General features: G+C 40.4%; 3 protein-coding genes across 12 annotated transcripts; all 3 read right to left on the bottom strand.

Annotated features, from left to right (window-relative positions):
* Positions 1-125,479: 125,479 nt before the first annotated feature.
* DMRT2 (doublesex and mab-3 related transcription factor 2) lies at positions 125,480-827,595 on the bottom strand. Of its 9 annotated transcripts, XM_057498608.1 has the most exons (7): positions 827,178-827,595; positions 825,810-826,378; positions 824,097-824,199; positions 815,622-815,696; positions 522,606-522,715; positions 298,100-298,218; positions 125,480-127,740 (listed from the first exon to the last, which is right to left on the bottom strand). In XM_057498608.1, the coding sequence occupies exons 2-7, from the start codon at positions 826,332-826,334 to the stop codon at positions 127,698-127,700; spliced, it is 975 nt and encodes a 324-aa protein (XP_057354591.1). In that variant the 5' UTR covers positions 826,335-826,378; positions 827,178-827,595; the 3' UTR covers positions 125,480-127,697. The 9 variants fall into 9 exon arrangements, with proteins under 9 accessions (XP_057354591.1, XP_057354592.1, XP_057354593.1 ...); XM_057498609.1 differs by lacking the exons at positions 125,480-127,740; positions 298,100-298,218; positions 522,606-522,715 and adding exons at positions 680,249-682,382; positions 817,138-817,228; XM_057498611.1 differs by lacking the exons at positions 125,480-127,740; positions 298,100-298,218; positions 522,606-522,715 and adding exons at positions 791,331-791,352; positions 817,138-817,228 and having other exon boundaries at positions 827,178-827,594.
* Positions 827,596-881,197: 53,602 nt separating this feature from the next.
* DMRT3 (doublesex and mab-3 related transcription factor 3) lies at positions 881,198-895,555 on the bottom strand. The gene is made up of 2 exons (XM_036928428.2): positions 894,662-895,555; positions 881,198-882,882 (listed from the first exon to the last, which is right to left on the bottom strand). The coding sequence occupies exons 1-2, from the start codon at positions 895,134-895,136 to the stop codon at positions 881,918-881,920; spliced, it is 1,440 nt and encodes a 479-aa protein (XP_036784323.2). The 5' UTR covers positions 895,137-895,555; the 3' UTR covers positions 881,198-881,917.
* Positions 895,556-902,797: 7,242 nt separating this feature from the next.
* Positions 902,798-995,776, bottom strand: DMRT1 (doublesex and mab-3 related transcription factor 1). Of its 2 annotated transcripts, XM_036928422.2 has the most exons (6): positions 995,429-995,776; positions 991,834-992,017; positions 964,440-964,447; positions 961,315-961,596; positions 938,416-938,560; positions 902,798-903,958 (listed from the first exon to the last, which is right to left on the bottom strand). In XM_036928422.2, exons 1-6 carry the CDS (start codon positions 995,774-995,776, stop codon positions 903,804-903,806), a joined length of 1,122 nt encoding a protein of 373 aa, XP_036784317.1. In that variant the 3' UTR covers positions 902,798-903,803. The 2 variants fall into 2 exon arrangements, with proteins under 2 accessions (XP_036784317.1, XP_036784316.1); XM_036928421.2 differs by lacking the exon at positions 964,440-964,447 and having other exon boundaries at positions 961,315-961,598.
* Between the last annotated feature and the right edge of the window lie 61,860 nt (positions 995,777-1,057,636).

Genomic DNA, 1,057,636 nt, shown 5'->3' with positions numbered 1-1,057,636 from the left:
CACACGTGCATGTGTGTGTGTTCAAGAACAAGGCCAATTCTGGAACAGTAAGTTTTGGTCCCTCCTTCAGTTTCTCCCACCCCCACCAGCAGCACGCTGCCTTCCCTTTCTCTTCATCCCTCCCTCTCAGTGCTCCAGATGCCATTTACCCATTGAAATCCACTCTCTACTCAGTTCTACCTGGCTCTGCACAGGGACGCTGACTTACAGGAACTTCACCAAAGGATTCCCTCACCCTCCAGCTCTGAGTTCTCTCCCTGGAGAGGAACTGAAGGGAGAGTTAAAAGTGAGATCTCAGTATTTAATCCCCTGATTTTCTCTCTGCAGAGTCACCTTGGGCCAGTTGTGTCCTTTGCCTAAGGGTCCAAGCTCCTCTCGTGACAGTCCTGTCTTCATTACTCTATTTTGGGTTCTGGTAACTGCTCCCTCCCCTCCCCTTGGGCCCAAGATGGCTAACAGCTGTGCTTTATTAGGTCAGGGTTCTGTACTAACACTGTGCCTTCCACACAACTCTGTAAATAGTCTCTGCACTAAATTCTGGAATGATCCTAATTGCAGCATGCCATCTATTTCCTGCTGGGAACCTGACAGATACACTGTGTTACACTATTGGTCATTTACATCTTAATATTAATTTAGTTCAAGGTTTTCCTCTCTCTTGGCTATATGTGATTTGAAGTCCAACCATGGAATTAAAAGAGCTTTGGTGGATAAACAATGGTGGAGTTTGCATGGGGTGGTGGGAGGGGGAACGATAAGAAAATTTAAATCCGCCCCACATGAATCAAACTCACTTATTCTAACATGAAGTTTATATAATATCCTGCCCTTTACTCCTTTAAAGCACTAGTTAAGCCAACTAATGGCTGGTTGAGGTGGAGAGCTGGTTCCATTCTTCCAGGTGACATGGGGGTGGCAGATGGATGCATGGAGAGGCAGGGGCTAGAGGACGGCTGGTGGTGGGGTGGGTGGGGTCGCACCAAGACACACCTCTTCTGTTCTGTGATTGTGCTAAGACTAACCATGACTACACAGATAGCTTCTTGAAGTGGAGCATAGAGCTTCTCAGTATAATTTCTGCCCTCTCTGTTGTGATTTTGTTCATTTTAAAACCACCATTTTTTTTCCTGTTGGATGGCGTTGGTGACACCATTAAAGTTCTCCTGAATAATTTGAGTTTTTAAACTGAAGACCTCCCCAGCAGTAAGTAGGAAAGAGAGCGATGTACTCGTATCAGTCAGTCTCCCTCCAAATTCTCTCCTGGCCCTCTGCTGCTCCAGAGGCAATATCCAGCGTAGTATTCACAATCGCATAATCTGTATAGCAAGGCTTCCCTTTCTGTCTCACTGCTGTTCCCAGCTCTTCTGCTGTCTCTGCTCCTGTTATTTTGCCATGCAGATTAATCTTCAGCCAAAGCAATCAACTTCTTCATTTTCAAGCATGCTCCACGTTCTCACCTTGTATGTGATCCCCCTCAGGGCCTAAAGCCAGCTGAAAGTCCCTTCCTTTCCACCTCCTGCCCTCCCACTGATATGAACTCTCAGAGGACACACGGTGCTTGCTTTCTTCATTCTGTGCCTCTCTTCTGTAGAGCACAGTACCTTGCATCTTCTAGGTATCCTCAAAAGAATTTGTGGAGTACATTAAAGTAGCTGATCCAAATGGCAACTGTTCAGGAACTGTTTCTAATTTTCTTTGTTTGAGAACAACAGGCAAAGTTAAGGCTCAGAACTGAGAGGTAGATGTGAAGGATTCTGTATTGTAGGACAATCCTTAACACTTCCTTTACAAAGCAACACCTATTTGTCTATCCATCGTTCCCTCAATCTATTAGACCATATTCATGCACAACTATAAAGACAGGGATTAGGTCTAGATTAAAAAGAAATCTTTAGTATTGCCATTGCCAGTGGTAAGTGCTCAATAAATGCAGACACCACTGAGGATTGATAATGTGTGGACATTTCAAGGTGCTATGGGGGAGGGGCCACTCTTTCATGGTTCCTCTCTGCTCATCTGGGTAAAGAAGTAAGACAATCAAGTCCAGAAGAAAGCCAGGAACTGGAGAAACAGAGCTGAAAGTTTAAATACTTTTTTTTTTTCCTGATTGGAAAAATGTACTATTCTGGTGTTTGGTATTCTAAAGAGATTCCTTCAGTAAGGAGTTAAGGTTGGATGTGGCCCAGCGCCTAGTGAAGTCCTGTGGGAGGCCAGAGGAAGGCAGTGGACGAAGCAGTGCAGAAAATGTTACTTCCAAATTTTAGTTATTCCCCAAAGAGGGGCCCCAGCTCTAATATTTACCCTGTACCTTATAATGCCATTTGGGGAATCATTAAAAGCTTTTGGTGTCACTATTTTCATTAAGAGTGAAAGTTCCACATGGGCCAGACATGCTGAGGCTCTTTCAGTAGTGGTCACTGGGGAGAAATGGAATGTCAAGTAAAGGCAGGCTCCTGGCTACTTCCACAGAGTCCTAGGAGCCCTTATGCAAGGCATCTTCCAGAAGAATATTTCATCTAGCAAGAAAAGAGGAAAGTGAAGTTCATACACTAAAATGGAGTATTACATGTTCTCTCTAAATTGATATGTTTGTCTATAACATTGATGCCCACTGAAATACTATAATACATAGTCAAATAATGAAAGAGTTTAAATTTTTTATAAAGGTTGCAAAAGTGTTGTGAAATTGGGTATGTGAAGAGCTAGACTTAAATCTTAAAAGATGACTTATGACAGCATGTACCACATTTGAAGCCTTACTTTTTAGGCTTCATCCTCAGAAACCTTGCTTATCTGTGAACTGATAATTAGTGACGTAATATATTGCATACATTATTATGTCCTTTTTTCAGGATTGCCCATCATATTTTAGTGACAAACAGTACTTAGAAAATATACTGTCTTCAGGTTACTCACCTCCCCCCACCTTTTATGATAAACAAAGAATCCTCCCATTGCTGTATGAGCAGATTCTGTAACTTAAGTATATTCTTTTGGCTTTGGAGGGGATCCAGGGATATTTACCTTAAGTACAGTGCAATCTTACTATAATAAAATACTGTATGTGAAACATTTCCCAATAACTGCTTACATTAGGATGTTATGTAGTTAGCCATTACTACTCTACCCAGGGTACACTATATCAGAGAAAACACTAAACTTTAACTATTTCCTCCTTTGGGAATCTGAGAGATCACTTTGCACAGATTAATGTGTTTTATCTTCTATGCTCTGTAAAAATGGCACTTGAATGCAGATTTTAGTATGCTTGCCCTTTGTAGATAGTGGTTGTGTCCATGAAGACAGGGATCCACAAACACAAACATGTGGTGATTCTACATGTATTTAGAGAACACTTCAGCATGCTAAAAAAAAAAGGTAATTTACATACGACTTCGCGTGGCCCAGCAGTACCATAACCAGGAAATACCTTCAGTGCTGCAGACACTAGTGCGTTAATGTCTTTGATTACTTTCATATGGTACACTTGGAATTGTTAAAACACAGCTGCCACACATCAGAAGGTACTAGAAACAATCTGTTGGACAATACAGCAAAATGGCAGTAAATGAATTTCATAAATACCCTATGCTAGTTACTAAGGATGATTTACATAAAAAAGGAAAAACAACAAGTATTTTAAAAGTGCCAAACACATCAGGAAATATTTCCAAAAGTTACAGCTCTTTTTTGGTCTTAAACAGCCTTTCACAATTAAATAGTCACTCTGCTATATTCCTAATGAAAAAAAAAAAAAAATATATATATATATAAAACCCCTAAATGTTGATTAATATAGTTTTTTCCTCCTCAAAGTAATTTCATTTGTTAAGAGCAACACTTGACAGTTTGGGAGGACTAATTATCATCCAAAGGTAGAAAAACCACCCTGCTGGAGAGATCTCAAGGGGTAGATTTGTTTCTATCTCTTGCTTCTAAGAGCTGCCACATCTAACATAGGCAGTCACCTAGTCTATTCTTAAAAACTTTCCAGTGAAGATGATTCAGCAGTGTGTCTTAGAAGCTCATTTGGTGTCAAACTAGCCACCTAAAAGGGAATGGAAAACATAATCCCAGTGGGTATGCAAAGTCACTAAAATACAAGAAAGAGACTTGAATCCCATCTCAAACAGAATCTTCAGTTACAGATATTTTTAAAGCAGGCACACTTTTGAGAATTGGAATTTCCATAAAGTACACAGGTGGCTGTAGTGTAGTTAATGGAGTGAAATGTTACCGTCTATATTGCTGAGAGGTCACAAATTCTCATTAGTAATGTGTTGTTGTAACAGCACTGGGTTAGAAGAGGCAAGTTCAGAATGCTGGAGACGTGTGATGTCCTAGCCAAATGAATGTGGAAGTACTGATATGTGCAAAGTGTTAGTGTACATAGATGTTAGAGACATGAATTTGAAAATGATCTGTCAACACATATAAACAAATCAAGATTTTATGCTAAGTCTGAGGCCAAAGTTTTCCTGGTTCTCATTTACCTGGAAAATGAATAGGATAAAGGGCCTAGAGACACTTTTTTTTTAATGTTGACCTGTAGTGAATATTTACCCCAATTGTGGAGAAGTTGGCAAGGAATGTTTACAAATAATTGACTCAACAAGTTCTTAAGGAGCACTTACTATGTGCCAGGCAGTAATTTGTTAAGGAATATAACTGGGAATAAGACAGACAAATGTCCTGGTTTTTTGGTACTTAAATTTTGTTGGAGATAGGTAACAGACAAGTAACTAAAAAAAAAAATCAAACAAGGTAGTTTCAGTTAATGATAAGTATCATTAAAAAAAAAACTACATAATGTGTAAGAGTGACTGTGGGTGGAGAGAGGGGCCAAAAATATTGTCCAGTCAGAGAAAGCCTCTCTGAAATCTGAATGACAAGAAGTAGCCACCTTTGCAAACCTTTGAGAGAGAATATTCCAGACAGAGGGCACAGCAAAGGCAAAGACCCTCAGAGAGAAGCAAGCTTGGCATGCTCAGGGGATGCACAGGCCGGCGAGGAGGGAGGCCTGAGCATCATGGGCCAGGGACCACGCACTTGTGTGTAAGCAGACTGCAGAGTTACATTGTAGAGTTTGAGCTCAGAAAGGTAAGCACTTTTAGCATACTGTAAACCATTTCTAGTTGGGGGTTATATGGGTATAACCTTAGAGCTGACCTGTTTCCCAGCTGTCAGAAGGCATGTGTCTCCTCAGAAGTAAGACTCTATAATCACTCTGGCTTTGCTGGCACTTGCCCTCTCTTGTGAAGGCCAGATTCCAGGTCTCTACAAAGTTCCTGCTTTTTCATCCAGTCATCTCTGGACGTCCCGAGGGGTAGGTCATACATGCTCACAAACAGGCCCAGCCCTTCCCAGTGGCTCTATGACCATCCTTCTCCCGCAGTTGTGGCTGCTTCCATGGGTGCTGCTCCATCTGCTGGCCCCACTGAGTCCCGGGCATGGGGCCACCCCCACCGGTATGACTCCTTGCACTGCCTCGGGACAGCACCAGCACCTTTGGAAGGCACCGAAGACCTACACCTCCACAAGCCCCCAGGGCACCCAGACTGTGAGAGTCTCCACAAAGTAGGGGAGAATGCCCCCTTTCGTGACACTGCCCTATTTAGGGGCTCAAAAGTGTGGCTACTTGTGACCACTGTCTTAAAGCTTAGTGACAGTCCTTGCAGGTCCTACTGACAGTGCCACCAACGCCTTCCCTCCACCGCCTGCCTTTGGACTCAAGCGCGAGCACATGGGGTTCTAGCCAGGAGACAAAATGTAATGGGGATCACCACTCTGCTCCTAGAATGATCCTACTCCTGTAGCACTAGGATGCTTGGAATCCAGCTCTCTGTTCCCCTAAATATGTCTCTGTCTTTGGAGTCATGCAAATACAAGTTTTGGTAAGCCCTTTCTTCCCAGTTTCTCCATATGCCCAGACACAGCTGATCCCCAGTAGTGGACCTAACTCCCTTTCAATTGCTACTCCTCATCTATCTATGTCATCTCTGTCAAAGCCTCCATCTCCTTCTGGGCTCACCTGTCAGGGCTACTGTTGCAGAGGAACCCAGCAATATCATGAGGCTGCCCCTTATTTAGGTCCTTGGAGCACCTATGGCAGCCAGGACGCCAGTGGATTTCTTGGCCTCTCCTGTGAGAAGATGACCTCTGTCAGCGCCAGGATCTCTTCTAGGCCTGCAATGACTTGTTTCAGGCAAGGATATAACACTTTCTGGTTCTAAAATGTTCTTTTCTGGGTTTTTTGTGTCCTTTACTTCTGGCAGCTGTTTGGGGCTGCAAAGCAATGCTATGCATATACTGTCTGGCCAGATGGAAATGCTAACTCCCCAGGCTATTGCTGTAGCTGCACATTCTTTATATTTCGGTTCAAACGAGGCCTCTGTCTCATACCCCCAAGAGCACATTCTTCCAGGTTTACTCTTGTTCTTAACATGGGGTGCATTCAGTGAACTCCCATTCTCAAAGCACATTACATCGGGTTGGCTGCCTCGTGGCATTGTGCATTTTGTGCAATGTACAAATACACCATGAGACTGGAGGCTTGCTTGCTGCTTGCTGAGCTATGTCCCAGCAAGGGGCCCGTCAACCTGAGAAAGGCGTGCTTCCTTGCCATTGGCCACCCAGAGAAGCTACATTTTTTGTAATTTGCAGACACTGCTTGTGCTGCCCGGACAGGTGTTGGGAGGAGTGGTTCATTTCTCCATCCTAATTACATCCTCTGGGAGTCAGCCTAGATTTTCCATTGTCTCTGTCCTCCTAGCAGGCTCACCAACTCACAGAGAGAAGACAGACCATCCCCACATCTTTTCCTAGAGCTTGCCATTCAAGGAGCCCTGATGGCTCTTGCTTCAAGCATCTAAGGTGTCCCCCAGATTCTTCAATGGAAGGCAACCTCATGTGGGTACCGCAACCCAGAGAGTGGACATTCCTGTAGCACCACAACTAGAATGGTGAATATTTTCACGTGTCTCCAGACTCCACTGAAGTTAGTCAAGTGGCTTTCCTCTTTCTTAGGGAAGTAACTTAGGGAAGTAAGCTGGGACAAGCCACGAGCTTCGGGGTGCACCTCCACGGCTTCCCCTGACTAGCAGCTTGGCAGCTGGGCTAAGAATGTGCTCCTGGCTTTGTGCTAGGAGTATCTACACCAGGAATCTCCCAGCAGGATAGGAAGACATAAAACTCTTTTTTGTAAGCTCTTGTCACCACCCAATAATGCAAACTCTGGGGCTCTGTAAGTTCTTCCCCTTCCTCCCACTTTCTTCTTAGGTAGTACATCAGATGAACTCAGAAATAAGTCGTTAGTTACCACATATCATCTTTGCTTTTGTTCTTCTGATATGACTTCCCGTGTCCTGTGCTTGGTATGTGGACCATGTCTACCTCTTCCATGAGGTGTTGATGTATCTGCCCATCCCAGTCGCCTTCCTGGGAGACTGAGGCATCGGGCAGGCCGGCTGCCGCCATGGCAGGCTACCGCCCCCGTGGCTGGGCCATCATCAGAGCCCAAGGACCCAGGACATGCCATAGCTGCTCAGAAGCCCAGTGCAGAACAGGGGGCAAGCTTTGCTTCTCTGTAGCCTTCTGTTATGCTAGATAACCTTTTGTTCTCCCAAAGCAACAGTGCATGTGCTCCAGTCTTAGAATGGATCTCCTGAGCAGCTCTATCATTTTTACTTATATGACCCCAGTTTGCCTCAGGACTCAGATGTAGGGTGGGGGACAAGGCCAGGAGCTAATCCAAGTGACAGATGCTCTGACATATTCATAATCACCTCTTCCTGGCTCTGTTCCTGACCAAGGTTGGGCCTGATTCTCTTCTCTGTTTGGATGAGATCTGCCTGGGGAGCTCCTTAGCTCATCATACAAATTGACTTATGGCAGGCCCACCCTGCCTGTTTGCCAGATTCACAAAACTCCCTCCTTCCGCAGTCCATACATATATTTTCCAAGTGTGATTAGGTCATATATATATTTATGACCAGTATATAATATAATATAATATAATATATAACATAACATAACATAACATAACATAATATATATACATATAGATTTTATATTTGGCATCACTCCGTCCAGTTGTTTTATAAAAGAATTTGAAACATTCAACCACTTCAGCAATTTCTTAAGTAACAAGATACATTATCAAGGGAGTCAATCAGTAATCCTCTTCCACATCCTATTAATGCAGTATGTTTCAAAAGGTTATAATTAGGATTAATTTGTTTGGCAGTTAATGAGGCCATCATGAGTCAAAAATGTAGAGTAAAAAGTTACTATCCTTCTTCATTTGTATTCAAGCGTATGTTTAATGGATGAGGCAGTAAGTAAAACATTTGAATTTAAATGTAAGTTGTAATTGTTTCAAGAAGCTTAAACTCTATCACCAGGTGATAGATACATTTGTACCACTATTCTCGGCTGGGCATTTTGTACAAGCGTGTGTGTATGGGCCTGTGTGTATAGGCTTTGCAGGCCTTTAACTAATCCGTCCAAGAACAATGCATTCTGAGACTTTCATTAGAGGACTGTTAAATAGAAGAGGTGATATGTAAGTGCTTCAAAACTTGTGTTATTGGTGAATAAGTTTAGTGAATTGATAGGAAACTCAGGGTTAGAGCAACAGTTCCCTTTTTTAAAGTATTTTTTATCTAACCTCAAAATTGTTGCAAATATGGGCAAATTTAAAGTTTTACTTTTAATTTGTAAAACAGACACCCAATGATGTAGGTAAATATTTCACAACTGGCTCTCCTGTAGGGGAGGGTTATAGTGGGGAAGGGCTGATTTGTACCACGTGTCTATTTCCATGGTGTAAATACTCCCATCATCTGGATTTCAAGATGCCAAAGTGATGTCACTGAACAAGGACTTGGGAAGAGATGCACAGGAGCACACCAATATACATGTGTACAAACCATACAAACATGAGAGACTTCGGTAACCCTGAAACAGAGGTAAGAGTACAATGTAGTAAACTAATAAGAAAGTAATGGGCTTTGACAATTTGAATTTAAACTAAAAACCTTTGTTTTTAATGTGAGTTATTTAATTATGAATTGATTTAATATAGCTTTAGTAACAGCTGTGTTTAATGAACCAAATTACCAAAATCCCTAAAAGCTTAACAATCGACTCTTGAATGCTGGCATAAGCTGATTCTAGTATACCAACATATATACCAGGTCACAGACGTAGGATCCCACTTGGGAAACCGGAAGGGCACAGACAATGTCTGGTGCAGACATCAACACGGACAAACACAGGCACTCCATCATTTGCAGTTAGGTTGGAGCGGACTTTTGTTATAACACAATCTCAATTAAAACCTAAAGTTATTTAGGTTTACATTTTTTAGAAAGAGAAACACACTGTAATTTTGATTTAGTTTTTGTTCAAAACAGTTTCTAAGTCAATATATTAATTCATTAAAAAATAATCTTTATCCTGAAAAAGGCTTAGAGATTGACATTATCAGCTTCCTGTGCACCATAAAAAGATAAGCAAACAAATGAAAGAGAAGTACAAAGACATGTGAAGGAGCAAACCTCAGGAAGGGAAGTTGCCTGGACAGCATACACTGCATCAGCAGCGCTGCCCTATCCTGATGGGATTGGGAATTTTCTATTTCCCGGTGGCCCAACTCCACTTTGCAGACATGATGGGTCTGGCATGAAGGCCTCTGCCTGGATGTGCAAGGGTTCAGATGAGGCCATCACATCCTTTGCCTTGGGAACTGGAGCTGCAGGAAGAGAAAGAATTTGCCCAGTTAGTGATGAGAGTTGAAGCTGAAACAAGGTCATGACGTAGCACCTGGGCAGGTAAGTTATAAGGAGAAATCATGAGCAAGCAGAAAACAAGAGTGATGTGCCAAGCAAAGAAGTAGACATTCTGTAAGAGGAGAAAATGAACAGCTCGTCCCCAGTTGACCTAGATCCTTGTCAGCTGGCCAGTTCCAGACCGTGTGCAATCCTTTCAGTGAACCAAGGTAATTAAGAAAGACTGAAGGAATGTGTTACATAGGGTTCACTGTATCACAGGTAGAATTGTAATTGTACATAAAGAGGCACTGAATTTTGTCCTGGCATTAAGTTTTTGCTGGTATTTGTCATGTAGATCTTTACAAATGCTGAACAGAAGAATGGACAAATGTTTTTGGTGGGAACATTATAAATGAGGCAGAACATGCTTCCCATGGTCATTTCTTAGACTGATCCTTAACTATAATAGCCTCATATTATTAGATTCAGAGAAGACATTGTACTGGGAGCTAAGCATTCATGGTTCCAGTGTGTAGATTTCAAGAATTTAACCTGAAATAAAAGTTAGAGGGGAATCTTTGCCTATCCTTCAAGTTGTCAAAGGCAGCTTTGATAACTAGTGACAAACGTGTTAAGTCAAATTTTCTAATTCTTACATCTTCGATGGATCCAGCTAGCATGCCATGAAATTATTGTTGGTTTTCTGAGATAATACCTAAGCAAGGTACTACCTTCAAAGAAAACTTCAAAGAAAGTAACATTTCCATATATTTCTGTAACAAGCAAGGTACTTCATTTATTGTCTCCCACTGGAGCCTATTAACTCTAGGAGATAGGCAGGCAATACAAGCTCCAGTTTTCGAATACGAACACCAAGGCTCAGATAGTAAGAGCCCTACCTGTCTGTACACAGCTAGAATGGGTGGGAGCTGGGCCTTCAACCTCAGGAATGATAAGAATGCTAGCTAAGATTTACTGAGCAGTAACCATTGGCTAGGTACTGTTATAAACATGTATTACCCCCATTTTATGAATGAGAAAATGGAGAACTCTCCTAACCTAATTACTACAGAAGAAGAGGTAAAGATTTAAATTGCTTGACTTTTAAATTTAAAGGCTTTTATGGGCGCTTTGAGTGAGGCAGTAGCCAAGAGTGGAGGCAGGGCTGGGGAGTAAAGAAAGCTGGTTGTATAGGGCCTGGGTGCAGAAGGCTGAGGTGAGTTAGTTCAAGCAGGGACAGGAAGTCCTAGAAGGAACATCGTCAACCAGAGGCAGTCCAGTTAGAGACAACATGAGAATGGGAAACTACCACTTCTCCAGACTAAGAAATAATTTGGAAATAGGAGACTTGCTAAAGAGGTACTGGGTGGACCCAGGGAAGAGAGAAATTTTGCTCTTGCTTGGCTCAGAAATGGAGAGGGTATACCCTGGTTTTCCAGGATGTATAGGTCCCCCCTAGGGCCATTGAGAAGACTGAAAGAACCAGATTTTTAGCCAAATAGAGGACAATGAGGAAGAGCTAATTACTGAATCAGACTGAGATATATTGGAGAGCAGCAAATACTTGTCTTTGCTAAAATTATTCATCTGTTCACTGATTGTAGCTTCAAGACTTGGTTATACTACAAGACTTTAGCCTCAGGCCCTAAATGACTATATGTTGCAGGATATTCCCTTGTATCATGGCAGCAGCAAATTCTGCTAGTCACTACCAGTGTCTTCTGTTTTGGGGTACCTGAACTGGCTTCATTATACCCTAAATAGAAAATACAACAATTAGATTACTTCCTAAAGTACTTGGGTCAACTGAACATTTATTGTAATTAAAGACATCCTGGGGTATCACAAATGGAGAGCTTGGAACCACCTTTATAACATCCAAAAAGCCACCCATAGCCTTTCTCCCCCACTGCTATGATTTTTTGGATTGCGAGACCAGCATCATGTTTTACCTGAATTACTACCATGGTCATTACACCTCTCTTCTCATTGTCTCTGGTGCATATGCCCCCGTCCCAGGGCTTCAGTTACATCAAGATGCCTATGTCCCCGTCTCTGGCCCAGATCCCTCACCAGATCTGATTTCCCATCCTCCACTGACCACACTCACTTGCATATCTCCTTGGCACTTCACACTCAGCGTGCCTAAAGCAGATCCATCATCATCTCACTCTCTCAGCCAAACTGATGGCTCAAATGTCTGCGATTTGTGCCACGCCCTTTTCAGCTGCATAAATCAGACGTCTTGGGTGCTAGCATCCATTCTTCCCTCTCTCACTGGTATAATAACTTGGTACAGCTGGGCTTTATTCCATGCCTGCCCTCTTCAGACTAATGTACTCTCTAAATGGCAATGAGTGAGCTTTCTAAAATGAAGGTCTGATCATGTCATTCCTCCAGTGTAAAAATCTCTTTATTGCTTCCTATGTTCTCAGGATAAAATGCCAAATCCTTTGGAGTGATTCAAGAGGGTCTTGCCCATTTAGCGCCCGCCACTCCTTCCCTCCCAGTCCAACTCCCCATCACCCCTCATGCCTCCAGTTCCTTCTGTGTTTGCTGCTCCTTTGTCTGAGCCTTTGCTCCTGATGTTCCCTTTGCCAACACCTCTCACCTCTCACCTCTCACCTTCGACTTCTTTAATTCATATTATTTTTCATATCCCAGTTAAGATGTTGCCTCATCCAGGAAGCTTTCCCTGATCTGATAGGCACAATTAGGCTTTCCTTCTGTGAGCATACACCAAGTTAGTAGTTATTACAGTCTGCTGAGATTGAAGCAGGTTCCTCCCTCACTGGGCTGTCAGCACCTTATTGGCAGGTAACCTATTTATTCCCAATTGCAAACCAGTGCTTTGTACAGTGTCTGACACAGGGTTGATATTCACTTTGTTTATACTGTGCACACTATATCCAAAACACCTACATATCGATTGAATAATAATGCCATCAATATAAATTCAATGAGTAAATGAAGCCTTATTTTAGGTGTCCCAAATGCATTATAATAATAGAAGGCAGTTGAGAATTGTTGCATATCTTCTTGTAATCCTTTGTCCCAGAGGCATTTTAATGGAAATTTGAGTCATTCTTTTCAAATTCACTTCCATTTACTTTACAAAATGACTTTAGCACCTGTCTCATTCTCTCTTTCCTTGCCATTTTTAGGGGCTTTCACATTTCTCTTAATAACTTCATTCCCACTCAGCCTCAACACCAGCTGGCCATGCCGGAGCCAACACAACCACACAAACCGGTTGCGAGTTTGAGATCTGAGACTCTCACTTCCTTGGAAACTCTGCTTCCTGTTCTTCCATTCTCTCACATCACAGTCAGCATGTCAAATACCTTCTGGCTCCTAGAAGCCTTCCAGTTTTGGGGATCCACACCACCTGGTGTGCCAGTTTGCCTCTCTGGCACAGACCTTGTGGCCAGTCATTTCAGAGATGTGTTTGCCATCATATCTCTTTACATTTAACCGTTCATAAGTGATGAATGACTTCCAAGACGGCTTTCCTTCTCACATTCTCAGGCTGTTGAAAGCTGCCGAAGAAAATACTGAAAATGTACTGATTAGGTCAACTGAGGTTTTGGGCAATCTCATCAGCTGAACCTTCGCAGAACCAAATACAATAAAAGCAGAATTTCTTTTATTCATCTTGTTGTTTATACCTTATCAAACCCTGCATAGTGGCTCCAAACCTTGTAGCTTCCTTAAGTCCCCAGCAGAGGACTTTTCTTAGTTGGTTAAAGAACTTGGTTGATTAAAATTATTAGGCTAGATTTTAACTGATCATCTTTTGTGTTCTAAAATCCTACTATTAGAAGAAGTAAAGTCCTTGTAGAGAGAGATTCCAGGCAACCAAAGCAATCTGAATCTGACATAGAGTAAGAATACTCATTTCCAGAAAATAAGGGAAAAGGGGATAAAGGAGGAAAACATGGAAAATGTTGGGAGAATATGAGGTAGAAAAAATTTGTGTTCAAAGAGTAGACTTACCCTCACTTTCTCCAAAGGGATTTACTTCATAGAAAGATCCATGGAGTGGGTGCTAGGAGACATGCCACTTCCTTTCTTTTTGCCTCAATTTCCTTTTCACCCAGTAGGAAGTCCATAGCCTCTAAGATGTCCTCTAGCACTAACATTTGAAGATTTAACAGACTTTCTGAGTATTACAAAGGTTTTCAGTAGTAGTGTGTTGGGGTGGGTGATACAAAAGAAATTGGGAACATGTAAAGGCATTTTGTGGTTAATACGGTGGCAAGGGAACCTCCTTGACATTGAGTGTATGGGAACTAACCATGTGCACTGACAAGAACTCATTGCCCCCGGTCCCCAGTGTGAATGGTACACCAAGTGCCACACCACTGCAACCACATCATAGGAGTCCCAAACACAGGGGTCATTTATTCCATTTTTTGAGATCCCTTAGAGGTGACTCTTCAGAACCATCTGAGTTTGTAAAAGGTGCTCAACAAATGCTTGTGAAAAAAATTCTATGCCCTTAGAAAGTTGTATGTAATATGAACTTTTGTAACTCCACCCATGATTTCCCATTGACATACATTTTAATTTCAGAGGCACTTTATCTTCACTTCTGATTGACTTTTAATTGGCGGTGACTCGTAACACTGAGAGCTCAGTTATTAAAATGGAACCCTGCAGGGAATCCATTTGTAAAGTGATAAATCCTTTTATAGTGTGAATAATCACCCATTAATTGATCTGGTTTGTAAATTTGAGTTTTCATATGCCGCGTTGTTTTTCCTTAAATATTGCACAACTATGATCTCCTCATTATAATCTTAGAGTTCAAGAGGGGTCTAACATGCATGGTAGTTTTCTATTTTACAAATTAGTCCTTTTTAGTAAATTTCAGAGTTTCCCTTCTATTAATTCCTTTCATAGGACATCTTGAACAATTCTATTTAAATAAGGATTTGTTGCTTGTGAAACTATTGGTCTGTTCACTTCTTTTTAAAATACAGTAGAGAAACTAGCAAAATAAACAGATGTGAGGATTCACTCCAAATCTCGGTGGGGGTCGGAGGGGGTGTCTCAGGGTAGCGTGCAGATTTTAAATTCTTATTTGCTCCTAGAGGGTTTCCTTGACTATAGATAGGCTCTAATCCAACGGTTACCATTTACGAATTTGAGTCACAGAATGGCCAGCAAAACATTACCATGTAAGTGTCTGTGGCTCGGATGAACAGATTCAGATTACCTCCCCTCTCATTAAAGAGCTGCCTCCTGACTAAGGAATTTTACCTTATGTTTGTAGACCTGTATTCAGGATGGCTTCCTGTGACTGACATGATGCTGTTCTGAGAAATGGTCACTTGAGTGAGTTGCCTGGAGTGTTACAGGTGTCTGTCTGTATGGCTGATTTTGACAACTGCCATCCTTAGCCTATTTGCTAGAAATGAACTCAGTTACATTCAGTTTTTCCTTCGGTAAATCCATGCTTGATAGTATTTGTCCTGCTGCTTTAAGGTGTTATAACAGCTCACGCAGAAAGCCCTGGGTTAGCCTCATCATAGATGATGATGGGGGATATAAATGTGCATGGAATATTGTTACCAATAATTATAGAGGGGACATATAGCCTGGTGCTCAATTCATGATGCCCACAGAGTAGGTTATAACAAAAGGAACCTCAAATGGTCTGAAGATACCTGCTTCTGAAGTAATAGGACCACAGGGGTCTTGGGTAACATTAATTAATATTTAGCATAACTGCAGGCGAGATTTTATTTAAGGTTGTTATGGTACACTTTTCTTCCCCCCGTTTCCAATTCAGCGTTTTTTTTCTGCCCCTTTCAGATTGACACAAGCATCACTCTCCATAATATATTTTCCTTCTATTATTCTGTCCTTGGACTTATTAATCCATCATTTTATTTGGCCCTGCTTTTCAAATGTTAGATATGAGCTGTGATATTTGTCTTGGCTAGCAAAATAAACGGATGTGAGGATTCACTCCGAATGCATCTTTCTTATGTTCTTTTATGTCTCCAAGAGAAACCCTGCAGATGGGCCTCCTTCTGACTTCATTCTCCTCTGACTCAGCCCCTCCCTGTAGGTAACACAGCACGATCCTCAAAGCTGGTTAATTATTTTCCCATTCAGATGGGTGGGAGAAGTGAGGAACGGAACATACAGGTTTATCAGAAAAACATAAATGATGCTGCATGAGTGCAGAAGCCTCTCCACCCAGACAGTGGGTTACAGGCTAGAAAGAGGCAATAACATTAAAAGCAGTATTTCTGTCACGAGGCCTTCTCGAGCTGTGAAACTAACCTGCTTGTATTTTTTTTTTTCTGCAGCCCATAAAAGGGCTCACAGTCAGAAAATACAAATCCCATAGGCTGCTATTATGCTGATGACAGTGAAGAAAGGGGGAAAATTGTTTCGTTGCCGAATTGCAGATATAATTATGACATTTTATATACTTTGAGGCCCCTACCAAAGAGTTGTATTAATATCTGCAATGCCCTAGAGTGGGAGAGAAGTTAGCACCTCAATGCAGGCCAGTCAGGCTCTGATACTGTTAAAATCAAATCCCCCTGGCCAATTCCTAATAAGAATTTTGCATTTAAAGGAAAATTCAGAAGCAGGTGATAATGGCTGCATCTTTTGCAGGGCCAGCTGATTCATACAAATCATTTGTACTGGCACAGAGAGTGAAGCTAATTGCTCTTGGACAATGTGTCTTTCACTGCCAAGATCGGCAGCCTAAGTCTAACTGCTTACTTCAGCCAAGGGTGGGTCCAAAGGGGTGCTGAGGAAAATGTAAATACATAGTCATAGTTCACAGGAGAAATGTTTGCAGGAGTCAGTTGTTGGCTTGCAAATCAAGGCAATTATGACAGAGAAACTGAAACTCCTGTAGAAAGGTCACCTGGCAGTCAAATATTTGTGTATTGTAAAAGGGCGTAAGAAGGATAAGGAAAGAAAACCGAAAACATCTATCATCACTTTTAAATGTAGCTCAGGTCATAAGGCTGGGAGTGGTGGCCAATCCATACCTTCCATTAAGAATTAAGTATTCCTGGTGAACAGTCAGCCAATAAATATACAAACAACATTTTTGGAGATGCAGAATAGACAGGGAAATAAAATGTATAGTAATGAAATATTCATAACCTTGCATTTTATGGACCTCAAACACTAGTTCCATGATTTACACTATTTCTGCATGTAGTAGTATGGGATCTGCTGAACAATAATAAAGATGGCATTAGAATGCTACTGCCTCAGTGTCATGGAGAAGGGAGGATTAATCAGTACTGCATGATAGCACATAAAAGCACATATAGGTAGTTGCTTCCCTGTATACTTTATACTTGGTCTATGGAAGTGGAGGAGATGAGAAAATACAGTAATTAAAAAAATGAAGAGTGTCACCAGCCAGCTTCATATACATAGCCACCTTGTTCGCTGAGCTTGTAGTTACTTAGGGACACTGCTTCAGACCAGCTGCTCCCAAGAAAATGTGTTTGTTATTATTTCACATCAAGAGTTACCTATCCAAAAAGTGTTGGTTCATCTCACCCCTAAGGTCAAAAGCTGTGCTGGCACTTGGTGGCCTCTCCACCTAGGAAGGAGCGGTGCAGAGCCAATCTGACCTTTGCCCTCACCCACTGTCATTCAGCTCTGCTCAGGAGGGACATGGAGTTGTGGATTCAAACCTGGGAGGAGTAGATCAACAGCCATACCATCTTGCTTCAGAGAATATCTCCAACATTCCTGCTACATATTGTCCCTCTGTTTGAGAGACAACCTCAAACTCTTGGGACTTACCTTGTCCCAGATTTCGGAGGCACAATTGGCCATCAGTATGTCAGAGCTTCTACTATGGAGTCCTCCTCAGCAGAGCCATCTCATTGCCACTTTTACCAAGGGATTAAATAACACCCTTGCTGGTTTCTGAGTGTGCCCTTTGCTGAGATGAAACTAGAGTAACATGGTGATGCTCCGTGAAAACCAGGAAGTTACTTTTGCACTTCTCCTTGTCTTATGGACTTTCAAGAACCCGATCTGTCAGTCACTGGGACCCTGTTCTCCACCCCTATTCCTTGTTGAAATGAATTCCCCAGTGTCACCAAAAGTGAAAACTGCAGTCATTCTCTTCCTTTCCAGAACAAGCACCCCTGCACCATCACATTGTCGTGGTCTCTTCAAAGGTCCTTCAAGAACACAGTCTGGTTGTATCATATCTTTACTATAGTTTGTGGTGGCAATTGCTTGTCCTTATGTTCCTGTCAAAGGCCATGCATGAATCTTATAAAACCTGTAATTAGGTGTAGTAAAAAATAATCTTGTTAGCTTACATTTTTCCCTGGTTGTACTGAAGGTAGTGTTTAGGGTGGGAAGGAAGGAATTAGAAAGCATGCTTCCTCTGGCATCCCTAGAGAGCGGGTAAGGAGGGAAAAACCAGGCAATTTCCTCAGGGTGCGCCCTGATGTGATCAGAAGCTGGGGACCATTTTCTCTTTCTTCATGTTGCACAGTGAAGATGCTGCAGCAGAACGCTGTGCCACTCCAGAGCAGAACTGGAGAGTGAAGTAGGATGATTGCTTTTTAATCTTCCAAGTCCATAGGAGCAACTTACTGCATTTTCTATCAGAATCAGTAAACATTTTAGGGACCCCCATATGTGTTGATATTGTCTATGGGAGAAACTAAGTTGGACCTTCCTTGAGGAGGTTCAAATCTGCTGAAGAGAGTCAATAAACCACAGACTATAACATGAAATTTATGTAAATTATGGTTTGAATAAGGATGGGAGCAAAGTGCTAGGATAGGTCATAGGGAGAAGAAATTTTCATGGAAAAATGGAAAATGTTTCATTGATGGGGAGTCCTCTCAGCATCCCATGATTGAAAAGAAGATGAGCTCAATGATCTCATTAATTCTCATAACTTCTTATCAAGTAGTTTAAAGCCTGGCAGAATCACACCACTTCACAGAGGGGTATGATATTGAAGGAAATAAAAATGCAGAAGGGAGGGACAGAGGGCATATGAATGATGTACAGCATTCGGTAAGTGCCCATGAAACATCAGAGGCTGTGCGTATTAAATTTAATCCATAGGAACCCTACAAGGCTGGTGTTATGACCCACTGTACAGTAGAGAAAACTAAGGTTCACCAGTGTTAAGTAACATGCCTAATTTCACAAAATTCCTAATTGCCAGAGCCAGGATTTGAAGTTAGGTCCAGCTTTTATAGCTTTGGATATTTTCTATTTCACGTGCTGCTTTAAAAAAAAAATTATATGAAAGGTGAACAAGTGATTGATGACATTCCTCCTCAAGGACATGAAAGGAATGTACAAACAGCACAGTCATTTTCTGCAGCAAAATCTTTTAATTATGACCCAAATCACAGCACTGCTGTGATAAGCTGATTGTGAGCTCACCTGAAGTCAAAGCACTTCACAGCAAGTTCAGTGGCAACAATTCAGCTCTTCTTCTATTAGCAAATACAGAACTGGGAGGTTTGAATGAGATAATATAAATATATGTTAGCACTTTGTGAAAGGTAACGGAATAGGGAAACATGCTGCATTAATTGATAAGTTCACTTTAAATCCTTGGGACAAGGAAGGTGTAAATGCAATTGAGCATCATGTCCATCCTACCAGCTCACCAACAGAGGCCTGCGTCCTCCAGAGAGCTAGTGGGGCCAAAGCTTAAAACTCTCCATCAAGAAAGGAAAGGGGGGCAGGACGGGGAAAAAGCTGAAGGATTATGAGACCTAATGGACTTGTCTTCCCGGGATCTGAGATTTTTTCTAATTTTGATTTCTTCAACTTAGTTTAGAGATGACACCTACCACGTAAGGTGCTATTACTAGGGCTGGAGATGATCTATGTACCAGGCAGTGCTGGACAGTGGTTAAGAGGGTAGCCTTCAGATTCAGATGCATAGTTTGATTCCTAGCTTATTTGTTGAATATCCTTGGGCAATTTACCTAATTCAAGTTTCACCTGGTTCATCTTAATAGAGAAAATACTAATACCACTTGCTTCACTGAATTGTCGCCAAGATTAAACATGATAGAATATAGTAAAAATGTATAATATATACATTTTAAATAATATATACAGAAATAGATAATATAGTAAAAATAAAGTGCTTAGCATAGTGCCTGGTTCATAATGAGTATTCAGTAAATGTGTCACCATATTTACAAATTAAAAAAAACTGAAATTCGAGTTGCTTTTTAATTATGCATCCCCAACTCCTAACTAGTAAAAAGCAGGCTTGTCTTTTAAACTTAAATATGTGCAGCTCCAAAGCTCCCATTTTTTCACCTATATCGTGCTGCCTCTCCTGATATGTCATAGATTCCAATACAAAAGTACAGCTCTGGTATAAAAATGAGGAATTGAAAGTGAGCAGAGATGGTATTTCTAGATTGTCTGTCAAGTTCAGCAAAAAGTGTTAAAGTAAACAAGCAGTACCAAGACCTGAAGGTGAGTTGCATGTTTAAGATTCTTCCTTTTTAATAATCTAAGCTGTTATTAGCAGTAGATAGGAAAACACTAATTAAAAAAAAACTGTATATGATTTTTTTTTTTACCCTGATGCATTTTTTACCTCTAATGCAATGTACATAGTATAAATAAGTAATGTAATCAAGTTTATCTTCAGAAGAAAAAGTTAATAATCTTACTGGAGAGTTGAAAATAAATGGTGCTCTTACTGCATTTATTACAAATCATACAAATCAAACTACCCCAACCTGAAACTGTGTTTCATCTGATTATTTTTAGTCCCTCTGTGACCCTTTTTACCCTCCCTGTTCTTTCTGGCCCCACAGACAGGTGCGTGATGCAGAGAAGCTGCGTGGGATGGGTTCAAGGGCAAGTAGGAGCTTCTGCATCTGTTTGTCACTTTCAAAGGCACCGAAAGCTGGGGACTTGCAGTGGGGGAGCCCGAGACCCCAGGTGGCTAGGCTCAGCCCAAGCAGATTGTCCCACTCAGGTCGGTGGTGACAGATGGTTGACAAACACTTGCACAACTAGATGATAAAAGGAAACCCATAGTGAGACTATAAGGCAAGTGAATTATGTGCAAGAGAGAGGAGAGGAGGCAGTCAGACACTGCGCAGAGAGTGGACAGAGAGACATTATAGGAAGGAGCAGAGAGGAAAAGGAGGCACTGTGGGGCCTCTGCTGGGAGGGTTTCTGCGGGTCCTGATCAGGCCCCTGAAATGTGGCACAGGGACTCCAATGATACATCCACAGTCTTTACTCCCTAGGCATCTTTTTTCTCTCCAGATTCTCTGCCTCTTTTTTCACGCTGGGAATTTAGACCGCTAAAACCCCAGAGGGGCCTCTGAGCCCTGTGCCCAAGTGCCTTGTCAACCTTCTCATTCTGACTGTGGGCTAAGTTCTTCCTATGAGCTCGGAATCCCTTCTCCTGCCTTCTCTTTAAAATGATTATCTACTCCCTCTCCAGGACTTTGAATATTTCTTTTTCTATTGACACTTTATTCCCAGCCTTTAAAAACATGCAAGTCTGTCCAAAAAATCAAAAATACCTTCCTTCAAGTCTACCCTGCCCATGCCCATGTGGCTGCCACCCTTCTTTGGGTAGTCTTCTGAGATGGCCATTCCGGGTCCTCTGGAAGCCTCCTTTCCCTTCTGCTCAGCTGAGAGTCCCTGCACAGCCACTCAGCACTCTGTGCATGCTTCTGCCACAGCTGGGTCCCATGTGTCACCATGAGCTCTCTTCTCTCCTCTGTCCCAGTAGCAGTCTGTAAGTTACTGCAGGAACAGGGATGTATCTTTCATCTCTGTATTCCCATGCCTGCCACTGTGCCTGGGGCTTTGAAGATGCTCAGTGGGCTAGGAGTTTTGTTGTATACTTGTTGTATTAGTTAGGATTCTGCTGAGAATACAATTATGGAGGCTGAGAAGTTCCAAGAATTACATCCAGCAACTTGCAGACTCAGGAGAGGAGAGCTGATGGTATAGTTCTAGTTCAGGTGCAGGGACACGAGAACCAGGAGAGCCAATGGTGTAAGTTCCAGTCCGTGTCTCAGTCAAAAGGCAGGAGAGGATCAATGTCCTAGCGTGAACACAGGCAGAGAGAGCATTCACTTGTACTCAGCAATTTTGCTCTGTTCAGTCTGCAAAGGATGAGGCCCACCACACTGGGGTGGGCAATCTGCTTTACTCACTCTACACTGCAAATGTTGAAGCAGTGAAAACGCTCTCATAGACATACCCAGAATAATGTTTTCCCAGATATCTGGGTACCAGTCAAGTTGACATAAAATTAACCATCACACATGTCCATCATAGTTCTCAATTTCCATTGTAGCTTCTGTCTTATTCAGAAAATCACTAACCTCACAGCTCTTAGATTCCCTCCCTTCCCCAGTGTCCTCCAGTGCTTATTATCTGCACTATATAAGACCTGATTATAGCTCTTGTCTATAGTTCTGTATGTCATAAGCAAGTAGAGTTCTTTAGTAAAATTGTAGGTTCCTTGAGAGTAATTAATTACTGTGTGACATATTTTTACCACACTCCTCATAGTTCTTGATTTGGAGCTGGAAGAGTAGAGACATTCTAGAAATATTTGTTCAATTGCATTAAATATATAATGAATGAATTATTAAACATTAATGATATTGTGTCATATTGCTAAATACCTATCCAAAATCCTTCTTCTCCTTTAGTGAGAAATAGAACTTCTACAATTTTGGGGTGTGGCAATGTGTTTTAACTCCTATCAGGGAACTGTAAAGAGTACAGCAAAAATGATGTGCTAATTGTTCCAAGGAACACACACTTCTAGTAAAGAACTCTGCTAGCTCTTGGAACCAGAATAGAAGAAAGCTATAGTTGGGTCTTGGATCATGTAGTGTAGACAATAAGCACTGGATGAAATTGGAGAAGGGAGGGACCACTGTATACTGTAGTGCTAATATTTTCTCAGCTTCCTTTGCAGCTAGAGGTGATCATGTGATGACATTTTAGCCATTGAGATAGAAGAAGACTGTTGTATGAAATTTCCAGGGACACCTGTTAAAGAGAGGTGACTTGGCTGGGTCTTCTCTTTTTATCTTCTGATTGCCAGGGTCCCAGACGAGACGCTGCAGCACCAGCAGTCAGCTTGATGATGGAATCTATATGCTAAGAATGGTAAAGCAGAAAGGTAGGAGATGTCCTGAGTCCTAGTGTCTTTGTAGTGCTGCCCTATAAGCCCTGGTCAGCTCATTTCAGGGTGTCTTTTACATGAAACAATAGAACTTGGTGGTTAGACCCCTCTTACTTTGGTTTTCTATTTTATGCAGAATACAATCCTAGCTGAAACAGACATAAATTAGCAGTTGCAAAAGAATGGAAAGGAAGTAACTGTCTGAAATAAAGGCAAATATTCTTTCAGTTTTTTCAAAAAGCATTTTTCTAATAGCAAAGGCACAAGTGAACTGTTACCATCAAATGTATTTGCCATTGCTAATATATAAAATATATTCTGTTTATTCATTTTTTTCCCCTCTCATCACGTTGAAACCCTCACTGATGTGGGGCTTTAGCTTGTCTCCCAAGAAAGGCCGATTTTCCTGTAAATTAGAGCAAAAGGAAAAAAGCCTTGTAAATCATCTCTTTCACTTAACTTGCCCATTGTCCTCTCTCTGCAGGAAACCTAGAGGTTGCAGAAGAAAATGGCTGGTGGAAATGCAGCAGGAAGAATAATGTGGCTTTGCATGAGGTGAGAATAAGTGAAATTAGTCTAACAGCAGACCTTACTTTTTTTTCCTCCCTTCTTCACAAACTTAGAATTGGGGAAATCATTGAGAGGAGTCTTTGTTTTAAGTGAGTGCGAGACAAGAATATATCTGTCTGAGGATCGCATTAAATGAAGTGGAAAGATAAGGGGGCTTGGATGATAAATAAAAACTTCCACTCCCTTTCTGTCTATCTCCCCCAATATGACACATCAGGCCAACAGAAGGGATCATTATCTAGTCCTAGGCTATAGCACTTTTAGAGGAAAGCCCAACTCTAAGTCTTTGATGATTTTAGAAAGTTCAGAAAGTGGGCATCAAAGCAATATCCTGTGTTTCTCATTTTTTGCCATCTTCCCATAGGAAGGGCCAGAATAAATTAACCAAATTGAATCTTTCATGATGAGACAAATTCTAAAGCATAAACCAGTAGTATTCAGAAGGCAAATAGTCCCATTTTAATAATAAAACAAACTGGGGCAGACCAAAGGTAGACCTTATGAGCAGCTGGGATAGAGGTACAACAGCATATTAGCAACGTGAAGAAATGATTGTAACAAAGTCTAGAGGCTCCACTTCCAGGATGCCTCACTCCCAGGGCTGGCTCATCAGAGCAGGCTGTTGTCGGAAGCTCACTGGGAAGCTGTGTGCTCTGGTTTCTCTCCACAGGCCGCCGGGCCTTCTCAGAGCACAGGGGCTGGGTCCTAGAAGCTGCTCTTCCATGAGAGCTGGGCAGACGTGTGGGGCATTTTGATGCCCACGACCTAGAAGTCACAGAGCTTCCCCTTCTCTGATGCTCTCTATGTTTAAGACAGTCACAGAGGTTCCCCCAGATGCAAGGGGAGGGGCCACAGACCCCACGAGTCCAGGGTAAGAATGTCAGAGTCATGCTGTAAGGAGAGCAGGTGGGATGGGAGACATTGTAGTTGCCATTTTAGGAAAATACAGACTAATACAGTAGGAAAAGCAAGTTCATGGTAGGATAAAGGGAAGTTTTTCAGTCACCTAGTTAGCCTGAAAATTAATTTACCATGTATCAGTTCCTACAACACCTAGGAAGGGCCCTTTTCCTTCCATACCACCCATTCACATCACGAGCTGTCCGGAGTCACTGGGTTCATGAAACTATGATTCAAATAGTCAAGTACTCACTTCCAGGCACCACCACTTTCAATAAACACCCCATGGTCATTTTGCTTTTACTAAGAATGAGGTGGTTTTTAAGAATGAGAAAAACCATGCTCTCCTGTACCCTGTCCACTGAGAGAAAGGGCAATCCCAAACCTAGGTTTCCATGGCAGCAGGCTTCCATCTCAGTGCCTTCCTGTCATGGTTATTTTGGGCTTGGAGAGGCAGGCGATGCATGCTTGGAGCTGGCCTTTGGACAGCCATCGTCTGTCCTACTACCAGGGAGACGTATGTTATTACTGTACTAAATAACAGTAACCCAGGTTTTCTATCCTGTGGGTACAAATGAGGCCACATTAACAGCAATAAATCACATCTCATTAGCTAATACTCTTTCCTGGTGTCAAATCTCAGTGAGTATTTCCAGAGTATATGGGGGTTATCTCACCTGTGTTTACCTGTCAGTTGACTTTTTACCTTCTGCTTCAGTCCTTTTTGGTTGATGTTTCCTGCCTGTGAAGCCTTTCAAAGGTGCACATCTCCTAACTGTCACTGCTGCCAGTGAGGGACCTGGCAACTGCACTAAGGGCCCGGCACACCTGGGGACTCAGCAGTCCTCAGAGAGCCAAGACTCCTCATCTGGGGCAGAGAAGAAGAGAGGGTTTCCTGGCCCCCCACTGCCCCAGATCGGGGCCTTACTGTGTTACCTGAGGCCCCTAGTAGTACTCCTTGAGCCCTGTGTCTCACAGGGCCCTTTGTGACAATAGTCTCCTCAACTTTTGCCAACAACCTTGCACAGATGGGAATCTAGGGAAACCAACTTTTTAAAAATAGATGCCAGGGGCAGGGCCAAGATGGCGGCATGAGTAGAGCAGCAGAAATCTCCTCCCAAAACCATAGATACTTTTGAAAATACAACAAAAACAACTATCCCTAAAAGAGAGACCAGAAGATACAGGACAACAACCAGGCTACATCTACACCTGCGAGAACCCAGCACCTCACGAAGGGGGTAAGATACAAGCCACGGCCCAGCGGGACCCAAGAGCGCTTCACCCCAGCTCTGGGCGGGAGGAGAGGAGTCGGAGTGGGAGGGGGAAGCAGCCCAGGACTGCTGAACACCCAGCCCCAGCCATCCACACCGGAGCACAGACACATAGTGTGTGGGGTGCTGGATACTAGGGAAACGGGACAGTAAGATCTGTGAGTGGGTCCCTGCAGCTGATGCCCCCGGGACAAAGAAAAGCGAGTGCTTTTTGAAAGACTTAAAGGGACAGGGACCCCACAGATGGATGGAAACGTCCCAGGACACTTAGCCCAGCAGCTTCCCAGGGAACTCTGGGCGCCCTAACCCCCCGGGTGGCAGCGCAGCTTAGAGGCCCTTCACAGTGATAAACAGCCTCCCACCCGTTTCCCCTCTGACACGGCTCCACAAGAGTGGAGCAGCAGCCTGAGGCTGGCCACGCCCACAGCAGCAGGACAGAGCTTCTTTCACAGTGGCTGGGCAAGAATTAGAAACCCTGTCTGCACGCAGCTGCCCAGCACAAGCCGCACAGGAGAGGAAGGCCACAAACCAGCAAGAAGGGACGTTCTCCCAGCTGACACACGTGTCAGCTCTGCACAACTACCTCTATTGCCATGAAAAGGCAGAAGAATTTGATACAGACCAGACTAACCCAGACATCCTCCCCTGAGAAGAAATCTGGGGAGATAGACCTAATCAATCTCCCTGAAAAAGAATTCAAAATAAAGGTCATAACCATGCTGATGGAGCTGCAGAGAAATATGCAAGAGCGAAGGGATGATGTCTGGAAGGAGATTACAGAAACGAAACAATCTCTGGAAGGATTTATAAGCAGAATGGATAAGATGCAAGAGACCATTGATGGAATAGAAACCAGAGAACAGGAATGCATAGAAGCTGACGCAGAGAGAGATAAAAGGATCTCCAGGAATCAAACAATATTAAGAGAACTGTGTGACCAATCCAAAAGGAACAATATCCTCATTATAGGGGTACCAGAAGAAGAAGAGAGAGAAAAAGGGATAGAAAGTGTATTTGAAGAAATAAATGCTGAAAACTTCCCCAAACTGGGGGAGGAAATAATCTTTCAGACCACAGAAGTACACAGAACTCCCAACAGAAGGGACCCAAGGAGGACAACACCAAGACACATAAAAATTAAAATGGCAAAGATCAAGGACAAGAACAGAGTATTAAAGGCAGCTGGAGAGAGGAAAAAGGTCACCTACAAAGGAAAACCCATCAGGCTATCATCAGACTTCTCAACAGAAACCTTACAGACCAGAAGAGAATGGCATGATATATTTAATGCAATGAAACAGAAGGGCCTTGAACCAAGGATACTGTATCCAGCACGATTATCATTTAAATACAAAGGAGGGATTAAACAATTTCTAGACAAGCAAAAATTGAGGGAATTTGCCTCCCACAAGCAAAACACTCCTACAGGGTGTTTTAGAGGGACTGCTCTAGATGGGAGCACTCCTAAGACTAAACAGAGGTCACCAGAGAAAATAAAATCACAGCAAAGAAAGCAGGCCAACCAAATACTAACTAAAGGCAAAAAATAAAATCAACTACCCACAAAAGCAGTTAAAGGAAACACAAAAGAACACAGAATAAAACACCCAACATATAAAGAATGGAGGAGGAGGAATAAGAAGGAATAGAAATAAAGAATCACCAGACAGTGTCTATAATAGCTCAATAAGTGAGTTAAATTAGACAGTAAGATACTAAAAAAGCTAACCTTGAACCTTTGGTAACCACAATCTAAAGCCTGCAATGGCAATAAGTACATATCGTTCAATAATCACCCTAAATGTAAATGGACTGAATGCACCAATCAAAAGACACAGAGTAATAGAATGGATAAAAAAGCAAGACCCATCTATATGCTGCTTACAAGAGACCCAACTCAAACCAAAAGATATGCACAGACTAAAAGTCAAGGGATGGAAAAAGATATTCCATGCAAACAACAGGGGAAAAAAAGCAGGTGTTGTAATACTAGTATCAGAGAAAATAGAGTTCAAAACAAAGAAAGTAACAAGAGATAAAGAAGGACATTACATAATGATAAAGGGCTCAGTCCAACAAGAGAATGTAACCATTGTAAATATATGTGCACCCAAGACAGGAGCACCAGCGTATGTGAAACAAATACTAACATAACTAAAGGGGGAAATAGAATGCAATGCATTCATTTTAGGAGACTTCAACACACCACTCACTCCAAAGGACAGATCCACCAGACAGAAAATAAGTAAGGACACAGAGGCACTGAACAACACACAAGAACAGATGGACCTAATAGACATCTATAGAACTCTACATCCAAAAGCAACAGGATACATAATCTTCTCAAGTGCACATGGAACATTCTCCAGAATAGACCACATACTAGGCCACAAAAAGAGCCTCAGTAAATTCAAAAAGATTGAAATTCTACCAACCAACTTTTCAGACTACAAAGGAATAAAACTGGAGCTAAATTGTACGAAGAAAGCAAAAAGGCCCACAAACACATGGAGGCTTAACAACATGCTCCTAAATAATCAATGGATCAATGACCAAATTAAAATAGAGATCAAACAATATATGGAAACAAATAACAACAACAACACAAAGCCCCAACTTCTGTGGGACACAGCAAAAGCAGTCTTAAGAGGAAAATAAATAGTAATCGAGGCATATTTAAAGAAGGAAGAACAATCCCAAATGAATAGTCTAATGTCACAATTATCGAAATTGGAAAAAGAAGAACAAATGAGGCCTAAAGTCAGCAGAAGGAGGGACATAATAAAAATCAGAGAAGAAACAAAATAAAATTCAGAAGAATAAAACAATAGGAAAAAATCAATGAAACCAAGAGCTGATTCTTTGAGAAAATAAGCAAAATAGATAAGCCTCTAGCCAGACTTACTAAGAGAAAAAGAGAATCAACACACATCAACAGAATCAGAAATGAGACAGGAAAAATCATGAGCACCCCCATAGAAATACGAAGAATTATTAGAGAATACTATGAAAACCTATATGATAATAAACAGGAAAACCTAGAAGAAATAGACAACTTCTTAGAAAAATACAACCTTCCATGACTGACCAAGGAAGAAACACAAAATCTAAACAAAACAAATTACCAGCAAAGAAATTGAAGCGGTAATAAAAAAACTACCCAGGAACAAAACCCCCGGGCCAGATGGATTTACCTCGGAATTTTATCAGACATTCAGAGAAGACATAATACCCATTTTCCTTAAAGTTTTCCAAAAAATAGAAGAGGAGGGAATACTCCCAAACTCATTCTATGAAGCTAACATCACCCTAATACCAAAACCAGGCAAAGACCCCACCAAAAAAGAAAACTACAGACCAATATCCCTGATGAACGTAGATGCAAAAATACTCAACAAAATATTAGCAAACCAAATTTCAAATATACATCAAAAGGATCATACACCATGACCAAGTGGGATTCATCCCAGGGATGCAAGGATGGTACAACATTCGAAAATCCATCAACATCATCCACCACATCAACAAAAAGAGGGACAAAAACCACATGATCATCTCCATAGATGCTGAAAAAGCATTCGACAAAATTCAATATCCATTCATGATAAAAACTCTCAGCAAAATGGGCATAGAGGGCAAGTACCTCAACATAATAAAGACCATATATGATAAACCCACAGCCAACATCATACTGAACAGTGAGAAGCTGAAAGCTTTTCCTCTGAGATTGGGAACAAGACAGGGATACCCACTCTTCTCACTGTTATTCAACATAGTACTGGAGGTCCTAGCCATGGCAATTAGGCAAAACAAAGAAATACAAGGAATCCAAATTGGTAAAGAAGAAGTTAAACTGTCACTATTTGCAGATGACATGATATTGTACATAAAAAACCCTAAAGACTCCACTCCAAAACTACTAGAACTGATATCGGAATACAGCAAAGTTGCAGGATACAAAATTAACACACAGAAATCTGTGGTTTTCCTATACACTAAAAATAAACTAATAGAAAGAGAAATCAGGAAGACAATTCCATTCACAATTGTATCAAAAAGAATAAAATACCTAGGAATAAACATAATCAAGGAAGTGAAAGACTTATACCCTGAAAACTATAAGACACTCTTAAGAGAAATTAAAGAGGACACTAACAAATAGAAACTCATCCCATGCTCTTGGCTAGGAAGAATTAATATCGTCAAAATGGCCATCCTAAAAGATGCTCCACATCTCTAATTATCAGAGAAATGCAAATTAAAACTACAATGAGGTATCACCTCACACCAGTAAGGATGGCTGCCATCCAAAAGACAAACAACAACAAATATTGGTGAGGCTGTGGAGAAAGGGGAACCCTCCTACACTGCTGGTGGAAATGTAAACTAGTTCAACCATTGTGGAAAGCAGTATGGAGGTTCATCAAAATGCTCAAAACAGACTTACCATTTGACCCAGAAATTCCACTCCTAGGAATTTACTCTAAGGACGCAGCAATCAAGTTTGAGAAAGACCAGTGCACCCCTATGTTTATCGCAGCACTATTTACAATAGCCAAGAATTGGAAACAACCTAAATGTCCATCAGTAGATGAATGGATAAAGAAGATGTGGTACATATACACATGGAATACTACTCAGCCATAAGAAGAGGGCAAATCCTACCATTTGCAGCAACATGGATAGAGCTGGAGGGTATTATGCTCAGTGAAATAAGCCAAGTGGAGAAAGAGAAATACCAAATGATTTCACTCATCTGTGGAGTATAAGAACAAAGAAAAACTGAAGGAACAAAACAGCAGCGGAATCACAGAACCCAAGAATGGACTAACAGGTACCAAAGGGAAAGGGACTGGGGAGGATGGGTGAGTAGGGAGGGATAAGGGCAGGGAGAAGTAGGGAGTATTAAGATTAGCATCCATAGGAGGGTGGGAGAAAGGGGAGGGCTGTACAACACAGAGAAGGCAAGTAGTGATTCTACAACATTTAGCTATGCTGATGGGCAGTGACTGTAAAGGGGTTTATAGTGGGGACCTGGTATAGGGGAGAGCCTAGTAAACATAATATTCTTCATGTAAGTGTAGATTAAAGATAACATAAAAAAAAAAGAAAGAAAAGAAAGAAAAGGGGGATTACTTCATGATAGGATAAAACTAACTGTAAATCAACGATTAATGCATGCTTTAAATATCCTTAAATTTGATCACTTAGTCGCTTAAAGGGTGTCAGATGATCGGCTATGGAGGTACACTTTTCTGATAATACTCTTTTCTCTTAAAAAAAAAAGCAGTTCCTGTGTGATGACCTCCAATGAGTTCTACACAATGGTATAAAGGGCAGATCAAAGTGTGGGCAAAGGGTCTGTTTGTATTTATACAGAGGATCAAAGCCTAATTGGGCTACCCAGAAAATGAACTAAGATACGATATGAAGAAGAACTTCCAACATCAGCACTCTACGGAAGAGTCATACCAGAAGATGATCATCAAAAAACCTCAACAAAGATCCAGGCAATGCTGCAGTTGTAGCTGCATTCATCCCACTGGTTCCTGGACTTGCCATTGGAATGAAGAAGGAGATATCTAAGCTGGCCTGTGCATACAGTAAAACAACAAATTTGACTGGATCTATACTGTCGGAACTCAACCAAGAATTAGGAGAAGTGCAAGTTGCAGCACTCCAAAATCTTGCGACTATAGACTATCTACTGTTAAAAGAACATATGGGATGTGAACAATTCCCAGGAATGGGCTGTTTTAATTTGTCTGATTTCTCTCAGACTGTTCAAGTACAGTTGGACAATATCCATCATATCATAGACAAATTTTCACAAATGCCTAAGGTGCCTAACTGGTTTTCTTGGCCTCACTGGAGATGGCTGGTAATTATAGATCTGCTTTGGTTATGTAACTGTATTCCTGTTTTGTTAATGTATGTGTGCAATTTAATTAGTAGTTTAAAACCTATACATGCTTAAATTATTCTACAAGAAGATATGTCAAAGAAATAATCAATCTCCCCATGTTTTCTTCTGTCTGCTACTTCTATAGCTTTTCTTCTTCCTTCCTAATTACAACCCTTAAATAGAATTTGTGCCTCATATCGAATTTACCGAGTATCATAATTCCTCCAAGTGCTAAAGATACCTCAAGACAAATAAATGCTGGGCATAGAAGCCACAGGGCATAAATCTGCATAGAAGTAAAAAGCTAAACTTTTCAAACAATATGGCTTCTCTCTCATTTACCAACTTTACATCTCCCTGTATGGCCCCGGAAGATGACTGGTTAGCCAGAGACGGGTAAGATTCCTCAAGGGAGGAACAACCTAAGACAGGCACAGTTGCAGGGGGTCCATCAGGTGAGAAATTGGGGATCAACAGAGGTGAGGCTTAAAACCTCTCCCCCCCTGTTTTGAGAGAAATCTTCTGCATCCGTGGATGTTTTGTTGCCCTTGTCTAGCTTGGATTAACACATAGTCTACAGGCACACACCTGATCATCTACATTTGCTCTCTTACAACACTAAACTAAGTTTTCTACCTTTATCTTACATCTACCTACCACTTCAGCATTTTATTAAAAATAGTAATAATAATAATAATAAAGGGAGAAATGTGGGATCCACATATAAATCAAGTATAAAAATCAAACAAATATTCATATTTGACCTGTTTGTTTATGGTTCATAATGCATGATCAAAACTGAAAGTTTCTGTGATGACTGCCCTTGCACTGTTCACCATGTAAGAACTTATTCACTATGTAAGAATTTGTTCACCATGTAAGAACTTGTTCATTATACTTTAGAAGATTGGAGACTGTTGAGAATTAGGCTTGGGGTTGATTAATCATTGTGTATTGAGTCCCCTATACAGAATTTTATTGTTGTTAACAACCATTTGATCAATAAATACAAGATATGCCCTCTCAAAAAAAAAAATCAAATGAGTATTCATATTTGAACTGACTGTTTATAGTTCATAATGCATGAGCAAAACCGAAAGTTTCTGTGATGACTGCCCTTGTACTGTTCACCATGTAACTTATTCACTATGTAAGAATTTGTTGTCCATGTAAGAACTTGTTTGTTATACTTCAGAAGATTGGAGACTGATGAAAATTAGGCTTGGGGTGGATTAATGATTGTGCATTGAGCATTGACTCCCCTATACAGAATTTTATTGTTAACAACCATTTGATCGATAAATATGAGAGATGCCCTCACACACACACAAAAAAAAGTACACACTTCCAATTGTAAAGTAAATAAGTAACTGGGATGTAATGTATAGCATAAGGAATATAGTCAAAATATTGTAACAACTTGGTATGGTGAGGTATGGTGATAACTGGTACCTAGAATTATCATGTATATAAATGTTGAATCACTGTGTTGTACACCTGAAACTAATGTAATACTGTGTGTCAACTACCCTTCAATAAAAAAAATAATTATCTACAAAAAAAAAATGGCCATCCTGCCCAAAGCAATATACAGATTTGTTGCAATCCCTATCAAATTACCAACAACATTCTTCAATGAACTGGAACAAATAGTTCAAAAATTCATATGGAAACACCGAAGACCCTGAATAGACAAAGCAATCCTGAGAAGGAAGAATAAAGTGGGGGGGGATCTCACTCCCCAACTTCAAGCTCTACTACAAAGCCATATTAATCAAGACAATTTGGTACTGGCACAAGAACAGACCCACAGACCAGTGGAACAGAATAGAGACTCCAGACATTAACCCAAACATATATGGTCAATTAATATATGCTAAAGGAGCCATGGACATACAATGGGGAAATGACAGTCTCTTCAACAGATGTTGCTGGCAAAACTGGACAGCTACATGTAAGTGAATGAAACTGGATCACTGTCTAACCCCATACACAAAAGTAAATTTGAAATGGATCAAAGACCTGAATTTAAGTCATGAAACCATAAAACTCCTAGAAAAAAACATAGGCAAAATTCTCCTGGACATAAACATAAGCGACTTCTTCATGAACATATCTCCCCGGGCAAGGGGAACAAAGGCAAATATGAACAAGAGGGACTATATCAAGCTGAAAAGCTTCTGTACAGCAAAGGACACCATCAATAGAACAAAAAGGTACCCTACAGTATGGGAGAATATATTCATAAACGACACGTCCGATGAAAGGTTGACATCCAAAATATGTAAAGAGCTCATACAGCTCAACAAACAAAAAGCAAATAATCCAATTAAAAAATGGACAGAGGAGCTGAACAGACAGTTCTCTGAAGAAGAAATTCAGATGGCCAACAGACACATGAAAAGATGCTCCACATCATCAGAGAAATGCAAATTAAATCCACAATGAGATATCACCTCACACCTGTAAGGATGGCTACCATCCAAAAGACAAACAACAGCGAATGTTGGCGAGGTTGCAGAGAAAGGGGAACCCTCCTACACTGCTGGTGGGAATGTAAATTAATTCAACCATTGTGGAAAGCAGTATGGAGGTTCCTCAAAAAGCTAAAAATAGAAATACCATTTGACCCAGGAATTCCACTCCTAGGAATTTACCCTAAGAATGCAGCAGCCCAGTTTCAAAAAGACAGATGCACCCCTATGTTTATCTCAGCACCATATACAATAGCCAAGAAATGGAAGCAACCTAAATGTCCATCAGTAGATGAATGGATAAAGAAGATGTGGTACATATACACGATGGAATATTATTCAGCCATAAGAAGAAAACAAATCCTACCATTTGCAACAACATGGATGGAGCTAGAGGTTATTATGCTCAGTGAAATAAGCCAGGCAGTGAAAGCCAAGTACCAAATGATCTCACTCATATGTGGAGTATAAGAACAAAGAAAAACTGAAGGAACAAAACAGCAGCAAAATCACAGAACCCAAGAATGGACTAACAGTTACCAAAGTGAAAGGGACTGGGGAGGATGGGTCAGAGGGGAGGGATAAGGGTGGGGAAAAAGAAAGGGGGCATTATGGTTAGCATGCATAATATGGCGGGGTACATGGGGAGGGCTGTACAACACAGAGAAGACAAGTAGTGATTCTACAGCATCTTACTATGCTGATGGACAGTGACTATAATGGGGTATGTGTGGGGGACTTGGTGAAGGGGGGAGCCTAGTAAACATAACGTTCTTCATGTAATTGTAGATTAATGATAACAACAACAACCAAAAAAAAATAGATGCCAATAGGCTGCCTTCTCCCCCAAGTCACTGGACATTTCCAGGCATGCCTGATTCCCAGCTGAGAACATAAATTAGGCTCTAACTCGAATTTCTGCTATACCACTCAAAGTGCATAGCACGCCACAGTGTTTTCTCCTAATGGACTCTGAGAGGCAGGTAGGGCAGATATTACTATGGTTTCACTTTTCATATGAAGAAATTATTTCTTAGTGGGAATAAGCAAGGAGCCTGAAGTGAAGTAACAGTTAAGATTCAGGTGGAGCCTGTGAATGGCGGTCTTTGAACAGCAAAGCTGGAGCTCTGCTTGGAGTCCCTTCCCAGCCACAGGTCACTAAGGTTGGCTTGGATGCTCTAGGTAGGCAGATGCATTTTGCTGTGTGTGCTCACAGCACACTGGCCTGTTGGTGCATGTGTCACATTTTATGGCAACACTTTAAATGTCATTCTTTCTGACTAAAGAATTCTTGTGCCAGCAGAGTAACCTGGCATGGAGAAGGCACACTTGATAAACATTTATTGGTAGATTGAATATGAATTGCTTAATGTTTCTCAAGTGGAGGTGGACCCTCCTACCCCAAAGAGTGTTTGGAAGTGTGGGAGCATTTTTGGTTGTCACAGTACTGAGTAGTGATGCTCCTAGCCTTTAGTGACCCGGGCCAGAAATAAGGAATGTCTTACAATCTGTCAGATACTCCTTCACAAGGACATGCTCTGGCTCAAATGCCAATCCCTCCTCCTTTGAGAATAACTGCAGGGAAGTCCAAATGCAGGCAAGTCCTGGGGCCTCTCAATGCTTTGGGCTCAGCCCAGAAACACCTCAGTTACCTATGACCTTGCTATTTGCGCTTTGGAGTTGAAATGGGGATTATACCATATACCCCTCTCATGTTATAATTTAACAAGATAACATATAAAGTGTCTACTAGAGTGCTGGGCTTGTAGCCGGCAGACAAGTGGTTTGAGCCTCTTTCCAGCTGCTTTGGGTAATAACACTTAACCTGTCAGCATATCAGCCTGGCCTATGGTCTGACTCAACAGAAAGAGATTTTGCAACCAGACCTTGCGTCCCAGAATCTGCCCTTGTGAAATATAAAAAGTACTAGAGTAGAACGTTTCTGAATTGTTATGAGGATTCAATGAAACACATATGTAAGGTTTCCAAAGTGCCTGGCACTTAGTGGTGTCTTAATGAACAGCTGACCTGATGAGTAGACAGCAGAGATCCAAGGAAAGCAGAGCTCTCGCTTAGTATTAAGGCAGCATCGATCAAATCATATTCGTGCTTGTTAGCAAAATTGAGTGAGATTCCTTTAGTAAGTTTCCCTTCATCCTCTATTTCCTGCAAATTAAATAGATTTCCTGCAGAGGATACACTTCTTGACTTCTCTTTCCATTCCCACCACGGCAGGGAAAGGGATGCTTGGGGCACAAACAGACATGGTTCACCTGCTTACTGGAGTCCCTTTGTACCTTTGCAATTCCCACTGGTGAGTGTATTTACTTTCCACCTGCTCCTAATTAGAGAAAATATGTCCTAGCAACATTTAAAAAATGTTGATAGAAACAGAAAAAGCATACTCCTACCCTATCACAACTCTTGTGAAAATTGCCTTCCAATACCTTTCTGTAAAAACGTTTTTATAGAGTTGCTGTCAGAATGCACACACTGTTTTGATTTCCACTATACCCAATTTGTATTATGTATTTTCCATGTTTATATGTTAAGGCTTCATAATTACAATGTTTGATGGCAGAAAAATTGCCCATTGCTTTAATATGCCATCCCACCTTGTTGTATACTGAGGTTGTTCCCAATTGGCAGTGCTGCCAGAAATGCTGTCTTACAAACAGGTTTTTAGCAGTGCTGAAATAGTTCATAGAATTAATTCCTAGTACTTTAGATATGGAGTTGAAACAGTGAGAACATTATGATTCTCTCTCTCTCTTTTTTTTTATGATTCTCTGTCTGTCTTTTCTTATTACTTTCCAAAAATGTGTGTACCAGTTTATAAGGCCTTTAGAAGTACCTAAGGATCTAATTTCACAGCAACCTTGGACTGGATCTTTTTAATTTAGCAGGTGTAAAATGATACAAGTGAATCGTTATTTGGATTTATTTGATTACTATCAAGTATGATCATTTTCCATGTGTTTTATTTTCTCTTTATATTTCCTTTTCTGTGAATATTCATATAAGCAGTCTTCCTCCCAAGCATAGTCAGATATAGTAGAATTAAAGGAACACTAGCTTAGTTGTGGCACTCCTAACTCCATGGACTAACTTAGCCTCTTTCTGTCCAACTCATCTCTTTGTCTGAAGGGGGTTATCTGATCTCTGATTCATTCTAGTACTAAAATTGAATGGCTCTTAAGTACTCTACATGAGACAGACCACACTCAACTATGTATAGTAAAGTATTATATTTGTAACTAACATAGGTAAGTATCTGGAATTGAACTCTGTGTAGTCTGGAAATCTCAATAGAGTCTGGGAATCCTGTGATTTCTTAGCAGCATGTGAAGGTAAATAAAGAAACTCTTCATTCATTCACTTATTCATTTATTCAGGAGATATTTAGAGAGGACCTAGAATATACTGGACTGTGTAACAGATGCTTGGCATGTAAAGATGAAGAAGATGTAGTCCTGGGGTATCTGGTCAGGTGGAGGAGATGGGTGAGCAGAGTACTTCTAATGGAGGGTGGCAAAGGCTGCAGTGGGCAGCCGGGGGAGCTCCCATTAGGGAAGGTTTCATGGAGAAGGAGTCATTTGAGCCAGGACTTGAAAAATGATCAGGCTTTTGCCAAAACAAGGATGGAGGAGACAAGGTGGCTAGGAAATTCTAGGTGTAGAACTGGCAAGTGACAGGCACACAAAACTTGGCAACAACTTCATAACACTGATAAGTGAAACTTCTGGAATCTATGGTGTGTTGGGCACAAATAGAGCTGGACAGATAAATTGGGATTAGATTTTATGTCAAGCCAAGAAGTCTGTTTTTTATCTTCTGGGAAGCTTGGATACAGAGGGAGCCAGGAAAGGTTTATATGCAAGGGAGTGACATTACCAGAATTGTTCAGTTTTTTTTCTTAAGATTGCTTCTAGAAAATTCCCAAGTAGCATTAGTGTTTACTTATCTCAAAGCTAGTACTAATTGTGTGAACTTGGGGATTCTGTGTTTTGAGGCCTTAATCACTTGCATTTAACACATTGTTGGGGCTCGCCTTCTATTTGTTTATATCTATCTGGCATCTGAAAATTTGGGAAACATAGATAAACTTATTTTTAAACAGCATATTAGTTCTATTTTTAAATAATATGCAAAATGTTTTTCTTCAAACTCCAGACATCTTTACAGGTGAGGCACATCTACTTTTAAAGCAATAGGGTTCAATTGTGAATTTGAAAAAGTTTAATAAATACAGTGTCCCAGCTTAGTTACTGAACTATATCGTCTTCCCTTCTCTAATCTGGGATATCAGGATCTTGTGGCAGGGGGAGAGAAAACATGGTGGAGCCATGGGATGGCTCTTACAGTTTCTGCTTAGACCCAGAACATATTACTTCCACTGTTATTTCATCACGACCTCCATGTAGATAGACTGTATCCTTATGCCATATATATACCAGTATCTACATCTAGATATATATCTGTTATTAAGATCTTAGTTTTTGAATGATGAAACCAGCACCATTTTCTATTTCCTCTTGGCTATGATGCCCCGATTTGCCAGCACTGCTCTGTATTTCAGAGTGTTGAATATGCTTGCAAAATATGTTTCTCAGGCTTCCTTGGTTTTGTTCAGGTTTGCTTAGTGTTAGGCTCTGGCAGGAGATTGGATGATATGAGGAGGGGAGAAGCCCTGCCCCTTTTTTCCTCTGCTTCTGGAAGCATCTCTGGGCATGGCTGTGTCCCCTCCACAGCTTCAGCAACCTCCGGCCCATCCTCTCGGTTGGACCTCGCTGCCTGTAAGCAGCTTCCACTATGGATTCAGCTCTTTGTCCACCCAGCCCCAGGGTGAGAGTGGCTTCTTATAGTTATTAATTTCCAGTTGCCTCACTGTTTGCTTCATTGGCTCTTTAAATGCCTTTGTAAACAGTTCTCCATATTAAATCCCCTTTATTGAATGACCTGGTGTGGGTTCTGTTTGCCTGATTGAACCATCTGTAATATGGATTCTGTTCTGTTCTAAAAACTACTTACCCTTTTTGTTCTGTTCTGAAAACTACTTATCCTTTTCAAACTTGCCTAGTGGCAAGAAGCTCAAGTAATCTTTACTCCAAAGGTAAATTTAACAGAGCTGGCTGTGAATACTTTAGAAAATGTGGTTAAGCGCCTTTAAACCTCATATTTCAAGACTAGGCCCTAAGTTTTGTTCTAGGGCCCAACAGACATAACAGTGTGGAACAAATGAATATTTTTTAATATTTAAAAAATAAATATTTAAGAATATTTACAAGTTCTTATCTTCTTGCAAAACACAGAGGAGCAGAACAAAGTGGGGGATTCATCTGAGGGCAAACAAGCAAGTGATTGGCCCAGGCTCTAGGCCTCAAAAAACAAGATAAACTTTCTGCTTGTGTGATTAAGTTAGACATCTACATATAGATGGCGTTTATTTTACCATGCAAGTGCATATACATGTATACATGTGGCACTTATAGATTCATATATATATATACACATACATGTACATACATACATACATACAGAAGATTTAGCCATTTTTAAAGGACTATAGTTATTAGTAGTCTTTAAAGAGTTTATTTAAAGACATTTAGAATATAATGATCAAAGGCAAGGGGCGATTCATTTAAAAGCTCCTATGCTTTATATCAAATGCCTATTGATGCCTTTGATATAATAAAGAAAGCAAATTTTAAATTTGCAAGGGAGTAGGTAAGATCCTGAAGAAAAAAGATTTGATGGCATCCAGACAGAAGAACAGTTTGCCAAAAAGTAAGTGAGTGAAGGGGCAAGTGACAGCCCTAGGGACAGTGGAGCGACATGATGCTTCTCCTGAATGAGGGAGCACATTTGGCTTTGAGGTTGGTGAGGGAGGGAGCAGAAAGCACTGGTTCCTAGGGAACATTCTGTCCTCCTGCCTCAGTCTGCTACTGGTCTAGATCACCAGCAGGCTCTGTGGACAGCAGCAGCAGCTGGAGCATTGCTGGGTGTCTCGTAATGGCCCTAAGGGGCCCCCGAGGAGCTCCTCTTGGGGACTGTCATCACTGGGCAGGCCAGGACTGCACATGGGAGTTGGGCAGTCTCTAGGGTTTTTTGGGTCAAAATGATGGCAGGTTCCTCTGAGGGACATTTGCTTAGGAGGAATGTAGTCACTGATGTGCCTTTGTGGGACTTCAGAGAGAGATGGACCTGAATTCAAATCCCAGCTCAGCTACTTAAATTAACTAGCTATGTGAGCTGGAGCATGTTATGCAATTTTTTTGAACCACAATCTCTGCCTTTATAATAATGGGCAGAAATAAATATATGAATATAATACTGATTCATAGAAAGCATTCAGTGATACATTATTTTAATTATAGATAATAATAGCAGTTACTCATATTATAATACTTGTGAAATGCTTATAACCACTTTGTAATACAATTCCATGCCCCTGATATTCTGCAGTGCTGCAGGGACCCTTTCATCCAGTTTTCTCACTATCTGGACTAAGAACCTGAAGCCTTAATAAGGTAATAACTTGCCCCAAACTAGACGCCCAGTGAGAAGCAAACACAATACTATAACCCAGTCTCTTGATTCCCATTCCACGGCCCTTTCTACTTACCCAGGAAGGTCAGCCGTCATTCCAACTGGGTGCACATACTTTCCCCACCCACCCACTTTCCCAACAGTGCTGGCAGAATGCATCAAGAAAGGGCCACATCAGTAATAAATTCTTCTCCTTTCCTTCATTTAAGTTGAGTATAACTCCAGGCCTCTTTCGATCTCTTGTTTCCAGACCAGAGGCTTAATTTCTTTTCTCCCCTGAATCTTATTCTCCACTCATCTTTCTTAAATGCGCTGACATTCTGGGCCTATCAGTCTATTTTTTAAATCACTTCACGAACATTTATTGAGCACTTCTGAGGCATCAGAAACTGGAGAACAAATGCTTAAGAAAACTCCAGGGGCTCACAACCTATGGAGGGAGTGAATCTACAAACAGCAATTGCAGTACCTGTGCTCGAGATGGGGACAGAAGGCTATGGGACCCCATGAACCTCCCACTGGCAGGAGGCAGTATAGCATGGTAGTTGACAGCATGGGCTCTGGAGCCATGATCAGGATATGAATCTCAGTTCCCTCCATGTGCACGTGCCCTTGGGGGAACTGTACAGACTCAAAGGAGGAATTGCATATTCCTCCTTTGCAAAGTAGGAATCATAACAGTGCCTGTCTCAGAGGGAGTGTGGGGCTTAACTGAGAAAAAAATTTTAAATTAAATATTTAAAAATATTTACACATTGTCATCTTCCTTTAAATACAGAGCTGATCCGAATAAGGGCAAGAATCCATCTGAGAGCACATGGTAAGCATTCAATCAAAGCGATTTCTTATTTCCTTAAGAGGGAAAGTAAATAGAGATTACTCATCATTGACTAGCTCGGGTTTAGATTATTTATGAAAAAGGATCAGGATCGCCCCTCTTTCTGCCACCAGAGCAAAAATTCCATAGTTCTGCTCCAAACCCAAATGACTATCAAGAGAGGCTGAAGAACTGGCCCTGAGGGTGGTTGATGATCGAGTCTATATGGAGAGAGGCCTTCCAGAGAGGATGGGTGAAGCCTGAGTAAATCCTGCACCTCACGACCGACCTGTGTGTGTGGCCCAGCTGTGGGCTGAACAAAGAGCGGCATATGTGGTGGGAGAGCTTTGAATGGAGCCCAGCATTGCATGCTTCTGTGTGCGGGGAAATGGTTTACTCAGTGAACACTCCATTTCTTTCTAGCACCCTGCCCTCTGATGGAGCAATGGGTGTGAAACCACAGAGATGTTTCCTGACCTTATTGGCTCTGTTTCCTGGGTGAGATGAGTTTATCATTTCCCATGCAGCTCCCAGCTAATAGAGAAATTCCCGAAGCAAAAGCAAAAACATGCCAACAAAAAAGTCATGATAGCTAGAACAAAACACAAATGTCCTCCTCCCTGCCCCAGTGTTTGGAAAAAATGAACTTTCTGGAAAAGGGACATTGGATTAATTCTTCAACAGGCTGGCACACTTGGGGGTTTCAGCTAAGGGGGTTCTGTAAACTATGTTAATCTGTGTGAATGTTAGGGTCCTTTGTGTGTGTATGTGTGTGTGTGTGTGTGTCGGTGGGGGCAGGGGACTGGTTTAAAGGAGACTGCAGCTCAAACAGGGTGGGAACTCATTTTCATTTGGAATCAAATGCATTCATAGCTGGATAAAATGAAAAACTTTATTCAGCATTTTGCGAAAGAAGCCACCCGAGGTCTCCTTCCTCAGCATCTAGAGTCACAGATGACACCAAAGTCACACGGGCTGTGGACATGCACACACATATGTAATTTTTAATATCTCCCACATGACCAGAATGGATTTGTCCCATTCAGTGGGAAGCCACAACATTTATTACATCTTTTTCTCAAATAAACCTCAAAGCAAGCATTTCATCTTTCCTCATGTAATCATCCTAAGGTAGAAAATGAAATTTTCCAAACCTAAAAGCATGTTGCTAAGAGCTCCAGGGCACTGCATGTCACTTCTTACTTTGATGTGTTCATGGAGGGGGGTGGGAGAATGACAAAAAAAAAAAAAAAGAAAAAGAGAGAGAAAGGAAAGAAAAGAGAAAGAAGGATGCACTGAATCCTCCTTGAGATTTTCAGAAAGCATTTTTTTTTTTTTAACTCTTTATGTAGTGACAAGATGGAGCTGCTTGAAAGAAGACAAGGAACGTCTCGGTGCCAGACCACTTCAGAAACGAAGCATTCCAGAAAGGCATGTAAGAACTCCTGTCAGAAACAGGAATGATTTCATGGCTCCACTTGCATATTAATGAACTACAAGTAACCTCAGTTTAGTGGTGCAGATGCAACATCTCAGGAGCTGTGCCAGAATTCAGGGATAAGTGCCAGCTCCAGGGGAAATACATTTCATGATGGAATTAGGAAATCAGCCATCTGAGACGTCCACAGAAATTGTCCCCCCCACCCTGCCACCTTTAAAATGCCAAGGGGTTTCTGGGGAGCAGGCACTGGTGGCATGGTGAGCCTGGGTGTACAGGGTTATTTATCTGAATCTGGTTCCTCTACCTTTGCTCTATATCCAAGTCTTCTGACACTACATATTTCCTCAAGCAACAAATCCACCTGCCTAAATAAAGGTCAAGCCCAGGTGAATTGATTAATTTTTGTGATTTTTCTGGTGCAATTTTTTAAAAAAGTGTTTAAACATACAATCCTCCTTGCTTTGGAAGCAAAACATGTCTTTATGCCTCTTCTCTTCCTCCCAGCAACTGCCTGTCGGTATTTCTCCCCCCAACTTCTTGCAGCCTGTGGCTGCAGTTTCAGACAGAAGACAAGCTCTCAGCAATTCATTTTTCTTCCAGTGCTCCTCCAGAATTTGCTTGATTCTCACCCGCTTGCTCACTCATTCCCCTTTGCCCCATACACACAGTACAACCGTCACTGTCGTCTGTGCTCACCATCTGTTTCTAAAATTCCTATGATACAGAAATCACATGACAGTCTGAGGTGCAGCCATTTCAATATTGTACGGTTTCGCTTGGCAGGGTTTGGAAGTGATGACTGTGTGGCTCTGCCTTCTGAAGCTGACCAGCTAACATGGTGTGGTCGTTAGCTAGTCCTCTAGAAGGACCTTCAAAAGCAGCTGCTGACTGTATCAGATGTTTTTGTGAGATTGAAAATGGAGAATAAAGCCACAGCCTTCATTTTCAGCTGAGACCCAGGCTAGATTGCAGCCAAGAAGAAGAGAAAACAGGGACAGAGCAGTGCTCTATGCTGTCATGGAAGAGAAGAGCCTACACCAGATTTGACTTAGTTGCTCTCTCGGCTAACTAGTGCCTCAACAATGCTGCATACTAAAGCACTCATATTCAGCAGTTTAACCCAACAATTACTCATTCTTGCTCACAGGCTCAGGTCAGCTGGGGATTGGCTGACCCAAGCTGGGCCTCCTTACTGGGCCTGCCTCCAAGCTATGGATTAGGTCCCCATTTGGACCAGTAGCCCGCCTGTGCATTTGTATTGTGATGGCAGACATGCAAGAGGATAGATACAACCATGCTTATTGATTCAACCATGTCCTATCTGCTAACATGCCATAGGCCAAAAAAGTCATGTGACCAAGTCCAAAATCAAGGATGGGGAAACATAAGCTACATGCTTAAGCTCAGATTCAGTGGAGATCAGCAACTATACTCCACCCATGGGGATAAGGAAAGGGTGAGAGTAATTCAATAACATAAAATCTACCCATATTTGCTATGGTGAACATATGGGTGCCCTCCCAAGTACCCATTCTTTCTTTTGGTAAGTACTTTGATTTTCATTCTGGTATCTAATTCCTTAGCAGTTATATCTTTGGGAGAAACTGATGCTCTCTACCAGGTTCTAGAGACTGGGTATGCGATCAGGCTTATTTTACCAGCACAATCTTAACTCTTGACTACAATGGTTGATTTAAGAATAAACACGTGCTCCAGTGTGGACCAATGAGAATGGAGGAGACATTTGCTAGGAACTCCTAGAAAATAAAGTTTCTTCTTACACTATAAGAAGGACTGGAAGATACGCGCTAAGGAATGCGGTGTACAGCTATGCCTTTTGCACCTGCTGAGGTGTGATGCTGAAGGTAGCACATGGAGGAGGACACATGTGAGAGAACTACAGGAAAATCCACCCATCTCCTGATCAGTCCTAACTTGAAGCTCACACTGTCTCAGAGCTTTTTAGTTGACAGCTAATAAATTACCTATTGCTTATTGGGTTTTCAAATTACTTGCAATTAACACTATTTTAGTGAGTTCACTCTTTGTGTGACTTCGGGATATTGGGGTATATGTGTGTGTGTGTGTGTGTGTGTGTGTGTGTGTGTGTCTGTACGTCTGTGTGCCTGCATCTGTGTGGTGTGAGATTTAGTCCCTTTGGGCCCCATATTCCTAATCCACAATAAGGGAATCATTGTTGCATTACAGTAGTGTGATAACTTATGTCAAGGTCCTAGCACAGAGCATGTAGAATCATTCTGAACTTTTCTGCAGGTTTTTCCCCAGATGAGGGAATGAGTGGGGAGTGAAGGTACAGTCAATTGACAAAGTCCTGTGCTGGCTGAATTGCCTTCAGCAAGAGAGGATGGCTTTTTCTAGTTTTCCCCAAACCCATGGGCTAGCAGAAGCTCTGACAGCAGACATTTAAACATCAGTTCCTCCTTTTTCCCTTCGATAGTCATTCCCTTTTTTGATAGTTAAATGATAATAATAATTTAATTTTCTATTGTTTGGCAATAGGACTCTTAAGGAATATTGCCAATTTGTATTCTTTCTTTCTTGAAAAGCAGTCAATTTCTCCCCTATTTTCTGGGAATTTCTTTGCCCTATCCCCTTTCCGAAGCTTATTTCCTTTCCCTCTCTGTTCTTTGTTTTCTGTCTTCTCAAGCTTTTCCTATAGCTCCTTCTGCCCCTCTGCTCTTTCTTCTCCTGAGCCTCTGCCCATTTCTGCCTCTCTCTCTCTCACTTAGGGAAGGACGTGTGAGGACTTGGCCTTTCCCACCACAGGGTCTCTTCCTGTAAGAGCTGATACTCATTCTCTAAGAGCAGTTTCTGGAATAAGGCTGGTCCTGGTTCTATGGCTTTGGACATGCTAAGCTCTCTGGGCCTCTTTTCCCTCTGCAGAACTGGTCTAACTGACTCAGGAATGCCAAGTGTCTGAGACTGCCAACTGACCAGTCAATACACTGTAGCTTCTTCTTCCTTCCAGCTTCATCAAATAAGGTCCTGGATGGAAAGCCCCACCATAGAGTATCCACCAAACATTTAGCAGACATCATTCATATCTGATTTAAATAGAACAGCTGCTCTCACCATCATTGTCCTGTCTTAGGCTTCTTCCCCAGAGACAAGTCTTTACCTAATCGTTTGAATAGCTGAAACATCTCTTGTCCAAACATGGACAGAGAAGACAGGGGTGCACTCTAATTTATGGCTACTGAGAGAATTCTGGGAACAGTTCCTGCATGCCCCTAGGCAGATGGTCGGCCACATATATTTCAACAACACAAATTAATGTAAAACATATTCATGTATGTATTAATTAATGCTAATGTATTCCCAAGAGATGTGGATAATGGGCAGTCCATTCTGACACCTCCTTACTAATTCATTCACCCTAAAGAGACTGAATTTGGCTTAATTTTAGGCTCAAACAAGTAGATCTATTGTGATTTGGGGGGCTCCTTTTCATCCACACTCCCTATGGCTCCCTGCTGGCTATCAAAGAATTCCTCTACCTGGTGAAAAAGCCTCCTCCGTACTGTAATTAGACAAGGGGAGAGGAGAAATGGTGTCTCTGTGAATAAAACTAACTGGTATATGAAAAGATGCTCAACATCACTAATCATCAGGAAAATGCAAATCAAAACCACAATGAGATATTACCTTACACCTATTAAGATGGATAGCATCAAAAAGTCAAGAGATAATAGGTGTGGGTAATGATGTGGACAAAAGAGAGGTCTATCATACTGTTGGTGGGAATGTAAATTGGCACAGCCATCATGGCAATCAGTATGAAGGCTCCTCAAAAAACTAAAATTAGAGCAACTGTATGATCCAGCAATCCCATTTCTGAGTACTTATCCAAAGGAAACAAAGTCACTACCTCAAAGAGATATCTGCACCTCCATGTTCACCGCAGCATTATTTACAGTAGCTGAGTTAAGGAAACAACCTAAGTGTCCATCAACAGATGAATGGATACATATGAAATGCACAAAATATGTAATAATATAAAAAGCATAAAAAATATTTAATACATATGTGTGTGTGTATTCAGTCTTAAAAAAGAAGAAAATCCTGCCATTTGCAATTACATGTCCTGTATGTTCTTGCCTCAGGGTTGTGTAACTACTGTTTCTTTGCTGAAATGCTTTTCTCCTAGAGTCTCACACCTGCTCCCTCAGTACATTCACTTCTCAAACGTGGCCTTCCTCGGGTCTCTGTTCAAATATTACTCCATAGAGATGCCTTCTCTGAATATCTCATCTCAAAGGGTCCCCTCCACCCACTCTCCTCATGCTTCATCCAGAACTGAGCCCACAGAAGCGGCCTCAATAACACACGTTACATTGTGTTTTCCCTTTTCCCTGTCTTACTATTTGCTCCTTCATTCCGGCCTCCTGGGATCACTTTCCAAATGAGCTATCAGCACGCAGGTCCTCAACAGCTTCTGCTTTCCCAAACTTAGACAGCCACTGATATTTTAGGATTTACCTATTACAACTCCAAGAATTGTCTTACAATATAGAGTAAGATCATTAAGTGGAATGCTGAGTTAATGATAACATTTAAAATATGATATAGTGGTCAGAGAGAGTTGGTAAGGAAACTGATATTGGACGCTGAAAAAAGAGACAAATTGTACATTGACAAAAACACAAAACACTTGGTATTTTGTGTGGCGACCTGGAAGACTGAATACACGTCACCGAGACTGTACCTTGAAGGGGAAGTGATTACAGGAATGAGAGTAATGGAGTATGTTAGTTTTTGTCTTATATTTTTAGCAAATTATTGCAAAACAGTGATAACCATGGATAAATGGATAAACAAAATGTGGCATACACATACACTGAAATATTATTCAGCCTTAAGAAAGAAGGTGATTCTGACACATGCTACACCATGGAAGACATTATGCTAAGTGAAATAAGTCAAATACAAAAGAAAAACTGCTGTCTGATTCCACACATATGTTGCCAAGGGCTGGGACGAGGAAGAGTTCCCACTGATGCTCCTGACTAATGGGTACAAAGTTCCAACTGGGGAAGCTGAGGAGAGTTCTGTGGATGGACAGTGATGATGGTTGCATGACAGTGCGAATGTGCTTAATGGCACTGAATGGTACATTTAAAAATGGGTAAGATAGTAAATTTTATGTTATAATTGTTTAATTTCAATAACAGAAAGGGAGATAACCTCAGGATGGAATCAACCAGTTTGCAAGGATAAAAGGGATTAGACAATCCAGAAATTTGAAGCACCAAAAGTTAGTAGAACTGTTTGCTTATAGGCCCCAAATAGTCAGAGATAAGCATGGCAAAGGATTTTGCAACAAAGTTCCAGTGGCACACATCAGTAGAGTGCATGGCCTTCCCACCCTGTCATAATTCTAGATAGCTTCAAGTAAGTTATCACTGAGAGATGAAGTGAAGAAATAAATTAGAATGTTTCAGAAAGAACTCTGGGTGTGGTTACCGGGACATGAAACTACTAAGTGAAAGCAAATATATCAGAAGCTGATGATGTCTTTTAGGGCATGGTGATTGCCAAGAAAACCACAAACCTGGACTGAAGGTCCCTCTAACTACTTGGGGCTTAAAACAGCTTTCAGGCCTCCAAAACTGAAGCAGGTTGAAGTGTGCTGTGAAAACTGTGTAGCCCCCAGGAAAGGTTTTCTCCTTAATAGTCACTCTGAAAAAGGACAATTAGAAATTTCTCAGAATGCAAAACCAGAGGTGAGGAATAATGCGTGAAGGAATTGCTCCCAAAGAGCAGCATCAGGGTCTAAGAACCAGCCCCCCTGCCAGGGCAACCTCAGAATGCCAGCCCAGCGGGATTACATTGCCAGACATCAGAGTCTGGTGTGGGTCCCCATGCCTCCACTGTCTGCATAGGAATATTTATTGCTATTATCGTCTCCCTGTCTCATCACTGAATTGATATTGGGATGAGATGTAGGGGAAGAGATTTGTCTTTTCAATTCAAAGGCTGCTGGACAACAAGGAACCATATCTGAACAGATGGCATGGGCTGTGCATATTCTGGAGATGTAGGGCTTTGAGATGGGTGCAGTGGTTGGATGGAACTTTTGAATTATCTCTCAAAGTTGTCTCTATAGAAGGACAAATGTGTTCTATGAATTGTCTAAGGTTTGTTCACTAGCACTTGTTTTCCTTCACACTGGACACACAATTAGACTATATTTCCCAGCTTCCCTTGCAACTAAGTATGGCCAAGTGACTAAGATCTGGTCAATGGGGATGTGGGAAAAAGAGATATATGTGACTTCCAGGCATGACCCATCGAATCACCCCAGGGGGATACCCTTTTGTCTTTCTGGAATGCAAGAATGGGCGCACCTCCCTGGAAAAACTTAAGAGTCACTTGTTGACAATGGGAGAGCCACAAAATCATACAGGAAGGAAATGTCCCCCATCAGGAGCTACCTCAGTGGAGTGTAATACAAGTGAAAAATAACTTCTGGTGTGACAAGCCACTGATTTTTTCTTTCCTGTACCAGGTGCTAGAGTTACCACTGATAGACCATTATAAAGGTAATATATGCTGATTATAGATCATTTGGTGAATTAAGAAAGTAAAAGGGAGAACAACAACCCTCTATTTTTTCACTCCCCAGAGTTAACCACTTTTAATATTTTAGGGTGTTTTCTCACTGCCATTTTTTCACTATGCATTTATTTTTGCATAAAAACTTCATAGGTCTTAGGCAGAAATATTATAAAGAGAGTTTTGGTGACAGAAACTATTTCCCAACTGAAATTTCTAATTGCTCAGGTCATTCAAACTCCATAGTTGATTAAGATTATTAGCAATAAAAATGAACTTTAAGATATTTTTCTTCTAGTCATATTCATAAATTTTATGAAGCAAGGAATTCTGTTATTCTCACCACTTCATCCTCAGTGTGTAACAGTGGCTGGCAAATAGAGGTACTTAATAACTATCTGTTGCATAAAGTGATACATGAATGAATGAATGTAATTCTATTTTAGTGTAACAGGAAAAGAGTGTTAATTACTCATTCTAGCAGTGTCTAAATTATGTAAATAGTTTAGCCATTTTGGAAGGGCTGCACCAGTTGTTTTAAGCATGTATCAAACATGCCAAGATGTGCCCTCTAAGGGTGGAAGGAAGAATATGGCTAATGAAAATATTTCTTCTTCTTGGGAAAAGAGCAGAAACAGCAAGAAAGAACAACTAAATACAGGGCCACACCCTTGCCCCAGGTTGTACTACCCACATGACAATAAATGAATATGACGCAAATGGATTTTTGAGTTTATAGGCTAAATATTCTTGAGTTTATAGGAAGGAATGACCTTCAAGCCTTTTTATAAGTTAAATTCTCCATTCTAAAATTATTAATATGACTTTATTTCTCCATTAAATAGAGAGCATATTCAAGTAAGTTTTTTTTTTTTTTTAAATAGGCCCTTGTAAATCTAAGGGCCTTTTCTCTTTAAAGACAGACACAATTTGGGAAAAAATTCTTAGGTCATAACCTTTTCAGGCTCCCACAAATTATTGCATATAATGTTTCAAGAAAATTTGAGGTCATTGGGATACCATTATCCTTTGATAATTCTTAGTTTACTTAAAGGGATTTTTAAATTTACTTACTAATTATTTTTAATTTACTTAAATTAATTTAATTTAATATACTTAAAGGGATTTTGACTTTTATATTTGTAATTCAAAATTTTGCCATAGTTTGTCTAAGTGTGGTTTTGCCAGTGCTCAGAAAATGTGACATGGTTAGCTCTTTCAGTTTGCATATTTGTCTTTTTCGATTCAGGTGGGTTTCTCCAGTCATCTTAACTGCAGTTTGTGTGTGGCTGCCTCACTCCAGTGACCTCTTAAAACCAGAGACCATGTTTTAGTGCTATTTATATCTTCAGCCCTTGGTACATAGCAGGCATGCAGAAATGGATTACTGAAGTAATGAAGATGAGAATTTTCTGGAAACATCTCTAGTCAAGGAAGTATCCATCCATTGATAGAATGATGTTTTACTGCATTTTGCTTCCATAAGATTACTTGGGTCTATGTGGACCATAATTGTGTGTATTTCTTTAACCAGTGAAACTTTGGTCAGGTGATTTGATTAGCTTTAGGTGGTGGGTCATTAGTAAGTGTGATGCTAGCAGACATATGAAGAGCACTTTCACATTGGGACTAGCTCTCTTTAGATGCCTTGGGAACCCTGAGACTACCATGTGAAGGAGGGAAACTAGCTTACTAGAAGATGTAATGCCATGTGAAGCAATGATGAGCTACTTCAGCTTGGATGCCACCCCTGTCTCTCCAGACCAGCTAGTCTACCAACTGAGTAAGACCATCTTCAAAACATCCAGGTTCCAATAAGCTCTACCAGGCCACAAGTGTTTCCCACCAACACACAAAACTGCAAGAGAGATCCAAATATTTGCTTCAAGTCACTGAGTTTTGGGGTGATCTCTTATGCAACAAAGGCTAAGTGATGCAGGAAGACACTGAATTGTTCTGATTAGAAGGATGGCATTAACTGACTTATAATTTTAAAAGATAACTCTGGCTGCTCTGTGGATAATACATTCTTGGGAGGTGGGACCAAGAGTGGAAATAGGAGGCTATTGCAATACTCCAGTTGAGAGATTTAGTGGGTCTCTTCCAGGATGATGGCATATCTCTCAAACGTGAGAGAACTGAATATATAGTTGAGGAAGAATCAGTTTTGAGGGATTGTTGTTTCAGAGAGAAAAACATTAAAAAACCCTGGAATGAGAAAGAGACTTGTAACAGACTTCTCAAGAGACATACAGGATTCTAGAAGAAAACACAGTAATGCCTTCCAATTTTAAGTGAAAACAATTTTGAACCTAGAATTCTGTCCTTAACCAAACTATTAGTTAAATGTGAGGACAAAGTACAAACAAACATTTCCCAACATGTAAAGACTCAGGTGTTTCCCTTTCAGCCATATTTTCTGAAGAATTAGTTGAGTAATTGAAAAATTTTAAACAACAACAAAAAAAAGTGGAAAACGTAAGCCATAAAAAATGGTGGAACTAATCCAAAAGTGTGTTCCAGATATTGTCAGTTGACACTCAACTCCACACTGATCTGTGCTCTTCTTTGTACTTCTGGCACTGGGAGCCTGAAAACTACCTTCTTGAGGCTCCATTGCTAGCTGGTTCTGGTTTGTTTCATCCAATGAAATTACACGGTAGGAAGGAAGAAGAACCTTCTAATTGTGGCAGTGGTTTCAATAGCTTTAACCCAACTGAGCCAGCCACATTGGTAGGACTTCCCACCATATCCATGGAGTATGTGTTCCTAGAGCATGAAGGGACTGGAGGTTTATGGACTTCTCCTTGGCAGTAGAGAGGAGTGTGGGATCAGGAGTTCTTGCAAGGGTAGTAGTGGTTTATTGCTGTTACTGTTCCTGAGCAACATCACCTTCTTTCTTTTGTTCCTCCAGTCCTTTCAACACTTTAGTGATGAATTACCTTTTGAGGTAATACATCCCTTCCTGCTTTAATTATCTAGAGTGGTTTCTGTTTTGGCCTGGGCACTGAAGGATACAGGGTCCAAAGAAATGAAATCATAGGGTGAAAGACATTTCAATAGGCCTTGAAAGCAATTGCTCTGTTTTATATGGGAAGGTAACAAGCTCTAAGAATATCTTCAAGGAGAGGAATGGAATGATTTCTAAGCACTAGAAAGAAATGTCTTTGGAATATAATAAAGAAAGTATGTATTTTCTCTCTGAAAAACAAAATATGATTACTAACTCCAGGAAAAACAAAAGTCTAATAGGAAAGTCATTGTCAAAATACAAAGAAAACTAAAATGTAACATGATTTTGAGATTCTGATGCAGTATAAGAGATTTCATTTGACCTAGATTCTAGTATCATCCTTCTTTGTGTGATACAGTGGTCATCTCCTTAGACTCGCATAGACAGGAAATATAATCCTAGAACATACTTGGCTCTATATGAGCAAACAATAAACAACATTGTTTGTTCAATTCAGCTCTAAAAATCAATGTATTAAAAATGTGAAAGACCTATATGTAACTATGGTTATAGACCATGATGCAAATGTAAAGAACCAAGGACAGGAATTGGGGTTTGAAGGACAGAGATTTGGGCAGGGACATCCTTATCTTCTATGTAGAGAATCAAGAAAAACTGTAGAACTTTGATGAAATAAGACATAAGTTATGGCTTAAGGTTCTAGTATATAATTTAATGTTACAAAGCACTACTGGAAGTAATAATAGTAAAAATGCTGTATAGTTTTGAAGTAGAGAAGGGGTAGTTGAAGTGAGCTAAATCTTTACCTTATTGAGAAGCCAATGCATACTTTCTAAAATCAAGGAATCAAATAATCCAGTTATTAGTATGTTATTTAGATTAAGTATTTAGAGAAGTGATCTGGTACCAGAATTGGGTTGGGTAGGGATAGAATGGTGTTTATTTTTATTAACAACCCTTTTATACTATTTTAATATTCAAGCATTACTTTAATAAAATAGTTTTCTTTTTAAAGAACATTACATCAGGGAAGGAGGGTATCTTGATAACATTCCTGTTTATGTATTTCATAACTGAGCTTCATCTTCATCTACAGAAGGAAGGAGTTGGATTAGATAATTTGCAGTGCCTCCGGCTGCAAAATACTGAATATCTTTGAAGACTGGAATGCACCTCTTCTAGATGGGACTTCAGAAAGTACCTTTACATTCCTATCTCTTTTTTCTTACCTGATGATCAACTTAGAGACAGCCATTCAAAATACTGAGTTCTAACCATGGGCAAGCAAGAACAGTAAAGTTAATGCAACAGTATTTGTGATAGACCTCTAAGAGTACTAGGTTCTAGACTTGTCACTTATCAAATTAGAAAAACATTTAAGTAAGCATCATACTGATTCATACCATGTAGAGCTAGGCAAAACTCAAGTATGTACTTTAAAAAGAGTAAATCTGTATACTGACATGGCCATTAAAACAAAGCAAGGTATCTTGAGTGGAATTTTGTTTCCTGAAGTTCAGGGTGACAGAAGGATCTCCCAAAAATGCCTGTATAGGAGGCACTGATAAAGTTTAATTGTGTATTTTGCTAAAAAGAGATGCATATATATGTGATGCTGATGTCCGCAACTCAATCATTTACCATTTTTTCGGGTCCATTAGACATCAAATTTTCCCCCAGAATGAAAATCTGCACTCTCTTCTTCTTTTCATGCCCTCTTAGAGATTATTCTAATAGAGGTCTGCCTACTTATCTGGAGTCATTCAGCTCATTAGTAAAGCAGCTTTGTCCATTCACTGAACCCTGCAGGTAGGGAACCTATTCCCTTTTCTTCCATCTGCCATATCCACTTTGAATCTGGTGGGTAGTAACCATCCCTTCCAAAATGAAAGCCACCCCCCTTCAATCTGTAGGTCATCATTATGCCCCATTCCATTATATTTGTTCTTGCCATCACAGGTCCTTAATAGATACAACATGGAACAGCAGCAAATTCTATAAAAGGACTTCTCATCAGCTTAGGTACAGTCAGCATGGGCCAGAGGCATCCACTGACCAGATGGCCCACTGAATGCTTATATGCATTACCCCAGAAAATTCCTAACTCCAATCATCTTAATCATTTTTTGACCTAAAATATGGTATGTGGTTGTACTTATTATCTGATCCTTACAAGAGAAAAGTATAACAGCTTTGTTACTTCAAGGGACTCTCACCATAGTGGTGTTTCCTTCCATGCTGAGAAATTATTTCTTTCCATGCTGGGAAAATTGCTTTTCCTTTAAGCATGTGTTTTCCTTTATATATATATATGCACATATGTTTGTGTACCTATACATGTGATGTTGTTCTACAAATTCAGGGCAACATTTATCTCAGTCAAGTTCTTTTTACCTCAGGGTTATGCATGTCTCATGCAAGGCCTCCCTTTCAATGTCTTCTTTTATTTTCTAAGTGCTGAGAAGCAAATGAATTCCTAATGCATGGCTCTGTTTAAAGATGAGCTGATTCCTGGACTTGGCTTAATTTTTCATTGCCTGTGTAGAGCAAGATACGTCAGTAAATGGTAGGTATTGCCCCACTGACAAAGCTTCCTAGATGTCATATCTGCTGTTTGGGGTTGGTATGTTTCTTGTAACAAGATCACTCCAGAAAATGTTGCTATTAACTTTGCAGGTGAACCCTGCAGGGGCAACTCAGGGAGTAGGTACTGAACTCCAAAGGTTCTGTCAGTGAGGCATCTCTGCTTGAAGATCCAGTCTTTTTGGTCCAACCCAACCTCCCGTGTTCAACATATGTCTCAGTTTTCTTTCCCTTTCCCATCATCTCTGCTGTTGCTTCAGGTCCTTACACAGCTGCCATCAGCATTAGTAGATGTGTGCTTAGTGATCATGTAGTCAGTGGACGTCACTGCATCCTCTGTGGTGACCAACATGAAGAGCAACATCTGAGTATGACAACCCGACAGACATCTTCAACTACAGGTGAGGCTCCCTCAGCTGAAGGCAAGTATGGGTGACAAGATTTGCAGTTTCCAAATGACACAAACTAGTCCTCATCTTCTCTACCCACAAACTTTGCAATGGAAGTGCAAAGCTTACTTTGGTCTGACGGAATGGCTGGGATGGTAAGTAGGGAGGCCTAATCCAGTCTGATGCTCAACTACCTCAGGACTCATGTGCAAGCCTCCTGGAAGGAGGTGGGTGAAGTTTGAGGGCCAAAGGGCCAAAGCCAAGGGCTCTCTCTAGGCAGAGTATCCCTCTCTTTTCTCCTGGCATCTTAGAATATTAGCTCTGAAAGGAACTGTAGGTCTAATAGGGTTTAGTGCTATGCTTTGACAAAGGAGGGGAGTAAGGTGAAAAGAGAGGATCGGAGTTATGCCCTTCTGGAGTCGCTGAGCCAAAACTCAAACTCAGATACTGTAATTCCTAGAGCACAATCTTATCTCTAGGCCACCTTGTCTCTTTCATTGTTCTTTCCTATCCCTCAGTGTGTGGAGCAATAAATGAGCTATTTTCAAATGTTCTCTGTTTTTGACAATCAGTGGTGGAGTAGGTGACTTCAGCAAAAGAATCTCAAGCTGCTGTTTTTTATATTATCACAGAATTTTTCTGATTTGGCCTATTCCAGTTGAAATGCAACAGTGGCATCTACTTTCAGAAGTCATTGACAGACATCCTTTTCTGTGGGTATTTGACAAAAACAAGAAGATTGTTTAACTGAAGACAAGAGGATAAAATAGATGTTCATTTAAGCTCTAGTCTAAACATAACATTTGCAAATATGGCATTCTGACATGAGAGCATGCCTGTAGTGAAGACAGGAATGTTAGCATCCTGCAAGACTTGAGCAGGAAATATTAAGAGCTCCAGGATCCATCTCTATGAACTTGGTTCACCCTATTCAGTATCTGTGGAAGATAGATGTAAAAGGCAGATGATAAGGGTTGGGAACAGCCATGTGAAGATGCCTTCCCTGGTGATGTGCTGAGTTTATGGTTCTTTAGTCTTACAGGTCTATAAAACTGGGTTTTCATCCACTGAAAGTGGGTGCATTTTGAAGGGCAGACTTGCCTTAACCAACCTAGCAGATACGTATATAGAAAATTAGAATCCTTATTTATTACCTTACATTTGGAAATATTCCTGTTATTGACTATAAAATTTATTTTAGCACATTTTCTCCCCATTTGAAGATCTTCATTGGCAGTCATATAATCAAGAAGTTCGCTGTTAAAATATGGTAACAATCAAAGTATCCATCAGTAGATGAATGGATAAAGATGATGTGGTACCTATATACAATGCAATATTAGCTATTAAAAGAAAGAAATCTTGCCATTTGCAACAACACAGATGGATCTAGAGGGTATTGTTCTAAGTGAAATAAGCCAGACAGAGGAAGACAAATACCACATGATTTCACTTATATGTGACTGGTGGTTACCATAGGGGAAGAACTGGGATGGGTGGGTGATACAGGTGAAGGAAATAAAGAGGCACAAAATCTCAATCATATAAAAATTAGTCATGGGGATCAAAGTATAGCCTAGAGAATATAGTCAATAACACTGTAACATCTTTCTGTGTTGACAGATAGTAAGTACACTAGTTGGAATGAGCATTTAATAATGTAGATAACTATCAAATCACTATGTTGTATACTTGAAACTAATATAATACTGTATATCAACTATACTTCAATTAAAAAAATAAGTAGGCTGTTGAGGATGAAATCAGAAAAAGAGAAGGTAGGTGATTTTAAAATGTATGGCATTGGGTAAATTAGCTTCAGGTCTTCTCAGTGCAGGAATGTGCCAGTGGGATCCTAATATTGGAGGCCCACTGGGTAAGACTCCTCTCCCCTGGTCAAATCTGGTTAGGCAATTCACACTTGTCCTTATTCCTTTTTTAGTCCATGCTTGCATTTCAGACCATCTCCAATCCCAATTGACATCATTTCTCAGGATTTGTTAATATCTTTATACCCCTCTTAGTTTAGTCTTGGAACCATTCCCTTTCTAAGGTGCTATTGCATCTATTAGCTCTAATCCATTAGTGTACTTTTTGGACTCTGTCTCTGACACAATGTCATGATTGAAAAATTTTTGAGGTATAGCTTATTTCCAACTCTAGTTGCAATGCCTAGGTACTGACAACAGTGTCCACACATAGAAATTTGTTTTCTGTGATATGGCTGCAGTTTAGCAAACCATTCTTTCATTAGTGACAATATGCCAAAGCAGTAATCCACACTTTAATGTTAGCATTATCAAAGCTATTTATGATTTCCATCACTTTTGCTGTGGCAATTTAGTAAAAAAATTCTTTCCAGCACTTTGGGTACTAAGTTAATAAACAATAGAATGAAGCTTTGTAGAGGCCACTCAATGGGAACTTAATTAGAAAAAAATGTATAGCTATGGTCTATGCAGATAGAGAGGCGTGATGCTTTTTTCTTCCTACTAACAAAGCCAAGAGCTCTAGATGTATTCTGTTAGTGATGAGATCATTTTTTTTTTTTTTTTACCAAGTACCATTTCTTGGTCATCTTTCTCAGCAGATTATTTTCCAAGAATATACTTCCTAGGTTAATGTGAATTTGCTTGTGGGGTGAAGGGCATTTGTAACAGAAGAAGAAAAAAAAGGGTAAAACAGGGAGTCACATCTCATACGTAGCATCTACCCATCACCAACAGTTAGTTTTCTTCAAATACCTGAGAAGCACTTAACTGAAACAGCTGTTTTCCAGGGTTCTTGTCCAGGAATGTTAGTACTGCTTCATGACAAGGAAAAGTAATGAAAGTGATATATAACTTGTGGTTGTGAGAGATGCTTTTGGCTAAGTGGGAGGCAAATAGAGATAAAACTAAATCCAGTGAATTGAAAACCAAGTTGGGAATAAGACAAAGTTATAGAGCTGGGAATTGGGAGAAGTCTGTATTTACCATTCTTAGCCTCAGTTTTGATCTAAAAGATGTACGCACATACTAGAGTCCTTTACCCACGGCTAGTCCCTGCCAGATACAGAACCACAAGCTCATCTCTTTCCTTCATTGAACCTCAGCTTACCCACCTCTAAATAGCTGAGATATTTGACTTTATATTTAGTGATGCAAATATTCATATTTTTTCTCCTCTGCAAGTTAGAGTTCCAAAATGCAGTTCTCAGATACTTTTATACCCGCTTCATCAGGAAATCCAGGCTATCTTATATTAATCAGTAATAATTTTGGCTGCAAGTAACAGAAACTCTAAGAGTGATTAAATATATAAATGTGTACTTTTTCTTGCATAATTTGAATTCTAGGGGTAGGCAGCTGTGGGCTTTAGTTCAGCAGCTCAGTTGTGTCAGGACTGCTGCCTCTGTAGTTTTCTTATCTTTTTGCCTTTGGTGATGAGTTGGCCACTACAGCAGGAAATCCTCTTTTAAGGCAGCAATAAAAGCAGGGGGATGGAGGAGGAGAGGGAGCTGGCGGCAGCTGCTGCGCATGCCCGGTTTTTAGAAGAACAAAGCTTTTGCTCAACCTCCTGTGCAGATTTATGCTTAGGTACTGATTGGTCAGAACTGTGTCACATGAGTAATCCTAGGCTCATGGGGTGCTGGGAAAGTGAGTGCAGTAAAACTCAGCCAAAATATGATTAGTGAGGTTCAAAATGTAATTGCATAAAATGAAGGATTGCATTCCTTTGAGGTTAACAAAAATAATAATTTTTAATCTATCTGTACTGTTGTGACAACAGTGAAATATTTACCATAATCACTGAAGTGAGAGAATCTAAGTCATTTCCTAGTAACTTCCTTACTTCTGAAGAAGAAACGGACTTTGGCCATGCAGAGCATGTCCCAAGTTGTGGATGTATTTTACTGTGGGGTTGTCATTGTACCATAGGATTTTACAGAGTTTAGCTTTACTGTAGAGGCAAATTAAGGGAGAAGGGAAGGGATCTCAGGTTGTCTTAATCATAGTATCTTCTATAGTTTCCTGCTAAGTTTCCATAAAGTAAATAAATAACATTAATAAAAAAGAAATACTACTACTAATAATCGTAATAAAGGAAGACAATGATACACTGTGATAAATGCAAAGTTCAGGACATGATGATTTAAAGGAAAGGCAGGAAAATGGAATGTGGAGCAGCATGTCAGTAAATACGTCATGGATTGTATGAGTGTGCTAGGGCTGCCTGAACATAGTGCCACAAACTAGGTGGTTTAAACAGCAGAAATTTATTGCCTCACATAGGAGGCCAGAAGTCCAAGATCAAGGTGTCAGCAAGTTGTTTCCCCTGAGGGCTGTGAGGAAGAATCTGTTCCAGCATCTACCCTCGGCTTATTGATGGCTATCTTCTTTCTGTCTCTTCACGTCATCTTCCCTCTATGTGTGTCTATCTTTGGGTCCAGATTTTCCCTTTTTTATAAGGACATCAGTCATGTTAGGTTAGAGTCCACCTTAATAACTCCATCTTCACTTAATTAATTATATCTGAATGGCCCTATCTATGAATAAGGTCATGTTCTGAGGTACTGGGGTGAGGACTGCAACATATAAATTATAGGAGGATAATATAACCCATAGTACTGACATTAGGTTATAATTCCTGTTTGAGGTGAAGGATTTTAAGTATTCATTGTATTGTTGAAATAATTCAAAGAGGATTATGCTTGGATTAACCATTGTCAAGAACCAAGGGTCATGATTAATTCCATTCTGTAGACCTGAGTTCCCTAAAGAAACACAAGAAAGCAAACCAACTCAAACAGGTTGGATTCTCATTCATGATAGGTCCTGGGCATCAGGCAGGACAGGATGCAGAGTCTTGGCTCCGTTGCAAGTTAGCCTCTTGCCATCTCTGATGTCCAGCTTCTGCCTCAATTCTTAGGCACCATGTGGTTTGCCCCCAGCAGTGGTTCTCCGCAGGAGGCACTCTTACTCCCCAGGGTTACACTCACTCAAAGGACTACTCAGAGTTCTCAACATCCTGCTGATTTTCTCTCACGCATTTTCCCAAAGTAAGAGCTTATCTGCTGGAGGGCAAAGGACAGGTGATGTTCAGCACTGCCAGCTCACAGGCACGGAGATTCAGTCCCCTCACCACTGCCCCCAACCTTGTATGAGTGCCCCCTCACAGTCACTGTCATTCTGGAACCTCATTGTCCTTTGTACTTTTGGGTCTTTTCAGAATTACTTGGTCTGCCTAGACGAAGTTTTCTCCACTTTTTGGGACAAGGGTTGTTTTAGTATCTTTTTCCCAGAGGATTCCCCCTGGAATTGCTAAGCAGATGGATATCATTCACCTTGAGCTCTGGACAGCAAGAGATATGGGGATAGGCAGTCTTTGCGGACACACACACACACACACACACACACGCAAAAGAGGTCCTATTTCACATTTTCTCCAGGCTTCTGGGCACCCATCTGCCTTACATTTATGAAATAAGGTGGGCCGCTCAGCAACCTTTTCCTGTAATAAAGTAAGTTTTTCTTAAGGTGATATAGTCTGTCTCTCACCCTATTTAGAGAATTGGTTGATATAATTTCATTTTTTAAAGCTTTGACCCATCGGGTACCCTGAAATATAAGTCAAATCAGAGGAATAGGAAAATAATCCCAAATAATCTTCTCTTCTTTGTAGATTATTATCTTTCATGAACTTATAGACAGTATACCTATTATATGATCCTCATAATTGCTACTAAAATGAAATACTCTTCTTAGCGTTCTGAGTTTTTAGGCTGCAGGGAATTTTTAAATCACTAATGCCTCTAAGCCATCCTCCAAGAAGGTCCCTAAAGATTCCTGCCTCCTAGTATTTACACCCTGTATTGTCCCCTACTGTACAGAATCAGAATACCCCTTCTGTACACACAGGTATGTGTGGCCAATAACATACAGCAGAGGTGATGGTAGTTCTAAGGCTGGATCATGAAAGATACTGTGGATTCCATGCTGTTCCCTCTTGGATCACCCACTCAGGGGGAAGCCAGCTGCTATGACAGGAGGGCACTCAAATGGCTGTGTGGAAAAGTCCACTTGGCAAGAAATGGAGATCTGCCAACAATCAGAAAGGAAACGGATTTCCTGCCAGTGGTCCTGAGGGTAAGCCCTCTTGGAGTGGGTTTGGTGGTCCCTGTCCACCCTTCAGGTGATGCAGCCCCAGCTGTAGAGACTCTGAGGCTTGAACCACCAACTAAGCTGTTCCTATGCACCTAACCCTTGGAAACTGTGAACTAATAAATGTTTAATGTTTTAAGATGTTTTAGGGTTAGTTTGTGACACAGCGGTGGATAAACAATACAAATCCTAGGACTTCAGTAAGATACATAGATTAGAGTTATATTCTGAGGCAGGAATTGGTAAAGTTAGCTGTTTTTGGTCTGGTTCAGCTGAATAATAATTATCTGACTTCAGGAAATGGCAGTCCTCTCTGATTATGGCACTCCCTAGGGAACTATTTGTGCCTTATTCACCTCTCTATTGCCTGACCTGAAAGAGGGGATTGATGAATTCTGGTTGAATGCCTACTGAAGAAACAAGGAATGCTTCTGCTTCCTCACTGAGAAAAGGGCGAGAGCTCCTTGCTGCTCCTATCCTTCTTCAATATTTGGTCAAATTAAGTTAGAGGATATAAGACAAGAGGGGTTACAGCATTGTGACCTAGCAGACAAGAATGCTCAGAGATACCATCTTCATGAAGATCTAGAGTGGTAGACTATCAGGATTGTTACTCTTTGAGAACAGGGCACTTGTTAAATGCACTTTGGTAGAATTACATAATGGAATATCATGCACTAGCATATCATGCAGTCATTTGAAACAGTGCTGCAAAACTGTACTTTGTAACTTAGAAGAGATATTTCTATTTTGATTAGGGCAAAGCCTAATGAAGCATGGTCTTAATATTTGTTGAATAAGTGGGTGAACAAAGATTCAGAAAAACATATTCTATTTTTAGTATAAAATATTAATATATCCAAATATGTAATGAGATGGAGGAAACCGTATTTGGTATAATATTTCTCATAAATACTCTGTTTTTGGAATCTGTTGGGATGATGGTGGCAGAGGAGCTGGAGCTGAGACCCCTAAATGCTATGCCTGAATAGAAATTTATGATCACTAAGTTAATATCTAAGAAACTTGGTAAACTGGATGGCTTTTTATTTAGCTGATCAATCAAACACTGGGGATATGCAAACTTTGAGACAGAGCTGAACTACTGCACAAAATAGAGCTGGCCTTATAAGAACAAGGGAGAAACAGGTAAAATATATTTAAGCTGTCTTTCATGTCCTCCCTGTGAGGAATTTCATGTAAGAAAAATCCCTGGACCAGGAGTTAAACCATTACCCATAGTCATTAACTAACAGAGTGTCTTTAGTTGGGAGTCATCTTTTCTCTGGGCCTCAGTTTCCCAATTTGTAGAGTGGGGGTATATAATTGTAAAGATCTTTGAATATATTGTTTGAAATGGAAATTGATTTTTTTGTGGAAAAGACTAAGGGAATTATTAATGAGCATAAAATATACTGGATATAATTTTTTAGGTTGGTATTATATTTCATTTCAAATTTTAGAATATTTGTGTGTGGGGGGAGTTTCATAATGGATTATCTCTGTTAAAATTTTTTTTGGCCAAGATAGTAAACTGTCATCTGGAATATCCAGTTCAAGCAATTCTCCATTTTAGGAAGAGACGATACAGTTGCTTATATACTTTCTGAGCAAGGAGAAGAAATTGCTTTTATTTCAATCATCGTTCTTAAGTGATAAAAATGTCAGCATTTTTAGGATTGTCATAGCTTCCTTATATGTCATAGGAGAAGAGGGAACATTATAAAGAAGCAGCTTAGTATGTCCCTTGCTGTCTCTCTCAAATGCTTCTCACAGTAGAAAGAGGGGAGTCTCAGAAAATATAAGTCAACTCTTTTTAAAATGCTTATACTCCATTTAATAACTTTTAAGCATTTTCTAGAAGAACCTATTCCCAGATACTACAAGGAACCTAGCCTCATGTTTTTAGTTGACATCTCTATTTTTAATAACAACTTTACTATCCAGGATGACGTCCCAGTACTTCTGGATCTAAATGTTTTTGCTCCTGGTAATTCCAAAAAGCTACATGGACCCATAAAAAGAAGGATTTCAGATGATCAAAGATATTAAAAGAATTCCATGCTGACCTTTAAGTCAATTTTAAAAGTGTCACAAATATTCTTTCCAAATGATACATCCTTAAACAGAGACTTTTCCTGTTTTGTTCACAGGTACACTGAGAACTCAACAAATGCTTATGAATGAATGAATGAATGTTTCAACCAACCAATGAATAGCAACTTTGATAAAGACAGCTGATTTATATTTAGAATGTAATATATATACATACTATTTAAAATAAATATATTATTTACACATTACATATGTCATGTTTGTATTAATTTTCACATATTATCTAATATACTGAGGTATATTATTTATATATATGTTGTATATATAATTTATATAAAGTGTATGGATATTTAATGAAGCTATCTTAGTATGTTTGTTAAAAATCACAGTTCCTTTCAGTGTGCCCTCATGTGCTACTATATAATATATCTTTTCAGCACTTCGTCAGGTACTCTCTTTTGGTTTCATCTGTTTGGGGTTCCAGGTGTGACTGAGGTGACAAGTACTTTGGGTTCCAACCACCTGCACACTTCCCTGCTCTACTCCCTGGTCCCTCACTCTAGCTTCCTGGGAGTGCACTGCCTAGTAAGTTCTCTGCACAAGCCTCTGCCTGAGGCTCTTTCTGGAAAACCCAGGCTGAGACAAACCCTCATGTTGGACTTAGGAGGCAGGTCCTGTAGCCAGTTCTTCTTTTCCATTCCCTTATGTTCACAACTTAACCACCCACTCTGTGCTTCCTTTAAAGGATCAAGTGCTCTAGAAGTAAAACAATAACCAATCTAAGGAAGGGCAATACCCTGAGATGCTGCTTTATCTTCCTCTTCTCCCACACCCAACCCAGACTTGCACATAGGACCTTCCACCAAACATAGAAGATACTTGGAGGACTTTTCCTTTCCTGTTACTTATTTTCAAAAGTGAAAATGGTTTGGAGAGGTGCTTAGCACTCTTAGGACAGCTAGAGGAAAGAGGCAGTCATGGAAGATAACTGGACAAAGACATGGCGAGCAGTGCTGAGGTACTAGAGTGAGGTCAGAGGTCACACTGAGTCACAAGCAACAGAGGATGAGTCAGGAGTCGGAAGGTGGGAAGAGCCCAGGACTCACGTGTTCTTTGTGGCCGACCTCAGAGTGGGCTAGAAGGTCTCTGAAGAGGTAGCCGTATGATGTACTTTGGAAGGCTGTCCCCAGGCACCGAAGTGCTAACTCTTGGCAGATGCTGAGACATCATGTATATGTGGCAGCTGAGACAAAAGGCTTCAAGGGAGTGCAGGCTGGGATAATGAGCATCTTGGCGGTACCTAGCATGGACCCATACCAGGAAGAGACTTGTCCTTATGTAAGACTTTAAAAGCTTAGCCCAATCTTGGAGTGAATTCCAATAATGAGTAGACTAAATTTCTTGCCACACTGTGTAGATTTTGAAAATAAAGAAATGAATATTCATAACACATCCTGATTCTGCAGACTGGAATTCATACCTTCAGCAAGCTTTTTTTTTTCTACAGGTGATCCCATGGACTAGCTCCCCCAAATCTATACAAAGTTCTTGGTAAAAATTGCCCTTCTAGCTTTACCCGAAAAGGTGGGGGTATTTTGGGAGGTGTTATCCAGCCCATCACCATGGCCCCAAATAAAGCTACCTGAGTTGTTGAATTGTTTGCATTCTGATTGCAAGAATTAAAGCTCAGCTTCAGAAAGTAAACGTATAAAAAGGATTAGCCAAAACTATTGGCAGGCTGGAGAGGCAATGAGCATTTTGCTACACCACCGACTGCTGCAGGCGAGTCTTCGGGGGCAAGCCCGTTGAAGGTCATCGCAGGCAGAAGCACCAGCATTTGGTTGATTTTGTTTGTAATGAATTATTTCTCAGAGAATGGCTTTATGCCACCCTTTGCTATTATTCTGATGAACAAAAGCCTGGGCTGATGAAGGGCAGTGTGTGTGGCATAGGGCGTGAACATGTGCACGCGTTCTGGCTCATCATAAACAAAAACCAGTTATTTCTCAAGGGACACAGGGTATCCTAAGTGCACCGCTGAAATAGGCTTATATTTCTAAAGATAGTGGGTCCCCTGAAGAAACAATGGAACTAGTTTTGCGGGCTTTTCTGGCTCTAGTTGTTTATCAGGGAACCTAAGAAATTACATTGCTGTAGCTTGTGTTAAAATTCTAAATGATGAATCCAATTGCCAGATCAGCTTGGGTGTCCACACCTTCTCTTTGGGAGGGGTGACCCTTTTCCTGACAAAAATCTTATTACTGTCAAAACCTATGCTAGTATGGAAAATCCTTGTTAACCATCAACTCTGGAGAGGAGGAATTTGAAGATATTGATGAACTTTTACCATGTATGCATCCATATTGTGTCAGGCACGATGTCAGGAGTTTTACAAATATTATTTTACTTAATCCTCAGTGTAACTCAGAGAGATGGGGCATATTCAATCCTCTTTGGGTACATGAAGAAACTATGGCTGCAAAGCTTACATGCTGATCTGTCAGTATTGCAGGGGCCGGCTATTTCTGCATAACCAGCAGGTACAAAATCACAGAGACACACAATAAGCCTTTCTCTTACTTGTCTGTGAGGGGCCTGGGGTGGCCTTAGTCCATGTGTCTCATTTTGAACCCCAAGCTGGATGTGAAGGCTATGTAAATATTTCTTCTCATGCTAATGGCCAAAGTATAAGCAAGCAAAGCCAGCCACACAAGTATATGTCAAGCCTCTGCTTCCATCTCAATCACTAAAACCCAGTGGAAAAAGCAAGCCACGTGGCCAAGTCCAAAGGAATAAAGAAGTACACACCTCTCATCATAAGGCCATGACCAAGGTATGGGATGTAACACGAATACAGGGAACTCAAGAATTGGAACTAACAATTTCCACAGTGAGTGTCAGAGACCACATTCCAACACAGTGTGTTTCATTCTCCAGTCCAACTCTTTGGGCCATGCTGTGAGCAGTGAAGGGTGCATTTCTGTCCACTGCGAGTTCTCATGGCACAGAATGAGAATGGTGTGGGAGGCTGTGTGGAGCACTGAGAGGTGGTATATGTAATGCCTCAGGGCTCAGTCTTCAAAACTGTCCTCTCCTCTCCTCCCTATACTTAGTCTTTTGGTGACTTCGTTCAGGGGCTTTAAATGTCATCTGTGTGCTGATGGCTCTCATCATTTTTATCTCTAGTCTGGGCTTCTCCCCTGCACTTCACACATACTCAACATTTCCACCTGGATTTCCAGTAGGCATCCCCTACTTAACATGGCCCAAACTGAACTCCTGACCATCTTCTCCAAAAGCTGCTCCCCTCTCTGAGATTCTTGTCTTCATCTCTCAGCAAACGGCAACCCTATCCTTCTTGTTGTTCACACTGAAATCCTGGACTCCTCTCTTCCTCCAGTGACCTGTATACCATTCACCAGCAAGTCTTGTCAGCGACTCCTAAAAAATATTTCTGGAATCTACCACATTGTACATCTCTATTCCTATTGTCTTGGCCCATGTACCCATCATTTGGTGCCTGGAATATACTAATAGTCTCTTAACTGGGCTTCCTGCATCTTCCCTTGCCCCACATGCTTATTTCCAACAGCAGTCAAAGTGATCCCTTAAAACCTAAGTCAGATCTTGTTGGTCTTCTCCTCGAATTTTCCATGGCTTCACTGAGAGTACAGGACAGAGTCATTCCAAGGGCCTGCCCCTCACTTCCTGTTTGTCTCTGCTTTCAGTTCCTCCTGGCTCTCCCTTTCCCCTTCCTTCCTAGGTATGTTGGCTTCTGGTTATTTTCTAACACCCAGGTTTGTCCCATCCCAGGGCCTTGGCACATGCTATTCTCTCTGCTGGAAAGCCCTGGCCTGAATATTTAAATGGCTTTGCTCAAATAGCCCATTTCTCATGAGGCCTGGCTGACGACTCTATTTACTATTACACCACCACCTACCCTCCCCCCAGTTCTGGCACTCACTATTTTTCATCTCTCCTTTACTATTTTCATGACCTTTATCATCTTCTGCTCCATTTTTTACTTCTCTGTTTCTTTTCTAGAATGAAAACTCAAAGAAGACAGGACCCTTTTGTCTGTTTTATGTACTACTGAATTCCCCATACTTAGCATAACACCCAGCACACAGTAGGTGCTCTACAAATACTCACTGAATGGATTAGTGAATAGGAGGGTGGCAGTTCCGGTGGAGTCAGCAGTAGAAGTTGTTATTAGATGGATTTCAAGGCACAGGAGCATTTTTAGAATTTAGTGAATTGAGACATGCATGCCTTGTGCTGTAGGCTAAAGGGAAATGTACTAGACAATTTAGTGCACTGTTCAAATTCCCTTTTGAGACCAAGGCATTCGTTCTTCAGCTGCTGGGAGATGAGATGCTGAGGACTCATAGCTGAGTCCTTTTCCAGGATTGCCTTGGTCCAAAGGGAGATGAATCACCGAAAGTGATACCTCCTCCTTGGAGGCAGCTAGCATTTGATAACTAGTCGATCTGGGGGTACAAAGACCTGGCCCTTTGCCTCTATAGGGGCAATTGAAGGGTTGTCTCAGCTTCAGCACTGCTTATGGGATCCACATTATAGTTGAGCTTCTCTCTCTACAAGATCCTACTTCAGTTTCTCCACAGTAAACCGGCATGAACATCTCCATCCCACCATTCAAGCAATTTTCATTAAATATTTCCTATTTGCTAGATACTGAGATGAGTTCTGAAGGATGCAAGGGTGAATTCGGTAGACCCAGCCCATGTCTGCATGGGGCTTATTGTCTGGGTGGTGAATGACTTGGGAAGAGGCAATGACAGGGCAATGTGATAAGGACTGCGTGGGGTAAGCTCAGGATGCCCATTACTGCAAATGGGTAAGTAGGATTGAAGCAGAGAATATGCAGGCACTGACGAGTGGTACGGTATGTGGCTAGAGAGTTAGGAGGCAGTCTACTCAAAAATGAACTTGTGAGTCATATTAAGGCATTAGGACATATCAGTGGACAAGGGGAATCTTGAAAGTGATGAGACATAATCAGATTGCTTTTTTATAAATTATCTTGGTGATAGTCACTGTAGACACTAGATCAGTGAGATCTACTAATAACAGAAAATTCTTAAGGTCTCTTGATTATTCTCACAAGGCTATCAGATTGTTCTTTCTTTTACTAATACTCTTACTTTTCTCTTTCAGTGTATTATTTTCCTTCACATCTGGGCTTATGTCCATTTTGATCTAATTTCATTTTCCTATAAGATGACATCACTGGAGAAACATGTTTGGAGCATATCAGTAGCAAAAGAATGAGAGGACTGTATCTGTGCTGTGAGATGGGAGTAGAAGTAAGTGGTGAGGTACACTGTGTGCCTTGTTATGGCTGATCCTTCAGAATATCTTGGCTCTTCACATCTTATGGACCAATGACTTAATACTTTATTTTGTTACAGTTATTTGGGCATGTGTCCTACCATCTCCATTTATGGGCTTGTGTCTTATATATTTCTCACTTCACTATGCACTGTGCAAAATCAAGATGTTTACCAGATGTTCAGTTGATAGAGTGGATAAGTGTATCTGTTTGGGGGCAATGAGGGAGACACTTTAAAAGCAGGATGGCATGGGGAGTAAAGCCAGGTGACAAACAAAAGCCAATAGTGTGCTACGATGGTTGGCTCTCTGCTCACAATTCACCTGGACAGTCTATGATGCAAAATATAAAATGGTGCACATTATTTGTAGCAGTTTTCCTCCTGCCTTCTGCCATGGATGGGGACTTTTTACATAGCTGGGGAGAGAGGGAGAAGGAATATTTGGGAGGGGTAAGTGGCAATGGTGATGACAGGGACGCTGGGCAGAAAAACAGGGAAGAGGACCAGCAGGAACTTTCTGTGTCGTAAAGCATAGTAAACTACTTTGGTGTCCCTGAGAGATTTCAGTACACATTCAAGTTACTTTTCAATGCTTAGTTGAGTGTCAGTTTTCATTTTCCATAGGATACTATGCTGAGATAGGGATTTGGAAGGCTCATTTTAAGTTATGTGTTATAGTGGGAAGCACGGGGTTGTGTGAGGCTCTTCAGAAAGGCCTCTTTAAAAAAAGAATGAGACACAGCCCTAATTTCTTGGGATTGCACAAACTTTCTGGGTCTTGTGAATAAAACTGATGACAGTGAATGGTACTAAAGCTTATGTCTCAAATCCTTTTAAAGACACATCTGGTCTGATTATCAAAACTTCCAATGAACCAGAACTGGATTCTTCTAGACCATTTCTCTCTTCCTACTAGGGGCCCCTTTACTTTAAACTTCTCTCATCCTTTTGTTGCTTGGGCTCCATGCTAGGTTCTAGGAGCTATCCTGTTAGAATATGAGGAGTTTCTGCCCAATATGTTGGAGCACTGAGTCATTCTGACCTCTTGGTTGCCTCAGACCTTCTAATTCTCACAATCAAGTTTCTGCCTTGTTCCTAGATTCTCCCTATGCTCTGTTTTGAATTTGGGTACTCTACCTTGCTCTTTGGGTCTGAGATCCCACCTTAGTAATCTATCAGCAGATCCTGCATGTTTTTGCCTGGCTCTCACCGAACTCTGGAGTTCTGTCTGGACCTAGATTAGCACCTTAATCATCTGAGATCAATGATCAGTATCCTTAATGCAAGTTTCTAGCTTTAAAGACTGCCTGGATTACGCATCACTACAGTGTAGCATACAAGGGCTTTGGAGAAAAGAAGTCTTACACTCAAGTCCAGGACCCATCATTCACTAGCTCTGTGATCTTGGACAAGATTCTTAACCTTTTATAGCAACAATGCCTTTTTCAGAAAATTAGTCTACCAATGCCATTTTAAAGAGCTGTGATGATAGAATGATGGCTGGCAAAGCCCTCGAGGACTTGATGACTACTGTTCTGCCGTCACTGCTCATCCTCTTGCACTGCCCTTGTGACCACAGCTGGACTTCCAGGATTACTGATAATCACCTGGACTATCTTTGCTAGGTCCTGGCCCTTTCCAGGCCCTCCTGTTCCATTGTGGGTCACCAGGTCATACAAAAATACATTGAAATATAACAGCCAGAAATCTAAGTTCACGGAAATCCTGAATATATGTCCTTAGGTACTGGGCATTGTGTCACAGAGAGGCAGAGGATAGACAACTCCATCATCACCTTATTTAACACATCTTAGTCCCTTTGGTCTGTATTTACATTATGTTCTTGCCAGACTGGTGCCCCCAATGCTACTTTTACAACCTGTCAAATGTCTACTGCACGTCAACCCAGTCAGGCACCACGGGGGTTACCAGAGTTGATAAGAAAAGAACTAAGATTTACTCAGCGCCTGCTGTGTTGCAGCCGTGGTCTCATTTACAGCCTTTACTTAGTTTGGTCCTCAGGAAACCCAGTGAGACAGGTATTCTCCCCATTTGATAGATGAGTAATCATGGGTTTGAAGAGAAACAGAACATGAGACTTCAGTACCTACACTTTGGCTGAGACATCTAACCTAAAAAGCGCAACGGTAACTAAGTTGTGCCCTGCTAATTATTTGGATCAGTTCTTATTTTGTCAACATATATTTGTAGAAGAAAATATCTGAGGATCAGTTCTTATTTTGTCAACATATATTTGTAGAAGAAAATATCTGAGTGAGATCTGAGACAGTGGTTTCTGATCTCATTGAGCTAAGGATGCAGATGCAGAAACCATACCCAGGAGGTTTCCATGACTAGCTCATTGATACAGCGATAAAGCGGGAAGATGGAAACCTAAGTCTCCAGGTTTTAAAAAAGAAGAGAAAAAACCCCTGTAGTTTTAAAACATGAAACTCAAGTAAAATCCTTTTCCAGCACATATTTATACTTCTCTAATTCCATTCCTGGATCTGCTTTTCTTAGCTTCTATTTTTATTTTTATTCATGATGAAGTGTTCTCATGCCTATTGTGTTATGAGACATGCTGGGCAGAAATCCACTTGGCCTGTTGGGAGTATAGGTTGCTACTCTTGACCCTTTGAAAACTGTCTTGGGAGGTTTGGGGCCTTCTTCATTGCTGCTTTCTTTTAAGTGCTGTGCTAGCAAGCGCCTCTCAGCCTGGACTTTCATTTTCAGATCTCACAGTTAGGATCACAGTTTGCCTCTGGGGAGGCCCAGGAGCCCCGGCAAAGCTCAGAGAGTACAGAAGGGAGCATACCTCTGTGTGCTTGCAGACTACGATCCTATCTGCCTGGCCTCGAGCTGGCCAGCTTAGATCAAGGACTGTGCTGCAAACTGCAAAGTTGCCCAGCTTCACCCCCAGCTACCCATCCAAACCTTATTAAAACAGGGAAGGACTTTGACAAGTTGCCAGGAAGCCTTTCCCACCCAGAGGGCTTGCTTTCCTAGATGTTTACATCTCTTAAGAACTTTTATTCTTGCTGTGAAAAGGGATATTTTGTTCATGGTGTATTAGGCTTCAGTCATTAGCTGAGGGCATGGCCTTTGTGATTGAAGAGTCTTGGAAAGAAAGTTCTGGAAATTGTTAGACCTGGAGGAAGGACTGCCTTCCTGGTTTTTGTACATTTGGAGAGTTACCTCTTCCTCACAGTTTCCCTTCTGTTATGGCTGAATTGTATTCCCCTTAATATTCATAAGCTGATATCCTAACTCAAACTACCTCCCAATGTAACAGTATTTAGAGATAATGTCTTCAAAGAGTTGATCAGAGTTAAAATGAGGTCTCTAAAAGAGGCCCTAATCAGTCCAACTGGTCTCCATGAGGAGAAGAAATTGGGACACAGAAAGAGAGAGACTTGCATGCGCAGAGGAGAGACCATGTGAGGGCCCGGAGAGAAAGCAGCCATATGCAAGCCAGGCAGAGAAGACACCAGGCCTGCTGACATCCTGACCTTGGAATTCCAGCCTCCAGGACTGTGAGGAAGTAAACTTCTGTTGTTTAAGAACTTATAGTCTGTGGTATTTTTTGTGGCAGCCCAAATAGTTTAATGAACATTCATTGTTTTTTGCTTCCAGAGTCTCAGAAGCCAGAGATACTGGGTCCTTCTTTGGTATTGTCTCCCCTGTTGGTTTTCCCATCCCTTCTAGAAAATTGCAGTGGACTAAACCTTTTGCAGTTTCTTCTGGTCCTTCTAATACCCATGACAGCAGACAAAGGAGCCCAGAGCAAGCATTACCTGAAAGGCCCCCCGTGGTGGTGGTGGGAGCGCAGCAACACAGCTCGCTCAGGATCGGTGTTACCTCAGGAGGTAATATGCTGGCATTCTATGATAGCGTGGTATTTTTAAGTGTCAGTGTCACTATGTGGATGTGTGAGAGAAAAGGATGGGCTTATTATTCCATGTTACATAGTCCAGAAGAACAGAGGACTCTGATGCTAATTCCAGAACTAAGTGAGAAGAGAAGAAAAGCAAAACCTTGGGTTCGCTGTGTATAAGAAATACTAATTACAGTCATTTATGTGAACTGCTTACCATTGATAGCTAATTATCATGCAGCACAATAACAATTATGTATATCATTAAATATGTATCAGATTAGTTTATTTGATTACAATAGTAAACTCCAGAAACACAGAATATCAAGCCTAGAAGGGGCCCTAGAGATCAATGTCAAGATCTACCCCCTCATTCCACAGATGAGGACACTGAATCTAGTCTGTGGCAGCTGTTTATGGCAACACTGGGACTGGAACATATGTCTGTGGCTTTCCAACTGTGCTCCCCAGAAGAGACCTGCCAGAGGTTAGAACCAGAAATCAGCAAAGACCACCTCCTCCCTGACTGCTGTGTTTAAGCAGTACGTGGCCCAGGCACCATCATGCCACCTGGATGCATTCCTTCCCAACACCCATCAGCAGTTGAACTCATCTTGTTTGTCTTGCTTTCAGTGCTGTGGTCCTAGTGCAGACCAGCCTCAACAAATATTTCCCAGACCGAATCAATGAATGAATGATTCATCAAGGGAAATGTTCCGGTTGAAGGATCACGTTGGAAACACGTGAGTTAGGACATGATCAGACCCAAGGGCCAGTGTTTAGGTTTCCTGAAACCAAGCTTTCTGTCTGTCTGCTGTCCGAGACTGATGAGAGCATCAGTGACACGTGTTAAATATGCAGATCCCCAGGCCCTTCCCCTGGAAATTTTGATTTAGTAGGTCTGGATAGAGTGCCAAAAACTCACTTTTTTTTTTTTTAACACGTACTCCAGTAGTTTGTTATACATTTAGAAAGCACTGGTTAATGTCTCATCTTGGGACCATCGCTATCAGCTCACAACCTCAAAGAAATGGGAGAAAATCTTAATCCTAAATCATTATATGAAGAACATGCCCTGTATAAAGACTACTGGGCTGTTTAAATAATCCATCAGTGGGGATATGACAGTTAGTGTCTGAGAAAAAAAGAACATAATTGCCTTTTTTCAGCAAATAAGCCATGTCACACCCAGTTCTAGGTGCCGGAGAGGCAACGGCATCTAATGGAGGGGCAGGTGAGAGACGAGGCAATACTTTCCAGTCTTTTCTAAGGTATAATTTACATAGAGTAAAATTTACCTCTTAAGTGTATAGTTATGGGATTTTTGAAAAACAGTTTCATTCTCCCTAAAAATTTCCTTTATGTTCCTTTATCAAGTTCCAGGGTGACCAGCTGTCCCAATTTGCCTGGGACTGAGAGGTTTCCAGGGATAGACACTTTCTGGGCTAATGTTGGGACAGTTTTGAGTAAATGGGGACTGTTGGTCAACCTTTTCAGTCAACTGCTCTTCAATCTAACTCCTGGAAACTTCTGATCTGGATTTGATCCCTCTAGTTTTACCTTTTCCAGAATGGAACCATACAACATGTATAGCCTTTTATGTCTGATTTCCCTCATGCAGAATAGTTATTTAGAGATTCACTCATAGTGTTGTGTATATTAGTAATCTGTCCCTTTTTATTGCTGAGTAGCATTCTACGGGAATGTGGATGGACCACAGATGTTTATCGACTCCCCAGGCCAATTTAAATTTATTGTGAAACTGTTATCCAGGGTTGAGTGACCCTGCCACAGGAATGTGCTGTCCCTGTTACCCTCCTCTGTCTTCTAAGACTACTCTGTCTGGTCCTGTGAGAAGAATGAGGTTTGTCCGTATGGAATTTCACTGCCATCTCTCAGTCTGGCATCTTAACATGCAAGGACAGGAGGAGGTGGGTTGAGTGGGGGAGAGTGGAGGTGACCCTGTTGTTGGCAGTGGTTTGCTCTCAGGGATCCCAAAGTGCAGGACTCATTTTAGCCTAGATGTATGGCTGCAAATAGTGCATGGATATCAGAAAGAGGAAGTCAGTTGGCATTTCAGGGGAGCACAGCACGGGAAAGAGAAGAAGAAGAGAATTTAGATCCAAGCATCAGAGAAATGTCTACTCTCATTAAAAAGTGCCTAGGTTAAGCAGATCAGATCTAGATTTTATGAAGCATCCAGGGAAGGCACCAGTCACCATCAACTCTATAAAACTAATTTCATCCCCTTGAGAAGGCAGGAGCCAGAGTCACTTGAAGTTAATGAAAAACTTAAGGTGGGCAAAGTAAAACGGTCTCACCTTGACTGAGGAAGGATATCTTTAAACAATGACAGCAAATCCAAACTCTTTCTCTCTTTCTTTGCCTTTTTCAAGAAAAGATTACAAAACCCAGTCATATTTCAAAAGAATATGCGTCCACAGCTCTCCCTGTGGTCTCTCAAGCTCCTGACATTTTCTCCAGGTCAGAGGCACTGCATGCAAATACCTGTCTATGTATTCATGTTCTGCCACTCAGGCAGTGAGGCAAAAAATCTGGACTCAATCCCTGCCGTCACATAATTGCTTAGCAAACAGGATGCACATAATCCATTTTCATTATTAATACTCCATTTAGGATCCAGGCTCTGTGTTTGGTTTCTCATAATGAGAGGTGCCTTACAAAGGAGGTGATGAAATCTGCCATTCAGCTCACAGCGTTGCGAGGAAGCAAAGAAACCCCTCCTGCAGCAGATTGAGATTCCAGACATTTCTGCTTCCCATAAAGCAGTGGGCTAGATGGGCCCTTTATTGAAGAGCAGGACGTGCTGATTTTCCTGCCTGGGTGATTTTGGAAAAATGTCTTGATTCTCATTTGCTTATTGTATATTCTGCATTCTTAATCTGGGTCCAATAGCTCCTTCCAAGGTGTCTGCCCCATGTGATTGTGCACCCAGGGAGCAGGACTGCTGGCACGAAGCAGAACAGAGTTTGAAAGCTATTGTCAAGCAGGGCTAATTCAGATGTAACCGGCACAACTCTCGTAGCTGGCTCAACCATGCAGCAGAAACCTGGTTAGTTTTTGAAGGTTATTTTTTTTTAAATTCTTGAACCAGAGGTGTTTCCTGAAGAGAGTTAAAGGACTTCTTGGTGAAATCTCTTCTCATTCTCCCACAGCTTTCATTCCATCTCCGTGGAAGGTGGTTTGCTATTTAAAAAAAAGATAATCCATTATTGCTGTGAGTCTTGAACTGCCAGGGGGAAGCCTGCAGCTGACTGGAAGGAAAGGCTGATAACTTGCATTCAAAGAAAAAAAAAAATCAATTGCCATGTAGTGTCATGCCCTCAGTCAGAAATACACCATAAATTTGTCCACGGGCAGAGGGACTGGGTCCCAGGGAGGATTTGCAGTGGGATTTGAAGGCTTCCTGTTTTCCTCTAGGTGATTAGTCTGGGCTCAGTTTGGATCTACAGTGACTGAGTTGGTTATTTTTGTCAACCTCTTTGGTGACAGGTGTCTGTGTTACAAGAAACAAATTGGCACTAATTGGGCACTCCTGTTGGCATCTTGGCAGGAGGGAGCAACAATGGCTTGATTTGGGAAACTGCATATTAGCAGGAAAAGGACACCTGTGCTGGACATACCCCATCTGTCTTGTTAATTGTTTTTTGTTTATTTCAGGAATTTGAGCCATGGCACTTTTGAGTGTGGTGATTTTCACCAGCATTCTCTCTCCCACTGACCCCTGACACACACACAATTATGAGAGAATTCTTCAAAGAATAGTAAGCTAATGACAGGCTTATCATTCTCTTTATCCAAGATCATCAATGAGAGATACTGCCCAGTAACACCACTATGACCAAGGCATATGTTGTCAGTGGGAGGGATCATTGTATTTTTTTGTTCACCTGTATAACTGGCATCTGGTCTGGCCCATAGTAGATTCTGAAAAATGTTTGTTAAATGAATACATATTTGTTGAACGAATGGATGAATGCTCTCTCTTGGAACTGTTAGTGCATGGCAATTCTTTCAAGGAGAATCCTAGACATTTAGAGTTGGTCAGGACCTTAGCAATCATCTCAAGAAACTAACATCATTTTTCAGATGAGAAATACTAGGGGCTTGGCAAGATGACTGAACTGAGAGCAGAATCTCCGTCTTCTGAGCCCTAGTGTGCTGCTATCTCAGTGCTCCTTCTGAGGAAGAGTGACTTCAGAACACAAAACATCGCTGCTAATGAACAGCACAACGGACCATGAATAGAGAAGCCTGATTTCTATATTGGGATTCTCTCCTGATTATGTGTCCTCAAGAAAATCACTTAGCACTATTGGGTTTCTGCTGTTTACAGTCTATTAGGAAGATAGACAAGTAACGGGGCAATTACAATAAAGAATGCCACATTTAAATAATAGGGGAACAACTTGGAATACATGGGCAAAGCAATAGCACCATTTGGGGATAAATTATTTTTCAGCTCTAAATAATCAGAACATTGAATTAGAAAATGCAAGGCTCATAAGAGGTGGACCTGGATTTAATGAGGTTTTTTTTTCCTTCCCACCCCACCCCCATTTAACGAGCCTTAAGGGCCCATGTGGTGATTTCAGAAGTGACTTGTCCAGCATACTGTAATGATCCACCAGGGGGTGGTAGAGGTCAAGTTGTTCTGTGCCAGAGGCCGTAGAATGATTTGTGCTTTGTAATTAAGAGGAGGAAGGATGGAGGATGCTAGACTTAGGTCAGTGCATATTTGAGGTGTCCTGTTCTTACTTGCAGCATCCACCCTGTTGGTGGCATATGCACAGAATGACCCAACCTTTGGTTCTCACTGGGAACCTGAAGCAATTTCTTGCAAATTATGCCTTTGCAATCATTTTCTAGAAATAAAAGTCTAGAGAGAAAGGAAGATGTAGGATGGCTTCTTGGCTGTAGATAAGTTCAATATTCAGTCATCTTAGGAAGAGATACAAAAACAGGTGATGCTTATCAGCCATTCAGAAACTTCCCTTGAGACTTTGGGGGCAGAAAGAAGCCAGACTGACAAAGTTGACTGTACTTCTTTTCTAATGTAGATGCACAGAAACTTCTATAAAACGGGCAGACTGAAAAAAGATGTGGTCTAAAAAGAAAAGTGTGTAATAATGATCTTATAGCAGTCTCTCAGAAATGCCAAGGAAAGGCTTTAGTTGGGCCACCTGGAGCCACAGAGGAGACAGACCTGTTCAAAGACAGAAACTGCCTGTGGTGAGTAACTACAGCCCTGGATTGGCAAGGATCCACTTTCCAATGTAAGGATGTTAGAAAAAGCTAGAAGAGATTCTGCTAGACTTGGCTAAATTCATCCTGTTACACAAGGAGATGGGATCCTAGTCACTCACTTCAGCCTTGGTACTGCTCTTGTCATTGGGAAGACCCTATATGATGTGCTGGTTCTCATGGCAGATTGTACCTACTGAGTAGTTGTGGCATTATAGAGAGACTCGCAAGTGGAAGATCCCTTCGTGATGGTATTAAGTTGAAAGGAGAGAATTCCCTGTGTATAAACCCTAGTAAAAAAATAACACCCACCGTTTATATAGTGCTTTTATGTGCCAGTCATTTTCTCTATATTAACTCATTACAACCTCACAATCCTATGGATCAGACTTTCTTATTATCTGTTTCACAAATGGAGAAACTGAGGCTCAAAGCAATCAAGCAACTTGCCTAAGGTCATACAAGATACCAAGAGCCAGGATTCAATCTGAGGGCATCGACCTCTGGAGGTGCTAATGACTACACTATTCCAAACCACTGCAGGAAAAGTTTGCAGAGAGTATTCTCAGACAAGAATACCAGCCAAGGAAGGAGGCTGCAACGGTCCTTTTGACTTTGACAGTAAAGGTGATGAGAGTCTGTAGACCATTCCTGTGTGTCAGGAGGAAGGATGTGTTCACCATGGGGACAGACACTGGCACTTAGAAACCATTTGGAAAGGCTCTGTAAAAACATGCCATCCTTGAAAACAATGTGCAGTTACTGGGGATCAGCAACCTGTATTTTGAGACCTGGTCTGGTATGTTTCTTTGTATTACCTGTTTTAATTTTTTTCTTGCTATATCTTAATCTTTGGAGGGATTAGGTTTTAAAAAAGGAACACTTTCACTTGGACTAATGGAAAGGAAGAAAAGCTCCCAGAATTTTATAGCAGACACCAGGATGCTCCATTTCTATCCACTAGACACACCCGGGTGCAGCTGCTACTGGAGCAGACAATGCCTGGCATGCTGATAGCTTACCGTCCCAGCTTCCTGCTTCTCCCTTCCTCTCTGCTGGGCCTCTCTCCGTCAAGGCAGCTTGCTCCGCCCAACTAGATGCAACCGGGATGGCCAGGGGATTTCATTCTTCCAGGGGTGGCCCTGGACCAATGGGGCAGGGGAGTCAGCGGGAGAACACCCTACTCTGACTCTGGTGGGTGGGCTCAGAGGTGTTGCTCACAGTTTTCTAGAGGGTGCACAGTAGGACTGAGCCCAAGGCTCCCTCAGCAGTAACTCACTCGTGAACACACCACTTCTTGGATTCTCTGGCTCCCATGTCTCACCTCCCAGTCCCTCACATATGCTCTCTGTGATCATCTCCCAAATGCATAAGCCACACCCAAGTCCTTTCCCCCAGCTTCTACTCTGGGGGAAGCCAAACTAGGAGGACTTAGAAAAGAAGGCACCTGTGGACTTGTGGACCTGTGGGGGTAGCAGGGAGGCTAAGGTGAAAGATTCCCCACAAGCAGGGAAATCAGATGCAAGTTCCCTCTGCACTTGAGGGCTCTCCATCCAGAGCTTGGGGGTTTTAGAAATCACCATTTTCCTTTGTCAAAGGGAGCCCTTCCTTTCTTTGGACCCCACACTTTCTTTTCTTTTGGTCTTATTAAAGGAATCCCTTGGAGATTGAGGGAGTCCCCAAGATGTATTTTAATCAAGTGAGTAACTGAAAAGACCAGCTTCCTGAGTACAGCTGGCTGCCCTTGGTGCAGTGAGCCCAGAAGACTGAATGGTAAGACTGATGACCCAGGGTAGGAGACATCCTCAAAGCTCCAATTCCCTGCACTTTGGAAACGAAATGAAACTCCTTCATCCAGCCATCTGGAATCAGAAAGAACACCAGGCCTAGCCTCTGAGAAATGGAGGTGGTAGCTGTCACGGGCTGCCCCTTCCTTTGCGGATGATCTCTACCATGGCTCTCCTGTGCCTTCTCCACAGTGGGGAGCCTAAAGCTTAGGTGCCCCCTCGCATTCATGGTTGAAAGGGCCTATTTGAAAATGAGGGTAGAGAGGAAGTTGGTGGTGACCCACTGGGTTCCCAGAGGAGCAGTTTCCCCGGTCGTCTGTGGGAGACTCTAGTCAAGTACAATGTGACGTCTGTTTAACACTGAGGCTCTGTAACTCAGGTGCTAATGCCTGGAACACAGAGAACTTTCTGTGTGGTCAGTCCATGAATGACTATTTTGTTCATTTCTGGGAATCACACTTTGATAGGATTTTGACAAACTGGGGAATGTTCAAAAGATTAGAAACCATGACATATGCCGCATATACCAATATGTTGGGGACTTTTCCTCTAGGTGACAACTGCATCCGTTTTGTGCTCAAGTTTGGAAGCAACTGAGAAATACAGAGGAGCACAACCATCATCTTTTCTTTTGGCAAAACTGCATTCATGGATATGATTTGGACCTGCACCACCTAGATGTTAGGAGCTAAGTTTGCAATGGTTGAACTAAGAGAACAGACTCTGATCCTGCCCATGTCAAGGAGCATCTGTGGACCACTTTGTACCTAGGGAACACAAAGAGCAAGGACAGAGATGGTGCTCCAGCCATGCCTTCTAGAAGACAGTATTGGGCTCTGACCCAGGTCTTCTTAACACATGGAAGCAGGAGGTGAACATACATCTCTTACAGGTTTGCAAAAAAGATGGCTGATCAGGGGCTCAGCCTCACATATTCAAGACTGGTATCAGTCTCTCCCATTTAGATCAGGTGCTCCCCAGAACTTGGGAAGAAGATGGAGGGGGCAGGGAAAAACTGTCACAGTCCTTTTCCCTACTTCTGGTGGGTGAAAATTCCTATCTTATGGGACAGAACAGAACCATGGCAAGGGAGAAAATGACTTTCCAAGGGAAAGAAAACAACTTTCCCCAGCGGAAGAGAAGACTTAGAAGAAGACATGATATTTATCATTAAGTAGCTGAAGGCCTGTCATGGAAAAGAGGGCAGAGCAGATCCAACTGCTAATATACAAAAGCAAACAAAAAAGGAAACATTTTGCTGGTTCTTATTATTAGAGTAATTCTGCCTTCCCTTGGAAAAGTTTACTTTAGTCACTGATAGTTTTCAAGGATTAGGGGCATTTGTGGAAGATATCTAAGTATTTATTTGGAATTTGGGAAAATTTTCTATGATCTCTCTAAAGTCTGAGATTCTTTGATTCTGTGAAGGGCAATGAATCTGTCTTTTGAATAGAATGGGTAAAGACTGTTCTAAGCACAGACAACCCTTGAACATATATATGATGGAAATGCAGAAAAAGAATAACAAGAGAATAGCTTAGATAATAGAAAATGGCTTCTTCTATCTTCCTCCAAAATCTTTATTTATATACATATGCTAGTCAGTGAAACAGTAAGAACTTCAAATATTCCAGCCATATTTTTCTTTTAGCACAAATGCTTTCAGGCAAGAAAAGGAGGACAGCTAAGAATCCTGGGTGAGTTACATTCTGGCAATCAACCCAAATGTAGGTATAAAATAAAAGTAAACAATTACACCATTCCTATTTCACTCATTTACTCTTCAGAAAAATACCCACATGGTTCACTATATTCTCTAACACCTCCACTTTCCTAGGACAAAAAGCCTTCAGGATACCTGGAGCACAAATAGGGAGACACTGCTTTCAAGAAGGAAAGGCCCCTCCTTGAAAGCAGTTTGTTTTTTCCATTGCCTACAAATTTTTTCATGAGAATTTATTCCTATCAAATTGAAAATTTCACAGGAAAGAAAAAAATCTTCAGGGAGCTCCCTGCAGGGCTGACTGTAAATGAATGACCTTTTGAAATGGAAGCTATATGGGAATCGGTGATACCTATATTATTATTTTGCTAAAATTAATCTCTAATAATGAAGTAATCCATAAGAGCTGAAGTCCAGAAGCATTGCCCAGGCACAAAATATGTTTTCCTCTTATTATTTATACTTACCTTCTTGTGCTATTGGGTTTCTTTATCTTCTAGCAGGTCTGAGCAATATCTGTCACTTATAAATGCCTTTCTTTTCTCCATTTTTTTCCATACTGTACACATTTTTGGCTATGAGCTCAATGAGGGAGGAACTAAGTCTATATCTCTATGCTTTTAAGAAACTGAGTAGCCAAGTGGAAAGACCATGAACTTTCAAGATGGGCTGAACTGGCTTTAAATCCCACTTACCCATTTAGAAGCTCAATTTCCTCCTCTGCAGGAGCTTTTGGCAAATTTTTTATCTAGGTTTCTGACCCAGTGCTTAGCACGGTGCCAGGAATCTACTAGGTTCTCCATAGGATTTTGCTGAATGAGTGTCAACTTACTTGATAGTGAACAGGATTGGTCCAAGGGGTTGGGAAAGGGACAAGGTGAAGTAAGCAAAAAGCAGTTGTGTGGTAAAAAGGACAAGGTGTCCCCTGAATTTGCCTGTTGGTGAACTTATTTAATGAAGCCTCATGTCCAGACTGAGATGGAAATTTTATTTATTTATTTCCTGCTCTGAGACATCCAGGTAAAACAACTACAATGTGCTTATAAACAGGAAGGAACTTTTCTTGCCTTTCTCCAACAAGCTTCTATTTTGTAGGGTTAATAGGTTCACATGTTTTTCCTGCCTTTACAATAAATGCTTGGCTGGAATCAGTACTAAAGTGAGGATTTACTCCAGAAAACATTTCTGTCCATACCTGGCTGAATTAAACTCTACACTTCTTGATGCCAGTCAACTTACTTTGTCCCATGTCTAGTTCAGTGTCTTTTATCTCAAGTAATAGAAAAAACAAGTCCCAGTGGCTTAAACAATGAGGGAAATTTATTGCCTCATCTAACCTGAGTCCTGTGAGTAAGGGCAGTGGGGATGTGGCAGAAGTAGTCTGCCCAGTGGGAAGGTTATTTTGTGATGGGCATCATTGAGAATTGTCAGTGCGTGGTGATAAGGAAAAGCACATTGCCTTTTAGTCAATGCTGTTTCTGTAAAATTCTCCAAAGACTCTGTACCCCTGTTTGCCTGCTCCTGGGGTGGGCGGCTCCCACACTGCCTCTCTTGGTACACTGCTGGCAGAGAGGTGTGTGTACCACCCTCCCTACTTACTCACCAGGGGAGTAGGTTACAGAGGAGGTGTGTGGGCACAGGAAAGGTCTTCTGTTTATCTGTGTGATTATGTATCTATTATTTTTATTCATTTCTTAATACTGTTTGAAACTGACTTGTCTCTGACACTTTGGCGGGCTCAAAGGACTTTGCTGTCAGTGGGGCCGTGCTCCTGCGGTTGACTGGATGGCTGCATCTCTTTTACAGATGGTCACTCATGAATCCTCTGTGAGCCCCCAGGAGACTAAGGTTCATGTCCAGGTTGTTGCTGTCAGGGTTCCCCTCTGCCTCTAAATATGGCCCTGTGAGTATGCAGTGATGATTCTCTCTGTATGGCCCATGGCTAGTATTTGGGAATTGTGCATCTTTCACCCTGACAAACTTGTGCAGGCCAGTCTCAGAGTGCCAGCTATCTCCTGACTGTTAGTTCTCCTCATTCCCTCAAGAAGCAGGAGGCAGACTTGACTCCATGGCTTCTCCCAAATACAAGGACTGCAGAGGAAGCTCAGCCTTCCTAGGCATGAGACGAAGCAGTTGATACCCCTCCCTGCTTCCTCTGGAAGCACAGCAACAACTCTGTCTAAAGAAATATTGCTTCTGAAATACCCCTTTTCCTTCACACTCTCACCCACAGAGTTGTAGAGCTGGTTTTCACAGGGTTCTTTGGAAATGTGGCTTGAGGTATCTTCAGGTCTCCTTCATGTGTATGTACTCTATTCTACTGGCATCCTAGTCCCAAAGGAGCAGGGCTAGTCTCATCTCACTAACCAGGTACATGACAACATCAGCAGAAGAACTAGAGATGCTCCTTCCATGCATCTGTGAACCAACCCCCTTTGCAGTTATTATGAGACTTCCTCTCACATCCTACTGCTTAGGATTGAGTCCCAGGTCCTCCCTCAAGCAATTCTTGCCCAAAATAATGGCAATAAGAAGAGTGGCTCAGACTACTCAACGTTTATTTTTGAGCCAGTGCTATGGTGACCTCCCAGAGTACAAGGTCATGGTGGACAAAGGTGACACATGACCAAATTGAGGGGACGTTCCGTCTGCTAATTGGATATGCAGTATCTGCCAAATGATAATGACTTCGGAAAGCTCAGAGTCAAGGATGTCTGCCAATAAATTCAATCTACCCTTAAAGTCATTAGGTTTTGGAGGTGAATGACAGGGATAGAGAGAATATGGATGGAGCTGCACAGATGGCTCCAATCAGAACAAGGACGGGCTGGTGATGAAAGCATCGTTGGGGCTGGTAGAACATTCTGATTCCTTGCCTGAGAAAAGACAGTGGAGAAAGGTCCATCTCTCCCTGGGCTTTCTTTTCCGCCTCGGGGATTCTCCCCCTGCTCGAGTCTGGTCAAGCTGTAAGACCTCACTGTGATCTGCTGGAGTGTACTTTTCCCTTCGTTCTCCATAGACAACCCCAGGCCTCTTGGACAGGCTTATTGGGCTCTTGCTCCATTTTGTGTGTGGGGAGAACTAAGTGGAGTGCAGGCCACTATCCTGAATGCTCTGGGGTCCATGTTCCAAGGTCCTTTCTGCCCTGACCTGTGAGATCCTGCAGTTTGCTTCTCATGGTCAGTCAGGCCAAATTGCATCCAATTATGCATGCAGTGCTACACTCTGCCACAGAGCTGGGTTGAGACCTACAAATTCATTTTCACAGGCAACGTAAGCCAACCTCTTTTTGTCAGGTCCATAGTGGTGTTGAAAACAAATGGGAGGCTGAGGCCCAAACATATGGAATAGGAATTAAAACTATGCCCTTTTCCTCAAACCCTGTAGTACTAGCTCACTGGGCTGTCCTGCTTAGCCCTGATTTCCTCTGCTCCTCCAGATAACAGTTCTAAAGGACCCTTCCCCGCCAATCTCAGAATTTGAAGAATAGAGTTTTATTGGTGAGTTTCTAGTTATTTGTTTTGTTTTAAACATGGCGTACATTATCTCAACATCTTCTTTACAGGGCTTGATTTAAGATCTAGGTTAGCAGTAATTCTAGACTATGTTAAGCTCTTTGCAGAGTTAGTTAAAGTTGTTGTTGTTTTTTTTTTAGGTACCTTTTGGGAGGGCAAGAGATGCAGTCTGGGCCAATAATGGAGGTGTTAAGAAACACAGCCAACACAATGTGTGCCAATACATTTCTATATGCATAAGCAGAATATACACAGATACACGAAAATGTCTTACCTCTATAATTCTGTGCTATTTCTAACTCAGGTTGAAGAGGCAATAAGAAGAAGGTAATTCCCAAGTGTTCAAAGTTCTTGAGCCTGTTAGCTATCTTCCTGGATGAATTAATTTTTTTTGGAAGAGGTCAGGGTAGGTTCAGAGGCAGAGAGAAGTAGAAAAGGAGACTTGATAACTGGAGCAACACACTGCTCACTGATTTACCCCAAGAACCTTAAAGTTCTTCAAGTTGGGGTCCTTATCTTGGGTGTTCCCCTTACCAATTCTAGGTTATGTTCTTTATTAGTGATCAGGGCAGATACCATTCCATTGTGGTGGCATCCATGAGTGGATTCCTCTGAGGAAATTAAAAGAGTAGCTGATTGTCATGTATTCTCAGTCCTTGTTTCCTGCATGTCTCAGATCAGGCTTTCCAGACTTGTCCTAAGTCATATGTAGCTTGCACATTCCTGCAACCAGCATTAGCGAGAGCTAATATTTACAATGTGCTTCAGAGGTGCTTCTACACCATTCTTAGGGATTTCCATCCACTAATTCACCAGGTAGATGCAATCATTATCTCCATTTTAAAGACATGGAAACAGAGACATAGAAGGTTAAGTAACTTACATTGGCAAGAAGTGGACCCGGAATCTGGCAGTCCGGTTTGGGATCAGAACCACTCTGCCATGTTGTTCTTGTTTTGCATTCAGAGTCAATAGGGGCAAGATGTCCCTACCGACTGACACCAGACACCTGTGTGAGTGAGAAGCCACGGCACTAGAGAAAAAGCAGCACACTCAGGGGCACAGCTCACTTGCATCCTACTCCTTTTCATTCTGGTCTTCCATTTGTGAAGGAGGTGAGGGAGTCTAATCTTGACACTGTGATACACAGACATTGCAATGCCTAACACAAGACCCAGAGGCTCTCTTCCTATGTTTCTGGAAGTCCCTTCCTGGTCACCCAGAGGCACATGACAGGTATTACCAGTCAGGCATAGAGTGATTATTCTCAAATGGCTTCACTCGGCTTAAGCCTCTGAGTCTTTAGTGATGGTTCTTGTTACTAAGGACCTGCTCATACGCTAAGTATGTCTCTATATAAGCCATCGTTGGGGTATAGGTGGGGAGCAGATAGAGAAGGGAGGATATCAAAAAAGAGTAAGACCAGATTTCACTCCTAGGATTCAGGCAGAGCCTCAAAACTTACCCCTTCCTTGGCTTCCAACGCCTTCCTGTCAATCAGCCAAACACACTTGCTCACGTTCACTGAATGCGTCCCATCATGCTTCTGAGCATTCACTGGCCCCTCAAACTCCTAGCCATCCTGTTACTGAGGAAATCTCAGGCATAGGGTGATTATTCTAAGTCTTTTGGACCTGCATAGAATTCTATCTCATCTGCACAGTGTTGCCTGAGCATTCCCATTGCTAAGACACACGTGGCTGGGACTTGGCAGAACAGGGTTGAGGTTCACATCTGGGGATGTGTGATTAGGCGTAAAGATTTATCTGTGGTCCAGGAGGCAGTGTCTGGGTCAGACTGGGGCCCAGTAACTGCAGACTGTAAGAAGGCTCTGGAAGGTATCCCAGAGCTCAGCCCAAGTTCTGGGGAAGCCAAGCCAAGCAATACTCACATTAGAGCCAAAGGATAAAGCAGCCAGGTGTGTCAGGAAGAGCAGGCATACACATTCTGCTCAAGTCTAGTGCAGGTGTGAGAGATCTCATTGGGGGCTTAGATACAGGATCTCTCTCTCTCCCAAAATTTCCCCAGCACACTTACTATATCATTCACATGGTATTTGATCATTTATGCCTTTGCAATACTAGTAAACGTTCTCTATGCATTGTCTCTCCAAGCTCCATGAGAACAAAAGATACACATAAAATCTGTAAGAAACTATACCTTCGCATCTCTTCAGTGCATCTAACAGCCATGCCAGAAATATCTGTTGCATGAATGAACCACAACAATCCTATCTGTTATGGGTTGAATATTGTCCCTTAATAAAAAGACATGTTGAGGTCCTGGCCCCTAGTACCTAAGAATGTGTGACCTTATATAGACTCTTTACAGAGGTAATCAAGTTACAGTGAAGTAATTAGGGTGGGCCCTAATCCAATATGACTGATGTCCTTATAAAAAGGGGAAATTTGGAAACAAAGATAGACACACCTAGAGGGAAGACAGTGTGAAGAGATACAGGGAGAAGACAGGAGTCTATAAGCCAAGGAGAGAGGCCTGGAAGAGATCTCTCCCTCACAGCGCTCAGAAGGAAGAAACCCTGCTGACACCTTGATCCTGGACTTCTAGCCTCCAGAGCTGTACAATGATATGCTTGTCTTGTTTGAGGGATCTAGTCTGTGGCACTTTGTTATGGCAGCCCTGCCAAACTTCTACACTAACTTCACAGAGGTAACCAAGTTACAAAGAGAGACAGAGCAATTATTCTATGAGTCTCTGTTCTAATTAGTTCATAATTATTAACTCTTTTAATCTAACAAAATCTCCATGAGATAGGTACAGTACTATTGTTATCCCAGAAGAAGAAACTAATACCCAAGGAAGTTACGCAAATTCCCCCAAGATGCCTCAGACGGTAAGTGGCAGGACTAGGATTTGGATCCAGGAAGACTGGCTCCAGAATACACACTCTTAATCATTATCTTACATTGCCCCAGAAAGTACCTTTTATCTGAAAGACTGCAAACTGATGGGCTTCAGCCCATATTCACCTCCCATGTGGTTGGTGTGACCTTGAGGCACACCAAAGATGCATCTCCTAACCACATCTCCTACTCCACAGGCTCTCGTGTGGTGTGACCTTGGCCCCGCCCCATCAAGAGATGGATGGAGTCCATGTCCCTGCCACCGCCTCCATGGGACTAGGTGGGCTGCTTTCACAAACAGAAAAGGATGAAAATGATGCTGTGAAGGTCCAAGCGTGGGTCTTAACTGGCCTGGAAGCTTCCATTTTCTGCCTGTTGGAAGCTGGTTTCCATATAAATGTACCATGTCTTGAGACCACCATGCTGTGAGAAGGCCGAGCACATGGAGAGGTGCTGGAGGATGAGACACTGTGCAAAGAGAGAGAAAGAACCAAGGAACATAGACGTAGAGGTGCCAAGATGTGGGGAAGCATCCATCATTCCGTAAGTGGATCCACCAGCCCCAGCTGCCGCAGCTGATGGCACAGGAATCAGAGATGAATTGCTCACAAAGCCCTTCTCAAATTCTAGAGCCACAAATCATGTGCACAATAAAATGGTTGTTGTAAGCCACTAGTTTGGGGGTTGTTTGTTACTCAGCATAGATGACCGATCCAGATCCAAACTGACACTGTATTAAAAATAATTGAAATTCATTACCAACAGTTATAAACTTAGACAGGTCACACACACACACACACACACACACACACACACACACACACACACACACACACACCTGCCTTTCCCCAAACAAGCATTTTCAACTTTTCTCAAAGAATTAGAGGAGTTCGTTCTTCCTGCTTAGCACCAATTGCTTGAGATGGAGTAGAGCCACCCTCTATGTGGGGCACATGTACTCTGAAGCTCGCAGGAGTCCCTGTCAGACCCACTTCCTCCTATATGCAACCTGCCTGTCCTAGCCAGGCCTTTGTAATTTGCAACATAGCTTTGGCTGTTTTATTAAAGCCTCCCACCCAGTTCCCAGCTAGTTAGCAACATTCCTTGGCTCTTCCAGGTATTCACACAGCTGCAGCAGACACCAGAGCTCCTAAGCCACTGGCCCTCTTCTGCCTTCCCCAGTCTCCTCCGTGTTCCATCTCCAAGCTCAGGAGGGTTGGGGCGTGCAGCCAGGCCATCCTGCCTTCTGAGGCTTTTCTTGTTTGCTTGTTCGCTACCGTGGGAGGGGTGCTTCTCCAAAATTGAAACTTCATACTGTGCCATTCCTTCATCTCATTTCCAGGCCCCCTGCTGTGTGACCGTGTGACACACAGTCATTCTGTGAGAATTGAGAAGGATATTGGCAGTTTGGGAGCTGTTGTTCCTGCTTATGTATGCAAAGAACATAATTGCTAAGTGCATCATCTGCTGTAATTTACACATGCACATATAGCACTGAGCCGGGCATTCTTTTCTTCCACGGGCACCCAGGGTTGAAGTCGCATACACACTCTAGCCTAGAGAGAAAAGCTGGCTGTTTTCCAAGGCCCAAGGCAGCCCAGTGGAAGGCTTGAACAGCGTGGTTTCTAAGTCCTCCAAAATGGAACTGGCAGAATTTCTTCTTCGGTTATTTAGAATTTCACAGAGAAGATGCAAGGGATAAATCTGCCGCATCTCACCTCTTTTGGCACTTCTTTCCAATGCCAGACCCCTCGTATGAGTGCGTTGTGATGATAGATCTAGGATTCGCGGCTCTATGCAAGCGCTGGTACTAAATAAGGGCTGATCCCTACCCTCAAGCCACGCAGCTTGGGGCAGAGAAGCTAGACATCTCTTGAGAAGATTTCAATGGGGTGAAAGCACGTCCTGGGGGCAGATTTGTTCAGATGTGTCGAGTCTGACTGCGTCTTAAAGGGGCACTGCTCTTTTTCGTGGTCCCGCACTTGCTTGTGTACTTATTTCTAAGGTGTTCAGGAGGTGCCCCTGGAGGACTGTGAGGGGGGAGGGGCCTTTGGCCAGGACACTCAGCTGAGGCCCCAGCATCCCGCTGAGTCCATTTCAACAGCACTGCTGAGACACCCCAGATTACAACCCAGAGCTGTTTCTTCCAAAAGCTGTGGATATGACCAGTCTGGCACCCAAAGCTGAGAAGGGTATGTATTTGTATAGGGCATCAGCTCTGTTTTCCACAAGGTTATAGTCAAGTTCCCTTTTCGAACAGGAGACAAAAATAATCCATCTGAAACAATTATTCTGGAGGGCTGGAACAGAGAATCCAGGCACCATGAAGGACAGCCAGACACTGGTATCAGGCTACCCGGGACTGAATCCTGACTCTGATACCCCAGCAATGTGACCTGGGGCAGTTAATAGAAGCACACTGCCTCAGTTTACTCATTTGTAGAATGGCTATGGAAGTGTCTCTGTCAGTGTCTCGGTGGAGGCTGAAGGGCTTAACACATGTGAAAGGCTGAGAACAGTGTCAGGGTCTTGGTAAGGACTCAAAGAATGCCAGCACTTCACATTTTGTCTGTACTTCTGTATCACATGAACGTTCCTTCTACTCCTTGTGATTTCCTTTTCATTAGATGTCGGAACAGCAGCCTAATAATGGGGCCCCCGGTGTCTGTTAGTGAAGTTCCTTTCCTTGCTGCAAAGGGCAGGGGAGCAGGGCTGGCTCTGGGATTTGATGGAGACATATCACCATCTGTCAGCGGGTTTGCCTTGGGCCACAGAGCTGACCTTCCCATACCTTGATTTTTTTCATCTGAAATGGAGACAAAAGTTCCTAGCCTCAAGGATTGTTATGAGCTGTGCTGAAGCCCTACCCCCAGTACCTGTGAATGTGGCCTTGTATGGAAATCGGGTCTCTGTACATGTAATCAAGTTAAGATAGTCATTGGGGTGGGCCTTAACCCAGTACCAGTGGTGCCCTTATGAAAAGAGGGACATGTGGACCCAGACGCACACACACACAGAGGACACCACACGAAGACAAAGACAGAAAGGGAAGCCAGCTGTGGGAAGACTGGGCAGAGGCCGGTGTCTCGCTGCCTCCAGCCAAGGAATACCTGGGGCCACCAGAAACTGGAAGGGGCAAGGAAGAATCCTTCCCTAGAGCTTTCAGAGAAAGCATGGCCCTGACAGCACCTTGATTTTGAATTTCTATCTTCCATAACTGTAAGAGGATACATTTCTGTTGTGTTTAAGCTACTCAGTTTGTGGTACCTAGTTACGTAACCCTTGGAAACAAATGCAGAGATTGTGTCTACAATGGACTCGTAATAGTGTGAGGCACAGGGTGGGTGCCCAAAACTAGTTATTCCTAAGGCTACAAACAGAGCAGTGAATACTGTGGCCTGCATTCACTGCTGAGGGGATGGCTCAGCTGGTCAAAAGGGTAAAAGAGAAGGCTGCTCTGCTTAGTATGCACAGGGGATCCTTAGAGGCAGTTTTCAAAGGATAGCTCTTTTATATATTCAGAGCCCTGGGCGTTTCTCATGTGGGAAAGTGGAGCCCATGTGAGCCTTCAACCACTAGAGGGCATGTGAAAGACATCAGATCAATAGGAATCGACCTCCTGTGGTCAACCAAAGGCCGCACATTCTGTATGACCCACTGTGAGAAAGTAGGAAAAAAATGATTTGAACAATGAATTTATTTATTGGTTTCTTTGGCCAGTAAGCTAGTCCAGTGGTTGAGTTAGAAATTCTGAGCAGGTAGAGTGTAAACATCCCAGCAAGTGTCCTATCTCACTTGGTCATGCAGCGAGTTCCCCATCTGTGTAGGAACAGGCAGGACAAAGAACTCCAGTAGCACAAAAATACTTTTAAAACAACCAAAGAGACAGTGACAGATTTAAGCCCAACTGTACACTCAGTGAATAAAAACATGTAAGGCTATTAAAACGGGAACCTACCTCTGTACTTTAGACAGGTTCAAAGTGGAGCCTTAGACTAGAATCCCACTTAAGGGAGATTTCAGTAATTCAAAACCTGGCAAGTAATGAGGGGCTGAGTGGGAAGGGCAAAGCCCAGAGAAGCGAGGCTGGGATCAGAGATTTCATTCTGTCTCTTCCTCAGTGATGGACATTCTGGCTGACCCTGGGCAATTCCCTCAACCTGTTTGGGTCATTGTTTCCCCATGTACAAAACAAGGATAATGCCAGTCATTCAGATCAATTTTCTAGAGCTCACCCAGGTCCTCTAATGAAAGGCATATTACAAACACAAATTGTAATTATACCTGAGAGTGCTTCTCTGCTGGGGGAACCAGAGGGCTTTTCTGTCTTTGAAACTTCAATTATGAGAGTTAGATTCTTAGGCATTTGTCAGTGGTGGATAAAAATGTATTCATAATATGAATCACATAAGATCAGGTTAATAATGCTCAGAATCTAAAAGCAGGGCATTAATGATGTGAACAAATTACCTGGAACTTGGAGACTTAGAGTCTAGTCTTCATTTTTTCACTAATTAACCCTGGGACCTTGGGCAAGTCATTTCACCTCCCTGCACCTTATCCATAAAATGATGTGGTGGGATTAGCAAAGTGTTTTCCAAACATCAATCATTCTCTTCATGACCTCTGCCTTATCTAAGAACCATCTGTATTATTATTAACTTATTAACATTTCTTTAATTTTTTAATTATTTCTTTAAATCCATTAAACTTTTAAACTTAAACTTGATTACATGTACAAGCTTCGACATAAACGATAATATTAATAACATTTCAGGCTTGGTGTGCTAGATATATAAGTATAGATATATAATATATTTTTATGTATTGTTCATTAAAGGTAAATATAATTATTTGAAAAACCATAAATTAGAAAACATTTGAAATACATATAAATTTTAGAAAATATAATTATTAGGAAAAATATTTTTTAGTTGTATACTACCTAAAAGTCATGTCACATACCATATTAGCATATGTACCAATTTGGAAAAAACAACTGGCCTAGATTACCATGAAGGATTCTTTGAAAACTATGAGTCTATGAAAGAAATTCAAGTATGTATAAAACAAATAGCAGAGCAGCTGAGGGTTCTGATAAAATTTGGATCTATGGCATAGCAGAGAAGCTATGCATTTTAGACTACCAGCGTTTTCTCTACCAAATAGATGTATTAATGCCTGACACTATTAAGGCAGAAAAAAATTAGTAAAAGCAGCATCAAATAGATATGGATGGGAGAACACTGGGAGAGAATGTCCGTTAAAAAGTATTAACTGAGAAGACAGATCCTCAAGGCAAGAGAGGAACTCAATTTACAAGCCAGGATTTGTGTTGACTGTTGCTCAGAATGTTTTAGAAAATAGGCGTAAATTTAGGAAGAAAGTATTTAGGTCAAAATATTTCATTACTTATGTTTTATTAGTAAGTGGGTAGGTACCAGCATTTCTTTGCTTTATTCGTTCATTCAACTAGTAATGTTGAGTGCTGACAATGTTTCAGGCCCTGTTCTAGGCACTAATGATACATCTGTGAGCAAAGCCTTTTTCTCAAAGAGCTTGACCTAGGCTGTGCTATCAAGCGCGACCTCAGGATGCCACCGTGCTGTAGCTCTAAGACCTCTGGACCTAGAGGTAAAGGATCTGTGTTCAAGAAACACCTCTGTGTATTCATAGCTGATCTACACCAAGTCCTTTTACTTCTCTGAGTCCTCACACCTCACGCTACCCTGCCCGCTCCCCTTACTAAGTGGGGCTAACAATTTTCCCAGAAAAGGCTAAAGTGACAGAAGATACTTGAAATGATCTGGCATGGCACAAATAGCGAGTACAAATTGAATGTTAGTTGAATCTGAATCTGAGAATCGTAGCATTAGAAAGGAATTTAGAGATAATCTAGCCTGTTCTTTCCCAGAAATAGTGCTGGAAACCGCAAGAAATTTAAGCTGAGGGACACACTATGGAGGCTTGGCATGTTGCCCTATGTTCTGATGCGAGATTTTTATTGTTTGTCCATGCGATGTAATTTTAAATAAGATGATTCTATACTCACACAAACTATAATCAAATGTAACAATATATAGTCATCTAAATACATTCCATACAAATCCATGATGGTTAAGTGATAATCACTCATGTTGGCTATTTAATCCTACCACTCCTTAGCTTTAGGGTGAAAATTCTACATTATCTGATATTAGGGTGTTTTAGATTATCAATGTTTGCCACCTTTGTTACATTGTTTAATGTAATTGTTTAATGACCAGGATAATGTCTGAACAGTTAAATTTCTGCTTTTGTATTATAAACAGGAGTCTAGCCAACTAAACCTATGACCTGGGCAAGAAGGGTCCCTGTCCTGGGTCCTGTGTTTTGGAAACCCCTTCTCCAGCCCTCCCTTAGCTGGACAGCTCACCCTGGGGCAAAGAGCCCAGGGCCTAAGAGGAAATGCCCACTGGAGCCCCAGCCTCTCCTTTTAGACCAGATTCCTGGTACCTGGGACCTCAGAGTTCCCTGCCCAGATGGTTCGAGCACCTGAAGGCCTCTTGCTAGGTCTTCTCCACCAGATCTCTCTTCCTTAGGGTAAACATTGCTACTGGCATGCACAAATCCAGGCATGAGGAGAGACCAAGGAGAGGGGTGGGCAGAGGGAGTGACAGGAGAAGAACTTGGAAGTGCAGTTCAGGATGTACACACACACACACACACACACACACACACACACACGATAGGCTGTTCACAGTGCTGGGCAGAACAAGGCAGGGGCAGTAGGAAGAAAAGTGGAATTGGGCTGTGGGGTTTTATTTCTCTTCTCTCTCCAGGCCCTGCAAATGTCATGGTTGAGCCTGAGTTCACTCTTGGTATATGTCTGGTTTATTTCTTCTTCCTTCCTCCTGACCCGCTAAGCTCTGGAATGTCTGTTGAGGGCTGATCAGGGCAGAGAGTAGAGGATAAACTCAGATCAGATCATTCTCCTAGCCGGTGAGTAACTAATGATCTTTATAACTTGGAAGCAGCCTGATGAAATGTTTCTTAGAATCACAACATCTTAAAATCTGAAGGGCCCTCAGGGAACATTTCTCAGGTCCATGAAGGCAAGAAAAATGAAAGCTGTAAGATACAAAGACGGATAGCTAAATAAACACATGATGAATCTAAAAATCTCACCTTCGCCTATTTTTACAGTCTCACTAGCTCTCAAGGTGTGTGATCACCAGCCAATGGTACTGAAACATGGTTTGTTATTAGACCCACAGTACCTGGAATATTATCTTTGGAGTTGTTCTGTGGTCACTACATAGCAAAGGAGCTTCATGACTATTTTGTACCATGGAGACCATTCTGATAGAGACATAATTTTGGGTCAATTTAATGTGACTCTAAAGTACTTCCTACACTCTATTTATTTTGTTGATTTAACTAGTATATTGTTAAGTGCTGAGAACTACCAGTGTCCTCCTAATCCAGTCCTTTGTCTTATTTCCCTGTTATTTGCCAAAGCTGTGTGGTATATGCATCTAGGATATAATGTCAATGGCCAACAAGAACTTAATGGCTCCTGTCTCAGGCAGTGTTATAAGATCTACCTTCCATATCTGAACTTGAAAAGTAGGCATTTTTGAATTTTCAGACCAAAAGGCACACCTGGAAAGGGAGATGATACTATAACTGTAAGCTTTTGGAATTGTTTTGGCCACAGAAGCATGTTTAAGGAAAATGTTTTGGATAGCAAATAAAATCAACCCTTCAACACCCAGTAAAAAACAAACAAAGTCAGAAAACAGAGACCCAACTGCACTGTGCTGGCTCAGTTAGCCATGAAAAGGTAGAGAGCACTGAGTGGAAGGTGACATCTGTGACATCCAGGAAATCAAAAAAATTGTGAAATCACAAAACAGAAAAGAACTTCTGCAAGAGAGATGGACAGCAACGCTACTGGCTAGTCGGGGTAGGTGCAGCACAGAAATTACAGTCAGCCACAAGGACAGTGTCCGGGGCACAGGCTGTCTGTGGGTGGGAAAGAAAAGAGCTGGTGTGGAAGAGAAGATAAAAATTGGGCGGCACAGAGGGAAGAATGGGGTATTTCCATCTCAGTGCCAGAGCCCTTTAATGCAAAGATCAGTTCTGTTCTGTATAGAAGGAAAGATATTTGCATCTCAGTATAGGGACCTGGAACATGAATCCTTAAACTCTTCTCTGTGTGACATACAGGATGGATGATGTTCCCAGGCAAGACCTGCTCCAATGGGCTTGTTAGAGATGAAGCAAGATCGCTGGGGCCCTGCCACTTCCTTCTCACCTTCTCAAAAACTATGTTAATGCAAGGAAGAGTAAGCTTCGTTTCCATGTGGCAGAAGGATCCCCTCCTGGGCGAGGGCACTCAGCATAGGGGGAGCAACAAAAGGCAGCATTTGGTAATGCACCTCCAGGCTAGGCAAGTCTCACTCTTTAAGCATAATCCAGAGGAGGCCCAGCTGGGGCATGTGAACTGTGTTGTACACAGAGCCAATTTGCCACCCACCCAGCCTCCATCACACACACACATGCACCCTGTGAATGAGAGCACAAGGATGTGACTGACGATCCATGCTGGTTAAAGGGACAGGGGAGGAATACAAAAGTCCGAGTAACTCATGGGGATTTGGCCAGACAAGAAGAGAGAGCTTTCTAAAGGTGTGAGCCTTTTCTACAGTGATCATCAGAGAGGCGGCCAAGTGGGAAAGCCCCAAATGGCCAGGGTGCAGAAGTGCCTTTTGAGTAGGTGACTGGGAGCAAATCCTGTTGCATTGTGGTATCTCCATAAATTAGAAGATATGACTCAAAGCTGAAGGCAAGAATTTTATAAAATTGCTTAGAATTATCAGGATGTACATGACTTGCCAATAGTAAGCCTGCTTACGAATACTTGCCTCCCCTCCACCGTGATGGGTGTAATACTGAAGTACAGAGGGAGGATCTTAAATCTATACTACTTTTTTACTTGAAAAGTTAATCATAACCATAAGCATTTTTTCATAATTACAACTGTGAAGACCCTTCTGTTTATCACGCCACTGCATTGAGCAGGATTAAGATAGAGTAATTTTCCCTGAATGGCAGTACAACTGAGGAAAGATAATGGCCAGAAGCTGCGTGTGTGTGTGTGTGTGTGTGTGTGTGTGTGTGTGTGTGTGTGTATTCTTTGTCATGGAAAACTGTGGGGCAGCAACTCTTAGTAATGAATTAGAACGTTCTCCATTACATGAGAGGTTCTCAGAGGAAAACAAAGGTATACAGACACTCCTTTCCAAAACCCAGAGCTTTTTTACAAAGATCAAGTATTCTTATCTGATTTTTAAAAGGTTGGTCCTGGCATTTCAAACTAAAGAAAGGTAGTAGAGAGCTAGATAGAATTTTAATCAACAGTTTGAAATGAATCTTGTTTGAGTGGAAATGAAGGTGTTGTGAAAGCAGAGTCACAAATAAAGAAGGATGTGGGGAGATATTTATGGGAAATAGGAATTTCATTTGACCTAAGTTTCTAATCACATCATTAATGTTGAGGACATTATAACTGGAAAAGAATAAAGTATGAGTCAAGAGTTCCAGGAACCTTGAGGCTGAGTGCATCTAAGTCATGGCATGCTGGGGGAAACATAAAGAAGAGGAGTGGAAATCAGCTGGTGACATGTGACCCCCAGGAGCCGCTAGCTGGAGTATGAGTGGTCAAATGACTGCAACTCTAGACAGCTTTGCCTGGGCAGTAGATGTCCTGCAAAATTACTTCATTTTTTAAAAAATTAAACAGTTTTAGAATAGTTCTAGACCTACAGAACTACTATGAAGATAGTCTGAAGAATTCCCATATAGCTCACATCTAGTCTCCTCCATTGTGAACATCTTACATTAGAAAGGTACATTCGTCATTGAGCCAATATTGATACATCATTGCTACCTAAAGTCTCTATTTTGCTCAGATTTTCTTAGTTTTTATGTGTGTTTTTCCTGTTTCAGAATGCCATCAGTGCTACCAGGTTATATGTGGTCATCATGCCTCCATAGTCTCCTCCTGGCTGTGCCCATTTCTCAGACTTTCCTTTCTTTTTTTGATGACCTTGACAGCTTGGAGTACTGGCTAGGTATTTTGCAGAATGTCCCTTAATTGGAATTTGTTTTTCTCAGGATTGGAATGGGGGAAAGGAGGAATGTTTTTTGGCAGGAAGACCACAGAGTCCAGTTTCATTTTACCATATCCACGGCACACACTATCATTATCACTTGTCACTGCTGATATTGACCTTGATCACCTGGTTGAGGTACTGTTTGTCCAGTTTCTCCACAGTGAAATTATTTTTTGATACTGTACTCTGGAGGGAAATCACTGTGCACAGGCCACCAGTCCTAAGGAGTAGGGAATTATGCTCTCTCTCCTCTAGAATGAACTACCTACATGATTTGTTTGGAATCCTTCTGTACAGGAAATTGTGTCTTCTCCCCTATTTATTTTTTCAATCATTTATTATATCAGTATGGACTCATGGATATTTATTTTATACTTTCGGTTATAATTTAATACTACTTTACTTTGCTGCTCAAATTACTCCAGCTCTGGCCATGGGGAGCTCTTGGACTGAGCTCCTGTGTTGCTTTGACATTCCCACCCATCATTCTATGGTTTGGCTTGGCTTGTTTGTTTTAGCATTTTCTTACACTTTCTTGCTCTACAAGATGCTTCATCCTGTATATTTACTGTTCCAGTCTTAGACTCAGTCATTTCCTCAAAGAATCCTGGTCCCTTTTATGAGACAATATTATTAGAAACCAAGATCTGAGTACTAGGCAATGTAACTTCCTTAAAGTTCTGGGCTGTTTCCTTTGCAGCACACCTATCAAGGTGACTCAACATATTAGGGATGCTGCAGTTATAGATAATGATTTGAACTGTTGAAGAATCCACATGAAAATTCAGACGGCAATGAAATCCCAGAGACTGTGAACCCCACTGTGGAGAGGGGTGCTCCAGCTTTTGAGTCGCTCATGTCTTTTGCAGAAAACCAACTCATCACACTGCCCAGAAGCGGCTGCACATGCATAAACCTTGTGTGGCATTTACTAAATGAACATTTAGTTAACTACCTGAACATTAGTTGACATCAAAGAATTTGTCAAGAAAGTAGACTCTAGGGCCATGGCTGGTGTTTGGCCTCTATTGGGTTTCACATCTCAGTCTTCAGTGCAGACAGGAAAACTAGTTAGAGTTAACATGGACCCTAGAGCAATCAGAGCCATATTTCAATGCCCAGCTTCTCCCCTCATTACTGCTAAGCACCTTTTGTGCTTCACTCTCTTTGCAGGCACAATGAGGACTATAACAACATCTACTTAAGACCTGTAGTTTTGAGGATTAAATGTGTTAGTATTATAAATGGATTAAAGCAGTCAGTGATATATAATAAGTGCTATGTAAGGGTTTATTAAAAATACTAAAATTCCAACATTTACCTCTGAATGTATCCATAGGTTCATTATCAGCACTTCACGAAAATGATCCTGAGTAAACAAGAGATGGGAATAAGTTCCATCTAATATTTAAGGTGACATGGATGTAGATAGCACATTGGAGAGATTTTAAAATTCAGAAATCCCTCAAAAGATGATAAGGAGTCAGTGTTTATAGGGCTAACAATGAATCTTGTGAAAAAATGTGTTGATTCAGAAAAGCTTTTTCCAGGGTTATAGATGACCATGTCCTGTTTGTACTCTAGGTTTAATAGGAAAACCTTACATATGGGATTGTTCAAGTTTACTGTGGCTGATGGTAAAATTGTAGCGTCACAGGGAGAGAGTCAAGGAGGCCGGGACAGGGCAACTAGTAGTGGCTGACTAGGAATGGGGGGGAGGGGAGAAGAAAGCCAGAATTTTTCCTCGCAGAAAATAAGGATTAGAGATTTTTGCATTTGTTGTATGGTAAATGAGTGTGAGTGTGAGTATTAGTCTACTAGGGCTGCCATAACAAAATTACACACACTGGGTGGTTTAAACTGCAGAAACTTATGCTCACAGTTTTGTAGTCTGGAAAGACCAAGATCAAGGTGCCATCAAGGTTGGATTTTGGTGAGGTCTCCCTTTCTGGTTTCTGGGTGCAATCTGTTCATGGTGTTCTCACATGGCCTTTTCTCTGTGTGGTTGAGAGAGATCCCTGAGGTCTGTTTCTCTTTCTATAAGGACACTAGTCCTCCAGAATCAGGGCCTCCCACCCTTAAGACCTCATTTAACATTAATCATTGCCTTAAAGGCCCCATCTCCAAATACTGTTCCAGTGGGAGGGTTAGGGATTAAACATAGACATTTGTGGGCTATGCAATTCAGCCTACAATAGTGTGTGAATGAGTTTAGGATAGATTATACTTGGAATTTGAGCAGAATTTTCCTGACAATTGTATAATGTTAATTTTCTTCAAATTTAAATTGATTCTGGATTAGCTTTCAGAATTAGCTCTTCTGATAGGGGTTAGAAGAAAATGGCCTAAGCAAAGAAGAGAAAATCCTAAGAGAATAGACTGGAAAAGAGAAATATCTTAAACTAGATGTCTATGACTTAAAAACCTTACAAAGTAAGAAGTTAGTGTGCTGATTTCTGGAGCGGCCAAAGTCAAACACTGAGTATTCTCTATGTAGTCCCAGATGACATATGTTTGCACAGAGAATGATCACAGATGCATCCAAACAAGAAATGTACCCCTTGCCACAGCCATCCTGGAAAAGGAGTAAGTAAATATCAGGATATTGGCCTCAAAAGAATTAATCTCACCTTCTGTTCCTGGTCCATTTTTGTCAGAATTCTATGAATGCCCATTTGTGGGAGAATGGACCATATACATTAAGAATCTCAGGAGAGTTAAGGGCTCTGAAAGAAAGACATTAGAACTATACCCAGTCAATTGTAAACACTTTTAAATGCTTCAAGGTGTTTCTAAAGCTATGTTATAAAAGGATAAGCTTTTAATCAGAATTTTAAGAAACAGTCCATCCACCACCAAAGGGCATTACAGCTAGGCCGGAGGTCATGGTCACTTAAATTACATTTGATATATCTATAATTATCATGTTATTTAGAATTATTTGTCAAGTTACTCATTAAATGAGCATGTTGAACACTTACTATGTTCAAGAAACAACAGCAGTTTCTGTGAGTATATGGGGCTTCAAAACTCAGTTTTTTCTCCAATGTCTAATAACCTATTTTTGGTGATAGCACATGTACACAATGATTATAATAATAATAATATATAACTAACATTTACTTAGCACTTCTCATGTGCAAGATATATTCCATATTTTATTTTACTTAACCTAATCCTCAGACAACTTGAAGACATGGTGCCCTCATTTAACAGATGCACAAACCAGACCGTCAGAGATTGCAGCGTCCTGCAGCAGGAAGCAGAGAAGCTAGGATTTGAACCTGTTTTGTCTATTGCAAAAGCCTGATCTTTTGGTGTGAGAGAGGATTAAAGATGGCAGCGTGAGAGGAGAGACAGAGGCTTCCTCCTAAAACTGGGTACAATTAGAAAGTATAGTTGGCGCAACTAATCCTGAGAGAGCAACAGGAAAGAGGATGGTGCCAGACTGCATACACCTGGAGAAAAGAGCAGACCTCAGCGAACGGGGTAATGTACCAGAGCTGTGGCTCTGCGGGACCCGAGCCCTTCCCCCACCCCAGCTCACTGGCAGGAGGAAGACAAACGGAGCAGGGAGAGAGTGGAAAGCTTGGGACTGCTGAATACCGAGCTCTGGAGATCTGCTCTGGGAGCACAAACCTACATTTCATGGTGCTTTCATGAGACTCGCATGACTACCGGGTTGGAAAGTTAATACAGGCAGAGTTCCTGGGGAGACTGGGATTCTGGCTGCTTGTGGAAAGCTGGGATCCATATCTGGCTGCTCTGGGACAAAAGCTTTTATCTGTGTGTTCGGCCCACTGGTTCAGGCAGTGGAGACAGGCACAGCAGCCGGGAGGCGGGGAACAGCTCTTTCCTCCCCCAGGCACCAGTACCGCTCCCCTACGACCCCCGACATTGCTTCAGGTACTGAGCAGCTCCAGAATAGGGCTTCTGGACACTAGAGGGCGCCATATACAAACATGAAATGCCAAAGGAACCGTGTCCAGAGTAAAATTGTTAATGCAACTCCCGAGAAAGATTTAAATGATATGGACCTAGTGACTCTTCCTGAAAGGGAGTTCAAAATAAAAGTCATCAACATGCTAATGGAGGTACAGAAAGACATCCAAGAACTCAGGAATGAATTCAGGTCAGAGATCCAATCATTGAAGAGCACGATGGAGGGTATTAAAAGCAGGTTGGATACGGTGGAGGAGATGATAAATGAAATAGAAACTAGAGAAGAGGAATACAAAAAAGCTGAGGCACAGAGAGAAAAAAGGATCTCTAAGAATGAAAGAATATTGAGAGAACTGTGTGACCAATTCAAACGGAACAATATTCGCATTATAGGGATACCAGAAGAAGAAGAGAGAGAGAAAGGGATAGAAAGTGTCTTTGAGGAGGTAGTTGCTGAAAACTTCCCCAAACTGGGGAAGGAGATAGTCTTTTAGGCCATGCTAATCTCAGGCCATCCACAGATCTCCCAACATGAGGGACCCAAGGAAGACAACACCAAGACACATAGTAATTAAAATGGGAAAGATCAAGGATAAGGACAGACTGTTAAAAGCAGCCAGAGGCAGAAATAAGATCACATACAAAGGAAAGCCCATCAGGCTAACATCAGACTTCTCAACAGAAATCTTACAGGCCAGAAGGGAGTGGCATGATGTATTTAATGCCATGAAGCAGAAGGGCCTGGAACCAAGATTACTTTACCTGGCAAGATTATCATTTAAATTTGAAGGAGGGATTAAACAATTTCCAGAGAAATTGTAAAAGCTGAGAGAATTTACCTCCCACAAACCATCTCTACAGTCTATTTTGGAGGGACTTCTATAGATGGAAATGTTCCTAAGGTTGAATAGCTGTCACCAGAGGTAATAAAACCACAGGAAAGAAAGCAGACCAACCAAATACTAACTAAAGGCAAAAAATAAAATCAACTACCTGCAAAAGCAGTTAAAGGAAACAAAAAAGAACACAGAATAAAACACCAACATATAAAGAATGGAGAAAGAGGAATAAGAAAGGAGAGAAATAAAGAATCACGAGACAATGTCTATAATGGCTCAATAAGCAAGTTAAGTTAGGCAGTAAGACACTAAAGAAGCTAACCTTGAACCTTTGGTAATCACAAACCTAAAGCCTGCAATGGCAATAAGTACATATCTTTCAATAATCACCCTAAATGTAAATGGACTGAATGCAATAATCAAAAGACACAAAGTAATAGAATGGATAAAAAAGCAAGACCCATCTATGTGCTGTTTACAAGAGACTCACCTCAAACCCAAAGACATGCACAGACTAAAAGTCCAGGGATGGAAAAAGATATTTCATGCAAACAACAGGGAGAAAAAGGTAGGTGTTGCAGTACTAGTATCAGACAAAATAGACTTCAAAACAAAGGAAGTAACAAGAGATAAAGGACATTACATAATGATAAAGGGGTCAGTCCAACAAGAGGATATAACCATTATAAATATATATGCCCCCAACACAGGAGCAACAGCATATGAGAAACAAATACTAACATAACTAAAGGAGGAAATAGAGTGCAATGCATTCATTTTAGGAGACTTCAACACACCACTCACTCCAAAGGACAGATCCACCAGACAGAAAATAAGTAAGGACACAGAGGCCCTGAACAACACACTAGAACAGATGGACCTAATAGACATCTACAGAACTCTACATCCAAAAGCAACAGGATACACATTCTTCTCAAGTGCACATGGAACATTCTCCAGAATAGACCACATACTAGCCCACAAAAAGAGCCTCAGTAAATTCAAAAAGATTGAAATTCTACCAACCAACTTTTCAGAGCACAAAGGTATAAAACTAGAACTAAATTATACAAAGAAAGCAAAAAGGCCCACAAACACATGGAGGCTTAACAACATGCTCCTAAATAATCAATGGATCAATGACCAAATTAAAATAGAGATCAATCAATATATGGAAACAAATGAAAACAACAACAACACAAAGCCCCAACTTCTATGGGATGCAGCAAAAGCGGTCTTAAGAGGAAAGTATATAGCAATCCAGGCATATTTAAGGAAGGAAGAACAAACCCAAATGAATAGTCTAACATCACAATTATCGAAATTGGAAAAAGAAGAACAAATGAGGCCTAAAGTCAGCAGAAGGAGGGACATAATAAAGATCAGAGAAGAAATAAATAAAATTGAGAATAAAACAATAGAAAAAATCAATGAAACCAAGAGCTGGTTCTTTGAGAAAATAAACAAAATAGATAAGCCTCTAGCCAGACTTATTAAGAGAAAAAGAGAATCAACACACATCAACAGAATCAGAAACGAGAAAGGAAACATCACAACAGACCCCACAGAAATACAAAGAATTATTAGAGACTACTATGAAAATCTATATGCTAACAAGCTGGAAAACCTAGAAGAAATGGACAACTTCCTAGAAAAATACAACCTTCCAAGACTGACCAAGGAAGAAACACAAAATCTAAACAAACCATTTACCAGCAAAGAAATTGAAGTGGTAATCAAAAAACTACCCAAGAACAAAACCCCTGGGCCAGATGGATTTACCTCAGAATTTTATCAAACATACAGAGAAGATATAATACCCATTCTCCTTGAAGTTTTCCAAAAAATAGAAGATGAGGGAATACTCCCAGACTCATTCTATGAAGCCAACATCACCCTAATACCAAAACTAGGCAAAGACCCCACCAAAAAAGAAAACTACAGACCAATATCCCTGATGAACGTAGACGCAAAAATACTCAAAAAAATATTAGCAAACCGAATTCAAAAATACATCAAAAGGATCGTACACCATGAACAAGTGGGATTCATCCCAGGGATGCAAGGATGGTACAACATTCAAAAGTCCATCAACATCATCCACCACATCAACAAAAAGAAGGACAAAAAACACATGATTAACTCCATAGATGCTGAAAAAGCATTCGACAAAATTCAACATCCATTCATGATAAAAACTCTCAACAGAATGCGTATGGAGGGCAAGTACCTCAACATAATAAAGGCCATATATGATAAACCCACAGCCAACATCATACTGAACAGCGAGAGGCTGAAAGCTTTTCCTCTGAGATCGGGAACAAGACAGTGATGCCCACTCTCCCCACTTTTATTCAACATAGTACTGGAGGTCCTAGCCATGGCAATCAGACAAAACAAAGAAATACAAGGAATCCAGATTGGTAAAGAAGAAGTAAACCTGTCACTATTTGCAGATGACATGATATTGTACATAAAAAACCCTAAAGACTCCACTCCAAAACTACTAGAACAGATATCGGAATACAGCAAAGTTGCAAGATACAAAATTAACACACAGAAATCTGTGGCTTTCTTACACACTAACAATGAACTAATAGAAAGAGAAATCAGGAAAACAATTCCATTCACAATTGCATCAAAAAGAATAAAATACTTAGAAATAAACCTAACCAAGGACGTGAAAGACCTATACCCTGAAAACTGTAAGACACTCTTAAGAGAAATTAAAGAGGTCACTAACAAATGGAAAATCATCCCATGCTCCTGGCTAGGAAGAATTAATATCATCAAAATGGCCATCCTGCCCAAAGCAATATACAGATTCGATGCAATCCCTATCAAATTACCAACAGCATTCTTCAATGAACTGAATCAAATAGTTCAAAAATTCATATGGAACCACCAAAGATCCCGAATAGCCAAAGCAATCCTGAGAAGGAAGAATAAGTTTGGGGGGATCTCGCTCCCCAACTTCAAGCTCTACTACAAAGCCACAGTAATCAAGATAGTTTGGTACTGGCACAAGAACAGAGCCACAGACCAGTGGAACAGAATAGAGACTCCAGACATTAAACATATATGGTCAATTAATATATGATAAAGGAGCCATGGACATACAATGGGAAAATGACAGGTCTCTTCAACAGATGGTGCTGGCAAAACTGGACAGCTACATGTAAGAGAATGAAACTGGATCAATGTCTAACCCCATACACAAAAGTAAATTCGAAATGGATCAAAGACCTGAATGTAAGTTATGAAACCATAAAATTCCTAGAAAAAAACATAGGCAAAAATCTCTTGGACATAAACATGAGCGACTTCTTCATGAACATATCTCCCTGGGCAAGGGAAATAGAAGCAAAAATGAACAAGTGAGACTATATCAAGCTAAAAATCTTCTGTGCAGCAAAGGACACCATCAATAGAACAAAAAGGTATCCTACAATATGGGAGAATATATTCATAAATGACAGATCCGATAAAGGATTGACATCCAAAATGTATAAAGAGCTCATGTACCTCAACAAACAAAAAGCAGATAATCTAATTAAAAAATGGGCAGAGGAGCTGAACAGACAGTTCTCCAGAGAAGAAATTCAGATGGCCAACAGATACGTGAGAAGATGCTCCACATCACTAATCATCAGAGAAATGCAAATTAAAACCACAATGAGATATCACCTCACACCAGTAAGGATCGCCACCATCCAAAAGACAAACAACAATAAATGTTGGCGAGGTGGCAGAGAAAGGGGAACCCTCCTACACTGCTGGTGGGAATGTAAATTAGTGCAACCATTGTGGAAAGCAGTATGGATGTCCCTCAAAATGCTCAAAATAGAAATACCATTTGACCCAGGAATTCCACTTCTAGGAATTTACCCTAAGAATGCAGCACTCCAGTTTGTAAAAGACAGATGCACCCCTTTGTTTATCATTGCACTATTTACAATAGCCAAGATATGGAAGCAATCTAAATGTCCATCAGTAGATGAATGGATAAAGAAGATGTGGTACATAGACACAATGGAATATTACTCAGCTATAAGAAAAAAACAGATCCTACCATTTGCAACAACATGGATGGAGCTAGAGGGTATTATGCTCAGTGAAATAAGCCAGGTGGAGAAAGACAAGTACCAAATGATTTCACTCATATGTGGAGTATAAGAACAAAAGAAAACTGAAGGAACAAAACAGCAGCAGAAGCACAGAACCCAAGAATGGACTAACAGTTACCAAAGGGAAAGGGATTGGGGAGGATGGGTGAGAAGGGCGGGATAAGGGTGGGGATAAAGAAAGGGAGCCTTACAATTAGCATGTATAATCTGGGGGGGCATAGGGAGGGCTGTGCAACACAGAGAAGACAAGTAGTGATTCTACAGCATCTTACTATGCTGATGGACAGTGACTGTAATGGGGTTTGTGGGGGGGACTTGGTGAAGGGGGTAGTCTAGTAAACATAATGTTCTTCATGTAATTGTAGATTAATGATAACAAAATGAATTTTTAAAAAAGCCTGATCTTTTGACTACTAGGCTAGAGGGAAAAGTGCCTGTGGTCTGGCATAAATTGGAAATGATTTGAATTCTAGGAAAGGATGTGATCAGGTGGCAAAAATAGAGAAAGGTTTTTGCACTGGAAATACAGAAATGCTGAACACATTCTCAGAAGGCAGAAATGGGTGCAGGGAAAGAGTATCAACAAAGCACAAAAACAGGAAATTTTAAGGTAGATTAAGTATTAGTGGATCATCGATTCATGCTAGTAGAGTGGATCGGAGTTAGATAACAGGGCAGTAGAAGTTAAGCTGATGAGTTTGAAAATTATCACATAGCTGTTAATGAACTGAAACTTTTGAGTTGGTATATATGAAGAAAGAGCCCTTTAGTATCATTATCTAATGTGAAATATGGATTAAAGATGGGGAGAAACTGAAGATTAGCTAGTGGATGTCAATCCTAGCTGCATATTAGAATCATTCCAGGAATTGTTTTTAAATGCCAATGTCAGGACTCACCCATGTCCAATTTAATCAGAATCTCTGAGGTTGGCACCAGCCATAAGAAATTTTTAAAAGATCCCCCAGGTGATTCTAATGTGCAACCAGGGTTGAGAATCACTGAGTTAGATTATTGCAATCATGCAGCATATAATAAGTTTTTGAGCTAGGATGATGGCAGGTGAAATGATCAAATAGAGCAGTCACTACAGAGGTAGAGGAGGAAGTAATAGCTATAATATTTTGGGGGAAATTATTATAGGTAGGGAGAAGGCAGGGGGAGACAAAAGATGTTAAATAAAGGGCTCTGATAAAATTGTAAGAGACTGAATTTAGGAAAACAAATCATCTAGGACTGGTGAAGTTGTCCATCTTAGGTATGTTAAGTTTCCATCAAGAACAGAAACGTTTCAGGGAGTCTGATGTTCAGGACCAGATCAGGGAGACATCACGAGAATGGACAAGATCTTGGAGAGGGATAGAATATAAAGGAAAGAGGGATGGACCTTGGGAGATGCTCACATGGAGGCACTACAGAGGGTGGAGGGAGACAAGAAAGAGAGAAATAAAATGCAGATTCCAAAAGGGAGAAGGTCAACTATACTCATGATGGAAATGAAGGAAATTGGAAAGGGGTGGCCAAGGGTGGAAAATGCCACAAAATGGGGGTGATACAACCCCCCATCCCTGTGCCCTCAACAGGCAAGAGCAATAACGTTGCTGCCACTGCTGCAGCTGTTTGCCTTCCTATCTGGGGCTCCTGAGCACACAATTGCACTCGCTGTGAATGCAATCTGGTCTCTGCTTGATGAGAAAAGCAAAGTACTTTAAGCATGTGTCTCCATGGAGGAGCTTATTAAATAGGCTGAAGGTTTCTGGGATAGGTTGGAAGAATAATACAGGAAGGAAGCCAAGAAAGGGAAGTTTTTTTTTAAGAGGCAGAAGGGAATTAGAATGGGTATCAACAAGTTGGCAAGTGAAAAACAGTAACACAGGAGAAATGGAAAGAAGTTCAGCATTTCCAGAGATAGACAATGGATTGGAATCTTGAACATTTTAAGCCTCCTGAAACAGTTATGCCTTGGTTCCATCAGACAATGATAAGAAAGATTCAGTTTTTGGCAGGTTTGAGGAATTCTGAAAAGAATATCATCCACATGCATAAAAAGTGCATTGCCGAATCTGTGGGTTAGTAAGGGGGTCATCAAGTTCTAATGACATCTGAGACTGGCTCTTTAGTCATTGTCATATTCTTCAAAAGAATCAACAAATAAAAGGAAAAGAAAAGCAGCTGTCACAAGGATGTAGCATGAGTTCCCTAGGGACATGTTGAAAAATTAAACTTTATTTCCTTCTCTGTTAAGTTACTTAGCCTGTTAATTAGGGTGGCGACACAGAGAAATGTGTATCTGACAATGTCTTTCAAGATGTTCTGATCAAAACACAGGAAAATGTTAGATGATAAGACATTAGGTGGAATCAGAACTGGTTAAATGATTAGAAGATCACTGGGTCAGGAATCAAACACCCAGCCTCTAGTTCCAACTCCATTGCTTAGTAACATTCACCCCAAGGGAGCTTTCATACGCTCTGAGCTTCAGATTCTTCATCTCTAAAATGGTTCTAATAACAGCTGCCTTTTATAGCACACAGGGCTGAGTGAGTTTCAGACAAGTCATTAGGAATGGGCTTTGGCATCTGAGTCTTTCAGGGGACTGTTATAATTGATGACCACGGTGAGTATCCCACTATCCAGTATCTTAATTTCAGATAGAATTAAGTTTGCTGATCTGATGACTTTCAAGGAGATTGTCGGGACTTACCTAGGATCTGATGTAATCACAAAATTCTCATATGCATAAGAAGGAGGCAAAAGAGTCAGAACCAGAGAAATGGCATTGTGACCTGACCAAACACTGCTGGCTTTGAAACAGAAAGCCAAGGAGTGCCAAGGCCACAAGCTAAGGAATGCAGTTGACCTCCAAAAGCTGAAAAAAGGCAAGAAAATGGGTTCTTTCCTAGATGCTATAGAAAAAAACTCAGCACTGCCAACACCTTGATTTTAGACTTAGTGTGACCCATTTTGGACTTCTGACCTCCAGAATTATAAGATAATAAATTTGCTTTGCATTAAGCTACTAACTTAGTGGTAATTTGTTACAGCAGCAATAAGAAACTAATACCATGCCTTTGTGTAAGCCTTTCTCTGATAAAGTTCCAGAATTCTATGCTTTTGGTGCTAACCTATACAAAGGTCCTATCAACAATTCATATGAAGTCTTAGAAAGCATGCTTCTATAATTTGCATGAAATAAAGAACTGGAGAGGATAGCATATATACTGCTTGAACTCCTGGTTGTTCTAAAAGATATTTGTGAATCAAATCAAGAAAAAATTTCAAAAGGAAATGTATAATTTCAATGCTGTGTAACATTCCTTTCAGGTTCAAAATATAAACTGCACAAGTACAAAATGAATAGACCAGAAGTTGTTCATGTAAATATAACATATGAATTTTAACTTATTACACAGTCATAATGATTACAAAGGCATCATGAATCAACAGAAGTGATAAAAAAGCTAATGCAATTCAAGGCTGCATTGATGGAATCTGTATGAAGAAATGATAAGCAATTTTGTTGAACTCCTGCAGGTGTGTCCATATATGCAGTGCAGTTTTCCTTTTGCAACATCACATAATTGACTAATTGCATATTTTCAAAGTAGAGAGCCAATAAGGTGAAACTGTCAATAGCAATGCTGGGACTTGACCAGTGACATAAGAATCATCTGTTTAAAAATAGAGATTTATGGTTTCTGTCCTAGACCTAAGTCAGAATCTCTGAAGATGGGACTAGGAATATGTATTTGTGATGTTAGCAGGAGGCCCAAGTGATTCTAATGTGCAGGATATGTCTGACGTATGGGACCTAGGTGAGATAAGGAAGTGGTGAAGTTACTGAGATAAAAGGTAGGTATGGATTATAGAATTTCAGATTTACGGAAGGCTTCACAGTTATCTGCAAATGTTTGAAGGGCTATCTGGAGTTATACAGAATAAACAAAAGAATATAAGTTAGAGGCCAGCAGGTACTACCCAGCAATTGAGCTTATGTAGGTACACCCCAAGTTACCCCAGGCTATTCCAGCCTGAAGGTTAAAAATGGGTCCAAGTAACTCTAACAAAATAGTATTTCCATGGATGCCTCCCAACCTGATGTAGGGACTCAAACCCTCCTTCCCTCAAATGTTTCTGGAAGTCTCCAGGGGGTATTGCATGTGTATTTGGGAACTAACTACTTTTCTCTAAGCTTGCACAACATTTTCTGTCTCTGGATGACTACTGATAATATCACCAAAGGTACGACTGTATGTAGTCTCATCAGCCAAAGCACAACCCGCTGAGAAGTCTCTCCCACAGACAGGTATATAAAGTTTTCTTCAGCTACTTCCTGGTTTCTGATGAGTATGATTTCTCTTACTGCTCAGACTGCTAGGTCCACTTAAGACTAAATGTGATTTGGCAATAACACCAATTACGGAAGGTTCATGGTTAATTTATGTCACTCTCTGTGACACTTGTCTATTTTATAGACATCCTTCCCTCCCTTCCTCTCTCCTTCAGCTTACAAGTCCTTCTCCCCAGGAATTAAGCAGATAACCAAAACAAAGTCCAGTGAGTTAAGGAGAAAAACTAGAAACTTGCTTTACAGACACAGGGTACTTTAAGAAGAGAGATAAGCCTTATAGGGATTACCACCAGGAATGGCAACAGTGTCAGGAGCCAGGGCAGAATCCCTCTGGAGCCACAGACCTTTCTTTTAGTTTGCTTAACGCATCTCTGAGACCAGCTTTCATTGCTTCTTTGTGTACAGGGTGGCGAAGGGCTGCCCCAGTTGACATTAACTTTCTGAGTATTGAACAAAGATTACCCAGAGTCCCTGGGTGCTGCTTAAAATTTCCCGGAAGAGATCATCCAATTAGCCTATTTGGGGTCAGGTGTTCAGCCCCGGGCCAATCAGTAGTGGCCATATATTATGTGGCACATGGCCTTATCAACACATATGGAAGTAGAATTTCTAAGAAGTAGCATGAGCAGTGCTTTCTAAGCAGACTATTTCAAGGAGAAGGGGACATGGGATGGGCAGGCAGCACAGGAGTGTTTACTTCACTAATCTTAGACCAAAGTTACTGCAATATGAGTCATAAGAAATACATACTAGTCATTCAGATGGCCAAAAACATACTTCTCAGGTACATTTGGTCTTCCTCCACAGTTCCTGAAAATGCCACAGAGCCTTAAAGGCAAAATGGGTGTCTTGTCATGACAATGAGAGACTTTTGGACCCACCCAACTTGCTCTGCCTCACAAGAACCCAGAGAAGCGCGTATCTGTTCTTGTATCCTGCACCTCTGTCAAAGAGAGCTTCCATGCTTGGGGAACCAGAACGCTTCCAAATGCCACCACGCCAGGCACCGAGCTCCAACGAGGATAGAAGCTCCTTTATTTGGGACCTTGCCCTGTGTATCTCTTCATCTGTCTGTTACTTGTATCCTTTATTATGCTGGTGACCGTAGTAGTGTTTTCCTGAGTTCTATGAGCTGCTCTGGTGAATTTGTCAAACCTAAGTGGGAGGTCATGGGGACCTCAATCTACAGCCAATTGGTCAGAAGCACAAGTAACATCCTGGGGCTTGCAATGGTCATCCGGAATCGTGGGTGGAGGGCAGTCCTCCTGTAGGACAGAGCCCTCAACCTGGGGAGTCTTAGGCTGTCTCTGGGCAGAGAGCATCAGAATTGAATTGAGTTCTCGGACACCCTGCTGGTGTGTGAGAATTGTTCAGTGTCGTGAATGGGAAGACACCCCGCCCATGCACTGACCACCCCCTGCTCGCCACACATGCATCGGAATCAGGTCTGGGAAACTGAAAGGAGTTGGTGTGCAACTCAATTATGTATCTCTATTTTCTTTACTTTAGATGAGTTTTTCCCACCAGATCCTCATGTGAGTAGATTTCTGTTCAGCTGTTCAATCAGGTCTGCAAGACATACTTAGCCATGCCTTCCCAGCATAAACATAGCCTTTATTCTCAATCTAAAATATGTTTTATAAGTAATGTTTTATAAGAAGAAGAGCTCCCCAAAGGCAAGAATCATCATCTATAATGAAATTGTAGAAAAGATGCATCACTGACATGATAGGCTAGACAGGAAAGTTTTTAAAGTCATCAGTACCCTAAGTTTACATGTCATGTAAATTGACATACTAGCCAATGGACAGTTGAATTTCCAAGTTCTCATCCAAATTGTCTAAAAGCTTGAGAACCTATGAATTAAAATTACACTCAGAAATTGATATATGTTTAAAAAAATTTCCAACTATGACTACAAATTTATTTACTTTGCCAAAATAAGGAGGAGCGCAGGGTTAATAGTTGTAAATTAGGAATTCATCAGCTGAAAGGGCTTTCTTGTACTCTTTGTACTAAATCTTGTGGGGATTTTAAGAGTGATTTTCCAGGTCATCAAACTAATTACTTTCAGTGTTTTCCAAACAACAGGAGTGGTAAGAAAAACTAGCTAAGATAGTGTAATTGAGGGACTAGCTACCTTGAATACAAAGCAGATGCCCAGCAATGTATTTGGGGCAGTTGATGCTGTGCTTGCTAAGTGGGCATCATTGTGATTTCCGACCATTTGGCACTCCATTTTAATTGTGTTTAATGATGTAGATAAAAGTCTTGAGTCTTGATGTTCTAGTTTTTTTAAATAAATGACATGTGTCTTCAATGTGTCAGTTTCTCCTTTCTTGTTTCTTTCTCTAGTTTTATAGAGGGTGAACATTTATGATATTATGCACAGAAAGCAAATGGTGCCTGGAGCTCATCAATTGTTGGGTTTGCAGGGCTCTGGGCTGCTTGTTCATGCCAGAGATTTCTGAGTTCTCACATCACTGAAGTTTAATCCCGTGGTGCAATGGGAACAGGATAAGAGTCACCTTTGTTGCTATGCAGATTGTTATAGCAAAACATAGAACTCACAAAGCTCACTCCTTTTTATCCTCCAGTGGAAAAAAATTATCTAAAAACCAAATGTACAGACAAGGAGGCATCATAATATACTAGAAGGAGCTTAGGTATTCCAAATAGACAGATGTAAGTGAATATTAACTTGATCCCTTGCTCCTTTGGCCTATCAAAATTGGGATAATAACATTGACCTGATGCAGGTGTTGGAAAATGAAATGATAAATGTGTAAGCATAATACATGCTCAACAAATATTTCTCTTCTTCCATTGCCTCAAAGGTTGATAAATGGGGACATGTATCAAGAGTCCTTGTTCATTTTCAAGTCAAGGAGTCCTTTGAGATTTTCATAAAATCTATGGACTTTTTCCTAGGGAAGGGGGGAATCCATGTAAATTTAAAAATTAATGAATTAATTAGAGTTCAATTTGAGGAAATTCCTGAACCTCCTGAGCATAACACTGGATTGGCAGAATAAGGTCTGTCACCAAAAAAGTGATCAGTAATGTTAATTGTCATTTGTCTGCCTGTTTTTCTATTCTGAACTAGATACCTAGTCAGAGCTGATCTTAACATACATTAATGTATTAGTCAGGGCTGACGAATGTGATGTTAAGAACTCCAGCAAAGAGAACTTGTTCCGCCCATAACTGATAATTTGAGTTGAAGGCTTAGATCACAGTTCAAAGACTAACGTTTTGGTGACTAAACTTTGAACCTTGCCTTGAGATCAGATTATAGATAGGGAAATCCAGGAAAGCTGAATGGAGAAAGAATGAAGGAAAACAAGTGATTGGGGTTCTGTTGGGTAAAGGTTTGGAAAATGGGGCTGGGGTTCAGAAATGTTTCTTCATCCACTTTACAATTTCAATCAAGTATTTGTCTTATAGACGCATAGTCTGCAATTCTCAAATATCTGTTATATTTTTAAAAATCAAAGTAAAACATATGCCTAATTTAAAAAAAAAAGAAATAACATAGATGGCTTATAACAGAAAACAGAACAGAAACAAAACCCAACTCACCCCTACCCTAAGTGTCTCTCCCAAGAGAAAACCTCACTGGTTTTAATTCTGGTTTTTTTTTCTACTTTAGACATTTTATAAATCTCCTTCTAATAGAAGTTAGGGTTTAAATTACCTATTTAGAGAGAAGGAGTAAGTGAAAGAGAGAGAGATAATTTATTTAGGGAGAGAAAACATTTCATATGGGAGACTTATATGTGTCTCTCTTTAGGTATGACAATTTTTATCTTACTATTTCTATGTATGTAATGTGCTCTCCTTCATTTTATTAGTGCTCATTTTTAGAAATTCTTTTAATCAGATTCCTCATCTCTTTAATTCTCTTTCTTTATAATATGCTCTGGGAGAATATCTTGTCTTTAACTTCCACTGTCTTCTTTGATTCTTTTGGTAATTATATATTTTTAATTTCAGAAAGCTATTTCTTGTTCTCTGATTGTTCCTTTTTCATACTTTCTGTTCTTGGTTTATGAATGTAATATTTTTTTCAAATTTTTCCTTGGAATACAGAGGTTTTTTCTGTTTTTTAAAAGTTCTTTTTGTTCCCTACATTATCTCTGTTTCCTTTCAGTTCATTTTTCTTTTTGTTTAATTTGGTCTTTTCATTCATGCTGAAAGTTTTGATGAAATATTTGGGAGTCTTTGGTTTTGAAGGAACACTGACCACAAGCTGTATGGATGTAGAAGTAGGGATTGTAGACTAATGACACTGCATTAATGTTAAGAACAAGGAGTCAGCCATTAATTTTGTCAGGGATGGGGAGGGTCCCAGAAGCCAAAAAGAAGCCTTTATTTGAAATTCCAGCAGCTATACTACCTTTCCTAATTTTTCACTGGGTGTTTTGCAGTCTGTTCAGTTTCTTCAGAGAGGAGACGTCTAGGGTTTTGCTGTTGTTGTGCCTGTTTAGGGCCAAATGCTTAGTCAGCTGCTGGCTCTCTCTCTGGGAAGGGCGAAGGCATGTTTTGTATTTAGACCCCTATACAGGCCCATCGTTTTCAACCCCTCTCCTACTTTCTCCAGCTCTGCCACATCTGCCACTCCCAGGTCTGCAGTCTCATGGAGATTCCCCTGAGAAGAGAAATTTCCTCTTATGTTGTCCCCCTTTTTAAGACTCTTAAGTAGAAGCTTTCTCTATTTCTTTTAGTTATGGTCATTTTTTTCCATTTGCTTTCCATATTTGAGAAATTTGTTAAAATATGTTGCCTGACAATGATCCCTTGTTCATTCTACTCTATGGGTTTATCTGAGGAGGAAATCCATCATTATAATTTGCAGGGGGTGCCAGGAGAGAGGGGAGCAGACGTGCCCACAGAGTAAGCAATCACGATATGGAAGGCACAGCAGTTCTTAGGAAGACCCCTGCCGTCTCCTATTATCCAGAACCCTGATATCTGGGAGGTACCCTTGAGCACCTAGCCCAAAAGCCCTCCTCCCTGCCCTACCGCACCGCCCCGGCTCAACGCCTGAGCCCCCCAGTTCCTCGCGTGTGTCACCACATGGCTCCTCTGGCAGGTCATGTCCCTCTACCCAGAGTGGCACACCACTTGGGGAGTAATGATCTTCATCTTAGTCTACATTTTTCTCAATAATATTTTTCTTCTGGACACAGGGGAAGGAAGAAGAATATAAGCATTTACAGCATTGTCCAAATTCTGTGTTCTGGGGGATGGGGAGTGGGTAAGGCTGTTAATCACTGCTTTTAATGGTTGTTAACCCATCAAAAATGAGAGAATGAATTTCCCTGGAGCATTAAAATAGTAAGATCATCTTTTTCTTTACAGAGAAATAAAGCCAGGTAGGTGGGCAATGGAAAACAAAGGAAGAAGACACAGCAACTGTTTGAGAAATTGTTTTTCATATAGGAATAGGTATTCTCTATATCCATAAAATTAAATAACAGATAAAATTTTTAATACAGATGATGGCTAAATAAAGCCTTTGTGTACATTTCTTGAATAGTCTGCATTCTGTTAACTCAAACTGCTGAAATGACTTTTGGATTTGACTCAAAGTCATGGAGGTATATTTTCACTTTTGTTGTCTGCCTCATCACAGTCATAAATACCAAGAGTGAAGGCCAGTAAACCTGCCATTTCATAGCAAAAACACCACCATGACAATTTAACTAATGATTCTCTCATACCACTTTTATTATACAAAGAAAGGCTTTCTCTTTTTGACAGAGAAAGACATCCTTCATGGATTCTTTTTCACAAGGGCAGAAATGTGTGTCCTGGTGATATGGAACATTAAAGTATAGAAATAAGGCAAAGAAATAAGACAGCTCTTTCTTCATGCTTTTTATGATTACTTTCTCTCTCCTACTCTTTTAACTTTTTCATATTCTTTCTAAATACAGTTAGTTTATAAGTGCCTGCACTATCACAAGAGTTGGGCTAAGTTGGTGCCAAACATTTGATGGCCCTCACAGGGTGGGTCTAATAAAAATCTCCTCTAACCTTCCCCCTTCTGTTCTACTCAAACTATTCCAGACACTGCCCCTTGAACATGCCCTCAGGCTTCCTGGTGTCATGCAACTGTGTACATTGTTTTCCTGAAAAGTTGTCCTCCCACTTATATGTCTAAAAGTACCCCCCTCCCCACCAAAGGTCTTACCCAGATCCTATTCCCTGTAAATCTGTGACTGACCTCCTCTTAAAGTATTCTCTCCCACCTCCAAATTTCTATCACTTGTATTGTCTATTTTGTCTTATGGCTCTTGTGTGGACGTTGTATCGCTAGTATCCCTCTGACTGCATCAAAATTACTCAAACTCTCAGCTTGCACAGCCCAATGCCCATTTTAGGGTGTTTCCATGACTGAAGTGAGCACCAGTTTTAGAAGAATTTTAAGAAATATTTATCATTATTGAACTCAAAAGCTTATTATTTTAAAAATAAAATAATTGTTATTTCATAACTGAAAAAAGGAAAATACTGTTGAAATATTTCATAAAAATATCTATAACTAGCTAACTACAAATGGCTCAATCCAGAGGTCAATTTTCCCATTCAGTCATCTTTTCTTCCTTATTCTCTATTACTGCTGAAGTTGAAAACTCTAGTTTATAAATTATGGTTTTCACACTTATCTATGAACATTAGACTGGAGCAGAGACCAGAAATCAGGGGCAGATTTATCATTAAAGACTAATTTACAGCATTCCTTTTTACTGTGACTTGATGAGCGGCACACCTACTATAAACCTAGAAAACTGAATGATTTGTATTGGTAGGGAGGAATGAAGGATTCCTAGTCCACAGTTTGGGTGCATTTAGCTCAACCAAGTATTTCTTCATATTCTATGGATGCTTGTGTATATGGGTTTGTGTGTGTGCATACATATATATATATATATGTATGCACACACACATATATATACACATATACATACATACATATATATATGGGAGTATATTCAGTAATAGATTATATATTTCTTTTATAGACCAGTAAAGGAAACCATTAAGTGTTGGGCAAGTGTCAAAATCGTGGTAACTGAGCTGTTTCCACAAGTATAACTTCCTCAGAAATGTTATAGGTTTATTGAAATTCATCTTGTCTCACCACTGAAATATGCACAGGATATAATAGTAATTGTTAAAATATCCAATATTTACTGCATGATAACGATATGCCAGGCAGCATAAACATTTTATATAGATTACCCCACGTAATCCTTAGGACAGTTCTTTGAGGTAGCTGCTGTTATAGACTTTATTTACTGGTAATGAACTTGAGTCATAGAGGGGATTAATAGACTTGTCCAATATCACATAGCTTGTGAGTCGTCCAGCTGGGTTCTGAACCCGGGAAATCTTACTCTTGAACCTGAAGTCTTAACCATCATGCTTTTCTTCTGGATTACATCATTTAAGAAAGCCATTTAAAAAAACAACTGCAGCCAGAAACACTAACTTCATCGAAATATTTTAGTGTCATTCATCATTTAATAAAAATTCACAGAAGCACCACTTCCCTGACCACAAGTGTTCTTGTGTATAGAAAAGCAGCATTTTATATGGTTACCATTTTCTTTGCTAAAAAAGCTAAAAGGACAATCAATAGCTGTAAGTTGGTTGTATTTAAAATGTCACTATTTCTCTCACAGAGCATATTATAAGTAATATGGTTTACCATCACCTGTATTCTGCAAATAAAACATTCTGTGATCAAGGCAACCTATTTCCTTTGTTTGATGATGTCCTTCCTTTCTAAGCACATAATTGGTATAACATTTAGTACATATTCCAGGACAATCTACATCACAGTATATAAAGTTGATCATTCATCAAACAATCAAGAATATTCTGTGACACAAATTTTCATTAAAGAACAAATGAGAAGTTATATAGCACTTATTTCTTATGTATGTATTGCTTGTATGCAAATAGAGTTTGGTCAAACGTCAAAGCAAAATGTCAGTGAACAAACGTCAAAGCAAAATGTCAGTGAACAGCCATACGATATTAATTGGTCTTTTGTATAGTATGATACTGAAATTCCAAAATGGTATAGATGGATTTTTCCAATAGCTTTCTTTGTGTCATGGTTTAAAACATGTCCACAGATTTTTTTGACACTCCTTCCTTCAAATGGTCAATGCTAATCCCCCTCCACTTGGGTGTAAAATGGATTTAGTAGCACTTCTAATAAATAAGAATGCAGCAGAAATAGTGTGAGGCTTCTTAGACTAGGTCATAAAAGGCACTGTGGCTTCCTCCTCACTCTCTCAGATCACTTGCTCTTAGGGAATCTAGCTGTCATTTTGTGAGAACACTCAAACAGCTCCGTGGAGAGGTCCACATATCAAGGAACAGTTCTTCCAACAAGCATAAAAGAAGTGAGGTTTCCTGCCAACAGTAGTGTGAACGAACCATCTTGGAAGCAGATCCTCCACTCCCCGTCAAGCCTTCTGATTACTACACCCCTAGACAACCTGATTATAACTTCTTTAGAGACCCTGAGCCAGTACCATCCAGATAAGCCCCTCCTACTCCTGACCCCTAGAAATTATAATGTTTTTGGCTTCCAAGTTTTATGTTAATTTATTACATTGAAATATTTAACTAATATACTTTGTTTCCCTTTGTAACACTATTTATTCATCATTAACTTCATGATTTATTCTATATTTTCTTTGCAACAACTTGAATTATACCTGTGTTTTACTTGGTGCAACTTTGTACACATTTAATTTAATCTCTTCTATTAGCAACAAAATTCATCACTTCTAACTGGAAAGGCATAAATTTTCATTTGCACCGGAAAAACTCAATTGGTTTATTAGCATGATCACTGTGCTCTGCTTAAATTCTTATGGTTCCATACCACTACTGGAAAAAAATTTAAAAGAGTGAATTAAAGGCTAGGAGAAAATTAATCTACAGTTCACTGAAAATCAATTTTCAGATAAAAATCATTATATATTTACTATTTGCACTTCATTTTTAGCTACTTTTTAAAATCATGATAATTATAGATTTACTTATAGCACATGCAAATTCATCCTCCATATTTGCACAGACTATTAACTACTTAACCTTTTACTTTTTTCCTCAGTAGGATTTACATTAAAATTTCCAACAATACTTTAAAGGCTGTATGAATAACTATTTAAGTCACTGGGCCATTTTGTGAAAAAAGTTGTAACATAATAGTAAAACAAATTTTCAATTTGATATATTAAAAAAGATATATTAAAATAGTACACATATGTCCACCAATGGTTGTTAAAAATATCAATAAGATGAAAAATGTGTAGTCACATTAAAAAAAAGAGATGCAAATTATTTATATCATCAATGAAAGAAGAGAAATCATTACAAAAACTATTTGATATAAAAGTTTGAAGAGTGAAAATTATGGACTTTAGCAGTAAGTTAAGACACATAAATGAATGAAAAAGTTCTTTGAAAGACTAAAACTATCAAAGTATACCTAAGAAGACAGATAACTTAAATAGTCCTGTATTCAGTAAAGAAATTGAATTTCTTTAAAAAGACAACATTGATGTCTGTCCAGAAAATTTGGGGAATTTTATAATAAAGTTACCAGAACTAATAACTAAATTTTGCAACAGATATATTTTACCCAGAATATAAGACCAATATAGAAAATCAATTGTATTTCTATATACTAAAAATGAATGATTGGAAATGGAAATTAACACATTTATAATAATATTAACAAGTACAATAGGAATCAATATAACAAAATCTATGCAATACCTGTACATTGAAAATTATAAAATATTGCTTAGAGAATTTAAAGGAGACCTAAATAGAGAGATATACTATGTTCATTAATTGAAAGACCAATATTATAAAGATTTTAATTCTCCCTAAAATGATCTATATATTCAATGAAATTCCAGTCAAAATCACAGTAGGGTTTTTTTAGTATTTGACAAGCTGATTCTAAAATTTAAAATATAAAGGATCTAGAATAGACAAAATAAATTAGAAAAAGAATCAGGTTGGAGGACTTACACTAGTTGATTATAAAACTTATACAGCCATAGTAATTAAGGCTTTGTGGTATTGGCACAAATATAGGCATTTGGAACAATGTAACAGAATAAAGAATCTGGAAATGGACTCACCATATAAGGTAAACTGCTTTCTTGACAAAGATGCCAAGAGAAAAGGCCAGTATTTTCAGCAAATCCACAAGAGTTGGACGCCCATATTTTTAAAAAGTTAGTCTCAAACCTTGTCTCACAACATATGCAAACATTAACTTCAAACAGATAATTGATCTATATATAACAGATAAAACCTTTGAGACATTAAGTTGAACAAAAATTTCTTAAGTGGGGTATAAAATTCACAAAAAAGTAAAAAATAAAAAAATTGGTAAGTTGGACTTCATAAAAAATGAAAACCTTTTATAATTTGAGAGATACTATTAAGAAAATTAAAAGGCAAGCCACAAACTGGGAGAAAAATACGTGCAAAACATATGTCTGATAAAAACTTGCATCCAAACTATATAAAGGACACTTACTACTCAAAAACAAGGGAAACAACCAATTAAAAAGTGAGCACTGTATTTGAATAGACACTTCAAATAAAGATATTTAAATGGCAAATAAGCACATGAAATGGTGTTGAACTTCATTAGTCCTTAGGGAAATACAAATAAAAACCATAATAAGAATGCTCTACACACCTGCTATTATGGCTAAAATTAAATGGACACACAATGATGTGTGTTAAGAATATGGAACAACTGGAATTTTCATTCCTGGTGGAAATGGAAAATAAAAAATCACTTTGGAAAACAGGTGGGCACTTTCTAATAAAGCATACACCCACATAGCTCAATAATAAAACACTTCCAGATATTTGCCAAAGAACATTAAAAATATGTGATCATACAAAGATGTGTACATAGTGTACATGGAAACCTTATTGAGGTGGTTTCACCTTAGTGGTTAAGAGCATGGACTTCAGAGCCAGGTTACTAGGAGCTCTATTAATAATACTCTCAGAATGAAGACAGTCTTACAATCCATAAACTGGTAAATAGAAGTACATCTATATAATGGAGTACTACCCAGCAAGCAAAGAGAACAAATAACTGATAAATGTGGCTATGGATGACTCACAAAATATTTATGCTATTAATTTATTATTATTACTAGTTGTTAATTAATTAAGGCCCAAAAGACTATATAACTCCATTTATATGAAGTTCTAGAAAAGATGAAGCCATAGTGATAGTCAATCAGTAGTTCTCAGAGCCTGGGAAGTAGGGAGTGAATTGATGGCAAAGGAGTACAATGGAACTATTAGGAGTGGTACAAATGTTTTATAACTTGGTAGTAGCAATGGTGTTATATGACTCCACATTTGTCAAAACTAATCTAACTGCATATTTAAAATTAGTGAATTTTATTTTATATAAATATTTTAATAAATCTCATTTAAGAAAGAAAATAATTGACAGGGAAAAATTACTCTAGCCAAGGTGAATACCACCTGTTAAGAAAGCAATGACATTTCAAAGCACAATAGGATGTTATGGAAAAATTATAATTGACTATTTCAAATTTGTGAAAAATTATGTGAATAAAATTGTTCTCTTGATTTATTTTTCTCTGAAATTTTTCAAATTGGTTGTAGACCACTTGATAGATGCCCAAATATTGTGACATAATAATCTAGAACATAGCTTTTGGTATGAATTTGCCCTGACTTATGCTAGTTAACTTTTAGTTTCCCTTACTGAATTGTCTTAGTCTACCCACTCCTTAAATACAGACATTCTTGATTCTGTCAATGGTCCTTCACCTTCCTTTTTACAGTTCTTCACTTCTCCCCATATCTTCATCTGGTATAATGGAACTTTGTAGAGACTCTCATTAGAGACAGACTATGCTTCTATACCCCTCAATTTTAAGCTTAGCCATGCTTTAGTCACTGTGATGATCAATGGATTTAACACAAACAGAAGTTTAAACGTGTTTGCCGAGTTAGGCTTGCCTGCTAATATTTAATTGCCTTGAGAACAGGTTTTCCTGGGTAGCTTCTGTTCCTTAGCCTGGGCCTCAGAACAGTCTGTATGTGTCAACCATCAGTCAACCTGAAGATCCATGACTATGAAAATAAATATTGTATACTACTGGGTTCGTGGATAATTTACTCTGCAGCATTATTTATGGTCCCTTCCTGTCCCTTACCATTCCTTCCTCTCTCTTTTCTAGGAACTTTTAGTGGAAGAGATCATCTACTCTCCTTGCTGTAACTGCCACCTGCAGGGAGAAGACCACTACGTTTGCCTCTCGCTGGTCTCTCTTCTGAGCTCCAGATTTACAAGATATTTAAGAAATAAGTACCCACTTGATATATGAGGGAAGAGAAAAATTAAGTCATGTCTAATAGACGCTTATTAGAAATGTATACACTTTTTACATGATTTGCAGTTAGTAAACATTGTAAATTAGTTAATAGAACTATTATTGATATAATCTTAATTGGAGAAATACTTATGATTACTTGCCCCTAGTGAGCTATAATCAGACATTTTCTCCTATTGAATTTCCTCACTTGAAAGGATTCATTATAGAAATAAAGAATATAGTGCTAAGATTCTAAGGTCAATTTAAAAATGGATTTAAAGTTATTTTTGGCTTAATTCTTAATAATTTTACAAAGAATATATGTATTTATATTGCTATAATATGGAGCTGATATCTAGAAAAAGTACTTAGCTTCTCCTTTCACTGTAGTATAGAGTTTTCATTTTTAATAGGAGGAAGCATAGCTGCACTGGGGTTGGTTTCCTGAGATAGCTTTGTTAAGTTTTCTGCTATTGACTTTGACAATGTAGTAAAGGTAATATATAATTACATTATAATCTGTCATTAAAAGAGTAAGGAAGGGGATGACTGCATTGTCAGGCAATTGAAAGTTAAAGTGTGTGAGCAAATTACTTTGGAGATACAGAAGACAAACTATTTTCTGAAATATTTAGAGGGGCGTGACTGAGATAAGATACTTTTTTCCATATTTACATTTAAGCCAAAGAGACTTTTTTTTAGACTGTTATGGATTTACAGAAAGTTTGGGAAGATAAACCAAGAGCTCCCATATGGAACTCTTCATGTGGTTTCCTCTATGATTACCACATTAGTAAGGTATATTTGTTATAATTAATGAACCAATACTGAAACGTTGTTAGCTAAAGTTCATAGTTTATCCAGATTGCCTTACTATTAAGCTGATGTTTTCTAGTCCAGAATCCCATCCAGTGCAACACATCACATTTAATTGTCATGTCACCTTAGGCTCCTTTTTGGTGTGACAGTTTCTCATAATTTCTTTATTTTGATGAACCTGACAGTTTTGATGAGTACTGCTCAAGTATTTTGTAGGATGCCCCTGTACTAGAATTTGTATGACATCTGTCTCCTGACTAGATTGAAGTTTTAGGTTTTTGGGAATATAACCAGAATTAAAATGACATTTTCACCACAACATAACAAGGATATATATAATCAACCTGATTTATCACTGTTGACATTGACCTTAATCACTTAGCTAAGATAGTGTATAACAGGTTTCTCTTCTGTAAAGTTATACTTTCTTCCCTCTTTCCATAGTGCACTCTTCAGAAGGAAATCATAATGTACCATCTATTCTTGAGGAGTGTGGAGTTACGGTTCCCCCTTTTTGAGGATGGAGTATCTATATAAATTACTTTGAAATTCTTCTGCATGGGAGAGTTATCTCTGCTGCCTCATTTATGTATTTATTCCAGAATTTATTTATATCTATTTGTACAAAGGGATAATTATTTTATACTTTGGATTATAGTCCAGTACTAATTTATTTATTTGTTGCTCAAATTATTCCAGTTTTGACTGCCCCAAACAATCTATGGATTCAGTGCAATTCCTATCAAAATACCATCCTAAAATTTGTATGGAACCACAAAAGACCCTGAATAGCTATATCAATCTTGAGAAAGAAGAACAAAACTGGGGGGTATCATGGCCCTGACTTCAAACTATACAAAAAAATGACAGTAATCAAAATGGTATGGTATTAGCACAAGAACAGATACATAGACCAATGGGACAGAATAAAGAATGCAGAAATAAACCCATGCCTATATGGTCAATTAATATATGACAAAGGAAGCAATAATATACAATGGGGGAAAGACAGATTATTTAATAAATGGTGCTGGGAAAACTGGGCAGGTAAAGGCAAAATAATTAAAATGGACCACTGTCTTACAACACCACACACAAAAATAAACTCAAAATTGATTAAAGAACTAAATATAAGACCTGAAACCATAAAACTTCTAGAAGAGATAGGCAATACACTCTTGAGCACTGGCATTAGTAATTTTTTTCTAGATGTTTCTTCCCATGTGAGAGAAACAAAGGCAAAAATAAACAAATGGAAATACATGAAACTAAAAGCTTCTTCACAACAAAGGAAACTACAACAAAATGAAAAGGCAATCTACTGTATGGGAGAATATATTTGCAAATCATATATCCAATAAGGGGCTGATATGCAAAATATATAAAGAATTCATACAACTCAACACCAAACAAATAATCCAATTAAAAAATGGGCAGAGGACCTGAATAGACATTTTTCCAAAAAAGACATACAGACGGCCAACAGACACATAAAAAGATGCTCAACACCATTAATCATCAGGGAAATGCAAATCAAAACCACAGTGAGATGTCACCTCACACCAGTCAGTATGGCCACTATCCAAAAGACAAGAATGAACAAGTGGAGAAAAGGGACCCCTCATACACTGCTGGTGAGATTGTCAATTGGTATAGCCACTGTGCAAAGAAGTATGGAGTTTTCTCAAAAAGCTAAAGACAGAATATGACCCAGCAATTCCATAGGAACCAAACTACCATATATGACCCATCAATTCTGCCACTGGGAATTTAACTCAAAGAAAACAAAATAACTAATTTGAAAAGATATGTTTATTGTATATACTAATATGTTTATTGCAGTATTATTTATAATACCCAAAATATGGAAACAACCTAAATGTCCACTGATAGATGAATGGATAAAAGCATAGTGGTACATATATATGGTGAAATATTACTCATCCATAAAAAATAATGAAATCTTGCCATTTGCAAAACATGAATTGACCTAGAGGTTATTGGTCTAAGTGAAATAAATCAGACAGAGAAAGAGAAATGCCAGGTCATTTCACTTGTATGTGGAATCTAAAAAACAAAACAAATGAACAAACAAACTAGAAATAGACTCATAGACACAGAGAACAGACTGTTGGTTGCCATAAGGATGGGGGATGGGGAGACAGGTGAAATAGGTGAAAGGGGGAAAATAGTGAGAATGTTTGATATCTTCATCTGGGTGATGGTCAAATGAGTATAAGGACATGTCAAAATGCATTGAGTTTTACACTGAGATTTGTGCATAAAAAATATAATTTTTCCATTTTGGCCAGTTGGACTGAGTTGTCTTATGTCCCTTTGGCAAAATATCATTTGTGTAGGTTTTTGGTTTTTATTTTATTTTTATTTTTTTAAGAACTTCCTCACTTTCTGTCACTATAAGGTTTTCAGTCTCATTCCCTGTTTCCTACTCTAGGCCTAGAATCAACCATTTCTCCAAAGAGCCTTAGTTCCTTTTATTGAAGGTATTAGACACCAAGATTTGGGTGCTAGATTTACTTGCTACTATTAGGGAATTTTTGCTTCTAGGGTCTCTCAACTCACAGATCAAGGACTATATGCATTTACTAACCTGTATGTACTCTTCTATAAATATTTTCATGTGTAACCATCTGTAACTATATTAAGCTAAACATTAGTGCACACCAGTGTCTCCACTTCTAACCCATTATAACATGGATCTAACCTCCTCACTTCCTTATTGTGGGCTACCACTCTAACAGGGAGAAACTTGACTCCCACCATCTGCCATACATTTACTAAATTTTCAATTTCAGTATACATGTATAGTGGTATCAGAATTATTAAGCCATATTCCCAAGGGAAAACCCAAAAGTTTTGGCAATTAAATTCCCATAAGCAATGTATGAAGGTTTGATTCCCCTCATCCTCAATAATACTTGTTTCATATAAAAATAGAAAACTGAATGAACATGTACATACAAGATGTCGAGATACCCAGCCATCTTCCTTTACCAGGAATTCTAGAATTCTTGCACCAGGACTTTTATCTTCCAGGCAGGATACTCAAAGTGTTCTCTCTGGAGGGTCTAAAAAGGATCCAAGAGAAATGATGTGACATTGATGATTCCTCAATACAGCAGCCTAGTTAGGTTACCTTTGGAACTCAGTCCACAAATTCACACTAAGTTTCTGCACAGTGAGTTTCCGTTTCTCACTATCATATAAGGAGACAATCAGAGACCACGAAAGTTCAGAGGAAAGCCTCTAACATAAGCCAACAAAACAAGTAGCAAAAGACAACATGGAATAAACAGACTCTGAAATGAGAAGAAACTTAGTAACCTTAAAAACCTCAGAAATAGAAAATATTACAACCACAAAAAGAGAACAGAATGCTATAAAAAATAAATGCTCAGAGAACAAACCTAGTTTCTAACAAGTAATACAAAATTATAGCAGAAATGAAAAACTCAGCTAAAAGCCTGAAAAGATGTTAGGATAAAAAATTAGTAGATAAAGTAATAAAAATATCAGAGGACCAGATTAGGAGGTCTAATAAATTACAGTTTCACAAGAGAATATAGAAAACACAGAGGAAAGGGTATCACTAAAGATACTATTTGAACAAAATTTCCAGGATTGGAACATGAGTTTTCAGATTTAAGTCTCTCAGCCTAGTGCAAACATGGCCAGGAAGCCACAGAAACCTGTCAATCTGAAGGGGCCACACGTGTCTGGTGTGCATGGCTCGAAACCATAAGCAGAGCAAATCAAGGACACAATAAACCAGGACATTCCACTTCTCTTCTGCAAGGCTTTGGCTCCCCATCTGGGCATGAGGCTAAAGTTTCTCACAGACCCAGCACATGAGAATGGAAATAGGTCAGTTAGTTCTTAAAATGTAAAGAATTGAGATAGTTGCCACATGCATGTGTTAGTTACTTGGGATTTATACTCTCTATATAGAGCAACCTCTGACAAATACAATGGCACAGGGCAGCTTCCAAAATACCTGAGATCCATTACAAATCCTGTCACACAGAACCTGTTCTAGTGAATGTTAGCTACCAGTGGACACCAGGCCATTCAAATCTTGAGAAACCCAAGTTTCTCTGCACCTCCTTACACACAGGGCTATTACTATCAAGCATCTCCAGGTCCTGTGCTCTGGAGAGGCTTCTGCTTGCTATTGCCAAGACTGTCCAGGAAGTAAGTCTCTTAGACAATAAAAAAGAAACATACACAGTCATTGCTACAGCCCCCAAGCTTTAAGTGCACCGAACTCACAATATTGTGGTGAAGCCTCTGTATCATGATTTCCTAGGAAATCAACTTATCCTAAATGTAAAATGTATAAAAATGTTAAGTCAGGGCCACATAATGGAATGACTACAGAATGCAGGCACATAAAGATGCTGAGGCCAGCAGGTCAGGACCTATGTTTCAGTTACTGCTACACTGATTCAGTCTTGAGAACATTCCCAGAACTAAAACCCATGAGGTTACAGTGCCTGTCGGGACCCTGCAGGCAGAAGGAAACTTCTGGATAATTTTTACCCCTAGCAATGGTGTAGGGGTCCTGGAAAAACACAGGCTTTGGTGGCAGTGAGGCTGTTTGAAATTCCAACCCTGTCACTTATTGAGATCATGGGTAAATTACTTAACCTCTTGGTTCTTAAAAAGAGCAGGTTGTTTTTAATCCACATCTTCCTCTTCAGCTTTATTTAGAACTTACATTTTTAGTCATGACTATACCCTGGCCAGAGAAAGCGTCTTTAGAGGAAATTTTCCAAAAACAACCCAGCTTTCCAGCCAATCAGCAATTGCTAAATGACCACTATTTAAACAGCAAATGGCTCTAGAAAGAACATTAATGAAGCAATTACTTAAATTGCTAATGAATGGTAAATAAGAGTGAGAAGGATATGGACAGATGAGAGAAAGCATGGGAGAAGGAGCACAAGGAAGCATTTCCTGGCTTTTCTCAAGTGAGGTTCTTAAATGCAGAAGTTTGATTGCCTGTGGCTTCTGAGGCCATAAATTGTGGTCATTTCTAATCTGAAACATTCTTGAAAGGCCATTGCAAATATGATTCTCTGCCACTGCAGTGGCTGGGGTTACCTGGGGAAATCATGCCTTTGTAGTTCATGTGAAAGAAACTAGGGACACTGATGAGGGACTAAGAATGGCAGCTTCTTAGCCCATCAGCCGAGCCTGTCGAAGTTCTGGCTTTTCAGAACAAGCCTCTCTGGCCTTGGCAGTTACTGCATAAGGCCACCCTCAGGTGGTGAAGCAGAGGTCCTGACTGCCTTGTGTTAGCAGAACCTTCTGACACTCACTCGTCATGACACTGAAGGGAGGGTCCCTACCATACCACTGATGTCTTCACTCTCCTCCAGGCACACGGAGGAGAGTTCACTTGCTCTCTGACTTAGGGAGTATCAGAGTCAGAAGTCACAGAGAGCAGCTGACCTGGCCTCTCCATGTTGTGGATGAGAACTGGAGGTTTGCACTGAGAAGGTGATTTTTCTGAAGGTGACTCAGAAGCCTTACTTCTACTTCCTCATTCTGTCACTGACAGGCTGCCCCCAGCTTTGATCTTGCCACTGCACATAATCCCCAGTGCTCAGATGGCCGTGGGGAGGCAACATCCTGGGTCATGGGGGTGTAAGTGTCTGAATTAGGTGGAGCCCAAGATGCCTCTTGGCTTACTTATTTATTGCTGTTCCTTGAAGGGAGGAAGTATATTGAGGTCCTTCAGCACCTTGTTTCTTATCCCCTAAACTCAGATTAAGAGGAAATAAAAAGACCTGGCAGTTTGACATTTACAAAGCATTTTCACATATATTGTGGGTTTGGATCTTCATAAAGACACTGTGTGGTAGGTAAGACAGAGTTTTTCCATTTTATAGACAGAGTTCTCAGGAGGCTACAGTCAGACGTAGCTTTTTCAATTCTAGATGAAACATCGGCTGGTATTCCTTGCTTTCTTATCTACCTGAGGAAGTCCACTGAGTCATCTAGAAACAATCTGAAGATCTTTGCTTTAATTTTCTTAAACTTGACTAGAGCTATCCATCCCATGCTGTCTTTCTGTTATCACAGGATGTACATATAACATCTCCCAAGTAAAAGGCACACCCCATGTTCATATTGCTTGTACGTCACACACACTTCTGACTGCCATTGATATCATAAATCCTTTCTTAGATAACATAGGCTTGACAAAAGTGAAAACAAATAGGTAACTTGAATATAAAAGCATTTGCCTTCTGTTTGTGTTCCTGTCACACTCACAACTATCTTTCATAGAGAAATATCTGTAATTCAGTGGTGCTGGCAAAGAAAAAGAAAAGCACTGGATTGCAATTTTCTACCACTATGCTACTTACTCATATAGCACTTCAAAAAAATGCTTCTTTTTTTTCTATTACTCCCATTTTATAGATGAGGACATTGAGCTTTAATGAGCTGAGGTGAAATGGATTACCTGTGTATCTCTACCAGCACTTCGCACAGGTGCTCCGTAAGTATTTGCTGAATGAAAGAGTATTTACTTCTACTTCTTTTTGCACTTAATATTCAAATCAATGGCAGAATTAGTTAATTTTTTTTTCTCAGAGAAGTGCACACCATGGAAAGGTGCCTCTGGGAATGCAAATAGCCTACTGGATATATTAGGCAACCATAAACAAATGGAGACTTGCACTGATGTAATTAAGAATAGAAAATACAAACCTATGTACAGAACCATGATTTACAGTCAAACTCACCTGCCTTGAAAGCTTGTATTAGATTGGTCCTCATTTGATTACTAAGCTGGTGTTTCAGTGCAAAGCATATGCTTGTGGGCCCCCAGGTTTGCTGGGCTTATGAATTAGCTAATAACTTTGAAACGAACCTTTTAAGGGAGGATTGGTTTATGCCTCAGCAATGCAAACATGTGCAAGTGAAAATATATGCATATCAACTGGTTATTTTTGCAGGGAAGACAAATGTGTAAAATATGTTTATCAGAAAAAAATTCTGGTTTTGACTGTTTGCCGAACGTTACACAAATAATTAGTGATATTGTTAAATGCTCAGTGGCTCTTCCAAGACTTCTTTTTTGGCATCAAATATGTTCGTTCTCCAGCGTATGGGCATATATGATAATTTAAAGTATTCATAGAACATAGCTGCTGGGTTGACTTATAAAATGGGCTGCTGTTGTTTTATCTCTCTCATTTATCCTTTTCAGATTCTCTCTCAGATCTGAGAACCTGAAATGAGATTTTTGTCAAAACTCTTAACTTAGCTTTTCCAAATTGTAAGTTAAATATCCTAAAGCACTTGTTCATTTTGTCCACGTGCTTCCCTCTACCATACCTCCTTTTCTTTCTAGTAAACTTAGAGAGTAATATTTTGAATACAAATTATTAGAAATAATGTAAGCAACATGTAAGTGCTAGAATATGAGAACTTAGTTTTCTCCCCTGCCCCAGCCCCACTATGCACAACTTCTTGAAAAGCTGAAGTCATCTAAAATAAAGTTTCTTCAGTTCCACTTCCCAGACTCAATGGATGTTAATATGAATAAACTGTTGTTTCCACAGTAAACCTTGGGTCTTATCACCCTGTGAAAAAAGAACATTTGTCAATACTCTTTGATGTCTTCCCTAAAATGCAGCAGCTTTGGGATATCAGTAAAGTAAAATCCCCCACCTCAGTGCAGACTCACTGGGGTCGGTGGGGTTCCCAGCACGGTGCATTCAATCTGTCGCCAAGTCAAGGTCTTTCCACTGAAGCGAAGCCTGGCCGAGAGAGGAGGCACCTGGAGGAGGTGTTGTTTTAGAGCCAAGTGGCAGAATTGTGTGGGATATCTCTTATATTTGGAGAGAAGAATTATATCTGGGGAGCAAGAACCCTGCTAGAGATAAAATGCCAACCTTGAGACATAATGGCATTTCAAAAATGGGCACAGTTGTGGTATAGTGATGGAGGTAAAAATCCAAGACAATGGGGAGACTGTGTTACAGGAGCAGGAGGCAAGACTAAGGAACCACCAAAAAGGAGGCCGCTTGGCTACCACCCAGAGCAGAGCAGCAGGGCAAAGCACAAAGCAGCAGAAGAGATCAAATGCATTTTGAAGAGTAGTGAGACCACCCCATTTTAGACCCAGAATCTGAGTTGGTGCATGGACATCAACTGCACTGCACAGAGTCCACCCACCTGGTGGAAGGGCCTACGGAGTATAATCGGTGACTCTGGAACAGCTTTCTATGTTGACAGACAGTAAGTGCACTAGATAGGGTGAGGATTCAATAATAAGGGTAATTCAATAATATGGGTAATAATATGTATGGACAGTTATCCATACAATATCAAATATTAGTTAATTTTTTTTTATCCATACCAATATCAAATACAGATATTGCTGTATATCTGAAACCAATATAAGATTGTATATCAGTGATACTTCAGTAAAAATCCAAAGAGTGAATCAGGCCTCACAGTCTCATTAGGCAGGTTCCAAAGTCATGATTCTAGCTGAACAGACATTTCATGGATCCTCCTCAACGCTGCCCACTTCTAAGAAGAGTGGGAAAAAAATAATGAGACCCAGCATCGCTCAGGGAAAGGGGGAAAGGAGGAAGGCAAGGGGGCTGGATGGCAGGCAACATGAGGCATTGGCCACTGGGAAATACATGTAGCGCTTATATTGACGGAAATCAGAAAACTTGGATGATCGAAGAAAAAACTCTTCACATCAGAATCTAAAAAAAAAAAGCCACACAAATAAAGGCCCTTTATTTCCCCCTCTGTATGCAATGACTTGCTTTGAGTTTTAACATGGGTGGAAAAGCCAGATGGCGGCAGACAGGCTTATTATAGAAAGTCCACTTGTTCTGAAGTTTTCTCAGCACTCTCCATCGTTGCTGAGTGAGGTTTTGTTTTATTTCCTTCTTAAGTGTAGGGCAGGCAAGTACCAAAATTTGTATAAATTCTGAAACCTTTTCATGAAAATTTCTATTCAATACCTCCAATACATGATATATGATGCCACCACAGGAAAACCAGTGTTGCTACAGACGTTAATCATAATTATGAAAATTTTTAATTTAAATGTAGGGCTGAACACACAAAATACAGTGCAAGGCCATCTGTTAGTTTTCCATCTGGGCTCATTTGCAAAATACATTCTGTTTCTTTCCCCCCTCCCCCCTCTATTTATAATCTTCCCTTGGAAAACAAATATGCCTAATCTGTGGCATGCCAGAGCTGAAGTTAGCTATTTACAAGTGGCTTTTAATAGACATGGCTATACAGTTGAAATCAGCAACAGAAACTTCTTCAAGTTTCTTTTTCTCTTGATGGGTGAGAAACCTCCTTAGACTTTTGTCAGTAGACTTCTCCTTTGAGCATGCTCATCCCCACATAAAGATGGTTTTAGAGCTTATCTGCAAAGAATACTGAAAGAGGGGATATTCCTCTATTTCTCTTGGTATGATATTAAGAATAATATCTAACACTTTAGAGCTGTCAAAGCAGCATTATTTATAATAGACACACAAATGTCTATCAATTGATGAATGGATAAACACAATGTGGTATATCCATAAGCAGGCTCTAATTCAGTCATAAAAATGAAGTATTGATACATGCTACCATGTGGCTAAACCTTGGGGCATTATGTTAAGTGAAAAGAGCCAGACAAAAAAGGCCACGTATTGTTTGACTTCATTTATGTGAAATCTATAGAGACAGAAAGTTGGATAAGTAGTTCCCTAGGGCTGGTAGGTGGGAATGGGGAAATGGAGAATGACCTCTAAAGAGATGATAAAAATATTGTAAAATTAGAAGATGATGGTAGCACAATTTTGTGAATATACTTAAAAGTATTGAATTTGCACACTTAAAGGCAGATAAACTTTCTGATGGGTGTAAATTATATTACAATAAAGGTATTTAAAAAACCTGTGGTGCTGGACAGAGATGTAGAAATCAGTCTATTTTTTACATTTTAAAGATGGAGCAGTGAGGTCCTGGGAGGTAAAATGATTATTACTCGGTTAGTGTTAAGGTTTCTAGGCCTCCATCAAGGGTTCCCCTGATACATAGTGCTGAATGGTGGTACTGACGAATTCAGTGAGTGGTACTGATAGAGTGGATTGAAGGACAGATTCAAGTGGGAGGACCAATCAGGAAGCTACTGCACTAGACCCAAATAACGGCAAGGAGGGCTTTTAAAGATGCTGGTGATAGTAAGAATACAGTTTGTGCACACAGTAGATCTTTTGGAGGTAAATTCTTTATGACTTTGGATCTGATTATGGAAGAAGTGGAGGGAAGGGCTATAGAAGAATAAGGTGTTTTGATCTAGAAACTTAGAGAAAATAGAAACTGGAAAAGAAAGAAGATGACTTTAATTCTTGAAATGAGTTTGAGTCATTCATAGAGCACAAAGTACAGACACAAAACAGGAAGCTTGCATGGCAGAACTCAAACTTTGTCAGAAAGCTCAGGGCCAGAGACAAAGAAGGGAATCATCTGGTGGACACGGGTAGTGGGTAGGGAAGGTGCTGAATGGGTGCAGCTGCTGTGGAGCCAGAACAGAACAGAGACTGGGTAGAATGCTGGGGCTCCTATCTACAAGGGCCGAGAGAACAAAGGGGACAGGCAGAGGAAAAGCAAAAGACAGATTCCAAAGTAAAGGCGCAAACCAGGACAGGTCAGCAAAGACAAGGGAGCAGATCTATGTGGATTCCTCTGAAAGTGCTGGGATGGATTTTGGAGCTATTGCTGGGGGCTTTGTTCTTTCATGGAGCTTTTAGTTGACTTAGGCAGTTAGTGGGAAATAAATTCAGTAACTTGTGACAAACAAAAGCTCTGACTCTGGAGATAGGAAAGATGAGAAAAAATCTGCAAGAATTAAACTTGATGAGAAGAGAAAAAAGTGAATAGCATTAAAATATGGACAAAAGCAGCTGGACACTTTGAAAAACAAGGCTATAATGACAAATTTTGTTGCAAAAAGGAAAATATAGTTCCCAGAAGATCTACTGCCACAATGAGAGGGAAAATGTGTTAGTAGGCTTTTTTTTTTGCATTTCTGCCCTAGTGGAGTGAGGGAACAAAGGTATGAAGCCCTTTTGTTTATTTCCCTTACGTTTAGGAAGTTAACCAAATTCTGTACTTCCCAATCCTGAGAAGTTTAGGTTGAGAATAAGGTCAGACAAAGGTCTCTGAAAATAAAGTTCAGATGCATAGTTTCCCACTAGGAAATCATATGGGGTGTTACTGCAGGACACTGTTATTTCCAAAAAATCATGTTTCTAGTATTTGCTTATTTACGAGACTCATGGTTTGATCCTAGGGATTCAAAGAATGTGCCCTTAAGGAGTTCATAGTTAAGTAATAGGCAAACAGGGAGACCACCTGTTTCCAAGTCATGAGATCAATGCCATGACAGAGGCATGCCCATCTCTGCAAAGGCCTGGCAAAGGGGTGCAGAGGAGGGTTTTCAGAGGAGGTCATGCCTGCACTGAATCTCAAGGGATGAATAGGACTTCTGCAGGCAGACTGGAGGTGGGCATAGGGGCCATTTCTCTCAGTGGACAGAGCAGGAGCAAAGGGCCTCTGATACGAAAGACTATGCACACTTAGGGAACTATAAGGAGTTGGTCATAGCCGAAGCGCTGCTGATAAGGAGCAACAGCAGAAGCTCCTCCCAGAGACAACTGCTGGGACCAGATCACCTGGCTTTATATCAATGCCCCAGAAGCAGACCCTCAGGCAAGGGCTGGGGTGCAGGTAGTCCATGAAGCACAGAGAACAGGGAGAGGAGGCCTAGAAGTCAAAGGCTGAGTCAGTGAGTGGGTTACAGCCATGGCACCTGGGGCTCAATCCCACTGCAATTTCCCAGGAAAGTGAGAGACTCCCACTTCAGAATCACCACAGGGGAGGATGGGGGTGAGATTTACTCTGGGGGTGGTAAGCCCCCACCCCACAGTTATATTTTTAGAGTGAACCTGCTGCCTGCTTGCCGCCTTCCCTTCTCACAGGCAGATACGCAGACAGAAAGGGAAGGTGCAGTGGGAAGCTGTGGGTAAGAAACCATCCCCCACACGTGTGGGGACAGGGCACCGAGGATATCAGGACAGAACATCACTGGTGTCTGCCAAGCAGCCAAAGCAGGCGACTTGTTTCCCCTTTTCCCCGTATCTAGCTCATACCCACCTCTGTGGCTTTGCCCAGGACATTCCCTCCCGCTCCACTCTGCACTGGTGCATCCTTCACCTGCTCACTCCCTCAGTGTTCACAGTGCACAGCCGGAGCACCTCCCTCTGCTGTGAACGCACAGGATGCATGCCCACTATCGTACATACAGAATACTGACCACACACTACCTTTGGTCTTTGTAGTCTCTGCACCTTCTGTCCCACTTAAATCGTTGGTTCCTCAAGGGCAAGGATTGCATCTTACTGTCTTTATATTACCCACGTGTCCAGAACATACTAGTATTGATTGATCTGTTCTGTGAACCTTTGGGAAACCAAGCTTTCCAGTAATTCAGTCAGTCCAGTGCCACTTCAAAATGCATGTTTATAATATGGAGACAATAAATGAAGCCACCTTTGAGGTGCAGAAATGTGGTGTATTACAATGCAAACCAAATTAGTCAAATACAGGGTTCTGACTTCTTGAAAGCCTTCTGTCAAAAATAAATGAACTGATAGATGTAGGAACATTGTTATATATTTGAAACCAAATCGAAGAATCAGAGCAGATGTAAGACATAAAAGAAAGACAACACACTGACTTTAAATGCATACAACATAAAACATTCATGTCTGCTTCCTAATATTCATTTAAAATTTCTGCCCTTTGCACCACCTTAATTTTGGATACCACCACTCCCTATTGGCATTGTGAAGACCGGTACATTTTCTAAAAATCTGTATTTATTTTGGTATGTATTTTCTGACATGTCAACTGGCATGGAAATCCTTGGCCTTGAGAGGTCTGAGTTGCATTTTTATATTTACCCAGTGAACGTGCTGTTTCTCACTAAAGTCAGTTGAACTAGATGGGCCAGTTTCTCTTGTCAGCTTCTTGTAAGCTTTGAACTGGGAAAAGAAATACACAGCAGGGTAATCTAACTCTTTGAAATTGGGACAACTAGGAAAGATGCACTGTGGTATTGATTTGTAATAGGCTTTGTTCAGACATCAGTCTATAATGTGGTAAGGTTTCTTCCTGGATTAAGATGTCCAGTGGTTGTAAATGAAAAGCTGTCCTCTTTTGGGGGGAAGGGTGCTGAGGTGATGTGAGTATATAATTTTCCATTATTTCCTGTGTGAGACTTTTGGCATTTGAGAAAAGGCATGTCCTTTCATTAGTGGCACAAAAGGCAGTGTACAAGGATGTGTCAATGTAGGAGTTAATACATCACACAGTTTTTCTTGTGTGGAGTTGAAGAAGCTGAAGGAGCCACTCTCTCTGGCTTTTTATACTGATACTGTTACTCAGAGCTCATAGTATGCTGGGCGAGGTCCCAGTGCTTTTACAGCTGTGCATTTGTCGTCCTGTTTTATCCTCATCAGGACTGTAGAAGCTGTGCATCCATCAGTATGTTTTAGAGATGTGCACACTGGGGCTCATAGAAGGGAGGGGACCTGGTCCCAGCTCCGAGCTCCTAGAGAGAGGGACTGAGAGCAGGGTTGAGATTCGTTTCTCTCCAAAGGCCAGAAACTGAACACAAGCCCACACTGCCTGCACCCTAAAAGCTTCACTGGTCAGACTAGGGGGTTAGCCTGCTGGGTATTTACGGACTTCCCTCCTTGCTGGTGTAAGGGAGGTGAGTCAGATGATTCCTTTCAGAAAGCATTATTTAAGCTATTTTAAATTTTAAACCAAACCTCTTTTCAAAGGGCTTAATTCTAAAAATTTACCTACTCTGGCTCCATGTAAGATGTCCCTGGAAATCATTGGGATGGGTTTTGTCTGGTTATTTTCAATCAGGCATGTAATCCCAATCAGGATTGCTTGAGTCACAGGGTTTTAGAATTCCAGGTGATTTTTAAGTATGGATAATTTTGTGAGTGTATTTGATTCTTTTCTACTGTAAAAACACTTAACTACGAACTATTTAAATCTTGATATCTGTCCATAGTGATATATGACATTAAAATTTTACAATAATGATAAATTATTCTTGTAAGCTTTGAACTGGGAAAAGAAATACACAGCAGGGTAATCTAACCCTTTGAAATTGGGACAACTAGGAAAGATGTATATCTTGCATAATGCTGTATAAAGCAGTGAGGCCATGGCCCTCTCCTATTTTTATTTCATTTCTTTCAGTGTATCTTACTGTTTAAATCCCCATCACTTAGGCTTCCCATGAGGTTGAGTACAGTATGTTCAGGAATAATATGCATTTTTTCCAGTGTCAGGACTTCAGTCTCATTGCAGAGCCCCATAACTGTACATATACCTGGACGAATGCCATAAAGGGGTGAAGGAAGAAGGAAACAGCATAAGGACATCTCTCATGTCTAATTTCCATGCCTTCCCATGGAGGTTGATGCCTTCCTTTGCACTACATTAAGTCACATCCCTCCAAAAGACGTGGAAGTCCTAACACCCAGTACTTATGAATGTGACCGCCTTTGGAAATAAGGTCCTCACAGATGGTCAAGCAAGATGATGTCATTAGGTTGGGTCAGAATTCAATACAATGGTTTCCTTATGAAAATGGGAATTTTGGACACATGAACAGTGACTCATGTGAAGATTAGGGTTTTGCTGCCACAAGCCAGTGAATGCCAACGATTTCCAGCAAACCACCAGAAGCTAGGAGGATTATAGGAAAGGTTCTCCCTTGCATCCTCAGGGGGAGCCCACCCTGCCAACACCTTGAGTTTAAGAATTTAGCCTGCATAACTGTAAGACAGTACATCTCTGTCGTTTAAGCCAGCCACATGTGGTCCTTTGTTACAGCAACCCTAGGAAATGAACGTGCATTTTATCCCAGGGCTGGACTGGCTCCTTGGTCCCCTCCTCTCTCCCTCACAAGACAGACCCACTGTCTTTGGGCCTCCTACACTTTCTCTTAACCAGGACCTTTACCACTTGAGTCTAGAGAGACTCAAGCTCGAAGCATAGAGGGATGTCAGACAGATACCGAGGGCTCTGTTCAGAGGGACCCCAAGTGCAGAGTGCCAGATATGGTCACCACCTCACCCTTTTAAACGAAATACTGGTATTGCAGTCGTATGATCCAAACACCGGAAGAATGGTGACATCATGCTTTTGCTCTGGTATTGCAATTTTCTTTATTATGCCATTTCTCCTTTAATTTCAGCATGTCATTGTAAGGAATTTAATATGAGGAAGAAAGGAGCTCATTTATAGGGGTCACTTATGTAGGAAAACACATTCAGTATTTCAGTGTAGAAAACAAATGAAAGCATAATGAAATGCCCCCCAAAGGCTACATAATGGCCTTCTTGCTGCATCAATTTGGATTTGGGTACAGAGATAAACATGTGGCTTGAGGTGTCTGAATTCCTGTGGGAGGGAACTCCCTGTTTTGTGGACATGTGCTCCCTGAATCCTCCCTTTGACTTTCAAAGATGCCTTACTAATGTCAGTTATTCAAGGCAAAAGTTTATTAGTTTGTTTTAGCATTATTTCAACTCCAAACTGCACTTTCTTAATGTTAAAAAAATATAATGTCACTGTCTCCGAGTAGCTTTTCTTTAATATCTGGAGCTATTGAAGGGGAATGATTCTGGGAAGAGTCTTAGCTGCTGGGAGTGGGAGAGAGTCTTTAGTTTATTGAGAACAACAGCTTCACTATTGTCTTATCTCAGTCTCTACCAACTGGCTTCAGAATCTTGGAGGTTTTAATCTGGGTACAAATGTCAGTCCTGGGAGTTCCTCATTCTTGGTGTCCAGGACACCTTGTCCATATGAGTTTTGATTGTCTTTTGTTTCATACTGTCACCAAAAGAACTGTGTGAATGGTAACATTGAAAGAGGCTTCTTCCCACCCCCACCCCCACAACAGCCAAGGGCCAAGGGGAAGTATTCACTGACCTGCAGGTCAGATACTTTGTGTGTCCCTTTAATGACTTAAGCGGAAAAAAGCTGTTCCTCACTATCTTCGGCAGAGGTCTTGATACAAGCAGGGCAGTTAAATCCTCCTTCCCAGCCTAAAGGAGAGGGCTCAGGTTTCCCAACAATCTTCCTGTGATGCTGCGCAATGCCTTCATTTTCCCTCATACGTTCAACAAATGTTTGAGGGTTTGCCATGTGCCAGGCATTGTGCTAGGCTCTGAGGTTTTATAGTGAATAAAACAGAACCCTGCCTGCAGTAGGGGATGCCCATGGGATCTCTATTCATATCAGGAGATGTTAATGGTCATAAGGAGAGCCAGAAGGGGAGACAGGGTGGCCAGGGGAGGCCTCTGTGATAGGGAATATTAGAGCAAAGACTGCCACGCAGTGAGGGAGCACCTTGGTGCTGTCTGGGTACAGACATCTCAAGGAGAACGGAGGTGGAAGGGGAAGTAGCTTGGCTTGCTTGAGGGGCAGCACGAAGACTGGCCTAAAGCAAATAACTGACAGGTGGGGCATAAGAAGTCCCAGCTTCCTTGCTTTGTAGGGGACAAACTCGGGTAAAACGAGTCCTCTACATGTCCTCTGAGGGATCAGGCTGCAGGTGTGACCCCGCCCGAAATCACACTCTTTGCTCAGCCTCCTCCACTCCCATGCCCTGCTCTTCCTGTCCCCTTGATGCTCTCTTCTCAGAACACTTCTTTAATGGGTCATTTGACCAAGAATCCTCATCTTGAGGTCTGCTGCTAAAATAGTAGCTATTGAAGAGTTCCATGCAAATGACTGCTGCGATCTAACTTAATATTTTTAAGGATCACACTGACTGTTGTGTGGAGAACCAGGGAGAGGAGAAATGGTGGGACAAGGGAGACCCACTGGAAAGCGTTTGCAGTAGTCCAGGAAATGATGGTGACTTGGATAAGGTCAGCAGTGGTGAGTAGGTGAGAAGTGATTGGACTCTGAAATATTCTGAAGGTACAATTAACAAGATTTGATGACGAAGTGGTGATGGGGGTGTGAGAGAAAGAAAGGAATCAAGGATGATTCCAAAGCTTCTGGCCATGAATTGGGAAGGACAGAGTTGTACATGTTGAGATGGAAGGGCAGCAGGGGGCCCAGGTTTCAGGACAGAAGTGGGGGAGTTCCATTTTGGACCTGTTGAGTTTGAAATATCAATGGGATATCCAAGTGGGGATGTGGATATACCAGTCTGGAGTTCTTAGGAGAAACCTCAGATAGAGTTTTTGGGAGTATTTAGCAATTATGACAATAAAATGTTACCAGCCAGAGGACAGAGTCTAGGTACAGAAGGAGCCTCAGAGGTGTGGCCAGTCAGACAAGAGAGCAACCAGTAAGAATGGTGCTTCGGCAGGCAACTAAAGACAGGGCCTCTTGTAGGAGGGAGTAACCGGCTGTGTAGATGAGGCCCAACAACTTCCCACTGGATTTCACAGCAAAAGGCCTTGGGTTGCTTTGATAAGAGTCCTTGTCTGGGATTGATGGAGATAAAGTCTTGGTGGGAGGGAGCTTAAGAGAAAATAGGACATGAGGAAGTAAAACAATGAGTTAAGTCAACTCTCCTGAGAAGTTTTGCATTAAAAGGAGGCAGAGAAATGGCAGAAGCTTGAGGGAAGAAGGGAGGCTTATTACAGAATATTTTATAGTCATGCAAGCGATCTCAATAGAGAGGGTGAAGTAAAGATGCCAGAGAGAAGGAGCAATTGCTGGAGCAATGTCCTTGAGTGAGAAGTGGGAGCCAGAGCTCCCAGTGGAGGGGCAGGTTTCAGGTAGGTTATGTGCACAATTCACCCTCGCTCACACGTGGCACGTAATACAGATGCAGACAGGGAGATGGTAAGGGAGATGGTTTGAGTATGTGCATGGTCTTTTCCGATTGCTTGTATTTTTTAGATAGCTAGGACTAATGGTCATGAGCTGTATTCGAGATACCTGCTCAGCTATTATATACGCATTTTCATGCTCTTCATGATTTAGGCATCGATTCCTCTAGCCATTTGAACGTATTTGATGTCTATGAAGAGCTAACTAGGTCTGCACGCAGGCTAATGCCCTTTCCCAAATATTCGAACCCCAGGTTAAAGTTTAGGCATAGGGGTTATTACTAAATCAAGGATCAAATTAATCAACTCATTGTACATGATTTTAAGAAACACTAAATTCATCTTGAAGGGCTGATAATTTTTATAGGCAACTTTTCACTAGCAAAATAATTTTTAGTATCCAATTTCCAGATCTTTGCCTACACAAATTAAGAATGGCACACCAACTTCCCTCTCAAGTCTCCTGTTTTTGCCACTCTGACCAACTCTTAGTATTATTTAAACATTTTTCTCTTTTAACTATAAAAATGTCAGCCTACAGATTAATGAAAAACTTGTCCTTTACCCTTTGAGGCTGAAGGAAAACCTTCAGGGGGAATATAAAAGCAATCAGGCATCCATTTAAAAAAAAAGCTGATTATTTTTTGTCTGTGGTTTTATATCATTTCACTTTTTCAATATGTCTATTTCACATAATTTATTACTTGACACTTTTTATTTTCAATCACTTTTGGTTGCTTATAAATAAACATGCATTAATGTCAAGTGAATTAGCATTCCAGTATAAACTTTATATAGGCTGAAAAACTGGCTTCAGTGAAGTTGTCTCCTTATTTGGGACATGCATGCACATTTGATGGTGCCTAGAGAATTAAACACTGGCACATTTTTTTATCTTTGCTAAATAGAAGCAGTTCTTAAATGGAGATAGTGATTTCCAGAGCAGTATTATGCAGGTGAGGATTATGCATTTTAATGTTGTTCTGTTTTGAAGATAATCTTAAGATAGTTTAAATAGTAGCTTAAAGGATGACTTTTTGCACCTCCCTAGAAAGAATCCTGGTCCATAGTATGACCACATGTGTTTATATACATTAAAATACGATTATATGATTTAGCATTTCTTAATATAGTAGTTAAGATATATTATTGGAATATTAAAAATAAAGTATTTCTTCACTAATAAAGCATATCAAGTTTGAGCTCCTCTTTGTAAATCTAGGAAAAGATCACATTTTTCTACTAGTTTTGAGATGAAGGCCATTGAGTCAGGGTCTGGACTGTCAGGGGGGTGGGAAAGAAGTTATTATAATATTTTTAGTTATTTCTCAGAAATATTATGTAACATTTACAAATTGTAGACATAATAGAAGGAAGCTACAAACAAAATAAATCTACAAGCAAAATTAATCTTCCTAAATAATTAGTAGAGTTTTCTCTTTGCTTTAGGTTATATACTTTTTAGATTATTAAAATGTTATAGAGAATACAATGACAGAAGTTAACAATGCCTAGTACTGAATGGATTTAGAGCATTTAAGTATTCAATTCTTTTTTCAAAGTGTATGCATTTTAGTCACAGCACAAGTGAACTCTGAATATCAGTTTGCAAACTGTCTGTCTGCAGCCACAAGATCAGTGCTGATTGCATGGACCTCCTCTCTGCCATGAAGGCATTTGGGATTGTTGGCCTCGCTACCCACTCGTCACTAAGAATGGTAGTCTTCCCTTACCCAAAGGCCTCTGAGGGACCTCACTGGAAACAGATGACTTTCAAGGTGTATATCAATTCTTCTTAAGACTTACCTCCATTACTATTTATTCTTTCTAGATTCATAATTGTAGACAAATCCCTACAGATTCCAGAAGATGGTTTTAAAGCCTGACACTGGAAGGGGTAGCTTATCCACTGAAAGATTTTTGCCTATTTATATTGGCAGAACCTGAAGAATTCATTGCAAAATAGATTTTAAGTATAAAACAAGGGAAGAAATTAAAACGTATCAGTATGGGTGCACTTAGTACAGATTTTACATTCAATGTGTTATCTCAATAGGCCAGTACTTAATAATTTACTTGGTTACTTAAATGACTTGCCTACATTCTGTGATGTTTGAATTGCTAGAACTTTCTTAGTAGAGAAAGGAATTCAAAGACTTGTGAGGATGAGAATGGTAAAGTTGATTTATCATATCAGTTCCTGCATACAGCCTCACTCCCACCATAGTCTCAGAGGACTAAGAGGGCACACTTTTCTCTAAAGTAGTAAGAAATGACTGGTAGCCCCAGCATCCTTGAAAGGATTTGTGATGGTTTTGCTCTGCAAGCCAGGAATGATGGTGACAGATGCAGCTATTAAAAAAGATTCCTTGATTTCATCAGAAAATGATAACATCCAGGAGTGGGAGATGACTAAGTGGCAGGGCATAAGTACCTATGATAAGACTGATGTTCTTATTGTAATCAGTATCAGGTCTGTAACTAAATTCTGAATGGCTTGATTTAGCTTGTAGAAATCTTTGGCAGAGGTTGTGATGTCCTTTGGACTGAAATAGATAACAGCCTTATAAAGAGGTACTTAATCCACATAAATGAGGGATAAACACCTTCTAGTCCTGGTGAATGGAGATCTGACTTCAGACACCAGAAGAGAAAGAAAGTCACAATTCTTCATTTGATTCCCAAACCATATAGACACAGAATTGTATGAATGTGAATAAAGGGTAAGCATGCACTACTTGAAGAAGGACCCTACAAGATAGCCACAAGCATAATCTGTGTATCTTCTTCAAACCATTTCCCCAAAGTGGTTATTTATCAGATTGATGGTGTATTGCATTAATAGAAATACCCAGAGTTTTTCAGAGACTACAGTATACCACTTAAAAACTAGTGCAAACACTAATCTTTGTGGACCTGATGTTCCAGTCAGAATAGGGGCTCAAGAAGTTCAGTTGATAAATGAAGTTTAAGCTTGAGTCCATTTGCAATAAAGCCAGTGGATCTACAATTCACTCTGTAGTTATTTCTCTAGCTCTTGGATGCACAGAAGGACAGATATACTTGGAAAATGGCACAGTACACACATTGCATACTCTGGTTACTCTTTCATCCATGCAGTGAGGACTAAGATAGTAGGAAGGGCCAACTGGACTCACCTGAAATACATTTTTAATCAAAATAGTAAATTAAAAATATTAAAGCTTTCATGGGGGAAATGCAGAGATTAGTTCCACCTTCAAAGATTTGAAGGATGCAAGGTTCTGATTTCTATTAATTCTCTTTGATCTCCTTATTTAATTTGTGCAGAATATAGACTGCTCTTGCAGAATGAAAGTGCATTATCACAAACTTAATCGGATGGTGACCTGAGCTGCTCTAACTGTTCCAGCTATGGTCTCTTTATTGGGGGCCCACCCAGCATAAATCTTGTGAACTGAAGTGCACATACTGATTTGACATCTTTCTTCTCTATACCCATGACAGGATCACCAGAAACAGTTTTCTCTCATTTGGAAGAGACAGCATGATACCATCACTGACTTTCCTCAGCTATACTCCATCTTTCTGGCTTTCCCACAGAATTTTGTTTCTTTTTACTCAAAGTGCTGCTACCATTTCCGAGGACATTGTTAGGAATGCAGAAATCCAGGTCCCACTTCAGACCTGCTGGGTCAAAATCTGCATTTAAACAAAATTTCCAGGTGATTTGGAGCACATTAAGAGTTTGGAAAAAAATGACCTCGTCTTAAGAGACTTTGATCATGTCACCATTTCATAGGGTATCATACTGGTTCACCATATTGATAACAAAGCTGATTGGACCTGGAAATAGAATATACTCAAGGTAAATTTGTGGAATATATACATGTTAAAGGGTGGTAAATAGCCCTATGGAAATTCAGGGACCTGTTGCCCCTGTGAGATGTCTAGAAGTCAATGACTTGGGAAATGCTGAGGCATCCGATTTAAAGAGGAAGAGTTGGTTTATCTTTTATCTACTTAGTGTCATATTTACTGGTGAAGATGTTTACATTGTGGAAGCCAGACAGACAACATGTGAATGTGTTATTCCACCCATTTACTGAGTATTTAGCTAGGTTAGCAGTGGGGCCAGTTGTGACTGCAGCTCAGAGCAAGATTTCTCATTTCAGCCATATGACTCACCTGCTACAACTGTGATCTAATCACCTGTAATTCACATGGTTTTGATATGGTACCTTAGGCAATCCTAATAAGAGAATAACTCTTCTATAACTCTAGAATTTGAATAGAAAGGCATGCCTCGTTTTTCAGAGAAAATTTCTCATTTTGAAAACACACTTACTGGGCCCTACTGGAAACTGGAGGACTGACCAGAGAACACCAGGTTGCCATGCCCATAAGTTCTATCTCACAAATGAGGTTGTGTGCTCCCCCAAGACATCAGTTGGGTCATCTGCAGCAGTGCTTCATCCCCAAGTAGAAGTGCTATGTATCAGAGTTGACTTTTGCAGGTTGTTAAAGACCAAGTAAATTCATGAGGGGCTGACTCTCACAGTAACCACTATTGACACAGAGCCACTCTTCCTCAATCCCATGGAGAAGTTCATGCCACCAATTATAAGAAAGAATGGATTTAGGCCGATTTTAAAGATGGTTCCACCTGGAATGTAGTCACAGCTCCAAACGGGACCACTGCAGCTTTGTGGGAATACTCTGAAATGACTTTGAAAGACAGGAAGGGAATACTCTCAGCACGACTTTTAGCAATGCATCTAGTTGTTACCTTTCCCTGAGTGGCTATGTATGCAGAGGTAAAATTTATTTCAATTTATGGGCAATAGCTAATGTCTTGGCCAGATGGTCAAAAGAAGTAGATCTAAGAAGCAAATGACAAGGAAGACTGAGGCAGAAGTACATGGCTGCAACTCCCTCGGAATGGGCACAGGGCATGAGGATATTTGCCCTTGTGAATGGTCATAAAAAGGTTTCTCTGTAATGGACTGTCTTCTTAACCATGTGAACAAGATGATCTGTTTGTTGGATCTCAGCTTTTCTTATGGGTTTCTGAACAAGTGGCCTTTGCAGATATGATGTGAGTTAAAAGTAGATATGGATTTAACAACATGAATAACAGTCATTGTTGAGTGCCCAGCATAACAACAGTAGAGAGAACACTGAATACTCAACACAGCCTCATTCCTTGGGAAGACTGACCAACCCCTTGGAAACCAATCAGGTTGGAACACTGTATCATAAAGTCAGAAATTTTTACTTACTAGAATTGGCATTTATTCTATATATTATTCACTTGCCCTCCCTACAATCTGCAATGATTCTACCCAGAAACACCATCTAGGTATTCACATCAAGCATCATACTCAATAGTGCTTGAGAGTGGCAAAGAATCTCACTTTACAACAAGAGAACAGATGCATAACCACACATTCACTGGTCTTATCTTAGAAGCTCAGAGTAATGGCCTGATAGACTAGTGGAACAGCCTAGGGAAGATGAAGTTATGGTGCTAGCAGTCACGGCTTGGGGAAAAAGCCATATGGCTCCATATATTTTCTGAGCCAGAAACCAATAATGGGGCTGTTTTTCCTAAAGCTAGCATATACAGTTTTGGGAATGAAGGGGTAAAGTTAGTTTCTTTCTCTATTATCCTTTAATAACCTACTCCCAAACTTTTTTTTGTTTCAACTTTGGAGTCTTTGGCTTAAAGATATTCACTTCTGTTGAGGGCAGGAGGCGTGCTTCTTCTGGAGGCACAATGATGACTGCAGTGAACGGAAGGTGAGGCTGTGACGCAGCACACAGGCCTCTTCTGCCATGAGCCATGATGCCTAATGCTTCAGGCAAAGAAACGTCATGGTGCAGGACGGAAAGATCAGTCTTGGCTCAATTGTCAAGGAGAAATGGGGGCAGTTTCATAATGTTATACAGTGGGGCATGAAGGAGAATGTCTGAAAGTAGGATATTTTCTTGTAAGATTCTTAGAACTTACATGTTAGACTAGAAGTTATTGGGAGGCTATGGCATTGGAATATTAGGAGGACTGCTAACATCTCTAGAAATGAAGATTTGGGTCAGAATAGTTGCAATACCATATACCATATTGAGAAGACTTTAAGAAACTAGAGAGATTTGAGATCCATTTAAGAGTCTCTTTTCTCATCAAACACACTTAAATTTGAGTAAGTGTACAATTTTTCTTATTTTGTCACTTTATTGTTGGTATTATCTAGTGTTCTGCCTGACCTCAGCTTAATTCCTGCTCAGTACTGTCCCAGTGTTTTCTCATCGATTATCTTGAATAGACATTTGATCTAAGCTAGCCAGATCTGTAAAAGTTCTCCCCTGGAATTAGGAAATGGGGCCCTGATTACTGTATAATGACTCACACAGTGCTTAATATGTACCAGGGACTGCTCTAAGTACTTTGCATATGTTGAACAAACTAATTTTCAGAACAAACCTGTGAGCCTCTGTATTTATATTTCTAAATATACTGATTTGTTTAGTTATATGTTTATATTTAATGGAATTATATTAAATAGTAATATTTAATATTATTATTATTTTTGTTTTACAAATGAGAGAACTGAGTCAAAATTACCTCCAGTTGTCAACCATCATATAAACTCAACTGTAGTCACAGGGGCCTTTCCCTCAGGTAGCTGCTATCTTATCCCTTTCACACTTGGATTCAGTGACTCTCACGTGTTGATGCCAATTCCTGGAGAAAGCTACCACTACACTATTGGGACATATTCTTTAGTATCACGCTGGGCCTCAGTTCTTGCTGATGTCTAAATTCTTGTCTCTTTGCCACTCTGTAGACACATTCGCCAGACGTCTCTGAGATCCTTTTGATGATGTCCTATCTATCGCTACACTTCCTGGCTGATTCCCCAACTCTCTGTGTAACCACCCAGATCCCTAACTCGTGATTTCTCTACTCTACCGGATTGATCTGTAAATCCCCGAATACCTGCAGAGTTTGGCACATATTCTGTTCTCTATACATGTCTGCTGAACAGTCTTGGAATCTGAGTCACAGTTATGTAGACTCCTAATTCTAATTTCTACTCACTGCTTCCCAGACCCCTGACATGTAGTACTGCATATTGCCAGCTGGAGCCACAAATTAAACACATAGGCAGTTCCCTTCATCAAGACTGAAGGACCAGAAGTACCAGACCTCGTGGAGGAATCCAGCCTGAAGGGAATATGGAAAAGGAAAGCAGGTGTTTTTTTGAGAGTCAAGTTAGTGATGAAGGAGCATAGAAAAGAGGAATAAATGATATAGTTAAGGAGCTAGAAGAAAGGGAACTAGACTTAAGGCGTAAATTGCAGAATCAAATTTGAATAGCCGAAGTTTGGCCTATTTGGATATTTCTAAAGCTGTAGTAGCCAGTCTTCAGGATGACCCCAGTGATCTTCTCCTCATGGTCCTACACGTTTTCACAGTCCACTTTCACATTACATGAGGGCTGGTCGGTTTGGCTGACAGGATTAGGCAGGGGTGATGACACTTGACATGTACTGGGTCATAAAAGACATTATGGCTTCCACCTTGCTCTCTGTCTTAGATCACTCACTCTGAGGAAGCCAGCTGCCATGGTGTGAGGATGCTCAGGTGCTCAATGAAGAAACCCATTTGGAGAGGAATAGAAGCCTTTCACCAAAAGCTAGGTGAGTCATCATGGCTCTGTTACCTTAGACTTGATCTATTCCATTCTCTTAAATACTAGCAGGCATTCAATTTTGCTACTCTTGTCCCAGGTTCTGATTTATCAGGAAATGATTCCATTTATCTTATAATGTCCTTGTTGTATCAGGAACTGTTTTTTAATATATTGAGTGGTTTTTGTTGTTGTTGTTGATTGCACTGGCTAAAAAGTTTTGCTGCTAAAGCAAAGCAAAACAATAAAACTCCCATAATTCCCAAATGTGTCTGGAAAACTCTAAAATGTAAAGACTTCTGGTCATTGGTTATTGCAAATACACTTATTTTATGATTATATACTTATATTTCAAAAGAGGGGTCAAATTCTCTGTCCTCCTTCTGGAGATGGTGCATGACTCTCTCGGAATCAGTGTGGAATGGGGGTTTAATCCAAGAAGCTGACCAGGTTGTACCTTCCCAAAAGGTGATTACAGATCTGAACCAGGTCCTTTGTTTGAGGGTAGGGAGTGCAGTAGAGCACAGAACTGGAAGACCAGATAAATGTCAAGTGAAGAGAAGCAGTGAAGGAATCAAGAATAAGAAACGGAGGCAAGAGAACAAAGGATGGAAAGCAGGCGGTCAGGCCAAAGCAGGAAGGGTCTAGGACGATTATGACAAAAAGCTTTGGTGTTTCTGAAGTTCTCATTTCTTAATCCATGGATACATGAGACATGATAATGATGTAGCACTGGATCTTTAGAAACTCTGCCAAATAAAGGACTGCTTTGAAAATTTATCATAAAGACTATCCCCATGACACGGCTGGTTGCTGGCAATCCAGCACTCCTGGGTACAGAAAATCCTATTGATTACTTCCAATTATTTTGTTCCCTCTTTTGAAACACACTGGTACATCAGTGCATTAGGGTGGTGGTAAGCAGGCTTATTTGGGAAAAAGGGAAAAATTTTTAGGCCAGATGATATGTATGATGGTTTCTTCTGACATCAACCTAATATATTTAAGTGAAAGATGATACTTAGACATTTGTGTGTAACTAGTTGAAAGGAATTATGTGCACATGAAGATCATATATTTAGCTCATATCACAAACACGTTTTATGTTATACATTTGAGAAGTGTGAAATCAAGTCAAGTTTTATATATCCCACATCATTTTATACATTTGGGAAGGTTAATAGCAAAGATTCTAGGCAACTGACTTAGGTGCTTTCTAAAATTTGGAGATTGTACAGCTGATTATAGATTTAAAGGAAGTCGGAAAGCCTCAACAAATTTCTTCCTTACTTTAGTTCCTAGAGAAGAGTGGAGAAAAGAATTGCTAAGCAGAAAAGAATGGTTTTGCTAGTTTCCACAAACCATTTCACCCCATTTTCCTTCAGGCAGAAGTTAGCCTGTATTTCTAAGTGTCTGGGTATAAACATGCCTGTATTAAAACATTCTCCTTGTTTATAATTTTATGATTTATCTATATATCTTTATTTTTGGCTACCATGGCTTTTTACAGCTTTCTAATTTATATAGCCATTTGTTTAGGCTGTCAAAACATTTTTAATTTTAATTACTGTGTATCATGCCTGAGGGTGTAAAACTGTCAGATAAATCTGAGACTCTGCATAAACATGTGGAGAACTGCATGTGTTATCACTCAACAATTGCTAGTGGGCAGTTAGCAAATGCCTTTCCGGGGGCTGGCTGGTTGGTTCTCTCCCTTCATGGAGGCACAGGATGATGTCGTCAGGTTGAGTGCTGGACACCTTGTTGCACACCACCTATTGGTGGCCTGGACACAAAAGGGACAAGAATGGGCAGCCTGCAGATGGCTTTTGGGAGTGCACTTACTGTTTAAGCTTGTCAGTTTGGGGAGCTAGATAATCAATCTGCACTTGTTTTTAAAAAGAGAAGTAATTCGGGAAGAGGAATCAGACTTCTTAAAAAGTAGGATAGTATTATTTGGTGAAATGTGATCCATGATCTGGCTCCTTTTTCTTTTTCATAAGATCACAATAGTACAGATGTATGTACATATGCATCTAAGTATGTGTCTGTCCATCCAACCATCTATCCACTGATGATAAATCTAAAAACCTTGCATTTGGGATCAGAAAACTTGAACTTGAACTTGAGACTTGGTATGTCCCAGTAGCTGTGGTAACCTTGGGCAAATTACTTAATTGCAGATTTACATTACAGTGAGCTGAAAGGGTATTAGAGGTAATCTAGCACTTTATCCAATACAACATCTAGATCTATGATGAGATGTGGATCTGAACTATGTCTGTATTTATCCTATATCAATGTACTGTAATTCAAGTTCAGTTGTGATTTTTAAAATGTCAACCTTAGGGGAGGCTCAGTGCCAAGGGAAAGTTGCTCCCACTTTGTGTCCGTTCTCCATGGTCCCAGCCCTTGTGTTTAAGAACCAGGCAGGGAATGAAGCAGGGAGAATGGTGATAGAGATTCCCTTCTGCAATTGGTTTTTGCTGGTCTTTTCTACCTTTTACCCTTGATATGCCCAAGGTACATTGATAAGATAGTATGCCTCAGAATGCATACCAACTAATGGAACTATTGCTATTTGTAGCATTGAGTTTTCCAAAGGATTTCTTATTTCTAGGCTATAATCTCAACCAGATAGAAACATTTCTAATACTGAAACATATGTAATAAATCGTTTATTAATGTAGAATCTTTCAGACAAGAAGCCACAGTAGAAAAATGAAGAAGTTTGTACTTTTAAATATTAAAACTTGGTAGCTTATAGAATATGTACTGGCTGTGTAAGTCATATGAACTCAAAAAATATCCTTAATGAACATTTAGCTCTCTGATGGAAAAGTGCTTAACTCAAGAAAGATTTTCAAAAACTATTTTATCATCTTTGATATAGGAAAGCATTGCTGAACTAGCCCTTCCAGACTCTAATCTTTTTGCTTGAAAAAGTAATTCTTTTCCCCTACTAATTTTCCATTATAAAACATTTCTCTTTTCCGCCCTGAGATTTAATAGTTTGCTACTGGAATGATTTGCTTCCTTATGAAAACTTCATTCACCCGGGGTTTATTAACAGTATTTGGTAAGTGCTTAATATGTGCTAGACACTGTGAAAAGGTTAGGAGTTTTAAGGGTGAGTAAAAACAGATAATAAACCAAAAGTCAGAGCTGGGCTGTGTGGTTAACAGTTATTCATCTCTGGTAACTACATAGAGTGGAGTGTAGATTGTATCTTCTTTAAAAAAAAAGTCTGATTTTTTTTTCTTCCCTTACTACCAAGTGCATAGTAGGAGCTGCAGGAGTGTGACCTTGAGTTGCTAAACATATAAATGCAAATGACTTTTTTTATTTTACCTTCTATTTTTTGATTCTGTTAATTTCACCTTTAAGTCTATATTAAATAAACTTAAGAAAAGACAAGAATGAAAAGAAAGTATTTGTGCCTATTATTTGATCATTTATATCAGGCACAGGAGATAAAAGGGAGGCAACTACACATGTACATTCACACAGTGCTGTACACAATAGCCAAGAGGGGGAGGCAACCTAAATCTCCACTGACGGACGAATAGATAAACAAACTGTGGTGTATGCACACAGTGGAATATTATTCAGCCTTAGAAGAGGAAGGCACTCCTGTCAGATGCTATAACAGGGATGAACCTTAGGAATTACACTAAGTGAAGTAAGCCAGTCACAGGAAGAAATAGTCTATGATTCTACTTATATGAGGCATCGATAACAGCTAGATTCATAGAGACAGAAAGTAGAATGGTGGTGGGCAGAGGCTTGGGGGATGGGAGAGAGGGGTGTTGTTTAATGGCACAGAGCTTCAGATAAACTAGATGAGAAAGATCACAACATTTTGTTTCACAGCAATGAGAACATACTTAATGTTATTGTACTGTACACTTGAAAATGGTTAAGATGGTAACTTTTATGTCATAGATTTTTTTACCACAGTTAAAAAAAAAAAAGTAAGATAACTAATATTGAATAAGTGCTATGTTTCAGGCCCTTCACATGGATTATGTCAGTTAATCTTCTATTCCACTGGGCAGATAAAGAAACACAGATAAGTTAGTTTTCTAGGCTGTAGGGTTCAGAAGCTGGGGACCTGGAAGATGAATGCAAATATTTGCCTATTTTCCTGCTAGTAATCTCTCCAACAAAACGTGGACAGAAATGCCATAGATACCAAGTGGAACCTAGTAATACTTAAAATAACAAGAAAATAATAATAATGCACAAACAATAATTGTGTGCCACTATGTTCCAAGTATTTTTTCTGATGGCTTTACACACAACCTAGTTAATCCTCAAGATTTATGAGTTAAATATTATTTACCCCATTTTACAGATGAGGAAAGTTGTGTTAAGTAACCTGCTCGAGGTCAAGCAGCCAGTAAGAGTCAGAGACTTGAATCCAGGTACTCTGACCTCATTGCCCATGCTTTTACATTACATGACTTAAGAACGATGGCTGTAGAGTATTTCTTACCATTTCAAGCCCTTTTTTCCACACATATTCCAGGTAAAATACATCAAGTTCAACTGTGAGGTTGGCAAACAGCCATGCAATCCCTATTTTATGGAAGATAATACAGGACATCTGTAGGGAAGTTAGGGATTTCATTCAGGGACACACGTTAAATGAATAACAAAAGGAAGATTCGAATGCAGGTCTCCTGACCTGTGGCCCCTGCCCACCCACCTATTCACCTACAGAGTAGGTGAGGTCTATTCCAGAAATTTCCTAGATCACCTTGGAGATGAAGGGATTTCAGTGTGTCGCAGACAATCCCTTACTTTTACACTCCTTCTCAGAGCTGTGTGTGATTGCTGGTGGCCATAGGTCGGGTGGGATTTGCAGATAAGGGTCTCTGCTGACTCAGCCTTGGGGGCAGGCCACAGGGGCAGCCTTGCCTGGGGGGCTCTCTGGGACTAGCAGGCAGGCTCGAGCAAGTCTGTGCCCTGCTCTTCCCTGACATGCCCTCAGGGAAAAGGATTTTTATTGGACACTTGATGACAGGTGCAGAATGTGAGCAAAATGGACCTCGGTTTAATATCTCATGAGATGGACAGCATGTATTATAGTTAGGAACTCACTACTGATTTACTGCCCTATAAGATGGGTGTTTTCTGAACGAGGGGGTGGAGGCAGAAGCAGAAACTATTTTTTTGTCCCAAGCCTTCTTTTACTGCAGATGTTTGCAGATGGCATTCTCTGCTTTTCTTACTCTGTGGGTGCATAAGAATAACCCACTTAATCATGTTTCTGTCTTAATTACCTTTCTATTACTTAATTAAAAGACCTGATGCTGATTCCAGTCAAAGCTGGCAGATCTGTTAAAATCTGAACAGAGGGAGATCTGGGCTGTACTCGATGCAGTCAAGGCCTCCCTACCCTTGAAGTCTCTTAAATGAATGAAGCCATAAATCTCAGGGAACTTATTTTCCCCTCTCTGCAATAATTTTAATATGTCAAAAAATACCTGGTCTGCAGTTGTAAAGTTACCTTTGGGTTCTCTCTGTATCACTTACTTATCACTGCATAACAAAACACCCCAATACTCAGTCCCTGAAAACAGCAGCTACCTCCTATTTTCCACAAATCTATGGATGGGGTGCATGATTCTGCAGATCTGGGCAGGGCTCGTTCATGCATCTTGTTGGATTGACCTGTTGGGTGGGCTGGGGCTTGCAGGTCGAGGACGCGCAGGGCTAGATGGGCTCTGCTCTGTCCCATATGGCCTCGTATCCTTGCACAGGCTGTCTAGGTTTATTCTCATAGTAGTTGCAGGGTTCTAAGAGAGGAAGCAAAAATGTGCTGCTGCTTTTTCAAGCTTCTGCTTATGTCAAGTCTGCAAACATCCCACTAGCAGAGGCAAATCACATGGTTGAGCCAAATGTCAGCCAAATGTGGCCTCTCTGACTCTGCAGAAATAACAGAGCCTAAAGGCAGGGATACAGGAAGGTCAATCTACCACATTCTCCAAAACACAATGATTCCCTGCAACTTAAGGGTGGCAGCCTTCTCCAAGAAACGGAAGCATTGTTTCTTTTTCTTCTGTCTTAGTGCTTGCTGAGGATGGTGCTTTTTTTTGGACACAGAAGATGCTAAACATGCTTGAAATGAATGGTTGGAGTGAGGGTGTCACAAGCAAGTGCCCTAGTCTCTTAATTACCTCTCTTTTGGTTGCAAGACACCAGTGTCTGCTCAAAGTGGCTTCAACAAAAGGGTAACTTACTTAGTTCGTCAAACTCAAGGGCAGGGAATACAAATGGGTTTCTTGAGGGACCAGGACCAGGAATGGGGAGTTATAAGGGGCTGAGTCCATGCTCTAGGTCAGAGGCCACCCTTACTGCAATAAACTGTGGGAGGGTGATGGCCCCAGCAACCCGTGGTATAACACTTCGCTGCCTGGGGAGTGGTGGGCGGAGCAGTGACTGTTACAGGGGCTACGGGTATGGCAGAGAGGTTTCCTGAAGAATTCAGAAAATTCTTCAGTGGCAGGGTGAGGTAGATGGCCCCAAGATTTCTGTCCCCTGCTCCATCAAACACTGGTCTAGATACTGTTGTGAAGGGATTTTGTGGATGGAATTCGAGCCCTAAATCAGTTACCTTATGATACGGAGATTATGGGGGTGGGCCTGACCTACACAGTGTTTTCTCTGGCTGAGAGTTGGAAACGAAAAAGTTTCAGAGGTTCAAAGCCTGAGATTCGACATGCTGTCCCTGGCTTGGAAGGTAGAGGGGGCCAGGTACTAAGGAATGCTTGTGGCCTCTAGGAGCTGACAACAGTCCCTGGGGACACCAGGAAGGAAGTGGAGACCTCAGTTTCACAGCTTCAAGGGCTGAATTCTCTCAACAGCTGGAATGATTTGGAGCATCTCCCTCCTCAGAGCCTCCAGCTGAGAGCCCAGCTGGCCAACACCTATGACACCCCCAGCAGAGAATCCACCTGAGCCATCCTGGACTATGACCTACAGAAACTGTGAGATAATAAACAGGTGTTATTGTAAGCTGCTAAATTTCTGAAAATTTGTTAAGAAGCAATAGAAAACTAATATACAGGTTGATCACCATTTCCATTGTATCTGTTTAAAAATACTAATATCCTTTGAAAAGTGGCATAAATGAAATTATCATTCATATTTTGGTGTAAATTTGATCTGAGTAAAGCCTGAAGGACTTTATGATTTGAGGGAGCAAAAATGTTCGAAGGGAAAAGTAACATTATACTTTATATATAAAACACCTTCCAAGGCTAAGATGTGAAAGAGAGAAAGGTTACATTTGGAAGTGGGGTAGGTAGGCAGTTTTGTAGTTTGCAGTCTTGCATATGCTACAAGTATGAAAGCACTGGGAATATGAGGGGCATGTGTGTGCACATGTGTGTGTGTGTGTTAGGGAGATAGATTACAGCAAGAGATAGCAAGACAGAGAGAGACAGACAGAAGAGAGAGAAAGAGACAGTGAGAGAAGGGATGAGTAAAAAATTACTGAAAATAAATTAAAAGCCTCAATTAACCTCTCCTTCTGCATATTCCATCTTCTTCTCAGTTACATTAGTATCCCCAGCACTCAAACTTGTCCTGGCAGATCTGATCTCTAACACGTCCTTTCTTTGAACTAGCCTGTCCCTCCAGCTGCTCTTCTCCCCCACTTGTCTCACGTGATATTCTCCAGTCCTCACCTCCCATTCATCCTTCAGCCCTTCTCTAGATGGTTTCTGACCCAATCATTCCGATGAACCTGTTCTTTGCCAGTCATCGAGGTCTTCCATTTTGCTATGTCCAGTGGATTCTGCTCTGACCTCCTCCCAAAGGATCTTCTATAATAATTAAACCCAGTTGACCACACTTCTTATTTTGTAATGCTCTCTTTTTTGGTTCCTATGACAACACTGTCTCCGGTTTTCCTCCTACTTTTCAGACCACTGTTTCTCAGCATCCATTGCAGGCTTCTCTTCTAAGAGCTGATTTCTAAATGCCAGCATTCCTCAGGGCTCCATTTTGGAGCCCCTCCTTTTTATTACACAGCTAAACTCTTCTCTTAGGTGATCTCATTTGCTCTAGTTACTATAAATATCCTGGCTTCATAGAGGAAATGACTTGAGAACTTGTTGAGGTAGAAAAAACACTGAGCTCAGACTAAGGAGACCAAGGTTCAAGTGTTGACTTCCTATGAGAATAAGAGAATTGACTTGGGATATCTTACAGCCTCTGTTTCCCCAACTGTAAAATGGGGACATCCCTCATACCTGCCTTCTTTGTCTTACAGGGCTGTTGTAGGAACAAAGGATGAATGTGGCAGGAGGAGGCCTGCTGCTGTTCTTATAGTTAGTACTCTAGTTACAGTCAGAACATTGAAATAAGAACTGTTTGAGATTATTACGGGTAAAGTTAGATGAGAAGACCAGTGCCAGAAAGATAGAGAGAGATAAAATATGAATGAAAATGAAAACCAGGGCATTGATAGAAGCTGTGGGGCTTGGGATTTTATGTCATTCCATAAATTTCTCAATTCTTCAGTAAAGTTACCAACTCAAGAAATCTTATGGGAAACAATGAAGGCATAAGAGCACTTTCACAGTCAGAATCAAGTTGTGATGCAGTGTACGAGGGGAACACCTTTCTAAAGGGCAGATGCAAGACAGCAAGGGGGATTTAACCTTTTTACCTCTCTGAACTTCCAGTGCATATTTGGACTTAGAAAACACTTGTATTCATTCAGTGAGCACTCCTGAAGATCTGCCACCCACAGGTGCTCAGACTGGTGTTATAGGAAACACAGAGGTGCACGATGGTGCTGGTGGTGGTCTCGGGTTCATAAGAGAACCACCTCTGTTCTCCAATGGTCCTCATGTCGGCCAGGAAAATAAACAGGGCAAGGGTATTTTGGCCCTTTTGACAAGAGTGAGCAGAGCTGTGGTGATCAGACTTAAAGGTGGTGGCAGAGCCAGCCCTTGACCCCAAGTCTAAATCTGTGTTTTTTTTGCTTTTTCCACTAACACGGTGTCTTCTGATTGTGGTGCTACTTGTTCTGATGGTGGGCCCTAAATTTTAGTGAGCATATAAGCAAACCTAGAAAAATAACAGGTATTTATTTTCACATGTGCCAGAAAAATAAAATCGGCATTGCAAAGACATGGCTTCAGTGATATCATTTCTTACGATGAGAACAAAGCCGGTAAAAATTAGACTAAATATTAAAATGGTGGCAGTACAGATAGGGAAGGCAAACAACATCATGCAATAATACATCCCACCATGCTGCAGATGCTTACAACCCAGAGCCAGGGTTAGGGGAAGCATGATCAGAATAAGGACACTTGACACACATTTTGAGAACATGTTGGAGGAGCAGCCAAGACTCCTGGTTTTATCTCCTCTTTTGCTTCTCACTGACAGTGTGATTTGGGGCAAATCCGAACCTGGTTCCCTTATCATGAAATGAGGGAACTGAAATTTCCTGTCCAGGGCAGATAGTTGGTATTTGAACATATCTGCCAAAAGAGAGGCTAGAAACTACAGCATAACGAATTCTAGGGGTGGAATTCTGGCTTTCTTTAATTATCAGCTGTGTAAATTGGACATCACTTCACCTCTCTGTTCTTTGGTTTGTTCATTCACAAAACGGAGACACTAACATGCTGTTCACAGAGCTGTTGTGAGGACTGAATGAGTGAGAGGAAGAGTGCCTAGCGTAATAAACACTGAGGACAAGTTTGCTATTATTATTACCTCGGGGCTTCAGAGGAGGAGTCTGTGACATTCATTAGAGAGCACTAGAAGGAACTTCATGGAAAAGTGGCATCCAAGATGGAACAAATATGTCATTCCTTAGCTTACCTGCATGAAGCTTCCCAACCATGTAAGAGAAGAAGAGAGAGATGTGGGACAAAGGTGCAGGTAGGCAGTCCAGGGGAGCAGAGAAAGACATCTCCACAAGGTGGGACGACCTAATTTCTTAGAGACGAAGCACAACTACTCCCGCACTGGGTGCCTCCGTCTTCTTTACTCTGGGTCCTGCTCACAGACTGGGGCATCTGTCATGTCTGAGGGCCAACAGGCCAGCTTAGCTGACTTGCTGGAGGGCCACACACACTGGGGTGCCACAATAAAACAGTGTCTAGCTACCTCTCTGGGCCTCCCCTGCAGCAAGAGCAGCAGATGTGGGAAAGGCCACAGCAGCACCCCCAGAAAGAACCTTCCAGTATAACTGAGCCCTGGCCTCCCATCTGGGGCTCTGTTCCCATGCTCTGAAGCCAGCCCACTCTTCTCTGTTTCATGATGGTGGCTGCTGAACAGATCATATGCTACTCTGTCAAAGACAACCAAACACAGCTACTTTTCCACGTGCTATTAAACACAGCTTCATTAAAATAGTGTGTAGGTTGATACAAACACATACTATCACAGAATAATTGGGAATCAAGTCCCTGTGACAAGCTGAATAACTAAATTAACCCTATTAAAACCTGTTTTCATGGGGTCAAAGGCTTTTTAGTGGAAGAAATCAGGTGTAAAAGAAAGCACTCATTTTTTGAACACCTTGCAACACTTGCTGAAAAATAAAGCAGTCACTTGAAGAAGCAAGCAAACAATTTGACTTAATTCAAGGAAAAGATGAAATGAGGTCATAGGCATTTTCTATCTGTGATTTAAATTCTGTTAGCTTATGAAAGACACCTATTTTATTTACCCTAGTAAAAGTACTTTATGATAAATATTTTAATATGCTGAATGTGGTTTGTTTTAATACTAATTACTAGAAATTAAAGAAATTCCAGTTAAAATAATAATGTGGTTTAATGGACAAACTATCAAATTTGGAAGATTTAACAAAATGATAAAAATGCAGTGCTTGTGAGGGTGTTAGGAAACAGAATCAAACACAGAAGATATATTTCTGGATGGCTAATTCATGGCCAAATAATGATCCAATAAGGTGCATTTGCCCTGTTTCAGGTATTTATTTCTAGGGAGGTAAAACGACCTACTTCCTAAGGCAATGAGATGACTATAAACTAAGCTACAGCATCATTTAGGAATTGTTTTAACCTCTTAACCTCTGTTACCCAGCACCTAGCACAATTACTAGCATAGAATAAACAGCCAATAGATATTCACACATATAAATAAATATAAATTGTGGTGTTTTTCTATCAGAAGACATCTAAGAATGGAGCAAATAAAATCTGGTCTAACAATACAAAAAAGATATGACTCAGCCATTAAAAATAATGTTGTAGAAGACTTTTATGACACAAAAACATGATTTTGATAACTTAGTTGAACATAGATGGTTTTAAGCAATATGCACACTATAATCTTAATTATTCTATAAATGGTGTGTATAAAAATACAAAAAATGGAAGACATGTACTAAAAATATTAACATACTATATCTGGTTGTAGTTTACCGATGATATTTTTCTCTTTATTTTCTAAAATAAGAACAAAAAAAACTCTTACAAAAGGAATAAGAGGTCAGGAATTGGGCTGAAATGATAAATAAGCTGTCTCTGAGTGAGAAGAAATAGAAAGTTTTCTGAGTGCTTCTAGAGAGAAGACTCAAGGCCAGTGGGAAAATTGTGCTCAGAAGTGGATTTTGATTTGACGCAAGCAATTAGAGCTCTTCAACAATACAGTGTGTCACAACTTGAATTGGTGGGTCCCTTGTGCTTATAAGCATTCAAGAAGAGGCTAAATGACCATCCAAGAAGGGTTCATATGTTAGAAAAAAATCTTGGACGATGATTCCTTAAGTTCTATAAACCAAAGCTCAAGATTCCATGAGCTGATTGGCACAGTCCTCAATAAGTTCTATTTGATATGACACAGAATTCTTTACTGATTAAGGATACATTCCTATTTATCCCTCTGTTTTCTGTGGGTCTTCCCCTTGTTGGTTTTTCTTCTGTTTGCAAGGTCTCTGTAAGCTGTCTCCCTCCAACTGTTATACCATCTCTGTGATCAGAGTTTCATTCTTTTCTCTCTTCATGGCTTCTGGGTCTTTGAGAAAACCCTAGAGGGTGTCAGATAACATTTATGGTTATCATGGATCTTCTTAAAATGAATTGGTTTTCAACCAATGGAGAGTCTTCCCTTTGTTAATTTCATAGGGTAGGTTCTAGAAAAGGGAGAGGCCAGGGGAGGGCAAAGAGCTGTGGAATAGAGAGGAGAGGGGGTTCTATATACCCACTTGGTGGTTTTGATAAGGGTTGTTCCTGGCCAATTAAAGTGCCTACGGAAAAGTCATTGGCTTCCTTGAACTACTGTACATTGGCTAATACTACTTACAGCTTCCAAATTGTGCTTGACAGAAAATTATAGAATAATTTTGAATCTGAGCTTGGAGCTAATTTTAAGTAGCTCATGGGAGCACTGATTAGATAAACAATATGAACAAATTGCACAAAACCAGTTATGTTGTGTTCCTGTTAGTGTGTACCAATCATGCCTTCTGACAATTGCTTTTATGAAAGCTTATTAGGTCAAATTTGTAGAGCAGTGAAAGTACTGAGAACACCTATTTATTTTGTGATAAGACTACAAAACTCAGTGAGACATACTCGTCCACTTTATGAAAAAACACTGAGTGCTAGCAGAGTGTCGGGTTCAACCTATCTATCATTCAGGGGTGAGATCGGCTTTCTTGGAACACTTGCAATGACCATGCAGGCTGCTGGCAAAGGGTGTCAAAGAGAATGATAGAGATTAGAAAACATCCCAAACTGTATTTGCCACGGTAACTGAAGCAACGTTTTCAGGGAAGACTGCTGAAACATCACACTTCTCCTATTGCCAAGAACTCCTGGAAAATCACGAGGTAAGCAGATTAGGGAAGAAGGCATTTGGGATGCTTCATCAAGTCTGCAGAAGCTCCTTTGAGCAAATAGCGCATTTCATTAGCTCTTCAATGGAATGGGAATAAGAGAATGGGGACACAATGCTGACCAATAAAACAGAAGGTCATTCAAAGAAGATTTCCTCTCCTGCTGCCCATTGCGATGTACCACTATTAGTCCATTTTCAGTTAGCAAAGGCCTATCAGCAACTCTCTAGGATAGGGGATTGGAATATACTCTTCCCCGTTACTCTCTAAAATGCAGGTTCTCAGAACAGTATGGCAGCTAATCATGGGACATGGCACACTGCTTGGAATCCTCCAAGCTTCTCTTAGACTCAACAAATCAATATGTGTGCTTCCTGCCATGCCTTGAGCCTCAGCTATTCTGAAGATGTAGACAATAAGGGACACAAAGGAGGGGGGAGTATGTGCAGAATACAGTTGGACGATGTGACCTGTGCTTTGTTAAGAAAGCAAGCAAGCTGTAGGCTTTTGAGAAGAAGCAAAGCTCAAAGAGGTGGTCGTACAGCACCATCTCCACAGGCACCCAGAGACGAGATGATGGAAACAGTAATGAGCGTGATAAAGACTGAAAAGCCACAGGGAGATTAGACTGATCTATTCCATGGCACAGATAACTATCTGAAGACTTTCAGCTAAGAATATTTTAATGACAAGTGCTTTTCATTACTTTGGCTGGAGCCCAGGAGTGGATGTTCACACGTATTTGCATGGAGGCCATCTCTGATGTACTAATTTCCTTTTGCTTAGTCATGTAGCCAGCAGCAGAGCTGATCTCAACTAAAGTGGCTGGTACTAATTGTTAGTTTCCAATTACTAGTTGTTCAAAGTTTATCATGTATTGTGACTTTAATTAGGGCCCTAAGATGTAAACTGCAGTGTCTTTAACAGACCCATTCCGATGGGGATAATTTGATGAGCTGGTTGCTGTCGTACAGTAATTGAGAACCAAAGAGAGATTCACATGTGAATAGTAAATTAAGATGTGCCGTAGTATCTGGGATTTATACCTGGGCCGTTAGAGGCCTTAATGACCCCATAAAAGGGAATAAGGTCATTTGTTATTTAAAGGATCATAAGATATTGCATTTCATAAGGATATTGAGCATGCACAAGGTTAAAGCGCTCATGGATGAGCCAGATTCTCCCTTTATTCCATTTATCAGCAGAACCAGAAGAGTTAGCACTTCTTTGTAATAAAGCCCTACATTCCAGAGTGACTTGCTTCTCTACCTCCCAAATCCCAAAGGGCAGCTGCTGCTGGGCTGGGCTTTGTAAAATGTTAGTTTCATCCTCAAACTCGGCGCAGGCACTGAATCCCCCATTTTAGAACCAATTAAAGTGAACGGTTTTCCAATTTTTTGGGACAGATCATCACAAGCAGCTGAATGGTGAGACCCTGAGGTCTGGAAAGGTGGCAGGGAAAAAGCCTAACTCTTGGTATTCTTTGGGTACAGCAGGTCCCATTTTTGGTGGAGTTAAAAATTAAAAGGGCTTAGCTATATATAGATGAGGGAGTTAATAGTGGAAATAGAAAACTCTCAATTACCCATAGAAACTAAAAGATAATGCACAATTGCAGATTACCCAACATAATGTGTGTTGGCATTTGAAATGTATATGCTTGCATCCTTAATTATGTTTCCTTAGGCTGCTATTCGAATTAGCCTGTGTTCCCCTTACACACAACCTAACAGCAGGAAAGGAAAGCTAGAAAATGTAATGCATTTGAAGATTCTACCCCAGGATTAAAATTTGGTTGTGAATAAAATCTTTCCATAGATAACGGAGAAGTGATGGCAGTAGCTTTCATATCTATTCCAGATTTTGTTTCATTCCCTTTGTAGCAACAGGCACATCTGCGGACATAGGCACAAATCTTCACAGAGAGCCGTGCAATCATTTCTGCTATCATTATCATGCACTCTACGGATGTTTCCTTAGCCAGGGTCTAACCAGGCGCTGCAGAGGCTTGTAGCATGATGAGGTAGGAAATGAGGAGACAGTTTCTCCAGGTAAGTAATTAGAACAACAGGAGCAAATCAGAAGGCTGAATGTTGCTATTTAAATGGAAATTCAGCCAGGTCCCCAACATGCTGGAAATTTTATCCATACCATGTTGAAGAACCCAGGTGATGAGAATCTTAAGTGTGTAACTAGGGGTTGCCGCCTTGATTTGAGAGTTCAGGAAATACTTCTGGTCTGGAAAGATGACCATATAATCGTGTTTAGAATGTTATTAAATGATCAATTACAAACTATTTCAAACATGCAGAAAAGCCCAGAAATAACAGGTGTCCATATATCCACCTCTTGGAATTTAAAAATGTTGACAATTTTTTTCATCTAACTAAAAAATAAACTATAGATGTGGCTGTTTTACAAAAAAACATAGGGATACAATTTTCTACTCCTCCTTGTAGGCATTTTCCCTCCAATGTGACTTTGCATTTCCTCTCATCAAGAGCAAAGTCTTTTTCTCTCTTCCTTGAACTGGGGCCAGCCTTGTGACTTGACTTAGCCAATAGAACATGACTTTGTGACTTGATTTGGTCAATGTGTACTAGTTCTGAGCCTAGTCTTAAGAGGAAACCTGTTAGCTACTATGGGAATTGAACTGGACTGCCCTGCTGGGTGATGAGAGACACGTGACCCAGTCATGCCCATCATTCTGGTGACAGCCAGTCCCCAGCTGACCTGCTAGCTGACAGCAAATGCATGAGAGAGCCCGGTTAAGACCAGGAGAAGTCCTAACCAGTTCCAGCCCAAACTGCTAATCCACATAATCATAAGCAATAATAAATGGTTGCTGTTTGCAAGCCACCAAGTTTTGAGGTGGTTTGTTAAACCAAGTAACTGATACAATGTTTAAAAAATTCCTTCAAATCCTACTGCCTCTCTACCCCTTCTCTCCCCCGAAGTTTCTAGTATTTTGAAATTTATCTCTACCCTTCTAATACATATAAATATACCCTTATTATATGTGTATAAAAGTCAACATTAAATATTGTTCACAAAATGTTCTATAAAGTACTGTATGAAGGAAACATAAATCAAATCATACTTTACATATCCTTTGCCCCTCACCTTTTGGACTCTACCTTGTTTTTATAAACATCTATGATGATACATGGAGAGATCATTCATTTTAGGTGCTGTATGTGTTTCAATGTATGATTATACCACCGTTTATCCATTCCCTTACTAACAGAGTAATAAGGAGCTGGTCTAAAATACCTTCCAGCTGTACGATGCTTGATTCAAAAATTGTGGAGAGGTAAAAACATCTTATAGAGTCAGTTAGGATTATAGAGTGATACACAGCTATAGGAATAAAGCTGTATGATGTTTGCTATATTATTCTCTATAACATATATGAATTCTTGGGCAGAATTTGCATTTTATAATACATTTTATAAAGTAAATAAGAAATAGAATAGAAAGAACATAAATAGATCCACTTATAGATGAACTCTTAATCAATTACATTAGTGGCAATTGAGACCAATGGGGAAAGAATGTCCCTTTGATAAATGGTGCTGGTACAGCTGGATATCCATGAGAAAAAAATTAAACTGTATCCCTCTTATACCATACACGAAAATAAATACCACCTGAATTAAAGTCCTGAGTATAAAAAGCAATGCTTTAAAATATTTGCAACATTCATTTTAGTAATGACCTATCTTCCTCTCAATTTTCATCAATTTGCATTGACACTAGGTAGTACAAACAGCTTTTGTCGCTTGGTCCAAAGTCCAACTGGGTCCCACATGTGATAGGGAGAAGACAAAGACCTTGGGCTGCTTTATGATGTGATGCTTTTCCTCCAACATCTGTCCACCTAAAGTTATCATCTAATTGTCCTGAGTCCTACAAAACCTAGATAATCAAAAGTAATAAATGCAGAGTCCAGTTGTATGTTGCAAATTAGCCTTACCTAGAAATTCCTTGATTCTGCATGAGTTTATCCTGTCTCTAGATTCCAGGTTCTTGCTAGCTCAGCAAACTCTCTACCCAGTTTCCTTAAGAATTCTGTTGACTTTCTCTTGTTCAGTTCTACTTCTCTCACCGTCACTACCAGGTACAGGGGTTCATGTCATCAAGCTCATTAGAACTCTCAGTTCTTTTGTCTTTTCATTCAGCACGTATTTATTGGGCACCCAATAAGTGCCAAGCACTCTGTTAGTGCTAAGATAAAGCAATGACAAAAATACTATGGTCCCTTCCCAGAATCTAGATGGCTTTATTGCTTTCCCCCTACAATTCTCATTTCAGGGCAAGATCAATTTCTAGCAGAAAATGTTTGTTTTAATACTTTGCTAATTGTGGGCCAACTCAGAGAGATTCACATAATATTCTTAAGCCTCAATATAGTCATTTTTCAAATGGTGATATTATTAATATCTATTCTCATCTATTTTAAGATCTTCTGTGATTATCAAATGAATTATGATTTGTGAATACCAAGGGCTACAGAAATGAAATCACTGTACTCTAATCCACAAGGACTGCATTCCTTACAACTTAGAGATGATTTCTTTGATGCTGCTCAAAAGGTGAAGAAAAATCCATAGTCAAGGCTACCATATTTGTTGTCTTAAACCTTCAGTTTGTCCTTCAAATCCAGTTCACCTGTTAATCATAGAAGCAGTAACTTTCTCCTGATACTTGACTTCTTAATTTTCTCTGATCTCTCTCCTCTAGTAGAAGAAAATCAACCAGAGCATCAGTAGTATAAGCCTGTGTTCTCAAATATTGGTTGGAAGAGGACCTTTTAATTTTGGGAAGTAGGGGGGAATCTTTTATAGAACTTTAGATTCCATTCAGGTAGTTCCCTGAGTAGTTGGTTGGGGATGGTTCTTGGAAGGAGGGCTTGTTCTTGTGGATTAGCACCAATTGTTTGGGCAATGTGGATTTTATTAAGCAGGGGTAGGAGGGGCCACGAATAATCAGGAGCCAAGCTCATGTGCTAGGAGAATGGGAAAGAAAGGAGATATGATGCCTCCTGTGGAGCACTCTCAATCCTTCAGTCTCTCTCACATTTCTCTTCTGAGCAAGATTCCTTTAGCCATCATGTACCAAATGCCTCTTAATGATTGATGGTATAAAGTGAAGGACATTCATTTTGAGGTACAAAAAATTCTTCATTGTTAGGTCAGGATTTAGAGAAATAAACTAGGAATTATTTGATTTAATGGCACTCACCTATCTTTAAGGGCTTTACACAAAAACATATAGTTTCTCCTTGAGAAAATTTTTACTGAAGTGTTTCTTACTGTTAGCAAATTCATGGGGCAGGCTTCATATTGCATCCTTGCTAATATCCTTCAAAGAACTGATCCCTTCCTATAGCTGATAAGTAAAAGTTTAAAATACTATGAAGAAATGAATAATTTTCCACACCAGGACTTGACTGTGTGCTGTGGTGATCTGTCAAGTGTCAGTTTGGAGATGTCACCATAGATTGTCATGCTATGAGTCACCACATATGCAGAATGCCTGGGATAGACAGTCCTGGTTTATGCCTGTCATTGCAGCATCATTATTAGTAGTGCTCCATTCATTCACAAAAAGGTCTTGATTTAGATGATAAATTATATGTTTACTGTGGCAGACACAGGGTGTACAGCCCAGATCTCTCTCATGAAGGACGTATTGCTGCTCATTGTGAGCAGATGGCCTTTGGCTGTCTGCCTTCAGGGGCCTCACTTAAAGATTGTGCTCCCCTCCAGGAGCAGCCCACGTCCAGTGACTTGCAGGGACTATGAAGGCCTGGCTATCTCAGTGCATCTGAAAGACTCCAGTTCTGGCTCTAGAATCTCCTGTGTGCTTCTGTGGGATCCTCCGAGAGCCTCTGGGGCCCCTCACCTTCTCCCTCATTCCATTCCTGATCCTCTTCCATTCCTTTCACAGATGTTGATCCCCACTGGACTCCTAAATAAACATTCCAAACTGCACTTTAGAATCTGCTTCGTAGGAAACCCAATCCACAACAGTTGGTCTGAGAAGACTGTTGGAGCTGGGCCAGTTTGTAGGTACAAAAAAATTATGGATGAGTGATCTAGAGGCTGAGATAAATTCCTCCAATCAAAAACCACTATCCACTGTCCAGTATTCAAACCCAAGTCAGCTTTCTTTCTGGGAACCCCCTGACTGAAGGGGACTGGCTCCCCTGGAGGAAGGATGCTTCCCTAACTGGCAACGATCCTCCCCAGTCCCCCCAGATGGCCATTCACTTAAATAACTGTGAACTAGGGAAAAGGGAATATATAAACTTCCCGAGGATGGTTGGACACAGAGTCCACACTGACAGTGATACCCAGAAATCCAAAGAATCATCGTAACACCCTGTTAGATTGGACGGCCAGGCAGATGAAAGCCTAATCAAGCTCCAGATCACAGTGGGTCCGTAAAGTCTATGAAACCACCCAGCAGCCATTTCTCTGGTCTGTGCTTGTATAACCTAAATACAGAGTAATGGCAGTTGGTACAAGCTTCTCACTGAGAAGCTGGACTGTGGAGTAAGAGCTATTACTTATAGGGACTAAGCAGGGGAACGCCGAGTGAAGGGGTCCAAAACAGCAGGCAACACAGAAGGGACTGGGTATTGATACCAATATTGCCAATACCCCAAATATAGCACAATATTGAAATAAGATGTCAAAATATTTTCTCCTCCATTCTGTCTTTAGCTACCAAGCAAAGCAAAATAGAATTAGAAGAAACATGGATGGGCTGAATGGGTCAACATGGCTAAGGAGATCTGCTTTTGGAAATGACTGATGTGCTCTTCCAGCCATTGACTTATTGCTTAGAAACAACAACTATTTACTTGAGCAGAGCTACCTTTTATTAGAGTAAAACATCCCTGTCAACTTATTGGCCTTTTTCTTTTAATAGCTGTTCTTGAGGTAATCAATGGCTTTTAACAGCCAAGCTCTGCTATCAATGTACAAGAGCAAGTTTATTGATTTGACAGATACTTTTCTTCACTGGGCACCAATTATTGCTTGAATTGTGCCACATTAGGCTAGAAACATCAGGTAATCTTGTTAGTTACTTAATGCATTCTAGTGATTGGCTTCCAGAAGGTTTATAATCAGACTGTTGATTTGTGAGTTAACAATACTTTAAATTCCACTGAAAGCTAAGAAGCAGAGTCTGCTTCTAAAAGGTTAATAGAATAAGATATCCAATCTAATTTTTGTGGTGATAAATGGAAATTGTGCAAGGATATAGTGTATTTCTAAAACAGAAAAGTCACCCAATTTTGATACCTGTAGCTCCATTTAAAATGCAGACTATTTGATTTCATAAACATTCCTAAAATTAGAAATCATTAAAACTATTAAAAAGACATGTCTCCACTTCTGATTAAAAATGGAACAAAATCAAGACTTGGAATGTCATTAATATTATTAACCCAGGAACTAACCTAGCTGTTTAATTAAAAAAACAACGTAAAAAAATGCAGTGAAGGCTCCAGCCAGCCAAGGCTTGGCATAGGTTATATGAGGTCTGTGTAAATGACATGCTATTATGTCCCAGAATTTAGCCCCTGGAGACATTTGACATTATCTTGTTCTGCTATGATACAATACAATATGATTGCTACCATTAAGACCCAAACTCCTTTCTAGTCTGTATATTTCTTTTTGCTCCATTCATTCTTTCTTTTCATCCCTTATTCAACAAATAATTACTGTGTTCACACGACGTGCCTCACTAGAAACTCATTTCTAGTGATACAATGATGAATAATATAATGATAGAAATGAATGTGTTTTCTCTTTATACCCAGTTCTATCATTCACAGCCTTTTTCAAATAAAAATAACTTGATTGCTGCTATAGGGAAATAATTATGAATTTTAAATGTACCTTGATTATCAATAGTAATGGGTATTTGGGGCCAAATTCTCAGTGTGGCTCACATTGAGTCTATTATTTTTTTAAATCTTATTTGTCCAAATTCAGAAATATTAAAATTTCACACCTGAATGAATAATTAAACAGCAAAAGATGCCCAGATAGAAATAGATTTAGTTAATATAACATTTAATTAGAAGAATATGCTTAGTTTTGGCCTCTTGGGGCACTAAGATCTTCACAACAATGGTCAAGAAATCTAGAAATCATAGGTAATAACACCTGGATGGTTTGATGAACTTGGGACTTTATGGAAATGACAGAAGTATTTATTGCAGGTAATTGGAACCAAACTATGGAATAAGGACTATATACATCTTTTACTATAATTAATTTAGGTATAAATCTATATAAACATCCTAAATATAAAGTGGGGTTCTGATTCAAGTTCCAGTTTCTTTTTATTCAGAAGGTGATGAAAGCAGATTTTCTGATGTGTTTTGTGGAATAATCTCTGCCTTGGTCCATTCTGTATTCTTCTTCCAGGTTCTACTGATGAAATGTAGCCTGTAGTTTATCACATAATCTCTCTCCCGGGATAGGTCATCTCTTTCTCTCAGAGCCCTTGTTTTATTGCAGAAAGTTGTTAGTCTTCACTTCTTCAAATGTCCAAATTACACCATGAATATCAATCATATCTTTGTACATGGATTTCTAAGGAGATGCGCAAAGGGCTAGCTGTCCACTCCACTTGCTAATCCTGGAAGGGTTCTGTGGATCTGTGGCCTCTGAAGCTGTTTCTCTACTCTGAACACTTAATTCTGAATCTATATACCTTGTTACAATCACCATCTGTGTGGTATGTCTCTGGGAGTATATCTGAAATTATTTTTCACAACATTTTCTTAGTAGATTTATGGAACATAGATGAATTACCAGGTTCCCCACTTTTTCTCCTGTATATACATCCCATAGAGGACAGAACTGGAACCATAGAGTAGTGTGAGAAAGATTGTATAGGTAAGGTAAACTACACGACTGTAACAACAACAAAACAAATTTAAGACTATCTGACAGTTCAAGCACAATAGAAATTTATAACTTCCCACATGAAGGTCCAAAGCAAGTATTCCTTGTTGGTGGCGACTTTCCTCCCGGGCTCAGAGGTTGTTCCACGTGGAACAACCTCTCCTGAGGGAGAAGCTGGCCACCACCCACAAACAGAACGCATAGGTTACAGACAAGGAACACGAGAAGCAGCTGCCACAGGACTAAGGACCTCCAGCTTGTCCTAATTACATGGACAGTATGGGCCTCAACACTCCAACGTAACCCTGGGGGTGTGGAGAAGCGCTCCTGGAAAGTGACTGATATTGAACATTTTACTGATAAGATGGATGAGAGTAAGAGCCTGATTTTGTTCGATTTATGAAAACAAAACTTTTTGAGTTTTGTGGAACAATGTCTGCTACATTTACTTAACTACGTTACATAAACTACAGTTTATGTAAACCATTATTATGTATGTTATATAAATTATTATTGCAATATGAAGCTACCAATTCAGATTTTCTAAGTTGCTGTCAGCTCCCTTTTGTCTCTAATGGCATGTTGGTTTCTCTGCAAGGATATTGGTGGCCTTGTAATATCTATGCACTGTTGGAGATACCCAGAGTGGTCCTCTCCATTTGCCCTCTCCATTCTCCAGGACAGCTGTGGTCACATCCCTCACATGGGCCACTTCTCTTTTGTCATCTTCTCCCGCCTACTCCCTGCTCTTTTCCTTGGTTCTGCCAAAGCTTCTTTCCCCCGTCTGAGGATATACAGTGCTTATCCTCTCCACCCGTATGGACCTTTCCAATCTCCTCTCAGGGTTTTACTATCCTTAGGCAAGCTACCCCTTGTCGAATGCTGTACTACCTCTTAGATCCACCAGCAAACCGGATTTTCCATTTATAGTTTATGAAGAGTTATAGTGTGATGTTCCACCCCTGGTAATGAGAAGAATCTTTTCCTGATTAGATCCTCAGTTGAGAAAGAATCCCCTTTGGACAGATACGTAAAAACTATGAAAAAATTACTTTCTATGTCTTTACACATCACCTTTTGTCTAGCAGTGGTGCTTTTACTTAATCATTCATGGGAAATAGTGTGCAGGTTTCCCTAAAATCACTAAGCACTAGGGACCTTCACAGTAAAGACTCATGGAGAAGAAAATTAGGACATAGAAACCAACAGCTCAGGATTTTGTTTCCTTCATGTATGGTATGCTTACAAGGCATATGTTGTGATAAATATTTTTGGTTTATCTTTTAACTTCGCAAGAATTTCTGTTTTTTGATTTTTTTTCTTACAGTGACTTAGTGTATCACAAAATAGTTGGACATACTTTGGCATGGGGGGCAAAGTTAATGCTCAGAAATCCACTAGAACTATTATATAGGAATATTCTTTCAAAATAATCACATCTCGTCTAAATGGTTGGTAGTAAAATCAAAGTAAGTATGATTTGATAACAACAACCACTATTAATTGAGCACTTATGTGTCAAGTCCTGCGGTCTGTATTTTATAGGCATTATTTTACTCAACTTTCAAAAAAATCCTGTATATATTAGACACATTCACAATGGGAAAATTGTGGTTCAGAGCAGTCAAATGATTTTCCATTGTCACATGCCTACAAAGACTACATATTGGGATTCAATTCAAGGTGTTTTGTTCCAAATACAAATACTTTAGTACTTACATGAACTTCATGCACTTCCCAGGGATATTCCATTCTTTCAGAGTTGCATTTTGGATACCCATTAATTAATTTTAAAATTTTCCTAATTGTCTGCCTATTACCCTCTCTCTTTCTACCTATTTTTTTCCAATTATTTTCCAACAGTGGATTGCTGGAAGATGTTAACATAAACTTTGCAATTAACTTTTTTTAGTTTAAGGAAATTAAAGTAATTTTGAAAATTTAGGGCATTTCATAAAACAACATAGGCCATATATTATATTGGATTTTCACTAAGAAATTTTCTTGTTGTGTATGAAGTTCTAGAAAGATGAAAGCAGTTCCTGGGAGAAGTTAATGGTAAGTGATTAACTACTTAGATATGCTCACTGAAACAAGTCAGGGTGGAGTTTAGTTGAATTTCTACTGGATTTGGGGTGGGCCTTCAGTAGGATGATGATGCGTTCTCATTTTCCCAGGATTAACCCAAATTGTGCCTGTTTTCCCTGCTTACATATTTACAGTGCCTCTTTATCTCACAAAAATATTTTGGTTTGAATGATAATCTTACTGCCATCCTTCCCATGAACAACCCTTCCCTAGATAAACAAAACTTATCATTCTTTGGAATATGACACGAAAATGTGGCTCATGAACTTTGCTTTTCATTGGGAATCAAAGTCTGGTGCAGACACCAGGCGGACTCTGCAGGGTTGTCAGCTGCTTGCATCTCTGGTTGAGTCTGGGAAAACAGATCAGTTCAAAATCACTAGCTTCCCAGTGAAAACTGCAGGATGATCAATTCCAAATACCACGTATCTCAGTGAACAGACGTTATCTACACATTTGTTTCTTCACATCCTGTTCTCCACATGTTCCCATCTCCTCACTCAAATAACTATTAACAATAACTCTAAGAAGCAGTGGGAACTAATGACAAGTCTCATCCCCTCAGTTTAATAATGCAGTCCTAATTCTCATGTATTCATTATCCCCCAGCACCAAACCATTTCCATTTGCACACCAAAGCAATCCTCCATATCTTTAGTGTTGATGTCAGCTTGATATGCACTTATCAACTTCATTAAGAATACACATTTACTTAGTAATGCTATCTCCAAAAACAGATGCTTTCCAAATAAAGCTCTCCTTGTATTGACAAAAAACACTGGCATGAAGGTCAAAAGCCCTTGAGTTTTTCCATCTACCAAAGGGAAAAAGTAGATAAAGAATGACTTGCTCATAAATTTTGTTATTCATTCAACACATCAGCTATGTTTTACCTACTGTAATCATTGACAGGACACAAAGATGAATAACAAAACATGGAACCAATTCAGATGGTGGAGTAGGAGGATCCTGAACTCACCTATTTCTATAAACATACCGAGGCTACAAATACATACAGGTAAACTCTCTGAGAACAACCTGAAGACTAGCAGACCAGCACTTCTACAACTAAAGAGATAAAAAAAGAAAATATACATCAAGAAGGGTAGGAGAGGCATAGACACAATCTGGTTGGAACCCACTCCCCTGGCAGAGTGACCCACAAGGAGGAGTTGATATAACAGGCATGGAGGTCCTCTCTGAGGAGCATCAGGTTCAAGCCTTGCATTGGGTACCTCCCACCTTGGGGACCTGCATGGGATAGATGAGATCTCATAACATCTGGCTTTGAAAACTAGAGGGCTTAACTCTGGAGATCCAGAAGGCTACAGGAAACCAACACTTTGCTCTTAAATGGCCTGTACACAAACTTGCTTGCTCTAAGATCCAGCACAGAGGCAGCAGTTGGAAAGTACCTGGGCCATTCATGAAGATTTGTTGGCTGATTTTAGGGCATGTGCTTGAGAGGCACGGATCTATAGGAACTCTTCCCATGAAAAAAAGTGCAGGTAGGCACCATTTTCCTCACTGTTCTTCTGCCTAGCTGGCCCAATGCTGAGATGCCAGTTTTGACACTCCCTGTCTACCTTGCTAGCACTACTGACTCCAATCCTGATATTCCTTTTCAAATATGTTCTGCCCAATACCATGCATCAGTAGGCACCACTTCAAAGCAGCTTCTACCCCTGGCAGGCAGTCTTACCCAGAACCAGAGCTCCTCCAATGCAGCACCTGCCTGGGCAGGGGGAACAATTTTGCCCACCAGTATGCCCATAGCAGATGCAGCTGTGCCTCTCAACTAGCTGGGCAGGGTCCAGCCCTGCCCACCAGTGTAGCCCAGTCACAACAGGAGGGTGCATGCAGCCCATATAGCTTATACCCATCAAGTGTCTCATTTTGGTGACCACGAGGATAACACTTCCAAACCCCACAGGACACCTACATAAGGCCACTCTTTCAAGACCGGGAAATATAGCTGATCAAACTAATACAGAAAAACACACAAACTCAGGAAAAATAAGGAGAAAGAGGAATCTATTCCAAATGAAAGAATAAGACAAAACCTTAGAAGAACTAAACAAAATGGAGATAATCTTCTTGATGAAGAGCTCAAAGTAATGGTCATAAAAATGCGCACTGAATTTGGCATAAGAATGGATGAATGCAGTGAGAACTTCAACACAGGCACAGAAAATATAAAAGAGAACAAATATGAGCTGAAGAATACAATAATTGAAATGTAAACTACACTAGATGTAATCAACAGCAGATTACAGGATGCAGAAGAACAGAACAGTGATCTGGAAGACAGGGTAGTGGACATCATCAAGCTGAACAGTAAAAAGGAAAAGAAAATTTAAGTTAGAATAGTTTAAGGGACATTTAGGACAACATCAAATAGACTGATACTTGTAGAGGTCTCAGAAGGAGAAGAGAGAGGCAGAAAATTTATTTGAAGTAATAATAGCTAAAATCTTCCCTAACCTGGGAAGGAAACATACATCAAGGTGTAGGAAACAAATAGAGTTCCAAACATGATGATCCCAAAAAGATCCACACAGAAACACATCACAATTTTAATGGCAAAAATCAAAGATAAAAAGAGAATCTTAAAAGCAACAAGATGCAATTAATTACATACAAAAGACCTGTAAGTCTATCAGCTGATTCTTCAGCAGAAACTTTGCAGGTTAGAAGGGAGTAGCATGAAACATTCAAACTGCTGAAAGGAAAAAAAAAAAAAAAAAAAAAAAAAAAACCTACAGCCAAGAATACTCTACCCAGCAAAGTTATCATTCAGAATTGAAGGAGAAATAAAGAGTTTCACAGTCAGACAAAATTTAAAGGAGTTTAATCACTACTAATAAGCCTTACAAGATATGTTAATGGGACTTCCTTAAGTAGAAAATAAAAGGCCATAACTAGAAGAAAATTATCAAAGAAAAAAATCTTGCTAGTAAAAGCAAGCAGTAAAGGTAGTGAATCAACCACTTACAAAGCTAGTATGAAGGTTAAAAGACAAAGGTAGTAAAATCAACTATATCTATAATAATTAGGTAAGTGGTACATAAAATAAAAGATGCAAGATACATCAAATACCTTAATCATGGAAGTAAATATTTAGTGCTTTTAGAATATGTTTAAATTTAAGCAACTATCAACCTAAAATTGACCATTATATACATAGGGTGTTACATATGAACTTCATGGTAACCACAAACCAAAAACCTGTAATAGATTGATAAAAAATAAAGAGAAATGAACCTAAGCATAATACTAAATAAAGTCATAAAATCATAAGGGAAGAGAAACAGAGAAAAATGAAGGAACAGAAAAGAACTACAAAAACACCCAAACAATTTTTTTAAATGGCAACAAGAACATACCTATCAAAAATTACTTTAAAATGTGAATGGGCTTAATGTCTCAATCAAAAGACATTTAGTGACTACCTACAAGAGACTCACTTCAGACCTACAGACACATACAGATTGAAAGTGTAGGGATAGAAAATGATAGTCGATGCAAATAAAAATTAAAAGAAAGCTGAGGTAGCAATACTTATAATCAGACAAAATTGACTTTCCACCAAAGACTGTAATGGGTGATGAAGAACGGCAGTACATAATGATAAAGGGATCAATCCAGCAAGAGGATATAACAATTGTAACTATCTATGCACCCCAGAGGGGAGCACCTAAATATATAAAGCAAATATTAACATACATAAATGAAGAAATTGACAGTTATAAAATAATAATAGGTGACTTTAACACCCCACTTATGTCAATGGATAGATCAGACAGAAAATTGATAATGACATAGTGGCCCCAAATGTCACATTAGATCAGATGGACTTTAAGAGACTTATACAGAATATTTAATCCCCAAATAGCAGAATACACATTCTTTTCAAGTGCACATGGAACATTTTCCATGATAGATCATGTTAGGCCACAAAATAAGTCTCAATAAATTTAAGAAGAATGAAATCATATTAAGCATCTTTTCTGGCCACAACAATATTAAGCTAGAAATCAATTACAAGAAACAAACTGAAAAAACACAAACATGTGGAAGCTAAACAACATGCCATTAAACAACTAATGTGTCAATGGAGACATTAAAGAGGAAATAAAAAAATACTTTGAGACTAATGAAAATGGAAACACATGCTCCAAAATCCATGAGCTGCAGCAAAAGCAGTTCTAAGAGGGAAGTTTATAGCAATATAGGTCTATCTCAAGAAACAAGGAAAATCTCAAATAAACAATCTAACTTTATACCCAGAGGAACTAGGAAAAGAACAAGCAAAGACCAAAGCAGGTAGAAGGAAAGAAATAAGAAAGATCAGAGCAGAAATAAATGAAATAGAAACTAAAAACAGTAGAAAAGATCAGTGAAACTAAGAGCTGGGTCTTTGAAAAGATTAACAAGATTAATAAACTTCCAGCTAGACTCATTAAGAAAAAAAGAGGACTCAAATAAAATCAGAAATGAATGAGATATTACAACTGACACCACAGAAATACAAAAAACTATAAGAGGCTACTATGAGCAATTATACACCAAACTGGATAACCTGGAAGAAATGAATAAATTCCAAGAAACATCCAATCTTTGAATCAGGACTGAATAAGGAAGAAATAGAAAATCTGAACAACCAATTACTAATAATGAAATTGATCAGAAATAAAAAAGAAACCACAACAAATAAAAGTCCAGTACAGGATGGCTTCACAGGTGAATCTGTCCAAACATTTAAAGAGTTAATACCTATCCTTCTGAAACTATTTCCAAAACTAAAAGAGGAAACTGCTTCCTACTTCATTCTATGAGGCCAAATTTACTATGATTTCAAAACCAGATGAAGACACTATAAAAACAAGAAAATTACAGACCAATATTCTTGATGAACATAGATGCTAGACTCCTAAAAATATTGGCAAATCAAAATAAAAAATACCTTACAAGGATCATCCATAATGACCAAATACAATGTATTCCAGGGATGCAAGAGTGGTTCAATACCTGAAAAATCAATGTAATACACCACATTAGCAAAAGGAAGAATTAAAAATAATGTGATCATCTTAATAAATGCAGCATACATTCATGATTAAAAACTCTCAACAAAGTGGATACAGAGGGAATATATCCCAACATAGTAAAGGCCATGTATGACAAACCCATAGCTGGCATCATATTTAATAGTGAAGAGCTGAAAGCTTTTCCTCTAAGATCAGAAACATGCATGGTTGCCCACTCTCACCATGTTTATTCAACATAGTACATGAAGTCCTAGTCACAGCAATATACCATGCTTATGGATTGGAAAAATAAATTACTATTGTTAAATAGTAATTACTATTGTTAAAATGTCCCATGGTACCCTAAGCAATTTAAGGTTCAAATCAATCCCAGAAAAATACCAATAACATTTTTCAGAGAACTAGAGCAAATAATCCTAAAATTTGTATGGAACCACAAAAACACCTTAGTTAACCAAAGCAATCTTGAGAAAAATAAAGCTGGGTTACTACACTCCCAGATTTTAAAATACGCTACAAAGCTCTAGTCACCAAAACAGTGTAGTACTGGCACAAAAACAGACACATAGATCAATGGAACAGAACAGAGAACCCAGAAGTAAACCCACATGTATATTAATCTACAATAAAGTAGGCAAGAATATACAAGGGGGAAGAGATAATCTCTGCAATAAATGATACTGGAAAAACCAGACAGCTACATGCAAAAGAATAAAACCGGACCACTTTCTTACACCATGTACAAAAATAAATTCAAAATGGATTAAAGACCTAAAATGTAAAACCTGAAACCAGAAAATTCCTAAAAGAAAACAGGCAGTAAACTCTTGGACATCAGCCTTAGCAACATATTTTTGTATCTCTCTGCTCCATGCATGGGCACAAAAGCAAAAACAATTGGAACCCCATCAAAGTAAAAAGGTTTTCACAGCAAAGGAAATTATTAAAAAAGGGCAACTTACTGAATGGAAGAACATATTTGCAAATATAATGTCCAATGAGGGGTAATACAGAAAATATACAAAGAACTCATACAACTCAACAACAGCAACAAAAATAAATTAAAACATAGGTAGAGGACCTGAATGCACATTTTTCCAAAGAAGACATACAGATGGCCCACAGACACATGAAAGGATGCTCAACATCACTAATCAGCAGGGAAATGAAAGTCAAAATCACAATGAGATATCACCTCAGACCTGACAAAATGTCTAGTATCAAAAAAATAAGAAATAACAAGTGTTGGTAAAGATGTGAAGAAAAGGGAGCTCTCATGAAATACTGATGGGAATATATAAATTGGTACAACCACTATGGAAAATGGTGAGATGATTCCTCAAAAAATTAAAAATAGAAATATCATATGGCCCACCAATTCCACTTCTGTGTATTTACACACAAAAAATGAAAACACTAATATGAAGATATATGCATCCCTATGTTCACTGTAGCATTTTTTATAGTAGCCAAGATATGAAAGCAACCTAAATATCCATAAATAGATAAGTGAGTAAAGAAGATGTAGTGTATATACACACACACAAACACATATATACCTATAAAGAAGATGTAATGTATACACACACACACATATAATACCCACAATGAAATAGTATTCAGCCGTAACAAAGAATGAAAAGTTGTCATCTGTGACAACATGGATGGACTGGAGGGTATTATGCATATGATATAACTTTAATGTGGAATCTAAAAGACAAAACAAATAAAAAAACAAAACAGAAACAGATTCATAACTACAGGCACAAATTTTTGGTTACCAAAGTGGATGGAGGTGGGTGAAAGGAGTGAAGGGGATTAAGAGGTCCAATAGGTTATGGGAATGTGAAGTACGTAGAGAATATAGTCAATAACACTGCAACAATTTTGCATGTTGACAGGCTTACTGTGGTGATCAGTTCCTAATGCATATAAATGTGAAACCACTATGTTTTATACCAGAAACCACCATAATATTTTACATCAATTATAGTTCAATAAAAAAATTTGGAACAAACTCTTTCAGAAGTGGCTGCCCAATGAGGGAGAGCATAAAAATCCTATATCCAGAAGGGAGTGGATCTAGGACACTGTGTCCTCACTGGGGTCACAGCAGGTCTGGTCTGCATTACAGAAGGGTCAGTGTTGGCCCACTGGCTACAGGACACACAAGAGAGACAGATCTGAGAGACAAAGGGTAAGTGGACAGTACCAATGATACAACATTGCAAGGGATTCCTATTTATTTGCTAGGGCCACCATAACAAAGTACCAAACATGGAGGCTGAAATCATGGTGCTGGCAGGGCCGGTGGCTTCTGAGGGCTGTGGGGGAGAATCTGCCCCAGGGCTCTCCCCTGGGGCTGGTCGTTAGCTGGCAATCTGTGTCACAGACAGCCATGCAACCCTTCACCTTTATGTGAAGTGCTCCCTGTGTGCATGTTTCTGTGTCTAAATTTCCCCTTTTCATAAAGGTAACAGTCATACTAAATTAGGGCCCACCCTAGTGATCTTGTCTTAATTTAACTAATTACATCTGCAATGACTGTATTTTCAAGTAAAGTCACATTTTGAGTTACAGCAGGAGGAAGGGCAGTTATGACTTTGATATATGAACATTTGAGTGATACAATTCAGCCCATAACAGAGCTAGGCAAAGAGGCAGAAATAGAGTAGCTAATAGGGCTGAAATTGGAGATTCCACGATGGGGGTGGAGACTGACAGAACCTAGGCAGAGTCCCCGAGGCACTGGGGAGGTAGAGCTTTGTTTGTTTGAAACTGGACTTCTGAAGCTCATGTATGATGAAAGAAGAGCTTATGCAAGAACTGAATCCCAGAAGGGATAAACACACATCTTAGGGGACAGAGCAGAAGAGCTAACCAGGGCGGGTAAGTGGCTGTTTTTTTCTGAGAACTCTGAAAGGCATTACATGAGGTCGCATATAAAGCCTGTTCACCCTGCTCCCTTTATTCACTTGATACTGCAAAGGTCTGACAATCAAAAAGCAGAGTTACCTTCTCTTAGGCAATCTTTACCATTCACAGGACCCAGAACTTTTTGGCACTGCTTTTGGTCATATAACACACAATTACTGCAAATTCTGGAAACTATTTGCTTTTACTTGTTAGTGTGGAGAGGGCTGGGTAATGATGCCTGCTGTGTGAAGGGTGTTCCTTTTGTTTGCTTTTCTTACAAATACCATTCAAGTTTCATATGATAAATATCCCTTTTCCTAGAATTTCCTACTGGTTTATCTCATTTAAGTTTCATAAGGATACTTCTTGTCCTGATCTTTTCTAGTATTGGTAAATTAGGGTGTCTTTTAAATCTTATCTTCAGACTATATTCCAAAACATTCCATTTTGTTTCAACTCCTTTACCACCTCTGCCACCATAACAGAGGTCAGTGGTTCTCAGAGTGTGTTACCAGATGGTAGTGAACTTGTTCGAAATGCAAATTCTCTACCCAATCTCCACCCCCAGCACCATCAGACCTATGAAATCAGAAACTCCAGGGATGGAGCCAGCAAATGTGTGATTTAACAGCCCTCCAGGTGATTCTGGTCACTAGGCCAGTGGCATTTCTGATGTCATCTGATGCACTGGCCTCCTAACTGGTATCCCCACTCACATGCTGCCAATTCTCCATAGAGGAGCCGGAGTTACTCCTCAAAACGCCAATTAAATTGTTTCCTTCCTCTGCTTTGCTTTAAAGCAAAGCCTTCCCATTGTACTTACAATAAAAGTGAAGTTCTCATCCTCACTTGCAAGGCCTTGGGCGATTTATACCCTGTCTGATATTCCACCTCTTACTGTGCCACGCTCCCCCTTGCCCACCCACTCCAGCAAAACTAGCATTTTAGTTGATGGACCATGCTATGTTATCCTTGTCTGGTCTTGTATTCTTAGCACATGGTACATAAGAGATATTTATTAATTATTTATTGCATAAATCATTTAATTGGGAAAAAATGTCCCTATCTGTCTTATCCACCTTGCTTATGATTTTATTGAATCCAACTTTGTCTCTTTGGTTTTTGTTGCTTATAAACTCTGTTCTTTTTTCTGCTATTTCCAGATGCCTCCATCCTTTGGATTATTTCAGTTATCCATTAGTAAACTCTACAGAATATTAATTAATGTAATAATTAATGAAGTACCTAGTAGTCCAATAAAACATGGGTTCATCTCCAGAAGTTCATATGCTAGCAGAAAAGCATACATGTAAACCCTTTATTTGAGAAAAACTTCATGGTACATGCCATAATACATGGTAATGAAGGTAATATTTGAGCTGGGTCCAAAAGGAAAAGAATTCTCCAAGTAGAGAATCATATAAGGATATTCCTAACAGAGAAACAGCATGTGCAAAGGCACTGAGGTATTAAGAAAACAAAGATGAATAAGTCCCGAGAGGTTTGTTCTTAGAGAAGAAAACCCCAATGCACATGAGTCTGAGGAGCTAGAGTAGACCCTATATATAGTGCAGTACCCTACAAGCAAGGGAGTTAAGATTTCACTCTGTAGAAAATGGGAAGCTCTGTATCACTTTCCATAGTGGCTACACCATTTTGTATATCTTCCAACAATGTATAAGGATTCCAATTTCTTCACATTCTTCTCAACATTTGCCACCTTTTTTTTTTGAAAATAATAGCGATCCTAACCGATGTGAGGTGATATCTCATTGTGATTTTGATTTATATTTCCTGGTGATTAGTGACATTAAGAATCTTCATGGAAGAAATCAGAGGTTTTTAATCTGGATGGGGAGGACCATATTTGAGTTTAGGATCCCTCTGGTGGTAATATGGATGATGGACTAGAAAGAAAGGAGACAAGAGTCATGAAGCTCATTCAGGAGGCTGTAATTTATGAACCTTCTCTTCATTTCTCCCTTTTTATGATTAAGATATCTGGGCCAGTCCTCCTCACTTTAGACAAAGTGATGGTCAACACTGTTTGTGTCCTTTGGTTGCTCTGGAAGTAGTTCTAAGTCTTGCCAGTTTTGGAACTCTGTGGGTGCTATGTGAAGCAACATCCCCTTGAGTCTGCTGTGTGCTGCTACCAATGGCTGTCCTTCGGAGTCCCTTTCCCTGGGCCGCGCTTAGGCTTCCGTGCTTCCAGTTGCCTCAGTGACAGCAGGATCACATACTCACTACTTCTGCTTTGTAAGACTAGCCAGCCCAGCTATCCATGCCTTATTCCTTATACTTGTAAAATCCTAACCTTTTATGCTTGGAGGGACATTAATGAGGATCAGATGTATTCTACAGATATGTAAACTAGTATTTAAGTGATTTGTCCAATGTTACACATCCAGTAATTGTCAAAGGTGAGATTGACTTTTACCACTGCAAATTATTTGTTCCCTAAATGGTATCCTTGTGATCCTTGTGATCACATGCAAGCATTGGGATAATAATAATAATAATAATAATAATAATAATAATAATAATAACCCTATAGAGGTATGCATGGTTATTTATCATTTACAAAGTGATTATTATATTCACTATGTTATTTATACTAAACTACATGAGGTAAGTATCCTAATCATTCCCATTTTATTGACAATTACACTGAATTTAGAAGGATCAAATGACTTGCTGAGATGCCCACAGGCTGTGCTAGCTGAGAGGACCCCCAAATCCAGGTACTGTGATTCCTAATCTTTACCTTTTCCATCACATTCTGTAGCTTTGAATGCATACTAGGCAATAAGTGAGCCCTCAGATCTCCCTGACATGACCTTTGGGTATCCTGGGTTTGTGTACCTTAATATCATTTATGGACAAGGATTTGAAACCATCCATTCACTGATTTACTCAGCACATTGAATTAGGTAGATAAGCAGCATATTGATTAAAATAATTTGAATTCAGAGGCTTTGAATAAAATTGTGATAAATTATAATGAACATATAAAATAAGCAGAAGGGAAATTAGAGGGGAATAAGAATGAGAAAAATACAATTAAGATGGAATTCCAAAGTACTAGGTAAGGGGAAGTTGGCAAATGTAGTACAAATTACAGGTAACATCTCCAGAGCTCCAGGGCATCCAGAAAACAGCCAACCAGAAAACCAAAGCATGATGGCTCTGCTGTTTAATTAGAACCAACACAGAGACATGCACATCATTACCACCTCCCAAACCTGGGCAAGGGAAAGTGACTCTCAGAATTTCAACCAACACTGCCTTATATTTGAAATTACCCCTCCACAAAGTTTGCTAACTCACTGCACAAAGGACTCTATTTTCTCTAATGACAAATTTATTAGTACTACCTGCTATTTAGTGAATGTTTACTATCAATGTGCAGGAACTACAGTATGTATTTTACATGTAGTATCTCACTTTACCCACAGTCATTATTAGTATTTCCACTGTTAGGTGAAGAAACAGGCTCAGAGAGGTTAAGTAACTTGCTTGAGGTCACACATAGCTAAGAGGTGATAAAGCCAGCATTTGAACCCTACTGTATGAATTCAAAGTCTAGGCTTTTAGCCACTAGTATTTGGTTGAGGGGAGCAGGTCTGCACAAAAACTGGCATGAATTTTACTTGTAAATCAACTCTTTTACACAATCATTCTCTCTGAAATGGCAGCAGCTAAAAGACAGAGGCTGGTTCCCTCTTGTATTCAACCAACAGATGTTGGTTGGAAAACTAGGGGCCAAATTCTTTAAAGATGCTATGTTCTAATGAATTTTTAAAATATTACTGCTTGCATTTCCCAACATTGAACTACTGACTGTATTTTTGCATGTATATTTTTGTATAGCAAAATTATCATCAAAGTAGTGTATTTATTGTACTAGCAACAATATATTAAAAATCTAAACATGATTTTTTTAAAGTATACAAGCAGATGTATTTGTTTTGTTTGACTGTCTCACAATAGCACCTCAATTTGTGGTGCATATTCAGGTTCACCTATGCACATGGTTTGGCATATATTTCATATTACCAGGAATTCTTATTTTGTGAAATGAATGAATGTCACAGGGATAAATGAGAATGATGATATGGGTTATTGATTCCCAGTAGTATCTGAGATGATTTGCCATAAATCATGAATTATATTTTATTCTTCCATTTTAATATTTTAATCATAACTCTCTAGTCCTAAGGTAGTGTATTTTGCCTAAGAATTCCATAACCTTAATTCATTCAAGTGTCCTTGAAGATAGCAGGCAGATAAAACAGTCATTCCCCTCTTAGGAACTGAACCAACTAAAGCACTTGTGAATCAGCTAAGGAAAGGCTTGAAGGTTTCAGAAAGCAGCTTCATCTCATTAGTGAACCCCACCACCAAAAATCTCAGTCATCCTGTATTGGTCATGGGGATGGAATACCACATAGATAATATTGTTAATGGTTCTGTAACACCTTTCTATGTTGACAGATAGTAGCTGAACCAGTTGGGGTGAGGGTTTAATAATGTGTGTAACTGTTGAACCACTGTGTTGTGTACTTGAAACCAATATAATATTGTATATCAACTATACTTCAATAAAAAAAAATAGTCCCACCACCAAAACTGGCACCAACAGCCCCATGATCTAGTTCAGGAGTCCAAAAAAAATGGCCTGCCTCTGACTTTGTATGCCCTGTGAGCCAAGGATAGTATTTATATTTTCAAATGGTTGAAAAAGTCAACAGAAAAAATATTGCTTGATATGTGAGTTACACAGAATTCAAATTTCGTGTCCATACTGAAGGTTTTCTTGGAATATAGCTACCCCCATTTATTTATGTATTGCTTGTGGCTGCTTTTGTGCTATAGCAGCAGTTTCCACAAAGACTACATGGTCGATCAACCCTAAAATAGTCACTATATGGTCCTTTACAGGAAAAATTTGCTGACTTCTGGTCAGTAACATGACTCTCACTTCTTCAAAATGGTGTTGGACATGGAAGTGTACACATGCCAAGACAATGCTCTCATTCTGAAACTGGAAAACCACAATTATTCAATCTCAAATGTTTACTGAGCATGTACTATGAGTCAGTCTCTGGGGAAGGCATGAGAGATGCAGACCTGAGTAAGATACAGTCCCTTGTCTTAAGGATTTTGCTGTCTAGATGGAAATAAAACACACACTGAAAACATAAGAGCTACAGCCAAGGACAAGCGGAGGTATCATGGAAGACTGGTGCTTCTGAAGGGAACTGGTTAAGAGTCTTAGTGATAAGTGTATGACAAACGATTCTTCAAAAGAAATAAACAATAGGAGTTAGGTTAATGATCACTTCTTTGTAGCCTGGGACTTATTTATTGATGAAGTAGCCATTTGAGTGTTCTTCATTCTTTGAATGACAAAGGTGGAGGTTCTTGAGACTTCTCACAGACAAATAAATAAAAAATGTTTCATTGCAAAGAAAAACAAATACTTGTGCCTAAAGGTGTAGATGTCTATCTCAAGTTGAGAGGTGAGGAGACTGGAGAAATGAGATCAGAAGGGCCAGTTTAACTCCATTTTTTGGAATCCTTTATAATGATCTCATCACCATAAATTCTGCTAGTAGCTTATTGTAATGACATAAATTTTGATGAACTCATCTCATATGAATATGACAGTCTTAAACTCTTTCTTTGTTGCTACCTTGCATTTTCAGTCATGGTCACCTCATTTCCAGAAGCAGCAAGGCAAAGGAAAGCTCTTCTGAAGGAAGGACCAGTAATGGCTGTTGAAGCCAGGCGGGTTGCCTTCTACATGCACATCTCATTAACCTGCCTCCTTTAAAAGTTTATCACTGGGTCTTTTGTTTCCTATTATTTTCAATTTCGATTTGCTCTATGGCCATTTGCCTAATGGCCCAGAGAGGTATTAGATTAATGCTGCTATCCCTTTTCTGCATATAACAAAAAGGAGGTAAAACAGGATCAGTAAACATGCCTATGTGTTACACAGAATCAGCCCTTAGAGAACCTAGAGTTCACTACAGTATTAGCTGAGATTCCAGCAAACACTGTTCCCTTCTCCACCATACCCTGAGCTCTCAGAGTTATGCCTGACATGTATTAGGTCCTCATAGGTATTTGGTGACTACATGGAATCATTGCTTACCCTTTTATCAGTAAAGTATTGGTCTTTCTCTTACTGTTTTTACACAAGTGCCTTTTTAAGACTCAGTATTACCATGCCCAGCAACAAATATTTATTAAGCAATGACTACATACCTTATACTATTAGATACTATGAAGGATCAAAGAGAAGTATCATGCTGCCCCATTCTTGTTGAATATGTGATAATTGCAGAAGTTAAAGAACCATTTAAGAAACCATTTGAAAAGATTATTAATGAACTAAATCAATCAGTTTTTAAATTCTGTCTAGGCATATCCTCTGATAAGTGTACAAAGGGTTGATTGTATTCTAAAGAGAGGGTCCTTCCATGTAACTATGGATTGTTCTCTAGAAACAATAAGTCTTCCTGTACTTCTTCAAAGAGCCTAAGAGACAACAGGAAATAAAGGAAAGAAGAAGGGGTGAGGAGACATGAGTTCTAGCTCTGCCTTTGCCACTGATTCATGCTGAACAAATCAGATCAGCTCACTGAGCCTCACTTTCCTCATTTGGAAAATGGAGGATGTAGCAGAGACAATGCTCTGGGTCCCTCCTGCACATATGCAGAAGACTACAGTCCCCCTGGCATCTAGAGGACACCATGTGACTGAGTTCTGGCTACACAACATGGGTCACTTCCAGCCCTGGCCGAAAAGTGCCCCACGTGTGATCCTGCACCTTCCCCAGAGGAGTCCAGAGGTCTCTGAGATGGTTCAGAGCCTCACACTGGGAGAAGCCCAAATACTTAAGTTCACTACATGAAGGAGATTTGCCAACCAGGAGCTTCCAGATCAGACTTTGTGCAAAATGAGAACAAATTCCTATTCTGTTAAGCCACTGAGAATTTGAAATTTCTACAGCAATTAGTCTGTCCTGTTGAAAACAGATATTTTGATCTAGAGTTATCTTTAAGGATCTTTCTAATACGAAAAAATATATTATTTTAAAACTCTCCTACATTCTTTTCTTTTGCAAAATATGAGTGGGTAATATTTTGACTATAGTTTCCATTGTTGTCTCTTAACTGAAATATGTGCAAAGCATTGATCTTCCTATAAGCTTTAAAAATCAATTATCCAAAATTGACGGATCAATTAATACGTCTTTTCCAAATCATTTGTTAAATTGTTCATTAACTACTGCAAAAGATCACACATTCACCAAAGATGGGGGCAGAATAATACTTCTCTTTGATCATAATGTCTGAAAGTGTAAAGCATGTGGCCATTGATTAATAACTATTTGTTGCTGGGCACGGTAAGACTGAGTCTTAAAAAGGCACTTACGTAAAAACAGTAAGTGAAAGACAGCGATGATGGGAGGCTCCACTGAGCTTCCTATGCATTTTAGCCATCAGGCTCACCTATTTTGTGGTACTGACCACAAATGTGTTTTGCATCTGTTGCGAACCACATGTCTGTATCCCCTCAAAACACTCTAACCTCCCATGTGATGGCATTTCGAGGGGGTGCTTTGGGGGGGTAATAAGGTTTAGACGAGGTCATGAGTCAGGAGGACAGAGCCACCATGATGGGATTACTGTCCTTATAAGAGGAGGGAGAGACACCAAAATTGCCTCTGTCACATGAGGACACAGTAAGAAGGTGGCCGTCTGCCAGCCAGGAAGAGAGACAGCAATAGACAGTGAATCTTCTAGGACCTTAATCCCAGAATTCCCAGCATCCAGATTGTGAGAAATAAATTTCTATTGCTTAAATACCCATCTATAGCATTTTGTTATAGCAGCCTGGGCTGACTGAGCCGGGATTTAACTCAAGGAGTGATTCTCTTTCAGTTGTAATCTTGTTACAAAACAACTGAAAAGAACTATCAGGTTATTTTGTTTCTTTTTCATTTCTGCAGGGAATTTTTAAAAAATACAAGGCTGAAAATTCTAGCAGGACTACAGAATTTGCATTAGTGCCAATCTCAAATACCAATCCTTTCCCCTAAATTCATTCTTTGTTCCTTTCATCAGAAAAATCCTGGATGGACTCTCAAGATGAGCATGGTGTGGGCTTATTTACAGGCTGAGAGAGCAGGAGGATGCTAAGAGCCAGAGAGGCTAGACATCCTGGCATAAATGCAGTGCAATTTTCTGGAGCTCCAAAGGAAAGGCCACATATTTGCAGTGCTTCTTTCCCTCTGTGACTCCCTTCCTCCTCCCTACCTCCCTTCATTTCTCCCCCTTCCTCCCTTTCTTTCAGGTCTTGATCCTCGGAGCCAATGCTTATTTATGTGATTGTTTTTATAAACCAAAAAAATGAAAAACATAATAACGGAAAAGGAAAAGTGAGACTAGATAAGATGCAGCAATTGTCGGCCTTTCTGACAGATTATGTTTGGAGTCCAGGATCATTAACTGTACATAGAAATAGCAGTGTTTTTCTAAACAAGTCATCCTCGATGTGTGAGTCTGTGGCTGTTTAATTTATCATGATTCGATATTGTGAGGCACACCTGTATGAGTACACACTTCGGGATATCGTTGTGCAGAAATACAGCTCACTGAAACGCAGTCTGTGTAGACCTGGCAGTAGTCCAAAAAGGAAATTTTCATTGATCTTCCAGTTTAATTATATCTGTGGCGATATCTACTACCTTGTGAATCATCATGTGGGCTCGTTAGGCACCTGTTCTCTCTCCACTTGCAAAGAAAATGTCTCAATTAGAATAAAAAAAAAATGATTAAAGATCTTTCCTCTTCATTTCTTGCCCTAGGTAACTGGGAGGAAATTGACATGAATATGCAGCTAGTCAGGCAGAGAGCAGGTCAAATCACAGACGGGAACTTATTAGCTCTGATCCATTTCCCCCAGTGCACTCCTGCCTTTCCAACCCACATACGTAAATCAAAGATTCATTATATGGGTGTCACATATATATTTTTTACTCAGATAAAGGCTCCAAGAAGCATCGTGAGTCAAGTTGTTGCATTATTTCTTTTGTCTTGAAAAGTCTGATGCAGGGATTTATGGTTGGCTGAAGATGCAACTGCTACTGATAAAATTTCTTGGGAAATAAAGAGGAAAGCCTATCAGTATTCTGTGTGCCAGGCTCTGTATTAGGTAGCTTTATGTAGTATATCCCAGTATATCTTCACACCAATGCTGCAGGATAGATGCCATCAGTTCCCTTTCTTTGATGAGAAAATTGAAGCCAACCAATGTTTATAGTTAGGTTGGTCTGGCTCCAATGTCTATCCCAGATACATAATCATAATGAGTGATGATTATTGTGAGCCTCTAAGACTTTGTGGTTATTTGTTATGCATCAGACCAATATAGGCAGTAGATAGGTACTATTAATCCCACTCTCATTTTGGTTTCTTAGACGGAGAAAATTGATGATAGGTAGGAAACAGACAGCAGATATCAGCACAGACAAAGAATCAGAATCTGTGATTCCCTAGTGATCACACATCAGGGCTAATCATTGCTTAGGAATGAGGCAGTGAGTACCCTTCCTGACTTCCCACCTCTATGGATGAAGGGTGTTTCTCTGACCTTGACTTTGGGGTCACCTGTATGTCTTGCTTTGGCCAATTGAATGTTGCAGGGTGGGATGTGACTGAAGGCTGGAAAAGTACTTGTACACGTGGATGTGCTCTCCAGTGCTCTCCAAATGCTACGAGAAGAACATGCGCAGCTGAGCCTTCTGGTCCTAGAGGAGGATATGCGAGGCAGAACCACTTAAGTTGAGCTGCCCCAGCTAGGCCCAGGCAGAATCAGCAACATTCACTGACCCCACATATAAGCTGAAGAAATGGTGGGTATTGTGTGCCTCTGAGGCTTCACAGTTGCCTACTATGTGGCAAATACAGGCAGGTAAATAGACGCCAGGAATGCCTACTGGTGGCTGACATGGAGAAAGCTGACAATAGCCTGGAAACAGACAGAAGGCATTGGCATGCTTCAGTGTCAGTGAGAAGCCTTTTCATTCCTTCTGGTTTAGTTAAGATCCCATCAATACCTGTAGTAAAAATCATAGCACTTTAGGTCTGGAAGAACAACTAATGATGATTACATTTTACAGATGAGAAATTGAAGGTATCATGGCTGGTCCAAGATCCCAGATGGTGGGTTTGTATTTCCATTTGTAGTTGCTGGATTTTCAGAGTCTGACCATCCTGAAGAGAACAAACAAGCCTGGCAGATGTTGGGAGTCTTGGATTAGAGATACCAGATGAAAAAAGAGGAAGATTAGCTCAGGCTGAACTCTTGGCAGAGTGAGGCCTATGTCTCTGCTTCCTAGGATAAACTCAGTGCCACTGTGGGTTTAGTGACCTACTGGGGTGAGGATTTGGTGGTGTAACATTTTAAATTCTGTGCTTTACTTGGAGCAGATCAGAGTGGCAGTTTTGCTTCTCGTAAGCTTCATGTCATGATTTTTCTCCTCCAGTGAGTTTCTCTTTATGCTTGTGGACTAGATGCCCTCTTCACCCCAGAAGTGATTTCTAGGCTACTTTCAGTAAGCAGCTATTTCTGTGGCATGGTCCCCTACACTGTCTTGTTATTGGCCTTCGACCATCTGTGAGATCCAGAAACTAAGCCACCCCTGTGTACTTTTGGAGTCTAAATATTCAGAAATGAGCTTGTTGAACATTCATTACTGGCATCTCCCATATGCCTTCACTAACTTCTAGAGCTAAGCTGTATGTGTGCTAACTAGGACAGGAATATAAGTCACAGGTAGCCTCCTTGATCTAAGGTGCCATCTATTCCTATTTTGTTGATCTTCCAGTGCCATCTATTGTAGGGTATACCATAATTTAATAAAAGATTTTCAGAGGTGGGAGGGAGCAACATTACAATATATGTATAATTGGTGTTAAGATATATACCTATTTCAGTGCTATTAAAATATAAGAAACAATGCAATTAAGAACTGAGAAAATATACATTCTTAATGGGCAGATACCTCACCCCTGGCATTTCCCCCTTTTTTGCATGGTAGTTTGATTCTTGGTCCATTATCTCAGCTCAGGTGCTATGACACTTTACCCAGGTCTTAACTGGGTCTTGTTTGTCCTTCCTTTTTCTGACACAAAAGCATTCTTTCCAAAGGAAGCTCTTTGTTCTTCCATTTTTATCTCAAGTCTGTGATTCTATCCACTAGTTCTTAGAAATGTGCATGCAATTCCATTTCTTCTAGGCATGGCAGCTGGCAGCATGGCATTGAAGCTAAAAATCTCTCATGCCACCTGGAGCAAGAAAGAGAGGTAAGGGAAGTAGGACAGAGGTTTCCTCTTAACTTCAGAGACCTCAGTTTCCTGAAGGCTAGGAAATCACTATGTGCATCAGGTAGAGTTCCTAGTGAATCACTCCTGGCTGACATAGTAATAAGAATTTAGTGAAAGGATTTCAGAGTGTTTAGGGAATTGCTAGGTAAACTGGAGAACCAAGTTCATAAAACACACAGGAAAAAAGGAGGCCAGGCAGTAGTCAGAACCAGAGCCAACATCACATCACAGAACCATGGGGTAAGACCATTACTGCTGAAGCTGACACAACACCCTGCAACGCACCTGTACTGCACCTGCACCACACCTGTACCACACTTGCACCACACATGTACCACATCTGTACCTACCTACACACCTGCACTGCACCTGTACCACACCTGCATGGCACCTGCACCACACCTGTACAACACCTGTATCACACCTGTGGCTTGCTGCCACTGGACAAGGACATGGCCAGAGGCACTAAAGCTGCAGGTATCCCTGGATGCTGCTGCTGTAACCACCACCTGACTCTTCCTCTGCTTGAAATGCCCTTTCTCCAGATAGCCACATGGCTTGTTACCTACCTCCCTTAGGTCTTTGTAAGTATCAACTTTTAGTGAGGACTTCAAAAATCATGTTATTTAAAACTGTACCTTTGCTTATTGCTATACCTTTGCTCCTCCAGCATATCTAACGATTTTTCTTGCTTTTATTATTTTTTTTCATATCTGTTGTCTGCATTGACATACCTCATTTACTTGTTCATTTTCTTCCTCCTATAGAGTGTAAGCTTTATAGGGGCAGGGCTTTTGGTCTGCCTTGTGTTCTGCTATATATCTAGTACCTTGAAAAGTACCTTGCATACAGTAAACATTCAAAATATACTTATTGAATTGAAGAACTGATTCACAATTGCTCTTACTTCTTTGGGTCAGTAGTTCTCAGTTCAGAGTCTACGGTGGGGCTAGTTGATGGGTTGAGTCCAGCTCACAAGCTAAGGCCCCAGTTACAAGGAAGATATTGTTTTCTATAATGATATTTGTTCTTGCTTCATGTCTTGCCTGAGGTAATGAGCAGAACTTCCTATCCATCCTGTCTGTCTCAATTCTTTATCCTCCTCATCTTTTATAATGTTTTCACAAAAATGTCTCTATCAATAATTCAACTGTGACAAAATTAACTGCATCATCTCCAGATTTAAACCTCTTATTTCTCTCTCCCCTCCTCACCTACAGAATAAAGACCAAAGTATTTTCCATGGCATAAAAGACCCTCCATGCTTGATCACTCCCCACCTCTGCTCCTGCTGTCTGGAATGCTCCCTCTCTCATGTCTGCTTAGTGAACACTTACACTGCCTTCAATACCCTACCCAAGTACTTCTTCTTACCCTAAGCCCTTGTCCACTGTGATTCACAACATCTCAGCACCAATTCCACCCTTCTGTAACCTCAGGGAACTCTCAGTGACTATTGGATCTCAATGTAGCTTTACACAACACTGAAACAGTCCTTGTTACCAGCTGTTTCTTTTTTCATTCATTTATTGGCAACATTAACCAAGGCCTTCTGTATGTGATATACTGAACCTTGTTCTGATGGTTCATTGATTGGTGGGGCAGACCTGGCCCCTGCTCTAGCAGAGCTTACATTAAGCAAACAATTATGTAAAAGATTCATTAATAAGTGTCCTGAATGCAAAATACAGAGTGCTTTGGTAGCATCTAACAGGGAATGAAAACCTAGCTGGATAACTTAAATTTCAGCTGAGATCTGAAAGGTCAGTTGAGGTAGAGGGTTGGAAAGGGGAAGGTGAACAGCAAGGATGAGAAAGTTTCAAGCAGGGCATATTCATGTCAGGTGTGAAGTCCCTGAGTTAGGAAGATGTTTATGTACTCAGGAAGCCAAAAAAATGCCAGAAGGGATGAAGTATGGTGGTGGACGGGGAGCCTGGTGGTACAGGATGCTACAGGGACAGAAAAGAGCTGGATTATCCTGGGCTTTCTAAACCATAGTGAGAATTCTGGATGTCATATTAAGAATAGCAGGAAGCCATCTAAGGGTTGTAAGCAAGAAAGGCCCAAGATCTCATTTGCATGTTAAATGTATTGCTCTGGTTACAGTGTTAAATACAGGTGAGGAGCAAGAGTGGCAAGGGGAAGTCATTGGGAGGTCACTACTGCAGTCTAGGGGACAAGTGATTGGATGGAGATGGGCCAGGCTTGTGGCAGTGACAGACGGTGAGTTTGGGAGGCATGTAGGGAGTGATCTCTCTGGTTAATGACTGGGTGTGGGGTGTGAAGCTGAGGGAAGTGCCCAGAAAGGACTCACAAACTTCTAACATAAAACTATGTCTAACTCCTGATTCTTTGCTACTTATAATGCAGCCCGTGGACTGGTGACATGAAAATGCAGACTACTGAATGAGAATCCGCATTTAGACAATCTCCTAAGGTGAGACATAAACACATCCAAGTTAGAAAAGCACTGTTCTAGTAGACTTTGCCCTTGTAATCTTAGCACAGTGCATGCACATAGAACATTGCTAACGGTTTGGCAAATGAATATATTTATTCATATATATGTATGTATGTGTGTGTATACACACACATTAAGTCCCATGCAAATAATATAGTCAATAGGCAAACATTCCTAAAGCCTGGAGCTTTGTAAATTGTCACAGAAGACAATTTACAAAATAGTAAATTTTCCTATTTTGAAAATATATAGTTCACAAGATGTACAGGGGGAGTATTGAATTTTCCAGACAGTGACAAGCAGAACAACAAAAATATTAAATAAGGTGGTTTAGTGGTTAGGAATGTTTATACGTGACAGCTGTGAGCCTGGCCCTGGACCTGTGGCCATGTGAACCTTTTGAGCTGACCAGTGTAGAAAGCTGGATTCAGTTTGCTTGTTCCCTTTGATTTTTTCCTGTCTTGCTCAGTGAAGGACTGTGTGGGAGAAACAAAGGCAAATACAGAGAGAGGGTGGCCACATGTAGTTTATTAATAGCAGCACAGTCTGCTGACTGGCCTTTCCTGACCTTAAGTTTTTTACTGGAAAATGAGTTAACTACTGAGTTAATTGAATTCTATCTGGTAATTGTGCACATGTCCACAAATGCATGTGTGTCTGCATGTGTGTGTGTGTGTGTGTGTGTGTGTATTTAAGCTGATCACACCTCACTTGTGCTTGTGTTCTTGGGGAAGCAGGGGGTGGGGCTAGGGGTGGCTGTTGAAAGCACCCTCCCACTGGTTTCTGGGGCCTCACCGGCCACCCTGGAACTCTGCCCATGCTAACTTGCAGAGATGTGTCTGTCATTTTTGACTGGGTGTGATTATATCAGCCCAGTGACTTGTCAGGTCCCAAAGAAATTAAAAAAGGAAAAGTCCAGATGGTGACATTTGTGGTGAAAAAGAAAAGTGTCTTTTTCAGTCAAGCTGCCTTCCAATTATTTAAATTTATACAGATTTTATTTATTTATTTGCCATTTTCTCCTCTAAAAGGAGAAAGTTCTAGGTCTGGAAGGGGGTTACCTCTTGCCTGTGGCATGATTTCCCTTCATCTGTTCATAGCTGGAACGACAGGTCTAACGTGGAGCAGGAGGGAGGTGAGGACATTAGCCAGGAAGCAGCCACCCAGTGCTGAGGAATCATTGTGCCTGTTTTTCTTTGATTTAGGAGCACTCCAAACCCTCCTCAAATGTTTTTTTTTTTTTAATGGAATTAAATTCAGTGCTATGACTGCTTTGAGAGTTTGAGGGGAAAATGTATACATCTTTGCTTCTTTTTTTTTAAATTTTATTTTGGTATCATTAATCTACAATTACATGAAGGACATTATGTTTATTAGGCTACATCTTTGCTTCTTTGTTGAGGTTCGTACCACATAAGGCCCCCATAAATGCTGTTGATTAATATCAAGTAACATTTAATGAAATCTTAAATGTTCTAAGTAGTGTTTTTAATGCTTTACATGCATTATTTCATTTAATCCTCGTATCAACCTGATGAGATATGTATGCATTATCATTCCCATTTTTTTCAGATAATAAAATGAGGAAATGAAGCTTTAGGAGGTTATGTAAGTAGCCCAGGGTTACATACTAGCAGGTGGCAGAATCAGGGAAGGAACCCAGCCTGTCTGATTCCACTGTAACCCCCAGACTTCCTGATAGAGCAAACTGTACAGCATAGCAAGTGGGACTGAGGGATTGAAGCCAGGTGCTCTGGGAGATAGAGGGTGGAGGTGGCCATGCAGAGGATATCAAGGGGGGTGAGCTTGAAGGGATGTCTAGGCATTAACCAGATATAGAAAGGATGTAAGGGCAGGAGGTACACATGAATAAAGACACGAGGCATGAATACGGCACACATTAGGAAGCACCTATGGTCAGAGCATAGGGTATGTGTGACACATGAGTTTAGAGAATCCAGAAGGCAATGCCACGTTGTCGAGGGTGTTTGTCTGCCAGACGACGGAGTTTCTTCTTTCATTAGAGTTGAGGACATTTCAACTAAGGAAGTTATGTGGTCAGCTGGCTGTACATTTTTTAAAAGTCACTTTGTAGTCAAGTAGAGGATAAAGATTTCTCTCCTCAATCCTCTGTCCCCCGCATCGCCCTGCCTATAGACCCTACATGGAAGTGGAAACCACAGAAAACTGTTAACACAGTTGTGAGCCTTATGTTAGGATTTTTCAGATTGCATGTTCTTCTTTCTTTAGTGATGATTATTTATCATTGAAATTTATGGAACATTCTTGCTGTAACATCTCCAGTAGTCTCCAAAATCATTGAATTACCAATCCTTGATATTCAAGGAAATAGCATTGGGCAGGAGAAATCCAGATTTTCTATACAGCAAAGAAAAAACCCCATTAACCTGAAAAAAATACTAGATTATTTGTCCTGAAACGAGTTACATTTCATCTTTGTGTATTTTCCTTAGTCTCATTCTCTGCAGGTCCTAATTCTTAAAATCCTTTAAATTCCTATCAAGAGTGGAGACCATTGATGAGACAGTCCTTAAAGAGGCTGGAACGGTGGAGATCATTACTTGAAGGAATTCGTTTTGGAAATAAGAGATTTTCCTTTGAGACTGGAGATAAATAGCTAAGGACAGATGAGCAAATAATGTAGTTAAGCACAGAATTTGGTTATAAAAATTGAGGGAGTCATATAGCCAAGACACAGTCTCATCTAGTTCTGTGGGAGAATCCTCCTGCCTGTAGTTAAGAATGGGTCTGGCACTGTAGTATCTAAGAATCCAAACAGTCAGCGGAGACATCCTGGCAGGTCTCTCTTTTTCAGCATGCCTGACTCATCTTTTTAGTGCCATATGTACCAGGCCCCCTGGTGGCATCTTTCTTCCCACCCCTCCTTTTATCATAGCTATGGGATAACGTGAATCAGGATTCAAGAAAGTTCACTAAACAGGCAGGGTCCAGAGAAACAGAGCAGAAAGACCAAGTTCTGTGGTAGCATGCTTATGTGTTGAGTGGCTTGAGGTCCATCTCATTTAAAAAGTGTCCTAAGGGACAGCCAAGATCACAAACCACAGAAAGAGTGGCTAAGCATGTATTAAGGTCAAGGAATTATCCAGAACTTGTTTGAGACAAATTAATGTTTGCCTTTTCTATGTAACACCAAGAGGTTGCCTATACAGACAGTGGCAGGAACAGGGAAAGTAGTTGTTTGAATCTACAAATCAACTACTCGCTTTGCTATCATGTACCCACAGTCATGGATATCAGGTCAGTTATTCTTGCTAAATAACATGGCTTCCCCATACAAAGTAACTTATGTACTTCAACTTTCTCCTTAATGTCAGAACACACTCATAGCTTAGAGCTTCCTCTATAAGATGGGCAAGATGGCAAAATACGTTGTTGAAATTAGACCAGTCATATTCAATATTTTATTAGTCCTTCTTTCTCTGTCCCTTGGCCCATATTTGGTGTCCAGTCTTTTGAGCTAATCAGAGGGCTACTCTGTAGTCAAATGAGTTTAAGTTGTAGCCTCTCCCTTTTCATGCTCATAAGGACAATTCATAAATAGCTAGACAGAACTTCACATTTTACCTATTAAACTAATTTAAAATAACCTAACATTTTTGGAACTCTTGCTGTGTGAAAAACTGTCCTGAGAGACAGAAGAATTTCAGCAGAAGAAATGCCCCCTCTCAGGATCTCACTGTATCTCCCTGGGAGGCCAGCCTAACTACCAGTCAACACAAGGTGGATCATAAGTGCTGTGTGAGAGCGGAGTCCCTCCTCACGGATTCAGGTCCATCTTTTTAATTCAGATTTGCTTTCCTAAAAGCAGGGTACATGTTCAACTATCTTAAAATTCCATTTTTACAGTAATAGACTTTAAAGGAGAATAATTCTTACAGTAATCTGACTCTTCCCATATTCTTTTCAAATGGAGGAGTCATACTCTTCATTACTTAAAAAGTGACGTCTAAGAAATAGAAATTTGAATAAAGCAGGGATTTACTAGAGGATCTTTTAGTAGATGAATGTGACCACTCAGTTGTTTTCTGGACAGTCAAGGGCCCCCAATCCCTATGATGTCTTCTATAATGTCTACCTTAAAATCTGGATTATGATCACCAAAGCACCCCTGCACAAGAGAAGTTGCTGATATGTAGGTCCCCCATCCAAATTGCTTTTTGTTGAGTTCCCAGAAAAATTCCCTTTAGGTTTTTTTGACTGTTGTCATGTTACATTTCAAGTTCAATGAGCTATGGCAAGCTGAGACATGTTTATTTAAATGGATTTTGTGGAAATGTAACATGAGCTTTCTAACACCTGTTTGCATTTCCACACAAACTAAATAGAAAGGAAGCTCTATCCTCCTGCTGAACATGCAGAATAGTATCTCAAATGTTCTGCTTCTGATCATGGTAGGAGAGGCAAGTTGTTTTTCTCTTCCTTGTCATTTATTCATTCAGTTAATCATTCATCCATCATGTATTGTCACTTGTGCTGTGCCGAGGCCCTGTGGCTGCTCACTGGTTATGCAAAGATGACTAGTTGTGCAGTGGGACACAAAAGCACATGTTAGTGAAAGGCTTTATTTCTTCCCAAACTACCAACCATCATGCCCATTTTAGGATTCCAGTTATTTTTTCCCAAGTGACTTCTTTTGTACTGGATATTTATTGAGTTGTTGTTGTATTCTTTTTATTAAGAGTATGGATTTTGGAGTTGAATATCTACAATCAAAGCAGAAGAATGTCAGTTATTTCTTGTACCACCTTGGTAAAGTGGCTAAGTTTTCTTATCTACAAACTGGGGACACTAATAATTACTCTGGCATCAGAGGATTTTCAAGAAGGAGGCAGATGGCAAAGCAATCAAGAGACACAAATTGGCTTTTATTTTTTTCTTGCAGAGCTGACATAAGCTTTTTGTGCATTTGATGTTTTTTGTGTATTCCATGGAGACGGTCAGCATGAGGCAGCTTATCCACCCTCCTTGCCACCCTGCTCCTCATTTTGAATGTCTCTAGACAGATTCCAGGAAGAATCTTGAATTGAAGAAAGAGAAAAGGAACCCAGCATAGTTGCAAGACGTTCTAGGCAGGTACAAGTAAGGCAGCCAGAGTCACAGTACATTAGGCATTAGAATTCAAAATATCTCTAAGATCATCTAGTATTAAACACTCCTTTTTCAGATGATGAAACATAATGGCAGAAGTTGAGCCTTACCCATGGTTCCCCAGATAATAAGTGATAGAGTTGGCACTCCTAACTCATGCCAGAACCTGAAGATTCAGAGTTGCCTAATGGTGTGCAGAGAGGTGGGACTACAGAAAAAAAGACTAAAAGCTGATCTCTGTCCCTTTTTTAGTGTTGGTCTCCTTGTCTCCTCTTTTTCTACACTCTCCTCTTCCTTCATATGTAGCTTATTTAGAACCTCTGAAAGCCCCCATCTGGGCTCAGATTTTGGTTTTAGTCAAGGTGAAGTTTCCAGTTAATATTACTCCTGGCCTACTTTCCTGAGTACCTGAGAAATCATGCTCAGGGCAGGCAAATCATTTTGGCTCAAACATAACAATAGACAGAAAAGAAAATGAACAGCCAGAAACATGAATTTTCATTTAATCCTTACAAGAACACTATGAAGTATGTGCTGTTACCACTATTGGCACACTGTTGGGAACCAAGGCATAAAGAAGTTATGACCTGTTCGATGTAGCATTGATCATTAAATTAGAACTAGAATTTAAAACTAGGTCTGACCCTGAGAAAATGTTCATGAGTTCTCAGGAAGTGAAAAAAAAATCAAAGTATCAAACAGAATAATCTCAACTTTATTTAAATGAACTATATTTTATGTAATAGGAAAAAACCTACCAAGTGTTTATCTGGAGGTGGAGGGAACACAAATGATTTTTATCTTTATCTTTTGCAAAGTTGTTTTCCAAATTGTCTAGAAGCGGAAACACTTGCTTTTATAATAAAATGACACAACAACTGTTATCATGAAAAAGAAATTAGATCTGTGAAAGTGGCATTGAACTCAGAGTTCAATGGCAGGAATATAGAGGTTAGCTAGTCTTAATTCTTATCGGGGTCAAAATGCCCTCATTTACAGATGGAGAATTTTAATTGAGTCTAAGAACTCTTCTATCTTTCACTTAGCTTCATGTATAAAAGATAAAAAGTTCTCATCTAAACTAATGCAATCTGTATGTCCTTAAATTTTACCCACCCCATATTTATAGTATATATGTTTCAATCTAAGTACAAACATTTAATGTCAGTACAAAGAAACTTGCTATCACTTTTATTTCCCCACCCCATCACTGGTGAATCTCCCTTGATTATAATGAAATATAATTTAACATAAAGGGAATCATTCAACAATAATTATATGCTTACTACATTAACAAAAATCATTTATATGAATTCTGTTTTCACTTCTTCCAGAAACCAGTCATGTGAGCTTAACATAGCAATACAAGCTTTCTGGGTCTCAATTAATGAATCTGTAAAAACCAGGAGGAGTATACTAGATTTGCACTATTCAAATCAACCATTGAAAAATTAATTAATTAAATCATATACGATTAGCCTCTTCAACAGCTGGTGTTGGCAAAACTGGACAGCTACATGTAAGAGAATGAAACTGGGTCATTGTCTAGCCCCACACATAAAGTAAACTCAAAATGGATCAAAGACCTGAATGTAAGCCATAAAACCATAACTCTTAGAAAAAAACATAGGCAAAAATCTCTTGGACATAAACATGAGCAATATCTCTCCCAGCAAGGGAAACAAAAGCAAAAATGAACAAGTGGGACTATATGAAACTAAAAAGCTTCTGTACAGCAAAGGATACCATCAGTAGAACAAAAAGACATCCTACAGTATGCGAGAATATATTCATAAATGACATATCTGATAAGGGATCGACATTCAAATTATATAAAGAGCTTGTACACCTCAACAAACAAAAGGCAAATAAGACAATTAAAAAATGGGCAGAGGAGCTGAACAGACACTTCTCCAAAGAAAAATTCAGATGGCCAACAGGCAGATGAAAAGATGCTCCACATCCCTAATTATCAGAGTAATGCAAATTAAAACCACAATGAGATATCACCTCACACCAGTTAGGATGGCCAACATCCAAAAGACAAACAACAACAAATGTTGGCGAGGATGTGGAAAACAGGAACCCTCCTACACTGCTGGTGGGAATGTAAAATAGTTCAGCCATTGTGGAAAGCAGTATGGAGGTTCCTCAAAAAACTCAAAATAGAAATACCATTTGACTCAGGAATTCCACTCCTAGGAATTTACCCTAAGAATGCAGCAGCCCAGTTTGAAAAAGACATATGCAGCCCTATGTTTAGCGCAGCACTATTTACAATAGCCAAGATATGGAAGCAACCTAAGTGTCCATCAGTAGATGAATGGACAAAGAAGATGTGGTACTTTATACACAATGGAATATTATTCAGCCATAAGAAGAAAACAAATCCTACCATTTGCAACAACATGGATGGATCTAGAGGGTATTATGCTCAGTGAAATAAGCCAGGCAGAGAAAGACAAGTATCAGATGATTTCACTCATACGTTGAGTATAATAACAAAGCAAAAACTGAAGGAACAAAACAGCAGCAGACTCACAGAACCCAAGAATGGACTAACAGTTACCAAAGGGAAAGGGACTGGGGAGGGTGAGTGGGAAGGGAGGGATAAGGGGAATAGGGGGCATCATGATTAGCACACATAATGTGGGGTGGGGCATAGGAAGGCAGTATAACACAGAGAAGACAAGTAGTGTCTCTATAGCTTCTTACTACGCTGATGGACAGTGACTGTAAAGGGGTATGTGGTGGGGACTTGATAATAGGGGGAGTCTAGTAACCATAATGTTGTTCATGTAGTTGTACATTAATGATAGTGAAATTTTTTAAAAAGGGAAAAAATCATATACAATTAAAGTTCCTCAGTTACACTAGCCATATTTCAAGTGCTCAATATCCACATGTAGCTAGTGGCTACCATATTGGGTGGCACAGACATATAACATTTCCATCATCACAGGACATATTTTGGAAAGTATAAGAATGGAAAATGCTTAATTTATGGAGCTTTTATGAGTGCATGTGTAAATCTTGTTTGATTCCCTTTACCATAGTCCTGTGAAGAGAAGCAAAGTTGATAACCTTGTTTACATATGGGAACAGAAGCCACAAGAGGCAGTAGCGACTTCCGAAGACCACAAGGACTCAAGCAAGCCAAGGTTTTCTTTCAATTCTAAATCTTTTTGCATTTTCCACTCCCATCATCTTGCCTTCTAAAACTAAATAGCCCCAGCTGCTTAGAGAGGACACGGATTCTGATAAACCCCAGGGAAGGTTGCCAAACAGGATTAAACAACAAATGATAGCTATCTTCTTTGTCCTGATGTGGCAGTATAGGCACCAGAGGAGAAAAGTCACTGCCTGAGATCCTTGTGCCCCAGGAGTTTGCAATCTGGTTGACAGCATAAGTTTTGTGAATAAACAAAATAGATAACCTAAACAGTTTCTAATCTAGATTTGAATATGATATGCTACTAAGTATCAGAAGAAACAGGAGAAATTAACAAAAGTGGATTCTTTTGGTGATCAGGTATCAAGATGTAGGGAGGTAAGGCAGAGAACTGCTGTTTTTCAATTATTATTACTTGCTTTTTTAAACCAAGTACACTTTGATAAAGAAAATGACTGGGGCTTTTATGACATTATATGTTAGTCTTCCCCTCTGTATAGCAAATAATTGCAACTCTAAAATGACTCCTTTTGAATGTCATTTTCCAATATTTACTATTTGATGTGATTGATTCTCCCTCATGTATTCTCTAAGGAAGACTTAGTATAAAATACTTTCCACCAGGACCCTCAAATATATATAATCTGATATATATATATATATATATATATATATATATATATATATACATATATATATATATATATGTGTGTGTGTGTGTGTGTGTTTTCTAATTTTTTAAATCTTTATCATATCTTTCTTGGTATTTACCAATAATGTCTAATTTAGATGCATAAAGTCAGGGACTATATACATAGAACAGAGTAGGCACTTGAACATTATTTGTTAATGCATATGTAAATATGTACTTAAATTAAAAATGCACCTAAGCAATGAGGAGGTATTTAGTGAATAAAGAAGAGAAATAATGAAACCCAGAAAAAAGAGTGGGGAAAAAGATTGATGAAACTAGATAGGAGAACTTGAGATCTTATTGACCAAATAAGTTTTGTAAATAAAAAATTGATAACCCAAAACAGATCATATAAATATAATATAATAGGAACCTGGATTTTTGGTCCTATTACATGCTTATTTCTTCTACCTGTATTTATTTCTTTAGTATAACCTTATGAATTACAAATGGTGAAGTAGCTTACTCCAGATCCCCTTTGCTTTAAGCCAAAGATTTTCTCGTTATATAAGGACATTTCACCCTAGAGTGAAAGACCATGTGTTCCTTTCACTGGGGGAAACACAGAAGCAAATGTCTGGTCCCTGATGTTAAGGGGCTCATAATCTTATTGGAGTGATAAGACATGAAAACACTAAACGACAGGACTCAATGTGCCAACCATGTAGAGTAGCCGTATCCTCCTCCAGTTCTCACAATCCTGTACTTGACCAAGATCTAAGCACTGTGTGTGTGTGTGTGTGTGTGTGTGTGTGTGTGTGTGTGTGTGTTGTGATTCTCCTGTCACATCATCAGCAAGACCGCCACCATCATTACTGCCTTCCCTTCACTGATGCATTCCCAAATTTCCACATTAAGTGCATAATCAATCAAATATCTTCTTTCCTCACCTAAGAGTAAAGAAAGTTGACATAGGGTCAGGGTGCCTTTTCCCACTAAGATAAAAAGTACAAGGGGCCCTAATTTTTGAATAAATACAATGATCCTGTTCAAAGCTGAATCTGACATGTCTTTTAAAAGATTTCAGATACTCCTTTTCTCCAAGAACCTCCATTACAAATTTCCCCCATCCTCTCACAGGGTTGGGTGAAACGTAAAAATACGTTGGTCAAAATGCTTCTTTCAAATAAAAAGGAAGAGACAGTTCAAAATATGGAAAGACAAGCACTGGGATAGCTACATTTTTAGAAGTTGCTTTGCCATGGTGATCATAAGAAAATAGTTTATCTTAATAACTGGCATTCTCAAATAACTTTGGTTCCAAATTATTGTTCAGTCTCTGAAACTCCATTTGCCTGATGTCAAGTATCTGTGATTTAAGCTTATAAACTCCCTGGAATCTAGAGCTAATGCTGTTGCCTTTCAATCCTTCTACCTGCCTATACATCCTGGCACATGTGTATTAGTAATAATAACCAACAGTGTTTCTGCACATCTCTGTAATCCTTCAGTGTAATGGGAAAACCATTCTGAGTTCTGTACTCTAAATCATCTTCTGAATATTAACATTTACTTGGTCAATCTTGTTTCTTCTATCTTTTCCTCATAGAGAAAAGTAAGCCACCCAACTCAATTATAAATCATTGCATTGTGTAAATACTTTGGCAGTGCCATAGACTAGCTAATATTGACTTGACCCACCAGAAGAGCAGTGAAGTTTTACAACAATAATAACAATACCAATAACAATAGAATCTATCAGAGATCTGTTTACAAATATTCTTCAAGACCAAACATTTTATAGGTTTTACTAAGTATGAAAACTTTCTTGATCTCATACCACTCCATCCCTCAAAAATTTTTTTGTCCTTTTTAGGGAGGGTGAGGCCTTTGCACGGGAGAACTTGGTAAAAGCTGATGAGTAAGATTCTTAGAGAATGTCTACATATTCTAATATCCGCAAACACAGCCAGCCCTTTTTAGAGCACCCATCATTCAATCAAGAATGATTTTGTTTTTGCTTTTTATAATTCTGAAACATGGGAGGACAACAAAAATCCAGTCTGGAGAAGCTCAAGGCACTGATCTGGGTGAAGGTAAATTTACTGACTTGTTGTGGGCTTAGGGATTTGCTCTAAAATATAAAACCTAACAACTAGTAGTGCTATGAAACCACAGAAATCATCAAATCTTACAGTTGGCAGGGCCATTGAGATATCATCAGGTTTATTCTCTTTTCAGGCAATGGAAATGGGTGCTTGTAATTTAAGATGATATTAAACTTAAAGGCACTCAATAAATGTTAGTTGACATTGCCAATAAAAGGGATTCTTTTATTATTCAGTAATACAGTTTATGTTAATTAGAAAATCTCTAAGAAATTATTTTATTCATTCATTCACTTAGGGAATATTTTAAAGGACCTACTATGTGTCTGGGAATGATACAAAGTATTTTTAAGAGAAGAAGAAAAGCCCGTCATTTTCTTTGAACAAGTTACTCAAACTTAAGTATATGTAAGTGCTTCACTAAGAAGTGCTTAAATTAATCATTATTAACTCTGTTTTTTTCATGTATGAAGATAGGAGTGCATATGCCATCTCACTGAACAAAGATATGAATCATCCTCAAACAAAAACTTATACAAAATATCTGAACAGAAAAATCAAGATAAATGAAGATACAAGAACAGACATTCAAGAACAGGAGGTGAAATGAGAACCCTATAATTTACAAATGTGTAGCTAAAGCTTAGATTTGATTTTGAGCTTCCTGGAAGCCTTGGTACAAACTAAGACATGGTGAGTTGTGCAGAAGACAGAAATGTATTTACTCTTTAAGAAAGCAAAGATTTTCTGGGAATTTGAAGGCAAAATAACTTATATAGAGGCTTATGGAGTGAGTGTTTTCCCATAGCAATGGAAGGAATAGGTTTCACAAGAATGAACTATTTCTTACAATGTACCTTCAGGTCCCATTCAGCTTTATAGAATGTCTGGTATGTAACAGGTGCTCAAAATATGAGAAGACCAATAAAGAGAAAACAAAAACACCACTCAGCAGAGACAATTCTATCCTTGAGCATGGGCCAAAATGAAGTGATGTAAGAATGAGATTCTTCAACTTAAGACAGATGACCACATGCTGTTAATTCTACCGTTTATTTAAATGCCCATTAAATATGTTGGAAATAGCAAGGAGAATGGGTTAAGAGGCATCAGCATAAAATTTGTGGAACCGAAAAAGCAGTTGGTTTTGAGTTCCTGAATTAGAAGACCAAAGATTGCTGGAGCTACATCTGCGGTCATGGAGAACCAGAAGCCAGCAAGTGCACTGCAGAATCCAGAAAGACTCAAGGACTGGAAACACCAGGGAGGTAAGAGGGTGGGGATGTGGGTGGCTTGAAAACAAGAGGGTTGAAATAAATAATGTAGCCTCTCTTCACCTTAGTTGCTTTTTCTATGAAATGAGAGGTTAATAGTATCTAACTTATATGCTCTGTTTGTGTTTTACTCAGCACAGTTGCAGGTTCAATGAGGGAGAAACTACTATATTCACTCTAGTTCTATATTTTATTAGCTGTATGGCATTGATCAAATTCCCTTTCTGTGGCCTTGTTGGTTTATACATACACTATGAATAAAATGCCTGTTTTAAAGAGTTAAAAAAATCTATATTAGAAACAGTTTTGTCCCAAGATCCTCTTCCTGAGCCCTCCATACAACCAGGGAACTGCCCCAACCCCAACACTGGAAGAAGACCCCAGGTTAAAGCTTTGGAGGGGCTGGAACCAGAGGGATTGTTAACTTGCTTACGACTGCATAGCAAAATTTATCAGTAAGCCAGAGGTCAAAAAAAGGAATATTAAACCTTTTTTACCTTCTAGACTCCCCATTACTTGGCTCCTGAGAGCTCTGGCAGTAGTGCTTTAAGACAGGAGAATGAAAATTACCTTTATAGAGAAATAGACTAAAGCAAGAGATTCTGAGGTGTTCGCCAAAGGGAAGAGCTAGGTTCCTGCTAGATGACCTCAAAGTTAAGTTCACTAATCTCTATGCCTATATATGGAGACATAGTTTTCAGTCCTGTAGTTAGTGAGTTAGTGCCTTAAATGTGAATAGCCAGACAAGGATTACTGGGTATTTGAGGACAGCATCTGACATAAAAGATGGAAAACAAAATCATACAAACATAACAGAAGGAACTTGAAGGAAACAGATAATATAAGTGACCAAAGAAAAGTACAAGAAGTATAATTATTACTCAGATTGTTGAAAGAAGAACATGAAGGTCCCAAAAGAGAAACAACACAAATCTGAAGAAGCAAATTTTGGAAGTTGGAATTAAAATGTGATAAAAGTTGGAATTAAAATTTCTGAGGAAATCTCTCAGAAACTAGAGAGAAAAAGTCAAAGAGATAGTGAATAAGAGAGAAAATATATAAGAAAACAAGAAGATTAGTGTAACATGTGAATGGTAAGATTTCCAGAAAGGGAAAATATGAGAAATTAAGAAATTTATTAAAGAGCAATTTAATACATTTTCCTAGAATTGAGGAACATGACATTCCAGAATCAAAGGGGGCCCACTGAATGAGCAGCATCATGGACACATACCAAGTAGATGACTGAAATTTCAATACTTGGAACTGGCATAACTAAGAACAAGGGAGAAATCTTCAAAGCTTTCAGATATATATATATATATACACACATTTTAATCCCAGAAGAGGAAAGAGGAATCAGAATGGCAGTGGACTTTTTAACCACCTCACTTAAAAAAGAAAAGAAAAAAGTAACATTTCCACAATTACAGTTTCCAACCAAGAATTCCATAATCAGCCAAATGATTGCTCAAGTATGAAGACTGAAAAAAGCCATTTTCAGATATATTAAGTCTCAAAAAAATTATGTCTCAACCACTTCTTCTTAGAAAGCTACTAAAGAAGGTGTTCTACCAAACAGTGCAGTGAACAAAAGAAAGAAAAGCATAGGCTCCACCAACGAGAGGATCTCACAAAAGACCCAAGTCAAAAGAATCCTAAGGATAATCATAAAAGGAGAGCTTGACAGTAGCTATAGAGCAAGTGTACAGAGAGACCAGTCTATACTGGAGCAGGAAGATGGTTGATTGTAGAAGGGAGATCTCAAAATCAAACAAATAAAATATGTCTGAATATGTTAACAGAACATATTCTATCTTTTTAAAAAATTACAGTAAAATATACACAGAATAAATTTACCATAACTATTTTTAAGTGTGTAGTCCAATATATTCCCATTGTTGTGCAGCCAAGCTCCAGAGAACTTTTATGTTGCAAAACTGTAACATCATGCATATTGAACAATTCCTCATTTGCCACCACACTCCCCAGACTCTGGAAACCACCAAGCTATTTTTTCTTCTATAAATTTGACTACTCTAGATACCTCATATAAGTGAAACAATATATAATTTGTCTTTTTTGTATTTGGCTTTTTCTCTTAGTGTAAGATCCTCAACTTCAATCATCTGTAGCATGTATCAGAATTTTCTTCCTCTTTAAGGCTGAATAATATTCCATTGTATATATATGCCACATTTTTTAAAACATTTATCAGTCGATAGACATTTGGTTGCTTCCAATTTTCTCTGTTTGGAATAATTCTGCTATAAATATGGGTGTACAAACATCTCTTCAGGATCTACAAACATTTGCTTTCAATTCCTTGGGATATATACTCAGAAGTATAATTAATGACTCATTGTAATTCTATTTTTAATTTTTCTGAGGAACCACCATACAGTTTTCCATAGTGGTGGTACTATTTTACATTCTTAATATGAATGCACATGAATTTCAGTTTCTCCACAGCCTTCCCAATACTTATTTTCTGGTTTTCTGACAGCCATTCTAATGAGTAGAAATGTGTCACTGTGGTTTTGGTTTACATTACCCCAGTGATTTGTGATGCTCCAGACTCTTTCATATGCTTGCGGTTATTTGTAGGTATCCTTTGGGGAAAAAAAGTCTATTCAAGCTATTTGCCCATTTAAAATCAGATTTTTGGTGGTTTTGCTATTGTTGAAGTTATTGAGTTGTGAAAGTCCTTTATATATTCTGGATGGTAACCAGATGTATTATTTACAAATATTTTCTCCTATTCCCTATTCCATGGATTGCCTTTTCTCTCTACTGATTGTGTTCTTTGTTGCACAAGTTTTCAGTTTTGATGTAGCCCAGTTTATCCATTTATTTTTTCATTTTCTTATCTTGCTTTTGGTATCATAGCCAAGAAATTGTTGCCAAGTCTCATGTTAATGGAGCTTTTACCCTACATTTTCTTCCAACTGTTTTATAGTTTTAATGCTTATGTTTAGCTCTTTGATCCATTTTGAGTTAATTTTTAATGTGCTGTAAAGTAAGGAACAAACTTTCTTCTTTTGCATGTGATATCCAGTTATTACTGTACCATTTATTGAAAAGACCATTCTTTCCCTTACTAAATGGTTTTGGCACCCTTGTCAAAATCATTTGCCCATATATAAAAGTTTGGGTGTTTTTTTCCCTGGGATTCTTATGCTAGTCCATTACTCTATATATCTGTATTTATGCAATACAGCAACACTGTTTTGTACTGCAAAACACTCATTCCTGTAACTTTGTAATAAGTTTAAAAATCTGGAAATGTGAGTCCGCCAAATTTGTTTTTCTTTTTTCAAGATTGTTTTGACTGAGGAGGATTAAAGATGGCAGCATGAGAGGTGAAACAAAGGCTTCCTCCTAAAACCACATATAATACAAAAATATAATTTATACAACTAATCCTGAAAGAGCACCAGGAAAGAGTGCTGCACCAAACTGCATACACCTGGAGAAAAGAATAAACCTCATGGAACAGGGTAATGTACCAAAGCCATGGCCCAGCTAGACCCCAGCACTTCCCCCACCCCAGCACACTGGTGGGAGGAAGACAAACAGAGCAGGAGGGAGTGGAGGCCTGGGACTGCTGAACAGCTAACTCCGGAGATCTGCTCTGGGAGCACAAACCTATATTTCATGGTGTTTTCATGGTACTCTAGTGATTAGGGGGTTGGAAAGCTAAGACAGGCAGAATATGTGGAGAGACTGAGATTTCAGCTGCTTGTGGAAAGCAGGGATCTATATCTGGATGCTCTGGGACAAAAAAAGGCAGACAATCTGAGAGACTTCCTAAGAGCGAGAGGGATGCTAAAGGGGCAAGGATTACACAGAGCTTACTGCTCAGAAGAAAGGACAGGTAGACAAAATTGTCTGGGTGCACTATGCCCAGCAGGTTGAGAACTTTCACAATCTTCAGGTGCTTCAGCTCCCTGGCTGGCCACACAGCTTGAAGGACCCTCTCCATGATACAAAGTCAACTGCACCTTTCTCCCAGCCAGTCCCACTGGCTCACAAACCAGCAAACCCTACCCTGGCATAGGACAGTCAGAGGGAAGCACTATCTACAGCAACTACACATGCAAAGCATAGAGGCTTATACCTATGTGCTCAGCCCACTGATTCTGGCAGTGAAGACAGACATAGAAGCCAGGAAACAGTTCTTTCTTCACGCCAGGCACCAATACTGCTCCCTTGTGACCCCTGACATTGCTTCCAGGGCTGAGCAGCTCCAGAGAGAAGAGATTCTGGGTACTAGAGGGTACTATATACAAATATGAAACACCAAAGAAACCTGGTTCAAAGTAAAATTATGAATACAACACCTGAAATGAAAGCAATTTCAAAATAAAAATCATTGACATGCTCATGAGGTGCAGAAACATATTCAAGAACTCAGGAATGAATTCTAGTCAGAGATTCAAGTGTTGAAGAGCACAATGGAGAGTATTTAAAGCAGATTAGATATGGTGGAGGAGACAATAAATGAAATAGAAACTAGAGAAGAGGAATACAAAGAAGCTGAGGTACATAGAGAAAAAAGAGTCTCTAAGAATGAAAGAATATTGAGAGAACTGTGTGACCAATCCAAATGGAACAATATTTGCATTATAGTGGTACCAGAAGAAGAAGAGAGAGAAAAGGAATAGAAAGTGTCATTAAGGAGGTAATTGTTGCAAACTTCCCCAGTTGGGGGTGGGAGGTAGTCTCTCAGGCCATGGATGGAGGTGCACAGATGTCCCAACACAAGGCACCCAAGAAAGACAACACCAAGATATATAGTAATTAAAATGGCAAAGGTCAAGGATAAGGACAGACTATTAAAACCAGCAAGAGAGAGAAATAAGATCACAAACAAAGGAAAACTTATCAGGCTATCATCAGACTTCTCAGCAGAAATCTTACAGGCCAGAAGGGAGTGGCATGATGTATTTAATGCAATGAAGCAGAAGGGCCATGAACCAAGAATACTTGATCTGGCAAGATTATCATTTAAATTTGAAGGAGGGATTAAACAATTCCCAGAAAAGAAAAGGCTGAGAGAATTTACTTCCCACAAACTGTCTCTACAGTGTATTTTGGAGGGACTTCTATAGATGGAAGTGTTCCTAAGGTTTAATAGCTGTCACCAGAGGTAATAAAACCACAGTAAAAAAAGTAGAACACTTAATTACTAAGCAAATGCACAATTAAATCAACTACCCCCAAAGTCAATCAAGGGATAGACAACGAGTGCAGAATATGATACCTAATATATAAAGAATGGAGGAGGAAGAAAAAGGAGCAGAAAAAAGAACCTTTAGATTGTGTTTGTAATAGCATACTAAGTGAGTTAAATCAGAATGTTAGATAATAAGGGAATTACCCTTGAACCTTTGGTAACCATGAATCTAAAGCCTGCAATGGCAATAAGTACATACCTATGGATAACCACCCTAAATGTAAATGATCTGAATGCACTGATCAAAAGACATAGAGTCACTGAATGGGTAAAAAACAAGACCCACCTATATGCTGCTTATAAGACTCACTTCAAACCCAAAAACATACAGAGACTAAAAGGGAAGGGAAGGAAAAAGATATTTCATGCAACTAATAGGGAGAAAAAAGCAGGAATTGCAGTACTTGTATCAGACAAAATAGACTTCAAAACAAAGAAAGTCACAAGAGACAAAGAAAGACATTACATAATGATAAAGGGGTCAATCCAACAAGAAGATATAACCATTATAAATAACTATGCACCCAACACAAGAGCACCTACATATGTGAAACAAATACAAACAGAATTAAAAGAGAAAATAGAATGCAATGCATTCATTCTGGGAGACTTCAACATGCCACTCAATCTGAAGGACAGATCAACCAGACAGAAAATAAGTAAGGACACAGAGGGACTGAACAACACATTAGAACAGATGGACCTAACAGACATCTACAGAACTCTACACCCAAAAGCAGCAGGTTACACATTCTTCTCAAGTGCACATGGAATATTTTCAAGAATAGATCACATAATAGGCCACAAAAAGAGCCTCACAAATTTCAAAAAGATTGAAGTTGTACCAACCAGCTTCTCAGACCACTAAGACATGAAACTAGAAATAAATTATGCAAAGAAAATGAAAAAATCCCACAAACACAAGGAGGCTTCACAACATGCTCCTAAGTAACCAATGGATCAATGACCAAATAAAAACAGAGATCAAGCAATTTATGGCAACAAATGACAACAATAATTCAGCACTGCAAACTCTGTGGGACACAGAGAAGGCCGAGCAAAGGGGAAATATATTGCAATACAGGCCTATCTCAGGAAAGAAGAACAATCCCATATGAGCAGTCTAAACTCACAATTAAGGAAACTAGGAAAAGAACAAATGAGGCCCAGAGTCAGTAGAAGGAGGAACATAATAAAGATTAGAGCATAAATAAATAAAATCGTGAAGAATAAAGCAATAGAAAGAATCAATGAAAGCAAGAGCTGGTTCTTCAAGAAAATGAACAAAATAGATAACCCCCAAGTCAGACTTATCAAGAAAAAAAGAGAGTCTACAAACATAAACAGAATCAGAAGTGAGAAAGGAAAAAGCACTATGGACACCACAGAAATATAAAGAGTTATTAGAGAATACTATGAAAAATTATATGGACAACCTAGAAGAGATGGACAACTTCCTAGAAAAATACAACCTTCCAAGGCTGACCCAGAAAGAAACAGAAAATCTGAACAGACCAATTACCAGCAATGAAACTGAATTGATAATCAAAAAACTACCTAAGAACAAAGGCGCTGGACCAGATGGTGTCACCGCTGAATTTTATCAGTCATTTAGTGAAGACCTGATACTCATTGTCCTTAAAGTTTTCCAAAAAGTAGAAGAGGGAATACTTCCAAACTCATTACATGAGGCCAGCATCACTCTAATACCAAAACCACATAAAGACACCACAAAAAAGAAAATTACAGACCAATATCACTAATGAACATAGATGCAAACATACTCAACAAAATATTTGCAAACTGAATTAAAAATATATGAAAAAGATCATGCAACATGATCAAGTGGGATTTATTCCAGGGATGCAAAGATGGTACAATATTAGAAAATCCATCAACATCATCCAACACATTAATAAAAAGATGGACAGAAATCAAATGATCATCTCCATAGATGCTGAAAAAGCATTCGACAAAATCCAACATGCATTCATGATAAAAACTGTCAAAAAAATGTGTATAAAAGGAAAGTATCTCAACACAATAAAGGCCATATTAAAAACCCACAGCCAACATCATACTTAACAGCAAGAAGCTGAAAGCTTTACCTTTAAGATCAGGATCAACACAAGGATGCCCACTCTCTCCACTTTTATACAACATAGTTCTGGAGCAATCAGACAACACAAAGAAATAAAAGGCATCCAGATTGGTAAAGAAAAGGTTAAACTGTCCCTGTTTGCAGATAACATGATACTGTACATAAAAAACCCTAAAGAATCCACTCCAAAACTACTAGATCTAATATCTGAATTCAGCAAAGTTGCAGGATATAAAATTAATACACAGAAATCTGTTGCATTCCTATACACTAACAATGAACTAGCAGAGAGAGAAATCAGGAAAACAATCCTATTCACAATTGCATCAAAAAGAATAAAATACCTAGGAATAAACCTAACCAAGGAAGTGAAAGACCTATACTCTGAAAAGTACAAGACACTCATGAGAGAAATTAAAGAAGATACCAATAAATGGAAATACATCCAGTGCTCATGGATAGGAATAATTAATATTGTTAAAATGTCCATCCTGCCTAAAACAATCTACAGATTCAATGCAATTCCTATCAAAATACCAAGAGCATTCTTCAATGAACTAGAGCAAATCATTCTAAAATTCATTTGTAACGACAAAAACCCAGAATAGCCAAAGCAATCTTGAGAAGGAAGAATAAAGCAGGGGGAATTATGCTCCCGAACTTCAAGCTCTGCTACAAAGCCACAGTAATCAAGGCAATTTGGTACTGGCATAAGAACAGAACAATAGACCGATAGAACAGTCTATGGAGCCTAGATATAAACCCAACAATATATGGTCAATTAATGTATAATAAAGGATCTATGGACATACAATGGGGAAATGACTGCCTCTTCAACAACTGGTGTTGGCAAAACTGGACAACTACATGCAAGAAAATGAAAATGGATTATTGTTTAACCCCATACACAAATGTAAACTCAAAATGGATCAAAGACCTGAATGTAAGTCATGAAGCCATAAAACTCTTAGAAGACAACATAGGCAAAAATCTCCTATATATAAACATGAGCAACTCCTTCCTGAATGCATCTCCTCAAGTAAGGGAAACAAAAGCAAAAATGAACATATGGGACTATACCAAACTAAAAAGTTTCTGTATGGCAAAGGACACCATTAACAGAACAAAAAGGCATCCTACAGTATGGGAGAATATATTTGTAAGTGACATATCCAACAAGGGGTTAACATCCAAAATATATAAAGAACTCACATGCCTCAACACCCAAAAAGCAAATAACCCAATTAAAAAATGGGTGGAGTATATAAACAGACAATTCTCCAGAGAAGAAATTCAGATGGCCATCAGGCACATGAAAAGATGCTCCACATCAGTAATTATCAGGGAAATGCAAATTAAAACTGCAACAAGATATCACCTCACACCAGTTAGGATGGCCAGAATCAAAAATACTAAGAACAACAAATGCTGGCGAGGATGCAGAGAAAGGGGAACCCTCCTACACTGCTGGTGGGAATGTAAGCTAGTTCAACCATTGTGGAAAGCAATATGGAGGTTCCTCAAAAAACTAAAAATAGAAATATCATTTGACCCAGGAATCCCACTCCTAGGAATTTACCCAAAGAATACAACTTGTCAGACTCAAAAAGACATATGCACCACTCTGTTTATTGCAGCACTATTTACAATAGCCAAGATATGGAAGCAACCTAAGTGTCCATCAGTAGATGAATGGGTAAAGAAGAAGTGGTACATATACACAATGGAATACTACTCAGTCATAAAAAAGAAACAAATCCTACCATTTGCAACAACATGGATGGACCTACAGGATATTATGCTCAGTGAAATAAGCCAGACAGAGAAAGACAAGTGCCAAATGATTTCCCTCATTTGTGGAGTATAATAACAAAGAAAAACTGAAGGAACAAAATAGCAGCAGATTCACAGACTCCAAGAAGGGACTAGTGGTTACCAAAGGGGATAGGTTTGGGATGGTGGGTGTGTAGGGAGGGAGAAGGGTATTGAGGGTTATTATGTTTAGTACACATGGTGTGGGGGATCACGGGGAAAACAGTGTAGTACAGAGAAGACAAAAAGTGAATCTGGCATCTTACTACCCTGATGGACAGTGACTGCAATAGGGTATTGGAGGGGGGAGGACTAGATGATATGGGTAAATGTAGTAACCATATTGTTTTTTCATGTGAAACCTTCATTAAAGTGTGTATCAATAGTACCTTAATAAAAAAACAGATGTTTATACCAGATGACATATATTTGAGGGTCCTGTTAGGAATTACTTTTTGAACTGAGACTTTCTTGGGGGAATAAACAGGGAGAATCATATCAAATAATATAAGTTTGACAACGACTTTTTTAAAAGTAGTCGTTTTAGAACTGGGACTGTCCAACCTATAGAAGGCAAAGCCAAAGCATAATGTCATAAAGTCATAAGTTCCAATAATTTTCTTCTCTTCTCTAATTTCTCTCCTAATCAAAGTAGTACACAAGCTCAATATTAAAATCAAATAGTAGTATAAGCATGTTATTTCTAACATGCTCATACTAGTAATTCATGGTTTTTCCTTTAAACCGTAGCAGAAGGAATCTCATAGTTTTGAGGGCTCCACATGTCACCAAGACACAAAGCAACGTATTATAAAGCACACAGGCACCTCAATCACTAAGGATGGGCAGCTCAGGACTTAAACAACACCAACCATTGTTCTAATCATTGGCACTTGTGACTCACACTCCTCAGGCTCTATGCAAACAATTCTCCCTCACATATCTTTCTCTATGTCCTAAAATTTAAAAGCCTGACTTTTGATGGATTGTAGCATTAATGATGCACAGACATCTCTTCATAGTGTAACATGATTTGAGTGGCAAAAGTGTGTAAGAAAAGGACAAATTAACTTGTCAAATCCTTCTCCTCAGATTCTTCAGTAAAGAAGATTCATTTCCCAGGAATTACTGATACCCATGTTCTAGTTTCCAATTCAGTTTCACAAATATTCACACATTAGCAATATCCGTAACAACTGTACTTGGCAACTGAGGAAGATTTTGCATTATTAAATAATCTATTGTACTCTTCATCAAACCTGGGAAACCGACTTTACTTTTTAGAACAGTTTTAGATTTACAGAAAAACTGAGCAGATAATACAGAATTTCATATAACCCTCTCTCCTTCACAGTTTCCCCTATTTTAATATCTTGCATTCATGTGACCCATTTATTTTGATTAACGAACCAATACTGAAATACCATTGTTAAGTTATGTTAAACATAATTATGTTAAGGTTCATTCTTTGTGCTATAAAGTTCTGTGAGTTTTGAAACGTGCAAAATATCATGTATAGACCATTACAGTATCAAACAAAATAGTTTCACTGCCCTAAATATCTTCCACTTTCCTCTCTCCATCTGCTCTTCTCTTACAACCCCTGATCTTATTCTCTCTATAGTTTTGTCTTTTCCAGAATGTCCTATAGTTGGAAACAATACGTATAGCCTTTCCAGACTGGCTTCTTTACTTAGAAAAGTGTATTTAAGGCTCCTCCACATCTTTTTTGTGGATTGTTAGTGCATTTTTTAAATTGCTGAATATTATTCCATTGTTTAGATGTAGTATAGTTTTTTATCCATTTGCCTGCTAAAGGATATCCTGGTTGCTGCCAGTTATTAGTGATTAGGAATAAAAAGCTATAAACATTTGTGTGCAGGCTTTGTATTTTCAGACATTGTTTCTTAAAATATTTTTCTGCCCTTTTCTTTCATACCATTCTACCTAGGATTTTAATTACATGCATGTTGGACAGCTTTTTACTTTCCCATGTGTCTCTAAAGCTTTGTTCATTTCTCTTCATTTTTCAAAAATCTTCTGTTCTTCATATTGAATAATTTTATTACTCTAACTTCAAAATCATTGATACTTTCTTTTCTATCACAAATCTGCTATTGAGATCATTGCACTCACCATAGTGATTTTTTTCATTACAGTTGTACTTTTCAGTTCTAAAATTTCTGCTTTGTTCTTTTTTATAGTTTCCACTTATCTCTTGAGATTTCCTATCTTTTCTTTCATTAATGCCATATTGTCTTCAAATCTGTTGAAAATACATTCCTTTTCTCCTTCGACTTATTCGTATCTGCTGACTGTAACTACTACTCAGCAGTCCTCTCTACTAAATACAGTGCCTGGGTCCCTTGATATCCTTTTAACTGATTACATTTCTCCCTGATATGGATCACTTATGTTTCTTTGCATTCCCAGTGATTTTTGTTTAAAAAGTGGACATTATGCTGTAGCAACTCTTTATTCTGTTATTGTTCTGATGAATATTATTGCTTTTTTTGTTATAACATACAGGTTACCTTGTCTGGACTTAAAACCTCAAAATATGACCTCAGGTTGTACCACGTTCATTTTCAGCTTCCAGTTGCTGCTTTTTAAACTTGACTTCCTGGTATCTCCCCTGTTCCTGCATATTTTAGGAGTCAGTCAAGAATTTGAGTAAATTTATACTAAGATTGTGGAGCTCATCCTCTCTGAGGCTTTTTTGCTCTGTTTTCCCGTAAATTTCCAGTTGCTCCTTCAACTGCAAGTTCCTCTCTCTAACATTTCAAAGCAGTAAGACTTCCACTTTTTGCCAATTGAACTGTATTTAGGTAGAGAATGCAATCAGTCTAAGACAGGAAATTACCACATCTTATCAGGAGTAGTAGTGTATTTCAAGTGTAGACCATTCTCTAGCTTCTGACTACTTTTATGTCAAGCTCCTTGGGATTTGCTGTGTGCATACTTAGTCTAGCAGTCACCCAGAGCCTGGGAGAGAGTTTATCCTCAGACTTTGGATATCAGCCTTTTCTGATCCTCCCTCACTCCAAAATTGCTTCCTTAAATTTCCAGCTTCTCTGATGATCTGAACTCTGTAATCTGCCGCCTTGAACCAACAAGACTGCAATTTTCTGTTTCCAGAATGAGGATGAGAGTTTAGGGAATCCTTTGGCCAGCAAAGCCACATAATCACAGTTCTCACCCAAAGATCTAGCCAGCTATGAAAATTATATTTTTCCCTAGTCTCTGCCTACCATTGGTCATTTCCCAGTGACTTCAAGTAATGACTTTATTTATAATGTTATCCAGTTTTAAAAATTGTCTGCTGGAGGTCACCTTCATATCAACATCACTGGAGAGCCTGGCCATCTTAATTAAACTTTATACTTTGATAGAATTTAAAAGACAAAGCACAAAAATTGTTAAATATATATTAATAGGCACATTACATATAAACATATTACATATATAAAAATATAATTTGTGATAAAAATAATATAAAGGTATAGGAAGTGGAAAGTAAAGGAGTAGAGTTTTATGAATAAACTTAACTACAGTGGTGAAATGCATGTACACTGAAAACTACAAAATATGCTGAAAACAAACTGAAGAAAACACAAATGGAAAGACATCTCATTTTCATAGATTGGAAGACTTAATATTGTTGAGATGCCAGTATTACCCAAAGTGGTCTACAGGTTTAAAGCAATCCTTGTCAAAATCCTAGTAGTTTTTTAGAAATAGAAAAATCCATCTTAAAATATGTGTGGAATTTCAAGGGGTTCTGAATAGCCAAAACAATTTTTTTTTTTTTTTTTTTTACTGATAGCTAAGAGAAAATCCTTTATTGAAATCACAGGACTCATCGAATTCATGATATGTACATAAGAACAGTCTCTAGGTTGTCCATCTGGAATTTTCCCTGACTGAATGCACTCCCTTAAATTCTTTAGACGAACTTTACTTCCTGTTGATTTTCAAACTGCAGGACTTCAGACGAGTCCTTGACATTTTTCCAAGCAAGTTAGGAGGCAGAAGTTGGCTATGAATTCAGTGAAACTTCTGTCAGCAAGCTTTCTCTGGTCCCATGTTAGTCAGCTGGTTTATACTACCTGAAACTCTTCTGCTGCTTGTTAATGAATACTTTCAGAATGAGCAGGATCCTAGGTGTTGCATCTGATTTGTTTATCCTTTTTTCTTCTTTTATTCATTTATTAATTTTTTATTAAGGTACTGTTGATATACACTCTTATGAAGGTTTCACATGAAAAAATAATGTGGTTACTATATTTACCAATATTATCAAGTACCCATCCATACCCCAGTGCAGTCACTGTCCATCAGTATAGTAAGATGCCACAGATTCACTGTTTGCTTCTCTGTGCTACACTGTTTTCCCCATGATGCCCCACACAATGTGTACTAAACATAATACCCCTGAATCCCCATCTCCCTCCTTCTGCATCCACCCTCCCACACCCCTCCCCTTTGGTAACCACTAGTCCCTTCTTGGAGTCTGTGAATCTGCTGCTATTTTGTTCCTTCAGTTTTCCTTCGTTATTATACTCCACAAATGAGGGAAATCATTTGGCACTTGTCTTTCTCCACCTGGCTTATTTCACTGAGCATAATACCCTCTAGCTCCATCCATGTTGTTGCAAATGGTAGGATTTGTTTCTTTTTCATGACTGAGTAGTATTCCATTGTGTATATGTACCACTTCTTCTTTACCCATTCATCTACTGATGGACACTTAGGTTGCTTCCATATCTTGGCTATTGTAAATACTGCTGCAATAAACAGAGTGGTGCATATGTCTTTTTAAATCTGACAAGTTGTATTCTTTGGGTAAATTCCCAGGAGTGGGATTCCTGGGTCAAATGGTATTTCTATTTTTAGTTTTTTGAGGAACCTCCATATTGCTTTCCACAATGGTTGAACTGGCTTACATTCCCACCAGCAGTGTAGGAGGGTTCCCCTTTCTCTGCATCCTTGCCAGCATTTGTTGTTCTTAGTATTTTTGATTCTGGCCATCCTAACTGGTGTGAGGTGATATCTTGTTGCAGTTTTAATTTGCATTTCCCTGATAATTACTGATGTGGAGCATCTTTTCATGTGCCTGATGGCCATCTGAATTTCTTCTCTGGAGAATTGTCTGTTTATATACTCCACCCATTTTTTAATTGGGTTATTTGCTTTTTGGGGGTTGAGGCATGTGAGTTCTTTATATATTTTGGATGTTAACCCCTTGTTGGATATGTCACTTACAAATATATTCTCCCATACTGTAGGATGCCTTTTTGTTCTGTTAATGGTGTTCTTTGCCATACAGAAACTTTTTAGTTTGGTATAGTCCCATATGTTCATTTTTGCTTTTGTTTCCCTTACTTGAGGAGATGCGTTCAGGAAGAAGTTGCTCATGCTTATATTCAGGAGATGTTTGCCTATGTAGTCTTCTAAGAGTTTTATGGTTTCATGACTTATATTCAGGTCTTTGATCCATTTTCAGTTTACTTCTGTGTATGGGGTTAAACAATAATCCATTTTCATTCTCTTCCATGTAGCTGTCCAGTTTTGCCAACACCAGCTGTTGAAGAGGCTGTCATTTCCCCAATGCATGTCCATGGCTCCTTTATCATATATTAATTGACCATATATATTTGGGATTATATCAGGCTCTCTAGTCTGTTCCATTGGTCTATGGTTCTGTTCATATTATCTTGATTACTGTGACTTTGGAGTAGAGCTTGAAGTTGGGTTGCATAATCCCCCCAATTTTATTCTTCCTTTTCACAATTGCTTTGGCTATTCAGGGTCTCTTCTGGTTCCATATGAATTTTAGAATGATTTTCTCTAATTCATTGAAGAGTGCTGTTGATATTTTGATAGGAATTGTGTTGAATCTGTAGATTGCTTTAGGCAGGATGGACATTTTGACAATGTTAATTCTTCCTATCCATGAGCACTGGATGTGTTTCCATTTATTGGTATCTTCTTTAATTTCTCTCATGAGTGTCTTGTAGTTTTCAGGGTATAGGTCTTTCACTTCCTTGGTTAGGCTTATTCCTAGGTATTTTATTCTTTTTGATGCAATTGTGAATGGGATTGTTTTCCTGATTTCTCTCTCTGCTAGTTCATTGTTAGTGTATAGGAATGCAACAGGCTTCTGTGTATTAATTTTGTATCCTGTAACTACTGAGTTCATATATTAGATCTAGTAGTTTTGAAGTGGATTCTTAAGGGTATTTTATGTACAATATCATGTCATCTGCAAACAGGGGCAGCTTAACTTCTTCCTTGCCAATCTGGATGCCTTTTATTTCTTTGTGTTGTCTGTTTGCCATGGCTAGGACCTCCAGTACTATGTTGAGTAGAAGTGGGGAGAGTGGCCATTCTTGTCTTGTTCCTGATCTTAAAGGAAAAGTTTTCAACTTCTCGCTGTTAAGTATAATGTTGGCTGTGGGTTTATCATATATGGGCCTATATTATGTTGAGGTACTTGCCCTCTATACCCATTTTGTTGAGGTTTTTATCATGAATGGATGTTGAATTTTGTCAAATGCTTTTTCAGTGTCTGTGGAGATGATCATGAGGTTTTGTTCTTTTTGTTGATGTGGTGGATGTGGTTGATGTATTTTTCAATGTTGTATGATCCTTGCATCCCTGGAATAAATCCTACCTGATCATGATGGATGATCTTTTTGATGTATTTTTTTATTCGGTTTGCTAATATTTTGTTGAGTAGTTTTGCATCTATGTTCTTCAGGGATATTGGTCTGTAATTTTCTTTTTTTGTGGTGTCTTTGCCTTCTTTTGGTATTAGAGTGATGTTGTCCTCATAGAATAAGTTTGGGAGTATTCCCTCCTCTTCTACTTTTTGGAAAACTTTAAGGACAATGGGTATCAGGTCTTCACTAAATGTTTGATAAATTTCAGCAGTGAAGCCATCTGGTCCAGAGGTTTTGTTCTTAGGTAGTTTTTTGATTACTAGTTCAATTTTTTGTTGGTATTTGGTCTGTTCAGATTTTCTGTTTCTTTCTGGGTCAGCCTTGGAAGGTTGTATTTTTCTAGAAAGTTTTCCTTTTCTTCTAGGTTATCCAAATTGTTGGCATATAATTTTTCACAGTATTCTCTAATAATTCTTTGTATTTCTATGGTGTCTGTAGTAATTTCTCCTTTCTCATTTCTGATTCTGTTTATGTGGGCAGACTGTCTTTTTTCCTGGATAAGTCTGTCTAGGGATTTATCTATTTTGTTCATTTTCTCAAAGAACCAGCTCTTGCTTTTATTGATTCTTTCCATTGTTTTATTCTTCTCGGTTTTATTTATTTCTGCTCTAATCTTTATTATGTCCCTCCTTCTACTGACTTTGGGCCTCTTTTGTTCTTTACCTAGTTTCATTAATTGTGAGTTTAGACTGCACGTATGGGATTGTTCTTCTTTCCTGAGGTAGGCCTGTTTTGCAATATACTTCCCCTTTGCATGGTCTTTGCTGTGTCCCACAGAGTTTGCAGTGCTGAATTATTGTTGTCATTTGTTGCCATAAATTGCTTGATCTCTGTTTTTATTTGGTCATTGATCCATTGGTTACTTAGGAGCATGTTGTGAAGCCTCCTTGTGTTTGTGGGATTTTTTCATTTTCTTTGCATAATTTATTTCTAGTTTCATGTCTTAGTGGTCTGAGAAGCTGGTTGGTAGAACTTCAATCTTTTTGAAATTTGTGAGGCTCTTTTTGTGGCCTATTATATGATCTATTCTTGAAAATGTTCCATGTGCACTTGAGAAGAATGTGTAACCTGCTGCTTTTGGGTGTAGAGTTCTGTAGATGTCTGTTAGGCTCATCTGTTCTAGTGTGTTGTTCAGTGCCTCTGTGTCCTTACTTACTTTCTGTCTGGTTGATCTGTCCTTCAGATTGAGTGGCGTGTTGAAGTCTCCTAGAATGAATGCATTGCATTCTATTTCCTCTTTTAATTCTGTTCATATTTGTTTCACATATGTAGGTGCTCTTGTGTTGGGTGCATAGATATTTATAATGGTTATATCTTCTTGTTGGATTGACCCCTTTATCATTATGTAATGTCTTTCTTTGTCTCTTGTGACTTTCTTTGTTTTGAAGTCTATTTTGTCTGATACAAGTACTGCAATTCCTGCTTTTTTCTCCCTATTAGTTGCATGAAATATCTTTTTCCATCCCTTCACTTTTAGTCTCTGTATGTCTGGGTTTGAAGTGAGTCTTATAAGCAGCATATAGGTGGGTCTTGTTTTTTACCCATTCAGTGACTCTATGTCTTTTGATCAGTGCATTCAGATCATTTACATTTATGGCGATTATTGATAGGTATGTACTTATTGCCATTGCAGGCTTTAGATTCATGGTTACCAAAGGTTCAAGGGTAATTCCCTTATTATCTAACAGTCTGATTTAACTCACTTAGTATGCTATTACAAACACAATCTAAAGGTTCTTTTTTCTGCTCCTTTTTCTCCCTCCTCTATTCTTTACATATTAGGCATCATATTCTGTACTCTTTGTCTATCCCTTGATTGACTTTGGGGGTAGTTGATTTAATTGTGCATTTGCTTAGTAATTAAGTGTTCTACTTTCTTTACTGTGGTTTTATTACCTCTGGTGACAGCTATTAAACCTTAGGAACACTTCCATCTATAGAAGTCCCTCCAAAATACACTGTAGAGACAGTTTGTGGGAAATAAATTCTCTCAACTTTTTCTTATCTGGGAATTGTTTAATCCCTCCTTCAAATTTAAATAATAGTCTTGCCAGATAAAGTATTCTTGGTTCTCAATATTCTTTCATTCTTAGAGATCTTTTGTTTCATTGCATTTAATATATCATGCCACTCTCTTCTGGTCTGTAAGGTTTCTGCTGAGAAGTCTGATGATAGCCTGATGGGTTTTCCATTGTATGTGATCTTATTTCTTTCTCTGGCTGCTTTTAATAGCCTGTCCTTATCCTTGATCTTTGCAATTTTAATTACTATATGTCTTGGTGTTGTCTTCCTTGGGTCCCTTGTGTTGGAAGATCTGTGCACCTCCATGGCCTGAGAGATTATCTCCTTCCCCAGACTGGGGAAGTTTGCAGCAATTATCTCCTCAAAGACACTTTCTATCCCTTTTTCTGTCTCCTCTTCTTCTGGTATCCCTATAATGTGAATATTGTTCCGCTTGGATTGGTCACACAGTTCTCTCTATATTCTTTCATTCTTAGAGATATATTTTTCTCTCTGTGCCTCTGCTTCTTTGTATTCCTCTTCTCTAGTTTCTATTCCATTTACCATCTCTTCCATCATATCTAATCTGCTTTTAAAACCTCCCATTGTGTTTTTTAATGATTGTATCTCCACCTGGAATTCGTTCCTGAGTTCTTGAATATTTTTCTGTACCTCCATGAGAATGTTTATGATTTTTATTTAGATATTTCTTTCAGGAAAATTGATGAGTTTGGTTTCATTTAACTCTTTTTCTGGCATGTGTAAGATGTTGCTTTGTACCAGGTTCCTTAATGTTTCATATTTGTATGTGTTGCCCTCTAGTGCCCAGAGGCTCTACTCTCTGGAGCTGCTCAGCCCCTGGAGCAATGTCGGGGGTCACAGAGGAGTGGTGTTGGTGCCTGGTGGGAGGAAAGAGCTGTTTCCTGCTTCCAGCTGCTATGCCTGTCTCTACTGCCAGAACCAGTGGCCAAGCACACAGATAAAAGCCTCTATGCTTTGCATTTGTAGTTGCTGTAGGCAGGGCTTCCCTCTGGCTGGCCTGATGCCAAGGCAGGGTTTGCTGGTTTGTAAGCCAGGTGCAGGCTAGTTGGAAGGTGCAGCAGGCTGCATATCACTGTGGGAGGTCTTGGAGCTGTGTAGCCAACTAGGTGGCTGGAGCTCCTGAAGATCCTGAAAGCTCCCAACTGGCTGGGCAGAGTGCACCCAGATAATTTTGTCTACCTGTCCTTTCTCCTGAGCAGTAAGCTCTGTGCAATCCTTGCCCCTTTAGCAGCCCTCTTGCTCTTAGGATGTCTCTCAGACTGCCCGCCTTTCTTTTGTCCCAGAGCAGCCAGTTATGGTTCAGTTGGAAGCTCAATCTCTCCAGGTATTCTTCCTGTCTTAGCTTTCCAACTCCCGTAATCAACAGAGCACCATACAATGTAGGTTTGTGCTCCCAGAGCAGATCTCCAGTGCTAGGTGTTCAGCAGTCCCAGGCCTCCACTCCCTCCCCACTCCATTTCTCTCCCTCCCACCAGTGAGCTGGGGTTGGGGAAGAGCTTGGGTTTTGCTGGATCATGGCTTTGGTACATTACCCTGTTCTATGAGTTCTGTTCTTTTCTCCAGGTGTATGCCATCTGGAGCATCCTTCTTTCCTGCTGTTCTTTCAGGATTAGATGTATTAATTATATTTTCATATTATATGTGATTTTAAGAGAAAGCATCTGTCCACCTCTCATGCTGCCATCTTTCTCCAAACATCTGTCTTCTTAACTTTTATCTTTATCGCATCTTCCCTGTTACTGACCACTAACGTCTAAGATTCATGAAGTCAGGGACCATACATAGGGAACAGTAGGCTCCTTGAACATTAATTGTTAAATGTATATGTAAATATATAATTAAACTAGCAATGTACCAAGCAGTGATGAGGCATTTTGGTAAATAAATAAAGCACAGAAAAATATAGGACCAAAAGATGATGGAGCTAGATAGAATTATATATTATTTTAAAAGATGGGGAGCAGAATGGAACCTGAAAATAAGAGGTACAGCACATTACCCCTGTGTTCCACCATACCTGTCCACACAGCCTTGGAGAATCCACATATAAGAGGATGTCAAAACTAAGAGGATCTAGAACCTAGGGCAGGGTTTCTCAACATTGGCACTACTGGCATTACAGAACAAATATTTCTTTGTTGGTGATGGGCTGTCCTGTGCCCTGTAGGATGCTTAGTGGAATCCCTGGCCTCTAGTCACTAGATGCCAGTAGCATCTTCCCTATAGTTTGACGACCAAAACGTGGTATTGCCAAATGTTCTCCTGGGATCAAAATCTCCCTTGGCTGAAAACTAAGTAAAATATGTCATATGTTACTTTCACTCTGCTGGCTTTAATGCAATATGTAAAGAATCATCAAAGGTAGCCTTTGTATATTACTTATATTTATTGTAGAATTGCTTAAAACAATGAAAATTTATTTTATAAATTCTCTGATTGATCTAAATAAACTACTTTCCTATTAATTGACCCCCCCATCCATTTTATTGGTGAGGGATAGAAGGCTACAGTACCTTAGGATCCATCTGTAAAGGTGTCTCTGATGGTCCACTAATCACTATGTGGCTATGGATACTCTTTCCCTTTCTCTGATAGATGTTAGGATGTGACTGTGGATTGAACGTGGCATGAGTGGTCTTGTCAGAGTGAAATGCAGAGCTCTGGCCAGAGATGTAACAGTGCAGCATTAGGATAGCAGACAATTTGCACCCCTGTAGCAAGAGCATGGGTCATACAGCTGTGCAAACTCAGGCTGCTTCAAATCATATATGATGATCCTACATATCATTAACACACTCACTAGCTCCATGACTTCTACTGATTTGGATGTAGGCTTCACATATATGCAAACCAGGATACGCTAACCTGTTGATACTAGTAAGACCTGGTATCTTTCACTGGGCAAAGGCAGGTCTTATAATAAGTTGCAATGGTGAGAATTTGGATTTAAAAATTATCATTAATCCAAACAAACATTCTACATGGAAAAACAAAATACACTGTCAAGGATTTCTAATCTTCTGCACTGGTAATTCCTTTACTTTTGGTGTGTTGGGGCAAAGTTGTGAAAGACAAGTTGGTAACTTCAAACTTTTAAAATTTATTGTGGTCTGTGTGCTGCTGAGAAATGCATAATTCGGGGATTTAACACCTGATTAGCTATTAAATGGCTGTCAGGAGAAAATTCTGCAGCAATCAGGTTAGCTTTTAGCCCCTAATTATCACTTCACAGTGGATTTGGGTAAGATAATTGAGAACTGCAACACTTAAAGGACTACAGTTGGGCATTTTTTAATACAATGAAGTGAATTATTTCTCTATGAGATTGCATTTAACAGATATTGGTAGCAAGGAAGGAAATATGATAGTCGATGGGATTTTGCGAAGTGATTTAAAGTAGTTGATTCATTCATTATGCAATTAAGTGGAGCTCAGCTATGTGTAGCTTATCTAGTGACTAGGTCAAAGAATGTCTTTCAAAACTTCCTAAAATTTGTTGGAAGGATTTCATTTTAATGGAGGGTTGGAGAGTTGGGGTTGCTGTCTGGACTATGAAATAGATTCTTAGATATCATGACCTTGAGCTGGCTCCTTTCTTAATTCTTGGCTCCCTTTTCTGTCCAGTGAAATACTTAAAATTCCATGCCCTAGTTGTATAAAAGCTCTTAGAAACCCAGTCCCAGAAGACAGTTCTTCATTTATTGCCAATGTGGACTTTGTATGAGAGCTGGGCTGTTGCATACTGTCCATCCCTCACACACCCTCCACTCATAACTGCTTAGTCCTACCATACATACACACATTCATGCTATTACTTTAACTGTTACATTCCTTTCTAGAGTGATGCGAATCCTCCCCAACCTTTAAAGTTTTCTTCAGATCAACAAATGGCAGCTGAATGCCTTCTGTATGACAACACATTAAGTACAAGATGATGGGACACAACCTCTGCTCTTACTGTATCATGTGGGGCCTAGGTAGACATGTAACTTTAGGGAGACAGAAGAACCAACTTCATATTTCTTTTGCTCTTTGCAAAAGTCCAGAATATCCAAAAAGTCCAAAATGAATATCTTGCCATCAATTCATTACTTATTCATTCAAGGAGCAGGGCATTGACTACCTACTATATTCCTTTGCCTATATTCCCATCTCTTTTATCCACAGTAAAATAGGAAGTAATTTTAATCCAAATGTTATTCCATACCACCTTTCTTCCCTGATAATAGAACATGATTTGGAATGGGGTGGTAAACTGCCCAATCCCAGAAAATAAACCTTAATTGGTGTAAACCTATAATGGCTATTTCATTTTCCTTTGCAAGATACTTTTTAGACTCCTTTATAACCAGAAGTGAATCTATGACCTAGTTTTGTATTTGAGATATACAGAAAAGCATGCTTAGGAGCTTCTGAATATGATATTTCTTAAAGTAAAAGGAGTCTTTTCTATCCATCTCATCCTTGCGTGCTAGGATACTAGTCTAAGTAGTATATCTGGCTGCAACCAGGAGACAGAAAGCACAAGGGTGGAAAGTCCTTCCCTAGACTAAAAGAGCAGAAGTATGTTAAGTGCCTGGAAGGGCTTCCACTTCGCATGGTTGGAAGAGCTGATTTCAGGCCAATATTCCTACTGACAACAGCTGAAAATGACAGAACAAATACACCAGCCATTTGACTGAAGGCACTGGTTGCTGCTGAGGCTGTGAGAAATGTATATGGGCTGAAACCCTGAGAGGGGAGGACCTCAGAGAGGTGAGCTGGATTCTACACCACTGACTCTGGCAGCATTTAGCGATTTGGGGCTAGGGCAAGAGATTTAGATTCTGGGATCTAAACCAACTGCTGTTAGTGAACAGAGAAACCAGAGTGCTTGCGGCTGAAGCTTGTGGAGAGGTACTTCAGTGTGCAGCTAGCTTTCCCTTAAGGACATTAGCTGAATTCTAGGGCTGCTGAAGAGGAAGTCAGGAAACCTAAGCAGAAACCAAATGGAAAGGTCTTAATGAACACACTGTGTTCTTAGTTGAAAAACTTAGAAGGCCAGGGGGAGCAAGAAATAAGCTAGACCTTTCTAGAGATATTTACCTTGATTCAGCCCTGTCCCTGATGAGATCAAGGCAGGTGATCAGTTTACCACTCTATTTGCCCAGCAGTGGGAGGAGTAAATCCCTTCCAGAGGATGATGAAATGGCCTGGAACTTATATATTTTGAATACACAGTATTTGACATTGAATCTGAGATTACCTGGCTTGACAAAAGACAGAACCACATGACTGAAAACTAGGAGGAAAACACACACACATGCATGCATACCCACACACTAAAAACAGAGTCACAGATAATTCAGACATTGTAGTTAGCTGAAAAGAGCTTTAATATAATTATGGCTGATACATTCCATATAAAAAGTGAAAAGATGCAAAGATAGATAAAAGTCTTGCAATTTCACCAGAGAATAGAGTCTATTAAAAAGGAAACAAATGGAAATCTCATAACTTAAGTATGCAAAATCTGAAATTAACAATTCGTTATATGGGCTAAACATCAGATGAGACATAGCAGAGTCTAGCAGGAGACCAGATTAGTGACCTGAAAGACAGGTCAACACCTGTATATACTTAAACCACACTTTAGGAACAAAGGAGAAAAATAAAGAGAAATGTCAGAAAAGCAGACAGGAAGCAAGATGCATTACCTTCGATCAAGTCCACAATAAAACTGAAAGATTAGGTCTCAACTGAAACGATGAAAGCCAGGAAATAGCGGGATGACGACGTTTTTAAAATGCTGAAAGTACTGACGACCTAGAATTCTATCCTTCACAACTCAGAGTGAAACAAGGACACTTTAAGACAAACATAAACTTCACCACCAGCAAATCTGTTCTGAAAACAGTAAAATGGGTTCTGTAGGGAGAAGGAAAAGGATCCCAAAAGGAAATAGGAATTATAGGAAGGAATAAAGAGCAACAGAAAAATGTGGGTGATTGTAAATAAACACTGTATAAAATAGAGTGATGTCTCATGGGGTTTAAAATACATGTAGAATTTAAATACATGACAATGATAACATAATAGGCAAAGGGGTAAATTGTAAATGTTAAATAATATAAAAGGCAGATAAGGCAATTACTGGTTAGAAACTATAATTGGCCAATGATCAATGTTGTAATCTCTAGTGTAACCACTAAAAGAACAGGAAAGAATGTATAACTAACCAGTTAGAAGGAGGGGGATTTAATATTAAAAATATGACTATTCTAAAATAAACCAAGAAAAGAGAGGAATAGGAACATAAAACAGATGGATCAAAAAATAAATAAAAGATGGTAGATAAAATTTTAAATATATCAGTCATTACATTACATTTAAATTAACTAAATGCTCATGTAAAAGATTAATGCTGCCACCTGGATGAAACAGTAAAACCCAGTTATGTGCTGCAAAACCCAGTTACGTGCCTTAAATATAAATACACAAAAAGATCCAAAATAAAAATATGTATCCCGCAAACTCTAGCCAAAAAAAAAAAGGCCATGTAGTATACTAATATCAGTACAATCATTCTCTAAGGCAAGACTAGGGGTAGAAGTAGATATAGACTTAAGGTGAAAATAAAGTAAGAGAAGGGCATTTCACAATAATACAGGGACCAATCCACCAGTGGATACTACCTGAACCAAGGGTACAAATATGAAGAAAGTGCTTTGATTCCTGATGAAAATGTTGATTCAGAAAACAAACTTTACATTCCCCAAAGCACCTCACTCCGTTTCATCACAATGTATTTCATCATGGCTTAAATCACTGTTAGTTGGTTTTTCATTACCTGCAGCTGAAAGTATTCCTACTGTTCACCTAGGCATCAGGCTAGAAATTAGGCATCATCATTATTTAAGCAAATGTTTGCAGGTGAACAAAAGATTTCTGCAAAGTGATGCTCCTCAGAATCTGCCGAGGCAGAAAGCCATCTTGCAGACCACCTGCAATCCGTTCATCTTGCAAATGAAGAAATGGGGGCTCAAAGGGGACCAATGACTTGGCTAACGCTGCACATTGGCATGGTTGTTGGATGAAGAGGTGCACCTCACGTCCCTGACTTCCAGTCCCGAATGCTACGTGCCATGCCAGGTGCTACTAATCCTCTCTCTGAGCTGCTTTAATATTATTACAGTATAACTCAGCTTTATTTTCCACAATGCCATTCATCCTTGCACCATGCCAAAATGCTTTACCATAGGAAGACTACAGTTTTACAGTTAAGTAAGAGAGAAATTAAATACTATAGGAGCAGACAGAAAAACATTAAACCAAACTCATTTTGGAAGGATGGTTTTAGACTCATTACCCACAGACACAATCAAACCCCAAAGCTCTCTGCACCATGCTACTTGCACTGTTTTCAGACAGAATCATTTAATCTCTATATTATGAAAGCCAGAATAGGGGAAAGAACACAGCAGTGGTTAAGTGACTTGTATGGGACAAAATTCCCTCCTTTACCATACACCCCGGGGCTCACTGAAATCACAATGGCAAAAACCTCACTTCCACCTGGGCCCTTCTTTTGATCACTGATTAGTTGTGTTGAAAATGAGTTTCTTTGCCCTCTGCTTCCTATACACACATGTGGGCAAGAGGAAATCAGGCCACAGCACATCAGAGTTCCCCAGGGACCCCACTGAGGACATATGGGTATCCAGATGCACTTTGTTTCAGGTTGTGGGATTGCAGGCAGCCAAATCCCCAGAAGAGGGGTTTTTAAACAAGTTGGTGATTTTCAGATGAAGGATACCAGCCACAGAAGTTTAAAGTGCTCCTGTGCAACTTGGGCTGCCAGTGAAATACCAATTTCTCCTTTTTTTAGAACAATTATTTCTTTTATTTTTCCCCAGACAAACCCTCAGACATTCTTCTCCTCCCTTCTGAGGCTTCTCTTTGAAAGAGCCAGTGCAGTAGATCATGCCAGGTTACTCCCTAGATAGGACTGCTGAACACAGGTGCATTCTGGGGCTTCAGTGTCTGGCTTAGTCTCTGATTAGTTGCAGGAAAAATACTTGCCGTAGTTTCCCAATTCCCAAATGTGGGTACTTTGAAGATGGATATGATGTATTAATTTTGTGTTTTTACAGATTTATGCTCTGCAGACGTAACTACATTTTTCCAAGAAATGAAGCAAGAACTGACTACAGAGCCTGTACGTCAGGGATGGTGTGACAGGATTTGTGCGTCTTCTTGTCTCTTAAAGGAGGCAGCAGGGATTTCTAAAATGAAAATAAAAGAGCCTGCTACTTGACCTGGAGTTCAGATGACCCTACTACCAAACTTCACGTGGTGGATGTGGAAAAGGCAGCATGAAAAGCACCTTACATAGCATTTGGCAAATAGAAACAACTTCGATCTGCATTTGCTCCTTCGTCTCCACCACCAAATATCAGATCTTTGTTACTGAGGGTTTGGCATCCATGGTAAAATATAAACGTGGTTTTCTGGTATTCACAATAGCTTTTAAAAGACCTGGTACCTTTGAGCAGCACAATATGAAAAGCATAATCAACAATGGTCCAAAAATTTTAGCTAACCATCTCAGAAACTAGGCAGTTTTGTAATAGAAGATTAACAGGAGACATAGAGACTGTTTTTGTTTGCTTTTACCAAACATTTCTTGAGGTTTAATAATCTTGAAAGTTGATAATAATAATAATAATTCCTAGCACTTGTAAAAGGGTTTAGAGTTTACATATAAGCCTTTTCATATCCATTTTCCCTTTTGAGCTCTTTATCAACTATGGGTAAAGGCAAGGGAGGGATTGTCACTCCCATTTAGTAGATGAGAAATCAAGGTAAAAAGCTTAAGGTGGCAGGGGGAACATGTTAGCAATGAGCCTAGTTTGATGAGGGCCAGTGGGGAAAGCCAGGGCAGTAATATTTTCTGTGGTGAAGGCTAGGGTGTGCCGCCCAGATCCCCTCTCACTAAAGGATTTGTTGCCCTAGCTTTGAAAAGAGGTGTCAACAGAAAGCTTCCAGCCATCAACCCCTTCAGGGATAGTTCCAGCGGCAGTTTCCTCACCCCAAATCATGCCCTTTGCTGGGGCAGCAACCCACGTCCAATAACTGTTTGCTGTGGCTATAACAGCCCAGCCTTTTCCATTAAATTCTATACAGCTCTAATAAAGCATTTCAGCTCCAGACTCCAGTGGCTTTGGACACACTGCAACTTGACTTGTCTGTCTACCTTATCATGTTAGTTCCCTTCCCCTCTCTTCCAGAGGTATGAGTCTAAGAGCAACTCTAATAAATACCTTGTGCATTAAACTTTGTCTCAGAGCTGCTTCCTGGAGAATCCACCTTCACCAGGACTAATTGGAGAAAGAGGCTGGCAAGATGGGGTTTTGGAGACAGATCATGTGCTCATTGCCTAGTTGTCACGAGCGTGCGTTAACTGTTACAGTATTGCTTTGGAAAACTATGGGGAGAAAGTAATTACAAAAATGCAAGAGTCTAATGATTAATGCTAAGCTTGAATGACACTTTAGAAAAAGATAATGAAAGAGCAATTAATAGACAATTAAAAGCCAAATATAGGAATGAGAGGGCTACCTTGGTGGCACATGAAGACATTCACATCTCCTGCAGTGGAAGCTTAAGCAGAGAAAGCTTAGGACCAGAGTCAGAGCTTCATTCTAAGACTAGCCAACTATCTGGGCAGCTTTAATAAAGTACCATGGACTGGGTGACTTACAAACAGCAATCATTTATTTCTCACATTCTGCAGCCTTGGGAAGTCCAAGACAAAGGCACTGGCAACGTCTATGTTTGGTGAAGTTCCCTTCCAGGTTCATACACAGCCATCTTCTTACTGTGTCCACACGTGGCAGAAGGGGAGCACATGAGCTCTCTGGGGCCTCCTTGAATAAGGGCACTAATCCCATTTATTAATCTCACAAGGGCTTCATCCTCATGACCTAGTCACTTCCCAAAGACGCCACCTCCAAATACCATCACATTGAGGATTAGGTTTCAATGTATGAATTTTGAGGTGACAAATATTCCATCTATACCATCAAAGAAGGTTAAATTCTTTCTGAGTCAAGGCCATTTTAAAACCCTGATATAGGAGATGGAAACATCTGATTGTTGCCCCTGACAATCTTGCATCCTTAGGCCTCCCTGAGCTCCCTGAATCTGCCAAAGTGGTCCACTACTCCCCAGTCATAGCCGCTAATACTGCATCCTCCTGAAGACCACAGGAGGCCTCTCTCCTGCAGGACAGCATGTCTCCCTCCCAGGATCTGCCTCCACCTTCTCTTTTGGACCATGGAGTTAAATCGTGGCAAAACCTAGCTAGGGATGTGTTAGGGCTGATAAGGGATATAGGGAACTATACCCCAAAGGAGCTGTAAAACCTAGCCACCAGGTAATGCATGAGCTAAAAGAGCTATTTGATCAAGAAAGCAAGAACATTACATTGGATAAGGAAGAGTTTGGCAACTTGAGAGTACTCCTCAGAATAAGGATTTAATACTCTGTCACAGACCCCAGGAAATGATGGGAATTGGCTATGAGAATGACGGCTAGAACCCTGGGAAGAGTGATGACCCATACCGAGTGAGACTCAAACATTAGAATGCTTGTAGCAGTTGATAAAGGAAAGGAATAAAAGGATTAGAGAAGTGGGTGTGCTAGAAGTGAATATACTATGTGAGGCCAGAAAACCCACCAGATGATAGTGCACCACAGGAAAGTCAGAAGGATAACCAATTGCCAAGGTCATAAGGTATGATCTTGTGAGAGAGCACCAGTAACAGGGTAATGTTCAGTGGTGCCCTTGTGTACAGATCAGAGCTGTTTGTAAGGATAGTCATTACAGAAGGAGGCTCCATGATAGCAAAGAGGATAAGACTCCAGAACAATGGACGCCAGGTGGCAGTGCTTACAGTTGGAACACGTGGTTGTGATTATTGTAACCAGCAACAAGGTCAGGATGGTAAATAAGGGTGCCTTAAAATTTGGGCCCTAGATGTGTGGTTCAAACCCTTCATTCCTCATTGAGAAGCTGCATGTTGAGGTTCCCTCCTGACTGTATGCCCTGTCCATTTCAATCAAATGAGTGTTTTCTCAGTTGCCTGATGTTTAGGAGTCACTCAGCTAGTTTCTGGATTTCTCTCAGAAAAAACTGTTCCAAGTGCAACTGTGCATTCGGTGTGTCCATGGAAGAAGGGAAATTCAGGAGCCTCCTATGATTCCATCTTGGTCTGGAGTCATCTGTCCAAACATTTCAGAACCATTTGATATACAGTCAGAGTAGCTGGAGCCCTGAAGTACCTACATGGTCCTCTAGAGGAGACAGTTAATAAATGAGTCCTGGCCCAGATGCAGCTCACAGTGGGTGCATCAGGTCCTCAAACTCACCATTTAAGTCTTGTCACCACTTTCCAAGTATGTAATTGGGATAGACACAGCTTATAGTCAGCACAACTCCTACAGTGGGTCCTTTGGCTAGTGGAACAAGGGCTAGCTTAGTGCAAAGGCCAAATAGCAATCTCTAAAATTGTGCCCTTCTCTCTCCTGGAGAAGATAAATTCTTTAAATTTGTGCAATCAGAGGATGGCAGAAATGTGATCTAAAGGATGCAACAATATTGATACCCATCGGGTCCTCATGATAATTGACATGTCTGGTCCCTGAAGAAACCAGATATGACCTAGAGGATGGCAGATGGCAGGTGACTTCTGCAAACACAAATAAATAGTATCTCCAATTGCAGCTGCTGATTCAGATGCACTAACTTTACTAGTGTAGATTAATATGGCCCCAGCACTCAGTACACAGTCATTGATTTCACACATGCATTCTTTTTTTTTCCTATTAGAGACCAGTTAACAGTTTGAATTCATTTGGAATAAACACCTACATGTATTTATAATTTTGTCTCAGGGTTATGTTAATTTAACTTTCCCAATCTTCTGTCGTAAGATAGTTTGAAAAGATCTTGATCATCTGGATATCCCACAGAATACTCCGTTAATCCACTATTTTGATAACATTCTATTTCTTGTTCTAGATGAACAAGAAGTAGCTAGCACCAAGGAAGCTTTGGTAAGACACCTTTACTTCGCCATTTAGATGTATCTTACAAAGATCAAGGGGCCTGACACATTTGTACAATTTTGAGAGGTCTGCTGGTTAGGGGCATGCTGGGACATCACATCCAAAGTAAAAGCCAAATTATTTCATCATTCTTCTCCCACCACAAAGAATGAAGCACAGTGCCTATTAGACCTCTTCATGTTTTGAAAGCAGAATATTCTACATAAATGTCACTTCAGCCCATATAAAGAAGGCTGCTGGCATTTAGAGAGCCCAGAGTAGAAAAGGGCCTTGCATGGTAGGTTCAGGATGTAGTGCAAATATCCTGAAAACTATTGTTATTAGAGATACCAGTTATGGGAAAAGGTATTGTATGATGGAACTTATGTCAAGCCCCAGTGGGAGAATAACAATACAGATGCCCAAGCTTCTGGAGTAGGGCCATGCCACTTGCCTTGAAGAATCATACACCTTCTGAAAACAAGGTTTGGCCTGCTATTAATCTCTGATAGATACAGAGCAATTTACCAGGGGACATCAAATGACCATGCATCTAGAATGACCTATCATGATCTGGGTTCTGTCAGATTCACCAAGTCAGGCAGGCCCAGCAACAGTACATTGTAGGATGGATGTGGTACATCTGGAATTAATTACAAGCAGGGCCAAAAGGGAGCAGCATGTCAGCTGTGTGGAACTCAACTGGCACTCCTCACTCAAGTCACACCCACAGTTTTGTGGGTAGGTATGAGAGGTTCCTTATGACCAACTGACCGAGGAGAAAAGGAGTTGTGCATACAGATGAATGGGTTGGTTCATTCTGTGTATCAGATTGAAAATGTATGAACATACTATATTCTCACTCCAGGCTGACCTTGAGAAACAGTTATGACAGAAAATACTCTTGATGGACAGAGTTTTTGGAAGTGTACCTGAGTGTGTACACTTCTCTGGCCTGAGTAGGGCTCCAGGACCAGATGTTCAGACCCCTTATGCTCAAGTGTCTGGGTCACCATACCATGTAAGCAACCAAGGCCAGCAGAGGACATGGGTGAGATAAAGCAAATATGAAATGCATAGTGAAAGAAGGAGAGGAAGAATGTGGAAAGATAAGTGTCTTGAGATAAGAATGGGTACAGATTGACAGACAGTGGTAAATAACTTGGGAGGCTCGTCATGGACTTGGAAGGAGAAAGATTATAAGATTGGGGACAAGATAGCTTGTGAGGGTGGTACTAGCATGCACATGTGCATGAGAGTAGAGCTAGTGTGTGAAAAATCTTTGTATTCCATGTTAATAGCAACCAGAGAGTTTCCGTGGAGTTGAGAGTAAACACCAATTAGACAAAATGACTGGGCCAGGGAATGTCAGCCAGCCTGTGTTATTAGCCACCTGGTTTTAGCATAACGGACAGTTGAACCAAGTGGCCTTCATCACAGAGATGGAGATTGTTTGTGTTCTAAAAGCATAGACTCCCACTTACTAAAGGTGACTTAGGAACTGTTGCCACTGAACATCCAATCTGCCATAAAGACAGACCAACACTAAGTCCTCAGTATGGTGCCACTCCTTGAGGAAACCAATTGGTCACTCAGGGGAAACCTGACTATACAACACCTCTTTGATCTAGAAAATGGCAGGTATTCATTCTGACAAAAATAGGTGCAGTTCTCAGGCATGAGTCTGCCTTTCTTGTCCATAGAAACTCAGGAAGAAGCACTATGCACGGGCTTATAGACTGTTTGATCTACCACCATGAAGTCCTACTTAGTTTAGAATCCTACTTAGAATCAGTCCATGGGATCCTATAAAGCAAAGGCAGTAAGAAAGTGTAGACCATATGATCCACTGATTATTCAACATACATAACTGCTGGTCTGAGAGTGTGTTGGGATGGCCTGCAGAAGGCATGACTGAACTACCAGCTCAGAATCAATCCTTTATCACAGTAATGGTGTACCACCCTCTAGGACACAGTAGAAACCTTGAATTAAAGATCTGTACATGGGGCTCTGTCTCTAATAGAACACATGGGCCTATAATCAAGGGGTGGAAGCAGGAGAATCCGGTTACCTTTGATCCTAATGACCCACTTAGGAAATTTATGTTTTCCATATCATTTGGTTCTGTGGGCTTAGTGATCCTGGTCACCCAAGGGAGGGGGATTTCAGCCAAGGACCATAGGCAGGGTACACTGAATTGTAAATACATTGAAAAGGCTGCTATCTGTTAATTCTCAGATTCTTGTGTCTAAGGACCCCGGGGAAAGAAGAGAAGATGCCATCTTGGATGAGGTAACCAACCTTCATCAGAAGGTGACTTTCACACAAAGGGGGCAGGCAAGACTATGGAGATTACTATTTGAGTGCCTCTTGGGTACTCCATCACCCAATGATGAATGTAAAATGACAAGTAAATAAAGCCTGGCCTCAGAAGGGCACTAGGACCAGGTGTTCAAATCCACCAAGCTTGAGAGTCAGTATCATCACCACACCAGAGCAGCGACCAAGACAAGCAGAGGTACTAGCAGAGTCGAAAGGAATCAGAAATGGGTCAGTAGAGGAGGCTGAGGGGAAGTGTCTATCATGGTCCTGATATTAGCTATTGCAGCAGATTTTGTCCCACTTTCCTCTCTATTTCAAATCTCCCTCAAGAAAAAAAATTGCTCACTGGAATCCTGGAAAAGCTGATCCCTGAACACACAGAAAGAAGTGAATCCAAGCAGCACAAGGGGTGGACAGTAGTAGACACTGTGTTGTGCCACCAAAGTTACCTCTTTAAGGAAAGAATTTTTACCTTAGCTACAAGGAAGGCTATCAGCAGACAACTTTCACCTGTCATACATCAGTTGCAAAGAGCTTAAGCTCAGACCCCTTCCTAAGGCAATTGACATCCAATGACAAACTGATGCCAGCTATAAAAGTCTGGCATTTCAGGACAAGATGAGACCATGCTGACAGACCATGTCAGTCCTGGGTCTTCGTGTGGGGGTTGATGAGCTAGTTATTGGGCCTGAAGAACTACTGCATTCCCCCAGCCCCCGCCGTCTAATGCTGCTTCCCTCTCCTCTCTTCCAGAGGTGTCATCTGAAGAGCAGTCCCCAATAAACACCCTGCATGCTAAAATGTGTCTCGAGCCTGCTTCCTGGAGAACCCAACCTGCTCTTCAAAATGCTTTCATATCCATTACTTTATTTGCTCTTCACAGTAAACCTGTGAGTTAGACAAGGAAGGCTTTATTTTATTGATAAAGAAAAGGCCCAGAGTGGTTAAATGGCTTTTCCAAAGTCTAACAGTTAGCTCATTAGTGAAAGATCCACCAGAGGCATCCTTTACAATCGCCTTTTCTCATGCCACCATATGCCTTTTCCCTGAGGAGGGAAGCTGGGCTGCGCTCCAATGTCATCTTTCTGCTGTGACAGTGACATGCTTGGATCTTAAGACTTATTCTGTTAAAGGTGCTCTGGGAGATGTAGTCACAACACCATCAATGCAATTTATAACTAGTAAAGAGGAATGTTTTAATGATGTTGTTATGATATATTGGCCCTGTAAAGGCTTATTAAAAAGTAGACTATGCTAATAAAATGCAATGGTTGTCACTTGCAATGAAACACCTGGTGATTTAGAAGTAGCACCCAACTTCTCAATCAGCTTTTAGACAACAAATAAATCAAAATAAGCAAGGTGTCATATGCTAGGAATTGCACTACTAACTCTGATCTCAGCACTGGATATAACCTGTCATTGGGGTTGATTGGCCTGTGAATATCTAGGATCCTTAAATGAACAACTTGATTTCTTGAAACACTGCAGTGTGTGGAATCATTCTTTCTCAGCATACCACTAGAGTCAATATTCAGACATCTCTGTGGCTCAGAGGTGGGAGATGATGGAGCTATGAGGGTGGAGAAACATTATGTGTGGTCACAGGGATTTGCTTTGATGGCTAGGCTTAAAAGACCTAGATTCTAAGCTGAGCTTAAGAAGTGAGCAGAAAGAAGTGAATCCAAGCAGCACAAGGGGTGGACAGAAGTAGACACTGTGTTGTGCCACCAAAGTTACCTCTTTAGGGAAAGAATTTTTACCTTAGCTACAAGGAAGGCTATCAGCAGACAACTTTCACCTGTCAGTTGCAAAGAGCTTAAGCTCAGACCCCTTCCTAAGGCAATTCCTTTGTGTGACCGTGTAAATATCAAAGTCTCTCTCTGGGCTTCAGGGTCCCTTATCCCAAAGTGGGAAGAGAACAAGATGACCATTAAGTCCAACCCATTACTGTGATTTTATGCTGATTTACAGCTTCTTCAGTGTTTCCTTCCAGCATCAGCTGCACTATAGCTTGAGGGCAGAATCAGCACTAGTTTCCAGAGTTAAAAGCAATACATCAGCCATCCAAGGTGACTTTGGTGGAACTTAAGAGCTTTCCAGTTCCCTAATGTTATGTAGATAACAAATAGAGTCTAGGAACTTGGACAGCAAGAGTCAGGGGGCAAAAGTGCGGGGAGATGATATAGTGGAGTGGCTCATGTCACTAGTCCTGTATAACTGTAGGACCTTGGGCAAGTTCAGTACAATCTATGCGTCTTAGTATACCTACCTGTAAAATGTCAAAAGATCTACATCAGAGTATTTTTATGGGAGATTTAGTACAATCAATTATATAAAAGGCCAAGTATATAATTAGTGCTCAATGGTATTACCTGTGTCCCTCTCCAGCTCTTCCTAAACTTTCAAAAGAGTGGTCTGAAACAAAATGAAAATCTTTATTTCTAAGTTCCTAAAGAAGAATAGAGCAAATAGGAACTTAAAGTTAGGCACATATCATTTCTGTAAAGATAACTGAAATAAGTGGGAGTGGTACCCCTGGGTTAAGAGAGAAATTATTATTTAAATCTAAGTAAGAATAGCTTCAAGGTAAAGGGAGTAGTTGACTTCTTGCTAGTGTGATTTAGGGCATGAGGAGATACCATAAGCTACCAACTTCTGTATTATACTCTATCAATTTCCTGAGGCCTAAACATCTGTCTTCTGTCTTCTTGTTTTTGCTAAAATCAGAGATGTCCAACACTATTTCAAGGGACACTATTCTATTTTATTTCCCTGAAATTATATGATTAGTTGGCAGTGGGTCATGTATAAGAAATGACCAGGTGTGACTTGATTAGGAAAGCCTAGCCTAATAATTGTTTCTCTCCTTCCTGCTGAGAATCTCAACAAACCATATACACAAATGTGACAATGGATTGGGATAGTGGTCTTATTTGGGTGGGCATGGAAGCACCTTTTTCCCATCATAAGCAGTACTTTTAGCCTTATGTTTAAGCCCAAAGACAGCATCAAAATGTAAAGATTCTGAATAATAAAATATTCTGATGAAGCAGAAACAAGGCTATGGATGCAACGGACTACAGCATCCTTCCCTAAAGAGGATCCTTAGCTAAGAGCCCATACTCCCACAGAAGCCACAAGTGGAGACATTGTGCCAATAGTGGGCTTCTTAAAGAAGGTGGGAGAAAAGATGGTGGCATGAGAAGTGAGGCAGAAACCTCCTCCCAAAACCACATATACCATGAAAATACAGCAAAGACAACTAATCCTGAAAGAACAACCAGAAAGAAGATGTAACAGATTACCTACATCTGGGGAAAAGAGAAGACCTCATGGAAAAGGGTAAAGTAGCAAAGCCACAATACGGGGGAACCCAAGACCTCCCTCCACCCTAGCTAACAGGCAGGAGGAAGAGAAATGGAGGGAGTAGAAGCCCAGGACTGCTGAACACCCACCCCTGGAGATCTACTCTAGGAGCACAAACCCACATTACATGGTACTTTGGAGATTAGTGAGGTTGGAAAGCAAAGACAGGTGGAATACTGGGAGAGACTGAGATTCAAGCCACTTGTGGAGAACAGGTACCCAGAACTGGCCATGCCAGGATAAAAGAAAGGTGCACACTTTGAAAGGCTTCCCAATAACGAGAGAGGTGCTAAAGGGGCAAGGATTACACAGAGCTTGCTGCTAAGGAGATAGAACAGGTAGACAAAATCGTCCCAGCACACTCATCCCAGCAGGTTGAGAGCTTCAGGCTATCCATCCCCCTGACTGGCTACACGCACCAAGGCCCCCCACTGTGATTCGCAGCCTGCTGCTCCTTCCTCCCTCCAGGCACTGGCTCACAAACTTGCTACCCCAGCTATCGCGCTAGGTCAGGCAGAGAAAGACAAGTACCAAATGATTTGACTCATTTGTGGAGTATAAAAATGAAGCAAAACTGAAGGGACAAAACAGCATCAGACTCACAGACTCCAAGAAGGGACTAGCAGTTACCAAAGGGAAGGCTTTGGGAAGGATGGTTGGGGAGGGAGAGAGAAGGGGATTAAAGGGCATTATGATTAGCACACATAATGTAGGTTGGCCACAGGAAAGGCATCATAGCACAAAGAAGACAAGTAGTGACTCTATAGCATCTTACTATGCTGATGGACAGTGACTGCAATGGGGTTTGAGGGGACTCGATAATATGAGTGAATATAATAACCACAATGTTGCTCATGAGAAACCTTCATAAGATTGTATATCAATGATACCTTAATAAAAAAAAAAAGAGAAATGTCTGGCAAGAGAACTCTCCCCAGTAAGATTCTAAGGTTTTCAGGCAGATGTGAATGATGTCTCAGGGATCTTAGTTCAATGCTTAGTTTCTCATTAAAATACAGATGTTCCGGAAAGAGTGGACACCAGAAAGGTTCTTGGGAATTTTATGCTCTGATGTGAAGGTGGGACATGAGAGCAGGTTTTTGAAAGGAGGGAGAAGAGAGTTTGAGAAGGCTCATGCCTTGAGGAGAAAACCTCTTAAGAGGGGGAAAAAGAGGTTGGAGCAAACCCTATCCATGTCTGCATTTTGCTTAAGTAAGCCAGCAAGGGATTTGGACTACTTGCTTCATTGTGCCCATGGGTGTTATTCATACTGCAATGGCTGCTGCCTGGCATCTGCATGGGATAAGAGGAAGAAAGGACTTCCAGGTCCAATGAGGTTGAGAAACTTTCAGAGGTAATACAGCTACATATTATGGTACCAGAGTTAAGACCCAGGTCTGCTCCCTGCTTCTTCATCTGTAAAAGTAATACTTCCTGCAATGAGCTTTCATAATAATTAAACAGTGTACATATACGAAATGGTGCCTGGGCTGAAACACTCCACTACTCTATGTGGAATACGATGGAAATGGAAATGTCAATTATTTGCCCCAAAGTCTTCTCTCCATTTTGGTACATAGTAGGTGATCAATAAATGTTAATTTTTCTTTCTTTTTAGGATGCATTTTGCTCTGTTGTGGTCAGAATTTGAAACAGCAACTTTATCTTCTAACCATGATAGAATTAAGATATGCTGGAACTTCTCTTTTCCTGAAGACATTTTTTGTGAATTCAATATGATCTCAACCTTTCTTTACTAGTTAAACCATTTTATTTCCTGCCATCTGCACTCTGACAACACATTTGACACTCTTTAATTAATTAGTTCCCTTCAGCTCTGACAAGATGGGACCTGCTGGCCAACCTTGGCATGTCTTCCAAGTTGGTGACCCTTGTCTGTTTTGTGACTGGTATAACCTGTCAGCACTTCCTTTTCAGGAACATTTTTTCCCACCTTTCGTGTCTGTTTTCTTCTTCCATGACAGGCAGAACTTCATTCTTTTGCAATGGGATTCCAAAAAGCATACTAACTATCCAATTGTTTTCTGATTATTACAAGAATAAAAGAGGTCTAACCCACACTGAAAGCCATGCCATATAATGACTGTTGACATTGGAACAGCAAACATTGGCAAAGCTATTAAGAGAAGAGAAGAGTATTTTATCTTTGCCTAAGGGTACCTCTAAAGGATATTAAGAAAGGATATATCTATGAGAATGTATCAAAGATAACAGACTTAAGAAAAAATGCAACTTATAGAAGCCATCCTGCTATGAATATGACAATAGTTACTGAATTCTTGTCACACCCGAGCTGACATTTTGGGGCAAAAAGAACATAGGGTAGATCAAGAAAGAAGAAAACCAGGAATTCTTTTACTCAGCTCCTGCTTCATGAACTCCTCATTTAAGACTAGCTCAAATTAACCTTCTCTGTGACATTTTACTCCTCAAAGGCAGTAAGTATTCTTTACAAACCCCACAGTTCTTTGTACATATCTCTGTTTTGCTTTTTTAAGTGTAAAATCCTTTTTAGTATTTGTTAACGTACCAGTGTCTCCCACTATACTGTGAATGCTCTGAACCATACATGTCTTATTGATACCTATCTTCCTAACTTTTAGCAGAGTCTTTGACACATGGCAATTATTTAACAAATGGGGAATGAATTAATGGATGAATGAATGGCTAACTGAATCCTGGATACATTTTGTCGCATTTGAGACATGCCATGGACTCAAAGGAAGTATCACATTCCAGTCAACAACTGCTAGAACCATTCTACTGAAGCTTAGCTGCTCTCTATAAGCCTGCAGGAGAAAACCTTCAGGGTTGTGATGTAGTAAATCTTCTGAGGCACGGTCATTGACATGGACCCTCAACCAAATTGAACTGGACCTTCCAGTAGGTGGCAAAATCATTTTATAGCTAGAAGAGGCTGTCAACCTTTACTTCTGACATTTCATTATATAGATGAGGAAACTGAGTCTCAGGAAAGTGAGAGTATGAAGTTTAATTTTATGTAGCTGTGTGGTAGAAGATCTTGGAACAGAACCCATGTATCCTGAACAGAACAGCGCTTCCCTTTTTTACTGCGATAAAATACACATAACATAAAATTTATCATTTTACCCATTTAAAGTGTATAGTTCAGTGACATTTTAAGTATGTTTACATCATTGTGCAACCATCACCATTCTTCATCTGCAAAACACTTTTATCAACCCAAACTGAAACTATATGTCCAAAATAATAACTTCCCACCCCTTTCCACTAAAACTCTGGTAACCACTATTCTACTTTCTGTCACTATGGATTTGACTCCTCTATGTACGTTATAGAAGTGAAATCCTACAATATTTGTCATTTTGTGTCTGATTTCTTTCACTTAGCACAATGTCTTCATTCATCTATGTTGCAGTACGTGTCCGAATTTCCTTCTTTTATAAGGCTGGATAATGTTTCATTATATATAAACACTGCATCTTTATTTTATCTATTCATCTGTCAATGGGCATTTGGGTTGTTTCTACCTTTTGGCTATTGTGAATGATGCTACTAAGAACACTGGTGCAATATATCTGTTCAAATCCCCAATTTAAAAATTTGGGGCATATATCTAGAAACAGTTTTGGGAGACCATGCTTTCCTGATTATACCACAATATCTCAAATCCTAGGTAGGCTGGAGCCCTTGCTGATATCAATATGAATATGTGATTTAGCCATCATTTTTCTTAAACATTTAGTGGAAAGACAACTGGATCTGGGAGTGGGTTCCACCTCAATTAAGTCTTTCCAGTGTATTTTGGGTTTATGCTGTGTGTCAGGCTCTGTGCTAGGTGCTTGGGGTTCAGATAGTCAGACAAAGTATCAGACAAGTGGGATAAGTACAGGGCAATTATAGAATACACTGAGCAGAAGAGAGGAGGAGTGATTGACTATATAGAGTTGTGGTAAGCTGGTCAGTAAAGTCTTCATAGTCAAAGAGATGACACCCTAATGATAAATAAGAATTCAACGGTAGAATTAAGATTTATAAACTGCATACTCAAAAATAAGTGTGGCATGTAGTTTAATATGACTGAAGTATAAAATATAAAAAAAATTAATCCAGCAGAATATGAATGTAGAGAGCTAGACAGAGGCCAAGTAATGAAAATCCTTGAACACCATGTTAAGGAACTGAAATATAACATTTTGCTCTTTAGGCAAGGGGAGCTACTGAAGGATTTTAAGAAAGAACATGGCGTCATGAGAATGGTACTGTCATACATGTGGGCTGACCTCCATGGAGTTTGATCTGAGGGTGGGAGGGGATCCAGTGGAGTAAGGACTGTTAATCTTTGTAATAATCTGAGCAACAGGGAAAGAAGGTCTAAGCAGAGATGATAGAAAACCTTGAGATCAAGGATATGGTGACTGATTAACTGATTATAGGGTTGCAGAGGGAAGTTGGGAGCAAAAGTAGATAAGGATGACTCCACGATTATTGATATGGTAACTGGGCTGTTGAGTAGAGCCATTCACTGGGGTAAGAGGTCAGGATGAAGAGTGGGCTCATGAATGAGGATATTCAGTTCTGGGCATGCTGGCTATGGAGTACTTCTCAAGATAGAGAAGATTAGTGAGAAGTTGGAAATTAAAGATATAAAAATTGAGCTCAAATTGGTCCATTTGTAATAAACTAATCATGGTCACTACTTTTTCAACAAATAATTAATACAGAAAATTAGGTGTTTATGAAGTCATTGGAAAGACTGGAGGAGCAGGCTCTAAATTGTACTTCCAGGAATAATGCTCAGAAAAGAGGCTGCAGAAATAACTGTGCTAGGAGGAAAGCTACAATCCCTACCACTATTAGCAAACTCACTGAGTAATCAGGCAGCCACTATAACTGCCTCCTGACATGTGGGAAGTCACTGACTGGACACTATACAACTACTGCAGAGAAACCCAGTGCTTCCACAGTGTGCTTGCCAGCAGTTACAATGAAAAGCAGCAAATAGATGGTTTAGGTCTCACATTTGCCTTTCAAAAAGTATACCTTTTCTTGATTGTGGTGATGGCTGCACAACTCTATGAATGTACTGAAAGCCATTGAATTTATATGCTTTAAATGAGTGAATTGTATGGTATGTGAACTCTCTTAATAAATACATTAAAATATCTTATGTATTTTTTAACTCTTAGAACTTATTCTGTAACCTGAAACCTAGCTGCAAAGGAGTCTGGAAAATGTAATTTTTAGCTTCCCATATTTGTTGTATAGGGAGATAAACTAGGAAGAGGTTGAAGTGAATGTTGAGCAAACCAATTTTTGCTTTCCTACCAATGGGGGTAGATGAGTTTTCCTTGTGATAGTTTATTGAAAAAGGGAGAGAAGGAAAAGGGAAAATGAAGATCTAGAATGCTAGTTCTTCAAGGAAGACAGAAAAAAATATCCAAAAAATGAAACTGAGAGAGAAAGATCAATATGGTAAATGAAGAACCAGAGATACACTGTCCTACAAGCCGAAAGTAGAGATTCAAGGAGGGAGATCAGAGAGGTAATGGATGCAGTATCTCCTTTAATGTAGATAAGCTGGGCAAGCCACAAAACCTTCCTGAATCTCAGTTTTTCCCTCTTCATGGTGGGGATGATAACAGTAACATTTGTCCCTCCCACTTAATTTTCCTGAAAGATCAGTTGGAACAATGCATGTAAAATTGAATTACAAACAATATATCATTCCATTAATGTTAGTTTTGACTATTTTAAAAAAGAGATTGTGAAGCCTCCACTGCTAATATGTCCCATAATATTGGGACATCTTACTGCAAAGATCTGAGAATTAATTTATAAATATAAACTAACCACTTCCCACAATAGTCCTCCAAGGTCATGGTTAGGTCCAAGTCAGGTTCCCAAAGCCAGCAGATTCCGGGGGATTGGCTCTCCCGTGCTCACCCCACCCTGGTCACCATCACACTTTTCCTGCCATGTCATTACCAACTCTCAAGCATCAACAGCCTGTGTGCTAAGGAGTGGGATTCTAATCATCCCACTTAAGGCACTCAGTTGCACTGGTAACACACCAGCTGTTTTGGAGAACATATTCTTAATATAGGAACAAGAAAATCTGCTGTAGTAATCCCAAGCCATGCTAGAGAGCTATCATGGCAGTAACATCTTATGGAGGAATGAAAACCAAAGCTGAATCTCTGGGAGACTTAGCCAGCATCACCTTCTGAATATCTTTTTGCCCTGGGTCACAGGATACAGGCCTCAGTACTCACTGGAGAAAAGGGTCAGATAAGGTGGGATCTGGCCATCGTAGACATGGCGCAGAAAAATCATATAAATCCCAAGCAATATGTCCATGGGAAGGAAAATCAACAGAGAGGATTCAGAAGTGATTTAGACAGCCTACTCGCCAGAAGTCCTGTGCGGACTGGCCTTCGTGCATCTGCCATTTCCAAGGCCTTTGTTACAGAAAGGAAATTAAAGTGGATTTTTTGGTCTAGCAATATGGATTAGGTTTTTTCACTATAGATGGTCAGAATGCACCATTCATCTTAAGGATGACTTGACATTTGTTGATCTTTCATTAGCAAAAGTATGGTATTTAAGAGCATGGACTTTGGAGTCAGCCTGTCCTGGATTATTGGTTTCCTGGATCTGCCACTTTCTAGCTATGTAAACTTAAGCAAATTACATGACCTCCCAAGTCTCAATTTCTTTACCTTTTAAGAAAATAATTCATGTAAAGTGCTTAGCACAATGACTGGCCCATATTAAGCCTACTATAAATGTAAGCTATTATTATTCCTACCTATAATTTTGCCTTAAGAACATTGTAATATCTCTCAAACCATTTTATTTATTTATAGCACATAAGAAAAGAGATGCTCTCCTCAAGATGATTAATGCTCTAAACAAGATTGAATGATGAATGAAAACAAAAAGTCTGTCTAATAGAATTTTACGTTCTTCTCTTGAACACTCTCTTTGTGTTAGTATTTGCAAACCGGGCATGTCCTTCGGGCAGTATTTATTTAAATTGGGGCTCTTGCCTATCTTTTTTGGCAAAGTGAACTTTCTCAACAGAAGTGAAGCATTAGTGATAGAAGAAGGAGCCCATTAGCAACAAAGCATGGGGGATGGAAGAAGGTACGGTGACATTTATCAAAAGAAGTTCCTGTATTTTAACCAAACAAAAGACTTCATCACATATAGCACATAAACCCCTAAATCTCAGTGGCTTGACACCATAAGAGTTTATTTCTTACCCATGTCAGAGTCTGACACAGGATGGAACGTGAGTATGTGCTGACAGTAGGGTGGGGGCGGAGGGCACAATGAGGTCTCTGCTCATGCTGCCGTTCAGGGACCTGGCTCCTTGTGCCGTGTGACTCCACATGCTTTAGGGCCTCATTCTCCTCTGTGCCCAACCAGAGGGAGATGAAAGAGAGTACGTACAAGATCAGATGGGATCAGACCTGGAAGTTGGTCAGAAGACAATGACATGGCTGTGCTTAACTCTAGGGAAGCTTGGGAATGTGTTTCTAGAAGGCAAAAGAAACAGGATTTGCTGAGCCCATTAGGGTGCAAGATGCTATCTGTTGTTCACATAGGCATTTAATTTTTGGCTTAAGATAAAATTTCCCTTTGAGATCCCAAGCTTTTGGTCAATCCTTCCAAATAGTTCCACATTTTAAAAATTGATGACCTTGACTAAAATGTTAAGACTTAAAGGAAACTTGATTTTTTTTCCCTTTAGTATCCCAGGTCATGTCTGCCTATAAATTAGAACCAAATTAAAAATTATGCACTAAAGTTATAACTGTAGGCATCCCTTAAACACTGGCATCAAGGGAGGGACAAGATGAACACTGATGTTAGAACATCATGTTCTCTCGGGTTTTGAGATTGCCACTGGGTTCTAAGGGACGCAGTCTCCCAACGGTACACAAATGTTTATTTTTAATGAGCCACATTTAACTATGTCGTCATAAGTGTGAATTTCTGTTTGGTAATTCAAGGACATATTTAGTCGAGTGATCCTCATACACAGGCTCCCAGGGAGAGTAAGGGCTCCTCCCACAACTAGACAGCAGAGCAGACTGAGAAGGGGGACGTGCAGAAGCAAACGAGCGCCTCAGTGTGACGTCCACGCTTAGGGAAGCAGGAGCCATGCAGACATGTCAGGAAGAGTGACCTGAACTCAGACGGGATCTTCAGGAACAAGGACAGGGCTTCAGGAAGAAGGGTGACGAAGCCCTTGGATCTTCACATTCCAGAGCCTGTGCTAGAGGCAAGCTGAAGAATAAACCTGGCTCAACCTTTCAGAAGCCCACCACCTCCTTCCACTTCAGAAAGTTATTTTGATGTGGTTTTGCACCCTAAGTGGGTACTGAGCTGAGGGGTGGCATCCAGAACCCTCAAGAGAGCTTCACTCCTACCTGAAGATGACCAGAGTCACACCCTGCAGGGCAGAGGCTCGTCACTCAACAGGAGAGACAAGCCTATAGGGAGCTTCTGTTTCTGATAATGTTGTGCAAAATGTTTTGCTAGTGGCAACCCTTCCCCTGATCCCAGCAAGACTGTCTTGTTTTCCTGCCCACCAAATTCAGTCTAGTTTCTGGGCCTCATATCTGAACTCTTTCTGTCCTGTCCACTGTCTGGGGAGTGGCTGACTGGACTTCTGCTACACAGAGTCTCTTGTAATGACACAGTGAAGTTACCAGCATGCCCTCCACCATCACTACCACCGCCACCAAGTCTCCAGGACCCTGAGTGTGTTGCGTGCTTATGTGCCAGCAGATAATGAGAGAGGCTAAGACTGGTCCAGCCCAGCCTGCATTTTTCAGTGCTGCAATGCAGAGACAGCAGCCTACAGTTATTGGGGTAGCCAGCCTCTGCAGCTCCTGACATTTTTTGCTCCTCTAGGAGACAGTAATACATTACAGGTGTTATAACTTTTCCTCGGAATCAGACTGCCTGGGGAACTGTAAATCTAAATCATGGCTGCCCTCAGGAAACCTGTGGGCCTGTAAACACAGTGAAATGAGTGAGACGAAAGCATCTGAGGGAGAAAATGAATTTCTGGCATCCCACTGAAGTCTATTTCATTTTTACAGTCTGGTCACCCCCCTGTGGCAGGGGCAGCACCTGGGAGGGACAGGCTGCCTTCTGACTGACAGCTGACAAGTGTGGCTCTACCTGGAAGCCTTGGATCCAGGGCCTCATCAAGAAACGAGAGCTGCAGCAGATTCTGAGTGTCCCCAGCACAGCTCAGAGAGCTGCCAAGAGGCCGCAAAGGCCGCGGCAGGCGTTCGTCTGGGAGGCTGGGCCTGCCTGAGCACGCATTTGTAATCAAGGCCATTCTTCAATCCAAAGGCAGAGCATAGCATTTGAGGTAGAATGTGTGAGAGGGAAGAGAGGGGATGAGAAAGGAGAAGTGACTCGCCAGAGAATTCACAGATGCGGCTTATTTCACGGTGCAGAGTCCCAGGCACTAGCAGAGGAATGGCCAGAAGATTGCTCAGAGGGCCTCCCCTGCTCCCTTGCACCTGGGTTTGAGCCAGCATGAAGTAGAACTAGGAAGTCATTTAAGAATTTTAATGTGGCAACTTGACTGTCAAAACTGCCAAATCAGATTCTTCAGCTATACGTGGAGAAGAGAGATTGAAAACGATCACCAAGAAGAATGGAGCATATTCCCTCCACACATTCTCATGTGGAAGGAAAACATTCAGACCCAACTTCCCTCTGACTTTTCATAATGTCAATTATTAACATAAATCCATCCACATTGCCTTTTGTGATGTGGACTATTGATTGACTGATTGATTAAATGGCGAACTGAGGTCAGTATGAGAGTTCAGTGACCTTCCCATTATGGGTGGGTGAGATGCCAAACATTTGTAAAATTGAACCAAAGTCACTTCTGCTACTCCTGTAGAATTCTAGGAATTCTAGGAATCCAAATGTGGTTTTTGAATTCTTAGCATATTCCCTGAACTCACATTTTACATGCTTTGGCAATGAATGAAAAACTATGAAAGCCCATTGTTAGAAAATCACCTAGACTAGTTTGTAATGTAAATAATATTTAAAGCACTGGAAATAACTTCATGATATTTCAGCCTACAGACTGTTGCTGTAGAGGCAGTAGAGTGCAGTGGATGCCATCCTAGAATCTGGACCTAGATTGTCCTGGATCAAATCCCCATTTTTCCACTTATTACATAGATGTGTCATCTTTGAAAAGTATCTTAACATTCCTGCACTTCCATTTTTTCAGTTATCAAATGGATATAATAACAGTAGTATCCTCAAGATTATATGAGGTTTAAGTGAGTTAAAAAATTGAAGTATATAGGACAGGGTCTCATATAGAGTAAGCAATTAATTTTATATTAAGTTAGTGTTGGAGTAAAGTTTCTAAACATTTTAACTTTGCTTCTGAATAGTACTAATATAATTATGATACATTTCATCTAAACAAATGTTTTTTGCCTAGAAATCCTGCTAGGAAAGAGGTACACGTGGGTCTCAGTTTCACATGACACCCATTATGCCTTTAGGCAGCAATGTCCCCTCCCTACAGACACATTCACTGCTGTGAAACATTTCACTCCATCTTTGTGGTCCAGCACAAGTAGAACCACTCCCCTGAAGACTTCCTGGACAGCTCCAAGCAGCTTCAGCGGCTCCTCCTTCATCCTCCACTTCTCTTTGTACACGCCCAAAAGAAAGCTCTTCTCATAAACCAGAATGTGGGCCAATTCCCCAGCACCCAGCAGGGCAGGAATCCCATCAGGTGCATTTACATTCTCACAGCCTTCCCCTCAAAAAGAAACAGAAGAGGAGGTGTGAAGGTAAGAAGCTTATCCCAAGGAAAGGACTGAAAGGACTTTAACCAGTGGATAAAAGGACTTAAAGATTTTAGAGAGAGCCAGGCCCCCTCAGTCAAAATCATGATAGCTACTTTCCTAGACAATTCAGTGATTTTTGTCTTATCCTTCAAAAGACAACATGCTTATGTTCTAACAGATTAAGATGAATACATTTAAAAACCACACCTCCTTCGCACATTTCTTTTCGTATTATCTTTCCTCCAGCAACAAGGGCGATGATTGCCATTACACCAATGTTCTTCTCAGGATCACACCTAAAGTACAGACCCCAATCACAAAGACCAGGGCAGAGTTCTAACAGGAGACTGACTCCAGATCCTGTATCCTTCACCCTCTGGCCATACCTCTGCATCAACTTTCAGTTCCTGCATATGGATTAGAAATGAGATTAGAGGACACACAAACTTCAGCTTCAAGTGTGAGGAAGACAAAAAATACGCCTTTTAAATTCAGCTTGCTTTTCTAGTTTCTTCTCATATCTATAAGCATGCAGTTTCTAAAGCCAAAGAGCATTTCTGACAAGAAGAGAAAACCTAGGTAATGATAATGATAGCTAATATTCTGGAATACTTACTAAGTGCCAGACTCTGTTCAAAGAGGTAGTTTCTCATGGATTAATCAGCTAGTTTCTCTCAGATGGGTGTATCAAACTTGTATCAAAATGATCATAATCGGTCTTTCCATGATCATATGGCATGTTACATACATATTTTCAAATGCTTCAGTATACCAGCCGAGAAACAGAAGTGTCCTTTAATTATCATCTCAAGGTTACTGGCTGACAAGAGTAGTATTTTGCCCAGAGAGGTTGGTAGAAAGTTCAGATTTACAGACATCACAAAATTGTCACCTCCAACACGTTGCTTGGTCTGAAAGTTATTTTCTATTTATTCTACAAGTCAAACAGTGGGGAAGGTGAAATAAATGCCTGAAACCATCCAGAGATCATTCCCTTTGTCTGCAGGAACTAATATTAATTCCAGGTACATGTTCAAATGAATGAGCAAATATGTCATTGGGACAGAGGCTGAGAACACACAGTGTCTGCACAATGTTTCTCTTTCTCGCCTTTTCTCTTGTTTGTTTCCTATCCACTCTGGCTTTCTCCCTTTCCCATACTAAGAATGGGAAACTTTAACTCTAAAACTGATAGCAGAGAGCTCTCTGAGAACCTTTTTTCTTTCCATTCTTCTCACAAGGAGAAAGAGATCGAGAGAGAGAGAAAAGAGAGAAGATGCTACATCATTTCAGGCAAACGGCTGCAACTTCAAATCACACCAGTTCCCACATTCAGCAAAAGTATCATTCCAGTAAGGGTGCTCTTCCTTCCAAACCCATTTTCCCATCCCCAGTTAGAATCAATTGCCATCAGATTGTAATTTCTCAGAGAGAGCATGCAAAGAGCCAAGATTGTAAAGCTGGTAAAAATGGTTCCCCATATGTCTTGATAGGGTGAGATGTTAGTCCAGAACCACCACTGACTTTCTCTGAAATACGGGGTAAGGAAAATACCTGGAGATGATGGGAATCTGGGAAAATTACTGGAAATACAATGCAAATGCAGTTAACATGATTGTCTTTCTCATTTTAAATCAGTCTTTTGTGAAAGAAGTTTGCTCTTAAAGACTGGCAGATTTTCATGATTTCCTTAAAAGCTTTGACACTGAACACTTAATATTTTTCCTTGTTTTAGGTCATTCACAGTGCTTTACAGGATACACTGTAATACACAGATGCTCGGTATATAGTTTGAGGATGGGTGGAAGTAAAAAAGAAGAAATGATTATTCTTTGCCTTGGATTCCAAGTATGACAAAGGGAACATTAAAGAAACATGCCAAAATCTGCAATAATCTCAAGTCAAACAATAACTGCTATGCAAGGCTTGACTTGCCCCCACATATAGAACCTATAGTACTCAAGTCAACACCACACATTCTTTCTTGAAATTTCTAATCAGAATAACTCTTAACAGCTGAATACCTCAAGATGCTGTGTTTGAGATCCTGATGAAAAGCATACAGGCAAATGTTATGGTTTGTCAGGTCAAAAGCAATATTTTTTGTTTCTTTCTTGTTGAAAAAAGGATCTGCCTTTAACATTATTAAAGTCTGATAGGAAAAGTATGTTTTTAAAATGCGTCTCTACCTTTAGAGAATTCCAGACACTAATGGCTTTAAAGTAATTCTTACACACTTTCCAATAAATGACATCCCTTAAAAAAAGTCTGATTTGGTATTTACACGAATTCACCCTCCACCAGCTTCTGTCTGGTTTGTCAATGATTGCACACATCCTCAAGAATGCTTTCAAGGGAGAAAAATCTGCTGGGAAATGGAAAAATGCCGGGAAGAAGCCCCTCTTTCGCTCTTACTTATGCACCCCTATCAAAGTTAATGGAATTTATCTTCATACCAGTTGCTTTTTCATTGCAAACTCCTTGAAATTTAAACCGAGACTAACTTCTAGTCTGTCAATTTCTATCTGGCTCATATATGGCAAGGGATGTCCTAATTAACCTCTGCAAAATCGGTGTGTGTATTGGAACTTTAAGGATGCAGATGTGCCCTCTGAGAGTCAGCGGCAGTTGCTGGGACCTGCAGGGGCTCTCTTACACGTACCCGGCAGCATGTCCAGTGTTTGGTATCACTTGCAGTGCTCTGCTCTGTCCATCTCAATCGGCAGAGTCAGAGGCCAGGCAGCTCTAACCTACACGCCGACGGCCCACAGCTGGAGAAGTAGGGAGTCAGGAATATAGAGCATGCCCCTCAGGGGCTTTAAATACACAGAGGCGAGAACAGTAAGATGCGGGCACTCTCTGCTCCTGCTCAGTCTGCAGTGGAAAAGCTTTCCTAGTTCTTCATCTAAAATAGGTTGTTCTTGGCCTGTCAGGAGTCCCAGAGCACCTGCTCTTCTATCCTATCACTCCTCACTGTTGTCTCTCTTTACTGTAATACTTGTTTCATTGTTCCTCGCCTCCACCCCCGCCCTTAGCTTGGTGAAGGCAAGGTACTATGTCCAAGTTACTGACTACTTAAATTACTTGTAGCTGCTCGATAGCCAGTTTTCTTGCTGTGTCCTCACACAATGGAAGGGGCAAGGGAGTGCTTTGGGGTTTCATTTATAAGAACACTAGTTCCATTCATGACATCCATACCCTCATGACCTACACATCTCCCAAAGGTCCCACCTTTTAATACTATCATCTTTGGTGGTTAGGATTTCAGCATAAGAATTTGGGAGGACACACATTCAGACCATAGCATTCCACTCCTCCCTCCTGATATTCATGTCCCTTTCACGTGATGAATGTATTCATTCCATCCCAATAGCCCTCAAAGTTGTAACATGCTCCAGCATAGGCTGGAAATCTAAGTCCAAAGTCTCATCTATAAATCATCTAAATGAGACATGGTGAGACTCACGGTACAATTCATCCAAGGCAAAGTTCTCTCCAGCTGTGAACCTGTGAAATCAAACAAATTGTGTGTTTGCTAAGTACCATGGTGGGACAGGCAGAGATAAATATGCCCATTCTAAAAGGGAGACATAGGAAAGAAGAAAGGATCTCCTGTAGGCACAGGTCTCTAGAAGTCCAAAACCTTAAGGCCCACTGGGGCACAGGTTTGCCTGCCATGGCTTTGGGAGGCTCACCCCAGGGCTTTGCAGGTGAAGCCCATCCTATACCTCTCATGGGTTTGAGTCCCCTCAGGGCCTGTGTCTCTCCTGGCCCAGGGTCCCTTGACAGCCTTGTCCCATGGCTCTACAAGGCACAGTCCCAGTAGGTGCTCCCTGCAGTAGCCCCGCCTCCACAGCTTTTGAACTCTGTGCCCTGCACAGAAGGCAGCATGCAGTTGCTGACAAGAGTTACCACCTGTGCCTTCCAGAAGGACAGCCACTGGGTCAGCACTGCTCTGCGCCCACAGGATTGGAACATGGGGTAGCCACCAAGTGTGTAATGCGAGGAGCCAGGCCAGCAATGTGAGGCAGCTTTGACATTGTTCTGCTCAGCAGGCCCTTGTACTATGGGCCTGTGGTGGGGAGAGTAACCCCAAGATCTCCCAAATGCTTTCTGAGGTGATTCTTCTATTGCCCAGGACAATAGGTTCTGGCTTCTATTCAGACAACTGACTAATCTGAAAAAGTCATTTGGCCACACCCTTATTTTTCCTTGAATACATTGTCTTATTTCTTTCAATGTCAACAGGCTCAGAATTTTCAAAATTTTCAACTTCCACTTCCTTTTTTATTAGGTTTCACCTTTAAATAATTTCTCTCCTCTTGTATTTTACTATAAACATTCGAGAGAAGCCAGAGCACTCCTTCAACATTTTCTTACAAGTTTTTTCAGTCACATACCGATCTCATTGCTCACAAGTTCTACCTTCCCCAAAACACCAGGACATGAACACAGCTCAGCCAAACTCTTGGCCACTCTATAACAAGGATGGCCTTTCCTCCACTTTCTAGAAACATGTTCTTCATTTCCGTCTGAGGCTTCATCATAATGACTTTTACCATCCTTATTTCTACCAACATTCTATTTAGGATTACTTAGATATTCCCCTCGAAGACTGAGGCTTTCTCTACAGCTCCCCTTTTCTTCTGTGCACTCGGGAGAATCACCTTGATGGTACATTCATTGCAATGTAGGTTTATTCTACATTACCTCCAAATTCATGCAGTCCCTGCCCATGCCCTAGTTTCAAAGCCACTTCCACACTTTTAGGTATTTCTTAGAGCAGTGCCCCACTCCTCATACCGACATTCTCTCTTAGTCCCAGGCATAAGAACATGGACATCTTCTTGGGGTGGGGACACCATTCCACTCACTACCCTGACCATTTCATATCCAGTGTCTTGCTTGGTGCCTGGGCTATTGTTAGTGATTCATAAACATTTGTTAAAAGAAAGAAAAAAATGCTTCTGGACCTCTTTCCAGAGCTTTCTTTCTATTTTGTTTCTATCTGAGGGCCTCACCACTGGCCTGACTCCACAGGGCTGAATCTGTTTCCACTACTAATTTCTGTACTTCACATCAGCAAAGCAGTCCATGTTAGGCGGTGATACTCTCCAGAATTCTGTATTTCACAAACAAGTGTACTTCAAATATATTTTTGAAAAGAAGGAATGTGGACACTTAAAGGGTTGTCAACATTGAATTTTGTGAAATATCAATTTTTAAAGTCTATTGTCTAGCATCATCAGTTCATGAAATAAATGAATTAACAATAAAAGGTTGGGAGGACTTAATCTCAGAGTAAAGATTAGCAGCTTTGAAGAGACAGCTCCAACATGACCCAGAGAAACCTTGGTTACCACCAACCATACATCTACTTGTCCGTGTTCAGGACTTACTAATTCAGTCCAACTCTTCCACCTTAGAGATGGAAAAAAACAAGGCTGAAAGTGGTGAAATGACTTCTAAGGTCACAGAAATGAATGGGGGATCCAAATACCACAACTAGTTAATGATAATTACAATCTAGTAACAATGATGTTGCTAATAATAACTGGGTAGTAGGCACCTGCTATGTGCTATTACTCATAGACAATGTTCTGTTTTTACTGCAGAGTCTTTATTCCATCAACTATACTAACAATCATAATGCAAGCTAATATTTATGGAGTTTTCAATTAGCCTTGGTGCTGAGAGCTTTACATACAATATTCCCTTTAATCTTCTCAACAGTCCAATGCAGTAGAAACACTTATTATACCCATTTATAGATAAATAAATAGCAGCTTAGAGACTGTAAATGTGACGACCCACTGTGAGTGGCAGAGCTGGAGAGAGAATCTAAGCCAGCCTGACTCTATTTTAACCATAATGCTCAATTTGTTCCTTCTTTCTGTGTCAAACAATCTTCTCTCCATGGGCTTTTTCCTCTTAGCATTGACATATATTGAAGCATGTTCTCTTGCCTACATTGCTAATGTAAAACTTTTTCTACTATAGAATCCTTCCTGCGGTGGCAATTTCATGTCCCAGAAGATATTTTTGCTGAATAGCTAGAATTTGGGCTTCCAGTTGCTGGAGCCCTAGCATGGAGTAGCAAGAGACATTCAACAGAAGTCTTCATGTGTCCTTCTCTGGAACCCACAGTGGCCCCATGTCCCCTACTGCCACCCTATGACACATCCTGGCCTCTTCTTTTCACCCAGGCTATCTCTTCTCTTTTACTCTGTGCTGAGAAAAATTGAATCCAAAAAATATTGTGCATATATTAAGAAACTGGTCTGTGCCATGTGATTTTATAGGCAAGTCTCATTTATCTTTACTAGAGTTCTTAATAATCACATTTTATAGACATTACCTATAATAAGAACACTGTTTCACTGTGCACCATTATAAGCTATAACTCGATCACAGATTTGTTTGAAAGGCAATACATCCCAGTGGACCAGTGGCTAAGGGTGTGAGCACCGCAACCAAACTGCCTGAGTTTGAATCTCACCTTTGGTACTAGCTCTGCAACTCTGAGCAAGTTATTCAGCCCACTTTGTGCCTTGGTCTCCTCATCTGTGACTTGGGGATAATGATAATAATCATAGCACCTACTGAAAGGCAATGTTGTGACAATCAAATAAAATATTTCATCTAAAGGACTTAGGGCAGCACAAGATCTAGTAGATTTTCAATGCACATGAGCTGGTATCATTATATGAATTATCCTATTTGATCTTACAACTCTATAACCATTATTAGCCATATTTTTCAGGTAGGAAATGGGTTCAGGGAGCCTGAGTGACTTACCCAAAAACCACACAATTAGCACAGGAATCCTTGTTATTCCCACTAAGTCATCTGCACTTTATTCCACTTCCTTTTTCCTTATGCCAGAGCTGCCCTAACAATTGACTGATTTCTCCCTTTGAATGGCAGGTAATATAAACACAGAGCTATGAGTATATTTATTATTATTATTATTGTTATCTCAAAATGGGAAGGTTCAGAGTATAAATGAATATGCTAACTAAATGCATTAACTGAAGTTAATAAAATCACATCATATCAAACTCTTTAAATGGGTTGCATGATTACAATTCTGCCCCAAAGTTGTTTTATTTTCTTAAAAGTTTGCTTGTTAATGACACATGACATTTTCTTTTCTTAAAGCAGTGCTAGTGTATTTTAAACATACAAGTAGATAACAATTATTGCACAATGTACAAAAACAGAACTTCATACTAACACCAATAAAATGGCATAGATATTAAAAATAGAAATCAAATAGAAATTAAAGCAATAACTAAATTCAATGGTTCTAATTCAAATTTCTAATATTGCCCTGCAGAGGTTTTTCAACTACCATTTCCTGACTCCTTATTACAGTCAAGGAACTGTGCCCTGAGGGCATGATTTCCATTTTTCCTGTGAGGATCGTTATTGCATTTTCATCTATGATGCTATAGTAACCTGTTGGGCACCATAGATCCTCCACTTCCATTATTGGTGCAAAGGAAGAGGTTTTAACTTTGCACAGTGTTCAAAACTGAGAGAAGTTCTTCAACTTAGAGAACCCAGTCACCCAAGATTCTGGCAAGATGTCAATGCAACTACTGAAATCACTATGTAAACAGCACACAGGCTTGGTCAAGGAGGGAGGCATAGGAACATCTTGGTGAGTATATTATGAAGAATGGTCTGTGCCAGACATCTGTTTACAAAACTACCTGTTAGGACAGAAGGGTACCTGCAGGTCTAAGATAAACTCCTTAAGGATAGAGCAATGTTTTGTGGAACCCTAAGCTCCCTGCACTCAGCAGAGTGTCAGAGCATGGAGTAGGTGCATACAGTGTGGGAAGCTGAAAAGACACCCAGTGCCTGCAGCCAATGGTGCAGGATTCTTGAATTCAGCTCTTCCATTTGTTAGTAATCATGTCCTTAGGAAATTATTTGATCTCTTCAGGTCTCAACTTCCTCATCTGTAAAATGGTTAATGATTGGTATACCCATTATACAAGGATTTTGATGCCTCAATGAACTGGTAATATAAAAACTGCTTTGTGCAGTGTAAACTGTATTATAAGAACTTTGAATTTTTTAATTATTAGTTCAGTAATAGGACTCCAAAGTGAAAATTAAATTAATTGCATAAAAATCTGTGGGTCAAGAGTGGAAATTTTTTAATGGCAGTATTCCTTGATACAAAGTAAATATTGGCATTACACATTTATTTTCATTTCAGTGACAAATGTATATTTGTAAATATTTAACAAAAACAGAAATCATTAAATAATTGGATAGTTATAGGAGGCTGTTTGGATTATATTTGTTTTATTCTACAAAAACATTCTCTTTTGTTTAAAATTATGGTAATAGATGTTTATTGTATTAGTCATTGTGCTACATTGTATTGAGCATTTAAGCAATAAAGATAAACAAGAAGATAATAAATGTCAACTGTAATTCCATTATCCAGAGATGACCTTGCTAGTATTAACTACAGCTTGCTAATTTTTTCTTGACATGTAGTTATATTTGAACATTATATGTAAGAGAAATGAATCATATAATATGCATTATTTTTCTTACTAACAATTTGTTCAGTATATCTTTGCATATTAACACATGCAGATTTGTAATATTATTTTTAGCAAAGGCATAGTTTTCTCTTATGAACATGTAGGGTAATTAATTTAACAATGACTCCTTTTAGATATTTATTTCTAATGGGTTTACCATAAAGATGAGCATATTTTACATAAATATTTTCATGCTTTTATAATTTTTCCTTAGGACAAGTCTCTCCTTTTAAAATTGTTGGGCAATGATTTTTAATTTAGATTTTATAGAGACATATTTAAGGATTTTTTAAAGTATATTGACATATTCCCAAATTAAACTACAAAGTAGATTTGTACTGGAATTGCACAAGGGTGCTAATTTCTATATAGTATTATCTATACTTGTTGATACTAAAAAGAACTTTGTCAGCTTGATAGGTAAAAACTGTTAACTAATTGCTGTTTTAAATAATATTCCTATAATTAGTAGAGCAATTATACAATTTTTATACATTTATCAGCCATATAAATTTATTCTTTGAAAAAAAATTCTGTTAATATGTTCTTAATCCTTTTTTCGACTTTTACTTTATTTTATTTTTTTAGTGTTTTACAGAAGTGAAGTGGGCAGCTTTTAAAATGGTACCAAATGACCATTGCTTCCTGGTATTTACATATTTGTGCAATCACTTTCGCTTTCAAAATGGGCTGGAGATAGTGATTTGCTTCTAACGAGCAGAAGATGACAAAAGTCATGGGATGACACTTTTAAGATGAGGTTACATAAAGACTCTAGCTTTCATATTGCTCACTTTCTTTTATTGTCCCTTATTTTCCCAATCTTTCCTCTTCAGAGCCCTCACTCTGGGGGAGGCAATTTGCTGTGTTGTGAGTAGTCCTGTGGAAAGACCCAAATGGCAAGGAACTAATGTCTCTAACCAATAGCTAGCAAGGATGTGACTGTTGCCAACAGCCATTTGAGTGAGCCAGGAGGTGAATATTTTGCAACCAACCAACAGTCAAAAGGGTGAGCTTAGTAGCTGATCCTTCCCCAGTCAAGCTTTGAAATGACTGAAACTCCAGCCAACATCTTGACTGCAGCCTTGTAAGAGAGAAGCTACATACAGATTAAGATCACTGACTCATAGGACCTATGAGATAAGAGGTGTTGCTTAAAGACATTAAGTCCTAGGATAATTTGTTACATGGAGATAGCTAACTAATTTGAGGAGTTTTACAGAAATATGGAATACCAGTTTTTTAGACCTCATACCTAAAGATACTGCCTGAAATATTGAGGACATATTTCTTAATGTATATATGAGCTATCAGATAAATAAAGGAAGCTTATAGGCTAGAAATGACAAGAAGTGAAAACCCAGTAACTGATAAGCATGTACTATAATCTGTTTGGCCCTGAAGGTATCTGCCAATCCCTGGTGACTTAAGTCTGGGTTTTAATGGACAGGACAGCAGCAAGCCCTGGGCCTGGGCAGTGTGGAAGGTCTGATTGGAATCCCCTCACATGTATGTTATTGAAAGTGTGACATGCTTAGTAGATGACCAAGAAAAAAAGCTACCACGTAGCAAGAGATAGTGGTTATGTGTCTCTGGCTGGACCTTGAATAAAGCAGAGGGTGGAGTTAAAAAGAAAAAATCTCTCACATTAAAATCCCTAACACAAACCTACAAAACACAGAGATTTAGGGCTTAAATTTGTACTGTATGACACAAAGCTAAAATTAATTCAAAGTCTTTCCAGGTTACTAATTCTCCAGGTTACTAAATCCTAGCAGGATGCAAGGCAAATTCTTTCTGGAAGAACATTCTATACACATACCTAAAAGAATACCCATAGATAAAAGATTCAGGGCACAGGGGCTCACAAACTCACTAAACACAGAAAAGAACAAAAACCATGAGCAAGTTAGGAGTAACAACAAAGCACTTTATTAGCTCTATATAAAGTCCAGATAATGGAATGTCCAAACACAGAATATAAAATCAGTATGTGTTATATGTTTACTGAAATAAATAAGCATGTTGAAAGTATGATGAAAAACTATGAGACTATTAAACTGACCATATGTATTTGAAAAGGACAAAATCAAAACTTTAGAAATGTGAAATACAGCAATTTCCATTAAAAAGTCAGGGAATAAGCAGAGGATTGGACACAGCTGAAGTGGAATATGGAAAATAGATGTGGGGAATTAAAGAGGATCTAGCATATGGAAATAAATAAATGAAATATGAAAAAGAAGTTAAGAGACATAGAAGATGGATTGAAAAGGATCTGCAAACATAAATGGAGTCCCAGGAGGAGAAAATGGAGGAGAGATGATTAAAGGAGCAATAAGTGAGAATTCCCAGAAATGACAAAAGACACCAGTTAGGAAATGCAAACAGTATAAATCAAAAGATATCCACAATTAAACAGCAAGATCAACTTGCAGAATACTAAAGAAGAAAACTTCAAGAAGTTGAACAGCCAGAGAGTAAGGACAAATTATCAGTGATAGAACCATAATTAGATGGGCAGCAGATTTCTCAAAAGCAACTGCTTTCATTTCTTATTGCTAGTATAACAAATCACCTCAAATTTGTTGGCTAAAAAATCCCACACCTTCATTTTCTTATAGTTCTGGAGGTCAGAATTCTAAAATGAGTAATATGGGGTTAAAATAAAGATGTCAGCAGAGTAGGTTCCCTCTAGAAACTCCAGGAGAGAATCTGTTCCTTGACCCTTTCTACCTTCTAGAGGCTGCCACCTTATGGATACATCAGCACAATCTCTCTTATTGCTCCATATCCTATTGACTTTGATCTTCCTGTCTGTCTCTCATGTTATTATACTGGGCTCATTATCCTCAACATAATTGAGGATAATGCTCCTATCTCAACATCCTTAATTTCATCACATTTGTAAACTACATTTACAATGAAAATACAATATACACAGGTTCCAGGGATTCGAATGTGGACATCTTTGGTACACCATTATTAAGTCTACCATAGCAACACTGGAAGAGAAAGACAGCTGCATAGCATCTTTAAAATGCTGTGCCCTGGACTTCTCCATCTGGTGAAACCATGTTTTTAGAAATGAGATGAAATAAATATATTTTCAGAGCAACTAAAATAATAGAGAGGGTTTGTTGTTACATTCACTAAAGAATTTGTAAAGCATGAACTTCAAGATAAGGAAAATGATCCCAGAAGAAATTCTAAGAATTGGAATCTGAAATCCAGAAGAATTGGAAGCAAAAATTACAGTAAGTATATGAGAGAATTTTTTAAAAGATTGGCTGAATAAAACAATAACAAACCACACAGATTCATAAAATATCCTTAGACAAGTGAAAATGAAGACACAACATTTGAAAATTTATATAATGCAGTGAAAACTAAACTAAAAGAGAAATTTATAGATGTGGATGTTTACATTAAAAGAAGAAAGATCTCACATCAATAATTCAACTTTACACCTTAAGGAATTAGAAAAAGAAGGAAAAATAAACTCTATAAGCTACCAGAAGGAAGAAAATAATAAAGAGTATAGCAACAAAAGAGAGATAAACAAAACAAATACAAAAATATTAGAGGAAATCAACAAAGCAAGAGTTGTTCATTAAAAAGATCAACAAAATTGACTTTAGCTAGATTGACTAAGAAAAAAAGAGAGAGGATTCAAATAACTCAGAAATGAAAGAGGAGAAATTACAACTGATTTTACAGACCTAAAAAATATTATAAAAGAATACTATGAACAACTGTATGCCAACAAATTAGATAGATAAGGTGGATATATTCCTAGAAGCACATAACCCAGCAACACTGAAATTATGAATAAATAGAAAATCCAAACAGATCTATAGGTAGTAAGGAGATTGAATCAGAAATAATAAACCTCCTAAAAAAGGAGCCACCAATACCAGGTGACTTCACTGGTAAATTCTACTAAACATTTAAAGAAGAATTAACCCAAGTACTTTCCAAACTCTTCCAAAAAACTGAAGAGGAGCAACACTTCCAAATTCATTCTACAAGGCCAGTATTACATGGACACCAAAGCCAATGAAGACATGCAAGAAAAGAAAACTACAGACCAATATGCCTGATGAATATTGATACAAATATCCTTAACAAAATATTAGCACTCAGAATTCAACAGTACATTGAAAGGATTGCACTCTGTGACCCAGTGGGATTTATGTTTGGAATGAATGAAAGGATAGTTCAACATATGAAAATCAGTCATGATTATTTTTCTGTTATTACATTAACAGAAAAATAAGGAACAGAACAAATGATCATCCCAACTGATGTAGAAAAAACATTTGACATGATCTTATACCCTTTCATGATAAAAATACTTAAACTAGAAATAGAAGGAAACAACCTCAATATAATAAAGGCCATATAAGAAAAACCCACAGCTAATGTACTCAATGATGAAAGATTGAAAGTTTTCCTCTAAGATCTGGAACAGGACAAGGATGCTGATTTTCATCCCTTCTATTCAATATAGTACCAGAAGTCTTAGCTCAAGCAATTACTTAATAAAAAGAAATAAAATACATCCAAATTGTAAAGACAAAAGGACAAGTATCTTTGTTCAAAGATGACATGGTCTTACATACAAAAATCCTAAAGATTCAACAAAAGAAAAAACTGTTAGAAATAATAAATGAATTCAACATTTTCAGGATACAAAATCAACACATAAAAGTTGGTTACATTTCTATACACTAGCAATGAATAATATTAAAAAGAAATTCAAAAATAACCATATTTATAACAAGGCCAAAAAAAGGAATAAACTTAACCTTTGAGGTGGGGAACTTGTACTCTGAAAACTACAAAACATTGTTGAAACAAATTAAGGAAGGTACAGATAAATGGAAATACATCATATGTATATGTATTGGATGATTCAGTATTGTTAAGATGTCAATACTACCAAAGTGATCTACAAATTCAATACAATTCCTTCCAAAATTCCAATGGTGTTTTTCAAAGATAGAAAAAAATACATCTTAAAATTCATATGAAATCTTAAAGGATCCTAAAGAGCCAAAATACTTTGAATAAGAACAAAATTAGAGGTCTCACATTTCCTGATTTAGAAGCCTATTACAAAGCTACAATAATCAAAACAGTGTGGCACTGGCATAATGACAGACATATAGACCAAAGTCTGTCACATAGAATAGACAGCCTAGGAAAAAACCCTTGCATATTTGGCCAAATGAATTTCAACAAGGGTGCCAAGACCATTCAATGGAAAAAGACAGTCTTTTCAACAAAGGATGCTGTGAAAACTGGATATCCATATGGGAAAGAATGAAGTTAGTGCCTTACCTTACACCACAGGCAAACAATAACTCAAAATGATTCAAAGACCTAAATATTAAGAGCTAAAATTACAAAACTCAGAATAAAACATAAGAGTAAAGTTTCAAAACATTGGATTGGGCAATGATTTCCTGTACATGACCTTAAAAGCACAAGGAACAAAAGAAAAATAAATGGGAATACATCAAAGTTTAAAAATTTTGTGCCTCAAAACAATCAACAGAATGAAAAGGCAGAATGGAAGAAAATATTTGTAAATCATACTTCTGATTAAAGAGTAATATCCAGAATAAAGAACTCAATGTCAGAAATACCCAAACCCAAAGAGCCTGATTAAAAAGTGGATGAAGAATATCAATAGATATTTTTATCAAAGAAGATAAGCAAATAGACAATAAGCACATGAAAAAAATGCTCAACAAAATCATTAATCACTAGGGAAATGCAAATCAAAACCACGATGTGGTATCTCGTTACACCCATTAGGATGGTCAGTATGTAAAAACCAAATTAAACAAGACAGAAATAACAGTTGTTGGTGAGGATATGAAGAAATTGAAACCCTTGTGCGCTATTGGTGGGAATGAAAAATGGTGCAGCCACTAAAAAAATTTGTATGGTTTCTCAAAAAGTTAAAAATAAAATTATCATATATTCCAGCAATCCCACTTCAGGGCATATATCCCAAAGGACTGAAAGCAGGCTCTTGAAGAGGTATCTTCACATGCATATTCATAACAGCTTTATTCACAATAGCCAAAAGTTGGAAGCAAAACTAATGTGTCCATCAGTAGATGAGAGGACAAACAAAACATGGTATAGACATACAAGAGAATATTGTTAAGTCTTAAAATTCTAACCAAATGAGGCAACAATAGTCAAATTCATGGGAACAGAAACTAGAATGCTGGTTGCCAGTGGCTGGGGGAGTGAAGAATGAGGAGTTGTTTAATGGGTATGGAGTTTAGTTTTAAGACAAAAATAATTCTGGAGATGATTGCACAACAATGTGAGTGTACTTAACACTACTGAAATGTACACTTAAAAATTCATTAAGAAGGGGATTCAAGATGATGGTGTGAGAGGTGAGATGGAGAATTCCTTCCAAAACCATAGATAGTATGAAAATGTAGTTAATTGACACAACTAACCCTAAAATAACAACCAGAAAGAAGGCTGAACCAGACTGTATGCAGACATCACGAACAGAGCAGACCTCATGAAACAGGGTAACATATGAAAGCCTTAATCAGGCGGGATCCAAGCCCTTCCCCCACCCAAGCTCACTGGCAGGAGGAAGAGAAATGGAGCAGGGGATGGGGTGGAAGCCTGGGACTGCTGAACCCCTAGCCCTGGTGGTCGGCTTCGGGAGCAGAAACCCACACTGTGTGGTGCTCTGGACGTTAGGGAACTCAGACAGGTGGAGTGCTTGAGAGACAGATTCTGGCCATTTATGGAGGAGGGGATCCACACCCGGCCACTTTGGGACAAGGGAAAGGCAGGCGGTCTGAGAAGCTTCCTAGCAGCAAGAGGGCTGATGAAGGAGCAGGGTTTGCACAGAGCTTGTGCAGGGGAGAGGAGAGCTGGACAACGTTGTCTGGGCATGCTCTGCCCAGCTTATTGGGAACTTTGAGGAGCTTCAGGCACCCCATCCCCCCAGCTGCCTACTCAGCTCTGAGGCCCCTCACTGTGATACACAACCTGCTGTGCATTCCTCCTAGCCTACCAACACTGGTTCACAAACCTGCAGTCACTGTGCTGGCATCAGGTCAACCAGAGGGAGGCCCTGCCTACAACAGCTTGAGACAAAAAATACAGAGGCTTACACCTGTGTGCTTGGCCCACTGGCTCTGACACTGGAGACAGGCACCGCAGATGGGAATCAGGAAACAGATCTTTCCTACAAACAGGCACCAGCTCCACTCCCCTATGACCCCCAACCTCACTCTAGGGGCTGAGCAGCTCCAGAGACTGGAGCTTCTGGACTCTAGTGGGAACCACACAGAAATATGAAATGTCAAAAGAACATGGTTCAGACCAAAATCTCAAAAACCCCAGAAAAAGTGTCAAATGAAACTGAACTCACTAATCTGCCTGAAAGAGAGTTCAAAATGAAAATCATAAACATGCTTATGGAGAAACAAAAACATATTCAAGAACTCAGGAATGAATTTAAGTCAGAGATTCAATCATGAAGAAATTCCACATCTGAAATGAAACATACAATGCAGGGATTTAAAAGCAGATTATATGTAGTAGAAGAGAAGGTAAATGGAATAAAAATTAGAGAAGAAGAAAACAAAGAAGCTGAGGCACAGAGAGAAAAAGAATCTCTAAAAATGAAAGAATATTGAGAGAACTGTGTGACGAATCCAAATGGAACAATATTCATGTTATAGGGGTACCAGAAGAAGAAGAGAGAGAAAAAGGGATAGAAAGTGTCATTGAGGAGGTAATTGCTGAAAACTGCCCCAGTCTGGGGAAGGAGATAGTCTTTCAGGTCATGGAGGTACACAGATCTCACAACACAAGGGACCCAAGGAAGATGACATCAAGACATATAATAATTTAAATGGCAAAGATCAAGGATAAAGACAGACTTTTAAAAGCAGCTAGACAGAGAAAAAAATCACATACAAAAGAAAACCCATCAGGCTATCATCGGACTTCTCAACAGAAACCTTACAGGCCAGAAGGGAGTGGCAAGATATATTTAATGCAATGAAGCAGAAGGGCCTTGAACCAAGAATACTATACCTAGCAAGGTTATCATTTAAATTTGAAGGAGGGATTAAACAATTTTCAGATAAGAAAAAGTTGAGAGAATTTACCTCCCACAAACCACCTCTACAGTGCATTTTGGAGGGACTGCTATAGATGGAAGTATTCCTAAGGCTAAATAGATGTCACCCAAGGGATAGACAAAGAATACAGAATATGATTCATAACATACAAAGAATGGAGGAGGAAGAAAAAGGAGGAAAAGTAAAAGAACCTTTAGGTCGTGTTTTTAGTAGCACACAAAGTGAGTTAAATTAGACTGTTAGATAGCAAGGGAATTACCCTTAAACCTTTGGTAACCATGAATCTAAAGCCTGCAATGGCAATATGTACATACCTATCAATAATCACCCTAAATGTAAATTGTCTGACTGCACCAATAAAAAAACATAGTCACTGAATGGATTAAAAAACAAGATCTCTCTATATGCTGCCTACAAGAGACTCCAAACCCAAAAACATACACAGACTGAAAGTAAAGGGGTGGAAAAACATATTTCATGCAACTAATAGGGAGAAAAAAGCAGGAGTTGCAATACTTGTATCAGAGAAAATAAACTTAAAAACAAAGAAAGTAACAAGAGATAAAGAAGGACATTATGTAATGATAAAGGATTATCCAACGATGATAAAGGATAAATATCCAACAAGAGGATATAACTGTTATAAATATCTATGCACCCAACACAGGCTCACCTACATACGTAAAACAAATACTAACAGAATTAAAGGGGGAAATAGAGTGCAATGCATTCATTTTAGGAGACTTCAACACACCACTCACTCCACAGGACAGATCAACCAGACAGAAAATAAGTAAAGAGACAGAGGCATTGAACAACATATTAGAACAGATTGACCTAACAGACATCTACAGAACACTCCATCCAAAAGCAACAGGATACACATTCCTCTCAAGTGCACATGGAACACTTTCAAGAATAGATCACATACTAGGCCAAAAAAAGAACCCCAGTAAATTCAAAAAGATTGAAATTGTACCAACCAGCTTCTCAGATCACAAAAGTATGAAACTAGAAATAAATTTCACAAAGAAAATGAAAAAGCCCAGAAATACATGGGGGCTTAATAACATGCTCCTAAATAATCAATGAATCAATGACCAAAAAAAAAAAACAAAAAACAGAGACCAAGCAATATATGGAGACAAATGACAACAATGATTCAACAACACAAAATCAGTGGGATGCAGCAAAGGCTGTTCTAAGAGGGAAATATATTGCAATACAGGCCTACCTCAGGAAAGAAGAACAATCCCAAATGAACAGTCTAAACTCACAATTAATGAAACTAGAAAAGAAAGAACAAATGAGGCCCAAAGTCAATACAAGCAGGGACATAATAAAGATTAAAGAAGAAATACATAAAATTGAGTAGAATAAAATAATAGAAAGAATCAATGAAAGCAGGAGCTGGTTCTTTGAGAAAATAAACAAAATAGATAAGCCCATAGCCACACTTGTCAAGAAAAAAAGAGAGCCTACAAACATAAACAGAATCAGAAATGAGAAAGGAAAAATCACTATGGACAACACATACATACAAAGAATTATGAGAGAATACTATGAAAAATTTTATGGTAACAAATTTGATAACCTAGAAGAAATGGACAACTTTCTAGAAAAATACAAACTTCCAAGGCTGACCCAGAAAATCTGAACAGACCAATTACCAGCAATGAAATTGAATTGGTAATCAAAAAACTACCTAAGAACAAAGTCCATGGACTGAATTTTATCAAACATTTAGTGAAGACCTAATATCCATCTTCTTAAAGTTTCCCAAAGAGTAGAAGAAGAGTGAATACTTCCAAACTCATTCTATGAAGCCAACATCACTCTAATACCAAACCAGGCAAAGACACCACAAAAAAAGAAAATTACAGACCAATATCCCTGATGAACATAGATGCAAAAATACTCAACAAAATATTAGCAAACTGAATTCAAAAATACATCAAAAAGATCATCCATCATGATCAAGTGGGATTCATTCCAGGAATGCAAGGATGGTACAACATACGAAAATCCATCAACATCATCCACAAAAAGAAGGACAAAAACCACAAGATCATCTCCATAGATACTGAAAAAGCATTTGACAAAATTCAACATCTATTCATGATAAAAACTCTCAACAAAATGGGTATAGAGGGCAAGAACCTCAACATAATAAAGGCCATATATGACAAACACACAGCCAACATCATACTTAACAGCGAGAGGCTGAAAGCTTTTTCTTTAAGATTGGGAACAAGAGAGGGTGGAGCCAAGATGGTGGCATGAGAAGAGCAGCAGAAATCTCCTCCCAAAACCACATATATCTATGAAAATATAACAAAGACAACTCTTCCTAGAATAGAGACCAGAGGACACAGGAAAACATCCAGACCACACCCACACCTGCAAGAACCCAGCGCCTCACGAAGGGGGTAAGATACAAGCCCCGGTCCCACGGGACCCAAGTGCCCCTCCCCCCAGAACCTGGTGGGAGGAGAGGAGTTGGAACGGGGAGGGAGAGGGAGCCCAGGACTGCTGAACATCCAGCCCCAGCCATCCGGACCAGAGCGCAGACACAGTGTATGCGTGGGGTAATGAATACTAGGGAAACAGGCCAGCAAGACAGGTGAGTGAGTGCCTGAGGCTGGTGATGGAGAACAAAGAAACGCGAGCAGCCATTTTTTTTTTTTTTTTTGGTGAGTGCTTTTTGGAAGTCTTAAAGGGACAGGGACCCCAATACTAGGGAAACAGGGCAGCAAGACTGGCGAGCAGGTGCCTGAGGCCGGCAACAGAGAACAAAGAAACGTGAGCGGCCATTTTTTTTTCTCCTTTTTTTTGGCGAGTGTATTTTGAAAGTCTTAAAGGGACAGGGACCCGAATACTAAGGAAAGAGGGCAGCAAGACCGGTGAGTGGGTCCCTGAGGCCGGCAGGGAGAACAAAGAAATGCGAGCGGTTTTTGTTGTTGTTCTTGTTTTGTTTTGTTTTGGCAAGTGTTTTTGGAAGTCTTAAAGGGACAGGGCGGGACACTTAGTCCAGAGGTAGGGAATCTGGGGATCTCTGGGCACTCTGACCCCCTGGGCAGCAGGGAGCACGGAGACCCCTTACAGAGATCAATAGCCTCCTGGCCGCTCCCCCTCCAACAGGGCTCCACCATTTTGGAGTAGCGGCCCGAGACAGGCCACGCCTACAGCAACAGCAGAGGTAAACTCCATAGCAGCCTGGCAGGAAGGAGAAGCTCTGTCTACAAGCAGCTGCCCAGCACAAGCCACTAGAGGTCGCTGTTCTCCCAGGAGAGGAAGGCCACAAAACAACAAGAAGGGAAGTTCTTCCAGCCGTCGCTCGTTCCAGCTCTGCAAACTATTTCTATTACCATGAAAAGGCAAAATTACAGGCAAACCAAGATCACAGAGGCAACACCAGAGAAGGAGACAGTCCTAACCAGTCTTTCTGAAGAATAATTCAAAATAAAAATCATAAACATGCTGATGGAGATGCAGAGAAAAATGCAAAAGCAATGGGATGAAGTCCGGAGGGAAATCACAGATGCCAGGAAGGAGATTACAGAAGTGAAACAAACTCTGGAAGGATTGGTAAGCAGAATGGATAAGATGCAAGAGGCCATTGATGGAATAGAAACCAGAGAACAGGAATGCATAGAAGCTGACATAGAGGGAGATAAAGGATCTCCAGGAATGAAACAATATTAAGAGAACTGTGTGACCAATCCAAAAGGAATAATATCCGTATTATAGGGGTACCAGAAGAAGAAGAAGAGAAAGGAAAAGGGATAGAAAGTGTCTTTGAAGAAATAATTGCTGAAAACTTCCCCAAACTGGGGGAGGAAATAATCGAACAGACCACGGAAATACACAGAACCCCCAACAGAAAGGATCCAAGGAGGACAACACCAAGACACATAATAATTAAAATGGCAAAGATCAAGGACAAGGAAAGAGTTTTAAAGGCAGCCAGAGAGAAAAAGGTCACCTATAAAGGAAAACCCATCAGGCTATCATCAGACTTCTCGACAGAAACCCTACAGGCCAGAAGAGAATGGCATGATATATTTAATACAATGAAACAGAAGGGCCTTGAACCAAGGATACTGTATCCAGCATGACTATCATTTAAATATGATGGCGGGATTAAACAATTCCCAGACAAGCAAAAGCTGAGGGAATTTGCTTCCCACAAACCACCTCTACAGGGCATCTTACAGGGACTGCGCTAGATGGGAGCACTCCTAAAAAGAGCACAGAACAAAACACCCAACATATGAAGAATGGAGGAGGAGAAATAAGAAGGGAGAGAAGAAAAGACTCTCCAGACAGTGTATATAACAGCTCAATAAGAGAGCTAAGTTAGGCAGTAAGATACTAAAGAGGCTAACCTTGAACCTTTGGTAACCACGAATTTAAAGCCTGCAATGGCAATAAGTACATCTCTCAATAGTCACCCTAAATGGAAATGGACTTAGTGCACCAATCAAAAGACACAGAGTAATAGAATGGATGAAAAAGCAAGACCCATCTATATGCTGCTTACAAGAAACTCACCTCAAACCCAAAGACATGCACAGACTAAAAGTCAAGGAATGGAAAAACATATTTCAGGCAAACAACAGAGAGAAGAAAGCAGGGGTTGCAGTACTAATATCAGACAAAATAGACTTCAAAACAAAGAATGTAACAAGAGATAAAGAAAGACACTACATAATGATAAAGGGCTCAGTCCAACAAGAGGATATAACCATTCTAAATATATATGCACCCAACACAGGAGCACCAGCATATGTGAAACAAATACTAACAGAACTAAAGGGGGAAACAGAATGCAATGCATTCATTTTAGGAGACTTCAACATGCCACTCACCACAAAGAATAGATCCACTGGGCAGAAAATAAGTAAGGACAAGGAGGCACTGAAACACACAGTAGAACAGATGGACCTAATAGACATCTATAGAACTCTACATCCAAAAGCAACAGGATATACATTCTTCGCAAGAGCACATGGAACACTCTCTAGAATAGACCACATAGTAGCCCACAAAAAGAGCCTCAGTAAATTCCAAAATATTGAAATCCTACCAACCAACTTTTCAGACCACAAAGGTAAAAAACTAGAAATAAATTCTACAAAGAAAACAAAAAGGCTCACAAACACATGGAGGCTTAACAACATGCTCCTAAATAATCAATGGATCAATGAACAAATTAAAATAGCGATCAAGGAATATATGGAAACAAATGACAACAACAACACAAAGCTCCAACTTCTGTGGGACACAGCAAAAGCAGTCTTAAGAGGAAAGTACATAATGATCCAGGCACACTTGAAGAAGGAAGAACAATCCCAAACGAATAGACTAACATCACAATTATCGAAACTGCAAAAAGAAGAACAAATGAGGCCTAAAGTCAGCAGAAGGAGGGACATAATAAACATCAGAGAAGAAATAAACAAAATTGAGAAGAATAAAACAATAGCAAAAATCAATGAAACCAAGACCTGGTTCTTTGAGAAAATAAACAAAATAGATAAGCCTCTAGCCAGACTTATTAAGAGAAAAAGAGAATCAACACAAATCAACAGAATCAGAAATGAGAACAGAAAAATCATGACAGACTCCACAGAAATACAAAGAATTAATAAAGTCTACTATGAAAACCTATATACCAACAAGCTGGAAAACCTAGAAGAAATGGACAACTTCCTAGAAAAATACAACCTTCCAAGACTGACCAAGGAAGAAACACAAAATCTAAACGAACCATTTACCAGCAGAGAAATTGAAGTGGTAATCAAAAAACTACCCAAGAACAAAACCCCTGGGCCAGATGGATTTACCTCAGAATTTTATCAAACATACAGAGAAGATATAATACCCATTCTCCTTGAAGTTTTCCAAAAAATAGAAGATGAGGGAATACTCCCAGACTCATTCTATGAAGCCAACATCACCCTAATACCAAAACTAGGCAAAGACCCCACCAAAAAAGAAAACTACAGACCAATATCCCTGATGAACGTAGACGCAAAAATACTCAAAAAAATATTAGCAAACCGAATTCAAAAATACATCAAAAGGATCGTACACCATGACCAAGTGGGATTCATCCCAGGGATGCAAGGATGGCACAACATTCGAAAGTCCATCAACATCATCCACCACATCAACAAAAACAAAGACAAAAACCAAATGATCATCTCCATAGATGCTGAAAAAGCATTTGACAAAGTTCAACATCCATTCATGACAAAAACTCTCAGCAAAATGGGAATAGAGGTCAAGTAACTCAACATAATAAAGGCCATCTATGAAAAACCCACAGCCAACATTATATTGAACAGTGAGAAGCTGAAAGCTTTTCCTCTGAGATCGGGAACTAGACAGGGATGCCCACTCTCTCCACTGTTATTTAACATAGTACTGGAGGTCCTAGCCAGAGCAATCAGACAAAACAAAGAAATACAAGGAATCCAGATTGGTAAAGAAGAAGTTAAACGTCACTATTTGCAGATGACATGATACTGTACATAAAAACCCTAAAGACTCCACCCCAAAACTACTAGAACTGATATCAGAATACAGTAAAGTTGCATGATACAAAATCAACACACAGAAATCTGTGGCTTTCCTATACACTAACAATGAACCAACAGAAAGAGAAATCAGGAAAACAACTCCATTCACAATTGCATCAAAAAAATAAAATACCTAGGAACAAACCTAGCCAAAGAAGTGAAAGACTTATACTCTGAAAACTATAAGTTACTCTTAAGAGAAATTAAAGGGGACACTAATAGATGGAAAGACATCCCATGCTCATGGCTAGGAAGAAATAATATCATCAAAATGGCCATCCTGCCCAAAGCAATATACAGATTTGATCAATCCCTATGAAACTACCAGCAACATTCTTCAATGAACTGGAACAAATAATTCAAAAATTCATATGGAAACACCAAAGACCCCGAATAGCCAAAGCAATCCTGAGAAAGAAGAATAAAGTAGGGAGGATCTCACTCCCCAACTTCAAGCTCTATTATAAAGCCATAGTAATCAAGACAATTTGGTACTGGCACAAGAGCAGAGCCACAGACCAATGGAACAGACTAGAGAATCCAGACATTAACCCAGACATATATGGTCAATTAATATTTGATAAAGGAGCCATGGACATACAATGGCGAAATGACAGTCTCTTCAACAGATGGTGCTGGCAAAACTAGACAGCTAAATGTAGGAGAATGAAACTGGACCATTGTCTAACCCCATATACAAAAGTAAGCTCAAAATGGATCAAAGACCTGAATGTAAGTCATGAAACCATTAAAATCTTGGGAAAAAACATAGGCAAAATCCTCTTAGACATAAACATGAGTGACCTCTTCTTGAACATATCTCCCCAGGCAAGGAAAACAACACCAAAAATGAATAAGTGGGACTATATTAAGCTGAAAAGCTTCCGCACAGCAAAAGACACCATCAATAGAACAAAAAGGAACCCTACAGTATGGGAGAATATATTTGAAAATGACACATCCGATAATGGCTTGATGTCCAGAATACATAAAGAGCTCACACGCCTCAACAAACAAAAAACAAATAACCCAATTAAAAAATGGGCAGAGGAACTGAACAGACAGTTCTCCAAAAAAGAAATACAGATGGCCAACAGACACATGAAAAGATGCTCCACATCGCTAATTATCAGAGAAATGCAAATTAAAACTACAATGAGGTATCACCTCACACCAGTAAGGATGGCTGCCATCCAAAAGACAAACAACAACAAATGTTGGCGAGGCTGTGGAGAAAGGGGATCCTCCTACACTGCTGGTGGGAATGTAAATTAGTTCAACCATTGTGGAAAGCAGTATGGAGGTACATCAAAATGCTCAAAACAGACTTACCATTTGACCCAGGAATTGCACTCCTAGGAATTTACCCTAAGAATGCAGCAATCAAGTATGAGAAAGACCAGTGCACCCCTATGTTTATCGCAGCACTATTTACAATAGCCAAGAATTGGAAGCAACCTAATGTCCATCGATAGATGAATGGATAAAGAAGATGTGGTACATATACACAATGGAATACTACTCAGCCATAAGAAAAGGGCAAATCCTACCATTTTTAGCAACATGGATGGAGCTGGAGGGTATTATGCTCAGTGAAACAAGCCAAGTGGAGAAAGAGAAATACCAAATGATTTCACTCATCTGTGGAGTATAAGAACAAAGGAAAAACTGAAGGAACAAAACAGCACCAGAATCACAGAACTCAAGAATGGACTAACAGGTACCAAAGGGAAAGGGACTGGGGAGGATGGGTGGGTAGGGAGGGATAAGGGGGGGAGAAAAAGGGGGGTATTAAGATTAGCATGCATGGGGCGTGGGAGAAAGGGGAGGGCTGTACAACACAGAGAAGACAAGTAGTGATTCTACAACATTTTGCTACGCTGATGGACAGTGACTGTAAAGTGGTATATAGGGGGGACCTGGTATAGGGTAGAGCCTAGTAAACATAATATTCATCATGTAAGTGTAGATTAGTGATTTAAAAAAAAAAAAGCAGTTCCTGTGTGGTGACCTCCAATGAGTTCTACACAATGGTATAAAGGGCATATAAAAGTGTAGGCAAAGGGTCTGTTTGTGTTTATACAGAGGATCAAAGCCTAATTTGGCTACCCGAAAATGAACTAAGATACGATATGAAAAAGAACTTCCAACATCAGCACTCTCTGGAAGACTCATACCAGAAGATGATCATCAAAAAACCCCAACAAAGATCCACGCACTGCTACAGGTGTAGATGCACTCATCCCACCAGCTCCTGGACTTGCCATGGGAATGAAGAAGGAGATATCTAAGCTGGCCTATGCATACAGTAAAACAACAAATTTGACTGGATCTATACTGTTGGAACTCAACCAAGAATTAGGAGAAGTGCAAATTGTAGCGCTCCAAAATCTTACAACTACAGACTATTTACTGTTAAAAGAACATAAGGGATGTGAACACTCCCCAGGAATGGGTTATTTTAATTTGTCTGATTTCTCTCAGATTGTTCATGTTCAGTTGGACAATATCCACCATATCATAGATAAGTTTTCACAAATGCCTAAGGTTTCTAAGTGGTTTTCTTGGTTTCACTGGAGATGGCTGGTAATTACAGGTATGCTTTGGTTATGTAACTGTACTCCTATTATGTTAATGTGTGTGCGCAATTTAATTAGTGGTTTAAAACCTATACATGCTGAAGTTACTCTACAAGAAGATATGTCAAAGAAATAATCGATCTTCCCAGGTTTTCTTCCATCTGTTACTTCTATAGCTTTTCTTCTTCCTTCCTAATTATAACCCTTAAATAGATTTCGTGCCTCATATCGAATTTACCGACTATCATAATTCTTCCAAGTGGTAAGGACACCTCAAGACAAATGCTGGGCATAGAAGCCACAGGGCATAAATATGCAGAGAAGTAAAAAGCTAACCATTTCAAACAATAAGGCTTCTCTCTCACTTACCAACTTTACATTTCCCTGTATGGCCCCGGAAGATGACTGGTTAGCCAGAGACGGGTAAGATTCCTCAAGGGAGGAACAACCTAAGACAGGCACAGTCGCAGGGGGGTCATCAGGTGAGAAATTGGGGATCAACAGAGGTGAGGCTTAGAACCTCCCCCCCCCCACCCGTTCTGAGAGAAATCTTCTGCATACGTGGATGTTTTATTGCCCTTGTCTAGCTTGGATTAACACATAGTCTACAGGCACACACCTGATCATCTACATTTGCTCTCTTACAACACTAAACTATGTTTTCTACCTTATCTTGTATCTACCTACCACTTCAGCATTTTATTAAAAATAATAATAATATAGAGAGAAATGTGGTATCCACATATAAATCAAGTATAAAAATCAAATGAGTATTCATATTTGAACTGACTGTTTATAGTTCATAATCCATGAGCAAAACCGAAGGTTTCTGTGATGACTGCCCTTGTACTGTTCACCATGTAACTTATTCACTATGTAAGAATTTGTTCTCCATGTAAGAACTTGTTCTTTACGCTTCAGAAGATTGGAGACTGACGAAAATTAGTCTTGGGGTGGATTAATGATTGTGCATTGAGCATTGACCCCCCCATACAGAATTTTATTGTTGTTAACAACCATTTGATCAATACATATGAGAGATGCCCTTACAAAAAAAAAAAAGAACATATGGGATGTGAACAGTTCCCAGGGATGTGTTGTTTTAAATTGTCTGATTTTTCTCAAACTATTCAAATTCAGTTAGACAACATCCATCATATCATAGATAAGTTTTTACAAATGTTAATGTTGGTGCACAATTTAATTAGTAGTTTCAAAACGTATACATGCATAAGTTACTCTACAAGAAGATATGTCAAAGAAATAACCAATCTTCCCATGTTTTCTTCCGTCTGCTCCTTCTATAGCTTTTCTTCTTCCTTCCTAATTACAACCCTTAAATAGAATTCGTGCCTCATATCAAGTTTACCAAGTATCATAATTCTTCCAAGTGGTAAAGATACCTCAAGACAAATGTTGGGCATAAAACCCACAGGGCATAAATCTGCAAAGAAGTAAAAAGCCAACCTTTTCAAACAATATTGCTTCTCTCTCACTTACCAACTTTACATTTCCCTGTATGGCCCTGGAAGATGACTGGTTAGCCAGAGACGGGTAAGATTCCTCAAGGGAGGAACAACCTAAGACAGGCACAGTCGCAGGGGAGTCATCAGGTGAGAAATTGGGGATTAACAGAGGTGAGGCTTAGAACCTCACCCCCCCTGTTTTGAGAGAAATCATCTGCATCTGTGGATGTTTTGTTGCCCTTGTCTAGCTTGGATTAATACTTAGCTTATAGGCGCACACCTTATCATCTACATTTGCTTTCTTACAGCACTAAACTATGTTTTCTACCTTTATCTTGCATCTACCTACCACTTCAGCATTTTATTAAAAAAAATAATTATAATAATAAGGGAGAAGTGTGGGATTCACATATAAATCAAGTATAAAAATCAAACAATTATTCATATTTGACCTGATTGTTTATAGTTCATAATGTGTGATCAAAACCGAAAGTTTCTGTGATGACTGCCCTTGAACTGTTCACCATGTAAGAACTTACTCACTATGTAAGAATTTGTTCACCATGTAAGAACTTGTTTGTTGTGCTTCAGAAGATTGGAGACTGATGAGAATTAAGCTTGGGGAGGATTACTGATTGTGCATCGAGTCCCCTGTACAGAATTTTATTGTTGTTAACTGTTAACAACCATTTGATCAATAAATATGAGAGATGCCCTCTCAAAAAAAAAAAAAGATTGGGAACAAGACAAGGATGCCCACTCTCCCCACAGTTATTCAACATAGCACTTGAGGTCCTATCCATGGCAATCAGACAACACAAAGAAATAAAAGGCATCCAGATTGGCAAGGAAGAAGTTAAACTATCCCTATTTGCAGATGCATGATATTGTACATAAAAAACCCTAAAGAATCCACTCCAAAAATACTAGATTTACTATCAGAATTCAGCGAAGTTGCAGGATACAAAATTAATACACAGAAATCTGTGGCATTCATATACACTAATAATGAACTAGCAGAGAAAGAAATTAGGAAAACAATTCCATTCACCATTGCATCAAATAGAATAAAATACCTAGGAATAAACCTAACCAAGGAAGTGAAAGACCTATACCCTGAAAACTACAAGACACTCTTAAGAGAAATTAAAGAGGTCACTAACAAATGGAAACTCATCCCATGCTCTTGTCTAGGAAGAATTAATATTGTGAAAATGGTCATCTAGCCTAAAGCAATCTACAGATTCAATGCAATCCCTATCAAAGTACCTACAGCATTCTTCAATGAACTACAGCAAATAGTTCTAAAATTCATATGGAATGACAAAAGATCCTGAATAGCCAAAGCAATCCTGAATAGGAAGAATAAAGCAGGGGGAATTATGCTCCCTGACTTCGAGCTCTACTACAAAGTCACAGTAATCAAGACAATTTGGTACTGGCACAAGAACAGACCCATAGATCAGTGGAACAGAATAGAGAGTCCAGATATAAACTCAAGCATATACAATCAGTTAATATATGATAAAGGAGCCATGGATATACAATGGGAAAATAACAACCTCTTCAACAGCTGGTGTTGACAAAACTGGACAGCTACATGTAAGAGAATGAAACTGGATTATTCTCTAACACTATACACAAAAGTAAACTCAAAATTGATCAAAGACCTGAATGTAAGTCATGAAACCATAAAACTCTTAGGAAAAACATAGGCAAAAATCTCATGGACATAAACATGAGCAACTTCTTCATGAACATATCTCCCCAGGCAAGGGAAACTAAAACAAAAATGAACAAGTGGGACAATATCAAACTAAAAAGCTTCTGTACAGCAAAGGATACCATCAGTAGAATAAAAAGACATCCTACAGTATGGGAGAATATATTCATAAATGACATATCTCATAAGGGGTTGACATCCAAGTTATATAAAGAGCTCATGCACCTCAACAAACAAAAAGCCAATAAGCCAATTAAAAAATGGGCAGAGTTGCTGAACAGACAATTCTCCAAAGAAGAAATTCAGATGGCCAATAGGCACATGAAAAGATGTTCCACATCGCTAATCATCAGAGAAATGCAAATTAAAACCACAATCAGATATCACTTCACACCAGTTAGGATAGCCAACATCCAAAAGACAAACAACAACAAATGTTGGTGAGGATGTGGAGAAAGGGGAACCCTCCTACAGTGCTGGTGGTAATGTAAGCTAGTTCAACCATTGTGGAAAGCATTATGGAGGTTCCTCTAAAAACTCAAAATAGAAATATCATTTGACCCAGGAATTCCACTCCAGGAATTTATCCTAAGAATGCAGCAGCCCAGTTTGAAAAAGACAGATGCACCCCTATGTTTATCACGGCACTATTTACAATACTAAGAAATGGAGGCAACCTAAGTGTCCATCAGTAGATGAATGGATAAAGAAGAGGTGGTACATAAACACAATGGAATATTACTCAGCAATAAGAAAACAAATTCTACCATTTGCAACAACCTGGATGGAGCTAGAGGGTATTATCCTCAGTGAAATAAGCCAGGCAGAGAAAGACAAGTACCAAATGATTTCACTCATCTGTGGAGTATAACAACAAAGCAAAAACTGAAGGAACAAAATAGCAGCAGACTCACATAACCCAAGAAGGACTATGTACTAACAGTTACCAAAGTGAAAGGGTCTGGGGAGGGTGCGTGGGTGGGAAGGGAGGGATAAGGGGGAAAATGGGGCATTACTATTAGCACACATAATGTGGGGGGGGCATGGGAAAGGCAGTATATACAGAGAAGACAGGTAGTGATTCTATAGCATCTTACTATGCTGAGGGACAGTGACCGTGATGGGGTGTGTGAGGGGGACTTGATAATGGGGGGAGTCTACTAACCATAATGTCGTTCAAGTAATTGTACATTAATGATATAAAAATATAAAAATAAAAAAATTCAGGGGGAGTCTACTAACCATAATGTCGTTCAAGTAATTGTACATTAATGATATAAAAATATAAAAATAAAAAAATTCATTAAGAAGGTGAAATTTGTTATGTGTATTCAACCACAAAAACTTAAAAATAAATAAATTTATGTACTTTGGCAATCAGAGTCAGTGTAAATGTATTTGCCTTAGCAGTTCAAAGACAAAGATAATTAGATAGATTGAAAAAAAAATGAAATGCCGTCAAAGCACAATGACACCAAGTTCGAAGCTCTTTAAAAAAGCCATAACTAAAACATGAAGACTCAGTAAGGCTGACTATAAAAGAATGGAGATGAGACACTGAATATATTTCAATGAAAGGAGAACAGGGCTAGCTAGTTTAACAATATATAATAGCCTTCAAGAAAAATAGTGTTATTAGAGTTATAGTTAACTGCATGGAGATAAACATATGAATTTTGTATGCATCTAATAAAGGTACCAACATAGTTTTTTATATATATGAACAAAAAGAGTTAAGATAAAAAACATACATTTGGAAATGGACAACCACACTAAATAATTATTGTAAACAATATAGGACCCTATCTTATATTCAAAATAAATGGAAGCTTAACAGGCACTACCAAAACAAACAAGCAAATATAAAGACCACACACAAAATAATCCAACGTTTAAAAAAGACAACAATAGAAAACAAAAATTATAATTGAAATTGTAATTTTTCAAAGCTTATGATCTGCAGCTAATGTCATTTAGAGGAAATTTTATAGTCTTAAGTGCTTACATTAAAAAGAAGAAAGTTTAAAGCAGGGATCATTAACTTGAAAAGTTAGGGGCGAAAAGCAAACCTAAAATAATCCAAATAATTTCTTTCTTCCAAAGAATAAAATAATAAATGTAAAAGAAAAAATGACAAAATGAAAAATAAAGATATAATAGTATTTAGAGAAAAAAAATCAGCAAAAGCCAAGAGTTGATTCTTGGAAAAGATTAATGATATAAGAAAACCCTTTTGGCAAAACTAATCAATACAAATAAAGAAAAGGTAAAAATAAACAAGATTAGGAATAATAAAGCCTTATAAACCTAATGTAGCCGTTGTTTAAGAATCTTTTATGAAAAATTTTATGACAATGAATTAGAAAACTTAGGTGAAATGTACAAACATTTTTAAAAATACAAATTGCCGAAACTGACAAGAACGAGAAAAACTGAATCATTCTATAAAGATTAAAGTAAGTGACTTAGTAGATAAAAAAATCCTTCCACAAAGTAGGAAGACTTGGGTGATTTTATACGCAAATTCCACCTGCATTCAAAGAGTAGATCGTTAAAATCTTAATCAAACTCTTACACAAAAAAGACAAATATAAATACTTTCCAATTCATTTAGGGCAGGTAATAAAAAATTCAGTACTCAAATTTGAGAAAACTAAAAAGAAGATAAGATGGCCAACTCCACTCACACACATATATGATAAAACACTAAATAAATATAAGAAAACTAGATTCCTAGATATAATACTCATTAAGATTTATTCCACAAAAGCAAGATTGGTGCAATTTTAGAAAATCTAATGGGGTAATTTGTCAAATTAACAGATTAAAGGGGAGAAACCACATGATTATCTCAAAAGATATAGAAGGAACATTGATAAAATTTCACCATCAGGAGAAGAAGCCAATATCCTTAGCCTAATAAGGCCTTAAGGATATCTATAAAGCCTGTATTAGACATCATATTCAATGGTGTTAAGTAATAAATGTTACATTTAAAACCAGGAACAAGATGAGAATTTTCACCATCAACATTTCTATTTAAAATTGTACTTAACATCCTAGCCTGATAAAGAAAGAGAAGTTATAAAGATTGAAAACAAACACAACTCTTAACTATTTATAGGTGACTTAGTTGTTTACATAGAAACATGAAAGTATCTACAAACATTTTTTTTAATTAATAAGGGAGCTTAAGAAGGTAATTAGATATTAAAAGACACCATCTGTGAAAAAAACAAGCCACACTGGTAGAAGATACTTGCAACACACTGACAAAGAACTTGTGTCAAAATATATGGAGAATGTCTACAAATGAATAAAAACTGGCCCTATAGAAAACTGGTAAGAGATATGAGCATAATACCTGAAAAGATGCTCAACTACATCAATATAAGGAAAATACAAATTAAAAACATAATAGGATGGCATTCCATATACAATAGATTAGTGAATATTTTGATCTTTAATGTATATTAACAAGTGTGATGAGGACTTTAGCAACAGAGCTTTCGTTCACTTTTAAGCTATAATTATGATCTAGCACAAGAACATTGGAAAACAACTTAGCATTATTTTATAAAGTTGAATGTATGCTTGCCAGATGACTCTGAAATTCTATTCCTAGGTATATACCTAAAAAATTTCTTGCACAACTGAACCAAGAGATGTACAAATGAATATTCACTGTACCATTATATGTATTTGCTAAAAAAAGTGGAAACAAAGTATATGGCTATTTACAAAAGCATAGAAAAATTAGTATATTAATACAATGGGATACTAAAAAAGATAAATGAATGCATTATAAAATTGTACTCACCAACATAGTAGAGTCTCTAAAGTATAATATTAACTGAGAAAAGCAAGGCACAAAAGAATACATAGAGTAATCCTAATTATATTACATTAAAAGATAGGAAAATGAAGCAATATATTACCTAGGGATATGTACAGAGTAGTGTTTTAAAAATCCATAAAGTACAGTGCTGAATAATGAACATCATAGCATCTGTTCTTGGCAGTTTTCTGACTTTTCTGTGTCCATTATCATGTAATGTTCTTGCTGTTATTTCAGATGTGTAATTTTATACAACACAGAAGTTTCCTGAAGCGTTGTTGTCATTGTTGATGTGTTTTGTTTTGTAGTTAAGAATGACTGTTACCTTTTTTCAAAATACTTTTCCACATCTATCAAGATGGTCATATTATTTCTCTCCTTTACCTTACTAATATAGTAGATTGTGTTGTTAGATTTCTTTATGTTAAACTGTTTTTATATTCTTCAATTGAGGCATCACATTGTCATATATTTATTCTTTTAATATACTGATGGGTTCTATTTGCTAGCATTTAATTTTGGAGTTTTGCACCTTTAAGTATAGGACAACAGGTACATTGTTTTTTTGTTGTTGCCATTTGTTTGGCTTTGGTTTGCAGGGTGTGTTGACATTGAAAAGTCATTTGAATAGTTTTCTCTTTTCCTGTATTAGGGAATAATCAATATAGAGAAATATTTATTTTTTGAAGGCTTGAAAACTCTCTATTGTAATACTACCTGGACTTGAAGCCCTTTTCAAGCAGTTTTCTAACTTTTAGTGTTTTTGTCATAGTAATAGTCTTTCTCTCTCTTTTTTTAACCACACTTGACATTTTTCTAATCCCAAAGGCTGGGAGTCAAGGAAAGAATGTGGCTTCTTTATCTTGTAAGCAGTGGAGAGTAGAAGCAGGCTCAGAGGCAGAGGCAAGACGATTCATAGAGGCAAAATATTCATGTTTGTGTGCTGTATGTGTGTGTGTGTGTGTGTGTGTGTGTGTGTGTGTGACGGGGAGGTTGGTATGGGAGAGGTTGGGGTTATGGCATGGTGCAGGTAGGTGTGGTATGGAGGGATGTGGGGAGGATGTGGCCCAAGAAGGAGTCTGTGTGGTGGGGTGTTGCATGTGTGTGGTATGATGGAAGAATTCTCTAACCTAAAGGCTTAGTGTTCTCTGCCTCCCTTGCAGTCCTCAGAGAATTCTGTCACTTAAACACTGGGAATAACCTCAGAAGGATCCAGTTTAGCCCCTGCAGATTGAAATCCCATGTAAGTATGTGTCTAGTTCCCCAAATACTAGGGTTGATATTGTGGAAACTGGAGCACTCATGTTGGAGTATGATTTTTGTGTCTTCTTAAACTAACAGCCAAGCGCCTTCATCTTACCAGAGGGAGACTAAATGCTTACTTTGTGCCATACACATGCAAATCACTTAATATAAGTTATCTCATTCAATTCCCACAAGATTTATAGAAATATCAAATAAACTACTGTTCAAATTCTGAAAGTGCATACAAATAAATTTAAAATCACACAAAGAATTATAAGTATATAAAATCTACTAAAAATCATTCAATGAGTAGGATGGACTGCAACGTTTTCTAAACAAAACCTTGAAGTATTAGTTTATAAGGTCCTGCATAACTTTATAAACTCATACTACAGAGGAAGAGCATAGCTGGATGTCACATGATAACTGAATAGATTTATTCATCATTCTGTGGGTGGTACCCCCTGAGGACCTGCAGAAATACTTGGGGTGGAATTTTCAGATGGACGAGGTCCTGCATTAACAAGTAGAAACAAAGTCCGGACTCAAACTTGCGTTGCACAGTTATAGACCAGTAGTTCTTAAACATTAGCATACATTTGAATCACCTGGAAAGTTGTTAAAACACAGGTAGCTGAGCCCCACTCCCAGAATTTTCACTTAGTAAGTTTGGGGTGGGACTTGAGAAGCTGCGTTTCTAGTAAGTTCCCAACAGTGCTGATGATGCTGGTTGTGGTTCTCTCTCTCTCTCTCTCTCTCTCTCTCTCTCTCTCACACACACACACACACACACACACACACACACACACTCATGAATATCTACACCTTGGGACCTGCAGGTTTTGATAGTTAGATTTTTCTCAGTACTATTGCATAAATATGGGATCTAGAGCCAGTGCTTGGCCCTGGTGGTGGCCATTAGCTTAGTAGCAACCTAAAGACTCTAGCTTCTCAGGAAATGAAAATCCTCAATCTCCAGTCACAGAATAATTTCAGGAGGGAACCAATATTGGGTCCATTTGTGCATTTTAAACTCTTTTTTACAACAACCTATAATAAGCAATAAAATCTACATTACCATGTAATTATATACACATCCATATCACTGAAATAAAATTTTCACAAAACAATACTTATCCTTTCTGCATATGAGGCACTCTGTGCTATTCTATTCAATTTTTTAAAATACTGTGAAAAACTCACTAAATTGTTTTCATGACTCACTAAAGGATTGAAACTGGCAGTTTGGAAAATACTGTATTAGGGGCTAGACGAAGAATGATCCATCCAGCTGGTGATGTATGAATGTTAGTACAGTGGAGGAAGGACTGAAAAGGATGGGACTAGTTAAGTCATCAACCAGACCAGGTCAAGGCAACGCAGCACATTAGTTGAACTTCTAGATGTTTGGGGTCATAGACCATCTTTTCCTAAATTTCCTAGTCTCACAGGCTAGTCTATATCCTAGTAAAGTTTTCCTGATTTTGTGAAATATAAAATATTACTTAAAAACCAAATTAATACTAATAAGAGTATATTTAAATTCAATTAAAAATTATATATTAAAAGAACTTGGCCAATTAAAAGCTATATTTTTGCATTTAGCACTTTCCAAATTTAGTAGCCTCTAAAATAAGTCCCTGCATGCATAAATAACAAGATACATGTCTCCCAATGTGAAATTATGGTAACTACACATCATCTGAGCACACCTTAGAAATGTTGACACCTTTTGCTGACTGTCTTGAAGGTACGTGGGTAGGTGAGAGCTGACACTAGCTTAATAAACCACAGGCATCTTGTAGTAAAGTGAAAATCAGAGGTGAAATTGCATTGTGAGGGAAATTTAATTATCAGATAAGTCAGTTTTACTCATGAAATGACTGGGATAACAAATACATAATTCAAGATGCCAAGCAATATGAACTAAAATAAACCAAAATGCCATATCCGTAGGAAAACATGTAAGGGCAGCTTGGTGGGTTGCCGTTAGCTGTTGCTGAGTGAGTGATCTATCGATTTACATGTCAGATGCAGCTTTTATTGAGTTTCATTCTCAACATAATTGTGGTTTGCAAAACAGAGAGTCTTTGGTTAACCAGTTTGGGTGAGATGAAAATATAGATGGGGAGAAAGGCCAGAACTTGCAGGCCACTCCAAATGGAAGCTTTTAAGGAGAAAATGGGGAGTGGTGTTAGCAGTGTTCTTCTTGCCAAGCTGGATGTAGTGTAATGGGTCACTGCCCCTCTCCCACTCCATACCTCTGCCAAGAAAAGTTGCTCCAGAGAGCCAGGCACCATTGAAGAGTCAAAATAAAAGCCTGATGGCTCTTGAAAAGGTCCAGGCAGTGTCAAAGACTCAGTGGAATCTGCCTCCTTGGTCTAGTTTCCTGTCACAGTGGTCAGTGTGGTTCCAGAAGCCCTCAACTCCTGGGCAACACTGGGTAGTGTTGTTTTCCAGAGTGAGAAGAGAAAGAAAACAAGAGAAGGGACAGAAAGGGGAAGCCAAGGATCAGAAATCAAAGAGCATCACCATTTGTCAGATCCTGGAGGGAAGTACAAGGATTCTTACAGGGCCTGAGGCAATGAGTCAGAAGACAAGGAGGCTGAGATCAGACTAAAAATGCAGGCAGGAGCAAAAGGTGGTGGAAATCAAGGCACATGAACATGAACTTGTGAATATGACAAGGGTTCTGGTGTTCACACTAATGGTGCTGGATGCATGGCCTGTGTTTAGAGCTGCTTTAGACTCAGAGCTGACCTGACAATGTTGCTGTGTGGTCCTGGTGACTAATTTGGCAGACTGGGCTGAAGACAGAGGCTTGGTAGTGAAGAAGTGATATCAGACCTACTGTATTCTAGTTTCATGGGTACTATTAACTGTCAGTCATCATTATATCACCTTACAAGAGTATGTCTTACATTTGAACCCATAAATGAATCACCTGGGCATCTTGTTAACATGCAGAATCTCTTTGGTAGGTCTGGGTTGGAGGCTGAGATTATGCTTTTCTAGCAAGGTCCCAGGAGGTATTGATGCTGCTGGGAGCAAAATTTTCACAAGGTCCCATGGAATTTTTTAATTCCTCTGAGCTGCATAGCTTTGCCAGATGCTTAAACCCCAAGATTACAGATTCTGCCCTTCAAGCCTTCTCTTCAGAAGTTAAAAGCAGAATCATTTTTAAACTATATCTTTAACTATATTCCTTATCACACAAGCACACACATCATGTGCTCTTTATTTCACCATAATTAAATAAGAGACGGAATTCAAAATTGCATTTAGAAGATGCAAAAAAGATGGTGGGATGAGAAGTGAGGCAGAAACCTACTCTCAAAACTACATATAACATGAAAATACAGCAAACCACATATAAAATGAAAATACAACTAACACTGAAAGAGTGACCCTAATACTACTGAACAGACTGCCTAGATCTGGGGGGAAAGATCAGATCTCACAGAAAAGGGTAAAAAAGCAAAGCCAAGATCCAGCAGGACCCAAGACCTCCCTGCACCCCAGCTCACAGGCAGAAAGAAAAGAAATGGAGTGGGACAAGAGTAGAAGCCCAGGACAGCTGAACACCCACCCCTGGAGATCTGCTCCAGGAGCACAAACCCACATTACATGGTACTTTGGAGATTAGTGGGGTTGGAAAGTAAAGACAGGTGGAATACTTGGAGAGATTGAGATTATAAATGCTTGTGGGGAACAGGTATGTAAACTGGCCCCCTGGGACAAAAGAAAGGTGGGCACTTTGAAAGACTTCCCAATAGTGAGAGAGGTGCTAAAGGGGCAAGAATTACACAGAGCTTGCTGCTAAGGAGAAAGGGAAAGTAGACAAAATCATCCCAGCACACTCAGCACAGCAGGTTGGGAACCCTCAGGAGCTTCAGATGCTCCATCGACCTGGCTAGCAATGCAGCCTACCACTCCTACCTCCCGGCAGGCACTGGTACCACTCACCTGCTGCCCCTGCCATCACACCAGCCCAGCCAGAGTGTAGTCCTGCCTATGGCAGCTACAGGGTAATAGCACAGTGGCTCCTCTCTTCATGCATGGCCCACTGGACCTAGCAGTGGAGGCAGGCACTAGAGCTGGGAACAAAAGAGCTCTTTCCTCCTGGAAGGCATTGGTTCCATTCACCTGCGACACCTGCCATTGCTGCAGGTGCTCATCAGCTCCAAAAAGTAGAGCTTCTGGGCACTAGAGGGTGCCACTTACACAAAGTAATGCCATAGGAATCACTAAAAAAATGAAATGGCAAAAAAATTTTGTACAAACAAAAATACAGGAGAAGATGACAGAAAGAAGGATAAGTGAAACTGAAATCACCAATCTTTTTGGTAAAGATTTCAAAATAAAAATCACAAACATGCTCATGGAGCTACAGAAAAATATTCAAGATCTCAGAGATCACTTCAAGGAAGAGATAGAAACTTTGAAAAATATAGTATCTGAAATGAAACATACAATAGTGGGATTTAAAAGCAGATTAGATAAAATAGAGGAGATAGTAAATGAAATAGAAATTAGAGAACAGGAATACAAAGAAGCAGAGGCACAGATAGAAAAAAGGATCTCTAGGAATTAAAGAATAATAAGAGAACTATGTGACCAATCCAAACAGAACAATATTCACATTATAGGGGTACCAGAAGAAGAAGAGAGAAAAAAAGGGAGAGAAAGTCTCTTTGAGGAAATAATTGCTGAAAACTTCCCCAGTCTGAGGAAGGAAATATTCCTTAGGTCATGGAAGTGCAGAGATCTCCCAACACAAGGAACCCTAGGAAGATAACACCAATACATGAAATAATTAAAATGGCAAAGATCAAGGACAAGGAGAAGTATTAAAAGCAGCCAGAGAGAAGAATGATCACATACAAAGGAAAATGCACCAGGCTATCAGCAGAATTCTCAGCAGAAAACTTACAGGCCAGAAGGGAGTGGCATGATACATTGAATGCAATGAAACAGATGGGCCTCAAACCAAGAATATTCTACCCAGCAAGATTATCATTTAAATTTGAAGGAGGGATTAAACAATTTCCAGATAAGCAAAAGTTGAGAGATTTTACCTCAAACAAACCTTCTCTACAGTGTATTTTAAAGGGACTGCTATAGATGGAAGTGCTCTGAAGTCCAAATAGCAGTCACCAGAGAAAATAAAACCACAGTAAAGGAAGTAGACCAATTGATAACTAAGCAAAGGCAAAATTAAACCAACTACCAACAAACTCAGTCAAGGGATACACAAAGAGTACAGAATATGACACCTAATATATAAAGACTGGAGGAAGAAGAAGAAGAAGAGGAAGGAAGAAAAAAAAGAACCTTTATATTGTGTTTGAAATAGCATAAGTGAGTTAAGTTAGACTGTTAGTAAGGAAGCTGCTCTTGAATCTTTGGTAACCATGAATCTGCCTGCAATGGCAATAAGTACATATCTAAATGTAAATGGACTGAATGCACAAATCAAAAGACACAGACTCACTGAACGGATAAAAAAAACAAGACCCATATATATACTGCCTACAAGAGACTCACTTCAAACCCAAAGACATACACAGACTGAAAGTGAAAGGATGGAAAAAGATATTTCCTGTAAATAATAGGGAGAAAAAAGCAGGAGTTTCAGTACTTGTATCATACAAAATAGACTTCAAAACAAAAAAGTAACAAGAGACAAAGAAGGATATTACATAATGATAAAGGGTCAGTCCAATAAGAGGATATAACCTTTACAAGTATCTATAGAGTCAACATAGAAGCACCTAAATATGTGAAACAAATATTAACAAAATTAAAGGGGGAAATAAAATGCAATGCATTCATTTTAGGAGACTTCAACACATCACTCACTCCAAAAGACAGATCAACCAGACAGAAAATAAATAAGAAGACAGAGGCACTGAACAACACATTAGAACAGATGGACCTAACAGACATCTACAGAACACTCCCTCCTAAAAGCAGCAAGGTAACATTTTTCTCAAGTGCTCATGGAACACTTTCTAGAATAGATCACATACTAGGCCACAGAAAGAGCCTCAGTAAATTCAGAAGGAATGAAATTGCACCAACCAGCTTCTCAGACCATAAAAGTATGAAACTAGAAATTAATTATGCAAAGAAAATGAAAAAGCCCAGAAACACGTGGGAGCTTAATAACATGCTCCTAAATCATCAATGGATCAATGACCAAAAAAAACCAGAGGTCAAGCAATGTAGGGAGACAAATGAAAATGACAATTCAACACCCTAAAAGCTGTGGGACACAGTGAAGGCCATGCTAAGAGGGAAGTATATTGCAATGCAGGCTTACATCAGGAAAAAAGAACAATTCCATATGGAGAGTCTAAACTCACAATTAACGAAACTAGAAAAAGAAGAACAAATGAAGCCCAAAGTCAGTAGAAGAAGGGATATAATAAAGATCAGAGGAGAAATAAATGAAATAAAGAATAAAACAATAGAAATAATCACTGAAATCAGGAGCTGGTTCTTTCAGAAAATAAACAAAATAGATAAACCCCTAGCCAGACTTATCAAGAAAAGAAGAGAGTCTGCACACATAAACAGAATCAGAAATGAGAAAGAAAAAGTCACTATGAACATCACAGAAATGCAAAGAATTACAAGAGAATACTATGAAAAATTACATATCAACCAATTGGATAACCTAGAAGAAATGGACAACTTTCTAGAAAAATACAACCTTCCAAGAATGACACAGGAAGAAATAGAAAATCTGAACAGACCAATTACCAGCAATGAAATCAAACTGGTAATCAAAAAGCTACACCCATCCTTCTTAAGTTTTCTGAAAAGTAGAAGAGGGAATACTTTCAAACTCATTTATGAGACCAGCATCACTCTAATATTGAAACCAGGTAGATGGCACAAAAAAAGAAAATTCCAGACCAATATTCCTCACAAACACTGATGCAAAAATCCTCAACAAAATATTAGCAATCCAAATTCAAATATACATAAAAAAAAGATCGTCCGTCATGATGAAGTGGGATTTATTCCAGGGATGCAAGGATGGTACAATATTCAAAAATCCATCAACATCATATGCCACATCAACAAAAAGATGGACAAAAATCAAATGATCACCTCAACAGAAGCTGAAAAAGCATTTGAAAAAACTCAACATTCATTCATGATAAAAACTCTCAACAAAGTGGATATATATTCCTAAGTGACATATCTGACAAGGGGTTAATATCCAAAATATATAAAGAACTCACATGCCTCAACACCCAAAAAGCAAATAACCCAATCAAAAAAAAAATGAAGGGAGGGTATAAACAGACACTTCTCCAAAGAAGAAATTCAGATGGCCAACAGGCATATGAGAAAAGATGCTCCACATTGCTAATTATCAGGGAAATGAAATTAAAACCACAATGAGATATCACCTCACACCAGTTAGGATGGCCAGCATCAAAAAGACAAGGAACAACAAATGCTGGCAAGGATGAGGAGAAAGGTGGGAATGTAAATTAGTTTAACCTTTGTGGAAAGCAATATAGAGGTTCCTCAAAAAACTAAAACTAGAAATACCATTTGACCTGGGAATTCCATTCCTAGGAATTTACCCAAAGAAAACATGATCCCTGATTCAAAAAGACACATGCACTCCTATGTTTATCACAGCACTATTTACAATAGTCAAGATATGGAAGTAACCTAAATGTCCATCAGTAGATGAATGGATAAAGATGTGGTACATATACACAATGGAATATTATTCAGCTATAAGAAGAAAACATGTCCTACCATTTGCAACATGGATGGAGCTAGAGGGTATTACGCTCAGTGTATGAAATAAGCCAGGTGGAGAAAGACTAGTACCAAATGATTTCACTCATTAGGGGAGTATAACAACAAGGTAAAACTGAAGGAACAAAACAGCAGCAGACTTACAGATTCCAAGAAGGGACTAGCAATTACCAAAGGGAAGGTATTGGGGAGAGTGAGTGGGGAGGGAGGGAGAAGGGTATTAAAGAGCACTGTAATTACCACTCACAATGTAGGTAGGTCACAGGGAAGGCAGTACAGCACGGAGAAGACAAGTAGTGACTCTATAGCATCTTACTATGCTGATGGACAGTGATTGCAATGGGGTGTGGGGGGGACTTGATAATATGGGTGTATGTTGAAACCACTATATTACTCTTGTGAAACCTTTATAAGATTGTATATCATTGATACCTTAATTTAAAACAATCTCATTTACTCATTAGGTCTCCCATAGGGGGATTTTTTTAATACCAAAGGCCTGTTTCATGACGGTAGGGGTCAGGATAGAGATGGCAAAAGATTGCCAGGAAAGACAGGAAAGGATTGACATCATTTAGTGTCTACTGTGGTCAGATTCTGTGATAGGCAGTGCACCAGGTGGCTGACATTTATTACATTCACATATTGCAAACACAAGACTGAGTATTTTTGCATACATTACCCCACTTAATCCTCACAACAAACATATGTGTTGAAACTTATTAAAGTCCCCATTTTACAAAAGAGAAATCTAAGTCTTACAGAGGTTAGGCAGTTGCCTAAGATGACAAGGGTTCAAAATGGTGAAGATGTGATTCCATCCAGGCAATGATAATCCAGGCAAGTATGAATTGTTAGGCCTGTTTTTGCAAAGATGTGGAAGTAATTTGTAGTTGATAAAATAGGCTTTCAAACCTGCCCTAACCAAGCAAGTGGTTTCAATCCTGGTGGCAATTAGGAAGTACCTGGGAACTTTAAAAATAATTATCTCTTTACCTGAGCTCTACCCTCAACCAATTAAGTCCCAATCCCTGGAGGTGGGGTCTAGGCACTGGTACTTCCTTAAATTTCTTCCCATGATCTCAATGAGCAGCCATGGTCAATAACTGCTACTCTGTCTATACGATATCCTATATGAGATCCTAGAGAATGCTAAATTTTATATATTTACAGACATACACCCATGTATATGTATTTAATTTTTCAATGTTAACATGAGCCCTCCATCAGAGCATATTACTGATGGGAAGATAAAACAGGAAAGCCCCCTTCATCATTAAGAAACTGAAGATCACGTACCTGTATAATGTAGTATTGCTGCACTTCACTGCCAGGGCTCGAGAAGACTGCTGTGTTTCTAAGTGGGCTGGTGATGATGGGGACAGATTCCTTACAGGAGATGGCTGTTGAGTTGAACTCTGAAAGAAAAAAAGAATGCAGCATGAAACAGATGGCAAGGCAGAGAGTCTGATGACCTCTGTTGATTTATCCCTTTGTGCTGCTGTCTCTATTGCAGAACACAGTTTTAAAAGTCAGCTCTTGTCAAGTTCAATGGTATACTGTTTCTCAGCACTTCTCTTTCTCCAGGAGTAAGTAGGCTTTGCTAATACCGAAATTGTTGGAAGAAAATTGTTTTCTTTTCCAGGGCTTTACTTAAGATGTTAGATAGGGTACTGCTTCAAGATTCAGGATTAGTTTTATTTGGACTCCCACCACAGTGTCACAGTGTGTCACAGGAAGACCACCACTTGTCTTAGTGCTGGAAATGAACAAGTGTAAGCAAGACGTGTCCAAGAAAATTGGTGCAAATGGAAATTAGCTGGAGTGAGTGAGTGTGTAGTGTGAAGGGTCTATATGTGTGTGTGTGAAGATGGGGAGGGGTGGATGTTAAAAAATAGCCCATTAGGCCAAAGAAGTCAATACATCCAAGTCAACAATCTTACTGAGGATTGACAGAGACAACAAGTTGACCTGTCAGTGGGCATTTCCACTACTTGCTTTATGGAAGAATAGCCATAGGAGGGGGGTATAGATTGGAAGAAAGAGTTTTAAAAAGTTAATTCAAGAAATTAGTACAGAAACCCTATGTGCTTTATAGAATAATTGTCCTACAAAGGAGAACAAAGTATCTATCTTATCTGTCAGTGTATATATGTATATATACATGTTTTTCATAAATTGCTTTATCATGAGGTTAAAGGAGCCATTGATATAATACTAGAGATAGAATGGGATATATATCACACATGTCTACTCTTTGTTCTGAACATCCAGCCCTCAGTCTTCTATTTCAACCCCAAAACAGTTCGGCTGGAGGCTCCTGTTTGGACATCCAAATCCTTTCCCCTCACAGGGAACAAATGGATGTGGCCGCTATCCTGCTCCCTGCCCAAGAAGGCTCCTCTCAGACCACTGCAGCTTAAAGTAAAGCCAAGTCTCTTTTGAACCAGGGACTGCTATTATTGATGTAGTGCTGCACAGATTCTGCCTCCATTTATATTCCTAGATTCCAAACTATTTTGCTTTGCATTGTTATCTCAACTGATCATTTTTCCTGTTAGTAGAGAACCAAGGAAAATAATCTCTATAAAGTTATGTACCTTTTTCCTCCAGAAACACTAGATTTCTCAAATAAACAGTCAAGAGAGGGAAATCCTGAATTTTTACTTGATTTATCTTAGCAATCTGTATTAAACCATAGTTTTCCATCTCTTAGTGCTTTAATCTTCTGGGCCTCAGTTTTCTTATCTGAAAAATGAGAGAGTTCTTATATTCAGCAACTATTTATTAAGCACTTATTATACACCAGGTGCTGTTTGGGGGAATAAGAGAAACTCCTTGACCTGTGGAGCTTGCATTGTAGTGTGTTAGACAGACTATAAAAAACAAGAACTTACAGAATATAATGTCTGATTGTGATAGTGTTAAGAATAAAATCATAGCAGTGGAAAGAAGACAGAGTGGTGGTGATGGGGTTCTTGGTTTAGATGGGGAATCAGGGATGGCCTTTCTGAGCTGGTGACACCAGAGCAGAGAGCTAAGGAAGTGAGGGAAAGGGGGCGTGGGTACCGGGGGGGAAGTGAGGTCCGGGTAGAAGGGGAGGCTGGTACAAAGACCTGAGGAGGAGCATGCTTGGTGTGAATGAGGACAGCAGGGAGGCCAGGGCAGCTGCAACAGTTGGCTACAAGAGGAGGAATCATGGGCAAAGGTCCAGGGCCACACTTTGTAGCCTTGTGGCCATGGTAAGTAAGGGCTTTGGTTTTTCTTCACTACGTGATGAAAAGTCACTCGAGGATTTTGTGCTAGGAAATGCTATGATCTGATTTCTATTCTAAAGTGATTTCTCTGGCAACTCTGAGGAGCCTATAGTCAGCAGTAGAAATAAAGAACATAGTTAGGATGCTATGGCAGGAAATCACAGAGACAAGGTTGCAGGCTGTGCAGGTGGTGAGAAATGCTGGAGTAAGTTTTGGAGAGACAGCAGGTTGAGGGCTTGCTGAGAGATGGAATGTGGGGTATGAGATGGGAAAAGTGAAGAATACGGGTTCTGGCAGTATGGCTGAAGCAAAAGGTCAGTACTGGGCACATTAGACTTGAGATGTCCAGTACATAGTCAAGTGGAAAAACTTCACAGGCTACTAGATAGAGAAGTTTGGGGTCCAGAGGCAGTTTCAGGGCTGGAGATATATGTTTGTGGGTAGTCAGCATATAGAAGGTGTTTAAAGTCAAGGAACTGAATGGGAAACAGTAACAGAGAGAGTAGGAGAAAAGAGGGCCTAGGACTTTAACTCCAGTGTTTGGAAATCTGGATTATGAGGGGTGTGGAGCAAAGAAAACTGAGATAGTGTAGTCATTAAACCAGGAAGGAAAGGAGAAAATCAGGAGTGTGGTAGAGCAGTTTTCAAGCTTTCTTTTTAGAGCAGTATAACTCTTTGAAAAACCATTTCTAAACCTAATCTTAGAAAGAAGCCAACAAAGAAAACTTTTAAACCCTGTTGTTCAAGAATGGAGGGTTGGGGTGCCGGACTTCTATCCACTAGTAGAGAATCTTTCCTGCACCCCAGGCTCTGTGAAGGTCAATTGTCCCATCCTGGGATAGTTTGGGGTTCCTAACTGAAGCTTCATGCTCATTTATTTCTCTCACACTCCCAGGACCCAGCTGAGAGCAGGGGGTTGAGGAATTACACTTTGTAAACTTACTTTGGGGTCAGAAGAGAGAAGGTGGGACTGGCAGGCTCTATGGACTGAACATTCAAATTTGTATGTTGAACCCTAATCCCCAGTGTGATGGTATCTGGAGATGACCCTTTGGGAGGTGATTCGGTCATGGGGTGGAGCCCTCGTGAGTGAGATGACTGCCTTTTTAGAAGGAGACACAGAGAGCTTGATTCCATTCTCTATATCTACTAAATGAGGACCTAACAAGAAGAGATCATTCACCATGGACCAAACCAGGGATCATTCAATCCCTGGATTTCCCAGCCTGCAGAACTGTGAGAAATAAATTTCTGTTGTTTAAACCACCCAGTCTGTGTCATCTATGATGGCAGCCCACGGTGACTGAGATAGCAGGGCCTGGAAGAGCCATCCCTACAAACCTAGGGACTGTCTGCAGCAGCACATACCACAGGATTGTGCAGAGAGAGGGGAGGGTGATCAGCGCCTGCCTGGTTCTTCTGAGCTTTGCTTCTGAACAGTTCTTCCAAGATGGCATCTGGCCAAAGTGCTGCTGTGGGGAGTGAACACATGTCATCAAAAAGTTGGGCATTTCTTTTCTTTCATGCTTCACCAAGCTTTCATAGATCCCAGGCACCAAACCTGGAGGAAAGGGGAAGCTATCTGCCCAACAGCAGGCAAATAATAGATGTAACAATGAACTAGAATGAAACACCCTGACACCCTGCACTAGAAATATACGCTTTGTAAATCTTCTTAACCTTAGACCTTCTTCTTGGGAGATCACACAGGGTCTCCTCTGCCCTGATGGTCCACTGACTTCACTCTCAGACACAGAGTCTGTGTCTCAGTCAGAGACCTGCAGTTACTTTCCAGACTCACATCCCCATATGTTCAGATAAACTAGGAAATTGATTTTGGTTCCCACTAACCAATTTCCTACCTTTAAAATTATTAGTTCTCACCGAAATTGCAATTTAAACAGTTGCTTTGTGAAGAGCCTAAGCTATAGTTCTTCCACCAATTTCCCCCTTATTTTAATGAGATTCTTCTTAGAGACATTCACACATTTTAAAGATCTCATTCACTCAGCAGATATTTACTAAGTACCTCCTAGGACTCAGGTACTGAGCTGGGCATTGGGGCACAGTAGTAAACAAGACACAAATGTCCTACACTCATGAAGTGTGCATGTTGCAGAAGAGGGTTCATAAAGGGATAAAGGGCAAATAAAGTTAGAGAGAGCTTCCAATTGTGACCAGCATAAATAAGGAACAAGGACATTGTAATAGAGAAGGCCTGGGCTGGTCCTTTTAAATACAATCATCTGGGACACACCCTCCAAAATAGTGACATGTGGACTGATGTTCAATGTCTGAGGCAGCCATGCAAGTGGAGAAGGATCTGGACAGAAGGAACCAGTGTAAAGGCTCAAAGAGGGAAACAGGAATAGAAAGGAAGCTATTGTGGTTGCCCCAATTCAAAGAGAGAGAGATACACTTAGAAAGCTGACAAAGGACAGATCTTACAAGACCATATACAATATAGAAAGAAGCTTTGCTTTTATTCTAAGGGGAATGAAAGTTGAATGCTTTTAAGCAGAATGGAGTCTTGATTAGTTTACATTTTTTAATTAAACTTTAAAAAAATGTTGAGATAATTATAGATTCCCAGGCAGTTTTAAGTAATAAACCAGACAAATCCCATGTGCCTTTTTTACCCAGTATAATATCATCACCAGGATATTGATATTGATACAATTCACTAGTCTTATTCATATTTTCCAAGTTGTATATGTATTTGTATGAGTGTATTTAGCTCTATACCATTTTTAATAGACTTTAATTTTTAGAACAGTTTTAGCTAAACAGAAACATTGAGCAGAAAGTATAGGAAGTTCTCATCTGGCTCCTGCCCCTACCCATGCACAGCCTCCTCCACTACGAACATCTTGCATATGAGTATATTTTGTTACAATCTATGAACCTTTGTGGACACATGATTACCATCTAAAGTCCATAAGGTATATTAGGGTTCATTCTTGCTGTTTTATATTCTAGAGGTCATAATATCTCCACCATTGCAATATCATATAGAATAGTTTCATTCTCCTAAAAATCCTTTGTGCCTTACCTATTCATCTCTCTACCCTCCCAACGTCAGGCAACTATTGATCTTTTTACTGTCCCTATAGTTCTGCCTTTTCCAATCATAACATTGGAGTCATATAGTATAGTCTGTAGCCTTTTTAGATTGGCTTCTTTCATTTAGTACTGTGCATTTAAGTTTCTTTTATGTCTTTTCATGGCTGGATAGCTAATTTCTTTTTAGCACTGAAAATATTCCATTGCCTAGGTATAACAGTTATTTTTTTCATTCTTCTACTAAAGGACATCTTGGTTGCTTCCAAGTTTTGACAATTGTAAGTAAAGCTGTTATAAAAATTTGTGTCCAGGTTTTTGAGTGGACATAGATTTCACCTCCTTTGGGTCAATATCAAGGAATGTGATTGCTGGATCATAAAAGTTTACTTTTGTAAGAACTTATCTTCCAAAGTGGCTATACCATGCTGCATTCTCACTAGCAATGAATTAGAGTTCCTGTTGTTCCACTAGCATTCTCACTAGCATAAGGTGTTGGTGTTTTGGATTTAAGCCGTTCTAATAGGTGTGTAATGACCTATTGTTGTGCAGGTCACAAAACAATGAGATAATTGTTTTAATTTGCTCATTGTTTTAATTTGCTTTTCCCTGATAACATATGATGCACAGCACCTTTTCATATGCTTCTTTGCCAGCTGTATATCTTCTTAGGAGGAGTCTATTAAGGTCTTTGCCCTCTTTTTTAATCAGGTTGTGTTTTCTTAATGTTGAGTTTCAAGAGGTCTTTGTACGTTTTGGGTAATAGCCCTTTATCAGATGTGTCTCCCAGTTGGTAGCCTGTCTTCTCATTTTCTTGATGTTGTCTTCTGCAAAACAGAACTTTAAAATTTCAATCAACTCCAGTTCATCAATTATCTATTTCATGGATTGTGCCTTTGGTATTGTATCTATAAAGGCATCATCATGCTAAGGTCATTTAGGATTTCTCCTATGTTATCTTCTAGTAGTTTTATGGTTTTGATTTTACCTTTAGGTCGGTGTTCCACTTTGAGTTAATTTTTATGAAGAGTGTAAGGTCTGTATCTAAAATCACTTTTTTGGCATGTGGATGTCCAGTTGTTCCAGCATGAATTGTTGAACGCTACCTTTGCTCTATTGCATTGGTTTGCTCTTTTGTTAAAGATCATTTGACTATATTTATGTATGTCCATAACTGGACCCTGTATTCTACTTCACTGGTATGTTTGTCTTTTTTTTTTAACCAGTACTACATTGCCTTGATTACTTTAGCTTTATAGTAAGTCTTAAAGTTGGGTATTGTCAGACCTCCAAATCTGTTCTTCTCCTTTAATACTGTGTTGGTTATTCTTGGTCTTTTCCTCTCCGTAGAAACTTTAAAATAGGTTTGCCAAAGTCCACAAAACAACTTCCTGGAATTTTGATTGGAATTGCATTGAACTTACAGATCAAGTTGGGAAGCAATGACATCTTGATAATATTTTGTCTTTGTATCCATGAACATGGGACATTTCTCCATTTATTTAGTTGATTTCTTTCATCTGAGTTCTGTAGTTTCCTTCATTTGAATCTTGGACATATTTTGTTGGGCTTATACCTAAGTGTTTCATTTTTCAGGTGCTATTACAAATAATATTATTTTTAATTTCAAGTTCTACTTGTTTTTTGCAGGTGTATAGGAAAGCAATTGACTATTGTATACTAATTAACCTTGTACCCTATATCCTTACTATATCACTTATTAGTTCCAGCAGATTTTGTTGATTTTTTCAGATTTTTTTTACAGACAATCGTGTCATCTGTGAACAAAGACAGTTTCTGTAACATTTTATTTCCTTTCTTGTTTTACTACAATTGCAAAGACTTCTAGTATGATGTTGAAAAGGAGTACTGAGAGGGGACATCTATCCCTCATTCCTGATTTTAGTGGGAAAGCTTTATGTGTCTCACCATGAAGTAAGACGTTAGCTGTAGGTTTTTTGTAAATATTCTTTATCAAGTTGAAAATACTGCTATTCCTAGTTTACTGCAAATTTTATCATGAATGGGTGTTTGATTTGTCAAATGCTTTTTCAGCATCTATAGATACAATTATATGATTTTTCTTTTTTAGCTTGTTGATGTGATATATCACATTGATTTTCAAATGATGAGGCAGCTTTGCATACCTGGGATAAATCCCACATGCTTGTGGTTTGTAATTCTTTTTATATTTTGTTGTTGGATTCAACTTGTGATTTTTTAAATCTACATTCCAAGAAATATTGCTCTATAGTTTTCTTGTAATGTCTTTGTCTCATTTTAATTATTAGGGTAATGATGCTTCATAGAATGAGTAAGAAATATCCCTTCTGCTCCTATCCTCTGAAATGCATTGTATAGATTGGTATCATTTCTTCCTTAAATGTTTGGTAGAATTGACTAGCAAACCCATCTGAGCTTGTGCTTTCTGTTTTGGAAGATTATTATTGTTTCAATTTCTTTAATAGATATAGGCCTATTTTTGTCCATTTTAAAATCAGATTATTCATTTTTCTTATTGTTGAATTTTAAGAATTTTGCAAATATTTTCTCCCAGTATGTGCCTTGAGTTCCATGCAGTTTTATCACATATGTAGGCTCATGTATCACCAACATTATCAAGATACAGGACCAATCACCGTAGGGTACTTTGTGGTTGCCCTTTCATAACCACACCCATCTTCCTCTTATTATCTTCCCCATTTCTCTCCCATGGCAATCATTAATGTTCTCTATTTCTATAATTCTGTAATTTAAATAGTTCTTTACAAGTGGAATAATAATGCATATAATCTTTGAGGAATGGCTTGTTTAACTCATTATCAATCTCTGTAAGTTCATTCGGGTTGTTTCATGCATAATAACTCAACCCTTTTTATTACTGAGTAGTATTACATAGTATGGATATACCATAGCTTGTTGAGCCATTTACCCATTGAAGGATATCTGAGTTGCTTTCAGTTTTTGGCTATTACAAATAAAGCTGCTACAAATATTCATGTGCAGGTTTTTGTGTAAATCTGAGTGTTCATTTTCTTGAGATAAATGCCCAAGACTGCAATTGCTGTGTTATGGAGTAATTACATTGTTAAGTTTAAAAGAAACTGGTAAACTCTTTGGTAGAGTGGTTGTACCATTCTACATTCCCACCAGCAACATATGAATGATATAGTTTCTCCAAATCCTTGCAGGAATTTGGTATTTTCACTATATTTTTTAGTTATTTTTATACACTGTAGTGATATCTCACTGTGGTTTTACTTCACATTTCCCTAACAGCTAATGTTGCTGAATATGTTGCTATGTGCTTGTTGGCCATTTGTACCCTTTTCTGTGAAATGTCTGTTCATGTGCTTTTGTCTATTTTCTAATTATATTGTTTTCATATTTTTAACTATTGAGTTTTGAAGATTTCTTTATATATCCTAGATACAAAATCTTTATGAGATATATGATTTTAAATATTTTTTCCCACTGTATATCTTGTCTTTTTACTTCCTTAAGTGGGTCTTCGGTAGAACAAAATTTTTTAATTTGATGAGTTTAAAAATACCTGTTTTGGTTTTTTTGCATGTTGTGCAATTGGTGTTAAATCTAAGAGTTTTAGTTTGCCAATCTCTGCCTTTTCATTAATGCATTTAGATCATTTACATTTAACATAATTATCCATGTTTTAGAACTTAATTCTACCATTTTGTAACATTTTGTTTGTTTACTCTGTTTCTTATTCCTATGTTTCTATTTTATTGTCTTCCTGTGGGTAACTTGAACAATTTTTAGAATTTGAAATTAATTTCTTAGTAGTATCTTTGAGTGTATCTCTCCGTATGGTTTTCTTCGCGGTCTTGTAGTTTACATTTTTTAAATGGTCACAAGCTGTTCTCTCTAGAATGGGTTTGAAGGTAGAAATATGATGAGAAACCAGCAGAAACTCTATTGAGGTCATTCTACCAGGTTGAGATGGTTACTTTACCTATCGCCATTGTTGCAAATATCCAGGGAAGCATGTGCTCTTTCCTCAGGGTGCAATATTATTTCTCACCCATTTCACCTGAACTTTTTCTCATATTTTGTCACTTTCATCCAGAAACCTAAGATTGGATTTCTGTATTGCTCCAATGTTTGCCCATACAACCCCTAACCCCACTCATTACAGAGCTAATAACATGCATTTGTAATTACTTATGTCCTGGTCTGTTCTTCCTATTACACTGTAAACTCCTTGAGAGCAGAATCTATATACTTTAGTCCTTTCTGGGTACCAACTCCTCATAGAGTGTCTGTGACTAAGTATGCTCTCAAAAATATCTATTGACTGAGTGAATACATGTTATGAGATATATTTGAGGTCTTTAAAGGAAAAACTGCCTTGCAGTTTATTTCCATGGATGTTACCAAAATATTTAACACAAGTATATGACAAGTTAAAATTTAAATACTAATTAAAATCACATTTTTATTTGTTTTTAGTAAATTCCACTGGAACTGGACTATAAACAATAAAAAATATTAATTATTATGCTTATTATACATAAGAGTGTTCTGTGTGTTAATGCAAAATATCTTTTAAAATGATGTTTCTGGTCACTTGTGGGTGGAAGAGAGACAGAATATTGCTGCATTAACTATTCCAGTGCCCAAGTCATTATTTCAGCTCAGAGGGCATTGTGGATTAATCACTTTGGCATCCAAAATGAGTTCTGGGTTTGCCTTCCCTGAGGTTGCAAAAGTAACAAACCAAACCCTCCTATTTTTATGTTCCAAGGAAATTAACTGAACCCACAACACTCACATAACACCAAAAAGTGGCCCAAAAAACAACTTCTGCTGAAACCTTTATGTGCAGACTGTAACCCAGAGGAAACATTTTCAGACAAGTGTGGATGGAGGCTTTCTGCACAGGATTCAATACTCAAAGTGCTGACACATAGGATGACAGTGTGGCATGGGACTCAGTATTCTAGGCTATGCTATTTTAAAGAGTTATGGGTGACTGCTTCCCAAGGAAAAGCAAACCACCATGGAGCCAGCCTGCCTGTACCTTTCTGTCCAATGCATAATTGTACTAAGATTCTTTAAAGACAGGGTAGTGGAATTTTTTTTTCATATAAAAAATGACCTGCTGCTTTGTCAATAACCTGGCTCCTATTTTTTTTGTTAGGTAAAGTTTTAGGAGATGGCAGCTTAATCTATAAAAATATGATGTGGAAGGCACACTAGTGGTGATTTGAAACAATGATCTTTCTTGAATTTTCCAAAGAATGATTTTCACAAGAACCACAAGATGGCATTGTCTACTATGGGACTGTGTTCTGACACACAGCAAGAAGTGACAGCAGAGAATGGAGACAGACTTGCTTCACATTCCTCATTTTATTTGGAAGGCTTTGTACTTCCCTTTCACATCAGCTTGATTCACTGAGAGTTGTGTGGTTGTGGTGCATGTTGGGTTTTAAAGGAAATGTTGGAAATGAGTCTTGGGCAGCCTCAAGAAGGGCACCAGTGGGCTATAATGAAATAAAGAGCAAAGGGAGTTTGGGTGAGAACACAGTTGCTCCCACCTGCCACAATTACATATTCAAAGACTCAGCTTGTGTTTATACATCAATACACAGGATATTTAGACCTGATCTAGTTATTGTTGTTCAAGCAATTCAGGTATTTCCTTGGATCAATCATAACCAAAAGCTTTTATTCATTCCCTTTGGTATACATTCATATCTACCTAGACTGGCAAGCCTATAGTTGAATTTCCACTGTAGTGTATATAGGATGGAATACAGTCTGTCATCTCTCATCTCTAGTCCCTGAGCATGACACCACAATGTAAAGCAAAGGGAACAAATTCATGGCAAGGGCCTGAACAGAAGTTTCTTGTACTGTCAAAAGTTTCTCAAGTTAAGCCCCACAACAACCCCAAATGTAAAGATTACATATAAGGGCTTTTAGGCTCAGGAAGGTTAAGAAATTAGTCCAAATTCATAAGCAGTGCCCAATAATTTAGTTTCAAATTAGTCCAGCCCTTATGCCCATGGTCTTTGCATCATCCCACACTGTCTTCCAACAGAAAGAGACATAGTAACTAAGCTAACTTGAAACAAATGTCAAAGCTGTCCCTTTAACCTCAGTGTACCTATCTGTATCAGCGGGTTGGTTTTAGGCTGTAAATGCTCATGTGTCAGACACAATGCCTGCCCCGCACTGCTCATCAGTGTTCTGGTTGAGATGTCTGGTTAATATGATAAGTAAAAAGCAATTGATAATTTTACTATTTCCCCTCAATGGACCAGAAATTCAGTTGTATCTGCCATGTCAATTTTATATCATGTGTTACAAACCACTGTTTTTCAGTTTTCTGTGTGTCATGTACACTCTCGGTGTCCTTCAAGAGAGAGTTTGCAATTTGAGGATTTAGAACTTGGTATGACATATGTTTTTGTGTAAAAATCCATAGGTCAAAGTGAGCAATCCTAGACGCCAGACCATGACAAGAGCTAAAGGTTCAAGAGGCAGTTCCTACTCTCAAGGATTTTAGAGTCTAGTGAGGGAGACAGACACATAAATAGATATTATTTCAGCATAATTTGGTAAGTGCTGTGAAAGAGGTAGGCATAGGAAGCTAAGTGAACATAAAGAAGGGCACTTGTTCAATTCTGAGGGCTCATGGAAGGTTTCCTGGAGGATATCATGCATGAGCTAGGTCTTGAAGGGTGATTTAGAGGCTAGCGTCAGAGTCAACTAAGTATTCATTGTGCCTCCTACCTGTCACTAGAGCCCACGTGGTAAGGAAACCTTCACAAAGACCCAGCTGAGTGTCAGATGATGATTTGGGGGTATATGTTGGTTATCCTTCCTTCTACTCCCCAAATGATTTGCCCCATTTTCCCTGAGAGACTACCGTCTAGAGACTGCATCAATTGGGCTTTCGTTGGGTTTGGCCAGTGTGGAAACACTAGCAGAAGATCGATCACATGGATGAAGATAAAGGCTAGGGTATTTACAACTCATACTCCTTCCAGATTTGTTGCACTTATGCCAGTCACGGCATCCCCCTCTGACTACAGCTTCTGTTAGAGACCCTCTTCTTTAACTGCAGCTCTCAAGTAGGTTCCAGGAACACTGTTTCCACCCTTGCCCTGTTGCGCCCTTCACCTCTCTAAAGCATTCTTTCATTAAAAATATCACTCCTGATTCCCTCCCAAAGATGTTTTCTGTGGGACCCTGACTGATAAAAGTGAGAGAAGAAGAAGAGCTTTAACTAATCCAAGCTTCGTCTTGGGTAGCCTCGCAAACCACAAGAGCTGAGCAGAAGCATATTTGACATCTTAAATTGGTTGAGCGAACTTAGGCAGCGTCACCTTACACTTCTGAATCCTTGTGAAAGATGGATATTATAATTGTTCCTCTGCCTATGATTAAGACAGATAAGATGAAATTCAATTCAGCAAGTATTTCTTGAGTTCCTAATATGGGCTAGCACTGTGTTAGAATGGAGGCCATAGAGATAAAAGGCAATTTCTTCCCTTAAAGAACTCATAAGCTGGAAGAGAAGATAGAGAAGTCAGCAATTCCAGCAGAAACATGCTGAGGAGCAAAAAATGAAGTGTCTTCCATTCAGTTTGGGTGGTAGTGGTACTAGTCAGGATATCTTGGCTTTGCTATGATAACAAATCAGCCCTGAAACCTACCTAAGGTGCTGAGCATAGTTTGTTTTCCTCTCATGTGAAGGCTGATTTGTGTTGGGCAGCCTTTTTGTAGCTATACCAGTAGTAACATGTCTGCAAGATTCTGTGGTAGAGAAAGAGAGGGACGGAGGTGGCACATGGCTGTAACAGGTTTGCCCCATAAATAACCAAGTCACTTCTGTTCATAGTCCATTAGTGGGAACTAACTTCTGACTAGTGAACACAAAGGTTTATGGGGAGATTTTTGGGATAGGTGATAGTTGAGCTGTATCTTAAAGAATATGAGTGGATTATAGATGATAAACAGATGTTATGATAAAGACAAGGGGAGGTATTGCAGACAAAGAGAAGGACATGTTTTAAGGTGACAAGGGAAAGTATGGAGTCTTCAGCAAAGTGCTTATCCATTGGCCAGAGTGTATCCTCAGGAGGCCATGAGAGAGTGATGAAAGGTGAGGCAGGAGAGGATGGTGGTGGTCAGGTGGTAAAGGGCTTTATTTGCCATGGTTAGGATTTGGGGGTTTATCCTAAAGTTTATGAGAAGACAGTATAGGATTTCAAAGATGGGGAAAGTAACATGAGAAACATCAAACTTTAAAACTATCATTCTCCCAGCATGAGGAGACCACATTATCAGCAGGGATATAAACAACTGGAAAAGGCTCAAGACTCTTGCTGGAGATGCAGAACTAGGAGGTGATGATATGGTCACTGAAGCCATGAAAGGAGGCAAGAGTGTCTAGGAACAATGGATAAGAAAGTTCAGGATGCACCTCTATGAGACATGACCAAGAGAGAACACAGCTAAATAATAAGCTGCAGAAGAGACTAGTATAAATAGTGATCCACCATCAAAAGCAATGCTCAGGAGAGACATGTGGGTCAGTACAAGGGAGAATGAGAGGGTGAAGGAAAAGGAAACATTATCAGTGAGTCTACAAGTGGAAAAGAGAGAGAAAAACAATGAACTACACACATTGCATAAGAGGGCATCCAAAGCCAGAAAGACACAGGTAAATAAGGAAGCAGACCTGAGAATTTATGAGTCAGCAAATTAGAGAAGGTCTGAGTGTGCGACTTTGCAACATCTTTGTTAATATGCCAAAAAAACAATCCGTTTGTCATTATTTTCTCTTCCCAATGCCTATCATGTGGATTGGTATTCAGACATTTTTCTAACCTATGGCACACCATATAGAGCAAATTTTGAGACTGCAAATTTGATCAGTTTGGGAATTGCTCAGACACCAAATCTAAAAATCTCTACATGATATTTTTTTAATTGAGGACTAAAGATATACCAGGCACAGCCCTAGTGCATTATGTTTGCTACCGTGTTATTTTTGTGAATAGGGTGTTCGTACTCCCAGTCACAGATATAAGAATAGAGGGCTCACAGAGATAATGTGGCACACCTAAAACTGAACAACTGGCAAAGGACGAAGTCAAAGTCCACAGCCAAGTCTTCATAATACCAAAGCACCAACTACCTGTTTTCTGTGACATCAAAAAAGAAAGAACCCTAGTTAATAGATCTCTTAAAATTGACAGGTGAGCAAATGTGAAATCACTGAGTCTCTAAACCTTAAAACTATTATCTATGATTTTTGCACCCTGTTCATTTGGCATTTCATGTTTGGTGGGTCCTCCTTCTATTATTAACTCTTTAAAACAACATTAAGATTAGTTTTTAAACAGCCCCTTGCTCTAACCACAGATCCCTGTTTGACTTACTCTAAGTTGCAAATGATATAGAAACCAGAAAGCCATGTACCAACCTAAATATTACCCAGAAATAACCTTCTGAGCCCTGCAAACTTTCCTTCCTCTCATTGGCCTTCCTGTTTATATATCTCCATGGTGACCGAGGAGGAATGTAGAAATTGTAGTTACAAGATTTAGAGTGTTCAGGAAAATCAAACAGAGTCAAGGGCCAATAAACTCTCTTTTAAAAGGAGACTAGTACTGTCTTAATATACTTAACATACAATATTATATAATTGATTATGTAATGTCATAATGACATAATAAAAGGTATCTTTGCCCTCTGATTAAACTGATAGATAGCTGAGGAACAGGAAGGGCAGGGGCCATTATGGCAACCTAAATTGCCCTTAGGGCATGGAAAGCCCAAATATTGTCTTTTCTCTGATAAAGAAAGCACATTTAATTACTTATTTTATAAATGTAAAGTCAATCGATAGTACATTGAGAATCAGACTATTTTGTATCCTGATCACCACTCTAAAAATTTACACTGAATACGGTAGAATGTAATCATATAGTAAGAGCAAAGCAAATCAACAAAAACACACAAAAAATAATGAGGACACCAAAATCAGAAAATGCAAAACAAGACAAGGTATGAAATAAATTAATCATCATTTGCTTAAATTTCCTTATTAAAAGACAAGATAGTAAATATGAAATGGTTATTTTTTAATCAGATGATCAATATTCCAAAACCAAAAATGTATCACATATGGGAGACAGATAATACAAAATGACACTAAAAAGTTATGAAAAGTAAAAAGAAAGAACAATGGGTATTATTAATTTTGTAAAAGGTAGAATTTGAAGGAAAAATATCACATGGCATAAATGAGGCCATTTTGAATTGTCAGAATATATAATGAAATTACAGTCAACATCAATATACAGTGTATAAAATCCTTTATGAAAAGCAAAAACTGAGCAAAATACAGGGAGAAATGAACTGAAACACAACTGTTTGGGAGATCAAACACAACCCCATTTATTTGTACAGTAGAGATCATCAGCATTCTTGAATGCTATCCCTTCTTGGTTAGACTGTTCTATCACCTCTTTCTGCTCTGTGCCTGCATATATGCTGTCTGTCAGATGACCCCATCAATCCTGTAGATAGGACCTAGCTCCCCCATATTCCTCTAGGTGAAGTATGACAAACTCAAAGATTTACAAGGCCCAAACAAATGCTATAAATGAGAGAGACTGGCCAACTAGAGAAACATGTCCCATCTAAGAGCATGGCCACTATCTGGCTCCAGCCAGTTTTCAGCAAAGAAAAGTACAGACTGTACTGCACTTCTTCAGTTTTTCAAGAGAAGCCAGAACCTCGTATTTATATGTGATTTTTCAAATTTTTAATGTTGGCTTAAATATAAACAAAATCAGACAGGTTTGTACATCTCCAGTCCAGTTCATTACTTCAGTTCTAGGTTCTCTCTCTTTATTTTGGAACTGTTCACATTTTTCTTCTCAAAATACATATAGAAAACTCCCTGGAATGTACCTGGTAATTTTATTTTTATTTTATTTTATTTTATATTTTATTTTATTTTATTTTATTATTTTATTTTTTGGTATCATTGATCTACAATTACATGAAGAACATTATGTTTCCTAGGCTCCCCCCTTCACCAAGTTCCCCCCACAAACCCCATTACAGTCACTGTCCATCAGTGTAGTAAGATGCTGTGAAATCACTACTTGTCTTCTCTGTGTTGCACAGCCCTCCCCGTGCCGCCCCCCACTATACATGCTGATCGTAAGGCCCCCTTTCTTTTTCCCTGCCCTTGTCCCTCCCTTCCCACCCATCCTCCCCAGTCCCTTTCCCTTTGGTAACTGTTAGTCCATTCTTGGGTTCTGTGATTCTGCTGCTGTTTTGTTCCTTCAATTTTCCTTTGTTCTTATACTCCACATATGAGTGAAACATTTGTGTACCTGGTAATTTTAAATGCTTGCTGAATGAATGGCTGCATGAATGAATTGAAACTGTATCTGCTTTCAAGTATCTTTAGTCTAATCAGAAAGAAATCAATGATGAAAAGACAGTATGACAAATACTACAAAAGGGCCATACTTAGGATATAATGGAAACACCTAGAAAGGACCCATAAATTAATCCTGGATTCTTCCTCCCAGAATATTTTTATAAAAATGTCCCTCAATAGGGGAGTGAATAATTAAAAGAGGAGGTTATTCATACAGCAGAATGCTATACCAAGTGATGTTGAATGAAATAGATTTACAAGTCAACACAGAAAAATATCAAAAAAAACTTTCAGCTGAAAAAAAATACGACAAATGAATTCAGAGAGAAAAGCATGAGTTGTAAAATTTTTAAGTGCATGAAATATATATATATAAATATACATATATACACACATATATACATATATATATACACACACACACATATATACATACATATATATATATATAAAGAATATGCACAGGTGTCAAAGAGTTAGAAAAATATGTACTGGACTGATATATGTCAACTTCAGGACAATGTTTACCCCTGGAAAGGGAGAGGATAGGGGGTTTCTGGCACTTTAATTACATTTGTGGTACTATATTTCTTAAGAAATAAGATTTGAAACAAATATACAGATATATGTTGATAATCATTAAACTTGATTGGTAGGTTCACTGGTGTCTGTATACTGTATATTGTCCTCTATACAGTATGTTTAAAATATTTCATAACTAAATCATTACTATGATGCCTAGTTGACATACTGGAAGAAGGAAGTTATGAGTTATTTCTGAAAACCTAGGAGTTATTCTTCCAGGGCTGGAGATGCTAAAAATGTGATGAAAGGCTAAGTTTTACTCTGTAGCTTTGATATGCTTGATGCTTCCTACTCCAATTACCACACTGACGTACAGCAGTCCTACGTTACCCAGCCCGTCTCTCTTTATCCTCAGCTTCCTCCAGTAAATGGAATTAGCTACTTGTCACACCCAAGCTCAGGAAAAAAGCCAGTTCCCAAGTCTAGACATGGCCACAGGACAAGACACAAGAAAAGAAAGGAAATTAAGGACATAGAGTTCACTCAAGGAAAGAAAGAAGATAACATAAAATGCTAGGTCCAAAAGAGCCTTAAAAGTTATTACGTACAGCTTGTAATTTTACAAGGGAGGAAATCCTCAGGGAAAAGAAAAGACTTTCCTCAGTCATGAAGGTTAATCAATAATGAGAGCTAGACACGGGAAAGGGCCCGGGCTCCCCCTCCAGGAAACTTCTCAATGCTGCACCCATGGCACCATCAGAATTTTGGAGCTAGAAAGGATCCTTAAGATCACGTGATCCACACCACTTCTACTAAGACGTCCAATAATCCACATCTCTCATACTAAGACTTCCAATAATTCTCTCATTGAAGAATTTAAGTTTCCAAGTCAAAATCACCCACTCTAATGAATTAGTTAATGATTCTGAATATCTAACTTTTGAATACAAAAATGGCCAAGTCATTTAATCTGAGGGTCAATGAGAGGAATGAATTCTGAGAACCAGTGAGTTATGTAATCGGAGACTCTGGAGTCATCTCCTTGTACATATTGTACACTCTGTTTGGCAGCTTTCTCCATCTTCTTGTGTACAGAAATACTGTTTATCCACTCAGCTGCTACTGTCTTTGAAGTCTTCCTGCCTTGCTGCTTTCGGTATGGTCTCTGCTCTGTATTCCCATATGACTTTTACAAGTTAACAAAAATAAAATATTATGTGGTAAGTAATATAATCCTATCCTTTCTCTCCCCCACATTGCAAGTTCTTAGGGAACTTGTACCATGTCTGATCAATCTCTAGAAAACAATGCATGAACAATGAGTATTTACTGAGTGAACTAAATGTGGTGGTGATTCATTCTCAATGATATATATGTTTCCCAGAAACCACTGGATTTACTTGGAATTGTTACTGACTCTAAAATTGTTAGAATTAACTTTGCCCTATGAAAAAGCTCTCCATAGAGTATACCATGAAATAGACTTTGAAAAGTTCTGGCAAACATCATTTATTCAATTATTACTTGATCAAAGACAGAATAGTCTACCTCTAAAAGCAGTAAGTTCCCTATTCATCGGAGATGTTTAAAGAAAGAGTGGACAAATAGCCTGGAAAGTGTGTCTTAGAGGAAATTCAAGCTCTGGATGAGAGGCTGGACTCATATCCTTCAATATTCCTAAGACATTTCCTGAGACTTAGATTGATGGCACAGGGACTAGTCCATCAGTGCACAAGTCATTGACTCATTAGCAGAAAAACTGGGGAAATGCCAGTGGGAGGCACATGATAGGAACTCAGCCTAACAGAGAAAACTACTCAATTCTTTGAATAGTTCAAAGGGAACTATTCAAAAAAGGGAGCCTATTTGTTCTGGGTTGCCCCAGAAGGAAGCAGGAAGTTGAGGGTATGTTATACAAATACCATGCCAACAGTAGAAAGAACATTCTAGTAACTACACTAATCTAACAGTGAAATAAGCTCTCCTGTATAAGAATGAATACCCTTTCTCTGGAGGAATTCCAGCAAAGAGGTCAGACGACCAATTGTTTGGGATGTGGCTGGGTGGATTTTTATCCTCATTAGGAGGTGGGGTTACATTTAGGATGCCCACACATTCTGGTTTCCCTAGGAGAATTCTAGTTTACATCTGTTGTTCTAGCATAATTGTTAGCTCTACCTCATTTCATTTTCAAAAATGTCACAGTTTAGAAGATAGATCATATGGTCACCCTAATTATATTAATAACTCTAAGATCCCTTTCAATTTTAACAATCTTGCCAATGTTTTGCCTAGGGGTAGGAACTTTATAAATAAAGAAGGGGCATCTTGGCTGGGTTAGAGAAGGAAATTTTAGACTGAAGGAGACACTCCCCAGATCTACTGGATTATCTGTTCCATCCCACAAGTCCAGCTATTACTATCTATGAAAAACTGTCAAGTCCATGTACATGGCTTGAATCTCCCTGCTAAGACATGAATTTTCACCAGCCTGTTGGAGAGCAGCACTTTGATGTCCTATAGGTAGGGACCTCCAACACAGTATAACTTGTATGGATGGAGGAAAAAATACCATAAGAGCTTGTTATGGAAGCATTTTCTGATAATACATATCTTTCATAACAAAATTTCATATGGATGTAGTAATAAAATTAAAAATTAAATACATGTATTAAGATTATGTATCAGCTTATATTTCTTGTGAAGCATCTTGATTTTATCACAGAACCTGAGGAGTTGTGTTAAGTGAGACTATTCTATGCTAAATCTCATGTGGTAAGGACTACAGTTCTTAGCCAGGGGCTATATACTCTTTGCCTTCTTAATAAATATTTAAATGATAATGGGTCTTCAAATGGGAAAGTGTGGTGTGTGGGTGTTTGAAATTTCTATTTCCCAGTAATATTTTTCAACATCAAAGCTGACAAAGGGTCACAGACTTATTTAATGCATATCCAAAGACTCATTAAGCCCTCTCCAGGGTGACCACAGGCAAATGTGAAAATGTCTACAGTAAAAATGAACACACTGAATGTGAGTGAAGCCCAACAGATTCTTTGGAGAAACCCAAGTGAACTATGAGGTAAAGGAGCCAGAAATTAGGCCAACTTGTCTCTGAGTGGATGCATTCAGCATCACTGGGTGCCTTCTGATGTAACTCACCTCTTGGCCCAGGGAGTTCAAATTTCAACAGAGGTCAGAGCTGTGAAGTCCCCTCACTGTTGAAATGCCAATGATGGGTAAGGCAGACCTGGGGGTATGTGTGAGGCTGCGGGTATGTGTGAGGAGCCAGGCCATCCAGCATTACCTGGGTGCTCACTTGAAATGAAGAATCTTGGACCCTGCCCTGTGCCTGCTGAGTCAGCACCCACGTTTTGGCAAGATGCTAGGTAAATTCATATGCCTTTGAAAACGTGGCACATTCAAAGCTCTCATCACAAGAGAAAAATGGTAACTATGTGAGGGAATGGATGTTATCCAAACTTATTGTGGTGATCATGTCAAAATACATGTTTAACAAATCATCACGTTACACACCTTAAACTTACACAATTTATATGTCAATTAGATCTCAGTAAAACTGGGTTTGAGGGGAGTGTGAGAAGCATTAGTCCAGGACAATTACTCATAGTCTACAGGCCTGGATTCAGGTCTAGCCTGTTCCAATCACCATAATACTTAGGTTGCTAGTTTGGATTAAACCTAAGATCACGACTGACACAGAGGAGGGGACCCCATATGTTCATTCCTTTGCTGACCCAGTGTAAAATCTGCCCCAGTCCTAGTCAGCCTCCAGGAATGGGCTCCTCTACACAACCCCTGTTACTTCTTTCAGCTAGAATGAGTGTCCGTCATTCTTAGAAAATATCTACAGACCTTGGCACAGAAAGACCCACTTGGTCCATGAACTGTGACCATCTTTCCACCCTCCACCTCCCTTCTGAAGATTTGGAAAGGGCTTTCTCCTCAGGGGGAAAAAAGTCAGAAAATCAGAACCTGGTTCTGTATTTTTCACACAGCCTGCTTGAGGTTTGTGAAGAGCACGAAATGCAATTAACACCAATATGAAATCGCAGTTGTTCATTATGAGGTTTTCAATGCTATTGTTACCCGACCTATACGCAGCTGTTGCCAACTAATGTAAATTGTCACTGGGATCTGGAATTATTATACATGAGTGAAATAAATCTGCCTTTTAGATTGGCATGGTACAGAATCCTTCCCTCCCCTGCTCTCAGTCCTCACCATAGTCTACTCATATATAGCTATGGTCACACATCTCACTTTTCTTTATACAATTTCTCTCTCTTTTTTTTTTTTTACTTTTTCCCTGAGGTTCTGCTCTATTAAACATTTTTATTCTTGCAACCCAGGATTTCTGGCCATTGAAGACATAGTACAGAGGTTAATCGGTGCTAAAATAGATCAGATCAGTTACACTCGTTCTGATTTATCTGACTCCTTTGCTGGTTCACCAGCTTGAAATCTTTGGCACTGGTTCAGGCCATGTCTCTGGTAGAGAGGGTTTTCTTGTTTTTTGTTTTTTTTTTTTTAAAGGTTACTCTGTTTTCATTATGGATGATATGGTTGAATCTCAAAGTGCCACAAAGTAAAATGCATACACTAAATTTGATAGATATATTTCCCACTGGGGCCATACAAATGCTTAAACAAAAGCAATTTAGGGAGCTTTTTTCCAACTTCTGCGACACACATTGGAAAGTATATTAGGCTGGTTGGACTTATTTCTGTTCTTGGGTGCTAGAGACCTGAAGGCAGCACTACTTTTTGCATATGCTGACATTATTCCTACCAGGATAAATGCAGAAGTGGTGCCTACCAGACAGAGAGATGTGCTGGTATCCTGCCTGGGTGCTCTGGCTCCTCAGCAGTGCAGAGATATTGGAGGTGGCTGGCAGACAAAGAGCTCAGTGACCAAAAATACCCAGAGATGGTAGAAATCCTGCCCTGAGGGCAAAGAAGGGAGAAGGCAAAGGGGACCCCAGCTGGGAAACCCCTTGCTTTTGGCAGGAGCATTTATCATGCTTCCCAGCTCCCCATGCTTCTCCAGTTTTTAGAGGTCATTTTGGATTGCTTGATTATCATAAGCAGTTTATTTGAAGGTGATTCAGACTGGCTCCTGGCAGGAATTAAGTATACAAGTGTACCGATATAATAGATAACAAGAGTTTTTCTGATAAGATGTTGCAATCTTTGCCACTAATGGGTTTAGCTTTGAATTTCAAGTAGGCATAATGCTCGATAATTTGGGATTTTAGCTGTATTGATTACACCATGACCGGCACCCTCTGTGGCACTCCGTGTAGCATCAGCCCCTGGGAGACAAGGCTTGAGGTACCTGACAGGAGCTCAGGGAAAGAACACTCTGCCCAGGACAATCTGAGGCAGGCCAGCGCTCTATTTTTGAGTCTCAGTCAGTCACACAGTCTTATCTCTGAAGAGTTTCTCTCCCAACCAGAGATAAACAACCCATCGTCTTTGTAGCCCTTTATTCTAAGGCCGAAAGAAGTGATATTTGGCAGGCAAAGGAGCACTGACTCTGGTGTTTCCTTCAAAATGTGGCGTCATTGGGGTAAAGGGTGCCTGCAATTCCTTTATCTTCTTGAATATTCATATTCCATAAAACAATGTCTCATCAGGCTGTGGGCTGGGGAAGCTGGATCTCAGGGATGAATACAGAGCAGAAGCTGGCTCTGTCTTTCCTCAAGAAGAAACCTTGAAACAGACAGGAGAAGCATCGGCATCTTAGTTTGACAAGTGGTTTTCCTTATTTCCCTGAAGGCCAGAGATCTAAGACTGCTGGTCACAAAGGTCCTACTAAATAAATGCTCCACATTTGTGGCTCTGTTGTATCAAAAGTCCTGGCTGTTTCCAGAAAAAGAGCATGCACAGTTTTACACTTACAACTGCTTTGAATCCACTTGTCTGCCTAACTTCAAAGAAAGCCTTTGTTTACAAATTAGTCCCCATTGTTTTTTCACTTGGCCTATAAAGTCACTCTGGTGGTGGGGACACTGGCAAAGGTGGAGTCAGGGGGTCATCCCTGCATCTTTCATCTCCGCGCAGAGCTGTCACTGGCGGGATGCTCACGCTCCTCCCGTTAGCGGCGGGGAGGCACACCTGCTAGGGGCCACGCTGGCTCCCAGGCGACTGTGCGTGCATCGTGTCTTATGAAGTGGGGGTTTTCTGTTTTTTGTTTTTTTTTTAAGATGAAATTAACTGGGAGGAAAATCTGATTGGTTGATTTTGTTTTCAAAATGCTCCTGAGGTAAAATGAAAAAGATAAGGTCTTTACGAATATCGCCGTGACTACTGTGAGGTTTATGGGGTAGCCCAGATTCACAACACATTTGCTTGTAACTAAAAATTTGCTTCTCTGCCACTTGTATTTTTATTATAAAGAGAACGAACTCTGTGATTTCTGTAGGTGCACAAAACCAAATTGTCAAAGGCTCGTATAAGCATTAGTTGGCCTGAAATTTATGTAAGTACTTTCCAAAGATCCACTTATAAACAGATGTTTTATGGAAGTCAGAACCTATTTCACAGGGAAATAAGATTAAAAACTATGCTTACGGCTTCTCAATATCTCTTAACCTATAATGTACTTATACTATTCTGTGTTTTAAACAAAATAAATGTAATAACAACAAAAATATAACTTTTTCTATTCTGAATATTTTTTTTGATGAAAGCACATTCTTTTTAAATTAGAGAAAGATGTGGAAACTTTAGTGGAGATATAAATAACTGGACACTTTCTAAGGCTTCAGAATATAGTGCAATTTAGCAAACTTCAAAACTTGTGTTATTTACTTAATCAGATGTGCTAACTAGTAATGTTTATCAGACCATGTTGTGTTACTCTTTTTTACTTTTTAAATCTAATTATAACTGAAAAAAGGAAATGTGAAGAAAAGAAAAGGAGAATAAGATTTTTTCTATGATTTTTAAGTGGAAGTTGAACAAGACATGTTATCAAAATGCAGTTACATAAGAAAGTGTTTGTTCATATGAAAAATAGAGTGACATGAAGTGTGAAATTAACTGATCATCAGTGAAACAGTTGAAAATCAGAGTTTAGTCTGTGTATATCCTCTTTAAAAGAAAGAACCTTATGGTAAAGCAGGGGTTCTCAAACTGAGGTTCTTAGACTGGCAGCTCTGCTTTCCTACACCATTGGGAGCTTGTTAGAAATGAACATTACTGGGCCCAACCCTAGACCTAGTGAGTGGGGTGCAGCAATCTGATCCTGCAAGCAGAAGTTTGAGAAACAATATGGTATTAAAAAAAAAAAAAATCTCCAGATTGGAGAGTTTCCTTGAATGGCCACTAAGTGGTTCTGTTGGTCAGGACAGACTGGGTAATCAGGGAATTTTGGAGGTCAGAGCACAGAATTAATGCTACTCTTAAGTAGCTATATGGAGAAGGATGATTTATCTGCCTCCTTAAAAAAATATTTTTTAAGTCATGAGGAGGAAACTATAAATAAATCCACTATCCTAACTGATTGACTAAAATTATGGGCCCTTTCTAAGTTTGGTTTTCATGTTCATGTCTAGGGTTTCTTTGCAAAAATGGAAATCTTTATCAATATGCTGAAAACGTAAAATACCTGTTTTCTGTACTGTAATGTCAAATACAGTTACTATTACCTAAAAGCTTTGTTTAATTTTCCCTTGGCTTAGGCACTTTAAGTCATATCAAAACCATACCGTGACACAGCCAGCAAATTAGCAATGAACCCCTAATGCCCTCTTGGCCTCTGCTGCATTTTTCAGCCGTCCTTGCTCTAGATGCACACTTGCCTCCTTGGGTCTACTTTTGGCGCTGCCTTTCTGTTCAATCCCCTCTAGCCTTTCTAGTTTTGATTCAGTCTTATAATCAATCTCTGGCATTTCTCGTTCCCTCCTCTTACAACAGCAACTCCACCTTCAGCCCCTGGGACCCTACTCAATGGTCAGGTACTCAAGATTTAGGATGGCCTTGGTCTATTCCACCAGTAGAAGTAGCAGAGATGGGAGGAAGCCAAGAGATGAGGCCCTTCACTGTAACAGCTTTTGGGCCAGGTGGATTTGTGCGTCTGTACTAAGGAAGTACTATTATAGTTCAAATATTTCTAATGAAATTCTGTAAACCTATCAAAAGGAAAACACTATCAAATTCAATATAAACATTTTGAGTCTCTTTTATGTTGTTGTTTGCATACTGTTCTTTATCAAAGAGGATTCTTCATCCATAGGGGTTCTTAACCTAAAGTCTTCTGACATCAAAGTCTATTTCAACATAATTGTTTTCCTTTGTAACTCAAGTGTATTTTATCTTATAAATTTAAAAATATTATTTGGAGACGTGTTCTTTGGTTTCATCAGACTGCCAAAGGAGTTCATGTACAATAAAGCTGAAGAAACTCCTGAGTATTACTGGGGAACTGCCTCTAACATTCCAGGAGGTAATGCTCATCTCTCTCTGAGCCTCATCAAGGGATAGACAAAGCCATCACCCAGGAACAGAAAGTAAACTAAGTCCCCAGCTAAGGTAACCACAGCTGGTCATTTTCCCAAATTCAGCACATGTCTTCAGACAGCAAGGCAAAAGTAGTGCTCCCTCTTTGTCAGGAACATACCTACAACAGACCATCCTAGTCTTCCCAGAATCTTCAAGAGTGTAAGGCTCATGGTAGGACTTCATGCAATAATACATACTGTCTCACTGAAGTAAACTTAACTATGAAAATGAAAACTGCATATCTGAGTAGGGGTCTAAGGCTTGAGTTCTTATTATGCTGTATAAGTTAACAAAATACCCTCCCAGTTTCATAAGGGCAAAGAAAGCACCTTAGTCTTATCACAATGCTTAGGGGTAATTGTGGCATCACCAAGGTACAAAATATATCTTGTAACAGGAAAAAGGCATTTCTCTTTCAGGAGATGTTTAGGACCTTGGTAGGTTTGATAGCTATAAAATAATCTTAAGCATCTGGCTACTAAGAAGTAAAGTCCATATCTTATTCCTGTCAAAACCAGGTCCTGACATTCCGCTAATCTTGGCTGAGAACAACTGGCTGAGAATTTCAGGGTAGGGTTAGTGGTTAAAAAAAATTAGATCTTCCATACCTTATAGAAAAGTAAGATTCTAAATCCTTGCAGGACCCTGGAAGAGCACCTTCACAAGTGTTGTATGGTGGAAATTAAGCATGATCTTAAAACCTTCTACCCTTCTTAAGAGTCAGTCACAATCATTCTGTGATAATAAAATAGCATTTTCCCCTATGTTGTATTTTTTTGTTCTCTCTAAACCCTTTTTTAAAAGAGTGGGGCAGAATTAGTTCCTACTTGGTGAGGAAACAAACAATTCCTGTGTCCATGTTTACATGACTAATTAGTCGTAGAACTAGAAAGAACCTCTGCCTACATAGTCCAGGGTCTTCTAATAAGAGCTAAGAACCTACAAGGGCATCTCAAACACTCCACTTAACCTTTCAGAACTCCCTTGTTTTTCTGATTCATTATTAGGAGCTCTCATGTCAGCCTTTACTGGGGATGGCTATGACAACAGGAAAAACAATCTCTCATTCCCAAAGAAATAGATCATTTTGTGTTTCCTGTTTTGTGTTTTGTTTGCTTGTTTAGGTGCCACTGATTCAGCTGCCAACCAACCAGCCGAAGGGGCTGGAGAAATTAATCAATTGTGAATCTGGGATTTAGCCTCTTATTGAAGTTGTCCAGTCCTTTTGCCATAGATTGAAAGGTGACTATAAAGTATTTACTATAGTGGAAGAAAAATCATAGGCTCTAAGTTTCACATCAATGGGGCATTTAGAGATATACAGCAGAATTTTATATTACCTTTGTCTGATTTAACAGATGAGGCAAAAATTAGCAGATACATTATTTCCCTGAGAAGGAAAGGCTGCTGCATTGCTTAGTACCTGAGGAAACAGAAACCTTCTCACCGGTACTGGACATACCATGTATATTTAATCTAAATCTGTATTCCAGCCAATGTTAAGGATGGAGGTGACAATGCTGGCCTAAAGTGGGACAGGGAGCACGGGTTGGGGGACGGAACTGGATACAAGTCAACCTTGGAGTCAAGGCAGAAGTGAATGCTTAGGACCAGACAAGCATGACTGATTGGACCTTATGAAGATTTAGAAGGCAGAACACTTGCTGCAGTTAAACAAATAAGAACCAGAAGTGACGAGCTAGAGTTGAAAGAAGATTGGACAACATGACAGTTGACTCGTCACCTTGGCTAAGGCAGATCACCTCTTGGAACCACATCAGCCTAATTCATGAAATGATGAGTTAGATCAGATTCCGTAAAATATGGGGAGACAAAGGGAGGCTGGAGCCACATGTTGCAGGCTGCATTTGAAAGTTAGAAAGTTAGGTGTTGAGAAATGACAGGAGCTATAGAAAAAAATATTGAGTACCTATTATAAGCACCGGATAGTGCTAGTCATTAAGGGATGGGAGAGAATAGGAAAGCAAGAGAAGGGAAACAATATCCACAAAAGAAAACACCTCTCATTGTCGGACCTTACAACTCAAGGCAACTCCTCATTCCCATTTCAACTTCCTTGTGCCAGTGCTAGATGCCGTGTATAGTTGGTATTCTTAGGGTTTAGATTTGGCCATTTGTCACTCGCCATGCCAGGACCTATGGGCAGCATCACATTGTGAGTACCTGTAGTTCTGCTTAAGAACCATGCAGGGTGGAGACAGGGCAGGCTGAAGTGCTGAGATTGAATGCCACTGGGTAACCATCCTGCCTTCTCTGCTCCTTTACTGAGTTCTACCCTGGCAATCCTGAGCTCCTGTCTCCTCAACTCTACACTACTCACTAATTCACTGTACCACTTCCTACCAGTGCTTCCTGGGCTCAGCAACTAAACAGAATATTTACCCCAAATATGTTACTAGGGTATGCTTCTGGGGAAACATAGAACTGTGTGTATGTGTGTGTGTGTCTGTGTGTGTGTGTGTGTATATACACACACATATTCAAATTAAAATAATTTATTAAGATTCAGTATTTATTGATCAAATTTGTCCTGATGTTCTGCAGTATTCCTAAGTTGCCAAGACATATGTTTTGGGAGGAGTGAGGTGGGTATGAGTGGCTGTCTTAGAACTGAGGCAGATGTGAAATTTCAGAGGGCTTTCATACACCAATTTCTGGCCTCAGACTCTGCCCTGGAAAGAAGCAGCAGATCCTTCTTCATCAATAGAGAAAACTGGATTTTTGCAGGGTTTTCTCACTAAGTGCTTCTAGATCATCAAATGAATCAAATATGAATATACACATTTTCTCTTATACACAGCATTTAATAAGCACAAGTAACAGGATGTTTTAAGTAAACCTACTAAAATTATAAAAATTCTGTGGTCATAAATAAAAATGAGCCAATAATTGGCATCTGAAGAGATTACAACACTGTTATTTATGTCAGAATATAACTAAACAGACATGCATTTAGCCTATTTTTAAATCATCTTTCTCTCTTCCCAGAAATTTGTAGGAGCAAGGAGGTGGGGGGAAGAGGAAAAAGAAAGCATAATTTTTACACTCACTTTCTATTTCAGTTTAAACATTTCTCCTGGAAAACATTTTGGCAAGCAATGTACATTTTCCAGCTGCCCTTGGGATAGGAAATTCCAATCTATTTTATATTATCCTTCTTTCAATTAAATATTTCCTTGGGAAACTGACTGGAAAGCTTGTAACAACTAAGGATAAAATAACTTCTTGGAGAAATAGCCATATCTATATGCAGAGGCAGGACATTGTGTAAGAACTGAAATAAAACTGCCAGGTGCAGAAATCTGTCAATGCATTGCTCAGCCCTTCACATTTGCCAGGTAAATAAATAATTTGTGGAATAGATTATCTCCTGCCAGAGAAGTATTTGTATGAATTTGAGAATAGAGTCTTCTTTTTCCCTTTCTTCTCCCCAGATGCCTGTGATTGTGTGGACGAGGTTGGATTATTTAAATGCCAGGTGGTGGTTGTGGCATCTTGGTGCTGTAAGCCCATTACTGAGCAAAGTATCGCCAAGCAGCCCAGAAGGTAATACAGTGTCACCCAGAAACTAAAGAACCGTGTGGCTGAGGCAACAAGGAGCATGGTGTTTGTCCACAATAAGAACTCCTTCAGAAAGCTTCCTGGAAGCAGAAGTCCAGGCAGTACTGGCTGCTGGACACAGAGAGTCCATCCAAAATGAGGAAAATAAACAAGAGGAGAAGAGGGCAGAAGATGCAATTCTCATTTAAATGCCTAACATATGCTGTAGCAACGAGGTCCCATATGAACTTCGGTGAGCTGCTAGTTTCTCCCCTGTACCTACCTTCTGGGAGTTATATGCTCTGAAGTGACCTGGCATTTCTAAATAACCCTGGGATATTTTTCATGCAAAGCACCATTCATTCAGTTGGCCTTTTTGAAGTGACCAACTTGAAATAACTACTAAAATCACAAGTGAGACTCCCTTGATTTACAAAACGCAGAATTGCCAGGGAAACTGAGGTCTGATTTCAGCCGTCTGCAAGCAAGGGAAAATGACCCAGTGGATGGGTCACCAGGGACGTGCAAGACAAAAGCTGCCCTTGAGATAGGAAATTCCAATCTATTTTATAGTATCCTTCTCTCAATTAAATATTTCCTTGGGAAACTGACTTTAATTTAGTCAATAGAAGTGCAGCATAGACCAGCAGCTACCATCCTTCCATCTGGAATCCCTACTGAGGGCCAGAAACAGCAAGAGAAGGAAGATAACCAACTAGTGTTTAATAAGCACCTATTATATGTCAGATGTTGTCCACAGTGCCAAATAGATATTTAATATATACTTAAACTTAATAAATACAAACATACACTGTGCTAAAAACATGATCTATTTCTTATATAATTTATAGCCACATAGAATGTTATTGGCAGAACTAAATCTCAATCTGTTTCTCTCTTCTACATTGAGAAATCTCCTGTTGTAGAGCAATTGCTAATCTTGTATTTTCCTTTCTCTCCCTTCTGTATCAAATGAAGAAATGGTGCAAATGTCAGTCACAAGAGTATGTGAGTATCACACAGAAGGCTTGTTTAAATGCCTGATGGGTTACTTAGACACCTAAAATGTTAACACTGGAAAGGATCTTAGAAACTATAGATTTCTATTATTCAAATGAGAAAATTGTTCATCAGAAAGGTTAAGCTATATGCCTGAGGCTACACAGCCTGTTAGAAAGTAGGAGCTAAAATCCAAGAGACTTCTTCAACAAACCAGGGTTCTTTGTACTATATGAGTCTTTCTATTAAATGCATCAGAAGTGTCCATTCAATATCAAACAATAAAACAACAAAAAGTCTCTTGTTTAAAAAACAGAGGGGGGATTAAAATGTAAAGAGAATCAGGTATTCCAGAAACTCCCCAGATCCTTATCGTTGGGTCATGAACTTTGTCTCAGTCTCAGATTCTGATGAGTTTGGACAAATTCCAGAGGACTCAGTACATATGTGTGAAATGCATATGTTCACGTTCTCTTGGTAATAACTCAGTTGAATGACTGTCAGCTACACAAAAAACCCACACATCGGCCCAGTCTGGCATACCCTCTGCAGCGATTTATGGGGCCATAGAGGGGAGGTGGTCTGGGGTGAGCTTGGCGCCTGGCAGGGGCTGCCTGGTGGTTCCAGGCAGCCCCTGCTATTGCCACAGCTGCCCAGCAGCAGCATCCTAGAGAAAATCTGCCCTGGGCAGGGTTAACATCTTGCATATTTGCCCAGAGAAAGAACAATTCTTTCTTACTCTCAATCATTGCAATAGGCTTCACAGAATTTTGCCTGGGAAGAAAAAAATGAGTCTCTGAATTTGTGAGCATGCAAGGCAGCATGTGAAGAGCAGAGAGTGTTTTTGGTGTCAAGAGCCTGGCCCCATCATCAGTTAGTTGTGAGTCCTCAGGCAAGGGCCCTACCTACGGGCTTCAGTGACCCCATATGTGGAATGAGAAAGTGAGAGGATGCTCTGGAAGGATCCTTCCAGGTCAATGGGTCAATCAGTGTTTACTGAGCATATAGCTGGGTGCTGTGTCCTAGGGATACAAAGACGAATTAGGCAAGTCCCTGTATCAGGGAGCCCCTGCCTCATGGGAGCTACGGCAATGAATATCAGTTAATCACAGCATCATTCTCATGGTCTCTAGCTACGCCATGTGTTTTAACCTGCTTAATCCTGGCAACCACACAAGGAAATAGGCAACATCATATTGTTATTTTTATTCCCCACTTTACAGAGAGGAAACTGGGATTCCTATAGAATAAGTAACTTGCCCAGGTCACATGTTTAACTGACTAGTACATGAAGTGCCTTAGGGACTTGAAGGAAGAGTCAGAGAAGACTAGAGAGGTGATATTCAAGTTCACCTGAACTGTGAACAGGAGTTTACCAGGTGAAGAAAGGGCAAGAACACTCCAAATAAAAGGAACAGCATATGCAAAGGTTCAGGGGCATTAAGTACATGAGCCATTTAGAAAAACCCAGCTAGTTTGCTGTGCCTAGAGTTGGGTTGTCTGAGAGGTCTGGTAGGAGGCTAGACAGATTGTGTCCTGGAAGCTTGCAGCTTATATGCTGGTATGGAATGAATGGTTGCAGCACCCCTAAATTCAAACTTTGAAACCTAACCCCTAGTATTGATGTTTTTGGAGATGGGGTCTCTAAGGAAGTAATTAAGCTTAAATGGATTGTAAGGAGGCAGAGGGTCCTCTTTATTGGATTTGTGTCCTTATAGGAGACACCAGAGAGTTTGCACTCACTCCCTGCCAAGTGCACACACTGGGGAAAGGCCAGATGAATACACAGTGAGAAGGGAGTTGTCTACAAGCCGGGAAGCTCGCTCTCACCAGAAACCGGCCATGCTGGCCCCTTGATCTCAGACTCCCAACCTCCAGAACTGCGAGAAAGCATGTGTCTGATGCTGAAGCCATCCAATCTATGGTATTGTGTTATGGCAACTGGAGCAGCCCTAGCAAAGGTCTTTTCCTTTGTCCTTTAGCCAGAAACAGTCCAGGGCTGCTTGTAAACCATGGGAAATAGCGTTTACTCCCCAGAAGTGATGTGGAGGGTTACTAGAAGAAAGAGACTATAGAGACAAGGACCTATTAGGAAGCCTTCCCAGTGGAACAGGGAAGGGCCTGACCTAGCACAGTCCACAAGACACAGCTTGACAGTCACCTCCTCCAGATTTGTGTCCAACTCTGTTCAGTTGCTCCAAGGTCCTTAGTGCCCATCCCTATTAGATAAGTGTGATCCTGGGCAAATTACATAACATTTCATCAACTATAGCTAGGAAAATGTCTCTCTGCACCTCCGCTCCAGGAGTATCAGCACACATCAACACTTAGCGTATTGCTTATCATTCAGCGATAGCCCATTAAAAATGTTCAGTGATGAGTGTGGGTAAAGCAAGCGGGGGTGCCGTGCTGTGTTCACAGCTGTGTGGCCCAAAGATGGCAAACCCAGGGCAGGGACAGACAGGAAGTGTTAGGCTCGTATTTTACTCAGTTCTCTCCTGTGTCATGATTTTCCTAGGCTTCCCCATGAAGAAAATCATAAACGGACGAAAACCTGACATTTGGGCAACATTACAGTTAATTTACTTTCCTGCATCTAAGGAAAATGAAATCCCTTTGGAAAGAAGTGGATTCATTGTGTGTATGTGTGAATATGTAAAAATATATATAATTCATATATTTATATCTATACTTTTATATATGATATTTATATATATATAAATTTATATATATATATAAATATAGATGTAAATATCTATTAACTATAGTTATTGAGATATAATTAACATAACATACATTTTTCAACTTTAATGTATACAATTCACTGGCTTTTAGTATGTTCATAAAGTTATATAACTATCACAGCAATGTAAATTTAAAGCACTTTCACAAACTGCCTCCCCCCAAAAAAGATACTGTAATCCATTAACAGATGCTCTTCCCCAGCCATTGGCAACCTATGCACATTTCATACAAATGGAATCATACAATATATGGTCTACTGTAACTGGCTTCTTTAGAGTAACTTTTTTTAATTGATAGAAAATTCACATAAATTTTATATAAATTAAAATTCACCATTTTAACCATTTTAAAGTATACAGTGCAGTACTTTTAGTTCATTCACAATGTTGTGCACCCATCACCACAATCTGATTATAAAACAACTTTCATCACCCCAAAAAAGATACCCCAACTCAATAATCAGTCACCCCCTCTCCTCTCCTATACCTACCCCCTGGCAACCACCAATCTTTCTGTCTATGGATTTGCCTATGCTGGGTATTTTATATAAATGGAATCATACAGTGTTTTTTTGTGACTGGCTTAGTTAGTATGTTTTCAAGGTTTATCTATGTGATGGCACATATCAGTACATTGTTCTTTTTATGGCTGAGTAATAGTCTATTACATAGGTATGCCACATTTTATTTCTGGATTCATCGGTTGATGGATATTTGATTTGTTCCCATTGTTTTGGCTGTTATGAGTAATACTGCTATGAACATTCAAATAAAAGCTTTTTATGAGCATATTATGTTCAGTTCTCTTAGGTATATAACTAGGAATAGAATTACTGGGTCATACCATAACTGTATGTTTACATTTATGAGGAACTGCCAAATTGTTTTCCTCATTAGCTGCACCATTGTATATTCTCAACAGCAATGTATGAGTTTCCAACTTGTTCACATTCTTTCTAATGCTTTTTAATACTTATCATTTTTATTATAGCCATCCTATTAAGTGTGAAGTGGTACTTCATAAAGCTATCGATTTTTGTTTACCTGATGGCCAGTGATGTTGAACATCTTTTTATGTGCTTGTTGGCCATTTGTATATCTTCTTTGGGAAAATGTCTACACAAATCCTTCATCTGTTTTTAAATGGGAATATTTGTCTTTTATTATTGAATTTTAAAAGTTATTTATATATTTTGGATCCTAGAGTCTTCTCTGATATATGATTTATGAATAATTTTTCCCATTCTGTAGGGTTTCTTTTAATTTTCTTGATAATGCCATTTTATGCACAAAAGATTTTAATTTTGATACAGTCCAATTTATCTATTTTTTCTTTTGTTGCTTATGCTTTTGGTGTCATCTGTAAGAAACCACTACCTGATCCAATTTCATGAAGATTTTACCACATGTTTCTTTCTAAGAGTTTTATAGTTTTAGTTTTTACATTTAGATTCTTAATCCACTTTGAGTTGATTTTTGAATATGATGTGAGGTAGGGATATAAGTTTACCTTTTTGCATGTGGATATCAAGTTGTTCCACAATCATTTTTTTAAAACTGCTCTTTTTCATTGCATAAGCTTGGCACCCATGTTCAAAGTCAATTTATTCTAGATGTATTGGTTTATTTCTGGATGTTCAATTTTATTCCATTGATCTAAAAATCTACTTTTATGCCAGTGCTACATTGTTTTGATTACAGTAGCTTTAGAGTAAGTTTTTAATCAGTAAATATGAGTTTTCCAACTTTATTCTTCTTTTTCTGCATTATTTTGACTGTTTGGGCCCCTTACAATTCTATTTGACTTTTAGAATTAGTCTTTCCATTTCTGCAAAAACAGCTGTTGAGATTTTGATAGGGATTGTATTGAATCTGTACATTGCTTTAGGGAGTACTGCCATCTCAAGAACATTGCTATTAATTATTGATTAATATTAAATCAATATTTGATAAGTAAATATTAATTAATAATAAATACTGATATTAATTGAATCCATAGCACAGATGTTTTTCCACTCATTTAGGTCTTCTTTTTATTTGTATTTTTCACTGTGTAAGTCTTGTATCTCCTTGGTTAAATCTTTTCCTAAGCATTTTATTCTTTTTGATGATATTATAAATTGATTTGCTTTCTTAATTTCATTTTGAATTGCTCATTGCTAGTGTATAGAAATACAAATGATTTTCTATATAACTCTTATATGTTGCAACTTTGCTTAACTTGTTTATTCTCTAATACTATTTTTGCATTTAAGGTTTTCAGTGTTTAAAATCATATCATCTGTGATTAGGGATAATTTTATTTCTTCCTTTCCAATCAGAGTACCTTTTATTTATTTTCCTTGTCTAACTGCCCTAGTGAGAATGTGCACTATCATGCTGAATAGAGGGATAAAAGTGGACATCCATATCTTATCCCTGATATTAGGAAGAAAACTTTCAATCTTTCACTATTAAGTATGATGCTAACTATGTGTTTTCATAGATATCCTTTTTCAGGCTGAGGAAGTTCCCTTCTTTTCCTAGTTTGTTGAGTATTTTTCTCATGAAAAGGTACTGGATTTTGGCAGATACCTTTTCTGCATTGATTGAAATAATTACAGGAGTTTTTTTCTTCATTCTGTTAATATGATGTATTACATTGATTTTCATATGTTAAACCATACTTAAAATCCTGACTAAATTCTATTGGGTCATGGTGTATAATCTTTTTAACATATGCTACTGGATTTCATTTGCTAGTGTTCTGTTGAGAATTTTTGCATCTATGTTCTTTATGGATACTGGTCTGTAGTTTTCTTATGACTATTTTTATGGCTTTGGTATCAGGTTAATGTTGGTTTGATCAAATGAGTCAGTAAGTGTTCCCTTCTCTTATATTTTGGAAAAGTTTTAGAAAGAAAGTTGTTAAGTTGTTAAAACATTTGGTAGAATTTACCAATGGAGTTAATTTAACCTGGCTTCTACTTTGTGGGAAATTTTTTTATTGTGAATTCAATCTTTTTACTCATTATATCCAGATTTTGTTTCTTCTTGAGTCAGTTTTGATTATTTGTATATCTAGGTTACCTAGATTTATTAGCATAATTTTGAATAGTATTTTCTTAAACTACTTTTTTATTTCTGAAATGATAGCAATGTCCCCATTTTCATTTATTATGATAATTCTATTTATCTCTAAGGATCTGTCGAAGATTTACAAACCAAAAATGTGTTAAATGTTGACCTTTATCTTAACCCATGTAGTTACCTTACTAATATTCTTATTTCTTTGTTTGAATTTGAGTTATTGACTACTGTCATTTTATAACAGCCTGAATTTCTCTCTTTAGTATTTCTTGAAGGAGAGGTCTGCTAGTGATGAACTCAGTTTTTGCTTAACTGGGAATGTTTTAATTTCTACTTCAATTTTAAATCATAATTTTGTCAGGTATCAAATTTTTGTTTGATAGGGACTTTCTTTTAGCATTTTCTGCATGTCTGCCTATTGTCACCCATGGGTTCTGATAAGAAATCGGCTGTTAATCTTCTTGAGGATCTCTCATATGTAAGTTATTTGTCTCTTGATCCTTTTAAGATATTCTGTCTTTGGATTTAGACTGTTTGATTACAACGTGGTTTGTCATGATTTCTTTGCATGAGAGTCTACCTGGAGTTTATTGAGCTTATTGTGTGTATAGATTTATGTTTTATCAAATTTGGGAAATTTTAAGCCATTATTTTGAAAATATGTTCTTTGACCTTTTCTCTCTTACTTCTCCTTCAGCGATTTCCTTTATGTATAGTTAGTATGGTTGTTGGTGTCCTACAGGTCTTTTAGGCATTGTTTGTTTTATTTCATTATTTTTTTCTTTCTGCTGCTCAGACTGTATAACTTTAATTTTAATTATCCTGTTTTCAAGTTCACTGATTCTTTCTTCTGTGTACTCTATCTGTTGCTGAATACATCTAATGAAATTTCTATTTCAGCTACTGTACTTCTCAACTCTGGGATTTGTTCAGTTCTTTTTCATAATTTCTATTTTTTTATTGATATTTTCTGTTTGGTGAGACATTGTTCTCATGGTTTCTTTTAGCTCCTTAAGCATATTTAAAATAGTCAATTGAAGGTCTTTGCTTAGTAAGTCAAATTTTGGGGCCTCCTCTGGGATAAAAGCATGCATGCATTGTGATTTTTTTGTTGAAAGTAGGAAAATTTGAATATTATAACATAGCAACTCTGGAAAGCAGATGCTCCTCTCTCCCTAGGGCTTATTGTTACTGCTTGGTGTAGCTGTTGTTAATTAGTTTAATGACCCTTTTGAAATAATGATGTAAAATTTGCATTCTTTGTTACATGTGGTCACTGAGGCCTCTGTTCCATTAACTTGCTTATCAGCTAATGATCCAACAGAGTTTTCTTCAAATGTAAGGAATGCACAGACATACATGTGCACACATATATGCACATGCAGATAATCATAGGTTTTGCAGATGGTCTGTGTATGTGCATTGGGACATACCTTCAGTACTCAGACAAGTAGTTTACAACTGTGCTTTAGCCTTAACACCCTGCTTGTACAGAGCCTAAAGTTTAGCCAGAGGTAAGAACTTAGAGCCTTCTCAAGTCTTTTCTGAACATATACCCTGACTTGGGCAGGTGTGTGGCCTTCTAGGTTTCCAGAAATTGGTGAGAACTTTTCAAAATTCTTATTCCCCAAAGCATTTTATTCCTCAGCCTTTCTTCCCAAGATTTTTGGTTACTCTTTTGTTTTCTCCAATTATTATTCTTTGCTTCAGGTGACAGTAACTAACACATTTGTCTTTAAATGTTTTTTTTTTCCCAAAGTCTCAGCCTCTTCTTTTAACCATTATTTTAGAGCAGATCTGCATGGACAAATTATTTTTGCTTTCTTTCATTTGAAAATGTCTTGATTTTCCTCTCATTCCTAAAGGATATTTTCACATTAGATTGTTCTGGGTTAACACTGCTTTCCTTCAAGCATCTGAAAAATATTGCTGCCACTCCATGGTATCTCATGAGAAAGCCATTGTTATATGCATGTTTTCTTCCTATGGATAAGGAGTTGTTTTTCTCTGGGTACTTTAAAATTATTTTTAATCTTTTGTTTTCAGAAGTTTAATTATAATGTGTCTTAGATTTCTCTGGATTCTGTTATATGTTCACTTCTTGAATCTATTGGTTTATGTGTCTTGCCAAATTTGGAAAATTTTCAGCCATTATTTCTTAAATTATTTTTCACTTTACCATCTTTCTCTTTTCTTTCCAAGACTGATAATATAGATCTTAGATCATTTGCTACAGTTGCACAGGTTCCTAAGGCTCTGTTCGTCTTTTCTCAGCTTTATTTCTCTCTGCTTTTCTTATTGCATAACTTCTATTGTCCTGTTTTTCAGGTCATTCTTTCTTCGATCCTTTCTAGTCTGCCACTGACCCTGTTTATTGATCTTTTTATTTCTATTACTATAATTTTCAGTTCTAAAATTTCCATGTCTTTCTCATTAGTATCTCCTATTTTTTTTGCCAGTACTTTCTATTTTTTCATTTCTTGAAAGCTTGTTTCTAACTGCTCATTGAAGCATTTTTAGCATGGCTGCTTTGATAAACGTCTTTCTCAAAGTTTCTGTCATCTTAGTAGTGACATGTACTGATTATCTTTTATCATTTAGGTTGGGAAAAGTTCAGGTTGAAATTAAAAGCATGGAAAAAGATATATCATGCAAATATTAATTAAAGGAAAGAGAAAGTCACTATATTAATATCAAAGAAAAGGAAATTACCAGAGACAAAAAATATTATATAAGGATAAAAGAGTTACTCTACCAAGAACACATAAAAATTCTAAATGTGTACCAAACAACATCACTGAAAAATATGTGAAGCAAAAGCTGATAGAATTTAAAGGAGAAATAAACAAATGTACAATTATTGTCAGAAGCATCAACACCTCTGACACTTAATTAAACAAGTGTCAATCCTCAAAATTCGAAGATTGAACAATAGACAGAATATCAGCAAAAATGTGGAACTCAACAACACCATTAACTAAAAATATCTAATTGACATTTAAAAAACACTCCACATAATAACCGCATAATACACCTTCTTTTCAAGTGCTCCCACATATTCCAAGACAGACCATATCCTGGGCTAAAACAAACCTTAACAAATTTAAAATAATTGAAGTCATACAAAAAAGTTTTCTGACTACAACGGAATCTACTTGAAATTAACAAGAGGTATCAGGAAAATCTCCAATCATTTAGAAATTATACACTTCTAAATAATCCACGAGTCACAAAAATTATACACTTCTAAATAATCCATGAGTCTCAAAAAAACATTAAAAACACATGTAACTGAATGAAAATAAAACTACAACATATTGAAATTTGGGGAACACAGCATAAGCAATGCTTAGAGGGAAATAAATTACACTATGCATTACAAACCAATAATCTAAGCTCTCACCTCGAGAACCTAGAAGAACAGCAAAATAAATCCAAAGGAAGCAAAAAGGACCAAATGGAAAGCTAAGAGCAGAAATCATGGGATTGGAAACAGAAAAATAAAGAAAATCAATGGGACAAAATTGGTTCTTTGAAAAAGCAAACGAAACTGGCATTCTACCAAGACTGACAATGAAAAAAGGATCTGACAAAAATTTTAATATCTGCAGTGAGGAAGAGGATATTACTACATACTCTGTAGACATCAAAAAGTAAGAGAATACTACGAATAAACCTACAACAGACACATACACATGCAACAACTCTCTAACTCTGCACACAAATTTGATAAACTGGACGACTTCCTGAAAAATCACAAACTACCACAACTTACCCAAAATAATGAGATATACAATTTTAATTGTCCTACAACTACTAAGGAATTTAAATTTGTAATTTAAAAACCCTTCTAGATACTGAGAATGACCCTTAGCTAACATTCAATAAGAAATTTTAAGGCAAATGAGTTAATTTTTTCAAGGAGAAAATATTTGAATCATGCACAACTCATAACCAACTAATGATTCTTCAATTGTTTTAGTTTCTTAGGGCTGTACTAACAAATCACCATAAACTTGAAGGCTTTAAGCAAGAGAAATTCATTCTTTCACAGTTCTGGAGGGAAGAAGCCCAAAAGCAAGATTTTGGCAGGTTTGGGTCTTTCTGGAGGATGTGAGGGAGAACCCTTCCATTCCTGTATGCTAGCTTCTGGTGACTGCCAGCATCCCTTTGCAATCATTAGTTTGTAGACTCATCACCCCAATCACTGTCTTCACATTTCCTTATCCTCTGTGTGTCTCTCCTCTTCTGTTTCTCTTAGGAGAAACTCTTCATATACTATAAAAAGTTCAAATCATTGTCCTTCTTCATATACCTGTTTCACCCATTTGCTTACTTGGGTGACTTAATTCTTTCTGAATGTGTCTAATTGTATCTTTAGCAACTGTTGAGATTTCAGCACTACTTTATTTCTAATAATGAACTTGGGCCTGCAGAAATGGTGATAAAACAGAGCACCTCCCCAAACAGTTCACTGATATCATAATTCCAGTATTGTCTTTCTGATATTATTCAATGACATTCTATTGTGACTCCCTTAATAATATAATAGGAATACTCAACATTTACATATGATTATCATTATAATGAATATATATTATGAATAACATGTATGATATAGATTACATGTATTTGTAGTAAATCAGTTTATATTATCATCACTCATTTTGCTTCTGACTGAAAACATTAAATAAACCCATCATTTTTTAAATTACTTTTGTTTCAGAGACTGTAAGCTCTGTGAGGGCAGAACTATGTCTATTTTATTCATTGCTTTATCTCCAAGGGCCTGATATGGTATTTGATACACATTGAAATCTTTTGACTGATCAAATAAATTCATCACTGTGGCTACCCTGTTTCAGTTTCCTAGAGCTCAAGAAGCACGATTCTTTTCCAGTAGGATAATAAGTAAAAATGCCTAGTGGTTATTTAAAGCTTACTGTGCACACAGAATTATGCTGAGGATTGGTATGCATTAGTTTCATGACACCCCTACTACTGAAGTACTCTTAATATTATTTTTTGATTGGTGAGGAAACTGAAGCTTGGAGCACTTTTGGGGGTTGCCCAAATTAACAGAGCTAGTAAATAATGGTACCAGGATTGAGCCAAGCCATCTGTCCTAGGCCCTTGACAATCTGCCTTCCTTCTTTCCCCAGGCCTGAGTTCAGTCAGGGCTTTCAGCCTCCAAAGTTCTCCCGGAAGTGGGGCTCAACATTTGGAACCACAACTCTGACTTCACGACTAGGATACTGACTTCGGCTTGGGTTCTGCTGTTAGCAGGTTTCTGACTCATTTTTCTTATCATTTTAGGACACTGAGCTCCATGCTGAATCTCCAAGAACTGAAAAAATATAATTCATCAACATTTCTGGTCCCTTGTATCTTCTTTTCTTTCTTTCTTTCTTTTCTCCTTTCCTTAAATGTAAGAGCTTTCAAATGAAATAGTGTATTATTTTTCTGTTGCTGCTTTACCAAATGATCACATGCTTTGTGACTTAAAACAACACAAGTTTATTAATCTTACAGTTTTGTAAGTTAGAAGTCCTACATGGACACAAGTAATTAGACTGAACATACCCAGATAATTTAAGATGACATAATTTTATCATACCTACACAATCCCTTTTGCCATTTAAAGTAACATTCACAGGTTCTGTGGTTCTGTGGATTAGGATGTAGACATCTTTGGGGGGCTATATATCTTGTCTCCTACAGATAGTTAACCTCATCTTCTGTAGTCCATAGAGGATTTTTTAATTGAAATTTCCTTTTAGTCACTATAAAACTATTCCACCAATTTGATTCAGTATATTTCTTTGTTGCATCAATCCTTCACTGTGTAGGGGTACAATACCAGATGCTGAATGAAAAGCCAAAGCATAAGCAGCATATATTATGGCTCAAAACTTCAAAATGTTTACAATGTTGTTGGACATACATGATACAGAAGAAATAGCTAGATCAAGAAGACTCTTGAGTTGTAACTAGAATCAAGTATGCAATGCAGAACTTTTATCCATTTGATACCATAGGGAGACATGATTTTAAAAGCATTCTGGTTTATGGAGTATAGCAAAATGCTAAGAAGGCAAATATTCAGTATTACCAATTTTTGCCATCTTCCTTGGCACGCGATGTGTTGGCAGATGAAGAAACCGAATCTCCAAAAGGAATAAAGAACTTACCCAAGTTAATACAGATAATAAATTGAATAGCCTGTATTTAAATCCAGTTCTGTCTGACTCCAAAGTAAATGTTCTTTCCACTTATGAATCTAGATATAACTAGTCCTCCCCAAAATGCATTATGATTCCTTACATTTCTAGTTGGACACCAAACCATTATTTATTAAAAAGCTCTACATACTGTGAGAAAGCAGTCTTATTTCTTTTGTTTCTATGTGAGGCAAGGCGAGGTGATGGGTTTTGAAAAACTGAGCTCTCATCTATTTGAAAGTGAGGCACTTTGTTTTATTTAGTGTGTGTTGAACAATAGCTCTCCAGACACAACTGACAAGTTTTGTTTCTGGTTATTCATTTGATACCTACCACTTTAAAACTGAAAAGTGATATGTTGACTTAAATTTGTTAACGGCATCTACAATAAATATATGGTATACCTGACAGATAGTCTTTTTCAGTAACTACTATAAAAACAAGCCTAATAGACTCAAAATTCCTACAGAAAAATTAATCATAGTGTATTAACAGGAAGCGTTTTATGATTTCCACAGACATTCTTTCCAAAGTACCTGGCCACAGTTTAGTTTTCTTAGTAATGTAAGGAAATATTAACTAAAACTCAACACAGGTAAGGCAAAACTTGAGAAGCAAGAGCACAGAAAAGGAGGAAAAGAAAGCCCAACCAAATCCCCACCCCCGCAAAGAAAGTGAGAGATGAAGTAGTGGTTGAGGAATTCCAGAGACTCAAGAAGTCCCACTTCTTTGAAATGATGTGGTAGAAAGCTGAGAACAGGTAATTATCCACCCAAGGGGGTAAGTATTCTCCAAAGGCCACACATGTAGAGATAGCAAAGCTTCTTCACAATGGAGAACATATTTGATAAAAATAGTATTAAGTTTGGGGAGAAAAAGGAAAGAGGATAGCTCAATTCTTTAACTCTCTCCCTCTTTTCTCCATCATTCTGTTCTCCCAAAAGAACGGCCATTTCGTTTCTTAGAGGACTTGAGGAACAATTTGTGTGCCTCTCCGAAGAGAGGAAAAGAGTCAGAAGTAGATTCAAAATTGGTTACTAACTCACCAATTGACTCTGGGTAAGTCATTTACATTTCTTGAGGTCACAGTTCCTATAGTTGTATATGAGAGGTTTGAACTAGATTAGTTGTCAGGTCCATTTCAATTGTACATATGTAAGTTTAGCGATTTTCTATAAATAATTATGGACAGGTCTAAAACCACTTCTCATGTTAAAGGTAAAAAGTGAAGCATTCATGCTTTTTATCATTCAGGTTCAAAATCAACTTCTTTAGTTGACTTGTAGAATGATACAACTTCTGTTATGATCAAGATTTCTGTGATCTAGCAAAGAATCCTAGCAGGTGGCACCTGTTATATTATTCCCTTTGCCCACTACAAATAGTCAGACTTGGAAAAGTAATCATAATTTTCAGGAACAATATCAGAATTAAGCACATCCAAATGATGATGCAGTGTCCTCGAGAAGATCCAGACAGAATAAGGGCAACAGAAAAACTTATCAAACTTGAATATGTAATTTAGTACACAGCTAATACCAGAGTCAATTTGTTGGTTTTGACAAATATCATAAAACATGTTAACATTAGAAGATGCCAGGAGAAGTGCATATGGAGCTTTCTGTACTACCTTGCAACCTTTTAGAAATTCTAAAATTGTTCAAAAAATTTAAAAATATATTTAGACAACTTAAACACATTGTTGGCAATTATTATTTTCCTTAGCTTGATCTACTTGATTGGCATTTATTTTAACAGATTTTTTTTTAAACTCCCTTATCTAGCATTTGATCATCTTTTATGTTCACTAGATTGTTTACTTGAATTCTCTTCCACCTTATTCTGTTAAGTTTCCGTGTCCCTCACAGCGTCTAGTTTCTAGCCTCTAGCACAGTGCCTTGCATAGAATAGTCAGTGCAATGATACTTCTTAAACAAGTGAAGAAGGGAAGAGCTGTATATCTCTCAACAATACACTGTAGTGATGCTCAATTCACATATGGCATTTGAGTGGATGAAGTTACCATTTATGACGGATGGTTGGCCAAATGACTTGATTTGCCTGGAGTTTTAGTATTGTGATAGTTCAATGGTCTGCTTTGTAATGAAGAATAATCACGGAACTTGACTGTAAGTAATGAGAAGGACAAAGTCTTAGAAACACTACTTGTATGTTATACTATTTTTCTTTTATACATGTTTTTTTTTCTATACATTTTTCCCTGAAGGCAAAATGTAACCCGATCTTGCTACAAATAATCTTGCAAATTATCTTCAAACATAAAAACTTCATGCAGCCTGTGAATAGGCAATTTTCCCTGAAGCAATTTTTAGGCTACTCACTTCCCTTTGCTTACTCTCTTTCCCTATTCTATGTGTCAGTAATGGTGAAAAATAACCGGAAATTAGCAGGCCCTCAATTTCATACAAATCTCAGGGAAAACACAAAAGGAAGTCACGAGTCTCCTTTATCTTACCATGCATATTTGATTTAACTAATTTCCTGGTTCCCTTGAGGTCTGTGTGATTGTTCAGATTAGCAGAAGTAACCATGCTTATTTTTATGGCCCAGTTTAGAGGCCCTTGGCTTATAGTTAGGAAAGGGGATGATGAAAAGGTAAATGGAATACAGCAGGGAACAGCAAAGAAAATTTGAACTCTTGCTTGTGTTCCTCAGTGAGTATATTCTTATGTATCATAGTACACAAACATTAATATTTCATGATAAAACACTCTGAACACATAGGGTACACCCTGATGTTTTCTGTTTTGCTCAGCTCTCCAGTTCACTAAGACAAAATGCTAGTTGTAATCAACTGATATGATTTGAAACTCAGTTTGTAAAATCGTGTGGAGTAGAAATAAGGTTCTAGAATTCCAGAAAGATTTTTTTCTATCTATTTCTGACAATTATTAAAACCTTGAGCTAGAAATTCTCTTAATCTTTCTGCTACTTGTCTTTCTCTCTCTTTTTTTTTTTTTAGATAATTATTTTTTATTGAAGGGTGGTTGACGCACAGTATTACATTACATTACTTTCAAGTGTACAACACAGTGATAAAACATTTATATACGTAATTCTAGGTTCCAGCTATCACCCTACAAAGCTGTTACAATATCTTGACTATATTCCTTATGCTATACATTACATCCCGGTTACTTATTTATTTTACCATTGGAAGTCTGTCCTTTTTTTTTTGTGAGGGCATCTCTCATATTTATTGATCAAATGGTTGTTAACGACAATAAAATTCTGTATAGGGGAGTCAATGCTCAATGCACAATCATTAATCCACCCCAAGCCTAATTTTCGTCAGTCTCCAATCTTCTGAGGCATAACAAACAAGTTCTTACATGGAGAACAAATTCTTACATAATGAATAAGTTACATAGTGAACAGTACAAGGGCAGTCATCACAGAAGCTTTCGGTTTTGCTCATGCATTATGAACTATAAACAGTCAGTTCAAATATAAATACTCATTTGGTTTTTATACTTGATTTATATGTGGATACCACATTTCTCTCTTTATTATTATTATTTTTAATAAAATGCTGAAGTGGTAGGTAGATACAAGATAAAGGTAGAAAACATAGTTTAGTGTTGTAAGAGAGCACATGTAGATGATCAGGTGTGTGCCTGTAGACTATGTGTTAATCCAAGCTAGACAAGGGCAATAAAACATCCACGTATGCAGAAGATTTCTCTCAGAACGGGCGGGTGAGGTTCTAAGCCTCACCTCTGTTGATCCCCAATTTCTCACCTGATGACCCCCCTGCGACTGTGCCTGTCTTAGGTTGTTCCTCCCTTGAGGAATCTTACCCATCTCTGGCTAACCAGTCATCTTCCGGGGCCATACAGGGAAATGTAAAGTTGGTAAGTGAGAGAGAAGCCTTATTGTTTGAAATGGTTAGCTTTTTACTTCTTTGCATATTTATGCCCTGTGGCTTCTATGCCCAGCATTTGTCTTGAGGTATCTTTACCACTTGGAAGAATTATGATACTCGGTAAATTTGATATGAGGCACGAATTGTATTTAAGGGTTGTAATTAGGAAGGAAGAAGAAAAGCTATAGAAGCAGCAGGCAGAAGAAAACATGGGAAGATTGATTATTTCTTTGACATATCTTCTTGTAGATTAACTTCAGCATGTATAGGTTTTAAGCTACTACTTAAATTGCGTACACACATTAACATAATAGGAGTGTAGTTACATAACTAAAGCATACCTGTAATTACCAGCCATCTCCAGTGAAACCAAGAAAACCAGTTAGGCACCTTAGGCATTTGTGAAAACTTATCTATGATATGGTGGATATTGTCCAACTGAACTTGAACAGTCTGAGAGAAATCAGACAAATTAAAACAACCCATTCCTGGGGAATGTTCACATCCCATATGTTCTTTTAACAGTAAATAGTCTATAGTTGTAAGATTTTGGAGCGCTACAATTTGCACTTCTCCTAATTCTTGGTTGAGTTCCAACAGTATAGATCCAGTCAAATTTGTTGTTTTACTGTATGCACAGGCCAGCTTAGATATCTCCTTCCTCATTCCCATGGTAAGTCCAGGAACTGGTGGGATGAGTGCATCTACAGCTGTAGCAGTGCGTGGATCATTGTTGGGGTTTTTTGATGATCATCTTCTGGCATGAGTCTTCCAGAGAGTGCTGATGTTGGAAGTTCTTTTTCATATTGTATCTTAGTTCATTTTTGGGGTAGCCCAATTAGGCTTTGATCCTCTGTATAAACACAAACAGACCCTTTGCATACACTTTTATATGCCCTTTATACCCTTGTGTAGAACTCATTGGAGGTCACCACACAGGAACTGCCTTTTTTTTTTTTTTTTGGTATCACTAATCTACACTTACATGACGAATATTATGTTTACTAGGCTCTCCCCTATACCAGGTCTCCCCTATAAACCCCTTTACAGTCACTATCCATCAGCATAGCAAAATGTTGTAGAATCACTACTTGCCTTCTCTGTGTTGTACAGCCCTCCCTTTTCTCCTACCCTCCGATGCATGTTAATCTTAATACCCCCCTACTTCTCCCCCCCTTATCCCTCCCTACCCACCCATCCTCCCCAGTCCCTTTCCCTTTGGTACCTGTTAGTCCATTCTTGAGTTCTGTGATTCTGTTGCTGTTTTGTTCCTTCAGCTTTTCCTTTGTTCTTATATTCCACAGATGAGTGAAATCATTTGGTATTTCTCTTTCTCCGCTTGGCTTGTTTCACTGAGCATAATACCCTCCAGCTCCATCCATGTTGCTGCAAATGGTTGGATTTGCCCTTTTCTTATGGCTGAGTAGTATTCTATTGTGTATATGTACCACATCTTCTTTATCCATTCATCTATCGATGGACATTTAGGTTGCTTCCAATTCTTGGCTATTGTAAATAGTGCTGCGATAAACATAAGGGTGCACTGATCTTTCTCATACTTGACTGCTGCATTCTTGGGGTAAATTCCTAGGAGAGCAATTCCTGGGTCAAATGGTAAGTCTGTTTTGAGCATTTTGATGTACCTCCATACTGCTTTCCACAATGGTTGAACTAACTTACATTCCCACCAGCAGTGTAGGAGGGTTCCCCTTTCTCCACAGCCTTGCCAACATTTGTTGTTGTTTGTCTTTTGGATGGCAGCCATCCTTACTGGTGTGAGGTGATACCTCATTGTAGTTTTAATTTGCATTTCTCTGATAATTAGCGATGTGGAGCATCTTTTCATGTGTCTGTTGGATATCTGTATTTCTTTTTTGGAGAACTGTCTGTTCAGTTCCTCTGCCCATTTTTAATTGGGTTATTTGTTTTTTGTTTCTTGAGGCGTGTGAGCTCTTTATATATTCTGGACATCAAGCCTTTATCGGATGTGTCATTTTCAAATATATTCTCCCATACTGTAGGGATCCTTCTTGTTCTATTGATGGTGTCTTTTGCTGTAAAGAAGCTTTTCAGCTTAATATAGTCCCACTTGTTCATTTTTGCTGTTGTTTTCCTTGCCCGGGGAGATATGTTCAAGAAGAGGTCACTCATGTTTATGTCTAAGAGGTTTTTGCCTATGTTTTCTTCCAAGAGTTTAATGGTTTCATGACTTACATTCAGGTCTTTGATTCATTTTGAGTTTACTTTTGTATATGGGGTTAGACAATGGTCCAGTTTCATTCTCCTACATGTAGCTGTCCAGTTTTGCCAGCACCACCTGTTGAAGAGACTGTCATTTCGCCATTGTATGTCCATGGCTCCTTTATCAAATATTAATTGACCATATATGTCTGGGTTAATGTCTGGATTCTCTAGTCTGTTCCATTGGTCTGTGGCTCTGCTCTTGTACCAGTACCAAATTGTCTTGATTACTATGGCTTTATAATAGAGCTTGAAGTTCGGGAATGAGATACCCCCTACTTTATTCTTCTTTCTCAGGATTGCTTTGGCTATTCGGGGTCTTTGGTGTTTCCATATGAATTTTTGAATTATTTGTTCCAGTTCATTGAAGAATGTTGCTGGTAGTTTCATAGGGATTGCATCAAATCTGTATATTGCTTTGGGCAGGATGGCCATTTTGACGATATTAATTCTTCCTAGCCATGAGCATGGGATGAGTTTCCATCTGTTAGTGTCCCCTTTAATTTCTCTTAAGAGTGACTTGTAGTTTTCAGAGTATAAGTCTTTCACTTCTTTGGTTAGGTTTATTCCTAGGTATTTTATTTTTTTTGATGCAATTGTGAATGGAGTTGTTTTCCTGATTTCTCTTTCTGTTGGTTCATTGTTAGTATATAGGAAAGCCACAGATTTCTGTGTGTTGATTTTGTATCCTGCAACTTTGCTGTATTCCAATATCAGTTCTAGTAGTTTTGGGGTGGAGTCTTTAGGGTTTTTTATGTACAGTATCATGTCATCTGCAAATAGTGACGTTTAACTTCTTCTTTACCAATCTGGATTCCTTGTATTTCTTTGTTTTGTCTGATTGCCGTGGCTAGGACCTCCAGGACTATGTTAAATAACAGTGGAGAGAGTGAGCATCCCTGCCCAGTTCCCGATCTCAGAGGAAATGCTTTCAGCTTCTCGCTTTTCAATATAATGTTGGCTGTGGGTTTATCATAGATGGCCTTTATTATGTTGAGGTACTTGCCCTCTATACCCATTTTGCTGAGAGTTTTTATCATGAATGGATGTTGATCTTTGTCAAATGCTTTTTCAGCATCTATGGAGATGATCATGTGGTTTTTGTCTTTCTTTTTGTTGATGTGGTGGATGATGTTGATGGACTTTCAAATGTTGTATCATCCTTGCATCCCTGGGATGAATCCCACTTGGTCATGGTGTATGATCCTTTTGATGTATTTTTAAATTCAGTTTGCTAATATTTTGTTGAGTATTTTTGCATCTACATTCATCAGGGATATTGGTCTGTAGTTTTCATTTTGGTGGGGTCTTTGCCTGGTTTTGGTATTAGGGTGATGTTAGCTTCATAGAATGAGTTTGGGAGTATCCCCTCCTCCTCTATTTTTTGAAAAACTTTAAGGAGAATGGGTATTATGTCTTCCCTGTATGTCTGATTAAATTCCGAGGTAAATCCATCTGGCCCGGGGGTTTTGTTCTTTGGTAGTTTTTTGATTACCGCTTCAATTTCGTTGCTGGTAATTGGTCTGTTTAGACTTTCTGTTTCTTTCTGGGTCAATCTTGGAAGGTTGTATTTTTCTAGGAAGTTGTCCATTTCTCCTAGGTTTCCCAGCTTGTTAGCATATAGGTTTTCATAGTATTCTCCAATAATTCTTTGCATTTCCGTGGGGTCCGTCCTGATTTTTCCTTTCTCACTTCTGATAATGTTGATTTGTGTTGACTCTCTTTTCTTCTTAATAAGTCTGGCTAGAGACTTATCTATTTTGTTTATTTTCTCGAAGAACCAGCTTTTGGTTTCATTGATTTTTGCTATTGTTTTATTCTTCTCAATTTTATTTATTTCTTCTCTGATCTTTATTATGTCCTTCCTTCTGCTGACCTTAGGCCTCATATGTTCTTCTTTTTCCAATTTCGATAATTGTGACATTAGACCATTCATTTGGGATTGCTCTTCCTTTTTTAAATATGCTTGGATTGCTATATACTTTCCTCTTAAGACTGCTTTTGCTGTGTCCCACAGAAGTTGGGGTTTAGTGTTGTTGTCATTTGTTTCCATATATTCCTGGATCTCCATTTTGATTTGGTCATTGATCCATTGATTATTTAGGAGCATGTTGTTAAGCCTCCATGTGTTTGTGAGCCTCTTTGCTTTCTTTGTACAGTTTATTTCTAGTTTTATGCCTTTGTGGTCTGAAAAGTTGGTTGGTAGGATTTCAGTCTTTTGGAATTTTCTGAGGCTCTTTTTGTGGCCTAGTATGTGGTCTATTCTGGAGAATGTTCCATGTGCACTTGAGAAGAATGTATATCCTGTTGCTTTTGGATGTAGAGTTCTATAGATGTCTATTAGGTCCATCTGCTCTACTGTGTTGTTCAGTGCTTCCGTGTCCTTACTTATTTTCTGCCCGGTGGATCTATCCTTTAGGGTGAGTGGTGTGTTGAAATCTCCTAGAATGAATGCATTGCAGTCTATTTCCCCCTTTAGTTCTGTTAGTATTTGTTTCACATATGCTGGTGCTCCTGTGTTGGGTGCATATATATTTAGAATGGTTATATCCTCTTGTTTGACTGAACCCTTTATCATTATGTAGTGTCCTTCTTTATCTCTTGTTACTTTCTTTGTTTTGAAGTCTATTTTGTCTGATATTAGTACTGCAACCCCTGCTTTCTTCTCACTGTTGTTTGCTTGAAATATGTTTTTCCATCCCTTGACTTTTAGTCTGTACATGTCTTTGGGTTTGAGGTGAGTTTCTTGTAAGCAGCATATAGATGGGTCTTGCTTTTTTATCCATTCTGTTACTCTGTGTCTTTTGATTGGTGCATTCAACCCATTAACATTTAGGGTGACTATTGAAAGATATGTACTTATTGTCATTGCAGGCTTTAAATTCGTGGTTACCAAAGGTTCAAGGTTAGCCTCTTTAGTATCTTACTGCCTAACTTAGCTCGCTTATTGAGCTGTTATATACACTGTCTGGAGATTCTTTTCTTCTCTCCCTTCTTGTTCCTCCTCCTCGATTCTTCATATGTTGGGTGTTTTGTGCTGTGCTGTTTCTAGGAGTGCTCCCATCTAGAGCAGTCCCTGTAAGATGTTCTGTAGAGGTGGTTTGTGGAAAGCAATTTCCCTCAGCTTTTGTTTGTCTGGGAATTGTTTAATCCCATCGTCATATTTGAATGATATTCGTGCTGGATACAGTATCCTTGGTTCAAGGCCCTTCTGTTTCATTGTATTAAATATATCATGCCATTCTCTTCTGGCCTGTAGGGTTTCTGTTGAGAAGTCTGATGTTAGCCTGATGGGTTTCCCTTTACAGGTGACCTTTTTCCCTCTAGCTGCCTTTAACACTCTTTCCTTGTCCTTAATCTTTGCCAATTTAATTATTATGTGTCTTGGTGTTGTCCTCCTTGGATCCTTTCTGTTGGGGGTTCTGTGTATTTCCGTGGTCTGTTCGATTATTTCCTCCCCCAGTTTGGGGAAGTTTTCAGCAATTATTTCTTCCAAGATACTTTCCATCCCTTTTCCTCTCTCTTCTTCTTCTGGGACCCCTATAATATGGATATTGTTCCTTTTGGATTGGTCACACAGTTCTCTTAATATTGTTTCATTCCTGTAGATACTTTTATCTCTCTCTCTGTCAGCTTCTATGCGTTCCTGTTCTCTGGTTTCAATTCCATCAATGGCCTCTTGCATCCTATCCATTCTGCTTATAAACCTTTCCAGAGTTTGTTTCATTTCTGTGATCTCCTTTCTGGCATCTGTGATCTCCCTCCGGACTTCATCCCATTTCTCTTGCGTATTTCTCTGCATCTCTGTCAGCATGTTTATGATTCTTATTTTGAATTCTTTTTCAAGAAGACTGGTTAGGTCTGTCTCCTTCTCTGGTGTTGTCTCTGTGATCTTTGTCGGCCTGTAGCTTTGCCTTTTCATGGTAATAGGAATAGTTTGCAGAGCTGGGACGAGTGACGGCTGGAAGGACTTCCTTTCTTGTTGGTTTGTGGCCCTCCTCTCCTGGGAGAACAGCGACCTCTAGTGGCTTGTGCTGTGCAGCTGCGCGCAGACAGGGTTTCTGCTTCCTGCCGGGCTGCTATGGAGTTAATCTCCGCTGTTGCTGTGGGCGTGGCCTGGCTCGGGCAGCTACTCCAAGATGGTGGAGTCGCGTTGGAGGGGGAGCGGCTGTGAGGCTCTTTATCTCCATAAGGGGCCTCCCTGCTCCCTGCAGCCCAGGGGTTAGGGTGCCCAGAGATCCCCGGATTCCCTACCTCTGGATTAAGTATCCCGCCCTGCCCCTTTAAGACTTCCAAAAAGCACCCGCCAAAACAAAACAATGACCACCAAAAAAAAAGAAAAAAATTTTTAAATTTAAAAAAAAAAAAATTTTTTTTAATTAAAAAAAAAAGGTGGTCGCTCATTTTTCTTTATTCTCCGGTGCCAGCCTCAGGCCTCTGCTCACCAGTCTTGCTGCCCTGTTTCCCTAGTGTTGGGGTCACTATCCCTTTAAGACTACCAAAAAGTGCTTGCCAAAAAAAAAAAAAAAAAAATGGGCGCTCGCTTTTCTGGGGTCCTCCTGCGCCCAGCCACCGGTGCCCGCTCACTGTTCTTGCTGCCCTGTTTCCCTAGTATTGGGGTCCCTATCCATTTAAGGCTTCCAAAAAGCGCTCACCAAAACAAAACAGCAAAAAAGCAAAAAAAAAATGGTCACGTGCTTTTCTTATGTCCTCCGGCACCCGGCCTCCAGTGCCCGCTCACTGTTCTTGCTGCCCTGTTTTCCTAGTATCGAGGGCCCTGCACTCTGGCCCGGATGGCTGGGGCTGGGTGTTCAGCAGTCCTGAGCTCCGTCTCCCTCCCGCTCTGCCTGCTCTTCTCCCGCCGGGAGCTGGGGGGAGGGGCGCTCGGCTCCCGCCGGCCGGGGCTTGTATCTTACCCCCTTCGCGAGGCGCTGGGTTCTCTCAGGTGTGGATGTGGTCTGGATATTGTCCTGTGTCCTCTGGTCCTTATTCTAGGAAGGGTTGTCTTTGTTATATTTTCATAGATATATGTTGTTTTGGGAGGAGATTTCCACTGCTCTACTCACGCCGCCATCTTCCGCCCCTCCTCTCTTTCTCTCTTATAAAACCAGAAAAATAAACTTCCTCTAGAGGGTGGCTTTGAGAATCTCAGCAATACTACATATTAAAGTACCAGGCACCTAACAAGACCTTAATAAATGTTTTCTCTCTCATCCCCCCACCTCCACTGCTATAGCATTTTATATTAGATGGGTTCCCCTTGAGATAAATAATCTCAAGGGCAGACTGAGCTCTCCTCAGCCCCATCTTTATAACTTGACTCAGACCCTAAAGAATGAGAAAGCAGTCTAATATTTTGCAGTCCCAAGAGACCAGAGGAAAGTGGCAGGAAGGCTTAAGTGCTAGATGCCAGGGACTGACTGGGAGAGTTTGTGGCTAACAGGGTGGGTAGAAACAGGTGGCAAATTTGGGGCATGAAGTCAAGCTCCATTTCTAAGCCTAGAGAGCAAGGAATGTAGAAATGGTTTTTCCCTGCCTTGCCTGACCTCTCTTTCTGCACAACCTCTCACTGCTTATCCACAGACATGCAGGACAACATGAAGAGGATCTGATAGAAGGTGTTAGCTGCACTCAGCCGCACCTGTGCAGAAGCATCAGTTAGTGTCTCGCTGAAGTGTCTCAAATGTTTCCTTGACCTCAAGCCAGTTTAGGGATCGCATTCTCACATGCTCTCTTAATCCTGGCCCCATAAATCCCTTGCAAATCCCTCCCTCCATTGTCCTTCCCATCCATCAAGAGCTCAGTGAAATCCTTTGGCATGCAGGAGACACTTTTTCCCTGAGCCCATTCACAAAGAAGCCCTGTCATTGCTGTTATGTTTGACCTCCATTCTATGCATATGCACCTTTGTTTGAATGGGTGTGTGTGCAGTGTGTATGGTAGGGTGGAGGGGTTTAATGAGAGGATAGGAGGAGTAGAGTATGTATGGTGAGGATTTGAGAATGGTGTGGGAAAACTTATGTAAAGGTAGGGATGGGTGGGAGAGCTTATTTAATGGGTCAAATGTAGGTCCTAAAAGCTTCTCTGCAGTCTTAATTGTGTCTATAGACATGAACTAAACTAAATTTAACAAGTAATAGTGAGTAGGGTCAGTCTCAGAATAATATTGTAGTACTGAAAACCTGCCCCTTTTGTAGAACAGCTGAAATAAGATAGTTGAATTGCTGTCTGAAGAGGTAATTAGTACTAAATTCTCCATCACCCCCTTGGAGGAGATTAAGCACTTCTCCTCTAATTCATCTATGCCAGTATTTTTCAATCTCTTTATCATTATTGCTCCCCTAAGGAGAAAAGAAGTTTTAATTTAAATTTTATTGCTGTAAATAATTGAATGTCATTAATTAAAATAATTTACATTTAAATAAATTTTTTTCCTAATGAGATAAATTACATACTGAGGAATCATATTTTGTTGGGTTGGGTTGAGCTTTGGAGGCCATAATCCACTGTAATATCTAAGAGTGTTTTTCACTCACCAAGTACCAATTTTTGCCCCCTTCAAGACAATATTGCTTCTGTTGGGAAAACAGGATCTGCTCTGTTATAGTGTATGTATTAACCTCTAAATTGAGATGCTTATTCTTTAGGCCTTTCCTTCTTTCCTGGAGAGAACTGTAGATAAATAAATGCACTGGATTGTTTGGAGTGTTTTAAATTTATATAAATGACCTCATATTCATTGGCTCATGTTCCAAAACATTTTTGCTCATTATTTGAGCTCCATCTTTATTGAGATGTAAAAATCAATTCAAGTACATATTAACTGTTGTCTAATATCATTCACTCAACATCTTATACTAAGTGGCCAATTGGTAGATGCTTAGATTCATTCCAACTATTGGCCGTTAGAAATAATGATCCTTCAGGTACATATCTCCTTGTGCAAGGGTTGCTTTATGGCAACCAATAAATACAATCTCTGAATTGTTAGAGAATGCATATTTTGACTGTTACTAGATTATTACCAATTCCTTTTCATCAGTGATTGTGACAGTTTTCACTCCAAACTCATAAGCAGATATGTTTTAGAATTCCTTTTTCTTTTTACTTTTTTTCAACCAACATTTGGTAATTTTAAGTATTTTTATTTGGGTAAAATGAAATCTTAATATAGTAATTTGAGTTTTCCTAAATACTGGTGACATTGAATATATTTTACATGTGCTTATGGGCCAAATTCATCTATGAATTTCCTGTGTATGTCTGTTTCCCCCTTTTTTCCCCTCCTGCATTGCTTTTAGTTTTCTAATCAATTATTGTACTTTATTTATAATCTGGATAATATAATGTTACCCATATTTGTATAGCTTTCTAGTATCTTCTTTCTGTAGGATATGATATATTAGGAGTTTTGTAATGGAAAACTTTCATGTTAATATAGCCATATACATTAAACTTTGATTTTGAATTTTGCTTTCACTATTTTAATTAAAAATCCTTGTCTGAAAATAAACAAAATAGATAAACCCCTAGCCAGACTTATTAAGAGAAAAAAAGAATCTATACACATCAACAGAATCAGAAATGAGAAAGGAAAATCATGACAGACCCCACAGAAATACAAAGAATTATTAGAGAATACTATGATAATCTATATGCTAACAAGATGGGAAACCTAGAAGAAATGGACACCTTTCTAGAAAAATACAACCTTCCAAGACTGACCAAGGAAGAAATAGAAAACCTAAACAGACCAATTACCAGCAACGAAATTGAATCAGTAATCAAAAAACTACCCAAGAAAAAAAACCCCAGGCTAGATGGATTCACCGCTAAATTTTATCAGACATATAGAGAAGACATAATACCCATTCTCCTTAAAGTTTTCCAAAAAATAGAAGAGGAGGGAATACTTCCAAACTCATTCTATGAAGCCAGCATCACTCTAATACCAAAACCAGGCAAAGACCCCACCAAAAAAGAAAATTACAGACCAATATCCCTGATGTACATAGATGCAAAAATACTCAACAAAATATTAGCAAACTGAATTCAAAACTACATCAAAAGGATCATACACCATGATCAAGTGGGATTCATCTCAGGAATGCAAGGATGGTACAACATACGAAAATCCATCAACATCATCCACCACATCAACAAAAAGAAGGGCAAAAACAACATGATCATCTCCATAGATGCTGAAAAAGCATTCGACAAAATTCAACATCTATTCATGATAAAAACTCTCAACAAAATGGGTATAGAGGGCAAGTACCTCAACATAATAAAGGCCATATATGACAAACCCACAGCCAACATCATACTTAACAGCAAGAAACTGAAAGCTTTTACTCAAAGATTGGGAACAAGACAGGGATGCTCACTCTCCCCACTTTTATGCAACATAGTACTGGAGGTCCTAGCTATGGCAATCAGACAAAACAAGAAATACAAGGCATCCAGATTGGTAAAGAAGAAGTCAAACTGTCCCTATTTGCAGATGACATGATATTGTACATAAAAAAATACAAAAGAATCCACTCAAAAACTACCAGAACAAATATCTGAATTCAGCAAAGCTGCAGGATACAAATTTAATACACAGAAATCTGTTGCTTTCCTATACACTAATGATGAACTAGCAGAAAGAGAAAATGGGAAAACAATTCCATTCACAATTGCATCAAAAAGAATAAAATACCTAGGAATAAACCTAACCAAGGAAGTGGAAGACCTATACCCTGAAAACTACAAGACGCTCTTAAGAGAAATTAAAGAGGACATTAACAAATGGAAACTCATCCCATACTCTTGGCTAGGAAGAATTAATATTGTCAAAATGGTCATCCTGCCTAAAGTAATCTACAGATTCAATGCAATCCCTATCAAAATATCAACAGCATTCTTCAAGGAACTGGAACAAATAGTTTTAAAATTCATATGGAAACACAAAAGACCTCGAATAGTCAAAGCAATCCTGAGAAGGAAGAGTAAAGCAGGGGGATCTCGCTTCCCAACTTCAAGCTCTACTACAAAGCCACAGTAATTAAGACAATTTGGTACTGGCACAAGAACAGAGCCACAGACCACTGGAACAGAATAGAGAGTCCAGATATTAACCCAAACATATATGGTTAATTAATATACAATAAAGGAGCCATGGACATACAATGGGGAAATGGCAGCCTCTTCAACAGCTGGTGTTGGCAAAACTGGACAGCTATATGTAAGAGAATGAAACTGGATGATTGTCTAACCCCATACACAAAAGTAAATTCAAAATGGATCAAAGACCTGAATGTAAGTCATGAAACCATAAAACTCTTAGGAAAAAACATAGGCAAAAATCTCATGGACATAAACATGAGTGACTTCTTCATGAACATATCTCCCCAGGGAAGGGAAACAAAAGCAAAAATGAACAAGTGGGACTATATCAAGCTGAAAAGCTTCTGTAAAGCAAAGGACACCATCAATAGAACAAAAAGGTACCCGACAGTATGGGAGAGTATATTTATAAATGACATATCTGATAAAGGGCTGACATCCAAAATATATAAAGAGCTCACTCACCTCAACAAAGAAAAAGCAAATAATCCAATTAAAGAATGGTCAGAGGAGCTGAACAGACAGTTCTCTAAAGAAGAAATTCAGATGGCCAACAGACACATGAAAAGATGCTCCACATCGCTAGTGATCAGAGAAATGCAAATTAAAACCACAATGAGATATCACCTCACACCAGTATGGATCGCCACCATCCAAAAGACAAACAACAACAAATGTTGGTGAGGTTATGGAGAAAGGGGAACCATCCTACACTGCTGGTGGGAATGTAAATTAGTTCAACCATGTGGAAAGCTGTATGGAGTTTCCTCAAAAAACTCAAAATAGAAATACCATTTGACCCAGGAATTCCACTCCTAGGAATTTACCCTAAGAATGCAGCAGCCCAGTTTGAAAAAGACATATGCACCTCTATGATTATCACAGCACTATTTATAATATCCAAGAAATGGAAGCAACCTAAGTGTCCATTAGTAGATGAATGGATAAAGAAGATGTGGTACATGAACACAATGGAATATTATTCAGCCATGAGAAGAAAACAAATCCTACCATTTGCAACAACATGGATGGAGCTAGAGGGTATTATGCTCAGTGAAATAAGCCAGGTAGAGAGAGACAAGTACCAAATGATTTCACTCATCTGTGGAGTATAAGAACAAAGAAAAAAACTGAAGGAACAAATCAGCAGCAGACTCACAGAACCCAAGAATGGACTAACAGTTACCAAAGGGAAGGGGACTGGGAAGGATGGTTTGGAAGGGAGGGATAATGGGGGGAAAAAAACAAAGGGGGTATTATGATTAGCATGCATAAGATGTGGGGGGCACAGGGAGGGCTGTACAACACAGAGAAGACAAGTAGTGATTCTACAGCATCTTGCTACACTGATGGACAGTGACTGTGGTGGGGTATGTCGGGGGAGCTTGGTGATGGGGGTGTCTAGTAAACATAATATTCCTCATGTAATTGTAGATTAATGATACCAAAATAAAATTTTAAAATCCTTCTCTGTTATTAAGCAACAAATACATTCTTCTGTATTTTCTCTTAAATGTTTGTACTGTTATGTTTTTCACCTTGAGAAATTAATTTTTTTGTTACGCTCAGGTAAGATTCACACATATTCATAGTTTTCATATTTTCCTAGTATCATGTATTGAATAGTCAACTCTTACTGGTTTATGTAACTTTTCATTATATTACTATAATAAATCAAATTACCTTATTTATGTGGCTCATTTCTTGGATTTTATCTGTTCAATTTGTCTATTTTTTCTGACACAATATCAATGCCACATCAATCTAATTACTACAGCTTTATAAATGCTCTTGATATCTTCTATTATGTGATCAAGTCCCACTTTGGTTATTCCTTATTGAAGTTGCCATGATTATTCTTGGAATTCTATTTTTTCATATCAATTCTTAAATTATTTTTTTAAATTCATGGAAAATTGTGTTAGATTTTGGAAATGCATAGATTAAAGAGGGAACCATTGATGTTTTATGATATGTCTCCTTTTCATATAGGAACATTTATTCAGTTCTTTCTCCACATTCTTTGGTAAATGTTTATAATTTTCTCAATAAGTAGATTAATCAATGCATGTAATAATATATTTGTAATATAGTATAATAGTAATAAAATTAATAATTATAATAATCAGTAACATATAATTAATAATGTATCTTAACAATGTATTACCTATATATAGTTTTCTTCAAAATATATGGCCAGTTTTCACCACTTGTAAATTAGTTTCCTAAGGCTACCATAACACAGCACCATAAACTGGGTGCCTTAAAACAAGAAACATGTGTTATCTCACAGTTCTCTAGGCTAGATGTTCAAAATAAAGGTGTCAGCAAAGCCATGCTCCCTCCAAAACTTGGAGAGGAATCCTTGTTTGCCACTTTCTTGCTTCTGGTGGGTGCCTGTAATCTTTGACATTCTTTAGCTCATAGAAGCAATGCTCCAATCTTTCCTCTTTACCTGGCTTTCTTCCTGTGTGCTTCTGTCTTCACACAGCTGTCTTCTTATAAGAATACCATTCATACTGAATTAGGAGCCCAGTCTTTTCCAGTATGATTTCCTCTTAATTATATCTGCAATGGCCCTATTTCCAAACAAAGCCATACTTTGTGGTTTAGGACCCTGACATATCTTTTTAGAGGAGACACAATTTAACCCATAATACCCCACTTCCAAGCTCTCAGTCTAAGCCACAGTTGTCTATCATTTGGAATACTGAAATGGTTTCCAAGTTGTTCTTCCTGCCACCATAGTGACCTCATACTTCACAGCACACCCAAACTCACCTGCCTACTCCCAAGTCTGTTTCCGCAGACCATGCCAGATCATTTTACAGCTTAACTTCAATTACATTTCTCCCCTATTTAAAATTGTCTAATGGCTTCCCATTGCCAATAGAATAAAACCCACACTTCTTTCAATGGCATATCAGCTCCTACAGGGTCTGGCCCTGCTCCCCAACCTCCTCTCATTCACTTCCCTGAAGGCCTTCTAGCCTTCCAACAGCTCTTAGGATCAAGAAGGGCTAACCTCAATTCAAATACTGAAGCTCAACTCTAACCTAAAGGCTTTGCCCATGCTATTCCTTCTCCTGGAATATTCTTCTTTCCTTTTATGACATCTTGTAATTTTCTTCTTTTTCTCTACCATATCCAATTTTCTCTACTGGATTATGCCCAAATACCTCACAAACATGCTTTAACATGCAAGATAATGTATTAAAAAGAAACAAACTGATGTCTTTCTGGATCCTGCAGTTCTCTCCAGATAGCTCTTATATTACCCTCTCCTTCACGGTAAGGCTCATTGAAGAGTTGTCTAGACTCAATACCTGCATTCCACTTTTCCTGCTTTTCTCTTTTTAACTTTTCATTTAGAGAAGTATAGAGAAGAGTATAAAAACACTCTTGTGCCCATCAACTTTAACAATTATCAACTGTGTCCAATACTGTTGTATGCTGAATTGTTTTGTGGCAAGTCCCCAGTACATACAATTTCATCTGTAAATATTTTAGTATGAAATTCTAGAGACAGGGACTTTATTTTAAAAATTCAACTACAGCATCTAAACAAAATTAGAGTCTTTCAACACAAATACTCTGTATCATTTCCCCAATAGAGTCAAAACAGAAGGGCATCAACTCTGTGCCCACTAATGGCTGGGGTTGGCACTATTGTAGGATCTTTTACTCCTGACCTTTATCCTAGGTCTACCATGGAATGATTTTTCTGTTTGTACTTATTTTTGAGGGACTTTACAAATATGATTAGATCCATTCCGTCTGATATGTTCAAAACAGTAAAAGTGCTAGAAGGTCTAAAAGGATGAAAAGGCATATGAAAGTAGAGATAATTAAAACAATGGAATGAGGTCATAAAACACATCATTTAGAGAGTGAAGAGGCAAGCCCCCAATTCAGGGACATATTTACTATATCTGTTATGAATACAATATTCATTCAGGGAAAAATAAGAAATGTTTACAAATGAGTAATAAAAATGTAGACAACACAATTTTTTAAAAAGGTGTGGGTAAAGTATTGAATAGGCTCTTACCAAGGAGGATACTCAAATGGCAATAAACATAGGAAAAAGTATTCATTGGAAAACTACAAATTAAATACACACATGAATGGTTAAAACTAAAAAGATTAACAAAACCGAATGTTAGCAAAGATGTTGAGAAACTATAACTCTCATAGACTATTCAAGGGGGTTAAATAAATTCTTTTGAAAATTAGTAGTATCTATGAAAGCTGAACATATGCATACTCTTTGACTTAGCCATGCCATTCCTATGTACATAGCCAATAGAAATATGCCTGCATGTGCATCAAAACCTGCCAAAATCTCCATTAGAGCATTACGCATAAGAGCAAAAAGACAGAAACAACTCCAATGTCGTTCAGCAGGATGTATTTTGATAAAATCATACACTGGGATACTATACAGTAATGAGAATAAATTTTCTACATTAAAAAAATGTGGATTAAACTCACAAATATAATATTGAGCAAAATAAACCAGACACAAAAGTCAGACTATATGATTCTGTTTATACAATATCTAAAAACAGGCAAAATCTATCAGTGGTGATAAATGCCAGGAGAATGGTTATCTTTGGTGAAGGATTTAATGACTAGGAGACGTACAAAGGCAGATGTTAGGGTGCAAATTATGTTTTACTTTTGCTAGTACTTAGATGATTGTACTCCTACTGTGACATTTGGGCTATACATTTGTTGTTTTACACTTTTCTGCCTTTATGTTACACTTGAATAAAAACCTTAAAAGAAAATGAAAGATAATCTTAGGCCTCTGTAGGTAAGCACAAAGAACAGTAGGGGAAAAGCACTAGTGGGTATCAGCACAATAAAGATGACCATTTGCTAATGGAGGAAATATTTTCTCTTTGGTGCAGGGGGAGGCTAACATCCATAAGGTTAAATGACTACCAAGGGCATGGCCTTCAGAAGCATGAGTGACAGGGTCAGACATTAGGCACTGAGATTCAGTGCATAGCACGGCTTCCAGACAAAGTGTAAAACCCAGTTACTCCACCTTTAAAGACACTCTTTGCACATAACTCCCAGACCAATGAGGATCCAGGTTAGGATTGCTGGCACTATTCTGTCTGCAAGGAAAAGCAAAGCCAAAAATATTTGTGCACGTAGCTTTTCTCTAAAAAGTCAACTAGTACAGGAAACAGTGGGCTTGCCTGTGGCACTTAACTGATGGGTACTGAAGAAGGAACTTGGGTTGGCGAAGCCACACTGAGTGCTGTCCATAGCACCAGTGCGCATTTCTCCTAAGAGCGACCATGAGGCTTGAGCCCACCTCATGTTGAAAACCAGGGAGCTCTCTGACATTCCAGCATTTGGAAGTGTCTGAGGGGTAGAAGCTCTCCTGGGGGAGCAAATACGTTTTCTCTTTGGAAGGCAAACTTGTCTCTTCTTTTCAGGCTTGGGGCTGTAGGGCATACAGTCTTGGAATGGTGAACCAGACCTTGGAGAAGCCAGAGGTCTTGGAACGATTAGTAGAAGATGCCTTGTTGTCTAGTGGGTACTTTCCATTTATTGTGGGATAAGGAGGTTTATGTTTTGTGTAGCTCTAATGTTTGCTGTATAGAAAAGAGCCATGGAACAGAATTACTGAGTTTAAGTCCTGGCTCATCTACCCACTAGCTGCTGTAAGACTTAGATCTAATTTACTAAACCTTTCTCCATCTGTGAAATGAGGGGAAAGGCAGGAATCTTAGTCTACAAACTTGAGCTTATAAAAAATAACACTTGCTCTCCTTATAATCACCTCAAGTCTTGGTGTCCCAGCTAAAACCAGATGGCTCACCATAAAGGATTTATCTGAAAGGGGTTTAATGAGAGAACTATTTAGAGAGTGTGAGCATTAAGGAAATGAACAAGAGAGCGCAAAGCAGGTTTTTTTTTTTTTCTTTGTAGATAATTATTTTTCTTTGAAGGGTAGTTGACACACAGTATTACATTACATTAGTTTCAGGTGTACAACACAGTGATTCAACATTTATATACATGATAATTCTAGCTACCAGCTATCACCATACCAAGTTGTTACAATATTTTGACTATATTCCTTATGCTATACATTACATCCCAGTTACTTATTTATTTTACCATTGGAACTGTGTACATTTTTTTTTTTTTTTGTGAGGGCATCTCTCATATTTATTGATCAAATGGTTGTTAACGACAATAAAATTCTGTATAGGGGAGTCAATGCTCAATGCACAATCATTAATCCACCCCAAGCCTAATTTTCGTCAGTCTCCAATCTTCTGAAGCATAATGAACAAGTTCTTACATGGAGAACAAATTCTTACATAGTGAATAAGTTACATGGTGAACAGTACAAGGGCAGTCATCACAGAAACTTTCGGTTTTGCTCATGCATTATGAACTATAAACAGTCAGTTCAAATATGAATACTCATTTGATTTTTATACTTGATTTATATGTGGATACCACATTTCTCTCTTTATTATTATTATTTTTAATAAAATGCTGAAGTGGTAGGTAGATACAAGATAAAGGTAGAAAACATAGTTTAGTGTTGTAAGAGAGCAGATGTAGATGATTAGGTGTGTGCCTGTAGACTATGTGTTAATCCAAGCTAGACAGGGCAATAAAACATCCACGTATGCAGAAGATTTCTCTCAGAACGGGCGGGTGAGGTTCTAAGCCTCACCTCTGTTGATCCCCAATTTCTCACCTGATGACCCCCCTGCGACTGTGCCTGTCTTAGGTTGTTCCTCCCTTGAGGAATCTTACCCATCTCTGGCTAACCAGTCATCTTCCGGGGCCATACAGGGAAATGTAAAGTTGGTAAGTGAGAGAGAAGCCTTATTGTTTGAAAAGGTTAGCTTTTTACTTCTTTGCATATTTATGCCCTGTGGCTTCTATGCCCAGCATTTGTCTTGAGGTATCTTTACCACTTGGAAGAATTATGATAGTCGGTAAATTTGATATGAGGCACGAATTCTATTTAAGGGTTGTAATTAGGAAGGAAGAAGAAAAGCTATAGAAGCAGCAGGCAGAAGAAAACATGGGAAGATTGATTATTTCTTTGACATATCTTCTTGTAGAGTAACTTCAGCATGTATAGGTTTTAAGCTACTACTTAAATTGTGCACACACATTAACATAATAGGAGTGTAGTTATATAACCAAAGCATACCTGTAATTACCAGCCATCTCCAGTGAAACCAAGAAAACCAGTTAGGCACCTTAGGCATTTGTGAAAACTTATCTATGATATGGTGGATATTGTCCAACTGAACTTGAACAGTCTGAGAGAAATCAGACAAATTAAAACAACCCATTCCTGGGGAATGTTCACATCCCATATGTTCTTTTAACAGTAAATAGTCTGTAGTTGTAAGACTTTGGAGCGCTACAATTTGCACTTCTCCAAATTCTTGGTTGAGTTCCAACAGTATAGATCCAGTCCAATTTTGTTGTTTTACTGTATGCACAGGCCAGCTTAGATATCTCCTTCCTCATTCCCATGGCAGGTCCAGGAACTGGTGGGATGAGTGCATCTACAGCTGTAGCAGTGCGTGGATCTTTGTTGGGGTTTTTTGATGATCATCTTCTGGCATGAGTCTTCCAGAGGGTGCAGATGTTGGAAGTTCTTTTTCATATCGTATCTTAGTTCATTTTCGGGGTAGCCCAATTAGGCTTTGATCCTCTGTATAAACACAAACAGACCCTTTGCCTACACTTTTATATGCCCTTTATACCCTTGTGTAGAACTCATTGGAGGTCACCACACAGGAACTGCCTTTTTTTTTTTTTGGTATCACTAATCTACACTTACATGATGAATATTATGTTTACTAGGCTCTCCCCTATACCAGGTCCCCCCTATAAACCCCTTTACAGTCACTGTCCATCAGCATATCAAAATGTTGTAGAATCACTACTTGCCTTCTCTGTGTTGTACAGCCCTCCCCTTTCTCCCACCCCCCCATGCATGCTAAACTTAATACCCCCCTACTTCTCCCCCCCTTATCCCTCCCTACCCACCCATCCTCCCCAGTCCCTTTCCCTTTGGTACCTGTTAGTCCATTCTTGAGTTCTGTGATTCTGTTGCTGTTTTGTTCCTTCAGCTTTTCCTTTGTTCTTATATTCCACAGATGAGTGAAATCATTTGGTATTTCTCTTTCTCTGCTTGGCTTGTTTCACTGAGCATAATACCCTTCAGCTCCATCCATGTTGCTGCAAATGGTTGGATTTGCCCTTTTCTTATGGCTGAGTAGTATTCCATTGTGTATATGAACCACATCTTCTTTGTCCATTCATCTATCGATGGACATTTAGGTTGCTTCCAATTCTTGGCTATTGTAAATAGTGCTTTGGGTTTGAGGTGAGTTTCTTGTAAGTAGCATATAGATGGGTCTTGCTTTTTTATCCATTCTATTACTCTATGTCTTTTGATTGGTGCATTCAGCCCATTAACATTTAGGGTGACTATTGAAAGGTATGTACTTATTGCCATTGCAGGCTTTAAATTCGTGGTTACCAAAGGTTCAAGGTTAGCCTCTTTAGTATCTTACTGCCTAACTTAGCTCACTTATTGAGCTGTTATATACACTGTCTGGAGATTCTTTTCTTCTCTCCCTTATTATTCCTCCTCCTCCACTCTTCATATGTTGGGTGTTTTGTGCTGTGCTCTTTCTAGGACTGCTCCCATCTAGGGAAGTCCCTGTAAGATGTTCTGTAGAGGTGGTTTGTGGGAAGCAATTTCCCTCAGCTTTTGTTTGTCTGGGAATTGTTTAATCCCATCGTCATATTTGAATGATAGTCGTGCTGGATACAGTATCCTTGGTTCAAGGCCCTTCTGTTCGTTGCATCAAATATATCATGCCATTCTCTTCTGGCTGTAGGGTTTCTGTCGAGAAGTCTGATGTTAGCCTGATGGGTTTTCCTTTATAGGTGACCTTTTTCTCTCTAGCTGCCTTTAAAACTCTTTCCTCGTCCTTGATCTTTGCCAATTTAATTATTATGTGTCTTGGTGTTGTCCTCCTTGGATCCTTTCTGTTGGGGGTTCTGTGTATTTCCGTGGTCTGTTCGATTATTTCCTCCCCCAGTTTGGGGAAGTTTTCAGCAATTATTTCTTCCAAGATACTTTCCATCCCTTTTCCTCTCTCTTCTTCTTCTGGGACCCCTATAATACGGATATTGTTCCTTTTGGATTGGTCACACAGTTCTCTTAATATTGTTTCATTTCTGTAGATACTTTTATCTCTCTCTCTGTCAGCTTCTATGCGTTCCTGTTCTCTGGTTTCAATTCCATCAATGGCCTCTTGCAACCTATCCATTCTGCTTATAAACCTTTCCAGAGTTTGTTTCATTTCTGTGATCTCCTTTCTGGCATCTGTGATCTCCCTCTGGACTTCATCCCATTTCTCTTGCGTATTTCTCTGCATCTCTGTCAGCATGTTTATGATCTTTATTTTGAATTCTTTGTCAGGAAGACTGGTTAGGTCTGTCTCCTTCTCTGGTGTCGTCTCTGTGATCTTTGTCTGCCTGTAGTTTTGCCTTTTCATGGTGATAGGAATAGTTTGCAGAGCTGGGACGAGTGATGGCTGGAAGAACTTCCCTTCTTGTTGGTTTGTGGCCCTCATCTCCTGGGAGAACAGCGACCTCTAGTGGCTTGTGCTGGGCAGCTAAGCGCAGACAGGGCTTCTGCTTCCTGCCCGGCTGCTATGGAGTTTATCCCCGCTGTTGCTTTGGGCGTGGCCTGGCTCAGGATGCTACTCCAAAGTGGTGGAGCAACAACAACAAAAAAAAATGGCCGCTGTCTTTTCTTATGTCCTCCGGCGCCAGGCCTCTGGTACCCGCTCACTGTTCTTGCTGCCCTGTTTCCCTAGTATCCAGGGCTCCCCGCGCACGCACTGTGTCTGCACTGCGGCCCAGATGGCTGGGGCTGGGTGTTCCGCAGTCCTGGGCTCCGTCTCCCTCCCGCTCTGCCTATTCTTCTCCGGCCAGGAGCTGGGGGGAGGGGTGCTCGGCTCCCACCGGGCCGGGGCTTGTATCTTACCCCCTTCGCGAGGCGCTGGGTTCTCTCAGGTGTGGATGTGGTCTGGTTATTGTCCTGTGTCCTCTGGTCTTTATTCTAGGAAGAGTTGTCTTTGTTATATTTTCATAGATATATGTGGTTTTGGGAGGAGATTTCCGCTGCTTTACTCATGCCACCATCTTGGCTCCCTCTGCAAAGCAGGTTTTAACAAGCTCAAGAAGCTACGACCTCTCCCAAGCCTACATGGACAGGGGCAGGAAAATACTACCAGGGTCAGTGAGCCCTGAAGGAGTGGCCCCAGGAGCACAGGCCTGCTAGCACAGTGGCTGAGAGGAAGGGGGCTGAGACAGTAACTATCTGAAGTCCATTCCCCCATACTCCTGTATCTGCAGGTATCTCCCATGGAAGGAATACAAGCAGCAGTCTGAGGACAAGAGGAAGTGGGTGGCAGAGACCATAGCAGGGGCCTCCCAGGGTACAGAGCAGGGAAGACAGGACAGACTGCCTCTCGGGGGGGCACATGTAGAGAAAAAACTAGCAAATCCCTTATTTCTGCCTCTATACCCTGTCCTGCCACAGTGGCAGTTTCAGTCATTATTTCACCCCTGCCCCTAAACAACCCTCTGGGGTGGGCCAAGCTCCTGGAGTCTCCCTCAGTGCCAGCAGGCCCAGTGTCAGTGGTTCATACTAGTACCTCCTGAGGGCCTGTTAGCTCAGCTCCAGGGGGGCCCCCAGGTCCAGGTGAGCTCTCCATGCCATCACCCAGAAGCTTGGAGGAAGCTGACTTCCTATGGCCTGCATTTGGCCTCCATATGGCACGTTATGATGATTTCCAGTGGGGGACAACCAAGGAAAGATGTGTTTCTTTCTCTGTCCCTCATCCATCCAGCCATCCAACCTTGTCAGCTCTATAGCAAGCTGCAACTTTCATTAAGACCAGAAAGCCTTCATTTTCCAGCATCTTTACAAGATTTCTGCAGGCAAGGAGGTACCAAGGACCTAGATGCTTGTTTGGAAACCTGGAGGGAAACTTTCCTGAAGTAATGGTCTAACCTCAGAGCCTCCCCTCCCTCTCACTTTTCTGAAGCCACAGCAGCACTGTCTGCTTCTGAGGCAGCTCCGGCTCCTTCCTGCCCCAGGGACTTTTCACTTGCTGGTCTCTTGTCTCAAACATCTCTTCGCTAGCTTAATGCACAGCCTGGCTCCTACTTACACTTTGGATCTCAGCAAAAATGTCTTTTCCTCAGAGAAGTCTTCTCAGGCAATCTTATTTTTAAGGCTTTCAAGCAACATTTTTTTTTTCCTGCCAGAATCCCAAACTATCTTGTGTATTTATTTACCAGTTTATCGTCTCCCTCAACTAGACTTCAATCCTGTTTATCTCATTATTACCCTTTATGCTAGCCCAAATTCCCAGCACATAGTAGGACTTAATGCATTTTCATTGGATAAATGAAGAAATGAGTGAATGGATCAATAAAGCCATTTGTTGAAATGAACACCCATAAATTATCTTGCCACACTGCCTACCTCAGAGGTTTATTTTAAGGACCAAGTGAGGTGAGTTACGTGAGAGGGCTCCAAGTGTCAGGCAAGTGTTAGTGCTGTTATTCTCCCTTAAGTTTGCTGACTTTACGTTTTGTGCTCATACTGTATTGCTAATAATACCAATTCACAGACATGCTACCCTGACTTCTCATTTTCTGAATATTTTGCTTACGGCTGCCACTGCAGGAAAGGATAGGAACTTGCCTTCTCCTCCTTTTTCTCCTCTTCCTTGTCCTCATGCCCCCTTTACCCCCACCCCAAGCAGTGGCACGTCCTTGGGAGAAAATGCCAAGGTGGTCGGGAAGTGTTTGATGGTTGTCAGACCGCTATGCTGACAATGTGCATTCGAGTACCAGACCCAGGAACATTGGCAGGACGCTGCTTTACCTGAGTCTGTGCTTGAGCAAGCCTTGGGCTCAGGACTGCTATCCTCAGGATGCCCATCTAGTGCCAGAAGCAGGGGAGGGGCAGGCAGCTGAGGCTGGGAAATAACAATGCCAGGGCTCATGCTTACGGAGTGCCTCCAGGGTCCCGAGTCTTGCAGTAAATCTATGCTTATGGCCTGTCTTAATAATTCTCTCAAAACTCTTTTGCAGTGATTATTATTCCTTCTCATTTCATAGATGAGGAAATGGAGGCTCAGAGAAGCGATATGACTTGCCCAGGCTCACACATATGGTAGTGGTTTTCCAAACTCACACATGTGGTAGTGGTGAACCTGGGACTTGAACTTATGGTCTAACCTCAGAGCCCAGGTTCTTCCCACCCAAGAGGAGAATAAATTTGCAGAGATGAAAACACTGAAATATGAAATACATAGAAAAACAAATACATATGAGAACTGATTTTGGAAGAAGAAAAGCACTGAGATGGAAAAGATGGCCTCACCATCCTTTTTTTTCTGTTTTCTAAGAGCACAGATCACATTATCTTTCCCAAATAGCATGTCTCTATTTTGTCTCCAGAAGGGTGGCACCCTATCGCTCAGGACCGGTGAGGGGTAGCAGGCGCAAGGCATTTTATGAAATATGTACTCTCCTTTGTTCCCTGCCTCTACCCACTACCCTAGCCAACCTTCATGTTGCATACAGCTCAGTTTAGTAGTGTTAGAGTTCTCCATATGAACTCTATGAAACATATGAAAAGGACAAAGATTTCACTGCCTCTCTTTCCTTTCTTACTTCAGTGAAGCCACAGCATTACCAGGTTGACTGAAGTAAAGAAAAAAAAACCCACAATTATTCCTGTCAGAATTTTGCTTCTCATGGCACTTAAGGAATTCGGATGGTACGGCAAGACAGACAGGCTTTTAAAATCCCTGTATTGTTGATACCCGCTTGGTGACGGAAACTGTCAGTGGTCCAGCTGCAAGCTGAGCCCGACAGATCTCTTCTGCACGTACGGCAGACGTCAGTGGGTAAGTTAGCTTACCTTTCCACTTAGCTCATGGATTTCTGTGTTATCACAGATTCATTTTCATGGCAAATTTAAGAGAAATTCTGAATAAAAGAAGAATATACAGAAAGATAGAGGAAGATGAATAGCAATTGTTCCAAAGACACGACGAAAAGTCACTAAATACACACAAACACTTGAGCTTGCTAGCTCAGTGTCTCTCTTGCTCACTCTCTGACCATCTGTCTCTGTCTCTCTGTCTCTGTCTCTCTCACACATACACACAGAGCCTTAAAGTCATATGCTTCTGTAAAATCACCTAAAACATGCTTTGCAAACACCATTTATCAAAATACCCTTAGTCCCAGCTTCAGTCATTTTTCTCCTTATTCTTTTTAAAATTGTCTTTACCCTAGATATTTCTTCACTATAGAATGTGAATTATTTGCTGTGAACAACTGCAGAGGAGAACTGAGTGTGTCTATAACCACAATCATAGCTATACTTTATTTTTATTAAAAAATTAAAAAGTGTGCAAACCTTCCTCACCATCTCACATCCCAATGCCAAATTCTGAACTTTGAAGTGTTTGTCCAACCTGCCCATGAAGGCGAAAGGCTGTTCTCTTGTTTTCACTCTGTGTATGAAACTTCTCTTGGTTCTTATATGTGATTTACAATCCATGTCTGTTTTGGTGGCATTTATGTCATATTTTCCCCATCGACCATATGCTTCTGGTGGACAGAATCCCACTGTACCACTCCTCACTCTTACATGGCTTCACAACCCAAAGCATCATTCCTAAATGTAAAGGCCTGGTGTAATACTGCCAGCCAGGAAGGATGCTCCCAGTATTTGCCTAATCTTGTACCACCAGCATTATTAAGGGATTTGGTCCAGTGAAAACATGCTATCAAGATTTCTCACACTGGCTTTATTCCAACCCAATATCTGCACTGAAAATAACAGTCCCCTAAAAAGTCCCCTGTTTCCGGCATTAGTCCCATAGTCTATACCTTGAAGTCACTCTCTGGGTGTTCCAAGTGCTATTCATGCGGAGTAGGTGACCCCTCCTTTGGGCATGGGTTGTGCTTAGGGTGGGCAGAGGTAGTCACAATGAGCTGGGCATCTCTCATGGTATTTTTCTGATTGTGTTTTGACATTTAACTTTATTTCTAGCATAGTTTTATGAAAAACAGCATTTATTTTTCAAAGTATTTTATTGCTCTCTTAATTTATAATTTATTGAGATATAATTTTGCACAAAATTCGCATTTACTAAAGTTGCATATAATAAACATGTAAAATAGACATTTTGGCTAGTTTCACGTATATGCCAATGAAACTACCACCAGAGTCAAGACACCAAAAAATTCTATGACTCCCAAAATTTCCTTGTGCACTTTTTCAATCCATCACTAACTTGGACCCCCATTCCTAGGCAATCATTGATCTGCATTCTGTCACTATAGATGAGTTTGCATTTTCTAGGATTTTATGTAAATGGAATTATACATGGTACCTTATTTTTAGTCTGACTTCTTCACTCAGCAAAATAATCTTGAGTTTTATCCATGTTGATGTATGTCTCTGTAGTCCATGCCTTTTATTTTTTAAAACATATTTTTAGTTGTAGTTGATATACAATATTATATTGGTTTCAAGTATGCAACACAGTGGTTCGACAGTTATCTGCATTATTAAGTGCTTAAACCAATAAGTATAGTTACTATCTGTCCACATAGAAAGATATTACAATATTATTGACTATATTCTCTATGTTGTAGTGCATTCCTTTTAAATGCTGAGTAGAATTCCACTGTGTGATGTACCCCATTCTGTTTATTCATTCAGCTGCTGATAGCCACTCAGATTATTTCTGGTTTAAAGCTACTGTTAACTTCTGTGTGCAAATCTTTGTGAGGACATAGGGTTTCATTTCTCTTGGGTAAATCCCTAAGACTGGAATTACTGGGTCGTAGCATAGGTGGATGGCACATTTAGCATTAGAACAAAAGAGTCAAACTGGCTTCAAAAGTAGCTATAACCTTTCACACTCCCACTAACCATGTTCTGACAGGTTGATCCACATTCTTACCAACATTTGGTACTGCCCATCTTTTCACTGAAGCCAATCTCAAAAACATGAAATGGTATCTCATTGGGGTTTGATTTGTATTTCTCTGATGATGAGTGAAATCAACCATCTTTTCATAATGTATTGGTCAGTTATAGATCTTTTGTGAAATGTCTGCTTAAATCTATGTCTATTTTTTCTTGGAATGTCATTCTACTTAATCTTGACTTGTAAGCGTCCTTCATATGTTCTAAATACAAGTCCTTAGTCTAAATTTATGTATTAGTCACTACAGCATTCAAAATCACTTTGTTTCAAACACAAACAAAAGTGTGTTTGACTACCGTTGCTTGATTAGACATCAGAAATCTTGATAAGGAAATGCTGGAGCTGGGATCACGCATTAAATATTTATTTAGTACCTTCTAAGTGCCAAAAACTCTGTAGGCCCTAGTAAAACAAACACCACTGATAAAATACTTGCCTTCAAGGAGCTCACTGTTAAAGAGGAAACCAAAACATTTTTTTTAAACCTACAATAGAATAATGATAATAATACTGGAGTGGAGAAGAGGGAGCAGTAAAACTATTCTGCCTAAATGTACAGATCAACAAAGACTTTGAGAGGAGATGACATTTGAGCTGAGCATTTAAGAATCAATAGAAGGATGCTATGTACAGAAACTATGTAAAAAAAGAGTATGATCCATTTGAAATACTGTATTATTTAAAGAAATGTATCATTCTTTTATTAGCACCTGAATATCTTAAATAAAAATTGGAACATATCACCATAGGACCACTGGATTATCTGGGAACAGCCCTATAGACATCAGTTACGATGAGGCTGAATTTCCCTAAATATGGGTACCTTTATAGGAAAGGTACATATTCCATGGTCCCAAGTTTATTACCTTGTGCCTAGTGGTATGCAGTAAATATACTAAGTAAATGCAATACTAACAAAGTAAATATTTAAATTAATGAACTAAATGAATGCTTTAGTGCATTTTGAGGGATTCAAAAATGAGAAAACACACTTTTTTAATGAACTAGTAAGGCAGAAAAGCCCTGTGCCCATGGGCATAATAGACATAAATGACAAACACAGGAAAAAAGGTACTTCATTTCTAAAGCTTTCCCATACCTTCCATTCAGGGAAAAAAGTTGTAGCCCCTGCTGTGCTACAATAGCATATTAGTCATATCCTTGTAACAGAACTTCTTTATACAGGACTGTTGGGTTACTAGACTGAGTTAATGCACATAGGGACCATATCTTATTTTTCTTTGCATTTCCAACATTTCTTGCAATAGCTCAGTTCCTTATATATATTAAGTATTCAACAAATACCTACTGTTTTGGAAGAAAATTGAAAATACTTAAATAGAATCCTATACCAATGTCATGTGAGATATATGTATAGTATCCTATGGAAGGTCAAAGGAAAAAGAGGTTAATCACATCAGGCTCAGATGTGGTGGCATTAGAGAGGGCCCTTAATGGCAGGGGAGGATTTGGGCAAGGTGTAAGATGGGGAAAGAGAACTTCAAGTAAAGGAAACAGTATGAGCGGAAGTGGATCACGACCAGGTTTCTAAGGGAAAAGAGCCCAGATTGATTTGGCCAGTCCTGAGGATTCATTTAATGGGGTCATTAAACAGGTATGTATTCCACACTAAAAGGAAGTACAGATTATGAAACACTTTGGCAAGGAAGAACCCCATCCCCACAGACTAAGCAATCAAGCAGGCCCATTTGCCAAAGCTCCATAGCTGCCAAACAGAGAGAAGACTCAATGAAACCGGGCAAGAGTTCGTAACTCACAGAACAGAGAACAGCAGGGCCATGGTGTGCTGGTTCCCCTTTCCCAAAGTCCTGTCCTAGAATACTCCATCCCAAAACAGTGACACAATGGCCACAGATGACACCTACACATGCATGGATTGTGGTGCCCCAAGGGCTCAAGGCTTGGCACCTTTTGAAGCAAGCAGTAAGCAAGCGAGTCCCTTCCCCCAGGGAGCAAGAAGTCTCAGGGCAGCCAGGCTCCAGTTGCCTCAAGCTACTCTGTCACCCGTGTGACTTGCTCCCTCTGGAGAGGAGACTCATGGGAAGCTGGGCTGGAACTGGGCTGTGATGGGTCACGGCTTAGCATAGGCCTGGGCAAGGAGGGAGGAGACGTTTCTTAGCAGTTCCAGGTTTTCTGCAGACATTTGTTTCCTAGAGGTGGTTAGTGCAAGAGAATTAAAGGTCATGGAATGAGGATGAACTGGGCAAACGGGAGCCACATGGAAATATGTCAAGACTGGAGGGGAGAAAGGAGATTGGAAGGTGAGGGGAAAATGTAACTAAGACTAAAACAACAGATTTCCCCAAATAAGCCACCTCATCCCCAGACAGTTCCAAGGCAGATGGGAGCATGACTCCGATACCATCCTGGGTGGCTAAACTGATAGCCCAAGAGATGCCAGCTTCTGCCCTACCCACACACCCATTGGTATGTAGCGTCTTCACTTCCACCACTTTTTCCACCCATCACGATCATCCTATCAAGAGATGGAGCAGCCAGAGCCCATGAGGGCCTGAAGCATCAGCTAGGCCGCCTTAGAGGCACGTCACCCACTTCTCCGTGGTAGATGTTTCTTTCTTGGCATTATAATGTTTTATTTTTCCACTCTTGGCACTGTCTGAACAAGAAAACAAATATTCCTGTTTGCCTTTTGTTTGGTTGGGTTTGTCATTCCCGCTGGTAAATCTGTCTTTTAACAGTTTCATTTGTGCTACCCTGAGCAGTGGATGTGGGGAACAGTTTCCCTATTCACATGGAAATTACAGGCCCCTCTTCTGTCTTTCTCCTTCAGTTAGGAGCTGACAGGTGGAGCCCAGAGCAGAGATTTGTTTAGAATTTTTCTGTGGACAATAAGGACTCTAAAGGGCCTTACCTCCTATTTTCATGTTGTCATCATTTTTTTCTTATTTTTTAACAAAAAGAAATCTGGCAATTGGAACTGAAGGTGGAAGATTAAACAGCATTTGTCAAAATAAACACAGATGGGGAGGACCTTTTCTACCCTTTACTTTGCCTGCAGGAACTTGCACAACTGCTATGCTTTTGTCTTTTCCTGCACAAGAGGGAACTAAAATCAGGGTATTTAATTTTGACCCTTAACTGTTTCAGGAACAGTGTCTTTCTTAAACAGTGTTTTAGCAGAACTCTAATTCTTAAGTAACTGTGCTGGTTTGATTTCTCTGAGATGGAGAAATGGTTTGTAAGGAATTCCTTCATGAAGAATGTACTGTAAGGCAATAAAATACATATCACCTCTTACCCATTCTGTGGTACAGTTTATTAAAATTACACCTATTGAGAAATGAACACAGATAGACCTGGGTGAGAACAAACTAGAAGATCTGGGTTTTAATTTGAGCAATACCACTGAGCAGCCTTTGGCAAGTTAATCTCTTTGATCTTTAGTTTTCCTGTATTTCTTTAAGTGGGAATTAAAACCACTTGCCCTGTCTGCTTCACAGGGATACTAAAAGTATCAGAAGAGAGAATGTGCTCTGAGTGAAGTGCTCTGAAGAATTGTGAAATGGTATAAAGCAGGAAACATCAGTAGCAGTCTTGAAAACGTCACCTCACCTAAAGTGACAAGGAATTTATATCGGAATGAGCTAAGTTTTTAAAGGTTTACCTGGGACCCAATTGCAAAACTTCATACCTTTATGTTGAAAAACTTACATTAAGATGCATAAAATTACTTAATGGTATTTCTAAAGACCTCAACCTTCATATAGGTCAAATATGAACCTTAAGAGATAATTATTCTTAATTTTTTCACTTTTTGAATCTCTGAGTTTCAGAAAGTCTAAAAAATGAAAGACACTGCCTATTTTATATATCTCATTGAAAAAAAAATTAAAGGTTTCTTTCATATTCCCGAAGTAAAACATGTCCTGCTAGTTCTGAAAACAAGTATTTCCTAAGTGAATGATCTAACAGATGTCCAAGAGAAAAAGAAGTCACTGTTGTCCTCCTCCATTACTAATTTTCTATGTGGTAGGTAGAGTCAGAAATGATCTGGACGTAAAACACAGAAAAGCTAACGGATGTGTATGAGTAAGGCTGGGGGTTAAAGTATGGATGGGTTAATTAGCCACTGGACTTGGAAAAAGGTAAAAAGAATACCTTGTTTTCTTTCCTAATACATTCTATAAGTTGTGTTACTTTCTGACTTATATCTGACTTGCTTCATCAACAATCATTTTTCTGAAAACTGGAGCATAAGAGTCTTTTTCTCCCCTTTCCTTTCCTTACCCTCCACTCCCCTAGTGGTTCCACACTGAGCCAGACGTGAGATTACCAATCTCTAAAGGAGACTGGTTTTAACATGTGTCCTGTGAGGAGAAAACTGTAAGAAAGAGCTGAAAATAATTTAATATTCATGATTTAAGTTGCCAGTTGGCCATGCGGTCCCCTATTGTGGAGAGCAGGATTACAAAGGGATCACAAAGGAGTCAGACCTAACTCTTGGAGTGATAGATACATTCACAATCTTATTGCCCTGATGATTTCAGATGCAAAGATAGGTCAAAGAATGTCAGACTATATACTCTAAACATGCTTAGTTTATTTTCTATCATTTGCATCTTAATAAAGCTATGAACAGTAATATAACAATTTTTAAATATAAAAAGATATATAATTATAATGAATTACTCTGCATGGAGGTCAGTGGGACTATTATTTTTTTACCCCATAAAAATCTAAGTTTTCTTTATCTTTTTACCAGTTTAAAGTCATTCATGATGACCTTCCATTTACTAAAACTCGTTCCTCCTATGTTTATATTGTTATCCTATCAGTTACTTTGCTCCCCATTTGAACAATTGATTATTCTATTATCTTATATTGCTACATAACAAATTACTACATGTTTAGTGGCTTAAAACAAAAGGCATTCATTATCTCATAGTTTGTGTATGTCAGAATCCCAGAATCCTAACTGGCTCTCTGCTCAGGATCATGCAAAGCCAAAATAAAGGGATTAGTGAGGGCCATAGTTTTTTCTGGAGTTGAGAGACCCTTTCCAAACTCATTCAAGTGTTGTAGAGTGTGAGAGGCTTACTCATTTTCTTTCTGGCTGTCAGCTGGAAACCACCATCAGCTCATAATCACCAGCCCCCTCCCTGGGCAGTTTACAGCATGACTTTTGCTTAACTTTAGGTCAGCAGAAGAATAGCAGTCATTCCTATCTCTTTTAAGGACTTACTTGATAATATCTGACTCATCCATGAAAATCTGTGTTTTGATTAACTGAAAATCAACTGATTATGAACCTTAATTACATCTACAAAAGCCTCTTATATCCAGTGTAATCATTTAAGTAGTATCCTATCATATTCACAATTCCTGCTCACACCCAAGGAGAAGGGATTGTACAGGGTGTGTACACCCAGGGGACAGGAATCTTGGAGTCCTTCTTAGAATTCTGTCTGCCACAATTCTCTGTAACTAAAACAATATTTTACACTTGTTAATACAAACTTTCCCTTTTTGTTTCTTGCCCAGTTTTCACATATCAAATATTCATTCTAACTTATTTTTTTCCTGTTTGGTAATGGCAGAACAGGAAGACCATTGAAAAGATCCAAGGAATGATGCTGAAGTGTGTTACTGGAAGTTGAGCCAAATCCATCAACACCCATGAAGTTTCTGAATTGCTACCATGGACATTCTGGGCATATGTAAAGTGGCTTTAACTGAGAAGAGAATCAGAAATCTATGACTATAAATAAGAGGCAGTGCCGGGGAACCTCAGAATGAGACCCTAGCCCTGACCCAGTAGGGGAGTGAAGGGCCAAGTGTAGGACCAAGGAAATACCACAATATCCAGAAACATTCCACAATGTAGCTTTCAGGAGACAAAGAAATTGGGAAAAAAGTACTTTATCTGGGTCCATCACAGTATCAGGTGGGTAATCTCAAGCAACATAGCCAGGCAGATATCTGATTGGCCAATGTACAGATAGGATAGGCATTCTGAGCCAAAACTTCAGCTTCTGGGAAAGTGCAGTGAGCAAGCACAAATCACTGTGTGAGCTACTAGGAATGGGCTGGGATATTAGGCACATTATGCCCCCAAAAAAACAAGGGGCATCCAGATGAATGGGCAGAGGCAAGGGCTAGGAAGGAAGAGTTAGCTCAGGAACTTGAGCCCGGTGCCCATATAATCAGCACCAGGGTCCAGGCCTGGACATGGGCAGCTGCATCTGGGAGGGCAGACTGGGTTGTATTACACTAACAATCCCCACATCTTCTACAGTAAAATTTAATTCTTTCTCTTACACTCTTGTGGACCTCCTCATCTTTCCAAGGCAACTGTCTTCTATACAGAAACCTAGCAGTTTAGGCTGACAGAGGCTTCACTGTTCTGTAGCTAAACTATCCTCCTTACAGCTGGGGGAGGACATGAAAGGCATGAAAGTAAAAGACATTATTTCTGATCATATTAGGTTGCCTGAAGTAAGTTACATGGCCATCCTTCTCCTTGTAAGACTGGAGATTTTGATGAGCAGCACTACTGTTGACCACAAAATCAATCTGGTCATGACTTAGAAGTGACTTGGCATAAGCACGAAGAGCAAGATTCTGGAGCCAAAAAGTCCGGCTTTGAACCTGACTCCTCTAGTCACTGCCCAGGGACCTTTGGTGAGTTAACTGACCCCTCTTTGCTTTACTTTCCTCATCTTAAAATGGGCCATAATAGTACTTATTTCAAGGGAGTGTTATAAGTATTAAACAGGTTAATGTATGGCATGCAGCATTCAGGGAGCACTATGTAAGTGACGACCGTTCTTATTAGGGAAATTGTACAGAGACCTGTACCTGTGGTTAGTTCAAAAGAAGCAGATTTCCAGTGGAGTTGGTGGGTGGCTGTGGCCAGTTTAGACGACCACCTCCCCATTCAGGCTAACGTTTCACCCCTTCTTGAATTGTCAGGCCATTCATGAAAGCCTTCCAAGCTATTTCCTCTCCCTAGAATGCCAGCTGGCCTTCCTCCCCCAGTTACTTTAGCGACTCGTTCAAGATGACAATTCTATAAGCATTCTCTAATTCCATGGACAGAATTACTACTCATCACCTCTGAGAGTGTAATTAATAACAGCTACTATTTATCGAATACCTATAGATACTTAGCACTTTACCTGGCTTTTTTTTTTTTCTTACAAATATATATTGTAAATATATATTGACCACTTATTATGGTTCTACTTGGTAGAGATACAGCAGTGAACAAAATTAAGAGCCAGGCGTCATGGAAGTTATGATACAGTGTAAACACCTTACATAATAGACATTATTAAGGAAAGTTTACTATTAAAGTCAGAGAAGTTAAGTAACCTGCCCAAAGTTTCACCACTAGAAAACATGAGATCAGTACTTGAACAAGGCCATCTAATCCCAAGACACCTACTGATAACTGATGGATAGTACTTTTTCTGGATTCACTAATAACTGATGGATAATGTTTTCCCTGGTTCTATCAAGCCCTTTGGAAGTAACTCTTTCATAGGACAAATTACATAGTTGCAGAATAATTATTCTGTTTTCTTAGTGTCTCTCCCAAGAAACTGTGAGCCCTTCAAAGGCAGGGACCATCTACAATGTTGAATTTTAACAAATGGATGGTGACTTGTTACAAAAGCCCTCAAAACAATTTAGGGTTTGGGATCTAGTCTCTATGTTAGCTTCAACCAAAATACAGGTGAGAGTAAGTTCGGGGCAGATTTGTAAGTGGGGAGGTGAGCTGCAAGGGGCCAGAAAAAAGGAAAATAGGGCTGCCATCTGGTAGGCTATCTTAGGCCAAACTGCATAGAAGGCAAGTTTATGTTTGCATTTTTGCTGATTTTTCATTTCTTTGCTTTGTTCCCCCTATCCTGTGGCCCTCTTTTCTCCCATTAGGCTGAACTCTTTAAAAGGAAAATATTATTCATGGGAACAAAATGGTCCCTAATGGTGGTGAAGAATATATAAAATGAAGAATTGCAGGTTTCCAGACGTCAAGGCTGGTAGGAAGGTTTTTTGGAAGGGAGGAGAGAGGAGGAAGGTTTCCTAGCACGCTGAAGTCACGGTGCATGGGGAACCTCTCCCCCTGGCTGTAGGCCTGCCCAGAGAACAAGCACAGGCCCCACCAAACCAGGTCAGCTGCCTGTGTGTGTTTGTGTGTGTGTGTGTGTGTGTGTGTGTGTGTGTGTGTGCCTGCTCTCTCTCCTACTGTTTGTTGTCACTGCAGAGTTCTACCCTCATGTGTGTGTGTGTGTGTGCCTGCTCTCTCTCCTGCTGTTTGTTGTCACTGCAGAGTTCTACCCTCAACAGCAGTGGTTCCCCTATAGGTGTTGGTGAGTCACCTACAAACTAGGTACTCTCCTGGACAATCTAGAATAACGGTACTTTGCCCAGCTAAATTCTTCCATGACTGATCTATACAAGACTCTCTATAAGGCTGCCTACAGAGGAAATTTAGTGAACAACCAAGAGGATGAAAATGCAGACTCCAGACAGGATGGGCCAAACACAATTCCTTCAGACTGTACCTAAAGAACTCTGTAATCCTTATCAAGGGGAAGCTGTTATTACTACCATAAACTATAATGTTTAATAGCAAACTCACTTTGTATGATTTATAGATTTCTATATGTATGTTGTGTACATACACCCAGTAGATAGACTGGGTGTCTATCCATCCAGTGGTGTGCTGAAGCCAGCCCCCATGGCTCTCATAAGTGACTGTTCACATCCCTTCCTAACTCCACATTCAGTGGTATCACTGTGGTAGCTTGAAATCAGCCACAGTAGGAGTATTTACATGATGGAAATTCCCAAACACTACAAATTGGGGCTTTTTTTTGGAGTGCTAATTATTAAACATTTACCAGCATACCATGATGTAAATATATCTGTGTCCATATGTGTACATATACATGTATATGTATATAATGTACAGGTACATATATGTGTATGTAGGTATACATATTAAGACATATATCTTCAGTTAATGGTCTTCCAACTTAATTTTATGATATAAGTTCATTTCGCAACCATTTTGTATTGCTATTGTAATGTTTTAACTTAAAACAACCTCCTTGAGTAATTTAAAAGATACATATATTCATTTTACAAATTTTTTCTATAATTACCATGTAGTGAACAAAAATCAACAATAGCTAGGAACATATGTGACCACTTCAAGGAAGGTCACATGCGCTGAGTGAGTGAGTAGACAATGTAAGAAAGACTATACCTCTGATAAAAGCAAACAATAAACCCATTAAAAAGCTCACATCACTAATGTTTCAACCTTCTTCACTTTTAAAAGCAGAGTTAATGTGTCTGGGGCTCCACCTCTGCCAGGCCAGTCTGTGCCCAGGGCAGGGAAGGACAGATATTCCCCCACATTGCACTGACCTGGTAGGCTCTGGAGCTGCCACTGGGCACCTAGACTTCAGAGCCAGGTGCTTATGACTTTCTCTAATGACTTGTCAACACAAGTAATTGGCCCAAGCTCCAGTGACTCTCAACAATGGAAGAAAACTCTTTGCAAATAGGGAGTGGGAGGGAAGAGCTTAAATCAAACTCGAAGCTTAGTACCTGCCAGATTTAATCCTTTCTCCTTCTCTCCTCTGACAGAGCTAATGAGTAGATTGCAAGATTTTACACCTCACCTCTGATGTTTTAAATACCTCAGATAATAATAGAAATACATTTATATAGTGCTTTATATGTGTTGGCTCATTTAATCCTCACATCAATGCGAGAGAGAGGTATTAGCCATGTTTTACAGCTGTGGAAACAGAAGCTTGTAGAGATCAAATGACCTCTCTAAAATCACACAGCTGGTAACTGAGGTCTTAAAACTCCGAGCTCAGTGCTCTTTCCTCCACACTTTCCCAATAGTTGGTGAGCTGAAATGCATTCCTGCCTTTTGGCAACAAGTGGAAGTTAGTCATCAATCCAGGTAAGCTGAGAAAAATTTAGGAGCAGTTGCTCTCAACTCAGGCCTCACTAGTCTGTGCCCCTGCCCATCTCTAATCTTCAGTGTTCCCTGAATCAGAACCAGAATGATTCAATTACCAAACGCCAGAACCCTGAAGTTCAAATGCTCATTCACAATAATGCATAAATTAGTTGTATAATATAAAGTGTTAGCTTGTCTATAATCTTCATTTAAGAGGTAACCAAAGTTCAAATGAGAAGACTAGCCTTTGGAAACGTGGTGGACATCAAGTGTGTGGCTTCAGAGCTAGAATCCCAACAGCCATCTAGCTCCATTTATATGACTGGCTAATGTTCTAACATAAAAACCTAGATGTGCTAAAAAGGAGACCTGTTCCAGTGACTTGTCCAGATCTACTCACACATGCGAAGCCTCTTCCAGCATTTTCACTTCAGCAAACAAATCAATGATCATAGTACTAACAGTGATGAATTAATATTTAGGCTCTTATTTTGTTCAACAGTGTCGTGAAAATCTTCTTAGAGTCAATGCTCAGATATTTGGGGTTTTTTTTTTCTGTCCTTGCCTTCTTCCCACCCACAATGATTCAAGAGATAAAAATTAGGAGTTGCATATGAGATGGTGATACTTGACTCCATTTTCTGCCCACCCTGTCCTTTTAAAATGGAACACAATTGCTCCATTTAGTGATACAGTGGATTGTGGTTGTCATGTAGATAAATGCAGTTTGGTTTCACACCTCATCCATTTTGAGTTACTAAGTAGGAACTCCCAAGAAGCCTACCCATTTAAGGAGAATGCAGGTGCTTTGATGTCATGCCAAGGGCTACATTTTTGAAAACTAGGGTTTTCATGGCAAATCCAGGAAGCAAAATCTCTTGCCGTCATCGAAAAATATCTACCATGTAGCATAACAAAAGCAATGCATGCCTGACATCAAATGGAGCCCCTTTTCTCCAGTGGCATCTTCAATCACAAACCTAATCAGGCATATAACCTATTCCAAAAGAATCTAAAGAGTTTGCTAACCATAGCTTGGTTATCTTTCCAATTCTTTTTTTTTTTTCTGCTAGAGCTGCATTTTTTGGAAGTTTCAAGAACAGAGCTACTTTACTAGTGTCTTCCCCTCTATACAAAACCTCCCTAAAATCCTTTTCAAACATATTGACTTATACTTAAATGAGATCTCCTTAAAGATAAGGTAAGAAGAATAATAGCCCTTTCAAGTACTTCATTCCCACTGAAAAGAAGGCAAAGAAGATATTTTCAAGCCATGGAGAGAATGTGTGAGAAAGTTGGTAGTAGGGAAGCAAAATGGGAAAACGTGATCGATATTGAGATTGATTAGGTCCAGGGAATCTAAAGTCATTTGAACTTGGCAATTGTAGACTTCTATAAAAAGTTTGTACCTGAATTTTGTTTGATGATATAATATTGACAGTAAATGAAGTGTTGCTATAGAGCAATCTAACTCTGAAAGAACTTCCATATTGAGGACATCCACTTCCACTAACAAGACTAATAACACTAATAAGTATATGTTTATTGTTGTTTGTCCAGAGTTGCACCACCCATTTCTACCCCCATATCTAATAAAAGTTTCTTCAGTCCATGTGGTTCTAGCAGAGGCTGGCTGTCACAGCATCCAGGCGTTACCTCACCTGTATCCCCACCATAATCTCAGTTATATGATTCAAAGTGAGCCAGTCTTGGGCATAGTTCAAGAACAGGTAAATGACTCAAGTATTGACAATCAGATGCCTTCTCCAAGATCTGTTAAACTCAAGATGGAAGAAGAGAACCCTGTTCTCTGTGGTTAGCAAGACATGGCCTGTGGTCTCCCTCATTACTCCCTACCTGCCACCAACACCTCTTGAGAGAATGAAGCAGAAGCTAGCATTCAGGGAAATGTAAAGCAAAGATGATGAGAGAGAGTCCTGGTTCTGTCTCTGATTCCACATAATATAAAGAACAATAGAGCCAAAGGAACTTTCTGAAGTAGTCTTATAGGTGCCCAGCCAAATTTCTCTCTTTTGCCAGACATTTTGACACTTGTGAAGGGCTTAACTCCTGTATACAGAGAGCTGATACTGTAGCTATTGCTTTTTCAACTGCAGAGAACACGGACCAGAGCCACCTCTTTGGTCTATCTACTCAGGCTTCAGATCCTAATCATTTAGGATTTGGGTGAAAGAGACAAAGAGACACCAGCTCCTCACATTTCTGATTATACTCCCCCAAACTGAGTTGATGTGGAGTCTCCTTGTAACGAGACTGCTAGATTGAAGATTTGAAATCTTCAGTGGAAAATCTCTGGAAAACTACCTTGGAATAAATTAGGAGCACACTCCCAGGCAAATCTATCCAGAACTTTCCCTGCTAGAAAAGCCATTATACCTTTCTACCTGCATAATCTGCAATGTTAATCACACAACTCCTTGAAAACAAATAACCTATCTTTTTTATTTATGACTGGTCTGCACAAGATGATTAACAAGTATTTGCCACAGGACAGTCCTTTGTTGTGGGGTGCTATATTACATGCATTTAAAGATAGAAATTAGGGTAAAATTGTTAGGAGGCAATACCCTGGAACTGAACTGACATGCATTGATCTTATGGGGAAAAGAAGAAAAGATGCCATCATATGTCACATCTCAAGTTTATCTGTTGCCTGTAGAGGGAAGGAATGAGTGTTTATTTGAAAAGACCATGGATTGGGCACTATGATAATTTCATATGCATGATTTTGTTTAATTAACCAACCAGCATGTGAGGAGTATACTGTTAGCTGCAGTATTACACACAAAGAAAATAAAACTAGAGAACAGAAGTAATTTACCCAGGATTACAGAAGAAGGATAGGATTCAGGCGCTGCTACATCTGCCATCATAATCATCTCTCCAATACAAATTCTTCCTGAGGTTTGATTTCAATATCTGTGTCATTCAGGATTTAACTAGCTCAAAGTTGGCAAATGGCACATAAATGCCACGGCTCAGCGGCATCCCTAGTGGTCATGGTTAAAACCCAGTACGTTCTTTTCTGCTGAGCCATGGCTCAGAATCCCTGTAAATAAGATGCTCCAGAAATAACTCTTAATGTCAATTGGAGGTAGAACATATTAAATGTTTGTTTCCACTCCTTGCTCTTAAAATGATGCTGAGCCCCTTCCCAGGCCACCTCTAGATCTAAGCTAAGAATTTCAGATAATAGCGAAGCAGATTTGGAGAGTTCACTATGCTTGATACCAAAATACAGACACCCTGACACTGGGAACTCTCCACAAGACAGTCTCTGGAGCCACTACTCCTCATGAAAGACCCCCGTAGCCTCAGAGAATCCAGAGACTGGCAGGCCTCACATCGGCACAAAGTAGATCCAGAAACTGAAATCCATAAGAAGCCAATGTTTGCTCCTCAGTGATTTCACACCTGAAAAGGTAAGCTCAAGTCTGATAGAGGAGAGAACAGGAGTTTGAGTGTTTGGCAATTTGGGTAGCTGGCAAATGTCAGCTCATGGGAGCTAGGGAGCAATCAGGGACCCAACATTTCTGCATGTTTAGGTCTCATTTTGTCATTCTGCACCCTTGGCCGAAAGAATATGCCGAGGTGATTTCAAAGAAAGCCTCAAATTCCAGTCTTGATGAAAGAGGCAATATTCATTTTGAATTATGTTTGTGAAAGGCTCAGGGTGGATTATAAGAAGGCAGGGAAGGCAAAGTGACATGGTGATGTCATCTGGAGTAGAAGTATTTTGCATAATAGAATTTTCTCTTTTGTAGGGCACAGTGGAGAGTGACATTTCAAAAGAGCACCACTGAAACAGAAGGCTATCAAATGAAGTGGAGTTATCAAACTTGAGAATGCTTTGGATAAAACCCAATAAATAATCCAAGTGCCAAGCTAGGTTAGCACATCTCTGCTACGTGCCCCTTTCTTTAGAATCCTACAAGTACAGAGTTGGAAGTCCATGGCTTTCAAAATTGTATTAGCAGTTAAATATTTGAGAACAAATGAACCATACATATAAATGTATATCCATCTGATGAAGTCTCCCTGATTTCTCATTCTGGGGCAGATGATGCACACCGTCCTTTAAAAGGATCTTTATTGATTCGTGTCATATTGACATAGATAAAATGTGTGCTGGCTCTGGCTCAAGACCCAGATCTAACATTAACTAGTGTGACACTGAAATTAATGCCCCTCTCTGAGCCTTGATATCCTCATTGTGAGAATTAGGATTTGGTGGGATGTGATAGTGGGAAGAGGAATGTGTAAGTATAATCTTTATTTCTGAGATCCTCCTTTTTAATTAAAGAAGAGGGAGAAGAAAATAAATTACAAGGTTTTTCAACTTTTGCTTTTTGGCTTCCCATTCCCTCCCTTAATTGTGATACTGTCTTTTTAATAACAGTTGACTCATGCTGGGTCTTACTTGTTATATTAGTTAACATAAGAAACACTGGCTGCTATAAGAAATGTCAAAATGTCAAAAGCTAAGCAGAATGTAAGTTTCTTTGTTAGTCAAGCAAAATGCAGTGTGCATGCACTTGGTCAGTGGGTCGCTCTCCATGTAGCCCCATCATCCACTAAAGCCTTAGAATCTTATGCAAGACCCTATGCACTCCACCAGCAGATAGCAGGAGACAGGACAAAGGATGACATGCGAGGTTTTCATGCACTAGGCCTGGAAGTGGCACACATGGATTCTGAGCATATTCCATTGTCCAAATTCAGTCACTTGGCCCTCTATTGGTGCAACAGTCACCAAGAAATACAGAACCTAGAGTAGTTGTATGATGGAGGGACAGACTGTGTGTCACCTGATGTGATTTTTCTCCATGTCAGCACTGTTAACAAGCAAACACACCTTCCTGAAGAGGAAGCAGTTGTTGTCCACACAACTATAGAGATAAGAAAAAAGAAATAAGAAGAACTCATTGCTTTCCCACTGACATAATTTTACACAATAAAAGTTCAGATCTTGTCCAAGGATAATGTAAAATGCACTTTTTTTTAAGCCCACAGAGTCACATGCATGAATCCTGTGGGGAAGTGGGGGAATGTTGCTGTAGAAAGACAAAAATAATTGTTTTCTTTTTCTGGTTTTAGTTTGACTTTAGTTTAATTCCACATAGATTTTCTCTATGACCTTTTGACCATTATTTATTCTTTCCAAATATTCCTTTTTTCTTTTCTTCCCTAGTGCTCTTGAATGGCATTTTAACTGCTTTATTTAGATGTTTATAAACTGTAATGTTTATGGACTCCAAGTTCCATGAGTGTAAAAGAGGCTGTTTATGGGAAAATATTACAAGCCTGTGTTGTTCCCCATCCATGAATTAATTCTCTACACATGATTTGTTTAAGTTAGTTAATCAGTAAGCACTGTGCAAACAGGTGTCATCCATGATTTTCAAAAGTGATGTAATATGTAAATGGTTCCAAGTACATGTTCCATTCATGGTGCTTATTGATAGAAATGTTTCTCTAAACTAATGTTAGCTTTGTTTATATGAAAAGACCAAAGTAACAGCTGGAACAGCTAGAGGCCAAGGCATCCGTTTGGCGTGGAGGTCTGCCCATGGGCCTGCACTCTCTTGCCATCTGCCTCTCGCAGGGCAGCGCAGTCCACTCTCTGCAGAATGGCCTCCAGCCTCGGCACCTACTTACTGAAAGCAGGACTCATCCCACAGCTCTGATTGCTGCAACGTACCCCAGTTCCTGTGCTGGGGACTCTTTACCTGAGCAAGTCATTTCTTCCCTGTAAGGGGCAGTGCCAATTTCTCAACAAACATTTTCCTGTTTCAAATTTTCTGAACCTCTAGGGACCTTTTTGTCAGTTCCAGGATCAGGCTTGATGGATAAAGCCAGTTCTCAGCACAGTAACACGGGGTGATTGGATTCCTCGCAGCTCACCACTGGGAGCGCTGTAGTCCAGCATTGTCCTGAGTACGTTCCAACACATTTTATATCCATAGTGGGTAATAGATGTCACCAACAAAGATACATGTGCGTGTGTGTGTGTGTGTGTGTGTGTGTGTGTGTGTGTGGTGGGGCAAGGGGAGGGGCTTTTCCATAATCAAAATGGTTCTAGAAACACTGAGAAAAACAATGTGCCTTTAATGCAGAACTTCTCAAAGCTTGAAATTTACCACTGTTAGTATGAATCTCCAAGACAGGGATGTAGCATATAATGCTTCCCAAACCAGTTTGACTTAAGCACCCTTTTCCCTAGAGTTTCTCATGGTACTAGAGTTGATGGGAAGGTACCTTGGAAGAAATGGTGGTCCACACTGTTCTGCCTCAAGCTGGCAATCCCACCCACAAAAAGAAGATTTTATTATGACTCACTCTGATATTACTCTGCTCACAAAGAAGTGGCCTTGCAAACATTTGCCTGATACTGTTTCCCAGAATGGCAACTCCTAAACAACAGTGCTGTGCTGGACATGGAGATGTGCTGCCTGGCTCCCCTTCAAGGACAGACTTGCTGCCCAGCTGCTGTGAGCAAATGGCCTCCAGCCACCAGCTTCTGCAGGGTTTGCCCCAGCTTCAGAGAGTCACCTCGCCCAAGGTTACACCCTTACAGAGGCAGCCCCTGCCAGGTGGCTGAGCAAGGCAGAGGAATAAAGACCCTGTCATTTCAGCCTAATGTGAGATACTCTGATGTATACTTCTCACCCCTCCTCGCCAGGCTGACTGAGGCTTTGTCAGGCCTGCGTTGCAACTCAGCTTGTTCTGTGCCCAATTCTGCTTCCCCACTCCTTTCCTGTCACAGACATAAATATCTTGTGTCTTAGTCTCCATCTTATCCAAAGAACCCACCATGGGAGAGCTGTAGCCAGGGATGGTGTGAGGCAGCAATGCTAAGGCAGGGTTTTGGACCCCATAATGCACCTCTCAGCTAGTGACTGAGGATACTGTCACCAGCAGTAGTTGGAGCACAGCAGCTCCCAAAACAAGCTGGCAGCCAACCACTAAACCTGACACTGGAGATGAAGTGGGGTGGTCTACCGGTGAAAGGGATGCATGAGAGGGTGCAACGATTAGGCACTTGAGACATGTGGAGGCAATAAGAGCTCCTGGGTTAATGTCACCCATAATTTTTGCAAAGAAAACAGAGAAAAAGTATGCCACAGAAAGATAATGAACATCTGAGGGTGAGTAACAAGAAATCAAAAACCCGGTATGAAAGACAGAGGGCCTCTGAATACAGAGGAATGGTAGAGGAAGCTGAGGACCAGGTCTGATCAGACAGACTGAACCTTTAATGCCTGACCAGTTCAGGCAAGTTAAAAAAAGCTCAGGGCCTTGTTTGGAAACACTAGAACCCTGACACATGAAACGGAACACATAAATTGGCAGAACATGCAGTACTGCGGATATCAGGTGTGGAGAAAGATGTCATGCAGAGCTTGCAACAAGCCCCAGTGAGAGGGAGTCACAGCAGAGGCACCTGGAGTCTGTAGCAAGCCTATGCCATCTGCGACAGAGGAACATACGCCTTCTGAACACAACCCGACATGCCCCTGGACCTTGGAAGAGACAGAATGCCTGAGCATGGGCTACCAAATGGCTGTGCATCCAGAACTACCCATTACGGGATGAATCCTGACAAACTCACCAAATTTTAAAGATGGGCAGACTCAGCAACAACTCGCTCATCATAACATGGAAGCAACATATTTGGGATTTAAATAAACATGGAGGTCGCTCAGGTCCCCACAGCGCCCACCGCTATTGCACCAGTATGCCTCGCTGAGCCTGCACCTGGCTGGTGTGAGATGCCCGTTAGGACCAGCTGGAGAAAGAGGAAGAAGCCTGAGTGTGGCTTACGGGTGAGCCGGCCCTGTATGTGGTGCAGCTGTACTACTTTCCAGGATAGCCTTACATAATGGTAGTGAGAGAAAGCCCGTCAGACGCCAAGGGCTCCGGGCCTTGTGCCTGATCACTTACATTCTCTGTTGGAAAGAAAGGACCCCAGTTGAGAATATATACGGACTCAGATATTGTTGAACAGTCTGAACTGCTGGTCAGGGACCTGGAGTTCAGAGACAAGGAGTTTGGGATCAGTCATGTGAGTGAACACATGGCAGTGGTCATGAAGTTAAAGATAATTTTGTGTTTTTGTTAACATCCATCAGACAAAATTATTTACCAGTTAACATCAGCCAATCTCTGTCATTGGCCACCACAGTGTTGGCACAATGGGACATAAACTAAGCAGCCAAAATGGCAGAGATGGAGGCTCTGCATGGACCCAGCAGCATGCACCCCACTTATCAAGGCTGACTTAGCTATCGCTGCAACTAAATAGCCAATGCGCCAGCAACAGAAGCCAACAATGAACTCCCAGTATGGCACCTTTCCTTTAGGACATCAACTAGCCACTTGGTGGCAAGTTGTATATATTGGGTCCTTTCAAACTAGAAAGGCCAAGCGTTCTTTCTCACTGGAATAGATACCTATTCCACATCTGGGTTTGCCTCTTCCGCCTTTAGGGCCTAAGTAAACACCATTATCCAAGTATGGCGTGCTTGATCCACCGGCATGGGATCCCACAAATACCATATCGGTCCAGTCACTTTACAGCAAAGGAGGAATAGGAGTGAGCCCTTGCCCATGGGGATGGGTTTGTATCACAAGCCCTATCATCCACCATAGAACCCCAAGCCTGAGAGGACATTGAAATGGCAGGCCAAAGAGCTAGCCACCCAGTCATCTGTGCTGATGGGGCGCTATCTTCCAGGGCGCAGCATAGGAATTGTATCAGTCCCAGTAGGAATAACCCATAAGTTTGGGACCAAGAGGTGGAGGCAGTAGTGACCCCACTTACCACCATTCTTTGTCACCCACAGGGGGACTTTGTACTTATCTCCACAATCCAGGGCTCTACATGCCTAGGATTCTGTCCCTAAGTAGGGTACACTTTCAGGGCCAGGAGACACAGAGAGAACCATTACATTACCAGCTACACTTGCCACCTAGATACTTTGAACTTGTGTACAGGGATTAGCAGGCAAGAAGAGGTGTCGCCATCCTGGCAGGAGAATGGGCCTTGACTACCAGGAGAAGACAGAGCTTTAACACATGGGGACAGAGAGGAATACAAGTGGACCTCGGGTAATCTATTTGGTACTCCTTTGCATAATTTGACTGTATATGGGCAAGTACAGCAGCCTTAGCTTGCGAAGGGCCTAATGAACAGGGGCGTAGGCCCCTTGTGCATGATGCTTCGGTCACACCAAGGGTTAAGCCATGAAGGCAGAGGTGAAAACTGAGGAAATGGCACCCAATACTGGCTAGTGTGGGGATGAGCACCAGGGTGGCTCGGAGGCCGTCTGCAGCAGCATGGACTGTAGCTCATCCCACTAACTTCCCTTTTCTGATCTCTTGAGGAAGGGAGGCCTGCTGGAATCCTAAGGAAATTGCTCATTAAACCTGTAAGAAGCGGGTCTAAATGTCACTGCGGTAATCATGGAGGGCCATGGCCCAGATTCTCCTTCAAGGATGGACTCCCTGCCTCCTTGTGGGGGATGTTAGCAGACAGGCTCCAGTCATTAGCTCCTTCAGGACCAGCTTGAGCTCCAGAGAGGTACCTACGGTCATGCCGTGGCATGAGACTGAGGGAGGCAGGGGATTAAGGTCAGGACATTTTGTCTCAATGCAAAGCACCTAGTGGGCAATATTCCTATCCAGTGCTTGCCACTGGCTGGACTGAAGCTTTATCAGCCTGCCTCAAAGGTCAGTTTCTTTCTCTGTATAGGCCTGATTTCTTCCCATTTCCTTTCCAGGTGTTGAGCCCTAATAAAATATCTTGTACCTGACACTCCATCTCAGTGTCTGCTTTCAGAAAATACAACCTGTGTCAGCATTCAAGCAGCAGGAATAGACAAATGCAGTACCAGTGACAGGTGACAGTTGCTGAGTATTTAATATGAACCAGGAATTTTACTGAGTCCTTTATATGTGTGTGTGTGTGTGTGTGCATGTGCATATTACACATCTCATTTTATCCTAAGGAAAATAATACACTGTAGGATCCATATTATTTATTATGTGTACTTTACAGATAAGGGTACTTAAGGCAGAGAGTCCATGCACCTTGCCCAAGATCACATTTGTAGGAACTCCAGAGCCCATGTACTTAATCACTACATACATTAAAAACTGAAATACCATGGGGTAGTAAGATCATCTTGAAGAGCTTTTGTAATCTGTGATACCTTATGTAAATAATAGTCAATCACTGTTTGTAAGCAACAGGGTCCCTGCAGGAAAGGGATGACACACTCCAATTGAGTAATCTAAGGACAGGTTAATCAAGTATTTCGAAGGGTGTGAGCCAGGTATACGGAATCCCCAAGAAATACTGCAGTGCCCCAGGGCAAGTCATACTGGGTGTTCTCCCATGGCTAGCTATGAAAGAAAGAGGAGGATATGGTCACAGGAATGCAGAGGCAGAAAGGGGCTCTGCAGAAAGGGCTACCTGACAGGGGCTGTGACCTTGATTGATGAGGAAGAGGAGGCGGCAGAGGAATACGTACACTAGCCCTCCCCCTCCCTCTCTCTGCTCTCCTACTACTGGCCGAGCTAACCAGATGGTAGTCTTCTGGCACAGACAGTCAAGGTGGATTCGAGATGCAAACAAAAACTATCTGAAATACACAGTGAGAGAGGTAGGTAGCAGGTGAAGAAACTAAGAATCAAAGCAGACCTCAACCAAGACCATTTGGTTCTAGTGACAGAATCAGACTTGAATGCTCAGAACCCATTTTCCAACACCATTGCTTCGTGTAATAATGGAAGGGCAATTTTCCTTCTCATATTGGTGCTTATTTAATTACAGAACCATCATATAAGCCTACACAGGCTCCCAATAACCTTAAGATCTCACTTGCTTATTTCATTTGCCTCAGTTAACAAATTATCCTTGTAGATTTCATCTGGTTTTCAATGGGTGATCGTCCATTTCTATGGTAGAAGGAGACTGAATGCACCTCAAAAAATACTGTCTTCGTTGTCTAGAAACTTTCAACACACAAAGAGGAAGTAAAGTAAACCCTGCTAAAATGTAAGACTTCCTTCCCTGAGAGGCCAAAGCAATATGTAGCAAAAAAGGAAAATCAGGAGCCTTGTGCTGAGAGATTGGAAAGGTCTGGTCTCTTATGAAACCAATGCAGTGATATTATAAATAAATAAAATAGAATTAGTCTTAATAGAAGGAAAAGCAAGAAGAAAAGGATGGGCCAGTGGATGTTTATTGAATAACTACCATAAGCCAGGCTTTGTTTTACATATATAGTTTTATTTAATCTTCCTTATGACACTATGTAGTAAGTATATATACAGGGCATCTGAATTTCACTACTCAGGATTCATTCCCCCTCCATCTGGAGATAGAAATTGAAATCTCCTTTTGGAAATAGCTCTTTCTTAATTTTCAACCATAAAGTTGAAAGAGACTGACTACACACACCCCCATTTCTAGGACTAGGCTCTGATTGGCTTGTACCAGTATACCTGTCTCTTTATATTAGTTCACTAGGGCTGCCATAACAAATTTCCACTGACTGAGTGACTTAAACAACAGAAATGTATTTCCTTGCAGCTCTAGAACCTAGAAGTCCAAGATCAAGATGTCAGCAAGTTTGGTTTCTTCCAAGGACTCTCCTCAGTTTACAGGTGGCCTTCTTGCTGTGTCCTCAGATGGCCTTTCTTCTATGGGCACTCACAAATCTGTCCTAATCCCCTCTTCTTATAAGGACAGCAGTCATATTGGAAGAAGGCTCACCCATATGACCTCATTTTACCTTAACTACCTGTTTAAAGGCCCTGTCTCCAAATACAGTCACATTCTGAGGTACTAGTGGTTAGGACTTCATGAATTTGAGCAGGTTCACAGTTCAGCACACAACATTCATGTCGGGCACTTCAAGGATGACAAAGTATTCCAGTCAGAGGCTGTAAGACTCAAGGAAATATATGTCTTGACTTCTGGAAAAGAGGAGTTTCTTTTCTTCCACGAGACTTGGTAGTATTAAGACAGTAAGCTTGGGATTCTTGCAGCCACTTCCACAGCATGAAGAAACCCAGCTCAAGAGGAAACATCATATGGAGGAAGGCAGAATGGACATTCAGGAAACTGCACCTGCATATATGATGTGCACATCTAGGCTACCCCTGGACTTATACTTGAGCCAATTAATTTCCTTTGGATTTAAGCCAATTTGAGTTGAAGTTGTTTTATGTGCAACATCAGAATTACTGATAAATTGTTATATTTGTTTTTCAGAGTCACACAGCTAAGTGTAGAATCTGTGTCCATCTATGATAGATGCTAATGTTCTAGCATTTTTCACTACACCAACTTCATTGTTACCTTTCTTTAGAGAGCCCCAAGGTTGCAAGCCAACTACAATTATGGCCTAAACTGCAGTGTGCTTCTAATATCGAATGTAGTAAGTTACCTATCCTTACAGATCCCACACATTTCCCACCACACCCACAAATCCAGTGTGTGAATAGGTTGTTTTAAGATGATAAACCAGCCAGTAACTCTGTGTTCCAAATTCCAGAGGAAATCCTGGGTTTCAGAAATATCACCATTTTGGATAGATCTCCTGAAGACATGAAGACTTCAATTTCCAGAGCCATCATTATTTTGAAAGGTCAATGACTCTGTTGTCCTTCTTCAATTCAGCTGAGTTCAGCTCAGGTTGACTGTGCCATGCTCTCTGCCATGTGCTATATCGGGGTTGTAAAGGTGGCTCTGACATGGCCCCTGCTCTGGGGACACTCACATTTATCACAGTAAGGGGAATCTGCAAAGACCTAACAAAATACAGACGGATATAACCCAAAACAGGACCTTCCATAGCTTTTAAATAGGTATCTTTGTTCAGAGAAGCTAAGAAGAGCACACTGCCTCAGACTTGTGGTTGCTTACATCTTTGGGTGGGGAAACTAGATCCTGAGATGCTAACTGACTTTAAAATGCTTTTACCACAATTTACAATGAAAAAGTTATAAGAAAACATGTGGGAATCTAACACCTCATCACACTCTATCCTCTTTACCAAAAGAGAAGAAGAAAGCTGTAACCATAACAACAATGCAATTCAACGAAAACAATACCAAAAATCATGAAACACGAGATATTTTAAGACCTTAATTTCCTCAATAATAACAGGGCTTTTTTTCTTGAGTTAATCTGATTATGTGGTTTATAAATTTACAACATTGTTTGGCTTTCCCACTTTGAGTTGTGAAATAATGGCTTTATTATATTAATTGAAAACTGAAGACTCATAGCCAAAAGAACATGCTTCTGAGGACCTTAGAGACAAAATATTTGGAACCTAGATACCTGAAAATTTTAGAATGGTGGTGTCCAAAGCATAATTTAGTTATTTCTCTCCCTTCTTGTTTTTATTATAATCATTAAATATTTAATTGAATAGTCTACTGGACAGATTATTAAGTGCAGTGAGAATTGTAAAAATGTACTTGGAATAGCCTCTCCTATTGTGAAGCTTACGGCTCAGTAAAAATCTTATGCACACTTAGTACTGACCTACCCAATCATTTCGGAAAAAATGTAGTTTTTCTGCTTCCTTTGAAATCAGTGTAACAAACAGTAAGCCCTGATAGAAATGAACATTAAAGCAGTATTCACCAAAGGGATGTCCCTTGCTTGGGTTAGCCCAAACCGAGCAGCTGCAGCTGGTCCACAACAGTCAGACCAGGGGTACCAGGTCTGTTCCTTTTCCATAGCAGTAGCTGGAGGGATGCTTTAATTGAGGAATTATACAACTTTCCATATCAAATGAGAATGATATACATTGACCTCAGCATGACTATGCCCCATGACCTACACTGCATAATGGAATTCTAATTGTGTATTTCCCATCCGTTGTCCCTATAACTCCAGCTAACTCTCTGAGGAGTGGAGTTCAGATCATGGCCTGCTCGACCTCTCTTAGATCCTGACTCTGTGTCTCCTTTTTTGTGTCATCCTGATGCTGCTCTGGTCCATGGCACTTTGGAAGATCATGGTCACTTACTCCTATCAAGGCCCCAGATTACTAATCTGCATTTTTGAAGCTCCAAATTCCCTTTAAATAGGAAGCTCTACCTGCGGTATTTAAAGGTGGTTGCTCTCCTCCAATGCTATCTTCTAAATGCCTGTGACAACTAGCTTTCATCCAGGAAATGGCTTCTCATCCCAATTACATGGCTTAAAACTTTCTGAGTACTTTTGGATTAGCAGCCTTTTAGTGGGTTTGTACAATGGTCATGGGGTATGGATTATAACCTACCTACTTTTGGTGAGATGAGTGACTTCCATTTTGGTATTTAGGCTGAACTTGGAACAGAAACTAATATTAACCCCAGCTACTGCAGCTCATTTTGGGGTTTAACCATTTATTTGTGTATGCTACACATACACCTGAAAATTTGGGATATAGAGGAATATATGTTTGGGAAAGGATCCATGCTAGGAGGTATGGAGAAATAAGATAGTCCCTGTCCTCTGGAGGTCACATCTCTCTGGGGAGCCAAGACAAGATGCAGAAGTATCACTTGGACAGAATAAAAGACTCCCCATAGTTCTAAGAATTATGTCCTAAGACATTCTTGCATTCCCAAATTCATATATCACATAATTTCCCTTTTAAAATAGGGTCAAAAATATTTAAGTGGCACCTTCAGACGTAAATGATTTTCCCTGCATGTCTAAAATCATATGTAATATAGCCTATTCCTGGCTAAGAATAATCACTTCCTTATAACTCTTCAGTTGCTTCTCAGTTCCATTTCTACCATCAATAACATGTTCTTTTTAATACAAAACTACCCTCAAAAGGAAATTTTAACAAGTTTACTAGAATTGTTTGTTCACAAAGAAGCACAAGGTATCAATAATGACTGATCAACTAGACTGTCACGAGCCACATTCTTCATGTAAGCCAGCCTTGCAGCTCTTAGAGTTTAAAACAAACATCTCAAAGTTTAAAACAAACGTCTCAAATTATGACCCATAATGCATCTCTAGAGTTGCACATGAATGGTGGAAACCATATGCTAAATCTGCGAACAACAAGTATCAACTATCTACATTTAACATCAATGGGTAAAATAGGTCAAGTGTTTGGAAGAAGTATTTAGGGAAATTTTTAGATGAGAGATGAAATTTGAGCTGAAATATAGGTAAAGTTAAGTAAGTAGAGAGGGTGAATGCTGGTGTGGTACTATGTAAACATGCCTCTCAGATCTGCCATTGGGGGTTGAGGGGATGTACTTAATCCATCTTTGTATTTGTGCCAAGACCATGCTTCCCATGAACAGTTCCCAGCCAGTGAGTGAGCTCATCAGGGAAAGTAAGGTAGGCCCGGTCTGGGGACATGTGGAACTCCTCTGACGGGCAGCTTTGACTTCTTGTTAACTCTCCCAGAACATTTATAGGAGTGCGCTATTGTCCAAGATTCTCTTTATTTCCTTCTTTCCATCTCTCCTTTTAGGGCTCAACCCTGCAATGAGGGTCTGATCACACTCCCAGTTCCTGCTGCTCCCTCCCAATTTGCCCTCACAACAAAGCTCTTACAGGTCTAATCCCATCATGGCATGTACTTTCTGAGCACTTAGACAAACACAACTTTATTCCAGGCTGTTTGGGAAATTTGGAAGGGGGCTTTTGGTTGTTACAATGATTGTGGGGTTGCAGAGTGAGGACCACTACTGGTATTATTGGATGGGATCAAAGATGCAAACTCCTATACAAAGTATGGAACAGTCCCTCCCAATGAAAGATTTTTTCACATCTATCACAATTTCCAAATATCTTGCAGGTATCCATAAAGATGAAACATCTGTTTGGAATTATCCAGTCCTAGATCCTGACTCCACTTTAAATATAGACAAAATGTGTTTTTGGCTTATTTTAATATACACTGAGTTTTCTAGGAATGCAGCAAAATGCTTGAAAGTCAAAGGAAGATCATCTTTATGTTGTTGAGTATTTGCCAAGAGGTGCTCATCATTTCAGAAAAGTCACATCACCAAAACAATACCACTGGGATACTTAAATTGTTAAAATAAGCACCAGTATCAACCTGCATTTGAAGCTTGGTGTTATATATACAGGTACAATCATGTCTGACACTTCACTTGATCCCAAATGTACATGCTCAAACACATGTTGTTTTATTAATTGCTTCTCTAATATTTTTCTTTTCATTTACATTTAGTTAGGGCATAGATTGGCTTTTATGAATATAGGTATGCTATTTAATATACTTCCAATTTGGGATACAATTGGGGTACCATAAATATCTGTTATAAAAAAAGAGAGAGGTGTTCAGTCTAATATGGTTTAGAAACTCTGACTCCAAGAAAGAGAAGAAAAAGGTGATTTTTTTGGAAGGAAGGTCATAAAGATAACTTGGCAGGGGTAGATCATTTTTTCCATGTCCATAGTTCTTAAAGTTTCCAACCACTCCCCTCTCACGGCCTGACCTTGATGAGTGTATCCTTTCCTGCAGGATCCCTGGTGTATTTCTCTGATTATTATTCCATTACAGAACTCAAGTCTTGAAAACCAACAGCAAATGGGCTGTGGTACACCTGGGATATGGGGTTAAGTACACTGTACTTTTGGCTAAATGGTCTAAAGCTGTCAAGCTTATTCCAAGACTCCATGCAGCTGTGTGCAAGCTCGCTGTGTGGAAGTTGCCGGAGGATTCCAATAGTTCAGAGATGCATGGTAAGAATGGAAGGTCTGGGACCAATCAACTTTCCAGAGCTCAATAACAGGTCTCACTTTCTTTGAACCATATGGCCACCATTCCCAGATGTTACCTTGGTCTCATTTACACCTAATCCTTTCAGCTGCCAGTTTCTGGAGTCCACACCATGCTAGCAAAGCTAAGTTATACCTAGATCAGAATAATTTCTTACAACATAAGCAGAATACTTCATGGGTAATTCAATCCCTCAGGTTCCAGTAAACATTTATAAAGTACCCAAAGGATCCTATACAGTTCTAGCACTTTATAATAAGGGAATAGAATGTTGGAAAAATTGTGGGCAGCTAAGTAAAGCCAAGCCAAATGAGTATCAAGAACAATAAACCTTTAACCAGAAAGGTCTTATGTCATTAGGAGAAAAATTATTGTCTTCTTGTCCTCCTGAGATTTTGTAATTGTGTTATTTCTTCATAGATATATCTTCCAGTGCAGACACTTCAAAATGCCATCCAGTGGAGCAAGCTCTCAACTTTTTGAAGAAGGCAACTGCTTCAGCCTCCAGTTCTATTCTGGGGATCCTTTATTGCTGTCCCAGAAGCTCACTTGTGTCTCTACTGCAACATTTTTCTACCAAGAAGTGGACTCCTGGATTTTGAGTCATCCCCCCATCAAAAAACTTTATAAATTAGTTAGTTATGCTTGTGTTGATCATCATTTTTATTAGGAATGCAATTTGAATTTTATGAAATGTATAGTACTTGGCTTTATATGTATTTGCATCAACATATCAATAGGCAAATATTATAATTGTTTAACTACTGTTTGCTTTGGAAAATAGTATGTCTTCTAACTGAATTTTTGCTGTTCCTTTTCCTAGAGTTAAAAAGTCATAGTATTTTTTATACTTTCTTTCCTGTGATTCAATGTAGAGGCTCTTTTGACATTTGATTAGATTTCATGGATCTTCTCTACAAAGTGTGTCTTCCTTCTTTTTCCCCTCTTATGTCTTGGCCATTATAGGTGTCTTCAAGTAGTTGGGAGTTTATGTGTCATTGTATCATTCCAAATGGGTTATCAAGTCTACAAAAAGGGACTATGTCTCTAATCTCTTGTTTATCCTTATTTTCTCCTGGTACCTTACAGTGTTCTATAAAGACAACAAAGCAGTGACAGACTTAAATTCTGGACCCAAAAGTAAAAAATACAGGGCTGCCTATGTTACCCTTAGTTAACTGCTCATCGATCCTTCCCCCATAGATTTCTTGCTATCAGGAACAAAGCAGAGATTTGGGTCTTTTATCCTCATGAAATACTTTTTCCTAACTAGAAGCCTTCACTAATATCCACTCTTTCTTCTAGAATATGGAAAAGAGGGTACCTTCCCAACCAGTCTTTGTGAATTGTCTGTCTTATCAGGTGCCTGAATCAAACAGGAGGAGAAAAGAGAAGTAATACTTATTGAAGACCTACTATGTGGCAAGTATTATGTGAACATCTTATGGAAAAGGAAACTGAATCGGTTGGTGGGAGTTAATTTAACCAAGGTCATGATCTACTGAGGGGTCAACCAGATCTCTGACTCATCACCCCCACTCCACTACTGCCTCAAAAAAAATGGGAAGGGAAACTCAAGTTTTGAAGACCATGGTTGTAGTAACAACTTCCATTCTGAGCATTTACCACGTGCCAGATATTAAGTGATTTCTTTACATAAATATTCAATTCTAATAACCACCTCCCTAATCTGTTTCTTTATTTCTAAGATGAAAATGGGGAAGATAATAGGCTGGACTTTACTGTACTATTTCTCCCTCCCCTTTTACAGGTAAAGGAACAGAGAGGTCAAGTGACCCATCTAGTTAGGGTCATATAGCTGATAAGCAGAGAAGTCAGAATTAGAATGCTGCTGGGCTGGTTCCAGGGCCCATGCTCTGCTTAATGTTCGGTAAAAGGAGGGAAGTGGTGAGTAATGGTGAATGCTCTGTTAAAAGGGGGTACCTCATAAGAGGCACACACAATGAGCTTTACCCTGTTGCATGTAAAATTCATTAATAATTGGTGTTGGTTGTGTGTAACAGATTAGAGCCTTATCATCTGGAGATGAGAAGTTGTCCCATATTATGGATTTATTTGCTCTAGGAAAATTACTTGCTCATTGGTATACATACAGGAGCATAATTTAACTACAAACATCACTAATCCTGTAGACTGCCCAGCCCCTTCACATGGGGACATGCTGTACTACTTACTCAAACACAGACAGTATCTTACATTTTCACTAAAAGGCTGTGCCCTGTGGTTGCAGGAATCAGGTGAAAGGATCATTGAACTTGGAGTAAACTTGAATTCTTATTCTGAACCACAAAGTGCTCCTTTTCAGAAAACACTGGTCTCCAATTCCTCTCTCATTCCTCTACTATTTTGTCCCTTATGTTCTTGTTACCTCCCATATGAGTCTGACTATAGTTAAGTAAACCAGGAAATCCATTCAAAGATACAGAAACAGGATGGAAATATGGCACAACTCTAATAAAATATTTTTAAACTACCTTAACCACTATTATTATTATTATTATTATTAACTGTAATGTTAAGATTATTCTTGTCTTAGCATAACACATTCTATGAGCCATTTTAGCCTTTATGGCTGAAATATAGTAGACCGATTATAAGCCACACATCCTGGAGTATACCTACGTGAACTCAATGTTCCTAAAGTCGGTTCAGAAATTGATGATCCTCAGTCATCACATTTAGTTCAAACACTAATCTGTATATTTTTCCTGAATGATCTCAACTAGGCCTATTGTTTCTCTATCATTTAGACCTTGCTGATCCCCAGATAGTTCTTTCAGACTCCTTGAATACATAGTCCCCAAGGTTAAATAACTTGTACATATTGCCTCCTCCAGAACCTGCAGCTTCATTAGCCTAATGATCCAACTTCATGACTGATCCAAGCTGGGACTTGAAATATTCCACCGAGTACTGAATCCTGATACAGATCAATGATTAAGCAGTTGTAGGATAAATCAAATGAATGATGTTTTCCTGTCTCCAAAATGTTCCACAAAGTGTTATGAGTGGCTGCTTGCTTCCAGGGACTTCCTGTAAAGGAAAACATGTTTTCCCTCTCAATTAATGAGGTGGTGTCTGTGACACAAGGGCATCCAAGAAAGATGGTGAGCTACACATTTTCAGAACTGGGTGATCTCAGAATGGGGAGTTATAGACACAGTGCTTCCCAGAAATACAAGTGCTTCATATTGCCCAGCCCTCAGGAAAATGTGCCTACACAAATATTCTCTGTCTACGTGGGTGTGAAGCTCCAAGTGTTTTCGTTGTTAGGTTGGTTTACACATAGGCCTCAGAGCCAACTGCCCATGACAGTGATATCAAGGCTCTGTGATGAGTGCCATGCTCAGAAACTTGCATTAAAGTGAGTCTTTCCATACGAATATGCCTGGGAAGAGTATACCTCAGCTACCCCTAAAGCAGTCTGTCTGTCCTGAGTGGCAGGTTTGAACAGAACAGAGATAGAGAATAGGCAGAGACATTTAGCACCTAACAGAAGGGAGGAGAGTGAAGTATTATAAAGAGGATGCAGGGCTTTGCTGAAACTGAAGACAACACTTCAAGAGCAGGTTCACCTGTGGAGTGGAATAACGGGACAGTGTAGGAATGGGATTCCTTGGACGCATGAACCAAGTTTCTCACTAAATAACTGTGATTCTGGGCACACTGCCTAATTTTTCTGGTCCTCAGTTTCCTCATCTGTTGAATAACTGGGTTGACAAGATGGCAACTTATGTCCGTTTTGTTCCACCATCCTTTGATCTGACTGCACAGTTTTGCCTTGAGTGGCCGTGTGCAACAATCTTAATGCCATTCAAGATCTTGGTTTCATCCTGGTTTCCTCGTCCTGGTGGGAGCTTGTCAGAACATGGGCTTGGGCACCACTCCTGGCATTGAACTGAATGATCCAAGAAGGGCCTAGGAGAGAAAAATTAGTCTCCAGCTCACAAGGAAGTAAGTTGGCATCCCTGTACTGAAAAGTGGGATAGGGAATCTGGGGTATAATTAGTGGCTTCATAATAGCCATAAAAGAAGCCCAGGAAATATTTGAATCATTGAGATGATGCAAACTTCAGCTGAATCACATTGTATTCCTAACTCAGTCTCTTACAGTGTTGCTAAATTACATAAAGAAAATACACAGTGTTGATGCTGTAAGACTGGGAATGTGGGAGTGGAGAAAAAGACAACAATGCCCCATTCCTCCCTATTTGTTGGGTTCCCCTTGCCCAAATTTGCTGGTGTCAGATGATACCATATACAGGAAACAGAGAGTGACTGTTGCACATTTGCAAGGAGTTTCACTAGCAAAGAAGGTGAATGCATGCTGCCGCTTGCTGACCACAGAGCACCCCTGGTGAGAACCCTTCCTGATGCAGGGGGTTTAAGTGATGAGCCTCTGTTATGGCTCCATGTCTGTTCACCTAACTAGCCCATGGCTCTGGCAAACAGTCCTGTGAAGAAGCTCCTCCAGATGTGTGAAATGTACCTCTGGCCACTTTTGGAGCAACCGCCAAACTGATGTCTGTTTGACACAAGAGCTTTATGGAAATACATGTACAATATTGCACGCTTACTTCCAGGATTTAACTTACTGCTGCTGAAATCTTAGCCCCAAATGCAATTTAAATGTTTCTGATGTCCAGATAAGAATTATGGAGCAGGGGGGATTGGACAACTACCACCAAGGCCTTTGGGTTATGGGCAAGCAGAGCCACGTCTGAATCCCCAGAACTGACTGGCTAAGCATTATGTTGCACTGTTTGAAAGCGTGGCATCAGTAGCTGGAGGGTCATAGCTCATGTGGATGTGGGCCCCTTCCTGCCGCATTGGGCCTCATGGCCTGACTTGTACTAAGCAGCACTTAATGTGTATACATTTACAGAAGCACCTGCAGAAGGCTGCTGTTTCCGCTAGACTGTGTCCGGTCTTTTCTGAATAGAGATGCACACTATGAATACTAGCTGGTCCAAACAGCTGCCTTCTTATTTTCTACCCACCTTCTAGTCTTCCTCTTTGGCCTCTTGGAAACTGCTTTCCATGATTTCAATTGTGCATCTGTATAACAGCTCAGTTTATGTTTTATTCTCACCCATTGCATTCTCTTTTTATCCAAATATGTAGATTTTTGCTTCCTTCTCTCTCCTCTGCCATGTTCTCTCTTCCTCAAAGTTACCTATACAGAATCTGCAAAAACTTCTGATTTTGTTGAGCATTTCTAGAACTGGGAGCATCTGTAAATCCATCTATAAAAGCCTTCTAGGACTCTTTCATCTCTCTCCCCCCATCCGGCACCACCCACATGATAAATATAAGATCTTCATCATGGCCTCCATGTAGGTCTCCATGACCTATGTGGTCCTTGACCACCTCCTCAGGTTCCTATTCAGTTATGCACTACTTACAACATGCCACTGCCTGCTCAGATGTAGCAAACTGCTGTCTGTCTTCAATCCCTTTTGTTTCATTCAGCCGTGCCTTCACACACACTGTTCTTGCTGCCTGGCTTGGCCCATCTGCCCATGTCCACCTAAGAAAATCCTCTTCATTCATTAAGATTCAGCTCAAGGTCTCCTCCTCTCTGAAGTTTTTACTAAACTCCCAAGAATGGGACATATCCAGCTGTTACAGACACAAAGGATAAATAATTACAGGAAGGGAGACTCTTTAAAAATAAAAGAATACAAAATAGACACTCACTAACTGCAAGTGAATAACCTTACTTGTGCAAACATTACAGAAACACAAAGACTAGGTGTCCCTCCAGAGCCTAGGAAGGGCTCTATGTGACTGAGAGACCCTGACTCTCAAGCACCATTAACTTTGCAGTCAGCCCACCCCTGATAGACTTGGCCATCTCCTCAGTCTGTCTGGTTTTCTTTGTACTTACTTCAGTTAAAGAATTTATCAAAGTAAGTAGTATGAACTAATTACTTTAAAAATATTCCAATACTAAAATGTGAGCAGTGACCATATATTGTCAATCTCCAGAAGCCCAAAACCCAACAAGTGGTTTTTAACTATTTTAACACCAAGGTTTATTAGTATAAAGCATTCAAATCCAGCCAATCTAGGTAAATTAAACTGCTGGGTTTTGTTGGGGAGGTACAGCCGTAAAGGATGCCAACATGAGGAAGGAGGCATTGCTCTAGTTATCAGGAAACGGACTGGGAGAAATGTTCCGAGTGGCCCTAGAAACCTGATTTTGGAGGCTGGCATTCTGCCATGAATCAGGCCAGTGGCCTCTCTGCATTTGCTTCTAGAATCCCTGCAACCCACCAGTGACTTTCCACAGTGTCTAAGTTCAAATCTCCAATGAGAGAATTTAATTTTGTCAAGCCAGCTAATCATCATCTTCCCCTCCCTCCCCCAACGTGGCTGTAATGGGGCATGTGCCAGCAGAAACCATTTTGGAAACATTTTCATCAGTATTTTTTAGATCTGAACACAGTCACAAACAAGGAGCCAGCCATTCTACCCCTAGCTATATACCCAACAGGAATGTGTACACCTAATCTCCAAAAGACTTAGACTAGAATGATCCTAGTGTTCCAGTGTCACTAACCCCAAAAGTAACCAAATACCCACCAAGAGTTGATAGACAAATTGTGACACAGTCATTCAATGGACTATTAAATGGTAAAAAGAACAAGTATTTTGCAAGAACAAATAACAGTATGGATGAATCTCACATATGTCACACTGAGGTAGGCAAGGCAGAAACATAAAAATGTAGTCTGTATGATTCTGTCTACACAGAGTCAAAAACAGCTAAACTGATCCATGCTGCTAAAAGTCATGCTAGTGGCTATAGCCTGCGGTTGTGACCACTAACTGCAGAGGAACCTGAGGGGAAGGAACTTTTGCTACTGGTAAATATTGTGTTTCTTGATGTAGTTGCTGTTTGCAAGGCTGTGTGTTCAGCTTATAAGAATCCATTGAACATTTGTATGTATATTATAATGGAAAATTCAATTTTTTTCACTTAAGCAACTGTTCATTTCTCTGCAAAGCAGAACTAAATAATGACAACTGGGCCCAATAGTCCAGAACTGGGGAGATTTTCATTCCCCCAAGGGTCACTAATCTGAAAAACAAAATCATGAGCCTCTTACATAGAGGGAAATTAATTTAGAATGTATTTGTCTATATTTTTAAAAAGAAACATCCATGTAATGGATAGAGCATTGCACTTACATTTACAAGATCTGGTTTGACTCCCAATTCCACCCATCACTAGCCATCTGACAATAGGCGAGTTAATTCTACTAGCTTCACAGATAAGAAGCCTTGGGTTTAGAGATTAGTGATGACCTCTCTTCTGCCTTAGAGAAATACTCTAAATATCACATCAGATCAAATAGGCCAGAACAAGCTGCTTGTAAACCACACAGTGCTGAGAACCTATAAAGTATCTGCCTTTAGAATTAATGAGAAACATTAAATAATACAATGGGGAAAAATAATTTTTAATGAGAAACAAAATAGGAGGACCAAACACCCAAGGACTGGTTTTAAGCCAACAAATCCTGATTCATTTCTAGAGTGCAGTTGTTTTTTTTAAACAGCTAATTATTTTCAAGAGATTCCTAATGGCAAGTGTTTAAAATGAAGTCAAATCTGATTAATCATGGACAAATGTAAACACCTAAAGTTTCTATTCCAGGAATTAATAAGCTAGACCAGGGCATTAACCCTAAATAAATTTTCTAGACAATTGAAACATTAGTGTTTGTTGGTGTGAAAACTTCAAAATTTAGTCAGTTTTTATAAAAATGCTTTTAAGGTAAATATTTTTTGAAAAAGATAACATAGAATTAGGAAAGTGGACACCACATTAACGTATATCTTGATGGATTATCATAAAGCAAACACTGGTATGACTAGGGTCAATAAAAAAACACTGTAAACATCCCAGAAAATCACTCCTGCTACCTTCTCAATCCCAAGCCCATTTCTCTCCCCTAAAAGGTAGTCACTAATAACACTAACAGAGTAATCACTTCTTCTGTTTTCTTCAAAGGTTCAAAATCTAAAGCACGCTTTTCCCATTTAATAAGTTGTGGACATTTTTCCATGCTAATAAATTCATCACTTCTTCTAATGAATATGTTTTTAAAAGAGAGGCATCTGAATATATGTTTTTAAAACTGCTCAGATTTTAAATGTCTATTTGTCATCCATATTAATGCAAATTATTTTACCATGCAATGTCTTGTGATGCTCCCAGGTGCCAGTCATTTAAATAAACATGGCCATTTGCCCCCAGTTAAGTGGCCTTAGACCTCTGAGTTACTCCTGATTTGTTCCTCCTTTTGTTTGTAGAAATCTGTCACCTAATGGTATTTTTGCAAACCACATCTCACTTTCAGCACCTCTCCTTACATCAAAATATGTCTACCTAGGGTTGATTTTCCTTAGTATCCTAGACAGGAAAAAAACAGACAACCACCAATTAGTCTTTCCAGACTGTAGAGAAGAATGCCCGAAGTTGCTTCGTAAGAATACAAATTCTTAAACCATGAAATATTGGATTCTGCGGGAATAAGATGAGGCCCCAGAATCCACAAATGCACCAGGTAATTCTGCTGTTGCTGGGCCCGCATACCAGTGTTTGGTAACCACGGCTCTATCTAGAGCTGACAGGCTTGGCTCCCAGACACAAATCTTCCTCTGCATTCCATACTATTCATATATGAAATGCATATATATACACCACACCCACCCAATGCTTGCACAAGCAGACACACACTCAAAAAAAGAGTTCTGCAGCAATCTAGGAATTAAGGGGTATCCTAGTTCCTGTTTTTATACACGCTGGAAATTACTTTGGGAGAAAAATAATGGGAAGGCTGGAGGATAGTATTTTCCTGAAACTGAATGGATGGCAGTAAAATTTACATGCTCTCATGAGCTCACTAATTTTTAAGTCCCTAAAGATATCCAAAGATTAGGAGGAATTTAAGAAAGAAGGAGGGAAGGAAGGGAGGAAGAGAGACAGGAAAAAAAAAAGAAGAAAGGAGACAATGCTGGAAATCTCAACAGGACCTGATCTTACAAAATTTGTTCTCAGTCCTTGTACATAGCTGAACAATGAAGGGAAAGTGACATTGGCAAGCTATCTAATTAGTGACTGAATGATCATGCACTGGAAATCTGTAATTCCAGGCACTGTACAAGGTGGTGAGGATGACAGGAACAAAACAGACATGGACCTTGCCTTCACGCAGCTTAAAATCTGATGGAGGTGAAAATGTGTAAGAGCTCAACTTCCAAACACAGGAAGCATATCCTTCTGTGCTTTGTTCTTATATGTTCTTTCAACTACAATGTTTGGTTCTAAATGCACCAAAAGTCAAAAGGGTAATAATAAAGGAGAGTGCCTTTAGAGGACTAAAAGGTGAGGAATTGCAGACCGTGTCCAAATGAGGAATGACTGAATGAAGTATAACAGTCAAGCCTGGAAAAGATGAGCCAGGAGAGGCTGGAGAAGGTCTTCAAATAGTTGATGCAAAAGCCTGTGGAAGCAGAATAGACTCGCTTCCACCCACCACAATGGCCGAAACCAAGATGGACAGGAGAAACAAACAAGGAAATGGAACACAGCTCAGCCCTCAGAAAAACACTTTCTAACAACCTGAGCAAACCAATAATAAAATAACTGCCTTTATATATTATAAAGTCCTAATTAATGATGTGTTAAATGAAGCTGGGGGCCCTCCATCAGAGGAAGATTCCTGCACTTAAGTGGAAAATGAAATTCAAAGTTTCCATCCATACCTAAGGTTCTAGGATTCCATAAAGTAAAGTGAACAAATGAATTAAACTATTTCCACTTATAAAAAATGTTTTATCTCTAATTATTTCGGACTTAACAAAGAACAATCTTCCTATTCTGTTTACTCCTCAGCAAACCTGTTTGAGTAAGGTCACTGAATATAAAGTTTTCTAGAACAAAGTGGATTACTTGCAGAAGTTGTAAACTCATGGACAATAGGCTGAATTCTGGCTTATAGAAATATTTTGTTTAGCTGATACAGTGTCTTAAAGCTCGAATTTGAATTTTCTGTAGGCAGAACTTCTCATTTTGCTACAAATCCCAATCTTCCTATTGTATTCCATTTGTCCTCTCTCTACATTTACTTTACCCTTCTCACCAGTGACAGCACGTGAGTTTGTACTCTTGATTTAGAATGTTTGGGAAAAGAAAAATAAAAAAATATGAGAGGGAACCATATACTAACTTGGATAAGAGAAGCTGTTGTCTCCTAGAAATTCCATTATGACAGTTGGCTTCTCAACCTTCAGATGTGACCTTGGGAAGTTCTGCTGTAGAAGGAAATTGCAGAAGTCCTAGCAAAGATCTGAGTGGAGTAGAGGCCATGAAGGAATGAATAGCACTGTAGCCCGGATGTAGGTTACAGTTAAGAGAGAGTAATGAGAAATTTACTTTAGAGTATATAGCTAGTACATCTTTTAACTTCATTTTAAAACCTCACTAGCCTTAAGCCCTAGCATGCAGAAGCTCGGGTTACCATCTATTTGCCTGGTTATGCCTATATTCCATGTGCCGTTTGGTTCAGCATTTATCCAGGATGCTTAATTTTTATTTTTCACGAGGTGAAGTTCACATAACATGAAAATAATCATTTTAAAGTACACACTTCAGCGGCATTCACTAGATTCATCATGTTGCATGACCATTACTTTCATTTAATTCTAAGACATTTTTATCACTCCAAAGGGAAATCCTATAGTCATTAAGTAGTTACTCCACCTTCCCCCTCCACGGGCCTTGGCCACCCCTATTCTGCTTTCCATCTCTAAGGATTTACATATTCTGGATATTTCATACAAATGGAATGACACATATTTGACCTTTTGTGCCTGGCTTATTCATTTAGCGCAATGTTTTGGATGTGCACCCATCTTGTAGCATGTATCACATTTTCATTCGTTATGGCTGATGAGATCTTCTTGCCTGAATATACCACATTTTGCTTATCTATTCTTCAGCTGAGGACCTTTTTGGTAGTGTCCATCTTTTGGCTACTGTGAATAGTGCTGGCGTAAGTATTTACATACAGACTTTTGTTTGAATACCTGTTTTGAATTTGGGGGATATATATCTAGGAGTGGAATTGGTAAGCCATGGGGTAATTTTATGTTTAACTTCTTAAGAAACTTTCTGAGGAACAGTTTTCCACAGCTTAACCATTCCACCTTACCACCAGCAATGCACACGGGTTGAAAACTTTTCCATATCCTCACCACTAGTTATTTTGTAGTTTGTTTGTTTTTAATTGTAGACATCCCAGTGAGTATGATACTGTATCTCATTGTGTTTTTCATTTGAATTTTTCTAATGATTAATGATGCTAAACATCTTTTCATATGCTTATTAGACATTTATTTGCATATCTTCTTTGGAGAAATGTGTATTTGGGTCTTTTGCCCATTGTTAAATTTGTTTTCCATTGTTGAGCTGTAAGATTTTACATTTTTTTGGACAGTAGTTCCTTATCAGACACATAATTTACAAGTATTTTCTCCTATTCTGTAATTCATGTCACTTTCTTGATGGTGTCCTTTGATGGACAAAAGTTCCTAATTTTAATGAAGTCCATAGCCTATCTTTTGCTGTTTTTGCTTTTGGTGTCATATCTAAAAATGTATTGCTAAATCCAAGGTCATGAAGATTTATTCCTATGCTTTTTTCTAAGAGTTTTATGATTATATTCCTTACATTTATTTTTTAAATCTAAGTTGATATTTGCATATGGTGTGAGGTAAGGACCTGACTTCTATTTTGAGTGTGTAGATATCCAGTTGCCCCAGCATCATTTGTTGAAAAGATTATCTTTTCTGCAAATGAATGATCTTGCTATCCTAGTAAAAATTAATTGGTCATAGTATACAGATTTATTTCTGAACTTCGAATTCTATTCCATTGATCTATATGCATATGTTTATGCTAGTATTGTTAGCTTGCAGTAAATTTTTAAATTGCCAAGTGTGAGAACAACTTTGTTCTTCATGACTTTGGATTAGGCAATAATTTCATAAATATGACACCAAAAGCAAAAACAACAAAACAATCAAAACTAGATACACTGGACATCAAAATTAAAACTTTTGTGCTTCAAAGGATACTATCAAGAAAGTGAAAAGACAGCACAGAATGGGAGAAAATTTTTGTAAATTATGTATCTGGTTCTTATATCTGGAATATATAAAGAAAGATTAAAACTCAAAAATAAAAAGACAGAATCTGATTTTAAAATTGGCAAAGAATCTAAATAGACATTTCTCCAAAAAGATACATAAATGGCTAATAATCACCAGAAAAAGATGCTCAACATTATTAACCATCAGGGAAATGCATATTGAAACCCACTAAGATTGCTTTAATAAAAATGAAAGATAATAACAAGTGTTACTAATGATGTGGAGAAATGGAATCATCATACGTTGCTGGTGGGCATGTGAAATAGTACAGCTGATGTGGGAAGTAGGCTGGCAGTTCCTCAAATGTTTAAACAATGAGTGACTATGATCTAGCAAATCCATTCCTAGGTATATACCCAAGAAAAAAATACATATATGACCACACAAGAACTTGTCATGAATGTTTGCAGCAGAATTACTCATAATAGTCAAAAGGTAGAGACAACCCAAATGTCCATCAACTGATGAATAGATAAATAAAAAGGTGGCATATGCATAAAATAAAATACTTGGCAATAAAAAAAAGGAAGCACTGATACATTCTATATGTATGAACCTTGCAAACATTTTGCTCAATGTGAAAGTCACCTAGAAAGATTCATATATTACATGATTTCCATTTATGTGAATTGTCCAGAGCAAACAAATCTATAGCAACAGCAGAAAGATTAGTGGTTGCCTAGGGCTGGGGAGTGGGGAGACTGAGGATTGATGGTTAATGGGAGCAGGGTTTCTTTATGGGTTGATAAAAAATGCTCTAAATATAATTGGGGCCAACTGTGAATATACTAAAAGCCATTAAACTGTATACTTTAAATGTGTCAATTGTACAGTATGTTCATTATACCTAAAGAAAGGATTTACATATATGGAGATAATTCTCAGAAGTTTTTTTGGTAAATATACAATAAACATTCTAGAATTTGTATGGAAAGGAAAAGGAGGTATAATAGCTTTTTGAAAATAGAAAAAGTTTGAAATGGTAGGAAACAATCTATTTGATATTAAGACTTAATTTATAGCTATAGTAATCAATACAGTAAGGTATTGCCAGAGTAACAGACATGAACATCAGTGGAATAAAATAGAGAACCCAGGAACAGACCAACACAAATACATCTAACTGATTTTTGACAAAGATGCAAAAATAATTCAATGGAGTAAAGCTAGCCTTTTCAACAAATGATGTTGGAACAATAGGATATACATAGGCAAAAAAAATTATCCTTCATACTATATCCAAAAATCAATTCAAAATAGTATGCAGAATTATAAAACTCCTGGAATACACAGGAGAACATACATGACCTAAGATTAGTTTAAGAGTTAAGAGCATGACACTGAAAAGACAATCCATGAAAGAAAAATATTAAAAATTGGATTTCACCAAAACTGAACACTTTTGCACAGTGAAAGACTATGTAAAGAGGTTCAAAATGTGAGCTACAAATGGGTGGAAAATATTTTCAAGTCACATACACAACAAAGGTCTCATACACCTGAATATATAAAGAACTGTCAAACTCAACAATAAAAAAATAGACAATTCAACTAATAAATGGTCAAGAGAATCCATTTTATGAACAGGTACTTTATGAACTTTTTTATGAACAGATAATACACCAAAGAAGAGATATGAGTGACAAATAACCATATGAAAAGATGTTTGATATCATTAGCTATTAAAGAAATGCTTATTAAAACCATAACTAACAATCAGTATATATCCATTAGAACAGCTACAAAGTTTTTTTAATTATATATAATAATAATAATACCAAATGTGAGAACTTGGAGAAAAAAATTCTTATACGCTACTAGTGGGAATCTAAAGTGGTACAGACACTCTCAAAAACAGTTTTTAGTTTCTCACAGAACTAAATATATACAAACATATGACCAAGCAATCATATACTTGAGCATTTATTTATCCCAGAGAAATAAAAACTTATGTCCACATGAAAACCTGTACACAAATACACAAATATTCTTGGCAGTTTCATTCATAACAGGAAAGTACTGGAAGCATTCTCAAAATGACAGAACCACAGAGATAAATATTAGATTAGTGGTTGCCAGGGGACAGGGACTATGGAGTGAGGAGAGGATGGGGGTGGTTCAGATATAAAGAGGAAACACAAGGTTTTTCTTTCATGGTGATGGAAGCATTTTGTATCTTAACTGTACTAGTGGTTGCAGGAATCTAGCCTTGGGATAAAATTGCATAGAACTAGCTATACACACACACACACACACACACACGTGAATGAAAGTTTAAAAATAGGGAAGACTGAAAGAGGACTGTAGTCTCCTTAACAATAATGTATCAATATCAATATCCTGGTTTTGGTATTGTACTACATCTTGACATTGGGGCAAGTTGAATGAAGGGCACACAGGACTCTACTATTTTTACAACTTCTGGTCAGTCTGTGATTATTTTTAAAGTAAAAAGTTAAAAAACAGAAGTTGTGATATCAAAATTTAGAAATATTTTACTTATGTGCAATTAAAGGGAATCCAAAAATTTTATAATGAACCTTATGTTGAATAAAATATTATAGCATGGAGGCATGTATTTTCTTTGCTACCTGTTTTTCATACCAACCAGCTATCTTATTAAATTTCTCTTTTCTCTCTAACAATAAAGAGATTTCAGAAATGTTTGACAATTAGGAAACCTACTGTATAAATCAACTGAAGTATCTTACAATTGCATTAAATTTTTTGTATGTGATTTGCCTGCATTTTGTTCAAAATCATTTGAAAAGCTTCAATGAAAGAATTTAATAAATGAAGCACAAAAACCCTTATTTTTGTTTTTATTAAATTGCTTCAAACTGGAAAATGTTGAAATATATCCCTATGTAATCTAGGAAGAAGCTGAACAAATTAAACAATGAGAATTTCAATGGGTACAAAATTTAATTTTGTAATTTTATAATTGTATTTTGTAATATTTTGACCTGTGGCAAATCTTTGATGGAGCTCCTATTTTAATTGCATAAGCTGTATTCAAAATCCAAATGAAATGAAATAGACAAAGCCTACATTTTGCAAACATCTAGTTTTGGCAAAATAATCAAAAGACTAATAAGTATAATTAAGTTGATTACATTTTAAATGAAATTATTTATTAAGTCAGATGCATAGAATGGATGCAAAAAGATAGTACTAGTAAAAATATTTGGCTTGAAACATTTCTACTTCAGCACCAAAATAATTACAATTGGGAATGTTTTATTTAGCAAAACTTTCTTGAACTTTCCTGTGAAGAAAATATTCTCTTCAATTAAAAATATTATGGTTTATAGAGTCGATGAAAATATCAAAAATTTTGAAGTTATTAATTATAAAATGCTACTCTGAAGAAGACTTTAAGCTATTTAAAAATAATAATATGATCATGTTAAGAGATACATTCTTCAGGGAAAATATTAGTGATAAGGTAACAGAAACATTTCAATAAGCATTGATTATGAAGTATATGAATAAATGCCAAGAATTATTTTGCATGTTATTTTTAGTAATGTATATAACCAATATACATTTTTTAAAATTTTGGTTCATAATAACTGATATATGTTACTTTTACTTTTTGGAGGAATTTTGTACTTAGAAACTGTTTTTAATAAAACTTTACATATCTAGTTAATTAAATATTTCAAAATCATATAATTCTTTATCATTTCTATTGATTATTTTAATTTCAGATGTATCCAAATGTGGACAATAAATTTTATGGTAACCCTCATGAAATTGTTCTTTTTGAGAGAAATTAAAAGCAGTCTATGAGCTTAGAGCTTTCATATACCAAATTTCATGCAAAATTTGCTGAGGCTTGGAGATAGAGCTAACCCTCTCTGATGGAAGCAAGGCAGGTCAGTTCTGTAAAAGAGAATGACATAGCTTTCCTTGGGAAGTGACTCTGAAAGTCAATTTTTGGCCATCAAAATACAACCAAAAACAAAATAATTAAAGAAAATAAAAGCCAAATATTTGGAGTTAAATGCTTTGGATTCTTACAATGATCTTTTAGCCCATATAAATCATTAAGTTTCTCAGACCTTCTGTTTCTTCATGTGTAAAATGGGGGGAGTAGTAATGGCTCCCATCTCAGGACTGCAAGTGTGGAAGTGCTTGGCGAGCAGAAGGGGCAGGCAACCGGTGACTCTTAGGACAATCAGGAGAAGCAACAGCAGACTTTCAAGAATCAAGTAAGAAGGTGCTTGTGGAATGCCTTTGGTTGCCCTGGGAGGACCAGAGAATAAATGGAGGGAGTGGGCAAGGTCCAGGATTCAGACCACCCTTCTAACTAGACCTTTGGCTTGGTGTCTAACCTTTATGGCAGTGTTAGTTCTTTCATGCTAGATCACAAGTTAGAAGATTCAGTTCTACCTCTCTACCCCACACAGCTCATCTGCCCCTTAGCCCTAGCCTCTGCACTACAGAACCCTGTGCCATTGGTATGTTACTAAAATGCATCTGTGACCCCTGTGTGACACCTCCCTGCTCCGTGACACCTGTCCATCCCAGGGTGACTGGTATATACAGAACCCAAGACAGCCCTGCCCCTGTGATGCAGGCCAGGGGCTGACTGGCTTGGCCACATGCTGGTGACAGATCCCTTCCACCTGGATGTCTTGTGGCCCTGGCTGTCATGGTCAGTTCTGTGAATCTGTAACACGAGCCATGTTCGTTCCCAGGACCACACTGCAGAGGCATGATGTTAAATCTCCACTCGTTAAACACAATCATGTTTCAGTATTGAATTCTTTTTGTTTCAAAGTCTTTGGATTTATTTATTTTTATTTTTATTGAGGTGTAGTTTATATACAATATTATATTGGCTTCAAGTGTACAACATAGTGATTCCACAGTTACATACATTTTTGGATCCTCACTGTAACTAGTGTAGTTATTATCTGTCAACATAACAGTTGTTAGAGAACTACTGTGTATATTCTCTATGCTGTACTTTCATCCCTGTGACTAATTTATATTATGATTGAGATTTTGTGCCTCTATGGATTTAAAGTTAGTTACGTTTTGCTGTGAGCCCTCTGCTCTCACTCTTCAACACCAGCTACCTCCTATCACTCCCTCCATCCCCAGCACCCCGATTCTCTATGGTCTCAGACCAGCAACCCTTCCCTGTGAAGTGCCAGTCTCTCATGATTCTCTTAGCAGATGGAGCAGTCTTGGCACTGGAATCCACCTTCACCCTTCTCCAAAAGCTCATTTTAGAAGCTCACGTCAATCAGAACAATCTGTTAAAGGCTCAGATCAGCCCAGGAGTTTTGACCTGCTCTGTTTCTGATAGGAACTGGTTCACCCCTCCTTAGGCAACCTGGTGGTCCCCCACTCCAGGAAGGTCACCATATTGATGCCAAACTTGGTGCAGACACCCAATTGGCAGAGTGCACTGCAGCCCAGAACTCCTGGGCTCACAAAATCCTCCTGCCTCAGCCTCCTGAGCAGCTGGGACAACGGGTGCATGCCACCACTCCCAGCTGAAGACTCATGACTATGAGCCTTACCTCAGCCTGGAGAGGGTCCACTTTCTCAACCATCACGGTAAACAAACATACAAACAAAATGTCACCACCTACACTGGCTTGAGCACTGCCTAAATCAGAAAGAAAAGGGTGGAGAGGGGACCTCATCAGAGTTACTTCTATTCCCGAATCCAAAGTTGAAACCAGTTCAGCAGGACATTTGAAAGCATAGGCCCTGGAGTCCAACAGACTCAGTTTGAATCTGTTCTAATCTCTACTCCTTTGTGTGACTTCATACAAGTCACTTTTCTTCCCTGAATCTCAATTTACTGTCAAATGAGAATGGTATCTACACCGACCTCATGAAGTTGATATAAGGATCAACTGAGATGCTGCATGTAAAGCACATAGCATAGAGCCTGTACAGAGTCAGTACTCAAAGTAAGTATTCAAGAATTATTAATATTACGAAGTATCTAGTCCACCCAAATGCAGTATTATAGGTTACATAATTTGCTGACACCCTGGAGAAGGGGAATGACTCACTTAAGACCTCAGTCACAATTCCAAGTGAATGGCAGAGCAAGGGCTTCCACCAGGCATTCATTTCAGTGAGCATTTATTGAGAGTCTGCTTTGTGCTGGCACCAAAGTAAATGCTAGGGATGCAAAGATGAATGAGACAAGGTCAGTAGTCTCAATGAGCTCAGCCATTATCACAGGGCAGGAACTGTGTATGCAAATAATTAAAATTTGGTAAAAGAAGTAAGGGACATTCATAAAAAGAGCAGAATTAGCTAGAGTAACTCTTTCTCAGATAAAAGGAGTCTTACAACAAAGTTAATAGGAATCGTAGTTTTGAAAAATGCCAAATAGGCAAAGTGCAGAAAATGGTATTCTAGGAAGAACTAAGAGCATGCAGTAAATATGCAAAACATGTGAAGGTCTGAAACTGCATGATCCATATGAGAAAGTTTCTTAAACTTAATTAATTAAATTTGCTGAAGCACAAAGTGCAAGGTAGCATTGGAGGCAACAACCTCCAATGAAAAGCAACCTGAATATCAATTCAGGGGTGTGAGTGAATTATACAATTTATAATACTGCATTTGGGTTGACTAGATACTTTGTAATATTAATAATTTTACTGAATGCTTACTTTGAGTACTGACTCTGTACAGGCTCTATGCTGTGTGCTTTCCATGCAGTATCTCAGTTGATCCTTACTTTAAAAGGTGAAGCACTCTCTGGCTCATCCTCCTCACCCTTGCATCACCATGGCAGACTCAAGGCGAACTGAAACCAAATCACAAGTTGTGGATAAGTTTGAGCATATAATAGTCTTGGTGATAGATCAGCTTGGGAAGGAGCAAGGATGGTTATCTAGAATCTCTCTACTTAACTAACAGTAAGTAAATTTATCCTTAAAATCAGCAACGGAGGCTACAAACAAACTCAGAGCAACACCGAGGATTCACTGGCAACAAATTGCTGAACCTTGGGACCTACTGGAGCTTTCGGTGCATGATCACCGGTGCGTGCCGCATGCACTAGGAGCGCAGTCAGATCTGTCCGGACCTTCAGTATCTTTCTCAGCCTCTCTCCAGTCCTGGCTCATACTTTTCTCTGTGCTTAGCCAACTAGTCTCATTGCAGTTCGTGGACAAACTGTCTCCTCCCCACTTGAGGGCATTTGCCCTTGCTGTCCCTTTGGTCTGGACAGCTCACAGCTCACTGCTTTGTATGGCTTCCTCCTTCCCATCCTTAAGTTCTCAAGTTTCAATGTCGCCAGCTCAGAGGACCCGTCTCTAACCAAAGTACAAGAAAGACTGCTTCCCTCCACATGTATTTTCTATTGTATCACCATGCATTTTTCCTCTCATAACTTATCGAATTCTGTAGTTATATTTTTATGTTTGCAGTTGTTTATTTTGATCCCCCCCCACACCTTCTGAGTTTTGTAAAAGCAGCCATCATATTAATCTCATTAACATTGTGTCCCCAACACCCGGCCCAGTGCCCAGTATATAGAGCATTCAGGATATATTTATTAAATGAAGAAAAGGTAGGAATTAAGGGTAGCTTTTTCTGGAAAGGATAGAGGTAGTTTGGGAGATTTGCATACATACAGCCTGGCACCAAAGGCAGCTCTGAGAGTCCTGCAAAACTGGGCTTGAACCCTACCTTTCCCATACAATACCTGTTCATCCTGGGACAAACCGCTTATTGTTTGGGTACCTACCTCAGATTCCACATTTCTAAATTAGGGGTAATAATACTTACAGAAGGTTAGATTGACAAATGACTATTTAAATCATAATAAATCATCTAAGTCAGGACTTGACCACTTTCCTTTTAACCCTGACCTTCCGAGAGCTCTAACTTAAATGTCAGGTTATGGCTTATAACAGGATTGACTCTAAGGATGAATGAGACAAGAGTCCCCAGAAGGACAATGGAAGCATGGGAGCATAACATAAGAAAGTAGTATCTTTTAGGGCCAGTCCTGTGAATAACTGCTTTATCAACTTATCTGGAACTATTAAGCAGATTGCTGAGGGAAAAGCTGATGCGTGAGGGAGGACACTTTCCATGGAATCACCTGTGACTCACGCCCTATTCAAACTGATCAAAGAAACCAAACAAATGACCCTCCAGCGTCCCTCTTGCAGCTCAGCTTCCTGCCTGTTAAACACCACCATTAGACCAGGACACTCACTCCAGGTCACCCCGACTTCATCTACGGATTGTAAGATAACACTCCTCGGTAACTGAGAGGGTGCTACTTATGCCAAGGAAGCATGGAAAGAAGCAGTGTTTATCTCTGCAGCAGGGTCCCCATTAATCATCTAGACAAGACACAGAAATAAGATGCATTCTTCCCTGTTAACAAGCAAAGACAAGGAGGTATATGGGGCTATCTGTAACCAGGACGAAGAGAATGAAGCTGTGGACAACTCATGGTGGGTCGTTTTACCTTTCATATGGTACACATGCACACACACACACACACACACACCCTTGCTGAAGAGTTTCCATTCACTTTTAACACTGTCCACACTGTTCCTGCTTGACTGAGTTTGACAGCTACCACCACTTCCTGAGAGACTTTCTTCTCCTCTAGAGCCTTCTGTGGTCACCTGTAATAGAGGATGACAAACAATCCTTCCTTCTTTTTCTGCCCTGACCCCAAGATCCACTGTCTCCACACAAAATAAATTGTTATCACCATGAGAAATTTTTTATTAAATGAACAAAAAATAAAACAGGACCAAAAAAAATCCCCAAAGAGCACCATGACCATAGAACTGTGACTAATATTGGAATTTAGCAAGAAGTCAGCTCTGGTTTCATGAAGCTACACTAAGACTTTGGGAACATTTTGCTACTAAACCTCATGATGAATGACTCTAGGAAGAAAGGGTTGCTATTTCTTATGCCCTCTTCTCCTTTGGTGTCAGTTTCCTGCCATTGGTAATGGGGAGTGACTTGTAGGCATGTAGCAAACTGTCTCCTTGACTGACAAAGATAAGCTACTATCCATCAGTCCTGACATCGGAGAGCTAAATTTTGATTAGCGGTTAAAATTTGATTCAGAAAGGGGGAGCTATCAGGATATAATTATAAATCATTCCACTTTCCCTATGTCTAGACTGAACCCATCAACTTTTCTAAGAGGCTAAGCAATGTACACTAGTAATAAAAAGAACTGATTCCTATGTATTTGAGTCAATTCACTTTTGGCACTTTTTTTTTCATATAATTTCAAGTTTTCAGAAAAGTCACAAGGATGATTCAAAGAATTTCTGTATACCCTTTTCCAAGATGCAACCATTATTTACATTTGTCCAATTTGCTTTATCACTGCTTGCTTGCGCTCTATATGTGTGCATGTGTGTGTGTGTGTGTATAATTTCTTAAAACATTTGAAAGTTTTATATATTATGCCCCCACCTCTAAATACTTTTCAGCATATTTTTCCTAAGAACAAGAATATTCACTACCCAACCACAGTACAATTATCAAATCATGTAATTTAATATTGTTATATTACTATTTAAGACACAGATCATACTCAAATTTTGTAACTGTTCTGATAATATGCTATAGATCATTTTCCCCTCCCATCTGGCATCATTCATTGCATTTAGTTGTTTTGTTTCTTTAGTTTCTTTTAATCTGAAAAGCTTCCTCGGTTTTTCTCTGTATTTCATGATGTTAGCATTTTTTAAAGTACAGAACAATTATTTAATAAATTGTCACTAAATTTGAGTTTGTCTGTTTTTTGTTCATGAACAAATTATGAAAATATACATATATATATAATATATATATATTTTTTGCCAGAGTACCACACAGAACTACCACAGGAAAAGAGGAGGCAGAAGGCTCTGGAGCCCACAGCAAACCAGCGAGCCAGCTCTGATTCCTACCTGAAAGGAAATACCTCCTAACAACAAACATAGACATGTTCCTTATCAGGGTATTCCTTTGGTGGCAAAACAAAAATTATCCAAAGTTAGAGACTTTCTGGACTTATCTTGATAAAGTTAAAAAGCATGTTTCAAGAGGATCAAAATGATTCTAAATAACTAATTCCTAAAAAAAAAAAAAAGCCCATATTTAAAAGAATACAAAAAACACAGAATCTAATGATGTAAAATTCAGAATTTTTTCAATGACCCACACTAGAAGAAAGAACAATAGAAATAGACCCGGAAATGACATAGATGATAGAAAATTGGCAGACTAAGGATATTAAAACAGAGAAATGAAAAATATTTTTAAAGCCCAAAACTAATTTTTATGCAAAAAAAAATACAATAAATGAGTAGAAAATATTAACATTAGATTAGACACTCTAGAAGAAAAGCTTGTAAACAAGAATACATAGCAATAAAACTTTGTACAATGAAAACAGAGATTAAATACACAATAATCCTATGGGACAATATCAGAATTCTAACATGGGTAAATGGAGCCTCTGAAGAAAGTTAGGGTGGGGAAGAAAAAAAACATTTGAAAAAATTGATGACATAAATTTTTCCAAGTTTGAAGAAAATCATAAACATGCAGATCTTAAATAGGTAACTAATCCCAAGAAGAAACAAAGACATTCTCAGCAAGGTATATCACAACCAAATTTTTAAAAACAAATGATAAAGGAAAATCTGTAATGCAGCTGGAGAAACAAACACAAGACTGAAGGGAGGCTTCATATTAGAGGCAATGAAAGTCAGAAGAAAATGCAATGACCTCTTTAAAAAATATCTGTCAACCAGGAATTCTATGCCCAGTGGAAAATATTTGAAAACCAAAGGGAATGTACTTTTTTTTTCTCACAGAAATTATGAGATGAATCACCATCAGAAGACCAGCACTATTAGACACACTAAAGGAAATCTTTGAAGCATAAGTAAATGATACCAAGTGAAAATTTGATTCTACACTCAAGAAAGAAATGTTCAGGAAAAAGTAAATAACAGGTGAATATAAAAGACACTTTTCTCATTTTTTTTGATTCTCTAAAAAGTTAAATTATTATTCAAAGCAATAATATCAACAATAATGAGATTAATAACATATATAGAAATACAATCGATGATAAAAATAGTATTTGTGATATTGCCAACAGGCAGTTGAGTAAAACTGTACTTCTATATGGTTCTTATACTGATTAGAAGTGATATAATATGTTAGGCATGAAATCAATATTATAAACTCTAGAGCAACTACTGAAAAATAATACCAAAACATATAGGTAATAAACATTAAAAGAGAAATGAAATTATAAACATATTGCTTATTCAAAAAAAAATCAAAAACCTACAAAAAAGAGATAATACAAATAGGAAACAATGGCAAGATGGTAGATTTAAACACAATCATATTGATAATGACTTTAAATTTGAGTGTTCTATTTCAACAAAAAATGCAGGCTACTGGGTTGATATAAAAAAGAAAGATCTAATTCTATGCTGTCTACAATAAACCCACTTTAATATAAATACAGACAAATGTTAAAAGTAAAAGAATGGATACCAAATGATTTCACTCATATGTGGAGTATAAGAACAAAAGAAAACTGAAGGAAAAAAACAGCAGCAGACTCACAGAACCCAAGAATGGACTAACAGTTACCAAAGGGAAAGAGACTGGGGAGGACGGGTGGGAAGGGAGGGATAAGGGCGGAAAGAAAAGAAAGGGAGCATTACGATTAGCATGTATAGTGTTGGGGGGGGCACGGGGAGGGCTGTGCAACACAGAAAAGACAAGTAGTGATTCTACAACATCTTACTATGTTGATGGACAGTGACTGTGAACTTGGTGACAAGTAGTGATTTTACAGCATCTTACTATTTTGATGGACAGTGACTGTGAACTGGGATGTGGGGGGGACTTGGTGAAGGGGGTAGCCTAGTAAACATAATGTCCTCCATGTAATTGTAGATTAATGATACCAAAATTAAAATTAAAATTAAAAAAAGTAAAAGAATGGAAAGAGATATACCATGTAACCACAAATCCAAGAAAAGAACCAGTGGCTATATTAAAAACAAATACACTGGATCAAATAATATTACCAGGGATAGAGAAGATAATTTCATAATAATAAAGATGCCACAGTTTATCAATAAAAATGATAGGTAATCTATATAACAATATTGTAACTTTGTATTATAATTTATAACACTAAAGAACAATCTTAAAATTATATGCACCTAATAACACAATTTTAAAATACAGTAAGCCAGTAACTAATACAACAGAAGAGATAAATCCAAAAGTTTATAGTTGGAGAAGTCAACACTTTGACCAACAATTGATAGAAAAGATAGACAGAAATTCAGTATGGATATAAACTTAAAAAACACAATAAATCAACTTGACATTTATTGAACATTCTATGTAATAGATATTATTTTGAAATGTGCACAGAGCATTTATCACAGTAGCCTTTATTCTGGGCCATAAAAAAAGCATCAGTAAATTTAAAAGGACTTAATACTACAAATAATCAAAATAGAATTAAATTACAAGTCAGTAATAGCAATGTACATGGAAAACCCTCTAATATTTGAAAAATGACATTCTAAATAACACATGGCTCACTGAAGAAACTAAAAGGAAATCCGAAAATATGTGAACTTAATGGAAAATGCATATAAAACCTATTAAAATTTATAGAATGTGGCTAAAGCAAGTGTTTATAAGACAGTTTATAGCATCAAATGCCTATATTAGAAAAGAAGAAATATTTTAAGTCAATTATATACACTTCCACATTAAGAAACCAGATAGAGAATGATAACACCAAGATGGTAAAATAGATCATTCCTGACTTTGTTCCCCTCACAAAAGTAACTAACAGCTTATTGAAGAACAAGACACTAGAACATGGGGTTGTGACAATAAATAGATTTATCAGGTTTAGAGCTGCCTCTCCTGCTGATTGTGGGAAGAGAATCTAATTCATAGCTTTGTTCACTGAATACAACCTGTAGCCTGTTCTATGAGGAAAACTAACAAGAGCACATAGGAAGCTGTGTAGCCCATTCAACCACTGTATGTACAGTGGCCCCTGAAGAGAGAGCACAGCCCATGGCTTACCCCATTTGCAGAGCCTGAGCAGAGAATCCAGACAACCGTGGAGCCCATTCTAGAGCCTTACTTAGGTAGGAAGAAAAGACAGCAGTTCTATACACCTGTTCTCAGCCAGTAACACAGCCCACATCCCCATCCTCAGAGTTTGAACAGTTGCCACAGCTAAAAATAGATCATAATAGCAAGTCCCACCTGCCCAAGAACATTACTAGCAGACACACCCAGAAACCTGATATAAGTTGACTGGTAAAGAAAGGTTTCTGCCAAAACAAACCTGTAAAGTCTGGAAGAAGAGCTTATTACTCAAACATGCAGATAGCAAAGTAAGGAACCAAGGAACACACACACACACACACACACACACACACACACACACACACACACACCATTTAATATGACATCACCAAAGGAAACTAATAAAGCTCCAATAACTGACTAAAGAAACTGAGATCAATGAACTGTCAGAGAATTTTAAATAATCCTCTAAAGGAAGTTTAGTGAGCACAAGAAAACATAGAGAACTAAATGAATTTAGGAAAACAATGCATGAACTAAATAAAAAGATGGACAAGAAATATAAACCATCAAAAAAATGGAAATCCTAGATTTGAAAAATACAATAACCAAACTGAATAATTTAAAAGAGAGTTTCAAAAGTAGACTTGACCATGCAGTAGAATGAATTGGCAACCTGCAGGATAGGACATTAGATATTATAGTCAGAGGGGCAAAAAGAAAAAGAACTAACGACAGTAAAGAACGTCTACAGGAATTATTGGTTAAAAGAATGAAAAGAAATAATGTTTGCACTATGGGAATTCAAGAAAGAGAAGAGAAAGGAACAGAATTATATTTAAAGCAATAATGGCTGCAAACTTCCCAAACTTGGAGAAAGAAATGGCTATCCACATCCATGAGGCCCATAGGACTGCAAACAGGTTGATCTCAAATAGGGCTACACTGAGACACATTATAATTGAAGTGTCAAAACTCAAAGACAAAAGCTGAATTTCACAAGCAGCAAGAAAAAAAGAGAGAAATTACATACAAGAGAGCCCCCATAAGATTATAGGCAGATTTCTCAGTAGAAACTTTTCAGGTCAGGAGAAATGGGAAAATGTATTCAAAATACTGAAAGAAAATAACTGTCATTCGACAATTCTATACCTAGGAAAGCTGTCTTTCAGAGTTGAATGAGGGATAAAGACTTTCCTAAACAAACAAAAAAGCTGAGTTCATTACCACCAGACCTGTCTTACAAGAAATGCTATACAGAGTTCTTTGAGTGGAAGTAAAATAATGCTAATTAACATCATAAAAACCTAAAAAGGGAGCATAAACTTTACTGGTAATGGTAAATATATACTTATGGTTAGATTCTGAAATATGGAAATAGTGGTACATAATACACTTACTAGTGAAAAAGCTTAAAAAACAGTAAAAATAACCATAACTATAGTAATCTGTTAATAGTTACACAAAATAAAAAACATAAATTGTAACAGCAAGAGCCTAAAATATGGGAAGGGGAGAAGTAAAAGTGTAAAGTTTACAAATTCTATTGAAGTTAAGTTGTTAGTTTAGAATAGGGTGTTATAAGTTTAAAATATTTTTATGTAAGCCTATGGTAACCACAAGGGAAAATCCCATAACAATCACACAAAAGAACATGAGAAAAAAAGGCAAAGCATACTAATACCCAAAGACATCAGAACACACATAAAGCAGGACAGCAGGGTAAGAAAGAAGAAACAGTGGAGCTATAAAACAACCAGAAAACAATTTTTAAAAGGCAAAAGCAAGTCATTACTATCAATAATTAATTCATATATGAGCAGATTAATTCTCCTTAAAAGATATAGAGTTGGTGAATAGATTACAAAAACATGATCTGACAATATTCTACAAGAAACTCACTTTAGCCTTAAAGAAACACAAAGAGTGAGAGTGAAAGTAAGGAAAAAGACATTTAAAATAAACAGTAACCAAAATAAAAAACAAACAGGGATAGCTATACTTATATCAGACAAAATAGACTTTAAAACTCAAAATCATATACAAGAGACAAAGAAGGTCATTATATAATGATGAAGTATACTTCCAAATACATCAAGAAGATATAACAATTGCAAGTATTTATGCACCCAACATAGGAGCAACTAAATATATAAACAGAACTGAAAGGAGAAATAAACAGTCATACAATAATAGTTGGGGATTTTAGTACCCTACTCTCAATGGATAGATCATCCAGACAATCAAGGAGGAAATAACATATTTAAAAAACACTATATATCAAATAGGCTGAAGAGACATGTACAGAACATTCTATCCAACAGCAGAGTACACATTCTTGTTAAGCACACATGGAACATTTTCTAAGTTAGACCATATGTCAGGCCACGAAACAAATCTTAACCAATTCAAGAAGTTTGAAATGACACCAAGTATCTTCTCTAATCACAATGGCATGTAATTAGAAATCAACAACAAAAGGAAAACTGGCAAATTCATGAGCCCATGAAAATTAAATAACACTCTCCTGAACAACCAGTGATTTAAAAAAGAAATTACTGGGGAAATAAAGAAGTTTCTTGAGACAAGTGAAAATGGAAATACACCATACCACAAGTTATAGATGCAGCAAAAGCAGTTCTAGGAGGAAAGTTTATAGCAATAAACACCTACATTAAGAAGCAAGAAATATCCCAAATAAATGACTTAACACTATACCCTAAGGAACTAGAAAAAGAATTGAGCCTAGAGTTAGCAAAAGAAAGGAAATAATTATTAGGACAGAAATAAATGAAAATAAGGACAGAAACAATAGAAAAGATTAGCCAAACTAAGATTTGTTTCTTTGAAAAGAAACAAAACTGACAAATGCTTAGTTAGGTTATCCAAGGAAAAAAAGTAAAGGACCCATATCAACAAAATTATAAATGAAAAAGAAGACATTGTAACTCATACAACAGAAATTCAAAGGCTCATAAGAAGCTACTATGAACAACTGCATACCAACACACTAGAAAACCTGGAAGAATTGTAAATATTTTTAGAAATACACAACTTACTATGACTGAATCAGAAAGAAATAGAAAAAATGAATAAACCAGTTAAAAGTAAAAAGATTGAATCAAAATATGCCCAAGGAAAATAATCCCAGGATGAGATGATTTCACTGGTGAATTGTACCAAATATTTAAAAAATTAACACCAGTCCTTGTCAAACACTTCCAAAAATTAAGAGGAAGGAACATTCCCAAACATATTTTATGAGGCCAGCATTATTCTAATGACAAAATCAGAAAAGGATGCTTTTAGAAAAATAAAGAACAATTACCCTAATGAATATGCATGCAAGAATCCTCAATAAAATACTAACAAGCCAAATTCAGTAACAAATTAAAAGGATGACTTACTATGTTCAAGCAGGATTTATCCCTGGGATACAAGAATGGTTCAACATATGCAAATCAATCAATGTGGTACATCCTTTTAACAGAATGAAAGAAAATAATCATATCATCTCAATAGGCATAGAAAAAGTCACAAAATTCAACATCCATTCACGATTAAAATTCTTAACAAATTAGGCATGCAAGCAACATATCTCAACATAATAAATGTCAATGACAAACCACAACTAACATCATACTTAGTGGTGAAAGGTTGAGAGCTTTTGTTCTAAGATCAGGAACAAGACAAGGATTCCCACTCTCACTATTACTATTCAACATAGTATAGGAAGTCCTAGCCAGAGAAATCAAGCAAGAAAAAGAAATAGAAGGTATCAGAATTGGAAAGCAAGTAGTAAAATTGTCTCTATTTGCAGATAACATAATTTTATATATAGAAAACCCTAAAGATACAATGAAAAACCTGTTAGATTTAATCAATGAATTCAGTAAAGTTGCAGAATACAAAATTCACATACAAAAATCAGTAGCATTTCTATACACTAACAACAAATTCTCTGAAAAAGAAATAAAGAAACCTATCCCATTTGCAATACCATCAAAAACAATAAGATACTTATAAATAAATTTAACCAAGAAGGTGAAAGATCTCTACTCTAAAAACTTTAAGATAGTGATGAAAAAAATCATAGAAGGCACAAATTACTGGAAAGGTATCCTGTGTTCCTGGATTAGAAGAATTAATATTGTTACCAAAAGCCATTTATAGATTCAGTTCAATCCCTATCAAGAAACCAATGACATTTTTTATAGAAGTAGAGAAAACACTCCCAAAATTTATATGGAACCACAGATGACTCCAAATAGCCAAAGAAATCCTGTGAAAAAGAACAAAGCAGGAAGCAAAGCATTTCCTAATTTCGAGCTATACTATAAATCTTTGATCATCAAAATAGTATGGTAATGGCATAAAAACAAAAAGAACAAAGGAACAGAAATGAAATCCAGAAATAAACCTAAGTATATATAACCCATATGTTCAACTAATATTTGACAAGACAGCCACAGATAGTCAATGTAGAGAACACAGTCCCTTCAATAAATAGTTGAAGTGAATAAGCTGAGAAAAGTGAATATTCACTGAAACTGGATACACATAATATACCACTCACAAAATTAAGTTGAAATGGATTAAAAACTTCAATATAAGACCTGAAACAATCAAACTCCTAGAAAAAACAAAGGAACAATGCTCCTTCACATAGGTGTTGGTAATGATTTTTTGGATATGATGCTTTTGGCAGAAGCAAGAAAATCAAATGTAAACAAGTAGGATTATATGACACTAAACAGCTTCTGCACAGCAAATTAAACCATCAACAAAGTGAAAAAAAAAACTAAGGAATGGGAAAATATATTTGCAAATCATATATTTGGTAAAGGGTTAATATCCAAAATATATTTTGATCCAAAATTATCCAAACTCATACAACTCACTAGCAAAAAATAAATAACCCAATTAAAAAAATGGACAAAGGACCTGAATAGAAATTTCTCCAAAGAACGTTTACAAAAGGCCAATGGGTGCATGAAAAGATATTCAATATCACTGGCCATTAGGGAAATGCAAATTAAATCACAAAGAGATATCACTTCAAGCTTGTTAGAATGGCCATTATCAAAAGATAGGAGACAATGAATATTGGTACAAATATGGAGAAAAGAGAACATTTGTACGCTGTTGGCAGGAATATAAATTACTATGGCCATTATCGGAAAAAGTATGGAGGATCCTTAAAAAAATTAGAAAGAACCACTATATGATCCAGCAATTCCATTCTGGGAATATATCCAAAGGGAACAAAAACACTAACTCAAAAAGATGTCTGCCTCCATTCCGCCACAACCACTATGTTGATAAGAGCATTATTTACAATAGTCAAGACATGGAAACTATCTAAGTGTCCATCAATGGATAAATGGAAAAAGATGGTCTGAGAGATATATATCCTGGTAGTCCTAAACAGTTTTCTTATGTATTATTATATCACTGTAGTACATATTACCATATATACATATATATGACTGTTAATCAGCCATAAAAAAGGAGGAAGCACTATCATTTGCAACAACATGGATGGACCCTGAATGCATTATGCTAAGTGAAATAAGTGAGACAGAGAATGACAAATGCTATATGATCTCACTTATACGTGGAATCTTAAAAAAACCTCACAGGAAAAGGAATCAGAGTAGTGGTTACAAGAGGCAGAGGATGGTGGGAGAGGAAAATTGGAAGAAGTTGGTCAAAAGGTACAAAATTCCAGTATAAGATAAATAAGAACTAGGGATGTAATGTACAACATGATGACTACAGCTAACACTCCTCTATGACATATAGGAAAGTTGTTAAGAGAGTAAACCCTAGCATTTTCATCACATGGAGAAACCTTTTTCTTCTTTCTTTTCTTCTTATTGTATCTGTATGAGAAGATGGATATTAACTGAACCTACTGTGGTAATCATTTCATAATAAATGTAAATCAAACCATTATGCCATATGCATTAAAATTTACACAGTGATGATTAAAGATGGTGGCGTGAGAGATGAGACAGAAACCTTCCCCCAAAACCACATATAATATGAAGATATAGCAAATACATCAAATCCTGAAAGAGCAACCGGAAAGAAGACTGCGGCAGACTGTCTACACTGGGGGAACCAGAAGATCTCAAGGAAAAGGGCACAATGCTGCTTGCCTGTGACCTCTACCACTGCTCCAAGGGCTGAGCAGCTCCAGAGAGTAGAGCTTCTGGGCACTAGAGGGCCCCACCTACAAATATGAAGCATCAAAGGAACCTGGTTCAAATCAAAATCCCACAAACACTAGAGGACCAAATGAAACTGAACTCATCAATCTTTCTGAAAGAGATTTCAAAATAAAAATCATAAACATGCTCATGGAGCTATAGAAAAACATTCAAGATCTCAGGGACTGCTTCAAGAAAGAGATAGAAACTTTGAAAAAAGTATAGTTTCTGAAATGAAACATACAATGGAGTGATTTAAAAGCAGATTAGATGAAATAGAGAAGACAGTAAATGAAATAGAAATTAGAGAACAGGAATACAAAGAAGCTGAGGCACAGAGAGAAAAAAGGATCTCTAGGAATGAAAGAATGTTTGGAGAACTGTGTGACCAATCTAAATGGAACAATATTCACATTATAGGGGTATTAGAAGAAGAAAAGATAGAAAAAGGGATAGAAAGTATCTTTGCAGAGGTAATTGCTGAAAACTTCCCCAATCTGTGGAAGAAAATAGTCTCTCAGGCCTTGGAGGTGCACAGCTCTCCCAACACAAGGGACCCAAGGAAGACAACACCAATGTATATAATAATTAAGATGGCAAAGATAAAAGATGGAGACAGAGTATTAAAAACAGCCAGAGAGAGAAAAAAGATCACATACAAAGGAAAACCCATGAGGCTATCATCAGACTTCTCAACAGAAACCTTACAGGCCAGGAGGGAGTGGCATGATATATTTAATGCAATGAAGCAGAAGGGCCTCGAACCAAGATTACTTTATCCAGAAAGATTATTATTTAAATTTGAAGGAAGGATTAAACAATTTCCAGATAAACAAAAGCTGACAGAATTTATCTCCCACAATTCACCTCTACAGTGTATTTTGGACAGACTTCTATACATGAAAGTGTTCTTAAAGCTAAATAGCTATCATGAGAGGATATAAGACAACAGTGAAAAAAAAGTAGACCAATTAATTACTAAGCAGATGCAAAATCAAGTCAAACACCCCCCAAGTCAGTCAAGGGATAGACAAAGAGCACAGAATATGATACCTAATATATAAAGAATGGAGGAGGAAAAAAAAAGAACCTTTAGATTGTGTTTATAATAGCATATTGAGTTAAATTAGACTTTTACATAGTTAGGAAGTTACCCTTGAATCTTTGGTAACCATGAATCAAAAACTGCAATTGCAGTAAGTACATACCTATCAATAATCACCCTAAATATAAATGGTCTGAATGTACCAATCAAAAGACACGGAGTAACTGAATGAATAAAAAAAAAAAGACCCATCTATATGCTGCCTACAACAAACTCACTTCAAACCCAAAGGCATAGAGTGACTAAAAGTGAAGGGATGGAAAAAAATATTTCATGCAACTAATAGGGAGAAAAAGCAGGAGTTGCAGTGCTTGTGTCAGACGAAATAGACTTCAAAACAAAGAAAGTCACAAGAGACAAAGAAGGACAATACATAATGATAAAGGAGTCAATCCAACAAGAGGATATAACTACTATAAATATCTGTACACCCAACATAGGAACACCTACAGATGTGAAACAAATACTAGCAGAATTAAAAGGGGAAATGGAAAACAATGCATTCATTTTAGGAGCCTTCAACACACCACTCACTCCAAAGGACAGATCAACCAGACAGAAAACAAGTAAGAACACAGAGGCACTGAACAACACATTAGAACATATGGACCTAAAAGATGTCTCAGAACACTCCACTCAAAAGCAGCAGGATATATATTCTTCGCAAGGGCACATGGAACATTTTCATGAATAAACCATATACTAGGCCACAAAAGAGCCTCAGTAAATTTAAAGTGACTGAAATTGTACCAACCAGCTTCTCAAACCACAAAGATATGAAAATAGAAATAAGTTACACAAAGAAAACAAAAAAGCTCAAAAAACATGGAGGTTTAAGATGCTCCTAAATAATGAATGGATCAATGACCAAATAAAAACAGATCAAGCAAAAGATGGAGATAAATGAAAACAATAATTCAACACCACAAAATCTGTGGGACTCAGAGAAGGCCTTGCTAAGAGGGATGTATATTTCAGTACAGGTTTACCTCAGGAAAAAAGAATAATCCCATATGAACAGTCTAAACTCACAATTAATGAAACTAGAAAAAGAAGAACAAATGAGGACCAAAGTCAGTAGAAGGAGGGACATAATAAAGATCATAGCAGTAATAAATAAAATTAAGAAGAATAATGCAATAGAAAGAATCAATGAAAGCAGGAGCTGGTTCTTCAAGAATATAAGCAAAATAGATAAACCCCTAGCCAGACTTATCAAGAAAAAAGAATGAGTCTACAAACATAAACAGAATCAGAAATGTAAAAGGAAAAATCATTACAGACACCACAGAAATACAAAGAATTATTAGAGAATACTATGAAAAATTATATTTTAACAAACTGGATAACCTAGAAGAAATGGACAACTTTCTAGAAAAATACAACCTTCCAAGGCTGACCCAGGAAGAAACAGAAAATCTGAGCAGACCAATTACCAGCAACAAAATTGAATTGATAATCAAAAAACTACGTAAGAACAAAACTCCTGGACCAGATGGCTTCACTGCTGAGTTTTATGAAACATTTAGTAATGACCTAATACCCATTCTCCTTAAAGTTTTCCAGAAAGTAGAAGAGAAGGGAATACTTCCAAACTCATTCAGTGAGACCAGTATCATTCCAATACCAAAACCAGGTAAAGATACCACAAAAAAATTACAGACCAATATCCATGATGAACATAGGTATAAAAATACTCGACAAAATATTAGCAAACCAAATTCAAAAAACATCAAAAAGATCATCCATCATGATCAAGTAGGATTTATTCCAGGGGTAAAGATAGTACAGTATTAGAAAATCCACCAATATCATACACCACATCAACAAAAAGAGGAACAAAAACCACATAATCATCTCCATACATGCTGAAAAAGCATTAGACAAATTCAACATCCATTCATTTTAAAAACTCTCAACAAAATGGGTATAGAGGGCAAGTACCTCAACATAATAAAGGCCATATATGACAAACTCACAGCCAACATTAAACTTAACAGTGAGAAGCTGAAAGCTTTTCCCCTAAGATTGGGAAGAAGACAAGAATGCCCACTCTCCCCGCTCTTATTCAACATAGTACTAGAGGACTTGCCATGGCAATCAAACAACACAAAGAAATAAAAGGCATCCATATTGGCAAGGAGAAGTCAAACTGTCACTGTTTGCAGGTGACATGATATTGTATATAACAAACCCTGAAGAATCCACTCCAAAACTACTAGAATAATTGAATTCAGCAAAGTTGCAGGATACAATATTAATACACAGATATCTGTTACATTCCTATATACTAATGAAGAACTAGCAGAAGGAGAAATCAAGAAAACAATTTCATTCACAATTGCATCAAAAAGAATAAAATACCTAGGAATAAATCTAACCAAGGAAGTGAAAGACCTATACTCTGAAAACTATGACACTTGTGAGAAAAATTAAAGAAGATACCAGTAAATGGAAACACATCTTGAGCTCATGGATAGGAAGAATTAATATTGTCAAAATGGCCATTCTGCCTAAAGCAATCTACAGATTCAATGCAATTACTATCAAAATACCAAGAGCATTCTTCAATGAACTAGAGAAAATCATTCTAAAATTCATATGGAACCACAAAAGACCCCGAATAGCCAAAGCAATCTTGAGAAGGAAGAGTAAAGGTGGGGGGATTACACTCCCCGACTTCAAGCTCTTCTAAAAGCCACAGTAAACAAGACAATTTGATACTGGCAAAAGAACAGACCCATAAACCAGTGGAACAAAATAGAGAGCGCAGATATAAATCTAAGCATATATGGTCAATTAATATAAGACAAATGAGCCATGGATATACAATGGGGAAACAGCCTCTTCAACAGCTGGTGTTGGTAAAACTGGACATCTACATATTAGAGAATGAACCTAGATTACTGTCTAACTCCACACACAAAAGTAAACTCAAAATTAATGAAAGAGTTAAATGTAAGTCATGAAACCATAAAACTCTTAGAAGAAAACATAGGCAAAAATCTCCTGAATATAAACATGAGCAACTTTTCCTGAACGAATCTCCTTGGGCAAGAGAAACAAAAGAAAAATGAATAAATGGGACAACATCATGCTAAAAAGCTTTTGTAACAGCAAATGACACCATCAGTAGAACAAAAAGGCATCCTACAGTATGGGAGAATATATTCATAAATGACGTATCTGACAAGGGGTTAACATCCAAAATATGTAAAGAACTCACTCACCTCAACACCCAAAAAGCAAATAACCCTATTAAAAAATGAGCAGAAGATATGAACAGACACTTCCTCAAAGAAGAAATTCACATGGCCAACATGCACATGAAAAGATGCTCCACATCACTAATTATCAGGGAAATGCAAATTAAAACCACAATGAGATATCACCTCACACCAGTTAGGATGGCCAACATTGAAAAGACTAGAAACAACAAATGTTGGCAAGGATGCAAAGAAAGGGGAACCCTCTGTCACTGCTGATAGAATGTAAATTAGGTCAACCGCTGTGGAAAGCAGTATGGAGGTTCTTCAAAAATCTAAAAATAGCAATACCATTTGATGTGGGAATTCTACTCCTAGGAATTTACCCAAAGAAAAGAACTCAGATTCAAATAGACATATGCACCCCTATGCTTATTGCAGCACTATTTACAATAGTCAAGATATGGAAGCAACCTAAGTGTCCATGAGCAGATGAATGGATAAAGAAGAGGTGGCACATGTACACAATGAAATACTGTTCAGTCTTAAGAAGAAAATAAATCCTACCATTTGCAACAACATGGATGGAGCTAGAGGGTATTGTGCTCAGTGAAATAAGCCAGGCGGAGAAAGACAAGTACCAAATGATTTCCCTCATTTGTGGAGTATAACTGCAAAGCAAAACTTTAGGAATAAAACAGGAGCAGACTCACAGAGTCCAAGAAGGGACTAGTAGTTACCAAAGGGGAGGGATTGGGAATGGTGGGTGGGGAGGGAGGGAGAAGGGGATTGAGGGGTATTATGATTAGTACACATGGTTTGCAGGGGGGGGTGTCACAGGTATGACAGTGTAGCACAGAGATGACAAGTAGTGACTCTGTGCCATCTTACTACACTGATGGCTAATGACTTCAATGGGTCATGGAGGGGGCTTGATAATGTGGGTGAATGTAGTAACTGCAATGTTTTTCATGTGAAACCTTCAAAAGTATATATATCAATGATACCTTAATAAAAAAATGTATACAATGGTATGTATCAATTATTTATCAATAAAACTGAATAAAAAGTTGAAATGGAAGCAGATAAAGTGAAACAAATTGAACGCAAAATAAACAGAAAGAAGGAAATTTTGAAAAGAGGTAAACAGAAATTGGTGAAACAAAACAGTTAACACAAATGAATCAAAGAGCTGGTTGTAAAGATCAACGCATTGGATAAACCTCTAGCAAGCTGATAAGAAAGAACAGAGAGAAGATTCAAAATACAAATATCAGGAATGAGTGAAAGAACATCACTACAGAACCTACATACATTAAAATTTTAAATAAGGAATACTATGAAGAATTTTATTTAAAGAAGTACAACAACTTGAAACTGACAAATTCCTTGAAAAATACCAGCTAACCAAAGTTCAACACAAAACATATAGGTAACCTGAAAAGGCTTTTATCTATTCAAGTAGTTGAATTCATAGTTTCTAAAGTTCCTGAAAGAAAACTCTGAGCACAGGTGGCTTCTTTCTAAAAACTCTTCAAAATACTTAAATACAAAATAGTGCTGATTCCTTTCAAAATCTCCTAGAAAATACAACGGGAGAGAACATTTCTCACCTCACTGATGAAACCAGCATTGTCTTGACACCAAAACCAGGGAAAGAAATTATAAGAAAACAACAGAACAATACTCTTCAGCAATATATATGCAAAAAAATTAATAGATATTTAGCAAATTGCACCTCTCAATTTAAGGTGGGCTTAACATTTGGAAATCAGCTAATGTAATTCCCCACATTAAGAGTTTTAAAAATAAAATATGCATAACAGTCCATTAGATTCATAAAATGGGGATTTGAAAAAATTTAACAGTTATTTGTGATAAAAAAATTTCCAGCAAATTAAGATAAAGAGGAACTTTATCAATCTGATGAAGGGTATCTACAAATAACCTGCAGTTAATATTATACATCATGCATAAAGACTGAACACACTCCCTCTTAGATAAGGAACAAGGCAAGCATGTCTGCTCTATTTCCAGTAAACATTTTCCTGTAAATAATGGCCAAATAAAGCAAGAAAATATATACATACACATATACACACAGATTGGAAAGGAGGAATTCAAACCACCTCTGTTCACAGAGGACACATTCATCTATACAAAAAATCCTAAGGAATTTTCAAAAGGCTTCGAGGAATAGTGAATTTAGTAAGAATATAGTATGCCAGGTCAGTATATAAAAATCCATTTCTATATATTAGCCATAAATTATCAGAATTTGAAATTTTAAAAATACCACTTACATTCGCATGAAACATAAAGTAAATAGGAATATATTTAACAAAATCTGTACAAGTGGCATTCACTGAAAACTGCAGAATATTGTTGAGACAAATTAAAGAAGACAAATGAAAAGCTATTTCATTCTCGTGATTAGAAGATTTTATGTTTTTAAAATTTACGTTTTCCCCAAATTGATCTATAGATTAAATGCATTTCAAACTAAATTCTGACTGACTTCTTTGTCAAATTTGGCAAACTCATGCTAAAATTCCTTTGGAAATCCAAGGGATCTAGAATGGAAAAACTAATTTTGAAAGTGGAGGACAAAGTTGAAAGACTGACACAATCTGATTTCAATACCTACTCTGAAGTTCAGTAAGTAGGCAACTCAATATTGACATAGTGGCATACAGATCAATGAAACAGGAATAAAGTACAGAAACAAATTTCTACAATTATTAACAATGGTTAACAAATGTGCCTAAAGAACTCAATTAGAAGGGGATTGTTTTTCAATAAATTGCATTGGAATGATTGTACCTCCATATTAAAAAAATAATAATATTGGCCTTTACCTCATAAAAGAACTCAAAATGGATCATAAATGAATGAAAGCTAAAACAGAAGAAGAAAAAACAAATAACTGAGACTTCGGGTTAGGCAAATATGCTTTAACAGGATACAAAAAGCGTGAAATATAAAAGAAAAGTTAGTGAATTTTATTAAAATTAAAAACTTTACTCTTCAATAGATACTATTAAGAAAATAAAATGGCAAACCAGAGAGACAGATTACTTGCAAACCACGTATCCTTTAGTAAAGTATTGTATTTCAAAATCTAGTAAAAATATCTTAAAAAGACCAACAACCCAATTTTAAAAATGGACAAAACATTTGGACAATCTACTGAAAAAGATATGTGGGTGTCAAATAAATCATGAAAATATGCTCATACTGTTAGTCATTAAGGAAATGCAAATAAAAACGACAATGTGATACCACACACATTTGTTAGAAATGACAAAAATTAAGTGACAATATCAACTGTTGTGAGGGAGGTAGAGCAACTGGAAGCATGCTGACAAGCATGTAGGAAAGCAGTTTGACAGTTTCTTATAAATTTAAGCATTCATTTATGGTAGGACACTGCAGTTTTATGTCTGGGAGTTTACTCAAGGTAAATGTGAATTGATGTTTGCACAACACTTGTATATGAATATGCACAGTAGTTTTATTCCCAATATCCAAAAACTGGAATAAGACCAAATGACCAACCAACTGCAAATGGATAAACAAATTGTGATGTGATATAAAATAGGATTAAATAATCATCAATAAAAAAGTACAAACTAGTGATGCTTTCAATATGTATGAGCCTCAAAAACATAATGCTAAGCTGAAAAAAAACTCAACACAAAAGACTACATATTAAATGATTCCATTAGTATAAAGCTTTAGAAAAGCAAAACTATACTGAAAGGAAAGGAAATATCACTGACTGCCAGAGTCCAGGAGTTGGTAGAAGGCCACTAACTGTAAAGGAGGTAAAAATATTCCTAACATCATAGAGGTTGTGGTTAAATGTTTTTTATTTTTCAAAACTCATTGAATTGCATACTTTAAATTGATTTATTTTATTATAGATAAATTATTCCTCAAGAAAGCCAACAAAAACAATTCTTTATCCATAAATCCCAGTATGTGTGTATTTGTGTATGTGTGTGTGTGTGTGTGTGTGTGTGTGTGTGTGTGTGTGTGTGTGTGTGTGTGTAAAATAGCCAAACTGAAACTCAGAGGCAAAAAGACAGAGGGTATTTGAAATCACATTGCCAGATGTCTAGGCCCTGTTACAAATTCAAACTATTTTTTGAAGTTGCTAATTAGAAATATGTGAGGTCGTTATGCAGTTTAAAAATGCAATTAGGAACTTCATCTTGCAAGAAACAGTTATTCTAACTTTTTCTTTGAATTGTACTGAATACTACAAAAATAAAGAGAGAAGGAGGAAGGAACTAAGATTCTGAGTGACAATCATGTGTCACATGTTTTCAATGTACTTATTATCTTGTTTAATCCTCACAAGAACTCAGAAAGTTAGACTGAAGTATCATTTCAGGGATATCAAGCAACTAAATATGTGGAAGTAACTCAAGTTCAAGTTTATAACTCCAAAACCTTACATGAGGTTTTATTTTCTATATCCAGAAAGGTACTTTTATTACAAGGTCATATAAGATCTGACAGACACATTTTTATTTAGAGAATTTCTGAATGCCCCAAGTAAAGACTAGGTGTTTCTATATTCCATTTGCTAAACATTGTGCAGGGTACTTTGTTATGCTTCACTGAAACCTTTTAAAAGTCCATTTTGCAGATGAATAAAGTGAGGTTCATAATAGTTTTTCTGACACCAAATTCCATGTTCTTCCCTACATCAATCACTGTTCACTCTCATAACTGAACTAGGATCTATAATGTTCCATTAAAACCATTAACCATTGGTTGCCGTGACTGCAAGTCAACTGCTTACAAATCATGTGCAGACCCATCACCATGCTTCCTTTGTATTGAGCCTATCTTTCTGGACTAGTTTACGGGACTTTCCCTGTTCCCAACTTCCCTGCATTTGTCATTGCTGTGTAATCTCTCTCCTTCACTCATTTCCTGCCATTAAAATTCTTTTTCCTATGTCCTAGTCTTTCCTTCATGTATAGAAAATCAAGATTCTGCAAGCATGCTTTTTTCCCATGTTTATTTTACAGCCAGCTCTACCTTCTTTTTGTCTCCAATGTTTTCCATTGACACCAATATTAGTTAATGGTACTATGCTGTGAATGTTATTTCCTATTCCTCTGAATTTCCTATGTCTTCACCTAGTTCCTGGGCTGCTTCACATGGATAACTGTGGAATTTCATTTTATGCAATGACTAAGTTCTAAAATCAGGGCATAAGAAAATAATTTGCATGATACCACATTTTCCTTTGGAAAATTCTTAGAATGGGGTCACACTGCAAGCAAATGTACAATTTTCTAGTGAACCCATAACAATTTTCTTTGGAAAATAAATCACCATTTCTTTGCTTGAGCTGTAGCTGTAGTAGTTGCTTGTGCTAAAGGACCATTTTATACAAAAACACAGGTCTATATATTTAATCGGCAGAATTATTTTCAGTGGACCAAGATGTTCTAAGAAGTTACGTTAGAATAGAGATCACCTGAGGCTGGAGGAATTCATGTCCCGTGTTGGGTAGAATAGTAACTAGAATCACCCACAATTATTGTTATTTTTTGTTCTCTGTCTCCCTCTGTTTTCATAAATTTTGGACAGCACTAATAGTTGAGTTTGCATACACTAAATGCATTTATAATGCAATGGCACTACACAGATATATAAACAGTATACTATATAATTCCTAGTTAGTGTGCAGCCCCAAATTTAGGTTTTATGGATAACAAGTGTGTTTCTCTTTCCCCTCACTGTAGAATAAAATATTGGAAAAGTTCACCATGATGCCACATTACTATGTCTAGGACTTTAAGGCAAACCATTATACCAGCTTCCACTTCCCACACTCTGAGACAAGAGTAAGTGGCATCTCATGGATAAATCCTTGATCTCTACATGGCATGATTTGGGGTCCCACTGTCCCAATTTGCTCATCCACAAAACAGAAGCAGTAGGAGATAAATCAGTGATTTTGGTTAGACAAAAGGACATCTATTTTAAGGGTATTTATAGATTTTTTTCATTTTCTTCCAAACTTTTGGGTCTTGGAAACATCATCAGGTTTTTCCAAGTCCTATTCCCTCCTAATTTTCAAAGCTTGCTTTCCTTTGAAGACAATTTAATCCATGTGTTTCGGATGGGTTTTTTCTTAAAACATCAGTGTATTTTTTCCTAAGAGGTGTATGGTATCCAAGAAGCCTGAAAAAACACTTCCACAGAAGGTTTCCTTTGTTTTGTTTTCCCTTTATGAAACCTGGAAATTATTCTCTGCCAAATGTAAATTAACTCAGACACTGAAAGATTTGAGTTCAGGTTGAAACTTCATATCCTTAAATGTTGAATAAGTTCTAAACTTGGCAAAATCTATTCTGTATTTGGTCCTTATAGTCCTATAGCCATTGGTTAAAGAAGATAGTTTCTTGATTAAATGAATTTTGAGATCTAAGTGAAATGAAAAAGTTGAACAAGTGCAGTGAATGCTAAAACACTAAATGTCTTCATGGGGCAAAGATATAAATCCTTTCTCAGAAAGTTTGTATCAGCCATGGGTGTTAAGAAGCTTACAGGCCACTGCTTTGTTCCCAGAAACCAAATACTAGAATTTCAGAGGATTCAGCTAAGCCCTTTATCAAATGTTCATAACTAAAAAATTTCAGAAAATGGGGCTGGGAGAAGTACAAGTTCTTTAGGTGCAGCCCCATGCTACTGTGTACTATCATGATTCTTACATCAATTCTCCCACCCTGCCTAGTTGCCTGGGAATTCAATGAACTCTACATTAGCTGTACAAAGGTGAACATTACTCTTTCAGAGTTTTTTTCCTGTAATCTCAAGCATAATATAGATTTTTATGTTTATGCCCAATAAAATGTTGGGTTGTGACCATCTTCACAATCCACTCTTCCCAACAAGTAAGACTTAGTGGTCCAATGCGGCATGGAGACTGAAAACGTCTAAGTCAAGCCACTCACTAGGGGTACTGGGTCAATTTCCCATTGTGTAATATTCCTGAATCCACTATTCCAGCATCTTCATAGCCCTTGATCACACCTGATAAGTGTGTGGGAGTCAAGCCAATAAGTGTAAAATAAAGTAGTACTTTCTACTTTAGACAGACTAGTGCTTTCATCTAAGAACCTGCCTATTCACTGCCTAGTGATAGAAAACCAGCATCTCTCCTCAAATACCAGTTCCTCTTACTTATTTCTGGTACATTCCTTATTTCTCCTTTTATGATTAAATCACATTTTGCTACTTGACATTTCTTCAAATGCACCTCGTGTTTTCACCATTCCACACGTTCTCCTGCTATCTCTATAGCTTGGGACATCTTTCTCTGACTCTCTGCCTATTTAATTCCTGCACATCCTTCAAAGACCTGCTTCTGTGTTGCACTCTCTGCTTCCCAGCCTCATGTAGCCCTCATCAAAATTCATTACTCTATACTCAAACACTATTGTACTTAATGCAATTATTAGTAATATTATTGTCTAATTAGTACTTCATCCAGGACTTCACAGCTCTACCTCCACCAACTACATTTTTTTGAATTATTGAATGTCTTATTAATCTAAAAATCTCCAATAATCAGCATTTAAATGGCTCTCAATAATATCTATTCAATTGAATCAATACTCAATAGGCATGAACCATGTACTTGATTCCATACAACAGCACTATGAATGATTCTTGATCAGAAGCAATTACATTCCACAGTATATCAATACATTATACACATATAGATGTGTAAGTGATTTATCATCTAAGACAAGGTTGACAACCATTTTGCTATAAAAAAATATTTTAGGCTTTATAGGTGGTTACATATGGTCTTAGTCAGTTATTCCTTTTTTCTTTCATAATCCTTTAAAAATATAAAAACCCTTCTTAGCTTACAGGTTGTACAAAAACAAGCCCAAACGCAGATTTATCCAAGAGCTATAGTTTGCCACCTCTGATCTAAGAGAGCACTATAGAAATTTCTGTGATGATGGAAATGTCTTCGTCTGTTCAATACGGTAGCCATTACCCATATGTGGCTATTAAGCATGTGAAATATGGCTAGTTTGATAGAGAAACTAAAATTTATATTTTATTTACTTAAAATTTTTTTATTTTAATAGTCATATGTGGGTATCAATTTGCCTACACAAATAGATTATTTAGAGACCCTTCAAACTACCAGCCCCCTGGAATTAATATGAGTAGGCTGTTTTGGACCTGGACAGTCAGCAATAAGACAATGTAACTGTGTTGATAGGTCTCTTTAACTGAATATGATCCAAGAAACCATAAAGTCCCCAAAGTTGCCTAAATGTTATGAATAAATATCTCCTTTTGTACACATTCAGATCAAGGGAAAGATTTGGTGTCTACATAAAATTGCTTTAGTTGGTAGGATTCAGAAAGTCAAGGTTAATCCTAACCATCTACAAGGATCCCCTAACCTGATAAATTTGAAAAAAATAAAAAAATAGATATCTGTTTCCAGTTCCCTCAAGGTTTTTAAATGCCCCTTCCATACCACCATTTTTCCCAAGAATGTACTGAGTTTAGCCCCTTAAGAATCCACAAGTTCAAGTGGCCAATGAGGTCCATGCATTTTGCCTCTGCCTAGTTGCAGGCATTTGCTATGGTGATAGCACAATGAGTACCCATGTGATGATAAGCTGAGCAAGGATGGGATCAGACATGACAGGAAGGTGTTGATGGAGGATGAGAAAGCAGTGGATCAAGGAATTTGTGGGTCTCCCTGGTCAAACAACTGTGGCAGAAGGATATTAGAGCAAGTAAGTTGGAAGTATAGGAAGTAGTGCATAAAATGAGTATTTCAAAACAGAGACTTTACAATTGGAGCAGTTGCTGGTGATGACAAGGTCTAAAATGAAACTTGGCTGCAGTTTGGTGGAAAATAATACGTTGTTGGAAATGAGGAAGTAAAGGAATGAGGCCAGGGTGTTAGTTGGGTCATCTGTTGTACATGCTGAAGTCATGAAAAATGATGATAGAATTAGGTCTAGGAGCCAAAATTTTCAGGGAACCAGGGTTGGGGATAGGGTGGCATGACCCAGTGGTTAATATATGACAGCTACAATAAGGGGTATGTAGGTGGTATAGCCAGATAGCATCACATTATATGTCCCCAATTCCATTTACATGCACCTCCTGGGCAAAAACTGGTGTCAGAACATAGATTCAGCTTGTGTTGAGACCTGTACCAATTAATAGTCCTACCTAACTTGGTTTATCCTGGATCAAGGCCACTTCCTGTTTTAGCCCTCAAATACATAAGGCCAATTAGACCTCCCAATTTTTGTGCAGCCCAACAAAGGCACACATTCTGAGAACCTCCGGAGTTGGAGTCCTTTATCCCTCTCTTTTTGAGAGAGACCCTAGTAAGGACTTATAGTAGTCAGAGCACCCCAGAAAAATTGGAAGCAGAAGTAATAGAGTGTGTGTGTATATGTGTATGTATGTCTTTGTATTTGTATCTGTGTGGCGAGTCCTCAAAATCTGTATGATAGGCTGGAAGGCTAAGACTCAGGGAAGAGTTGGCACAACAGTTTGAGTCTAAAGCTAGTCTGCTGACAGAATTTCCTCTTCCTCAGGGAAGGTCAGTTTTTTCCTTAAGGCCTTCAGCTGTTTGGATGAGGCCCACCCTTATTATACAGGGCAATCAGTTTACTCAATGTAAATCTGATTAGTAAAATAAATTAGATTAAATTCTAATCTCTTCTAAAAAATACCTTTACAGTAACATCGAAGACTTGAGATTAGAAATTGATGCAGGACCTCAATTAAAATATGTACTGCTTCCAACCAACTATGTTTGCTAACTCAAAATATATCATTTCTTGCCCCTAAGGCAAAGTTGGACAATCCCTTGCACAAGGATATGAAGGCACATCCAGGAATGCTAGCCAATCTCACCTTCTATAGATTCACTATTTCTTCTGCTTTCCCTTTCTTTTTCAAGATAGTTCTACTTTCTCATCACATGGCTTAATCTCTGTTTCTACTTCATGAAAAGTAAGTGCACATCTACCCTCACAGAATGTACTCTGCAATCAGGAGACACCAATCAGGTAATTTACACATCTCTAAAGAAGAGTCTAGTGAAGTACTCCTGAATTCAGGGTCTCCCACACCTGAGAGAGATCCTCTCAGGAGGTTTCTGTTGATCTCTTGATTGCAGAAAAGCCAGCTACTCCTAAACTTCAGAGCACTATTATATGTGTTATATCTATTGATTACATGTAATTGATTATTGCTTTCATAAAAGCCTATGACAATACATAGTGCCTGGTATCTAGTAGCATCTTTTATTCTTGTTGTTGGAGATGAATGCTTGAAAACAAGTTCTCAAACAATGATAATCTTTGTCTAAGAACTGTGTGGAAGCTGCTGCTTAAGTTGAAATGGATCAGTTTATTTAAAAATGTTAATTTATTATCTGACTCCTGAACTTACTAAAAAAAAAGCTTTCTATACCAGAAAACTTCCCATTAGTGTTCATCATATAATTTCACTATTTCCCATCTTCTATTACTACATAGAAACCTGGAGGCCAACTGACCACCCAAGGAGGCTGCCTTATTAGGAAACAGTCTACCTGTGATTGAAAGAGTAAGCCCAATGTGGAGTGTGAGAGTGAACAGCATATGCAGGCCATCTGGGAAAAAGGGAGAAAATGATGCCATTTGGACTCATTGGCTGATAATAATAGAAAGCTAGAATGGCTGTGGAAGTATGAGGACATAGTTAAGTTCAAATGAACTTCAAAATTGTGTGGCTGGAAAACAGGTTAGGTGCATTGGACAAACTCTTTATCCCAAATCCTGCAAAGTATCCTAGTTATAAAAGAATGTAAATTTCTACTATGATTCTTATCCTGGAAAGGAGTCATTTTGACAAAAATCCACCTTATTCCCCAAAACCTTGCCTTTTCTACTATTTATTTTTAAATTGCAACTTCAGTAAGACTAAGGCTTTAGTCAGACCTTGTGGGACTTCTCTACTTGACAAAGTTCCAAAAATTTAATTTAGGTAAATTATTCATTGATGCATTATTTTCAAATTCTGCTACGTTGAAATAGTTTAATGTCCCTAGGATTTATGGAGGCCTTAAGTGCAACTCTGGGAATTCGCCATTCAACCAACACAATGCTCCTAAGCACCAAGGAGCCAGGAAGAGTGCACTGCACTGAGGCAAAGCCACTTCTTGTATTTCCAATACTCACATGTATCTAAGGCAATTCGATCTGAAGACAGATTTCTCCTCTAGCCTTTTCTGTTTCTTTTCATAATCAAAATATGCCAGATAAGAACACTTAAAACCAGTATTGTTTTATACAAGTTGATCACTGGTAACTGAATGTGGCCCAGAAAAGTGATTCATTTTACCACCATTTAAGAGCGAGAAAAAAATAATTCTATCTATTCATTTGTTTAGGTCTTTTCTTCAATAATGGAAAAATTATGAGATTCTGAGTTGTATTAGCATTAGAGGAGGGTTTCTTAATATGGATGTCTAAGGATTCCAGGAAATCTATGGAGAGGAACAATTCAGGTGGCCTGTGGACTTAAATAAGAAAAAATTGAATCTTCATTTTTGCTAACCCTTAACTGAAATTTAGCCTTTCCTTCAGCTATGACAGTAGACCACAAACCATAGGAGTACTAACAATTTCTGTGACAGATATTTTCATATCATATTTGTTGTAAATACTTCAAAATATCATTAATACTTGTCACTACTTCAGAATTACATTAATTATTAAACTCATCATTAGATTTGTTTTTATAATGCTCTAATAAAGAAGCACATATACTTCTGTATCAAAATTCCTTTAATTTTACAGCTATGTTATATTGTAGTTTCCTTTATAATCATATATGTTTTAATCATTCAAAAGCATTACAAAGTGCCCCTCTATACTGTTCAAAGCTGAGACATAAGAGTATTTTGTAAAAACTCTGCTTCTTAATGGTTTTCACAATTTCTTTTTGTGCTTTAGGGAAATATCTTAGGAACTAAAATCTCTCCCACTACAACTAGATTAACATGTTTCTGAGTTCTTTCACCCTACTTTTTTCTCTCCATAGATAACACTTATTTCACCAGGGTTTAACTCTTTTTCATTCTGTTTTCCAACTATCTTTGCTCCAACTAATAAATCGTAGCTCTCTATTTAAATTGATATTAACTTTAGATTTAGATTTATCATTTATTTTCTGTTCTTAAGTTCTTTACTTTGGTTCATCTTTTTTTGGGCAAGAAGTCATTGCAAAGTTGATTTTCAGGAAGTGCTCATGAATATTATATTCCCTAATTTCATGATATTTTGAAATATCTACAATAAATGTAATTTGCTTGCACCTGTCCTCAGATTATGATTTTAGAGGGGTCTTGAATGGGGGAATGAGTATGCGTGTTGGCAGTAAGTTCCAGAAAGGTGGGCAGTGGAGAAGGAAGGAGGGAAGGCAGAGTGATTAAGGAAGACTTTCAAAATGGGCATTGAGCCAAGCCTTGAGAAAAGAGCAGGAAGATCATCAAAGAGAAGAGGGAAAGGACATCTTAGGCCAGGGAGAGGGTAGCAGCAAAGACCCAGAGGTAGGGGTGCTTTAGGCAGGTTGGAGGGACAAATAAGCAATCAGTGTATGTGGAATGTGTGTCCCAGGGGTGTGTTTGTGGGGGGGTCCTTTGTGTCAGAAGTGACATACATCATCTGACACAGTTTTGTATCATTTCTGGACACAAGAGGTAAATTGGCACTTGGTCTCCCAGGAGCTCCTGATGGATTTATCAGTCCAGTGGCTGCTACTTAAATTCCCTTGCCCCTTGATCTCTCTGAGCACTTTAACACCCCTAAGCTCCTTCTTTTTGAAATTCTGTCCTCTCTTGGTCTGTCGTTTGCCTCTTGGTCTCTGGCCTCTCTGTCCAGGTCTCCTTTGCATGGCCCACCTGCCCAAATATATTTTTTACCACCCCAATCCTTGCAAAGCCCCTCCCACATACAAGCAATTTTTCCTAAAATCAAACAAAACTTTGATAGACCCAAGAACACTCTGAACTCTGATCTCAGACTTTTCCCAAGACACACTCGCTCTATCTAAAGCTCTTACCTCCCTCTACCTGGCCATCATTCACTGGCACTGGAGGGCTGAGCTCAGATGCTCCTTTCCCTAGAAAGACTTCCCACCCTCCAACCAGCATAGGTTGTCCTCCTTTGTTTTTTTCAGAAATTGGGTGCATGCCATAATCTTGAGCGCACCAGACTCTTTTGTAATTCTTTGTCTCCAGGTCTGCCCCCACCTCTAGACTCTAAGTTCAGGAATGCCAGAAAAGCTGGTCTGTGACATTAGCCCTGGAAGTATATCTACTGAACAGGCAAGTACTCTGTCAAAATTATTTACTTCATGATTATCACCCACATCATGGCAATTCTGGAACAACCTTTGATAAAAAATAAAGGACAACAGGACAGAGACTTGCAATTAGGACTATTTCAGAAAATTCTTTTATATGGATTATTGTAACAGTGCCTCCTGGGTACCATGTGATTTATCTGGATTTCAAGACTCAAAGCTATGCTTCTTCTCAGAGAGCTACCGCCTTATCGAAGAGATTCTTAAAAATAATAGAGTGAGATGACCTGAGAGCCCTGAGTGCCTGTTGCCTACTCCTCCTGCACAGGTCAGCCCTGGTGGTTCATTCGGGAACTGCACCTTCCTCTCCCACAAGCACTAAGCCATGTGCTTCGGGGACTGAGTCCTAAATAAGGAGAAAGTAACAAGGCTCAGCCATGCAGACAAGGATAACACACTGAAGCCACTATCCAGGACCTGTCACACCTGACCAGGAGGCTCTATGTGACAGGACTCCATTCAATCCTGTCCTTTGGTGGTTTTCTAACAAGCCATTACTACCCCTGGCCGTCCTCGGTGTCCACTCCTTAATTTGCAAGGAGGTCCCCGTGCCCTCTTCAGCGCTTCCTTTACCAGTGTTGTCCCCATGCTCTGTATCCACACACGGATGGAAGCACAAAGCCCAGGCTCCTTCTGTCCTCTCTGAGTATGCCATCCAAGTACGTGTCCTGATAAGGAAAATATCCCGAAAACCTCTAGCCTTTTACCAGGTTTATTTATTTTTTTCTTCTCTCAACACTCAAGGAGCCCCCCAAATACACCTTGATCTCACCTTTTTCTGCCTTAAACCCTCATTTGTCAATTTCTACTGGCGTCTGAACATTTCCTCCACGTTTGCAGCTGGAACAAAGCATTCCGCAAGATGTAAAAGATGACCCCCTAGTGGATAAGAGGATCACAGCGGGTTTCATTCCTAATTCCCCTTCATCTCCCACCACACCTGGGATTCTCCAGGTCTGGGCCTCATTCTCTATACATGTAAATTGGAAATAACAATTCTCAGGCATCTGTGAGTCAAATGAGAAAGTGCAAAGTGCATTTGAAAATTGCAAATTTTAATTACATATAAGAGAATTTGTAGGCAAAACCCTGTTGGGAAGCAGGCGAGCTAGGAAACCGTCTTATTAGTATAAGAAACACTAAATCCATCACTGGCTAAATAATGCACTAGGTAGAAATATTTAGATTTATCAGAGCATCGCTTAGAAAAAATGCTCTATGTGCTTGGAGACTTTAATAAGCTGTTTGCCAGAGAGAAAGTAAGACCCTTCAAGGGACGTGCTGGAGTGACAGGATAGTCACTCTACTCCTTCTATGGCGAATGGGGCAGTTTTCCACAGAGCTGCTATTTTGCTGAGTGGGGTATGGAGACTGGCCCAGAGCTGACTGGCTCTGGAAGAATCAAGGAGCCACTGAATGCTGCTTAAGCAGTCCAAACCTCCTTCCCATACTTCCTTTGGACTATGCCGATTTTCTTTCTCAACACAGATTTAAAAATACAAAAGCTCAATGAACCTCCGAATAACCAGCCTGCCTAGACTGCCTCCAACTGAGCTCATGTCCATGTATACTTGTTTATGGAAAGGGAGGATTGTTTGTATGAAAACAGCAAATGCTAATAGCCCGTGGACTAATGACATGGGCAAAAACCTTGCAGGCTAGCCCATTAAATAGGCTTTTAACTCTATATTCAGGGACCAGAGTAAGACAAATATATATGTCTTCTGGGCTCTAGTGAGGTGCTATGGCATTGTACTTTGTCTATTGAATTTTTGAGCTTGTGTTGCTCTGTTTTAAAATGCCTGGATGGGACGGGTTTGGTTACCATATTATACACCCTCTGGAGGGGATCTTTAAGCACAGTGTCTTCAACAATGATAGTGAATACAATTTCCTTTTGTTGTGCTAATTTCAGGTCTACCAGAGGCTTGCTGTTTCCAATCCAGGCCCTCCAAAAGAGTTGTACAGGTGATGTGCTGGGGATAGAATGCATTCCTCCTCCTCATCACCCATGGCTTCAGCCTATTTCTTCTATAGCTCTTCACAATGCCTGTAAAAATGCCTTGGATAATTACTTGTTTGAATTCAATAAACTCTTCACACATGTTAATGGGATTTTTCCAGCCATCTGAGCCCCATTATGAAATTTGATTTCTTCTTTGCCCCATCTCCTGGTCCCATTGTAAGCAGACCATAAAATGCTTGCCACATCCTTATATTTGCATGGGCCTGCAATTATAGCTTAAGCAGGCTCATGCTCCGGGGCCCTCCAACAGGTGTATGGTTGTGTTGTGTAGTGCAATGTCATCCAAGGAATTTTCCAACACATTCATGCAACTCAGCCCCAGCTACTCTATATTTGGCAAAGTTTATGCCTAAAAATGATCCAAAGAATTATGTCTTCTCTAAAAGCAAAAATATTTAATATGTTGTGGCTGATATTTCCATTCTAAATTTCCGTATCAAATGCCCAGAACATATATATAATCATTCTCCCTTTCTATCCTCAAAACTAAGTAAAGTTCTATATAATTTTAAGGAAGAGTGGTGGTGGCAAGGGTCATTGGTTATGCTCTGTGTTATACCCACTAAATTCAATTACAGCAAGCCTGTTAAGTGTTCTTGTTTGCATTCTCTCGCATCTCTGGACACTGAATTTATGAATTGTGTGAGGTCTCACACATATCCTCTGCCTTAACTTGAAACTCCAGCCCAATTTATGACTCATCACCTCAAGTGAAAGGATGAATGATGACATCTGGTGCAACACTGAGTAATATTTCCTCATGACTCAGCCCCCACGTGTGTCTCTGGCATTAAATACCACTCAAATGTGGTTGCACTAAGATATCTGGTGTGAATACAATAAATATTTATTTGAAACTAGCAGAACTTATGAGATTTGGAGCATTTGAGAGATGGAACACTTTCCCATAACAACAAAAAGTAGACCTATAGTTGCCACCTAATTTCTATAACCAGGTTACACTGAGGACCACAATACTCTAAAATCAGTTGGTATTATCACATTAAATTGAATGCCCCAGCTCCTCAACAGGAAAATCCAACTCAGCTTAGTAAGAGTTAATCCTACTTAATGCTTTCACTATATATTTTGCAAGTATTTGTTGAGCTAATATAGCTTAGTGGGGGTGGGGGGCAGGGAGAATGTACACTGGGAGTTCTGAGTTCTGGTCCCAATCACCAGTTGAAAACTATGTGGGCTTATTAGTCAACAACTTAACTTCTCTGGATCCGTTTCATCATTGATAAAAGGACAGGTTGTAGCTCACAAGGTAACTGTGAATTCCAACTAAGACAATAGATTTGAAAATGCCACCACAGTAAATTATTAAGCAATTGTTATTTCTATTGTTATCATAACAGGATCAAGCCATTGGAGGCCATATAAAACGTGTCAGAAAATTAAGAGCTGTCAAATCAGAGTCCCTCTGGACAAACAGCTCTACAATTGCTGGCTGTGGAAACACAGGAAAAGCACTTAATCTTTTATCTGTGAAATGGGGCCGAGCAGTACCTAATTTAGAGGGTTATTATAAGGATTGAATGAGATAAAGCCTATAGAGCCCTAGACAATTCCTAGAACACTCTATTAATATTAGATTAATGATTCCACAGGATCATCTAAGCAGAGGCTCAAGAGGAATCTGTAAGAAAGACAGACTCATCCTATTCTTGTCATTTTCCATTAAGACTGACAACAAGACAAGTAAAATTTTAGGAAAATCTTCAAATCTCTCTTTTTTTTCCATTTTGGTTACCCAATGCTCTATCCCTGTTGTGTTCTCTAAAATTAAAAGAGAAGTGCATAAAACCTCTGCTCTTAATAGCTGTGATACTACAAGTACATATTATTTTGGGGTCTATATAAGGAAAAATAAACATTGGCATTAGAGAGCTCACGATTCAGTTTTCACAGGCAAAGTCAAACATTAGAATTAGCTAAGTGTCAGAATATCTAGAATGCTCAATATGATAAGTGTTAGAATAGTAAAGATACTAAGGTTTCAGAGGAGGGAGTAATCAGTCCAAACCTATTCCAAGCAGCTCATCTCCATCTCAGGACCTAAATTTAGAAGTGATCTAAGAACCAAGGATGTAGAAGTTCTGGATGAAAGGAGTCCATTAGTATACATCAATGAAGATTGTTCCCATTCACACTCAATCCCAGCTTTTCTCTTACTGATGTAAGTGTGGATTACAGTAGCTATTATTGCCCAAGTGAAATGTTGCCATACAGGGCTAAAATTGAGCACTATGACATCCAAAATCTGCAGATGAGTTGATTAAAGGAATCTTAAGGTCACAGAAAGTTTCTCGAGAAATGTTTGTGAGATCTCAATACACTTTCATTGTGAAATTTTTAACATAACATGAACCTTCGTTGTGTGATTTTAATACTTTGAACCTTAGCATTCTGAGGACCCACTATACTTACAAAATTCAGATATTGCTCCTTTGTAATGAAATGACTACCTCTAAAGGGGGATTTTTCTAAAGCCCATCCTTGTTAATTGAATTTTTACATGTCTTTGAGTCACTTTCAAGTTCAAACACTAATTCTGAATGTGTAAAAGTGAAGGGTATAATTTGGAATGAAGAAATGTTCTAGCCAGAGTTCAGGTACACTAAAAATGATCTCTGTTTCTAGGATGTTTTTCATCTAATATTAGAGAGAGGAAACATCTTAAGTTTGAGCATACAGGTCATTTGAGGACCCCCTTCAGAAGTATTATCAGCTTCTCAGATGCCTCTCCTCTCATTCCTCTCTGTCTTGTCAGCATTGCTTACCAGATATCATTGACACCGGAAGGGACCAGTAACTTCATGTATTTATGTGTAATCTCATTTTAGTAGCTTTGGTGAACAGGTTTATTTCTGCATGAGCGCCAGGGATATGTACATTAGGAAGACAGCATTTTTAAAAGGAATGTTTAAAATGTGATCTCACTCCATCTTCCTGATGAGCTGTTCCCTTCACTAACTTTACTTGTCAGCTGCACACTGAAAATGAAAACAAAAGACAGCCAATGGCTTAAATATGAAAAGTAAGCTAATCCCTACATATCATCCAATTACAATAAAATATTTTAAAACTGAAAGAGTCTGCAAAATCTTGGTTTCTCCTTATGGTACAGACCTCTAGCAATGCATCAAAAACCCTTTATTTTGTTTGAGCTCATAGCTACGCTTACACTTCCCAACATCTCTGTTAGGTATGGTCATGAGTGTAAGCTTTCTCTAAGAGAACGTGAGCAGAAATGACATCAGGCTTGACCCACAAAAACCTCTTCTGTTTGATCCCCTTCCCTTTCCAGGTAGAATGACCAACAACCCCAATTTTCCAGGATTTTATAGTTTTAGCACTGAAACATCAGGAAACCCTTCAGTCCCCACAGGCAAACTGAGGCAGTCGCTCTTCCTGCCTCAGGGGATCTTGGATGAGAGATGGGAAGACGGTAGAGCTGCCTCCAGTCTGGGCCCTCGGGTGACCACGTGGGGAGAGCCGCCCCAACAAAGTGCACAGCAAGACCACTACTTGAGCAAACGAGAAACAGACGTCCATGCAATTGTGCCATTCATTATGATGTTTTGATCTTTTAGTCTTACAGTGACTTGGCCTACTCTAATAAACTCTAAAATGAGAGAGCAGAGCTGTAACTATGTAAATCTATAAAAAATAAGCTGTGGGAACTACAGAACAATAGATAAAGACAAGTAATGGGAGAAAAGAAAAAAGAGAGAAATGGAAAGGAGGAGAGAGACAGAGGGGAGAAGAAAAGGAAGGAAGGAAGGAAACAAGGGAAGAAGAGAGGGAGAGAGGGGTGGAAGAAGGGATCAGTCAAGTCAGGGTAACTAAAAAAATCCTAACTGAGAGCTATTCAAATTATCCTCTTCATGAAAAAAAGCACGTAACAAGACCTGACATCAGACCACCGGTGCTGAGTAGTGGCCTGTTCCCGTAACTGTATTATTGTTCACACACATGCTTGAGAGAATGCCATGGTCCAAAGCAGAAAGCTGCATGTATTTTCATGAGGTCTTAATAACCATTGAAGTTTACTGAGAAAAGTACCATGTTTATGTGTCTTGGGGTCAAAACTTGTGAACTGATAGCTTGCAAGAATATGTCATTTACCTGCACAATGTTATTTAACTTTCCAACTTTGAAAACCTTTATTCTAGCAACTAAATTTAAGCCAGAGCCTACCCTTCTCTCTTTGTTTCTTTTCTCTCTCTCCCCCTTCCTCTCCCTCTCTGTCTGTCTCTCTCTCACACACACATACACACACACCCTATTACTATTACATTGTCTTTGGTCCAATATTATCTAACTTTTCTGAACATGTGTCTTAAAGCAAGAGTTTTCAAGTCTTTCATTTATCAATGAAGCCTTTTTTTCAATGAAATCTTGCTCACCGCATATGCCTGATATACAAGCAGAAGAAGGAATCACTACTATTTGAGGTGGGGAGGTGGGGGTTGCAAGTTCAGGAGTTCTCCTCCTCCTCTCAATCTCCCAGGTCTTTCTCCAGAATCCTCAGGCTGTTCAGAACAGTGTGAAAATCCTTTCCCTGGATCACATCATCCTTCATTCAAAGAAGTTCCATGACTTTCTGGTGCTGTGCCAAAGGTCCAAACAGCATATCTTAGTATTCTAAAAGCCTCCAAGATTTGGCCAAGTCACTTTAGCTTTATTAAATAATCAGCTCCTTAGCCAAATGAGATTATGTCTTTTTCTCTAAACATACCAAGTGTCATCCCCCCAACTTCATACATTTCTTCCTATGTTCTCTTTTATCCGCACACTCTTGCCTACTGATGTCCTAAAAGCTGAACTGCCCTCTCCTCCCAGATACCCTGCTCTCTCTACCACTGGGAATGTTCTTTGTTTCCCTTCTGTCTCTCCACAGCAGCTTTCATGGGACTTGCACAGTCTTGTGAGTACCATAGTTATTTGTAAAAGTCATACAAGACACAGAGCACTTTGGGGTACAGTGGCAGAGATGGCTCTCCTCTCATTCCTCTATCCAACAAAATCTGGTGTTCACTTCCCCTATAGCTGGATACCCAGAGAGGCTAGATTCCTAGCCTTCCTGGCAGCTGTACGAATCTATGTGACTGTTTTTGCCAATGGATAGTGAGTTCAGGTGACTGTGCAACTTCTAATTCTGATTAAAATGTGAGGTCTGTGCTATCCACTTTCTCTCCACATGAGCTGGATCCTGGACTTCATGGCAGCCAAGCTGTGGCCATGTGAATGATGCCAGTATTCTCAGTGATGGCAGAACAAAATGATGAAAAAGGCCTGGGTCCCTGAATGACTTTATGAGCACACTTTCCTTGCCAGCCTGGACCATTCATCTCAGAATTATTTGTGAGAAAGGAAAAAGCATCTGTTTTCTTTCTACCACAGTATTTGAGGGCTTCCCTGCGTGAGCTGCTTAGTCTTGCCAATAGCAGACAGATCATGGCTTATGTTTTTGTGAATTACCCCCACATCTACCATTATGGTCTATACAATAAAGATGCTCAAATGTGTCCTTTGAATTGAATTACTGCTCTAGCAATTTCATATTAAACCTAATGGAGTTAATACTAGTGTGTTATATGAAAGTGGTATTTCCAATCATTTTAATCGAAATTATTCATCAATAAAAATCTCGGGGGGGCGGAGCCAACATGGCGGCGTGAGTAGGACAGTGGGAATCTCCTCCCAAAAACATATATACTTTTGAAAATACAACAAACACAACTAGCCCTAAAAGAGAGACCAGAAGACGCAGGACAGTGGCCAGACTGCAGCTACACCAGCGAGAACCCAGCGACTGGTGAAAGGGGTAAGATACAAGCCCCGGCCCGGCGGGACCCGAGCGCCCCTCCCCCCAGCTCCCTGCGGGAGAACAATAGGCAGAGCGGGAGGGAGACGGAGCCCAGGACTGCCGAACACCCAGCCCCAGCCATCCGGGCCAGAGCGCAGACACAGTATATGCCCAGGGGGCCCTGGATACTGGGAGAACAGGGGGTAAGACTTCAGAGCGGGTGCTGAAGCTGATGCCCCTGTGACAAAGAAAAGCGGGGGCTTTTTGAAAGTCTTAAAGGGACAGGGACTTAACAGCTTGACGGAAACAACCCAGGTCACAGTACAGCAGCTGGAAATTACAGGGAAAACCGGGTGCACTAACCCCCTGGGCAACAGCTCTGAGACCCCTCACGGAGGCAAACAGTCAAGCAGCCCCCCCATCCATCACCCCACCGGGCGCTGCGAAAGCAGAGAAGCAGCCTGAGACAAATTCCGCCCACAGAAAGGGAAATTTCTCCCTCCCGGCCAGGCAAGACACAAAGAACCACTCTACACGCAATTACCCAACACAAGCCACTAGGGGTCGCAGTTGCCCCAGTAAAGAAAGGCCAGTAGTAAGTGAAAATTTTGGCCCTCCCAGCTGACAGTCAATAGCACCTGTCAACATGAAAAGGCAAAAAAATATGATTCAGACAAGACTAACCCAGACAGCTTCGGCATCTGCTACATCTTCCCCTGAGAAGGAATCTGGGGAGATAGATTTAGCCAGTCTACCTGAAAAAGAATTCAAAACAAAAGTCATAACCATGCTGATGGATTTGCAGAGAAATATGCAAGAACTAAGGAAGGAGAATTCAGAAATAAAACAAGCTCTGGAAGGACTTCAAAACAGAATGGACGAGATGCAAGAGACCATTAATGGACTAGAAAACAGAGAACAGGAACGCAGAGAAGCTGATGCAGAGAGAGATAAAAGGATCTCCAGGAATGAAAGAATTTTAAGAGAGCTGAGTGATCAATATAAAAGAAATAATATAAGAATCATAGGCATTCCAGAAGAAGTAGAGAGAGAAAAGGGGATAGAAAATGTCTTTGAAGAAATAATTGCTGAAAATTTCCCTAAACTAGGGGAAGAAATGGCCTCTCAGACCACAGAGGTACACAGAACTCCCATGACAAGGGATCCAAGGAGGGCAACACCAAGACACATAATAATTAAAATGGCAAAGATCAAAGACAAGGACAAAGTATTACAAGCAGCCAGAGAGAAAAAAAAGGTTACCTACAAAGGAAAACCCATCAGGCTATCATCAGACTTCTCAACAGAAACCCTACAGGGCAGAAGAGAATGGCATGATATACTTAATGCAATGAAACAGAAGGGCCTCGAACCAAGACTACTGTATCCAGCACGAATATCATTTAAATATGAAGGAGGGATTAAACAATTCCCAGACAAGCAAAAGTTGAGGGAATTTGCCTCCCACAAACCACCTCTACAGGGCATCCTACAGGGACTGCTCTAGATGGGAGCACTCCTAAAAAGAGCACACAACAAAACACCCAACATATGAAGAAGGGAGGAGGAGGAATAAGAAGGGAGAGAAATAAAGAATCATCAGATTGTGTTTATAATAGCTCAACAAGCGAGTTAAGTTAGACAGTAAGACAGTAAAGAAGCTAACCTTAAACCTTTGGTAACCACAAACTTAAAGCCTGCAATGGCAATAAATTCATACCTTTCAATAATCACCCTAAATGTAAATGGACTGAATGCACCAATCAAAAGACACAGAGTAATAGAATGGATAAAAAAGCAAGATCCATCCATATGCTGCTTACAAGAGACTCACCTCAAACCCAAAGACGCGCACAGACTTAAAGTCAGGGGATGGAAAAAGATATTTCAAGCAAACAACAGAGAGAAGAAAGCAGGTGTTGCAATTCTGGTATCAGACAAAACAGACTTCAAAATAAAGAAAGTAACAAAAGACAAAGAAGGACATTACATAATGATAAAGGGCTCAGTCCATCAAGAGGGTATAACCATTATAAATATATATGCACCCAATACAGGAGCACCAACATACCTGAAACAAATATTAACAGAACTAAAGGAGGAAATAGAATGCAATGCATTCATTCTAGGAGACTTCAACACACCACTCACTCCAAAGGACAGATCCACCAGACAGAAAATAAGTAAGGACACAGAGGCACTGAACAACACACTAGAACAGATGGACCTAATAGACATCTACAGAACTCTACATCCAAAAGCAACAGGATACACGTTCTTCTCAAGTGCACATGGAACATTCTCCAGAATAGACCACATACTAGAACACAAAAAGAGCCTCAGAAAATTCCAAAAGATTGAAATCCTACCAACCAACTTTTCAGACCACAAAGGCATTAAACTAGAAATAAACTGTTCAAAGAAAGCAAAAAGGCTCACAAACACATGGAGGCTAAACAACACGCTCCTAAATAATCAATGGATCAATGACAAAATCAAAATGGAGATCCAGCAATATATGGAAACAAATGACAACAACAACACTAAGCCCCAACTTCTGTGGGACGCAGCAAAAGCAGTCTTAAGAGGAAAGTATATAGCACTCCAAGCATATTTAAAAAAGGAAGAGCAATCCCAAATGAACAGTCTAAGGTCACAACTATCAAAATTGGAAAAAGAAGAACAAATGAGGCCTAAGGTCAGCAGAAGGAGGGACATAATAAAGATCAGAGAAGAAATAAATAAAATTGAGAAGAATAAAACAATAGCAAAAATCAATGAAACCAAGAGCTGGTTCTTCGAGAAAATAAACAAAATAGATAAGCCTCTAGCCAGACTTATTAAGAGGAAAAGAGAGTCAACACAAATCAACAGTATCAGAAATGAGAAAGGAAAAATCACAACAGATCCCACAGAAATACAAAGAATTATTAGAGACTACTATGAAAACCTATATGCTAACAAGCTGGGAAACCTAGGAGAAATGGACAACTTCCTAGAAAAATACAACCTTCCAAGACTGACCCAAAAAGAAACAGAAAATCTAAACAGACCAATTACCAGCAACGAAATTGAAGCGGTAATCAAAAAACTACCAAAGAACAAAACCCCCGGGCCAGATGGATTTACCTCGGAATTTTATCAGACATACAGGGAAGACATAATACCCATTCTCCTTAAAGTTTTCCAAGAAATAGAAGAGGAGGGGATACTCCCAAACTCATTCTATGAAGCTAACATCACCCTAATACCAAAACCAGGCAAAGACACCACCAAAAAAGAAAACTATAGACCAATATCCCTGATGAACGTAGACGCAAAAATACTCAACAAAATTTTAGCAAACCGAATTCAAAAATACATCAAAACCATCGTACACCATGACCAAGTGGGATTCATCCCAGGGATGCAAGGATGGCACAACATTCGAAAGTCCATCAATATCATCCACCACATCAACAAAAAGAAAGACAAAAACCACATGATCATCTCCATAGATGCTGAAAAAGCATTTGACAAAGTTCAACATCCATTCATGATAAAAACTCTCAGCAAAATGGGAATAGAGGGCAAGTACCTCAACATAATAAAGGCCATCTATGAAAAACCCACAGCCAACATTATATTGAATAGCGAGAAGCTGAAAGCATTTCCGCTGAGATCGGGAACTAGACAGGGATGCCCACTCTCCCCACTGTTATTTAACATTGTACTAGAGGTCCTAGCCACGGCAATCAGACAAAACAAAAAAATACAAGGAATCCAGATTGGCAAAGAAGAAGTCAAACTGTCACTATTTGCAGACGACATGATACTGTACATAAAAAACCCTAAAGACTCCACCCCAGAACTACTAGAACTGATATCGGAATACAGCAAAGTTGCAGGATACAAAATCAACACACAGAAATCTGTGGCTTTCCTATATACCAACAATGAACCAACAGAAAGAGAAATCAGGAAAACAACTCCATTCACAATTGCATCAAAAAAAATAAAATACCTAGGAATAAACCTAACCAAAGAAGTGAAAGACTTATATTCTGAAAACTACAAGTCACTCTTAAAAGAAATTAAAGGGGACACTAACAGATGGAAACGCATCCCATGCTCATGGCTAGGAAGAATTAATATCGTCAAAATGGCCATCCTGCCCAAAGCAATATACAGATTTGATGCAATCCCTATGAAACTACCAGCAACATTCTTCAATGAACTGGATCAAATAACTCAAAAATTCATATGGAACCACCAAAGACCCCGAATAGCCAAAGCAATCCTGAGAAAGAAGAATAAAGTAGGGGGGATCTCACTCCCCAACTTCAAGCTCTATTATAAAGCCATAGTAATCAAGACAATTTGGTACTGGCACAAGAACAGAGCCACAGACCAATGGAACAGACTAGAGAATCCAGACATTAACTCAGACATATATGGTCAATTAATATTTGATAAAGGAGCCATGGACATACAATGGCGAAATGACAGTCTCTTCAACAGATGGTGCTGGCAAAACTGGACAGCTACATGTAGGAGAATGAAACTGGACCATCGTCTAACCCCATATACAAAAGTAAACTCAAAATGGATCAAAGACCTGAATGTAAGTCATGAAACCATTAAACTCTTGGAAGAAAACATAGGCACAAACCTCTTAGACATAAACATGAGTGACCTCTTCTTGAACATATCTCCCCGGGCAAGGAAAACAACAGCAAAAATGAACAAGTGGGACTATATTAAGCTGAAAAGCTTCTGTACAGCAAAAGACACCATCAATAGAACAAAAAGGAACCCTACAGTATGGGAGAATATCTTTGAAAATGACACATCCGATAAAGGCTTGACGTCCAGAATATATAAAGAGCTCACACGCCTCAACAAACAAAAAACAAATAACCCAATTAAAAAATGGGCAAAGGAACTGAACAGACAGTTCTCCAAAAAAGAAATACAGATGGCCAACAGACACATGAAAAGATGCTCCACATCGCTAATTATCAGAGAAATGCAAATTAAAACTACAATGAGGTATCACCTCACACCAGTAAGGATGGCTGCCATCCAAAAGACAAACAACAACAAATGTTGGCGAGGCTGTGGAGAAAGGGGAACCCTCCTACACTGCTGGTGGGAATGTAAGTTAGTTCAACCATTGTGGAAAGCAGTATGGAGGTACATCAAAATGCTCAAAACAGACCTACCATTTGACCCAGGAATTGCACTCCTAGGAATTTACCCTAAGAATGCAGCAATCAAGTATGAGAAAGATCAGTGCACCCCTATGTTTATCGCAGCACTATTTACAATAGCCAAGAATTGGAAGCAACCTAAATGTCCATCGATAGATGAATGGATAAAGAAGCTGTGGTACATATACACAATGGAATACTACTCAGCCATAAGAAAAGGGCAAATCCAACCATTTGCAGCAACATGGATGGAGCTGGAGGGTATTTTGCTCAGTGAAACAAGCCAAGCAGAGAAAGAGAAATACCAAATGATTTCACTCATCTGTGGAATATAAGAACAAAGGAAAAACTGAAGGAACAAAACAGCAGCAGAATCACAGAACTCAAGAATGGACTAACAGGTACCAAAGGGAAAGGGACTGGGGAGGATGGGTGGGTAGGGAGGGATAAGGGGGGGAGAAGTAGGGGGTATTAAGATTAGCATCCATAGCGGGGTGGGAGAAAGGGGAGGGCTGTACAACACAGAGAAGACAAGTAGTGATTCTACAACAGGTTGCTACGCTGAGGGACAGTGACTGTAAAGGAGTATATAGGGGGGACCTGGTATAGGGGAGAGCCTAGTAAACAAAGTATTCGTAAGTATTCGTCATGTAAGTGTAGATTAATGATTAAAAAAAAAAAAATGCAGTTCCTATGTGGTGACCTCTAATGAGTTCTACACAATGATATAAAGGACATATAAAAGTGTAGGCAAAGGGTCTGTTTGTGTTTATACAGAGGATCAAAGCCTAATTTGGCTACCCCGAAAATGAACTAAGAAACGATATGAAAGAGAACTTCCAACATCAGTACTCTCGGGAAGACTCATGCCAGAAGATGATCCTCAAAAAACCCCAACAAAGATCCACGCACTGCTACAGCTGTAGATGCACTCATCCCACCAGCTCCTGGACTTGCCATGGGAATGAAGGAGATATCTAAGCTGGCCTGTGCATACAGTAAAACAACAAATTTGACTGGATCTATACTGTTGGAACTCAACCAAGAATTAGGAGAAGTGCAAATTGTAGCGCTCCAAAATCTTACAACTACAGACTATTTACTGTTAAAAGAACATATGGGATGTGAACAGTGCCCAGGAATGGGTTGTTTTAATTTGTCTGATTTTTCTCAAACTATTCAAATTCAGTTAGATAATAACCATCATATCATTGATAAGTTTTCACAAATGCCTAGGGTGCCTAACTGGTTTTCTTGGTTTCACTGGAGATGGCTGGTAATTACAGGTATGCTTTGGTTATGTAACTATACTCCTATTATGTTAATGTGTGTGCGCAATTTAAGTAGTAGCTTAAAATCTATACATGCTGAAGTTACTCTACAAGAAGATATGTCAAAGAAATAATCAATCTTCCCATGTTTTCTCCCGCCTGCTACTTCTATAGCTTTTCTTCTTCCTTCCTAATTACAACGAATTCTTAAATAGAATTCGTGCCTCATATCAAATTTACCGAGTATCATAACTCCTCCAAGTGGTAAAGATACCTCAAGACAAATGCTGGGCATAGAAGCCACAGGGCATAAATATGCAAAGAAATAAAAAGCTAACCATTTCAAACTTATTCTCTCTCACTTACCAACTTAACATTTCCCTGTATGGCCCCGGAAGATGACTGGTTAGCCAGAGACGGGTAAGATTCCTCAAGGGAGGAACAACCTAAGACAGGCACAGTTGCAGGGGGGTCATCAGGTGAGAAATTGGGGATCAACAGAGGTGAGGCTTAGAACCTCACCCCCCCTGTTCTGAGAGAAATCTTCTGCATATGTGGATGTTTTATTGCCCTTGTCTAGTTTGGATTAACACACAGTCTACAGGCACACACCTGATCATCTAAATTTGCTCTCTTACAACACTAAACTATGTTTTCTACCTTTATGTTGTATCTACCTACCACTTCAGCATCTTATTAAAAATAATAAAGAGAGAAATGTGGTATCCACATATAAATCAAGTATAAAAATCAAATGTGTATTCATATTTGAACTGACTGTTTATAGTTCATAATGCATGAGCAAAACCAAAAGTTTCTGTGATGACTGCCCTTGTACTGTTCACCATGTAACTTATTCACTATGTAAGAATTTGTTCTCCATGTAAGAACTTGTTCGTTATGCTTCAGAAGATTGGAGACTGACGAAAATTAGGCTTGGGGTGGATTAATGATTGTGCATTGAGCATTGACTCCCCTATACAGAATTTTATTGTTGTTAACAACCATTTGATCAATAAATATGAGAGATGCCCTAACAACAGCAACCAAGAAAAAGTACACACTTCCAATTGTAAAATAAATAAGCAACCGGGATGTAATGTATAGCATAAGGAATATAGTCAAAATATTGTAACAACTTGGTATGGTGATAGCTGGTACTTAGAATTATCATGTATATAAATGTTGAATCACTGTGTTGTACACCTGTAACTAATGTAATGTAATACTGTGTGTCAACTACCCTTCAATAAAAAATAATTATCTAAAAAAAAAATAAATAAATAAATAAAAATAAAAATCTCCTACGTTATCGGTTGATGGTTTTGTTCTCATGTACATTTCTTAATTCCTAAGAATGAACGACTGATCTGATAAATGAGTTCATATCACACAAGAAGACTTGGATAAAGATGATATCAGATATAATGCTTTCAGGTTTCTTTTAATATCCATAATTACCTCTAGGCTCTGTGTCCAGTGCCTCACTCAGGCTGGTTTTTATGCTCACCTTATTGTTTCGCCTCTCTGTGAACCAGAGAATGTTTGCACAAATGGAATATGCTCTAGGAGTTACTGGTCAGGCTAGTCAACTGCTGATGCAAATAATACCCTTCTTATACATGGTCCATGATGTTAACAAAGGATATAAGAAAGAAAAATAATCTGAAATAGAGGGACACTAAAACAATTATTAAAAACTAGCTGAAGTAAGAAAAATACTGTCCGCAGGAAAAGAAAAGGAATAAAAATAAATTAATCAAAAGGAAAGCACTATGCCTTCCTTTGGTCTTTTCTTCCCTGGTTCCCAAACACTACACTCTCCTGTTTTCCTTTAGACTCACTGGTCACTCCTCCCCAGTTTCTCGTGCTGGTAAAATCTCCTCCCCCAGGTTCCCTACCACTGGAGTGTACCAGGACCCCAACACTGCTCCCTCCACTCCTCTATGTATCCACAGTCGTTTGAAACCATGTCTCTCGGCCCTAAGCCACCTATCTACTGAAACCTCCTGAATATTTGGCTCAGTTCATTCTTCTAAACTCTGAGTTACATATCCAACTGTCCACTCAACCTGTCTACTTGCATGTTTAATAATCATCTCAAACTTCACATGTGCGTGTGATCTACCCCCCTACAGGCCTCCTCCGTGTGCACTATTCCCCATCTTAGTTGATGGCAACTGCATCCTTTGATAATCACTATTATGATTTCATTTTCTAATATTTTCCCTGTAACCACTGTGACAGGTGGATTGAACATGTTTGTTAAGTTTCTTTTAAAGAAAAGCAGGGAGATTTAAAACCCAGCACCAGCTACTTCTAAGGCCAGATGAAACAAGCCCAAGCAGTATGAAATCGCTTGCACCATCCTCACCCTACAACAAAGGGACCTGCCCACCCAGTGGATGATGTTTTGACGTCATCAGCCAAAAACACCCTCAGTGTACACACTAACACCCTCCTCCACCACGCAAAGGGACATGGTCCCATGTAGAAGCATGAATTACCCTCACACATGTGCAGAATAAATCTCAGCATCTTTCCTCCTTTGCCCAATCAGCAAGTGACACTTCCCCATCCCTCCCTTAAAGTCGGCTCTAGTCCTTGGATCATCCAGGAGGCAGATTTAAGCTTTGCCTCTTGGGTCCTTGCTGGTCCACCTGTCAATAAAGCTCCTTCCTTTGTGCAAAAGCCAGGTCCTCTGTTTGGCCTATGCTGCACATCCAACAGGAGACCCTTGTTTGGATATACCTTGTTATTCATGTCCATTGGTCTTCTTGCTGTTTCTTAAATTTGCCAACAAGTACCCACCTCCCCAGGGCCTATGACCTAGCTGTTCACTGCCAGTGATTACACCCCCAGTTACCACACAGCAAACCCCCATCTCCTTGCAGCCTTTGCTCAAATGTCACCTTTTCAAATGAGGTCTTATATAACCACCCTATTTATAATTGCAACTTACACCAGTTACCTTGCTATGATTTTTCAATGTCACTTACCATGTTCTAACAGACTAAATGATTCATTTATGTATTATAACCATGTTTATTGTCTGTCTTCCACAATGAGAATTTAAGATACATGAAGGCAAGGACTTTGTGTGTTTCATTGACTGGGATACCCAAGTCTCTAAAACACATGCTGGTGGGTAGGGTAGATACAAAGTGATGTTGTTAAACTAGTAAACAAATACCTACTGAACACCTGCTCTATGCCGGGCATTCTGCTAGACCTTTAGGATACAACCTGAACTGCAGGCATGGGCCTTGCTCTCCCAGAGCTAAAATCTGGTCTGGGCCACCAAAAGATGATTTCTAATGAACTCAGACTGCTACATGGCCCTAGAAAGGCAGGAAAATGTGCTCTTCCTTCTGCATTCCATATCTGCAGGAAAGGCATCACTGTGGCAAGAGGCACCCAGAGGCCTCTATGGGACTGCCTTCGTCATGTTCAGCACAGAAAGTGAGAAAGTGCAGACCTGGCACATGGCTTCTACTTGAGACAGGGGATATAATGCTATATGCCCAAGAGGAACAGAACTCTTCAGTCCCATTTTACTCCCATTGTTTCTGTCACAAAAATGCAATTTCAGACTGCAAAGAGTAATACTGACAATAAATTTTAAGTGAAAAAAAAATCACACTACAAAGATTTTATATTCCAAAAATTTTAAATATAAACATATGAACATGTATGTGTCTGTATGTGAATGTGCATGTATGTGTGCATGCACATATATATGTATATGGGGGCTGTGATCAAGGGAAGGCTGGAAAGACATATCCCAAGATGCTAACAGTAATTGTTATTAAGTATTGGGAATGTGAGTGATTTTTTTTCCTATTTTTATATATTTCACAATTTTCTACACCATGTATTACTTTTCTAATCAGAAAACCATATATAACATGAGATTAAAAGGAGAGAGTTGTTGCCAAAGGTAGATGAGAGGAGACAGAGGCAATGCTGCAATGAATGAGCTCAGGTTTCCTGCCCTGCACATTAGACCCCAGGGTATTAAAGGAACATGCCAATGTGGTCACAGAACCAGTGTCAGCAATCCTCAAAGAACTGTAGAAAGCAGGCATGGTTCCAGAAAACTACAAATTTACAAATGTTGTCCAGATTTTCAAAAGACAGGGACTGGTGAATTTTAGAGACTCTATCTCAAGGCCCATGACATCAACCCTTGCATAAATTCAAGAGTAGATGTATAAACAGGTGGCTTCTAAGCTCTTAGCAAAGGAAGTAGTGGGCTCCTTGGAAACACACCATGTCCAACTAACCTCATTTCTTTCTTTTGGTTGAACTGAGAGATCTGCAGGAGAGAGGGGCTGTTGTTTCAACATCTGTCATCTGCTAATGCCAGAGCTTTCTTCACTGGTGGGATCAAGCACACCAGGACAGAGAAGAGCGCTCACACCCTTCAAGACAGAAGAGACATTTGGGAAACTGACCTTGGCTATGACAGGAGGAAAAGGGAGAGGCGGGTCATGAGGCAGTTCCCTCAGCCTGAGAAGCTTACAAGCCTGGCTCCTCACCACTCTTCAGGGATGGCCCCCTGGCCATGCAGACTGATGTACCTCTCTCCTACCCTCACTCGTCACACATCAACTTACTCTTCCATCAGAACTTCCCCTCTCTGAAGTTACCTGTTGGTTTATTGTCTGTCTCTTGGCAGTAGAACATAAGACCAGAGTATTTCATTTAAAGCTGAATGCCCAAGGCCTGGCAAGTGGTACAAGACAACAAATACTTGGTCAATGAATGAAATCTTCTCCCTGCTACCTGGTCTCTGGTAATATCCACAAAACTGCCTTATTTTGGGAGGTGCTGTCTCCTTCCCCTCATCTGTGAGCACCAAGTCACTCCCTGACTTCAGTACCACTACACTTAATCCTCTCTCTATACCACCACACCTTTTGCTCTGATGAGAAAGAAAGATACTTAGCAAAATTCTCTAACACCTAGATCCTCCCACCAGCAACCACCACCACCAGGTCATGAGGTGGATAAGCCATGGAGACACTAACACATGGCGTGCTGATTATTATGAATGATGTCTTTGGCCTCAAATTGTATGGAACATCCCACCTTGGCCAACACAGTTTGTTACATGCGATTAGCATGGCCCAATGTAGGACAGGGCCACAGGTCACCAATTCAGCAGTCAAACACATCTCTCCTGTACGGAGAAGGACCCACTAGCAGGCTGCAGGAGAAGTGAAGCACCTTCCTGCACACTTTCCCCAGAAGGCATCAGTGGTTTCCTTTCCTCCAGCAAACACAAAATGAGGGAGAGGAGACAGGTAGCCCCTTAGAACTGTGCTATTTCCTGTTGAGTCAAATTCTCCAGGACAGAAGCTCAGACTTCATAACATGCCCATTACCTCAGTTTTGTGATTCTTGAGGCCAGAAAGGAAGCAACGTGACACCACAGTAAGAAGGCAGACTTGGAGCCAGACCACCAGGCTTCAGACACAGCTTTACTGCTCACCATCTATGTTACTTTGGGCATGATAGTTCAATCTGTCTGTACCTCAGTTTCCCCAACTATAAAATGGGATAGATTAGCATGTATGTCATAGGCTTTCTATGGATTACATGAGTTAGTAAATGTAAAGTATTCCGAACTATGACCACATATATTAGGTACTATATAAAATTTTCACCATTGTTACAAATCTGAAACACCTAGTATTTCAGTAAATCACCATAAAGGACCTTAACATGGATTAAGCCCCTGTACTTTTCTAAATCACTAATCTCACCATTAAATTCCAGCCGCACATCAGAAGAAGAACAAGGAAAGGACAGGCAGGTACCACAGCAAAGGGTCAGAACACGGGAAAGATGCGGACTCCAAGTCCACTTCCACCACACTCTGCCTGTGGACTTCGGCTGTGGCATTAAGGCTGCCCAACTTCCCACTTAATCATTTCTGAAATTTAAAAAATTGGGTAGTAATTGTTCAGATTTTTCTCATGGGATTATTATAGATCTAGTAGAACATGTATGATGGTACTTCATAAAGAAAAAATGTACTATATTATTAAGACATGAGATGTCCTTACTGCCACTGGAGCCTATAAAATAAACCAATCTCCAGCAAAGGGGAAACACAGGTAGTTAGCAGCACAGAAGCTGAGACTGGAGCAACTGCACCTGTTCTCAGGCTCAGCCACTGATTGGTTGTGGGATCTTGAGCAATCTCTTTGGACTTCAGTTTCCTCATCAGCAAAATAGAATGGAAACTTACTTATGTCCCTTCTGATTTTCCTCTCATGAGAGAATTGCAAAGCAGGAGCTTTTTGGATACAGGTTTTGAGTGTGGCAAAGTGTCATACAGAAAATACATTAATTTAGTTAATAATCAGCATATTCGTATATGATGACATGTCTCCACCAATGAGAATACCTGAAAAATGCCTCACCAAATCTATAGATATTGAGTTATTACAAAGCAGGAAGATTTTAATACAGAGTGTTCTCTTCTTCCAGGAAGGTAGTTTTTTTAAGATGTTACAGATGGGTTTCTCAAGTTCACTTATCAAACAAAATACTCAGGAATAGAATTTATATGATGAAAAACTACTGCTGATGTACAATTCATTCATTCCCCAAATATTTTCAAGTGCCTACAATTTTCTAGGTCCTTGGGAAAAACACTGAATAAGGAAAGGTCCTGGTCTCAGGGTACTTACATTCTAATAGAGATTGGCAGTATACTAGAATACAGACCAATAAATAAGATGATTATAAATAAGTATGAAGAATTTGATAAATGGAAAGGTGTGTTAACAGGTAATTTCCAGCAGTAAATGTACCATCTAAGAAAAGGTGGCCAGGGAAGATGTCCTTAAAAGGAGTGACATTAAATTAAAATCTAAAAGATGGTCTGCCTTGTACAGAGATAGGGATAAGTGTGTCAGGCAGAAAAAAAAAATAGCAAATGCTAAGCACCTAAGATAGGAAAGAGCTTGGAATATCTGAGCAACTAAAAGATGACTCAAGTGGCCATAGCAATATGAACCTAAAGGAAAGGAGTAAGAATTGAGTGAAGCTTGGATAGTGCAGAACTCTGTGGGTCATGGAACAAAATTTAGATGTTATTCAAAGAACAACAAAGAATTTAGGCTGCAAAGGGACATGCTATCAGTCAGCCTCTCAGGCTGAATTCCTGTGGACAATGACAATTCATCTAGTGTTCCTAGTAACTACCTCTGGGGCTCTTTTATGGTTCTACAATTTGCTAACAATTTCATTCCATTTTCTGGATAAACATGTGGTATCTTGGATGATTCCAAAATACACCACTTATCCAAGAAGTCAGGTCTAATTAGGGTGATGGCAGATGGACCTGAAAGACCTTCAACCCATCCATGGATGGTCTTATAACTAACTAATCCCAGAGGACTCGAATGTCTTCTACAAATGCTCAAGGGTAATCAGGAACAGACACAAGAGCAACAGATAAAAGTTGAATAAAGATAGATGGCACAATTTAAATAAGGAAGGGCTTTCTAAAAGTTAAGAGTTTTACCAGATCAGTGTAGACCGGGGTTGACATGCTTTTTTCATAAATGTCCAGATAGTACATGTTTTAGTCTTTGCAGGCCATACAATCTCTGTGGAAACTACTGACTTCCTACTGTAGCACAAAAGTAGCCATAGATAGGACATGAACAAATGAGTGTGGCTGTGTTCCAGTAAGCTTTTATTTACAAAAACAGGCTGCGGAGGGGGTGGAAGATGGCGGCGTGAGTAGAGCAGCGGAAATCTCCTCCCAAAACAACATATATCTATGAAAATATAACAAAGACAACCCTTCCTAGAATAAAGACCAGAGGACACAGGACAATATCCAGACCACATCCGCACCTGAGAGAACCCAGCGCCTCGCGAAGGGGGTAAGATACAAGCCCCGGCCCCGCGGGAGCCGAGCGCCCCTCCCCCCAGCTCCCGGCGGGAGAAGAGCAGACAGAGCGGGAGGGAGACGGAGCCCAGGGCTGCCGAACACCCAGCCCCAGCCATCCGGGCCAGAGTGCAGGGCGCTCGATACTAGGAAAACAGGGCAGCAAGAACAGTGAGCAGGCACTGGAGGCTGGGCGACAGAGGGCCTAAGAAAAGCGCGCGACCATTTTTTTTTTGCTTTTTTGCTGTTTTGTTTTGGCGAGCGCTTTTTGGAAGTCTTAAAGGGATAGGGACCCCAATACTAGGGAAACAGGGCAGAAAGACAGGTGAGCAGAGGCCTGAGGCTGGCACCGCAGAATAAAGAAAAACGAACGACCACCTTTTTTTTTTTTTTTTAATTAAAAATTTTTTTTTTTTTTTAATTAAAAAAATTTTTTTTTCTTTTTTTTTTGGTGGGCGTTGTTTTGTTTTGGCGGGTGCTTTTTGGAAGTCTTAAAGGGGCAGGGCGGGTCACTTAATCCAGAGGTAGGGAATCCGGGATCTCTGGGCACCCTAACCCCTGGGCTGCAGGGAGCAGGGAGGCCCCTTAGGGAGATAAATAGCCTCCCAGCAGCTCCTGCTCCAACGCGACTCCACCATTTTGGAGCAGCTGCCCGAGCCAGGCCACGCCCACAGCAACAGCGGAGATTAACTCCAGAGCAGCAGGGCAGGAAGCAGAAACCCTGTCTGCGCGCAGCTGCACAGCACAAGCCACTAGAGGTCGCTGTTCTCACAGGAGAGGAGGGCCACAAACCAACAAGAAAGGAAGTCCTTCCAGCCGTCACTCGTCCCAGTTCTGCAGACTATTCCTATCACCATGAAAAGGCAAAGCTACAGGCAGACAAAGATCACAGAGACAACACCAGAGAAGGAGACAGACCTAACCAGTCTCCCTGAAAAAGAATTCAAAATAAGAATCATAAACATGCTGACAGAGATGCAGAGAAATACGCAAGAGAAATGGGATGAAGTCCGGAAGGAGATCACAGATGCCAGAAAGGAGATCGCAGAAATGAAACAAACTCTGGAAGGGTTTATAAGCAGAATGGATAGAATGCAAGAGGCCATTGATGGAATTGAAATCAGAGAACAGGAACGCATAGAAGCTGACATAGAGAGAGACAAAAGGATCTCCAGGAATGAAACAATATTAAGAGAACTGTGTGACCAATCCAAAAGGAACAATATCCGTATTATAGGGGTCCCAGAAGAAGAAGAGAGAGGAAAAGAGATGGAAAGTATCTTAGAAGAAATAATTGCTGAAAACTTCCCCACACTGGGGGAGGAAGTAATCGAACAGACCACGGAAATACACAGAACCCCCAACAGAAAGGATCCAAGAAGGGCAACACCAAGACACATAATAATTAAAATGGCAAAGATCAAGGACAAGGAAAGAGTGTTAAAGGCAGCTAGAGAGAAAAAGGTCATCTATAAAGGGAAACCCATCAGGCTAACGTCAGATTTCTCAACAGAAACCCTACAGGCCAGAAGAGAATGGCATGATATATTTAATACAATGAAACAGAAGGGCCTTGAACCAAGGATACTGTATCCAGCACGACTATCATTCAAATATGACGGTGGGATTAAACAATTCCCAGACAAACAAAAGCTGAGGGAATTTGCTTTCCACAAACCACCTCTACAGAACATCTTACAGGGACTGCTCTAGATGGGAGCACTCCTAGAAAGAGCACAGCACAAAACACCCAACATATGAAGAATCGAGGAGGAGGAACAAGAAGGGAGAGAAGAAAAGAATCTCCAGACAGTGTATATAACAGCTCAATAAGTGAGCTAAGTTAGGCAGTAAGATACTAAAGAGGCTAACCTTGAACCTTTGGTAACCACGAATTTAAAGCCTGCAATGGCAATAAGTACATATCTTTCAATAGTCACCCTAAATGTTAATGGGTTGAATGCACCAATCAAAAGACACAGAGTAATAGAATGGATAAAAAAGCAAGACCCATCTATATGATGCTTACAAGAAACTCACCTCAAACCCAAAGACATGTACAGACTAAAAGTCAAGGGATGGAAAAACATATTTCAAGCAAACAACAGTGAGAAGAAAGCAGGGGTTGCAGTACTAATATCAGACAAAATAGACTTCAAAACAAAGAAAGTAACAAGAGATAAAGAAGGGCACTACATAATGATAAAGGGCTCAGTCAAACAAGAGGATATAACCATTCTAAATATATATGCACCCAACACAGGAGGACCAGCATATGTGAAACAAATACTAACAGAACTAAAGGAGGATATAGACTGCAATGCATTCATTCTAGGAGACTTCAACACACCACTCACCCCAAAGGATAGATCCACTGGGCAGAAAATAAGTAAGGACACGGAAGCACTGAACAACACAGTAGAGCAGATGGACCTAATAGACATCTATAGAACTGAACATCCAAAAGCAGCGGGATATACATTCTTCTCAAGTGCACATGGAACATTCTCCAGAATAGACCACATACTAGGACACAAAAAGAGCCTCAGAAAATTCCAAAAGATTGAAATCCTACCAACCAACTTTTCAGACCACAAAGGCATAAAACTAGAAATAAACTGTACAAAGAAAGCAAAGAGGCTCACAAACACATGGAGGCTTAACAACACGCTCCTAAATAACCAACGGATCAATGACCAAATCAAAATGGAGATCCAGCAATATATGGAAACAAATGACAACAACAACACTAAGCCCCAACTTCTGTGGGACGCAGCAAAAGCAGTCTTAAGAGGAAAGTATAAAGCAATCCAAGCATATTTAAAAAAGGAAGAGCAATCCCAAATGAATGGTCTAATGTCACAATTATCGAAATTGGAAAAAGAAGAACAGATGAGGCCTAAGGTCAGCAGAAGGAGGGACATAATAAAGATCAGAGAAGAAATAAATAAAATTGAGAAGAATAAAACAATAGCAAAAATCAATGAAACCAAGAGCTGGTTCTTCGAGAAAATAAACAACATAGATAAGCCTCTAGCCAGACTTATTAAGAAGAAAAGTGAGTCAACACAAATCAACAGTATCAGAAACGAGAAAGGAAAAATCACGACGGACCCCACGGAAATGTAAAGAATTATTGGAGAATACTATGAAAACCTATATGCTAACAAGCTGGGAAACCTAGGAGAAATGGACAACTTCCTAGAAAAATATAACCTTCCAAGATTGACCCAGGAAGAAACAGAAAATCTAAACAGACCAATTACCAGCAACGAAATTGAAGCGGTAAACCAAAAACTACCAAAGAACAAAACCCCCGGGACAGATGGATTTACCTCGGAATTTTATCAGACATACAGGGAAGACATAATACCCATTCTCCTTAAAGTTTTCCAAAAAATAGAGGAGGAGGGGATACTCCCAAACTCATTCTATGAAGCTAACATCACCCTAATACCAAAACCAGGCAAAGACCCCACCAAAAAAGAAAACTACAGACCAATATCCCTGATGAACGTAGATGCAAAAATACTCAACAAAATATTAGCAAACCGAATTCAAAAATACATCAAAAGGATCATACACCATGACCAAGTGGGATTCATCCCAGGGATGCAAGGATGGTACAACATTCGAAAGTCCATCAACATCATCCACCACATCAACAAAAAGAAAGACAAAAACCACATGATCATCTCCATAGATGCTGAAAAAGCATTTGACAAAGTTCAACATCCATTCATGTTAAAAACTCTCAGCAAAATGGGAATAGAGGGCAAGTACCTCAACATAATAAAGGCCATCTATGATAAACCCACAGCCAACATTATATTGAACAGCGAGAAGCTGAAAGCATTTCCGCTGAGATCGGGAACTAGACAGGGATGCCCACTCTCTCCCCTGTTATTTAACATAGTACTGGAGGTCCTAGCCACGGCAATCAGACAAAATAAAGAAATACAAGGAATCCAGATTGGTAAAGAAGAAGATAAACTGTCACTATTTGCAGATGACATGATACTGTACATAAAAAACCCTAAAGACTCCACCCCATAACTACTAGAACTGATATCGGAATACAGCAAAGTTGCAGGATACAAAATCAACACACAGAAATCTGTGGCTTTCCTATACACTAACAATGAACCAACAGAAAGAGAAATCAGGAAAACAACTCCATTCACAATTGCATCAAAAAAAAAAAAATACCTAGGAATAAACCTAACCAAAGAAGTGAAAGACTTATACTCTGAAAACTACAAGTCACTCTTAAGAGAAATTAAAGGGGACACTAACAGATGGAAACACATCCCATGCTCGTGGCTAGGAAGAATTAATATCGTTAAAATGGCCATCCTGCCCAAAGCAATATACAGATTTGATGCAATCCCTATGAAACTACCAGCAACATTCTTCAATGAACTGGAACAAATAATTCAAAAATTCATATGGAAACACCAAAGACCCCGAATAGCGAAAGCAATCCTCAGAAAGAAGAATAAAGTAGGGGGGATCTCACTCCCCAACTTCAAGCTCTACTATAAAGCCATAGTAATCAAGACAATTTGGTACTGGCACAAGAGCAGAGCCACAGACCAATGGAACAGACTAGAGAATCCAGACATTATCCCAGACATATATGGTCAATTAATATTTGATAAAGGAGCCATGGACATACAATGGCGAAATGACAGTCTCTTCAACAGGTGGTGCTGGCAAAACTGGACAGCTACATGTAGGAGAATGAAACTGGACCATTGTCTAACCCCATATACAAAAGTAAACTCAAAATTGATCAAAGACCTGAATGTAAGTCATGAAACCATTAAACTCTTGGAAGAAAACATAGGCGAAAACCTCTTAGACATAAACATGAGTGACCTCTTCTTGAACATATCTCCCCGGGCAAGGAAAACAACAGCAAAAATGAACAAGTGGGACTATATTAAGCTGAAAAGCTTCTGTACAGCAAAAGACACCATCAATAGAACAAGAAGGATCCCTACAGTATGGGAGAATATATTTGAAAATGACACATCCGATAAAGGCTTGACGTCCAGAATATATAAGGAGCTCTCACGCCTCAACAAACAAAAAACAAATAACCCAATTAAAAAATGGGCAGAGGAACTGAACAGACAGTTCTCCAAAAAAGAAATACAGATGGCCAACAGACACATGAAAAGATGCTCCACATCGCTAATTATCAGAGAAATGCAAATTAAAACTACAATGAGGTATCACCTCACACCAGTAAGGATGGCTGCCATCCAAAAGACAAACAACAACAAATGTTGGCGAGGCTGTGGAGAAAGGGGAACCCTCCTACACTGCTGGTGGGAATGTAAGTTAGTTCAACCATTGTGGAAAGCAGTATGGAGGTACATCAAAATGCTCAAAACAGACTTACCATTTGACCCAGGAATTGCACTCCTAGGAATTTACCCTAAGAATGCAGCAATCAAGTTTGAGAAAGACAGATGCACCCCTATGTTTATTGCAGCACTATTTACAATAGCCAAGAATTGGAAGCAACCAAAATGTCCATCAATAGATGAATGGATAAAGAAGATGTGGTACATATACACAATGGAATACTACTCAGCCATAAGAAAAGGGCAAATCCAACCATTTGCAGCAACATGGATGGAGCTGGAGGGTATTATGCTCAGTGAAACAAGCCAAGCGGAGAAAGAGAAATACCAAATGATTTCACTTATCTGTGGAATATAAGAACAAAGGAAAAACTGAAGGAACAAAACAGCAGCAGAATCACAGAACTCAAGAATGGACTAACAGGTACCAAAGGGAAAGGGACTGGGGAGGATGGGTGGGTAGGGAGGGATATGGGGGGGAGAAGTAGGGGGGTATTAAGATTAACATGCATGGGGGGGTAGGAGAAAAGGGAGGGCTGTACAACACAGAGAAGGCAAGTAGTGATTCTACAACATTTTGCTATGCTGATGGACAGTGACTGTAAAGGGGTTTATAGGGGGGACCTGGTATAGGGGAGAGCCTAGTAAACATAATATTCGTCATCTAAGTGTAGATTAGTGATACCAAAAACAAAGCAAAAAAAAAAAAAAGGGCAGTTCCTGTGTGGTAACCTCCAACGAGTTCTACACAAGGGTATAAAGGGCATATAAAAGTGTAGGCAAAGGGTCTGTTTGTGTTTATACAGAGGATCAAAGCCTAATTGGGCTACCCCGAAAATGAACTAAGATACGATATGAAAAAGAACTTCCAACATCTGCACTCTCGGGAAGACTCATGCCAGAAGATGATCATCAAAAAACCCCAACAAAGATCCACGCACTGCTACAGCTGTAGATGCACTCATCCAACCAGTTCCTGGACTTGCCATGGGAATGAGGAAGGAGATATCTAAGCTGGCCTGTGCATACAGTAAAACAACAAATTTGACTGTATCTATACTGTTGGAACTCAACCAAGAATTTGGAGAAGTGCAAATTGTAGCGCTCCAAACTCTTACAACTACAGACTATTTACTGTTAAAAGAACATATGGCATGTGAACAGTCCCCAGGAATGGGTTGTTTTAATTTGTCTGATTTCTCTCAGACTGTTCAAGTTCAGTTGGACAATATCCACCATACCATAGATAAGTTTTCACAAATGCCTAAGGTGCCTTAATGGTTTTCTTGGTTTCACTGGAGATGGCTGGTAATTACAGATATGCTTTGGTTATGTAACTATACTCCTATTATGTTAATGTGTGTGCGCAATTTAAGTAGTAGCTTAAAACCTATATATGCTGAAGTTACTCTACAAGAAGATTTGTCAAAGAAATAATCAATCTTCCCATGTTTTCTTCCGCCTGCTACTTCTATAGCTTTTCTTCTTCCTTCCTAATTACAACCTTTAAATAGAATTCGTGCCTCATATCAAATTTACCGAGTATCATAACTCCTCCAAGTGGTAAAGATACCTCAAGACAAATGCTGGGCATAGAAGCCACAGGGCATAAATATGCAAAGAAGTAAAAAGCTAACCTTTTCAAACAATAAGGCTTCCCTCTCACTTACCAACTTCACATTTCCCTGTATGGCCCCGGAAGATGACTGGTTAGCCAGAGATGGTAAGATTCCTCAAGGGAGGAACAACCTAAGACAGGCACAGTCGCAGGGGGGCCATCAGGTGAGAAATTGGGGATCAACAGAGGTGAGGCTTAGAACCTCACCCCCCCTGTTCTGAGAGAAATCTTCTGCATACGTGGATGTTTTATTGCCCTGGTCTAGCTTGGATTAACACATAGTCTACAGGCACACACCTGATCATCTACATTTGCTCTCTTACAACACTAAACTATGTTTTCTACCTTTATCTTGCATCTACCTACCACTTAAGCATTTTATTAAAAATAATAATAATAAAGAGAGAAATGTGGTATCCACATATAAATCAAGTATAAAAACCAAATGAGTATTCATATTTGAACTGTTTAGAGTTCATAATGCATGAGCAAAACCGAAAGTTTCTGTGATGACTGCCCTTGTACTGTTCACTATGTAACTTATTCATTATGTAAGAATTTGTTCTCCATGTAAGAACTTGTTTGTTATGCCTCAGAAGATTGGAGACTGACGAAAATTAGGCTTGGGGTGGATTAATGATTGTGCATTGAGCACTGACTCCCCTATACAGAATTTTATTGTCGTTAACAACCATTTGATCAATAAATATGAGAGATGCACTCGCAAAAAAAAAAAAAAAAAAAAGGACAGACTTCCAATGGTAAAATAAATTAGTAACCGGGATGTAATGTATAGCATAAGGAATATAGTCAAGATATTGTAACAGCTTGGTAGGGTGATAGCTGGAACCTAGAATTATGTATATAAATGTTCTACCACTGTGTTGTACACTTGAAACTAATGTAATGTAATACTGTGCGTCAACTACCCTTCAATAAAAAATAATTATTTTAAATAAATAAATAAATAAATAAATAAATAAATAAATAAATAAATAAATAAATAAATAAATAAATAAATAAAAACAGGCTGCGGCCAGGATTTGCCTGCAGGCCACAGTTTGTTGACCCCTGGAATAGGCCAGAGAAGGCAAAATGGCAGCTCATAAATGTCATCTAGCCCCCAGATATGTTTTATTTGGCCCAAACCGTGTTTTAAAATAGAAAACATTTAAAAGTTAGAGGATTTTGCTAAGAATCCAGATTCCTAGCTTTTCCTGAGAAAGATCAGTAACACAGGGCCCACATTCCTACGTGTCAACAAGTGTCAGCGATTGTCTGGAGTTGAGTGGTGGCTGCCTGCTTCGGAGGGAGCCCGAGCTCTCCAGATCACCGCAGACCCCACTACAGGCCTATCGCCTTCCTGACTTTGGGGTTTAATATCAGTTGCCACTTAGCATCATGATCACCCATTTTTTTTCTCTTATAGTAGAGAATTATTTCTCTGAACCTTCATCTATATCAAATGAAGGAGAATAAAAGACAGGCTGAAAAGGCCACATTTCCAGAAAAATGAGAGAAGGCATATGGGTTTAATATGCATACAAAGGATGCTGTGTTGAAAGCATCATTGTTTCAATTTTTTGATTTGTATTTTTTCAATTTTGAATTTAAAATATTTATGTATTTACATATTTATTTCATGTTCCATCCTTATGCCATAGGTCACAACAGTAAAAATAGTTTGAATCTATTTCTGCATTTGATTTTCTTATTCCAGGCCTGCTTTAATTCATCTGTTACCTGGCCAACTCTCACAGGTATTCGACATTCTACCCCTAGAACAGACCAACATATGGGTAGTGAGTGCCCCACCGTGGAAGACTGAAAGGTGGTGAATGACTCAACTGGAAATATTTCCACTGTGGACCTCACTGTGGGCTACAGGCTGTGTTTGATACTCTCTAATGCCTTCAATTCTGGAACCTTGGCAGACTCTGAAATACAGCCATGGTGCGGCAGCTCAAGTAGCAATGCAGTCATCCTCAGCATTTGAGCAAATAATTGATTGGCCTAACAGGAGTCCATTCATTTTATAAATACATACACAGAGCTCAGAGTGAAAGAGCTCTGGGTAATCTATTTAACCAGGGAAAAAAAACCCAAATGAACAATTTAGGCCTAGAGCAGATGATGGCTGCAGAGCAAGCTGAGAAAAGCCCTTGCGTCCACCTGCGGCAGGCCCTCTCCTTTTTTCCTGCTGTGAGAATGACCAGGTAGCATGCTTCCTGCCCTCACTGACTCTGGAGTGAGCTTGTATCCATTCATTTGCTTGGCTACAGTGTTACGCAGTTTTATTCTTTAGCTTTTCTTTTTATTTTGTGCTGAGTTAACCCCTTCTAAAATGAAAAATGAAAAGGAAGGAAAAAGCTGGGGCACGAACACAGACCTCTACAAACACTCCTCAGCTTAACGAACATCCAAGGGAGTGGAAACTTACTGACATTGACTAAAAAGATTTATACCCAAACAGAATGATTAAAACTGTGTGAAGACATATTTTTCAAGGAGACATGAATGGAAACAAATATGCAAAAAGGCAAATTGTTGGACACTAAAAAATTATGGGAGCTTGACACTGCTCTTAAATTCCCTGTAATTTTACATTATTTTTATAATAACAAGCAACTGAAAGCATAAGACATGACATAAAATATACCATGAAGAAAAATCATTGGTAAACAAGTAAGGAACAAAATCCATTGTAAATCTCAAATAACTGTGATGCCTTCTGATAATTTGAAAAAGACAAACTGAATAAGCCTTTCTTGTCAGTTAGAAATATGAAGACAGTAGATGAAACCGCTGAAGCAGTTAAGAACATCTGATAAGCTTTGGGCAAGGCCTGTCACACAGCTCGGCAAGGTTTTTTGTTCTAGTATATGCTGAAGGAATTTCAGTTCACCTTTTGCTTGTCTGAGGATGCCACTTAAAATAACTAAATTGCGTGTAATTAAAGCGAACATTCCCCAGATGACTTTTTTAGAACTAGAAAAATCTAATCCTTTGTCCTCTTGTGTCATGGCTTAAGTCTTAAGATTGCCTTCTTACCACTCAAACACATGGCTGTCCGGTTGGAAACAGCATCATCTACCTAGCACATTCTGCTTCAGATCAATGCTCACTATGTCTCTGTGACTTAGAATCACAGAATTTTTACAATTTCAATGGAAATAAAGATTATCAAGACCAACTTACTCATTTAGCAGATAAGATAGGCTAAGGGTCTTGTACAAGGTCGTACATGTATTAGTACCAAAGTCAGGAAGCTGGCCTGTATTTCTTTAGACAATTTCTGATGGAACTCAGATATATCATAACTGCTTTATAATGATGATGATAATCATAAGTCACAGCAACTAGAATGCAGTATATGTTTTTATGAAGCATGGAAGTATTTTGTTATTTTGTTTTCTAGCAACTCTTAGATAAAATAGGAATGCCTAGATTGACACTTCCAGTTCACAATTATTTTTCATGTAATACATTAACTCCACGGAGCGCTGTCAAATTCTTTGGAATTTCCAACTAGTTTAGATATCTCTTTCAATAGAGACAAAATCCTCAAAGAGGGCCAGAGGGCCTTTGCCTGCTGAGTATTTTACTCCACGCTCCACAGAATGCAGAGTCATGAGGGATACAAACGATACATTCATTACATTATAAAAATTGTGCTTGTGGCAACATTAACCAGGGGCAAAAAAATCTAAATTAAGTGGTCATGCACACCTGGAAATTAATTTCTCATGCATGGCGTTTCATTTGGAAATCCATCAGTCGGCAGTCCTCAGTGAATTTCTTGAGGTGCCTATGCCATGATTTCCCAGACAAACCACAGTATAGACCGCAGAAACCTCAATTTTTACACAACGAGCTTCTTCGGCCCTCTACTTCTCACCCCCACACCCTTCCTTGTTATTTACCGCATTTTACACGTGTATTTTATTTCATGCTTTTATTAAGCCAAGTCTTCCCTACCCCCATTTCAGCAGTAACAAAAGAAGCTGTATCAAATCAATGAGCTCAGAGCTGAGAAACAGGGGCCAGCCCTGCATAGCCTTTCGACCCACTGGGCATGCGGCTTGCTGTGTGTAACCTGAAGTCTTAAAACGTTTTCTAGACCAGCCTGAAAGTCGAAATGAGAACTGGTTTGTCTCCCAAGCCAATGCTTAAAATGAAGACGGGTGCTGTTTACATTGGGGAAGAAAGGGTAACAGACGGTAATCCCTGACTGAGGATTACTGGGAGGAAAAAAGCGGAGTAGAAATTCTGTTTTCACTTTGAAATTACAGAATTAAAACAGGGCTCGGAGGAAAGGGGGAGGGGGAGTGCTGGGTGTCTTGGAGGGAGCAGACGTGCATAGTTTCTCATGTTTGTCCTCTGGGCTCAGTTACACACACCTCACCATGGCTAAACTGAAAGGCCTGTGTTCAGCTGACAGACTGGCAGTTGCTTTTGTGTGGAACAGCAGCGACTCGGGAACCGTGAGGACCAGCCAGGCTCTGAAAGGTGGCCGTCAACATGGCCCATTAAACTTTTCTTCCAGCCACATCCTGAGAGTCTTGCAGGGCAGACCATGCCAGCCTGGGCCAGCAGGATGTCCCTGATGTCTCAGTGGATGGCAGGTAAAATATTAAATCAAGTAATCAAGAAGCAGGAAGGAAAAGAAGCCTCTGGGAGTCCTCAAGTCCATTTCAGAGCAGTAACTCAGATTTCCCTGATGGGACAGACATCTTGCTAGGCTTACGGCTTTCACACGCCAGATTTCTGTACCATGGAGATCACAACAGGCGACAGGCCAGGACCTTGAGACACAGATGCCTACCTCTTCTTCCCAGACCCAAACACTCCACTTCTGTAGAACAAGATTATTTTGGGTTCCCAGCCCTTACTGTTGGATGACACTGCTCAAAAGAAATTGAAAGAAACTGAGCTTGTGATGACATCTTCATCCCACACAGGATACAGAAATGGCAGAAACTAACCCAAACGACGCCCTGTGGGTGGCATGCTGGATATGTACCACCACAGGGACCTGTGGGAACGCACCAACATCAGGAGCCTCCCAGGTCAACAGCAAGATCCCCAGGCATCTTGACATAACTCAATGTGGGGAATATCCCAGACAGCAAGCAAAGTATCTCACAGCAGTAGTGAAGGGGCACAAAATAAAAATTGAGCTGGTTTCTAGAAAATACAGAGATGGAGTGTTGCTGTACCGAAGCTTTGGGCATTTGTGGACTGAGATTCATATTCTCTCTCTCTCACAGACACATGCACACAAATTAGTTTTTACCTATGTCATGCCTCATGTCTAGTATTATTCATTGATGACTGTATGGAAATATGAATCCTATAGTGACTTTTGGCTTTTCCCCACCTACAATCTCTGCAGATAATATAGGAACACTCTTACTTATTTCCTGTTTCTCCATGAGATAGGGGAACCCGTTTATGTGGGACACATAAAGCATATGAGAATAAATAATAAAACCCATCTATGACTGCAGCGAGGAGTGGAAGCTGGAACTCCCACCTCACAGATTTCAGGAGGTGCCTGCTGTTTGCACACATCCACCTGAAAGTCAAGACTCTTGATTGACTTGAAGCAGCAGCTCCTCTTTATGCAAGAACAGCCTAACACCTGTCTTCTTCAATCACGTGTAATTGTGTGTGGCTTTTTGAGATACTTATTGCTAGCCCAATCTACAAATAGTTTTTTTTCCCTACCCAATTTTAATCAATCTTCAAGCATTTACCAGTTTTGCAGTTGGCAATCAAAGAGCCCTCAGTTCAAATCCCAGCTATGTGCCATGCCATCATGAAGAAGATAATTTCTCTCCCTGAACATCCACTTTTTTTTTTACTGTAAAATGAAAATTGTAACACTTCTCTCATAGACACTTTTGTAAGGATTAGAAATAAATATCATAAGATACCCATCACAGTGCTCAACATATCAACGGGGATTATGTTAATAAGAATGCCAACTCACAACTCACAAAATCTGTGTAGCACAGAACATGGTTAAAATGAGATTGAGAGCAAATTTTGAACCCCAAGTCCTTCAAAGGCTTCAAGGCCAAGATAAAGTAGCACAGTGAAAAGAGGATAGACTGGGATCAGAATCTGCAGATCAGTGGGACAGAACTGCATTCGAGTCCCACTTGCCATTTATTGTACAATCTTGAGCAAGCCATTTAGCCTTCTTGAACCTCTGGTTCCTTATCTACAAATGACAGGTGTTATCTATATCCCAGAATTTTGGCTAAAATTAAATGAGATAATGCATGGAAAGTACAGTTGCTGATGACATCTAGGCACGGTAATTAGCAGCTACAAATAAAAGCTCCAAGATTTTGGAGTCCTACCAGGTCTCCAAATATACCAGAATATAGCAGTAACAAGGCAGAGACCCCATCCCAGCCCTTGGTCCATGACCTGGGCCAGAAGCCAACTCCAGCCTCATTCTCAGCTCTGCCAGGATGCCCAAAAAAGGTGTTGAATAAGTCTCAACAATAGGAGGAACTCGGGAATGACCCAGGAAAACACGATTAGCAGTGTAGTGCCTCTGAAGGACTATCAGGGTCTCAATTGGTTTGTTGATGCTGACAAGCTGTTGTAAATCTACTCATGCTTTTGAGTCCTATCTGGATCACATCTCCCCCACCTATAAAATGGGTGCAATGCTCACCCAGGAACTGCTGTGCAAGCAGATCGGACATGTTTTTGGAAGCTAAAATGCTAGAAAAACAGACAATGAGATATACTGTGTTGGGGGTAAGAGTGGATCTGGCTTTGCTGCTGTTGACCAGTGAAAGTCATGAAAAATCCCTCACAAAAGATTCTAGTAGTGCTGATGGGCTGGGAGGAGAAAAATGAACCAACAGTTAATAAATAGGTGACTACACCTAACTATGCATTTGTATTACTCTCAACAAGTTGAATGACTATATAAATCCAGTTACCTCACCTTGTGTTCCAGTCATCTAGGGCTGTGACAAGCAACCCTAAAACTTAGGGACTTCAAACAAGAACATTGTTTTGCCCTCAGATCTGTAATCTAGATGGGGCTCACTGAGGTTGGTTCATCTCTGATCCAAATGGGGTCAAGGTGGGCAACTTGAAATCCGGGTACTGGAATTATCTCCAGGCTCAGTCATTCACATGTCTGGGGACTGATGCTGGCTATCAGGTAAGAGTTTAGTTGGAACTTATCAGCTGGGATGCTTAAAAGTGGCCTTCCTGAAGGTCCATAGCTTCCTCTCAACATAGAGGCTGGATTTCTAGGGAAAAAACACTGATAAAGAGAGTCATACCTTGTTTGACTTAGTATCTGAAGATGTGCAATAGCACTTTTGCCATATTCTATCCACCAAGGCAGCCAGCCAGGTTAGCAAAATGTAAAAAGAGCAGAGGCAGGGCCAAGTTATTCTCACATAATCTAAAAACAGAAACTGAAACACAGCCAAGTCTTAAGTGAACTGGGGTATCTTCACTAACAAGTCACCTCCACCATACATGAGGAACCACATGCCCTCTCTCCTTTGTCTCTGTATAACTTCTACTACATTGTTTAGCTTCTGTCTGAACACCAGCTTTCTCTTCTTATTCATCAGCTTACACGTGGCCCAAAGCTTCACTTTCAGCCCCTCTGTATAATGAGTCATCTAATGACAGCAGATTGACTCAGTGATCAGACTAAGTGTCCTCCTTATGTCCCCTTAGCCATGAAGACTCCTGGACCCATTGGCCTGATACTCCGTGATGGCACCTGCAACTCTTCACCCCATTATTACTTCTGGGCCTGCTCCGTGACTTAGCACCTCCTGGGAGCAGCCCCTCACCGATAGACAAGGTCCGCTGATGGGTGACTGCCTGGGCTCCCTTGCCCCATAGGATGGGGTAACTCAGACACGTGCTCCATGCTCGATTCTCTAGTTAGACTAAGCTCTACTTCCCAAGTGGTCATTTGTTTGATGAGTTACCTTTTATTGGCATAGTCCCCGACCCTATCTTACTTTCCCACCCTCCTCCCCTACAGGTGTTCCCTGGGATCTCCTCTCAAATAGATTTCTGTACTCCAACAATTGCCTGGAGTTTGGGGAAAACCAAACAAAGACACTGCATCCCTCTCAGTGCCCTGATTTCAGAATCCTAGTAGAGCAGTACGATGCACCCAGCTTGGGTCATAAGACCATTTCTCATCTAATCTTCTGTAACTGGAGGAATGGGCTAGGAAATAACTTGGCTTCCCAGGCCTCTGATAGAAAGGTTATAGACAGGAGCAATTTCCAGAGAAAGGGTCTCTGGGCAGACAGGCCCTCTAAAATGGGGCCACCGAATTCATATGATACATTTCTAACTTATGCATTAGAGTTTCCTTTATACACAGACATTGTTATCCAAATCTTACAAAAGTAAGGTTCTAAATTAAAACAGAAAAACCACACCTGAAATCTGGACTTTATCAAAGCATTGAGCAAAGCCGTTTATAACTTAGAGAGGTAGTGTTCTACCAATTACTTAGAATCTATTATGTTATATACTTTACCTACAATCTCTCATTTTATCCTTGCAGCCACACATTTTGAGAAGTAAAAACAGCTCAGGAAAGTTCTTTAAATTGGTCAGTGTTTTAGTAGCCAACACATTTCAGCGTGGAACAATATTATTTTAGATCACTCACCAACTCATTACAGATTACTATAGAGGCTGACCATTATTAGAAAGGTCCTTTAAAAATAAAATTAAGCATATAAATAACATTATGTAGGAAGTTGTAAAAGTGGGGCTTCAACTACTTTGCTGTAATAACTTACTTATGAATGATGCAGTTAAGAAATTCCTTGTGGACTGCTAACTTGTAAACATACCTCAGAATCCTTTCCTATTTCTGTCTAAAAGAATACTGCAAAAGTGGTTACACCAATACATTTCCCCCACAAATAAATATATTTTATTACAAAAATTTAAATTACACTGAATTTAAATACCTAAATTACAATAATTCTAACAGCCCCTATTTACTACCAGTTAGGTCCACAAGGTAAGAACTGAGACTTCCATGAAGTTTCTCCCCATATTTTCTAGAAGCCCCAAAGTGAACCATTTTGTCAGCTACAGTCACCATTGGTCCCCCGTTTTTCCTCTCCTGTTCCCACTGAACCTACTCATGTTGAGTGAAACTCTGTGAAGGAACCCCCCCATATGATGTTAATTGTGCCATCATGACCAGTGGTGTTTGAAGCAGTCAAGGAGCTGCCAAGTTCCCACAAGTCGGGGTAGTGCTAGATTCCAAGCAGAGTCTGGCAGCCTGGCCTTTCTCACCTTGCCATGCTCCACTTCTGCGTGAAGCCAAAACAGCCCAACCAGGACCCAGAGTTTCCCTTGAATTCAGTCCATTCTGGTCCCTCATTCTCTAATAGAAGAGGCTGAAACCCACTCTGAGGGGTTGGATGGGTCACAGACACCATGGCACCATACAAGGCTCTTTAGCCAACATTTCTCCCTCATCTCCAAATAATATTCTTTCATATGTGTATGTACTGAGGCAAACAGTAAGGGTGAGTATGTGGGGGGGAGGTGATCATGATGTTTCCCCTTAGGTTAGTTCCTGACCCTGTTTTGCCAGGTGTGTCACATCAGAAGTATGAGGATATTAAATCTCATTTCTTGAATGATTTTATTATCGTGACCACCCAGCCAAATTAACTTTAACTGATGCAAACTGACCATCCCAATATGGTACCAGGATGCATCTAAACAATGTCCTCTACCCAAACTGGGCTGGATTCCTCAAGGCCATAGGAGACTATGAGACAGTCCAGAAGGGATTAAAGTGACGTAACTAGAAGCAAGAAAAGCTCAAGAAATGCTCCTTTACACACTAAAGCAAGGCTTGAAATAATAGGGCAAATCTGAAGGTGCTGAGATTGAAATTGCAGACCTCTGCCTGATATTTAAGAAATCAAATTGCCAGTGACACCAGGCTCTGCCTATAGTAACTGCTATTCCATATCAAATAATGATCTTTCCATGAACACACCTTGGAAAGCTCTCTTGCACCTTCCAAATGCACACATTCTTCACCTCCCCACACACAGCAACCCGCTAAGTATCACCCTGTAAAAAATACGAACACAAATATAAAGCAGCCTTCAGTTTTGTTAAAAACAAAACCTACTTTATATTTGTTGGACACTCAATAATTTCGTTGCTTTTCCACCCAAAGCCCTGCCAGCATGGTCAATGAAGTATCTGGGCTTAAGTATATGTGATCGGACTTAAGGTTTGCTCTTAGCCCGCTCTTTCAAAACCAATTGTTCAATTAGTATCAGTTGAGTATATTGTGTCAACACTGTGTTGAGTGTGCTGAATGTTTAACTGGACTATTGCACTTAATCCCTATCACAGCCATGTGAGACAGAGCCTTTTGCTATTAGAAATCTAGACTTAGAAAGGTTGAGTGATTTGCCTGTTGTCACAGATGTAGGCACAAGGCAGGCAGGATTCAAACCCCAGCAGTCAGTCTGATGGCAGAACTCATTCCTTAATGACCCCAGTGTCTGCCTACAGATGTTTGGTTCACTGACTCTGTTCTAGCCATTCTTCTGACTTGGGCAGTAAGGGTGTTAGGAGGTATCTCCTTATGAGGTCCATTCCCAGGAACTCAATAATCCATCCTTGTTGATGAGTAATTGTTCTTCCAGCATCTCCTTTTATGTAGTAGACTGTTGGCAGAGTTGGAAAGGGTGGTTGGTGTTATTTAGTTGTTCCAGTGGGTTTCAATGTGAGCAGAATAACATTTGCAGAAAGGTCTAGGGAAGGCACTTGCCCACTCTTCTGTGTAGTTACTCAGCCCAGGCAGTATAACTAACTCAGTCTGCCTGCCCTCATGACCTCATATCGTGGCAGAGTCTTTGACGAGGTGGATGGCATTTGCAGAATGTTCAGAAGCTGACCTCTTGCCACTGTGTTATGTGGCAAAGCCATGAAATGTGGGGCATGTCTACCACCTCTGTGGCCCAGCGTGCAAAGCGCCACCGTCAGTCTCCCACTACTCATTTCCTCCGCAGGCACCCAAGTAGACGGTATCATGCAAAGCAAGAAGGGAGGGAACCAGCATTCCTTATTGAGGTCTGTGCTAAGTACTCTATCTACATACCTTATTCATGCTTCACAAGAAGCCTTTGGTACTGGTATTACCCCTATTTTATAAATGGAAAAATAGAGAGTTCAGTAAGTTAAATATTGTGCCCAGTATTATACCAAGCAGGCATAAGAACTCAAGTCTAATGTCAAAGACCAAGTGTTCTTCCCTCTGACAAGGCAAGTTGCCATAGTTTCCTCATTTTGGTCTGAATGAAGCCAAGAGCATCTCTGGGTGCACCAGGGTATGTTATAAATATGACATATGCAAATAGGAGATCTGATTTAAGAAGCTCACTAAAAATGAGAGGGAGAGAGAACTGCACAGGTGGGAAAATTCACACTTCTGCCACCTCTCAATCTCAAAAAGGGCAGATTTATTCCTAGTACTTTATGGGATCTAAACACATTCAAACATAAATCATATGAGAAAAAAGCTCATCATTTTTGTAACCCAGGCATGTGTTGTCTTTGGAAATAGTACTTCCTCCTCTACACTCCTTCATCATCCCACTCCTGGTCCTCAAAGGAAGTTTACAAACCTCTTACAGGGGCATTGCAATTGCCTAGGAAATCTGGGAAAGAAAGAAAACAGTGGTTTCACATTGGTCTGAGTGTAAAATTTGAGTAAGATATTGTATTTTAAAAACTGCTTTTGTATACACTTTGGGCCAACTTCCTGGGATTAGACGTTTTTTTCACACTTCGTATTCTCCTCAGACTTCTCAGGTGTCAGTAAAAATAAAGAAAATGGAGATCACAGCAGAACAAAACCATAATTCACAATCTGGGTAATAGGTGAAAGATGCTAATCCTGGTCGAGAGGAGTTCATAAAAATGAATCTGGCCCCCCTTTGGGTAGCAGGAGTACTGCATCATGAATATTTATGGTGGAATATGGGAAGTGCTGGGATGCAGACCCAGCGGGGGACCAATCTACCAGAACAGCTGGGGATCGTTTGGGTGTTAAAACAAAGTTTTAAGGGACACCATTTAGATAAAATCATATTTGAAAAGAATTACGCCTGTGATCCAAATAACATCGAGTGTAGAGCAATTTTGAGTTTTATATGCTTTGCAAACATCTGTTTGCTTTTAAACTTCACTCATCTCATGCCATAAAGTTGGATTCAGTTTCAAAAATCTCCCATATTTCTAGGTTGGGGTGATCCAGTTAAAAGGGTTTATTAAAGTGTTTAAAGAAAAATATTGCATACACATATATGTATATGTCATGAACTGACTTTTCAGAAAGCATTAATTTTAGAGAGGTGATACAGATAGTGCTTAAGCACACAGACTCTGACACTAGAGTCCCTGAACCTAAATTCCAGCTCTACCACTCCTTACAGCTGTGTGGCCTCAAGCAAGCACTTAGCCTCTCTGTGCTTTAGTTTCTTGATCTGTAAAAATGCAGTCAGAATAGTGCCTTCTCCTGTGGCTCCTATGAAGATGAAACTAGTCCCTGTCTCAAAATAAATAGACTGTGTTGGTATTAACTTTCATCATTATTATTAAAATTATTCTCATTTAATTGGAATGCTCAGGTAAAGGGTATGAGAATTTTACCTCCTAAAAAGCTTTTGAAAGAATTAAAATAGATAATGAGCAGAGTACCTGGCTCAAACGATATGTACAAAGGTACTTAACAGAATTAGTGGAGGGGCAAAATCCAGCTTTGCTATCAGTTCTCACTGAGTGTTCCTGAAAGGAATTCGATCATCCTTCAACAAAAGGAAGGAGTTACCATCCACTAAATCAAAACAACCCCTTAATGGTTTAAGGCCTCAGTGTCATTACTCATTTATTTTTGTATTAAGACTCAACTTACTGTGTGTTTCCAAGGGGTTTATTCCTATGGTATACTGAGCGGAATCTCTGCTCACTCTTTTTCACTAGTAAATTTCACAGGAAACTTTCTTTTGGTCACAAATCCTGATTGTGTTCGTTTATTGTTTAAGGCACTACCCAAAACAAAAATAAGAAATAAAGCTCTCGAAGACTCTGTTTAACAGATTGCTTGTAGATTTATTATCGTTACTACAGTTTAATTGTTCATTTCAGCTCTAATAAATTTCCAAATGTGCTGTGAATGATTAATAATTCACATATCCCTGGTGAGCAAGTGCCTGAAAGAAGGTTCCCTGATGTTTGACATCCAGATTACTACATGAACGAAGAACTCTCCCCTGCCCAGAGAGAAAATAACTCACTCCCGAGAGTCCATTCGCTTTGCAGCAGCCAGAGTGAAAATGCAAATCGATCATGTCATGTCACTGCTTAGAACTCTAACAACCTTCCAAATTCCATTGAGATGAAGACTGAAATCCTCCCTATGGGCCTTGCTCCTGAACTCTCCCCTTTATCCTTCTCCATATCCCTCTGCAGTCCCTTCTGCCGGGTCCTTGAACCTGCCAACCTCGTTACTGGCCAGCACCAGCGAGAAAAATGTCCATGCCCCGGAAGACCAATAGTCTGGAGTCCCTTCAAACAGATAGTTGACATCTTTAAATATTTGTTCAGTCATGTCTAGTGAGTGTGGGGTGAACCCAGTTTTCTAGCAATTGTCCACAGAAAGAGATTTGATAAAAAGTTTACTTTGCCTGGGGGAAGCAAAATCGATAGTTTGAAATAATTAGATTATTTTCATTTGTTCTCTATTTTTTTTGTTTCTCTCCTTGGTTTTCTGTTGTCCATTATCAAACAAGACAAATTCCAAGGGGGTGGGATGATATGTTAAAAGAGTTTTACATTTAGATCATAAAGACTTGTTCTACACCTTGCAAGATGTGGTTTTGGAATGTCAGATAACAACAGCTGCCAGTATCAGATATAGCTGTGCCAAGAAAGATGTGTAAGTTCACATGAAGAGTACTCAAGACAAACAAACCAATGATGGTTTATTTTGGTTTATTTTGCACTCAGCAATCCCCTCCATATCAGTAAGGGTGGGACTTCCTTGCATGCCTTCAGGAAGCTAAGAAGCTGCATATAGAAACCTGAGAGCCACACGCCACTTTTAATTCTGATGGGGAAATGCTGCGGCACCCCTGCAGACTGGAAGCCTGGCGAGCTGTCCAGCTGGCTGGCCCTGTAGTCCGGCCCCACCTCTACTGGGATGACACTTTTTCACCTCAACTTCTGCATAACGTCTTAGTGTTCAGGTCTAAGACTAAATGTCACTTTCTTCAAGAGAATGTCACTGGCTGTGAAAATCAATTCAGATCATTGACAATATTTCATTGATTCTGCATTATTTTTACATTTTTGCATTTCTGAAATTAGATGTGACTTCCTAACAATGAGGTCCTCCAACCTCATCAGTCTGCCCAGGTGGATACCCTGACGTGGCTGTCATGCTGGCACATGTGTGTGAACATGGGCATTCACTTTGGCAGCATGATACACAACCAAAGCCCTTGCCTTTACTGTCAACAAACCATTTAAGGGTCATTTGAAGAAAGAATAGAGGTGCTAGTTGGGGTCTGGAAAGCTGCTGTTGACACCTTTTGGTAAGATCAAGAAAGCACTAGCACCTCAACTCTGAGATTAGTGTCAAATGCTGGGAAGAAAATTCCAGAAAATAGTGAAGCACTCTTTTTAAAAATGCTGTTCTCCCACTCTCTTGATGGTCAGAGAGTGACATAGTATAGAAAAATACGTACACTGATGTCTAAGTCCAAAAGCGATCCAAAAGAGTTCAACTCTCAATGTGAAAAAGTTTAGGACTACCTCATTTAATTTATATTTTCCTTTTTATGTTTGTACAAAAGGGATATATGATAAAAAAAAATCTATGTTGAAATAAGTCTATAATGAGCTTGTTCAATAAATATGAAACAAAATGTATCAAAAGCATAGGACTTTAATTCCTTATAAATAAGAAAGCACAGGGCTATAATTTAATTGGCAGGATTTTCTCTTTCTTAATAGAATATAAAATTGATGAGAACTTATAAACAAGCAAAACTTCATGAAACGACATGTTTTATGTAGTTCTTTTATTGCATTTATCACAACTATAATTCTATTTGGGCAATTATTTGTTTAATATCTATTTTCTCAACTTGTCTATCAATGTGGAGTGATGCCTAGAATAAAGCAAGCATTCAATAAACATTTTATGCTAAATAAGTGAATGAAGTATGCTTAGACTTTTGTCCCTGGGTGCATAAATGTCATCTGGGATTTTGTACATACACTCATTGACCTATGGGGCTAGATAGTTGCAGGCTGAATCTAACCTGCACCTATGTTACCTGATGGAGTAGAGTTCCAAAAACTTTTTAAAATAAAATTGAATGCCTCTAGATGGGTCATATGGTCTCCAATTCATTGTCCCTATCACTCATTTTCATTTACATCTATATTATCTACCTGCCTCTTGAAGGCCTTTGAGTTTAGGATTCCTGCTCTGTGCTTTATATTAACACTTGATACTCACTTCTTTCATATGGTCAGAAGGATAGTTATGCCTTTCTGCACAAAAGCCCCACCCCTGGCCACAAATGTACACGTGAAAACACCTGCTGTTGGGGAAATTTCAGACCATCAGAGTCAGCAGGTGGCCCCATGTTTACACTAATAATTCATCCCTGGTACTTCTGCACTCGGCCTGCAGCACGTTGGTGCTGATGCTTGCTGCTGTCCACAGGTGGCAGTGGTCCTTCATGATTGCAAAAACCCAAATGCCAACTCACCTCTAGGCCTGGGAATCATGGGCCCAGAGCGATGATATTTGTGCTCTGGGACAGTTTGTCTGACTTGATCACTCCACCTCTTGGCCATTGGTGCTATGTGCTGTATTGGCCCTCAGCCCCTAGCAGGTCCCTGCTGAAATGTAAAGGTCAGTCTACAGCTGAAAAGGTGTTTTTTCCCATGTGCTTTAAGCCAAGCACCTTTTCCAGTCTTTCCCTTGAAATAAGAGAAAGGAAGGAAGATGATTTTGCTGCTAATTTATTCTCTTACTAGTCTAATCTTTCTTTTAGTGTTACCCTCATGTATTAGGATATCTCCAACTTGAATTGTTAGTATAATGAAAAATTAAAAACTAAGACATTTTTAGAAAACAGGATATACTGTCTTATGTATTTTGCATGTTTCACACCATTCTGTGTATGTTGAGACACAGTAGAAAGCTCAGTTTTAAAGGGATTGAAACCAAGCAACACTTTGACTTTAGCCAATTTTTCCAGGTAACTTGGCATTTAATAGATATAAACTCTTAAAACAAGGCTTCTCTACTTTACGTTTCCTCTAACTCTTGGCTGAACATGTTCTATTTGTAACTTGGTTTCGAGAGTACTCTGGTTTTCTCAAGAACAGTCCCACAGATGTAAATATTCCTTAGTAACATAACATGTGACAAGGTTTTAAATGCTTTTCTGTTAGAGACCATGATATTACATTCGACCGGGAATAAGTCACAGCAGATAATTTTTGATAGACAAACTACCCCAGTGAAAAGCTATTCCCACTGCATATGCGACCATTAGCAATAGTATTTGTTGTTGGTGGTTTAAATACAGCATCTTTCTCACAGGGAATACATAATATGGTTATAAAGCAATACATCTGTGCCCAGGATCAGCAGCTCATTCCTTTTTATGGTATGACATTAAAAAATTCTCAAGAAAAGTATAGCATTTTAAATATATATATATTATTGAATAAATGGAACCTGCTTTAAACAGGCCACTTGAATTGAAAAATCTTTTGCAACATTGTGTTTGTACTTTTAGATCAGGAAGAGCATGTTAAAGACAAATAGCCCCATTTAGGCTTTAAAATAAAGAGAAAGAATAAATCGGTAATCAATAAACATTAACAGTTTAATTTTTTTCTACTGAGAGAGATTCATTTCAGCTTCCATCTCAGAATAAAACCAAACTGTGTGTGGCTTCTCTTGCTCTGGCGGGGCCAGCCTTCCTAGAGCAGCTGGGCACATGTGGTGCCCGAGTCCCCACTGAAGCACAGCACCGCAGCGTCATGACGTCAAGTTCTGTGCTCTGTGAAGATAAGTCCCTTTTCTTAATGTCCTCCCCGGAGTTGTTCCGTCATTTGAGTCCCACACCTAACTTAATCTTTGTCCAATGCCAGGAAAGTACCAGTTGTTGATCAAAAGTTAATCTCCAGCTGTTGCAAGAAGATGATACTGGACACAAGGAATAATACAATATCAGGCAGGTGTTAGAAATCATCGCGCTGGTGTTGGCATATTTGAGGACTGGAACCCGGGCAACACCCATGACTCTATACTTTATAGAGAGGCTGAAAAGGTGCTGATTCCTCAAGCTTCTAGGGGCTGGATCTCTGACTCAGCCCAATGTTACTCCCTTGGTGCCTCTAACTGAGCTGACAAAACCTAGTAAATCTAAAAGCCATGGGTAGGGCAAAACTAGCAAGTAATTCAAAAGGAATATCCAAGTTCCTAACAGGGATAGAAATTAGCATTCAGTTAGTTCCCATAGTGAGCCAGGCACTTTATATTCACTGATATATTATATCTCAGTGAATGCTTCAAACGATACTGTGATAGAATTATATTAATCCCAGTTCACAGATGAGACAGTTGAGATTCAGAGAGGTTAGCTAACTCATCTGTCAAGTCACCTAGCTTATTACCTACAGAATGTGAACCTCAGTCCATTTGCTTGCAAGGCCTATGGTCTCTTCACTAACCTATTTCCAATGTCCTCTTTTCTTGTTTTATTGTACCTACAATAATTTTTTTAATTACCTGCTTTGGAAAGGTCAATCCCAGTGCCTATGAAATTTATTCCCTCCATTCTTCTTTAAAGGGTCTTGGGAGTGGGGAAGGAACTCACTGTTAACTGTGGCTTTAGGCATAGAATTCACTTTTATAAATATTATTTTCCCTGAGTTCAATGATAGGCATCCTTGATTTCAATGGAAAAGAAGGTGCTTAATATAATGACTGATTTCAGCACCAGTAATACAAGTTACACAGATTCAGTTTCTGGATGTGTAGATAATCACAGATACTTAAGAGCAAGCCTACACTTGTCAACACAGTCCATGTGTTTCTGGGAACACTTTGTCTTGGCCAGTGTCTATAGCAAAGAAATAGGCAAGAGTATGATTTTTCCCCAGAGAATTCTCAGGATATACAGCACTGTAGTGTAGCATGAGATTTTCTCAGCTTCCATATTCCAGCTGATCCATGTAGAATTATAAAGAGATGTGAAGAAATGTAGAATTATAAGGAGCATAAGCTTTTCTGCTGAGGGCTCTGAGTGACTGAGTGTCCATAGTTTATGCCTGCTGAGTATAAAGTGACTCACCTGACTTCCAAAGAGCATTTCAGATTGATAGCTTTCAAGATGATTGGCATGTATGTCAGTCTCTTAGATACAGCAATTAAATCAGAAATCTTCAGATTTTTAGAACATTTTGTGTTGGGCAGGTAGTTAGATATCAAAGATGAAGTCTTGCTTATTCTGTCTAACAAGGATTCTGACTACTGAAGAGCTCCCAATCCAGATTCTGCCTTCCTCCCCTTACTTAAGAAAGATGGAAGTTTGGAGAATGCCCAAATATTAGTTGAACCACTCCTGTATAGCCCTGTGCAAAGTATAAAGAGAGTTAAGCCCAGTGATGTTTGTCTTCTGAGGCCTAGAGATTTCTACCCATTGGGAATTGGTTTTTCTGAATTAAAAAAAAAATAGATGAATTTGACAAACATTACAAAAAGGTTTCAGATTGATGACTGCATTTTTAGAACTTGGAACTCTATCAGAGAATAAGACAGCCTCGTTATTAGCCACAAAATCATGCCATAATCCTATATGGAATATTCACAAGCTTACAGTCATCTCATTTTTCCTTATTCCTGTGGGAGAGGAAAAAACAATTACTCCACTAGTAAGAGTCCCTAGCTATTTTACAGTGATATTTGTTTGTTGCAAAGACTGTCAATGGAAACTAAAAGGAAGTTACACTCTAGAACAAACACTCAGAACTTAGGTCCAGATTGATTTCCATTTGTGTATAGTGCAGACAAACTAATTTAATTAAGTATTTTTCAAGAGCTGTGCTTCACTGAGACTGTGACCTGAGACTTTCTATGACCCCAAACATGTCAAGTTTCCTGGTGCACTAGGAGGAGCCCTGGCGCCTGAGAAACATTTGTGCCTGACATTTAGAATGATACTGCTATGACATTCCAGAAGTTACACCACCTCTAATCCTCACTTTCTCTCTCAGTGAGGAAGGTGAATAACTCCATGATTTCTAGAGCCACTTCAAGCTTCAACCTATTTGTTCTAACATAATGCACACATTTTAAAAATGTGTACAACATAAATAGCAAATTTACAGTGATATTTTACAGCGATATTTGTTTAATAACTCAGAACTAATAGTCCTTGATACATATCATATCTAAATTATAAATAAAGCAAAATGAGGATGCAAATGAGACAAAATGAAGAAACAGTTATTTTCCGCATTCAGAGAGCACCTCTCAAAATCTCCAACAATTGTGGAAGGAAACCGACATTCCTTTGTTTCCTCCAGCAAATCTCACAGTGCACCACCGCAGGTTCGGCCACCTCAGCTCTCTCTCCTTAGCAGTGCCAAATTGACAGAGCATCTGTGCAGAGAGGCACTGGGAACCCAAGGGGATGGTCAGCACAGCTGGGCTTCCGGAGTCCCTTTCCAGAGCAGGCTGTGGGACATCCACCTGGCACCGCACCCAGCCAGCACATCCTGGCCCCCGTCATGAGGATTACTACAAAAATGGCCATTTGCAGCACAATCATTCCTCTTCCAAATTCAGAGTTTGGCTACCCATAATCCTCTTCTGACATAGACCCGTGGAAACTCATGTGCTAAGGGTACCCGCTTGTCGTGGCATTTTTAAATGTAACTCAACCAAGTTAACTGTCAACACTAGCAGGGGAAGGGAGGAGGGGAGCTGGAAATAGCTGGGGGAAGAGCTTTTTTTGCATCAAGGCTCCAACAACTTAGGAAAAAAGTTCTTTTGTTGATTATTAGTTGTTGCCTGCCCACAAACTTGAATGTTTCAGGATCTGGTAAGTATTTAAGACTCTTACTGACCTCACTGAGGCTATTTGACCAGATAAGGTGAACTGGCTCTTCCTTTCTGGAAAGTTAGAGTTCAGTGAAGTCAAACTCAGTTTCCACTGTTGTTCTACCAACAACCTGGTTCCATCTCTGCCTTGAGATCACTGAGCCATGCTACCTTAGGCCCCAATCCAGAGATCTTGGGATGCCTATGACCAAAGGTAAGTGGGAGCTAGGGGTTCCCTTCTTAATTCTTATCCCAAAGTTAGCCTGTGGCTCTGATATCAGCACATAAGATGCTTCTTCAGATGCCCTGGTTCACAGTTATTCATTCAACAAGCATTTTAGTGTCTGTTTATGTCCAGAAGTAAAGATGAGGGAACATAGTCCCTTCCCTGCTAAGGAGCCCAGACAGAAGCGACTGCAGTAACATGGTGCACACAAGGGGCAGAACCTCTACTGCCTGGTGAAATCAGGGAAAACTTCAAGGAGCAAGTCTCACATGAGGGCACACTAGGACAGGTAGGTGTGAGTTCGCCGTACTGGTTTGGGGATGCAGAGGGTGGCAGTTAAGTCCCGGGAAAGGGTATGAGCAAGAACACAGAGATACGAGGGACTTTAATTTGTGTTCTTAAAGCATGAAGTCCACAGAATGTGTGGCGGTTCATGATTACACACAGGTAGGCGGGAGCCCGATTATGCTCCAGAATTCAGACTTTGCCAATAGAGGCTCCACACGTCTCTAGCATTTGTTTTCAATAACCACTTATAAGTATATAGATTTGGCTTGTGGCCTTGTGACTCAGGAGTGTATACTGAGGGGAGAAAAGAGTGTCCCCTCACTAGGGATGGTGATGGGAAGCAGCCTGGAGGTTTCAACACTGAAGTTCACATGTCACAGTTTAATGCATCCTCCAAAGCCTCCCTGGTCCCCCTCAGAGTGAAGGACCTCACTCTCCCTCATACACATCATATATTTAATTTTAAGTCATTTCAGCCACTGAGCTGGATTGACAGTTATCTTGAAAGGTTTAAATGGCATGGAATCAATTTTTCTCACCTAATTCAAGGTTTGAAATGGAGTCAAGCTGCTACTGATGATTTGCCATAACAGACAAGGGAATATAAGCAGGGTGGTGACAGACGTGTAAGCAAGCACAGCACACATGGTGTTACACACCCATTTGGCCACACTCACTTAGCACACTATTGCTGTTATATACATCACTATGTAGTAGAAATTATAGGGAGAATCCTTGCAAACCCACAAAGGGGGAATCCAATCCAAGAAATAATCCAAGAACCAGCAGTGACTCATGTGAATACTTGTTACATGAAATGGAATTTATAATAACCCCCTGAAGGATTATTAATAACTATATGCAATATTCAAAGATGTTAGAAGATGATTCTCCTTTTTACATGAATTTGTCCTTAGTGCATTTTAGTTATTAAACAGCCAGTGAATATAACACATATACTGTGGGGTCTGGTGTTTTGAGGCTGCACGTAGACCTTACACAGCAAGATGAAGCAAAAGCCATGAAAGGGTGAGTGATGCTCATTTGGATGGATGGTTAGCATTGACAGATTCATCAGTGATGGAAGGGAATAGAAGGAAAAGAGAGTCCATACCGGGAATCATAGGAAGGCCCAAAGGGCTTGCCTTGATTTCAGACTAGATCCCAAGAGGGTGAATGTACCTCATCAGGGGACCAGAGAGGTGTGGGAGGATGGGCAGTAAATTCCAAAGCATTGTCAAGGTAGCCTAAGAACCTGGCATTTGAAGTTCCAAATTTACATATTTCTTTATTTTTTAACTCAGATTATGATACTGAGGTAAGATTTACTGAAGTCTTTTGAGAAATTTATCCTCTGCTGGTGTCATGTCAGTAAAGTATTAAAACATGGCACCACTCCTGAAAGCTGCAAAAATGGAACCTCCATGTAGCCCTGAAAAATAACCACAGGTGAAGGAAACCCTAGTGGTATTAACAACGCAAAACTTCCCCCAAATAGCATCACCAAAACCCTCCTCAACCTCTGCTTGCCCCCGCAAAACCATTAAGATGTTGAAAGACTGTAAATCATAACTGCTAATATTGTAACTAATTTGACTTCTTCAGTTTTTCACTTTTAATGTCATATTATCTACAGACTTTGTTGAGCCCACTAAGCAAGAATAATGACTCTAAGGTCACTTTGCCTAATTAGATAGTTGAACTCTCCTTACATTTTTTTTTCCTTTAAAGCACTGGTGACTTTCAAACTGGTACAATACCAAAAGCCAAACTGAACAGCATCAACCCCCTCATTGAGGGTTCTGGTCTTGAGGGTTCTGGTCCCTCAATGACTCTGAGAAAATAAAAATACCAGTGTTAGATTGTTACGGTGACAGCAATGTCTTGAATCCTGATTCTGAGTAGTAGCATCCATTCCCAATGAAGGGGATTTTTGTGCCTCCTCCCTGCACCGATACACGAAAGCTTGTCCAGAACAGAAATACTGCCCACATTCACCTGTAAGCTTATCACTGTGCAACCCTTCGAATGCCCAGCTGCCATAGGACCCAGTCTGGACACAAATTTTCATTCAAAGATCAGTCATCCAGAATCCAAAATTACTTGCAGGCAAGGTGGTACTTTAATGCATCAACTTGGGAAAATACGAAAGAAGGATCATACATTCAAAAGGTTTGACCAAATTCTTAAAATTCTCTTTGTATGCTTCTTCATTTCAATATTTCCCACCAGGAGACTCTCTCCTTCTTCCCTCTAAACCTCCCAAACTCTGGCCGCACTGATTTCAGCAGCACTTCTCTCTTTCCCTCTCTTAGAATTCTTCTCCCTTTAGTGCTAATGAAAATCAAATCAAGCCAGTCTTGATTCTCCTCAGTTCTTCCCTTCATCCATGACCCAGAATCTGTCCAACAGAGGCTGGGGAGATGCAGCAGGCAAGGACAAATTCTGAGGCATGTTGTCCAGGATTCAAACTGCGGTTAAATTCTTGGGCCCTGCGGCCAAATAATAAACCAGTGGTGTAAACTCCTGCCACAGGCCCTGGACTTGATTCCGCTGACCACTGAATGGCTTTGTCTCTTGCAGAACCTGCGTTTTGTTTTCCCCACACCATCAGGAAGAAACTGATACAACTTCTGCATTTGGAAATAGCACTGATGGGTTTATCAGACCTTCATAAGCTACATAACTTCTATTTCCTGTGTTCTACTCACCCTCTTGGTAAACTCTGTGACATGCATCCTTGGGACAGCATATATACTAGAAGCTCCCCTTTCATCTTAGATATGTGGTATGGCAGAGCCTTTCTTGAACTACTGAAAGTGCACCTGTCAAAGGTACAGGTGGGCATGGCCCAATTTAAGAAATCTCACAGAATTGCCACTTTGAGATAGATGGCAGGATTCTGGCTCAAAAAGAGCTCTAGTTTTTTTGAGCTTCTGCTTTGAAAGAGATCCTTTTATATCATATACTTGAGGTCTATAGACAGCTAGAAGCAGGTCATTGTTTTATTCAGGATTATCTTTTATTTGTCTCAATACACAGTGGAAGCCCCTCATTGTTACTCCAGGGAAGCTGACAGATAATCGGCTCCTTAGCATCTCACCAACAGCCAGCCATTTCAAGCACAGAGTCTATTTAATTCCAGGCTGGAATTATAGTCAGCTGCTCTTTACCAGTAATACCTAAAAGGAAAGTTGAACTGCCCATTCTTTTTGTGTGTGTTACAGAGTTGGGGGGAGAGGGCTTTTATTTTATTGCTTCTATAAAAGGGAAACTAATATTAGAACATACACTTCTAAGTTTATTTTATCATTGCTTTCTGTAATGAAAATTTGCATCAACCCACGCGGTGTTTTCTTACCTGGTCCCCCAAGCAACCTATTGTGTGAATTTATACTTCAACTGACAGGACTAAAAATAGAATATGGGAGCAGCTCGTAACTGCAGGGCAGAGAGCAGGCAACACACAGGCTCACAATGGGATCGGTCTGTGCATCCAGGAACACTGGGTCTCCTGAGCTGTCCTGTTTACTCATTCTTTCCACACGTATTTACTAAGTGTTAATTGCGTATCTGGTGCTACACCCAGGACTAGGGAGACAAAAGCAAATTATACAAACATGATCCCTGTTCTCCTGGTATATGTGTGGGCAGGAGGGCTGGGGTGGGGGGAGGTACAAACAAATGAGTGAAATAACTCTGAGTTGTAAGAAGTGTAATGAAGGAAACCAACCAAGGCCAGGTGTACAAGGGTGGCCTCTCAGAGGTGAAAGGGTCAGGAAGTGCCTTTCTGAGAGAGGGATTTCTCTTCTCTGTAATATTCCTTCAAAAATGTAAAAACAGCCAAGGCCTAAGAACAATCATTTTCTTTTCTGGGTGAAACACTCAGTTTCTCTGGCCAGTCCTCCTAAAAAATGGACAGAGAGGGAGCTTTCTCCAGTCTTCTTAGTCTCCTTGCACACGTGGGTCTGTCATGGTAAGAAAAAGATCCAAACTACTCTGCTTCAGAGACTTTCTTTTGGGGGAGTGGTTGGCAGCTTTGACACCCTATCATTTGCCATCATGAGGGTGAAAGCTGAACTCCCCAAATCTGATTCTCAAATCTCTGCTTGCTAGAAGTTCTGGGTCTCTAAAAAAGAAATCTCCAAAATAGTATACTCATGAAGCCAGCTGTTATCAACTACCACAGGGAAGCCAGACTAGGAAGATTTCTATATTTAAGAAGATCCTCAGTGAGATTCTGTTCTTAAAACAGCCATTTCTATCAACCTCTCTCCCCTGCTCTTGACTCCTGTCCAGTCCCCTTTCCACCTCCTCCTCTCCCGCACCGGGTCTCACCTGCAGGTGAACTACCCCGAGGGTCTATCCAGAAATAAAGTTAGGGAGATACATGGGGGAGCAAGTGCTTCTTCTGTTTATTCCAGACTCAGGAAGAAACTCATTCCCATCCCAAGATGGAAATAGGTGACATTTCAAGTGATCAAAACCAATATGGTCACAAATGATGGAAACATTTTCAGTACAACATGAAGATATGGATCATGCTATAAAAGAAGCATTAGTTCTATTTACTAAACACCTCCTCTTCTGGGTTGGGCTGCAACCAGTCAGAACTACAAAAAAATGTGAGTCTAACTGGTTTGTATACTGCTTTTTTATGATTATTATGGTTCCTCCAATCTTCCAGATCTGTAAATATTTACTCAATGTTTTACCTCACTTAAATTTAAGAATTCGGTTGTCTCTTTTAACTGGTCCATAAACACCAAACAGAAAAACCAGTTCTTAAGACGGAGGAGATAGCATCTGACTGACACATTGAGCATGGGTTATGGATTAAACAAGAAATGCCCTCCTTGAGCCAAGATAATTGTGAAGTGAAAAGCAAGTGACTTTCTCAGCTGATGATGCACCCATAAAAATGGTTGGAAAGCCGCCCTGTTTGCACATGGAATTAGAAAATAAAATGAAATAAAAAGAATCCAACCCATTCCTCTAATTTCATTGTCTTGCTGCAGCCCATTCTCCCTGGGGCTTTCTTCAAACCCAGTTGCCAAGGAGGCATGAGGGGTTATCCTCTCTGAAACACCATTAACGATTCTGTGGGCCCTCCTGGGGCTACTCTGAAAGAGCTCTGTAGGGAAACTGGCCGCTTCTCTGGACTCATCATATGGAAAGTATATTTCTCAACACAGCTGGCGAACAAATCTCTTTGAAGGAGATAGCCAAGGGGCCCAAGACTGGCCCTCGAATAATGAGTTCAGCATCTTTCACTCTCCCCAGTCTGTAATATTCTTCCTCCCTTGTAGTTATTTATTATTATTCAACATTTATGCAAGCTATAAATGTGCAGAGCACTGCACAATATCACAGAAAGGGCCAATGCAAAAACAGCACCTCCTCCCAAGACATAGAAAAGGACCCACAAGTCAAGCCCAATGGCAGAGCCGTCCAAGGAGAGAGGAAGGCAGGGAGGGGGATGGCCGGCTGACGTCACCCTGAGTCAGGGACCCATTGTGGGCACAGGCACATTCGGCTGCTGCGGAGCTCCTCTGCCCTGCTGTGTATCACAGAGGAAATGCCTTGACCTCTCCATGCCTTTGGCTATTTCCATACTTGTTTTCTAAATAGAGTTAGAAATAGTGATCCGGAATTAAGACATGTACCATAAACTACAACTACAACTCCTACTCCTAGGCTGCATCCAAGGTAGTGAAAACTATTGAAAGAGCAAGAATTTAGCAAGCAGTGCTTTCACTTGGGGTGCCTGTGAAACACCCACAGCAGTATGATTTGTGTCATATTGAGAAACGAACTGCCCTGGCAGTCTTCAGAATGAACTGAGTGTGGTTCCTGTTGACAGGGAATGAGTGCGGTGAAGCTCAGGCCGTGGAAGAGCCGTCCAAGGCTCTGTCACGAGAAAGTGACGGCTGCGGTCTGGACCCGGCTCCCTTGCTGCGGATGTGCCTCTGCCGCAGAACTGCTGCCTTGGCCTGCTTCTCCCTGCATCGCCCTGTGCCTTGAATCCCTGGCTCTCCTCCTTTCCCTGCCATCCTGTTTTCCACAAATGGTTAGTCAGCTGCCACCTTTGACTCGAGGCCTTCCCCAGAACCTTCGGTTTTTTATTTCTCTCCTTGGACCCTCTGTTTTTTTATTTTTATATTCTTCCTGGGAAATCACATTGTCTCTCAAGCTTGAACCATCAGCTATATGTGGTGGGCTCTCCATTTCCTCTCCAGCTCTATACTTCATACAGAGAAAAGCTCAGGAATCTTGGAGTCAGACAGGGTTGGGGTGAAATACCAGCACTCTTCGAACCACCTACGAGATCTCCTGAAGCTTCTAGCACCATCTCATCTTTAAAACAAGGAGAATAGTTACTTCAAAGCTGAGGTCAAGATGTCCAGCTGCTGTCTCATGACCATTCTTCCCTCTACCTCAGTAAAAGAGCCCAGATTTGTTTAGTTGCACACATCATGGCTAAGCTACAGCACCGTTTCTCAGCCTCCCTTTCAGCCTCATGTGGCCAGTGATTATGTTCCAGCCAATGAGACACAAGCTGAGGCTTAATCCTTTCCTGCATTTTTCTTGTTCCTATTGCCTAGAGCACAGATATGATAGCGATAGCTGAGCTTCACCAGCCGTTTTGGATGAGGAGGAGACCCTGAGAGTAGAAGCCGGGGGCCAGAGGTGGCCAAGCAGAGAGATACAGGACTAGCTCCCAAACGAGACTGCAGAGCCATCTTATCAACCCAGAACTGCCTGCATTTTAAATGAGTGAGGAAAGAAAAAAATCACTGCCAAGTTTTTTCTCTTACACACAAATGCCCGCAAATCTAGCATATTTACCATGTTTTACCCCCTTTTCTTTTTCTATCCAGTGGATGCTGCAGAAGAGTCAGCAGCTATTGATAATGGATGCTAGTGGAAGCAGAAAGGAAATATCTTTCTCCTGCCCTCCAATCTCCACCATGAATCCCACTGACCAAACCTAGCCAGAAGCCATTTTCAGAGAAGTCTTGTAAATGTCGTCATAGGCACAGCCTCCTTCAAAGCAGAACAGAACAAGAAAAGGTCAGGGACCTAAGAACAGACAAATGGCACTGCCCGCTCAGAGAATATTAACTAAATGATGATCCAGACGTAAAGCGCTCTGCATGGTACCTGCCACATAGGAGTGGTGGCTCGCACCCCCTTCACTTACTTCTCTTCTGAGTCACAGATGCACAAAGTCATTTTTCTCTACATATCTCTGTATAGATATTCCACCACCTCCACCCATTTTGTCAGACAGAACTCAGAACCTTCTGATTCTACAAAATGCCCTTACTCCTGTGTCCTAAACACAAGGGACATAATCATTACTGTTTTAATTATGGTCTTGAGATTTCAAGTCCTCTTAAACTCTTCTCTCTTCAGAATCTACCCTTCACTTCATCACTGAGTTACCAAAAACACAGACAACCTGCCTGCAGGGATTCCTCTCTCCTCTAACTCTCATGACCGTGAATCTAGACTGCTCTTGGTGTCACTGCACCTTCTCACACAGAGTACCCACCCCTCTCTGTTCACCCACATTACTTAACTCTCTCTTCCAGCTTCTCATCACCAGTTTCTCATGTTTTGGCTCACATGAGGCTTTGAATTTTAGCGGCACAGAGTTAAATTCTTGGCTTCCTGCCATCACCAATCACATGGCTGACTAGCAAAATCCTGTGTCTTATAGACAGATTTCACTAAAGCAAGTTTTTGACTAACCCCATTTCTATTTTCCTGCCATTTCTCTTTTCAACACCATTGAGTTGATTACCTATGGCTTCACCGCCTAAGAATGAGAAGTCTATGGTGGCCTGTCCATTGGAGGTGAGGATAGGCTGTAAATGGTATCTTTTAAAAAGTCCTATTGCCACAGATATTCTTTTCAAACTTGAATGTGATCACAGCATCCTCCTGATCAAAACTCTCCAAGTTTATATGACTGCACACAACAAGAGGGATAAAAAAATGCTTGCCTTATTAAATTTAACAGGAAATACTTCCATTATTAAGAGGCATTTGTCATTTTTGATTCATGATAAGTAAAATGTGCTCCCTGGAAATTTTTCACAACTTGGACACAATTTCCAATGACTCTTTCCATCCTCATCCTATGCTCTAATATCTTAGATTCAGAGTCTGGCGATTACTTTTCAATTCCTATTACACTCTCCAAAGAGTCTTCTCTGAACTTCTGTTCTCTGTGTTTGGAATGCTTTTCCCTTGATACTTCTATACAATGAGGCCCTACCCACCAATCCCAAGAAATTTTAACATGGCCTTTGCAAAGTTATCGTCCCTCATCATTCCAGCCAGAATTGGTCCCTTCTAGACACATATGCCTTCCCTACCACATAAGCTCCAAGAGAGCAGGGACAATATCTGCTTGGTGGGTCTCCATATTCCCAGTACTCGGGAGAGACTGTGCCTTAGCTTTTGTTCCGTATATATCCACCGAGTAACTGCACACCCCCGAGCACATCGTTTCTCCCCCACGTGTCTATATCCCTATATCAGGCAGCACTGATCACAGCCTATCTTAGATTCCATCTTTATCAGTCCTCTTGTCTCTATCCCCAGTACCTCATGAAAAAGACATGTTTTATACATAAATCTTGGCATTTCCCATGCATCTGGAAGCCTACTTGAAACACACTAGATTCATGACAAATGTTTGTGAAATTCAACAGTTGAATGTAGTTATTTCTTTTTGAGGTCAGAAGAAAGATTTGGATCCAGAAATATAAATTCTTTCTTCACAAAGGGAAAAACTAACATTTGGAGTCAGCTACACATACAAAACAGGAGCCTCTAAAAATCGTGGAATAAAATTTAGGTTTCTTACATTCCTTAATTACAACATTTTAAACCGAAATAACTATTTCTATAGTAAGCTATTCATGTTGTTCTCATATTGCTGGCTATTACTACCAATATAAGTTACTTTTGAACCTCCAATTGTAGAAATAATACATACTTTTTATTGCTGGAGAAATTATCTTATTTCCAACTTTAAGTCACCCTTGGGAAGGATTCTTTTCAAAATTTATTTGGAGTATTTTATTAAGATCAAGAAACAGAGGATGCTTGCAAAGGCAATTGTTGCTTTTAATAGGCATGTATGATAACAGAAACAAAGTGAATGTAAGAAAACATTTTTACTCTCACTGACTCTTTGGTTAAGGTAACAGTATGTGAAATTAAACTAAAATGCTGAGAAACTGAGGAGGTCATGATGAAAGTATTCATATGAATTTATTCAAGGTGAAGTTCTAAACACAAGGAAGTACAGGTCTCCACTCTTCCATCCATGCACTTAGTAAACAAAACTGTGTGAACTCTTCTGTCCTTTCTAAGCAGCTCTGGAACTTCTGCTCCACCCAATACCCAACTCCTTGTCACTCTGACTCGCCTTTGTGGGACTACAGTTCTCTCTGGGTGGGGTACCTGCATGGCTGCACTTCTCACCTTGCTCCTCGAACAGCAGCATTAAAGCTCAGGGGCACTGCCTTGGGCTTGCAGATTGCACGGGAAATGCAGGCCACGCAGGGCCTGTTTCTGGGGTGTGCAGCCAAGATCTGCTTGCTTATTCTGTTCCTTCTTGCCTCCTGAACAATTTAGGTGGAATGAGCCAGGCCAGCCATTCCATTTAGCCTGTCTTCAGTGCTGGAGGGGCTGAAGAGAGGCGTCACATCTATCTTCATTCCACCTTTGCTGTTACTAAAGCTTCCCCTTTGATATCCATCAGTGGCTCTCCATGGAGCTGTTAAAAGCATTTTTGGTGATCAGTCGTCATTGTGTGAAACTGTTCTGAACATCATAGGATGTCTCACTTCTCTGCTTCCCACCATTAAATTCCAGGAATTCCCCCAGACATTATGAGCACTGAAAGACACCCCCACACATTTCCAAACCCTCTAGAAGGATGGCATAGCTCCTTTTGGTCCAAAATCAGAACTGGGGATGGCCAAACCTTAATCTCCCACACAAGGAGTGAATCATATATGTAAGTTCTGATAGCATTCCGGCTGCTGTCAATACAACAGGGTCAGTCAAGAAAATGGATCAGTTTTACGACCTTGAGAAGTGGAAGGAAAAATCAAAAACTGTTCCTGACCCACAACATTTTAATGAAAATATTATCTCCACTTACGAGCAGATTTCCCACTTCATGAACTCAAGAAAAGGTAAGTGGAGTGTGTTTTTAAAGTTAAACTCTTCCAGACAAATGAAGGCAGGCAAATCCTAACCCACTTCACCTCCATATTCCCTGCCCCCCAAAAATACACATGCATCGAGAAGGGCTCCCACAACAGATAAGTTATTTGTATTCATATAGACAGTTTTGACAGCTGGCAGAAAGGAAGGGCTTATCTGAGGGGAAATATATACTGAAGATTGACTTTTTAGGCAAATGATTGTTAGTGTTACACTACTCCTTAAGGGACTGAGGGGTATATCCTGAGGTTTAAGATTTAATGAGGATTCTTGGAGAGCAGGCCAAACTGTGGCCAAAGAAAATACATTATAGGCAATTAGGTTTCTCCATCTGATCCATTTTCTAGCATGCTAAGCTTCACTCATAACCTGTCTTCAGATCCACATTTTTCTGTGGGCTAAACTTGCTTTGCTTTTGAGAACAAAGTTCATTGGAACTGAAATGTTTCTGGGTTAACATCCGAAAGTCCGGCCACAGATGAACCCAGATTGTATTTGCAGGCAGTAACATATTGGGTTACTGAGTCCTTCCGGAGCATATTCATTACAATCCCATGGAAAATTAGTTGGCTTTGCACAGAAGCTCTCATTTGCAAAGAAGAAAAGTGAGGATTGTTCCAGTGGACCGGGCTGGAGATCTAGCAGGTGTTTGCAGTGGTTACAAAGCACTGCCTCTAAGCCTGGCTATAGCAAAATTACTGCAAGACACGGGTGGAAATACAGCTTCCCTGGGTCCCGTTTGTTATAGGCTGAAGGGTGTTTCCTCCCAACTCCTATGTTGACATCCTATCCCCAGGTCCTCAGAATATGACTATATTTGGAGACTGGATCTTTAAAACAATAATTGAGGTTAAATTAGGTCAAGTGGGTCCTAATCCAATATGGTTGATGCCCTTCTAAGAGAGGAATTGGACACAGACTAGCCAGAGAGAAGATGATGATAGGATGCAAGGAGACAATGGCCATCTACGAGCCAAGGGTAGAGGCTTCAGAATAAACCAAGCCTGGTGACACCTTGATCTTGTTCTCCCAGCCTTCAGAGCTGTGAGATAATACATTTCTGTTGTGTAAGCAGCCCAGTCTGTCATACTCTCTTACAAAGCCCAACTGACTACACTCCACTAGAGAGAGTGGTGAGCATCTCTAAAGGCTTGAGGCAGGGGTCAATCTAACACACCAGAGCTTGAGAACCACCAGTGTGGACTTCTCCCCAAGAGGCTAAAAGGCTTCCCCAGATCACCCATCCCCTTGACCTGCTCTGACTGTGGCCAAGTGCTAGGCCCACTCTTGCCACAGAAATACTCTAAGGTATTGATGGTGGAGCCCTGGTTCTTCTTCCCCTTTAACTAACTTCTCATAAAATAATTGCCATTTTTTGGTTCAAGGAGTTTCAAAGGAACTTTTCTCCTCATAAACTGCTTCTGCCAAAGCTATTTGAGAGATAACTCTAGAAAGCCATTTTAAGATAACATGAAAATGTGTTTCTTAAAGAAGAATGTAAGGAGAGAAGAGGGTCACATCAAGCTGACCAAAATATTGGACAATCGCTAAGAAATAGACGGCTGAAACAGCACAGTGGTTCAAGGATTATATGTTTCAGTGTGGAATGTCATGACATACCAGCCCTGAGAGTCTCCTGCTTCTCCTGGGGTTGCAGAATCCGAGCATGCCAGCCTCCAGAGGGGCATCTGGGAAAGCCACGGTCATCCTTCAAGGGATTGTCATGGAAGAGCAAGCACTCTGCTCACTTCAATTCATAAACTCACAGGCAGTGGGGCTGGGAAGTTTGCAATAAATGGTCTAGCTTGAATATCTGCTTTTGGTCAATCAAAATTCAGTAGAAATTCCTCACATGCAGAGTTCCTGAGACTCTAGAATCTACCTCTGGACAAGAGGGACCCTTACATGTCATTCTGATTTAGCCATGGCCAAACACCCAAGCCTGAAAGGAAATTATGAAACCCCTCCCAGCCCCACCATTTAAATTGTCCAGTTGGTTCCCTAACATCATGTTTCAGAATTATTGTTCCCTGTCCCTAGATTTGCAACTTTGCATTCTATTTGCTTAGAAGCAAATTGGACCAGAAATACCTCCTATCTGGGCATAGGCACAAGTGTTTCTGTGGCCCAACCCTACCATCCAATAACCTCTCACCCTCTGAACTTTCTGAGCATGTATTCATTTATGAATTCAATAAACACTTATTGAATACCTATTATAAGTTACACATACTTTGAGCCCTAGGGATACAGTAGTGAGTGAAGCATACTAAACTTCTGCTTATTGAACTTAATTTTTCTTGTGCTGGAAACAGACAATGAACAAGTAAACACAAAGACAATTTCAGATAAATATGTTGTAAGCACAGCAGAGCAGTGATGAAACAGAGCAGTTGTTCTCAAAGTTTGGTCACTGAATCAGCAATATCAGCATTATCCGGGATCTCATTAGAAGATCAAACTAAACTCCCAGGCCTCACTCAAGACTCTTGAATCAGGCACTCTTGAGATAGGACCCAGCCATCTAATACACACTAAAGTTTGAGAACCACATTTGTACTAAAAAATGATGATGGGAGAGTCACTTTAGATTGGGTGGGCATAAAAAACTACTCTGAGACAGTGACATCTGAGATGAGGCCTGGATGCATCCTCATCTCAGTTCCCTGTAGTGGTCACTTAAAGTCCCCTACAGTCTGGTCTTTATGTCATGCTTGCCAAACACTCTCTGATTCAAACTTCCCTTTGGAGCTAATTTCTTGGATGTGTGACCTTTACCGTGATACAAGTCCCTGTGCATTGCAGGTCCCCACAGTTGGTTTAATGCTCTACTGTTAACATCTTTAAATTCTTAGTCATTTTTTCTCTGAAATGTGTTTTGCAAGTAAAGTTCCATGGGACAATGGAGCATGCACATGAGCAGAGGAGGTATGGGCAATAGTGTGCTGTCCCACTCACAACATTTGCACTGCCTGAGGAGTAAAGCCTTCTGGTGGACCTGAAAGTGATGGCATAGAGAGGAAAAGATAGAGCACCCACAGTTCCCTTTCCTTTTAGCTCTTCCTTCTCCAAAGGTGGGAAGGGTTGATTTAATGCAGGTGAAATAAAAGCAACTGAGTTAGTGTCATGTGGCAATTCCACTGTTCTAGTAAGAATAAAATGCATATATTCTCTGTATTTATGAGTCTCTTTCTGGGGGCTTTTTTGTGTATTTGCCTGTATGTTCATTCAATACATTAAAAAAAATAGTAATAATCAGGGGAGGGTGGTGGAGCAAGTGAAGTAGAGTTAGAACAAGGCAAACCACAAGAGGGTAGGTGTTCTAGTTGGCTGATGGGTACGTGGGGGATTGTCATACTTTCACTCTACTTTTGGATAAGTTTGAATGTTTCCATAATAAAGAAGTTAAACAATGGGAACATTTTTAAAAAAGAAGCACATATATACGCATAAGCTACCAAATTTGCATTGTGTGATTTCAAGGATTCTGCATGAACGAAGTGCTCTTAAATTTACATTTAACACTGACATTGCACAGTATAAATGGTGAAACTCATGCTAATAATTTAGATTTTTAATTTTTCATTACTTAAAATGACGTTAAAAAATGCAAATAAAAAAGAGCATTGTACGTCAAAAGACAGACCATGAAACAAAGACAGAAGCTTTATATTTTAGTTCTGCTAGTGACAACATTTTCCTGCCCTTTGAACAAGGGGCCCCACAAATGATGGAGCCAGAGATGCTTCCCATTAGCAGGTTGCCCACCGAGAGCAAGCATACTTTCCGTGTTGACATGAGTACTCCAAGACATGAGCAGCTCTGCTCCTTTTGTCACAAATGGATCAAGTGGAGCATCCATGTCCGGAGGGGTGCCAGATGGCCCTGTTACCAGGACAAGACTGCTTTGTTTGAATCAAGCAGAAAGATGAAAAGGAAACTTTCCCCTCCAGCTCATGCCCATTCCCTAAGATAGCAACAGCTTCTTCAGAAACAGACATGCGGTAGCTTCCAAGATCTAGTACAATGTTGAATCTTAAGAGAATTGGCCCATATTCTGTGAAACCACTGAGTCACTTCCCAATAAGCAAGGGACACAAAAAGAGCTAGCAATCGCACCTTCCCAGAAGAACACACTCAGCAGGAAAGCTCGTTGGTTGGTTAATGCTCACACAGTGTACACATGACCCAGTAGGGTTGGAAGAGGGATTCAAATTGTTGAAAATTATGAGGTTTTGACGGGCCTGTCTTATTTTACCTTTTACTACAAACTCAAGTTACCTTCACTTAATGGAAATAAGTTCCCCTTTCTCTCTAATCCACTCCCAACTTGCCTCACGTGGCTTGAACAACCATCTGATAGGGAAGAAACAAAAGGAGCTCCTTTGACCTCTCCTGCCCAAGTTCAATCCTGAAGGCTGAGGGACCTCCACTTACAGGCAGTTCCAAGGCCTGGTGTGTGTCACCTCGCACGACCGGACACATCACTCCAGCCACTTCAGTTCATGAGAAATCTGGGAGCTCTCATTGCACGTGGTGCCAGATGAGGCACAATGACTGCTTTCAGGAACTCAGGCAGGTTTACAAGGCTGAAAGTGCCAAGACTTCAGGGTGACAGCATTATCCCACTCATTTCTTATTAAGACACTCCTTCATCATTGGAAATTCCTTTTGGTCCCGAATGATTTCAGTCTTCTTGTTGAGCCATTAGTTAAAAGAAAAGGCTTAAAACCAAAATCCTCACTTCCCCATCAAAACCATTAGCTTTTGGAGATCAGTTTTTACAAGTTGCCTAAACCCCAGGGAATACAGTGTTCTATTAGGTGAAAACATGGGAAACAGATTTATTTTTCACCTTCAAAATAAAAAAAGAAATGCCTTTTATTGATAAGTAATGTATGAGAACTGTTCTGGAAGAATTCAGAGGTGGTCTTTCTTCCTTATTCTGCTACAAAATGAAGAGCTGCCTCTTGTACAAAACTTGTAAAGAAGGTGGAGGCCAGAGTAACGGGGTGGGGGGGAAGCTCTGTTACTCTCTGTGCTTGTCCACCTCCTGGCTTCAGCCGGCCCATCTGCTACTCAGTCTCTCCATCGTCAAGGGGTTGGACTAGATGAGAGGTTTTTACACTGTGCTTCCTGAAATTCTTTGGAAAGAGATTGCTGAACCTTAGTGAGTAATAAGAATCCCCTGGGGAGTATATTCACTATCCATATTCACTATCTTCCAGCTCTAAGACCGATTCAGTAGGTCAAGGAGGAAGGAGGACCCAGGAATCTAAATTACTAACAAGCTTTTCAGCTTATTCTGATGCAAAGACTGTGGAGGTGCCTCCAGAGTTTTGGGGTTACAGGGTGGATGTGAAAAGGGCCCCATCCTCTCCACCAACGCATGGAGGAAAGCAGCTCAGCCTTCCCCTGTTTAACAATTAAGTGCCCCATAAGGTCAAGCTTGATAAGGGACTCTGCTTTGAAAAGCTTAGGACTAGATGTTCTCTAATACATGTGCAGTGCCAATGTCCAAGATTCCAGAAAGCCCTTGGTGAGATGGACTTAACTTGAAGGAGGTACATGTAATACATTAATAACCTGACTCTTTCTATGGGAAACCTCCAAACTGGGCCAGAAAGACAATTCCTCACCTCCCCCAGATTCCAGGGCATTGAGAAGCTGGTTGGTAAAATTTCAATCCTTCTGAATTTACTGAGGCTCTTTTTGTGGCCTAGTATGTGATCTATTCTCAAAAAGTTCCATCTGTACTTGAGAAGAATGTTTATCCTGCTGCTTGTGGGTGGAGTGTTCTCAATTCCTCTCCCATAATAGATAAAACAGAGGCACCTCCCCTCTTTAAAAATACTATTTCAAATAATGAGTGTTGTTTGTTGAGTTGTACCCCTCCAGAAGAGGTGTAGGAGTCCTAAACCTCAGGACCTAACAATGTGATATTTTTTGGAAATAGAATCATTGCAGATGTAATTAATTAAGATGAAGTCCTTCTGGAGCAGGGTGGGCCCTTAATCTAATATGCATTGTGTCCTTTAAAGAAGACAACTATTGTGCCTCATTTCCTTGAGTCCCCCATGTGGAGCTGCAGTCACCAGGCTCAGTCGCGAGATGCAAGAGCAAAACAGGTCTTTATTGCTATAGCTCGAACTAGGGTCTCAGTGGCCTGTCAGAACACAGGACTCGGTCTGAGACCCTGAACAACGTTCCCTTTTTGCTTTTATACTTTTGGAACAATTAGGGGCTTTCCAAGGGGGGTAGTTTATTGTGACCTTAGCTGATTGGCTGAGGAGGGTCAGGGTCTTGTTGCACAGGTTGCTGGGCATGGTTTCCATGGGAATGGGCGTGGCTTGAGCGGGAAACTTCTTACTCAAGATGGAGGACACAGAACAAAATGGAGGCAGTCCGGTTGGCTAGGGGTCATGTAGGGGACATAGTTATTCAAGATGGAAGACACAAAATGGAGGCAGGGGATCATGTAGGGGTCACAGTTATTCAAGATGGAAGACACAAAATGGAGGCAGGGGGTCCCACAACAACCTGAAGACACAGAGAGAATGTCACATGATGCCAGAGATAGAGACTGGAATTCTACAGCTGCAGCCTAAGGAACACCAAGGATGGCTGACAACAGCCAGAAGCTAGGAAAGAGGCATGGAAAAAAATTCTCCTCAGCCCCCAGAAGGAACGAAAGGGGCCAACACCTGCTTTTAGACTTCTGGCCTCAGAACAGAGAGAGAATACATTTCTGTCATTTTAAGCCACCTTGTTTGTGACACTTTGTTTTGGTATCCTCAGGAAACTAATACAACTAAATTTACCAATGATAAAAAATGATCCCTGCAAAGATAGCTCTTTTATCTTAAGTTAGTTTTTAGTGCAGAAGTATGACATTTTTTTCCAACTGTGCCCGGGCATGAGTGAAGCTTCTGTGTACCATCCTTCAAAAGCTACAAGGCCCATCTCTAAACTGAGTCTTACTGTGTCATTAAAACAATCGCTAGGTCACAGCAGGCCATGTGGCCCCATCACTCAGAGGGGTGCATCCTTTCATGGAGAGAGGTCATTAATTGGTTTCAGGCATGAAGTTGAAAAGCTTTAAAGAAATGTTTAAAGGAGTGAATGATTTCCATGTAAAAGGATTCTTAAAGCTCTTGTTCCTACAGGGGGCAGGAAAACGTACATTCTGAAGTTTCTGTAGAAATCGGTGACATTTCTATTTCCCTGTAACTACCCATTTTTAATATCATTGGATATTTTGGTGATTAAAATGCCATCTCAAAATATCAACTCAATGATACTTGTGAGTCACTGAGTTCAATTAACCTTTTATTATTAAGAAGTCTACAATGACTTCAAGTTTGTTTTTTAAGTAAAATATATTTGAATAGTATCCTCATTTTTATGAGGGACTCAAAGAGGAATCCAGTTTTCACAATTAGTATATTCATATTTATTCTGAAATAAAATAAAATAAATAGCAACCTAATTTTAGTAAAACACATAGTCAAATCTAATCGATATAATTGTGGCAGATAGATCTTGTATGTCAAAAATTCCCATGATATAATGTTAAATTCTTGTCATTTTAAGATTTTAAAAATTTTGTTGTGAAATACGTCATGCACATCTACAAACACATAATACAAAAAATAAAAGGAACTCTGTAATGAATGGATAAAAAAAAACAAGACCCAATTATACACTGCCTATAAGAGACTCACTTCAAACCCAAAAGCACACACAGACTAAAAGTAAAGGGATGGAAAAAGATATTTCATGTCAATAATAGGGAGAAAAATCAGGAGTTACAGTACTGGTATCAGGCAAAATAGACTTCAAAACAAAGAAAGTAACAAGAGACAAAGAAGGACATTACAGAATAATAAGGGGGTCAGTCCAACAGGAGGATATAACCATTATAAATACCTATCCCTTAACATAGGAGGACCTGCATATGTGAAACAAATAACAAAATAATTAAAGAGGGAAATAGAATGCAATGCATTCATTTTAGGAGATGTCAACACACCATTCACATCAATAGAGAGATCAACTAGACAGAAAATAAGTAAGGAGACAGAGGCACTGAACAACACATTAGAACAGATGGACCTAACAGACATCTACGAACACTCCACCCAAAAGCAGCAGGATAAACATTCTTCTCAAGTGCACATGGGACATTTTTGAGAATAGATCACATACTAGGCCACAAAAAGAGCCTCAATAAATTCAGAAGGATTGAAATTTTACCAGCCAGCTTCTCAGACCACAAAGATATGAAACTAGAAATAAATTACCAAAGAGAACAAAAAAGCCCACAGACACATGAAGGCTTAAAAACTTGCTCCTAAACACTCAATGGATCAATGACCAAATAAAAACAGAGATCAAGCAATATATGGAGGCAAATGAAAACAATAACACCTCAAAATCTGCTGGACACAACGAAGGCCGCACTAAGAGGGAAGTATATTGCAATAAAGGCTTACCTCAAGAAAGAAGAACAATCCCAAATGAACAGTCTAAACTTACAATTAATGAAACTAGGTAAAGAAGAACAAATGAGGACCAAAGGTCAGTAGAAGAAGGGACATAATAAAGATCAGAGGAGAAATAATTAAAATCAATGAGACTAAAACAACAGAAAGAATCAATGAAAACAGGAGCTGGTTCTTTGAGAAAATAAACAAAATAGATAACCCCTAGCCACACTTACCAAGAAAAAAAGAGAGTTTACACACATAAACAGAATCAGAAATGAGAAAGGAAAAGTCACTACGGACAACACAGAAATATAAAGAATTATGAGAGAATACTATGAAAAATAATATGTTAATGAATTGGGTAACCTAGAAGAAATGGACAACTTCCTAGAAAAATACAACCTTCCAAGGCTTTCTTGTCCAGGAAGAGACAGAAAATCTGAACAGACCAATTACCAGCAATGAAATTGAATTGTTAATCAAAAAACCACCTAAGAACAAAATCCCTGAACCAGGTGGCTTCACCACTGAATTTTATTAAACATTTAGAGAAGACCTAATACCCATCCTCCTTAAAGTTTTCTGAAGAGTAAAAGAGAAGGGAATGCTTCCAAACTCATTCTATGAGTCCAGCATCACTCTAATACCAAAACCAGCCAAAAAAATACCACAAAAAAGAAAACTACAGACCAATATCCCTGATGAACATAGATGCAAAAATACTCAACAGAATATTAGCAAACCAAATTCAAAAATACATCAAAAAGGTCATCCATAATGATCAAGTAGGATTTATTCCAGGGATGCAGGGATAGTGCAATATTTGAAAACCAATCAATGACAAACACATCAAACAAAGGAAGTACAAAAATCAAATGATCATCTCAATAGATGCTAGAAAAACATTTGACAAAATTCAACATCCATTCATGATAAAACTCTCAACAAAATGGGCATACAGAGCAAGTACCTCAACATAATAAAGGCCATATATGATGAATCCACAGCGAACATCATACTTAAAAGTGAAAAGTTGAAAGTTTTTCCTCTAAGATCAGGAACAAGACAAGGATGCCCACTCTCCCCATTTTTATTCACCATATTACTGGAGGTCCTAACCAAAGCAATCAGACAACACAGAAATAAAAAGCATTCAGATTGGTAAGGAAGAAGTTGACATGATATTGTACATAAAATCCCTAAAGAATTCACCCCAAAACTACTAGAACTAACACTGAATTCAGCAAAGTTGAAGGATACAAAAGTAATACACAGTAATCTGTGGCATTCCTATTTACTAATTAGCAGAAAGAGAAATCAGGAAAACAATTCCATTTACAATTGCATCAAAAAGAATAAAATATCTAAGAATAAACCTAACCAAGGAGATGAAAGACCTGCACCCTGAAAACTACAGGACACTCATGACAGAAAGTAAAGAAGACACCAATAAATAAAAATACATCCTGTGCTCATGGATGGAAATAATTAATATTGTCAAAATGGCCATCCTGCCTGAAGCAATCTACAGATTCAGTGCAATCTCTATTAAAATACCAACACTATTCTTCAGTGAACTAGAATAAATAATTCTAAAATTCATATGGAATCACAAAAGACCCCAAATAGCCAAAGCAATCCTGAGAAGGAAGAATAAAGCTGGGGGATTATGCTCCCCACCTTCAAGCTCTACCACAAAGCTACAGTAATGAAGACAATTTGGTAATGGCACAAGAACAGACCCATAGGTCAATGGAATAGCATAGAGGGTCCAGAAATAAATCCACATACATATGGTCAATTTATATAAAATAAAGGAGCCATGGATATACAATGAGGAAATGACAGCCTCCTCAACAACTGGTGTTGGAAAAACTGGACAGCTACATGTAAGAGATGAAACTGGATTATTGTCTAACACCATACACAAAAGTAAACTCAAAATGGATCAAAAACCTGAATGTAAGTCATAAAACCATAAAACTATTAGATGAAAACACAGGCAAAAATCTCTTGCATATAAATATGAGCAAGTTTTCCTGAACACATCTCCTCGGGCAAGGGAAACAAAATAAAAAATGAACAAACAAGACTACATTATGCTAAAAAGGTTCTGTACAGCAAAGGACACCATCAGCAGAACAAAAAGATATCCTACAGTATGGGAGAATATATTTGTAAATGATATATCTAACAAGGGATTAACATCCAAAATATATAAAGAACTCACATGCCTCAACACCCAAAAAGCAAATAATCCTATTAAAAAATGGGTGGAGGATATGAACAGACACTTCTCCAAAGAAGAAATTCAGATGGCCAACAGGCACATGCAAAGATGCTTCACATTTGTAATCATCAGGGAAATGCAAATTAAAACCACAATGAGATATCACCTCACACCAGTTAGGATGGCCAACATCCAAAAGACAAGCAACAACAAATGCTGGTGAGGATGTGGAGAAAAGGGAACCCTCCTACACTGCTGGTGGGAATGTAAATTAGTTCAGCTATTGTGGAAAGCAATATGGGGGTTCCTCAAAAAACTAAAAATAGAAATACCATTTGACGCAAGAATTCCACTCCTAGGAATTTACCCAAAGAAAACAGAAACCCAGATTCAAAAAGACATCTGAACCCCTATGTTTATCACAGCACTATTTACAATAGCCAATATTTGGAAGCAACCTAAGTGTCCATCAATAGATGAATTTATAAAGAAGATGTGGTACATATATACAGTGGAATATTATTCACCCATTAGAAGAAAACAGATTTTACCATTTGCAACAACATGGATGGAGGTAGAGGTTATTATGCTCAGTGAAATAAGCCAGGCAGAGAAAGGGAAGTACGAAATGATTTCAGTCATTAGTGGAGTGTAACAACAAAACAATACTGAAGGAACAAAGCAGCAGCAGACTTACAGACTCTAAGAAGGGACTAGTGGTCACCAAAGGGAAAGGGGTTGGGGGGGGCATGGGGGATGGAGGGAGAAGAGGATTAAGGGCATTATGATTAGCACCCATAATGTAGGGGGGGTCATGGGGAAGACAGTATAGCACAAGAAGACAAATAGCGACTCTATATTATTTTACTATGCTGATGGACAGTGACTGCAATGGGGTGTTGGGAGGACTCAATAATATGGGTGAATGTAGTAACCACAATGTTGCTCATGTGAAACCTTCATAAAATTGTGTATCAATGATAATTTAATAAGAAGAAAAATAAGAAGAAAGATTATTGAGAAAATAAAGATTAAATAAATTATAATACATCTTATGTGCTGATATGGAAAGATATACTAGGGAGAAAATGTCCAAATTGTGTCAGCTTTAAAAAAAACAACAACAACTCTGATCTTACCATCTGACTTGTGATATGGATTGTTAATTGATCAATAAATCCCCTGTAAGGCCCTCCCCTGCTGGGTAGGTCTCTCCTCTACTTCCGCTAACCCCCATTATTCTGAATTTCCTGCTTTAATTTTTCATAAGTACAGACTTGAGGCCTAGGCATCTAGAATCACATTCAGATAAATTATGTTGCTTACAGTGAGAGGTATTTACCCCTGTTCCTTGATGTAAGCTGTGACATGACAATCTGAACTATTAGAAGTATAAATTGGAAGTGATTATTTCCATCACAAAAAGCATCAGAATGTAAGTCTTTGAAATAACACATGACATGAATATACTTAAAATCTGATTCAACTAGCAAGAATTCTGTTTTTCATAAAAATTTTAGGACCTCAAGTGATATACAAATTGAGGTAAGATGATTTTTCTTATAAGTATACTCATTTGTTCAACAAACACTCTTCATGTATACCCATTGTATACCAAGTATCATTTGGCACCAGGGACATGGTTGAATAACATACAGACCTTATCAAAAGAATATTCCACACAATCACATCTGATAAATAAGTGCAACAGAAGTGTACAAAATGAGTAACTGCTTGTGGAAAATAAACTCCTTGACAAAAAACACTGGGTGTCACAGATGGCTGCATGAGCTTTAGCCTAATTTCGGTCCTGCTGTCTCACTCCCCTGTTTTCTTATACAGAACGATTCTGAGCCCAGGTTCACCTCCCTACAGTACAGAGAGCCAACCCAATAGGAGGGCGGGGAATTATTGATTTGGAATGATCAAAGAATATAAAGAGCTACAAAGCTGAAGTCTAGTTTACATGAAAGTCATCATAAATCTCAGCGAATTATACCTTAAAAATATTTTGATGGGTAGACCTCTACAGCTGGACTAGCTCCAATTCCAGTAACATATGTTATACCTTTAGCCATACAGACACTTTCAATTCATCAATATTCACCCAAACAATTTGCCTTCACCCAAACACCCAAACTATCTTGCTTTCAAGCAACAGAAGTCAATTCTGATGAATTTGAGCAAAAGGACGGTACTGAAAGAATCTTTGAACAGCTAAGCCTTGAGAAACACAGACACAAGACATGCTGAGTGTCCATACTGCAAAGAAGTTCTCTCTACTGCCATGGCTCAATCTTCACTTGGCTCCAAGGAGTCATGGACTCCTGACCATTCCAGTCCACATCTCAGCTTTCCAGGAGCAAGAATATAGTTAGCTTAGTTTTGACCAAGTGCCTGACTCTAGACTAGTCAAGGGAAAGGCTCTGTGTACATAACGCCTAATTACAGAGAGGGGAGAATGGGTGTGAACAGTGACATTGTCTTTTGCATTAAAATAAGTTTTAAAATAGGTAGCTTCTTTAGGAAGTTAAGTTTCTTAGTTTTCCACATTGCTTCTTTTCTTACCCTGCCTATAGGACAAGAACTATGGGGCCTGTTGGAAGACAACTGGAAGTGAGGAAAGAATAAAAGAATAAGATGAGTATAACATACAACCTGACACTCTACATTCATCTCAACAGGGAAGTACTATTTTGTAATTTACTCTTCATCCTATGGACATGGAGTGTTCAGGAAAAATAAGAGTCACTTAGAGGCATAAACCAATCCTGGAGTCAGGGGGACAGAAGGAGGTTTACTCCAAAGCCCTAACTAGAGCATTCTATTCCATTAAGTGGCCAGGAGAGTGAGTGATTCCTGGGAATCAGTGTCTCATAGTATTTCCAATATTGTTCTGACAAGGAGACATTACCTTTCTTCATGATTGATGAAAAGCAAAAACAAAGAAACAAAAATCCTTACAAACAAAAAACAGGATGAGGAGGAAGCAAAGGTTCTGGGTTGACATACATATGAAGACTCTCTAAATATAGAAATATATGTCTTTAAGAATCGAATGCGTCTACTGTTTCTTTCTGTTGGAAAGGTTGTTTGATGAGCTTGGTTTTGAATTACATGAAAAGACTTATGCACCGTGAACACTTTGAGTCTAATGAGAAATGTCAAATGGAAAGTGTAACTAAAAGAGTCTTGTTCAAAAAGTCCCTTCTGATGAAACCTGAGATCAGTATTGATGAATTTGGCTTGCTCAATTTTTGCTTAGTGTAATGAACAGGGTTGCTAGAAGTTATTTTAGCTATATTTCGTCAGCATGCCAATAGAGTTTTTTCAGCATTCCTCTAGCCACACATGTGGCATACATTTGTTATTTACAATATATACACAGGAAATGCTTGATTGATGAGATAACCCCTTTTTCAGAAAGATCTTTTCCAAATGAGGTCTTATACTCTATGTGTTAAATGAAGTACCATAAAGTTACTGAAATATACTTTTTCACCCCTAGATTTTATTTCTGATAAAAGTATTACAAGGATGATATTTTTGTAGAAAATATGGGATATAAAATATGGTTACAGATAAATGTAGATTGTGTCTATATATTTTTCCCCTTATATGCCCTCTAAGCCTTTGTGTCTGGTATGATGCTTAAGTAAATATGAGAGGAGACAGAACAGGAGAAGGGGCAGAAATTGAGATTGGGATGGTTTCTGGATAAAATGCAATCATATTGGGTAGATCATTCTATTCCTGCAGATTTTAAGGTATACTCTTATATCCATATTGTATATTATGTTGTATAAGAACTATAAGTGTTCAAAGTAGCATCTATGGAGTTTTATAAATGATTTAAATTTAACTTTGAAACCTTAGTATTACTATAATACAAATGTTCCCATTTAATTTAAGAATGTAAATTTTGCTTTTAAAGGAGGGAACAGAATTTAGGACAATATCAAATTCCTATCATTTGGCATGGTATGAGTTATTGGTTTTCAGTCTGACCACATCCAAAGATAGCTCTGTGCAGCTTTAAGACTCTTCAGGAGTCTTATACAATTTATATGCACATAAAAGCTAAGATTACTTTTTAGAAAATAACTCTTTTCCTTCCCAAATCATCACCTTACAGGCTTCCTTTCAACAGTAGTATCCAAAAGTACACTTCGTGGACAATTATATTCACAAAAATAAAATACTAATATATATCATTTGTATGTATTAATATACATTTAATTATATATAAAATATTCATATATATTTGTACATAAATGTGTCTGGGATTGTATGATTTGACACAATTATTAACACTAACATATATTAGGCCCTATTCTAAATGATTTACAGATACTCACTTACTCTGCATAATAACTTTATAAGAGGCATAATTATTATTATTATTATTCTCATTTTACAGATGATGAAACAGAGGTGCAGGTAAGTTTTGTAAATTGCCTTACGTCTCACTCTAAAATGGCTGAGCCAGGATTGGTACCGAGCCGACTACAGGCAGAATCTGCATGCTTACTAGCCATACTATAGAGCAGAGGTCAGCTTATCTCACCCCTTTTTCAGTAAAGAGCCATATCATACATAGTTTAGGCTCCATGGGCCACATACAATTTCTGTTGCATATTCTTCTTTTTTTACCAGTTATTTTTAAATACTCTTCATGGACCATTACAAAAACAGACCATGCGCTGAATTTGTCCTGTAGGTCTAGCTGCCAACCCCAATGTATTGCCAAATTTTCTCAGGCAACAATTTTTTTTTAATGTGTATGTAAGAAATGTAGACAAAATGGCTTTACTTTCTGTGGAAAACTACTTTGTTGACTGCAGTTTCTTCCAAAGACCCTCAGTCAACCTTTCTAAGACCTGCCTTCTCCACCCTTTGACCACCCCTATGGTTGAGCAACTGGCAGTTCAGTTTTTATAATGTGAGCCCACCCACCAGTCTCAGTTGACTGGCCTGTGGTGATCATGTGACTTATCCGTGTCAGAGAATTGGGAATTCTTACCTTGAGTGATATTCTCCATCTATTCAGCCTGACGGTCTGTATCAGATGAAATGGGAGGCTCTTCAGTGGCATGGTTTCCACCACTTGAACTGGAGCAGGGAAAGCCAGCTCTGCAAAGGGAGAAAATGAAGTTGACACACGGAGAAGAGCAGAGATGACACATGGAAAAAGGATCTTGACAGTCGGTCCTTCCTTCAGCTTACTCCTAGGGCCCAGCTGCACTCTCATCCTTGGATTTCCTGAGAAAACTCAGATTTCCTTTTAATAAATCTCTCTTCTCTCCCAGTTATCTGGCATTGATTTCTGTTGCTTTCAACCAAAACTAATACTTTTTTACATATGCCACTTTTAATCAGCCACCATTTTTAGGCAGGGAAATTATTTTTAGGGAATTGGCTCAATAAGAGTTTAAGGAGATGCATTCATTCAAATTAGTCAAGCATGTCTTTAGTTCAGGGACCTCCATTTAAACATTTAAATACATCTCTAAAGTAAGATCCTAACTGAACACTTAGCAAAATGTGGTTGCTCAATGGCATTCATTTCCCCATCTCCACCAGCAGCAGCTCTAGTCACTCGAAGGTGAGAAGCTGATGTGTAGTCCAACAATCTTTCAACTTCCTACTGTGCTTCTGGCACTTGTCTCCCCTGAGGCTGTCACATGACCTGGAATGGTGTCTGGGCCAGAGTAGTCACCTCAATACAGGTCGAATTTTTAAAATCAGTAAATATATATTTTAATGATATTTAGATGTTTAAATTAAGTACTCAAAAGGCACCTCTTTATTTGAAAGAGATTTTGAGTTCAGATAACTAGTCATAAAAAATGATTTATGGAAGCCTGAAACTTCCCCAAAAGAAATAAATAAGAAAAAAGGGGGAAATCAGGCTGAGGGGAATCTTTTTTAAGATAGTCATATGAGAAAATGTGATGACTGTGACAACTGAAGGAAAGGACTTGTTCGGTTGTTAAGTTTTTAGTGCTTTTTAAATAAATTGGGTTGCAACAAAATGTATAGAATTGTTGAATCCTTTAGGAGCATCCAGTTGTAACTCACTTGTGGAATTAATAGGGGCTATGTCTCCACCATCTCTTCTCCTGGAAGCCACATATAACAGTCACACTTCCAGGGAAAATGGCAAAAATCCATTTCTCTTTTTTTTCTAAGTGTGTTTTGAAGAATGGCCAAGGAATCTGCCAACCCAGTGAGATCAGTCTCACCAGCTGCTTTCTCAAGTTGAATTCTACCAGCCAAGTGAATTGACTTACATAGATGGGATGCTGTATGGAAAAGTGGGTTTCTTTAAAAAATTCATAGATTCTTTTTAAGGGAACAATCACATGGACTTCTCAGCATCAGAAGATGGGCTGATATTTGTTGCCCTGTATCATCTTCCAAAGAGGCCAGCCTCATTATGAGTCCTATTGAGGCTTCTAGACTAAACCAATGACACTGACGATTATTTGCCACTAAACATTAGTTGGATACAGTGCATTTCCTATTGCACATTCTTGTATGTATACCTGAAGACTCTTTATTATAAATATAAAACACCAGAAGACATATTCTGCAGTTTCCACAGCTCTAGTCTCACTTCATTTCCCCCCACCACACAACTGCCTTCAATTGTTCTTAACTTTACCCCTTTAAGTCAGGAGGTCATTTGGAAACAGTCCCACTTGAAAAGCAAGAATCTATATTTGAAACATAGAAACCCACTTTTCAAAGTTTGAAGGTATTTTTATTCGAGCATTCAGTTGATAATGACTTGTCCGTCAGTTGCCAAACTACTTTCTCCCTTGAGATCCTTTTTGTTTCTTTGTTATTACACAAAATAATAGTTCTTTGGTACTCATTTCCTGAAGAAGATTACTTTTCAGCATCAGGCTTCACTAACAAGCCTTTTCCCAGCCACAGACTGCAAATCTACAATGTGACTAAGCAGGGTGACTTTCCAAGTAACAATGACTGTAGGATAAAATAGAAAAATAAGAGTAAGAGAGTTTTCTGAGCTTCTCCACTGAATTTTTATGGCTGCTTAGAAATGAGCACTTCACTGGTCTGTCCTCATACAAGGGAGAAAAGTTTAGCCAGAACAGGGATGCAACTCCCAAACCAGGACTTAAGGGCTTGCCAAAAAAGGAAACAATACTCATGACTTGGAGGGATCCATGTCAGAATAGGGATGTGGAGCGGTTCAAACACTCTCAGAAGATTCCACTTCGTTACAGATGATTATTTAATGTAGCGAGTCCCTTGGGCCTGGTCCAGGGACTAGATATAAGTCCATACATGCTGAATAGCTATTGTGTGAAGATGAGAAGAGAAAAGGGAATACTAGATTTGAAGTCAGAATCTGGACCATTAAAACCTGCTGGCTACTGTACTGAAAAGATATTCAAGCTCAGTGAGTTTCAATTTTCCTTATCTGTTAATTAGACATCATATCTAGTTCACAATCCTGTTTCAAGAGCTAAATGAAACAATCTGTGTGCAAATGTCGAGGCAGTACAATAGGCTTACAATAATGAATCCAATTTTTCTCTAATATCATCCAGAGGGCAATGACAATGTGAGCCAGCTCAAAGCAGCTGAAAATGACAGCTGGCGTGGCCACCAAAGACACCCATAGAAAAATGCAAATCCATATCAAGATGATGCCTCCCTTGATGGACACTCTTAATGCAGCTGGGAATTCAGAGAATTTTTGTATCTCTAATTAATGCAATAAGAGGACAGAGGACTTCAGGAATGCATGTAGGATTTCTTTAAAAGCCAACCATAATGCCAGGAAAGACCTCTCTATAAAACCTGAAGTTAACAAAATTCAATGCGCAATGACAAGGAACAGCAAACATCCCTTGGGTTTTATGGCTTAGAGATTGTGTACCTGTCATAGTTTGGGTTTCTCAGGAAACAGACTTTGGGGATGGAGATTTGCATGAAGGGATTTAATTGGGGAATAAGTTCTCTGAGAGAGCAGCAAGAGCAGGACTGAGCAAAGTGAGAAACTGAGCCACAGTGCTGGAACCACAGCCTCAGACAATTCTACAGGTGCCAAGGGGCTGGAACATCCCATCAAAGGTTTCCGAAATTGAGACAAAGGGAGCTCGACATTAATCCCCAGGTTTTGACCAGTCATTGAATACAGGCTATACCCAGAGAGAGGGTGTATGTAGACTTGGGTGAGACAGCTTTATTCAGCTAAGGGCATTTCCTCAAAAGGTACTCAGCTGCAAGTGGTCAGAAGTCACTACTCGTGGTAGCTGGAGAAATAAATGCCTCACCCTGCAGCAGGACTTGGGTACACTGCAGATCCACTAGCAACTGCTCCTTGCCACCCAACACCACTTGCTTCATATAGCAAGTCCATTCCATCTGGAAACAACTCCCGTGAGATTCTATCTAGTTTGTGCTTTTTCCTGGGGACATTTTCAAGAGGACAGTTATTGAGACAAATGAGAACTGCCTTTGCAGCTGGTCACAGGGACATACTTGGTACTCATGTCTACGTTATCCTCTTACCCTCTGCTAGCACCTCCGTAAGTCTTGGTGGTTTACCATGTGTGGACTCAGACCCTCATTCCTGAGGCACCTATGCCCCTGGTTCAAATGCCCCACTCAGGCTGTCACTGCAGTGCATGACCACTTACTATCAAAACTGTACAGGAGAGAACCAAGAAACATCCCCATTGGATCACCTGGGCACCAAAGGCACTCTTCCCCACCCAGTGTTACTTAAGAGCAGCCCTATCTTCTCCTAAATGATTAGGGTCTATTACTCCTGCTGGAATGATGAGTCATTTTCTTGTCTTATGATGTGCTGACAATCAGAGTCCAAACTAGCTAAGCTGCAATGACGCCTTAGAAAGTAATCGGATTCTTGCTGTGTCCCCTATGAATGTGTTCTGTTTCTGGGCACCTCTTGAACTAAAGAGCTTAAAGTTGCAGAAATACAAAGTACAAATGCCTCCAAGTAGGTCACTTGAAATGATAATAAGCTGGGTTACTTCCATGCCCATCCCTTGGTTCCTGGGTGCAAGTATGCCACCTATTAAGGATACAGCCTATGGAAGTGAATTTAGAGTGTATAGAGCACCTGTAGTGTAGTAGTCCATCCTCACAGGTTACCACCTCACAACTGGCACCCCAGCTACACCGTCAAAAAGCTGTCCCACTTCCCTTGTGAGCTGCTGGCTTCTGAGTAATACGGTATATAGTAGGACAGGTGGACCCTTAGTCATGTTCTCAGTGCCATCCTCATTTATGAGTCCCTTGTCTGAGGCAATACTTTGTGGTTTCCTGTTTCAGTGAATATAACCCTCTATACACTACTAAATAGTGGGGTGCCATGGCCCCCTCATCAGGAAAGGCAGACCCACATCTAGAACACACATCAATTCCAGTCAAGATGAATCATTGCCCCCATTTAGAGTGTAAGGGGGTACAGAGTGGCTGGTCGGTTTGCAAGGACAGCCCTGCATCAGGGGCTCAGATTGGACAGGTTGGGAAGTGGGACGTTAGCTCAGTCAGCTTTGGTGAGTGGGAGCCCATTCGCTGGGCTTCCCATCCCCGTCATCAAGGATACTCTGCTTATGTGCCTATTGTGCCCAAAGTGGGGCAGCCAGTTGCAGTCTGGCTGACCTCAACTGTTTAAGTCATCTTCTTTAGCGCCTCTTCCATGAAAGTGGTTTCTCAGTGGGAAACATCAAGTGATACAAAGACCTTCAAACTTCATGCCCACTCACACAGTTCATTTACATGCCTGTGACTTCCCAAACCTCTTTGCCTCTAATACCCTGGTCTTTCTGCTTCCAAGCTCTTGGCAAACTGCCAACCATCCACCACTGCCCATATCCATATGCAGTCTTTTATCCACATTTCTTTCCACACTATGTGGATGCCAGATCACCTGCCCAAGCTCTGACCATTGGGAGGAATTCCCCTACACTTTTCAGGGCCACTCATGAGTAGAGCTATAGTGCAGCAGGAAACCATTTTCAGTATACCCCCAACCCATGAATGAGTTCAGACTTGTCCCTCTCCTGTCAGTTGGATGTAGAGACCCTCCCCCTGCACGTACAAGCTGAAATAGAGTAACTGGGATAGTGGTAGATGATATGGTTGTCTAGGAGCATGTTTAAGCATTTATTTGCACTCTCTGACCGTGTTCTTGCTCAATCCTGGATGTACCAGCTCCATCTTAACAATGGATTTCTTCTGGCCTGCCTGGTAGTAGGACTTGATGGCGCAAATAGAACTGAGCTCATGATGGTCACTGGATGTTCCATGTTCAGGTAGGTGCTCAATCTCTACCAGGGCCCAGTAGTACACCAGGATACATTTTTAAAATGGTGTATAATATTCTGCTACAAATGGCATGGCCTTACTCCAATCCCTTGTGGCTTTCTCAGATCAGGAGACTGAGAGACTAGGTGATGCCAGGAACAAGATACAATATTTTGCCCCTTAGTGAAGTGAATGCCCTAGCATGCACCAGACCATGGGACCCCTAAAATTTCACTGATGTTTCAAGACCCTGAATTTTTGCTCCCACTCTCTGGATAGCATGTGTTGTATGAGGGCCTCCAGTGTATTCTCCACATTTTTTTCATCTGGTCCAAATAACAAATGTCATCGATACTGTGGACCAATGTAATGTTCCACAAAATTTCCAAATGGTCTAGTTCCCTTTGGACTATACTGTGAAAGAGTAAACTGGTAGACTGTATTGAAGGTGGGAGAGTAAACATAGCATTGCGGCAAGACCACGAATATATATGTTGACAATTCCATGCAAATGCAAACTGCATCTAGTCTTCCTTCTTTATGGGGATAGAAAAGGCACTATTTGCCAAATCAATGGACGCATACATGTACCTGAGGACATATTAATCAGTAAAGATTACCACATCTAAAACAGCAGTTGTAGTTGGGGACACTACTTGGTTGAATGTGTGGACGTCCACTACCATTTTCTAGGACCATTTGGTTTTTGTAAGTGCCAGTGTAATGAATTAACTGGAAATATAATGAACACTACCATCCCTGAATTGTTTAGGATTTTCATGGTGACACTAATCTCTGTAGTTCTAATGAACGTGCTATTATTTTTACTTACTATATTAAACACCAGGCATAAAGCAGATTTGGAGGCCTCCAATTGGTCTTCCTTGTTATGAAAATTCTTACTACATAGTCCAGAGAACTGATAGGGGTGGGTGTTTCCTCCAGTTACCAAAGATGTCCTTCCAGTTGTATAACTGGACCAAGAAAATAACCACTGGGTGGGCCCTAGACCCAGTGGACCCACTGTGAGCCAAACCTGGCCAGTACCTCATTTATAACCTGACTCCCATATGTCTCTACTTTAACAGGAGGGCAGTGATAATGTTTTGGGGCCTTAAAATTCAATATCAACTTGGACTATGTGTCCAAGAGTCCACAGAATATTTGATACATTCCCCAATGTATGGTTTCCCAAGTAGATGGCCATAGTTCCTTCTGGGGAATGACTTGGGGGTACAGTTAATGTATGGAGTTGTTATGGCATTAGAAGTTCATTCTTCCTGAATACTCAGCCTCTCCTTTACCAACTGGGTTTCCGTGAACACTGAAGATTGGCTCAGGTCCTGATGCAGGGTTAGGAATTGTGAATTGCTATTAAAGCAGCTTCTCTCAGACTCCTGATCTGAAATCCTTCATTCCTTTGGTTAAATAACACTCTCATTGGCTCCCTAATCCTTGCCCTTAAGAATATTATATTTTATTAACTATCTCCAAAGCTCTCTGTGGGTCAGGCTGCCAGGCTGCCATTCCAACCTTGCTGTGTATTACTGGAACATCTCCCGTCATGCTTCTGATGAGCAAGTACCCCCACCTGTCCTGTAATACAAAGCTCCACTCAGTCCCATTGCATCTAAGTCCAATTCTACCATAGTACCCTTCTATTGGCCCTGGCCCCAGAGGACAGCCAGCTACCAAGCCTCTCAGCAATGCCGTGGCCCCTCTTACCAGGGCATTCTTTATCACTGTGGTTAGTAGAGTGTCCTTTAAACCCTCACACAGAATATAGCTGGTTGATGGGGTTTGCAGATTTCCAGGCCCTCTTCTCGGAGGGTTTTGATTTATTTATCATCTTCCATGACAGCTCTAGCAATTCTCCACTCAGGGGGACCACCATTTTCTCCAAGCTTTCAGAGCAATTGCAGCAGCATGCCAGCATCACAGCCTGGGGTCCTTCCCAGGTGTTAAATCTTGTATTATAACAGAATGCTCCCACATCAACACGCTTGCCTGATCCAGCTGTATAGCTCCTGCCCCCCACTTGATTCAGGACTCATAGGATCCATATTTTCCCATCTCCTCCTCATATAAGGTGGGTAATTCTTGCAGCTTCTTGGGATATAGGTCCTTTCCTCCCTCAGCAAAAAAGCACTTCCCCTGCTAGGTTATACTGTAATCTGACCCTAATTGTTGGTCTACTGGCCAGGAAGGTGGTGATGGTAATCCTGAGGGGCTTCACATCATCCAACACAAATACTTCCTTATCTATTTCAAAGAGGGGTGTGTGCTAGACTGTAGAGGGAGGAGCAGACCCACTGCCAGCCCAGAGGGTTGAGGGAGAAAGAAAAATATTTTAAGGATACAGAATTTGCAAGTGTATTGTCACCATGCCAAATCACAGGATCTCAGTTCTTTCCAATCAGTGTCCTAGGCTCAGCAGGACAGACTTGCCAGAGTGGAGACTTCAGCCTCCTCCGAGTGCTCTGCCACCCTGACCACTGAGAGCTAAATTATGGCTCATCTGCTTTTGCTCTTCTCCAACTGCAGGAGATGAGAATCTTTTATATGCTGTCATGGGATTTCTGGCTTTCACATCTAGGATTAAACTTGTAATTAATCACCCTCAGCCTATCATTGTCTCTTTCCAGTTCCTCAAAGACCCTAGCAAGAGCTATCCAATTCCACAGCCCTTCTAACTACTACATGAACCTTTCGAAAGCCTGAAATATTGCACCCAGCAGTGCATTCCCTTCCACCTTTGTCTCATTCAAGTTCAACACCAGTGACCATTTTAACTATGGCTCTGTAACCACATGGCAGGAGTTATCAGCAGCCCCTCTGCCATCAGTGAATGGGGCTTCATTTCCAGCCAATTGACAGGTCACCCAGTTAAAAAATCCCATTCTGGAATCTGCTTCTTAAGTCAGTTCCTGGTACCTAGAGTCATAGGTCAGCTTCCCTGGATAGACTCTAACACAATAATTTACACAGAGGAAGTTTACTGGTGAGTTGTCTTGGGAACAGCCCCTGTGCAGGAGCAAGATCAATGGGTGTGGATGCAGGGAGAATTTGAACTGTATGATACATTTACAACTGCACCCTCAACCGACCTTATGTAAAGGTCAGGGGCTGAAATGGCTCTGCAGCAATGTCCCTAATTGAGGCATGGAGCCCAGGTCCTCCTACACCCATTTGGCCAGCCACTGGATACGGCCTTCCTTCAGGGAAGGCTGTAACCTTGAGTAAGACAGCTCACTTTGGCCAAGGGCAATTCCCAGACAGGAAGTCAGACATGAGTCCTCAGCAGCCACAAGTCCTGGCAAGTGAAAAAACAAGTGCCTCAGTTTTGATAAGAAATCAGTCTAAACATCATAGCATCCACTATGTTATCTAAGAAATAAAGAGTCTGGAATTTAAAATAAATTATTATCTGAAGAACTGTAATATGTCACTCAGGAAATAATGTATTTGGAGAAGTATTAGTGAACTGATAAATAACTACAAAGATAGAGGAAATATAAATTTTTCAATGTTCAAGCATTATAGCAGGAAATGGGTGCCTTGATCCACATAACAGTAAAAGCTAACTTTATTCAACAAGCACTAAGAGCTTAATAAATATTAACTTATTTAATCTACATATAACCATGTAAGTTATTTACTCTTGTCATTCCCATTTTCAGATGAGAAAACCAAGACCCAGAGAGGTTAAATTATCTGTTCAAATTACAATACCTAGTAAATGTCAGAGCTGGGATCTGAATCCTAGCAATCTATGCTCTCAGCCACTATGCTAACCTACTTCCCTTACATGTTAGATCTTGTTTTAAGTACTTTACAGTACAAGCCATTTAATGATTTTAACAGCCCTATTATGAGGTTGGTTCCATTATTAACCCTATTTAACAGGAGAGGAAATTAAGGGTAAACATTTATTTTGTTCAGTAAGATGCTTCCTGGTGTTCATTTAATTTATTAAATACTCATGTTTAGAACACAGAATCCTGACTCTATCACTTACTAGCCATGTGACTTTAGCCAAGTTACTTAACTTCTTCAGCCTATTTCCTCCTATGTAAAATAGGGAGCCACCCATTGGGTTGTTGATATATTCGGCTCTCCAACACCCACAGTAAGGACTCACTAACTGTAGACCAGCGTCAGCATCAACATCAGCAGCTTCATCATCATCACTATTAGGAGAACCATTCAAATGTCCAAATAAGCATTCCTGTTCATTTGGCAGTTATATATCTTAGTTAATAAATTAGAATGAGGGGGGAAGATCGGAAGATGGCAGTGTGAGTAGAGCAGCGGAAATCTCCTCCCAAAACCACATATATCTATGAAAATATAACAAAGACAACTCTTCCTAGAATAAAGACCAGAGGACACAGGACAATATCCAGACCACATCCGCACCTGAGAGAACCCAGCGCCTCGCGAAGGGGGTAAGATACAAGCCCCGGCCCCGCGGGAGCCGAGCGCCCCTCCCCCCAGCTCCCGGCAGGAGAAGAATAGGCAGAGTGGGAGGGAGACGGAGCCCAGGAATGCTGAAGACACAGCCCCAGCCATCCGGGCCAGAGTGCAGACACAGTTCGTGCGCAGGGGGCCCTGGATACTAGGGAAACAGGGCAGCAAGAACAGTGACCAGGCACCGGAGGCCTGGCGCCAGAGGACACCAGAAAAGCAAGTGACCTTTTTCTTTTTTTTTTTTTTTTTGTGATCGTTGTTTTGTTTTGGCGGGTGATTTTTGGAAGTCTTAAAGGGGCAGGGCAGGACACTTAATCCAGAGGTAGGGAATCCAGGGATCTCTGGGCACCCTAACCCCTGGGCTGCAGGGAGCTGGGAGGCCCCTTACAGAGATAAATAGCCTCCAGGCCGCTACCCCTCCAACGCGACTCCACCACTTTGGAGTAGCTGCCCGAACCAGGCCACGCCCACAGCAACAGCGGAGATTAACTCCATAGCAGCCGGGCAGGAAGCAGAAGCCCTGTCTGCGCGCAGCTGCGCAGCACAAGCCACTAGAGGTCGCTGTTCTCCCAGGAGAGGAGGGCCACAAACCAACAAGAAGGGAAGACCTTCCAGCCGTCACTCGTCCCAGCTCTGCAAACTATTCCTATCACCATGAAAAGGCAAAGCTACAGGCTGACAAAGATCACAGAGACAACACCAGAGAAGGAGACAGACCTAACCAGTCTCCCTGAAAAAGAATTCAAAATAAGAATCATAAACATGCTGACAGAGATGCAGAGAAATACGCAAGAGAAATGGGATGAAGTCTGGAGGGAGATCACAGACGCCAGAAAGGAGATCACAGAAATGAAACAAACTCTGGAAGGGTTTAGAAGCAAAATGGATAGGATGCAAGAGGCCATGGATGGAATTGAAACCAGAGAACAGGAACGCATAGAAGCTGACATAGAGAGAGACAAAAGGACCTCCAGGAATGAAACAATATTAAGAGAACTGTGTGACCAATCCAAAAGGAACAATATCCGTATTACAGGGGTTCCAGAAGAAGAAGAGAGAGGAAAAGAGATGGAAAGTATCTTAGAAGAAATAATTGCTCAAAACTTCCCCAAACTGGGGGAGGAAATAATCGAACAGACTACGGAAGTACACAGAACCCCCAACAGAAAGGATCCAAGGAGGACAACACCAAGACACATAATAATTAAAATGGCAAAGATCAAGGACAAGGAAAGAGTTTTAAAGGCAGCTAGAGAGAAAAAGGTCACCTATAAAGGAAAACCCATCAGGCTAACATCAGACTTCTCAACAGAAACCCTACAGGCCAGAAGAGAATGGCATGATATATTTAATACAATGAAACAGAAGGGCCTTGAACCAAGGATACTGTATCCAGCACGACTATCATTCAAATATGATGGTGGGATTAAACAATTCCCAGACAAACAAAAGCTGAGGGAATTTGCTTTCCACAAACCACCTCTACAGAACATCTTACAGGGACTGCTCTAGATGGGAGCACTCCTAGAAAGAGCACAGCACAAAACACCCAACATATGAAGAATCGAGGAGGAGGAACAAGAAGGGAGAGAAGAAAAGAATCTCCAGACAGTGTATATAACAGCTCAATAAGTGAGCTAAGTTAGGCAGTAAGATACTAAAGAGGCTAACCTTGAACCTTTGGTAACCACGAATTTAAAGCCTGCAATGGCAATAAGTACATATCTTTCAATAGTCACCCTAAACGTTAATGGGCAGAATGCACCAATCAAAAGACACAGAGTAATAGAATGGATAAAAAAGAAAGACCCATCTATATGCTGCTTACAAGAAACTCACGTCAAACCCAAAGACATGTACAGACTAAAAGTCAAGGGATGGAAAAACATATTTCAAGCAAACAACAGTGAGAAGGAAGCAGGGGTTGCAGTACTAATATCAGACAAAATAGACTTCAAAACAAAGAAAGTAACAAGAGATAAAGAAGGACACTACACAATGATAAAGGGCTCAGTCCAACAAGAGGATATAACCATTCTAAATATATATGCACCCAACACAGGAGCACCAGCATATGTGAAACAAATACTAACAGAACTAAAGGGGGAAACAGACTGCAATGCATTCATTCTAGGAGACTTCAACACACCACTCACACCAAAGGATAGATCCACTGGGCAGAAAATAAGTAAAGACACGGAAGCACTGAACAACACAGGAGAGCAGATGGACCTAATAGACATCTATAGAACTCTACATCCAAAAGCAACAGGATATACATTCCTCTCAAGTGCACATGGAACATTCTCCAGAATAGACCACATACTAGGCCACAAAAAGAGCCTCAGAAAATTCCAAAAGATTGAAATCCTACCAACCAACTTTTCAGACCACAAAGGCATAAAACTAGAAATAAACTGTACAAAGAAAGCAAAGAGGCTCACAAACACATGGAGGCTTAACAACACGCTCCTAAATAATCAATGGATCAATGACCAAATCAAAATGGAGATCCAGCAATATATGGAAACAAATGACAACAACAACACTAAGCCCCAACTTCTGTGGGACACAGCAAAAGCAGTCTTAAGAGGAAAGTATATAGCAATCCAAGCATATTTTAAAAAGGAAGAACAATCCCAAGTGAATGGTCTAATGTCACAATTATCAAAATTGGAAAAAGAAGAACAAATGAGGCCTAAGGTCAGCAGAAGGAGGGACATAATAAAGATCAGAGAAGAAATAAATAAAATTGAGAAGAATAAAACAATAGCAAAAATCAATGAAACCAAGAGCTGGTTCTTCGAGAAAATAAACAAAATAGATAAGCTTCTAGCCAGACTTATTAAGAAGAAAAGAGAGTCAACACAAATCAACAGTATCAGAAACGAGAAAGGAAAAATCACGACGGACCCCACAGAAATACAAAGAATTATTAGAGAATACTATGAAAACCTATATGCTAACAAGCTGGGAAACCTAGGAGAAATGGACAACTTCCTAGAAAAATGCAACCTTTCAAGACTGACCCAGAAAGAAACAGAAAATCTAAACAGACCAATTACCAGCAATGAAATTGAAGCGGTAATCAAAAAACTACCAAAGAACAAAACCCCCGGGCCAGATGGATTTACCTCGGAATTTTATCAGACATACAGGGAAGACATAATACCCATTCTCCTTAGAGTTTTCCAAAAAATAGAGGAGAAGGGGATACTCCCAAACTCATTCTATGAAGCTAACATCACCCTAATACCAAAACCAGGCAAAGACCCCACCAAAAAAGAAAACTACAGACCAATATCCCTGATGAACGTAGATGCAAAAATACTCAACAAAATATTAGCAAACCAAATACAAAAATACGTCAAAAGGATCATACACCATGAGCAAGTGGGATTCATCCCAGGGATGCAAGGATGGTACAACATTTGAAAATCCATCAACATCATCCACCACATCAACAAAAGGAAGGACAAAAACCACATGATCATCTCCATAGATGCAGAAAAAGCATTTGACAAAGTTCAACATCCATTCATGATAAAAACTCTCAGCAAAATGGGAAAAGAGGGCAAGTACCTCAACATAATAAAGGCCATCTATGATAAACCCACAGCTAACATTATATTGAACAGCGAGAAGCTGAAAGCATTTCCTCTTAGATCGGGAACTAGACATGGATGCCCACTCTCTCCACTGTTATTTAACATAGTACTGGAGGTCCTAGCCACGGCAATCAGACAAAACAAAAAAATACAAGGAATCCAGATTGGTAAAGAAGAAGTTAAACTGTCACTATTTGCAGATGACATGATACTGTACATAAAAATCCCTAAAGACTCCACCCCAAAACTACTAGAACTGATATCGGAATACAGCAAAGTTGCAGGATACAAAATCAACACACAGAAATCTGTGGCTTTCCTATACACTAACAATGAACCAACAGAAAGAGAAATCAGGAAAACAACTCCATTCACAATTGCATCAAAAAAAATAAAATACCTAGGAATAAACCTAACCAAAGAAGTGAAAGACTTATACTCTGAAAACTACAAGTCACTCTTAAGAGAAATTAAAGGGAACACTAACAGATGGAAACTCATCCCATGCTCGTGGCTAGGAAGAATTAATATCGTCAAAATGGTGATCCTGCCCAAAGGAATATACAGATTTGATGCAATCCCTATGAAACTACCAGCAACATTCTTCAATGAACTGGAACAAATAATTCAACAATTCATATGGAAACACCAAAGACCCCAAATAGCCAAAGCAATCCTGAGAAAGAAGAATAAAGTAGGGGGGATCTCACTCCCCAACTTCAAGCTCTACTATAAAGCCATAGTAATCAAGACAATTTGGTACTGGCACAAGAGCACAGCCACAGACCAATGGAACAGACTAGAGAATCCAGACATTAACCCAGACATATATGGTCAATTAATATTTGATAAAGGAGCCATGGACATACAATGGCGAAATGACAGTCTCTTCAACAGATGGTGCTGGCAAAACTGGACAGCTACATGTAGGAGAATGAAACTGGACCATTGTCTAACCCCATATACAAAAGTAAACTCAAAATGGATCAAAGACCTGAATGTAAGTCATGAAACCATTAAACTCTTGGAAGAAAACATAGGCAAAAACCTCTTAGACATAAACATGAGTGACCTCTTCTTGAACATATCTCCCCGGGCAAGAAAAACAACAGCAAAAATGAACAAGTGGGACTATATTAAGCTGAAAAGCTTCTGTACAGCAAAAGACACCATCAATAGAACAAAAAGGATCCCTACAGTATGGGAGAATATATTTGAAAATGACACATCCGATAAAGGCTTGACATCCAGAATATATAAAGAGCTCACATGCCTCAACAAACAAAAAACAAATAACCCAATTAAAAAATGGGCAGAGGAACTGAACAGACAGTTCTCCAAAACAGAAATACAGATGGCCAACAGACACATGAAAAGATGCTCCACATCGCTAATTATCAGAGAAATGCAAATTAAAACTACAATGAGGTATCACCTCACAACAGTAAGGATGGCTGCCATCCAAAAGACAAACAACAACAAATGTTGGCGAGGCTGTGGAGAAAGGGGAACCCTCCTACACTGCTGGTGGGAATGTAAGTTAGTTCAACCATTGTGGAAAGCAGTATGGAGGTACATCAAAATGCTCAAAACAGACACCATTTGACCCAGGAATTGCACTCCTAGGAATTTACCCTAAGAATGCAGCAATCAAGTATGAGAAAGATCAGTGCACCCCTATGTTTATCGCAGCACTATTTACAATAGCCAAGAATTGGAAGCAACCTAAATGTCTATCGATAGATGACTGGATAAAGAAGATGTGGTACATATACACAATGGAATACTACTCAGCCATAAGAAAAGGGCAAATCCTACCATTTGCAGCAACATGGATGGAGCTGGAGGGTATTATGCTCAGTGAAACAAGCCAAGCGGAGAAAGAGAAATACCAAATGATTTCACCCATCTGTGGAATATAAGAACAAAGGAAAAACTGAAGGAACAAAACAGCAGCAGAATCACAGAACTCAAGAATGGACTAACAGGTACCAAAGGGAAAGGAACTGGGGAGGATGGCTGGGTAGGGAGGGATAAGGGGGGGGAGAAGTAGGGGGGTATTAAGATTAGCATGCATGGGGGGGTGGGAGAAAAGGGAGGGCTGTACAACACAGAGAAGGCAAGTAGTAATTCTACATTTTGCTATGCTGATGGACAGTGACTGTAAAGGGGTTTATAGGGGGGACCTGGTATAGGGGAGAGCCTAGTAAACATAACATTCGTCATGTAAGTCTAGATTAGTTATTCCAAAAAAAAAAAAAAGGCAGTTCCTGTGTGGTAACCTCCAATGAGTTCCACACAATGGTATAAAGGGCATATAAAAGTGTAGGCAAAGGGTCTGTTTGTGTTTATACAGAGGATCAAAGCCTAATTGGGCTACCCCGAAAATGAACTAAGATACGATATGAAAAAGAACTTCCAACATCAGCACTCTCTGGAAGACTCATGCCAGAAGATGATCATCAAAAAACCCCAACAAAGATCCACGCACTGCTACAGGTGTAGATGCACTCTTCCCACCAGTTCCTGGACTTGCCATGGGAATGAGGAAGGAGATATCTAAGCTGGCCTGTGCATACAGTAAAACAACAAATTTGACTGGATCTATACTGTTGGAGCTCAATCAAGAATTAGGAGAAGTGCAAATTGTAGCGCTCCAAAATCTTACAACTACAGACTATTTACTGTTAAAAGAACATAAAGGATGTGAACATTCCCCAGGAATGGGTTGTTTTAATTTGTCTGATTTCTCTCAGACTGTTCAAGTTCAGTTGGACAATATCCACCATATCATAGATAAGTTTCCACAAATGCCTAAAGTGCCTAACTGGTTTTCTTGGTTTCACTGGAGATGGCTGGTAATTACAGGTATGCTTTGGTTACGTAACTATACTCCTATTATGTTAATGTGTGTGTGCAATTTAATTAGTGGTTTAAAACCTATACATGCTGAAGTTACTCTACAAGAAGATATGTCAAAGAAATAATCAATCTTCCCATGTTTTCTTCCGCCTGCTACTTCTATAGCTTTTCTTCTTCCTTCCTAATTACAACCCTTAAATAGAATTCGTGCCTCATATCAAATTTACCGAGTATCATAATTCTTCCAAGTGGTAAAGATACCTCAAGACAAATGCTGGGCATAGAAGCTACAGGGCATAAATATGCAAAGAAATAAAAAGCTAACCATTTCAAACAATAAGGCTTCTCTCTCACTTACCAACTTTACATTTCCCTGTATGGCCCTGGAAGATGACTGGTTAGCCAGAGATGGGTAAGATTCCTCAAGGGAGGAACAACCTAAGACAGGCACAGTCGCAGGGGGGTCATCAGGTGAGAAATTGGGGATCAACAGAGGTGAGGCTTAGAACCTCACCCCCCCTGTTCTGAGAGAAATCTTCTGCATATGTGGATGTTTTATTGCCCTTGTCTAGCTTGGGTTAACACATAGTCCACAGGCACACACCTGATCATCTACATTTGCTCTCTTACAACACTAAACTATGTTTTCTACCTCTATCTTGTATCTACCTACCACTTCAACATTTTATTAAAAATAATAATAATAAAGAGAGAAATGTGGTATTCACATATAAATCAAGTATAAAAATCAAATGAGTATTCATATTTGAACTGACTGTTTATAGTTCATAATGCATGAGCAAAACCAAAAGTTTCTGTGGTGACTGCCCTTGTACTGTTCACCATGTAACTTATTCACTATGTAAGAATTTGTTCTCCATGTAAGAACTTGTTTGATATGCCTCAGAAGATTGGAGACTGACGAAAATTAGGCTTGGGGTGGATTAATGATTGTGCATTGAGCATTGACTCCCCTATACAGAATTTTATTGTTGTTAACAACCATTTGATCAATAAATATGAGAGATGCCCTCACAAACAAAAAAAAAAGTACACACTTCCAAGTGTAAAATAAATAAGTAACTGGGATGTAATGTATAGCATAAGGAATATAGTCAAAATATTGTAACAACTTGGTATGGTGACAGCTGGTACCTAGAATTATCATGTATATAAATGTTGAATCACTATGTTGTACACCTGAAACTAATGTAATGTAATACTGTGTGTCAACTACCCTTCAATAAAAAATAATTATCTACAAAAAAAAAATTAGAATGAAAAGTAACTTATATACACTAACTTATTACAGCGGTCTTGTAATGTCAATTACCAATGAATAGGTCTACATACCCCAAAGTGAACTGATAAAATATACTGATGAACTCACAAACACTAAGGCAAGATGTAACCTCACATTCCAGAAGTTGGCTCTGTGAGCGCAAGCTCTCCAGCTTCCACTGAATTTGATGCACTTTCAAACTAAACAGTCTCATATTCCTTTATACCTGGAAAACACAGTGGTTATTGTGGGTCAGGACTAAAGGAAAGATGACTAAGTTCTCATGGCAGACTTTGCCATATGACCTACACATTTCATTTAACCAAGAGAGATGAATTTTTTAAAAGCACATAAGGTCAAATAGGTTCCAACAAGCCTGGGAAAGCAACTTTAGTATGTTAAATGAAAGGACAGTCCCACACAGTAGCAGGGATCATAAAAACACGCTAGGGAGCACTCTCAGAGTTAGTCTTTTGCTATTGTTTCCAAAACCTGGTAATGTTAGCATAAGCTTTTGTCTTGCGGGAAAAAAAAATGGTTTTTGAAAAAGGTCTATTTAGACAAAAAATCAATATGCAATTTGTGGAAAATGTGTCACAACCCCACAAGACCCCTGTCCTAGATATCTGCATTCACCCTTCAGATCCACTTTCTGCCTTCCTCTGCCCTGCTCTGTGTCCTGGAAGCTGACGCATACAGACTATCAATGAACTCCAATACCCTCCAGCTTCTTGCTGGGATGGTAAAAGGAGGTATCAGTAGGAGATAAGAGTGTGGGAGAAGAGTGAAGGTCTGTTTTCTTAGTCCTCTGCTTCCTTTCCTACCAGATCACATGATTTGACTACGTCCTTACACTTATGTCTCCTGCCAATAACCTTTTCCTAAAACTGTATCTTCCAGGTCCCATCCACTTGCCCCTTCTGGCCTAGGGTGGTGGGCTCCACTGCAGCCAGCTCCAAGAAGTGGCAATATCAGTGTTGCCTTCCCTGAATCTTGGCCTTCAAGATCTTCCTGAATCTTGGAAAGGCCTATACCTTTCCAAATAGTCCCTTTATTAAATTCTCAGTTACCCAACTTGAGTGTGCCACCTATTTCCTCCTGGGACTCTGACTTACACAACACACTAAAGAAACGCTAGCCCCTTTCACTCAAGGAGTACCTGTCCCTCTCCATATTTGGACCCTGTCACTGTACCTTAAGCCCTGTGCCTTCCCCCAATCCCTTCTCCATGCTGAGTTATTGGCTAGTCTCAACACTCCTGTCAATTCTTGAAAGCAGTTATCTATACAGCAATGTATTTCTGAGATCTAAAAAATGACCAGAAAAAAATGCAATTAACCCATTTTGCATCAATTTCTTGCTACTGATGTATTTAAAAAGAACTTCCTTTTATCTTCAACAATCTCTGAACTATTTAGTTTCCCAGCTGAGCTCTAATGAACAACAGGTCATTTCTGCTGGTATCAGTGCTTAACTTTTTCACCCATTTGCCACGTCAACACTGCCCACACTGTGGTCACAGGAAAGCGTGACCAGTCTGTGTCCTAAATTCCAGCATCATGATCTCTGAATCCTTTCACTATGTAACTACTCAAGCAACAGAATCAATTGCAAAACAAACTGGACCATGGATTAGACAAGTTGTGTCTAGATTTAACTCTGCTACTAACTATGTACCTAGAAAATGTCACTTCCTTCCTCCTGCACAGCCATTTCCTTGTTTATAGTGGAAGAAAGTTGAACAAAAACTCTTCCAGATCCACAAAAAGGCTTCACCTTTCACCTTTTAGTGTCGATCTTCCAACTTCTAATCTGCTTCCGCTGCTGCATTCCTAAAGCTCCTGCCCTTGGTTCACCTTAGCAATGTTATGCCCTTTTCTTTTTAACCATGACTTTATCCTTGCCATATGGTGTATCATTTACTCTGAACTTAAACGTATGTGTGTATGAATGTACATACACTTCTACTTACCCACATGGGGGATCACAACATCACTCCACTTACCATATCTTTGAAGTACAATTTTTGGTGGAATAGGAATCACCAGGCTACATGGCATACCTAAATAGACTCAACCACTGTCCTATCAATTACACACACTTTCCAAAAGCAACATGACACTTCAGTCTACAAACAGTATCAGCTTTTCACTCTTTTATCAGATATATACAAGGTGTCCAGAAATATAGTATGGGAACTTTTTGTAAGAGCTGAGTATACCACCTAGCAAAGAACAGACCTGTTACAAGAATCAAGTTTCTTCTCCTCAAATGGTATCACATGTAATAAAAAAAAAAGCATAAAATTGGGTACATCGATTTAAAAGGGACACAGTAAGATAAGAACGCTCATTCAGGTTATGAGCTTAATAGGGCTCTGGTTTCCATACCTATTCTGTCATAGCAGTTTTCCTCTCCCTCAGTTGCAGGGTGAATCACTACCCCAAAGAATCCAATCATCTGGCTACCTCGTGGGCCCATGGATATGGAGGCAAACGTTTTTTGTTTGCAGATGGTGAGAGTGTGCAGGGGATTGAGGCCCAAGGTCAGGTCAGAAAAGAGTGAAGGTTGTAAACAAATTACCTTTGACCTCCATACCAACAGTTCTGTTTTCCCTTTCAGATTTTAACCTTTGAAAATGCTAAGAGCATGTTTTCAGAGGGATTTTTGAATGTGTTACAATCCAGGCCAAATGTTAGAATTCAAAAGAATAAAAAAATCACATCTGCTTCCATGCAACTCATGTAAAAATATCCTGCAGACCTGTAAGGATGTATGGATGCACACTACTTCACAGAAATTGGGACACACCTCATAACTGGACCTAGAGGGGTCATGTGGCCCAATGAAGGACAGAGTGAACTCCTACAACCAGATGTGCTGACCCTGGTGACCTGAGCTGCGACCTCCTGAGAAGTGCCTTCTTTTTCTTTCTCCCCACTCACACATCACCAGACAGAAACCACAAACCCTCTGCTCTCCATCTCACCTCATTCGTTTTTAATTTTCCCAAAGTTGAAGCTTATTTATCATTGATAAGTATATAAAACTTTTAGAAACAATAATGCTCAAAGGTACATAACAAAGGACAGTCCCCTGACTCACCACTCCCTCCCTCACCACCATCCTCTTTCTCAGAAACAACCTCTTTCAACTCTTTAACCTGTCCTTCTGATATGAAACTATTAATAATATTGTGCTTATATTATTCTTTCCCTATCCCAATTTTAACCACAATATATTGATTCCTAACTATGGTAGAGAACACTTTAGCTCCTTTATACCACCATTCCCCACACCTCCACTAACATTTCCCACTGTCCAGATTTGCATAATTTCTTACACGTTATTGTTACTACTGATTATTGCTCACTGCTGTGACAAGTATTAAACTTGACTGCATTTCTTTTCCTATAGAACCTTTAGCTTTTCTTGGGATTTGCGTAGTGTTCTGGGTACCACGACTAGATCCTGACATTCTCTCAAAGCCTCTCAATGCCATTTTCTGTATTTCAAATACAGAAAGTAAATTCATTAATTACATTCATTTTCTTGCCCTCTTGCTGCCCCAGGCTGAACTGTCTCTCCCCAGTCCTCAGCAGAGGCAATCCTGGGGTTTTCCTTCTGTCATCCTGGAAATTGTCCTCACTCCTTTCCCATGTTGCATTTCTTATTTCCTGGATCTTACGTCTTCGTCTGTGAGCTTCTAAGAAACATAGGAAGAAGACTCTTTGAAAATCCGCATATCTGAGGATACCTGTCTTTATTTTACCCTCACACTTAATTGAGTCTCTCTAGTTGTATAATTCTATGTTGGAAGTCATTTTCTCTCCAAATTGTGAAGGCTTTCCTCTGTTATCTTCTGGATTGATTCCAATAGTGCTATTGAATGCCATTTCAGTTTCTCATCTTTTGTGAGTGAGTTGGGTTTTAGGGTTCCTCTTCATCTGTGTCACAAGAATGTGTCCTGGTAAGTGGACTTTTCCAATATGGAAATCCATGTTCTTTCCATGATGGAAAATTTTTCTGGTATCATTTCTTTGAAAATTTCCTTCCTTGAATTTTACTTTCTGGAAAACCTATTATTTTGAGTTATTCTGAAATTTCTGTACCAATTCCTTAGCTTGCTCAAATATTCTCTCATATGGGTATCTCTTCATCTTTTTCTCTACTTTCTGGGAGCAATCCTTGCCTTCCTCTTCTGTGCCTGTCCCTCTCTTCTATTAGATTTTAATATTGCCTTTCATGAATTTACTTTCCAAAATTTCATTCTTATGGCTCTTTTAAGAAGTACCAATTTTCTCATTTCATAGATTCACTGCCTTCCCTTCCCTCTTTGAATTCCACAATCATCTATTTCTCCCACATTCCTACTAGTCATATTTTTTACCATCTCAGCATTTAATGTTATCCACTGCTTTCTGACCATCTGTTCAAGTTGAAATGTGAAGAATAAAAGCTCTGTTTGCTGTAGCTAGGTGTGTAAGCCACAGACCTACCCTAGGAGGATGGGACTTTACTTGATCCGCCTCTCATGACAATGTCTGTGTAGCTTTTCTCCTACACTTGCTCCTCCAGAGAAAAATCCTCCAATTTTCTACCCAGGAGGGTGTAACCCTGGCTTCTAACACTCTAGAAGTCTTTCAGAACCCTTTGAGGAATGGCGAATTTCTTACAGAATTCCCTCTTCTGCACATATATATCTTCAGCTCCCTCTGCAGCACTCAGTCACCCATCCTCCATCTGCATGGACAGTGGGTCTCTTCCCTGCCTACTACTCAAGGACAGCACTCCCATGATTCTCCCCTTCAGCCATGTCACCTTTGCCCTCTTTAAGTGATCATTATCATCATCATCTTCAAATGTGCTCTAGTATCTCTCACCTTAAAAAGCAGTAACAAATAAAACCTCCCTTAGCTCCAAATCTCTCTCCAACTAGTGCCTAAATTTTCTCATCTCATTTTCAGCAAGACCCTTGAAAGAGTTGTCCATCAACAACATGGCTCTTTCCATTTTCTCTGAAACTTTCTCCAGTTGGGCTTTTGTACCAGAATTGCCACCAAGAACGTCCACCTTGATAAACACAAAGGTCAGTCTCCAAATCTCCATCCTACTTGATGGAGCAAGTTGAGACCCTTGGTCATAGCCCTTCACATGGCTTCAGAGAACACTTTCTCTTGTTTCTTCCTCTCCTTCACTGGCTACTGCCTCTCATCTCCCTTTGTTGCTTCCATACTCTAAATATTGGAGTATCCCAGGGCTCAGCCCTCAGACTTCTCTCCTCTCTCTGCACACACTTTCTAGGTATTTCAACCACTTTCATGGCTTTAAAATTATATCCTCAGCTTTGACAATTTCCGTGAACTCCATATTTTTATACCAGACCCCTACTCGGCATCTTGGATATCTCAGTGGCATCTCCAGCAACATGATCAAAGCCAATTGCTGATATGTCCCCCACGTTCTGAAACCTATTGTTTCTATGATGTCTTAGCAAAGGCAAGCTGATTGTTCTGGTTGCTCAGGTTAAAAACTTTGGCATCATCCTTGACAACTTTCTTCCTCACACCATATCCAACCCATCACCAAATACTACTGTCTCAACCTTCAAGGTATACCCAGAATCCAGTAATTTCTCCCTAACATCACCACTACCACTCTTGTCCAAGACACCATCAACTTGCTCCTCACAAGAGCCTCCAAATTCCTTTCTGTCTTGTACTCCTACCATTTATTCTGAATGCAAAGTAATACTCTAAAATTATAAATTATATCATTTCTCATCTCCAAATAAAACCCTCCAATACATCCCATGTTCCTCAAAGCAAAAACTAAAGTCCTTACAATTGCCCTCAGGTCTCCACAGCCTCCACCACCCACCTGACATCATCTCCAGCACTTCCCCTCCCTCTGCTTTTTGCCCTCCAGTAGCCACAGACCCACTTGCTGATCCTTAAACACTCCAGGTTAACTCTCTACTCAGGCACCTGGAACTTGCCATTCCTTCTGCCTAAACCATTCTTCTCCTATGTCTCCAAGTGTTAACTGCTCAAATGTTACCTCATCAGTAGGGACTTCTCTGACCACAGTATGCAGAACTGCAATATTTTCCCCTCCTGACACATCTTATCCCCTTATGCTTTCATTTTTCTCCTCCAAATGCACCACCATCTAACCCACTGTTCACATTGTTCTCTTGCTTACTGGGCTGTCATCTTACTTGCTTACCTGAGGGTGGACACTTGGTCTTTTTTTCCCTACCATATTCCCAGACACTAACACAATGCCTGAGACTACTGCAAAATCAGTTTGTTGAATAAATGGACAAAGTCACAGAATCAGATTTCAGGTGGCAGCAAAAAGACCTTATTTTGAGAAATGTGAGTTAAGCCAGGGTTCCTAGAATTGCTCCAATCAAAGACTGAGTTGCTTCTGGAGCCTAGGATAAAGCTGAGACTTCAGGTAGGGATCAAGTGGTTAGACAGGTAAAAGTGCAGTTTGAATGATCATCAAAGGAGGTCTCAGGCCACAGAGCCCAGAGAGAACGTGAGCTGCAGCTGAAGAGAGGCAACCAGCTTCGTAGAGCTCTAAGAAGAGGGGAGCGGGCTTGCACAAAATGGCGATAGCATTTCAATCACTCTTACACCTTCCAGAAAGGACTACAAAAACACATCTAAGAATATTGCCCCCATTGAAATATCATTAGGGTGGTTCACAGCCTGACTCCAAGTCCCCAAGAACAAAGAAATAAAAGGCAATAGATTCCAAAGAGAATGCACAAAGATGGCTCCCAGAGAGGGAGACAGAGCTAGAGATAGTGAGATATATATATCTAGAAAGAGAAAGAGAGATGTGATACACACATCACACACGCACACAGAGAGAGAGAAAGAGAATGCAAACCGTACACCTTGGCTGGCAAAGAAACCACGTGTCCTGAGACATCAGAGGGAACCTGAGCTCTGCCAGAGCCTCACCCTCCTCATCCTCCTTCTTGACCACTTTCTTCTTCAGATTCAATAAACCTTTTCATCTCTTTTCAAGCCATCTGGAGAAAGTCATAAAGTGGCAGGCCTGATAGATGCTCACATCAACTCAGCAATGCCAAAAGCACACCTCCGGACCTGCCACTCCTTGACATGTCACTTGAAGGTTTCACTTGGGTGTTCTTGCAGGCCAAGCAAAGTGGACCCTTCGAACACACTGGGGCCACATGAGGGAGGAGTGTCCCACTTAGAGAAGCGGTCCTGGGTCATCAAGTGTGCCAGATGCTCCAGCACATACAATGGAAGATTCAGGGTGAATAAAGTGAAGCAGAACATGGGAAAGCCTCAGAGACTGCAGGCTTTCAGGGGGAAAAATACCTACTTTCATATTTATGAAGCACTGGTTGCCTCTTTTCCTTTCTCTATGGAATTCTTAGAAATGTAGATGAGTTCAAAAATCAACTAGTTAATTTGTTCCTAGTTTCTGCTTTGCTGATATCTAATCAAAATGCCATAGATGGAGAAAAAGAAGAGGGAAGGGACATTTGAAGAATGATTCTCCTTTTAGTGAGTTAGGAGAAGTGCTGATGGGGACAACAGGGACCATGGCCCAGTCCTCTTCTCTGAGCCTCTGGCTTCTGGAGCTAGGCAGGGAGGCTCACACAGCCTTCTCCACTTAGATGCTTCTTCTCCATTCTCTGTACACCACATCCTACTCATCTTCCAATACTGACATCAAAAGCTTCAGCTGTAAAACCAAATTCCTCTCCTCTCTTTTGGCTAAGTACCTTAAATACTTTTTTTAAAAGTAGTGTTATACTTTCAACCATACTAACCAGTCTCTGTCTTAAGTTCAGGGTTTGTGTTCATTTCATGTCACCCCTACCACACCCATCATCATGGTCCTTTTGCCTAAAATAGGTCCTCAACAAAGCATTTGTTTATAAAACATACTTTGTAAAAGTAGAGACAAAGGCTTTCTGGAGGAAAACCAGCATATCGCATAATGCCAAATTACTGAAAATGCTTCCAGCACCTCCACAGCCATGGCATCACTTCACTTAAAAATAAGAAACATCATCCCAAATGTGAACTTCGACAAAGACCATGAACAAATGCAAGATGGGTGATCACTGGGGCAGGGCAGTAGCCCAAGAATCTGGGACCATAGCAGTCTTACACATTCACAGGGCTGCCTCTCCACAGAGCTGCATACCATAGGTTGAAGAGGAGCGTCCTGCATGGAAGATGGGGATATGGGTCTCTCCACTGCCTCTCACACAAGCTCTATAACCTCAGCAGGCTGATGACCCACTGGACACACAGGCCTTGCGGGACTCACCTGTCAGTGAAGAATTGTACTGGATGACTCTGAAGTCCCTTCCAGCTCTAGAGTTCAATGATTTTTCATCTGATTCACATGAGAAAAGCATTTTAGCTCTCTCCAAAATGTAGTCATCCTCAAAACCATTTTTCAAAGTCCAGACCTTCAAAATTCTATGGCCTCTCTGAAGAATTTAGCAGTGCCTAGTGACATATAACTGTTTCAGTGGCCCAACCTCAACTCTGGACGCCTCCTCCAAGATGGCCTAGCTTCATTCTCTTGGTCCCTAGCAGCTCCCTGCTGTCCCTCAGCATCACTGCCACTCCATGTCCCTCCCAGCGCTTCACTAACATGTGGTCTCCCTAACCCACAGGATTCTCTGCCCTACTTTCGGTAAAGCTACTAATAAAAAGTCCTAAAATAGAAACCAGATGCACACTTGCACCTCAGGATGTATGCATTATGCAGATGAAACTGCCACATCTCTTCCCGGCTGGTTCACCTCTCTTTCCCCATGTGGTCACATGGCATACACCTGTGATACATCCACACGGCTTTAGATTACAATGAAAATGGTTATATCAGGTTCCAGGAAGACCTTGAGTTTCAATCCCAGGTGAGCTGTGCCTGCATCAGGGCTTTTATTCCCACCTCATTTTTATGGTTCTTGTGGCTTCCTCATGCACACAAACTAGTATTTCATAAGGACAAACAAGCCCCTTATTCCCCTCCCAACTTCCAAACTGTTTTTTTTTTTTTTTTGGCAAATAGGTTTCCCTTCCTCTTAATTATGAGTATAAATACGTGACATGAAGTAAGCCTGTGCCGCTCTAAGAGTGCTCACCATTTTTAACAGATTGCCTCAGACTAGAAGAATGCCTTCAAGCCTATAGTCTAGAGGAAACCTCAGCCCTAGAGTCAATCTCTCTTGCCCCAAATGTCTAATCAGCAAAGCAAATTGGAAAAGAAAAGACAGGGCTCTAAATAATCCCACAAAGCCCAAATTCCAGAGAAATGGCCAAGTTAAGCCCACAAATGATCTAAGTACAGTGACCCAATTTTCTGAACCAAAACATAGGATTTGATTTTTCAAATGGTATAAGACTAGAAAAGAGCATTTGAAAGTATAAGCACTTTGGGGACTCTGCAAGGTAAGATTGCCTACACTAAATGTCATAGGCTGAAAAACTTGGCACAAAGTTTTAGGTCAACAAACAATTTTTCAGTACCTACTATGTGTCAGTCATTATCTCCCTGTCTGCTTATTTCTATTTTAATGTAATCCGGATGTCAAGGGACAACTCTATATGAAAACAAAACTTTTACCTCCTGTGGCCACAAATTCTTTACACTCATCGAGAAATGCGATGTTTCTCCTCCCCTTGAAACTAGGCTTGGTTGTGACTTGCTATGGTCCATTATATTTTCCCCTGACACTATACCACAGGTGTCTCTCTGAAAAGAAAACACGACAGAAATTTGTTTCCCCATTGCTATTAATTAGGTTACTACCACAAAAGGCAGAGATATCTAGGGTCAGTTAAAGTTTTAAGCAGAGTCAAATTTACCCAGAAGCTAATGAAGTGTCAGCTCACCTACACAGGCCCCATCCAAGGCCCTAGGAAAGGTCTTGCCTTGGTACTCCCATGTGATAAGACATGGTAAATTTGCAAAACACAGCATGTTAACCGTAATCTGTTAATGCTGCTACTTTTTTCCACTCTAGCTATTTCTCTGTTATACCCCTTCTTGAAAGGGTAGCTTCCTAGTGACCACAGACATTTTGGAGATCTGATGAAAAGGAAGTTGAGAAGGACAGAGTTGTTGTTTGGGTTCAGGCAGATACATTTATGTGGTTTACAGTCAATTCTGTATCTAGTAATTACTGCCCACCACGGTATAGCAGCAAATGGCAGGAATTCTCCCATGGCCCAAAATGCTAACTCACTCAACATCAGATTACAGAAGTGTAAGGGCAGAAGTCATGTCATAGTACAGATGTGCTCTATGGTGCCAGCAATGGATGAATTGTAGAGTGAAGGAGAGACACTGAAATGACCATCACCAGATGTTGGTTGTGGAGCATTCTGCCAGTCACCAAATGCATAAAACTGTAAACAGAGGATTAGGAGATAAGGTACTTACTGACACAGTCAAAACAGAAGTTCTCCTTTTTCAGGAACAAATTTCAAAATGCACTGATGCCATCATAAATACATCATGAAATTGTTTTGTTACTTTATTGATCATAATTATATGAAATTAAGTCCAAAGAATTCCTGGGTTTGACACATTCTCAATCAGTTCTACAAGGAAGGAGGAGGTCTCTGTATGAATTCATGGAAGTCTGGGTTTTTTGTTACTATTTACCAATAATAACAATCAAATTGTGCTCAACCATCCTATAGGTAATAGTGCAAGCTTTCTCTTCTCCCTATAGAAATATTACAAAACCCGGGAACAAGAAAGGGCAAACCAGCAGATGTGGCCAAATGATGTGGAGAAAAGCATCAGAGAGGTGCACCAGACAATAAATTAATAAAAATACTATGTCTGTAGCATGTATATGGTTCCAGACAGAAAGAGAGTGAATCTGTCCCCTTTTCAAAGCCTTTTCTAGATGCCTCATCCAACATTCTTCTGACTTCTCTTTGGTCAGAAGCAAGTCACATGGCCACCCTAAGGGCATGAAGTAGAAGTACAGTGTCTCTTTATTGAGATTTTGTTTCTTTTCTGGGCATTTTTCATTGCTATTCTCACTACCTAAAATCCCGACCTCATGGGAAAGAAGAATGGGAAAACAAGTGCCACATACATAACCAGCAGGATCTACCCCAGGCCACAGAGGTATTTCTGTTAATTAATTGCTAGTGACTTGAGAAAAACAGCACTTTGCTTCCGTTCACAGCCTCACCTGCCAATGATCAGAAGCAAATGTTTTGCTTCATGTTGGTTCACTACCTGGATCCACCATCTATTAACCTCATCGTGTATTGAAATACTCTGAGAAGGCAGCTTATAAGTTATAATGGGTTAAAAATAACTTTCAAAGAAAATCCAGCAATCGGGACTATTGTTCGGGTTGTCCCTCCTTCTCCCTCCCCAGTTACAGTTATCCATAGGAAGGTGCTTGGGACATTAGCAGAGACAGCCCTACTAATATACTAAACGTCTTTCCTGAGTATTTCCTTAGTTCCAATGGCCCAAGAATATTGCTTGGTGAGAGGCTTTTAAGTTTGCTTTCCATTAGGAAATAGTTGCTCCTTTACTCTGCATGAGAGCTTTAACTTGCCTACTAAATTGAGGGTTAAGTTGACGTCTGAATGCCACACCACAGGGCCCAATGGGAGGCCCAGGGTAGTACATCAACACACCTTGTATGGTCCACACTGTGCTTTAACTGAAGTAGTCAGCAACATCAAGCACCAGAACTAAGACTCAAATATCTTGGTTTCTGCTTTTTCTTGAATAATCATAAGGTACAGCAACCCTGACTTGCTTCTGTGCATGACAACTATCAGCTGTGTCTGAGAGTGGCTCACCCCTTGGGCAAACCTGCACTTTGCCTCTTCACACACCCCCAGCCTGACCCACCAGTTCACTTAGGATATCTGCCTGGCCTTGCCCAGGTGTATCTAAATTGATGATCCTCCACCTATTCCCTTATTTATAACTGTAGTAGAAAAATATTTTCAATTGTTATGATTATTTCAGGAATTTACATGAATTTATTAATCAGTGGCTTCTTCAGGAAATATGAAATGTAGTATAAGAAATCTTTCATGCCCTGAAAAGATCAGAAAATCTAGATGTATTAGAAACATAAAAACCTCAGAGAAGCAGTTATACTAAAGATAAAGATATATATATATTTAATGGGACAGATAGTAAGCGCTGTGTGATAACTCAATGGTAGCTAGAGATGAACACTTATTTCTTTTATAATAAGGATAAAAACAAAATAATATATGCCCAACAAGAGATATTTCTTCACACAACCTTACACAGCATCTGTCTTTAGTGTTAGCCCAATTCTGAAGCATTCATTTATTTTAGCAGACTAGACTCTTGTCCCCCTGCCAGCAGGGCAAATTTTCCAACACTAAAGCTAAAGGGGAAACCCTGAGCATATAGGGCCACAATGGAGGGCAGGGAGGGGGTCAAAAGAAAATCGTCCAATTCTACACTCAGAACTGTTCTAAGCCAACAGCTTACCTTCTGCCAAATGTTTCCCTTCTTAGAGAAATGTATGCAGGAGAGAAGTAATATGTTTCTCCGACTTTTTGTCATTATTTGTCAAACTGAGCAATGATTTATATATTTTTTTCAGTTTCATAATGGCATTAACATTGATTGAACACTTCCAGTGTTCTAGGTATTAGACTAAAAAAATACAGATGCTGCCTCCTTCCTGAAGACCCCATCACAGAAATGAGGAAAAAGACAAAACCAAGGCAAAGAAGGGGAAGTGACTTATCCCCATGGCTTTTGCCTCCTTCAGTAAGTACGACACCTGAGAAATGGTGGGGTCATACTGGACTTCAGTCTGTGTGGCAAGAGTAATTATGCTTTACCAGGGCATAATAATGACAGCAATAAACACTCCTTGAAAAATACCAGGCAGGTTTAAAAAAGCCTTATTGTGCATTAGTTCATTTGATGCAACCAATCCTGAATAAGGTATAACATATTAATAAATATGTGGGGGTTTTTCCCCTCTTTTTCATAGGTAAAATGACTAAGGAGCAATAGTTGTATGTGTACTATTTGAAAAGCACTATGACATAAAGGTAGACAACAAACAAGAATAAGACACAGTCCTGAACAGCCCTCATCAAAAAGACGAAAGAACAAATGCTGACGAGGACATGGTGAAAAGCAGACCCTCTACCCCAAGGGTGGGAATGTAAACTGGTGGGGCTGCTGTGGAAACCAGCACAGAGGCTCCTCAGAAAACTGAAAATAAAGTTATCATAGGATCCAGCAATTCCACTTTTAGGTATTTACCTGAAGAAAATGAAAACAGTGACTCTGAAGAATACCAGCACTGTCATGTTCACTGCGACATCATTCACAATGGCCAAGATGTGGCACGGCGTGTCTACCCACAGATTAACAGATGAAGAAAATGTGAGCTAGATATCTACGCACATACACAAAGATCTCACACAGTACATATTATGTATGTGGGGGTTTATGTATACATACATATTATATTATATATACAATATATGTATGTATATAATATGTAGACACACACACACACACACACACAGTGAGATACTATTAAGCCATAAAAAAAGGAAATCCTGCCAATTGCAACAACACAGACCTCTTTAGGACATTACATGTAATGAAATAAGTCAGATAAAGATAAATACTATATTATCATGTATATGTGGAATCTTAAAAAAAAAGTCATAGAAAAAGAGATCAGATTTGTGGTTACCAGAGACAAGGTTGGGGAGTGGGGGAATTGGACCAAGGTCAAAAGGTACAAACTTTCAATCTTAAGACAAATAAGTTTTAGGAATATAACATTCAATGTGGTGACTATGGTTACCACTGCTGTATGGTCTACGTGAAGGTTGGTAAGAGTAAATCCTAAAAGTTCTCATCATAAAGAAAAAAAAAACATCTTTTTTTCTGACTTTATGAGGCAATGGATGTTAACTAAACTTACTGTGGCCATCACTTCACAATATCTGTAATCAAGATATTGTGCTGTACATATACCTCAAAGTTATACCGTGCTGCATATCCATTCCAGTTCAGTAAAACTGAAAGAGAAAAACAAGAAGCCCCTCTAGTCATGATGCCCTTAGTTAAAGGAGCTCTTTTATTACATTAAACTCTAGCATTTCACCATGGGCTTTAAAAAAAAAAAAAGACAGCCCTGATCTGATCTGATACAGATCGCCACAGATGCAAGAATGAAGAGCTCCTTAGAGTTCCTGGGAGAATTAAACCAATGCTTTAACAAAAAATACAACAAAAATTGCAGTGGGAACATGGAGAACTCAGTGATCCTGTCTGGTTGGCATAATTAAAGGAAAACTTCATAGAAATGAAAGATAGGCTGTCCATATAGGCAGCGATGGGAGCGTGGCAAATTTCTAGACTTAGAGAACAATGGAAGTCAGCTATGACACATACATGTATGAAACATAAAGGGTGTGTTTGCAGGGTGGTTCAGTGTAGCCGGGGCAAGTGAGTAAAGGAACAAATTGGGAGAAAACTAGGAGAGTAGTGAAATGCTAGAGGCACTGAACAGAGCACTGAGGAATTTAGGAGCTCTGAATGGTTTTGTGGTGGCACAAACATGATCCCACTTGTATTTAAGGGTAATGCCCAAGTCAGGAGTGCAGAGGACTGACCAGATTAGCAGTGAGTAGCCTGGACCCTGGGGCCACACAGAGCCACCCTAGCGTGGCGATACAGTCTGTGATCTAATCAAGGATGAAAGCCAAGAAAGCCACTTTCACATTACTCTTCTCAAACATATCCAGTCATTAACTTGCCAGTGGCTAAACAAATATACAATAGCTTTCTCATTGACATTCTTCAACTATAAAAAGCAATGATTCTAATTCAGAAGAATCCATACATTTTCCCTTTAAACTTAGTAAATCTCTTTTTTCCTTTTTAAATAAAACTAGAACTTTTATCGGTAAAATTCTGTATTTAGGTTTCCCTTAACTAGTCTTCATGAGAGAAGTACACACACCACTGTCCTAGATCATCTTAAGGAAAGAGACAGAGAGGCCAGCAGGAAATAACTGCACTAGTTTTACTTAGAAAAGACTAGCATCTGAGCAGATAAAATGGTACCCAGCTTTTCTGTGCTATCCATGAGGCACTTGAAGTGTTACCCCACACAACCCGTGGAGTTCCATAAATATCTTGATTTTCCAAAGAGAACATAGACTCAGAGAGGTTCCAGAGCTTGCCCAAAGCCACAGAGTTAGTAAATACAGGAACCAGGACTTGACCCCCAGATCTTCCCATTTCGGAGCCCTTGTTCTTCCCCATGATTGGAGGGCATCAGCTCTCGAGGGTGATGGCAAACTGCGGTACTAGCTCGGCCTCGGGCTGACTTGGGTGTGGAGGTTGGAGGGGAGGTCACTCCGCTTGCCATGCTAAGGAACACAGTCTGCATGTTGTAAAGATCAGAAAGCCATTTGAGGATCTTAAGCAAAACTGTAAAGTGGTCTTATTAATAAAAATTGGTAATTATTGAAACAGTCTACTTATGAAATGATGCAGACCTGGTCGAAGACAGTGGTGATCTGGGACTTTCTTTTTTCTGAAACAAAAATTACTCAACAAATTGAGAATCTCTAAGTGAAGGTTTCCCAGCCTGGGCACAATATCTGGGGCCAAATAAGTCTTTGTGGTGGGAGGCTGCTCGGTGCATGGTAGTATCTGTAGCAGCAGCCCCGGCCTCTGCCCCTTAGGTATCTGTATCACCCTGCTTCCTGCAGTTGTGACAACCAGCAATATCTCCAAACAGTCACCAAAGGTTGAGAGGCACTGCCTGGGAAATGACCACAAAAATAATTGTAAAATGCTTGGTCAAAACTTAAACATAGAAATACTTATAAATGAAACATAGAGACAAATGACAGCAATACTGAAAATCAGGAACCCATTCCATGGACACTCTGCTGATGTGTGAAAAATGGAGCTTAACTGGGTCCTGAAAGCAGCACTTGAGGGTCAGAGTTCCAAAGGCTTCGCAGAGGAGCGACTTTGATACCCCACTTGATCTATGTTTGCGTGTGAGGCTGCATGAAGTTCTCACCTGCTTAGATCTGATTGGATGGCCCTTTGATTGCTCCATTCGTCTGTTCATTTAAAATCTATTTCATGCCAGGGTTTTCTGACTACAGTCATAATCCAGCCATCATCCCAGCTACATCAAGCAGGATAATGTGGCTTTGCTTCTCCCCAAAGCATAAGTGGGAGATTAAGATTCGCCAAGGTTTCTGAAAGTGAATGCAGCATGAGTTACCATTTAGGCAACACCACGATGTCCCAGTTTAGCTTTTTCTCCAGTTGCAAGCCCAGTACTTTCATGTTTCCTTAGATCCTTCTCATTAACATAGCCCTTGCCTGCCACGCTTCTCCTGGGCTCATGGCTGGCCTCTGTATGCGGTGGCATTTGATAGCTGACCAATGAAATACTGTCACACACCTCATCTGTGGCCACAGCACCTCCAGGAATGTGCCCATTAGCCCTCCCAGTTGCACTATTCCATGCACTGCTAGGAACCCACTTGTTTTCAGAAGGAAGGTGTATCCGCAGATCAAAAGCAATGGAGGAGCAATCATCACACTGCTAAGAGATTTCGCTGCTCCCAGACAAAAGCCACTCATGAGATGTGCCACTTAACCCATACCTGGTGAAGACTTGCAGCTGATCGTTTACTCCTATCAGAACCCTGGTCACTCTCACACCCTCACATACACGACACACCTCAGCTGGCTCCCACCCCCACCAGGCATGGAGTGATGGCAGAAGCATATGAGGAAGTCGGCTGACTTCTTGACCCTACCCAATCATTTGGTGGCTGTCACAGGGATACCAAATGTGAAGCAGAAGGCTGTCGGAGATGAGCTGGGCTCCAAGAGAAGTTCTGAGGGCAGCGGAGAGCCTAAAGAGCCTCTAGGGATCCATCCATCTTCCCGAGGCGCCGTGTGATCTGCGCTTTGGAATCAGGTGTGCCATCTTGAGAAACCATCCTACATTCCAAGTGAAATTAGTTTAATGTTCCCACATAAAAAGGTCCCGAGCCAGGTGAAGGATCATTATATGAGCACACACCGTGGAACTAAAAAGGTTTGCATGCTGCTGGAAGGGATTTATGGGGAAATTTATTACAGTTCCACTTCTTATGTAAATTGTGTCCCCATGTGATGAGCTCAGGGAGAGTCGTTAGGGCAGGAAAGGTTATTTGGGCCAAATATCATTAGGATTTTGCCTTTGAGAAATAAGATATTCTTCATCCAAGCAGTCTTATGAATCCCCAGAAAGGGAAGGAGGGCAAAAGAAAAAAAAAACAAATTCCAACCTTTTGCCTTTATGAGAAGTCCATGTATTTCTACATTCTTCTTGTAAACTAGGCTGAATGGAAGAACAGAAGGGATGGAGTGGGGCTGAGAAATGGCACAGGGTGGCACACACCACAGAGCTCAGGGGCAGGAGAGGGTGGCATTTCAGATTCTTTCTTTCTCTTCCATTGTAAACACTTGGAGATTGGGATCCCTTTATACTGCAAGAAGCCTCCGCCACAGACACGTGAGGTAACAGGGTAGGCAGCACAGGGGAATGCCAGAGCAGGGAGCTGGAAGCTAAACAGCTCCAGAGTCTAAATCTGGCCCTGTCAATTGCTAGCAGGTAATTTTAATAATAGAAAATGGAAAAGTAAAAAAAAGAAGAAAAAACAACCACCAGATTAGGTGACTCTTGTATTTCATTTCTCTACTGGTACTCATTTCACACAAGTAGAAGCCACTAGAGTCACCCCAAGTCCCTCCTCTCTGTCCAAACACATCAGTGCACTCACTACAACCACAATGGCCTCTGAGTTCCTGGCACTTGCAGAGCACACTCCTGCCTCAGGGCATTTGCACTAGCTGTCCCCCCTGGAATGCTCTTGACCAGATCCTCACACTTTCTTCTGATCTTTGCTTACACTGTCAGCGTATCAGCGAAGGCCTCCCTATTCAAAATGGCAAAGGCTCTCCACTCATCCCTCTACACCTGTGCCGAAATTTCCTACTCCCCTTGTCCTGCTTCATTTTTCTAACACTTATTACCAGCTAAAATAACAATGTAGTCATTTGTTATATATTATCTGCATGAATTAGTATAGCTGATTCATTCAGTATATACAAGAATGTATATACTCCATAAGGGCAGTTTTTATCTTCCATATTCACTGCCATTTTCCTAGAACCAAAGACAATGCCTGGCATAGGGCAGGTCCTATGTGGATGGATAGACACAACTGACAGCCTACTATGTGCCAGGCACTTTACATAGGTAAGTTTCACTAAGTCTTACTTACAAAAGCATATATAAACAATGGATCAATTACACCCAGGGTTGACTTAGGTCAATCCAACCTTTAATAAATGTATATTTCTTTAAACCCAGCTAATTATAATATTCTAATTATCCACAGTATTTAAATCAGATAACAGAAAATGAACTTCCAGCAACTGCTTATTTTTAGGAATTATTTTTCAGTTATCTATTCCTACATAAAAAATTTCAACAAAGTTTAGTGGCTTATAACAACAACCATTTCAGAGTATTTCTCACTTTCATGCATCAAGAATTCCAGCAGGTCTCTGCTGGGTGATTCTTCGGTTCCATGTGGCTTCAATGAAACCCTCAATCAGATGAGTTTGTCCGGAAGCCAGTTCTGCCTCAGTCACGTATCTAACACCCTGGTGAAGAGGGCTGGAAGGGACATCAACCAAAGGGTCTACAAAATTGCTGCTTGAAGGTTAGTAAATCAGACTGGAAAGCAACTCTCAAAAGGAATCCCAAAACATTTTGAGAAATGGTAGTATTCCTGAAAGGGCATTTGGCTTCCAAAAAATATAACACCTTCATGTGCGAGCTCAGTATGTCTCTTGAAAGAGTAATCTTATAATTTGATGTCACACTTCACATATTTATTATCAGTCTTCAAAAATAACTGACATAGAGAAGAAAAACAGTCTGTAGGCATAAATATGAGTACTTAATTTTCTGAACTTGGGGTCAAAGTCATCAAGAGGTACTTTTAAATTTAGCCACTGTTTAAGCCACTATTTTTCAAGAACCTGAAACAACAACATAATAAAAAATAAAAGGACTAAATAGTAATGGCCCATCTGGGCCATTCTGTACATTTTAAAGTTGGGTATACTTCATGTAATCTCAGGTTGAAGTGAAAAACATACAGGTTGGTTTCTTAAGATGACACAGAGGCCTATTTTCAAGGGCAGATCTACCACCACAACACTCATACCTTCCCTTGCAATGATGGGAGTTATGACTCAAGAAAAGGCAGAGAAGCGGAATGCCCTGCATCAGTTTTATTTAAAAAACAAAATCCTGGCCCACCTCTCCACTTAGAAGTATCCTCACAAAGGCCTATCAGAACCGTCATTCAGCAAAAAGACTACTGCCTTTCAAGGAGCACTAGACATGCTCTTTCATTTATTTGAACAAAATAAGGCAAGATAATGCTGCACATGACATGAAAGTAGATCAAATGAAACCACATGCATTTGATTATGGATTCTGTGTGTGGCAGGTTTGTAGGAGCCCTGGGGCTGGGCTGGGGGTTGAGGGGTGGAGATCACGAATGCAATCACAGGAGCCGTGCTCACTCAGGAAGGCTCGGGTCCTGCTGTCCCCCTGCCTGGCCTGCTCCCCTCTCCTCCATCCTCAGGAGCAGCACTTCTCAACTCTTCATTCCTTCTCCTGCTCCTCCTATAAGGACTGAGGGTGAAATCTGCATCCTTATTAGAAAGTTTAAGTAGTCTCCAAGTTAGAATAGGATTCCTTCTGTTTCCTCCATTTGATTTAAAGGTTTACATCATTTTGGATGTATCTCACCAGCAACATTTGTAATTATGAAAATCAAAGTTAACTGAGCAATTTCTATGTGTCACAATTCTTCTAAGTGCTTTTATATGTATGGTTGACTCTTGAACAATGTGGGAGTTAGTGGCATCAACCCCCTGCATAGTTTAAAAATCTGTGTACAACTTCTGACTTCCTCATAAACCTAACTACTAATAGCCTGTTCACCAGAAGCCTTACCAATAACATGAACAATCAACTAACACATATCTTGTATGTTATATGTATTATATGCTGTATTCTGACAATAAAGTAAGCTAGAGAAAGGAAAATGGTTTTCCAAATTTTCACAAATCTCCAAAATATTTTCCAATAAATGTATTGAAAAACTTCATGTGTAAGTTCAAACCTGCATTGTCCAAGGGTCAGCTGTACTCATTCATTTAATCCTTAAGTTCACTGTAAATAGAAGTCCCGTTATTACTTCCATTTTTTAATAAGAAAATAAGGGTTCAGAGAGCTGAGAAATCTACCTCAGGTCACTCAGCTGATAAGGGTGAGGTTGGTCTTTGAGTCCAGATAATCTGATGCAGAGCTGGCACTCCTGATGCTGTGCTAAACCATATCCGCAAGGACACCAGGCTTTCAAGAGTGAATTTGTTTTACTCTGAGGTGATGAATTATGAGTTTAGTAGTGAGCCTGCACACAGATGATGCCCTGTCATGGAATGCAAGACTCCATTATGACTGCCATTCCCGGGAGTGCAGCCCCAGTGCCTGAGAGGGGGCCGAGTCCGTCCGTCTGGGGACGACTCCATAATTCATATATCCAACTTGGATCACATCACACTCCTTTATCCGCCTGGAAACTCAATGTAGCTCAGGAATTCAAGGAACCTTGTCTTTTTTGTTCACTGATACATCTTAATCACCAAGAACTAACGGAACTTGGCACATGGTAGGCACTTAAGGGATATCTGCAGAATGAATGGATGGATGTGTAAAAGGCATCTTAAATATGACATGCACAAATTAAAGCTTTTCACCCCTTTCCAAGGAAAACTTGTTTGTCAACCATACTTGACCCATCTACCCAGCTATGAGGCCCAAACCGTCAAAACCATTCTTATTTTCTCCCAGTATCACCCCGACAGGCCATGCACCAAGCAGTGCTTTCTCCATTTCCAAAGGGTATCATCCATCTTCCCGCTTTTGTCCATCTTCCAAGTAAGCCCCCAATTCCCAGCCATGACCACTTCTCATCTCCTAAGGGATCCCCCTGCCTTCATTCCTCCCAGGCCTACTTCTAAAGTCAACTCTTTGCTCAGCACATTTCTTCTCGATGAAATAGTTGGTCATGACACCTTGAACCGAACCCCTATTCGTAGCTTGCCTTACAAAGGCCCTGTGACAGGCTCCTCCTACCTGCTCGCCTCCCCCCCCACAGGGCTCCCTGCACACCAGTGCACTCTCCTTCATTCTGCTGTGTGAGCGTGCAAGGCCATTCCTACTGCTGCACCGCATGGGGGGCAGTTTACTACAAAATGTGACATGATATGCATGTGTTTACACATGTGTATGAGAGAGAGAGAGACCGAGTGTGTACACAGGTTGATTCTAATTTATACCCTACAGGCAGTTAGCATTTAAAGGTCCTGTATCCACTCTCCATACACCAGTAGTGGTGAACTAGAATATGAGAGATTCTAATCAAGTATTAATACCTCAAGGGCTTGTTACTTAGCACTTATTTAATATATATTGTCATCCAAAAGTCAGTTAACTACCAAAAGAGATAATTTGATTATTACTGCTAAAATTAGAGAATTTCAATATAGGTGACTGGTTAGCAATATAGAAAAGGCTCCACAGGCCTCTTCGAAGTAGCTAAAGGGTAAAGATCGGGCCAGCACTGTCAGTCCAGCACCCAAGGTTCCAGCCAGGTTGCCCTGGATGCCTGCACTGCATGGATGCCCAGTAGCCTCACCAGCTGCAAGGCTACCTGGTCCGGCTGCCAAGGTATCTGCCACAGAAGTCAGTCCTCTATGCTGGGTGTTCGCCGGAGCACCAAGGGCAGAACTACAGGGCTGGGGTAAACTGGTCTTTTGCCTGCTCGTTAAATGTTTGGCCACTTGCTAGAATTTCAGTTTGCTTTTATTGTAACAGTCTTAGTTTGAGTTTGCCCAGAAGCAAACAGGGACACAGGGATTCAAATACAAGTAATTTATTTGGAGGGGTGTGTGTGCAGACATGGGTAGGAGTATGAGGTGCAGGGAAGGGAAGACAACTGATAAAGGGTACATTATCAAACCAGCTGGCACTGTGGGTTCCTGAAGCATGATCCCTCAGGGAAACTGAGAAATCATGCAAAATGAACACTGCACAGTTATCCCAGTGCAACTTGTAATGAGCAGGGTATGTATACACTGATTCCCAAGAGTCGTTGATTTAGAGCTGCTCCTGTGGCCTGACATGGGCATGGATGGATTAGCCTTGCTGTGCTCTGGGGAGAAACCCCCAGGCACAAAAATAAAGAGACTGAGGGAAGGAACTTGACAGAGCATACCGAAACATGCCTGAGGTCTGAGGGTTACAGAAAGGCACTGACCATGTCTGTGGTAACTCCCCACCTCCCTGAACAGTCACAGGTGAAGACCCACACATGCCAAATACATATCCTAGTTGTGTACATTTATCTCTGGTGACCAGTACATACCAAAAAGATCTGCTCGATGTTTCCCATTGGCTGGTATGGGGCATAGGCCAATTTAAACAGCCTCTTTCAGGTTTTTGCTTTTGTTGGAAAGTTTGCAGGCCATTCTCTAAGGAAATCTATCGTAAAATCCTGGTAAGAGAAAGTCCTAAGCAGCTTATTGCTCCCCTCCTTTCTTCCAAGGCCTCTCTCTGGCAAATTTAGGTTTCTGGAAGTTCCTCCAATGCAAAAGCGCACTGAAAGCAAGCCCCGTGCCTTCCCACCCACAGCATCTCTACAGAAGGAAGAGTTTTTGAAAGACTTTCTAAGGCAGGAAAAACTTTGCTGCTCCAGCCACAGCCACAGCTTCTAACATCAGTGGAGGAGGGGGCACAGGGCAGGTCATTCCCCCCTGCTGCTTGTCAGATGCCCATCCTGAGCACGGTGGAGTCACAAGGGAGGAATAGGTGTGTGCTCGCTGTCATACCAGAGTTGCTGCTATTAGGCACTGTATCAACACAGGGATTCAAAAAGAAATAATTCATTTGGGGTGGCAGTATGGGGAAATATAGTGTGTGTGTGTGTGTGTGTGTGTGCACGTTTATGTATATATGTGTGTATATACAGTGTGTGTGTATATATATAACACACATACGTTGGCGCTGTATTTGCTAACATCCTATTGGCCTAGAGCCGCAGTTTGCTGGAGTTAGCTGCTCCAGCGTGCAAGAGCCAATTGTTAAATATTCAAAAACATTGTGAGTCAGCTATTGTATCATTGATAGATTGAAATGAAAAAATCAGCAAACACTATAAATTAGGACATTTTTTCCCCCAGAAAGCTGGTCCACTACCTTCCCAAAGCAAGCCGCACAGCTGAGGGCAGCCACAGTGACCTACCAGACGGAAAGGACTCACTGAAGTTACACGACACAGGGAGTGGGGTTAGGAGAGGTGAAGAGCTGAGGCCCATTCTTTAAGTTTATCAGAGGTCCTCAACAATGCCAAAAGAACTGAGATCTCTTCCAGGCTCTGCTAAGTCAGGGACCAATCACATCACCTTATATTGTTACTTATTTTTACTTGTATATTAGTCAGGCCAGTTGCCGTCTTCACTTTGGCAGCCTTTACTCTTCTCATAAAGATTCATGTGGTCTTGGATGCTAAAGGAATGCTTTAAGTCTTTCCAAGGTCTCCAGCTAATAAAAAGCAGGACCTGTTTCTTAGTGCCTTGTGAGCTCCAAGAACTTGAGGGCTGGGATCTCAACCATTGAAGAGATGGAAAAATCTCTGGGAAAATTTAGAGGCAGAATCCATCCAAAACCAAGTAAGAGCTGGGAGGAGGTCTCACAAGTTCAAGCCCTTGGCCTCCTCCTTCATAAATCAGGCTTCTGAGCAGGGCCACGTGGACAACTTCAGAGAAAAATCAGGTGACTCTCCCCATCACTGTGCCTAAAGCCCGCCTCCCCTGTTGGTCAAGTAAAATTTACCTTGCCGGTTAAAGTATTAAATTGCTCCTCTAGCAATAGAACTTAGTCCATTACATATAGACCAGGAAATTGTTCTAGGACTAACTGGGTGAGGGAAAGCGGTGCTTACAGGCACGGGAAGTGTCATGGGCCGGGGGCCGTGGGGAACTGGGATGTGCCTCATTCTGCCAAAAGGGCTCTAAAGCAGGGCAGACATGTATTAGTCAGCTTGGGCTGCTATAACAAAAATATCACATCCTGGATGCTTACATAGCATTTCTTTCTTCCTCACAGTTTTGGAGCCTAGATGCCTGGGGTCACGGTGCCAGCACAGCTGAGTTCCAGTGAGACTCCTCTTCCTGGTTTACGGTGGCCTTTCCTGTGTCCTCACAAATGAGGGGGGTGGGGACAAAAGCAAGCTCCCTTGTGACTCCTCTTATAAGGACACTGATCCCATCATGAGAGCCCCACTCTCATTATCTAATTACTTCCCAAAGGCCTCACCTACTGATACCACACACTGGGGATTAGGGTTTCAACATGTGAATTTGGGGGGAACACACATATCCAGTCCACAGCAACGCATGCCCTCATCCTGTGCAAACACTGCACATTAGTACATGAAAGCTGCTGAGAAGTGTTGCAGTAAGAGAAACTGCTTCACCCTACGGAGCCCAGCATTTCTCCCCTTACTCGACCAGAAACCCTGGATATGCATCATTATCCCATGGGACACCAGCAGCCTAGAGGCCAGGGTTTGAGACTTTCCTGGCCTCCGTGGGATGCTGGAAAAGGGGCTCCAGAGATCCGGAGGACCACTGCAGAGCAAAGGGTACAGCAAAGCATGTTATCAGGAACGTTTCACAGCATCAACTAGACTCCTTGCCCCCAGACAGGATATGCTAGCAGAGCCAACCCCAGGTTGCAGGAGCTTTAAGCAACAAAGATTAAGTTTTTGATCATGTTCATGTCCTCAATGAGTCAACATGGAGGCTCTTTCCAACATGGCCACTCAGAGACCAAGGCTAACAATCTATCCACCACCTCCAACCTGCCCATCACCAAACAGAAAAGGCAGCATGGCAAAGCACACTGGCCCTTAAAGACACACATCACCTCCACTCACATGTGGTCGGCTGGAGCAGCCACATGGCAACATCTAACCTCAAGGGGTCAGGGGGCTGAAGGGCAATCCTACTGTATTTGCTTCAGAGGCTGCTGTAACAAATTACCACAAATTTGGTGGCTTAAAACAACAAAGGTTTATTCACTAGGTTCTGGAGGCCAGAAGTCTAAATCCATTATCACCAGGTTGAAATCAAGGCATCAGCAGGGACATGTTCCCTTTGGAGGCTACCAGCATTTCTTGGCTTGTGCCCACCTCACTCTAGTCTTGAAGGTACGCACCTCCAAATCTCTCTCTGCTCAGTCTTTACACAGCCTTCTCCTCTGTGTGTGCCAAAATCTCTCTCTACCCATCTCTTATAAGCATACAGATGATTGCATTTTAGGCCCACTGGATAATTCAAGATAATCTCCCCATCTCAAAATCCTTCATTTAATCACATCTGCAAAGACCCTTTTTCCAAATAAGGTAACATTTCTGAGTTCCAGGAATTAGGACCCAGCATTTTTGAAGGCCATTACTCAGCCTTAAGAAAGAGAACTGAATACTGTATTTATGAACAGCTCTACTGACTGTCATATTCTATTTCAGTCTCCCTTCCCACCAGACTTCACAAATCAGTATACAGGGTTCTGAGCACTTGGCTCATTTATAGCTAAGCATTCATTCTATTCCAGACAGAGCCAGAAATGTACATCCAGAGAGGTTCTCAAAGTAGGCTTGTGCAGCCCTCTCTTTACTTAATTTGTTAAATAAATTGTGCTTAAAAAACACCATGTACCCAGGGATGTACATTGAGTGTGAGATGAAAATAGAACAGAGGTCACCAGACTTGTGGTAGGTGCCAAACCTTACACCACACTCCATCAGCTGTCTGGTTAGCCATTTAGTGGGTGGTCTGGTTTATGCCTTCAGATAGGTACCTTCCATAGCAACATGCTCCTCAACCCACATCACTGTGGCCCAGCCATTTTCTTAGAAATCATCACTACCAGACATTTTACATATATTTATATTTACTGGTTTATCTATCGTCTATTTCTTTCCACTGGAATGTAAACTTCATGTGAGCAAAATCTTTGCTTTTTGTACATACCATGTCTCTATCCGTGCCTGGCACACTGCTGGCATTCAGTATTTGTTAAATGAATGAATAAGTGAGTCTGGGGAACTGACTTCCTGATAGTTTACATAATAATTCTGCTATCATGTTAATTTTGTGAATGGCTGATAATATCTTCTGGAGCATAACAACAAACTATGTGTTCAGCTTACTATGAATATGGTTGCAATTTTGTAAACTTCTTATATTCTGTGATATATTTTGTCTTATGTTTTTAAACAAATCGCCAACTTATAACAGTAAAATATATGTAAACTTAATTATCAATACATCTCATACAGCAAAAGTACCTGTGCTATAAGTAAACAAAAATCTAGAAAGACTATTTACATAAGTAGAATATTTTTTAATCAATTTAAGGGTGGGCATTTTCTTCAGCTCTTTCCTAACCACTGTTTTAGACATTTGCAATCAAGTAAAAACTATCCCTTTTAGCTTTCCTGCTTGATCTTAGAGTGAAGTAATAATCCTAACAAATAGGTTACTGTATAAACTGCTATGGCACCAAGCTCCGTCTTATGACTTGGGAGCACAATCAGGCAGAATACTCACTATGGTTTATGCAACTTTTGTTTATAAAACAAAGATCTCTGATAATTGGCAAAAAAAAAAATTATAATATATGAGAAGAGTGAGCACATTGGGTTTTTTTTGTTTGTTTGCTTTTTATTGAATGTAACTAATATAAAATATATTGATAAAGAAGATGCGGTACATATCTTCAATGGAATATTACTTAGCCATAAAAAAGATATCTTGCCATTTGTAACACCTTGGATGGACCTCGAGGGTGTTATGCTAAGTGAAATAAGCAGGCAGAGAAAGCCAAACACCACATGATTCCACCATATGTAGAATCTAAAACAAAAAGTAAATAAAAACAAATGCATACACTGTTTTAAATTTTTTAAAGCCTGCTCTCCCTTATTTTAGAGCTGCCCAGAAAAACACTACAACTATAGGTGAAGACAGCCTGAGAAACATCTCCTTAGGCGGAAGAATGAGTGATACATAGGAATGTCATGGGCTTCAGAATCTAAAGGCTGGCAATTTATTAGCCAAAGTATATGTGTAGAAATTCCTAAGCCAATAGACCTAAAGTATTTACAACTATACATCTTCCATCCTCAACCTGAGTTACTTTCACAGGCCCTCTCTGCTCCCACCATTCTGGGTAGCTCCTAATTCCTCCAGTACAATGCACCCTCCCTGCCCTCTAAACTTTCAAATATGCTGTTCCTTCTCTGGGACACTTTTTTTTTTCCAAACAAATCCCAGTCTGCCTGGGACTCCAACACTCCAACTCTTAGTCCCGCAGCAGTAACGTAGACATAGTAATAGTTGCTATTATGAAACTAACTAAAGCTGTTAGAAAAATGAAATGAGCTAATGCACACAAGTGTGTAGTTCAGTATTTGGCAAGTGAAAACTGAACAAACATTTGTCATTACTTTTACTACTGGCATTCTCAGCAAGATAGTTTCACCTGGATAAATATGCCAGATTAACTATTTGGGGCATTTGGCAGGCCAAGCGGGAAATGTTTGGGAGCATGTAGTTCATTTGGGGTATTGAAACACCTAGAATAAACATTTGTGTGAGATTGGTCCTGTACCTGAGCTTTATTTTAGTTGAGTTATTCCAAAATGGGGCATAACTTAGAACAGAGAGCATTTAACTGGGAGTGAAAAGCATTTAACTGAGTAATTCCAAGTCTACCATATGTCCAGGGCCTCCTCTTCCTTTCTCAGCAAGAAAATTCCTTTATTGAACAGAAATTTATTGAATACCTATCATGTGCCTAGACCCTTCTCTAGGGTCTAAACCTTGGGGAAACGACTGAACCAAACAGACAAGAATCCCTGCCCTCATGGAGCTTACATTTTAAAAGAGGTAGACCTGCAATAAAGAAAATGAATAAGTAAATATTTGTTTGTTAGATTTTGGTAAGGAAAATAAAGCAGGTTAATGGGATAATCAATGCCAGTGAGAAGGGTGGGTAGTAATTTTAAATACAGATGTCAGGGTAAACCTCGGCATAAAGGTGATATTTGAGCAAATACTTGAAGAAGGAAGATGCATGTGGGTATCTGGAGGAAGACGTCTCCAGGCAGAGGAAACAACCAGTGCAAGGACCCTGAGGTAACACTATGCCTGCGTTCAATGGACAGGAAGCCCAGGGGGGCTGCAGCACAGTGAAGCAGAGGAAGAGGTATAAGGGCAGATGAGGAAAGGCCTTGCAAACTATGTAAAACTGCTCGCTTTTACCATGAGAGATGGGAAATCAGTTTAGAGATGTGGGCAGAGGAGAGGCAAGATCTGAATTATGTTTCTAGAAGATCTAAACATGGTGTAGAAAAAGCCTAATGAAGTTCTGCTTTCCCAGAAACCCAGAAGTTTATGAATGGACAGCCAACCTGCTGCGGACTGAACTGTGTCCACAACATAACCACTTTGCACTTCAGGAGTTCAGCTGTTTTGCCTCAGAGATTCCACTGAGGTGCATGATCTACAGACCCTGAGAGGCTCAGGTAGGGGGATTCTCTGGAACATGGGGATTGTTGCAACAGCAGAGGCTCAGAAGGCAGCAAATGCTGGAGACAAGCAGAAGTAAAATCAGATGTAAGGTGTTATGATGGTTAATCTCATGTGTCAGCTTGACTGGTCATGGGGTGCCCAGAGGGTGCCTGTGAGGGTGTTTCCAAATGCAATTAGTATTTTAACTAGAGGACTCAGCAGACTGCTTTCCACAGCTTGGGTGGGCATCATCCAGTCCTCTGAGGGCCTCAATGGAACGAAAAGTGGTGGAGGGAAGAATTTGCATCATTTTTTCTGCCTCACTATTGAGCTGGGACATTTCATCTTCTTCTGCCTTCAGACTGAATTACACCCCTGGCTTTCCTGGGTCAGCAGCCTGCAGCTGGCAAATCACGGGACTTCTCAGCCTCCATAATCATACCAGCAAATTCCTTATAATAAAAATGTATATCTATTTAACATATATTAATTATATATTAACTTTTATGTATTATATATTGTTATATATAACATTTTATATATATGTATATGTGCACATGCCTGTTTAGAATTCCTATTGGCTCTGTTTCTCTGGAGAACAGATCCCACCCAGGGATCTATTTAATTGGCATGGGTACAGCCTGGGCTTTAACATTTTTCAAAGGACCCCAGGGGTACCCACAATTGAGAACCACTGACAAAGAAGGTTTGCTGTCTTAAAAGGAGAATAACTGACCCCTGCGTATTCAAGTCGTCAATCATAATCTGAAATCTTTATTCTTATCTGCCATGTTTAAAGACAAAATCCAGAAACCCGTAGATAGTAGTCATTGTTATTATTCAATAGAATGTAATAAAGTCATGGATAATTAATATAATTGAGAAAACCTTAAAAAAAACAGCACCACTTTGCTTTTACCATTGTTTTCTCAGTTGTCACCAATAACATTACCACTGCTAACTGGAGGTCTGCCCTAACCCTATCCACTGGAGCTATTTTACTGATCACTTGAAAGAAGGCAGAGATGGACCACTTACCTGAGCTTCCTTCACTGCTCTCTGACAGCTCAGGCTGATGGCTATGTTTACTGCAACAGTCTCTTCCCCATTGTACCAGCTGCCACACATCTGCCCACATAACACAGAGCTTTACAAAATGGTGGGGCTTTCACCTGCTTTCTTGGCTCTCATTTTACTGTTCCTTCATCTTCCATTGCAATCTCATTAAATGGCCCCCTTGAATATGAATGTATAGAAGTGGGATGCACTCAGGCCTCATATGTTTAAGCAAATTGATAACTTATTAGCTGTGTGACTTCAGGCAAGTTACTTAGCCTCTCTGAGCTCATTTTCCTCATGTGTAAAGTTGGACCAATAATACCTACAGTCCAGACATGCTGTAATAATAAAATGAAATCTCATAAGTAGAGCACTAGGGTGGGGCCTGGCACTGTGTAAGCACTACGTGTCAGCTGTGGTGGTTACTTCTGTCAATGCTGGTACAATTCTACACAGTACAAAAGGGAACACTGCCACTGAGAAATCTTGTCTGCCTGTTAAAGGAACAAAGTTGAGAATTGTTTGTCTCCTCCCTCTTACAAGTTTATCTGGAGAGAAAAGATTCAGGTCAGTGATCTGCCAGAGGGCTAAAAAATGCTGAAATAAGCAACTATCAATTTTGTCAACTTTGGACCATGTGCCATTTAATGCTTTTCCCATGTAGATTCTCAGAGCCAGAAAGCATCTTGGAGATCATGAAGCCCAATACATTTTCCTAATGAAGAAATGGAGTCCCAGAGTTTAAATGGTGCTTAGGGTATGTGGTACACTAACTAGTTACCAAGTCAGAATTAGTTCCCATGTCTGGAAGAAGGACTTTATATTTATACAGCTGAAAACCATTTAAAAGGACTTTAACATTTGTCCTCACCACAATCTCTAGAGCAGATCTTCTCTACCTTGGCACCCCTGGCATTTGGTACTGGTAAATCTTTGTTATGGTTATGAGGGCTGTCCTGTGCAATACAACATTAAGCAGCATCCCCGGCCTCTACCCACTAGACAAGGAAAATACCTCTAAACCTTGCCGAATGTCCCCTAGGCAACCACACTGAGCCCCAACTGAGAACCAGTGTAGAACTGAACTGTGCCAACTAAGTTCCGAGAGGATAAGCAACTCACCCGAGGACACATCAGCTAGTAACTGGCAGAGCCGGGCGGGGGTTGGCTGGGGGGGTTTAGGATGAAAGTAGGAGGGGAGAGATACAAACGAACAGGCACACAGAAAATTATTCATGGCCTATTAGCCTGGTGATTTTCCACAGTCCCCTCTGCTGAGTGAAGGTGGGTAGTGTTCTTTCATATGACCCTCTTAGAAGACAAAAATAAATACCAACAAGAACTGGAAAAGCCTGTCGAGGCCAACTGTTTCAAACATGCTGTGCATGAAATATCAATATTTGTCATCACAAGATACAGAAAGTGTGAGTTTACTGTAATTATTTTTAGATGAGACCATTTGAAGGTAAATAACCCCCAGGGTATTTTGTATACACACCTGAGTTATTCTGGCCTCTGCTATAAAATGAAGTCAAATTCTTCCAGGGCACAGTTGTCACCCTGGTCAATAAGAGGTGGTTCAGTTTTAGCATTGGAAATATACAAATTCTTTCTGATACAAAGGGCCTATAACATCCTTAAGAAGTGGTTACAAAAGTTTGGCTCAACCGTTCAAATTAAAGTAGTTAGAAATAACTTTAACCAAGAGCAGATTCAGGAACTAGTAATGATATAATGAGTGTGGATAAGAATGTGAAGGCTGAGAGAAAATGGAAATAAGAGATGTGACTTTGTCAAGGTGAATGATGTTATCTCCAGTGAAAAGCTAACACGGTCTGCCCACTGGAGGTGGAAAGGTATTGGGTTACTGGCGGAGTGGCTTTGGACATGACCCATAGGGCAAAGACGTTTTCCTCTGGGTTCCCTTCACAAGGAGGCATTTCCATATAGTCACAGCCTTAGGCTGGTGGGAAACCTTACTATCTTGCTTCTCTCATCCCTTGTCTGTGCTCTAATTTAACCATTTGGTTGGGGTGGGGAGCACAGAAGACAGCCAATAAGCAGGAAGTAAAACTCACAGACACCTGAGTGACCTTCTAGTTGGCAAAAGGCCAGAAATAAATTAAATTTTAAACAGAAGACAGTAAACAAACTTTGACAGAATCAGACCCAAAGCTTTGTGGGGAAATAAAGACCCATATTTATGTGAAGCCTGAGAAGACTGGAAATGATTTTATGATTCAACTGAACTGAAAAAGGCCTAAACCTTTGGCACAGCCCCAACAGAGATACTTAACATCCCTGTGTCCCTCTGCAGTGTACCACAGTTCTCTGAACCTCAGTTTCAGCACCTGTATGCTGGGGATAATATGACGAGTACAAGGATTAGATGAGGTCCTATATGTAAATTCCTTTGCACAATTTCTGCCTGGCACAGAGAAATCACTCTGTAATCCTCCTCTCCTTCCTTTTCCAAATCAATAATGGAATAAAGAAAACCAAGAGAGATGCGGTTTTTGCTTTTAGTCTAGACCATTTTCCTTTATTGTCTTTCAAGGACTCCATGAATTGACGCCCTGAAGTCAGACCCTGGGAAAGGTCTGTTCTCCCAGCAAGACCCCAGTTGCTGTCACACTGCTGTCTCAGTAAAGGGGGGAGTCAGTACACCACACAGCGACCACACTGGGCTCATCAACCTGGGAACAGGTGCAGCAAAGGCATCAGATGACACACTGGAATGCTCAAAGCCGAAGCAGAAACATGAGAAGATGAAATCAGGGGGAGATGGGGAAATGCATCGGGCAGCCTTCACCTGTCCCCAGGAGAGGAAGGGCAAGATCCTCAGCCAACTCTCAGTGTTCCAGGTAGTGGCCCCTTTGCCTGATATCTATCTTTTCAGAGCTAAAGGCAACCATAGACACCATAAAATCAGTGGCTTATAGTTTCCAATAAGAAAACTAAGATTAAGACATTTGTGATTTGCCCAGGGTCATGTGGTGAGAATTGTTGTCTAAATACAAAATTAAAAACTTGACCTCCAAAGCAGAGCTCTTTCCTAAGCTTTCTCCACTAAGCCTTGCTCTCCATCAGGCCCTGAGAAAGAATAATACCCTTTTTGAAGAGTAAAGAGACAGCCAAGTACTTGCAGATACTGTATTACCTTTTCAGATGTCATCTCTTTACTCAGTAGAATAAGGACTATGCTTGTAAAGGTGAGGATGATAAAAGACACCTCCCAGTGGCCCTTTGGTTCTGGCCAGACAAGTCTATAGAGTCCCCAAAGGGCACAGAAATCATCCCATGCCATTGACATGAAGAGACACTCGTGGAGGACTGCACTTAGAGGGGTGGGCAGGCTGGAGGGCACAAATAAAGGTGAGAAGACGCCCAGAGACAAGCAGGCAGCAGCCCTCAGGGGCCTGGAGGGGAGAGCGTCACGGCCCTGGGCAGCCACAGCTACCGCTCCCTCTCCATGCGCTGCTGGTGTCTGCCCTTGACTGAACCCATGTGGGAGCCAGAGGCACAAGATCACGGGCAAAGGTGGTGGTTGCTGATAGAAACTGACCAGGATGGGCCCTCTCCTCGACAGTGACAGAGACACCCTGGCTGTGGAATCTGGGGGGACCCTGCTCTATGGGACCCTTGAACACTGCCTGGACTGCTGGGGCATAACTAGAGCAGTGGCCGAATTAGGGCAGACCAGGTAGGACGTTAAAACAGGGGAGAAAGGGACACCAGGAAAAGGTCAGGAAAAGAACTGGCACTGAGAGAGAAAGTAGCGACACACCACACAAATACAGACACCCCTCTGAAGGAGCCTGCTCCCTGTGTGATGGAGAGAAGCATTACCCAGGAGATGAAGGTGCCTTACAGACATGCCAGGGGACGGCTGCCCAGAAATGACGTTGTGTACAACAAGTCCACACTCAGAAACGAACGGGTTATGGAGCAGTGCAGCAGTGAGGAAGGAGCGCTGAGGTCCCAAGTGTGAGACAAAAGGCACCAGGGAGCCTAGGGAAAGGTGAGCTGGATGTGTGCAAGGTAAGAGACTCCAGCTCTGTGCAGAAAAGGGAGTGGTCCTGCATATCCTGAAAAAGACGGGCATCGCCGCTGCTGGCCGTTGAGTACCTGCTGTGCCCCAGGCAAAGATGGGTGCTTCATCTGTTGGCATCTCATTTAATTTCATCTTCACCAGACTAAGGCAGCCATTTTTATCCTTGTTTCACAGATAAAGAGACAGAAGTGGGAGAGCTTAGTGGTTAAGGGCGTAGGTGTTGGTGGCACATTCCCTGGGTTCCAATCTTTGCTGTGTGACCTTGGAAAGTTACTTAACTTATCTGTACCTAAGTTTCCTCATCTGTAAAATGAAGATAATAACATCTACCTCATAATGTGCCTTTACATTTGTAAAAATAGTTGTAAGTTAATACTTACAAGATATCAATACCTGATCTACTATGTCTGGAACATAGTAGACGTTCAATAAGTGCTAGCTGTGGGGATTGTGTAATGCCTTCATGCATACTGCTAATGAAACAGAGGAGCTTGGGCTCGATTTGTCTGACTCCCACACTCACACATGTCATTCCCCTCTGCCATGCTGATGCCCCGTGCCAAGTAGCACAGATCTCACAAGAAACAGAGGCATCTGGGTACTACCGCCTCACAGAATCTCCTTCAGACCTTCCAACACACCCAGCCCCAATTCTGTATTCCCTGTGGAAGCTTGGGGTTCCTTATTCTGGTTCCTGGGATCCTCAGCTATGGGGAAGAGGAGGCTGAATGATCAGCATAAACCAAGGAAGCTCAAGGTCATAGAAGAAAGTGTGCCAAATGCAGTACCTGGCTTGGAGCTGGTGTCCCTCTGTTCTCTGCTGATTCTGAATACACTCCGGCTCTCTGCACACCACCGCCCACCATGAGACTCAGAGTCCCTACCCTCTACAGATCCGTCAAAGTGGGGCATTCCCTCCCACCCTCTTAGAGCCTACTGTACCCGGCTTCTCTGCCCAAGGGCACCTGTCACCCTCACACTGCCCTCTGTGGCCCCGAGAGGACCCGCATCCCCTGAACTGAGTGAATCCCCAGCTTCAGGAGTACCCTGCCCTTTCTCCCCAGTCCAGACCATGAGTCTCAAGTCTCCCTTTTTACCATAAACTAAACTGCAAGACTCAAAGTGCCCTGTTTTTGCAAGTTGTACAATGAGAATCTCTGATAAACTCTCACAGTTGCTACCACATGCGCTATGGACTGAATGTGTCTGCTCCAGATGGAAATGTGAAGCCTAAATCCCCATGGAGATGGTGTTGGGGGGGTGGCCTTTGGGAGATAATTAGGGCATAACATCTACCTCATAATCTGCCTTTACATATGTAAAAATAGTTGTAAGTTAATACTCATGAACAGGATTCATGCCCTTATGAAAAAAGACAGGAGAGAAATGACATCCTTTTCTCTCTGTCATGTGAGAATGCAATGAGAAAAGCCATGTGCAAACCAGCAAGGGTCCCCTTACTGAGCCCTGAATCCACTGGTGCCTGAATCTTGGACTTCCCAGCCTCCAGGACTATGGTAAATAAATTCCTGTTGTTTACGCCACCCAGTGTGTGCTATCTGGTATAGCAGCCCCAACTGACTAAGCTTGCAGAAAAGAAAGGAAGGAAGGAAGGAAGGGAGGAAGGGAAGCCATTAGCCCTAAGAGATGCATTACAAATGGTGACGGTTTGAAGACAATAGCAATTTTTCCTGGGTCACTTCATACTTCACCCCTTAAGTAGTTCCCTGGCATATAAGGCCACTGCTGAACTTGCAGTGGTTTCTCTGGAGAGGAATTACTAGCCACTAAAACTCTAGCCCTTCAGTATTAATAGTCTGGAGCACGGCTTGTCATGGCACCAAAAAGACCGGAATTTTAACCCAAGTCCGCTTTCTAATTGATGGCAACTTGGGCAAGCTACCAAACCTCTCTGCCTCATTCCTTTGCCTTCTAAGTGACAATGACAGCTCTTGCCAGGGCAAGATGCGGAAGGCAAAGCACCTGCACAGCGCTGACCTTCTTCCTCCCTTTTGAGACGCGACAGCCAACAAGAGCCAACTTCCTAGGCCTCCACCCTATAGAAAATTCACTCACAAACACTCTGACAACACCCCGTGCTATCCATGGTGGATCACCTGAGGTTAAGGGGAGTGGAGGGGAAGCAAAAAGTGGCCAAGAAACCACATCAGCCCTCAGGATCCTCCCCCTTCTCTGCATCCTCTGTGCTTCAGCACTTCCTCGCATCCCCAGCCAGCCTTACTGTAAAGCCGTTTCACCCGTGAGTCCTAGCTCCCCAATAGGGTGCACTCTCCCAGCAGGCAGGTTCTTCTGCACCTCCCTCCATGCCTGGCTGAGCGCCGTGGCCAGTAAAGGGAAATGCTGACTGCAGGAAGTCCCCACGAACCATGAGAGTTTCAAGTTTCCATCATACAGACAGTGTTACCTTAAAAAAAACAAATCATGTATTATGCTTCTTGTGCCTGAAAGATTTGGTTTTGTCTTAAAATGTCTTTTGGAAATGAGTCAAGTAAATGATGGCTCAAAAACCTTTCCAGACCTGGGAGTCAGTGATTCTCTGCCATTGATAGAGCCCCTAGAGACCAACCTATATAAAGTGGTGAAACAGCTAAGAAAACTGTTTGTGGAAAGGAGGGAGTATTTTGATATTTGATGGTGTTACCAGAAAATGTCACCCTATTTGCAATGCAGAATCCCTTTGCTGCTCAAATGGCTACAAGAAAGTGATTCATCCCACTAAATCTCAGAAAATGGGGATCTCATAATCATAGTAGAAAGGCTGTGGTCCACAGAAAAAGTTGAGCAGAGCAGAGAGAAGCAGCAGGCTAGGCAAGGAGAGTGACTGGCGAGACAGCTGCAGGGCCTTGTGCTCAAAGGCCACCAGGGTTAACAAGTAAGGAAAACTGACAGCATTTTGCAGGGTGCACTGCATAGCTTCAAAGCCCTCGTGGTAAATCATCCACTAAAGCCTCCCGTTAGAACTGGTTCAAAAACAGAAACTCAGGAGTAATGGCCTTAAAACCAATAAAAGAGGGCTCTATCCTTGCCTTTGAGGGAGAAGAACCAAACAGAGCACCCAAAACAGCACCAGCAGAATCTGGGACAAGAAAAATGCAGGCAGAGCTCAGGGAAGGAGCCCTTGCTTGAACTATCCACATAAAGAGGTGCTATAATTTAATACAGGCAACCTCAGAGAGAAGGCAGGGTCACTCCCAGACCACCACAATAAAACCAACATTGCAATAAAGTGAGTCAAAGGACTTCTTGGTTTCCCAATGCATATAAAAGTTATGTTTACATAGTACTGTAGCCTAATAGCATTATATCTAAAAATCAATGTACATATTTTAATTTCAAAATATTTCATTGTTAAAAAAACTCTACCCACCCTCTGAGCTTTCAGCTAGTCATAATCTTTTTGCTGGTGGAGGGTCTTGCCTCGATGTTGAGGCTGCTGACAGATCAGGGTGGTGGCTGCTGAAGGCTGGGGTGGCTGGGGCAGTTTCTTTAAATAAGACAACAGTGAAGTTTGCTATTGAAAGATCTTTCCTTTCACCAACAATTTCTCTGTAGCATCTGTGATTCTGTTTGATAGGATTTTGCCCACAAAACTTTTCTTGCCTGCCATTACTTTATCATCTAGTTTTATATAATGTCCTAAATCTTTTATTGTCATTTCAACAATTTGCACACATCTTCACCAGAAGTAGTTTCCATCTCAAGAAACCACTTTCTTTGCTCATCCATAAGAAGCAACTCCTCATCTATTCAAATTTTACCATGAGATGGCAGTAATTCAGCCACATCTTCAGGCTCCACTTCTAATTCTTGTTCTCTTGCTGTTTCCACCACATCTGCAGTTTCGTCCTCCACTGAAGGCTTGAACCCCTCAACCTCATCCATTAGGGTTGGAATAAACTTCTTCCAAACCGCTGTTAATGTTTATATTTTGACCTCTTCCTATGAATCATGAATGCTCTTATGGTATGGGAATCCTTTCCAGTAGGTTTCCAACTGACTTTGCCAGATCCATCAGAGGACTCACACTATCTATGCAGCTATAGCCTTACAAGATGTATTTCTTAAATAGTAAGACCCAAAAGTCAGAATGATTCCTTGATCCAATGGATGCTGGGTTAGCAGGTATGAAAACAACATTAATGTCAGTGTCCGTCTGCATCAGAGCTCTGGGTGCACTATGAGGATAATAGTTTGAAAGAAATGACTTTTTTTCTGAGTGCCACATCTCAACAGTGGGCTTAAAATATTCAGTAAACCATGTGGTAAACAGATGTGCTGTCATCCAGGCTTGGTGTTCCATGCATAGAGCATAATTCTTAAGGTCCCTAGGGTTTTTGGAATGGCCAGGGAGCACTGATTTCAACTTAAAGTCACCAGCTGCATTAGCCCCTAATAAGAGAGCCTGTCCCCTGAAGCTCTGAAGCCAGGCATTGACTTCTCCCCTCTAGCTATGCAAGTCCTAGATGGCATCTTCTTCCAGTATAAATCTATTTCATACACATTGAAAATCTGTTGAGTGTAGCCACCTTTATGAAGTATCTCAGCTCGATCTTCTGAGTAACTTGCTGAGGCTTTTACATCAGCACATGCTGCTTACCCTGTACTTTTAGGTTAAGGAGATGGCTTCTTTCCTTAAACCTCACAAATCAACCTCTGCTAGCTTCAAACTTTTCTTCTGCAGCTTCCTCACCTCTCTCAGCCTTCAAAGAATTGAACTGCATTAGGGCCTTGCTCTGGATTAGGTTTAGGCTGAAGGGAATACTGGGGCTGGTTTGATCTTCTTTCCAGACCACTGAAACTTTCTCCATCTCAGCAATAAGGCTATTCCCCTTCCTTACCATTCCTATTCACTGGAGTAGCACTTTTACTTTTCTTCAAAAACTTTCCCTTTGTATTCACAACTTGGCTAATTGTTCTGTGCATGAGATCTAGCTTTGGGCCTATCTCAGCTTTTGATGTGCCTTCCTCACTAAGCTTAATCATTTCCAGCTTTGATTTAAAGAGAGAGACATGCAACTCTGCCTGAACACCTAGTCTGTTGTAGGGGTATTAATCACCTCACTGCTGTTGCACCTTAGGGAATAGGGAGACTTAGAGAGAGGGTGAAAGATGGGGCAAAGGCCAGTCACATGGGGTAGTAAGAACACACACAACATCTATCAATTAAGTTTGCAGGCTTATACAGGACAGTTCATGGCACACCAAGGCAGTTATGATAGCAACCTCAAAGATCATGGATCACAGGTCACCATAACAAACATATTAATAGTAAGAAGGTATGAAATATTGTGAGAATTTACAGAGTGTGATGCTGAGACAAAATGAGCAAATTCTGTTGGAAAAAAATGGTGCTGATAGACTTGCTTGATGCAGGGTTGCCTCAATCCTTCAATTTGTAAAAATGCAGTATCCATGAAGCATAACAACATGAGGTGCGGCCGTATCTACTATATAGCTGATATTCATTCCTTTAAACATTCAATGTTGCTTTCAAATCAGAGTGAAAATCTGATCTCCATAAAACTTTTTATCGTAACAAAAAAGAAAACACTCAAATTTAAGAGTGCTTCCTCTGCGCCCGAGAGTGTGTGGTAAGGGCTTCGCAGCATCACCTCGCGTGATTCTCAGCACAGCCCTATGCTGCGGGTACCACCATTATCCCTATTCCATGGAGAAGGAAAGTGGGACTCAGAGAGAAAAGCTTTTCTAGGCCACACAAATAAAAGGAGGAGCACCAGGATTTGAACCCAGAGAATGTGAAACTACAAGAGCAGAGACTTCCAAAGTTCAGTGGGGGTCATCCAGGGATCTTGTTAGAGTGGCAGGCTCTCGGGCCACACCCCAGAGTTTCGGACTCAGCGGGGCAGTGGTGGAGGCCAGCATCTCCAGCCTCCCCCAGAGGATTCTGATGGGCCTGGTCTGGAAGGATACTTTGCTCAAAGCTTCACTATATCTCTTTTGCTAATGTTCAAAAAGCTCCATACTAAAGATACTATTTCGGGCGTCACGTGTGAATACCCGCACTGGGAGGACCGGGCTGTTACGGTCCAGTTCCAGGATCTCAGAACGGGCCAAAGCAGGTCTATGCCTTTGAGAATTTTCTCTCTTTGTGGCTTCTCTCTGCTTGGCCTGTTCCACACGAATGACAGCATGTTGCGTTTCACTTCAAAAGAGAAGGCAGCAGAATAGCATTAAGGAGGAGGTATCTACTCGAACCACAAGAAGGATCCAGAAAATGTATAGTCTTGTTCCAACTTCCTCTGTTCCTGTTCACTGAAACGAATCCAAGCAGTGAAAGTTTCAATTTGAAGACTTCAAAACCATCTTTGATTTTACATTTAGTAAGATTTTTTAGTTTAAAAGTCTAATAAATGGCAGGATGTAAGATCATTTTTAAATGTATGAGATTTAATTGATAGTTCAAGAAATAATTCACATGTCACCAGGGAGCTATTTTTTATTATTGGGAATAGGGTTTCCCAGTTTGCTTTGGCTGTGTTGCTTTGGCTTGGGACACTATCTAAAGATTACCTACTTTTTCCTAATAGAGTTGTATTTCTTAGTAGGTTTTTCATATCAGTGTTTAACACTGGTTTTGTATTTTTTTTAATGGATTTTATGTTTAATTCCATCTAGAATTTGAGGTTTTCCCACGAATACTTTTTATCAACTGCAATAGTTACGATTGATGAGACTCACATGATTTTCCTAAAATAATTTTTTCTAATTTCTCTTATAATAAATACAACTCTCTCTCAAATTGCTTATCTAAAATCTTCATGTTGCTAGCTTAATAGCTCCACTGATCATTACTCACATTCAGTCTTAAATAAGGTTACTAAATACTGTTGTTAGAGAGGTAATCGCACAAAAATTTATGTTTCTTCATGCACAATATGAAAGGCTGCAGAGTTATCAGCTTCTCTCTACAGACATCAACCAATCGGTGTGGCACAGTGCAGTTACTTCTGCATTTCTAGAATAATGTTTTTTAAAGTGTCTTGTATGCTACTCTTGAAAAAGTAACACCTTAGGACAGAAGATGGCATTAAAAAGCCGTTTTTCTCTATTCATTCTGTCACACTGGAGCCAGTATTTTTACCATCCCAGGCTACAATTCTCACTTTAGCCACTTTAATAAACTCTGTCATCTCTGTGAATTCAACATCATGCAATACAGAAGTCCATACATTATCACAGGATCTTTTTGCATGTAGAGAGCCTCCAAACTGTTGACTGTCCCTATGTGTCTGTGCACTCAGAATTTACAGCCTCCTCAGACTGAACTGGGACTGGAAGAGCAAGTTGGGAAGATCTGTTCAGACAGCATGAACTCATCTGGGTCTTCTGAAGACTGTCTCCTAACGCGTGTTTCTGTACAGCTGATATACTGCAGCCTAAGAGGAACAAACTATTGGTGTCCTTGGGGAAGGCCTTGTGGGACAGAAGCAACACGGCCCCAACTCCACAGGAGGACCCGCATTCCGCAACAGCCACTTCAGCAGCCCCAGGAGCTGGGGAGCCAGGCCAATGACCTGGCAGTGCTCACAAAAACCTGGAAGTGGGAGCACACCAGGAGGCAAGGAGACCCCCAGCAGCATCTGTGAAAGAGGCTTTGCAGCCCACACCTCACAGTCTCCAGGCACCAGAACTTACAAAGCAGTTAAGTTTGGCAAAGCAGAGAAAGTACACAGCTTTCTCTTCTATAGAGACTGGAAAGATCATTTTATACTTAAAAAAAAAAAAAGGCTTTCATGTTTTCAAATATGTTAAAAATCATATGGATTGGGGAAACTCCCCAACCTCTTTATGAAACAGCAGTATTTGTCACACACCAAGTTACAAAACTTTAATGGGCCAAGCAACAGGTGGAAAGGCTAGCAGTTCTGTGCATATATACAGATTACAGAGAAAGAAACCTGGAGCACTTTAAAGGCCAGTGATTGGGGCAAAAAAGATATCAGGAACTTACTCAAAATCTATCATCATCATGCTACTTAAAGTGACCCAGAATTTTAAAGCTAAACAGGGCTTTAAAAGGCTTAAAAGGGCTGAGTTTATGGCTAGTCCAAAGTCTTAACAGTTTCTTTCTCTGCTTTAACATAAAGCAAGATTTAAATCCAAGAAGAACAAAGACCCTGACAGAGATTTTCCTTTGGTAAGCTAGCACCTTGAAGTCAAGAGTGAGGAATCTGATTTCAACACAGCGCACACCTGAAGGCCAGCAGATTTTGAAAGGGAAACTACAATGCTGAAGTGCCTTCTTTGCACAGATGAAGAAACTGAGGGCCTGAGAGTGAAAGGCACTTACTCACCCACCTGCACACAGCTAGTTCCAAGCAGCCAATTCCGGCACCCACGTCTCCTAATGCCGGGCCCATGACCCTTCTGTCGAATCAAACTGCCCTGCAGAGGCCAGAGTAACTCTGATTCTAAGACCAGAGAAAAGACATTAGATTGTAAGGAGGTGAATAAAGCAAGAAGGAGAAGACATTTTTGGTTTTTATATACTTTCCAAATCTTTACATGTGTGGAAGCTGGGTGAGTGCTGGTTAGTAGTAGGAGTGACTTCTGTAGTCAGGAAGGTAACCAAGGCAGAACTGGGCAGAGAGAAAACTCAGCTTCCTACTATTCACTTGAGATGCTGACAAAGCTACAGATGGAGGCAGTGTATTTGGTATGAATTTGCAATAGCAAGGTTGCGAGGCAAGAAGTGTCTCATTCTATTAGAGTCAAAAATCAATCCAAATGCAAGGTCCCAGTTTCTACCATTACCAGGGCTCCTGCTCATGGCTGGGTAAAAGTGTCTAGAGGATGTTCTATATCGAAGCATTTTTAGAGATGTCCTACTGTCCATCTCTCCAAACCGGCTACCCTGAGATGCCCTCTGCCCCAACCCCCCGGATGCCCAGAAATCAAGGGACTCTGCAACATCAGCTCCCGTGGAGCCTGGGAATGACTGCTAGGATGCCCGGGTCAGCACCTGGGGTACATCACACACCGTCTACATCCTGCTTTTATTTAAAATGTTCATATTTTATTCACCATGGATTTGTTGGCATTGGTATTTATCTTTTAAAATATCACAACAAAATATTATTTATCTTGATGGCTGAGGGGATTTTTTTTTGAGTCCTCTCAAATTCTGTGCTCACTTACCTCCCCCTCATCTGACATATGAGAGAGTGGGTCACAGGTGGGCAAAGACGCCACATACCACAAGCCTCTGTTACCTCCCCAGGCTCAGGGAGGAATCTCTCTCCATCACCGCTTTCCATCCAGCCTCCTACTCCCTTTACCTCTCCAGCAGTCCAGTGGTTTCAGCTCTCTGAGAGCAGAAGCCAGGAACAGGAGGCAGGAGGGGAAGCCACTTCAGGCATTGCATCTTCAGGGTCATGCACAACCTTCCTCAAGGCAACAAAGTCAAAGTCAGGCATAGAGCAGATTTGGGGAAGAGGAGACTGGCAGCAAAGTGGTGAAAATTCACGAACACAGAACATCTTAGAATGGGCACCAAGAGTAGCAGCAAGGATTGGGGTTTACAAAAATGCATGTTTAAAAAAACGTTTTTACTAGAGAAAATCATCTTTGAGTCAATGATCTCTCCCCCTGCTGAGGGTAACATTTTTTGCTATAATGAAGGAAATGCAAGAATGGTAAGAAGTGAAGGGAGATGGTAAAAGAAACCCAGACTATGAAACACTTACCAGCACATTTCCAAGCTTTGAAGCCAAAACAAAAATAAAAATTACAGATTCTCTGTGAAGATTCAGGAAATGCAGTAAGAGGAGGTAAGATCCAGGAGGAAATTGATGTTGAGTGTGTAGCCCAAAAAGTAGGTGATTGGGTCAAAGGACACAGGAGGGGGAAGGTTGAGAAAATGTAAGATAAACGAAGTGAGACAAAAATCAAGTGAGAAAAATGTCTCAGGTATTCAAACTGAAGAGGCTTGGAGAGGAGAGGAGCTAACTCTGCCCCAAGAGGCATGGGACCACCATAAAGTTCAGAATCTGGCTGCTTTCTGTCAGGATAAAAGGACACAGGAGATGGTAGTTGAGTGGAAGCTGTGATGGGAAACCAAGGACAGGCACAGGTTGGCGCTGCATTCCAGGAGACACGGCAGGTGCGAGTCTCCCACTCAAGCTGTCTAAGGAGACATGCTGAAGAGGAGAAGGGCTGGAAAGATTGGTGGCTAAGTGATGATTCTCAAGGAGAGAAAAACGTAGACATGCTTGAATCTGGAGAGAAGTCCCAGGATGGCCCAGAGGAGGACTGGGAAAGAGAAAGGAACAGAGGGAAAATGAGAATGCAGAGAGAGAGAAGTTACATGAATGAAGAAATAATGTAAAAACTTAAAAAGATTTGCCACACCAAAAAAACCAAAAAGTTATAATTAAATTACTGCACATGCTATCCAAAAAGAAATAGAAAAAGCAGCTTGGTGGTTTTGACCAACATACCTGTGAAAACCTGTGAGAAGAGCAGACTCTACAGGCTGGGAACTTTTCTTGATGACCTTGCACCCAAATACTATCAGCTGGAGAGGGTAGAAGCCCACACGCTGAGCCCCTCTCTTCTCTTCCATTGGCCTGTGTAGCTCTCAGGGCAGTGAATGGAAAGGGAAACCATCCTCAGAAGCCCAAGCCTTGCTTGATGTCACCTGCTATCTTAGCAAAAGCAAGTTCCCACTTTGCTTTTGGAGTGGCATGTAGTATTCTTTGTCATATAGGCAGTTTGAAAAGCTCTGACAAGCAGGTATCCCTGTTTCTGTTAGGTATTTAATATAATCCTAAGCATGAAAATCTTGAGATAATTCAATAGTTCCTTTTTATTTAAATCAGAAATAGACATCTATAGTAACTCAGTAAAATACTAAAATAATTCCACATTATGCTTTCAGTTCTACTTCTGGTACAGATTTTTTTTAAAACCAGAACATGAAATCACAAGTTATAAATTGTTCTACACAATCTACATTTCCATCTCATCTAAGATCTGAGAGTAAAGAGGCAAAATTTTTTAGATGTTTCCAAAAATGCATCATATGCAACATCACTTTTGTAACATGTCACTAAGAAAGCATGACTTTACATGATTCTTAGTGGTTTTGTGGTTTGTTCTTTGAACTTTATTCCCATACACTACACAAAACTGCAGATGAAGTAGCAGAAATCAGATTACACTCCCATCTGTAATAAACAAGAAATAGACAAAATATATGAAACGATTTCAAGACACTGGACATCAGCGAGGATCGGTGACCTCTGAGAAATGCAAAATAAGGTGATCCCTGCAATTACCCCTGCTTAACAGAGTACCACAACAATTTAGTGCAATACTGTTGGTCCTTCTCCAACAGTGGTGCTGGTACAATGCAAGACTCATATTAAAAAAAAAACTGCCACATACACCTCAGAACATCTACAAAAAGCAACTTAAAAATGGATCCAGAGGATCACGGGAAGATGGTGGCACGAGTAGTTCAGTGGAAATCTCTTCCCAAAAACATATATATTTATGAAAATACAATAAATACAACTATTCCTAAAAGAGACACCAGTGGATACAGTACAACAGCCAGGATACATCCACATCTGTGAGAACTCAACATCACACAAAGGGGGTAAGATACAAGCCGCAGCCAGGCGGGACCCAAATGCTCCCCCACTCCAGAACCCGGCGGGAAGAAAGGAGTTGGAACAGGGAGGGAGTGAAAGCCCAGGACTGCTAAACAACCAGCTCTAGAAATCTGCACCCGGAGCACAGACACAGGCGCACGGGGTGCTGGATACTAGAGAAACAGAAAAGCAAAACCTACGGGCAGGTCCCTGCAACCGGCACCCCTGAGACAAAAGAAAAGCGAGTGCTTTTTGCAAGTCTTAAAGAGACAGGGACCCCACAGCTGGATGATGTCGTCCCGGCACACTTAGCCAGCAGCTGGGAATCCCTGGGAACTTTAGGCACCCTAAACCCCCGGGGCAGAAGCACAGCTCAGAGGCCCCTCATGGTGATAAACAGCCTCCTGCCTGGTTCCATTCCGACGTGGCTCCACCATCTTGGAGCAGAAAACTGAGGCCGGTCATGCCCACAGCAACTGAGGAGCTTAACTCCCCAGCAACCGCGGAGCTTAACTCCACAGCGGCAAGGCAAGAATCAGAGGCCCTGTCTGCGCACAGCTGCCCAGCAAAAGCCGCTAGAGGTCACTGTTCTCCCAGGAGAGGAAGGCCACAAACCAGCAAGAAGGGACGTTCTCCCAGCCGACACATGTGCCAGCCCCGCACAACTAACTCTGTCGCCATGAAAGGCAGAAGAATTTGATACAGACCAAAATCACAGAGTCAACCCTGAGAAGGAGATAGACCTAACCAGTCTTCCTGAAAAAGAAGTCAAAATAAAGGTCATAACCATGCTGATGGAGCTGCAGAGAAATATGCAACAGCTAAGGGATGACTTCCAGAGGGAGATTACAGAAATGAAACAATCTCTGGAAGGATTTATAAGCAGAATGAATAAGATGCAAGAGGCCATTGATAGAATAGAAACCAGAGAACAGGAACACAGAGAAGCTGATGCAGAGAGAGATAAAGGATCTCCAAGAATGAAACAATATTAAGAGAACTGTGTGACCAATCCAAAAGGAACAATATCTGCATTATAGGGGTACCAGAAGAAGAAGAGAGAGAAAAAGGGATAGAAAGTGTCTTTGAAGAAATAATTCTGAGAACTTCCCCAAACTGGGGGAGGAAATAGTTGCTCAGACTATGGAAGCACACAGAACTCCCAACAGAAGGGACCCAAAGAGGACAACACGGAGATACATAATAATTAAAATGACAAAGATCAAGGACAAGGACAGAGTATTAAAGGCAGCCAGAGAGAGAAAAAAGGTCACCTACAAGGGAAAACCCATCAGGCTATCATCAGACTTCTCAACAGAAACCTTACAGGCCAGAAGAGAATGGCATGATATATCTAATGCAATGAAACAGAAGGGCCTTGAACCAAGGATACTGTATCCTGCACGATTATCATTTAAATATGAAGGAGGGATTAAACAATTCCCAGACAAGCAAAAGTTGAGGGAATTTGCCTCCCACAAACTACCTCTACAGGGTATCTCAGAGGGACTGTTCTAGATGGGAGCACTCCTAAGACTAAACAGATGTTACCAGAGAAAATAAAATCACAGCAAAGAAAGCAGACCAACCAAATACTAACTAAAGGCAAAAAATAAAATCAACTACCCACAAAAAGCAGTTAAAGGAAACATGAAAGAGCACAAAATAAAACAACCATCATATAAAGAATGGAGGAGGAGGAATAAGAAGGGAGAGAAGAAAAGAATCTCCAGACAGTGTATATAACAGCTCAATAAGTGAGCTAAGTTAAGCAGTAAGATACTAAAGAAGCTAACCTTGAACCTTTGGTAACCACGAATCTAAAGCCTGCAATGGCAATAAGTACATATCTTTCAATAGTCACCCTAACTGTAAATGGACTGAATGCTGGGCTAGCAACAGCAACTCTCTCATGACTTTGGGCAGTGGGAGGCATAGCTCCTAGCCATCCACATGATCACAAGGGTCAACAACCAATATACTGACAATCATTCCATATCCATACAATCTTTGTTTTTCACTTTCAGTAGAATATTCAATAAATTACATGAGATTTTCAGTTTATTATAGAATTGGCTTCATGTTAGATGATTTAGGCTAATGTAAGTATTCTGAGCATGTTTAAGTTAGGCTAGGTTAAGCTATGGTGTTCAGTAGGTGTGGGTAAAATTGCAATATTTCCAGAATCTCTCACCTGGCCTTAGTGCATCTCCTTATCAATAGGTGTTTCCAAGGGATGGAGAGAATTAGTCAATCTCCATATCAATAGGTGATTACAAGGTGGGTGGGGAGCGAGCACACACTGAGATAGGAGAGGTGTGGTGGGGTCCTTTTGCAACCAGGTCATGAGAGATACAGGTGAGCAGAAGTATATAACTGTTTGTAAGCAATAAATGGGTTTCTCCCACTTTATTTCTCCCTTTGACTGATTTTGGTCTCATAGGTTATTTGCCCCAAGCAGGGAACATAATGTCCCCCCTGAGTTATACCTGGTTGTCATCAGGACCTCTGAACCACAAAATCTGTCTTCGTGGGTGCGATGCTTGGGTGGGCTTCCCCTAGAGATGATGGGGAGATATCCAAAAACCCTCTGGTGGATGGTGGGGAGGCCCCAGTGGCTGCTGCAGTTGGGGTGATGACTCAGCCTTCCCTCTGGCAGCAGTGGGTGGTGTGGCTTCACCCGGTAACCCCCCATCTGTGGGACTCCTCATGGAGAGCTCCTCAAGTGGAAAACTAGTCTATGATAAAACACCTCCTAGATGGGTGGGCCCTTTCCCAGAACTGAGGAATGGTGGAGACACTGGAAATGGTGGAATTAGCCCTCCGTGAGATAGAAGACTGCTAGAGGACCTGAATGGCCATGGAGTAGCTGGGATTGTGGGATGCTTGTTTCTCAAGATAGTGGAAAGGGTTATGGTGGAGAAAGACACACTTCAGCATAGCTTAGAGCTGCTGGGTGATGACCTATGGAATGCCCTTAAGAAAGAGAGACAGTTATTGAGAAGACAGATTGTGCTCCTGGGAGATACGTTAGCATGAGGGATGAGGCAGCAGGAGAATCTGTGTTGTAGGAGGCCGTGGGTGAGGGGGAGGAAAGAGCAGTGCCTTCAGCCCCAGAGATGGTAGAGGAGATGTCAGGGAGGATGGGGAAGTGGAGCCAAGGGCAGTACTGTTGCTGAGGCCACCACCCAAGGCACCAGCCCCTCCCATATTAAAGGCCTGCCCAATTGTAATTAACAAAGTAAAACACAACAACCACCTGGCTCCTCAGGGGGAGGAACTGCCTCCTCCCCAGGTAGTGGAGCACTCCATGTTCCGCCCCTATACCCAGGATGAGCTGGTGGACATGAGCATCCAGGTTTGGCAGAAGCCATGGGAATCTCTGCCTACATAGCTTTTGTGTCTCTGGGGTATGGGGTTGGAAAACATTGTTATGTTGGGTTCTGAAATGGGTAGACTGGCTTCCTCAATGACTCACCTTTCCCTCCAGCAGTGGTTACAAAGTGACCATCACACCTCAGGCAATCAGGTGCTTCTGGATTCAGGGCAGTTTGGCCTAATCAGGGTGATTTACCACACTTACCCACTAGCTGGAAAACATATGCAGAGCTCCAGCAGGTGTTACGGGAGTTGAGCATGAAAAATATCATCTATGATATGGACCCCCAGGACCCTGATGAGGAGTTGTTCACTGTAGGAATGAGAAATCTGGTCCTCCACACAGTTCCCCCATCTCCCTTTGGGTCCCTAGTGACTATTCTTGCCCCTCACATAGGGCAACCCATAAGTGAGGCTCCTTTTACATTAGCAGATCTGGGGAAGGTTGAAACAATAAGAGCATGGAAGGAAGTATAGGCTATGACTGAAAGGAGAGATACAAAGGGCCCCATGAAGGTCTCAAGGACCCAGATATGGGTTGATTTGATAAAGGTGGGGATAGTAAAAGAAAAGCTTGATGGACAGCCTGATAGATCTTGCTAGAACTGTGACACCAATTAAAGCCAGAGCAGCAGTTCCAGCCTTGGAAACATGGTGAGGATAAGTGAAGAAAGCCCAAATCCCATTGGGGAATAGGACGTTTACCCCCAAAATGCACACAGTATACTGTGTACATATCTCCCGTCCCAGAATATATTTTGCTGGTGGGAGGATATCCTGCAGGCCTGTGGTTATAGACCACTGCAGGTAAGTTCAGACTGTGGGTATGTGTGGTAAAGGCAATACTGAGGGGACATGTTAAGCACCTGTCCTTAGCTCTGCCTATACCTCGGCAGGTGACAAATACTAAACAATATAAATTGCCTGGGGAACACCAGGAAATTGAAGAAACTCTACAGGAGTTGGAGAAGGTGGGCATCATAAAGCCCACTCACAGTCCTTTTAATTCCCTGGTGTGACCAGTGAAAAGGCAGAAGGCTCCTAGCGTATGACCATGGATTACAGTGAATTAAATAAAGTCACTCCCCCTTTGCATGCTGCTATCCCCTCTATAGCAGCCCTTATGAACACTCTCAGTTATTAACTAGGGATGTATCATTATGTTGCAGACCTTGCTAATGCTTTCTTCTCTATTGACACAGCACAGGAAAGTCAGGAACAGTTTGCCTTCACACGGGAAGACCAGCAATGGACATTCACTGTCCTTCCACAGGGATATCTCCACAGTCCTACCATTTGTCATGGACTTGTAGCCCAACAGTTGGCCGCATGGAAGAAACCATAAATGGTGCTGCTGTATCACTACATTGATGATATCATGCTCATGCCTGGTTCTCCTGCAGATTTAGAAGGGGCAGTTCCTAGACTGTTACAACATCTTCAGGAGAAAGGATGGGCTGTGAACAGGTTCAGGGCCCTGTTTTGTTATTAAAGTTATTGGAGGTATTGTCTGGTCTGGTAAAACTAAAGTTATCCCAGAAGCAGTCACAAACAAGGTCCAGGCTTAGACACATAAGCACTGTTTTCAGAATGTCTTGGAAAATGCTTTCACTCCACATATACTTCTATCAGTACAGACGTGCACTTACACAAATGGTCACATTATAGCACATAAACAGATATATATAAAAACCTGTACATGCACATAACCATGATATATCTAATATCAGCATGAGTGCAGAGTAGGTATCATATGAAGAACATATATGTGCATATCTGTTTTTCTTATATAAACATATTCATGGATATATGGGTATATCATCACTCATAAACATGTTTCCAGATTTGACTAAAACTGTTTGAACGACTTACCAACAGAGGGGAATGGTTGTCTGGTAACCAAGTTGTCACTACCCTCCCCACCAGTATCAGTTTTCATTTGCCATCAGATAAGCCTAAAAGTGCTGGAGTTGATACAACCTAGTTCTACAGGTAAGAAGAGTACCAACTTATTTTGTGGCAGATTGTTTCATGCCAAGGGGCCTGAGGAATGTTGCTTGTTCTGCATCAATACAATTAAGGGATCTATTGCTGTTGGGTCTCCCCCATTTTGGTCAGCTTAATGCAGGCACAGCTCCATTAAAATGCCACCTGGAATGCCGTCCATTTGTGCAGAGAGGCACCATTTGCAAGCAGCTTGCTTTTTTCTTCTCAATTGCGGTTTAGAAAAAATGCTGTTGGCATTAAGAACACTCAGACACAGGACAGTTTTCATAGCTCAAATTGCAGGTTGAATAAATGTTATCTACCTTGTTCATGGAAGTCCAGACAAGTTCTTAACAGGAAAGGTAAATAATATTTTTTACAACTGTCCACAGTCTCCTCCCTCTGCTTCCATTGATTAATACTGATTAACAAATACTCTTTCTGTTTCTGAACAATTCATCTGGTATCTGACCATTGCAAAATTATAATCACCACTTCTAGAACAGGTAATTAGGGAAAAGGCCATTTTCTTTCTTAGGGCATATTGAAGAAAATTGGCCCCAAGGATATTAACACAGTTAAGGCAAGTTTGAAGATCTTTCTAATTGAGCATTCTGCTGCAAGTGCACTGTAGGGAGATGATCCTCTCACAGGTCTTACAGGGGAATATGCATTCTAAAAATACACATACAATTGAATATACACATTTGACTTCATGAAAAATAACCAAAACATTTACATGAAAACATAGCAGTAACTACCGATTATTAAATGTACATTGATAGATTAGTCCCAAAAAACCCTTAAAACAGAATTTCTCTTAAAAAATAAATTACACTTCATTAAACATTTCTGTTGCTAAGATGACAGCCTGAATTTAATGAATGATCTGATAAAGAAAATAACTCTTGCTTCCTGAAATAATGAAAACTTATACTGATGTTCCATTTATAATGTGCTAGTTGCCATCTAAACATTTTATATATATGAATTCATCCAGCTGTCAAAACACCACCAGGAGGTAAGCACTTTTATTAGCCCCATTTTAAGGATGAGAAATCTGAGGTAGGATACAGTTGAGAAACCCACCCATCATATAGCTAATAAGTGGCAGAGATAGGATTTGATTTGGCTAGTCTGGTTCCAAAATCAAATTCTTTAAGCACACACTATCTTGTCCTGTGAACGTACAGAGCTCTGCCTCATTCACTAAGACCACTGTCCCCTACTAACTGACCCCATATAAGTTTCATCTGTTTGCATGCAGCCAGTTAGTTCATTCTGGCTGGCTCTCTGCTCTGCTACAATGCTAAGAAATTCCACCATCCCAGCTCTGTCTATTTTGCTTCCTGCAAATAATCTTTAAAAAATAGAAACAGTTTGTTATTATTGCCCATTTACATTTACAAGGTGCACATTCTGATGAGAAGAGAATAGTTGAAAAAAAAAAAAAAAGAGGACTCCTGGGGATGAGAAGTGGTAGCTCCAGAGACAAGAGAAGAAAACTGGAAGGAGGAGGCAAAGGATATCATTTGGCCAGTCTAGCCTGATTTGGGATTTTCAGGGACTGACTCCCAGAGTTTTAGCACAACTTCAGTTACTGGCCTCCTGATGGCTGCTAAGTTCTGCTCAGAGGGAACATAAAACATCACACTGAAACCAAGAGATCAGGGGGGCAGAGCTAGGACACGGCACACCTCCACTCAGCTTAACACAGTGCCACGTCCTCCTCAAATCTTGAGAGAGAAAGAGAGATCTTTAAGAGGACAGCCTAAGAATTCCATAGCTGGGATCCTAGAAAAAGTAGAAGACTGCTTCTCAGGAAAGGTTTCATCTGGGAGGCAACATATTGAGGTTGTCTTCACGGGGTTTTGCTCCCCAATAGTGTCAGAGAGATAGACCTGCTTTCTGCAGAAGTCCAGAAAAGTTGGGTTAGCTTCTTTCTTTGTCTGATCTTTGTCCTGCTATTTCCCAGATGTGGAAGTCTGGGTCTGTGGCTGGAAAGACCCACAGAAATGGATACAGGCTTCATTTTCCCATCCCACCCTGACACCCATCACTGGTAAATGTTGTTCACAAAGGCTTGATATGTTTACAAAAGCATTTTAATGACCACATATATCACATTACACTATATGAAATAATGAGGGAACTTTTTGTAAACAAATATTTCAGAAGAATATGTGTAACCAGGCACTGCTTTTTTTTTTTCATTTAGAGCTATTGATGTCCACTCATGAAAAACTGGACAAACCAGTATATTCTTAACATAGAATGTGTGTGTTGTACTTAATTAAACGTCAGCCTCTCTTTCACTGATATACAAAGAATCAGTTATACAATAGCAAGTTAACTTTTAACATGTTTCATCATGATTTTGTGTTCATATAGTTTCACCATACATATTTTAGGGTGCTTATCTGGCTTTTATAACTATGTTAAGAAAGGTCATCACTGAATTTTGAAACAAAGCTGTTGAATTTTGTTCAAAGCTCTAGATCAGATTAATTGAAAAGAATCTTGAAATTGCAAAGTGAAGTGTTTAAAGCTTTAAAATTTGAAGCTACTTATATTTACAAATCATTATTTCCTCAATGATATGCAACCAAAATGCAAAAAGATATGGCTTAAAAATCTATTGCCCCGATTTCCAATTTTTGTCCTCCTAAAAATAGGTTTGTTGAAGTCACTAGATGACTCCCCAGTGAGAAAAAATTAAAATTTGATTTTACAAAATAAATGTGCACTAAACAAAAACTCTGAAAACTCTACTGTGGTATCTCATTTCTGGTTCTATCAGCTTTGGAGTTGATTGCCTTCTCCAGTTTCCCACTTCTCAGCCTTCTGCTGCTCTATTTCAAGTAATCTATCCTAAGACACTTGCAACCACCTCTCCTTCGTGCACCTTTCTCACCAGACTTTTGGGTTGGTTTGGGTTCTTTGGCGTCGTTCACACCTTTGTGTGATCCTTGAATCATGTCTTTCGTGTCTGGGTAGAAAAGTAGAGAATGGCAGGTTAAACCAGCCTCCACAGATAACAGAATCTAGACTGACTTTTATGACTCCTGGAGTGGAACAGGCTGATGGTACAACAAACACAGATATGAAATGCTAATTACATGACCAGTTGTTAGAGCATTTATTAGGACGATGCTGACTGACCCCAGATGCATTTGCCATCCCAGGTGGCAGCCAAAGGGCTTTCTGGAGAGAGGTTACCTCCTCTCCTTCCTCTAGCATCTGGACCATCATCTGTCTAAGTGGCCACGGAAGGGCCAGCGGTTCATGAAAGCAGTGGGAAGAAGCCAGGGTCGGATGAGGCCTCCAGCTTATATCACAAAGGGAGATAGAGGGGGTCAGCTGACCTTTTCCAAACCACAGAGTTCCTCCTCTCCACAATCTCCAGGGACAAGTCACAAAGGTTATTTTTGCATCATATAATATATATTAAGTCCTGCTCAGGTGGGCTATGGAACATATAATATGCATTTTCCAGAAGTATACATAGGAATGGAAAGGCCTGAAAAAGCCTCCAAAAGGGCTGTGTTTCTTTATAATCAGGCAACTGCTGATTAATTGCATAATATGCAGCTCTTAGTTGGTGCTGTCTTTCAAGACTTAGCCTGCCTGACCCAACAGCTGCTTAACTTGGCTCCAGGCATTTATGACTTTATTTTGAACAAATCTTGGACATTTTCATTTGACTTTTCCCAACTCAACTATGCAACTCAAAATTTGTTTTAAATTTTACGGTTCTTTTTTTTTCCCTCTTTCTTCTCTCTCCCTTTTTCTCCCTCCCCTGCTTCCAGCTGTAGCTTTGGAATCTGAGTTGGTTTTCTTTCCAGCAGCAGATTTTGTGATGCAAAAGAAAGGAAGTTTGCAGAAAGGGTAATGCCAGGGAGAAGGGGAAGGGTTTTGCTAACTCTGGATCCCTTCAGAACAAGCTAAAACCTAATACTATATAAATATTGAAGTGCACAGTAGAGTCAAAGTATTCAATACACATTTACTGTGAATGGAGGCATTAGGGAAGGCTTAGGCCCCGCCTGAATTCCCATGAAATTTGTAAATATTTCTTTCATTTGTTCTCCATTTACAATTAGTTGCGGTCAAGCTGATCAAAGCCAGAAGAGGCCGGTTGCATGTGAACCCGCATCCCTCACAATGACATCCACGAAGCAGAATGAAATATGGAATATCGGGTTTCCGCGGATGTATGAACTTGTAAAAAATCTGAAAGAATAGGAGGTTTTTCACACTGAGTAATGTGAAACATTTGGTGGGGATTGTAGACCTCTGCAGAGGGAAAGGGAGAGCCCAGATCCATCAGGCATAAAACAGCAGCAGGCCCAGCAGACACAGGGTCCTCCCCTGGCATCCAGGGACTTAGCTATCACAGGCTCTGCCCTGCAGAGGTCCTGGCAAAGAGGCCCCTTGGGCAAGGGAGGGAGGAAGCATCCAGAGCTCCCCCTGGGATATGGCTTTCCGGGGGTCCACACTCAGCTCCATGCACATCCCTCTCCCTCTGTGCTGCACTGTTGAATTACTGCTCCCCGACCACAGCCAAATACACACACCCCTTTTAATTGATGCTCTCATAATCCATTTCCAATCAGACAGGGGTTAAAGTACTTGGATAAGGATCTTCCCATTTTTATACACAGTCTAAGTACATAAATAACCCCCAGTGAACACAGAAGTGTACACTACCACGCAGTCTCAGACAGCCCCCAAAGGCACATATAACTGTTGTCCGGTTCATTTACACTCTCACATGCACTCTGCCCAGGAGCGGCCTTTCTCCTCCCACAAAGCCTGTATGACCGTTGGCTGGGGCTCTCCCTTTGTAACAACTCAGAGTGTCTTAGTTGCTTCCTACGTTTTTCCCAGCTGTCAGGCCATAATGGGAGTGTGAGGTGGGGACAGGGAGGAGCTGTAGCAGTTTACCTTCTTTCACCTCCAGAAATGTGTAAGGCTGGGCGGCAATGTCTCCTCCTTAATTAGAAAAATGAGCAGCCACTAGATAGCTTAAGGAAAGATCTCATGCTAATTCTCAAATATTCAATGAGCAAGGGTTATTGCTAAGGATTCCCAACCAGCAAATGCAGGCAATTAGAGCTTTTGATGTCCACTCATGTAATTGTGGACTTAATTCAACCTCTCACCCGTGGGAGCTGCAATTCCACATCCTCTTCTCCCTAGATTTTGGAGAGGGACATACATTGCTCAAGGTACATCCTAGCACCAACACACCAGGAAGCAGAGAAAGGTTGACTTCCACATATTTTACCAATTTGGGGACAGATCTGTAAGAATTAAAGATTGGGGTGTAGGCAGGGGTAAACAAATAAGCAGAACAGAGTCTTTTGCAAACTCAGCCTCGCCCACTGATTCACACACACACACACACCCTCTTACTCTCCACCTCAACTATTCAAAAACAGTTAGAAGATGACCCAGTAGCCTGTACAAACAATAGATTAAGGGGGTGGAGAGGAATAAAGGGGCACCTTTGAACTGAAAGCCACTGTATGACACCAAACTCTTCCTTCAGAGGGAATTTCCCACACCTCTGGGTTGGAGCTGACCTGGGCTCCCACAGCTGAAGAGAAAGCTCCTTCCCTGGACTCAGGAGAATTGATACACAACACACAGTGCAGGAGGGGGAACTTTAATATTCAAGGAACCAAAACAGAAGACCTTAACTTGACCTTGCATGGTGGCCTTCAGCTTGGAAAAACTGAATCATCCCCAACTCTGAAGAACTTGCTGGGCAGCCCAGAAAGAGAACAACTGTAAACAGTATCACAAATAGTCTCCAGAGACTCCCAGAGAGGATCTAATTTACAGCTAATTTTACAGGTAGTTAAGATCCAATCAGGACTGAGCTGACTGCGCGTCTTTAGTCCCATGAGGACTTCTCCAGTTCTGGTTCTCTCTCCTCCCGTGTGTACCCCTTTGGGGGTCCTAACTGGAAGCTTAGGGTGTTTATCAGGGCATCCTCTTCTTGATGGGCCTGAACTGTTTTAATCCCTCTGGCTCTGTGGGACTGTTGAAAGCTGTGGTCAGCTCTGGCTCTCTCAGCCATGGGCCTTGTCTTAAGAATCTATAGTGCCTCAAGGTGAGAAGCAACTGCTAAAAGCAAAGCTCCCTTCTCTGCGGCTTCTTATTCCAGATATTGGACCTGAAAGTTTGTTCTCTCTGCCTACATAGCTCTCTGTGCCTTCAAACACTTTTTTTTTTTTTTTGTCCAGCTTTCCTCTGAGGGTTGGTCTGAATATGCCAGCCATTACTGGAAGTGAAACTCTGGTAACTGAAGATTTTTGTGATCATATTGTAAATGCTAGTTTTTAAGAGTAATTTTCAATGGTAGTTGGTGTATGGAAACATGACTGGGTTGGCTAAATTGATTTTTATGTCCAGAAACATCACCAAATTCTCTAATTCCAATCATTTATTTATAGATTCATTCGGTTTTCCAACTAATCATATCATCTGTGAATTATAGCCTTGTTTTCTTCCATTCTAATGTTTATGTGTTTTATTTGTTCTTTTCTTACATGTTGGTTGAGAGTTCCAATATAATGTTGAATAGAAGTACTAATAGAGGCACCCTTGTCTTGTTTGCAGTCTTAAAGATAATGCTTACACGTTTTCCATCATGTCTGATGTTTGCTGAAGGTACTTTGCAGATGTACTCTATCAGGAAAAGTAAGTTTTCCTATACTCCTAGTTAACTGAGCTGCACTGGGTATGCAGAAATAAAAATTGGCTCAGGTGTTTAGCCAACTCAAGGTATGTCAACTTTGTCAATGGGTGACTATTTACAGAATTCCAGGACAATGTCTTGCTCCTATATGGAAAAAACAAGTTACGAGAGTCTCTTATTGACCCTTTGATGGGGCCCTCATGTTCTGGATGTGTTATGTATTATTAAGATGCATTTTGTCTCGTGGGCCCCAAAACAACATGAGCATTTATAGATGTCTTTTCCTCATACTCTTTTTACAGTCTTCTCACATTTTATGTCAGAAAGTTCTTTCTCAAGTATATTCTCTATTCTAACCTTCTTCTGTTAGAAGAGATCAGCCTTCTTTTCAACATACTGAATAAAATCAACCATTTTACTTCATGCCTGGTATCTTAGTCCTCTCTGAAAGTACCCAAACTTCCTCATAATTGCACTTCAGTCCCAGCATGCTAACTTGGACAATACTACAGAAAGTCCTAACCGTACCAAGCACCACGGGAAGGTTAGCTCATGATTTCTTGCTCCATATATTTCACTCTGCCTTTTTAATCATGCCACCCCCATTGTTTCATCATTGTTCTCTTGCAGTGCACTTTGACCTCTGGATGTTCTGCTGATGTGTTAGGGTGCTGGCACCGAGACCTAACAGGTCTTCTACACATGTCTGTACCTTCTTCCCTCTTGTCACAGTCACTCAACATTTCAGTTCCTAATGGGTTTCAGGATGCCAGCTAGCAATCCCCCATCAGTGGCAGATGGAATCAGTATGTCCTATACTCACTCTTCTAAATCACAAGTGAACATGTTATCTAGTACCATGTCAGGGGCCAACTCCTCCAGAACTCGTCAATAAAGCAAGATTCCCATGTTCATATCGCTCGCCCACCATCTAGCTACACATTTTGGAGAGTTATATATAATGCTAATACCTGGGCTCTACTCCAAAAGGATCTGATTTAATTGAGTGAGTCAGGGGGCTGCTAAAGTGATTCGAATGGGCAGCCAGGATTGATACCATGATCACTATCCTTGATACACTGTGCTATGATCTAGTATGTTTTAGTGCCATAGTTCTCAAACTTCACTGTGCACACAAACCACCTGCAGAGCTTTCTAAAATGCATACTGTGATTTAGCAGGTCTGGGATGAGACCTGAGATTCTGTACTTCCAACAAGCTCAGTGCAAATGCTGATTGCCACAGACCACATTCTGAATAGCAAGAGAGCCGAGACCCTTACTCAAACTGAGCACCTATTTCACTGTTAAACACCCTCTTATAAACTGTAAAACATGAACACGCTAGATAAAGTGTCTTTTAAGCCTAATTTTGACACCTTATTCAAAATACCTCGCCAAATACCTTCACCCTCTGCCCAGGTCTTGTGGTTATTTTACTCCTTGCTTCTGTGTTTTCTGATCCATATTACACATGATATAGTTTTCTGGGTTTATGACATGAGTGAGCATGTGAAACTGGGTTTCTTAACAAATATCTTGGCTCCATCTGCTAGTGGCTGCCCATGTCTCCCTTGCCTAGGAGGTAGATTTTGTCCAAGAAGTCTCCTTCTCTGTGCTTTGCTGGGTGTCCTAAAGGGAATAATATTCCCACCAGTATTAGTGATCTCATACAAATCAATTCAAACACACACCATACAAATATCTAAGCCTCAGCTTTTCATATACATTGTCAGGCCCCAGCCCTCTCTAGGACCTTGAAGTTTCAGGAAAATTAAGAGTAGCTACTCTCCTTTTCACAAAAAGTCTGGGACCATAGGTAGGAATGAACAGTCTGTAAGATGCCCTGCCCAAGCCCTGCCAGGTTCTGATTCTATCCTGAATTCTCCTTACATATAACCTTGTTTCCTCCACCCCAGTGTTGGAGCCATTCTACTCACCAATGCCAAGCATTACCTGGCTTCAGGGATGTGTAACTGGATGCTTGCAGCCAATATGCTCAAACGTATCTTGGTCTGTTTTTCAATAAGATTATGCCACCCTCACTGGGGGAATCCATCAGGCTTTAAGGAAGGCAGAAATCCCACCTCAGTCACTTACCAGTTGTATGATCTTAACAATATTTGATTGCTCAGAACTTCATTTTCTTCACTTGATTTTGCAAATAGTACCTACCCCATAGGGTTGTTGTAAAGATTATGTGAGATGCACACTAAGTACTCATATAGCATCTGGCACTTAACACTGGTCCAATCAAGGCTAGTAACCTTAAGTTACTAAGTCCAAGTGAGTCCTGTCTGGGATATTTCAAGCCCTATTTTGATGCCTCACACATTCTATTAGAAACCTGAGGGGAGGTATTCAAACTCTGTTTCCAAACTGTGAATCATATTTATTAAGCTCTGAACCACAATGTACACATTCCCACTGGATTTCCCTGCCCCATCCTACCACCCTCTCCCCACCCCAAAAAAGAAGAAAGAGAAATTTTCAACAGAAAATAAAATGCTATTACCTTTTGGTGCAACCCAGGTTGGGCATTAAATATGACCACAAACATTCCAACAGATGTCACTCTCCCTTACAGTCTCCTTTTTCTTTCTAAGTCTGAGGAGCTGGCTGTTGTGAGGACAGGAGGGGAGAATAAGAACTAGGCCTTCCCAAGGGGCAGAAAAAGGAAACGGGACTTGCCTTCTTTCACAGGGAGAATGATGAGAGAGGCCACGAAAAGGCAGACTGGAAACACAAAAGACAGCAATGCCCTGCTTCCAGTCAATGCAGGAAGCCTCTGTATGCGCGCACAGGACAGCGGAAGCCACAGCCAAGCACTGGCCTACTTTGGTTTGATGCTGCTGACTCCTTGTGCACACCAATTACCAGAAGAAAGACACCAACCCCTTCCATTCCAAATCCAAATGTACAAGACCTTTAAAAGATTTTAAAATAAAATCATGTTTAGTTACCTACTTAATGAACTGATCCTCTTCCCCCTAAATTACATGAAATTGTCACTGGGCCATCCTAGAAAATAGGTGACACCCTAAATACGCTGCATCAGGAAACTGGTTCTCCCATGTGGCTTCAGCTAGCACTTATTCTCCAAATAAATACACTGCTACACTTAGCGTGGACAAAGATCTCGAGTCTCTCTGGTCCCTCAAAATCACCATCAGGCTGAGCAAGTCTAGAGGAGATGGGAAGAAAGTCATATCTGTGTGAATCCAGCTGCCTATGGGGGGCAGTCTCTTCCCTCGGTTCTGCTTAGCTGATACATAAGACATATATGCCTGAAAAACAGTGACAAACAGGACAGATTCTATTTAGTCTGAACTGAGATTTCCAGCCCTGTACTCCCAAGGTTTATAGAATGTTCTTGAGCACATAGAAGGTACTTAATAATCTCCTAATTGCCAAATGAATGAAATGTTACTGATTCTTGACAAAAATTAGTATGCTTTCATTCCAAGCATGGTAACTCCCATTTTCATCCCACACTTAATTAAGAGAGATCTTCAGGATTCTGGGTCCAAAAAATAGACCCTAAATATTCACACCTAAAGCATAGGGAGGAATAGAGAAGAAACAGGGATTCCAAAGATAAGAACAGACCATCACATAGGAAGCCAAGGCAAACTGGAGACCTCACAGAAGAGAATTAAAGCTTGGTGAGCACCCACACCCAATGACGTAAGCCAGGGCACAAGATAGAACCATACGGTATCACACGGGCTCTTGTACAGAAGGCAGAACAGAACATATACTGTAAGCCAGTTGAGTCCATGAAGTAGCAGAAGGCCCAACCATGACTTCACCACATTGTTCTGAACCCTCTAGCCCTATTTAATTAAAGAAATAGCTTTTTCATTAAAGAAAAGCCTCTAACCCTACCTGTCCCCACCATGGGGACAGGAAGGCACCACAATCATCTCAAAAAACTCAGCTCATGCTTAATATCTTTTCTATTAAAAAGAGAGAGTACAAAAACTTCCCAATTTTTGAGTTTTCAGGTTACACAGATTTCAGATCAGTTGTGTCTACAATTTATATGCTGGGTTCATATTAATTTGTATCTTTGAGCATACATCATCTGTCAAGAGGGGGATAGTTAATGGCATCCCAGATAAGAAGAGGAAGGCGGCAGAGGTTTCAAAATCTGTTACTGAATTTGCCAAGGACAGCAAGTAATCTACAGCCAGATGGAAAAAATGCTGACAGGGGCTGAGGTGGGTGCTGGGACCATGAGTCCTGCCATCACCATGACTGTGCCTCCCTCCGCAGGCCACAGAAGCAGTGCTTCAATGGGAATATCCCTCTTAAGGGAAGGGGCAAGCCACAGGCTTTGCTTCAACTGGTCCAGAGAATTCTGCAGGAGCAGACTCGGCACTGAGTCAGGCCCACAACTGAGCTTCTGACGGAAGAGGAGATGGGGGTAGAGAATGAGGGAGGAGACTAGTTAAAATCTGTGTTTTAGACTAGCTCCTGGCTGATAAGAAGAAAAGTCAAGTCCCAAAATCCTAGAGCCAAAAGAAAAAAGAGCCATGTAAGGAGTCTCCAGCCTGAGCAACAGGGTAAGAAAACCAAGAATAGATGGGGACTTCAAAGGAAAATACATGCTATAGTTGTCAGGTATTTTGAAATATTCAGTTTTGAGTTTTGACATTTAAGAATTCATTTAGTTATATTGTCCTATTGTCTAGCCTTTTAGGCCCACTACAGTTTTAAGTAACATACATGTTATTAGTATAAATAAATAGAATTTCAGTAAATCACTCCTAAGAAAAAGTATGATCCATTGGTAGACAGGAGGATTTTAAATTTCTAGAGGGCAGAAACCTGAGCACCTTCTTTACCCTCAGCAGGTAATACAAGAATGGCTATGGGAGTTAAGTGGAGAAGAATTGCAATATCCATATAGGAATTGTAAAACATTCCCCAGAAAATTGCTGTTCCTGCCCCCCTTTTCCATAAGCATCAGACAATAATGGAAACATCTAATATCATATTAGTATATAACAACCCCCTCTTAAAAGTCTCCATTTCTGAGACTATGGAAAGAAATGGTCACCAAATGGAGCAGACATATGTGCCCAGCAGTGGCAGATTCCATAGAACCCCTAAGGAAAGCGCAATGTACTTGTACCTCCAAAGCTGATCCCACCTTTGGATCACCTCTCACCTACCCCTGAATTCTTCACATGAAAATACAAAGAGCTCTACAATCCATGCCTCAGGAGCCATACAGAATCAGGGACACTGACATGTTCATACTTCAGTGAGCCAGTCTGTGCTTCCCAAGAGAAAGTGGACTATGTGGCAGCTTTGCCATCAGGAAGGTAGGTGAACAGAACAGGGCCATGTGGGATCAAGACTCTGCCACCGCACAACTCCAGGGTACCATCTGCACTGGGGGGCGGCTACACAGACGACGGCGGGAATGGCGCCTCCTGGAGTTGTGCCACACAACTCTGCATGGAGTCCCAACCTGAGACTGGACCCACTGGACTGGTGCTGGGAGAGCCCAGGATGAAAATTTATACGGTTTTTGAGCCCCAAAATGTCAAATCATATTTTTTAAGTTGCAAAAAGAATAGTCTAGTACATGTCTTCCCAGCGGTCATCAAGGTTATTAAATAACTAAACCAAGGGAACCCTCATTATTTATCGAGGGCCACACAAAAGAGACGAGGAACAGATAAGAACACATTACTCTTTGGACATCTAACCAGTTAAATAGAGAATTTTTTTAAAACATAGGTTCTAATATTTTTTTTCCTGCAGACAAAAATGGTGGCTACTGAAATAAAAATCCTGGCACTATCACTTTTCTAGCTATATGACCTATTGATCCTCTGTTTTCTATCTGAAAAATGGGAATAAAAATAGTACAGACAATATAAACAAGATGTATACTTTGTCACAGGCATTTTCCTGGTATTCCCCCTTGACCTTTGCTGCTATTTTTTAGCTAATAGACTGCCCCTCATACCCAAACAGGACTGCTTTACTTCAAGGGGGCCTGCACCTCCTCAGTTTCCCTTTATTCTTGCTCCCTCATTCACTACCCCCATTCCCCTAGGTCTCCCCCATCATTTTATGTCCATCTACACTCCAGCTCCAGTTCTAACCTTCCCAGTCCCACAAGAATGATATTCAATCATGTATTCCTAGAAATTCTGTATGTAACCTGAGTATTAAATCTATGGGGCCATGAATGGTTTTTGCTAGTAGACAAACTAACTCAAGAAATAACATTTTAAGCAGCATAAAGCAAGCAAAGGACACATTCATTCTATTTGCTGTATCTCACAGTGATGCCCAATTAATACATTTAAAATTTCTCAGCACATAAAGAATAAATAATTGGTTACAGAATATTCAAAGAGATGTCCCACATGGTTTGGGATTTTCTCTTTTCCTGCAAATGGGGTCCCTTACTTTCATGACACTTCCTGCCAGCTAATAAGGTAAGGTTTTACAGTATGCCAACTGACCCATCAATCATGGAGCCTTGGATTGATTACAAAGGCTCTCCTAGGGAATGCATTTAATTGTAGAGGTGCCTACCAGTGCTTTGTTTTCATCTGTTAGGTCGTTGCGTGTTTCCTATCATAAGGTCTGAGACCAAAACAGACATGAGGGAGGAAGTAATTTAGTCTGTTTAAAGTCCACAAATCACTAAACTCTGATTCTGTAGAGATTCCTAGAACTACCTTAAATGTCACTGCTGATGCTAAGAGAAGTCAGTCCAGCTCTAGGGTCTGGTCCTTAGCATTTTGCATGCCACTGATGAGGAACGAGAACTACATCTCAGATTGTCCAGGTGATGTAATGTAAAACACAGCTGATCATGTGCAGGATGTGGAGACCAGTCAGCGTTTCAGCAGAGAACATCAACCCAATCTCCAGCATTACCATCAACACCAGAACCCAATCAGGGGAGGAAACTGAAAACTTTGAGTAAGCCTGGTCCAGAAAAGCCAAAGACAGGACAGAGTCAGGAAAGTAAATATCTATTTAGTAGCATAGGGTTTCATGCTTGTAAATTAGGCTGCCAAGTTAAGCTTTAATTAGAAGCAATAAAAGTTATACCACCACACACACATACACAACCCAAATAGAAGATATATTATCCCCAGACAGGTCTTATCACAAGATACCAATTATGTTTCTACCCTCAGGGCAATCTCTATGGAGAAGACCAAGAATGTGCCCTTGATGCCAGACTGCTAGGCCATTCTCAATGCCAGTAGGCTGAAACCTCCCGCTTCTCCTGACAGAGACAACTGTATTCCAAGGACACTAAAACATCAGACACTGAGTGGGAAAGATATTTTCTCTAAAACAAAACAGATGTACAACAAATATAGCCATGTTTAAAAATACTAGTAGTCATTCATTCAAAACCAAATTCTCTTTCTTAGTTCAGTCTTAAAACACCAAATCTGGAATATCCCAAAGGCCAGTGGGCAATGCCTCATTGCTCTTTCCGAGCATTCAATAGGGATGCAGTAAAATCAGGATGAAAAACATAAACCAACATAGAACATTCAATTTCACACCGATTTGAATACTGTTGTATTGTTGTCTACCTCAGTGTGTGTTACCCCTTTACACCAGCCTTTCCGTTTCTTTGTCCCACTGCTTTGTAGTCATCTGATTTGACGTCCCTCCTAAGGGTAAACTCGGTGTGCCCCAAACTGAACTCATCTTCCTAACCTCGCAATCTGCTGTTTCATCCATATTCTCGATTCAGTCAAAGGCCCAGCCCATCTCCCCAGTCCTCTGCCTCTATTTCCATATTGATGTTGACAGTATTCTTCTCCTCTCCTTTCCCACCCTCCCCTCAAGGTATTCCATGTCCCTGATGTGGATTATTTCAGAAGCCTCCTGAATTGCACCCCCACCCCACACCCAGTCTCAGCACATCCATCATAAGTACCATAATCTGGTTAATCTTTCTGTGGCACTGTTTTGTCACGTCATATTCCTACTCGAGAATTTTTTATGGCTTTCTATTCATCCCAGAGAATAAAGCCCACATGCCTTGGCTAGAATCAAGAGCCAACCGCAATGTTCTAACATGATCCAATATATCTTCTCAAATGTACTTTCTATTGCTCTCTTCATATACCCTATTTTCCAACAAAACAGCTTTTTCCTGTCTACTCCCCACTGTTAACACATACCTCTATTTGTGTGGTTTCTTCCTCCCAGAATTCCTTTCTGACCACAAATATACATATTCCAATTCCCCTTCAAAGATCAATCCAAAAGCCGCCTCTTTTGTAGGACTTTTCTACTGATCAAGTCTGGGCTCCCTCCTCTGTATCTCATAACACTTACACCTCCACACAGAACACTTGTCAGTTGCTTTCTTGAATTGTAATTGTGTTTAGAGACATGGCATATAAGCAATGTTCTACTAGACTTTAAAGTTGCTGTAGCAGAGGGAGAATGGGGGAGGGATGAAAATAGGTAAAGGGAAAAAAATTAGTGAGAAGATCTGGTGTCTTTCTTGATCAGGGTGATGGTAAGTGAGTGTACGCACATGTCAAAATTCAGGCTGTGCACTAAAAGTTTTGCATTTTAATTTAAAAAAAGATCTTATGGATAAAGAAGCACATTTAAGTGATCTTTTATCCTCCAAGTTCGATACATAATAATGCCTTTCATGTAATCCATACTCTGAATATTTTCAATGAGATTAAAGATATCATGTATTAGAATGTGCCCCAACAATTCTTAGAATGAATAAGGTTCAAGATGTCTTGTTATGATATAAGCAGCCACACAGCATTAAGGAAAAGGAGAGGCTGGAGCCATTAACAGGTATTAACTCACCAAATACAGTGACTTTGGGAAAACGATTTAACCTTGCTAACTCTTGGGGTTTTTTTTTTTAATCTGTACCACTTTACAGAGTTGTGCTAAGGGTTATAAGAAAAACACCTGGGCCAGGTTTTGATACTTGTATGTATTAGATACACGTTAGCTACTGTTGGTATTCGTGACTTAGTTTTTTACCTTTTCCTCTGCTCATCAAGTCAGCTCCAGTCTAGTCAATGCCAGTGTGGGTTTGAGTAGAACTGGCCAGTCTCATGCTTTCATGATGGGAAGATTTACCCCCATCCGAAGTGAGCCAGATAGTTTTCCATCTCTAGGAGACCTGGGCCAAATCTGTGCATTCACCTTAAACTAGACCAGTCCCAGCACAGAGTAAGTTATTCCATTTGCTATATTCATTTACTCAAGCCATCTCCTAATTGTAGAAAGATAATTCATTGAGGTTGTCCATTAAGCATTTTAGAATATGTAAAATAGTCCATAATATATTCTCCAAATATTTGGAACATATTTGTCACTAATAATATCACTCTCCACCTGTCATAAAGTGGACTGTTGGGTCTTTTTCATATCCTTTTGTAGTTTTGAAATTTTCCATGGAAAATACTTTTCTATGACTTCTTTTCCTATTGTTTTCAGATTTCAGCTGCTTCTTAATCACTGAAAAATGAACAGTCTCACTCGTGGATTGTCTAATAAAGTAGTTTTTCACAGATTTTTTTTTTCTTTTTGCAAAGGTAGTCTGAACACATGAAACAGACAGAAATGTAGGATTGCTCTTAGTGGGTCTGTGAATCGTGGTTGGAAGGGATGGGAACAGGAGGAATCCTTGTTCCCAGTCCATGGAGAAGCTGCCTGAGGGTCTGCAGGCACCCTTCAAGGACTCGTACCCGACATCACTGCAGTAGGACAAACATGAAAGCTGCTACAAGCCAGAGGGAAATGAAACTGCCTCTGCCTTTCACAAGAAGAGAGACAAAGTGCTAGATTGCTCAAACACTCACAGTATTTGAAACAAGGCAAAAGTACATGGGAATCCATGTATCTGAATGCCAGACCAATATTGCTTTCACTATTGCAAAGTACCACCCGGTGAAAATAAAATCTGCCTAGAAAAGAACTGTACTGGAGACATGAGCAACCACACATCACACCACTGGAAGCCCTCCCATGGTCTGAGCACCTGGCCCTGTACAAAAGCATATATATGTATGCAGATACGCACACTTTGGCCTCAGTGTCTGAGATAGAGCCTGAGTCGTTACATCTGTCTTTCAGATCTTACATTCTCCCATCCCTGTCACTTTCTCTTCTGTGACACTCACTGAGTACTCTTTGACATACCCATTGTGATACTCTTATGGCAACAGAGAAGAGAGATACATGAGTGACTGAGAGAAAACACATGGGGTCCCAAAGTCAGCCTCTTGGATGTCTCTAAGTCCCAGCTTACTAGAGGCACATTATCCTTCTGGAGTAAATTAAGTTGACCTCGACCCTTATCTCCTAGGAGCAGTAGGAAATCCAGCATTCCTCCCAGTCACCCTGGCTGACTCAGGTCCCCAGTTTCTGCCTCTGCTCAATACTTTTATTCTCTCCTGGGTTTTGAATACCTCCCTGATTTCTTTACACCATACCTTACCACTGGCTCCAGGTTGTATATCCGGAAGACTCTACTGCAGATTTCTAGCCAAGGAGGAGCTGGTCGGGGGAGCGGAGGTTACAGGGGGGTGGGTGTTAAAGACAAGGTGCCATGAAGAGCTGCACAGTCAGCAATTTAAATGTACGAACCAGCATTCCTGTTAGTGAAACTCCCTCGACGGTTTCTTCCTCCTGGGAAACTGCACTCATTCTTCCCCACTCAGGGGTCAGTCTGGCCATGCTGCTGGAAACTTCCCCCTTGAGCCTCCCTGGCTTGACCCCCACAAATACCCCCCAAACCCCTCTTCATTCCTTAGGCCAGGTAAGTTAGCTGTCTCTCAATCTTACTGCTTCCCCAACTGATCCATATACTAAGGCAATCGTTCTCAAATTTTCTGACTGAAATCCATAGTAAAGAATACACTGTGTATTTTGAGCACACATACACTCACATATATGATATATATACATATATATATATATAAATTAAATTACATGTGTGCACCAAAATTTTCATGAAGCAATAGTTATCCTTACTACTGTTTTCTACTCTATTCCCCTTTATTTCCTTTTTAAAAAAATACTGGTCACAATCCACTAATAATTGATTTCAGGACTTATTCAATAGTTAAAACCCACTGTCTTAGCTTGGGCTGCCATAACAAAATACCATAGATTGAGTGGCTTAAACAACTTATTTCTCACAGTTCTAAAAGCTGGGAAGTCCAAGATCAAGATGCCAAGCTGGTAGAGTCCCCCATGAGAGCTCTCTTCCTGGTTTGTGGATGCCTTCTTTCTATGCCCTCACATGGTAGAGAATGTGAGCAAGTTAGCTCAGGGCTCTTGTCCTCCTCCATAAGGACACTAACCCTATGATGGACTCTTACCCTCATAACCTCATCTAAACCTCCCACTTCCCAAGGGATCTACCTCCAAATACCTTCACACTGGAATCAGGGCTTCCGCATATGAATTTGGGGGAGATGCAAACATTCAGTCCATAACACCCACAGTGTGAAAAACATTCCCTTAAAGTTTTTCCTGCTAGGATCCAAATGATCCATCAAGGGGTTTTGTGGCAAAGTGTACTTTCCATCTCATGAAACATGAAAATAACATCAGAAAAACTTGACATATCCTCTCAAAGTAAGCAATAGAGTATAATAATAATAATAATGGATCGGCTGTGGAGTGAAAAATGGCTAGATTTAAATCTTTGCTTCAATCAGTTATCTTTCAAGTATACTAAGGCATTGATAGCTAAGTCACAGGAATATTGTAAGGCTTAAATTAAATAAAATAAGCATGTTATGTAAAATACATAGCATAATATTTCTCTACAAAGTCCTGAACAAATAGTGGCTATTATTATTATAATTATTATTATTATTCACAAATACAATTTATACTTGGAGTGTCTACTTATTGAAACCATCTATGCAATTGTTGCCTTGGTTAGCCTGTGCAATTGAAATTTGGCTCCTGCCTGTGGTCTGTCCCTCTCTGGCAAGATAATTCTACAGTGTATGTCACCAAGGGAGAATATAATAGGTAAAAGTGAGAAAGGATTCATCAGATTTCATATTTATTTCAAAAACTATCACAACACCTTACTGCTTAGTCAGAACCAGAATTTGGTATCTAGGCAAATTTGGAGCTGAGAACACAACCCATTGGAAAGTAAATAGAAATACTTTGAATAACCTCTTTTACTTGGTTTCCTTTGTCCCCTTTCACCTCCTGGAATCTTTGTAAAGATGGGATAAAAGCTACTTTCATAATTTCAACACTAAGTGATGTATTTATTGCTTAAAAAGGCCTTAGGTCAGCTATTTTGAAGGCAAGAACCGAAGGGCTCCCAAGCAGTCTCTGAGACCTTATAAAGTAGGGCAGGGACATGGGACAAGCCTCATGATGAACTTTTCCTGCCTATGATGAAAAATGCCAAAATATAAACAGTATAGTAAGAACATGAGCAACTCCATCTTAAGGCTAAGATTTCATTTTAAAAATGAGGGAGTTAGGAGGTAAGATTCTTAACATATTCTTTGGTAATCAGCCAATAGCAGACCCTATTTAGGGCAGGGCAAACAATCCTAAATGGTATGTTTCTACTGCTTGAGGGTAACTGCTATCTAGGAGAAGAATAAGATCAATAAATCCTTGTGTTAAGTTTATCTTACATTTATCTAGAGGACTGATTGTGAATGGTGACAAAATGTTTCTCACCCGAGAAAGACATCATGAGATGACACGTCGAGACTATACCCACCCACTCCCACCCTTTGCCCCATTCTTGAAAGCCTTAAAAGGCAGAATTATAAGCCCTCAAGTGTGCCTCCTCTCTCAGGTTGCCCACAATCCCCTTTCTTTGAGTGTGTACTTTTAAAATAAAACCTTCTCACTGCTCAATTTTTTGCATTTTGTCTCTGCACTCTTCCAGTGGTAAGTGTCCTTGTCACTTTGTCATTTCATTCTATTTTCTAGACATGAATACAAGTCTTCACTCTCTCTGTCCTGCTTCAGATAAGTAGAGAGAGGCTACTGAGATCTCTGATTTGGGCTTGCAAGTTCCCACTGTCTGGGTGACCCAGACGGGACTGTGGCTGTACAATCATGCTCCTTAGTAGCCTGCCTGAAAATCTCCTTTCTTTGTCTTTGAGAAGTTTATAGAATATAATCTCACTTCATCCAGTGCTCTGCAGCTCCCCCACATCCTGGGGTGGTAGGAACTTGGTTCCCACACTGTGAAGATCCAAGCAGACACTGGATGCCAGGTGACCCTGGCTTTAGGAGTTGGCAGAGGACCTGACCTATGCTAAGAAGGAATTCAATGAACTTCCCTTCCCTTCCTCTGCTCTTCCTTGCTCTCTGCTGCCTGCAAGGCAGCTGCCATTCCCTGCTACTCTAGCTTTAATGAATTCCTTTGTTACCTACACTCATCGACCTGCTCAAGAATCTTTCCCTTTCAGAGTCAAGAACCCTCCCAAGCCCAGGCTGAGGTTTCTCCTAGAGCCTCACTTAGTGCACAAAGAGAAACCTCCCTGGACACAGCTGCCCAGCAGCACTACATTGGGGTGATTGATATAGGGTGGGGCAGGATTGGACTAAGCAGACCCCAATTCCTAATATGCCATTCTGATCATTAGAGACTGTGGCATTCCCCATCATTGAACTAGGGACACAGCATTGGCAAGGTACCGAGAAGCTTAGAGGAGGATCTATCCAAAGGCTGACATTCAATATCCTCCTCCTCCTTAGCAGTACACTTGAGCACTCTCCTGTCAATTCTTTGGGGTTCATCATGTTTATCATTTCCTTTGGGAAGCTTCAAGGGAGCCTTTCCCCATGTCACATATTCATCAGAAATAAAAGTGGCTTGTTTTGTTTTCAGCTATAGAACCTATGATCTAATAGCCCTGTAAACAGGAACATCAATAAAATTTTTTCCCATTTTATTTCTCCTAATCATAAAACTCATTGACTATGCCCCTGTCACCATCCCTTTCCCCATAGAGAAGTGGTAACTCCTTCTCATTAGGTGAACCATCCACCTGAGCCTATTTAAGCCAAACTCTCCAGGCTAACCCAGCTGCTACCTGACACTTAGCCCAGGACAACACGAAAATGACTCCCTGGGGTTACTGACCTCCACAGACCCAGGCCAACCATGTATCCCTGTCCATTTGGAATCTGTGATTGTTTGTCTAAATTCAGAATAGTAACCACACTGAGTAAAGCCATGCTCTGGGGTCAGCCTGGAACTTCAGTTCTCTCACAGCAATCCACACAGCAGGGAGAGCTCTCCAAGACCACTACCTCTTGACTCTGTAGCCCTCACACTGATCAGTGTCTGACACACTGTACGCTGTTGATAAATATTGGTTGGATTGAACTGACTTGACTTGAGGAAGCCAATGTAAGGAAAACAGAGAAACTTGAGGCATTTCAATTCAGTGCCTTGACTTCCCATGCTGAATTTTTTAATTAAATTTTTAAATCTAAAGCAGGCATATACATCACCCTAAATTCTCTGATAACATGGTGTCCTCCAAACCACCTAGCTATCCTTGACTTTCATGAGCATAAACAGAACCTGAGGTATCTGAATGAGGTTTTTGAAGGGTCTAATTTTATCTCATGACTGTATTAAATCTGCATCTATTAAAAGTAAGTCACTTTACGGGACATCCCAGCCTCAGTCCCACTTGTAAGAGGATGTAAGAATGAGTTTATGGTTGAAACCCTTTTGGAAAACATGAACAAATGATAACCAGTTGTGATACTTTTGCACATTTTTACAATATTTAAAAATATGTTCAGATATCCAAAACCGATCCCACAATTTGATTTATTCACAAGTCCCCTAAAGTGCTTAATAAGTACAATATGGTACAATGAAAATCATGCTTATTACTACTATTGGGTTGGTAATTCTCCAAGATGAAATCATACTTTTCAGGTTATAAATATACATTTTATTGTTGATTTTATGCTGTATTTTGAAATACTGCTTCTCTGCTTTCATATTTTCAGGGCCTTACAAGGGCATCATAAATCAGCCCCAAACTGGAGGCATGCTAATTGATATCAGGTGATTCCAAAATGAAGGCTAGATTAAACTTGCTGTGTGTTTCATGAATTCCAATCTTGTGGAATTCTTTCAAAACCAAGACATGCAAGTACTTCATCTTCCAAGATTAATAAATGTAAGCACATTAGATATTTTAAAAATCCAAAAGGGGGCTTAGAGGAGGTGTATGTGCAGCACAGCTCCAAAGGCAAGATAGAAGATGGAAGGATGCACTCCAGGCATTGCCACAGGATCAAGTGCTGTCTTCGTAAAAGGAGGAAAGTTCTATAACCCACCCTTTGAATTGAGTGACTTTTCTAACCCTCCTTCTGTCCCTTTCTCTGCTTTTCTGATCTTAAATCTACATTACATCTGTGCTACACAGAATTCCAGGTGCAGATTAACAGGTGTTACTGGTGAGAGCAAGGTCACCATTTCTCAAGATTGTGAGAGCAAATATAATGATGTATTTCATTTTTTCTGGCTAACAGAAAATAGCCTATGAACCAGCATACATATTGGCACATCCATCTACGATCCCTACCAGATAAGCTATTCAAGATAGAAAAATTAAAACTTTTGGGTAGTTGTATATTAATCTCTTTCAAGAAAATACTATAGCATCATTGCCCATAATGTGTTATTATTACATGGAAGAACACAAAAAATATTCATCACTAGAGATTTTGCACATACCCATGTATGTATCATCAAGTCTGCAAATTCATGGATATTATTGCTGAGGAAGAGGAAAAGTTTAAAAAGTGAAACAAAAATATGTATTATATGACTCTCTAGTCCAAATAATGCATAGACAAAGGAAAAAATACAGAGTAACAAGAAAATTAGTGAATTTTGAGACACATGCATTAAAATGCTAGCTGAAAGTTACAAGCTGGTTAGCAGCAAAGCTGGGACAAGAAATGAGGTTTCCTGATCCTAGGCTAGTTCTCAGTCCATATGATGATAGTAAGGACAGAGCCGTCTGTAATCTCCCCTTTTCTAGAAAGTAACAAGGCCAAGAACTGACACAGGAAACTATTTCTCACCTTGGTCTGCTCACATGTCACTTGGGACACTTCTTCATCATACTAACAAAAGTTCTGCTGAAGGAGACAGTGGAGTTTTTGCTCTGTTTTGATCTTTTACAGGTTGCTGAGAGAAACGAGCATCCTACAAAGAGATTTTAAGCCACGGATTATAAAGACATTTCTTTATCATTTTTATTTGATGACTTCCTGGTGAATTTACTCTGATTCCATCAGAGTACTGTGCAGCAAATACAAGAACCCCATTCTCCTTCCCAGCTCTTATCTTGCCCTATAATACTATACCAGAGTGAGCAAGAGAATCAGAAAGGCACGTGTAATGGCTGACTCAGTCTTGTAGACACTGAGTTCAAATTGTGTCTATCCATACACATGCTTGCTTGTGCATAGAACTTGGTGCTCTCCTGGTATGGATGCTCACAGTGGGTGTGCTGAGTGGTAGGTAAGGTCTCCAATACATCCCTTTTCGAGGCTTATTTCTTTCGACCCCAAGAGAACAGGACACAAGACCAGTTTTGCTTCATAAAGGCTACAACAGCCTGACCTCCAACAAGAAAAGGAAGAGTGGATTTCCATATTTGCTGCTCCTTTGAGAAGAAAATGGTCAGCTCTCAAATATCCAGAGGATAGAGGATGGGAAGCAAATAATTAAATACCCTCTGTGAACCAGGAAGGTATGTTCACCTTGATGTTGAGAGGAAGAAGATGCCATTCCCTTGTTATGAATTACTGAACTGAGGATCTGAGAGGCTAAAGAAATTTCCCAAAGTCACCTAGGTCCATCTGACTTCAAAGTTTATTCTCTAACACTAATTTCATCTTATAGTTAAGAAAATTAAGATCCAAAGAAGTATGGTCATGTCTAAGATCACAGGCTAAGTAGTGGCAGAGATAAAACCAGAATCATTGCCTATGGTCCAGGGCTTTTCCTACAACTTTTAGAGAACTCTATAACTTGCAAACTCAGAACTAATGACAAAAAAAAAAAAAAAAAGTAGTACCAGACTGTTAGAAACTCCAAAGCAGCAAAATAAAACAAACCGTATACCATTAACAACAGGTGAGGCATGTTAGCATAGGAGTGGGTGTGTATGTATGTGTTGATATAATTGCATATATCATCTATGTTATATGTCTACATCAGCTATGTGTGTAGCAGGAGAAAAAAATCTAAACATTAATGAATTGTGCTTCTATTTACATTTCCATGACCAAAAGCTAACTGTTGAGCAGAGACAATGATTTATTTTTCCTTAAGAGAATTTCTCCTTGCAGTGCATTCAGAAATAAAAGGGTGCACTGTAGCAGCATTCTGGAATGAACTTAAGACGGATGAAATTCAAACATTCTTGAATTTCTGCAGTAAAAAAATAAATCACTAAATGAGTTATATGCCATCCCTGAAGATTAAATATCTAGGTACATTACTGGATAGTTCACTTTAAAAATAATGTCTTCAATGTCAAATTTATATATCCTCTTTGCAGTTATTTTTCACTCTATTATAACCTTATCATTCTATCTTATGGATTTATTAGTTTTAGATTAAAATATACCACTATCTCTGCCACATTAAATAAGAAGGCAGAAACTTCAGCAAAGAATCAACATTCACAATGTACTGGTAAGGATAAAACGAACAGCCATAACAATTAACATTAAAAATGTAATGGCATTACCCATTTGTCACACATTTGATAATCTCACATGAATCTATGAATGTCTCTGCTCCATGGAGTCCTTTAAGTATCTAGCATTTTTCCATCCCATAACTGAACCAACTTCTAGGGATTTGGAGTCCTCTACTGGATCCTCAGGATCAAAGTGGCAGACAAGGGAAGAGGAGACAGAGCATGGATTGGGTGTGAAATTTCCAGGGACCAGGGATGGAAGCATGCCCATGTATCACTGACCACAGCCTCCTTCCATGGACCCACCTACCTGTAGAGTAGGCTGGGAAAAGTGGCTTTTTTGTATGCTGTGAAAATTTTGAAGTGTGGAATTTAAAGTGTACATAGCAGTCTTAATAAGTAACTCTCAATTATGGAAGAATTATATGTAAAAATTTAGCCATAGTCTATTTGTAGAAAGTAGACAAAGCATAATGAACTAGCCTGAATTAGTTCTGAATTTTAATTTGAATTTTTTTCTGTAAGCTGTGTTATATCATTTGTGGAAGGAGATGGTGTATGTGTATGCATGTGCAAGCACATGAACATGTTACAAAAAATATCAGATAAAATACAAAGCTACATTTTCATGGCCACTGAACTTCCTCCTGCAATACCTAATCTCTTTCTTCTCCCCACTGGTTTTCTTTCCAGATCACATTTCATTCTCTTCTGTGAATCCTCCTATTACAAGCACATTCTGCTTGCAATCCCTTTTCTAAAGATGGTCTTGACTCTACTCTCACCTATGCCTCTTTGTTAGAGAAGTTACCCCACCAAAAGGGTACACCTCTGAATGAAGAGAATACTCCCTACACCAGCTACATTCGAACTGACGAAAGATGGATGCCTGACCCCCACTGGGCCAAGCAGAGTCATTACTAAAGGAATGTGTAGTTAAGATTAAAATCTGTAGTTACTGGCACAGATTTGGGCACAAAAAGTCAAGTTGTCTGCCTGCTGCCATGCCATCGTTAAGTCAACTGTAATCCAAAGTTAAGGGAGAGAGGACTAACTCAGATCCTTGCAGAGGAAGATGCTGCAGACAGCAGAATGGAGCAGACGTGTAGAAAGGTAGAGAAGCAGCATTCCAGAAACAAAGTAATGAAGACAGGAGTCCCTGGGACAATGAAGCCCTGCTGGACTTCCTGACATTGGGTTCCATGAGCACCTCCTACATCCTCCAAGCTATCCCTTTACTCGTTCTAATTCAAATGGGTTCATCTTTCTTGAAATTAAATGACTCCTGCCCGAGATATGTATTACCTGCATTCTGCCTAACCCCATTAACATAACTAAATCAAACTATTCCCAAAAGCATTTCCTGCTGGGTTCAGACTTAATAAATGCAATTCTCAGGGAATCAAGATTTAGAGACAAACTGAAAGATCTGTGAAAGAGAGATAGACAAGTAGGGTGAGGAATTGGTCCAAATAAATCATTCAAACAAAAGGGAAAAGGCAGAGAAATGGAGAAAGGGATATTCTCAAGAAAAATAGTAGTATTCCAGTTGCTTTTGTAATCTATCTGTATTATCTTCTGATTCTCTCAACATGCTAAATTCTTCCCCTCCTTGAGGCCTTTGTATTTCCTGTTTCTTGTGTGTGAAACACATTTCCTCCTCCCCATCAAAGCTCCTCTTCTCTCACTCTTCATCCACGCGTGTTTCCAAGCATTACCTCTCAAAGAGGACTTCTTTGTCAGCACCGTCCAATGTTCCCTGTCTACCCTTTTCATTCTCTAGTACAATGCCTTGGCACTTATCATCTGAACTTACTGGGTTCCTTTTATACTTATTTGTATATATTTCTTTTTTCATTGAAGTATAACTGACATACAACACTGTATTAGTTTCCCCTGTACTACACAGTGATCCAACATTTGTATACATTGTGAAACAATCACCATAATAAATCTAGTCACCACCTGTCACCATTCAAAGTCACAACTTTTTTCTTGTGATGAGAACTCTTAAGATATACTTAGCAACTTTCAAATTTGTAATCTATCATTGACTCAGCATGTTGTACATTACATCCCCATGACTTCTTTGTAACTAGAAATTTATACCCCTTGATCTATTGCTCATTTTTCCCATCCCACTCAAACCCCTTCCCTCTGGCAACCACCAATCTACTCTCTGTATGAGTTATTCTTTGTTGGTTAGTTTGTTTAGTTTTTTAGATTCCACATATAACTGAAATCACATGTTATTTGTCTTTCTCCTTCTGACTTATTCCTCTTAGCATAATACCCTCAAGGTTCATCTGTGCTATTGCAAATGGGAAGATTTCATTCATATGGCTGAGTAGTATTGTGGTGTGTGTGTGTGTATGAGACAGAGACAGAGACATCGTTTTTATCAGTTCATCCATCAATAGACACTTAAAGTTGTTTCCATATCTTGGCTCTTGCAAATAATGCCACAATAAACAGGGGGTGTGAATGTATCTTTTCAAGTTAGCATTTTCATTTTCTTTGGATAAATATCCACAAATGGAATAGATGGTATTCCATATGGTAGCTCGATTTTTATTTTTCTGAGGAACCTCCATACTCTTTTCCTTAGTGGCTGCACCAATTTACATTCCTACCAACAGTACAGGATGGTTCCGTTTTCTCCTCATCCTCACCAGCACTTGTTCTTTCTTGTATTTTGGATAGTGGCCATTCTGACTGGTGTGAGGTGATATTTCATTGTGGATTGTGGTTTTGATTTGTAAATCCCTGATGATTAGTGATATGGAGCATCTTTTCCCATGCCTGTTGGTTATCTGTATGTCTTCTTAGAAAAAACATCTATTTAGGTCCTCTGTCCATTTTTTTAATTGGACTGTTTGGTTTTGTTATTGACCTATGAGTTCTTTATCTATTTTGGATATTAACCCCTTATTAGATGTATGATTTGTGTATATCTTCTGCCATTCAGTAAATTGCCTGTTTATTTTATTGATGGTTTCCTTCACTATACATAAACTTTTTATTTGATATTTCCATTTGTTTATTTTTGCTTTTGTTGCCATTGCCTTTCAAGTCAGACCCAAAAATATTGTCAAAGACAATGTCAAGGAGCTTACTGCCTACATTTTCTTCTAGAGCTTTATGGTTTCTGATCTTACATTCGTATCTTTAATCCATTTTGAGTTAATTTTTGTGTATGATTTAGGTAGTGGTCAAGTTTCAATCTTTTGCGTTTGGCTATTCAGTTTTCCAAACACCATTTATTGAAGAGACTGTCCTTTCTCCATTGTATATTCTTGCCTCCTTTTTATAAATTAATTGATACTTGGTTTTAATTCTGCATTCTCTATTCCAATCCATGGATATATGTGCCTATTTTTATGCCAATTACATACTGTTTGATTTACTATAGTTTTGTAATAGTTTTAAATCAGGCAACATAATACCTCCTGCTTTGTTCTTCTTTTATCTTTGTTTCTTCATGCTTATTTACCAGCAGAATGGAACCTCCAACAGGGATAAGCTTCCTTGACTTGTCACTACCTTATTCCAAGCTACTCTCAAAGAACTAGGGATAGACACTCTAAAAAATACTTTTGTTTCATAAATAAGTGGAATACTTCAAGTCCAGTGTCTAGACTCAGAACAGTATCTAGATACTGTGATGTGGACACAGAGACAGACATGCAGTGAGGTATACCTAGATGATACAAGGGCAAACAGTTTTGTCTCTGAAGTAAATGGAATATTTATGATGAAAAATAAAACAAAAATGAAATGAAAACTAAAGAAGAGGTCATGATACAACTCACAATGCAAATACTAATTATCAGAAATAATTCAAGGAAACAATATGCTTTCCCCACACCTTAAACAGCTGCATGTTGTTAGTAAACCCAGAGGTACATCAACAAAAGGGAGCTAGGCTGAGCCGGACATTTGGGAAAATGAAATTTTAATAAAATGTCACTGCTGGCCTATGTAAGGGAATCCATAGCCAACCACTGCCTTAACTGTTGACAAAACAACACGGCTTTGGAAATAGACTCTTTCCAAAACCATCCATTCCTTATCCCATCTTCATGTTCCTCCAAACTTTTGTCCCTCTAAGAATGAGAAAAATATGTCATCACAGGGTGGAGATGGTCATTGTGTGATTTACTGAGGAGGAAAATTCTGGAGGAACAGAGCTTTTGGAAGATGTGGACTGAAGTTACTCACACTCACATCCCCTGTGCCTCATGCAGAGCCTGGCACAGAGCAGACTATTAATGTTTGTTGAATCAATAAATGACTAATAATAATATCATGTAATCCTAGAGCTTGAAAGCTGAAAGGGGCCTTAAAAATCATCTCAGTTTACAGAAGACAGGACTGAGAATCAAAGGAAATAAGGTCACCCTGCTCTGGATCAAGATTCAACAAATTCCCCTTCTTTGCGTCTCCTCTGTGCATTAGCATATGGCTTTCTAGATCACAGATCCTTTCTTACACTGTGTTCCCCACAGCCCCACTCTGAAGCAGTGTGATAGGATGGTTAATATCCTTATTTTTTACTATGAAGAAAGAGACCCAAAGAGGTTAAAACACTTGCCCTTGTTTGTACAATTCATTAATGATAGTTGCCAGGACTAGACTCAGGGTTTCTACCTCCTAGTCCAGGGCTCTTTGTAATCCATTGAAATTCATGGAAGAGGAAGGCTTTGACCTGAAAGTGGAGAATGGCTAGTATATTCATTTGGCTGCCATAACAAAGTCCCACTAACTGAGTGACCTTAACACAGAGAAGTATCATCTCACAGTTTTGGAGGCTAGAAGTATGAAATCAAGATGATAGCAGGGTTGGTTTTACTGAGGTCAGTGAGTGAAGGATCGGTTCTAGGCAGATGGTTCTCTTTCTCCTGTACATGGTTATCGTTTCCCTTGTGTCTCTTCACATTGTTATCTCTATACTGTCTGTCTCTGAATCCAAATGTCCCCTTCAAGGACACAATTCTTACCAGATTAGGACTCACCCTATTCCAGTATAAACTCATCTTTACTAAGCACATCTGCAATGATGCTGTTTACAAATAAGATCATATTCTGAGGTACTGGGGGTTAGGACTTCATCATATGAATTTGACATAAAGGGACACAATTTAACCCACAACTAGAAAGAGGATAGGCAGCGTTTCAGGTGAATTGACTGAGGAATAACTTGAATCAGTAAAGATACAGGCAGGCAAGAGATTGGTATTGCAGGGCCGATGCTCACTGTAGGAAGCACTGAGAGGGGTAGAGAAACAAGAGTGAGTGGACCCAGCTTGCTATGGAAAGACCCTCTAGGAATCCTACCCCGTGAAAGGTACAGCAGGTACCTAGGGATTATGGAAGCAGAACATGGTCTCAGGCTTTTAATATCTTAAGTTCCCCACTCTGTCATTCCAAATAGCAAAATTAATCACTTGGAATTAAAGAATGAATCTGTTTCTACTTAAAAGGTATCCCCCAAAATCCACAACCACTACTGGGGATAGATCAGAGGCCTAGGAGGGAAAGGGAAGTCATTATAGTAAGTGGAGAAAATGCCCTTGGTGTCCCACCTCATGCCCTCGGCCCACTTCTGAATCCAGCCCCCACGGTAATCAACTCAGGAGAAGTGTCCCATTTCAAGTGTATGTAGGTGGCTTTCTCTGCCTTTCTTCCTTGAAGCCCTCTGTCAATGGTGGGGACTTGAGACAGCAGATGAATGCCCCAGCCTCTGTCCTTAGGATGGAAAATTCTAGAAGGCATGTATACCCTTCAAAGGAATTCCAGAAAAACAACCCCCACCATTGCCTACAGCAGATAACTCTATCTATTAAGCCTGTAGCCTTGATGATTCTCCCTCGAGGTTTCTTCTCTTTCCTGCCTCACTGACACACCTCTTCCTCACTCCTGCTTCTTGGGATCACCTCCAAAATATACTACCTGCACCCATGTCCTTACCTCAGGCCCTGCTTTGGGGAAAGTCTCAACTAAAACTGTAAAGAATGAAACTGAGGTCAGCTATAGGGATCTCAACACTTCTATGTTACCTGCTGTGGAGTATGTGCCTGCTCCCAGGGGACTGAATTCAGCAGACGGTTTCAGTGTCTGCTGTATGTGAGGCACTTGCTAAGTGCTGAGAATACAAAGTGGAGAAAGACATGGCCTCTGCCCTCAGGAAGTTTAAAATCTGCTAGAAAGGATTTATGGTGTGGAATATTTTCTGACTCTTGCTGAAACACAAAGATTCACCTTCATTTGATATTTTTGATCCGTGAGACCCCCAATAATTGCCAAAAAAAAAATCCACTTCTCCTGCTTCAGAACATCCCATTCAGCTTACGACCCGGGTCCCATGGCTCCAATTTACATGTGATTCACATAACATCTGTTTAATTTTAAAGTTTATATGGCAGCTTTTCAAAATCCCAGGGATTTTTTCAACCTTTTCCCTCTTCCATCAAACACCAAGAGGATGGAGAAAATTAATTTCCTGTGTAAAAACGCGAGATGACAGTAGGTCCAAGGTTAAACCTATTTACAAAAGAAATCATTGCCAATGTTTAGAAAACCCTGTTTTTATTTGAAAAAAATTCAGTAATCTACCTGGTTTCTAGTGTCTCAGAGCATTTTATTAGGAAAGAGTTTCAACCTATAAACAGCAATATGGAGGAAAACAGTTCCTATTTGTTTTTCCCCAAAGGGCCATGAACGGTTGGCTGTTAGGCCAGTGACTTTGTTTCATTAAACCAGCCCCTCTGGGAAGTTCCCTTCTTTCCCCTCCTCTGGTGCTGTCTGAGGATACCACACCCAGAGCCTCGGGTTGGCCCCGGCCACCCCAGCCCTCTGGAGGTTCTGCCCTTTTAGAGCTGATGCCAGGACCAGTTCTGGGCTTCCCTTCCAGTCTGGCCTGGAGCAAGCTGAGCTCGGCTCACCCAAGTACACACTGGAGACACAGATCCTCTCATGGAGGAAGAGAGAAGGGTTGGGTCCTTGCCACAGTCAGGCAAAATCTGAGCTCACTTTCCTTCTCCAACATTTCCATGCAGATAGATAGCAGCTCCATTCTTTCCCATTCCTGCCCCGAAAGATGCTCTGAGTTTAGGGTGATCTTCTTGGTACATGAACACAGTTTGTGGCTCCAGCACCATCATGGGATTTTAGGAGACATGAGCCCTTGAAGGCCACGTCTCTTCCAGGCCCGCTCAGCCACCCAGGACCATTCTGCTGCTCTCACATGTATAAGCTGGGGCCTCTCCATGTGGACCAGTCACCTGGTCATTTCTACTTTGAGGTCTTGGTGTCTACTGGATAAATGAGACCCAGGTCTTCTCAGTTCTCAAATCCCCTGAACACATCATGATTATGCTATGGATTGAACTATGTCCCCAGAAAATTTATATGTTAAAATCTTAATCCCCAGTCCCTCAGATTTGACCTTACTTATATATAGAGGTGTTGCAGATGTAATGAAGATGAGGTTTTTCCAGGATATATTATATATATTACATTGAACCCTAGTCCAAAATGAAGGTATCCTCATAAGAAGGGGGAATTTGGACACAGAGACACAAACACAGGAAGAATGCCATGGGAAGATGTGTATCTACAAGCCAAGGGAGATCAAAGGATACCAGCTAATCACCAGAAGCTAGGCATAAGGAATAGGCAGCTTCTCTCTCACAGCCCTCAGAAGGGACCAATCCTGCCAACACTTTGATCTTGGACTTCCAGTCTCCAGAACTGTGAGACAATAAAGTTCTGTTATTTAAATGATTCAGTTTGGGGACTGTATTACAGCAGCCCTAGAAATCTAATATAGATTTTATTATTGCTACCATAATATTCCTTCCCTAAGGCAATCAATACTTCCAGTGCACTTAGCTGAATTGGAAAAGGGTCAAAGGGACAAAATGCATTGGGGAAAACAGAAAAAATATTACCCTATCATCTTATATAATATAATAAAGACCTATACAAAAAGGATTATTTTAGAATCCAGTTAGGCAAATGTTAACACTATAGGATGCTCCCAGCATTTTCCCAACTTGAGAAAGTGACTCCTGGGTTGTTTTAATGGCCACAATAATATTATTACTAAAGGTATTAGTTTGGGTTTTGCTTGGTAGAGGCAAAGGAAAAGATCATGGGCCTATGGGGGCCCAATGTTGGTTCCAGCATTTGCTAACTGGACAAGACTGTGGGCAACACAAAATCCTCTCAAAATGTCTTTTCATTTTTGAAAGGAGAATAATAAAAGCTCCTTGCAGGTTATTCAAGGAAGCTATAAAAAAATTTATATGAAGCACAATGCCTAGTACTTAAAAGTTTTTTCTCTTCCTTTTTCATACCCTTTACACTCGGTGTACAACCATTTGGAAATAAAGAAGGGAAAGAAAAGGTGGATAGCAGAATCAGGGAAACAGAAGGCTTTTCACTTCAGTGATTAACTATGTTTGTGCCCTGTCATCTGATAGCCTACATGCCATCAGTAAGAATAAGGATCTTCTCAAACCTCCTGCTTTCTTGAAACTAAACAAGTGATTCAAATGAATTATCATCATCATAAAGGTCCTTTTAATACTGACAAAATGTAAAACAAAGCTCTTTTAATAAAATACAGCCTATGAAATAAGATTCATAGGGTCAAAGTCATTTAAATTATTTCCATTAGGAGAACAAGATCTCCTCTTTGATTCTAAAAACATATTTCAGAATTTGATCCATCCATGAAAGAAAAGGGAAGAAATTGCCTGGAAGAAAATATACATAATACCTTTGAAACTACAGCAAGGGACCACCAGCATTCACGGCAATCCGCAGCCCAGTCTGGCTGCTGCTTTAGCATGACCGGGATGGTGGCTCACTCTTCAGTTCGCAATGGCCATTCACAGAATGTCTCCTGGGAGGCGCCAAGGATCACGGGCTTAGCCTAGGCATCCAGCTCGGGCAGCTCGATCATCAGGCCCCAACATGTCAGACCAGTACCAAGAGGCTTAGGAAACATGCTCAAAGCAAATATATTCAAGTTGTTAGCAATATATCCTTCCAGAAGCTAACTAAGTAGAGGTAGGGGTATGAGTATGGGCACATGTGTGTTTATGTGTCTGAATTTGTATGTGTTGTATGTAATATACAGAGGCAGATATACATAGACACCCACACATAGAATCAAAGTGATCGAATTATTCTGCAACTTACTTTTTGCCCTTGATGTACACACGTACATGCATATTTTTCCATATCAACACACATAGATTATCCCCACAAAATCCAACAGTGTTTTTAACAACTATTTGATGTTCTATCATGTAAATATATTTTCAGTTATTGAACCAACTCCATTTTAATAAATCTTTGGATTGCTTCTAGTGTTTTGCTATCACACAGTTGCATATATGTGTGATACTAGTGAAAATACATCTAAAATATGCAATACAATTGCTGGTTCAAAATTAAGTGTATTTTACATTTTGACATATAGAATCAAATTGCCCTTAAAACGAGTCTGCCAATTTACAATTCTGCCAGAAATATATGAGAAAACCAACTAGAAAGAACAGAGGTGATTTTTTAATGCAGATGCCCAGGCCCCATGCTCTCAGAAATTCTAATGTACTAGGTCTGAGGTAGGGCATAAAGTATCTGTATTTTTCTTAAGTGTCCAGGAAAACAAGAGTGGTCAACCAAGATTAAGGATGTTTGAGGTAAACCATCTACCCTCGCAGGAGGTACCCATTAGCTATGTATCAGTTTTTCATCTTACTGAGAATTACTCACACATGTGGCTCTGACCTGTGAAGGGAAAAGTAGCATATGAAAACCAGCTAGAATTAATGTCAGAGAGACAAGCCCTGTCTGCTGATCCTATTTCCTATATATAGTTGTAAAATTTCCCATTTTGTATTGCTGGGATCTGTTTTGAAACTAAAAAAGAATATGCTATTGTACTAATACTTTATTTAAGGATGGGTGAGGAGGTAATGTAACCTTCTGGCAACTCAGTGTATGGATTAAGGAATCTTTGGCACTTTGAAAAAGTTTCATGCACTTGGATGGCGTCTTTGGCCAGAGGATAGTGAATACCAAAGGCATTTGCTACTACATGATCCAGTTCCACTGCGGCAGGAGATTAAATGTTGGATGGGATGCCTGACATGATGGAGAAGAAATCTGGCCTCAGTCTTTGCAGCTAATCACTCTGGAAAGGAAGAGGAGTGTAGTGAGGAGTGTGGCCCCTCAGGACAATGAGTTGATGCACACAGATACTTACGATGCTCATTATCTAGGACACAACTCTCCTCTGCCTAGCAAAATAGTAAAGAGCATTCTTTAGTTCAGAGACCTGAAAGAGCCCCTGTAAACCTCCTCAAAAGCCTAACCCAGCAGCCCTGGATACACATCAGAATCATGAAGGGAGCTTTAAAAACTCCTGACATTCAGGTCCAACTCTCAAAGACTCTGATTCCATTGTCTGGGGTGGAGTCCAGCACGTGCATGCTCTACAGGTCCGTATAGAATTTAGTGCATGGTCAGCTTCAGGAACCACTGTCCTAACCTATCACTCATGGGACAAACTGGCATGCCTCCAATTCCTGTATGTGGGCACTCGGATCTGAATCAAGTTACTTATGGGAGTGGCAGAAGTTAAATGGAACCTCAAGAGATTTTCTGGGCAACCCTTCCTCTCCTTCTCCCCTCAGTCCCTCAGCTTCAAATTATGCCTCCCTGTTGCCCAATGCCAAGCTCACAGAGAAGAGTTTTGGGGCAGGGTGTCTTAGGTGGAGGGGTGGGAAACTTGCCCCTGGGGGCAAGCCGCACAGCTGAGGGAGGAGCCGTGCAGGCTCCCAGACCACTGGTTACTTCTGACCAAACACTGGCGTGTAATTATTCAACCCCAATGGCCCCAGACAAATTAATTTTCTAAACATGCCAAAAATAAAGCTTTACCTGAAATGTCCCAGTTTGTAAAGGTTGGGAACTAACTCCTCTCTCTCTTTATTCTTTCAACTATGAATGGGCTAAATAAAACCCATCTGTGGGTTAAATGAGGCCCAAAGCCCACCAGCCTGTGACCCAGGACTTCGGGGAACCATCCATTTTCGTTGGTTCAAATCTGGAAACATTGATCCAAAGAGTGAAAACAGTAAAATACAGCTGGAACTCAAACAGTGACAGGTTTGGTTAACTTATTAAAGGGCAGGCCTGAGTCTCTTAACCAGATGATGTTCACAAAACCACAGGCAGCGGGTGCAGGGCTTGCCTTTAAGAGTTAAACCCAGATGGACTGGGTGGAGCTGGTTAAAGATGTATCTTTTCTGGGAATCATTTCCCTTTCATTTCCTCCCCATAAAAGTCCAGGTGCACCTTCCACTTTGTTACATGTCAAAGAAGAGACTTTTCCCAAACGATCTTCATTCCTTTGGTCACCATCTGGTGCCCCCAAACTCTGCTTCCAGCAGGCATGCAGTTGTCAGCGCCATCAAGACAGAAGCATTGTCCATTATAAATGCAGAATATTCAGCAGAAGCCCCTTTCCTGAGCTTAGATTGATAGGATTTGCCCTCCAGAGAATACACAGTTCAGACAGACCTGTGCTGACAAGCCTCAAGGGACTAGGACAAACGGAGCAGGGCATCAATTCCACTAATCAAGAAAAAGTAAGCACTAGAAAAAATTAAGGGATTGGGAGAGATGTGGTCTGCAGAGGGTTTCAGAGACATTCTGTGGCCAGTGAAGGATGGGGGAAACCTTGTCTTTTTTCCTTCCCTATCTATGAAAGAGAGATTGCAGAGTTCTGTGCTGTTTTCAATGGTATTTGAGTATCAGATCATATCAACGTATGTGAAATTGAAATGAAACTGGGAATTCTACCCACGTGTAAGGGACCCCAAAGGTCTGGCCAGGTAATGGCATTGTGGGAGATGTGCTTAGAAGGTTCCTTTCCCCAGAAAAGCAACTATGTGTGCCCTAGTCACTTGGCCACAGAGGAGGGGCCCCAGGGCAAGGCAGCTGGGCCCACTTCCTACAGCACCACCCATCACTGGCTCACAGTGGGTGCCCGGCCGTGGTCAGATGTCAGGTTGAAAACACAGGGATGGTTGTGGAAGGAGGACTTGTTTCTTCTGTCTCTCCAGCCTCAGACAACACAGCCATTCACAGCCTTACGTTAGCTATCTTGAGACTCAAGACTGTGACACCATCAGAGTTTCTTTATCCCAATACCACATGGTTATTATGGGATGGATTCAATACTATTATTAAGAGAACATCTAGTACTGTTTGTGCTAGGCACTGTGAAGGATTCAACATTATTCCCTTCTCTCCAAAAGGTCAGAAAGTCCAACTTCATCTACATTACAAATGTCAGAGACCTACACACTGAGAAAAAACCACAGACTCAGAAGGGTGGAAGAAAAGGGCCCAGGAACTGGGCGCCAGCCTGTGGCACACACAGAGGTGTGACAGGGGAGCAGAATGGCTATGATGCTGCAATGAGGAGGCAACATTTCCGCTTGCTGTGTAATGCCATGCCTTTAGCATTTGTGGGAGAGTTATACTAAAGATCTAAAGGACACCTCATTTATTGTAGATGTTAAACCTACATATTTTCTCAATAGGACACTACTGAGACTGATCAGAAGTAGGATCAACAGTTACAAACAGTAAAGTTAAATCAAACACAGAGCTGTATTTATTTGTTAAAGTGACAAAATATACTCTTCTGACAATAAAGGCTATGGGTGATGTGAACAAGGCTATAGGTGAGAGACCAATGTGTTCAGAGCGCCAGGGAAAGGTTACAAATTAGGCAGAACCAAGGAAGGCCCTGATGGTGGGAAGGGCTTCAAAGGCAGAGAGGAAGGGGGTAGATTGCCTCGATGTGGAAAAAGAACCTAAGCAAGGAGTGTCTTTCCTTTAAACCCAACATGGCCATGAGAGCCTAAGACTTGCCCAAATGCAAAGTGCTTCTGTAGCCATTATTATTATTTTGACCTTCGCAAAACCATGTATCCATAGATTGCTACACCATTTTACAGGTTAGAAAAACTGAGTGTTAGTACCCCCATTTTACAGATTAGAAAACCAAGTTTTAGTTTCAAGGCTGGCTAAATGGCTAGAGCCAGTAAGTGGAAGAAGCAGGTCTCTGACTGATAGCCCCTGGGTCTTTCCAACACACTTGTCCCTAAAGAGGAGCTCAGACCGGTGCTCTGGCACTGATCTCTGTGACATCTAAAGCCTGTCCATGGGGAGGTGGGTCAGCAAGTGTTGCTAGACGGAAACACGATCTCTGGACATGAACAGGAGGTGTGGTAATAAGGAAGGGAGGCCAGTTGATGGAAGGCCTTGAGCAGAATGAAGAGATTGTGGCCTTTATCCTGAAAGAAATTAATTGGCTGAGCACTAACTATGTAGATATTCCCAAACACACTTAAACACATGTGGTCTGTGGTTTGTTGGGTCTTAAAGAATAGGTGCGCTCTCAGACAAGGGCCCTACCCTCACTCTCCTGTGAAAACTGATGAAGACATTAACCCAAAAGAACATCCACCTGCAGCAGCTAAAGACTTTTGGGAGAAAGCAATCCATCCATGCAGAAAGAAGCAGACAGATAGTTTTGCTGTTGCTGATGAGAGAGACATCGACCTGAGCTCAGCTCCAAACCAAGCTGAGAAACCGAAGGAAACGTGAGAAGCCTAATTGTGCATCACCTCAGAGTCCAAGGCCACAGAGACAACAGGAAGTGTTTGCATTCAGCACCCAAAATTAACTCTCTTTCTCCTCTTTCCACTCGAAGGCATCATCAGGTAGGGAAATCAGACACTGTGTCTCTGGTGTATTCTGAAAGGCATTTGTGTGTGTGTGTCATGATACACACAAACTGTACAGAATCATCCCACCGTGTGATGAAGAAAAAGGAAATGCCACTGCATGCACTGAAGGACTACTAGGTGTTTTTTTGACCACTGCCCCCCCCCCCCCCATTTTCTTTGAAAAATGTTAAATGGAAGTAGGGAAAGAAAGCTAGGCTTCAATCCTTGATAAAACAACCATGGCTTAGAACACAGGCAGGTGAAAAACAAAAAAAACATAGTGGAATGAAAATGCTGGATTCAGTATCTGCACAGGTCGTTGGATTTTAGGAAGAAGTCATGACAGTTATGAGCTAGCGCACAGGCTTCACCTTACCCACTTCTGCATCCTGCCAGTCTCTTCCTAAGGCATTCCTTTGGTGCCCTGTGTAATGATGAGCCCATTATTTTTTATATGTTAACTTTCCTAGCCAAGCACCACACAGCACTTTCCTGCTGATTACCAGCTGAATGATGGTCATGAAAACAATCCCCATATTTCTGTTGAGAAATTTGTACATTGTGGAGCCTCAATCAATATTCAGCATATGAATCTAGACAGCCCATTATCTTGCGCAAAAATGTACAACAGGATGGGATGGGGACTACTTATACGAAGGAAATATCCTTGAAGTATTCAGAAGATAACTGAATACTAAGAATACATTCATCTATAGACATCTGTTTGCCTCATTTTTAATGTTCTGAAGAATCAGGAATTCCCAAAATAAGATGCGAGTATCGAGCATAAAATTATCATCTAGAAGAGAAAAGAAAGGCAGCTGAGATGTATTTTGCAGCTCTGGGTACTCATTCATTCATTTGCTCATTGATCTACTGAACACTGACTCTTGTGACAGGCTCTGTATTAGGCACCATAGCTGTAAAGCTAAATAAAACAATCTCTCATTCATGAAAGCTTATCATTTGTCCAGTGTAATTTCAAAACCAGAGGAAAATCTCTTGGAATGGCATAACCTAACAAGTACCAGAGGATGCAGATGCAGCCTGTGACTGATGCTCTCTTTTCCCTCTCTTTTGCTTCTTTCCTTCCTTCCTTCCATTTCTTGCTTTTACAAGAGGGAAAGAAGTTACAACACTCAGCACATTTTATCCCACAGTGCAATGTATGATGATCCCTGGATCATAATGTCCCAAATCAGTGTTTCCCCAGACTATTCCAGGTAAGTCACTTTCAGGTATATCAGAAACCAAACGGGTCCTTGGTCAAGCAAGTTTGTAAAATTGGTTACATGGCACTTGCCTCCAGTGATGCACAACACACACACACATGCATTTTGAAGGCCCCTGGAAAAACTTACTTAGCACTGCTCAACACAGAACCCACAAGCACACACACTGCCAAACTTTTTCAAGCACTGGAATACCTAACTGGAACAATTTAACAGTTTTCTAAATATCAGCACTTGGAGGGAGACTTGCATGGGGGCATAGATGAATATTTTGACTGGGGAAAAAACATGAAGGCCTTTAATTCAAGGTACCACCACTATTTGAATTTGGGGCACAGAAATTGATATCAGAAAACCTTGGTTCAAGTCCATAATCTGCCACCTACTAGCTAAGTAAACTTGATCAAGTCACTTAACCTCTTTGAACTTTCACTTCCTTATATAGAGAATGAATTGGATAACACATACCTTGTACTTATTATTGTAAGAATAGAGATGAAAAATATTTTTAAAATGCCTAGCAAATAACTGCACAATAAATGATGCCCATTTTTAAATACAGAACAAAACAACTGACCCAAAATGAAAAAGATGCGCATTCTTATCTATTGTTCTATGATTTATTAATGTTTTTGAGCTGCCAGCCATCCATATTTTTACCAGATATCCATGGAGAAATGACATTTATTTGAAAATACAATTAACTAGAGTCATTCTTTTATAAAATACTTCTAGAATAAGAAAATTGGCTTTTACCATGGTCGGCATTGTGGTCTCATCAACTTGACTTGTGAGAGAGAGTGACAGGAAATTATACAAAAGAAAGAAGAAAACTTTGACTGGGAAATTATAATTTCATCATTTACTTTGTCTTTGTGATTTCCCTTTGTATTTGCTTCTTTGCTATTTCTTCTTTTCTGTTCACATTTTTGTGTCTTTACAAAATAAATTTTAAAAACTTTTTTTGATTGGAGATAGATTTATTTTTTATTTTTTTATTTTTTCCAATTATACATATATATATATATATGTATATACATCATTATACATATAATTAAATCCTTACCCCCAGTAGTACAGTTACTATCTGTCAACATAGAAAGATGTTACAGAACCATTGGCTATAGTCTCCATGCTGTGCTATCGCTGTGACCACCTTGTATTATGACTGAGAATGTCTGTGGCCCTTCATCCCCCTCACCCTCCCTCCCGTCCCTCCAATCCATCCCCCCAATGGTAATTACTAGTCACTTCTCAGTATCTGTGAGTCTACTGCTGTTTTGTTCCTTCTGTTTTGCTTAAAACAAAACATTTTTAAGCCACACTTTTCTAATTATGAAAATCTAGAATAAAGTGGAATATCTTGACATTCCATGATCTAAAACAAGAGATTGACAGGTTATACTCCACAGTCCTTTTCCCCTCCATTTCCTGTCTTTGTTTAATATAATTTGTTAGCTAAAAGCTAGGATATAGTTGTAAGGTAATTATTTTTAACTTGTGTATCTTTCCTTTCAATAATATTGTTAACATTTGTATTCAGCATTTTAAACACATTTACAAAATTGTTTAGATAATCTTTTTTACTTTTTTCAATTAAGAATGTTATGAAGAATTAAGTTTATATTTATTACCAGGCTATACTAATCTTGAATGAGGTTACCAAAAGTCTGCATACAATTACCCATTTCTTTACAAATGTATTCAATAAATTAAAATATATGTATCTTGAAAACTCTGTACCAAAGTGATATTAACATGGGTATGCCTAGAAAGTGAGAAAATGGGTCATTTTAAATATTCTGTGTACCTTGTGCTTTCTAAATTTTCTAAAATGAACACAGAAGTTTTATTTTTAATAAAGAAACACTGGGGTGCTAGATACAAAAAGCAGAGTGCTTACATTTGCAAACACTGCCCCCAACGTTTCCCACTAAAATGACAAAGAGATTTTTATAAAGATATAAACCCATTAGAATAAAGAGAACAGGAGAAAAGACAACAGCTACAAAATTTTGGAAGCTGTAAAGCAGATGGCACGTGGTAATTGACTTAGCAGACCCAAGGAAGCTAAATCCCAAGCTGACAGTGGGAAAACCCATGAAAAACCCAATTTACCCTGAAGAATACCCAAAAGACTCAGAAATTGGCAGCACCAGGTACCCCTTTAAGTGGGAGGTGAAGGTCAGACGAAAGAAGGATTTGTGCAAGTCCGTTTAAGAAGTAATGAGATCCCAATTTCCCTCCACTAGTTCATGCAGCCAGGCAATCCCCCATCCCTCCCCACAAGCTTCCCCCAACCCATACACAGCACTGGAAGTTTGATCTCTAGAGAAAGTATAGCAGAAAGTCCTGCACAAGGGGATGTCAGACGCAGTAAGGCTGAGGGTACTCAGCCAGGGTGAAAACAAAGCGATTAAGGACACATTCTGAATGCCTCCAGCCCATCTTCCTTGAGCAGTTCCCACACTGCAAACGACCAAGTCTTATATCCACTCCAAGCAGGAAATTAGAAGAACCTTATCTGGTGTGTCTGACCAGTCCAAAAAGAAAGACTTAAACTAATAATAGTGGTTCTGTGAAACAGCCCTGTCAGCTCAAAACACAGCAGCACCAGCAATCGCCAGCCCCTCCAAGAACTCCTCGACTGTGCTTTGAAGGACCCTGAGTATGTTTGTGCCTGTTTGTGTCTGGGAAAATCAGGATAAATCCCCATCCTCCATTGTGGGAAGCAGTGATATAAATATGTCAAGTGGAGACAGTGGGGTAAATACTTAAAGAATCTCTAGTAAGAGCTGGCAGCGGCGGGCTGCCTCTGGGAAGGTAGGGATGATTGGTGTGGGGGCCCAGAGAGTGACTGCTGCTCTTCATAATGAGCTCTGCAGAGCTATTTGATTCTCTCAACATTAGGTGAAAAATGAAATGAATAACTGAGGAAGTTATTTTGTTACATGATGAGGCACAATGGGAATCTCAATGAATTAAAAATATAGGTCACATTCTTTAAACATACTACAGTGAGGTTACATATTAATAAAGTAATGCTAAAAAATAAAATTAATCTTTCCCAATTCAAACTCCTAGCAAATGAGGTGGAGCAAGGAGGGAGGCATGAAAAATCCCATGTCGGGGTTAAAACAGAATCATCCCTTCTACATTAGCTCTGTAGAAAATAATTGAATAATAAAGGAGAACACTTCTGGGATCCCATCCTATGAGTCCTGGGCAAGCCTTCAGCTCCAGGGCTTGGTTCTCTGCCACTCAACTCAAATAAGTTTGAGTCTTGCCTTAATTCAAATGCCAAAACAACATTCATAAAAGTTGAAGAATCATATAATTTTTCAAAGGAAAACATAGGAAGCTGTTTAATTGATCTGAAGCTGAGGAAAGCCATTCAAAATATGAAACGAGTTGAATCACAAAGTAATATTGGCATGTTTGAATACAATTTTTCTTAAAATTCTGTATGCCTAAAAGAATCTAAATGTAAATAAATGTTATATGATTAGTTAGAAAAAATTCTTAGCTATAAATGTGATAAAGGATTAATGTCTATACTAAATAACAAAATTCTTACAAATCAAGAAAATCATTAATATGTCAATAGGAAAAAAAGGGGATATAACATGAACAGAAAATTCATAAGAAATAACAGTGTATACTAACCACATGAAAAATGGAACAAATTTTTTTAACGGCAAATTAAGATTCCTATCAGACGGAAATATATTTTTAAAGCAATATTTAATACTAGTAGAAGTGGGAAAAGTATTCTTATATATTGTTATTGGAAATTTAACTTGGAAAGCTATTTGGCAACATGTATTAAGAGCCACAAAAGACTCACACTGTTGAATCAATAATACCATTTCTAGAAATCTATCCTAAATAAATGAGAGATATAGTAAAAGATTTATATCCAAAAATATTTATCACTTAGTTATAATCCCACAATAGGGAAAAGATTCAAGTTATGGTATAGCTCTGTAACAGAATATTAGGTAGAAATTAAAAGCCATATTTTTGAAGAATATTTAACAGGTAAATATTTATGACAAATTATTGTTAAAAACATATGGTACATAGTGATTTTACAGCACCTTACTATGTTGATGGACAGTGACTGTGAATGGGGATGTGGGGAGGACATGGTGAAGGGGGGAGCCTAGTAAACATAATGTCCTTCATGTAATTGTAGATTAATATACCAAAATAAAATTTTTTAAAAAAACATGGTACAAATATTGATTCCAATTTTATAAAATAAACATATATCAAATTTTTATAATGCACATTACTTTATATGAGTATTTAACAATATTGGAAGGAATATATGAAAATTAATAATAGTTAACCTCAGGTAAAAAGTTCATGAGTGAATTCTACTTTTCTTTTGCTTTTCTAAACATTTTAATAGTGAGTGTAAATTACTTTCAAGTGACAAACATAACAGAAATAAAGTAGTGATTAACCTTATCATAGAAACTATAAACATTGACTATATATATAACCAAAATTCAGATTTTCATAATTCTAGACTGGTGAAAATTTGGACACAGGTTGAAATTTTGCTTTGCTTCATAAAACCTTCACAAAAGACAAAATGCATGAATATATACAACAAAAACAATAATAAAAGAAAATATAAAGGCAAACATTTGTCATTTATCATGTGACAAACACTGTAACAAAATTTTTACCATGTGTTCTCTCATCTGTGAGGTCCTCATTATAATTTCCCCATTTTAAGGACAAGGAAACTGAGAAATTAAAGGGTGAAGTGACTGTTAAAGGTCTCCCTGCTAGGAATTATGCTCGCCAGGCCTCACAGTGAAGTCTGACTCCAGCTGTGCAGCTTTGGACCTTCCTGCGGATCTCCATCCTGACCGCATAAGATAATCATCAGAGGAGCTTTTTTTAAAAAAAATGCCCAATACCCAGACTCTACCCCAGAGCAATTCAATCAGAATCTCTGAGAAAGAAGACAAGGCTTCTTAAAAGAACTCATCACAAATGTTTAAGGTACAAGCAGACTGAGCATTTGCCAGTCTAGCCAAAGGTTCACAACCTGTCGGAATGATTGCCAGGAGGGTCCACCCGATTCTGATGCAGCAAGCCTAGGGTGGGATCAGAGATCTGCATCGTCAGCACACACTTCCCGGTAGCTTAGCTCAGAAACAGAGGGCCCACAGCCTGCCAGTTGATTAAAGGTTAGTATGCTTTACTGGAAAAAAAAATGTGTGTGTGTGTGTGTACATGTTAGTGTATGTTTATGTGTGTGTGTGTGTGTGTGTGTATATTCCAATGTGAAAAAATGTCATGATTATTTATTTTTCTATACCTTTCTACATAAAATGTGACACATAAGCCAAAGCATTTGCATTACCTGGAGCTCGTTAAAGCTGCAGGATTTGGGGCCCCACCCAGACCCACTAAATCAGAACCTACATATTAATAAGATTACACGTAACATGCGCACACAGGAAAGTTGCAGAAGCACTACTCAAAGTCCAGTTGAAGCTCACTATGCTCATTCTTAGCAGAATGAGTGGAAAACCCTATTTTTTAAATCTGTTGTGGACTCTTCCATCTTTGGGATCCTGGCACAACCTCTAGTAAGGGAAATGTGGAGAAGGTCCTCTACTCTTGAACAAGCATCTTGGCGGCCACCCCGAAGTACCTTGTCTAAGCAAACACCATCCATTTGAAGGGGATAGCTGTTCTGCTTACAGTGTTGCCTCTCTCTGTATCCCCAGGTCCTCTTCCTGAGGACAAACATTAATTAGTGTTTAGGCCCCCTCAGTGGCCCTGCTGTTTCTGTGGCATGGTACAGGAGAGGGCCCAGGTCAGCTCAGAGAACTGGCCACACTTCTCATTCACCATGTCACAGGAAATTCCAGCCTCCTCCTTAGAAGTCCTCAGGCTTCTTGCTGGGGGCTCTCTCTAGCTGGCCACAGAAATCAAAAGAAGCTATTAATTCTCTGGAGACAGGGGAGGCCAGAAAACAAACATTGCCCCTGATTGCAAGAGAGTGGAATCATAGCTTTTTTACTCTCTTTCAGTCTGTTAATAAGAAAGAGAAAAGAATGTCATTTCAAGAAATCAACTTGCATTATATTCATATCCATTTTATATCTTCAGGGAGAAATTTTAAGCACCATTAGGGATTTCTGAGGTATCTACACATAGAACATCAATCAATATTGCCACTTACAAACTGTCTTACCATAAGCCTCCCAGATTGCTACTAATCAATATGGCTTGAATGAATGATGAACAAAGACACAAGTGAGTTAATGAATGATATTTTCAGCCACAGTTACATCATTTTTAATCAATATTTCATGTATTCATACTACCTTTCTCTCAAACAATAATATTGTACTATGGTCTTTTTTCTCACTTACATACAATATGACAATTGTTAATGTTAATGTCAGCAAAATTCAACCAAATAGAATGTGGGATCTGAGTGGCAGCAGTACAGGCCTTTCCAAACTTGGTCCATACCTGGCTCACCATAAAAAGAGAACTTGACAGGTTTATTACAGGCAAGTTAAAATGCCTGATGGTTTTGTGATTCAGATAAAAGTTGTACCTCTGAGACACTAGAATCCATCAACCATTGCTTCCATATGAAATACTACAGATAGAACCTAAAACCCAGTCTTCAGAAAGGCAAACTCTTTAGTTCAGTATATAACCATCTCAAGTAAATGTTTGTCTAATGACAATGTGGTGACTGCAATAGCCTGGGACTTCCATGGCTACCTGGCCATAGTAAGATCCAGAGTTCTTTGACCCTAACACCTGCCATAGAAAGAACAGATGACTCACAACTCAGAGGCCTTGTTTTCAACAGGATGCTTATGGCTCAAATTATTCATGGAGTGACTCTGTTCTGGTGATTAAAGCAGAGTGGTAATACTTTGCATGTGTCTGTGCTACAGGCATTTTTCATGGCATGACTGAAACTTTCTTATAGAAAGACTCAGACTAGGGTAAGTGAGAGAAACAAATCTGTCAACTCAGTAACAAAAGAGGACAAATTTGGAAGAATATCTTGTTGGTTACAAGCCAGAAGCTAAAAAAAGTGAACAGAGTCACAGCATAAAATGCCCTGCATGATGATACACAAATGACAGAAAATAAAGTACTTCAACTTTGTCTCTTAATTAAGTCCATGGTTTGTACATACTACATACATCTACATATCGTGCAGAACTTTCAGGGGTACCATGCTACACTCAAAATACATAGATTCTCCCCAGTGAAACAGAACTGAGAGCCCATAAATGAGCCCTCACATATATGGTCATTCATATTTGACAAAGCATCTAAGAACACTCATAGGGGGAAGGTAGTCTCTTCGATAAATGGTGCTGGGAAAACTGGATAACCACATGCAGAAGAATGAAATTCGACCCCTATCATACACAACTCACAATAATTATCTTGAAATGGATTAAAGACAAATGTAAGAATTGAAATTGTAAAACTTCCAGAAGAAAACCCAGGGGAAAAGCTCTTTGACATTGGTCTTGTCTTAGCAATGATTTTTCATTATTCATAATAACCAAGATACAGAAGCATTATTTATAATAACCAAGATACAGAAGCAACCTAAGTGTCCATCAACAGATGGATGGATAAAGATGTGAGATTTCTAAGTACACACACACATATGTGAGATATATATGCTTATATATCTCTCTCTCTCATATCATGTATCTAAATATATGATGGAATTTCATTCAGCAATGAGGAGGAATAAAATCCTATTTGCAACAACATGGATGAAATTTGAGGGCATATGCTAAGTCAAATAAGTCAGACAAAGACAAATATTAAATGATATCTCTTACATGTGGAATCCAAAAAAGCCAGACTCATAGAAACAGAGGAATATGTGGTGGTTGCAAAGGGCTGAGGGGTAGGAGAAATAGGGACCTGTTGATCAAAGGGTACAAACTTACAGTTATAAGATGAATAAGACTTAGAGATCTAATGTACAGCATGGTGATTATAGTTAATAATGCTATATTACATACTTGAAAATTGCCTAAAGAGTAGACATCAAGAATTCTCACCATAGAAAACAAGTGGCCATGATGTGACATGGTGAAAGTGCCAGCTAACCTGTGGTGGGATCATTTTGTGATCTACAAGTGTTCAGACCAACGCTTGGTGTGTCTCAAACTTACACAAGGTTATATATATCAGTAATAGCTCAATAAACCTAGAAATAAATAATGATAAAATATAAACAATGAGTAAACAGTTTGTGAGAAAGTTATCAAAATGAATTCAAAGGCATGGAGGAACATATATACATATTTTCTCCTAAAAAGCCAGAGCTTATTCAATTTTTTTCCTACTGTGAAATAATAGATTAAATATTTAAAAGGTAATCATTTCATAGAAATATTTACATAAATTAAATATGTAGTTTTAACTGGTATAGCTTAAATATTCTGAGGTTTAGCATTTCCTTAATAGAATGCCCATTTTAAAGAATATTGTGTAGAAAGTTCATTTCATATACTATAAATTTTCAGCATTTTGCACTGGAGTGTAACTTTCCACTTCTCTATTTGGGTGTCACAAACCATACAGAATATATCGAGGAATGTAGCTGGAAATTTCAAAGTTCTTGAGTTTTAAAGAGAAAAAAAATGTGTTTCATAGATCTCCAGCATTTTATTCTCAAAAGAGGCACAGCAACAATGGTTTTGTAAACATCAGTCAAAAAATTTCCTAAGAGTTCAAAAAGTTAAGGAATTTTGAAAGACCAGTAAAGATTCCACTGAACAAAAATCCTTAAAATACTACCCTTGCAAAGTAGTTTGTGCTTCTATTTTGTTTAAAGAAAATTGGAAACGACTTCCTGGCCAACTCACCCAAATTGCCATCATGTGTACCACTACAGGGATGTATCTCAAAAATGCAAAGGATTCATTATATGTGGCTGCTTAGTTGGTTTAAATTTCTATGGGTCCTTCTATCCACATAAACTCTCTTTTTCTTGTCTGTTTGCTACAAGTTGAATTTAGCCAGGCATCACAAAAATTCATGTTTATCATGAAGTTAGGAGAGAATGGCTGCATGTGCACAAATCCAAAACCAGGCCTGGGAATAAGACCTAAGAGCAGTCCTTCCATATGGTAGACCAGCAGTATGTCTACCAAGTACCAGAATACACAGTTGGTTTTTAAGCACCTAAAAGGTGAGGGTTCTACCTCACTCATCCCTGAACCCACAGCACCAAGCACAGGGCTTGGCATGGACATGATGCTCAATGAATGCTAAGCGGGAGATTCATTTTTAAACATTCATGTTGAAACATTACCAGAAAACACAAAATGTTACATAAAGCCAACTACAGAACTATTCCAGAATTTACACGTCATCTCTTCTGTACCCAACTGTATAATGAATAATGTGAAACTAAAAGAGAAATATTCAATGCAGTGTCTGCCCTTGAGAAGCAGGACTGACACAAGTGTTGAGAACATGAAGATAGAATCAGACAGTCCTGGGTGCCAAGACAGGCTTTGCCACATGGGTAAGTTATTAACTACTCTGAGCCTCTACCTTCTCACCTCTAAAATTGGGTAATAATATTCTTTGCAGAGTTATCATGAAACTTAGAGGTGATACCTATATTTAATATACTTAACACCTAGTGGTACTTAATACATTGTCACTGCTATTACTAGATACAATGGTTTGAAAAATTTAGATTAATATAAAATTGTTAGAGAACATACCATACCTAAACCATGTAGAACAACAAATCCAATGGAGTCCAGAGAGAATAAATGAGGTGGGCTAGAATGATCAGGTAAGTCTTCATGGTAAAGGCAAGGAAATGGGCTGACTCTCGAAGGGCAGGCAAGTTAGGCAGAGTGAATGACGGTGGAAGCCGAGGCCAGCATACCCGACCAAAGATGGTGGCTGTGAATAAGTACACCTGAGCAGAGCAGGGATGGGAAGGGAAAGCGGAGGAGAGGGCGGTACTGGCAGGTGAGATCACATCAGAAGCAGCTAATCTGGTTTCTGAATAATAGGTTAGAGGAAGGTTTTCTGTTTGATCTGTTTCTGAATATTGATTTTCCTAAATCCATCAAAATTACAAATGGAGTTTGAGAATTTCTCTAATAAAAGTTGTTATAATAAAGAAAAGTTATGGGGAATCAGGCAAAGAGATTCCATTGCCTATAATGCTTAAGCTCTAAAAGCTGCATTACTTTTAGGAACTTGATCTCTGAAGCAGGATGTTAACTATTATTGATAATTGTTTTATTGGTAAGTAGAACTTCCATACCTACTTATTTATACAACATCCCAATACACTAGTGTTTGATGGGAACTGGGGACACTTCAGATGATCAAGTACACCAAACATGTCCATCTTCTACCCAAAAACACCTAAGGGAAGTCTGTAGACATCTGCAGCATATATCCAGTCTGAAAGAAAAACCCTAGAATGAAGCCTCCCATGTCAGAATAACTGGGCCTAAAACATGAACAAAGGTTACAGAACCCCAGGTTATATTACACATAAAAACTCCCTCTAGGAAAACTGAGCAGGCCCGGAGAGTTTATACAATGAAAAGGTAGTTACTTAACTCAGTTAAGGAGACCCAGTTCCTGAAAGACTTTAATAGAGAAATGAGGGTCCCGCTGGCACCTGCAAAGGTGGATATTAATTGTTTAAAGTTTATGGTCCTGAGAGAAGTCTTGAATGAGAAGATATAATTGATCATTACAAGTAAAAAAATTATTCTGTCAAGAAAAAAAAAAAACAAAACTTAATTCTCCTAGTGCTTTGGGCTGACTAGGCATAGAATCACAAAGGCAGAATCTCCGACAAGCAGATCTCCAGAAGTTAGCCATTTTATTGCACATTTTCAGTGGGCCATCACTGTATATATATATATATATATATATATAAGAAAGTAGCATGTCCCTAGCCAGCAATGAGAACTGTGAAGTTTCAAAATACCGAACTCTGACCCAGACACCAGAATAAAGTCCTTTATTCTCTCAACAAATACGGTAGACTCTTAACTGAGAAGTGCAAGGCCAATTCTCACAAACAAGGAATGTTTCCACAGCATGCTCCCTCCCACCCTAGAGAAGCTGCTGAGATGCTCCCTCCCAGGTAAGGATGTGGCATCCTCCATTGTGCTATACTTTCTTAGTTCCCACCACCTGCCAGGCCGTTTATTTGCTAAATCTCTTATGCTGGAGATGTAGCAAAGCCATTAATTTTTTTTTCTTTCAAGATCAGAGACACATCTGCAGATGTAATTTTCAAATTACACATGCAATAACATAATCTGTCAATGTTACTATTTTTCTTATCACACACACACATGCTGGGAAGTGAACTTTGTAGGGATACTGGAAAACCCAAACAGGACCCAAAAGGATTTTATGAGAATAGAAACAAAGAGGAAGAGGGAACAGTATAAAGGACAGAGGGGAAAGAGGAGAATGAGAAAGAAACACAAAACCCGAGCAGGAAAAAAAAAGGTTTTATAAACCTTAACTGCCCTCATCAACCTTCATCTCTTGTCAAGAGTTCCTCACAAGTTCTTTTACCCAGGAAACTTAACTCCAGCCTGTTTAGTTAATTATGAAAAACCAACATGGAAACCATTATTTCAGCGTGTAAATTTATTCACCAGGTGTTGTCCACCCACTGCCCCCTGTTCTCAAGCTGACAAGGGTAGCCTGAGGCGCCCAAGGAGCAGGGAGTCCACAGGGAGCCGTCACATTATTCCAGAAGATGCCAGGTGGAGGAAGCAGGGATCCATTTCCCCACCCTACTGGGTTTGAATTTTAGAAAGATAACTACTTGGTGAGGCCAGGGCTATATCCCAGGGTCAGTGTTAAAAGAGAATCATCTGCCTTGAAGTCTATGTGTTTTAGGTATGTGCGTGCACATGTGCGAGCGCGCACACACACACACACACACACACATACACATGCCTCAGGGAGCCTGCACAGTATTGTCTGAGCTCACGGGGAAGGGCTGCCTGCCCCCCGAGAAATCTCTTCTATTGTCAACCTGTCTTAGGTTTGGAGTCCCTGAAAGCAGAAGGGAAAGGGGGATTCTTGTGGAGTCTCAGGAGAAATCTGTGAGGGAGTTGGGAGAGCGGGGTAGGACAGGAGAAGCAGCTAAGCAAAGATGTGCTTTCAGCTGTCAAATTTCAGCTTAATGCCAATGGCAGCCCTGGAGCAAGAAGTAACTCAGAACGAATCTGGGCCGGACACCAACAAGTGCTACCATATCGGGCAGTCTTTGGTTGTGGGCTTTCCCTTCCGGAGGGAGGAGATGCATCATCTCTCATCTCATGGGAAGTTTCTCTGGGTATGAATGATGTTGTGAGCCCTAAACAGCCAACACTTAAAGCATCTGGAGATAGGTTCCCTGGCTCCAGAAAGAGGATCTAGGCAGGGCGCCACCAGCAACTCATACAGCCTGCCGCTTGTATTGCTCAGGGCCTGTGTTTCTATATTATGTTCATCCTTCCTGACACAGCTTCTCCAGGAGTCTGGTTAGTCTGCATTTCTAGGGAAACTTCTAAGAGGAAGATGAGTTTGAGAAAGTACAGTCTCAGCTGCTCAGTTAGTCCTGAGCCAGAACTGATACTCATCAATTCATCACCTTCGTCTATTGCCATTATAGAGCTTTACACCTGCCACTAAACTTCTTCAGCTCTAGGTGATTTGACTGATGGATTGGTTAGACTGTCCCTGAAGAATCTGAGCCCCTTTATCATGTTTTTATCAGATCAGGGCTGCTATAATTACCTGTTTACAATTAGAATAGGAAATAGAAGGGATACCACAGCCATCATCTGAATAGAAAACATTTTCCTCCCTGCCACCAGGACTTAACAAGAGCCCATTTCCTCATGATCTCCAAGGTCAATTACTTCTAATTCCTGTTTTGTCTCTTCTTCTCCTGTCAGGAGGAATCCCAAGTGACCAGTCCCAGCTATGGCTTTAAGTTTGGTATGACTCCTACTATGACCTTTGTGGAAGTACTGCCCTCTGGGAATCAGAATCTATAGCTCAACAGAACATAAAACAGCAGAAACAGAAAGCATAAATTCCCAAGTGGATCTGTGGGAATGATGGGGATCAAGGCCATTCCTATTTACATCTCCAGGTTGGCAGACCCATGTATCCAACCCAATGGACACGAGTCAAAATGTAGATGGCAGCCTGAAGGATATCGCCCCTGCTCCACAGAATATCATTTCAGCTGCTGCCATTCCAGCTTGGGCCATCCAGAGGTCACTTCACCATTGTACCAGATCTGCGATTTCCGGAGAGTACAGCATAAGGTAGGACCAGTGGATCCCATGATCCAGTGCTATCATGGCTCCTTTACCACACAGTGGGTCCCTTGATTCAAGGTGATGTTTTTCAGGTTCACCCTGTCAGTTTTTCAGATATTCTGAGTCCTCAGATAGCCGTACAAATGCAGTCACTGTGCATAACAAAGGAAAACCCATACCTAAAACACATGTTAATTCTGTGAAAGTTGATTCTTCCAGGTGGAAAAGTTCCAATGTAATCTACTTGTCAGTGAGCTGGCCAAGGACAGAGCTGGCTGACATCCTGTGTACTTGGCTATTTAGTGACACTTCTGCAAGGGTATCTCTGGTGGCATCACTACGAGATACAAAGTTCTTCACGTTTTGTTCCTGCTCCCGCAGGCCCATCTACATGCTTCTTCCACACAGCACCTCATCCCCAGTCTTCCAGCCACGCTCTTCCTAGGCCCCTGACCACTCACTAAGCCATTCACCAATGTCCATAAGTGCGCTTATGTTTGCTTTGGATCTCTTCTCCCTCCACACAAAATGGATGACCAGATTCTCTGCCCAAATGAGGGGAATGGGGATTCTCCCTCAGCCCTGGCCTTCAGGTCTGCTCCTAGGTGGACTGGTCGTGAGCAGCTGTCTTTTTGGGGTTTGCACTGACATACTGCAACAACCCATCCATGAAGCTAGTTCAAGGGGTTTCCTCTTCTGTCGGTTGGTCATGAGGAAACCCCATGAAACTACAGGGATAAGCTGAGGACAGACATGGGTACAGCAGCAGAAGGTGACATGGGATCTGTGCGATAGGATATTGTAGGAGTCATTCCACCATTCCAACAACTGTGTCATTCTCTTCATTCGGCTACTTGTTCCCTCTGAACTTAGTCAAGCCAACCCTAGATAGAGCACTGCCTTCTTACTATGAGGCATTGTCTTAGCACGTCTAACATGCCAAGCTCTTAATGGACAGTTCTGACCATATGGTCACTTGATATCCCATATTTAGGCATTCAAGTCTCTTTTGAGGCTCCATAGCTTGCCAATACATGCTTCCTAAATAGTGACTAGTTCTCTGCTACAGATGATATGGCCTTGTCCAGTAACCCTAGGAATTTGTGCTGTGACTCTCCACCTGGGGCTGGCCAGAACTTGTACATGACTTCTCTACCTGCCTGCTACAGATTCCTCTAGTACCACGGGATCTGCTGGGGTATATGGCTTATACTGCAGCCTAAACCAAGGCAGAGCTCCTTACTGTGGCCCACCCCAGCCTAGCAGCCTTCTGTCACCCAGTACAATCCATGCAGCATTCCCAGTGCGGAATATGCCATCATTCCCTCCTGTGCACTCATTCTCCCATGCCCTTAAGGATATAAGATGAAGTTGGCTCTTAAAAGCATTCAGGGCTCAACCCATGAGCCTGTCCTGCCTCTTCTCATTGCCTTAATGCTCTGGTCTTACACTAATTTCTCAGAATAACCACAAACTCACAAACTTCCCTTTGAAGTTCTGCCTTGGGCTTCCATGACAGATGTAGTGCAGATGAAGGGGGAGTCACTCCAGGTCCAAAACAGAACCACACCTGCACAGACCCACCATAATCAACAACCAGAGATCACTAGAAAGTAATTCAGATCACATCCTCCCAGATTTCTTAGTTGCAATAATTTTATAACTCATCCCCAAACATTCACCCTTCTTTGCTCTAAAAGTGATGACTCTGGCTAAAGACTTCTGGGTTCTCCCTTTGTTCTGTTCCAAGTGGCAATGCTGCTGCCTCATTGGCTATGCCAGCCACTCTCTTCTCTAGTAACTCCCAGACACAGGCTGTATCTCGAAACATTCATGACAGTAGGGAAATAGCTACAGTCATTCTGCAGCCCTTCCAGAGGGAAGTGTCCCTGCTAAATCACTTGGGTCAGCTCCAGGGTTTTTCAGTTCTTTCAAGGAATGGCTCTCAAAAAACTTCTGTACCCCATAAAATCATATTCTTAGTCAATCACTGAGACACGGTGAAGGTCCTCTGCCTCTCCCCTGACTACAGGAGTGAGTTGGTTCTTAGGAAGGTTGTGAAGTGGAGCCCATTACAGCATCCTGGCATTGCCCAGATTAGCAGGCAACCACAATCCTCAAATCTTCTTGAGTCTTTTCATAGCAAGTAGATAGTGACATATACCAACTGGATCCCAGAAACAGCCTCAGGTTTCCCATAAGGTAGCTAGATACCTTAGATATTAGGTTGACCAAGTGTATTGTTGACCATAAACTTACATGTTTTAATATGGTAATAATCAGTCCTAACATTATCAACAAGGACTCATTCTGTCTCAATCCTGGCTTTGAGAAAGCCCAATATCTCTACTTCTTAGAATGCATATTTCAAATCAAAATATTCCTGATCAGAATAGATGCTATTAGTTTTTATTTTAAAAAGACCTTCACTATAGGTCACTTTTATAAGGCTGTATTCTACCTGAGAGCCAGCCTGTTGCCATCAGAGCCCTTAAACATTCACTCTCCTACACTCTGGTCAGACCACACTGGGGTCTGGTTCTAGTCTGGATCACTGCATGGAGGGACAGGGTGTACCTGATAAGTCCAGCTTCAGTCAACCAACATGGTGATGGTATTTGAACTAGGTCTTATGGGGAAGGGTTATATCATGAAATCAAACAACAATGTGAGTCATCCTGACAGACAGTCCATCACTAGTCTAAAGTTAGTTTCAGCCTCAGCTTTCTTTTTGAGCTCCAAGTTTGCTAAAGAAATTTGGGACTGTCAATAGGGAACAATATGACTGATGTATTTGTTTCTCAAAGGTTTCATGGACTTGCAAAAGAGATGTGATTTTAAGGTACAGCTTTAAAAAATGTCTGCTTGGGAGACGGCTTGAGATGGTGGCGTGAGTAGGGCAGCAGAAATCTCCTCCCAAAGCCATATATATTTTTTAAAATACAACAAATACAACTATTCCTAAAAGAGAGACCAGAAGATACAGTACAACAGCCAGGCTACATCTACATCTGCGAGAACTCAGGATCTCACGAAAAGGGTAAGATACAAAGCCGTGACCCGAGCACTACCCTGACCCCAGCTCACCGGTGGGAGGGAAAGAATCAGAGTGGGGAGGGAGTGGAAGCACAGGACTACTACATAAACAGCCCTAGTAATCTGCACTGGGAGCACATACACACATTGCATGGTGTACTGGATATTAGTAAACGGAAAAGTAAAATCCAAGATGGAGACTGCGGGTGGGTCCCCACAGCTGGCTCGCCTGGGACAAAAGAAAAGTGGGTGCTTTAAAAAAGTCTTAAAGGGACAAGGGTTTAACAGCTGCACAAAATCGTCCTGGCACCCTCAGCCCAGCAGGCTGGAAATCTAAGGAATTTCTGACACCCTAACCCCCTGGGTGGCAACACAGCTCTGAAGCCCCTCACAGTGATAAGCACCCTGCCATTCATTCCCCCACCCACGAGCACTGCAAGCAAGCTGGCTGACCCGCCACAGCTGTGGACCAGCCAGGGAAATGCCCGGCACATAGCAATCACACAGAGGCTTATCGCAGAGCGCAGCTAACCAGCACAAACCCAGAGGCTGCCACAAGTGCTCAGCTGCACAGAACAGACAGAGGAAGCAGGAGTAAGGTCCAGAAGGCATGAAGGGGCGTGGTTCTCACAGGAGAACACACCCGACATGTCTGTGAACCCCTGCAGTGCCCTAGCTATCCTGAGTGCCACCCTGCCCACAGCAACTCATGGAATTAACCAAGAGACTGCTCCCAGTGTGCAGGTAACCAGCAGAGGCAGCGGAGAAGGGTAAGGTGACCAGCAAGCAGGAAGCGACTATGTTCTCCCAGCTGACATACATGCCGCTGGCCAGCGATCACGTCTATCACCAATGAAAAGGCAGAAGAATCTGGACCAGTCAAAAATGACTCAGACAACCCCAGAGAGAGGGCCTGGTGAGATAGACATAACCAATCTTCCTGAAAAAGAATGCAAAATAAAGGTCATAACCATGCTGATGGACCTGCAGAGAAATATGCAAGAGCTAAGGGATGAAGTCCAGAGGCAGATAACAGAAATGAAACAATCAATAGAAGGACTTAAGAGCAGACTGGATGAGGTGCAAAGACTGTTAATATAGAATACAAATCAGAGAACAGGAATACAGAGAAGCTGAGGCAGAGAGAGATAAAAGGATCTACAGGAATGAAAGAATATTAAGAGAACTGTGTGACCAATCCAAATAGAACAATATCCACATTACAGGGGTACCAGAAGAAGAAGAGAGAGAAAAAGGGATAGAAAGTGTCTTTGAAGAAATAATTGCTAAAAACTTCCCCAAGCTGGGCAAGGAAATAGTCTCAGACCATGGAAGCCCACAGACCTCCCAACACAAGGAACCCAAGGAGAACAGCACCAAGACATATAATAATTAAAATGGTAAAGATCAAATACAAAGACAGGGTATTAAAGGCAGCCAGAGAGAGAAAAAAGATCACTTACAAAGGAAAACCTATCAGGCTATCATCAGACTTCTCAAAAGAAACCTTACAGGCCAGAAAAGAATGGCATGATATATTTAATGCAATGAAACAGAAGGGCCTTGAACCAAGAATACTGTATCCAGCACAATTATCACTTAAATTTGAAGGAGGGATTAAACAATTTCCAGATAAGCAAAAGTTGAGGGAATTTGCCTCCCACAAACCACCTCTACAGGGTATTTTAAAGGGACTGCTCTAGAGGGAAGTACTCCTAAGGAAAAATAGAGAAAATAAAATCACATCAAAGAAAGTAGATGATCCAAATACTAACTCAAGGCAAAAAATAAAATCAACTATCCACAAAAGCAGTCAAAGGAAACACAAAAGAGTAAAGAATAAAACACTTAACATATAAAGAATGGTGGGGGAAGAATAAGAAGGGAGGGAAATAAAGAATCACCAGACTGTGTTTATACAGCACAATAAAAGAGTTAAAGTTAGACGGTTAGATAGTAAAGAGGCTACCCTTGAACCTTTGGTAACCATGAATCTAAAGCCTGCAAAGGCAATAAGTATATATCTATCAATAATCCCCTAAATGTAAATGGACTGAATGCACCAATCAAAAGACTCCAAGCAAAAATAAATGGAAAAAAAGCAAGACCCATTTATGCTGCTTAAAAGAGACTCACCTCAAACCCAAAGACATACACAGAATAAAAGTCAAGGGATGGAAAAAGATATTTCATGCAGATAGTAGGGAGAAAAAAGCAGGTGTTGCAGTACTTCTATCAGACAAAATAGACTTCAAAACAAAGAAAGTCACAAGAGACAAAGAAGGACATTACATAATAATAAAGGGCTCAGTCCAATAAGAGGATATAACCATTATAAGTATATATGCACCCAATATAGAGGCACCTACATATGTGAAACATATACTAACACAAATAAAGGAGGAAATAGAATGCAGTGCACTCATTCTAGGAGACTTCAACACACCACTCCCTCCAAAGGACAGATCAACCAGACAAAGACACAGAGGCACTGAACAACACACTAGAACAGATGGAACTAACAGACATCTACAGAACTCTACGCCCAAAAGCAGCAGGATACACATTCTTCTCAAGTGCACATGGAACATTTTCCAGAATAGACCACATATTTAGGACACAAAAAGAGCCTCAGTAAATTCAAAAAGACTGAAATTCTACCAACAACTTCTCAGACCACAAAGATATAAAACTAAAAATAAATTGCACAAAGAAAACAAAAAGGCTCACAAACACATGGAGGCTTAACAACATGCTCCCAAATAATCAATGGATCAATGACCAAACTAAAAAAGCAATCAAGCAATATATGGAAACAAATAACAACAGCACAAAGCCCCAACTTCTGTGGGACACAGCAAAGGCAGTTCAAAGAGGAAAGTATATAGCAATCCAGGCCTATTTAAAGAAAGAAGAACAATCCCAAATGAATAGTCCAAATTCACAATTATTGAAACTGGAAAAAGAAGAACAAATGAGACCCAAAGTCAGTAGAAAGAGGGACATAATAAAGATCATAAAATAAATTAATAAAATTGAGAAGAATAAATCAATAGAAAAAAATCAATAAAACCAAGAGTTGGTTCTTTGAGAAAATAGACAAAATAGATGAACCCTTACCCAGACTTATTAAGAGAAAAAGAGAATCTACACACATAAACAGAATCAGAAATAAGAAAGGAAAAATAATGATGAACACCACAGAAATACAAAGAATTATTAGAGAATACTATGAAAATCTATATGCTAACAAGATGGATAACATAGAAGAAATTGACAACTTTCTAGAAAAATATAACCTTCCAAGACTGACCAAGGAGGAAACAGAAAATCTAAACAGACCAATACCAGCAATGAAATTGAAGCGGTAATCAAAAAACTATCCAAGAACAAAACCCCCGGGGCAAATGGATTCACCACTGAATTTTATCAGACATACAGAGAAGACGTAATAACCATTCTCCTTAAAGATTTCCAAAAAGTAGAAGAGGAGGGAATACTTCCAAACTCATTCTATTAAGCCAGCATCACTCTAATACCAAAACCAGGCAAAGACATCACAAAAAAATAAAATTACAGACCAATATCCCTAATGAACATAGACGCAAAAATACTCAACAAAATATAAGCAAATCAAACTAAAAAATACATCAAGAGGATCATACAACATGATCAAATGGGATTCATCTCAGGGATGCAAGGAAGGTACAACATTCGAAAATCCATCAACATCATCCACCACATCAACAAAAAGAGGGACAAAAACCACATGATCATCTCCATAGATGCTGAAAAAGCATTCGACAAAATTCAACATCCATTCATGATAAAAACTCTCAACAAAATGTGTATAGAGGGCAAGTAACTCAAGATAATGAAGGCCATCTATGACAAACCCACAGCCAACATCATACTTAACAGCAAGAATCTGAAAGCTTTTCACCTAAGATTGGGAACAAGACAGGGATGCCCACTCTCCCCACTGTTATTCAACATAGTACTGGAGGTCCTAGCCACGGCAATCAGACAACACAAAGAAATACAAGGAATCCAGATTGGTAAAGAAGAAGTCAAAAACTGTCACTATTTGCAGATGACATGATATTGTACATAAAAAAACCTAAAGACTCCACTCCAAAACTACTAGAATATCTGAATTCAGCAAAGCTGCAGGATACAAAATTAATACACAGAAATCTATGGCTTTCCTATATACTTATGATGAACTAACAGAAAGAGAAATCAGAAAACAATTTCATTCACAATTACATCAAAAAGAATAAAATACTGAGGAATAAACCTAACCAAGGAAATGAAAGACCTATACCCTGAAAACTACAAGACACTCTTAAGAGAAATTAAAGAGGACACTAACAATGGAAACTCATCCCATGCTCATGAATAGGAAGAATTAATATTGTCAAAATGGCCATCCTGCCTAAAGCAATCTACAGATTCAATGCAATCCCTATCAAAACACCAAAAGCATTCTTCAATGAACTGGAACAAATAATTCTAAAATTCATATGGAATCACAAAAGACCCCGAATAGCCAAAGCAATCCTGAGAAGGAAGAATAAAGCAGGGGGGTTCTCGCTTCCCAACTTCCAACTCTACTACAAAGCCACAGTAATCAAGACAATTTGATACTGGCACAAGAACAGACCAACAGACCAACATAACAGAATAGAAAGTTCAGATATTAACCGAAACATATATGGTCAATTAATATACAATAAAGGACCCATGGATATACAATGGGGAAATGACAGACTCTTCAACAACTGGTGTTGGCAAAATTGGACAACTACAGGTAAGAGAATGAAACTGGATCATTGTCTAACCCCATAAACAAAAGTAAACTCAAAATGGATCAAAGTCCTGAATGTAAGTCATGAAACCATAAAACTCTTAGAAAAAAACAAAGGCAAAAATCTCTTAGACATAAACATGAGCATCTTCTTCATGAACATATCTCCTCAGGCAAGGGAAACAAAAACAAAAATGAACAAGTGGGACTATAACAAGCTGAAAAGCTTCTGTATAGCAAAGGACATCATCAAAAGAACAAAAAGGTATCCTACAGTATGGGAGAATATATTCATAAATGACATATCCAATAAAGGGTTGACATCAAAATATATAAAGAGCTCATGCACCTCAACAAACAAAAAGCAAATAATCCAATTAAAAATGGGAAGAGGATCTGAACACTTCTACAAAGAAGAAATTCAGATGGCCAACAGGCACATGAATAGATGCTCCACATTGCTAATCATCAGAGAAATGCAAATTAAAACCACAATGAGATATCACCTCACATCAGTAAGGATGGCCACCATCCAAAAGACAAACAACAACAAATGTTGGCGAGGCTGTGGAGAAAGGGGAACCCTCCTACACTGCTGGTGGGAATGTAAATTAGTTCAACCATTGTGGAAAGCAGTATGAAGGTTCCTCTAAAAACTCAAAATAGAAATACCATTTGACCTAGGAATTCCACTCCTAGGAATTTACACTAAGAATGCAGGAGCCCAGTTTGAAAAAGACATATGCACCCCTATGTTTATCGCAGCACTATTTACAATAGCCAAGAAATGGAAACAACCTAAGTGTCCAACAGTAGATGAATGGATAAAGAAGATGTGGTACATATACATAATGGAATATTATTCAGCCATAAGAAGAAGACAAATCCTACCATTTGCAACAACATGGAAGGAGCTAGAAGGTATTATGCTCAGTGACATAAGCCAGGCAGAAAATAACAAGTATAAAATCAATTCACTCATGTATGGAGTATAAGAACAAAGGAAAAACTGAAGGAACAAAACAGCAGCAGAATCACAGAACCCAAAAATGTAGTAACAGTTACCAAAGGGAAAAGTACTGGGGAGGATGGGTGGGAAGGTAGGGATAAGGGGGTAAAAGGGGCATTATGATTAGCAGACATTATGTAGCGGTGGGGGAGGCCACATGGGAGGCTATACAACACAGAGAAGACAAGTAGTGATTCTATAGCATCTTACTATGCTGATGGACAGTGACTGTAATGAGGTATGTGGTGGGGACTTGATAATGGGGGGAGTCTAGTAACCATAATGTTGCTCATGTAATTGTAGATTAATGACCAAAATAAAAAAATAAAAAATAAAGAAAACTGCTTGAAATTGCACATTAAGGCTGCAGAGACATGTCAACATAGGTTCCTGAAAGGTTTAAAATATCAGTCTTTAAACTTTGTTGTTGTTGGTAGTTACTCACTTGGTTGGTTATACATTAGAAGTCAAATAACCAGTCTGACTACTTTCCCCCCACCCCACCCCCCCGACTGATTTGACAGGTGATCTGATGTTGTTTAAACAACCTGAGAGCTGCTTTGGTCCAGCTCCCCAAAAGTTAACCACTGAGGGCACAGCTCGTAATTCTATAAACCACCTTCAGGCTTACACCCTGAACTCATCATCAGGTTTTCACCCGCTTTCAAAGACAAGGTTAGTGGAGTAGAAGTAGGAGATAGCATGTCTATTCCTTAGTTGGCATTACTCATAGGTAAACTTATTCCTACTTATATGCTCCCTTACCTGTGAGGGGAACTCATGAGATGGGAAATGAAATGTGTAAACTAGGGTCAAACTTTAGCCAAGAGTCAAGATTTGTCTATTTGCAGTAGAACCTCTTGCAGATTTTAACCCTCAGGGTCTCTTCACACCCTAGGTCATCACCAACACAGTCTCTTGGAAGCTGCCAACTTGCTTTCTCCACCTCCCAGGTTCTGTTCTCTCCTAACCACATTAACTCTGAAATTGACAACGAAAATAAGAGCAAAAGAGAAAAGCAGTTCCAAGTCTGTCTTCTGTTGGCCTCATTCTTCATTGTTCTCTCTAAACACAATGGAAAGAAGTTCTTTCCATTAGCAGTTTTCACCAATTTCTTCTCATTCTGGACTCTTGCCTCACTGATATTGTTTTGTGCTTTCTAGTCCCAGGGGTTGCACATACAGAAAGTCATTTTCAACGTGGTCTCTCAAGGAGGATAGACTGCCTTGTGGGGGAGTAGGGCATCTACTATTGGAGGTGTTCAAACAGGTGTTGAATGCCACATATCTGGATATTATGGAGTAGGGGGTTGTATTACATGGATCTAAGATCCTTTGCAACTGCGAGAATCTATGCCCAATTTCCCCAGACCATGTCAGTCTATTGGGATATACTATGCTGCATTAACAGCAATGAACCATCTCCATCTACCAGTAGTACCACCAGCCACCCATCACTTCTAATTGGTGGTAGTGGTGTTTCATGTGTTCTTGCAAGTCCTGTAAGCCATGTAACACCTGGCCCTTTCCTTCTCTCCTGATCTCTCTTTACCAGTGCCTTCTACTGAATCTCTGCTACACTAAACTGTTTGTAGGCACTTGCCACAGTTTCCAGAACACACTGTCAAGTTGCTTTTACCAAGCACCATCAACCTAGCTGGTGACTGCCATAACCCCCACCAGGTGCTGCCTGTGATGCAGGGAATCCTTCAGTTGCCCAAGCAGGTCTGAATTCTCTGGACTTCTCAATGTGTAGAAGTTGTATTGTAGCCTGGGTCAGGGAGAGGAGATTGTCACTCTCTGCACTGGTGTAACACTGTGCTATGTGGGTAGTGTGGTGGACTGATTTATTGACCTCCCTTCTGCACTCCCCTGTGGTGGTAGCATATCTCCACATCCTTACCACAGCCTCCTGAAGGGCAGAGCATACTTCCCTTCCCTTTGACTCTTGCCTTGACCATGTTCAACTTGCTTTGGTCAATGAGATGCTAAGAGTAAGATGTGCACACATGCTGTAAACACGCTTGCATTTTAGGTCTGATCCTTGGGCTTCTGTTGTCTCCATGAAAACCTACTTTGGGTAGGCTGGTTGCCAGCATGAGAGACAGAGAGAAGAGCCATCCCAGATGACCTGCAGACCCACCAATCTGCATAACCAGGAGCATGAGAATCAATTATGATTGAATTAGCCACTGAGTTTTGGGGTGGTTAGTTATGCATCTTTATTGTGGCAATAAATAACTGATACAAATATTAAATTAATGCTCTTTATAAAACTGTAGTGTCACAAAACCTTTGATATCAAAATTATTCTTATTTTTTCTCTGCCTTTTGTCACTTCCATAAAACTCAGATACAAGTGTAGCTGAGATTGGATGGTTCACAACCTGCATGGTACACATGACACTAGATCTAGAGTTCTTTTTCTGCTTTGCAGGATAAGGCTTAATTATTGAGCACAGATTGTTAGCAGTGATTTCTAAACTGAGTTCCTTGGATCTCTAGAGATTCATGGGGTTCTTTACTCTTAAGTGCTAAAATTTCAGAAAAATGTATTGGTTACCAGTCTCTATCCTCCCAATACTCCAGAGAAGCCACAGAAGCCTAGACATAGGCCATATTTCTTCATTTTACTTATGAGGGCTAACCCCACCTACGTCCTCAACATAAAACTTCTTATACAGCTCACCAGTTTCTTCAGAGCATTCTTCACTCAAAGCCAGAAATACTTGAGCACCTACTACAAGCCAATGAATGAGCTGGGCACCAGGAATGCAGGAGTGGTAAAAACCTAACAGTCCCTGACCTCCCGCATTGGATCCCAGAGCCATGGCTGCTGGTGCCACAGACAAGGCTTTCCTTGATGGTGGAAAAATCTGTTTTATGCTTTCTTTAGTTTAGGGGGAGAGGTCATAGTCAACAACATTTTGAGACCTGCATTAATATGTAAGTAAGTCCTCACTCCATATCCTAACCTCATCCTCTTCAACCTGGACCCTCTCTCTGGATGCCCAGTTTCTCAGATGGCTAGAGACAGTGTCTGTTATTTTCAGTGTGTTCCTTCCAGTTATACCTATGACACTCGCAGCAGTACTCCAAATATGTGCAGCAAAGCTCTCTACCAAAGACCTTATCTAGATTTCCATGGAGTAAAGATATTCATTGGTCTATGTTAGCACACTCCTATCACTGAGAGCTTCCCTAGATTTTTTTTATTACTGCTCCTGCACTTACATATCTGAATTTCCTTTATCCAAATCTTTTCATTCAAGCGCATCTCCCAATCTAAGGCATACCAACTTCTGAATAACTAGAAGTGGCACCTCTTGAATTCTAGCCCACCAAGAAGTAGCCATTTCTAACAACCATAACAAAATTATTTCTGATTTCCAGAGTCTCAGAGCTTTGCCATAGAAGCATTCCTTTTTTAGTGTCCTCTAATTTGTAGCTCACAAGTCATTGCCCAGATGCTACTTTAAAGAGATGGATCCCAGCTCTACTCTGTTTCAACCCTAGGTCAGTTTCCAAGTCTCGCTCATTGTCAACTTGGTTTCCTGAGCACCAGAAAGTTGTTTCCTTGCCAAACACAGCTGACCTACTTTACCTACCCATCTTCCCCACACTAGGAGCATGGATGTGGGAACCATAAAGAAGTAGGCCTGTGCCAAGGACCTGAGTTTGGTGCTACCTAGACAATTCCCAGAAATGTATTCACATTGGAATGTCACACTATCACACTTTCACTGCCATCCACATATACTCAGCTTCCTAAGACAGCATCAGGGAACCATCCTAACACCCAATTTATTACTACTGGTGAGACCACATCCTCTGTCAGTGGAAAAGAATCCCCAATCAATTAGTTATGTCTGCTGTGGAACCAATATGGGTGGTGGTGTCATCCTGGTGTTGAACTTCAAACATAAAAGATTGGACTGGGACTTCAGTTGCTATTTCAGTGCTACAGTTTCTTAGGCAAGCCACAAATTTCATTAAAAGAGAAAATTCAGAGAACACTAACATCTCTCATGTAATATTATATATATAATTCTGGCAGGCCCAATAGCAGAGATATGGAGACATGTCTAAATCCTGGCAGTGGATTCTTTTGTTAGAAACTGTGTATCAACAAATTTGGAATCCCCAGAGGGGTCAGTGCCAAGATCTGTGCTTTGTTAAAACAGAGATTAAAGGGGAAGTAGGTCTAGCAAACCAGGAATGGTAAATTAGATTATCACCCAGCAAATAATGACTCCATCTCCCACCTCTATGGGCAGCTATTTCCCAGCCCTACTGATACTGGACTTGGTCTGTGATTTGCTTTGGGCGACAGAGTGTGGGTGGATGAGAGGTGTGCCCGGCCTATGCCTGGGCCCCAGCAGCCGCCGTGTGCTTCCGTGGCTCCCATTGGCTACTGCCCTTTCAGCCTGAGCCCCAGGAGGAACACATGGAGCACAGCACCCCCGACGATTCTCAGACCTGTACAGGGGAAGACAAAGGCATGCTGTTGCATGATGCTGCACTTTGGGGTGGTCTGTTGAGTAAGCAGCAAAAGCTAACTGACTAGCCAGGTCACAAGCCACACACAGATTGGGGGGCAGGTTCCCAGAGGATGAGTTGGTCCAGTCAAGGGTGGAGTTGCTGGCTTTAAAGAAAGATTCACAGACAGTAAGACAGGGTTGGGCTTGCTCAGCAGCCCAGGAAGAATCCTGACTGACAGGCAGGGGAGGAACATGGGCCTGCCTGTCCAGGGACACCCCTCCGCAGCAGTGTGCTGCCCTCACTGTTTAGGTGGGGCAGGACCTCTGCTTTCAGCATGACTCCTGCCCACCTGGTGTTGTGAGGTTCTTGCATGGCCAGGGCGCCGGCCGAATGCACCTAAAGCCCTCATCAATATGAGACTCATTCCTTCCCTACCCTCACCTGGAGGAACCACCGCTCCCACCAGTGCAGCAGTGAGGACTGGCATTTGTGCCACATGCACCATACCTGGGACTGCACATTCCTAACCAGGGAGGGGACACAAAGATGTTTTCTTCCAATTTACCAGAAAAACTGGAGGATCTAGAACATGGGGATTTCCGAAGTCTTCGGCTAGGCTGCATGGAGCCATATGCAGCTGAGCAGTATACAACTAAATAATCCTGGTGGCCCAATCTGCCACCACTGGTTCTGAATGTCTGCAAGAACCTCAGAGAAGGTCCTGCCTTTAGCAGACCACCCAAAGCCACACCATACCCAAACAACCACTAGAGGCCCAGTCTGAACAGCAGACCAGGGCTAGCCCGTAAAGAACAGAACGAGGGTGGCAAAGATGAGAATGGGGCCCTACTCAGCTTAGAAACTAGCACGGAGATCCACTGACCACCACACAAGGAGCAAAACACTGCTCCTCTAAAGATACGAGATTCTCTGCCGGCTTCTCATGTTCCTAAAGCCCAGAGCTGGTTTGGTTTGGTCCTATTTGCTGGGGTGGGGCTGGAGGTGTGAGGAAGACCTCTGGGGTTAGACAGCATTGCTCAGGTCACCTAGAAAGAAACTAAAGCAAACCCAATATACAGAATAAAGCCGTAAATTTTCACTGTAAAAACAATATTTAAGGATTTTAAATTCAAAAGAAGACCATGTAGAAGAATTCAACACAGCGGTTGCTATTTATTAATATTTACATTAGCCACCCCAGAATCATTACAGTAGGATATTTTCATAGGAATATATGAAGAACTGGTAAGACAGTCTTATTTGGATCCCCTATTCCCTTCAACTTCCTCAAAGCCAAAACCAACATATGATACAATAGGAGAAGATGTTTTGGGAAGAGATGGAGTGAAAAGTAAAAATCAGAGAAGTCATATAAGGCACGCCACTCTGGTTCATGCCCTTGAAGCCATCACAGGAGCCACTGGAGTCTATAGCCAAGCAATAGAAGCCTCCAGGTCAGAAGGACAGAGGTTCTCAACAGGCTCTCAGGAAGACTCATCTATCTCCGTCAAAGGAAAAGAATATTTGTCCCGCATGACAGAGGAAACTCTTTATGATGCAAGAGGGTGAATCCCATAGACGGCCCAGGTCAATGTGGGAAAGATAATGCTCTCAGCTGATAAATGAGGGCTTGGCAGCTAAGAATCCAGCTCCAGTCCGGCTGTGATAGGTGCAGGGATGAGCAGAAGGAGCTGTGGTTTAAATAAACTGCTGACTCCCCAAGATTTGGGGGCCCTTTTTATTATCCTATAACCTGTAATGAGCTCAAATGCCCAAATTACAAATAACATGATAGAGATTGCTGGAGCAAGGGGTCTCCAGCACCTCTGGTAAGAATCCTGGAGTTGGGGGGTGAATAGGACTGAAGCAGCCACATGTTCATAAGAATTACCTGGGGCCTTGTTACAATGCACATTTAGAGGCCCCTCTCTGATATATTCTAAAATGATAGGACTGGGACAAGTTCTCCTGGTGGCTATTTTCAATAAGCATCTGGAGGGATTTTGACCCAGGGGTGCCCTGCTCACACTTGGAAAGACAGTGATAATGGGCCAAAACAACTCAAAAGAGTAGAAATTCAGTCCTAGGCTTTTCACAAACTAGATGTAGTACCTCAAGTCCCTGATACCTTCTGGCCTCAGTTTCTCTTATCTATTAAGTGGGGTGGTTAGGCTAGTAGGAGACTTCCGTGAACACCCACACATCCATCCTACTGCAGACAGGGCATCTCTGCTCCATCAGTTTGAGTTTTTTTAAATTGTGTCTAAGATTCTGCATTCAAAAGAAGGGAGGCTGATCATAGGCAAAAGAAACCTGCAAACTACTGGATTCAGATAGATGGTCTTTCACAGCACAAACTATGTGGAATTCTGAGCAATTTGATACATCTGTTTCATTTTCCCAAGTCCCTGATTTGCCCAGGACTTTCCCAGTTTTAGCACTGAAAGGCCCAGGAAAACCCTCCTCCGGGGCCCAACAAGGTGGCCTAAATTAACACACTTCCAATGTGTACAGTCTTCTGAAGAAAAAGCATCAGGACTGTACACTCTTCTCGGCCTTCTTTTCCTGTCTTTGGTCACTGCCAAGTTCTACAAAATCTAGCAAGGCTGATTCTCCATTTTTGTGCATCCTGAAGGGAAAAATGAGGCTGCCAGACCTTAACCCTCAGTACCCCCAACCATACATTGCCAACTGTGTTATCCCCAAGACTGGTGTCTCTAGCACTGACTACTGGTAAGGAATGCAGGAGAGTAAGGCATGACTTCTCTCCTCTCTTCTCGGTGAAGTACCTCATGACTCTGTCTGATGTCATATTAGGAAGAAATGGAATCTTAGAATATGTGTGTCTAGCAACTGAGCTAGCTTCAAAGTCCCTCACACTCATCTCCTTAAAATGAATATGGATGTAGAAGCCCTCATTAGAGAAACCTTTATTGTCCTATGTACATGAGTTTAGAATCTTTCACTGTCTTGGCACTTTTCACCTTTCGAGCTACACCAAATGAGTCATGGAATCACTCAGTGGCTTTGCAAAATGTGATGAATCTCACTTGATCATCATTCATTACTCCTCAGCTAGCTATCATTATTAATGAAGGCTGTTGGCACTGACCCAAGAGGTGAAAATTAAACCCTTTAAAAGACCATCTGACTTAGATTGTAAAGGCTAAAAAAAAGGAAGAAAACAAAAAGCTTAGAGATCATAAAGGCTGCCTGAATTCAGCTCAACTTGATTGTAAACAAGAAAAGTACATACATCACTACAAAATTAAACTGTTCACCAAAGATACTACTAAAATGCCTTTTTAAAAGATTAATGCTCAAGTTGTAGTTCTTGTATCCAAAAACTGAAAGCAACTTATCAACAGTAGAATGTGTAAATAATGATATAGTCACACAGGGAAATTCCATACAGCAGTGAAAAAGAACAGACAACTGATACACACAAAAACACACGTGAATTTTAGATTGGACTGAATGAAAAAGCCAGACACAGAAGAGTATCTAGAGCATGATCCCATTTACATGAAGTTTAAGAAGAGGCAAAACAAATCTGTGGGGATAGAGGTGAGAGCACCCTTTCTGTATTCTCCTTTGGATGAAGAGATTTGAGGATGATGGCATCCCCCTTACCTGCAAGAGAAAAGTAGGATGGCTTTGCAGAGTCATAAGGAGTCCACTGCCCTGGAATATCACTGTGCCTCTTTGCTAATTTCTTACTCTGACAATAGTGGTCATGAAGGTAAATGTAGTTGGAATCTATTCTCTTCCCTGATAAAGGGTTGCCGTTTGCACACTTTATAGGAACCCAGCCTTGATCTCTGCCAGCCCAGAAAGTTCAATGAGGTCACAGCACTTTGTAATAGAAGTAAAGATAAGAGGAAAAAGGAATTCATGTTGCAAATCATAGGTTAGCAGTCAAAGGGTTCATGTAAGGTGTAAGCAAACACATAGCACTTAGGACATAGGAGCCCTATTCTAATTGTTCATTACTTCTCCTCAATAACCTGGGAGGTAGATACTATTATTATCCCCATTTTCCAGGTGAGGAAACTGACACTAGTAAGTAGCATAAATGGGGTTTGGAACAGGCAGTCTGACACCAGGGTCTATATCCTTAAGGAGTATGTATTATATTGTCTGTAACCTGCTGATATTTCATTACATTTTCTTGCCAACATACTACTGTATTTCCTGAAATTTAACAAGTCACATTAATTATTATGCTTATTAGAAAATTTTTATAGTTTTATTCTTAAAGGTATTAGAGTTATGACAGAGTTGGATTCCCGAATGTCTGTATCTCTTGTCATCCTTCCCACCCCTTTTTCCCTTTTGCTCTCAGCAGACAGAAATGGAAAATTGCAGCTTACTTTCCATCTTCCCATACAACTTCGACAAAGGCCAACCTTCCCACTCAGCCAAGGCCTGCATTTCCAGGAGTAATCCAATGTGCCATAAAATGTTTCAGAAAGGTATTCTTTTACTCCTTGGGGTGCTGATCAAATTCTCCAGAACAGAATCAGAGTGCATTTATACCAAACTGAGACCTAAGAAAGAAGTGGAGAGTCTGGTTCAACGTGGAGTTCCCTGAAGCCTTTTTGTCTCCCCCTCCACAGTGAGGGAAAGGGCGCTTTAAACCACAAACATCATTGTCAATGAGCACTAGAAACCTTAATGCACCAGAGGGCAGGAAGATCAAAGCTTAGCACCTGGAGAGCTCCACATGGTGTGGATTAATAAAACAATGCCCTCTATTACATAAATCCTGAGCAAGGCTGCTCATGGACACACCCCCCCAAAAAAAATTACTGTAGGGGTCAGATAACTGATATACAATACACGTAGTCTCCCTGTTGGGGAACACTCTCTCATTCTAGCTCAGTTGTTGACACAAAGCAGGGAGACTTTGTTTTAGGCTTCTTTTGTCTAAAATGGACATTACAGATTTTGGACCTGGACGCAGGACATCTGCAAGGCAGCGGAAATACCAAGATCCCGCATGCTCCTTTGATTGTTACATTTAAGATATCATGTGTGCTACCAGCTCAGCTGCTGCAAAGCATTAGAAGCCATTACTCTGGGCTTGTAAAGTACTTTGGAAATACTATAGACCAGGATTAGAGAAGATGAGTATTCCACATGGTTGCAGGAGGGATGACAACCAAGGGCAGTGCTGTATAGTTAAGTTGATCTATGATCAACATGTGGGGAGCGAGAGCTTAGAGAGCCTGCTGAAGGTGTGCATGTGAATGTGTGTGTTAGTGGTTTTGAAATGAATATGTCAGTCGAACTCTAGAGGAAGGAAAAAAAAGTGGAAAGGCGGGGGATGCATGTGTCCAGGCTTTTTGTAGTTTTTTTGTGTGTGTGTGACTGTCTGAATGCAAAACCAAACTGAATCCAAATATCCACTGCTGGATGTCACTCTGGAATTTGGCTGACAAGGCCTGTGGCTTTTTTATAAGTAAGAGGCAAATCATATGGAAGTTATGAGCCCCAGTGTAAAGTAGCCGAGGTTTCAGTATTACATTCTATGTAGGAAACTTTAGCATGTGTTGATAATGTCCTGGAAACTTTCCCAGTGATAAAAATAAGATAACTTTCATTTATGTAGGCCACTGAATACTGCTAGATCCCGAACAGTGCATAAAATCTAGGCAGGTATAGTTAAAAATTATAAATCATTGATACATTATGCTCATATGCATACAAGTTATATATAATACTCATCTAATGGTGATAAACAGATACTGGCTCAGAATAAACATACCATCTATGGAACCTAATAATGTCTCGCCATTGTTAGCATGGTTCACCAAATGCCTTTCTCACTGGAATCTTATAACCAGTCTGTGTGTTTGGGAAGAGAGCTATTCTTTATTAAATTCAATTTACAGATGAGAAAACTGCCCTAAGAAATTCAGTGATGTATGCAAGCTTCCATGATTATTAACTAACAACTTACTAGACCTCAAGTTGTCTTCCTACAAGTCCAGCATAAATTCCACAATATCACATTGAGGACACAAGAAATTGGTTTTATCTGCTCTGCCCGAAACCATTCTCAAAAAACTTTGGGACTTGCAGATACCATGAGAAATGGAAAGATTAAAAATTCTCCCAAGTCATTTTGCTATGATCACCTCTCTCAGAAATACATAATTTCCTGAAAAGAGTTTAGCCAGACTCGGGGGGCTGGTGCAGGTATTACATCTCAGAACCATCCTCTATCTATGCAGAGGATCTACATATCTATCTTTTTTTGATGAACTACACAAGTCCCTCAGCTTACCTATCACATTAATTTTGAGGTGTTTTGCGGGGAAGAAGCAGAGAATAAGGGAAGATCTGCTCTGAGTTTATACATTTTTTTACCATTTTCATTGTTTCTTATGTGTAATGAAGCAACACATGGTTACTCTGGGAAATATGGAATAGACAGAACATGTAATCATTCTGTATATAGTTTTCTATAGGTGTACATCAAAATTATAAAATATTACCTGGTCAAGTTAACTTCAAAACAGTCAATTCTATTATTGCATAGGAAATGAAACCAGAATGGCCTGGTGGGAAGGGGTTGGGCATTACGGAAAAAAGCACTGTGATCTTGCACCCCATTTCATAGTAGGCACTTACACTGTTTTCAAATGCTCACTAAACCAAGGGGCTACTCTAAAATGCATTTCGAATAGCCATTCTCTTTATCAGGACCAGAAGAGGGAATGCAATGAAAAAGAAAGAATTTTCAACTTCTAGAGGAAAGTTTGGGAACTGGTTCAGAAAAATAGCCAAGCAGACTAACAGAGAACTCAGGTCCAATTATATGACTTTTTTGAGAGCTTACTTTGTTCCAAAATCTGTATTAAATGCTTTGTTTTCCATTTTATTTATTTTGCTGTTTTTAGAAAACCTTGAAACATATTGCAGATGAGCCAAGTGGAGTCCAAGAGATCAAAGAGCTTTGATCACATCACACAGGTAAATGGTGGAACCAGAATGTGAGCCCAGTTTTGAAGCAATAGAAACTCAACTCTTAAGAAAAACTCGTGCATATTTATTTAATGATTACCAAGGTGTACTTGGTTGCTTTTCCCTCTCAAGTTCCCTTTTATCACTTAATCCCCACCCTAAATTCCTGATGTAGGTATTATTTACCCCATTTTAAGAGAGAAAATTGAGTCCCAAAGAGAGTAGGTGACTTGTCTAAAATCATCTTGCTGTAAACTGGCAAAGCTGGATTGGAACCCAGATCAGATCTGATGGGTCCCAAAGCTTATATTCCTTCCCAGCATCACACCCAATCTCTGGTTCACTTTGTAAGCATAGAGAGGCCAAGCCAAACCTTGTCCTAAGTAAGAAGTACCTTCTTTATTCTGCTCAGGCAAGAGACAGCCAATATTATATTGCTTTCCTCATTTCTATCAACCAAAAGTCCATTGTCACTACTCAACCCATTTAGAACACACTGCACCACAGTGTCAGTATGGAAGAAACCTAACAAAGTACTTTAAACCAAGGCTAGTCATTCAGCTTCTAGGGATTTCAACTGTCTAGCCACTGCCATTTCAGAAATAGCAGGCATGACTATAGAAAGCCATAGAACTTTCTCAACAGCTGGGCTATCAAAGGCAGATTGAGATGCTTTAAACTGATTGCTTTGATCCATATTTCTTCAACTCCAGGCCTCCCTCCTGTGAGTAGCTCTTCCACTGAAGTCTATGAGAGCCAGGAACCCCTGGGAAAATAGGTAATATATAATACAGCCCTTTGTTCTTTAGCTGGCCTGTCAAGATTCTTTAATTTAAAATAAATCCCTTTTCTCACTTGCATTCAATTATTCTTTTTTGGCTAAAATGTCTCCATAAGTGTGTGTTATTTCCTGCTTAGTTTTTTAAGGTTTTGTTTTTAAAAAAAAGTCTCTCTATCTTGAAGAATAAGTGTGTCTTGCACAGTTTGAAGCAGAAACCATACTGACAAAACCCTTTTTATTTTTTCAAATACATTAGCTGCAGTTATAACTTCAAACCCTGGTAGAGTTTCAATCACATTGGGATACATGCAATTTATGGCAAAATAAAATAATACCAGGTCATTTGGAATATAAGAATATTCCTAGTTTACCCCTTTTGCAATTCTGTAAAAATATACCTTTGTGCATAAGTGAGCATATCAGGTTTTAAAAGTTATTTTCTCTGCAATCATAATAAGGGTCCAGGAGTTACATCTCAAAATGGTTTTTCCATGAGTTTTCAGGAAACTTGGGTTTCTGTCCAACAGTTGGCTATAGAGAGGTTTTGCTGAATGTGCTATATTTTCATCTGCCTCCTGCCTCTAAATTCTGAAAGACACAAATTACTAACCATAAATCTGCCTTCTCTACTAAAACCAAATCCATTGAGTGAAGTCATATCGTTTTGGTGACTTTTTTTATTGTCATTGAGCATTCTGTAGGCATATCTTCTGCTCATCTACTTGAAAAAATATTTCCTATTTCTCCAGTGATTTAAATTATACATGCATTCTATGATGTCATCTAGTCTTTCCATCCTGACTTGACTTCAAGCTTCTTGTAAAGAATGTTGACAACTGTCCAAGTGAGTGTTTATTACACATTGGATATTTAACACTCAGTACTTTCAGATGGTTAAGCCAATTATTAGGCGAATTAATCAGGTATATCATCTTATTTGGTAGCTGCAGATTCAGAATTTAGCATTTACCAATAAATGCTACCAAATAATATTTTAATCTAAATTCAGCATTTTTCTTTTTTAACATGGCCAAAAACACAGAGTAAATATAAAAGTGAGTGAACGTGTCTGTATGTATGAGTGCATTCAGAGGATACATATAAACACACAAATACACACATATATATTATATATGACATATTAATACATACATGTATAATTACACATATACATACATATAAAAAGCTTATTTCAAATCCTCAGTCAAAACCGTTTGGCCACATTCCTTTACCATTTTTAGGGTAAGAACAAAGAGCTTTTCTCTTACCCACATAAGGGAAATCAAGATTATTTCTCAGTGTCCCACAATGGGACTGTGTCTCTCCTTCCTTTGTCAGCTGATGTCAGCCTCCATTGAATCTGTGGACCTAGCAAGGTGTCAAATCCACTGCCTTCTGAAGTTAGTGCAGCACATCAAGCCATGATCTTTAGTGCTTAAGAGAAATGTTGTGAAAAAGCAAATCTCTTGGCAGCCATTTAAAATATGTGTAAAAAGGCCCTAATAGAACCTCATTAGATATAAACTCTGGCATCTGGGGAGGTGTGGGGGGGCGCTTAAACCTGCCCAGCACCATAATTTATTTTGCCAGGAGATAAGATACTGACCAGGGTTCAGAATGTAATCCTTCTTCAAATATTATTTCTGGGAACATTTTTCTCACCAAGCATGACCCCAGAAATTGAATCTTGCTTTCCCATCCCAGGTCTACATTCCCTAAGTTCTATTCTAAAAGTAAAATGTTCATATAGGCAAGAAGAAAGTTGGTCTTACTATCCATCAGAGAATGATTTAGGATTTTCTAATAGTTTTTCACTCCTTTCCTTTTACCCGCCTCCAGATTATCAAAACAACTTCCTAACTCATGTTTTTGGTAGATCTCATGAAAAGCTGCCACCATACCAAATTCAGCACTCTTAATTAATTATGGATGAAGATAATCAGGAAAGCATGAAAATAGCAAACCTAGAATAATACAAAAGCCTCTCATAAATGTGTAATTTCATTTGTTCTCCTTTTATAAACTTCCTATCTATCTTTTGACCAGCAGAGCATCCGTTGAAAAGGAAATAGCACAAGTATTTCAGTCAAAAACAATAATTAGCATTAACATTTATGGTTTCCTATTTGTCAGAGATTGTGTGTTTTATCTACTGATTGTCAAGCCACACTATGAGAAAATCTATTACCCCATTTTACAAGTGAGGAAACTGAAACATAAAGATAGAATGAACTTGCTAAATCATATAGCTGTAAGCAGTATCTTATCCAGTAATCCCATTGCTGGGAAAAAAAAAACTTAAAAAGCTGTATATACAAATATGTTAATGGTTTTAAGATAATAAAGAACACACAATTAGTTACTGAAAGAACTGGGTTTTGAACCCAAGCAGTCTCCACAGCACCATACACTGAACTGTAGTACTATACCACCTGCTCCAAGATATAGGATTTATAAAGACTGGGCACTGTACCTTTAAGTGCTTGTGGGATAGCAGAAGGAATAATATCAACACCAAGAAGCAAATAGAAGACAGGTAAATGATAAAATGTGTGGCAGACACTGTAGTGTGGGCTGGAGTAGCCACAGAAGTATAGAGGAAGATGCTTGAGGCAGATGCTGAGAAAGGGGCTTTAGGAGACAGGAAGGCATGGCACTGATGAATAATAGTAACTAGCCTTTACTGGGAAGTTACTATGTGCCCAGCATGTTTTTAATTGCTTTCCAGTTTCCAGTTCACCCATGCAAGATTTAATCCTTCTGCTCACAGATGTACCACATTTGGGGTGTTAATGTCAACAGCTCAAAGAACCAGCTTTTAACTTGAAGATTAAATCATAGAAAAAGACCAAACTCATAACTATACTGTAGCTTACCAGTGAAAAAAAAATCTATTAATTACTCCCACTCATCAGATAGAATTTGAAGATTGCATGAGAAGGCTGAGGAGAAAAAGACAAAATGTGCTGCCATTTTTCAGATTCAACACAATCAGCCTTCCAAAAATACCAATCCACCATTTTCTTTTATCACAGGATACATACTCCAGGTTTGTCATTTTACAACCACATCCACTCATAACTTGAGCTTGTAACAGACTTTTCATATTATGAGTTTCATAATCAAGGGATATATAAATATTTTTGACATTAAGAAAGGTCCTCACTGGCCTGCTATGGTCTATAGACACTTAAAAAGTAAATGCATTTTCTCTTTGTAGAGTTTAATATTCAATATAGTCCTATTAATCATTTCGTTTTATTAAAATCTTCCCAAAATATGTTTGTTGCTGTTTTATCTGTCAGACAAAGCTGTGTTTAAGGCCCAACCGTGATCCTACCAGTTTCTCCCAGTTTCCAACTTTATTCTTCAACTAATTTTAGCCTCCATTATTCTAGAAAGATTCACAGTTGTCATATTTGCACCATGGATTACACATTTGTCAATTATATTTGTGGAAAAACACTCATTATCAGGTTTGAGCATTACTTTGATGTTCAGAATTTGCAACTGACAGCAAACCCAAGTCATACTGACTTGACCAATGAGCACTTATTGAGATAGCTTACTCACTTCAGTGGTGCAGAATGCACAGGACTGACATCAGCCATCACAATAGGAAATTTAAAGTCCATCACCCAGAAATAGTCCAGTTTACTGACTCAGAGCCTATTGATTGGGGGAAGAGCAGGTCCTCCTGAGATAGGATCTTTCAATGCAACTTCAAGTATAATAGTCAATGTTCCTATGATACTTCCCCCAAGGAATCTTCAGTTATTTTCCATGGTAACTGTGTACTGGGAAAGGGAATATTCAAACTTTTTGAAGACAAATAGATAGAGTCTGAGCTAACACTAGTAGCAGAAGACTCAAATGCCAAAGAGGTACTCTAGTTAGAGTAGGGGCTTTGGAGATCAGGTGTTAAGTAACTACACATCCTAATTTTATCTCCCACTTAGTATACTGGTTTATTTCCCCAAACCCTGAGTATATAACTGGAGTATAAATCATTAGCAGCTATCATAATATTCACATTTGTTTCCTTACATATGGAGTATGAGCCATCATGACAGAACTGGAAACACCTGAATCTACTGTCCCCAACCTGCTAATAAAATGAAGAATGGAGGGAGCAGAGAAAAAGATGACAGAGTAAGAAAGCAAGGCAGAAAACTCCTCTCAAAAACACATAAAATAAGAAAATACAGCAAATAAAACTAATCCTGAAAATGACCTGAAGACTGCAGAAGAGCACCTTGGGAAAAAAGAGAAGCCCACACAGAAAAGAGTAAAGTGGCAGAGCCAAGATTGAACGGGACCCAAGCCCTACCCCAAAACCAGCCCACAGGTGAGAGAAAGAGGAGCACAGGAGGGAGGGGATAGGAGCCCAGGAACGCTACACACCTGGCCCTGGAGATCTGCGCTGGGAGCACAAGTCCAGATTGCACTGGGTTCTGGTGACTAGCAGAGCTGGACACCAGGGACAGATGGAACATTCTGGGGGGCTGAGACTCCAGCCGCTTGTGGAGGACAAGCATGCTCTGCCAAACCTGTAACCCAAAGCAGAGGTGGCAGTTTGAAAGACTTGCCAGCAGTGCAAAGAATGCCAGAGGGGCGAGGGTTGGATGGAGCTCTCTCTTCAGGAGAAAGGGCAGGTGGGCCTTACCTCCCCAGCGCTCCCTTGGCCCAACATGTCAGGAACTCTCAGGAGCCCCAGATGCTCCATCCACCTCACTGGCAACTCAGCCCTGACACACATTCCTGCATGCATGTTGGTGAGCCAACCCACTCTGCTCAGCAGCAACATCAGACTTTGCTGCCTGGCAAGCAGAGGGAGACTCTCCCAGCTTCCTTGGATCCATTTCAGCCCAACCAAGGAGGTGTCTGCAGGAGTCAGCCCCATGAGCTCCTTCCTCCACACATGTGCCCAGGCCCAGTGCTGCACCTTGGGCCTGGGCAAAGCCACACATCAGCTCACCCATCCCACTAACCCTGCAGCCCTCTATTGCTGCAAGGCAAGCAGAGGGTGGTCCCACCCACAGTGATCCCAACAGAGACTTCTGCACTGAGCACAAAGGTGGCAGCTAAAGCAAACTGCTGGCACAGACTCAGACCACTACAGAAGACAGACAGAACGGTGGCCCCACTCACTGCATGGGGCACCTGCAAAGTAGAACCAGACACTAGAGAGTCAAGAGTCTGGAGCCTCTGGGCACCATAGGATGCCTCCTTCATAAAGCTATTACTCTAAAGGCCAGGAAGCATAGCAGAGCCATCTAATATAAAGGAGGAAACATAGAAACCCTGACAAAATGAGGAGATAAAATGACAAAATGTTCCAAAAAAAACTGTAAGACAAGATAGCAGAAAGAGGGCTAAATGAAATGGAGATCACCAATCTTCTTGATAAAGATTTCAAAGTAAAAGTCATAAACATGCTCAGTGATTTACAGAAAAATATTCAATATCTCAGGGAAGACTCCAACAAAGAGATAAAAGAGCTGAGAAAAAGCCATGCAGAACTGAAGAATACAATGACAGAAATGAAACATACAATGGAAGGATTAAAGAGTGGGTGTCTGCAAGTAGAGATAATGAGATGGAAATTAGAGAACAGGAACACAGTGAAGCTGAGGAACAAAGAAAAAAAAGGATCTCTAGAAATGAAAGAATGATAAGAGCTGTGTGACCAATCCAAATGAAACAATATTCGCATGACATGGGTACCAGAAGGAGAAGAGGGAGACAAAGAGCTAGAAAGTCTCTTTGAGGAAATAGTTGTTGAAAACTCCCCCATCTGGGGAAGGAAATAGACACTCAGGTCATGGAAGCACAGAGAGCCCCTAACAAAAGGAACCCCAGGAAGACAAAACCAAGACAAAATTAAAATGGCAAATATGAAGGATAAGGGGAGAGTGTTGAAAGCAGACAGAGAGAGAAAAATGATTAATGATAAAGGAAACCCCAACAAGGCTCTCAGTAGACTTCTCAGCAGAAACTTTACAGGCCAGAAGGGAGTGGCATGAAACATTTAATGGACTAAAACAGAAGGACCTTCATCCAAGAAATCTGTAACTGACAAGATTATTATTTAAATTTGAAGCAGGGGTTAAACAATTTCCAGATAAATAAAAGTTGAAGTAATTCACCAACATTAAGACAGCCTTACAAAATATGATAAAGATTCTGCTGTAAATGGAAATGTTCCTAAGGCTGAATAGCTTTCACCAGTGAAAATAAACCTACAGTAAAAGTAGCAGAACAATTAATTACCAAGCAAGTATGAAATTTAAACAAAGGAACAAAATCAACTATACAGAAAATCAGTCAAGGGATACACAAAAAATTCAGATTATGACATCTAATATATAAAGTGTAGAGGAGGAAGAAGGTAAAAATAAAGCACCTTTAGACTGTGTTTGAAATAGAGTAATCAGCAACTTAATACAGACTGTTGTACAGTAATGAAGCTATCATTGAGCCTCTGTTAACCACAAAACTAAAGCCTACAATAAACACACAAAAAATTAAAACAGAGAAATCTAATCACAACACTAAAGAAAAACATCAAATAACAAGAGTATGAGAGAGGAAGAAAGGAACAGAGAAACAATAAATTGGCAATAAGTACATATCAATAATAACTTTAAATAAAAATGGACTGATGTATCATCAAAAGACATAGAGTGGCAGAATGGATAAAGAAACAAGACCCAACTATATGCAGCCTACAAGAGACTCATTTCAGATCTAAAGACATGCACAGACTAAAAATAAAGGGATGGAAAAAGACAGTTGATGCAAATAATAGAGAGAAAAAAGCAAGAGTAGCAGTACTTATATCAGACAAAATAGATTTCAAAACAAAGAAAGTAACAAGAGACAAAGAAGAACATTACATAACGATAAAGGGATCAGTCCAACAAAAGGATATAACCATTATAAATACCTAAGCACCCAACATAGGAGCACCTAAATATGTAAGACAAGTACTAAAAGAATTAAAGGGGGAAATAGACTGCAACACATTCACTTTAGGAGACTTTAACACACCACTCACTCCAAAGGACAGATCAACAGGACAGAAAATAAGTAAGGAAACAGAGGCACTGAACAATACATTAGATCAAATGGACTTAACAGATATCTACAGAACAGTCCACCCAAGAGCAGCAGGATACACATTCCTCTAAAGTATACATGGACTGTTTTCCAGAATAGATTACATAATAGGCCACAAAAAAAGAGTCAATAAATTTTTAAAAATTGAAATTGTATCAAGCACCTTCTCAGTCCACAATAGTATTAAACTAGAAATACATTACACAAGAAAACAAAAAAGCCTACAAACACATGGAGGCTAAATAACAGGCTTCTAAATAATCAATGGATCAGTGAACAAATTAAAACAGAAATGAAGCAATACATGGAGGCAAATGAAGACAAGATTCAAAAGCCTAAAATCTGTGGGTCACTATGAAGGCAGTTCTAAGAAGGAAGTACAAAGCAATACAAGTTTACCTCAAGAAACAAGAACAATCCCAAATAAACAGTCTAAACTCACAATTAAAAAACTAGTAAAAGAAGACAAATGAATCTCAAACTTAGTAGAAGGAGGAACATAATAAAGATCAGAGCAGAAATAAATAAAATAAAATAGAGAAGAATAAAACAATAGGAAAAAAATCAGTGAAACCAGGAGGTGGTTCTTTGAGAAAATAAAGAAATTAGATAAACCCCTTCCAAGACTTATCAAGAAAAAAGAAATCACACACATAAACAAAATCAGAAACAAAGGAATAATCATAACAGATACCACAGAAATGCAAATAATTATTAGAAAATACTATGAAAAATTATATGCCAATAAATCAAACAACCTAGAAGAAATGGAAACGTCCTAGGAAAAAAAAAACATTCCATGACTAACCCAGGAAAAAAAAAGAAAATCTGAACAGACCAATTACTAGCAAGGAAATTGAATTGGTAATCAAAAACTTCTTAAAAACAAAAATCCAATCAGATGGTTTCACAGCTGAAGTCTACCAAACATTTAAAGAGCTAATACCCATCCCTCTTAAAGTATTCCAAAAAGTGGAATTGGAGGGAATACTTCCAAACTCATTCTATGAAGCCAGCATCATTCTAATACCAAAAACAAAGACACTGCAAAACAGAAAATTATAGACCTATATCCCTGATGAACATAAATGCAAAAATCCTCAACAAAATATTAGCAAACAGAACTCAAAAATACATCAAAAAGATCACACATCATGAACAAGTGGGATTTAATCCAGGGATGCCAGGATGGTACAATATCTGTAAATCAATCAATATCATACACAAAGTTAGTCACAGGGATGTAGTACAGCATGGAGAACAGTCAATGATTCTGTAACATATTTGTATGTTGATAGATAGTGACTGCACTAGAGAGGGTGAGGATTTAATAATATGAGTAACTGTTGAACCACTCTGTTGTACATTTAAAACCAATATAAGATTGCATATCAATAATATTTCAATAAAAAAAGAAAAACAATACCTCACCACCATAAAAACTTAAAGGATACAAGCATGATTAACTCCATCATATCACTGTTCAACTCAACTATCTGACACCTGAACAAGTAGATTAATTGCGGCAGATGATGGTGAATTACCGTGAACTTATGCACATGCTTGTCCCAGTCACAGCTGCTCTAGTAATATGTCCAATTTCCACTAGCAAGATCAACACAGCTTCTGGCACTTGGTATGCAGCTATCACAGTGGCCAATGTATTCTACTCAACTCACAATACTATGAAGAATCAAAGGCAGCATAGCTTCACGTGAGAAGACAACAGTACACATTGTCTTGCCCCAGGGCTATATTAACTCTCTTGTTCTCCAATGTTACACAGTCCGTAGGGACCCTGATGTTCTTGCCATTTCACCAAACTTTATGAGGGTCAACTAGATTAATGACATGTCATTACCAAGTGAGCAAAATGCCTAGTAATCTCCAAATGCCATATGCCAGAGGGTGGGAGTCTTGGAGACCAGCCACATCAGCAAAGTATTTTAGAGATACAATGTTCTGGGATATTGCAGGATGTCTCTTCCAAGGTTAAGAGCTAGTTGCCGTGGGCTAGTCATTATAGGTTGTTTATTATACCTGTAAGAAAGGAGCACAGGGTTTTTGGTCTCTAGATTCTGGGAGCAACATCTACTACACATGAGAAAACTGCTTTTATCCATTTATCAGATATCTTATGTCGAGGTCCCCAGTAGTCGACTCTGAGGTAGGGATGTGAGTACAAGTGGTTTATTTGAAGGGGGATCTTAAAGAAGAAGTGGGACAAGAAAGGGAAAGACATCATTAAAGGGTGTGTTATCAGGATTGCCATCATTGACACCAAGAGGGTCAAACCCACTTGGAAATTCTGGGAGACCATGTAGAACATAACTTGGAATTATCTAAAACAAACAGTAAACCCATCTGCCATTGCTTGAGGGCTGCTTCCAGGAGCATTCATTCTCTGGCACTTCTGGTTTTCCCTGTGCATAAGAGCTCCTAAGGAGCTAAAACACCTCATGCAGAGAGTCATGAGTATTCAGAGTAAACAACTTTTCATATAGAGAACTGACTATTAAGGCCATTCAAGGCAGGCACTCAAAGTGTTGGCTCTATCTGGTGATTCTAAAGATTCAAATGTGGCCAGAACCCTAAGAGATCAAGGCTGTGGTATAAGCTCCCCACACACAGTCTATGTGACCCAGTAGATGCAATGCTGATGAAGGTGTTTCTAGTGAATAAGAATACTCCATGGAATACCTGGCAAGCCTCAACAGGAAAATAGCAGGCTCTGCCACAGAGGTTCCAAAGTAAACCCTTTTTTAGCAGAACTACAGTCCATTTGAAAAAACAGTTACTGTGAAGGACATTAAATGAGTGTATTTGGAGCTACCCATCATGATCTGGGTATTGTCATAGCCCAGTCAGAAGAGCTGGTACCACACAAATTTATTGTATAATGGAAATTATGCATTCAGGATTGGGCTCAAGAACATCCACAATAAATTTCACAAACACAGGAGCCAGACTCTCGCGCCACTTACCCTCATCGCCCTGATCCATGTCCCTCAACTGCACTCCTCCTGGTCCCTGGGGCCTCGCTGGATGCTTTGAATCTTCTTATCCTAAGTATTGGTTCCCCTTCTTTGGGATTCAGTTTACCCAATAAAGCTTAGAATCTTCAACAGCTCTTAAATTTAGTGCAGATTTTCATTTTGAGTCGAGGGCTTCATTTGGAGGACATGTAGCAATTCACAGAGCAAGAGAAAAGCTTTGCTACTTCACATGCTCTTCCAGAAGCTAATCAGGGTTCAGGAAGCCATGAAGATAACAGATATATGTTTCAGATTCCTTTCTTCCATGAGAAAGCGTCTATGGGAAAAGCCGTAAGGAAATCCCATGCGCCACTTGTGGGAAATGGCATTAACGGAAATGAGAATGAGCTCAAAAGAATTAGATCGGAAAGGGTCTCTGAAAAGTTTCCAAATATCTCATTATTATCCTCTCTGAAAGCTGAGGGAATTTATACTTACAGAGAATGGCTCTACTTACATCCACCTATACTAGGCATTGTATGATGTGTTTTACATATTAAATCTTAATACCAATCCTACTATGTGGGTAATATTAGGCCTATTTTACAAAAGAGAAATGTCAAAATCAGAGAGAGAAAGCAATGAAGCCAGAATTCTAACTCTGAGCACAGAAGTCCATGCTTAATCACTATGAATGCCTAGTCAGATGGTCAAATTTCTGCCTACTTAAATTATCTCTTAGGTGACAGGCCTCAGGAAAATCCTCTGCCAAAATAGAGCCTGTACTCACTGGCACAAGCATGGAATTTTTTTTTTTCCTTCTCACAAAAGCAGGCTTTTGTGAACCAACAGGCTGTGATCATTATTCCTAACCTCCCATGTACTTCCAAGGCACTTCGTACATAAAAATTCCAGAGGCAGTCCCAAGATGCAAAGGACTTCCTTCTACTTTGTTGTTCTGCTATCCTCAATACATGACTTCCATCTCACAGTCCAAAATATAGGCTCTGAAATTGCTTTTTCACTTCCCAAAAGAAAGACTGAGTGAGGACAAGTCACTGGAGAAGGGAACATCTGTGAGCCATTAGCTGCCAACACTCCCAACAGCTGGGAGATGGGTGACCCAGCTCAGGAAAGGGGAGCGGAGCAGGGCTTCAGCAGCGTCCAGTCACTGAATACACACTCAGGACAGCCAAAAGGAGAAAAGGGCATCCTCACTCTCTTTAAGGGCATTTCCCAAAACGGGTGCATGCCCTTCTGCCTACAGTCCCTTTATTGGAAGATAGCTGCAAATGGCTGCAGGGGAAATTGCAGAATAAGGTCTTTATTACAGATGGCTGTATTCCAAGCCATAAATTGTTAAATTTTTAGATTTAAAATATGGGGAGACAATTAGCAGTCTGTAGTGCAAGTAGCCAATTTGATCCTCAATGCTCCTCCCCACTGGCAGGGGCATTTGCATATGCCTGTGGGCTTCTGGTTGTTCCACACATCCTCCCCACTGAGCTGGCACTGACCCTGGGAACCTTCATGTTGATCACAATTCAACTCCACCTAGTGGGGGCCTTTTCACACCCAGTTTACAGTCTTGACATCTTAGTGTCACCTGCTCTGTTTTCCAGTTAGAATCCCTTCTCTCAATTCTGAGTTCTGGGTCTCTAAGACATCCTCACACAAATGACATAAAAATATAGTGCCACTTTTGGGGAAAACAGCTCCCTGCTCCCACTTTAGTGTAGTTTTATCCTTATTTACTAACAGTTACCACAATTTAATAGAAATTGTAATTCCACACTCAGAATAAAAGGACACGTGCAAAGGGCAGCAATTGTAAGGTTGCTCTGTGCATGGGTAATACTGTTCTTCCCCCTTAATTATAAGGTTAAGAACAGATTTCAAGGCAGTATACCCTACAAACAAGGGAAGGGAGACTGGGCATTCTGTGTCAGATTTTTAAATTATAAAAGAAATTACACAGAGATATAAAACCTTAGTGAGAAATGGGCTAAGGATACAAGCAAAAGAAGAAATTAAAATGGACAATAACTCTATGAAGATATATCCAACTTCCTTAATCACCTAAGAAAACAAATTAATGAGACATCTTCACTTGTCTTCTACCTATCTGACTGATAAAGATTAAGGAGAACTGTATAGATACAGAAAATGATACCGTCAAACTTAACTAGCTGAAGTTGAAACTAGTACAACCTTTGGGATGCCAACTTGGGAAAACAAAAAATCCTTTTAAAAATGCCTTGCCCCAGTGAGTCTCCCCTGCTAGGATCTGGACAAGTATGAAGCATGTTTGTACAAGACTGTTCATCTCAGATTTGTTTATGATAGAAGAAAACCCAAATGTCCAGTGCTAAAGCAGTTAGATATGTAATGGAATGCTCTGTAGCCATGGGAAATCTAAGGAAGTCTGTAAGTCACTGATGAAGAAAGATAGGTTACATTTGAATTTAGAAAAAACATGTAGCTTACATAACAATATATACTCTGTATGCAATACTGTTTTTGTAAAATGTGTATAATTACATAGTTTTTATATTTACAGTATAAATAGTAGAGGATATATACCAAAAATGTTACCTATGATTTTCTCCAGGAAGCAGAATTTCTGATTTTATTCATTTTTTTCTTTTTGCATATTTGTATATTGTAAGATTTCCCCAAACATCACCCATTAATTGAGAAGCTGCTTTAAGTCATAAAAAATCTTAAAAAATACAGAATTGAACATTAACTATTTCCTCAGAATGGAAATAACTTTCTAAATGATAGAAATCACAAAGGAAAAGACTATTTACCAAAATTGACAGTTTTGGTGTGTCAAAAAAAAAAACGTAAGATGTCTCAAGAAAAATGATATTCATAGTAATACATCAAATTTCATATATAAAGGGCAAACAATCATCAGGAGCTGGAAAACTGGTTAGCCTTTGATCCAATAATGTCCTAGAGAAACAATCCAATTAAAGAAATGCTACAATCAGGAAGATGTTTATGACAGGATTTTTATAATTGAAAATTAGTGAAAATAGACTAAATGTCAACAACTGAAGAACACTTAAATATACTGTGGGTAAAATTACTAAATGGAATATAATGCAACCATTAAAATTATGAGTATGATTATTATGTAACAAAAGAGAAAAAATTCTTAGTTAAGTGCCAAGAGCAGGATACTGAACTGTATGATATTAAAAAAAGACTAAAGCAAAAAATGCACATATAGTAAGACAATAAATTTTTAATTTGTCATTGTTTTATTTAAAGAATATGTATTTTTAGTCATCTTTTAAGTGGTGGTTATGAAAGCTATACAACAACATTGAAAATTATAATACAATGTTATCTGAAAAATGTATATTCAGTTGTATGTACATTGGATAACAACATAATATTCTTTCATAAGAAAGCTGTTGTTGCTATGGTAATAAATTTATGGGAAATTTTTCTCCCATCTAATAATCAAAATTATATAATTATGTAAAAATAACTGATTCAGAAGTAAGAAGTAGATATGGTGCACATGATAGTATATCAACATACTTTGAGCCAAAAAAGATCTGTGATACTATAAGAATAAGGAGCTTAGATCCAGATTTACCATCTTCCTTTCTTTCCTTTTCGTGTTCAAAAACTACAAATCATTAATCAGCATTTAATTTTCTTAACAAATAGAAAATAGTTTAGCAATGATTTTGAGAAGATTATATGATAGACAGACAGACAGACATTTTGCAAACTTCTGAGTGGCATTAAATAGCCTGAATTTCTTTTCTGGGATGAGGAAATGAGAAGAGACACAGTGCCACTTCCTAGTTCCTAAGTATTTCATAATCAGTTTTCTATGACTCTCCCACAAGCCTGGCTTGGGTCCCAGAAAAGAAAATATGAACTTTCTATTTCTTCACTGGCCTATAATACAACTAATGAAAAAGAAAAGAATGCCCTGGATCTGTTCTCTTCCCTGAGCAAATATTTCCAATGTGCCAACTGTTCACACATGGCTTCTGAACTTTTCCCATCCATACACAGTGTCCGACAGGATGTGCAAACTACCAGTAATTCTCAGGATGTGGGACTCTCCCTGCCATCCTTCAAGGTGAGCATGGAAGCATTTGTCAGGACAGCCTTGCCTGCAGTCATCCAGCTGGTATCCATTCCTCCCATAAATCACAAAAGATGTGAAGGAAGGGAAGGACACAGAGACACTGGCTTCAAGCAAACATGTTGTACTATTCTCTGTTCAGTACCACAATTTTCAAGATGTATTTGAGAAAAATTGGAAAACAAGCAGCTAAGGAAAAGGCTGGCTGCCTGACAGTTTGGCCTGTGAATTAATAGCCATGACTTAACACAACTGAGCTGCACAATGGCCATAATCTTTTCCAGAGGGCCTTCAGCATGTTTTCAGCTGCTTAGAAAGATTTAGTTCCACTTGCTGACATCACCTCTTGGGGGTTATTTAAGTGCTCAGGTATTTTTCCAAGCAGCCTGGCTGGGTTTCTCTATAGCACACCCCAGCCCAGGGGTATACTATACTCAGCACCTTCTTAACAATGACATAGAAGACCAATGACATTTGGCCCATGGGCTAAGTCAGATCTGACAAACTCCATCCCCCACAAGAATATTGGGCAGAGAAGTCAAATATTAAACTAATTTCTAATCATAACTACTCACAGTACCTCTAAATGAAATGCTACCCTTCTCCCTCCCATTCAAGAAGGCATTCAATGTAATTTCTATCAAAATACCATATGATTTCAGCTATATGTGGAATCTAACAAACAAAACAATGAACAAACAACAAAAACAGATTCAGATACAGAGAACAATATGGTGGTTGCTGAGGGCAGGGGAAGTAGGCAAAATTGGGGAAGAGGATTAAAATATACAAACTTCCAGTTACAAAATAAGACATGGGAATGCAATGTACAGCATAGGGAATACAATTAATAATATTGTAACAGCTTTTTATGGTAACAGATGGTTACTAGATTTATCATGGTGATCACATCATGTGTATAAATGTTGAATCATTATGTTGTACACCTGAAGCTAATACAATATTGTATGTCAACGACACTGCAATAAAAAGAAGGCACATAATATCATTCCCTGCACCCCTCTTCCACCCTCATGCCTCATATCATAGGACATATCATGGGGAAAACTTTCAAGTCACTGAAATGTATTCAAAATTCAAATTATTAGCAAGCAGGCATTGTAGTTTTTAGTAATAAAAAAAGACTGATGATGCAATGTAGATCTATACATTAGGTGAGCCTTACTGCCTTAACTACTCAGCAGCTCAGCATACATTTGACTCCTTAAGATACCAGAGCATACACTAGCTCTATTCTTCCCATAAAAGCGAACATGGGTTTAGCTCTTGGTGGCTTCTATCATCAGTTCTTTACAAAGCCCATTTGGCTGTTTCTATTACTCCTTCCGTGGCTGACATTCCTGCAGTATCAAACCCATGTTTTCCCTCCTCTTGTCAAGAGCTACATCAAGGAAAAGAGCAAGATCCAGTAGAAAGAGTTCAGTGGCGACACTGAGCCAGGCTGCTGCCAGCTGTAGTTCAAGACCCAAGCAGCCAAAGCTACTGTTTACCTCCCCAAATGTCATCTGTCGCCAGTTGTTATTATTTTTCCGACACTGTTTCCAATCTTGCTAATTATCATCTGTGGTTACTTAGGCTTATTTTGAATATTATACATACAAAAGAATACGTAATAGTATATGTAGAGTTAGAAGAATAATTATAAAGTAACTACCCATGTACCCAATGCCTCACTTAAGAAATAGAACATAACCCATCCTTTGGAAGCTCCTTCCCAATAACATTCCCTGCACCCCTCTTCTACCCTCATGCCTCATAGAGGAAGCCACTACTCTAGTTTTATATAATTGTTCCTTTATTTTTAGACTTACTGATGATGTATACCTAAACAATATATTGCTTAGTTCTGCCTGATTTTGAACTTTATGTTAATGAATCATACTAAATATATTCTTCTGAGACTTCTGAAGAGGTAACAGTGGGTTTCTGAGATTCATCTATCTTGATAACTATAGCTTTAGTCCATTTCTTTTGACTGCTGTATAGTATTCTGTTATATGCATACGCTCGACTTTGTTAGTTCTATCGAAATGTTTCCAGTTCTTGTTTGCTCACTTGCTTTTTAGAAAATGGCTTCTGTGAACATTCTTGGCTATGTCTCTAAAGTGTACAAGGGCAAAGAGTTCTCTAAAGGTTTTCCTTAGGAGTGAAATTGCTGACTCAGGGGATCCACATGGTCAACTTTATTTAAAGCACATTTCTACATACTCTGACCTTGTTCCTGAGCTTCCTGTTCTGCTTAACTAGTCTTGACTCAATTCCTGCACCAATACCACACTGTTGAAATCACCACAATTCTATTAAAAGTCACTTATCCAAATAAAGTTTTGAGTCTGTTAACTAATTACACTTTTAAAAAGCCAGTTTGGTTGTTGATTATAATTACTATCCATCTATGAATAATTGAAGACGTTAACATATTTCTACCCAACTATTTGAAATCCCCTTTTAGTTAGAACTTTAATACCTTTTAATAGCATAATATTTTTTGATGAAAGTCTTACACTTAATTTTCATTGAGTCCCATACACCTTGTAATTCTATAGTTATTGTAAAATACAAAACTCTTTGAAATTACATTGTCTAACTGATTGTTGGTGGTGTGTGTAATTCAATCGACTTTGGTATATTGATTTAATATGCAGCAACCTTTCTAAGTGCACCTATTACTTCTAATAACTTATTCAAATACTCTTTTGCAATTATTCCATTTTGAATAATGACAGTTTTAATTCCTCCTTTCTAATCACTAATCCTTAATTTTTGTGTTTTTTTGCCTGCCTCACTACCCTGGCTAGAACATTAAATGTTGAGTAGAAGTGGTTATGGTAGACATCCCCGTCCTGCTCATCTCGGAGGGAACATTTTCAACATTTACCATTAACTATGACTTTTCATAGTTGCCCTTGATCAGGTTAAGAAAGTTCCCTCTACTAGTTTGCTAAAAGTTTTTATCATGAATGAGTCTGTTCATCAAATGGGGTTACTAATACTGAAACCTGAAATTAAAAAGACATAAATTTAGGCCTCCAGTCAAGGAAAAGCTGACCTGAGCAGCAGGTCCTTCCCACAAAGGAGGTCCCTTCACAGTATCTGGCATGGGGCAGAGATTTACGTCCTCTACAGAAAGCTGCATTCCTATAATAGAGGAAGGTAAAGCCAAGATAAGCATGACCCACTTTTCTTCCAAAAATTACTAATCAGAAGAGTCAGTTCACCACCCCTAGGGTAGAGCTAGGAAGAAGCTGATAGAATTTTCTATGCAAGGAATTAAATAAAGAGTGAGAGAAAAACGTTTTCCTTAAGTTCACCTATTTCAAAGATGAGGCACTTGCACATGCTGAAGGACCTGCTTTGTAGAACAGGATTGGCAGTGAGGAGAAATACATTGTGTCCTACTTAATTTCTCAACAACTATGCAAACAACAAAGAAATCAGTCATTCCTATTTCCAACCATCTGCTTCGAGGTTGGGAACAATCAGGATAGGTTCTCTCCTGACTAGAGTTTGAACCGCTCAGTCCATATACACTGTATACACAGCTAGAAGCAGACTCTCTCTAATCCGTCCTCCATGAAGGAGTTAACTTTCAGACTTTCTTGACCATAGTCCACAATAAGAGATAAATTTTACAAGATGGCTTCACATGTGCCACCCAAAAATATATATAAAACTGAGAAAGGCTTCACAATTCTTGCCCTCACTTCATGTAAAGCAGTGAAGTGTTTCAGAGCTTTACTTTGCTCATCTTGACCTGTCTGCAATATGTAAGTTAGGAAGGAAGCAATGCAGAAGCATGGAAGTGCAGTGTGTTGTTGTGGGCCCCCTGGCTGGTCCCTTCAGCAATCCTGCACATCCGTCCACCAGCACCTGTGGGTGGCGGCAGGTCCTTCTCTGGGTAACTGTCCTTGGCCAAGGGAAGCCATCTTGACAGGAAATGCCCGGGAGATTACTCCACTCCAGGCACAGGCACAGCCTATAGCCAATGACTGATGGATATGGGGTCAAAAATCCCAGACTCACTGCCTCAAGATGGGACAACTCTGTGGTGCAGTTCTCCCTCAGAGCCCCCTAGAAATCAGGCTGGAGGTAGATTTCAGCTGAAACCAGAGTGTACTTGGCTTCTCCCTGTCCTATACTGCTTCCCTCAGTGTGCCTACTGACCTCTCCTGACACCCCCAATTAATCACTTATACAAGACTTCCCCTCTCAGGTCCTTCCCCTTCCAGGGGGTCCGACCTAAGACAGAGAGCTAGAAGTCAGAAAGGGAAAAGAATTTTGTTTGAGATATTCCAATGCCTTGTAGCAGCTCTTTCTTACACTTCAGTCACCTTTTCTATAATAAACTCTCACCTTATTAAAAATACTTCACATATCTCCTGTAATCACAGTTGGAAGAAGTGATGATTCCAATGGATGTGCTGCTTTAGTCAATTAAATTTCTCCCTTGCTGATGAAGGATCCATTGTTCAATTATTCACACATTCTGTGATTTATAAAACAGTGTTTATCTGCTATCAGTAATTATACATCTGCTTTATCTTCATCATCACATTATGCTTTAACTTGATTAGCTGACCATTTAATTTCTCCCTTGTTAGTGGCCTCCCTGCCTTGTGTAGAAAAGACAGATGATCAAGAAAACCAGAACGCAGAAAAAGTCAAGAAGGTGGAAGGTATGTCCATATTTCACAGAACAATGTATGAATTACAATTCCAACACAATATCTCTGTGAGAAAGACTAGCAGCAGAAAGCATATTCTTTCACCTCCCAGTAACACCCAGTTCATTTACAGGCTAACCAAGTAGAAATTCCGAACATCCGACCAGACTTGACAACTGCTGCTCAGTCTTCCTTTTACAACTGAAATCCTGGGTCTCTTAAGGGAAAAAGTGCTAAAAGCTGTCACTGATCCAAATGTGTATTGTATCTTATATCTTAAAAATATTTTGTCACAAGGGATCATGACACCAATAAGCATAGAAAATGTGACTTTACTCTCTTAAAATTCATCAGAATCCATAAAGATGAAACTTATTTTCTCTTCCCTATAAAGTTAGTGCTTAAGAGTGTACACTTTGGAGAGAGAGAGTCTTGGGTTCAAATTCCAAGTTTGCCACTTACTGGTTGAGTAAATACAGGTAAATCATTTAACCTCACTGACCCTTGCTTTCCTCATCCACTAAAATGATGATAACAATTAGATCTAGTATTTTGATCTTGTGAATATTAATTGTCATACATATAAGCATTAGTATAATAGCTGACATACAGGTTATTCAATAAATAATACCTTTGGTTATAGTTACTTTCTAAGCATGCATTTACAGTTAAATTTAGTAATATATAAACCCATTTCATAGACTTCTTTTTTTAAGTTGAGCATCAGATAGGTCAATACAAGTTCCTAAAATGTACCCAACAGCAATATACTGCACACTCCAGAGCTCTCCATTCGTGTGGAACGCAGTGGCACACCACCATTGCCATTTCTGTTGCATTGTAACCCTCACTGGATTGGGAATGGGAAGCCTTGCCTCAGTCAGTCATGCTCACGACTTAGCCTACTAGGTGTCCTTCAAAGAGACCAATCACAGTCATCATGTCTGAACCTGCCTATCCTATGACAAAGGCTCCAGATGACTTGGGTAAAAAACAAAAGCAAAGTGGTTGACATGATAAACTAATTAAACCAAGGACTTGGTCAAAACTGGATATCTGAAGTCACTAGGTTTTCAGAATTACAGAATCTTCCTTATTCTTTTTGTGGGGGTGGGGGGAGTGAGAAAGGTTCTTTTGTTTTTACTTTTAACTCATTTCAAGCCAGCTACTCTTATTCTATGTTGTTTGCAGCAGAAGGGATTAAGAAAAAAAAAAAAAAAAACTGGGCTATAATCTAATCACCCAGCAATGAGTGCTGACTATCCAGAGCGTGACTGCGGTGGCGATTATCACTGCCGCTCTCCTACAGTTATTGTGTCCATTTCTCCTCTGCTTTGTGCCCCAGGAGGGTGATGGGCCAATATCAGACTGCATTGTTAGGCTCCCTGCCCTCTAGCTTCTGGTTGAGTTTGGCCAAAGAAAGGCACTAGCGGGAAATCAGAAAGGAAGGGGGAGAATGAGATTGAGGTGTGCAGTCAGTTCCCCTTCTCCCTCCCTGGCAATCACAGGAAGTCGACTACATCCCCCGCTGAAGGCCAGAGCTTCTGAAAAGTGGCCCTCCTCGCGGAGCACCCTCCCGCCCCTCCACCTCCCGCTGGCTCCCTGGCTCCTGTGGGTGCCAACAGCCAACAACTCTGCTTTCCCCTGTGGGTCTGGGGCGGGGAGGGACTGCTCATTCCCCTCAGGGCACTGCGATGCTTTCAGGCTTTCCTCCGTCTTGCCTGCCCTTTGCACTCGTCTCTCCTAGCGTTCTCTGGGTTGAGGGTTCCACCTGTTTCTTTCTGACACTCTGACTGAATGCATGGAGTGAAAGTCGCTAGAATAAGGTCTGAGGATCTAATGTAGAACATGGTAACTAAGTGGATAATACTGTATTGTAGAACTGAAATGTGCTAAGAGTAGAAAGAATTCTAATTCTAATTAAGTATTCTCACACATGCACGCATATGCACACATATGCACACACAAAGTATATTTATTTAAAAAAAGAAAGTCCATAAAGGGTGTAATTTAATTTTCATGAGGGGAATTAATTTTAACTATATTTCTAAAAGTTTCAGATCACCATTCTCTTCCAATGTATGTGAATGCTTTTCTCACTGTCACTTCTACCAGGTAACCTTGACTCAGGAACTGAATCATGTGGCAATCCAGTCTTTATTGTTTTCACTATGGTGATAACTAATCAGTTTAAACCACTGTAGTGGATATTAATCTCAGACCAAAAAAAATCACATCTGAAAGACATTTCTCTTCTGGAAGTCAGTTTTGAGGTGAGCCCTCATTAGGCTGGAGGCAACAACGGCAGCGGTGCTGTGGTGGCCCTTCCGCCCTGCGGCTGTATGTACATTCCTAGAGCAGAGATGGGGGCGAGCTTGTTGGTTATCAGTCATTTGTCTCCACGGTTTCCCAGAGATGGCCACTGTCTTGTCCCTATGACTCCCTGAGGCCCCATTTCTCTCTGTTGTTTCCATGGCCCAATAACATGAGTTTCTGTAAGAACGTCTCTGTTCTTGTCTACCTAGACATACTTCTGGGGTCTTGCTCCCTCGGCAGGATGCAGGCAGAATTCCTGGTCCTCTCTCCTTTCCTCCATCCAACCCTGGAGCATATACGTCTAGTCTGCAGTAAGCCAGGAACCCTGCCTTTGCCAGGTCACTCTGCTTCCTTCTGAGAACCACTCTCTCCTTTCCTGGTCCTTTTTGGATGCTTGAAGCCCTCCTCTGGTCTTGACCCTTGAAAACAAAAGCCCGGAAGAATTAACAATTTCCTTTTCTGCCGTCAACCATGCTGTTGACTTCACTGAGGAAATGAAATGACTTGATATTCACGGAGCAAAAGGAGAAACAAATGAACACAAATTAAAATCTAAAAATACATCTAATTCCACTGTTGAAATTGGTTTTGAAGAGTAATTAATTTGAAGAGTAAAAAGCCGTCATGCAGTCTGTGACTTAGCCCCGAGGACCTGCATTTCAGTTTGCTTGGGTAGCCTAGCTTTTACTCTGCCATCCTAGACCACCCCAGGTAGGCCGTGGTATCTCAGCCTTGCAACTGAAACATAAAAGCTTATCAAGAGATGCAGACACCTGGATTGAACCATAGTGTTCCAGTCAATTCCATTTTCTATTCTACTAATTAATTTAAAATAATTATTCTAACACTACTTTTTTTTTTTTACTTATCATTTAAGATTTTAAAAGGAGGAAATCAAGGTCACAATTCCAAAAGCCTGATCCACTTCTCCTTGATATCAAAACCCCTACAGCCCTTTGTCAACCAAAAGGAAGTTGCTTTCCCTTCACAGAAAAGCAGGTCTTCATTGTGAGTTGATAACTAGGATAATTAACTAATTATTGGATCATTATTCAGTGCTCTAGCAGATTCAAAACAAACTTTAAACTCTCAAGGGATTGTGTCCTTTTTCCAGATCAGATTGCCTCATTTTTTAAATAACAAAAATGGTTAATTACACAGATTTTCTCAAGCAGTATTACCACAAGATTTTTAACAGTTCAGCAATTATGCACCCAGTCCTTGTTAGCCAGCAAGAAATGTTTTGGAGCATTGTTTTGTAGCAATACTAAAGTCAGACCCAGCAGACTTTGAAGAGAGCATAAAAGGGCTGCATAAGAATTCTAATATTCCAGCCCAGCAGGAGAATGTTACAGCCCCTACAGAGTCCCCTCAAGATGTGACAGGATTCCTTGCATTTCCTGCTGTAAATGCAACCTCCTCCAACCTCAAATATCCTGTAATCCTTCAAGTATCAAGAAAGCTCCTACCTTGGCCTTTTAATATGTTTGACTTAACACACATCTGCTCACTTCACTGGAGGGCCTTCCAAACCCCATCACCCTACTCCATTTCTGACCAGAAAGAACAGAATCTGAGCTGCACTTTTGTTAGGCTCAGAGCAAAATTCATCAAGAACCAACTGAATATGAACAATCACAAGAGAGCCCCAGAGATCAAAACCCTTGAGAAATAGATAAAACCTTCAACTGTCTTACAGAAAAAGCACCCCTAAGTACCACCTTCTCCTGTGGGTCATCTCAGAGCGGGTCAAGCCATGTAACGGGATTGAGTTCAATCTGCTCACCTTTATTTGTACTCAAAACAGGCAAAGCAGATACTATTTAGCACAGCTAGATAGCCAATGACCAACCAAGGAATGGGGCTGCCTATGAATGGCCTTTAAGTTTACAAATAAAAATGAATACTTAAAAAAAATTTTTTTAATCCCAAGGAAAATCTGTCCAGCAGGATCCTGTCCTTATTCAGGACCTGTTTGTCTCTCTATGTATTGTATGGCCTGTGGAATTAGAGGCTACTATCCAATGATGCTTACAAACACCATGCATTTTTGTAGATTTCTATAAAACTGATGCCTCCTTTTTTTTAATTGTTAGCTTGCCTGGAAAGACAGGATATTTTGTAGTCTCTGAAGTCTTAGAAGCAGGTCAAATTTTTTCCACTTGTTTGAGCGTATTTACTGATTTTTTAAAAAGCCTTCTAAGTATAACATTCCACAAACCCCACCGACACTGTTCTCCAAAACACCTGGCTTGTTTGTGGAAAGGAAGAAAGGGGTTTGGGGGCAGGAAGACTGAACTGAGCAAGCCCTGGCCTGTTTTCATTTGCAGAACCTGCTCCACCAGTGAACCAATAGAGGCAAGGCTCCAGAGACTTCTTGGGGCCTCAGTCTGCTTGAATAGATGTGTACTACCCAGAATCTGAATATGGAGCTTAAGAAATTGCATTTGGGGAGAAAACACCATGTGTGTCTGGGTATGTGGTGTAGATTTGATGCCCGGGTTCTTGTTTGCGGAGCCGAAGAATGAGCTTCACAAACAGTCAAGGTAGGAGAGCAAGATACAGGCTTTTATTTACAGATAAAGTGAAAGGACAGAGCTCCCGGCTCACGCCAGGAGGAGACAAGAGAGTCCATAGTGGTGCGTTGTCTAGGGGGTTTTACAGGCAGTTGAGGATTTTTCGAGAACATGAAAAAATTTAGGGGTGGGGACTTGTTAAGTGGTCCCTGAATATTAAAAATTAACTTAACTGTAAGGAATTTCCTGCCTTGATTTCTCTCTGGGACACCGGGGCCTTGGTCTGGGAGCATATCAAAAGGCTGCCTGCCCAGCCCCCAAGGTGGGCCGAGGTATTGTCTACTTGCTAAAAAATCTTGCCTCTTGAACTTCCTGGGTGTTAAAATGCAATCTTATCTTCAAGATGGAATTCTTCCTGCCTTTAACCATGCTGTCTACAGCTGGGTCTGCATGCTAAGATAGTTGCTCAGTTTGCAAAATCACCTTGTCAGATCTGAAGGAGGAAAGACAGCACATAGGCCTGGGCCTTTTAGCATGCTAAAGTGAACCTTACACATGGTTACAAATGATTAGCATAATAAAACATGTGCGACTCTTCTTTATCTGGGGAACATTAACTGATCTCACTGAAGAATGATTCTAGAGCTCAATGTTTAACATAGAGTTTTAGCAGGGGGGTTTCCTTGCATGTAGTTACATTGCTCTGACTGCAAATATCTCACCCTGCCCCCTCCAGAGGCTCTCACCCTACTCTGACTGCATCTATGGTCCCTGTCTCAGATTGACAGAGAAACCAAGGCAGGCATGTGGCTGATTTTACAGAGCATATCTGGAGGCTATAAATCACTAGCTTTACATGCTACTTAGACTATCTGTACAGAGGGAATGCAAGCATCATTACAATATTAGAACCATCTCCCCTTGCAGGATATTTTTACACCTAGCTTATTGAATTAATTATATATAAATCATCTTTTATGTATTTTCTTTTAGTTGTTTGACTTACCATGTTCGCAAAATTCCTGTTATTTGTATATATTGAGGTACTTTTTGAAAGCACAACACAACTGAAATTTTCTTAGAATAAATTTTTAAATGTCTAACACAGAATACATATGCAAGACTTAATAGTTTTCCTGCCTCACAGGAAAAACAGAGGAAATTAAAGGAAAACTAGGTCTATTTATATTAACAATAATATTCCCTCCACAGTAACTTTAGTGAGAAATGTGAACACCCTTATGAAGAAAACTTACAAAACTTTATTAAGAAAAAATGTCAACTAGATTAAAATATATAGCATGTAACTGGATGGAAAGAATGACTATCCTAACAAGGTCAATTTTTGCCAAATTAATGTGAAGGTTTAATGCAATTCTAATCAAAATATCAATTTATTTTTTATAAACTGATAAAGAGATCTTAAAGTTCATCTCAGAAAAAAAGACAGTAGGTAAAAAGAACTAAGAGCTGAAAATAAAGGGTAATGTACACCAGTAGGAGTTAAAACAGAAAACAAAAAATAATTATGTCATTATCGTAACAATATAAAAAATAAGATAGAAGTGCATACATGCCAGACACTGATCTAACCAATTACACATTTTTTAATGCAAAGTTAATATATGATGAAGTGATGAAAGGCACTGGGACATCTGGTTTAGTCACTTGCCATCTGTCACTAGTGGTCACCCAGTCTTTTTCATGTTCTCCCTATATTTGATAATTTCTTAGGTCGTGAAGTCTGCTTCCCCAGTCAGACGCAGCCACCTCACACTTGCCCTCAAGAGTAAGTGAGGTAACCAGTTCTAAGTGTGGCCTGGCCTCAATTTTGTGGACCCAAGTGGCAGTAGAGGCAGCTGGCAGATTCCTCACCTGGCCAGTCCTGGGCCACAGCTCTGGGCATTACTGCTGGAAGTTACTCTGTGATCCATCGAAAACCCTCAGAATAATGTGTCTGCTTAAGCTAGCCAGAGTGGATTCTGTTTTTTACAGCTAAGGTACTGATAAAAATTGGTTATCAACTTTTAAAAAAAGCTATTTAAATCCTTGCCTCACACCACACACATTAAAGCAAATCTCACACAGGTCAAGGAATAAATTTGTTTTTTAAATGAGACCATTTTAAATATACAGAAAATAAACAGATCAACTTTGGATGGAAAAAGACTGTTCAAGGAAGGAAACTACAAAAGTAAACAAGGAAATGATAAATGTATTTTAACTTTTAAAATATTACATTTCTCTACTGCCAAGGATGGGGAGGAACAAAGGCTAATATATATGTGTTTGTTTGCTTATTAATGTATTTTTATAAAACTCACTGGTAATTTTTAAAATGTAGTAAAAATAAGAAATTTTTTCTTACCAAATTAGCAAAGATTTTATTAGTACTAATAATACTCAATTCCAATGAAAACTTACTCAATTGGTAAGAAGGTATATTGGTAAAAACTTTCTGGAACACAATTTCACAATACGTATAATTAGGGGTCTAAAATATTTATGCTGTGCATGAAGCTAGTACTTTTACTTCTAGTAATCCAAGGATATAAATTATTTACATTTCTGTATTAGTTGTATAAGCAGAAAAATAAAGGTATTTTGCAAAGGTATACTAAATAAAGTTTCAATGGCAAAAGAGGCTACAAGGAGATATCCCAGCAAGACTCTTTTAACATGATAATGCCCAACCCAGACATTTAGAATTAGATATATATGAGTGGAAGTAAAGAAGGCTATATTCAGTCTCCATGTCAGAAAGTTGTAATAAAAGCAAGGTAACTGTCCTTCAGGCATGTGAGGAGAAAAATCAGCAGAGGGAACCATATTCTCTCTGGGAAGCAGGAGAGAAGGCAGGCAGGGGACTCGCGTGATCCTGTAACCCAGCTACCCACAGGGAAGGTTTTAAGGTACTCTGAGGATTTCCTTCAGACTTGGGCTAAGAAGCGTACTTAACTCACACTGTCCTGAATACCACAGGTAAACAGAGAAGACAACATTAAGAAAAGGTTTTATCTTTCTTAGGAGAGCAGTTTTAATAACCCTAAAGTTATTATTTCCCAGCTAGAACCAAGACAACCCTTCCCTGGAAGCTCACAGCAGAGAAGAACAGGGAACAAACTGGAGCTTGAGGGTCAGAAAGACCACAGGTGTGTCCGTGTGAAGCCAGCAGCAGACCAGGCCGGGCAGGTCATGGGCATCCGGGACTCAAGAGCCAGCTCAGCCCAGTGGATCAGGAAGGTGAGAAAACCAGTGTGAACTCTTGTCCAAATTAAAACTGGGGACACATAATCCAGCAGCTCCCACTGTACTTACAGAGACTGCAAGACAGAACATTTAACACTGGAACTATTCCAGAAGGTCCAGTCATGTGGTCTTTGTGCAACTGATATCCTTTCCATGGTTACAAAATGGAGCCGTAATCAGGCCCATCCTTCTAGGGTGAATCCAGATATTTCATACCGCTCAGAAGCTGCTAGCATACAGCCTTTTCATTTCATTCAGCTATAACCAGCTAGAGAGTAAGATCCAAAAGTTAGTATAAACTAAACAAGTTATAGAAGCAAAAACAAGACATAACTCTGGATACAGTGAATCCAAAAACTAGGGTAAATATAGAATAATGGCCCTTTACCTGAGTTTTCATTAACAGTGCTGACACTGTTAATGTGAAACTTACTCATTTCAAGAACTGGATACATGAATTTTGGATAATTCTCTAGAGACATTTAGTGAATTATTATTTCCCATTTATAACTCTCTCCTCCTTTTAGCATCTCCTTATTTAAAAAATGACAGCCATCTGGGTCAACCATTTTCAAGATGCCACAAAATATCAGCAGAAGACAGATAACGCTAAGAGTACATGGTTGAAAGATGCAAATAACAGAGGTAGGATGAGGTGAGGCTGGAAGATGGGCCCACAGAGTAGCAGACCCTGCAGTTTGAAACTGCTCTGTGCAGAGAAGGGATGCGCAGAGTCCTTCTCTCCAACCACACCCATGTGAACGGGAATTGACATCAGTCACATCTCTAAGACCCTGTGAAGGCATACAGCACAGGTTCAGGGAAGCCTGTAGGGATTTTTTTTCCCCCCGGAAAGTCTGGGAGTTCTAAGTTTTCCAATTTTGAATCTATCTGAAACTAGAGACATAGTATACAACTACTAACTTTTAAAGGGAGTCACTATGCCTACAACGATGACAAATCACAGAGGCGACCTGAGAGCACGGTCTCGTCCAAGGACGGCAGCAGTGCACAGGGGACCCTCTCCTGACAAAACAGAGCAACTTGGGATTCTTTCAAGACAGACCCAACCATGATTCAAAAATGCCCGAATGTGGCCTATGGTTTATTTTAACTAGGAAACAATCAGCCATTATATTCTTTGTGACTGCCCAAGGAAAAGATTATAGGGTTTAATTGAAGGCATATCCTATACATCTTTAAAAACCCATTTTACTATTATATATGAACATATGAAACAGAAATCTATCCCATGTATACCTAATAGAATCAATTATTTCTTCAGTTAATGCAGAAATGGGCTCAGGTCAGGCCTTTCACCTAACAGGAAGGAGAAAAGTCCTTCCTTCAAGTGTAATCCTCATGCAAGGAGGATGTATTTAAGAGACAGACGTCTTTTGGGCAAGTGCAGGGCTGAACACCTGACCATCAAGATCTCTGTCCCTCCACACTAACACTTCCTCCTGACTCTGCCATACTCGTTCTCAGCAAGTTATTCCCATTCCTGCTCCCCTCCCCAGGACCAGGGCTGTAGATGTGGAGACTGGCCCTCAGCACAACCAAAACAAAACCAGAGCTCTGGTGTGAGGGAGACTCTTCTTGTTTGCAAGGCCCTTCTTGGTGTAGATGCCACCTAGGCCTGTGTTCTGCCCATGAGGCCCATTCATTCAGCTCCTGCAAACCAATTCTCTAGACTCTTTGTCACTCTCAGCCTTCCTCCAGGGCATCTGTGTTATGTGTGTGTTAACGAGTCCTCTAGCACTCTCGAGTCCACCCTTTCCTTCTACCCACACTCCCTGCAGCAACTCCAACAGCCCTGGAAGCTCCCAGACCAGCCACACCCCCGAGTCATCAGGACAGGGACAAGGACATCAGCCCCTCACCTCCACTTGCATCTGATGGAAGCCAGAATTAAGTTAGTTTTATGTGCCAATGTGCCCAGCAAGCTTCTGTGTGAACCATAACCTCCCCCACCTATCATCATGTGGAGCTCTCCAGAGAGCAGGGTTTGCGCCTCAGTTTCCCTGGTTAGCACTCCCGTTGCTCTTCAGTACTATAGCCAGTCCCGCCATCACCTGGGCCTGAGAGCCCATGTGGTTCTGAGTGGCCTTGTCCCTGTGGGATGAATCTGGCTGCCTCTAAGCAGAGATACAAGTAAGCGAATTGCATGTCACTGAATAACTGCCACCTGGCTGGGTTTGCATACATGCCCGTCAGTTTCTGTCTTGCCTCCAGCCTATCCACTCTCTGCCCTTCTATGCCTTGTTCTGTACCCTAGGAGGCCAACCTTACTGACTTCTTCCCTGTTGTTTACAGATTAGGTTTGACCAGTGGGAGGCATCAGGAGGAGATGGGAGAGAAGGACAAGTCAGAGTGTTTCTTCTCTATGCTCGCTGCCATGGTCTGAAAGCTTGTGCTCCCCCCAAATTCACATGTTGAAATCCTAATGGCCAATGTGATGGTGTTAGGAGGTGGGGCCTTTGGTCCTGAGAGTGCGGCCTCCATGAATGGGGTTGACGCTCCTGACCCTTGGAAGAGAGCTCTCCAGTCCTTCCACCATGTGAAGACACAAGTTTGCCACTCTGAAGAGAGCCCTCCCCGGACCACGCTGGCACCCTGATCTCTGACTTTCAGCCTCCATAACTATGAGAAATACATTTGTTGTTTATAAGCCCCTCCATCTGTGGTACTTTGTTACAGCAGCTTGAATAGACAGACACCCTCAATGGTCAGCGTCCTCTGTGATCACAGCCCTGGCCAGGCAGCCCCTCCCCGACAGCTTCCTGTCTCACTGGGCTGCTGCAACATCATCCCCCAGCCTTGCTTCCAGGTGTTTCTAGTCCCTGTCCCCACCAGTCTAGGTCTTCCTTTCATCATATTCCCTTGAACCATTTAAACTGGATTATGTTTTTTACAAAGTTCCCAACTCTTACCTACCACCATATCCTTCCTGTCACCCCACCACACCTGCCATATTCCCCACCTCCTACCCAAGTCAACTCTGACCCACAGACAGGGCACTCCCAGATGCTGTATCCCACCAGCATGCCAGCCATGCCCATACCCTGTGTGCTAGGCTCTGCTCTATCCAGGACACCATCCTGAGGGCTCTTCACACTCCAAATATACAAGCAAGATATCCATGACTTCACTCTCTACCTGGACCATTGCTGACCTGTAACTTTCTCAATGTACCATTCGTGCGCACCATAGTTCTGACCCACCTTGCGCTGTCCGTCAGTACAGTGGATATACCTCACTCTGGGCTCTTGCCCTTGTAGTGAAGCCCACCTCTACCCTGACTACCAGCTTCCAAGCACTACTCAGGGTCTGGACTACCCCCATATCTGCTCCTCCATCCTGTAACTCTGCTCCACCTAGCACCTCCTCCTTATAATCCACTGCAGTCCCAGCTCTGGCAGAGGGGAATAAGGAGGTGGAAGCCATAAGACTTGTCATTGATTAACTGTCCTTCCACTGAAGAACTGTCGAATTCTCACAATTTCCATACTCATAAAACCTAGCTATATTTGGGATCATATGTAGAAACATCATGGTCTTGGATGACTTAAATAGTCAATAATAGTTGCTCTTAGAATTCTATGCCCCTTTAGGCTTAAAAAATTCCTTTTCTTGCTACAGAGATCTTCATGACTAACTGCTAGATACCTCCCTCATCTAGGGTCTGACCTCAGTCTCTGGGAGGCCCACTGCCCTCTGGCAACATCTACCCTAGATGTGAGCAAACAGCTTCTCCCGAGAGCCTGCCTCTTTGCTCTCCGTAATACCTTGCCTTTTTTCCTGAGCCTCCCAGTCCTCCCTCTCCAAAACATCAGCTCTCCTGCTTAATAAGTAATTCTTACATCTTCTGCCAAGACTCTTCCTCTTTTTCCCTTGCTGTTTTCATTTACATACTGATGTCAGAAAGGTGAGGTGGGAGAAGGGCTATAGCCAGGAGAGAAGAAGATACATTACCTTCGTAGCATTTTACTAATAGGGTCTTTTTTTTCTCCTCTTTTCAAAATTTGAAGGGAGCTACACAAGCTGGAACAAATTTCTTTCAAGCCTGTTTAGCCTTTCTGGTGCTTTTCCCATTATCATTTTTATAGCAGAGATTTCAGTGAGGATTCACAGTGAGTCATTTTATGAGGCAGCTCCATCTGTACCATCTGCAGGCATGACTTTTCCATCATTGTAGACATTACGTATCTCCTTATGGCAGCCCGGGTAGGGGGTGGAGATTGCCAAGCCAGGTCACAAGCCAGGAGCCCATCACTCATTTGAAGGGGGTAGGCAGGGTCTGCTTGCAATTACCCTCAACCTCTAGTTCTGGATAATATGTCCCTCTTTCTTCGAATTCTTTCTTGCTGGCTCCCTGCTGGGCCCAGGAGGAGTTAGGGTCCTGCCTTCTCTGTTTCTTTCCTTCTTTTTCTCTGATCCCCATCTCTCCATCCCCCTTTCTCATTCGCCATTGTCCCCATCTGTCTGTTTCTTTCCACATCACTCCATGTCTATTTCTCATTCTAGATCTCTCTCCAACACTTTGTCTCTTCCCGCCTCTTCTCCACCTCTCTCTCACTTGGTCTCATTCTTCATCTTCCTACCCATATCTTCCCCTCTTTCCTGTCCTCACTATCTCCAGTCCTTTGCAAAGAAAATTTTCCTGTCATTCTAACAGGAAATATAGCTATTTCACACAATGTGACCAAAATACCAGGAGGCTGAACATGTCTTTTTAAGTCCATCTCCCCAGTTAGATAATCTCACATTTACAGTGTTTTCAAGACTCATCAGGGCTTAGATATAATGCTAAATGCTGGAGAAAATGTATCTAAGACTTTAGGGGTAGGAATAGGAAAGCCGCTGTAAAATGAGGACTGTGGGGAGCAGACACCACTGAATGAGGAAGTAGGACTCCTCAGAACAGTCATTTCAAAGTTATTAGGCACTAATGTAGCCCAAAATTTAATTTGGAATAAATTTCTGGAGCACCAGTCATCTCTCCCACATTCTGTTGCATTCATCATAAAACATCATAACCAAGAATCAAGGGCTTAAGCAACTACATCCTATAATTCACATTCATTTGCATATAATTTGCATCTTACTTGCAAAAGATACATATGCACATAAAGACTTCCAAATCTTTCACACTGTCAAGTCAGTTTATAGGATGTCTAATGTTGGCAAAAAGGTCTGTCTTTTAATAATAGTAGAACTATCACTCCACCTAACAGATAAATCTACTTAAAGACTTTTTGATACCCACCATGGTAAATCTTCTGAATTTCAAGGGGAATTCTCGTGGCTTTTTTTTTTTAAGTGTTGCAGAGATACTCATGCAAGATCCTCAGTTGTCATCAAATTCAAATCAATATCCATTGAAATCCCTGCTTTGCTAGCCTATATACACGGGGTAGTCAATTTACCTCTAAAAGTCTCAATTTCCTCACCTATCAAATGTGGACAATTGTACCTCCTCCTTTGGATCCTTAGGAAGAACTAATGCAGTAATCTTTCTCTACTCTAGTACAACTTACTAGATAATGCCTGACACCTTTTCCCTTTCTTAACAAGCTACTCTATTAGGTTCCATGGGTGAGGTCCCAAATTAACAAAATCACACAATGGTATAGATGGATAAATAATAGTGTTTAAAATTATTTGATAGCCTTTCATACAATTTATTTCACTGTCTCACCCTTAGAACTTCAACAACAGTAATAGCAAGAGCTGATATTTACTTAGCCAAGTGCTATGTGGGATGTGTCATAGGCATTATCTCATTTTGTCTCACACCAACATTTTAAAGCAGGTATTTTCCTCATTCTTAGCAAAACTGAGGCTCATAGTTGCCTAATGTCACTCAACTGGTAAGTAGCATGGCAGGGAATTTAAACCTTGCCCTGATCCCTATGCAATGGTGGAACAAGGAGATAAGTTGAGTTCAGCTAACAACTGGGGCCACCAGAAGAATCCTATTCCTCCTAATAACATGGTGACTACTGAACACTGTCATCACAGGTGATTTGGCTAATGGATAGATGCCTGAGGTGTTTTTTTTTTTTAATCTATGAACAACCTAGAAAGCTAACAGCAATGTCTGGTCTGAATTTTTTTTAAACAACAGCCTCAGCATTTCTCTGTCACAGGATCAAATATCAACTCTGACAAGGCAGGAAAACCATTTAAAATGAAGCCTCCTCCTGGATTTGAGTCTCTACTCTAACAGTGAGCTGTGAGCCTTTGGTAAAATCCTATCACTTCTCCAAACTTCAGTTTCCTCAGGTTTCAAGTATTAAAATATTAGATAAAAAGTTGAGGACTGAACTGAACAATATTTGTAAAAATACATTTTACATAAATGCAAAATACTTATATTTTTCAACACAGCTTATCCAAGTAATAAAGTATGAAAACACTGAGCTACCTTGAGGTAGGTATGTGCGGCTAAGAGATACTTGGTCTGCGGGCCACTTGGCCAAGGCAAGATTTAACATCATAACTGCCATTATTTACCACCAAAACTCCTCCAACAAGGTGAGGATGATGGAACTTTTGAGAGAGCCTACCAGTAAGAAATAAAACATATACATTCCTTCATGACAGAAAAGGAAGTACAATTCAGGGCAGAAAAAAAGTTTATACTTTTTTCTATACATTAACATGTTTTATACATTCTTTTCCATTCATTAACATCACACTGTCATTTATGGAATTTAACTTGCAATTTACTCCAAGGCCTAGAAAAAGAAATGGAATCAAAGACCCTTGTGGAGTTTGATTCTCTTTGTCCAAAAATGGCTCAAGTCCATCAACAAATTCTGGTGTCACTGATCACACAGTTTTGTTGATACACATGCTAATTCCTCAGGGGGTAAGTGAGTCTCTTTTCTGTAGCCCCCGTCCCTTCTCTCTTGGGAACTTCCAAAGGATTTGGGCTGCAACAAATGCTTTCCTGGGCCCTGTGTGCTGAATTTCCATTTGGGCACCACTCACTGAAGGTTCAACATGGACATGAACCTGATGTAAATCAACCTATAAACCGATGGTTGTAGAGACATCAGAAAACAGAAAGAACATGTCCTCGTGTCCTTTCTATTGGATCCTGGTGGGAAGATTTGTGCCTGAACTATTTGTCATCAGAAAGTAGCTGAACTAGCATGAGGATGAGGAAAGAGAGTGGACTGATAACAAACTGACTGGAGAACTGCTTTCCGATGGCATCGACCAGCAGAGGAGATCAACAGCTGGAACTCCACGACCTGATCTGAAGTTCTCTGTGTAACCTTGACAAGTCCCTTAATTCTTCTGATTTCACTGTTGTCATCTATAAAATCACAGGACTCAATGAAATGGTTTCTTTCTAAGCACAAGCCTCTATCCAATAATTTTCAGGGTTAACTGGATTGAGCAATGTTTAAATATTTTGATTTCTGATCATACCCATTTTATGACTTACTCCAAGAGAAAGAGTCATCCTTCTTAAAAAAAAGATTAAGAAAAATAAACTGTTAACTCTGAAGAGATAATACTGCTTTGCTTTTCATGATGTGTAGTCCATGGTGGATTTTAGGATCAGAATGCTGAGTGTAATGTTAACCTTGCAAAGAACATGGATTTGAAGTACCTAATACATGGTTAGCCCCAAGAGAATGTTGTTTCCCCTTACACAACTTTTCTCAGATCTTCAGTGTATTCCTGAAGCTAAAAAAAAATTAAACACTATCCAAATATTTGCCTCCAGAAATACAGCTCACCCATGCAATGCCAGCATTAACAAAAGAAAAGCAAACTATAATAATGCACATACTGTCCACACTCATTGCTTCTGTGCCCACCAGCACAGAAACTGAGACATTTGGGGCATCATTTTTCCTTTGCACAAGAGTAGCATTGGGTCCTTTGCTTAGAAAAAGTAAACTGATTTGTGTTCAGGATGGCACATATGATAAGGCAAACAATTTAAGTAAGAGGAATTTCTTTTTGTCTTAGGTGTAGTCAGGGTCTTGGGCATTTCTTTCTGCTCAAACTTCCTCTCCCTAGTGGTAGGGTAGTAGTGTGGAATGTGGAAAGACTATTCAAAGTTAGTGTCACTTTGGAGGACAAGTATATTTTAAAAAGCCCTTCCTGCTCCGCCTTATGACAGAAAAATATAGAGGGCAGAAATATATAGGGTCTTCTAAAGGCTACTGCACTGCAATAATGAGATAATACAGTATCTGGACCTTTATTCCAAAAATTTCAGCCCAGTCTATTGAGTGGATAACAAATGGCAAATGCCAGATTCAGACAGGTTTCTCATTCCCTGAATCAGATTCAGAGGCAAAGATGCTGAGAGAACCAATATCTAAACAATGGCCACTATCCAAAAGACAAGAAACAGCAAGTGTTGGTGAGGATGTGGAGAAATGGAAACCCTCCTACACTGTTGGTGGGAATATAAATTGGTACAGCCACTGTGGAAAGCAGTATGGAGGTTCCTCATAAAACTAAAAATAGAAATACCATATGACCCAGCAATTCTACTTCTGAGAATTTACCTGAAGAAAACAAAAATCACTGATTCAGAAAGATATATTTACCCCTATGTTCACTACAGCATTATTTACAATAGCCAAGATATGGAAGCAACCAAAGTGTCCATTCAATAGATGAATGGATAAAGATGTGGTTCATATACACAATGGAATATTAGTCAGCCATAAAGAATGAAATCTTGCCATTTGTGAACATGGATGGACCTACAGTGTATTATGCTCAGTGAAATAAGCCAGGAGAGAGACAAATACCATGATTTCACTTATTTGTGGTATCTAAAAACAAAACAAAATGAACAAAATAACAGTAGACTCATAGACACTGAGAAGTGACTGGTGGTTACCATGGGAGAGGGTTTAGAGTGGGTGGGTGGGTGGTTGGAAGGGGAATAGAGGGGCACAAAAATTCTCAAACATAATATAAGTTGGTCACAGGGATGGCAGTACAGCATGGAGAATATAGACAATGATGCCATAATATTTTCCTTTGTTGACATATAATAACTGCACTAGTGGGGGTGGGAGTTAATAGTATGGGTAACTGTTGAACCACTATATTATATACTTGAAACCAATAAAAGATTGTATATCAACTATACTTCAATAAAATATAAATATACAACAAGAGGCAGAATTATAGATGCAAGTCTATGCATGTTTCTAAAGTTACTGAGACATATCCCCAAACTGCCACGCATTTTTCCTCAAGGGGAGCCCCTATGCTCATGTGGGATGCCCAGGACTGGATATTAAGTGGCATGTAAATCCCAACTGCTAAGAAGCCAACAGGAAACAAATTGGAACACTTTCTAAAGCATTAAGGTGATTATCACTTAGTACCCAGAGATCTTTCAGCAATTTCAAATACAATATTCCTTCATGCCAGACCCATAATCACCTTTTCAAAAGTGTGCCGTGGAGAGTCACCGATGTGCATTTGTTGTGGGAGGCATAAATTTCTCAAATATGCACTGCAACCTGCAGAGCCTCCCCTCCCAGAGGCGGGGCGCTGCTCTAGAGCCAGCTAGGGCAGCTGAAAAGCGTAAGTGCTGGTACTCTGTCTCCTCCCCTACACCCTCCCACAGCTTCCTTCCACGTTTTGGGCTTGCACATTTCTCCTTGGTAAATGTTTTCAGAAATACATTTTACAAGATGCTTTCTTATACAAATCTCTCCTATACTGTTCCCACAATCAAACCTAAACACACAAAAGACTGCACTCACTGGGGGCCAAGCGAGAACATCAGGATGATTGAGGCAGTGGAGTTTTGGGAAGTGCCAACATAAAGCCCAGCACCTATCTGGTCTGTCATTGGTCCAGAGGAGCAGAATGCAGTTACTGTGCCCTTCAGTTGAAGAGCTGCACACACAAACAGGGACCAGGTCAGCAGGTGGATCAGACAGGGTCATTTCCCAAAAAGCTGGCATGTAAGTTGACATATGAGAAAAATCCTTTCAAACAGTCCTAGAGTGTACACCATCAGACTTGACACCTCTTAACTCACAAGGAAAAAAAATCCCTAAGTACAAACAGCTTCCCAAGCCCAGCACTAAGGAGTCAGGCTTCTCCAAAAGCTGCCAAGAGTCCCCATTCATGTTTCCCAAAGTTCTCTGCACTCAGACAGGCTTGGCTGCCTTCACTAACGTTAGCACACACGGCTCACCAACCCGGGCTTGTTTCCGTGAGCATTTGCTGACATTGCGGCACATGAAACAGCTGTGCTGTTATTTCCCTTGTGGTCTTGTAGCTGATGCCAAGGGAGCGAAAGGCCTCCTGAGACCTGGCACAGGAGGGCGATTTCCAGTCTATGTCTGTGTGGGACCCAGAGTGTTCGGGGAAGGTCCTAGGGCTTCGTGCTTCGGATGATGTGAACGGTCATTCTGCATTCGTGCAGTCTTTGGCTGTCAGAGCTCAGAGAAGGGAAAGGTGGAGGGGAAATCTGGCTATGACTTGGAAAGGACTGTAGCTGGGTTACAGCAGCTGTGCAAAGCTAGCCCTTTTGTAGCAGCCGGAGGTAGGCAGTGCTGGGGCTCTGGAGGCTGCTTAAGGAAAACACTCCACACACTTGGAGAGGGGACAGCCCTCCCCAACAAGCTCTCAGGAGGGAGAGAATACTTTTATCTCTGCTCAGCAGCTCCGGAGTGGCAAAAAGTTTATCAGCGAGATCCCCACACTCAGAAGAGTCTCAGTCTCTAAGCACCGCTGTCGGAAGGTGCCACATCCACGGATGGGCAGACAGCAGCCGCTGTGGTAAATGGAGGACGACGTCATCACCACCAGTCCTGCGACGTGTGCAGTACTACATAACACTGTGTGCTTCTTTGTGGATGAAACCGTACCGTTTTATTTAATCTTCCCAACACCCTTATGAAGCGAGGATTATTACTCCTTTTACAGTGACTATCCTGAGGCTTAGAGAGGTTACATTGATTGCCCAGGTCACACGGCTAGTAAGTGGCAGAGCAGGGTTTGAATCCAGATCTGCCTGACTCTGAACCCCCAGCTTTTAACTTCCGCAGCAGCCACACACCGGCCTGCTGCTCCTCTCTCTGTGCCTTTACTCACACCAGTCCCTCACCAGTGGGACCCTCTCACCAAGCTGTACCAGTCCAATCCAAGCCACTGTTCAAGCAGCAAGGTGTGTCCCATTTCGTCCAGGAAAGCTTCTTTTATTTTTCCTACACCATTGCCCCAGCTTTTCTCTGATTAGGATTCCTGGGCTACTCAGAACAATTTACCATTTGCATACCTCCTTATATTCCTCACTCACTGTTTTATACTTTATTGAAGTATCATTGATATACAATCTTATGTTGGTACAAATGTACAACACAGTGGTTCAACAGTTCCGTGTATTATTATATCCTCACCCCCTCTAGTGTGGTTACTATCTATCAAAGTAGAAGGATGTTACAGAATCATTGACTATATTCTCCATGCTGCACTAACATCCCCATGACCAACTTATATTGTGACTGGGAATTATTGTGCCCCTTTATTCCTCTCACCCTCCCCACTGACAACTACCTTAACCCCTCCCCTATGGTAACCACTAATCACCTCTCAGTGTCTATGAGTCTACTACTGTTTTGTTCATTCCATTTTGCTTTGTTTTTTATTCCACAAACAAGTGAAATCAAATGGTATTTGTCTTCTTCTGCCTGGCTTATTTCACTGAGCATAATAACCTGTAGATCCATCCATGTTGCTGCAAATAGCAGGATTTCTTTTCTTTTTATGGCTGAACAATATTCAACTGGGTATATGTACCACCTCTTCTTTATCCATTCATCTATTGATGGACACTTAGGTTGCTTGGCTATTGCAAATAGTACAGCAATAAACATACATATCTTTTCAAATCAAGGATTTTGTTTTCTTCAGATAAATTCCTAGAAGTGGAGTTGCTGGATTAAATGGTATTTCTATTTTTAGATTTTTGCTTCACTAACTGTTTTTTTCATCTCAGCCTTTCCTTCTACCTGGATAGCTCTTGAAAACCGGAACTATATCTTTTATTTCTCAAAAGATACTTGTTAGTGAAAATATCAATAACTTTGTTTTCTTCTGATTACACAAATTTCATACTATATACTTCACCAAGAACCTAGTGTATAAGGCTTAGTCAACATACACATTTCTAAATTAATTATGGTGAAGTCAAGTTGGTTTTCCTAAATCTGGAGGCTTGGCTTGGCTTTGGGTGACACAGACTGTGGCCTTTGGTTGACCATAAATTTAAAGTGAACCAGGTGAAGAACACAGCCACTGAAAAAGCCAATTCAAGGCAAGCTGGCCCTGTGTCTTGAGAAGCATGAGGCCCAGATCATCCCCAAACAGCCTGCACTGATCAGGGCACATCCCTAGAGATGCATGTACACTGAATCCTCTGTCTAACCTCTGTGTACCACATGGTGAAGCTACTAACCATCCATGGGGTTGGGATAAGATCAAGGAAGAGAAGTGGAAATGATTACAAGCGAAAAACCACTAAAGGAATCAGTATGTTCAGAGGACTGTCCAATAGAAGTGGCTTTCTAGCAAAGACAATGATTTGCTCTATGTTCCTCTACAGAGCAAAACCATTAGATGGACGTTTTAGGTGAGGGGTGAAAACGATTCCAGTTTTATATGTCTTAAGTGGACATATAAGTAGGTAACTCCCCTGTTAATGAAAGTATTGGAACAGACATTAAGTGCCTATATCTAGTATGCTTTTGAAAGGATTCCTGCATTAAGTAGAAGCTACAGTGAGATGGCCAGAGGCCCTACCATCTTCTTTGCTGCTTCATCTTCTGACACTGAGGAGGTCCTTAAGTACACGAGAGCCATTTATTTCCAACATTCAAAGGCCACACTCCCTTCTTTCTGAAACAGTGACAGTGAGTTATAACAAAAATAGAAAACTCAAATGCCTAGGGTCACCTGTAGGTGACTGTCTGCATCAGACAGAGAATGAAATAATAGAGAGCAGATCCCAGTGTAGAACTGGTAAGTCTATGCATTTCTCAAAGCTATCAAATTCTAGTTATTTTAAAATACTGTACCAGGTAAGATGGAATAACCAGTTTATAATCCCTGAAATGATCCTTGTACAGAATAAAGTGTTGAAGGATTTTTGCCTTGTTTTGTTCTATTTTGTTTTCGCCATGGCTACAGATCACAGTGATTAATAGATGGACTCCGATCAGAATGACTGGGTTCAAGTAACAGCTCTGTCATTTCTAAGCATTTCCTTCTCTAGACCTCAACTTCTTCATCTTTAAAATAGGATAAGGAGTATACTTACCAAATTGGGTTGTTTTGAGGAAAAATGAAATAATGTACATTATGTGCTTAGAGCAGAAATTAGCACTTAGTAAGTACTCAAAATGAAGCATAATTGAAGGATATTCTAAAAAGCATCCTTTAAGGAATCCACAAATGGTGTAGCTTACCTTAGAACATTTCCTAAAAGATTTGATGTGTTCTGCACAGCACTTGGGCTGCATGATTAAATAATTTTGAGAAATGATACACACTAAAGAAATATTCTTAGAAATATATAATGTACATTGCCCTACTAACATCACCAACAATTTATTAACTTCATTTAACCTGTTTGACCACAAAACCTCTTTTCTTTGAAACACAAATCTAAAAACCCAAAAATCCAGTCTTTTTATGAATACCATTTTGCAGTCTTTTTATGAATACATTTTAGAAATGCCTTCTTATGGAGTTTCCAGTTTTCTTTCTCACAATATTTACTTCATTTATACCCACTTCTACTTCCAAAACAAGTATTTGAAGCAAATGCTAATGGGTTCAAAGAAACTCATTCCTCCAGGCACTTTAATCCTTAATTTTCTCTCTTAGATACATTTCTTTCCTTCTCCAAACCTACTGCAAAACTTCAAAGCCAGTGTTGGTATCCATCTTTTTTCCAGCCTTATTGGGATATAATTTACATATAACATTATCATAAGTTTAAGATGTACAGTGTGTTGATTTTATACACTTCTATATTGCAAAATGACTACCACCATAGCACTAGCAAACACTTACATCATGTCACATCATTAGCATTTCTTTTTTGTGGTCGGCCGTTTGTAAGTCGTTTTCGGGTATCCATTTCTTGACCCTGGCTCAATGGTCTTGAAGTCTACATGTGCTCTGCCTATGGTCACCTCTTCTGCACCACTGAATATCTAAGGAAGAGTCCTCCCCCTTTCTGTGCCATTTTCATATCTCTCTGAGTCAAATTATTCCAACCTTTGGTTTACAATCTGTAAGAGACACAAAGTTAGTAGAAGACCTATGGTCCCGACCACCCAGAGCTTACTGCATAATGGAAGATCTAGATCTACACTCACGTAAGAGCCAGAGAGGTTCAGAATTAACGAACTCTAAGAGGTCTCCCTTCACCTTGAGACTGATTTTCTGCATTTCATTTTCAGTGGAAGGCTTAATATGTTCCCAGCCTCTGGGGTGAGTAATGGGCACGACCTACAAGCATCAATGATATGGTTGAACCTCTGCTGCTTGTGGCCTAACTAGAGAAATGCGGCAGGTTTGCATTCTTGAGGGTCTCTATAAACAAAGGCCTCCTCAAATTCACCTGAAACTTCCCGTGCTTCCAAACATCTCAGTGGAAAATAGTTTCATGACCTGGTCTAGAATTCAACTGTGGGCCAGTAACTGAATTTTTAGTCTGGGGCAGTTTTAATAGAGTTTGAGGCAACCCAGACTGATCTGGGGCAATCCCTATTTAGGTCAGCCTATGAGACTTCTACTGTCTACTGACTTTGGGGATTGGTAGGGTTTTATGAGGGTGAGGGAAAGTTCATTTAAGAGTTACAGAGCCAGCCTGACCCCTGAAACTGACCATGCTCAGCAAAAGCTGCCCTTTAGTGTATGAAGATGGTCCTGCAGTTCCCCATCACTGGGGAAAAGGGCAGAAGGAGGCCCCAAACAAGAATACTCAGGACTCAATCACTTCATTTTAAACAACTAACAAATGGACATCTGAAAAGGTGCTATAAAGTTTGTGTAACAGTAGTACATGAGCTATTTAATTCCCACAAGTTTCCTTTGAACTGGGAGTCCTATCTCCTTTTAACAGATAGCAACACCACAGCTCAAAGGCGGAGGTAAAATGGTTTTCCCGAGATCATAAGTGGCAGATTCCCCTGGATCCAAACTCCATGCTTGTTTATTTTTCCCACCACTCAGTATCTCTGCTCCCATAGGTGGCAGCAAGGAATTACAGTCAAATTAGAGGTGAAAAGACAGCAGAGGTTTTCCATGCCTGCTAAACCAGTCCAACACATCATGTTTCAGTGTCAACAAGCAGAAGAAAGCTCCTCCCTGCTCAGGGTCCATGCAGTCCCCCAGGTCTGCCCCACTATGTGTGATATCCTTGTCCCCAAGGAGTAAACCCACTGTCCCAAAATCATATGAGAGGATTGAAAGTATGTTTGAAAGAACTTAGGCATGTGCACCTACTTTTTAAAAGAAATAGGTTTTATTTCCTTAGCCATTCTAGATTCACAACAAAAGTAAATTCAGACAATGGAATATTATTCAGCACAAAAAATAAATGAGCTATGAAGCCATGAAAAGACATGAAGGAGTCTTACTATTACATGAAGGAATTCTATTACTAAGTGAAAGAAGCCAATCTGAAAAGACTACCTACTGTATGATTCCAACTACATGACATTCTGGAAAAGGCAAAACTATGAAGACAGCAAACAGATCAGTGGTTGCCAGAGGTTAGTAGGAGGGAAGGACAAATAAGCAGAGCCAGAGGATGTTTAGGGTAGAGAAACTCTTCTGTATGACACGATGAAGGGGGATACGTGTCACTACACATTTGTTAAAGCCTATAGAATGTGCACCGGCAACACTGAAGCCTAATGTAAACGCTGGACCCTGGGTGATAATGGTGTGTCAGTGCAGGCCTACCAGCTTCGACAAACATCACACTCTCATGGGAGCAGGGAGAGCGGGAGAGGTGGGGCGGGGGGGCGGTGAACAGGGAGCAAATGGGACATCTCTGTACCTTCCACTCACTTTTGTTGTGAATCTAGAATGGCTAAGGAAATAAAACCTATTTCTTTTAAAAAGTAGGTTCACATGCCTCAGTTCTTTCAAACATACTTAAAAATTCTCTAAAGACTGATTTGGTATCAGTTTTTAGTTAAAAATTTAGTTTAAAATGTTTAAAGTTGCTTAGTTAGAAACCTAGTTATAAACAAATAACATTTCAAATGAAAAACAAAAACCATATGAGAGTCACTACAGAACCTCATACTCATTTCTTTCTAATTAGAAACTTCGTACAGTTCAAGCCTCCCAGGGGCACCGGACCACTCGGAGAATCTGTTCCCTCGATTTGGAAAGACCTTCCCCAGCCAAGGGTAGTACGTGAACATCCTAGCAAAAGTGAGTCATTGCAGTTGGAACATTACCCATATATATGGAACCATTCAGAGGCCCATGCTCCCCTTCTCACCATCACCTCAAACCCCAAGATTAGCAGGACTGTCGGTGGAACGCTTGCAGAAGAAGTGGAAGCACACCGCCCGCTGTATGCGTCATCCCCGTCCAGCAGGCATCAGCTTCGCCCGCACCAATACGATTCTTCTTCCCCTCCCTCCCTGTCCACTCCTGGAAAACACCCCCTAATGGCTGTGCACGGAGCCCAGGAGAGGACGACGAGGAAAAGAGTGCCTTCCTAACCCAAAGAGCAATCTGTCCACACCTGGCAGCGTGAGACTTGATTATGCTCAAGTCGCATAACTACAGATGTCTCTAATTTTCACAAAGCAAAGGAACTCTTGTCTGGAATAAGTGAGATAGATAAATTAGAGGAGGAAGGGAAAGAGTCAAAGGTGTCCCCCCTCCAACTTTTCATCTGTGGCGATCTGGGTGCTCTAATCTATTGTACAAATGCCTGCACACCGCATGCCAACACTGGCTTGTAAACTTGCAGGAGAAATATCACCTGGAGACAATGAATAATGTCTGTTTCATGGCTTTCACCCCTAATATACTTTTTGTTTTGAAGGCATCATATGGATTAAGTTAGTAACACCCATCCTCATGTTTTCAAGCTGCTATCTCCCCCTAAATCATCTCTTTCTGGAACTTGACAGGTTATCACACCTTGACTCATTTCATGCTGCAGCTTCCTACCAGCAGATTAGTCTTGCTTCACAAATCACAGGCTCCTTTCCTGAGTGAAACACCTTCAAAATCACAGCAACTTTCCCCAACGGGTTCCAGAGTTCTTTTTTCCAAGGTCTGTGGTGTCCCATGCCGAGGGGCTTCATTGTTCTGCAGCACCACACCTTGAATTCTCTCCTTAGCTGAGGGTCTTATCATAAAACAGCCAGGAGAGAAGTCACCAAGCCCATGATAACTTCATCTATGTGTTTAACAGGGTCTTTTCTGGGCAGGGCTCCAGGTGGCCTCAGCCTTGTGAGCCTGTTGAGGGGCAGGCAATGCCTGGAGCTGCTCTCCCAGGCCTGACGTACAGAGAAATGGTAAACAGACCATAAGCATCATCCTAGTGGTTCTGTAGTTTATGAAGTTCCAGCACCACTTTTTGCAGCTTTCCAACTCATTCCAAACCATGGTTACACCAAACATGACCAGCTGTGGCAATTTCTGTAGGCACCACAGAAGAATCATAGAATTTAACTACTTCCCCCAAGTGCTCCAACGATATACTTTGTACCTGTCGTAGCCATCTGTTGCCTCTACCTACTCAATATCCATTCCTTTGTCTCATGCCTTTAGACCCTCAGTTTCTCCTGGGGATTATATCTTATTTGTTGATACAATTTGGGTGGACTCAGCCCACAGTCCTAGCACCCACAGTCAACATCTGACCAGACCTAGCCAATGAAAGAACTCCATCACACCAATCACAGTAACTGATTCAGGGAAAGACATGTGTCCATGTCTGAGAACTTCAGGAACCATTTGGAAAGAGAGGTACCTTTTAACAGGGGTTGCTAAGCTGGCAAAACTTATGTCTGGATCTGCTGGTAGACACCTTACCACCATGGGCTGGGGAGTGGGGAGAGCCTGTGTGAGAAGCATGTCCTTGAAAAATGCCATGCCTAAAATCAACGCCACATTTTAATAGTGAGAACCACATAAATTTTCCTTCTTGCTTAAGACAGTCATAGCTGAGTTTCTCTTTTGAAAACAAGAGTTGTGATAAGTACACTACCCCATAACTTGAAGGAAATAAAAGGTGTCCATTGTCCCAAATGAATCATGCACTGATTCGTTCTAAAAGCATAGACTGAACACCTAACCTATGCCAAGCTCTATGTTTGGTGTTAGGGACATAGACAAATAGGACACAACCCTTGCCTTAAAAGCTTTACAATCTACTATCAAATTTGGCAACCAAGCCAGAGTTTCAAGAGTTCAAGGGACAGTGGAAATTTCGTATATTTTTATTAAGAAATGAAACGAGATTAGCATAAGGTTCTAGCAACTTTATATAATCCTAATCAGTGTGCCTTAGTACATAATATGCAACTGACTTTATGACATGCTTCTGTGAAAAGAGGCAAATGAGTATCTGACAAAGTCTAGAAAGAAGAATATAGTGGCATGTATTTGTTTATGCCCACACAGGGTCCATTCCTTCTTCTGATAATGACTTTGAAGAAGCACCTCCACCATTGCTTGCGGCCTTGGTGAGACTACCAGCCTGGTAGGATGGCTCTAACTCCTAGACCAAGGCAGGACCATAAGGTACAAGTTGGTTCAATCAATTATATCACTCCTTCTCAGTCCCTTTCTCAAGTTCTCTCGTCCCCTCCCACCTCCCTGTCTTAGGCCCCTTGTCTTTTTCCATCTATACTTATTCCCAAGTTGATCTCAACCAACCTCATGGTTTCAAATATCAATTCATATACTGATATCTCCCAAATTAGTATCTCCAGCACTGACCTCACCACTGAATCACAGATGCTAATTTCCATGTCCAACTGCCTTCTCCTGACACTTCTACCTGGTCTCACCTTTAACATGCTCAAACCAAGCCCCAGGTCCCAGCAAAATTGTTTTCTCCTGCAGTTTTTTACACCATAAGAAGTACACAGGCAAAAAAAAAAAAAAACCCCAAGAGTCACTGTTGACATTCATCTATTTCACACTCCATGTCCTGACTACCATCAAATCAGGACAGCTCTTTCTTCAGGAGAGATCCAAACCCTGATCCCTTCTCATCATCAGCTCCACTGAGATCACTCTGGCCCAAGCTCAGATCATCTCCCACCCAGGGGACTGCAGAAGCTTTCTCATTGGTGACCTGATTCAGCTCTTGTTCCTCTTCAATATATTCTCAATAGAGCAACCAGCATGATATTTTTATTTATTTTTACTGGAATATAGTAGATATACAATATTGTATTGGTTGCAGATGTACAACATATCCCCTCTGCCAGGAAACTGAGTTTGGGCAAATACACCCTGGGCCTGGAAAAGAACTTCCATTTAGCACCTCCACCTAAGTCTTCTGAGCTGCCCTACCATCAGAGAAGCTCAGTACTGCTTTTCCTTCAGCTCTACGAGCAACTCCTATATAGCCAGTAAGTTTCCCATTTTATGTAAGCCAGGGTCAGTTTCTGCTGCTTGTAACTAAAGATTCCTGGTTAAGTGAATAACTAGGCTCTTACTATAACACCATTTATTGTCACATATGCACAGATGAGGTGCTCTTGTGCTTTGAGTGTCCTTCTATTCCATAAAAAGAGGTAAGGGTTTAACTGCCAATGACACAAAGAGGGTTGCTTATGACTTAAATTCACACTAAAATAATAATGATTTGAATTGTTCTTGAAATGAATGTTAGGTTGCTTGTTTTAAACCAACAACACCTTCTTCATTTATCAAATGTATCTTTTACTTATAAAACAAAATGTGTGTACAAATATTCTAGAGAGATTTTTTTAAGGTAATGATGAATGGCATATTCACGGAGAGATTGGAGTACCTTCACCTCCAGATTGGTAATCAAGATGCGAACATCAATAAATCTGAAGATAAAACATGAAGGACAGCAAAAACAGCATACACATCTCTTAGACTGTTTCCAATTTTTATGAAAGGAGAGAAAAAGAAAAGGAAATACACCAGAACATTAGCAATAGTTTTGTCTAGGTAGAGGAATGCTGATGATTTATATTTTCTTATTTATCTCTTCCTGAATTTTTATAAGTTTTGTGGTTAATAAAGAGAATTATTAATAGAGGAGTAAATAGTATTCCTTTGGAATTTGCAAAAACAAGCAATTTTAAGAGATGTAATAATCTGAAAAACCATGTGTCCTTTGCTGGAACTTCCCAGCTACAAACAAAATCACAGGAGTTTAAATGAGATCCTCACCTTGAGAAACTCCTTTCCTTTTAGAGAGCACCAGAACATTAGCACAGAGAAGAAGAAGAAATAAGGAAGGAGAACAGACTGTAGATCAGTATTTCTCAAATGACAACTCAGAAAACCACCTGCAACAGAATCACCAGAGGCACTTGTAAAAAATGAAGATTCCTGACTGCCATCCCAGACCTGTTATGCCAGAATCTCTGAGGGTCAGGCCCAGGAATCTGTGGTGAACAAACTCCCCCCAGTAAATTTGATTCCTACAAAGTCCAAGATCCACAGGAGAGATGGAGGGGGTACTTGAAGCTCCTTGAGTTCATCAATCAAGTCTCTGCTTGAATGATTTCAACTGAATAATACAGCTTAACTCAGAAGAGAAAAACTCAGAACCATCACCAGTTTCCACTTTGCTTTCTATTCCATACACACAATCTGTGTTGTATGCCAGTAACATGATGTCTGCTATCCCTACCCGACAAATTCATCTGCCAGTTGTTGGACAATACTGTGGAATCTTCATTATGCAATTATACTTGACAAGTTCTAATAACTGTAGTTAAATCATTTTCCCCATAATAAGATCATCATCACTGAAATTTGATCTAACCCAATTAACCCTAAACATATTTCTTAATCCTCTTCCTAATATTTTATAAGGATAGCACCTTACTATTTAAATTTTGATACCTGACTTGTCTTTCCCATCTTTTCACCAAACATTTTCCAGCCAAAACAAATGACTCACCAGACTGTTCTACCCTTGCTCCCCAGATATGCCACATACATTCCCATTTCTGTGCCTCAAATGAATGGCCCTCCTCTCTCTTCTCTGCTTTCTTGGATCCTTTCCTTCAAGGCCCTATCAATAATGATTTGGTCACCAAAAGCAGAAACCCAATGACAGTGGCTTAACCCAAAAAGTGTTGGCTTTTTTCGCCCAACAAGAAGTCCAAAGGTACACCTTCCAGGACTAGTATAGATGCTCAAGCATATCACTGAGGGTATGGCCCCCTTCCCTCCTCCTATTCCACTCTGTTTAGCATGTAGCTTTCATCTTCTTGGTTGTAAGATGGCTAATCCCACCTCTGAGCATCATATATGTATTCTAAACAAAAAAGATGGAAATGAAAAATAAAGGCAAAAGTCTCTCATGCTATCTAAGTCTAGTTATCTAAGACTTTCCTTAAAGAAAAAAGATACAATCCAGTTATTCCACTTCTAGGAATATATCCAAAGGAAACAAAATCATTGTCAAAGAGATATCTGCACTCCCTCCCCCATGTTCATTGGAGTATTATTTACAGTAGCCAAGACATGGAAACAACTTAAGTGGCCATTGACAAATCAATAAAGAAAATGTGGTATGTATACACAAAGGAATATTATTCAACCATAAAAAAAGAAATCCCGCCACTGCAGTAACATGGATGGGCCTTGAGGGCATTAGTCTAAGTGAAATAAGTCAGAGAAAAACAAATATTGTATGATTTCACCCATATGAGAAATCTAAAAAAAAAAAACAGAAAAAGATATCAGATCTGTGCTTATGAGGCAGAGGGTGGGTAGTGGGATAATTGGGTGAAGGTGGTCAAAAGTTACAAAATTCCAGTTATAAGATAAATAAGTCTTCAGGATGTAATGTACAACATGATGACTAGTTAACATGATGTACCAGACAATGAGAGTTAACAGTGCTGAACAGTATATCTGTTGGTAAGACAGGAGACCCTAAAAGTTTTTACAAGGAAGAAAAATTGTAACTCTATGAGGTAATGGATATTAACTAAACTTACTGTAGTAATCATTTCTCAACATATACATGTGTGAAGTATGTATGCTATACACCATAAACTTATATGTCCAGTGTTTATATCTCAGTAAAACTGGAAGGAAAAAAGGCTTCCTAGGAGCCCTCCCTAGTGCATCTTATTGGTCAAGAAGATGCCATATTGTCACCCGAGCTGCAAGACTATTTTTTCACTGGAGTTGACTAATTAAGACAACATAGGAGAAAGGATGTTGGATAAGCAACAAGTAATTTCTGCTATAAATATCATTCTCAAATCTGCAGGGGGGCCTTTTTGGATACTTCTATCTCATAAAGATCTCTCCCACTGGAAAAATCCTTCAGCATTTACTTTCCATTTCCCCATTCACAGCCCATCCAGGATCATGAATCTGATAATGAAATTTATCTACATACATATGTAGTAGGCATGAATTTCAACCTAGAATCTTGATGTGTAAAATCTTTTTCTGTTTTCTTTAACTCAAATTGAATCAGATTCTTGGCTTCATCCCATGGACATCAGTCATTATGTGAAATAAAGGACACTCCTAGGTCCCACCCAGCCTAAGCATAATAACAACCAATCACAGTTACCCCCAAAATCCTCATTGTCCAAGGTCAGTCCATTCCACTGGGATTGGGAGCTCTGTATGAAAGTTATATGTGAGCTATAGGAATTCTCATGGAGGTAAAAAGTTAGAGAGCCTAGAGTTAACCTTTTTAAGGCTGCTATATAGTTACATCCTCTGACATCTTGCACTGCCACACACCAGGAGAGAAGCCCCTCTCTTCTTTTCCCACCTCAGATTTTCAGGGGGGATAACACAGGTCTCACAGAAGTCCTTCTCTGTCCCTTACTGTTTCCTGCCTGAAGCATAAAATTCTTCCCCACGCACTCCACTCTCCAATGAGCCTAACCTTTGGGGGAAAAAAGGCAGCAATAGATATGTCTTGAAGTCAATCTCTGTCTTTAGACTTGTAGGGGGCCTAATGGTCTGTGCAGATCAGGTAAGGGAAGATAGGAGAGGGGGATGAAAATACAACTCTTAGTAACATTTCCTGCAATATGTCTATGACTCATGTCCACAATCCAAGGGGAAGCTCCCAACCCCCTTAGAAAGCACGTTGGTCTTTCACACTTAACCTGATGTCTTGAGCATAGTAACTGCTCAAGAAATGTTTTTCCTATAATATTGAACAAGTCACTCCAAACAAAGTTTTGCTCAGTCACATAAGTGAGAAATGAGGAGCACATATATAGTGTCTGAAGATGTATAGACAGCTGTGGACTTGATACAGCTGGGCCCTTGTAGCACATTTTCTCTGACTTAGATATAAGTATCAGGCAATGTCATAAATACAGGTTGGAAGTCTTACACCTAGTGAGCAGTTATTAAAAGGAAGCATGAATGGGGAGAAGACCATCAACACAAAGGAAATGGGAAAACAAATGCAGGCCAGGCCATTTTTGTATTACAGAGAAAATCATGGGTTCTCAGAAGTTAAAAAGACCTGGCTTTAAATCTCAGCCTGTGAATAAATTGCTGAATCTCTCTGATCTTGTTTTCTCACCAATGAAGTAGGGATAAAAACTTGAGTACTTCTAGCCAGCATATTTCCCAGCTCAAAGGTGAAGTGTCATGAAGGCTAAAATAAGAAAGCATGCCAAAACACATGGCCCCCTGCCCTAGAGTTGGTAGATTCTTCAGAAACTATTTGTTTCCCCTTCTGCTTTCTTCCTCCAGTGACTTACTCTGACCTAGGGTTCATAAGTAGTACACAACACTGTCACAATGACTGCCTTTCAATTCAACATCCTGTCTAATATTTTAAGCATCAGACTCAGCATTTATCGAGATGAACCCAAGAGTCATCAATGGTGTAATTCTCCTCTCTCTCTCTGCACTTGCCTTGAATGTTCCAGAACCTCCTTAAAGTTACTGTCTCTGAAGTTAAACATGGCATCCTAACAAAACCTTCTCCCCAGACTCCTCTACTTCTCTGGGTCCCTCCAGCTTGAGAAACAGTGTCATCTGGATTTTCTCCCCACCCAGGCCCTAGCCAGTTTTTTCCTTCCCAAAGCTGCTCCTGGTTTTCAGTTGTGTTCATTTTCTCCTGTCACCTCCCGAGTATCGGCTCCCATCACCTCGCAAACATAGGGGCAGCTTGCCAAAGCTCCCTAACTGCTTTATGATCATGCCAGATTCCTCAGCTACATTTTCACCATGTTCAAGTCTTTGAGCCTCACCAGAGGGAAGAAAAGTATTTTTTACATCTCATCTGCATCTAGTAATGCAGACACATATGGGGCCCTCAAGTAACCCCTCATCAGTTGGCATCATTGTTGAGTCAACATGAGGTCAGCCACGCATAGCAACTGGGAAGCTGTGCTTATGGGAAGCAGTGATTTCCATTTGCACCACATTTGTTCAGGAATTTTGTTCTTCTAGGCCACATCTGCACCTTCCTAAAATGTACTCCTTTAAAAATAGGTGTCCTTTTATTTAATGAACAATTCATATGAACTTTTTAAACATACCTCTGGGCATTTTCCTTGAAAAACATCTGATTTAAACTGGCACTGTCTCGTGTTACTCCTCTGAAAATGTAGTTTCAAATATATAATTCTCACAGCCCTATTATTTCTCTTTGTTGGCACCTTTTGTCAATCCTGTATATAAATGCCACTGAAGTCAATTTTTTTTTAATCAATCTAACAAGCCAACTCAACAGCCTTCATCTAAAATGCTGTGGCCTTTTTGATTTTTTTTAAATGTTCCTAATAGACTTTATTGAGGTTTCCTTTTTCCGTGATCTGAAATATAAAAACAGAGTGATAGTTGAAAAAGTTAGGTTCTCCAAAAAATATAGGAGAGCTTTGCTTGTTCATCTCCTTTTCCTTTTTGATGCTAAGTCTTAAAAACCTCATTATCTATGTTATATATTTCAGAGAAAAATCAGATACTTGGGAAAGTGTGCTCTGTCAATAGTACTGTGATGAACTTAAAGAAGAGCTTAATATGTCTGTCCATAAACACCTCCTCTGTGGTTGCAACATGGGTCACAGTTGTAAACAGGTTACAGTCAATTACTTGATCAACAGTCATTGAAATCAAAGATATTCTAGGTTCTTTTTGTGCTCCATTCACTCCTTCCTTCCCCAGCTGAAAAATGCCTCTTAAGCAACTGCAGAAGGACTTGTTCACAAATGTTTCTAATTCAGTTAAACATCTTGATAGGAAATATCATAAATTATATGTATAGGCCTGTCAGTACAATTTTCAACAGAAGTAACATGAGTTCAGTTTGAAATAAAATGAAAACTTCAGACCAGTTTTTGAACTTGCTGAGTTTTAATCCAAAGCCCATTTGTGTAGAAGAAGACAAAATTCTAGTCCTCTTGGGTAAAAATCTACCATTGAGAAAGATACTTCAGGTGCATTAAATCTATTTTTTATACTCTTCTGGGATCTGGAGGGAAAATATTCAAAAGCATAAAAATCCTGAGGTAGAAAACCAGATCTAGCAAGACCTTTGGTGCACTTAAATATCCATTGCATTACTTAAGTTCATGCCTGGCTTCCACTTAAGGGGGTCGTTTGGATTTTCTTCATCCTAGACAATTAGAAAAGGGTCACCAAAGGCAAATAGTGAGTGACCCTAGCAGACACTAAATATGGAAGAGGAAAGGAGAATCTAGATTAGGGGAGATGAATCTTGGATATTATTTTTTAAAGCTTATTTATACTTAGTAACACAGCATTGTAAGCATATAAGAATTTTATTGTGTGCTTGTCTACAAAGACAATGAGCTTATTAACAACTACTTCTAACGAGCAAACCCAACTTATGAGAAAATCAGTACAATATAGAAATGCAGGAAATGTGCACTTTCTTATTCTTCTCTTAGGGCAAGCATGCATGTTTACTGCTTCCTCTTGTTCATGCACATGCTTAACAAGACCCTCCAACTCTCCATTCCTCGAGAATCATCCTATATGCAATGAAATGATCTTTTGGTTTAGGATATAATATATAAGGTGAAGAGAAAGGTTTAGACTGACAGATTTTGACTATATAAACAAAGTTCCTTCTCCATTTTCACTCACAGAGAAACCTGTCTTTGAAATCATCTGGGGGCTATCAAAGTCTAAGACTATGCAACCATCCAGGGAGATTCAGTATAAGTGACAGCAAGATTTTCTTTCTTTCTTAGAACATCTTACATCTACTTAGGAATTCTAGTCCCACAAGTTTGATGTATCAGTATGGACAACAATACAACAAACTTTTAATTCCTCACCCATATAACCAAGAAAAATAGATTTAGTCTTAATTTGATGGGGTTTGTTTCACATATAGTAGAAGCCCATCAATTAAAAAGTCATTGGCATCTAAATTGCTGTTGGGGGAACTGAAATGTACTTTAAAATATCTGTTACATCCTACATGATTCTCTTTCTGTGACATTTTGGAAAAGGCAAAACTATAGCAACAGAAAGCATGTCAGTCATAGACTGGAGCCAGAGAAGAGAAAGGCAACTGACCACAGAGGGGCACAAGGAAACTTTGGGGGCTAAAGGGTCTGTATTTTGATGGTAGTAATGATTAGACAAATACACACTTTTGTCCAAACTCATGGAACTATAAACCTATATAATGTATGAAAATTATACCTCACTAAATTTGACCTTTAAAGATATCTATGGAGAAAACAATGTGTTGAACAGTCTTAGTATAAAAATAAGATGAGAAATTACCCAAATTGTTCAAGCATCTTAGGGACAGCATTTGCATGCAAACAGTGCAGATGACCAAAATGTCAGCTTAGGGAACAAATGTTAGGCTATTACTGAGATATGCTAAAGACAGTGCTTCCTTTAAGACAGATCTTTGTCATATGATTTCACTTTTACATGGAATCTGAAAAAGAAATAGCCTAAAAATATCAAGGACAAGTTGGTGGTTGCCACAGAGAAGGGGGTGGGGGTGGACAAAATAGGTGAAAGAAAGAAAGAGGGACAAACTTCCAATTACAAAATAAAACACAGGGATGCAAAGTACAGCATAGGGAATATAGTCAATAATATTGTACTGTCTTTGTGTAGTGACAGTTGGTAACTGTCACCCTCATGGTGAGCATTTATAAGCATATATGCCTGCTCCTTACTTACCACTTGCCACGGGTGACTATCCTACCCTTCTTGCACACGTCATTGGAAGGAAAGCAACTTCAGTTGAAAATATGCTGCTGTCAAGCCTAGATTTTCCTCACTTGTATGAGTTAGTTGTATTTTAATCTAGGCCAGAGATTAGCAACTTTTCCTGAAAAGGGCTAGATGGTAAAGCATGAAGCAGCCACAGAAAACAGCAAATGAGTGAGTGTGGCTATGTTCTAATAAGACTTTACTTATGGACATTGAAATTTGAATGTCACATAATTTTCATGTGCCACAGAACATTCTTCTTTTGAATCTTCACAAGCATTAAAAAATGTATAAACCATTCTTAGTCCCCAAGCTGTACAAACACAGGTGGCAGGCCATAGCTTATCAGCCCCTCTTCTAGGCAATGTGAACATCTTAAGGGCTTCTTCAGCAGGTGTGCCTGTCATATACAAATAGCTGCTTTCTGGTAAGCCTGTCCATCCCTAAAGCCACTGTTTTAAAGTCACAGAACTGTGCTTCCCATATACCACTACACAGACTGCCTTGGCTTAAAAATCAGAAAAGATAAAAGGTGAGGAACCTCTGCAAATATATGGGCCATGAAAAAGAAATCCTGCCTGCAGGAAAAGGAAGCATTAAAAAAAACAATGGATCTACACCCTCCAACTAAGAATTTTCAGGTTTCCAGACCACAAGTGCCTCAGGAAACCAGGTCTGAATACTTCGATTTGGCCCCCTGGGGTGTAAGAGTGAATGTCAACTGTTTGTGTAATGAATTGCTTGTAATAGTCTTTCAAACAGTTTTTAGAATGACCATAACTTATGAACACATATTTTTAGATATACAGGATTTTTTTTTTTTTTTGGTTTCTTAGGACAGGAATGAGGCACATTTATCTGAAACGAATTTGTGTGATGGAAACATTTCCAGCTGCACAAACGCTGTAACATTTACACCCAAATTAGCTCATGAGTCAACAGATCTCGTTTGGTTATTACATTTATTGCATCAATTATCTACAAATGAAATACAGCTGCGTTGTCAGCCGCCCCATGTTCAAGCATCTGCTTAACGAGCTTACAAGGTAGGAAAGATCGGGAGCACTTTCTGACAACAAATAAAGAAGAAATCCCATTCTCTGGCCCCGGACAGACATTGCCCAGCTGAAATTCCTTTCCTTTATGGGCAGCTGTAGTCATATTTTAAGAGACTCTAATCAGGTATTTATCCCAAACATGAGCAGCAGTACATTCGATTTATTTGCTAAATAGAAATTGGGTAAATCTGGCATCCAAATCAGTCACCACTTTGTCCATACAATCCAAGGTCACTTGAGTCGCCCTGAACAGGGTGGGGGAACAAGCAGGGGACAAAAGCCACTTTCTAACCACAAAATGCCCAGCCTGACATTTTAGCAGAGTCACTCTATAATCTTTTTCACATTTCTTTCTACAGAACAGGATGGTGGAACCATATGCTCACAGTTTCCCTGAAAAAGGTTGTTCAAATTTTTTTTTTTTTTTTTTTTTTTTTAAGGAAGATGGAGCTAGAGGCCCGAATCTAGGCAGAGTCAGGGTTGGGAATTGTCTCCATATTTCTACCAGTTGAAAGAATCTCCAAGGATCTCCCCCATTGCCAGTTTAAGTTTTATAGGCGTTGGGTACACACCTGTTTTCAATCGCACCTTCGGATCAGAGGAGCGCCCCAGGAGCAGGCTGCGAGCACAGGCCCAGCCCGGAGCAAAAGAGCAGTTGCCTGCCCAGGGCCGTCTTCTCAGTTTGCTTTGTAACTGATTTCTGAGCCCCGTGTGGGAGAAGGGGCCGCCCTGGCCCTCGCTTACATCACGCGTGTGGAGCTCAAGCCTCGCTGCAGGAATGCCACGCAGACGGACATTTGGCTAAGCCTCCGGTCAGCCGGGGGCCCTCCTCACTGCAAATAGATTTGGGCTCGTAAACTATGGGAGATTAGTCTGAAACCCTCACGGTAGACCCTGCTGAGCAGACTCCAGGTGACATGAAAGGCAGAGAAGGGGCAGTGGGCCTGGCCCCACACCCCCTTCCAGATGTCTGGACTCAGAGCCCAGAGTATGGAGATACATGTCCAGGACAGCTGGATCATGAAGACGTAGCCCGGGCAGTTTCCACCTAAAGGCAGCCACGTGTAACCCACACACAAAAATTCACTGGAAAACAAAAACCTTACATCTCTAGTTTAAATGGGATTGTCATTAATGGGCCAGGCCACTGCCTCAGGTGGGAGACCTCTGAAGAATGCATTGAGAATCTTCAGCCACCAAGTCCCTTAGGACCAGGAAATAGCCTTTAGGATAGCTGTTTCCAGGTTTAGAGAAACCTGGGTTCAAATCTCACTGTGGATAAAATGAGAGTTCCTGTGGCCAGGATTCTCACCTGGCTGTGTTGACTAGCTCATTGCACACCTGTGGGCAATACATGGCTCTTGACTATATATAAAGAGCTCCACCCAGTGCTCTGGGCTGGACACAGTGGCAGGGCTGCAAGGCTGCAGCAGAGCAGAGGCCCAGAGGCAGAGACCGGCTTGCTGCATGCAGACTCACTCTGAGTGAATGGGATTCTAGTGACTGAACTGCCACCTGGAAATAAAGTTGGGTATAACCCTTTCACCCCAAAGAGTGTTCTGTCAATTTTCTTTGGTCACATTGAATCCATAGCTAACTTGCCAGGGACTGAAACCCATTGGCAAGACACCCACCTAGGCCACTCTCCACATCTCTGAGCACAAGCCAGCATCATGATCTCTGAGTGGTGCACCAGTGTTCATCGCTTAGTGCCGATGTCCCATAGACCTGAAGTCTCAGGGTGTAATTGGAGCTATCCCTTATGCCAACCAGGTCACAGCAAAAATTGACCTTCTGTGTCCTCGTGTGACACAACCACTGTAGGGTCAGCCTCTCCTTTCCAGCTTCCATGATTTCCTGTTGCCAGACCCTGGACTTGCTCCCTAGAGCCAGGCTCTACTTCTCACTCTCAATTAGGTGCTCTGTTGGCAACAGTTAAAACAATTGTGCACCTGTCTGAGGAGAGCTTAGCAGGATGTTTGTAGTAGACCAAGGGAACACCTTAAACTCAAAAAATGAACACAATCATAGTTTCAGTCTTCAGTCTAAGGCAGAAAGGGGCAGTGAGTGGGGCACTAGGCCTTCCTGATACCTTTACAAAGGTCCTGCTTTTTTTTTTAGACAAGTCAAGCACAAAACATAACTGTGGACTAAATTTAAGAGTGGTCAAGGCAGGAAGCTTTTAATGCTAAAAACCCTGAGCCAAACCCTCTTCACCACACCCGGGCCTTCCTCTTATAATCCTTCCAGGGTCAAGAGGAGGGCTGCACAGTGGCAGTATCAGAAGAGGCAACAGCTGAGATGGCTACTACCCTGATGCCCCAAGTCCTGAAAGAAGTGTGGATAAAATGAGAGTTCCTGTGGGCAGGATTCTCACCTGGCCCTGGTTGGCTAGCTCACTACACAGGTGTGGGCAATACCTTGTTACTGACTATAAAAGAGCTCTGCCCAATGCTCTGGGTAACACGGTGGCACAGCTACAAGAGAGCAGAGGCTAGAGTGGGGGCAGTGCTGAGGACAGAGGCCCAGAGGACAGCTGTCCAGGAGGAGAGGCCCAGAGGCAGAGACCAGCTTGCTGCCTGCAGACTCACTCTGAGTGGATGGGATTTTAGTGATTGACCTACCACCGTGAAAATAAAGTTGGGCATAACGCTTTTAACCCAAGAACATTCTGTCATTTCTTTGATCACATTGAATCCATAGTGAACTTGCCCGGGACTGAAACCCATTGGCAAGACAGAAGCCATGACCGCTGCCGTCACCTGCTCTCTGCCCTACTCTTCATGGTGCTTCAGAATGCTTCAGCCTTCCCCATTTTCCTTCTCCGTCCCCCCTCCCCTTCCCTCATTTCTCTTCTCACCCACAACTGAGGAAGAGGCAGACCAGAGTTTGGGATGTGCCACAGACTGAATGTTTGTATCCTTCCCAGAACTCATTTAAACCTAGCCCCCAACATGATGGTATGTGGAGGTGGTGCCTCTGGGGAGTGATAAGGTGTTGAAGGTGGAGCCTCACGAATAGGATTAGTACCCTTATAAATGAAGCCCCCTAAGAGATCAGAGCAAAAACACAGCTGTCTATGAGCCAGAAAGTGTGGCCTCACCAACAATGAATCTGCCAGCAGCACCTAAACCTTGGACTTCCCCTCCAGAACTGTAAGGAATCAATTTCTGTTGTTTATAAGCCACCTAGACTGTGGCATTTCTGTTACAGCAGCCCCAACAGACAAACATAGAAGGCAAATGGTAAACCTGGTTACCAGGCCACTAGCCTTAGTACCTCCCCGCTCTGCCCAAGCTTTCCTGTATAGTTCTTGGCAAAATTTTTGTTTTTACAAAAGTAAGAAAAAGTTTCCTGCCAGGAGTCCCAGTCAACTTAAGGGCCATGGCTCAGAGTGAAGTATGTCATTTGATTTCCACTGACACCTCTGTTAAAGTGTTGGTTAATGAAAGCAAAACACCAGAATGGTGTACATTCCTGTTCACAGAGGGTTTCACACATGAGGCCCCCAGTGTTTTCCTTCCTATTATCATCATTTCATATCATGTAATCCCGCTCAATTTTGTAAAAAAAAAAAAGTTGTCTTGCCTTCATTTGATCTGTCACCATGGGGTTCTCATCTCTCCCACACCAAAGCTTCCTCCCTCCCCACCTCTCTCCCCCGCTCCCATCTCTCTCTCCCTCTCACATACACACACACACACACAAACACACACACACTTCAATGGGAGCCCAGCCTTGAAAAGCCAAAACAACAAGATCAAAAAGTCAAAAGTGCAGATGTCAAGTGGTCCCCCTGGACTCCTCCTTAACCCCTTCCAGGGGTCTGGCTGGACCCTGACAAGGAACTGATCTGGGGAGGAGAGCAGAAAGCTTGGTAACCATGGCCCACCTCTCCTTATAATATCTCCTAAAGGAAGAACAGTGCTGTGATTCTACACAATTGCCACCTGCTCCCAGGAAGTACACACAACTGCTTTTCAGAAGGGAACTGTGAACATGCTTTGCTGAGGATAGTTTATGATCCAATGTAATAAAATTTGGTTATTGCAAACCAGAAGCATTTTCCTTGTTTTGTTTCCTTAGATCATCCTCTCTTCTGTTACCTAAACCCAGGTGTGTGAAATGTCTGAGCAGAAGTTAAGTAATCACAGTCTTTTTTCTACCTGACAGAGATATAAGGGGAATTTTAAGACCTAATGATTACAAATGGACAGGAAATTAGCATGAAGGAACTTTTTCATATCTTACCTCTCAACACATTATGCATCACCAATTTATCACATTAGACTGGGTCCATATTGGGATAGCCTGCCACTCTTTATACAAAAAAAAATTGCAAACCATTTTGAAAGACCTCCAAGGCATCTTCTCAAGTTGCAGATATTTCCAAAACTGGAGGAATATTACCCAAGTTGTATATACACAATAAAATGAAAACATGGAAATTTTCTAAGGGTGCTTAGTTGGAACAGGCTTACAAAATATTGACAGTAACCAGAATGATCAAGTTATTTTCATTTAATCAGATAACTTTTGACTTCAGTTGAGTGGCCACTTGGTGAAGGAGCAACTATGTTTGCAGATCAAATATAGATTATGATGTAGCATTCACTGGACAAATTTTCTAACTCTCTGAACCAAAGTTCTATGGACATTAAATAGCCCTTAATGATGCAAGCAACATCCTTGCCTTAAAAAAAATACTAAAGTAAGTCACCTTCCGTGTGGCTTTAGAATCATGCTCTTTTTAATCAAAAGCACTTGATGGTCATTCATTACATATTTGTCAGAAACTCTAGGCTATTTCAAACATTGTTTTTTGAACTGGAGTATCACGTTCAAGGGCACTGCCAGTCGACAGTGGGTGTTACTGCACTTTTACTTCACCTTTTCCCCAGTGTGAGGAGATTCAGGTTGCATATGAGCTGACAAACATCAGCAATGGAGAGTCTATGGGGGATGACAGACAGTGGTCTTTGGAACTTGCAGAGATGTAGGTTGTATATTTCAGGGGGCAGGCCCCAGTGGCGGGTCTGCTTTCACTCACTCATGCATGAATGCTTTGGTCCCAGGGCTCAGTTACCGAGTTTGACATCTCCCAAGGTGCTCCAGAAAGCCATATCCAAGAAAAAAATGTGCCAAACGACAACTTAATCACAACCAGTAGACCCAGCATTTCGCAGCTGGGCACTGTGGGCCCACCACTCCTGAAATCCAGTCCACCGCCGCTATTATTTGCAAGAGGCAGACATCAAGCCCACAGGAGAGACTTAATGGGAAGGAGGCCACAAAGACCCAGGTTCCAAGTGCAACACATTAGGAGGACTGCAGGGGACCTCAAGGTCTAGGTTCTGTCCTAACCAATGCATTTCAAGTTCAGTCAGTCTCTGCTTTTCTGTGAGCCTGATCTGGGCATGGCATGGATGCTAACAGCTCCCTGCATCCTCCTTTCTCTGTACTTTTGCTTATGCTCATTCTTCCTCTTGGGATATCTCCCCCCTCTCTCCACAGCTTCCTACTGAAGTCCAACCCATATTTCAAGGCCCCAGCTCAAATCCTCTCTCTCATAATCACCTTCTTAGCATCACCCAGATGTCATCTGGGGTTTCTTTGTCCTCAGAGATGTAAACTTCACCCAGTTTCCAGTTCCAGTTCCTAAGCTGGCATTAAGTTCTCCAGATATCCAGGAAGCCCTGTCACATACATCCTCCCATTTCACTCTGCTGCCTGTGCTCTGCATCAAAATATTGCCATTCTGCCTCACTAGAGCCTGAACACACAATGCAGTCTAGGGAAATCAATTTAAGCATTTAATAATCTTTCTTGGCATTATTGAAGATTTAGCAGTTCTTAGGGAGAAATTACACTGAGAAGCACGCAAACGTGCATTGCTTCCTGGCTCCATGTCAAGCTCTCTCTCTTCTTCCTATCTTCTCCCTCCCTCCCTACCTATCCTAACCAACAAATGTCTAGTGTTGTCCTGAGTAAGGCAATTCATTCAGGACACTTGGGATCTCAGCTTCTACACACAATTATTTGTCAAGAAGTTTCTTTTGAAAAAGTAATAGCACTTACCCTGAACAAAATTCCTCCGAGAAGCATTTTTACCAGTTGTGTTGCCTTCAGAATTAATATGCCTTCCTTACAGATTAGCTCACATAACGTGGGGGGGGGGGGGACATGGGAAGGCAGTACAGCACAGAGAAGACAAGTAGGGACTCTACAACATCTTACTATGCTGATGGACAGTGACTGTAATGGGGTATGTGGTGCAGATTTGATAATGGAGGAATCTAGCAACCACAGTGTTGCTCATGTGATTTTATATTAATGATACCAAAATAAATTTTAAAATAAGAGTATGCCTTCCAAACTGCCATGTTGTATGCCATTGATTCTTATATAGCAACATAGTCTATTGTGTATCTGGGCTTTTTACATATGTGATTTTTCCATTATTTGAGGGTTCTGGAAAGCACAAACCATGCATATTCATTTTCTTATTTCCTTAAAGTACATAGTTTTATCTGTAAATGACTTTCAAAATTTCTGGAATGGTGTGATAAAATGTTTGAAATAATGTGCCATTTTTCCAAGTAACATCCAACTAGTAGAGTTTTCTTGAAGTGACATTCTAGAAAGAAAGTTCAAACACCACTACCACCATTCCCATGTAATTAGAATCCAAGTATATATAAGAGACACAGATATGCTTTGGAGAAACTGGTCAAATTTGCTACTTAACACATTAGCAGAGTTTTTTCAAATAATTCATCCTTCAGATTCAATCAAAATAAAATTAATTTTTTTATGGTTTAAGATTCCCTCCACAAGTTTCAAGTTTCATTTTTTATTTCTTTAAAAACGATAAACACTCTTATATTTTATGTCTAAAAATGCAAGAATCTGAAGTTTGTGGATCCATTTCTATTACATGTTGTTTCTGTTTGTTTTCACTTATGATGACTTTTTTTTTCTCTATGTTTAGTGAATCAAGACAGTAGGGTATTTACTTTCCTGAATGGAATTAAAGTGTTTTCCTCCAGAAGAGATTTACATTTGCATTTGCTTCTGTCAAGGGCCTGGTACCAATCTGATACTACTTTAAACTAAATTCTTTGTTTTATCAGACTGCACATTCTGTATACATTCAAGCTGCAAATACAATAGCAGAAAGGAGCCTACTGCAGTTACAACTTTTAGGGAACTGTTATTTTCCTTCCTCTGCTCAAGCAGTTGAACATTTTCCTTCCAGTCCTAACTGGAGGAATGGGAGTGGGTTGAGAGGTTTGCTTTTAGTTCATTCTTACACTGAAGGCCAACAAATCCCAAACAGGATACTTAAAATGAAAACGACACAGTTACTGCAAAACACCTAAGTCTAAAAAAGGGTCTTAGAGGAATCAGAAAGAAAAGACTAATTACATTCAAGGGGGTAGTTGTTAGACTGAAAACTACAAAGTAAGCCAGAAAAAAGTAACATGTGCTAGAAGAGAACAACTGCTAACCTCAAACTCCTGTATGTGGCAAAATATCCTTCAGGAATGAAGGTCAAATAAAGACATTTTCAGACAAACAAAAACTAAGAGTTTCCCACCAGTAAAGGAAATTCTGAAGGACATACTTCAGACAGAAAAAAGTGATTCCAGATAGCCAATTTAGAGATACAGGAAGAATGAAGAGCAAAGAATATGATAAATATATGGGTAAAATTAGAAAGATAAATACTACATCAAATAAGAAGGATAATGTCTGATAAAAATAAACATAATAGTACCTAATTTAAAAATAGGGTAAATGGTGTTAATGTTTTCTGAAGGCCTTCTCTTGTTTGAAAAGAAGATGATGATCAATTTTAGACTTTGATGAGATATGCATGTATAATTTTACAAGTTATCACTAGTAAGAATGGAAAGTCTAGAAAAAGAAGAAAAATGAAATGAATATATCAACTTGAAAAAAGTCAATGAAAGAAAATAAAAGATCAGACCAAGAGACCAAATAAGTCTACAAAATATAAATTCAAATGTATTAGTAATTCAAATAAATATAAATGGACTGTATGCTCCAATTAGAAGACAAAGATTTGCAGACATTTTACAGTAAAAGGAAACATAAAACAATTTTATTTCTTACCCACTATATTAGCAAAAGAATGACACACTAAAAGTCATCTATGATCACACTTTTTGGAGAAAACTATACATTTTATGTTTATCCTTTTGTTTTTTTTCATAAAGACAAACATTTTTATTAAAAAATTGTACTATATGTTTTGTAACTTTTTTCCAAAAACATCATGAATATATTTCCATATCAAAATATTCAAAGTTACTATAAACATTTAATGAAATAATATATGTAAATACAGGAAGTCTTTGCATTTATTATTATGCACATACTGTTTCATCACATAGTTATCATTTAATTAACAAGCCACCTATTGTTGGACATTTTGGTTGTTTCCAACATCTCACTAATATGTATCTGATACATATACATAGAAAATATATATATACACATATATATGTACATATAAAATATATATATATAACATACATGCATACACACACATATGTCCTCAAGGAACATTCCTAGAGCCTAATATTGGCATATATCCTTGATTATCTGCTTGAGCTATATCTCCCAGTGTATACCTCTGATACCTATTGCAAAACCACCCTCCAAAATATTTGTAAAACTTGACTCTTCCACAAGAAATGTGTTTACTTTCCTTTGTTCAAAGAGAAATATTATTTCCTTTGCAGCGTTCACTAATTAAAGAGGAAAATCCAGAGAATTTTCTAGGTCCCCAGATTTATTTAACCCTTCTGGTGTCTAAAAACTTTTAAGAGTCAAAAGCAATGAACACAATAAAAGCAACAAATAAAAGAATGGACAGGGAAGAGCAAAACCATTTTCTCCTTCAAGGAAAGTTTTCAAAGATGATCCCCAATTCTAATGCACTATTTCTTCATCCAACATCACCTCAAATTCTATTTATTTTGAATTTTAAAAATCAAGATAATTTTTTGAAACTTTATGTCTGTTGGAGTCCTGTTAAAACAAAGCCCAGAAGCCAAATCGCAAGACTGATAGATTGTGTCCCATAGTTTCATGGACAAAACTTCAACTAGCATAACCCTTTGTTCTGTATAACCTTTCCTTTCTGCCCATTCACCACCCCATCCTTGAAATTATCTGTCAACGGTAGTATTGTAAGTTAGAGGAAGGAATTACGTCCTTCTTCTACCATTTTCTAGTTGGGGAAAGCTTGAATAACTTAACCTCTTAATCGCAGTTTCTTCCATAGAACACATTGTTTACAAGTAGATTCTAGAACCACAGGTGTGGATTCATAGTGGTATTCGTCTTTCTCTGCTCTATCAAGGACATCAGTCTTGGCAATGATTTTTTGGATGACACCAAAAATAAAGGCAACAAAAGTAAAATTAAGCAAGTGGGACATCAAACTTAAAAACGTCTGCACAGAAAACCATCAACAAAATGAAAAGGCAACCTACTGAATGGGAGAAAATATTTGAAAATTATATATCTGATAAGAAGTTAATATCCAAAGTATACAAAGAATTCATGTAACTCAACATGCACACACAAAAAACAAATAATCCAAGTAAAAAACAGGCATTTTTCTGAAGAAGACATACAGATGGCCAACAGGTACACAAAAAGACACTCAACATCAATAATCATCAGGAAAATACAAATCAAAAGCACAATGAGATATACCTCATTCCTATCAAAATTGCCATTATCAAAAGGACAAGAAATAACAAATGTTGGTGAGGATATGGAGAAAAGGGAACCCTCTTGCTCTTTTGGTGGGAATGGTATAGTCACTATGGAAAACAGTATGGAGTTTCCTCAAAAAATTAAAAATAGAACTTTAGAGAACCCAGCAATTCCACCTTTGGGTATTTATCTGAAGAAAACAAAAACACTAACTCAAAAAGATATGTATGCCCCATGTTTATTGCAGATTTACAATAGCCAAAACATAGAAGCAACCAATCTGTCCATTGACAGATGAAAAGAAAATGTGGTGTACATATTTACACAATGGAATATTATTCAACCATGAAAATAATGAAATATTGCCACTTGCAACAATATGGACAGACCTTGAGGGCATTAGGCTTCATGAAATAAGTTAGAGAAAGACAAATACCAAATGATTTTACTTGCATGTGGAATCTAGAAAAAAAAATCTCATAGACACAGTAACAGATTGGTGGTTGCCAAAGGCAGAGGGTGGGGTGTAGATGAAATGGGGTGAAAGAGGTCAAAGTTATAAACTTCCATTTATAAGATAATAAACCATGGGTATGTAATGTGTAGCATGGTGACTGTAGTTAATAAACTATATTGCATATTTGAAATTTCACTGGCAGTCAACTGGAAGATAGGTGTACTATAACTACAACATTCAAAAAGAATCCACCCTTCATCTTGTGCTGAGACTTCTTCATGGAGCTTCAAGAAAGAACTTTTAAACCACTCCCAGAAAGAATAAGCATCAGAGGAAGAAAGGTAAGTTGGCTGTCCTCAAATACCATAGGGTGGTGAGAATGGCAAAATCAGTTGCCTTTATCAGAAGTGCCTTTCAGATGAAGGTGTGCTGGAGTTTTTATGGTTGGCCACTTTGATAGACATTATTGTGGCACATACTGTCTGACTTACTGCTTCAACAAACCAAACAACAATTGTATATGGGTTAGTAGAAGACATGAAAAAAGTCAATCTTCATATTTATTAACACTGTCCTCTACTATGGAATGATAAATGATAAAATGATAAAATCCAGACTTGATTGTTTAAGCTGACCACAATATGGCTCCATCCCACCTATCCTACTACTCCCTCAAAGAAATCCCCCAATAACCCCAGTAACCTCATCATTGGGCCCCAGGCACATGTTCTTCCTGCCTTCAGTTAGTGCTCACTTTCTTCCCATATGATATATAGTTCTTCATCCTCCCTAAATTCTTACCACCTATCAAAGTCAAGTTACAGTCCCATTTCCTGCATGAAACATTTCCCAATTACACCAATACACTTGTTGTCAGTAGTCAGACAGGGAAAGTCTAAGAGAAGATCTCTAGATCTATGAAAGAAGCAAGGCAGCACAAAAAGGAAGAAAATCTTCCCAATTTAAATTTTTCATTGAATCAATGTCTTGCTCCCCAACTTGGATGTTCATTTTTTTCTATCATTTTTCTCCATGGACTGTTTCCTACACTTTGTCTTGCAAATGCTTACTCTGGTTGTAAATATCCATATTTGCCTTCTCAGTACTCAACCTCTGTCTCCATTCTCTCAATCTCTGCCCTCCGGGCAATGCACTAAGCTAAAATCTGACTTTTTCAGTCCATTAACAGTTAACGTAGGACCAGAAATTTGGCCTACATGGTATCATTATATATTATAGAAAAGTCCACAAGCTTAAACCCTGTCTTACCCACTAGATTGCAAATTCTTTTAAGCTAACTTTTATGAACCCCACAACTTTTTGGATGGTATAATGATATTAATCATGACATTAGTGACAAAGTATAAAACATTTGAGTTCTTACTATGTCCCTGACACCACACCAAGAGTCTTATAAGCATGACCCATTTAATTCCTCCAGCAAACCTTTGCAGTATTATCTTTGTTTTCCAGATAAGAAAACTCAAGCCCAAGAAAAAACAATGGTAGTGAGGTGTTTAAATTTAGTTAGCTTAGATTTAGATGTATTTGCAATGAAATAAGAAAATATATATACCTATTTGTCTTTCAGGTTCTGAAAAACAATATAGGGAACCATGTCATTTTTTAGCTCCTTCTCAATAATTTTATAAAATTATCAGAGTGATAGAAGAAAGGTATTAATCTCAGAGAGAAATTTCAAATTTCCTGTAAATAAACTTTGCAAAAATGTCTTAAGCCCCAAAATACAAGAAAAATGTCTCTGGTCATATATATATATTACAGATTACATATTATATATAAAATTTTAATATATATTTTAATATATTAAGATTCCATGACTAAGTAAGATTCCATGCCACTGAAAATGAAGAAAGCCTATGCCACAGAGAAGTACAATGTTTAGCAGTAAGAATAATTATAAAGGTACATCCTCCACATTTCTCAATTAGTATTAAGAGGGTTGTTGTGGACTGAACTCAAAATTTGTATATTGAAGCCATCACCCCAAATGTAAACAAGGTCACACATATGGGTACCAACCTAACAGGACTGGGGTTTTCACAAGAAGAGGAAGAGACACCGGGAGTGCAGGCAAGCACAGAAAAAGGCCATGTGAGGACACAGCAAGAAGGCAACTGTGTGCAAGGCAGGAAGAGGAAACTCTCCAGAAACCAACCCTGCTGGCCCCTTGGCTTGCAAATTCCAGCCTCTAGAACCATGGAAAAATTAATTTATCTTGTGTAATTCAAAAAAAATAAAGAAAGCAAGTTTAAGAGAAAGTAGATTCTCTTTTTCTAGCTAATAAGTGTTGAGATTGTGGACCCAAAAAAGTTCATCTCTGGACCTGTATTTCACCTCACATAAATACTGCCCAAGCTAAAGTCATAGCACTATAGTGCCAGAGAGAAACAATGTGAAGTATTCAACACTTGACAGACTGAGTTTCTGACATTAAGAGCCAAAATATCTGTTTGACAAGAGAGCGATAGCCTTAAGCAAATGAAAGTGCCATCTGGTCTATAAAGCTACATAATTCCTTCCCTAGACAGAATTGGACTTTCTACCTACCTACAATATTCATATCTTTGGCAAATCATAGTCTTCTTATGTTTGAGAACTACCATTCCTTTTGATCCAGCATGAAGCTTAGGAAAATTGAGGCATATATGACATCTATAGCTAACTAATCCAGTGACATCAACAATAGTGATCATCACAGTCCCACAGTGACATGGAGCTGCACTTGCTGTTGATTACATATTGTTCATTTCTGCTGCCAGAGGAGCTATTGTTCCCATATGATTTCATGTAAGATGAACATTTCTTCCAGGTACTTCTAGAGATAATGCCAGTAAATCTTGGAACATATCATTATCAAGATATTATAACAAAATCAGAAAGATTCAGAATCAAAGTTGGATACCAGTTCCAGAGGACACATGGTCCTGGCCCAGCACACTGCCCCAGTGCATGCCCTTCCAGCATGCAAGATGCATGCTTAGCATTCAGATGACTGCTTGACACAATGATAATATTCAGAAGAATGAGCTCAGACCTGACATAGGATATAATCATAATTCTCTTCATACTGGGGGCAGGGTCAAACCTGAAGAAACTCATAGCGAGAAAAATTAAGCTAGATTTTGTCCTCTAAGTTCTCACTAAGTCAAAACTCACAAATCAATTTAATAGTAAGTAAATTCAAACTCCAGTTTTAGATACAGCATAAGCAAAGTATAGTAGACCAGTGAGCCCAGTACTTATAAGTAAGTATGCTGCATTCTGATTGCTCCTCCTCTGGATGAACCTGTATTCATATTAAGTGAACCAAATCTGCCCCAGCAAAGCAAATCAGTATTTCAATCAGCTTCCTAATGTGTGGAACCAGCAACACAGCCACCTAGTAGTCAATTAGATTTGGTCATCAGGTTACCCAAGGGGATCCAATGACTGTCACCATTTGCCTTTTGCTATAGCCTACATTTCCTCACAAAAATATAATTTCTACTTCTTCAGGGTGCCAATGAGCTAGTTAACAGCGAGGTATGTGACAAGCATTTCTAATCTGCAATATGAATATTTCACAGAAAAAGAAATTATGTAAATTGTAGGGTTGGCAGTAATGGATTAAATTCCTACCAGATCCAGAGAGACACTCTGGATACATGTTACTGCAAATTGAGATTTATTTATTACAAAGAATGTCCCCAGTTGGAATGCTGTGAATAAAGTGACTGGCTCTTTCCAGTTTTCCTAGGACTGCCTTGGTTATGGCACTCAAAGTTCCCCATGCAGGGCTTCCAGTTAAAGTTCTCAACTTGTCTGGTTTGTCTGATTGTACAACAATTTTAAAACTGAAAATACTACCCCCCAGAAACCCCGCCAGTCCTAGGAAAACCAGGATGGCTGGCTACTGTATTTGTGACACAAGAAAGAAAAATATGTTCTAGGCTTTCATTTATTTTGAAAATCTATACTTTCCTGGTGGACTTACATGTGTGTATAAATAGTAATGGTACTAGGCAAACATAGAACACACAGTAAACATGGTAATAATCATTTATTTGTGTAACCTCACAATAAGCTTGTCAAGAAGATGAATAATATGTTTTCCTCACTTTGCAGATGGGAAAACTGAGGGGCAGAGAAGTAACTTTCTCAAAGCCAATATATTAATGAGACAATAGACTAGACCAAATAATACTGACTCAAAGATAAGATAGTTCTATTTTCTGTCAGTTAACAGTACAGAGACAGGAAGGTGACTTAGGATAAGTGAACAGCTCTGCTCCACATGATCATTCAAGGGCCCAGGCTCCTCCCAGGTTGGCCTGCCATTCTCTACATTAGGGTCCTCACCCACCCAGTGGGAGTTGCCTCCTTCATGCCACATCACTGTTTCAACTAAGAATGAGTAGTATAGGTAAGTGGTAAAGGGATGGTCGATTCCTTTAGAGAGGTGATACTAATATTTTACATGTCACCTCCACTCACATTCCATTTGGGAAAAATTAGCCACTTGCCATAGCTAAATTCAAAGAATTTGGGGGGAAAAAGTCCCAACACAAAGAGCAATGTGTCCCATTCTTTTATTTTAAAAGAAGGGGAAATGTATAGCGAAGGACACCATCAGCAGAACAGCATCCTACAATATGGGAGAATATATTCATAAAAGATTTATCCAATAAGAGGTTAACATCCAAAATATATTAAAAACTCACACACCTCAACGCCCAAAACACAAATAACCTGATTAAAAAATGGGTGGAGGACCTGAACAGACAATTCTAAAAGAAATACAGATTTAACAGGCACATGAAAAGATGCACCACATTGCTAATCATAAGGGAAATGCAAATTAAAACCACAATGAGATATCACCTCACACCAGTTAGGATGATCAATATCCAAAAGACAACAATAAATGCTGGCAAGGATGCAGAGAAAGGGGAACCCTCCTACACTGTTAGTGGGAAGGTAAATTACTTCAAGCATTGCAGAAAGCAATATGGAGGTTCCTCAAAAACTTAAAAATAGAAATACCATTTGACCCAGTAATTCCACTCCTAGAAATTTACCTGAAGAAAACAAGATCCCTGATCTGAAAAGATATATGCACCCCTATGTTTACTGCTGCGCTATTTACAGTAGTCAAAATATGGAAGCAACCTAAGTGTCCATCAATAAATGAGTGGATAAAGAAGAGGTGGTACATATACACAATGGAATATTATTCAGCCATTAAAAAGGAACAAATCTTACCATTTCCAACAACATGGATGGATCTAGAGGGTATTACGTTCAGTGAAATAAGCCAGGCGGAGAAAGACAAAGACCAAATGATTTCACTCATTTGTGGAGTATAACAACAAAGCAAAACTGAAGGAATCAAATAACATTAGTCTCACAGACACCAAGAAGGGACTAGTGGTTACCAAAAGGGAGGGGTTGGGAAGGGTGAGTGGGGAGGGATAAGCGTAAGGGGGACTATAATTCACAATCACAACATAGATAGGTCACGGGGATGGTAGTACAGCACAGAGAAGACAATAATTGTGTAACATCTTTCTATGCTAATGAACAGTGACAATAGTAGAGGGGGTGAGAACATGATAATATGGAGAAATGTTGAAATCACTGTGTTGTTAATGTAAAACCATCATAAGATTGTATGTCAATGATACTTTAATTTAAAAAAAGATAAGAAGGGGAGATGAATACTTGGGGGCAATTAGTTGTTCCCCTGGGATTAAATAGCTGGTGTTTGGGATTGCAGGGATCAGAATGTGATTCTGTCTGATTTTAAAGACCATACTCCTTCCCCCATGCCTTTTTACCCCAGAACTATTTTTGTTGTTTTGCTAGGAATTATGTCAACCAATGAAAGTGCCTCTCAGAGCTTATCTTAAGGAAAACAAGCCATTCTAAGCACTCAGAGACTATCTTTCCTTCAAACTTATACTGAATATGGTTTAAACAAACTATATACCCTTTCACTTAAAACCTCACAGAGCTCTGCCTCTTGAGTGTGAAGTGAAACACAAGGCCTGTCAACTTTCAAGCATGATGTCTATACAGAGATGTGAGTAGCAGGGAGCACAGAGGGTTACTAGAGAAATAGCAAAATACTGTGGATAGTTTTTCTAGCCCAGTCACTCAGGAATGAGGAGGTGGGCATGCGATGAAATGAAGCCTACCAGTACCATCAAAAAGGGAACAGCTTAGGACTTAGCTCTCACTGGTAATGTTACCCAGAAAGAATATTCATGATTAGAAAGTGGCTTAGGTTACTTTTTAGCTTTTTCAATTGTTCTTGAAAGAAACATGAGCCTGAAGATGGAATTTCATTTTTAGTTTATCCTAGCTTCTGTTGCTCTAGACAAGCCTAATTTACACAGGACAAAGCTGTCTGCTGTCACTGTTAGCTATATCCCGTTTGTTTTTCTCATTATTCATAGCAGCTTCCAGCACCTTCCCCCCAGTTTGGGTTTGTTTCTGAGTCCCTTAGAACTCCAGCCTCTTTAACAGGAGCTTTGTAGCATGCTGTGAGGATAAGAGGACTCAGTAAGGTACGACCAAGAAAAGTTACACTCTTTAAAAAAGGACAATGTAAATCAGAGGTTCATTGCTGAAAAACATATCAGGAAATAATGTTATGGGCTGCACTTTTTTCTGTTTACAATTAACATAGCTTTATAGAATCCCATGGAAAAATGTATATTTTTATAAAGTTGTGTGCACATGCACACACAGCACACCCCAAGCAGATGAGTGTTATACTGTAGGGTGGTAAAGGTGGAGCAACAGCAGACTGGAAGCTGAGGTGGCCAAGCAGAGCAGAGGTGACCACCACCCTCACCCAAAGCCCGAAGGCCTACTTCAGAACAGCTGTGTGAGAGTGTGGGAAGGTCACCCCCTTCCCCTACTGTTCTATGAGGACAGCTGCCCACTGCTTCACCCCAGATATGTCTGGCCTTCAGAAACCTGTTGTACCCATGGGAAAGGAGCTAGATAAGGGCCTTGAAGGCCAGATGCCTGGCCATGAAAGCCACACGCATGTCCATCTTAAAACACTTATGTAACCATGAATTAGCAGTATAGCAGTGTAAGAAGTACAGCTGTGGGCAGAATACAGTGGCCTGTGTGAGCCCCCTCCATGACGACTCTCGCTGCCTTCTTTGCTCTTCACGCTGCCCCAAAACCTCAAAGGCAACCCCCAGTCCCCGACAGAGAGTTACTACTCGCGTTGGCTTGTTTTTGATAACAAGAGAAAATTAGAAGTCTCTGAACCATTTATTTATTATTGTTAATAGTAAAAAAACATTTCCAAGTGGCATAAGTCCAGTATAATAAAAAGGATTCCTTATTTTTGTCTGGCTATGTTTACATAATCTGCAGCCATCTCTCTCTTTCTCTCACACATACATACACACACACACAATCATTTCCTCACCATTCAAAAACATATTCAGATTTTTTTTCACACTCACTCCCAGAACTAATGAGATACATCTTTTGACTTTTTGAAGGCACAAAGAAAAATAAATGTTTTCACATCCCATAAACAAATCTCTAGGGACCCTGTGCCTATATTTTGGGGTTTGAGCAATTTCCTTTGCTCTAGTACAGGTATTTAAGAATATAAAAATGTTAGTCATGGCTGTTAGGAAAGACACCAGTTTTTAATCACTTAAATGCTAATAATATGCATATGTGAAACATGGAATCTAAGAGGCAGCTTTCTAATTTCTTCTTCTAAAATTAGGTCACTGGTTGTATATAAAAGCTGAGCAAGCTACTTGTGACCCTCTGGTCATGTACTATTATTTCCTACTTTGAAAGGAAAAGCTGATCAGCCATTTAAGTAAAGGAGATACCTGATTTAAATCAGACAAATCAACATGGGACCGGCCAATCGGTCAATACAAGTAGATGGTTCCCTTTCTGTGAGTAGGTCTCAGAGCAACAAGGGCCTCCTGGATTCGAGCCCAGGAGACAGCACAGCTGCTCACAGGCATCCACATGCACCCCACACACCTTGACTCACAGCACTATCACATGCCAAACTTCCCTTCCTAGAAATTCCTATCACTCCCAGGTCAAGCCTCCAAGAATGTTCTCCTCTCTGCCTTCCTGAGCAACTAACCATTAGCTAAGCCTTCTCCTTAAGAGCTACCAAAGGCCCCTGTGCACACTTTGAGTCAGAGTAACTGAAGGATTGTTTCTCAAGCCAAACAGCTTTGTGCAAAATCATCATTTATTCTAAAAGGAAATCTAGCAGAGTCCAGGTATATATGGTAAAAAAAAAAACTCTTCTTTTTCCCATGTGACAGTTCCCTCCATTCCTACTTCCCATGTACTCCTGGGGAAAATGTCTTGCCAATGGGTTTCAGACCCGAGCAAGTTCACCATGGATTCAGTGTGACCAAAGAAGTTACAGTAGAACATTCTTGGGGTGAAAGGGTTATACCCAACTTTATTTCCACGGTGGCAGGTCAATCACTAGAATCCCCCTCACTCAGAGTGAGTCTGCATGCAGCAAGCCTGTCTCTTCCTCTGGGCCTCTCTGTCTGCACAGCCGTACTCTAGGCCTCTGTCCTCAGTGCTGCCATCACTCCAGCCTCTGCTCTGCTCTCCTGCAGCCTTGCAGCCATGCCACCATGTCGCCCAGAGCACTAGGCAGGGCTCTTTATATAGAGTCAATAACGATGCATTGCCCACATGTATGTAGTGAGCTAGCCGACCAGGGCCAGATGAGAATCCTGGCCACAGGAACCTTCATTTTATCCACAAAAATCAATCTGAAAGTTTTCTATTCATTGACAGTTAACTCATGCAAGCAACTTTCCATTAGGACTACTGGATAGCCAGTAAAACCATATGAAGACTTTTACTTTCAACCAGAAAACTGGATTAACCTAAGCTACAGAAAGGCTGTTGAATCTCCCAAGGCATTTAAGCTCCAACTGAAAATCAACCCCTGCATATAACTACTTATACATCTGGTTTGTTTAAAAATAAAACTCATCTTTATATTCTAACCAGATTCTAACCCATTACCATAGTAAGGACTATTATCCACCTTCCCATTTTACACATGAGATACCCTAAGGCTTGAAAACATAAGTAGGCAAACTATGGTCCATGAGTCACAATCAGTCCCCTGTACCTGTTTTATAAAGTTCTAGTGGAACCAGCTGCATCCATTCATTTACATATTGTCTATGGCTGCTTTTGCTCTGATGCCAGAGTTGAATAATTGGGACAAGACCATATAGTCCACAAAGTCAAGAATATTATACAGTCCTTTACAGAAAAAGTTCTCCAGCTCCTGCTCAGAGATGTTATCTGGCTTTCACAAAGTCACACTTCATCAAGTTTCTGGAAGGCCCTGAGCCTGATGCATCCCCTCCTAGGGGAAGTCAAGTAACATCTCTAGCCCAACACACTTGACTCTTTCCACGCTGCCACACTGTCTCCTTGGGAGCTAGTCAGTCTCCAGGGATCCCTGGCTGGGCCAGTAGAACCACAAGTCAAGCCACCATTATAGAGCATCACACAGAGGAAGCACCTGGGGCTGTACAGGTAGAGTATACAACAAAGAGGAAGGGCCCCACCTGATCACAAAGTTTTTCCAAGTTGTAGCAAAGAAACACACATTCAAGACTCCTGATTCAACCCTGGAAGGAGAGACCTCTGCAGGTTGTCTCAGACAAGCTGTTACATACCATTCTTACAACTTGGAGTGTCTGGTCTTTGTTTTTACTGTTGCTCCTACTATTATAGTATGGTTTGGTTGAGGTTTGTGGACTTTCAGTCTATTTATTAAGTTGAGACTTCATTAAGTTGAGTCCTACCTTCATAGTAAGATTTGGCAGCCACTTATTTATTGTCTGGAAGATCTTGAAATGTGGAAAAAGCCCACTGGAATTGAAAACTACTTTTGTGAAGAGTCCTGAAATGCCTATAATGCATCTAGAAGTTCGAATTCAGAGAGAGTTTGTTTCTTTGCTTGGGGAGGAGTTGTTTTGTTTTTGCTTAAGGGGATGGAGGAAAGGAGGAAGTGTGGCTCAGAAGTACTAGACTCACCAGTTAGAATATCTCCATGTTCTTCTGACTAGCAAAACCCATCCACTTGACAAAGCCAGGTGTTTCCCTGTAACTTAAACACATACCCCTTGATGCAAACTGCATTGATGTAGAGCTTGGAAACATGATCAAAAAAACTATGTACTCAAGGATGTACCCTTCTTAGAAGATTTCTGCTGCAGATACAAGCGTATACTTATTCAGCTTATGATAAAAGAAATCTTGTGTTGTAACTGGTTTGGGAGATTCCAGGAATTTGTGTTGAATTTTTTGTTTGGTTTTGAAGATTTTGAGGGGTTTGGTGCCTGTTCCTCTCTTTGAAATTTAGATGTAGTTATTTGGTTTCTATTGATGTATTTTTGAAGGAATGTCCTTTGGTAAGTATGGTGGCTTGAGAGAGGGAAGAAAAATACAGCCTTTCCAGTCTCCCAAGGCTATGAATTACGTCCTAGGGTGGCTGCTTCCTAAGAATCTCTTTTCCCCCAATGGTCTAAAAGTGAAACACTGGTACAAGGTCTATCACCTGGGAGAGCACAGCCAAGACAGATGTCACGCAGTAGTTCTTCTGGGCTGGGTCTCAGTGCCCTGGTATTCATCCTCTTCTTTGGCCCTAACATTCCCAACACCCATTATCTGACATGATAGTAGACAGGGGATCCCTACAAGGAAACATGAACTCACAGGTACTTCTGCAGAACTAATTTGTAACATACTAATTATGCAATTCGTATGCCAGGAGACAGGAGGAAAGAATAAAGAGAGAGAAAATGGAAAAGAGCATTTTAACAATGTGGGAGAAGGAAAATGTGCTTATATTTTATCACTCTCTAAAAGAAAGACAAAATATTTTAAGAAATCATGGAGATAAATTTCCTAGAAATAAAGCTAGATAAAAGACCCGAATTTAAAAGGCCCATAGAATGCCAAACAGAAGATATAAGGAAAAGTATACCACTGTCTGAAAGTGAATTGTAATATTATCAAAAACAAAACAAAAATTCTAAAAGATGTTAGATGTGAGAAGATCACCTAGAAAGGAGCAAGAATCATATTCTAATTACATGAACCAACTCTAATACTAAGTACAAGAAATCAGTGGAACAGTATTTTTAAAGTATTGAAGAAGATATATTTAAAACCAGACTTTTCTCAGCAACCAAACTGTCATTAAAAATGTGAGGACTTAATATTCTTGGGCACTTAGGCCTCAAAAGGTCTGTCACGCAAAAACCCACATAATAATAATGAAACACACTTAGAAGTACAAAAAAATATAGGAAGTAATAGTGTATCAAATTTCTTGATAAGATAGATCATTGTCCAAAGAAAAGAGAAAGTATATCTATAATAAACTAGAAATAAAATTTTAGACAATATCAGTATGATGGAAATAATGGGGGAGACAAAAAAGTATAGGAGTGAATGTGAGTGCACTTTTCTTAAGGGTAATATATAAATATTAGTATGTTTAAGGAATTGATGGAGGTAAATAAACAGTCTTCTGTTAAAAGCAACTCCTAGAAGTACAAAAAATGGGATATATAACTCTTCAACAAAGACACAAAGAGAAATTCCATCTATCCAATGGAAAACAGTAAAGAGGGGGACAAAAGAGAGGATGGAGAACCTTAACCCATTATTCTTCTCACTTTACCTGTCAGGCAAGTTACATTATACTCCAAGGTTACGAACACATTCTCTTGATGTCAACTTCTAGTTGCTTTGCTCTCGGTGCCACCTTTGTTGTGAATCAAATGACCACTTCCTGGATGTGCTATTCTGTGCTCATTGTGTATTTCTATCCTGGCACCACTATCATACTGCCTTAATATTGTAGCTATACAATAAAACTTGATGTCCAGTAGAGTTAACCCACCTAACTCCATTCTTGAAGAGTATCTTGGTTATTCTCAGACCTTTGTGTTTCCATATATTTTTTAAACCAGTTCCTTGCCAGTTCCTGCACACACATAAAAACCTACCATACTGGGAAGGGTTGCATCTTTTCATTGTTAAGTCTTACAATTCAGGAAAATGCTATACCTTCCCGTTTATTTATATCTTCTTCAATTTCTCCTGTTCTTAGTTTTGTGAGAAGAAATCTCACAAATTTTTGTTAGATACATTTCCAGATAAAAAAGTTTTCAAAAGCATCAACTAACTAATTGTTGCTGATATATATAAAACATAATTGATATTTTATATTGAACTTGTATATGGCAAGCTTGGTAAATTCACTTATTCATCTAAATTTATATGGTATTTTGGATTTTCTATCAATAGTAAGAGCTTTATTCCTTTCATAGGCTTTTTCCTTTGCCTTATTGCACTGACTATTTAGGTGCTCCAATGCAAATGTTGAATACAAAATGGTAGTAGATACACTACTTGTGTTGTTTCTGATTTCAAAAAGGAGAAGGAGCTTTCAGCATTTCAACAATGAGGATGTTTGCTGAAGGTTATTTGTGGGTATTCCATCACAGATTAAGGAGGTTTCCATCTATTTCCAGTTAGCTGAAATACTATATAGATGGATGTTAATTTGTATTAAATGTATTTTCTCCATCTATAGAGATAATCTTCTACCTTCCTCCTTTGTCCTTTCATGCAAAGAGTTATTTTGTTTGGTTTTTTAATCAACCTGGATTTTCTGGCTTAAAAAAAAAGCATTTAGTCTTGATAAGTATCCTTTTAATGTATTGCTGAATTCAGTTTTGTAATACTTATTTTTGATTCTTTAATCTACATTCATGGGTGAGAATGACCTATGAATTTACTTTTCAGTAATGTCCATATAAGGCCATGTTATCAAGATTAAGCAGTCTTATAAAATGAGTCCAAGTGTTTTACAGGGAGAATACTTGATGCCCCATGAGGGAGCAAACAATCACCAAGCTTGGGCTGCCCGACAGCCATGCAGCAAACTGACTGACTGTTGAGCTAGCTGGTGGCAGTGAGCACCTGGCCAGACAGGTGCTGTGGGCTGGGGAGCTGGCTATGGCATGGACTGCTGAGCATGCACTGTGACATCTTCTCTCTCATCTATAAGAAAGTGCTTCACATCCTTTAGAATAACAGCTTTTACCTACATATTCCCAGGTTTCTTTTGTCATAGAAAACAGCAGAGTTAGCATTCATCATGTGCCAATCCTGAGCTGAACAAACTTCCAGCTGAGATAATACCAATTGACCGACTCCCAAACTTTCCAAGGTTATCTGCCAAATCGTCTCTGAATGTATCCACTGCAAAGCTCATTTAGCAAATCATACTCTATGAATATCCAAGTCCTTTCCTGTTAGCTAACATCAAGCCCACATCTAATTCTGGGTGAATGTGGGCCAAGCCTACTCTTTAATTCTAGGTGAATCTGGGCAGTGGCCCAGCAGACAGTCTCTCTCCCCAGTTAATATGCTATAGTGAATATCTATTGTGAAAACTATAAAATCACTCTTGGTTGGATATATGAACCTGCATTTGAGAGCAGTCAGCAATATAAGAAATGAAAATTTGATTTAACTAGCTCACATGTTCAAAGGACAATGGTTGGGAGTGAAAATTCCCCAGTCCATTTTGAATACCATTTTTGTGAAAGAGACTGTCAAAAAGATGGAAACCAAGGAGCATCCTGGTTGACAATATTTATTGAACTTTAACCTCACAAGCTAACAGCAAAGCTCATGGCACTCCTCATAGTTTCTCCAGGTATTCTTGGACAAAGTGTCCCCTTCTTTGTGTATACCCTCATTTATGATATTATTTCTGAAGTTCCTGTGACCTTATTTAACAGTAATGTTTTAGAAAAGGAATGAACCAACTGAGCTTCATCTCTCTAGTAATATCTCCTTTTTAACCCATTTTTTCATTGTAGAATTTGGTTATGCAACTTTCTACTTATATACATTTACTCATGTTCAGTACATAGCCAAAATGAGAATTTCTAAAGAATATAGGAACAGAGTCTCTTCTATATAAAAAATGTTTACCACCACCTTTTATTCAAGTGAAGGCAATGGAAGTTTATATTTCATATTATAAAAATGGAAAATATTATGAATTAAATATGCATCTGGCTAATAAATTGCTAACATTAATTTAAGTATCTTTCAGAAGCCATCACTAAATTTATACATCAAAGGTGTCTTTTAACTTTGCTCAAAAACAGAACTTCACAGTTTTATATAGGCAATTAATGGAGAACTGTGTATAATGTTATCTTGTCTAAACAATGAGGTATCTTACATAAAAAGCAAGTGAACTAACTACTTGTTATAAACAACTGCCTCCTAAAGGCAAAAAGATACATTCATTTAAAAAGAAACATTTGTGTCTTTGTTCAGTTGAGTTTGGAAATTGTACCTTTAATGGTAACAGTAACTTACACATCACTAAATTACTTTACGGCTGGTTCAATGTAGAGAAGTTCTTAACCCACTATGAATATACTTGAAGAGAAATCGTTATTTTTGCAAATTGAAGGAACTAAAACTAAAAGGAAAATAAATATTTTAAATATCCCAGACTTTATTAAATCCTCAGAAGATTAAAATTACAGGATAGGTTTTAAATTTAAGTGAATCAATGTTTCATATGCTGGATTTTTTAAAAACTGAGTTGGGAAGTGTTCCTCCTTTGTAATCACTAGAAGAGATCATGTAAAATTAGTATTGTTCCTTAAGCAACAGGTAAAACTCATCAGAGAAGCCATCTAGGCCTGGAATTTTCTTTGAATGAGGGTTTTTTAATTACTAATACTTTTTTGAAATCTTACAGAATTCTTCAGCTTTTCTCCTTGTTTTGGTAAGTTGCATTTTTCTAGTGGTTCTTCCATTTCATCTAAATTTGGTACTTCTGTATTTCTAGTAATTTGTCTCTTTCATCTAAACTTTCAAACATATTTCCATAAAGCTATTCATAACGTTATTTTTATAATGTTATTTAATATCTATAGGCTCTATAATGAAGTCTAATTTTTATCTCTCCCTTTTTGTACCTCAATTTTGTCAATGTGTTTATTTAGTACCAATTATTATTTTCAAGGAAACTGCTTTGCTTCAATAATGTTCTCTATTGTACAGTAGGAAATCTCTTCATTATTTTCTGCTTCAATCTTTACCATTTTTCCTTCTTTGAGTTTAGTTTGCTGTTCTTTTTTCCTAACTTCTGACATACATGTTTAGATCATTTAGTTTTACATTTTTCTTTAACAATATGTGCATTTAAGATTCTCAACTCCCCTTCATACATAACTTTAGCTGCATCCCATGTCATATTTTAATTTTTATCCAGCTGAAAGTATTTTCTAACTTACTGCAATTTCTTCTCTGACCATAGATTTTTAGAAGTGTAATTACTTAACTTTCATACATTTGTGTGTGGGTGCAGGGAGGGGGGATTGGATTCTACTTATTGTTTGCTTCTTGATTTCTTTCCACTGTATTAAACAACCCAGTTCATACAGTTTTAATTGTTGGACATTTGTTGAGAATATATTATGACATAGCATATGTTCAACACTGATAGATTTTTCATGTGAATTTAGAAAAAAATGTGGATTTTGCCATTGGTGGATATAATGTAGTATATTGTCTATTAGGTCAAGTTTTTTTATTGTGTTGCTCAAATCTTTTATATTTGCATTGAATTTTCTTTAAGTTCTATCAGTTACTTAGAAAGGTATTTTTAAAATCTCCCACTATACTGGTAGATTTGACTATTTCTCTTTTAATTCTGTCAATTTTTCCTCTCTATATTTTGAAGCTAATTTATCAGATACATATAAGTTTCGATTGTTGCATCTTCCAAGTGAATAAATCTTTTGTCATTATTAATATTCTTTATCTGCAGTAATGTTTTTGCTTTAAAATAAACTTTGTCTATTTGCATTTTATTATTTCCACTCTTCTGTGGTCTGGTTTCTACCCTTTCTTGCTTTCTTTTAGATTAAATAGTTTATATTATTCTCTTTTTCATCTTCACTATCTTGTTATACATTCTTTTGTTATTGTTTCAGTGACTTCCTTAGAAATTCCAATGCATCTTTGACTTCTTAAAATCCTTTACAAATACCCCAATGCAAGGACTTTAGAACACTTCAACTATATTTACTGCCTACTTGACATGTATTTTAATTGCACATATTATCTTTATTTGTCCTTCAATTTTAAGACATTTTTAATGAATATAAAACTCTAAATTGGCAACAGTTTTCTGTCAGCATTTTGAATGTATTATTCTATTCTCTGTTGAGAAATCAACTGTCAGCATCGTTACTGCTCCTTTCATAGTAATATTGCTTTTTCCTCTGCCTACCTCTCAGGTTTTTTCTTTGTCCTCAGTTTTCATCAGTTTTTCTCTAATGCACCAAAATGTGGTTTTCTTTTTATTTACCCTGCTTGCTGTTAATAGTATTTCTTGCATCTTTGACTTCATAGCTTTTATCAGATTTGGAGAGTTCACTGCCATTCGCTCTTCAAATATATATCTCCTATTGCATTTACTCTCTCTGCACCTTTGGAAAATCAATTTCAGGTATATTAACTCATTTCATAATAATCCATGTCATTCTTTTTTTTTTTTATTTAGGTATTATTGATATACACTCTTATGAAGGTTTCACATGAAAAAACAATGCGGTTACTACATTTGCCCATATTATCAAGTCCCCACCCATATCCCATTGCAGTCACTGTCCATCAGTGTAGTAAGATGCCACAGGTTCACTATTTGCCTTCTCTGCGCTACACCGTTCTCCCCATGATCCCCACACCATGTGTACTAAACATAATACCCCTCAATCCCCTTCTTCCTCCCTCCCCACACGCCCTCCCACACCCCTCCCCTTTGGTAACCACTAGTTCATTCTTGATGTCTCTGAGTCTGCTGCTATTTTGTTTCTTCAGTTTTGCTTCATTGTTATACTCCACAAATGAGGGAAATAATTTGGCATTTGTCTTTCTCCACCTGGCTTATTTCACTGAGCATAATGTCCTCCAGCTCCATCCATGTTGTTGCAAATGGTAGGATTTGTTTATTTCTTATGGCCGAATAGTATTCCATTGTGTATATGTACTACATCTTCTTTATGCATCCATCTACTGATGGACACTTAGGTTGCTTCCATATCTTGGCTATTGTAAAAACTGCTGCGATAAACATAGGGGTGCATATGGCTTTATGAATCTGAGAAATTGTATTCTTTGGGAAAATTCCAAGGAGTGGGATTCCTGGGTATTTCTATTTTTAGTTTTTTGAGGAACCTCCATATTGCTTTCCACTATGGTTGAACTAGCTTACATTCCCATCAGCATTATAGGAGGGTTCCCCTTTCTCCACATCCTTGCCAGCATTTCTTGTTCTTAGTCTTTTCAGTGCTGGCCATACTTAGAAGTGTGAGGTGATATCTCATTGTGGTTTTAATTTGCATTTCCCTGATGATTAGTGATGTAGAGCATCTTCTCATATGCCTGTTGGCCATCTGAATTTCTTCTTTGGAGAACTGTCTCTTCATATCCTCTGCCCATATGTTAATCGGGTTATTTGCTTTTTGGGTGTTGAGGCATGTGAGTTCTTTATATATTTTGGATGTTAACCCCTTGTCAGATATGTCATTTACAAATATATTCTCCCATACTATAGGATGCCTTTTTGTTCTGTTGATGTTGTCCTTTGCCATACAGAAACTTTTTAGTTTGTTGTAGTCCCAGAAGTTCATTTTTGCTTTTGTTTCCCTTGTTCGAGGAGATGCATTCAGGAAGAAGTTGCTCATGCTTATATTCAGGAGATGTTTGCCTATGTTGTCTTCTTAGATTTTATGGTTTCATGACTTACATTAAAGTCTTTAATCCATTTTGAGTTTACTTTTGTGTATGGGGTTAAACAATAATCCAGTTTCATTCTCTTGCATGTAGCTGTTCAGTTTTGCCAACACCAGCTGTTGAAGAGACTGTCCTTTCCCCACTGTATATCCATGGCTCCTTTATAGTATATTAATTGACCATATATGGTTGGGTTTATATCAGGGCTCTCTAGTCTCTTCCATTGGTCTTTGGGTCTGTTCTTGTGCCAGTACCAAATTGTCTTGATTACTGTGGCTTTGTAGTAGAGCTTGAAGTTGGGGAGTGTAATGCCCCCAGCTTTATTCTTCCTTCTCAGAATTACTTTGGCTATTCGAGGTCTTTTGTGGTTACATATGAATTTTAGAATGATTTTATCTAGTTCATTGAAGAATGCTGTTGGTATTTTGATAGGAATTGCATTGAATCTATAGATTGCTTTAGGCAGGATGGCCATTTTGACAATATTAATCCTTCCTAGGCAAGAGCATGGGATGAGTTTCCATTTATTGGTATCTTCTTTAATTTCTCTCATGAGTGTCTTGTAGTTTTCAGGGTATAGGTCTTTCACTTCTTTGGTTAGATTTATTCCTAGGTATTTAATTCTTTTTGATGCAACTGTGAATGGAATTGTTTTCCTGATTTCTTTCTCTGCTATTTCATTGTTAGTGTATAGGAATGCCACAGATTTCTTTGTATTAATTTTATATCCTGCAACTTTGCTGAATTCAGATATTAGATCTAGTAGTTTTGGAATGGATTCTTTAGGGTTTTTTATGTACAATATCATGCATCTGCAAACAGGGATAGTTTAACTTCTTCCTTGCCAATCTGGATGCCTTTTATTTCTTTGTGTTCTCTGATTATCATGGCTAGGACCTCCAGTATTATGTTGAACAGAAGTGAGGAAAGTGGGCATCCTTGTCTTGTTCCTGATCTTAAAGGAAAAGCTTTCAGCCTCTCACTGTTAAGTATGATGTTGGCTGTGGGTTTGTCATATATGGCCTTTACTATGTTGAGGTACTTGCCCTCTGTATCCATTTTGTTGAGAGTTTTTATCATGAATGGATGTTGAATTTCATCAAATGCTTTTTCAGCATCTATGGAGATGATCATGTGGTTTTTGTCCTCCTTTTTGTTGATGTGGTGGATGATGTTGATGGATTTTTACATGTTGTACCATCCTTGCATCCCTGGAATAAATCCTACCTGATCATGATGGATGATCTTTTTGATGTATTTTTTAATTCGGTTTGCTAATATTTTGTTGAGTATTTTTGCATCTATGTTCATCAGGGATATTGGTCTGTAATTTTCTTTTTTTGTGGTGTCTTTGATTGGTTTTGGTATTAGAGTGATGCTGGCCTCATAGAATGAGTTTGGAAGTATTCCCTCTTCTTCTACTCTTTGGAAAACTTTAAGGAGGATGGGTATGAGGTCTTCACTAAATGTTTGATAAAATTTAGTGGTGAAGTCATCTGGTCCAGGGATTTTGTTCTTAGGTAGTTTTTTTTATTACCAGTTCAATTTCATTGCTGGAAATTGGTCTGTTCAGATTTTCTGTTTCTTCCTTGGTCAGCCTTGGAAGGTTGTATTTTTCTAGAAAGTTGTCTATTTCTTCTTGGTTATCCAGTTTGTTAGCATATAATTTTTCATAGTATTCTCTCATAATTCTTTGTATTACTGTGGTGGCTGCAGTGATTTTTCCTTTCTCATTTCTGATTCTGTTTATGTGTGTAGACTCTCTTTTTTTCTTGATAAGTCTGGCTAGGGGTTTATCTATTCTGTTTATTTTCTTGAAGAACCAGCTCTTGCTTTCATTGATTCTTTCTATTGTTTTATTCTTCTTGATTTTATTTGTTTCTGCTCCAATCTTTATTATGTCCCTCCTTCTACTGACTTTGGACCTCATTTGTTCTTCTTTTTCTACGTTCATTAATTGTGAGTTTAGACTGCTTATATGGGATTGTTCTTCTTCCCTGAAGTAGGCCTGTTTTGCAATATACTTTCCTCCTAGCACAACCTTGGCTGCGTCCCACAGATTCTACGGTGTTGAATTATTGTTGTCATTTTATTGCTTGATCTCTGTTTTTATTTGGTCATTGATCCATTGGTTATTTAGGAGCATGTTGTGAAGCCTCCATGTGTTTGTGGGATTTTTCATTTTCTTTGTGTAATTTATTTATAGTTTCATACCTTTGTGGTCTGAGAAACTGGTTGGTACAATCTCAATCTTTTTGAATTACAGAGGCTCTTCTTGTGGCCTAGTATATGATCGATTCTTGAAAATCTTCCATGTGCACTTGAGAAGAATGTGCATTCTGCTGCTTTTGGGTGTAGAGTTCTGTAGATGTCTGTTAGGTCCATCTGTTCTAATGTGTTGTTCAGTGCCTCGGTGTCCTTACTTATTTCTGTCTGGTTGATCTGTCCTTTAGAGTGAGTGAAGTGTTGAAGTTTCCTAGAATGAATGCATTGCATTCTATTTCCCCTTTTAATACAGTTAGTAGTTGTTTCACATATGTAGATGCTTCTGTGTTGGGTGCATAGATATTTATAATGGTTATATCTTCTTGTTGGACTGACCCTTTTATCATTATTTAATGTCCTTCTTTGTCTCTTGTGACTTTCTATGTTTTGAAATCTATTTTGTCTGACACAGGTACTGCAACTCCTGCTTTTTTTTCTCTATTAGTTGCATGAGATATCTTTTTCCATCCCTTCACTTTTAGTCTGTGTATGTCTTTGAGTTTAAAGTGAGTCTCTTGTAGGCACATATAGAGGGGTCTTGTTTTTTTATCCACTCAGTGACTCTATGTCTTCTCATTGGTGCATTCTGTTCATTTACATTTAGGGTGATTATCAATAGGTATGTACTTATTGTCATTGCAGACTTTAGATTCGTGGTTACCAAAATTTCATGGTTAACTTCCTTACTATCTAAGAGTCTATCTTAACTCACTTTATATGCTATTAAAAACACAATCTAAGGGTTATTTTCTTTTTCTCCTCCTTTTTCTTCCTCCATTCTTTATGTATTAGTTATCATATTCTGTACTCTTTGTCTATCCCTTGCTTGACTTTGGGGATAGTTAATTTAATTTTGCATTTGCTTAGTAATTAGCTGTTCTACTTTCTTTACTGTGGTTTTATTACCTCTGGTGACAGCTATTCAGCCTTAGGAACACTTCCATCTATAGCAGTCCCTCCATAATAGACTGTAGAGATGGTTTGTGGGAGGTAAATTCTCTCAGCTTTTGTTTATCTGGAAATTGTTTAATCCCTCCTTCAAATTTAAATGATAACCTTGCTAGATAATGTAATCTTGGTTCCAGAACCTTCTGCTTCATTGTATTAAATACATCATGCCACTCCCTTCTGGCCTGTAAGGTTTCTGCTGAGAAGTCTGATGTTAGCCTGATGGGCTTTCCTTTGTATGTGATCTTATTTCTCTCCCTGGCTGCTTTTAAAAGTCTGTCCTTATCCTTGATCTTTGCCATTTTAATTACTATATGTCTTGGTGTTGTCTTCCTTGGCTCCCTTGTGTTGGGAGATCTGTGGATCACCATGGCCTGAGGGACTATCCTCTTCCCCAAATTGGTGAGGTTTTCAGCAATTACCTCCTCAAAGACACTTTCTATCCCTTTCTCTCTCTCGTCTTCTTCTGGTAACCCTATAATGCAAATATTGTTCCATTTGGATTGGTCACACAGTTCTCTCAATATTCTTTCATTCTTAGAGATCTTTTTTCTCTCTGTGCCTCAGCTTCTTTGTATTCCTCTTCTCTAGTTTCTATTTCATTTATCATCTCCTCCACCATATCCAATCTGCTTTTAATACCCTCCATCATGCTCTTCAACGATTGGATCTCTCATCGGAATTCATTCCTGAGTTCCTGAATATCTTTCTGTACCTCCATTAGCATATTAATGGTTTTTATTTTGAACTCCCTTTTAGGAAGAGTCATGAGGTCCATGTCATCTTTCTCAGGAGTTATATTAATTTTACTCTGGACCAGGTTCCTTTGGCATTTCATATTTGTGTATGGTGCCCTCTAGTGTCCAGAAGCTCTACTCTCTGGAGCTGCTCAGCCCCTGAAGCAATGTCAGAGATCACAGGGGAGTGGGATTGATGCCTGGGGGCGCTGCTATGCCTGTCTCCACTGCCTGAACCAGTGGGCCAAGCACACAGGTATAAGCTTTTGTCCCAGAGCAGCCACATATGGATCCCTGCTTTCCACAAGTGGCTGGAATCTCAATCTCTCCAGGAATTCTGCCTGTCTTAGCTTTCCAACCCCATAATCATGAGAATATCATGAAAGCACCATGAAATGTAGGTTTGTGCTCCCAGAGCAGATTTCTGGAGTTAGGTACTCAGCAGTCTCATTCCTCCACTCCCTCCCTGCTCTGTATCTCTTATTCCCACCTGTAAGCTGGGGTAGGGGAAGGCCTTAGGTCCTGCCAGGCCACAGTCTTGATATTTTACCCTGTTCTGTGAGATCTGTTCTGTTCTCCAGGTGTATGCAGTCTGGCACAGTCCTCTTTCCTGTTGCTCTCTCAGGATTACTTGTATTCATTATATTTTCATATTATATGTGGTTTTAGGAGGAAGCCTCTGACTCACCTCTCACACCGCCATCTTTTGCTACAATTTTCATTATGTTTCCCTTTCAGCCTTTTATACTCTCTCCGACCACAACTTTATGTTTTGGCCTTTTGCTATAAATGCTCTTTCTTCCCATCTTTGACTAGTTACTATTATTCATCCTTCAGCTCTCTATTCTACATTTTCCTGAGGGAAACCATCCATGATATCCCAAAGTCAAGGCATCCAAACAGGCACTCACAGTACTTAGTACCCCTGCTATGTAGAATTTGTCTGAGTTGCAATTTTACATTCATTGTTAATGATTTTGTAATTATTACCTTGAGTAGATAGTAAAGCCTATAAAGGCAAGAGACAGGTTTGTTTTACTTATTTTATCCTAACACAGCTCAGTGCCTGGCACATTTTGTAGAGCCTCAAAAATATTTAATGGGTGGATGGTGGATGAATGCATACAATGCAGGATGGGAGGAGAAAAATCTACTAAACAAAAATGCTTACATATGCATAAAATACCTCTGAAAACTTTAATAGGGAACAGTGGTTACACTTGTGAGGAGACTTAGGTAGCTGAGACAAAGAGGTGAGAAAGGCTTTTCATTGTCTACCTTTTTATACCTTTCAAATTTTGAATCAAAAGCCTGTACTTTCTAGTCAAAAAGAAAAAGACACTTTACAAGAAATAATCCAATTTCATGTTTAAAAGGGAATTCTTTGGGCTCAAGATTTTGAGCAGTATGAAATGCTAATACCCCTGAAAAGGTACAGCAGATATATGTGCATTCTTGCTTAATCTACTTCAACTTACTTGATAAAAAGAGAGAAAGAGAAACAATTTTTAAAGTTCAATTCTGTCTACAACGTCTTTCATTGAGATGTCCTAGAGCAAGAGCACAAGTATGAGATGTGTATTTGCTATTGCCTCATCTTACTTAACGTGTCTCACCTTGTATCAACAAATCACCCCAAGCGTAATCCTCATGTTTGAAAATACAGTATCTATGCCCTGCCTAAATATCCCTAAAATGTAAGCAAACTAATTGTTTATGTCCAAAGAACTGTTCTAACCCAGACTTAAAAAAAAAAACAATATCCATGCTGGAGTTTTTAAGAGACTGTATCTACTTCAATTCTTCATGGAACCAATAGTGATTTAAGGGATTTTAGCTCCCTTTAGGACCATTCCCCACAATATATAGTATAATAACACTGCAGTACTCAGTCATTATCAGTAATTTGTACATTAAAACCAACAAATACACACTGAATGCTTAGCATTTGTTAGAAACTCTTTTTGGTACTGGAGACCAAGGAAGCAGAGATTTAATATGAAGGTTGAGTATAAAATATAAATTATAAACGAGTGTGGTCAGTGCTCCAATGGAAATCTGTAGAAGGCTTTAGGAGGCAGGTACACCCCTCTGCTAACAGCTTTTTGTTTCCTATTACACCGAAGCAGCCCACTGCCTTCAAAGATCAATAAATCAATCACAGTTGCCTTCTAAATTTGAGGAAACCCAATTCTGCATTCCAACATATGTAAGACCCAGTGAAACAGGAGACTCAAAGAGTAGTACCTGGACTCTGGGGCTCTCAAACCACATGTCAGAGAGTTGCATTAAATAGTTTTCTTGAGCTCTCCTACCATGTGAATCTATGGTGACCAATTTCCTATTGGAACCTTCAATCAAGAGATAGGCCCAGCATGAAATCTGACCTATCATAGAAGTCTCATGAAACTACTATTTAGTGACCTCTTTCCCTATGTTTGGTAACCCCAAAATGACTATCATGAGGTTACTCTTTTACTGACCCTCTACCTATCTGCTATCAAAGAGGGGATACTGGATGTTCCTGGGGGCAGAGACACAAAGGCAGGTGCTTCCAAGGGCATTTCCTGCCCTCAAATCCTCAGTGAGCAGGTCCCTGACACTGTGCAGATTTAAACAGAGCCAAACCAACTGGCTAGATTCTTGGTGTCCATATACATCCTACCACTTGTGCCCAGCAAGGAAGTACAAGAAGAAAGAAGCAACTAAGTAACTAAGTCTCTGGGGGAGGACAGGACACCTGAGGCTGAGAGAAAGGAGCTTCTCCCAAGTGGATGTTAAGGATAAATAAGAGTTCACAAGGCAGACAGAAGCTGGGGAAAGAACATTCCAGGCAAAAGGGAGTCAATGACAAAGGCAATGGAAGAACGGTATTGGTGAGACAAACAGCAGATTTTTATTTTTTAGTTATAATTCACTCTTATTACTGTTATATATCATTTTGTTTTTGTCATGAGCTGAGACAGGGTAAAGCATGGGCAGATAAGTGAGTGTTTTAGAGAAAAAGATACTGGATGGGGTACCAGTGTTCCTTTCACCCACTTTTCCATTTTCCCAAGGGCCTGCCCATTCTCCACCCAGTAATTTCAGCAACATTTCCAATCTTCCCAGGACTGAGAGGTTTCCTGGGATGGAACTCAAAGGGTTAAAATTGGCACGTTCCTGGGAACTGGGACAGTTGGTCACCCAACCAACCAGCCAAAGCCTAAGTGGACATGAACTCCCAATTTTCTTAAAACCTCAGAAAAACAAAGGAGATAGTCGAACTTGTGCTAGCAACATGAGTGAATCTCCCCATCTGACCCCCATCAAATTTTTCAAGTACCTCAGTCATCTTTCTAGCAGCAGCTCTAAGAAAGAAGCAATCAACCAGGACAAAGATTCAGAGATAGCAGCATATCACCCAGAACACAGGTATAGGGAGGCATCAGGGATCTTGTCTGTTAAGTCTTCCTGCATTTGTTGTATTAACAGCTGGCCCCATCATTGACTTCAAACACTTCTGTGTTCCTCCTGATCCCCTCAAGGGATTGCAAATTATTTCATCTGCCTATTAAAAGACTGTCATGAATCAATAGATTAATAATGTACCATTCATGTTTTCCATGCACACACAATTTTTCATTTGATCTATCCATTCTAACACATAGCTCTGCATCTCATATTGACTGGGGTCTCCCCTCAGTCAAGTACCTTTCAAGGGGATAATGTACTAGTTTATTGCTTGCAATTCTCTACAAAACAAATTATATGATCCAGCTCCTACTCTCAAGTTTGTGGTCTTATTGGGAAGACATGATAAAAAGTCCTGCAAGGTTTGAATAAAACAAAGCAGTATAATCACAAACACATATTTTTCTTGCTTTGCTATTTAACAGTTAACTTCATGTACTCCTGTCCAAACTGGCTTGCATTGGGTCACAGATGACACTTGCAATAATTTTATTTTTTTAAATGTCACTAAGAGAAAATATAGTTTAGCATCCCGAGAATGAGGGACTTCAAGTTCTACTCTAGAACTCTATCATTTTACCCAGCTGGAAAAGGAGGGTGACTATTTCCTACAACCATGAACATGTGAAGGTGAATTTCAAATATATCAAGAAAATAAAAGAATCTCATCCGTCACTTCCTTTGACTTTACTGGACATGAAAAGTTAACTGTACAACTCAGCACAAAATTTAACCAGTAACCCAGAAAAAATATCTTATAGGAAAATATCTATGCCATGAGAACAGTCCAAGGTTCAAAAAGCTTAGCACGGTAAATGAAATATAGTAACTTCTGAATCTGATATGTGAGCAGAGGTTAATGTAGAAGAGGAACTGCTTACTGCCTCACTCTGCAAAGATCTAGGTAAGTGGGCAGGCAAGCAGGCAGACTCTGCAAGCAGATAAAGGACCCAGGCCCTGAAGTTTGGTGAAGTGACAAAACTCCAGGTTTTCAGTAGGGTGTGTTATAATCAGGTCCTAATACATTCATTCAAAAAACATTTATGGAGCCAAGTCTGTGCAGGACCATGTCCCAGGACCTGAAGTACTGCAGTGAACAAAACAAACACGATCCCTGTTTAGTATAAAAAAAATTTATACTAAGGTAAGGGGAACAAAAATAAAGAGACAAATAAAATTATTATTCATTTGTCTTTGTTGTTACAAAAAACAACAAATGAGGCGTTGAGGTAGATCATATAGTGGGAAAGAAACCTACTTTAGAAATGGTGGTCAGGTCATGTTCTCTGAGAGAGTGCCATTAAAGCCATAAGCAAAGGATGAGAAAGAACTAGCCATGTGAAAGGAACGACATCTCAATGAAAGAAGTTGTAGACAGAGGCATGGCATGTGCAAAGGCCAGGAAGCAAGCAGCTGGTATGTTTAAAGAGTTAAAATCAGTGTGCATGGAGCAGAGTGAAACTTGGAAGAGTGGCTTGCAGAGTTCAACAGGGACTCATAAGAGGTCATGTAGAACATGGAAAAGAGCTTGGATTTTACTCCAAATTCATTGAATGAATAGCCAGTGAAGAATTTTATGCAGGAGACACAGTCTAATCTACAACATGAGAATATCACTTTGGCTAAATCCATTAAGGTCTCAAAAAATTGGTCTCCAAAAAATGCAGTTGGAGAAATGGCTATTGAATTTTAAAATATGTGTACTATGGTAACTTTTAAAAGAATACTAGTCCTTGGGTTAGAGGATCTGGGGTGTTAGGTGGGTTAATGAGAGATCATCTTAATTAACATTCTTGGGCTACAAACTTGACATGGTGCCAAGACTTCTGTGTAGACCTTTCAGTTCCTTAAACACCTAAACCTGGATTCAGGATCTGGGGAGCAGCCTCAAATGTGAAAGAAGAAAGAATACAAGGACCAGAAACTATTCACAGTCTTACAGAAAAAGAATATGTATGCAAATTGGCATTAATGGCTGATTTTACACATGGATGGAATAGAGGCACAGAAAGAACAAAATTATTAAATCCAAAATGGGATTTATGGATTCATAATTCAACAAATATTTCAAGCTCTGAATAGGTGGTAGAATGGAAGAGTCTGGCTACCTGATATAGTTGATAAATATACAGTATGTCCACTTAAATTTGAATGTCAGATAAATAAGGAAGAACTTTTTAGCATTTGAAACATACACTAAAAAATTTTTCATTTATCTGACATTCAAATTTAGCTAGGCATCCTGTATATTATTGAACAATCTTAGACTACAGGGATGGAAAGACAGATATCCCACTTTCCTGTGGGCCTTAAAGTCACAATATCAGGTTCAGATGAATTTGAATCATTCCCGATGTCCATGGCATAAATGACTCTAACAGTAGAGACCCCAGTGAGTGGGTCCTGAGATACCTGTTAGCAGGAATGAGTCACCCAGCCAGTGAGAGACACTCACAACCAGCCTTGTCTCAGAGTTGTTTGGTCACTCCCTCTTTGTATTACCTATATATTCTTATTTTCTGTATTCTTGATGATCTGGCATCTAAGGCCTTGATGACTGAGAAGGAACAACCATTTCAGGGTTAGCTAATTCCCAGGCACAGCAAACACCACACCAGGGAACACACCTTTCATATGCAAACTAATCGATTGGAAGCCCAAACCCCAACCACCTCCCTTATGGAGCTCACACCCAACCCTCTATCCACCTGCCTTAATCACTCCAGGGCCAGATATCAGAACCAGGGACAGCCCAACTAGCCAATCCTAAGCCTCTTTACCCTGCCTTCCCTTTCCCATGGAAACCACAGCAAAAACCATTGCCCAAGGTTTCCCACTGCACCTGCCTCAAGCCAAACAGGGTGCTTCCCAATGTAGCCCTGCATGGAACGGTGTGCCCAACCCAGCCCCATTCCTCTTGGGGACCATAACTGTCTTTTCAATTGCCTCCTTATCTGTGAGCCTCACAATACCTAATAATAAAACCTACATTTTAAAACATTCTTCTTCTAGGGGTGTTCAGAAACCTCCCTACAGTGATTAAAAGCAAGAATAAAATGTTTTCATTCTTGTACAAAATGGCCAAAAAGTTAGAAAATTTTAAACTTCAGTTAACATTGAAAAACAGTTCCTTTGGTTCTGAGGAGATACACGTAATGTAAAGAATTCTCAACAGGAAGATGATGCAGAAAAACAGAGAACTTATACAAACCTCATCCCAAATGTGAATTTATGGTTTTGGAGAGGTATGCAGACATGGTCCCTCAAGAACATCAGTGGTCCTGTGGCTCCACAGCAATGTATATTAGGGGGGGAAGGGTTTTAAAAGAGTAAATTTCTCAATCATATTTAAATATATGGTCAGATCCCAGTCAATTTGAGAGAGTAACTAAAGCTTTGCATATACAAGTAAAAGCATTCAGCTAAAATTTAAGACATGAAGGCCTCTATATCACTACTGCACAGCAAAACCCAGCACCTGTGTGAGAACATCTAATATTAGATAAGCATTTATCATGCGAAAGGCTTCTTGCTAGGGGCTTTACATACATTAACTCATCAAAACCTCACAAGTACCTTTGACACAGGTACTATTGCAGGTCATATTTTACAAGGGGAGAAACTAGGACACAGAGGAGTCCAAGTTGCCTCCACAAGTCCACACAGTGAGACTCACACCCAAGATGCAACTCCAGGCTCTCTGCACCTGTATATTCAACCATGAACCTTCCTGCCTGTGTCTTTAGAAAGGAAGATACTGAGTTGACCACAGATGATCCTCACAGCACATAATTTAAAGCTGATTCTAATTAGCACCAGACTATCAGCTAGCTTTCTGAAAGATTGTTTCTAAAAATAATTTAGTCTTTCCTTTGAGACAGCTTGGCCTAAGGCTGTGGTTCTAGATTGTGGTCCCCAGACCAACTAGATGAGTATCCCTCAAGAACTTGTTAGAAATGCAAGTTCTCCACCCTACCCTAGACCTACTCAAACAGAACCTGTGAGAATGGGGCTCAGCAACCAGAAACAGTTCCCCAGGTGATTCTGATACATGTTGAGAATAGCTACCTTAAATGTGCTTACCTCATATGTTACAGATGTCTAGACTTGCACCTTTATCACACTGTTTCTGGAAGCCCTTTCTTTTTAAACTGACTCCTTGTATTCAGTTTAAGAGCTTTTCTAGGTAGACCCTAAGGATGGTGGTAGAGAGTTTCTATACTCTTCTCTAGAATGAAGTACTCAAAGACCTTGTGTGGTACCTTGAGTTCAAGTCAATAAAATCTCACAAGAAAAGAACACCAAAAAAAAAGGGACGATGTCATTCCAGCACTTTAATTGGAGAAATCCATGAAATATTCAAACTTTTACAATCAAATTATTGTATTCTGCATCAACTAGATTTCTCCTTTTAAGTCTATTCATTGCCCTCTTCTGACTTGACCCAAATAGGACTTAATTCTCTCCTGACTTTGAGTTCCTGAGGACAGCAACCATGACATGTTTTGCTATGAACTTTTGCACCAAAAAGTGCATTGCTAAGGTTGGTGTTCAGTGACTCTCAAATGTAATTGCACCCTCCAGGCACCAGTTCACACAGATGTTCCACAACCTGTTGTAAATCAAGCCATGAAATTAGCATTCTTTAAACCCACATTTACCTTTGGTTACTTTCTGTCCAGAGGGAAGAAGTTACTGTAAAATTCATAATATAACTTGAGGAGGAGACTATTTCTTCACAGGACACAAGCTAAGTTCTGGCCAAAGATCTTGATTTATTGGGCACTGGGAGAATCTGATCACTACATATTTATAGCAGTAGCTAAAGATAAGTACATTCAGGAAAGTGCTACTGAAATGTGTTTCCTTCATATCCTTGACAGCAAAAGGAAGCAATGAAGGCTTTAAATCATGGAAAATATTTAGAATATAAAAGACAAATGGAAGTCACATCTTCCTCAACCTGAAGAACAGCCAATATTTTACAAGGTTCACCAAGAGTTTGTGTGAAACTTTGATCCCTCTTCCCTCTGCTTCTAGAAGAATCCATGAAGCCCCAGTTTGTTTACCAGGCTCTGGCAAGAAGTTGTCACTAAAGAGACAAATTTTATATCAAATGGTCACAGGTTTATTCTTCATACCTCTCATGGCTCAAGGATAAAGGATACTTAAAAGAAACTAGCCCCCTGTTCATTCTATTTCCCTTAATTCTCCACTCCAGTCCTTGAAACTGTGAATGTGAAAATGAAACATGACTTCATTCTGAATTCCACTGTTTTTAATATTTTTGTGACAAAAAATTCTGACAATACAGAAGTGTGGAAGAAGAAAAACCTGGACCCCATAACTCTAGAACTTTCTCACTCTCCCAATCAGATCTCTTCTCAGCAGCAAGCACCTCATTGTTGCTTTTAATTTACATATTATCTGAGTTATTGGCATATGTTTCTTGTTGGTTTGTAAAGTGTTCAGTTTTGTTTTGTTTTTTTACCTATGTCATGATGTTCTAATTAGCTCATAGTGTTACACAAACCCTCTTGGGATATTTGTTAGGATTTTAAAGCTTACTTTGGACAAAATGAACATCTACATAGTATTCTTATGTGGAAATATATGTTCATTTTATTCAGGGCTTTTGTCCTAGAAAATTGTACATTTTCTTCATATAAGTCCTCAATTCTTTCTCCAGTTTATTCCAAGATATTTGAGGGCCTTTATTCTTCTCTTTTTTTTTTTTTTTTGCTGTTTTTAATGGGCTTTTTCATGCTCATTTTTCTAGTTGGTTATTGTTAAAATATAAGAACACTATCAGTTTGTACACATTAGTCATATCTGAACACCTTACTGAATCCTTTTTGTTAATTCTAATAACTTCCCATTGGTTGTCCAGGGTTTTGTTACTGTATAATTAGTTGATGTATAAAGGCAGTTTGATCTCTTCTTACTTCTTTCCTCATTCATTACATTGAACGGTACCTCCATAAAAATACTGAATCCTTGCCTTATTCGTAACTTTAATGGGAATGTTCTTAATATGTTATTATTAAGTAAGCTGTTGATTATAGGTTTCTTGTATGTTTTTTCCCCAGTTTGAAAAAACTTCCTTCTTGTCTTAGATTACTGAATGAGTGTTGAATTTTAACAATCTTGTCTACTGAGATGATCTTGTGGGGGAAATGGTGAATTCTACCAAGAATGCCTAGTGGTGAGACCTCCCTGTATTCCTGCGATATGTTTGCATTGGTTTCTGATTCTGAATAGCAAAGGTCATGGGCTGAGTTTACCATTAATTAGTGTTATTTTGGGAGACATAAGAGGGAAAAGTAAGCCCGTGGATAATTTACACCAACAGAAATCATATGCAGGGAAAGAAATCACCCAACTTAAAGCAATGCTTGCACAGCTGCCTCAGTACTGTGACCAGTACCTGTGAAATCCTGTCCCCACAAGCATTCTGTCCCATCCCACTCCCAGCCACATCTCTTCTCAGCACAAAGATCCCAATGCACTTAGACCAAATTCAAGAATTCAGAATGTAAACTAGTGGCAAAGGATGCTTTTAATTTCAAGAAATGATGGGATCAGAGAAATGGCAGCAAAAAAAAACCACCCTAGCACAGTTCTTTCCAAAGCCAAGGAGATAAAACAACCATGGGATAGAAAACCCTGGAATTGTTTGGGCTAAAGTTGCTGTATTTAGCAAATGAAAACACAGGATGTTCAGTTAAATTTGAACCATCCCATGTACTATTCGGGACATACTACTTGTACCAAAAAATTGTGAGTTGTTCATCTGAAATTCAAATTTAATTCAGTGTCCTATATACCCTAGATTATGCTCCAAATTAACTTGCCTGAATTATTATCCTGGTCCCACTGCTCGGTAGCCATGTGACCCTACCACGTTGTTAGGAACCACTTTATGCCCAGTTTTCTCGATGGTAAAATGAGTTACTCTGAGCATTAAATAACTTGAAGCGTGTAAAGTGCTCAGCACATCCCTCAGCTCATAGGAAACAATAAAGGGCAGACAAACCTTAGAGTTTAAGTAACACTAAGGAGTTCAGAGATGTAGAGGAAAGAGTACTGGCCTGAGAGTTAGTCAGGACTAAAACACAAGACTCCTATGTCTCAAACTAGCTGTGTGCCCTTAAGCAAGTCCTTTGGCTTTCCTGGGTCTCAGTTTTCTTATCTATAAAATAAGAAGGTTGAATTAAATGGTCTTTTCTCCACCCTTAAGGGTCTCTGATTCCTGGACCCCTACTGCATGGACTTTGGAGAAATACAGCAGTGTTGTCAATTTCCCTTAAATGAATTCTTCCCGTGGAGCAGTGTATGATTAACAGCTTTTGAATACTACTGAGAGTAAAAGTATGCTGAGTTGAGATTTTAGTAGCGTTTGCTTTAAGGAATACAGGTGCAATTGGTCATACTTATTCTCAGACAACAGTCCATGTGGTTTCATGGTTTCACCTCAAGTTATAAATCAATCCCTAGAACCTGAGCCCAATCCAACACTCTGAATGCAAGTTATAGTACCTTCAGCTTTAGCACAATGAGCAATCCAGTATCTTGGTTGTCACTGTACAGTGGTTTATGGCAGACAGAGGAGTAAGTTGTGGAGTTTCCAAATAAATAGACATAATGTACCTTTCAAACTAAATAATACCATCCTCAATTTCTATTTTAAGATTAATTTTTTGTTGGTTGTTTTCTCTGCCAGCCACTGAAAAACTCTGGATTTTTATGATGGCATTATTACTGTTGTTCAATAGGCCAAGAAGAAATGATTAGCCTATACGACTGAAGAGCCATTTAAAGCCCTGTGCTTCTGATTTCCAGAACTAAAAAAAATCACCTCCCCTAATATTATGTCGATAGAGCAAGCCAAACACCCACATATGCACGTACAATGTCTCACTCAAAATTCTTACTATTGAAAATTCTACGTTTTTGAATCATGTAATGTTAGCACATGAAGGAAATTTAATGATCCAGTCTCTTATTTTATAGATAAGGCTTCGGAAGAGCTAAGTGAATTCTCCAAGATCAAGAAGTATGAAAGCCATCTTTTCTCTAGTGTTCTCTTTACTCTGACACTTGCTGATCAATAGCATGTCCTCTGACTGACAGCATTTAACTAGTTACTTAGCATCAGAATAGATGAAAGTGTCTGCTAACACAGCCCAGAAATCCATGAACTTGAGTAGCTCCTTTACACTAGGCACTATGCTAGGCACTGGGACATTAATAACAAAACACCCAAGATCCTGTCCCTAAGAAGACATTTCTTCTTTCTGTTCACTGGAAAACCAATAAGCCAAGCCACCTAGCCATTTCACATCCACAGCAATCCCATGACATGCATACAAACAGTATTGTGGCAATTAGGTACCAGAGTCCATGGGAAATCACTGGAAATAGACTTCAAAAGTTTTATTTGATGTCCTATTGCTGAAAGCCAAGTTTACTATTTCAGGAATCTCTCCTGAAATGATTGTCATTTGTTACAGGCATGTGTCCAGGTAGCATGGCATAGTGGAAAGAAATATGGGTTCTATACCCACGTCCACCCACTAACAAAGTAGGTCACTTGGAATAAGTGGCTTAATTTCTAAATTTTGAAATTTACCTGGTTCCAGCACCCCTATCTATATAATGAGGAGCTTGATTACTGGGGCGCAAAGTCTCCTCCAAGTTTTAATACACTTAAGATTCTATGCAGGTTGTGATGCATACAGCTAGCACAAGGCATAAAAAGGAAGGGATCAGAGGAACACTGAGTGAGGCTCAGAATGCAACTAGCCAACCCCGAAACTCCACGTCAGGGCATGACATGTAATTCTTCCCACATCTCATCTGAGAAATGTCTCCAACAATGAGAGAACATTCTTAGGTCTAAGCATGTATGTACACCTCATTCAAGATCCCAGAAGCAGCTGGGGACTTATTAACTGGCAGAGTTGGCTGGGAGAAGACCAATCTTTGTGAAAAATAATCCACTTCACTTTATATCTCACTTTATCACCTATTCATGGGTGCTGAACTACCATATCATCCATCCACTCTCTTCAGTTGGGATTCTGTGGCTGTATAGTTCCAACTACATATTTTGGCCTAATAGAAAAAAACATTAGCCCTAGAAAGCAAGCAAAACTACCCCCAGGTTACATAAATATGTCAGATTGGGAGGGAATGATTTGCCAGACCATTTTTTCTTTGCACTACTATTCCAGGAAGGCATGCAATTTTCTCAACTCACCTCTGGCCCATGCCAGTGAATCCTTTGCATCCTATTTCAAGCCACCAGCCGAGTTCACTGCATCCATGTGCTGCTGCTTTTGCAAGAATCAGAAGGTCACACTTCAAGATGAACAGGCTGGTTTTCTTACTGCATGTGTTCCAATCCAGACTAGGAAACCCTGTTGATGGAAGCCAATTTTGTATGCTTCGTAATGTCACCCTCAAGAAACTGTTCTACATAGCTATTAGGCCATGGAAGTTTCTTGTGCAAAGGAAAAAAAAGATAAACCACCACTCTGAATTTACAAATGTGAAGTGCTGTACAAATGTCAAACTAATTCTTTGCCACATGTTTTATGGTCACTTTTATTAGTTATTGGATTCAGAGGGAAGAGACCTGGATGAATATTGGTCTTGAGGTCAGGGAACCTGAATCAAGTCCAGCTATGGAAGCAGTAGCTTTGTGACTTTGGATGAGTCATTTCACCTCTCAAGTCTCACTGTCTGTTAAAAGTTGGGCTATATAATCTCGGAAAGTCCCCACCACCACGGCTACCCCAGGGCTAACGTTTTACAATCCAATACTGTCTTCTCTCAAGCACTGGCCAGTAAATTACCTGCTTTGGAAGGTGTATTAACTCTCTTACGCCACTAGGGTGCGATTTACCACAGTCCCTATCAATAAATCAACAGTCCTTTCCGTGCGCTTCGCCTAGTGTTTTCCATTGCTCTGGCCCCAGAGGTTTACAAATGAGCAGGCGCCTCCAGGACTAACAGCAGGGTAAATCCTGGAGCTGGGGCCTCTGACATTGGCTCTCTTATCAGTTTTCCATGTGACCTAGAATCATTTTCTGATCCTTATTCACTTGTAAAGCAAGAACTGACGCAGGGTTCCTGTGAAGTAATGCTACTTAACACCCAAGTAGGGACCAGGAGAACGTCTATATGCAGAGCTGTTCCATCCCAGCCATCCATCCCTCCGGCCCCCATGCCCAGGGCAGGCTATGTAACTTTTAGAACCCAGTGCAAACTGAAAATGAAGGTCCCCTGCAAAAGCAGGAAGGGAAGATGTATTAAAAGTTCTGAAATAAAGGGCATTTTGTTTTCTATGCCGTGGTCTTTTTCTTGACCTGTCATGATTTTTATTTGCTGTTTAATGCCCTGCTCCCTCAGGAATGGGAATGCTTGCAGGGAGAGTTCCAGGCCCCACAAGTTCCAGGGTGACTTGGAGCACGCGCATCCCCTGGCTGCCAGTTTCCCCTTCTCCCACTGTGGGACTGAAGTGCTACACTGCAGGAAGGGTCTATAAAGTCCCGCTGGGTACTTCCCCTGCCCACAGGTGGCAGCCCAGGGTGGATGGGCAGCCCGGGACCAGGATGGGATAGGTATCTGGATCAGGTAAGGGCAAGAGGCTCTCCCATGCCAAGTAACCTGCAAAATGCAGTGTGGTGCTGCCTGACCAGGGCAGGGATGGCCACCACCACACCCAGCTCCCAAATGCAACTGGGCACATGTGCCACCTTGTGGACCCACATGCAGGCCCCCATTGGAGCAGAGGGCCGCAGTGGTCATTGGCTGAGGGGGAGGAAGGGGAGAAGGGGGCTGGTCGGGTGGATGCGGGGAGCCAAGAGGTAGAGAGCTGGTAGCCAAGAGCCCCTTCTAGGGAGGCAGGATGGCAGGCTGTGGGAAGCAAGAGCAAGGTGAGCCACCACGCTGAACCCCTAGCACACAGTGGAGTCCTCCACTTCACTTATAAAACATGACTTCAAAGAAAAGATGACTAGGAATATCAAAACAACAAGCGCAGACCATCAAATGCCAAGCACGTCTGTGTGGTGTTCAAGTCCAAGGAGTGGATCCTACTCAGGTCTGGATAGCTCAGAGCCCAGTTTCCCTCTCATCCCCAGGCCTGAGCATACATTGGGCCCTGTGCCTTCCATTCAGTCCCTTCCTACCTAGACAGCCTGGTCAACTTCCAACAGTCTTTCAGAACCTGAGGGCATCACCTCTTCTGTGCAGTCCTCCCTGACTGCTCTGCCCTGGGCAGATCACACTGTCCCCTGTGCCCCGCCTCATCCCAGACACACTTCTAATACCATGTTATCAAATTTCACTAGCACTTATTTATTCCAGTTTGTCTTTCCCATGAGCTAGGAAATCTGACGGCAATACCCACAGTTTATTCATCGTTATAACCCAAAGTATTGCAGGTCCTCAGCTCTGTCCCTTCAGAACTTGGCAGCAACGGGATCCTGTGTTGACTTGGTCACCATTCACCCTGCAGGCACCTACTCACAAATTTTGCAATGGCATCTCTCCATCTGGTTCCAGCAGGCCCAGCAGGCCCTCCCTCGCATCTCACTGACACAGTCCATCCCCCTGAGGTCTGCACATGACTCCCACTTGAGTTCTATTTCAGGGAGTTATGGTGCAGCCCCCCATTTCAGCTTCATAGGCTTGGAATACCCATTCTGAGAGTGCTGCCCACGAGGCACCCCACTCACCATTCACGTATCTCCACAAGGCGCAGGGGAGTTTCTGGGCATTTCTAGGCCACACACAGGAGCCAAAACAGACTCCAGAAAGCCAACTCAGACCAGGGCCACCTCAAAGCACAACTCAAGGTGACAAGAATTCCCATCAAAGTGTAAGTGGGTGGTGACCTGTGCAGTGAACAATTCAACAGTTGTGTTCGGTGACCCTGACTTGGGTCTCCTGCCAAACTCCACCACAGGGACAATTTTCTCTAATACCCTCTGTATTCTTCTTCTTTCCACTTTCCTTTCAAAGTATCTAGTATGTCCCTCCTTCAGGATTTTGGCCTTGATTGGCAATAGGGGAGGAAGTGCGGAGCCATCACCTACTTGACTAAATGCCTTTCTGCTTTTGCCTGCCTCTGTCTCCTTTCTCCTTCCCACAGACACCACGGAAAAAAAGACTTATTTCTTCCTATCTGACTGCACTCCCCCTACACTGCATCCTATACCTTCATGCATATGACATGCACTAAAGTGAAGGGTTAACCTCCTACATAACAAAGGAGATCTCTAGTCACCAAACTTAGATCTTAATATGTGAGCAACAATATTGGGGAATGCCTTCTTTGTACTTATTCAAGCATATTGTTTTGCTTTGAACTAATAAAATCTTACTCTGCATGTCAAATACTGACTATCAACAGTTACCCTAAAGCATAAGGGTAAGCAGGAGACCCTTTGGCCAGACTGCCTGGGTTCATAACATAATAGCACCTACATTTAGGGTGGTTATGAGGATTGAATTAATGTATGTAAAGCACAGAGAACAGTTCCTAGCAGCTAGTATACATTATGAAAGTGATGGCTGCTATTATTAACTCTGTATCTGATCTCTCGTGTAATTTCTCCATCCTCCCTCAGGCAAATGGATGCCTCTGAGAGAAGAGAGAGAGAAGTCATGCCCTAAAAGATGCAAAATAAAGTCAGATACCTATATTTCAAGTAACATTGTTCTGATACACACAGAACAGAAAGTTAAAAAGCTTTGGTGGAATAGCATAATGGAATGGCCAAGAAACATAAATATCTAATCCTGCACAATACAGCTATAACGAGAATTCAATGGGATTGTTTGTACAGTTGATCCTTATTTGTATATTCCATATTTGCAAATCTCCCTACTCACAAAAAAATGTAGCTGTAGCAACAAAGGTAATATGATACTTCAGCAGCCATTCATGGATCATGCGGAGGTGAGCTGTGCAAGTCACCCAAAACACATGCACCCAGTGGAGGTCAAACAAGACCATGCTCTGCCTTCTAGTTTCAGCTCTCATATTAAAAACAAGTATCTTTTCATGGTATATTTAGTGCCATGTTGTTCTCATCTGTGTAGGCAATGTGGCCATTTGCATGGCCCTCATGCCCGGTGTCTCGGAGCTGTCTAGTGGTCCCATGCCCAAGAAACAGGCGTTCCTCACAGAGAAAATACATGTGTCAGAAAAGCTTCATTCAGGTATGAGTTCAGTGTTAATGAATCAACAATACATATTTTAAAAGACATCTATAAACAAAGACAAATGAAATGAGGATATGTAATGATGGGTCAATGAAAGCATTGTAACCAGAGAGTCACAGAACCTAGCCCTTTATTTCCTCTAGTAACAAGTGTGTAGTACTTGCAAATTCAGGGTTAGCTGTAACTTTTTACCTACCCATGACCTAACTCACAAACAAGAAATCTACTGCATACCTGTGGATGGGTGTGTCATATAATGTATATCTAAGTACGTGTGTGTGTGTGTGTGTGCGTGTGTGTGTCAATGCCTGGCAAGTCAAAGACAGTCGACAGATGATCAATATTACTATCATTAGCCCCATGTAAACATGATGAAACTTAACTTTAATGTCAGAAAGCTCATGCAAGATCATCCGGGAACCAATCATAATAACACCCACTCTGGTTACCTGTTAACAAATCCCCCACACTTAGGGACATGAAATACCCACCATTTTATTATGCTCATGGATTCTGCAGGTCAGAATTCTAACAGGCACACACAGGATGACTCTGATGTCTTTTTATTTTTTTCCATTTCCTCCAAGAAACAAGGACCATTTCAAAGGAAAAATTATATTATTCTGGTAAGGGCCATTTTGCAAAGATTTCATCTATGCCCAGATCTCTCTCCATGTGATGGAGATCAAGTTGTGAAACATAATACAAAGGGAAGATTTCAAAGGCAGCGAAGTAAATGTAGTTCTGAATGAAAGTGCAGATACCTCTATAGAAATATGTTGCTGTTTCACTTCAAGCTTACCTGTTTTGATTACTCCTTACAAAAAGATGGTGGCAAGTTGGGACATTCATGCCCCTAGAGAAACCTCACTTTGAAACACAGATGCAAACGGAGTCTCTTTCCATAAAGTGCAAAATAAAATGTGTCCTACGCCAGGTGATGGATTAGAATTTTCCAGCGTGGGTTTATGTTGTCAGCCCATATCAATACAGCACCAATCAGAAGAGATTAGTCTGATATTATCAAGATTCTCGCCCAACAATTGTAGTTTAAAACTTAAAAGTGTGCTCTCACTCTATATCAACATCACTGAATGGTAACATTGAATAAATAGAAAATAAGCTGTATACAGAGAATAAATTTTTGACATACAACTTAAAACGTAACAAAGAAAGCCTTTTAAGATGTCACTGCATTCAGATAAGAAAACAAGTCTTTTCTCACTTTGACCATGTGTATATGGACATGTAAGTATTAAAACCGTCCCCACCACCACCCTTGGTAAAGTTTCTAATTTTTTAAAAGAAGACTTTATTAACTCATGAAAGAGAGAAATTTCATCTTTCACCAACTTAATCCACATGTGCTTTAAAATATTTGATACTTTTCATGTGCTTCATAGTCTTACCTTTACAGAGCCAGTAAAATATGTTTCTGTACCAACAGAAATTGGGTGTCTGGTTCTATGAAGTTGCTTAATTCCTTGGGGCTTCAGAAGTTGAACTCTGGCTTCTTGAAGAGGCAGATTTGGGTCATTTTACAAGCCTCTGTCCAGTCATAATCCCCAAAAGCATCTCCTTATTCTATAGGAGAGAAGGGACTCCCCTTGGCTGCCAGCATCTTGACCAAAAATCAGCCCTGGGGTTTTGATCTGACCAAGAAACATCTAGCATTAAAAATTTTTATGGCTCCCATTTGCCCATAGAATCAGATCTAACCTCCTTAACTTGTTGTAGAAGGCCCACTGTGATCCAACCGCTGCCTCACATCCCACTGCTTCCCATCCCGATCCTGTGAAGAATCTTGTACTCCAGCCATAGTGAATTGCTTATTCAAGGTTCTCCAAGTATCTCTATGGTCTCAGGGCTTTAATCACTCTTGTTCTCTCTGCCTGGAGTTCCCTTCATGTACTTCTCCAGCATAAAGTTTGCCTCCTCTGTGAGGACTTCCCATAACTTGCCCCTACCCCAGCATTTGTGGACTCACACAACACTGCACACACCTCTCCCAAGCAGTTCACTTAAGTGGCCCCCCACTTTCTGTTGCCAAAGCTCTTGCTCAAGCTTTATACATTTGTTTATCACACTGTGTTGCAATTATTTGTCTGTGCTTCTCTGGAATCATGGTTTATCTTTGACCCCTAGTGCCCAGGAGACTAGCACCAGCTTTTCATTCAACAACTTTTACTTAGCATCTGTAATATTCCCTGTTCAATTCCCTAGGGTCATGCTGAGGGTTGTGATGTCCAGAGTGGATCACATCGATCTCCTTACCCATGTTTGGAATGAGCATCTGCTTGAAATGAACAACAGGGTAATCTTGGAAAATTGCAGAACTGAAAGGAATACTAGGAATATTCATCTAGCTCTTATCTGTAAAGATGAGGAAACTGAGACCCAAAGAGGAAGCAACAATGCTGAATACCAACAGTGAAATCCTGCAGCCCTAGGGCTACACATGCTTCTCCTGACTCTTACTAGGTTCAGTGTTTCCCCCCCACCATCCCACCATGATGCCTCCTTCCAATTGGTTTGAGCCACTTCCGAAAATCAAATCTGCCTTTAAGGTGAAAATACCTCACAAGTTTTAAGAGATTGTGCTTTCAATTCTACAGTCATGCCAAAGAATAGTACGACTGTCAATTAAGACACACAACAGAAACTGACGCTGGATGATTTGAGCAGAGGAGGAATTGATTGAGAAGTTACAGCATAGCTCAGAGAACTCCTAGGAAGTTTGGAGAGTCAGGATCAGAAAATAGTCAGAAACAAGAAAGACTGGGAAGCCAGAGTAGAGCCAAAAAAATCACACTTCGGGAACTGTCACAGAAGAACGCTGCTGCCAGCAATAGCCAGCTAACACCTGCTGTTGCCACAGACACTGGATGCTCCTACAGCCACCACATCTTTCACAGTGAGCTCTCCACTGTCCTTCCATCTTGACATCATTTGTTCTAGATTTAAAGTCTGGGTGGAGTGCCCACATGGCCAAACCTGGGTGCATGGGTAAGTCATATTCCCAGGCCTTAAAGCCAGAAGAAGAGACATTTTTTATCAATTGCTGCCTACAAATGACAATCACCACCCCAGTTTAGTGGCTTAGGAAGTGTTTATTATCTCACATCCCTGGGGGCTGACTGGGCTCAGCAGGGCACTGCTCTCCTGGGACTGCTTGTACACAGCAGTACATGTCAGCTAGGGCTGAAGTCCCCTGAAGTGTGGGCTGAATGGACATCTAAGGTGGCTCACTCACATGGCTGGCAGCTGACCCTGGCTGTCAACCAAAACTACACATGACTTCTTCATGGAGCTAGAGCTTCTCACAACATGGTTCTTTGGTTCTCAGAGAAGCATCCCAAAAGCAAGCCTTCCAAGAGATGTAAGCATTCCCATGCTAGGAGGCATGATTTCTCATGGCCTCTTTTGAGAGGAGCTACCATAGAGAGAACAGCAGGGTCTAGTCCTTGCAGTTCTGGAGGTAGTCCAGGGGGCACGTAGGAAAGTTTAGTGCTGGGTAACCAAAAACAATGAGAAGTCATTTGATTATGTTAAGCACAGAATTTATCATGGGCATAAGGGTTCCATTACATTTGTTAAAAAATCAGCCACAGAAAGTCACAGCACTCTCATAGATAAGCATTTTAGGTCACTTGAACAGAAACTGGAATAGCCACCTGCAGCCCCCAACCCCTACTGCCTCCCTGAGGGTTGTCTATTCCCCAGTACCAAAGATTGAGGGAAAAAAACCAGGACTCTGAACAACTGTCCCAATTTTCTCCAAGTAAATCCAGCCCTCTCACAAGTCCTATTGCATTTTCATCTGTTTGTCTAGGGAGTTTGAAAGCATGATCAGAGACAACTGTGCTTTACATGAAAGGGAAAGAGAAATGAATCAACAAGGTAGAAAAAATAATCAAGAAAACATTTTTAAAAAGAGACAAAAGAAAAATTTCAAGGGCTTACCTTGGAAAGAAGGTGGGCCTAGAAAAATCTAATTCCCTTTCAATCTGTCCTAAGCAGTCTTTAATTTTCTTGAATTTTCACATTCAATTAGAATCTAAAAAACAGCCTCTTAATAAATAATGGAAATATTATGAATATTGCTTTGGAAAACCACTTGAGTATAACTTACATAAAAATCAGGGTAGTATTTAGAAGAAGCAATATGAATTTTTTAAAAAGTAGTACATGCCCATCACTCAGGCACTTTTTCTACTCTATTGCCCACTGTAATGGAATTTGCTAGCCACAGTGAAGCTACACCTCCACTTCTCAAGTAATATGTCTACAGTTGTTCAAAGAATATTTATTTGATGAGAGCATTCTGGTTCCCAGCACTGTCCTGGGTCCAGAAGCAAAGACTGCTGGGAAAAAAGAAAGCTGGGCAGTCTCAGAGACAGCCTAACAGCAAGAGGGCTGCTAAAAATGCAAAGAATGCACAGAGCTTGCTGCTCAGGAAAAAGGACAGGTGGACAAAATTGTCAGGGCACACTCTGCCCAGCAGGTTGGGCATTTTCAGAAGCTTCGGGTACTCCATCCCCCTGGCTGGCTATGCAGTTATGAGGTCCCCACTGCAATATGCAGGTGGCTGCACCTTCCTCCATACTGGCACCAGCTTGTAAACCAGATGCCCCTGCCATTGCACCAGGTCAGCTAGAGGGTGGACCCACCTACAGCAGGTACAAGTGCAAAGCATAGAGGCTTCTCCCTACATGCTCAGCCAACTGGCCCTAGCAGTGGAGGCAGGTGCTGCAGCCGGGAAGCAGGAAACAGCTCTCTCCTCCCGACAGGCACCAGCACCGCTCACCTGTGACCCTGCCATCACACTAGGGGCTGAGCAGCTCCATAGTGTAGATCTTCTGGGCACTAGAGGGCACACCTAAAAATATGAAACATCAAAGGAACCTGGTTCAAACCAAAATCCCACAAACACCAGAAAGAGGGCCAAGTGAATCTGAATTAATCAATCTTTCTGAAAGAGATTCCAAAATAAAAATCATAAACATGCTCACAGAGCTACGGAAAAATACTCAAGAACTCAGGGAGGAATTCAGGAATGAGACACAAATGTTGAAGAATTCAGTATCTGAAATGAAACATACAATGGAAGGATTTAAAAGCAAATTAGATGAAGTACAGGAGAAGGTAAATGAAATAGAAACTAGAGAACAGGAATACAAAGAAGCTGATGCACAGAGAGAAAAAAGGATCTCTAGGAATGAAAGAATATTGAGAGAACTGTGTGACAATTCAAATGGAACAATATTCACATTATACGGGTACCAGAAGAAGAAGAGAGAAAAAGGGATAGGAAGTGTCTTTGAGGAGGTAATTGCTGAAAACTTCACCAGTCTGGGGAAGGAGATAGTCTCTCAGGCCATGGAGGTGCACAGATCTCCCAACACAAGGGACCCACGGAAGACAACACTAAGACATATAATAATTAAAATGGCAAGGATCAAGGATAAGTACAGACTATTAAAAGCAGCCAGAGAGACAAAGAAGATCACATACAAAGGAAAGCCCATCAGGCTATCATCAGACTTCTCAGCAGAAACATTACAGGCCAGAAGGGAGTGGCATGGTATGTTTAATGCAATGAAGCAGAAGGGCCTCAAACCAAGAATACTCTATCCGGCCAGGTTATCATTTAAGTTTGAAGGAAGGATTAAACAATTTCCAGACAAGCAAAAGCTGAGAGAATTTACCTCCCACAAACCATCTCTATAGTGTATTTTGGAGGTCCTTCTATAGAGGGCAGTGTTCCTAAGACTAAATAGCTGTCACCAGAAGTAATAAAACCACAGTAAAGAAAGTAGAACAATTAATTACTAAGCAAATGAAAAATAAAATCAACTACCCCCAAAAGTCAGTCAAGGGATAGACAAAGAGTGCAGAATATGATACCTAACATACAAAGAATGGAGGAGGAAGAAAAAGGAGAGAAGAAAAAGAACCTTTAGATTGTGTTTGTAACAGCATACTAAGTAAGTTAAATTAGACTGTTAAATAGTAAGGAAGTTACCTTTGAACCTTTGGTAACCATAAATCTAAAGCCTGCAATGGCAATAAATACATACCTATTGATAATCACCCTAAATGTCAATGGTCTGAATGCACTAATCAAAAGACATAGAATCACTGAATGGATAAAAAAAACAAAACCCATCTAAACACTGCCTACAAAAGACTCACTTCAAACCCAAAGACATACACAGACTAAAAGTGAATTAATGGAAAAAGATATTTCATGCAACTAACAGGGAGAATAAAGCAGAATTTGCAGTATTTGTACCAGGCAAAATAGACTTCAAAACAAAAAAAGTAATAGGAGACAAGGACATTACATAATGATAAAGGGGGCAGTCCAACATGAGGATATAACCATTATAAATATCTATCCACCCAACACAGGAGCACCTGCACATGTGAAACACATACTAACAGAATTAAAGAGGGAAAAAGAATGCAATGCATTCATTTTAGGAGACTTCAACACACCATTCACTCTGAAGGACAGATCAACCAGACAGAAAATAAGCAAGGAGAAAGAAGCACTGAATAACACATTAGAATAGATGGACCTAACAGACATCTACAGAACACTCCATCCAAAGCAGCAGGATACACATTCTTCTCAAGTGTACATGGAACATTTTCAAGAATAGATCATATTCTAGGGCACAAAAAGAGCCTCAGTAAATTCAAAAAGATTGAAATTGTACCAATCTGATTCTCAGGCCACAAAAGGTATGAAACTAGAAATAAAATATGCAAAGAAAACAAAAAAGCCTACAAACACATGGAGGCTTAACAGCATGCTCCTAAATAATCAATGGATCAATGACCAAATAAAGAGATCAAGCAATATATGGAGACAAATGACAACAATAACTCAACACTGAAAAATCTGTGGGCCACAGTGAAGGCTGTGCTAAGAAGGAAGTATATTGCAATACAGGAGGTCTATCTCAGGAAAGAAGAACAATCCCAAATGAACAGTCTAAACTCACAATTAAAAATAGATTAAGAAGAACAAATGAGGCCCAAAGTCAGTAGAAGGAGGGATATATTAAAGATTAGAGCAGAAATAAATATAATCGAGAAGAATAAAACAATAGAAAGAATCAATGAAAGCAGAAGCTGATTCTTTGAGAAAATAAACAATAGATAAACCTATAGCCAGACTTATCAAGAAAAAAAGAGAGTCTACACACATGAACAGAATCAGAAATGAGAAAGGAAAAATCACGATGGACACCACAGAAATACAAAGAATTATGAGAGAATACTATGAAAAATTATATGCTAACAAACTAGATAACCTAGAAGAAATGGACTACTTTCTAGAAAAATAAAACCTTCCAAGGCTGACCCAGGAAGAAACAGAAAATCTGAATAGACCAATTTTCAGCAATGAAATTGAATTGGTATACAAAAAACTACGTAAGAACAAAACCACTATCCCAGATGGTTTCATTGCTGAATTTTATCAAACACTTAGTGAAGACCTAATACCCATCCTCTTAAAGTTTTCCAAAGAGTAGAAGAAGGAATACTCTCAAACTCATTCTAAGAGGCCAGCATCACCCTAATACCAAAACCAGGGAAAGATACCACAAAAAAAGAAAATTACAGACCAATATCCCTGATGAACAGTGATGCAAAAATACTCAACAAAATACCAGCAAATCAAATTCAAAAATACATCAAAAAGATACCTATCGATAATCACCCTAGAAGTAAATGGTCTGAATGCACTAATCAAAAGACATAATCATTGAATGGATAAAAAAGCCAGACCCATCTATATGCTGCCTACAAGGGACTCACTTCAAACCCAAAGACATACACAGACTAAAAGTGAAGGGATGGAAAAAGATATTGTATGCAACTAGCAGGGAGGAAAAAAGCAGAAGTTGCAGTATTTGTACCAGACAAAATAGACTTCAAAACAAAAAAAGTAACAGGAGACAAAGAAGGACATTACATAATGATAAAGGGGGCAGTCCAACAAAGGATATAACCATTATAAATATTTATGATCAAGTAGGATTTATTCCACGGATGCAAGGATGGTACAATATTTTAAAATCCATTAACATCATACATGACATCAACAAAAAGGACAAAAATCACATGAACATCTCCATAGATGCTGAAAATCATTTGACAAAATTCAACATACATTCATGATAAAAACTCTCAACAAAATGGATATAGAGGGCAAGTGCCTCAACATAATAAAGGCCAGATATGACAAACCCACAGCCAACAATATACTTAACAGTGAGAAGCTGAAAGCTTTTCCTTTAAGATCGGGAACAAGACAAGGATGCCCACTCTCTCCGCTTTTATTCAGCATAGTACTGAGGTCCTAGCCATGGCAATTAGACAAGACAAAGAAATACAAGGCATCCAGATTGGTAAGGAAGAAATTAAATTGTTACTGTTTGCAGAGGACATGATAGGGTACATAAAAAATCCTAAAGAATCCACCCGAAACTACTAGAACTAATAACTGAATTCAGCAAAGTTGCAGGATACAAAATCAATACAAAGAAATCTGTTGCATTCCTATATACTAATGATGAACTAGCAGAAAGAGAAATCAGGAGACAAATTCCATTCACAATTGTATCAAAAAGAATAAAATACCTAGGAATAAACCTAACCAAGGAAGTGAAAGACCTATACCCTGAAAACTACAAGAAACTCATGAAAGAAATGAAAGAAGATACCAATAAATGGAAATATACCCCATGCTCATGGATAGGAAAAATTAATATTGTCACAATGGCCATCTTGCCTAAAGCAATCTACAGATTCCATGCAATCCCTATCAAAATACCAATAATAGTATTCTTCAATGAACTAGAACAAATAGTTCTAAAATTCATAGGGAACCACAAAAGACTCTGAATAGCCAAAGTAATCCTGAGAATGAAGAATTAAGCTTGGGGTTTTATGCTCCCCACCTTCAAGCTCTCCTACAAAGTCACAGTAATCAAGACAATTTGGTACTGGCACAAGAACAGACCCATGTATCAGTGGAATAGAATAGAGAGCCCAGATATAAACCCACACATATGTGGTCAATTAACAGTAAAGAAGCCATGGATGTACAATGGGGAAATGATAGCCTCTTCAATAGTTGGTGTTGGTAAAACTGAACTGCTACTTGTAAGAAAATGAAACTGGATTATTGTCTAACTCCATACACAAAAGTAAATCCAAAATGGATCAAAGACCTAAATGTAAGTCATAAAGCTATTAAATTCTTAGAAGAAAACATAGGCAAAAATCTCTTGAATATAAACATGAGCAACTTTTTTCTGAACACATCTCCTCAGGCAAGGGAAACAAAAGCAAAAATGAACAAATGGAACTACATCAAACTGAAAAGCTTCTATACAGCAAAGGACACCATCAGTAGACAAAAAGACACCCTACAGAATGGGAGGATATATTTACAAATGACATATCTGACAAGGGATTAACATACAAAATATATAAAAATTCACATGCTTCAACACCCAAAAGCAAATAACCCGATTAAAAAATGGACAGAGGATATGAACAGACATTTCTCCAAAGAAGAAATACAGATACCAACAGGCATATGAAAAGATGCTCCACATCACTAGTCTTCAGGAAAATGAAAATTAAAACCACAATGAGATATCACCTCACACCAGTTAGGATGGCCAACATCCAAAAGACTAGGAACAACAAATGCTGGCAAGGATGCAGAGAAAGGGGAACCCTCCTACACTGCTGGTGGGAATGTAAATTTGTTCAGCCATTGTGGAAAGCAATATGGAGGTTCCTCAAAAAACTAAAAATACAAATACCATTTGACCTAGGAATTCCACTCCTAGGAATTTACCCAAAGGAAACAAGATCTCAGATTCAAAAAGACGTATGCACCTCTATATTTACTGCAGCACTATTTACAATAGCCAAGATACAGAAACAACCTAAATTTCCATCAGTAGATGAATGGATAAAGAAGAGGTGGTATATATACACAATGAAATACTATTCAGCCATGGGAAGAAAACAAATCCTACCATTTGCAACATCATGGATGGAGATAGAGGGTATTATACTCAGTGAAATAAGCCAGGTGGAGAAGACAAGTACCAAATGATTTCCCTCATTTGTGGAGCTTAACAATGAAGCAAAACTGAAGAAACAACATAGCAGCAGACTCACAGACTCCGAGAAGAAACTAGCAGTTACCAAAGGGGAGGGGCGGGGAGGTGGGGGGGTGGGAGAAGGGGACTGAAGGGTATTATTATTGGTATACATGGTGTGTGTAGGGAAGGTCATGGGGAAGACAGTGTAGCACAGAGAACACAAGTAGTGACTGTGGTATCTTACTACACTGATGGACCGTGAATTCAATGGGGTATGGGAGGGACTTGATAATATGGGTGAATGTAGTAACCACAATGTTTTTCATGTGAAAGCTTCATAGGAGGGTATATCAATGATACCTTAATAAAAAATAAAAGAAAAAGAAAACGAGAAGTAGATAAACATGAAATATATTTAGGAGCTTGAATTAATAAAATTCAGTGGCTGACAGATCATATGTGTGAGTGAGTGAGTGTCAAAAATGATATCCAAACTTTTGGCTTTGGGTAGCAAACCCGCTGTGTTCTATTAGTATTTCTGTATAACCAGTATGCTTTCTGGTTCAGTGAACATAATGGGATCATCTGTTGCCTGACTCTATGTATCACTCATACAATCAAGGTCCAAGTTTCCCTCTTTGGAACACACCACTGAACCTCATTTTTCACTGTCCCTAACAAAACCAGTGTCTGAGGGACAGTTACTTCTATTAACCCATCACTGCCTAGGGCACATTCAGCCAACCTGCTATAGCATATTCCAGAAGCTTAGAGTACAGATGCTGGAGCCAGAACTCTAAGGTTTGAATCCTGTAGGATTCAAACCTTGGTTGAGTTACCCAACCTCTTTGTGCCTCAGTTTTCTCCACTCTAAAATGATGATGATAATCATAGGCATCTCACACACGATGTTGGTAAATGAGTCCATTTAAAAAATACTTAGTACAATGCCTGACTCACACATAATATACATGAGATAAAATTAGTCCTTGTTGTTAATGATGATGAAGATAATGACATTATTGCTATTATTTATATAAACCCAGAGTTCCTAAATGCTGATCTGTGATGAAGTTTATCAGTCTGCTGGAAAATTGCTAGTTTAATATTTCTAGCTGTCTTCTCTTCAGGAAGGATTTTTTCTGTCTCTGGAATTATAGCCTTCCTATTTGGCCTGAAAAAGTGTGGTAGGTAAAACATCCTATCCTTTAAATAAAATGATGATAAAATATAGTTGGTTGGGTATTTTTTTGATGCCCTTACTTACAAAGTAAAAGTTGGCAGCCCTAGGTCAACCACCAAAATAAATTTGACATCTTATTCCATGAAATCCAGAAGTCTGGGAATCCCTGATGATGACAGTACCTTGAGGAAGTGAAAGTCACCAAAGCTGTACTGAAGCAAGGAAATAACACAATATAGCAACTCAAATTCAGAGAAAGATCAGAAATGGTGAAAAAGAAGAAGAAAAGTGTAACAAACTCAAATATATATTTGCTTTTTCTTCCTTTAGCATTTTTAGAAGACATGAGATTGTATACGATATTTTAATAGTGTATCATGAGATAATATATATAGACATAATAGGTATAACAACAGTAGTATAAAAAGGGGAGGAGAGAATGAAACTACATGGGAATAAATTTTCTATATTTTACTAGAATTATTATGAAGCAGATTTAGATAATTTAATATGTATAGGGTAAGCCACAAACTCAGAAATAGGAAAACAATGCAAAAAACTAATTTGTTATTGAAAATTATTGAATGAATTACACTAACACTAGAAAAAATCCACTTAATACAAAGAAAGGATGAACATAAGGAGAAAGGCATGAGACTTATAGGAAATGAAGGTAAAAACAGCAGGCATAAATCTAATCATATTATTGATGTTAAATGGAGTAGGATTAAACAATCTAAAGGCAGAGAATACCAGAGTGGTTTTAAAAAATAAAATCAAGATCCACTATACGTCTATAGGAGATAAACTTTTCTTTCAAATATACAAATAGGAGGCAAGTAAGAGGATTAGAGTAGATACTCTAATACCATACAAAGTAGACTTCAAAACAAAATTTTACTAGAGATAAAGATTATTTCATAAAGGTAAGAGTTAACCCATTAGAAAGATGTAACAATTATAGATATATGTGCACCTAACAACAGAGACACAAAAATACATGAAGCAGAAAAGACAGAAGTGGAGAAATAGACAACTAAACATTGAGAGTTGGAGATTTCAATACTCTGCTTCCAATAACAGATAGAACAAGTAATAACAAGGTCAATATGGAAATAGAACATTTAAAGTCATTATAAAGAGTATGGGCCAACAGACATCTAGAGACTTCTACAGCATTACACCCAACTGCAGAATACACATTGTCCTCAAGCTTCCCTGGAACATTTGCTAAGGATCCATGAAACAATCCTTAATAGGTTTTAAAGGATTAAAATCATACAAGGTATCTACTCTAACCACAATGGAATTAGAAATCGACAACAAATAGAAGTTTAAGAAATTCACAAATGTGGAAATTAATATACCACTACTTCAAAATAAGAAACCACAAGGGAAGTTAGAAAATATTTTGAGATGAATAAAAAAAATATGTACCATAATGTATTAGACACTAGTAAATCAGTGCTTAGAGGGAAATACATATTTGTAATAGACTATATTGAAAAAGAAAATGGCATCAATGTAATCTTCTACCTCAAGAAACTGAAAGTGGAGCAAACTAAACCCAAATCCAGCACAATCAATAAGAGATTAATATAGAAATGAATAAAAGAGAATTTTTTTAAATAGAGAAAAAATCAATGACACTAGAAGTTGGTTCTTTGAAAAGAACAGAATTTGCATATCTTTAACTAGACGAAGAAAAAAAGAATGGAGACTTAAATTACTAAAATTAAAAATGAAAGGGGCAAAATCATTACTAACAGAAAAAAAAAGGATATAAGGTAAAATAAATGGAAAGGAACATAAATGGAAAAACATGTTCATAGATCAGAAGGAATATAAGGGAAAATAAATGGAAAGGAACATAAATGGAAAAACATATTGTGTTCATAGATCAGAAGTTTTATTATTATTAAGATGGCAATACTCTCCAAATTGATGTACAGACGGCAGTCTCAAAATCCCACCTGACTTCTTTGCAGAAATTGACAACTAACTCTAAAATGAACTGTGTTAGAAAACTTAGGTAAAATGGACAAATTTCTACAAAGATAGCAAGTAATGCATAGTACGTAGAGAGTGAACTATTAATTTTAAGACAACCCACAAAGAAATGCCCAGGTGCAGATGGCTTCATTGACAAGTTGTATCAAATATTTAAAGAAGTATTTTATACCAATCCTTCACAAACTCTTTCAAAGAAATGAGAGGGAATATTTATCAAATAATTTAATGAAGCCCATATCACCCAGCTACCAAACCATTTCTAGACAAAGATATCATAAAAAAGAAAACTTCAGATCACTATTCCTTATGAATAGAGATGCAAAAATCTTCAACAAAATACTAGCAAATGAATCCAGCAACATATAAGAAGGATTATACACAATGATCAAATGGGATTTATTCCATGAATGCAAGGTTATTTAACATCCAAAAATCAATTAATGTATGTCATAATCAATAGAATAACAAAAACTGCATGATCATCTCAACAGATGCAGAGAAAACATTGACAAAATTATATATGCCTTCATGATAAAAAAAGAAAACCCAACAAATTAGGAATGTAAAACTTCCTCAATTTGATAAGAGGCATCTGTTTAAAACCTACATATAAACTTAACAGTGAAAGACTGAATGCTTTCCCCCTAAGATAAAAACAAGACAAAAGTGTCACACAACTTCCAACACTACTTGAGATTCTAACGAGGACAATTATGCAGTAATGTGAAATAGAAAGTATCCATAATGGAAAAGAAGAAATAAAACTATCTCTATTGACAAAGGACATGATCCTGTCTATAGAAAAATCCTATATAATCTGCTAAAAAGCTATTAAAACTAATGAATGAGCTCAGCAAGATTTCAGGATAAAGTATCAGCATGCAAAAATCAGTTTTATTTCTACACAGTACAATGAGAAACCTCAACATAAAATTAACGATTCCATTTATAATGTCAAGAATATAAAACTTAATTTCAAAATAATGCAAAACTTATATTGTGAAAATGTCAACATTGTTGAAGATTAAGAAGACCTACATAAATGGAAAAACATCATGTTTATAGATCAGAAGTTTTATTATTATTAAGATGGCAATACTCTCCAAATCGATGTACAGATGGCACAGTCTCAAAACCCCACCTGACTTCTTTGCAGAAATCGACAACTGACTCTAAATTTCACATGGAAATGCAAGGGACACAGAATAAGAGTGCAGAAATAAGTGCTCACATTTATGGTCCCCCGATCTTAGAAAAGGGTAGGAAGTCAATTCAATAAAGGATATCCTTCAAATAGTGCTGGGATAACATGGAAAAGAATTAAATTAGACCCTTACCTCACACCATACAAGTAAAACATATCCAATGAGAAAGTACTTTCATTAGTCAACTTGTTAGTCCTCAAGAGAAATGTACATCAAAACCATTTCACACCCATTAGGATGGCTAAAACTTAAAAAGACAGAACAATAGTATGTATTTGGCAAGGATGCTGAGAAATTGGAACTCTCATTCATTGTTGGTAAGAAAGTAATATGGTTAATTTTGAAAGACAGTCTAGCAGCCCTTCAAATGATTAAAGTTAGTTATTACATGACCCAGCAATTTCACTTCTAGGTATATCATAATCAATAGAACATCCAAGAAAAATGAAACCATATGTCCACACAAAAACATGTACACAAATATTTATGGCACTACTATTCAAAATAGCCAAAAGATAGAAACAACCCAAGTGCCCATTTCTTAATGAATGGATAAATAAAACATGGTATACCCACACAATGGATTAGTTGGCAATAAAAAGGAACAAAGTGCTAAGGCATGCTACAACTTGGAGGTACTTTAAAAACAGGCTTATTGAAAGAAGCCAGTCATAAAAGGCCATCTATGTTGTGTGATTCCATTTATATGAAATATCCAAAATAGGCCAACGTATAGAGGAATTGTGTATCAAGATACAGATACATTAGATACAACCTGCTGATGATAATGAGCACTGGGTTTCTTTTGGGAGTGATGAAAATGTTCTAGACTTAAATGGGGTAATGGTATGGTTACACTCTGCATATGCTAAAAAAAAAATTATATAAACTGGTGAATTGTATGCTTTGTGAGTGTTATGGACTAGATGTTGGTTGTAATTCTCGTAATTCTGATGCTGGAGCCCTAACTCCCAATGCAACGGTACTTGGAGGCAGAGCCTTTGGGAGGGAATTAGGCTTAGGTGAGGTCATGAGAGTGAAGCCTCCATGATAGACTAGTGTCCATCTAAGAAGGGATTCCAGAGCATGAGCACACTCTCTCTCTGCTTTGTGAAGACCCAGCTAAAAAGCTGCCCTTAGCCAGCCAGAAAGAGAGCTCTTGCCAGGAAAAGAATCTGCCAGCACCTTGAACTTGGACTTTCCAGTCTCCAGAACCTTGAGAAATTAATGTCTGTTGTTTGAGCCACCGAGTGTGTGATACTTTGTTATAGCAGCCTAAATTAAAACAGTTCCCTCAAGGAAGATTTTTTTTTTTAATGGACAAGCAGCACTTGGGCAGAGAGAAAGGAAAAGAATATACCATATGTAGAGAGTTTTCAAGCAAAGACCTAAGGACAGAAATACCCACAGGGCCCATGTGACTCTAGTTAGCAAAGGACACTAGTAGGAGGAAATGTTGAAAAGGTAAGTTAGTGTCAAACTTGGAGGCCCTCAAATAACAGGCAGAGATGTTTTCCTGTCAGTTTAGAGGGACACGTGGATGTTACGTTATCTGTACATTTCCTTCCCCAAATAAATATGAGCAGTATTCTTTTGAAGGCAAAAGACCAAGAGCTGTGACTAGGATAGAACTATTTCAGAAATAACAGGACTTGGTAAAACAATCTCCTTATTAACAAGTGCATCCCCGTGGTAGTTTCAGGTTTATTTTCCCCTTGCACAGCTGCCCACATTCTTCTAGCCCACACTTCACCCATAGGGATCAAGCTCCTAAACCCCTGGCTTTGTGCACCGAGGTACAATGAAAATGGCAGCAACAAAATATCTGGGTGAGAGAAAGAATTTTGCTATCTTTCCTTTTTTTACCTGCTCCCAGTACAAACCTCAACTCCATGGGCTTCACTTTCTTTTACCTCCCCTAAGAAATACCACCAGTCGTAAATATCGTAGCTGTTCCCTAGACTTTGGCTGACATTTCATGCAAAATTCATTTGAAAGAACATTCACCTTTCAGTGATTTATAACCAAAGTGTTAGGGATTTCAGAAAGCACAAGATTTGAAATACTACCAGACAAAGACCTCCCCTTGCCAGTCACCGTTGCTCTTTTTCCGGTGGGCGGTGGTGCGTTGGAAACTTATTGTTCTGAAATTAGAAACAGAACAGAACAAACTCTGTGTTCCTGTGGAAGGTATTTCATGGTCATTATAGGAGAGAGAGAGAGAGGAAAAGGCCTGCTTGCCTTGCTATCAGTCTGAGGGATGGATATTTCAGTCTGGGAGGGCAACATCAGATCTTCAGGGTACCCCAATAATAACTGGGCACCAGACAGCTACAGCAAACTTGGTGGAAATTCTCCCAAGAGTTGCTGTAATAGAGGAAGTCCAGGTGGAAAGGCAGGGGTGAAAAAATGGAGGTGGAGTGTGGAAACTAAAGCCTAGGGCTTCTTGTTTCCAGTTTGGATACTAAACCCAGTAACTTTCAGCTTATCATTTAACTGCCCTGGACCACAGTCCTCGCTTGTGGAATACAGATCATCAGACTAACCTCTTATGCTACATAGAACCATTAGCTTAGGGGAAAAAGGGGGTAGAAGGAGGGTCAAAAACAACCAGAAATCTCTAGAAAGAGGCTATATCACATGAGGACACTTTGAGCATCACTAAAACACACCTAAAGTGGTTTTGGGTATAATAGGAATAATTATCGTGCACACCTACACACCCTTTCTCACCCTTATGAAGAACCAAAGGAGTTTCAGCTGGGACTTTCAGCCACCACTGGCTGTGAATGTGCTCTCATATAACCTGTTTAACCTTGACTTGAATGTCACTTTAAATATTTAGCCATTTAAAAAAAAAACACTCGAACACCTGCGGTACAGAGAGAACATTTCATTTCCCTCCTAGAAAAACAATCAAGCAAATTTAAATAAATCACCTCAGTGTGTCTCCAGCAATGGCCCAGCTGCCTGGATATTTGTCCCTGACTTGCCATTAGAGTAACCAATCCCTGCCTGGTAAATTTATTTAATAACAGCACAATGTGCTGACATTCTTTGGAATAAGGAGACCATCTGAAAAGCTGTACAAGGTAAAAGGGCAGTGACTTCACTACAGCTAAGAGGGAATCTCTGTTCACACTGACTCATGGTTCACTCACCCCTTGCACCCCCCCCCCACAATGTCCCAGCTCCTGCCTCTAATGACGTCGGTCTCCCATCTTCTTTCCAGAACATTCACATATTATTAGGCTTACTGCCCAGGACCATTGGAAGTCACCTTAGTTTGAAAATTTTAGTTTGCATTTGCAAAGCAGTTATGAACCTACTCAGAAACTTAAAGCTTCTCGGGTTATGCAGGGTTTAATCTTCTTCCTGCTTTTATTATTAGACCATGATAGACACACACATCACATAAGCAGAAATCTCAGTATCCCAGTCAAGAGAGAGGGAACTGACAGGCCCTCAGTTGCCCCCTCGAGCCTTAGGCGCAGAATAATTTCTTAAGGTAAAGCATCTTCTGGGCAAGACGTGAGCCTGGGAAGGAAGAACAGAGGAAGCCTACACTCTGGAAAGCCTATTCCATTCACAGGCGTCACCTAGTGGGCATTGCTGAGAGGGAAGTGGCCTTGAAGGCACTCACCACATGGCTGATACCTGACATCTGGCCGCCCAGCTGCAAACAGTAAGACCTTTACCACAAAACACTCGTGGTAGGGAGGATAGGCCAGGCCGGCTACAAAATGGGGCAAGGGATTCTAATCAAATATTGCTAAGTTGCCCTGACATAAGCTGGGAAGATGAAAAAGTATTTTTAAAGAACACATTTAAAATACCATATTTTAAGCAAGATCTGAGAAGTTTATCACATCCCAACTTCTGGGCTTCAGAAGGAAAAACTATCAAAAAAAAAAAAAAAGATATATACTCTGTGGCACTAACCACATGTCACACCACTGATTTTCTATTTATGTTTGTCCTGTAAAAACTGACAGACTGGGCTGTCCACTTTGTTCTTAACTTTCTAGGATGTTGTGATCCCCCAGGGTACCCTGATGTGGGTATTGATCTCTGACCCCTAGGCCCCTGTGACCCCTAAACTGTGGTCTCCACCTCCTGCCTCTCTCTTTGGTTCTGTTACTAGCTGCAGCTGCCACCCAGACCTCTCCTTCCCCTGGACTCATCAGCACTATAAACTTAGTTTTACAGTACCACGCAGGCCCTACTAAAGTCATGTGAACGAGGGTGGAACAGTTTTGAATGATGTAGCACTGTTTTACAGGAAACTCTGGTGTGACTCTCCCTTACAGAGGTGAAGAGGGGACTCCTCCGTGGCCAGATGCATGCCTGATTCATCAGGAGGCTTTCTGCAGGCACTGCAGCTCATTTCCATCAGGCAGAGTCGTGGCAAATATCAGAATGACCTATCATACTACCAAATTTAATTTCCAGAGCTGCACAAATCAACTCTCCCTCCCCGACACAGCAGGTTAAGATGGACGTGAATTGATGTCTTTATAGTTTGAGAATTTTTTAATATTTAAAGGAAAACCAATTAAAAATAATCTTCCCTATAGAGGTGGCTAAATTTTAGCAAGCTCAAGTATTAAGAGTTTTTGAACCCATTATTGTGAGACAGGGTGACCCCCTGCATGGAAGGAGAACCCCAGAATGATCAGGAGGAAACCTAGGAAACAAATTGTGACCCAAATTGCCTCATACGTTAGTGAAAAGAGTGCAGGCCTGGACAGAGGGCACTGGGTCCACATTCCAGCTCTACCCTTACTTGGGTAAATGACCCTCTCTCTCTTGCTTCCATTTTCTTATTTCTAAAAGGGGGTGCAAATGACCTTCAGCATTACTGAGGAATAGTAGATGCTAATTAATGTATTCTTTGAGCTTTCTTTAATAGTTAGCTATTGAACATTGTAGAATATAAATCATTATATTATAAAATTATAATTAAAATATTGAAAATGTTTACATTTATAGATAAATATAAATATATTATAAAACAAATGTTGGTATTCATCGCCTGTGGAAAGGAAGACTACAGTTCTTTGAAATGCCCAGTGCGCCCTTTCCCCGCCTCCACCTAGAGGCTGTTAGCTGTTCTTCTGCCTTCAAGTCAGCCCCATCAGCCTGATTAACCAGTTTAACACGTTAAAAACTGGCACCTGTTTTATTCATTGGCCCAGCAGAAGTCTCTTGAGGCTTTAAAGAAGGCCTCACTCCACTTGTGAGCTCTCTCATTCCCAGCATTTTCCTAACCTTTAACCCAGTTTCCCCACCTTCTGCCTCGTTTTGAGCACCAGAGTCAATGTATTCCTTGGTTTCTAACCTATGGCCCCAGGCACTTTCTGATTCAACCCACACTGGGTTCCAGCCCCCAGCCTTTCATTCCAACCTTGCTTCAGTTTTTCCATGTTGAATCCAGTCAATACTTCTGTCCCTAGATCTCAATGTGACATACATCAGAGGTGGGTGAGCTGAATGGACAAGGGACAGGGTGGGAGGAAGGAACTTTGGAGGAAAGCTTATGAACCCAGGGACATGTGATAAATCTCTTCAGGGCCTCTTGGTGCAATGACAGTGAAAAGTAACCTGACTCCAGCACCAGTAAGATAGCATGTTTGGTCAGGCATCTACCATTTCAGACTAAAAGACCCATGTTTAAGAACTTGCAAAGCTATGCACAGGTGTGTTGAGTTTTGGGGACACTTAAGCACAAGAAAAATGGTAGTTCCTTTTTTTTCCACATTCAGTTACTCTGTCTCTCCCCACCCATTTCTCCATCAATCTTCCACAAGCAACTCCCTTATATATCCTTGGAGTCTATACATGGTGCCATGTCCACACAGCCATATGAAACCTTCTGGTCCACAGCAGTGAGAGGCCTGTTCTCAGCATCCTCAGACATGCCAAGGAAGGAGGAGACCTGGCCTGTGGCCAAGAGATGAATACAACATTCCAGAGATATGATAAGCCTAACTAAACATGAGTGAGGACACAGATTATGGAGCTAATACTTTATACAAAATCAATTATAGTTGTATATTTATTAAACCCTATGGCAATTGTTCTCCAAGCACAGCTCCCAGACCCATGTCATCACCTGAGAACTTGTTAGACATGCAAATTCGTAGCCTCCTTCCAGACCTACTAACTCAGAAATTTGGCGTGGGGCAATCTTTGGTTTATCAAGCCTTCCGGGTGATTCTGGTGACCAGTAAAATTTGGAACACACAGCTTTACAGCCAAAACTCTCAAACTTGGCCCTATTGACTTTTCATGCCAGGTGAGTATAGTGTGTGCTGCCCTGTGCACTGGACCATGTTTGGCAGCATCCCAGGCCAATCCCCACTACGTACCAGTAGCGATCATCTACCCCAAGTCCTGACCAGAAGCATCTCCAGACAGCGAGAGTTTCCCAGAAGGCAAAACTTCCCCATGTAAGTACTGTCACTATGGTAAAGTGCTACCCGGAGTGAGTGGAATGATTATACACAATAGAGTTATAAGGAATCAGTAACATTGCACCACATAAGAGCACACAATCATGCTTCTTATAATTAAAGGAGACAAAAGTCTGCAAAGATTCTCAAAAAACATCAGGTCAACCTAAGGTCCTGGAAAAGCTCCAGTTACTGGTTATCTCTGAATTACGAGGTTACAGGTGACTATTATCTTATACTGTAAGTTTTTGTTTTAAGTGTTCCTTTTTTCCACATGTATATTAAAATTATAGCAAAACAGAGGACTTAAAGTTTTTTAAATGACCAGGAGAGACCTGGAGATATTTTTTCATCCAAATATTTCTTCTTTTACTTCAGTTTAACAAGGAAAGTTATGAGTCCGGAAGGATACTTGTACTTTCTTGCCAAATCTGCTTTCATCTGACATCCGAAGCAATAACTAATATTTCTACGTAGTGCTTTATAAATTACCTAATGCTTTCTCATTTGTCATGCTGTTTATCACAACAACCCTTTAAAAGAGTTTGGAGCCCCAAGTTCTCTCTATGAATAAGTTTCAAATCTTTGAAGTCAAATCATCATTCCGATCATTTTCTGTGCTCAAAACCAGAACCATTTTCTTCATAACAACTAAAAAGCTTTGCCGTTCTCGACTGTCCAGCCTCCTGAACAGAGTTACAGCCTGGATCCTTAGTAAACAAAGTGTGGTGGCCAGACCAACGGCACAGGTATCACCTGGGAGGTGCTTAGCAATGTAGAATCTCAAAGTCAAATCAGACCCAGTCAGTCAGAATCTGCGTTTCCACAGGATCCCCCGAGGGTGTTTCTAAACACATCACAATCACTGACTTAGACTAATCATCTAAAGGCTAGCACCTATATTTATCTTTGTATTCCCCACTCCATAGCACCATGTGGTACATGCTCAACAATATCAGTTCCTTACTGCTACTGTAGCAAACTACCACAAGCTTATTGACTTTAAATATAAATAAATTAAATTTAAATTTTTGTCTTACAGTTTGGGAGGTCATCCAAAATGTGTTCCAGTGGGCTAATGTGAAGGGGTCCCCAGGGCTGCTTTGCTTCTAGAGACTGAAGAAGAGAATCAGTATCCTTTCCTTTCTGGTTTCCAGAAGCCACCTGTATTCCTCAGCTTGTGGCCCCTTTCTCCAATTTCAAAGCTAAGAGCATTCCAAGCCTCACCCTCCCTCCTTGCGTGCCCCGTCCTGCCCACAACTCGCAGACCCCACCCACCCACTCTTTCACTAATAAGGACCCTCCTGATTACATTGGGCACCTGGATAATCCAGAACACTTTCCTCATTTTGAGATCATTCATTTAACTTTATCAGCAAAGTATAAACTATTCACAGGTTCTAGGGATGAAGCAATGGAGAAAAAAATTGGGGGTTTGGGGCTAAGGATTATTCCACCAATGACACTCATTAAATGTTTTCTTAATTGGACTCAAATGGGGTTAAACTAGACAATGGGGGCAGTGGCTCCCTTCTCCCCAGAGCCCTAGTTTCTAGGGAACATCATATCCCTTCTAGGCGCTCTGTGCCTCCCACAAATCAGTCTCCCTGTCTCCTTTGCTACTTTCCTCCCTGGACCACAGCACCCAGAGCTGGCGCCTTTCTCATGGCTCCCATTCACCTGGTAAGACATCATTTCTTTCTCTACTTATTCCCCATTCAAGCTCACAAGAAAAAATGAAAAAGAGGAACCACATATGTATACTATTTCATGTCCACAAAGCATATTTCCAAGGAATTTCTCAAGAACGTATGAGCTGGACTTCATTAGTGTCTCTACTTCAGATGACTGGATTAGGAGACTAAGAAAATCATGAACTTCTGGTTGAGAGCACAGACTGAAAACTTTTCCATATAGTGACAGCCAACATTCACTTTCAGGTTTAACCTCTTAATGTGTTTTTTCCATGAATCAGTCCACCCGATTGGCTAGATCAGTTCCCAGGGGCAACGGAGCATAGAAAAGACTAGGATTTTGACTGGGAAATTTGGAAAGCATGCCATTTCCTGGGAGAAAGCAAAGAGTGGTGACAGCTACAGACACTTAGGGATAAAGTGGTAGGATGCAGAAGAGAGACAAGTGGAAAAGGTGCCGCTGTTCCCATTTGTACATAATAGGGCTGAAAAGACCTCCCAAGGAAACTCAGACAAACAACTGAGATAATATGAGTGAAACACTCTCAAGCTTCAATTCGCCATGTACATTAAAATATTGCCATCATTAAATGACAACTACAGAAAAAATTAAGTTATATAAAAAGGATAAGAGAACTCTAACAGCTTTGCTTGTGCTGGTCTGACCACCTTACTCTGAAATCACCAGGGGCAGAAAAAATTATGAAGCTGGGCAGACATATTGCACCTTATTAACAGAATCCTAACTTAGTTTGTGGTATTAATGTACCCAATTGAAGCACTTCTCAGCCACACTTGATGCTATAAATGGCCAAGGGACAGATCTGGACACTGAGGCATGAAGAGAAACCTGCTGAGAATTTCTGGAAAAATTCTGCTTTCTTGACATAGACATTGGCTTTTTTCCTTGTCTTTTGCCACTTACACCTGTGTGGAAAGCAAATGTAATGGCTGGACCTGCAGCAGCTACACTGCACACAACAGAACAAGAAAACTGCAGACATCAGTACTAAAATTCTGGAGCCACTGAATCAATACCAAAACTTTCTACCTCTATATTACTTGGTGCAAGAGGAAAAGATAAGCCCTTAATTGTTTCAGCAGGTATTTTGCCCATTCTTGAGTTTTCTCTTCCTTGGCAGCCAAACAGAATTCTTCACTGATACAAAAATCTCAAAGAGGAACTATAACTGGTCCTGGACATATACCTTAGGTAAAATGACTTTTTGATGATAGCTTCCCAGCTGCATTTCCAAAATCCTTCTACTTCTTCATGATATTCTCTCCTCATTGGCCCACTTCTTGGTCTACTCAAGTCCCAGAGATTTTAGTGCAGTCCTGAAAAGTACCACTCGATTAGATTCCACTGCTTATTTTAGGAGACCTTTCTATCCTCACATGATTAAAGTAATCTCCGGCACTTCACGGTGCTTAACGACGGTAGGAAATTGTTTTATCTACATTATATCACTCCTAAAACAAGTCCTTAGAGCAGTGACCTTCAAAGTGTAGTCCCTAGTCTATCAACAACAGCACACCTGAAGATTCGCAAGTTCTTGGGAAACACCTGAGGTCCACCAAATCAGAAACTTTGCAACAATCTGCACCCTCCACGTGATTCAAATGTGTACTGAAGTTTGAGAACTATTGCTATAAAGTATTATGTACATTTTTCAGATAAAGAAATTGAGGCTTTGGGGGATTACATTGACTTTTCAAAGGCCTTACAGTAGTGTTTTGGAGACAGGCCTTCTGGTTATAAGCGTAAGACTCTTTTTCCCACATATAAGTATGTTCTTTTCAGACATACCTGTCAACTGCCTCATTCCAGAGGGGGCTGTCATTTTGAGAAAAAAAGAAAATCTTACTAAGTAATTCACTATAGAGTATTGATATCTATTTCTGTTTTTCCTTCTCAAGGGAGTTCATGTTGAAAAGAAATAAAACTCATATCACAATGGAGATATCACCTGCCCCCACTACAATGACTGTGAGCAAAACAAAATAACAAATGTAACAAAGCACATGGAGAAATTTGGAGCCCTGTGTCCTACTAACGGGAATGTAAAGTGGGGCAGCTGCTATAGAATACAGGATGGCAGTTCCTCAAAATATTAAAAATGGATATTATGCATATAATCCAGCAATTCCATTTCTGGGTATATACCCAAAAGAATTACAGAGACTTGAATAGATATATATACGCCAATGTTCATACCAGTATTATTCACAATAGCCAAAAGGTGAGTGCAACTCAAATATCCACCAATAGATGAACAAAATGTAACATATACACACAGTAAAATATTGTTCAGCCTTGTAAAGGAAAGAAATTGTTATACATGTTACAGCATAGACGAACCTTGAGGACAGTTATGCTATGTGAAGCCAGTCACAAAAGGATAAATACAATATGATTCCACTTATATGCAGTGCCTAGGGTAGTCAAATTCATAGAGAGAAAATAGAATGGTGGCTGCCAGGGTCTGGAGGAAGAGGGAAGTGGGGAATTATTGTTTAATTGGTACAGAGTTTTCAGTGGTTCAAGATAAAAAGAGTTCTGTAGATGGACGGTGATGATTGCACAACAATGTGAATGTACTTAATGCCACTGGGCTGCACATTTGAAAATCCTTAAGGTGGTAAATTTTATGTTAGTTTATATTACCACATTTTGTAAAATTTATTTTAAGATGTAAAAGAGCAATTCAACTCAACTTGTAAAATTTCTGTTACTTCTGCTAGCAAAATATTAGAGATGAAACAATCAGGGTGAATTCCTTGGTACAATACAAACCATATCCGAAAATGATTCTGAACTCCCTATTGAATTTTGAAATCACAGTTGGAGATTAAATGAAAGGTCAAGTGTTTTTTAAGCCCCCTCAGGTACAGGGTGTCATTGAGGGGTGATTTCTTAAAAATTATTGTTATAAATATATCAAGGTGGGAAACAAAAATGTGAGAGTCTTGATAAGGCTGAAACTGTTTGGCTTGCTATATACCATTCTCAGTAGAGGAAAAAGATAAAACCCTCTGCTCACCAACAGCTGCCTCCTTTCCTAATATTAATGCCACTAAACTCACAAGCAAGAGAAAGCAGTTAACCAACAAGTAGGTGTCTGCTTCTGATGAGTCTATCTAAGGAAGAAATATGCCCGTCAGGAGCACTATTAACCCATTCTTGTGGGAAAACAGAGAGGGCATGGCTCAAAAGTTGACTGCCAGAATTCATCAGTATTTTTTGACAAAAGGCCATACTTACTAGAATTTTCCCCAATTTCTTCAATTCTGAAATAATTTCATACTGCCTGAAAAGATGTGAAAATTGTACAATTTCCATATTCCCTTTACTCAGGTTCACTAATTTTACCATATTGTAACATTCGCTGTCTCATTCTACCTGTATCCATTCTATTATTTATTGCTTTTCTGAACATCTGAGAGTGGCCCTCCCCTTAATACATTAGCATATATTTCTTAAGAACAAGGAAAGCACGTGCTACAATGGTACCCAATTCACTGAATTTAATAGAGATATAAGAGTATTATCTCCTCTACATTCCATAATCCATTTTTGTCAGTTGTACATGCGATCTATAACATTTCCTTCTTCAGTCCAGGGTACAGTCAGGATTTTATATTGAATTGTAATGTCATCTCCTTTCAGTCTCCTTAAATCTGCAACAGGTTCTCAGTCTTTCAGCAGAGGTCAGCTATTATATAGATTATGCCTCAGTCTGAGTTTGGCTGATGTTCCCTTGTGATTAGAGCTGGTTACATATACTCAGCTGAATACTAACATACTGTTGTATCTTCAAAGTATCATTTCTAGAGGAGCACAAGTCCATCATTGTTGATATTAACTTTTATTACTAGGTCAAAGTGTTGCCCAAGTTCTCCACTGTATATTCATTATATATTTACTTCCCTACTTTCTCCTAATAAATAATCTATATAGAGACATTTTGAGACCATGCAAATATTCTGCTCCACATCAAAATTTACATGCTAGACTTAGCGTCCATTGATGATTCAAGCCTAAACCAATCTTTCCTATGATGATTACAAAATACTGATTTTTTTCCAACTATACCTCTCCCTCCATGTTTATTAGTTGGCATTTTACCTTAACAAAGCATCCTCTTTTCTCTCCTATTTTGATGTTTCTATTAATTATCAGTATAGAATCATGGATCCTTATTTTATTAGATGGATTACAATTAATTACTCTTCTTATTTCTTTTGAAGCCCTCATTTTTCCAGATTTGGTCAGCAGGAGCCCTTCAAGCTGATTTCTTATCCTTTGACAGAATGGGGACTTTTTTACTTTCTGGCATCATAACATGTTCCAAGCTCATCTTGTACCTTCTCTGTTCCAGTCCTGGAATCACTTATTTCTCAAAGGAGCTCTACTTCATTTTCTTTTTTTCCCAAAATTATAACATATTGAGATGGAACTGTTTTGTTTCTGATGACTGGGTTTCATACTCAGATCTCTTTCATATTGTTATTACAAATCTTTTAAGGGATAAAATGCAGCATGTGGGAAAGACATGAGCTTTGGAAAGAAACCTGAGTTTGAACACTGGCTGCATCACTTGCTAGTTGTAGGAAATCAGGCAAGTTATTTAACCTTTTTAAGCCCTTATTTCTTCATCTCCAAAACAGGGGAAATGCTGTCTATCTCACAGGGTTATTATGAGGCTTAGAAATATAACAGTTTTAAAATCACCCAACTCAGAGCCTGACAGTAAATAATCAATCTAGGTTACTTTTTACTCTTTTAATCCCCTCATTATACAATTTTAACAGGACTTTTTCCCCTCTCACAATCCTTTTAGCTGCTTCCTATGAAGCTCTAGAGAACCAGATTACCTGGCCCTGGTATTGTTCATTGAAATCTGCTCATAATCCCTAATTTTCACTTTGCCCTATCAGGACTCCATGACCTACGGTGGACACTTAGGGATCCTACCTTCTCTTCCCTTCCTTTTGTTCCTTAGCATGAGAGGCAATGTGGTACAGAGGACAAAAATTCCTTGAGTATTTAAGAACATACAGACAAAGCATTTGATAAAGTTCAATCATCTCAGAGAATTATAAAACACCAAGGTAATTTCCTGGGCTTTAAATAGACTATATATCTCAAAACCTACATTAAACATCACATATGAGGAAGAAACATTTTACTTTTTTCCACTAATATTGAACACAAACCAAGAATGCCTGTTATCACTTTGTTTATTAAGAGGAACTGACTTGTTATGCTACATGGCAAGAAAAATACATAATAAGAGTAAAGATTAGATGAAGGTAAAATTTATTGTTTCCAGATAATAGTACTGTCCCCATAGAAAATTCAAGAGAATCAATAAACCATTGGAACTTATAAGAATTTAACAAGGTTGTTGTATTATAAGATAAATTTACTAAAAAAAAAACAATAATATTCCTATATGCTAGCAATGATGTACTAGAAAATAAGATGCCGTTTACAAGATGCCATTAACAAAAATGACAATGTATCTAGGAGTTAACAAAAATGCTTATAGCCTTTATAGAATAACCACTAAAAATATTCTGTTGAAGGATGTAAAGGAAAGTCTGAATAAATGGAAAACTAGGAATTGTTCTTATACAGCATAATGTCAGTGCTCCCCAAATAATTCTATCCATTCAAGATAATTTCATCAAATTTCCAAGAGGATTTTTTTTAAGAATCCCATAAATTCATTCTAAAATTCATATGAGAAAGTACAATTCTACAAATAGCTAAGGTCATTTTGAAATAGATAAGCAAGAAGGGGATACTCACCCCACCAGACAGTGACGCATATTACAAAGCCATAAAAACAACATAGTACTGAATCAGGAACAGGCAAACAGACTGCTGGAAGGGAAAGTTCTTAGAAGCAGTGCCACACATGTATGAGAACACCATCTAAGATAAAGTTGGCACCATAAAACAATGGGAAAAGAACAGATTGTTTATAAATTGTGATGAGAAAGTGGATCACTATGATGAGGCAAAAAATAAAGCTGGACCTTATCACTTCTGTGAAACTACAAAAAGGTGTACTTTAGATGGATTAAAGACATAAATCTGAGGGGTCAAATTTATAAGGAAAATATGGAAAAAATACAAAGAAAATTTCTAAGAAAACATACAACAGTATGGTTTTTACCTGGGGGTAATAGAAAGACCTCTAGAAAAAGACCTAAAAACACAAATGCTATGATTTTAAAAATCAAATTGGTGAATCTGATTCTATCAAATTAAAGAACACCATATACAAAATAACAACTAGATGAGAGTTTAGGGGGAAATATTTGTAACATACAAAACCAGCAAGAACTTAATGCCTATTGTATGCAAATGATTCCTGAAAATCAATGAAGGAAAAAGTGGGAAACCCAACTTTAAAAATTAGCTAAGTACTGCATTGACAATTCTCAAAAGGGAAGCCCTAGTAACTAATAAGAATATTAAGAAATGCTCAGACTCTTCAGTAAACAAAAAAAATTCAAATGAACATAAGATTATTAGGATAGAAACAATTAAAAGGTAGGCCATTCCAGGGATAGCAGAATGTAGCAACGTGGAAACTCTGGTATACTTTAGGGGAAATTATAGACTTGTACAGTCATTCTAGAAAACAACCCTCCACAACTCCAAAATCCTATTCTGGTTCTCTACAAGTCAGAGAAATTTCTTGCATAGCTTCACAGGGGATCCACACGAGGTTTGTGGTAACGATTACTTGAAGACAACCTAAGTGTACATCAGTAGGGGAATAATGAAACAATGTGGATGTAGTGGTGGTCACCAGAAGCTGAGGGGAAGGGGAAGTGGGAAACTGATGTTTAATAGTTGTAGAATTTTACTTTGGGAAGATGAGAAGGTTCCGGAGGGTAGTGGTGATGATCATAGCACAAGGTGAACGTGACTAATGCCAAAGAACTGTATACTTTAAAATGGCCAAAATGGTAAATTTTATGCTATGTGTATTTTATCACAATTTTTTAAATATTTTTAAAAATACAGTGGATGCATGCTACCTTGCAGGAGTTAAATATATTAAGGTATCTGTATTTATAGCCATACAATCTTAAAAACAGGATTTAAAAAGTTAAAAACACATACACATTCCAAGCATATTTACTAGGATGCATGCATCTTTAAAGATTCATTATGCACATATTAGTTTGGAAACTTCTCAGGGAGAGGGAACTAGAAACAGAGGTTGGGGATTAAAGGGAAAAAAATTTTTTTTAAATAAGAAGGGTATTATAAGGACCAATGATGAATGACAATAAGATATTAGGAACTTAGAAGTTTGTACCTTTGGTTAAAAAGAAATGACATCATCCATTCAAAAACTTCTTGAAAGGACATAAAGCTTTATAGCTTACAGTTTATTGTTTCCTTCATTTGAGAAGGAGTGAAATGAACCAAAATAGATTTAACTCCTAATTTTTTGGATCGTGAGTGAATTCTGAAAAATGGTGATTTACACATTGGCTAGGTATTGCACATTGGAAGTGCATCTGTTTTATGAGCTTTAAATATTTCCAGTGATCTCTCATTCCCACAAATTTCTCCCCTCCTCTTTTTTTATATTCTATTCCATGCTGAGCCAGATTAAGGGTTGGGTCACACAGGAGTTGCTGGAGTGCTCATATTTAAGAGGTGCTAAAAATATCACCAGAATTATAGCAAAGTGGAAAAAATTATTTTTCCTAGCACTGCTGTTAAAGAGAGTACTTTGCAAGGTTAGAAGGAATCCTGTTATAAATTGTGTGTGGCCCCTCTCTCAAGGAAATACACAGATGATAACAGGAGTTATTGAAACTCAGGGCCACAAGGCTATACTGTGAAGTTGTGCACAATGTCATTTATGTATGTCCTGCAAGACTATTGTTCCCTTGTTTTAACTGCCTCATTAGGAAGTTTAGTTAACCATTTAGTTGAACAAATACCCCACTCAGCCAGAATGCAAGGTTTCATACATTAGATAAGCATGTTTGGAGCTGGATTTAGGTTATTTGAGAAAAGAGAGGACAAACTAAGCTCTATGAAGGCACCAAGTTTTTAGACTGCCTAGGAGTTATCTGTTCCTGTCTGGCTCTGCATCTAGGATAGAATTACAGAAGTTCCTCCATTTAAAACTCTGGAACCCAGATGGCACTCCCATCACGTGCCAGGCCTTCAGGGTCCACCTGTGCCCTTCATCTGGCCATCCTTCCTGATGCGGCAGGAAGAGGTAGAAGCAGTGGAAGGCAGGTGGTCAAGGGTTCCTGTATGGATTCCATTTGCTAACGGAGCAAAGCTAGCACAGCTATGCATAAAACCAGGCCAAGAATCTTGAATATATTCAAAAATATATTTTTGAAAAGAGGTATAAGTGTCTTTATCTGACCCTAATTCTTAGGAAAGCTGGGTGGACCACTGCTAATTCCCAAAGGCATTTTGTGAATATTGAGAAAAGTGTGATTTCTCATTCGTATGTTTGTTTGAGTGTATCATCTGTGTGGGATGTTCAGAAACCATAATTCTTTAACCTCCATTCTCAACTTAATTTAATGCAACTTAATCCAAGGTGTGAAGTAGGCATCTAAAAAAAACCTATTTTCTGACTGCTGAACATTGACTTAGGGTTTGAAATCTGCTTTCTACATCAATTAGCAGTTTTCCTTTAAAATATATCAATTTTTTTTTCACATATTAAACTGATCAGTAACTTGTGCCATGCACTTAGCACGTCACACTGTTATGCTCATTGACTCTTCAGAAAGACCTAGAAGCTGAACACAGTGAAAAAATGATCTTTGCTGGTGACATGTCTAGCATGTTTCCTTTGCCAATTGAACAAATCTTCACTGAGTGCCAAGGCACCATGGCAGGTGCTGAATACACCTGGGGCCCTGCCCTAATCAGACTGCTTAGAGTTTGGTAGTAGTATGATGTAGCAGATGAAGCCCAAAGCTAGGACTGAAACATGTGCCTCTTCCAGTCTATTCTACCTATCAGCTCCTGCGAAAATTCACTGTCCATCTCAAAATGGGAACCTGGCTTAAAGGCCTTTTCCAGCTTTTGAATTTGAAATTTTGAATGAAACTTCAATATTTTTCTAACTTTCTTCTATGTAATGAGTTCTAACTTTTGTAAAAAGACACCTACATTGAAGCATGAGCTTAATACTCATACTCATTATTTTCTTGTTCATCCTCCCAACAGTCCTCTGAAATAAGCATGGATATGCCCAGTTTTCAGAGTAGAAAGCAAAGAACCTTCCCCACTGTCACGTAACTAGTAGGGTCCAGGTGCAACACAACCCATGCCTTCTGGGAACAGTAAGGGAGACCTTACACTGTGTGTGCCTTCTTTAACTGCCTCTGAGGTTTGTCCCTACTTATCAGCACTATCTTTTGCAGGCCCTGCCTGTGACCTAGCAGCTGTCAAACCCCGGTGTTTCAGTTTTGTGCAGTTCAACCTGATTCCCTTTCTGTGAAATCACCAGCCTCCTTAGGTGGATGTGTTTGCACCATGCTCCAGTCAACTGAGCCAGCCACCTGAGAGGAGCAGCTATTTCCCAGGATGGGCAGGATGCCTGGATGACAGGCAACCAAGCCCCACATGCTCCTCGAGCTTCTCCCACTGTGCGCTGAGAGGCGTTCTCATAATTTACGTGCCCCACTTGAAATATAGATGCTGAAGCACCAGAATTATACATCTGTTCCCTTGACTTTTTAACCAAAGAGTGCTAGTTTATTGCTGAGCTTAAGGATAAAAGAAGCAAGAAATGAAAGTTGGGTTGGTTTTTTTTAAGTTTCCTCCCCACTAAGTACAATCAGATGTTAGATTCACTGAGCCCAGTGCTGGGTGGACGTTCACTTCACTTTGCCTCTCAGTTTATCAGCTCGTTGTCTGAGGTAATGCTTTTCATCACAAAAGAAGACCGAAGGCCCTACAGAAATATTTTCAGTTAAATGCATCGAGCAGCCCCAGTGTTGTAGTGCCAGAAAAAGTAAAACAAACAGGAATGATGACGAAACTGAGTTATGAGGCTTTGCTGGGAAACAACTGTCTTTTCATCTCTGGATATACAGCTCATCTTTACCCTGGAGTACTGGCTGGAATTCCGGGCAAAGGGCACCTATTCAGAAATAATCTATCCAAGACTGAAGAGCTCCACCATGACCCTGAGATCAAATGCCCTTTATAGCCTTGCCAGTCCAGAATTAAAGCAGCAGACCTATTATACTGTAATGCACAGCTAAAGAATCAATCAGGGGAACCTGCTGCCTCAGCAAACACTTTCATCTAAAAGAACAAATTATTTGTGATATAAAACCCAATGAGTATCTCTATTAAGCATCTCAGATGAAGGGGTGGGGTGAGTCTTTTCAAAAGTGATAAGGTAAATGAATCAGTTGTAGTTTGACATGTATTTTCATGGGGAAAGGAAAATGTCTAAGTGCTCATGTTCATCCCTGGCTCTAAGAGATGTGCATTTCCTTAGGATGTATGGCACAAGAAATTCCCTTGCACCTTTCCCACACCTTCTCCTTTGGCCAAGAGAATCTTTTTCCCTATCCAGAGATTTGTGTGTGGTCTCCAGGTGTATCACCCAGAGTTCCTCCAGGTTTCTACACTTGGAGATCAGCACAGAAGGTACACAGAGTTTTTGCAGAAAATACAAGATGCCTGGGTACAAGCAGAGACCTAAGACCAGTGCCCTGTGATGGGCACCAAAAGAGGGTATACTTGACTCAAGAGTCTCTTTTCTGGTCTCCAGGAGCCTTGCCTATGCCTTGGGTCTCAATCTTCCTGGCCAAGGTTGGTTGATCCAGGATGGTACCTTAGCCAAGCCTGACCAATCAGTCTTTTCCAAGGAATTTTAACTGAGACAAGAGCAGGAATTCAGTATTCTCAGGGGTGAAAGCTATGAAATATGATGCCTGCAAGGGACTTACTCTGCAATGAGAGAGAATGATGCAGAAATGCATCAACAAGAGATGACAGATGACAGAGAGAGAATCCTGCACAGAAATAAAGGTCCTGGCTCCAGTTGGTCCAGGAGCTCAGATGTTTCCCTGCTTTTTCTGGGATTTTACTTATAAATCCTTCTTCAATTGTATGAAAAACACTTGTATTCCAAAACTTCTCCATTTATGTTTAAACTTAGTATTTAAGGGTTGGAGTTCTGTCACTTGCAACCCAAAGTATTCTAACATATTACCCAATACAGAAGCCAAAAGCAGGAATTGGTGCACAGATATTCCTCCAGGCTCATATCAGCTTATGGAGGTGCTAACCTGAACCTCTAATCTATACTATGGTAGAAAGTAATTTGTCCTAAATCTGCAGGATAATGCAGTCAAAATTATTCAAGATAGACTGAATTTTGAGAACAAGCATGAATGGATCATGAATATGCCTTCCTCATTACCCCTGCCCTTCGTTTCAGTGCAGTTTATTTTGTATTTGTAGTATCTGGGTCTTCCCATGAATGAAAGACCTAAATATTATACTAGAAGTCTGGATAAGGGATACATTTCCATCCTGTCCTGATTTGGCATCTAATATCTGGCATTCTCATTCTCAGTAGGCTTTACCTTGATTGTAGCCCATTTTAAATCACTAATTTATTAGCAGAAAGTTGGGTTCTGAAACAAATGGAGTTGTTCTGCTGCTCTTTAAGATCCAAGGTTTTCTATTGATGAATTATGGAAAAATTTCATCCTATATTTTCTCAGAAAGAATTCTGATTGTTTTAAAACAGTATTTTCCAAGACAACATGTCTTGTTTAAAAATCAGTAATATGTTTGGAAGTTAACTGGAAGCCTATTTATCTCCCTTGATCAAAAAGATGGGTTGCAAGCTGAAAGACTTGTCTACAAATAGAAAAGGCAGGTTAGAACACTGAATATAGCTACCAAGGAAATCCATTTTGGAAAAATTACAGACATAGAAAATAGTTACTATTCAAAGTTGACTTATATTTATTGAGTGCACACAATATAGGACCTAATTTAATCTCTGTGACATCTCTGTGGTGTAAATAAGTATTTTCACTTTACAGACAAGAACAAAAGAACACAGAATATGAGTACCTTGCACAAAATTATACAGAAATTGTGTGAATCCCAATGAGATGTTTATGAAAAATCAGTCCCCTTAGTTGAATGGAGAAGCATGCTAACCCATGTTCTCGGGGGCTCTCTGGCCCATGAGACCATAGCTGATCACTACCAGTAGGAGATGAACCAAAGGCAAACAGAGCTCTGAAGTTAAATTTTCAAACTCCAACGGAACAGTTTTCCAATGGTGGAGGAAGGCAGCAAAAGTTGTGAGTTATGAGGATCTCAATTTAAAGAGGAATTAGATGTCATAATTGAATTTTAAAATGGCTACTGTATTTGATTAGGAGGAACCACAGTAATAGGATTAGATGGCTAACTTTTGGAATATTGCTTAAAATTGCCTTTCTCTCTAAAGTCCAGTGACAGCTCTTTCACTAGAATAGAACTACCTCAGAGGCTGATTTCTCACTTTTGGGGAGTACAGGAAACAGTAATGACCTGTTACTCTGGAAAAATGTGTCTTTGCTTTGACCCAGTGGGAAGGTATGAAGCCTCCATTTTCCTAAAATCAGCTTTACTGAGGTATAATTTACAACAATAAAATTCACGAATTTTAAGTATACATTTAATGTATATAGTTTAATAACCATGATCACAATCATGATATACATTGTCCCATCACTCCCAAAATTTCCTTTGTTCCCTTTTGAAATCAATTAGCTCCCTCCACCCTGTCTCCTGGCAACCACAGATCTGTTTTCTGTCACTCTAGTTTTACCCATAGCTTGGGTAAACTTCAGTAGCATCTGATAAGCTGCCTTATTATTTCAGAAAGATTCATCATTTCTTCCCTTTAGCTAATCAAGAGCTCCTGTTGAACCTCCATCCACATCTTGAATCCTAAAATACGTGATGACCAAAAACTGGCCATACAGATTCCCAGTGTGGAACATGAGGACACCACCCATTAAGGATCAATCAAGTTAAAGAAGGTATTGATTATCCTGGAAAATAATGGCAATAGTCTGTATGTGCATCAATAGTGGACCATTTTTAAAAACTGGTACTTTCAAGTAAAAGAAAGAGAATACATGTTAGGTGCTGATATTCAATGTTCTCAAAGATATATTGTTAGGTGAAAAAAAAAAGATGAAGGAGAGAGAATCATCTGCTACAATTTGCGTTGCAGAGGAGGAAGAAGAATATCTACATGTATTTTCCGTGAGTACTTTTTAAATTCCTCTGGAAGAAATACACTAATTACACCTGCAGGAAGGAGCAGGTGGCCAAGTGGCATGAGTAGGAAGGCAAATTTTCATTGTATACATACACTTTTTTATGCTTTGGAGTTTGAACCAATGTATTACATATTCAAGATTTTAATTGAATAAGTAATGTATTGATATTGACTATCTACAGTGTACCAAGTCTTGTCCTAGAACTTGTTGGGATCAAGGATGGTCTCTTTGAATAATCTGTTATCTTATATCCATTCTCTCAGTTTCTGTAATCACTTTGTCTCTGCCATTTATTTGGATATAAATCAAAATTTTTGCCTTTTATCTTCTCTTTAATTGCCCAGAAGTGGCTAAGGACATTTAAGGTGTTTATTATTTAATATTTTAGATACGTTTACATTAGTTCATTGATTCATAGAAATAGGTATCATTTTACTATTTAAAATTTTGTCTTTCGATTTAGGTCAAAAATGCCATCTGTATTTTTTTTTAAAAAGTTCATTTTACTACTAAAACTAATAGAAATTTCACTACTAATACACTAATGCTTTCCCCTTGTAAAACAAAATGTTATAGTTAAGGTTAAATTTCCCTTATTGCTTCACTCAGCTTCTCCCTAACTGAGATGAGGTGACTTATCAGGTTAGTGTGTGTCCTTTTAGACCTATTTCTCTGCTCTTCTATCCACATGTTTCCTAGCAAATACATAGCATTCTGTGGTGTGGTTTTTTTTAACCTATATGTAATAATGTATGTCTTCTTGTACATTATTTTTTTACCCAGTGATATCTTTCCATGCTTGTACACATATGTCAAGCTCAATTTTTTAAAAGTCTGCACAGAATCCCATAATTTGAATGAGCTATATTTTTATCCATTTTTTATCTATATGCATGTGGATTTTTTTTCTCAGTTGTTTGCTTTTGTGAATGATGCTGCAGTAAATATTCTTATGCATGCCTCCTGGTATCCACGTGTATACTTCTCTCTACATTTCATAGTATCTAGTCTACTGCCATCTATAGAGTACTCAATATGTATGCATGGATTAGCTGACATTTCTGTGATATATTGATCTGAACTGTGATATAAAACAGGTAGCCAATAATTGTGTTCAATGATGATATATTTTCATTTCAGTATCATTCTATGTTTTATGAGGTATATATAAGTGTTCTGCATGGCCTCAGTTATATACTAGTATTTCTCCCAAGAAAAAAAATAAGAGTTTGGATACAGACAAGTTACATGTTGAATATTAGCCATAATATTACTAGTGGAACAGACCATGTTTTGTCCACATTATTCCTAATAAATGGTACCATTGCTTTGAAAAGTTCCTCATGGCTTTTCATCAGAACACACTCAACAGATTCAGAAATGTTCTCGTCACTCTCTCCCTAATTCCCTACCCTCCTATTTATTCATTTCAAAGGCTGGCCAACAAAGTATAGTCTTTTACAAATGTTAACTACTCCCAACAAATAATCATGTATTTGCAAAGAAGACCTTTTTACTCAGATCGGAGAAAAGAAACCTTGTTTCCTTCTATGAGAACAGAAAACACTGGAACACCGTGCACAGGCAGTTTGGGCATAGACTGTGGTCATGCAGGGGAGTGGTGAGAGAAGGGCTCGGGCAGGGGAGAGCTGTGCATGTGCAAGTGGAGCAGACTTATCTGGAACAGATCATTCTAACTGACCACCTAGTAGCTCGTTTCTCTATGGAATTTAACTGTGCCCATGGGTTTCTGATGCAAGAGAAGGGGCTGACACTCCAATAGAGAGGTTAGTAATAGGGAAGTCTCTGTATCATTTACCCTAATTGCTTGTTCTAAGAAGCTAAGCAGAGCAGGATCTGCTTTGATTAGCCTATGTTCATTTCTGTTTAAGATTGTGCAGGATAATTCTGCCATTGGAAACAGCAGCAATAGTGCATCACTGGGAAAGAAGGTGATATTCTTGCAGGCAATTCTTATTTCAAACCTGGTAGCTGCTCAGGAGCACAGGGTCTTATATACAAAACATAGGCTTCTTGGAAATAAGTCTCAAGAACTGGTGTTATGTATACCCAAAAGAAATGAAAGCATACGTTCACAAAAAAATAGTTTATGAATGTTCATAACATAATAGCCAAAAAGTGGAAATAGCCCAGATGTCTATCAACTGAGGAATAGGTAAACTAAATGCTGTATATTCATACAAAGGAATTTTACTAGTTCATGAAAAGGAATATATCATCCAATCCAGTGAGGGTATGAATAGAACAAAAGGTGGAGGAGAGAGAATTTTCCCCTTTTTACTGCCTACTAGTGAGCTGAGACATCCCGTCTTCACCTGCCCTCAGACTGAGATTTATACTATGAGCTCTCATGCCCTTCAGAGTCAGACTGAATCACACCACTGGCTTTCCTGGGTCTCCAGTTCACAGCCAGCAGATCATGTGATTTATCAGCATCTGTAATCACATTGATCAATTCTTCATAATAAATTTCTATATATATATATATATGTGTGTGTGTGTGTGTATAGGTTCTCTTACTGGTTCTGTTTCTCTCTGGAGAACTCTAATACAAGTAAGTAGATAAGATGTTAGGGCTTTAGTTTTTTTGATGAGGAACATGTCACCTAGAAAAGTATAGTGATTTGTCCATGGTTACAATGCTACCCAAAGGCAGAGCTCACTCATGCATCCTAGCAGTGTGCTGGGCACTATGGATACAGTGGTAGGCCAGCCTGCATATGGACCCTGCCCCATACAGTTGAGAGGATGTGACTAGGAATTTGGAATATATTTTTGTTAAACCCAAGAGTCTATGCCAGAATGTCCCCAAGTCCTTGGGCATTTGCATTCATTTGCAAATAAACTGGTTTACACTCCTAGACCTTATTCAGTATTTCCCTCAATTTCTCAGAGTATGGTCTGCATGTACCTATATTGGAATTATCAAAGGTACTTGTACAAATAAAGGTACTTGTAGGTTACTAGGCTGTGCCCCAGACCTGCTGAATCTGAATCTTGGGAGCAGCATCCTAGAAACTGCATTATGAACACAAACACTTATATACCTAAGTCTGAACACCTCTACTCTAAGGATTCCAGGAGGGTTTAAATGTGGGGTAAAGGGTTGTATTTTCTAACTCCACCTGCCTTGCCACCAATTTTTGGCCGTTAATCACTGTTCTTGACTCTTTAAGTCCATGTAACTGTAGGATGGAAAACTATCTTCTCTTTTTCATTCCAGCCCAAGCACTATTTGCAAAGGCTGCTGTGTATTTACTTCTTTTAAAGACCTGAGAATAATGAAGATGGAGTAGGGCAATTAAGCATGTTATATAGAACAAATAGGAACTTCACTCTCAACATTAAACATCTTATGTTGACTGGCTCTATCCACCAGCAGTAGAGCAGATCATTGTTTTACCAGATATTTACTTCCTCTCCCCACCCCCGACGGCCTTGCCCACCTCCGCTGGGGTGGCCAGGAAACAAAGGAAAACTTGAGGATGAGTTTGATTTTCTCAGTGCTCCCCAAATGCTACAGTCTTGTCAAGATATGCCCTAGGACAAATATTCCCCTTCTTGGGGGCCTGCCTCAGTTCTTCTCTGAATTCATTTCAAGAAATGAGAAGAAGCACTCAGGTGACTCAACAGAGGTTCTTCATTCTGCCTGCAGAACACCCAGAGGGTCATACATCTCTGTAATTCACAACTCATAAAATAAAGTGGCCTCCAAAGCATACCTGTCCCAGCCACAGCAGTACCTGATGGCCTAACAGCTTTGTGATTGTTCTCGTACACAAGCACCCTCCTGGAGAGAGGCCACCAATCACCATCTGGTTTGTAAAGGTGTTTGGCTGTGTTTTCCATCCAAGAGACAAGATATGAGTAACAGTAAATTAAGAACAACCAGCCTGACCCTGTAACACAGATAAGAAATGCAATGATGTTTTCCTCTGAGCAGGGCTGCCACAGAGAGAGGACAGCCCAAGTGACTCTGTCTTCCAAGTGCAGGGAAAGGAGCACCTTCCTGGGAAAACAGAGAAGGTTTTACAACAACAGATGAAACCGGGTGGCATGTTCTATGGTTTAAAAGGAGGAAGTGGGATGCCAGCCAGGTTGGACATGAGGTCAGTCAGCAGTGTCTCCCTGAGAACACCCACGTGACTGGGCCGCATCATGAAGCTGTACTGTTCTCACCATATCTGCAGGCAACTATGAACCTTATATTCTAATGACCAGTCTTCTCAGCCACACTCCCCTCTCCAATACAACATAATGTGCCTTTCCAGCAAGATTCGACAGTCATTTGTTTTATTGGAGGTACTCTATATTCAATCAAGATCTACTCACTTTACTCCACTTCCCATCCTTTGTCCCCACTTTCCCAATCACGTCCCTCCAAGAGGAAGACGCAGTGCATAAGGGCATGGATTTTAGAGTAGGAGAAAATCAGAAACCTTGGACAAGTTCTTTAATTACTCAAGCCTCACTCTCTTCACCTGTATCTGTAACTCTTATTAGGATTTTTAAATGAAACTTAGCACATCATAAGCAGTAAGTAAATATTAGCTAGCTCACTGCCAGTATGCCCACACATGTCTGTGCCCACACCTGCACTCATCACAGCTTGGAGACACAGAAAGCTCATGGAAATAAAAATCAAGGGATTTGTGACCTGAACAATTCACACCCTGTCCCTGTCTGTGTACCACAAGGGCCTCATCTGCACAGTGAGATGTTGTCCTGGGTCATCTCTAAGAACCTATCCAGGACATAGAGTCCAACTGTCTGAGTGCACATTCGGGCAGCTCTGTATGAACTGGCACAGAAAATGCTCCAAGACACGGCACTAAGTGAAAAGGGTAGGGTGCAGACCTGTGCCCACGGGACCTCCTCCCTGCATGTGTGCCCACAGCCTATCTCTGCAAAGATACATATGAGCTGGCAACAGCCGTTGGAGAGGGGGTTTGGAAGACAGGAAGAGGGAGACTCCCTTTTCCCTGTGTACCCTTTGTAGTCCTATACCATATGCATTCGTCTCTTATTTTAGTAATTTAAAATCTAGAAAACAGGTGTCTATATTATAAGAGGTTACAAAATGCCTACTTTTCATTTTAGTGTATTTTCACCTACACCTGGTTTGCTTTTGTAATAATTTTTTATTCATTATAATATTAAAAAATTAAATGGCACAGGCTGCAACTCTGTGGAATTGCAAGGCTAAATTTTTCCAGCATAATAATTAGTTATCAAAACCACTCAATTCTCCCTGTAGGCTGTTTGAAGTTAGAGGTTTTTGGTAAGAAGGAAATACCTTCTAGGAATCCCATAGATCAAAGATGAGGAGAGTGACTTAATTATATATCAAACACTTTACGTACATTTATCTCATTCAATCCTTCTAACAATTCTCCATGCTGTTAATTTCTCCATCACATGGAAGTAAAAAAAAGAAGTTCAGAGAGGTGGGATGACATGCCAGGGAAGAGCTGAGTTTTAAACCCAGGTCTAAGTTGACTCCAAGGCCATGTGCATTCCTGTCTACCATGCTGTCGCCTGGAAGTAATCTAAGGGAACAGGTTCATATTAAGAATATTGGTCATTTATGTGAGTGGTGAAAGGAGGGGAAATGCCATATAAAAGGTAAACTAGAGCTGGTTTAGTTGCTATGAGCCATGTCTGTTTCCTGTTGCAGGCTTTTCAGCATCAGGGTAAGCATCTTAAAAGACATCCTCTGATTCATGCCTCAGATGCCCCCCTAGACAATTTAGCTCTATTCTACATGAAGTAGATTTTTTAAAGAGTCTCTTTCTAAAGGATTAATGCTACAGATGGAGTCCTGCCATGTGACAAGCATGTGGCCAAGCCAGCATTTAAACTTAGGCCTTTCAACAGCCAAGTCTTTAAGGCCTATTTCATCTATTCCTCTTGTTTTATAGATGGAAATAAACCTGAGATACAGAGAAACAAAAGCACAGAGACAGGATGCATTGGGTCAGAACTCAGATCTCCCAGCCCTCAATCCCTTGTGCTGCCTCCTACACAAAGATGTTGCCATGAAAATGAGTCATTTTTCATTTGGGAGGTAGTGTTAAGACACTAAATAGGAGTACAAACACTGAAATTCCAATGAGATTCTTCTCTACTCAGTCACTTCCCAGATAGATGGCACTGTACGCTTTACTTCTCTAAGTTTGTGTCCTTATCTGTAAAGTGAGAATAACAATTATACCTACTCACAAGTTAAACTTTGTGTGGATTAATGAAATAATGCATGCAAAGTGTCAGACAAAAAACAAAGAACCCAATAAATGTTTCCTATTATTATTATTGTCTGGCATAGTATATAACAAAATATATTAAACATATGAATGCTTCTCCTGCAGTAGTCTTTGAGCTCTTCAAATGCAGGGACCATGTCCTATTCATCACTGAAATTAATTTGGGAGAGGGATTTATTCCATTCCAACAGCCCACTATAGCCAGGCATCCAATGAGATGTTCAGATGGGGGATTGCCATGGCTTATGCCACACAACTCCCCACAGAGACCAAGTGAAGGTACCTTACCTGTAATGCTCAGTCAAAGCAGACAGTAGGAATTAATTGAACTCATCAGAACCCATTCTTAAGTCTGAATGAAGGACGGGCAGTATTAGAGGACAATAGGTAATAGCAAAAGAAGCCAAAGATGCACATACAGGTAACAGTAAAGAACAGCCATGGTGGGAAGGAGAATAGAAAAAAATAGATGGTAACCAGAGGAAAAGCAGGCACAGACAGTAGACACTTCCTCAGAACAGAGAAGCCCTCTTTTATCAGGAGGAATTACATTCAGCTGTTTGTAACCAAGACCCAATGACAAGGGCTCATGCACACGAAGAACTATTACCGCCCACAGAACATGAACAAACAGAAAAGCAGTGCAAGGCTGGTACAGCCAATCCTCAATCAGAACAGGCATCCAATGTCCTTAGTTCTCTGCTCCACCCTCATGGCTGCCAACCTCAGGGTCATAAGATGCTGCTACTGGAGTTTCAGATTCCAGGAAGAAAGAAGGCAAAAGAGAGAAACTCCAAAGGTGATCCTCCCTGTTGTTTCAGTCCCCTTAGAAGAGGTTTCCTGAAGTCTCACCATGGCTGTCCACGTGCATCTTGATGGCCACACCTAGATGCAAACTAGACTGGGCAGTGCTGCCTTTTAGCTGGGCATGTCAGCTGTCCAAATAAAACCAGGGCCCTGTTATTAAGGAAGAGAAGAGTGCATACTGAAGAATCAACTAGCAGTTTCTGGTACTCTCCCTGGGTCACCCATCTAGCTGCCAAGGGAACAAGAAAGTAAGGCTGCTAGACATGGGCTGAGCCACCTTGTATTACCCAGACCATGTTCCACTCTTTGTGATACCTGCTAGGTAGCTAGCTTTCCATCTTCCTTATTACTTTATCGCTTCTTAAAATGGGCTCTTATTTTTAAAAAATAACTTCAGTATGCCTCTGGGATTGTTTTCTACCTTTAAAGAACCTAAATAACACCTTGATCTAATTACTGGCATATATGTGGCACACAGAAAGTTCTCAGTAAATGCTCATTAAACTGAACTGAATTTCATGAATAATCACACAATTACACAGTTCTATCACTTACCCAACTGCTCTCTGCCTGCCCTGAGTCTTCAGATGCTTTATCTCAGAAGACAGTGCTGGGGCTTTTGTGTTAGTTTTTCATTGGGATGTTGCTAGCATTTTGTGCAGTCATCTTTAATAGCAAGCATTTAGGTGCTTTCTGTCTTGTGGATCACATTGGGTCCCTCCCTACATTAGTGTGTCAGTTGAAGAATGATGGTCCTTTGTTGATTTCATGCCCACTATCACCAAGCTTGAGTTTCATAGCAAATTGGGGCAACTGAGGCTAAATCCACTACTTCCTTGCAGGGAACTCCTGTATCTCCAAGTTTCGTTCAAAAACCTCTGATTGCAATGAAAAATAGAGAGAGGGAGAATGAAAGTGAGCTGAGCCACACGTGCCTGAAATGACAGGAAATAAGTGTGGAATATCTCCAAGTAGCAGATAGGAATTGGAAAACAGGAGGGTGGCCCGCATTATACAAAGTGTAATGGAGAGAGAAGCAGGGAGTGTAATCCACATCCAGTTCCTAGATTATGAATATTTGAAAGCCATATCTTAGTTGTCTCCACCTCTCAGAGCTCAGTATTGCCTAGCCCACAGTAGGTGCTTAATAAATGTTTATCAAATTAAATGAAAACAATATTTAGGTCTAAAGAGCCAGGTTTATGGAATTTCCAAACAATAGCAAGTAGAACTAAAGTTCTATTTCATGATGCTTGAACAGACTCAGGCTTTACCTAAATCGGTAATCTCAAATCTATTTTTTTAATCATATTAAATATAATTTTTAATCAAAATTGACCACCAGCTAAAACAGAGGAGAGGCTATTTTTGGAATTCATTATTTATTATCTTATAGACAATATCCTAAACCTAATTAATCCCATGAACTCATATATATAATTAATTGTATTCAAAATTGAACCAACTGCTTATATATAATAGGACTTTACATGCTGCAAAACATCACAATGGAAAAAAATCAAAGTTAGGATATATGTCCAATCTAGACATTTTTGTGAATTTCATTACTCAAATTGGGATTATGCAGAATGAAGACATAATTCTGTTATTCACAGCAATGTCTGATTTAAGGTATTAAGCTGAGTTGTTTCCTTCTGCTATATTTTAAATTAAAAGAACAAATTGGTAGTATGATTTTCTAAAGAATTTGGTTGGGAGGGAAAAAATACTTCAATCCTTCACAGAAGTAACTTGCCATAAAACTAGGAATTACTGGAGTTGAAAAACATTCTCATTCAGCAAACTTTCTTGATGCAACTTGGTGCCAGGGCCTGGGATGCAAAGATAAATGAAGAATCTCAGCTTGCTAGTTCAAACCCATGTCCAATGCAAGGTTTCTTCCTATGCTCCACACAAAGGCCTCCGAGTGCATCTTTACAAGGCAGACCCATCCATTTTAGAGACAACCCAAACTGAAAGATGAACCCCTTTTACTGAGCTGTATCTCACTCCCTGTAACAACTTATTAGCTCTGATTATTTCGTATACAGACCCAAGGGACCTTAATTCCTCCTTCTAAATGGAATTACAAATCCTCTTCTCCAGATCATCCCCAGTGCCCTTAGCTGTCTGTAAGCATACAAGACTTGATGACCCTTCGCCATCCTCAGCCTTGGTTCCATTCCTCCTGTAGAACCAAATCCATCACCAACCCCATTAAAACTGCAATGCCCAGGACTGGACATAAATTCCCAGATGTGATCTGATGGCGGGGTCAGGGTGAGCACACGGTAGTTAGCATTCCCCTTGTACTGGAGAATTTCTTACAGCCATGACTCAATTGTGGTCCTTTTTGAGCTTTGTGATCCCTATGACTCCAAGATCATTTTCATCCCAACTAACATCAAGTCAAATCTCTCAACATATAGTTTCATAATTGGGTGGCAGCTGTTTTCAAAATTCAAATTTAAGATTTTCCCCTTGATATACAGTCACAGTATAAGCCTAATTCTGCCATCAATAAGAGTGGTCAGAACTCCCAACTTAATGTCATCCACAGATTGATAACACACTAGCCAGGATACAATTCAAAAGAAGAAGACCCATGAGCTATCAGACTAAAGACCTTCCTAGGAACTGTATGGATTTATTACTTGATACCTTTTGAAATCTGCAGCTCAAACAGCTACAAAATCACCTGACTTTACTGCTTTTCATCCAGAATTCCTTTTCATGAAAGACTCTGTAAATGCCTTGCTGAACTGAGACCTATCTTGCCTATGACATTTCCCCTGATACCTTTCTAGTAACCCTGTCAAAAGAAAAGACATGGTAATAGTTTGGTTTGACAGCTTCACAATATCTCAGGTACCTTCCTGTGATAATGTTGCATGACCATACCCTACTAAAACATTTTGGTTATGGCTAACAGAGGCAGAATTCCCATGGGCCATGCTACTCAATAATAGGAAATGATGTACTTATCAGTAAAATGCTAACCAGCTTACTACATTTAATGTCCTAGGTCCACCTCAGGTAAATGAGGTCATTTCTCCTGGTTGTCTTTTTGTTCTAAAAAAGTTGCACAGTCTTCGGTCTAATCAGTACATATGAAGCAATTGCTCCATTTCCCCATCCCTTAGCTTGATCTTCAACTTAAACTCTGATTGCAACATCAGATTCAAAGGTTTGTAGCTTTTGGTCTTAATTCAAAACAAAGAAAATAATAACAAGATATATGTTAAATCAGTTTGGAGACAGAGTAACTTACCTGACTGGCAAGGTTGGGATAGGGAATGGAGCCTGGGTGGCTGTCTGTTCCTTCCCCTTCCTTTCAGGAGCCAACCTGCATGCAGAGAATAGACACATAATCACTGTGCATGTAGGAAAGGTGTAGCGGGCTGGTGCTGACTGGTCTAAGAGGGTAAATCTGTTTAATTCTGGGGTTTAGTGTTAGAGATAATCCAAGAGTTCTCCTTGCTCCTGGATATGCCATTCTCCAATATAATCATAATCAATAATAAAGATAACAGGTATATTCTAACCTCCAAATGCCAACTCCTTTGTCTTATTTCTAGATTGAACTCCAGGAATGTAATGGACATATTAGTTTTTAGGTTTCTCAAACACCCACAACAAAATACTTTGATGGAGAGTTCCCCAGCCAAAGATGCCTGTTAGTGGGGTCCCATACTGGGGTAGAAAGGGTTCTGTTACAGCAACCCTGCTCTACTTTCATTTGCTGGAAGCAGTGCAGGGAAAGTGTGGCCATGGCCTGAACACGCCAGCAGATTCAAAGGTGTGACAGCTGGGGCTGTCAGTCAGTTATGCTTCCCCAGTAGGTTCTCTTTCTTGTTCTTTATCTCAACTGTTCTCACACCACCATGGGATTGTGTGTGTGTGTGTGTGTGTGTGTTACTTTATGAAGTTAGGACAGATATGCAAATGTTTGTACACTGAGATATCTATAGTCATGCAGCTAATACACATATATAATGTGTTACATATACTATATATAAGCCTTAGATACACTTAACATTTGCATAAAAAAATCTTAGAGATAGATTAGGCTGTATCAATTCATGTTACATATTGGGGAAAACATACCCAACTTTGCATACACAGAGATGGAGATGTAGAGTCAAATCTTGATATGACCACTTGCCAATTTTATATGTGATTTATATGAGGAACAAAAGAGCTAATAAATATGAATGTGCTCTGCAAATTAGCAGGTACTATATAGTACATGTTAATTATTATGACACATTTACTATCACACCAGATGCCAACCTATTTGCAGGTATCTCCATCCAGCATGCCCTAATGTATTTATGTAGCAAGTTAAAACCAAAATAACTAAGGGTGGTGGAATATGTTAAAGGCTTGGTCTAATCATTAAACTAAATATAAGCAGATGCCACACACCCAAGTTTCTATGTTGTGGAATCCAGCCATCTCAAGGACTATCAGCCCTACAAATTGGAACTAACAAGCAAATAAGCCTGAGCTAGACCTAGAATAGGAACAAAGAAAGTTAATCCAAAAATAAATAAAATTAGGTGGGCCAGTATGAACTCCTGTTTGAAGACCCAGCCTTGATTCTAAGTGATGTCTTTCTTATTCTACAGGGAATTATGGGCTCTCCTTTCTTCATCTTGACCTTTAGCCATTCCTTTGCTCCTTAGCACTGCTGAGGCTTTGCAGAAGAAATTCCAAGTTAATACAAGTCTTCCATTCCACAATTAGAATTAAGCTTTCAAATGAAGAAGATATAACACACTCACTTAAACTCACATTCAAAGGTGCACAACTTATACTGGAGCCTCTCTTGGCAGAGTGGTTTTGCCTTGGTGAGGAAAGGAGATGGTCCACATGCTGTGGGAGGAGGGGAGGCAGGTTAGGGTGCGGGGGACATATGCCTGAGAAAACGAAGCTCCTGAAGATGGGAAGAAGGTGAAATCAGGGAGTGAGAAGTGCTTGAAGAGATATTTGCACACCCATATTCACTGCAGCATTAATAACAATAGCCAAGAAGTGGAAACAACCCACATGTCCAGATGAATGGATAAACAACATGTGGTATATGTGTACAATGGAATATTATTCCACCTTAAAAAGGAAGGAAATTCTGACATATGCCACGACATAAATGAACCTTGAAGACATTATTCTAAGTGAAATAAGCCAGTCATAAAAAGACAAATAACAATGATTCCACTTATCTGAGGTGTTATTACCTGGAGTCGTCCAATTCATACAGACAGAAGGTAGATTGATGGCTACCAGGGGATGTGGGGAGAAGGGATATTGTTTAATGGGCATAGATTTTTAGTTAGGCAAGGTGAAAAGAGTCCTGGAGATGGATGGATGCTGCTAATAGTTACACAACAAGGTGAATGTACTTAATGCCACTGAACTGTACAGTTTAAAATGGTTATTATGGTAAATTTCATATTATATATATTTTGCCACAATTAAAAATATGTATTTTAACCAATTAAGGAACTTCTAAGTTTGGAGGAAAAAAAGAGAAGGGAAGCAATTAGTCCACTTTATGACGATGCCTGGGTCTTGTCCTACTTCTGCCACCAAAGGGTTAGAAAAAGGGGAATTTTTTTAATTGACTATTTCTGGCTTAGAACAGTTTTAGGTTCATGGCAAAATTGAGGGGTAGGTACCGAGATTTCCCATATTCCCCCAAGCCCAACACATGTGTAACCTCCCCATTACAAACATTCCCCACCAGAGTGATGCATTTGTTACAACTGATGAACCTTCACTGATACATCACCATCACCCAAAACCCACAGTTAACATTATGGTTCACTCTTGGTGTCGTACAGTCTATGACTTTGCTCCCATTCTGTGGGAAATGTTCTTAAATTATTCATGTATATTAAATTTTTCATAACTCCATTGCATTAGAATCTAAAATCCACAGAAGAGTGTATGAAATGTGCATTAAAATAACAGAACTGTTATAAACATTTGCTATTCAAAGTGTGGTCTGAAGACCAGCAGCATCAGCACCCCTGAGAGTTTGTTAGAAAAGCAGAATCTCAGGCCCATCCCAGGCCTATAGATTAGCATCTGCTTTTAACAGAATTCCCAGTCAATCTATTGTCCATTAATGTTTGAGAAGCACTATTGAAAATTATATAAAACTGCAAATGGAGCAAAAAGTAAGAATGCTTGGTTAGTTGAGATGGAAGAAAAATATGTCATTAAAGGTGCATTACTGTACTGCGAATTTAGGAAAAGGTCCATATTTTACTATCTTTTACATCCTTAAAAATGACTAAAGCCAAATCTATTGTCTTGAACATGAAATCACTATGTGATTAATATGTCAATGATAGTGTTCTTTGAAGACTCTACATAAACAAATAATAGCTTTTATGGAACTGAAATTATTAAAAGAAACAAAGAGCCAAGTACAAAGCTCTCATTGAATGGCTGGTGGAAGACTTGGTAGGTCTGAAATTCCAAGAGCTCATCATTACAGCAAAACGAATGCCTAGTATAATAACACAATTTCCAAGGAAAGTACTGACCCTTATAAATGTTCAAGAATCATAAAAAACTGGCTACTGGTAATGTGAGAAAAACTACTAATACCCACAACCAACCACCCGGATTCACTTAATAAGATTAAAATGATATAGAGGACAGAAAAGATGTTCCAAAATATTAACCACAAAAAGGAAAAAAGTGACAAACGTAAACATTCAAAATATTAGAGTAAGTAAGAGAGAAAATCATGTTTGGATTTAAGAAGGTCTTCTCCTTGGGATTTTTTGTGTGGGTTTATTCTAATATGTTTTTCCCATTAACTCTTGCAGCAGTTAGGGTCAATCCTATTTATTCTTAACACTTGAAACAAAAAAATTAATTCCTGATAGTAAGATATAAGAACTATATAAAGCAAAGATGATGGGGTGGAGGAATATGAGGAACAACTACAGTTAGATTTTGCCTCTGACACCAGGACATTCAGGGCTGGAAAACATTTTTATGATAATCTTCAACAGTTGGGATCTCTTCCCACTTTCATTTTCTAGTCCTCTGGCAGGCTTCTATTCGCTCTGGCTTTTATAATAGGAAAAGTAAGTAAATTTGACTCAACAAAACCAAGTATTATTTTACAAGTACAAACTGAAAATCAATCTAAGGTTTGGCTTGCTGCTTTTGAAACTGATACTAATTTTAAGCACAATTCAGAGAGCCCCTGGAGGTTTACAAGAGCTCATCAGTAGCTAACTCACTGTAAAATAATTTTTAAAGTTTTCCAGAGAAGAAAAACTCTTTTGCTGCCAAATTTCTTTCCACATTCCACATGCCCACCTAGTTCTTGTTACTCAAATGAGAGCAGAGTTGGAAGTAAAAACTTGCTCCATGGCAAAACTAAAGATGAAGTATTTGGCTCTTGATTTTCTGTGTTGAAACGTCTAACATCTTAGAACTTCATTTGGTGTCCACAGATGAGGTCTTCAGAGATAAATCGAATACTCTCATAAAAGTCTTATTCTCATTTTATCAACCATATAGAACAGTAGTTAACATTTTGTTGAGCAAAACAAGGTCATAATGAACTCAAAAACAGGGGGAAAGGTTTAAGACTCCAGAAGCCACCCTCATGCTGTGATAAACATCAGCAATTTCAGCAAGTGTCAGCTGAAGCACTCTGAATAGTAAATGTTTATCTCAGAAGAGAGCTACACGGAAAACCTTTGACACTGGTAAAAATGTGGGACGGTAAAGTTGATACCCAGGGACCAGCTGAGAGTTCTGACTCTGCTTTTTAAATGCCTGCTGTCACCAGGCCTTCAGAAACAGTGATGTAATACATGTGCTATCATCTTGAACTGACTGCACCTTACAAGCGAACTTGCTCTGTAGCTGCTAGCAACCTAACAATCATACAATGCTCCATCTAGAAAGGAAACTTGAGGCCCCACATACACATCCCCATCAGGGAAGGAAACTGGGATCCAGAGAGTTAAAAGAGATCAATTCCAAGAACCCATGTCCATCATATAAATGAGATGTTCAACTTGATTTCCCTTCAAATTAATTCAAAGTTGTCCAATCACATGAAATTAAACAGCAGATCTGCTCTATAATCTCCTTAAAGCTAGTTTTGCCTCAATCTAGAATAACTGAAGTTACTTGCCTTCCAAAATACAAAACCAAGGGTTTTCCTGTGACCTCTCGTGATCTTTAAGAGTGCTTGAAAACACCCAGAGTCATAGAAAAAATAAAGAACACACTTCATGAACACTAGCTTTTTCATCTAGACAGACACAGCTATTTACTTCAGCAAATACTAGGTCTTTTGGAAGACAGTGTCAGTTTTATTGCTTTTAGAAATACTGTGTAAAACATGGAACTTTACAATATGCACATAAGCAATTTCCATATTTAAGTTTAAATATATTTATGTGGCAAAAAAAAGTACATGCATATGAATATATATAATTTTTAAAATCATCATCATTTACATTAGAAATTTCTTTATACATCTTTCTTTTAAAAACAAAAAATTAGCAACAGGTAAGAACTCTCTGAGACTGAAGAAAATCCAGCTTTTCATTTAAGCAGTCTTTCACTGAGAGACGTGAGTGATGGCAGACGAAGGCCTCTTAAGAATAGACTCAACAGAAAATGACAGCGGTTCATTCACAGACAGTTTTGTTCCAACTTGTTTGGCTACAAAAAGGTCTTTTGCACATCTATCTATTGTAAATGTGTACTTCTGGTTCTCCTTGACTAAACAGTCTCTGTGTTTCTTAGGGGCCTCTTCAAAGGCATCTTTGACAAATGGCATTTTCAACTCAGGACCTGATTTGTCAAGAAGAGTTTGCTGGAATAATGAGTGGAATGGATTATGTTTAAGTGGCAGAGGGTGCCTGGTGCTTTCTTTGCTGATCTTGGTTAAGATGTGCCCTTGAGCTGCTGGAGAGTCCATGTCAACAACTGGAGAGAAATTCCCTTGGGGTGGGGAGAATGCGGACCTCTCTGGGATGGCCTGGTGACCCTGAAGGTCACTTCCCAAGGTCTGGACCTCATGACTGTGAGGCAGCACCAGACAGCCTTCCAATTTTGGTGGCACCATGTCATGTTCCATACCAAGTCCATCCTGAATTCGAACTCCCTTTGAGTCCCAGCTGGCCCCAGGTTTCAGAGCTTGAACTGAGGTGGCGGCATTTAGCAGGTATTGCTGGTAAAGAAGAGTGTCACTAATGGGGCCACACTTGGGCCAAACTAAAAATCTTGAGGATAAGGGATATTGTCTATAAGTCGCGGCCACACTGACATTGGAAGAGATTAGTTCCATATTCCCAGACCCTGAATACTGCATGGTTAGATCAAGGCACGTGGGCAAAAAGTTACAGAAGTCTTTATTGGGCGGTTCCACTGGGGTGGGACTGTAGGCATTTTTGTAGGAGCTGTACTCAGGTCCATGCACCATGCGGCTGGGCAGGAACAAGGCAGCAGCTTGGGAAGCTTCCAACATCTCCCTCTCTTTATATTCTCTCTCCAGCATAATGTTCTCCAATTCTTTATCAGCAAAGGCCCGCCTTTTCCTCATCCGGTCACTTACCGGGGGAGGTAGAGGTAAGCTCCCTCCCACATGAGTCTCTGCTGGAATGGGGCGGTAGCCTAAAATAAGCAAGCATTGCACATGAAAGAGATTAGCATCTAGGGAAGAAAAATCTAGAAATCCAGAAGGCATCAGAAACACTGCAAATTGGCAGAACAAGTATTTACAGTTCTATATCACTATATATTTTATATATAAAACAAAATTATAGGTTCCATTTAAAATAGTTCCCTTTGGGAGGAAGGATATTCATATTGTAACTTTTTGTGTGTTTTTTTTTTTGTCTTTATATGTTTGTTGGTTTACTTGTACAGCATCCTTTACTGGCTGAAATTTTAATATTCTTCTATACGGTAAGAGACAAATCTGCTCATCTTATATCAATCAATGCTTTATTACTATCCATGTCATCTTTTCCCATTATTCAAAAAATATCTATACCTAGAGCTGATGTCACTTTTATTTTCTAAAGATGGCTCATTATGTACACATTGTTACAGTTGTAGAATAATCCAAGGAGAACTAGGAAAAAAGAGAAAGTTAAAGTAGATTAGTGAAGAGAAAAAGAGAGAAGACTTAAGGAAACAGAGCAGCATAGAAAATTGAAAAGAGCTATTAACAGTCAAACAGACCCCACAGTGAACAATTTTTCACCAGACCCCTGTCCCTGTCTTCCAGTGCAAACCAACAAACAAAGGGCATGGGGGGAAGGTCCCCTGCTATAATGAAAACAACTGTTTTAAAACATTTTACCTAGTTCTAATTATGTTGGCCAGATACCAGAATAGTCAAACAAGCAGTCATTAGAATATAGATTAAGTCATCGCACATTTTATGAATAGGGACAAAGTCAAAAACAAAGATTACCATAATGTAAATAGAATTCCTGGCATCATAAGATACTTCGAGTATTTCATAATCCCCAAGTACTCAACACCATCAAATTTGTTTGAAGGATCCATTGTGTGATGTTTGTGTTTACATAGTGACAAGCCCATCATACTCATTTGCAAATAAAATAAAATTTGAAAATTAACGTTTCCATTTCTATGGTAAGTTTTTGCCAGGAAGTTATTTACTTAAATTTAGTATTCCATTTAGTCCTCCCACTTCTCAAGTTGCTTTGACACAATTTCAATTTATCAGTGTGGTCCCTATGGTTATAAATCTGTTTACCCAGTTTTTAACCAAATTCATTTTTGATGCATGAAACCATTCTAAGGTCAAAAGTACACAGCATACAGTAAGATACTAAAAAACTTAAAACCTGTCCAGAACCAACTCAATTCAGAAGCTACACACACAAAAAAAAAAAAAACCAGAATTCAAATATCCAAAAAAAAATCTGCTTTTCAACCTGAATCTTATGAAGCAGCAATGATTATAGCCCATAAACTTTCCTTTTTTATATATAATAAAAGATAGTTAACATATTATTTATCCAAGTCAATAAAGTTCATATCCAAACAGAGATGATGTGAAAAATCACTAAGAAAAATTAATGTATCACCAGGCTTTAAAGTGAAAACATGGAGAAACACTGTTTAAATTTAGTCTCCACTTCTTGTTCGATTCAAAACCTTTTCCAGAGTCTACACTCTCAACTGTCAAAGATGGTACAATTATATGAGAAAAAAACACAATTATGTAGATAATCCAGGGAGGAAAGTAGTAAAAGAAATAGGGTGGGCTTAGAGGTTGGATCGCCCAGACTAGAGGTTTTTATTGGTGTGAGTGGCTGCTAAACTCCTCACTTGACTTCCTTTGTTTAGCTCCAACTACAACTAAATAATTTTTTTTTCTATTAATTTCCTCCAGGACATCTGCTGGGAGATCGCTTAGCAGCATATCCCTGTACATCCATCACCCTAGGGCAAACTTCATTTAACCCATTAGCACTCCATGTTAATTAACTGTTGAGCAGACAATAAAATTATCAGTGACAAAAACCTCAGGAAGTATTCAAGACTAATAATATCCTACCTCCTGATTTTCTTCCTAGAGGAAAACTTTCTAATAAAAAGTACCTTACCCTCAGAATGCTCCTTCGCAGGTTAATAAAAATGCCATGTGCCTGCATGATGAGAATCACTCAAAACTTGGTTTAAAATACTAAAGGATAACTGGGTCTTCCTTTACCTTCTAAAATACTTTTGGCCAGCAGACTGGGTGTCCTGATTTGCCTCTGATACACGGCTTTGCGCTCGAAATTATTCTGTTTCCCAGAGAGCCCTTTCTTGTCCTATAAACAGAAGAAACATATAATCCATAATGCCTTGAAAGAAAAGGTGAGGGACAAGAAAGAAGGAAGGCGCATCAGCAACTTTACCCAGTCTAATGAAATTATTTTCCCAGCCCATGTGAAAATGATTCTAAACGAATTAATATCAGCACTCCCTAATTCCATGACAACGAGCTAGAAACTTTCTCCAAAGCTTGGGGCCGCTTTCCTTTGAGCCTCCCCATACTCGCCGGGCAGTCAGAATTAGGGCGACATCACCAAGGAGGGTGAGCTCCACTGTCGAGGATACAGTAGGAGATCGGCCCCTAAAGACAGCTGCTCAGAGTAGGGCTGAAGGTGCCTGCCTGCCTTTGAGCAGTGATGTGGGGCTGGTTTCTCCCTGCAGTAGGGCGGGTAGGGCCAGGTGCAGGGATTTGAGGGAGAGACTTGAGCGTGCTTCTCTCAAAAGCTCCTGGGCCTGGCCAAAAACTCCTGATTGTTCACTAGGAGAGTGGAGCGCATGAAGCCAAACAAAATCCTCGGAGGTCTCCGAGGATGCAAGACAAAGAGACACCCCACCCCATCCCTCCACCCCGCCTTCGCTCCCGGGTCACCACCTCACGTATTCGGTGGGATTCTGGGCCCTTCTATGCCAGCGTCCAGCCCCGCAAGCGGTGGAGAACGCAAGGAAACGCAGAACGCACGCTGAAACACGCCGGAAGCGGGAGGAAGCCGAGCTCATGGTCAGGCCCCCTCCTGAGTCCAGCACCTCTCTGGGGCCCTTGGGAGGCTTTCCATTAGGGTCACAGCCTTCGGTGTGTATAGTGATCCATTCCCTAGCCCGTCCTTGCCAGAAAGTAAAATCGAAAATCTTCGCACGACTCGAGTCTGGAAGCGAGCCCTGTGCAGCTTCCCTGGCTCTGAGCTCCCCAGGTGCAGGACTACTTGGAAACATTAAGTCCGAAGTTCAAGAAAAGTCTCTCCCGTAAAGAAAGCTTTGGCTTTCCTCACAGCTGGAGCTCCACGGTGGAAGGCGGCCGCCGGCCCTTTGGTAACGCTGGGGGCAGGGAAAGCGCAGAAGCTTCCGGTTGCAGGATTTTGGCTGCCGGGCACACAACTTCCCAGGCCACTTTTGGTCTCATCTGTAAAATGGGTAGCACAGCCTCCCTATCTTAAATGGCCTGTGAAAGCGGAAGCTCTGCGTGCACTACGTGCTGCGTGGGTCTTTTACCCAACCAGCACTAGTCCCGCAAGGAGCATCGCTGTGGCCGCAGTGCACAGCATCAACCGCTGTCTGTCCTCCTCCTCGCAAACTGGCAAAATAAAATTTTAAATATAAAACATAAAAATAAAATGCCTTTCCCATAACAGGCCTAACCAATTTCAAGGCCTCTCTGTCCACTTTTTCATGCACCCTTTCCTGCCAAGTTCTCCAGAAATGCCTATGGCTTCCTCACCACCCCCTGACCCTGCAGGCCCGCATAGAGAAGTGTCATCATCATCCTTACGACGAAGTGCTAGGTGACACGAGGCCCTGAGCGCAAATGTTTGGGGAGCAGCCACGACTCCGACTCCCGACCCGCAGGCAGCCCAGGACACCCCACCCCACCCCCAGCCCGGCGAGTACGCACCTCTGTGGCCTGCTGTCTCCGGAGCGCCACCTGGGCAGCCATGACGCGCTGCCGCTCCACCACCAGCAGGCAGTTGGCGCACTGGCAGTCGCGCCATCGGCAGAAACGCTTGTGGCCCTTGAGACAGGACACCACGCCGTGGTTGCGGCAGCGCGCGCACTTGGGCGTGCGGCTGAGCTTGCGCGGCTCGGCGGCGCCGCCCGCGTTGGCGCCGCGCTCCGGCGGCCCAGCCGAGGCCTGCGAGGCCTGCAGGGAGGGAGGCGGCCTCGGCGGCAGTCCCCTCTGCTGCTCCGGCAAGCCCGGCACCCCCGGGGACGCGCCCGCCTCCTCGCCGTCCCCCTCGTCCTCCGCGTCCTCGTCGTCCTCATCCTCGTCATCCTCGTCCTCGCCGTCCCCGTCCGCCGCCCGCGGGCTGTGCCCGGGCAGCGTTGGAAGCGGCGCCCCGCGGCCGTCCTCCTCCAGCTCTAGGCTCTCCACGTCGATCTCCCAGTCCCCGGCCACCAGGTCCGCCTGCCGGTCGGCCATGACGCGCGGCTCTCCTCTCGAGCCTCTGCTAAGGCGTCTGTGCCCTGGAGAGACACGAAAAGACGCAGATCCACGGACTGCTGTCAGGCACCGTCCCCAGGCGCTGGGCCCGCAGCTCCTGGTCTGCCCGCATCCTGCGCCTGGAGGAGCCCGGCTCTCTACGCGTCCCTCACCTCACATCCAGGCCACACGTGACTTTCTTATACCGTTAGGACCCCCAGAGGTCCCCAATTTTTTAATCTAGATCCAGGACGGTTTTTATCTATTAATTCTAAGTGTTCTGCGAGCCCCTAACCTTTAACCACAGCTCTCTCTGGCTTTACACACGAGTTTGGGACAAGTCCATGGGTAACTCATCACATACACAAAGGCGTCGCGTCCGACTAGGCCGGCCAAGGCCACTTGTCAGGCTTCCCCATACCCAACTAGAATGGCCATGATGAATATAAAAGTGTCGATGGAAGAATTATTTTCCTTTTTATCCCAAGGGGTCTTTTGGACCCAGCAAGCCATCACACTACATCTCCCAAATGCCTCTCATCCTCCTAAAGCACAATGACCCCCTCTTGGGCTTGGAGAGATCACCTCCCCACCCCAACAAGTAATGAACTAAAAAAACTAAAGTTGTCCTGCTGTCATTCGAACCCCATAGGCACAATGGGCACAGAGCTTCAGATGCCTGTCAGCATCAGTGGTGTTTGAACAGCTCAGGGCTGAGCAGCGCGGGATCAGTGTATATCGGGCATGATTTACACTGTAAGGCAAGACTTCCAACTAAAATAGAAACGATAAGGAAAGGTGATTTGGCCCTCCCTGACACCCCGAGAACATCACAGCACTCACCAAGACTCTGAGGCCCGGGCTAGCAGCCAAGGCAAAAGGAATCCAGCCTTAGGACCTGGTTCTTGTGCTGCTGGCTGTGCTTGCAAATAGAAATCGGGTCACCACACCCTGCCACAAAATCGGGGCCTGACAGCAGGAGGCCCGGAGCCCACTGGTTGGGGAGTGGAGGGGGTTAGGGGTGAAGGTGAGTCAAGTCCTCAGCAGCCTCGCCCTGCACAGCCCAAAGTTGAAAACTTCTGACCGGTCCTCCGCTGCCTCAGGCTCTTCACCTCCCTGAGGCTTCTTTCGGCTCGCTCTGACCCAAGCTGGGCGGGAAGGTTGGGCCCCCTGGCCTGACTCCGACCGCAGACTCCCGGGGCGGGAGGACGCACGCAGCTGCGTGCAGTGCAGCGCCCCTCGCTGCAGTAGTCAGTTTCTGCTCTCTTTCCTAGTATTATCAGCTCCGAGCCCCGAGCTCCGCGCCCTCTGATTGGCCAGTTGTCAGACGGAGTGGAAGCCGATTGGCAGAGGCGCACCGGCAGCGCTCTCCACCTCCTCGCATCGCCGCGCTCCTCCCCTCGGCGCTCTGCCAGAATCCTCCCTCGCGGTCTTCGGTGCAGCCGGGTCTAATGTCCCCAGGCTAAACCCTAAGTGTGACGGTGCCTGCTGGGGTGAAATCGCCATTGATCTCAGGGACTACGAATCAAGCAGAGACACACTCTTACGAATCGCGTTGTCCACAAGATAGGTAATAGACGAGGCAGAGGTCCGAAAGGCTAGTGTTGGTCTCTACCAGCATCACCAGCATTCTTCGACTCAATCATCTCCCAAAGTTGGGCGCCGAAATGAGGCCTCTCTAATCGGGTCACGGCAGTATCCTACTTTCTCCTGCAAGACTAATTCAATGGTTACTTTGCACCACAACGCCAGGTTATCGAACTAATGACCTGTAGATATTTTTCCGGCTAGCTCCACTTTTCCTCGAAGAAAAAAGTCGTTTCTCCTTTAACCCTTCACCAGGCTTATGAGGCAGGCAGGTCGCCAAGTCAGCTGCGTCAGTTATATTTTTCTGCTACGTCAATTACTATTACAGTTGATTTTGGGGAAACGGAAATACATGTCAGTAAGAGATTTAAGTACAGTATATTCACTCTATGCATGTTTTTAAATGAGGCTTTTTTAAGACAATTTTTTGTGTGCATTAATGTATTTATTTTTTTTTAAAAACCTGCTGTCTCCCTCAAATGTCCCTTACATAAATGTTTGATAAATTAAATTTCCAACATGTTGAAAGAATTAGTCCTCTAATTTAAGGCTACATTCTATTTATTGAACTAAATTTAAAATCACTGAAACGCATTTCTAGTTACACAATGCCTCTCAGGATCCGCTTAGGGGACGAATATGGAAATTGAGTGCCATTGCACTGAGCACATAGTAGGCCCGCAATAAATTCCTTTTAAAGGACAAAAAAAATTACAGAACTTATTCTAACGTTTATTTTCTCGGATCCCATTGTAAAGTTAGAAGTTAACCAAATTCCGAGCGGTGGGAACAAGGCAGGTTAGGAATCTGTGAAACTAACGTGATAGGCTGGGCAAGCAAGTATTCTTAAACCTTTGGCGATGTTGGGAAGTTCTTGCCTGATGACTAGGCACCGGGATTTCCCTTCGGGCGAGTGCTTCTTCCGAGAGCCGCTTACGAAGCCCAATGAAGGAAGTGGAGAAGCTGTGCTGCTTATTCCTGCAGGCTGTTCAGTCGCTCTGGGTGTTTGAGGAGGCGTTTGGGGGCGCTTTGGGAGCTGTGTACGCTCAGACGTGGGAAAAAGCCGCACAGTTGGTGCCTCTCGCTTGATACTACCTAATAACACCAGTGAGCTTTACTTTTTGCATACTTGTTTATCCCCATAGAAACGCATTTGCTCACCTACGTTAAAGCATTTGAATTCTTGACCGCAGCAGAAATGTTATTTTCCCCATTTTTCCTGTGACGAAATTACAGTTCAAAGAGGAACCCTGGGTCACTCAGTGGTCTCAGGGAGAGCACTGGGCTGGTGAGCACCATAATCCTAAGTCGGCTTTTGCTCTGGAGTCTCAGAAACTTCGTAGAGCCCTTCGCTCCCCGTCAGAAAGACTCACAATGGGTTCCTGATTTTTATTTTATTCCCCCCTGTAACAGGACACGGTATGTTTTTATCAACCCATTGTTTTTTTCTGCGTCTCCTCCTACTAGCTACATTTCTGCTGTGGCAGGCATTTCAGTGCTTCAGCCAGGAGATATGCAAGCAAACTATAAACCTCTCCATAGACGATAGTTGTAATTGGAGGGCTGAGCTTTTATTTTATTTATTGCTTTTCCGGGGGTGGGGGAGGGCATGAAATCATTAGGCCTTCACTGGTTATTTTTAATATTAAGAAACAAAATCAAGAAAGTAGGTTTGTTCATTTTGGGTAACTAGATTGAGGGGCAGGAGGACCGGGAGGGAATAGGAGTGGAAAGGGGGCATGGGCAGCTGTTTCCTAAACAGAAAATAAACCGGACGGACAGCCCTTTAACTAGTTCGAGTAGTTAAAAAATAAAAACTGCTAGATAAGGAGGAAACAAGTAGGATTTGTGTACAGTAAACCACGCCACGCCTGCGAAGCCACAGCTGGAGATAGGAGATGGAGGGATGGGGGTGTGGCCGAGGATAGTAGAACCAGCTCTTGGGACTCCGAGCTTAGGAGGAGAGCAAGGTCCTCAGAACGTGGATCAGAACCAGAATAGCCTTCCCGGGCGCAGCGTCCGGCCAGATGTGAGGAAAGCTGTACCTGCGCGCTTCCTAGAGGGACTGGGCCCTACACCAGTCCCTCCCAGGCACTCTCTCCCCACCCCTAGCAAAAAGCTATAGGAGGACCCCACTTCCTCCTGACTTCCCTGCCCATCTCCACGTGATCCCCTCCTACCCTACCTGCACCCCACCTGACACTTGGGGGCCTGCAGCTGTAATCGCGATCCAGTTTGAATTACATTCCGTTCCCCAACGCCTGTCCCCACCCCAACTTCCGGCGGAATCACGATCTCACCAATTACTGAAAGGAGGTGATGTGGGAGAGGGTGTGGGAGAAGGGAGGTTTTTATTATGGGATGAGCTTCAGGAAGTCTGAGGAACTCCAATATTAAATACGAAAGTATCTGTATTTTTCTGCGAAAATAAAAAGTAATCTAAGACCTCACAAACTGATTAGTAAATTAAACATTCAGAGGCATGGGAGTCAGCCTGGGTTGACTCCAGGGTTGTTGTTCCACTGACTACATAACCTTGGTCAATTATTTTTCTGTGCCTCAGCTGCCTCAGCTGCAAAATGGGAAAAGGCCTGGTCAGTGTGAAGACTCAGTATTAATGAGGATAGTCTTTACAGAGTCTGAGCTCAAAGAGCCGTCCTTTATTTCAGAGGCGGCAGTGTGAGCAGGTCACCCCCTGCCTGACAAGCTTGTCTGAAAGGCGGGGCGCAGGGTATCCAGCTCCTTTCTCCAGGTCCCTTTCTTAAAAGGGGTCAGGCCGTGACTGAGGACGTTTTGGGTGAGGAAACATAAGTCCTTTTGGCTTGTAAACCGACAACAAATTACGGAGTGCGATTCGGACTCCCTCTTGTAAATTACAAAGCAGCGGGACCGCGGCTGACTCAGCGCGCTAGGCTTGGTGGAAGCGGCCCTCGGGGTTTGCTTCTCTCCTAGCTGGCCGGCGCGGAGGACATCCTTCCCTCCCCGCTTCCCAATTCCTTGCCCCCAATCTCTCCCACCCGCACCCCTTCCCGCTCCTGTGCAGCTGGAACCCACCGGGCGGTGGGTTCATTGAGTCAAGCAAGGGAATCCCAACAAAAAGCAGGAAGGGAGGAGAGTTCTTTTCCTTGATGAGAGTAGCTTTCTTTTTTCTTCAAAAGCAGTGCCCTCCTCCCCCCAAAAAAGAGAAGCCTGTGTCATATTGGCTCCCGCTCACGCATCCAGTTCCTCGCTGCAAAAATCCTATCTGGTCCGCCAACGCCAAGCCGCAAGCGCTGCCTGCCTCCCTCCCGCTCTAGTGGCCAAGCCGGCTCAGTCCAGCTTGCGGCCTTGCTTCTCCATCCTGGCCCGGCACCTTTCGCCCGGGTCCCTGAGCCCCCGGCCGCAGAGCTGAGTGTGCACCGAACCGTTTTTCTGGGCACTGACTCGGTGCAGGCAATCCGGTGTGGAGGCCGAGGGCCTGGGTTTCGGAGCTCGCATCTGGGAGTTCAAAACGCTAGACCTGGCGCTCTGCGGCTGGGGGTGGGGGGCAGCGAGGAGGATCCCTAACCTCCCTCTGCGCCTCACTTTCCTCACCTGCAGAGTGAAATCAACCTTACAGGCTATCATGCTGTAGGACCCCTGGCACAGCGACCCGCCCCTACTGAACCTTGGGTACTTGAAAGTCATAGTGTAGATTCGTTTTGTTGTTATTTTAACCCAGGGAAGTGGCAAGTAGAAAGCCCGATAGAGGGGTAAATTTGACACCGGTTTCCACACGACCCCACCCGACTTTCTAGCTTCCGACGCTTCGAGCTGATCTGGGGCCGGTAGGAACCTTGCCCTCCGCCACCATCCTGAGTCACCTCGCTAAATCAACCTGCCGCAAACGCCTGGGGTGGTGAATTACTTTTCGGAAACTAATGGACATCTCAGTAATGCTTTGCTGTGGAGGATTTCTCTAGACATGACCTCGAACCCTCCTCTCGCGGAAAGCTACTCTTAACATTGCATGGTCTCACAACTTTGACCGGCTGTGGACGCGACTAAATAAATAATCCCAGATGGGAATGCAGAAATATGATTTCCCAATCTGCTTTTCGTAATCAAATATACGACCTGTCACAAGCAATTGGGGTGGGGAGGCAGGCACCTCCCCGGGAGGCTAATAGTCTGTCTTTCCCTGCTCTGCCTGTCCAGAAAAAAGCTGAACAAAAGACAATGTGATGTGGGCTTCATCCCTTCTGGGTGGGAAGCAGGGTTTAAATGGCAGGCACTTAAGACTGAAAGTCCCAATTAGTCCACACCCATCGTTGTACAAATAGTAAGGGAAACTGAGGCTTAGAGAAGTTCATGGGACTTGCTAGGAAGACACATTGTTCCATAGTGGCTGCCAGGACAGAGGGGACCACAATAATTCCTCCTCCAGCTCCATGCCTTCATAGAATTAGCACAACCAAAAAATGTGCCCTTTGCAGTGGGATATGGAGTGAGATGCCCAGACTGTGAAGCAATCCTGTTACCCTAGCATATCTGAAGGATCTGTCAGCCTGCCTCCCCAGCCCCAGGCAACGTCCACCTCCGTGCTGTAAACTGTGGCTCAATTCACTTGGGAGTCATGCAGCAGCTAGGAGATGAAGCAAGCTCAGACCTTCTTGATTTCTCAGTACCCATTCCAAATGGTCCTCAGGGGAGGCAGAGACTCAGGGTTGTAATGGGATCTGGGTTCCACCTCAGAGGCAGTGTCCTTGCTATGGAAGGCAGCCATCCGAGCACATTATGGCTCCTTGCCACATCAGGACGCCAGACACATACACACATGACTCCTTCTCTGGACCTCCTGCAGCCCCTAGGGAGCCTCATGAAAAAGTGAAACAGTAACCCCCTATCCCTGAGAACTTTCCACCCTGTGCCCATCCCCATATTGGGGTATAACATTTCTAGGGAGCAGATTTTATCCATACTCAAATCATTCTCCATATTTTCGCAACAGCCCAAATACCAACTAGAGAGAAATCGAGGAGGGGGGAAGCAAAGCATTGGGTCAAGCACTATGTGTGGTGAAAATTTAATTTCACCCATGTGTAGGAGGTGTCGGGCAAATATTTTCACATTCCTGGGTCTCAAATTCCTTGACTATAAAGTGAAGGAGTACAATTCCGTGACTCCAAGTTCTCTCTAACATTGAAAGCTATCACACATTTTAATTCCTGTTTGATGGACTCATGGCTCAAGTGACAAGATCACAAGTATGAAGAAAAAGTCTAAGAAGGACAAAAGGATTAGAGACAATTACAGTGTTGACTTTGACATCTTGGTGGCATTTCTGCTCCTCCATAGTTCTGCAAACGATCCTATCTGGTCAAAATCCTACTAAAAAAAAAATTTGGCAAAGAGGGCTCTCACAAGTTCCAAAGGTGGCATAATCCCGTGGCTTCTGGGTTAGACCTATTCCAGCCTGATTTTAAGCAAAAAATAACCAGGCCACTTAAACAGGCCTCCCTAGCCCTGCCCTGTGGGATGTACTCCTTCTGGGCTCTGAGTTTGGGCTCTGGGGAGGTCCAACACATCTCCTTTGCTATTAGCCCTGAGAGGTCTCTCTGAAATGTGTCCTTGCTGGTAGGATGAATTCCTCCCAGTTTCTACAAGAACCATCCCTATGCTCAAGCTTTACCCAAATCCTGGGAGAAGACTTCAACAGAGTGACTTGCACCACACAGATGCTCCAGTGTCAGTCATGATAGATTGGGATGTGGTGGGAGTGGGTAAGAACAGAGGATCCAACTGTACTTGGCTCTGTCTTTGCTTTCACATGGATAGCAAGCAGCTGTCCATACACACAAGTGACTGAAGTGTGACTGTGTTTTTGCCAACTAGCTGTGTGCACAGTCAGTTGGCAAAAACTCAGACACTTCTACAAAGTACCTGACCTGCCTAAAAGAGAGTTCTGGGATTCTTTCCTTCTAAGAAATAAGTAGTGAAAAAAAACTAGTAAGACCCTCTAGGGGGTTCCCCAGTTCTATTCCTTGTTTTACCAACTCAGGTAACCCTTGATTCTCGGCCACTTGATTCACCATCACTCCTTTAGGCTTAGGTAAGCTGCTCTGCAACAGGAAAGACTTGAAGTTGAATCAAATCACCTCTGGAGTCCTTTCCCATGTATATATATACATACATATTTTATATACATATATAGCTATACATATTTTATGCTTCTAGGTGGGAAGAGAACATGCAAGAGGCCTGTGTAAAGGTTACTCCACTGAGGTGTGCGGGAAGAGAGAGGGGGCAGGGAGAGACGAAAACCCAGCTTGACGGAGCAGCCCATATAACAAAGTGCTACATAAACTTTAAGAGCAGGAGGAAATACTCTCTTTGAAAACGCTGACCCTAGAGAGCTGGCGGGTGTTCAGAAGGAGATGGGCAGTTCGAAGGGGGCAAGCAAGGGGGAGATGTCACTTGCTTCACACTGATTTAATGGGGCAGGAGCACAGGTGCAAGAAACTCCCATCTCCTCCTCCTGGACACCATGCCCGCTTAGCCCCACACCCTTGCCCCTTCTTTCTAAGAAAATTTATTGGCGAGGTGAAACCAGGCTAACAAAACTGCGACCCTGGACACTTCAGGCCTCGCAAGAATGCTTTGATCCTCCCCTAGTGCCTAGTAGTCCCCAGCCCTTTGTACTGCCAAACACCAAAGATCCCAGGGAAGGTTGAGGACCCTGCTTCCCTTCAACAAGTGGCCGGTGCGTCCTCCTGGCGGGAAGAGGCCGCGCGGGGGCGCTATGGGGCTGGCGTGCCGACCTGGGCTCAGCCTGACACCCAGTGGCCCAGGTCCGGCCTCAGGAACTGAGCAGCACCTGATGCAAGCACCTGATGCATTAGATCCTCTCCCTTCACTGCCCCCTTTTCCTGAAAGGGGTTGAAAGTCGGTAGGGAACAGTGATAGACTTGGAAGTCTGAAGAGTCATCAGCGGAAAACGGGGAGGTTGTGGGTGTCATTTGCCACTCTTGAGGCGCTCTGATTCCTACTCTTTCCAGCCTTTAAGAGCCTACTCGGAAGAACAGAGAGGGGCCCCTTCTTGCATAGATTCTTGGAATGATCTTGAAATCAGGAAGGAAAGAGAAAGAAGGAACGGCAATTATTGAGGACCCACCATTTATGAGATTCTGTGCCAGACTCTTCCAACTGAGCTTTAGTGACTTCTCACAGCAGTTCATTTTACAGTTAAAAAAGCAGATTCCAAAGGCCTGTCCTGTCCAGGGTGCATGGCTAGGATAACAGAACCCAGTTCGGACTTTGAAGCCATCCCATTCCACCATGCTTCCCATCAGCAGTTAGCTAGGGCAGCCCGGATGAAGAGGGACCTAGATCCCAGCTGCTTCCACAGGAAACCAATTCCCTACCCTCCCAAACCTCAAGGTTTTTCTTCCAGAACAAGCCAAGTGACTCTTCATGAGCACAAATTAGGCAGCTTTTCTCATCATAACTGGCCCTTTCCCATACCATATCCTGGTCCTCTGTTCTTTTCTACACCATACTCTCCATTCCCGCTTCAACTTTGCAAATCTCACCATGCGGAAACTGCCCTAAACAGCAGAGTTAATTTTCAGTAAGGAACAGTTCTCTAGAATTTCACTTTATAGCCAATAAGGAAGGCTAAAATTTGGTAGCAGGAAATGACCCAAGGCAAATCTATATAACACAAAGATTATAAGAATCTGTGAAGGGCAGCCAGGGCTCTGAAAGCATAGAAGACCCGCAATCATTTCTGGAGCCCCTGAGAAGTTCTGGACAAGTCACTTAAACTCTCTAAGCCTCAGATATTCATTTTTGTAAAATGGGGATAATAGACACTAATCCTTGCCTATATCAATACCTAAGTTCAATGTCTAAGTTCAAAATGAGGAAAACAAATTGGAGTTCTTTGAAAATCATAAAGCATTTTGAGCATAAAGTATTAAGTAGGTCCCCTTGACTTTGTTCACTTGCAAATCAGGATGATGGCTGTGAGACAGCCACAAGGGAAATACAGGTGCCACTTTATAAATGATTGTTCACACAACGCCCTTCTCTCAAACGAAGCTGGCATCCTATTCCTTCATTGGCCAAATATAAAATCCAGGGCCTTACCTCCCTTGCACAGATTTCTTTATCCATGTGAAAACACTGAGGAATTATTATTCTCACTTTGAAAAGCAGGTGGGATGCAGAAATCTAATAAAAACCTCTCTAAATAAACAGGTTGACCCAAATGATTTTTGTTTCTCTTCCAAAGAAACTGCTATTGTGTGGGGAAAACAGTTCATCTTCATCTCTCTTATCTCAGTCTGCTAAGGCTGGATCCCCCCTGGAACTGACCTCTTTTCTTTATCCTTTTTTTTTTTAACTTAAACTTTTAATAAAGGAAATTTTAAACAATGCAGAAAAGTAGTCCAAATATCTATATATCCATTAGCCAGATTTAACAGTGTTAAATGGATAGGCCATCCTTCCTGCCCCTCCCTGCTCAGAGGAATGCTACAAAAAGCCCATTACATTTCTGTCAATTAAAGTTGCAACCCCATTGACTGAATTGGAAAGATTTAATTATACTAAACGGAGGAAATTTCTTGGGCCTCAGATCTGATACTTTCTAGAATTCACAACCTATGACAAATCATTCCAACAAAACACTCAATATTCTGTGTTGATGCAACATGGGCTTGATGCCAGTGGACTGGGGACAGGGATAAGGATGGCAGAGGTGGATCATGGCTCTGGATTCTAGAGTCCAGAGACTGAACTCGAGGTAGCCTGCTTTTCTAACCAACTTGGGGAACTTTCTCTAAAATGCATTGTAATTAATCATTCTCAAGGTATAGGACTGTTACAATGTAAGAGCCTGGAATTAGTTCCTTCAGCACAGAGTTTACCTCAGGCCTGGGTTTGGAACTATGAACCTGATGGATTCCTCACCACCAGAGAATTTTACTCTTTGCCCAGGAGTAAAAGTACTTCTGAGCCCAGCCTTAGACAGCTTTGCCTGCATCACATGCACATTCACAACTTCCCAGGATCTCAAAGAACAGGGGTTTTGTTATTGTTGTTTTCTTTTCTACAGTTTTTCTTCATCCCTCTTTGCACAGTAAATGCAGACATCTGTACACTTAACTTTTATCCACTTTAAAGGTACAATGTCAGTACACTTCACTTATCTTTTACAAAAGAACTAGATCTGGCCTTAGTACACAGTCCAATATAGGAAAGCACATAATCAAGTCCCAGTTATAGCGTTCTCCAGAGTATTCCCAGATGCTCTGTGTCATTTGGCAATCTATAATGTAACAATGTTGATGGTTCCCTTACATGTGGCATTAAGATTTGCTCAGCCAAATATTCTTTTTTCTGTGGTCTCTTTTAAAAATGTCATTAGAGTTGTTGTCCCGAAATTTGTTTGTACTGTGGCAGCTTGAAATGTCAACCAGATGTAGAATTTCATTCTAATGTTGTCCCTTTTTTTTTCATTTGTCCCTGTGGATTGTTGGTGTTTTAAAACATTTTTTTTTAAGTCCTGATGAAGATAAAACATTTTTAAAATCAATGAACTCCCTTGTTTAACCTGTTTCAATTTTCCTTTCTGAGTACAGGATCACAATTCCTGAATTTCAAACATTTTTTTAAGGCAAGAAGGAAAGTAACTGCCTAACTGAGTGTAGCTTAATGTCACGGTAATGGTGACTTTTGCACCACAGAAGGGACTCGTCAATTACAACCTTTTTCACCCTCCCCTTACAGTTATACACACGCTTTCATTCAAAGCCCTGTTTTTACTCCTTTGCAAAAATATTATCCTTCTGGGGTGAAATTTTTCACGCATAAACTCAGTTCAACCAGAGACTTTTTTTGAAAGAAAAGTTTGAGAAAACCAATTCTTAGTCATTTGAGGGAGGTAACATATATACTGGCCTTTAAACCTAGATTTGACTGTGTTGATAATTAAAATTTGAAAGAGAAGAATCCATGCATGTAGCCCATGATAAGAAACACTCTCGAGTCTTTTAGAAGTTACCAAATATTTAGTAAAGGCAAGAGTGGTTTATAATCATTTTAGATTACAGATTCTACAACATGACAGAATTATTTTTCATTTTTCTAAAGTTCCATAATTATAAGCATACATTACTACAGGAATATGTGTATTTGGGAAGCTCAGATAAATAACTGTCATGTTTTTATCACTGCTACAGCTCAACTTCCAGTTGTTTTTTTAACAATTCCTACTTACAAGAAAAAAAGCAAGGGGAAATAGATGAAACTGATTATGCTGTATTATACACAGAAAAAATAAATATCAGGAGATTTTAGAATATTCACTTAAAAATCCACATTGTGTATACATATTATTTTCTGGGAAGATTAATTCTTAAATATGGAATTTTATCTATAAATTTTGATACATTTACATTACAATGAGATTAACCTCACATTTGTTTTTCTATGTTTGTAAAGAATTCAAGTTTTATAAACTAAGTTTCTCATATTTGGTACAAATTAGAAATATAACTTAAAAGCTTTAAGTACAATTAGCTTTTACTTCTGTTGTAACATTAGTTTATCTAAAAACAATAAAACTAATTAAACTGAAATGAAAAATACTAAGTCTGTGGTGCCTGGTTTAGGGGAGGAGATTCATCCCGATAGTGCTGACCATACTCTTTTGTACTAATTGTTCACAAATTGTTTAACCCGTTTCAATTTTCCTTTGAAAATAGCCAAAATAAGCTATTTTAAATATACAATAATTAGAATACTCTAACAAAGGAAGTCAGGAATGCAATTCATTACAAACACTAGAGTTATTCAGGAGCGACAGGCAAGGGACTTTTTCATGTAATGTCGCTTGCCTTATGCTACTGTGTCATTTGATAACCATTCTCAGGGACCTTGATCCCAATCCTAACTTTGTTCTGAATCTCATCCAACCAAGAGGTAATTAAGCTCAACCCAAGTCTGTCCTACTAAGGTTGAGCAGAGTCATGTTGAAATTCCGGGCAGCTGCTTACAGAAAAAACCAGAACAGAGGGAAATGCTACCCACCTTACTCTACCATACATTGCCTCTGTGAAACCAGATTTTAATGAGTTTTAAAAGGCATTTCCATGAATGCCTTTTTTTCCATTTAATTATTTCTTATCATCCAACCTATATAAAAGTGAAAAACACTAAAGTAGCATCCTTCCTTTGTATGCAATGAGTTTTTTTATGCAACTGTCAATTAAATTAAGAGGAATTTTAAGTCCATATTTGATGGCTCTTCAAGATTCCAAGTCATCACTAGATCATTCTAATGTGTCAGAGAAATTAAAGTCACATCAATCACATAGACTGTTACCAAAAGAACACCAGAGTACAACTGAGGCAACAAACTAAGTTATTTCGAGACTCAGCCTTCTCTGCCTGTAGCCTACTGGTCCATGGAGGGGTAGTATGCCATGTCTCCAAACAGACATGAACAGACAATTCTTACAGGCATAAGCAGTAGTCCATTGACCTGACAGGGCCTCAGAGACCAACAAAACGTCTGTTTAACTCCACTGTAATTTAAGTCTTGCCAATGGTGTAGTATCTAAGCAAAACACACCTGTGAACTCTATAGTAAGACAACCAGAACAGCTCACAGGAAGGAGCCCCCGATTCTCCATCTCGGGAGACTGGCCTGGGAATGGGCAGGCAGGTGATGTGAACTAATCCTGCTAACCATGCAGCTTCGTGTAATTCATGTTTATAAAACATTAAAAGTGATGTTCATATGATTTTCTGAATGTTTATAAAAGCCCTAAAACCAAGTCTCCACCCCTCTGCAAACCAATTTTAAAAAGGGGGTTGAGAAAGGTTTTAAAAGAATAAGTTTCACCCTTCTTATCTAAAGGGGCCAGTGAGCCAAGATATGGCCAAAAAACTGAACATTAATATAAAATCAAAAGTGACATTAGGTCTAGATAATCCCCATGCTGGTGAATTGTCCAGGGTAATCAAAAGTTCATTTTCAAAGCCAGCTTCCCATCTGGTGTGTGGCTCAGTCTCCCAGGCCTTCAGCCCCGTCTGTCTCCCCAGCCTCTTCTGTTAGAAGCCTCCCCAAATTCAGTTCTCCTGCAGCAGATGCATCATCTGATGAGATTACTGGGGTCCACTCTTTAACACTACCACTCCCTCCTCAGTACCCCAGTCCAGTGACACCAGCCTGAATTCTTGACCTGCTTGCAAAGCCATCCACAACCCTCAATTCCCACTTTTACCTATAGGAGGGAACCCACACTAGGCTACCTGCTGCCCTCTAACATACCTGTAGGTCTTTATGACACCTTCTCCATATCCCTCCACTTTTGCGAGACCATCAGCTCTCCACCAGTCACAATCTAACATCTCTTAAAGATATGTTCAAATCTTGTGTTTATGAAGAAACTTCTCTGCCCCACCCCATTCAAGGAATACGCTCCTCCTTTGACCTCTGATTTATCTCAATGTCTCTGCTTTTTATAATCTACCACTTCATATTTTTAGTTATTTTTATATTATTTTATTTGGTTTTTAACATTTTGGTCTGTCATTTTTCCAAACCGGGGCTGTAAGTTCCTTAAGAGGAAGGACCATACTTAAAACCTCATGTTCTCAATAGCACCTGGAAAAATCCCTTAAAGAAAATATGTGATGAGTAGATATTTGTTGAATAATGGTTAAGTTGTTACTTTGTGATTGTCAAATAAAGGTCTTTCATTCATTAAGTTAACAGACATTATTAAATACTTACCATGTATTGAGCACAGTTCTAAGCCCTGGGGACAGAGCAGTTAACAAATCAGACAAAATTCTGTAGCCTCACAGAGGGAAGACAGACAATAACAAATAATATGCCAGGTGGTGATAAGTGCCATGAAGAAAACCTTGAAAGAATCAGAGGGATAAGGGCTGGCTGGTGGGTAGGGTGCTATTTTAAATAGAGTTGTCTCACTGATAAGGGATTTGCAGAGACCTAAAGGAGGTGTGATACCCGATGGAAGCACAGTCTTCCAGAGGAAATGACAAGCGCAAAGGCCCTGAGGTAGGAACGTGCTTAACATAGTAAGGAAGAAGTGGCAAACACAGCTGTATTACAGTGAGTAAGAGAGACAGTGGTGGTGAGTATATGAGAGATGGGGAAGGAACAGATCCTACAGAGCCTAGAGGACCTGAGCTCTCATTCTGAAGGAGAAAAGGAGCTTAAATAGACAGAAATGTGAAACATGAAAGCAGTCTGTATCATTCAGCATGAATGCCAGTGTCTGAGATTAGACTAGCACTCAAGCTATTTGCATAAAATAAAAACTCTAGTACATTTATAGTGTATGCACCTAGGCCAGATGCACAAATAGATTATCTAAACAACTTCTCAAAACAATGTTCTGAGTCAAACATCAAGAACATTTCTTAGAATTACAGAGTTTAAGGCACTTGTGCAAGGTCACACATCTGATCAATTAGTGGTGGGCCTGGAATTCAAACCGCAGTAGATCCAACCTCAGAGCCCATTCCCTTAACCACCATCCATGGAAATGTCAGTAATCTCAAATATACATCATACTTGAGTATAAATGACTAATGTACAAAATAGCTAATGTCATCTATACGAGTGTCCCCTTCTACTATCTCTGACATGAGAATCTGCATATAGATTATTGTCAAGTGGTACTACATATATAAGTGAGATAGGTTAACTGCCATTAAAGTATTACTAGCAATTCTGTCATGGAACTAAGTTGTATGGAGGCCTCAGAGTAAAAGTCCTGTACTTAGAAACTTCTCAGCATCCAGCCCCAGCATTCTGTTACTGCAGCCTCTCCACTAGACTGAACACCACACAAAGGGACAAATACTGCACCTATTCCCAAAGGCAGAGTTCTCAACTGCCGGAAGAGGTGGAGACCACCTACACAAGTTGTCTCTCCCTCACCCCCAAAAAGAGCACCCAGGCCAGCAGGTATTGAATCAGCAGATCTGAAGCAGGAACCAGGTACTCTGATGCCCACTCATCCAAGATTAAGAATCCTTGACCTAGGGGTTCAAACGGTCTGTAAAAGCCACAATAACCAGGGAATTTGTCCAGCTCTGACTTAAGAATTGAAAGGTTTGCTTGTCAAATATTTATCTGACAATTCTTTCCATTTTTCTTATTCACTTTAGAATCATAAAATATTGCATTGATCAGATGAATTTCTAGACTCAGTGTTTGGATCTGCATATGTAAAAGGAGGAGCTATTGACCGTTACTCTAATAAGCAGAGAGTGAATAGGAAATATTGTCACTGCAAAGAGAGGGACCCCCTGGCCAACTGGGTCCTTGAATCAGAAAGCGGCAGTGGTCAGAGGAAGGATGGCAAATAGATTTCAGTTTCAGCACCAACTCGGGTTGCTGGCTTGTGGCTGGCAGGAACCATGAAAAGGATTCTGAGGCTGGGCAGGAAAGAGTGGAATGATGGATTAGAAACGTCTACCAGGAGTGTACAGATGAAACAGTATGCTTTCTGTGAGAGTTAAGTGGAAGAGTATCATGTTAGAGAAAGGCATTCTACCCGACCCAATAAATAAATGGAACTGCAAGAAACATCAACATTGATATTTAACAGGTAAAGATCCATCTATTCACAATTTAACCACAGGAATATCCTATGAGAGCTCCAAACAAAGTCCATTTTCTTAATATTATTTATGAAGTTACCTAATAATTCTAATATTTAAGAGGAAGGATGAATTTGATTATCCAGTGGTTTATCAAAAATATCATAGTTAATGACACACTGTATTTCAGTGTTTTCTTACAACTGGATTAAGGTCATCAATAATTAGCTAATTACCAAATTGTCACTGTGCTGACACAGCTATTCTAAACCCAATGGCTTGTATATTTAACTGCTAGCTAGTCTCTATTATGAGCTTTTACCTTCTTCCTCTGATGGTTTTGGGCCTGACAGCACATTGTTGGTTGGTTTTTGCCTTTTTTCCCAAGGCTTAATGTTGATTTGTTTTAATATTTGCTTGATGTGCTCACTTGTTGCAGAAGGCTGAGGATAGGTGAAGAAGCCATCATCTACCTGATCTTTACAAATATTTAGGCAGGGAGGGACACAAACCATTTTTAGGTCATCTTTGTCTGTCTGTGCAATACAACTCTTAAAACTATTTTTGATCTTTCTCCTATTTATAGAACTATTTATTATATATAATTTCTAAAATATTATAATATTCTAGGTTATATTATTTTCTATTTCATGTAACAATAAAGTATATGCATCTTTAAAAATATTATAACATCTTACATTATGCATAAAAGCCATTATTTTTTTCTACATTATATGCTAGGCATACTTCAGCATGTAAAGCTTTGTACATCTGGGAAGATAATGAAGAAGATCTCACATGAGAAATGTACCCATGCAAACATCTCCTTTATTATGCTATAGAATGATAGATGCAATAAATGGAAAACTGGGAGAGACCTTAGAGGTCACTTACTCAAATGATTTTCAAACATATTTTAGTTTAAGTAATCATTCTAGAAAAGAAAGATCCTAGAGGGCCCCAATGTGAAATGGTTAAACTCTGAGCCCCCCTAACTGACACAGGAGCAGGGGCCCTGTGCTTCTCGGCTTCTCCACTTCCCACAGCCCTGCCCAGCCTGGTGGTCCCTAAATCATAGAAACCGAGGAAAGGGAGGCTTAGCTGGGTGCTGTATTTGCAGGATTTGTTTGCTGAGCATTTCAACACCAGACTACAAATGCTGTATCGTGTTTCCTTTGGATCACCCCTTTAGAAGACCTCTAAAGCAGGAATTTTTAATATCTTACACACCAACCACTACTAGACCATGCACCTCCATTCTGAATGGACTTTGAACATACCCTTCCTCTTATTTTTCCAAACATTTATAAGTTTACATCCGCAATCATTTAAACTAAGAATAATAATGTTATTAGAGAGTAATAACCACGGGATTTGACATACAAGGTTACAGGTGCCTGTTACCATATTAACCTCAGCATCTGCTTCTTTATCTTAATGGTAAGACTTCCAGAAACTCCTGATTTTTTCAGATAGGTAGCTGCAAAAGGTAATTTTTTAAACATTTTCATTGAAAGAGAATTTATATGCAATGAAATGCACAGATATTAAGTGTACCATCCGATAATTTCTGATAAATGTGTGCACCCAGTACACCCATCAATAAGTAGATACATTTCTGTTTGTCTGTCTTTGGGTTAAGGGGAGAATGCTTTTCACCATGTGCAGGTAAGCCAGAGCTCAGTCAGACAGAAAGTCTTCTTGAGAGGCTCACTGAAGAGCTAAGAACCGTGCAGGGCCTGCATAAGAACAGCAGTACTGTTCCCAGGAAGAATAGCAGCCCAGGTATTAAAGAAATATTCCCGGCCAAGCACAGCTGGGGAGCCCCACCCCACCACTCTGTGAAGTCAGGCACCGTCCCTGAAACACCAAGTGGCCAGTGGGCACCATGGTTACAATGATGCACAGTGGCATATCTTATTTGGTGGGGCAGGTCTCTCTAGGGAGAAGAGGCCGGAGCTCCTTTTCCCAAAGCGTGTTCTCGTTGGGTCAATAGCAAGACTGTTATGGGAGGGTAACCTGAGCCGGGTAATGTGTGTAGGATCTGTGGCTTTATTGTGCCCCTGCTATGTTAATTAGTATTAGGAGCATGATGGATTGGCAACACGTGTGTGCTCTGAGTCTTAAACCAGCCCTGAGAGTTTAGCACTCCATTAGTTACACATCACAGAAACCCAGGGGATGTTTACTCAAAAAGAGGATCACTTACAAGAGGGAAACATGCTAATTCATTCCTGATACTGTCTGGGGAGAAGGACACCCCATCGGCCCATGAGTGGTGTAACCTGTCATCCAAGACAGAGATGGAATGAGAGGCTGGCGGGAAACTACAGAAAGCCCTGGCCCCCCTTGGCCTGGGAACCCTGAAATCTCAAATCCTCAGTTGTTCCTACATGAATCCCTCTGAGACAGAAGTTCAGAGAAGGCTCTGTGTTGACATTTCAATTCATTACACTGTTCCAGAAGCAGGGAACCCTCAACCCCAGCTCTCCCACACACTTGCCAGGCCTCAGAGAAGGGAATTCCCACTCTGCCCTCCTTCTCATCACGTTTTCCATCAGCTGCTGCCTCTCAGGCCCAGACCAGCTGTATGCACCCCCACCTCAGCCCAGTGGGTACAGAAAGGGCCCAGAGATGTCTAAACTCCGGGTGCTGCTCTGAGGCAGGTGATTAGTGCTAGCCCTTTTTAATTTTTTTGGAAACCTAAGAGGACTTTGAGAAGATAAACTCCAAACTCCCTTCTCACTCTAAGGTTCTGGAGTTTCAATGGTGTCAAAGCAATTTTGTAGACATGAGAAAATACAGGTGTGGCTGAAATATTACTAATTCCTGAATGGTGCTTGCTTTAAATTAGTCTGTATAATTGGTATGTAATAGGTAAAGAATACAGAATGCGTATATACATTTGGGCAGTGGTGTGCTGGTAAATGTTTAATAACTGGCTGCTTTGCTGGGCCTGATAGTCACTGTGGCATCAATATGCCTACCATGGCTGAATTCAGGCTACCAACCTGATACCGGGAAATGCAGGGTTGGAAAGAGATATTGACAACTGGTTCTTGCAAGCCAACAGGATCAGGCTCCTGTACACCCTTACAAGCTGGATAAAACACACTTAAAATCACCCTGCTTCTCATTATCTGTCAAGGTTGTCCTCCGCCTTCCACTCTGTTCCAGTCCACACCCCTCAGTGTAGTAGTTAAGATCATGGGCCCTAAGTCAGCATATCTGGTTCAAATCCCAGTTCTGAGGCCGGGTAGCCTTGAGTGTATTTCTTTGTCTCTTTCCTTGTCTACAAAACAGAAACTTTTTTAAACAGGTTCTACTCCATAGGGATGCTGTGTGGATTAAATAACTTACCTAATACACTCTCAAATGTCAGTGTACATCAGAATCACCTAGACAGTTTGCTAGAACATAGATGGCTGGGCCTCACCCCCAAAGTTTCCAATTTAGTAGGTCTTGGCTAGGGCCTGGGAATGTACATTAATAACAAGTGGGGCCTGAGTTTGCATTTTCAACAAATTCCCAGCTGATGATGGGGCTCGGCCAGAGTCCACACTTGTGGAGAGCCACCACCCTTAGGGTTTCAGTATGTGCCTAGAATCCACTAAACATTGGCTATTAGCAGGGTCAGTTCTAAAAGATCAGAGCTGTTGCCTATAAAAAAAAAGCCATGCCACATAGACTTCAGGGCCTTCCTAAATGAACACACTATCCTAGAAGGACTCCTCAGGATCTAAGAGAAACCTCAGCAACCCTCAAACAAGGAATAGTAGGAGAACATCCACTGTCCAATGCTGCTCCCTCCATCAGTCGGTCAATAGATAAACCCCATCTGAGTGTCTACTGTGAGCCAGTTCTTCAAGATGAAGATCAGGAAGGCTAAAAGGCACAGACATTGAAGAGGAAAAAAAATTAAATGCATTGCTTTCTGGGACACCAGCCAAGACAAGAAATCCCCAAAGGGCAACTGTCCTTCCATCAGGCATTTGAGTCGGCATGTTCATTTTTCAGTAGTTGATCACATGTATGCCTGGTCAGCTTTAATATTTTTTGGTCATGACAGGGGCTGGTAGAGACTCTTCTTGGCACCAGACATGACTGATTCTTGAATGAAGAACATAATTTATATTCTGTGTCACTAATTCTTCATATATCTCCTGTTTTGCATTTTTAACTACACTTAAAACAGCTCAAAATTGTGTAACTCCTTATATTCATCTCTCATTACAATTATTAATCGCTCTAAGTTCACTGTGTTCATTGCATAACGAAGAGGAGAGGTATAAATGCTTAATTCTTAATGGCTTTTTAGGTCAACTATGCTATTACATCAAGTAATTGTTTTTTGCTAAAATATGTCTCACAGACACATCCTGGGGTCAGGCCATAAGGCAATGGTAGCTTTATGCATAAAATAATGCAAGAGAAAGTATGACTCACTAACTGAGAAACAGAAAGTTTATGCCCCCATAACTCCCACGTGAACTTCCGGAACAGAAGTTCCCGGTGGCTGGGGAGTTGGCACACATGCTCTGTTTGATTATGTAACATCCATCCCTGCCCTGCATTCAGCAACCACGAGAAACACAGCTGAGTATTGAAAACCCAGATGGGAAACCCTGGGGAGACAGGCCCTTCAGATTTTCCATGGACCTTTCTAGAGCCTCAATATTCTGATCTTCAGATAGACCTAGAGGAGGCCTGCCCCAACATTTCCACCTTATTTTTAATAGTTAATTTTCTTCCCTTTCATGTAATTCAGTTGCACACCTGTGCCAGCACAAACATTCCCACTGTACACAGACCCCCTAACTCACCCCTAAAAGTCAGCTTTGCCTGAGCCAAGAAATACAGAATCCATCCTTCCTCTTTTTCACATTTCTCACTTAAAAGGTAGTTGGCCCCTCCAAACCCATTTCGCTCTAATAATCCTCTTCCTCCCTCAAACTCCGTCAACCAGCTGCCTTTCTCCTTCCCTGCCATCTTAATTGTCTCCACAAATGTGGTGTAGTGTGGAGGGAGAAAGAAGAAAGTGAGTCTACTGCCTGTTTGTTCCTAAAATCCCATTATGCCAAAAGTGCCAGAACCGTATCATACCCCTCACACTATATACTGATCATACCACTCAAAATTTCCTAAGGTAAACATGGAGTGAAGTAAACTAGCCATTAACACAAAGTGGGAGGAATGTTCCCTCCTTACGTATCAGGTGCCTGACTTCCCTCTATTACTAGCACTCACTTCTTATGGCTTATAAACAAGGACGTCAAAGGAAAAGAACAACAGATTTGACTACCTGAACAATGAAGCGATATAAGGAAAAAGGAAGGTGAAGAGAGAAGGAGAAAAGGGAAAAGGAGACTAGGAAAATCATTTGCAGCAAATAGGATAAGAGGTTGATACCTTAAGTATTATTTAATTGATAATAGAGTACAGGAATAAACAAAATCATAAAATAATAAATACAACTAGCAACTGAATACAGAAAAACAACTTCACTGGAATCAAAGAAATGTGAAATTTAAAACATCAAGATACCATTATTCACCTAATAAAGTAGCAAAAAATAATTTATGCCCAATAAGGGTAGCATCGAACTGGCATGCAAACACTGATGGGGAGCACTCAATATTGCTACAGTCCTTGGACAAGGAAGTGTAGAAACACACAGCAAATGCCATAACATTGTTTATACCCTTTGTCCCTGAAATCCCACTTCTAAAAGAGGAAATAAGACAAAGAAAAGGCTATATACACAAATATATTCAAGGTAACACTGTCATTTGTTGAAAGTGGAAGTAACCTAAAAGCCCAACAATAGGGAATAATTAAATAAAACTATAGTACATCCATCCATCCATTTATTCAACAGACATTTTTAACCACCCTCCATGTGCTAATCACTCATTTCCTACTGTCAAATTCTACGGGTAATCCATAATATATAAGTGAGGGAGAATATACATTTAGATTATTTCCCTTTAAGTCAAGCTGTGTCCGCCTTCAGTGGAACATTGACATGTATATCACTTCCAAATTATCAAGGAATAAAATGCTCAGTGTACAATTAGGGGATGGTTATCATTAAACAGACAACAGATAGCAAGTATTGGTGAAGATGTGGAGAAAAGGGAACCCTTGTGCACTGTGGGAATGTAAAATGGTGCAGCCACTATAGAAAACAGTATGGAAGTTCCTCAAAAATTAAAAATAGAGCTACCTTATGATCCAGCAATCCCACAGACAACCAAAGTGACCATCCACAGAAGAATGGATATATATATATCACATCTTCTTTATATTATATGTACATATACACACACACACAGGAATATTATCCAGCCATGAGAAAGGAAATCCTGCCATTTACAACAACATGGATAGAACTTGAGGGCATTATGTTAAGTGTAATAAGTCAGACATACGAAGACAAATACTGTATGACATCACCTTTCTGCTGAATCTAAAAATGGTGAACTCTTGGAAACAGAGACTAGAATAGTGGTTATCAGGGGCTGGGGGGTGGTGGGAGAAATGTGGAGATGTTAGTCAAAGGCTACAAATTTCCAGTTAGAAGATGCATTAAGTTATGGTGATCTCATATACAGCATCGTAATTATAGTTAATAATACCATCTTATATACTTGGAAGTCACTAAGAGAGTAAATCTTCAATGTTCTCCCCATAGAAAAGAAATAGTAATTATGTAACATGATGGAGGTGAGCTAATGCTATGGTGGTAATCATTTTGCAATAGATGAGTGTATTAAATCAACAGGTTGTACACCTTGAACTTATACAATGCTAAAGGTCAATTATATCTCAATAAGCTTTGAAAACATAAAAATTAAAGTTAAAATGGTTTTAATAAAATGCCCATTGAAAATATCAAGGATATTGATGGTAATATTTAAGAGTATCTGGACGTGAGCCTTGGAAAAGTCATGGGAGACAGCTATGCCAAGGGCTCCCAGCAGCTCAGAATTCACAGTCCACTGCTTGAAGGACTTGAACGGAAGTGTACTGGAGCCCCAGGGCCTGGGCAACCACTTTCCTTCAAAGGGCCCTGTAAATGTCTATGTGAAGCCTGGGTCCTGGGGCGGCGGAGATGACAGGCAGGAGCAGGTGACGAAACGGCTTCACTCCCCAAGGGGGCTCCTTTTCTCCAACATATCCCCTCAGCCCTTATTAAGTGCTCCTCACTGCGCCTTCAGCTCTGGTGGCTCTAGGACAGTCCAGGAGGAGAGTCAGGGAATACCGAACGTGGTGGGAGGGAAGCATGCCTGTGGTCTAAGAAGCTGGGCTGCCTTCAGACCCTGGGCTGGTGGGTTGGCCCAGGCAAAGAGAGCTCTTTGGGCTGCACCACTTGTCACTGGCCTCAGAGCAGCACCCATCTCCCTGGCAGAGAGGGTGGCCCCAGGTGCTCGCACTGGACACCTGCCTCCCGGTATCAGCTGAGATGCATCCCTGTACACCCACCACTTCCCCGCTATTCCCTAAAGCCTAAAATGTTTTTGTCAATAAGGAATAACCCTTCATTTCACAACTGGAGGTGATACTTCAAATTGCTGCCTCCAGCAGAGATAATAACAACAACAGGTTAAGTATTAAGTATACTTGCTGTGTGCCAGATGTTACTCTAAGTGTTTTACATATAGCAATTCATTTAATTCTCACAACAAACCTGGGAGGAAAGTACTCTTACTTTCAAACCCACTTTACACATGAGGAAACTTTAGAGATTTCGAGTAACTTGCCACATTCACACACTAGTAGGATGCCTTTTGATCCAGCGATCCCACTTCTGGGAATAAATTAACCCACAGGAATGAGAGTATCTATACACAAATACATTTGTGGTGGCTTTATGAAACATGGGGAAAAGCTGGAGGAAACCTAAAAAGAGTAACAAGTAGCGAATAGCTAAGATACATTCATGTACTGCGGGATCTGGACTCAGGCAGGCTGGTTCTAGTACATTAACCACTACACCCCTCTGACTTCTTAGAAAGAAACTAGCCACTAAAATTTACAGTGTGGGTAAATGGTTGATATACAGAGCCCTTCCTGAAAGCAGTTTGGAGACGATGGAGAAACTGACTGCCTAGAGGATGACATGGGGTGCTGACTGAGATCAGAGCTCAGGCAACACATTTTGATAACCTCATGGTTTTGCCAGTACTGCATCTGGGTACTCCGTTCCTTCCCAGAATCAAACACCTTACCTCTCCCTCCTCTTCTTCTTCAAAAGCAAAAGAAAGCAGGTACTAATCTAGGTACTGACCTATCTTTTTAAAGGAAATAATTACGGTTTTATCCTCCCCAAAAACCTTAAAACCACTAAGCTAATCTCAACAAAACAAAACTCCTATCTATACAGCTCGGGGTTGGAAAGGGAACTTGTTAACAGGGTACTGGGTTCTGTTATTGAGGTTAACAGGGCTAGGGCATTGATGGACAGCCTCAAGCTAAGCTACCCCAAAACCTAGCAGATTCCGATGATTCCAGGCTACTGAGCAGGGCTCCTGAAGTGGGTTTCCTCATATTTAAAACCCCTTCAGTCATACCAGGAGCCAGATCAGGACACAGCTAAGACTAACCTGCCACCTGCAATGGCCCCACCCCCACACCACCTCACCCACTGCTCAAGCATACTCCACCTCCCACCCTCCAGGCAGCTCGTGGGTGAACCTGCACAGACACACACACACGCCCTTTCCTTCTCTGGTTTCTCTCCTTGCCTCCTCCCTGATTCTCACTGCTGAAAAGCATATCCTCCCTTGACTTCCACTGAGAGGTATCTTGGGACACAAGGCCTTCCTGAGCTTCTGCTCAGAACTGGGGTACTTCCCCTTTCACTTTTGAACTTTCCTAAAGCCTTCTTTAATTTAATTTGCTGGATATGGACAAGTTATTTGGCACAGAATCATGGACTATCTTGGATTAAGTAGTGTGGACTCCTGGCATTCCCAGTGTTAACATTCATGGTTCCAACTGTAAGCAACTTCCAGGACATGTGGAAATGTGTGATCTTTCTGGGGCACAAACTTGAATCAGACTCACTGCGTGGCTGGTGTAGAAGTGAGCTCCTTAATTATAGTGAGTGAGGCTAGCTGAGCACCCCGTGTGTACATCTCTGCTCAGCTGTGTGGCTCTTGTCTCAAAATCAAGAATGTACTTTATGGAAGAAGAAAGGATTAGATACATATGGGCTCTCGTGAGGGTCCTGGAATGTATCTTTACAATGTCATAGGTCAGCTTTCTCTCGCACTATCATAAAGAAACCAGGAAATATATCCTTAACATGAGTGGGAATAAGGGATTTGGTTCTGCAAGCTGTGTTCAAGTACAATATGCATGGATCAGTCAGTAAGCACCCCCCACCCCAACCCCCGCCAACCAGGAATTCAGTCCTAAGTGAAAGGGTCAAAAAAGCAATGCGCCCTATCCCTTCCTCTGGGAACTTTCAGATCAGCAAAGAAAAGGCAGCCAGAAAGAAAAAAGAAAGTGTAAGCTAACAATAATGACTAACTCCTTGTCTGGGAGGAGAAAAGGTTTCTGAAATATCTCAAGGCACAGGTTTGGTGTCAGACATGAGTTAATATCCCAGCTCTACCATTATTGGTTATATAATCTCTCTAAGCCTCCATTTCCTTATCTCAAACGGGGATAATAAAAGTGTCTAACTGTTTGGGTTCTTACAAAGATTCGATGAGAAGATCTCTGTGAACTGTTAGCACACTGCCTGGCAACTGGAAAGTGCTTGATTAACATTAGCCAGTGTTTTTATTATTTTACTATCTGTTAGAAAGTGATGAAAATTAGAAGTTTCCTGACTACCGAAACCATCACTTTCTCCTTCAGTTGCTTTTGGCTTAGAGGTTTATTTTCCTGGTCTGATAAATACCTCCTGGGTCCCACTCCTGTGGGGCTGGAGTGGCCTCCAGTGTCCATCCTCTAAGGCTATATAGCCATGGGCATGACCCACCTTGCAGGTCTTAGATAACTTCAGTCTTTGCTGGAAGAGAATCAAAGAGGCCAGGGATAGCCCATCTGGTCAGACTGCTCACTAATAAAAGCCAGGATGCTTCAGAAGAAAAAGACAACATTTCAGAAATGTGATAGACCCCCTCCTGTGATGGACACAACATCTGTTTGTCCCATCTTACAGATTTGGGGATGCTGGGTCTGAGAGCTGTTTTTTCTGACAGCATTAGATGGAATGCTGTTTCTATGCTCACACAGGGTGTCTTTTCAACTCCAAATGTAAACAGTTAGCTCCAAGAATGGAAGAAATACCAGGTTACAGGGGCAAGCAATTACTTGATGTTTCTTTAAGGGATTTGGGATTACTTGAGTTTGAGTTAACATTTTTTTTCTGAGGATATTTTTTTATTTTACTTTTTTAATAGAAGTAGAGTTGACATACAATATTATATTGGTTTCAAGTATACAACACATAGTAATGTAGATTTGACAGTTATCTACATTATTAGATGTTCACCCCAACTAGTGCAGTTACTATCGGCCAACATAGAGGAATGATACAGAATTACTGACTATATTTTCTATGCTATACTTTCATCCCCATACTAATTTATATATGATTGAGATTTTGTGCCTCTTTACCTCCTTCACCTATTTCCCTCTCCTACCCAAACCCCTCCCCAGTGGAAACCACCAGTCGCTTCTCAGTGACTATGAGTCTATTTGAGTTTTGTTTGTTTTCTGTTGTTTTGCTTTTAGATTCCACTTATTCTCTTTGTATTCTCTCTGCCTGACTTATTTCAGCTAGCATAATACCCTCTAAGTCCATCCATGTTGTCAAAAATGGCAATATTTCTATCTTTTTATGGCTGAGTAATAGTCCATTGTCTATATGTAGCACATTTTTTTTATCCATTCATCTATTGATTGGCACTTTGGTTGCTTCTATATCTTGACTATGGTAAATAACGCAGCAATAAACATAGGGGTGCATATATCTTTTCAAATCAGAGGTTTTGTTTCCTTTGGGAAAATTCCTAGAAGTAGAATTACTGGGTCATATGATATTTCTATTTTCAGTTTTTTGAGAAACCTCAATACTGCTTTCCATAGTAGCTGCACCAATTTACATTCCCTCCAACAGTGCAGGAGGGTGCTCTTTTCTTCACATCCTCATCAGCATTTGTTATTTCTTGTCTTTTGGATAGTGGCCATTCAGACTAGCATGAGGTGACATCTAATTGTGGTTTTGATTTGCATTTCCCTGATGGTAATTGATGTGGAGCACCTTTTCATGTGCCTGTTGTCCATCTGTATGTCTTCTGAGAAAAATGTCTGTTCAGGCCTCTGCCCATTTTTTAACTGGGTTACTTGGTTTTTGGTGTTGAGTTGTATGAGTTCTTTATATATTTTGGATATTAGCCCCTTATCAGATATATCATTTGCAAATACATCCTCCCATACAGAATAGCCAAAGACCCTGAAGAGCCAAAGAGGAAATCAAACAATACATGTAGACAAATGAAAACAGAAACACAATGGTTCAAAATATGTGGGATGGAGCAAACACAGTTCTAAGAGGGAAATACATAGAAAGTTAAAACCATAATAAAGTAGCACTACACACCCATTAGAATAGCTTTAAAAAAAATTTTTTTTAATTTGACAATACCAAGTGTTCGTGATATGAAGCAACTGGAACTCTCATACACTGCTGGTGAGACTGAAAACCAGAACTGCTACTTTAGAAAACACTTTGGAAGTTGTTTATAAAGTAAAACATACACTGGCCATATGACCCAGCAATTCCACTTCTGAGTATTTACACAATAGAAATGAAAACATGCACCTATGTAAAGATTACTATATGAATGTTCATAGTAACCTTATTCATAATAGCCCAAACTGGAAGTAAAATAAATGTCATTCAATAGGTGAATGGATAAACAAATTGTAACTCAGATACATCCTTGCCATGGAATACTACTCAGCAATAAAAATAAATGGATATGTACAACAATAGAGTTGAACCTATAAAACATTTCACTAAGCAAACTAAGTCAGACACAAAACACTACATACTGTATGCATCTACTTTTATGACCCTCTGGAAAAGACAGATCTAATGCACAGTGACAGAAAGCAGGACAGCAATTGCATGGGGCCGAGGATGGGGGAAGACTGACCAGGAAGGGGGATAAGATAGTCAGTGATTCTCAACCTATGCACTTCTTTAGTTATAGGAGTATGTGTCAATATTTCTTTGTACTAAATAAGAAATAGAAGTTCCTAATGAGAATTAATCTAAGAATCGATTTTTCCAAATATCGAAGTTGAAATAAAAATAGAGAAAACTTACATAATACTAATTTTGTGCCAGGGCTCTTTGTAGACAGGTCGGGTATTTAATCCTCGCAGGAACATATGAGGTACAATCCGGTACTATCTTCACAGGTGAGGAAATCGAGGCGAGAGAGGATGCCTCAGGCGGTACATGTCTCACTGGCAGGATGCAGGCAGTGTGACTCCAGGAATCTGCTTCCTTAACCTCTTTGCTATACTGCCTGTTGGAGCAGATATCATTTTGCTCCCAGAGACCTAAAATTCCTAGAATTACGCAGATCTCCTAGGAACATAAGCAACATTAAGAATAGCTCTAGATGGGAGACAGCACTTCCCAACAGTGGTACATAGGTCTTCCTGCTGAGATTTTTTTAAAGGAAATGGACAACTCTGCACACAAGAAATATTTTTCTGGAGTCAGAATGGATTCAAATAACTCCTGAAAGCCCCTGTCCACCCCTTGCCTCAGCTGGCAGTTATAAGAAGGTGTATCTGTGTGCTGGATAAGGGAGATACACACCTGGGCCAACATACTAGTTAATCCAAGAAGGGACATGAAAAAACAGTGAGAAAGGAAGGGTCAATCAGGTCCTCAGGATGAAGAAAACAGCCCATTTGAAAGAGGTGGCTCCTGGCAACTCCTCTGTGTGCAGATGCCCACTTTGGCAGGAGCATGCATAGCTTCTCTTTGGTGAATTCCTACAGAGCGGGATCAAGGGAGGCTGAGGATCAGTGCCAGGAATCATTCATAATATCCAAAACAATCACCTGAGCTCAGAAATCTTCCTCCACATGCTAGGCATGAGGACAAATCGGTCCCTTCCCAAAGCAAACGAATAAGCAGGAGGACCTCCTGGAACCTCTATGTCCTCTAAGTCTGGAGTCACAACTACCTAATCACCCTTAACAGCCTCCTTCTCACCAGCCTGGCAGGGGGGGTGCCCTTGCTGGGAACAACTTTTTACCATCTTGGGGTACTTTTCAGATTCCATCTTGCATGCATTGTGTATTTTTTATTTCCCACCAGAATGAAAACCCCGTGAAGGCGCGGACCCTGTTTAAACTTCACTGCATCCACCTCAGCCTCTCCCACACATTAGTAAGGAGCATACCTGATGGACAGAAAGAAAGAAAGAAGGGAAAGAGGCGGGAACAAAGAAAATTAGTGGATATGAATGAACCCGTATTTTCTTAAAATACCAGTGGTAGTAAATCAGATGTGATATTAAGAAGCAAACTTCCCCAGCCTGCTAAGTCCTTACTTGTGTCATTCAAACATCCTCAGCATCCAGGCTTTATGTGCCTAGAGGCCCCATTGCTTCGGTATCAAATGATTACTTCTATTCCTGCATCGTTAGTCTGCCATCCTAACATGGGCTAATAGATAGCTCTCTGGATTGTCATCGGGGAATAATATTTTCCAGATGCTGAATGTCGGATAAATACATTTGTCTTACTAGAAAACTCAAGATGTTTTTTTTTTAATGGAAAACTATAAAACTCCAAATGGATTTGCTTCTGCTGGGTCCATCCTCCCTACCATCCTTATCCTGGTTTGAGTAACAAGGTCCAGATGAACTGTAACGTTAGTTAATTTCTCTCTGGGCCCTGATTTCCTATGAGAAAGGAAGGTGAATGACATTTCAAAAGAGCTTTCTGAGATTTATGTTTCTGTATCTGTGGAGGTCTTTCGAGAGCCCAGCATTTTCTCATAACCTGGGAAGCTCCTTTTGTCTGCCTTTGAACCTATTTATTAGCTGGACAATTTTTTAGATGAATTGAAGAAAGAAATAGTCTTCAAGTAGAAATCAAGAGGGGTTAAGAAAAGTACTAAATCATGTATGTCTTTCCAGTGATAAGAAATGGCCTCTTATTTGAAAAAAATTATGTACATGTGTATATACATATATATATAGACATACACACATACACACATGTATGTATGATGTGTGCATATACAGGCATACATCTGTGTGTGTGTGTGTGTATATATATAAAGATAGAGGCATTTATCCATTTAGTATATTAAAATAACCCTACTTTTCCCTTACTGTGTTTACTTTTTTCTAGTGCAACCAAACAAACCTTTGAACCTAAAGTTAAATGAATTCCTACATGAATCACCATCACAACACACCCTGCCAGGCCCCTGCAATGTGCACTGCACAATGCTGTCTCTGTGAAGCAGACATAGAAACATAGGATCCTGGCTCGGCTTTAAAGAGCTTACTGTCCTCATGCAGACACTCAAAATGTGCATATAAAATCTGATCTTGTCATTCCCCTACTGAAAACCCTAGAGTGGTTTCCCACTGCATTTAGGATAGAAAGCACATTTAGCACATCCTCAGGAAACCCTCTAGGCTTACCTCCTTGCTCTCTGCATGTTCAACCAGGCACTTTGGCTCCAACATTCCTCAAACACACCAAGTTCATTCCAACCCCAGGCCCTTAGCACCTGCCATTCCCTCTTCCTAACATTTTCTTTCTCCCACTGTTACCTCTTTATTCCAAGTTTGTGGCATACTCAGTGTATTAATTAGAGTTCTCCAGAGAAATGGAACCAATAGGATATGTGTTAATCTATATAAGGAAATTTAAGCATTGGCTCACACAGTTAGGAAGGCCAAGAAGTCCTATGATCTGCTGCCTGCAAGAGGGAGACCCAGGAAAGCCAGTGGTGTAATTCAGTCTGAGCTCAAAGACCTGAGAATGGAGGGCTACTGTGTAAGCCTGAGTCCTAACAACCGAGCACCACTGCGCCTCTGTCCCAGGGCAGGAGAAGATGGATATCTGAGATTAAGCAGACATGTGAATTCATCTTCTGTCTTTCTGTTCTGTTCAGCCCTCAAGGAACAGGTGGTGCCCATCCACTATGGGGAGGCCTGTCAGCTTTACTCAATTCACCAATTCAAATGCTAATCTCTTCCAGAAACACCCTCAAACACACCTAGAGTGATGTTCTAACAGTTCTCTGGGTTTCTCTTAGCCCAGTGAAGTTGACACAAAAATTAACCATCACACTCAGAAAAACTTTCCCCCAATTAATCAAGCTCTTTGCTATTACGCTTTATAGGACCCTTCTTTTTCTTCATAACGTTATTAGTTTGTAGCTTATCTTTATCTATATTTATATTTAATTTCAGATTTATATCTATTTCCAGATTACCCCACTGGACTGTAAGTTCCATGACAGCTGAACTCTTTTGTCCCCTGCTGTCTCAAGCACTATGCCTGGCACACAGTAGGTACACAATATCTGTTGATCAAATCAACAACTGAATGAATATGAAGTCTCACTGGCAGTTCAAGACAAGGTAAGGTACTAGATAGAGACTAATTCACTGAAAGCTACAGCTCATTTACATTTTTCAATTTTTTACACATGATTTATCTAAGTTTCTTATTATTTTTCCTTTTGTATTCTTTAGAGACACAGCAACATGGGATATAGACCCCACTGCTCAGCTCACAAGCCTGAGCAGCCCTGAGCCTTCAGAATATCAAAGACCCTTCCCCAGAAAGTGTTCCCTCTGGTGGCTAAACACTCCCTCCTAGTGCCAGTTCTGCATTCCGCTTTTTTTAATGTGGGGAGAGTGTAGTAGGAAAATGAATGAAGTCCTTCCTAACATGAACAGTATTTGTGAATCTTCCAGAGGAGAAGCCATTTACAGCTATGATTGTTGAACCCTGGCCAGAAAAGAAACTGCACAAAAATAGTTCTTCATATTCATCAGGTTATCATCCAGATACCTCTATACACTTTATAAAGATTGTCCAGATTCAAGGATTCTATCCAAGATTTCAGATTTTTGTCTTTATACTTAAAGACAGAGACTAAAAAGCCCCACTTTCTAGGACAAATAGAAGTGGCATGCTCAAAGTTATGTGGAAACTTTTAAAGAGTATTAGAAAAGCAGGGCTCCTGGTGGATGGGCACTAGACACCCAGGAAAGCTGCAGGCATTTGGTTGTATTCATGGTGTTCCTTTTGAGAAAGAAAAGGTCAGTTTGCTTTAAGGACCAGAGTGGCAAGAGTCAGCACCCCATCAGAACCCACAATGGGGGATCAGGCTTGGATACCAGGGCTTCAGGAAAAAGTACAATGTTACAGGTGTTAGAGCACAGCAATCTCTGACTGCCAGACCATATGTTTTCTTCCACCATAGGAAATCGGCAGACCTGTAAGATGGGTCTCTTTTGCAATATAGTAGTAGCCTGACCAATACCCTCTCCCCAGCTTTCCATGAAATTTCATATATTCCACACCAAACTTCTTACTCTGCACTAAAGTCATGAAGATGGCAAGGCCAAAATTCTTGGGTGAAATAATCTCTAATTTACTCCAAGTCCTAGGAGAAAAAGGTAAAGAACATTTGCATCATAAGGGAAATGTCCCAGGAACCAGCAGTCCATGGGCAAGCATGAGGTCATGTAGGGTTGAGGTTCCTGGCATCACTAAGGAGAATGTGATGATGGAACTATTTAAAAGATAGAGGACAAAACAATTAATAAAATGGCAATGAGTACATACCTATCAATAATCACCTTAAATGTAAATAGACTGAATGCACCGATCAAAAGACACAGGGTGACAGAGTGGATAAAAAAAACAAGACCCATCTATATGCTGCCTACAAAAGACTCATTTCAGACCCAAAGACATACACAGACTAAAAGTGAAGGGAGGAAAAAAGATTATTTCAGGCAAATAGTAGGGAGAAAAAAGCAGGAGTAGCAGTACTTCTATCAGACAAAATAGACTTAAAAACTAAGAAAGTAACAATAGACAAAGAAGGACATTACATAATGATAAAGGGGTCGGTCCAACAAGAGGATATAACCATTATAAATATCTATTCACACAACATAGGAGCACCTACATATGTAAAACATACTAACAGAATTAAAGGGGGAAATAGACTGTATCTCATACATTTTAGGAGACTTTAACACACCATTCATATCAACAGAAAGATCAGAAAATAAGTAAGGAAACAGAGGCACTGAACAACACATTAGATCAGATGGACCTAACAGACATCTACAGAACTCTACACCCAAAAGCAGCAGGATACACATTCTTCTCAAGTGTACATGGAACATTTTCCAGAACAGATCACATACTAGGCCACCAAAGTGCCTCAAGAAATTCAAAAAGATTAAAATTGTATCAAGTAGCTTCTCAGACCACAGTGGTATAAAAATAGAAATAAATTACACAAAGAAAACAAAAAAGCCTACAAACACATGAAGGCTTAACAACATGCTTCTAAACAATCAGTGGATAAATGACCAAATTAAAACAGAAATCAAGCAATACATGGACACAAATACATGAAATAGATGAAAACAACAACTCAACAGCCCAAAACCTGTGGGATGCAGCAAAGGCATTTCTAAGAGGAAAGTACATAGCAATACAGGCCTATCTCAAGAAACAAAAACAACCCCAAATAAACAATCTAAACTCACAATTAAAGAAACTAGAAAAAGAAGAACAAATGAAGCCAAAGTCAGTAGGAGGAAGGACATAATAAAGATCAAAGCAGAAATAAATATAATAGAGAAATAAAAAAACAACAGAAAAAAATCAATGAAACCAGGAGCTGATTCTTTGAGAAAATTAACAAAATAGATAAACTCCTAACCAGACTTATCAAGAAAAAAAAAGACCATATACAATAAACAAAATCAGAAACAAAGAAGGGATAATCACAACAGATGCCACAGAAATATGAAGAATTATTAGAGAATACTATGAAAAATTATATGCCAATAAATTGGATAACCTAGAAGAAATGGACAAGTTTCTAGAAAAATAAAGCCTTCTAAGACTGACCCAGAAGTAAAGAGAAAATCTGAACAGACCAAATTATCAGCAATGAAATTGAACTGGTAATCAAAAAACTATCTAAAAACAAAATATCTGAACCATATGGCTTCACAGCTGAATTTTATCAAACATTTAGAGAAGAGCTAATAATACCCATCCTTGAAGTATTCCAAAAAGGATAAGAGGAGGGAATATTTCCAAACTCATTCTATGAGACCAGTATCACTCCAATACCAAAAAACTAGGCAAAGACACCACAAAAAAAAAGAAAGTTACAGACCAGCATCCCTGATGAACATAGACACAAAGATCCTCAACAAAATACTAGCAAACCAAATTCAAAAATATATCAAAAAGATCATCCATCATGACCAAGTAGAATTTATTCCAGGGATATAAGGATGGTACAATATGCATAAGTCAATCAATATTATACATCACATAAACAAAAAGAAGAACAAAACTCACATGATCATTTCAATAGATGCTGAAAAAGCATCTGACAAAGTTTAACATCCATTCATGCTAAAAACTCTTAACTAGATGGGTATAGAGGGAACATACCTCAACATAACAAAGGCCATATATGACAAACCCACAGTGAACATCATATGTAATAGCAAAAAGCTAAAAGCTTTTCCTCTAAGATCAGGAACAAGACAAGGATTCTCACTCTCATCATTTTTATTCAACAAAGTACTGGAGGTCCTAGCCACAGCAATCAGACAACAAAAAGAGAGAAACAGCATTCAAATTTGTAAGGAAGAAATTAAACTGTCACTATTTGCAGATGACATGATATTTTAAATAGAAAACCCTAAAGACTCCACCAAAAAAATATTAAAACTAATAACTGAATTCAGCAAAGTTGCAGGTTACAAAATTAATACACAGAAATCTGTTGTATTCCTATGTACTAATGACGAACTAACAGAAAGAGAAATCAGGAGAACAACTCCATTCACAATTGCATCAAAAAGAATAAAATACCTAGAAATAAACCTAACTAAGGAGATGAAAGATCTATACCCTGAAAACTACAAGACACTTATGAGAGAAATTAAAGAAGCCACCAATAAATGGAAATACATCCCGTGCTTATGGATAGGAAGAATTAATATTGTCAAAATGGCCATCCTGCCCAAAGCAATTTACAGATTCAATGCCATCCCTATCTTCAAAATACCAATAGCATTCTACAACAAACTAGAACAAATAGTTCTAAAATTCATATGGAACCACAGAAGACCCCAAATAGCCAAAGCAATCCTGAGAAAGAAGAACAAAACTGGGGGGATTATGCTCACTGACTTCAAGCTACTACAAAGCCACAGTAATTAAAACAATTTGGTACGGGCACAAGAACAGACCCACAGATCAATGGAATAGAATAGAAAGCCCAGACATAAATCCACACATATATGGTCAATTAATATATAATAAAGGAGCCATTAATATACAGTGGGGAAAAGACAGCCTCTTCAACAACTGGTGTTGGGAAAACTGGACAACTTCATGTAAGAGAATGAAACTGGATTATTGTCTAACTCCATATAGAAAATTAAACTTGAAATGCATCAAAGACCTGAATGTAAGCCATGAAACCATAAAACTCTTAGAAGAAAACATAGGCAAAAATCTCTTGAATATAAGCATGAACAAATTTTTCCTGGACACATCTCCTTGGGCAAGGGAAACAAAATAAAAAATGAACAAGTGGGACTACATCAAACTAAAAAGCTTCTGCACAGCAAAGGACACCATCAGCAGAACAAAAAGACACCATAAAATATGGGAGAATATACTCCTAAATGACTCATCTGGTAAGGGGTTAACATCGAAAATACATTAAGAATTCATATGTCTCAACAACCAAAAAACAAATAACCCAATTAAGAAATGGGTGGTGTTGGGACTCTCTTGTCCCCTCCTGGCCTGAGCCAGAAGCTCTATTCTCTCACTTTATCTCTAAATAAAAGCCTGTACCTTGCAAAAAAAAAATGGGTGGAAGTCCTGAACAGACACTTTTCCAAAGAAGAAATCCAAATGGCCAACAGGCACATGAAAAGATGATCCACATCACTAATCATCAGGGAAATGCAAATTAAGACCACAATGAGATATCACCTCACACCAGTTAGGATGGCCAACATCCAGAAGACAAGAAATAACAAATGCTAAGGAGGCTGCGGAGAAATGGGAACCCTCTTACACTGTTGGTGGGAATGTAAATTAGTTCAACCATTGTGGAAAGCAATATGGAGGTTCCTCAAAAAACTAAAAATAGAAATACCATGTGACCCAGTAATTCTACTCCTAGGAATTTACCCAAAGAAAACAAAACCCCTATTTGACAAGACATATGCACCCTGTTTATCACTGTACTTTTGCAATAGCCAAGATACTGAAGCAACCTAAATGTTTATCAATAGATTAATGATTTAAGAAGAGGTGGTACATATACACAATGGAATATTATTCAGCCATATAAAGAAAAGAAATCCTCCCATTCCCAGCAACATGGATGGATCTAGAAGGTATAATGTTCAGTGAAATAAGCCAGGTGGAGAAAGACAAATATCAAATGATTTCACTTATTTGTGGAGTATAAAAACAAAATAAAATAGAAGGAATAAAGTAGCAGTAGAGTCATAGACGCTGAGAAGGGACTAGTGGTTACCAAGGCGAAAGGGTTGGGGTGGGTGTGGGAGATAAAGGGGCACTATAATTCACAATCACAATATAAGTTGGTCACGGGTTGGTAGTACAGCATGGAGAATACAGTTAATGATTCTGTAACATCTTACTACATTGATAAATAATGACCACACTGGAGGGGGTGAGGATTTAATAATATGGGTAACTGTTGAACCACTGTGTTGTATATTTGAAACCAACATAAGATTATATATCAATGATACTTAAATAAAAAAGAAAGATGTAGGACAAATACACATCTAGATATATACACGCAAAAAAATGAAGGTGGACCCCTTCCTTATACCATACCCAAAAGTTAACTCAAAGTGGATCAGAGACCTAAATGTAGAGCTAAACGTAAGAGTTAAAGCTATGAAACTCTTAAGAAAAAATAAAGGCATAAACTTCTGTGGCCTTGCATTAGGCAAAGCCTTCTTGGATACAACACCCAAAGCACAAGAAACAAAAAGATAAATAAATAAATTAATTGGACTTCATCAAAATTAAATGCTTTTGTGCTGCAAGCTATAACACCAAGAAAGTGAAAAAACAGCCCACAGAATGGGAGAAGATTTTTGAAATTGTGTATCTGGTAAGAGACTGGCATCCAGAATATATAAAGAATTCTTACAATCCAATAATAAAAACACCACACAATTTTCAAATAGACAAAGGACCAAGAGACATTTCTCCAAAGAAGATATACAAATAGCTGGTAAGTACACGAAAAGATGCTCCATATCACTAGCCATTAAATAAATGAAAATCGAATTTACAGTGAGCTATACCACCTCACAACCACTAAGATGGTTATAGTTTTAAAAACCAAAATAGAAAGGAAGTGGAGATTTCTGGAGCCAAGGTCCTAGAAGGAAGAGAGGCCCGGCCAGCTAGCCCTGACCTGCAGCTTCGTTTTTGCCCTCCGGCATTTTCCAATACATAATGGGTGACCCAGAGGCTGGAAAGCTAAGCAGAGTTTAGCATTGGAGAGTTTTGGAGTTGGGGAGGTAAAGTTGGGGTTTAGGAGGAGAAGCTCTGTGAAAAACCCCAGGTTTTGTTAGGACCCCTGAGAGCCTCCATTTTAGGATTAAGGACAGTGGGAATAAGCCAGCTCTCACAAATATAGAAATCAAGCTTCTAGTTAGTTCAGATACAGATTGGATAAAGTAATCTACCTCTAGCCCATCTCTGCCAGAATCAAATGACATGACTGTAGAAGTTAAAAAAAAAAAAAAGGCAAAAGAATCGACTGATAAACTATTAGAATTAGTAAGTGAATTTAGCAAGGTACCTGGATAAAAGGCCATGGTACACAATCTAACTATATTTCTATATATATATATATCTATATGTGAGTAAGAAAATATTTTTAAATGAAATATTTATAATTGTACCATTTACAACAGCATCAAAAATCAAATATCTGGGAATCTGTCAAAACATATACAAACTCTATACAGAAAACTGCAAAATATTATTCAGATTAGAGAAGGCTTAAATAAATGAAAGACTCAATATTGTAAAGATATCTGTTCCCCCAACTTGATCTTATAGATTCAATGTAATGCCAGTCAAAATCCCAAAAGACTTTTCCCCACTGAAGAGTTGAAAGTCCAAATCTAAAATTTATATGGAAATACAAATGACCAAAAAAAGTCAATAAAATCTTAGAGAACAAGAACTAAAGGATTTATGACAATATTATCAAGACTGATTATAAAACTACAGTAATTAAAACAATACTGTAAATACTGGCAAAGGGATAGGCAGGTTGACCAATGGTCCTAAAAATAATCCAAAAGCAAACCTTCATATAGTCATTCGATTTCTGATGGAATTGCAACATAGTGCAGAAAAGATGGTCTTTTCAGAAAACCGTGCTGGGTCAACTAGAAATCTACATGGGGAAAAAAATGCATCTTGACCCCTACCTCATCCCATACACAAAATTCAATTCCAGATGGATTGCAAATATCAATATAAAAAGTAAAACAGTAAGGCTCTTAGATGAAAACATAGAATACCTTGGGTTCATTAAAATTAAGAACTTTATTAATACATCCAGTAAGACCTAAATTCACAAAATATGAAAAGTTCTGCAAACTGATAAGAAAAAGAAAGGTAATCCAATTTTTAAGAGCAAACTGTGAATAGACACTACATAAAAGAGAATATCCAAATGGTTAATAAACAAGTGAAAAATGTTCAACATCATTATTTGTCAGAGAAATGCACATAAAATTAGGGTAAGATAATTGCTGAACACCTCCCAGAATGGCCTAAATTAAAAAGACTGACAGTACCAACTGTTGGCAAGGATATAGAACATCTGTAGCTTCCATGCACTGCTGGTTGAAATATAAACTGCCACAACTCCTCTGGATCACTGTTTGGCAGCATTATTTAAACTGAACATATGTGTACTCTGCCTGAGCAACCCCACTCTATGAATGTACACAACAGGTAAATATACATATGGCCCCCAAAAGACATGTGTAAGAAAGTTCACAGAAGCACCATTCCTAATAGCTAAAACCCAGAAAGAGCTCAAATGTCCATTATCAGTAGAATGGATAAGCTAAATTCATACAATAGAATACTGTGCAAAAATGGAAATAAACTACAACCTTATGTAACAATATGGGTGAATGTCACAGATATAACGCTGAGTGAAAGAAGTCAGTCACTGAAGCAGGCACATTGTATGATTTCACTTTTATAAGGTTAAAAAAAGGCAAAATGGATCTAGTGTTAGAAATCTGATTAGGGGTTACCTTTATTGGGGGGCTGATGATTGGAAAGAGGAATAAGGGTGCACTGAAGGACTGGCAGTTTTAAGTGTTGCTCCAGGTGCTGATTGCATGGATGTGTTCGTGTTGTGAAAATTCATTTTGCTATCCAGTATTTTGTGCTATTTTCTGTACCTGTTATATTCAGAAACTATTTTTAAATTGTTGCTAATCTGGGTTTTACTAGTTTTGTTTGTATTTACTTTGTATAGCAAATACGAGGATTTGAAGATATCTAGGCATCTTAGTACATGTTTAAATTATACTGTAGTAAAAATAATTTAAGAAAACATGGGAGACGGTTATTAATATATCTGAATCATCTTTTCAATGCATGACTGAATTTTAGGTATAGTTAAATGATAACCAGGGAAAAAAATTCAGGAAACTAAACGTCTTCAGCTTTCTTCTACCTCCTTTTCCCAACCTTCTGTTTTTGTTGCTAATTCTGTTTTACTCTGTCTTATAATATTTATATCCTATTCTTATAATACTTGCATCCTATTCAATAATCACAAACTCACAGTTTTTTCATTCTTGGTTCTAATTTGCATTATTCAATTACCACAGATCTCTTCATTTACTCTCTTTCCTGAATTTGTGAAAGGATGAGCCCGCCGTTCAGTATCTTAGATAAAAAGACAACTCTGGAGTTACCGGGTTACTGTGTTTTTAGGGTCTCTCCCAGAAGAGACAGCTATGGATCTCATAGGTTTGGGGGGAAGGTGGAGCCTAGGGGCCTGCGTTGATGATGCCACCTAGTGAGCCTGTTGTTGATTGTTGGCACTCAGCGCGGTTCCTGCAGTGAGTCCCTCTTTGATTGGCTGACTTTCAGGGAAGAGGCCGCTGGCACTGATTGGTAGGCTTGTAAATGCGTGTTTATTGAATTCCAGTGTTGTTGACCCCTTGACAGGGTTTTGAGCCAAGCATCCAAGTATCTCCTACTTTCCAAAAGTTGGAGTTATGCCACTTCTCCTACCCAAGACCTGGATTTGTACCGTAGCAGACTTTTTCATAAAGGCTCTTTCAAAAATCCTCTTCAGATTTATTTCAGTTACCGAACACAGGTAATAATGTAGGTCTTTCCTGCAAGCCAGGTGGCATAAGGCAAATTTCCAGAAAGTGGGGGATCCTCTTCACTATATGCCATTTCCGGGTATGAAAACGTTTCATAGGAACAATCTGCTTTTGGATAGCAGGGGAAACCTGTATGTCTCCACTCTCTCCAAAGTATGATACTCCGTTTTCTTGCCAATTTGGCATCTCATTTCTGAGTTCGCTTTTCCTTTGGGTGTTCTTTCCATCTAGAAAGGATTATTTATCTATCTTTGCATGCTCTGTCTCATTCCTTTTCTTTTCTGTAATATTTTGTACATTTGCCATGTCATTTCTTTTCATCTTTTTCATGCTTAACATGCACAATTTCATCCAGATGTTTTACATCCAACAAACTTGCACCCTGGGAAACAAACATGTATTTTATTTGGTCCCCTCGGTATTTTCGACAAAATGCAAATTTGTCACCATCATTCAAAAGTTGGGAAGTTCCACATAAAATTCCAGAATTACAGATTCTCTTGGAAAAAAATCAAAAGATATATCAATGCTGGACCTACATTCTCTGACAGCAGCCATCAGCTAGAGACTTTTTACACTGACAGCTCTTAAACTTTAGTAAGCATCAGGACCATGTGGGGGGACTTGTTAAAACAGCTTTTACTAGGCTGCTCTCTCTGAGTTTCTTTTAAGAAATTTGCACTTCTAACAAGTTCTCAGGTGATGATGCTGATCTGGACACCACCACACCTTAAAAATCACTGCTTGAGATAAAGCTTTTGCTAGGCAGTTACCATGGACTACACCACTCCCTGTATTGTCTCATACCTAATCAGCATCAACTATTTATAGCATCTGTCTGGCCCAGGCAATTGTGTTTATAACACTTGTGACCTCTTTTATCTGAATTTTACTTTGACCTGAGACTTGGCCATCCATAGCCCAAACTGCTGTTGGAAGGTTGCATAATGTAGTTTAATGTAGTATGATCCACTTTTCCCAGCCTAAAGGCACAGAGAGCTCTGCTAGAGCTATGTAGGTCCTTGCTGAAGGTCCTGGGCTCCTTTTTCATCAGGTATTATTACACATATCCTGTACAGGAAATGAATCTCATTCCCATGAGAGGACAGCCTCAGGGGCCAGTCACCTATTCTGATCAATCACTGGAAAATAGCCAGATGTGTTGGGTTTCTTGAGTCTGCTGAGATCCCAATAACTCAAAAGATTAACCCTAAGGTTGTTTCTCCCCGCACCCATCTACCCACCCACTTAGAGATGGATGAAATGAGAGTGCTCAGGATTTTGTCACCAGCCTCCTTTCCTTGAAACACCTCCTGGTGGGACGGTTGGGGCAGCCTGGTACTTCTCTGTTCCACACCAGAACCTCCCATTTGTTTTCTTGCCCACCACATTTTAAAGTTTCTAGCAAGAATTTGCCCCTCTTTATTTGCTACTAGAGCATTGTTTTGGTTTTTAACACTTTTTGCTCCTGGTGTGAAGTCTTCAGGGAGGAAGGCTCTGTGGTCCAGCTTCCCTGAGCCATCCTTATGGTGAAGTCCATAACTGTATGGTCATATCAGTCTGGGGTGAGGCCTGACTCTCAGCATCTTTAAAAAGTCCCTGGGTTATGCTAATGTGCAACAAAGGTGAGAACCACTGCTATAGCTCAGGGCTTTTCAAATTTTAATATGCATGCCAAGCACTAGAGATCTAGTTAAAATTCAGATTCTGAATCAGAAGGTCTAGGGTGCCACTCAAGGGTCTGCCCTGCTGACTAGCTTTTAATGCTACTGCTGCTGCTGAGGATGACCCTTGGACTACACACCTTGTAGCAAAGTTTTGGAATTTACTTGGCTGATCATCTTAAACTGGATACTCTCATTCTGACACAATGGCCTCATGCCATCCTCTCAGTGCAGCAGCAGATGCTGTCCTGAAGCAGGATACAGTCATGGATAGAGACTGTACTTTTCAAAGTGCTCCAGACTTTGTGGCAGTGAGTTCTAACTACAGAGACTGGAAATTCTCAAATTCTTAGGGTTCAAAGAAGGATATGTAAGAGATAAAATAATCCCCCCAAATATTAGTTCAGAACACTTAATTTGTTTCTACCCAGGTACCTGGCATTTGACATCACTCTCCCAAGCAGAAATGGGGCCACACAAATAGAAATAGCATTTGCCTGTGGTGCCCCACAGTGAGGGGCCACAGGAGTAAGGTGCACCCAGAAAGAGAGGAACAGTAAGCAATATTACCATCATCTCCAGAGCTGATATAACCCAGTCACCTGACTGCATTTTCTCTATTATGTGTGAAAAACAAAGATGATGTCACAAAAACAGGGATTCTTGACAACGCTGTTGGTAAAATCAGAGTGGATGCAAAACCTGGGACCACTGCCAAACTGTGTGTTAGCATAAGAGCACCACAAGATGGCGCCGTTGGCTCAAGGAACTTAAAGTGCAAAGGTGGAGAGTGAATTTTGTTTCAGCCCCACTTCAAGGAACAATCCTTAGACAAGTGGAATGCAGATGACAGGGGTGAAAAATCAGGGCTATTTGAAGCTGCTTTTCATCAGGCCAGGAGCCTTTGACATTTGGAACTATCTAGCAATCTGTAAGGAGCATCCAGCTGTCGGGGGCTGACCAGGTCACTCTTATTTACCTGACAGAACGATCCTGGGAGTTGTGTGCCACTGGATGAGTAAAAATGGCACTTTTTTCTACAAACAATAGTAGAATCCTTTTGCAAAATGAAAAACCCTTCCATTTGTTGTTTTTAAACTTTGTTTCAGAGTCACTAATTATTGAGGGCTTATGTAAATGGAAATGTGTTTAGTGCTTTAAATGCATTTTTCACTTAATCTTTATTACAACCCTCTAGCCTTATTATGATCCCCATTTTACAAGTGTAGAAGCTGATGGCTGACGCGATTAAAGCAGTTTCCCCAAATAATGAAGAGAAGACTTAAACACAATTTGATCTGTCCCCAAATGTTGTGAACTTAACCACTGTGCTATATATTACCTCCCAATCAATACTCATTCACAAGTACACAGGTCCATACAGTGGTCTTTCTTAATCTGGTATCCTGTGACTTGCCACAAAGCCATCTTACATGGTACTACAGTGTGATAGGGGAAGAAGGGCAAATATATGTGCCCAAAACAGGGGTACCTAACCCATTCTTGAGCAATAAAATGTTCCTGGAACATCTTTGTCTCTTTCCTTCCTTCCTAGCACTTTTTTACTTCTTTAGCACAACTTTACTAAAGTATTAGCCATACTTCCTAGCACTACTTTATTTCTGTCCTCAGCTGCCTATCCTTACCCACAAGTCAGCTTTCTCACAACCACCTACACACTGCCCTGTACAGAGTAACTAAATTTCCTCTGTTCACTGCTTCCTTCCCAGGATTATTTCTCCCCACCAACTCCCAACTAAATTTATATTCCCTCAATAAGCTGACCTGTGGAATGGACCACAAGCTGGTTGTATTACTTTACACTAAAGTGTATATGACTGATAGTCACTGCAATAAAGTATCTAAACAAGAGGTATCTGGCTTTAGATCTAAAAGAATATTCGGTGATGATATTTCCATCTACATACTTGTTTATATCTCAACATTTTGCTTATTCAAGGAGACAGACCCTGAAGAAAAGAGAAAAGGCAGGGAGAAAGGATAAGACCAGCAGTTATAAAGAATCAGTAATTATGAAATTGTATACACACGGTGCTGAACATTCAATACCAGTAAGTAAAGCTAAGAAGGAAGCTCTCTCCTAGGCTAGTTCCATTTTATTTTTCCTAACTGGAAAATATACTAATGAAGAAGCAAAGAACCCTCAGGGAATGGTTGGCCATTTTAAGAGTCGTATCAGCTTTTCCAGGGTGACCATATCTTGGTCTTCATATTAAAAAAAAAAAAAACTAGACTATAAATGTGAAAGAAATGATAGAACTAGAAAAGTCTCCATTTTTCACCCCCTAATGAATTAACTGGTTCAGGCAACACAGTGGGAAGATGAAACCATCATGTGAAAAGTTAAAGGGGAAAGACTGAAGGGAAATCTAAAGTGAAGGGGTCTGGCTGACATCACTTGACCCCACTGATCTTGCTTAGTAGGATAAATGACCCACTATGTGTCTTCTGAATTCACATAGTAAGGGTGCCCAGTGTGTCTTATGAACTCTCACCCTAATATCTGAACCCATATCAAATAGTTTCCACTCTGCAGGAAATACAGGGAATACAGGAACAAATTAAATGACTCCACAAGGAAGCAAATATGTAAATTCAGAATGGATGGCATTCTGCAGAATGAACGGCAGCAGAGTCAGTTTCCTCACAGAGAGGGAGTGGGTCAGCTCTGAAATAGAGGAGACATAGGAAACGGGAGAACCAAATGCACGTGTAGACCCTGAATCAAACATACCGGTGGTTAAGGGAGAGACTTGAGACAACTGGGGAATTTTTATAAGGACTCGATATTTGGTGATATCAAGAAGTTACTGCTAACTTTGTCAGACATGATAATTGCATTCTAGTTATGAATATATCCATGTTTTAGAGATGTTTACTAGAGTGTATAGGGGAAAATAACATTTTTAGCCTGAAGATCTCAATCGAAAGGCAGAGAGTGCAAATGGGATGTATGAGGAGTCAAGTGCAGCAGCACCTTCATAATGGCCTAACGATAGTGACGTGTCTATGGCGTTCACTATTCTCTATATGCATGTTAGTTTCCTAAAGGGCATTTTTAAATAATTGAGAAGTAAAGAGGCATGCTTACTTCTATGATGTTTGGTAGGACACAAGCAAATCAGCAAGTCAATGAGATCACTTTCATTTTTGGTGGGACACACACAGCTGATACTAGAGCTCCACCACAGCTAAGCTAGGACCCAAATGTCCCCCTTACCAAACTGCATTGCATTCTGTTTATTTCGATCAGAAGGACAGATGGCGCCATCAGCCTGGTTAGGATTGACCAAGGTGCCTCGAAGCCTTTTCAATGGAATGCACTACAAATAACTTCCGCTGGAAGACATTCACCTGTGAATCTTAGGGCGTTGTGCCAGCTTTGAGCTTGGGTCAGGGACCCATTCAAAGCCCAGTGCTCCTCCAGAATGATAAGAAATGCTCACTGATGCAGATGGCTCTATAATGTAGGAAACATGCTCACCCTCATTCATAATAAGGGGATACAAATTAAAATATAATGAGATTTACAGGTTGTGGAAATCAGAACAATTGAAAACACACTCGCTAAAGATGTAGAGAAATGCATATTCTCACACTTCATTAGTGAGAGTGTAAACTGCAACAATAACTGTAGGGGGACCATCTGGAAGCATCTAATAAAACTACCAATGCCATTGTCCTTTGGCCCTGAAATTACTCTTATATGAATTTCTCCAACTTACACTTGTTCCCACCTTAAACTAAATTTATCTAATATTATTCATGGCCATATTGCTTGTAATAGTAGATGCTCTGAAAATGTTAAATACCTACCAGAAGGGGACTGCTAAACAATGGAATAGCCATACATAATGAAATACTATGTACTTCTTTTAAACGAGGAAATCATTTCTATAATTGTATTAAACTATCTCCAAGATATACTGTGAAAAAAGCAAGATAAAGCAACCATGTATGTAGTGTACAATCATTTGTGTAGAACAGGAAAAAAGCATGCTTGTGTATACATAAAATATTTCTGGAAGGATGCCCAACACATTCATTAATATTGATTGCCTTCAGGTAGCTGGGAGAAGGAGGAATTGTCTCTTGACTTTCAAACTCTATAACAGAACGACTTGTCCAAAAATTTAAGATAAAAATGATTTTGTAACAACGAAAACCAAAAAGGAGTCAGTTGACTTTCAAGCCAAGCTTAAAGGGAAACAGTAATTACCTGGATTCAGGGCTACGCTGAGACAGAGAGCTGGAAAATGTGTCTGCTGGAACATGGGCCACCAGGCAGCTAAAAGAACAAAACACAGTTCAAGCTCCCTGTAATGGCAAAATAAAATCCATTTTAAATCAAATTAAAGCCAAGTCACCACAGCCGATCAAATAGCAGTTTTCTCTTATACTCAGGCTAAGTCTCCGGATGAGATGGTCTCTGAAATCCCAAGGAGGGGATTCTGGAAGCTAGCTGGGCCTGGCAGAGCCTCAAAGACTGGTGATCGTGTGTCAGGGCTGGGCTGGGCTGGGCTGGGCTCTGGAGGCAGCTCTCGGGGAAGGAAGTCCAATCCCCTCCAACCAGCTGTGTGACCTTGTGGAAGCCACTCAGTGACTCTGAGCTTTCTGCTGGGTAAATGCACCGTTAAAGAGTAAATCACAGAAACACTGTGCATTTTACAAATATGTCAGTTCAAACATAGTGCCTATTTTTTAAAATCTATAAAACATGTACCTGTTAAAAATAAAATATTATCTACCCGGCAGGGCTCTCATTAATAAATGCACATAGCAAGAGTTAAAGGAAGAAAAAGATGCAACTTGGAAATACTTGAAGATGAGAATATCTGTGGCATCTGTTTTGCATTATGGCGATAGTCATCAAAAAGGGTGAGCCAGCACATCTACAAACCACACCATATGAGCGCTCTGACAAAGGACAGGATGGAGGTTCTTGGATCTGGAAGGAGCCTCAGTGGTCCTCTCATGTCCCTGGGGTAGTCCCTTCAGGGCTCACTACATCACATCTCTGGTCCTTCCCAGACACACAGAAACTAATTCCCAGCCCCTTGCCCTTCAGGGAGGCCGTGGGACTGGAAGCCAATGCAATATGAGAAGAGGAGGGAACATCAGAATCCCATTGGCAATGTCTTCCCCTGCCACAAAAGCCACATATTGAAGTGTGAGGCCACAGAAGAGAAGGGAACCGAGTGCTTACGGCGCTGCCTTCTGAGATGCCGAGCCTAGGGCACATTTGTGTGGGCTTAGACTTTTATGTGTTAAGCCATGGAAATTTTGGAGTTTGTGTGTTACCACAGCATAACCTGGACTGACCTGACTGATATGGCCCCCAACCCCTAGTGACTCAAAAGATGGCAGTGGGGGACCTGAATGTATTTCCAGTAAGGTTACATGAGCTTACAAAATGTTTTTGCTTTTAGAGGGAACTTGATCAATGAGGTGTGGTGACACCAGTAGTATATGTAATTTGCTTGGGTGAACAAGGTCTTTCAGAACATCAGATCCACAGTGGCCGAAAGTTGAAAAAACAGAATTCTTGGTACCAAAAAAAAAGTTGGGAAACCTGGATTAGCTTCCCTCTCATTTTAGAGATGAAAATAGAGACCCTGAGGGAGGGGTCAGGGACCTGTCCCATGTCACACTTCAGCCCTTCTGAGGGGCAAGTAACCGGGTCAAAAGGGGAAGGGGAGCACGAAAGAGCCCCCACACCTTAGATCAACCTGATCAGGTTCGCCAGTCACCCCAGACTTTCAGGACTAACGAAAATGCCTCCCTGCTCCAGGGCAAGATTTGGAAATGGAATGCTCCCTTGCAGGTCTGGGCCAGGGGCTATGAAGGCCTCGGTCACTAGTCACAGATGTGCTGAAAGAGAGGTCCTAGAATTTGAGTGAAAGAGAACATAGTAAAGACGCCTTTGAAACAGCCTCACGCCTTTCTTGTTTAGCCAAGGGATTGATCATGACCAAGGAGCGGAGGGAGAACGCTGATTTCATCCACTTCACCCTCCCTGACCTCCGGGGGCAGCAGAGTCAGGGAGACCATTCATTAACGTAGGCAGCAGGTCATTGTCCAGCTGTACTTGACTTGCTCGCTGATGGACGAGGACAGGGAGGGTTCTGGGTGCTGACATGCCCAGGATTTCTGCAGCCACAGTTGCTTTTCCCACTCATGATGAAGGCATCTCCGAAACCCAGCAGAAAAACAGGAGACTGGGCAGAGAAAGGCACAGAAGCTCTAAAAAAAAAAACCTCTGTGAACTCTCAGCCCGTAGAATGGATTCAAACTGCTGAGACTGAAACCCGCAAGCACCTCTTCCAAGTAGTTGCTCTGGGACAAGCTGCCTCTCGCTTTCTCATCTATTAAAGACAATAGTAATACTACTGACAGTATGTGGTTGTTGAGAGATGAAATGAGTTAAGAGATAGTAATCACTTAGAACAATGGCTAGCATAGTGTATGGACTTTGTAACTGCTCCTGAGTCACACATAACTCCAAATCATTTTGGGGAAATGCTGGATTCTGGGAAGCATTCATTTTTAATAAATTAACTTGCATTGGATTGGAGATAGATATTTCTAAATAATTAATAACATGTAACAAGTGCTTTATAACCATAAAGAAAAACCTGTTAATCTGACACTGATTCATTCAAATTAAGGAAGATTTCTTCTATGGGGATAAACACAGATACATAGAACATGTCTCTGACAGATACATACAGGGCCTTTGGCAAATCAAATATTCCATTTAATAGGCAGCTATGTATGCATCATGTCCAATTGCCAGTTTTCAAAACTCTTTTTATAATAAAATAGCTTTAATACTAAACCCCATGAGACGGCATATTTCTTGAAGATTTAGGAGCTGTAGTGAATCACAGATCCTACTTTATTGGGGATATGCAGACAGGCCGGTTCATGGAGCTCTCTTGGAGATGGGAAACTGCAAACCTCTTGGTGGCCGGCAGTACCATTTGTCCACCAGCTTTGTTTCCCATGCACTGCTGTTCTGCTCGGGCAGCCCCAGATGACAGTCATCTGGCTGGTTACTGCCTGAGCTGGTTTTATAGCAGGGACAATCCTCAGAGATGTACTGAGATCAGAATGGAGATAACAAATGCAAGTAGCAGGCATTCAATGAAAGCTAGTTCTCCTACCTCCCTTTCCACCATCTCACTGCATTTCTGTCTCAACTCCAGAAGGTGAGATTTTTTGAAACTCTAAGTGAACTGAAACTACTTCCTATTTCCTCAAAGGGGACAGGCTGAGGGAGATGGGTGCCAAGATTTATCAATAGCTTTCATAGCTAACTCTTTTAATGCTCAAGCTCTTCTCTTGCAAGTCATTCATTCTTTTTCCTTCTCCTTACCATTCTCCATGGTCCCTGACATACCTTACTATACCTTTGTGCAAAGTAGGAAAAGGCATCTCCCAAAACCGCACCCTATCTGGTCCGGCAAATTAGGAAAGAAGACTCATTCTGGATCTGAGTCCCCACTTGCCCTTCTTGGCTAAGCCACTTGGTGCAATACACTAAATGCACAGCCACCCAAGCAGCCAGTGTCACCCAGTGATTCCCTGAAGGCAGAAGCCAATGAGAAAGGGCAGGGCCTGTGTACAGAGCCAGAAGTCGGCTGATGAAAACAGAGCCCAACAGTGTCACCACAATAGCCTGGCCCTGGAAAAGCGCTGAGTCCCCAAACTCACCTGCCTCCTCCATAGAGGCTGTCACACATCTGGTTCCGCTATGTTTGTCTGGGGGTCAGATTCCTTCTTTCCACGCAAAGAACCTTCCACAGACCTTTGGAATCTTTCACTTAATTATAGTATAAGTGAGATCATGGTCCAAAACCACCAAGCAGTGACCCCAGTCCTTTGGAGGGATAATTTCTCTAAACAACTGCTGAGTTTACTTTTGGCTAAGTCCAGTGACTTTGCCTGTGGGATATACAAAACTCTTGACACAAGCTAGCACCCCCAGCAAACTCAAAATCCAGTTAGTAAATAAACTCCATTGTAATGTAAGGACTAACCACCACCCTTGCTATTTACCCGTCACACTGAAATAGTAAATGATACCGTGGTAAAATAGAAGCATGTCACTGAATAGACCATCAGCAAAAGGCACGATTGCCTCTTCTGAGACTCCTCTGCCCTCTGGGATTGGAATTTAGGGAGGATGCATTCAGAAATGATTTTTTTTTCCAGTAATGACAATGTTCAGTACCACATAAGAAATGAAATTGAAGCATTGATCTTATTCCTCAAATACAGGATAGCTTCAATATTAAAATTAACATATAAATTTAACATCCATCTTATTTTCAACTCACTTCTGCTGAGTAAAAGCACATAGAAAAAATGAATCACTGAAACAGTAGGCAGTGAAATCAAGTTCATTTTTCAAATATGTCAGTTCAAAATGCAGTCGGTGCCTGTGTTCTAGGCACTCCACAAATGTTTCCATGACGCCCCCCCATCCCAATGCCTCCCACCAGTCCAGGCATAGCGCAACCTGGGGAGGGAGGATGAGCCCCCTAAGAGGGAACCCCACAATATGACAGCTACTCTGCATACTCTTTGCTCTAGTTCTGTTTCTTTTTATAAACTTTAAATGTTCTTAGGCTCTTAGAAGCCTGCCAGTTAACTGTGACAGCCTGAGCCAGTGATCCAGAATCACTGCCCCTCTTTCCTGGTACCTGTCCCCCCTCCAGGCTGCTCCACTACTAACTTCCACCAGAGCCACGTGCCTGGCTCACAAACGCCCTGCTTCTCAAAACATCTGTGAAGCTACTTTTGTTTTCCCCTCATCAAGAGTGCTCAGAGTTCATGAGCTACCACCCCACACCTGTTCGAAGGGCTGTAACCAAAAGACAGATAATTAAAAATAGAATGACCATATGATCCAGCAATTCCATGCCTGGGTACTTATCCTAAGAAAATGAAGTCTCTGTCTAGAAGAGGTACCTGTACTCCATGTTGACTGCAGAGTTACTCCTGGCAGCCAAGCCATGAAAATAGCCCATGCCCATCACTGGGTGAATGGATAGAGAAAATGTCATGTTACATATGAAGTAAAATAAGCCAGCCACAAAAAAGACAAGTGCTGTATGGTCTCAGTTATAAGAGGAATCTAAAGAAGCTGAACTCATAGAGACAGAGAGTATAATGTTGGTTATCAGGGAAGGGAGGTTGGGGAGACAGGGAGACTTTGGTCAAAGGGTATGAACTTCCAGTTACACGATGAGTAAGTTCTGGGGATCGAATATACAGCATGGTGACCACAGGTTACAATACTCTGGGGTATGCCTGGTAGTGCTGGGAGAACAGACCTTACATGTTCTCACCACACACCCAAACCAGGCGATTCTGTGAGGGGATGATGGATGTGCTGTCCTTACTGCGGTCGTCATCCCATAATACATGCATAAATCCTGTCATCACATTGGACATCTTGAATTTACACAGTGTTACATGTCAATTATATTTAATAAACTGGGAGGTGAGGGAGAAATTGTTGATCTTAAAACTCAAAGCTCCAGGACAAAACCTATTTCCAGGTGTCACTAACAAACTGGGAATCATGGAACAACACCACTGAAAAATCAACACCATCGAAAAATCTGAGGAGCCTTATATAGCATTCCCCATACGGGAAAGGGTAGCACATTTATGCTAATAACTGCTCCTTTACCACCAGAAGTTTCCAGACACAGGCATTTCTGATCCCAAATGTGTACTCAATCTGATCATTAACATGGACACTGAAGTTATGTGGACCAGATCTAGGACATGTACAAAGACTGCTTGCATGAAGTCCACCCTTGCTGCAGAAAAGTAGATAGGAGGGGAGGGATTTAGAAATCTCCCTCCCTTGGCATAGATCTAAGGGGAAAACCCAAGGATGTGATGCACAGTGAGGTGGCTCTCAAATCTTAGCAAGTTTAAGAATCACCTGGAGAGGATAATAAACATGTAGGTGCACAGGCTGCCAGGGATTCTGAACTCAGCGAGTGGGGCCCAGAAATCTGAAGGCAAAATGAAGTATCTGGGTGCCTAGACAGTACTTTGAGACAAACTGCTCACATCTTAGATGAACAAAGCATTTACTCTAAGACTGGTAGTTGGCAGGTCCTCCCAGGAAGGGGAGAGAGGCACTGTGGTTTACGATGAATTAAGTTCCTGTATGGCTGGTTTGAATCAGCTGCAAGTCTACAGCCATGCACCCAGATATTTTGTCTGTATGACAGATGGAATTTAACTAGAAGGAGCTGGCTGATTTTTTCTCTTTTCCTCCAGAAGTTCAATTACATATGAGTTACTGAGTGCCCACGAGCAGATGAGTGTTCATTTCCCTTGAATTCTACATGTTACAGCCCACGGTCTTTAAGAGCTGAGCTATAGTCTGAGGTCTCACCACTTCAACCAGAGGGGGTTCGGCTGTCAAGACTGCAGAACTGAACTAGGAGCAGGACATAATATTAACCAATTTCTCCCTTCTGACCCCTAACTTACCAACGGAGTAAACATTTCCTGCTTCAGAAGATGATATTGAGGGTCAAACATACCTGCACTAGCCCGTGAATAAGCTGTTGTCCAGGTAATTCCATTTTGCTGGCTATTGTAAATAGAATCAATGGCTTTGATGATCCCTGGGTGAAATGAAGCTTAAGAACACTACATCTTAAAATGCATTTTGCTCAAGCCAGGTCATTCAACCTGAAGAAGTAACAGCTGAAGACATACCTTGTAGCACAATCAGCTCACATGGAACTTGTTACCACGGCTGCTTGTTGAATAAATGCAGATAACCTTTGAGATCAAGATGCCTTTGAAAATGCATTTGCCCTAGGTGGGTCCAGACATTAACCCATCACTAGCACATAAAATGTTCTGGACATGTGTCTTTAGAATCAAGGATCAAATTATTCTCATCTGCATTCCCTCACTTTCTTCTTTTATATAAACATTGATCTTTAAATATAACCCTAACAACAAATCATATTCACTTTTAAACACTCAGATATGTAACTATGTCAATTAAACACACATTAATCCAACTAACTTAAGGAATTTTTCCCTCAAAGAGTTCTCATTCCTAAAGTGCCTGAAATAAAAATGGAATGGCTCTTTTGTTTTAAATATGTCTTTTTCTCCTGGGACCCATTCAAGGTAGGGGTGGCAGGGGCAGGATCTGATGGCAGCTGCTGCCTCCAGGTTGAGGGAGCATCTCAGGCCAAGAGGATTTTCCCTTCTCCCTCTGAGACTGAGGAACCCTGTAAGACTTCCCACACTGGGAGCTTTCTCTGCATCCTTGTCATGTAGAGGATTTTATTTGCTTATTTACTTTCCCTTCTACACACGTTTATTGTCTGACATAAGCAGTCACCTTTCCTTTCAAGCCCTTGGAAGAATGGCAACAGTAAGAGAAGAGGCTAGTGTGGACGCCATTGAGCATTATTATTTGAAAACTCACTTTTTAAAATACCTAAGAAGGTTGCCTAATGTAGCACCCCCAAAAAATGCTTTTAAAGGAGGGGAAAAGCCCTGGTTTTCCATGTTTGTTGTGATCCTCCCTCAAGCCAGAATGGCATATTCTCTAGGTGAGAATGGGGGACTTCACTTCCACATCCTGAGAGCAAAGCTAATGACCTTAGTGAATAGAAGTAACCACTGTCATTCACTGAGTGCTTTCTCCCTGTCAGGCACCATGCTAAGCACCTTACTTTCCACCCTGCAGACTGCTTCATTTTTACTCTGTTAATGGGATTCTCCATCATAATCCCCACTTACCTTGGACTCATGACAGGTAACTCTGCCAATAATACACAAAGAGCATCATCTTACACATAGTAGGCACTCAATAAGTATCTCTTAAAGAAATAAGTAAATGGATGGAGGGATTGAATTAGTTCTGTTCTTCAGCAATGAATTCTTTTTGAATGTAGCCCCAAAACTTTACCATTCATATTTCTCAAGGAATGCCTCATTTAACTGATACCTTGTTTCCTGGTCCATGAACTAAGAAGTAGCTTTTACATCAGGTTTCTGTATTAAAGACAGAAAAAAAAGGGAGAGTTACTGGGGAAGGGGCTGGCGTACTGGGACCTCAGCTGGTACTGGTGCTGGAGCGTCATGGTGTTCCACAGGGTGACGTCGTTGGGCAAAAAGGGGCCCGACTGGTTTCTGGCCTCTTTCCACAAGCAGAAATGACATAAACCAAGATCATCTCCTTAGTTTATTTTTTTTCTAGAGTCCTTAGCATGCTACATTAACCTGACAACGCTTAATCTTGTGTTCATTTCACAATACATTTCATGCAGTTCACAGCTGTGATTGGGTTCACACTGATGTTACACATGTTTCGATTCAGCCATGTGAAAAGAATGATTTTTAATGGAGTTTGTCTCTGAAACTGTCCAAGCTTACATAAGCATGTGAGTTGTACACTCTATCCTTAGGTGCAGTCTTTCTTTAAAATGCAAGAAGGATTTTTAGCATAAGAATATAACGCCCCTGTTTATTGTTCATTGGCAACCCAACCACTTCCTTTAGGTTTCACATATCCTGAGGAATCCTCTTTTACAAAACAGCATTCAAGTATACTATTTTATGGAACATTCCAGGTTGAGTTTAGGAGCAATGCTGACTTTCAGCTTTATATCCCCAAATAAATCTTCCATGGACCCAGCTTTCCCAAGACTATTCTTAGCATTAGACTCTCTTTTACAATACACATTCAGCACTAAAGCCACAGAGCAGAGCTATTTGGCATTTTCCAGTGAAGTGCAAGAAATTAAATAAGTTATGTTTTTATTGCTAAGGGATAGAATCAAGCACAGTCACTTTGTCAAACAGAAGGAAGGGGTATACACAGGATGTCGCCTCTCCTCAGGGGGGCCTCAGGATTCAGCCGCCCAGAGATGTCCCCTGGTCGCCACCCGTCTGGAACCACTTAAGACGATGTGCCAAGTATTCTGGAGTCCGAGGAGTCAGACCGCTCGTCATAGTCATCCTCGGTGTAGATGGGCTGCTTCGACACCACCGGACACCCATCATCAGGGATGGAGATCCGGGGGTCCTCGGGGGCCCGGGTAGGCAGGACGGGGGAGCCTCGGAAGACGCTGGGCGAGTTACTGGGGAAGGGGCTGGCGTACTGGGACCTCAGCTGGTACTGGTGCTGGAGCGTCATGGTGTTCCACAGGGTGACATCGTTGGGCAAAAAGGGGCCCGACTGGTTTCTGGCCAAGGTGTTCCGCAGCACCAGGGGGTACCGGGGCGGCTGGGGGAACGGGTGCTGCAGGGGCACAGCCAAGGGGCTGGGGACCACGTTGCCGGAGTCCGCGGAGAACCGTAGCGTGTCTGGGACTCTGAAGGCCGAGCCTACAGACCACTTGGAAGAGGAGATGGGGTAGGAGCTCAGGGTGTGCTCAAAGATGTGCCCGTTGGAGGGCAACACCAGGCTCTCTGGTTCGGTCGCCGTTCGCTCTGCGCCGGACAGGGAGGAGCGGCTGGACAGCAGGACCTCCACGGCGCTCACCAGGTCCCCCCCGCAGCCCTTCAGGATGAGCTCCAGCACCGTCGGCTTCTGGGTGGGGAATATTTTTTTTAACACATCCAGTGGCGGTCTGTTGGCTTTCAAGCTGAAGGGCAGAGAAACCGTCCCCGAGGGGCCCTCGATCAGCAGGTGGTTCTGTTCCCCGTGGTACTTGGGGCTGTCGGGGCGGCTCTCGGTGTGGCCTCCGTTTTTCTGGACAGCATAGCCCCCTTCATCCACCGACACGACCTCGGGGCTCTCGGGGGCGAAGCATCCCTTGCCTTTCCCCACATCCGGGGAGCCTCTGTGCTCGGCGTCTTTGTCGCTGAAGGTCTCCGCGTTGTCTGCCGCGCTGCCATCCCCAAGCCGTTCTTCAGTCAGGTCTGAAAAGCAGAGAATAGCTGGATTAATCTGTTCCTGGTTTGCATAAAGAGGAACAGATGTGCTCAGGACAGGGCCCAGCACAGGCTTTGGGGAAGGGAAAATGCGTCTCAGGGGCTGTAACACACAGCAAGATAAGGATCTAGAAAGCAGAGTGGTCACTCAGAATGATGGGTGCAGGTTGCCTCAGCCACAGACCGTCTGTGCGCTACCCATAACCAGAGAAGATGTGGCTGTCACGGCGTAGGGACCCTCTGCGGAGCTGGAATAAACAGAGCCCAGGGAAGAACGGAAAATGAGCTCAGGCTTGTCTTCGGCTCCTCGTCTGCAAATGAGGTGGACGATGTAACCTAGGGACACTGTGGGTCAGTGCACCACCCATATGCCCACAGGGAAATGTAATGTTTAAATCCATTTACACAGAGGTGGATTTTGTGTGAAGGCTATCTTATGAACTAGTCATCACTATGTTTTATCAGATTACCTTGTATAGTAACTAGTCAATATGATTGCCAGAAAGAAAGAAATCTCTCTGAAAAGCCAGGGATTGGCAGGCTCGTTTGCCTGTAACTTACCCTAGAGGGCCAACAAAACCAGCTGTGAGTCCTGATGGTGGGACAGGTTGCAGGGGAGGAAGAAGGAAAAAGCTGGAGGGATCTCTGAAATGACATGACCCATGAATGACACGATGCGCCCATAACTCCAGGGCCGTGGGGTGTGAGAGGTCAAGATGCCTTCATGAACCATTTTATTAGTAAAGCACATGGGCAGGACTTCAAGATACTTTCTTAAATTGTATTAAAAGGGAAAAAAAGCTTCCCCAACAAACCAGATATTTGCTGTGAACTAAACCAGCTGCAAACTTAACATTTCAACCTAAGACATTACCTCCAGGGCTAGTATTACTACACGGAACAGGCAGAAACAGGTGGGTAAGGCTGGTTTGCCTGCAGTAATGAATGCTAACAAACCTTTATAATAAAGGGGCATATTCTTTATTAGCAAGCTGTACATAAGTAAATTTTTATCCTTTTTAAAACATGTACTGGTTCTACTCAAAGCCAATGTAACTGATCTAAAGATGAAAATTATTAATGACCCAGTTGTCCGGTTGTAAACAATAGGTTTGCCTGTTTTCTACAGCCCTGCCTGAATAGCCTCATTGTCGCCTTCTCTGTGGGCACACCTTAGTTTATATAGATAGCCAGCCGGTGAAATTTCATCAAAGCAGCTTCTAAAAATCCATCTCCTATTTGTTGTTGTTTACTTTAAAAGCCTTAAACAAAGGCCCACTTATGAACATTGTTCTAACCCAGAATATATCTTAAATATAATTGAAGAACAAAACTTTGGTTTTTCACAAAGCAATAAATACATGCCAAGCATGAACAGGTACTTCTAAATTTTTTTAAATATGCTTAAACCATATCAGTGCAATTTTTTAACATAAATCTGATAGAAATCCATACTTATCCCAAATAGGCATTTTTAAGGAAACTGCTTCCTTTCCATTACAAAATATAAGGTTTCCATGTGAGGATCATTTGCAGCCTGCATGTGTTAAGCCATCTTTGCTTTCTGTATCAACTCTATGGGATGTACAAAAGACCTATTTCTGTCAGAGAAATTTAACATATTCTCTCCTGCAACTTCCCAGGCCTGGAGACCCGCAGCTCATCTCCTGAGTTAATGTGGTATTTATGCTTAATGCAAAAAAAAGAGAAACACAACAAGGAAAAAGCTTCTCTGGATTTACATTCAAATCAGCTCAGTGTTCCTGACTCGTGACCCCTTGGCTGTTACTCTATTATTAAACACTTGAAAAAGGGTGGCCAGTGACAGTCTGTTAACTCAGCACTGAACTGAACAAGCAATTGGATTTTGGCACCTGTTCAATGGAGCTTGGGAAAACAAATCAAATACTCTCCCCATGTAAATATGGACATAAAATAATGTTTTAAATACTATGCCACTCTAAAAAGGTTTTTTCTTTCTTTAACTTTAGCTTGCATTATCTATTATTGTCAGCATCAAGTACTTAGTATCCCCGTGATATTCAAGAATACTAAAGGAGACAGGAAAAAGGGAGTGGAAAATACCAAGAAGTGTAAGACTTGCTCCTAATTTCTGGATCTTATTATCTAGCTGGGAAGGTAAGACCCAGATGCAGAAGGAAAAGCAAACAGCCAGGCAGAATTTACTAAGCATCAAACATGACACCCATTATACACAAATGTTCATAGCAGCATTATTCACAATAGTGAAAGGTGGAAGCAACCCAAGTGTCCATGAACAGACGACTGGATAAGCAACATGTGATATATACATAAAAGGCAATATTATTCAGCCTCAAAAAGGCATGAAATTCTGATACATGCTACAATACCAATGAACCTTGAAAATGGGTCTAAGTGAAATGAGCCAGTCATTAAAAGACAAATATTCTGATTCCACTTATATAAGATACCTAGAATAGGCAAATCCGTAGAAACAGAAAGTAGAATGGTGGTCACCAGGGGCTGGAGGAAAGAGGTAATGGGGCTTGCTGTTTAGTGGGTACAGGGCTTCAGTTTGAGGTGATGGATATAGCGATCACTGCACAACATTGTGAATCTCCTTATGCCACTATATGGTACCCTTTAAGAATGTTAAAAAACTAAGTTTTATGTTATGTATAGTTTACCACAATAAGAAAAAGGAAAGAAATATGACACAGAATCATAGCCATATAAGGGATGGGGAGATTATTTTTAAGAAACAACTGGTTCTTCCAGGAAATAAAGGGTATATAAATATAGCTATAAAGCTCAAAACTATTTTTTTTAAAGAAATGGGTGAACATAATCCACACCCTGGATGAACTGCAAACACTGAAAACATTTAAGGGCACCATTTTGAGATCTGTCACCAAATTCACTCTTCCACAGACTGCTTCAGGTTCCAGGAGCAAGTGAGTCAAAGAGCAGTTTAGCCAAAGGGAACTTGGGAATGATGCTCTAGCTAACCTGACACTAGCTACCATTAGGAAAAAAAATTTTTTTCAAGATGGCAAAGATGTACTCTCCCAATCAACTGGATACCGGATGGCAGCATTATAAATGGGACAATACAAAATTCCACTTCAGTACCTATTTTCCTGTTCTGCAAAACAGGCTGCCATGGAATCTTCCACAGGTGCTAGCGTGTTCACGAATTGTGACCACCTCCCTACTACCGCCACACCCCAACCGCAAAATCCCCTTTCTTATTTTCTTGTCTACCCTTTGCCTTTGCTACTGTGACATGCGCAGGGCAGCATGTACTTGCGGTTACTTCTCAAGGAGTGGTGGTTCATCTACACACTGTCAGCAGACTTTTGGGCTGATCAGCCTCTCCAGCTCAGTACCCAGGCTGAGGCCAAAAGTGATACAAGCTAACAGGATGTCACAGGAATCGAATCTACAAATTCAGGGCCTTCCAACAAACGGGGCTCAGCACTGTTTATACTGTGTGCAAAAGGAAGACAGAAGATATGGAAGAAGCAATGACTTGGCACACACCTGTGGCTTTCACACACGGGAGCAGCAACATCAAGTCTTGCTAAGGAGTGTTAGGTTGAGCAGATTCCCATTCAGCACCCAGAGCTGGTGGCGATTCAGAGCTGGGCAAGCTGGGCAGAGCTACTTACTCTCCCACCTCGAGCCAATAATAACCCAACAGTAATTTTTGAAGGGCACAATACAGAGCCCTGCAATTTTGTGGCACTCTGGTGTCTAGTATTGGTTGTATTGTTGTGCCTAAACTAAATGTATTATAAATTATTCTATTATAAATACAGACTTTCACAAGTAATTATAGAGGGTGAGTTTTGAGCCCAGTGATAAAGTGTAATTTAATAATAGGTGTTTCTTTACATCTCTAGATTTTTTTCCTAAATGAACCTTATAAATTGTTCATGTTAGTTTAAAACACAAAGGCCTTTCTAGATACAGAAATGTGAAACTGCCAACCGAAAAAATGAAAAGGGAAGTAACTCCCCAAACACTTTAGCCTCTTTCTTCTTGAAACTGACACCCTAATTCCTGGAACATAAAGGGTAAGAGTTTATTTCAACGGATAATATTTTTACCCCTATATATCAATGCAAAAAGCCAAAACTCCTAGACAAAAAGTAGAAAGAAATCAATTCCATCTGATATTACAAACCACCTATTGAAATGATAGGAATCTGTTGCTAATGCTTAAACATCTAGGTACTTTGAAAATCTTACTAAATGTTCACTCTTCAATGTTATATTTTTCATGATGTAGAAATGCTTACAGCCACCTCTGAAGTAAACTCACTAGGGTAAATGTTTTGAAAAGAAGCAGATATTCAATTAAGAAGGATTTTTTTCTATATATAGTAATGCTACCAATTTCAGAAACTATGTATGCAATAACATAGCTACAAAACTTTTCTTTCTTTTTTGCTACAAGATTTTATCGAAGGAGAAATAACGAATACTCACACAACGGGTATTTATTTCCAATCTGAAATCACAGTTTGCAGAATTTAACTTAGAGGATTTTTTCATATGAAAGTTCAGTTAAATTTTAAAAAATTCTAAATATTCATTTCAAATATCTTGAGAAAGCCTGGTACATATGTGAAACAAACACTGCCCAAGACATATAAAAATGGACAATCTTTCTGACTTCGATGTGGTGGGTTTTATCCATTTTATCCAATTATATCTATTTAACAAAATATCTTACATCTGGAATGAAAACAAAAACACCAGCAAAGAGGAGTATTTCCTAGAGCAATGTCACTGGACTTTTTCTTTTGAAATCCTGTCATGAATTTTGAAACATGGATGGTCATGTCCTCCTCTGTTCCCTTGAGGTTTGGGGAACATACCTCCAAACAACTGTTCCCTGATGGGTTGTTTTCAAGGCACACAAATCTTACAGCAATGGCAGGGAAGGAGCCCAGGCAGTATGGGGTGTCCAAAAAAGACCATCCACACAGAATTCTAACAGAAAACACACTCTTTACATTACTGTTACCTTTATCACAACTAGAAGTGTGGAATCATAGAAAAACTAAATGGTTGAAAACAAAGTATAGTGGGGAATGAATGTCAGTCTAAAATCTTTCCTTTTCTTTCTTTAGGGGAAAAAATTGTGAAAAGTACAAAGAGTCATGCTTTGCTTTCTAAAAATCACTAAGAACACTAGTTTCATTATGTCTGAAGGAATCAGGCTGACTCTTTGGGACCAATATTTTGGAGGATGTTGGAGTAGAAGGGACTGGATTTAAGGAACTACGGTTCATAACTGTGGACTTTGTATGTCTTGCAAAAATTTAGTTTTGACCCCTTTCTTAACTTAGAAGGGAACATTTTTCAAGAAGCAGGAGAGACATTACCTATAAATCTACCTATCACATTTACTTGATACTTTGTGAATGCAGCTGGCTACTCATTCATCCATCTACTTAACAAATACCCTAAAGTCCTTCATGTGTGCCCAGGCACTGTGTTAAGATTATATAGTGATTAAAGCAGTGCCTCTTGGCCACTGAGAGGCTTACAGTTTACAGTGTTTTGCAAAATTTCCAAGTTATCTATGTAGTTGATCATATTTTACATTGAAACACAAGTAACTCAGACCAGTAGCTGGGCAATGGTGTATTCATGAGAGGGAATATTGTAAAAATCCACATGTAAAAACTATAGGTGCAACAGATATTCCTACTGAACCTAAAAAAAAAAAAAACCTCATGGGAAAAAAGCAGAACACTGATCTCAGCTTTGTAGAATGTTTGTCTGCCTAATCAAAAGAGATTCGAGATTCGGTAAAGAACTGATGTTCTGAATGTTAAGTTTTCTGTAGTACTGTTATTCAGTAGTTGGTTTTCCTCTTCTATTTATTTATTTAGATGCTTGATTGTACAATAAAATGGGGGGAAAGCCACCTGGTTTTTGTTTGTTTGTTTTCCCTTGGTTTCTTTGGCTAACAGTAAGGTGCAGTGCTCAGACAAGGGGGTGATTGATTAAAGCCATGTAAGACTCTGGGGGAGGGGCACGACATAATGTCAAGGTGAGGGACCAGTGATGATCAGCTGTCCCAGCACCCAGGCCTCAACCTCCACCATGCATATCCCAGTTCAAGGTCTGCTGTGCCATCAGAGCCACATCAGACTAGATGTGGCTAGGAACCTCAGTGGCTAATGGCTGAGTAGCCGCAACAGGTTAAAAAGCCAAAGAAAGGAGAAAAGCAAGAAGGGAGGAAAAGAAGGAAAGGCAGGCAGGCAGGCAGGCAAATAGATTTCTACTGGGCTCTATCCTCCTCCCTGTCAGAAAGGAGTGCAACATTTCCAGAAAGGGGCTCCAAGTCCTCCAGGGACATTGATTTATGAAGATTTACTCCCTTTTCCTCTGTAAAGCTGTTAGCAGAAAGTGCTGACTGGCTGCAGCAAAAAATTTCTCATCAATGCTCTTTGATTGTATTTTGCAAAACAAAATGCCTGTTGCTTGGTAACATTTCACTTGAGCCTGACCTTCCACAAAAGTTATTGCTACCAGATTCGATTTACACTGTCCTCCTGTGATTACTGTAATCTTTTAAACCCAGGAGTTCATCCATCAGGGAAAAGAAAAGTTAGTTGTGTAAGTGGAGAGCACGGCTATCCACCAGATTTATAATCCCGAGGAGTGTGTCTGGAGGGTGGGGGTTCTCTCCCGATGGCCGTGGAACTCTGGTTCCTAGACGTGGAAAACGGTCCCGCTCCTTCTGAGCCTGTCCTCAGATCCACAAGATGGACACCCGTGCCTCTCCGACGCCTGCCCAGGGCAGCTGAGGCTCCACACAGAGAACGAAGCAGGGAGACGCAGAGGAGCGACCCCCACCCCAATAGGCACCCTGCAGAGGAATGGGGGCTGGTGGGGAGGACGTGGCCTAGCGTTGCTGGGTATAATCGCAGGATGCCCAGTTAAATTTGAATTTCAGATAATAACGAATTGTTTACAGTAAGCAATGTTGGGCTTACAAGTTCTTGCTTATTTGCACCCTTTTTTCCCCTCTAAATCTGGCAACCCACCGAGGCTTGGGAGGCAGCAAGGAGGGAGAGGGCGGCCACCCAGGCGCGAGTGGGAAAGGCCAGGAAGGCGGCCGGCGTAGCGCCGCGGCTCCGTCTGGCTCCCCGACACTGGGCCATGCCAGGGTGCCCAGAGTGGGCGATGAAGGAGCCGCCCGCAAGCGGAGGGTGGCAGGGCCGGGCCCCGGAGCCAGCGCCCAGCCGCCTGACCGCAGCCTGCCCGGGCCTGGGTGCAGGGGACAGAGGCCCAGGGCCGCCGCTGCCCGCGCCTTTCGTGGGGTTCCCGCACCTCGGCCTGGCATTGGAAACCTCCCGGCCGGCCGGGCGTCGCCGGCGCCCTAGATCCTCGTCCCAGACCCAGTGTCCTCGCGCACCGCCCTGCACTTGCAGAGCTCGGCGGCGCGCGGGTACCAGGAGCCCGGCGCGCGAATCGCCCGGCGTCGGGGGAAAGACCAGGACCTGTGAATGTGCCCCGCGTCCCATCCCCTAGGGCCAGCCCTGGGGGAAGGTTTGGAAGAGACCAGTAGTACAGAACCGCTTATTCCTCTTCTTTTGACTAGTTTTTGTATTTCAAAGTGCAATACTCTTGAGTCAGGCCCCTCGCCCCATATTAAGCCGTCTTAAATAACCAGACCCCGTTCTTAAATTCATAGCTACACTTCATGAAAGACTGTGAAATCTTTCCTACTCTTTCGTTTGTTTCTAGCCTATAATCACAGAGGGCTTCCCATTCTGGCTTGGACCTGTGATCCCGTAACAATAATCATACTTGCAGGTTCATCTATTTTTTTTAAATAAAGTAAAACAAAAAATTAGGAAGCAGATGGGACAGGACCCAATGAAGCTGGAGCTGAAAAGCCCACAGCAAGCATAAAGATGCTAGGAGGTGTGGGCCAGGAGGGAAAATTAAAGAAAGGCAGTTTTTCAAAATCTCCTAACTTCTGTCCCTATAGGTCTCTTGTTTGTGCCATTTCAGGAGAAATAAACAGGAAAGGAGTTCCTTCTTTCCGGTTTGATCTTGAGCTCCTATTTCTGCAACAATATGATGTTTTCAAATTCTTTTTTCTTTAAGAACATTTTAAAGAACTGTGCACATATTTATTTTGATGGCAGATGTAGACCTAGTAAGACTCTATAGCCACAGAGCTTTCCTCTCAAAGCATGAGGAGACCAAGACACTCCCCTGGCGGGAAAGCTGGGGGTTGGGGAAGGGAGACAGCACAGGATTGAAACTTTAGCTTCTCACCTTGGTTCTGACCCCTAACTTTCCTCAGCTCTGGAGCCCAGTCCTGAAAGGCTGGCTTGGCTGGTTGAGGCTGCTGACTCAGATACACTAGGAGCTGAAAGATGTTCACACTTGCCATGATATCTTCATGGGGGAGGGAAAGGGGTGTGAGGGGGATGAAGAGGGAATTTAGAAGTCAGTCAATTATATATATATAAGCTTAAATCTTATGGTTCTTGGCCAGTCATAGATGATAACCAAGAGCCCGGGAAATGTACACCCAAAAAGAAACAAGAGTACAGAGTACATCAACCCCATAGCTAGAAGTAATAACATTAAAATATGAAATTTCTCCTTAAAGCCACAGCCACATTGAAAGAGATGTTCAACATACTACACTATTAGATATAATAACCCCCATTCCTTTAAAGTCTCTGAAACAGAATTTAGGAAAGAGGTTTCTTCCAGCACAAAACTGAGTTTTGGTGTTAATGTGTCACTCCCTGAATAGGGTGTTTTTTCTCCAGTGGTGCCCAGCAAACATACCCCTCTCTAGGGCATGTGCTTTTCTCAAGAGTATTTATGGAGAGGAAAAAACGACTCTGTGTTTGTGAACCACCATTGTAACAAACAAAAAAAAACCATATATCTCTACAGCTAGTTATGCCCTTTATAAAAGGATCATCCATGGTTTTGACACAGAGATCACATAGAAACAGATCTCCATAATTTGCCAGCAGCTACTTAGAGATTCCTAATGGTTTGTGAATTTACTGTACATGTGTACCTACCACTGCGGTGGAGCTTCACTTACTTTTCTACTTCTCAAGCGGTGAGTTACTTACCAAGGAGTATCCCTTTGCTTCTAGCTTACATAGGGATGGTATGTTGTGTACAAATACATTGCAAAAAAAGGTATAATACATTCAGCAGCTGGTGATAGCATCCAGGCAAGTTTTCCCTAACTTAAATCCCAAATAGGCTTTCTCTGTACAAGTCATACAAAACATTGCATAGAACGGATCCACTTATATACTTGCTTTCCTAATGGAAAACAATTATCTGTTCTTATCCTGTCTCCTCCCACCAAATGATTGGTGATTGGCTTTTTTGTTTTTTAAGAATAGAATTATCAGGTTCAACCAATTGAAAGAAAAACAAAAGTTACACACATGAATGTGCCAGATATGCAGCATGACCAGCAAAACCTGAGCTGTTGGTCCCCGATGGCTCAGTCTCCAAAGCCATCACTCTAGCCTCTTCTCATGGTATATCTTACTCTCCTTTGCAATTACTTGCTTTCAATTTGGAAGGTTCAAGCTGTCTCTGAATACTTGGTTCCCTGTACAAGCAAGAGCACCAGGTCTGGTTTGCCCAGTTGAAATCAGTCTTCCTTTTTTCTTCCACCAAAGCATGTATCCCATGGCTGCAGCTACTACTCCACCTTCCTTCCTGCCCTCATTACCCACCCTTCCTGAGGTCATTTTTGGTTTTGTGACTTTTTAGAAACCATGAACTTTGGCCATCCCAAAAAATGTCTTAAAGAACATAGGCTGAGAGAATCCCCTCTTGGACAAGGACCCCAGAACTCAGTGTTGTATTACAGGGGTGCTGCTGGGCAGACTGCCACTGCATAATGCTACCGCTGACATAAACTCGGATTCCTGTTCTGGTGGGGGGGGGGGGAGATGGAGACATGGAAGCTGAAAAAGGAAAGTAAGCAAAGTCATTGGCATAGGTCAACTTGTAGAACTGAAATAAACCTCTCATAGTTACTTGTTCTAACTTAAAGGAGAAAAAAGAGAATCTTCTTTCTCCCCACCTCCTATTCCTCAGCGGCAAATCTATAAATATGAAGAGAACAGACTAACAGAGACAACTGGGGCGTGCAGGGCAGTGCATTACTCAGAGAAATGCTTGTATCCTACCCTGGATTAAATATCCACAAAATCCATGTCCAGCAAACTCTCTTCTATCCTCAAAAACGCCCAGTTCTGCTGTTTACGTAAGATGTTCTCAGAGATTCTGGCCTGGCGAGCATAACTGAGCAACAGAACAGCAGAACTGTGCCGCCAGGCTGACTTTCAACTCATCCCAAAACCAGTGAGTCTGTACGTCCCCAGTTCTGCACAGCAGTTCAGTGCTCTAGGAGCTAGCCTAGCTGCTCCTGGAGAGATCCGGGAGCCAGAGGCAATGTCTTGGGGGCGGGGGCCTTAGTAGGGGGATTTAGGCAGAAGTTCTGCCCGAGTTCCATCTGCAGGTGGACTACAGGCCTTCCAGGGCCTTCGCTCTCTCAATTTCAGCAGTCCCCCCACCCTCTCGCTGAGATGAGCTTTTTCTTTTGAACGTTTCCCCCAGGTAAAGCAAAATACCAACACATGCTCATCGAATCCAATCCAAGAACTTAAAGTCAAAGGAGTATTTGGGCTGTGCAGGACAGCAAGCTAAAGAGTCCCCAGGAGGAAAGAGATTCAACTGGGGCCTGAGGGCTCCCGAGGCCTGGAGAAGGGAACCGGATGGAAGCAGAGGGGTAGGGGCATTCAGCTCACCTGTGGCTCAAGGCAGACCTAACTAACCTCTTCGGAGCACAGCAAAGGTGGAGAGGGGAGAGGGAGGGGAAGGGAAAGCAGAGAGTCTTTGCTCCAAATCTGGGGCTTAGCAGCCTGAGGGCCGGACCCGCCTGAAATTTGGTGAAGGCTCGCCGGAGGTGGCCTTCAGCGATTTAGGTCAAATTTTGTTTGAATTTCTTTAACCCCCCGAGACAGCCGAGAAGGGAGAAGGGCGGCCTGAGGAGCGGGTGTTAACGAACCTGAGCAGTTCTGCCACAGGTGTCGACTCTGGGTGCACCCGATTCTGAGTCCCTACTTTAAGTTTAGGAGCATTTCTGGTCCTTTTTTACTATTGCTTCCAAATAGGGCTTCTTTCAACAAATTAGAAGAGGCGGAGGGCCACAGGGAGCTACTAAAAAGGCTTCGGTTTCTCTCCAAGTACCGCAGGCGGAGAAGAACGCACGGCTTGGAGCCAGCCTAGCCGGTGGCCTTGGCTCCTTCCCTGCACACAACAGTCCCTACCACCAAACGCAAGCCCCTCTTAAAGCCCGCAGCCCGAAAAGCCCGGCCGTAAGGTGGTGTGTGTCGCCGTGGCTTTTAATTAGGTCCGGTCTCGACCTCTTTTTTCGACTTTTTTATTTACCCGCTGAAATGTTCACGTTCCCCTTTTACCTGGGGAGGGCGTTTGGCGAGCCCGACGCAGAGTCCCGCAGTTTGACTCACCCGAGGCTTGCCTTTCCCGTGGGCGCCTAAGTTCTACCTGCACGGGATCCAGGCTGAAGGCCGAAGCCCGCAGAGTAAGAATCAGCTTGGCAGGAGTTTGGGAGGCCAGGCCAACTTCCCAAAACACGTCTCCGGGCCTCCCCAGGCAAAGCCGAAGCGGCCGCTCATAAGGTTTTTCGCTCAGTGGCCGAGCCGGGCTTCCGCACAGCGGACGCTCTTACCTGGCTTGGCAAGCTGCGACTGCAGTGCCCCGGACTGGGGCTCGGCGGCCCAGCGCAGTGCGGCGGCGGCAGCCAACTCCGCGGCCGGGCGCGGCGGTGGCGGCGGCGGCGGCGGCGCCGGCAGCTGAGACGGCTGCGAAGTCGGCGACGGCTGCGGAGCGGCGGTCGCGTCCCCCGGCGGCGGGGGTCCGGGCAGGGCGCGCAGCGAGTCCGGGATGAGACTTTCGAGGCTCTCGTTGGCCTGCTGGCGGCGCAGCGCCACCTGAGCCGCCATGACCCGCTGCCGCTCGATGATGAGGATGCACTTCTCGCAGGTGCAGTCCTTGAAGCGGCAGTAGCGCTTGTGGCCCTTGAGCCAGGACAGCACGCCGTGGTTGCGGCAGCGCGCGCACTTGGGCGTGCGCTGCAGGGGCGCCCGCGGCGGCTGCGACACTGGGCCGCCCATGTACAAGTACGGGGAGCCGTAGCCGTTCATGTCCCGGACACCCGGAAGAGCTGGCTGGTTGGCGGCGGCAGCGGGCCAGAGGGCGATGGACAGCGAGGCTGGGAGGCCCGCTCACGGGCGACCTCTGGGCGGCGCGGTCGTTGGTCCCGGGGCGCCGGCGGCCGCGTGGGCTCTGGGAGGGCCGGAGGTGCAGCAGCCGTCTTCACTCTCCCGGGGCGCTCGCAGCCTCAGCCTCCTGCTGGTGGTCCGCCAATTCCACGCGAATCGCGGCTCAGCCAACAGCTGCTTTGGCGGACGAGTCTTCCCTCGCCGAGGCGCTGCTGCGGCTGCAAGGAGCCGCCAAGAGCTCTGGTTACGGTCTGAGCCAGCTCGTCTGCAGCTCCCGCGCGCGCTGGCGGGGCCCAGCACCTCCTCCGCTGCCCTCCTCCACTCCTCCCCCTTCCAACACCACCCCCACCCCCGGGGCCCGGTCTCCTTGCTCTCCCCACCCTTCTCCACGCCTTCCTCCTTCCTTCCTGCTCGTGCCCCTCGAGTTCCTGCACTTCACCTTCCTTGCCACCTGCAGCTGGGCCACTCTCGCGGGGGCGCTCACGGCCCCCCTCCTCCAAGCTCTCCTGGCTTCCCTGCCTGCGGCGGGAGGGACTGCGGCGCTCCGGGACAAGGCGGTGCAGGCGGGGCGGGGAAGGGAGGACCAGCGGGGGCGAGGGTGGAGGTGCCCATAGGCAATCCCACGCCTGATTTGGCAGCGTTCTCTTCCCCTCCCTCCAGGCCTGATTTGGCGGCGCAGAGTCCGAGGCCTCTTTCATCCCGACACTGGTCACAGAAACTCGGCTGGACGAGAACCAGAGCTTACCGGAGCACTGCGGGTGCACTAGGGACACGGCCTGGGTGGAAAAGGATTTAAGCTGGGGCAAGCCGGGGGCCGCGGCCACTGGCGGGTGGAGTTGGGGAAAGACAGTGGAATTGGTTCGGGAAATTTTGGCTTCTTAATTTCCTTTTGCAACATTTTTTCTTTTGCTGCTGTAGAATAAAATTAATGCCTTTGAAAACCTGCCAGCCCAAGAATGACAACCCATTTTGCAGGCTATTTCAAAGGGAAAAACAATCCTCCCACTCTGGTGCTGAGTTTATTTCTTTACCCTCCTCCCAAGTCTCTGTCCTGAAAGGCTGGGAAGTGTTCTTGTAGAGGACTTTCGTAAGTGCTGGGTCTGAACTTCCAGAGAAGTGGACGAGGGAGCCACATTAGCGCCCCCAAAGTTGTCGGGTATGATCACCCCTCTGCCCAACAGGCACTGTACGATGAAACAGAGGTGTCAGCGTCACCCAAGTGAAATTCCCACGGATCAGTGATTTAATTAATGGATAAGGGATACCTGCCCTCCCTCCCCCCAGCGTCTTTGGATAAAGGTGGAAGTGGAAGAGGGCCCTTGCACAAGCTGACAGCATACAACTTTGTTTAAACTGTTATTTCCGTGTTTATAATCTATGAATACCGTTTTGACCTAACACAGAGTACCCTACAAATGCACAGGAGCGACGGTAGCACAATGGTTCTGTGCAAATTAGGGATGATGTCAGTTCCGCAGCCATTGGTCTGCTCGCTCCTGGAAGTGGACACTGAGCTCCTCTCCTGGCTGTCTGGGCAAATCGAATGAGAGAGGTGAGCATAGACGACGAGTCCACTGCAAAGGCCAACCCTTCAGCTGCCCCGTCGTCCTTGACCCCTCGAGGAGGCCACATTTTTCTGCACTTAGAAGCAAACAAGCAACACAAAATCGTCCCTCTGTTTGCCTGCTGTATATTCAACGAAAGCACTGCCAGGCATTCTAGCAGCCAACCCTCCTCCTAGAAGGGCAATTCCGAGAGATGAGGACGGTTAGAAAATGGAGCCCAGTTGTGTGCATTTCCCCTGAAGCCCTTAGCTGCCCCCACCCGCACCCCACACCACCCGGTTTCAGACCCATCGGGGAAGTTGAGGGTCGACAGATGCTGATCTGGGGGTGAGTGGGCAGGAAACCTTCTCCCCAAGGATTTCTCATATCCAGAGAGGCCTTCTTCCCAAGCCGCTGCCAGGCAAGGACCCCTGGATCTTGCCCCTTTCCCTCTCACTATCCCCACTTCAACCTCCTCTCCTCCCAACCGTCACTGGGAAAACAAGCGCTAGCACAGTACAACTGGAAGAAATGGCACAAGCGCCCAGGATGGGAGGCACAGGGCACCCGCATCCCCGTGGGCCAGAGGCCAGAAGGTGGGAAGTTGGCAGCGAGTCGCTTCATGTGAGAGACCTAGAGGGTCTAAAATGACCTTTCGCTCAGAAATCTCCGGGTCTCTTAGGAATGTGGGGACTATGGACTTTTTTCAATGCCAAATTTCTTCTGATTTTCTCCAAATGGTCAGAGAAACCTCGGAGTTAATAAACTTGGGAGTAAATAATTTGTTTTTAAAGGAAAGCAGCATAGCTCTGCACCAGGTTGGGTGGGGGAGGGCATTTACACAATCAAGGCAACCCCCTTTCCTCCCTCAGTCACCTAGTCACCCTGTCCCTTTGCCCCTCAAACAGTCTGGCATTATTTGGTCAGGCTCCGTTTCACTCCAGTGCAGACGGAGTGCTGAGATCTAAATACTCATTTGATATAGCGCAATAATCCTTTTCTCATATTTGATGGGAATGTTTTCCATATCCCAGTATTTGACAACATCTCCCTATAGGAACAGGTTTGTATTTATGTTGGTAAAATGTCCCCTGCCTCAAAGTCTATTGTAACCCAACACCTGACAACCCCGAGTCCCATTTCTGTTTGCAGAAAGGGTTTATTCAAGCACATAATGGGATCCCAGCAGAAAGCCTTTCAGAACAAGGGGCTATGGTAAACTTCACCACATGAACTCCGTTTCCAGGGCTATTAAGCTTTTAATTGGAAAATAGCAGAGGAAATTTCAAGGTGACTATAACGTGTTAGCAGTTAGTGTGGAGAAGAAAAGCCCGAGCAGGAATGAATGTAGAAAGCATATGGTCCGAATCACATTTAGGAGGAGTGGCCTGCTTCTACTAACTCCCGACAGCTTATACATTTGTGGGAAAAATCATCAAAGAAATTGGAAAGGGAGGGAAAGGATTAGAAATAAATGTAACCTCATTAGACTGGCTCCACTCGCGCTCTGCTTTGGGGTGGTGTGTATGTGTGTTTTCAAACCACAGTTAACTAGGTAGAATTGTGACAGGTATTAACAGTGAAAGCATGAAAGACAAGGTGCATATGTTCTCTCTCTTTGGGCGCATACACAATCCCACGGTGTGTGTTTATCTAAAAGCTCAGAATGCAGGTGCTCTTATGGAGAAACTGAGGATGTTCTGTCTCCAAATCTTGTGGTCGGTGCTCCTCACTGTAAAAAAAAACCACTTAATCAAGAGGACAGTTTTATACTGACCCGGATGTAAATACATCAGGACATTTTCTGCTTTACTAGATCTGCATGGAGGGGGAGGTCAGAGTTCCTATTATGCCATTTTCATGGCAATCAGCGTGACGTGAAAGGCCAGGGCATACAGGAAGCCCTGTAAATGCATGAAAATGAGCTCACTTCTCCCGGCGCAAGAACTTCTCAATTCTCATCCCATTTGTGCCCCTAAGGCATCGCTCTTTGTGGCCAGTCTCAAATTGGGGAACAATCATCTGTCGAGGAGGTGGGACACCCAGCAATCTATTTCTTGAGGTGACAACAATGCCCTTGTTCTCCTTCAACTAAATGGGGAGAGATTCGTGCGCACCCTCGAGCGCATCGCCGAAGCTGCCCTCTGGAGTGTGAGGCAGAGGGCAAAGGCCTGTGGGGGAACTGAACCTGCGTCTGGCGCACCCGGGGGACGTCGCTGAGCAGAAAGAAGACCCGGGACTGTTATATCCCCACACCTCGTTGGCAGTGGGTGCCCTGAGGGTTCAGGGACCTAGGCCTTTGGGGAGCAAGCGAGGACGTAGTACTTACTGCCTGCAACCCTACAGGCCCTATGAGACCAGGCAGGTGCTGCTGATCGGTCCTTCCTGTTCTGGAACTCTTAGACCTGGAGCAAGTGCTCCCACTCGTGCAGATTCCTAAGACTCAGCCCAGACACAAGGCAGCACCGGCCCCCACCTTGTAGAGTAGGACTGGGGCGTTGCTCCCGCACTGCTCCGCCTGAGGGGGTCCACATCAGCCCTGCGCTTTCCAATGGGGGGACTGGAAAAGAGCGCCCAAGGCGCGCTTCCCACTGGCCCAAGGTCTGGGGCTCAGGCCTGCTTCCTTTAGAGGCTGCAGGTGCAGCCGCTGACTCGCGACTCTGGCCTCGGACTCGGGGAGCGACTGCGGCCCTGGTGTGTCCGCCGCCCGGAGGGGTCCCTCGGGCCCTGGAGTACCGCACGCAGGAGCGGGTGCTCGGGGCTCCTGGGCCTAGTCGGACACAGCCGCCCGGCAGCAGGAGGGCGTGGAATGGCAGAGGCGCGATCACATCCTTACACCAACAAGAAGTACACGTCCAGCGAGGAGAGTAAGAGATCGCAGCCAGCGGCCGGCAGACGCTGTCTGCCATCTGCGCAAAGGAACACACATCACGAATCTCCCGAAGTAAAATGAGAGCAGCACGAGCAAAGGAAAACACACACCACGAATCTCCCGAGGTAAAACGGGAGCAGCACGAACTTTAAAATAATTTCCCCCTAAGACGTAACAATTAAAAACAAAACAGGCCAAGAAATCACTTAAAGTAAATAGAACAACATTCAAAGGACAATGATTCTTCTCTCCAGAAAGTTCGCTTTCATTGGGGAGGAAGCTGGTGATCGATCCTTCCTGTTCTGGAACTCCTGTTCCTCTTCCCAAAGACCAACCACTTTTCCAGACCTCTCTCGCCCTTCCCGCCTTCGCCTTCCTTTCCGGCCTCGTAACAAAGCCTCGCTGCGGGGAAAGGGGGCAGATGTGCGGGCTTCCAGGAAAGAAGTCCCAGCTGGGTTCAAGGGGCCAGGGGAGAACAGAAAAGGCCGGCCCTGCTCGTACCCCAGGGGCAGGGAGCCCGACCGGAGGCGCAAGAGTAACGCTGTGAAGCTAAGGCGTTGAGCCGGGCCGCAACCGCCCGGGGTTAGGGAACCCGAGGGGCGGCCCACACGCTGGAATCTAGGCCAAGACCCTCGGCTCAAGTTCCGAGCTTCGGCGCCTCCTGGGCGGGCAACTTCCGGAGCACTTCGGGGCTCCGCCCAGCCACCTGGTGCCCCGCCCCCAGTCCTGCACGCCCCGCCCCCTCCCAGCCGTCCGGACCGCAGCTTTAAACTGCTGAGAAGTTTGCTAGTTGTTTTCTGTGGGAAACTTAATGAACAAGGGGCTAAGTAAAGACCGTTCGCGTTTCTGTGAGGGGATTGGAAGAGGAGGAAGCGTCTTTTAAAAGAGAGAATCAAGTCTTAGGAGGCGATCGGGCTTCAAGGGCACCAGGCGCAGCAGCGAGCTCGGGCCTAGTCCGAGTGTGTGCGCGTGGAGCGAGAACAGAGGGTCAAGGCTCCGCACAGGTTTCCGCGCAAACTGTCCAGCGGCGCGCGGGCAGGCAGACAGGTGCCACCCCCACCGGCCGGGCGACAAGGGCCAAGCACGGGGAGTAGAGGGAAATCCCTCTCCCTAGCCCGGCTGCCTACCAGAGTTCTTTGAGGCGCGAAGCGCATTCCATAAAGCGCTTTTAATACCACTTGATGCAAAACGTCAAGATGCGGGGCCATAAACATGTACGTGCGAAACCAGCACTGAAGTTTACGTGAAGTACAGAAGGGCTCGATATTTATGCCACGAGGTGCATGGGAGACTGCGGTGCAGGCTCAGTGGATCTGGCTCACGCCCCTGCACCGAACTGCGGTTTCGTGCAAGGATTTTGGAAGGAGTCCCCGCTGGCAGCTTTCCCCAAGGCCCTAGTTCCGCAGCGCGGGGTCTGCAGCACACTAGTAGGGCGTCAGCCTTGGGGAGGTAATCGCCACCCTGGTCCCAGGAGGCGGCCTAAGGGACAGGCGCGCGCCTCTTTTGCTCACTGCCCTGCGTTGCTTGGTGGCAACTTGCCCAGCGCCCAGGAGAGGAAGGCCCGGCGAGCCTGCATTGGTTTCCCCGTGCCGAAGCTGCAGAAGCGCGTGTAGCAGGCTCAGTAAGAGCCGTGCAGGACGCCCGCCACACCCACACATGCATACACGTGCCGTGCGCACTGGTGTACCGCACACCGCGTGGATACAACCCGCGAGAGGAAACGGCCTTGCCGTCAGGGGTCTCTGAGTTCCCAGGCAGCAGAGCTTTGCCAAACTGACCGCCCCTTGGGTTGTGTGCATTAAAATATGGTTAAAATCCATCAGCCAAGCCTGTCTGGGCTCTCTTGCGTTCAGAATGTGTAAGTTCATGAGACAGTCCCCCTGGGCCAGGATCTGGGCCTGCCTGGCACCCTCCTCCCCAGCAGTCAAGAATAAATACTCGAGTAGCAAATTGGGCGTCATAAGACCACGCCCAACCCCCAGGGGCAGGAGGAAGCGCCAGGTCCATCTTTTATGGAGCTATTAGGCAGAGATGCCAGGCTTTCCCGCGACTCCGCCTGGGCCCGACGTAGTCCTGATGTCGGGCCGTCGCGCTGGGAGTGGCCCTTTTGGGGCGGGATCTGCGCGCGGTGGCTGCCACATTCAGAATTAATCAGCATCAGGCGCGGCAGGTGGACTCTCAGAGTCCAGAGGACCCTCTCCGGAGGATGGGCGCTGCACACCGGACAGGCCTGGTATCCAGGGCGCCGGCGACCGGGAGTCGAACTCAGTGGTGTCAGGAGGCAGGGAAGCGCACTGACTCAGAGGCCGGAGCCCAGCTCTAGGGACGCAGCAAGGGCTCAGAACGGTGCTCATTCAGCACCGGGACAAAGTGGCGCGTTGATCTGGGCTCCCCGCCTGGTTTTTTAGAAATAACAGGGCCACTGAAGGGGGCTGTGCCTGGAAGGTGCCCCCTTAGATTTGGTGGGGGATGCCGAGTTTCAGCAAAACCACTGGCAAAATTTCTGTGTTGGGATCATCAATGGAACGGCAGTAACTGGAAGAATCCTGGATCCGCACAAGCCAAGATTATCCAAAGAAATGGAGGGGACCTGGGTAGTGGGCAGCGAATGTGCGGGTGAGCGAGGGCTCTTCATCTCCTCAAATGCCACCTTTAACGCCTTGGAGGTTGCGTCTCCGAGGCCCGGTCCCTTCTTTGCGCGCCCCGCAGCCTTCTGGCGTCGCCGTCACAATAGCTACAGCTTCAGCCGCCTGGAAGGGCACACGGCTGCAGTAGCAGCCTGACAAGTGTGATAAAATGATCTTCCTTAACTAAACTCGTAAAGCACTGGGCAATAAAACTCAATCTTCTGTAAAATCCAATTAAGTCATTATCTGACTGATTGTATCTTTAATTGAAAACAGAAGTGACAGTAAATTTCTGTGATATATCAGGATCAATCGATACCACTATACGATTCAGCCCCAAGAAGTGATTTATAATGTCAAACCTATATAGGTAACTCCACATTATTCTCTCTAAAACCACTGGTGGATGAAATTAAGAGTAAGTGCATTTAATAAAAAACAAGATGGTCAGGTTATTGATTACAACAGATGGGGGTGAAATCAAATAGATGTTTTCAAAGCACAGAGCGAAGAAAATACAAGTAATTTCTTTTTTCCTGTTTAATACCGCTCACCAAGTATACACACAAGAAAATTCAATCATCAATAACATTTTTATTTCAGGTACAGCTGCAACTACACAAAACAATGAATTTTTTTTAGACTAGTTTCATTTCAGGATGGCTTCTGTTACATGAGGAAGTACTTCCACAAGCAATTTTTAACAAAATAACGAACTCAAAAATACATAGTAACTTTTAAAGATGTACTTATTTTCAAGTCAGATTACAACCTAAGGTTACAAAATAGTCTAGATTGCATCCTTTTTTTTCCCTGTAGAAAAATGTGTATGATATAAACTGTTATATTATTCTAGAAACAACACCCAGGAACTCTGCATTACTGGCATTACTTCAAATTGTATTATTTTCAAATTACCCTTTACAGAAAAGGTAGCAATTCCTAAGAGCTTTAACTTTTTTTTACTGTGTTTCAGTTATGTTTTGGATTTGGGGAATGGAGTAGGGCTAGGCTTTTCCAACAGTAACACAAACACAGTATTTTCGTTTACTCCGACATCCTGCAGATTTCTAAAATAATCACTAAGTTTGCTCTTTTCTTTTCACTGGTCAGGTACTTGTCTAAATTTATATTTTTGCAGTTTTATTAAAATACTGAAGTAAGAAATCTAAGGCACCTAAGATTTCATTTTAAAACTGAAAGTAACCATCTAATTACGACCCCATTTAGATGCAAACATATTGCTTTGCTTGAGTGAATTATTGTATTTCTTGAAAACTACATGTAAACCAGTGTCATAAAAAAATTAAGGACTCTACTATTTAACCCAGTGAGCAAAAGTACTTAATTCTTGCAGGTGCTAGTCACGGATCTTAAACTATTCCAAAGGTGTTCTAGCCTCTGGGCTAAGCTCTTAGTATAATAAACCAAACACGTTCTCAACAGTTTAAGCATAAGTCAAGAGAAAAATATTAACAACAAACCCTGTGTATAAATGGAATAAGCCTGCTCTTCCAAGTGAACGACCAAAGGCACAGGGCGCTGCTTACTTGTCCTCCTCGATGACGGGAGTGACCGTGAAGCTGCTGGGCTCCGAGGCAGACTCACATTCGAGCACTCCCTTTGTGCTCTCGCTACCAATAGGAGAGCTGCCGGAGAGGGAAACCAAGCCAGAATCTTGACTGCTGTGCTGTGAGAATACTGGGAAGTGGGGAGAGACAGAGGGAGAAGAGTATGTTAAAACTGGCTAGTCTCTCTATTTTCGGTATTCAATTAGGTTCCAACAAAGATAGAGGCAAGTGCTTTTACAAGCACTCATTAAAATCTCCAGCACTATTTTAGAATAAAAAGACCATTTCTGCACATCTATTCAGTTTCTATTTAACAGAAGGGGAAAGTTATGTAACAGAGTTCCAGTTTTCTGTCCATTGTAAAAAAATTCTGCTCCCACCTTTTTAGGGGAAACTATTGCCACCCTTCACTGAGCCCCTCCCCTTTTTGTAAAGGATGTTATTAGAACTTGTTTTGTCAAATGATCCAGCCAACAACCCCAAACAAGACCCCGCCCATGTATTTCTACCATTTGACAGGTAACCCTAAGTTTTTCAATATAACAAGAGAAAGTGACAGCTTACCATCTTTCCTGTTCTCTCTCTTGGATATTGGGGGACAAATACTTGGGAGAGGTCAGCATATATAACTTTTAAAAACTAAAAAAGCATTAAGTGGGGAGCAGGGAGCAACTTTAAATATGTAAAAAGTAAACTACTTTCACTAAAATAGAAGTCAGATAAAGATTTTAAAAGCAAACTTGTGAACATGAAACTCCACTAGAAAACCGACATTAAATATGAAGGATGCGAAAGTAATGTGTTGAACAATTTTTGCAACCTTACAAGCCACAGTAGATACAAAATTTAAGCAAAAGGGTCTCTGACCTTCTTAACCTTAGCTGAGCTCATATCCACCCCCAGAACTCCCTTCCTGACTAGTGTGAATGTAATTAAGGGGAAGCTGCAGTGGTAATTTCTCTCCTCATTAACTTCCTGATTGGTTTCAGCCTCAGGATTCTGCTGGGCAGTAGTTTGTCACCAATTCCAAATGGCCAATCGTTAATACTAATGTTTGTGTAACTAACTGCCAGCATCTGCCACGGCTTCTTGTACAACAATAATGGTGAAAGGGTACATTAGTGCTCCTGTGTTAATTCAGCTTGTGTTCATCAATAGGGAAATCTATGATGTAATTAGCAAAATGCATTGGGAGCTGAGTGCTGAAGTCATTTGTAGAGAACTAAATCACAGAAGCTGTACTGGGTCCTGATGTGTTTGCCATCAATACTTACTATGTTTGGAATTTAATAAGGTATATTACCATGCTGAAAAGAGAACACTATTTATGCTTGTTATGGGTTTGGAAAAGGTTTGCTGCAGCGAGTGAAACCACACAGAAATAAAAGAACAGAGCTGGGATTTAAGAAGCAGACCTTTAACCACTCTGCTGGACCAGATTATTTCAGAAAGCCCCTTTCTTCTAATGTGACATATGGATGGACAGACAGACAGAAGGATAGTTTTGTAGAGCTACCTCAATATTAAATAAGCAAAGGCATGATCTGAAAACTTAGTAAGTGAATACATTCGAAAAACAACTCAGGCAATCTCCTGATAATTATTTTTGATAGTGATCATGATTTACTTAGTAACTTAAAGAGCAAGGGTAATAGTTTGCAAGCTTTTTTTTTGTTTTTCAAGGAAAGAGCTATTAAATAATACTTTACAGATGCCAAAAAGGTATGCACATGAATCTATAATACATAGTAGCAACCAAAAAAAACTGGGAACCTACAAAATCTGAAGCCTTTATTTTATAGCAGTTCATAAAAGGTGTCTTACTAAATTTTAATTGTTATATGGATTAAAAATTCCCTGCAAATCCAAGATTATTTATAATTGTGTTACATGTACAAGAATGTTGTACGTTACACAGAAAATGTCTTCCAAAGGCAGTAGACTTTGCTCTGACATCTTATTATTCCTCACAGATCTGGAGAGCTAAGAGCCAGTCCTAGAGTCCGTGAGTTAATCTGTTCAGCCCTCTCCCCATGTCAAACCAGTGACAGAAGTTCCTCTGTACTTCTGGGGAAGGGAGTGAACACTGACTGAGTAATTCCAGTACACCACATACTTTCATGAGGTATTAAATCCTCAGTTCACTAGAAGAATCATTCTCCGCATTTGCAATAGGAGACCCTGTGGAAGCTGCCAAGGGCAATGTGGCACTGGCCAGCCTGACCCTCCGCCTTGTTCTCTTTCCCACACATCGGACTCTTGGGTACCACAATTAGTCACTGGCCACTGAACCTTCCTAATCTCTGTGTGAGTTTAAGGAGGCAAAATAACTGACCCTTGTCAGACTAACCCAGAGACTATAAAAGAATTATAAGTGTGCTCCCCACCCCTTCAGAACTAGGAGATGCATCCCCCCTCCAGCACCACACACCTTCCTCTGCCCATTTAACCACATGGGGACTAGAAAGGGAGAGGCAAGAATTCTGCAAAAGAAAGGAATTTGGGGGTGACCCCCTTTTGCCCACACTTGCCTTGTGGGCTTAGAGAGCATTCCTATAACAGGGCTACAAATAGATGCAGTGTCCCCAGCATGGACCAGGGAGGCTCTGAGAATACTGAATGCGTAACTGCACTCCAGAGAAGATGCAAATAATTGAACTCAGCCTCTTTTGAAAAACACCTCTATTTTTAAAGAGTGTCTCCACTCAAAACCTAAACCCATGTTATTTTTATTTTTGTCCAAGGCTTACATTGTCTTGGAATAATGGGTTGTTGAAGTTAGGGACAGTGTCTGTTTAACTCATTTTGTGTAGCACCCACTTCATAATAGTACTTCCAAGGGCACTAAAGGTTTCTTAAGTGATCCTCTTAGTGACTAATGTCCAAAATCATCTTCATTATCATTCTGCAAGGTACCTTTCTCCATTTTAATGCAGTTTCATTAAATGTTGCAGAGGAGGGTTAATAATTGATCATTGTAAATCATTTTATACCAATTAAAAATTCAAAAGTAAAAATTATCTTTTTTGCTCTTTAGGTTGATTCTGACAAGCATTGCACAAGGCTAATCTCGACTGAAAAGGTTTCTCTTGATTAGTTTGTAAAAAATGCTAATGTCTTGTGTCAGCAGGATTGTATGGAAAGATATGCTGTTGGGAGCTCTCGAAATTGGCTCAATCTTTCTAGACAGCAATCTAGTGACATGTAATAAGAACCATAAAACTGTTCATACCCTCTGACCTGGTAATTCCACTCAGGGGAATAAGCCCAAAGAAAGAATAATTGGCCAGAGATCCTCAACACACCACTATTTGCATCAGTGAAGATGTTAGTGCTTTGTTCAGGTGCTGGGCCAGGAGGAGGAGTGGGGAGCTGCGCTGGGTTGGGGGTCAGGAAGCATTCAGGATCTTGCCACCCTGTCATCAGCGGTAGGCTCCCAGCATTTACAGCAAAGGAAGAAATGACTTCTGAAGACCAAAGTAGAGACTGAGACATAAGAAAAAGAAAAAAAGAATGAAGGAAAACTTGCCCATTCATCTGCGTGTTTTTCCGGTTACAATGAGAGGTGGGTAAACCTCCAAGGCTGACCCTTGTTTGAACCAGTAAGCCCAGGATCTGTTTTCTCTCAAGTAGCCTATTTGTCTACAGAAGCTAAAGGGCTTTCTTTTATTATTATTTAAAAACAAAAAACCTTACACATAATCACTCCTAGCCAATACTGAAAAAAAAAACACAAGATGAACTCAGTGATGCCATCTGACCATCAGAGTTCTTTTTGGAAAATATTACGTACTGCCCCCCAAAACCCACCTCTCTATTGAACAAAACAAACCCACTCTAACTGCTAAATCTTTTGACACTGCAAAGACCCCTGACTTTTAACTTGAATGATCTTTTGGAAGTCAATGGACTGGAACGAATAATTCTCATCCAGTGATGTGAGAAAACAGGATATTCATGCTTGAGAAAGAAATTGTCTTCCTTATATTTCAAATACTATTAAACTCCCACTTAGAGACCCCTTAAAAATAAAAATGCAAATGGCATTCTTCCTCTAGATGGTGACAGGAAGAAAACAGAACTGCTGGCCTCTTTAGTTTCCTAGAGTCTGCAGGCCTTAGAGCCTGATGGAAAGCTAATGAAAATTTCTTAACAAATTCTTCCGCTTCATGATAACCATAGTGTTTGGAAATAAAATCATGTCCAATCAGTACCACTTAGCAGACATTTAATGTTTCACAATAGAACTCTATTCCGAAGTGGAACTGCTGGCCCTTCTCACTAACATTTAAAATAATTAGGATTATCTTAGCTGTCCAAAGCTTGGCAGGTTCAGTTTATACTTTCAAACAGCATTAATTCTTGGCACTCAGAACAAGGGATAAAAGGTAAAGATATGAATGGAGATCTTTATTCAACCTGATCTATCATGGATTAGCTCATTCTTTTCCAGTTCATGCCTGCACTCTAGTTAAGAGGAAGGCTAAGCTGTAACTGATGTAATTAGAAACCACAAGCTGCGAAAAAATAGCCCTTTATTAATCTCTCCCATTTACTAGATATTTACTTGAAAAAAATCATCTTTGAAACAACTAAACGTGTGTTTTCTGCCTAAGTGTAACTAAAGAGTAGTGACAAGAGAAGAGAGCTGTGTAAGCTTATGCTTTCCTTGAAAATTTATCTAAATTGTCAGTTCTAAAATCTACCACCAGATCTGAGAGGGGCCAGCTCTACACTTTACTTATTGTAGGGAGAAATGGCCAGGCTGTGGTAAATGAGTCTCTGTTGAAGGAATCAGGTACATTATCAGTGCTTCTTCCTGAATACAACTATCACAACTTTTGTAAACACTACGAATTGCCATTTTTAAAACAAAGTGACCTTATAACAAATAGTATATATAGGTGCAATAGTAACAGTTTCTCTTTCTCTCTAAAAATCATATAGATACATGACTCACAAAATAAGACTATAACTTTTAAATTCTCAAAATATACAGAAGCCTATCAAGTGCCCTTTGGTAGTATGTTGGAGAAAGTGCTGGCCTGGGAGTCAGAGGACCTGGGCTCACGGCGTGGCCGGGCCATTGCTGCACACTGGCTTTCCCACTGCTCAGGAAACTAAGGGATAATGCACCGAACCTACCCTCACCCACCTGGAGTTCAACACAAAGTGGAGAATCTTGTTTCATTTAATATAGCACACAAAAAGTTAAAAGAGAAAAGGGATGCCTTTCAGTCTTCCACCCCCCACCTGGGACCCAGGCAGAATCATCCTGGGCCAGACATTTCCCCTCCAGCCCTAACCCCAGCCCCTGAGACAGACCCTCCTGGCTACAGCATGGCAGCTATCAGGGTCCCACCTTCCTTATTTCATAGAGGGGGTCCCCAAAACCAGCTGGAGTCTCCAAGCAAGCTGGAGAATGAGCAGTGTGTCTGTAACAGCAGCCCTACCCTGGGAGGGGCTCAGCAACCTCAAAGTATCTCATCTCCCCGAAACCTTCTTGCCCATCAGCAGTGGTGACACTCCTGGCTGTTCCCTCATTCCCAAGCTGTCACCGGCAGTTTGGAGACTTTTTCTCACTGACTTACTTCCTCCTGAAACCTTTCTGAAGTGAGGAAGTGTGTACGTGAGGGGTTAATTCTTTATTATTGGTTTAGTTGAACTGTCTCATCCAGGGAGGCGGGCATTTGGTGATAATCCAAACATTCAGAGATCATCTAATTCACTGTGTTTTAACTGAAATACACTCATTCCCAAAATCCTCACCTTGGACAACTCTGCTCTGCTTCCCTCTTCAAGAAAACACAGCAGTCTTCGAAGAAATCTCCTATACCACCCAGCAGCAGACTTAAGCATCCCGGGCCTCGGTATCCCCACCTAGGAAATGGGGCTGGCAACAGGTCACTGTGGTAATTGTCGAGCACATATTAGTTTCCTCACTTCTGTTGTCTGTTAGGTTGCAATGTCAGACAATCAGAAGATCTGTTTTTGAAAGTCCCAGAATTCAGTCAGGATTTAGTGCAAGATCTACTTACTCCAAGCCACACCTCTGTGTGCCTTTTCGAGAGCACTTGGAGCCAGGAATACATGTTTACTTCACTTTGGGCCTATATAATAGCCAGAGTGGCACATCTAACCTATTTCCCATTTGGACAATAGGTCCCTTGTTATATAAGCTCTGCCCTTTTTCATTTTTTGAGGGCAAGTAAGAAGGTGGCTTGAGTTAAATCAAAATAAAACAACAGAATGTCTGTGGACATGCTTTATAAACCATACAAAAAATAGTGTTAATGTCCAGTGATCAAGCAAACCATCCCTTCAGACAGCAATACTGGAAGAAGGAAGAATCTCCTCCTTTTGAGACTATGTCTGTCCTAAAAGTTGGGAACTCTAAAGTTCTTGGCACAGGCTTCTATGTCCACAAGAAGTAATAGTCTCCTCAGTTCCTACTCTACAATTACTGGGTACCTGGGAGCCCTGCCTGAAGGAGGCTTGCTGGGGTGCCAGAAGCTGGCCCTCAGCCAGACTGCAACAGAGCAGAGCTAGGGTAAGGTGTGTGGGTTCTGCAGCAGGACCATCTCTTACTATGTGAAGACCTCAGACAAGTCTCTTACCCTCTCCGTGCCTCAGTTTCCTCATCTGTAAAAAAGGGGGACAGAGCAGAGCACTCAGGATGGTTCTACACAAAGTGTTGGGGCCCATCAAGCCTGACACTATTGGAAAGCCCACATCACCGTGTACATAGCCTCACCATTTGGTCATCTACGTGTGTGGCCTGGAAACCATGGCACCTTAGCACTGGATGCTGTCAGAATTGAGCCCCATTTGTAGCATCACTTCCCAGCCTTTATCCTTCTCTCCACTGCCTTGTTTACACCTTTCCTGCCCTGCCTCATCTTTCTTAAGCATTTGCCAGGCTAGCAGTCAGAAAAGCAGGAGCAGCTGCTCCTGGTCCAGCTTCTCATCCCTGGGGAGTGAGTGGTTCCCCACTGTGCAAATGCACTGATGTGGACAGGAGGGCTAGGGGGTCCTGCCTCTGCTCACTTCGGAGCATCTGTTAGGCTGTGCTTAGCCTGAGCCCAGCTACAAACAGTGACCACGGGAGAGTCAGTGTGGGAAGACCCTTAGCGCTGTCACCAGACACTAGCACTATAGTAAACACCTTCGAGTCCCAGTTTCCTTCATTGTAAAAGCAGGATAATAATTATGCATCTCACAAACTTGCTTTGAGGATCGAAAAGATGACATACGACAAAATAGTTTGTAAACTTCGAGACCCTGTCAGTCACTGCCTCTCCTCTCCATCAGCATGAGCCTGAATACTTCTCTAGATTAGCATGAGTCAGTCTCTGTACTTCGTTGAGACAGGACCAAGAAAGTAATGACTTTATTAAACATTGGTTGAAAAAGAAAAAGAAAATAATTACCGACAACACAGCTCAAACATCCCTGAATGTTCTCTGTTTTCAAGTGTGATGTTCAAGGAAAGGTGACTTTTATTTTGTTCATCCTTCTTTACACACTAAAAGACTAAAAGAGAAGATGGATTCCAAACTGAAATCCAAGCCTATTATCTGGTGCTTTTTATAGCATCATGCACAGGATGTCAGTTAGGCATAACACTTCCTGAGGCTGGGCCAACAGGAAGAAGGCTTGGCTGTACCAGGCTGGGGCAGAGAGCAACGAAAACCACCTGGTGGCAGAAACAGAAGGAATGTCTACAAGGTAAAAGACAAATACCTGGTATATGAAATTGGGCTGAAAACATCTACTACACCTTGTCTAACATAGTGCAGCAATGCACATAGTAGGTGTTTAATAATAGTTGAATGAGTGGGAAAGACCATGGAATTTTGTCTCCACAAGATGTGCCGCAACTACAAACTGCTAACCCACACACTGCCACAGAACATCACAAGCCGCCAGTTTGGGGATTTTAAGCGCAAGGGATTTATTAAGTGCATCTGTATTTACTGCACAGAGACTGTAAAGCTGGGCGCCAAGGCAGAGAGAAAAGCCACATCACACCCACTGTAGAACAAGTGGCACAACCAGGGTCTCAGTCCAGGCCGAGGCCAAAGAGCCTGGCTCTTAAGGAGCATGCAGGACCATGTTCTTTGGAAACCCTGCTCAAGTGCATGAACAAGGCCACGGCCGGTTGTTCATACGTGCAGCTGCCTGTAAAAACAGAGTTTAAATACCTATGTGATTTAATCTCATGAACTAAAGCAGGCCAGGCAAACAAGATGCTCTGCAAGTCATCTCTGGAACAGATTTCCCAGGCTGTTTCCTGACACAAAAGGAATCATACCCACGACACAGACTGCAGGAGGCTTTTGCCATCCTAAAAACTAGGGCTGCCTATCCAGATATTTTGCAACAAGAGAAAATTGTCAGGTAGCCTTGCAGACGGTTTTCTTCACATTGATTAGAAAGCATCACAGATGCTTCCACCTTAAAGAGTAATATATTATGGCGATCTCAACTGTGATGGACATCTAGTGACAGCTAAGATAAAGGATTAAAGTTTTAGAGTCAACAGCCAGGGGAGCTGGTCACAAGGAGAGTGAATGTTGCCTTCTAACCTGAATGGCCAAAATGAGCTGAGTTTCCAACTAATCTACCAGCCTGCCTTTCACTTTGGAATTACGTCTTCAATAAAACACACAGTTTAACCAAACATTTAAGATATGCTGATTTAGATATGTTATTTTAAGGAAGTCTTTCATTAAAAAATATTCTGAGACTTGCAATTAAATGGATACGAGAGAATGTTCATGGGCCATTTCACAAATAGAACTTTTATAAAATTTACAGCTTATAATTTGAAAATAAATAAATATTGTGCTCCAAATGATATGCTAGTAGGGTAGAAGATCATGTCAGATAAATTATTTGATCTTTATTACCAGGAGACTCAGTCTTCTTCAAAAAGCAAATACAAAATTTTATCAGACTATCATATTATGCCAACTTTTCCTTCTCTCTCTTTCTAACTACCATTACAAGAAATTCAAGACTAGTAATTATTAATATTTTTCTCTGATACAGAAGAAGGAAGCAAACACCAGGTCACATATAAATAAAACATATACCAGATGAACTCAATCAGGATAGAAAATTCCAGGCATTCCCAGACAGGAGAATACATGCCTACTCACAGTCACACAAGTCATTTTACTACCTAAATACACCATAGCCATCATGGACAGATAAGGTAGTTCAGATTACAAGAGCAAGAATAAACAATTTTGGCATGGTTCATGTTAAGGGTGAATAGAAATAAAATAAAAACACCAAACCTATGTTTTCCCAAAAGATTTTCTCCACACTTTGTGCAAGACCCCAACAGCTAAAAAATTTAACATATGTACATCTTAAAACACTTTATTTAAAATACCCTTTTTCCAATTAGCCCCCCTAAAAAGGACTTCTACCTTAACTAAAGAGGTTGCTCTGTGAGTAGTATAAGGCATTCAGAGAATGTGACTGTACCTTCCTCTCTCTAGGTGTTTATGGTTTTTTAATTGTTTCAGGAGAAAAGACGACATGTTTGGACAAGTATTTTAGTTTTCCTTCTGGGAAAGGTTTTCCTTTTTCTACCCAATTGTATCCTGTCTGAAGCCAAGCTTAACTGTAACCTTTCGTTAAGGGGTTCTAGAATAACCACCTGTAGTCTCTTCAGGCCAGACGCTCCCAGACAGGGCCTGCAGCACTGGTCAGCCAAGCTCAGCTCTGGGCTAAGTGAAGGAAACCAATACTGGCCGCTACAATGACAAGAGGCAAGTGATGGCCACCAGCCCCATGTCAAGAGAGGGGCGAGGAAAACCCGATAGTGGGGGAACCAACAGAGCTGGGAGAACAAGAACAGATGTGAAAATGAACCTGAACCTTCAAGGAAGTTCAGCATCCGGAAGGCAAGAGAAAGAAGGATCCATTTTATCACTGTCCCTGTCATCAAAGGTAGGGAAGCAGGGAACTTGGGCACTTGAAGGAGAAATTATCAGTTATTTGAAAACTTCATTTATATGAAACAGATCATTTCTCAATGATGGCGAGTTAATGAGACATCATCAATCTATTCTTCAACTCAGTCCTTAGATGGACATAACTTCGTTCTGGATATTCTATAATATTAGAATGATTGACTCTAGAAGACTGAAGGGTGTACACATATTTTCCTCCCAAGTTAAAGCAGTGTATTAAAACTACCCTAAAAAATTAGTGAATGTGGTACTATCAGATAGGTTTTGGATAAATTGGTTTTATTTTTGATTGATTGATTGACTGCCTGAAGATGTGAACAGCATAATAAATAAGCTTAATTCGACAGACACCCATAGCATTCAGGCCCCCCAATAAGCAGATCACATTCTTCACAAGCACACCTCAAACACTCAAACAAAACGGCCATGTACCAGTCCACAACAAGTCTCCACAAATTTCAAAGATGTACGTCTTTCAAATCTTTGAAGTCTTGGAGATTTAAGTCTGCAGTCTATCAGAATAACTACCAAGGAAAAAATCTTTTCAGCTTTAAAAAAATGATAAACAAGAAAGAATATAAATTTCAATGATGCCGACTAACCAACAGGCTAGCACTTGGTCACAATATAATTGATTTCACCCTTAATGCTACTGTTGAAAGTATTTAAATGCCCAGGCACTAACTCCAACCCACACACTCCTCCTCGATTCCACATTCCAAGTAGATCAGGTATTTTCACACTTGGTTCATCTTCAGTGACGACTGTAATTAAATCTTTAATTTGAAAACAAGAATGAAAGTCCAGCACTCACTGCATTATCAGCGGCCCTCGAAGCTTAGAGCAAAGAGCAATCAAATAACAACTGGTGACCTTAGCACCTTCAAGCTTAAGTAATCGGCTCATTTCAGAAGGTACTGACTGGCTCATTTCAAAAGTGACCGATTTACATGAGGAAATGCTTTCCGCAGTTATCGGCAAGCTTCCTGGGAATCGGAAATGTTACTTAAATTGCATAAACTGTCAAGTTTCTGTGCTGCCTGGCCTTTGGATTACACCATGATTTTTAAAGCATAAATTTCAGAACACACTTTATTTCATGTCCAAGATTGGAAAGGCCTTTGAGGGACCTGAACTCATTCTCAAGAACATGATGATGGCTACCGGTCCTCTTTATTTCTTCATCTACCTCTAGACTAGCTACAACTCTTTTTAAGCATAAAGGAAGGCAGTTTGGTGCTAAATGGTTACTTAATTTCTGGAGTGTTTATTGAGCATCTGCTCTGTGCCCAGAGATACAGGGATGACAGTTGGGAGGAAAACGGAGTGTCTGTTCTCACAAGGAAAACAGCCAGACATCAGTCATCAGAGACATCTAGGCGCACTTTACGCCGGGCCATTTACAGTGCTGCGACTGTGGACAATAATTTAATAGCTCTGTACCTCAATTCCTCTTCCATTAAGGAAAAACAATGTTAAAGGCTGTTGTAATTAAAAATAAAATATACCAAGTGTTCAGTCAACTCTAGTTTCTTCCTCTGCTTGTCTCTTTCTACAAAAAAGAGAGCTGATAATCAGTAAGAGCTTCAATCTGAAGCAAAATCAGGAGGAAGGTGACCTTTTTGCCCAGCTATATGTGCCTGATCCTCTGTGTCCCCCTTACCTTTATGCACTTCTTTTCTGTTCTTAGGTATCCTGTAAATTTCTGGTCCCTCTGCCCTGGTCTCCCTCCTACCAGATTATCCTTAACCCTTCCCTCCCCTCAACCCATTCCAGAAACATTTCTATTCTTCCAGGATACCACTTGAAAGATTTGATGAAGAGCATCCAACTAAACTAATTCACCCAAGAGGTAAAGGCAGGCTTCATGCTCTCCATTGATATTTTCATTGCAAAGAGGTTGCATCTAGACACTGAAGAGATGTAATCTTTGGGAATAAGACAAAGTTCTAAAGCGTTGTCTATACCAGTATGTTGTATATATACAGAATGCACTGCTATTAAATGGGTAAATCCTCAAATTTCACTCTCACTCCATCAGGTTTTTGTAATTTATAAAAAAAGACACATTCTTTCTGTGTAAGGTTTTGGTCTATGCCCCATAAGCATCCCCACCCTAGAACGGAGTCCCAGCCTTTAAAACATCTCCCAGTGAGAGAATCTCAAGCAGATAATCAGCTTCCCCTTCACTTTGGCTTCCAGGAGCTTAATTAGATTGCAGTCGTATGGCTAACTAGAAAACAACTGCTATTTAAAGAACAGAAATTATAGGACAATTATTTTCTGCTAATTGTAACTCTCAAGTTTTCTACTGCTTTGATGAAGCTCCAGAATGCTAATGAAGTATTTGTCAGAGCATTGAATTAAAATGAACTTTTAATTATTTTTGTTAGGAAATATTGCTAGTTGTAATACTAAACCAGATACAACTGAGAGAAAAGGAAAAGACAAATATTAGCATTAGCTAACAAATGTGTGTGCTAGTTAAGGGGGGCACAACTTTATAATTTTAATCAAGATTCTCCATCTATTTAAAAAGTATTTAGAACCTTCTGTGTCAAAATAAACTATCAAAGAACAAAGAATTTCATTTTCTTTATCATGTATTATTTTGCAGGGATATAATAGGCAAGGTAAAAAGATAGAAAGCTAGGATAAAAGACACCAGAGGCCACTGCTTGAAGCGCAGCTCTCTTCCCTCGAACCGTAGGAGTGAACTGCTTTCTTTAACAAGTGCGGGCTGGTGGGCACTGGGGAATGAAACAGCAGTCTTAGGAAGGCTAGACTACTGGCCTCAGGCAGGAGCTGGTAAGTGCTGACTCAGGTTAGCAGGCTTGAGAAATGAGGTTCAGCCCACATTATTTATTAGCATAATTATTAATAATAATCGCTCCCTCACTGAGCCCCCATCATGTTCCAGGCATTGTACTTTTACTCGTCATCTTCACAACAGACCTCTGGGGAGCTGCAAATTAATAAACTCACTTGACAGAGTTTTAAAACTGAGGCTCAGAGAAGGTGATTACCAGCCAAGGTCAGACAAGTGCTGAATGTCAGAGCCAGAATTTGTACACAGGACTTGAACTCGGGACTTGAACAATGAGGTCACAGTACTTTACAACTTTGTTGGTTTGATTTCCGTCCCTGCCTACTGCTGACAGGATCCAGGGAGCCCTGGGCCATAAGCTTTCCTCATCTTCACCACTCACGAAGTTGCTGTCTGAGTTCCTCTCCAGCAAGCCACAATTTCACTGAAAAGACAGCTTTGAAGGCCAGGGACCACCTGAGTTGCAGGTTTGCCTCCTGAAAATGAATGCAGCAGCTGCCCAAGGGACTCTAAATCCCACAGCTCCTAAATCTACTCTCCAAGGAGAGAAGACTTCAGGGATGCATCATGTGAGTCACTAGAATGAAGGAGTTGGGGGCAACGTACGTCTTTGCTGCCTATCAAATCTCAGTGTTTCAGAAAATAAAGGAGTCACTTGGCAGAACCCTGCATACTTTTCAAAAGCAGCCTCTTGCTGCAGAGCCTTCTGAGCCCTGAAACAGCAGAGGACAGGGAGGGACAGTCTGTCCAGGGCCAGCAGGGAAGCTGCCAGGAGCCGCAGAGAGTGTACCGATCTCCACCAAGAACCCCTGAGCATCTGGTAGGAGAGTCTGAATCAGAACCATTGGATCTGAGAATCTGAGAGCTCCCAGACACCGAGATGTCAAAGAGAGCATCAAGGGATTTTATTTTTCCCAAGGTACAGGTACCTCAGGAGAGGAGGGGAAACGGGGACAGAAGACCCTTCCTCATGTGAAAACTTTGCTTTTCCCTTCATCCAACTTAAGATAATGATGGCTGTTCAGCACAGCACACATCTGACAGAGGTAGGAGAGCGGGGACGGTAGGTACCAAGGCAGGATGCACCCCACAGGCCTCCTGCTCACCACCATATTCTCTGAGCACAAAGAAGCACCAGAGGGCTGAATTCTGGGCAAATCCATACAGGTGAGTTTTCAGAGTAGATAAGTAATTACCCAATTCTGCCTCATGTGACCTTCCATGAAGTCAGGATGGAGAGTGAAAAATGAACCAATTCACCCCTTGCAGGCTCCAACACCTCACGGTCAGCGATATCAAGGGCTCCTGATACATCTGGCAGCAATGCGGCCAGGCCTGACCCGGGCCACTGGTGAGAAAAGTCTATCAATCAATCAAACTAACACGGAGTCCAGTTCATGCTCCAATCTAAAGCCACAGCATCAGGACATGGTTTGTAGTGCAATAATAAACTCTTAGGCTCATTCAGTGTTTGTCTTTAAGATTCTCCTGTCTCTTGAGCAAGTCAACTTTGGAGCCTGTTTTTAAATCTATAAAGTGAGAGGGTTGAGCTCAATGACTAACTTCTCCCCCAGAATTAAAATTCTTTGTGTTATGCTAATCATCAGGGAAATGCAAATTGAAGCCACAATGAGATATCCCCTCACACCAGTTAGGATGGCCACTATCCAAAAGACAAGAAACAACAAATGCTGACGAGGATGCTGAGAAATAGGAACCCTCCTACACTGCTGGTGGGAATGTAAATTGCTGCAGCCGCTGTGGAAAGCAGTACAGAGGCTCCTCAAAAAACTAAAAATAGAAATACTATTTGACTCAGTGATTCCACTCCTAAGAATTTACCCAAAAAAAACAAAATCCCTAATTTGAAAAGATATATGCACCCCTATGTGTATTGCCACACTATTTGCAATAGCCAAGATGTGGAAGCAACCTAAGTGTCCATCAATAAATGAATGGATAAAGATGTGGTACATAGGCACAACAGAGCCTCCACTGAGCCTTAAAAAGAAAAGAAATCCTGCCATTTGCAACAACATGGATGGGTCTAGAGGGTATTATGCTCAGTGAAATTAGCCAGGCAAAAGAAGACAAAATACCACATGCCTTCACTGATTTCTGGAATATAAAAACAAAGCAAAACAGAAGGAACAAAACCATAGTAATCTCATAGACACTGAGAGGTGACTAGTGGTTACCAAGGGGGAGGGGTTGGGATGGGTTGGGGGAGGGTGATATAGGGGCACAATAATTCACAATCACAATGTAAGTTGATCTTGGGGACCACTGAGCCACTGTGATGTACATTTAGAACCAATGTAAGATTGTACATTAATGATACTTTTAAAAAAGTCTTTGTGTTACGATTTCTCACTGTATTAGGGTTTCTCTAATCTCCATTTCTTTTCAGTTCTAATGATTTAGGTGCCTGCTCAAAATCAGAATTAACTGAGTACAAAATGGAGCTGGGTAATTTAACATCAAGTGATTACTTCTGAAGCAAGAAATTAAGACCTTTTCTTCCCTACTAGAGACATGAATGTCTTCTGTCAATATGGACTAAGCTCTTTCCAATCACTAGATTCAGCAGCTGAACAGCAGGTCCAATTCCTCCATCTTTGTGCTGTTGTAGAAAAAGTGACTTCAGGTGACATGTGACAGCCTCTGCCTCAGAATCAAATGCTGACCCTGTTGTGATGACCTGGTGGAAACCAGATCTTTAGCTAACTTTTTGCAACCAATTTCCCAACACTGTTGGCTCTTTGGCATCCCGACTGGCCCAGTCTATGAATCCAGTCCTCGGCGGAGCATCCATCACTCTGGACGCACACCGAGGAGCAGAGGGGACACATCCCCAGCCTGTCCTCAAAGGGGACAGCACATGTTCAGCCACACTGAAAACACAGCTGTCCTAATGCTATGTCAACGAGAAAGCAGGTGGAAGTGCCTTCTCCTTTCTGTCTCTTGGGCAGTCTTCTATCAGACTAGACCCTCTAGTAATGAGAAAGCAGCCACAAGAGATGAAAATCCTAGGATCTTTACAGGCACCTCTGCTTGAACAAGAGCTGGTGTTTTTACGTGGAGATTGATTGCGATTCAGTACCAGCTGACTGTTAGGCAGAGAAGGACAAGGCAGGAGGGGCTTGGCTTGTGACCTGTGACCCATTCCTGTACTTTTCTTGCAGGGAGAGGAGAGAGCAGTAGTGGCTGAAATGGTCCAATCACCTGGTAACTCAGGCCCTGCCCAGATGCTGGATGTGGGTACCTCCCTTACTGCCAGACCACTCAAGAGGTACTCTGGATCTCTGCTGAAAATGAAAACCACTGCTAGGCTCCTTTTCCCTCCACCAGAGTGACAAAAATATACCTGTTCAATAACTAGCAAAAGTTCAGGGAAAAAGGTACTTCATAGGCTGCTGCTAGTAATTGGGTGCAGGTCAATACCAGGGTTATCTGGGAGTATTTAATGCAATCTAAAATGCAGGCTTTCTTTGAAATGTCCCTTCTTAGCATGTCCCCAGAAAAACACCAGCATGTCTGTACAAGGAGACTGTATCATTTGTTTATACAACATGATTCAATAAATAAGAAACTAGGATCCATCCAAACCATGGAATTGTTATATACTGGTTAAAAACAATAAAGCAGACGTACATGCACTAACATGAAAAAGCTCCAAGACCAACTGTTGATTGAAAAAGTAGATTTGAGCAACAGCATGTTCACTATGATCCCACTTACGTTAAAAAGCCAAGAAAACTAGTATTTCTTCAGAAACACATATCTGCATGTGACATCACAACAAAAAGTCTGAAATTACATGAATTAAAAGTTTAGCTCTTGAGGCAAGTGCTCAATAAAATGAGGGGAAAGTAGGCCACACACACCAAGATCACAACTGGTAAAACACTACGTATGTGTATTAAAAAATAAATCTTTCCAGGAATTACAGGACATAAAAACAGCAATGTTCTATTCCCTTATGAAAAAGTAGTTATTTTAACCTGTACATTCACAAACATATTCTGAAAAAAAACCAGATTTCCAAAGCTATTCTTAACTGCTCTCTTTTAAATCTCTGGCTTAAAAGGTACTTTGCAGATTAATGAAATACAAAAGACATCTGTACAGCAAGTTTCATCTTGATGAAAGTATGAAACGTCTGATTGCAAACTATTATGAAAGAAAAACACATTAACTAGAGTCAAGTTATATTGTTCATCTGATCCACTTTAAACCTTTTGGATTTTTGAAAATGCAACTTTGCCAAAGATGTAACTTGCTGATACAATTTGCAGTGCATTTCATTATTATCACCAGGTTGTTAGAATGCAGCAGGTCTTTAACAGAGATCTGGTCAATTCTTTGGGTTTAGCCATTCGGCGATGTGTACTTTAGGCAACTAGACTTACTAAATTACCTTGTTAACTTAGTAAGTAGTCACAAACAAAGCAAACAACTGACAACTGGGATAAAAATACACTGCAATGTCTCTGAAATACTACAAAACAGTAGTATTTTATGACACATAGCTTGTTATTTGAAGTGTGTGATATTAAACAGGGGCACACAAAGCAGTATTTGGAAGAAAGCCAAATTTAAAGCACTTCAAAAACCGAGATGCTTGAATCAGACTTGGCTTCATGTACACAAAAGACGTAGTTACTTATAAGCGAGTGATTTGAAATTGAAGGGACAACAGATTCTGCCCTCAAAATATACCTTCCACCCACAGACCAAAATATCTGAAATTCTACCCTTAAAGATTCACTTCCTCAGAATAAATACCAATGCCCTTTTAAAATGCAAATAATCAGGAGGATTAAGATATAAAATCAGTATTATTTTACCACGTTATTTATCAAATTGTTTTCTTTCAAAAGACAGTGGGGCAAGAGGGGAGGGGCTACTGAAGTAAGAAAATGTCTTATATGCATATGTGTCCTTATTATGTGGGGACATTGTACGAGAAATGACAGAAGTGCGACCCTACTAACCACTCTGTTTCTCTCCTGAGAGATACTGACAGGGCCTAGAAAGCCCTATGGAGCAGATGGAAGACCATGACCCAGCCGAAAAGAAAAAAGAAAATCATGAGTTAGTTCTTTCAACAAGTATTAAATGTGAAACAGGTATTTCTTTCATAATAGAGGCACCACAGTCAAACTCTCTGGTATCTGCATCCCAGCCCCAAAAGGTCAGCCCTCTGGTCACTTGAATTTGCAAAAGGAGTGAATGCAGCCATTTCAACAGTTTTCTCTCAACCACCTAAGTAAATAAGTATCAGGTAGCACACATCCTTCATAAAGAAACAGAGCCAAACAATCCAAGGGAAGAAATTCAGTTTCTTTGCTAAGAAACTTCTGGGACAGGAAACTGTGTTTTCAGAGCTCAGCACATTACTGGCACATAGCAAGTAGTGGATTGAGACAAGGTGGACACCCAGGGTTGGTATAATTACAATAAATTGTCTCAAGACTTGACAATGACTTTGGGGTAATTTCATTTACTGCATGGGGAGACTTCTCTACCTAATGATACACAGAATTTCCTCTCTGGTTTAACAGCAGCAAAGTGCTAATCACAGGATTAAAAAATGATTGAATCATTTGCCACCATCTCCTGGAGACAAACATTTGGTTTGATAAATAAACAAAAAGTCATCTATACTCAAAGGACCACTTGGATAGATATAAACAGTTCTGATTTACTCCAATGGGTCTGGGAGGGGGTGTAATTTATTTCAGTCCACTTAGTGCTTTAACAACTGCTTTTCAAAAACCGACATTGATTCATGAAAATGAACATATGGACTCTCTTTGTGGCATAAGCCCCAACAGCCTCAGGCAAGTGCTGATAGAAATGTAGTACAAGGCATTGTGAGACGGGTATGTGGTAGCGAGCAATTATGCAGGTATTTAACCCAATCTATTGCTCATCAGAAAAGCGCTTAGCACAGGAATCAGACCCAGACAGCTGACAAGGAGCACAGCCACTTAACTGTCCCCTCCAGCGATTACACTCTCTCAACCCAAGAGTGTGTCAAATTAAAACAACTACACATTGACTTTTCACTTCTGTAAACATTAAGGGGTGATTGACAACTTTGGGCTGCAGCCAGCCAGGCATTATCATCTGCCCTGCTTTGCTTATCAGCTCTCAGCTCCAGCAGTCTTTCCTTAGGGATATTTCTATGGGACACCAAAGGATTTCAGGGCTTTCCCACTGCAGCTTACCTAAAGAAGTTGTACCATCTCTTACATATAAGCAGCTTCAGATGGCCCTTAAGAGCTGGGTATTTGAAAAATTAACATTTGTTACTTCTATTAGAAAAACTTAAGTCACTTCCAATTAGAAAAATGGAAAAATGACTAGTCTCTTACACATGCCACTATTCCCATTGCTCTACTGTGATCCTGATTTTGGAAGGATTTTCCTTCCCTTGGTATCCTGATCCTCTTTATTACTCAGTGGTATGGAGTAGGAAAAAGATACAGTTGAGGCACCAGGGAGAGACACACAAACAAAATTTTGAAATAATGGAGAAAAATCCATTTGCCATGGATAATGAATCATCAACTGGCAACTTTATAGGCTTGTCCAGTGGAATCATCATTCAATGTCTAATGTTCTCTAATAATCACAGATAAAGGCCACAGGTAAGTGTCAAATTTAACCCCCTGCTACTTTCCGCTCTTGGTTCCAGACCATTCAGTGGGGAAAGAACAGTCTTCAATAAATGGTGCTGGGAAAACTGGACAACCGCATTCAAAAGAATGAACTTGGACCCTTTTCTTAAACCCCATAAAAAGTGGATCAAAAATGTATACATTAGAATGAAAACTATAAAACTCTTAGAAAACATATGAGGAAAATTTCATAATATTGGATTTGGCAATGGCCTAAATGGCTTCTTGGATTTGACACCAAAAGCACAGAAAACAGAAGAAAAAATAGACAAATTGGATTTACATCACATTGAAAAATATTTGTGCATCAGAGGACACAATATAATCCACAGACTGAAAAGGCAATCCATACAATGGAAAAAATATTTGCAAATGATACATCTCATAAGGCATTCATGCTACTTTTCTATTCTTGATTTTAATGTAAGCAATCCTTGGCAAGTCTCCCCATGGCTCATTTGCTGCCCCATGGCCAGAAGACAAGTTTTCCACCCTGGGTAAGTACCATCATTCTTGGACCAAGTACTTCTGGTTTATTCACTAACTTCCACCTGCTATTAAAAAAAAGAGCATGCACCACAGGTTAGGCCCAAACATCAGCTAATGTTTACAAGCCTTTAATTACTCCATCCTCAATAGTTCTTCTCAACTGGATAGGTTATTTGAACAAGGGCTCAGGTTCTCACAAAAGTTAGACTTTAAAAATGGTATTTGTTGAACTTGTACTTGTGTTACTCCTTTGTCTCAGGTTTAAACACTGGGCTGAGTCTGTAACCAAACAGCCTTCTCCCACTTGTCTAAGATACCACTGTCTAACAGAATTGTGATGATGGCTGTGTTCTTTGTGCTCAAATATGGTAGCCTCTAGACACAGGTGGCTACTGAGCACTTGAAATGTAGCTAGTGACAGAGGAAACTGATTTTAAATGGTAATTGATTTAGATTTAGACAGCCTCATGTGTACAGAAGCTCCTGCACTAGACAGTGCAGGTCTGACACAACAGGCTAAAGACAATAGTTTCAATACTTGTGTGGCAGTCTGAGGTTGGACAGTGTCCCCGAGATACGTGGAGTCAGGAGAGACACCACCATCTGGCTGCACTCCCAGCTGTGCCACCTGTTCACTCTGCTCTAAAATAGAGCCAGTGATTGGGGCTCTACCTACCTGTGGATTCACAGAAAGGCATTTGATATCTGACCCTGGTTCCCAGCACAGAGCTCCTGAAACCCTTGAAATTACCCTGAGTGATAAGGGTGACAGAAGCCTCTCTGGTTCTGATTAGGTGGCCCTTGGTAGGTCCCTAGACAGCTCCCGGAGGGGGTGCTGAGTGCCACAAAGACCCGGCCTTGAGTAGGAGCTTGGAATTCCAGCCTTTCCCTTCAACATCCAGAGAGAGAAGAAAGGCTGGAAGTTGAGCTAATCACCAGTGGTGGATGACTTAATCAATCATGCTTAGTAATGAGGCCTCCATGAAAACCTCTTAATGGCAGCATTTGGAGAACTTCTGGTTTAGTGAAAACATTACCGCTGAAAGGAATGAAGCACTGTTACAGGCTACAACGTGGATGAACCTCAAAAACAGCATGCTAAGTGAAAATAGCAGACACAAAGGTCACATAGTATGATTCTATTTATATGAAATGTCCAAAACAGGCAAATCAATAGAGACAGAAAAGAACAGTAGTTTCCAGGGGCTGGGAGGGTGGTAGAAATGAGGGGTAACTCTGCATGTGGGGATTTGTCAGGGCAGACGGGGCTGGGACTGATGGAAACATGCTGGTATTAGATAGTGGTGATAGATTAGATAGTAGTAGGACTTTGTCAATATACTAAAAACCACTGAACTGTATGCTTTAAAGGGGTGAATTTTATGGTATGTGAATTATATATCATTAAAACTGTTACAGACAAACAAACAAGTAAATACATCAAGCTCCACCCCATCTCTCTAGCTACAGAAGTAACAAAGATGGAGCAAGCCTGGAAAGGGCTACCTACTTGGAACATCTACTCACAAAGTTTGGTTGTGATCCTAACTTGAGAAGGAAACTCTCTTAGGTTTACAGGGAAGACCTCAACTAAGTCTTGCATAAGAGCAAGACAGCTGGACACATGGCTGTCCCCTTCCACAGCCTTCAGGGGCTCAGAGGCAAGGTGTCTGTTCTTCAGTGGACAGGAAAGGGAAGGTTGTGTGTCCCCAAGATCTGCTGACATTCAAGGATCCCTGCAGCCCGCTCTCTGCCATGGCTCATCTCCTAGGCATAATGCCAGGTCCACAGACATGTAATTGGCACTCAGTGCATTTATTACTTGTTTATGGACTAAGCCATCAGTTTATATCCTGAGGGGGTGGAGGGATTCAAAAAGGAGACAGGAAGGAACTGGTCTTGCCAGGAGCCTCGAGAGCCGCTGTTTCACCTGGCAAAGCGAAAAGGGACAGCTGAACCGAATCCAAGGAAAGTGTGAATTTCCATTTCAACTCTGAGCAGCCGTGGGTTAATTTTTATTTACTGTTACATGAATGGATCTAACCTATAAAACATGAAAAAAGAAAGGTCTGAAGCTATGGATTACCTAAACAGAGGAAGAAACAACAGTTAATACATGCAAGGATAAATTATAATCCTTTTACAGAGAAACTCTTTTACAGAGAAACTCATGAATGGCTTTAACCAAAATAGGAAACTATTCCAAGCGTGATCAGCACGCTTCTTGGGCTGTTTTGGAGAAATATAAATGAAATAAAACTCTAAAACTGCTGAATATGCTTAGAGAAAGTACTACTCTACTCTGTCCACTTTTCATTTTTCCTTCTACCCCAGGGCCCTAAAATAGTGGTTCAGAGAAGACTTGGACTAAACCTACATAAGGTTGCCATATTCAGCAAATAAAAATATAGGATGCTGAATTAAATTTAAACTTCAGAAACAATAAATAATTTTTGGTACATTAAAACATTGTGGACATGCTTCTATTAACTTTTGTGATTTATTTGAAATTTAACTTTGCCCATTCTGTGTTTGATTTGCAACTATTATGGTGTGACTGCTCTGAGCTGACTTGGGGCTATTCTCTCCCTCCCCTGATGCAAGAGCCAATGGAAGCCTCTGGCCCCTGTCCCACCCCTAGAGGCCAGCACCATGCACTTGTATTTGTGTCCGGTGCTGCTTCAGGAAGCTCAAATGTGGCACTGTTAATCAGTCTTCAGTAAGAAGACATTGCAACTGAGAGGAAACATGGCCAGAGAAAGAGCAGAGGGCCGTGGCAGGAGGGCTTTGTATGCCTCTGCATTTAAAGCGGAGAGGAACCCTTATCCCATAGTCGGTGTAAGTGGGGCAGAGACCCTGGATTCAATGTAGCACCAGATGTGGAAAGACCACAAAACGGTTCTCCTAACAACCCTGCTATGCTGAAAAGGGAATTTAAAAATATATGTGCTAAGATGATGATCATGGGATTGCAGGGCCTGCTGTTACCTCTGAATATTATCTTTTTATGGAGCTCATTTTTAATATCAGTGCTTTTAGGGTGAATGTAAATAAACCTGATCATGCAATAAATTCAGTGTGCTCTTTTATTTTGCAGATTTAAGCTCAGACATCATAAATCTTCTCTTGGAAGCAGCATCTTTCAAGATAACAGAGGCAGCAGTAGGATTTTGATACCCACTGAAAAAACAATAAATAAGCAACTGACTTCAGAGACTTCCCCAAGTGCATGGCTTAGCCTGACAGGCAAGGTGCTTGACAGTGGGTAGAACAGTCCTTAGGGTATTTTCTCTTTGCCCTGTATCAAAGGGGTCATCCTAGTGTATCACACTAATCTCAGGAGAGTGGGTTCCTGGATTTTCTATGAAAGGATGGTAATAGGGCAACTTCACACATGGCAAAATCAAGCCCACTTCTACGAGGAAATAATCATCTACTCTACTTCCCCCAAAAGGTTCCATTTATGCCAATTTCAATGAACAACAGTCAGAAGGAACATAAAAGCTGGTCACCATTCTTTACAGCAGAAGCCCAGATGGAACCTGACCTCAGCATATATTGTATACCCATGTATATGTGCAAGATGGGAAGTATATGCCTATATATAAATATAAATACATATAAAGCTAACTTTCAGTGTTTGGAAAACAAAAGCTATCCCCATATAACAGCCAAATTCTGACATAACTCAATTTGGACACCTCATCTGGTGTGCACTGCACTCATTCCCAGTGTAAACCCCACCGCGCCGGGCAATGATATACTGTAATGTCACATCGCAATCTGGATTTACTATAAAGGGCCGCTGACGAGCTTCAGAGCAGTAAACATTGCAGCGAGGTGTATTTCACACTGAGCTGGTTTTTATGAAGAACACTTCACCGCCCAGGCACGGCACCTGGATGATGAATGGTGAAAGATGCATGACAAGCTTCATCATTGTTTGTAAATCTTAACTGTTCCTGCTCACTAACTCTGGAGGCAATTTTCAAAGACAGCGGCCGACAGAAGGACAGCACAGCTTTCCTGAAGGTTATTCAAGTTGTACTTGGCCTGGGCCATGCCTCTGAGGAGCCGAGGAGGGAAAATAAACTCCTGAGTTGCTCCACACCATGCCCGAGGAACATCACTGAGGCCCAGCAGATTCAAGTCAGAGTCAAATGAAGAAATCGCATGTGGGATGATGCTGAATGCTCTCTCTAACCAGCGTGGCTACACTGTCGTACCTAAGTTAATGACCAAGTGGGTGCTAACTCTTCGGGATTTTAAAGTAGAAATGGTGGCTGAATGAGTAATAAAATTGGCAGACTTGATGTGTGATTTGCCCACTAAAGACGTTTCCCTGCACTGAGCAGGCAGGTCGGGGACTAAAAGTCATGCCTGAATCCCATCAAGATAAAATAAGCATTGAAAACATGGGCAAGCGATGTTGTCTAGCAATTATGTTCACCCTAGTCACATCAGGACGCTCAAGACTTTCCCAACAGTGCTGCTTCCGAGCTCACTTTCTGTGTCCTGTGTCCACAGGAAAACCCCTGCAAAGGTACCTTGTATACTCAACTTAAGAGTTTTTAAGGAGTAAGTTAACGATGTAAAAGCAACCTCATAATAAGTCACTGACTGATTAGCTTAGTATAATATATCTTTCTCAAAAATCATCTGGGGAAAATTGGCAGGCCTTTTATTCACACCAAATTTTAAGTAACAGCTCATGTCCACAAGAAAAAAAAACTATAAAAAAAGTTGTGTTTCTATTTGCACTTACAATTGCAAAGCTAATCATTAGTTCTTAAATTTTACAATGACTGCCTTTGTCAAATATTAACACTTTACTCCCTCCTGTTAAATAAAAAGGAAATTCATATATAACCACAAAATTAAGTGACCTTACTGTGTTAATCAAGTCATAAAGGTGCTTTAGAGTCTACACTTAGCTTTGGGAATGGCAGTGCAAATACTACACCTGCTACACTGGTGGGTTTTTTGAAAGCTGTTTTTTGTTTGTTTTTTTGCTGTGGCACCAATATGGTATAGAAAGACACCCCTAGGTGGGGGTATTTCCGCATGTTGCACATGCATTCTGGAATTTATCATTACAGCAAAAGAAATACTATTGTATCCATATTTTTAATCCCAGCAGACACAATATTTCCAAATGCACTTTCAACCCCTCATCGTAGCCATCACTTCCTTGAAGATATTTTAAACATTAGAATGTCAGACTGTTCCCCAGTGAAGACTTAGACAAGTTAAGTCATCACCATGTGTCTCAGTTTCTCCACCTGCCACATGGAAATGAGGACCCCTTCTCCTCCTAAGTCACAGTCACAGGCACTGGCTTCATGCCTCACTGTCCTTATCTGTAAAAATAGGAATCATAACACTACTATAAGAATTAAATAAGTTATCCCCATAAAGTGCTCAGAACGTTGTTTGTGAGAAAAGGCAAAGGAAGGGAAGGGAAGAGGAAACCACAGGACACACAAGCAGGAAGAGCGCCCCAGCAAGTGGTTTAGAACCTGACTTCTTCGCTGGCTCCTCAAACATGAGCAAGAGAGCTCAGAGATGTCATAGCCTTCTGCCCACTGCTCTGCGCAACCTCTCCTAAGTGTGCACAGTGATTAAGACCCTCTCAACTTCTCTTGGAGGGCTGTCTTATTAAACAAAAAGCAGTCCTATGTAAAGAACTAAGTCTTTAAAATTCGAGTTTTTCAAAGGAAAGGTTCTACATAAATCCAGGATGTGTGGTGTCCTGGAGGTAGTGCCCGAAGTTTGTCCATGTCTGATTTATTTCACTGAGTGCATTACTAGCATGCCTAACTCTGGGCCAATGAGGCACCAGCAGGAAGGATTCTGAGGTCAGTTTCTTATTCATTCAAGACACCCTGCACCATCCCAGGAGCCCTGTGAGACCAGCAGGACGCCAGGTTACCTGGAAGAATGCAAAGCGGAGTGAGTGTGGCCCCTGCCCTCCAGGTGCGGGAGCACACCCTGACAGTTCACTGCTCAAGTGCCACGGTGAGTGCACCCTGTCCTCATGGGAGTGGGCCTGCCCTGCCTCAAGGAGGGCCCCTGGAAGGGCCTGCTGTTTCTAGACAGGTGCTGACTGACCACGTCAAAAGGCAGTGCTTTCCACAGAAGAAGAAAGAAGGGACTAAAGACAGAAATATGCGTGTTCTCATCAAAGAGCATTTCAGGCAGCTTCCTATACTGTTCTTTAGGTATAAAGGGACCGGCACGTGTCCTGATACCCTCATCTTCTCTGGTTGTTCCCTTTCCTTTACTTAGCAAATGTATCACATATGTGGTATATTAAAAATGAGTCTTCAGAGCTGCTGTATCTAAATGTTTATCAAACACTTAAAATCATTATGCTTCATCTTCCTCTCGCAGCAGACCATGATGCCTAGCTACTTTTTTTTTTTTTTTTTTTTTTTTAGATAATTATTTTTTATTGAAGGGTAGTTGACACACAGTATTACATTACATTAGTTTCAGGTGTACAACACAGTGATTCAACATTTATATACATGATAATTCTAAGTACCAGCTATCACCATACCAAGTTGTTACAATATTTTGACTATATTCCTTATGCTATACATTACATCCCGGTTGCTTATTTATTTTACAATTGGAAGTGTGTACTTTTTCTTGGTTGTTGTTGTTAGGGCATCTCTCATATTTATTGATCAAATGGTTGTTAACAACAATAAAATTCTGTATAGGGGAGTCAATGCTCAATGCACAATCATTAATCCACCCCAAGCCTAATTTTCGTCAGTCTCCAATCTTCTGAAGCATAACGAACAAGTTCTTACATGGAGAACAAATTCTTACATAGTGAATAAGTTACATGGTGAACAGTACAAGGGCAGTCATCACAGAAACTTTTGGTTTTGCTCATGCATTATGAACTATAAACAGTCAGTTCAAATATGAATACACATTTGATTTTTATACTTGATTTATATGTGGATACCACATTTCTCTCTTTATTATTTTTAATAAGATGCTGAAGTGGTAGGTAGATACAACATAAAGGTAGAAAACATAGTTTAGTGTTGTTAAGAGAGCAAATGTAGATGATCAGGTGTGTGCCTGTAGACTATGTGTTAATCCAAGCTAGACAAGGGCAATAAAACATCCACATATGCAGAAGATTTCTCTCAGAACAGGGGGGGTGAGGTTCTAAGCCTCACCTCTGTTGATCCCCAATTTCTCACCTGATGACCCCCCTGCGACTGTGCCTGTCTTAGGTTGTTCCTCCCTTGAGGAATCTTACCCGTCTCTGGCTAACCAGTCATCTTCCGGGGCCATACAGGGAAATGTGAAGTTGGTAAGTGAGAGAGAAGCCTTATTGTTTGAAATGGTTAGCTTTTTATTTCTTTGCATATTTATGCCCTGTGGCTTCTATGCCCAGCATTTGTCTTGAGGTATCTTTACCACTTGGAGGAGTTATGATACTCGGTAAATTTGATATGAGGCACGAATTCTATTTAAGAATTCGTTGTAATTAGGAAGGAAGAAGAAAAGCTATAGAAGTAGCAGACGGGAGAAAACATGGGAAGATTGATTATTTCTTTGACATATCTTCTTGTAGAGTAACTTCAGCATGTATAGATTTTAAGCTACTACTTAAATTGCGCACACACATTAACATAATAGGAGTATAGTTACATAACCAAAGCATACCTGTAATTACCAGCCATCTCCAGTGAAACCAAGAAAACCAGTTAGATGCCTAGCTACTTTTGAGTATCATGATACACATACAGCTAGTTTCAAACAGGGTCCCTGCAAGGCCAAAAAAACAAGCCCTCCTCAATGATCACAGCTACTTACGTCTGTACAGCCGGCTGCCAGGCACTTGCTGAAATAGAAAGATCTGTAAGACATGGGGACAGGTCTTCATGGGAGAATAAAGGAGTTCATAGCATCTGCCATGCTTTTACATAATCTTTAAATGTGATCCATATATAAAAATAAACCTATATATATATATATATATATGATATATATATAAAATATATCCACATATAATGTGATCTATATATAAATAAGTAAACCTGTTTTTTTTTTCAACTTCTCAGATGAGGGAACTGAAGCTCTAAGAGATTAACTGAGCATCTTACAATCCTGCCCAGAGCTGGGAGTTTGAGCCAGACGTCCTCTCCTGGGACGGGATTCATTCCCTTGTACACACTGGCCTCCACGGTCACTGCCACTGAATGCCCCACTTACCTCTCTGTTCAAAGCTGAAGCTGAGAATAAAAAGGTCACATAAGGAAAACACGTTGCAGCCAAGTGTTCTTTTCTTTGAAATTCAGCAACTGATTAAGTCATTTCCTAAAGTGCCAAATTTTAAACTCAACATTTTATAAATGTGGCATAAAACACATCTGACTTCCCTTAAAGCAAGGGAAAGAAAGGGTCTATGTTTCTCCTACAGGCTCACCATATACTTGAGAGCAGGATCGACACAAAGGAACAGCCCTCAGATTCCTTGGCTACTCTCCTTCCTGTCTGAGCAAAGCTACACTTCCAGAACGTCTTTCTCCCTGACAAGAAGAACTGCCTAAACCATTGACACGCCTTGCAGAAAGGAATGGCAAATCTAAGACTAGTATCCTGCTGTCTCTTCTTACATTTAGTGATCTACAGAGCTTGTTTCCATATAGGACATGATTTCATCCTCACAACACCTGCGTGGGTCCGAGGGCACCTACTGCCTTATCTCCTTTAACAGATGAGGACACCAAGAGTCCCGAGAAGTGTCTGTGCTTCCAAGGCTACACAGCTGATGAGTCCTGGCTCCACCCAGAGGCTGATAAGCACAGAAAGTCTTCACTCCCACCCAGCCGCTCAGGGCAGCATGTTACATCACCTCGCATGAAAGCAGCTTTGGGTGAGTGATGAGAGCTGAGGTTGCATCTAACCAGCCTCATGACTTCACTGTTCTCACCTATGAAACTGGAAGGCTCAACCTTTGCCAGAATCCACTGTAAATGTGAAGCATTAGTGGAACATTCCATGGAGTAAAAGCTTAACCATTTTGCATTTAGTCATGACAATTGTTGGGGAGGGGGGACATATGCCCTCAGTGAAATCAGGCACTTCACACTGGTCTACAAAACTGCTGACGCAGAATGGATTCAGGAAGTTGTATTTGCAAACACAGAGGCCTCTGCGAGCTGCCCAGACATCACAGAAAGCTCATGAGCTCTTCACCTCAGGGAGGCCCGTCCATTGACCTTGGCCACCTGACCTTTGGGTAAAATGTAAAGGTTCTATACCTGGTCTCACAGAGCTGTTGCCATCCTATGTGCGTTAGATGAATAATACAAGAATAGCTATGATACATAAAAAGTTCCTCAAATGAGCATTTCTTTCTCCTGGAAAGAGTGGAGGTTGAATGTGGAGGCTGAGTTTGCACAGAGCTTGCCACAGTCCCAGAGCCAGAAGAGGCCAAAACCAGAAGGAATAACATGCACCCATTTCTAACTTTCAAATTGAGGTTGAAAAAGAAATAGACAAAAAGATCCAAGTAGATTTGTCTTTCTCATTTGAAATTGAAACCTTTTTGCAGGTGTTGTCTGGTCACATAGAAGCCAAGAACTTATACTCAAGAATTCATCATGTAGAGAAAGATTCCTGTTTACAGATATGAAATGCCACATGAGGATATTTATTAACACAGAGGGACTGCTATGGAAGTCTCCCTCTGGAGCTCTAGCTGAGGAAGCATTGTTTCCAAGATGCTCCTACCACCACCTTCTGGACAACTTGCATCTGCTACTATCAAATGGCCGCACCTGTACATAAGCCAACCCTCCTCAGTGCTTTTTTCAAACTATCTGTAGGGAGGGACTTGTTTTGTTTACGATTCTTTTTCCAGTTTCCAATCCACCATGGTCTGATGCTGTAATAATATAATAAAAACGATTACTACAATCATAAGTTAAAAATAGAAATAACAAGTATTGGCTAGAGAAATTGACCCTTTTCTTTCCCTGCTTTAAGGGAAGCCAGATGTGTTTTATTCACCTCATACACTGTGGTGAACTCATAAAATGGTACAGCCACTGGGGGAAAACAATTTGGCAGTTCCTCAGAAAGTTAAACACTGAATTCCCATGATCCAACAATTCCCCTCCTAGCCAGATGCCCAGGAAACAGATACACACAAACTTTTATAAAGTATTCATAGCCAAGCTACTAACAATAGCCAAAAAGAGGTGGGAACAACCCAAGAGTCCATCAACTGACGAACAGATAACCAAACGTGGTTCATCCCTGCAGGGGAGTCTCAGGCCATAAAAGGGATGAAGTACTGAGAGGTGCTACGACTTGGATGAACCTTGAAAACATTATGCTAAGTGAGAGAAGCCACCATCACAAAGACCACATATTAAATGGTCCCATTATATGAAACATCCAGAATAGGCAAACCCAGGGAGACAGAGAGCAGATTAGTGATTACCAAGGGCTGGGGGAAGGGAGGCTTGGAGCGACGGCTACTGGGTATGTGGTTTCCTTTTGGGGTGAGCGGAGTGTCTTGCAGTGAGAGAGGGGTGATGGCTGCCCAACACTGTGAAGGCACTAAGTGCCACTGAATTGTACACTTTAAAATGGTTAATGGTTTAAATTTATGTTTGGTGGATTTTAATTCAATAAAAAAATGCATCTCTAGAAAACTGGAAGACAAAAAAATAGAAGCCCCAATTTTTTAAATTAGATTCAAGGGGCAAAAAAAAAAAATTGTTCTTTCAAACTGCTATAAAGTTTTTGTTTACTCTTCATTCCTTTACTTATCTCCTAGACCAGTAACAAAGCATCCCAGACCCACCCCAGTCCTCAGCTCCCACTCTGGGGACCCCATCCCGTCTTCTGTACTCAGACATTGCTAGTGTCCCTGACACCTGTGCCCCACACCGTGCAGCAGTAAATATTCCCTCTACTGGACCAGGGCCATCAGCATACAAACCTATGCTATCGCCCTTCTTTACAAAAAGAGGAAAGGACTATCCTTGAACCCCCCCTTCCCCCTCTGATTATTGCCCTATTTCACTTCTCCATTGACAGCAAAAATCCTTCAAGAACTGTCTATAGCCAGTGCCTCAGTCTTCTCCCCCATGCACTCTTAAACACACTGGCAGGCTTTGATCCCACCTCCCCTTCAAAGCGGCCACTTGTCAAGGTCAGCCATCATTTCTACCTTGCAACAGCTAATGGTTAATTCAGTCCTCAGCTCACTTGACCTCGCAGCATTATCTGGCTCTGTTCATTAAAGTGCTTTCTATACTTGGCTTCCACTCACCCTGTTTTCCTCCTACCTCACAGGCTGCTCCTTATTACTCTCCTTTGCTGGTCCTCCTGGTCTACCAGACCTCCAAACACTGGGGGGCCCAGGGCCCAATCCTTGGTCCTTCATTCTGTTCCACTGAACTCACTTCTCTAGGGGATCTCCTCAGACTGACTTCAAATAACATCTATGCACTGAACTCTCAAGTTTTTATTTCCAGCAGGGATACCTGCCCTCAACTTCAGACTTTGTACATCTGGTTCCTACTTGACAACCCACTTGGATGACTCATAAACACCTCTGACTTAATATGTGCAAAATTCAGCCCCTAATCCCACAGACCTGTTTTCCCATGGGCTCCTTTACCTTAAAAGAAAACCTCAATTTTCTATTTGGTCAGGTCAAAAATGATGGGAGTCTTCCTTCACTCCTTCCTTTCTGGCCCTTGTCAAATCTATCAGCTTGTCTTTTTTATTCTATCTTCAAAATATATATAGAATTCAACCATTTGTCATCACATTCATATTCTCAGCCTGACTAAGCCACTAAAGCTTTTGTAATTATTGCAATAGCCTTCTAGCTGGTCTCCCTGCTTCCACCTTGTATGTGTACAGTTTATTCCTAAACAATAGCCAAAATGATCCTTAAAAACCACAAAATAGACTTGTCACCCTTTGCCAAAACCCCTCCAATGGCTTCCCATATCATCTTAAATAAAAGCCAAGTTCTTGCAGTGGCTTGCAAAGCCCTACATGACCAGACCCCACCATCTCTCTGATCTCCTTCCTAAGACATTTCAGGATATGGAAAGAGGAGGGAATGGCCCCTAGCCTTTTTACAAAGAAAAACATTAAATGGTAGCAACATGTCCAAAGGAAAACGTTCCCAGTAATTCCTTCCCCAATACAGTCTATTTTCAGGTTGCAATCTTCAGCAAAACCAGAGGAAAACCTTGAGCTTAGACTTGTTTCTTTAAATAGTAAAGAGAAGGTAGGCTTATCTTTGAAGAAACTGAATAAAAAGGGATTTAATGGACAAATTTACTTAAGAATTGAAAAAAACCATTAAACCTACTGAAAACACTGTTTTCCACATTACTTAGAAGTCCCCACCCCCTAGGCCCTGCCATTAGCCTCAGCCACTTAGCAGAAGGGCCTAACTTGCCCCCAAAATGCTCCCCACTTACATCACTGCTGATGATAAAACTGTGTCTCCAGTGCTCCAAGAGATGACCCCTCAGGTGCCTTCTTTGATCCCGAGACACAACTTTCTCTTCCCTCTTTCCTTCCTACTTCCTACTTTCCTTCCTACATACATTATATTGTATATGGCTCTGTAAAAGTTTTCATGCAATGCAGAAGCCCAAGATACCATACATTTGGAAGTCATAAAGTCACACGACTTCAAAAAATTAGCTGAGATTTGGATTATCTACTTATTCACATTCTCCTTCATGACAATCCCAGAGTAGATATTGCTGAGATTTCACTGGAGTTGTTCCTAGCTAACTCCGTCATGCTTGACCCTCCTGATTAATTATTAGTGCCAAAACATTAAGCCTGAAGCCTACTCACATTTTCAAACACTGATTTCCCAAGCAAAGTTAAGACATCATCCCAACCTTTCCCTATGAGCCCTGGTGCAGCCGGTCTTCCCTTTCCTGGACTGTAACCTCTTCCCTTCTCAGTCTTTTCCTTTCCTGCCATAAATTCAAATGCCACTGCTCCTCTCCAGATTCCTTCCTCTCTGCTCTAATAAATTTCCTCTTATCTTTTTGTCTTACTGCCCTGAACTGAATTTACACCTTTGTCTGAAGAAATCTAGTGCTTCTAAAAACATTTTATTATTCCTGGAGTAAGAAGCTCAGGTAATTTCTTCCTGAAAGTAGATTTCATTCCTAGTTTCCTATCTGAACAAACGTTTCTTTAACTGCTTGATCCTTAATTGTACACTGGCTCCAGGGGACAATGAGTTAGGAGGCTGACCTTTCAGGTTTGCGTTTCTTACAGAGCAAGCTCCCTTAAAAAAGAATACCTGACTCATTTATTCATTCATTGTCCATTCACTCATTCACTCAGCCAACGAATATCTAACAAAAGTCAACATAATAGGTAAAGGTATAAGATGTGTTTTCTGTCCTTGAGGAGCTTACAGTCCACATAAACATATAGAATCAAAGGCAATATGAAAGAAGGACCATATGAGCATACATTATATGGTATGAATATATAATAGAGTTGGATTTGCCCACTCCTAACAAAAAGTCGTTAATTATAAAAGTCAATAACATGTACTTGCATCTCTCTACAGTTCAAACTGAACAGATCCTTTGACCTTTATATTCCATGAGATCCCCTACTTTACTTTAGTATATGGTAAATAAAGCATAACTTGCCCAGTTTGTTTAGACTTTATTGTTCTGAATATGGAAATCAAAGCATGGTTTTGATTTTCATTCTCAAAACATCTGCTTTATAAAGAAACAAGTTCTTAATAGTGAGTCAAGTTATTTAGAAAACACTCTTCTCTTTTCATTTAGTGCAGGGTAAGTTCCAGTAGTTTCTCCAAGTTGCTCGCTATCCTCCTGACCTCCACTTACTGCCCTGATTACGTATGCTTGTCTGTCTTAGATTACAAGACGATGCTTAAATACAAGAACCAAAAAATAGGGCCTGGAAACACAGTAGCCATAAACATCTGCCTATCACCATAGTGTAAATGCTGGTGAAGAAGTTAAAACTGAAGTTAAGAATTGTGTATTTCTAAGTGCTTTGGTTCATTAAACAGTCATTTTTTATTTTAAACCCATTATATCAGAGCTATTTGCATCGCTACTGAGTAAACTCTGAGATCTATTGTATCCAAAAGCATTTTATTAAGTTATTTTATTTCCTCCCCCAAAAGATGAATACACCTTCTATTTTAAAATAGAAAAGTTTTGGAAAAGGAGTATTTAATATAAGAGATTTGCTTCACCAAATATACCAGGATTTGAACTAATTTTCACTTAACCTGCATTTCATATTGATCTTTCAGAAAACACATTTTTAGCTTCTTATGGGAGTCTCCCATCTTATTTTCATTGTAGAAAAGAGAAGCATGATTACTCTAGCAAAGCAAAATCACTCCCTAACTAACTACTTTAAAGGACAACTACATTCAGAGGTACACAGCAGCAAACTTTCCACCAGCTTCTATGAGGCATGGTGCTGCAGAGGGCTGGGGACCTACGGTGGGACACTCACCAGCACTGCACCCCACGGCCCGTCTGCATAACCAGACACCTACCACTTGCTTTGGTTTCTGGGTAAGTGGCGCCGTCCTCAAAAGTGAAGATCTGAGGCATGCTCTGGCCCAGGTAGGAGGGAGGCGGATAATAAGAATGCATCCTGTACTGGGAACTCACTGCATGGCGGTTCTCCGAGTTTTTCATCTGCTCAAGAAAAAAGAAAGAATATATAAGATCAAAGTTGTATTTTACAATTAGTACAATCATTGCCAGTTCTTTAAATTAAGGGAATAGTCTTATTAAAATTGAGGGTATCCTCAATCAAAATATGCCCCTCCAGGGTACTGACCCTAGAAATACTAGAACTGTGCATCCTTAAGGTACCTCTTCTTTCTTGGTAAAGACCCTCCCCAAAATCCCCTCTGCCCATATAATACTCAATTCACAAGTACCAGAAGAGAGGCAGTAGAGAGTGCTACTTAAGAGCAACACAATCGGCTATAGCCCTGACTAGCTTGTTCAACCACGGGTAAGTCACTTAACTTCCTCCAGCTCCCTCAGGTGCCAAACTGGCATCTTACCTCAGTTACCTCAGTGTTCATACAAAGAGAATACTTTTTAAACAACAACATAAAATGTGTGTAAGCGTAAGCTGCTATCATTAGTGTGATGCCATGCTGGATATTGTCACAGTGTCCATTCCCACCCCCTCGCATGCTTTTCCTTGTAAGAAGGGATGTCAGTCTGGGATCTCTGTTTCCCAGACTCTCCTGTTACCAGGGCTCTGGAGCTGAGGTGGCTTCTGCTAACAGGACATGGGGTCAGACTTGGAAGGCAGAAGGGAGGCACATGCTGGCCCTCCAGCAGCAACATGAGCTGACACTCAGAAGTCACGCATTTTTCTGGCAATCAGACCTCACCTTTGGAACTGTGGGGGCCGCTTTCATCTAAGGAGCAGCTCTTCTCGGCCTCTCGTTCAAAGCTAAGGAGATGGGACCTGAAGGCTCGGGAGGGACCCCTACTTCTGCTTTCCTGGCCTTTCCGACTCCACAGCAAGAACAGCTGGACTTCAATTATTTATACTGCATTTAAAAAAATAATTTACATGGTACTAACTTTATTTTTAAAAAGTCAATCTAGGGAATGTTTGGGATAAACCAATTATATTCAAGAACTAAGGACTAATTAAGGATGTTTGTCAATCAATAAATTTACTTGATAAAGAAAATAGGATGAATTTGATAGAGCATAGCAGAGTAAAATTAGGTACCAGGTGTCCTCAAGATTGTCTATGACCATCTAAATTTTGGACAATTTGTCAATTAATCCAGACCTAAGTGTACACTGAATATCATTGCATTGCTTGGTGGAAAGGCCCATGTCTCTGATTTTTGTGTTGCTGAAGGGATTCATTTATGACCCTCTCACTGTTTCCCAGCACAAATTTAAGGTCTGATGGGTAGATTATTTCTTCCTGGAGAAGCAAAGAGGACTCCATTATACTCAATTATTTCCTTTCAAGTGACATTTCTGTGGCAAGTTCCCTTCATCTTTTCTGGTTTGTTTTTGAAGCATATGAAATGGTAGCTCTTCTAGTTCAATCACCCAGTTGTCATTTCCCACCGCCATATAAATCTTTACTACGTAAGAGTACAAGCAAGCTACACTTGGAAGTAGCCAAAGGGGAAAACTGGCTGCCCTTAATGAGTGAGCCCAAGTCAGAGGAGACCCTGGGACTGTGCAATCACTGAACAGAGAGGTGACAGTCAAAGTCAAATTTACTGCACAAAACCATTATCAGTTAGACCAGCACATCCCAGGGCTCTCCCAGATGGCCTGGGGATGCTGTAAGTAGATTCTGAGCCAGTGAGTGTGAGGTGGGACCTCGGAGTCGACACACCCCCAGGAAATGCTGATTCTAGCTCAAAGACCTCGCTTTGCTCATAGAGGATTAGGATAAATGATCCTTTCTCTTTTACTTAGGACCTTTGGGAGGCCGTGACTAAAAAAAGACCCTCTAAAAAACTCTTTGACCTATTGTTCATAACCACAATCTTTCCTCCTTGAACTGAGGCAGGGTGGAAATGACACAAACAGCATTTAAAATTGGTCATTTTTCTTCTTTTTATACATTAGATTCCCCAAAGCTAAAGGATTTTTTCAGGGTCTGCTGCCATCTGGAATTGCTGCAATGGTAACAAACTCAAATACACATTAAATAGAAGAGCCATTTCTGCTTCCACAGACGTCCCTCAAGTCAGTTACACAAAGTAATGAACACCGAATTAGAAGCCAAATGCCAACTTCTCTATGCAAAGAGCCATAACATAAATGACGGAGCCTCCCTCTGGGTGCTGAGTTGGTCACATCTCCTTCCAGTTTGACAGTTTCTTTGAGTCAGTTCTTCAAGGAAAATATTTATTTTCCCCATGTACAAGACACCTGACAGGATTTGAGCCTGTAGGTTCTGCAAAATGCTGGATTTTTTTTTTACTCTGAAGCTTGTATAAAGCCTTTTTTCAAAATGTTTGAAAAATGTTCAGTTAGTTTAGAGCGGGCGTCAGCAAGTTTTTGGCAAATGGCCAAATAGCAAATATTTTAGGCTTTGCAAGCTATAGGGTCTCTAGAAAAATGGTAAAGTGGGCATGGCTGTGTTCTAATAAAACTTTATAGAAAGGCACAATGCTTCACTCCTACTGGAATAAAGGGAGGAGGGGACCCAACAATGGGCTCCATCCCTAGAGGATCTGGTTTCACTGGTTGTGATACGGTTTCACTGGTTGGGCTATAGTCTGGGATGTGGGGTACTTCACAGCTTCCCAGGTACTTCTGATGTGACACCAAGATAGCAAACCAGTGTTCTAGAATTACTGACATATTTCCCACACTCCTGAGAAGTATGAGGTACCAACATCCCCAGTATGAACTAAAAAATGCAAAAAGTTAAGTCTAGCAAACAGACTGGCCAACTGCTGCCAATACCAAGTTGTATATTATTTGAAAAGAGATTCAGATAAACTGTAGAGTTCTTTTCACTTTTTCTGTTAAGTAAAACTTACCAAAAAATAAACACAATTTCAAACACAGGTTTATTTTTCCCCTTAAGCCTTTTTCTGTTTTTAGAAAGCATCAGATTATTTGGAAATAGGAATTGAGTTGTCTGAACTCAGACATTCAATTTCCCCAATTAATCCCCAAGATCATTGAACTTTGAAAGATTTCCAGCAAAAGAAGAAAAAGATACAAAGGGCCAGACATCGTTTGAGGTTATTAAAACGTGAACTTATTAGGCCATCGATCACTTCAGCTACAACCAACTTGAAGAATATCCACTAATAACCATCCATGTGACAACTTGGACCTAAGAAAGGGGGAGAGTTCTATGTAGTATTTCAGAGAGCATGTGTATGTAAATATCTGAAACATGAAGTTAAAACTGAACAGTGATCCATCCAGAAAGCCCAGAAAAGATGTGGCAGGATGCAATTTAAAACGGTAGCTCACTTATTGCTCCCTTCTAACTTAAAATAATTTCAGTGCTGCTACCTGTGGCTTAGACAAAATTTGTAAATAAGGACATCTTTGAAATTTGTTGTTTGACTTTAAGTCAGTAGAATTCATCTGGGGACAATTTGCCCCAGGGCACATTTTGCAAAATCTGGAGACACTTTTGACTGTCACAACTGCTGTGTGTATGTGTGTGTGTGTGTGTGTGTGTGTGTGCTACCAGCATCTAGTGAGTAGAGAACAGGGATGCCCCCGTACAACTTAGAAGTATCCAGTCCAATATTTCAATAGTGCCAAAGCTGAGAAAAGCTGCTTTAAATGAGTCTGATACTACCCCTTGTGCTCAGCCCCTCAGCTCCAGCTAAACCAGCAAAGTTATAAGGGAGAGAAGTTGTACTCAAATCAGAGGAACTGCTCAGTTCTGCTAAAAGGATGTGGTTTTTTCCCATTATCTAATGCTGCCTCATTTCTTTTCAAGATTTTATTTTTCATTCCTTTAAACAAGCTGAGTAAAACCTAAAAACCTAGGATTCCCCAGTGAATTATGACTACTATTGTGATTAGCATGTGGTAGCTGGCAAGCAAGAGGCATGTTTTACAATCTTATTACCCACCCCAAGTCTCTGAACCAGAGTATGACCTACAGATGGCAGGTGGGCCAGTGGAGGATGTGCCCAGTGTTAGTATCAACCCCAGAGGAAAACCTAAGAGCTTTTGATTTTATTTTATTAAACTGTTGATGACATTCAATGCCATAAATCTGAACTATAGGTGTCCTTTTTATATACCTTAGTCACCCTTTTTTATAGGAACAAAACATAAAAATGTTAGACCCCACGTCCTGCAACAAAAAATTCTTCCAAATACTCTTCAGTGGTTGTCTGTTAATGCTGCAGAAAGGAAGAGTCTGTTCTTATACTGAACAGAGCACTCCAGGCAGGTAATGGCAAAAGAGATTCGCGAGACCAAATCAGTGTCGAGCTGTTTGTTAAGCATGGCTCAGCTGCAGAGCATCAGAGGTGGGGACAAAGGAAATGCGCTTCATGAACAGAATGACTGTATAGGATAAAACTCTTGACTCACAAACTCTGCTGTTTAAACATATAGTGTGACCATTCCTTTGGCATCAACATGTGGCTCACAGTTTTTAACTTGCAAAAGCCACATTTGGGATTTATGAACTGAAAACTTTTTATAAAAGGCAGGGATCTTTGCACGCTAAGGAATCCTGCCTCCGGATGATGCTAAGAGTTTTGCCCTCATGAAAGGATTTCTTTGGTTTTAGTAGAAGCTTCTTTTCAAACCTTCTGAATGGGATGCCTGTTTCCACACTCACATAATCACATGGTGAGCCCGCTAGGTCCACAGACCTTACCTGTGCCAGGAGCTGTACCAAACTACCTTTCCCCTTGAAACGCCCACTCTCCTCCTGAAATACACATCTCATTCATCCTCTGAGAAGCCACAGCTCACTGCTGGAGCTAATATTTTAACAGGTTAAAAATGATTTCCATTGTGCACCCATTTCAGAGATTACTAAAACATTACCTGGGCAAATGCTGAGTCATGTGATAAAAGCAAATATCCTACAGCCACTGTTCAGCATTCCCTGTCCCTGTGGCCCTCTGGGGGGTTAGTTTTCTCTCTCCTAAACTCGTTAGCTTCCTCCACTGAGCTCACCTGCTTTCTCCTAAGTGGTCACAGTATAGAATGCCCTCTACTCCCCTCCCTGAAGGGAGGAACTGACAAGGAGACAAAAGGATACTGGCCTTGTGAGGCCTCCGGCCCTGGTAAGAGACTCCCCCAAAGCCTGGGTGAGGGGTGTGCGCCTTCAATGAGCCAAGGGGGAATTGTTGAGATGAGCCCCAGCACTTAGTGGCTGGAGAACCTCAGAGCTGTCCATCCAGAAATGGAAATAATGCTTCCCCTCCCCAGAGAGGAGGCTGGAGGGAAAAGAGAGAGAAGACGGGAGAAAGAGGCTACTCATGCAATACAGCCACGAGGACAGATCACAGAATAAATGGTACATGTGAGATGTTTCAGGTCATGAACCCCATGTTTCCCACAGCTTCAAAAAGCCTGATGTAAGCAAAAGCAAAATAAAACCTGTGTGGGTGGACTTTTCCGAAAAGGATTTCAAGAAAGGAACTAAGTTCCAGGTTTGAATTAATACCAGAGTACATTTCAAAAACATTAAAAAACAGCAATAAGATTAAAAATAACAGCGTGAGAGATGAAGACAGAGGCTTCCTCCTAAAACTGCATATAATATGAAAATATAATCAATACAACTAATTCTGAAAGAGCAACAGGAAAGAGGACTGCGCCAGACTGCATACACCTGGAGAAAAAAACAGACCTCACGGAACAGGGTAATGTACCAAAGCTGTGGCCCGGCAGGACCCAAGCCCTTCCCGTACCCCAGCTCACCAGCAGGAGGAAGAGAAATGGAGCAGGGAGGAAGTAGAAGCCTGGGACTGCTGAATACCTAGCTCCAGAGATCTGCTCTGGGAGCACAAACCTACATTTCATGGTGCTTTCATGAGACTCACATGACTACCAGGTTAGAAAGTTAATACCGGCAGAGTTCCTGGGGAGACTGGGATTCCGGCCACTTGTGGAAAGCAGGGATCCATATCCAGCTGCTCTGGGACAAAAGCTTATACCTGTGTGCTCGGCCCACTAGTTCAGGCACTGGAGACAGGCACAGCAGCCGGGAAGCAGGGAACAGCTCTTTCCTCCCCCCAGGCACCAATGACTCCCGACATTGCTTCGGGGGCTGAGCAGCTCCACAGAGTAGAGCTTCTGGACACTAGAGGGCGCCATATACAAACATGAAATGCCTAAGGAACCTGGTCCAGAGTAAAATTAATATAACTCAGGAGAAAGACGACATGGACCTCATGACTCTTCCTGAAAGGGAGTTCAAAATAAAAATCATTAACATGTTAATGGAGGTACGGAAAGATATCCAAGAACTCAGGAATGAATTCCGGTTGTAGATCCAATCATTGAAGAGCACAATGGAGGGTATTAAAAGAAGGTTGGATACAGTGGAGACGATAAATGAAATAGAAACTAGAGAAGAGAAACACAAAGAAGCTGAGGCACAGAGAGAAAAAAGGATCTCTAAGAATGAAAGAATACTGAGAGAACTGTGTGACCAATCCAAACGGAACAATATTCACATTATAGGGGAATCAGAAGAAGAAGAGAGAGAAAGGGATAGAAAGTGTCTTTGAGGAGGTAAATGCTGAAAACTTCCCCAATTTGGGGAAAGAGATAGTCTCTCAGGCCATGGAGATCCACAGATCTCCTAACACAAGGGACCCAAGGATGACAACACCAAGACATATAGTAATTAAAACGGCAAAGATCAAGGATAAGTACAGACTGTTAAAAGCAGTCAGAGAGAGAAATAAGATCACATGCAAAGGAAAGCCCATCAGGCTAACATTAGACTTCTCAGCAGAAACCTTACAGGCCAGAAGTAAGTGTCATGATGTATTTAATGCAATGAAGCAGAAGGGCCTGGAACCAAGATTACTTTATCCGGCAAGATTATCATTGAAATTTGAAGGAGGGATTAAACAATTTCCAGATAAGCAAAAGCTGAGAGAATTCACCTCCCACAAACCATCACTACAGTCTATTTTGGAGGGACTGCTATAGATCGAAGTGTTCCTAAGGTTTAATAGCTGTCACCAGAGGTAATAAAACCACAGTAAGAAAAGTAGAGCAGCTAATTACTAAGAAAATGCAAAATTAAATTAACTATCCCCAAAGTCAATCAAGGGATAGAAAAAGAGTACAGAATATGATACCTCATATATAAAGAATGGAGGAGAAAGAAAAAAAAGGAGGAGAAAAACAAAAGAACCTTTAGATTGTGTTTGTAATAGCATATTAAGTGAGTTAAGTTAGACTCTTAGATAGTAAGGAAGTTAACCTTGAACCTTTGGTAACCACAAATCTAAAGTCTGTAATGGCAATAAGTACATACCTATTGATAATCACCCTAAATGTAAATGAACTGAATACATCAATCAAAAGACTTAGAGTCACTGAATGGATAAAAAAACAAGACCCATCTATATGTGCCTACAAGAGACTCACTTTAAAGCCAAAGACATACACAGACTAAAAGTGAAGGATGGAAAAATATATCTCATGCAACTAATAGAGAGAAAAAAGCAGGAGTTGCAGTACTTGTATAAGACAAAATAGACTTCAAAACAAAGAAAGTCACAAGAGACAAAGAAGGACATTACATAATGATAAAGGGGTCAACCTAACAAGAAGATATAACCATTATAAAAATCTATGCTCCCAACAGAGGAGTACCTACATATTTGAAACAAATACTAACTGAACTTAAAGGGGAAATAGAATGCAATGCATTCATTCTAGGAGACTTCAACGCTCCACTCACTTTGAAGGACAGATCAACCAGACACAAAATAAGTAAGGACACAGAGGCACTGAACAACACATTAGAACAGATGGACCTAATAGACATCTACAGAACTCTACACCCAAAAGCAGCAGAATACACATTTTTCTCAAGTGCACATGGAACATTTTCAAAAATAGATCATATACTAGGCCACAAAAAAGAGCTTGGGCAAATTTAAAACGATTGAAATTGTGCCAACCAGCTTCTCAGACCACAAAGATATGAAACTAGAAATAAATTATGCAAAGAAAATGAAAAAGCCCACAAACACATGAAGGCTTAATAACATGCTTCTAAATAACCAATGGATCAATGACCAAATAAAAATAGAGATCAAGCAATATATGGAGACAAATGACTACAATATTTCAACACCGCAAAATCTGTGAGACACAGCAAAAGCAGTGCTAATAGGGAAGTATACTGCCATACAGGCCTATCTCAGGAAAGAAGAACTCCCATATGAACAGTCTAAACTCACAATTAACGAAACTAGAAAACGAAGAACAAATGAGGCCCAAAGACAGTAGAAGGAGGGAAATAATAAAGATTAGAGCAGAGATAAATAAAATCAAGAAGAATAAAACAATAGAAAGAATCACAGGAAGCAGGAGCTGGTTCTTCGAGGAAATAAACAAAATAGATAAACCCCTAGCCAGACTTATCAAGAAAAAAAAGAGCATCTACACACATAAATAGAATCAGAAATGAGAAAGGAAAATCACTACAGACACCAGAGAAATACAAAGAATTATTAGAGAATACTATGAAAAATTATATGCTAACAAGCTGGATAACCTAGAAGAAATGGATAACTTTCTAGAAAAATACAACCTTCCAAGGCTGACCAAGGAAGAAACAGAAAATCTGAACAGACCAATTACCAGCAACGAAATTGAATTAGTAATCAAAATCTACCTAAGAACAAAACACCTGGACCAGATGGCTTCACCTGTTAATTTTATCAAACATTTAGTGAAAACCTAATACTGATCCTCCTTAAAGTTTTCCAAAAGGTAGAAGAAGAGGGAATACTTCCAAACTTATTCTATGAGGCCAGCATCACTTTTAATACCAAAACCAGGCAAAGACACCACACAAAAAAGAAAATTACAGACCAATATCACTGATGAACATAGATGCAAAAATACTCAACAAAATATTAGCAAACTGAATTCAAAAATATATCAAAAAGGTCATCCATCATGATCAAATAAGATTAATTCCAGGGATGCAAGGATGGTACAATATTAGAAAATCAATCAACATCATCCACCACATCAACAAAAAGGACAAAAACCACATGATCATCTCCATAGATGTCGAAAAAGCATGTGACAAAATTCTACATCCATTCATGATAAAAACTCTCAACAAAATGGGTATAGAGGGCAAGTACCTCAACATAATAAAGGCCATATATGATAAACCCACAGCCAACATCATACTTAACAGTGAGAAAGTGAAAGCCTTTCCTTTAAGGTCCTGAACAAGACAAGGATGCCCACTCTCTCCACTTTTATTCAACATAGTTCTGGAGGTCTTTGCCACAGCAATTAGACAACTCAAAGAAATAAAGGGCATCCAGATTGGTAAAGAAGTCAAACTGTCCCTGTTTGCAGATGACATAATATTGTACATTAAAAAACAGAAAGAATCCACTCCAAAACTACTAGATCTAATATCTGAATTCAGCAAAGTTGCAGGGTACAAAATTAATACACAGAAATCTGTGGCAAAATTAATATACAGAAATGACAGCCTCTTCAACAGCTGGTGTTGGCAAAACTGGACAGCTACATACAAGAGAATGAAACTAGATTATTGTTTAACCCCATACACAAAAGTAAACTAAAAATGGATTAAAGACCTGAATGTAAGTCATGAAACCATAAAACTCTTAGAAGACAACATAGGCAAACATCTCCTGAATATAGGCATGAGCAACTTCTTCCTGAATGCATCTTCTCGAGCAAGGGAAACAAAAGCAAAAGTGAACTCATGGGACTACATCAAACTAAAAAGTTTATGTACAGCAAAGGACACCATCAACAGAAAAAAAAGGCATCCTACAGTATGGGGGAATGACATATCCGACAAGGGGTTAACATCCAAAATATATAAAGAATTTACACGCCTCAACACCCAAAAAGCAAATAACCCAATTAACAAATGGGCAGAGGATATGAAGAGACAGTTCTCCAAAGAAGAAATTCAGATGGCCAACAGACACATGAGAAGATGCTCCACATCACAAGTCATCAGGGAAATGCAAATTAAAACCACAATGAGATACCGCCTCATACCAGTTAGGATGGCCAACATCCAAAAGACTAGGAACAACAAATGCTGGCAAGGATGCAGAGAAAGGGGAACCATCCTACACTGCTGGTGGGGATGTAAGCTAGTTCAACGATTGTGGAAAGCAATATGGAGGTTCCTCAAAAAACTAAAAATAGAAATACCATTTGACCCAGGAATGCCACTCCTTGGAATTTACCCAAAGAATACAACTTCTCAGATCAAAAAGACATATGTACCCCTATGTTTATTGCAGCACTTTTTACAATAGCCAAGATATGGAAGCAACCTAAGTGTCCATCAGTAGATGAATGGATAAAGAAGAAGTGGTACATAAACACAATGGAATACTATTTGGCCATAAGAAAGAAACAAATCCTACCATTTGCAACAACATGGAAGGAGCTGGAGGACATTATGCTCAGTGAAATAAGCCAGGTGGAGAAAGACAAGTACCAAATGATTTCTCTCATTTGTGGAGTATAACAATGAAGCGAAACTGAAGGAACAAAATAGCAGCAGACTCAGAGACTCCAAGAATGAACTAGTGGTTACCAAAGGGGAGGGGTGTGGGAGGGTGGGTGGGGAGGGAGGGAGAAGGGGATTGAGGGGTATTATGTTAAGTACACATGGTGTGGGGGATCACGGGGACAACAGTGTAGCACAGAGAAGGCACATAGTGGATCTGTGGCATCTTGCTGTACTGATGGACAGTGACTACATTGGACTATAGGTGGGCTTGATAATATGGGTATATGTAGTAACCACATTGTTTTTTCATGTGAAACCTTCGTAAGAGTGTATATCAATCATACCTTAATTTAAAAAAATAGCCATAGGATGCACCGTGGCCAAATAAGCAAGTCATTTGGAAATACAGAACCAATACTGATGAGACATACAGCAAGCCCTCCCCCAGTTCCCAGAAATCTGGGGAGTATATAGCCTAGGAATTCACACTACTCTCGTATCAACTTTACAGGCTGGAAATCCCGTATGATATCAGGTTTACCCTTTTATTTATTAATGGTCCATTTTGTTTGTTCTTATTTATAAAAATTAAGGTGTATTTTCATATGTTAAAAAACCCAACTTAATGTTTTTGGCTCATATTAAATTAGTTTTTTCACCATCTGCCCCTGCAGCACAAAAAAACAAAGTTTACTCTTCTATGCAGCATCTTCTACAATGCAGCATTTGAGCCTGACCATTTAGTGGCCCAAAAATACTTCGGCAGGTGCACTCAGCATATTTTTTAAAGAACAATAGATACGAATAGAATGAAACAGAATAGAAATCTGGAAATTCACTGTATATAGTATGGGTAAGAACTGTTCATGAAACTTTTCATTTGTTGCTTATGTTATATGTAAATATATACTGGATCACAATAGAAAACATTTCTTACTGTGGGTCTGAGTCTAAAACATTTGGAAGACATTGGTGTATAAATCAGGTAAAGGGAAGAAAGGACTTTAAAAAATAGGTACATAGCAAGAGAAAGATGAATTGAGAAGATAGTTTCTTTTCCTAGAATCTAGAGGGGTTTTGATGCATTTTAGGGGCCCCAACAAGAGAGAGAGGAGTGGTCCTTCTTCAGACAGTCTCTGGCTAGAATTAGTCCAGTGCCTTCCTCATGTCATCAAGTCACAAATTTATGCAGGATTTTCTAGCTCCTACATCAAAAACTTACAACTGTCTGGTTCATCAATCTAAAACACAAACCCTGACTTCCAAACTGAAGTTATAGAGAGCTAGGCAGAAATGCAAGCATCATTTATATCAAAGCCAACAGGAGGAAGAACTTCAGTAAAATAGTGGTGGCAAAGGGCAGAAAAGAGTTTGTATTTTTAAAACTGGGTTAGTAACTATCAAGACATAGGACTCTCCAATCATTCTCACTTGTTAAGTTTCTGAAAGTATAGTAACACCTCTTAAAATAGGCAGAGGGGCCTTATAATGGTAACATTCAGTAACTTACCTGAGAAAATGCTGACTACACCCAATTTCAGAGGATGAAAATGAGCATTTATTGAGAGATCTCTAAAGACAGGTCCTGTTATCTCATCGAGTCCTCATGATATAATAAACATTAACATTGGAGAACTGCTCAGAGAAATCAAATGACTGGGCTCTGCTCACAAAGGGACTAGGCAGAGAAGGCAGGATTCAAAGCAACTTGGCCTCGGAAGCATCTCTGTACTAAAGCAAGTCACTTTTCCCATTTGAATTAAGATATCTGCTTCTCATAAAGCACTACTCACTACCTTTAATTTTTTTAACAACTCTTCACATTTTCACTGCTTTAAGATCAAGTAAGAAACTTTGGCAGGTGGGAGTGGGCACAGTCTGAAAAATGAGAAGAAAAGATGCCTATAACCACATATTCAGGACCTTTGATTTTAGGACCAGAAGTATGGGAGGCATCCATCGCTGTTCCCATCTTGATGGACAAACTTAATTAACCTTTGCTACTCTGTTCCAACCTACAGTTTTAGACAAAACTAGTGACCCACAAACAATATGTTACCATCAGAATCTCAATGGCTGTGACATCAAGAGATATAGCCCCATCAGCAGTATTGGGAAATAAGCCACTTGGATTAGCTGCTCTAAGAAATATGGATTATATTCATGTCACACATGAGCTGTCAGAAACATTAGGATACTTTGAGCATAAATCAGCAGTGTGAAGGGTATCTTATAAGTACTGAACATGATAGACTGCTTGGTGAGCAAGGTGAGATTGGACCCCCTTCTAAGTGTGAGCACACACACATGCACATAGTCACACACTTCACCCCAACTGGTACTAAAACTTCCGATGCAGGCTAGTGACCGTAGAGGGGCTGACCCATCTCATGGTGTGTTAGTGGCATGGAAAGGCCCCTCCCACTCCAAAACCACAGTGGACAGAGTCTGCTCTAAGTAATCAAATAACACGAGAATGACCAAAAATCTGTTTACCTGAAGTACACAGAATGGAGTGACAGGGGGGTGGCCAACAACACCTCTTAAGGCTTCATACAAGGAAAACCAGAAATGTGTGCGGCCCTACAGGCAGGCAGAGGTCTAATGGCAACGAATGTGCCCTCTGCTGTCAGGCAAACCCCGGTTCCATCTCCAACCCCCACACCTTCTACTTACCAATCGTGTTGTACCGGCAAGTTGTTCATCTCCCCAAGCCTCTGATCCCTCACCCACAAAAGGGGCAGCAGTGCCTGACAGGGCCGTGGTGAAGGGCTAGGCAGAGTATCGGACGCGAAGTGCCCGGCATCAACTTTGCGTGGCACCCTCCCCAGCCCCTCACGGCCCCCCTGCTGTGGGAGCATCAGCGGGATGGTGGCCGTCACACCCACAGACCCATCTTTTGGGTTTGCTACTAGGGGGCTCTGAGCCCTCTCAGTGGTATGTCAGGGATCTAGTAACAAAGGAGACAGAAAAATCTTCCCACTACATACTTTCAATATTTTAAGTACATACACATTTTGCTTGGTATTTGAAAGAGAAATCCATTCTTTAAGAATTTTTTAAAGTTAAAAAAAACCTTCTCAAGATCCTACACTGCCACTACCAAACACAGAGAGAGGGACTGGGGGAGGAAGGGAGAGAGAGAGAGAAGACTGTTCCCTCACATTTTTGGTTTCCAAGACATGGAATTATTATATCTGCCTTTATTCTCCCAGCACTGGTTGATAAGAACTGGGAATTGCCAAAAAGAGTGTTTTCAAGAGGAAGGTGAAGAAAAAGGTGATGAACAATAAAACAAGACGACAATCCCTTTCTCCTACTTCTCAGTCTTATGACTCCCCACAACCCCCCAACAACCTCCACAGGAGGCTGTGCATCTCAAGGACGATGTCCACAGGGTCGCTGGTACCAAGAAGGGGGCACTGGAAGGAACCTGCCCTGGGTCAGGCAATAAAGGGGTGTGCTCTATAGAGAATTTTTAAGAAATAATAAAACTCATTAAGTCAATCTTCATTTAATTATCACTATGCAGTGGCAACTCTCAACAAGAGCAGTGATTGAGACTTGGACTTCACCCTGCCCCACCCCACCCCTTGGTACACCACTGCACAGGGCCCACCTTCCTCAGTCCTTCCCAGGGAACCTCCAGACTGAGCACAATGGCAATTAGAGAATTATGTGTCCTTTGATTCTCCCCTCATCCACTCCACTGTGCACTAGGATTTGAGGGTCAGGATAGCCTAGCTCAGTGCTAGGCACAGAGCTGGCACTCAATGAATGGGTGATGATGAATGCACAAAGGAGTTTCTTATACACACACTCTGTAATATGTTAGAGATTTTTTGTAACCCTGTTCTTTTTATTTTTCTATAATAATATTCCTACTGCAATTTAAAAAATTAGAGCAAAGCAGCCTGTTACACATTGCCCTGATTTTGGTCTTTATTCAATCATTGAGGAACACTTAATCCACAGAAACATGGACTCCCGAGAAATCTGAGCATCACTCCCGCATGCACTTAAGCATTCTGAGGAACAACTAATTTTATTTAACATACATCTGCTTAGGGGGAAAAGGATACTATGAGGGCAAATATAAATAGATATGCATTTGGCTACCAGCTCAAACAAATCAAATCTGACAGCTTTCAAAAACTGTGACCTAATTATTGAATTTGCAAGCAGATTACAGAACCCCAAACGACTGTTATTTACTAACCTGATACTAGTGTGTCCAAGATCAGGCTGTGTAACAATCCCGAAACAGATGGATAATGCAGGTCTTCCTGACGCCACAGAATGGGGGACTCATCCCTGCAGGGGACTGGCCCTCACCAAGGCTTTCCAAACTCAGTCCAGGTAAACTGAACTCACGTAGGAATGGAAATGAACCTGAAGGACTTGCCCAGGACTTCCTGGAGCCTCCCCAAGGTCCCCAAACACCTGAGTTGACCCTCTCTCTGGATTTCTTGGGGTGCTACTGGGCCATTTTAGCCAGGCTATGGAACCAGTCCCTTTGGAGGTTGGGGGCTCAGCCCCTGACCCTAGGTGCTCTCTCGGAGTGAGAGCTACCGTCCCCAGGGCCTGGGTTTCCATAAGCCAGTTCCACTTTCTTATGGCATACATGTTTTTACCAAAATACTCTGAAAAATGTCTCCACTCTGCAGTGCTCTACTTAAAACATATCCTCAGCCTGTCACATCAACCGTCTGGTTTCAGCTTCTAAAATGCCCATCACTTCCCAGTTTTGTTCCAGACACAGGGTCACCAAGAAAACAGTCATCACAGGGAACGACTCTTACAAACAACTGCCCTCACTGCAGAAATCAATGGTGTACAATCAGTTTCATAATTTGTGAAACAAAACAGCAATTCCTTGAAGGAAAGCTGTAATGCAGTTCAGACGATGGCAGTCATGACCATCACTTGTAAGCATCCAGAATGAGACAGAACAGTAATTCCTGTGTCAAAGTGCACATAAGTAAGGTGACAGTTTAACAACAGAAAGCCGGGACTGCACTCATTCAGGCTGCAAGGCCTGGAGTGGCTCACCGGATGAATGAGAACTGCTCTCATGGTGCCGGCTGACAAACAGAAGCTTTCTCCCAGCAGGAATATGAGTAGCTCAAGAGGCTCAAGAGATGTGGCTTTATTAATTCTCCTTAAAAGAACGTAATGAGGTATTATGCTTCAGAAGAGAAAAGTGAAGACATGGCAAAGACTTAACAGGCCACGTAAAGGAAAATGCATAGTAGAAGAAATGTGACCTCCAAACGTGGAGAAGCCCAAAACCACCTTCATGTCACTGGCTTTAATTTCTTGTGGTCTATGGTGACTTTTATGTTTCTTTAGACAGAAAATTCTCCAAGACTGGCCTTGTGACCTAGCAGGTCCAATCCCTAAACCCTTACCATACCAGATGGCAGGACCTACTTGGAGTGCATGTCAAGGAGTCCCACAAAATGCTGGGTCTTCAATGACTGAGGCAGAGGCTTTTAGATTCTGGGCTTCAGCTCACTAAGATGTAAAAAAAAGAGGCAGGGGACAATGGGAGAGTGTTGCCATCATTTTATGTTGCCGTGTAAGGGCATTTACAAAAGAAACTCTGCCACCTCAGAGGATCATTATTTTTTTAATAAATGGAAGGGTACAGTCTCAATAAAAACAGGCTTTTGAATCGAATACCGTGGCTTTAAGAAAAAGTCACTTCTTACTTTCTTCATTTCCCTGGAAACCAGCACAGTAACATCCTGCCAGACATACTCCCAGTAAAATAAGGAACAAGCCACCACCAACATCCGCAGCTGGAATCTAAACTGAATAAAACACTAAGAACACAAACCAGAACTAGAGGTATTTGCGGGGGAGAAAAATGTCAGCACCAACATTTGTCTATGTCTAACCTAGATAGCCCACAATAAACAACTATAAAAATATTACAATAATAGAGTTCACAGAAGTGGTCAGATATAAAATAAATGCCTCCCATCACAGCTACAGAACTCAGAAACCTTTCCATCAACAAGCATTAAGTCTCTATAATTCTCCCTTAAGAAACCAAATTAGAGTTGTTAGTCCTAATACCCAAAGGCCGTATCTATTTTAATTACCTTTTCCTGAGGAAATAAATTGCTTCACGTGTTTTAAATAGAGTCTGTCCTTGTAAACGCCTCTTGTGTCTTCTTGCAAACTTCATCTATTTTTCTTTCCAGAGGAAAAAGCCAGTTAACATCCGTCCACCAAGTAGTGGCCAGTAACAGTTTGGTCTAAAGAGGGAAGCCAGTTTAATCTGTGGGTGATGTGGGCCATAGGGTTGGAGCGAGCAGCTCAGCAGATCACAAGATGGTTTGTAGGCAGAGCACCTGACCAAGGGAAAAAAGGCCCGGGTTTGGGGCTTGGGTCTCCATTAACCAGCTGCGTTCCACCAGTCACTTCCTGTTTCTCAGCTGGGAATTACCCACGCCCGAGTCTGAGGTAGCCAGATGCACATTATCTTGGGTTCTGACAGTGCCACTCAGTGGTCCGAGGCAAACACAAAAAGTTTTCTGAAGCCTCCTACTTCATCTTAAAAATTGAAGTGGATTTTGCATTCTAAGACCTTCTCCCTGACAAAGCATTTTTTAAGTTTAGGAATTTCTTTTAAAAGACTATGAATCATCATATCCCCACGCCCCCACTGCTGGATGCTCCTGCAGGCCTTCCAGGCCCCAGATGGGGAGGGGCTGCAGCGGCACACAGCACATGCTTAAGAAGTCACTTCTCTGTATGCTTTCGGCACGCCCAGTGTCCTGATGCTGAGCCATGCTAATAAAAAGAGAAGCGGTGTGAAAACAAGGGCCTGGTCAGGGTGCATGTTAGAGATGGAGAGCAACAGCTCGTTATAGGTAGGCTATGCAGGCAGTCAAAAGTGCTGGCAGGCCACCCCAGGAATGCTCACGAGGGAGCGCCTTTCTCTGTGTCCTGAGGCCCGCTTGCTAGAATCTGGTTGCCTTCCTACCTGAATCTGCTTCAAAACCAGGGCTACTTAGATGATCCCCAACTCCCCTGCTCATTTCCCACAAGACAACAACAGACATCCCCCAAGACCCACTTTTTGCACTTTTGTCTGGTTCAATGTAGATCCCTAGCACTTAGTGGGACTTCCATGCATGGTTATTTAATGAATGGATACACTCCAGGAGGTGCATAATCATAAATGGGCAACCATATCATGAGACACCTTAGACTGAGACTAAAATAGCCACTAGAAAGAATACAATCACCTATGTTGCCATTGCGACCACACCCTGGCTGTGGCCAGAATGTGAGTCTACACATCCATGGCACAAGCTTCTGAAACACGATCACAAGGGCGCCTGCCACAGGGCCTGAAGGGGATCCCAGGTATGGCTCCGAGTCCTCCCGTATTTATTTCTGCTCACTCGATATGCACCCTCTCCCTTGTCAACCTGGTACAACATGTTTATTTAAGAGATAATGTTGCCGTGGAGGAGTGCACAAGGCAATAAACAGCTTTTGCAGGCAATTAAATGCAGAAGTGAAATTGAGCTGCTGGTCAGTGGAACCAGCCATTCATCGTGAGTTTGTTCCAGTGTCACAAATGTTATTCCTGTTTCACAACAGGACAGGAATCTATGATTGGGCCACAAATCTCCAGTGCTGGAGACAGACTAAAAGCGATTAAAGCAGCTTTCGGCATGCAGGGCATTAACACAAAAGAGCCTTGAGATTCTGGGATGTGGACCCAGTGCCCCACTCTATTTTTTAAATATAGGTTTTGCACTTAGTGTGCTCAAAAATTACATGTGGTTTGCTTCATTTTGTAGAGAGACAGGAAGTCTCAACTCTACAATAAAAAGTCAATGGTAACTAAGGTCTAGCTTTCAAAAATTATAATGCTCTCCACTAAAGTCAATTTTTCCTAGGAATCAGAAAGCTCTTGGTTGAAAAATATTTGTGCTGCTCCCTTAAACGACACCAATACACAAAGCAGCAAGGGAGGAAGGATGACTTACAAAACGATGACTCGCTCTGGTGAACAGTTATGCTGGGTCTCAGTGACAAAGAGTCAAAAAGTAGATACGTTTACTATGGTGTATGTGTTATAAAGAAGTACTGTTCAATTAAATGGTGAGCCCCTACAGATAATACTTAAAACCAGTAAGTGTTATTATTGATAAGGTTATTATTGATCAAAGTGTTATTATTGATCAAAGAGTCAAAAAGTAGACGCTGCCTAAGATTCCAGCCCTACAGGTCGAGCTGGGGTCAGACTAAGAGAGGATCCGTCAGGAGGGACTAGCACAGCGCTCTCCGGGTGCAGCTGTGGGACACCAGCTGCGACAGAAATGCACGGCAGCACCTGAGAGGATGGCCCCAGTGCGACCTCCCCCTGGGAGCTTCCACCAGGATGGGGCAAGGCCTGGCCCCAAGAGCAGAGCCAGGGCACCTTCCTACACAGCAGGAACAGCAAGGCTGAGGGAGGCCCTGTGCCAGACCACTGTTCCCTACACTCTGTCTTGTCTTGATGACTTGGTGAAAAAGTGGGCCACCTGAATCCTTATCAATAATAACACTTACTGGTTTTAAGTATTATCTGTAGGGGCTCACCATTTAATTGAACAGTACTTCTTTATAACACATACACCATAGTAAACGTATTTTGCACATTATAACTTTTCCCTATGTTTTCAGGTTTCTATTTCCTGATTGGATCAAATTCTTCTCTAACCACAATAAAAATTATTCCATATACATTCATACCTGGCCCATATTCACATATCATTCCTTAGTGGTTCATATCTAAGCTGTGTATTATGTATAGCCTACCTTGTTACAGAGAGGATCTGAGGTAGCTAACTAAAATACATTAGAACAAAAAGCTGAAAATTGAATATATATTTTTTTTAAAAAGCAGAGTCAAATGAAAATCATGACTAATCAAATAATTTGCTGCAGTTACTATCAGCATAACACTTCTTGGTGTACACAGAAAGTCCTACTAATAGTAATCATCTCATTTCAGATATTACCCTGCCTTATGTAACCATCCATGCCACAATCCTACAAAGGTGGTACTCTGCCCACTTTACAAACAACTAGGGATACAGAGGGCTCAGTTCTTCGCTCAAAGCTGCATGAACAGTTAAAGCACAGTTAGAATTGAATATAAGTGAGAGTCCATGTTCCCCAAAGCTCATCGTATCATTCCCCTAAATAAACAGGCTTGGTTACAAGTCCAGGCTCTGCCATCAACTAGATGTGGGTGCTGAGCAAATAAATCATTTTAGCTCTGGACCACAGTTTTCTCTGCAGCAGAATGGGGGTGAATTAGAACACTGTAGGAACCATTTCGGCTCTGATCATCACTGGACTGGTGGGCACCTGTCATTTGTAAATTGACAGCTTAAAACTACGTTGGCTCTTGTATTTTTAATGTAAGAAGAGTTGATTTCCAAGAAAACTAATTTTTTGTGGGCATGACTATAAGGTTTTAAGTTAAGCTTGCATTTATACTTGGTTGTAAGATTAATCCACAGACTCATAAAATGTCAGACTTAGAAGGGATGGAGGGGTCAAGCTCCCTTATCTTAATTGTTAGGGTCATTTTCTACATTATATACACACTGCAGGTGTGCCTAGATATGTTTTATTGATTATCACATTCACAGGAAATTTGTATGCAAATTCCAAATGCAACTTACAAATAATAAGGAATTCAGCATATATTTTAAACACCAATGGCCAAGAAGGCATTTTTCAGGAAAGCACTGGAGGCCCCATTCTCAGCCATCTGAAGTAACCATATTCTAGAATTTTCTGTGTATTTCCAACCTCCACAAGTAAACAATGACAATCAGAAGAGGTTCCAAGAAGATCCCCAGTGAGAAGCAAAAGATGTAGGTAGGAATTCCAAGCCCTACAGAATGGAAGAGGGCTTCAGAATTTGTATTTCGTTGATGGCAGTTCTGCACCCCCTGATAAGCAGGCAGCACTGAGAAGCACCCTTAGAGTCAGACAGATACAGATGCCAACTCCAGCTTCTCCCGTTTGGTGGCTGTCTGACTCTAGATTAGTTGGCCCTCTGAGTCTCAGTGTCCTCCCTTGTAAGAAGGAAACCATCTGCTTCCTGGGGCAGCAGCGAGGATCAGTGGGCAATCAACGGCAGCTACAATTTCAGCGTTATGCCGAAGAAGAATGGGCATCACCTACAGTGGCAGGGAGGGACCTGTTCCTGCAAAATAATTTGTTATGTGAGAATGTATTACCAATGGAAGATGGCTAAAAAATAGAAAAACTTAAGCCCAGCCCTAGGGGAAAACAAACTCATACATTAAATGATGCCTCAGAGTCTCTAGGGGTGGCTAAGCAGTGGCACCTCTCCCCAGCGTAGTAAGTGGTGGTTGTCGAACGAGATGTGCAAACATGCTCCCCACAGGACTGACAAAGTTTGGGCAAGATTTTCGCCCCCACCTTTACTAGCAGTGGTGCACAAACATGCTCTCAGGGGCATCTCTCCTGGCACACAGCAATTGAGACAGGTCTCCAAGACCAGGTAATGCTGCTGCACAAGACAACCCGTGTCCGAAAGAGGGTGGACTTTGGTAAGGAGACTCCAAGGAAACCCAAGACCTTGCCATATCCTTCCCAGGTTTTCTAGGTGGATTTCATGTACATTAGTGTGTCAAGCATCACACCCGATCTGGAAAATTTTGACAAAGTAGGAGGGTTGATTAATTTAGGATATTCCTCACTCTGTTGTAAAGCTGATCATGAGCTGCCTTTCTTTCAGAAAACACCTAAGATTTTCCTTTCTCAGAAGCCAGTAAGACCTTCCCTACTCTATGCTTAAAGCCTTGAAGTAACCAGAAAACCAGGACACTCCAACTGTAGTCCGTGGTGCCTGGGAGTCTGCAGGATGAGCTGAGGTTTTTAGAACTACAAGATGCTTCTTTCTCCTTTCAGAGGAGAGTCTCTAACAGAAATCAACCTAAAACCTTCCCCAAATCACCAAATCCAGCTGGCACTTTGAAAGGCCTGTAGGGATCCAGCTTGAAGATCCAAAGTATCATTGCATTTCCTTTATGCTCATATTATCTCCCAATTCTAACACCAATATGCTTTAAGCTCCCTTTATAAAAAACATGATTCTAAAAACAAAACATATGGAAAACTTATGAAACTGTGTAAGCCCAGTGGATAGCTGCTGACATATTAACACTCCAAAGAAGTCAGAACCCTAATGGTAGTCAGAGAATCCAAAAGTGGGCTGACTCAAATATAAGTAACTTCCTCACACCTAAAAAATGCCAAACGGAATAGAATTGCTCAAAGGAAAATTCCAACTCAGGTTTTTTTTTAAAGCAGCCTAAGAAGGTCAAAGATTTGCCCTAAATCCTCATGTATATATATACACATCACATTGTGTTGGAATCAAATCCAAGCTGAGAAAGCCTGAGCATGGTAAATGCATCCAAATGAGAACAGTTCTCACAGAATCAACCGTACAGCTGAAGGGGGCTTGGAGGTGTTGAGTCTAAGCATACATGTACACATTACCACAACATGGTATTCCAGCCTGTGAATGTTCTCAATGCCTTGAATCTGCTGCTAATATACCAGCATGATGGAAATGGTTAAACTTGAGGAAGCAGAAGCCCTAGATAAGCACTGACAATACAAAATGCTTTGTTTTACCCCAAACGTTAAAAGCTCTTGATTGCACACAAATTAAAAATCTGTACTGAAGAGCATGAACAACTGACCTCTATTTCCAGCTAAAAATGCATCAATACCAGCCCAGCACAAGTGATCTAATTCCCTCCTTACCTTTCTTCCACAAAAACACACAGATTACAGCACTTCTCTCTCTCAGGGTGCAAATTCACCTCTAAGAAGGCTGCATACAGCATTTTCTAAGCTGTCCAAAGAAAATGGGGGCAAAGCTGGAAGGGGTTATACAGTCAGCCACTTGTGAATCTGACTCCGGCCAACTGGGTGTTTATGCAAAATGACACTGAAAAATACAGAGAGTAAAATTTGAAAACACAAATATGTGCATATTTCTTTCCAACTGCAGTCAACTTCTGGGGTAAATCACATTATGTGTAGAGCAAAGATTTTTTACACATATTGTATAATGTGCACACACACGTGCCGAGTTGTGTGTGCGTGTGTATGTGTGGTTTTCACGTATCCAGTTCACACTCCAGTAACATCTTACCTGCCACTGGTTTCCAGCCTGACCAGGCACATAAGGTGCTGGGAGGCTCAGAAGGCTGTTCTTCACAGTGGATCCCCCCAGGGAACTTCCCACCTCCCCAGAAGAGGTTTCAGCAGCCAAGGCCATGGAGTACTGCGGGTAAGTGTACAGGTTGTTGTAGTACGGGAACAGAGACGGCTGGTAAAAGCTGCCGTAGTAGGTGGAGTCAGAAACCAGGTCAGGCGTGTTCTCCATGTGCCCTCTGCTGGTGACAGCGGGAATATCCTGGATGACCATACGTCCCTCTGGAAAGGAAAAAAAGAAAAAGAAAAACAACATGGTGTTAATGTAGAGGTCTACAAAATGTTACCTCTAAACTCGGCAGTGTATGGTCTCTCTCTTCAAGTCTGCAGAGCTTCAGGGCAAGGCCCTTGAGCACACTGCTTTCTCCTGTGGCGGAGATGAAGGAGGGTCCCTGAGGTTGGTGTAACTCTCTGGTGGCACAGTTGACAGACTCTTGGTGTCTGCTTTTATTAAGAATACCAAAAACATTTCAGGAGTCATTTTAATTACATAAATCCTGACTGGGTCTAATTCCTAACCAGAAGTTCCTATTCTAATGCCAAGAAATTAGAGATCAAATCTAGTTAACTTGGCTGTTTGCAACATTTTTACAACAAAATTCATTATACTTCACTTTAAATAAAGTTAATGAAAAAATCCCAGCACCCGAACCATGACAACCACATAGATATGTAAAAGGCCAGTTAGTCAGTATTTTAGGCTTTGTGGACCATTCAGTTGCATAAATCACATAAACCTGTGATCCTGTTGCCATAAAGCTTTATTCACAAACACAAGCTGTGGGCCAAAATGGCCCACAGGCTGTGGTTTGCCAACCCTGGGTCTAAGACTTTAAAAGTGTGTTGATGCAAATAAACAAGCAAATGGACTCCTAATGAACATTAAACGATGTTCAAAGAGTTGAACCAGGTGCCTGAAATGGCGGCAAGGCCTCAGGATGCCCTGCCTGCAGGGAGTCTACAGTCTAGGATAAAAGATATGATAGGTTTACAAATACTAACAGGGATTGTTGCACAGGAATACCCAGAAACTTTTATGGAAATTCAAAGGCTGGAAAGACAGCTTGCAGCCTAGAAAGGGATTATAGAGACCTTCACAGAAAAAAGTGCCTCTGAATTGCACTTTAAAAGTGGAGCAGGAAATCGGTGAGGAATGATAAAGAGTCATGAGAAAAAGGCAGGCAGGACGAAGTAACGGAAGCAATCAAGCGGGAGGATAGTTAGGAGTGACGGGCAGGGCAGTCAGGCTGGAGAGCTGGGCACATACAGGGTAAAAGAGGTCCAGGTGGGCAGGAGCCTGGGGAGGGAAAGCCTCGGTCCAGCTCTCTGAACCCTTCAGGGAGTGGAGCAAACTGAGGATTTCTGAGCAAGGAGCACAGCGGGTCAGAAGTGTGTGCTGGGGTGAGCTATCTCATGGCGATTCTTAAGACAAGTGAAGGGAAGAGAGACCAGAGGTAGGAGGCCCATTAGGCAGCCAGTGGGAGAACCATGGGCTTGTAAACAGAACAGGACGACCCGTGCCCGGGACACATGGGAGACAAAGCTCGGCAGAACGGGGGACCCATGGGATGGTCAGGAACTAAGAGGCAGGAGAAGGCAAAGAAACACATTTGGGGGAGAGCAGGGAGCCTGGGCAAGGCAGAGGAGAGGGAGGTGAGGAGTGTCTGCTTAATCAGGGTGCCAGAGGCCCACACAGGTGGGGAAGGCAAACGTGGGTGAGAAACCTGACACACACGCTCATGGGAGCGGCCAAGGGTGGAAGCTGAGGTTCACAAGTCTCCCCACCGCCAGCACCCCGAGATGCCCATTGCATCCAGGGAGAGAGGGACGGAGCTGTTAGGGAAGAGCACGTTCGGAGAAAAGACAAGACAACCAAGTCTGGAATCATGGAGACCTGTGGAGAGAACAGCGTCAGAGGCCAGAGGCGACGCAGATTGTGAGGGCTTTGTGGTTTTAGCCTGATGGAAGGAGCAGACGCCTGCCGGAAATCCGGGAACAAGTAAGCAGTGAGGAAAGAGAGATGAGCATGGTGGAGGGCCTTCTCTCCCAACAGAACTAGGATCGGCAAGAGGCCTATGCCTCCCAGCTCCCTGCCAGACGCATAGTGGTAAATACTTGTGGATCAAAGGACAGTGGTTTTTCAAGCAGCCTGGCATCAAAATTAATGTGAGGAAAAACCCAGAAGATCCAAGGAGTAACAAGATGTTATTTCATTTTTAAAACATAGAGAAGGGTTGAGCATATGCAAGCAGGGAGAAGCAGCTAGCGGAGAGAAGTTTCCCAGGACAATCAATGCATGGCCCAGAGCAAGTGCTCAGAAAGTGTCCATGGGCTCAATGTGTGGAAGGAGAGAGAAAATAGACAGGGGCAGGCATGACAGATGCTCACTCTGGAAGGTTCGCTTGAGAACAAAGTAAAATGTATTTTTACAGGTTTATTTTTAAATCAGCACTTAGTCTCTTTTCTCTGAAAGGATACGATATCCAGCCATGTGCCAATGCATTGTCAAGCCACTATTTCCTTATATTTCTTTCCTTTCTTGCCTCCTTCTCTTCTACTGAGATGAGAAATTCCAGTTCCATTACTGCACAGTGCATCTGGAGAAGGTACATGTCATTCTCGTCCTGAACTTTCCCATGGGTCATTTTCCTATCTTTAAACACCAATTGAGTGCCATAATATGTGGCTTTCAGTATCTAATTCTTTTGTTCTCAATGTAATGTCTTTATTGTTTACCTGATTACAAAAGGAATACAAATTTCACAACAATGATAAGTTATATGAATCAAAGAAGGAATGAATGACATATTATTACCACCCAGTCATAAGCATCAATGGGACATCTGAATTCAATCTCATACACAGACATTTAGGAAGACATTTTAGATGCTATTCCTGTCCCTACATTGGAAAAAAATTGGATACCCCATAGGGTCTGCCCTTCAAAAGCAAGCTTCTTAATAAAGAAAACAAAATATAGCAATAGGTAAAGAATATAATAGAAACCCAAGGACACCAGCATTCTAGAATCAGGGCACAGGTTTATGAATTTTGGCATCAAACCTCAGGACCTTTCATCAGGCCTCAGGACCTTTTATCAGGCCTCAGTTTATCCAGCAACAAATTGATGTGAGTAATAATTGTCAGGTTAACAAGAGAATGGCTGCAATAAACTGCATAGTAAAGCCTAATAAAATGCTATGTCAGATCACAGCACGGATCTGTTTTGCTACAGCTGATTGTAGCTAATTAACAATGTCATCACTCTTCCATTTGCCCATATTTTATTTCCTCCAAATGGAAGTACAAAGTTGGATTAAATGTTGCTGTTCATAACTGCTACTGTCCTAATATGCGCAACAAGACAAAAGATCAGCAGGACTGGTTTCAATAGCTAGGAAAGGCAGCAGGAACTGGGAAGTCATGTATCTGGAGAAATGACCAACAGCCTCATCGAACAGAGACAGAGCTTGCAGACTCGATCACTTGTCATTCCAATGCTCATATGTGTAGCTCTGTACATTCACCATTTACACGCCAGTTCTCCAATAAGGCTTCCCAGTCCCTCTGCTACTTTTTTTGCACTAACTTAGGCAGCATGAAATATGATTCACTCCTTTGTGACAGATCGATACCCACACATGATAAATACCCTTATTGATCTTGCAGTGTTATATGCTGGTCTCCAGGCCCATGGCATATTAATAGTAGTTAACCAGTAATTCATTTTAAGGTATGTGAAGGCTTTTTTTCCCCACTCTTCTCTAGTGTCAAGATTCCTAGAGTTGTTGCACTTTGAGTCCTTTACATCCAAACCCAGGGCCATACTCCCTTCATAATGACAAAACCAATACCCCCATTTCTTACATGAAAGAACACAGATGACCCCAAAATTAACAATTCACAAACAATAAGGCTATTTGTGATTCACCAAGACCTTACTTATGTAAATGGTTAATTTATTACGCCAGGTTTTACTTTTCCTTGTAATCCCATACATTGCTTGGTGCCTGTCCTACTTAGCTTCTAGATTTTAAGAGTAACCTATCAGGCAAAACTGGTCGCCACTAAGTCTGAGAACTCAAAATTGTTTGCCATCAACTAAAGAGTTGTGCTGAGTGCAAAGAGGGTACAGAAAAAGTACAAGTCATTTTCCCCCTTCTTTTTTTTTTTTTCAAGGGAAATTAAGGTCTTAGGAAAAAGACTAAGTGGTGTGATGAGGATTTGTCGTGGAATCTGGAGGAAGACGGCATCCCACTGGAACAAGGAGGTGTAGTCAGCTCCCTGCTTCTAGCACTCTCCTCGCAGGGCGACCCTGTGTCCCCGTGGACGGCCCTTGCACCTCTGAGACTTAGGAAGCACCGAAAAATCCGTGTGATGCCTCAGGACTGTTCCTCTGCGAGGGAGAGGACCAGGCGAGAGCAACGTGGGGAGAAGAGTGGATGTGAGCGGACACCGGAGCCCTCCGCACATTCAGCTAACCCCAGAGAGGCTTGGCATCCCGACCAAGGAAGCAGGTGCGGTTTCTGAGATGAAGCAGAGCTGGTGCCGAGAAGGGCCTGGTCACCGAGGTGGCAGTGTGCCTACTGCTCATACCACACCAACTGGTGACTGAGATCATGAGAGGGACACCACCACAACTGTCACCTTCCCCTGCTGGAGACACAATTCACGTTCGATGCAATAATCTTACTGAACACCCACTGTGTCCATGGCAACCTGTCTCGTACCTTGGGAGACAAAGGACAGAGTCCCTGAGGCCGCAGGGCTCATCAGTAAGGGGAGAACCCCAAACACACGCCCAGGAGAGACTGCCCACGGCTGCGGGAAACAGAGCTGGGTGGACGGGAGCACAGGATCAAGTCCAGCCTTCAGTGTACAAGCTGTGCCGCTGCCGACTCACTAACATGGCCCAGTTCACACGGCACTGAATATGTGTGAGCCCGTTTCTCCTTTTCTACCTGGGAAATTTTTTTAAGTGGAGAGAGAGAGAAAGAGATTGTTGGTGGCCAGGTCTAAGAAACCATATTAGAGAGATATTGGGGGAAGATGGAGAAAATAAAAACAGGGGAAAAGCAGTACAGGCCTTCCAAGGCAGCTGCTAAAATCTGACACAGGCTGCCCTGAGGCCATCGAAAAGCCTAGTCAGTGACAACCACAGCTGTTCTGTGCAGCAGTTCCCACAGTGCTGGGCAAGGGAAAGCCAACAATCAAGCAAAAGCCAACCCCTGCCCTCAAGGAGCTGACTCTGTGTTGGCATAGAGAACAAGGGAGAATTTGAGGGATCAGAAAAGGTTTTATAGCAGAAGACACGCAAAGGCGTGCACACACGCACACATACAATGCAGAGAGGGTTGGAAGGCATTCCAAGTAACACAGCACAAAAAAAATTCTGGGATGGCCAAGAGGCCTGCACATTCGGGCAGGCAGAGCCCAGAGTCCCCGGCAGGATGAGAACGAGGTCGCCACCAGCACAGCACGATGGAGTTTGGACTCTGCTCCAAGGTGAAATCACATGGAGCGGCTGACGGCATCGCGGCAATGCCAGTCTCACACACCTGCCCACCTACCAGCAGTCCTGTTCCCAGGAAAACCATTAGCCCTACCGCAGGAGGCAGATATGGAGAAAATGTCACTTCTCTGACTTTATGAGAAAATGTCTCATGGTCATGAAAGCCTATCTGGCGGCTAAGAAAGAGGTTTTCTCCCGGCCGGCTCAGAATTTCCTATCACTGGCAAGAAGCCAGAGACAGTTTGAGACTGTCAACACCTCCCAGCAGATGGAGCAGGCCCTGCAACAGACAGGCTGGAGGTAAGCAGGAGTCAGGAGGGGGTGAGAGAAGCAGTGTGACTGTTTCCTCCCCACAGTGCACTTTCTGGAAGAAGTGGCATGGAGAATCCCTTCTCGAATCTTTTTACTCTCTCCTACTGAGCACCTTTTAAATGAGGAGCATTTCTGACTGATGGTGTACATAAACTTGGGTCCACAGGAAAGGTCTGCTCTGAACTGTATTCAGAGAACTTGAGATGCAGGGGCTTAGCTTCTCAGGGTCTTTCTGCTCAGGCCCAAAGCATGCTGACCATAGAGGTGTCTGGGTTTAAGTCTGCATGTGGCCAGCCCCCTTGAGGTTTGGGATTTAGATTCTGCTTCTGTAACTTTCTTTTTAAAATAAGATCATAGATGTTGATCTTTTCTCCTCCAGGATAGTGACCTGCAGTGAAAGAGTGGATGCTTAAGTAAATGCGAGGAGTTAAAAAACAAAATGACTAATCATAACTGTTTCACATGACTTTCAGTCAACTTAAGATTATACCTAGTTCAATTTGATATCCTTACTTTTCAGTCAGGTATTTTGTCTTGTAAACTGTTTCAAGTCATCATGGATGGTAACCTTACCAATTGCTGAGAAGGGCTGGGCCCCCCAGGAACAGAACTAGCCTCTAAACCAGAAGCTCTTGGCTGCGGTGGGGGGTGGGGAGTAAATTCCTCAAGACTGGGAATTTACAGGAGATCCTCTGGAGGGGCACCCGGGCGTCAGAACTGTTCACAGCTGGCAGGGTGATACCAGCAACAGCCAGTTGAGAACTGCTTTAAACCCATCAGAAGTTGATGTTTTAACGCCTGGGAGCTACACCTTTACACTTACTGCAGCACTCCAAAAATGTCATTGGTGCCAGCCCACCCCCACCCCAACTCCCTTTCAAGGATCCACAAAGTCAAAACTACTTGCACAGTTACATAACTGTGCTTATTTGCCTTTTTCTCTGGGTTGACATTTGCACTGATGATGCAGAAGCAATTCACCACTAGTGTCTTAGGACAAATCACGGCTGTCCAGCAAATGGCACTAATAGTCAATCACCACACTCTTCACTGCTACGAAGTGAAATACTTAATCATTTCAAGAATTTTTATGTTGATCTTGCTTGATGCCCTTGATGAAGCAGAAAACAAACACTTGATTAAATCTCTGCTGATGAGGGCAGTCTTCACTACTGTGGCCAGGTGGGAGGGACTCATAAACTCTCCTGCTGGCTCCCCAGGGGTGGCTTCCGAGAGATAGGCACTTGGGTGAATGTTTGCATTCGGAGCTATACTCAAGGCTTTTTGCTTTTGTAGAATACCATGTACACTTGAAACAGTGCTGAAAAATGATGAGATGTGGTATTTGGCAGACAGCATCTTGAAAATGAACCAGTCGAGCCCATGACTTCCAAGAGAACAACTGAATTGACAGTATTTGCCAAAAATGTGAGCTTTCAAGTAAAAATTAAGAGTTTGGGAAAACTTAATGTCTGCCACCATGTGCTTGATGGCTTTCCAAACCTAAAGACTCTCCGACAAGATCAGTGGTGATATTATTCATGAGTGGGGTTTTCTGGTATTTTGTTATGAAAGATGCCAACATATAGAAGATGTGCCCAACTCAGCAAATGAATTATTTTTCAAGTGACCAATGCGTGGTGTTACAAAATAATGCACAGGTAAAAGATCCACTTAAAGGGCAGTGAGTTTTAATTTAACAGAGTACAGAAAGCTCATTAACATGGTTTGAGACACCACACTGCAAGTAATCTTTAAGAAATTATCACTTGTCAAGTTTTACTCTAGTATCAAAGAACAGTCACAATGATCTCAAAAGGCCATTCAAACCCTTCTCTCCCTTTTCTTTTCATCTATGTAAGCTGAATTTTCTTCACGCATTTCAATCGAAACAACAGACTAGATGAACTAGATATGGGAAGCCCTGTGTCCTACTATGGCAGACATAAAAGAGGTTTGCAGAATGTCAAACAATACCACCCTCCTGATTTTTTTTTATTTTGGAAAAACAGTTATTTTTCATTAAAATATTTTACGTATGTTAGCAAGTAGTGGATTTGTTTTAAAGGAATTAATAAACATATTTTTAATTTCTCAGTTTTAGATCCTAATTCAATATATAGTGATAGATGTAATCCACAGAAGCAAAAGCTCTTTGAGGTCCTTAATGATTTTTAGCAGTGTAAAGGGATCCTGCCACTAAAACAAGTTTGAGAACCTCTGTCTCACAGGCTCTTCTCATTCCAGGGGGACTGATTTCAGAGCAGCCGGAGTCAGGGTCTCGTTCTGAGCTAGCTCCCTGAGCTGCATTGTTAGCAGTCCACAGTAAGGTCCCAAAGGGGCCCCTGTGGCTTTACCATTAAGCCTGGAACTTAAGCCAGTGAAACCAACATTTACCACTACACAGCCAGGCAGCACGTCGGGCTGACAGCACCAGCTCCCACGTCCAAGTGCCTGATCCGATCTAGAGTCTATTGCCCTACTACTTGGATCCAATTACATTAAGTCTTCCATGCCTGTGTGTCATATGTAAAGTGGGATAACACTCAGAGGGCTGAGAAAGGCCCTGACACACGGTGAGTGCTCGATAAATGTTAGCTACTGTTACTATCACAATCACGACACACTGGTGGCGTTCCTGGCCCTCAAGCAAGAGAGCCACCAAATAATTCTGGGGGCAAGAAAAAGTGATCCTTGCTCCAAATGCTCATATTTAGGGTACTGCAGGAGAGCTGGGCTGCATCTGGCAGAGATTCCTGGAGCCACTGAACTTGGGAAGGAGCACAATCCTCCGCTCCTGGCCTTCTCTGAGGTCAGACAGTAGCCTTGAGTGCAGTCAGTGATATCACTCCCTAAAGTCATAATCAGGAAACGCAGGAACAATCTGTTTCTCCCACAAGGCAATCATGACAGGGCTATTTTAAATGTCAAACACAAACCTCGCCAGGGAAGCAGACAACCTCCTCACTGTGTACCTGCCACGAGCCAGAATGATCTCTGCTCAGGGAGACAGACACAGACAGGTGAAGAAGAGCCGACCACACCTTCCCTTCCCTAAATTCCGTCTCCCCAGTCCCTCCTCCTGGTGCATTCAATTCTGCTTTTGAGAAGTGTAGCTACTATGGGTGCTTCTTGTAAGACAGGGATTTTATTTATTTATTTGTTTGGGGTGACGGCTGCTGTTCCAGGGCTGCACTTTCAGCTTGCTATAAAGTTAATGTTCTATTCAATGCTCATTCCAAGCAAGACTGTGGGACTGTGTATTTTCTGCAACCCCCAGAAGGCCATTATCTGTAATTGCCCATTACCATGCATATTCATGTCACCCAGCTTGGACTGTGACCTCTAGGGTGGTTAGACCAAACTGCTCCCTCTTAACCAAATTTGTGAAGGAAGCGTTTCTGACCTTCATTCAGAACTTTGATGGTATATTCCAAAGCTGACATTAGAACGTTTCCAAGCACACACATCTCAAATAGATCTCTTCCAGATGTACCTTTTCTGCCTCCACAAGGTTTAACCTCCCCTCAAATAACAGGAAAATAAAGGATAATCAACTCTCTGTTATGTGGGGGCTGACAACCCAAACGGGGAATTATCTGAAGCCCTTTATACTCCCTTTTCTTTGATTTGGTTATTCAGTTGTATCATGCTTTATAAGACTGCTACTGGGAGAAGGTGGAAATAGGGAAGGGAAAAACTTTACATCTTAAATTCAGTATATACTCCCCCACATTTAGTGCTTTTTGAGTGGGAAGAGGAACGATGTTCAAGTCAGTGATTAAAATGGGATTTAGGGATTCCATGTGCCCTTAAAATATTAATTCTAGAACCGGCATTTATTGATGCATTCCAAAGTGTCACTTTATGCTTATCTCACTTTCCAACGTTAGCAGGGAAAGAACACGGACAGGGACTGCTGGCTGCACACGGGAGTGCCAAAATGTTTAGCTCTTCACTGCCATTTCTGTGTCTTCTCTACCATTACCACCTTCAGAAGCCCCAGCCGCACCACTCAAGTGTGAGGACCGGAGAGGTCCCGCTACGCCACTACAAGGTTCACAAAAAAGTCCGAAAGAGAGTCTGGCGCTAGGAAAGAAACCACTTCGTTTTTGTGTGGCCAATGCCTGCCACTGCATCTGAGATTGTCCCCTAGAATCTGAGATTGTCCCCCAGCATCTGCTCCATCTGTGCACTCTGCATTTGTGGTCTTTTTTCCCGTCTGTCTTTCCTGCCTTTTGAATAAAACTCCTCTAGAATGAAAAGAAGTTAGTTCTAAAAATAAACACTATTCTTTCAACCATCGTTTTTACCAAAAGCACGTAGGGGAAACCAGAGAATTAAACTTAACAGCTTTTCATGGCATCTGACAACAGGGAAGGCCTAGGAACTAATTTTATGCCTAGTATTGACACCTGGAGAAGGTGAAGTGGTGAGTCTAAGGATGTCTGCAATTGGCGATGCGACCTGAGCTGAGGCCCTATCTGAGACCTTGCATTCTGCCACCAGGCTGTGTCATTAAGGGAAAAGCAAGCCACACAGATATGGCCAATCAACATCCTAAGTTAAAAGACACCTGCTGCTGCTGACAGAGAGTCAACACTGATCATTTCCTGGAGGTGAATATAATATAACTACTCACTGTTTAAATGCTGGCATGGAGGCACATTACACACAGAAGTAGAGGGAGCACTCAGGCTCCAAAGAGACCAAGATGGTCAGGACCTCATCATTTCCACTGGAAAATGTCAGGCAGGGCAGGGGCTGAGAGTCACGATCTGGTCCAAGGGCACATCACACTGACCCAAAGACCCTAACTTGTGGCTTTTCTGACTCCTCGCTGCAGCAGCCTGCTCCAGCCCTGGGTCCTCCTTAGCTCGGCACTCTGTCAGCCGCTGCCAGCTGCTGTGCTGTGCTCAGAATGTACCCAAGTCACTCTGAGCCAAGGCCTGCAGCCTTACGAGATGATTGTCTCTATTACCTCCTCCATTATTTCCATTATGCCCTCAGAGCTGCCCACCAGATGTCACTAACCACACAGAGAGGCCGACGCAGCAAAAACAGTCTTGACAATTCCTGCCTCCCAACAGAGGGGCCAGCACTCGAATTCCCAAGTTCCATGCAGTGAGAGCCTAAGCATGTGAAATAAGCTCCGCCAGTCAGATCACCCAAGGAGACCTCAGCCATGACAATGCCCTTTCCTTTTTCTCTGGCTGGAGCCAGAAGCTTCTGGTTTTGAAAATGGCAGAGGCAGTAGCTGCAAGGCCCTGGAGGCTCTGACAGCTTGGGATATATGATTGTACATGCAGAAACACATATGTATGCACCCCCATGTATATGTAGACACACATGTATACATGCACACACACAGATGTACCTATAGCTGCATCTCTATCTGTATCTACATCCATACCCATAACTCAATTGACAGCCTAAGTGAAAAGTCAAATCTTACCTGAAAGAAATTACAAAAATTACACCAACAGCCAAGTTGGGGCTATCAGCTAAAATGTTACCACAGCAACTAAGGAACGTGCCAACAGGAGCTATGTAACTGGTCAACTGCTCACAACTATGGTTTCACCTGCATCACACATATTTTATTTTCCTTAGCTACTAACCTGTGTTGTACAGATTTCGTCCATCTGGATTACTGGAAATCTAACATGCTTTCAGAAATTCCCTTTCAGAGAAATTTCGTTTCAGTATCAAGAACGTTTGGCAGTACTCAAAGCAAACACAGAGCCTGGGAACATCGCTGCAGTGGGCTGCAGCCCGTGGCACACTGGGAGGAGTACAGAAACCCTAAAATCAAGGCCCGCATAAAAGGAGCCCCATCTGCAGCAAAGGAGTGAGTGGGTGACTCCAGGGCTGCACCTGGTGTCATCTGTGGCTACACAACCCCCCCGCCCCACCAGCCTCACCTGTGCTTCTCAAGGTTTGTTCCATCATAGGAACAATACTGCATTGCCAAGTCAGAGAATAAAGATTTTATTTTAATCAACAGTGAGGCAAAGCTAAGTGGGGTATCTGAACACCAATAACAGAGAAGCCTATGCTCCTGCAAACACACACTTCTCAGGTGAAGTTGTCTCTGCCCCCCAACTCCAGGAAAGGAAATGACAAAAGGCAGAGCCTTGAGATGCACCTGGGGGGTCTCTATGCTCACCCCTAGCCTAGACACAGACCAGAAAAGTACAGCAAGGCTGACCTTCTACAAAGAGACTACAAAGCTGTGGCTGAGAGGATCTCAGAACTGAAGAGCTGAGCTCTCTGGAAAGATCATTATAGCTGCTGTCACAGAAGGACTCGCCAAAGTCAACCGCACAGGAGGCAGAGAGCTGTTCTTTCATACCTGGTGAGCACTCATGGCTATTTGCCCAGAAAGGTTGGCTGGGGAGAAAAAGCTCTCAAAAACTCAAATTCATTCATTCAATACCAACTGGGTGCCCAACTGTTTATCTCCAAGGCAGGAAGGTCATTTTGTTGTGACAATACCATATGTATATATATATATATATGCAGGTACCTTTGGAACCTAGGAAGCCCACCAACTCTACAGAACATGTAGAACTTTATTTATTGCAAGCCAAAACATAGAGTATAGAATTGTATTAATAGTTAAAATAAAACTGGTGTGAAGACAAGGAGAAGAGACTATTAAACAGTGAGACAAAAAATATGACACCTTAAGAAGAACTAAGAAAATAATAAGTAACAGATTATTAAATTCTCAGGGACTGAAAAAGCAAAAGTAGGGAGGAGAAACAAAGTCACTGCAGATTAAATACAGGAGAGGTTTAAGCCAATTATAAAAGATCAAAGAGAACAAGAGAGGGGAGGAGCAGCCTTACAAGTAACCAAGATAGGAGACCTTGGGAGAAATATGACCAGGGTAAAATCAATACAGTTTACAGTACAAGTAATCTAGGAATGACTTTAGGGACAGCACTAGAGACCGCTATGAGGAGAACAGCTTGGGGATAGAAATCAACACACTATTTTAAAAAGGCACACAACTCGAGGGAAGATACTTCCTATGCAGAGCAGAGAGGATCAGAAGGTGGAAAGTATATATGAAAAATGCCAGTGCCTTGAGCCACATTTTGGGTTTCTATGCCATAGCCCTCTGGCTGGGAGATGCGGTGTGGTCTCCACTTCATACCACCATGGGCAAAGGGAAGAGCCATCGCTGTGGTATTGGAAGTGTCCCTGGAGCTCCCTTGACGCTCTCCATTTCATCCCCAATAAAAATCTGACACTGTCCTTTGAATAATGTGAACTTTCTCAAAAGTCTCAACCATGACCAACTATCCTAGATTTTAACTAGTAAGAGCTGTTATATGCTAACAAACTGGGTAACCTAGAAGAAATGTACAACTTTCTAGAAAAATAAAACCTTCCAAGGCTGACCCAGGAAGAAAAGGAAAATCTGAATAGACCAATTACCAGCAAAGAAATTGAATTGGTAATCAAAAAAACTATCTAAGAACAAAACACCTGGACCAGATGACTTCATTGCTGAATTTTATCAAACATTAAATGAAGACCTAATACGCATCTTCCTTAAAGTTTTCCAAAAAGTAGGAGAGGAGGGAATACTCCCAAACTAATTCTATGAGGCCAGCATCCCTTTAATACCAAAACCAGGCAAAGACACCACAAAAAAAGAAAATCACGGACCAATATCCCTGATGAACATAGATGCAAAAATACTCAACAAAATATTAGCAAACCAAATTCAAAAATACATCAAAAAGATCATCCATCATGATCAAGTGGGATTCATCCCAGGGATGCAAGGATGGCACAACATTCGAAAATCCATCAACATCATCCACTACATCAACAAAAAGAAGGACAAAAACCACATGATCATCTCCATAGATGCTGAAAAAGCATTCGACAAAATTCAACATCCATTCATGACAAAAACTCAACAAAATGGGTATAGAGGGCAGGTACCTCAACATAATAAAGGCCATATATGACAAACGCACAGCCAACATTATACTTAACAGCAAGAAGCTGAAAGCTTTTCCTTTAAGATCAGGAACAAGACAAGGATGCGACTCTCCCGACTGTTATTCAACATAGTACTGGAGGTCCTAGCCACGGCAATCAGACAACACAAGGAAATAAAAGGCATCCAGATTGGCAAGGAAGAAGTCTAACTGTCCCTGTTTGCAGATGACATGATATTGTACATAAAAAACCCTAAAGAATCCACTCCAAAACTACTAGATCTAATATCTGAATTCAGCAAAGTTGCGGGATACAAAATTAATACACAGAAATCTGTTGCATTCCTACACACTAACGATGAACTAGCAGAAAGAGAAATCAGGAAAACAATTCCATTCACAATTGCATAAAAAATAATAAAATACCTAGGAATAAACCTAACCAAGGAAGTGAAAGACCTATACTCTGAAAACTATAGGACACTCATGAGAGAAATTAAAGAAGCAACCAATAAATGGAAACACATCCCATGCTCATGGATAGGAAGAATTAGTAGTCAAAATAGCCATCCTGCTTAAAGCAATCTACAGATTCAATGCAATCCCTATCAAAATACCAACAGCATTCTTCAATGAACTAGACCAAATAGCTCTAAAATTCATATGGAACCACAAAAGACCCCAAATAGCCAAAGCAATCCTGAGAAGGAAGAATAAAGCAGAGGGAATTATGCTCCCTGACTTCAAGCTCTACTACAAAGCCACAGTAATCAAGACAATTTGGTACTGGCACAAGAACAGACCTGTAGACCAATGGAACAGACTAGAGAGCCCAGACAGAAACCCAAGAATATATGGTCGATTAATATATGATAAAGGAACCTTGGATATACAATGAGGAAATGACAGCCTCTTCAACAACTCGTGTTGGCAAAATTGGACAGCTACATGCAAGAGAATGAAACTGGATTATTGTCTAACCCCATACACAATAGTAAACTCAAAATGGATCAAAGACCTGAATGTACGTCATGAAACCATAAACTCTTAGGAAAAAAACATAGGCAAAAAATCTCTTGGACATAACATGAGCAACTTCTGCATGAACATATATCTCCCCAGGCAAGGGAAACAAAAGCAAAAGCGAACAAGTGGGACTACATCAAACTAAAAAGCTTCTGTACAGCAAAGGACACCATCAGTAGAACAAAAAGGCATCCTACAGTATGGAAGAATATATTCATAAATGACAGATCTGATAAAGGGTTGACATCCAAATTATATAAAGAGCTCACACACCTCAACAAACAAAAAGCAAATAATCCAATTAAAAAATGGGCAGAGGAGCTGAACAGACACGTCTCCCAAGAAGAAATTCAGATGGCCAACAGGCACATGAAAAGATGCTCCACATCACTAATCATCAGAGAAATGCAAATTAAAACCACAATGAGATATCACCTCACACCAGTTAGGATGGCCTCCATCCAAAAGACAAACAACAACAAATGTTGGCGAGGATGTGGAGAAAGGGGAGCCCTCCTACACTGCTGGTGGGAATGTAAATGTAAATTAAAATAGTTCAATCATTGTGGAAAGCAGTTTGGAGGTTCCTCAAAAAACTAAAAATAGAAATACCATTTGACCCAGGAATTCCACTCCTAGGAATTTACCCTAAGCATGCAGGAGCCCAGTTTCCAAAAGACAGATGCACCTCTATGTTTACCACAGCACTATTTACAATAGCCAAGAAATGGAAGCAACCTCAGTGTCCATCAGTAGATGAATGGATAAAGATGTGGTACATATACACAGTGGAATATTATTCAGCCATAGAAGAAAACAAATCCTACCATTTGCAACAACATGGATGGTGCTAGAGGGTATTACACTCTGTGAAATAAGCAAGGCAGAGAAAGACAAGTGTCAAATGATTTCACTCATCTGTGGAGTATAAGAACAAAGAAAAAACGGAAGGAACAAAACAGCAGCAGACTCACAGAACCCAAGAATGGACTAACACTTACCAAAGGGAAAGGGACTGGAGAGGATGGGTGGGAAGGGAGGGATAAGGGGGGAAAGGGGCATTACGATAAGCAGACATAATGTAGCTGGTGGGACACAGGGAAGGCAGTATAACACAGAGGAGACAAGTAGTGATTCTATAGCATCTTACTACGCTGATGGACAGTGACTGTAATGGGGTATGTGGTGGGGACTTGATAATAGGGGGAGTCTAGTAACCATAATGTTGTTCGTGTAATTGTACATTAATGATAACAACAAAAAAAAGATCTGCTATATAAATGATGCCACCTTTTAACTTTGATATCATCTTTAATTTATGAAACATTCTACAGTGTACGTAAACTCTTTCAGGTGCTACCCACAGTAACTGACAGCAGCTGAGCGAGGAGCTGCTCTGCTCCCTGGAAAGAGGAGCTGCACGTGGTTTAGGGAGGTGCCTTGCCCGCAGGAATACAGCTGTAGCTGGGGTCTAGATTAGACCCAGGCTTGTTGATGACCGGTCTGGTACCTTCCTGCAATCACATTAAAAAGCCAGATACCCAGCCTTCACCTCTATTCTCAGTAGCTAATTCTCTGTAACTTTGTTTTTTACTATTCATGAATACACTGGACACTATAAAAAATCAGAGCCAGAAAGCCAAGGGAAGTACAGAAGATGGCCAAGGAGTCCCTGTTAAAACTAGCATCTGGGATCAAGGCTTATACCTGCCCTATAAAACTTCTCTCCCATATGAGATTGTACAGATCACCATATAACTACAAGGATGACTAAAAGCTTATGGCAAGATTGCACTTATGCAAAGAAAAAGTGTAGCATAATAATAACATAGTACTTACTAATGCTGAGAAAATACATCTCGAGAAAAGAAAAACAAAGGTAGCTCTGACAGGAATTGTTACTTCCTCCATACCTGGATACAAACATTTACCTGGTTTATAACTGGCTGCACAGTGGGTCCCAACTTACTATCGTGACCAGGGTGGCAGAACCCAGTATCAGGCATGAGCATGGGCTGTGAGCCACGGGCCTGGGTTTGAATCTCAACCCCACCAGTTAATACACATGCGATCTTCAGCACATCAATGAATCTCGATTTTCTCAGAAATGTAAAAGCTAGTTCCTATTTTACAGAGTTTCTGTAGAGATTAAACAAGAATATAAACAACAAAGCAGCTAAGACAATACCTGGCATTAGGCAGATGCTCAGCCAACCAGTTAGTAGCACTGGAATTATTACCACCTCTGAAAACATAAAGCCAAAGAGTTGGGAATTAAACTACACTCAGAAGGCAAAATATAAAGCAGTGGCCCCTGTTCCCCCTCACAAAAAGAATCAGGAAAACGTTATTCACAATCGCGCGTGAATCTTCAGTTCAGGAGACATCACTTATTTCTGCCTTCTGACTCCAGGCAATGTAAACAAATGTGAGAATTACATTTCTTTGCTTAATCACCCTTACTATGCTTTGTTTTTCCAGTTCTACCCAATTTTCCCAGGCTCCTAGATACAAGCCTTTGTTCCCTGTCAAACTCCTCTCCGTTGCTGTAAATAATCTCTCTCCCTCTTTCATATTACCTTTCAAATATTTATAGACTGTTATTCTCCATCTCTCTGAGCCATACATCATTTTTGTTGTCCTTCCCCTGGATTCTGTCTAGTTTATCTACATCTTTTAAAGGAAAACAAACCCAGGTGCTCCGTGATGAAAACAGCCCACCCAGAGTTAACCAACCCCAAGCCAGCAAGGCCCCCTCCTCAAAAGCTAATAAAGTTCTTTGATGTGCTTCTTACTCCTTTTTGCCTGTAACTCATAATTCCGTCGCTCAGATAAAAATGGAGGCAGAGGATGATAAGGCACGTGAACAGCACCCTCCTCACGCGGGTGGCTGGGTGCCCCGGCCCAGGACAGGCACAGAGGCAGCTTGCAGGCGCTAACAGAGCCACCCGTTGCACTCCTGCCGAGCGCCCCTCCCGCCCCACGCTGCATTTGATAGGAATGCCCTACGACAGTGTCCTTGGCTGTGCTGATGCTTTGCTTTGCCCCTAATGAAAAATCTGATGCTGCTTACGTTCAAACACTGTTTGCTGTCCAAAAACTGTCTATGTTCAGCAGAGGTTCAACAGAGGTTTTGGAGTGTTTTTAAAAATGCAAACTTCTAAAACTAAAGGCTTAAAAAATACTGTCCTCATCACCAGGTAGACCCCACTTCACAGTGAGCAGCAGCAATACTGATTGAGCCCAGGTCAGCCTTCTCACCTTTCTTCTGGGAGGTGGTGATGTGGTAGTGTCTGCCCTGCCACAACAGGTCTGTGCTGACAACCCGCTTCTTACCCGACGCACAAGTCGGGGGTTCCTACAAGGCGTGCCTTCTGTCCCCTCCAGGGTTCCTACAAGGCCTGCCTTCTGTCCCCAATGTGAGCAGCAGCAGGAGCCGGTGGAGCTGCCTGCGTTGCTGAGGGCAACTTCCTCATCTCAGAGGCCTGAGTGTTTATGCGGTTATATGGCACTCCCTACTCCCCTTAGAAAGAAGAGATGGCTATGACTAGAGACAGGCATCAGTAACATTGATATAAGTGAAAAAGAAAAGTGAGGTCAAGGAAAGAAGGGGCCAGCTTCCTCATCTCCAGCGTGCGGGCTCATGAGGCTTACGGTGTGAGCGCATTCAGCCGCAGTGCTCAGGTTCCCCGCTCGGCGTGGGTGGGGGGTGGAGGCTACGGTAATGGGTTACATAACCCTCACTCGGGGACATTAATTCTTATATGTCAGTTCATGTAGCTTCATTTTTGCAGAACACTAGTTTCTGTCTATAGGGCGGGTCATATCCAGGCTGAATGCTCTGCTTCTTATATTAGTAACTGAAACGTGAGCTCTATGGCATGTTTCTGCACTTGATGTTTACAAATAATTTTTACATCAATATCTTAGTTGAACACCACAATAATTCTGTAGGATAACCTGGGCAGGCATAATTATCTCTTCCATTTCACAGATGAGGAGACAGGCAAAAAAAACCTGCTTAAGATCAGAGAGGAGGTAAGAAACCAGGCCCAGCCCTGGGACTCTAGATCTTGGGCTCTTTCAATGACCGGGTGGAGCTTCCTCCCCAGAAAAAAAGTGACCAAGGTGGCAGCAAAACTCTTTTTCCAGGTGTCTTCAGTCTTCAAGACCTTTGCTAAAGCTTCTACTACCATATTCCATTCTCGGGGAAACCTGGCCTTGCCATGGAAGCCATGTAGTAATAACAAGTCACTGGGAGGGAAGCACAACCCGTGTCCACACCAACCAAAGCAAGCAGTAAAATCACTTTGAAATAGTTGATGACTAACATATAAAATAGAATAGAATGAGTAACATTCTAATTTCACGTCGCATTGGTAAGAATAAGATTAGTCTCCAGTAACCAGAGTATGTGACTAGATAGCACATCCCTTTCCCCAAGCACGGCCATACCAGTTTACTATACACCGAACAGTAATGATGAAACTTCTAGACCACCACACCGGATGTAATGACATGGCATGGTTGAGCCATTGCAGCCATTAGCTTAACTTTAGATCTCCTGGAGGTTAAATTGAAATGAGGAGTAGAAGTTGGAAGAACACATCTGGGTTAGCCATTCCATGGCCATTTCCATTTGGCTAAGGGTCTGCTGATAGGGAAATAGAGAGGCCATAGGTGTCTGCTCCTCAGCTTGACCTCTGAAGAGCACAGTGATGGGGCTCAGTCCCTGGGCTCCTAGCTTCTCTGCTGTGCATTCCCAGTTAGTCTCATGGCTTGAAATACCAAGTTGGTGGGTGAGGAGGGTATTATAACTCATATCACAAAGGGCCCATCTCCATAATAAATAAGGAACTCCTAGATAAGGGGGTGGGGGAATTCCATAGAAAGGGACAAAGGACATATACAGATAGTTCACAGGAAGAAATACAAATGGCCCTTAAACCTAGGAAAAGATGTTCAGCCTTACTACAAAGGAAATACAGAGTATAAACTGTATCAACTATATTTGTTTTCCATCACTGTATACCAAATTACCACAAATGTAGCACCTTAAAACAACACAAATGTATTATCTTCAGTCTGTGGGCCTGACATCTGAAACAAGTTCCTCCCAGCCAAAATTAAGGTGTCCTCAGGACAGCACGCCTTTCTGGAAGCTCTAAGAATGGTTCCGTTTCCTTGTTCATTTAGGCATCTTGCAGAATTCAGGTCCTTGAAGCTGGAGGACTAAAGTCCTGTTTCCTTGCTGGTGGTCAGCAGGGGGCTGCTCCAAGCTTCTAGAAGCCTACTGTATTCCTTCTCCATCCCCAAGTCAGCAGCAGCGGCTCAAGCCTCTCTCCTGCTTTGAAACTCTCCTGCATCTTTTTCTGTTGTGGCATCTCTGGGAGCAGGGAGGAAAGGCTCTCCAATTCTAAGCATTCCTGCCATTAGAACGGACGCGCCTGGAAAACCCAGGATTCTCTCTCTGCTTCAAGATCCTTGCATTCATCACATTTGCCAGGTCCCTTTTGCCATCCTCACAGGCCCCAGGGATTGGGGTTTGGACCAATCTGGGGGGCCACTATTTCAATGACCACACAAGTGTGCAGTTCCACCTTGCAGGCTGGTGAAGCACGAGCACCTGGTGCTGGCAGTGCTGTGAGGCAGTCACTCTCTGGAGGGAGTGCCATTGACAGTATCTACCAAAGCCACATGGAAACTGACCCCCCAAGCAGACCCCCTGTCCCCCAACTTTCCATCTCCACTACCACCGGTCACATCCTGCCTGGGCACCTGCAAAGCCTTGGCTTTCCCCTGCAACTCACTCATCTCTCCTATACTCAAAGTAGCAGCAGATCTTTTTAGAAAGTAAATAAGATCACACCACTCACTGCCTCAGAACTCCAATGACTTCCCTTCATGCTCATAATAAAATCCCAACATTTTCCCTGGCCTACACGGCTCTGCGAGATAAAGCCCCCATTGACATCAGTCCCTGCTCGCAGCTCTCCGGCATTACTGGCCTCCTTCCTATTCTAAGTGAGGTTTCCCCTTGCCATGCCTTCTGCCTGGAAGGCTCTTTCCCCAGATCTTGATTGCAATGGCTCATTATCACTTGGGACTAGCTCCAATTTAATCTCCTTAGAGAGGTCCTCTTTCCCTAACTACTCTATCAAGCAGCCACTGTCCATTTACACACCACCATCATATCATTTTGTCTTTCTTCATAGCATCTACCATTTTGTGAAAAATCTGTATTTATTTAGTGGTATACTTAGTTTATCAATCATCTTCCCCAAAGGATATATAAGATCCGTGAAAGACATATGTTTTATGCACTGCTGTATATCCCATGTCTGGAAGGGGTCCAAACCAATGCAGTCACACAATGACTATTTGTTGAATGAATGAAAAGTGAAATCCAAAAACAGACAGAAGAAAGGGAAGAAGGGAGGGAAGGCATCTTGCTCAGACAGAAGACTCACCAGCAAAGATTAATTCAGTTTGGTTCAGCAAGTATTTATTGGTATTCCATGAGTGCAACCTGCTTCCCTGAATTAATGCACATGCTATATTTTATATAAACTTCAAAACCTCAGGACCAGAGTTAAGGGGTGGTGCAAAAACAGTGAGTAACTTTCTAAGTGTTGAAATTAATACTGGGAGTCATGTATTAGTATACAGTGGGTTGAACTAACACTGGACAGCTGCAGCAGTATCTAATAATTCTAACTGCCAATAAACGTCAGAAAATCTGCTATTACTATAATACTGAATTGGTATTTCCTTTGACAAAAAACCAGTTATTTACAGTCTGCTTTAAGAGTTTCTTACACATTTTTTTCTGAAAAGCATGTTGAGTGATATTGTACAGTAAGACCACATTAGTGATGGTGAAGTCGGCCAATAGACATAAGAAACTAGGGTAAACTGGGTTTGAAAAGGAATTTGGTTCAGCGATATAGGGGTCAGTATCTATGTGAATTTTCTTAGGGGAATCAAAAAGGTGGTCATACTGAATTTTTTTCTAAGTCGAAAAGACAGACAACTTCAGGCTGAGACAGAATTGCTGACCTGCACTTACACAGTTATTTGTGACCATGGGAAATGGAACCCTGACAAGCCTAGAACCAGTGAGAGCAGCTAGAGACACAGGGAGGCAACAGGCAGCCCGACCCAACCTCCTGAGCACAGTGAAGAGCAATCCTAGGCTTGGAGGCCAGACTATCTGGCAGAGGTACAGTATTTATGGTATCCTGTTTAAGGTGTTAAGATGACATTCCCCTGGGCCCTCTTTCCTACAAACCTTGGTCCTTTGAGAAATTTCAGAGCCCTCTTTACACCAGAGGCACAGATTAGACCAGCATATAAAACAAAAAAAAGCCAGTAATAAAGCAGAGACTTAGGAACTTGGAGAAGAAGAGAGAGAAGGGAGAGGAGGCTGACAGAGATAAAAGGAATCATAGCATTTCATGTGGGTCTACAAGGTGATTTCAAAGGCCAAGAAGCTTTGAAGAAAGCAGGGCTGGCATAAGAGGCTGTCCTTAGTCAAAAGTTAGTTAAAGAGGAGGAGAAAATCGGGAAGTATCATTTAATGGGTACAGGCTTTCAGTTCAGAAAGAGGACAAAAGTTCTAGTGGAATGTGGTGGAGGCTGCACAACAAGGTAAATGTAGTTAGTGCCACTGAATTGTATAGTTAAAAATGGTTTAAATGGTCAATTCTACGTTATGTGTATTTTGGCACAATCACACAACACCTAGTATTGCCATCCAGACAAGTTCTCCAGTGCTATAACCAGCTGATGGCAGGAAATTCTTTGTCTATGAACTACCCTCATCCCATTGCTAATGTGAGGACAGCCGTCCATTTTCACGTACTCTCAGGATCTCTCTTTTGCTCTCCACAAATGATGGTGGTCTTCCATTTTTAGAAAACCAAGAATAAAAATTATTCTTGCCAAGTGTCTAGGGTAACAGAATTCTCTCTCCTCCATTCTGAAAAATGCTTGTCACCCAGGGTCTAAAAAGTTGCTTTAAGCCTTCAGAAACAAACCAATACTTCTTTTGGCTAGTAATACAACAAAGAAAGCCCCTTGTCAGGCCCTTCTATGGTTTACTTCCTTCAACACTTTTCCTTTCACTACCAATTACATGTGATAATGAGGTTAAAGAGGAAAAATTTCCTAAGACTGAATATTAACATATTTCTAGTGATAATAAAATGAAAACTTTGAGAATCTTCCATAATCTAAATATCTGGTCATCAAAGAGATTCTCACTGGGTTTTATATTTGCAGTTTGCGCCAGAATGAAGGTATCATAACCTTTCAATTTAAAAGAACTTAAGTTTGAATTTTCTGGAACCCTCATACACTGCTTGTGGAGATGTAAAATAGTACAGCCTCACTGGGAAACATTCTGGCAGTTTCTCAAAAGGTTAAAAAACGTAGTGTTACCTGTGATGCAACAAGCAACTCCACTCTTCAGAATGAAACCTATATTCATATAAAACTGGTACAAAAATGTTATAGAAGCATTACTCATAATAGCCAAAAATATAAGCACCAAATATCCATCATCTGATGAATAAAAAATATGACATCCATGTAATAGAATATTACTAGGTAAAAGCACAAAAAAGCAATTAATTAATACATGCTACCAAGGGATAAATCTTGCTAACATAAGGCTAAGTGAAAGAAGACACAAAAGGTCATGTACCTCATGATTCCATTTATATGAAATACCAGAGTTATATGAAGTGTCCAGAATAAGAAAATTTATAGAGACAGAAAATATATTAGTGATCACTGGCATAGGGAGTAGATAATGGGTACAGAATTTCTTTCTAGAAGATGAAAAGTTCCATAATTAGATGCTGATGATGGCCTCACAACTCTGTGAACTCACTAAAAAATAATAATAATAATGAACTGTACACTTTAAATAGATGAATTTGATAGTATATGAATTGTGCCTTAAGCTGATAAATTACTTTAGAATTTTTAGTCATTTAAAATGTTCAGATACATTTAAAAATTCTGACAACACAAAAACACACATTGAACATCAATGATTTTACTCTCTGATATATGCAGGTGGGTATGCGTTCACTAATCAAGTGTTCTGAAACACAACTTCAAATTTAACCATCATTATTCATCCATTCAGCAAAGGTTTACTGACCATTCCTTCAAAGCCATGTACTCTGCTATGCACATGAACAAAATGATTAAAATGCAATCCCTGCCCTTAAGTTACATTTTCACCACAGAGGCATAGATGTAATCAAATGTTTTTATGTCTTTTAAATATGCTGCTACAAAACTAATTTGTGACTTGAAACTCTGTATTTACCTCTTTTTGGCTCTAGATGTTTTCTGTATTCTCTTTCTAGCTAAAGGGAGACAGACCAGTCAGCTTCTTCCTGTGTACACTGTTGCTGTAAAAGCTTTATGGAAATACTGTCTGCAGAGGAGCTCATCAGGCCAATTCATTACCATATTTGACATGTAAGCGAAGACTGACCTTGAAATAAATAGGCACGATTGAGAACTACTTAAAACAACAGGCTATCTAAATGATCAGTACCATTCTTCTTAAGTGTTTCCTCTCATTCAAACCTCCAACTGTTGCTTCAGGTTAAGGAGTTTTGTTTTGTTAAGACATCCTGGAAATTTCTGACACTGAAATAAAATTTTATCTGAATGCCTTTTTAAACCACTATCTACATTTTCTATTCTATTTGAAATTGAGAGCTCTGTCTAAAATTAAAGGGAGTTCATCTCACCTAAGTGGCCAGAATCCTTTAAAAATAAACTCTCCAACAAGTTTGGGTAGAATGTTTTGGTTGTTCATTTGCATGAAGTGGTTCTTTCTGTAGAATACTGGAAAACTGGAAAGATAACAACTGAAATGCTATTTTAAATTTAAATACCCCACAGAGGATTTTTAGGGCAGTGAAAGTACTCTGAGTGATACTGTAATGGTAAATACATATCATCATAAATTTGCCCAAGCCCATAGGATGTACAACACCCCAAGTAAACCCTAGTGCAAACTACAGGCTTCAGTGATGGCGACATGTCGGTAAAGGTTCATCAGCTGGAAAAGAAGTACCACTTGGGTGGGGGATGTTGGTAACGTGGGAGGCTATGCATGGATGTGGGGCCAGGGAAATATGTGGGAAATCTCTTACCTTCCTCTAGATTTTGCTGTGATCACTAACTACCCTAAAGCATAAAGTTGTTTTTTTTTTAATTTAAAGAACTCAGTATCTTTCATCAGCCACATTTCTTACAGTGGAAACTGCAATGGGGTCTTAACTCCATTTTCAAACCAGCATATTTCATGTTAGCAAAGCACTGAAGCACTTAGAAAACACACAATGTGTTCCCCTATCAGCACTCTCTTCCCTCCCTCCTTCTCTCTCTCCCGCTCCCCGTGTGTGTGTGTGTGTGTGTGTGTGTGTGCGCGCGCCCCCGCGCGCGCGAGCGAGGGGGAGAGAGAGAGAGAGAGAGAGAGAGAGAGAGAGAGAGACAGCGCACGTGCTGCAACAGAATTACTGCTAAAGAAGAGAAGGGCGGCGGGGCGGTCTCACCATTATCACACACAGACCTGCATGGCCCTTCCATCAGGGGAAAGGTGGGTGGAAGTGGCCAGAGGAAGCTGAGCTGCCAGGAAGGCTGAGACGGTAGGAGGTGGTGTGACGTGGGGGAGTGTGAACGTGAGTGCGTGTGAAATTCCAGGGCACTCCAGAAGGGAGGGCCCCATGGGAGATAACATTCAGGTCCGTACTTACAAAGGACACATATGCAGAACCAAATTATCTACAATGCAACCCTTCATCTGACAGTTTTGCCCTGAAAGGAGAGGCCAAGAATTATGCAGACCTTAGCAAAAGCAATGGATAAAAAAGAGTTCTACTGGGCTGCACATGAAGTTGAACATTAAAGGAAACAAAGAAGAGCCCAGATTTCAAAGAGCAAAAATACAGATTTTTTTTCTTAAAGTTAGTTGCTAATTTCTGATATAAGGCAATATATATTTTATGATAAAATTTAAGTAAATCCCTAGCAATAATGCTGAAGTTGCTGTGAATTCATTGTCATTCTTAACCAAAAATGCTCACCTTTCTCTTTCTGGGTGCCCCAAAAATGACTGAGAAGAAATTATTTGATTACAAAATTTGATCCTGCTAGTATCAGAAAGAGTAAAGAACAGGGCATTTCTTCAAAAGGCTATTTCTTCCATCGTAATACCACAATCATAGAAGAAAATAACAAAAACCTTTCATGCCCACTGAGGAAGTGTTGGTCAGTGTTTTTTGGTCAGTCTTAACTTAACCAACCTCTGACTAAGGATTGTAGAGGCTCTCATCTAAGGTTTTATCCTATTCAGGGGGTCAGTTCTCCAATAAATGAAATGGCTTAATAAACCCAGTTTCCTTCACAGTGTCCTCAAAATTCAGCCAATAATCTCAGCAATAATTCTGGGGCATTTCTAACTCTCACTTCTGGCACATTCAAGAGCCATGGAGACAGCCAAGAAACTTCAAGGACATAAAAATCTACTGAACTTCACTAGACTTCTGCCCTGTAGACATTAAACATTAGTTATTAGGAAGAAAAAGTCAGCCACTTGTCCCCACATGAGCCAGGCTGGTAGGCTTTACCATTCCCCAGCAGCACCTACCCCTCATCTCTCCATAAATCATTTCAAATCCTAGTCTTCCACATCTATAGAATGGAATACCAGGCCATTACAAAATTCCAAGAGGTTTTAAATGAAAGAGAAAAAAAAACTAATTACACACAAGTGGGAACAATACACTCCCATTGTGTTAATATAAAAATTACATACACATATACATTAAAAAGATAAACAGACACATAAGCGTGTACATACAGAGAGTAACCCTAAAATGACAAACAGAAGAGACCTCCAGGTTTGGACTGGAAAACAATGACCTTTCAAAGAATACGCTTTTTTACTTCATAAATGTTTACCATTTATTTGTAAAGTTAGATGTCATTTCAAACAAATCCTAATCTCTGGAAATTTAGGCTATATATTTGTTAGCAGCGAGCCACGTACAAAGTCAGTCCCATGTGCGCCATTAAACTTGAGGGACACTCTTCAGTCTGTCTGGTTCTCTCTCTCCCCCTCACTCCCTTCCTCCCCTTTCTCTGGTTCCTCCTCTTTCTTTCTTCCTCTCTATATTTATTTATGTTTTCAATCATATTTTAATTCTACTAGCATTTGTTTGTCTCTTGTTCACACCCCAGCCCAGTGCAGAAGTTATCAAGCCCAAGTCAAGAGTTTTGACAGAACTCCTGTGAGTGAGACGACACATCCGAGTCCCTGCCCCACAGAGCTGAGCTGGCTAGCGGAGAGCCCACTTTCCTTTGGCAGGTGGACCTCCACAACAATACCTCCCCACCTCCACCTGAGCACAACACGCTGCTGGCTTCCACATCCCCCTGAGTGTGGTTCAAGACTCCCAAATGACTCCAGGGTCTATCAGCTCCAGAGGCAAAGAAGGGGATCTGCTCACATTCTCCTTGACCCTGAACCTTCCATCCTGTTCTCCCATTGCTTTTATTTGTATCTTTTCCTATAGCACTCTGAAAGACCCTGCGAGAACTTGTCATTCTGAACTCTACCTAGCCTGAAATCCTTCTTAAATCTCCCTTATCTTGGGGTACACATACAAACTCTGACTTAACTTCTGCTAAGCTGGAATCCCGGACAGCAGGCTAGACCCAGTTCACCTGTGGTGTCCTACAAAATGCCCTTAATTGACATTTAACCAGTGGCTGCAGCCTTCTGTGTCATAGAGAATGGCAGGAACTTTTCCCCTAACACTGTTCCTATTTGCCCATCAGCCCTAAATCCCTTCTGAGGATTTGGCGCATATAGCCAAGGCACATGGCCTCTAATCACAGCTCTCCATTTTCCAAGGAAACATGGCAACTGTTCCCACAGCCTCTCTTCTAAAGGCAGGTGAAATAGAAAATCCATGGACTTTGGGACTGGACAGGCCTGGACTGAGTCCCAACTCAACTCAGCTTTCTTCTGAAGCAGTTCCCGTATCATTGGTTTCCATACCTATAAATGGGAATAATAATTCCCACCTCCTAAGATGTTTGTGAACATCAAATGAGTTTTTTTCTTTACTCCTTTGTTGAATGTGCTTTTGTAGTCCTGACACACCCCCATTCCCATCCTCACCCAGTACTATTTGGTAATTAACTTTAGGCTTTAGATTGACTATAATATTTCTGATAGACCTACTCCTTCCTTCCTTTGAAAAGGAAAGTTTGGAAATTGCTTTAAGTGTGTATATATATATATAATGAGCAATGAAGCCATAAAACAGCACTGCCTCCTTTGTCAACTACAGACTCTCTAGCCCCATTCACAGGTCACAGACACAGACACGCCCACTTGCCACTTAGAGATGCTGGATCCACCTCCCACCTGCTTTCTTTGGTGCCTGCTTACCTTCTCTTTCTTTATAAATCATCAAGACTCACAGAATCTTCAAAACCCTCAAAGCCCTCCTCCCTCATTTATCACAAGAGGGAACAAAAGGCCCAGAGAGCTCAAGTGACTTGTTCAAAGTTGCACAGCTAGTTAATGGCAGGCAGCTAAGCAACTTTAGCCCAGTGGTTAAGCACAACAAACTAAGGAACTCGTGAAAAGCTTAGTTAAAAGAGGTACTTCACTGCAAGGCTGTGTTTTGTGGAGCCTTAGCAGACCCTGAAAACATGCTGTGAATCTCAGCATATTTATTTAATACGTAATACATGTATTTGTTTGCCAACAGGATTTCACAGATCTGTGTTTGGTGGATTTCTTAGAGCTCCTGCATCCAAGAGCAGCACCCTCAAATGGGACTCGGTGAGAAATGGAAAGGCACATTCTCCAATGAGGTAGGGCTTGGCTGTATGCCCCTAGTGAGCACTTGGTATGAGGCTAATGCAGCGGACCAACTGAGTTTTTAAAATTTTTTTGTAGCAAAGTATACACAGAATTTACCATCTTAACCATTTTTAAGTGCCCAGTTTAGTGGTATTAAATATTCCTAATGATGAACAACCATTACCATCAACCATGTCCAGAGGTCTTTTCATCCTGTAAAACAAACTTCATGCTCATTAAATAACATCTCATGCCCCATCACCTGGCCCCAGACAACCACCATTACAACCTCCTGTCTCCATGATTTTGACTACTGTAAGTGTGTAAGTGGAATTACAGATAAGTCTTTTTGTGACTGACTTTTTTCACTTAGCAAAATGTCCTCAAAGCTCATCCATGTTCTGGCATGGGTCAGAATTTCCTTCCTTTTTAAGGCTGAATAATATTCCATTATACACACACACACACACACACATATGTGTGTCCATGTGTGTGTGTATGTATGCACATTTTGCTTACCCATTCTTATGTTGTTGGACACCTGGGTTGCTTCCACGTTTTACCTGTTATAAGTAATGCTGCTATGAACATGGGTGTACAAATCTTTGAGACACTGCTTAATTCTTCAGGTTATACACCCAGAAGTGGGACTGCTGGATCATATGGTAATTCTATTTATAAATTTTGAGAAACCACTATACTGCTTTCCATAGCAGCTGTACGATTTTCTATTCCCCCCAACAGTTCACACCAAGTTTTAATTCCTCCACATCCTTGCCAATATTGCTATTTTCTGTTTGTTCAATAGTAGCTATCCTAATGGGTGGGCAGTGGTATTTCACTGAAGTTTTCATTTGCATTTCCCTAACGATTGGTGATGTCTAGCATTTTTCATGGGTTCATTGGCCATTTGCCTATCCTCTTAGAAGAATGTTTTAATTTTCTTTTCTAGTAATTAAGCTAAATTTAAATAGCCACAGGTGGCTAGGGGCTCACATATTGGACGGTGCAGCTTCTAATCCATCATGAATCTTGAGGTCATTTGGAGACCCGGTGGAGTCAGCACAGCGAGCACTGGAGGCAGGGGGACCACTACAGATATTTTTCTAGCTCTGTAGAGTTAGCCAGTCGCTTAAACATCCTACGCTTCAGTTTTCACATGTGTCAGTAGGATTAACACCTCCTTCTGAGAATTAAACAAATAAGTATACACCCATGGGAGAGAGTTTAAGCCAATGGGACGTGCCTTACCTCACACTTCCCAGTGACCACTGACACTTGACAACTGGGATTTAGCCTTTTCAAACACTTCCCCAAAACGGACTGCAGTCCTTGCCAGAGAAATGGACTTCCAGTTTCAGGACACAAGGATATATAAGCACCCACTGAAAGGACCCCAAATGGAGGGGCAGACTGAGATGAAATCTGGAATCTCACTCCTCTGACATTCTGTGATTCTGACTCTGTCCTGATTGAGCCTGGCTAATAACCAACAGGAAAGGGAAGTTGTTGAACTTCCAATTCTAGAATTCATGGCCAATTGACTCTGTGAGGCAGCCAAACACAGACCGTCAGGGAGAATCCTTTATGAGAACCCTGTTCTCTAAACGGGACACATGGGTCAGGACAAGGCCTGAGAATCTGCTTTTTGGGGCCACTGGCCCTTCTCCTTCGTCAGGGCCAGCCACCACATGAACCCCTGCTCCCCTTGCCCCCCACCCCCCAGCTAACCTGAAGCTGCAGTGGTGGGAGCGCTGGCTGGTAGGGCCTGTGAGGAGCCGCTGTTCTCAGTCATCAGGCACTGGGTGCTGCTATTGTTCTCTCTCTTGACAAGCAGCTCAGCTGTGCTGGGCAGCAGGATGGGATGGCTGATTCCCAGCTCCTCCTCCTGGGCCTGCTGCCTTCTCAGGGCCACCTGGAAGCACAGGGCAGCTGGTCATTCTCCAGCACTCCAGAAACACTGGTGCATTTGTGTAGCTTTGCCCAAACCACTGAAGCCCAGCCCTCTCCAGCTCATGATTCCTGAGCTCCAGGAGTTAGTTCTGAGAATATCTGGTTTCTTTTAAAAGCTCCCCAGGCAACTGTGATGTGCAGCCAACGCTGAGAAATGGGTCAGAGTAAGGCTGTCTGGCCCCCAGTGGGTGCTCACAACACATGCATTAAACAAATGAATATGGAGAATAGCAAGAAATTAGGTTGGTTCCAGAGGATCCGGAAAAACTCTAGTCACCCAAGCATAGGAGTTGCACATATAAAGGGTGGAAGTAGTGAGCATTGATACTGATGAGGAAGGAGAATGAGCTCACTCACTCCCTCATTCTACAAATTTGTAAAAAGCCACTGTATCAGGACAGTGACCAGCAAGATACATTGAGATTAGATCAGATCCCAAGATGTCCCCCTGTTTAAAAGGAGCAACAGGGGGCAGGCAAACACCCAACTGTAACTTAAGACAAAAAGCAGTGACCACCACAGGAGAGGTACCCGCCAGCCCTACAGAAGACACTGAGGCCGAGACGGCTCTAAGTGTGACAGTCAGCGGAGCTGGTGTGGTAATAGGGCCTTGAAGAACAGGATGAGGATGACGTGGACAGGCAAAGATGAGGGGTCAGAACACCACCCAAGGAGGGGTCAGGGTAGACAGGAAAGGCAGGGCCTGCTTAGGAAGACCTGCAGCGCCCTGTTGTCTGGGTGCAGGGAGCACACAGAGAAGTAATGAGGGAAAGGTGCTGGTATGTGGTGCTGAAGTCCCTGGAGAAGGGAGAGGCTGGAAGTGGACAGACAGGGAGGGGACAGGTGTGACATTCCAGGCAGGAGAGAAAGAGTTGGAAGTGGGGATTTAAAAGGACCTGATATACCTAAGAAACTCCTCATGATCCCTCTTCAATTTATCTTCTTTTAAATAACATTGTTAAAGATAGAAAAAAAGAGGTGTAAAGAAAATAGTGTTTTTGCTTACTACATGTTACAAAAAAGGAGAATTTCTGTTGAAATGGACTATCAGTGATAGTGAAATGAGAAAGTTAAGTATCTGTACCTCAGAGGGCCAAATATAAGCCAAAAGTTGAAATAAAAATGATAAATCAAAAACACAGCTACAGTTAATTTATTTTAGGAAAACTGTAGTCCAAAGTTAGAAAGCTGATTAATTTGGAAGTAATTTTACCCTAACAAGAGGAATCTTAACTTAACCAAATTTAGAAGTTTAGAAATAGAACGTTAAGGATTTGACCAGAAATACTAATTTTAAAAAAATACCTACAAAATGTCAATGCATACTTATATCCTGATTTACCCAAATCCCATGTATGTACAAAATGCACATGTCATTTATTATATACTGCATAAACAGAAGACACTTTTACAAAGACCTCTCAAGGAGTCTTAAGAAATGTTATTTAAACAGGAAAGGTTATGTTATTTAAACCTTAAGAAAGGTTATTTAAACAGGCAAATTGATGAAAAATGCAATTATTTTAGAGTCACATTTAAGATCAATTTCAAACTATTTTAGAATATCTACAAAAAGGCCATTACATGGATTTTAAATTATCTCACCTAGCACAGCACAAGCCTTCTGGTGTGAAAAATACTGAAGTATCATATTATAAAAGAAATCCTGAGTTGCTTTTGTTTTTAACACAGCAAACAGCCTTTTTCGAAGTCAGTTCCCCTACTAATAAAGCTTATTCAAAGTTAACGGTCCCACTTGGATAAATGTTTTTCTACATTTTAAGGAAAACTTCCCCCCACCCCAAGCAAACTCTCCACACTAAATATTTAAGTTCAGAATATTTTCTGCCTACAAATGCAATTTAAATGCCACCGGTTTCTTTTTTCAGTAAGCTCACTGTGATGCACGTTAATGCTACATCCGTGTATTTTTCTCATAGTCCATAGATTAGGCTAAAAATCTATTAAGAAACTAAGGGGAAAAGAACCTCTATTTCCAATTTTCATAACTGTACTCGAAATCTGTGAAGGCAAAAGGTATCTAGCTTAAAACATTTTTAAAAATGGGCTGTATATCAAAAGTATAATCTTAAAGCATTTGTGCATGTTCAACGCCCTCACCTAAACCATTTTCAATGGACATTTACACATTACTCATCAAAAGTCGCACTTCATTAGAAAACATTAATTTGGTATCTTTTCATTTTAAATAACCTGTCTTTAGAGGACGAAAGAACTTTTAGCTGAAAAAAAAACTTTTAGCTGGAAAAAATGTATATTATTGTCCTCCCAAAATTCTTTACGTGTACTAACGACGTTAACTATCTCCGTTAAGATGTTAAATTACTGTCCTGTTTATAACACTTAAAAAAAAATGAACGACAAAAATAATCCCTGCATTTTCTCCGCTGCGCATGTTTTTTTTTTTTTAATTCCTTAAGTAGGCTTTAAAACATACTCAGAGTAATTTGTACTCGAATAACTTCGGTAGTGAAGCAAAGTTTAAAATGCTAATAAAATTTCCGAAGCGCTCAAAATGGCTGAGACGCTCAGCCTGGACCTGCTGGGAACGAAAACGAAAAGTGCGCCAAGGGCACGGCGAGGACCACGCCACGTCGGCTTCCATTAGAAACTTTTCCAGAACGCAAAGCCTCCCGACACGATCCCCGGATGAGCCAGAAGAGACGCCCCCCGGCGGGGTCTCGGTTCAGCGCTCAGGAGCAGTCCGCGCCCGCACCCTCCCTAATTTAAGAGCAACTCTTCGCTCAGGGGCGGAGTCTGGGGCCCTCGGGGAACTCTAACCCCCCAACTCTCCGCTCAGAGAGAGATCAGAAATCCTGGGGACCCCCAAAAAGGCAAACCCCGCAACTTTTTGCTGGGGGGCGCGTAAGATCCCGGGAACCCCCGAAGGGGCGAACCCCTTAGTTCTCTTAGGAGCGCAAGATCGAAGATTACGGGGACCCTCCCACAACAAAGTGAACCCTGCACTCTTCAGGAGGATGGGTTCAGGGATCCCGGGGACTCCATAGCCAGCGAACCCCTCAAATCTCCACTCTGAAGGCGGGATCTGAGATCCTGCGGACTCCCGAAAGAACGAACCCCACAACTTTGCGGGAAGGAGGATCAAGAATCCCCGAGCCTCCGGAACGAGCAAACCCCGCAACTCCAGGCTCGGCGGGCGGGATGAGTCGAATCAGGCACTCCGAGCGTGGCGTCGGCGCGTGGCCGTGAGCCCCGGGCGCCCCCACCCCCACGAGCGCCCCGCGGCCGTCCGCAAGAACCGCCGCCCCCCAACCTCCCGAACCCTGGCCCCGCGTGGACTTTATCCAAAAACTTCGGGACTGAACCCCGGTTCCCGCACGCCCGCGCTCACCTGCGCGGCCATCACGCGCTGTCTCTCGGCGATCAGGTTGCACTTCTTACACTGGCAGTCCCGCCACATGCAAAAGCGCTTGTGGCCCTTGAGCGGCGACGCGTAGCCGTGGTTTCTGCATCGCGCGCACTTGGGCAGCCGCGGGGACTTTTTGCTCGTGGCGCCCATGCCCGACGCCCCGGAGCCCGAGACGCCGACGCCGTCCTCGGAGCCTGCGCCGCCGGCGCTCCCCAGCAGCATCCCCGCTGTTTTGCCGAAGCCCTCGGCCTTGCACTGCATCTGTGCCCCGGGAGCGTGCGGGGCCTCCGACGGTACCGAGGGCTTCCTAAATGTGTCGTCGTTGGGCATGGTGCCCCAAGAAGCGCAAGGACTCCCGGCTTCTTCTCCGGTGTGGAGATGGCTGCAAATGAAGCACCCAGACGACTCCAGGGCGAGGCTCCTGGCAAGGGGGCGCAAGAGTCGTGTGCTCTACAGCCGGCGGTGCAGCTCGAGCGGCGAGGTCGGGTGGCGCACCGCCCAGAGCGGTGGGGGTTGTGCTTTTTTTTGGCGCGCGCGCGCGCAGCGCAGAACTTTTGGATACTTTTCAGAACGTTCCCCGGACTGCCTGGGTGGAGGGAAGGCGGCCACGCCCGCCGTCCCCCAACTCCAGCCTAGGCGCTCCTGCTGCATGCAAGCTTGCACCTGCTGCAAACCTGCAGGGCCGCTGCTAACAGGGAGAAGTACAAAGCGCCCGGAGGTAGTGTGATACCAAGTACTCCGAGGTGCCGGCAGAGGCTGGGCCACTAGAGCACGCTGCACAAGGAAGATGAAAGAATGTATCCTGCATCATAGTGTTGCATGCTGTTTGAAGGGAATGCGGACCACCCTGTGGGATCCTCTAGCTCCCTTCCCCCCAGGGACAGTATTCTGCAAGTTTGCTGGGGCAGACGCTGGCAGAAGCCAACTGGAAAAATAGCTTGTCTCTCACTTAAGAGAATTAAATATAAAGTTGAAGGCCTGAGGAAAGAGAATTTTCTGCACTTGTATAGCAAATAAGAGCCGCAGTGTGGGGGGCTCAAATGCACCAAAAATTGGGCTCTTCTGTTCTCCAGAAAGAACTGTACTTGTACCTGTACTGTACTGTCCTGTACCTGTGTTTATTTGCTCAAGATTTCTACACGCTAGGTACAGATAACTTTCAAATATGTAGTCCCAGCCCTTGATTTGCACTTCAGGTGCCTATAGCTTCTTTCCTTTCAGGCAGCTTCAACTTAGAGCTGCACACGAGACAAACTCAGCCTTTAAAAAACCTGTTGGGGAAGGACAGGGCATACATCAAAATTCATTCCACACTTCAGATCTGTGCATTTTAATATATATGTAGTATTATATATATATATATACTATATATAGTATATAATATAAATATATATTATACTATATATAAATATATAGTATAATTATACTTACAAGAATCCCTCAGTCATCTTACAGCCTTCCCCTCCACACACACTCACACCCAACCATACTGTCTCCTCTCCCTGCACTCACACAGCAAATTCAGCCCTAAGGCCTGCGGATCATTTCTTCCTACACACCCATGCGTCCCTCTAAGGCCAGCCTTTGTCGTATCTCTCTGCAGTAGCTTCTGGTCGGTCTCTGAATTTCTTAGTCTTACAGCGTATTCCATGAGCACAGCAGCTGGCACCTGCAGTGGCTTGGTATTGTTTTCCATGTGAAAAACAAATCTTAAAGACCTAAGTCTGCATCTTAAAGACTTCCAATGATCTCCCTTTGCACTTTTCACCCTAATGTGGTTACCTACCTGCAAGCAGGAGCTCCTCTGGGCAAGATATTTATATGTTTCTCTGCTCAGCCACTTCCCTAACCGTGCAATAGCCAATGTCCAGCCAGGGGGCTGCTTTACATTTCTCCCCAACTCTCCTGCCTCTTCCCCAGTGTTAGTACCCAGGTTCCAAATTTTGGGACTCAATGCTGGGGCTGAGGCCTCCAAAGGATGGCAGCTACACTTGTGTCTTCTCATCGAAATAGTCATCCAGTAACCCTCTCTTTTCAGCAGATCCACATTTTCAGCACTGAGCTCTGAAATCCTCTCATCTCCCTTTCCCAATCCTATTTGGAGGCCTCCCTTACTTTTTCCATTGGCCGGGAGTTTCTCCATTAGGGTTTTCTGCCTGAAAATTATTTCCTGAAGAAGCTTCTAGCTTTATACAATATCTCACATTCTACTGATTAAGCCAGTGTAGCTTTGATCCTGACAGAGGCCAGGATGCATTCAGATCATTCTGGTACCTGCTAAACGACAACGACTATTTTGTTCAGTAATATCCCTAGGTCTTCTATTATAGCATGCATGCCAGTTGCTTTTATCTACTGTTTCCCTTTTTCCACATTTACATTTTCATACATTAACTAGAGCTGAGTCATTCCTAAAGCTCAGTGCAGTTTTAGAGAATGAAGTGAACTCCAGAAGCAGCAGCTGTCAAACCCCAAATTACAGGGGGTCACCTATTTCTTATAAGCATCCCATTGCTAGAATCTGGAATGGAGGGAATTAATCCTATAGAAAATTTGGGACTAGGAATGTGTGCGACCAAAGTAGTAAAACATAAAATGTTGTGAAGTTAACAGCCTAATAAAGTTTTTATTCACATTCCACAGAGAAGGTACCAGAACAAGATAGTCCAAAAGGGAAAGAGGAAGGACCCAAGGTTGAATGGAGTCATCCCAGGCTATTTTGAGTAGCCTGGTCCTGTTGTCTCCTTCCTTCTCTCCCCTCTGTCCAGAAACCAAAGCTCTGAAGGGTGATGCAGATTTGTGTTTACTAAAGTAGAAAGGTAGCTAAGACATGCTGGTAAGTGTGTGTTGGAGGAAAGTCAGTTCTAAACTGTGGCAGGGTTAGGCAAAGACTTCTTAGATGTGACACCAAGAGCACAGGAAATAAAAAAATTGAGAAATTAACTTCATCAAAATTAAAAACCTTTGTTTTTCTAAAGATACGATAAAGAAAGTGAAAAGACAAGCCAGACTGTGAGAAAATATTTGGAAACCATATAACTGATAAAGGGCTTGTATCTAGAATACACACATTGTGATTCCATAATAAAAAGACAACTCAGCTGAAAAATGAGCAAAATTTTAAATACTCATTTCACCAAAGGAAATATTCAAATGGCCAAAAAGCACATGGAAAGAAGCTCGCTATGCAAATCAAAACAACAAGGAGATATCATTTCACACCCACTAGGGTGGCTATCATCAAAAACATAGGCAAGTAGCAAGTATTGGCCAAGATGTGCAGAAACTAGAATCCTCATATATTGCTGGTGGGAATATAAAATGGCATAGTCGTTTTGAAAAACTACCATAGGACCCAACCATTCCATTCCTACATACGTACCCCAGAGAAAAGGAAACATATGTCTTCACAAAGTTTTATGCATGAGTATCTGTAGCAGCATTATTCATTTGATATAATCCAAATTTCTATCAACAGTCAAATGAATGAATAAAATGTATGTACATACATAAAGTACTGATGGAGGGATGGGGTTCTGATACATGATACAGCAAGGATGAACCTTAACATTATGCCAAGTAAAAGAAGCCAGATTCAAAATAATACAGACTGTATGTTCCCATTTATATGAAATGTCCAGAATAAGCAAATTAATAGAGAAGACACGAGCAGTTGCCAGGGCCTAGGGGTGGGAATGGAGAGTAAGCACACATGGGGATAAGGGGACTTTTGGGGTGATGCAATGGTCTAAAACTGGATTGTGGTAATAGCTACAGAAGTTTGTAATTCACTACATTTATTTGTATGTTTATAACAAAAGAATTTTTTTGGTATATAAATTACACCTCAATGAAGTTCTTTAAAATTTTGAACTAAAAGACAAAAAAAAAATACCACCCCAAAACCCCATGATGTACAGGGTGGTTCCATTTCTAAAATAGGAACTAATGTGTACTTATTATCTGCTTGACTGGGTTATTTCGTTCTCCGTGGGTTATAGGATTGGGGGTGATAGTCTCCTTACTGGCTGTGTTTCAGAGCAGGTGCTCATCCTGGTACCCTCCCTTCTGTCCTCTGTGGCCATGTGCTGAGAACTGACATCTGGGTTTGGGTTCAGCTGACCCAGCCTCAGCCCTGTGATCACCTCCAGCTTATCAGTGTTCTTAACCATTAGAATTTGGAACCCAGGATCATTTCACAATAAAGTATTAATATGGTTTGCTTTCCAGTTACCATAGCTCTATGGTGCTTATACTTTATTATCTCATCTTTAAAAACACTTGGTAGGCACTACTTTCACTATCTTTGTGGCTCCCTTTCATCCTTTGGAAATTGGCTATAACCTGAGAATTGTAAGACGCAATGATTGATGTAAAAGGGCTTAGATTGGTGCCTGCAAGAAAATAAGCACCATATAAATGTGAACTCTTGTTCTGAATTCTATAGGAAGAATTTTGCACAGATTGAAGATGAGGGGAATGGATTAGGAGGCAGGTTTTAGTATCTGGGCAGTGTGCTAGATAGTTCCTCCCCAGTAAATCGTTCCCAACAAGGTCAGTTGTTTGGATTATAGCCTGGAACCTGGAAAAAAGGGACAGAATTTCTGAGTAGCAAATTTCTGTCACAGAGAACATCTCCACACTATCTGAGCATATAAGCCACTCTCAGGCTTTAGAAAGACAAAAGGGCACACTAACAGGGCACATGTTAAGCAACAAAGCACAGGCCAGAGGTGATGGGACCAAGGAGAAAGCACAGCAAGGAAGCCAGGGTCTGCGTTGTTCAGGACAGACGCTTTCTGCCTACTGCTGGCCCCCAGGTCATTACTGTTTTGTAAGATTGTACAATGACTATTTTTCTTGAGCAATGCCTCATGAGTTATCAACAAAAGATTAAATCACGTTCAGCTGCCTATCTCTGTTTAAGAGTATAAATCTTTTATAATTTTCCCAATAAAAGTCATTGAAATGGAAAAGTTACAACAGGGCAAAGCTTAATTTATTTAGAAAAAAATACCACTGAACATGATACGAATTGAATGAAGTGATCCAAAAAACCATACTTGTAGTTAACAGAAATTTAAAAATGTATTTAAAAAATAACTGTAGATGGCTTTTGAGTATTAATTGCTGCTTTGAATTATCAGCCATTTACTGACCCTTTTCCATTAACCTAAAGAAGAAGAAATGCCTTACCATTGTAAGTTTTTCTTGTGGGATCAACTGTTTCAAATTCCAAGAAGAAATCTGGTTAAAAAACATTTATTTCACCAAGTTTAATTTGATGGGGCAAAAGATAACAATAAACCTTTATTGTTTGATATTTGTGAATAGCAAACAAATGTCAAATTGCTATTTTAGATTTTAATTTACAAATGCCCTATTTTAACTGACCATTTAAAAACAAAAAACAATTACTTTTACATTTAATAAATCCACCCAAATTATCATCTATTTAAGTACTTTCTTAAAAATTGATGCTCTGGTACCTTGAGGCTCTTTCAAGAGTTTCCTGTGCCTTCTGCTGTAATAGATTTAAAAGAACAGAAGAAACAGTGAGAACAAATTCTGAAATAAAATTTCATTTAAGAGTTTCAAATGAATTGGATATTAAAATACATACCCACAAAGATGCTCAGATACATCTCCCATTGGGTTCAATAGCCACTATCTTGCTGATTTCTCAATTTGGGAACGAAATAAAAGCTAGACAGTCAGATAAGCCATGCTAATACTGCAAGTTTAAGTAACAGTGTAAGTATGCCTGTGTTTTAACCATAGGTTGTTACATGAAGTTGAGAGTTGGGGATAGTAAAATGAATGTTTTGCAGCTGATTCAGAGTTTAAAAATTGAAACCTTCAATAGGTACTTCTATCAGTTATGTGTTTTACAAAGCTTTTTTTTTAAAAAGGCTTTGTCAGGTTTCCATTTTACCAACAAATGAATGAAAACCACACTGAATTTTAGAGATACATTATAAAAACAAAGTTTGCCCAATTTCAAAAGAATAATGAGCCAAGAAGGAAAACCATGAGGATGATTATGGTATTTCATGCCAAGAATTAGACTAACCTTAATCATTGCAATTATTGACACAAATATTTAAACACCACCTGCAACTACAAAAGGACAAAAAAATTAACTGTATTTTCATTTATACATTTCCATCCCCCTATTGATGTGTTGTTTGAAGCTGATTATGTGGTTATTGTCAGAGAAAATACCCATAAACAAACATGACTTCAAGAACACTGTATAAAGCATGACAGTACTCAGAAAGCAAGACAAACAAGTGAAATATTTCACCATAGAAAACATCAGTGATAGTTCAGTTCAAGAGATGTCTCCAGTTATTGGAAGATATTGCCAGTTCAAAAGTGCCTTTAAGCTCTAAGGAATTTCACTTAAAAGAGAAAACACTTCAGAATTGGAAGGGGGAAGCAGGCTTCCTGGAAGAAGCGAACTTTCATAGGATGGCAGTATTTGGATTAATGAACCAAATCATGAAGGACTGTGAACTGATACAAATTAGAATTCCATCTTTCAATGGGGGCCCTGGGCCTGTCTCGTGATGGGGACCTTGCCCAGCCTCCACGCGCTCGCCCCTGCGGTGCTGTCGTCACTCCTTGCTGTCCTACACCGGCCTTAGTGGATAGGCATTCCTCCTGCTTTGAGAGGCTCAGGAGGAATACAAAGCCCTCCTTTGCTTCCAGGAAATTTACTTAGACAAGACTGGAGTCTTTTTTATTTATTATTACTTACAAATACTAATAAAAGCTGGGAAAATCAAATAATCACAGAGTATGGTGAATTGACACACTCTGGCTTGCAAAGTATAATTCTTATTCCTCTTCCCAGTGACCCCAAGGAGAAGGGTCTTGGCTGGGGATCTCCTGGCCCACAGCCAAGTTTGCCCCCATGAAGCAGGCACCATCTTTACACAGTGCCCTCCACCATCCTGCAGGTTCACCCCAAGTAACAGGCACCATCTTCTGCACAAGCACCGGTGGGAAGGGTCCCAGGTGGGGCAGGGAGGCTTCTTCCTACCTCCTACCAGGCGTGATTTCCTGCGCGGAAGATCTTCCCCCTTCACAGTGATTGGCAGGAAGTATCTGTGTCCAACCTCCCCCCAACATGTGACTCTCAAAGGGATCTCCACATGGAAATAGCAAATACACATAACTCTTTTGGCAGGCACCCACTGAGTGGTGGTGGTAGAGGTGATAGGAAAGGGTAGGATTGGTATTCTTACACTTAGCACTAGTATACTCTTTGAAGTATGGGTGCCTGATAAAATACGCAAATATTCTATCAGCCACACTTCTACTAAAAAAAGATTATTTCTTGTTTATCTAAAATTCAAATTTAACTGGGTGTTCTGTATTTTTACTCACTAAATATGGAGACTCTAATTTGGGTCCCTAGAAAGACCATTTCCCCAAATCCTCTTAGAAGCAGAAAAACAACCCTTTGGACCAGAGGTCCTCCAGCTACATACAGTTCTGTAGGCTGAATTCAGCTGACCATGTATTTTTAATGGGCTTTAAATTTTTTAATGGTTGGAAGAAAATTCAAAAGTAGAGTTTTTGTGATACATGAAATTTATATGAAATTCAAATTTTGGTGTCCATAAATAAAGTTTTATTGGAACACAGCTACACCCATTCCTTTATGTAAATGGGCCACAAAGCCTAAAATATTTACTACCTATCCTTCACCTAAAAAGTGTATGGATCCCTGCTGTAGGCTTCCATTTTTTTTGAGGCTCCCAGTATGATTTTTTTTTTTAATGACAATATATCAAAATGGGATACTGCATTTGGAGGCCTTCCCAAAGTCTCTTGTGAATGGCAGGCTTTGTCTAAAATGTTTGTCTGTCTTTGCCCCTCAGATTCCCTCCCTCTTACAGGGCCCCTGTTTGCTGGTGGTTTAAAGGAAGATTATGACATAGGTCCTCTCTTGACAGAGCTTATGATTACCAGGGGAAGACTGGCCTATAAATAAAGGGTTGTGCTGGAAGCATATTAAGCCTGAAGAAATAGGGAGCATTATGCCAAGGGCCTAGGCTTACCAGGCAGGCAGGGAAGGCAAGAGCACTGATTTGAGCCCAGCAGGAAGATAGGGGTACAAATACATGTAAGAGTATGATATATTCCAGAAATGAATAAAAGTTAAGTTTGTCTGATCCTAAGGGACAGGGGAAAGCAGGTGGGGGAAATGACTAAAGATAATAGCAACACTTATCAAAATTCACTTACAGCTTTCTGGATTACCAACACTATTATAAGTGCTTTTTATATTAATTCATTTAATTACCACAATGCCCCTCAACATAGGTCCTGTCATAGTGAGGAATCTGAGGCACACAGAGGTCAGGTGACTTGCCTGATCTGAAAAAAAGAACATGAGGTCAATGCAAACTCATAGTGCCAGTCACATGAAGACGTCTGGTTACTCTTCTCTTGTCCATCAGACAGTGACAGTGGGGGACAAGTGGGTAGTAGGAATGGAGAGGTGGGCTACTTCTCAGTTCCTAGGATTGTCTTGGACAACTAAGTGTATTGTGAAAATTAATAAAAGGAAAACTCATTTGAAATGGAGTTGAGAGATGTTGAAGGAGAGCTCTCATGTCCTACCACTACTTGACCATTGCAGACCCCAATAAGAAGAACGAACTAGCATTCCCAACTGGCAGAAGCCTATACTCTACTACTCCAGCTGGAGGAAGAAAGATTTTCTCCTTGCCCAGCAACAGCCCAGCCAATGAGAGACTGTCACAACTCAGCCAATGAAAAGCTACTGTACTTTGAATTCCCAATTCACTCCAGTGGGCTTTTCTGCAACTCCCTGCTCTCATCTATAAATGAGGGTACTTCTCCTTTGGTCTTGGGAGTTGCACATGGTTTTGCTGTAGCTTGCCTGCCCTGAGTTGCAATTCTCTGCTGTTCTCAAATAAACCCATTTTTTGCTGGTAAAATAACTGATAGTTTTATGTTTAAGGTTAACAGTGTGAACAGTGACAGCAACTTAATTAGGGTGATTTACATTAAGCACTCTTGAAGCAACAGCAAACAAAACCAAGGGGCAGATAATTAATTGTTAAGTGTGAGGCAGACTAGAAAATCAGAGAGGAAAGGAGAGGAAGGTTCCTGTTCATCAAGGAGTTATGACTGATGTCAGTGGAGCTGGCCTTTAAGCTGGTCTTTTGGACACTCAGAAACAAGAGAGACCAAGTCTGTGAGATTCTTTTCCATCTTTTTGTTTGGTATTATTCACAGCTGTATGTCTAGCATATAGAATACGACCTATTATGCTCTAATGGATCATTAATATTTATTGAATGAAAGTGAATTTTAAAATAGATATGCATTTTGAATAGGTAGTATAGTCACATAGTTCAGAAGTTAAAAGATTAAAAAAGCTGAAGAATGAGGTTTCTTCTCACTTCTGTCCCCAGTCACCAGTTCCCCTCTGCACAATCAGGTTTGAAATTTTTTGAGATTTTTTTCCAGTTATTGTGTGTGTACACAGGCAAATATGTGTGTGTGTGTGTGTGTGTGTGTGTGTGTGTGTGTTATTTTCCACTCCCCCCCACACACTTTTTATACAAAGAATAGTATAGATACACACTGTTGGGCTCACGGTTTTTGCACATGTATATAGGAATATCAGTATGAATAGGTATATATATATATCCCAATAGTTTTATGGCTGTGTACACTCATCCACGAACCACATTTTATCCTGTTCCCTGCACTGGGCATGTATGTCTTTTTTCTTCCTGTGTTCTTAGAGGCAGCACTGCAATGACAAATGTGTGGGTGTTGAATGGGGACACTCTGGGCTAGAAAGAAAAATGACTTGAAAGCACAGCCATCACCATTTTTTTAGATTGGCCAAAAGTCGTCCAACCACCATGGCTGTGAAACACCCACCCTCAAACTATGATGGCTCCAGGGGTGACCTGGTGGCTTGAAGGGCAATGAGCTTTGGGGAAAACTTGAATCCTTATGTATGTTCTGCCTCTTATGACCTGCATTCCTTTGGAAAAGCTACTGAATTCCTCAGTTTTCACATCTGAATTGGGGGTGGTGATGCTCCCCGGCTATGAAGATTAGGTTAACTGAGGTAATAGACAGCATGCCTGGAACACAGGAGAGAATCAGTTCTTGCCTTCATTTCATCGTGCTGCTGTGCTGTAATCCTCAGAATTCTCTTTCTCATTCTCTCTATCCTCTTATTCCACCTACCTTGCCAAAAACAACTTAATGACCTGGAACAGAACGCTACAATGCGGATGAACCTTGAAAATGTGATGCTCCGTGAAAGAAGCCAATCACAAAGGACCACATATTGTGGTATTTCATCTACATGAAATGCAGACAAGTGGATGCTTCTCTCAGGCTGGAAAACTGGGTAGAAATGGAGAGTGACTGCTAATGGGCAGAGTTTCTTTTTGGGGTGATGAAAATGTTCAAAAATTGATGTAGTTGCCCAACTCAATACCAAGTGTACCATTTTAAGCATTTTTAAATATAAAGTTCATTTTTAAATGTAAATGTAAAATTGATGTGGTTGCACAACTCAATACCAAAAACCATTGATCTGTGCACTTTAAGTGGACAAATTTTATGACATGTGAATTATATTTAAATAAAGTTATTACTAAAAATTCCCTGGCAGGAAGATGAGGTGGAGGAGGAAGAAGGGATTGGACTCATAAGCAGCAGAGAGAAAGGGCTGCACTCAAGATGCAGGTCTAGGACAGCAATGGGACCTGAAGCCTAAACTTTAGTCCTGGTTCAACCTCCAACTGGCTGTGTGACCTTGGAAAAGCCCCTTCGCCTCTCTGTGCTTTGTTTACCACATTAAAAAATAAAGTAAAATCCAGTAAGAATAAGGAGGTGGAACTTGATGACCTAGGGTCTTTCCCATCTGGAAGTCTACAGTCTGCCTCCTGCACTGGGCTTGGGGAGGAGCAGGGAGGGGAAGCCACAGATAGAGGAAAGCAGAGATACTGGTTGGGCCTCTCCCCTCCTCTCTGTGCCGGGCTCTGCACCCTGCCCTCCCCTTGAACCCTAGGCCTTTGTTCAGCTTCCCCAACCCTAAAAGTCCACACAGGCAGGGGAGAGTGTGGGGGCTGGGTTGGGTCAGGGTCATGAGGCGGCCCAGACAGGAGGCACTTGCAGATATTTTTCCATTTTCTAGTAGAGATTATGGACCTTGGGAAGGAAACAACTTGGGAAAATAAATGCAGAGCCAAGACAAATTCTGCAGGCAGAGAGGTAGTTTTCCATCTGTTTAGAAGGATAACTTTATCATCAGTAAGGTTAATTAGCATCTTTTAATATATGATACTGGACTGTATTCAAGTATGCATATTTTAAAATTGTGGTGAAATACACATTAAAAGTGTACCATTTTAAGCATTTTTAAATGTAAAGTTCAGTGGCATTAAGTACATTCACATTGCTATCCAATTATCACCAACATTCATCTCTGTTTTGAAAGACTCCTAAATATTCTCTTCCATGAATTTGTACATTTGTATATATGCATACAACTGCCATCCAGCTGTAGACCACTAATGGTGCTCCAGAAGGCTCCCTCCCTCTTGCCCCTTCCCATCAATTATAAGTTTGTGTTTGCTAAATTTAACTCTTTGCTCAGGAAAAAAAAAAAAATTCTAAATGGTCTTTATGCAAACAACTTAGGTGTTTTCGTAAATTGCATAGGCAGTATCTCAATGTTTCATTCCTAAAGGTTCAAGTCCCTGGTGTACTTGAGCAGGAAGGCACTGTGCTAGGACAGTGAACACGTTGTTCTGCAAAAGGTCTGCTTTCCTACAGCCGGCTGGAATCCCCTTGTCTCAAGTTCCAGGGCCAGCTCACTGATTGAAAAGTTCTTGTTGGAATGTGCTCTAAAATCACTGCTGATGGTGACAAGCTTTCTGCAAAACAGAATGCAGAGATACTTGCTACTTGCTGACAGCTAATTTGTTGGGTAAGGCATTCAAACCTGTGCCCACCAGTGAGAAAAAAATGTCTGCTGGCTCTGTAGGTGGCTTACAAACAACATTCCTAGCCTATTTTTTCGCTCTGTAGCGGAAGCTGAAAGCTGAACAAAGTTAACATTAACCTAAGATTTTTTTTTCAGATTTTAAAATTTCATTAATTTTTTTATTGAGATGTAATTGACGTATAAAGTTGTACCAGTTTTAGGTGTACAACATAATGATTCTATAAATGTATATATTGTGAAATGATCACCCCAAGAAGTCTAGTTAACATCCTTCACTATACGGTTATAGAACTTTTAAGGTCTATTCTCTTACTAACTATCAAATATGCTATCAATATAGTATTATTAACTATAGTCTCCATATGTACATTACATTCCTGGATTTATGTATTTTATAGCTGGAAGTCTGTTCCTTTTGATCCCCTTCACCATTTTTTTTTTTTTTTCAGTATTTCAGTTTGGGCTGGTTGCAGGTAAAGGATGAAGCATGGAGTTAGAGTATAATTCATCAGACTAAGAAAAGGCCAGTAAGAAACCAGGGGAAATAGATAATGAAGGAAACCTGAAGAAGAAAAATGGGAGAAAGACCATATCAATCCCAGAGAGAGGAAGAGATTACAGTTATATTCAGGAAATCCAGAAGAAACTAAAAAAACCACAAAAATCAGCTCTGATCAACTCCAACTTTTCTATCTATAAATTGGCTCTCTGCATTTTTTTTTTTTACCTTCACTGGAAGCCCTGCCAAAGCCCATGTGTTTTATTCACCACTGTTTCTCCAGAGCTTACCTCAAGGGTCTGGCACATGGTAAACAATCAAGAACCAGGAAGCAAAGCATTAGAGGAACCAGCTAGAAGGCCTGTTTCTGGAGAAAATGACCAAGGAGGGAGGGAGGGTCGCCAGGGAAATGGTCACCTATTCAAAGCAACCTGCCAGTGCTGGTGCTTTGCCAGCCAGGTATGTAGGTGGGTGGGAAAAGAAGGAAATAAACCTTAGGGGAGTGTTTTTTTCTAAAGCAGGAGAATACAGGAAAAAAATTATAATGATGTGTGGTGACGAACAGACTTACTGTGGTGATCATTTTGCAATATATACAAATATCAAATCATTATATCATACAGCTGAAACTAATATAATGTTGTATGTCAGTTATAAATCAATTTTAAAAATCATGGGAAGCAAACGCTTAGAAGGAATGGGGGTAGAACTGCCCAGAGAATATGAGGAAAATGTCTTTTCTTTAAATCAGAATGAGGCAAAATAAAATCTGACAAAAATAAAGGGAAAGCAAGGAATATGTTGGGATTTTAAATTCTTAGCTTTCTTGGCAGAGGAAGGAGTAAATGTAATCATATACACAAATGCTTAATTCCTCTGGCAAATCAAGTCTATGGGGACTTAAGCCAGGCTTTCAAAGTGAATTCTTTGGGCTTTCTGGCCATAGCAAAATGCATGTAATTTTGTTTGCCTAAAAATAAATTCTGGTTTTTAGAATTTATTGAGCTTTTCTATATGACTTACATGATCAATTTGGGGTATGTTCCACAGTTATCTAAAAAGACTGTGTTATTTCTCGTCCATGCAAAATTGTATTTACACACACATATATGCAGTCAAGCTCAGTTTGTTTTCATATACTCTACATCCTTACTTGGTGTCTACTTGATCTGTTGATTTCTGAGATAAGTGTGTCAAAGATAGATCTGTTAATTTCATCTCTTGTATTACTTGGGTTTTGCTCTATATAATTTGAAGCCATGGTACTTGGGGCATAAAAACTCAGGAAAACTCCATTTTATCAGTGGATTTTACCTTTTATGGAGTGTCAAATATCTTTCCTTGTCACTTTTAATGATTTTTTTCTTCAATTGTATCAATATTTATCAATATCTTCTACACTGATTCTGTTTTCTTGTATATATTTTTCCACATGAAGTTCGTTCATTTCTATTTTACAGGGCAAACTAAAACAATATAAAAAACATTTAAATTTTCCGTTGTTAAGAACTCATGCAAAACTCAGACTAACAGGACAGACCCTAGCTTTTTTAAACAACCATGTTGAGGTATAATTTATAAACCGTAAAATCCACCTGCCTCAAGGATACAATAGAATGCTTTTTAGTAAATATGCAAGTTGTACAACCATCTCTGCAGTCCAGTTTTAGAACATTCTCATGGCACCAGAGAAATCTCTCCTGCCCATTGGCAGTCACTCACCATTCCCACCATCAGCCCAAGGAGCCATTAATTTACTTTATGTCTCTATATATTTGCCTTTCCTGGACAGTTCATAGAAATTTAAATCTGCCTTCTTTTACTTAATATGATGGTTTGGTATTCATTCATGCTGAAGTATTCCACTGTATGGAACTGTGTGGAACACCACTGTATTCAAATGTATGGAGCACTTTATTTACCAATTGGTAGACATTCGGATTATTTCTTTTTTTGAAATATCGTGAATAATGCTTCTACGAACATTCACATACAAGTCTTTGTAAATGCATATGTTTTCACTTCTCTTGGATAGATCCTAGGAGTGGAATAGCTAGGTTATATGGTAATTTTATGTTTAACTTTTTAAGAAACTGACAAATTGTTTCCCACAGTGGCTAGTCTTATTTTACACTTCCACCAGCAATGTACGAGGGGTCCAGTTTATCTACATCCTTGTCAACACTTATGATTGTCTATATTTTTTATTATAGCAATCCTAGTGAGTGTGAAATGGATCTCATTGTGGTCTTAGTTTTCTTTTCCCTGAATGATGTTGAGCATCTTCTTATGTGCTTATTGATTATTCCTATACCATCTTTTGCAAAACATCTATGCAAATAATTGCTTTACTTTTTAATGGAGTTATTTGTCTTCTTATTGAGTCTTAGGAATTCTTATTCTGGATACAAGTCCTTTATGAAACAAACGACTTGCCAGTATTTCCTCCTAGTAGGTGATTTGTCTTTTCATTTTCTTAATAGTGCTTTTGGAACTGGAAAAGTTTTTAATTTTGGTGAAGTCCAATTTATCAATTTTTTTCGGTTATTGATTGTGTCTTGGGGGTTACAGCAAAGAATTCTTCACCTAGCTCAAGGGGAGAGATGGTTCATCCAGCTGGAAAAGGGAGCATAAGATGCTCACACTAGGAGGCCACGTTTCTAGGTATTGAAGTGATTTTAGAACTAGCTTTCTGAATGCTTTTTGAGGTAAATACTTGAGTTCCTATCTGATGAGAAATCATTTAGATTTGGTAATCAGTTTACAATGAGAATAATAATAGTCCACATTTATTGAACACTCAGTGCCAGGCACTTGGCTGAATTCCTTAAATGGATGAATATTACTTAATCCTTGTAGCAAACCTGTGAGCTAAGCACTGTTACTATCATTGCTTTGAAAATGGAGAAACTGAGGCACTGAAGGCATACCCAAAGTGGTGCAGCAAGGATTGTAACCAGCAATCTGAATCAAGAGCCCATCCTCAGTGACCCCAGAGAGGACAATACTTAAACATCTGGTTCCAGATTCCAAAGAGCCTGTCTGGCTGTGCAGGTACCAGCCCTCTGATTCTGAGCCACTGGCTGCAAGCTCACTGGGCACTCAACAAGTCTTAACTGATATTCAGGGCCCTAGAAAAGGTCTTGCCTATACAAAAGCATTTTCCATTAGCTCTCTATGGCACCTGTAATTTCTGCCTCCAAGAGGCACATGTTTTGGGTTGAAACAAGATCTCTGCAAAGGGGTTGGTGAAACTGACCTCAGCATAACATTTCATTGGTTGTGTGTCTTGTGTTTCTAAATTAGTGCAAACTCCAAGATGGATGAAACCATCTTTTATTTTTGCATGTGTTTGGAAATTTGGGCTTCTGGAATTGTGGTCTGTGGGGATTTATCCACAGAAAAGGCAGCAGCCTGGGTCGAGGGTACGTTCCTCCAGAAATGTACCTTTGCTCCTGCCACACACCTCCAAGGGTGTTAACCCTGCTTATTGATATTAATATTTCTGAGTGGGAGTTCCCAGGCCTCAAAGATAATGTAAACTTTAACTCCAAAAGTCTGTGAGGGCCGGTTGTGGTTACAAATTCTCATGGAAGCTCTCTTTCCCACACCCCACTCCTGCAGCCAAAACCAAGGCCCAGGTCAATGAGCTTCCTTGTTGTCTTGACCAAGGGCTGTGATTTCCTAGTCCACTTTCTCATTCAGGTGCATCCTTTTGAAAGCCCCAGCTTTGTGTTGGGGTGTCAACTCCCCCTCAGTGTTTAGGGGGAGCCAAAGGCCTTGTCTCTGGGCCCAGTGAGTATCTTAAAAGGCACAGCTGGTGGGAATGTAAAATGGTGCCACCACTAGGGAAAACTGTGTGAAGGTTCCTCAAAAAATTAAAAATAGAAATACAATAGAACCCAGTAATTCCACTTCTAGATACTTAACTGAGAAAACAAAGACACTAATTCAAAAAGATGTATGCACTCCTGTGTTTATCATAACATTATTTACAACAGCCAAGCTGTGGAAGCAACCTAAGTGTCCACTGGTAGATGAATAGATAATGGAGATATGGCAGACACACACACACACACACACACACACACACTGAAATATTACTCAGCCATACAAAAGAACAAAATCTTGCCATTTTGAACAACATGGAAGGACCTAGACAGTATTTTACTAAGTGAAATAAGTCAGACAAAGACAAATGCCATAGGATTTCACTCATAGGTAGACTCTAAAAACAAAACAAATGTATGAACAAACACAGAGAAGCAGACCAATAAAGAGAACAGACTGGTGGTGGTTCCCACAGGGGAAGCGGTGGGGGGATGGACAAAGGAATAAAGGAGATAAAGAGGTACAAACTTCCAGTTATAAAATAGGTAAGTCACAGGGATGAAAAGTACATCATAGGAAATATAGTCAATAATATTATAATAACTTCGTATGGTGACAGTTGGTAACCACACCTATCACGGTGAGTATTTCGTAATGTATATAAATGTTGAATCGCTGCTGTACACCTGAAACTAATATAATGTTGTTTGTCAACTATTCTTCAATTTAATAGAAAGCCAAGCCCCTTGGTCACTAGCATAGGTGTAACCCACACCAGGTACACTAAGACTCTGCTCTCTTCCCCTCAATTTTTTAGCTGCTTCTTCATTGTTGACATTTGGAGATTTCTATTATTTTCTTATTGGCTATGAATATTTGAAGTATTTATAACATTTTATCCAAATTTATAAGTCTTTGGTTGCAGGAAGTTGCTCAAAGTATCTATCCTGCTGTTTTTTTGAAATGGAAGTCAGCTGACCGGGCATTTATCGGCCTTTGCCTTTTCCTGAGCACCCAACATGGTGCCATTCAGAGGCAGGGTGCTCAGACATAAATAATGGTTCTGTGAATGTCCATGCGATTCCCAAGAGACAACACATTACCACATGATAATGGATTTGTGTCTTATTTTATTTTCAAACTGATGCCAAATTCATTCTCCTGAGGGAGGCAGCACAAGATAGGAGCATTTTAATGGGAAAGAGGGTATGAATGGAGAACCAGCCAGATTCAAGAGGAGAGATGCTCAGGAAAGCCACATCCTGAGTGGGTTGCTCAGTGGGCCCAGAGAAAGGGAAGGGGTTGTCCGGATCCAGATCACTGTGATTCAAGGTCACCATAGCTCAAGAGAAGGGCTTCTGTCAATCCTGTCCCAGTTTTTACAGATTTTTATATGGAGGGAGTTTCTTGAGTATCATCTTTTACTGATAACTTCTTTAAAGATTTGGTAAGATTTAGCAATGTGTGGACAGAAGTTAATCGCTCATTTTTTTTTTTTTTAAGGAATAAAGTTCCTTTGGGGCAAATTAGGAAGAGAAAACAAACCCCCGTTTTTCCCTTCAAATTTTGGGAAAGAAGATAGACATATGTATTCACTTTGAATAAACATTTGTTCAATGCCTGCTAAGTGCTGGGCCCAGTACTAGATACCAGGCTGCAGCTATGAAAACAGCAGGTGAAGAACATGCTCTCTGGAGCTCCCTGTTCCAGGAGCAGAGACAGATGTTTTACAAATAACCACAGAAATAACTGTGCATGTAAAGATTGTGAGCAGTGTTAGGAATGAACATCCATTAAAGGATGCAGGGACAGATTACAACCAGGGGCTGGCATGGCTGGGGGAATCCAGGCAGGTTGCTCTGAGAAGGTACTCTAGGCTGAGACCTGAAAGGCGAGCCTGAGTAGTCAGGCCAAAGTCAGTTCCCAGGAGGGAACAGAGGGTGTGCAGTTCGTCTTAGTAACAAACTTATTTGCAGAAAACACTGGAGCTTTGCTTTGTTATAATAAGACCTGACATTTGGTGGTGCCTCTAGGTTTACTGGATGTTCTCCTTGAGTGGGACAAGCTGGTATCAGTCTTTGCACTTCAGGATGAAGGAACTAAGGCCCTGAGCTGTGCAGTTAGTTACCTGCCCCAGCCACCCATTTTAAAGAGGGATGGAGCTGGAGGCGGAGCTCTGGTCAAGTAGCTCATGTTGAAAAAGGAAACTTTGAAATTTCCCAGAAACAAGTGGTTTTACTTCAGGCAGCAATCTGGCAGCTCATTTGATGCTCCACAGAAATAACTTAGCAGTTCCTCAAAATAAATGGCCTTTTGAGTAGGACAGAGGTGCAGGAGGAAGAGGTCCTGGTTATAGATTTGACTGTAAGTCATCATCATAAATATGCTTGCTTCATCAGGCCTGTAATAAGCTGCTTCTGGGCGGAATGAACGAAGGTGCTGCTGAGGAGTGTGCAGGTTTCACTGTCAGAAATTGAGTAATGCGGTGTGAGCACCACAGCTATTGACAACAGAACAAATTTCTACGGAAATTACTTTTCATATTGAGTTAGTACAGCTTAATGGCCACTTTCTTTTCTAAAGATTGACTAAATCAAAGAACACCAACTCCTCTCATCATTCATAAAATTAAAGATGGAACAGCAAAAAAAGGACCAACCTAGTCAATGAAAAACACTGTGGTGTGCCTTTCCTTTCATTGTTAGAAATGTTTTAAATGTTTCATAAAAGGACCTAGAGCAGAGTTCCTCATTTTTGTTTATTATCACCCCCTGAGGAAAATGTTTTAATTTAACAAATATAAACCAGTTAATTAAGCTTAAATAAAGCTAAATTATACAATATGAAATGCATAAGATGTAATTTAATTTAATTTCTCCCTAATGAGAGAAATTACATACTAAAGAATAAGGTTTTGTCAGATAGGGGTTGACTTTGGAAGACCACAAACCATTATATTATCTAGGATATTTTTGTCTCCCAAGAACCAATTTTTACCTCTCCTCCTGTTGAGAACACATGACCTAAAGGAGAAGCAGAAAGGAAACACCCATACATACACACAGAAATCACAGAGCTGCAATATGCTACATTCTTAAAGGACTATACTAAATGGAACTCAAATGGTCATTGTGTGGGTTAATTTTATGCATCAACGTGGCTCAGCTATTTGGTCAAACACTACACTAGATATTGCTGTGAAAGTATTTTTGTGATGTAATAATATTTACAAGCAGCTGACTTTAAGTAGATTACCCTCCTCCTTAGTGTAGATGGGTCTCACCCAATCAGTTGAGATCCTTAAGGGCAAACACAGGTTTCTCTAAGAAGGAATTCTGCCAAAAGGCTGAAACATTGAAATCCTATGGAAGGGTCCAGTCTGCTGGCCTGCTTTATAGACTTCTGCTTCACTAACTGCCACAGTTGCATGAGCCACTTCCTGAAAATAAATCTACTTCTCCCTCTCTTTCTCTCTCTCTCAGTGAGATATATAACCAAAATCATCTGTGTTTAAAAGGAAGAAAATAAAATTGACTCTCTCTTATGGAATCTCTATTCCTCTATCATTTGACCCTCACAATGATTCTGTGAGGTGGGTATAATCATGTGCATTCCGTAGATGAGAAAACTGAGGCACAGAAAGTTTAAGTAAAACTTGCCCAAGGTCATGTAATGGAATTGACAGAACCAAAATTAAATCCAGCATTTCCTGACTTCAAAGCGTCCTGCTTTCCAGACAGCACTTATTTCCCCTCAGTGGACTTCCCCATAACTCTCTGAACACAAAGTAAATAGCTTCAGGTAAGCCTCACAAACCATTGGGAACACAAAATGCTTTCCTGACAGAGTCCACAACTGCTCAGAGGAACAGGATTAGGGAACACTTGGTCGATGCTGTGGTAGTGTTTGCCTTGCATATTGACCTAATCCTCATAACCAACTTAGGAAGCATACTCTATTGAGTGTTCACCTTTTACACGTTAACAGGCTCTGGGAGTAAGTGCTCCCAGATTTTAAGTAGTGGAGCTGTGACTCCTACCTGTGCCCGTTCCCGCCGGGGCCCAGCTGTAACCACTGCAGTAGAGAGCCTTCTCTGAAGATGTCTGCAGGATCTGGGCAGAGCTTTCCTTGGGACCGTATCAGCTCCCTTTCCCCTCTCACCCCCCTTGCTTGCTTTTCCCAACTCCCCTGTTCCTATTGCCCACTACAAAACTTTGTCCTTCTTCGGTCAGGGTGGGGAAGCCACCTGACAAACTGCTATTACTATTGGTTTGGGATTCCCAGTTTGGGATTTGCCTTTCAACAAAGGGCACCTGGAAACAAAAAACCTTAACTGGCAAAGCTAAATGGTGGATTCAGCTGGGGAGGAATTTCAGCAGATGGGGAGGTGTTTGGGGGCCTACTTAGGGTATTGACAAGAAGTTGATGGCCCCCTCAGGTGGGGTTCGGAGGAGAAGTGAATAAAGGCACAAATCCAGAGGTGTGAGCAGGGTCAAGAGAAACCAGTATGGGACGGTGTAGCACCCTGGGGCTGACATCAGCCAGGAGCCATTGCCACAGTAGCTCTGAAGGGTCAAGGAGGGAAGATCAGGCGAACCCATAAGAGTTGGTGAAGATTATGAGAGACATCCTGGCAGGAGCTGCCGCTTCCATAGAGACCCAAAGCCAGTCTCTGACCACCCAACAGAGAGAACCGAGGAAAGAAATAGTCCTTCCTGTCTTTTTCTTGCCCTCTCTGCTTGGATGAATGCTTCCCACTGGCCTCACCCAAACTGAAGCCAGTGGGTAAGGGCACTCCACAGAGACAGAATCCCAGGACACAGAGCCAAGTGGGGCCTGGAGGGCAGTGGCCCTCTGTGACAGGTGGACACAGGGCCAGTGTCATAAATGAAGCACACAGGACACCTCAATGTTCACCGAGTGGCTGATGAAACGGCAAAGAAGGGCACAAACCATGGTGCTAGACTGCCTGCCACTTCCTTTCTTGGTGGCCTGGGACAAGTTACTTAATCTTTTTGTGCCTTACTTTCCTCATCATGAAATAAGGATAAGAATAATCCCCCAGGGGTGGTTGTGAGGATTAACTGAGTTACAGCACTTGAACAAAGTTGACCTCCATTAGTACCATCTTTATCACACACTAGGTCCACAGTCACATGGAAAGAAGCAGTGCACCCCCAGGGTCCTCACATGCTGGAGGGAAACAGAAACAGCAGCCCTCTCAGTACAAGGTGAGGTGAGCTCTCAGCAGGAGGGCTAACTCTGCCCCTGAGGTGGGTCAAGTAGGGCTTTGCAGAGGAGGAGCCCTGAGCCAGTTCTTGTAGAAGAATCGACTCTCAGAAGGTGCTGCTTACTAATAGAGCCTGAACTCCTATTCAGTGAACACCAGTTGACAGTCCCAGGCCTTTAAAGAAGGAAGGAAGGAAGTTCAATTGGAGATAAAAGAGATTAGGGGATTTGTAGATAGTCATAGGACAAGAAATCAACCTCCCTTGAAATCAGGGCATGACCAAGCAGTGCAACAAGAATCCAGTAGGTGGCACATACAGGCCATTCTTTTGGAGGGACTTGCTTTCATCCATTGTCTTTTGTGAGATTTGGTAAATTTTTTTCTTTCCTTTTAACTTCCTTAATTAACTACAGAACCAGAAAAATCCTTATTAAAAGACACATTGAATAATTCAAATGTATTATTATTATTTTCTTATCCTCTCTCCCCCAGGATTTTCTGGTCCAAATTCATGGTTTCCAGAGATTTCTATTTATATCAACCATCCATTTTACCAAATATTCTGTCCATTTCACCAGTATAGTGATAAAAAATTTTATGTTCTTTATTTAATGAAGTTAGATTTTTTTAAAAATCAAGACAAAAAGTACTTACAATTGATATAATAACTAAGCACTTTGCAGAAAGCTGAATGCAAATATGAGACCATGGTATTTACAGAAAGGTTAATTATGTTGAGGTGAAACTTTGAATCCAAGACAAAAAAAACTAGAATATTCTTGAATGATTTAATGTGATCAGTTTCTCTTTAAACTAGATCTAAACTTTCTAAAAGCAGAGGCAAATGTTCTTATTTTCTTTGGGATCTATGGAATTGGTTTACTAAGGAAGCAAATTATGATTTTATCATAGTTTGGAATATATACATGTGGATAAAATGAGAGTTCCTGTGGCCAGGATTCTCACCTGGCCCTGGTTGACTAGCTCACTGCACACCTGTGGGCAATACATGGCTGTTGACTCTATATAAAGAGCTCCACCCAGTGCTCTGCACGCAACATGGTGGCAGGGCTGCAAGGCTGCAGGAGAGCAGAGCAGAGCAGAGGCTGGAGTGGTGGCAGTGCCAAGAACAGAGGCCCAGAGGACAGCTGTGTGGGATGACTGTGCAGAGAGGACCAGAGGATGGCTGTGCGGGATGACTGTGCAGAGAGGACCAGAGGACAGCTGTGCAGACAGAGGGGCCCAGAGGCAAAGACCGGCTTGCTGCATGCAGACTCACTCTGAGTGAATGGGATTCTAGTGACTGACCTGCCATCTGGAAATAAAGTTGGGTATAACCCTTTCACCCCAAAGAGCATTCTGCTGTCAATTTTCTTTGGTCACACTGAATCCATAGCGAACTTGCCCAGAGCTGAAAACCATTGGCAAGACAATACAATAGGACTGTCCTTTTTATGTTCATGTGGGCATTCTGGAAGGCAAATAATTTCTTTCTTTTTTTCATTATAAGATAGAATAACAGAAAACATATGAAATAAGGAGAAGAAGGGAAAAAATCACCCTTAACCCCAGCACTTTTGTAGAAAGTGCTGGCAATTTGATGTATTGTCTTCCTTTTACACAAATTTTTATTCATTCATAGAACAAAAGTACCTGACTAACTTCTATTCTGGGACTTGGGGATCCAGTAATAAACAATAAGTAAATCCTCTGGTATCACTGAGTAAACAAGAAAAACAATTAATGAATAAGCAAAATAAGGATAACTTCAGCCCTTCACAAGCACTAAGGAGAAAATCCAACAGTGATTAAGAAGACATGAAGTGTCTTGTTTAGATCAGGTGCTTAGGGAAAGCCTCACAAAGAGGTGATGTTGAGATATGACTTGAATTGTCAGAAAGAAAGAAAAGAGCATTCCAGGTAAAGAGAAGAGCGTGTGCAAAGGCCCTGTGGTAAAAACAAGCTGGGTGTGTGTGAGGAACCCAAAGAGGTGCAGGGTGGTTCTAGCACAGTGGGGGTCCAGGAGAGAGAAGAGAGATATGGTCAGAGAGCCCACCAGTGGGCCAGAGCATGCAGGCCTGGGCAAGAGTTCATCTATTAATCACTGTATATTCTGTTAATCATTGTACATATATTTTATTCTGTTAATCATTATATATACATTTGTAAGAATACATTTATCATCTTGATTATTCCCCACATTATTAATATACTTTTTCTAAAGTCATTACATAGACTATAAAACCATCATTTAAAACCAACACATGAAATCCCCATCAAGTAGAACTTTAGTAAGTTACTTTACTATTTTCCCTATGAAAGGTATGGCCTCTTAACAAATATCCTCAGGTAGCAATATGTACTTCTTGCAATTTCTACTTATTTTAAACAAGGTGCTTGATAGTTATTGGTTCTAGTTATTGCTGAGTTAGTTGTGACAGACCCTCCTTTTAAGGAAGTTCATTGCAGACAGTATACAGTTGGAGCATTTGTCTTGTTCACATTTTAGTGAGTAAAAGTGAAGTAAAGTTAGGCAATTCTGTCATTTTAAAACCAAGCACAATGATGAGAGAGCAAAGCAAGAAACTCATAGGGATATAGTCTTTCAGTTTTTCCCTGTCTGCGATTATCTTTATTCATAGAAGGCTAAGATCAGGAACACTACTGTCATAGAGGCAGGACAAATAACATTCTGATGTAGTGAGCTTGGATCTGTACTTCTGTACTCAGCATTGAAACCAAAGAAATCTAGCATTGCTTTGCTCAAAAATAGAAGGAAAGAATCACTTTGCCCCAGTCAGAATGCCTAGTACCTAAAAGATAAGAAATTGCAAGTGTTAGTGAGGATGTGGAGAAAAGGAACCCTCATGTACTATTTGTGGGAAGGTAAAATGGTGCATCTGCTATAGAAAATGGAATGGAGGTTCCTCAAAAAAACTACAAATGAAAATACCACACAACCTGGTAATACCACTTCTGAGTACTCACCTGGAGAAAACAAATCACTAATTTCAAAAGATATATGCACCTCTTTGGTTATTGCAGCATTATTTGCAAGAGCCAAGATATGGAGGCAACCTAAGTGTCCATGCATAGATGAATGGATAAAGAAGTGTGGCACATATATACAATGGAATATTACTCAATCACACACAAAAAAAATCTTGCCATTTGCAGTTACAGGGATGGACCTCAAGAGTATTATGCTAAGTGAAATAAGTCAGAGAAAGACAGATACCATATGATTTCACATATATGTGGAATCTAAAAATAATAAAACAAATGAACAAATAAAAGAACAGAAATAAGTTTATAAATATGGAGAAAAAACTGTTGGTTGTCATAGGAGAGAGTGGGGGGGATGGGCAAAATAGATGAGGGGGTCTCTCTCTCTCTATATATATATATATACTTATTTATATATAAAATAAATAAGTCACAAGGATGAAAAGTACAGCATAAGGAGTACAGTCAATAATACAGTAATTTGTATGGTGACAGGTGGTAACTACATCTGTCATGTGAGCATTTCATAATGTATGTAATTGTCAAATGACTATGATGTACATCTGAAACCAATATAGTATTGTATATCAACTATGCTTCAATTAAATATATAGACTTATATATATTATATGTTATATTTATTTATATATACCTTATATATATTTATATATATATAAAATAGAAGTCAATAGTAAAGAGCAGTTTGCCCATGTTCTGTTAGGTGATTAAAATAATGCTGGTACAGATCCTGGTATTTTCATGGTCCTCTGAACATGATTGTTTTAGAAACAGTTTTATTCGGGAGCTTACTTTGTGACCTGGAAGAAAGAATGTGGTTTTTAGCAATAGAATACATGAGTATTTGCTCACTGTGAGAGGGCTGACCCGTCTTCACAACTGACCTGTGCATTAATTATTAGCTTTAATTTAATTGTTATTTCTAACCACGGTCACCTCCTAGGGCTGCTTAACCAACAGGAAGCTGTGCCAAAGAGCCCAGGAGAGTGAGGTATCCATCAGGGGGCCAGAATCCTTTGAATACTTAGGATCCTGGACAGAATAAATTGTATGCATCGCACCTGCAGAAGTTGGCCATCTTGCTTTAGCAGCTACATAACACTTGTTTTAGAGTTTTTGGAAATGCCTTTATTATCTGACCTCAGTTCATTGTAAAACTGCATTTTTCATTTTATTGTGAATATAAATTATAAATTCTCCTCTGTGCTGTTTGGGCTTAGATCTCAACACTGGAAAAGATTTTAAAGCTTATCCCAAACTCCTCATTCTTATAGATAAGAAAATAGAATCCAGAGAGATTAAAGGACTCACTCAAGTTCACCCAGCTAGTTAATATTTAGACATTCTTTTCCTTTTAACAAATCCAACATAATATTTTCCTTTTATTTTTCAATTAACTTACACATTTTGTTGAACAAAGGCCACAATCATAATGGCAGATTTCAATGAGCCACAGAATCATTTTTCCCTAAAATAAAGCAAAGATATCTGTTATGAGTTGAATTGTGTCCCTCAAGAGTTGATGTGTGGAGTTCTTAACACCCAGTGCCTCTGAATGCGGCCTTCTCACAAAGTGGGGGACACTGAGGTGTAATTAGTTCGGATGAGGTGACACCGGAGTAGTGGGGTGCACCCTAACACAGAGTGACTGGCATCCTAATCAAAAGGGAAAATTTGGATACAGACATGTACACAGGGAGAATGCCATGTGAAGCTGAAAAGAGAGTGATGTGTGACAAGCCAAGAGCAGTGAGGATCATCAGCAAACCTCCAGAAGCCTGGGCAGGACCCCTCCTCAGCCCCAGAAGGAGGGACCCTGCCTCTGTGTGTCCCCTCTCGGTCTGGGACTTTCAGCCTCCAGCACTGTGAGACAGCGTGTTTCTGTTGTTTAAGCCACCAGCTTTGTGGTACTGTGTATGCAGCCCATCAAACTAATACGACACCTGTGCCTGCTGGTTATGTAATAAACTAAGAAGTCCAAAAATAATGCGACTGTGCCTTGGGAAAATGTATAACAATTTTCCTTAAGCCCACAAACTACCTAATATTAATATGAAACTGGTATGTGGCTGTGGACCCAAGTGCCACAAATTGCCAAAAAAACAAATTATAAAAGTTTGCTAAAATCCAACTATTAAAGCCTGTGGGGCTCTGGAAAGCCCCAATTGTCTGCCCAACCAGGGTGCGTTACAGACAAACGGTGCTGCCACATATAATGCTGCTGGAGGAAACTAAGGCCTGAATGTAAGCATTCTGGTAAGCTTGTATTTCTGTGGGTTTTTCATGTTCTTAAACTTGATTCCTGCATAGCACAGTACAGGATAATGACTTTAAATTTTGTTCCTTTTTCCTCTTGAGAGGAAAAAGTATTATGGAAACTTGTATTATGGAAAAAGTCATATTCCCGTTCAGTTTTAAATCCTTCTCTCCTAAGTTGTCATTCCCTTTAGCTGTCCTCAGCATGTCACTGCTCAACCATGTGCAGTGACATTACAGAGGGAGATGAGAGGTGGCCAGCAAGGGGGACAGTTATCTCATCTCTAGTCCACTCACAACTAGGAGGAGGAAAGCATAGATTAAAGGAGCAGATATAACCACCCTTCTCCTCCCAGAGTACTATAAGGAGGTGACCCTTAGGGGACGCTGACACTTGGCTCATCTGACATAATCTCTCTTAAGAGGACTCAACGTGAAAGTACAAAATAGCACAAAATCAAGTACAGTATAACCTTTCAAAACTTGTGCCCTATTAAAGACTGTTTACCTGAGTTGGCAGGTAAAATTATGGCCTCAAGATGAAAACACAGAGAGCAGCAAATGAAAGAAGTAGCGCCCTGTTAAAATTAGATTTGTCGGTCAAACAGGGACACGTCTGTGTGTGGGGGCTGTGGGGGCACCTTCACAAGCTTCGGCCAAGGACACCGAGGTGGTGGGAGAGGAGGGATTTTCACCCCATTTTCCTGCAGTCCAGGAAGGGCCAGAGCTCGTGCTCAGCACCCTTAGGAACTCCCCACGGCCCTTTCCTCACCTTTTGTTTTTTGTTGTTGAATTTTTCCTTGTTTGGCTCCGACAATGATTCTGGTTATCTGACCACCTCAGGTTTTGGCCCCTGGAATACTTTTGCTTTTCAGCGAGCAAGGAAATTACCAAGAATTACGAAAAGACAAGTCAGAACCATGACATTTAGAAAACAACCATATCACTCTGCTTAGAATGGCCTTTGAAGGGGGAAAAATAATTGAATCAGTGACTCTGAATACAGAGCCGCTTTGCATGACTCATTAAACTGCCATTTTCAACACTTTCACCTCATGCTATAAGAATGACAGAATCTTTTAACAGTCTATACATTTAAATTCATTTATATCTGAGAGGCTTCACGGTACATGTGCCTTCAGACATGAGCATAAACATCAATTGAAATACAAGACAGTCATAATAGAGCTAAATTTGATAAACCATTCAAGCATGACCGAGGCAGCCCAACCTCTTAAATCAGGATGCACAATTAATTGCTACTCTTTTATTTATTATAGTTAATCCTTCATTGGATACAGCTGACTTGCTACTTCTTGGAATGAGGCCACAGCATAGGCAGGAATGAATAATTTTTAAATTATGAAGTAATTTCTTTGTTAAAAACCTGGGATCAGGTGGAGCCAAGATGGCAGTGTGAGTAGAGCAGTGGAAATCTCCTCCCAAAACCACATATATCTATGAAAATATAAAAAAGACAACTCTTCCTAGAATAAAGACCAGAGGACACAGGACAACATCCAGACCACATCCACACCTGCGAGAACCCAGCGCCTTGCGAAGGGGGTAAGATACAAGCCCCGGCCCGGCGGGAGCCGAGCGCCCCTCCCCCCAGCTCCCGGCGGGAGAAGAGCAGGCAGAGCGGGAGGGAGACGGAGCCCAGGACTGCCGAACACCCAGCCCCAGCCATCCGGGCCAGAGTGCAGACACAGTACGTGCCCAGGGGGTCCTGGATGCTAGGGAAACAGGGCAGCAAGAACGATGAGAGGGTACCGGAGGCCTGGTGCCGGAGGACATGAGAAAAGCGAGTGGCCATTTTTTTTTTTTTTTTTTTTTTGCTGTTTTGTTTTGGCGAGCGCTTTTTGGAAGTCTTAAAGGGATTGGGACCCCAATACTAGGGAAACAGGGCAGCAAGACTGGTGAGCAGATGCCTGAGGCTGGCGCTGGAGAATAAAGAAAAACGAGCGGCCATTTTTTATTTATTTTTTATTTTTTCATTAAAAAAAAATTTTTTTTTTTTGTGGTTGTTGTTTTGTTTGGCGGGTGCTTTTTGGAAGTCTTAAAGGGGCAGGGCGGGACACTTAATCCAGAGGTAGGGAATCCGGGGATCTCTGGGCACCCTAACCCCTTGGCTGCAGGGAGCAGGGAGGCCCCTTACGGAGATAAATAACCTCCCGGCCGCTCCCCCTCCAACGCCACTCCACCACTTTGGAGCAGAGGCCTGAGCCAGGCCACGCCCATAGCAACAGCGGAGATAAACTCCATAGCAGCCGGGCAGGAAGCAGAAACCCTGTCTGCGCGCAGCTGCGCAGCACAAGCCACTAGAGGTCGCTGTTCTCCCAGGCAAGGAGGGCCATAAACCAACAAGAAGGGAAGTTCTTCCAGCCGTCACTCGTCCCAGCTCTGCAAACTATTCCTATCACCATGAAAAGGCAAAGCTACAGGAAGACAAAGATCACAGAGACAACACCAGAGAAGGAGACAGACCTAACCAGTCTTCCTGACAAATAATTCAAAATAAAAATCATAAACATGCTGACAGAGATGCAGAGAAATACGCAAGAGATATGGGATGAAGTCCGGAGGGAGATCACAGATGCCAGACAGGAGATTACAGAAATGAAACAAACTCTGGAAGGGTTTATAAGCAAAATGGATAGGATGCAAGAGGCCATTGATGGAATTGAAACCAGAGAACAGGAACGCATAGAAGCTGACAGAGAGAGAGAGAAAAGGATCTCCAGGAATGAAACAATATTAAGAGAACTGTGTGACCAATCCAAAAGGAACAATATCCGTATTATAGGGGTACCAGAAGAAGAAGAGAGAGGAAAAGGGATAGAAAGTGTCTTTGAAGAAATAATTGCTGAAAACTTCCCCAAACTGGGGGAGGATATAATTGAACAGACCACAGAAATACACAGAACCCCCAACAGAAAGGATCCAAGGAGGGCAACACCAAGACACATAATAATTAAAATGGCAAAGATCAAGGACAAGGAAAGAGTGTTAAAGGCAGCTAGAGAGAAAAAGGTCACCTATAAAGGGAAATCCATCAGGCTAACATCAGATTTCTCAACAGAAACCCTACAGGCCAGAAGAGAATGGCATGATATATTTAATACAATGAAACAGAAGGGCCTTGAACCAAGGATACTGTATCCAGCACGACTATCATTCAAATATGACAGTGGGATTAAACAATTCCCAGACAAACAAAAGCTGAGGGAATTTGCTTTCCACAAACCACCTCTACAGAACATCTTACAGGGACTGCTCTAGATGGGAGCACTCCTAGAAAGAGCACAGCACAAAACACCCAACATATGAAGAATCGAGGAGGAGGAACAAGAAGGGAGAGAAGAAAAGAATCTCCAGACAGTGTATATAACAGCTCAATAAGCAAGCTAAATTAGGCAGTAAGATACTAAAGAGGCTAACCTTGAACCTTTGGTAACCACGAATTTAAAGCCTGCAATGGCAATAAGTACATATCTTTCAATAGTCACCATAAATGTAAATGGACTGAATGCACCAATCAAAAGACACAGAGTAATAGAATGGATAAAAAAGCAAGACCCATCTATATGCTGCTTACAAGAAACTCACCTCAAACCCAAAGACATGTACAGACTAAAAGTCAAGGGATGGAAAAACATATTTCAGGCAAACAACAGCGAGAATAAAGCAGGCATTGCAGTACTGATATCAGACAAAATAGACTTCAAAACAAAGAAAGTAACAAGAGATAAAGAAGGACACTACATAATGATAAAGGGCTCAGTCCAACAAGAGGATATAACCATTCTAAATATATATGCACCCAACACAGGAGCACCAGCATATGTGAAACAAATACTAACAGAACTAAAGGGGGAAATAGACTGCAATGCATTCATTCTAGGAGACTTCAACACACCACTCACCCCAAAGGATAGATCCACCGGGCAGAAAATAAGTAAGGACATGGAAGCACTGAACAACACAGTAGAGCAGATGGACCTAATAGACATCTATAGAACTCTACATCCAAAAGCAACAGGATATACATTCTTCTCAAGTGCACATGGAACATTCTCCAGAATAGACCACATACTAGCCCACAAAAAGAGCCTCAGCAAAATCCAAAATATTGAAATTCTTCCAACCAACTTTTCAGACCACAAAGGTATAAAACTAGAAATAAATTCTACAAAGAAAACAAAAAGGCTCACAAACACATGGAGGCTTAACAACATGCTCCTAAATAATCAATGGATCAACGAACAAATTAAAATAGAGATCAAGGAATATATAGAAACAAATGACAACAATAACACAAAGCCCCAACTTCTGCGGGATGCAGCGAAAGCAGTCTTAAGAGGAAAGTATATAGCGATCCAGGCACACTTGAAGAAGCAAGAACAATCCCAAATGAATAGTCTAACATCACAATTATCGAAATTGGAAAAAGAAGAACAAATGAGGCCTAAAGTCAGCAGAAGGAGGGACATAATAAAGATCAGAGAAGAAATAAACAAAATTGAGAAGAATAAAACAATAGCAAAAATGAATGAAACCAAGAGCTGGTTCTCTGAGAAAATAAACAAAATAGATAAGCCTCTAGCCAAACTTATTAAGCGAAAAAGAGAATCAACACAAATCAACAGAATCACAAATGAGAACGGAAAAATCACGACAGACCCTACAGAAATACAAAGAATTATTAAAGACGACTATGAAAACCTATATGCCAACAAGCTGGAAAACCTAGAAGAAATGGACAACTTCCTAGAAAAATACAACCTTCCAAGACTGACCAAGGAAGAGACACAAAAGTTAAACAAACCAATTACGAGCAAAGAAATTGAAACCGTAATCAAAAAACTACCCAAGAACAAAACACCCGGGCCCGACAGATTTACCTCGGAATTTTATCAGACACACAGAGAAGACATAATACCCATTCTCCTTAAAGTTTTCCAAAAAATAGAAAAGTAGGGAATACTCCCAAACTCATTCTGTGAAGCCAACATCACCGTAATACAAAAACCAGGCAAAGAACCCGCCAAAAAAGAAAATTACAGACCAATATCCCTGATGAATGTAGATGCAAAAATACTTAATAAAATATTAGCAAACCGAATACAAAAATACATCAAAAGGATCATACACCATGACCAAGTGGGATTCATCCCAGGGATGCAAGGATGGTACAACATTCAAAGATCTACCAACATCATCCACCACATCAACAAAAAGAAAGACAAAAACCACATGATCATCTCCATAGATACTGAAAAAGCATTTGAAAAAATTCAGCATCCATTCATGATAAAAACTCTCAGAAAAATGGTAATAGAGGGCAAGTACCTCAACATAATAAAGGCCATATATCATAAACCCACAGCCAACATTATACTGAACAGCGAGAAGCTGAAAGCTTTTCCTCTGAGATCAGGAACTAGACAGGGATGCCCACTCTCCCCACTGCTATTTAGCATAGTACTGGAGGTCCTAGCCATGGCAATCAGACAAAACAAAGAAATACAAGGAATCCAGATTGGTAAAGAAGAAGTTAAACTGTCACTATTTGCAGATGACATGATATTGTACATAAATAACCCTGAAGACTCCACCCCAAAGCTACTAGAACTGATATCGGAATACAGCAAAGTTGCAGGATACAAAATTAACACACAGAAATCTGTAGCTTTCCTATACACTAACAATGAACCAATAGAAAGAGAAATCAGGAAAACAATTCCATTCACAATTGCATCAAAAAGAATAAAATACATAGGAATAAATCTAACCAAAGAAGTGAATGACCTATACTCTGAAAACTACAAGTCACTCTTTAGAGAAATTAAAGAGGTCACTAACAAATGGAAACTCATCCCATGCTCCTGGCTAGGAAGAATTAATATCATCAAAATGGCCATCCTGCCGAAAGCAATATACAGATTTGATGCAATCCCTATCAAATTACCAGCAACATTCTTCAATGAACTGGAACAAATAATTCAAAAATTCATGTGGAAACACCAAAGACCCCGAATAGCCAAAGCAATCCTGAGAAAGAAGAATAAAGTAGGGGGGATCTCACTCCCCGATTTCAAGCTCTACTATAAAGCCATAGTAATCAAGACAATTTGGTACTGGCACAAGAACAGAGCCACAGACCAGTGGAACAGACTAGAAACTCCAGACATTAACCCAAACATTTATGGTCAATTAATATTTGATAAAGGAGCCATAGACATACAATGGTGAAATGACAGTCCCTTCAACAGATGGTGCTGGAAAAACTGGACAGCTACATGTAAGAGAATGGAACTGGATCACTGTCTAACCCCATATACAAAAGTAAATTCAAAATGGATCAAAGACCTGAATGTAAGCCATGAAACCATTAAACTCATGGAAAAAAACAGGCAAAAACCTCTTAGACATAAACATGAGTGACCTCTTCTTGAACATATCTCCCCGGGCAAGGAAAACAACAGCAAAAATGAACAAGTGGGACTATATTAAGCTGAAAAGCTTCTGTACAGCAAAAGACACCATCAATAGAACAAAAAGGAACCCTACAGTATGGGAGAATATATTTGAAAATGACAGATCCGATAAAGGCTTGACGTCCAAAATATATAAAGAGCTCATACGCCTCAACAAACAAAAATCAAATAATCCAATAAAAAAATGGGCAGAGGAACTGAACAGACAGTTCTCCAAAAAAGAAATACAGATGGCCAACAGACACATGAAAAGATGCTCCACATCGCTAATTATCAGAGAAATGCAAATTAAAACTACAATGAGGTATCACCTCACACCAGTAAGGATGGCTGCCATCCAAAAGACAAACAACAACAAATGTTGGCGGGGCTGTGGAGAAAGGGGAACCCTCCTACACTGCTGGTGGAATGTAAACTAGTTCAACCATTGTGGAAAGCAGTATGGAGGTTCATCAAAATGCTCAAAACAGACTTACCATTTGATCCAGGAATTCCACTCCTAGGAATTTACCCTAAGAACGCAGCAATCAAGTTTGAGAAAGACCAGTGCACCCCTATGTTTATCGCAGCACTATTTACAATAGCCAAGAATTGGAAACAACCTAAATGTCCTTCAGTAGATGAATGGCTAAAGAAGATGTGGTACATATACACAATGGAATACTACTCAGCCATAAGAAGAGGGCAAATCCTACCATTTGCAGCAACATGGATGGAGCTAGAGGGTATTATGCTCAGTGAAATAAGCCAAGCGGAGAAAGAGAAATACCAAATGATTTCACTCATCTGTGGATTATAAGAACAAAGGAAAAACTGAAGGAACAAAACAGCAGCGGAATCATAGAACCCAAGAATGGACAAACAGGTACCAAAGGGAAAGGGACTGGGGAGGATGGGTGGGAAGGGAGGGATAAGTGGGGGGAGGAAGAAGGGGGGTATTAAGATTAGCATGCATAGGGGGGGAGGGAGAAAGGGGAGGGCTGTACAACACAGAGAAGACAAGTAGTGATTCTACAGCATTTAGCTATGCTGATGGACAGTGACTGTAAAGGGGTTTATAGTGGGGACCTGTTATAGGGGAGAGCCTAGTAAACATAATATTCTTCATGTAAGTGTAGATTAAAGATAACAAAACAAAAAAAAAAGAAAGAGAAGGGGGATTACTCCATGATAGGATAAAACTAACTGCAAATCAATGATTAATGCATGCTTTAAATAGCCCTAACTTTGATCACTTAAAGGGTGTCAGATGATTGGCTATGGAGGTACACTTTTCTGATAATATTCTTTTCTCTTAAAAAAAAAAGCAGTTCCTGTGTGGTGACCTCCAATGAGTTCTACACAATGGTATAAAGGGCAGATCAAAGTGTGGGCAAAGGTTCTGTTTATATTTATACAGAGGATCAAAGCCTAATTTGGCTACCCAGAAAATGAACTAAGATATGATATGAAGAAGAACTTCCAACATCAGCACTCTCTGGAAGAGTTCCAGAAGATGATCATTAAAAAACCTCAACAAAGATCCAGGCAATGCTGCAGTTGTAGCTGCATTCATCCCACCGGTTCCTGTACTTGCCATTGGAATGAAGAAGTAGATATCTAAGCTGGCCTGTGCATACAGTAAAACAACAAATTTGACTGGATCTACACTGTTGGAACTCAACCAAGAATTAGGAGAAGTGCAAGTTGTAGCGCTCCAAAATCTTACAACTACAGACTATCTACTGTTAAAAGAACATATGGGATGTGAACAATTCCCAGGAATGGGCTGTTTTAATTTGTCTGATTTCTCTCAGACTGTTCAAGTACAGTTGGACAATATCCATCATATCATAGACAAATTTTCACAAATGCCTAGGATGCCAAACTGGTTTTCTTGGCCTCACTGGAGATGGCTGGTAATTATAGATATGCTTTGGTTATGTAACTGTATTCCTATTATGTTAATGTGTGTGCGCAATTTAATTAGTAGTTTAAAACCTATACATGCTTAAATTACTCTACAAGAAGATATGTCAAAGAAATAATCAATCTCCCCATGTTTTCTTCCGTCTGCTACCTCTATAGCTTTTCTTCTTCCTTCCTAATTACAACCCTTAAATAGAATTCGTGCCTCATATCGAATTTACAGAGTATCATAATTCCTCCAAGTGCTAAAGATACCTCAAGACAAATGCTGGGCATAGAAGCCACAGGGCATAAATCTGCATAGAAGTAAAAAGCTAACCTTTGCAAACAATAAGGCTTCTCTCTCACTTACCAACTTTACATTTCCCTGTATGGCCCCGGAAGATGACTGGTTAGCCAGAGACGGGTAAGATTCCTCAAGGGAGGAACAACCTAAGACAGGCACAGTCGCAGGGGGGCCATCAGGTGAGAAATTGGTGATCAACAGAGGTGAGGCTTAGAACCTCACCCCCCCTGTTCTGAGAGAAATCTTCTGCATCCGTGGATGTTTTATTGCCCTTGTCTAGCTTGGATTAACACATAGTCTACAGGCACACACCTGATCATCTACGTTTGCTCTCTTACAACACTAAACTAAGTTTTCTACCTTTATCTTACATCTACCTACCACTTCAGCATTTTATTAAAAATAATAATAATAATAATAATAATAAAGGGAGAAATGTGGGATCCACATATAAATCAAGTATAAAAATCAAACGAATATTCATATTTGACCTGATTGTTTATGGTTCATAATGCGTGATCAAAACTGAAAGTTTCTGTGATGACTGCCCTTGCACTGTTCACCATGTAAGAACTTAGTCACTATGTAAGAATTTGTTCACCATGTACATTATACTTTAGAAGATTGGAGACTGTTGAGAATTAGGCTTGGGGTTGATTAATGATTGTGCATTGAGTCCCCTATACAGAATTTTATTGTTGTTAACAACCATTTGATCAATAAATATAAGATATGCCCTCTCAAAAAAAAAAAAAAAAGAGCATACGCATTTAAAATATTGATAGATAGTGCCAAACTGCCTCCAGCAAGTTTGTACCAGTTTAATCCCCACCAGCCATTTGTAAGAATGCCCGTTACCCCCACTTCTCATCCAGTACTTTGTGATTTGAATTAGTTTTCCCTTGTACTTTTCTCAGTGTAATACTGAGCATATATTTTAATGGCTTGAAGTACTGTTGAACTTATTTTTTTGTGAATTGTGCGTTTTCCCATTGGCTTATTGGGTGTTCTTACTGATTCATACAAACTCTCTCAAGGCCTTTTACTTGAATGTTGAAAATATTTTTTCCCAGTATGTCCTTTGTCATTTGATTTTGCTTATGGGGGGGGTTCTGCTATAAAAACATTAGATTTTTAAATTAAAAAAAAAAAAAACTGGGATCAGACAATGCAAATTCTAATCACTTCCTTTTCCCAGCACAGGCACCCTCTTAACTGGGGAAGGGCACTCATTTTTCCTTCCTTCTACCTGTGGTAGTAGACAAAAAGTCAGGCACGTCTAGTTCTTGGAGGTCACTGGCGTTTCTTGCCCTCACTGAGGAATTGGCATAATCCCCTGGGATTCCTTCTTGACAATGTAGAGCCTCATTAAAGACCTGCATTATATTAAAAATTGCAAAACTCTCTCCTGGGTGACCTGGCCTTTTCTACGGTCCTCTTCCACACTGCCTGCAACTTCCTTTATTCATTCCTGTTCATTTGATCAAGGTCTGTACCTCTCAAGAGATAAGAATTTTTCACTTTGAACTGTCTGGTTTTGAGCTGAGCTGGCCTAATGAATCACCAGGGTTTGATTTTAGGGGAAACCGTTTTCCTTCTTGTTTATTTAACAACTTCCTCCATTGTCTTGATGTTGCAAAAATTCTACCCTTAGGGATTTTCATCCTATGCCTTTGGCCCCTGGGAAAACATGTATTCTCATGGGGAGCATAACACTTTAAGCATTGACAGTGTTTTGTAGTTGAGCCTGAATAGGTTCATAGGATCCTATCCCAGGAGGAAGCCAAGTAAGGGAGAGGAGAGAAGTGAGCACACTGAAATGAAGGAAGCCGTGGTGAGGGAAGAGTCGCACACACGAGAGAGACCCAGAGGACAGACAGCCCTTAACCCTTTTATTTGAGGTAGCATTGGCCCTAATGTTGGGGAAAAAGATTTCATATATATATATATATATATATGAAAGTATCTGGGAATGTGTGTGTGCACACACACACACACACATGACACTTAAATAACTATTTATTCCTGATTATAAGTTATTAATGCTTATTATAGACTGTCATAAGATATGTAAAAATATAAAAATGCTCGCAACCTTACAATCTAGACATAACTAATGTTTTGTGTCAATTTTATGTAATTAATGTATTTTATGTTATGTTATTTTTCATTTTCTTTCTCAATGAACATTATGCTATGAGCATTTCTCATGTGATTTTTCATGGCTACCTATTATTCCATTATTTATTTAACTAGTTCCCTTTCACTCTTTGCCATTACCAACGGTAACAGCCAACATTTGCAAAGCTTTCCAGGTCTTTTTCTAAATGGCTTACCTAGCTTAATTCACTCTATCCTCACAAGAGCCCATTGAGGCAAGGCAAGTATGATTTGCCTTTTAGAGATGAGGGAAGAGGCTCTGAGAGGTGTCTTATCCACAGTCACATGCCAGGAAAGAATGGTTCTAGGATTCAAACCCTGGTGCTTGGGCTCCAGGGTCTGGGCTCTTAATATCTGCAAAAATCCGATTTCCTTGAGCTGTAGGTTGCCTAGGAGCAGCATCTCCAGATCAAAGTTTCAGCAGCATTTCTAAGGCTCATGAAACATTGCTACATTGCTTTTTACAAAAGTCACTCTTTTGGCAATGAATCTACTTCTGTTCCTTCCTTGATGTTTAAAAACAAAAAGAGAAAGCAAAAACACCTGTGTTACTGTAGCTGAATGGCTCTATTTACATTTTGCCTGCTATCCCTGAGCAGGCAGCAGGAGGAGGGACCCGGGGAGCAAAGGTTAGTCTGCAGAGGAGACCTGGAGTCCTTGAATGATGGCAGCTTTGGGGATTTCTGAAAGCACATTTAGATCAGGTGCATCCTGGGTCTGGTCTCCCTGTTCTGTGAGTTGCCTTGAATATGAGACCAATTATCAGTGTCACTCCTTATGGGTTGCTTTTTTTTTTTTTTTTTTTTACCACGGGTCAGGGAGTCAATGACAGGAGCCCTCCCCAGCCCTCTTCAGAGTACAGTGTGTGCACTGGGACACAGGCATCAGGGAGGGGCCCCTTGTGGGGGGCAGCTGGGACCGGAGCACAGTGGAACCAGGGAGCCCAAACATTCACTGGGAGGTTTGTTTGTATGTTTGTTGTTTTTGATAGAAAAGGCTTTAAAATGTTGCAGCAGGAAATGGCTTAACCGAATTATGTAATATCCATTCAACAGAATAGTATGAATGAGGTCAATCAGTATGTATTGACATGGAAAGAGGCCCAAAGCATTCTGTTAAGTAGAAAAAGAAAAAAATGACAGAACTGCATCAATCATACAATCCCATTTCAGAATATGTATAGAAAAAAAGTTTCTTTTAGAAACTGGGAAGAGGAGGGTTTAGGGACTTCCATTTTCTGTATTGTGCATGTTTATATTCTTCAAAAATTTCATGGGATATCTAGTACTTTTAAAATTAATATAAAGCCAACAGAGACTTTATAGTAAAGTAGAATACTTGGGGTATAAAGTTTTAAAATATACAAAAATAAACTCACATTTATAAATGGGAAAATATAGAGAAAAGAAAACAGGATCTAAAGGAATCTAGTACAATTATTACAAAGGTACTAATCCAACTGGCATTTGGGGAATGGAAATAGTTTTTCCCCTGGTTTTCTAAATGTCTGCTAATGTAATTGTGTAACTACTGTACACTATTTATATGCCTGAAATGTAGATATAATCAAAGAAAGCATAAACTCATAATAAAAGTAAACCATAAAGGTTCACTCTCCACAAGGAGAGGAGAGAATGTGGAGTAGCAGCAACAGTGAAGCCTAGGATCCAGGCCTCTCCCAGGTTTGCTGTGTGATCTTGGACAAGTTACTTGGCTTCTCTGGGTTTCAAATTATTTATGAAATCTGGGGGTTCTCAACTCTGCCTGTGCATCAGAATCACCTGGGGTGCTCTTAGAACATTTTGTCTGCTTGCTTTTCTGGGGTGGGGCCTGGACAGGCTCCCAAGTGATTCTGGTGAGCAGACAAGGGTGAGAACACAGAGTAGTCTGAGCTCAGTGAGGACCACCTCACTCTTACCGGGAGACCACTTGCACCAGGTCCAGAAGGGACTAGTGGTCCTTTAAATAAGTATAAGATGTTTTATGTAGCCCTTGGGAAAAAAGAGTTTGAAAGACACCATTTGGCCAGATCACCTCTTGGTTTTGAAAATCGGTTGCTCTTTGTTCACAATAACCACTTCACGTTGAGATTTTTGCTCGGCATTTGGGTGTAAAGAGCATGTATTTTTAAAGCTGTCCAAATGCCTATTTATGCAGCAGACCAGAACTCCTCTCTGGATAGGCTGCTATGCTTTATCAAATAAATGATACACATTTAAAAAACTGTCTGAAAGGGCATTTACCTGAGGGACTATTATGTGTTTGGGTTTTATTTTATTTTTTGAGCCCTTATGGTTCATTGGGTAAATAATATCTTTTAACCACTTTTTAAATAACATGTCTAGTGAGATGCCATTTTATCAATCTTTTCCACTCTCATACCCTTCAAAGAGGGCTCTTTTAGATTGTTTTTATTTTAAATTCCACATTAAGATACTTTGCCAGAAAAAAGGGGATTATATCTTTAAAAAACTGAGTATGAAGCAGACATCTGGCATTTGACTTTTTTTTCCCCTTTGGTAGATACAAAGACTTTCATAAAACTTTACTTTTCCTTCTGTGTGGCTACTTCAGTTTTAGTGCTAAATTCAAGGCATTTTTGCTTTTGAGGCAATAGACCCTAGCCCTGCTCTTCAGTGAACAGTCCCATTTTGATTATTTTTTGAGAAAGCCAGGAGATTGGGAATGCTGCAGAAGAAGGGGGAATTATTTCGATATGACAGTGAAATGGAAGGCCGTCTGGTGGGACTAGGCTTGTGTCAGCATGAGGCACGTGACTTCTGTAAGAACTAGAGTTCTTATGTGAGCTTATGTGAGCATCCAACCAAGGAGAAGGGGAGGATACCACAGAGATTTACAGGAATGTTTAGAGCATTGGTAGATAAAGCCAATGACCCTATATGGATCAGGTTCTTAGTTGCAGACAACAGAATCCACCCAGGCTAGTTTAAGCAGAAAGGGGTTTACCTAAGGGTATTAATTGATTCACAGTCTCTCCAGGAAGGCCACACAGGCTTGGAAGGTATACAAGGGAACAATGCACCCACAGATAGTGCAGCCAGGAGGAATAAGAGATCAGACCTTGAAACAGTAATTTACAAAATATGTTCCCAGACCAGCAGCAGCAGCATTATATGGGAACTTGGTAGAAATGCAAATTCTTGGGCCTTGCCCCAGACCCAATGAATGAGAAACTCCAGGGATGAAGCCCAACAATCTGAGCTTTAACAAGTTTTCCAGGTAATTCTGATGTATAGTGCAGTTTGAAAACCACTAGCTTATAAATGCTTCTAGCAGAAGCACCATAGCGGTTTCTCCCCACTCATTGGTGACTGTGAAATTAGGGCCTGGGTGCCCAAAAGTGCTGCAGCAGCCCCAGAAGAGCCAGATGTGTCTGCCGGTGTGTTTCCAGAAGCTCTCACTCCATTGCACATGGCTGCTGCCTCACATTGTTCACTTCCAATGCAGGGACTCATGTAAGTCATCCTCTAAGTAGAACCAGAACCATATTACCTGTAAGTGCCCTTGCTACAAAGGACACCAAGAAATGCAATTTAGCTTTCCAGACTAGTTTTATTACAGGAGTAAGCTAGACACAATTAGAGCAGATGTTGCAAGAGCCAAACTTTTTTATCTGCAACCAGCCTGTGGATACCTGATGACTCTGCATATTAGCCAGCCTTTTACAGGAGAGGTGGGTAGAAAATGCAAGCTGTTGAGGCTGGCCACCCAGCCCCACCCCAATAAAGGACGGACAACACTCTGGTTCTGCGAGCTCTACCCCAGCCACTGTGTAGAATCCAGACTTTTCCCAGGGTTCAAAGAACCTCAACTCAAATATAGTCTTGGCTCACGGTAATGGTTACAAAAGAATGACAAACTGGCCTTAATTGAATTAAAGAAAATAATTTACTTCCTAGCTCCCGTTATATAATTGTGAGTTGAAGTAGAAGTTGTTCTAAAGAAAGCGTCCTTTCCTACTTTGGTGGAGGGCATTGCTCCCCAACACCAAATAGTTAGTAAAATGATGTCTATTTGCAGTTAACATTCATTTACACTTAGATTAACAAAGCAAGATCTTCATAAATAAATCTTATTATTTAATTCACACTCGTCCTATTAAATGACTTTGCTACAAGAGTAGAGATTGTAAGGTATCTCCGGGCTCTGAATACCAATAGCAGAAGTCGTATTTTTGGTGGGATCTGCCGGACCCTGAGTTCAAGGCTGACCAGGGTGGATGAATGCACTTCCACGGCTCTTCAGGCCTGCTGCAGCCTGACAAAGGCCTTCCCTCACAGGATTCAGCTCTCAGGTCAAACACCATCTCCTCAGACCCGCTCTTTTGAGCACACCACATGCACGTTGCCCTGGGTCACTGTCTTCTCAGCACTTTTACTCTCTGAAATGAGCAGAGATGTATTCAATGCCTGTCACCCCACCGGAATGTAGGTTCCATGAGGAGAGTGACTTGCTCATCTGTCACCATCTTCTCTCCACAGCTTCCCTACCGGGTTTCAGTGGAATAAGTGAGAAGTGGATATGGGTGGCCTCACAGCTGCAGCGCCCACATCCCTGGAGTGCAGTGGGAAGCCCTGCTTACCCTGCTGGTGGGAGAGGCAGTATTAGGGAACAAGGTGCCTGTTCAGTGCCTGGTTGTCCAGTCTCTGCAGAGACAGGTGGAGCAGACTCCAGGGCACAGCTGGGAGGGAGGCCCCCCTCACATGCTCAGTTAGGGAGGATTTCATTCTGTTGCTCTCGGCTGTTCCTGACAGTGCACACTGGCTGCTGTCACAGTCAGGGAGAAGGAGACCCGGTGCCTGCTGGATGTGCTCATCGCTTCTGAGAAAAAAGCCCAGCTCACAGCACTAGGGTGTCTAACCCTGGGACTTGGCTTAAATTCTCTGCGCGTGATGCATTTGGAGAGATCTGTATTGTTTTTCAGGTAGGCTGGTGTTTTCTCTTTGCTAGATGGTGGTTCAAATTATCTTGGTTAATTGACTTGTCAAATATTCTTATTATTTAAAAAATTTGGGCATTAACATCATATTTTCCCACGTATCTAGTTTTACATTTTTTAGAAAGCAAAATAAACAGACAACAGCAATTGTCCAGACCTAAATGCTCTGACATCTATTTGATACAGATAAAAGCAGAGATCGACATAGTGTCTTCAGAATCTGAACAGGGCACAGTCGAAGACACTCGGCCCAGAGGGGCTCTGGTATATTGGTGGGGTCTGTCTGCACTTCACTTAACTTCTCGAGGCCCTCAGTGTCCACCTTTGTCAAATGAGGATGGTGCTGTTAGCCTCTTGGAAATTTTGTGGCAAAGTAATGAGCTACTGCCTTTAAGATACAAGGCCTGGCTCAGAGGAAATGCTCAACTGTGATGGCTATAGTGGCAGAGGCTGCCATGAAGGTGCGCTCAGCAAAGGGGACTAACCGGCACTCTGCAATGTGCCCCCAGCCCCCAGACAGAAAGACTTCCATTCCTGTGGCTAGTCTCTGGGTTGATCCAGGTTGATTAGTGTTCCCTGAACACTCACGTGCACCCAGAACCTCAGCATGTGATCTTACTTGGAAAGCGGTCCTTTGTAGATATAATTAGTCAAGTTAAAGTGAGGTCATACTGGCAGAGGAAGGGCCCTAAATCAATGATTAGTGTCTTTTCAAGAAGAGAGAAATGTGGACACAGGCACACAGAGAGGAGATCGCCATGAAAACACAGGCCACAGGGAACATGGTCACGGAAAGACAGAGGCAGAGATGAACAATGCGTCCATCAGCCAAGGGATACTGAGGATCGCTGGCCACCACCCAAAGCTAGGAGAGACAAGCAGGAACCCTCTCCTGGAGCTTTCAGAGAGAGCATGGCCCTGCCAACACCTCGATTTTGGACCTCTAGCCTCCAGAATGGTGATAGAATAAACTTCTCTTCTTTTAAGCTGCCCGGTTTGTGGCAGTTTGTTACGGCAGCCCTAGGAAACTAATGCAGTCATTTTGTGGAGACCACACTGTGTCTGGTGGGCCTTAGTCCCTGTCTTCAGCTAAATTCTTGGAAATTTTAGCATGAATAGGATTAAGAGAACAAGACTTTGGAGTTTTGAAAAATGGTCTGTATCTGATACCCTATCAGAGGATCAGGCATGAGAACAGATGGAGGACAACAGAAAATGCATCAGTCACTCTTGACTCAGAAAGGTTTTCCGGCAGAAGCACCACCAATGGCTGCATTTCCCAAGACGGCAGGCGGCAGAGAGCTCTGTGCAGGGAGGCTTGCCCCCGACACTGAGTGCCCAGCAAAAAGCCAGTACCACCCAGTGTGTTACCAAGTGCCCTGGTGTCAGCCACACCTGCTGCCCCACTTTACGGATGTGCCCTGGCCAGGAGGGTATCCACATGGGCTGTGGAGCTGACCCCCCGACCAGGGCAGCCAGGCTGCTTACAAGAACCTTGCAGCGTCTGGCATGCATTATTTGTTTGCTATTGAGTACCACTGAGTGGTGATATCCTATTTGGAAGAAGATCCGCTTCTGAAAGTAATCTGGGGAGGCTGAACAAGAGATGCGTGTCCCAGGGATAGAACACTACAGAGATGGAGAAGGAGACGACTTGACCACGGTGTGTGTGATTGGAGAAACTAAGGGATGGAGAGCCAGGCACTTAGCATTATTCACGAATCCTCTCGTGTTTACAGTAAGGCTGGTAAATTTCATGGCAGAAAGCCAGCTTCCCCTTTCTGGGCTCTGCGAAGGTGTTTGGCTTCCTGATTACAAGAGTCTGAGTTCCAGGGCAGGAACCAGGGCGGCTGCCCAAGGGGGGAGCCAGGGCGGCCGTGCATAGTGCTGCTGCCACCCTGGGTCGAGGCGTCGGCCCGCCAATCTACCTTGTCTTACCCCTTGGGAATCCTTGGGGATTGTGGAGCCGTCACCACTGTCCTAAGTCATCATAACCCTCTCCTCCCCACATCTTTCTCACCCACCAGAATAGCTTTAAAATCACAGATTCCTATAAAATCATCTAAAAATGTTTCTGTCGCAGGTTTGGATCAACATAATCTATTATGTCTGAGTGCTGGCCAGCGGGTTCTTCTAATGAGCCGGTTCCTCCAGGACAGGCTGCCAGGTCTGGGACTCCGCGCTGGATTGGAGACCGTGCATTAGCAGCACCAAACACAGGCTATGGATCGTACAGAGTCTTAGCCTGAATGTCACGGTCAAGGACACACTTAGCTGTTGACAGGATCACTGTTGATACGATCTCCTGCAGGTTGCTGGATAGTGAGCTGTGGGCCAGAGACTGCGAGAGTGAGCATATACATGAACCAAAGTACCACAGCCCGCCAGTCCTCAGCCTGTTGCTGGTCCTGGAGGCTGAAGTGGCCCTCTTTGTAGTTGGTGCCTACATTGGCCTGACTCTTAGCACCCTCTCCCATCCTCTGCAGGCCTTTAGTACACCAGGGATTTCATCTCCCTTCTTTGTGTGCATGTGCCTTTAATTCAAACCTATGTTTGTAGTTTCTAAAATGTTGATTCACAGACCACTTTCTTGGTGAACATATGTTACCAATGAAAACAAGAGCTGAACTAGTCACTCACTCCCTTCCAACTACAAGAGGGGCAGAAAGGGCAACCTTACTGTGTATCTGGAATGCTTGGTGAACATCACTGAAGGCTGCAAGAATCATCCATCTGTAGTGACCCATATGCAGTTCACCCTCCTCCTACGCACATAATATACTCATCCCTCTCTCATTCCCCCATGAGCTATAAAGGTCCAGTTTCCGTATCAAGCTCAAAGTTCAGGAGCTCATGACAGTCGATAGTCTCTCCTTTAGTGAAAGAGGTGCAGTTATTCAGATTGGGATTACAGCTCCTCTTGATCTAGAAACCAGTGAACTGGGAACATGTGTCTCCCCACCCCATATGCGATGGCTGAGCAAGGATGGGATATGCACTCTGAATACTCCATCGTGAATGGAGAAGTGGGGGTCCCACGAAAGCCACTGGTCCGTGGCAATTCTAAAATTGACTAAGGGCGGACAGACATTCTGAGAAGACTCCACACCTCCACCCCTGCGGAGAAGGTGTATTTCTTGAACAGCTCCGAGTCCACTCCCTGGAGGTAGTTCCCTTGTCTGTGTTCCCTTGGCTTTGCTTGCTTTTTCATCACCCTCCTCGATAGGATCTGAGCAGGGCACTAGTAAAGGACCTCGGGGGATGAACAGCTTCCCAGCCTGCCTGCTCCCCAAAGGTGGTTGAGAGGACTGAGGGTCATTAAATCCCACAGTTACAGACACTTTTAGGTCAGGCTGGTGATTCTTTTAAAAACACAGTCAACTTCTTATGTGTCTGAGTCTAGGCAGCTTCTTGTGCCAGTAGCCATACCTATGGTTCTTTCTAGATATGCTTCTAGATTTCATTAGTTCTTGGCTTTCTTGCCCCCGTGTCTCTGACCTCATGTAACTGTGGGCACCTTGAACTTATTATGTTCAGGTGGAATAAACTCACCTGTAGTCTCTTTCCTTAGCCATGGACACCAGCAGTGTTCCAGAGGTGGGTGTTCCCCTAGCTGGGTCCAGAGGGAGAACAATATTAACATGGACCAGAGCCCCTACCCTAGCCAACCCTTGAGGAAAATGTAGTGGGACTGAGAAATAAACTGTTGTGGTTTAAACTACTTAATTGATTTTAATGTAAAAATTCTTTTAAAAATTGTGGTAAAATATGTATACAACTTACCACCTTACCCACTGTTAAGTGTACAGTTCAGTAGCGTTAAGTATATTCACTTTGTTGTGCAATCATCTCCAAAATGCTTTTCATCTTATAAAACTGAAACTCTTTACCCATTAAACAGTCACTCCCCAGCACCCTCTCCCCCAAGACCCTGAGAAACACCATTTTACGTTAGCATCTATGAATCTTACTGCTCTGGGGACCTCATGTGGAATCACATAGTATTTGTCTTTTGGAGACCTGCTTGTTTCACTTAGCATAATGTCCTCCAGGTTCATACATGCTGGAGGTGACCAAATTATCTTCCTTTTAAAGGCTGAATAATATTCTATTATCTGTAAAGACCTCATTTTATTTATCCTTTCATCCATGGATAGACATTTAGGTTACCTCTTTCTTTGAGAATTGTGAATAATACTGGTATAAACATAAATGCATAAATATCTCTTTGAGACTCTGCTTTTAATTCATTTGAGTAAATACCTGGAAGAAGCCACTGAAATTTTCATGGTGTTTGTATAGCATACCTGATGCATAGTACTATTAACTAGCTTAGCATTGAGGACCTGGCAAAACTCACTTTACCTTGATACCCATGGAGAGTTGAAGATGGGTTACACTGTACTGCTATTTAAAATAAAGCACATTGAATATTCTTCCTGAATTACCCAAACCAACCCCCACCTTTGGGGCAGCTGACTCAGTCCCCAGGGACGAGGTTTGGAGCTCTATAGGCTTGTACCCTTCAGTTAATCTGACATTCTTCTATCATTCTTCATGCTTTCCTTCCAGCCAAATGGTTATTAACATTTATGTTTATATCTCTAGAGCCTTGTAATATGGTTGAAATATAACTACAATTTCCCCCCAAGTATCAAGGATTTTCCTGGGCACTAGGAACGTATATCTTGACTGAGGGTTGTTCCAGGCCTGAGACACATAAATTTTAACTAGGACACACACTGTGCTGTATCTCTTCCATTCGCCCAGTCAGAGCCACTCTTCAGCCTCTCTACGCTGCTCTCTCCAGAAGGCCACATCCACGGGCTCCTACCCTCTGGTTGGTTCAGCCAGTAGGGAGCCCTGGCAGAGACTGGCAGACGGGAGGGAAGTGAGGGTGGGGTGTTGACTGCCTGGCTCTCTCCCTGCATGGATGACTCAGGCTGGTCATATCCCTCAAATGAAGGAGGCTCTTTCCACAAGGCTCCCTCCTTCAGGCCTTCTGGGTACTGTATATTCCCTGTGGTTTTCCAACTGCTGGCCTTTATATTGGTAAATTGACCTTTATTAAGTCTCTCTGGAGTCTCCCAGTTTGGATTTTTCCTACTGAGACCCTAACTGATCCACAGCTCTGCCCAATCAGACAGTGAAGACACACAAGTAAACAATGGGTAAACTACACTGGCACAACAGCTTTAACACAAGAAGCTGTGCGAGTTACTCTGGGTGAGCAGAATCAGCTTTTAAAGGAAACTGTCCTGTAAGCATCCACCAGACCCAGAGCAAGGCACCCAATTTAGATATTTTAGAAATGGGTTCAAAAGCTCTTCACTGACTGCCACATTCGTAGCAGCATGCAAATATAGAACATATTCAGGTTTTAAGTCGCTCACTACTTGATGAAGGAAAATAAACAAAATAATAGAAATGAAAGTATTGTAACTGAACTACTGTTTTGCATGAAGGATGTATTCCTGAACACAGGAGTACTATTTATATCAGCCCATAAATGGTCTACACAGCCTCGTCCCTGCGGAGATGCAAGCTCCGCATGCACATTGGTAGTGCTCTGCCCATGAACGTTTGAAGACAGGACAAGCTTCTGCTCATGACTGTTGCCAGGCACCTACTGTCCCTCTAGCTGTTGGCTATTGTTTCTGGGCTGCCCAGAAATTCACAACGTCCTTAATAATGTCAAAGTCATTCTATTAATTTGTAATTGCCTGTGGATCCCTTTCTTCTACTTTGTCAGCTATTCCCGTATAGATTCCTCGAGTCACTGTCAAATTTGCATTTTAACATCTAGCCTTATTCTCTTCTTCTTTGTAGCAGGTCTATTACTATACTCATCAAAACATCAGCTGTCCCAAAACTAGTTTCTGGGACACAAAGAAAGCGGCAGAAAGAGAGGCTTTAGCATAGTAAATAACATACACTGCTCAGCAGGGTGGTCTCTATGCAGTGTGAGCTCCCACTGACTAAGCACATTCACAGTATAACTGCTCATTAGCCAAGAAGAGGGTACAGTCTCCTGAACATGGTGGATTATACTCAAATGTATTGTTCTTTTCTATAATAAATATCTTAAGGGAAATATTTCAGAAAACATATCCAACCTGTACTTCACTGTGGCTAATAGTAAAGGGGGTGTGTATTGCAGGAATAACTCAAAGATAACAAGATTGTAGGTAGAGGAGAGGGTGCTGGGACAGAGGGGTTACTTCATCCCTGGGGGCTCATGGCTGAGATGAGATTCAAATCGGATGTTGATAGACTGGTGAATATTCAGGTTAAGATGTGAATGGAAATAAGTAGGGCTTAGACATACTGAAATGAGAGAGAAGGACCACGTGCACAGAGGCTGTGAGGGGCAAACTTGGGCAGGAGAACAGTCTGTGAATAGGAAGGGCAAAAAAAAAAACAACTGGAAAGGTGGGTGGGGCCGGACTATTGTGGGCTGCATATGCCGAGACCAGGAGACTGGACTTTCTTTCTTGGGCAGCGGGAAGCCACGGAAGGGTTCTAAACCAGGCAACCACGACTTGTAGTCTTACCAAGGACATTCCACCCTCAGTCAGCGAGAATGTCCACATTGTGGGCTTGGCCCTCCTGGTAAAGAAATTCTTTGTGGGTTCTTAAGGGATTACAAACAAAATTCTAGGTGGTAATAACACATCAGGGTTAGAGTGTACCAATCAAGAGTGGTCAGATATTCTTGCTGAAGACTGGCCTTTCAGCAATTTACCCCTTGTATGCAGCTGCCTTCAGAATCTTGAATGCTGATAAAGAGCACAAGTGTCGAGGCCCAAGCACAATGCGGCTACTGGTATTTGCCTAGGATACAAGGAACTGGAAGGGAAAGAGCAGGCTTGACGTGTTTGAACCCTTACCTCAAGTAGGTGGGAGGTCACCAAGGATTAAAGAGCACAGGAAACATACTCACTGCCCAGGCCATGTCTAGAGCACGATGCCTCCTGTCCAGCTCATCAAACTTCATGTGGTTGGCCTTCTCAGGAAATCCAGCAGTGTTTCCTCTGAAGGCTGTCCTTGGCCTGGGGCTACTGTGCTGTGTTGGAAGACGACCTCAACCAGAATGTGGAAAACACAGGTTCTGGCTTAGAACAAATTATTTTTGTAATATCAACCAAGAAATCTGACTTCTCTGGGTTTCAATTTTTGTATATTTGAAGTGGGAATAAAAAAGATACTTGTATCAGTTGATTCTTTAGAGGCAAATAGATGAGATAAATTAATCCACATCCATTCAGCCTTCTAGAAGTTCATTGTATAGAGTGGGTTTCAGAATGATTTTTTCCCACCTACATCTTCTTGCCACTGTGACTTAGTTCAGGTGCTCACATGGTGCAGGAAACGGCCTCCAGAATATTAATACCATTCACAAGGACCAATGCCTTCCTGTTCTCTTGTAACTGACACAGCAGACCCCCAGCCAGTTGTCTGGACCTGGAGCAGGCCTAGAACCCAGCTAGGCCAATCAGTTTGTTATCTTTAGGACTTCAGAAGTGGGACTCCAAGAGCCTCAGAGTGACAGAAAGACGGTCCCCCTTAGCAACCTCCATGCCTGTTGTTCATCTTACTGGGTTCCTCAGAAGAGGGGATGTAAGCATTGGGAAGAAAGTTAGACTGATGGCACCAGGCTTCTTCCCAAGTCTGCTCAATCAGCTACTCTATTCATTCTTTCATTTGTTCAGAAACCATTCATTTGTCTCTGCTTTGCAGGCACTTTATCTACGCTATTTCTATTGTTCTTTACTACAACATCACACCCATTTGTCTCTGTAGAGGTGATGGTGGCCGCGGGAGTGGACGCCATCCTTCTCCAACAGAGGCTCATGCAGTACCCGGATGTCGACACAAGGTGGCAGAGAGCCCCTGGGCACTCTTCTCCCTGGTCCTGGGCTGGGAATAGTTCTTGCTTCCTGCATGCTTTTACATTAAGAAAAGAACACATGCAACTATTAAATATATATCCAAATGATAAATGTTTCATAATTTACTGCAAGAAATAGAGGGGGGATTAAAAAATGAAAAGCAAACATGGAAGAGAAAAAAATGAGAGCAGTGATACGTATCAACACTCTTTAAGAGGCAAACATTCACTTAAAATGGCTTTTTTAAAGACTATGGTCATTTGGATGAAACATTGCAAGAATTTATTATTAAATGGTATTTTAATTCCCACCTAGTTTGGAAAGAAACTAGACTACTTTAAATTCTCTTTATTTTCACTGGAAGGAGGAATATCTTTCTTCTAATTATGGGATGGGAAAACCTCATTTTATAGGAAAGAAGTCCACTTGGGTGGTATATTATTTTAATCTTACAGTATTTTAGAATGTTAGTACTAAGACTTGAGATCATGTCGTGTTTCTACAACTATAGGCAAAAATAGGCTCATCTCTTCATAATGCCCACAGCGAACAACTGAGGAGGCAGTGAGGGGGCTGTCGAGTGGCTTTTAAACAGGGACCGACATGACCACATTGCAGAGGGCAAGGCTGGCCACAATGGGGAGACCAACTCACACCCTCTCGCAGCAGCCCAGTCATGTGACCCGAGTTAAGGCCCCAGTGGCGGGAGAAGGGGGTGGAGGAGAGAGCAGTCAGGGAAGTGCAATAGGACGTGGTGACCACCTGCTTAATGCGATTTGATGACGTGATGCATGTAAGGTGCTTAGTGCAGTATCAGGCCCGCGGGAAGAAACTGATGGGTGTCAGCTGCTCTTGTATGGAGGATGGAAGAGGAGGCTGTTCCAGAGGAGGGGAGTTTTCACATTCTACAGACAGTGCAATGCAGAGAGTGGCAGAATCAGTTCAACGCTGAGAGGAACACAGGAGTGAGTGAAGCCCCGGCACTACCTCAGAGCAGATCCTAATTCCTACGGGACCCCTTCCTCCTCATACCCACAAAGACAGGCTGCAGATTGCTCAGAAGAACCTTCTCGTGGAAAAGAGCAAGTGCATTTGCACCCATTCCCGCTATGTTAGCAGTCTGTGGCTCCTCCAAAGGCAGTGGCAGAAGCCAGGGAGCCAGTCTTATCAAAGCTACAGCCCCATGTGCGGGGGCAGGTAAGTAACTTCTGTTCTTGTTGACCGACCAACTGCAGTGCTTAGACACAGGCTGAAACCACAACCTAGAGGTCTCAGACAGCCACGCTGCAAGAACACAGGATCCCTTGGATTCAGACCTCTATAATAATACATTTTCTTGGCAGTGCCTGGAAATAAAGCGCCCTTGTTTGTTTTGCTGGAGCCAGCAGGCCTCCCTATTTTCTCTCTCCTTTGGGTGAGTGTTTTCTTCATCAACTGCCTGGAGAAAGCAGCTTCATTCTACAAAGTTCTGTCTTCCTAGTCAACAAATCACATGGCCTAAATAACTAGGGCAGAGTTGTTGGGTGCTCGTGTGACTCTTCTGGGGTCTACATATTAGTGGTCTAACCCTAACATAGTGACTGTGGTCAGCTGGAGTGGGACTCAAATGACTCGGAAACCTGAGTCGTCACACTAAGTAGCAAAGGGCTTCCCCAGCATCAGAACTCTATCTCTTTAATTGAGCAGAGTCTAGAATATTTTAGGGAACCAATTCTGGCCTGAAGGATTTTCATTTGCCCTGTAGCTCCTAGATCATCCTGGGCAGGGGAAGAGATTGTCTCTTGAGACCCATGCGGAGTTCGAGGCCATGGACATTTGTGTAAAAGGCAGTTATAACTCTATTTGTAGGCTTTTCCCTGGGTATGTCTTCCTGAGTTAGTCTCAAAGAAAGAGCACCTTGTTTTCCTCTCTAGAATTTGAGTATCTAACACCAGAAATATGATCCCACCAGAATGTATTGCTTTGAGTGTGGTGGAGTGATTAAGTGCAGAGACTCAGGAGCTGAGTTCTTGGTCCGGCTTTGTTGCTTTATAGCTGTGTGACGTTGGGCAGGTTACTTAACCTCTCTATGCTTGTTCCCTAATCTGTAAAATGGGGAAAGAATGGAATATAACAACCTCACAGATCTGTGGTGAGGAGAAAATAACTTAACATGCTCAAAGCCTGGTAGCAGCAAAAGCACAATATGAGCATTTGTTGTTCTTTTTCACTATGTGAGAGCAGAATGTGAAATAAAAGGGTGTTCTGTCAGACTCAGTAGCTTGGAGGAGTGACAGTCTTGGCCTAGGAAGCAGGAGACAGGGTCTCTCTGATTCCCTTTAAGTAAAAGGGTAATTCTGAGCCACACAGACCTCCAGTCCCTTCATTTTAGAACAAGATGGTGATAACAACCCAAGTGTCCATCAGCAGAATGGAAAAGTGAAAGGTGACATATATACACAAGGGACTGTTCTGACACATGGTACACGGGTGAACCTTGAAGACACTATGCTAAGAGAAATAAACCAGACACAAAAAAGCTAATACTGCCTGATTTCCCTTGGGCAAGATATCTAGAGAGGCAAATTCATAGAGACAATGCAGAATGGAGGCTACCAGAGACAAGGGGGAGCAGGAAACGGGTAGTCGTTGCTCAATGGTTGAGAGTGTCTATTCTGGGTGTTGAAGTTTTAGAAATGGATAGTGGTGACAGTATTCAAGATGGTGAATGTACTTAATGCCACTGAACTGTACCCTTAAAAATAGTTAAAATGGCTAACCTCACAGTAGGTATATCTTACCATAATAAAACAATCAAACATAATAAGAAGGAAAAGTGAAAAAAAAAAAAAAGAAATGAGCTGACTTTGATAGAGAAAGGCACTTGTCATGAAACTTTTGTAATCCATGAGGCTGTAAATAAGGATTACCAGGAAAAATGAGGTGGTGAACACATTGGCCTGGAAATCCTTCCCGGCTCCAGGCTGCTCTGAGGTGGACGTCCCTTTTCCCCTCGTACTTTTGGGCTCTTTGTTACCTTCATGACGCAGCTTGAGACAAATCTTCCCAGCCCCTTCTCCGTCCCCACAGCTCTGCTGCCTGCGCTTGGCGCTACCTGTCGCATCCTTTCTCGGGCACCTGCTGCTTTCCTTGCTTTTCTTTACTTGTATGTGGCTGTTTGCCAACTATATAGTTACTCCCTCCGTGAAGAGAGACTGTATCTTCTCCTGCTTTTGTCTGCCCCCTCCCTGCAAGTCTCTGACTCAGAATGCGTCGGAACGGGCACTTGAAGATGATTCCTCCCAGTATTTCTTACCATGAGGGACTCCAACTACGGAGGACCTGGTCGCCTCATGTCTGGACCTGGGTTCTGCAAACTTTAAACTTCTACTCTATTCACGTAACAAGTACATCTTACCTTGTGACCCAGAACATAAACCACACACACAGTTTCATGACATGATACCATTACTATAGGTGGTACACTCTGAAATTTCTGATTTTTTATTTTTAAAATGCTTGTTGTCACATTGATTTTGTAATGCGTTGACTTCGTTTGGAAAACACCAGCTCATGCTTGGGCTTGTCCACCACTGGCCACTAGGGGGAGCTGATGGGTCAGGCTGCAGAGAGGAATAAAGCGAGGGGTGGTCTCAGAGGATCTGGAGGAAGTTCTTTCCCTGCTGGTGGGGACCTCCGGATGCCCTCGCAGCTCTCACACCCCTTAACTCCAGAGGTGCCCATTCAGACTTTATTTACTTGTAGTTGAATGATTAATTGATTTAGTTGAATGAACTTTTCCTGGCTCACCCTCTCCTGGGGGAGCCATTAAAATATGCTGTTGGGTGCTGGTTGTTGGGTTTTTCGCTCAGTACTTGAACCCGCTTCCTCTTGGAGCAGAAGGGGTCTCATCTCTTCCCTTTTTGCACAACTGCCCTTCAGCTGTGTGACCAGGCCAGTGCAAACTTGCTGTGAAAACGTAGAATCCGCCTCACGGGGCAGGTTCTCTATGCCAGGCACTCTCCTGTCACCTCAGCAGCTGAGGCTGGTTCCACTTGCCTTTTGGTTTTGGGGGTCTCTGGAGGGGAACTGAAGCAGCAGCAGAGCCTGGCCCTGGTGCCCCTCAACCCCACGCAGAGAGAATCTCCAAGGCTTGTGCAGCCAGCTGCTGTGAGGACTCCCCGGCAAGCCCTGGGCTCTCTTCCTGAAGCAGATGCAAGAAGTCATCTGTCTTAGCTCCAGCACAGTTTCAGTGCCTGTCTGCAGGGAGAAGCCACAGGCCATCAGGCATTTCAGCCTTCCTTTGGGAGCGAGGGAGGGTCAGGCCTCAGGCTGATTAACTATATCATCGTCACTGGTTCACAAGTATTTGATAGCTTGATAAGAACACAGCTGCTCTCTTTGCTCTTCCGATGAACTCCACCTGCTCTCATAAGGATGTTTTGGCCTTGTGATGCTCCACCGAAGTGAGGAGCAGGCTGCTCTGCCTTCCCAGTGGGACCCGGGCATACATGCCTCAGTATTTTGAGTAGATTCAGTAGAAAGCTTATATCCAGAGCAAACCAGAAGACTTAGAATGTCCTTAAGCAATGAAGAATTCCTTTCACTTCATTAGCAAGTGGTAAAGCTCTCCTCTCTGCCCGTTTTGCCACCCCAGCCTCAACATACCACCTCTCCATCCCCCGGCCCTTGGCACAACCAATATCCAAGCTCCATGTGATGCGTTAGACTGGGATCAGCCACCAAAAGGCAAGGGAGGTGCTGTTTAGTAACTGCCCAGAGCCGGAGCTGGACTGACTTGGTAAGACTGCCTCAGAGCAACTTCTGGGACAAGAACTCGGAAATGACTGTGGGGCTTTGCCCTGTTGGCCACAGGAAGTCGTCATGGCCTGTGGTGAAAGTAATGCTTGCGGGACTCTACATGACTCACGCCAGTCCCCTGTGATTCTGTCAGGAGGAAGCTGGAGGCTGTGGCTATCAAATCCCCCGCTGCTTCTGGGTGTCGGCTCCTTAGGGAGAACAGGCTGGAGAAATCCAATTCCTCCCTCAGGGTTTCACCCTGACCATCCTCAAAAACACATTGAAACCAGCTCCCGAGACTTGTGTGACAACACCCTTCTCTGCCAACTGCTCTTGGGCGACCACCCCCATGACTTCCAAGCCAGTGTATTCTGTCCTCTGCTCAAGTCCATGTCACTGGATGCTTTGTGGCCAGTAACTGGGGGATCCCCATGGTGACAATCCTGGTAGTGGCAGTGCAGGGTGGAGAGCACACAGGAAGGCCTCCACAGTGGAGGAGGCTCTGCAAACGTTAGTTAGCCTCAAGGGAGGACCAGTTTACTATCTCCACCCTTTCCCACAGGTATTTAAGGAAGCTGACAGAAGCATGTCTCTTGAGCAACCCCCAGATCCTGGCAGAACTATTTTTGGGGAGGATTTCACTATGAGATTTATTGAACTTTATGGCTCCAAATCCTTTAGCCAAACACTCTGACATGTAGCTTTGTAGTTCTTCTCACTGAAGAGGCAGAATCTGTTCATTTTCCTTGAATGTAGTAGGCTGGCCTTGTGACACCTGGGTCAACAGAATGCCACGGGAATGGTGAGTTGCCAGTTCTGAACCTAAGCCTCAAGAAGAAGGCTTGTCCGCTTGCTTGTCTTGTGTCTTCATTAGGGCCGTGAGAACATGCTTGGGCTATTCAGCTGGAAGATGGGAGTCATGTGGAAGAGAGCCGAATCACCCCAGCCGCCTAATCAAAGCCAGCCCAGATCAGCTGGCAGCAGCAGCAGGTGAGACAGCCCAGGTCAGCAGGGCCGCCTCACTGCCCACAACACACCTTCAAAGGAAATGCATACCTGCAGGTTGCCTCTTTGCCTGCACTGCCCCAAACCGAGTATCTTTCACTGGTCTCCAGCTCTACAAACACGTTTCAGTTTCATTGTGGATATGGATAAAAAGCACAGACAAGAATCTGGCAAAACAAGTTCATGAATCCAAGTCTTTTGTGCTTTAGCTATTGTAGGATTATTGGCCTCCTGAGCTGGAGTCACTGAATTCTGACACATAAAGACAAATAGAAGTGCTCTGTTCTACATTTTTAAATATTATGCAAACCAGAACATATAGCAGGGTTTGTAAGAAAGACACCAAGCTTCCAGTTGTTTGGTTATATATTGGGTTATCTATCCTGACAACAACTGATGAAGCACAGGGAGGAACTTCATTACTGTTCTCTGGCCATTCAAGGCCTGCCATCAATCAGTTCAGCAAGTGTACTTTCTGCAAGTGAGTCTTGTCACTCAGAGATTAATTTATAGGTGGGGGAAGATATAAACAAGTTGCTTTCAGTTTCCCAGGGAGACACAGCTTTCTCCTCCCTCCTCTTTTCATCTCCACTCCGCCTGACCCCAGGGCTCTGGAGTCATACTACGTGCCTCCAGGCAGGGAGATCCCTGGAGTTGGTTCCTGGGCCCGTGGCGCTGGTGGCCTCCCATCACAGATGCCTCTGTCACTCCGACCTTGGCGTGAGAATCCAGAATGACCACTGTCCTGGCTGCAAATGGAAACCATTGTGCATCCTTGACCGATGGCAGAAGATGAACATAGAGATGGAATTCAGAGGTGGCAGCTGAGAGGACAGCGACATAGCACATTCTCCTCTGTGCCTCACTGGGGTTTCAGGAGGAGACCATGATTTTTAAATGAGCATTCATGAGAGAGTGAGCCACACAAAGACAGACTCAGTGGGATTAGCGTAAATAGAGATTTCTTTCTTTCTAAGAGTGATGTGTGGGTCGTTTTTCTTATAAGACTGCTGTGATTCAAGTCAAGTCATCTGGCCAAATTCTACAACTCTGTTCTGGATGAATACAGGATTTATAAACACTTGATATATTATACAAGCTGTAGAAGGCAAGATTTGCCATTAGGCAATTGCATCCTTGTAAAATTCAGTTTGTGAAATGGGGAGCAAAAAGTTCACTGGGAACAGGTTAAGTACAAGGCCACTCACAGGAACTGCAAACACCACCCCCCAAAGACGAAAGAACACAGACCTGGAGGACACCTCTCCACCCAGCAAGTACTTGCGGCTGAGATGAGAGAAAGGCTGCTTCCAACATTCCTTCCCCTCGAGGAGTGGTTCTCAGAGTGTGGCCCCCACCCGGCCAGCAGCAGCATCGCCTGGGAACGTGATGGAAAGGCCAGTTCCCAGGCCTCTTCCCAGACTCTGGAACCAGAAACTCCAGGGTGGGGCCCACAGTCTGCACTGCCACAAACCCTCCTGGGGATTTGGATGTGTCCTCCAGTTTGAGAACTACAGGTTTGTAAGATACAATCTGCCTTACAAGGTGCACAGGAAATGCCTTTCCTTCCCAATGAGGCTCAGTCCTTCGAGTCCTGAGGCAGCCGGGTACCAGGTAACCTTCTCGCCGGGGTATCTGGGGCGGCACAGTGTGCCATCCTCAGGGGAATTAAGGAAAGCATCAAATGCTTTTCCATGTCCTGTGATCAAGTTCCAAAGGCCAGGGTCCTCGCTGTCCACAAATCACCTACTAAGCCATTCGGTTACAGGAGCAGCCACTTCCAGGAACCGATTTCTCTATCAGTAAAGCAAACAAGTTATGCTGTGGTAACAAAACCTGCAAATTCCCTAACTTAGCATGATAAGGTTAATTTCTTGCTATAATACACCATCACACAGGTCGGCAAGGGAGCCCTGCCCCACACGTGGTCCCAGGCTGACGGAAAGTCCATCTCCACACTTACTTTTGTGATCACCGCAGCAGGAGAAGGAGGACATGGCAAACGGCACACAGGCTTTTAAAGCTCCTTCCTGGAGCTGGCACGTTACTTCCATTAGTGTTTCATTGGCAAAGCAAGTCATGTGGTCAAGCCTAACTTCAAAAGTAGCCGGGTAGCACCCAGAGAAAGAGCTGGGGTATCTGAGAACAGCCCGATGGCTACTATCTGAGGTTGTGAGCAGACCACCACATGCATCCAGTGCAAAGCTTAAAAGAAATGGCAGGGCCAGGAGTTCCCAGTTCTGCATTCACTAACTGTTCCTACTAAGCTTCAAGGCTACAAAATCTATACCCTCTCTACCAAAGAGAACTTCCTTCATCAAACTTTTTCTTTTTTTTTTTAAATTAAAAAAAGAGACTACAGTTAATATACACAGAGAAAAGTATACACATTGTGGGTATATAGCCTGATGAATTATCACAAAGTAAACCTAACTTGTAGTGACTTCGAGGCTAAAAGGCGGATCATTACCAGGGGCTCCCCAGCCCCTTAGTCATCGCCCCTCCCCCACCCATCCAGTGGTAACATTCTCCTGCCTTCCAGCGCCATACTTCAATTATTTTTTATACTCATTCATTCAACTACTATTTGTCAGCCAGGCACTGGAGCTCCTCAGTCCTGACAAGCAGTGTCACAGCCATGAAAACTGGTCTTAGTGACTTCCTATTGGACAGCTGGTTTTTCTGAGGGAGACATGTTTTAGACGGGTTTGGGGGTGGCAGTGAGCCCTTCAAACTCTCAGGGACTCAACCTAAGTACTGACTATTGTCTTTATTACCTGTTTATTTAAGCACAGCCAGTGATTCATAACAGAGCAAATGGATCATTTCCAGATTCTCTTTGCTTCCTGACACATGAGAAATGGGGGCCTGCCCACCTGGGACTGGGGCTCCTGAAGCCAACCTTTACACACAGTGTGCAGCAGCCCACACCACCGGTGGTGGAGAGGCACCTGCTCAGTATTTTCCCTTCCTCTCCATCACACACCTTTACCCTCTCATGTAGTTGTAGGGCTGGGCAAACTGGATCTTTCTGGGTTGGGGAATGGGACACAAGTTTTGGCTCCAATATAAGACTGGTGTTTCTGTGGCTCTCATTACATGAAAATTAGGGAAATACTTCCCATCCCCTTGCCTATTAAATCATCAAAGATCTTAAGGAGAGGCAGTGGACAGCTGGTTCCTAGAATGCCAGCTCTTCCTCCCAAATGTCCTCAAAATCAGACACATCTATAAAAGCACGCACCCATAAAACACAGCATTTTGCTTTCCAGCTTCTTGCCAAAACCCAGGCCAGTTACCTCAGGGGCACCGTTCCAAGTGCTGGCTCTATCTTTCACACGTCAAGATCTAGTTGTATCTTCCCAACTGCCCCCTAACCCTCCGGGAAATAGCCAGTGACTTTGGCAGAAAGGGAGTACGAATGTGTGCGGCTTTGGGACACCCTGGCTGGCGGTCCAGCCACATCCTTTTGTGGTAATCATCTTCAGCAAAATGTACTTTAAATATATTTTTTATAATCAGCTGGCTTCTAAATTGCAGCCAGGCTGAATAAAAACAGAGTAACCATATGATTAGTAATTTCCTTATGGTAGAAAGTAGAATAGTCTTTGGCTAAGCCCCAGGGCTTAAAAAGAACTGTGCTTTCAGTGAAAAAGAAAACAGAAAACTGTCTTTATTTCAAAGCCAAAACCACAGGTCATGCCCTTTTCCCTGTACAATAGCAGTCCAGCTTCATGAAGAGAAGGAAAAAATTAAGGAAAATACTCCCAGGAGCTGTCTACCTGCTCAACTGCTGTTACTCATGTATGGAGCTCCCACCTCCTGTTCCCATAAGCACAGAAAAACGGATCCCTGGCAGTCATGGTTCCTGGCCTTCTAGAAGTAACTACTCCAGGGGATGCAGAAATGCCACTGAACATGGAGGAACACCACACAAAGATGATGTTGGCTCTTTATGTGTCAAACATAATAAAGATGAAATGTAACATTTCTTGTTTGGTTATGGCTTTCCCCATCTGCCTAACTTGTTTGGCACAGAGTGCACGGGTAGTGTCTCAGGATCCACGAGGAATGAAATTCTAAGTGTGGACCACCGGCCACACTGAGAAACACCTGGGATGCTTGTGAGTGAGGGATATTCCCAGACCTAAAGAATCGGCGTCCTGGGCAGTGGGGACCAGACACAGCATTTCCACCAGCCCCTTCAGTCAGTTTGAATGCATGCTGCGGAGGGGAAACATCCTAATATAAAAAGCATAAAATCATCAAAAAAATAAAAATATCTGCTCACAGCAGGCCCCCCCCCCACCACCCCCACCGCAACACACACACACACACACACACAAATGACCCATTAGCATTCAAAGAAAGGTTGTGGTTAGCCTACTTATTATTTCCTTCATATGAATAACAGCAGTTTTCTTACCTGATTCTATCTGCAAGGGTTATCACACATCTGTGGCATTTCATTTGCTACGAAAGCCAGGGATACAGTTATTCTCATTAGAGTATTAACAACTTACAGGTCACTTATTTTGGGGGACTAGTGGTAGATAGCATGTTCTTTCCTTTTGGTAACTTTCTCAAGAAGCAACACTCCCCAGAATCCCACCCTCAGTAGGTGCAGGGGTTAGTCCATTCAGTCATAAGAGTGGCAGGACGAGTTGTTAGTTTGTACTTTCTTATCAAAAAATCTCAAAGTTCCCACTGCTCTATTTCATTCATCTTGGGGTGGACGCTGGCCTTCAGCTTCTAATGTCCAGGACAAGGGGGTCTGGAAAAGTGGCTCTCTGTCACCTAAAAACAGCCTTCTCTTCCCACAAGCCCGAGAACAAAACCAGGGGCCTCTGACTCCTACACTGGCCTCATGGGGGGACCCTGCCCAGGTGTCCTGCCGCGAATGCCTGTATGGACCTGCGCCTCAGTAAACTGCAGCCACCCCAAGGGGGACCAGCAGGTGATTCTTCTAGTGTGCCAAGATCCCAAGATAAGAAGCATTCTCAGTGCCCAGTGTTAGCAGAGTAAACAAGGCACCAGCAAGCATGTTAGCAGAAGTTAGATATGGATTGAATAAAACCTCGCTCCATGATAAGACAAGTATTTGTTTTCTCTTGCAAAACTGAGCACCAGACATCTGAAATGAAGCCCGCAGATGGAAGAATTCATTTTCTCAGGCACTGACAGTATTAATGCCTTCCTTTCTCAAATGGAACAAAATTCCCAGGACCACAAACCCCCTGAGATACAGCCTTCCTTGCTCAAAAGGCATGTTATGCTATTAAGGGGCAGAACACTCACAGCCCCACTTCTCTTCTTCAAGCACAAACATTTCTCTGCTTTAATTTATTGTGCTAGTTCAGGTCTGAAGGAACTTGGGCTGAATAACTATCTGAAGCAAAATTTAGCCCCAGCCCCAGAGCTAGCAGATCTGTCCTGGGAGGGAAAGAGACGCTCATGACTCTGAGTAGCTGTGACCTCACTGTCACGGTTCATGGAAGGAGACTGCTCTGCCGCGTGGTACTGGGTGAGCATGTTACTGCCCCGAGCTGGCTGAATTCCCAATGAGGCTTTTCCTAGCTGCTCCCAGTTCTTCTCTAAAACACTGAAACCTCTGTGCCCTTAAAATAGGTTCTCCAGTGCAAGCATTGTGATGACACATGGAAAAATCTTTGCTGTCTTTCTTGAGCTCAGTAAGGAAAGAATAAATGAAAGGAAGGAAGAAGAAGAAGGAAAGAAAAAGAAGGGTTAAGAAAAGCCTCTGGTATTTCTCCAGGGCACCTGGCTCTCACAAACGGCTGGGGGTGAAATTTGTCACCAGCAACTGAGCCCAAACCCCTA

The sequence above is a fragment of the Manis pentadactyla genome, chromosome 3 (genome assembly GCF_030020395.1).
Source record: "Manis pentadactyla isolate mManPen7 chromosome 3, mManPen7.hap1, whole genome shotgun sequence".
Taxonomy (NCBI): Eukaryota; Metazoa; Chordata; class Mammalia; order Pholidota; family Manidae; genus Manis; species Manis pentadactyla.
This window is presented reverse-complemented; position numbering and strand designations above follow the sequence as displayed.

Bases quoted from the DNA above. Each gene is read 5' to 3' on its own strand.
- DMRT2 (XM_036928440.2), bottom strand. From the start codon at position 826,334: ATGGCCGACCGGCAGGCGGACCTGGTGGCCGGGGACTGGGAGATCGAC. The intron at 824,200-825,809 runs GTGCGTACTCGC...TTCTGTTTATAG, and splicing joins GGAGACAGCAGGCCACAGAG to GACAAGAAAGGGCTCTCTGG. The intron at 822,017-824,096 runs GTAAAGGAAGAC...TGCTTATTTTAG, and splicing joins GGCCAAAAGTATTTTAGAAG to GCTACCGCCCCATTCCAGCA.
- DMRT3 (XM_036928428.2), bottom strand. From the start codon at position 895,136: ATGAACGGCTACGGCTCCCCGTACTTGTACATGGGCGGCCCAGTGTCG. The intron at 882,883-894,661 runs GTAAGAGCGTCC...TCTGCTTTTCAG, and splicing joins GTCGCAGCTTGCCAAGCCAG to ACCTGACTGAAGAACGGCTT.
- DMRT1 (XM_036928422.2), bottom strand. From the start codon at position 995,776: ATGCCCAACGACGACACATTTAGGAAGCCCTCGGTACCGTCGGAGGCC. The intron at 992,018-995,428 runs GTGAGCGCGGGC...CTGTGCTTCCAG, and splicing joins AGCGCGTGATGGCCGCGCAG to GTGGCCCTGAGAAGGCAGCA. The intron at 938,561-961,314 runs GTAAGATGTTAC...TTTCTTGAGCAG, and splicing joins AGGCTGGAAACCAGTGGCAG to ATGAAAAACTCGGAGAACCG.